Source organism: Hyla sarda, chromosome 3 (genome assembly GCF_029499605.1).
Source record: "Hyla sarda isolate aHylSar1 chromosome 3, aHylSar1.hap1, whole genome shotgun sequence".
Taxonomy (NCBI): Eukaryota; Metazoa; Chordata; class Amphibia; order Anura; family Hylidae; genus Hyla; species Hyla sarda.
The window spans coordinates 147,426,395-148,579,827 of NC_079191.1; the positions used below are offsets into that span (position 1 = coordinate 147,426,395).

General features: G+C 42.5%; 1 protein-coding gene across 1 annotated transcript; it reads left to right on the plus strand.

The window, feature by feature from the left end:
• The first annotated feature begins 26,024 nt into the window (after positions 1-26,024).
• Positions 26,025-827,220, plus strand: NAALADL2 (N-acetylated alpha-linked acidic dipeptidase like 2). Its single transcript, XM_056565215.1, has 14 exons — positions 26,025-26,067; positions 30,053-30,566; positions 181,026-181,287; positions 204,210-204,332; positions 259,687-259,834; positions 358,182-358,322; positions 405,412-405,504; positions 461,371-461,576; positions 470,822-470,953; positions 498,488-498,628; positions 536,414-536,509; positions 677,747-677,840; positions 747,699-747,894; positions 827,022-827,220. The coding sequence occupies exons 1-14, from the start codon at positions 26,025-26,027 to the stop codon at positions 827,218-827,220; spliced, it is 2,388 nt and encodes a 795-aa protein (XP_056421190.1).
• The last annotated feature ends 326,213 nt before the right edge of the window (positions 827,221-1,153,433 follow it).

The window sequence follows — 1,153,433 nt, forward strand, 5'->3', positions numbered from 1 at the left end:
TGGAGGGGCACTGAGACTTGTACGTGCAGAGGTGGCTGAGGACACAGTGGAGGATGAAGAGGCAGAGTTGCACACTGTCACAGGACCAACGGCCTGAAAGCATGGAGGTGGAAGCAGTGTGACTATACCAAGTTGCTGTTGTGGCCATGCAGGAACCACATTCACGTAGTTACAGATCCACACGTCGGCACTACCGTACACTTTGGTGCACTCCAACAGGCTCAAGGACTGGCCCACCTTCTGTTCCACAAAATTGTGCAGGGCTGGTACTGCCTTCTTCGCAAAGAGATGACGGTTTGGGACGCTCCACCTCAGCTTGGCACAAGCCATCAGTTCTCTGAAAGGTGCGGAGTCCACAACTTGAAAAGGGAGGGACTGCAGCACCGGCAACTTGGACAGGAGCTCATTAAGCTTCTGCGCCGTTGGATGAGTGGGTGCATACTGTTGTCTCTTCGACATGGCTTCGCCGATGGATTGCTGGCAGAATGACTGACTCGAAGTAGGAGGAGCAGGAGCATCTGGAGCAACAGAAGATGGTAAATCACACACTGCTTCCTTCAGCTGAAGTGGTGGAGCCTTGGCTGGTTGAAACAGGGAGTGGCGTGCCACTGGGTGATGCAGCAGGTTGGATCACCACATCAGAGCCACGGTTCTCCCAGGCCGCATTATGGTGATACTACATATGTTGACGCAGGATCATGGTGCCAACATTGGGACCCTGTCCACGCTTCACCTTCTGCCAACACATCTTGCATGTGGCCAGGTCAATATCATCCGGATGCTTGATGAAAAACTGCCACACCGCCGAGTAGCTGATTTTCCCCCCAACATTTTGCACTAATTGACTGCTACTGCCACCAACTCCAGGAACCCCTGTTCCACTACCTCCCGGGAAGGTAGGCTGCTGCAAAAAGGTGGTGTACCCCTGGCTCATTTGGCTCCAGACTTTACACTTCTGCCACCATGCTGAATGCCAACCATGCTACCACCTTGCTGGCTCAGCTGCTGCCTCACAGGCAATCTCCAACCCTCTTCTCCTGATGATGATGAAGCCCCTTCTGCACGTGGCTCCCAAGTTTGATTGGGTTCATCGAGTTGTGTCTGCACGTCACCGATGTCCTCCTCAGGTTCCGCAAAAGTGTCTGCTTCAGGAGCCTGAACGCTGGCAACACCATCTCACATGCCACTCTCCTAATCACTACTTACCCGCCTAGCGGAGGAAGTGGCGGATGTCTCCTCTACATCTTGGCTGGGCAGTAGCTGCTGACTGTCCTCTAGTAGATCATCCTCACTAAATAGTGGAGCTGAACCCACAGCATACAATACTTCTATGGGAGAGGCAACAGCATAGTACAGAGGAAATGGGAGGACAGGGACTGCTCCCAGGCCATGCCAACTGAGGGTTGTGTCTGAGGAACCTACTGACTACTGGGGGTGTCAGATGTCACTTGTGGTGAAGTGTTTGACCTTGTTAACCAATTGATAATGGCAGATGGGTTCCTGGTCGAGACACAACCGCTAGCTGATACCTCTCGTTGTGACTCCTGCTGCCACTCACCCCTAGTTTACTGCAACCTCTGCCTGATAAATTTAGGCCTCTGCAACTCATCTGTGCACATCCTGGTACTTCTCTGCCTGACATACTTAGTACGTATATGAGGGGAGTACAATACGCTCCACTACACTTAAAACAGTATTTGTCTACAACACCAGCAGGTGTGTACTTTTGGCTGGCCTTTCACAGTATCTAGGCCCCTAAGACTTTAAAGGAGTAATCTGGTGGAAAACATTTTTTTTTATATCAACTGGTGCCAGAAAGTTAAACAGATTTGCATATGACTTCTATTAAAAAAATCTTTATCCTTCCAGTACTTTTCAGCAGCTGTATGCTACAGAGGAAATTATTTTTGAATTTATTTTTTGTCTTGTCCACAGTGCTCTCTGCTCACACCTGATGCTCATATGAGGAACTGTCCAGAGCAGGAGAAAATTCTCATAGCAAACCTATGCTGCTGTGGACAGTTCCTGACACAGACAGAGGTGTCAGCAAAGAGCACTGGCGACAAGAGAAAAAAGAAATTCAAGAAGCAAAGAATTTCCTCTGTAGCATACTGCTGCTAGTAGGTACTGGAAGGATAAATATTTTTTTAATAGAAGTCATGTACAAATCTGTTACTTTCTGGCACCAGTTTTACACCAGAGTACCCCTTTGACAGGAATAAAATGGTACACCACTTAGATGTACGTATGTGGTATGCACTTATTAGGGAAGGACAATGCGCTTCAGTATGCTTAAAACAGTATTTTTCTACAACACCAGCAGGTGTGTACTTTTGGCTGGCCATTCACAGTATCTAGGCCCTTAAGACTTTAACAGGAACAAAATGGTACACCACTTAGATGTACGCACAGGTTACACTTAATAGAGGACAATACCCTTTTAGTGCTCTGCTCACCCTAACTGGCTAGCTACTATTAGCTTTTCAGTTGTTGTACACACCAGTGGTGCAGCACACAGTCCCTTTGTACTACACCCAAAATTGCAATCTCTCTCTCAATCTCACTCCCTTCCCTATCGGTGCTTCTAGGCTGGATTTAGGCTTGAGGTGAATCCCTGCTGTAAAAAAGGTTTTCTGTGCAACACTCTGCTCTCTGTCCCTTTCTGCAATTGAACATTGATGTGACTGGGAGGTGAATCGCTGATGTAAAAATGCTTTTCTGTGCAACACACACTGCTGTCTCTCCCTCTCTCTCTGTAATAGAATTCTGATTTGACTTGCCGCAAGATGGCTGCCGATTATATAGGGCTGGCTTATATAGGGGTGGCTGGCTGCTGATTGGCTGCATGCTGCATGTGATTCAGGGTCATCTCGGCTACCTGCCTTCCTCACATGGGGATCCGCAATTTTAGATGCCCGGCCCATGGAGCCTAGACTGCACTAAATGGAGTTTAATGAAGCGACTTGCTCTATCAAATCACGCCGATATTCACATTCATTACAAATCAAATTTTTCCTGAAATTTGTAACGAATTTGGATTTGTCAGATTCAATTCGCTCGTCCCCAGTTAGGATAGGAAACTGCACACTGGGTAACAAGAAGCTTGTTCATTTCATACTTCAATATATTTATATTCTTTTCCCATATGTGACTGCTATAACATATTTGCATCTTTAATATACATACAAGTGCAGGCTGGCATGTTGTGATAAGTAATTCAGTTTAACAGCTGTGAATTATTATGTTCCCAGTAATAAATTATTATCACTGAACTTCTGAGTATAAGCTTTTTAATTGCCTTATGTTGTCTTTATCTATTCATTTATCTTAGAAGAAAGTTTATCTTCAATTATTTTCATAACAAAGATAGGGAATAATAGCTGTCCTAATTTATTGTATACTGTACCTTATTGTAAATTACAAGAATATCAAAGTCATTGAAGAGTTTTGTGACCTTATAAAGGCGGGGGGAAAGCAGTCAGTGAACTGAAAAGTGTTAAAAAAAATGTTTAAGTTTTCTTATTCCTTTATAAAACATCACTTTAAGTGTACCAGTTTCTTTAAAAAAAAACTTTTTACATGTCATAGAAGACAAGTCGAAAGTCTTGATCGGTCGGGGTCTGGATGTTCAGACCCACGACCAATTGCTAGGATGAGCAGAAAGAGAAGCACACAGCTGACAAGCTTATAGACTTTGTAAGTTTGTCTTGCCCACCACTCTCTTTTCCCAGCTCATTCTAGTGATCAATTAGGGTCTGAGTATTCAGACTCCAATTGATCAAAACTTTGACTTTTCTTTACATGTCAAAAGTTTTTTTTGTTTTTCTGAATGACCATTTAACTATCCAGCTACAGTTGCTGTTCAAAGCAATACAATGAGTTGTATGCAATCTTATAGACTACAACTATCAATCAGTAGTGTTACAAAATGTCTCAGCATAGCCCTAGTCTTATTGGTATATTATTTCTCATAAAACTTTTCATCTGGGAAGATCTGTACTCCATGCAGTAGACATGCAACCTCTGAGCTACAGAAGCACAATGACCCAGCTACCAGAAAAGGACAGATTTTTATAATGACCTCTAATTGTCTGCCAACTTAAAACAGTAGATATCAGAGATACCTGTTTTAAGAGAAACATGAAATGCTATGAATCTCTATAAAAGCAATCTGCCTAGAATATACAAATAAGATTTACACTATATAAATGGAAACATTTAATTTAGCATGCTAATAAGAATTGTATTAATATTGTACTGCTCAAAAACCTAAAATTATCAAAAGGTCTATTTTACTGGGGGATGTGGGTCTGCACTTTAAATCTGAAGACTCTCATTTGCAGCAAACTACAACTTGCCCATAGGCCACCAGCTACAGCCATAGGGCAGCTGTAGGGAATTCATTTTTCCAGCCATTTCCCTTCTCTAGCTAAAGTTTTTTTACCAATTCTGAGATTGTACGGTTGAATAAGATTAACAATACGTACCTTTCATATCACATGAATTCTGTAAAGCTGTATTTGCTATAAGTTACCTATTTCCAACACGTCAATGCTGTAAAATTAAGTTAATTAGCAAGAATTGATGATTACATATATAGCCAAACTGTAGACCTGATTAGAAATATCCTATGGTTATGCCAACAGTGCTGCCCCTAGTTATAATCAGTCTATTTGAAATCATGTGTAATTATTTGTCAGTAGATGAGCCATGAGCAGAGAGAGGTACCTGTTTCATATCAATGCCATTTTGGCTAGAAACAGGTTTGACAGATAAACTCTATTAAAAACATATTGAAAAGAAAAACTTGAAATAAAGTTCTCAACCTACTATTCATTTCATTGCATCTAATGTTATTTATTGGAGGGGTCAGCTTTGACCTTTAAAAATAACAAAGAGTTTAAGGGGCTAGTCTGACATTAGGAATTATAAAAAAAAAACCTGCAGAATCATGCAGCATTGCTCATTTGTCTGCCCCAGTTCTGAAACCATTCCGCTTAGCACTACAATCTCCAGAATGCCGTGGCATACTGGGGGTATGCTCTAAGTGCCACTGACCTGAGGGGGGCCAAGTCCGGGGCCAGGTTATCATTGGATCTTCAGCTCCAGACCCTGTTTTCCAATTTAAACAGGGACCCTTTGCTGCCTGGAATGGATGGAATTATCACCCGCAGCCTCAGAGAAAGGGTGGCATTCTGGGTCCTGGATCCTCGATTGAGAGCAGTTCCTACCTGTAAATGTCATCTCGATAATTCACACACAGTTAAACTCAAAGACAAAGTCGCAAAGACAAGTCAAAAGTTCAAACAGTAGGGGTCAAGAGAAAGAGAGGGAAGAAGCACACAGCAGTGCACTTTACTTTGTGATTGACAGTGATTGATGTGTATTGGGGCTTCAGGACAGAGATAACTGGGACCTGGGCACTTTCCCTGCTCATTTTCCTGATCTGTGAGGGTATCAGCACTGAGACCAAGACTGATAAAAACTGTTCACATGTCTCACATCAATTTCTTATTTTTTTTTTTTTATAAATGAACGGGTCACTTTAAGCTCAGTTGTATACAGTGTTTATAGGATACCTAATGTAAATAATTTTTTTTTATAACCAACATAAATAAAACTAAAAGGCACCTCAAATAAAGATGTCCTATTTTTAAACATGGACATGCATTAGACAAGGGCTTTACACTGTGTACTAAAGGAAAAAGGTCCTGCTAGTCCAGCATTCAGCCAAATGTTTTGTTATAATTACAGATCATCAAGTTCACTTAATTTTGGGGTAGTGACAGCTATCAGCGATTCATACAGCAAACTGTAGCTTTTAAAAATGATTGCTTAAAAAGAGAATTACATTTCCCAGCATTTCATGGCTGCAAGTAATTTAGGACTCTTTCTCTGCAATCAGAAAACAATATTTTTTTAGATTCATAGCAATATTTTGGTCTTGAAAAAGTCAGCACTGTTAAATTTATATCATTTCAGAGGAAAGGATCAATTTATGGCTTCCAGTGAATACTCATAATTCAAGGGAACCTGTCTCCCAATCTTATACTTTCATTTACTACCCAAGATAATCAAATAAAATGCCAAACTTTAATTTCACATTACTTTTCAACATTAAAGGTAAACAGCTGAGATCAGAAGTTAGAGAGCAAATAACCATGTCCTAAAATAGATAAAATGAAATTGATAATACCAACCTGCCCAAAATGTAAGCTTATTAAAGGAGGATTTACAACCAATATTCAAAATGGTCACATACTGTTAAATCAAAAGTTAGAGAACCAGATAAAGTTGGATAACTAGGTTAAATTAATTCCCAGAGGCATTGACCAATTTGTTTTGTTCTGGCTGGCATTTTGTCAAAAATGAAAACAGCAAATGCAGCCATATTAGTTTTCTTTTCTTTTTTTTTTTTTGTGTATAATTCTTTATTTTAAAGAGCGTTTTAAATATACTTCTATTTAAAGGACAACTGTAGTGGAACACTTTTATATATGCCTGTGCCCGGGCCTCAAAAATAAACAAAATAAACTCATACATACCTTCCTACGAGCCCCCGTTGGTCCGGCACAGGCCTTACGGTCCGGAAGTGCTGACCTCATTCCACTTCCTGGGGACAGGGATGCCACAGAGCCGTTGACGTATCACCAGCCAGGGCCGTTGATAGGCTGAGCCCACTGTCATGTAAGAAGCTGGCCGTGACATGTAAGAGCTCTGCGGCGTCCCCGTCCCCAGGAAGTGGAATGAGGTCAGCACTGCCGGACTGTGAGGCCTGTGCCAGACCAACGGGGGCTCGTAGGAAGGTATGTATGAGTTTATTTTGTTTATTTTTGAGGCCCAGGCACGGGCATATATGAAAGTGTTCCACTACAGTTGTCCTTTAAGTGAAATGTACATCAACAAATCGCATGTAAAAAAATGGTGGCATGAAAACTTAAAATCAGCAACCCTGATCATAAAGATGATATAAGTTCTTAATGTTTCATGACATTGGTCAAGGAGCTTAGAATCAATTTAAATAAAAAAAAATTGACCAAAGTACAGGGTTGCAAAACGACTGCTATTCAGGAATCGCTCATAGTGTCGCTCACGAATATTCGCAATGCGAGTTTTATTCGCGAATATCGCATATTCGCAAATTCGCAAATATTCGTGAATATAGCACTACATATTCGTAATTACGAATATTGTTTTTTTTTTTTGGTTTTGTTTTTTTACAGTACACATCACAGTGATCACCCCTCTCTGCTTCCAGCTTGTGTGGTGTAAAGAAGGCTCTAATACTACTGTGTGAGACTGTCGTGCGAATTTTCGCATATGCAAAAATTTGCATATGCTAATTTTTGCATATGCGAATTTCCGCTTATGTTAATTTGTGTATATGCTAATTTTCGCATATGCTAATTTTCGCATACGCAAATTTTCACATATGCGAAAATAAAACGTGAATATTACGAATATGCGAATTTAGCAAATATATGACAAATATTCGTCCATATATTCGCAAATTCGAATATGGCCTATGCTGCTCAACACTATTCAGGAATCTTGATCATGGACAAATTTGATTTATTATGTGCAGGTGTGTGCCAAACCATAAACTTTGAAGGTGGTCCTGTCTTCTTAGAGATAAACACTGAAAAAGACAAGTCAGGCAGGACAGGATTGCAGAGGTGCTGTGTTTAATACTGGGCACATGGTATGGGGTTCGGTAATCAGAAGCTGCAAAAGAGAGGCCCAAAAGAATCCTAAAGCTAGGTTCACATTCCTGTTGTGCTCCGACCCATTGAGGGTCAGTTCAAATTCTTATTCTTTTGTGCTAAATGGATGCTGAACAGGTCAGAGCACAAGTGACTCCGATCAATGTATCCAATTGACGTGAATAGGGTCCATCGGGGGTGTACAATATTTAACCCCTTAAGGACCGGAGGTTTTTCCGTTTTTGCATTTTCGTTTTTTGCTCCTTGCCTTTAAAAAATCATAACTCTTTCAAATTTACACCTAAAAATCCATATGATGGCTTATTTTTTGCGCCACCAATTCTACTTTGTAATGACGTCAGTCATTTTGCCCAAAAATCTATGGTGAAGCGGGAAAAAAAATCATTGTGTGACAAAATTGAAAAAAAAAACGCTGTTTTGTAACTTTTGGGGGCTTCTGTTTCTACGTAGTACATTTTTCGGTAAAAATGACACCTGATATGTATTCTGTAGGTCCATACGATTAAAATGATACCCTATTTATATAGGTTTGATTTTGTCGGACTTCTGGAAAAAATCATAACTACATGCAGGAAAATTAATACGTTTAAAATTGTCATCTTCTGACCCCTATAACTTTTTTATTTTTCCGTGTATGGGGCGGTATGAGCGCTCATTTTTTGCGCCGTGATCTGAAGTTTTTAACGGTACCATTTTTGCATTGATAGGACTTATTGATCACTTTTTATTCATTTTTAAATGATATAAAAAGTGACCAAAAATGCACTATTTTGGACTTTGGAATTTTTTTGCGTGCACGCCATTGACCGAGCGGTTTAATTAATGATATATTTTTATAATTCGGACATTTCCGCACGCGGTGATACCACATATGTTTATTTTTATTTTTATTTACACTGTGTTTTTTTTTTATTGGAAAAGGGGGGTGATTCAAACTTTTAATAGGGGAGGAGTTAAATGATCTTTATTCACTTTTTTTTTTCACTTTTTTTTTGCAGTGTTATAGGTCCCATAGGGACCTATAACACTGCACACACTGATCTTCTATGTTGATCACTGGTTTCTCATAAGAAACCAGTGATCAACGATTCTGCCGCATGACTGCTCATGCCTGGATCTCAGGCACTGAGCAGTCATTCGGCGATCGGACAGCGAGGAGGCAGGAAGGGGCCCTCCCGCTGTCCTGTCAGCTGTTCGGGATGCCGCGATTAGCCGCGGCTATCCTGAACAGCCCGACTGAGCTAGCCGGGAACTTTCACTTTCACTTTTAGCCGCGCGGCTCAGCTTTGAGCGCGCGGCTAAAGGGTTAATAGCGCACGGCGCCGCGATCGGCACTGCGCGCTATTAGAGGCGAGTCCCGGCTTCACTATGACGCCGGGCCCGCCATGATATGACGCGGGGTTACTGTGTAACCCCGTGTTATATCAGAAGAGCAGGACCAAGGACGTACCGGTACGTCCTTGGTCCTTAAGGGGTTAAAGGGGTACTCCTGAGGAAAAACATTTTTTTAAATCAACTGGTGCCAGAAAGTTAAACAGATTTGTAAATTACTTTAATTATATATCGTAATCCTTCCAGTACTTATCAGCTGCTGTATGCTCCAGAGGAAGTTGAGTTGTTCTTTTCTGTCTGACCACAGCAGAGATGGTCAGCAGAGATGATCAGACATAAAAGAACAACTCAACTTCCTCTGTAGTTTACAGCGGCTGATAAATACTGGAAGAATTAAGATTTTTTTTAAAGCAGTTATTTACAAATCTGATTAACTTTCTGGAGTACCCCTTTAACAGGAGTGAAGTGGAGAAAAATAGGACATAAAGTATTTTATCTTCCCTCGACTCTTGTCCTTTTGCTGGACTGACTGATGGAGCTCCTGATGGAACTCCTTTCAGAGAAGCATGTTTGCAGTGTGAACAAGTCCTTACTACTATCTGCTGCTATATTCTAAAAATTCTTAAAACCATATTCATATTTTTTCACTTCCCTTGATTTTTACAATGAGCTTTGCATATGATTTGAAGGTGCACAGTGAATCTAGACATCAAATCCAAAATTGTGCTGAAAAGTGGTCTTCTATGGGGATGGTCATTTCAAAGAAAATGGCCCCTATGCAAAATGTTACATATTTACATAGTTAGTATGGTTGAAAAAAGACATCAAAATGTTGTGGTGGATTGAAGACGTGTCATATGAAACCTGGTCTGGATAAGGGGTTGATCTTTTAGAGAGGCTTTACTTCATTTAGCATCCAGCAATTAAAATATATTCATTGTGTAATGAAACATTGCACAGCTTTCCAATATAATTTGTTATTGATGCCTCATGGTTTTTAAGATCTTCTTTTGCTGTCTTCTGATGAAACCTTAATTGTTTAACCCCTTAAGGACCAAGGACGTCCTTTCCCTTTCTTTAACGCAGGGCCACGACGTGGCCCCGCGTCATAGCGGGTCGGGCCCGGCCTCTAGTGGCTAATAGCGCGCGGCAGTGATCGCGGTGCCAGGCGCTATTAACCCTTTAGATGCGGCGTTCAAAGTTGAACGCTGCGTCTAAAGTGAAAGTATGCCGGTTAGCTCAGGGAGCTGTTCGGGATCGCGAAATCGCGGCATCCCGAACAGCTGTTAGACACAAGGAAGGTCTCCTACCTAGCCTCCTGGTGTCCGATCGTCGAATGACTGCTCAGTCCCTGAGATCCAGGCGTGAGCAGTCAAGCGGCAGAATCATTGATCACTGGTTTCCTATGAGAAACCAGTGATCAATGTAAAAGATCAGTGTGTGCAGTGTTATAGGTCCCTATGGGAGCTATAACACTGCAAAAGAAAAGTGAAAAAAAAAAGTGAATAAAGATCATTTAACACCTCCCCTATTAAAAGTTTGAATCACCCCCCTTTTCCCATTAAAAAACAAACAAACTGTGTAAATAAAAATAAACATATGTGGTATCACCGCGTGCAGACATGTCCGAATTATAAAAAAAATATTGTTAATTAAACCTCACGGTCAATGGCCTACGCGCAAAAAAATTCCAAAGTCCAAAATAGTGTATTTTTGGTCACTTTTTATATCATGTAAAAATGAATAAAAAGTGATCAACAAGTCCGATCAATACAAAAGGGGTACCGCTAAAAACTCCAGATCACGGCGCAAAAAATGAGCCCTCATACCGACCCATACGCGGTAAAATAAAAAGTTATAGGGGTCAGAAGATGACAATTTTAAACGTATACATTTTCCTGCATGTAATTATGATTTTCTTCAGAAGTACGACAAAACCAAACCGATATAAGTAGGGTATCATTTTAATCGTATGGACCTACAGAATAAAGAGAAAAATAAGCTGTGTAGAAACAGAAGCCCCCAAAAGTTACAAAATGGCGTGTTTTTTTTTTTCAATCTTGTCTCACAATGATTTTTTTTCCATTTTGCCGTAGATTTTTGGGTAAAATGACTAATGTCATTACAAAATAGAATTGGTGGCATAAAAAATTAGCCATAATATGGATTTTTTGGTGCAAAATTGAAAGGGTTATTATTTTTTAAAGGTAAGGAGGAAAAAACGAAAGTGCAAAAGCGGAAAACCCCCTGGTCCTTAAGGGGTTAAAGTGGATGTCAGGTGAAATTTATATATTATTTTTATTAATATGCCCAACCTGCCTAATAAAAAAATTAAACCTTTTACTCTCCTTCCTCGCTCCCTCGCAGTCTCTATTATCAGGGTATCCTCTCTATGGTCAACTATATTGTTTTTCATGGGGCTGCGATGTGATGTCTAGTCTGGAGCTTGGGCCACTCCAGGAAGCAGACTGTCAGCGGAGATTGGCCGGAGATGGGGCATACTGATACTAGAGGTTTTATTGTATTTTTAGGCAGGTTTGTCATATTATTTAAAGAAACAAACAAACAAACAAACACAGTTGTATAGCATATTTCTGTAAGGCTGTGTTCACTTGTTCAGGCTTTTAATTTCAAATATTAAATACAAAGCCAGGAGAGGATTTTAATAGAATATCTTTTCTAGTGTTTCTTTTATGTATGTCCTTGATATATTATCTGTTTCTGTCTTTGTTTTCAAACAGCACAGTAAGCACCATTCTTGGAATGAGTACACTAATGTCATCATCACATGATAGGGGCAGATTTTCATCCTCTTGCGCTAGGTTCACACAACGGAATTTCCGCCTGCAATTCCACTTTGAAATTGCAGGCAGAAATTCCGCTTGCTAAAATGTAAAGTGTAGTGAATGGTTTTCCGTCCACAAATTCACACTTTGGAATTTGTGAAGCGGAATTTGTGAACGGAAAATACGCTTGGAAATTTCCGCCTGAAGAATGGCGTTGCTCATTCTTTAGGCGGAAATACTTGGAGAACACATTGCAGTCTATTGGAGACTGCAGTGTTCGCACGGTCCTAGCTGGCCGCACTCGGAATCTCGGAGATTCTGTAGTGTGAACCTAGCCTTAAAGTAAATTCACAGGTACTTCATAATACAAGGGATGGGTCAAACTCCAACTTCTAGCAGCATGCAGAAAAGCCACAATGTTACATGGAGAAGGTTGCAAAGGTACAAAAGAACCCCACATGCCTTAAACTTATTTTGGGTGCAGTAGTCTACCTCTTTGAAAAGAAAACCTATCCAGAAAAAATGTAGTAAACACTCAAATTTTATGATAATGCCAACTATGTGATTTTTGAATTATGGGCACTAACAGATGGCACATTCCCTAAATATTTCTTTGGTATAAACATTGACAGGACCAAATGACCAAGAGTTGACATTTCTCAAATATGACAGCTCATTTCAACGCAGTCTGGAACAAGGTTAAAGGTTACTAAAGCATATTATAGCTACAGTGCTCTGTTAAGTCTTGGCAGTTATTTTGCCCCAAACTCTCACTGATATATTTCATAGCAAACATGGCCTGGAGGTGGAGGCTCTACTTTTAGCTCCTAGGAATAATGAACCTTTACAAACAATCTTGTACTGTACTGTAGATTGGTTATTTCTTTCCAGAATTCCTATTTTATAACCTAGTTACTATGACAACGCATTTTATTAGCTTTACCATTCTGTTGTTTACGTAAAAATCTGCTGTATGTATACATGACAAACACTGTTTTCACTTGACAGATTTCCTCATAGAAATTTCACCAGAAAAGATCAATATGCTTCATGCAAGTGCACTTAATCTTGGCAAAGGTTTACATTTGAAAGTTTTCAGGTTATTACATAGGTAACACATTACACTAGTTTGTTATTTTTGTGTTGTAGACACATTGTTTCTGTAATTCTTCTGCATCCAGACAACTAAACAAACAAAAATGTGTGTGTATATATATATATATATATATATATATATATATATATATATATATATATATATACATATATATATATATATATATATATATATATATATATATATATATATAATATAGTGTGTGTGTATATATATATATATATAATATTGGAGTAAGAAAAAAATTATAATGCACAATATTTACAAGAATGTAAATATTTGCCCTGAGTCCAACCTTTTTTTCTTGGTTTATGCGCCTAAATTTTACACCGCACAACCTACACTTTTGAAAACACTCGGAGTGTTTTTTTTTATTACAAGAAAATGGGCGTTGTTAACAAAAAATGGGCGTGTTCCCGACAAAAAGTACTTCCAAAATCACTCCTGAAAAAGTGTGAGTTTGGCTCACAGAATAACCAACAGCCATGAGGAAGTGTAAAAACTACCAAAAGCGAGTGATTTTGGCAAAGGCACAGCTTAACGTGGTGGGGAGTGCTTAAACTATTTTCTTTCCTTTTTTTTTTTCATTGTTTTACAGTTCTACACAAGGATTTTTTGAATATGCAATGCATTTAAAACTTTAAAATAAGCATTTCATTGTGTGTAATTGTTTTTTTTTTTTTTTGGACCATCTATATTAGATGGTCTAAGTCCATTACATTTTTTTTAGTTCTATTTTATTGCTTAATTCCCATTCAATCTTGTGTTTTGCTTGTTTGGTTTGGCACATGCTATTTATGATTTGTAGTTTTTTTTTCTTTGAACTCGGAGTATGTGTGACACATTTTCCCGTGCGACACATTAGTAAATCAGCTTCCAGAAAAAGAGGAGTGAAATCTAAAACACTCCAGAAAGAACACTCGGGTTTTAGTAAATTAGGGCCATTGGGTTTAAACATGAAACTGACCCTTCACAATCTAACCTAGCACATGTCACAACAACAAGGGAACAGAAGAGAATATTTAAGCTTCTACCCTCCAAGTAGATTGCAGAAACATTTGCTTGCAGACTGTACCTCTGGTAACTACATGTACCATCATGCCTTGCCCACTACATAAATACATACATTCATGTAACTTCTTCAATATGTAAAGGAAAATAAACAGGAGAGGCTACAGACTGTTCCTTATACAGCAGCATTTCAGACACAGGCAATGGATAAAGTCCAAAGTACTGTACTATATGAAGAAGTAGAATAGATTAGTTGTCAGCTCAGCACCCGAGTCCGCTGCATACTCTGCAGTAGCTATCTGCTATTTGGAGCTGGCACTCAGTCACTGGCATCAGAAATTATTTCAGTGCTGATTGTTTAAATAAAAAGTTTTTTTGTCGACAACTTACCTACAATCCACAGCATAGGGCATAAGTGTCTGATCGCGTGAGAGTTAACTACTGGGTCCCCCCGCGACCTCTTGCCCAGCACCCTGGCTTACTGACAATAGCACCTGCTACAGACGGGTCTCTCAGGTCTCTCTGGTGCTCCCATAGAAATGAATGGATTGTGCCGTCTGAAGCATGCAATCCTCTTAGAGAGCCTGGGTGACAGGTAGGAGATCGCCCTGTGGTTGGAATTAGAGATGAGCGAACTTACAGTAAATTTGATTCGTCACGAACTTCTCGGCTCGGCAGTTGATACCTTAGCCTGCATAAATGAGTTCAGCTTTCAGGTGCTCCCTTGGGCTGGAAAAGGTGGATACAGTCCTAGGAGACTCTTTCCTAGGACTGTATCCACCTTTTCCAGCTCAACGGAGCACCTGAAAGCTGAACTAATTTATGCAGGATAAGTCATCAACTGCCGAGCCGAGAAGTTCTTGACGAATCGAATTTACTGTAAGTTTGCTCATCTCTAGTTGGAACCCACATGATTTGACACTTATTCCCTTTCCTGTGGATAGAGAAGAAGTTGTATTTTGTTAGACTTAAAAAAAAAAAAAAAAAAAAAATTGATGGCGTATTACATTTTAGACCTGATAACTCCTTTAACCCTTAAGGACCAGGCCCATTTTGGCCTTAAAGGGGTACTCCACCCCTAGACATCTTATCCCCAATCCAAAGGATAAGATGTCTGATCGAGGGGTCCCGCCACTGGGGACCCCACGGGATCTTGGCTCAGGCACCCCACTGTCATCACTGCACAGAGCAAATTCGCTCTGTGCATAATGACGGGCGATACAAGGGCTTGAGCATTGTGATGTCACCACACTGCCCCTCGTGACGTCATGTTCCGCCCCCTCAATACAAGTCTATAGGAGGAGGGCGTGGCAACCATCACGCCCTCTCCCACAGACTTGTATTAAGGGGCAGAGCCATGATGTAATGAGGGGGCGGAGCAGTGACGTCACACTGCTCCGGCCCCTGTATCGCCCGTCATTACGCACAGAGCGAGTTTGCTCTGTGCAGTGATGACAGCAGGGGTGCCGCAGCCGAGATCGTGGGGGTCCTTGGATAGGGGATAAAATGTCTAGGGGTAGAGTAGCCCTTAAGGACCAGGACAATTTTAATTTAGCATTTTCGTTTTTTTCCTCCTTACCTTCTAAAAATCATAACTCTTTCAGATTTTCACACACAAACCCATATGAGGGCTTGTTTTTTTGCATCATCAATTTTACTTTGTAAAGACATCAATCATTTTACCATAAAATGTATTGCACAACCCAGAAAACATTATTTATGTCGGGAAATTGAATAGAAAACCGCAATTTATGAAATTTTGGAAGGTTTTGATTTCACGCTGTACACTTTACGGTAAAAATGACATGTTTGCTTTATTCTGTGAGTCAAAATAATTAAAATTATACGCATGTTATATGCTTTTCAATTATTGTACAATTTAAAAAAAAATCCAACTATTTTAAAAAATTTGTATGTTTAAAATTGCCCTATTTTGACCACCTATAATTACTTTCAATTTTTTCTGTATATGGGACGGTATGAGGGCTAATTTTTTTTTGCCGTGATCTGTAGTTTTTATTGGAACCACTTTTGGTTATATTTTAATTTTTAATCACTTTTTATTAATTATTTTTTTATAAAAATTTGACCAAAAAGCAGCAATTTTGGACCTGGACATTTACGCCTAGAGATGAGCAAATTTTAGAAAAATTTGATTGGTCCGATTTGCCAAATTTTCTGAAAAAATGTGGTTCTATCCAAATTTATTTGTGGCAAATCACTATTAAAAATGACTATTTCCGGGCTAAAGAGAGCCTCAATAGGGGTGTAGAACACTTTGCCTTGTCGTAACACTCATAGGGAGTGTGCTGTGTTAGAGAAATAATACTATTATTCAGTATGACATGCAGATCACAGGCATCGCTATTGGAATCAGTGTCGCACAGCGGCATAGTGACAGAGCCTGGTAATTGGAATGAGCAAACTTTAAATCCTTTTTTGAGGACCCATTGGAAGGCAAGTCTGGTGTCAGCAGCTGCGATTATTCCAGCTCCAATAGTGTATAATTGCTGCAGTGTAAACTATGGAAAAGCTCCTAGTCGTATCTTAACCCCTTAAGGACCAGGCCCATTTTGGCCTTAAGGACCAGACCAATTTTATTTTTGCATTTTCGTTTTTTCCTCCTCGCCTTCTAAAAATCATAACTCTCTTATATTTCCATCCACAGACCCAATTGTACTTTGTAATGACATCACTTATTTTACCATAAAATGTACGGCACAACCAAACAAATATTATTTATGTGGGAAAATTGAAAAGAAAACCGCTGTATACTTTCCGGTAAAAATGACATGTTTTCTTTATTCTGTTTATTCAATTTATTCAATACGATTAAAATTATACCCATGATTATATTCTTTTCTATAACTATACCGCTTAAAAAAAAATCTCAAACGATTTTAACAAAATTAGTATGTTTCAAATTGCCCTATTTTGACTACCTAATTTTTCCGTATATGGGGCGATATGAGGGCTCATTTTTTGCGCCATGATCTGTAGTTTTTATCAGTATCACTTTTGCTTAGGTTTTACTTTCTATAAATTTTTTATAAATTTTTTATAATTTTTTTACGTTTACGCCGTTCACCGTACGGGATGATGAACAATATTTTAATAGTTCAGACTTTTACACATGCGGCGATACCAAATATGTGCATTCATTATTTTTTTACGCTTTTTGGGGGGTAAAATGGGAAAAACTGATGTTTTTCTTTTTTATTTGGGGAGGGGATTTTTCACATTTTTTTACTTTTTTATAAAACATTTTTTTATTTTTTTTAAACACTTTTTATGTCCCCATAGGGGACTATTCATAGCATCAGTTGATTGCTAATACTGTGCAGTGCTATGTATAGGACACAGCACTGCTCAGTATTATCGGTGATCTTCTGCTCTGGTCTGCTCGATCTCAGACCAGAGCAGAAGACCCCGGGAGATGGCCAGAGTGAGGGGACCTCCGGCCGCTATGCTGGATGATTGGATCCCCGCGGCACATCAGTGCTGCAGCACACAGTCACTGTGTACTACACCCAAAATTGCACTTTCTCTCTCAATCTCACTCCCTTTCCTATCAGTGCTTTTAGGCAGGATTTGGGCTTGAGGTGAATCACTGCTGTTATGTCTAACACACTGCTCTCTGTTCCTCTCTGTAACTGAACACTGTTGTGACTGGGAGGTGAATCACTGCTGTAAACATGCATTTCTGTGTAACACACAGCACTGTCTGTCCCACTCTATCTCTCTGCAATAAAAGGCTGAAGTGACTGGCCGCAAGATGGCTGTCGATTATATAGGGCTGTGACATCACTGGGGTGGCTGGCTGCTGATAGGCTGCATGCTGCATGTGATTCAGGGTCTTCCCTCCTACCCTTGTTCCCACCTTCCCAGGATTCCTTGCCCCATGTCTTCACATGTGGATCCACCATTTTAGATGCCCTGGAGCCTGGACCGCACTAAATGAATTGAATCGCGGCAATATTTGCATTTGTTGCAAATTGAATTATTCCTGAAATTCATAACAAATTCGGATTAATCAGATTTGATTCGCTTATCCTTATTTAGGCCGTTCCCATACGGTATAATTAACATTATATTTTGATAGTTTGGACATTTACGCACGCCAAAATACGAAATATGTTTATAATTTTTTTTAATGCTTTTTGGGGGTAAAATGGGAAAAAGGGACAATTTACATTATTATTCAGGAGGAGATTTTTCACATTTAAAAAAAAAATGTAACTTATTTTTTAACCCCTTAAGGACTCAGCGTTTTTCAGTTTTTGCATTTTTGTTTTTACTCCTAACCTTTTAAAAATCATAACCCTATCAATTTTCCACCTAAAAATCCATATTATGGCTTAATTTTTGCACCACCAATTCCAATTGCAGTGACATTAGTCATTTTACCCAAAAATCCACGGCAAAATGGAAAAAAAAATCATTATGCGACAACATTGAAGAAAAACGACATTCTGTAACTTTTTTATCAGTATAAATGATACCTTATCTTTATTCTGTAGGCCCATATGGTTAAAATGATACCCTACTTATATAGGTTTGATTTTGTCGTACTTCTGGAAAAAATCATAACTACATGCAGGAAAATGTATACGTTTAAAATTGTCATCTTCTGACCCCTATAACATTTTTATTTTTCTGCGTAGAGGGCGTTTTTTTTGCACCGTGATCCGATGTTTTTATCAGTATCATTTTTGTTTTGATGTGACTTTTTGATTGCTTTTTATTCATTTTTTTATGGAATAAAAAGTGACCAAAAATATGCAATTTTTGAACTTCGGAATTTTTTTACGTGTATGCCATTGACCGTGCCGTTTAACTAACAAAATATTTTTATAGTTTGGACATTTACGCACGTGGTGATACCACATGTGTTTATTTTTATTTACACAGTTTTTTTATGGTAAAAGGGGGGTGATTTAAACTTTTATTAGGGAAGGGGTTAAATCACATTTATGAACACTCTTTTTTGCAGTGTTATAGCACACACTGATCTTTTACACTGATCACTGGCATGTATCAGTGTTATTGGCACTTGACTGCTCCTGCCTGGATCTTAGGCACGGAGCAGTCATTCGCCGATCGGACACCGAGGAGGCAGGTAGGGATCCTCCCAGTGTCCTGTAAGCTGTCCGGGAAGCCACAATATCATTGCGATGTCCTGTATTAGCCGCAATTTCATCGCAATGTCCTGTATTAGCCGCAGGTCCCGGCCGTTGATGGCCGCCAGGACCAACCCGATATGAAGCGTTGTTTGCTAATACTGTTCAGTGCTTTGCATAGGGCATAGCACTGATAAGTATTATTGGCGCTCTTTTGCTCTGATCTGCTAGATCTCAGACCAGAGCAGAAGACCCCAGAAGATGGATGGAGGCAGGTGAGGGGTCCTCCAGCCACCATGCTGGATGATCGGATCCCCGCGGAAGCGCTGCAAGTGATCCGTTCATCCTTTTTAAGTGCTGCATTGCCGCAGATGCTGTGACCTGTATTGATCCTGGCATCTGAGGGGTTAATGGTGGACATCAGCATGATCCATAATGTTTGCCATTATCGGTGGGTCTCAGGCTGCTGATAGCAGCCAGGATCTGCCGTGCATGACGCAAGCACCGCTGCAGTGCTCGCGGTCATTACAGAGCGTAAATGTACGTCATGGTGTGTTAAGTACCACGGCTCCATGACGTACAGTTACGTCCATTGTCGTTAAGGGGTTAAGGCCTTTAGTGCGGTTATGTATGGCCTTGTTTATATCTGCATCAGAGGCTATGTTCGGGCCAGAAAATCAATTACACATCAGACACCGACAGATCCCATTGACTTAAATATTAAATAGTCAATATCTGTTGCCTTTTCAGCTATTACTAAATATATAAATGATTATAGACAGGCTGTATTAAAAGATCACAGAAATGATAGAAAAAAGAATTGCTAAAAGACAACAAAAAGGGTAAAAGAAAAAGTTGAATAAAAATTTTAAGTACCACTTTACCTCCTTAATGACACAGGACATATATTTACATCCTGCACCGGCTTTCCAAACTATAGAAATATATAATTAAACCGCACGGTCAATGATGTACATGTAAAAAAAAAATCCAAAGTCCAAAATAGTGTATTTTTGGTCACTTTTTATACCATAAAAAAATTTGTGAAAAAGCAATCAAAAAGTCCAATCAAAACAAAAAGGGTACTGATAAAAACGTCAGATCACGGTGCAAAAAATTAGCCCTCATACATTCCCATTTGCGGAAAAATAAAAAAGTTATAGGGGTCAGAAAAGGAAATTTTTAAACAAACGTATACATTTTCCTGCATATAGTTATGATTTTTTCTCAGAAGTACGACAAAATAAAACCTATATAAGTAGGGTATCATTTTAACCGTATGGACCTACAGAATAATAAGGTATCATTTTTACTGAAAAAATGCACTGCATAAAACAGAAGACCTTAAAAGTTACAAAATGGTGTATGTTTTTTTTCAATTTTGTCTCACAATGATTTTTTTTTCCTGTTTTGCCATGGATTTTTGGGTAAAATGACTAAAGTCACTCCAAAGCAGAATTGGTGGCACAAAAAATAAGCCATAATATGGATTTTTAGGTGGAAAATATAAAGGGTTATGATTTTTAAAAGGTAAGGAGGAAAAATATGAAAATGCAAAAACTTAAAAACGCTGAGTCCTTAACCCCTTAACGACAATGGATGTAAATGTACGTCATGGTGCTGTGGTACTTAACGCACCATGACGTACATTTACGCTCCGCCATGCGTGGCAGGTCCCGGCTTCTATCAGCAGCCAGGGACCCACCGGTAATGGCGGACATCCGCAATCGCGCGGATGTCCGTCATTAACCCCTCAGTTGCCGTTATCAACACAGATCACTTTCAATTTCAAACATACTAATTTTGTTAAAATGGTTTGAGATTTTTTTTAAGCGGTACAATTATAGAAAAGCCTATAACATGGGTATCATTTTAATCATATTGATCCACAGAATAAAGAAAACATGTAATTTTTACCGTAAAGTGTACAGCGTGAAAACAAAACCTTCCAAAATTTGCTAAATTGCATTTTCCTTTTCAATTTTCCCACATAAATAATATTTGTTTGGTTGTGCCATACATTTTATGGTAAAATAAGTGATGTCATTACAAAGTACAATTGGTGACGTAAAAAGACAAGCCCTCATATGAGTCTGTGGATGGAAATATAAAAGAGTTATGATTTTAAGAAGGCGAGGAGGAAAAAAAGGAAATGCAAAAATAAAATTGGTCTACATCTATTTCTTTTTTCTTTTTTTTTGGTGTGTGTACATGGCTTAAGATGAAAAAGTTTAGTAAATCTGTCACTGGCAAGGCCCCACCCCTTTTAATGTAAAAACAAAGTTTTGTATCAGGTTTTTTCTTTTTCTATTTTACCCATATTATCTGTAGTGTCTCAACAATTCACCATAAACTATGCTGATCTTTAAGGTATGATGCATGAGATCTATGTATTATATAACTATTTAATAATAAACCTATTTTGCATTATGTATTGCTAATATTTGGCATTTTCATGTTCTATGACTTTCAGTTCTACAGCACAATTTGTGCTATTACTGTAGATTTACTTGAAAAGCTCTTTAGTAATAAAATGTTCTAAGAAAAAATGTATACTATTATATGTATACTATTATACTCAGCAGGCCATGGACATTCTATTACAATCCACACAACATAGATCTGTAATACAGTCATGTGTATGAGGTCATAGTTTGTGCGTCAATAGAGATGTGTTCTTTCTTACATTTTGAAATATGCTAAATCATGAGGAAAGGTATCTTCTGATATTCAGCCAGGAGATTTACAGTGTATGCTATATGTAACCATGTGTGGCCACCATATCACCTTTGGTTACTGCTCTGCATCTCTGCAACAATGATGTGTCGGGGTACCCTGCAGCCAATCACTGGTCTTAGTGGTCTCCTACAGACTATCACTGAGGCTGGAGGGTACCTCACATTGGTGTAGAAGTCAAAGTGTGTCATACAGAGAAGTAAAAAAAAGGAGAGAGGGAGAAACAAAGCATCGTCACTGGACTCAGCAAGGATAAGATAAAAGAGCGTAGACATATAGAGATAAGTCCGGCACTGAGTTCAAATAGAGGTATGATATCTATGCCTATGGATCACGGCTGCTTTTGAACGAAAACTGTGCGGTGCTCAGACGAAGAAGGCAATAGGTACAACTTCAAAGACATAGAAAAATGCAGTCGGCACTCAACATGTTCTTCAGTCTTCAGGTCTTTATTAACATATGAGTATATGCTAATAAAGACCTAAAGACTGAAGAACATGGTGAGTGCCGACTGCATTTTTCTACATCTTATAAGATAAAAGAGAACAACAATTTTCTTTTCTTTTCTTTTTTTTTTTTTTTTTTTTATTCTATCACCATAGCAGGCTGTATGTATATTTATTTATTTTAAATAACCCTATAATATAATCTCAAATGCCTTTGTAAATAACCTGGTAAATGGAAATATCATATAAAGCAATATAAGAACATTTCTTTAGAATTGTGATGCATTGTTTGGCTACAGTTGTTTCTATAGACAAGTTCATATGTTCTGGATACAAATCAAAACAAAACCTTGATTATATATAATACGAGAATTGCAGAGAAAATACATCCTTTTTTTTATACCTGTTGAGGATGCAGATAAAAGGGCCTTAAAGACTACTTATCATTATGAAATACATGCTATAGGCAGGTCTACATGTGTTTTCGATATGATTCAATGTAACCTGAAATGTTCTGTTCATAGTTTCGGCCACCCACATGCATTCATAGTTTCTGTAGTTGTACATGTTCTCTCTATTGGGGAAATTTATCAAAACCTGTGCAGAGGAAAAATTGACTAGTTGTCAATAGCAACCAATCAGATGGCCTTTTTAGAAATAAGAGAAGCGATCTGATTGGTTGCTATGGACAACTGGTCAACTTTTCCTCTTCTCAGATTTTGATAAATCTCCCCTTATAACTGTGTGTTGTAAGCAGGTTTTTATTGAGCAATTTCAGAGCTGTGCATTGACTTTGCCACATGAGTGTCACACACTGACTGAGGAAGAGAAACTGTACATGGATAGCCTACCTGCCTTATTTCCTTCTAGAGCTTCAGAACAACATAGCAGAAATCTTGGTAAAAATTCTAAAGCTAATCTGACCTGTGCAGCAACCTTAAAGGGGTGCTCCGGCCGGTGGAGAACAATATATATTTTTTTTAAATCAACTGGTACCAAAAAGTTAAACAGATTTGTAAATTACTTCTATTTAAAAATCTTAATTCTTCCAATACTTATCAGCTGCTTTATACTACAGAGGAAGTTATTTTCTTTTTTAATTTCTTTTCTGTCTGACCTCAGTGCTCACTGCTGACACCTCTGTCCATGTAGGCAACTGTCCAGAGTAGGAGCCAATCCCCATAGCAAACCTCTGCTGCCCTGGACAGTTCCTGACGTGGATAGAGGTGTCAGCAGAGAGCAATGTGGCCAGACAGAAAGAAATTCAAAAAGAAAAGAACTACCTCTCTAGTATACAGCAGCTGATAAGTACTGGAAGAATTAAGATTTTTAATTAGAAGTCATTAAAAAATCTGTTTTGTTCTGGCACCAATTGATTAGAAAAAAATAGTTTTCCACTGGAGTACCCCTTTAACCCCTTAAGGACTGAGCGTTTTTCCGTTTTTGCATTTTCATTTTTTCCTCATCACCTTCTAAAAATCATAACACTTTCAATTTTGCACCTAGAAATCCATATGATGGCTTGTTTAACCCCTTAAGGACCAGGGACATACTGGTACTTCCTTGGTCCTGCTCTCGTGATATAACGCGGGGTTACACGGTAACCCCGCGTCATATCACGGCGGGCCCGGCGTCATAGTGAAGCCGGGACCCGCCGCTAATAGCGCGCAGCGCGCTATTGACCATTGAGCCGCGCGCTCAGAGCTGAGCCGAGCGGCTAAAACCGAAAGTGAAAGCTGCCGGTTAACTCAGTGGGCTGTTCGGGATAGCCGCGGCGAAATCGCGGCATCCCGAACAGCTTACAGGACAGCAGGAGGGACCCTACCTGCCTCCTCGCTGTCCGATCGCCGAATGACTGCTCAGTGCCTGAGATCCAGGCATGAGCAGTCATGCGGCAGAATCGTCGATCACTGGTTTCCTATGAGAAACCAGTGATCAATGATGGAGATCAGTGTGTGCAGTGTTATAGGTCCCTATGGGAGCTATAACACTGCAAAAAAAAAGTGAAAAAAAAGTGAATGAATATCATTTAACCCCTCCCCTATTAAAAGTTTGAATCACCCCCCTTTTCCCATAAAAACACAGTGTAAATAAAAATAAAAATAAACATATATGGTAGCACCGCGTGCGGAAATGTCAGAATTATAAAAATATATCATTAATTAAACCGCTCGGTCAATGGCGTGCGCGCAAAAAAAATAGTGCATTTTTGGTCACTTTTTATATCATTTAAAAATGAATAAAAAGCGATCAATAAGTCCTATCAATTCAAAAATGGTACCGTTAAAAACTTCAGATCATGGCGCAAGAAATGAGCCCCATACCGCCCCATACACGGAAAAATTAAAAAGTTATAGGAGTCAGAAGATGACAATTTTAAACGTATTAATTTTCCTGCATGTAGTTATGATTTTTTCCAGAAGTACGACAAAATCAAACCTATATAAGTAGGGTATCATTTTAATTGTATGAACCTACAGAATAAAGATAAGGTGTCATTTTTACCGAAAAATGTACTACGTAGAAACGGAAGCCCCCAAAAGTTACAAAACTGTCGCACAATGATTTTTTTTTCCGTTTCACCGTAGATTTTTGGGCAAAATGACTGACGTCATTACAAAGTAGAATTGGTGTCGCAAAAAATAAGCCATCATATGGATTTTTAGGTGCAAAATTGAAAGAGTTATGATTTTTTAAAGGCAAGGAGCAAAAAACGAAAATGCACAAACGGAAAAACCCCCGGTCCTTAAGGGGTTAATCAAACATTAAAAAAAATATCTTAAAGCAGGTGGTGGCTAGAGATGGGAAGAATTGGGATCTTTTGCTGCCCTATCTCATGTTCGCAGTGCGAGAAGTACCCCAGGCCTCTACTGGGTTCTCGCCCTTTGAACTACTGTACGGCAGACATCCGCATGGTCTGTTAGACATAGTCAAAGAGGCGTGGGAACAACAGCCCATGCCGCACAAAAGTGTGGTTGAGTATGTCACTCAGTTGCAAGAGCGGATGGAAACAGTGTTGCCCTTAGCTAAGGAACATATGGAGGCAGCCCAGTGAGCCCAGAGTAGAGTCTATAATCGCCAGGCTCAGGTTCGGAATTTTAACCTGGGGGATCGGGTTTTGTTTCTGGTACCATCAGTCGACAGTAAGTTTCTGGCTAGGTGGCAAGGTCCCTACAAAGTGATCGATAAGGTAGCGGAGGTAACGTATAGGGTACACCAGCCCGGGCGGAGGAAGCTAGAGCAGTGTACCATGTAAACTTGTTGAAACCTTGGAAACATAGGGAGACTAGTGTGGATGACAGCCCTTGGCCAGGTTTGTTAGGGGTGGAGTTTCCCGTCCCCCAGTCTCGTGCGAGGGAAGCAGTTGCCGTAGTGAAAATTGCTGACAGCCTTTGCTCTGCACAGACTCCGGAGGCCAGGGAGTTCGTCAGTAGGAACACCGATGTGTTCTCAGACCTTCCTGGACTTACTTCTGTCATCTGCCATGACATTGTCCCTGAACCCCAGGTAAAAATACGGTTGAAGTACAACAGATGTTGTCATTGAGGAGTCGAAGAGTGAGTGGGCCAGTCCAATAGTCTTAATACCCAAGCCAGATGGTACGTTGCGGTTCTGTAACGATTTCCGCAAACCTAATTTTCAAGTTTGATGCATATCCCATGCCCCGAGTTGATGAGCTAATTGAGAAGCTAGCACAGGCTCTGAATTTTTCTCTTTTGGACCTCACAAAAGGGTACTGGCAGGTAGCCTTGATGGAGGCTGCCAAAGAGAAAACAGCTTTTGTCACACTAGAAGGTTTATTCAAGTACAATGTGTTACCCTTTGGTCTACATGGCACTCCTGCTATGTTTCAAAGGATAATGGATATTGTACTCTGGCCACATCATCGGTATGCCTCAGCCTATCTGGACGATATCATCATTCACAGTACAGACTGGGAAAGTCACCTTCTAAAAGTGCAGGCAGTGGTAGACTCCCTTAGGAAGGCCGGGTTAACTGCTAACCCCCAAAAATGTGCCATAGGGTTAGAAGAGACCAAATACCTGGGGTATGTCATTGGAGTTGTCAAACCCCAGGTAAACAAAATAGAGGCCTTCCAGAATTGTCCACGACCTGTCACTACCCGACAGGTGAAGTCGTTTCTGGGAATGGTGGGTTACCATATGAGATTCATCCCCCATTTTGCTACAGTATCTGCACCCTTAACAGACCTCCTGAGGGGACGCAAGTCTGTAATGGTGCGTTGGAACGAACAGGCAGAGCAGGTGTTTTTCACTTCAAAAGGGAACTTGTGGTACAGACCGATGCCTCTGAGGTAGGTCTTGGTGCTGTACTCTCCCAGGAAGTCAACAGGGAAGGGTATCCTGTTGTCTTTCTCAGCCTCAAACTGACCTTGGCCGAGACCAGGTAGAGTATAGTGGAGAGAAATTGCCTGGCCATTAACCCCTTAAGGACTCAGCGTTTTTCCGTTTTTGCATTTTCATTTTTTCCTGATCACCTTCTAAAAATCATAACGCTTTCAATTTTGCACATAAAATTCCATATGCTGGCTTATTTTTTGCGCCACCAATTCTACTTTGCAGTGACATTAGTCTTTTTACCAAAAAATCCACAGCAAAACGGAAAAAAAATGATTGTGCCACAAAATTGAAGAAAAAAATTCATTTTTTAACATTTGAGGGCTTCCGTTTCTAAGTAGTGTATTTTTCGGTAAAAATAACACCTTATCTTTATTCTTTAGGTCCATACAGTTAAAATGATACCCTACTTATATAGGTTTGATTTTTTCATTCTTCTGAAAAAAAATAATAATTGCATACAGGAAAATGTATACGTTTAAAATTGTCATCTTCTGACCCCTATAACTTTTTTATTTTTCCGCGTACGGGCTAATTTTTTTGCTCCATGTTCTAAAGTTTTTATCGGTTCTATTTTTGCATTGATCTGACTTTTTGATCGCTTTTTATTCATTTTTTTATCATACAAAAATGTTATTATATTTTATATATTAACATATCAACATTTTGGACTTAGGAATTTTTTTGCGCGTACGCCAGTGACCAAGCGGTTTAATTAACGATATATTTTTCAGGTGTGAACAAACACCTAAGAAACGCAGGAGGAACTTTTGTTACTTTTTCTTTGACCTGCATTTAAGACTGTTTGCTGTTTGCCAAGTATGAATAAAACACTAAACTTTGATTTGAAAAGTCCTGTTTCCGTGCCTCTATACTGCAACTGCACCTGTCTGAAAGAGCGAGTCATCACAGGTGTCATTACGTAAATCACAGTATGCTAAAACCAGTGGAAATATTCTGATTACATTTTGAAACATCTTGGAAATGGGGAATGTTAATACAGTATTATGCAGGTCAACATAGTCAATCTATGAAACATTTTCTGTCTTAAGGTCTACTTTGCTGTGATTATCTATATAAGGTGTAAAGTATCAACACTATTGATGGTGATTTGTGGCTTTCATAGACCATTGAAGACCTTCTTAGTTGATTCTTAAGCTTTTCCCACAAGCAAAAGAATTACACATTAAATGTGACTGTGATGAGTAAGTAATTGTAATACATAACACTGACTAGGATTGAGCATTATGATAAAAAGAATATCACCCATTTAAAAAAAAAGAAAACTTTCAGACCCTAAATCATAATTTAGTTTAGTTTAGTTTAGTTAGACAGTTTTAGCAATTGTTCACTTTGGCTTTCAAAAATATTTCTTATGTTGAATGTGTTTTAAGATGTATTGTTACATTTTACTTAGTATGGGTTCATTTTTTTTTCCATTTTACTAAGCATATAAGAAAATAATATTACAATATATATCAGATCAAGTGTATAGTAAAGAGAAGGAAAGAACATGAAAATCTTAAACATTCATTTTGAGTGAATTCTTCACAACCGGTTGAATTTTTTTAAAATTATTTCTGATTCCAACATTTGCATAATAGTATTAGACATGGAGATCAGCCATACTGTATATTCTATTAGGAGGATTTTATTATATTTTGGTTGTGATATAACTATGCTTTTTTATTGAATCAGTACATTTTTTAAATGGTCTTTCTAAAAATACACACAAAGATTTATATGTGTGTGTGTGTATATATATATATATATATATATATATATTTCATTTTTTTTTAACAAGAACAAAAAAGGGTGGTGCAGCTGACATTTAAATAAACATGGTTAACTAAAGCAACACCTATACCTACATGTGTGAATTTTGACCAACAAAAAATTCTAAAGGATGCTAGTCCTCAGAATATCACCCAGTCTAAGACCGAGTGCAAAATCAAATTTGGTCACACTCAAGGTATATAATAAAACTATTAAGAAATCAGTGTTAGAAAGGGTAGTCTTTATTTTCTCACAAATACAATAAATTTAAAAAATAATAATAATAATCAGTTCAGCACTGGAACAAACATGTTTAAAACCACGGGGCCCTTGTGGTCCATCACAAAATCACATATAATAAAATATATTAAAGGCTTTAATTATACATAAAATTAGCATTCACTACATTTAACACAATTGTTAGCTCATAGAGGTCTACAATCTAGTTGATGGAAATATCCTAAAAATATGACTTGACAAAAAATCTAGCAGATAAATTATGTCAAAAAATGTCCTTCAACATGTGTCAAAGGAATAATGAAAATGGAATCAAAGCATCTCAGATGAGCGCTTATAATGGGCAGATGTATGCCTGCTATCCCGTAGTTGGTATTAGTGCTATGCACTTACAAACTGTTCCTAGAAAGAAATACTAAAGATAATCCACTGTAGTGTCTCCACCTGTAGATGAAAACTATTTGGTAAACTGTACCGCTCACCACCTGCTGGAATGTGATTTTGCTCTGCTACGTCGCACAGTTGTTATTCCAGGATAAAGGAGCTCCAGCCTCAGGATGGTACTGCTGATGGCATGGGCAGCCATCCAGACTAGCAGGTGCAGGCAAGCTCAGTGTAAATCCCTGGTTTCTGATGTCAGCAGTCAGGTGATGGAAGCGGATTTGTCCAAAAGCTTTGCAGCAATCAGTCCAAGAGTGGTGGATCCCGTAGGCTCAATATGCAGGTACTAGTGGATGGTTTGTTCAGGTCAATAGAATAGAAGCTGCAAGCACTCCAGAGCATTGCAGTTAGTGTCTCAGTCTGAATGAGGCCATATAGCAGTGCAGATATCAAAGCTAAACGCGTTTCAAGGTATAAACCCTAGTAGGACACTCCGTGTTCAGTAGCTATATCTACAATAGTCACAAACTGACAAAATTATACTTAATTCTAAAATCACATGATGTACGACCAAAGGAGAAAACAAAAACATGGGGGAGAAACTTGGACAGGAATCAAGTCAGAAATAGGCATGTGTGATTGCAAATGAGATAACCTTAACCACCTTAGTACTGCTAGGGAATAATTCACATTCAGTAAAAAAAAAAAAAATTATAATAATTAAAATATACAATGACAGTACAAGTAAAATGATGTTTATAATAAATTGAGATATAAAAATAAAACAAAAAGTAAGGGGTGTGGGGCAGGAGAACACACATGATTCCATCAACCCCTTATGATCAGACACTTATCCCTTATCATGTGGATAGGGGATAAGTGCCCCCTTTAGTTTAATAGTCCAAGATATATATATATATATATATATATATATATATATATATATATATACATACATATATATATATATTTCATTTCTTTTTCTGTAAAATCTACTAAAGGTGTTCCATATTTTTTTTTTTTTACAGGAAATAATTTGTCATATCAGAAACTAGGACTTGACACAAGAACTCCAGACCTGCATTATATGGAGAATGATGATATTCCTTCTTCTGCCTTGGAACTAGAATGGGACATGGAGACAGAGCTGGAGGAACTTGGAACAGAGCAATTTCCATCAGATGGCTTCATTCACTGCCATGAGAAAAACAGTGCAGCAATCCAGTCACACACAATTGCCTCTAATCAAGTGTCCATTTCACCCAAGGGTCGTTTCCAAAGATTAGAGGAAGAACCAGAATACTTTTCTCATTACACAGAATCTAAACCAAAGATCTCCCAGCAGTTTTGCACAGTTGTTAAAACCTGTTCTTTATTTATGTTTACATTTCTTATGGGGATTTTAATAGGATATTTTTCAAAAAGGAATCTGTCTTCCAATAGCTGCATCTTACCAAATGAACTTGATTCCTCAAATGAAGTCCACATTATTCATGAAATAGTAAATGACGTCACCAAAGAAAGTATAGAAAGATTTTACAGGTATGTACATCGGCCTTGTTTATTGTGAAAATGTGTTTTTTCTCTGTAAGATTGATCAGTACTTTTTAAATGTTTAATTGTATTTACAAATACTTGGAACAAACTTCCAGCAGATGTACATTGTAGATCCACAGTAAGTGAATTATTTAGAAATAATATGTGGGTAGCCTTGACATACCATAAGGTCTTTTTCTGATGCAAATCTCCTATGTTCCATAAATGATATGTTAGCCATTTCTTCTGAAACACACAGATGTCTTTCCAGCTAAGGTGAAACTTCTTTTAACAATATTACATACATAATTGCATTTGAATTGCATTTCTTACAGTTTTTTAGTACAGAATGGTCTATAACTATTCTCACAAATAGGTTAGTTTCAGTCCAGGCACCTTGTATGCCACTACAATGGACAACACTGACAAAAACTATCTGTTGCTACGTCCATGAAGGGAGGATTTTTGGAACGCTTGAAAAAAAATATTCCTCAATGTGCATTTAAACACCTGCAGGTGAACTAAAAATGATACTTTTAGCACCTTTATTTTAGTATTCAAAAGCATACAAAATCTGTGTGTTTTTAACCCCTTAAGGACATGCAGCATAAATGCATAGCATCACTTCGTGCACAGCGCCATACATTTACGGCGTAGCTGTGACGCGAGTGCAGGAGCTGCACTCGCTTTGTTCCCAGCAGTCGCACTGATGTCTTCCAATAACCCCTCAGATGCCATGATCAAAATAGATCACGGCATCTGCAGCAATGTGGAACTTTGAATGGCTGATGTAACCGCCCGCCGCGGGTATCAGATCAGCCAAGATGGCAGACAGAGGTCCTCTCACCTGCCTCCATCCGTCTCCCAGGGTCTCCTGCACTGATCTGCCTTCCAGAAGAACAGAGCAGAAGATCACAGATAATACTGATCAGTGCTATGCCTTATGCATAGCACTGAATAGTATTAGCAAACAAATGATTGCTATAAATAGTCCTCTATGGGGACTATAAAAGTGTAAAATAAATGTAAAAAAAGTTTAAAAAATATGTGAAAAAGCCCCCCCCCCCCATTAAAGTTTTAAATCACCCCTTTTCCCTATATTAATACACAAAAGCGTAAAAAAGATAAATAATAAACATATTTGGTGTTGTCATGTGCGTAAATGTCTGAACTATAAAAATATAATGTTAATGATCCCCTACGGTGAACGACATAAATGTAAAAAAAATAAAAGTCAAAATGTTCTGCTTTTTTGTCAAACTGCAATTTTTTTAAATAAAAATCGATCAAAAAGTCACATATGGGCAAACGTGGCACTAAAACAAACTACAGATCATGGCACAAAAAATGAGCCCTCATACATCCCTGAATACGGACAAATAAGAAAGTTAAAGGTGGTCAAAATAGGGCAATTTTAAACGTACTGATTTTGTAAAAAAAAAGTTTGAGAATTTTTAAAAGCAGTACAATAAGAGAAATGTATGTAACCATGGGTATCATTTTAATCGATTCGACTGAGAGAATAAAGAAAACATGTAATATTTACCATAAAGTGTACAACGTGAAAACAAAAAAAAAATGTAATTCTTTTTTTTTTTTTGGGGGGGGGGGGGGGTTACCATACATTTTAGGGTAAAATGATTGATGTGTGTTAGACTCACTGCAGACGGAAGGTACCCAGGGAGCCGGGGGTTAGTAGTTCCACGGTAGTCTGGAGGGGGTGATGTAGTAGATCCGCTGGACCTGTGTGGCAGATGACGCGGGCCATGCCAGGGAGCGGAGTCTAAGGTGCCGCTGGTTTTCACCAGAGCCCGCCGCAAGGCGGGTTGGGCTTGCTGCGGCAGTCGCTACCCCTGGCACGACTCGACCACACAGGCGGCTGAGGTGAAGCGTGGTAACCAAGGAAAAGGCAAGACGTGGTCGGACAGGCTAGAGGTCAGGGCAGGCGGCAAAAGAGCGTAGTCAGTAGGATGGCAGAAGGTCAATAGGCTGGTGGCCAGAATCACGGTCGGGTCACGGAATACAGAGGTCTGGTACATGGCAAAGGAATAACTAGAAGTTCTTTTTCTAAGGCACAAGGCAAACAAAGATCCGGCAGGGGTGCTAGGGAGGAGCAAAAACGTATAAAAGGTGTAAAGGTGTGAACACTAATTACTGGGCGGACTGGCCCTTTAAATTTCAAAGCTCCAACGCGTGTGTGCTAGGAGGTGGGGGCACGCGTGCCAGAGCTGAGGGACAGAGGTCGGGGACGGAGGTGAGTGACGGGCAGGGACTCGCATGCGGGCGCGTCCAGCAATGCGATTTCCAGCCCCGCCGGGAGCTGACAGTCAGAGGGAAATTCGCTCACAGCCGGTATGTCCGGCCGGAGTGCTGCTCATAACAATGTGATTACAAAGTACAACTGGTCACGCAAAAAACAAGCCCTCATATGGGTCATATGGAAATATAAGAGAGTTATGAATTTTAGAAGACAAGGAGGAAAAAATGAAAACGCAAAAATAAAACTGTTAGCTACCATAGGTTACTGCATGTTGCCATAACTTTGGCATTAACTTAGCCTTAAAACCACTTTAAAACTATTTGAATGTATTCCTAGGTGACCACAGACGTATTATACAGTGGGACAAAAACAATATTTAGTCAGCCACCAACTGTGCAACTTCTCCTCATTATAAATAAGCCATAAAATCCCATTATCTGATTTTTAAAGAATATATTTGCAAATTATTGTGGAAATAAGTATTTGGTCAATAACTAAAGTTCATCTCAATACTTTGTTATATATACCCTTTGTTGGCAATGACAGAGGTCAAACGTTTTCTATAAGTCTTCACAAGGTTTCTACACACTGTTGCTGGTATTTTGGCCCATTCCTCCATGCAGATCTCCTCTAGAGCAGTGATGTTTTGGGGCAACACAGACTTTCAAATCCCTCCAAAGGTTTTCTATGGGGTTGAGATCTGGAGACTGGGTAGGCCATTTGAGGACCTTGAAATGCTTCTTATGAAGCCACTCCTTCGTTGCCCGGGTGGTGTGTGTGGGGTCATTGTCATGCTGAAAGACCCAGCCATGTTTCATCTTCAATGCTCTTGCTGATGGAAGGATGTTTTCACACAAAATCTCACAATACATGGCCCCATTCATTCTTTCATTTACATGGATCAGTCCTCCTGGTCCCTTAGCAGAAAAACAGCCCCAAAGCATGATGTTTCCACCCACATGCTTCACAGTAGGTAGGGTGTTCTTTGGTTGCAACTCAGCATTCTTTCTCCTCCAAACACGACAAGTTGGATTTTTACCAAAAACTTCTACTTTGCTTTAATCTGACCATATGACATTCTCCCAATCTTCTTCTGGATCATTCAAATGCTCTCTAGCACACTTCAGATGGGCCCGGACATGTACTGGCTTAAGCAGGGGGACACATCTGGCACTGCATGATTTGAGTCCCTGGTGGCGTAGTGTGTTACTGATGGTAGCCTTTTGTTACTTTGGTCCCAGCTCTCTGCAGGTCATTTGCTAGGTACCCCCGTGTGGTTCTGGGATTTTTGCTCACCGTTCTTGTGATCATTTTGACACCACGGGTGAGATCTTGCGTGGAGCCCCAGATCGAGGGAGATTATCAGTTGTCTTGTATGTCTTCCATTTTCTAATAATTGCTTCCACAGTTTATTTCTTCACACCAATCTGCTTGCCTATTGCAGATTCAGTCTTCCCAGCCTGGTGCAGGTCTACAATTTTGTTTTGCCATTAATACAGGTAATGAGTGGAGGGCAGAGGAGACTCTTAAAGAAGAAGTTACAGATCTGTGAGAGCCAGAAATCCTGCTTGTTTGTAGGTGACCAAATTCTTATTTTCCACCATAATTAGCAAATAAATTCTTTAAACATCAGGCAATGTGATTTTATGGATTTTTTTTCCCCATTTTGTCTCTCATAGTTGTTGTATACCTATGATGAAAATTACAGTCCTCTCTCATCTTTTTAAGTGGGAGAACTTGCACAATTGGTGTCTGACTAAATACTTTTTTGCCTCACTGTACATGGTTTAGAGCTATTAGACACATGTTTTGAGACTTATTTTATTACCTGTTTGCAGCAAACCAAACTTTTTTGGACAGTGAGCCCGCAAAACTCAACTTTTGAAATCTCCACTCTACCCACAAAGCATTGCAATACATGGGAGAGCCACACTGTGGCTATATATTTGCTGTAATTTGTTCAATAATCAATCGATTCCCTATATCTTCATAACTAAACAATGGCATGCATATCTATATTGGTATGTCCTCTGCCTTCACCCTTTGTACTGCCCAAAGAAGGCATGGACTCTACATGACATCTCAAATGAGTACTCCAGTAGAAAACATTTTTTTTAAATCAACTGGTGCCCGAAAGTTAAACAGATTTGTAAATTACTTCTATTAAAAATATTAATCCTTTCAGTTCTTATCAGCTGCTGTTTGCTCCACAGGAACTTGTATAATTCTTTTCTGTCTGACCACAGTACTTTCTGCTGACAACTCTGTCCATATCAGAAACTGTCCAGAGAAGGAGCAACCTCTCCTGCTACAGACAGTTCCTTACATGGGCAGAGGTGTCAGCAGAGAGCATTGTGGCCAGACATAAAATAACTATACAATTTCCTGTGGAGCATACAGCAGCTGATAAGTGCTGTAAGGATTAAGATTTTTAAATGGAAGTAATTCACAAATCTGCATAACTTTTTGCCACCAGTTGATTTGAAAAAAAAAAAAAAGAGTACCCCTTTAAGTCCATGAGGTCAGCGCAGGACCAGTGCTCATAGACGTGAGGGATGACTGCTATTGACAGACATAGGAAATCCCACTAATGCCTGCAATTAGCCCTTTAAATGCAGATCACAGCATGTAAAGTAGAAAATAACTATTGCCGTTTAGCTGGGTGGTCTCATAGGACCCCTGCAGTGTAATCATGGGCATTCAATGAGTTGAAATGACTGGCTTAGTCCCCCCTGCACCTCCATGCTGTCCGATCAGTCATCTTCTGATACAGTCTGTGTAGACAGGCTTAACTTAAAGAGGCCAATATCACTATACAGTGCTGTGATATGGCAGAACATTGTATAGTGAAAGCAAATTAATGATTGCATAAAATAGTGTTATATAAATATATAAAAGCCTCTTTGGTAATAAAAGCTTAAATACCCCCCCCCCCCCCCCCTTCCCATTTTACAAAAAAAAAAAAATAATAATAATAATAATAAATAACCATAATAAGTACTGCAGCGTGTGGAACTTTGTTAGTTTTTTTTTCCCCCACAGACCAATATGAGGGCTTGTTGTTTGTATGACCAATTGTACTTTGCAATGATGCCTTTTAATTTTACCATAAATTGTACAGTGAAACCATAAAAGTATTATTTGTGGGGGAAAATTGAAAAGGAAACCGCTTTGCAAATTATAATTTTTTTTTTTTTACACAGTACACCTTATGGTAAAAATTATATGTTCTCTTTATTCTGTAGCTCAATGCAGTTAAAATGATAACCAATTCATATAGTTTTCCTATTATTGTACTACTTTAATAAGAAGTCAAACTTTTTGTTGGTTCATTTAAATAATTTTTCTCTAATATTTAATGTGATTAAAAATCTGTATTTTTGGCCTTTGGTATTTTTTTTACATTTACGCCGTTCACTGTACAGGATCATTAACATAATATTTAACCCTTTAAGGACGCAGGGTTTTTCCGTTTTTGCACTTTCATTTTTTCCTCATCACCTTCTAAAAATCATAATGCTTTAAATTTTATTTATTTATTTATTTTTTTCCTTTCATTTTCCCATAAAAATGTAAGCTGTCATTGCAAAGTACAATTGGTCGCACAAAAGACAAGTCCTTGCATGGCTTTGTATATGGGAAATATAAAAAAGTTATTTCATTTTCAGGATTAGGAGGAAAGAAAAAAAAAAAAAAAAAAAAGGAAACTGGCTTTGTCCTTAAAGCCAAACCAAGCTGTGTCCTTCAGGAGTTTATGAAAGAGTATCTGAAGGAAAGGTAATGTTACTCTTTAAGGAGAGTACCAAAAGGCATGTAGAGTCTTATACTGTAGGCCATTGATTTTACATCAGAAAGAAAACACATACAGTATAGGTCTCTCCCATAAGGGAAAGTGTTTGCTCTCTGGTGCCATCTATTGGCATCTATTTATATAGCATCCCTTCAAATCAATGTTTAAAGGGGTATTCCAGGCAAAACCTTTTTTTATATATATCAACTGGCTCCAGAAAGTTAAACAGGTTTGTAAATTACTTCTATTAAAAAATCTTAATCCTTTCAGTACTTATGAGCTTCTGAAGTTAAGGATGTTCTTTTCTGTCTAAGTCCTCTCTGATGACACCTGGAAATGCCCAGTTTAGAAGCAAATCCCCATAGCAAACCTCTTCTAAACTGGGCGTTTCCCGAGACAGGTGTAATCAGAGAGGACTTAGACAGAAAAGAACAACCTTAACTTCAGAAGCTCATAAGTACTGAAAGAATTAAGATTTTTTATAGAAGTAATTTACAAATCTGTTTAACTTTCTGGAGCCAGTTGATATATATATAAAAAAAAAAGTTTTTGCCTGGAATACCCCTTTAACTCAAATGCAAGCCTTAGAATATGACCAGAGATTAATAGAAAGAGTAAAATTCTCTTTGCTACCCATATATAATGAACAGAAGGAAACCTGAAACAGCTGTCTACAAATGGGTAACTCTTCTTTTAGGAGAAATTCTGGCTTGGTTATTTAGATAAGAAAGTACACATCAGTGTGACCTTTTAGCCAGTTCCTTCCTGACTACTGCATGCTGAAAACACCCCACAAGACCTGTAGTTATAAAGATGCAGTTGTCTAGCCATAACACTTAATGCTAATCGGATAAATACTCTTCCATTTTTCCTGCTTCTAATACATCACCTTTAATAACCTACTATTCGGTTGCCATCCAATATTTGGTATACTTTGATAAAGGCCACTGTCATGAATCAATCAATGTTATTTACTTCACCTGTCTATGGTGTTGATGTTATGGTTGATCAGTGTTTATGCCCTATTGACTTGAACAGTCCACCACTTATCTGTATCCACTAGCTAACAATATTTGATGAACCGGACTAGAATCCAATGTTAACCTCTGCAATTTATAAATCTGTACATAGTATGTCCAATGCTTTGCTCAGTCCTAGAACAAAAAAAATCAATTTGACTTGTTTGACATGATCTTTCTTCAATAAATCTATGCTGCTTGGGATGAAGACAATTGTTTGACTTTAAACATTATGCAATTGTTATTTTACCATCTGCTTCATCACTCTTCCTATATGCCATTGAACTGTTTTCATTGATTTCCAAAGTCAAAATCCAAATAGCATTTAATCATTTAGATGAACTACTTTTTGTATTATGGTAAAATTTTATTTTAATTAAACATTTAAAGTATTGTATCTGAAATATGTCATATATAACATTTTTTAACATAATATGTACAAATAATAATTGCCTAAACTGCATTTTAGAAACAATAATATGAATAATTAAATGGGTATTCTGGAGCTAGAAAATAATTTACAATGCACTTGTGGTGCTTTAAACATAAAAAAGAGACTATAGTCACCTGCTCTGAAAGCTGCCATTTTAATGGCTCCCAATCCCAGTTCTCTGCTTTCCCTGCTTCCTGTGTATATCTTCTCGATTACTTCCCACTGGACCTCACTGGACAGTTTAATCTTCATTATGTTGAGCTCATGTTTCATTGGCCTATGGCTTGAATGCAAGTTCAGCAGTTAGCCAACCTATAGCTTTAGTGACCTGAACTATAAAGTAAATCCCCCCAAAGGACGAGGGGGCACTCCCTCCGTCTGGAGAAGAAAAGGTTTAGTCTAAAGGGGCGACACGCCTTCTTTACCGTGAGGACTGTGAATTTATGGAACAGTCTACCTCAGGAACTGGTCACAGCAGGAACAATTAACAGCTTTAAAACAGGGTTAGATACATTCCTGGAACAAAATAACATTAATGCTTATGCAGAATTATAAAACTACATCCCTTTCCCTTATCCCCTTACACCCTTCACTTCAATTCCCTGTTTGGTCTTGATGGACGTATGTCTTTTTTCAACCATACTAACTATGTAACTATGTAACTATAAAACACCACCCTTCTACTAAATTACAATGTAAAGACTTTAATATGGTTGTAAAATCAATAATAATAGTAACAATAATAATAATAGTAATAATAATACTGCAGAGCCTTTAGGTTATCAATAATAGTGAAAATCCTAACATACAGATAAAAAAATTAGCTGATAAAATTCACACAACCAACAATATAACTTGAAAGTTCATTAATGTATTCTTAAACCACAGCTGTATGATGACTTAAAAATATGACTGATTTCTTTTTGTGAAATGGTTATTTCCTGTTTGAGTTCCCTTCCTCTACAAACCCAGGATTCCTTGTTTGTAAGTGCTAGATCACTTTCCTCCCTCAAATACAGCAGTTACCCCTACCATTAAAGAACACCTGGGAGAATTCCCTCCCACACAGGTGTTTAAAGGGAGCTTGTCAGTACTTTAATGGATGGAACCACTGCTGACTAGTGATGTAATGTCTCCGGCCACACTGCAACCTGGGAAAACCTGAGACAACACTCATTTTGTATGCTGTTAAAAATAAACATCGGGACAAAGATCACAAAAGGATTGCAAAACCAGCCACCAAACACAGGTACAGACACTCTATTATGAACTACACTAACTTAAGAGCCCCTCTAGCAGTCAAAAAAATCCTTGAATTCTTTAAAATTATTGACCAACATCTGAAATGTAACCATAACAGTATTTAATGCATAAGAATGGCTAGTTCATTCATAAAGATCATTTATGATTGTGTTATTGGTATACGTCTGACCATGGTATTAGCTTCAAAATAAATAAAAAAAAACACTGGTTTATGCACTTCTTAAAAAATGTGTATATTAAGTAACCTCATTATCTAGTACTGTTGTTTCTAGTGTTTATATCTTAAACTTGGCAGAGTCTACATCTTTTATTCTTTCCTGTGGCTTCAATTCATTTTATTTCTTGTGTAACAGTCTTTTATCTATTTATCTTTCAGTATATGATACACAGCAAAACATGTTTTCATTATCATTTTATATGCCTTGTCCACTGACGGTTATGAACCAGCCAACTAAAATATCATTAACTCGGTATAGGAAATCATTCACCCTCATTATGATGTCCTTCATTGTAGCAATTTTTCTTTGCAATGGGATTACAGCACCTTAACCATCGCTGCTATAATTTAGTATCTTTTCTTCTATGAGAATATATTTAATACATTCAAGGCATACTTAACAGCAGGTATGCTTAGAATAGAAATTTATGTAAAGTAGTTTCTTAGGTTACCGTGTATGGCAAATCTTCTAAACTCTTGTAAATGATGTTGTGTGCATGCTGAAAACTGAAATGGCGCATTACAGACCATGATTACATAAATGACATTAAATAATGTGCTTGCAATTAAAATTATGCACACTTATTCTTAAGACATCATTTCAAGGAAGCCTTTAGAATTGATATGCAAAACAGGTCTGCAGTGTGCTTTACATATAACATATTATACTTGTGATACACATGTATATTACAATGAGAAATGTTCTTCTTAACATCTGCAAGACCTTTAAGAAAAGACAATATGTTATGATTGTATTCAGTCCCATGATGCACTTTATCTCTTGTTCTTGTACTTGTCAAGTCTGTGCAGTCATAGTAACCTGTATGTGCTGATCAATAATGTTTTACCCATAACTGTAGAACATCTGGTAACTCCAATATTTAGTCAGCTTCCAAAGTTATTTGGAGGTATGTCACTTACCCCTTTAAAGGATAACTCCAGTGGAAAACAAGTGGAAAATATTGATGAGCGGCAGGGACCATATTTGAATTTGCGATATTTTGCGAATATATGGACAAATACTTGTGCTATTTTCGCAAAATTGGTAAGTTGGTTCACTTTTTTTTACATCCAAAAATCATAATGAAATTTGTATAGTGCACATGCACGATTCTATCTTTCACCTAAAAGAAGGGAGAGATCAGTGTCCTCCGGAAGTGCCGTTATTTGCGAATATTTGCATATACAAAATATTTGCTCTCTACATTGACTCACACAGTAAATAATATTGGAGCTTTCTTTGGACCACAAGCTGGAAGCAGGGAGGGATGATCACTTTTTTTTTTTTTTCAGTTTTTTCCAGTCTAACCACAGTGCTCTCTGCTTACACCTCTATCAGGTACGGTCTAGAGCAGGAGAAGTTTGCTATGCGGATTTGCTTCCACTTTGGACATTTCCTGACACGAACAGAGGTGGCAACAGAGAGCACTGTGGTCAGACTGGAAAGATCTACACAACTTTATCTGTAGTATACAGCAGCTTATAAGTACTGGAAGGGTTAAGATTTTTAAATATACATAATTTACAAATCTGTTTAACTTTCTGGCACCAGTTGGTTTGAAATTTTTTTTTTTTCCAAAGGAGTACTCCTTTAACTCCTTTATCTTTATTCTGTAGGTCCATACAGTTAAAATTATACTTATATAGGTTTTATTTTGCCGTACTTCTGGAAAAAAAATCATAACAACATGCAGGAAAATGTATATGTTTAAAATTGTCATTTTCTGACCCCTATAACTTTTTTATTTTACAGCGTATGGGGCGGTATGAGGGCTCATTTTCTGCGCCGTGATCTGAAATTTTTAACGGTACCATTTTTGTATTGATCTGACTTTTTGATCATTTTTTCATGATATAAAAAGTGACCAAAAAAACACTATTTTGGACTTTGGAATTTTTTTGCGCGCATGCCATTGACCATGTGGTTTCATTAACGATATATTTTTATAATTCGGACATTTCCACACACGAAAATACCACATATGTTTATTTTTATTTACACGGTTTTTTTTTAAATGGGAAAAGGAGGGTGATTCAAACTTTTATTAGGGAAGGGGTTAGATGATCTTTATTCACTTTTTTTTTGCAGTGTTATATCCCCCTCTAGTGGCTATAAAACTGCATGCCCTGATCTCTTACATTGTTTCTCATAGGAAATCATTGATCAATGATTCTGCTTGACTGCTAATGCCTGGATCTAAGGCACTGAGCAGTCATTCGGTGATCGGACACCAGGAGGCAAGGTAGGAGACCCTCCTCGTGTCTTACAGCTGTTCGGGATGCTGTGATTTTGCCGCGGCGATCCCAAACAGCCCCCTGAGCTAACCAGCAACATTTTACTTTCACATTAGCTGTGGCCCTGCCTTATAGATGTACATCCTGAGTCAGGTACGCCCTGAGTCCTTAAGGGGTTGAAAAACTGACAGCCTCTTCATCTGCACTAAACCCAATATACCCGGTTATAATGCGGGTGAACAGCTTTAAAAAGAGGGGTTAGTTGCATTACATAGGTGTAATAGTTGCAGATTAATAGTATTATGCTGCTGTGCACAATAGAGGCAGGGAGCCAGCTCGCCAAGCTCTCCTGCCTCCGCCTGTCCCCATGATGAATATGAAATTGTCTTCACTCTCACACCACTAGGACATGGCACTATATTTCTGTGTGAGTGCTCTAAAAGGCCATGTACTACACTAAACCTGCCAGGGCAGAGTACTCACCCCTGGCATGTTTAGTGTAGCACATGGACTTTTAAAGCACTCACACAGAAATACAATAACACAGTTTACAGCAAGTCTTTGCAAAATTTGTTTTACTCAAATGGATCCCCAGTGATCCACAACAGCACCTAGGGAATCACAGCCATGGAGGTGATAAGGAAGGAGAAGGAGGGAGAAACTGGCACTCTGTCCTTCCATCAGGGATACCCATGACAAATGACAAAGGGGACTGGACACATTTCTGGACAGCAATAATATTACAGGTTATGGATACTAGATTTTTAGAGAAAGAATGTTGATCAAAGGATGTATTCTGATTGCCATATTGGAGTCAGGAAGGGATTTTTTTTACTACTGGTATGGGGCAATTGGCATGAGCCTTATTGGGCATAACATTAGGGAAATAAAGGTTGAAATTGGTAGACATTTGCTTTTTTTTTTTTTTAACCTAATGAACAATGTAACCATTTCATAGGTTAAGATGACAGACTTTAAAATCATGTTTACGAGGGGTTTTCATTTGGCAACCCACTTGGCACTGGGTATCCATTTGGCATTTTATGGTTGGCATTTTCGTACTCTCATTTTTAGGCTCAGTGTACATAGCATGTTAAGGCCAAGGTATTTTTTCTATGAAATCTTGGTATTTCTCTCACATATAAGTCTATGGGAATGCAAAAACGCCATTAAAAACACAATAAAGGCTTTTCATTGGCATTTTTTATGAAATAATTTTAAAAAAGATTAAGAGTTAAGAGTTTCAAAAAAGAGGTCGACACAGGAACAGGAAACATTGCCAAAGGAGAAGAAATGCAGATTTCATACAAAGGAAAATATATTAAAAATAAATAAATAAAAATATAAATAAAACACACCAGAAAAAACATAAACAATGCAGGAAAATGCAGTGGCAGTTTTTCTAGTTTTTATTTCTTGTTTTTTTTTCTTTTAGGTGACAAAAAAAGTGGAAACCTAGCCTAAGTCATATCTCTTTTTAAAGGAGATCTCCAGGATACAAAAATATAAATCTTGTAGATAGTTTGGGCTGGCTCCTTACATGAAAGTGCGCTCAGCCTATCACCGGCTGAGGCGGGACATCGCTGCGGCCGGCAATATGCTGATTGCAGTGTGACGTTTCGAGCCTAATAAATAATGGAGGTGAGCAGCACCGGAGGAACGGGACGCCGATACCTGAGCAACGGGGGAATGTAGGAAGGTGAGTTAAAGTTTTTTTTTTTGTTTTTGCAGCCCGGGCACAGGGGGACATAAAAGTTTTCCACTGCACATCTACTTTAATGGTACAAACAAATATGTTATATAAGGGGCAATAGTTTGCATGTGAATTGATACTGCAAAGGCATCACTAGAGGCTATTAAAACACCCCCTTTCTTAGTTGTGTATGAGTAGGATACAATAATGGATAATTCTCGTGGCAAAGAGTGAGCGGTTGAGAGGAGCCAGAGTAAGTCTACTGGCGACAATGATGATAGCAGAGAAACACTTTAACTCTCGCCACAAGAAGTAGGGGACTGTCGAGCCCCTTAACCTTCAGAAACAAGCCTTTCAGTGCCATGGTAACAGTAATAGAAGCAACATGAGATTGGTTACACTATGCACGTTTATGTGTAACCAATGAAACGAACAGCGTGTGAACTCCCCAGAAAAACAGAAAATTAACACTAACAGAAATACCCTAGGTAGGGTGCAATCTACAAAGAACAATGTGGTGATCCACTACAAAAAAAATTGTGGAATACAGGTACAAGTAGTGCTATGGTGCAGAGGAATGAACATCTTCACATAACACTTACTATATTCCATATCAGATCGGCAGGCGATCAGGTGGCAGGTACATAAATCCATTTTGGATTCAAGCTAAGAGGAGATGTTTCTGGTGAGGTTTAAGGATCATTGTAGCCAGTAGTTTAGCCCCAGTCCTTCAGCATAACCATGCAATCAGAGACTGTGAGAATAACATAGGTACGACCTAAATGGTGGATCAGCAATTTGATAGGAAAACCCCACCTGGAGGGCAATGTCTGTGCTTGCAACGTCACTGCTGAGAGATCAGCAAAAAAATATTTATGCCTGTATGGTAGTGTGAGAGGTTTCATCTTTCTTGAAGGCGTGCATTGGGAGGTCTTTGGTACGAAAGACTATATTATTATTATTTTTTTATTCTCTAATGAAAAGCAATACAGACATTATAACAATCATATTGAATATCTAAGCAACTGGTACTGATTTCCCTAATGCTAAAATAGATAATAAATAATTCATAATTATAATAATTAAAAAATAAATAAATAAAAAATAAATAAAATATATAATAAATAAAATAAAATGCTAAAACATAGACTGGAATTCCACATGAATTCAAATAGGCCACCCAACATAGCACAAAAAAAAAAAAAAAAAAAAAAATCTGGGAACTCTGTGAGCCCTGTCAATACAATATTTGTATTCAGCCAGCTTTCGCACCAAGGTGCCCATGAAATTCTGGATATTAGGAATGAGCGAATCGAATCTGACGAATTTCAGGAAAGATTCGCTTTGCAATGAATCCGAATATCACCGGGATTTGATCTCACAAATCACTTCATTAAACTCCATTTAGTGCGGTCCAGGCTACAGGGCATCTAAGATGGCGACTCCCCATATCAGGTCATAGAGTAAGGAAGTCTGGTAAGGCGGCAAGCCGGGTAGGCGGGATGACATTGAATCACATGCAGCATGCAGCCTATCAGCAGCCAGCCACCCCTGCAATGTCGCAGCCCTATGTAATTGGCACCCAGCTTTTGGCCAATCACTTCAGCATTTTATTGCAGAGAGAGAGAGAGAGGGACAGAGAGCAGTGTGGGTTGCACAGAAATTTTTTTTTTACAGCAGCAAATCAACTGAAGCCCAAATCCAGCCTAGAAGCACTGATAGAGAAGGAAGAGAGATTGTGAAAGAGAGAGAGAGTGAAATTTTGGGTGTACTACACAGCGACTATGTGCTGCATCACTGATGTGTACAACAACTGAAAAGCTAATAGTAGCCAGCTAGTTAGGGTGAGCAGAGCACAAAAAACCATAATCACCTGATATTAGTGCCTAATACAGGTTGTAAAGCGGCGCATTTTGTCCTCTATTGTAACCTGTGCATACATAGGTGGTGTACGATTTTTTTCCTGTTAAAGTCTTAAGGGCCTAGTTACTTTGAAAGGCCAGCCAAAAGTACACACCTGCTGGTGTTGTAGACAAATACCGTTTTAAGCATAATTGTACTCCCCTCATAAGTGCATACCACGTACGTACATCCCCGTGGTGCACCATTTTGTTACTGTTATAGTTCTGAGTGCCTAGTTCCTGTGAAAGGCCAGCCAAAAGTACATACGCCGCTTCTGCCTCCACGCTCTCAGGTTGTTGGTCCTGTGAGAGTGTGCGACTCCGCCACCTCATCCTCCATCGTGTCCTCAGCCTCCACTGCACGGACAAGTCTCAGTGCCCCACCAGCATTCCATGTGTGCAGGGCACAGCGGTGTAACACTGTTCTACACATGATTTGCCTTGGAGTCACAGGGGAGGAATTGCTAAAAGTCATTCATCATGAAATCAAAAAATGGCTTACTTCACAAAAACAGGAAATAGGAACTATGGTGACCGACAGCGAGAAGAACATCTTGTCTGCGCTGCGACAAGGAAGCCTGAGACATGAGCCCTGCATGGCACACATGTTCAATATGGTTGCCAGGCGGTTCCTGAAGTGTTCCCCCCATCAGCAAGACATCCTAACAATGGGAAGGAAACTTTTCATGCACTTCAGCCACTCATACAATGCAAAGCACACCCTTCTTGAGCTGCAGCGTTAGAACGGTATCCCCCAACATAGTCTGATTTGCGACGTTTCCACACATTGGAATTCCACCCTCCATATGTCGGACCGGCTTTACGAAGAGAGAAAAGCCATCACCAATTTCTTGATGATCCAAGTGGATAGGGGGACTCTCCTGTGTAACTTCAACGTCAAACATTGGCAGCTCATACGTGACACCTGCCGTTTGCTCAGGCCCTTTGAGGTAGCCATATTATTAGTCAGTCGCCAGGATTACGGGATGAACAACATCATTCCACTGCTTCATTTACTACAACACGTGTTGGAAACATTGGCTGGTCAGGGCACTGGAGACGTGGCGCATACATATCATAGCCACATGATCCCTGTGACGGTTGAACTGGAAGAGGAGGGGGAGGGGGACTGTGGAGCACAGTTTAGGTTTTGCGAATTTGGCTGTTTTTACAGTCATCTGACAGGAGAGGAGGAGCAGGAGCAGCTAGAGGGTTATAAGGAAGAAGACTGAGTACCCAGAAACACCGTGGCCGTATGCAGTGAAGATGGAGTCAGGGAGTTCCTCCGAGTCACTTGCATAAATGGCAAGATGCATGCTCACTTGCTTGCATAGTGACCGCAGAATTGTCACCATTCGGCAGCGGGATGACTTCTTGCTCTCCACCTTATTGGACCCTCATTACCAGCACAAAATGGGGGCCTTTTTTCCCTCACTGAGAGGGAGGACAAACTGACCTACTACAGAGGCATCCTACATAGTCAGTTGGCTGATGCCTATCTGCGCCATCGTCCATCCTCTCACAGGTCAGACTCAGGGGGCCCTCTGCGCTCACCTTCCCCTGCCATGGCTGCTGGGGAGGAGTGGGGTGGCAGGAACAGTGCCAACTCCATCAGCTGCAGCCTGAGTCTACAGTTGCTGATGAGCAGTTTTCTTCCCCCGCATAGTGAAGCAACTCATCAGCAGCAGGTAGACCTGGAGCAGGACCTGAACCAGCAGGGTGTGGCATACCTTGACAAGACCCTGCCAACACACTTTGAAGATCCGCTGGACTTCTGTGCAGCCAAACTTGATTTGTGGCCGCAACTTGCAGAGTTTACCCTGGAAAAGCTGTCCTGCCTGGCCAGTAGTGTGGCATCAGAGCGGGTATTTAGTGCGGCGGGGGCCATAGTAACCCCAAGGAGAATTTGTCTGTCCACGAAAAATGTGGAGATACTGACCTTTGTGAAGATGAATCAGGCATGGATCAGCCAGGATTTCCACTCAAAAATGCCTGATGCATCAGAGTAGATTGACCATGGTGCCATACCAACACTTCATAAATATGGATAGTGCTAAACATATTTAAGGTGCTGCTCCCCAGTTACAGAAATTCCTCCGCATCAGATCACATATAAGTAGTGAGGATATGCATTAGCTAAAACGTAACTTTTCTTAGGATAAAATATATGGACCCTAATCTTTTTTATATCTAAGAAAAAGGAAAGGTGTGCAAAAAACACCATGTGCCACCTACACCATCAAATGTTGATATGATGCAAAGACCTCTAAAAGGTGAAAGGGAGCAACGTATGGTCCATTGTAACCGGTGGGTTAAACACTTCCCCTATAAGGCCCTTCTCTCACATTATTAATTCCCTTCTGGGCAAGTGTTACTCGCCCTAAAAAGGGCGGCCCCACACAGGAACCTCTCCCTATTTCCACCTACAAACACTGCCATTTCCCAGGGTTTTGAGGTGGAAATAGGGAGAGATTCCTGTGTGGGGGCTCTCTGTAGCCCAGAAATAGCCGTTTGTAATAGTGATTCGCCACCAATAAATTCTGACCGAACCAAGTTTTTTCGGAAAATTCAGCAAATCGGCCAAATCGAAATTTTCAAAAATGCGCTCATCGCTACTGGATATAAGAAGCCAAGTGAGGACCAAGGATTTCTTCATAGACAAATGTGAAATTTAAAGGGGTACTCCGGTGAAAAACTTTTTTTTTTAAATCAACTGGTGCCAGAAAGTTAAACACATTTGTTAATTACGTCTATTAAAAAATCTTAATCCTTCCTGTACTTATTAGCTGTTGAATACTACAGTGGAAATTATTTTCCGTTAGAAACACAGAGCTGTCTGCTGACATCATGAGCACAGTGCACTCTGCTGACATCTCTGTCCATTTTAGGAACTGTCCAGGGTAAAAGGAAATCTCCATAGGAAACATATGCTGTTCTGGACAGTTCATAAAATGGACAGAGATGTCAGCAAAGAGCATTGTGCTCGTGATGTCAGCAGACAGAAAAGAAAGAAAATAATTTCCGCTGTAGTATTCAGCAGCTAATAAGTACAGGAAGGATTAAGATTTTTTTAATAGAAGTAATTTACAAATCTGTTTAACTTTTTGGCACCAGTTGATTTAAAAAAAAAAAAGTTTTTCACCGGAGTACCCCTTTAACTTTGTTCCTGCAGTTCCTTTCCTTGGCATTAAAGGGGAATTCCAGAATTATTTTTTTATTTGACTTTGTTACAGGGGCTGTAAAGTCAGTGTTGCACATAATATAGTGTCTGTACCTGAGTGTGACGGTTTTCTCACAATTCTTCTGTGATTTTCACCCCAGTATTTATTTTTAACAGCATACAAAATGACTGTTGTTTCAGATTTTTCCCGGGTTGCAATGCGGCCGAGACCTGACTCACTAGTCAGCTGATGACAGGGAGCCTGTCTGCTTCAATGGGTGTAATGATCGCTTGGTGGGAGAAAGATCAATCTGCAACTAATGCAACATCTGTAGGCACCCTGATTGGAAACCACAGGTCTTTTGAATAGATGCAGCTCATTTATGTTTCAATGGTTGGGGTGGCTGATGTGTGGGAGGGAGGAAAATGGAATTATGGGATTTGTAGTAAAAAAAAAAAAAAAGAAAACTAAAACAGGAAATAGCAATTCACAAAAAGCTAGCAACAGTATTATGGTAATATCACAACATAGCCATTTAGCCCCAAGACAAGCACAGATCCTAAGCATGTCATTTACTGTCTGCCAGGTACCCATGCCCCCTCCATTAATTTCTATGGGAGGGGGCATAACGGCCGCAACGCCCCCTCCCATAGACATGAATGGAGGGGGCGTGACCTCACGTCCCCGTTTTTAAAGCCCGTCGGTTTCCGAAACTGCAGATGCAGCTACGCATAGAATGTGGGCTGCTGCAGGGAGATCGCGGGGGGGGGGGGGGGGGTTTCCAGTGGTGGGCCCCCCACGATCAGACATCTTATCCCCTATCATTTTGATAGGAGATAAGATGTTTTTGCCAGGAATACCCCTTTAAGGGTCAAAACGAGGCAATTTGAAGCATACTTTTTTTTTTTTGTTTTAAGTTATTTTTATTTAACTTTTTAAACCAACAAATCTTTAAAAAAGATATATTGACCTGAAGAATCAATATATCAGGTCAGTTTGACTGCACAATGAATGCCGTTATTATTATTTTTTTTTCCATCTCACAAATATTTTTTTTCCCTTACATTTTGAGATATCTGGTGGGTGTCATTACAAAGCAGAGATTGCAAAATGCAAGCTCTCATATAGGTCTTTAGATAAAAAAAAAATAAAAAATAAAAAGATTTATGACTATTAGAAGGTGAGGAGAAAAAAAAATGATAATGCAAAAATTGAAATGCCCAGGTCCTGAAGGGCTTTATTCCTAAAGTTACTCTAGTAAAATGAAAGCTGCACTCTCATCGGTTGCCGCTGGTAAATCACACAGTTTTTGTCTCAGAAAGGTATATAAATCTGGGCCACTGTGTTCTATGGCTTTCTGAAATATCCCAGAAACATTATCTATGAACCAACCATTGTTTACCAAATAACAACTTTGTAAACTAACATAGAAATGATCTGCTGTGCACAGAAATCAAGATTTTTCTTTCTTGTACGATTATGTATATATAAATAAGTAAATAAATATATAAAAGGTAAAAGCTGGTAATTTACGCCTTGTTAAACATTGAGCTCTGCAGCCTCTTCTATATTATTCTCTAATGAAAAGCAATACAGACATTATAACAATCATATTGAATATCTAAGCACCTGGTACTGATTTTGCTAATGCTAAAATAACATAGACTGGAATTCCACATGAATACAAATAAGCCACCTAACATTGCACAAAAAAAACATCAAACAATACTATGCAACATTACATTTCCCAAGAAGTTTACCTTTGTAGAATAGTAGTGAACCAAATCAAAATTGATTTTAACTTGAAGCCTTGGAGCTATTAATTATTCTCTTGTGCAGTTTCTTTCTCTGCCTATGGCACTATATTAGCTTTCTATGGGAGCTACAAAACACTTCATAAAATAGTTATGTGCAATTTTGAATCACACACATTAGTGAAACAAAGCATATTTTCCCCAGAAGGTATCTTATTGACTTTATTTCTTTTTAATGCTCATTTTGGGAATAAATTTACCAACTTACTACATCTGTAAATGTGGATAGAGAACACGCTTAATATTAGGTATTTCATTCCGTAAAACAAATTATGTGTTTGTAACAATTTTTATGTAGAGACAAGGCGTACTTAACTATTTATATCATCTTAAGGTAAATCACTGCTGTCTTAACATAAGTTGGCATTAAAGGAATCAATAAAGCCTAAACATTGTATCATGCTTAAAATTTTTTCTCTAAACAAGACTCTTATTCTTGTTTCAGCAGTCTCTAAAATATTAATGTGGTACCCAAGTATCAGTGTAAATTGGAAGGGAGATAAAAACATAATGTACAATACAGTGTTAATAGACTGTGTATCATATATCAAGTTTTGTTTAACACATTTGTCTTTGAAAACATAACATTTCTAGTATGTCTAACCCCCTTTCCCCCAAGCCTTTCATGGTAACAGTATTTAGGCTCAACTGTGATGATGACTTGGAACAGGCTAGAATGGAGAAAGACATTTTAGGGATTCCTTTGTCTTGCTTCTTACAGAGGAGGTTGGATTTGGCTGCAAGGGAATCCCAAGGTAGCAATCCCCAGAATACTCATTGGCTGACAACTGAATGACTGGTGGAAAAGACAAGTAGTTTTGTATAGAAATGGTACAGTCACCTGTTGGGACTTGCCAGGAGTCACTGTGATAAGTTGAAGAACATCCTGCACAGAAGCCACACACTGCAGACATGACACATGGTGGTCATCATCTAAATAAATGATTGTTTTGAAATCTACTATATTTATCCCACAAACTAATATGTATATGTAGGGCTCCATTTTCAAACTTTATATCCAAAGTTCATCTATTGTATTGTACTGTGAATTATCTCTCAGAACAGTACAAGCCTGTATTTTCTCCAGCACTATCTCATGACATAGCAAAGAGGAGTAGCTGCTGTCCTGTGGTTGGCCAGACAAGTAAGGTAAAGGAAGTCAAAGTGTGAGTTCTGCTAGCAAACAGCTGATTTCTTGTCTCTGCCCCCTGAAATTTACAGAAAGAGAAACAGTTGTGTACAATGAAGGGGGCTTTTTAAAGCTCAATAGCAACAGCAAAAAGGGTAATATTACAAAAGAGGAGTATTCCGGCCATAGACATATCATCCCCTAAGGATAGGGGATAAGATGTCTGATCTCGGATCTGCTGCTCCAATCCAGAAACCTCTGTGTTTCCGGGACTGGAGATGTGAGGTCAAACCACGCCCCCTTGTGATGTCATGGCACGCCACCTTTATTCATGTTTATGGGAGGGGGCGTGGCTAGATCTCACATCTAAAGTCCCTGAAACACAGAGGTTTCCAAGAATGTAGCAGCAGCCCGGCAGAGAATGCTGGGGGATGCACGAAGATTGAAATGGTCCCAGCGGTGGGCCCCCCACAATCAGACATCTTATCCCTATCTTTTGGATTAGGAAGAAGATGCCTTCCTCACACACTGTGAGTACACAGCATGTGAGCCGCTGGGACGCGTTCCACGGCAGCCTGGTGTGATGACCTCACATAATCGTGCCGGCGCCTGGAGATCCCGTTCCCGTGGCACTTATACTGTAAGTAAGATGAGTATGCTCAGGGGGCACTATATCATACAGGAGGAGGAGGGGGGTTAAAAACTTGGGGGGCAGAGAAAAGGAAATATTTAATGTGAGGGACGAAGCACAGGGGGCATTATATGTGAAAAGCACATGACATGTGCTGTTCTCCACACATATAATGCCCCCTGGGGGGACCGGACAGGGGTCATTATACGTGAGGGGCAGATGGCAGAAGCATTACATGTATATGTGAGGGACACAGCACAGAGGACATAATATGTGAGGGGCACAGCACAGGGGGCATTATATATGAGGGGCGTATGATGGGGCATTATATGTGAGGGGCGCATGATGGGGGCATTATATGTGAGGGGTGCATGATGATGGCATTGTATGTGAGGGGCGCATGATGGGGCATTATATGTGAGGGGCGCATGATGGCGTCATTATATGTGAGGGGTGCATGATGGGGGCATTATATGTGAGGGGTGCATGATGGGGGCATTATATATGAGGGGCGCATGATAGGGGTATTATATGTGAGGGGCGCAATGGCCTCTACCTCCAGTGGCCCCCAGATAATTTGAGTTTGAGACCCCTGCTCTAAATAATATTACTCTCAATACCACAGACTTCAAAATATACAACACAGCAGAAGGCAATATAGTGTGCATGTTTCATAGTATTAGAGAAAGGCCGTGAATGACAGGCATCTAATACTCTATAGATCAAGCTTAAGGTCAGTTAAGATTAATACAAACTCCTAGCGAGCACAATGTAACTAACAGAATCTTATTTTGTTGCATTAATCTATTGTACTTTCTGTGCTCAACCTGAAGTGACATGTATGAAAGCTGTTAAGGAGTTTTGCCATGAATCGATCTAGGGTAATGGAAATTATATTGTCAAAGTATAAATCCATATAAGTAATTGTATGTTATAAAAGTGTCTTCAATAGAAGACTACCTTGCTTTTCTGTTTTTCAGAAGCCTTGAAACCAATTTGTCAATGGACAGAATGTAATTGAGAGGAAAAAATAATAAGAAAATTGCTTTTTAATAAGAAGGCTTCAGTGAAGGAAAATTTAGATATAGACACACATTGGGCCTCTAATAGAAAGACATGAGTTTGAACACAGCAAAGATACTTAGTTACATTTCATGAAGTGTTTTTTTTTTCTCATTTACTTTCTTTACGTTATGTGCTCTGGTCCCACGCGCTGGCCGTGAGCGCATGGTCCCCTTACCTGCTGCTGCCGACAGGGCTGGGACTCGCATCGCGGGACGCGTCCGCATGTGAGCCCCAGTCCGTCACTCTCCGGGTGTTTCTCCTGCCTCCGCCTCTGCCTCTCTGCTCCGGCGTGCGTGTCCCCGTCCCCTAGGGCGCGCGCAACGGAGCTTTAAGATTTAAAGGGCCAGTGCGCACATTAGTGTAATTCATCTGTGGCTCATTTATAAATTCCTCCAACCTCCTCATTCCACTCCTGGATCTTTGTTGCCTTGTGCCTTAGAGAAAGCGTTCCTTAGTCATGTATCCGATCCCTTGCTTTGTGACTTTGACCTTGCTCCTCTGCCGCCTGCCTACTGAACTCCTGCTACATCTTAACTACGCTACTGTGCCGCCTGCCCTGACCTTCTGCTACCCAGACTACGAGCTGCCTTATCCCTCCGGTGCCTCGCATCTCCTCAGCCGTCTGTGTGGTCGAGCCATGCCAGGGGTAGCGACCTGGGTGCCGCCTGCCGCACCAAGTCCATCCCGCTTTGCGGTGGGCTCTGGTGAAAACCAGCGGCACCAAGTCATCTGCCACACAGGTCCAGTGGATCCATTTCCACTGTTGTTCCTGTCTTCTGAAACGTGAGTGTTACAGTAAGATCCGGCCATGGATCCCGCTGAGGTACCCCTGCCTGAAGTCGCAGATCTTCCCTCCATTGTGGTATGTCAGTCGCAGCAGTTGGCCCGACAGGTGCAGCAATTTTCTCAACTTTCAGCCATGATTCAACAGCTTTTGGCCTTGCAACAGCAGCAGTTACCACAATCTGGGCAACTCCCACCTCCAGCTCCTTGCAGTGTCTTCTAGTTCCCAGCGGCACCTGCCTTTGCCTTCCAAGTATGATGGGGGTTCCAAGTCATGCAGAGGCTTTGTTACACAGTGCTCCATGCACTTGGAGCTCATGTCTGAACTGTTTATGACGGAACGTACGAAGGTGGCCTTTGTCATTAGTCTACTGTCCGGTAAAGCCATGGCTTGTCTACACCCCTTTGGGACGGTGGTGATCCAGTATCCTCCAATTTGTCAGCCTTCTTGGCAGAATTTCCCAGTGTCATTGAGGAACCCCCATGTGCCTCTTCAGCTGAGACAGCGTTGCTGAACCTCTGTCAAGGGAATTCTACCATTTGTGACTATGCGGTTCAATTCCGCATTCTAGCCTCTGAACTTGCCTGGAATGATGAGGCCTTGTGTGCCATATTCAAAAAAGGACTGTCAAGCAGGATTAAAGATGCCCTTGCAGCACTTGATCCTCCATCTTCTTGGACAGAACTCATCCACTTGGCCACACACATTGATGTGCGTTTTGCTGAGAGACAACAGGAACTGCGCTTAGAGAGGGAACCTGCCCGCCTGACACCCATGTTTCAACATCAACCTCTTCAGTTTCCTGCGCCTCTTGCCAAAGAGGCTATACACGGAGATCGTTCTCTTCTTACGCAACAGGAGAGATCACGATGACGCAATGAAAATTTTTGCTTGTATTGTGCTAGCCAGGAGCACTTTTCCAAGGACTGTACAGTTCGCTCGCACCTAGGGTACGTGGGAGAAGCGTCCCTGGGTGTGAAAACTACCCCTCCACGCTTAGTAATTCCTGTACAAGTCTTTGCTACAGCATTTTTGGATTCTGGATCAGCAGGTGACTTTATTGATGCGGCTTTAGTCCACAAGTATCATCTTCCCTTTACTCGGCTTGCCAAGCCCTTGTTCATCTCCTCTGTTAATGGACAAAATCTGGACTGAATCTCTCGTCATGCAAGTGGGAGTATCACATAAAGAGAAGATTGAATTCTATGTTCTGCCACACTGTACTTCTGAGATTCTTCTTGGCCTTCTTTGGCTGCAACGCCATTCCCCGCAACTGGATTGGAGAACTGGAGAAATAATTTGCTGGGGACAATCCTGTAAATTTTTTTGCCTTCAACCAGTTCTGCGTAAAGTTGTTTCTCGTCTTCCTCCTTTACCTGGCCCGCCGCCACCTTACCAAGATTTCTCTGACGTTTTCTGCAAGAAACACGCTGAGTCTCTGCCTCCACATGGTCCTTACGACTGCCCTATTTATCTTCTGCTTGGTACCACTCCATTAACAAAATCACGGTCAAGAACCTTTCCCTCTACCTCTTATCTCAGAACTTTTTGACCGTCTACGTGGTGCCAAGGTCTTCTCCAAGTTGGACTTATACGGTGCGTATAGCCTCATTTGTAACCGCAAGGGAGATGAATGGAAAATGGCCTTCAATACTCGTGATGGACATTTTGAGTATCTTGTAATGCCTTTTGTTCTCTGCAATGCTCCAGACGTTTTTCAAGAGTTTGTCAATGATATCTTCCGTGATCTTCACTACACCTGTGTTGTCATATACCTAGATGACATCCTGATCTTCTCTTCCAACTTATAGGAGCATCGTACTCATGTTCGGCTGGTTCTTCAGCGACTACAGAAGAATCATCTCTACGCCAAACTGGAGAAATCTGGACTTCCGTATCTTGGCTACATTGTCTCTCATCAGGGCCTGCAGATGGATCCAGATAAGTTGTCAGCAGTATTGGATTGGCCTCGTCCTTCGGGCCTACGTGCTATTCAACACTTTCTGGGATTAGCTAACTATTATAGTCAGTTTATCTCACATTTTTCATCCTTGGTTGCTCCTATTGTGGCTCTCACTAAGAGGTATCTAATCCTAAGTTGGCCTCAAGAGGCTGAAGAGGCCTTCTCCCATTTAAAGTCTGTGGTTTACCACTGCTCCCGTGCTTACAAGAGCTGATCCAGAGAGGCCCTTTGCTTTGGAGGTTGATGCCTCATCTATTGGAGCGGGTGCTGTTCTCACTCAGAAAAACGCCAAGGGCAAGAGTGTAACTTGTGGGTTCTTCTCCAAGACATTCTCTCCTGCTGAGAGGAATTACTTCATTGGAGATTGTGAACTCCTCGCTATCAAGCTAGCTTTGGAGGAATGGCGACATTTATTGGAAGGGTCTTCTCATCCGGTCAGCATCTACTCTGACCATTAGAATCTTCTATACCTTCAGTCTGCTCAGCATTTGAACCCCCGCCAGGCAAGATGGTCACTGTTCTTTTCTAGGTTCAACTTCTTCATTCACTTCCGTCCAGCAGACAAGAACATCAGGGCTGATGCTCTCTCCAGGTCCTCTGACGTCATTGGTTTGGACTCCATGCCTAGGCATATTATTCCTCCTGACCGTTTGATTACTGATGCTCCTGCCGAGATTCCTCTGGGAAAATCCTTTGTGCCCGCCAGATTGAGACGCAAGGTCCTGAAATGGGGTCATTCTTCCTTGACAGCAGGACATCCTGGAATACGCAAGACTCTACTTCCTATTTCCCGGCACTACTGGTGGCCCCATCTTGAATGTGATGTTTCTGATTTTCTTCAGTCCTGTGAAACATGTGCCTGTGACAAAACTCGACAGAGACCTGCAGGACTCTTACAGCATTTACCCATTTCAGAGACTCCTTGGTCCCATAACGCCATGGATTTCATCACTGATTTGTCACCATCTCATATTAACACTGTCATCTGGGTCGTTGTAGATTTGTTTTCCAAGATGGCTCATTTCATACCTCTACCAGGTCTTTCTTCTGCCCGCAGCTGGCGAAGTACGTCTTGTTACATGTCTTTCCTTTACATGGTCTTCCTCAGTATATCGTTTCGGATCGAGGTGAGCAGTTTGTCTCTAAGTTCTGGCGAGCCCTTTGTAACCGTCTGAACATCAATCTGGACTTCTCCTCGGCCTACCACCCTCAGTCCAACGGTCTTGTGGAGACGGTTAATCAAATCCTTGAGACTTATCTTCGGCATTTTGTTTCAGCTCGCCAAGATGATTGGGTTAACCTTCTCCCCTTGGCTGAATTCTCATATAATCATAAGGATGCCAAGTCCACAAGGTCGTCCCCATTTTTGTTGTCTACGGACTCCATGTCCGTTCTCCTGTTCCTCTCCCAGTCTCCTCCGGTGTACCGGCTGTTGATGAGCTGGTCCGTGACTTCTCCACCATCTGGCAACAGACCTGACAGTCGTTATCCCAGGCCTCTTCACGCATGAAGGCGCAAGCGGATAAAAGTAGAAGACCTCCTCCATCCTTCTCTCCTGGTGACATGGTGTGGCTTTCATCCAAGTACATCCGCTTCAAGATCCCTTGTTACAAGATCGGTCCCCGGCACCTTGCTCCCTTCCAGATTCTAAAAAAAAACAATCCTGTCTCCTGCAAACTCCGTCTACCTGCTAACTTACATATTCCCAATTCCTTTCACGTCTCTGTCCTCAAGCCTCTTGTCATAAACCGGATTTCCCAGAAGAATCTTGTCCCCACACCTGTCTCAGGCTCTTCTGACATGTACAAAGTTAAACAGATTTTTGCGACAAAAACTGTAAGAGGTAAACAATTTTTTTTGGTCGACTGGGAGGGTTACGGTTCTGAGGAGAGATCTTGGGAGCCTGAGGAGAATATCCTGGACTGTGACCTTCTCAGGAGTTTTCTGAATCGTAAAAGGAGGGGGAGACCAAAGGATGGGTACTGTTACTTTATGTGCTCCGGTCGCACACGCTGGCCGTGAGCGCATAGTCCCCTTTCCTACTGCTGCCAACGGGGCTGGGACTTGCATCGTAGGACGCGCCCGCATGCGAGCCCCAGTCCGTCACTCTCCTGGTTTTTGCCACCTTTGGCTTTGATTACTGCTTTGCACACTCTTGGCATTCTCTTTATGAGCTTCAAGAGGTAGTCACTTGAAATGGTCTTCCAACAGTCTTGAAGGAGTTCCCAGAGATGCTTAGCACTTGTTGGCCCTTTTGCCTTCATTGGGTTCAGGTCTGGTGACTGTGGAGGCCAGGTCACCTGGCGCAGCACCCTATCACTCTCCTTCTTGGTCAAATAGCCCTTGCACAGCCTGGAGGTGTGTTTGTGGTCATTGTCCTGTTGAAAAATAAATGATGGTCCAACTAAACGCAAACCAGATGGAATAGCATGCCGCTGCAAGATGCTGTATTAGCCATGTTGGTTCAGTATGCCTTCAATTTTGAATAAATCCCCAACAGTGTCACCAGCAAAGCATCCCCACACCATCATACCTCCTCCTCTATGCTTTACGGCGGGAACCAGGCATGTAGAGTCCATCCGTTCACCTTTTAAGTGTCGCACAAAGACACGGTGGTTGGAACCAAAGATCTCAAATTTGGACTCATCAGACAAAAGCACAGATTTCCACTGGTCTGATGTCCATTCCTTGTGTTCTTTCGCCCATACAAGTCTCTTCTGCTTGTTGCCTGTCCTTAGCAGTGGTTTCCTAGCAGATATTCTACTATGAAGGCCTGATTCACACAGTCTCCTCTTAACAGTTGTTCTAGAGATGTGTCTGCTGCTAGAACTCTGTATGACATGTACCTGGTCTCTAAACTGAGCTGCTGTTAACCTGCGATCTCTGAGGCTGGTGACTAGGATGAATTTATCCTCCGCAGCAGAGGTGACTCTTGCTCTTCTTTTCCTGGGGCGGTCCACATTGGCAGCCAGTTTCTTTGTAGCTCTTGATGGTTTTTGTGACTGCACTTGGGGACACTTTGCATCTAGAATATGACATATTTTCAGTTGTTTCACACTTTTTTGGTTATGTCTATAATTCCACATGTGTTATTTCATAGTTTTGATGCCTTCAGTGTGAATCTACAATTGGTAGGGATGAAGTGTGTACAGGTAGGCCCTTGCATCCTGATATTTAAGGACAAAGGGTGTATCTGTATGCCCTGAGTCTTTAAGCTTCTTTGAAGCGAGCCCAGGAGACACTTACCATGGCCGGACAGTCACTGCTCATGACAGGCAGTGGCGATCCCGCCACTGCCGTTCATTAACCCTTAAAGGGGTACTACCGTGCTGACAACTTATCCCTTATCTAAAGGATAGGGTATAAGTTGCCTGATCGCGCGGGATCCTGCCGCTGGGGACCCCCGCGATCTCGCACGCAGCACCCCGAACTCATCAGGCCCAGGAGCGAACATCCGCTTCGGGTCTGATGACAGGGCCGGTGATCGTGACGTCACAGCTTCGCCTCCGAGTGACCTCACACTCCGCCCCTCAATGCAAGTCTATGGCAGGGGGCGAGACAGCTGTCTCACCCCCTGCCTTAGACTTGCATTGAGGGGCGGAGCGTGATGTCCCATGGGGGCGGAGCCGTGACGTCACGATACTCCGGCCGCGTGATCGGCAGTCATTAGACCTGGATCGATGTTCGCTCCGGGGCCTGATGAGAGCGGGGTGCTGTGTGCGAGATCGCGGGGGTCCTCAGCGGCGGGACCCCGCGCAATCAGGCAACTTATCCCCTATCCTTTAGATAGGAGATAAGTTGTCAACCGGTAGCACCCCTTTAAGAGTCCGTGAGCTAAAAATCTCCAGTTGCTCAGAGGGGCTCGCAGAACCCCAAAAACGTGATCTTGGGGGGTTCATAACTAAAACAGGGAAGAGGGCCTCTTATCTCCCTCCTGCCATCGATCGCTGATTCACTGATGTAGCTTATCCAGGCTATATCAGTGGATCACTGATCACACTGTGTATTAGTCATAGCATTATACAGGAAATGCTATCTAATGATTGCATTCTTAGTCCCCTATGGGGACTTTAAAAGTGTAATAAAAAATTTTAAAAAAAGTTTCCAAAATTTGATAAAACTCCCTCCCCTAAAAAAAAATGGAACTGCCCTTATTTCCCCATTTTATAAAAAAGAAAAAAAGAAAAGTTAAATGGGCACGCTCATTAAAACTAATTTTTGCTATTGCACTCCTTATGGTAACTAAGAAATATTTCTAATATACTTTGTTTAAAAAAAAAAAAGTTTTCTATGTTTTACTTGTGCTTAAAAAAAGCTCAAGAGCACATTTTCCCCATCTTATACACACAAACACAGGAAGTGCAGTCTGGATTGCTGGGGGGGGGGGGGGTGTCCAACCAACAGCCTATGGCAGTTAAGTGTGAGAGGAGCTATGATTGGATGAGGCTGCACCCCCCCCCCCCCCCTCGGCACTTCAGGCTGTACTTTCTGTGTTTTGACTTCGGAATTAAGTCTGTATATAAGATGGAGGGAAATGTGCTCTTGAGCTTTTTTAAGCCCAAATAAAACATAGAAAACTTCTTTAAAAAAAAAGTATAATAGAAATATGTTTTTATTTACCATAAGGAGTGCAATAGCAAAACTTAGTATTAATGAGAGTGACCCTTTAACATATTTTGTTTCGACACATGTGTAAATGTCCAAACTATTAAAATATAATGTTTATGATCCCACACGGTAAATGGCGTAGGCATAAAAAAAATCTAATACCAAAAATACTGATTTACTGAATACTGATCACATCTTTTATCAGAATTGTTTTTATAAAAAGCGATCATAAAGTAACATCAAAGCAGATCACAGCACAAACAATGAGCCCTCATACATCCCCAGAAAAATAAAAAAGTTATAGAGGTCAGAGAAGGACAATTTTATGCATATGTAGTTTGTATTTTTCTTAAAGTAGCAAAATAACAGAAAAACAATATCAATTAGGTGTCCTTTTAATCTACAGAAAAGCCCACAACCCCACAAAAGTTGCAAAATTGTAGTTTTCATATAAATTTCCAACCAAAAATGTATGTATATATATTTTTTATTTATTTATTTATTTATTTTTATTTTTATTTTTTTTGTACATCTTATTGTAAAATGAAAGGGGTCATTACAAAGTACAATTGGTCTCTCAAAAAACAATCTCTCATATGGCTCTGTAGGTGAAAAACTAACAGTTATGGATTTTAAAAGTTGAGGAGGAACAAACAAAAACTTAAAAATGAAAATTGGCCTTGTCCTCAAGGTCAAAATGGGCTTTGCTCCATTTATTTATTTTTTCTAATATTGGACAACCTATTTAGAAAAGTGCCACCCGTTCATTAGTTGCCCTTCCTTGTAGGTTTTACCACTGTATTATAATAACACCCTACAAAACTTGTCATTTCCGAAATTCTGGAGATTTTTATGTTAGTTTTTCATTTTTCTCATCTTAAAGGGGTATTCCAGGAAAAACTTTTTTTCAGATCAACTGGCTCCAGAAAGTTAAACAGATTTGTAAATTACTTCTATTAAAAAAATCTTAATCCTTCCAATAATTATCAGCTGCTGAAGTTGAGTTGTTCTTTTCTGTCTAAGTGCTGACACGTGTCTCGGGAGCTGTCCAGAGTAGAAGCAAATTCCCATAGCAAACCTATTCTGCTCTGTGCAGTTCCTATGGGAACTTGCTTCTACTCTGGACAGCTCCCGAGACGCGTATCATCAGAGAGCACTTAGACAGAAAAGAACAATTCAACTTCAGCAGATCATGAGAACTAAAAAGATTCAGATTTTTTAATAGAAGTAATTTACAAATCTGTTTAACTTTCTGGAGCCAGTTGATATATAAAAAACAAGTTATTTCCTGGATAACCCCTTTAACTCTTTTATTTTTACATTCACAGGGTCATATGAGGACTTCTTTATTGCACGGCCAATTATAATTTGCAATGATGCCTTTTATTTTACCATAAAATATAGGGAACAATTGAAAAAAATCTGTTTAAAAAAAATTTATAAAAAGGAAAACCACAATTCTGCAACTTTCCGGGAGATTTGTTTTTATGCAATGCATTTTACAGTAGAACTGACATGTTCTCTTTATTCTGAGTGTCAATATTAGGGATGAGCACATTTAAAAAAAAAAAACTTCCATCTTCCAGGCTTGCCAAACTTTGAAATGTATGGTTCTGATCTAACTAGTTTGTTGTCAACCAGCAATTAAATAAGCCCCTAAAAACGTGTATATCACTACCTTGGAGCTCAAAAGCTGTCTATAACTCTGCTAGGAATATATTCAAGTAGTTTTAAAGTAATTTCAAGGCTCAGTTGTGGCAACTTGCGCTAACCCATCGTAACTAACAGCTTGTTTATTGCGCTATACTTATCAACACTAAAATAAAGCTCCCTAGAGTATCCCTGGTTGTTGGAAGATACCTGCCAGTGTTTAAAAGCACCTGGAGGTATTTCAGTGGCTTTTTCCAAACATTCTAAAATAGCATCCATTTTTTTGGAGTAGCAACAGGATTGGTGAGGGCGTCTTTAACCCCTTAAGGACGCAGCCCTTTTTCACCTTAAGGACTGAGCCATTTTTCACAATTCTGACCACCGTCACTTTACCTAATTAATAATGCGAAAGCGCTTTTACCGAATATTCTGATTCTGAGAATGTTTTTTCGTGACATATTCTACTTTATTTTGGTGGTAAATTTTCAGCGTTACTTGCATCCTTTTTTGGTGAAAAATCCCCAAATTTCATGAAAGTTTTTCATTTTTCTAACTTTGAAGCTCTCTACTTGTAAGGAAAATGGATATTCACATTACATTTTATTTTTCTTCACAAATACAATATGTCCACTTTATGTTGGCATCATAAAATGGACATATTTTTGCTTTTTGAAAAAATTAGAGGGCTTCAAAGTAGAGCAGCAATTTTCAAAAAAAATCATGAAAATTGCTAAATCTGAAGGGACAGATGTTACAGAACTACAACTCCCAGCATGCCTGGGCAGTCCAGGCATGCTGAGAGTTGTAGTTTGGCAACATCTGGAGGGCTACTGTTTGGGCACTACTGTGACAGTGGTCTCCAAACTGTGACCCTCCAGTTGTTGCAAAACTACAAATCCCAGCATGCCCAGACAGCCTTTGGCTGTATGGGCATGCTGGGAGTTGCAGTTTGGCCTTCCTAGTTGTTGCCACAGTAAAGATCGTTTTACTTTCACTTTCAATCCCCCCCACCGTCGATTCCCTACCTGATCCAGTATCCAGCAGTCTCCAGTGAAGATCCTGGGTCCCAGGCATCTTCTCCTGCAGGTACGGACTCCATCTTCTTCCCACGATCCCCTCAACATTCAGGGGCAGGCAGAATGTGGGGTTGCCATGGCAACCCCCTGACCTGCGCGGCCATTGGTCAGAACTCTGTTCTGACTAATGGCAGGGGATAGAAGGATATTGCAGCACTGCGACCTCACTCCTATCAATTAGGCTGATCGGAGCTATCGCTGACAACTCCGATCAGCCCTATTTTCTGGGTGATCGGGTCACCAGAGACCTGATCAGCCCGGAATTGGAGAAAAAGATTTTCTCCCATTGCCGACATGGGGGGGTCTCAGGACCCCCCTGGGCGATGTGCCGGGGTGCAGCAGGCATCCCGATCCGGTCCCCAACTGGCTAGCAGCGGGGACCGGAATTCCCACGGACGTATCCATACACCCTGCATCCTTAAGGAATCGGGATGCAGGGTGTATGGATACGCCCTGCGTCCTGAAGTGGTTAAATAGTGAAGAAATAGTTTTTGTAAATTTTAGAAAAATGTATAAAAATTCTCCTTTTGGAAGTTGAAACAGGAACCTGTAGACAGTAGAAAGGTGTTTTTTTTTATCAATGTTAAATATATGAAATTCTCCCTTTAGGAGAGATGCAATACAAAATTTAAGACCCTATAGACAGTGAAGATGTAGCTTTTTTTTTTTTTTAAGTAGAATCTTAAAATTTTGAAAACTTACCTAAAATTTCCCCTTTAGGGACAGCAGGGGTGGGATATTGCTGTTTAATCAGTGGCATCTACGATATTTGGATTCTACACTCATCTATGCCTCATTCATTTTAACCCTTTAAAGGGGTACTCCACTGCCCCAGCGTTCGGAACATTTTGTTCTGAATGCTGGGTGCGGGTGGGGGTCGTGATGTCACAGCCATGCCCCTCATGATTTCAAACAACACCCCTCAATGCAAGTCTATGGAAGGGGGCATGGTGGCTGCCACACCCCCCTCCCAGAGACTTGCACTGAGGGGACGTGATCCCTGATCCCTATAACTTTTTTATTTTTCCATATATCGGGCTGTATGGGGGGGGGGGGGTAATTGTTTTGATGGGTCTTTTTAATCATTTTTATATATTATACAATTATATATAGTGACCAAAAATAGGCAATTTTGGACTTTGGAATTTTTTCATGTGTACGCCATTGACCGTGCAGTTGAATTAATATTATATTTTTATAGTTCAGACATTTACTTATGCGGCGGTACCACATATGTTTATTCAAACTTTTATTAGGAAAGGGGATAAATCACATTTATTAACTTTTTTAACGCTTATTACACTATTCTTAGTCCCCTTTGGGGACTATTACATGCAATCCCTAGATTGCATACACTGATCAATGCTATGCCATAGTATAGCATTGATCAGTGTTATCAATGCTCGACCGCTCCAGCCTGACATGGCTGACTGGAGCATCGAGGCACAGATTGGATGGCAAAGAGGCCCACTGAGCTAGCCGGGATGACTCTTCTCCGGTTTTAGAGGCCACTATCAACTGGCTCCAAAAAGGTAAACAGATTTGTAAATTACTTCTATAGAAAAATCTTAATCCTTCCAGTACTTTTCAGCTGCAGTATACTACAGAGGAAGTTGAGTTGTTCTTTTCTGTCTGACCACAGTGCTCTCTGCTGCTACCTCTGTTCATGTCAGGAACTCTCCAGCGTAAGAGCATATTCCAATAGAAAACCTCTCCTTCTCTGGACAGTTCCTGACATGGACAGAGGTGTCAGCGGAGAGCACTGTGACCAGACAAAAAGAAAAGAACTTCCTCTGTAGTATACGGCAGCTGATAAGTACTGGGAGGATTAAGATTTTTAGATAGAAGTTAGAAGATAGAAGAACAAACATACATTTTTCTATATTTCCGGTAGACAGTCTTGTTTGTTTGAGGCTGACAGTGTCGCCTGCTGTTTTAAACATGGTCTCTGATTTTACACTGTAGGGTGGACAAGACAGAACACAATGGCTAACTGGGCAAGCTCTGACAAATGGTCTTATCTGGAGTGGTGAACCAGAAGTCCATGGGGTCTATACTGATGGGGTCTGCTAAAGTAAGGGTACATCTCAGGCATGCATTAACCTGGTTGTTCAGTGGTGAACATACCTTTGGTCAGGTTGGAAAACCGGATATCAAAACTTTGTCATAATGTACTCAAAGGTAATCATGCTGCTATTGATGTTGCCTCATGAAAAGGTATTGCTGACAGAGGCAGTGGAGCACTTACTCATACACATACATTTTGAAAACATGTTTTTGACAATCAATTTTGAAAAAAAAAAACTTTAATTTTTTTCAAAAATATGTCACTTTTTTGGGGTTTTCCCTAAATTGTGTCAAATGATAAATGAGTCCATGTATAATTTTGTTTTGACTGCAGATCTTTTGTCCATATGTCAAGATTCTAAATGTTGGTAAACATTTAAGAAAACATTATTTGTGTCTGTGTGAACTATTATATTTTCTTCCTTATCACTTTTAAATTACAACTCAAGCGTTTGCAGCTAAAGCTTTAAATGATCTGCTAAATGTAATTTTTTTCTGTTATGAGGTTTCTACGGTAATTGGAAGATGTTAGTGATTTATTCATTTGATTAAAATGTCTTCAGATTTTTCTAGTAAACCCCCTGTTTTTATGAAGTGAATATGTCACGATGCTATCAAACAAATATTAGACTCCAGTGTTAACGCATCTTTTATCAAATCAGAAAGATATAGCCAGTTTCCATAACAACAAGATACTGTGTTTTTCTTTTACAAATTTATAGACTCACATTATTTTTAGTAATGTCATCATATTCTATATTCTCATGGAAACGAAAAGTAAAATTCTCACTGTTGAAAGGGTAACTGACAAATATAAACAAAAGATAATTAAAGAGGTCATTTATCATAGATGAGTATGGTGAAACAATACCAGTTGTTAGCCTCTTTTCTAGCTGCGGATAGATTTATATGTTGTATTCAGAGATATGATTCTTCAGGCATAATGAAGACAATTGAAAACAAAGAGCATACTGGTGATGAGTGTCTTTAGCACTCAGGGATAACACAGTGTATTTTAAGGCATTGTGAGTTGTTGTCTACAACATTTTTCTACAGTAAATCCTTGTATAGATACTGAACAAATAAAACCTACACTGATTATAAATGGGAAAGCACAGCTTAAGAGCTCAGTGTGGTTTATAGAAGAGCACAGATAGGTCAGAAAGACAATTCATGGGGTGGTATGGAGAAGTCTTTGGTGAGAGAGGTTAATTACTACATAAACATTGCATCACTTGTGACCTTTCTGATTTTGTTTCTTATTGATATCAACTTTATCAACTTTATCAGGGGGGGGGGGGGGCGTGTTGGACACCACTCCATGCACTAGTCAAGACACTTCGAATGAAGAGAGCGGGGCACAGTATGGGAGATCATGGTGGGGCCCTAGTGGCGGGACCCCCCGCGATCACACACTTATCCTCTATCCTGTTGATAGTATATAAGTTTACTGATACTGTATTGTTCCTGTAACTATTATTATTCTTCTCTGGTGTCTATCTGGTCTATATTACTTCCCAAATATTGTCCCCTGATAATCCCACATAGTTTGTGGTGAAAAAGCATATGGACTTACTAACCTCCTATAAGGCCAGATTCACACGGCCAAAAAAGTGAGGAATGTTTACCTGGAAAACATGGGTGGACATCCCACACGTTTGAATGATCCGGAAGGCGCTAGGACTGCTTGGAAGTGTGCGGCCAATGCATTTATTGAGTGGAATCCACAGAAAGAATGGACACATCTATTGCTTCTGTGGATGCTGGAATCAGAATTTCTTACAGTGTGCACAGTGCAGCAGTATTCTGTTGAACTCATTGCGATATTTCATGGACATTCCACCTAAGGAGGTAGCCTATAACATTGTTCTCCACCATGAGATTTATTTTTTTTTTTTTTTTTTTTTATAAACTATTGAGATTAATTGAGTGTAAATGCGAGACCTCATGTGTTTATCCCCGGTATCTGTTAGGATTTAATGTATATTTATATAAGAATAATTATCTTTCTTTGTTGTTTTTAGACCTTTTAGGTCTCTGATATTGCTGCCTTAAGTGAGTTGCACTCAAGACTATTTTTTTTTAATCAAATACAATAAAAGTTACTGTTTGGACATGATACTGTGTCACACTTTAGTGCTTGTTGTGTCTATATTATATGGCTGATGAATATAACACATTCTATGAGTTTTAAAATTACTGTTTGTTATGGCTAACATTATTCTGTAATGTGCATATGCTTTTACAACAGACACATGTAGGGTCTTTCTGTCTGATTTTATACTCTTTAATCATGCAGAAAAAAAACTATCATGCTCAGGGGTCAAGTCCTGGGAAAAGAAGTATGAAAACTCACCCGAGATTTCCACTCAAGAGCCGGTCATGTAGGACTCCAGCTAATGGGAACAGTGTTCCTGCTGTGGAAAAAGTGCAGGAACCCAGTTCCCATGCATTCCTTCAGGACTGGAGCCCTGATCATACTCCATATTATGCCATGAAAATAGATTAGCTCTGTTTGTTTATAAATCACCTGTTGGAACATTGTAAAAAAAAATAACTTGGAGTCCCTGCTTTGCTGTAATATCAACGTGTGTGTGTGTGTGTGTGTGTGTATATATATATATATATATATATATATATACACATATATATATATATATATATATATATATATATATATGAGGCAGTGATGAATCTCATATTTAATCTCATATGATAGGTATAAGATGAATCCCAATAAAAATTGGCTACTAAACTGTGGATTTTCCTGAAAGCCTAGAGGGGCTATAGTGAAAACATCAGGGTAGTAAGCATACCACATGTCCTATAGATTATTAGGGTTACTGTATCAAAAAAGAAGGGTCATTGTTAAGTGCTAGAATTTAACTTAATATATTCACACATATCATCTACATTACTAAATTTGGTTCTACAAAGTTTTGATTTAAATATAAAGAATAGCAACTTTCCTTCCTCTTAGTAAAAATGTATTTTTTTTATTATTATGGAGATGTATTTCCCACATAATAAACAATGAAGGACATAATGCTGATACTACAGATTTGTAATATGAAATTCACCCAGTGGCAAAATGCAAAGTGAACTTTCACAAATTTGGTCATATCTACTTATATTTATTAATTCTATCCGGTACTATGCATCTATTTTGTAATTTAGCTTTATTATTGCCTCGAAAAAAAGGGCAGCGCAAGGCTTTTCTGTTCACATGATTAATTAGGTCAGTCATCGTTCATCTACCCAACAGAAGAGCTAATTTCTTGATGCAATTGATTGGTTCATGAATCAATGTAATATCTAGGATTTTCTCTTACATTTAACACTTGTCTGACTACTGGTTACATGTTATTTGGTTTATTGATGGAAACATTTTATGTTCATCCAGTTGTGAACTTTGATTAATTGGAGTATGTCCCACCTATAGATTCAACATAATTAGCATAAAGCAATAGATTAGACTAATACAGGTCACTAGAATTACAGGTAGGTGATGACATCTATTATTAGCCATATTAGAAGCGTAGCATTTTATATCAAAGTATAAGAAATGCTGGAGTGGACCGCTGTAAAGCTCTGCCTGTTTGATGGAGAAAGATAATTCATGATCATTTAAAGCAAGATATTGGTATAGCACAGTCTCATAAAGGCTTTACATAACAAAAAAGGATTCACATTTTTTATGAATACATTTTAGTTAAAGGTAAATGGTTTGTGCTCATTAAAAAAATATAATAATAATAAACAAAAACTGAAACATTATTAACCCCTTAAGACCACATTTTTTTCCATTTTTGCACTTTCATTTTTCCTCCTCACCTTTTAAAGATCATAACCCTTAAAATTTTGCACCTAAAATCCATATGATGGCTTATTTTTTGCGCCACCAATTCTACTTTGCAGTGACATCAGTCATTTTATCCAAAATTCTACGTCGAAATGGGAAAAAAAATCATTGTGTGACGAAATTGAAGAAAAAACACAATTTTGTAAATTTTGGGGATCCGTTTCTACGCAGTAAATTTTTCAGTAAAAATGACACCTAATCTTTATTCTGTAGGTCCATACGATTAAAATTATACTCTACTTATATAGGTTTTATTTTGTCGTACTTCTGGAAAAAATCATAACTACATGCAGGAAAATGTATATGTTTAAAATTGTCATCTTCTGACCCCTATACATTTTTTATTTTTCTGTTTATGGGGTGATATGAGGGCTCATTTTCTGTGCCGTGATCTGTAGTTTTTATTGGTAGCATTTTAGTTTTGATCAGACTTTTTGATCACTTTTTATAAATTTTTTTATGGTATAAAAAGTGACCAAAAACACGCTATTGTGAACTTTGGAATTTTTTTTACATGTACTCTACACCATTGACTGGGCAGTTTAATTAACAATACATTTTTATAGTTCATACATTTACGCACACGGCAATACCACATATGTTTATATTTATTTTTATGTACATAGTTTTTTTTTTTTTTATGGGAAAAGGGGTAAATCTGACTTTTATTAGGGAAGGGGTTAAATCACATTTATTAACACTAGGGGACTATAAAATTAAACACACTGATTTCTTACACTGTTCACTGCCATGCAATAGCTTGGCATTGATCAGTGTTATCGCCGCTCGACTGTTCCTTCCTGGATCTCAGGAACGGATCAGTCATTTGGCGATCGGATGCACAGGAAGAAGGTAGTGATCCTCCTCGCATCCTGCAAGCTGTTCGGAACACTGCGATTTCACCGCAGTGGTCCCGAACAGCACCGCTGAGCTGCCAGGAAGGTTTCGGTTTTACTTCAGACGCAGCGATCAATTTTGATCACCGCATCTGAAGGGTTAATACCGGGCATCACCGCGATCAGTGATGTCTGGTATTAGCCACAGGTCCCAGCCATCCCGACACGATATGACGCAGGGTCACCGCGTGATCCCGTGTTATATGGCAGGAGCCGGCACAGGATGTAAATATACATCCTGTGTTAAGGGGTTAAACATTTACGATCTTTGAATCAACATTGGCATTCATATTTTCATATTGCTTATGACCATGTCTTGCCTTTTTGTTATCATTAGTAGTATTGGAAGGGATGGCATAATCTGCTTGATACAGTGGGGCAAAAAAGTATTTAGTCAGCCAAGAATTGTGCAAGTCCTCCCACTTAAAAAGTTTATAGAGGCCTGTAATTTTCATCATTGGTATACCTCAACTATGAGAGACATGAGAAAAAAAATCCATAAAATCGCATTGTCTGACTTTTAACCTCTATAACGAGGGGTCACGTCCCATTGGTCGGTCCCAGCGGCTATTGAAAGCCGGGACCCTGGGCTAATAACGTGCAGTACCGATCATTGTGGCACACGCTATTAACCCTTTAGACGCGGCATTAAAAGTTGATTGCTCAGTCAGGCTGATAGGGACCATCGCGGTGAAATTTAGATGTCCCAATCAGCTAGGATGCAACGAAAGGGAGCCTTACCTGCCTCCTGCATGTCCGATCGGTGATTGACTGCTCCAAGCCTGAAATCCAGGCTTGAGTAATTGACCGCCGATAACACTGATCATTGCTGTGTTAATGCACGACAATGATCTGTGTAGCAGATCAGTGTGTGCAGTGCTATAGCCACTCGAGGGGGCTATAACACTGCAAAAAAAGAGTGAAAAAAAAGTTAATAAAGATCATTTAACCCATTCCGTAATAGAAGTAAGAATCACCGTACATTTAAAGAAAAAACGGTGTAGATAAAAATAACAATAAACGGGGGCGTGGCTTGGCGTGCTGGCGGACGGACGTGTCCTTTGACTGCTCCTGCCCGGGCCGACTGATTAAGGGCTAATTCACCATATTATGGGAGGCAGAAGACGCCAGAAGAAGAACCAGCAGCTCCCTAAAGCCTCAGAGGATCCCCGTTGCACGATTGCAGCATTTTTCCAGCCCACACAGCACAGCTACACCGTGCACCCAGAGGATCTGCCTGCTGGAGCCGCCATGACAGACAGCCCAGTGCATGCGCACGCTCCCCCTGGAGTGCCCACTGTGTTCGCGGCGCAATTGCCGACTCACCTACCCGCATCGGGCCCCGCTCCTACACAGCTCCATCAGTCGACGGGAGGACGGATCCAAGGTGCAGCACCCTCCACCATCGAGGTGCTGCGTGAAGGTACAGTCCCGCCGCTGGCCTGCACAGTCGCTTTTCCGGCCATTACTGGAGGCGGCTCACGTGACTTGGACGGCCAGCCGGGACCTTCCCGGTCCCCTCTGCTGCAAACTCAGAGCACCAGCTCGACGTACCCAGAGCCCCCTGAGTCACACTCTCCCCGGGACCCTCCTCTCCCTCGCCCTCTACGCCACCAGGAGCCGCTTGACCCCCCCTTGTCTCCTCTGGGCCCGCAAATGCAGCCCCCCTCACTGACCCCAGTGCTTTCCTGCACCCCAAAGAAAGACTCACCCTGTACACAAGGGGCCTCTCCCACCTCCACTCCTTTACAGGGAGACACTGAAACCTCACCTGTAACCCCCATGCATTTTCCCCAGCCGCCTAACCAGAGAATTGAACACAATGGGCTTCACACTGACGGAGATGACCTGCCACTCACCTGCAGTGCGCAATCTACCCCTCCACAAGTACCTGGCCCTCCTCCAAGAAATGTACTGGATTGGGCGACTGAGATGGAGGTAGTTGCCGCTACCTCTGATAAAGATCCCAGCGACTCCTCAGACGATACGGACACACCGGAATACTGGGGCGCCAGCCCTCCAGCAAAAAAGAAACTATTTAAGACTCCCTCCAAGCTGTCGGCTACCAGGCCCTATAGTTCCACGTGCTCCTCCTCTGAAGACTCTCAATGTGAAATAAGCCGCTCACTTAAGTCCTCCAGGCCTCGTCACCCACCCTCCGCCAGTGGAGGATCTACCCCATCAAACCTGGACAAAGTGGGTTCTATATTGCCAACACCAGAAGTGGCGGTCAATACTCTCAGAGGACACCCCGAACTCCAAGCACTTTTGGCCCTGCTGCCGACTAAGGCAGACATGTTGTCAATGGCGAAGGACCTAAGGTCCGCATGGCAAAGCGACTTACAGCCGGTCAGGAAAGAGATTTCTCACCTGCAAGCTAAAGTGACTGAACTGGAAGAATTTAAAACATCTATTACATCTCAAGTACGCTCTCTCCAGGAATCTACAACGTCCTTATCCCTGCAACAGGCAGCCACTATTGCACATCTGGACGACATTGATAATAGAAATCGTAGAAACAATATAAGAGTCAAGGGTCTGCCGGAATCAGTGCACCCGCAAGATCTACCAACGACCCTCCAGAGACTGTTCAATGAGGTTCTGCAGAAACCCCCTGACAACCAGATAAAGCTGAATAGAGCCCATCGTGCACTCAAAGCTAAAAACCCGGATCCAAAAAGACCAAGGGATGTTGTGTGCCGAGTTCATCATTTCCTCCAGAAAGATGAAATAATGCGCAAAGCCCGAGACCTTAAGTGCCTCACCTATAACGGTGCCCAGATTCAGCTTTTCCCAGACCTCTCACTCCGAACGCTCCGTTTGAGAGCAACTCTGAAACCACTACTTGAGACTCTCCAAAACGCTAAGATCGTTTATAGATGGGGCTATCCATTCTCCCTGACTGCTAAACATGGCACCACCTCGGCCACCCTGAGATGTCCGGCTGACCTCCACCACTTCATGCAGACTTTCAAACTCCCTCCAATTCCTCTCCCGGAATGGATTGCGATGTTTTCTCTTGGACCCCCTCCCCCTCCAGCACAAAAACCAACTGCCCCGAGACGAGACAAGTCGACGCCCTCTCCTTCCCTGGGATCCCATACATCTCGACTGGTTCCTGAGAACACTTCTTCGGCCCCGCTCCCTCAACGCCCAAAGAGGAAGACCTGATTATGTAGTGTTTTCTGTGCTCCTGAAATTACCTGTACCATGCTTGTCCCAGGAGGCCCTCCCTGTGAGCATCCTGCTGCTGGACCTCCCACGGGACATCTTTTATTTACTGGTTTAGTATACTGTTCTATATAACTAGTCTGCTGGTTTACTTACATTTCTTAGTTTGTTAGACTCATTGTCTTCTACTGCCTCCCATCCATTTGTTGCTCAAGGGCTCCTTAGTTGCCCGTCCTTGAGAGCCCTTCATATCCCGAACACACTCTCTTTCTACCTATGAGAGTAACCATTATGTGGTTTTATGGCCCCGGCCACTTCCCTAGTTAATGACTTCTAGGTTGAGGCTAACGGCCCTATGCTTGTGTGCCTTCCGCATATCCCCCATTAGGTTAGAGATCAGGCTGGTCCTGTCCTCTTATTTGGCCATTATGGCAACCTTTAGTAGTACCCTTGCTTTCGTGTCTATACGTTTGCTACTCTGTTGTGTCTCTGTTCTCACTCCTCCTATTTCTCCCCTTCCCTCTCCTAGGTCTACTCACTCGCTCATAGCTACCTGCCACGCTGCGGACGACGGGGTGCTCACCGGGCACTCGGGTAAGTGTTACCACGTTCCATACACCCACCATGGCAGTTGATGTCAAAATTGCCTCCCTCAACATCAAGGGTTTCAACACCCCTGAGAAGAGGGCACAGACCCTTTACTCCCTCCACAAACAAAGAGTGCATATTATCGCATTGCAAGAGACACACTTTAAATCTAATCACCTTCCGCCCTTTAGCTCCAGATACTACTCACAGTGGTTCCACAGTACGAACCCTGAAGCCAGGACGAAAGGCGTCTCTATTGCCTTTCATAAATCTCTACCCATCCAAGTGTCCTCCTCTCTATTGGACCCTAATGCTAGGTATATCTTCCTTAACTGCTCATTGGCTGGTATGTCCCTCACCATAGCCTCCATATACTCTCCTAATACCTCCCAATTACCTTTCCTCCTCCGCACTCTTGATGCATTGACTGAGTTTGCTACGGGTCCTATTATACTATGTGGAGACCTCAATTTACCCCTCTTCCCAACATATGATACCTCCACTGGGTCCTCCTCCATTTCCCACACTAAACTAAGAGCCCTGAGGCGTAGGTTACATGAATTACAGTTGAATGATGTTTGGCGTACCTTACACCCCCAAGGGAGAGACTATACATTTTATTCCCATCCCAGACATTCATATAGCAGAATAGACTACATATTCTTTCCCCATCACCTTCTCACCACTGTCTCTTCAGCCTCCATAGGCGTAATGACCCTGTCTGACCATGCCCCTGTCTTTTGTACATTTTCCTTGTCCTCCCTTGCCAAGCCCCATGCTTCTTGGAGGCTTAATGAGTCTCTGCTCCTGGACGCTTTATGCCTGCAGGATCTTGGAGACTCTATTCGGCATTTCAACCTCGACCATGCTGTAGAGCCCACATCCCCGGCGATTAAATGGGACGCTCTGAAGTGTGTACTTAGAGGGGTGCTTATGAAGCATGGGGCTCGGTTAAAAAGGGACAAATCTGCCAAATTTCCCTCACTGACACAGAAACTTAAAGCCCTAGAAACTCTACACAAAAGCACCCAACAAGATCAGGTATACAGGGAGCTGACCCGAGTTCGACATGAGCTCTTAGACCTGTTAAATGCCTCACACCGCCATTATAAACAGCTTACTGACAAAACCTTTTATGAATGGAGCAACAAATCTGGTCGCCTATTAGCATCTGCCCTTAGATCCAAACGCTCATCCACATTCCTACCGGCCATCCGGACTGAATCTGGCTCCATCTCACACCTCACACCTGATATACTTAATACCTTTCGTACCTACTACAATGACCTGTACAACCTACCCAAACCCCCCACCCACTCCTCTATAGCATCGACGCCTCCATCCCTGCAGCAGTACATAGCCTCTACCGGTCTACCGTGCCTACCCCAGTCCGTTCTCCAGGCGCTTGAATCCCCCTTCACCCCTGAGGAGTTGGGCTCCGCAATATCTGCACTCCCGACGGGTAAGAGCCCAGGTCCGGATGGTTATACCTCTAAATTTTACAAGACCCTCCAGGCGGATTTGCTGCCCCCACTCCTCCGGGTGTTCAATAATGTCTCTACGGACTCTCCCCTCCCTCCCTCCTTCCTAAAAGCGTACATTACAGTCATACCCAAGGAGGGTAAGGATCCTCTCCTTTGCCCGAGCTACTGGCCAATATCCCTGATTAATGTAGACGCCAAACTGTTCGCGAAATTACTGGCCAACAGATTGGCAGAACATTTGGGCTCCCTTATCCACCCTGATCAAGTGGGCTTTGTACGCGGCCGGGAGGCACGTGACAACACCCTGAGAGTCTTCTCATCGATCCATCACGCACGGCGTAATGGAACCCCTCTCCTCCTCCTATCCATGGACGCGGAGAAGGCCTTTGATCGGGTGGATTGGGACTTTCTGAAAGCAGCGCTCTCTAAACTGGGACTGGGAAAGCTGATGCTAGACAGGATCCTAGCTTTATACTCGAACCCCTCCGCCCAACTTCGTATAAACGGTCAACTTTCTGCCCCTTTCCACATCAGAAATGGAACAAGACAAGGCTGTCCCCTATCCCCTCTCATATTCTCATATATGTTATCTGTATGGAACACCTACTCACAGATATTAGACAGAACCCAGACATACGTGGCTTGTCGCTGGCCTCCTCCCAGTACAAATGCTCAGCGTTTGCTGACGACCTCCTCTTATTTCTGACCTCCCCACTGATTTCCTTACCCTCACTTCTCAATACCATACGCACATTCTCTTGATTCAGCAATTATAAACTCAACCCTACCAAGTGTGAGGCTCTCAATGTATCCCTGTCCGCTCAGACGTGGACGGCCCTGAAATTGTCCTATCCCTTTAAGTGGCAGGAAAGCTCCCTCAAATATCTGGGTATACACATACCTACAGATTTGACGGACTCGTACCGCCTTAACTTCCCTCCTCTTCTCCACACACTTTGCTCTGATTTAACCAGATGGGAGCGCAGAGACTTCTCGTGGTTGGGCAGAGTCAACGTGTTCAAGATGAATGTTCTACCTAGACTATTGTACTTATTCTCCTGTATCCCAGTTCACTTACCTCGCTCTTTCTTCCGGGAGGTCTCTGCGCTACAAACTAAATTTGTCTGGGCTGGACGGCATCCTCGCTTAGCTAGACATGTCCTGATTAGGCGTAAGCAGAAAGGGGGACTAGCACTGCCTGACTTCACTTCTTATTATCTAGCCACCACCCTCACCAGACTACTAGACAGTTTCCATCACAGGGCATCTGAGCAATGGATCTCTTTTGAAAGCGAAGCATCGGGGATTGATGTCAAATCCATATTATGGCAACCGACCCACGTGATTCACAAACAAGGTCCCACAGATATCCCCCCGATTGCAGCCTCCCTACTCGCCGCATATAAGACATACCTGAAGCACACCCCCCTGCTGTCCCCAGCTGGCCCACTTACCCCCTTGTTCGGTAATCCGACTTTTCCACCAGCTCAACACGTCACTTCGTTTTTATCCCTTCGCTGAGCAGATGCACCCACACTCAGAGATCTCATCTCGCCAGGGGGACTACGAACCCTCACAGACCTCCTCCAGAGCTCTCCACCATCTATACGCCATTCTTTCCAGTACTCCCAACTGACTCACTATTACCATTCCCAGAAGGCCTGTCTGACTCTCCACAGAGATCTCACAGCCTTTGAGGAACTGTGTGTATCCCACCCTCCTCCACATAAGTCGGTCAGTACCCTATACACCCTCCTACTGACGACCTCCACTACTGATCCCCTGCCCTTTCGCTCGGCCTGGAAAAGGGAACTAAACTGTCCCCTCTCCACAGACGACTGGACCCAAGCCTTCTCATGGTGCCACCGGTCCTCCACCTCAAGTAAAGCTCATGAAACCAACTACAAAATATTAACGAGGTGGTACCGAGTTCCCTCCCTACTGTCTCGTATCTTTCCAACGGTTTCGGACACGTGTTGGCGGTGTGGTGGTCCGGGGGGCACCATGACTCATATTTGGCTAGACTGTCCGGCCCTCGACTCCTTCTGGTCTCAGGTCATCGAGATAATATCTAAACTGACCTCTATCCAAATACGTAAAGATCCGAAGCTGATATTACTGTCTATGCAGCCACCGTCCTGGCCTAAAATGTCATCGAGACTCCTACACTTTCTCCTATTAGCAGCCAGGACAGTGATCCCTAGGCTATGGAAATCTGATACCCCGCCTACGCTTTCGTCCTGGCTTCGTGAGGTTTCCCACCTCAATCGTATGGAGGAACTCCTTGCGGACTCCCGTAACCACTTAGATAGGTTCTTTAGTATCTGGAGGCCCTGGACAGAGTTTATGTCCTCACCCGACTTTGAAACCCTACACTTACATGCTCATGACACTGCTCCACACCCCCACTGACTTACTCTTACAGAGAACTGCCATCCTGGTGCCCGGTCACCGCCCCCGAACCCGTACGCGCTGACAGGTAACATACTCCTAATTTCTAGACCTTCCCTTCCTCTCTTTGTCTTCCCCTCACTCACCTCTAGCCCCTGAACTTCTCTTATCTCCTCTTTCTCTCTCTCTCTTTCTCCTCCTCTCCGCCTCCCATCTCTGTCCTCATGACTAATATGGCATTCCATACCTGCCCTTTAACTATGCCTGTTCAATACTCTTCTACAGCGAAGCAAGAGAATGATATAAGTGGTTGACCATGTGTTAGATGTAATCACAAGAATGCCATCCACCACTTATCTTATTGCATAGATCCCTAAGGACCCATTGTATTTTTCACATGTTTGGATTGTTCTCCATTTGTATTTTGACCCCCAATGGTCAGAGAATGTATCAGGTTAACGCTGTTATTCACTCTCTTGGGGTGGAAAGGAATTGTTCTGTATTTTCTTGTGAAACTTTAATAAACTTTACTTTGGAAAAAATAACAATAAACATTTGTGGTATCGCCACGTGCGGAAATGTCTGAACTATCAAAATATGTCATTAATGAAACCACACGGTCAATGGCGTACACGCAAAAAAAATTACACTATCCAAAATAGCGTATTTATGGTCACTTTTTTATATCATGAAACAATGAATAAAAATTGATTAAAAAGTCCCATCAATACAGAAATGGTGCTGCTGAAAACTTCAGATCACGAGCCCTCCTACCGCCCCGTACACAGAAAAATAAAAAAGTTATAGGGGTCAAAAGATGACAATTTTAAACATATTCATTTTTGTGCATGTACAGTAGTTATCATTTTTTCCAGAAGTAAGACAAAATCAAACCTATATAAGTAGGGTATCATTTTAATCGTATGGACCTACAGAATAAAGAAAAGTTGTTTTTTTTTTTACTGAAAAATGCACTGCGTAGAAACTGAAGCCCCCAAAAGTTACCAAAATGCCATTTTTTCTTAAATTTTATCGCACAATAAAAAAAATTTCTGTCTCCCGTGAATTTTTTTTTGTAAAATTACTAATGGCACTGCAAAGTAGAATTGGTGGCGCAAATAATAAACCATAATATGGAATTTTAGGTGCAAAATTAAAAGGATTATGATTTTTAAAAAATGAGGAAAAAACTAAAGTGCAAAAACAGAAAAACCCTGCAAATTATGGTGGAAAATAAGTATTTGTTCAATAACAAAAGTTAATCTCAATACTTTGTTATATACCCACTGTTGGCAATGACAGAGGTCTAACGTTTTCTGTAAGTCTTCACAAGGTTTTCATACACTGTTGCTGGTATTTTGGCCCATTCCTCCAGGCAGATCTCCTCTAGAGAAGTGATGTTTTGGGGCTGTCGCTGGGACACACAGACTTTCAACTCCCTCCAAAGGTTTTCTATGGGGTTGAGATCTGAGACCGGCTAAGCCACTCCAGGACCTTGACATCCTTCTTACGAAGCCACTCCTTTGTTGCCCGGGCAATGTGTTTGGGATCATTGTCATGCTGAAAGACCCAGCCACGTTTCATCTTCAATGCCCTTGCTGATGGAAGGAGATTTTCCCTCAAAGTCTCATGACACATGGCCCCATTCATACTTTCCTTTACATGGATCAGTCGCACTGGTCCCTTTGCTGAAAAAAATAGCCCCAAAGCATGATGCTTCCCCCCTCATGCTTCACAGTAGGTATGGTGTTCGTTGGATGCAACCCAGCATTCTTTCTCCTCAAAACATGGCGAGTTGAGTTTTTACCAAAAAGTTCTACTGTGGTTTCATATGACAATATGACATTCTCCCAATACTCTTTTGGATCATCCAAATGCTCTCTAGCAAACTTCAGATGGGCCCGGACATCTATGCAGGGGTACATTTCTGGTACTGCATGATTTGAGTCCCTGGCGGCGTAGTGTGTTACTGATGGTAGCCTTTGTTACTTTGGTCCCATCTCTCTCCAGGTCATTCACTAGGTCCCCCTGTGTGGTTCTGGGATTTTTGCTCACCGTTCTTGAGATCATTTTGACACCATGGGGTGAGATCTTGTGTGGAGCCCCAGATCGAGGAAGATAATCACTGATCTTGTGTAACACTCACGTTTCAGAAGTCAGGAACTCTGGTGGATGTGGATCCGCTGGACCAGTGTGGCAAATTACTCAGACCATACCAAGGAGTGGAGTCTAAGGTGCCGCTGGTTTTCACCAGAGCCTGCCACAAAGTGGGATGGACTTGCTGCGGCAGGAAGCACCCAGGTCGCTACCTCTGGCACGGCTCGACCACACAGGTGGCTGAGGAGATGCGAGGCACAGGAGGGATAAGGCAGCTCATAGTCAGGATAGCAGAAGGTCAAGGCAGGTGGCATAGTAGTGTAGTCAGGACGCTGCAGGAGGTCAATAGGCAGGCAGCAGAGGTGCAAGGTCAAGTCAGAGCAAAGGATCAGATACATGACAAGGCAACTCTCAGGTATGCTTTCTCTCAGGCATAAGGCAACTGCAACAAAGATCCGGCAGGGAAGTGAGGAGGGTGGAGAAATTTATCAATGAGCCATAGGTGAATTACACTAATGAGCGCACTGGCCCTTTAAATCTTAAAGATCTGGCGCGTGCGCCCTATGGGACGGGGACACACGCGCCAGAACAGAGAGGCAGAGGCAGAGCAGGAGAAACACCAGGTGAGTGACAGACTGGGGCTCGCATGCGGGCACGTCCTGCAAGGCGACTCCCAGCCCCTTCAGCAGCAGCAGTAAATAGGACCATGCGCTCACGGCCAGTGTGTGTGGCCGGAGCGCATAACGTAACATCTTGTATGACTTAAATTTTCTAATAATTGCTCCCACAGTTGATTTAGGCTGCTTTCACACTATGAAAAGTACCCGTTATATAACGCCCGTTATAAAATCACGGGCGATCGTGGGGTTAAATGGCCATTAGAAAATCCCTAACGGACGTTAGAAAATCCCATTATAGTCTATGGGATTTTTCTAATAGCCATTTTAACCTGTTATCGCCCGTTATTCATAACGGATGTTATTTTGCGACTGGCGATTGAACAGAAGAAATAGTGCAACAGGTGCCATTAATATAGGTAATGACTGGAGGACAGACAAGACTCTTAAAGAAGTTGTTACAGGTATGTGAGAGCCAGAAAAACTTATTTTCCACCATAATTTGCAAAAAAATAAATTTTTTTTAATCAGACAATGTGATTTTATGGATTTTTTTTCTCATTGTGCCTCTCTTAGGTTTGGTATTCCTATGATGACAATTACAGGCCTCTCTCATCTTTTTAAGTGGGAGAACTAGCACAATTGGTCGCTGACTAAATACTTTTTTGCCCCACTGTATATTTCTTCCCTATCTGGATAGCCACTGCATGCACAAAAATGCCTAGGAGTTGCCTGAAATTACTGGGGGTGTAGGGCATGCAGGAGTCAACGTAATAGTTTTTTTTTCATAAAAGAAAACATCCAGGGTATGAGAAAACCCTTTTTTTACCCTAAGAGACCATAAAAGTTTTTAATTTTTACGTTTTCATTTTCACCTACAGGGCCATATAAGGGCTTGCATTATATGTGGCAAAAAAATTTTTGTGGGCCAAAATTTTTAAAGAAATGCAATTTTGCTAATTTTTGGGATTTACGTTTTTACACTCTGCACTTTATGGTTAAAATGACATGTTTATTCTATAGATCAAAACAATTACAACAAAACCAAATTCATATAGGATTTGTTTTATTTTTACTACTAAGTAAAAAAAGAGTATGCTTAAAATTGTATATAACACTTTTTTTTCCCATGAGGGATAATATGAGGGATCATTTTCTGCCCTTTGACCTGTAGTTTTTGTTGGTAACATTTTTGTTTTGATAAGAATTTTTTGATCGTATATAAACTGAACAAAAATCTGTAATTCTGGATTTATTTACATATACACATATCTGGATTTATTTACATATACACCATTCACAGTGCAGTTTCATTAATGTTACATTTGTATAGTTTCACATACGGCAATACAACATATTTACGTTTATTTTTGCTTACATTATCCTATTTAAAATTGTGAAAAGGGGGAGGGGATTTAACTCCTTAGGGACTCATTTTCACCTTAATTACGAACAAAAAGAAAGGTCGGCACTTATGTCTTGTAGTGGTGCATGCAGAGAACAGTATGCAGGTAAGGAAAGAATCCCAGCACTCAATCAATTCTTTTGCCAAAGTGCTACGTGTTTATTTACTCAATGCTAGTAACAAGATTAACAGTCACGTTTCGGCCAAAGCCTTACTCAGACTAACAACTGTCAGTCTGAGTAAGGCTTTGGCCGAAACACGTCTGTTATTCTTGTTACAAATAAACACGTAGCACTTTGGCAAAAGAATTAAGAGCGTGCCGGGATTCTTTCCATACCATTTTCACCTTAAGGATTCAGCAAATTTTCGTTTTTGCATTTTTGTTTTTTCCTCCTTCCCTTATCAAAATCATAATGCTTTCAATGTTGCACCTACAGACCCATATAAAGGCTTGTTTTTTGCATTACCAATTTTACTTTGTAATGACATCACTTATTTTATAATATAAACTGTGGTGAAACAAAAAAAAATATTTGTGGGGTGAAATTCAACTTTTCAGTAGAAATTACATCTTATTTTTACTCTGTAGGGCCAAACAGTTACAAAGATACACAATTTATGTAGGTTTTATTGTAATACTTAAAAAAATAATTATAAACTACATGCACTAAAATTAGTATTTAGAATTGGCATCTTCCGACCACTATAACGTTTTTATTTTTCTGCATATGGGGCAGTAGAAGGGCTCATTTTTTGCGACATTTTCTGTAGTTTTTATTGGTACCATTTTTTGTTTTGATAGGATTTTTTTATCACTTTTTATTAGTATTTTTATGGTATATGAACTGACCAAAAATGCACAATTTTGGACTTTTTTATTTTTTTTACGTGTACGTAATCGACCGTATGGTTTAGCTAACCTTGTATTTTAATAGTTCGGACATTTATGCACATGGCAATACCACATATGATTATCTTTGCCATGGCATAGCATTGATCAGTGTTCCCTAGCGCTCTGCTACTCCTGTCTGCTGAGCAGCTCTGCTTAGCTGCCAGGATTCTTTTACTTTCACTTTTGAAGCCACAATCAACTTTGATCACTGCGTCTAAAGTGTTAATGCCCGGCAACAGCCCGATCGGTGATGCCCAGCATTAGCTGTGCTGGGACCCACCAGGTTTAACCCGTTCTGCGCTGTCCTTAAGGACCGGGGATGTTGGAGCGTACCTGTATTCCCGAAGTCCAAAAAAGGTTAAGCTTTTATTAGGGAAGGGGCCTATTTACATTTATTTTGCTGGAAAAGCAGATCACAATCAGAATGGCACAGAGGCAGGTTGTGACCCTCTTGCTGTCATGCAGACTGATCAGGACCCCGCAAATGCGCTGTGGAGGTCCGAATCAGCATATCTAAAGGATGACACATTTTAACCTTTATAAATGCTGGAATTTACTTTGATAGTGGCATACAAAAATTTTTAGGCTGGAAAAGCAGATCACCATCGGAATAGCACAGAGGAAGGTAGGGACCCAATGGCTGTCATGCAGGCTGATCGAGACCCCATAAACGCGCTGTGGAGGTCCCTCTCAGCATATCCAAAGGATGACACATTTTAACCCATTTAGATGCTGGAATTAAAGGGGTTATCCACCATAATGTGATTTTAGTACATACCTGGCAGACAGTAATGTTCATGCTTTGGAAGGATCTGCGCCTGTCTTGGGGCTAAATGGCCATGTTGTGAAATTACCATAACACTGTGGCTAGCTTTTTTTGAACTGGTATTTCCTGTTTGATTTTTCTTTTTTTTGACTACAAATCCCATAATTCCATTTTCCTCCCTCCCACACATGTTTCACCCCACCCACTGAAACATAAATGAGCTGAATCCATTCAAAAGACCTGTGGTTTTCAATCAGGGTGCCTAAAGCTCTTACATTACTTGCAGATTGATCTCTCTCCCACCAAGCGATCCCTCCACCCATTGAAGCAGACAGGCTCTCTGTCATCAGCTGGCTAGTGAGTCAGGTCTCGGCCACATTGCAACCTGGGAAAAATCTGAGACAACAGTCATTTTGTATGCTGTTAAAAATAAATATTGGGGTTAAAATCACAGAAGAATTGTGAGAAAACCATCACACACAGGCACAGACACTATATTATGAACTACACTAATTTTACAGCCCCTGTAGCATAGTCAAATAAAAAAAAAAAAAAACTGGAATACCCCTTTAAATTTGATAGTGGCATCCAAAGGGTTAATGATGGACATTGGTGAGTTCACTGATGGCATTGGCATATATGTACACCCGATGTCATCTAAGGGTTAATGAAACCTGCTGTACCCTGCCTGCCAAAAAAATACTGGGTTATCAGCTTGGTGTGCCCTGGCATCATGACAACCTTTTTTATATCTAACTATATCAACATCTGACAGAACAAGTCTATTGTGTAGGTTTTTAACACTTTCCAGGTTAGTCTCATTGAACTACTGATAAATTCAGTGATCATTGCAGAAGTATTATAATTTAATGTCTTACTTTCTAAAATATAGCAATTTGGGGTTATACTAAAAACATTTTATATCCCTTAGTCATAATAAATTGCAGAAGGTTCCTTTATGTTTGCACTAAAGTTTCCAATCTGAGACACCATTTCATTTGTTCTGACACCACTAACCTTTGGGGTTACGTCCATCATATTTAACCTTTACCAGTGAGAGCTTGAATGCTTCAAAAGTAAGTACAAAAAATTAAAAAGTGAGTTTCCAGGGACTTACAAACTATTTTTGAACAAAGTGCTTTAAGTTTCTTGAAGTAGAAGATTTTTGAAGTGGCACATCATCACGGGAATAATATTTCTGGAATGCAACTGGGTTAGAGGTTTTAAGGCTGGCAATGCATACAAAGTTGCTATTGATTTATTTTGATACTTTAACATGTCCACTTTGTCCAGAAAGTGTCAGTAACTGCTTACATTTACGTAAACAAGATTGCAGGTTTGCTTACTTTTGTAATAAAATGTCAGAAACAGATGATTTGTTGAAATAAGTGGAAAAGTGAACTAGGGCACTTCCTACACTTTTCTGGCAGCCAGTGCTAAATTAAACTTTATCAGATGACTTTAAAGCCTTCTCACAAGCCCTGAGCCAAGTATTTGATGATCCTAGCCCCTGGGCAATGATAAACAATTTCCCTACAGGAGGAATGGAACAAAAACTAACATTGGTCTTTGTTTGCCATCCAAATTTCATCCTAAATCCAGCAATGCCATGGGGAAGGGCAAACTAGGCAATTGCCACTTTATACAAGGTCAGAGGCTAGGGAATCCAAAACATTTGCCTCAGATCCCTGTTCAAGCAAATTTCAACTGTTTGTGGTTCATCAGGTCATGCATGCAGTTAACAGCTCTGACAGAGCAAAGAGCCAATGGCTTCCTGCCCCATTTACTGCAGGATGCTTTAGACCTGAGGCTTGCAAGGGACAGGCAGCTTCTCGGGAGATGTGCACAATTACATCACTTTCTGTGTCTCTTACCTCAGAGTTGAGAAAGTAGAAAGAGATGCTATTCCTGTGAAACACCTAAAGGGTTAACACACTTTCTGAATGTCATTTTGAATAGTTTGGGGGTACAGTTTTTATATTGGGGTCATTTATGGGGTATTTCTAATATGAAGTCTCCTCAAATGCACTTCAAAACTGAACTGGTCTCTGAAAAATTCCGATTTAGAAAATTTTGTGAAAAATTGGAAAATTGCTGCTGAAATTTGAAGCCCTCTGATGTCTTCCAAAAGTAAAAACTTGTAAACTTTACAATGCAAATATAAAGTAGACATATTGTATATGTGAATGAATATATAATTTATTTGGAATATCCATTTTCCTAAAAGCAGAGAGTTTCAAAGTTAGAAAAATTCTACATTTTCAAAATTTTCATTACATTTTTGGATTTTTTTACCAAGAAAGGATGCAAGTAACAATGGAAATTTACCACTGTGTTAAAGTAGAATATGTCTCGAAAAACTATCTCTGGATCAGAATGATCTGTAAAACCATCCCAAATTTATTAATGCATAAAGTGACAGTGGTCAGAATTGCAAAACAGGGCTCAGTCCTTAAGGTGAAAAAGGATTCAGTCCTTAAGGGGTTAAGGACCAGGGTTTTTTTCCATTTTTTTGCAGTTTAATTTTTTTCTCCTTGCCTTTAAAAAATCATAACTCTTTCAATTTTGCATCTAAAATCCATATGATGGCTTATTTTTTGTGCCACTTTGCAGTGACATCAGTCATTTTACCTAAAAATCTAGGACGAAACAGAAAAAAAACTGACAAAATTGAAGAAAGAACACCATTTTGTAACTTTTGGGGGCTTCCATTTCTATGCAGTACATTTTTCGGTAAAAATGATACCTTATATTTATTCTGTACGTCCATACAATTAAAATGATACACTGCTTATATAGGTTTGATTTTGTCGTACTTCTGGAAAAAATCATAACTACATGCAGGAAAATGTATTCGCTTAAAAATGTAATCTTCTGACCCCTATAACTTTTTTTTTTTTTTTGCGGGGCAGTATGAGGGCTAATTTTTTGCGCCATGATTTGAAGTTTTTAGTGGTACCATTTTTGTACTGATCAGACTTTTTGATCGCTTTTTATACATTTTTTCATTATATAAAAAGTAACCAAAAATACGCTATTTTGGAAATTTTTTGCGTGTACGCCATTGACTGTACGGTTTAATTAACTATATATTTTTATAATCCAGACATTTTTGCACGCAATGATACCACATATGTTTATTTTTATTTACACTTTTTTTTTTTTTATGGGAGAAGTGTGGGGGGGAGATACAAACTTTTATTAGGGAAGGGGTTAAATGATCTCTATTAACTTTTTTTTTACACTTTCTTTTTGCAATGTTATAACCCCCATAGGGGGCTATAACACTGCACACACTGATCTTTCACATTAATCAATGGTCTCTCGTAAGAAGCCTTTGATCAATGATTCTGCCGTTTGATTGCTCATGCCTGGATCTCAGGCACTCAGCAGTTATTCGATGATCGGACACCAGGAGGCAGGTAATGAGACCCTCCTCGTGTCCTACAGCTGTTCGCAACGCTGTGATTTCACTGTGGCGGTCACGAACAGCCCTCAGAGCTAATCGGCATTAGTTTACTTTCACTTTAGACGTGGCAATCAACTTTGAACGCTGCATCTAAAGGGTTAATAGTGTGAGGCCCTGTGATAAGTGCCGCGTGCTATTAGCCACGGGTCCCGGTTGCTGTTAGAGGCCGGGTCTGACCAGCTATGACGCTGTGGCCCCGTGTTATAGAAAGGGAAACGACCCAGGACGTACAGGTACGCCCCTGGTCCTTTACAGGTTAATCATATTCTTAGGATAAAACATATGTACCCAAACTTTTTTTTAAATCAAACAAAAGGAAAGGTGTGTAAAAAACACCAAGTGCCACCTACACCACTAAGTTTTGATGTGATGCAAAGACCTCTAAAAGGTGGAAAGGAACAATGTGTGGTTTGTTGTAACTGTGGGGGAAAAAAAAAAACTGTAAAGCCCTTCTCTCATATTAATAATTCCCTTCTTGGGAAGTGTAACTCGCCCTTAAAATGGTGGCCCCACACTGGAACCTCTCGCTATTTCCACCTGCAAACACTGCCATTTCCCAGGGTTTTTAGATGGAAATAGGGAGAAGTTCCTGTGTGGGGCTGCCCTTTTTAAGACGAGTAACACTTTCCTCGAAAAGGTGGAAGGGAAGAACATATTGTCCACTGTAGCAGGTGGGGGTAAAAAACTCCCCTGTAAGGCTCTACTCTCGCCCTACTAATTCACTTCTTGGCAAGTGTTACTTGCCCTAAAAAGGTCAGACCCACACAGAAAACTCCCCCTATTTCAACCTAAAAACCCTGTGTAATGGCAATGTTTGTAGGTGTAGAAAGGGAGAGGTTCCTGTGTGGGGCTGTCCTTTTTAGGGCGAGTAACACTTACCAAGAAAGGAATTAATCATGTAAAAAGTAAGGCCTTAAAGGGGAAGTTTTTAGCCCCATAGGTTACATTGGACCATACGTTGTCCCCTTCAACCTTTTAGACGTCTTAGTATTACATCAATACTTGGTGGTGTAGGTGGCACATTGTTTTTTTGCACACCTTTCCTTTCGTTTACCTTTCCTTTTGTTTGATTTCAAAAAAATTTGGAAACATATATTTTATCCTACGAAAAGTTACGTTTTAGCTAATGCATATGCTCAATACTTAATTGTGGTCTCATGCGGAGGAATGTCTGTAACTGGGGAGCAGCATCTCAGATATGTTTTGCACTGTCCATATTTTGAAGTGTTAGGCTGGATTCACATCACAATTTGAGTGTCCGCTGCACAGATCTGGTCCTTTTCTCAGCAGGTCAGATTTTTGACAGGAGAGGTAGCAAAGAGTCAGCACTCGTGCAATAGTGTGGTGCCCGCAGACAGATAATCAGCAGGGTGGGTAAATAAATCCCGGCACTCACAAAAGATGCTTAAATCACCTTGGGTGTTTATTCACACATAGGAAATATGCGACTCGCAGGACGCGTTTCGGCCAGCAGGTGGCCTTTGTCAACAGTCTGCCACGATTTTCAGTCCCTGTAAAAAATCTGACATGATGGAAAAAGGACCAGATCGTAGTCACTAGAAGACTACGATTGGGTCCGCAGCCCCATAGTAGTATCTGTCAGTACCTGTCCCTGCACAGATACAATTTCAGACGATTTGAGCTCCTGAAATGGTATCTGTGCAGCGGTCACTCAAATCGTGATGTGAATCCAGCCTTAGTGTGGCACCATGGTAAATCTACTCTGATGCATCAGGCATTGGTGGGTGGAAATCTTGGCGGATCCATGCCTGATTAATCTTCACGAAGGTCAGTCTCTCCACATTTTTCATGGACAGATGAGTTCTACTTGGGGATACTATGGCCCCCCACCGCACTAAACACCCACTCTGATGCCACACTACTGGCCGAACAGGACAGCTTTTCCATGGCAAACTCTGCTAGTTGCGGCCACAAATTAAGTTTGGCTGTCCAGAAGTCCAGTGGATCTTCAAGGTTTGTTGGCATGGTCAGGTCAGGGTATGCCACCACCTGCTGGTGCAGGTCCTGCTCCAGGTCTACCTGCTGCTGATGAGTTGCTTTCACTATGCGGGTGACGAAAGCTACTCATCAGTGACTGTAAACTCAGTGGTACTGCTCCTCCCCAGCAGCTATGTCAGTGGAAGGTGAGCGCAGAGGGCCTCCCGAGTTAGACCTGCAAGAGGATGGACGATGGCGCAGATGGTGCATTTTGTGCCGGTAGTGAGGGTCCAATAAGGTGGAGATCCAGAAGTCAACCCTCTGCCAAATAGTGACAGTTTGGCGATAACTATTCAAGCAAGCGAGCATGCATTGTGCCATTTGTGCAAGTGACTCGGAGGGACTCCCTGCTTCCCTCACCACTGCATACTGCCACATTGTGTCTGGGTCCTCTGTCTCGCCTTCCTCATAACCTTCTAGCTACTCCAGCTGCTCCTGCTCCTCCTCTCCTGTCAGATGACTAGAAAAACTGCCCATATCGCGAAACCTAAACTGTGCTCCACTGTGCCCTTCCCCCTCCTCCTTCTCCAGTTCAGCCCCCACAGGGCTCATGTGGCCGTGAGATGTAGGCTCCATGACTCCAGTGCCATAACCATCAATTGTTTCCAACACGTGTTGTAGTAAATAAAGCAGTGGAATGATGTTGTTCATCCTGTATTCCTGGCAACTGACTAATAAGGTGGCTTTCTCAACGGGCCTGAGCAGATGGCAGGTGTCATGTCTGAGCTGCCATTGGTTGACATTGAAGTTACACAGGGGAGTTTCCCTATCCGCTTGGATCGTCAAGAAATCGGTGATGGCTTTTCTCTGTTCATATATTCGATCCAACATACGAAGTGTGGAAATGTCATAAAACAGACCATGTTGGGGAATGCCGTTTTGACACTGCAGCTCAAGGAGGGTGTGCTTTGCTGTGTACGAGTGTCTGAAGTGCATGCAAAGTTTCCTTCCCAATGTTATGTCTTGCAGATGGGGGGGGGGACTTCATATACCACTTGACAACCAGATTGAACACGTGTGCCATGCGGGGCGCATGTCTCAGGCTTCCTTGTCGCAGCGCAGACAAGATGTTCTTCCCATTGTCGGTCGCCATGGTCCCATTTCCAATTTTCGTGGAGTAAGCCATGATTCGATTTCTTGATGAATGACTTTCAGCAGTTCCTCCCCTCTGTGACTCGGTTTGCCAAGGCAAGCCATGTGGAGAACAGTGTGACACAGCTGTGCCCTGCACACATGGTATATTGGAGAGGCACTGAGACTTGTCTGTGCAGTGGAGTCTGAGGACCGGGTGGAGGATGAGGAGGCGGAGTCACACACTGTCACAGGACCAATGGCCTGAGACCGTGGAGGCGGAAGTGGCGTGACCAGTCCAAGTTTCTGTTGTGGCTGGGCAGGAACTACACTCACCCAGTGGGCCGTAAAGGACATGTATTGTCCCTGACCGAAGTTACAGCTGCCATGTACTTTGGTATACAATGACAGGCTCAAGGACTGTCCCACCTTCGGTTCCACAAAATTGTGCAGGGCTGGTACTGCCTTTTTCGCAAAGAAATTACTACTTGGGGCTCTCCACCTTGGCGCGGCACAAGCCATCAGTTCTTTGAAAGGTGCAGAGTCCACTACTTGGAAAGGGAGGGATTGAAGCACGAGCAACTTGGACAGGAGTACATTTAGCTTCTGCACCGTTGGATGAGTGGGCGCATACTGTTGTCTTCTGGACATTGCTTCGCCGATGGATTGCTGGCGGAATGACTGACGCAAAGTAGGAGGAGCAGGAGCATCTGGAGCGACAGAAGATGAGTATGAGACACATCTCTCTTTGGCTGAAGTGGTGGAGCCTTGGCTGGCTGAAACAGGGAACGGTGTGCCACTGGGTGATGCAGCGGGCTGGACCACCACATCGGAGCAACAATTCTGCCAGGCCGCTTTATGGTGACGCTGCATATGTTGACACAGGGCCGTGGTGCCAGCATTGGTACCCTGGCCACGCTTCACCTTCTGCAGACATCTCTTGCATGTGGCCAGGTGAACATCCTCCGGGATGAAAATCTGCCACACAGCTGAGTAGTTGATTTTCCCACCAACAGTCCACACTGTGACTGCTACTGCCGCCAACTCCAGGAACCCCTGTTCCACTACCTCCCGTGAAGGTAGGCTGCTGCAAAGCAGGTGGTCTAGCCCAGCATTTTTGGCTCCAGAGTTTCCACTTCTGCCACCATGCTGACTGCCAACCATGCTACCACCTTGCTGGCTCAGCTGCAGCCTCATGGGCAACCTGCAACTCTTTTCTACTGATGATGATGAAGCCCTTTCTGCACCCGGTTCCCAATTGCGATCGGCTTCATCATCAACAAGTGTCTGCACATCACTCATGTCCTCCTCAGGATCCTCAACAGTGTTTGCTTAAGGAGCCTGAACGCAACACCACCTCCCTCTCCACTCTCCCCATCACTACTTTCCTGCCTAGCGGAGGAAGCGGTGGATGTCTCCACTTCTTGGCTGGGCAGTAGCTGCTAACTGTCCTCTAGTAGATCATCCTCACTAAATCGTGGAGCTAAACGCACAGAATAAGTTACTGTGGGGGAGGGAACAGCATAGGACAGAGGCAATAGGAGGACAGGGACTGTTCCCAGGCCATGCCAACTGAGGGTTGTGTTTGAGGAACCCATCGACTGTTGACTGGGGGTGTCAGATGTCACTTGTGATTAAGTGGATGACCGTGTTAATCAATCAATGATGGCAGATGGGTTGATGGTCGAGACATGACCGCTAGCTGATACCGGGAGCTCAGGCCTCTCTCTCCGACTCCTGCTGCCACTCGCCCCTAGTCTGCTTCGACCTCTGCCTGATGAATTTAGGCCTCTGCCACTCCTCTGTGCATGTCCTGGCACTTCTCTACCTGACATATTTAGTGCCTATATGAGGGGAGTACAATACGCTCCACTATGCTAAAAACAATATTTGTCTAGAACAGCAGCAGGTGTGTACTTTTGGCTGGCCTTTCCCAGTATCTAGGCCCTTAAGATTTTAACAGGAACAAAATGATACACCACTTAGATGTACTTATGTGGTATGCACTTATGAGGGGAGAACAATGCGCTCCAATACGCTTAAAACAGTATTTTTCTACAACACCAGCAGGTGTTTACTTTTGTCTGGCCTGTCACAGTATCTAGACCCTTAAGACTTTAACAGGAACAAAATGGTACACCTTTTAGATGTACGCACAGGTTACACTTTATAGAGGACAATTCTCTTTTTGTGCTCTGCTTACCCTAACTGGCTGGCTACTATTAGCTTTTCAATTGTTGTACACAGTGCTGCAGCACACAGTCGCTGTGTACTACACCCAAAATTGCACTTTCTCTCTCAATCTCACTCACATCCCTATAAGTGCTTCAAGGCAGGATTTGGGCTTGAGGTGAATCACTGCTGTAAAAAAGATTTTCTGTGCAACACACTGCTCTCTGTCCCTCTCTCTCTGCAATAGAACACTAATATGACTGGGAGGTGAATCGCTGCTGTAAAAATGCTTTTCTGTGCAACACACAGCGCGCTCTCTCTCTGTAATAGAATGCTGATGTGACTGGCTGCAAGATGGCTGCCAATTATATAGGGCTGTGACATCACAGGAGGGGCTGGCTGCTGATAGGCTGCATGTGATTCAGGGTAATCCTGCCTACCCGCTGTCCCGCCTTGCTTCCCGCCTTCCCAGGATTCCTTGTCCCATGTCCTCACATGTGGATCAGCCATTTTAGATGCCCAGCCACTGGAGCCTGCACTGCACTAAATGGAGTTTTATGAAGCGATTTGCGTGATTAAATCACGGCGATATTTGCATTTGTTACAAATCAAATTTTTCCTGAAATTCGTAACGAATTTGGATTTTTCTGATTCGATTTGCTCATCCCTTGTGTTTACACATAGACAAAAAGCACCATATACATCTAATTACAGAGTGTCATCATATCATGTTGTTGAGAAAAGCTGATAATCTCACTTCATATGTCTCAGAATACATTGAGTTTAGAGATATTTTAACCCCTAAATGACAATTGGCATACAGATACACCCTTATTATTTAAGATCTAACAATTAGGAGTGTACCTCTCTGCTCCAGATCATTAACCCCTTAAGGATGCAGCCCATTTTCAGATCTAGGACGCAGCCCTTTTTTGCACATCTGACCACTGTCACTTTAAACATTAATAACTCTGGAATGCTTTTACTTCTGATTCCGAGATTCTTTTTTTGTGACATATTCTACTTTAACATAGTGGTAAATTTTTGTGGTAACTTGCATCCTTTCTTGGTGAAAAATCTCCAAATTTGATGAAAAAATTTAAAATTTTGCACTTTTCTAACTTTGAAGCTCTCTGCTTGTAAGGAAAATGAATATTCCAATTATTTTTTTTGGGATTCACATATACAATATGTCTTCTTTATGTTTGCATCATAAAATTGACGTGTTTTTACTTTTGGAAGACATCAGAGGGCTTCAAAGTTCAGCAGCAATTTTACAATTTTTCACAAAATTTTCAAACTCGCTATTTTTCATGGACAAGTTCAGGTTTGAAGTGGATTTGAAGGGTATTAGAAATACTCCATAAATGACCCCATTATAAAAACTGCACCCCCAAAAGTATTCAAAATCACATTCAGTAAGTATTTTAACCCTTTAAGTGTTTCACAGGAAAAGCAGCAAAGTGAAGGAGAAAATTCAAAATCTTCATTTTTTACACTTGCATGTTCTTGTAGACCCAATTTTTGAATTTTTACAAGGGGTAAAAGGATAAAATTTATACTTATATTTGTAGCCAAATTTCTCTCGAGTAAGCACATACTTCATATGTCTATGTAAATTGTTCGGCGGGCGCAGTAGAGGGCTCAGAAGCGAAGGAGTGACAAGGGGATTTTGGAGAGTAAGTTTTTCTGAAATGGTTTTTGGGGGGCATGTTGCATTTAGGAAGCCCCTATGGTGCCAAAACAGCAAAAAAAAAAAAAAAAAAAAAAAAAACACATGGCATACCATTTTGGAAACTAGACCCCTTGAGGAACGTAACAAGGAATTAAGTGAGCCTTAATACCCCACAGGTGTTTCACGACTTTTGCATATGTAAAAAAAAAATTTTTTCACTAAAATGTGTGTTTCCCCCCAAATTTCACATTTTTGCAAGGGTTATTAGCAGAAAATACCCCCCAAAATGTGTAACCCCACCTCTGGAGGTACCCCATAAGTTGACCTGAAGTGCACTACGGGCGAACTACAATGCTCAGAAGAGAAGGAGTCATATTTGGCTTTTTGACAGCAAATTTAGCTCGGGGGGGGGGGGGGGGGGGGCATATCGCATTTAGGAAATCCCTATGGTGCCAGGACAGCAAAAAAAAAAAAAAAAAATGGCATACCATTTTGGAAACTAGACCCCTTGAGGAACGTAACAAGGAATAAAGTGAACCTTAATACCCCACAGGTGTTTCACGACTTTTGCATATGTAAAAAAAAAAAAAATTACACTAAAATGCTTGTTTTCCCCCAAATTTTACATTTTTACAAGGGATAATAGCAGAAAATACCCCCAAAAATCTGGAACCCCATCTCTTCTGAGTATGGAAATATCCCATAAGTGGACGTGAAGTTGCACTGGGGGCGAACTACAATGCTCAGAAGAGAAGGAGCATCATTGAGCTTTTGGAGAGAGAATTTGGCCATGTGCATTTACAAAGCCCCCTGTGGTGCCAGAACAGTGGATCCCCCCCCCCCACATGTGACCCCATTTTCAAAACTACACCCCTCATGGGATGTAATAAGGGGTGCAGTGAGAATTTACACCCGACTGGCATTTGACGGATCTTTCGAACATTGGGCTGTGCAAATTAAAAATTTTATTTTTCATTTTCACAGACCCCTGTTTCAAAGATCTGTCAGACACCTGTGGGGTGTAGTTTACAAAATGGGTTCACATGTGGGTATTTATTGTTTTGCGCTTATGTCAGAACCGCTGTAAAATCAGCCACCCCTGTGCAAATCACCAATTTAGACCTCAAATGTACATGGTGCACTCTCCCTTCTGAGCCTTGTTGTGCGCCCGCAGAGCCCTTTGCGCCCACATATGTGCGCCCACCCATCTAAATAAAAATTATACTGATAAAAACTACAGGTTATGACACAAAAAATTATCCGTGCATATGGAAAAATAAAGAGAGGTTGCCTGTACTGCATAATAACAAAACTCCCAAAATTTGCTAAATTGCATATTTGTTTTCAATTTCTTCCCACAAATTATATATTTTGGGGTTTTGCAATATATTTTATGGTAAGTTTAAAGGTATGGTTACAAATTACAATTGATTGTGCAATAAACAAGCCTTATTGTGGATCTGTAGATAAAAATAAGTTATGGCTCCTAGAAAGCGAGGAGGAAAAAAACTAAAATGTAAAAATTAAAATTGGCTGTGTTTTCAAGGCCAGGTGTGTCCTTAAGGGGATAAGAAATTACCCATTTGTACCTACCTACTAGGGGGGTACAGATATGTCTACCTTTACCCTTTCTTTAGTTAAAGGGGTACTACGGTGGAAAACATAAATATTTTTTTTAAATCAACTGGTGCCAAAAAGTTAAACAGATTTGTGAATTACTGCTATTAAAAATTATTAATCCATCCAGTACTTATCAGCTGCTGTATACTACAGAGGAAATTCTTTTCTTTTTGGATTTCTCTTCTGTCTGTCCACAGTGCTCTCTGCTGAAACCTCTGTCAGGAACTGTCCAGAGCAGGATAGGTTTGCTATGGGAATTTTTTCCTGCTCTGGACAGTCCCTGACATGGACAGAGGTGTCATCAGAGAACACTGTAGACAAACAGAAAAGAAATCCAAAAAGAAAATAATTTTCTCTGTAGTGTACAGCAGCTAATAAGTACTGGAAGGATTAAGATTTTTTAATAGAAGTTATTTTCAAATCTGTTTAATTTTCTGGCACCAGTTGATTTGAAAAGAAACGTTTTCTAACAGAGTACCCCTTTGAGTTAAGAGTTATCCAGAAGTAGGAAAGGTATTACTTTCCCGTGCTCCCTAACACTCCACTTCTGCCAAGAATACGAGTGGGTCGGATACTGTATCGTGATCATTGCATGTTGGGTTAACCACATCCACAAGGGGTGACCAATGGCTGCACAATGTTGCCACAACATTATGTGGCCTTTGGTCACCACGTGCAGGTTTTTGTTTTAGGGTACGTTCCCACACAGCGTATTTTGCTGCGTATTTGCTGCGTATTTGGTGCTGCGTATTTTCCTACCCATTGACTTCAACAGAGAAAATAAAATACGCAGCAGCAAATACGCAGCAAATACGTCGTGTGGGAATGTACCCTTAAAGGTCAAGGAAAAAATGCATTTTGTCTTCTCTATGAAAATGCTAAAATTTTACCATAAACGGTGAGTGATCCAGTTGCTAACAACATGGTTCTAATAGGTAAAACATTTAAAAAAGGAGTTTCCCCAGTAGAAACAGTGCTGCCAATAACCTCATTGCAAAAACACTGCGATTTGCTGTAAAAACGCAGGTGATTTCATGGTAATAATTCACTGGTTCAGATTGAATATTCCAAACCTAACACTTTAGTGTCGGCTTTTGCAACACAATTTTGGTGCATATTTTCATTCACCAAAATGTTTGCAAATTTTTGCACTTTACAAAAGGAAACTTGTACAATCCCATTAATTGCATAGTAAGGGTAGGGTTAAATCTGCCATATTTTGCTGAATATTTTCTGCAACTAATTTTGCTACCAATTGACTACAATGGATAGGAAAGTATGCTGCAGCAAACTTTGCAGCAAAATACGGCATGTGTGATGCTATCCTTAAAGAAACACTGTCATCATGAAAAACTTTTTATATTTTGTGATACTACTGATAAGATGACTTTTGTTAAATATACATTCGTTTAAAAAAAATCTATTTTACTAAAAAATTAAAAATAAAAATACTCTGCAAACAGAATATTCTGTATTTTGCAGCATACTGGATACAGATGTAAAGTGTGCTGGTATCCCGTATAGGAGATCACTGCTGCACCACTGCAGCCTTCAGTTTCCTAAACTACAACTTCCATGATGGGAGTTGTGGTTTTACAACAGTTGGGGGTAACATATTTGTAAAACTCTGTTTTAGAGCTGTGTATTCTCTAGCTGTGTGCTTCCAGCTCTTGCACAACTCCAGACAAAGGATGTGTGGGCATGGTGGGAGTTGTAGTTTTGCAACAGGTAAAGGCAACACTGCCTGCTCTAACAGTGCTTTACAAACACTGCAGCTCGTGCTGTTGCAAAACTACAACTCCCTGCATGCTTGAACAACCAAAGCTTTCTCTGACTCCTGAATGACAAAGAAGCTGATCAGAAATTCGGGAGTCTGTGAAAGCTGAATGACATACATAGTGACAGCTACCGTGGGGCAAAAAAAGTATTTAGTCAGCCACCAATTCTGCAAGTTCTCCCACTTAAAGGGATGAGGGAGGCCTGTAATCCTAGGTATACTTCAACTATGAGCGACATAGTGAGAAAAAAAAATCCATAAAATCACATTGTCTGATTTTTAAAGAATTTATTTGCAAATTATGGTGGAAAATAAGTATTTGGTCAATAACAAAAGTTCATACCCTTTGTTATATACCCTTTGTTGGGAATAACCGAGGTCTAACGTTTTCTGTAGGTCTTCACAAGGTTTTCACACACTGTTGCTGGTATTTTGGCCCATTCCTCCATGCAGATCTCCTCTAGAGCAGTGATGTTTTGGGGTTTTCTCTGGGCAACACAGACTTTTAACTGCCTCCAAAGGTTTTCTATGGGGTTGAGATCTGAGACCGGCTAAGCCCCTCCACAACCTCAAAATGCTTCTTACAAAGCCACTCCTTCATTGCCCGGGCAGTGTGTTTGGGTTCATTGTCATGCTGAAAGACCCAGCTACGTTTCATCTTCAATGCCCTTGCTGATGGAAGGAGGTTTTCACTCAAAATCTCACGATACATGGCCCCATTCATTATTTCCTTTAAACAAACGGATCAGTCATCCTGGTCCCTTAGCAAAAAAGCCGCCCCAAAGCATGATGTTTCCACCCCCATGCTTCACAGTAGACATTGAGTTCTTTGGATGCAACTCAGCATTCTTTCTCCTCCAAACACAACAAGTTGAGTTTTTACCAAAAAGTTCTACTTTGGTTTCATCTGACCATATGACATTCTCCCAATACTCTTCTGGATCATCCAAATGCTCTACCAATCTCTAGCAATCTTCAGACGGGCACAGACATGTATTGACTTAAGCAGGGGGACACATCTAACATTGCATGATTTGTGTCCCAGGTGGCGTAGTGTATTACTGATGGTAGCCTTTGTTACTTTGGTCCCAGCTCTCTTCAGGTCATTTACTAGTTCCCCCCGTGTGGTTCTGGGATTTTTGCTCGACATTCTTGTGATCATTTTGACACCACGGCGTGAGAACTTGCGTGGTGCCCCAGATCGAGGAAGATTATCCTGGGCTTTTTCTCAGAACCTTACAGGGAATAGGCCATACTTACTAGTTACGGGTACAATGGCATGCTCAAAACCAATTTTAACCATAATTTAGACACAATGCTATATGGAGAAGGTTGCACAGGTGCAAAACACTAATAACTAGTTACTTACATGCCTACTGTTAAAGGGGTACTCCACTGGAAAACATTTTTTTTTAAACCAACTGGTGCCAGAAAGATTTGTAAATTACTTCTATTAAAAAATCTGAATCCTTCCAGTACTTATCAGCTGCTGTATACTACAGAGGAAGTTATTTTATTTTTGAATTTCCTTTTTTCCTGACCACAGTGCTCTCTGCTGACACCTCTGTCCATTTTAGAAACTGTCCAGAGCAGGATAGGTTTGCTGTTGGGATTTGCTCCTACTCTGGACAGTCCAGAGTTCCTGTGGATCATAACAGCAGCTGATAAGTACTGGAAGGATTAAGATTTTGAAATATAAGGAATTTATAAATCTGTTTAACTTTCTGGCACCAGTTGACTTAATTTTTTTTCCAGTGGAGTACCCCTTTAATAAATAATTTTCATGTTAGTAGCTGTTCATGTGTATTTTGTACCTGTACAAATATAGAGCATTGTGTTTGGTCTGCATAATGTAATAACTAATATGGCCTCTTTTTTTTTTTTAGATTTGTATCCCATTTTCAGTTTTTTTTGAAATTATTTGTAATCTGATGTGTTCAGCATAGGAGGAAGCCATAAAAGGAAGGAAAGTTAAAATGTGGATCATACGCAAACTCAACACACAATGTACTGCTGTACTCAGTTTTGATCAGAATGACCTATTTCTCATTTGCCGTTCGTTCTTCTCTTTGCCATAACGCCTACATTTCTCTTTTTAGATTTATATTACGTAATTTATTATAGTTCTTCTTTTTGTCTATTATCAGGGTCTATCGGCTTTCATCTTTCTCTGTAAACTACTGAACTTATTCCATTTCATTTAGCCAAAGTTCTGCCTGTATTTCCTTTCTTTGTGATGCATTTAAAATGAAACACAAATTATGAGAAAAGTATAGTGAATGTGTCATCAGAACATGACCTATTGTTTTCCTTTCTACTATGTAAATTATAAAATAATCCTGAGATGTTCTGGTCACTGGGCCACTTAAACAATGAGTTAATGACACTTCTGTGAAATCACACTGTCCACTCAGGAAGCAACACTGATTGACAATCAATTTAACATGCTGTTGTGAAAATGGAACAGATAACAGGTGGAAATTATTGGCAATTAGCAAGACACCCCCAATAAATGAGTGGTTCTTCAGGTGGTGACCACAGACCACTTCTCAGTTACTATGCTTCCTGGCTGATGTTTTGATCACTTTTGAATGCTGGCAGTGCTTTCACTCTAGTGGTAGCACCCACACAAGTGGCTCGGGTAGTGCAGCTCCTCCAGGATGGCACATCAATGTGAGCTGTAGCAAGAAGGTTTGCTGTGTCTGTCAGCCTAGTGTTCAGAGCATGGAGGTGCTACCAGGAGACAGGCTAGTACATCAGGAGATGTGGAGGAGGCCGTAGGAGGGCAACAACCCAGCAGCAGGACTGCTACCTCCGCTGGATGCTTTAGTCCAGGTCTGGGAGGAGATCCCTCAGGAAACCATCCGACACCTCATTAGGAGCATGCCCAGGCATTTTAAGGATGTCATACGGGCACGTGGAGGCCACACACACTACTGAGCCTTATTTTGACTTGTTTTAAGGACATTACATCAAAGTTGGATCAGCCTGTAGTGTGGGTTTCCACTTTTATTTTGAGTGTGACTCCATATCCAGACCTCCATGGGTTGATCACTTTGATTTCCATTGATAATTTTTGTGTGATTTTGTTGTCAGCACATTCATCTATGTAAAGACGAAAGTATTTCATATGATTAGTTCATTCATTAACATCTAGGGTGTGTTATCTTAGCGTTCCACTTATTTTTTTAAGCAGTGTAATAAGCTAAAACTTCCTGGTCTGAGATCAGTTTGCAGCAGTGTCCTCCTTAACCCCTTAAGGACCGGGGGTTTTTCCGTTTTTGCATTTTCGTTTTTTGCTCCCTGCCTTTAAAAAATCATAACTCTTTCAATTTTGCACCTAAAAATCCATATGATGGCTTATTTTTTGCGCCACCAATTCTACTTTGTAATGACATCAGACATTTTGCCCAAAAATCTACAGTGAAACAGAAAAAAAAATAATTGTGCGACAAAATTGGAAAAAAAAAACGCCGTTTTGTAAATTTTGGGGGCTTACGTTTCTACGTAGTAAATTTTTCGGTAAAAATTACACCTTATCTTTATTCTGTAGGTCCATACGATTAAAATGATACCCTACTTATATAGGTTTGATTTTTTCGTACTTCTGGAAAAAATCATAACTACATGCAGGAAAATTAATATGTTTAAAATTGTCATCTTCTGACTCCTATAACTTTTTTATTTTTCCGTGTTTGGGGCGGTATGAGGGCTCATTTTTTGCGCCGTGATCTGAAGTTTTTAATGGTACCATTTTTGCATTGATAGGACTTATTGATCGCTTTTTATTCATTTTTAAATGATATAAATGCAAAAAAATGCACTATTTTGGACTTTGGAATTTTTTTGCGCGCACGCCATTAACCGAGTGGTTTAATTAATGATATATTTTTATAATTCGGACATTTCCGCATGCGGTGATACCATATATGTTTATTTTTATTTACACTGTGTTTTTTTTTTTATTGGAAAAGGGGGTGATTCAAACTTTTAATAGGGGAGGAGTGAAATGATCTTTATTCACTTTTTTTTTTCACTTTTTTTTGCAGTGTTATAGGTCCCATAGGGACCTATAACACTGCACACACTGATTTTCAACATTGATCACTGGTTTCTCATAGGAAACCAGTGATTGACGATTCTGCCGCATGACTGCTCATGCCTAGATCTCAGGCACTGAGCAGTCATTCGGCGATCGGACAGCGAGGAGGCAGGTAGGGGCCCTCCCGCTGTCCTGTAAGCTGTTCGGGATGCCGCGGCTATCCCGAACAGCCCGACTGAGCTAGCCGGCAACTTTCGCTTTCGCTTTTAGCCGTGCGGCTCAGCTCTGAGCGCGCGGCTAAAGGGTTAATAGCACGCGGCGCTGCGATCGGCGCTGCACGCTATTAGAGGTGGGTCCCGGCTTCACTATGACGCCGGGCCCGCCGTGATATGACGCGGGGTTACTGTGTAACCCCCGCTTTATATCAGGAGAGCAGGACCAAGGACGTACCGGTACGTCCTTGGTCCTTAAGGGGTTAAAGGGGTACTCCGGTGGTTAATTTTTTTGATAATATGGCATCTTCTTTGTAAGTTTAGTTTTTTTGCAATATACATGTGTTATATGTTTTGGCAGCATGTGTGTGTTTTTCTTACCTGTTTGTTGGGCAGGAAGTTCTGTAGTTCAGAACTGTTGTCCACAGTTGGCCATGTTCTGAGTCTGTTGTGGACAACATGTCACAGCTTTTTATTTATTTTTTCCTCTGTCTGCATGAGATAAATAAGCCACACCCCATCATCTCATCCAGCTAAGTACACAGCTCCTCCCCTCCCCCTGCTCTGTATTCTAAGGACGCAGTTCTGCACAGGAGAAGACAGATAAGATAAGTGTTATCTGAAGGGGAGGATGACAAGGTGCATGGGCTGGGGGATGTATGGACTGCAGGGGAATAAATCTCATAATGGGAATGATCTCTATATGTGAAGGGGGAGGGGGGGACTCCTGAATGACACATGCTGGGAGTTGTAGTCCCTGTTGTGTGTGTATGCCAGTGTTTACAAACCAGTGTGCCTCCTGCTGTTGCCAAAATAAAACTCCCAGCATGCCCTGACAGACTTTGGGCATGCTGGGAGTTGTAGATTTGCAACAGCTGGAGGCACACTGGTTGGGAAACACTGTTATAGCCTATTCAGCATACACATCATGTTACACCAGTGTTTCCCAACCAGTGTGCCTCCAGCTGTTGCAAAACTATAACTCCTAGCATGCCCAAAGGCTGTCAGGGGATGCTGGGAGTTGTAATTTTGCAACACCTGAAGGCACCCTGGTTGGGAAACACTGGTGTTTGCCCTACAGAGGTGTGGTGAACTACAACTCCCAGGAAACTACAGAGGCAGCATGCTGATGTTATACCACAGACTGAAGACTCCTGAATGACACATGCTGGGAGTTGTAGTCCCTTTTGTGTGTGTGAGACAGTGTATCCCAAACAAGGCTGATTTATATTAGTGTGCTGTGTATAAGGGGGCCGACACGGGAAAATAGTAGGGTGGGTAAAGGGCGGAACAAACAAACAAAAAAAGGACCAAACCAGCAAGGCATGTGGCATGCTGGGATTTGTAGTTTTCAGCACAGCAAGAAACAGGAACTAGAAGCAAAGATAGGAAAATAAAGTGGGGGATAAAAAGACAACAAAGAACGGAAATAAAATAGCCTAAAGAACAAGAATAGAAATGAAACAAAACAAATAGGGTAAATCAAAAATGGAAAAACACGTTGACTACCGGAGTACCCCTTTAATATCTCCATGAATAAGTGGCACCAGTATAGATAACAGAGGATCACACTATTTGCCATATGTGATGGTCAAAGCTCATCCTTCCCCTCTTTGAAGAATAACCTTTGCACAGGTCACAGAATATGCCTTAAAAACACTTCCATACAAGTGAATAGGGTTCCCTTTTGTTTATGCATGGACTTGTGGTAAAGCAGATTTCTAAATGCTGTTAAAACCCACTCAGGCCATAAATGTACTAGAGTGGCTAGGATAATTCCCTCTGCCTCTCCGCACTTTGCTTCATATACTGTATGGTGAGACTATCCCAATGTGTGACGCTTCTGGATCTGGATCTATCACTTAATCTACTTCACAGGAGGTAACCTTAAAAAATGACCAGAGCAAGTACTATTGAATGCCTTGATACCAGAGACATTTAGAAGTCTCCCTATTCTTTATGTTTCTGGCTGCCAAGATTGCCATTACCACAAGTTTGTAAACTCAACCAATCCATTTATATATGGTCAAATTCAAGTTAAAGGGAACCAATCATCAGATTTTACCCTATATAACGCTTGGCAAAGTATTATATAGGGTAAAATCTTTATTTTCCCCATTCCCGGGGGATGCTCCTGCCCCCAGGGATGGTGAAGATATGAAGTTATAAACTAGTAAGTAACATAAGTAGTCACCTGGGCGGGGAGCTCTTCTCATCTACTCCCGTTCTTCGGCCGGGAGCGACGCCCCCTCCGCTTGATTGATAAGCCACGTCATCACTATGCTCCGTCTGTTCAGTGAGTGGAACAATGACGCGGCCCATCAATCAAGCGGAGGGGGCGTCGCTGCCGGCAGAAGAACGGGAGTTGATGAGAAGAGCTCCCCGCCCAGGTGACTACTTACGGCGGCGGCGGTGACTAGTTTATAAGTTCATATCTTCACCATCCCTGGGGGCAGGAGCATCCCCCGGGAATGGTGAAAATAAAGATTTTACCCTATATAACGCTTTGCCAAGCATTATATAGGGAAAAATCTGATGATTGGTTCCCTTTAAGTTAAATTAAATAATGGCTAATAATAAATGAATAAATGAACTAGTATCCTCACAGATTCATAAAAATCATTTCATGCTATTTGGCAGCCGTGGATAACAGATTTATAAGATTTGTGCTAATTTCCATGCCTTCTTTACATGTTTCTTCTTACATAGGTAGATTTCCTCTCACCCTGCAACCCCCTTCCCTTAGTATATATTGTTCATTTTTCCTTTTGTTCCTGTCTCTGCCCTTTATCTTTCCTATTATAAGAAAGTAAAAAAAAAGAGGGAATAGACGAAGGCTGGAGCCTAGTACATTAAATGATACCAGGAAAAACTGGATAGGACAGGGTTTTATACTCACCTTGAACATGTATAATATGTGAATATCACCCTAATGATTTAGGGTACAGATAAAAAAAAGGATCCACTATGCTACTGCCGTAGGTTAGTGGTTATGGGTACATCGCCCTTTGTCGGATTGTCAACCTGACAAAGGGTGATATACCCGAAACGCGTTATCGGAACAATAAAACTTTAGAAACAAAAATAAAGTTTTGCTTCCTATATTTCACGTCAGTGCAACGCCCAGAGATTTTCCATTTGGATTTTAGGCACATTCTGCCTAAGGCAATGTTCACACGACAGAATGTCCGTATGAATCTTCCACACAGAAATTGCACAGCATCATTGATTTCAATGGGATTCTGCTGCTCTGTTTCATTTCTGTTTCATTTTTGAGAATTTCTGCCCTGGAAATCCTGTTTCCGGTGTCCTCAAAAACAATAATAATTGGACACAGTGTTTACAATACTTACCCTTTGACCAGTGGACTATAGATAGAGCAATAATTTTTTTGGACATGTTGCTTTTATTTGGAGCAGCCATGTTTTCATATTGTCCATATATATATATATATATATATATATATATATATATATATATATACACAAAATAGCACAAATCTCTTTTTTCTTTTTTTAATGCTTTATCACTTAATTACAAAAAGTAATTCCATTTCATATAGAATACAAAAAAGATAAATATCACACGTGCAGATAGATCCCTTACTGACACTTCATGGACTCGGCGTGTCTCGGAAAGTCCATTGCTCCCACCGGAGCTTACATGTCCTCCTGCCGATTATCCAGCCTTTCCTCCGGACCTCAGAGCAGAGCTCACACATGGGCTCCAAGGGCAACATTTCAGGATTGCTCCCTTTGTCAAGCCTACAATAGTGCACCCTCCAATAAGTTACATAGCCAGCAACTCTTGCAAGATATTATGTCTACAATTAAAAAACAAATACACATTATAAACACTTCTACGAAATAGCAATACATTTCATAGGAAGGCATTAAAATTACAGTTTTCATTGATCCCATTTGGAGCAAGTGCTTTCAATCTAGTTTTCCAGAATACTTCTCGGTGCACTATTTTCTTTTTCACATATTCCTCATTGATTTCCTCTAACACCATCCATTTTAATTCACATATTGGGTGTCTGTTCTCAAAAAAAGTGTCTAGTGACACTTGTTTCACCATACTTGTCACCTCCAGTTTCTTTCTCAGTTTTTTTTAGCAAAATTTCGAATAGCACTTTTATGTTCATTGATCCTAATCTTTACTGGTCTCATTGTTTGGCCAATATAAATCTTGCCGCATGGACATTTTAAAAGATAAATTGCCTGTTTGGAATTACAGGAAAACCAAACATGGATCGGATATGTCTGCCCTGTTCGCAATAATTTGCTACATAGAAAAAGTGGACATGCACCCCAAGTATTCAATGGTATCCCCAAAGGACAGTTAATTAGAGCTAAGTGAATCTGTAACACACAAGTGGATTATGAAATGAATAAAAATAAAATCATAGAAACCTTTATACAAAGAGGATATGAGAGACATACAGTGGAAAAAAAATATGTGAAGTGGTAGATGACATACCAAGGAATGAGATGAGAAAAAAAAAAAGAATAAAAAAAAAAAAAGGAAAGGATTAAATGATGTTACATTTTTTTCTACTTACGATGGACATGCACAAATCATTAGAAATGTGGTGAACAAGTACTGGTGTATATTGCAAGCCGACAAGAAGTATGGGAAGTTGTTCAAACAGAAACCCCATTATGTGTATCGAAAAGGGAAATCTATAGCCAACAATATTTCTAAACAGGTCATTTATCTTTTAAAATGTCCATGTGGCAAGATTTATATTGGCCATACAATGAGATCAGTAAAGATTAGGATCAATGAACATAAAAGTGCTATCCGAAATTTTGCTAAAAAAAATGAAAAAGAAACTGGAGGTGACAAGTATGGTGAAACAAGTGTCAGACTAAAAGACCCTTTTTTGAGAACAGACACCAAGTATGTGAATTAAAATGGATGGTATTAGAGGAGGTCACGGGCCCCACTGAGGAATATGTTAAAAAGAAAATAGTGCACTGAGAAGTATTCTGGATAACTAGATTAAAAGCAATTGCTCCGAAAGGGGTTAATAAAAACTGTAATTTTCATGTCTTCCTGTGAAATGTATTGTTATTTTGTTGAGTGTTTACATTGTGTATTTGTTTTTAATTGTTGATATAATATCTTGCAAGAGTTGCTGGCTATGTAACTTGGTGGAGGGTGCACTATTGTAGGCTTGACAAAGGGAGCAATCCTGAAACGTTACCATTGGAGCACATAGACGTGTGAGCTCCTGAAACGTTACCATTGGAGCACATAGACGTGTGAGCTCCTGAAATGTTGTCATTGGAGCACATAGACGTGTGAGCTCCACTCTGAGATCCGGAGAAAAGGCTGGATAATCGGCAGGAGGACATGTAAGCTCCAGAGGGAGCAATGGACTTTCCGAGACACACCGAGCCCATGAAGTGTCAGTAAATGATTTTTTTTTGCACATGAGTGATATTTATCTTTTTTTGTATTCTATATGAAATGTAATTACTTTTTGTAATGAAATGAATTGAAATGAAGATAAAGAATTAAAAAAAGAGATTTGTGTTTTTTTTATGTACTTTTTCTATATATGGACGTTACTCTGGAGTCAAGTTAAGGAGCCTCCAGCTGTGCACTTATCACACCCATAATAGTGCTTAAACACTCCATGATTTTTCTAGATGTTATTGGTCTGAACGTTTTCATATTGACCTGTTTAGTTTATCACACTTTAGTAAAACTTGGGACTAAGGTTTTATCCATCTATAAATCCTGCTATAAAAATTAAACATTTTCTCTGAATAAAATCTGCAAGAAACTTCCATAGAGGATGGCTGGTGCAAGGATTTTTGCCACCCTAGGCAAAAGCTAATTTTTCCACCCCCTTGTCTTATCCCCTTTGGCCCGCCCTTTGACATGCCCCACCTTACAACTGGGGTGACACACTGTAACAAACCCCCTCCTCATGTAATCTACTTACTACGGGGGTGACAAACTGTAACAAACCCCCTCCTAATGTAATCTCCTTACTACTGGGGTGACACACTGTAACATACATCCTCCTAATGTGATCTCCTTACTACTGGGGGGACACACTGTAAAAAATCTCCTCCTCAGCTATGTCAGCTGCAGGCTGAGTGAGTGGTTCAGATGCTTGTTGTCTAACTTACTTGCAGAAAGCAGAGCGGTGCACCCCATAAAGAGGGCACTCTAGGTGTCTGCCTATTTTGATTATAGGCAAAACCGACCCTGATGGTGAGATATGTGGCCAGGGTGCCTAAAATCAGCTTGTTAGCATAATATCAATTAAGTGAATTTCCAATGATTTCTTGATCTTAAAGGGGTATTCCAGGAATATTTTTTATTTGACCATGCTACAGCCTCTTTAAAGTTAGTGTAGTTCATAATATAGTTTATGTACCAGTGTTTGCTTCAATGGGTGGAGCGACCGGAGAGTGGGAGGGAAATAATTTTGCAACAGCTGTAGGAACCCTGGATAGAAAACAACTCATTTGTGTTTCAATGGGTGAGGTGGCTGATGTGTGGGAGGGAGGAATGTGATCTCAAACCTAAAAGCATGGAACTATGATATGTGTAGTTTGAGAATGAAATCCAACAGGAAATACCCAGTTCACAAAAAGCTAGCCACAGTGTTATGGTAATCTCACAACATAGCCATTTAGCCCCAAGACAAGTGCAGATCCTTCCTAAGCCTGTGCATTACTGTCTGGCAGGTAAGTACTAAAATAACCTTGTGGTGGATAACCCCTCTAAGTATTAAATACATTTTGTTATAAGTCAAACTATCAAATTGATATCAGAGTGATATCACAAAGATTATAGATTCCATGACCCTTTTAATCAGAAATGGGGCTTCAAACTCTTGGACAAAGTAATTAAATAAAAATGTAAAAAAATAAATACGGTAAATACAAAATGAAGCCATGCACCTTTCATAAGAAAACTGGGTAAAACCACAGATATATATATATATATATATATATATATATATATATATATGGATCAAAATAAAAATATGCTCACCTGATATGTAAATATATAGAGGTCTATAATGTTAGGATAGAAACATAGTGAAAATTCAGAAACATTTTGTTTAATCTATAAAACTTGTTTTCTTTAAAACTTCAATTTCACCTGTCTTTATGAAGCTGTTATATAAATACTTAGCACATTCAGAAAAAGGCAATATTCATTTCCTTGCTTGGCTAAGGTTCATTTTTTGTGTCCGAAGTATATTATTAGTGCATCCTGAAATACACGAAATGTGATCAGTGATTGAGTATACTTATTATCTTCTACATAGCTTGCTTTATTTGAATATTAGACTGAAATCTCACATCTTGATGCTGAAGGTTGTAAAGGAATAGATTTTTTTTTATTGAGGAACATAAATGTTATTGTTGATAAAATGTTTTTATTACAGTTTTTAATAATATTGACATCTAAGTATAACCGTGATAGTAAGCGTAATCTTTCTGAAAATCTCATTTTACATGTAACATTTTATTGCATTTTAAGGAAATAATTATTTCACCAACTGCCAATGAAACTCAAATTATACTAAATTTTCACAAGTGATGTTGTACGGGGCATGTGGCAACCATTGAAGTATATCAGGCCATACATTGCCTGTGCATAGCTTGATATAAAATGTACCTGTTATTAGCAAAAACTTTTTATATAATGTAGAAGATAACATTATATGTATATTTTTGTACACTGAGGACAAGCAGGGCTCTGTACACTGAGGACAATCAGGTCTCTGTAAACTGAGGACAAGCAGGGCTTTGTACACTGAGGACAAGCAGGGCTCTGTACACTGAGGACAAGCAGGGCTCTGTACACTGAGGACAAGCAGGGCTCTGTACACTGAGGACAAGCAGGGCTCTGTACACTGAGGACAAGCAGGCCTCTGTACACTGAGGACAAGCAGGGCTCTGTACACTGAGGACAAGCAGGACTTTGTACAATGAGGACAAGCAGGGCTCTGTACACTGAGGACAAGCAGGGCTCTGTACACTGAGGACAAGCAGGGCTATTTACACTGAGGACAAGCAGGGCTCTGTACACTGAGGAGAAGCAGGGCTCTGTACACTGAGGAGAAGCAGGGCTCTGTACACTGAGGAGAAGCAGGGCTCTGTACACTGAGGACAAGCAGGGCTCTGTACAGTGAGGATAAGCTGGGCTCTGTACAGTGAGGACAAGCAGGGCTCTGTGCACTGAGGACAAGCATGGCTCTGTACACTGAGGAGAAGCAGGGCTATGTACACTTCGGACAAGCAGGGCTCTGTATGTACACTGAGGACAAGCAGGGCTCTGTGCACTGAGGACAAGCAGGGCTCTGTGCACTGAGGACAAGCAGGGCTCTGTACACTTAGGACAAGCAGGGCTCTTTATGTACACTGAGGACAAGCAGATCTCTGTGCACTGAGGACAAGCAGGGCTCTGTGCACTGAGGACAAGCGGGGCTCCATGCACTGAGGACAAGCAGGGCTCCGTGCAGTGAAGCTCTCTTACATGCCCCTGGCTCACACATCAGGATGATTGACAAACCAGGAGCCAGTACAGACCCTGCTTGTCCTGCCCTCACTTCCTGTATTTGATCTCCTCACAGAGACACACAGGCATTAGGAGCAGGGGTAGCATTTTTTCACACAAAATATAAACATTTGTTAACCAATGTATATTACAAATATACATATATTGGTACTATCTACATTATATAGAAGGTTTTTGTTAACGACAGGTAGAATTTAAAAACACAAAAGTTTTTTCTTATAATTTAGTGCCTGACATCAACAAATTGTGGCATGTTATATGAGATCCAGTATTGAGATAATACTGCTATAATGTATATGGTTCATAGTATGAAACTATCAAACCCGAGTACTGCTGTAAAGCATTGTTGTGTACATGGGACTCTAAGAGGCACTTGCATATAGGGCATTGTGAATTTTGTTAGTCTCTTTTTTTGGCAACATTTGTTTTAAAATAATTTTAGCTGCTAAAACAACTGTAGGAAGAGTTGAGAAATAAGCAGATACTAAGAAATGGGTATGTAAGATGATTACTTTGTGTACATTCTTACAGCTGTCATAGAGGTTTATTAGGTCTCAGTATACATTTGTTTAATATTTAGGATTTTTTTTTTGATGGGAGCAATATTTCTAGGAGAACATTTTCTGTACATATGGCACATAAACAAGGCAGGAAAGCACAGGCAGTCCAAGCTGTACTGTGTGCATGAACCATGGCATCAATACATATTTGTGTTTTCAATAAACTTTTAATGCTGCTTTGAAAATACATTAGTGGAATGACTTATTACTGCAGAGAGGCAGAAATATTTACTATATCTACAGAAATTAGTACTGTTCTATTTGCACATTAACAGTAATGTGAGTGCATGATGAGTGGTTAGCGCTGTTGCCTTGAAGAAATGGGGTCATTTTTAGGCTACCTTCACACTAGCTTATTTAGCATCTGTACTATATTCCTTATGTCAATTTTATGGACCATAATACTGAACTATTGTTAATCAATTGGCCTATTTACATTAGTATACAAAATACTTATTTTAAAAACAAAGCATGTCCTACTTTTACTCGTATGGAAACCCCTATTGAGAGGGAATAAAATACTAATACATCCATATGTGATCTGTTTTACATCCTTCTTACTATGATTATTTTTATCTAGGTTGCATTCATTTTTCAAAGTGTAATTCAATTTCCTGCCTAGTAGACAGCCCATCAGTATGAATTGTACAGAGATATGTATGTAATACTGAGGAAATACTGAGGACATACCCTTAGTATTTTACTAAAACGCCCAGATTTTGGATCCATTTTATGGACATATGCCAAAATATGCTTGTGTCAAACAGACTTTCCATCTGCATGGATTGTTGTAGACTTTTGCATGTTTATGAGGATTTAATCTTAGTTCTTCAGTTCCTTCTATTCTCCAAAAACATTCTGATAGATTAATTGGCCCTCTATGTAACTGGACCATGTGTGAGTGTCTGATACCACAGCTAGAGTCCATTGGTGACAGAGAAATGATGTGAATAATGATACTACTGTACAGTCTGTGCTTGATAAGCACCGGGAAATAAATAAATGATAGGTACTGTAAAAGTAGTATTGTGCAAAATGGCTGCTGGACTATGTATTTAGGGAAACATACATACTCTGCTTATAGTAAATCAAACCTTTGTATACACCAAGACTGCAGTTTATTATGCATAGTTCCTCCTCTTGATTAATAGTATTGCATTCTATTATATAGTATTGCATTCTATTATATAAATATGACAGCATGATATGATCTAGCTTTTTTCCCTTCCAATAAAAAGGGCCTCTAAGGCTCTTTTTAAACCACATTCTTCGTGAACATTTGCTGTATGTGTCAGCAAATTTCCCAGACACTGCATACAAACAGAGTGTGAAAGAAGCCTTATTTTTATTATTTTTGGATGGTAATATATATATATATATATATTTATATATATATTTATATATATTATGACACTAGAATGACCACAACTGCTCGAAATATCATAATTAATTTACTAATTAGCAGTAGATTAGGTTGATGATACGCCTGGCACAATGCTGTGATACACTGAGCACTATAGTCAGTCTGTACCTCCACAGCACAGTTCAAAACTGCAAGCCAATCCAAACCACTTTAAAGGAGTAGTCGGCAATGTTTTAAAATCAACTGGAAAGTTTTACAGATTTGTTGTATTTCACTTCTATTTAAACATCTTTAGCCTTCTAGTACTTATCAGCTGCTGTATACTAGAGAGAAAATTGTCTAGTTCTTTCCAGTCTGACCACAGTGCTCTCTGCTGACACCTCTGTCCATGAAAGAAACTGTCCAGAGTCAAAGCAAATCCCCATAGCAAACTTCTGCTCTGGATAGTTCCAGACATGGACAAATGTGTCAGCAAAGAGTTCTTTGGTCAGATTGGATGGAAATATACAACTTCCTCCACTGATAAGAAGATTTTTAAATATAAGTGATTTGCAAATCTGTTTAACTTTCTGGCATCAGTTAATTTGAAAAATAAAAATAAAAAATTCCACTGGAGTACCCCTTTAACAGGCCTTCAATGATGTCTGTGGAGGCCCAAAGAAGTAAATGTCAGCACAAAACGATTATAGTCTTCTTCATGCCCTCCACTAATGTGTCTCCCTGTTGTACTGCTTCATGATAATCGTGAAAAAGAGAAAATAAACCGATGCTTAATGAGTAATCTGTTTAATATCATGTATTAATCATTTCACAAACCACAGCAGCCTATAAAGCATATAGACATAATGGACAACATGAAAAACATAGGGATGGTAAAGGGTTACAAATTATTGGTTAAGATATCATGCACACATTATACCCATTGGACTTCCGTATATAGGTTTGCTTTCTATCTCTTTATTGGTAACCATGTTTGACCATGGAGCTATGGTGCCTACATGCTTGGAGATGTTTCTCTTTTTCCCTTTTGTTATCATGCTATCTATCTAAACTTTTGTTTTACACCCACATTTCAATAGTAGTATAGCACATGGTGGAAAATCTAAAAACAACCGCAGTAAGCAAACCCATGTGAAAAGAATTATTGGCAATCATCCAGGTTAAATGGTGGATCATGTTCCTGCAAATATAAGCTGTATGCAGTCAGTCATATTTTGAATAGTTGTGTAAAAATATACTACTTATCAGTAAATCACTGATAAATAATAAATATTTGGTTGGTGAAGACCAAAGTTTAGAGTATTTAGGGATAAATATTACAGAGGATGTGGAAAAGTATAGGTCTTTTAATTCAGACCCGCTAGTATCGAAGCTGGAAAAAAAGATGGTTGTCTGGGGTAGGTTACCTATTTCAATGCCAGACAGGATGGCTTTAATTAAGATGGAGGTACTACCACAAGTCTTATTCTTCCTAAACGCCTCTCCAGTTTGGATACAGAAATCACGGTTTAATACTTTCCATAAACAATTGAATGAATTCATCTGGGGGCGCAAACGTTGTAGGTGAAAGTATGAGAGGTGGTGTACCCCGAATTGAGAGGGAGGTTTTGCTTTACCAAATTTTAAAATGTATTACCTGGCGAGAATCCTCGATAAAATTAAAAAGGGTTGGACGGGAATAAATATTCAACAGGAAGTGGGTCAGGGATATAATCTTATAGAATCACTGGAAGCTAATCTGATGGATACAAAACTCTCATACGGTTGTATGTTAAAGAAGGGGTGGTCTATGTTGAGAAAGAAAGTCCTGAGTAAGGGTAATATATCTGTAGGATTTTAAAGGAATTTCTTACTATCCCAGACACAATATTTTGGGAAAAATTGGGGATTAGTTATATTGCACAAATTTTGGATGGAGAGAGTTTGGTCTCTTTTGATACACTTAAACGAGAATATGGTTTCAGGGACCGTCATTACTTTAGATATATACAGTTAGCACATGCCTTTCACAAAACAAAGAATAGGGTAGTATTTAAGATTGTGAATAGTGTTGGGCGCGAATATTTGCATTTCAAATTTTTATCAGGAATATTGCAAATTTGCTCAATTGCGAATATATTCGCTATATATTCGAAATTATGAATATAATTTTTTTTTCCTTATATGCGCATATTCGCATATGTGAATATTCGCATATTCGCATATGTGAATATTTGCATATTCCTTCTTTTCACCTGTGGGCCAATTAGAATGATGCAAATTGTCAGAGGTTATCAACAACATCCCTAGCAACCAATAGTAAAGTTGCCCACCCCCTCACTGTTTTCTTCCTTGAATATGAGGATGTTCACATATGCGAATATTCGAATATGCGAATATAACGAATACGTGAAATTCTCAAATATAGGACGGATATTAATCTATATAATCACAAAATATTGCAAATTTGAATATGGGCAATGCCGCTCATCACTAATTGTGAAGAATCCGATATTAGCATATCTGATAGATGGGGCTATTATTAAGAAATCAATGGTGTTTATTTATAAATTAATTACACAGGAAATTGCACAAGATGGGAATTGGAGGTAGGGCCGTTCTCCTCACAGCAGTGGAAGGGTATACTGCAGAATGTGAATAAGGTATCGGTCAATAGTAATTTTAGGCTATTGCAAACAAAAATTTTGCTTAAATTGTATTTATCACCAAAATCACAAAAAATTGTTTGGTATAGTAGGAGTGCCATTTGTCCAAGATGTACAGCTGAGGAAGCAGATTTCTTTCATATAATTTGGGAATGTCTGCCTATAGTAGCAAACTGGAGGGGAATTTTTATATATCTTGATAAGTTGCTATAGCAGCAAGTGGAGTTTACCTTTATTCAAGTTATTCTAGGAGGTTTGGTAGAAAAGGACAAACATAAAACACTCCTTTTGAAATTGTTATTTTGTGCAAAGGTACTTATTTTAAGGCTATGGATGTTGGATAAAATCCCTAGGGTGGATGATTGGTTAATGTTAGTAGATGAGATCAGAAAATATGAACTTATTGCAGTAAAGGGATATAAAGAGAGGGAGAAACAGGTTAAAAAAGTATGGAGTCCGTGGATGCTGGGACATTATAGAAAAAATAAGTGGATTATTCAGGTTTTTATTTATTTATTTCTTCCCCCTTCTCTGATCAGGGTGGCCGGGGTGGGAGGGGATATTGTTACTATGGTATGGTTGTAATTATCTGTGCAACCCGTTGTATGTTATGATAATTGGAAAAAAATAAAGAAAGATTTATAAAAAAAAGAATAATATTTAAAGGAATTTAAAATTACAGAAGGGATATTTTGTAAGGATGATTGTTAATCTGAAAAAAAATCTCACATAAAATAAAATCTGAAATTAAGAGCATGTTTTATATTCGCCTAGAAGGTGGAAAGAAGATACAAATTATCATTATTACCATTATTCTGTTCTGTATCCCAAATGGACAACTGTCCACATTCCATATAATGTTATATGAACTACAGAATTCATTGCTTGAAACCCTTCTTGGAAGGTCAGGAGGGAGAATTGCCTTCCCAAGGAGAATATATCCGTTTACTAAACCCATTTTATGTGTCCAGTAAGTAAATGGCCCACTGTTGTGCAGGTAAAATGTTGCATATAAGTCCATTGCCTATAACTTTCGGCAACAAGTTGTTCATTTTAGGGAGCAAACATGTTACTTGGTTGAATAGTTAGTATGGTTGAAAAAAGGCACATGTCCATCAAGTTCAACCAAGGAGGTGAAGGCTAGGGGCATTAGTAGAAGAAGGGGAGGGGGATTAAATATTTCTGCATAAGCAATAATGCATCTAACTCTGTGTTGAAGCCCTCAGCTTTTCCAGCTGTAACCAGTTCCTGAGGCAGACTGTTCCATAAATTCACAGCTCTTATGGGAAAGAAGGATTGTCTCTCATGGAGACTAAAACTTTTTTTTTTTCTCTGGACGGAGGAAGTGCCCGCTTTGTGTAAATGGGGTTACTGCAATACACCCAGACAGTACAAAAATCACATACGTGGGTGCATGGTGCTATGGAAAATACAAAATACACAAAAAGAAGGTTGCAGCAGTTCTCTATATTTGATCACAAAAGGAAAATTGAGTAAGAGTGAGAATGTTATGGTCCCATTCTAAATAGGGTCACCTCCACAAGGTGAATGAGGGACACATTTGTTTAAGAAGTGAACCAAGAGCCTCAATTTTAATTTTGTTCAAAACTAAAGTGCTTCTTCAAACCTTTTTTTGTGTATTGAATTTGGGTACTGTTACGCCGAGCGCTCCGGGTCCCCGCTCCTCCCCGGAGCGCTCGCTACACTCCTCTCACTGCAGCGCTCCGGGCCCGGGGCGCTGCGATACCGCCTCTGGCCGGGATGCGATTCGCGATGCGGGTAGCGCCCGCTCGCGATGCGCACCCCGGCTCCCGTACCTGACTCGCTCTCCGTCAGTTCTGTCCCGGCGCGCGCGGCCCCGCTCCCTAGGGCGCGCGCGCGCCGGGTCTCTGCGATTTAAAGGGCCACTGCGCCGCTGATTGGCGCAGTGGTTCCAATTAGTGTTTACACCTGTGCACTTCCCTATATCACCTCACTTCCCCTTCACTCCCTCGCCGGATCTTGTTGCCTTAGTGCCAGTGAAAGCGTTCCTTGTGTGTTCCTAGCCTGTGTTCCAGACCTCCTGCCGTTGCCCCTGACTACGATCCTTGCTGCCTGCCCCGACCTTCTGCTACGTCCGACCTTGCTTCTGTCTACTCCCTTGTACCGCGCCTATCTTCAGCAGCCAGAGAGGTTGAGCCGTTGCTAGGGGATACGACCTGGTCACTACCGCCGCAGCAAGACCATCCCGCTTTGCGGCGGGCTCTGGTGAAAACCAGTAGTGACTTAGAACCGATCCTCTAGCACGGTCCACGCCAATCCCTCTCTGGCACAGAGGATCCACTACCTGCCAGCCGGCATCGTGACAGTAGATCCGGCCATGGATCCCGCTGAAGTTCCTCTGCCAGTTGTCGCTGACCTCACCACGGTGGTCGCCCAGCAGTCACAACAGATTGCGCAACAAGGCCAACAGCTGTCTCAACTGACTGTTATGCTTCAACAGTTACTACCACAGCTCCAGCAACCATCTCCTCCGCCAGCTCCTGTACCTCCTCCGCAGCGAGTGGCCGCTTCTGGACTACGACTATCCTTGCCGGATAAATTTGATGGGGACTCTAAGCTTTGCCGTGGCTTCCTTTCCCAATGTTCATTACACTTGGAGATGATGTCGGACCAGTTCCCCACTGAAAGGTCTAAGGTGGCTTTCGTAGTCAGCCTGCTGTCTGGAAAAGCCCTGGCTTGGGCCACACCGCTCTGGGACCGCAATGACCCCGTCACTGCCTCTGTACACTCCTTCTTCTCGGAAATTCGAAGTGTCTTTGAGGAACCTGCCCGAGCCTCTTCTGCTGAGACTGCCCTGTTGAACCTGGTCCAGGGTAATTCTTCCGTTGGCGAGTATGCCGTACAATTCCGTACTCTTGCTTCTGAATTATCCTGGAACAATGAGGCCCTCTGCGCGACCTTTAAAAAAGGCCTATCCAGCAACATTAAAGATGTTCTGGCCGCACGAGAAATGCCTGCTAATCTTCATGAACTTATTCACCTAGCCACTCGCATTGACATGCGTTTTTCCGAAAGGCGTCAGGAGCTCCGCCAAGATATGGACTCTGTTCGCACGAGGCGTTTCTTCTCCTCGGCTCCTCTCTCCTCTGGTTCCCTGCAATCTGTTCCTGTGCCTCCCGCCGTGGAGGCTATGCAGGTCGACCGGTCTCGCCTGACATCTCAAGAGAGGACACGACGCCGCATGGAGAACCTCTGCCTGTACTGTGCTAGTACCGAACACTTCCTGAGGGATTGTCCTATCCGCCCTCCCCGCCTGGAAAGACGTACCCTGACTCCGCACAAAGGTGAGACAATCCTTGATGTCCACTCTGCTTCTCCACGTCTTACTGTGCCTGTGCGGATGTCTGCCTCTGCCTTCTCCTTCTCTTCTGTGGCCTTCTTAGACTCTGGATCTGCAGGAAATTTTATTTTGGCCTCTCTCGTCAACAGGTTCAACATCCCAGTGACCAGTCTCACCAGACCCCTTTACATCAATTGTATAAACAATGAAAGATTGGACTGTTCCATACGTTTCCGCACGGAGCCCCTTCTAATGAGCATCGGATCTCATCACGAGAGGATTGAACTTTTGGTCCTCCCCAATTGCACCTCGGAAATTCTCCTTGGACTTCCCTGGCTTCAACTTCATTCCCCAACCCTGGATTGGTCCACTGGGGAGATCAAGAGTTGGGGGCCCTCTTGTTCCAAGGACTGTCTAAAACCGGTTCCCAGTAACCCTTGCCGTAACTCTGTGCTTCCTCCAGTAACCGGTCTCCCTAAGGCCTATATGGACTTCGCGGATGTTTTCTGCAAAAAACAAGCGGAGACTCTACCTCCTCACAGGCCTTATGATTGTCCTATCGACCTCCTCCCGGGCACTACTCCACCCCGGGGCAGAATTTATCCTCTCTCTGCCCCAGAGACTCTTGCCATGTCTGAATACGTCCAGGAGAATCTAAAAAAGGGCTTTATCCGTAAATCCTCCTCTCCTGCCGGAGCCGGATTTTTCTTTGTGTCCAAAAAAGATGGCTCTCTACGTCCTTGCATTGACTACCGCGGACTTAATAAAATCACGGTTAAGAACCGCTACCCCTTACCCCTCATCTCTGAACTCTTTGATCGCCTCCAAGGTGCCCACATCTTTACTAAATTGGACTTAAGAGGCGCCTATAACCTCATCCGCATCAGAGAGGGGGATGAGTGGAAAACAGCATTTAACACCAGAGATGGACACTTTGAGTATCTGGTCATGCCCTTTGGCCTGTGCAACGCCCCTGCTGTCTTCCAAGACTTTGTTAATGAAATTTTTCGTGATCTGTTATACTCCTGTGTTGTTGTATATCTTGATGATATCCTAATTTTTTCGGCCAATCTAGAAGAACACCGCCAGCATGTCCGTATGGTTCTTCAGAGACTTCGTGACAATCAACTCTATGCTAAAATTGAGAAATGTCTGTTTGAATGCCAATCTCTTCCTTTTCTAGGATACTTGGTCTCTGGCCAGGGACTACAAATGGATCCAGATAAACTCTCTGCCGTCTTAGATTGGCCACGCCCCTCCGGACTCCGTGCCATCCAACGTTTTTTGGGGTTCGCCAATTATTACAGGCAATTTATTCCACATTTTTCTACCATTGTGGCTCCTATTGTGGCTTTAACCAAAAAAAATGCCGATCCCAAGTCTTGGCCTCCTCAAGCGGAAGACGCCTTTAAACGACTCAAGTCCGCCTTCTCTTCGGCTACCGTGCTCTCCAGACCTGACCCATCTAAACCCTTCCTATTGGAGGTTGATGCCTCCTCAGTGGGAGCTGGAGCTGTCCTTCTACAAAAAAACTCTTCCGGGCATGCTGTTACTTGTGGGTTTTTTTCTAGGACCTTCTCTCCGGCGGAGAGGAACTACTCCATCGGGGATCGAGAGCTTCTAGCCATTAAATTAGCACTTGAGGAATGGAGGCATCTGCTGGAGGGATCAAGATTTCCAGTTATTATTTACACCGATCACAAGAACCTCTCATACCTCGAGTCTGCCCAACGGCTGAATCCTCGTCAGGCCAGGTGGTCTCTGTTCTTTGCCCGATTTAATTTTGAAATTCACTTTCGGCCTGCTGATAAGAACATTAGGGCCGATGCTCTCTCTCGTTCCTCAGATGCTTCTGAAATTGAACTCTCTCCTCAACACATCATTCCTCCTGACTGCCTGATTTCCACTTCTCCAGCCTCCATCAGGCAAACTCCACCAGGAAAGACCTTTGTTTCTCCACGCCAACGCCTCGGAATCCTCAAATGGGGTCACTCCTCCCATCTCGCAGGTCATGCGGGCATCAAGAAAGCTGTGCAACTCATCTCTCGCTTCTATTGGTGGCCGACTCTAGAGACTGATGTGGTGGACTTTGTGCGAGCCTGCACTATCTGTGCCCGGGATAAGACTCCTCGCCAGAAGCCCGCTGGTTTTCTTCTTCCTCTGCCTGTTCCCGAACAACCTTGGTCTCTGATTGGTATGGATTTTATTACTGACTTACCCCCATCCCATGGCAACACTGTTATTTGGGTGGTCGTTGATCGATTCTCCAAAATGGCACATTTCATCCCTCTTCCTGGTCTTCCTTCTGCGCCTCAGTTGGCTAAACAATTTTTTGTACACATTTTTCGTCTTCACGGGTTGCCTACGCAGATCGTCTCGGATAGAGGCGTCCAATTTGTGTCTAAATTCTGGAGGGCTCTCTGTAAACAACTCAAGATTAAATTAAATTTTTCTTCTGCATACCATCCTCAATCCAATGGACAAGTAGAAAGAATTAACCAGATCTTGGGTGACTATTTACGACATTTTGTTTCCTCCCGCCAGGATGACTGGGCAGATCTTCTACCTTGGGCCGAATTCTCGTATAATTTCAGAATCTCTGAATCTTCCTCCAAATCCCCGTTTTTCGTGGTGTACGGCCGTCACCCTCTTCCCCCCCTCCCTACCCCCTTGCCCTCTGGTCTGCCCGCTGTGGATGAAATTTCTCGTGATCTCTCCATCATATGGAGAGAGACCCAAAATTCTCTCTTACAGGCTTCTTCACGCATGAAGAGATTCGCGGATAAGAAAAGAAGAGCTCCTCCCATTTTTTCCCCTGGAGACAAGGTATGGCTCTCCGCCAAATATGTCCGCTTCCGTGTCCCTAGCTATAAGTTGGGACCACGCTATCTTGGTCCTTTCAAGATTTTGCGCCAGATTAATCCTGTCTCTTACAAACTTCTTCTTCCTCCTTCTCTTCGTATTCCTAATGCCTTTCATGTTTCTCTTCTTAAACCACTTATCATTAACCGTTTCTCTCCCAAATCTGTTTCCCCCACTCCTGTCTCCGGCTCCTCGGACATCTTCTCCGTCAAGGAAATTTTGGCATCTAAAAAGGTCAGAGGGAAAACCTTCTTTTTAGTGGATTGGGAGGGTTGTGGTCCTGAAGAGAGGTCCTGGGAACCTGAGGACAATATCCTGGACAAAAGTCTGGTCCTCAGGTTCTCAGGCTCCAAGAAGAGGGGGAGACCCAAGGGGGGGGGTACTGTTACGCCGAGCGCTCCGGGTCCCCGCTCCTCCCCGGAGCGCTCGCTACACTCCTCTCACTGCAGCGCTCCGGGCCCGGGGCGCTGCGATACCGCCTCTGGCCGGGATGCGATTCGCGATGCGGGTAGCGCCCGCTCGCGATGCGCACCCCGGCTCCCGTACCTGACTCGCTCTCCGTCAGTTCTGTCCCGGCGCGCGCGGCCCCGCTCCCTAGGGCGCGCGCGCGCCGGGTCTCTGCGATTTAAAGGGCCACTGCGCCGCTGATTGGCGCAGTGGTTCCAATTAGTGTTTACACCTGTGCACTTCCCTATATCACCTCACTTCCCCTTCACTCCCTCGCCGGATCTTGTTGCCTTAGTGCCAGTGAAAGCGTTCCTTGTGTGTTCCTAGCCTGTGTTCCAGACCTCCTGCCGTTGCCCCTGACTACGATCCTTGCTGCCTGCCCCGACCTTCTGCTACGTCCGACCTTGCTTCTGTCTACTCCCTTGTACCGCGCCTATCTTCAGCAGCCAGAGAGGTTGAGCCGTTGCTAGGGGATACGACCTGGTCACTACCGCCGCAGCAAGACCATCCCGCTTTGCGGCGGGCTCTGGTGAAAACCAGTAGTGACTTAGAACCGATCCTCTAGCACGGTCCACGCCAATCCCTCTCTGGCACAGAGGATCCACTACCTGCCAGCCGGCATCGTGACAGGTACATTGATGTAAGTGATAACAATTTCTGTACAGTGCAGCAGAATATAATGATGCTAAATCTGGAAAAAGGAAATAAATGCATACTATGAAAATAGTATGGTGCCATATGGTTGGTAGCACTATATAAAAAGGAAAACCGATGCCCCCTTTACTTGATTACCTATACACTGTATTAGCAATTTATTGTATATACAGTCGTGGCCGTTAATGTTGGCACCCCTGAAATTTTTCAAGAAAATTTAGTATTTTCACAGAAAAGGATTGCTGTAACACATGTTTTGCTATACACATATTTATTCCCTTTTGTGTGTATTAGAACTAAACCAAAAAGGAGGGAAAAAAACAAATTGGACATAATGTTACACCAAACTCCAAAAATGGGCTGGACAAAAGTATCGGCACCCTTTCAAAATTGTGGAAAGATAAGATTGTTTCAAGCATGTGATGCTCCTTTAAACTCACCTGGGCAAGTAACAGGTATAGCAATATAAAAATCCCACCTGAAAGCAGATAAAAAGGAGAGACGTTCACTTAGTATTTGCATTGTGTGCCTGTGTGTGCCACACTAAGCATGGACAACAGAAAAGGGAGAAGAGAACTGTCTGAGGACTTGGGAACCAAAATTGTGGAAAAATATCAACAATCTCAAGGTTACAAGTCCATCTCCAGAGAGGTTTGCAACACATGGCACTGTAGCTAATCTGCCTGGGCGTGGACGGAAGAGAAAAAATTATAAAAGGTGTCAACGCAGGATAGTCTGGATGATGGATAAGCATCCCCAAACAAGTTCCAAAGATATTCAAGCTGTCCTGCAGGCTCAGGGAGTATCAGTGTCAGCGCAAACTATTCGTCAACATTAAAATGAAATGAAATGCTATGTCAGGAGACCCAGGAGGACCCCACTGCTGACACAGAGACATAAAAAAGCAAGACTACATTTTGCAAAAGTGAACTTGAGTAAGCCAAAATCCTTCTGGGAAAACGTCTTGTGGACAGATGAGACCAAGAAAGAGCTTTTTGGTAAAGCACATCGTTCTACTGTTTACCAAAAATGGAATGAGTCCTACAAAGAATAGAACACAGTACCTACAGTGAAATATGGTGGAGGTTCAATGATGTTTTGGGATTGTTTTGCTGCCTCTGGCACTGGGTGCCTTGAATGTGTGCAAGGCATCATGAAATCTGAGGATTACCAACAGATTTTGGGTCGCGCTGTACAGCCCAGTGTCAGAAATCTGGGTTTGTGTCTGAGATCTTGGGTCTTCCAGTAGGACAGTGACCCCAAAAAGCACCCAGAAATGGATGGCAACAAAGCACTGGAGAGTTCTGAAGTGGCCAGCAATGAGACCAGATCTAAATCCCATTGAACACCTGTGGAGAGATCTTAAAATTGCTGTTGTGAAAAGTCACTTTTCCAATAAGAGAGACCTGGAGCAGTTTGCAAATGAAGAGTGTTCCAACATTCCGGCTTAGAGGTGTAAGAAGCTTATTGATGGTTATAGGAAGTGACTGATTTCAGTAATTTTTTTCAAAGGGTGTGCAACCAAATATTAAGTTAAAGGGTAACTCTTATTAAAATGAATTTTTGCTATTGCACTCCTTATGGTAAATAAAAAATATTTCTAATACACTTTGTTTTAAAAAAATGAAGTTTTCTATGTTTTATTTGTGTGTAAAAAAAAAACTCAAGAGCACATTTTACCCCATCTTATACATAGACTTAGGAGTCCAAACACAGAAAGTGCAGCCTGGAGTGCTGAGGGGTGTGTGTCCAGCCTCTTCCAATCCTAGATCCTCTCACACTTAACTGCCATATGCTGTTGGTTGGACACCCCCCTCAGCACTCCAGGCTGCACTTCCTGTTTTGGGCTTCAGTCCAAAGTCTGTGTATGAGATGGGGGAAAATGTGCTCTTAAGCTTTTTTAAGCACAAAAAACATAGAAAACTTTTTTTTTAAACAATAAATATTAGAAATATTTTTTATTTACCATGAGGAGTGCAATATCAAAAATTCCTTTTCATGAGAGTGCCCATTTAAGGATGCCAATAATTTTGTCCAGACCATTTTTGGAGTTTGGTGTGAGATTATGTCCTATTTGCTTTTTTTCTCCTTTTTTTGGTTAAGTTCCAATACACACAAATAAGCGTGTGTATAGCAAAACATGTGTTGCTGCAATCCTTTTCTGTGAATAATACTTCATTTTCTTGAAAAATTTCAGGGGTACCAACATTTACAGTTATGACTGTAAATAAATAAATAAATATATATATATATATATATATATATATATATATATATATATATATATAAAAGCTGATCGGGATATGATGAGGGGAATATGCAAAGCAGCTCATTACATCACCTTTTCAGGTAATGTTCCCTGGTATCAGCTTAGCTCCTGTTAAGGAATATAAAAAGCTGATCGGGATTTTATGCCAAGCCAGACTACTCCCCTCATAAAATCCCGATCAGCTTTTTATATTCCTTAACAGGAGCTAAGCTGATACCAGGGAACATTACCTGAAAAGGTGATGTAATGAGCTTCTTTGCATTACCCCTACCCAGAATGCCCGCAGAGTGCTTAATGGCCTTCAGAGTGCTTTATCCCCTTTATATATATATATATATATATATATATATATATATATATAAATATCCCAGGAGAGCAGCACAACCAGATAGTGCTTCAGGTAGCTGGTGCACGCTGTGTAGGAGCCTTGGTTCGGGATCCCAATAGATAAATCCAAAGAGGCAGCAGCACACAAGGTATACGGTGCAAAAAAGTATGTGGTTTTATTGCATCAGTGCATACAGAGCAACGTTTCTGCGACCTCCTCGTCGCCTTTCTCAAGCTCAACTAAGTGACCCCTCAGTGCAGTTTAAATACATTCAGTAATTACAACAATTGTTAACATAAGTGTGAGTATAGGGCATGACATAGTATACAACAAAGCGTCATACATTAGTGATCCAGTGATGGTGACGATAATTCCTCATCAGTGATTCCTCCCAGTGCAGGTGGATGTGGGCGGATACTTGAGATCTACGTTATTTAAATATATACATAATGTACAGAGTTATCATAAGCACTTACCCAACAGAGCATATCGCGGACTATAACACGTTGAATGAGCGGGGCAAAAAAGTGACTGCGCAGGTCAGAGCAGAACTGCCAATCAGAGGCAGACTGCGCTGATCGCGTGCACCCAATCGCATTCTGTGCAGTGTTGACATGCGTACTTGTAAAAAGAAGTCATGTGCGCCATCTTGGTAAAGGGAAAGAGTATCACATACTGCCCATAGTGTCAAGCGCTAGCGCAGCGCCATGTCAGTATGTCACTATTCTCAATATTCCAAAGTCATCAATCCAGTAGTGTATGTAGGACCATTACTGCACTTAGGCAAACACTAATGGGCATTCCCGTGTTCTGTTTGCATGGGGCATAAAGCAGGTAGAGCTGGCATGGCTCATACCTTACGGCCATATATGGGGTTACGGGTGTATACATGCAAATTGACCCATGTTTACACATATGTCATGCAAGTATGCGATGGGGAGCAGACTAACACCGGCTGGACAACCACTGATGCTGCACCTGACGCTACCCGATATTCCCGGCCGTGACATAGTATCCTGCAACCCCCAGAACAATGTGGATACCTCTATATAGTATTTGTTTTCAGTATTGCAGATAAACCGTCCTGCAGAGCTGGATGTATGGATGCTTAAACATGATGAACATTTTTTAGGGTAATAAACATATTATAGAAGGAGCGGAGAGTCTTGAAAAAAAACAACATGTTTTTTTAAAAATCCAAAAAGATAATGCTCTGTTGGTGGCTGTACATATTGTATTTCCATACATCTGAAAATTAAACAGAAAGAGAAAAAAATATTAGAAGGGTCTGTTCACATACAGTACACAGAGAGTAATATATACAAAACTTTAGGGGCTACATTGGAGGGCTATCTTTGACTCATTTTAGAAGTGGTTTTAAATTCTGCATTAAGACCATGTGGTCTCATCGTATTCAACCTGAATATCCATCGAAGTTCACATTTTTTTAGCATAGTTATACGGTCCCCACCCCGTTTCGGGGGTGGAATATGGTCAATGACCATAAATTTTAATTCACGTTCCTGGTGGTTGGCTTCAGCAAAATGTTTAGAGACTGGCAAGTCAAGTCGTTTTTTTCTGATAGTGTAGCGATGTTGGTTCAGACGAGTCCGAAGATCCAGACTCGTCTCACCAACATAGAGTTTCTGACAAGGGCACCACAATAGGTAGATGACAAAGTCAGAATTGCACGTCAAATAAAATTTAATCACGTGTTCTTGTTTCGTCTGTGGGTGCACAAATTTAGTGCCTTTCTGCATGTAGCTGCAGTTAACGCAGCTGCGACATGGAAAGCATCCCTTATTACTAACCGTCAAGTATTTTTGTTGTGTCTTTGGTTTTTCAGATATGTCTGTTCTGACAATTTTGTCCTTTAGGTTAGGAGCCCTGCGGAAGGACATTAAGGGGGGTTCCTGAAACTCTTTCACCTGGGAGTGTCCCTCCCTCACCAGATACCAATATTTACGTACAATTGATGAAATTTGATATGAGCAGTCACTATATGTGGAAATAAATGGAATTCTACTGTCCACATTTCTTGAAATTGTGCTGTCAGTTTGTCCGTTTCGTTTTTGTTGTCTTAGGTTAATAATGCGAGTACGTTGTTCCTGAATCAGTTTTTTAGGATACCGTCTTTCTAGAAAATCGTTAGTCATTTTAGATAGTGCTTTCTCTAGCTTCAAGTCATCGTCCGTAATTCTCTCAGCCCGGAGCATCTGGCTGAAAGGAAGGGACCTTATCATGGCTCTTGGATGCCCGCTATCGAACCTCAGTAATGTGTTACTGTCCGTGGGTTTATAATACATGTCTGTCGTCAGTTTGTCACCATTCTTGCTCACTGTCACGTCCAAGAAATTTACAGAGGTCATTGAATGGGTCAAGGTAAATTTAATGTCAACATGTATATTATTGAGAAAGTTGTAAAATATCAACAAATCCTCTGCAGTACCGGTCCAAAGTAAAAAGATATCATCTATGTAGCGCCACCACTTCAGCACTTGGCTGAAGTGGGGCGATACATAGATGTAATCCTCCTCAAGGTGGGCCACATAGATGTTCGCATATGTGGGCGCCACGTTACTGCCCATTGCTGTCCCCCTCTTTTGCATGTAATAAGTGTCATTAAATATGAAGTAATTACATTCAAGTACTACCTTCAGTAATGAAACAATGAAGTCAATTTTGTGTGGCGGACAATCTGACAAAATAAGTGCATTTTCCACTGCATGAACACCCCCATCATGACTGATGGAGGTGTACAAGCTTGTGACATCTAAGGTGGCCAGGATGGTCTGGTGGTCGACGGTCACATCATTGATTTTATTAAAAAAATCTGAGGTATCCCTAATGTATGATTGGGCATTGGTGGCATAAGTACGTAGTATAAGTACAGGGTACACTCGCATGGGCAGGGGGCTTACAGTGAGTATCAGGCTGCAAGTTTGCGATGCAGCAAATTTTGCGCAGCAGCTCAAACTCGCAGCGGGAAACTCGCTGTAATCCCCCGCCCGTGTGACTGTACCCTAAAAACACTACACTACACATACACAAAATAAAATAAAAAAGTAAAAAACACTACATATACACATACCCCTACACAGCCCCCCTCCCCTCCCAATAAAAATGAAAAACGTCCGGTATGCCACTGTTTCCAAAATGGAGCCTCCAGCTGTTGCAAAACAACAACTCCCAGTATTGCCGGACAGCCGTTGACTGTCCAAGCATGCTGGGAGTTTTGCAACAGCTGGAGGCACCCTGTTTGGGAATCACTGGCGTAGAATACCCCTATGTCCACCCCTATGCAAATCCCTAATTCAGGCCTCAAATGCGCATGGCGCTCTTACTTTGGAGCCCTGTCGTATTTCAAGGCAACAGTTTAGGGTCACATATGGGGTATCGACGTACTCGGGAGAAATTGTGTTACAAATTTTGGGGGGCTTTTTCTCCTTTAACCCCTTATGAAAAGGTGAAGTTGGGGTCTACAACAGCATGTTAGTGTAAAAAAATAAATTTTTTACACTAACACGCTGGTGTTGCCCTATACTGTTCATTTTGACAAGAGGTAAAAGGGAAAAACGCCCCCCAAAATTTGTAATGCAATTTCTTCCGACTATGGAGATACCCCATAAGTGGGCGCAAAGTGCTCTGGGGGCGCACAACAAGGCCCAGAAGGGAGAGTGCACCATGTACATTTGAGGTGATTTGCACAGGGGTGGCTGATTGTTACAGCGGTTTTGACAAACGCAAAAAAAAAAAAAAACCACATGTGACCCCATTTCGGAAACTACACCCCTCACGGAATGTAATGAGGGGTGCAGTGAAAATTTACACCCCACTGGTGTCTGACAGATCTTTGGAACAGTGGGCTGTGCAAAAAAAAATTTTTGTACAGCCCACTGTTCCAAAATTCTGACAGACACCAGTGGGGGGTAAATGCTCAATGTACCCCTTGTTACGTTCCTCAAGGGGTCTAGTTTCCAAAATGGTATGCCATGTTGGGGTTATTTTGCTGTCCTGGCACCATAGGGGCTTCCTAAATGCAACATGCCCCCCGAGCAAAATTTGCTCTCCAAAAGCCAAATATGACTCCTTCTCTTCTGAGCATTGTAGTTCGCCCGTAGTGCACTTCAGGTCCACTTATGGCGTACCTTCATACTCAGAAGAGATGGGGTTACACATTTTGGGGGGTATTTTCTGCTATTAACCCTTGCAAAAATGTGAAATTTGGGGGGAAACACACATTTTAGTGAAAAATAAAAAAACAATTTTTACATATGCAAAAGTCGTGAAACAACTGTGGGGTATTAAGGTTCACTTTACCCCTTGTTACATTCTCCAAGGGGTCTAGTTTCCAAAATGCTATGCCATGTGGGGATTTTTTGCTGTTCTGGTACCATAGGGGCTTCCTAAATACAACATGCCCCCCAAAAACCATTTCAGAAAAACGTACTCTCCAAAATCCCCTTGTCGCTCCTTCGCTTTTGAGCCCTCTACTGCGCCCGCCGAACACTTTTCATGGACATATGAGGTATGTCCTTACTCGAGAGAAATGGGCTACAAATATAAGTATAAATTTTCTCCTTTTACCCCTTGTAAAAATTCAAAAGTTGGGTCTACAAGAACATGCAAGTGTAAAAAATGAAGATGGTGAATTTTCTCCTTCACTTTGCTGCTATTCCTGTGAAACACCTAAAGGGTTAAAACGCTGACTGAATGTCATTTTGAATACTTTGGGGGTGCAGTTTTTATAATTGGGTCATTTGTGGGGTATTTCTAATATGAAGACCCTTCAAATCCACTTCAAACCTGAACTGGTCCCTGAAAAATAGTGAGTTTGAAAATTTTGTGAAAAATTGGAAAATTGCTGCTGAACTTTGAAGCACTCTGATGTCTTCCAAAAGTAAAATCACGTCAATTTTATGATGCAAACATAAAGTAGACATATTGTATTTGTGAATATTTTTTTTTTATTTGGAATATGCATTTTCCTTACAAGCAGAGAGCTTCAAAGTTAGAAAAATGCTAAATTTTAAATTTTTTCAGCATATTTTGGAATTTTTCACTAAGAAACGATGCAAGTATCAACACAATTTTACCAATAACATAAAGTAGAATATGTCACGAAAAAACAATCTCGTAATCAGAATAATAGGTATAAGCATTCCAGAGTTATTAATGTTTAAAGTGACAGTGGTCAGATGTTCAAAAAACGCTCCGGTCCTAAGGTGTAAAATGGCCTGGTCCTTAAGGGGTTAAAGCGGTATTCCAGGAATTTTTTTTATTTGACTATGCTACAGGGGCTCTAAAGTTAGTGTAGTTCATAATATAGTGTCTGTACCTGTGTGTGACGGTTTTCTCACAATTCTTCTGTGATTTTCACTCCAATATTTATTTTTACCAGCATACAAAATGACTGTTGTCTCATATTTTTCCCAGGTTTCAATGCGGCCGAGACCTGACTCACTAGTCAGCTGATGACAGGGACCTTGTCTGCTTCAATGGGTGGAGTGATCACTTGGTGGGAGAGAGATGGGGATAGTCAGCCATCTTAATTTACATTTTGCTTTCTCTAATATAATTACATTTTTGGCCAATACAGTTTACTGATTTGACTTATTTCTGCAGACTTGTTTAGATTAATTTGATCACATTTGATCACATTTAGTATAGTTGTGGATAGTTGTAGATATACTGCCGTTTGTTAGAAAGACTTTTTCAGATTCTAATGGTGTATTCACATGTACAGTATTCTGCGCAGATTTGATGCACAGGATTTTCTGCTGCAAATTAACATGTAAACTAAATGACTGAATACAGCTTCAAATCCTGCACAGAAAATCCTGTGCATCAAATTTGCGTGAGATACTGTACATGTGAATATACGCTAAAACGTCTTTATGTAGCCTTATTTATGATTTTACTCTTGTGGTTTAAAGCTCAATTTGTTGGGTTAATTTTTTTTATTTGACTATGCTACAGGGGCTGTAAAATTAGTGTCATTCATAATATAGTGTCTGTACCTGTGTGTGATGGTTTTCTCACAATTTATCTGTGATTTTCATCACAATATTTATTTTTAACAACATACAAAATTACTGTTGTCTCAGATTTTTCCCAGGTTGCAATGCGTCTGAGATCTGACTCAATAGTCAGCTGATGACAGGGAGCCTGTCTGCTTCAATGGGTGGAGCGATTGCTTAGTGGGAGAGAGATCAATCTGCAACTAATTCAACAGCTGTAGGCACCCTGATTGAAAACAACAGGTCTTTTGAATGGATGCAGCTCATTTATGTTTCAATGGGTGGGGTGGCTGATGTGTGGGAGGGAGGGAAATGGAATTGTGAGATATGTAGTAAAAAAAAAAGAAAATTCAAACAGGAAATACCAGTTCACAAAAAGCTATCCACAGTATTATGGTAATCTCACAACATAGCCATTTCGCCCCAAGACAAGCGCAGATCCTTCCTAAGCATGTCTATTACTGTCTAGCAGGTATGTACTAAAAATACCTTATGTTGGATAACCCCTTTAATGTAATGATATGTCCTTTCTTAACTCATCTCTTAACTCTATAGATTCTGAGATATTTGGTTCAAGATTACCAACCTATTCACAGCAACACAATCTCATATCTCATGACATTCTATCACTAAATGTATACACTTTGTTTATCTATGTGAGGCCAATTGGTGATTTTAAGGAAAATAAAGCCTTTTGATAGTGTTTTGATAGTATGTAATGATATTGTGTCAAATGGGTTTCATGGTAAATAAAAGGAAAGGTATTGACACATCTGTAATTGGTAATCCCTATTCAGAACTCAGATGTTACAGTACTTTCACAGAAGAAAAGGGCTAATAGTGGTATAAAATTTTTAGGAAAGTTACATCATTTTTTACAAGAGAACATTACACATTTTCATATATTTCTGATATGTTGAGTAGGGGGTCACTAAAATATTAGTACTGAGGACATTTTTCATATGTGGTTGTACTAGCAATATTTAAAGAAAATGAAAAATAGAGTTTAAAGGAAATGGATAAAGCCTAATCACCTACCACTGAATATATAGATATATAGTTCAAATATTACATTTTTATTGCCACATATTAAAAAGTACATTCCTGTAATAATTATCATAAATATGATTCATACATTAGCACCAAATAGGATAAAAGATTGTGAGAGTTGAATATTATCTTGAAATGAATATCTACAGATGAATGAAACAAACGCCATGAATGCTATACTGTTCCCATAATGCCCCACAGATTTTCTTTTGACACTTGCTACGTGTATGACAAATTTATAAGTATAGGTGTATATATTATAAAGATTGGTGTATATATTATAGAAAATGTAGGTAAGGTGTTTCTGGTGGTAGAGAAATGTTCTTGCTTATATTAGTCGTACCTTTTTGCACAATGGCTTAATGCAAAAAAAAAATGTGGCTTATTTTCAAATAGTGTAGCTGTAAGTGCTTTTGTAAAATGTGTTGTAGTTAAACGGGTATTTCAGAAATAGTTTTTATTAGACTACAGGGGCTGTAACGTTAGTGTAGTTCATAATGTAGTGTCTGTACCTGTGTATGATGGTAGTCTCGCAATTCTTCTGTGCTTTTCCCCTAATTACTCAGGTCTTGGAATTTCCCAGATTGCAGTGCATCGAGATATTAAGGACTAGGTCAATTTTCGTTTTTTGCAATTTAGTTTTTTCCTCCTTCCCTTCTAAAAGTCATGACACTTTCAAGTTTGCACCTACAGACCCATATAAGGGCTTGTTTTTTGCATCACCAATTGTACTTTGTAATTGTATCACTTATTTTATGCCAAAATCTGAAAAAACTAAACAAAAAAATACAGAAAAAACATTATTTGTGGGGTGAAATAAAAAAAACACAATTTTGTAACTTTTTGGGGGCTTTCGTTTCTACGCAGTGCACTTTTCGATAAAAAGTACACCTTATCTTTGTTCTGTAGGTCCGTACAAGGATGCCTAATTTATGTTGGTTTTATTCTATTTTACTATTTTTAAAAAAATTATAACTACATGCCCTAAAATTAGTATTTTTAAAATTGTCATCTTCTGACCCCTATAACTTTTTTTATTTTTCCACATACAGGGCTATAAGAGGGCTCATTTTTTGCGCTGTGACCTGTAGTTTTTATCTGTATAATTTCTATTTTGATAGAACTTTTTGATTGCTTTTATACATTTGTTATGGTATATGAAGTGACCAAAAATTTGCAATTTTCGACTTTGGTTTATTTTTTGTGTAAGCCATCGACTGGCTGGTTTAACTAAGTATATATTTTAATAGTTTGGACATTTATGCATGCGGGGGTACAACATATGATTATTTTTATTTTTTATTACATTAATTTATTTAAAAATGTCAAAAGGGGGGATTCCAACTTTTATTAGGAAGGGATTAATTCACTTTTATTAACTTTTTTTTTTTTTACACTTTTTTTAGTCACCATAGGGGGCTATAACATGCAATCTTGTGATTGCATACACTGTTAAATGCCATACCATAGCATAGAAGTGATTAGTGTTACCCTGGAGCATCAGAGGACCGATCAGAAAAGGAGGAGGCAGGCAAGGATCCTCCCGTCATCCTCTGATTGGAACATTTCGATTTTACCGCGATGGTCCTGACTCCTGATCAGCTCTGCTGAGCTGCCAGGATCGTTAACCCCACATTTTAGACGACACAATCAACTTTGATGCCCTTTTCCAAGGGTTTCTGAGACTGGAGATGCAGCCCAGCAGAGAATGCCGGGTGCTGCACGGAGATCGCAGGGGTCCCAGCAACGGGCCCCCAGCGATCAGACATCTTATCCCCTATCCTTTGGACAGGGGATAAGATGTTTATGGCTGGAATACCCCTTTAAGCAATAATATTTTCTGCTCATATTGGCTTCATAGGGGTTCATGCATTACAGATTGAAATCATGTGAAACACATTCTATTTTAATTCACTTTGTAAAGTCAATTCATGTGATTGGATGGTACAGATGGAGTATAGTTGAGTTTGTCTTGTGCTACAACACATTATAAAATTATAATCTGGAGTCTTAAATCAGATAAACCTCGGGTCTATCATTTGAAAAAAAAATGGTATTCACACTGACCGTATGTATATACTAATATGTTAAATACATTTATAACTGATTTTGGCATTTTCTTATTGTTTGTTTTATTTTATTTATGTATTTATTTATTTTTATAGCAGCTGAACACACCTGTTTACTACATATCAGTATAACCTAATTGTTGTATGGAGGAGACAATAGTAATATAACAGTTACCTTACTGATGTTCTGATCATATACTGATAATAAAGTCCTATTGTAAATTAAACAAAACTAGAAGGCACTAAGGAGTTTCATGCCCATTTAAAAATCAGACCTGTAGGCTATATGTACTCATACAGGTCACAGGACTCAAAGGAGACTGCAGAAATCCTTTAAAAAGCATGTCGGAATGACATAGCTTATGATTATATAACATAGTGATGGTGAGTGTGCATAATATGGGCAATAAAGAAAAAAAAAGATGTCTGATCGTGGGGGTCCAGCCACTGAGGACCCCCGCAATCTCTTATGCTGTACCCACCTGAGAGATTGTGGGGGTTCCCAGCAGTGGGACCCTTGCGATGAGACATCTTATCCCCTATCCCTATCCTAGGGTCTTAGGGCTGGAGTACCCCTTTAACTTGTAGTGGTGCATACATCGTTTCTCAAATACACACATCAGTTGCTACAGAACAATTAATTTCATTTTTTAATTGGTAAACAGAAGCTTTGTAGCCACCATTGGTTGCTATGAAATACCCTTATTTTTAGAAAAACTGCAAAATATGACGTGTGTATTACATTGTAATGTGGGAGAAGCAGGGACACGAATGTAGCTGCTGGCAAAACTCTTTTTTTTTTATAGAAGGAGAAGGAACTCTGCATGTCTTTCAGTAGATTTTTGACAAAGGAGAAGAATTTTCCTGCAGAATTGAGCTGGATTACAATGCTTCAGCAAGAAGAGATAAGCAGTGTTTATGAAAAACCACTCATCTCTGTATCATTGTCAAGCTATTACATCACATTGTAAAATTTATGCTACTTTATTTTACAACAATTCCATTGACAGGTCTTCCCAGAACTAAGAAAACACTCTCTCTCCCTCTCTTTACATCTCTTTCCCTCTCTCCCCTCTCTCTCTCTCTCTTTTTCTCTCCCTCTCTCTCTCTTTCTCTCCCTCTCTCTCTCTTTCTCTCCCTCTCTCTCTCTTTCTCTCCCTCCCTCTCTGTCCATCTCTCTGTCTCTCTCTCTCACTCACTATCTATCTCTCTTCTTTCTCTCCCCCTTCTCTCCCCCTTCTCTCTCTTGCTATCTCCTCTCTCTTCTCTCTCCTCTCTCTTTTTCTGTCTCTCTTCTGTCTCCTATCTCTCTCTCTATCTCTCTCTCTATCTATCTATCTATTGTGACAGTGTGGCAAGGAAAGGGTGTATTTCCCGAGGTAACCCTGGAGAAACCTCCCCCTGTGGCCTAATTAATGAGGTAGCAGAAAGGGGAAGTGTGTTTAAAAGGAAGTCAAACAGAATAATCTGGGCTTTCCCTAGAAGACAGCAAGGTGGCTGTAGGAAAAAGCAGGGGTCCTGCTGAGAAACACACAGCCCGAGCAGTGAGTGGCCCCAAGTGTGGACGAGACACACAGCAAGAGGTTGCAAACGCTTTGTGTGAACAGTGAGTAGAAGGTTGCAGGAGGCATAAGTTTAACTGGCCGGGAAAAGCCCACCAGTGCATGCTGGATTTTGTAGTTAGTTGGTTTTGTTTATTCCTGTGTTATGTTTTTTTTTCATCCTGCAAACTGTCTAATAAAGCCGGCCAGGGGACGGATTTGCATAAAGTACTGTTGTTTGCCTGCTGATTGAAGTGGAAATGGGTCCTGTGGCGGTGTCCAGGACGATCCCAGAGCTATCCTCAGGGAGAAATCCTTACAATTGGTGGAGGATGCGGGCAGCATGTTGCTAAGAGCAACCAACGGTCGAGTTGCAGTAAAGTTTTTGCCAGGAGAAACCAACCGTGCATGTTGCAAGTGGGACAAGCCCAGCTGTGCAGTACAAGAGCAGGACTAAGCCTGTGGTGAAAGCATTGCTAGGGGCAAAGGATCCCGTCAAGCGAGTGTGCTCTCTCTCAGGTGAGGAGACAGGTGAACAGGCCACCTGTGCAGCGCAACAGCAGTAAGCCATGTTGTTTGTTTTGCAAAGATGGGTTGAAATGCTGTTGCTAGGAGCAACCGACATGGCAGCAACCGGTTGTCGCCAAGATGGATGCTATGGTGAGCACCTTGATGAAATTGGCTGCAGCTCAGCAAGAGGACGTCTTTGCACCTGATTGTCCTCTAGTCAGGAGGCCAGAAAAGATGCATGTGAGGATCCGTGAGTGGTATCCCAGTGTACGTGGAATTGAACTGTCATCAGGCTATATTCAGAGTCATGCCGGACATAATACTGTTTGTGAAGATTCGACCAGAATCTAGTAAGACTGTTCTAATTGATTTTGAAACATGTTATGGGACAGCAAGCCATAAGCTGGAGGTGTGTGCAGAGCTTAATGTGGAGTTTATATTGGGCAGAGACTTCCCATATTTTTGGCAGTTGTGGAATGAGGGGAGTGTGCCAGAAAAACTGCACACAAAGATTCCTGTGGTAATGGTGGGTGGTGTGTCACTACTTGACTGTGCGAACTGTCCTGTACATTTTTAAACTATGCAGTGTGATAATGTTTTTTGTGAAAAACCCATGCCATGTTTGCTGAAGTAATGTGTACTGCTGCCAACTCTGACAGGACAAAAGAAAACCTGTGTGAGCTGGTAGTAGGTGGTAAAAAGATGACTGCTTTGCTAGAGCCTAGAGGTATATTAAGTCTGGTGAAGCCAGACCCTGTCATATTGTCTATACAGGCAGTTATTTGTGGTTGTAAAACTGCTAATGTCTGTTTTTCACAAGTCACAAGGTTGCAATAGAGCCCTCCTTGGAGTATGATGTAGTACTGGGGATGGATTTTCAGCAGTTATAGGAAGACTGTCAGGTAACTAGAGCAGGTACACCTGATAGGCCCACAACACTTGACTTGCACCACACACTAGTTGAGATTTACTCAGCAGAGGCTGAGGATGCAGAGTGTCAGCAGTTACTAGATATATGTCAGATAGGAGACTGCTAGGGGAGCTGAAGAACAGACCTTGAGTCAAGTCCATGAGGATCCAGAGACTAAAGTGAAAAGTGTAACTCTGTCTGAAACAGAATCTTCAGTAAAACCAGAAACGGTTCAGGTACAGGAACATGTGTTTCATCCACCAGCTGAAGATGAGCCCACGGTGGGGCTAGAATTGCGCAGTCATCTGGAAGAGGTGATGTTGAACGGAAAAGAAGCTACAGAGATGTCTGTGGATAATGCAGACGTACTGAAGAGAGTACATGTGGAGCTGGGTGTTAGACAGAGTCCTGAGTGAAGGAGATGTGATGTCTGGACCAGAGATGGCTCATGAACAGGAAGGTCGAACCACTCGACCAGATGTTGTTGTTGCAGACCCAGGAGCTCTTGACATTTCTGCGAGTGAGCAGAGAGACGGTGGTGAAGTGAAAGAGAAGTCTGCCGGAGAGCAGAGAAACAGTCCAGAGAGACTGTCTGGGACCAAGATCCTTGCAAAGGGGACGACAACCTCGAAAGGATGAGAAGAGTTGGAACAAGTTGGCTTGTAAGAGCAGGAAGCAAAGCTTCAGCTGTAGAAAAATGAGTTTCAGGATGAACTGTCCTGCTCCCAGGATCTTTTGACCAGCAAGGAGAGAGAGAATTGGAGAGTCTAGCCAAGCAGGTCTCATTCATGGATTAAGAAGAGAATGTCCTGTGTGAGGCATATCTGGCTCTACAAAGTGATCACAAGGTAAGGTTGGTAGCCATGGAAGAGCTGGAGAAGGAGAAAGTAGTAATGGTTCATAAGGTGCAGAGCCTGGAGGTGCAGAGCAAAACACACCTTAAGTCTCATACAGCTACCTTGGATTCACTGGGAATGCAGCTCTCTGAACAAGAGGCTCAGCTAAAAGTCTATGAGCAGAAAGTGTCCAAGATGGCACAGCTGAATAAAGACAATGAGCAGATGAGGGAACAACTGCTGTCAATGGAGGATACTGTCAAAAACTTGACAGAATTGCTGGAAAGTTAGAAGGTGAACTCTGCTAAGCTCGAGAGTGAGCAGCAGAAACATTTAAAGCTACTGGAGACAGATATGCTTTCTCTAAAAGTGGCGGATTCTGAGCGATTGACTCAAGAAACGGTAGAGTCTGAAGACCATGAGAGGAAGCAATATGAGAAGTCCTCTGAAGCTGAGACTAAGGTGAAACCCTATGAAAGGTCCTCTGAAGCTTCGGAGATATGGACATTGGATGGTGAAGATGCTGAGGTAGAGAAGTACTCTGAGGCAGAAGCTAAACCAAAGATAACTAGAGAAGTCCTGCAAATTAGTGATACATGCTTGGTTGGCCAACAGCAAAGTTTGGGTGATGGCTGTACCGGTGACAGAAGAAGACAAAGGCCTGGAGCATCTGCCTTGTCCGCACCTAGTGTACAGAGTACTGCACAGACCAAAGTGAAGAACTTGGTGTTGGAAAGGTGTGACATGAATAGAGAAATTTATCAAAGGTGACCAAAAGTCTTGTGCTTGGTGGTTGATGAAAGTGCGAATGAAGGAAGGGTGCACCATTGAAGTGGTGTATATAAAATCTACTGAAGCCAAGGGCCTCAAAACCTGTTGGATGAAGTTGTTCAAGGAAAAGGAAAGGCAGTAAGCCAAGGGCCTCAAAACCTGTTGGATGAAGTTGTTCAAGGAAAAGGAAAGGCAGTTGGACTCTGCCTTTTGAATACAAGTGCTCCTTACCGGTGGTCTGAGCAAAGGGGGGGGGGAGATATGTGACAGTGTGGCAAGGAAAGTGTGTATTTCCCTAGCTCACCCTGGAGAAACCTCCACCTTTGGCCTGATTAATGAGGTACTAGAAAGGGGATGTGTGTTAAAAAGGAAGTCAAACAGAATAATCTGGGCTCTCCCTAGAAGTCAGCAAGGTGGCTGTAGGGAGAGGCAGGGGTCCTGTTGATAGACACACAGCCCAAGCTGTGAGTGGCCCCAAATTGTGGTGTGGACGAGTCACACAGCAAGAGGTTGCCAACGCTGTGTGTGAACAGTGAGTAGAGGTTGCAGGAGGCATAAGTTTTTACTGGCCGGGACAAGCCCACCAGTCAGGGCATGCTGCATTGTGTAGTAAGTGACTAGACAGTCTAGGGTTTTGTTTGTTCCTGTGTTATGTTTTTATTTATCATGACACCTGTCTAGTAAAGCTGGCGAGGGGCCAGACTTGTATAAATTACTGTTTGCCTGCTGATTGTGGCGGTGTCAAGGATGATCCCTGAGCTATCCCCAGGGAGAAATCCTTATACTATCTATCTATCTATCTATCTATCTTCTTTCTCTCCCCCTTCTCTTTCTTTCTCTTCTCTCTTGTTATCTCCTCACTCTACTCTCTCTTTTTCTGTCTCTCTTCTGTCTCCTATCTCTCTCTTCCCTCTCTTTTTTCTACCCCCTCTCTCTCTCTCTCTCTCTCTCTCTCTCTCTCTCTCTCTCTCTCTCTCTCTCTCTCTCCCTCTCTCTCTCTCTCTCTTTTTCTTTCTTTTCTCTCTCTCTCTTTCTTTCTTTTCTCTCTCTCTCTCTCTCTCTCTTTCTTCTCTCTTTCTCTTTCTCTCTCCTCTCTTAACTAGCTTTTTGGGGTTTTCACCCTTTTGTCAGTAAAGAGCATAGCACTGGTTGGCTACAGAGACACCTTCCCATCTGTGATATATTTAGTTCTGGAATCATAAAATGTGTTGGACTAATTGATATTGGCATAATCTGATAAGTTGGTTATGAGCCTTCAGAGGTTGTTCATTATCTTTATGTACGGCCGTGTCTGTGGCTGATGCTCACTGTAATACATATAACACTTGTGAAATAGTATTTGGCAGCGTTACATGGTCTGAACTCCATCTGGTGGCAAGATTTTGACTTATGCTCAAAGAGACAAGATGAGAAAGACAATACAGTTAACCAAGTATACTTCAATTTCAATGTGTAATGCAATAAATTGAGTTAAAAAATATAATGTTGTATGCCTGTGCTCTAATAAAATCAAAATTAAGAGCTGCTATATTTTTCAGTAGATTTCTTGTCAAAAGTATGAAGATATTAAGGTATTTAAGATGTTAATAGTGATCATTTAGTCTATCAAGCAAGTAATTTCCGCAGTGGTCTATGGATCTTCAAACAACATCTCCCAGCATACCCTAACATCCTGAAACCCTTATAGAAACACAATAGGAAGATTATCAGGGGCACAATAAGGATGCATAGAAAAGCTTACTAATTGCATAATGAAAAAAAAATACTATATATACAGTTTCTTGCTATATGAATTGCTGGTAAAGGTTTTGCAATCAGTTATTAACCTCTTAAGGACTCAGCCCATTTTGGCCTTAAGGACTCAGACAATTACATTTTTACGTTTTTTCCTCCTCGCCTTCTAAAAATCATAACTCTTTTATATTTTCATTGCCAGACTAGTATGAGGGCTTGTTTTTTGCATGACCAGTGGTCCTTTGTAATGACATCACTCATTATATCATAAAATGTATGGTGCAACCAAAAAACACTATTTTTGTGGGGAAATTAAAAAGAAAAACGCAATTTCGCAAGGTTTCGTTTTCACGCTGTACAATTTACGGTAAAAATGACGTGTGTTCTTTATTCTGAGGGTCAATATGATTTAAATGATACCCATTATTACATACTTTTATATAATTGTTGTGCTTAAAAAAAATCACAAACTTTTTAACCAAATTAGTACGTTTATAATCCCTTTATTTTGATTACCTATAACATTTTTATTTTTCCGTATAAGCGGCGGTATGAGGGCTCATTTTTTGCGCAATGATCTTTACTTTTTTTATACCACATTTGCATATAAAATACTTTTAATACATTTTTTATAATTTTTTTTAATAAAATGTATTTAAAAAGTAGCAATTTTGGACTTTTTTTTTTTTTTATGTTCACACCGTTCACCGTACGGGATCATTAACATTTTATTTTAATAGTTCAGACATTTACCCATGCGGCGATACCAAATATGTCTATAAAATTAATTTTTTACGCTTTTTAGGGGTAAAATAGGAAAAAACGGACGTTTTACTTTTTTATTGGGGGAGGGGATTTTTCCCATAGGGGACTATTCATAGCAATACCATGATTGCTAATACTGATCTGTTCTATGTATAGGACATAGAACAGATCAGTGTTATCGGCGATCTTCTGGTCTGCTCGATCTCAGACCAGAGCAGAAGACGCCGGGAGCCGGAAGGAGGAAGGTGAGGGGACCTCTGTGCGGCATTCTGAATGATGGGATCACTGCAGCAGCGCTGCAGGCGATCCGATCATTCATTGAAATCACGTACTGCCGCAGATGCCGGGATCTGTATTGATCCCGGCATCTGAGGGGTTAATGGCGGACGCCCGCGAGATCGTGGGCGTCGGCCATTGCCAGCGGGTCCCTGGCTGTGATCAGCAGCCGGGATCAGCCGCGCATGACACGGGCATCGCTCCGTCCTGCATCCGTAAATGTACGTCCTGGTGCGTTAAGTACCACCGCACCAGGACGTACATTTACGTCCTGCATCCTTAAGGGGTTAAAGGGAACCCGTCATTAAGTTTTACCATATATGACGAGTGGCAACACATAATAGAGATTAATATCATGTGTCCTACCATGTTTGGATGTCTGCTGGCACGTCTGTAAATGTGGCAAAAATAACTTTAATAACTGTCATAAAATAAATTTAAACATTTTTCTCCTCTGCCTAAAGGCTATCTATCAGTGTCACAATTTGTGAACACGATTTGCACCTGAACTTAATATTGCTTATCCGGCACAGTACCATACAGTTTGTAGTCCTTCTTCACTTTAATGGGATAATCTGCAATACCAGGTACAGCAGATACCAAATGCACAAAGCTATACTTGATAAGCAGTTCTTGCACAACCATTGCAGCCCCTTAACCCCTTAAGGACCATGCCCATTTTGGCCTTAAGGACCAGACCAATTTTTATTTTAGCATTTTCGTTTTTTCCTCCTCACCTTCTAAAAATCATAACTCTCTTATATTTCCATCCACAGACCCATATGAGGGCTTGTTTTTTGCGTCACCAATTGTACTTTGTAATTACATCACTTATTTTACCAGAAAATGTACGGCGCAACCAAACAAATATTATTTATTTATACATTTTTTATTAAAAAAATTTTTTGAATAAAATGTGAAAAAAAATCAACAATTTTGGACTTATTTTTTTACGTTTACTTCGTTCACCGTACGGGATAATTAACAATGTATTTTAATTGTTATGACTTTTACGCATGCGGTGATACCAAATATGTGTATTAATTTTTTGAACACTTTTTGGGGGGGGGGGGGTAAAATGGGAAAAACAAATGTTTTACTTTTTTATTAGGGGAGGGGATTTTTCAAATTTTTAAACTTTTTTATTTTACATTTTTAACTTTTTTTTATGTATAGGACATAGCACTGATTAGTATTATCGATGATCTTCTTCTCTGGTCTGCTCGATCTCAGACCAGAGCAGAAGACCCTGGGAGACAGCCAGAGACAGGTGAGGGGACCGGCAGTGCTGCGGGCTATCCGATCATGCATTCAAAGTACCACACTGCCGCAGATCCCGTTATCTGTATTGATCACGGCATCTGAGGGGTTAATGGCAGACATCCGTGTGATCGCGGATGTCCGCCATTACCGGCGGGTCCCTGGCTGCTGATAGCAGCCGGGACCTGCCACGCATGACATGAGCACCACTCCGGTGCTCGCGATCATGGCGGTGCGTAAATGTACGTCATGGTGTGTTAAGTACCATTTCACCTTGACGTACATTTACGTCCATTGTCGTTGAGGGCTTAAATCAGTCCCTGAAAACCCATTGAATCATGTAAGCTCTGAGTTGGGGTCTTAAAGGGGTACTCCACCCCTAGATATCTTATCCTCTATCCAAAGGATAGGGATAAGATGTCTGATTGAAGGGATCCAGCCTCTGGGACCCCAAGGTCTCTGTGCAGCACCCGGCATTCTGATCATTATGTTCAGGACACGGGGTTTGGTCGGCTATGGTTGAGTTGGTCATCGACAATATTTAGGAAGTTGTGTGTCAAAGTAACATCCACATGACACAACCTCCTTCAGTTTACCCTTCTTCTCATAGTGCATCCTGGTGACTAGAGATGAGCGAACTTACAGTAAATTCGATTCGTCACGAACTTCTCGGCTCGGCAGTTGATGGCTTTTCCTGCATAAATTAGTTCAGCTTTCCGGTGCTCCGGTGGGCTGGAAAAGGTGGATACAGTCCTGGGATACTCTTTCCTAGGAATGTATCCACCTTTTCCAGCCCACCGGAGCACCTGAAGGCTGAACTAATTTATGCAGGAAAAGTCATCAACTGCCGAGCCGAGAAGTTTGTGACAAATCGAATTTACTGTAAGCTCGCTCATCTCTACTGTGACATATTTTCCTACATCAACAATGCAGAAGCACCTAATCATCCATATAATTTAAAAGAAAATGTGATGGATCAGACCAGGGCATCTTCTTGCATTTCTACATGAATTAGTTTGGATGCTTACATGACCATTGTAGGAGCTTTTAGTGGTGGAAAGCTATTCACACCCTGATGCAGTTGCTGTAGCCGTGATGCCCTCTGTGTTTTGACACCTTTGTATCATTGCAAGCAACAACTTTGCTGTGTTGTTGCTTGCAATGATATTCCTTTACCAAAAATGTGATATTCATTTAACAAAAATGAATCCTTACCTTTTTTTTTTTTTTGCTACTATGTATCTCCCTTTTCTGCATTCTGGTGCTCACTGTTGTTAGGAGAATTCAATCTCTAGTAACAGACACAATAAGCCTGTTGTTAAGTAAAACCCTTACCTTGCTGTTTCTTTCATTTTACCTCAGCAAATTACAGACCCAGTGCATTAGTAAACCCTTCTCCCTCCAAATTCCATCTGTATTAGTGTACAGTAAATAATTCACCAGCACAGTGCCAGCCTGTATATACCATTACACTTTAACCAGCAATCTACATTTTGTGCTGTGCTTGGCCAGACAAATAAGGTATAAAGTAGGAGTATCAGTACTACCTGCCAACACCTCAGCTCTGGTCTAGCCTTCTAAAATAAAGATAATGAGAAGTAGCTGTGAACCATGGTGGGGGGGGGGGGGGGGGGGCGACTCTAAAGGGTCTATTTAACAAAACCATGCAACTTTTTTTTTATCCTTTTGACTTTTTTCAGCAATCTGTGCTACAGAGGTTTTCTGTGGGCTTTGATCGGACAGACTAGCCTTCACTCACTCTTAAGGGCATCAATGGGCCTTTGGCATTCATCACTTTTACTGATTTCCTTTTCTTGGATCACTTTTATTAGGTACTTTCTACTGCATGCTAGGGACATCCCACAACATTCTCTGACCTAGTCAACAGTACAATACAGTTATAACATGATTAAGGGTCCTTGAGACTCGAAATATGTTGCATATAAATGTTATTGGGATTTGCATTACTGTTGATGATTCCCTGCTGGTCTCGCTGCTAGCCAGTCTGCACGTGAAGGATGTGAACTAGAGATAGAAGCTGGACTTTGCATTTTCTCTTGCTTGTGGACATAACAATTTGGCCCTCGACTAAGTTGTCCAGATCAAAACAGTTAACATTTTTCCTGGTTTCAGCACATCAACTTTAATAAATGTCTGTTCACTTGCTGTCTCATATATCTTAACATATGAGTCATCGACTCAAGATAATCAGTTTTAGTAGCTTCACCATAGTCAGTGGTTTTAATGCTATGGCTGTCCAATGTACATATGCTCTTATATTTGTTGTCTAAGTTAACTAAATTCCGTTTACAACTCAAGAGCTGCCACTTATAAAGAATAAGTGACTGCAAAGATACATGTGTGTTTGTCTTTAAGAAAAGAAAGCTGAAAATGACTGTTGTGTTTCCTCTGAGGCTTTTCATGAATGACATTGAGTGTGGATTGTTTCCTATTTCAAAGTACACCACTGTAGCAATGCCTCTCAGGATTCATGCTTCATCTAGCAGGAGACAACTTGAACTGTAGCTAGACATGACCAGGGGTAGGAATTTAGGTTGTGTTCCAAACATCTTGTTTGCTTTCTGTCAAATCCCATGCTGTGCTTTTTTTTAAATCATTCAGAGATCCTGATATAACAAATGCAGATTAGTTGCTGTAAACTAGATGTGAATATAAATGAGTTCTTGCTCACAAGCTACATATATGGCCTCATTTAGCCATTTGTTACTATTTTGGATTATAAAAAAAAAAAAAAAATTATATATACCAGACATTTAATTTTGTGCAAGTTTATGATGAATATAATGGACATGTTACAGAGTACTTAAAAAAAAATGTGTATTGTAGTTGCATAAAAGTTTGATATGTTCAAGGGGTACTCCGCCTCAAGACATCTGCTATCCAAAGGACAGGGAATGAGATGTCTGTGTACATATATCCTGTGGATACGCCATATGCATAACCATTGTTAATATAACAAAAATGAGTTGTGCAACATTGATGTAACCAGGCAAGGAGAGCGGACTAACATGCCAGTGCAAGAACAGTGATGAGTACCCTGAACTAATTAGTGGCAGTAAGTAAGCAGAGTAACAAATCTGCATCAAATGTTGCATTACTAAAACGTGGCACAAATGCTTTAAAGATGGTAAACAATGTGTTGAAAGTAATCCACATTCTTTAATGGCTGTAACAAATAGAACAGCAGAGAGTGTTGCGTATCTATAAATTGCAACCCACGAAGATTGCAGTTTGACAGGTAAAAACTAGAATATGATCCGGGAATTCCCAAAATTACGGTGTCTGAGATTTTGACTTGGCATGAGAAGAACTATTTGTAATCACACCGAGACATTATTGACCTATTTACTATGTTTCTTAAATCCTGTATTTTCTTTGATAAATTCCTCTATTCTTCATATTTCATAGTGTGAGACAGTAACATGAATGGTGGTCTGGGATTGCTTTATTTTACAAGGTACCTGTTGTATGTTCAGTATCTACCAGTTCTTAGAAAGTACACACATCTCATCCAGGGAAAGCTGCAGATATGGAAAATCCCGGCTAGTGTGATGTCCCTAGTAGATCATAACTGCCAATAAATTTTTGGTAAAGTCCATTTTAGGGCCTGGAATGACAAGCAGGTTGTCGATTGGGCCTTTCATTTGCTCCTGGCATGCACATCTTTTAGTGTGGCCAAAGTTCAACACAGGTGCCGAAGACAAATTGTAAGTGGGCTTTAAAACAAAGTGTACCTCAGTCTGCAGGATAAGGCTGAGAGGAGCCTGAATCTCTTATGGAAAATGGATTCCAGAGGTCTTTAGCTTCAAATGGCATTGTTTAACTAGCACATTTTGTAGTATTTATTGGAACCAATCTTTTTTTTATGGAATACTGTTTGATTGCTTTTTATTCATACCACCCCGTACACGGAAAAAAAAAAAAGCTATAGGGATCATAAGATGACAATTTTATACATACTAATTTTGGTGCATGTAGTTTATAATTTGTTTAAGTATTAAAATAAAATAAAACCTATATAAATTGGGTATCCTTGTAACGGTATGGATCTACAGAATAAAGATAAGGTGACATTTTTACCAAATATTGCACTGCATAGAAACGGGAGCCCCAAAAAGTTACAAAATGGCATGTTTTTTTTTAATTTCCCCCTCAAATAATTTTTTTTGGGGTTTTGCCGCAGGTTATATTCTAAAATAAGTAATGTAATTGCAAAGTACAATTGGTGATGCAAAAAACAAGTTCTTATATGGGTCTGTAGGTGCAAAATTGAAAGCGTTATGATTTTTAGAAAGGAAGGAGGAAAAAGCGAAAATGCAAAAACAAAAATTTGCTGAGTCCTTAAGGTGAAAATAGGCTGAGTCCCTAAGGGGTTAAAGGAAAACTGTCACCCTGATCACCCACTTTAAACCCAAAATACTGGGTTATAGAGTGGGTGACCAGGAGTCCAGAGAGTGCTCACTTACTGAATTATGTCCACTTGTTTCGTAGATTTGGGCTGCAGGAATTCCGCTGCTCAATTCAGTTAATTGCGCACAGGAGGAAGAGGTTTGCCAACTGGCCACCCCTGCCTCTATCCGTCAGCTTATAATGCCACCCCAGCAATTTTCATATTCATTTTCTTCAACTCCACATCCTAGTGATGTGGAGTCACTGGTCATGTGAGCGATGCGCTCTGTCTGTACAGTCAAATTGCAGGGACGGCATTATAAATTAACAGGTGGAGGCAGGGGTGGCCAGCCTGAGGAGCCCCACATCCTGTGCACAATTTACTGAATTGAGCAGCAGGACTTCTGCAGTCCGTATCTCTGGAACAAGTGGACAGAATTTAGTAAGTGACCCCCTCTATGGACTCCTGTTCACCCACTCTATAACCCAGTGTTTTGGGTTTAGAGTGGATGATCAGGCTGACAGTTTTCCTTTAATGCTGTGCTATTGCACACCATTGATCAGTGTTATCTGTGCTCTGCTTCTCTAGCCTGCCAAAAGCAGGCTGAGGCCTAGAGAGCAGATTGTATGACACAGAGGCAGGTAGGGACCCTCCAGCCGTCATGAATGCTTATCGAGATACCTTGCGGTGGTTCCAATCAGCAACACCAACCAACCTCCCGTAGGGAAAAAAAATATCCAAGAAAAAGGAAAAAAGAAAAAAAAATATCCAGCTCATTGGTTGCTATGGGCTACTGGTCAACTTTTCCTCTGCACAAGTTTTGATAAATCTCTCCATTTGTCTTTGGCTCAAACATCATCAGGAACTGAAATGCCCCCCCCCCCCCCAGAAAAAACTAAACAATACTGTGTGAGAAATCAGCCCTAGGATGCCACAGATTTTTCACAGTGGCTAATGCTGTATAATATATTTTGCCCATATTCATGGACTTATCTAACTTTTTATACTAACAGTTTGTTGACTTGTGTACCATATTGAGAATTGCATTTTGTCATATTTTAAACCATGTTGCTATATTTGACTTAAAGAAAAAGAACGCTAGGCTGTGTTCATACAGTGCATTTCATTTGCGGTACTGATGCAGTGCCATAGTGGTACCACTGAGTTTTATTTCAGATCTTCCAAAAAGATGCACAATTTTACCACATGCATCATACCCCAACACTGTGTGTAAGCACAGCCTTATTTTAATAAGCACTTCATAATTCATTGCTTATTGAATCCAACAAATGAAAGCTTAACAATCAATACTAAGACTAAAACATAGTAAAAAGCAGATGAATGTAATATGATTAACAAGAGATCATGTTTCAACTGTTGTAGAATGCGAGATATAACTTGGGAATTAACAGGATTTTACAGTAATGTATCACCCAATGTGCTACCTATTAAGAATTAAATAAGAGTTCTATAATTGTAGTAATATAAATCATTTGTTTTAACTAAGCCAATGCCGGTAGTGTTTCCTTGATATATTAATGCAGAATAAAATCTAATAAATACTAACTTAGAATACAGAAACATTTAAAAACTCCTTACTGAAATTAAACATAAACCTATAATTTAAATTTGGCTATGTAAAAATGATGACAGTGTGCTTTTCATTATTAAAAACAAAAATAAACAAAAGGTTTTTGATCAGTCACGGTCTAAGTCTTTAGAACTAGTGTCTGTTGATGGGACTGAAGTGGCCCTATAGAATAGCATTATGTGACAAACTTGGTCATGTTGTCAAAAAACTAAAAAAACTTGCATGTCACTTCCTTGATGTAATTTAGCATTAATGTGTAGAGGAGTCTGGATGCTCATTTGCCCCACTGAGGCAAATCCATGTCCAATTTTACATCAGGTGTGTAGCATTGAAAGTGAGATTCTTCAGTAGAAATCTGCCATGTGAATTTATTTGGCTGGATTAATGCATATGTAATATGATTTTTTTTTTTTAAGAAATCTCAATTGGGAATCTAAAAGTATAAAGAAAGATTACATACAGATCTGTTCTTTCTTTATTCATCTCTCAAATAAATTGTGTCAAGAAAAATGTGGCACTCGTCAATGGAGAACTTCAACATACAGCTGGGAGATACCTGGCACTAGCCATTTCATGCATTGTCACACACTTCCTCTGGCCAACCATACATGCCGAGGCATCCAGGAACATATCTAAAAACACAAACCTATTTTGCAATAGTTAAAGTAGCACCAAAAACGGACAAAACACCCCAAAAAATCCATAAAAGTTAGTGTTAATTTAATCCATATTAAAAAGCCAGACCAGCTTGGTAATGATATGTCGCTCTAAAATTGTGAGAAAATGGAGTAGCTGGAACCATTTTCTCTTTTTGTCTGTATTTTACGAGGGAAGCAGTCCGCCTGCATCCGAGCCTCCAGACTCTAATGTGTGGTGCCTGGTCTATAAAGCGGTGAGCTGACCTGTGGTTTTTCTTTCTTTTTTGCACCACTAAAAACTGACCCACTGTACTGTACTGACAAAAAAAAAAAACTATTTATTCAGATACATTAAAAAAATCATACAAATAGATTAAAAGGATGAATATAGCAGCTGAAAGAAGGGCTCACATGGTATTCCAGGGCAGTATTACCTTATACAGATATCAAACAATGTATAACATGGATGATTTGGCAAGCTTTCATACACATCATCTGGTAATTTGGAAGTACAAAAATTGTGACTGCACTAAACTACAAACTCTGGCATTAAGAAAACATAAAATGCATAGTGCAAACAGTAATAAACCATTAAATACAGTGCATACTATCAATGTAATGTGTGCAAAGGAACCACAGGAGCACCAGCCCTTACATATGTTTCTGTATCACAGTGACCTTCTTCCAGGGGTAATTGTGATACCAAAACATATGGAGGGGTTTTTGCTCCTGTGGTTCCCTGGCAAATTTTGTTTTGACAATATGCACTGCAGTTTAATAGTTTTACTGTTTTTTGTTTTTTTTTGTTTGTTTTATTGCTGGTTTATTACTTATTACACTTATATGTTCATCCTTTTAATGCATTTTAATGATTTTATTATGTGTCTGAATTAATAAAAATTTTATTTTTAGTATTGCAGTAGTCATATGTGCATTTATCTTGATAGTTTTTAGTTTTTGGTACACTGAGCAAACTATTACTAGGTTTACTAACAATTATCTAGGAGTTACTTAATGTGTGGGACATATACAAGTTCCCTATATGGTGGTAATTTAGGTATTGCATAATAGGTTGATGGTCTTTAATATGTCCTTTAATATAAACCTACAAATACTGACACATATATAATCGTATATATTCACGGGTATCATTTTAATTCTATTGACTCACAGAATAAAGTAAACTTGTCCTTTTTACCGTAAAGTGTACAGGGTGAAAAGGAAATCCTTCAAAATTAGCAAAATTGTGGTTTTCATTTAAATTTCCTCACACAAATAATACTTTTTTGGATTCACCGTACATTTTATGGTATAATAAGAGGTGTCATTGCAAAGTACAAATGGTAGCGTAAAAAACTAGCCCTCATTTGGGTCTGTGGATGGAAATATAAAAGAGTTATAGATTTTAAAAAGTGAAGAGGAAAAATGAAAACGCTAAATTTAAATTGACCTGGTCCTTAACCCCTTAAGGATGCAGGACGTAAATGTATGTCCTGGTGCGGTGGTACTTAACGCACCAGGACGTAAATTTACGTCCTGTGCATAACCGCGGGCATCGGAGCGATGCCCGTGTCATGCGCGGCTGATCCCAGCTGCTGATCGCAGCCAGGGACCCGCCGGCAATGGCCGAAGCCCGCGACCTCCTTCCGGCTCCCGGCGTCTTCTGCTCTGGTCTGAGATCGAGCAGACCAGAGCAGAAGATCGCCGATAACACTGATCTGTTCTATGTCCTATACATAGAACAGATCAGTATTAGCAATCATGGTATTGCTATGAATAGTCCCCTATGGGGACTATTCAAGTGTAAAAAAAAAGTAAAAAAATGTAAAAGTAAAAAAAAAGTGAAAAATCATCTCCCCAATAAAAAAGTAAAACGTCCGTTTTTTCCTATTTTACCCCCCAAAAAGCGTAAAAAATTTATTTTATAGACATATTTGGTATCGCCGCGTGCGTAAATGTCCGAACTATTAAAATAAAATGTTAATGATCCCGTACGGTGAACGGCGTGAACGAAAAAAAAAAGTCCAAAATTGCTACTTTTTTAATACATTTTATTAAAAAAAATTTGAAAAAAACTATTAAAATTTTTTTATATGCAAATGTGGTATCAAAAAAAAGGAAAGATCATGGCGCAAAAAATCAGCCCTCTTACCGCCGCTTATACGGAAAAATAAAAAAGTTAGAGGTCATCAAAATAAAGGGATTATAAACGTACTAATCTGGTTAAAAAGTTTGTGATTTTTTTTAAGCACAACAATAATAGAAAAGTATGTAATAATGGGTATTATTTTAATTGTATTGACCCTCAGAATAAAGAACACATGTCATTTTTACCATAAATTGTACGGCGTGAAAACGAAACCTTCCAAAATTACGTTTTTCTTTTTAATTTCCCCACAAAAATAGTGTTTTTTGGTTGCGCCATACATTTTATGATATAATGAGTTATGTCATTACAAAGGACAACTGGTCTCGCAAAAAACAAGCCCTCATACTAGTCTGTGGATGAAAATATAAAAGAGTTATGATTTTTAGAAGTCCTTAAGGCCAAAATGGGCTGAGTCCTTAAGGGGTTAAAGGGGTACTCCGGTGGAAATCTTTTTTTTACAGATTTGTAAATTACTTCTATAAAAAAATGTAATCCTTCCAGTACTTAATAGCGGCTGTATACTACAGAGGAAATTATTTTCTTTTTGTATTTCTTTTCTATCACAATCACAGTGCTCTTAGCTGACACCTCTGTCCATGTCAGGAGAAAATCCCCATGGCAAACATATGCTGCTCTGGACGGTTCCTAAAATGGACAGATGTGTTAGCAGAGAGCACTGTGGTCGTGACAGAAATGAAATCCCAAAAGAAAATAATTTCCTCTGTAGTATACAGCCGCTAATAAGTACTGGAGGGATTAATAATTATTAATAGAAGTAATTTACAAATCTGTTTAACTTTCTGGCACCAGTTGATTAAAAAAAAAAGTTTTCCACGGGAGTACTCCTTTAAGACCAAAATGGGCTTGGTCCTTAAAGGGTTAAGAGTTTTGTACAAGTTTTTTTAAGTGTAGTCATGGTAACTAATTGCCAGATTGGTTTTAAATATGTGCCTGCACACCCTGTGTATTGTTGGCCAGAGGAAGTGAAGAATAGGTATTGACCCACAGCTGTCCACAATTATTGCCCCACTATGTCTAAAGCTCCCTCTTCATGTAAAGCTGATGAAAATATGAAATAAAGATTGAAAGACGAGTGTTTTGCTGTATGGTGCGGTGGGTGGCAATATCAGCATTATTGTGGAACACCACCGCTAAAGTAGAGCACAGATCTAGACTGGAGCAATGAGCAAGGTGTAATAGGCAAGGTGTGCAGAGATCCTAGTGCAGTGTTTCCCAACCGAGTCCTCAAGGCACACCAACAGTCCAGGATTTTATTTTTTCCCTGTTCTATTCCAATGGAGCAACTGAAAAAACCCGGAATGCTGGTGTGCCTTGAGGACTGGGTTGGGAAACACTGTCCTAGTGAGTAGAGCCAGACTTTGACTTTCTATTGTGTTGTCCTAACTCAGTTTATTGTGAGCTGTGTGATGTGGTTATAAGCTTTTCACAACAGATGTTATGTTTTCAACACTGTCCTGTGTGTGGACACCCATTGATTGTTAGGAAAATGAAGTATTTTGGATATTCTGATAGCAAGTCATGATGTTGTGTTGAGTGAGTTTCATGAGAAATTAGAAGGGTTAAAGTGTTAGTGTCATTTAAAAAAAAAAAAAAAAAACATTATACATGCCATATAGACACATCAAAAGCTTTGCTTGGCACAGGTCTGAGTGCTTAGACTACAAGGGATCACATGGTCAAGCAGATAGAAGTTCTCAATTAGGTGCCTCTCTCTCTGTTTCTCTTCTCACTGTAGGATACATGTTCCATAGTAAGTTTATGGTGCCTGCAGCGTGGAGACTAGAGATGAACAAATTTTTCAAAAATTTGATTGGGCCGATTTGCCGAATTTTCCCCCAAAATTTGTTTTGGTCCGAATTTATTCAAATTAGCAAATTGCTCTAAAAACGTCTATTTCTGGCCTACAGAGAGCCTCAATAGGGGTGTAGAACACTTTACCGTGCTGTAACATGCATAGGGTGTGTGCTGGCTTAGTGAAATAATACTGTTAATCAGTATGACATGCAGATCAGAGGTGTCGCTATTAGAATCACTGTCCCAGAGTGGCACAATGACAGAGCTTGGAGGTGGAATCAGTATAAGGAGACCATATAGTGGCTGAATGACAAAGCATAGAGGTGGTGGCAGCATGCAAAGACCATATAGTGGCTGAATGACACAGCCTGGAGTTTGCGGCAGCATAAGGAGAACATATGGTGGCTTAAAGACACAGCATGGAGGTGGCGGCAGCATGAGGAGACCATATAGTGGCTGAATGACACAGCCTGGGGTTGGTGGCAGCATATAGTTGCTGAATTACACAGCCTGGAGGTGGCGGAAGCATGAGGAGACCATACAGTGGCTGAATGGCACAGCCTGGAGTTGGCGGCAGCATGAGGAGATCATATAGTGGCTTAGTGACATAGCCTGGAGTTGGGTGCAGCATGAAGAGAACATATAGTGGCTGAATGACACAGCCTGGAGTTGGCAGCAGCATGAGGAGACCATATAGTGTCTTAATGACACAATCTTGAGTTGGCAGCAGCATGAGGATACAATATAGTGGCAGAATGAGACAACCTTGAGGTGGCAGCAGCAGCATCAGGAGTCCTGAAAGTGACCCGGTGACAGAGTGGTGCGGTGGGTGGCAATATCAGTACCCGGTGATGAAGGTGGGTGAAAAAAGGAGAACTTGGCATAAGATGTGTGGCATCAGGCGGCCGGTAGGATCAAAATAATAGCTGAGGTAGGTAGGCAGAAGAAAACAGTCTCTTTTGTAAAAGTGTGAGTGTGCACAAGTAAGTATTTAGGATATGCATTACGTAAAACGTAACTTTTAACCTCTTAAGGACCAAGGGCGTACAGGTACGCCTTTGCTACCCTGGTATTTAAGGACCAAGGGCGTACCTGTACACCCGTGGGAATTTCGGTCCCCGCCGCGTGCCAGGCGGGGACCGGGCCGGGGTGACTGCTGATATCTATCAGCAGGCACCCTGCACAAATACCCAGTTGGATCATTAGACCCCCCCATGTCGGCAATCGGCGCAAATCGCAAGTGAATTCACACTTGCGATTTGCACCGATTCCGGGTCATTACGTGTCTATGGTGACCCGGTGACCCGGAAAAGAAGGGGGATCGCGGGTGTCCTAGACACCCACGATCCCTCTGTAGCGATAGGAGTGAGGTGGCAGAGGTGCCACCCCTCCTATCTCTGCTATTCGTGGTCTAGACGCGACCACCAATAGTAGATCGGGGGCGGAGCGGTTTACTTTCGGTTTCCCCGTTCTGCCCACCCACAATAGGCGGGGCAGGATGGGGAAACCGACAGGGACCGGCGCCGAAGATTCACTTACCCATCGGCGACGGCAGCGGGCGACGATCAGCGGCGTCAGCGGGCGACGATCGGCGGAAGAAGAGGACGGCGACGCAGCTCCCTTGATCCGACGGAAGCCGATGAATTACTTAGCAACATCTGGAGGGCAACAGTCTGAGACCACTATAGTGGTCTCTAAACTGTAACCCTCCAGATGTTGCAAAACTACAAGTCCCAGCATGCCCAGAGAGCTGTTTAGGCTTGCTGGGAGTTGCAGTTTTGCAACAGCTGGAGGTCTACAGTCTGAGACCACTGCAAAGTGATCTCTATACTGTGCACCTCCAGATCTTGCAAAACTACAACTCCCAGCATGCCCACACAGCAGTTTGCTGTCTGGGCATGCTGGGAGTTGTAGTTTTGCAACATCTGAAGGTCCACAGTTTGGAGACCACTGTGCAGTGGTCTCTAAACTATAGCTCTCCAGATGTTGCAAAACTGCAACTCCCAGCATGCCTAAACAGCAAACAGCTGTCTCTGCATGCTGGGAGTTGTAGTTGCGATCCCTCCGGCTGTTGCATAACTACATCTCCCAGCATGCCTTTCGGCGATCAGTACATGCTGGGAGTTGAAGTTTTGCAACAGCTGGAGGCACACTGGTTGGAAAATACTGAGTTGGGTAACAGAACCTAACTGAAGGTTTTCCAACCAGTGTGCCTCCAGCTGTTGCAAAAGTACAACTCCCAGCATGCACGGTCTGTCAGTACATGCTGGGAGTTGTAGTTTTGAAACAGCTGGAGGTTTGCCCCCCCATGTGAACGTACAGGGTACATTCACACTGGCGGGTTTACAGTAAGTTTTCTGCTTCAAGTATGAGCTGCAGCAAATTTTTCGCCGCAGCGCAAACTCCTAGCGGTAAATTCACTGTAAACCTCCGCCAGTGTGAACGTACCCTAAAAACACTACACTACACTACACTTACACATAATAAAGGGTAAAACACTACATTTACACCCCCTTACACTGTCCCCCCAATAAAAATAAAAAACGTCTTGTACGGCAGTGTTTCCAAAACAGAGCATCCAGCTGTTGCAAAACAACAACTCACAGCATTTCCGGACAGCCACTGACTGTCCAGGCATGCTGGGAGTTTAGCAACAGCTGGAGGCACCCTGTTATGGAATCACTGGCGTAGAATACCCCTATGTCCACCCCTATGCATCCCTAATTTAGTCCTCAAATGCGCATGGCGCTCTCTCACTTCAGAGCCCTGTCATCTCCGTACTCAGGAGAAATTGCATTACTAATTTTGGGGGCTTTTTTTCCTTTTACCCCTTATGAAAAAGAAAAGTTGGGGTCTACACCAGCCTGTTAGTGTAAAAAAAATAATTTTTTTACACTAACATGCTGGTGTTGTCCTTTACTTTTTTATTTTCACGGGAGGTAAAAGGAAAAAAAGACCCCCAAAATTTGTAACGCAATTTCTCCTGAGTACGGAAATACCCCATATGTGGGCGTAAAATGCTCTGCGGACGCACAACAAAGCTCAGGAGTGAGAGCGCACCATGTACATTTGAGGCCTAAATTGGTGATTTGCACAGGGGTGGCTGATTTTACAGCGGTTCTGACATAAACCCAAAAAAATAAATACCCACATGTGACCCCATTTTGGAAACGACACCCCTCACGGAATGTAACAAAGGGTATAGTGAGCCGGAACACCCCACAGGTGTTTGACAAATTTTCATTAAAGTTGGATGGGAAAATGAAAAAAAAAAAATGTTTCACTAAAATGCTGGTGTCACCCTAAATATTTCATTTTCACAAGGGAAAATAAAAAAAGCCCCCCAAAATTTGTAACCCAATTTCTTCTGAGTAAGAGCATACCCCATATGTGGATGTAAAGTGCTCTATGGGTGCACTACAATGCTCAGAAGAGAAGGAGCGCCATTGGGATTTTGAAGAGAAAGTGTGTCCGGAATTGAAGGTCACTTGTGTTTACAAAGCCCCCAAGAAAGGATGCAAGTTACCACAAAATTTTACCACTATGTTAAAGTAGAATATGTCACGAAAAAACAATCTTGGAATAAGAATGATAACTAAAATCATTCCAGAGTTAATAATGTTTAAAGTGACAGTGGTCAGATGTGCAAAAAACGCTCTGGTCCTAAAGTGTAAAATGGCCTGGTCCTTAAGGGGTTAATAATATGCTTAGGCTAAAATCTATGGACTCAATTTTTTTTTTTTAAATAAAAAAAAGGAAACATGTGCAATAAACACCATGTGCCACCTACATCACCAAGTATTGATGTGATGCAAAGACCTCTAAAAGGTGGAAGGGAACAATGAATGATCCATTGTAACCGGCCCCTGTAAGGCCCTATTCTCACATTATTAAAGGGGTACTCTGGCCTTAAGACATTTTATCCCCTATCCAAAGGATGTAGTGTCTGAATGACCACTGGGATGGAGTATCGTGATGTCACACCCCTTCCCAAAGACTTGAATTGAGGGGGCGGGGAGTGACCTCACACTGGGGCAAAGTCATGACGTCACAATACTCTGTCCCCATGTTTGGGAAGCATAAGACTTGGAGCCTCCAGAGCTTCCTGCAGTGCTCACAGGTGGGTGCTGCATGCTAGATTGCAGGGGTCTTCTGCATCGGGACCCCCGCGATCAGACATCTTATCCCCTAGCCTTTGGATAGGGAATAAGATGTCTCAGGGCAGGAGTACCCCTTTAAGTCCCTTCTTGGCAAGAGTTACTTGCTCTAAAAAGGGCGGTCCCACACAGGAACCTCTCCCTATTTCCACCTACAAACACTGCCGTTTCCCAGGGTTTTTAGGTGGAAATAGGGATTGGTTCCTGTGTGGGGCCGCACTCTTTAAGACAAGTAACCCTTTCCTCGAAGAGGTGAAAGGGAACATCTTTTGTCCATTTTAGCAAGTGGGGGTAAAAAACTTCCCCTGTAAGGCCCTACTCTCGCCCTATTAATTCCCTTCTTGGCAATTGTTACACACCCTAAAAAGCACGGCCCCACACAGGAAACTCTCTATTTCCACCTAAAAACCCTGGGAAATGGCTGTTTGTAGGGGGAAATAGGGAGAGGTTTCAGTGTGGGGCTGCCCTTTTTAGGGTGAGTAACACTTGCCAAGAAGGGAAATAATAATGCGAGAGTAGGGCCTTACAGGGGCAGTTTTTACCTCCACGGGTTATAATGGACCATACGTTGTTCCCTTCCACCTTTTAGAGGTCTTTGCATCAAATCAATTCTTGGTGGCAAATGGTGTTTTTTGCACACCTTTCCTTTTCTTTGATTTAAAAAAACAAATGGGTCCATATATTTTATCCTAAGCATATTCATATTAATAAAAGTTAAGTTTTGCATAACGCATATCCTCAATACTTACTTGTGGTCAGATGTGGAGAAATGTCTGGAACTGAGGAGCAGTGCCTTAAATATGTTTAGCACTATACATATTTGTGAAGTGTTGGTGTGGCACCATGGTCAATCTACTCTCATTGGTGGGTGGAAAAACTGGCTGATCCATGCCTGATTCATCTTCCCAAATGTCAGTCTCTCCACATGTTTCGTGGACAGGCGAGTTCTTCTTGGGGTGACTATGGCCTTCGCCGCACTAAACACCCACTCTGATGACACACTACTGGCCGGACAGGACAGCTTTTCCTGGGCAAACTCTGCTAGTTGCGGCCACAAATCAAGTTTGGTGGCCCAGAAGTCCAGCGGATGTTCAAAGTGGTTGGCATGGTCATGTCAAGGTATGTCACCACCTGCTGGTTCAGGTCCTGCTCCAGGTCGGCCTGCTACTGATGAGTTGCTTAACAATTCGGGTGAAAAAAGCTACTCATCAGCGACTGTAAACTCAGGCTGATGGAGCTGGTACTTCTCCTGCCACCCCACCCTTCCCCAGCGGCAATGGCAGTGGAAGGTGAGCGCAAAGCCCCCCCCCCCTAATCAGGCCTGCGAGAGGATGGAAGATGACGCAGATAGGCATTGGCCAACTGACTACGTAGGATGTCTCTGTAGTAGGTCAGTTTGTCCTCCCTCTCAGTGGGTGTAAAAAAAGGCTCCCACTTTGTGCTGGTAACGAGGTTCCAATAAGGTGGGGAGCCAGAAGTCATACCGCTGCATCGTGCCATTTGTGCAAGTGACTCGAAGCAACTCCTTGCCCCGATCTCCACTGCAAACGGCCATGGTGTGTCTGGGTTTTCTGTCTCCCCTTCCCCATAACCCCCTAGCTCCTATAGCTGCTCCTGCTCCTCCTCTCCTGTCAGATGACTAGAAAAACTAACCATCTTGTCAAACTTAAACTGTGCTTCACTGTGCCCCTCCCCCCTCCTCCTCCTCCAGGTAAGCCCTCACAGGGCCGTGAGATGTAGGCGCCATGTCTCCAGTGCTCTGACCAGTCATCGTTTCCAACAAGTGTTGTAGTAGATGAAGCAGTGGAATGACGTTGTTCATCCCGTAATCCTAGCGACTAATAATGTGGCTTCCTCAAAGGGCCTAAGCAAACAGCAGGTGTCACTTATGAGCTGCCACTGATTGACATTGAAGTTACACAGGGGAGTCCCCCTATCTGCTTGGATCATGAAGAAATAGGTGATGGCTTTGCTCTGTTCATATAGTCAGTCCAACATATCGAAGATGGAATTCCAACATGATGAAATGGGTGTGTAGAAGTAAGTCCAGCTCTCTACCTCAAGCACCGTGCGCACGGACTGGTGTGGGCAGCGCCAAATGGATACGCAAAAGAAAGTGGAATGTTCAGCGCAGTACGGGTCCAACGATTTATCTTTATTGATTAAAACCCAGGATACATGGATGCAACAGGCACAGATGACGCGTTTCGGCTCAAGAATGAGCCTTAGTCATACAAAGTGTGTACAACAAAACCTGTCTTTTATAGGGCAGACCGTACCAGGTACCTCCCCCAAAAAATGGAGGGGGGAGGAGAACAGGTATCATCAGCCGACTTCATTTGCGCAGGTGGACACGTCAGAATAGTGCCGTGTTCAGACCCAGCAAATAAAGGTAGCATTAATAAAACATACACGTACCAAAAAGATATGGAATACATATGAAAAAATATATGATAAATGATAAAAGATAATGTATGCTACAATGACACATGATATAAACAAGTTGCAATCAGAATAGAGGATAATAAATAAATAATCACATATAATACAAAATCTGCAACAAATATAATCATGTTAAAAAGAATATGTTATGTCCTATTCTGTCTCCACATATGAGAAAGGCTAAAAATATTTTATAAATGTATAACAAATAACTATAAATGTTAGTGCATGATCTGGTCCAGATCTAGACTGCATAAACACATGTGGAGAAGACATAGGAGAAACAGAAAGAGATGATGTACAAGAAGAAAAAAAAATGTTTGTGTATGTTTTTATGTGTGTGGATTGCCAGGTACAATATGTGTACATTAGGTATTTCCTTTGTCCAGATGGTACCAATCTGCTTATTACCTGAATACATAGATTCTGTTAACTACATTACTTGGAGAGTGGTGCCTTTCCCTGCCGTTATTATTTTGACAACATTTTTGCCTCTACCTTTCTGGTATACTATTTTAGTTTTGTCTTTCATGTGTATCCTGACTCCCATTTTTTCTTGTACATCATCTCTTTCTGTTTCTCCTATGTCTTCTCCACATGTGTTTATGCACTAACATTTATAGTTATTTGTTATACATTTATAAAATATTTTTAGCCTTTCTCATATGTGGAGACAGAATAGGACATAGCATAGTCTTTTTAACATGATTATATTTGTTGCAGATTTTGTATTATATGTGATTATTTATTTATTATCCTCTATTCTGATCTCAACTTGTTTATATCATGTGTCATTGTAGCATACATTATCTTTTATCATTTATCATATATTTTTTCATATGTATTCCATATCTTTTTGGTACGTGTATGTTTTATTAATGCTAGCTTTATTTGCTGGGTCTGAACACGGCACTATTCTGACGTGTCCACCTGCGCAAATGAAGTCGGCTGATGATACCTGGTCTCCATCCCCCTCCATTTTTTGGGGGAGGTACCTGGTACGGTCTGCCCTATAAAAGACAGGTTTTGTTGTACACACTTTGTATGACTAAGGCTCATTCTTGAGCCGATATGCGTCACCTGTGCCTGTTGCATCCATGTATCCTGGGTTTTAATCAATAAAGAAATTCGTTGGACCCATACTGCGCTGGACATTCCACTTTCTTTTACATATCACGCCAGTCCGTGCACACGGTGCTTGAGGTAGAGAGCTGGACTTACTTCTACACACCTGTTACTCTCTGGGGCTTGCCCGTGCTCCGCCTCACCTCCCGAGCGTATCGGCTGAGTCTAATATGACGACTCAAGGAAGCTGCTTTGATCCACTGGAGGGACGCCCGTCTCGGTCTCAACGCATGCAAGTCATCTTTAACACTACAGACCCAGGGACATGTGACAATGTGGACCTCAGCATACACATGAAAGCACTAGAAGAGGCTCTAACGGCAGAGGCCAAGAAATACGATGAACAGAACATGGTGCCGAGAGGCTTACGCATTAAGAAATTTCCCACCACGATGTTCTCCGAACAGTTCCGGAAGGAATGGGATCTTCTGCTAGCCGACTCATCGGCCAGGTTCATGCGGCTGATCATTACACACGAGGAGTCGGCACTCAAAGAAGTCAGTGAGAGGATTGCAACATTGCAAAGTAATTTGATACCATATGAACAACACCCGTTGTTCTTGGAAATGGATTCTAAACTCACAGATAATCTTTCCAAGCTGGAAGAAACCATAACGGAGATCAAGTATACTAAGTTCATCAGAGATCCACAGGATTATAAAATCAACAATGTTTTCCAATGGCCGAGTACTCAAACCACATCTACAACCCCGCATTCTATACTGAAAAAGAAAAATAGGAGCCGCAAGCAGTACACAAAGAAAGACCAGAAAGTTAGCTTCAGTGAAACCGACCCGGACTTGGCCATGTCTGCATCTGACACGGAGGACTTACTTCCACAGTCCAGCACTCCACTATCCGATTCGGCTGCGGGACCATCACCCTTGGCAACCAACAACCCTGCCAAAGTCACCCGGTCAAAAAACGCCGGAGGGCCGGTAAGAAACACCGGCGAAGGCGCCCGCCGATCAGGGAGACAAAAGAGGTAATTCCTATCTATAATCTGTCTGCTAAGGTCTTTTCCCCTACACAATTGTCGGTTATGGCTAAGGGATTGTCTTTTTCTCCGTCGACTCACTTCGACTTTTATCGAACATTGCTGGATGTGAATAGATTCATCCGAAACATCACTGTCAAGAAACATTTTGAAGCCTGTGATGCATTAGATCCAGAGACAGTTATGGTTCAGGAGGACTCTATGCAGGACAGTTCAGAGTATAATCATAATGTTGAAGATACTAATGATGATGTGATTCATGTTTCTTCTAATATAAGCATTTCACAAACTCCTGCCTCACATGTTGTACCTGAGCTTGATACATCGTCCTTTTCCTTTCAGGATTCAATCCATGTGTCAGAGTTACAGGATCTCCACATCAATCCTCAAAATGCTTGGCCTCCTCCTTTCCTTACCTCCAATCCTCATTTTTATCCTGTGAGCTCTCGCTTACCGAACTGGATATTTTTCAGGATGCGGTGGAGAGAGATCTCACAGAGATGGCTAGAAATTTGCCTAAAATTAAATATAATTTAACTAACATGGAGAGGAAGGCCCTAAAACCACTATCGGATATGGAGGATGTGGTGATCCACCAGGCAGGTAAAGGGGGCGTTGTCGTCATCTTAGATAAGGGCCTGTATGCTAAATTGAATTTAAATTTATTACAGGATACTAGCACATACAGGCCACTCTTTAAGAGGGACTTGTCACTCTTTGTGGACCGTGGATCAGCGAGTGGAATCTTTTCTGCTAAACAAGCGGAATATATGATCATTGATAAACCTGTTATTCCCATCTTCCACTCGCTGCCCAAGGTCCACAAGGAGTGTTTCCCCCCCCCCCCCCCCCCCCGTCAGGCCCATTGTTGCAGGGATCTTGTCCCTCAATGAACGGGTCTGTTCATGGGTTGATAACACCTTACAGCCACTTATCACACAAATACCTGGTTACATTAAAGACACTGGACATGTCCTTCAGATGTTGGATCACATGAAGTGGGACAGTGATCTGGCTTAGATTACGGCAGATGTTGCCTCACTTTATTCAGTGATCCCCCACGCATTGGCCATTGCTGCATTATCCTGGTTCCTTAAAACTTATTCCTCTTATACATAGGATCTACAAAATTATATTCTTCAGGTTGTGGACTTTTTGTTACACCATAATTTTTTTATGTTTAACAGGAAATTCTATCTCCAGATCACTGGAGCTTCGATGGGGGCGAAGTTCTCCCCCTCTCTCGCCAACATTTACATGTGCTGGTGGGAGAAGGGGACAATCTGCTCCCCATCGAACCCTTTTATGTCCTCTGTCGTCTGGTATGGTCGCTACATTGACGGCCTGCTCCTTATTTGGAGGTCTGGAGTGGCGACCATGCCAGAATTCAAGTCATATCTTAATGACAATGTCCACAACCTGAAATTCACGGTCTCATATCAGGAAGACTCTGTGAATTTTTGGGACCTTTGTTTGAGGGGATGTAGTGAAGATGGCAGCATTACCACCTGCACGTACAGGAAAAACGCGGCAGTAAACTCTATTCTGCATGCAAAATGTGGGGGAGATGGTGAGAGCATGCAGAAACTGCTCTGCGGTTTCCAATTTTGAGCAGGAAGCCTCGCAGATCCAGACACGTCTCTTGAGTCAGGGTTACCGAATTCAAGACATGAATTGGGGCAGAAGAGTCGCCCAACAAAAAGATTGTAGAGCACTTATCCATCCAGTGAATACCCGCGTAGATACATCTACCAAACCAGGTAGGGACTCACCTGTGGTATTTTCCACCAAGTATAGTAATGAATTTTCTCAAATTTGTCACATTATACACAGGCACATGCCCATTATAACCTGCAATCCTGCCTTTCAGGGAGTTCTGTCACAAGGGTACAGGTGTGTATCCAAAAGAGCCCCCACTATATCCCAGAATATTTCCCCCAGCTTATTTGTGGAGAGCACCTCTGCTCACCAATCCACCTGGCTCCGTCATTCTGGCCTCTTTAGAAGTAGACACACAGTGTGCATATGGTGCAAATTTATGAATAATTTGCGCTCTGTGGTGTCCACCTCTACGGGAGAGGTCCACACCATTAGATAGTATATCAACTGTAATACCTCTAATGTTGTGTATGTTTTTACGTGTGTGGATTACCAGGTACAATATGTGGGGTGTACTACGACCCCACTTAAGGTACCGGCACGGAAACATCTGTTGGATATCAAGCATTTTAATACTAGACATATATCAATGGTATCGCGACACTGTGTGGAAGCGCACCATGGTAACACCTCCTCCCTTATATTACAGGGGCTCGAACGGGTTATACCACCCGTGAGAGGGGGTGATGCCAGGCAGTAACTTTTGGATCGTGAAGTGTATTGTATTTTGAGACTCGATAGCCGGGTCCCTAAGGGACTCAATAAGAGATTGGATACCATCTTACATTATTGAACACAACTAGTACATTATGTATTTCCTTTGTCCAGATGGTACCAATTAGTGTTGCTCGCGAATATTCGCAATGCAAATTTTATTCGCGAATATCGCATATTTGTGAATTCGCAAATATTCGCAAATATAGCACTATATATTCATAATTACGAATATTCTTTTTTTTTTTTTTTCTATTTCACAATACACATCACAGTGATCATCCCTCTCTGCTTCCAGCTTGTGTGGTGTAAAGAAGGCTCTAATACTACTGTGTGAGACTGGTGTGCGAATGTTCGCATATGCAAAAATTTGCATATGCTAATTTTCGTATATGCAAATTTTCGCTTATGCTATTGTTTGTATATGCTAATTTCCGCATATGTTAATTTTCGCATATGCAAATTTTCACATATGCAAAAATAAAACGAGAATATTACGAATATGCGAATATTCGCGAATATATGACGAATATTCGTCCATATATTCGCGAATATTCGCAAATTCGAATATGGCCTATGCCGCTCAACACCTAGTACCAATCTTTTTATTACCTGAATACATAGATTCTGTTAACTACATTACTTGGAGAGTGGTGCCTTACCCTGCCATTATTATTTTGACAACATTTTTGCCTCTACCTTTCTGGTATACTTTTTTAGTTTTGTCTTTCATGTGTATCCTGACTCCCATTTTTTCTTGTACATCATCTCTTTCTGTTTCTCCTATGTCTTCTCCACATGTGTTTATGCAGTCTAGATCTGTTCCAGATCATGCACTAACATTTATAGTTATTTGTTATACATTTATAAAATATTTTTAGCCTTTCTCATATGTGGAGACAGAAAAGGACATAACATAGTCTTTTTAACATGATTATATTTGTTGCAGATTTTGTATTATATATGATTATTTATTATCCTCTATTCTGATCGCAACTTGTTTATATCATGTGTCATTGTAGCATACATTATCTTTTATCATATATTTTTTCATACGTATTCCGTATCTTTTTGGTACGTGTATGTTTTATTAATGATACCTTTATTTTCTGGGTCTGAACACGGCACTATTCTGATGTGTCCACCTGCGCAAATGAAGTCGGCTGATGATACCTGTTCTCCTCCACCCCTCCATTTTTTGGGGGAGGTACCTGGTACGGTCTGCCCTATAAAAGACAGGTTTTGTTGTACACACTTTGTATGACTAAGGCTCATTCTTGAGCCAAAACGCGTCACCTGTGACTGTTGCATCCATGTATCCTGGGTTTTAATCAATAAAGAGAATTTGTTGGACCCATACTGCGCTGGACATTCCACTTTCTTCAACATGTGGAAATGTCGCATATCAGACTATGTTGTGGGATACCGTTCTGATGGTGCAGCTCAAGGAAGGTGTGCTTTGTGGTGTACGAGTGGCTGAAGTGCATGCAAAGTTTCCTTTCCATTGTTAGGATGTCTTGCAAATGGGGGGAACACTTCAAGAAATGCTTGACAACCAGATTGAACACGAGTGCCATGCAGAGCGCATGGCTCAGGCTTCATTCTCGCAGCGCAGACAAGATGTTCTTCCCATTGTCGGTCACCATGGTTCCCATTTCCAGTTTTCGTGAGTAAGCCATGATTCAATTTCTGGATAAATGACTTTAAGCAGTTCCTCCCCTGTGTGACTCCGTACGCCAAGTCAAACCATGTGAAGAACAGCATGACACTGCTGTGCCCTTCACACATGGTATGCTGGAGGGGCACTGAGACTTGTCTGTGCAGTGGAGGCTGAGGACACGTGCAGGATGAGGAGGCGGAGTTGCACACTGTCACAGGTCCAACGGCCTGAGAATGTGGAGGTGGAAGTGGCATGACCTGTCCAAGTTGCTGTTGTAGCTGTGCAGTAACCACATTCACCCAGTGGGCTGTAAAGGACATGTTTTGTCCCTGTCCATAGTTACAGGCCCACACAGAGGTGCTGCCGTGCAATTTGGTACACACTGATAGGTTCAAGGAATGGTCCACCTTCCTGCCTTCTTCGCAAAGAAATGACGGCTTGGAACTCTTCACCTCGGCTTGGCCCAAGCCATCAGTTCTCTGAAAGGTGCGGAGTCCACCACTTGAAAATGCAGGGACTGCAGCACCAGCAACTTGCACAGGAGCCCATTCAGCTTGTGAGCTGTTGTCTCTTGGACATGGCTATGCAGATGCATTGCTGGCGGAATGACTGACTCGAAGTAGGAATAGCAGGAGCATCTTAAGCGACAGAAGATGGGTATGAACTGCACCTCCCTTCGGCTGAGGTGGTGGAGCCTTGGCTGGCATAAACAGGGAACGGCGTGCCACTGGGTGATGCAGCAGGCTGGACCACCACATCGGAGCCACGGTTCTCTCAGGCCATTTTATGGTGACGCTGCATATGTTGACGCAGGGCCGTGGTGCCAACATTGTGACCCTGGCCACGCTTCACCTTCTGCCGACACATCTTGCATGTGGCCATGTTAACATCCTCCGGATGCTTGATGAAAAACTGCCACATTGTTGAGTAGCTGATTTTCCCACCAACAGCCCACACTGATTGACTTTGATTTCACTACCTCCTGGGAAGGTAGGCTGCTGAGAAGCAGGTGGTCTACCCTGGGAATGTTTAGCACCAGACTTTCCACTTCTGCCACCATGCTGACTGCCAACCATGCTACCACCTTGCTGGCTCAGTTGCTGCCTCACGGGCAACCTGCAACCTTCTTCTCCTGATGGTGGTGAAGCCATTTCTGCACCCAGCTCCCAAGTGTCATTGGCTTCATCATCATCGAGTTGTGTCTCTACGTCACTGATTTCCTCCTCAGGTTTCTCAACAGTGCCCGCTTCAGGAGCATGAACGCTCGCAACACCACCTCCCAAGCCACCCTCCTCATCACTACTTGTCAGCCTAGAGGAGGATGCTGTGATGTCTCCTCCACTTCTTGGCTGGGTAGTAGCTGCTGACTGTTCTCTAGATCATCCTCACTAAATAGGGGAGCTAAACCCACAGCATAAGATACTTCTGTGGGGGAGGGATCAGCATAGGACAGAAGCAAAGGGAGGACAGGGACTCCTCCGGGCCATGACAACTGAGGGTTGTGTCTGAGGTACAACTGTAACTTCGATCATCTTTAGTTCTAACATGCATAGGGAGTGTGCTATGTTAGTGAAATATTGCTGCTATTCAGTATGACATGCAGATTGCAGGCATTGCTATTAGAATCACTGCTGCAGAGCGTCGATGTGGCAGCAGGGAGACCATATGGTGTCAAAATTAAAGAGGATAAAGAGATTTTTCATGTAATTTTTATTTAATTTAATTCTAATTTATTTAAATTTTTTGAGTACCCATTCTGGTGAGCATCGAGCCTCCGCCAGGCGAGATAACAACTGTTCCAGCCCCTGCCTATCAGCGCCCCTCTGACTATAAAAGTGTGAATGTTTCATTTAATCAGTTATGGTTCATTATTATTGCGCCAAGCTGTTTAATGTGCCCTCAGCACAACGCTACACGGTAAGGTGCAAAAGACACGCTCACACGTCAACCCACCTTATGATTCTCCACTAGGAGCGCATGTCTCTTTTTTTATATGTATCTCCAAGCTGTTTAATGTGATTCTTGTGATAATTCCACAGGTAATATGACATTGACAACCATTTCTCAGTCTTGAAAAGATTACATCCATTTTTTAACATTTTAATTTAATATGTATATTAGATTCCAATGTTTAATTTCCCAGTGTTTACTTTGAACTAATACTGTATGACGACAAAACTCAACAAGTAGTCACATGGTGGCACAATGGCAGAGCCTAAAGGTGGCCGCAGCATGAGGAGATCATAATCTGGCAGAATGACACAGCCTGGAATTGAAATTTAAGGTAATGTCCCAGGCGCAGCAGCATCACTAAACCATATAGTTGCTTAATGACACAGCCTGGAGCAGGTGGCAGCATGAGTAGACACTAGGGCTTCACAATCCCTAAGATTAAAAGATGATTTTGAAATATTTGTAGGTAATGTCCCAGGCCCAGCTGCTTCACTAAACCATATATATGCTGAATAACACAGCCTGGAGGTGGCAAAATCATGAGGAGACCATAAAGTGTCTGAATGGCAGAGCCTGGAGGTGGCTGAAGCATGAAGACACAATATAGTGTCTGAATGGCACAGCTTGGAGGTGGCTGAAGCATGAGGAGAGCCCATATAGTGTATTAATGGCACAGCCTGGAGTTGGCAGAAGCATGAGGGGACCATTGAAATTTGAGATTTTGAAATTGAAATTTAAGATTTTGAAATTGAAATTTTAGATAACACTCCCAAGTTTTAGTGTCCTGGGCCCCGGAATGTGGGTACAAAGGACCAAATCTAACAAGGAGTCACATGGCAGCAAAATGACAGAGCCTGGAGGTGGCATCAGTATGAGGGGACCATATAGTGGCTGAATGACTGCCTGGAGTTTGTGGCAGCATGAAGAGACCATATAGTGGCTGAATGGCACAGCCTGGATTTGGCTGAAGCATGAGGAGAGATCATATCATGGCTGAATGGCACAGCCTGGAGTTGGCTGAAGCATGAGGAGAGATCATATAGTGGCTCGATGGCACAGTCTGGAGGTGTCATCCGTATGGGGGGACCATATAGTGACTGAATGACTGCCTGGAGTTTGTGGCAGCATGAGGAGACCATATAGTGCCTGAATGGCCCAACCTGGAGTTTTTTAAAGCATGAGGAGACCATGTAGTGTCTGAATGGTACAGGCTGGAGTGGGCTGAAACATGAGGAGACCTTAAAGTGGCTGAATGGAACAACCTGGAGGTGGCTGAAGCATGGGGAGACCATATAGTGGCTGAATGGCACAGGCTGGAGTTGGCAGAAGCATGAGGAGACCATTGAAATTAATGAATTTGAAATTGAAATTTTAACTAACACTGAAGTTTTAGTGTCCGGGGGCCCCGGTGTGTGGGTACAAATGACCAAATCTAACAAGGAGTCACATGTCACATAGCGGCACAATGAAAGAGCCTGGAGGTGACATTAGTATGAAGGGACCATATAGTGGCTGAATGGCACAGCCTGGTGTTAGCTGAGGCATGAGGATACCATAAAGTGACTGAATGGCACAGCCTTGAGTTGGCTGAAGCAAGAGAAGAGAGCATATAGTGGCTGAATGGCGCAGCCTGGAGTTGGCTGAAGCATGAGGATACCATATAGTGGCTGATTGCACAGCATGGAGTTGGCTGAAGCATGAGGATACCATATAGCGGCTGAATGGCACAGCCTGGAGGTGGCTGAAGCATGAGGATATCATATAGTGGTTGAATGAGACAGCCTGGAGGTGGCTGAAGCATGAGGAGACCATATAGTTGCTGAATGAGACAGCCTGGAGGTGGCAGCAGCAGCAGCATCAAGAGTCCTGAAAGTTATCCTAATGCAAGGAATTTCTGAAACTGGGGACCAGCACCTTAATTACGTTTTGCAGTATCCATGGCAGCACAATGAGTGAGCCTGGAGGTGGCATCATCAGCATGAGGAGACCATATGGTGGCACAATGACAGAGCCTGGAGGTGGTAACATTAGCATGAGGAGACCATAGAGCAGCACAATGACAGCCTGGAGGTGGCAGCAGCAGCAGCATGAGGGCCATGCCAACTGAGAGTTGAGTCTGAGGAACTTACCGACTGTTGACTGGGGGTGTCGGATGTCACTTGGGATGAAGTGGATGACCGAGTGAACCTATCAATCACAGCTGCTGGGTTGCTGGTGTTGACATGACTGCTAGCTGACACCGGGAACTCAGACCTCTCGCTGCAACTCCGGCTGCCACACACCCTACTCTGCTGTGACCTCTGCCTGTGCCTGATGAATTTAGGCCTCTGCCACTCCTCTGTGCATGTCCTGGCACTTCTCTGCCTGACATACTTAGTGTCCATATGAGGGGCGTACAATACACTTCACCACGCTTAAAACAGTATTTGTCTAGAACCGCAGCAGGTGTGCACTATTGGCTGTCCTTTCACAATATCTAGGCGATTGACAGATTAACAGGTACAAAATAGTACACTTTTTAGATGTAGGTATGTGGTATGTACTTATGAGGGCAGAAAAATGCGCTACAGTATACTTAAAAATAGGTATTTTAGTAAAACACCAGCCGGTGATTACTTTTGTCTAGACTTTGACAGTATCTAGGCCCTTGAAAGATTAACAGGTACAAAATATTACACTACTTAGATGTTGGTATGTGGTCTCTGGTATGCACAAAAAATGCTACAGTACGCTTAAAAATACATATTTTAGTAAAACACCAGCAGTACAGTCGCTGTGTACTAAACCCAAAATTGCATCTCTCACAGACTATTAGGAGTGGACTGCAGGGTATGTATTATACCGTCTACAGACTAGTATAAACAGCAGATGATTTGTTGTGGTTATTACTTTTGGCTGTCCTTTCACAGTATGCAGTATGTAGGCCCTTGACAAATTAACAGGTACCAATTGGTACAATACTTAGATGTAGGTATGTACTTATGATGACAGAAAAATGCGCTACAGTACGCTTACAAATATGTATTTTTTGCACAATACCAGCATTACACAGTCGCTGTGCACTAAACCCAAAATTGCACTCTCTCACAGACTATTAGGAATGGACTGCTGGGTATTATACCGTCTACAGACTAGTATAACCAGCAGATTTCTTTTGGAACAAAGACACAGAATTGCACTGAAAAATTCTTCCTACCTCCTCTGCTAAGGTTTATGAAGTTGAGGCAGCTTGTTGAAATGTATGAGGCAACACACAGCTCTCTGCCCCTCTCTATAATACAATGCTGTAGAAAGTGACTGGGATTAGATATGATTCGATCATATCTAATAGCTACATTTCAAAAGAAAATAACACATGCATACTTTGTCTCATACACTTTTTACATAAAATGATATTTTTTGTCTTCTCACAGTATGTAGAGCAACCATTAACCATCTTTTATTGTCATTCTTTTGGGTGCCAGAAATACATGACAATTGTGTTATTATTTTTTTATACCAGCTTGCCACTGCCCTCCTAATGTGTAATTTTACTGGCTTTTAACATATTGATTAATACTAAAATTCGGGACAAATGTTTTATACACCTGCCCTATTTTTGCATTCTCTTGTGTTAATTTATCAGTGTCTAAAATAAGTCATAACTATTCTGGGAAACTGATTTATTATGCACTGAGTTGGACTATTTCTCCTCCAGTAACTGTTGATGAATCTAGGCCAATATGTTTTACTGCTAACAAGCAATATGGAAAGCTGAAGTTAAAAAATTGTACTGTTCCTCTGTGGCTCTTCATGGTGCTCAAGTGATTCAATAAAATGTTTAAATCATTTACCAATGCTCAATAATTTTAAACACATTGTTAATTTTGCTTCTCTAAAGTTGCATTTCCACCAGCCTAAAGCTTTCTACTGAACACACTGTCTTAAATTATGCCACATCTAATGAACTATGTCAAGCTGATCCAAGCAGATAAGTCATTTAACTTCAATTACCCTTGTAGTTCTCACATTAATTTTCTAATGTGAATTATTGCATGGAGCTTAATACCTGTTTCCAAATGTTGCTACTTTGATAGGAGTTTGCATTCTTACAGAACATAGTGTTACACTATAGGTCACTACATGAAATGTACTTTAAGTTTGGTGATAAAATAATTCACAGTAGGCGTGGTAAGCAGTTATCACCCAATGTGCCCAATGTACAAAGTGAGCAACAAAATTTAATACTATATATATAAAAGAAAACCCCACTACAAAAAAACAAAAACATGAAGATTACAGGATGAATGTGAATGTCAAATAAACTACCATCGGATAGGTAAATGCTCGTGGAGCTAGAAATGACAATACATGCCACAATGCCACGCTGGTGTACAGATGCAGGGAGGTCAGGGGCAAGTCTAGGTACAATGATTCTAGTAGTCCCTATCAGGGGTGTTGTGTAGTGAGACTACCCCTACTCGCTCAGGGACCGTTGGAGCACTCTCCCTAATAAGGGCAACCCCTGTCCAGTTCTACCCCTTGGACACACTCTAGAAGTCCCTCACAAACAAGAAAAATACACTTAGTACAACCCAACGTGTTTCCACCATAAAAGGTGGGTTCTACAGGGGTTATTACACCTCAAAAGATCGTACACTTGTGAGGTAGGGGAGCTACTCAGTATCGCAGCTCCAACCCAAATTGGTATTATAATAAGTTTATCAGATCAAAAACAACCAGTGAGTAGCAGTTCAAGTATACACATTAGATGAATCAATGCCACACTACAAGTAGATTAGCCGACAGCACTATGGTCCAGTCAACGGACTCCTGATGCAATTACAATTGTGTCACAACTAATAAAGTGCTGGTGCAATTCAGTTGTACAAATACACTGAACAATGTTCCTATTCCGGTGTCCTTCTCCAGACTCCGCTCCATGATAACTGTTACGCCGAGCGCTCCGGGTCCCCGCTCCTCCCCGGAGCGCTCGCTACACTCTCTCCGCTGCAGCGCTCCGGTCAGATCCACTGACCCGGGGCGCTGCGATTCTGCTTCCAGCCGGGATGCGATTCGCGATGCGGGTAGCGCCCGCTCGCGATGCGCACCCCGGCTCCCGTACCTGACTCGCTCTCCCTCGGTCCTGTCCCGGCGCGCGCGGCCCCGCTCCCTAGGGCGCGCGCGCGCCGGGTCTTTGCGATTTAAAGGGCCACTGCGCCGCTGATTGGCGCAGTGATTCCAATTAGTGTCTTCACCTGTGCACTTCCCTATATCACCTCACTTCCCCTGCACTTCCCTGCCGGATCTTGTTGCCATTGTGCCAGTGAAAGCGTTCCTTGTATGTTCCTAGCCTGTGTTCCAGACCTCCTGCCGTTGCCCCTGACTACGATCCTTGCTGCCTGCCCCGACCTTCTGCTACGTCCGACCTTGCTTCTGTCTACTCCCTTGTACCGCGCCTATCTTCAGCAGCCAGAGAGGTTGAGCCGTTGCTAGTGGATACGACCTGGTCACTACCGCCGCAGCAAGACCATCCCGCTTTGCGGCGGGCTCTGGTGAAAACCAGTAGTGACTTAGAACCGATCCACTAGCACGGTCCACGCCAATCCCTCTCTGGCACAGAGGATCCACTACCCGCCAGCCGGCATCGTGACAGTAGATCCGGCCATGGATCCCGCTGAAGTTCCTCTGCCAGTTGTCGCTGACCTCACCACGGTGGTCGCCCAGCAGTCACAACAGATAGCGCAACAAGGCCAACAGCTGTCTCAACTGACCGTTATGCTACAACAGTTACTACCACAGCTTCAGCAGTCATCTCCTCCGCCAGCTCCTGCACCTCCTCCGCAGCGAGTGGCCGCTCCTGGGCTACGCCTATCCTTGCCGGATAAATTTGATGGGGACTCTAAGTTTTGCCGTGGCTTTCTTTCCCAATGTTCCCTGCATCTGGAGATGATGTCGGACCTGTTTCCCACTGAAAGGTCTAAGGTGGCTTTCGTAGTCAGCCTTCTGTCCGGAAAAGCCCTGTCATGGGCCACACCGCTCTGGGACCGCAATGACCCCGTCACTGCCTCTGTACACTCCTTCTTCTCGGAAATCCGAAGTGTCTTTGAGGAACCTGCCCGAGCCTCTTCTGCTGAGACTGCCCTGTTGAACCTGGTCCAGGGTAATTCTTCCGTTGGCGAGTATGCCGTACAATTCCGTACTCTTGCTTCAGAATTGTCCTGGAATAATGAGGCCCTCTGCGCGACCTTTAAAAAAGGCCTATCCAGCAACATTAAAGATGTTCTGGCCGCACGAGAAATTCCTGCTAATCTACATGAACTTATTCACCTAGCCACTCGCATTGACATGCGTTTTTCCGAAAGGCGTCAGGAGCTCCGCCAAGATATGGACTCTGTTCGCACGAGGCGTTTCTTCTCCTCGGCTCCTCTCTCCTCTGGTCCCCTGCAATCTGTTCCTGTGCCTCCCGCCGTGGAGGCTATGCAGGTCGACCGGTCTCGCCTGACACCTCAAGAGAGGACACGACGCCGCATGGAGAACCTCTGCCTGTACTGTGCTAGTACCGAACACTTCCTGAGGGATTGTCCTATCCGTCCTCCCCGCCTGGAAAGACGTACGCTGACTCCGCACAAAGGTGAGACAGTCCTTGATGTCTACTCTGCTTCTCCACGTCTTACTGTGCCTGTGCGGATGTCTGCCTCTGCCTTCTCCTTCTCTACCGTGGCCTTCTTGGACTCTGGATCTGCAGGAAATTTTATTTTGGCCTCTCTCGTCAACAGGTTCAACATCCCAGTGACCAGTCTCGCCAGACCCCTTTACATCAATTGTGTAAACAATGAAAGATTGGACTGTACCATACGCTTCCGCACGGAGCCCCTTCTAATGAGCATCGGATCTCATCACGAGAGGATTGAACTTTTGGTCCTCCCCAATTGCACCTCGGAAATTCTCCTTGGACTTCCCTGGCTTCAACTCCATTCCCCAACCCTGGATTGGTCCACTGGGGAGATCAAGAGTTGGGGGCCCTCTTGTTCCAAGGACTGTCTAAGACCGGTTCCCAGTAACCCTTGCCGTGACTCTGTGGTTCCATCAGTAACCGGTCTCCCTAAGGCCTATATGGACTTCGCGGATGTTTTCTGCAAAAAACAAGCTGAGACTCTACCTCCTCACAGGCCTTATGATTGCCCTATCGACCTCCTCCCGGGTACTACTCCACCCCGGGGCAGAATTTATCCTCTCTCTGCCCCAGAGACTCTTGCCATGTCTGAGTATGTCCAGGAAAATTTAAAAAAGGGCTTTATCCGTAAATCCTCCTCTCCTGCCGGAGCTGGATTTTTCTTTGTGTCCAAAAAAGATGGCTCCCTACGTCCTTGCATTGACTACCGCGGTCTTAATAAAATCACGGTTAAGAACCGCTACCCCCTACCCCTCATCTCTGAACTCTTTGATCGCCTCCAAGGTGCCCACATCTTTACTAAATTGGACTTAAGAGGCGCCTATAACCTCATCCGCATCAGAGAGGGGGATGAGTGGAAAACGGCGTTTAACACCAGAGATGGACACTTTGAGTATCTGGTCATGCCCTTTGGCCTGTGCAACGCCCCTGCTGTCTTCCAAGACTTTGTCAATGAAATTTTTCGTGATCTGCTATACTCCTGTGTTGTTGTATATCTGGACGATATCCTAATTTTCTCTGCCAATCTAGAAGAACACCGCCAGCATGTCCGTATGGTTCTTCAGAGACTTCGTGACAATCAACTCTATGCCAAAATTGAGAAATGTCTGTTTGAATGCCAATCTCTTCCTTTTCTAGGATATTTGGTCTCTGGCCAGGGACTACAAATGGATCCAGACAAACTCTCTGCCGTCTTAGATTGGCCACGCCCCTCCGGACTCCGTGCTATCCAACGCTTTTTGGGGTTCGCCAATTATTACAGGCAATTTATTCCACATTTTTCTACCGTTGTGGCTCCTATCGTGGCTTTAACCAAAAAAAATGCCGATCCCAAGTCGTGGCCTCCTCAAGCGGAAGACGCCTTTAAACGACTCAAGTCTGCCTTTTCTTCGGCTCCCGTGCTCTCCAGACCTGACCCTTCCAAACCCTTCCTATTGGAGGTTGATGCCTCCTCAGTGGGAGCTGGAGCTGTTCTTTTACAAAAAAATTCTTCCGGGCATGCTGTCACTTGTGGTTTTTTTTCTAGGACCTTCTCTCCGGCGGAGAGGAACTACTCCATCGGGGATCGAGAGCTTCTAGCCATTAAATTAGCACTTGAGGAATGGAGGCATCTGCTGGAGGGATCAAGATTTCCAGTTATTATTTACACCGACCACAAGAACCTCTCCTACCTCCAGTCTGCCCAACGGCTGAATCCTCGCCAGGCCCGGTGGTCTCTGTTCTTTGCCCGATTTAATTTTGAGATTCACTTTCGTCCTGCCGATAAGAACATTAGGGCCGATGCTCTCTCTCGTTCCTCGGATGCCTCAGAAGTTGAACTCTCTCCGCAACACATCATTCCACCTGACTGCCTGATCTCCACTTCTCCAGCCTCCATCAGGCAAACTCCTCCAGGAAAGACCTTTGTTTCTCCACGCCAACGCCTCGGAATCCTCAAATGGGGTCACTCCTCCCATCTCGCTGGTCATGTGGGCATCAAGAAATCTGTGCAACTCATCTCCCGCTTCTATTGGTGGCCGACTCTGGAGACGGATGTTGTGGACTTTGTGCGAGCCTGCACTATCTGTGCCCGGGATAAGACTCCTCGCCAGAAGCCCGCTGGTTTTCTTCATCCCCTGCCTGTCCCCGAACAGCCTTGGTCTCTGATTGGTATGGATTTTATTACTGATTTACCCCCTTCCCGTGGCAACACTGTTATTTGGGTGGTCGTTGATCGATTCTCCAAAATGGCACATTTCATCCCTCTTCCTGGTCTTCCTTCAGCGCCTCAGTTGGCTAAACAATTTTTTGTACACATTTTTCGTCTTCACGGATTGCCTACGCAGATCGTCTCGGATAGAGGCGTCCAATTCGTGTCTAAATTCTGGAGGGCTCTCTGTAAACAACTCAAGATTAAATTAAATTTTTCTTCTGCATATCATCCCCAGTCCAATGGACAAGTAGAAAGAATTAACCAAGTCTTGGGTGATTATTTGCGACATTTTGTTTCCTCCCGCCAGGATGACTGGGCAGATCTCCTTCCATGGGCCGAATTCTCGTATAACTTCAGAGTCTCTGAATCTTCCTCCAAATCCCCATTTTTCGTGGTGTACGGCCGTCACCCTCTTCCCCCCCTCCCTACCCCCTTGCCCTCTGGTCTGCCCGCTGTGGATGAAATTTCTCGTGACCTTTCCATTATATGGAGAGAGACCCAAAATTCTCTCCTACAGGCTTCATCACGCATGAAGAGGTTCGCGGATAAGAAAAGAAGAGCTCCTCCCGTTTTTTCCCCTGGAGACAAGGTATGGCTCTCCGCTAAATATGTCCGCTTCCGTGTCCCTAGCTACAAGTTGGGCCCACGCTATCTTGGTCCTTTCAAAATTTTGTGTCAAATTAATCCTGTCTCTTACAAACTTCTTCTTCCTCCTTCTCTTCGTATCCCTAATGCCTTTCACGTCTCTCTTCTTAAACCACTCATCCTCAACCGTTTTTCTCCCAAATCTGTTCCTCCCACTCCTGTTTCCGGCTCCTCGGACATCTTCTCTGTCAAAGAGATCTTAGCCTCTAAAAAGGTCAGAGGGAAAACTTTTTTTCTAGTGGACTGGGAGGGTTGTGGTCCTGAAGAGAGATCCTGGGAACCTGAGGACAACATCCTAGATAAAAGTCTGCTCCTCAGGTTCTCAGGCCCTAAAAAGAGGGGGAGACCCAAGGGGGGGGTACTGTTACGCCGAGCGCTCCGGGTCCCCGCTCCTCCCCGGAGCGCTCGCTACACTCTCTCCGCTGCAGCGCTCCGGTCAGATCCACTGACCCGGGGCGCTGCGATTCTGCTTCCAGCCGGGATGCGATTCACGATGCGGGTAGCGCCCGCTCGCGATGCGCACCCCGGCTCCCGTACCTGACTCGCTCTCCCTCGGTCCTGTCCCGGCGCGCGCGGCCCCGCTCCCTAGGGCGCGCGCGCGCCGGGTCTTTGCGATTTAAAGGGCCACTGCGCCGCTGATTGGCGCAGTGATTCCAATTAGTGTCTTCACCTGTGCACTTCCCTATATCACCTCACTTCCCCTGCACTTCCCTGCCGGATCTTGTTGCCATTGTGCCAGTGAAAGCGTTCCTTGTATGTTCCTAGCCTGTGTTCCAGACCTCCTGCCGTTGCCCCTGACTACGATCCTTGCTGCCTGCCCCGACCTTCTGCTACGTCCGACCTTGCTTCTGTCTACTCCCTTGTACCGCGCCTATCTTCAGCAGCCAGAGAGGTTGAGCCGTTGCTAGTGGATACGACCTGGTCACTACCGCCGCAGCAAGACCATCCCGCTTTGCGGCGGGCTCTGGTGAAAACCAGTAGTGACTTAGAACCGATCCACTAGCACGGTCCACGCCAATCCCTCTCTGGCACAGAGGATCCACTACCCGCCAGCCGGCATCGTGACAATAACCAGATTCATTTGGTCCGTGGGTGGTCCTAGATTACGTTATCAGATCCTGATACGGAGACGGGAGAGAGGAGGCGCGGGACTCCCGGACTTCTGTCTTTATTATTAGGCGGCGATTTGCTCTCGCATCCTGGATTTCTGCCATCATGCCTCCTCCAAACAATGGGTAGCTCTGGAAACTGATCTTTCTCCATTACATCCTGCGGCTCTTCCCTGGTTGCCCCCGGGATCTAGAACTTCTAGTGTTGCTCTTCCTTTTCTGACACACCTTCTTTTGCCGGTGTGGGACTCCATTCTACATCCTCAGACATTTCATCCCGCCCTGGACCCCTCACTCCTCTGTTTAGTAACCCGGCTCTTGGTCATGACTCGGCAGTCCTTGCCTTATTGTCCTGCTCTGCTACTTCCCTCCCCAGATTGTGTATGGTGACCACCTCCTCTACCCTGGTCACCCTGGCTTCCCTCAATTCTGACTCTCCTGGTTCATGGTTCAACCATGAGCACCTTTGGTCATACTACCTATCCCTGCATCCGAACTCACAATTACATAGATCCATGACTGGTTTTGAGACTCTGTACACTCTTTCCTCTCCACCTTTACATACCATTTCCTCAGTCTATGCGATGCTGCGAAGTACTGTAGAGGACCTGATCAAACCAGACTTTATTACTCGATGGGAGACGGATCTGGATCGTTTTTTCTCTGACTCTGAGATAGTTAAGATCTTTACTCTGACACACAGGGCTTCTCTTTCCTCTAGGATACAGGAGCATAATTTCAAGGTTCTGTGTCGGTGGTATAGATGCCCTGACCGCTTACATAGGATTTTCCCTACGGTGCCGGTGACATGTTGGCATTGTTGTCAGGGAGTGGGTTCTTACCTTCATACCTGGTGGGATTGCCCTCTAATCCACTCCTTCTGGGAGGAGGTGTTTGATTTGTACAATACGGTTTCCTCGGGTTCGAACTCTCCTAACCCCATCATAGCTCTTCTCTCTCTATTGCCTGGCTCATTGTCCAGGGCAAAGAAGGGTCTCCTGAGGCACTTTCTTGTTGCTGCAAGAGCAGTTATCCCTCGCCACTGGAAGACTATGGTGACGCCCATGAGAGTCGAGCTGGTAGAAACGATAAATAGGATTCGTAGGATGGAGGAGATGGTAGCTACTGACAATGACAAATTGGATGTCTTTATGGCGGTCTGGGCCTCCTGGGACAATTATAGGGAATTGGCAGAATTTCTAACTTGGTTATGCTAGTTCATATGTCCTTTCCATGGTGGCTTCTCTTCCCTCCCTCCCTTCCTTACCCGTTCCTCCGTCTCCTCTCCTCCTGACTTTCTTATTCCCTTTTTTTTTTTTTATTCTTTTCTTACTTTTCCTACATGTTTGTCCTACTGCACTCCTCTCTTAGTGTGTCCTTCGACTTTGCTTCTTTCTTTTGTCTTGTATTCCTTTTGCTGTGCGTCTATTGGTGTTACTGTGACCGGCATGATTGGCTACTAAGGGGATATTTTGAGCTGGTGTTTAAATAAGTGCAGTGGGGGCTATGCCTTCCTTCTCTATTAATGCATCCCTTTGATGGTTGTGGCTGTTGCGAGCAGTGTTATAGTGTTTATGGGGATGTGCTGATAGCGGCTTCCTTATGGAGGTTGCGATTTATTCTTTAGGGATGGCTGGCCACTCCTGCATGGTATTGTGTACCCCAACTCATTCAGGTCTTCTGTCTAAGCAATTGATTGTTTTCAACTGTCTAGTTATATTTTTATCGTTAAACTCCAATAAAAACTTATTTGCCATAAAAAAAATAGAGTAAGCTTTTAAGTGGTTAAAATCTACAATTTTGTATTTTTTATGTTTTCGAAAATCCTAAATGCAACTGCTAAATTTGCACCATTCCTATCTTGTATAATTACACCAAGGCTACATAAACTATCCTCTTGGTCATGAAAGGCTATTTAATGTTATCTGATTGCTGAATGGAATGGCCACAATTACAAATTAAAAAAGATTTTTACTTCCTTACCCTTCTTTGAGGTATTTTTATTATGTCAAACTTTATTAGTCTTTTTTTTATAGACGTTTTGCTGTATCAGTGGTTTTATAACATTAAAGGGGTACTCCGCCCCTAGACATCTTATCCCCTATCCAAAGAATAGGGGATAAGATGTCAGATCGCCGGGGTCCCGCTGCTGGGGACCCCGGGGATCGCTGCTGCAGCACCCCGCTAGATAGCATTGCACGTAATGACGGGCAATACAGGGGCCGGAGCATCGTTATGTCATTGCTCCGCCCCTCGTGACGTCATGGCCCGCCCCGTCAATACAAGTCTATGGGAGTGGGCGTGGCGGTCGTCACGCCCCCTGCCATAGACTTGCATTAAGGGGATGGGCCGTGATGTCACGAGGGGAGGAGCCATGACATCACGCTGCCTCGTCTCCTGTATCGCCCGTCATGACATGCAGAGCGAACTCGCTCTGCGCAGTAATGATAGCGGGGTGCCGCAGCAGCGATCCCGTGGGTCCCCAGCAGCGGGACTGTGGCGATCTAACATCTTTTCCCCTATCCTTTGGATAGGGGAAAAGATGCCAGGGGCGGAGTACCCCTTTAAGTTAATTTTCTATATATCAATGGAGAAAATTGCTGAAATTACACCTCAATGTATGATATATTATGAATACAGTAGATTATAAGTTATTCACTGTGGTCATTTTTCAATGTGTGGGATGCAGCACATCTCATATTTCTACTTGTTATTTAAAAATCTGTCAATGGTTAAAAAACAAATGGGAAGGAAGATTAGAGTCCTTATGAAAGAAAGGTTTCTAATACATTTTTTAATACATTGCAGATCTAATGTAAAATCTCTTTTTACCTTTCAGATATTTCACACAGATTTCTGTCAATAAAACAGACTCAGACCTGGCGAAAAATATTGCACTTCTATGGACTTCAATAGGCTTAAAAGAAGTTCAGTTAGTAAATTATTCAGTCTTACTTGACCTACCAGGCTCTTCTCCAAATACAATCACTCTGAACAATGGCCAGTGCTATTATCCAAACGGACAGCAGTGTGATGAAGAGACCAAAAGTCAGGAATTACTGTACACATACACTGCCTACTCTGCCAATGGAACTCTGGAGGTAATGTGGCTATTTATCACTGTCATTTAAATATAATATATTTATATATTTGTAGACCTCATTGCAATGGCGGTATATTAAAAGCAGAATTTGCGGATGTGCCATTAAAAAACAAAAGCAAAAAAACAAAACAAAAGAAATGAAAATTTCCAATAGCACTTAAATTAATGTGCACTACAGTGTATAAAAGTACTGATTTAATAAATCTATTAATCTTATTAATTTTCTATTCTAAAGGACAATAGATACTGCGTTTCCAATGTAGACCACTCATGGATGTTGCTATGTAGGCATACTTCTCTAGAAGGCTTCAATGTTAAAATCCATTATAGCATGATTTACTTTTTTTATTGGATTTCTTTGTATGGAAAGGTTAAAAGAAGGAAAAGCAGCCAACTTTATACCAAAGTATAATGTCTGATGAAGGATGAAGTGTGAAGTATTTGAACAATCAAGCCGGGAGCAGGCCAGGAAGTGAATACAGATGAGACTGGGGAGCTTGGCCAGCTGACTCCCTGCCTTCAATGTGTGATGGGGTGCATTACGATGTGTTACTATTTACAACCATAAATTTGCACCTAACCAACTGATTACAGTTAGTGACCCCTCATTTTACAGCTGGTCACCCGCATTATATCCCTTTATACTGGGCTTAGTGCGGGTGAACTAGTTGTCAGAGTCTCTTTAGAAATGCTAGAGAGCAAGTCATAAACATTTAACTTAGGTTTATGATTTTCATGGGTTTCATGGGTTTGGAGAACCCCCCCCCCCCCCTCAAACAAGAAAACAGTATACAACTCAGATGTTTCAAATGTTGTTGTTTTGCTCCCTCCATTGCTGTAAAATATAATGCTAACTACTGAACCATTACTGCATAATGTAATTCCTCATAGCTGGACATACGTGTGATAAAGAAAAGTAAAGATATGCAGAAAGTCCTATGTTATAATCAGGATTATTTTCTCTCCATTGTGGCACAAAAATGCCACAGAACTGGTCCTATGGTTTTCTACGGGTCATTCTTGGAATCCAGTGCATTAGTTGTTGCATTGGACTGGACTGATCTAAAAACATTGACTTTAGCATTTTTTTATTTGTCCAAAATATTTAACCTTTAACCTCTGAAGAGGCCGGTTACTTAAAAAAAAATAAAAGGCTAGAAATTTACCCCATTATAACCTAAGGAATTTCTAACATAAAGGCGTTATCTGCCAAATATCTAAGTGTGTCAGCAAATTGATCACCACTCAAAAGAAATGATTTTACTTATGGTTATAATTGAAACATCAAATAAGAAATAATAATAGATAAAAGTTAGTTATTAGGGTATGTTCAGATAGAAAACATGCAAAAAGGTTATTTTACAGGTGAGAAACATAGAATGTGTATGCACATAAGAACTAGAGATGAGCGAACTCTAGAAAAATTTTATTCGGCCGATTTGCCGAATTTTCCGAAAAAAATTGGTTTGGTCCAAATTTATTTGTGGCAAATCTGTATTAACCTGTTAAGGACCATGGGTGTACCTGTACGCCCTGAGTCTGCTCCATTTCTATAAAGCAGGGCCACGGCGTGTCCCCGTGTCATAGCGGGATGGGCCCGGCCTTTAACAACAGTCGCAGTGCCTCACACTATTAACCTTTTAGACATGGCATACAAAGTTGATCGCAGCATCTAAAGTGAAACTAAACTACCCCTGGCTAGCTCAGTGGGCTGTTTGGGACCGCCGTAGTGTCCCAAACAGCTGTAGGACACGAGGAGGGTCCTCTTACCTGCCTCCTGGTGTCCGATCGCTGAATGACTGCTCAGTGCCTGAGATCCAGGCATCAGCAGTCAAGCAGCAGAATCATCGATCAATGGTTTCCTATGAGAAACCATTGATCAATGTAAAAGATTAGTGTGTGGAGTGTTATAGCCCCCTATGGGAGCTATAACATTGCAAAAAAAAGTTAATAAAAATCATTCAACCCCTTCCCTAATAAAAGTTTGAATCATCCCCCTTTTCACATTAAAAAATAAAACTGTGTAAATAAAAATAAAACTAACATATGTGGTATCTCTGCGTGTGGAAATGTCCGAATTGTAAAAATATATTGATAATTAAACCGCACGGTCAATGGCATACGCGCACAAAAACTCCATACGCATCCAAAATAGCGTTCACTTTTTATATCATAAAAAAAATGAATAAAAAGCAATCAAAAAGTCCAATCAAGACAAATATGGTACTGTTAAAAATTTCAGATCATGGTGCAAAAAATGAGCCCATATACCGCCCTGTATGCGGAAAAATAAAAAAGTTATAGGGGTCAGAAGATGACAATTTTAAACGTATACATTTTCCTGCATTTAGTTATGGTTTTTCCAGAAGTATGACAAAATCAAACATATATAAGTAGGGTATCATTTTAATTGCATGGACCTACAGAATAAAGAGAAGGTGTCCTTTTTACCGAAAAATGTACTGCATACAAATGGAAGCCCCCAAAATTTACAAAATTGTGTTTTTTCTTCAATTTTGTCGCATAATGATTTTTGTTTTGTTTCATCGTAGATTTTTGGGTTAAATGACTGATGTCATTACGAAGTAGAATTGGTGGCACAAAAAATAAGCCATCATATGGATTTTTAGGTGCAAAATTGAAAGAGTTATGATTTTTTAAAGCTAAGGAGGAAAAAATTAAAGTGCAAAAACTGAAAAACCCCGGGTCCTTAATGGGTTAAAAACAGCTATTTCTGGCCTACAGAGAGCCTGCTGTGTTACCGAAATAATACTGTTATTCAGTATGACATGCAGATTACAGGCATGGCTATTGGAATCACTGCGGCAGAGTGGCAGAATGTGGCAGCAGGGAGACCATATTGAAGAGAGTAAATAGATTTTTTATGTCATTTTTATTTTATTTTATTTGAATTTATTTAAATTTTTTGAGTATCCATTCAGGTGAGCATCGAGCTGGCGGATCGCTGCGAGGCTAGCTACCACCTGTTCCTGCCCATGCCTCTCACCGCCCCCGACCCTCCCATTGTGTTACTCTTTTGTGGAACTGCAAATGTTTAATTTAATCAGTAATGGTTCATTTTGATCGCTTCAACCTGTTTAATTGGATTCTTGTGGTAAACCCACAGCTACTATATGATGACGAAGACCATAGGGCCTCAGTCTTGAAAAGATTACATAGATTTTTTTAAACTGAAATTTAATATTTTGAAATTTAAATGTACACTCCCATGTTTTAATGCCACAGGCCCCAGTGTGTGCTTACAAAGGACCAAATTTAACAAGGAGTCACATGTTACATGGCGGCACAATGACAGAGTCTGGAGGTGGCATCAGTATGAGGAGACCAGATAGTGACTGAATAACCACTTGGAGTTTGTGGCAGCATGAGGAGACCATATAGTGGCTGAATGGCACAGCCTGGAGTTGGCAGCAGCATGAGTAGAAAATATAGTGGCTGAATGGCACAGCCTGGGGGTTGTGACAGCATGAGGAGACCATATAGTGTCTGAATTGCACAGCCTTTCATGGCTGAAACATGAGGAGACCATATAGTGGCTGAATGGCATAGCCTGGAGTTGGCAGCAGCATGAGGAGACCATATTGTAGCTGAATGGCATAGCCTAGAGGTGACTGAGGCATGAGGAGACATATAGTGGCTAAATGGCACAGCCTGGAGCATGAGGAGACCATATATTGGCTGATTGGCAGAGCCTGGAGCATGAGGAGACCATATATTGGCTGATTGGCACAGCCTGGAGGTGGCTGAAGCATGAGGAGACCATATAGTGGCTGAATGGCACAGCCTGGAGTTGGCTGAAGCATGAAGAGACAATATAATGGCTGAATGGCACAGCCTGGAGTTGGCAGACGAATAAGGAGACTATATAATGGCTGAATGAGACAGACTGAAGGTGGCAGCATCAGGAGTCCTGAAAGTGACCCGTGATAGAGAGGTGCGGTGGTTGGCAATGCCAGGTCTGATGCAGAGGAATGTTTGTAACAGGGGAGCAGCGCCTTAAATCTGTTTGGCACTATCCATTTTTGTGAAGTGTTGGTGTGGCACCATAGTCAATCTATTCTGATGCATAAGGCATTGGTGGGGGGAAATCCTGGCTGATCCATGCCTGATTCATCTTTACAAACATCAGTCTCTCCACATTTTTCATGGACAGACGAGTAGTCGAGTTCTCCTTGGGGTTACTATGGCTCCTGCTGTACTAAACACCCACTCTGATGGCACACTACTGGCTGGGAAGAACAGCTTTTTCAGGGCAAATTCTGCTAATTGCGGCCATAAACCAAGTTTGGCTGCCCAGAAGTCCAGCGGATCTTCAAGTTGTGTTGGAATGGGCATGTCAAGGTATGCCACCACCTGCTGGTTAAGGTCCTGATCCAGGTCTGCTGATGAGTTGCTTCACTATGCGGGTGAAAAAAGGTACTAATCAGCAACTGTAGACTCAGGCTGCTGCTGATGGAGCTTGTACTGCTCCTGCCACCCCATCCCTCCCTAGCAGCCATGGCAGTGGAAGGTGAGAGCAGAGGCCTCCTGATTCAGACCTACGAGAGGATGGATGATGGCACCAATAGGATGCCTCTGTAGTAGGTCAGTTTTTCCTCCCTCCCAGTGGTTGTAAAAAAGGCCCCTATTTTGTGGCAGTAGCGAGGGTCCAATAAGGTGGAGAGCCAGAAGTCATCCCGCTGCCAAATGGTGACAATTCGCCTGTCACTAAGCAAGCAAGTGAGCATGCATTGTGCCTTTGTGCAATTGACTCAGAGGGACTCCCTGCCTCCATCTCCACTGCATACTACCAGGGTGTGTCTGAGTCCTCTGTCTCGCCTCCCTCATAACCCTCTAGCTCCTCTGGCTGCTCCTGCTCACCTGTCAGATTACTAGAAATACCGCCCATTTGGCAAAACCTAAACTGTGCTCCACTGTGCCCCCCTCCTCCTCCAGTTCAGCCCCCACAGGGCTCATGTGGACGTGAGATGTGGGAACCACGTCTCCATTGCCCTGACCAGCCATTGTTTAAAACACATGTTGTAAGAAATGAAGCAGTGGAATGACGTCGTTCATCCAGTAATCCTGGTGAATAATAATGTGGCTTCGTCAAAGGGCCTGAGCAAACGGTAGGTGTCACGTATGAGCTGCTACTGGTTGACATTGAAGTTACACAGGGGAGTACCCCTATCCGCTTGGATCATCATGAAATTGGTGATAGTTTATCTCCGTTCGTATAGTCGGTCCAACATATCAAGGGTGGAATTCCAACATGTGGCAACGTTGTAAATCAGACTATGGTGGGGGATACTGTTCTGATGCTGCAGCTCAAGGAGGGTGTGCTTTGCGGTTTACGAGTGGTTGAAGTGCATGCAAAGTTTCCTTCCCATTGTTAGGATGTCTTGCATATGGGGTGAACAATTCAGGAACTGCTTGACAACCAGATTGAACACGTGTGCCATGCAGGGTGCATGGCTCAGCCTCCCTTGTCGCAGCGCAGACAAGATGTTCTTCCCATTATCAGTCACCATGTATCTCATTTCCCGTTTTTGTGAAGTAAGCCATGCTTTGATTTCTTTCAAATGACTTTTAGCAGTTCGTCCCCTGTGTGACTGTTTGCCAAAGCAAAGCATGTGAAGAAAAGCAAGACACTGCCGTGCCTTGCACACATGGTATGCTGAAGGGGCACTGAGACTTGTCTGGGAAGAGAAGGTTGAGGACACGGTGGAGGATGAGGAAGCAGAGTCGCACACTGTCACAGGACCAACACCTGAGAGCGTGAAGGAGGAAGCTGCGTGACCTGTCCAAGTTGGTATTGTGGCTGTGCAGAAACCACATTCACCCAGTGAGCCGTAAAGGACATGTATTGTCCCTGACCATAGTTACAGCTCCAGACGTAGGCACTGCCGTGCACTTTGGCACACACCGACAGGCTGAAGGACTGGCCCACCTTTTCTTCCACAAAATTCTTCACGCCTGGCACTGGCTTCTTCTCAAAAAATGACAGCTTGGCATTCTCCACGTGGGCTTGGCACAAGCCATCAGTTCTCTGAAAGGCGCAGAGTCCACAACTTGAAAATGGAGGGACTGCAGCACCAGCAACTTAGATCAGGAGCACATTCAGCTTCTGCGCTATTGGATGAGTGGGTGCATACTGTTGTCTCTTGGACATGGCTTTGCCGATGGATTGTTGGCGGAATGACTGACTAAAAGCAGGAGGAGCAGGAAAATCTGGAGCGACAGAAGGAGAGTATGAAACACAGCTCCCTTTTGCTGAGGTGGTGGAGCCTTGGCTGGCTGAAAGAGGGAGCGGCGCGCCACTGGGTGATGCAGCAGGCCGGACCACTACATCGTAGCCATGGTTCTCCCAGGCCGCTTTATGTTGGCGAAGCATATGTTCACGCAGGGCCGCGGTGCCAACATTCGGACCTTGGCCACGCTTCACCTTCTAACGATATATCTTCCATGTGGCTATGTTAATTTCCTCCGGAAGCTTGATGAAAAACTGCCACACCGCTGAGTAGCTAATTTTCCCACCAACAGTCTGCACTAATTGACTGCTACTGCCGCCGTCTCCTGGAACCCCTGTTCTACTACCTCCCGGGAAGGTAGGCTGCCGTGAAGCAGGTGGTTTCCCCCGTGCACGTTTGGCTCCAGAATTTTCACTTCTGCCACCATGCTGACTGCCAACCATGCTACCACCGTGCTGGCTCAACTGTTGCCTCACGGGCAACCTGCAACTCTCTTCTACTGATGATGATGAAGCCCCTTCTGCACCCAGCTCCCAATTGCAATCGGATTCATCATCATCATCATCATCAAGTGTCTGCACGTCACTGATGTCCTCCTCAGGTTCCTCAACAATGTCTGCTTCAGGACCCTGAATGCTGGCAACACCTCTCACGTCACTCTCCTCATCACTACTTGCCTGCGTAGTGAAGGAAGCGGCGGATGTCTCCTCCACCTATTGGCTGGGCAGTAGCTGCTGACTGTTCTCTATTAGATCGTCCTCACTGAATAGTGGAACTGAACCCAAAGCATAAGAAACTTCTTTAGGGGAGGGAACAGAATAGGATAGAGGCAATTGGAGGACAGGGATTGCTCCCGGCCATGCCAATTGAGGGTTGTGTCCGAGAAATCCACTGACTGTTGACTGGGGATATCATATGTCACTTGTGATGAAGTGGATGAACATGTTAACCAATCAATAATGGCAGATGGGTTGATGGTAGAGACACTACTGATAGCTGATACCGAGAGCTCAGGCCTCTCGCTACAACTCCTGCTGCCACTCGCCCCTAGTCTGCTGTGACCTCTGCCTGCGCCTGATGAATTTAGGCCTCTGCCATTCCTCTGTGCATGTCCTGGCACTTCTCTGCCGGACATGCTTAGTGCGTATATGAGGGGAGTACAATACGCTTCACTACGCTTAAAACAGTATTTGTCTTGAATAGCAGCAGTTGTTTACTTTTGGCTGTCCTTATGTAAGCCCCTGAGAGTTTAACAAATACAAAATAGTACACTACTTAGATTTAGGTATGTGGTATGCACTTCTAAGAGCAGAAAAATGTGCTACAGTACATTTATAAAAACATATTTTTGTAAAACACCAGCCAGTGATTGCTTTTCCCTGGCCTTTCACAGTATCTAGGCCCTTGAGACTTTAACAGGTACAAAATAGTATACTACTTAGATGTAAGTATGTGGTATGCACTTATGAGGGCAGAAAAATGCGGTACAGTACACTTAAAAATACATATTTTTCCACAACACCAGCAGTACACAGCAGTGCTGCAGCACATAGTCGCTGTGTACCAAACCCAAAATTGCACTCTCTCACAGACTATTTGGAATGGACTGCTGGATATGTATTATACCATTTACAGACAAGTATAACCAGCAGACCATTTGTTGATCTTATATCATAACTTTTAAGCTAGTCTAAAATGCAGTTAAATATAATGAAATAACAGTGGAGACATTACTTACACAAATCAGCAGTTTTTCCTCACTTGGTGAAAAGTTACTCCCCACCATCTTCGCTTAGCAGCAGAAAATCGCGATGCGAAAAGCAAATGGCAAAGATTCAGGAAATGATCTACATTCTCGCATGATGTCATAGCGCGCATACGAATGGCGCTATGACAATGGCGAAATTTCGCAATGGAAAAAAAAAACTCACAAATATCACGAATATTCAAATTTCAGGAATATGGGACGAATATTCGTCCTCATATTCGCGAAATATCGCAAATTTGAATATGGCATATGCCGCTCATCACTAGTAACTATCAGCCACCCCTGTGCAAATCACCAATTTAGACCTCAAAAGTACATAGTGCGCTCTCACTTCTGAGCCATGTTGTGCGCCCGCATATCACTTTACACCCTCATATGGGGTATTTCCGTACTCAGAAGAAATTACATTACAATTTTTGGGGGTCTTTTTTTCCTTTTACCTCTTGTAAAAAGGAAAAGTATGGGGCAACACCAGCATATTAAATGTAATCGTGTAAATCTTTTTATTTTTTTTACACTAACAGGCTGGTGTAGACCCCAACTTTACCTTTTCATACGGGGTAAAAGGAGGAAAAAAAAAATTTGTTAGGCAATTTCTCCTGAATACGGAAATACCCCAAATGGCCCTAAACTGTTGCCTTGAAATATGACAGGGCTCCGAAGTGAGAGCGCCATGCGCATTTGAGGCCTAAGTTAGGGATTTGCACAGGGACGGACACGGCAGTGTTCCCCAAACAGGGTGCATCCAGCTGTTGCAAAACTCCCAGCATGCCTGAACAGTCAATGGTTGTCTGGCAATACTGGGAGTTATTATTTTGCAACAGCTGGAGGCTCCGTTTTGGAAACACTGCCGTATGAGACGTTTTAAATTTTTATTGGGGGGGGGGGGCAGTGTAGGGGGCTGTATATGTAGGGTTTTACCCTTTATTTTGTGTTAGTGTAGTGGAGTGTTTTTAGGGTGCATTCACACGGGCAGGGGTCCACAGCGAGTTTCCCGCTGGGAGTTTGAGCTGCAGCTGAAAATTTTCTGCAGCTCAAACTTAAAGCAGGAAACTCGCTGTAAACCCCCGCTCATGTGAATGTACACTGTACATTCACATGGGGGGGGGGGGGGGCTAACCTTCATCTGATGCAAAACTACAATTCCCAGCATGCACTGACAGACCGTGCATGCTGGGAATTGTAGTTATGCAACAGCTGGAGGCACACTGGTTGGGAAACACTAAGTTAGGTAGCAGACTACCACAGTGTTTCCACACCAGTGTACCTCCAGCCGTTGCAAAACTACAACTTCCAGCATGCATGGTCTATAAATGTATGCTGGGAGTTGTAGTTTTGCAACAGCTGGAGGCACACAGGTTGGGAAACACTGAGTTAGGAAACAGACAGTCTTTCCAAACCAGTGTGCCTCCAGTTGTTGCAAAACTACAACTCCCAGCATGCCCGTAGAGCCGAAGGGCATGCTGGGAGTTGTAGTTTCGCAACATCTTTCCCTGGACAGTCTAGGCATGCTGGGAGTTGTAGTTTTGCAACATCTGGAAGTGCACAGTTTGGAGACAACTATACAGTGGTCTCCAAACTGTAGCCCTCCAGATTTTGCAAAACTACAACTCCCAGCATGCCCAGACAGCCTTTGGCTATCTGGGCATGCTGGGAGTTGTAGTTGTGAAACTACAATGCAGCAGTGAAGATCTCTTACCAGATTTTACCTGCTGCATTCTGCTGCCACCGGTCCTCCTCGCCGCTGGTCCCCGCTGTCTTCCGCAGGTTCCCCGCTGTCCCCCTGCTCTATGCCACCGGTAACCGCCACCACCATCTTTTCCCCGCTCTGCCTGGACTTCCAGAGCAGGCAGAGCGGGGATCTCAACTTTGCCCCCCACCCCTGCCCTGCGATTCGCTGATCAGACAATCGCAGGGGATAGGAGGAGGTGGCAGTCCTGCCACCTCGCTCATATCCTTTAGGATGATCGGGGCTGTCTCTGACAGCTCCGATCATCGCTATTTTCTGGCCTATCGGGTCACCAGAGACCTGATCAGCCCGGAATAGCCTTGATTCGCTGGTCAGATTTGATGCCTCTGTGCCCAGGACCACCATGGGCAATATGCCGGGATGGCTGCTGATAGATGTCAGCAGTCATACCGTTCCGATCACTGCGTCCGGAGACGCAGTGATCAATGAACGCAGCGCCGTAAATGTACAGCGCTGTGCGCGAAGTGACACTTAGCAGCACCGTACATTTACGGTGCTGGTTGTTAACCTGTTGGGGACAAAGGGCGTATGGTACTTAAGGACGAAGGGAGTATCCATACACCCGTGGGAATTTCGGTCCCCGCCATGCACCGGGCGGGGATCGGACCGGGGTGACTGCTGATATCTATCAGCAGGCACCCCGTGCAAATGCCCAGGGGGGTTATTAGACCCTCCATGTCGGCAATTGGCGCAAATCGCAAGTGAATTCACACTTGCCATTTGCGCCGATTCCGGGTCATTACGGGTCTATAGTGACCCGGAATATAAGGGGGATCGCGGATGTCTAAGACACCCACGATCCCCCTGAAGCGATAGGAGTGAGGTGGCATGGGTGCCACCCCTCCTATCCCTGCTATTGGTTGTTTAGACGCTACCACCAATAGCAGATCGGGGGCAGGGGGGTTTACTTTCGTTTTCCCTGTCCTGCCCACCCACAATAGGCGGGCCAGAACGGGGAAAACGAAGAGGAGCAGCGCCAAAGATCACTTACCCGTCCGGAGGCAGCAGAGCGACGGGGATCGGCGGACGGCGACGGAGATCTGCGGGTGGCGTGCGGCAGAAGAGGACGGCTCCCTGGATGCAACGGAAACCGGTGAGTTGCCTAGCAACATCTAGAGGGCTACAGTCTGAGACCACTATAGTGGTCTCTAGACTGTAGCCCTCCAGATGTTGCAAAACTACAACTCCCAGCATGCCCAGACAGCAAACAGCTGTCTGGGCATGCTGGGATTTGTAGTTTTGCAACAGCTGGAGGTCTACAGTTTAGAAACCACTGCACAATGATCTCTATATTGCCCTCTAGATCTTGCAAAACTACAACTCCTAGCATGCCAACACAGCTGTTTGCTGTATGGGCATGCTGGGAGTTGTAGTTTTGCAACATCTGGAGGTCCACAGTTTGGAGATCACTGTTCAGTGGTCTCTAAATTGTAGCACTTCAGATGTTGCAAAACTGCAAATCGCAGCATGCCCAAACAGCAAACAGCTGTCTGGGCATGCTGGGAGTTGTAGTTGCGTACCTCCAGCTGTTGCATAACTACATCTCCCAGCATGCCCTTCTGTGATCAGTACATGCTGGGAATTGTAGTTTTGCAAAAGCTGGAGGCAAACTGGTTGGAAAATATTGAGTTAGGTAACAGAACCTAACTGAATGTTTTCCAACCAGTGTGCCTCCAGCTGTTGCAAAACTACAACTCCCAGCATGTACTGACAGACCGTGCATGCTGGGAGTTGTAGTTTTGCAACAGCTGGAGGCACACTGGTTGGAAAATACTGAGTTAGGTAACAGAACCTAACTGAAGGTTTTCCAACCAGTGTGCCTCCAGCTGTTGCAAAACTGCAAATCCCAGTATGCACGGTCTGTCAGTACATGCTGGGAGTTGTAGTTTTGAAACAGCTGGAGGGTACATTCACACAGGTGGGTACAGGGTACATTCACACAGGTGGGTTTACAGTAAGTTTTCTGCTTCAAGTATGAGCTGCGGCAAATTTTTCGCCGCAGAGCAAATTCCTAGCGGGAAACTCACCGTAACCCGCCAGTGCGAATGTACCCTAAAAACACTACACTAACACATAATAAAGAGTAAAACACTTCATATACACCCCCTTACACTGTCCCCCCCAATAGAAATGAAAAATGTATTGTACGGCAGTGTTTCCAAAACGGAGCCTCCAGCTGTTGCAATTCAACAACTCCACGCATTTCTGGACAGCCACTGACTGTTCAGGCATGCTGGGGGTTTAGCAACAGCTGGAGGCACCCTGTTTGGGAATCACTGGCGTAGAATACCCCTATGTCCACCCCTATTCAATCCCTAATTTAGTCCTCAAATGCGCATGGTGCTCTCTCACTTTGGAGCCCTGTCGTATTTCAAGGAAACAGTTTAGGGTCACATATGAGGTATTTCCGTATTCAAGAGAAATTGCACTACAAATTTTGAGGGGCTTTTTCTCCTTTTACCCCTTATGAAAAGGAAAAGTTGGGGTCTACACCAGCCTGTTAGTGTAAAAAAAAAATTTTTTACACTAACATGCTGGTGTTGCCCTTTACTTTTTATTTTCACAAGAGGTAAAAGGAAAAAAAAGACCCCCAAAATTTGTACGGAAATACCCCATATGTGGGCGTAAAATGCTCTGCGAGCGCACAACAAGGCTCAGGAGTGAGAGCACACCATGTACATTTGAGGACTAAATTGGTGATTTGCACAGGGGTGGCTGATTTTACAGCGGTTCTGACATAAACCCAAAAAAAAAAAAATACCGACATGGGACCCCATTTTGGAAACTACACCCCTCACGGAATGTAACAAGGGGTACAGTGAGCATTTACGCCCCACAGGTGTCTGACAGATTTTTGGAACAGTGGTCAGTGAAAATGAAAAATAAAATGTTTTTGTTTGCACAGCCCACTGTTCCAAAGATCTGTCAAACGCCAGTATGGTTTAAATGCTCACTGTACCCCTTATTACATTATATGAGGGGTGTAGTTTCCAAAATGGGGTCACATGCGGGGGGGGGTCCACTGTTCTGGCACCACGGGGGGCTTGGTAAATGCACATGGCCCCCGACTTCCATTCCAAACAAATTATCTCTCTAAAAGCTCAATGACGCTCCTTCTCTTCTGAGCATTGTAGTGCGCTCGCAGTGCACTTGACGTCCAAACATGGGGTATTTCCATACTCAGAAGAAATGGGGTTACAAATTTTGGGGGGCATTTTCTCCTATTACGCCTTGTAAAAAAAAAGTGAAATTTGGGGAAAAACCAGCATTTTAGTGAAAAAAAAATATTTTTTTATTTACACATCCGACTTTAAAAGTTGTAAAACACCTGTGGGGTGTTAAGGCTCACCGTAAACCTTGTTATGTTCCTTGAGGGGTGTAGTTTCCATAATAGTGTGCAATGTGGGAGGGTTTTGCTGCCCTGGCACCATAGGGCTTCCTAAATGGGACATGCCCCCAAAACCATTTCAGAAAAACTCACTCTCCAAAATCCCATTGTTGGTCCTTCCCTTCTGAGCCCTCTACTGCGCCCCCCGAACACTTGACATACACATATGAGGTGTTTTATTACTTGAGAGAAATTGGGTTACAAATTTTGAGAGGATTTTTTTTCCTTTTACCCCTTGTAAAAATTCAAAAACTGGGTCTACAAGAACATGCGAGTGTAAAAAATGAAGATTTTGAATTTTCTCCTTCACTTTGCTGCTATTCCTGTGAAACACCTAAAGGGTTAACACACTTACTGAATTTCATTTTGAATACTTTAAGGGGTGCAGTTTTTATAATGGGGTCATTTATGGGGTATTTCTATCAAGAAGACCCTTCAAATCCACTTCAAACCTGAAATAGTCCATGAAAAATTCAGATTTTGAAATTTTTGAGAAAAATTGGAAAATTGCTGCTGAACTTTGAAGCCCTCTGATGTTTTCCAAAAGTAAAAACATGTCAACTTTATGATGGAAACATAAAGTAGACATATTGTATCTGTGAATTAATATATAACTTATTTGGAATGTCTATTTTCCTTACAAGCAGAGAGCTTCAAAGTTAGAAAAATGCAAAATTTTCTAATTTTTTATGAAATTTTTGAATTTTTCACCAAGACATAATGCAAGTATCGACGAAAATTTACCACTAACATAAAGTAGAATATGTCACGAAAAAACAGTCTCGGAATCAAATTTATAAGTAAAAGCATCCCAGAGTTATTAATGCTTAAAGTGACAGTGGTCAGATTTGCAAAAAATGCTCCCGTCCTTAGGGTCATAATGGGCTCCGTCCCCAAGGGGTTAAGGGGTTAAAATATGCAAAATTACAATGCAATCATAAATTATGCTTGTGTTTGCCATAAAATAAATAAAAAAATGAACAAAAATTACATAAAAAACAACTCAGTGATGCTGCTGTTATCTGTACTAGTGCTGATAATGCAACCAGCATTCTTACTGGCAAAGGACATGGCAGGAGTGATCTATCCTTTACCTCACTAATTCTAATTCAGAATTCTGCACAGAAATTCCATGTGAACATAGCCTTACTCTCAATACTAGTAATGGGTATATATGTTAACTCAGCTACAGATCATACCATTTGCTGGATGAGGGGCATTTTCTGTTCTTTTTAGTGCACTATGGGCAATAAATGTGTTTATATTGCTGTGGGTCACAATTCTGGTGAATCTGCAAAAGCCAAAACACATTTTGACCTTCTACCAATATTCTGCACATTCTTATATGCTGAGCATTTTTAGCTTTTTGCATGGATTTACCTAAAATCCAGTGCATATGTTGCAGATCGGTGCATATGTCACATTCTGTTCTAAAGGCCAAAACTATGTTTGTTTAATAATGATTTTTTTCTGTCTTTGTAAAACATAGCTTAATAAAATAAAATGTAATTTATTTAAATTAATATTAAAACGTTTTTCAAGACCAAGTATAGAAAAAAAAAAAAGAAGAATCCTTATGTTGGCTGCAATTCTTTTCAGCATAGATTTCACTAACGCCAAACAATGTTCTACAGCTGGTTCCAACTTTTTCAGAGGAACTTACAGAGAGCGTTGTCCTTTTTTTTATTACTATTTCTAAGTAAAATTTTTTGGATGGGGATTTGGACTGTTTGCTTGTCATTATCATTGACTTCCTCTGCTTTTTTTTTTTTTTTTATGAAAAGCTTTAACACTTTTTGCACTGTGGGAAGATATATTACTATCATAAAAATTGACTTCATCATCACCAAACCTATTTTCCATTGATGGAATGAGAAAAGTGTCCAAGATTTCTAGGTGTATGAATCTTGAGATAATGATTTTTATCTCCTATGGTCCCTTATCTGACACACAACTACATATCATAAATAAGTAGTGAATTGAATTTCCTTTTTCAGGCAGTTATCTTTATGTATTTCATTACAAGGACCCTAGACAAATCCTTGGACAATGCAGATTAGTGATTCATGACTAGATATCACGTTTATCCAGTTATCCATACTCCATGATGTTTCTCTTTTATCTTTCTAAGGCTGCTTTCACACTATGAGCATTCATCCGTTATTAAATGTCTGTTTTCTCTGTAAAAACAGATGTTTAATAACGGATGAAATAAAGGGTGCTAACGGCTGAATAAATATTCATCCATTACCCTTATCCCTCATGTATGGCCGAACACCTCTGCCTACAGACTCCCACAGCTGGGATTACTATTGCTCCCATCTTGGAACAGACTTGTTTCCATTATGGGAGTAGAAATTCCCTGGCTGCGGGAGTCTGCAGACAGCTGGGGAGGCTACATTAGTGCTTGTACTACCACCCCATCATGGAACAGATTCTGTTCCATGAAGGGGGTTGTAGTACAGTCGCTGAGAGATTGATCGCACCGAGTATCACTTCTGAGACCTGATGCAATCAAAAGTTATTAAGCAGGGGAGCGGGCGGCATGCTCCGCAACCCTGCGATGTATCAGTGTGTTTTAACTTTCATTTTTGAATCCCCCATGGGGAGCCCTGAATGGCCGATCAGGGCTCTCAGCGAGAGATTGAAAAATGAACTTTAAGAGTAGCAGGGGGGCCAAAGAGCACTGTGGGGGGTAAGATATATAGCGCTGCAGAGGGGGGGGCAGACATATAGCCTTTATATCTATCCCCCCAGCAGTGCATTAGGTAGGACCCCCGCCTGCGCATTAAATATTTACCCGCTGGTGCATTAAATATATACCCCCCCCGCAGCGCATGTATATGTGCCCTCGCAGCTCTTTTATATACATATGCCTCTACCGCCGTATGAATGAAAAGTATTTCTATTAGCAGTGCATAGTGTCGGCTCCCGACACTATGCGCTGCTAATAGAAATACCTTTCATTCATATGGCAGCAGGGGTATATATGTGTAGAAGCACTGGGGGGGGGCAGATAACCCTAGATGTCTGCCCCCCACAGCTCTTCTATATACATATACCCCTGCCGCCGTATGAATGAAAAGTATCTCTATTAGCAGCGCATAGAGTCGGGAGCAGACACTATGTGCTGCTAATAGAAATACTTTTCATTCATACGGCAGCAGGGGCATGTGTATATAGAAGAGCTGTGGGGGGCAGACATATAGGGTTATCTGCCCCCCCCAGTGCTTCTACATACATATACCCCTGCTGCCATATGAATGAAAGGTATTTCTATTAGCAGCGTATAGTGCTGGGAGCAGACACTATTCACTGCTAATAGAAATACTTTTCATTCATACGACGGTAGTGGCATATGTATATAGAAGAGCTGTGGGGGCAGACATATAGCGTTATCTGCCCCCCAGTGCTTCTACATACATATACCTCTGCTGCCATATGAATGAAAGGTATTTCTATTAGTAGTGCATAGTGTCGGCTCCCGGCACTATACGCTGCTAATAGAAATACTTTTCATTCATACGGCGGCAGGGGAATGTGTATATAGAAGAGCTGTGGGGGGCAGACATATAGTGTTATCTGCCCCCCTAGTGCTTCTACATACATATACCTCTGCTGCCATATGAATGAAAGGTATTTCTATTAGCAGCACATAGTGCTTGGAGCCGGCTCTATGTGCTGCTAATAGAAATACTTTTTATTCATACGGCGGTAGGGGCATATGTATATAGAGGAGCTGCGAGGGCACATATACATGCGCTGCGGGGGTATATATTTAATGCGCCGGCGGGGGGGTATATATTTAATGCTCCGGCGGGGGGTATATATTTAATGCGCCAGCAGGGGGTATATATTTAATGCGCCAGCGGGGGGTATATATTTAATGCTCAAGTGGGGGTCATACCTAATGCGCTGGCTGCGGGGGGCTAGATATATAGGCTATATGTCTGTCCCTCCCCCCCTCTGCAGCGCTATATATCTTGCCCCCCACAGTGCTCTTTGGCCCCTGCTACTCTCAAAGTTCATTTTTCAATCTCTCGCTGAGAGCCCTGATCGGCCATTCAGGGCTCCCCGCGGGGGATTCAAAAATGAAAGTTAAAACACACTGATAAATTGCAGGGTTGCGGAGCATGCCGCCCGCTCCCCTGCTTAATAACTTTTGATCGCATCAGGTCTCAGAAGTGAAACCCGGTGCGATCAATCCCTCAGCCCCTGTACTACAACCCCCATCATGGAACAGAGTCTGTTCCATTATGGGTAGTAGTACAAGCACTAATGTAGCCTCCCCAGCTGTCTGCAGACTCCTGTAGCCAGGGAATTTCTACTCCCATCATGGAAACAAGTCTGTTCCATGATGGGAGTTGTAGTCCACCCTCAGCACTGCAGGAGTCTGCTGATGTCACCTCTTCTGAGCATGCTCAGAAGTAATAACGGATATAATAAACTGTGTGCAAACGGATGACATAAAGGCTCATCCGTCAGCCATAGACTTCAATGTTAAAAATAACGGCCGTTAATTTACCCGTTTCTTGTGACGGAAGAAAAATTAGTGCATGTGCCGTTATTTCTTCCGTCACAACTAACGGCCATTGTTCATGACGGACTATAATGGGTCATAAAGGATAATCAAAAAATCCCATAGACTTTAATGGGATTCTTTAACGGACGTTTACTAGGGCTTTTCTAATGGACGTTTGTAACGGATGAATTTTCATAGTGTGAAAGCAACCTAAATCTGTTTTCATTAACATGTCTTTTAATAAAATACAAAAATCTGTCATTTCAGGCTCACAGGCCTAAAGTAAGTATTGATGTTACAATAGTTACACTGGGCAGATGCTAATACAAAGTTACAGACTAGCGTAGAAATAGCAGTGCCAGGCAGCTTTTAAAATACCCGACACCAATAACAATATGGCAGTAATAATTACAAGGCAGTAATACTCCACACTTCATACTAAAATTTTTTAATTATCACTAGAGATATAAGATGTCATAAAATACAAATGGACAATGTGAGCTTGAGCACCTCAGAGATAGGGCCATACATTTTTGCCAATTTGCTTATTTCTCTAATCTCACAATTTGTTGCAGACAGATGCGGTCTCCTTGGGGTTATTATGGCCCCCGCCGCACTAAACACCCGTTCTGATGGCACACTACTGGCTGGGCAGGACAGCATTTCCAGGGCAAACTCTGCTAGTTGCTGCCAAAAATCAAGTTTGGCTGCCCAGAAGTCAAACAGAACTTCAAGGTGTGTTGGCATGGTCATGTCAAGGTATGCCAACACCTGCTGATTCAGGTCCTGCTCCAGGTTTACTTGCTTCTGATGAGTTGCTTCACTATGCAGGTGAAGAAAGGCACTCATCAGCGACTGTAGACTCAGACTGCTGCTGATGGAGCTGTTACTGCTCCTGCAACCCCACCCTCCCCAACAGCCATGGCAATGGAAGGTGAGTGCAGAGGGCTCCCCGAGTCAGACCTGCGAGAGGATGGATGATGGCCCAGATAGGCATCAGCCAACTGACTTCGTAGGATGTCTCTGTAGTAGGTCAGTTTGTCCTCCCTCTCAGTGGGTGTAAAAAATCCCCCCATTTTGTGATGGTAGCAAGGGTCCAATAAGGTCGAGAGCCAGAAGTAATTCCCCTATCCGATTGGATCATCAAGAAATCGGTGATGGCTTTTCTCTATTCGGTCCAACATATGGAGGGTGGAATTCCGACGTGTGAAAATGTCACAAGTTAGACTATGTTGGGGATACCGTTCTGACGCTGCAGCTCAAGGAGGGTGTGCTTTGTGGTGTACGAGTGGCTGAAGTGCATGCAAATTGGGGAAACAATTCAGGAACTGCTTGACAACCAGATTGAACACGTGTGCCATGCAGTGCGCATGCCTCAGGCTTCCTTGTCACAGGGTAGACAAGATGTTCTTCCCGTTGTCGGTCACCATGTTTCCCATTTCCAGTTTTCATTGAGTAAGCCATGATTCAATTTCTTGATGAATGACTTTTAGCAGTTCCTCCCCTATGTGAGGGGAGGCAGAGGCAAACCATGTGAAGAATAACATGACACTGCCGTGTCCTGCACACATGTATGCTGGAGGGGCACTGAGGCTTGTCCGTGCAGTGGAGGCTGAGGACACGGTGGAGGATGAGGTGGCGGAGTTGCACACTGTCACAGGACCAACGGCCTGATAGCGTGGAGGAGAAAGCAGCATGACCTGTCCAAGTTGCTGTTGTGGCTGTGCAGGAACCATATTCACCCAGTAGGCCGTAAAGGACATGTATTGTCCCTGACGATAGTTACAGTTCCACACGTTGGCGCTGCCGTGCACTTTGGTACACACTGCTCAAGGACTTGCGCACCTTCTGTTCCACAAAATTGTGCAGGGCTAGTATTGCCTTCTTTGCAATGAAATGACTGCTTGGGACTCTTCACCTCGGCTCAAGCCATCAGTTCTCTGAAAGTTGCAGAGTCCACCACTTTAAAAGGGAGGGACTGCAGCACCAGCAACTTGGACAGGAGCCCATTTAGCTTCTGCACCATTGGATGAGTGTGCGCATACTGTTGTCTCTTGGACATGGCTTCGCCGATGGATTGCTGGTGGAATGACTGACTCAAAGTAGGAGAGCAGGAGCATCTGAAGTGACAGAAGATGGGAATGACAAACTGCTCCCTTCGGCTGAGGTGGTGGAGGCTTAGCTGGCTGAAACAGGGAGCGGTGTGCCACTAGGTGATGCAGCAGGCTGGACCACCACATCAGAGCCACAGTTCTCCCAGGCCGCTTTATGGTGATGCTGCATATGTTGATGCAGGGCCACGGTGCCAACATTGGGACCCTGGCCATGCTTCACCTTCTGCCGGCACATCTTGCATGTGGCCAGGTTTACATCCTCCAGATGCTTGATGAAAAACTGCCACATCACCGAGTAGCTGATTTTCCCACCAACAGTCCGCATTGATTGACTGCTACTGCCGCCGACTCCAGGAACCACTGTTCCACTACCTCCCGGGAAGGTAGGCTTCTGCGAAGCAGGTGGTCTACTCTGCGCATGTTTGGCTACAGACTTTCCACTTCTGCCACCATGTTGAATGCCTACCATGCTACCACCTTGCTGGCTCAACTGCTGCCTCATGGCAACCTGCAATCCTCTTATCCTGATGATGATGAAGCCCCTTCTGCACCCAGCTCCAAAGTGCAATTGGCTTCATCATCATCAAGTTGTGTCTGCAAATCACTGATGTCCTCCTCAGGTACTCAACAGTGTCTGCTTCAGGAGCCTGAACGCTCGCAACACCCCCTCACACGCCACTCTCCTCATCACTTATTGCCCGCCTAGCGGAGGAAGCGATGGATGTCTCCTCCACTTCTTGGCTGGGAAGTAGCTGCTGACTGTCCTCTAGTAGATCATCCTCATTTAATAGTGGAGCTGAACCCACAGCATAAGATACTTCTGTGGGGGAGGGAACAGCATAGGACATAGGCATTTGGAGGACAGGGACTGCCCCTAGCCATGTAAAATGAGTGTTGTGTCTGAGGAACCCACCAACTGTTGACTGGGGGTGTCAGATGTCACTTGTGATGAAGTGGATGATCGTGTTAACAAATCGATGACGGCAGATGGGTTGCTGGTCGAGACACGACCGCTAGCTAATACCGAGAGCTCAGACCTACCTCTGCGACTCCTGTTGCCTCTCGCCCCTAGTCTGCCTCTGAATTTAGGCCTCTGCCATTTCTCTGTGCATGTCCTGGCACTTCTTTGCCTGACATACTTAGTGCGTGTATGAGGAGAGTACAATATGCTCCACTACTGTTAAAACAGTATTTGTCTACAACACCAGAAGATGTGTACTTTTGGCTTGCCTTTCACAGTATCTAATTGTAGCAAATGAAATCTCGGCACTCACTTCTTGCTTTATTGCAGTAGTATTTATTCACACAATTAAGCTTACAGCAATTAGACACATTTCAGGGGATTACCTTGTTCACACTAGTCTATACACACTCCGCTGTCTAAGCTGCCATTCATATCTGATTCCATGGGTCAAAAGACCTGGATTCTGGATTTTTGGAATGGCTATACAATAACAAAGCAAACAGTAACTAAATCAACATATATAATAGTATCACGTGTATTTAATGTTATGTGACCTCTTTTCCGAATCTGCAAGCAAACCTATGGTCCCATGATCTGCATTTAGATGGATGATCATACTAATCTTTGTGTTGCAGTATCTAAAAACAATAGAGAAACAAGGAAAGGTTAAAATACTGTAAATAATACATTCAAAATATTAATTACAATAGTTGGAATAATTCATAGTCTCGGTTTAGACCTCTGGGTTACAGAGTAGAGAACCTGAGACTAACATTATTTGCTGACTAGGATACCTACTGCCGAGACTTTGAGCGCATTATTAACAAATGATCCAAGGACATCATTTTACTTACTGTAGATAGAATACAGTGGGCAGTAGAAACGATCCGGAACGAGGTTTAGACCATTGAACAGTAGCTCAGTGATTCGCTGAAAAGTGAGGACTTTGCAGTGCTGAAGCAGACACTTGACGAGCAGCTGAAAATACACCACCAGGAAATAGAGATCCGGAAAAGAAAGAAGTACCTGCACGACACTGAAGACTATCGGAACAATAGGATTTACAGATGGCGAGACTCCTCTTACTCCCGACGCGGTGGAAGAAGATATGCCGGATGAGGCTATTCTCCCTCCAGTTCGGAGAGCGACCAGCCAAGGACCGGGAGAGAACATCGTCCCCCTTTTCAGGAGCGAGGACGCTGCGGAAGAGGAGGAGAGGTGGCCGCCATTATAGGAGACCCTGTAGGGGAACCTCCTTTGTTGTTAATATCTCATCAAGGTATCTAACAGTGGTGGAAATGGGGTTACTCCTGTTTGTGACTTTAATACATTCAAGACTGAAATGGACTTGGAGAGGTTTTATCGGAACATTAAACTTATAACATATTTTTCTGATAATCCTACAACAGAGATTACTGAGGATACAGAGAGACTTTCTTTGGAGACGTTTGGTCTGAGAACCAAAAGTCACTTTAACCCTCCAAAAACATTGCACTCAGTAGAGCCTTATGTACAGTTGGTCAGAAATGAAGTAGATAAGCTCTCTAAAGAGGTATATGAGGTATATCACAACCCAACCACCAGTGAGAAAAAAGCCCTGAGAGATTTAATGAATGACAAAAAAATTACTATAAAACCAGCGGATAAGGGTAGCTTACTGGTGGTTATGGACATATGTATTAAAGGGAGATTGTACGACAATTTTCAGATGTATCCACATACAATAAATTGGACATGAATCCTTTATCTAGAATATGGGGGCAATTTCCTTATTTAGAGAGAGGCATCATAGATAAGAAAATGTACACTTATCTGCTAAAGGAATCACCTGTAAACCTGTGTTATTTCCTTTGAACAAAAAATATTGAAATGTTAAGGTATCTTTACAGATAGAAGATTTCTAGCATACATTTTCAGCCTGAAAATAATTTCCACTGCTCTCAATTGCGTTGTTTTTTTGGGGGGGGGAAAGCACATTATTTAAGCTAATAGGACAGATGCAAAATAAAAAAATTAAAATGTTAGCCAAAAATTTTCCACAAGTTAAAAAATCTGAAATGCCATTACAACAGCACAGTAGTCCTCCTGTTATGTAAAAAAAAACCTAAAGTTGCAGCATTTTCCCAAATCTTGAATGTGTATATATTTTTCTCTTCTTTTTAGGGTGAAATTATAGATGTACAATATGGAACAGTCGAAGATCTACGGAGAGTAACACAGATAAAGCACATCTCCAAAAAATCTATTGCTTTATTAAAACTAGGATTTTTGCCATTATTATACAAGGTTAGTAAGAAGAAAAATATGCAACCATACTAATAACTCTATGTTTATGCTGACAGTAGGGGTCACAACATTTATTTTGCTCTCTGATGACCTTAGTAGTATTTCCCTTGGGGAAAAAAAGAGACCTGATAGACGCATTATAAATCAATGGAGATTAACCATATCAGTCATGACTCCACTGTGAACAGGACATAATGTGCCAAGTGTATATAAAATAAAAAAGAGGTGTAAAGGGGTACTCCCACCCTAGACATCTTATCCCCTATCAAAAGGATAGGGGATAAGATTTCTGATGGCAGGGGTCCCGCCGCTGGGGACCCCCGCAATGTTACATGCGGCACCCACCTGTTTCTTGTCCGGAAGCGCTGGAGGGTCTCGGTCGCGACCACATGAATGGAAGTCCGTGACGTCAGGACTCCGCCCGTGTGACGTCACGCCCCATCCCCTCAATGCAAGTCTATTGGACGGCCGTCACGCCCCCTCCCATAGACTTGCATTGAGGGGACGGGGCGTGACATCACACGGGGCGGAGTCCTAATGTCCCGGACTTCCCTTCACATGGTCGTGACCGAGACCCTCCAGCGCTTACGGACAAGAAACAGGTGGGTGCCGCATGTAACATTGCGGGGGTCCCCAGCGGCGGGACCCCTGCCATCAGAAATCTTATCCCCTATCCTTTTGATAGGGGATAAGATGTCTAGGGTGGGAGTACCCCTTTAAGTAAAAAAATAAATAAATAACTATTTACCTTAATATACAAGGCACAACAATGGCATAAAGTATATACTCAATATTTTATAACAGATTGAGTAATTTTTCTAAGTTACCTACATTTTGAATTAGGTGCCTAAAAGTCTCAACAAAAATGCAGTTTTCACCGATGCTCTCCACAACTCGTAGCTGTGCATTAGGAGATGGCGTTTTCCGCTCCGTCACCATAACACAAAACTTAGTGTGTAGTGTGATTCCATGATACTTGGTCTTGCTCAATTTGACATATGCATACATCCTTGCGCTCTCCTGCATAGCTCAATCTGGAGCCAGGATCCCGCTGCTGAGAACAAGATTGCACTGGTTTCAGCAGCATTAACCCCATAGATGCTGTGATCAGTCCTGAAAAGGGCATCTATGGTACTGACAGAGGGAGGGTGCTTCTCCTATTCACCAATGACAACCCAATGATGCGATTACGGGGTCCCGCTGCTTGCCATGGCAGTAGGAGCCCAGCTGATGCCCTCCTGTCTGCCTAGTATGGCAGCCTGTGAGGTCCAGCCATAGGCTGGATTGCACAGGCTGAGTGCCAGGTTATTCTGACAGTTATCATGTGCTGCCGTATAGATGTTCTGCAGGAAAAAAGTGATAAGTATAAAAACATTGCACACAAATAAAAGGGAAAAAAAGGATTTTGCTGTGAAAAGAAAAAAGAACATAAAAAGCTATATAAATTGGGTACCACCATAATCATACTTACCAATATAATAAAGATAACATAATTGTTTACTGCAAAGCGATTGCAGCCTGAAATTTTCAAATTTTTCACAAAAAATGCTGCATGCATTAACAAAGATTTACCACTTATATAAAGCACAATAGCTCTGATTTACTATTGTAAACCCGGCATGTTTGGTCGAGTTGTGTGCCAGAAAAAAAACAACTAGCTATCCATTTTACTGAGAAAACCCAAAAAAGGGATGTGGCGCCAAAAAGGGGCATGCTCCTGACATTTATTACAAAAACCCTACATATTTACTTAGGTTTCCACAGAAAATGTGGTGGATTTGAGCTGAAGAAAACCAGACAGATCAGAGCATGTGTAAAAAAGCAAAATGTAAGGAAAAGCACAAAGTACTGGGAAACCTTAATAAATACTGTGGAAAAAAAAACTGTAGGTAATGAAAACCTACAAAGAAAATTTCACTCCACTCTTAGTAAATCAGAGCCAATATGTCACGAAAAAAATCTCAGAATTGTGTCGTTCAGTAAAACCATGGTATTACCACTTGAAGAGACACATGACACATTTGAAAAATTGGGCCCGGTCATGAAGGTAAAAAAGGTGGCGGCCTTAAGGGGTTAATTAGAAGTTAAGTGTTATTTCAGGGTAGGGTCACATGTGCCATATTTTCTGCTGTGTATTGTCTTACCCGTTGAAGTCAATGGGAAGCAAAATCAGCTGCAGAAAATATGCAGAAAAATATGGCATGTGTGAACCTACCCTTTTATTGTGAAAAAAAAAAGCTAATTATAGAGGGTTTTGTGTCACATTTGTGCACTTTCTTTCAAATCCTGTTACTACTCCCCAAAATGGAAACAATTTTTCACAGCTTGTAAAAAGCCATTGCTTTTTCATTTTCCAGTCACAAAACCTGTTGTTACTCCGAAAAAGGGATAATTTTTGGACCACTTGGAAAAAGCCATTGCTTCTTTCAATACCTGTTTTGGACATTCATTTTAAAAAGCATAATCAATTTGCTAGTGCAATGTATTTTTATTCAACCTGTTAGGTTACAACTGGGTACCATCCGTATACCCATAACCATACATGTTGACGTAACTTTGACATTAACATTACCTCCATTCCCCAGTGTTCGGAACATTTTAGTTCCGAATGCTGGTGCAGGCTTCGCCACTCCCCCTCGTGATGTCACGTCATGCCCTGCCCCCTCAATGCAAGTCTATGGGAGGGGGTGTGGTGGCTGTCACTCCCCCTCCCATAGACTTACATTGAGGGGGCAGGGTGTGGTGTCACGAGGGTCAGAGCATGACATGACGAGGGGGCATGGTGACCCCCGAAGTCAGCGCCAGGAATCGGAACTAAATTTTCCAAACACTGGGGAATGGAGTACCCCTTTAAAACTAGTTCCACAGTGCATACATACACTCCTAGGTGACATACATGGCTTTTAGGGCTCTTGGACAGTATAGTTTGATGAACCAGCAATATAAATGTCCCCTCACAGCAACTCAGGAAACTATAAGGCAGCTGGTAGAGTCTGCAATAGGCTACCTACCATCATAAATTACAGTTGTTATTATTATTATTATCTTTTTTTTTTAACTGCCTCTGAAGTTTTGAGCCAAGAATTTGGAAATAGAAAGTAAGCACTTTACTTTTCCTTAAAGGGGTATTCCAGGAAAAAAACTTTTTTTATATATATCAACTGGCTCCAGAAAGTTAAACAGATTTGTAAATTACTTCTATTAAAAAATCTTAATCCTTTCAGTACTTATGAACTTCTGAAGTTAAGGTTGTTCTTTTCTGTCTAAATCCTCTCTGATGACACCTGTCTCGGGAAACACCCAGTTTAGAAGCAAATCCCCATAGCAAACCTCTTCTAAACTGGGCGTTTCCCGAAACAGGTGTCATCAGAAAGGATTTAGACAGAAAAGAACAACTTTAACTTCAGAAGCTCATAAGTACTGAAAGGATTAAGATTTTTTAATAGAAGTAATTTACAAATCTGTTTAACTTTCTGGAGCCAGTTGATATATATATATATATATATATATATATATATATATAAAAGTTTTTTCCTGGAATACCCCTTTAAAGAGAAACTGACAGCTATATCACTGGCACTAAACCCAAAATACAGGGTTATAGTGCTGGTGAATAGCTGTAAAAAGAATGGCTACTTACATGTATGGCTGCCGTATTTCTTGTGCCCATTTCTACATCAGCTGGCATTGCATAGCTCTGCACAATGGAGGAGCCAGCTCGCCCAGCTCCTGTGCCTCATCAATATTCCCTTCCCGGCCTGCCCCCTTTCACGACTTTAGAGTCTGCTGGGAGGGGGAAGGCGGGGGGTTGGTTTGAGGTGGTGAGCACTCTACTCCTAGCTACACCCAACTTCTGTTCACCCATCTCCTCTTTTTACAGCTATTCACCCGCACTATAACCCAATATATTGGGTTTAATGCCAATTAAATATCTGTAAGTTTCTCTTGAATGCTGCATCCACTTCTGCCTTTGGCTTTAAAACATATTTTTTTGTATCAATTCCTCATGGTTTTCAGGTTTTCTGCTTGCAATCAGCTAATCAGAACATTCACCACTTACATTTATTGAATGATAATCAGTCCTGGGAGGATGATGATCACATAGGTGTATGGTTCATTACCAGACTGTTCTCATAACTCTTCTGTAACTACTGTATAATCTGCTCTGCACCTCTGTGTCCATCACAGGCCCCTGACATTTATTTGTTTACATGAATTCCATAATGAAGGTTCCTATTGAATGACTCTTAAACTTTATTTATTACAAACATCTATTGAAGAATTGGATAACCTGTAATTATACAATAATAATCTCTATCAATGCTATTTTCCTAAATATATCATCACAATTTGACAATTTTTTTGCAAATTATATAAGTTTAGCTTGTGGAGACCATAGTAGAAGTGCACTTGAGAGATCCTGGACACAAACAAATATTTAATTGATGCTTTCCATGACCAGCCATGTATTTTTTACATTGGTAGAACAGTGAACTTTCAGATTTGTTCCTACTGCATTGTATGCTGGAGGTACATTTATGAAAAATACTTTCCAAGTGTAACTCCAAAGGAACCATGCAACATATGCCACCTATTGGCACAGGGGGGAATTCAGTGTATTTGGAAAGGTTTTATATCTTTTCACTTTTTTCATATGTTAACCTGATGCTAAAATATAAAGAAATATATTTGTTACTTATTTTTCACTTAGTACCCCATAATGAGAATGTAAAAATTTAATTTGTTACATTTTTGCAAATTTATAAAAAAAAAATAATAAAATTTTTTTTTGCATATACATGGACTTTATGGGGGAGATTTATCAAAACCTGGAGAGGCAAAGTTGACCAGTGGCCCATAGTAACCAATCAGATCACTTCTTTCATTTTTAAAAGGACTTTTAACAGGCCTTGTTTAGAATGAAAGAAGCGATCTGATTGGTTGATATGGGCAACTGGGCAACTTTTCCTCTCCACAGCTTTTGATAAGGCTCCCCCTATATTTTCTGAGACAGTCCAACCTTATCTTTTTTGCATATTGGACATAATATACATGAGGAGAACATATAGTGGTTGAATGGGTAAAGATTACAGCATGTGCTGTCTTTTTCTCCTGCTATTAATAACGGTACCCAGCGGCCCCCATAATAGTAAATGGTAGCTGCCGGGACCCGCTGTTTGCCGTTGCTCTTTGTTATGAGAATGGCCGTAAAAGTCAGGAAAAAAAGAGACGGCTGTTCTTGACAGGGACCCACTGCAGTTGAAAAGAAGCCTAAAAAAGGGGTGACCTTGAACCAAGTAATCCTTCTAGCTGAGCTCAAATGATCCTGTATATAGCTGGAAGAAACTTACAGAAGGTCAAGCATCACTGCAACATTTCACATATGCACCTCTGTGCATATCATTGAATACCTCAGCCAGAGCTCAACCAAGGGGATTTTTTTTTTATTTTAGCAACATAATGTGAATCTGAAAACTTTCCTTAAACACCGTTGATCCAACAAGCACACCTCCAAGAGAAAGTTAGGATCAAGCATGGCGCTGGAAATCTTCAAAGACTAAAAGGATTTATTACCCATAATGCAATGCGTTTTGCGGCAACTCTGCTTCATCAGGCATTTGATGCCTGTTTAAGTGGAGTTGCCGCAATACCTGTTGTATTTTGGGTAATAAATCCTTTACTCTTTGAATAGTCCCAGCGCCTTGCTTGATCCTGACGTTCTCTTGGAGATGTTCTTGTTAGATCTGCTGTTTACCATGTCAGGAGCAGATGCAGGGTCTTGTTTGCTCCTTTGATTTGCGCTGTTACCATAGTTGAACGTGGACAGTACAACCACCATTGGTGAGCACCAGTTATCTCTGGTTTTTAATATATGTGGTTCATACATTATCATACTATGGAGCTCTTGTTCCCTCTGTTTTAGTTGCTTAAACACTGTTGTCATCAAAGGACTTTCTTATAAAAAAAAATTATAAGTATGGTATACATTTTTTGGGGAATGTTCTTGTATTAAAAAGCTTAGTGAACTACACTATACAACATGTTATATCACTGAGCACTCATTTGTCATGTCTATAGAACACATGTATGACTAATGCAGAACACTTACTGCAGATGCAATAACAAAAGGTGTATCAATGGGGAATGGTGGTGGGTCACATCTATACTGTTTTTTAGAGATGAACAAATTTTTGAAAAATTTGATTCGGCCAATTCACCGAATTTTCCCCAAAAATGTGTTTCTATCCAAATTTATTTGTGGCAAATCGTTATTAAAAACAGCTATTTGTGGACTACAGAGAGCCTCAATAGGGGTTTAGAGCACTTTGCCTTACTGTAACATGCATAGGGTATGTGCTGGTTTAGTGAAATAACACTATTATTCAGTATGACATTCAGATCAGAGCCATCGCTATTGGAAACACTGTCGCAGAGCTGCACAGTGACAGAGCCTGGAGGTGGCATCAGTATGATGAGACCATATAGCAGCTAAATGACACAGCTTGGAGGTGGCGGCAGCATGAGGAAAACATATAGTGGCTGAATGACACAGCCTGGAGTTGGTGGCAGCATGAGGAGACCACATAGTGGCTGAATGACACAGCCTGGAGTTGGCAGAAGAATATAGTGGCTTAATGACACAGCCTAGAGTTGGCAGCAGCATGAGGAGAACATATAGTGGTTGAATGACACAGTAAGGAGGTTGCAGAAGCATGAGGAGACCATATAGTGGCTGAATGACCCAGGGTGGAGGTGGTGGCAGCATGAGGAGACCAAATAGTGCCTGAATGACACAGGCTGGAGGTGGCATTAGAATGAGGAAAACATATGGTGACAGTATAAGACAGCTTGGAGTTGGCATCAGCATGAGGAGAACATATGGTGGCAGAATGAGACAGCTTGAAGGTGGCAGCAGCAGCATCAGGAGTGCTGAAAGTGATCCAGTTACAGAGTGGTGCCGTGGGTGGCAATACCAGTACCCGATGCTGAAGGTGGGTAAAAAAAGTAAAACCTGGCATCAGATGTGTGGTATCAGGCGAATGGCAGGATCAGAATAGTAGCTGAGGCAGGTAGGCAGAAGAAAACAATCTCTATTGTAAGTGTTTGTGTGCACAGGTAAGTATTGAGGATATGCAGTACGTAAAACTTAACTTTTAATAATATGCTTAGGATAATATATATATATATATATATATATATATATATATTTTTTTTTTTTTTAAACAAACAAAAGTAAAGGTGTGCAAAAAACACCATGTGCCACCTACACCACCAAGTATTGATGTGATGAAAAGACCTTTAAAAGTTGATAGAGAAAAACGTATGGTTCATTGTAACTGGTGGGGGTAAAAACTTCCTCTGTAAGGCCCTACTCCCGCATTATTAATTCCCTTCTTGGCAAGTGTTACTCAACCTAAAAAGGGCGGCCCCACACAGGAACCTCTCCCTATTTCCACCTACGAACATGCTATTTCCCAAGGTTTTTAGATGGAAATAGGGATTGGTTCCTGTATGGGGCCGCCGGTAACCGTCTCTGGTCTCCGCTGTGATCCTCTTTCTGGTTGCCGGTGGTCGGAGAATCATACTGCGCTCAGCCAATCACCAGCCGCAGTGAAGTCCGACTCGGCCGGCGATAGGCTGAGCGCAGTGTGAGAACGCTTCAGGACACAAATTTCTTCACTACATCGGCACCTAATGCCGGGGCCGAAAACGTCATACTGCCGCTCAGCCTATTGCCGGCCGAGTCGGAATGTCACTGCGGCTGGTGATTGGCTGAGCGCAGTAAGACTCTCCAACCACCGGCAAGCAGGAAGAGGATCGTGGCGGAGACCAGAGCCGGTTATCGGAGGCCCCAGGATAGCGGAGGAAGGTATGTACATCTTTATTTTTTTACTGCCGGCAGTATGGGGGACAATTTTTATATTCCGGAGTTCTCCTTTAATTCCCTTCTTAGCAACTGTTACTCACCTTAAAAAGGGTGGCCACACACAGGAAACTCTCTATTTCCACTTAAGAACCCTGGGAAATGGCAGTGTTTGTAAGGGGAAGTAGAAAGAGGTTCTTGTGTGGGGCCGCCCTTTTTTTATTTTTTCCTTGCCAATAAAGGAATTAATAATGCAAGGGTAGGGCCATACAGGGGAAGTTTTCACCCCCACCGGTTACAATGGACCATATGTTGTTCCCTTCCACCTTTTAGATGTCTTTACATGACATCAATACTTGGTGGTGTAGGTGGCACATGGTGTTTTTTGCACATCTTTCCTTTTGTTTGATGTAAAAAAAATTGGGTCCATATATTTTATTCTAAGCATATTATTAAAATTAAAGTTTTACGTAATGCATATCCTCAATACTTACTTGTGGTCTGATGCGGAGGAATGTCTGTAACTGGGGAGCAGTGCCTTAAATAAGTTTAGCACTATCCATATTTGTGAAGTGTTGGTGTGGCACCATGGTCAATCTACTCTGATGCATCAGGCATTGGTGGGTGGAAATCCTAGCTGATCCATGCCTGATTAATCTTCACAAAGGTCAGTTTCTCCACATTTTTCGTGAACAGACAAGTTCTCCTTGGGGTTACTATAGCCCCCACTGCACTAAACACCCGCTCTGATGGCACACTACTGGCCAAGCAGGACAGCTTTTCCAGTGTAAACTCTGCTAGTTGCGGCCACAAATCATGTTTTTCTGCCCAGAAGTCAAGCAAATCTTCAAGGTGTATTGGCTTGGTCATGTCAAGGTATGCCACCACCTGCTGGTTCAGGTCCTGCTCCAGGTCTACCTACTGCTGATGAGTTGCTTCACTATGCAGGCGAAGAAAGGTACTCATCAGTGACTGTAGACTCAGGCTGCTGCTGATGGAGCTGGTACTGCTCCTGCCACCCTACCCCTCCCCAGCAGCCATGGCAATGGAAGGTGAGAACAGAGGGCTCTCCGAGTTAGACCTGTGAGAGGATGGACGATGGCGCAGAGAGGCATCGGCCAACTGACTACGTAGGATGCCTCTGTAGTAGGTCAGTTTGTCCTCCCTCTCAGTGGGTGTAAAAAATCCCCTCCACTTTGTGACGGTATCAAGGGTCCAATAAGGTGGAGAGCCAGAAGTCATCACGCTGCCGAATGGTGACAATTTGGTGGTCACTACGCAAGCAAGTGAGCATGCATCGTGCCATTTGTGCAAGTAACTCGGAAAGACCTCCCTGCCTCCATCTTCACTGCATACTGCCTGTTACGCCGAGCGCTCAGGGTCCCTGCTCCTCCCCGGAGCGCTCGCGGCGTTCTCCTCTCTGCAGCGCCCCGGTCAGACCTGCTGACCGGGAGCGCTGCACTGACATTCACGATGGGGATGCGATTCGCATAGCGGGACGCGCCCGCTCACGAATCGCGTCCCAAGCCACTTACCCAGTCCTCGGCTGTCACGTTCTGGCGCGCGCGGCTCCTCTCTCTAGGGCGCGCACACCAGCTCTCTAAGATTTAAAGGGCCAGTGCACCAATGATTGGTGCCTGGCCCAATCAGTCTAATTAGCCTCCACCTGCTCCCTGTCTATTTAACCTCACTTCCCCTGCACTTCCGTGCCCGATCTTGTTGCCTTGTGCCAGAGAAAGCGTTTAGTGTTGTCCAAAGCCTGTGTTCCAGACCTTCTGCTATTGCTATTGACTACGAACCTTGCCGCCTGCCCCAACCTTCTGCTACGTCTGACCTTGCCTCTGCCTAGTCCTTCTGTCCCACGCCTTCTCAGCAGTCAGCGAGGTTGAGCCGTTGCCGGTGGATACGACCTGGTTGCTACCGCCGCAGCAAGACCATCCCGCTTTGCGGCGGGCTCTGGTGAAAACCAGTAGCAACCTAGAACCGGTCCACCGACACGGTCCACGCCAATCCCTCGCTGACACAGAGGATCCACATCCAGCCTGACGAATCCTAACACTGCCACAGTGTGTCTAGGTCCTCTGTCTCACATTCCTCATAACCCTTTAGCTCCTCTGGCTGCTCCTGCTCCTCCTCTCCTATCAGATGACTAGAAAAACCGCCCATGTCGCGAAACCTAAACTGTGCTCCACTGTGCCCCTCTCCCTCCTCCTCCTCCAGTTCAGCCCCCACAGGGCAAATGTGGCCATGAGATGTAGGCGCCACATCTCTAGTGCCCTAACCAGCCATCGTCTCCAACAAGTTTTCTAGTAGAGGAATGATGTTGTTCATCCCATAATACTGGCGACTGACTAATAATGTGGCTTCCTCAAAGGGCCTGAGGAAAGGGCATGTGTCACGTATGAGCTGCCACTGGTTGACATTGAAGTTACACAGGGGAGCCCCCCCCATCCGTTAAGATCATCAAGAAATAGGTGATGACTTTTCTCTGTTTGTATAGTCGATCCAACATATGGAGGGTGGAATTCCAACGTGTGGAAACGTCGCAAATCAGATTATGTTGTGAGATGCCATTCTGACGCTGCAGCTCAAGGAGGGTGCGCTTTGCGGTACGATTGGCTGAAGTGCATGCAAAGTTTCTTTCCCATTGTTATGATGTCTTGCAGATGGAAGGAACACTTCAGGAACTGCTTGAAAACCTGATTCAACACATGTGCCATGAAGGGCACATGGCTCAGGCTTCCTTGTCGCAGTGACCCGTTGACGGTCACCATGGTTCCCATTTCCACTTTTTTCATGGAGTAAGCCATGATTCAATTTCTTGATGAATGACTTTTAGCAGTTCCTCCCTGTGTGACTCCATTCGCCGAGGCAAATCATGTGAAGAAAGGCGTGACACCGCTGTACCCTGCACACATAGTATGCTGGAAGGACACTGAGACTTGTCTGTGCACTGGAGGTTGAGGAAACATTGGGGGATGAGGAGACAGAGTCACACACTGTCACAGGACCAATGGCATGAGAGTGCTGAGGCAGAACCTGTCCAAGTTGCCGTTGTGGCTGTGCAGGAACCACATTCACCCAGAGGGCCTTAAAGGACATGTATTGTCCCTGACCTTACTTACAGCTCCAGACGGTGATGCTGCCGTGCACTTTGGTACACACCGACAGGCTTAAGGACTTGCCCACCTTCTGTTCCACAAAATTGTGCAGGGCTGGTACTGCCTTCTATGTAAAGAAATGATGACTTGGGACTCTCCACCTCGACTCTGCACAAGCGATTCTCTGAAAAGTGAGAGACTGCAGCACCAGCAACTTGGACCGGAGCACATTCAGCTTCTGTGCCGTTGGATGAGTGGGCGCATACTGTTTTCTCTTGGACATGGCTTTGCCGATGGATTGCTGGTGGAATGACTGAGTAGTAGGAGGAGCAGGAGCATGTGGAGCAGAAGATTGGTATATCACACAGCTCCCTTCGGCTGAGGTGGTGGATTCTTGACTGGCTGAAACAGGGAGTGGCATTGGAACCATTGGGACCCTGGCCACACTTCACCTCCTTGCGACACATCTTGCATGTGGCCATGTTAACCTCCTCCGGATGCTTGACAACAAACTGCCACACCACAGAGTAGCTGATTTTCCCACCAACAGTCCGCACTGATTGACTGCTACTGCCACTACTATTTCACTACCTCCCGGAAAAATAGGCTGCTACAAAGCAGGTGGTCTACCCTGGGCACGTTTGGCTCCAAACTTTCTACTTCTGCCACCATGCTGACTGCCAACAATACTACCACCTTGCTGGCTCAGCTGCATCCTCACAGGCAACCCTCATCTCCTGATGTTGATGATGAAGCCCCTTATGCACTCTGCTCCCAAGTGCGATCGGCTTCATCATCTTCGAGTTGTGTCTGCACATCACTGATGTCCTCCTTAGGTTCCTCAACAGTGTCTGCCTCAGAAGCCTGAATGTTCGCAACACCACCTCAAATGCCACTCTCCTCACCACTACTTGCCCGCCTAGCGGAGGAAGCTTTGGATGTCTCTTCCACTTCTTGGCCGGGCAGTAACTGCTGACTGTCCTCTAGATTGTCCTCAATAAATAGTGGAGCTGAACTCACAGCATAAGATACTACTGTGAGGGAGGGAACAGCATAGGACATAGGCAATGGGAGGACAGGGACTGCTCCCTGGCAATGCCAACTGAGGGTTGTGTCTGAGGAACCCACCAACTGTTGACTGGGGGTGTCAGATGTCACTTGTGATGAAGTGGATGACCGTGTTAACCAATTGATGATGGCAGATGGGTTGCTGATGTAGACCCGACCGCTAGCTGATGCCAGCAGCTCAGTCCTCTCGCTGCGACTCCTGCTGCCACTCGCCCCTAGTCTGCTGCGACCTCTGCCTGAGGAATTTAGATCTCTGCCTCTCCTCTTTGCACGTCCTTGCACTTCTCTGCCTGACATACTTAATGCGTATATGAGGGGAGTACAATACACTCCACTAGGCTTAAACAGTATTTGTGTACAACACCAGCTGGTGTGCACTTTTGGCTGGCCTTTCACAGTATCTAGACCCTTAAGACTTTAACAGGAACAGAATAGTACACCACTTAGATGTAGGTATGTGGCATGCACTTATGAGGGAAGGACAATGTGCTGCAGTACGCTTAAAAAAGTATTTGTGTACAACACCAGCTGGTTTGTACCTTTGGCTGGCCTTTCACAGTATCTAGGCCCTTTAACCCCTTGAGGACTCAGCCCATTTTTACCTTAAGGACCCGAGCATTTTTTGCACCACTGTCACTTTAAGCATTAATAACTCTGGGATGCTTTTACTTTTCATTCTGATTCCAAGATTCTTTTTTCATGACATATTTTATTTTATGTTGGTGGTAAAATTTAATCGATACTTGCATAATTTCTTGGTAAAAAAAATTTAAAAATTTTATGAAAAATTTCAAAAATTTTGCATAAATTTCACTTTGAAATTCACTTCTTATAAGGAAAATGGACATCCCAAATAAATTATATATTGATTCACATGTAAAATATGTATACTTTATGTTTGCATCATAAAGTTGACATGTTTTTACTTTTGTAGGACATCAGAGGGCTTAAAAGTTCAGTAGCAATTTTCCAATTTTTAACAAAATGTAAATTTGTAAGGGACCAGTTCAGTTTTGAAGTGGATTTGAAAGGCCTTCATATTAGAAATACCCCATAAATGACCGCATTATAAAAAAAAATGCGCCCCTTAAATTATTCTAAATGACATTCAGAAAGTGTGTTAACCCTTTAGGTGTTTCACAGGAATAGCCGCAATGTGAAGGAGAAAATTCAAAATCTTCAATTATTTACACTCGCATGTTTTTGTGGACCCAGTTTAGTTTTTTTTTACAAGAGGTAAAAGGAGAGAAATCACCCTAAAATTTGTAACTCAATTTCTCTTGAGTAAGGAAATACCTAATATGTGGATGTTAAGTGCTCTGTGGGGGAACTAGTAGGCTTAGAAGGGAAGGAGAGACAATGGGATTTTGAAGAGTGAGTTTTTTTGAAATAATTTTTGGGGGGCATGTCACATTTAGGAAGCCCCTATGGTGCCAGAACAGCAAAAAATAAAAAACACATGGCATACTTTTTTGGAAACTACACCCCTAAAGGCACGTAACAAGTTTTACAGTGGGCCTTATCACCCCACAGGTGTTTGATGACTTTTTGTTAAAGTTGGATGTGTAAATTAAATTTTATTTCACTAAAATGCAGTCCCCCCCCCCCAAATTACAAAATACATTTTTACTAAGAGTAATAGGAGAAAATGCCCACCCAAATTTGTAACCCCATCTCTTCTGAGTATAGAAATACCCCATGTGTGGACATAAAGTGCACTGCGGGCGCACTATAATGCTCAGAAGAGGAGGAGTCTCATTTGGCTTTTGGAAAGAATATTTTTCTGAAATGGTTTTTGGGGGGCATGTCCCATTTAGAAAGCCCCTATGGTGCCAGAACATCATAAAATGTCCCACATGGCACAATATTTGGGAAACAACACCCCTCAAGGAACGTAACAAGGGGTACAGGGAGCCTATACACACCACAGGTGTTTGACAAATTTCCACTAAAGTTGGACGTGAAAATGAAAAATGTGATTTTTTTTACTAAAATGCTGATGTTACCCCAATTTTATTTATTTTTACAAGGAGTAATAGGAGAAAAAGCTTCACAAAATTTTTAACCCCGTTTGTTCTGAGTATGGAAATACCCCGTATGTGGATGTAAAGTGCTCTGCGGGCAAACAACAATCCGCAAAAGAGAGGGAGCGCCATTGAGCTTTTGGAGAGAGAATTTGGTTGGAATGAAGGCCATGTGCGTTTATAAAGCCCACGTGGTGCCAGAACAGTGGATTCACCCACATGTGACCCAATTTTGGAAACTACACCCCTCACAGAATGTACATTTTTCATTTTCATGGACCACTGTTCCAAAAATCTGTCAGACACCTATGGGGTGTAAATGCTCACTGTACCCCATATTACATTATGTGAGGGGTGTAGTTTACAAAATGGGGTCACATGTGAGGGGGGTTCCACTATTCTGGCACCATGGGGGCTTTTTAAACGCACATAGCCTTCAATTTCGGACACATTCTATTTCAAAAAGCCCAATGGCGCTCCTTCTCTTCTGAGCATTGTAGTTTGCCCACAGAGCGTTTTACATCCAGATATGGGGTATTTAAATACACAGAAGAAATAGTGTTACAAATTTTGGGGGGCTTTTTCGTATTACCCCTTGGGAAAATGAAAAATTTGGGATAACACCAGCATTTTAGTGAAAAAAATAAAAAAAATTAATTTTTCATGTCCAAATTTTACGAAAATTCTTTAAACACCTGTGGGGTGTTAAGGCTCACTATACCCCTTTTTAAGTTCCGTGAAGAGCATAGATTCAAAAATGTAGTCACATGTGGGTGTTTTTTTTTTTGGCATTTATGTCAGAATCGCTGTAAAGATCAGCCACCCCTGTGCAATTATCCTCAAATGTACATGGCGCTCTCATTCCTGAGCCTTGTTGTGTGCCCACAGGACATTTTACATCCACCTATAGGGTATTTTCGTACTCAGAAGAAAATGTGTTACAAATTTTGGGAGTCTTTTTTCCTTTTACTTCTTGTGAAAATGAAAAGTATGGGGCACCAGCATGTGAGTGTAATTTTTATTTTATTTTTTTCACAATAACATGCTGGAGTAGACCCCAACTTTACCTGTTCATAAGAGGTAAAAGGAGAAAAAGACCCCCAAAGTTTGTTCGGCAATTTCTCCCGAGTACGGAAATACACCATATATGGCCCTAAACTGTGACCTTGAAATACGACCGGGCTCCGAAGTGAGAGAGCGACATGCACATTTGAGGCCTAAATTAGGGATTTGCATAGTGACAGACTCGAATGCAAGAATTATACTTGCCTCTGGTACCAAAATTACCCTACGGCATTGTTTCCCAAACAGGGTGCCTCCAGCTGTTGCAAAACTCCCAGCATGCCTGGACAGTCAATGGCTGTCCGGCAAAACTGGGAGTTGTTGTTTTGCAACAGCTGGAGGCTCAGTTTTAGAAACCGTGCCGTACCAGACGTTCTCATTTTTATTGAGGGGGAGGGGGGTAAATGTGTAGGGGTATGTGTATGTGTAGTGTTTTACTTTTTTTGTGTGTAGTGTAGTGTTTTTGTAGGGTACATTCACACCGGCGGGTTCACACCGAGTTTCCCGCTGGGAGTTGGAGCTGCAAACTCACTGTAAACCCCCGCCCGTGTGAATGTACCCTGTACATTCCCATGGGGGGGGGGGGGGGCAAACCTCCAGCTGTTACAAAACTACAACTCCCAGCATGCCCTTTGGCTGTCTGTGCATGGTGGGGGTTGTAGTTATGCAACAGCTGGGGGCACACTGGTTGCAAAACACAGAGTTTGTTACTTAACTCAAAGTTTTGCAACCAGGTGCCTCCAGCTGGTGCAAAAGTACAACTCCCAGCATGTATGAACAGCCAAAGGGCATGCTGGGAGTGGTAGTTTGAAACAACTAGAGGCACACTGGTTGTGAAACACTGAGTTAGGTAACAAACTTTGTGTTTCGCAACCAGTATGCCTTCAGCTGTTGCGAAAACAACTCTCAGCATGCAGTGACAGCTGAAGGGCATGCTAGGACTTGTAGTTATGCAACAGCTGGAGGCACACTGGTTGCAAAACACTGAGCGTTTGTTACCCAACCTGTGTGCCTCCAGCTGTTGCAAAACTACAGCTCCCAGAATGCCCAGACAGCCGAAAAGCATGTTGGGAGTTTAAGTTTGGCAACATCTGAAGGGCTAGATGTTACAGAACTACAACTCCCAGCATGCCTGGGCAGTCTGGGCATGCTTGGAGTTGTAATTTTGCTGTATAGTGGTCTCCAAACTTACCACTGATCTTCACTGCTGCCTCCATCCAGGAGCGGACAGAGTGGGGATTTCAACTTTAACCCTCCTGCCCCGTACTGCCATTGGTCGGTCAGTCCTAACCGACCAATGGCAGGGGATAGGAGGAGGTGGCACCCCTGCCACTTCACTCCTATCCTTCATGGTGATCAGGCTGTCTCTGACAGCCCCAATTACCTTTATTCTCTGAGTGATTGGGTCACCAGATCTGAATTGATCGGCGATTTGCGTCGATCGCCAACATGGGGGATGATTTCAGCAGACACCCCCATCCGGTCCCGCCCAGTGAGCGGTGGGGAACGGAAATACTCAGGGCGTACAGGCATGCCCTGAGTCCTTAAGGACTCGGGAATGGAGGTGTACCCATACCCCCTGCATCCTTAAGTGGTTAAGACTTTAACAGGAACAAAATAGTACACTACTTAGATGAACGTATGTGGTATGCACTTATGAGGGGAGGACAATGCGCTCCAGTACGCTTAAAAATGTATTTGTGTACAACACTAGCTGTACACACCAGTGCTGCAGCACACAGCCGCTGTGTACTACACCCAAAATTGCACTTTCACTCTCAATCTCACTCTCTTCCCTGTCAGTGCTTCTAAGCAGGATTTGTGAATCACTGCTGTTCTGTGCAACACTGCTCTCTGTCCCTCTCTGTAATAGAACGCTGTAGTGATTGGGAGGTGAATCGCTGCTTTTAAAAAAGCTCTTCTATACAGGGCTTTGACATCACAGGGGTGTCTGTCTGCTAATAAGCTGCATGCTGCATGTGATTCAGGGTCATCCCACCTACCCTTGTTCCCGCCTTCCCAGGATTCCTTGCCCCCTGTCCTGACATGTGGATCCGCCATTTTAGATGCCCTGGAGCCTGGACCGCACTAAATGGAGTTTAATGGAGTGATTTGCGCAATTGAATTGCGGCGATATTCGCATTCATTGCAAATCAAATTTTTCCTGAAATTCGTAACAAATTCGGATTTGTCAGATTCTATTCGCTCATCCTTACTGTTTATAGTTTTAATCATGGTGTCTTGAGAAAATGTTTCTAATTATCAAAAATGTTGTGTTTAAATTTGTTTTCTGAATGAATGTTATGAATTTGTTTTACTTTCATGTTTTTGTTTTTCTGTAAATCTCTCTGAACATTGTTCATATTGTTGTTTCAATTTAAAGTGATCTGACTTGATTTTTTCCATTTTCTCTAGAATGATACTATAGTGTTTATACATTTCCCTAGCAGAAAATGTGTCAAAGGTATGGAGTGGCTTATCTTTGCTTTTAAGCACAAGCTTTTCTATATGTGGTGTTTAAAAGGCAAGCTATTATTTTTGAGGAGATTTACAGTACCAGCTCTTGCTGACCACTGCAGTAATAACCTCATTTTGACCTTTAGAAAATTGTGAACTAGCTTTGTTTCTTTAGTTCCAATGGAGTCTTCAGATTCCGCAGAGTGCTGAGATAACAATGTTCCAGTTATAACAATCACTTTCATATGATGGTTGTATGATACAAAACACTTTCCCCTGGGCTCATCCGTCAGATAACATCTATGTTTATCTGGAAAAAAAAAAATCTGCTATAAACTCTGTGTGTTACATCCAACCTGTCTATCTCATGTGAAGCATTCGACCAGACTAAAATAAAGCTATGTTATTATCTGTACATTCAAACAACCCAGGGTACATGGGGTAAAGCCAGCACCCAAAGTAACAAAAGCTTTAACAATTCAGAAGGAAAAAGCCCAAAATAGCAGTATGCAGGTTATATAAGATCTGTTACCGGATATGTTTTCTTGTTTTTATTGTGCTAATGAATAACATAATAAATAAGAAAGAAAGTTAACACAATGTTCCTTCAGTTTTGTGTTTACAGCTCTTAGACCTGTATGTATCTACGGTATCCACACTTCCTTCCAAATTTTCAATTTTTGCTAATAAGCAAAACACCAAAATGTCTAAAATTTTTAAAAAGTCCCACCATCCCCCTCCTAGCTGATATAACACAGGGAAAGAAGGAAGAAGAAAGTATATTTTAAAGGAGTACTCCGTTGCTGGTATTGGTTTTTAGCCCATGTCGCCATGTATTACTGTATGTTGATCTGTGGTATCCTGTTTTTAGGGACAGTATTGCGAAGGGTTTTGTGTCAGGCTTACCTTATGTTACGGCAGGAAGTTGTGTAGAACAGAGAGGCAAAACCATAAAAGAAACGGGTGGTAAAACAAACCAGACGATGCTGCAAGAACTACTTGCACTAATTTGCCGCAGTCCAAACTTGAAGCAGGAAATTTACTGTAAACCTGCCTGTGTGAATGTACCCTGTACGTTCACATGGGGGGGGGGGGGGCAAACCTCCAGCTGTTTCAAAGCTACAACTCCCAGCATGTACTGACAGACCGTGCATGCTGGGAGTTGTACTTTTGCAACAGCTGGAGGCACACTGGTTGGAAAACCTTCAGTTAGGTTCTGTTACCTAACTCAGTATTTTCCAACCAGTGTGCCTCCAGCTGTTGCAAAACTACAACTCCCAGCATGTACTGATCACCGAAGGGCATGCTGGGAGATGTATTTATGGAACAGCTCAAGGTACAAAACTACAACTCCCAGCATGCCGAGACAGCTGTTTGCTGTCTGGGCATGCTGGGATTTGCAGTTTTGCAGAATCTGGAGAGCTACAGTTTCTAGACCAGTGCACAGTGATCTACAAACTGTGGACCTCCAGATGTTGCAAAACTACAAATTCCAGCATGCCCAGACAGCAAACAGCTATGTGGTCATGCTAGGAGTTGTAGTTTTGCAAGATCTGGAGGGATATAGTTTAGAGACCATAATGGTCTCAAACTGTAGCCCTCCAGCTGTTGCAAAACTACATATTCCAGCATGCCCAAACAGCTGTCTGGGCATGTTTGGAGTTGTAGTTTTGCAACATCTGGAGGGCTACAGTGTAGAGACAACTTTATAGTGGTCTCAGACTGTAGCCCTCCAGATCAACTTACCGGCTTCCGTAGGATCCAGGGAGCCATCCTCTTCTGCCGCACGTCATCGCCGCCCGCCGATCTCCGTCGCCCGCAGCCTCCGGACGGGTAAGGGATCTTCGGCATTCGGTACCCGACGGTTTCCCCGTCCTGCCCCACCTATTGTGGGTGGGCAGGATGGGGAAAACGAAAGTAACCCCCCCCCCCGCCCCCGATCTGCTATTAGTGGTCGCGTCTAGACTCCAAGAGCAGGCATAGTAGGGGTGGCACCCCTGCCACCTCACTCATATCCCTTCAGGGGGATCGTATGTGTCTTAGACAACTGCGATCCCCTTTATATTCCGGGTCATCGGGTCACTATAGACCCGTATGACCCGGAATAGGCGCAAATCGCAAGTGTGAATTCACTTGCCATTTACGTGCCGAACGCCGACATGGGGGGTCTGATGACCCCCCTGGGCATTTGCACGGGGTGCCTGCTGACAGATATCATCAGTCACCCCGGTCCAGTTCCCATGGGCGTATGGATACGTCCTGGGTCCTTAAGTACCAGAAAGCCAGGTCCATACGCCCGAGGTCCTTAAGGGGTTAAATGTTTTTAAAAAAATTTAAAGGGAGAATTTATTGGAAAATAATAACTAATTTCTTACGTAGTTTTTTTTTCCACAGGCTTTGTAACATGATCCAGGCATGAGCAATCAAGCGGCAGAATCATTGATCAATGGTTTCCTATGAGAAACCACTGATCAATGTAAAAGACCAGTGTGTGCAGTGTTATAGCCCCCTATTGGAGCTATAACGTTGCAAAAAAAGTGAAAAAAAAAGTGATTAAGCATCATTTAGCCCCTTCCCTAATAAAAGTTTGAATCACTCCCCTTTTCCCATAAAAAAAAAAATTGTAAATAAAAATAAACATATGTGGTATCGCCGCGTGTGGAAATGTCCGAATTATAAAAATATATCGTTATATAAACCGCACGGTCAATGGCGTAAGCGTAACAAAAATTCCAAAGTCTATAATAGTGTATGTTTGGTCACTTTTTATATCATGAAAAAATGAATAAAAAGCGATCAATAAGTCCTATGAATACAAAAATGGTACAGCTATAGGGGTCATAAGATGACAATTTTGAACGTATAAATTTTCCTGCATGTAGTTATGATTTTTTCCAGAAGTACGAAAAAATCATACCTTTATAAGTAGGGTATCATTTTAATTGTATGGACCTAGAGAATAAAGATAAGGTGTTAATTTACTGTGTAGAAACGGAAGCCCCCAAAATGTACAAAATGGAATTTTTTTTTCAATTTTGTCTCACAATGATTTTTTTCGTTTCGCCGTAGATTTTTGGGTAAAATGACTGATGTCATTGGAAAGTAGAAGTGTTGGCGCAAAAAAAAGCCATCATATGGATTTTTAGGTGCAAAATTGAAAGAGTTATGATTTTTTAAAGGTAAGGAGGAAAAAAAGAAAATGCAAAAGCGGAAAACCTCCGGGTCCTTTAGGGGTTAAACATTGTATTACATAGTTTACAAGACTGAAAAAAGAAGAGTCCATAAAGTACAACCTATATCTCTTTCCCCAAAAGGGACGAATGTATCGGTAGGACCACCAGTTGTGCTCCACCGTACCCAGCTCAGTGAAGCAAAGCCAACAGACTGGACAAGCAGATGGAAACATTTTGTAGAGCCAACAGGGTAATCATAGAAGTTGGAGATGATCTTGTAATTTTTCATTTAGCTGAAAAACCATTGGGTGCATGACTTCCACATAGTATGGATTCTTGCACAATGATGAGAGCTCATCCTCACTGATGTCTCCCTCCAATGCATCCACTGTCTCCAAGGGCAGTTGAGGGATGGAATAGGTGGACATGTAGGGAAAATGTATTAAGTCATGCCCAGTACTAAAAAGTCATTTCTTTTTGGCACAGATTTAAAGTTTTGTTTTGTTTTTTTGCATAAAAATATGCAACTTTTGCGCCAATGGAATCAAGAAGGAGGCTCGGCCTATAGCTGGTGCCTATTTCAGTAGTAGGTGCAATGGCAGTCACGGAGCTGCTGGATTTCCTAAGAGGTGTGCATCTCTTTCTTAAATCCAGCAAACTTAAAATGGATAAAGCTTTGTTTTGTGCTGTATACCCAAACACAACATGTAATAAATCCCCCCCCCCAAGTGTATAATCTTCACTAATCTTTTCTCAGATGGGAGCAGGTCAGCATACTTACTAATTTTAACATTCCACACAAAGAAAGAAATTAGCGGAACTCTCACCGTTCCAGATGCAGGCAGACCAGCTTCAAAAGTCAGTAAATCATATCGGTCCAAGCAGGGAGGCGGCAGATAAATCCCGAGGGGGTTTAGACGTCAGGCCACGGACCGTATTACGCCCCTAGGTGCTTTGTCAGACCGCAGTGCCTAGGGGTGTGATACGGTCCGTGGCCTGACGTCTGAACTCCCCCCGGGATCCATCTACCGCCTCCCTGATTGGACCAATGTGATCTATGGACTTTTGAAGCTGGTCTGCCTGCATCTGGAATGGTGAGCGCTCCACTACTTTCTTTCTTTGTGTGGAATGCTGCCTTATATGCTGTGATTTCCCATGCGTGTTGCGATACCACGCCAATGCTAGTTTGTTACACCTGGGTCCCATAACCTAAGCTGTTGTTGGAGGTGTGCATATAAAGCACAGTGGTGCTGGATGCCCTTTCGCCATTGAGATAATATTTACCCATTTTAAGTTTGCTGGATTTATGAAAACATGCACATCTCTTAAGAAAGCCATTGCCTCTGCTACAGAAATAGACAACAGCTATTGGCCGAGCTTCCTTCCTGAGTCCATTGGCGCAAAAGTTGAATATTTGTATGCAAAAAAGTATTAAAGGGGTACTCCACCCCTAGACATTTTATCCCCTATCCAAAGGATAGAGGATAAGATGTCAGATCGCCACGGTGCCACTGCTGGGGATCCCCGGGATCCCCGCTGCGGCACTGCGCTGTCATTAAAGCACAGAGCGAGTTCGCTCTGTGCGTAATGACGGACGATACAGGGGACGGAGCAGCGTGACGTCATGGCTCCGCCCCTCGTGACATCACGGCCCGTCCCCTTAATGCAAGTCTATGGCAGGGGGCGTGACGACCGCCGCGCCCCCTCCCATAGACTTGTATTGAAAGGGGTGGGCCGTGACATCTTGAGGGGCGGAGCCGTGATGTAACGATGCTCCGGCCACTGTATTGCGCGTCATTATGCACAGAGCAAACTCGCTCTATGCTGTAATGATAGTCCAGTGCCACAGCGGGGATCCCGGGGATCCCCAGCAGCGGCACCGCGGTGATCTGACATCTTATCCCCTATGCTTTGGATAGGGGATAAGATGTCTAGGGGCGGAGTGCCACTTTAATTCTGTGCCAAAAAGGAAAAACTTTATAGTACTGGGCATGACTTAATACATTTTCCCTACATGTCCACCTATTCCATCCCTCAACTGCCCTTGGAGACAGTGGATGCATTGGAAAGAGACATCAGTGAGGATGAGCTCTCATCGTTGTACAAGAATCCATACAATGCAAAAGTCATGCACCCAATGGTTTTTCAGGGGATATACAAAAGAGAGGAAAATACATAGGAGATTTATTCTACTGTAGTGATGAGCGGCAGGGACCATATTTAAATTCGATATTTAGCGAATATGTGGACTAATATCCGTCCTATGTTCATGAAATTGATATATTCGTTATGTTCGTTCTCCTTTTTCTTTCCTTGTGAAAAATCGTAATGAAATTTGCATAGTGCGCATGCACAATTATATCTTTCACCTAAAAGAAGGAAGGGATCAGTGTCCTCTGGAAGTGCCAATATTCGCGAATATTCGCATATTTGCAAAAAACAAATAAAAAAAAATTGCCATATATCACTAAATATCTGCAAAATCAGGAAGTGGCAATATTTGCGGGAAAAATTAGCATTTAGAATATTCACACTCGACACTATTCTACTGTACATCCAATGGTTCGAGGAGAAAAAAGTATATTATGTAGATTCGGGGTGAAGGGTGCACCATAGATCTATGAGATGCAACCTAGTAAAAGGTTTTTGGATATTCTGTATTGCCAATTGAGAATGTTATGTATTTAAAGTTGCCACCTAGAATAATGAAGATGAGGTAGCAAAGTCTTCCAATTGGTGCAAAGTCTTACATTGGTCAACACAAACTGGTGGTCCTGCCACAAAAAAAAGGTATCACTTTTTTGAAAAGAACAGGGTTAAAATTGGGCTTATGTAGACCCTTCACAATAAAAAGGTAAAGGACCCATACTGGTTTTAAAGGTAAACATGAGAAAAATGATTTTGAGGCATGCAAGGAAAGAGAGGGAGAGAAGAGGCAGACTATAAACATGCAAAAGTACTTGGCATAAATCCACCCCCCCCCCCCACATACACCTAAAAACTGTGGAGCATCATTAACAGGGTGTGATGGTTTTCTCACAATTCTTCTGTGATTTTCACTCAAATATTTATTTTTAACAGCATACAAAATGACTGTTGTCTCAGATTTTTCCCAGGTTGCAATGCGGCAGAGACCTGACTCACTAGTCAGCTGATGACAGGGAGCCTGTCTGCTTCAATGGGTAGAGCGATCGCTTGGTGAGAGAGATCAATCTGCAACTAATACAACATCTGTAGGCACCCTGATTGAAAACGACAGGTCTTTTGAATGGATTCAGCTCATTTATGTTTCGATGGGTGAGGTGGCTGATATGTGGGAGGGAGAAAAACGGAATTATGGGATTGTAGTCAAAAAAATAAAAGTCAAACAGGAAATACCAGTTCATAAATAGCCAGCCACAATATTATCGTAATCTCACAACATAGCCCCTATTTAGCCCCAAGACAAGCGCAGATCCTTCCTAAGCATGTCCATTACTGCCTGCCAGGTACGTGGTGGATAACCCCTTTAATCAATAAACTATTTCTCAGCCTGCATGTTGCACAAACACATTTGCAGAAGTGCGGTTTATATATGGCACAGCTACTATGAGGTTAAATAATGTAAATTTGATCCCTTTATCTAGTTACAGAGAAATGAGGCGGTTCTTAGAAAGCTATGTTGTTACAAGACTGTGTGTGTGCATTTAAGTGTTCTTTATTACTGCTGAGGAATAAAAAAAATTCCAATTCTGATTTACTAAAATTGAATTCCCAAGAAACAAAAACTGATTAAAATCAATAACCTTTTTTTAATTTATTTCAGAAACAAAATAATTGAATTGTTTACTTAGCAAAAGAAAATGCTTACAATGTATTATTAGAATACAAAGAAGTTAACAGAATATACACGTTTCTCTTTTTACAAAATATTTATGCTGAAATTAAAGAAAAGCCTTTTTGTTTATTAGCAATACAAAAGTGATTTTAATTTTGTTTTTATCTACACTATTTAGTTTAACATTTGTGAAGAATATAAAAAGATATATATATATATATATCTGGGTCTATGTAGATGATGTGCCCAGGCTGCTGTTACACTATAAGTATAGTATGAGTCCCTGTACCTCATATAAGAATGTCACCATAAGTTAAAAAAAATGTTAGTGAGCGCTGAATGGGACTTTAAATCCAAAGAGAAATGTGTAACTGTATAGAGTATGCATTAGGCGACGTGATGAAATGCCACTTATATGCGGGGCTGTAATAGTCAATGCTAAAAACGAATTATGAGTAATCAAATAGGAGTGTCAAACAATAAGTAATACTACTTCTATCTAAAAGGTGCATACCTAAATAAAATGCAACTGGAGAGTGATGAAAACAAGGATATAGCAGGGTGTGCAAGTAACTAAAATCTTCAATACTAAAAGACAAATGAATAAAGTTTGAATAAATATTAAGAAAACAATGTGTAGGTATGTACACAGTCTTATATGTTACTACTATGTACACTCCTAGTCCCCCATTAGAAGATCATTTTTAATGCATACCTTCTAATAAATACGGGCCAGAGGTGTGATCCTAAAAGTGATACATAGTCCTACTTGTGCTGTGCACATTAGTGACAGACCCTCGATGTGTTAAACATGGAAAATGGGAGGATCATTTCTATACAGTCATGGCCGTAAATGTTGGCACCCCTGAATTTTTTCAAGAAAATTAAGAATTGCAGTAACACATTAGTAGGATTGCAGTAACACATGTTTTGCTATACACATGTTTATTCCCCTTGTGTGTATTGGAACTAAACCAAAAATGGGAGGAAAAAAAGCAAATTGGACATAATGTCACACCAAACTTTAAAAATGGGCTGCACAAAATTATTGGCACCCTTAACTTAATATTTGGTCGCACACCCTTTGATAAAAATAACTGAAATCAGTGGCTTCCTATAACCATCAATAAGCTTCTTACACCTCTCAGCCGGAATGTTGGACCACTCTTTTTTTGGAAACTGCCCTAGGTCTCTCTTATTGGAAGGGAGCCTTTTCCCAACAGCAATTTTAATAACTCTCCACAGGGGTTCAATGGGATTTAGATCTGGACTAATTGCTGGCCACTTCACAACTCTAGAGCGCTTTGTTGCCAACCAATTTCTTAGTGCTTTTTGACGTTTGTTTGGGGTCATTGTCCTGCTGGAAGACCCAAGATCTTGGACGCAAACTCAGCTTTCTAACACTGGGCTGTACAGTGTGACCCAAAATCCGTTAGCAATCCTCAGATTTCATGATGCCTTGCACACATTCGAGGCACCCAGGGCTAGAGGCAGCAAAACAACCCCAAAACATCAATGAACCTCCACCATATTTCACTGTAGGTACTGTGTTCTGTTTTTGAAGGACTCATTTCGTTTTTAGTAAATGTAGATGTGCTTTACCAAAAAGCTCTATCTTTGTCTCACCTGTCCCAGAAGGATTTTGGCTTACTCAGTTCATTTTGGCAAAATGCAGTCTTGCTTTTTTATGTCTCTGTGTCAGCAGGCGGTTCCTCTTGGGTCTCCTGCCATAGCATTTCATTTCACTAAAATGATGACGGATAGTTCGCGCTGACACTGATGCTCCCTGAGCCTGCAGGACAGCTTGAATATCTTTGGAACTTGTTTGGGTCTGCTTAACCACCATCCGGACTATCCTGCGTTGACACATTTCATAAAATTTTCTCTTCCGTCCACGTCCTGTCCATATTTATATGTTCTGTCTCTTTTTTGGAGGGTTCCCCCCGCCCCCAACCCACTTACCTCTTTTTCTAGTTTTTTTCCCGTTTTTGAAAAAACTCCTGTCTTACTGTTTTTTTCACTACTCCTTCCGTGATGGAGGAGGGCTGTTTTTGTTTTATATGTTGATCCCTAGTTGCATCTCTGGTATTTCATATTATTTCTGATCTCCTTTCTGTTCCCTTTTTTTTCCTCTGATGTTTGTAATAGGGAAAATCAATTTTCTAAATTCACATTATATTCCATCTGTATAGGGGGATCATCTATTTATTGTCACGATTCGGCTTACAGGTTGTGGATCCACTGTGTCAGCGAGGGATAGGCGTGGACCGTGCTGGTGGACCGGTTCTAAGTGGCTACTGGTGTTCACCAAAGCCCGCCGCAAAGCGGGATGGACTTGCTGCGGCGGTAGCAACCAGGTCGTATCCACTAGCAACGGCTCAACCTCGCTGACTGCTGAGAAGGCGTGGGACAGAAGGACTAGGCAGAGGCAAGGTCAGACGTAGCAGAAGGTCGGGGCAGGCGGCAAGGTTCGTAGTCAATATGGATAGCAGGAGATCAGGTAACACAGGCTTGGACAACACTAAACGCTTTCACTGGCACAAGGCAACAAGATCCGGCAAGGGAGTGCAGGGGAAGTGATGTGATATAGCCAGGGAGCAGGTGGAAGCTAATCAGGCTAATTGGGCCAGGCACCAATCATTGGTGCACTGGCCCTTTAAGACTCAGAGAGCTGGCGCGCGCGCGCCCTAGAGAGCGGAGCCGCGCGCGCCAGCACATGACAGCCGGGGACCGGGACGGGTAAGTGACTTGGGATGCGATTCGCGAGCGGGCGCGTCCCGCTATGCGAATCGCATCCCCGCCGGCAATGTCAGTGCAGCGCTCCCGGTCAGCGGGTCTGACCGGGGCGCTGCAGGGAGAGAGATGCCGTCAGCGCTCCGGGGAGGAGCAGGGACCTGGAGCGCTCGGCGTAACAGTACCCCCCCCCCTTAGGTCTCCCCCTTTTTTTGTCCGACAACTGCTTTACCTGGGACGAGGACACCGGGAGTGAATGTAGGGTTTCCTCAAAGGCAGGCAGTACAGCAGGAGTGGGAATGGGGAGGGAGGGCAGAGGGTGAAGCTTGGCACGGGGCAGGGTGTCACCAGGACGGGGGCCATGAGGGGGCAAGGCACAGTCCAGATAAGCCTTGGGGGGACCAGGTGTAGGAGGAGGCACTGAGGCTTGCCTGACGGGACTGGGAGGGGGGGGGAGGCATTTTTTGTGGCAAGCAGAGTCCCAGTTCTTGATCTCCCCGTTGGTCCAGTCAAGGGTGGGAGAATGAAGCTGGAGCCATGGCAGACCGAGGAGGACCTCAGAGGTGCAATTGGGAAGGACGAAAAATTCAATCATTTCATGATGGGGTCCAATGCACATTAAGAGGGGTTTTGTGCGGTAACGCACGGTGCAATCCAATCTAACTCCGTTGACCGCGGAAATGTAGAGCGGCTTGACGAGACGGGTCACCGGGATGCAGAATTTATTCACCAACGAATCCAGAATATAATTCCCAGAGGCACCAGAGTCCAAGCAGGCCACGGCTGAGAGGGAGGAGTTGGCAGAAGGAGAAATCCGCACGGGCACCGTGAGACGTGGAGAAGCAGACTTCGAACCAAGAGACGCCACACCCACTTGAGCTGGGTGCGTGCGTGAGTTTCCTAGACGTGGAGGACGAATAGGGCAATCCACCAAGAAATGTTCGGTACTGGCACAGTACAGACAAAGATTTTCTTCCCTACGGCGATTCCTCTCTTCCTGGGTCAGGCGAGACCGATCCACTTGCATGGCCTCCTCGGCGGGAGGCCCAGGCGTAGATTGCAAAGGATACTGCGGGAGAGGTGCCCAGAGATCTAAGTCTTTTTCCTGGCGGAGCTCCTGGTGTCTCTCAGAAAAACGCATGTCAATGCGGGTGGCCAAAAGGATAAGTTCTTGCAGGTTGGCAGGAATCTCTCGTGCGGCCAGCACATCCTTGATGTTACTGGATAGGCCTTTTTTAAAGGTCGCGCAGAGAGCCTCGTTATTCCAAGATAATTTGGAAGCGAGAGTACGAAATTGGATGGCGTACTCGCCTACTGAAGAATTACCCTGGACCAGGTTCAGCGGGGCAGTCTCGGCAGAAAAAGCTCGGGCTGCTTCCTCGAAGACACTACGGACTTCAGCGAAGAAAGACTGGACTGTGGCTGTGGCAGGATCATTGCGGTCCCAGAGCGGTGTGGCCCAAGACAAGGCCTTTCCTGAAAGAAGGCTCACTACGAACGCCACCTTAGACCGTTCTGTAGGAAACAAGTCCGACAACATCTCCATATGCAGGGAACATTGAGACAAATTCCACGGCAGAGTCTAGAGTCCCCATCAAATTTGTCCGGCAGGGACAAGCGGAGGCTAGGAGCGGCCACTCGCTGCGGAGGAGGTGCAGGAGCTGGCGGAGGAGATGGTTGCTGCTGTAGCAGAGGCAGAAGTTGCTGTAACGTGGCGGTCAACTGCGACAGCTGCTGTCCTTGTTGGGCAATCTGCTGCGATTGCTGAGCGACCACCGTGGTAAGGTCAGCGAGACTTGGCAGCGGCACCTCAGCGGGATCCATGGCCGGATCTACTGTCACGATTCGGCTTACAGGTTGTGGATCCACTGTGTCAGCGAGGGATTGGCGTGGACCGTGCTGGTGGATCGGTTCTAAGTGGCTACTGGTGTTCACCAGAGCCCGCCGCAAAGCGGGATGGACTTGCTGCGGCGGTAGCAACCAGGTCATATCCACTAGCAACGGCTCAACCTCGCTGACTGCTGAGAAGGCGTGGGACAGAAGGACTAGGCAGAGGCAAGGTCAGACGTAGCAGAAGGTTGGGGCAGGCGGCAAGGTTCGTAGTCAATATGGATAGCAGGAGATCAGGTAACACAGGCTTGGACAACACTAAATGCTTTCACTGGCACAAGGCAACAAGATCCGGCAAGGGAGTGCAGGGGGAGTGATGTGATATAGCCAGGGAGCAGGTGGAAGCTAATCAGGCTAATTGGGCCAGGCACCAATCATTGGTGCACTGGCCCTTTAAGTCTCAGAGAGCTGGCGCGCACGCCCTAGAGAGCGGAGCCGCGCGCGCCAGCACATGACAGCCGGGGACCGGGTCGGGTAAGTGACTTGGGATGCGATTCGCGAGCGGGCGCGTCCCGCTATGCGAATCGCATCCCCGCCGGCAATGTCAGTGCAGCGCTCCCGGTCAGCGGGTCTGACCGGGGCGCTGCAGGGAGAGAGACGCCGTGAGCGCTCCGGGGAGGAGCAGGGACCCGGAGCGCTCGGCGTAACATTTATTCCCTCTCATCCCTTCCTGTGTTAGCACTAGTCCCTCTTTTAGCAACAACAACAATAGGGGATAGAGGTATGGTGGGACTGTTCTCTCGTAGTCGTGTCAGGTGGTCATGGATAGTGAGTATAGATAGACTCAAATTATGTTCAGGGGGCTCAAGTGACGTTTCCTGGCCCTCGGATGTCTCATCAATGGTTTCCAAATCCCTCATATCAGACAGAGGGAAAAAAACAATAGCTGAAGGGTTTATTACCGTAAACCAACACTAAACCTAGAAATGAATAATAAAAGTAGACAGATAGAGATTATTACTCTAATAATTTAAAATTATTAGAGTAATGACCATAGGGGTGATAGACCTTAAGTTCTCTCTTGTGGAATTTGTGTGGTGGGGGGAAGGGGATGGAGATGCGAAACTGGGTAGAGGGATGTGGGTAGGAGAGGGAAGGGGAAAGAAAAGAAAGCGGAATAAGAGATCACTAAGAAGGGTGCAAAGATTATTTATAATAAATTATGGGATGGGTTAGGGGGTAGATGGACCGCAGGGTGCTTGTGGCCAATTTCCCACTATCAAATAGACTTGGAGTATATATATATATATATATATATATATATCTATATATAATGATATTCCACTACAAGTAAAAAGAACACACTATAAAAACTATAAATGTAAAAACATGTCCCCTTTAAAATATAAAAATAAGTGTGGTATAAAAGCGATATCATTTCATAAATGTCCAGACAGTCTTAACCCCTTCCCACAAATGGACGTTCATAAACGTCCTAAGTGCGGTCCCTGTCCATAACTCGGGGTCCCTCCTATTCACAGCCGGGACCCGCGGCTAATAGCGTGCGGCCACCATCGTTCAGCCACACGCCATTAACCCTTCCGATGCGGCGCTCAAAGCTGAGCGCAGGATCAAAAGTGAAACTAAATGCTTCCCGGCTGCTCAGTCGGGCTGATCGGGGTTATCGCAATAAAATCGCGAGTCCCCGATCAGCTACCCGGAGAGAAGAAGGTCTCTTACCTTCTCCGGCGGTGTCCGGGCTCCGATTGATTATTCCCAGCCTTAGTTACAGGCTGGAGCAATCAATCACCAATTTCACTGATTGTTGCCATGCAATGGCAAGGCAGCAGTCTGTGAATGAAATCAGCCATTGCAAGCTTATAGGTCTCTATGGCACCCATCAGCTTGCAAAAAAAAAGTGTAAAAAAAAAAGTTAACCCTTTCAGGTATTCCCTTCTGAATTAATAGTTTAAATCACCCGGCATTTCCTAGTAACAAAATAAAACAGTGTAAATAAAAATACACATATGTGGTATCACCACGTGTGGAAATGTCTGAATTATAAAAAATATACTGCTTTTTAAACCGCACGTTCAATGACGTACGCGCAAAAAAATTCCAAAGTCCAAAATAGTGCATTTTTGATCACTATATTTTGAATAAAAAGTGATCAAAAAGTCTGATCAGAACAAAAATGGTACCGCTAAAACCTTCAGATCATGGTGCAAAAAATGAGCACTCATAGCTCCCTGAATGCAGAAAAATAAAAAAGTTATAGGGCTCAGAAAATGACAATTTTAAACATATACATTTTCCTGCATGTATTTATGATTTTTTTCTGAAGTAATGCACAATCAAACCTATACAAGTAGGGTATCATTTTAACCATATGGATCTACAGAATAAAGAAAAGGTGTCACTTTACCGAAAAATGTACTGCGTAGAAACGGAAGCCCCCAAAATTTACAAAATTGCATTTTTTCTTCAAGTTTGTTGCACAATTATTTTTTTTTCAATTTTCCGTGGATTTTTTGGTAAAATGACTAATGTTACTGTAAAGTAGAATTGGTGGCTCAAAAAATAAGCCATAATACAGATTTTTAGGTGTAAAATTGAAAGGGTTATGCTTTTTTAAAGGCAAGGAGGAAAAAACGAAAATGCAAAAACGTGAAATCGCTCAGTTCTTAAGGGGTTTAAAAGTGCTCAGTGCTTGTGTGGCAACCTGTAAGGAAAATGGGCATTTGGTGCAAAATAAAGAAAGTCTAGGGATGCTACATGTGCAGAAGTTGCACTTATTGTATTCCTGTGGGGAAAACAAAAAAAGGAGTAAATACTGTTCAAATAGTTCAGTAGTAGATATAGGGTGCTACTATGTAGCAATTTATACTTGTGGATGTATTCCTGGGAGAAAAGTACTTTGTACAGTTTCAAAACAGTGCTGTGTTCTCCTATGCAAGAGGCTATAGGAAGCAGTGTGATAATGCTCTGCGATGTAATCCTGGGAGAGGTATAATGATATAGTCATATTGGGACAATGTCCCTGCTCACCCATCCTGTAGTGTGGTCCCATCCTTCCTTCTCTACTTCTCGATCTGCAGCGCTACAAGCTGTGCAAAGTGGCTGCCAGCGGGCGTATGAGGAGAGTGGAGGGCTGTGCTCTGAAGCCTTGTGGAGGAGAGGCACGTGTGTTGTGGTGGGAAGCAAACACCGGCTTGGATAGCGTAGTAGATCCTCGGCTGTCTGAATATGATGCTGGTGATCTGGGGATGTTGGGTTCTCAGGCTAGGGGATCATTCTCTTTTTTCCCCAAAAAAATTCTGATTTGTCAAAATCCAAATTATTTAGTTTTGGACACATTGAAGAAATGGCAATTCCTATCAAAAACATACTGTAATATCTTGACCCAGTTTTGTCTGAAGGGTTAAACCTTTCTGGTTTGTCGCAAAGCTTGTGGTTGCTGTGGCAACGTTCTGGCCTATTCTGCCTGTTTTGTCTGGCCAATGATATATCCTCTTTGAGTCCACACCCTGCAGCTTCGCTATTTTAGATATTTTCTCTGTAGCTAGCATTCTCCTGCATCTGTATCTTATCCTGTGACTTTGGCTCTGTATATGGTTATTCCCTCTGATCCTGTACTTTTGTTGTTTTATTAGGCTGCTTTCACACTATAAAATTCATCCGTTTTAATGATCCGTTTGGTGTTCCGTTATGAAAACCCTGAAAATCGGCCATTAAACGTCCGTTAGAAAATCCCATTATAGTCTATGGGATTTTTACATTATCCGTTTTAGTCCGTTATTAATAACGGACGTTATTTTGTGATGGGAGAATGAACGGAAGAGTATTTCTCCTGTTACTATCTTCCATTGCAAAATAACGTCCGTTATTAATAGCGGACTATAACGGATTAAAACGGATAATGTAAAAATCCCATGGACTATAATGGGATTTTCTCTACGGACGTTTAATGGCCGATTTTCAGGGTTTTCATTCATAACGGAACATCAAACGGATCTTTAAAACGGATGAATTTTATAGTGTGAAAGCAGCCTTAGCTTTTGACACGGCTTTCTGACAAGTTTCTCTGTCTCTTTGATATATTGTATTAGTGTGCATTTACCTTTTGTGTTTTACTGTTCTCCCTCACCTGACTGTATTGTTGTATCTAATCTAATACATGTTAGTGAGATTAATATAAAGTCAGTTTGGGTCACATTTCAGTTTGGTATCATGCAGTAACTCACGTAGGTGTGATTTATAGACCGCCTGGCCAAATAAAGGAATTAGATGATTTACTAGTTGAGGAAATAGATAAAATGACATTGAAAGGGGAGGTTATCATTATGTGAGATTTTAATATTTCTGATGTTAACTGGGAAAACCAAAATAGCTAGTTCTTCCAGGAGTACAGATGTTCTAAATTCCCTACTGGGATTATCTCTAGTTGAGTAGTTGAGGAGCCAACCCAGAAGGAGACCATCTTAGACTTAGTATTACCAAATGGGGATTTGTCATCTGATATAACTGTAGGTGAAAGCTTGGGATCTAGTGATCACCAGTCGTTGTGGTGTGATGTTAGAACAGAGTGACTATTGCGAGTCACATTGCGAGGTGCAATGACGAGTGACGTCTTCAACGCGACATCACTCGTCATTGCGCAGCACAGCGCATAGCAACAACGCAGGAGACGCCACACTGGAGCCAGAAGTAGCACGGACCCGATCCCGGCAACAGGTAATTGTAAAACCGGGGATGGGGGAGGCAATGGGGCAGCGGCGCCGATAGCCAGGGGGAGAGAAGTGGCGGCAGCAGGGCTCTAGACCCCAGGAAAGGCAGGGGGAGAGAAGCAGGCAGCTACGGCCTCTCCCCCCTGCCTTTCCTGGGGGCTTCTGCGGGGTCAGAAAAACCGGGGATGGGGGAGGCAATGGGGCAGCGGTGCCGGCAGTCTCTGGACCCCAGGATAGGCAGGGGCAGAGAATCTGGCAGCGACGGCAGGTCTCTGGACCTGCAAAAGCCGCTGCAGTTCATTGATTAAAAGCGCCCGCTTTAAATCACTGAACTGCAGCGTCTTATTGGCATATAACACGCAGATAGACTTTAGGCTAAAAATTTTAGCCTAAAAAATGCATGTTATACGCCGATAAATACGGTAATTGTGTTAGGCTTGTCAGTAAAAGCAAAAAAGGAAGAGACTACTGTGGTACTCTACAGAAGTGGCCAAAGTCCTTAAAAAAAATCAAGCATTTAGTAATAATAATAATAAAAAAAAAAAAAAACAGAACAATAGAGATAGGGAAATCTGTAAGATTAGACAGAAAGAGGCCAAACAAGTTATAAGAGCTTCTAAAGCACAGGCAGAAGAGAAACTGACTCAGTCAGTGAAAAAAGAAGATAAGACATTTTTTAGATATGTAAAGGAAGAAAGGAAATTTAAACTTGGAATAATTAAATTAAAAACAGAGGAAGAAAGGTATGTAAAAGTGAATAAAGAACTAGCCGTCTGCCTCAATAAATACTTCTGTGCAGTCTTTATAGAAGAAAATGAAGGAAAGGGACCTCAGGGAGGAAGATGAATAAATCTTTCAATTAATTTTTTTTTTTTTTTTTACAATTATATTTTGTTTAATTAAGATGAATACTTTGTTTAATCATACTTCATAAATAGCTACAATATACATGGATTAAGTAAGTACAAAAAAATGAATTAATAAATAATCTTACATAGTACATGTTTCCATATTTCACATGCGCTTAAGTGATGATCTTATTTTGGTCCTGGCTATGATCCATAAAGTGCAATTATAAATAATCATAAATGTAATAATATTACTTTTTATCCTTTCCTGCCATCCAGAAGATCCCTGACCTAATACCCCTTCAATTTTCACCATTTTGACCCTGTGGTTGTAAATTTGGCCAAATGGGGGTGAGCTGAGGCTATAGAACTCTCCATCAAACAATTTAAATGTTTAGTATTTATTAACTGTGACATATTCGGCAAGTTTGTGCTTTTTCAGTGAGCAGCTATATTGATTTTAGCAACAGTCAAAATGTGCACTATTAATGGAAATTAATAAATGGAAACCCTACTAAAAGGTAGGATTGTGGAATATCTGAAATCCCATGGATTGCAAGATGAAAAACAACATGGGCTTATGGGCTTACTTCAGGGAGAACATGTCAAACTAACCTTATGGCTTTTTTTTATTAGTTGACTAAAATAATAGATCAAGGAGGAGCAATAGACATCACTTATACAAATTTAAGTAAGGCTTTTGACACTATCCCACATAGAAGACTTTATCAATAAACTGCAGTCATTGAGCTTGGTCTCCCATATTGTTGAGTGGATTAGGCAGTGGCTGAATGACAGACAACAGAGGGTTGTAGTTAATGGAGAATATTCAGAGCAAGGTCTTGTTACCAGTGGGTTACCTCAGGGATCTGTACTGGGACCCATTTTGTTTAACATCTTCATTAGTGATATTGCAGAAGGTCTTGATGATAAGGTGTGTCTTTTTGCTGATGACACAAGGATATGTAACAGGGTTCATATTCCTAGAGGGATACGCCAAATGGAAAAGGATTTGGGTAAACTTGAGGAATGGTCAGAACTCTGGCAACTAAAATTTAAAGTGGATAAGGCACCTGAGATGTAAAAACCCAAGGACAGAATATAGACTATGTGATACAGTCCTAACCCCAGTAACTGAGGAAAGGGATTAATGGTCATTATCTCAGAAGGCTTAAAGGGGTACTCCACTGCTCAGCGTTTGGAACAAACTGTTCCGAACGCTGGAGCCGGGAGCTTGTGATGTCATAGCCCCGCCCCCTCATTACATCGCACCACGCTCCCTCAATGCATTGAGGGGGCGGGGCGTGCATCATCAGTGGAGTACCCATTTAAAGGTAGGCAGACAATGTCCATCAATTTTTAATAACATCTGATGGACGATCTAAGCAAATCAACCCATAACCTTTGCTCAGGACTAATCAACTAATCGCTACCTAGAACCTGTAGAAATGCACGCTAAGCACAATGTCTCTCGGCTCTGTGCCATGTGATCGAGAAGGTCACATAATGCAAGCCTATGGGACCATTTTGGCTCTAAGTCAAGCTCTACTCTTCCCACTCTTGAACACACTGACCCTGTTCGATCAAAACTTTTTTGTCATGTCTTTTAAAAGCTCCTGCTGCAGATTTCTTTGTAAATGTTTAGCTTTAATTGCAACATGAGGCAACAGATAATGAAAAGATAGTATATTCTCCTATTATCTTACTTTTCGCCTCATGTACTTGCATTTTGATTGTTTTGCTGACTTACTTCATGCCCTGGTTTCTCCTTCAACCTGAGCAATGTTCTGATTTATTAGTATGATTAACAGGGGAATCGTTGACATTTCTAGAGTCAAGAATAATGTTTTTTTTTTTCTTCTATCATGAAGACATGTTTGAAGCAAACAAGCAGATTTATTTTTTCTCTATTGAATTTCTGGAAATTATAATAAGTAAAAGAGCATTTTTCATTGATTTACAAATGGCATTCAACATTAGTTTATAAATTGTTTTTACCAAAGAAACTCCATTCCTTTTTGTGTCCCATTGCACTGTTTCAGAACATCTCAATCAGCTGTGACAAGTGTATAGAGTTTGAACCAACCCATGGGGTAAAGGTTGTAGCTTTGTTTACAGAGAACTTTGAGCAAATGTAATTGTGCATCAATCCAATGAGCTATTTTATGTTCTAGGAGGACTGAATGGGATGGGATCCTGAATAAATATTCATAAGACACAACTCAGCAACTCAGAAAAAACTTACTAGAGTTACAAAGAAACTTAATTTATGTATCCATTACATGGAGATAAATGTTGTAGACTTGAATAGTGAATCCTGTTGGCTGCAATTTCGATTAATTCAGTCTGGACAGAGAATCAGAATTACAAAGCCTCTGGTATTCAACATTAATCTCTCAAAGGAAATATGACCTATTTTTGCATAAGAATTCTCAGGAGATAGCCCATACTGTATAAGAGTTTCCAATAGTATCAAAAAGTACTCATATTGTAGTAACTAGTAAAGTCAGGCTCTCTACGAAATAGTAGAGTAGAAAATGAATACAATGGGCACTGTCAGATACAAAAACTTTTGATATGTTGAACACCTTGGCAAAACATAACTTTTCTAATATACTTCATAAGGACTTTTTTTTTCTTTTTTATAAAAATCATGGCTTATAAAATCATGGCTTTATCCAAGCTGAAGCACAGGCATGGACACAGTCCAGTAAGGGAGGGTGGGCTAGCACTCCTCTGTGCTGTCTGATAGGACTCCTCTGTGCTCTCTTCTGTCCTATCAGACAGGAAATATCAGACAGGAAAGAGCACAGAGGAGTGCTATTAGACAGGAGAGAGCACAGAGGAGTCCAATCAGACAGGAGAGAGCACAGCATAGTCCTATCAGACAGGAGAGAGCACAGAGGAGTACTATCAGACAGGAGAGAGCACAGAGGAGTACTATCAGACAGGAGAAAGAACAGAGGAGTCCTGTCAGACAGGAGAGAGCACAGAGGAGTACTATCAGACAGGAGAGAGCACAGAGGAGTACTATCAGACAGGAGGGAGCACAGAGGAGTGCTATCAGACAGGAAAGAGCACAGAGGAGTGCTATCAGACAGGAGAGAGCACAGAGGAGTGCTATCAGACAGGAGAGAGCACAGAGGAGTACTATCAGACAGGAGAGAGCACAGAGGAGTACTATTTGACAGGAGGGAGCACAGAGGAGTGCTATCAGACAGGAGAGAGCACAGAGGAGTACTATCAGACAGGAGAGAGCACAGAGGAGTACTATCAGACAGGAGAGAGCACAGATGAGTACTTTCAAACAGGAGAGAACACAGAGGAGTGCTATCAGAAAGGAGAGAGCCCAGAGGAGTGCTATCAGACAGGAGAGGGCACAGAGGAGTCCTATCAGACAAGGGAGAGTATGTAGACTACCCTCACTTACTGGACTTTGTCCATGCCTGTGCTTCAGCTTGGACAAAGCCATGATTTTATAAGCCATGATTTCTATAAAAAGGAAATATTTTTGCCAAAATGTACAACATATAAAAAGTTTATTTTTTTAATTTGACACTGCCCATTTAAACTCACTAATTGAAACCAGAAAGCAGTAGCATAAATTAAATCTAGAAAATTGTGAATGACTGTGGACCAGATTGAAAAAGCACATAGCCGAATGACATCTTTATGATTCTGGAAAGATGAAAAATACATATTTTTATTAACCTCTTAAAAGAGTATTCCATGAAAAAACTTTTTTTTTTCATATGAACTGGTTCCAGAAAGTCAAGCAGATTTGTAAATTACTTCTATTAAAAAATCTTAACCCTTCCAGTAGTTATCAGCTTCTGAAGTTGAGTTGTTCTTTTCTGTCTGACAGCAGTGCTCTCTGCTGACACCACTGTCTGTCTCAGGAACTGTGCAGAGTAGCAGCAAATCCCCATAGCAAACCTCTCCTGTACTGGACAGTTCCTGAGACAGACAAATATGTCAGCAGAGAGCACTGTTGCCAGACAGAAAAGAACAACTCAACTTCAGCAGCTGATACATACTGGAATGATTAAGAATTTTTAATAGAAGTAATTTACAAATTTGTTTAACTTTCTGGAGCCAGTTCATATGAAAAAAAAATTTCATGGAATACCCCGGACAAAGCCCATTTTCGCCTAATGGACCAGGTCAACTTTATTTTGTGTTTTAGTTTGTTTCTCCTCGTCTTCTAAGATCCATAACTCTTTTATATTTCCATCCACAGACCCTTATGAGGGCTTGTTTTTTTACGCAACCAATTTTACTTTGTAATGACATCACTCATTTTACCATAAAATGTACAGAGAACCCAATAAATTATTATGTGTGAGGAAAATTTGGAAAATGTTGCCAATTTTGGAGGGTTTCATGCTGTACACTTTACAGTAAACATTACATGTTTTCTTTACTTTGTGGGTCAATACAATAAAAATGATACCCATGATCACATACTTTTCTTCTTTTCTTTTGTTGCACTGCTTTAAAAAAATGTCTAACTTTTTTTTTTTTTACAAAATAAGTATGTTTAACCCCTTAAGGACACATGACGTACTGGAACGTCATGTGTCCACTCCCGATCTATAACGCGGGGCCACGGCGTGGCCCCGCGTCATAGCGGTTCGGGCCTGGCCTCTAACAACGGCCGGGACCCGTGGCTAATAGCGCGCGGCATTGATCGCTGTGCCGCGCGCTATTAACCCTTTAGACGCGGCGTTCAAAGTTGAACGCCGCGTCTAAAGTGAAACCGAAAGCATGCCGGCTAGCTCAGTGGGCTGTTCGGGATAGCCGCGGTGAAATCGCGGCATCCCGAACAGCTGACAGGACAGCGGGAGGGCCCCTACCTGCCTCCTCGCTGTCCGATCGCCGAATGACAGCTCAGTGCCTGAGATCCAGGCATGAGCAGTCATGCGGCAGAATCATCGATCACTGGTTTCTTATGAGAAACCAGTGATCAATGTAAAAGATCAGTGTGTGCAGTGTTATAGGTCCCTATGGGACCTATAACACTGCAAAAAAAAAGTGCAAAAAAAAAGTGAATAAACATCATTTAACCCCTTCCCTATTAAAAGTTTGAATCACCCCCCTTTTCCCATAAAAGAAAAAACACAGTGTAAATAAAAATAAAAATAAACATAAATGGTATCGCCGCGTGCGGAAATGTCCGAATTATAAAAATATATCGTTAATTAAACCGCACGGTCAATGGCGTGCGCGCAAAAAAATTCCAAAGTCCAAAATAGTGCATTTTTGGTCACTTTTTATATCATGAAAAAATGAATAAAAAGCGATCAATAAGTCCTATCAATGCAAAAATGGTACAGTTAAAAACTTCAGATCACGGCGCAAAAAATTAGCCCTCATACCGCCCCATACACGGAAAAATAAAAAAGTTATAGGGGTCAGAAGATGACAATTTTAAACGTATAAATTTTTCTGCATGAAGTTATGATTTTTTCCAGAAGTGCGACAAATTCAAACCTGTATAAGTAGGGTATCATTTTAATCATATGGACCTACAGAATAAAGGTAAGGTGTCATTTTTACCGAAAAATGTACTACGTAGAAACGGAAGCCCCCAAAAGTTACAAAATGGCGTTTTTTTTTTCCAATTTTGTCTCACAATGATTTTTTTTCCCGTTTCACCGTAGATTTTTGGGCACAATGACTGACGTCATTACAAAGTAGAATTGGTGGTGCAAAAAATAAGCCATCATATGGATTTTTAGGTGCAAAATTGAAAGAGTTATGATTTTTTAAAGGCAAGGAGCAAAAAACGAAAATGCAAAAACGGAAAAAACCCCGGTCCTTAAGGGGTTAAAATCGCCCTATTTTGACCACCTACTTCTCATTTTTCTTTATACGGGGATGCCTGAGGGATAACATTTTTTGTGCCATAACATGTAATTTTTTTTAGTACCACTTTTGCACATAAATGGCTTTTTAGTCGCTTTGTATACATTTTTTGGGGAATGTGATGTGACCAAAAAGCAGCAATTTTGAACTTTTTAATGTTTGCATTGTTCACCGTACAGAATCATTTGCATTATATTTTGATAGTTCGGGCACTCACGCATGCGACGCTACCAAATATGTTTATTAATTTAAATTTTTATTGGAGGAGGGGACTTTTTTTTTTTACACTTTTTATGTCCCCATAGGGGATTATTTATAGCAATCATTTGATTGCCAATACTGTTCAATGCTATGCATAGGTATAGCACTGATCAGTATTATCGGTGATTATCTGCTCTGGTCTGCTCGATGTCAGACTAGAGAAGAAGACCCCGGGAGAGCGGCAGAGGCAGGTGAGGGGACCTACGGCTGCCATTTTGGTTGTTCGGATCCCTGCTACAGCATCGTGGGTGATCCGATCATCCATTATAACGCCCGCATTGCCGCAGATGCTGTGATCCGTATTGATCATGGCATCTGAGTGGTTCATGGCAGACAGCAGTGCGATTGCTAGTGTTCACCATAACCATGGGGTCCCTGGCTGCTGGGACCTGCCATGCATGATGCGAGCAGCTGTCAAGGGCTCACATCATGTACAGGACTTAAAGTACATCCTGGTGCATTAAGTACCAATGCATCAAAATGTACATTTATGTCCATTGTCCTTAAGGGGTTAAATCATTCTAAAACATGTGTATAAAACAGGTAAAAACACACACATTTTATGTATCTGACTTTAACAATGTGTGTAGGAATAATGTGATAATATTATGGAAAATGAACAAATCTATCAAGTCTGGTAAGTGTCTGATATGCCCTCCCATTGCCGAGATATGTGGGTTTTTAGTCTGTCTAAGAACTCAGGGAATAATCATATGGGAGAAAATTTTATTTTAATAATGGGAGTGATATCAGGTGATGGTCAGGATTATACAGTTAGGGACCCTTGTATTAGGCATACATGCCCCTAGTTGTACAAAATTCAAACCCACTGAATGTATAATACCCCCATCACCTCATTCTCACTCCCAATATTAAAATTAAGTTCACACCCATCTGACCATTCTCTGAATTGACCGACAAACTACAGATCCTCATAAGCCAGGAACAGGAGTATGTATCAAGACACTGTTAAAAGATGTATAACCAGGATAGCCTAGGTTATTTGATGATAATGAAATATATTTATAGTTAAAAGTCCTCTTTAAATGGGTACTCCGGCGCTAAGACATCTTATTCCCTATCCAAAGGCTTGCATTATGGGGGCGGGGCCATGATGTCACAATGCTCCGGCCCCCGTGATCGCCAGTAATAAGACCCGGAGCAAACATGCTCCGGGGACTGATTATAATGGGGTGCTGCGTGCATGATCACGGGGGTTCCCAGCGGCGGGACCCCCACGATCAGGCATCTTATCCCCTATCCTTTGGATAGTGGATAAGATGTCTTAGCACCAGAGTACCCCTTTAAACACCTAGGACACCTTTGACATCAAAAGAATGTTTTTACATATGATTGTTTTTCCTTCTCAATATAAAAAATGTATTGTGTTTGCTTTCCTCCCTATTTACAGCCTTCATTATCTGCCTTCAGTAAAAACTTGCCCCCTGTCTGCAACATTTGCTGCTATAATGCATATCCCTGGATGTTGTTAATGGATATCCCTGGATGTTGTTCATGTTTAAAAAAAATATTAACAAAATCTATCATCAGAAAATAAAATATGTTGACAAAAAGAGTATGTTATTCTGATACTGAGAAAACATTGCGTGTAATGTCAATGTTTTCACTTGTTCATTTTTGCTTTGATTTTCCCATATGCAAATTTGGAAAATCACAATAAAAAAACTACAAAAATTTATACAAATATGCAGTAAAATACAACATGTGACCATAGTCTTAAAATGTTATGTCTTTATAAAACACCTTAAAGGGGTACTCCAGTGGAAAACTTTTTTTTTTTAATCAACTGGTGCCAGAAAATTAAACAGATTTGTAAATTACTTCTATTAAAAAATCTTAATCTTTCCAGTACTTATTAGGGTCTGTATACTACAGAGGAAATGGTTTTCTTTTTGGAACACAGAGCTCTCTGCTGACATAGTTACCACAGTGCTGTCTGTGACATATCTGTCCATTTTAGGAACTGACCAGAGCAGCATATGTTTGCTATGGGGATTTTCTCCTACTCCGGACAGTTCTTAAAATGAACAGAGATGTCAGCAGAGAGCACTGTGGTCATGATCTCAGCAGAGATCTCTGTGTTCCAAAAAGAAAATAATTTCCTCTGTAGTATTCAGCAGCTGATAAGTACTGGAAAGATTAAGATGTTTTAATAGAAGTAATTTACAAATATGTTTAACTTTCTGGCACCAGTTGGTTTAAAAAAAAGTTTTCTGCTGGAGTACCCCTTCAATTGGGATTATAAGTAAAATCACTTTTGTCTCCTACCAATATTTCTCTAAAATTCACACTTTCAATAAGAAAACACATTAAAACTGCACATAGTATGAACTCAAAGTATGGAACAGTTTAGGTTGCTGGCTACTGAAGTCTAGCCAGATAAAATATAGATCGTAAGGTGACCAAAGTGGCGGAACTGCAGTGATGATACTCTGTTCCCTCTCTCTGTAAAGACAGAGAATTTGTGAAAAATATAGGCAGCATTAAAAAATTATTTCAGTGAGAAAATAGAAATGAATATGGCTGAAAAACCATGAATGCTGAATCAGCTAAAACAGGTAAGCAGAAGGCATACACAAGTACATCTACATTATTCCTTAATGATAGCCTACGATCCAATAAATAAGCAAACAAAAAAGTCCCAGAGTGCTATATTAGCTTTATTCTGCTGGTCCGTACAATGATAATGATACTAAATGTATTTATTTTTTGTTTTGTTCTCTACTTAATCACCATAGTCTGGCCGCTATAATTTTTCTTTTTTTATTTATAAAGGGCTTTTCTATTTAATAGTGAGCTGTTTTTTTTATAGTAAAGTTTTATTAGTATTTTCAATTAAACAAACAATAAACAATAAGCTGTAATGTAAAAGAGCACAAGTGAACTAGTGGTAATAAAAGTCAGCAGGTGAATGCATTGCATAAATAATATCAATAACAAAAAAGGACAAGCCAGGACTTTCCTAAAGTATAACACTGCAATAAAGGCTGGTAAACTAAGCCACACATAAAAAGAAGAACAAACAAAACAAAAAAAACAGGAGCTTGTGAAAAGGATAAACAAGGAAGAGAAAGAAAGAAAGGTTATCAGGAAGGAGGAAGTAAAGAAAGGGAAAAGAGAAGGTAAAGGGAATGAAGACAGCAAAGCAGGCACAGGCGAGTGATGATACGAACCTCCCAGGATGGTGTGCACAGATGAGACCACTGACGGGGGGATAAGCTGGCACAGTATGTAAGGGTACACACCTAAAAAAAAGGCTAGGCTGAGGGAAATGGTTAAGTCGTCAAACGTAGGGACCTATATTTGTCTGAGGACAAGAAATTAATCCCAGTCAGCAATGAGTTCCTTCATTCTGTATAAGTGCAAAAGTCCTTGAAACCAAGAAGATGCAGTTGGAGGGGAAGGAGATTTCCACAATCTGGGAATTACTGTTCTGGCCGCTAGGAGCATAAATCTGAGTAAGCGAGCAGGCCATTTTGGGAAAGTACAAGGAAAGACGGAGAGCAAAATGGGGTCTGGTTCCAAACAAAGCCGGATAAAGGTAAGTCTGCGAAGGACCTGAAAGACCTGGGTCAAAAAGGTTAACCAGATATGTAGCACGTCACCCCCTGTCACTCCACATGTCCAGCATACATTTGGAACCCCTAGGGGAGGGGGGCCGTGGTGAGCTGTTATTTTTATTGGTACCATTTTGGGATAGATAGGACTTTTTGATTTATTTTATTCCATGCTTTGAAGGATATGCGATAATAAAAAATGTAATTCTGTCTGTTAAATAATTTTTATCCTTTATGGAATTTACTGTGTAGAATTAATTGTGTCATATTTAAATAATGTAATCTTTATTTGTAGTTTAAATGTAATAATTTAAAAAGTAAATTGATTTAATTTAATTTATTAGGGTTTTTATATTTTGAAAAACTTTTTTTTTTTGTAATGCAATTTTATTGCTAACCTACAAAAGGAGATTTAACAAGGCAGCCATGGAAGATTTATCAAGACATCCCTTCAGGAGGCCCTTGCTTCCATGACAATCAAATGTCACCCTGTGATTGCTTTGTGTAAATATTGATCAGAGTTCTGACAGGTCTTGTCCTGTAACTCCTTAGACGCAACCAGCATCAGAGTCCTCTCCAATGCTATTTATTGATGGTGGGTTTCAGCTGCAGATAGCAGACAGCACCCGCCATGCAGGGAGCAGGATTAGCTCCACTTACGTACTTCCCCACCTAATATATTAGGTACCTATATGTCATATGATGGAAAAGGGTTAAAGGGGTACTCCACTGGAAAACATTGTTTTTTAAATCAACTTGTGCCAGAAAGATAAACAGATTTGTAAATTACTTATATAGAAAAATCTTAATCCTTCCAGTACTTATCAGCTACTGTATGCTCCACAAAAAATTATTTTCTTTTTGAATTTCCTTTCTGACTGACCACAGTGCTCTCTGCTGACACGTCTGTCCATGTCAGGAACTGATCAGAGAAAGATAGGTTTGCTATGTGGATTTGCCTCTACTCTGGACAGTTCCTAAAATGGACAGAAGTTTCAGCAGAGAGCACTGTGGTCAGACAGAAAGGAAATTCAAAAAGAAAATAACTTCCTTTGGTGCATATAGCAGCTGATAACTATAGGAAGAATTAAGATTTTTTAATAGAAGTAATTTACATATTTAACTGTTTAACTTTCTGGCACCAGTTGATAAAAAAAAAAATGCTTTCCAGCAAACAATGACAAATGTCCCTTTATGTTACCAATTAGAGATGAGTGAATTTATGAAAAATTTGATTCGGCCAATTCACGGAATCTTCCGAAAATTTATTTTATTTTATTTGCAGCGAATCACTCTTAAAAACGGCTATTTCCGGGAAACATAGAGCCTCAATAGTGGTGTAGAACACTTTGCCTTGATGTAACACGCATAGTGTGTGTGTGCAGGGTCAGTGAAATAATACTGTTATTCAGTATGACATGCAGATTACAGGCGTTGCTATTAGAATCACTGACACAGAGCGTCTGGATGTTGCAGCAGGGTCGGGAGACCATATGGCATCACAATTGAAGTGATTAAAGAGATTTCCTAATTACATTTTAACTTAATTACAAAAAAAAAAAAAAACATTCTAGTGAGTATCAAGCTGGCGGTCTGCCACAGGTGAGCTACCACCTGTTCCAGCCCCTGCCTTTCAGCGACCCCCCCCCCAACTATGAAACTGTGAATGTTTCTTTTAATCAATTTTGTTTCATTGTTATCGCTCCAACCTATTTCATTGGATTTTTGTGGTAATTCCAGAGGTAATATATGACAACGACTAATGAGGAGGGAATTATTTAAAAATTTAATTTGTCCTATTTGATTTGCTCGTCTCCATTGAGGACCCATTGGAGGCAAGTCTGGTGCCAGAGGCCTCGGTAATTCCAGCTCCAATAGTGAATAATTGCTGCAGTGTATAAATTGCTACAGTAAAAAAGGTCATACTTGTATCTTAAAATCGAGCTGGCAGTCCTCCGCGAGGTGAGCTACCACCTGTTCCAGCCCCTGCCTCTCAATGTCCCCCCAACTGTGAAACTGAATGACGCAGCCTGGAGGTAGTTATTCAATACTTTATACTTTATTCAATAATTAGATTTTTTGTGAGATACCACAGATTCTTTCCGGAATCCAAAAATAATAATGCATTACTTCCCGTGAAGACCTGAAATATTATTACTCTGCACTGCCAGGTATTTTCTTTTGTGCATTTCTGAAGGTTTTAATTTTCATAAATAATTCACTATGCACAAAAAATAAACCTTTGATCCATCAAGAATAATTTGTCTTGTCTTTGTTCAACATCTGCTCTTGTATCAGGCAAGATGCACAGTATGCTGTCAAAAAAAGTAGTAAAATCTGACCATATTCATGTATCCTAAGATATATAGCCCATACAGTATTTACGGTTTTAAAACCTGCAGCAACTCTTAAGGGTGTGTTTGGGACCTGTTCTAGATTTCCTCAGCGTTTGGGGCACAAATTCCACCTTTTGCATAGCAAATATTAAAATCCTCTCCAAATCTGCACCAAATTACGAAGTGCAATTTTTTAATGGATTTTCTGCAGATTAGTGTGTCTGCCATAAGTCTGAACACAAACCAAAACGAGTAAGGACATTTGACAATCTACATAGAAAGTCTTAATCTGTTCTGTGTGAACATAACCTTACCCCTCCACTATTAAAAAAATAAAAATAAATTCATCTTAGCTTCTAAGATGATTATATGTCCGAGCCGGGGGGGGGGGGGGGTTGATTCCCAACAGCACAAGCTATTGGGGGAAAAAATTGTGGTTTATTCCATGGAAAATGTTAGAATTGCAGTAATCAATGTTTCAACCAGCTCATCCTCGTATTTCTTTTGCTTGAGAGAGACCACTATGAGCTACTTACTATAAGACTCTTTTTATCAATAGTCAATTTTTGTGTGCTGTTGGGAGATCTTTCGTTGCTATTTTCTGCTGACAGTTATTAGCCCTTAGAAGTCTATGACCGCTCTACCCCCGCACCTTACAGACGTTGCTCTGCTTTTTTTTAAACACAACATATTCATTGCCAAAATCTTGACACTTCTTGACACTCAGTTACCTCTCTTTTAGTGTATTATGTAAAGTAATTAATTCTGATTCTTATTTTGCTATTGTCAGCATATGCTACTATGTATTGACCAAATACAATATAATGAAATGTAATAAAAATGTAGATCTATGATAATATTTGACTTCAGAATATGTGTCAAAACCATATTTTTTAAGAATGATGATTTGCTCTATGGTTTTATATGTGTCATGCTATTTAACATATCTAAAGCATAAAACTTTATGGTGTTGTAAAATATTAATCCAATGTCCATTAAATATTAATGCCTGCCGGCCAGCGATTGTTTTTCATGTTAACTCACCCATTATCAAAAGTGCTAATTACCTATACATTCATATTATTCAAAGGTATTGTAGTTCAAATATTTATGCATTAGATATATTATAAATGTACACCACACATTTACTAAAACTGTAATAAACTGTCATAAAACTATACATGGCAACCAAAATTGACCTGCAGTGCAAATTTTATAATGCATGTCACTTTATGCTGTTAATACGCTGTGGATTTATTGAGCAGTATGTTAAAGAGATTTCATAATATCTCATTTATGTGCCTAGGAATGTAATACCATGTGTATTTTATGCACATAATTCTGCTACACAAAATTCAGAGCATGTCCATCCAACCTTGCTGTCGAAGCCAGAGCTGGGGTTCAGGTGGTCGCCGTTGATCTATGTTTACTTGTCATATAGTGATGGCATGCTCTACATACACATTAACACTACAGCCAATCACAGGCCTCAGCAATTGTTGTGCTGTACATGTACATAAATGCAGAGGCCAATGATTGGCTAAACAGTCATGTGTATGTTCAACAACATTTAAACTCCAAATCATAGGGAGGAGCAATTACACATGTAGAGGAAGATGCTGTATATAAAGAAAATCTATAAATATCCCTAAGACACATCATTACACGAGTAATGTAAAGTGTTGCAAAATGTATCAACCCCCTCCCGACCTATCATGTACCAGTATGTCATGGGTTGGGTGAGGGGAATATGATGCAGCTGACATCTGCCGGTAATGACAGACATTGGAGTGGGCTCCGATGTCCCTCATTGAAATGGTTAAATGCCGTGATCAATAGCGATCATGGCATTTAAACATTAAATGCCAGTAATTCCTGGGGTCTAGGGGACCCATCTGCAGCTCCGCAATGTAATAGTGGGCTGCAGATTGGTTTCCAGGGTAGAATGGGGACTTACCCATCCTTCCTGGTCCTCAGTGGATCGACAATTGCTTAAGACTGCCTCTGGCAGCCTTAAGCAATCAAGTGCCAAAAAACATAGATCAATGTAATGCAATAGCATTATATTGATCTATGTCAGCCATCTAATGATGGCTTATGATACGCCCCTAGGGAGCCAAAAAAGGTGTAAAAAAAAAAGAGGAAAAAACAAAGTTTAAAAAAAGTTTTTTTAAATAAAAAAAAAATCCTCCCCATAATAAAAGTTCAAATAAGTCCCCCTTTTTCCCATGGTTCAAATAACACACTGTAAAAAAAAATTTAAATAAACATATCTGGTTTCGCAGTGTGTGTAATTGTCCAATCTAAACTACGATTTTCCTGATGCTGCACAGTAAAAGGCGTAAATGCAAAAACATTCTTAACACCAATGTTGCTGATATTTCATCACATCATGTCCCAGAAAAAAGGTAATAAAAGTGATCAAAAAGTCATATATATATATATATATATATATGCAAAAGTGGTACCATTAAAAACTACAGCTCATGGCACAAAAAATAAACCCTAACGTAGCTCCGTAGGTGGAAAAATAAAAAGGTTATAGTAGTCAGAACATAGCATTAAACAAACTTTTCTCTTTTTCAAGTTATACATTTTTTTTTACCCTAAAACTAAATAAAAATTACCCAAGTTTGGTATCGTTGGAATCTACTGACCAATAGAATGAAGATAGCATGTCCGATTTACCATATTGTGAACCCTGAAAAAATGATTGCCCCTCAAAATTGCACAATTCCATATATATTTCAATTTTGCCTTACATATATTTTTATTTTCTGGCTCCGGAATACATTATATGATAAAATAAAGTATGCCAATTAAAAGTACAACTTGTTCCACAAAGAAGAAGCCCTAATACAACTTTGTCAGTGGAAAAATAAAAAGGTTATGGGTCTTAGAATGGGAGGAGCAAAAAATCTAAAAATCGCTGAGTCATAAAAGGGTTAAGTCACAAGAGAATGCACCTGTGCTTATCATCTATATATATATATATATATATATATATATATATATATATATATATATATATGGACTTTTAACATAAGTTTGAGCCCCTATGTAAAATTGACCTATTTTGATCATAAGCCTTTTATCAGGCTTTGGTGATGATGGGAGCATGAAAAGATGGCACTAGATAACACTCACACAATCTGGTAGAAGCACAGCATAAATGAAATGGCCTATTTTCATTAAAAAAATTTAAAAAACATGAAATTGTGGGCTCTATTAAAAGTAATGAGGGAATAATTATATGGGGAAAAGTGAATGGAACAAACATTTTTCCACTCTATTCACATGTCAGATGAAATGGAGAGGAATAAGGTAAATTCTCCATTACATGTCCTCAGTAGTGATGTCGCAAACATAAAATTTTCAGTTCGCGGACCGCGAACGCGAACTTCCGCAAAAGTTGACTTCAATGGGCAGGTGAATTTTGAAACCCACAGGGACTCTTTCTGACCAAAATAATGATTTAAAAGTTGTTTCAAGGGGACTAACACCTGGACTGTGGCGTGCCGGAATGGGATCCATGGCAAAACTCCCATGGAAAGTTACATAGTTGATGCAGAATCTGGTTTTAATCCATAAAGGGCATAAATCACCTAACATTCCTAAATCTTTTGGAATAACATGATTTGGAATAACATGATGCCTTTAGGCATCACATAGTTAGATCCCCCCTTTAGGCAGCACATAAGATTTCCCCATATTAGGCAGCACATAGTTAGAGTCCCCCTTGAGGCAGCACATAGTGGGATTTGAACCCAAGGCCCCAGCGCTGCAAGGCAGCAGTGCTAACCTCTGAGCTACCATGCTACCCTTAGCATACATCTAATATCCACGGTTGCTAAAATGAACAGAGATGTCAGCAGAGAGTACCAGAAAAATTAGGCATGTACAATTGGATGAAAAATTGGGTATTGTCGCAGCCGCAGCTGTAGCAGCCCCCAGAAAATTTGCAGCACCAGAAAAAGTGCAGCAGCAGAGGCCAGAAAAATTAGGCATGTACACCTGGCTGGAAAATCTGTGACAGTTGTGCAAATTGTTTTAATTTGCACAACTGTCACACCAAATGTGATTTGCACTAGTGTGACAATGAGCAAAAAAGTTTGCCAGTGGAGTTCCCCTTTTAAGCAGTGGTCCCCAACCAGTTTGCCTCCAGCTGTTGCAAAACACACGGACTGATATATTTCAGCCCTTTGAATACTGTAGTAGTGAGTTGCTTTAAAGAAAAAAAGCTTGCCAGCTGAGTTCCCCTTTTAAGCAGTGGTCCCCAACCATGGTGCCTCCAGCTGTTGCAAAATACACGGACTGATATATTTCAGCCCTTTGAATACTGTAGTAGTTAGTTGCTTTAAAGAAAAAAAGCTTGCCAGCTGAGTTCCCCTTTTAAGCAGTGGTCCCCAACCATGGTGCCTCCAGCTGTTGCAAAACACACAGACTGATATCTTTCAGCCCTTTGAATACTGTAGTAGTTAGTTGCTTGAAGGAACTTAAGTTTTATACTGGAGTACCCCTTTTACCCAGCGGTTCCCTCCCAATCAGGGTGCCTCCAGCTGTTGCAAGACACATGGACTGATATTTGAGCCCTAAAAAGGGCTTTTTTGGGTGCTGTCATTAAATCAGATGTTACACTAGTGCTTTAGGAGTAAACTGGACCCTGAATACACCACCTAGCAGCAACCTAGCTATCGCTTTCCCTATACAGCAGGAGCAGCTTCTCTGACCCTCCACTTCCTAAGCCTGCAGCATGCCAAATGAGGGTAAAATGGCGTCCGTGCAAGAGGTAGGAGGGTCTGGAGGGGAGGGACTGCTGCTGATTAGCTGTAATGTGTCTGCTGACTATGACTCACAGGGTCAAAGTTTATCGCAATGTTAAAGTATAGGGGGCGAATCGAACTTCACATATGTTCGCTCGGCGATGTGAACGCGAACATGCTAAATTCGCCGGGAACTGTTCGCCGGCGAACAATTTGCGACATCTCTAGTCCTCAGTCTATCCTAGGAAAAAGTGCAGGTCTGTTTCACTAGATTTACACGTATCCACCCCTCTATTGTAAGGGACACAGGTAATTCTGTTTTTTAAGGATACCTTGGTGACATGCTCTGTTCCCCATAGCAAATAGCAAACGTGGTACCAAGGTTCAAAAAGTGAGCCTATACACCTGTAAGATGAACAACTATTGTGGGTAAAGTAAATGCATTATACCAAATGGGCTTTTGAAGTAACAGTTATATCCTCCAAACTTTTATGAGGAGATATGTTCAAAAATGATTTGTTGGATGTCACATAACTTGATTTTTAAAAGCATTTTATACCGTGCCACATCAAGCGTTGGCATGAAAATTAGAATGCTTGGGTTACAAGAAAATGTCTGTAAGTGGGTAGGTAACTGGCTCAGTAATAGGAAACAGAGGGTGGTTATTAGAGATAAGCAAAGTTACAGTGATTTGATTCGTCAAAAACCTTGCTGCTCGGCGTTCGCTGACTCTAGTCTGAATAAATTTGTTCAGTTTTCAGGTGCTCTGGTGGGCTGGAAATGGTGGATACAGTCCTAGGTGACTCTCTTCTAGGACTGTATCCACCTTTTCCAGCCCATCGGAGCACCTGAAAGCTGAACTAATTTATGCAAGCTAAAGTCAGTAACTGCCGAGCCGAGAAGTTTGTGACAAATCGAATTACTGTAAGTTTGCTCATCTCTAGTGGTTATTAATGATACATACCTGTTACTAGTGGGGTACTAAAGGGGTAAATCTGTTGTCGGCTCAATTTTCTTTAGCCCCTTAAGGACGCAGCCCTTTTTCACCTTAAGGACTGAACCCTTTTTCGCAATTCTGACCACCGTCACTTTACGCATTAATAACTCTAAAACCCTTTTACCGAATATTCTGTTTCTGGGATAGTTTTTTTGTGACATATTCTACTTTATTTTGGTGTTAAATTTTCGTCGTTACTTGCATCCTTTTTTGGTGAAAAATCCCAAAATGTCATGAAAATGTTGAAAATGTTGAATTTTTTCTAACTTTGAAGCTCTCTGCTTGTAAGGAAAAAGGATATTCCAAATACATTTTATTTTTATTGACAAATACAATATGTTCACTTTATGTTGGCATCATAAAATGGACATATTTTTACTTTTTGAAAAAATTAGAGGGCTTCAAAGTAGAGCAGCAATTTTCAAAAATGTCATGAACATTGCTAAATCTGAATGGACAGATGTTACAGAACTTCAAATCCCAGCATGCCTGGGCAGTCTAGCCTTTGGCTGTCTTAGCATGCTGGGAGTTGCAGTTTGGCACCCACTAGGAAGGGCAGCAGTAAATATTGCTTACTTCCCCCTTCCTTCCCCCCCCCCCACCGTTGCTTCCCTACCTGCGCCGTGATGTCCGCTGTCTCCAGCGACAACTGTCTCACGCATCTTCTTCTCCAGGTACCAGCCTCCATCTCTGCCCGACATCCAGGGGTGGGCAGAACGGGGGGTTGCCATGGCAACCCACTGTCCTGCGCTACCATTGGTCAGAATTCAGTTCTGACCAATGGCAGGAGATAGGAGGAGATCGCAGCACTGCGACCTTGCTCCTATCCCTCAGGATGATCGGGGCTGTAACTTACAGCTCCGATCATCCCTATTTTACGGGTGATCGGGTCACCAGAGACCCGATCAGCCCGGAATAGGAGAAAATCGCATGTCTGAATTGACATGCGATTTTCTGCGATCGCCGACATGGGCTCATGGTCTCATGACCCCCCTCAGCGATGTGCCGGGATGCCTGCTGAATCATTCCAGCAGGCATCCCGGTCCAGTCCCCAACCGGCTAGTGGCGGGGACTGGAATTCCCACGGGCGTATGCATACGCCCTACGTCTTTAAGGACTCGGGATGCAGGGCGTATGCATACGCCCCACATCCTGAAGAGGTTAAAATACTTATAAACTTGTAGAGGGATTGCATGGTTAACACTTTGACACATTTGATTAACACAAAAGAGGACAGTACTCTTGCTGCAAGTAGATCTGGATACAATGGAGCTTTGGGCTAAGCAGTGACAGATAAGGTTCAATGAAAAAGCCATGCCAGCAATACTGACTAAATTTGAAAACACTAGGTACACTAAATACACAGAAAAGGACTTTTAGTGGACAGTAACAGTAATTTAATGGTAGCAGGCAGACATACAAAAATCATATAAAAAATGGATACAGTTGTACAAATGCCTGGTCAGATCACACATGGAAAATGATGTACAGTTTTGAACACCATTGTACAGAAATACATAGTAGAGTTTAAGCAAATTCATTGATTGGCAACCAGAGTAATTCATTAAATGTGTGGACAAGAACACCACTGCCTTTCAGAGGCAGTATACACTATGTACAAAATGTGAACTCTTGTTTGCAGGTGCTGCAGGACAGTTGGCTATGGCTGATAAGATATTTTTGACTATTAGACACAGGCAATAGGCCTAGAAAGACTAGTAATTGTGGAAGTGCCTATGTTGTGCCGCTGATTGTGGAGTTTTGACACTAAGCTTTGAGAGATGTCAGTGAAAAGTACTGTTGGCCCGTGAGAAGTAGACAAGAGACTTAAACATTAGGGTTCAAGTTTGTCTTACTGCAAGAGAGTCTAAAGGGTTGGAGGCAGCGGAGGTGGACTAAAAGAGGAGAGATGTGGCACAGGGCTGTAAACTGACTGATGTTATTCCGGGTCTAGGAACGTCTGGCTGTGGAGTAAGGTTTGCTAATGCAGTATATGCCAATATTTTAAGCTTGGGAGCTGATGGCTATGAAGAGTTATTTTTTAGGCTGCAGAAGTGTGTGTGTGTGTGTGTGTGTGTGTGTGAGATGTGAAACTGCTACCATACCATCATGTTGATTATTATAATATTACTTTGTTTCTAGAAACTTTTAAGCAATAGTTCAACCTTGTGTGAATGGAACCAGTAAGCTTTGTGCTTTAATTGAAAATTGTAACCATTAAGATGATCCATCTGTGACTGTATGTGAATAAGCACTAAATTGTTTTTAGTTGTTCTGTCAGAATTTCATTGGACTACAATTTTCTTCTTTTTAAGGGCAACCACACAAGTAAGAAACCTATGTTAGGCTACATTCACACTACAGTACATTTGCAGCCTACGGCTGCCGGATCCGACTGCAAATTTTCAAAACTGGGAATTTTCAATTCCTGTATCCCGGCCAGACCGGCACCGAAACCCAATCACTTTCATGAGCCGACCAGAGTCAGACAGCAACTCTGGTCTGCTCATTTTTGTCCCGTATCCTGTTTTGTGACCATACCTAAAACCATAGTATACAACACTTTTAGATCCATTTACAAAACCGAATACTGGGCAAAAGTGAACCGACCAGAGTCACTATCTGACTCCAGTCGGCTTATTAAAGTGAATGAGAAGCTGCGAAGGTCCGGCTGGGATACTGGTTTTAAAATCTCCATAGCGGACCCGGCAGACGTAGTGTGAGTGCAGCCTTACATATTGGTCCATTTGAGCTGTTTTGAATTTCATTTTTTTTTTTTTTTACCATTAAATTAAATATTTCAGTTTAGGAACTAAAATTTATCATATATGCTTTCTTCCAATCTAGATTTCGTTGTTGGAGGAAACTGGATTTGGAGGAGTGCTTATTTATATTGATCCATGTGATGTTCCCGAGACAAAAAACCATGACGAAACATTTAAAGTGTCTTTAAACAGGGAAGGATTTCCATTTACATCCAAGTCTTCTAATTATGGTAAGTTCTTGTTGACCTTGGAATATTCAAATTATTTTTTAATATCTTGATGCCAAAAATGTAAGAAAGAAAATAAATCTTTTCCTTCAACTCTGTATTCGAAGTCTGTGGACATGAGCCAAAAGTCTCAAAAACATAAATAATATATGTCAATCTATCATAAGAGGGGGAAACATTTTGCAAAATACAACAATATATAAAATGACTTAGTTTTAAAAAGCAGATGAAACAAAAACAATATATAGATAAGAAGAATGACTAGAACTACGGCTAAATTGTTATAGAGCTCAGCTGTGGTATCAGAAAGAAAGATGGTAGGGTGACTAATTTCAGTAAATTACAGCATGCAGACACCATTTTTCATCTCAGTTTATTGTAATGCTTAGAGGAAAATAGAAAATCCAATATTTTCTGGATCCTTTCGATGTTATTAAAAGATGTGGCGACATGTCAAGATTCACATTTGCTCAGAAAATAATCACATTTTGTAAACTGGCGACTATTGCTAAAGATATAGAATAGGCTATTTCTGAAATATTAATAAGGTAATATCTACCATTACATTCGGCCTTAATTTGTTTTAAAAAAAGATTGTAAAGATATGTTGTAAAGCCTGGTGAGACACAAGAATCAGCCATCATGTCTAGAGGAAACTCAAGGATGGAGGAAAACTTGAAGCCATATCCTGGCTGTCAGACAAGGTTGTTAGATATTCACAGCATGAAGTACCTTGACAGCTCAGTGGGAAAATAATTGTACATTTTCTCAATATCTTACTATACCTGACCTGATGTTCTGTAAAGTGCCCTGGGAGCTTCTAAACTAAATCGAGCACTTTAGCTCTGGCCTGTTCATTTTTAGCTTGTGAACCAAATAGATTACCTTTTTACAAGTTCATTCTTAAGATGTTTTGTGGTGGATGTATACAATTTTCTTCATTTATGGAAAACAAGTTGGACTAGAGATTTTTTCCATTTGTTTAGGTCAAGTAGTTATTTGTAAGTGAAGTTGTAAAGTTGTACAATAAAGTAAAAAATATGTTCCACCATTATAGATATTCCCTTTTATTACATATTTTCTACAGTAATTGGTTCTTGATCTTTAAACACAATGTAACATTAGACATATTATACTGACATAAATCAGTAGCAATTTTAGAAGCCATAATCTCTCCAAAACAATTCCATTGATTTAATATTAAACTTCATATCATTGCTGAGTAATTTTGGCTGCTCTTAATGGAAGAACTGCTTAAACTCAAATACACATGGGGGAGATTTCTCAAAACCTGTCCAGAGAAAAAGTTGCTTAGTTGCCCATAGCAACCGATCAGCTTACTTCTTTCATTTTTCAGAGGCCTCTGCGAAATGAAAGAAGCAATCTGATTGGTTGTTATGGGCAACTGGGCAAATTTTCCTCTGCACAGGTTTTGATAAATTTCCCCCATAATTTCTAATGTGGTCAGATCAGGCCTTTGACAAGGTTGACCGTTCAAAAATTTTATGGCTTTTTTCACAGTATTTTAAGTATTGGTAGCCAAAACCAGAAAAAAAAATTAATTTTTGTAAAGCCCTTCATGATTTTGACTACAAATACTGAACAAGGCCTTCATCCTTCAGACACTATTTTCTCATGCTGTTTTTTTTTAAGCTGATATAAAAACAGTGAGCATTCCATGTATTTTTTAAACCTTGTTGATGGCTTTAAACAAGTAAGCAAGTACACTTTTCAAGTCCTGTAGAAAAGCCTATGGGTAAAAACACAGTAAAAAACATACAAGACAGAGCATTTTGTATTTCTTAAAAAATATGCCGCAACCAGCGGGGATAAAAAAAAAAAAAAAAAAAACTGTACCTGAACATTTTTCTAATAATTTGTTATAACTTTATATTAAAGTGTACCTGCCGTTTACAAAAACCTTTTATGTAATGTAGATTATACCATTATATGTATGTTTGTAATATACATTGGTTAAAAAATGTCTATATTTTTTGGTGAAAAAAATGCCGTCTCTGCACCTATTGCATGTGTGTCTCTATGAGGAGTTCAAATACAGGAAGTGAGGGAAGGACAAGCAGGGCTCTGTACACTGAGGACAAGCAGGGCTCTGTGCAGGCTCCTGGCTTGTCAATCATCCTGATGTGTGAGCCCGTAGCATGTCACAGAGCCTCAGTGCACAAAGCCCTGCTTGTCCTCAGTGTACAGAACCCTGCTTGTTCTAAGGGCACAGAGCCCCGCTTATCCACCCTAACTTCCTGTATTTGGACTCCTCATAGAGACACACAAGCAATAGCTGCAGGGACAAAAATATACATATTTTTACCAATGTCTATTACAAATATACATATAATGGTATTATCTATATTGTATAAAAAGTTTTTGTTGATGACAGGTACACTTTAACTCTGAATCACATGTAGCATTCAGCTTATCAGCAGCCAGCGACCCCTGTGATGTCACAGCCCTATATAATCGGTAGCCATCTTGTGGCCACTCACATCAGTGTTCTATAGCAGAGCGAGAGGGACAGAGAGCAAATTGTTGCTCAGAAAAGCTGTTTTACAGCAGCGATTCACCTCAAGCCCAAATCCAACCTAGAAGCATTGATAAGGAGAGAGATTGAGAGAGAGTACAATTGTGGGTGTATTACAGCAGTGATTCACCTCAAGCCCAAATTGAGCCTAGAAGAACAGATGGGGAAGGGAGAGAGATTGAGAGAGAAAGTACAATTGTCGGTGTATTACAGCAGCGATTCACCTCAAGCGGCAAGCCCAAATCCAGCCTAAAAGCACTGATAGGGAAAGGAGTGAGATTGAGAGAGAGTGCAATTTTGGGTGTAGTACACAGCGACTGTGTGCTGCAGCACTGGGGTGTACAATAAAGCTAATAGTAGTCAGATAGTTAGGGTGAGCAGAGCACCAAAAGTGTATTGTCCTCTATGAAGTGTAACGTTTGTATATCTAAGTGGTGTACCATTTTGTTCCTGTTAAAGTCTCAAGGGCCTAGTTACTGTGAAAGGCCAGCCAAAAGTACACACCTGCTGGTGTTGTAGACAAATACTGTTTTAAGCATAGTGGAGCGTATTGTACTCCTCTCATATACACACTAAGTATGTCAGGCAGAGAAGTGCCAGGATGTCCACAGAGGAGTGACAGAGGCCTAAATTCATCAGGCAGAGGTCACAGCAGACTAGGGGCGATTGGCAGCAGGAGTCGAAGCGAGAGGCCTGAGCTCCCGTTGTCAGCTAGCAGTTGTGTCTCGACCAGCAACCCATCTGCTGTCATCGATGGGTTAACACGGTCATCCACTTCATCACAAGTGACATCTTACACCCCCAGTCAACAGTTGGTGGTTTCCTCAGACACAATCCCCAGTTGGCATGGCCAGGGAGCAGTCCCTGTCCTCCCATTGCCTCTGTCCTATGCTGTTCCCTCCCCCATAGAAGTATCTTATGCTGTGGGTAAAGCTCCACTATTTAGTGATGGCTAGAGATGAGCAAATTTTTGAAAAATTCAATCCAAATAAATTCACGGTGAATCGATATAATAAAGTATGTGTGTGTTTTTAAATGTTTTCCCTTTTTTTCTTTATTTTTAGGTAGGACTACTACTCCCAGCAGGGAACACACTGTTCCATGATGGAAATAGTAGTCCCTGTACTAATAGACAGATCGTCCCGGGGCCTATATAATGTGTAGATGTGGGCAGCCGGCCGCTCTTCTGTGCGATCCTGCATAATGTTCTGCGATGAGAAGTTCTTCACATCACAGATTCATATTTCCCACAGAGAGCTGTGATTGGCCAAATGGTTCCAGCCAATCACAACTCTCTGCAGGAAATATGAATAATAGGTATATATATATATATATATATATATATATATATATATATATATATCAGGGGACCAGAGAGTAGTGGCCGTGCCCCATATCTATACATTATACAGGACGATCGCTGTGGGTGTCAGGAGTGACACCCGCTGTGATCTTTCCTTTACTGCAGGTACTACTACTCCCAACATGGAGCACACTCAGCTCCATGCTGGGAGCTGTAGTTCCTGCATTAATAGACAGATTGCAGCGAGTGTCACTTCTGACACCTGTTGTGATCTGTCTATTAATGCAGGTACTACAGCTCCCAGCATGGAGCTGAGTGTGCTCCATGTTGGGAGCAGTAGTACCTGCATTTAAAGTGCAACTGTCATGGATTTTAACCCCCATAAACTAGCCCCATGATAAAAAAAAGCATACCTTTTGCTGCTTCCTAGCAGCTTTGATCGGGCTAAAATATGCTTTTTATGAAAGTCAGCAACAGATATTCCCTGTATGTCAGCACTGTGACCGCTGTGTAATTGACACACAGGTCCCAGTGCATAGTCCCCCATACTGTAAAAGAATAAACAGTTTCCATTCTCCTGTGCACAGTAGTGATGCGATGCTGGCGGCAAGTGCTCACTCCCCATGGGAAGCAAAATGCGGTAGGGGAATGAGCTGGCCGCGCACATCGTATCACCACTCTAGGAAGGCACTCTAGGAAGGCAGGAGAATGGGCGACCGGCTCATTCTGCTGCTGCATTGCGCCACGCATACGGCCTTAGGGACCGAGCGCTTGCTGTGGCCGCCCACATCGCATCACTGCTGGGCACAGGAGAACGGGCACTGTTTATGCGCCAACCGCCTATAAGAAGAATAAGGGGCCTATGCGCTGGGATCTGTGTGTCAATCAAACAGTAGTCCCAGCACTGACCTACAGGGGATATCCGACTGTTGCTGACTTTAATAAAAGCATTTTTTTGTAACCTGATTAAAGCTGCTAGAAAGCAGAAAAAGGTATGCTTGAACTGTAATTTATCCTGGGGCTAGTTTATGGGGGTTAAAATCTGTGATAGTTGTGCTTTAAGGAAAGGTCGCCCGGGTGTCACGTCTGACACCGTTGCGATCCTCCTGTATAATGTATCGATGGTCCCCTGCACTGACGTATTTATAGGAAATAGGGAGAGTTTCCTGTGTGGGGCTGCCCTTTTTAGGGGAAGTTTTTGCCCCCACCCGTTACAATGAACCATACATTGTTGCCTCCCAACTTTTAGAGCTCTTTGCATCACATTAATACTTGGTGGTGTAGGTGGCACATGGTGTTTTTTGCACACCTTTCCTTTTGCTTGATTTAAAAAAAAAAAAAATTGCGTACATATATTTTATCCTAAGAATATTATTAAAAGTTGAGTTTTACGTAATGCATATCCTCAATACTTACTTGTGCACACTAACACTTTTACTAAAGAGACCGTTTTCTTCTGCCTACCTGCCTCAGCTACTATTCTGATCATGCCACATGTCTGATGCTACACATCTGATGCCAAGTTCTCGTTTTTTCACCCACCTTCATCACCGGGTACTGGTATTGCCATCCATTGCCTCACTTTGTCACTGGGTCACTTTCAGGACTCCTGATGGTGCTGATGCCACCTCCAGGCTTTATTCTGCCACCATATGTTCTCCTCAAGCTGATGCTAGCTCCAGGCTGTCTCATAATGACACTATATGTTCTCCTCATTCTGCTTCCACCTCCAGGCTGTCTCATTCTGCAACTATATGGTCTCCTCATGCTTCCTCCACCTCCAGGCTGTGTCATTCAGCCACTATATCGTCTCCTCATGCTGCCGCCCACTCCAGGCTGTGTCATTCATCCATTATGTGGTCTCCTCATGCTACCACCTCCAGGCTGTGTCATTCAGCCACTATATGGTCTCCTCATGCTGCCACCAACTAAAGGATGCGTCATTCAGCCACTATATGGTCTCCTCTTGTTGCCGCCAACTCCAGGCTGTGCCATTCAGCCACTATATGGTCTCCTCATGCTTCCACCACTTCCTGGCTGTTTCTATCAGCCACTATAGGGTCTTCTCATGCAGACGCCACCTCCACACTGTGTCATTCAGCAACTATATGGTCTCCTCATACTGATGCCACCTCCAGGCTCTGTCATTGTGTCACTCTACGACAGTGATTCTAATAGTGACACTTCTGATCTGCATGTCATACTGTATAACAGTGTTATTTCATTAACCCAGCACACACCCTATGCGTGTTACAGCAAGGCAAAGTGTACTACACCCTTATTGAGGCTCTCTGTAAGGCAAAAATAGCCGTTTTTTATACAGATTTGCCACAAATAAACTCAAACCTAACCAAATTTTTCAAGAAAATTCGGCGAATCGACAAAAGCAAATTTTTCAAAAATTCGCTCATCTCTACTAATAACATGTCATCTTATGGACTGATGATAAGATATTTTTTGCAAGAAGTTTCTGGTACACTGCAAAATCTAAGGTTTCTTCAATAGTGCAAGATGTCCATATGCTGAAGCAGCAAAACAACCTAACACCTTCAGGTCACTAGAATCAGGTCACTAGTAAGGTGTGTCTGGAATTCTGCTTTTTCTGCAAATTAGAAATTATAGGACCTTTTCTCCAAATACATATTTTTGATTTTAAACAGATTGAGTATTATTCCGGATCATCTGTTACTGCAAATATCAGATGATCACTGATGGATATGCATGGTTTCTTCCTTGTTTCATCTATTCTGTAGGATTTTTGTCCACTACAAACTGAGCTTTAATTGGTAGCAATTGGCAACAAAGAGAGTCTACAAAAAAGCTTACTAAATCCCCCTTTGACCTTAAAAGCATAACTCCTAAGTTTATCTCCTGCCCAATCTTCAGGCATGGAGAGACACAGGCCACACTGAGCTGTCAGGTTTCCAAGGCAACCATTCAACACCCAGCAAGTACCATGCATGTGTCCAATTAATGAAAAATGGGCCTGTGCACTCTTTTGGGGCTAAACTTGAAATTTTGTCTATTTTATAACTAAAAAATCAATCAATGATGTTGATAGGGATGGCCCTTATGTTTCTAATGACTGATCAATATATTAATACTAATATACCATTGCTGAAATGGAAAACTATATTTGTTACCTACCCCTTAACCCATAAACCAGCTTGCAATCTGCTCGTGACTACAATGGAGGCCTTGCCATGATGTCGGCACGATCGAGATAAGAAGTGAAAGACAAAATATCTGACAGACAGAGAACTCTGGAATTTCCCTGTAGAGGAACTCCTGCCAAGAAATTAATGGACACTAGATATGCTAATATATACAGACACAATATTCAAACAACCAATCAAAATGTAACATGCTGTTTTGACGTCATAGCTAAACCTCCTTCTTTGTCAAATGTAAAAACTAAATGTACTTCCTGAATTTAACAGAACTCCTTTGGGGCAGATGCGAGTATGCTGAGAAAGAGTTTATACCAACATCCTATTTGGTGTATAATTCTTGTGTCCACACTTAGCAGTATATAACAGCACAGTCAATCACATTTGAGAGCCTCTCCTAGAGCCATCATTGACAATGTAACACAGCCAAAGATAATAAAGAAATTTGTACAAATCTTCAGGGAGGTGTGATTATTACCTACAACATGAATACGCCTAAAAATTGTAGATAAAACAGCACTTTGATGTATTTTATTTTATTGCAATGGTATCAAACAAGTAGTAATAACCATGAACATATCTAATTAAAGTATTATTTAACATGTTTAATTCTTTCTAATTCAATAACTGAGAATAATACAGGATGAGAAATTAAGGTTTGGAAAGGGAAGTAAATTATTGTTCCATTGTCTATGTCATTAGGAACCCCCTAGGATTAGATGATTTGCTCTGGAATGTTACCATATTTTACAAAGCTGCAATCTTAATTTAACAGATTTGTTGTTTGTATGTTTCTTTTAATAATATATCAAGAATGATTTTGCAAGAAAATATCTGTTAATCATAATGAATTGAGCAAGTGTTCTGTGTAGCCTCCAACCCATCTGTCCATTCCAAAATGATCAAGTAGATGACACCATGTAGTTTTTATATGCTTTTTTTCTGTGCTCAGACACACATTTGATAAACTTAATTTTTATTGTTGAAGTGGTTATCCAGACTTACAAAATTGATGGCATATCCTTAGGAGAGGCCATCACTATTAGATCTGAGGGGGTCTGACTGACTGTACGAATGGGCAGCAAATACCACACTATGTGTTAATATATTTACTATTTCATCTCTGCTTGTCACTTGGTGAGCAGTAATCATAAGGATAGTTTTCATGGGCTTGTTTCCCTGTAAATGTCCGAGAATGGTTTGGAGATAAAACATTCTTAAATATTAAAGGAAACCTGTTATCACATAATTAAATAAGGTTAAGAAAAGACATTTATCTATCCAGTTCGGTCTATTTCCTTTAGTTTTGATCCAGAGGAATGCAAACAAAAACCACTTCCTCTGGAAGAGAGTTCCATAGTCTCACTGCTTTTACAGTAAAAGACCCTTGTCTGTGCCGGTGTCTGTGCTAGACAGAGGATTCCCCTTTGTTATTGATATGGTCCTGGGTATAAATAGATCATGAGAGAGATCTCTCTACTGCCAGCTGATATACGTATACATAGTTATAAGTTCACCCCTTAGCTGTCTTTTTTCTAAACTAAATAACTCCAATTCTGATAATCTTTCTTAGTAGTGTAGTCCTCCAACTCCCCTTATTACTCTGGTTGCCCGTCTTTGAACCCTTTCCAGCTGCTCTATATTTTTCCTGTACACTGGTGCTTAGTACTGTTTATCTGTGTTGAATACTTACCTGCCTAAGTCTCCAGCCTATCCAAATCCATTTTTAACAGTGCATTGTCCTCTATTGTGTTAATCACTTTATACAGCTTAGTATCATCTGCATAGATTGACACTTTACTATACATTCCCTCTGAAACATCATGAATAAACATATTAAAGAGAAAAGTACCCAGAACTAACCCTTGTGGTACCCCACTAGTAACATTGGCCCAAACAGAGTATATAACATTAATAACCACCCTCTGTTTCCTATCGCTGAAGAAGGTATTTACCCACTAACGCACATTCTCCCCCAGCCCAAACATTGACATTTTATGTACCAACCTTTTGTGAGAGACAGTATCAAATACCTTTAAAAAATCAAGATATATGCCATCCAGCAATTCACCCCAATACAGTTCAGACTAGGTAAGGTAATAAGAACATTAAAACACTGTGGCACATGAGTGATAGGTGAAAACACCAGGTGAGTGATAGGAATTGGTTGGAAAACTTTAAGTGTGTGCGCTGACCCTTTAAGATTCAGTAAGGGAGCACATGTGCACCCAAGAGGCAGACCCAGCAGCAATATATGCATTTGTATAGCAGTGAGAAGGTGGGGGGAGCAGCTGAACAGCGTGAAGAAAATGTAATCTAGAAATTTTCACAGATTTTGAGTTTTTTTTAATTTATTTTGTCTCAGAGTGACCTTTGCCTGTAAGGGCACACTATGTATTTATGTAAATTTCAAGAAACACACCTATCGGCTCACCCACTTGCCTTTTATGCGACTCAGACAGAACTGGACTTGAATTCCATAGGAAAATTGCCACAACAAAAGAAAGATGTCCGGCGCAATCTCGATGCAATGCGTCTTTATTTAATGATCAAAGAGACATGGATGGTGCACTAGACTAAGGCCGCAAACCATGGCCGAAACGTATCACCTGTGCACCGTCCATGTCTGTTTGATTGTTACATAAAGATGCATTGCATTGAGATTGCGCTGGAAACCTTTCTTTTGTTGAGGCAATGTATTTATGTATATGCAGTATGAATGTATTTATTTAGTATTGTATTTATTTATAGTATTTAGTATTTATTTAGTATCGATTAACCAACAATAAACTGAAGTTATGCACACAGAGACATAACTAGAATGTAATTTAAATAACTTAAGCTGTAAGCAAATTAGGGAAAGCAGTTCAACAAATTAGAGTGTTACTGTCACTGTCACATAGTTACATTGGCTGTCTAAATTTAGATGAGTGGGCATTTTAAAGTGTTCCCCAGAAAAGTCAAAGTACTACGAGGTGATCAAGTAACATGATTCATATGTTTTGGCTCCGTCAATAAAATGACAACATTGCATTAGCATGTGCTTGTAGTAATTTCCTATGCGGTGCTTGAAACAAGACTAAAGCAAATTATTATAAATAAATAAACAAATAATGGACTGAAGACAATCACTCATATCATAAGGAAAGGCTTAGATACATATGTACATACTTTATTAATTCATGTTATTAAAATAAGCCAATGTGCATATTGAACAGCAGAGTCCACATAAATACAACCTACTGGCCAGTAAGGTGGTAGTCAAAAATAAATAGGTATACAAAGATTCACAACTAAATCCATCAGTGTGTCTGCATCATAATAGGGGGAATTCCCACATCACTGTTCTGACGTAAATAGGCCCCAATTCCTGAAATGAAAGTACTGATTAGCTCCTTTTTATGAGAAATGGACTGTTCTTGTAATTTCCACATGAAATCCACTTAATTTTTCCTCTTCATTTTTACTGCTGTGTGCCTAGGGTAATGCACACCATTGCACTCCTCAGTAATGGCCATGCTTGCACACTTCTGATCTTTACAGTAATGGATGGGGTCTCGGGAACGTGCATTATAGGACATGCACATTAGTGATGAGCGGCATAGGCCATATTCGAATTTGTCATATTTCGCGAATATATGGACGAATATTCGTCATATCTTCGCAAAATTCGCATATTCGTTATATTCACTAATTTTTTCGCATATGTGAAAATATATGCGCATATTCGTCAATATTGAGCCCTCCCTTCTTTAACCTCTTAAGGACCAAGGACGTTCTGGAATGTCCCCGCACCCTGGGCTTTAAGGACCAAGGACGTCCTGGTGTTTCTCCTGTCTCTGCCACGCGCCGGGCAGAGATCGGAACGGCATTCCTGCTGCAATCCTTCAGCAGGCATGCCGTGAAAATGCCGAGGGGGGTCCCGGGACCCCCCCATGTCGGCGATCGCAGAAAATCGCATATCAATTCAGACATGCGATTTTCTCCTATTCCGAGCTGGTCTCTGGTGACCCGATCACCTGGAAAATTGTGATTATCTGACCTGTCAGTGACAGCCCAGATCATCCTGAAGGGTAGGAGTGAGGTCGCAATGCTGCGATCTCCTACTATCCCGTACAATTGGTCAGAATTGATTCTGACCAATGGCAGAGCAGGACAGTGGGTTGCCATGGCAACCCCCCATTCTGCCCCCCCCTGGATGTCTAGGGGATCGTGGGAAGAAGATGGAGGTCGGTACCTGCAGGAGAAGATGCCTGGAGACCCCGATCGTTGCTGGAGACTGCTGGATCCTGGGTCAGGTAGGGAAACTACTGTGGGGGAGGGGGGAATTGAAAGTGAAAGTTAATTCATCTTTACTGTGGCAACCACTAGGAAGGCCAAACTGCAACTCCCAGCATGCCCAGACAGCCAAAGGCTGTCTGGGCATGCTGGGAGTTGTAGGTTTGCAACATCTGGAGGGTCACAGTTTGGAGACCACTGTTACAGTGGTGCCCAAACGGTAGCCCTCCAGATGTTGCCAAACTACAACTCTCAGCATGCCTAGACTGCCCAGGCATGCTGGGAGTTGTAGTTCTATAACATCTGTCCCTTCAGATTTAGCAATTTTCATGACATTTTTGAAAATTGCTGCTCTACTTTGAAGCCTTCTAATTTTTTCAAAAAGTAAAAATATATCCATTTTATGATGCCAACATTGTATTTGTGAATAAAAATAAAATTTATTGGGAATATCCATTTTCCTTACAAGCAGAGAGCTTCAAAGTTAGAAAAATGCTAAATTTTCTAAATTTTCATGACATTTTGGGATTTTTCACCAAAAAAGGATGTAAGTAACACCAAAAATTTACCACCAAAATAAAGTAGAATTTGTCACGAAAAAACAATCTCAGAATCAGAATGATAACTAAAAGCATTTTAGAGTTATTAATGTTTAAAGTGACAGTGGTCATATGTTCAAAAAAACGCTCTGTTCCTAAGGTGTAAAATGACTAGTGCATTAACTCTGTGATTTTTTGCCCATTGAAACCAATAGGCACATTGTGGTCTATGGGGATCTCATGGCATGTAAGACAGTAAGATGAGCAGGACCGTCTCGGCAGCTCAGTGGAATGGGAGACCACCACTGGTTTGAGTCCCGGGGTGGGACAAAGTGTTACAGTGTTGTGGTTAAACTTTACTTTTCTGGAAAAGCTGCTGAGTTGCCCATAGCAACCAATCAGATTGCTTCTTTCAATTTTCAGAGGCCTTTTCAAAAATGAAAGAAGCGATCTGATTGGTTGCTATGGGCAACTGCACAACTCTCCCTCTACACTGGTTTTGATGAATCTCCCCCATCGCCGTGGCATCCCGAACAGCTGCAGGACACAAGGAGGGTCTCCTACCTTGACTCCTTGTGTCCGATCACCAAATGACTGCTCAGTGCCTGAGATCCAGGCATGAGCAGTCAAGCGGCAGAATCATCGATCAGTGGTTTCTTATGCGAAACCACTGATCAATGTTAAAAATCAGTGTGTGCAGTGTTATATGTCCCTATGGGAGCTATAACACTGCAAAAAGAGTTAAAGAAGATCATTTAACCCCTTCCCTATTAAAAGTTTGAATCACCCCCCTTTTCTCATAAAAAAAACCAGTGTAAATAAAAATAAACATATGTGGTATCACCGCGTGTGGAAATGTATGAATTATAAAAATATATCGTTAAGTAAACCGCACGGTCAATGGCGTGTGCGCAAAAAAATTCCAAAGTCTAAAATAGTGCATTTTTGGTCACTTTTTATATCATGAAAAAATGAATAAAAAGTCCTATCAATGTAAAAATGGGACCGTTAAAAACTTCAGATCACCACGCAAAAAATTAGCCCTCATACCGCCCCATACGCAGAAAAATAAAAAAGTTATAGGGGTCAGAAGATGACAATTTTAAACGTATACATTTTCCTGCATGTAGTTATGATTTTTTCCAGAAGTAAGACAAAATCAAACCTATATAAATAGGGTATCATTTTAATCGTACGGACCTACATAATAAAGATAAGGTGTCATTTTTACCGAAAAATTTACTGTGTAGAAACGGAAGCCCCCAAAAGTTACAAAATGACGTTTTTTTTTTTTTCAATTTTGTCTCACAATTATATTTTTTCTGTTTCGCCATAGATTTTTGGGTAACATGACAGATGTAATTACAAAGTAGAATTGGTGGAGCAAAAAATAAGCCATCATATGGATTTTTAGGTGCAAAATTTAAAGAGTTATGATTTTTTAAAGGTAAGGAGGAAAAAACGAAAATGCAAAAACGGAAAAACCCCGGGTCCTTAAGGGGTTAAATGTTAGTGTGTAAGATAAGGCTTGGTTCACATTGCCTTTTCCATCCGATTTGTTCAGGGTCCCTTCGGCTCTCTTTTTTTCTTGAGCTAAACGGATGAAAACAGCTTCTGCCAGGTCCTGACGGACCCCCTTCACTTGCATGGTGTCAGTCGGTGATCCTGTACTTTTACAGTTTAGTGGAGAAAAAAATACTGCTTACGCAATTTTTTTTTTTAGTTCCAATAAGATACAAGAGCATCGGCACATACACTAATATAAGTATGCAAAGCAGTCCCAGTATGTCGATCCACTTCAAGCAGCTGCCTTGATAGCGGTGGTGCACATAGCCAAAAGATATATAAAATGCGAAAATGTAAGAAAAAACAGTGGCCAGCACTCAACATTCAGGGATGTTTATTTTCTTGTTCGGTGCATAGACAAAGTTGCAGCGGGCGGGGGTCAGAGGCAGGGGTCTCGGGACAGTGCTGTTTTGCGCATGGAAGCCGATACCTTGTGGCTTATGGAAACACCTTCCATGCACGAAACAGTACTGTCCCGAGACCCCTGCCTCTGACCCCTGCCGCTGCAACTTTGTCTATGCACCAAACAAGAAAATAAATATCCCTGAATGGTGAGTGCTGGCTGCAGTTTTTTCTTACATTTTCACTATTTTTTTTTCTATGCTAAACTTGACAAAACTGCCAACAGAGCAATACAACAGTGTGAATGAGCCCTAACTTGCGGGTGAAGCCCATGCATATGTGCTTCCCATAACCGTAATGAATCAGTCCTGCAAGTATAATAAGTATCTATAGCAATACATTAGAAGTATAAACACAAGGGGGATATTTATCAAAGGATTTAGACTGGTTTTTCCTGTCTTAATTTGTCGCACAGAAAGTCACAGTCTAAATAGGTGCGCCTTTTTTGCGACTTTTGCTCTAGAGGATTTTTAGAACATGATGCATTCTAGTCTATGTTAGATGGAAATTCATTGGAAAATTCATTGGTGCTGAATTTATCAAAAGTGACTTTTCAGCAACAAGTCGCAACGGGTGAAAGTACTCCGAAATGTTGGAGCAGGTTTAAATACAGTCTAAAGCATAGATCACAAAGTCTGTGCGCAGAATTTATCAAGAGCCGTGCGACTTTTGATAAATTAGGCGCACAATCTGTGGTTTGGTCAATATTGAAGCGGTACATAGACAGCTTTGATAAATATCCCCCAAGGTATTTAAAAGTTCAACAGTACTACTATGCAACAATAGATATGAAGGATGTATTTTATAGCATTTTATGGTATATTGAAGATGAAAATGTTTTACATTATTTAGATTTAACCTTCAGAGTTTAGTTGTGACTGTCAAGAATGTTAAAACTTTTACAATTGTAGCAAATATTTTCAATTAAATGTTCATAGAGCATAGCCAGATGTCATATAGTTTTAAAATGCCTATATTTTCACAAATATATTTTGGGATCTGTGAACTATTTTTTTGCACTTTTCATATGCACATATGATTTAGTAATGACGCAGTAAATGGCATGAATCAGGATAGCTACTTTTAAACTGTACTTCAACCAATCTTTCAGATCTTTTAGAAAATATTATCTGCTAAACCTGAAAAGATTCTACTTTTCTTTTAATCCCCTGTAGAGCCTCACAGTGTGACTGTATCCAGACATGTAGTGCTCTTCAATTTATTGTTAAACGCAGACTGATAGGTAGCAGAAAAGGGATTTTTTTTTTTTATGTATACTGAAATGTTTTAAGGCTGGGTTCACACCACATTTTTGCAATACAGTTCCGTATCAGGTTTTTGATTTAAAAAAAAACAGATTCCTCAAAACTTGACCAAACTGTATAAAAATGTGTGCAAATTTTAATCCATATATGGTTAAAAACCGTTTACGGTTTGAAAAATAATGTCTGATGTCATCCGTTTTTTAAGAAAAAAATGTATAAGGTTTTAACTTTTCATTCCATTATAAATAAAGTTTCACGTTTGATTGAAATTCCAAGAAAAAAATGTGCAAAGTCAGAAACCGTATGGTGCATACCGCATGAAACCGTAAGCACATATGGTTCTGTACGGTTCCCATTGACTCCCCTGTTAAAAAAAAGTATATATTTCAATACGGTTTTTCACCCGGAGGAAAAACCGTTGTGGGCTACGATTTTGGGTACGGGAAAAAAAAATGACAAAACCATGACAAAACCGTACAGGATGCAAAACATACACAACCAGATGCATCTTTTGGCATACGGTTTTCAATGGAGAGTCAATGCATACGGTTTTCAGTACGGTTCCATATGGTTTACAAATTGAAAATGTATACGGGAACTGTATTGGAAAAACATGGTGTGAACCCTAATACAGTACAATCAGAGTTAAATTATGCCTGATATATTTATAGGGGTTGTTCTGCAAATAAAAATGTACTGTCTTAAATCAGGTAAAACTGAAAACTGGCTGACATAGCCGGCCTAGAAGAGTGATGGATTCCTGAACCTTTTTGCAGCATGCTAAGTTACAGACAATGACATATGAGCTGTCTGCAAGAGATGAGTGAATCCAAAATGTTTTCTGATTTGCTTATAGTAAAAATCTGTTATGAGCAGGGACTCCAGTCAAAGAATTAAGTCCCTGTTCCTGTGCCATGAGCAGCAAATACACTGTGTGGTTAAATGCATTGATTGAAAGTAGCAGATTGACAGTAGCAGAAAATCCTGCATTTAACATGAACCATTTAATCATATGTACAGTACATCACTTACCATGAAGAAAAAAAAAAAAAAAAAAAGCAATGTTTTTTTTATCTTTAAAAAAATAATAGAAAATTATCAAAATGTTAAGTGGTGGAAAAAAGTACCAATAAAAACCTATGCTTTGTGGTGCAAAAATACACCACACACAGCAGCATTGATGGAACAATAAAAAATGTATGACACTTTATTTATGTTTTTATTATGCTAAAGTAGTAAAGCATAATAAATAATCAATTGGAATAAACTTCAAGCAGTGGCACACAAAAATGGATTGTCATCAGTGCTAGACTGGCCATCGGAAACACTGGGCATTTGGCTGGTGGGCCAGGCCATCCGGAGGGTCATCCGGTCAAGGACACATTTAACTGTAAGTGTGTCTTACATATGCACTTATAGTTAAATGTGGCACTCGATTGTGTAACAGGGCAAAAAGCCATTGACTCCTTATGCAGGCAGCAAAAAAAGGCTGAATGTCTCTTCCACTGTGCTCAAGCACAGATGAGTGATGTCATCATCATTTGCCGGAGTGCAGACCAGAGCAGAAGAAAAGAGGCTGTGCTGTGGACAACAGGAGGCAGGTGAGTATTTTTTTCTTTTTTTTTAACATTGCAAGCTGCCACTACAACTATATAAAAGGGGTCTGCAACTACAACTACCTAAAGGAGGCTTCCACTACAACTATATAAAAAGGGCTGTCACTACAACTACCAAAAGGGGGCTGCTACTACAACTACCTAAAAGGCGGCTACTGTCACAACTACCTAAAGGTGGCTGCTTCTACTACCTAAAGGGGGCTGCTTCTGCAACTACCTAAAAGGGGACTGCTGCTGCTACTACTACCTAATGAGGGACTGTAACTATATACAGGGGGCTACTTTATACAGGGGGACCTACCTACAGGGAGTAACTCTACCTATAGGGGGCTGCTTCTGAGGGACATCACCTGCAATCACGTATGTAATCATTGCAGAGCCTGTGTAGAGCTAATATCTACCACTATATGGTCACTGTATTGTGATATTTCCTCTTGGCATATTGATGTTATTGGAATGATTGGTCTCAATATACAAGATTTGGTCAGTAACAGTATTATGGTAGTATGTATGGTGATACTATTCCTCCTTATATACCATTTTTATTTAGTAATGTTGGTCTCAGTTTACAGAGTTTAGTCAGTGACAGTATGATGTAATAGGTAAGGTGATAATACTTCTTAAATACTTTTATTATTGGTCATTTTGGTCTTAGTATAAAAGATTTGGTCAGTAACAGTAGGATTGTTACATGTATGGTGATATTATTACCTCCAACACCATATGACATTGACATTTGATAACTATATGATTGATTTAGAGGTACATGTGTTTATCGCTGGAAATTGTCTAATCTATGTTGATGTTTGTATATATATACATAGGGTGGGCCATTTATATGGATACACCTTAATAACATGGGAATGGTTGGTGATATTAACTTCCTGTTTGTGGCACATTAGTATATGTGAGGGGGGAAACTTTTCAAGATGGGTGGTGACCATGGTGGCCATTTTGAAGTTGGCCATTTTGTTTCCAACTTTTGTTTTTTCAATAGGAAGAGGATCATGTGACACATCAAAGTAATTGGGAATTTCACAAGAAAAACAATGATGTGCTTGATTTTAACGTAACTTTATTATTTCATGAGTTATTTACAAGTTTCTGACCACTTATAAAATGTGTTCAATGTGTATCCCATTGTGTTGGTTTGTCAATGCAACCCTCTTCTCCCACTCTTCACACACTGATAGCAACACCGCAGGAGAAATGCTAGCACAGGCTTCTGGTATCCGTAGTTTCAGGTGCTGCAGAATGGGCAAAACAAAAATTGGAACAGGACCCTCAGTTTACGCAGAAGATTTTGTTCAGTGATGAGCAAACTTTTATGTGAATGGTGAAGTTAACAAACAAAACCACCGCTATTGGTCTGACACTAACACACATTGGATAGATCCCTCCAAGACTGTTGGAACACAAAAATTGATGGTATGGTGTGGTAAATGGGGTACAAAGATAGTGGGGGCATTCTTCATCAATGGAAACCTCAAGGCCACTGGATATGCGAAATTGATACATGAGGATGTATTTCCCACTTTATGCACTGAAGCTGGCACGTTCCCTGAGTGTTTCCAGCAAGATGGTGCACCACCACATTATGAACATGATGAACAGTTTCCTGGAAAGTAGATTGGTAGTTGTGGGCCAGTTAAATGTCCCCCAAGGTCTCCCGATCTGACCCCCTTAGACTTTTATCTTTGGGTTCATCTGAAGGCAATTGTCGATGCTGTGAAGATAAGAGATGTGCAGCACCTGAAACTACGGATACTGGAAGCCTGTGCTAGCATTTCTCCTGCGGTGTTGCTCTCAGTGTGTGAAGAGTGGGAGAAGAGGGTTGCATTGAAAATCCAACACAATGGGCAGCACATTGAACACATTTTATAAGTGGTCAGAAACTTGTAAATAACTCATGAAAGAATAAAGTTACGTTAAAACCAAACACATCATTGTTCTTCTTGAGAAATTCCCAATAAGTTTGATGTGTCACATGACCCTTTTCCTATTGAAAAAACAAAAGTTGGATTCAAAATGGCCGACTTCAAAATGGCTGCCATGGTCACCACCCATCTTGAAAAGTTACCCCCCTCACATATACTAATGTGCCACAAACAGGAAGTTAATATCACCAACCATACCCATTTTATTAATTTGTATGCATATAAATGTCTCTCTCTCTCTCTCTCTCTCTCTCTCTCTCTCTCTCTCTCTCTCTCTCTCTCTCTCTCTCTCTCTCTCTATATATATATATATATATATATATACACATATATATTAAGTATCCTCTTTATACACTATTTCTCATGTATGGAGAGTCAAAGGCCATTAGCACTCCACTGAATATGCAAAGCAGCTCATCACACCCCCTTCACATCACACCCCCTTAAATGCTAAGCCTAAATTGTCTCCATAAGGGAAGAGGACCCATCTGCAGACACTGTTGTTTCAGGGATTTTCCCTCATCAGTACAGATCAGGGTGTTCTGGCTTGGCTGGTGAGAGGTCTGCTGCCTAGGCAAAAGGAATATTCTCTTTGAGGAGGGACACCATATATATAATATTTTTTCTGTTATGTATAATACCCAACTATAAATGACATTTTTCCCCTTCTCTTTGTGGATCTGCCTTTACATAGCCACAGTAATGGGCTGCTAAATCTAAAATGCCTGAGCCTTTTATGGTCTCAGACCGGCCCTGGTTGTCATCAGTCATGATTTGGCCGAGAAGCTGATATCTAGCATGCCAGAAGGAATTGCAGAAAGGTCAACACTATAAACATTGCGGGTTATTTATCAATAATGGTCTTTGCTTATTCATTCTTGTAGTTTGTCTAGATGCATTTTTTTTTGGCAGTGCTGTTCCAAATTTATTGTATTGTCGCAGTGACCATAATAAATTTTGCGCATATCTGCACCCAGATAATTTTCTACCCCGCTTTCAAATCATGTCTATCCTGCTTTTAAAGAGCTTGTTTTTTTGTGTCTTTGACCTTATTTGTTCTAGTTTTAATTAAAAAAACGCCCCCAAAAAAAAAACGCCACAGCATTTTCCTCTGTTTGGCGTTTTTTCTTGCGTTTTTTCTGGCGTTTTTGCCTTTGAGTGGAAATTGCATTTTTGGCCCCTTTGACGTTTTTTCAAAATTTGTTGGATATCAAAAAAAAAAAAAAACTTATGAAATGCTTATAATTATAATTTAGTATACATAAAAACATATGACTAAAGTCTCAAAACAGGGGAGCAGCAAAATTCATAAAGACCAAAGTTTATGTCAGTCTCAAAACTTTAGTCATGACTGTTAAAATGTTTAACATATACAGTATGCCAACAAATATTGTTGCATACCTATGCTGGTTCCATTGAGTTCAAAGGACCAAAGGTAGTCTAACAGCGACTAATATGAATCTATTTCTAAGTGTATATAATATATTTCATATTATTTTTTTTTCAGGACTCAAAAGAGTAGACCGTAGCCTATGAAACAGGTATCCCACAGTAAACTTTAGCATAACATTCTGTGGGTGTATTCACACATACCACAAATTTAATGTTGTTTCAGGTGTGAACATACCCCAAAACAATTATGTTTCAAAAATGCTAATTATCCTGCAAAAATAAGCCCTTATATGGCAGGTGGCAACCCCTTTTTTAAATAGTACAATCTTTTTTATGCCCTCCCCCTTATAATGTTTTATTTGTGGATTTGCAGCAATAACACCACTAGTTCTCAACCAGTCATAATATTTAGCAAGTTTAAAAAGAAAGCATAGTGGTTTTACAATGTTATCAAATATATATTAAATACTGTGCATAATTTTGGCAGACAAATGAGTCTGAAATCAAGCTAAATAAAGTTTTGGGCCAGCTGTAAGAAACTTTTAAAGTTTCACATAAAATGTATCAACTATATTGAAATAAAGCACAGAGTTAGAGATGAGCGAACTTTTGAAAAATTTGATTTGGCCAATTCGGCAATTTTTTCAAAAAAATTCAGTTTGATCTGAATTTATTTGCGGCGAGTCTATAGTATATTAACCCCTTAAGGACCGGGTTTTTTTCCGTTTTTGCATTTTCGTTTTTTGCTCCTTGCCTTTAAAAAATCATAACTCTTTCAATTTTGCACCTAAAAATTCATATGATTGCTTATTTTTTGCGCCATCAAATCTACTTTGTAATGACATCGGTCATTTTGCCCAAAAATCTACGGTGAAACAGAAAAAAAAATCATTGTGAGACAAAATTGAAAAAAAAAAAACGCAGTTTTGTAATTTTTGGGGGCTTCCGTTTCTACGTAGTACATTTTTAGGTAAAAATAACACCTTATATTTATTCTGTAGGTTCATACGATTAAAATGATACCCTACTTATATAGGTTTGATTTTGTCGTACTTCTGGAAAAAATCATAACTTCATGCAAGATTAATTAATACGTTTAAAATTGTAATTTCTGACCCCTATAACTTTTTTATTTTTCCGTGTATGGGGCGGTATGAGGGCTCATTTTTTGCACCGTGATCTGAAGTTTACAGCGGTACCATTTTTGCATTGATAGGTCTTATTTTATTACTTTTTATTCATTTTTTCATGATATAAAAAGTGACCAAAAATTCACTATTTTGGACTTTGGAATTTTTTTGCGCGTACGCCATTGACCGTGCGGTTTAATTAACAATATATTTTTATAATTCGGACATTTCCGCACACGGCGATACCATATATGTTTATTTTTATTTACAGTGTGTTTTTTTTTTTTTTTTTTATGGGAAAAGGGGGGGTGATTCAAACTTTTAATAGGGGAGGGGTTAAATGATCTTTATTCACTTTTTTTTCCACTTTTTTTGCAGTGTTATAGCTCCCATAGGGACCTATAACACTGCACACACTGATCTTTTACATTGATCACTGGTTTCTCATAAGAAACCAGTGATTGATGATTCTGCCGCTTGACTGCTCATGCCTGGATCTCAGGCACTGAGCAGTCATTCGGCGATCAGACAGCGAGGAGGCAGGTAGGGACCCTCCGGCTGTCCTGTAAGCTGTTCGGGATGCTGCAATTTCACTGCAGTTATCCCGAACAGCCCACTGAGCTAACCGGCATACTTTCACTTTCACTTTCAACTTTGAACGCCGCGTCTAAAGGGTTAATAGTGCGCGGCACCGCGATCAATGCCGCGCGCTATTAGCCCCAGCCGTGGCTCCGCATTATAGATCGAGAGCGGACACATGACATTCCAGTACGTCATGTGTCCTTAAGGGGTTAAAAATAGCTATTTCTGGACTACTGAGAGCCACAATAGGGGTGTAGAATACTTTGCTTTGATCTAACACGCAAATGGAGTGTGCTGGGGTAGTGAAATAATACTGCTATTCAGAATGGCAGGCAGATTACAGGGATCGCTTTTAGAATCACTGTCGCAGAGCGGCACAATAACAGAGCCTGGAGGTGGTATCAATATGAGGAGGCCATATAGTGGCTGAATGACACAGCGGGGAGGTGGCATCAGTATGAGGAGAATGACACAGCGTGGAGGTGTTGGCAGCATGAGGAGATCATATAGGTGTTGAATGACACAGTGTGGAGGTGTTGGCAGCATGAGGAGACCATATAGTGGCTAAATGACACAGCATGGAGGTGTTGGCAGCATGAGGAGACCATATAGTGGCTGAATGACACAGCTTGGATGTGGCTGAAGCATGAGGAGACCATAAAGTGTCTGAATGACACAGCGTGGAGGTGTTGGCAGCATGTGGAAACCATATAGTGGCTGAATGACAGAGCCTTGAGTTGGCATCAGTATGAGGAGACTGAATAGTGGCTGAATGACACATCGTGGAGGTGTTGTCAGCATGAGGTGATCATATAGTGGCTAAATGAGACAGCTTGGAGGTGTTGGCAGTGTGAGGAAAACATGTAGTGGCTGAATGAAACAGCGTGGAGGTGTTGGCAGCATGAGGAGACCATATAGTTGCTGAATGTCACAGCCTGGAGATGGCAGGAGTATGAGTAGACACTAGGGCTTCACAATCCCTAAGATTAAAAGATGAATTTTGAAATTTAAATTGAAGATTTATGGTAGCTAGTGCTACCATAAAACATTTTTAGGCCCAGCGGCATCAGTAAACCATATATTTGCTGACTGACACAGCCTGTAGGTGGCTGAAGCATGAGGAGACCATATAGTGTCTGAATGGCACAGCCTGGAGTTGGCAGAAGCACGAGGAGACCATTGAAATTTAAGATTTTTAAATAGAAATTTAAGATTTTTAAATTGAAATTGAGGATTTTTAAACTGAAATTTTTCATCCCAAGTTTTAGTTTCCAGGGCCCCGGCATGTTGATACAAAGGACCAATTTAACAAGGAGTAACATGTCACATGGCAGCACAATGACAGAGCCTGGAGGTGGCATCAGTATGAGGAGACCATATAGTGGCTGAATGACTGCCTGGAGTTTGCTGAAGCATGAAGAGACCATATAGTGTCTGAATGGCACAGCCTGGAGCTGGCAGCAGCATGAGTAGACACTAGGGCTTCACAATCCCTAAGATTATAAGATGAATTGACAAAGCCTGTAGGTGGCTGAATCATGAGACCATATATGATTTCAAGCCTGGAGGTGGCTGAAGCATGAGGAGACCATTGAAATTGAAGATTTTGAAATTGAAGATTTTGAAATTGAAATTTTAACTTTTAAGTTTTAGTGTCCCGGGCCACGGTGTGTGGGTACAAAGGACCAAATTTAACAAGGAGTCATAAGTCACATGGCAGCACAATGACAGAGCCTGGAGGTGGCATCAGTATTAGGAAACCATATAGTGGCTGAATGGCTGCCTGGAGTTTGTGGCAGCATGGAAAGACCATGTAGTGTCTGAATGGCACAGCCTGGAGTTTGTGGCAGCATGAGGAGACCATATAGTGGCTAAATTGCACAGCCTGGAGTTGGCTGAAGCATGAGGAGACCGTATAGTGACTGAATGAGAGCCTGGAGGTGGCAGAAAAATTTGGTACAGTACGCTTAAAAAAATATATATTTTAGTAAAACACCAGACAGTGATTACTTTTGGCTGTGCTTTCAAAGTATCTACGCCCTTGACAGATTAACAGGTACAAAATAGTACACTACTTAGATGTACGTATGTGGTATGCACTTATGAGGGCAGAGAAATGTGGTGCATATTTTTGCACAACACCAGCAGTACACAACAGTGCTGCAGCAAAAAAAAGCTGTGTACTAAACACAAAATTGCACTCTGTCAAAGACTATTAGGAAAGGACTTCTGGGTATTATACCGTCAACAGACTAGTATAACCAGCAGATGATTTGTTGTGGAACAAAGACACAGAATTGTGCTGAAAAATTATTCCTGCCTCCTCTGCTAAGGTTTATGAAGTTGAGGCAGCTTGTTGAAATGTATGAGGCAACACACTGCTATCTGCCCCTCTCTGTAACACAGTGCTGAAGAAAGTGACTGGGAGGTTAATGGCTGCAGTAAAAATTCCTTTCAGTGAAAAAAAAAAAAACACTACTCTTTGTCCACCAGAACGCTTGTGTGACTAGGATGCGAAATGCTGCTAAAATGAGCTTTTCTGTGTAACACACACACATAGTGATGTCCGTCCTATCTCTATGCAGTGTAATGAATGATGTGACGAGCTGCAAAATGGCTGCCGAATATATAGGGCTGTGACATCTCAGGCGTGACTGGCTGCTGATAGGCTGCATCCTGCATGTGATTCAGGGTCATCCCACCTTGCTTTCCCAGCGTTCCTTGTCCCATGTACTGACATGTGGATCCGCCATTTTAGATGCCTTGGAGCCTGGACCGCAGTAAATGGAGTTTAATGAAGCGATTTGTGCAATAGAATCATGGCGATTTTCGCATTCATTGCGAATCGAATATTTCATGAAGTTCGTAACGAATTCGGGCTTGTCAGCTTCCATTCGCCATCTCTACATACAGTGTTATAGGACATATCAACAGTGTTTTCAAGTTATTCACTCTGACATTCAGTGCAGGAAAATGTTCCCTCTCATTTCTAATAAAATGTTGGTCTTTAAAGGGTTACACCGATCCTAGACATCTTATCCCCTTATTGTGAGGGTCTGGCTGGGTTTGGGTAGCCATGGCCGTGACGTAACATCCCGCCCCCTCTATTTATGTCTATAGGAGATGTCACGCCCCTTCCCATAGAAATAAATGGAGTGGGGCATGGTTTGATGTCCCAGGGGGCAAAGCATAATATCACAACCACCTGAACCCAGCATTCTGAACATAATGTTCAGAACTCCAGGTGCTCTCACAAAGTTTGTCGGGGTCCCAGCGGCCAGACCCCACAATCAGACATTTTATCCCCTACCCTTTGGATAGGGGGTAACATATCTAGCAATGGAGTACTGCTTTTAAAGAGACTGGTATATAATACAGTATATGCATAAGAAAGTCTGATGTACTCAGGGCATGCAGTTTGGTTTTCAAGCTCTACAATAAATGCTGCTCTTAAGGTAAGGTATTACACTATCCTTACATAAGCCTTTTTTTTCCTCAGTAGTGAGGCACTAATATTTTATTACATTAATTCATAATCTCTGCATTGTAAAAATAAATAGGAATGGGTTGCTTCTTCCATTTGTCATGTGCCCTATATTTCAATGGCTATCATTTTTCAGGCAACCTAATTTACTGATGTTTTTGCCTTTTACCAGAATTCATCAGAGTGAGTGTATGTATCTTGTTTTGTAGCTGTGCAATATTTCGTACAATTCATTAGCTAAGTGGCTTTCTACATTAGACCATATCTTCACGTAGCAGAAGCGGTAGAACTAGCCTGTGCTTAGTTATGGCTCTGTGAATATGTACCAGCTCTTAGGTCAAGAGCTTGATTGGATTGTTCATTGCGTCTGTTAAATGGACATACATCTGATTTACACCTCATCATGCTGGGTAGGAAAACTCACAAAAATATTCCAGGCAAAGCAATTGTGTGAAAGACCAACAACTTCAACTTCCAGTCATTTGCATGAATTATCATATATTACAAGTGTGGTGGATGTTTTCAAATTGGACAATCATGTATTTTTACACTTGATAATCACAGAATATATGCAGCAGTTCAGGAAGAATTGTCGGCTGCATGCAGAAATGCTTTACAGTCTGTAATTTCTATTTAGGTGAAAGCTTTCACTCATACACATAGAAACTGATTTTATGTAGATGAAAATTCACAATCACTACCCTTGTCATTCATAGTACCTGGAAAAAATATTTACAAAATGTACCTGCAGTAGTGGGAAACAGTCTTGCTTTCTCTTTCAGTACAATTTTGTGTTCCTATTGTATTATGTAGCAATTTTCCCATTTCCTAATATTTTACATTCAGGCTTTGTTGTTAAAGTATCTTACATTGTCAACCCTTCCAAATTATTCATTCAAGGTTCTGTTTGCAAATATTTACTGTATGTAAATATTTCTCTTAAGTTCTGTGGAATTTTATTCACATTTTTTTTTTAAACATGCTAATGCTATTTGGCTTCAGTAAGGATATATTCTCACAGTGGTTGTGCTCCTTTTTAGTTTAGTGTAAAACAGCTTTGACTCATTTATTAAATTGTATGTGTATTCAGGTTTTCTATTTGAATGTTGCACTTTCAAAGCGCCTTTTAAGTTGAGAGATGCAATGCTGTCAGAATTTGTTGCGAACTGCAGTTTTGTTGCTATTCCTTTTGTTGACATTACAACCCCTGTTTGGAAACCACAAAGAGTATTGTTGATATGTGGAACTACTATAGAAAATCACATCCACTCCCTGTGTAAGAGACTGGCATGTCACCTTCATAGATTTGATTTGTCAGCGGCACCTCTGTTGTGTTTGCCATTTGGTAGTGTCATTTTTTGATTGGGGTAATTTTGTATGGTAACGTTAAAAGTTATATTTTATTACTATTTTCCCCAGTTTTTTTTTGTTGGTTAAGTTTTCTATTGGGAATCACTGTGAATGCAGACTCTCTCAATGAAAATATTCTGAATTGGAAAGTTTTTTTTAACCTTTTTCACCAAAGTTTATACAGTCGATATGCCCTATTTGACGGGGTGCCTCCACTGAGAGTGTGCCCATATGAGCTACAGCATATTAAAGGCTTTGTCTGTTAGAAGGCAACAGTTGTGTTGTTTTTATTTTCACTCTACCACATTCCACCAGCTATAACTTTTTTTTTTTTTAAAGTAGCTGTGTAAGACTATTTTTTGTTTATGATTTTTTTTTCATCATTTTGTTTACCAGAGGATTTTTATGAATGGTCTAATAAAGGTTATGTATTAACATATTGGATACGATCAGTCGGTGATTTTATATGTCCTTGTGACCTATTGACTGCATTCTATGAAGGTGGACTCTTCTCATACTTAACGTCCTATGTTGGTGATCCCTTTAAGAATAAGACACAAACAAGTACAAACTGGTAGACAAAGACAGCACACAGATCAATCTGGTGAATAGTAGGGTTCAAAGCCATCAGACCTCAACAGATCACCTAGTTATTCCCTTATTTTATTGAAATGGGCTTATGTTAAATGGTGGAAATACCTCTTTGCCAACACAATTCTAAGGAGCAATAGTACAATTTAAATTAGCTGTTTACCTCTTGCATTTTTACCTGTTTTCTCTACACTGTGGCTCAAGTTGTGTTATAGTCCTATAGCTAAGAGTACAACAAAAATGTTAAGTGGGACCTATCAGAAGGTGTAGGCATATCCTAGCAAATTCCATCATTTTCTGTTAAACCTATTAAAACCGTGTTCACAAAAAATATTTTGGGACTCATTTTTGAGACTTAAATTTATTTTTATTGAGTTTATCAATTTGCAATACCAAATATCTGCCAGTTCCCATGTATTTATTTTACTTTTTACTGTAATTAAAATGTCCATACAATAAATTAAATGGGACTTACTTTAGGCCATTTCTGTGTAAAAATAAATAAATAAATAAATAAATAAATCTATCCACATTTTTTTTTTTGCGAAATTTGGGAATTTATGACACAAGAAATGTCTGGTTTGCAAATTGCACATGGACAACACTTGTGGTAAAAAAAAAAGGCCTAAAAAGGTTACTGTATATGTGCATAGCTTTAACGTTCTGGCTACATATACAGTAATTTAAATCTACCTCATATCTAATATGTCTCAATAAGAATTCACAGAGGGCATCCCTTGTATTCCCCCATATCAAAGAGTTGTTTAATCAATATGGATGTGTTTTTTTCTTTTTTTTCTTTTTTTACTGCTATTAACTTTGAAGGACCAGTGATATGCATACCTTTTGAGCTTAAAGCATAACCAGCTTTGTGAAATGGAGGTGGGAATCGGCAGATCCAGCATCCCTGCCTCCATACTGGGTAATGCTTCCATTGCACAAAGCTAGCGATTAACATATATGCAATGACGGCTAATCCCAGGAACTGAACCATGTATCTGGGTTATACCTCATTTTAATTTGTATTATCTGCACTATAACCCTGTGTATTGGGTTTAGTGCAGGGTTGTCCATTTCTCTTTACATCCAAAGAGTTACACGCTATAGGGGGTGCAGATTAAGTAGGACTAAAGGCATAATTTAGGAACATTCTCCTGCAGATAGGTATTCTTTACTACTCGAGATATCCCTGCCTTAGCATACATTCCCTGTCAATTTCCAAGACTCCTAGTTGAAGTGAAACACTGACTTAAAGGGAAAGCCACTTGGAAAAAGTTGTGTGAGAGCTGATTTGCATATCATTTTGGATTACACTTAAATCTGGTCCCTGGGGTTTCTTAAATCCCCATGACAATATGCAAACTTTTTATCCTTACTGGGACAGAATGGTGAAACAAACAAGCAAAGGTCCATTCACTTTCTTAATTGTGGTGGGTCTCAATTTACTGTTTAATGCAAGTTACACATACCAATGCCACAGTATTTTCTCCAAGTATGCCTTTTAAAATCAACTTTTTTTTTTTGGGGGGGGGGTTGCAAGTGTCCAGGAGGTGTCGACAAGCCTCTTAAGTGCCACAACATCACACATTTCTTGTCCCATTATCTCACCCTCTCCTGTTTGAGTAATCTTCATTGGCGCTGGAAGCCCATCCCTGAATATCACTCACACAGAAAAGGAAGGGGTGGGGAAGAAAGGAGGCGAGTGGTGTTGCAGCGTGGCCCCCTCCATGGACACTGAAGTGGATTTTGAAAGGCACCCATAGAGCTAATATTGCACTTGCATGTCTAATTTAGATTTCCATATATTTACCATATTTCCATAGATGTACCATATATTTAGAATAATATATATAGATTGAGAGAGTAAATAAAAGCTTTTGTTAAAATGAAATGTCTACCACACAATTACCAATAGTTCAATATAATTACATTTCTATACTATTTTGGAAAGATATTTTAAGTCTTAAATTCCATGAATTGCTAGCTTCACATGTAAAGAGTGCATAATAAATATTCAATTTTTCTTGAGGTAATCTAACAACTGTGTAATAACAGCTTTGTATCTTAGAAGAGAGTGTCTTGTCACAATAATGAAGACCTGTCATATCATGTGTGTATGTGGCAGTTATCGGTTAAGAATCTGGAATTAAAGTGAAAAGTTTGCATATATCTAGACTGACACCAGCATATAATGTTTATAGCTGCATGACTTTTTTGCACCTATTAATAAATGCAAGATGATAGCTCTGCTTCTTATACTGTATGCCCCAGGATCTTACACTACAATATACTTTTCAAATATGACAGAAAGACATATTCTTCATTGCGTCGTGTTTAGGGTTTTCTGTCAAAATATTTCTACTTATACAAAGATTTTTACTCGATATTTACTTGGTAAATGTAACTATTATACAGTAAATGATGTGTAGTATTGATGAAAAACAATTGTAACCTGATTATATGTTTATATACTTGTTTATATATCTGTTCTTCTATATTCTGTAATCTTAAAATTTCTATTTAAAGATAGTAATGAGTGCGTGAGATTTTCAAAAGGTTCGGCAAAAAATTCTGGCTTTAACCGAACTAGTTTGAACTGTCTGAACCACAATTTCATCAATAGCCCAAAACAAGATGTATTGTCTAAGAGTCCTAAAAGCCCTGTAAATCACTGTTATATCACCTAGGAGTGTGTCAATTTACTTCTGAGCTTTTTTTAAGACAAAGCTAATTTTAATGTTATGGCAACATGTATGTCTAGGGGTAAACAGATTCATGTCCAAAAATTATCCCTTTTTAAAGACAGATGCCCGCCAGTGTTTATATGCAAACAGAGGTGTCAAAAGCAGCAATAACTTTTTCTAAGTGGTCCAAAAATTATCCCTTTCTGGAATATGAAAATACTATAGCAAACCGGGCCACCATCAGGAATTTAGGGGCCCCATACAGCCATAGCGTCATATTTTGGGCTGTTTAAGGGTAGGGTCACAAAGCACAGATTTGCTGGGTATTTTACTCTGTGGATCTGCTGGTGACCCGACAATTAGTCTGCCTCCAATTTTTTCCCCCTGCTCAGAGTGGCAATCCGCCACTCCAAGCAGTCACACAGGGCCTGCGAGTCACCAGTGTGCAGCGTTTCGCCCTGTGTGACTGCTCAGAGTGGAGGATTGCCACTCTGAGCAGGGGGAAAAACTGGAGGTAGACGAATTGTCGGGTCACCAGCAGATCCACAATGTAAAATACACTGCAGATCTGTGCTCCGTGACCCTACCCTAAAGCAAAAAATATGTGCAGCATCATGGACAGATGTTGACATGTTAATGGACAAAAACTAGGTCTGTATATCAACTTTGTTCAATCTTTGACAGTGGGAGTCTGGCTGCTGAGACCCTACTGATGATTATAACAAAGGAACAAAACAGCCATTGCTATTAAATACTGTAGCAATACTGGAAGTTGTACAGCTCCACTCCTAGCCCACATAGTACACCTGTGCCTCAGCACCGCCCCAGCTTCAAAGCAGAATCCAATACAAAACGAATGTCCAGCACTAGGTGATCAGATGCAAATTCTTGGATCTTTATTGGGATCAACAGGATACAAACAGCATGATAAAAACCTCTGACACGTTTCACGCTATGATGCGCTTAGTCATAGAATGGTTTCTTAATACAATCGACATGTTAAAATACTCTTGACATTCAGTCACATGACCCATTTTAAAATTGACAGCTGGAAAACATGGTCCAGACTCTATACTGGCATTGCAATCGTATACATGTATGCATTTCACATGGTGGGAACAGGAAACATACTGACATGTATACAAAAAAAAAGTACACATAATATCAATATACAGTAATCAAATCCAATCTTTGATTCAATCCCTTTGGATGGATTGTTTTAAGTGAGAACATCCAAAATTTTTCTCTATTTAATAGGTGCCTCCTCATATACCTAGAAGAGGGCCGACCATAGGCTCGGTACTTTCGCCTAATATGTACTAAAGAAAAAGTAGTTCTGCTCAGGAAAATACACAATGGTTTAAGTACATTGGTAATATAGGATGTGGACATATGAGATGTATCACTTGTGGATATATGCAAAAATCCAATCAGTTCACGTCAAATGTTACCAATGTAACGTACCCAATAAAAAGTTACATCAATTGCAACATGGAATATGTGGTCTATTTGGCTTCATGTGTTGCATGTCGAGTGCAGGATGTGGGATCTACTAGCAACCAATTAAAGGTCTGTATCAGAAGACATCTTTCAGATATGAAAGGTGTAAAAGTAGGGGTTTCAGCTTTAACAAGACATTATTGTGAGGTCCACGAAGGCAATACTAATTCAGAGTAAAAGGTATAGAAAAAATCTACAGAAAATCCCGGAGGCACCTATTAAACAGAAAAACATTTTGGATGTTCTCACTTAAAACAATCCATCCACAGGGATTAAATCAAACATTGGATTTGATTACTGTATATTGATATTATGTGTACCTTTTTTGTATACCTGTCCGTATGTTTTGTGTTCCCACGGTGCAAAATGTATACATGTATACGATTGCAATACCGCTATAGAGTCCGGACCATGTTTTCCAGCTGTCAATTTTTAAATGTGTCATGTGGCTGAATGTCAAGAGTATTTTAACATGTCAATTGTATTAAGAAACCATTCTATGACGAAGCACATCATTGCGTGAAAAGCGTCAGAGGTTTTTATTATGTTGTTTGTATCCTGTTAATCCCAATAAAGAGCAAAGAATTGAATCTGATCATCTAGTGCTGGACATTTGTATTACATACTGTGGTATAATATTTGCTCTTTATGTGATGTGCTGAACTTTTCCCTAAGAAATCATATATATATATATATATATATATATATATATATATATATATATATATATGTATATATATAAAAGCACATTTTAAATATAGAATATATACATGCAGTGGAGGATTAACTACTACAGACTGACTGTTCGCAAAACTTGGACCCCCCAACCCCATATCATACCAAGCAAAATCAGTATACTAATAGCAACATCAAGAAAAATACCACTACACAGAAGACAGTACCGACACACAATGACCAAATAACGTCACCATATAAAGAATAATATTTGAATAAATCCCAGCATCAATACTAATTTTACCAGTGATACCTCTATACAGGGGACAAATAATCAGTTACACCCTGATCACATATTATTTGTGCCTGCTTTACCAAGCAGATATTCCATTCAGAAGACTGGGAAAGCTGGGTGACATGCAGTACACATAGAGCTGGGTAAGTACTGTGAGCCCTTCACTGTGTCACCCAGCATTCCCAGTCTCCTGATAAGAGCTCCCATATACCATATAGTGCTCCACACAAAGAATATACTGATACATTCACATTGCACATGCACTTTACATGTATACAATTACAATACTAACATATATACAGACATTTAGGTGGTACATGACATAAGCATGCGCACACACACATACACACACATTTACTATTTTTAGGCAGGTTTAGCACTGTGCAGCCTGCAGCCCTCCCCTCCTTCTAGTCCCCGACTGCCAACCTGTATACAGCAAGAGGCTGGGGACCTTACAGAGGTATGGGGGAGGGGTCCAGGAAAGAGGAGATGGTGCCTGTGTGTGTGGGGAAGGGCCCTGCAGAGACCAGGCAGGGCAAAGGGAGGTTACTGGACCCATAATCAGGTAAGTATAAGAGGAGGGTGACAGCCTGCAGACGCGGCCCCTTGTACATAGTGCACCTGGTCCGGGCCCCTGACGGCAGTACTGCCTGTACTGCCCTGATGGCTGCCCTGATAGCAAAACTTCAGGAGTGGCCACTAGGCCAACCAGAAAAAAGACATGCTTTGCATACCTACTAAGCGGTCTCACAACCATTTTCTGAGGTTAAGTGTGCAGGTACCGTACCTGCTTTGCAATGTACCATTTGTAAACAAAAAAAAATAGTGGGTGTGTGCCACTTTATTTTCTACTCTACGGATTATATTTATCTTGTTTTTTTTTTTTAAGGTTGAGCACCATGATTTAAGTAGAGATTACACTCAGCACTACTACTCCCAGTAGTAAAAGGGCAGTGGCGGCCACATTCACACACACACACGTGTTGAAAATAATATTCTCTAAAATTACAGTATGGGATATATTGGTATAAATAGTTTCAATAAAAATTATTAAAGGGGCACTTTTTGTTCTCCCCACTAATCATTTTCTTAAAGGGGTACACTGAGGAAAATATATTTTTTTAATCAACTGGTGCCAGAAAGTTAAACAGATTTGTAAATTACTTCTATTTAAGAATCTTATTCCTTCCAGTACTTATGAGCTGCTGTATGCTCCACAGGAAGTTAATTCATTTTTTAATTTCCTTTCTGTCTGAACACAGTGCTCTCTGCTGACACCTCTCTGCCTGTGTTAGGAACTGTCCAGAGAAGAAGCAAATCCCCATAGCAAACCTATCCTGCCCTAGACAGTTCCTGATATGGACAGACCTATCAGCAGAGAGCACTGTGGTCAGACAGAAAATAAATTAAAAAAGAAAAGAACTTCATTTGATGAATACTGGAAGGATTAAGATTTTTAAATTGAAGTAAATTACAAATCTTTTTATCTTTCTGTCACCAGTTGTTATAGCTTGTACTGGATGTCACAAGCATTATTTACTATGTTAGTATGACTGGTAAATCTAGTTTTCTCTGTCTTTTATGCATAGTTTATCTAATAAACAATTTTACAGCATTGCATAAATGGCTGTTGTTTAAAATATGTTTCCTCAACTGAGAAATAAAGAGAACTGAAAAATGAAAAAGCTGAATGCTATCAACAAGATTACAATGCTTTTATCACCTATCATTCTGCCGAAAATATGTCATATGTACGAATTTCCACAGGGACCTGCAGTTATTAGTACAGGTAGATTGAAGAAAGCATCACCAAATAGAATTTTATTTTCTCCTCTAAATCCCAGAATGAATGTTGTCATGCTTTGCAGCAGTTTCAGATTCTACCCTCTGATTGCATTTATTTGCTTCACTTAAGAAGTGTGCAGTATTATTGGTACTTATGATTAAAGCCTAGATGAGACAATAGAGCATATATTGCCTTTTTATTACCTACAATGTTTTATTGAAGGCCTGTTAATGGTGGAGGTGCGGAATTGTGACTAGAAGTAAAGTGCCATGTCTAATTGTCCTTTTCAATACCCGGTATGTTTTGCAAACTCTAAGCATATTTCCGGTATGAATGTAAAACACCCATATTAACAGTGCCATCAAGTTGGTTTTCGATTTTTATGTTTGAGGTGACTATGTGAAGCCAAATTGCATTTAAAAATGTCTGACTGAATCACACCACAAGCATTTCCATTTACTTACTGTATATATTTTAGTATTGCACGTTAAATGTAATGGGGAAATACACAGTATGGGTATATATTTACATACAGGGCATTCCAAAAACTATGCAAAAGGTAATGGAAACCAATAAGTACTGTATAAGTATTTATTCACATTAGACATTTTGCAAATTACAATTCCTTACATTTCCCTGCTGTAAAAGTACCAAGTGTGGGCAAATACTGGCCTATTCTATTGGGATCTATTAATGACAGCACATAACCAAACATTTCTCAAACATAGCCAAGTGCAGTACAACTAAATGGAAATTTTAATAAGCCCATTTAATTTAATTGCTGGGGGCCCAAAGAGCCTTTTTTTTTGCCCTATACGACGCACCAGCATATAAGACGCACCCAATTTTAAAGGTGCAAAATCTAGAAAAAAAAAGATTCTGCACCCAACAGTGATCTTCAACCTGCGGACCTACAGATGTTGCAAAACTACAACTCCCAGCATGCCCGGACATCTGTCCGGGCATGCTGGGAGTTGTAGTTTTGCAACATCTGGAGGTCCGCAGGTTGAAGACCACTGGATAGGAGGTAATACTCGCTTGTCCCCGCCGCACCGTACCGTCACTGCTGCCCTGGATGTCGCTCCATCGCTGTCACCGCGTCCCCGGGGTGTCCTCGAATTTCCGGACGTCTTCTTCCCCGGGATCCACGCTCTCCGTCATCACGTCGCCGTCATCACGTCGCTACACACGCCGCTCCTATTGGATGACGGGATTGGATGATGTCGAAGGAGAGCGCTGCCATGCAGGGGATCCCGGCACGGAGCAGACACCGAGGAGGCAGGTAAGGTCCCTCCCGTTGTCCTGTAAGCTGTTCCGGATGCCACGATTTCACCGCGGCGGTCCCGAACAGCCTGATTGAGCAGCCGGGTTACTGTCACTTTCGCTTCAGACGTGGCGGTCAGCTTTGATCGCCGAGTTTGAATGGTGAATACAGGGCATCACCGCGATCGGTAATGTCCTGTATTAGCCGCGGGTCCCGGCCGTTGATGGCCGCCGGGAACGACCAAATAGGTGTGTATTCACCGTATAAGACGCACCAACTTTCCCCCCCCCCAGTTTTGGGGAAGAAAAAGTGCGTCTTATATGGCGAGTAATCAGATTCAACTCCCTATCAGTCCCACTATGTGAAATAAAATTAAGCCCATTGGATTGAGTGTTTTGCCCTTATGGCACCTATTTGTTAGACATTAACACTTGAGACATTAACACTTTTTGTAGATGCTTTCCACTCTGCCTCATTAATGAAGGTCCCAGCTAGGGGCTTCTACTCCTTCCTCTACTCCTTCCTTCTACTCTAGAATTCCAAATTCTAGTATTTAAAAAATGATTTACATATTGGACGAATCCCCTAAGCATGGTTGGGCATGTCTTGGAGAATCATAATCCTTAACCATAAGTTATCATTTTGCTATTTAAACAAGTTTACATGTTCATGTATTTGGAAACAGTTTATTTTATTGTACAATACCATTCATTTCATTCAATTTAAGGGGGTACTCCAGTGGAAAACAAATGTTTTCAAATTAACTGGTGACAAAAGTTAACCCCTTAAGGACTCAGGGTTTTTCAGTTTTTGCACTTTCGTTTTTTCCTCCTTACCTTTTAAAAATCATAACCCTTTCAATTTTCCACCTAAGAATCCATATTACGGCTTATTTTTTGCGTCGCCAATTTTATTTTGCAGTGAAATTAGTCATTTTACCCAAAAATGCACGGCGAAACGGAAAAAAAATCATTGTGCGACAAAATCGAAGAAAAAACGCCATTTTGGAACTTTTGGGGGCTTCCGTTTCTACGCAGTGCATATTTCGGTAAAAATTACACCTTATCATTATTCTGTAGGTCCATATGGTTAAAATGATACCCTACTTATATAGGTTTGATTTTGTCGCACTTCTGGAAAAAATTATAACTACATGCAGGAAAATTTATACATTTAAAAATGTCATCTTCTGACCCCTATAACTTTTTTATTTTTCCATGTACAGGGCGGTATGAGGACTCATTTTTTGCGGCGTGATCTGAAGTTTTTATCGGTATGATTTTTGTTTTGATCGGACTTTTGATCACTTTTTATTCATTTTTTAATGGTATAAAAAGTGACCAAAAATGCGCTTTTTTGGACTTTGGAATTTTTTTGCGCGTACGCCATTGACCGTGCGGTTTAATTAATGATATATTTTTATAGTTCCGACATTTATGCACGCGGCGATACCACATATGTTTATTTTTTTTTACACTGTTATTTTTTTTATGGGAAAAGGGGGGTGATTAAAACTTTTATTAGGGAAGGGGTTAAATCACCTTTATTAACACTTTGTTTTTACTTTTTTTTTGCAGTGTTATAGGTCCCATAGGGACCTATAACACTGCACAAACTGATCTTTTATACAGATCACAGGCGTGTATTAACACGCCTGTGATCAGTGTTATCGGCGCTTGACTGCTCCTGCCTGGATCTCAGGCACGGAGCAGTCATTCGCCGATCGGACAGGTAAGGGCCCTCCCGGTGTCCTGTAAGCTGTTCGGGGTCCCGGTCACTTTCACTTTCACTAAAGGGTTAATACCGCACATCGCCGCGATCAGCGATGTGTGGTATTAGCCGCAGGTCCCGGCCGTTGATGAGCGCCGGGACCGACGCGATATAATGCGGGATCGCGGCGCGATCCCGCTTCATATCGCGGGAGCCGGCGCAGGACGTAAATATATGTCCTGCGTCGTTAAGGGGTTAAACAGATTGGTAAATTACTTCTATTTAAACATCTAAACCAAGTGCTCTCTGCTGACAACTCTGTCTGTGTTAGGAACTGTCCAGAAAAGAAGCAAATCCCCATAGCAAACTTCTCCTGCTCTTGATAGTTCCTGACACGGACAGAGGTTTCAGCAGAGAGCACTGTGGTCAGACTGGAAAGAACTAAACAACTTACTCTTGAGCATACAGCAGATGAAAAGGACTAGAATGCTTAGGATTTTAAAATAGAAGAGATGTACTAATCTGATCAACTTTCTGGCAATAGTAGTTTTGAAAAAAAAATCCTCTGGAGAACCCCTTTAACCTTTTGGGGACGTAGGGTTTTTCCGTTTTTTGCACTTTCGTTTTTCCTCCTTACCTTTTAAAAATCATAACCCTTTCAATTTTGCAACTAAAAATTCATATGATGGCTTATTTTTTGTGCCACCAATTCTAGTTTGTAATGAGATCAGTTATTTTACCCAAAAAAGTACAGCAAAACAAAAAAAAAAAAAAATCCTTGTGTGCCAAAATTGAAGAAAAACACAATTTTGTAAATTTTGGGGGCTTCCGTTTCTATGCAGTACATTTTTTCGGTAAAAATTACACCTTTTTATTCTGTAGGTATATATGATTAAAATGATACCCTACTTACATAGGTTTGATTTTGTCGTACTTCTGGAAAAAATCATAACTACATGCAGGAAAATGTATACGTTTAAAATAATCATTTTCTGACCCCTATAACTTTAACATTTTTCCACGTTTGGGGCAGTATGAAGGATAATTTTTTGCGCCGTGGTCTTAAGTTTTTAGCAGTAACATTTTTGTATTGATCTGACTTTTTGATCGCTTTTTATTCATTTTTTCATGATTTAAAAAGTGACCAAAAATACGCCACTTAGGACTTTTTTTTGCACGTATGCCATTGACTGTGCGGTTTAATTAATTATATATTTTTATAATTTGGACATTTCCGCACGTGGCGATATTACATATGTTTATTTTTATTTACACAGGTTTTTTTTAATGGGAAAAGGGGGGTGATTAAAACTTTTATTAGGAAAGGGATTCAACGATCTTTATTAAAGGGGTATTCCGGGCAAAAACATCTTATCCCCTATCGAAAGGATAGAGGATAAGATGTCTGATTGCGGGGGGCCCGCTGCTGGGCATTCTATGCGTAGCTGCGTCTGAAGTTTCAGAATCCTCCGGGCTTCCGAGACGGGGACATGATGTCACGCCACACCTCCTCCATTTATGTCTATGGGAGAGGGTCGTTGCGGCCGTTATGCCCCCCTCCCATAGAAATGTCAACCATAACCAGCGGGTCCCTGGATACAGATAGCAGCCGGTACCTGCCGTGCATGATGCAAGCACTGGTCCCGTGCTCGCGTCAAGTACAGGATGTAAATGTACGTCCTGGTGCATTAAGTATCACTGCAGTATCACTGCATCACTACATTTCCGTTCTTTGTCCTTAAAAGGGGTTAAGCATTAAACTGAAATCTTATTCCATGCCTAAATTTGAAATAAGCAAAAAAGATCATGTTAAAATGCAATGGCAATTTCTCAAACATTAATGACTGCCAAAATTCCCCACTGGTCCACTCTTTCTCCTCTGATCGTTGAGGCATATGAGATCATAAAATGCATTGATTCTTACAGTTTTTATGCATGTTAAAGGAGTAGTTCCATAAAGAGTAGTATCATAGGGGATAACATGCCGATCATTGGGAGTCCAACCGCTGGGACCCCCACCAATCCAGAGTTCATCAATGTTCAGAAGCCCCATAGAGAATTAATGGAGCACTAGGTATGCACACATGATGTGCTCCAATCTGCATCCTATCCTATTGGCACTTTTGCTGTATTATAGGATCCTTTAGCATTTAATATTAGTATAAAATATTTTGTAAAAATATTTCATAAAATGTACTGAATATTATCTCTGTATTAAGTAAATTATGAAGCACTCCTTCTAGGAAACATTTTGGGGAAAAAATTAACTTATCAAGAAATATGCTTTATGGTGAATAATTTACTTTATTTTTGATGGAAGTAATAATAAAAGGTACTCAATTACATTTAAAGAATGATGTTATTAATTTTGTAAAAACTGTGGGAATTCAGATATCTACCCATAGTTCACCTCCAGGTATTTCAACCGTTTCTTTATTAACAGCATGAGTTGCTCTTCTTCCAGCTTTTACATGCAGCTCCCAGCATTTCTTTGATAAATATTAATGTGAACGCCTTTTCTTTGATCTTTTCACACGCTTTGATAAATCTTTCCCTTACCCTCAAAAGATGTTCACACGAGACCCTTTTACTGTTCTGTAAATCGAATGGTCATTAAGGGATAGTTATACTGTAGGTCTTGCTGAAGCCATAAACTCGCCATTTCTGTGCATGTTCCTTAATCTCTTGTTAATTGGGTAATTAGAATCTTTGATATCTGTAACTTTTTGTCATACTATCAAATTCCAAATGTAACATTTTCCTGTAAAGTAAAATGCAAACAAGAATTTGCATTAAATATACAATTCTGCTGAACATATATATATATATCTATATATATATATATATATATATATATATATATATATAGCAGAAAAAGGAAAGTAGCAGCACAACTGAAATGACCGAACAAATGCTGTGGGTGCACGTGGTCTTAGGGGCCCCGGTCTTGGGTTCAAAGTGTCAAGTCCAATTGTTTTTACGAAACGATGTACGCTTGGAAGCTAAACAACAGACGGACCTGCGAGTCAAGATGGAAGACCTGGACGAAGCACTATCCACTGGGCTAGGTGTTGCTAATTAACCATGCACATCACTTCTATCACGGTTTTATTAGATTTCATGCTGTTCTGGGATCCATTCCATTAAATTATGTTCATCCTATATTATTAAATGGTACTACTCTAACTACCCATTACTACTTATGATTACTGGGTGTCACACTTTGCACATATTTCCGGTGAGCCTTCCTGTGACTAGTGTTGAGCGGCATAGGCCATATTCGAATTCGCGAATATTCGCGAATATATGGACGAATATTCGTCATATATTCGCGAATATTCGCATATTCGTTATATTCCCGTTTTATTTTCGCATATGCGAAAATTAGCATATGTGAATATTAGCATATACAAAATTAGCATACGCGAAAATTCGCATATGCAAAACTTAGCATACGCGAAAATTCGCGTATACGAAAATTAGCATATGCTAATTTTCGCATCTGCGAATTTTCGCACGCCAGTCTCACACAGTAGTATTAGAGCCTTCTTTACACCACACAAGCTGGAAGCAGAGAGGGGTGATCACTGTGATGTGTACTGTGAAAAAAAAAAAAAAAAAAAACGAATATTCGTAATTACGAATATATAGCGCTATATTCGCGAAATTCGCGAATTCGCGAATATGCGATATTCGCGAATAATATTCGAATTGCGAATATTTGTGAGCAACACTACCTGTGACGAGAGAGGGGAGGACTACGGGATCTAGTAAGGAAAAATCCTATTCTTCGCTGCAGAGTTATAGGTATGACTATAAAATACTTTAAAATTGCTTATGTGATATTTTTATTTTGTCTATAATATCCGCAACATCCAAAGACATTATTCTGCAAATTAATATTTCTACATACAGCTGAGTGATCGCTTTAGTAATATTTATATAACTGTGTTATATTTGTTATGTATTGTTCCTTGGCCACGTGGTTTTCTTTGGCCAATCTTTCCTTTGTTGTAAATTTCTCAAAAAAAGAAATCCAATAAAAATTATTTCAACCAAAGTGTAGATACAAATGAGGAAGGTGACAGCAGCACACTGGTGTATTCAAAGCAAAGAAGTGAGGTAGCTTTATTCCAGCAAATACAGATACAGCTTGAAAATGGTGGTGTGAGACCACAGGAACATTGCTGTATCTGTATTTGCTGGAATAACGCCACCTCACTGCTTTGAATACGCTGGTGTGCTGCTGTAATAGTTCAACAATTATAACAATTATATTATATTTTACTGTCCTGTAAGCATACATACCAAAATTTACCCCATAAGAACACAGCCATTTTGGCCTTAAAGGGGTATTCCAGGATTTATTTATTTTTTATTTGACTATGCTAAAGGGGCTGTAGTTCATAATATAGTGTCTGTACCTATGTGTGGCGGTTTTCTCACAATTCTTCTGTGATTTTAACTCCAATATTTATTTTTACCAGCATACAAAATTATTATTGTCCCAGATTTTTCCCAGGTTGCAATGCAGCCGAGATATGACCACACTAGTCAGCTGATGACAGCGAGCCTGTTTGCTTCAATGGGTGGAGTGATCCCTTGGTGGGAGAGAGATCAATCTGCAACTAATGCAACAGCTGTAGGCACCCTGATTGAAAACACAGGTATTTTGAATGGATGCAGCTCATTTATGTTTTAATGGGTGGAGTGGCTGATGTGTGGGAGGGAGGAAAATAGAATTATGGCATTTTTAGGCAAAAAAGAAAAACTCAAACAGGAAATACCAGTTCACAAAAAGCTAGCTACAATGTTATGGTAATCTCTAAAGATGAGCAAATCAAAGCTGATGAATCCCAATTAGTTACGAATTTCATGAAAAATTCAATTCATAACGAATGTGAATATCGCCGTGATTCTATCACGCGAATCCCTTCATTAAACTCCATTTAGTGCGGTCCAGGCTCCAGGGCATCTAAAATGGCAGATCCACATGTGAGGACATGGGGCAAGGAATTCTGAGAAAGCGAGAAGGCGGGTAGGCGGAATGACCCTGAATCACATGCAGGATGCAGCCTATTGTCACGATGCCGGCTGGCAGGTAGTGGACCCTCTGTGCCAGAGAGGGATTGGCGTGGACCGTGCTAGTGGACCGGTTCTAAGCCACTACTGGTTTTCACCAGAGCCCGCCGCAAAGCGGGATGGTCTTGCTGCGGCGGTAGTGACCAGGTCGTATCCACTAGCAACGGCTCACCTCTCTGGCTGCTGAAGATAGGCGAGGTACAAGGGAGTAGGCAGAAGCAAAGTCGGACGTAGCAGAAGGTCGGGGGCAGGCGGCAAGGTTCGTAGTCAGGGGAGATAGCAAAGTTCTGGTACACAGGGTATAAACACACAAAAACGCTTTCACTAGGCTCTAGGGCAACAAGATCCGGCAAGGAAGTGCAAGGGAGTAGACTAGATATAGCCAGGAAACAGATGGGAACCAATTAAGCTAATTGGGCCAGGCACCAATCATTGGTGCACTGGCCCTTTAAGTCTCAGGGAGCTGGCGCGCGCGCGCCCTAGAGAGCGGAGCCGCGCGCGCCAGCACATGACCGCAGGAGACGGGAACGGGTAAGTGACCTGGGATGCGATTCGCGAGCGGGCGCGTCCCGCTGTGCGAATCGCATCCCCAACGGCCATGACAGGGCAGCGCTCCCGGTCAGCGCTGACCGGGGAGCTGCAGGGAGAAAGGCGCCGTGAGCGCTCCGGGGAGGAGCGGGGACCCGGAGCGCTAGGCGTAACAGTACCCCCCCCCTTAGGTCTCCCCTTCTCTTTATCGGGTAACTGCCTCCCCTGGGATGAGGACACCGGGAAAGGATGGAGGGATTCCTCAACGGCAGGCAGAACCGCAGGAGTAGGAATGGGGAGAGAGGGCAGAGGGCGAGACCTGGCACGGGGCAGTGTGACACCAGGACGAGGGCCATGAGGGGACACAGAAGCTTGCCTGGGAGGGGGGGAGGGGCATTTCCTGTGGCAGGCAGAGTCCTTAATGACCTTAGGGGGACCGGATACAGGAGGAACCACAGAGTTACGGCAAGGGATACTGGGAACCGGTTTTAGACAGTTCTTGGCACAAGAGGACCCCCAACTCTTGATCTCCCCAGTGGACCAATCCAGGGTTGGGGAATGAAGTTGAAGCCAGGGAAGTCCAAGGAGAATTTCCGAGGTGCAATTGGGGAGGACCAAAAGTTCAATCCTCTCGTGATGAGATCCGATGCTCATAAGAAGGGGCTCCGTGCGGAAACGTATGGTACAGTCCAACCTGGCTCCGTTGACCGCGGAGATGCGGAGTGGCTTGACAAGACGGGTCACCGGAATATGGAATTTATTCACAAAGGACTCCCGAATAAAATTTCCAGAAGCTCCAGAGTCCAGACAGGCCACGGCAGAGAGGGGAGAGCTGCCTGAAGTGGAAATCCGAACAGGTACCGTGAGACGTGGAGAAGCCGACTTGGCATCAAGAGACGCCACACCCACGAGAGCTGAGTGTGAGCGTGCGTTTCCCAGACGTGGAGGACGGATTGGGCAATCCACCAGAAAATGTTCAGTACTGGCACAGTACAAACAAAGATTCTCTTCCTTACGGCGATTCCTCTCTTCCAGGGTCAGGCGAGACCGATCCACTTGCATGGCCTCCTCGGCGGGAGGCCTAGGCGCAGATTGCAGTGGAGACTGTGGGAGAGGTGGCCAGAGATCTAAGTCTTTTTCCTGGCGGAGCTCTTGATGCCTCTCAGAAAAACGCATGTCAATGCGAGTGGCTAGATGAATGAGTTCATGCAGGCTAGCAGGAGTCTCTCGTGCGGCCAGAACATCTTTAATGTTGCTGGATAGGCCTTTTTTAAAGGTCGCGCAGAGAGCCTCATTATTCCAGGAAAGTTCAGAAGCAAGAGTACGGAATTGTATGGCGTACTCGCCAACGGAGGAATTACCCTGGACCAGGTTCAGCAGGGCAGTCTCAGCAGAAGAGGCTCGGGCAGGTTCCTCAAAGACACTTCGAATTTCCGAGAAGAAGGAGTGTACAGAGGCAGTGACGGGGTCATCACGGTCCCAGAGCGGTGTGGCCCATGACAGGGCTTTTCCAGACAGAAGGCTGACTACGAAAGCCACCTTAGACCTTTCAGTAGGAAACTGATCCGACATCATCTCCAGATGCAGGGAACATTGGGAAAGAAAGCCACGGCAAAACTTAGAGTCCCCATTAAATTTGTCCGGCAAAGACAGGCGGAGGCTAGGAGTGGCCACTCGCTGCGGAAGAGGTGCAGGAGCTGGCGGAGGAGATGGTTGCTGCTGCTGTAGCTGAGACTGAATCTGCTGTAGCTGCGACTGGAGTTGCTGAGTCATGGTGGTCAAGTACGACAGCTGGTGATCTTGTTGGGCAATCTGTCGGGCTTGCTGGGCGACCAGTGTGGGGAGGTCGGCGACAACAGGCAGAGGAACTTCAGCGGGATCCATGGCCGGATCTACTGTCACGATGCCGGCTGGCAGGTAGTGGACCCTCTGTGCCAGAGAGGGATTGGCGTGGACCGTGCTAGTGGACCGGTTCTAAGCCACTACTGGTTTTCACCAGAGCCCGCCGCAAAGCGGGATGGTCTTGCTGCGGCGGTAGTGACCAGGTCGTATCCACTAGCAACGGCTCACCTCTCTGGCTGCTGAAGATAGGCGAGGTACAAGGGAGTAGGCAGAAGCAAAGTCGGACGTAGCAGAAGGTCGGGGGCAGGCGGCAAGGTTCGTAGTCAGGGGAGATAGCAAAGTTCTGGTACACAGGGTATAAACACACAAAAACGCTTTCACTAGGCTCTAGGGCAACAAGATCCGGCAAGGAAGTGCAAGGGAGTAGACTAGATATAGCCAGGAAACAGATGGGAACCAATTAAGCTAATTGGGCCAGGCACCAATCATTGGTGCACTGGCCCTTTAAGTCTCAGGGAGCTGGCGCGCGCGCGCCCTAGAGAGCGGAGCCGCGCGCGCCAGCACATGACCGCAGGAGACGGGAACGGGTAAGTGACCTGGGATGCGATTCGCGAGCGGGCGCGTCCCGCTGTGCGAATCGCATCCCCAACGGCCATGACAGGGCAGCGCTCCCGGTCAGCGCTGACCGGGGAGCTGCAGGGAGAAAGGCGCCGTGAGCGCTCCGGGGAGGAGCGGGGACCCGGAGCGCTAGGCGTAACACCTATTAGCAGTCAGTCACCCTTGTGATGTCACAGCCCTATATAATCAGCAGCCATATTGCGGCCAATCACTTCATTAATTACAAGCAGAGAGATAGGATTGAAAGCCTGTGTGTATGTTACACAGAAAAGTTTTTTCTCCAGCAGCGTTTCACCTCCTAGTCACATAAGTGTTCTGGTGAAGGATTTGCTTAAAAGGATTTTTACTGCAGCCAGTAACCACCCAGTCACTTTCTACAGCATTGTATTACAGAGAAACGTCGAGAGCTGTGTGTCGCTTCATACATTTTAACAAGCTGCCTCAACTTCATAAACCTTAGCAGAGGAGGCAGGAATAATTTTTCAGCGCAATTCTGTGCATTTGTGGTATAATATCCAGCAGTCCATTCCTAATAGTCTTTGACAGAGTGCCATTTTGGGTTTAGTACACAGCTTTTGTGTGCTCCAGCACTGTTGTGTACTGCTGGTGTTGTGCAAAAATATGTTTTTTAAGCATGCTGTAGCGCATACCTGTTAATCTGTCAAGGGCCTAGATACTGTGAAAGTCCAGGCAAAAGTACTCACCGGGTGGTGTTGTACTCAGATACTTTTTTGGGTGTACTGAAGCACATTTTTCTGCCCTTATAAGTGCATACCACATACCTACATCTAAGTAGTGTGCTATTCTGTACCTGTTAATCTGTCAAGGGCCTAGATACTGTGAAAGTCCAGGCAAAAGTACTCACCGGCTGGTGTTTTACTCCAATTTTTTTAAAGACACTGTAGCACATTTTTCTGCCCTCTTTGTTCCACAACAAATGGTCTACTGGTTATACTAGTCTATAGACGGGAAAATACACACCCAGCAGTCCATTCCTAATAGTCTGTGAGAGAGAGCAATTTTGGGTTTAGTACACAGCGACTGTGTGCTGCAGCACTGTTGTGTACTGCTGGTGCTGTGCAAAAATATGTATTTTTAAGCTTACTGTAGCACATTTTTCTGCCCTCATAAGTGCATACCACATATGTACATCTAAGTAGTGTACTATTTTGTACCTGTTAATCTGTCAAGGGCCTAGATACTGTGAAAGGACTGCCAAAAGTACACACCTGCTGCTGTTCTAGACAAATACTGTTTTAAGCGTAGTGAAGCGTATTGTACTTCCCTCATATACGCACTAAGTATGTCAGGCAGAGAAGTGACAGGACGTGTACAGAGGAGTGGCAGAGGCCTAAATTCATCAGGCGCAGGCAGAGGTCGCAGCAGACTAGGGTTGAGTGGCAGCAGGAATCGCAGCAAGAGGCCTGAGCTCCCAGTATCAGCTAGCAGTCATGTCTCGACCAGCAACCCATCTGCCGTCATCGATTGGTTAACACGTTCATCCACTTCATCACAAGTGACATCTGATACCCTCAGTCAACAGTCAGTGAGTTCCTCAAACACAACCCACAGTTGGCATAGCCTGGGTGCCTGTCCTATGCTGTTCCCTCCCTTACAGAAGTACCTTATGATGTGGGTTTAGCTCCACTATTCATTGAGGAAGATCTAATAGAGGACAGTCAGCAGCTACTGCCCATCCAAGAAGTGGAGACATTCACCGCTTCCTCTGCTAGGCAAGCAAGTAGTGATGAGGAGAGTGACGTGGGAGGCAGTGTTGCCAAAGTTCAGGGTCCTGAAGCAGACACTGTTGAAGAACCTGAGGAGGACATAAGTGACGTGCAGACACTTGTTGATGATGATGAAGCCGATCACAATTTGGATCCGGGTGCAGAAGGGGCTTCATCATCATCAGGAGAAGAGGGTTGCCGTTTGCCCGTGAAGCAGCAGCTAAGCCAGCAAGGTGGAAGCATGTTTTGCAGTCAGCATGGTGGCAGAAGGGGAAATTCTGGAGCCAAACATGCCTGTGGGAGACCACCTGCTTTGTGGCAGCCTACTTTCCCAGGAGGTCATGGAACAGGTGTTCCTGGAGACTGTGGCAGTAGCAGTCAATTAGTGTGGACTGTTGGTGGGAAAATGAGCTACTCGGCGGTGTAGCAGTATTTCTTCAAGCATCTGGAGGAGGTTAACATAGCCACATGCAAGATGTGGGCAGAGGGTGAAACGGGGGGCAGGGTCCCAATGTTGGCACCACGGCTCTGCATCAACATATGCTGCTACGCCATGGCTCCGATGTAGTGGTCCAGCCTGCTGCATCACCCAGTGGCACGCCACTGCCTCTTTGAGCCAGCCAAGGCTCCGCCACCTCAGCCGAAGGGAGCTGTGTGTCATACCCTCCTTCTGTCGGTCCAGATGCTCTTTCTCCTCCTACTTTTAGTCTGTCATACTGCCAACAATCCATCGGCAAAGCCATGTCCAAGAGACAACTATACGCGCCCACTCTTCCAACGGCGCAGAAGCTGAATGTGCTCCTGTCGAAGTTGCTGGTGCTGCAGTCCCTCCCTTTTCAAGTGGTGGACTCTGCAACTTTCAGAAAACTGATGGCTTGTGCCAAGCCGAGGTGGAGAATGCCAAGCTGTCATTGCTTTGCTAAGAAGGCTGTACCAGCCCTGCACAATTTAGTGGAAGAGAAGGTGGAGCAGTTCTTGAGCCTTTCGGTGTGTACCAAAATGCATGGCAGTGTCGACATCTGGAGCTGTAACTATGGTCAGGGACAATACATGTCCTTTACGGCTCACTGGGTGAATGTGGTTCCAGTACAGCCAAAACACCAACTTGGACAGGTCACGCCGTTTCCCTCCCCCCCCCCCATCTCAGATCATCAGTCCTGTGACAGTGTGCTACTCCGCCTCCTCATCCTCAACCTTGTCCTCAGCCTCCAGACCAGTCTCAGTGCCCCTTCAGCATACAATGTGGGCAGGGCACGGCGGTGTTACGCTGTTCTTCACATGGTTTGCCTTTTGCAAATGGAGTCACACAGGGGAGGAACTGCTAAAAGTAATTTGTAAAGGAATCGGAGCATGGCTTACTCCACAAAAACTGAATATGGGAACCATGGTGACTGACAACGGGAAGAACATCTTGTCTGCTCTGCGACTGCAGTGTAAGAACGGTATCCCCAACATAGTCTGATTTGCGACATTGCCACACATTGGAATTGCACCCTCCATATGTTGGACGGACTATACGAACAGAGAAATGCCATCACCGATTTCTTGATGATCCAAGCGGATAGGGGGACTCCACTATATAACTTCAATGTCAACCAGTGGCAGCTCATACGTGACACCTGTCGTTTGCTCAGGCCCTTTGAGGAAGCCACATTATTAGTAAGTCGCCAGGATTATGGGATGAACGACATCATTCCACTGCTTCATTTCTTACAACACTTGTTGGAAACGATGGCTGGTCAGGGCAATGGAGACGTGGCACCTACATCTCACGGCCACATGAGCCCTGTAGGGGCTGAACTGGAAGAGGAGGAGGGGAGGGGCACAGTGGAGCACAGTTTAGGGTTCGCCAAATGGGCGTTTTTTCTGGTCACCATACTGGAGAGGAGGAGCAGGAGCAGCCAGAGGAGCTAGAAGGTTATGAGGAAGGTGAGACAGAGGACCCAGACACACCTTGGCAGTATGCAGTGGAGATGAAGGCAGGGAGTCCCTCCGAGTCTCTTGCACAAATGGCACGATGCATGCTCACTTGCTTGCGTAGTGACAGCCGAATTGTCACCTTCTTTTTATACCCTCTGAAAGGGAGAACAAACTGACCTACTACAGAGACATCCTTCGTAGTCAGTTGGCCGATGCCTATCTGCGCATCGTCCATCCTCTCGCAGGTCTGACTCGGGGTGCTCTCTGCGTCCTGTCCCCTTCCACTGTCATGGCTGCTGGGGAGGGGTGGGGTGGCAGGAGCAGTACCAGCTCCATCAGCAGCATCCTGAGTCTACAGTCGCTGATGAATGCCTTTCTTCATCCGCATAGTGAAGCAACTCATCAGCAGCAGGTAGACCTGGAGCAGGACCGGAACCAGCAGGTGGTGGCATACCTTGACATGACCATGCCAACACACCTTGAAGATCTGCTGGACTTCTGGGCAGCCAAACTTGATTTGTGGCCACAGCTAGCAGAGTTTGCCCTGGAAAAGCTGTCCTACCCGGCCAGTAGTGTGCCATCAGAGCGGGTGTTTAGTGCATCGGCGGGGGCCATAGTCACCCCAAGGAGAACTCGTCTGTCCACAAAATATGTGGAGAGACTGACCTTTGTAAAGATGAATCAGGCACTGATCAGACAGTATTTTCACCCACCAATGCCTGATGCATCAGAGTAGATGACCATGGTGCCACACTAACACTTCACAAATATGGATAGTGCCAAACAGATTTAAGGCGCTGCTCCCCAGTTACAAACATACCTCCACATCAGACCTTTTTTCACCCACCTTCGTCACCGGGTACTGGTATTGCCACCCACCGCACCACTCTGTCACCGGGTCACTTTCAGGACTCCTGATGCTGCTGCTGCCACCTCCAGGCTGTCTCATTCAGCCACTACTTTGTCTCCTCATGCTTCAGCCAACTCCAGGCTGTGCCATTCGGCCACTATATGATCTCCTCATGCTTCACCACCTCCAAGCTGTGCCATTCAGCCAATATATGGTCTCCTCATGTTTCAGCCAACTCCAGGCTTTGCTATTCATACACTATATGGTCTCCTCATGTTGCCACAAACTCCAGGCTGTGCCATTCAGCCACTATGTGGTCTCCTCATGCTTTAGCCAACTCCAGGCTGTGGCATTCAGCCACTATATGGTCTCCTCATGCTGCCACAAACTCCAGGTGGTCATTCAGCCACTATATGGTCTCCTTATACTTATGCCACCTACTGGCTCTGTCATTGTGCCGCCATGTAACATGTGACTCCTTGTTAGATTTGATCCCTTGTAACCACACGCCGGGACCCGGGACATTAAAACTTGGGAGTGTAATCTTACATTTCATTTTCAAAATCTTCAATTTCAATTTAAAAATTCATCTTTTAATCTTAGGGATTGTGAAGCCCTATTGTCTTATGCTGCCGCCAGCTCCAGGTGGTGCCATTCAACCACTCTATGGTTTACTGATGCTGCTGGTCCTAGGACATTACCTATACATATTTTATGGTAGCACTAGCCACCAGAAATCTATAATTTCAATTTTAAAATTCATCTTTTAATGTAAGGGATTGTGAAGCCCCATTGTTTACTCATGCTTCCACCTCCTCCAGGCTGTGCCATTCAGCCACTATATGGTTTACTGATGCTGCTGAGCCTGGGACATTACCTAAAAATGTTTTATGGCAGCACTAGCTACCATAAATCTTCAATTAAAATGTTTAAATTCATCTTTTAATCTTAGGGATTTTGAAGCCCTATTGTCTACTCATGCTGCCAGCTACAGGCTGTCATTGTGCCACCATATGGTCTCCTTATGCTGTTTGCACCTTAAATTAAACCTTAAAGTTTTTAATATATTTAAAATTTTCAGTGTAAAATTTCAAAAATATCTTTAATCTTCTCTATTGTGAGGCCCTATGGTCTTGTCAGGCTGTTGCCTCCTCCAGACTGGGTCTTTCTGCCACTGGGTCATTCCTTGTGCAGCCACCAATTCCTGGCTGTGTCATTCTGCCAGATTATGGTCTCCTCATGCTGCTACCACCTCTAGGCTCTGCCATTGTGCGACATGTGACTCCTTGTTAGATTGGTTTTTGTGGTCATGCAGTATTAGTTCAACGTAAACACCGGGATATTAAACTTGGGAATCTAATATAAATCTTAAATGAAAAAAAAAAAAAAAAATCTATGTGATTTTTTCAAGACTGAGGCCCTATGGTCGTCTACGTCATATTACCTGTGGAATTATCACTAGAATCCAATGAAACAGCTTGGAGCAATATCAATGAACCATAACTGATTAAATGAAACATTTGCACTTTCATAGTCAGGGGGGCGCTGAGAGGCAGGGTCTGGAACAGGTGGTATCTCGCCTGGCGGAGGACCACCAGCTTGACGCTCACCAGAATGGATACTTCAAAAATTTTAATAGATTCAAATTTATTTTAATTAAAATTACAGAAAAAATCTTTTGACTCCATATGGTCTCCCTGCTGCCACATCGATGCTCTGCAGTGATTCTAATAGCAATGCCTGTAATCTGCATGTCATACTGAATAACAGTGTTATTTCACTAACACAGCACACTCCCTATGCGTGTTAGGATAAGACAAAGTGCTCTACACCCCTATTGACGCTCTCTGTAGGCCAGAAATAGACGTTTCTAATAGCAAATCGCCGCAAAGAAATTCGGTCTGAAACTAATAATTTTTTTTTTATTCGGCAAATCGGCCAAATTGAATTTTTCAAAAGTTCACTCATCTCACAACATAACCATTTAGCCCCAAGACAAGCACAGATGTTTCCTACGAATGTCCATTACTGTCTGGCAGGTACGTACTAAAATCCCCTTATGGTGGATAACCCCTTTAAAGATGCAGCCAATTTTATTTTTGTATTTTCGTTTTTTCCTCCTCACGTTGAAAAAAATCATAACTTTTTATATTTCAACTGCTGGGGAGCTATAAGTGGCACTATTGTAGTAGGCGACCTAGGAAACTATGCCAAGGGACTGGCTCAGGGATACTGCACAATACAGAACATTACTGCGGGGGATCAGGGTCCTTCTGCCTGTGAGTCCAGGGGTGCTGGGAACCAGAGAACCGAAAGTCATATATCAAATCATAACACAGAGAAAGAGTGGGTACCCGCACTCTCCGCTAGGCTGCTGTAACTCGATTTCTTCGGCTATCTGGAACACTCTGGTATCAGAATGGTAGCAGGGCGCTCAGAGGCGACTGCTGGGGAAGTTTTGAGCTGGTTGCGCTTCTTCCAGCCTCGGAAGAAGTGTTACCAGCGCAAAACTTCACTGGCAGTCACCTCTGAGCGCCCTGCTACCAGTCTGATACCGAAGTGTCCGGGTTATCCGGAGAAGTCCAGTTACAAAATTTTTACAATAAATTTTCAGGTGACAGAAAGAAATTTGAGGTGTTCAGGGAAAGTTGTAAACTGTATTTTTGCTCACGTCCCCAGTCAGCTAGCACTGAAGTCCAGAGAGTAGGAATTGCCATGTCTCTGCTTTAAGCCCTTGGGGACAGAGCCCATTATGACCCTAAGGACGGGAGCAGTTTTTGCAAATCTGACCACTGTCACTTTAAGCATTAATAACTCTGGGATGCTTTTACTTATAAATTTGATTCCGAGATTGTTTTTTCGTGACATAATCTACTTTATGTTAGTGGTAAATTTTCGTCGATACTTGCATCATTTCTTGATGAAAAATTCTAAAATTTGATGAAAAATTTGAAAATTTAGCATTTTTCTAACTTTGAAGCTCTATGCTTGTAAGGAAAATGGATATAACAAATAATTATATATTGATTCACATATACAATATGCCTACCTTATGTTTCCATCATAAAGTTGACATGTTTTTACTTTCGGAAAACATTAGAGGGCTTCAAAGTTCAACAGCAATTTTCCAATTTTTCGCAAAATTTTCAACATCGGAATTTTTCAGGGACCAGTTCAGGTTTGAAGTGGATTTGAAGGGTCTTCTGGTTAGAAATACCCCATAAATAACCCCATGATAAAAACTGCACCCCTCAAAGTATTGAAAATGACATTCAGTAAGTGTGTTAATCCTTTAGGTGTTTCACAGGAATAGCAGCAAAGTGAAGGAGAAAATTCTAAATCTTCATTTTTTACACTCGCATGTTCTTGTAGACCCAGCTTTTGAATTTTTACAAGGGGTGAAAGGAAAAAAATCCTCTCAAAATTTGTTACCCAATTTCTCTCGAGTAAGAAAATACTTCATATGTGTATGTCAAGTGTTCGGCGGGCGCAGTAGAGGGCTCAGAAGGGATGGAGCATCAATGGGATTTTAGAGAGTGAGTTTTTCTGAAATGGTTTTTAGGGGGCATGTCCCATTTAGGAAGCCCCTATGGTGCCAGGGCAGCAACCCCCCCCCCCCCACATCGCACATTATTATGAAAACTACACCCCTCAAGAGCCTTAACACCCCACAGGTGTTTGACAACTTTTTGTTAAAGTCGGATGTGTAAATGAAAAAAATTTTTTTTTCACTAAAATACTGTTTTTTCCCCAAATTGTACTTTTTTACAAGGGGTAATAGGAGAAAATGCCCCCCAAAATTTGTAACCCCATTTCTTCTGAGTATGGAAATACCCCATGTTTGGACGTCAAGTGCACTGCGAGCGAACTACAATGCTCAGAAGAGAAGGAGCGCCATTGGGCTTTTAGAGAAATAATTTGTTTGGAATGGAAGTTGGGGGCCATGTGCATTTACAAAGCCCCCGTGGTGCCAGAACAGTGGACTCACCCACATGTGACCCCATTTTGGAAACTAAACACCTCACGGAATGTAATAAGGGGTACAGTGAGCATTTACACCCTACTGGTGTTTGACAGATCTTTGGAACAGTGGGCTGTGCAAACAAAAAAATTAAATTTTTCATTTTCACGGACCACTGTTCCAAAAATCTGTCAGACACCTGTGGGGCATAAATGCTCACTGTACCCCTTATTACATTCCGTGAGGGGTGTAGTTTCCAAAATGGGGTCACATGTGGGTATTTATTTTTTGGGGTTTATGTCAGAACCGCTGTAAAATCAGCCACCGCTGTGCAAATCACCAATTTAGGCCTCAAATGTACATAGTGCGCTCTCACTCCTGAGCCTTGTTGTGCGTCCGCAGAGAATTTTGCGCCCACATATGGGGTATTTCCGTATTCACGAGAAATTGCGTTACAAATTTTGCGGGTCTTTTTTTCCTTTTACCTCTTGTGAAAATAAAAAGTAAAGGGCAACACCAGCATGTTAGTGTAAAAAAAAAATTAGTTTTTTACACTAACAGGCTGGTGTAGACCCCAACTTTTCCTTTTAATAAGGGGTAATAGGAGAAAAAGCCCCCCAAAATTCGTAGTGCAAGTACTCCCGAGTACGGAAATACCCCATATGTGGCCCTAAACTGTTTTCTTGAAATATGACAGGTCTCTGAAGTGAGAGAGCGCCATGGGCATTTGAGGACTAAATTAGGGATTGCTTAGGTGTGGACATAGGGGTATTCTACGCCAGTGATTCCCAAACAGGGTGCCTCCAGCTGTTGCTTAACTCCTAGCATGCCTGGACAGTCAGTGGCTGTCCAGAAATGGGTGGAGTTGTTGTCTTGCAACAGCTGGAGGCTCCATTTTGGAAACACTGCCGTACAATACGTTTTTCTCTTTTTTTTTGGGGGGGGGGGGCAGTGTAAGGGGGGGGTGTTCATTTAGTGTTTTACTCTTTATTAGATGTTAGTGTAGTGTAGTATATTTAGGGTACATTCACACTGGCAGGTTACGGTGAGTTTTCCGCTAGGAATTTGCGCTGCATCGATACATTTGCCGCAGCTCATACTTGAAGCAGGAAACTTACTGTAAACCCGCCTATGTGATTGTACCCTGTACGTTCACATGGGGGGGGCAAACCTCCAGCTATTTCAAAACTACAACTCCCAGCATGTACTGACAGACTGTGCATGCTGGGAGTTGTAGTTATTGCAACAGCTGGAGGCACACTGGTTGTAAAGCCTTCAGTTAGGTTCTGTTACCTAACTCAGTATTTTCCAACCAGTGTGCCTCCAGCTGTTGCAAAACTACAACTCCCAGCATGTACTGACAGACCGTGCATGTTGGGAGTTGTAGTTTTGCAACAGCTGGAGGCACACTGGTTGGAAAACCTCCAGTTAGGTTCTGTTACCTAACTCAGTATTTTCCGACCAGTGTGCCTCCAGCTGTTACAAAACTAAAATTCCAGCATGTACTGATCACAGAAGGGCATGCTGGGAGATGTAGTTATGGAACAGCTGGAGGTACGCAACTACAACTCCCAGCATGCCGAGACAGCTGTTTGCTGTTTGGGCATGCTGCGATTTGCAGTTTTGCAACATCTGGAGGGATACAATTTAGAGACCAGTGAACTGTCATCTCCAAACTGTGAACCTCCAGATGTTGCAAAACTACAACTCCCAGCATGCCCAGACAGCAAACAGCTGTGTGGGCATGCTAGGAGTTGTAGTTTTGCAAGATCTAGAGGGCAGTATAGAGATCACTGTGCAGTGGTCTCTAAACTGTAGACCTCCAGCTGTTGCAAAACTACAAATTCCAGCATGACCCCACAGCAAACAGCTGTTGGAGCATGCTGGGAGTTGTAGTTTTGCAACAACTGGAGGGCTACAGTCTAGAGACTGGTACGGACGGGTAAGTGGACGTCGGCGCCCGGTCCTCTTTATTTTCCCCGTTCTGCCCCGCCTATTGTGGGTGGGCAGGATGGGGAAAACGAAAGTAAAGCCCCCCCGCCGCCAATCTGCTATTGGTGGTCGTGTCTTGACCACCAATAGCAGGGATAGGAGGAGTGGCACCCCTGCCACCCCACTCCTATCACTTCAGGGGGATCGTGGGTGTCTTAGACAACCGCGATCCCCCTTATATTCCGGGTCACCATAGACCCGTAATGACCCGGAATCGTTGCAAATCACAAGTGTGAATTCACTTGCGATTTGCGCTGATCGCCGACATGGGGGTGTCTAATGACCCCCCTGGGAATTTGCACGGGGTGCCTGCTGACAGATATCAGCAGTCACCCCGGTCCGGTCCCCGCCCGGCGCACGGCGGGGACCTAAATTCCCATGGGCGTATGGATACGCCCTTCGTCCTTAAGTACCAGGACGCAAGGGCGTATGCAGACGCCCTTCGTCCCCAACAGGTTAAAGGGGTATTCCAGGTAAAAACTTTTTTTTATATATCAACTGGCTCCGGAAAGTTAAACAGATTTGTAAATTACTTCTATTAAAACATCTTATTCCTTCCAATAGTTATTAGCTTCTGAAGTTTTCTGTCAAACTGCTCAATGATGATGTCCCTTCCCGGGAGCTGTGCATGATGAGAGAATATCCCCATAGGAACTGCACAGCTCCCGGGACGTGAGTCATCAGAAAGCTGTTAGACAGAAAACAGCAACTCAACTTCAGAAGCTAATAACTATTGGAAGGATTAAGATTTTTTAATAGAAGTAATCTGTTTAACTTTCCGCAGCCAGTTGATATATAAAAAAAAGTTTTGGCCTGGAATACCCCTTTAAGGGGATCCCCAGAAATGGGTATTTTCATTACCTCCCTCTGCTCCTTAACTAAGTTCTGTTGGTGTTCTTTTTTCTTCTATGGGTATTTTTTATGATGAACCTGACCATGTATCTTTTGCTGAATCTTAGCTGGTTAGTCTTAAGCAGGGTCAAAGAACGGCCGAGGAGTTTTGTGCAGATTTTCGTAAATGGTTTACAGTCTCAGGATGGAATGATCCAGCGTTTAGGTGTCAGTTCAGACTGGGATTATCTGATGCTGTTAAGGATGTCCTTATTAGTTATCCCTCACCTGACTCATTAGAACAGGCTATGTAGCAGTACGACTTGACAGATGCTTAAAAAAGAAGATGTGAACGGTCTGTTTCTTCTGTTTCTTACTCTCCACCCACCATGTTGTCTCCTTCTACTATCTCCCCTGTCTCTTCTGAGGAATCCATGCAAATAGGAAGGCTGTCCCCTCAGGAGAGAAAATCTTTCTGGAAGAAGAACAAATCTTGTTTCTTTTGTGGAGAAGCGTTTCATGGGATACAAACTTGTCCAAAACGCCAGCACCTAAATGACAATCGGGAAAATCATTTAGGTGCACAGGTATCTCCGAAATTGTCTTCTAAACTTTTGTTGCCTGTCCAAATATTTTTTCTTTAAAAATATGTATCTGGTAAAGCATTTGTTGATTCAGCTTCTGCTGCCAATTTTGTTGATCTGAATTTTATTAAGTCTTTAAATCTTCCCTTGAAATTGTTGGAAAATCCTATTCCAATTGCTGGAGTGGATTACACACCTTTGTCTGGGGGTTGTGTCTATTCATCCTCTCCAGAAGGTGGGATTACTGGTGGGCTCATTGCATTTTGAAAGAATGACATCTTTGGTTTTGGAAAATTTGTCGGTAAATGTGATCCTAGGTTTACCATGTTTAAGTAAACACAATCCTGTCTTTGATTGGTCCCCTGGGGGAACTTATCAAGTGGGGGTCTGACTGTATTAATAAATGTATTTCCACTTGTGTTGCAACTCTTGGTGTGGCCCAAAGTAATGTACGTGAATTTATTTCTGTTTATTTTATTTTTTTTAACGTTTTTTTCTGAGGAGGCCTCCTCTGCTTTGCCCCCCTACCAAGATTATGACTGCGCTATTGAACATGTACCTGATGCCAAGTATCCTGAAAGGAGAGCTATGAAGGATTATATTCAGTCAAGTTTGCAAAAGAGTCATATTCATCTATCTGTGTCTCCAATAGAATCAGGGTTCTTCTTTGTGGCAAAAAAAATTATGGAGGGTTAAGGCCTTGTATTGCTTATCAGGGTCTGAACAAGATTAATGTTAAAAATCAATACCCATTGGTTCTTATTCCAGTTCTGTTAAATATACAGGGGGCATGTTGGTTTACTAAACTTGATCTTCGAGGAGCTTATAACTTAATCAGAATCAAAGAGAGTGAAGAATGGAAAACTGCTTTTAACACTCCCGAAGGTCATTTTGAATATCTGGTAATGCCCTTTGGTCTCAGTAATTTATTAGAACTTGGTCAATGATATTTTTCATTTGTGTGGGGAAATTGATAAGAAAAAAGCTATTTTGCTAATTTTGGAAGGTTTGGTTTTCATGCTGTAAACGTTATGGTAAAATAGACCTGTTTTCTTTATTCTTTGGGTCAATGCGATTAAAATGATACCCCTGATTACATACTTTTCTATTATTGTACAGCTTAAAAAAATCGCTAACTTTTTAACCAAATGAGTGCGTTTAAAGGGGAGCTCCCACCATCATGTTTTTTTTTCTGTCCCTGCCTATTGCCCTTCAATCCCTTACATCCTTTTACTATTTTAAAAATGGCATTTAGTGTGCCTGGTAGTGTGCTCACTACCAGGCAGACTTTCCCAGCAGGCACCACGTCACTGATGTCTGCTGGGGGCCAACTTCCGCCCTTAGTTCTCCTAACAGGGTGCCTCCAGCTGTTTCCCCACTACAACTCCCAGCATGCCCTGACATCTACTGGCTGTCAGGACATGCTGGGAGTTGTAGTGGGGAAACAACTGGAGGCACATCGTGATGGCCGCACATCCCGCTCCCCGCCGTGCAGCCCGCAACCCCCCCCTGCCCCGTCGCGCAGCTCCACTCCCTAGCTACCCCCCTTAGTTCACCTACTCAGTGTCCCTCCAGCTGTTTCCCCACTACAACTCCCAGCTTGCCCTGACATCAATTGGCTGTCAGGGCATGCTGGGAGTTGTAGTGGGGAAACAACTGGAGGCACACCGTGATGTCCCATCCCGCTCCCGCCACACAGCGCGCAACCCCCCTGGCCCCGCTGCGCTGCACAACCCACTACCCCTCCTCCCCTCCCCCTGCCAAAACATTCAGTAACAGACACAACATAGATAATCTTACCTGTCGCCGGGGCCTGCCAGGGAGCCTGCGCGCGTCCTCTTCATTCAAAGTGCTCGCTCCTGCCTGTTTGATTGACAGGCGGAAGCGAGCACCGCAGTGAATGAATTCCGACTCGTTTCCAGGTTTCAACGAGTCGAAATTCATTAGTGACGTCACTGCTCAATGCATTCGGCCACTAGGAGGGCGACCCCTAGTGGCCGAATTTAAAAGTGATTTTAAACTGTTTTAAAATCACTTTTTTTAATTAAAGTATATTAGAGATATGTTGTAGTACTTAAGTACTACAACATATCAATTTTTTTATTTCATGACAGTGCCCATTTAAAATCCCTCTATTTTGCTGACCTATAACTTTTTCATTTTTGATCAGTGTTATTAGTCATCTTCTGCTCTGGTCTGCTTGATCTCAGACCATGGACCCATGGAAAGCCGCAGAGGCAGGTGAGGGGACTTCCATTTGCTGTTCTGGATGACTGGATTGGCATGGCAATGCTGCAGAATATCCGATCATCCATTTTAGTGACCACAGCGCTGCAGATGCCGTGATCTGTATTGATCACGACATCTGAGGGGTTAAAAGATCCGATCGCGGATGTCCACCATTACTGGTGGGTCCCTGGCTGCTATCAGCAGCCAGGACCTGCCGTGTATGACCCGAGCATCTCTCTGATGCTCGCAGTCATGTATAGGACGTAAATGTACGTCCTGGTGCGTTAAGTACCACCGCACCAGGATGTACATTTATGTCCTGCGTCGTTAAAGGAGTTCTCCGGTGGTTAATTTTTTTTTACTATATGGCATCTTCTTTGTAAGTTTTGTTTTTTTGCAATATACATGTGTTGAATGTTTTGGCAGCATGTGTGTGTTTGCTTACCTGTTTGTTGGGCAGGAAGTTCTGTAGTTCAGAGGGTTTTCTTTTACTGTCGTCCACCATGTTCTGAATCTTCTGAATCTCTTGTGGACAAGACGTCAGAGCTTTTTTTTTCTCTCTGTCTGCATGACAGAAATAAGCCACGCCCCCTCATCTCCCCCCCCCCCCAGCGTTCAGCATGAGAAGCCATAGTACACAGCTCCTTATCTCCCCCCCCCCCCCCCCCTGCTCTGCTCCTGAGGACGCAGGTCTGCACAGGAGAACTGAACACAGAAGATAAATGTGTTATCTGAAGGGAAGGATTACAAGGTGCACAGGCCGGGGATGTATAGACTGCAGGGGAAGAAATCTCATACTGGATCTCTATATGTGAAGGGGGAAGGGAGGGGGACTCCTGAATGACACATGCTGGGAGTTGTAGGTTGTAGTTCCTGTTATGTGTGTGTATGCTAGTGTTTCCAAACCAGTGTGCCTCCAGCTGTTGCAAAACTGCAACTCCCAGCATACCCTGACAGACTTTGGGTATGCTGGTAGTTGTTTGCAACAGCTGGAGGCACACTAGTTGGGAAACATTGTTCTAGCCTAGTCAGCATACACGTCATGTTACACCAGTGTTTCCCAACCAGTGTGCCTCCAGCTGTTGCAAAACTACAACTCCTAGCATGCCCAAAGGCTGTCAGGTCATGCTGGGAGTTGTAGTTTTGCAACACCTGGACGCACCCTAGTTGGGAAACACTGGTGTATGCCCTATAGAGGTGTGGGGAACTACAACCCCAAGGAGACTACAGAGGCAGCATGCTGGTGTTATACAACAGACTGAAGACTCCTGAATGACACATGCTGGGAGTTGTAGTCCCTTTTGTGTGTGTATGACAGTGTATCCCAACCAGGACTGATTATATTAGTGTGCTGTGTATAAGGGGGCTGACCCGGGAAAATAGTAAGATGGTAAAGGGCGGAACAAAAAAAAAAAAGAAGCTGCCCCAAACCAGCAAGGCATGTGGCATGCTGGAATTTGTAGTTTTCAGCACAGCAAGAAACAGGAAATAGAAGCAAATATAGGAAAACAAAGTGGGAGATAAAAAGACAACAAAGAACGGAAATATTGTAGGCTAAACAACAAGAATAGAAACAAAAAAAATAGGGTATGTTAAAAACGGAAAAACACGTTGACCACCGGAGTACCCCTTTAAGGGGTTAAGACATGTCATTAGGCACCATGGGGTACCAGAGAATATTGTTTCTGATCAAGGTGTACAATTTGTTTCTAAGTTTCGGAAAGCATTTTGTAGACAGTTGGGAGTTGAATTGTCCTTTTCTTCTGCTTTTCTTCCACAATCTAATGGTGAGACAGAAAGACTGAATCAGAATGTTGAACAGTACCTTAGATGCTATGTAGCAGATATACAGGATGAATGGGTTTCTTTTTTGTCCCTTGCTGAGTTTGCCTTTAATTATTTGAGAAAATTCCTCTATTGGCATGTCACCATTCTTCTGTGTATATGGGTTCCATCCACAGTTTTCTATCTGTACTAATACCACAAGTGATAACCCTGAGGTCAAAACAACCATGAGTAAACCGTGCACAGTTTGGGCCTAGGTTCAGGAGAACCTGAGGAAAGCCCAAGAGGTTCAAAGTAAGTTTTCCAACAAAAGACTTACTTGTGGCATTAATTTTAAAGTTTGTGATAAGGTGTGGCTCTCTACAAAAAAATTTACGTCTCAAGGTTGTGTCTAAAAAGTTAGCTTCACGTTTTATTGGATCTTTATTGGTCCATAATGTTTTCCATTGCTCTTTATTTAAATTGTATGTGCCTACACAATCTACTGTTTCTGATCCTTCTCCTCCAGTTGAAATCGATGGTGAACTGGAGTACAAAATCTCCAAAATATTGTACAGTTGTCGGGAGCAAAACTCAGTCCAATATTTAGTTAATTGGAAAGGGTACGGTCTGGAAAAGAGGTCGTGGATGTTCCAGCATCATTCATGCTTTCTTCTTGGTTAAAACATTTCCACAACTCTCATCTGGACAAACCCAGACCTACATTTAAGGGTCTTTTGGCCCTCCTAAAACTATGGTACTGTCAGAACCCGTAGGGTTAATGTTTCTTTTGTTTCTTTGTTTTGGTTGCTGGGTTATGGCTAGTTGTCTTATTGGTCAGCTGACCTTGATGAGAGCACCTGTCTGGCTGCCTATATAGCCTGCAGTGTGCTATCATACCTCGCCTGCGAAAGAGGTTTCCTCTTGTAGCTAGTGTATTTACCCTGTATTCCATTTTCCTGGTATTTGTGACTTTCTGACTTGGCTTCCTGACTCTTCTCTTGTATTTGCGACTTGACACCTTTGACAACTCCTGGTATAGACTCAGCTAGTGGACTTTGACTAATTGTTTATGTCTTATTTCTGTTAGTTTGTGTGCTTCCTGACTGTATGCCGACCTGTGCCTGTTTTGTAGTTACATTTTGTAGAAAGTGACTTCCATCACTTATTTAGGAAGGGACTTTCACCATGGTTATCGATCCAATGTTTAGGGCAGAAAGGCAAGTAGGCAGGGTCAGAGGGAGTGGGCAAGATAAGGGCTGCACTCCTTTTCAGATTTTGTCACATTTTCTTTGCTTTTTTTTCTGGGATGTGACAAAAAAGCTGTCATTTTGGCCTTTTTTTTGTATCGATAGGGATGATGAGGAGGAGTTGGATGATGATGATGATGATGTCAATGATGAAAAGTGGAGCAGAGGTAGGGCCAGAACATTTGTCAAGTGTACCAAACATAGTCCTGCTGGTATGATCAACTCAGGAGCATCACAAAGCCTAGCTACAAGTATCACTAGTTCACCACTATCTGCTGTCCACTGGCTAAAATTAGTACTAGTCCAACACCTCTGCTGTCCTCCGGCTACTAAAATTGCCACTTCCTGCGATCCACTGGCTACTACAACTACCAATAGTCCACCACTGCCTGCTGTCCACTGGCCACTACATCTAGCACCAGCCCACCAACCTTGCAGCTGCTACTACCAGCCAGACCTACAGATATACAACCCATGACCCACAAGAAAGGGATAATTTTTGTTAACTTTTGATACAAAAACTATTTCTGTTTCATCAATTTAGGATAAAAATCCTGTTGCATCTCCCAAAAATGAAGAAGGCTTGGAAAAAGCCATTGCGTCTTCGTCAAAAAAAAAGACATGACTCAAAATGTTGCAACTTCCAGTAAAGGGAGAATTTTTGATAATTTTATCAACTTTTTAATGTTTACAAAAGTTATTTCTTCTTGACTATTTTGGGATGCCAAACAATTTTTGTAAAGCTTGGAAAAAGCAATTGTTCTTCCAATACCTCTATGTGTTTTAACATCGGCAGGCATCTGCCTATAAAAAAGGTACACTTTATGCAACTTTTTTTTTATGTTCTAAAGCATATGAAATCCACTAGTGCAGTATGTTTTTAAATACGTTGTTAGTTATCATGGGTTACTGCATCTCCCTGTAACTTTGACATTAAAGGGGGACTCCGGTGGAAAACTTTATTTTTCAACTGATGCCAGAAAGTTAAACAGATTTGTAAATGACTTCTATTTAAAAATCAATCTTTCCAGTACTTATTATACTTGAAGGATTAAGATTAATTTACAAGTCCCAGCATACCTTGTAACTACAAGTAAGGATTTACCATTTCCAAGCCATATGGGAGGAATACAGATCCCAGTTTGCTATTAAAGGGGTACTTCCGTGGAAAACTTTTTTTTTTTTTTTTAATCAACTGGTGCCAGAAAGATAAAAAGATTTGTAAATTACTTCTATAAAAAATTCGTAATCCTTCCAGTATTTTTTAGGGGCTGTATACTACAGAGAAAATGTTTATCTTTTTGGATTTCTCTTATGTCATGACCACAGTGCTCTCTGCTGACCTCTGCTGTCCATTTTAGGAACTGCCCAGAGCAGCATATGTTTGCTATGGGGATTTTCTCCTGCTGTGGACAGTTCCTAAAATGGACAGCAGAGGTCAGCAGAGAGCACCGTGGTCGTGACATAAGAGAAATCCAAAAAGAAAAACATTTTCTCTATACTATACAGCCCCTAAAAAGTACTGGAAGGATTATGATTTGTTAATAAAAGTAATTTACAAATCTTTTTAACTTTCTGGCACCAGTTTATCTAAAAAAAACGTTTTCCACGGGAGTACCCCTTTAAAGACATATTTTTTACAAATAGCAATATTACAGGAAGCAATTAATAGGTCTTTTTTTTAAGTACCCGACGTTGCCCAGGTTTTCCTTTAGTAAGGGTTAAATTTCCTATCCTATGTTTGTTGTTGACATATGAGTAACATGTGTGCCAAGTTTCATGTTAATATCTTTAGCCGTTTGGACATGATGCTGGAACATACACGCACACACACACACACACACACACACACATTGAGTTTTATCACATACTAGCTGAATACCTGGCGTTGCCCGGTTTTTCCTTCCTAATCCTTGGTGGGGAGGAAAATAAACAAAAGAGTAAGCTTTTGACTTCATATCCCGTCCTCACACATTGTTGTCATATCCAAACCCCATATCCAGACCTCCTATCCCAACCTCCTATCCCGACCTCCTATCCCGACCTCCTTTCCAGACCTCCTATCCCGTTCTCCTATCCAGACCTCCTATCCCGTCCTCCTATCCTGTCCTCCTATCCTGTCCTCCTATCCTGGCCTCCTATCCTGACCTCCTATCCCGACCTCCTATCTTGACCTCCTCAACCCTGTCCTCCTATCCCGTCCTATCTCGACCTCCTATCCCATCTTCCTATCCTGTACTCATATCCTGTCCTTCTATCCCGTGCTCCTATCTCGACCTCCTCGCCAGTCCTCCTATCCCGACATCCTATCCCGTCCATCTATCTCGACCTCCTATCTTGACCTCCTATCTCAACCTACTATCTCGACCTCCTATCCTGACCTCCTAACCCATCCTCCTATCCCAACCTCCTATCCCGACCTCCTATCCCGACCTCCTATCCCATCCTCCTATCCCGTCCTCATATCCCGTCCTCATATCTCGACCTCCTATCCCGACCTCCTATCCTGGCTTCCTATCCCGACCTCCTATCCTGACCTCATATCCCGACCTCCCATCCCGTCCTCATATACTGACCTGTAATATGTGTACCAGGTATTGAAATATCTCCAGCCGTACGGAAGTTATGTGGGACCATACATTTTCCATTGATTTGCATGGGACTTTAAACAAAAACCCTGACCCTCACAAATGGGGGTAGTTAAGGGTTAAATTAACTATCCTATATTTTTAGTGGACATGTAAGTAACATATGACCAAGTATTATGGATATATCTTCAGCCGCTTGGAAGTTATGTAGTAACATATATTTCCAATAGACTTGTATGGGACTTTCAACATAAACCCCGCCCCTGGCAAATGGGGGTGAGTAAGGGTTAAATCACCTATCCTATGTTTGTTGCTGACATATAAGTAACATGTGTGCCAAGTTTCATGTTAATATCTTTAGCCGTTTGGAAGTGATGCTGGAACATACACACACACATACATACATACATACACACATGTTAGGTTATATATATATATATATATATATATATATATATATATATATATATATATATATATATATATATATATATATTTAGCTGTATACCTGTATACTTGACCTCGATATCCATATACCCTTGAGCGCTACAAATCTTTAATCACTTATTAGCAGCTGTATATTACAGAGGAAAATTATTTTCTTTTTGGATTTCTTTTCTGTCATGACCACAGTTCTCTCTGACACCTCTGTCTATGTCAGGAACTGTCCAGAGTAGGAGCAAATCCCCATTGCAAACCTCCCCTGCTCTGGACAGTTCCGAAAATGGACAGAGATGTCAGCAGAGAGCACTGTGGTCATGACAGAAAAGAAATTCCAAAGGCAAAGAATTTCCTCTGTAGTATACAGCCACTAATAAGTACTAAAAGGATTAAGAATTTTTAATAGAAGTAATTTACAAATCTGTTTAACGTTCTGGCACCAGTTGATAAAAAAATAAATAAAAATCCCACTGGAAAAAATTCCACTGGAAAAAATTCCACTGGAAAAAATTCCACTAGAAAAACTCTCTCAACACTAACAATGATGTAAGGCAAAAACGAAATTTGTGTGGTCCATGACACCAAAATTGGCACAGTCCCTTATCAGCTCAAGAAAGGTTTTATATTTTTCCTTCATATATGGAATTAATTTCAGAGATCTTAATATCATATCTCTTAAAATGTGTGTTCCCTAAATATTTTATTTGCTCTATAGACGTACACAATATATCCCAATATAATATGTATTAATAGAAATATTAATAAGTGTCATAGAGCAGTTTTTCCTCCCTTTGTAAGAAATACTGCAGCTGAGTTAAGCTCCAAGAATATGAATATACATATCTGGTGATTTCACACTCTCATGAATATCTACCTGGAAGCTTCTATTCTAAAACTCATTTAGTGCCACGGGAGGTTAAAGTACATTGTAAAACTTAATGTTTTATGTTTTTGTAAAAATAAAAAAATCTCGGTTCAAGTCAAAGATTTTATCATTCCACAAGTCAAAGTTGAAAACAGTTCTACTTTTATCAGGTGTATATAAGGTGTCTGGAAGGTTTCAGATCCTGCAATGCCTGCTGAACTGATCACACAGAGGCATATTCATAGTGTAGGGTCCGTCCCAAATGAGGTCACCTTATCGCGGTGGGACGGTCCAAGCTATTTGGCCGCCAAATTGCAAGCTAAGTACCTCACCATTTCATAACTTCATAATTTTATATTTCCATTTATTACACCATAGCTGTATAGCTTTTCATGTTGTATCTATATACTCATGTTTTATCTACATCTTTGTGCTAGCAGTGTGCTGCTGTATTCTTCTGTTGCTATATATATATATATATATATATATATATATATATATATATATACATTTATAACAATTATTTGTAAATAGTGTGTAGGACTGTTCTCTTCCATTATATATATATATATATATATATATATATATATATATATATATAAAAGGTAGAAACGGCACTCCAACTTGTAGGTGAAATAATCACAACATTTATTCACACATCTGTGCAGGCAACGTTTTAGCTCCACAATAGAGCCTTTCTCAAGGCTTGAGAAAGGCTCTATTGTCGAGCCGAAATGTTGCCTGCACAGATGTGTGAATACATTTTGTGATTATTTCACCTACAAGTTGGTGCTCCTCCGCCAGCATTGTTCTATATATATGTTCTATATATATATATATATATATATATATATATATATATATATATATAAACCGTAACAAGGCGCAGCACTCCAACTGACTGTGATTTATTGTCTCATGTGAGCATTACAACATTTCAACTCTTCCTGGAGCCATTTTCAAGCTTGACAATGGCTTGAGGAGGAATTGAAAGTTGTAATGCTTACATGAGACAATGAATCAAAGTCAGTTGGAGTGCTGCGCCTTGTTTCAGTTTTTATCTATGGATGGACTTTTATCAGGTCTTGTATAGCGCTGGCACTTTTTTCAATTTGGAGTGGATAAGTAGTGCTGCATTTATTTTGGATATTATATATAGTGGTCTCTCAAATTACAATTGCCTCAAAATACAATTGTTTCAACATACAATGGTCTTTTTTGGACCATTGTAACTCGAAAGGAGACTCAACATACAATGCTACGGACAGTCCAGATCTGCAAAACATGTCAATGGCTGGAAGATCTGACCAATCAGAATGGACATTCACTGGTAAGCGTATTCACTGTATTCCTAAAGCATATGCACTGTATTCCTGTCTGGTAGCTACAGTACAGGGAGGTATTACATGTTCTGTACTACTCTTAACCTATGCCACAGTTAGCTGCTCCTTTGTACATCAGGTGGGGGCAGCCCCATTTTATTTTTTTTAGGACATTGCGTGTACTGTACAGGACCCTAAAGAAGCTCTTGTCCTCTACATACACAGTGATTTTAAGTTCCCAACAGCTCTTTCTTACTTTTATTTGTAAGGACTTGCTTTATCTATATTAGTTATCTACTTATTTTTGTTTAATTCTCACTTTTCCTATTTTTGGATGACATTTTGGTGGCTTCTGAACCAATTACCAGGTTTCCATAGAGTTATGGTCTCAACGTACAATGGTCGTCCTGGAACCAATTAATATTGTAACTTGAGGGACCACTGTACAGACCACTGTAAATGTTGGCACTCCTGAAACTTTTCAAAAAAATGAAGTATTTCTAACAGAAAAGGATTGCAGCAACACATGTTTTGCTACACACATGTTTATTTCCTTTGTGTGTATTGGAGCTAAACCAAAAAAGGGAGGAAAAAAGCAAATCGGACACAATGTCACACCAAACTCCAAAATTGGGCTGGACAAAATTATTGGCATCCTTAACTTAATATTTTGTTGTACACTTTCTGGAAAAATAACTGAAATCAGTCACTACCTAAAGACATCAATAAGCTTCTTACAACTCTCAGCCGGAATGTTGGACCATTCTTCCTTTGCAAACTGCCCCAGATCTCTCTTATTGGAAGGGCACCTTTTCCCAACAGCAATTTTAATATCTCTCCCCAGGTGTTCAATGGGAATTAGATCTGGACTCATTGCTGGCCACTTCAGAACTCTCCAGCACTTTGCTGCCATCCATTTCTGGGTGCTTTTTGACATATGTTTGGGGTCATTGTCCTGTTGGAAGACCCAAGATCTTGGACACAAACCCAGCTTTCTGACACTGGGCTGTAAAGTGCGACCCAAAATCTGTTGGTAATCCTCAGATTTCATGATGCCTTGCACACATTCAAGGCACCCAGTGCCAAAGGCAGCAAAACAACCTCAAAACATCATTGAACCTCCACCATATTTCACTGTAGGTACTGTGCTCTTTTCTTTGAATACCTCATTCCGTTTTCGGTAAACAGTAGAATGATGTGCTTTACCACCTTTATCTTGGTCTCATCTGTCCACAAGACGTTTTCCCAGAAGGATTTTGGCTTACTTAAGTTAATTTTTGCTTTTTTATGTCTCTGTGCCAGCAGTGGGGTACTCCTGGGTCTCCTGCCATAGCATTTTATTTCATTTTATTTTATTTCATTAAATGTCGACAGATAGTTCGCACTGACACTCCCTGAGCTTGCAGGACAGCTCGAATATCTTTGGAACTTGTTTGGGGCTGCTTATCCACAATCTTGACTATCCTGCGTTGACACCTTTCATCAATTTTTCTCTTCCGTCCATGCCCAGGGAGAGTAGCTACAGTGCTGTGGGTTGCAAACTTCTTGATAATGTTGCGCACTGTGGACATAAGCAAATTTAGATCTCTGGAGATGGACTTGTCACCTTGAGATTGTTGATATTTGTCACGATGCCGGCTGGCAGGTAGTGGATCCTCTGTGCCAGAGAGGGATGGCGAGGACCGCGCTAGTGGACCGGTTCTAAGCCACTACAGGTTTTCACCAGAGCCCGCCGCAAAGCGGGATGGTCTTGCTGCGGCGGTAGTGACCAGGTCGTATCCACTAGCAACGGCTCACCTCTCTGGCTGCTGAAGATACTGAAGAAAGGCGAGGTACAAGGGAGTAGGCAGAAGCAAGGTCCGACGTAGCAGAAGGTCGGGGGCAGGCGGCAAGGATCGTAGTCAGGGGCAACGGCAGGAGGTCAGGAACACGGGCTAGGAACAAACAAGGGAACGCTTTCACTAGGCACAAGTGCAACAAGATCCGGCAAGGAAGTGCATGGGAGGAGGATAGATATAGGGAAGTACACAGGTGATCACACTAATTGGTAATTGGGAAGATTGGGCCAGGCACCAACATTGGTGCACTGGCCCTTTAAATTGCAGAGACCCGGCGCGCGCGCGCCCTAGGGAGCGGGGCCGCGCGCGCCGGGACAGGACCGACGGAGAGCGAGTCAGGTACGGGGACCGGGGTGCGCATCGCGAGCGGGCGCCACCCGCATCGCGAATCGCATCCCGGCTGGAGGCGGGACCGCAGCGCACCCGGTCAGTGGATCTGACCGGGGCGCTGCAGCAACGAGGATGAGGCGAGCGCTCCGGGGAGGAACGGGGACCCGGAGCGCTCGGCGTAACAGTACCCCCCCCCTTGGGTCTCCCCCTCTTCTTGGGGCCAAAGAACCTGAGGAAAAAAAAGTCAATTTTTCCGTGATGAGGTCCGATGCACATTAGGAGGGGTTCTGTGCGGAAACGCATGAGACAGTCCAATCTTTTATTGTTAATACAATAGATGTAGAGGGGTCTGGCGAGACTGGTCACAGGGACGTAGAACCTGTTGATAAGAGAGGCCAAAAAAAATTTTCCTGCAGATCCGGAATCCAAGGAGACCATAGTAGAGAAGGAGAAGGTAGAGGCAGATATCCGCACAGGCACAGTAAGGCGTGGAGAAGCAGAGTTGACATCAAGAACTGTGTCACCTTTGTGCGGAGTCAGCGTACGTCTTTCCAGGCGGGGAGGACGGATAGGACAATCCTTCAGGAAGTGTTCGGTACCGGCATAGTACAGGCAAAGATTCTCCATGCGGCGTCGTGTCCTCTCTAGAGGTGTCAAGCGAGACCGGTCAACTTGCATAGCCTCCGCGGCGGGAAGCACAGGAACGGATTGCAGAGGACCAGAGGAGAGAGGAGCCGGGGAGAAAAAACGCTTCGTGCGAACAAAGTCCATATCCAGGCGGAGCTCCAGACGCCATCCGGAAGAACGCATGTCAATGCGAGTGGCAAGATGAATGAGTTCATGTAGGTCAGCAGGAGTCTCTCGTGCGGCCAGAACATCTTTAATGTTGCTGGATAGGCCTTTTTTAAAGGTCGCGCAGAGAACCTCACTATTCCAGGACAACTCGTAAGCAAGAGCACGGAACTGAATGGCGTACTCGCCAACGGAAGAAACACCCTGTTCCAGGTTCAGCAGGGCAATCTCGGCAGAAGAAGCTCGGGCAGGCTCCTCGAAGACACCACGGACCTCAGCGAAGAAGGACTGGACTGTGGCTGTGGCAGAATCATTGCGGTCCCCATCAAACTTGTCCGGCAGGGACAAGCAGGGGTTAAGAACGGCCGGTTGCTGTGGAGGAGTTGCAGGAGCCGGCGGAGGAGATGGTTGTTGCAGCTGTAGCTGTGACTGAAGTTGCTGTATCTGCGGCAGCAGCTGCTGTGACTGAAGTTGCTGTATCTGCGGCAGCAGCTGCTGTAACTGTGACTGAAGACGCTGTGTCTCGGAGATCAAGTATGCCAGCTGTTGATCTCGTTGGGCGATCTTTACGCTAAATTTGTCCGGCAGGGACAAGCAGGGGTTAGGAAGGACCGGTTGCTGCGGAGGAGTTGCAGGAGCCGGCGGAGGAGATGGTAGTTGCAGCTGTAGCTGTTGCTGTATCTGCGGCTGCAGCTGCTGTATCTGTGACTGAATACGCAGTGCCTCGGAGGTCAAGTATGCCAGCTGTTGATCTCGTTGGGCGATCTTTAGGGCTAGCTGGGCGACCAGTGTAGGATCTTCAGCGGGATCCATGGCCGGATCTACTGTCACGATGCCGGCTGGCAGGTAGTGGATCCTCTGTGCCAGAGAGGGATGGCGAGGACCGCGCTAGTGGACCGGTTCTAAGCCACTACAGGTTTTCACCAGAGCCCGCCGCAAAGCGGGATGGTCTTGCTGCGGCGGTAGTGACCAGGTCGTATCCACTAGCAACGGCTCACCTCTCTGGCTGCTGAAGATACTGAAGAAAGGCGAGGTACAAGGGAGTAGGCAGAAGCAAGGTCCGACGTAGCAGAAGGTCGGGGGCAGGCGGCAAGGATCGTAGTCAGGGGCAACGGCAGGAGGTCAGGAACACGGGCTAGGAACAAACAAGGGAACGCTTTCACTAGGCACAAGTGCAACAAGATCCGGCAAGGAAGTGCATGGGAGGAGGATAGATATAGGGAAGTACACAGGTGATCACACTAATTGGTAATTGGGAAGATTGGGCCAGGCACCAACATTGGTGCACTGGCCCTTTAAATTGCAGAGACCCGGCGCGCGCGCGCCCTAGGGAGCGGGGCCGCGCGCGCCGGGACAGGACCGACGGAGAGCGAGTCAGGTACGGGGACCGGGGTGCGCATCGCGAGCGGGCGCCACCCGCATCGCGAATCGCATCCCGGCTGGAGGCGGGACCGCAGCGCACCCGGTCAGTGGATCTGACCGGGGCGCTGCAGCAACGAGGATGAGGCGAGCGCTCCGGGGAGGAACGGGGACCCGGAGCGCTCGGCGTAACAATATTTTTCCACAATTCTGGTTCTCAATTCCTAAGACAGTTCTCTTCTCCTCCTTCTGTTGTCCATGCTTAGTGTGGCACACACTTCTCTTCTTTTTATCTGTTTTCAGGTGGGATTTTTATATTGCCCACACCTGTTACTTGCACCATGTGAGTTTAAAGGAGCATCACATGCTTGAAACAATCTTATTTATCCACAATTTTGAAAGGGTGCAAATAATTTTGTCCAGCCCATTTTTGGAGTTTGGTGTGACATTATGTCCAATTTGCTTTTTTTCCCTCCCTTTTTTTTGGTTTAGTTTAAATACACACAAAGGGAATAAACATATGTTACTGCAATCCTTTTCTCTGAGAAATACTTAATTTTTTTGAAAAATTTCACGGGTGCCAAAATTTACGGCCATGACTGTATATAAAATTAAACCACCAAAAACAGCCCTAATACATTGAAGTATGGACTCCACAAAATCCCTTAAGGTGTCATATGGGTATCTGCATCTATGCATGGGACTTGTTTATCTTATTCAATCAGAATGCTGAATTCTTTCTCATTCCCAAACCATTGCTGTTACGCCGAGCGCTCCGGGTCCCCGTTCCTCCCCGGAGCGCTCGCCTCATCTTCGTTGTTGCAGCGCCCCGGTCAGATCCACTGACCGGGTGCGCTGCGGTCCCGCCTTCAGCCGGGATGCGATTCGCGATGCGGATAGCGCCCGCTCGCGATGATGATGATGTCGGACCAGTTTCCTACTGAAAGGTCTAAGGTGGCTTTCGTGTTCTGCCTTCTGTCTGGAAAAGCCCTGTCATGGGCCGCACCGCTCTGGGACCGCAATGACCCCGTCACTGCCTCTGTACACTCCTTCTTCTCGGAAATTCGAAGTGTCTTTGAGGAACCTGCCCGAGCTTCTTCAGCCGAGATTGCCCTGCTGAACCTGGCCCAGGGTGTTTCTTCCGTTGCCGAGTACGCCATTCAGTTCCGTGCTCTTGCTTACGAGTTGTCCTGGAATAGTGAGATTCTCTGCGCGACCTTTAAAAAAGGCCTATCCAGCAACATTAAAGGTGTTCTGGCCGCACGAGAGACTCCTGCTGACCTACATGAACTCATTCATCTAGCCACTCGCATTGACATGCGTTCTTCCGGATGGCGTCTGGAGCTCCGCCTGGATATGGACTTTGTTCGCACGAAGCGTTTTTTCTCTCCGGCTCCTCTCTCCTCTGGTCCTCTGCAATCTGTTCCTGTGCTTCCCGCCGCGGAGGCTATGCAAGTTGACCGGTCTTGCTTGACACCTCAAGAGAGGACACGACGCCGCATGGAGAATCTTTGCCTGTACTATGCCGGTACCGAACACTTCCTGAAGGATTGTCCTATCCGTCCTCCCCGCCTGGAAAGACGTACGCTGACTCCGCACAAAGGTGACACAGTTCTTGATGTCAACTCTGCTTCTCCACGCCTTACTGTGCCTGTGCGGATATCTGCCTCTACCTTCTCCTTCTCTACTATGCTCTTCTTGGATTCCGGATCTGCAGGAAAATTTTTTTTGGCCTCTCTCATCAACAGGTTCTACGTTCCTGTGTCCAGTCTCGCCAGACCCCTCTACATCTATTGTTTTTACAATAAAAGATTGGACTGTCTCGTACGTTTCCACACAGAACCCCTCCTAATTTGCATCGGACCTCATCACGGAAAAATTGAGTTTTTTTTCCTCAGGTTCTTTGGCCCCAAGAAGAGGGGGAGACCCAAGGGGGGGGGTACTGTTACGCCGAGCGCTCCGGGTCCCCGTTCCTCCCCGGAGCGCTCGCCTCATCTTCGTTGTTGCAGCGCCCCGGTCAGATCCACTGACCGGGTGCGCTGCGGTCCCGCCTTCAGCCGGGATGCGATTCGCGATGCGGATAGCGCCCGCTCGCGATGCGCACCCCGGCCCCCCGTACCTGACTCGCTCTCCCTCGGTCCTGTCCCGGCGCGCGCGGCCCCGCTCCCTAGGGCGCGCGCGCGCCGGGTCTCTGCGATTTAAAGGGCCAGTGCACCAATGATGGTGCCTGGCCCAATCTTCCCAATTAGCTTAATTGGCCCCCACCTGTGCACTTCCCTATATCACCTCACTTCCCCTGCACTCCCTTGCCGGATCTTGTTGCACTTGTGCCTAGTGAAAGCGTTCCCTTGTCTGTTCCTAGTCCGTTTTCCTGACCTCCTGCCGTTGCCCCTGACTACGATCCTTGCCGCCTGCCCCCGACCTTCTGCTACGTCCGACCTTGCTTCTGCCTACTCCCTTGTACCGCGCCTATCTTCAGCATCTTCAGCAGCCAGAGAGGTGAGCCGTTGCTAGTGGATACGACCTGGTCACTACCGCCGCAGCAAGACCATCCCGCTTTGCGGCGGGCTCTGGTGAAAACCTGTAGTGGCTTAGAACCGGTCCACTAGCGCGGTCCTCGCCATCCCTCTCTGGCACAGAGGATCCACTACCTGCCAGCCGGCAGCGTGACAATTGCTGACTATGTCAGGTTGAATTACCTTGCTAAAAGAGTCCACTGCCACATACGGGTGTGTCAGAAACCACAAATTCTTTAATAAAAATACTGACCAGTATGTGGCTGTGCAGCCCCATACTCAGCAAGCTACAATGTATTGTGTTTTGACACCTTTATATCATAGCCAGCATTTGAAAAGCCGTGAATGTGGCTATGTAAAAATATCCATGGCAGACCTTAAATTATGATTATTTATGCTGGACTAGATCACCTTACATTTGCTTTAAAGCCATAATAAGCTTCATCCTTAAAGTTTAAAGGAGCTGTGAAAAGGTAAAGATTACTAGAGAGAAAGATAATTGGTGCCAAATAATGGACTAATAAAAGGATCATTGAAATGTGTGTCATGCAAAGAGCAAGGACATATAACAATGGACAGTTCTTTACCCAATTAATTATTTAAGTTTACCTTAAGAAATGATGATATCATTATATAAAAATGTTTTCCTATTATTGTCATCAGAAGCCAAGGGGAGCTGCAGAAGAACAACTCTGAATGATCTGTGGATATAATCCTACTAAGAATTGGTTTAGATCCTTCTATTGAATATTAAGAACAATCTATACATTTTGAAACAGTGGAACTCTTAAAGGGTTATTCTGCCCCTAGACATCTTATCCTCTCTCCAAAGGATAGGGGATAAGATATCTGATCACGGGGGTCCCGCTGCTCAGGACCCCGCAATCTCCCTGCTGCACCCGGAATTAGTTTAGAGCATCGGGTGCAGTGCCGGAGGCTCATGACATCACGGCCGTGCCCCGCTCGTGACATCACGGCCATGCCCCCTCAATGCAAGTCTATGGGAGGTGGCATGATGGCCGTGACATCACGAGTGGGGCGTTACTGTGCATTGAGGGGGCATGGCTGTGGTGTCATGAGCGGGGCATTACCGTGACTTAACAAGCCTCCCGCGCTGCACCTGATGCTCTAAACAAATGCCAGATGCAGCAGAGAGATCACAGGGTCCCCAACGGCAGGACCCCCTTGATCAGACATCTTATCCCCTATCCTTTGGTACCCTTTTGAAGGGGTTTTCAAGACAACTTAATTTTTTATGAGCAATGTGCCCAAGGTGTCTAATTTAAATAAAAATAAAAAATCCTTAGTATACTTAGTAGGCACTTCTTTGCAGCCTTCGTTATCACTTGGCCCAGTCTATGTCCCACTCCACTTCCCAGAGCTGAAGACAATACATCACATTGCCATTCAACCTATCACTGGCCACAATGTTTTCCCATCTCAGCCAGTCATAGACTGAGTGGCGAAGGGACGTATTGTCTGCAGCTCCCAGGATGTGGAGGGTGGGGAAGACCGGGTCTTGTTATAACGGAGACTGCAAGGGAGCGAGAGAGGTAAGTAGGGACACTTTTTATTTTATCAAGGCACTTTCTTTTTTCTTTTTTTTTTGTAGAATAACCTTTTTAACTAATTTAATGAATTTTATAAAGAGGTAGTGCAATGTCAAGGCTTTTATTTATTTGACAAAGCATTGGGTCAAAAGAATGTACTCAACCTCTCTGACTGCTGAGATAAACGCGGTACAAGGGAGTAGACAAAAGCAAGGTCGGACGTAGCAGAAGGTCAGGGCAGGCAGCAAGGATCGTAGTCAGGGGCAATGGCAGGAGGTCTGGAACACAGGCTAGGAACACACAAGGAAATGATTTCACTGGCACAATGGCAACAAGATCCGGCAAGGGAGTGCAGGGGAAGTGAGGTATAAATAGGGAAGTGCACAGGTGAAGGTACTGATTAAAACCCATGCGCCAATCAGTGGCGCACTGGCCCTTTAAATCTCAAAGACCCGGAGCACGCGCGCGCCCTAGGGAGCGGGGCCGCGCGCGCCGAGACAGCACAGGCGGGGAACGAGTCTGGTAAGCGGGTCGGGATGCGCATCGCGAGGGGGCGCGTCCCGCATCGCGAATCGCATCCCGGCTGGGAACATTATCGCAGCCCACCCGGTCAGCAGGTCTGACCGGGGCGCTGCGAATGGGAGAACGCTGTGAGCGCTCCGGGGAGGAGCGGGGACCCGGAGCGCTCGGCGTAACAGACATAATGCTTCAGAATATTGTTGGGTGATGTTATAAATTAAGGCAACCATTTAACAGAGAGTAAGTGTAAAGGAATACAAAATGTGATCTAATTGTTAACATAAAAGTTGATGTAGAAATGGTGACTGCAAGTGTCATATAAGTACCCCCCCTTGGGTCTCCCCCTCTTTTTGGTACCTGAAAATTTGAGGATAAGGTTCTTGTCAGTGATGTTGTCCTCGGGTTCCCATGACCTCTCCTCTGGGCCGCAATTCTCCCAATCAACAAGATTTTTTTTTTTACCTCTAACCGTCTTGGATGCCAGAATTCCTTTCACCAAAAAGATGTCAGAGGACCCGGAAACAGGAGTGGGAGCAACAACCTTGGGAGAGAAGCGGTTAAGGATGAGTAGTTTAAGGAGAGAGACATGGAAAGCATTGGGAATACGGAGAGAAGGAGGAAGAAGGAGTTTGTAAGAGACAGGGTTGATTTGGCACTTGATTTTGAAAGGACCAAGATAACGTGGTCCCAGTTTATAACTGGGGACACGAAAGCGGACATACTTGGCGGAGAGCCATACTTTGTCTCCGGGAGAAAAAATGGGGGGAATTCTTCTTTTTCTATCGGCATGTTTCTTCATCCGGGATGAGGCCTGTAGGAGAGAATTTTGAGTCTCTTTCCAGATGGTGGAGAAGTCCCGAGTCACCTCATCAACAGCGGGCAAACCAGAAGGCATGGGAATGGGAAGGGGGGGGAAGAGGATGACGGCCGTACATCACAAAAAATGGGGATTTAGCGGAAGACTCAGAGACTCTGAAATTGTACGAGAATTCAGCCCATGGTAGAAGATCGGCCCAGTCATCCTGGCGGGAGGAAACAAAATGTCGCAAATAGTCACCCAGAACCTGATTAATTCTTTCCACTTGCCCATTGGATTGGGGATGATAAGAAGACGAGAAGTTTAATTTGATTTTAAGTTGATTACAGAGGGCCCTCCAGAATTTCGACACAAATTGAACGCCTCTATTCGAGACGATATGCGTAGGAAGCCCGTGAAGGCGAAAAATGTGTATGAAAAATTGTTTCGCCAACTGAGGAGCAGAAGGAAGGCCTGGAAGAGGGATAAAATGTGCCATCTTGGAGAATCGATCAACGGCCACCCAAATAACTGTGTTGCCATGGGATAAAGGTAAGTCAGTAATAAAGTCCATACCAATCTGAGACCATGGTCGGTCAGGAACAGGCAGAGGATGGAGGAGACCAGCAGGCTTCTGGCGAGGGGTCTTGTCCCGGGCACAGACTGTACAAGCCCGCACAAAATCAACAACATCAGCTTCCAGGGTAGGCCACCAATAAAATCGAGAGATGAGCTGGATGGATTTTTTGATGCCAGCATGGCCTGCGAGGCGTGAGGAGTGTCCCCACTTGAGAATCCTGAGACGCTGGCGTGGAGAGACGAAGGTCTTCCCTGGAGGAGTTTGTCTGATGGAGGCTGGAGAAGTGGAGATCAGACAGTCCGGAGGAATAATGTGTTGTGGGGAAGCTTCCACTTCAGAGGCATCCGATGAACGAGAGAGGGCGTCAGCCCTAATGTTCTTGTCAGCAGGGCGAAAATGAATTTCAAAGTTAAAACGGGCAAAGAACAACGACCACCTAGCCTGGCGAGGGTTCAGCCGTTGGGCAGACTGAAGATAAGAGAGATTCTTGTGATCAGTGTATATAATAACTGGATATTTGGATCCCTCCAGCAGGTGCCTCCATTCTTCAAGCGCCAATTTTATGGCCAGTAGTTCTCGATCACCAATGGAGTCGTTTTTCTCCGCCGGAGAGAAGGTCCTAGAAAAGAAACCACAAGTAACAGCATGTCCGGAATAATTTTTCTGTAGGAGTACTGCTCCAGCTCCCACCAAGTAGGCGTCTACCTCCAGCGAGAAGGGCCTAGATGGATCAGGTCTGGAGAGTACGGGAGCAGAAGAAAAGGCAGTTTTGAGATGATTGAATGCATCTTCTGCTTGAGGAGGCCAGGACTTAGGGTTGGCGTTTTTCTTGGTTAGGGCCACGATAGGGGCCACAATAGTGAAAAAATGCGGAATAAATTGTCTGTAATAATTGGCAAACCCCAAAAAACGTTAGATAGCACGGAGTCCGGAGGGGCGTGGCCAATCCAATACGGCTGATAGTTTGTCTGGGTCCATTTGGAGTCCCTGGCCAGAGACTAAGTATCCTAGGAAGGGAAGAGATTGACTTTCAAAGAGACATTTTTCCATTTTGGCATATAATTGATTGTCCCGAAGTCTCTGAAGAACCATGCGGACATGCCGGCGGTGTTCTTCTAGGTTAGCAGAAAAAATCAAAATATCGTCTAGATAGACCACAACACAGGTATATAGAAGATCACGGAAAATTTCATTTACAAAGTCTTGGAAGACGGCAGGGGCGTTGCAAAGCCCAAAGTACGGAATTGGATGGCGTACTCGCCAACAGAAGAATTACCCTGGGCCAGGTTCAGCAGGGCAGTCTCGGCAGAAGAGGCTCGGGCAGGTTCCTTGAAGACACTTCGAATCTCCGTGAAGAAAGAGTGTACAGAGGCAGTGACAGGATCATTGCGGTCCCAGAGCGGTGTGGCCCATGACAGGGCTTTCCCAGACAGAAGGCTGACTGCGAAAGCCACCTTTGACCTTTCAGTTGGAAATTGGTCCGACATCATCTCCAAATGCAGGGAACATTGTGAAAGAAAACCACGGCAAAATTTAGAGTCCCCATCAAATTTGTCCAGCAATGATAAATGGAGGCTGGATGCAGCCACTCGCTGCGGAGGAGGTGCAGGAGCTGGCGGAGGAGATGGTTGCTGAAGCTGTGGTAGAAGCTGCTGTAGCATCACGGTCAGTTGAGACAGCTGGTGGCCCTGTTGCGACTGCTGTGGTGAGGTCAGCGACAACTGGCAGCGGGACCTCAGCGGGATCCATGGCCGGATCTACTGTCACGATTCGGCTGGCTGGAGGTGGATCCTCTGTGCCAGAGAGGCATTGGCGTGGACCATGTCGGTGGACCGGTTCTAAGTTGCTACTGGTTTTCGCCAGAGCCCACCGCAAAGCGGGATGGTCTTGCAGCGGCGGTAGCAACCAGGTCGTATCCACCGGCAACGGCTCAACCTCTCTGACTGCTGAGATAAGCGCGGTACAAGGGAGTAGACAAAAGCAAGGTCGGACGTAGTAGAAGGTCAGGGCAGGCAGCAAGGATCATAGTCAGGGGCAACGGCAGGAGGTCTGGAACACAGGCTAGGAACACACAAGGAAACGCTATCACTGGCACAAGGGAGTGCAGGGGAAGTGAGGTATAAATAGGGAAGTGCACAGGTGAAGGTACTGATTAAAACCCATGCGCCAATCAGTGGCGCACCGGCCCTTTAAATCTCAAAGACCCGGCACGCGCGCGCCCTAGGGAGCGGGGCCGCGCGCCGGGACAGCACAGACGGGGAACGAGTCTGGTAAGCGGGTCGCGATGCGCAACGCGAGCGGGCGCGTCCCGCATCGTGAATCGCATCCCGGCTGGGAACATTATCGCAGCGCACCCGGTCAGCAGGTCTGACTGGGGCGCTGCGAATGGGAGAACGTTGTGAGCGCTCCGGGGAGGAGCGGGGACCCGGAGCGCTCGGCGTAACAGACATAATGCTTCAGAATATTGTTGGGTGATGTTATAAATTAAGGCAACCATTTAACAGAGAGTAAGTGTAAAGGAATACAAAATGTGATCTAATTGTTAACATAAAAGTTGATGTAGAAATGGTGACTGCAAGTGTCATATAAGTACTCAATTGTGCCCCTAAAAGTTTTGGATGGTAACAACTGGAATTTGCTGCAGAGATCAGCGTCCTTCCTCCCTCTAGAATAACCTCTAAAAAAAGGTCACAAAGTATGCTAAATGTTGCCTGCTATTCATATCATTGGGACAGGTCCTGTACCTGGTCTATGTGTCCTGACATAAAGCATATCACTAAATGCTGTTAAAAAATCAATCAGGATGGCTGCCCCATGATAATGCACTAAAAGGGACATAAAAATTACCATTAGAAACAAATCAGAAAAATAGAAAATGTTTAAGAGTCTGTCTCTAATCAGGAAAAAAATTAACTAGGCGACACATTCTCTTAATGACATTCATTTTTTATCAACACTACACTAGGCAAAAATGTCTATGATAAAATGTTCTGCAAAGGCTACTCAACACTCAGCTTCAATAAAATGACTTGCAGGGGAGACAATGCTGTATGGTGGAGATTGTGCTGGACCAGGTGAATCAAGAAGCAGTGATCTGTTGTAACATTTGAAGTATAAGCGGTATGTGAATGAAATATCAGATGACATAGGCAACATAGAAGCATAGGTACGGTGCACTCACCCGGCGAATCGGTCACTCGTTCAACGGCAGTCTCCGAATGCTGGCATATTCGGAGAAGGAGCGGGGAGGCGACAGGTATGCGGGGGAGTTCAGATGCTGGCCATGGACCATATCACGCCACTTGGCACTTTGTCAGGCGGCTCCTATAGTGAGTGGTCTGATGAAGCACCAAGCAGCATGATACGGTCAGTGGCCAGGGTCTGAACTTCCCTGCATACCTGCCGCCTCCCCGCTCCTACTCCGAATATGCCAGCATTTGGAGACTGCCGTTGAACAAGTGACTGATTCGCCGGGTGAGTGCACGATACCAATGCTTCTATGTTGCCTATGTCCAAGATACTCTGTTTCCATGAGTAGCACCACCTGAGGTCCTTAATATCTTCCTTTCCTGTGCATGCCATATATTGTCCGGAATCCAGATCCAGCATTTAATCAGAGGGATTATCAGTGCCGGTCTTTTCAGTTATTTCTTGTGTGTGTTTATTGAAATTTCAGATGATATATCTATGAATTGTTGAATAGCATAGTAGAAGGCTTTGAGTTAGCAATAGTAGAGAATTTAGAAGTAGCACTAAAACAATGTGGTACAATTAATAGAAAATTTAACATAACTGTAGCAAGATAATGCTTAATTATTCTGAGAGTTATAATAAAGCAGTTCCTACTTCAATTGATCATTAGTGTTGAGCGGCATAGGCCATATTCGAATTCGCGAATATTTGCGAATATATGGACGAATATTTGCTAATATTCGCATATTCGTAATCTCGTATTTTCGCATATGTAAATATTCGCGTGTGCGAAAATTAACATATGCGAAAATTCGCATATACGAAAATTAGCATATGCACATATTCGCATATGCGAAAATTCACACGCCGGTCTCACACAGTAGTATTAGAGCCTTCTTTACACCACACAAGCTGGAAGCAGAGAGGGATGATCACTGTGATGTGTACTGTGAAAAAAATAAATAAAATTAAAATAAAAAAAAAACGAATATTCGTAATTACGAATATATAGCGCTATATTCGCGAATATTCGCGAATTCGCGAATATGCGATATTCGCGAATAAAATTCGAATTGCGAATATTCGCGAGCAACACTATTGATCATGATATCCTCCACTAGGTATTGCATGCTCAAAGGAGGGTGTGAAGAGAGAGGTTGCTTAAGGGGGCTTTCCACCTCTACCAATTATCTTTACAGTACTACAACTCTGTAAAGCTAGATATAATATATAGACACACCTTTATCACAAAAATTACTGGATTATTTATTGAGTAACACACAAAAATTAAAACAACCTAAAGTAGTAACTTCACAGAAAAAAAGAATGCTTATACAATTTACTCACTAGTTCATGCAGATTCTCTACATGTCTTTTCTTATGTGTGCTTTTATATCTGGATCACAGATCCCTTAGTTTTGCTGCTCACTCATTCTGACATCCATTGCTCAGAAAGGGACATGTCTGAGGCAAGTACTGAGCCCACCGTCACTTAAAGGGGTTATCCAGCAGAAGGTGATTTTTGTACGTACCTGGCAGACATTAATGGACATGCTTAGGAAGGATCTGCGCTTGTCTTGAGCTAAATGGCTATGTTGTGAGATTACCATAACACTGTGGCTAGCTTTCTGTGAACTTGTATTTCCTGTTTTCAGTTTTCTTTTTTGCCTACAAATCCCATGATACCATTTTCCTCCTTCCCACACATCAGCCACCCCACCCATTGAAACATAAATGAGCGGCAGACCTGTGGTCTTCAATCAGGATGCCTACAGCTGTTGCATTAGTTGCAGATTGCTCTCTCCACCCATTGAAGCAGACAGGCTCCCTGTCATCAGCTGACTAGTGAGTCAGGTCTCGGCCGCATTGCAAGCTGGGAAAAATCTGAGACAACAGTCATTTTGTATGCTGTTAAAAATAAATAGTGGGGTGAAAATCACAGAAGAATTGTGAGAAAACCGTCACACACAAGTACAATCAGTATATTATGAACTACACTAACTTTACAGCCCCTGTGGCATAGTCAAATAAAAAAAATTCCCGGAATACCCCTTTAATATGCATTCATTTCCTCCCTGAGTCTGATGTTCTTGGCCTCCTTATCAAATCACTGCAGGCCTTCTGTAACCCCCTCCTCTCTCTGTTCAGACATGAGTCTGATAGACAGGACATGAGTGAGCACAGAAGAGTGCTTGTCCTGTCCTTACTTCCTGGCCTTTTTACCCAGCCTGTGTTTCAGCTGGTGCAAAGATGCTGCTGCAACAAAGGTAGGCTATAACAAGAAACTAGAGAAATTCAAGGAATAATGGGTTCAAATGTACTGAGCATATGTTATAATAACCACCACACTGCACAACCCAAGGATTTGGAAAGAGAGGCACACCAATCAGAAACTCTTACTCTAAGCAAAAACTAAGCTAAGTAGTCATGATCAACTGGCCCACACTATCAATTGTGAGACAGTTGTACAAAAACTGCCACAAACAATCTAATAAACACGGGAAATTAAAGTAATAGGATGACCCCAGCTATTTAAGACACCTCTTGATATTTCTAAAATAAATCATTACTTATCAAAAGGGTAACCCATTATTATTTTGTTTACCTTGGGTATATGGTAAGAATAGAATACAGAGAGTCACTGCAATGTAAAGTTACAAAAAATGTGAAAGGTGCACCCACGCTTCAATTTCCATGTCAATAATAGTTGATCGCGATGGGATATAGCTGCAGGTTTCTAATATTGTAAAATAATCATTAAAATATCTCAACATTCTTAGATTTCAAATAAAAGAATATCATCAAGAGTAATGTTACTATAAGGTTTGGTGTTATAAAAAGATAACAGAAAATTCTCTCAGCCTCTCCTCATTTTACTCACTCAATAAACATTTGCAGTAAAAAGAAAATTCTTTGATCGTGGAAAGCTAGTAGTCAAAAAATATATAATATATATTCCTTTCCTTGTGACAGTTTTTATATGGAAAAATATAGTCTATATAATCATACAAACCAAGTATTAAGGATATCATCTATTTAGTTAGAGTAATGTTGATGACCATGAAACATTGATTACCCCTTTTGACATTGTATAACCCCTTAACGGGGTACTCCGGTGGAAAACATTTTTTTTTTTTAAATCAACTGGTGCCAGAAAGTTAAACAGCTGCTGTTATGATCCACATGAAGTTCTTTTCTTCTTAAATTTCCTTTCTGTCTTATCACAGTGCTCTCTGCTGACACCTCTGTCCATTTTAGGAACTGTCCAGAGCAGGATAGAGTTTCTATGGGGATTTGCTCCTACTCTGGACAGTTCCTAAAATGGACAGAGGTGTCAGCAGAGAGGACTGTGGTCAGACAGAAAGGAAATTCAAAAAGAAAAGAGCTTCCTGGTGATCATACAGCAGCTGATAAGTACTGGAAGGATTAAGATTTTTTAATAGAAGCAATTTACAAATGTTTTTAACATTCTGGCAACGAGTTGATTTAAAAAAAAAATGTTTTTGAGTGGAGTACCCCTAAAGACTAGGCCCATTTTGACCATAAGGACCAGGCCAATTTTATTTTTGCATTTTCTTTTTGACTAAAAATGATAACTCTCTAATCCATTCAAAGACCCATATAGGGCTTTTTTGTGTCATCAATTTCACTTTGTAATGACATCACTCATTTTACCATAAAATGTACGGCACAAGCAAAAATACATTATTTATGTGGAGAACTTAAAAATAAGTTTATGACATTTTGGAAGGTTATGTTTTTACGCTGTACACTTCACAGTAAAATGACCTGTTTTCTTTATTCTGTGGGTCAATACGATTAAAATGATACCCATGTAATATGCTTTTCTATTATTGTACCACTTAAAAAAAAAAAATCTCAAACTATTTTAACAAAATTAGTATGTTTAAAATTGCCCTATTTTGACCACTTTCTAATGTTTTCGTATACGGAGTGGTTTGAGGGTGCCGTGATCTTTAATGTTTATTGGTACCACTTTTGCTTATATTTTACTTTTTAATCACTCTTTATAAAAAAGTAAATTGAATAAATGTGATAAAAAAGCAGTAATTTTTGACAATTTTTTCTTGTTTACGCCGTTCACCATACGCTGTAAATAACATTATATTTTGATAGTTTGTACATTTACGCAATGCCACATATTTTTATAAATTTTTTGTACGCTTTTTGGGGGTAAAATGGGAAAAAAGGCCGATTTACATTTTTATTGGGGGAGGGGATTTTTCACATTTTTTTTACTTTTTTTTATTTTTTACTTTTTTTCACACTTTTTATGTCCCCATAGGGGACAATTTAAAGCAACCAGTTTATTGCTAATACTATTCAGTGCTGTGCATAGGGCATAGCACTGATCAGTGTTATCAGTCATCTTTTGCCTTGGTCTGCTCAATCTCAGACCAGAGCAGAAGACCCCAGGAGACGGCCAGAGGCAGGTGAGGGGAACTCCATCTACAAAGCATTTTAAGTTACCCTGCATTTTAAGTCATGCACTGCTGCAGATACCGTGATCTGTATTGATGGTGGATTAATGGTGGATATTAGCATGATCTGTGATGTCTGCCATTACCAGTGGGTCCCCGTGCATGATGCAAGCACTGGTCCGGTGCTCACGGTCATCATGGAGCGTAAATGTATGTCACGGTGCATTAAGTACCACGGCACCATGAAGTGCATTTACGTCAATTTTCATTATGGGGTTATATGGATCTGACATTTAATCTTTCAGGGCAAAGAAAAAAAAGGAAAGAATAGCCTTGGACATCTTTTTTGTTGTTGTTGTTGTTGAAGAAAATCCTGTGTATTATTCATTTCTATGTTATATAATAATGCACAATTCTCTTCTTAACCCCTTCATGACCCAGCTAGTTTTGGCCTTCATGACCCAGTCCGTTTTTTCAAATCTGACATGTGTCTCTTGAAGTGGTAATAACTTTGAACTGCTTTTACCAGGCAAAGTGATTCAGAGATAGTTTTTTCGAGACATATTGTACTTTATATTAGTGGAAAATTTTTGTTGATACATGAAGTGATTTTTGTGAAAAACTCAAAAATATTGTGAAAAATAGAAAAAAAATGCATTTCTCTATGTTTGAAACTCTCTACTTGTAAGAGAAATAGTCATGCCAAAAAAATTTAGTTATGAGTTTTTTAAACATTCTTTTACTTTTTTACAACATTAGAAGGCTTATATTATTATGAGCATTTTTGCAAATTTTCTACAAAAGTTCAAAAAAAAAAAATATATATATATATAGATATATATATATATATTTTTTTTATACTTCTCTGCAACAGCTCCGCATAGTGTCTAGTGCCCAAAACATGCAGTATGCAGTACCAGGTTTTGGACACTAGGGGGAGTTGTTGTACAACTTAAAAAAAATAAGAAAATTAAAGTAAAGCATGTCGTCAGGCACAGTGCCGGCAGCTTCGAAGAGGTAAGGGACACCGGGAGAAGGGGGACAGGGAAGGGGGACACTGGGGTCTCCTAGCAGAGCAGTGTGTATGTGTCCCGATCCCCGTGATCGGGACACACACCGCGCTGCTTAGGATTTTTATGTGCGAAACTCTGCCATCAGTTAGTCAGGTTTGACTAGCTGATAGGAGCGATCGCAGTGAGGGGGGGGGACCCCCCTAGGTCCCGAGGCAAGATGGCTGGCTATCAGTGATAGTCACCCTCTTACCGGGTACAGCAATGCACTTTTAGTGGCGGCCAATATAATACATGACGTACATGTATGTCATATGTCGGGAAAACCTTCCCTTCCATGATGTACATGTATGTCATAGGTCGGGAAGGGGTTAAATTAGAAATGTCTTTCAAGCTAAAGTTTAAATGATGTTTAGGTAAATTTAGGTGTATGTTTAATTTTGTTATTGGTTGGGCTTGCGAGAGTGCTACAGGAGTAGTGAAACATCTGCATGCAAGATCAGGAGACTCATAGGCCAACATTGGTGCTGCATATACGAGGTGGTTGGGTAGGATATTATAATTGGTTGTAATATGAAATAACATATTCATAATAAAATTAGGAATGAATTTTTTTTAACATTTATGACATGACTACTGTACTGTATACAGTTCTTTACTTTGGGATACATATAAGTATTAATTGTTGTAATATGTTCTATTGAAAATATATAAGTATACAGAAGTCCCACATTCCTACTATTGCCATGTATTCACATGGTAGTAAGTGCTTAAGCCATGAAGACAATTAAAAACAAGAAACACATAGAACAATACTGCCTCACCATAGTCCTAGTGCGAAGCCCGGGTGTGATTATGGTGAGGCAATAGAGTTCTTTGGGTTTCATGGTTTGTATTGCTCCAATATGTTGCCCTTAGGAGGCTGTAGTCATTTCACACTGTAAGGAAGTAAAAAAAAAAAAATCTATGTAGTCCACAATAACACAATGGTGTTACTAAATCTCTACGATTACACTATGTGAATTATATGGAACATGGAAAAATATAAATAAATATAAATTAGCAGAAAAATACAATTATGAAATAAAGAAATTATAAAAAAATATAATCATGAAATTAATTTGCTTTGTTATGATATATCACTGACATATCACTTGTAGCATAATATTTGAAAACTAGTAGGTTCAATACATAATTTCATGACTTTTCACTATTTTCACGGTAAATCATCATGGATGAGTAAACGCAAGCAAAGAGGACTGTGGCTATTATAGAAAAGTAAAAGGATTTTAGATGTCATGCTTCACAGCTAAAGCTGACAAAGAGTTTGCTAAAATTGATTTCCAATTCCCAAAATATGTTCACATTTGTCAGTATAATTTAAGAGTTAACAACTTTTAGAGAAAATGTAATGAACCATGTTTAATCTAATGGACATGAAACAGTTTTTGTTGTTTTTTAAACACAAAATAAAATGTATTTGTCATTAAATTGAGTAGGCACATGAACATTACCCTAAGTGTCTGACTTAAAGGGGGTACTCTAGTCCTAAGACATCTTATCCCCCATGCAAAGGATTGGAGATAAGATGTGTGATCGCTGGGGTCCCGCCAATGGGGACCCCTGCAATCTCACATGCAGCACTCACCTGTGGCTGCGGCACACAGCGCTGCAGCCTCCGAGTCTGTCAGGTCACGACTACGGAGCCGGAGTATTGTGATGTCACAACTCTGCCCCGCCACCGCAATGCAAGTCTATGGGAGGGGGCGGGATGGCAACCATGCCCCCTCCCATAGACTTGCATTGTGGGGGAGGGGCGTAATCAGACATCTTATCCCCTATCCTTTGTATAGGGGATAAGATGTCTTAGGGCCAGAGTAACCCTTTAAATAAAAATCATAATTCAAGACAAGCAGATAGTAAATTAAATCTTTGGCTTTTTTTTTTCTACAGCATATTTTCACCTTTCTTGAAAGTGCATATACATGCCAATATTTACATTGTATGTACTGTAACACATTAAATGGAAACTACAGCACCCTATAATGTATATTCCTATAGCCATGGCAGCCATTTTGCCCTACTTACCTGCTTGGTTGACCTTACTGCCTACTGTCATAGAAGACAACTTTTGACATGTTTAGATTCTACGCAGAGAAAAGGTCGGAGCTGCCGGCTGTCCAGAGGGTGAAGCGCTATGTCGCCCACTCCCCCTCTTATACCTCTTGATCACAGTGGGTCTCAGGGGGGAGACTTGGTGCAATCAACTTTTGACATGTCTGAGCAACATGTCAAAAGTTGTTTTTAAAGGGGTACTCCCTTCCCTAGACATCTTATCCCCTATCCAAATGATAGAGGATAAGATGTTTGATGGCAGGTGTCCCGTTGCTGGACATCAATGGAGGGGGCGTGGTGTGACATCATGAGGGGGCGTGGCGTGACATCATGACTCCCTGCCATGGAACTCAGTGTTCTAAACATACTAATTAGAATGTCAGGTGCTGTAGCCCCGAGACCCCCACGGTCAGATATTTTGCGCTCTCTCCTTTGGATAGGGGATAAGATGTCTAGGGGCGGAGTACCCCATTCATGAGATTAACACTTTAACCCCTTAAGGACCGGGGTTTTTTCTGTTTTTGCACTTTTGTTTTTTTGCTCCTTGCCTTTAAAAAATCATAACTCTTTCAATTTTGCACCTAAAAATCCATATGATTGCTTATTATTTGCACCACCAATTCTACTTTGTAATGACATCAGTCATTTTGCCCAAAAATCTACTGTGAAACGGAAAAAAAAAAATCATTGTTCAACAAAATTGAAAGAAAAAAAACGCAGTTTTGTAACTTTTGGGGGCTTCTGTTTCTACATAGTACATTTTTCGGTAAAAATGACACCTTATCTTTATTCTGTAGGTCCATACGATTAAAATGATACCCTACTTATAAAGGTTTGATTTTGTCGTACTTCTGGAAAAAATTATAACTACATGCAGGAAAATTAATACATTTAAAATAGTCATCTTCTGACCCCTATAACTTTTTTAGTATTCCGCGTATGGGGCGGTATGAGGGCTCATTTTTTGGCCGTGATCTGACGTTTTTAACATTGATAGGACTTATTGCATTGATATGACTTATTGATTGCTTTTTATAAATTTTTTCATGATATAAAAAGTGACCAAAAATGCACTATTTTGGACTTTTGAATTTTTTACACTGTGTTTTTTTTTTTTATGGGAAAAGGGGGGTGATTCAAACTTTTAATAGGGTGAGGGGTTAAATGATCTTTATTCACTTTTTTTCCCTTTTTTTTTTGCAGTGTTATAGCTCCCATAGGGACCTATAACACTGCACACACTGATCTTTCACATTGATCACTGTTTTCTCATAGGAAACCAGTGATAGATGATTCTGTCGCTTGACTGCTCATGCCTGGATCTCAGGCACTGAGCAGTCATTCGGCGATCGGACAGCGAGGTGGCAGGTAGGGACCCTTCGGCTGTCCTGCAAGCTGTTCGTGATGCCGCAATTTTGCCGCGGCTATCCCGAACAGCCCACTGAGCTAACCGGCAGTTTGTACTTTCACTTTTAGCCGCGCGGCTCAGCTTTGACCGGCCGGGTACCGGCTTCACTATAACGCCAGGCCCGCTGTGATATGATGCGGGGTCACCGTGGGACCCCGCGTTATATCACGGTAGCGGGACCAAGGACGTACTCATATGTCCTTGGTCCTTAAGGGGTTAAGCAATACCTCTCAGAGTATCCCTCAATTTAGTGCCTGCCAGAAAGAATCCCTATTTTGCAGTTGCCTAGCTAGAGAGCATCCCAACATACTGTACATAGACCATATGCAGTTATAGTTTGTATCATGTGAAACAGCAGCTTACACATTTGCCTTAACAATTGTAAAGGTATGATTTCTGCTGTTTACAGTAATTGTATTATCCATCATCCGGCTTTAGACCTTATAGAACAGAATAAACATTTACATCCAGTCACTCGAAGGCGATATCCTTTTTGATTGAAATTATCCCAGACTGTCACAATAAATATCCTTGCCATACTTACTGGTTGTGTTTTGGCACATAAGTAACAAAGGATACATAGGTGAAGGGGGCACATATGTAGCATGTATTATAATATACTGTGATGGCTGCTGTAAAGGGTCAAAGAGATCCTGAGAGCTAGCAATGTATTGTCATTTGTTACCATTTTATATGGTTATTTTAATACCCTTAAAAATCTCTTATAGACTCCACAATACTTGCTGTAAAATGATTTATTTAATTTAGCCCATCCTTTACAGTACAGTTACTGTCATTTTGTCTAAAGAAAATAAGGTTGAAACTATTTCATCTAATTAAGGACTAAAACGATCTGAAGCTGTGATATTAAGACTCACATAGAAGATAATAAATAAAGTCCTTTTAGTTGGTCACTCTAATTGGCTTCACGGAATGACATATTCTTTTGAAACCATTAAAATAGATATATATTTAAAATACCTAATGAGAGAACTATTTGATTTTCCAAACGATTCATTTTGAAAATGCCACCCACCGCGTCCTGTCTATGAATAAGTGATGTCTTGCCCACTGCATGAGAAGTAACACTTCTCTGCTAAATTTGACAAATTATAAGCTGGTACTAGAATGTGAATGATTTGTGAGCTTGGCATCAAAACATAGAAACATGAAATATTGACGACAGACAAAGACTACCCTGTCCATCTAGTTTGCTCTTACATTTTCCATTTTTATCTGAGAATAGAATCCCAGACATGATTAAATTAAATTACTGTTGATTTTCCAACCACGTCTGCTGGAGGCTGAGTTCAAAATTTTCCTCTTCTTTAGTAAAATAAAAAACCTAATGACAGAACTATTTGATTTTCCAAACGATTCATTTTGAAAATGCCACCCACTGCGTCCTGTCTATGAATAAGTCATGTCTTGCGATCATACATCTTATCCCCTATCCTTTGGATAGGGGATAAAATGCCTAGGGGCAGAGTACCTCTTAACCACTTAAGGACCTTGGGCGTATGGATACGCCTTGACGTCCTGGTACTTAAGGACCCAGGGCGTATCCATACGCCCGTGGGAATTTCGGTCCCCGCCGCGTGCCGGGAGGATACCGGGCCGGGGTGACTGCTGATATCAATCAACCAGGGGGATCATCAGCCCCCCCCCCGTCGGCAATCGGCGCAAATCGCAAGTGAATTCACACTTGCGATTTGCGCCAATTCCGGGTCATACGGGTCTATGGTGATCCGGTGAGCTGGAATATAAGGGGGATCACGGTTGTCTAAGACACCCACGATCCCCCTGTAGGCATAGGAGTGAGGTGGCAGGGGTGCCACCCCTCCTATCCCTGCTATTGGTCTGCTATTGATTGTCAGAGGCGATGACCAATAGCAGACCGGGGGCGGGGGGGGTTAACTTTCCTTTTCCCCGTCCTGCCCACTAACAATAGGCGGGGCAGAATGGGGAACCAAAGGGGACCGGGATCCGGAGGCTGCGGCGACGGTGATCGGCGGGCGGCGTGACGTGCGTCAGAAGAGGACGGCTGCCGGGATCCTACGGAAGCCGGTAAGTTGATCTGGAGGGCTAAAGTCTGAGACTGTGGTCTCTAAACTGTAGCCCTCCAGATGTTGCAAAACTACAACTCCTAGCATGCCCACATAGCTATTTGTTGTCTGGGCATGCTGGGAGTTGTAGTTTTGCAACATCTGGAGGTCCACAGTTCAGAGATCACTTTGCACTGGTCTAAAAACTGTAGCTCTCCAGATGTTGCAAAACTGCAAATCCTAGCATGCCCAGAAAGCAAACAGCTGTCTCTGCATGCTGGGAGTTGTAGTTGGGTACCTCCAGCTGTTGTATAACTACATCTCCCAGCATGCCCTTCGGTGATTAGTACATGCTGGGAGTTGTAGTTTTGCAACAGCTGGAGGCACACTGGTTGGCAAATACTGAGTTAGGTAACAGAACCTAACTGAAGGTTTTCCAACCAGAGTGCCTCCAACTGTTGCAAAAGTACAACTCCCAGCATGCACGGTCTGTCAGTACATGCTGGGAGTTGTAGTTTTGAAACAGCTGGAGATTTGCCCCTCCATGTGAATGTACAGGGTACATTCACACGGACAGGTTTAGAGTAAATTTCCTGCTTCAAGTTTGGGCTGCGGCAAATTTTTCGCTGCAGCGCAAATTCCTAACGGGAAATTCACCGTAACACGCCAGTGCGAATGTACCCTAAAAACACTACACTACAACATAATAAAGGATAAAACACTACATATACACCCCCTTACACTGTCCCCCCCCAATAAAATTAAAAACGTCTTGTACGGCAGGGTTTCCAAAACGGAGCCTCCAGCTGTTGCAAAACAACAACTCCCAGCATTTCTGGACAGCCACTGACTGTCCAGGCATGCTGGGAGTTTAGCAACAGCTGGAGGCACCATGTTTTGGAATCACTGGCGTAGAATACCCCTATGTCCACCCCTATGCAATCCCTAATTTAGTCCTCAAATGCGCATGGCGCTCTCTCACTTCGGAGCCCTGTCGTATTTCAAGGAAACAGTTAAGGGCCATATATGGGGTATCGCCGTACTCGGGAGAAATTGCACTACAAATTTTGGGGATCTTTTTTTCCTTTTACCGCTTGTGAAAAGAAAGAGTTGGGGGCTACACCAGCCTGCTAGTGTAAAAAAATAAAACATTTTACACTAACATGCTGGTGTTGCCCCATACTTTTTATTTCCACAAGCGGTAGAAGGAAAAAATGACCCCCAAAATTTGTAACGCAATTTCTCCTGAGTACGGAAATACCCCAGATGTGGCCGTAAAATGCGCACCATGTACATTTGAGGCCTAAATTGGTGATTTGCACAGGGGTGGCTGATTTTACAGCGGTTCTGACAAATGCAAAAAAAATAAATACCCACATGTGACCCCCTTTTGGAAACTACACCCCTCACGGAACGTGACAAAGGGTATAGTGAGCCTGAACACCCCACAGGTGTTTGACGAATGTTCATTAAAGTTGGATGGGAAAATAAAAAAAATTATATTTTTTCACTAATATGCTGGCGTTACCCTAAATTTTTCATTTTCACAAGGGAAAATAGGAAAAAAGCCCCCCCCCCAAATTTGTAACCCCATCTCTTCTGAGTAAGGACATACCCCATATGCGAATTTAAAGTGCTCTGCGGGCGAACTACAATGCTCAGAAGAGAAGGAGCGCCATTGAGATTTTGTAGAGAAAATTTGTCCGGAATTGAAGGCCACATGTGTTTACAAAGCCCCCATAGTGCCAGAACAATGGACCCCCGACACATATGACCCCATTTTGGAAACTACACCCCTCACGTTATGTAATAAGGGGTACATTGAGAATTTACGCCCCACAGGTGTCTGACAGATTTTTGGAACAGTGGTCCGTAAAAATTAAAAATTAAATTTTCCATTTGCACAGCCCACTGTTCCAAAGATCTGTGGGGTGTAAATACTCACTGCACCCCTTATTAAATTCTGTGAGGGGTGTAGTTTCCAAAATGGGATCACATGTGGGGGGTTCACTGTTCTGGCACCACGAGGGGGCTTTGTAAACGCACATGGCCCCTGACTACCATTCCAAATGAATTCTCTTTCCAAAAGCTCGATGGCGCTCCTCCTCTTCTGAGCATTGTAGTTCATCAGCAGAGCATTTTATGTCCTAACATGGGGTATTTCCATACTCAGAAGAAATGGGGTTACAAATTTTGGGGGTCATTTTCTCCTATTACCCCTTGTAAAAATGTAAAATTTAGGGGAAAAACTGCATTTTAGTAAAAAAAAAAAAAATTTCATTTACACATCCAAATTTAACGAAAAGTCGTCATACATCTATGGGGTGTTAAGGCTCAGCAGACCCCTTGTTACGTTCCTTGAGGGGTGTAGTTTCCAAAATAGTATGCCATGTGGGTATTTTTTGCTGTTCTGGCACCACAGGGGCTTCCTAAATGCGACATGCCCCCAAAAAAACATTTCAGCAAAAGTTGCTTTCAAAAAGCCAAATATGACTCCTTCTCTTCTGAGCATTGTAGTTCGCCCACAAAGCATTTTACGTCCTAACATGGGGTATTTCCATACTCAGAAGAGATAAGGGTTACAAATTTGGGGGGGGGGGGGCATTTTCTCCCATTACCCTTTGTAAAAATGGTAAATTTGGGGGGAAAACTGCACTTTAGTGTGAAATTTGTTTTTACCATTTACACATCCAATTTTAACGAAAAGTTGTCAAACATATGTGGGGTGTTAAGGCTAACTGGACCCCTTGTTACGTGACTTGAGGGGTGTAGTTTCCAAAATGGTATGCCATGTGGTGTTTTCTGCTGTTCTGGCACCATAGGGGCTTTCTAAATGTGACATACCCCCAAAAACCATTTCAGAAAAATTCACTCTCCAAATTTCCATTGTCGCTCCTTCCCTTCTGTGCCCTCTACTGCGCCCGCCGAACACTTGACATAAACATATGAGGTATTTCCTTACTCAAGAGAAATTGGGTTACAAATTTTGGGGGCTTTTTCTCCTATTACCACTTGTAAAAATTAAAAAACTGGGTCTACAAGAACATGCAAGTGTAAAAAATGAAGATTTTGCATTTTTTCCTTCACTTTGCTGCTATTCCTGTGAAACACCTAAAGGGTTAACACACTCACTGAATGTCATTTTGAATACTTTGAGGGGTGCAGTTTTTATAATGGGGTCATTTGTGGGGAATTTCTAATATGAAGGCCCTTCAAATCCACTTCAAAACTGAACTGGTCCCTAAAAAATACAGATTTTGAAAATTTTGTGAAAAATTTGAAAATTGCTGCTGAACTTTGAAGCCCTCTGATGTCTTCCAAAAGTAAAAACATGTAAACTTTATGATGCAAACATAAAGTAGACATATTGTATATGTTAATCAATGTATAATTTATTTGGAATATCCATTTTCCTTATGAGCAGAGAGCTCCAAAGTAAAAAAAAATAAAACATTTTCAATTTTTTCATCAAATTTTTGAATTTTTCACCAAGAAATTATGCAAGTATCGACAACATTTTACCACTAACATAAAGAAGAATATGTCACGAAAAAACTATCTCGGAATCAGAATGAACGGTAAAAGCATCCCAGCGTTATTAATGCTTTAAGTGACAGTGGTCATATATTCAAAAAATGTCCGGGTCCTTAAGGTATATTTGGGCTGGTCTTTAAGGGGTTAAGGACTCAGGGTTTTTCCGTTTTTGCACTTTAGTTTTTTTCATCCTTACCTTTAATTCAATTTTGCACCTATAAATTCATATGATGGGTTATTTTTTGTGCCACCAATTCAACTTTGTAATGACATCAATCATTTTACCCAAAAATCTACGTAAAAAAAAAATCATTGGCCCAGATTTATCAAACTGTGTGAGAGAAAAAGTGGAGTGATTTTATCACAGTAACCGATCACAGCTCAGCTTTCACTTTACCACAGCTCTTTAGCTGAGCTGTGATTGGCTGTTGGGGGAAAATCCCTACACTTTTTCTCTCACACAGTTTGATAAATCTGGGCCATTGTGCGACAAAATTAAAGAAAAAACACCATTTTGTAACATTTGGGGGCTTCCTTTTCTACACAGTAAATTTTTTTGGTACAAATTACACCATATCTTTATTCTGTAGGTCCATACGATTTAAATGATACCCTACTTATATAGGTTTGATTTTGTCGTACTTCTGGAAAAAAAATTTTGGATTGATCTGACTTTTTGATCGCTTTTTATTCATTTTTTATGGTATTAAAAGTGACCAAAATATGCTATTTTGGACTTTAAATTTTTTTTTTGTGTGTACTCCATTGACCATGCGGTTTAATTAACTATACATTTTTATAATTTGGACATTTCCAGACATGGCAATACCATATATGTTTATCTTTATTTACACTGTGTTTTTTTATGGGAAAAGGTCGAGTGATTCAAACTTTTTTTAGGGAAGGGGTTAAATGATCTTTATTAACTTTTTTTTTCACCTTTTTCTTGCAATGTTATAGCCCCCATAGGGGGTTATAACACTGCACACACTGATCTTTTACATTGATCATTGTTAACCCACAGGATAACATCGATCAATTATTCTGCAGCTTGACTGCTCATGCCTTGATCTCAGGCAAGCAGCAGTCATTCGGCAATTGAACATGCATGAGTCAGGTAGGAAGCCTTCTGGTGTCCTCCAGATGTTCGGGACATCGTGATTTTGCCATGGCGGACCCGAACAGCCCACTGTGCTAACCGGCAGTAGTTTACTTTTACTTTAGATGCGGCAAGCAACTTTGAATGCAGCGTCAAAAGGGTTAATAGCATGCGGCACCGCGATCAGTGCCATGCTATTAGCCACGGGTCTCGGTCATTGTTAGCGACACGGGGCCCCGGATTATAGAAAGGGAGTGGAATCAGGGCGTACAGGTATGCCCTTCATCCTAAAGAGGTGAAAGGGCATTGCCAATTTTCATTTTTGCACTTTCATTTTTTCCACCTCGCTCTTTAATAGCCATAACTCTTTTGTTTTTTTATCTACTTACCTTAATGAGGGCTTGATTTTCTGGGAATAATTGTACTGTGTAATTATACTTTTATTTTTTATTTTGCCATTACATATACTCCAAAACAAAAACTAAAATAATAATTTTTGAGATTAAATAAAAAAAAATGCAATTTAGCAATTTCTTTATTATTATCATGTTGTCAAAATAACATACTGGGAGTAATTTACTAATGTGTTTCCAATGTTTTTTGTCTGGCGGACATCTTGTGCACCAAAATTTGTGCCCAAAAAAAACCTTCAAACCTGACAAAATGGGCATTACCTTGACAAAAGGGGCATGTTCCTGAGGAAACATAGGGAAAAGTAAAACAGGGAAAAACTAGTAAATACTGTGGAAAAATACACGTGGAGAAAAAAAAACCCACACAGATAACTCCACTCCACTCTTGGTAAATCAACCCCATTATCTTGAGACTTTAGGTCTGCCTGATTAAAGCAATGCCAAGCTTATATAGTTTTCATAATATTTTACTAATTTACAAAATTCTAAACTTTTTAGAATTTATTTATTAATTTATTTATTTATTTTTGCCATTTTCTAAGCTCTATAACTTTTTACGTTATAACGTTTTTGTTGTAGTTTTGGATGTAAATTTGTCCCTGAACTAATCTGCATCTTAGATTTGTTACTGGTTGAAATGAGCATAAAAAAATATGTTCCACAGTTTCCATTGCAAAGGAATGTGCATATTCCAATTGTACACATTGCACACATTTTTGGTGTGTGTTTTATCATGTAAATTTGGCCTGGCCTAAGTAAAGTTTTATCTATTTTTCTAAATAGTACATAATGGCAGTGAAAGTTGAAATCTAAACTGTGGGATTTATCTACAGCTTTGAATGCAATTGCAGGCCAGGAAACCAATCGACTCTGTAATAGTGACCAGGTGTTTTTAGGACATGGATTTGGAACGTGGCAAGTAATACAATGTATGAGAAAGCTGCATACTATCATTATATAGCATAGTGATTAAACTTCAGTTATGTAAAACTCGAAAACGCTATAAAAATATGTACAGTAGCAAGACAAAGTATATATTTTTCTCAAATATTACAGTAACTGCACACATACACATAGATTTTTATCATTATTTGTCCTAATTTTTCTAATTTATAATAATATTTTAAAAATAATGAGTTTCACTTAAACACCTCCAAAATCCCAGTCTGATCCTAAAAAAAACATAAAATATAAATATGGAGGTAACAAGTGTAAAATTAAGTAATGACAGCAGGGAGTATGCAAGAGTTGGGGGTTACATATTATGTTAATGAACAATTTCCTCATGAAGACAGATGGTTTCTCCTCCTTCTGGGAATTTATCATGATTTAAATGTTTTATGTGTGCATTTCTTCTATTTAGATGGAAACTCCTGGGAAATTAAATCCAACATTACATTGTTGTTGGTGCAGCCTGTAACTATATCACTTCTGAAAAGATTATTTACATGGACAGAGAGCACAATGGCAGATCAGTGTCTACCTTTCAAAGTTCCAGAAACAGGTAATGGCTTTAAGTTTAAATAATATTACAGGGGTATTCCAGGAAAAAACTTTTTTTATATATATCAACTAGCTCCAGAAAATTAAACAGATTTGTAAATTACAATGTGCAAGGAGAAGGTGAAAAAGTCGGCAGACTCACCAAGGCTTCTTTTTTCAGGGTTGCTTCTTTATTAAATACTCACATACAAAACTTTGTGCGAAAGGGGAGAGAGGATCACATGGAGGGGGGTATTCACTGTCTGGCTAGCCAGACAGTGAATACCCCCCTCCATGTGATCCTCTCTCCCCTTTCGCACAAAGTTTTGTATGTGAGTATTTAATAAAGAAGCAACCCTGAAAAAAGAAGCCTTGGTGAGTCTGCCGACTTTTTCACCTTCTCCTTGCACATTGTATTTGACTCGTCTTACAAGTCAGAGCACTACCTCAGCTTCGGGGATTACTCCTATTCATCCTAGATCCAGGTCCTTTTCGGTGGTCAGCAGCAGTGCCGGACATTGATATCTCTGTTTTTTGCCAGATTTGTAAATTACTTCTACTAAAAAACCTTAATCCTTCCAATAGTTATTAGCTTCTGAAGTTTTCTGTCTAACTGCTCAATGATTATGTCACGTCCCGGGAACTGTGCATGATGGGAGAATATCTCCATAGGAACTGCACAGCTCCCGGGACGTGAGTCATCAGAGAGCAGTTAGACAGAAAACAACAACTCAACATCAGAAGCTAATAACTATTGGAAGGATTAAGATTTTTTTAATAGAAGTAATTTACAAATCTGTTTAACCTCCCGGAGCCAGTTGATATATATAAAAAAGTTTTGGCCTGGAATACCCCTTTAATTTAAAATTGTCATGTGCAAATAGAGTATGTGTATATATGCACAGCATAATAACTGTGCAAGCATTTTATTTACACTTGAATTTTAGCCATAATTTTTTCCACCAATTAAAGGGAAAAAATGGCTGAAGATATAAGCATAAATAAAATACATGCACATTTTGTATGCTGTGAGAACCCAGACTTAGTCCTTTTAATTTCAAAGGTTTTACTTGATTGATTTCTCAATTTAAATATAGGAAAGCACAGAAATAAAGTATTACACATACTATTCAAGCAGTAGGATACATGTCATTGGGGATTTTCCCAGTCTTGATGATGGAAAATATAGATTTTATTAAAGACATGAAACAAACATTATTTTATTTTCTTTGTTTACTACTTTGCATAGCAGCAAGAGTTAATGAAACAGATGTACAGAAAAAAACTTGGATATGCAAATTCAGTGTATGAACCTAGCCAATCAGCTTACAACACTAGTCATAAAAGGTGAGAACAGGTGCATAAGGTCCTCTTTCTTTGATGATGAGAGCCGATTGTGAACTGGAAGTTAGCAAAATTGTTGAACTGAAGTGAAGAAAAGATGAAATGTCGAAGATGTGCATCCTTCGTAGAGAATCCTTATACTATAAGAAAAAACATCTAGCTGAAAGAGGGGAGGATACTGGGAGGTGGGGCTTACAGATATATATCAGTAATTGTGAAGTAATTCAGTTTTACTTTCATAGGTTTTTAAGCAACGGACTACACATAAATTATCTTGTTGGGGAAAAGCTGGATAAAAGTACCCCTTTAAACATAAAACTAAGTTTAAAGGAAAATAATCGCAAAGTAAGAGATTCATTATCACCCCAAGTATCAATAAGACGTAGTATGATATTAACATCCCAAGTAGATTGGTATTTGGGTAAAGCAGGTCTTCTGAATTTTATACCTTTCATTAGTTTGCATACTAAAGGGTGTCTACCTAGAGGTATAGTTTGAATAGGTGCATGATGAAAAGATATGGCTGATCAGTATACGTTAATAGTTCAATAAGCCTTCCCTGAATCAAAAGACGCAGAGAAAAAATTCTAAATTTGGGTTAAAGGTGCATGTATGGAATCCAAATTCCGTTGATTGAACCAATTATACCAAATTTTCCAGGCTGATCCTTAAGCAGTTTTGGTGCCTGGAGCCCATGCACCTGAGAGTATCTCTCTAGTTGACTGAGAAATATCTGATTCTGACACTGTTGGCCCTGTATGTACCAGGCCACCAGAGACAGAAGACCTGACTAAACAAATGGGTGAGGGTTGCCTGATGGGTCGCTCAGCATGGACTGAGATACCGGAATTATTCGTGGAAAATCCACTGACATCTCCAGAATCAAAATTCATTTTGACTTTTGGAGTTTGGCATGAAGGAGAACACTTGGAATTAAAGCAAATGGAGGGAAAGCATAAAGTATTTTTGCAGGCCAAATTTTCTGGGTCTGGGTGCCAGCTGAAAAACTGAGGAACCTGGCGATTTAAACGGGATGCAAACAGATCTAGATGAACTAGTCCCCAAAATGTGTTTATTTGTTGGAAAATATTTGGATCTAACCTCCAATCGCTGTAGTCTACTAGATATCTGGAATTCCAATCTGCAATGGAATTGGAAAGGCCTGGAATATATTCCGCTTTTACCACAATTTTTCTATCTAGACAAAAATGCCAAAAGCCCTTTGCAATATGGGCAAGAATCTTCGATTTGGTGCCTCCCAAGAGATTGACATATTGCACTGCAGAAATATTGTCCATACGTAAAAGAACACAACAGTGTAATTTGTCTCTCGCGAAGCTCTTGAGAGCAAAAGAACCTGCTAACAACTCTAGACAATTGATATGTAGGGAAGATTCTTTTGTGGATCATTTCCCGCCTGTTGAGATAGAGCCGCATCTAGCTCCCCAACCCAGGTGACTGGCATCTGACTCTATTATTAGATCTGGCATAGGGTTGAATATGGTTTTCACATTCCAATCCTGAATGTGTTGTAACCACCATAGCAGTTCCTCTTTGGTTTCTGGGGTGAGAGATACCTCGTCTTAATATCCCAGACCATTTATCAAATGTTATGCTTTTAGGTGTTGGAGAGCCCTGTAATGTAGAGGGGCTGGGAAAATTGCTTTGATGGAATACCTACAATGCAAGCTATTGTACGAAGTGATATTAGTTGTATGTTTAGAACTGATCTGATCTCTTTCCGAATAGTTTTTAGTTTTCTTGGAGGAAGACATAAAAGAGTCTCTTGGGTATTGAAAACCAAGGAATTATATCTCTTTGGCAGGTATTAAAACAGACTTTTCTAGATTGATTAAAAATCCTAGATTTGATAGTACTGTTAGGGTCCATTGAATGTGACTATGTATTAGAGTCAATGATTGGGCCATTATTAGGATATTGTGTAGGTAGATTATCAATTGGACACCCTGGGATCTTAAGGCAGCTACTACTTGTTTAAGTAGTTTCGTAAAGCACCATGGGGCTGACGATAGTCCAAATGGCAAGCTGGTGAACTGCCATTTATGATCCTTCCAAATAAATTGGAGGTAAGGTTGAGATTGGTGATGCGTAGGCACCGTGAGGTAGGCGTCTTTTAGGTCGATTTTGGCTAACCAATCGTTCTGTTTCAATAGATCTCTTAGAAAGTGAATACCCTCCATTTTGAAATGTTGATACAGAACAAAATTGTTGAGGATCTTCAGGTTGAGTACAGGTCTGAATCCTCCGTCTCTCCTTTTTTTTTTTTTTACTAGAAATAGATTGCTTAGAAAACCTGGGGATTGGAGAGAGACTGGCATTATTGCACCCTTGGAACATAGTTCCTTGATCTCTATGTCTATGAGATGCATGTCTGATTGAGAAAATTGAATTGGATGAAGATTTTGGAATTGGACTGGAGTTTTCATGAATTCTATTTGGTATCCCAGAACTGTATTCAGAATCAATGCATCTGATGTGATTTTGGTCCAGGTCTGGAAAAAATAAGCTATCCTTCCTCCCAATGGAATGTGAGGAAAAATACGGAAGGATGTGGCTTACCTGCAGAGGACCTGGGACGGGGATATCCTCGATGAGAACCTGGTCTCCATGATCTTCATCTTGTTGGGAAGAAGGGGGTTGTAGGGTAGGTGGCTGATGGGAAGGATGTTGATGGGTAAGTTGGCCTAATTTCAGGTCTGGGAGGGGCTCTAGGAAAGTTTCCTCTATAGTATTGATGGCTGGGAAACCACCCCCTTTGTTTTCCAGCCCTGTCAAAGACCTTCCCTTTAAATACCTTTTTTTAAGTTGGACGGTGCTTTGTCAAGAGAAGAGAACAAAGCCACATAATTATTAATTTCTTTCACAAAAGAGTCTCCAAAAAAGGAGACATTCGATGGGATTTTCAGACTCTGAGTTAGATAGGTGGACCAATTGAGGATCCAGTTTCATCAAAACTTCTCCTTCTTCCTTTCTGAACAAAGTGCAGCCTTCGCACTGTCAAAAAAGCAAATCGCCCATTGGGTCCATCCATGCAACACTGAAATGTCTACCGGTTTATCAGAAACTGCTGCCTTCTCCGACAGATTCATGATTTTCGTTAGTGGACTTAATAAGTCCATGCATCTGTCCTGTAGGGTCCTAAAGGACCGATCCACACCCTTCTTAGGGTTTTTCACTGACTTATTCAGGTACTTGACTAAAATAAGGTCAAGCTTTGGGGTGTGGGATAGTTTATGCGGAAGTGTGGGTCTAGGGATTTCTTCTTTGATCTTACTTCTAGTGGCACTTTCAATAGGTTTTCTTATCCAGGTACCTATATATTTTGATACATGTGGTTGTGGTACCCACTCCCTGGACCTCGGGTGTTTTATGAGGCTGGGGTCAAAAAGGGGGGCCCCAGAGGAGTCCAAAATAACATTATGAGATTTTTCAGATGTCATAAAATCATCCTCTCCTTCTTCAGGTATATCCTAATAGACTGACATTTCATTGGGGTCATAAAAATCATCATCCTCAGCTGAGGATTGACTAGGGGAAGAAATGAAGGAGTTAGGCTTTATCCTATTGGAGGCCTTGATTGTCGATTTTTATTTGTCTCCTCTCAGGCCGAGGGTCCAGGATGTTGTATTGAAACATCATGAGTGTCGCTTTCAGAGAAAGCATGAATAATAACCTGGTCCTCTTTATTTTTTGATGATTTTGTAGGAATGGGCATAGAAGAACGGGTAGACATAAATCCCCTCTTTTGTGAGGATTTCCTAGATTTTTTAAATTCCTGAGGCCATATTAGTAGTGGAACCCTCTGGAGACCAAAAAAGGTCTGAAGGAGTATATGGAGTTTTTTGAGGGGATTTATTAGGGACGGACCGGGATATTGCTAATGACACAGATTTTGTTATATCGTCCTTATAACATAGCAGACTTCACTGCCGTTTGGTCTGATTTAGAGACTGATTGGTCTACCATGGACTGAATTACATCCATGTCAATGACGTCATAATGTGAGGGGTCTGAAACCTCAGGGGAAAAGGGCTTCCTAGGATCTTTATTAACCATCTTAATAAATTAACTGTGAAGACAAATATATATGAATTATAGGGATAAATGGTTAACTAAAATATGAAGGGAAGACAAAGTTTAAATTCCTATAAATACCTCAATATGGCCTAAAGGGGTTAGTATTGGATAAGAAGTATATATAATGAGGCTTATATATATGTATATATCACAGTATGACTGGAGTTCACCGTCCGACGTCTGACAGGAGCTGCGTCTCTGACAGGATTGAGATGTGCTCTTAAGCTGTGAGGGAGAAAAAGCTCATCACCGTTGAGAACCAACTCAACAATCTCGCGAAACTAAGCCTAGACCGCAATGGATGAGTATAACGCCGCTGCTGTAGGAGGAAAGAAACAGGACTGACGAAAACAGGCACAGATGGCAGGTGAATATAGAATAGAGGAGATAAAGCAATATGGCAATGAACAGGGGAAACAGACTATATAAGTAAGATATATACATGTATATATATATATATATATATATATATATATGCAAACTACAAAAAATGTGGTCTCAAATGGCTGGAGGTGCTCAACCCCAAATGTGGTTGTGCATTTATGCTGGGGGAGCAGATCCTGCCCTTGAAGTCCGTTGCTAGTGGCGATCCCCAGCATAAAAATGCATACAATGGAGGATGCCTGCAGCGGACTACAAGTGCCACAATAGAATCCTACACCAGATAGACGGTGTGGATGTGTAACAATTAGAATAATACAATACAGGAATCTGGGTGCACTACTGTGGTAGATGTATACAATGACATTGGCTATCCCTCAACACTGATGTTAAAATTGAGACATTCGCCAGTATATCCTTGTATGAAGGACATACCAGAGCCCGCACACCAACGCCAAGGTTTCTCAAAATGGCGCGGGATCTAACGCTAATCCTACCTGTGCGTGATAAGCAAAACAGGGGCCAGTGAGCAATTACGGCAGCATTCGGTCGACTCACAGCCTCTTCCCAGGTACCCTCCAGCGTGACTGAGCACACATGCAATGGGAGGAGGGAGGTAAGCTGCAAGCCTCACTTGAGTTGGCTAATATAGGTGCATGGCCTCACAGGTGCTACCCTAATGCTGCCTTGAAGATATTGAAGGTGCATTAACTATGGAGTTTACACACCTCCAAGTATAAAATTTAAACAAACAACAAAAAATGTTGTCTCAAATGGCTGGAGGTGCTCAACCCCAAATGCGGTTGTGCATTTATGCTGGGGGAGCAGATCCTGCCCTTGTAGTCCGTTGCTAGGGGCGTTCCCCAGCATAAAAATGCATACAATGGAGGATGCCTACAGCGGACTACAAGTGCCACAATAGAATCCTACACCAGATAGACGGTGTGGATGTGTAACAATTAGAATAATATAATACAGGAATATGGGTGCACTACTGTGGTAGATGTATACAATGACATTGGCTATCCCTCAACACTGATGTTAAAATTGAGACATTCGTCAGTATATCCTTGTATGAAGGACATACCAGAGCCCGCACACCAATGCCAAGGTTTCTCAAAATGGCGCGGGACCTAACACTAATCCTACCTGTGTGTGACAAGCAAAACAGGGGCCAGTGGGCAATTACGTCAGCATTCAGTCGACTCACAGCCTCCTCCCAGGTACCTTCCAGCGTGACTGAGCACACATGCAATGGGAGGAGAGAGGCAAGCTGCAAGCCCCACCTTAGTTGGCTAATATAGGTGCATGGCCTCACAGGTGCTACCCTAATGCTGCCTTGAAGATATTCAAGGCGCATTAACTATGGAGTTTACACACCTCCAAGTATAAAATTTAAACAAACAACAAAAAACATGGTCTCAAATGGCTGGAGGTGCTCAACCCCAAATGCGGTTGTGCATTTATGCTGGGGGAGCAGCAATTAGAATAATACAATACCGGAATATGGGTGCACTACTGTGGTAGATGTATACAATGACATTGACTATCCGGGAGTTACGAGGTTTTGTGATTGCTAGAGATAAAGTAAATAAGCTGTTTATATGTTCAGCCATCAACCTCCAGGCTTCAACATTCTGATTAGATTGCAATTGCAATGTTTTGTGTGTTGTTTCCTTTGTTTTTCCAGCTCTTCATAAGACAACCTATAAGCTAAACTTAGCAAGACAGCGCTAAAAATATTAATGTATGCTGCATATAATGACCATTGGTCTTCTTCTCTTTCTTTTTTTTTACTCTTTGTGCATTTAGAACATGTGTACAGTACTAAAGTTTTAGAATTGGATCACTTTGGAATATTATAAACCTTATCACTGGATTGTGTTTTCTATGAAAAGCTGCCAAACAATCTTTTTTTTTAATATATAGTTAATAATAAAAGATGGTTCCATAGGCAGTGCTAACACAGTAAGAGGGGTATCCCTTCCTTTTTTCAGCATAAAAGAGCAAAGGAAGTTCAAATTTTAGAAATTGCAGACAATGTAGAGTAAGGTGGTATTCACACATACAGTATCCTGTGCATATTTGATGTCTTCATGCTGTAGAGATAAGTATCTAATCAGACCACACCTGTAATCATTATGTATTTACTTTAGACATAACTTCAGGACAAGTTTTGCAGCAATCCTACATTGCTATCTGCGCACATTCTTTTTTTTTAACGTTTAATGAGTGTATTTTTTTGCCTGCCTGGAATCAAGGAAAGTAATATGGAGTTAAGGAAGCTAAAAAAAGAAATTGATCATTTAAAGTATACCTGTAATTTTTGGTAAATTTTCAAGATAAGCTGTGTGTAGCATTATTTCTGGCCATTGTATAGTTGATATATGGAGTTTTTCATCATATTTCTACTCTACGGTAATCATAATGTAAAGGCCACACCCCCTTGTGACATCACACCACGCCCCCTCCATTTGTGTCTATGGGAGGGGTCGTGTTGGCCAACACGTCCTCTACCATAGGCATAGATGGAGGGGGCGTGACATTATAAGGGGGCGTGACGTGAAGTAACGAGGGGCGTGGCTGTGATGTCATAACCACTGCCATTGGATAGGGAGTAAGATGTCTAGCAGTGGAATACCCCTAGCTAATAGGTGGGTCCTAACTTCTATAATGGTTCCTATATAGAACACACACATAAGACTGAATCCTGCTTTTTATTCTCTATAGTACACCAAAAAAAGCAGCAGCATAAAGGACTTTATAGAACAGTACTTAGCAATCTACACTGCAAATTAAATTGGTACTGCGCCCCTAGACATCTTATCCCCTATCCAAGGGTAGGGGATAAGATGTCTGATCGAAGGGGTCCCGCTGCTGGGGACCCCCACAATCTCTCCTGCAGCCTCCCCGAGTCTTCAGCTCTCCGGAGCTAAGTTTGCTCCATGGCTGATGACAGGGGCTGGCGGTTTGTGACATTATGGGTCTGCCCCCTCATGACATCATGCCCCGCACCCTTAATGCAAGTCTATGGGAGGAGGCATGGTAACAGTCATGCCCCCTCCCATAGATTTGCATTAAGGGGGCAGGGTGTGGCTTCATGAGAGGGCAGAGCCATAACACCACAAACCGCCAGTCCCTGTATCGTGAGTCATCAGCCACGGAGCAAACCTAGCTCCATAGAGCTGTTGACTCAGGGGGCTGAAGGAGATATCGTGGGGGTCCCCAGCAGTGGGACCCCTGCGATCAGACATCTTATCCAAGGATAGGGGATAAGATGTCTAGGGGCAGAGTACCCCTTTAAGCTTATAAACTGATCCCTCCGTGAGCTTCTAGTCCATATTGTAAAGACAAGATGGAATTGAGCTGTTTTTCATAATGAATTAATATTTGGGGGAAGGGGTGGAGAAAAATATTTTAAAATATAGTACACAGTTTCTTATGTCACATAAACTATTAATTTATGTACAGTTTGTTAAAATTACAATGCCTGTTTAATGTTTATATTGTGGTAAAAGGTTTGTGGAACGTTTGTTGTGATCTTTTTATTCTTATTTTTTATTTAGATATTGTGGTTATCTAGGCAGAAATTATATATGGGGTAATGTGTGTCCCTAAAGTATAGAATGAAGGGTTTTCATAACATACGGTATAAACACCATCTAATACCTTTTTTAATAGACTGCTGTTAGTCCAAGACTAGGTGTTTTGCCTAATTTTATCATTTTGATTTGATGATCTATTTCTTCATCCTTGATTAAGATTTTCTGTAGTTTTTGTGATATTTTAGGGAGTTGGTGTGTTATACAGGATTCTGAAGAAGTTACAGTGGTTGAAATAGATTTCCTTGCCAAATATGAATTTTATACACCGTATTTAACATTTGTCCTTACTCAGAGACTTCTAGCAAGTAATTTCTCTGTCTTATTTGCAGAACAATAGTACACTGCTCAAAAAAAATAAGTGGAACACAAAGATAATACATCCTGGATCTAAATAAATGAACTAATTGTATGAAATAATTTCATCTTTACATAGTTGAATGTGCTGACAACAAAATCAAACAAAAATAATCAATGGAAATCAAATTCATCAACCCATGGAGGTCTGGATATAGAGTCACACTTAAAATCAAAGTGGAAAACCACACTACAGGCTGATCCAACTTTCATGTAATGTTCTTAAGCTCCTGAGGGATGTCCTCCCAGACCTGGACTTAAGCATCTGCAAACTCCTGGACAGCCTGTGGTTGGTGGATGGAGCTAGACATGATGTCCCAGATGTGCTCAATCGGATTCAGGTCTGGGGAACGGGCGGGCCAGTCCATAGCATCAATGCCTTCCCCTTGCAGGAACTGCTGATACGCTCCAGCCACATGAGGTCTAGCATTGTCTTGCATTAGGAGAAACCCAGGGCCAACCGCACCAGCATATGGGGGACTCACAAGGGGTCTGAGGATCTCATCTTGGTACCTAATGGCAGTCAGGCTACCTCTGGCAAGCACATGGAGGGCTGTGCAGCCCCGCAAAGAAATGCCACCCCATACCATTACTGACCCACCACCAAACTAGACATGTTGGAGGATGTTGCAGGCAGCAGAACGTTCTCCATAGCATCTCCAGACTCTGTCATGTCTGTCACATGTGCTCAGTGTGAACCTGCTTTCATCTGTGAAGAGCACACGGCGCCAGTGACAAATTTGCCAATCTTGGTGTTCTCTGGCAAATGCCAAATGTCCTGCATGGTGCTGGGCTGTAAGCACATCCCCCACCTGTGGAGGTTGGGCCCTCATACCACCCTCATGGAGTCTGTTTCTGACTGTTTGAGTGGACACATGCACATTTGTGGCCTGCTGGAGGTCATTTTGCAGGGCTCTCTCCTCCTGTTCCTCCTTGCACAAAGGCAGAGGTAGCGGTCCTGCTGCTGGGTTGTTGCCCTCCTACAGTCTCCTCAACATCTCCTGATGTACTGGATGTACTGGCCTGTCTCCTGGTAGTGCACCCATGCTCTGGACACTACGCAGACAGACTCAGCAAACCTTCTTGCCACAGCTTACATTGATTAGCCATCCTGGATGAACTGCACTACCACTTGTATGGGTTGTCGACTCAGTCTCATGCTACCACTAGAGTGAAAGCACTGTCAACATTCAAAAATGACCAAAACATCAGTCATTAAGCATAGGAACTGAGAAGTGGTCTGTGGTCACCACCTGCAGAACCACTCCTTTATTGGGGGTGTCTTTCTAACTGCATATGATTTCCAACTGTTGTCTGTTCCATTTGCACAACAGCATGTGAAATTGATTGTCAATCAGTGTTGCTTCCTGAGTGTGACAGTGTGATTTCACAGAAGTGTGATTGACTTGGAGTTACATTGTGTTGTTTGTGTTCCCTTTATTTTTTTGGGCAGTGTATTTAGCTTGAGTCCTAAGAGCATTTTCAGATTTGAGCAAGGATGAAGTTCATCTGCATTTTAAGATCTTGAATACATTTCTAAAATAAAGAGAAGGATTTCATTGATTGGAAAATTCCAATTTAGTTAATTTGTATATTAATTCAGTTTGTGGTGTCATTCTGTCTCTTTTTAATACAGGCAGCAATTAAAATAGATTGCCTTATAGAGTTGCCTTACAGATCATTCATACAGTGGCTGGGAAGAAAGTACTGGAATCATTATTAGTGTTGAGCGGCTTAGGCCATATTCGAATTTGCGATATTTCGCGAATATATGGACGAATATTCATTATATATTCGCTAAATTCGCATATTCGTAATATTCACGTTTTTTTTCGCATATGTGTAAATTCGCATATGCGAAGTTTGCATATGTGAAAATTCACATATGTGAACATTTAGGAACTTTATAGCAAGTATACCAGTGTAACTTGCTAGAAGCAGCAGAAGGGAGGGATCAATGTTCGCGAATATTCGCCTGGCGGTCTCACACAGTAGTATTAGAGCCTTCTTTAGACCACACAAGCTGGAAGCAGAGAGGGATGATCACTGCGATGTGTACTGTGAAAAAAATAAGCGAATATTCATAATTTCGGATATATAGTGCTATATTCACGAATATTCGCGAATTCGCAAATATGCGATATTCGCGAATAAAATTCGAATTGCGAATATTCGCGAGCAACACTAATCATTATGAAAGTGCTTGGTCAGGGATTTAACAATTTGATATTCGGCTTTGGGATAAGTTGCTTACACCTCATTGAGTCTCTTTACATAGGGAGACTTCTTTGAAATTGAAAGTCAAACCTAATTAAAAGTCATTCTATTTTGCTATATGTCTTATGGGAGGAAGAAATATCTATAACCTCTTGTAATAAAATGATGTTTGTACCATATGTTCTCCAAGGGTAGATTTATAAGTAACTCCTGATTTTGAGACTTGAAATGGTTATGGGCTGTGGAAAAGAGCTGTCTTGGTGGGAATTATGCATTATCATCACTTGACCCTATTAAGATAGAAAAGTTGTAGGTTAATTAACCCCTTAATGACGCCAGACGTAAATGTACGTCCGGGTGAGCTGATACTTAATACACCAGGATTTACATTTACGTCCTATGCATAACCGCAAGCATTGGAGCGATGCTCGGGTCATGCGCGGCAGGTCCTGGATGCTGATAGCGTGGATTGCTGATCGCATGGATGTCCGCCATTACCGCCTCAGATGCCGTGATCAATACAGATCACGGCATCTGCAGCATCGCGGTCACTAAAATGGATGATCGGATCGCCCGCAGTGCTGCCGCGGTGATCCGATCATCCAGAACGGCAGACGGAGGTCCCCTCACCTGCCTCCGCTGCCTTCCACGGGTCTTCTGCTCTGGTCTGTGATCAAGCAGACCAGAGCAGAAGATGATTGATAATACTGATCAGTGCTATGTCCTATGCATAGCACTGAACAGTATTAGCAATTGAATGATTGCTATAAATAGTCCCCTATGGGAACTATTAAAGTGTAAAAATGAAAGTAAAAAAAGTAAAAAAAAATGTGAAAAATCCCCTCCGCCATTAAAAACGTAAATTGGCCCATTTTCCCGATTTCACCCCCCAAAAAGTGTAAAAAAATATTTTATATACATATTTGGTATAGCCGTGTATGTAAATATCTGAACTATTAAAATAAAATGTTAATGTTAATGAAGGGTGTGAACATAAAAAAAAAAGTCCAAAATAGCTGCTTTTTTATAACATTTTATTCCAATTTTTTTTTTTTTTTATAAAAATGTATTAAAAGTTTTTTATAAGAAAATATTGTATCAATAATAAGTACAGATCACGGCGCACAAAATGAGCCCTCATACCGCCGCTTATACGGAAAAATGAAGTTATAGGTCTTCAAGATAGGGGGATTTTAAAGGTACTAATTTGGTTAAAAAGTTTGCGTTTTTTTTTTTAAGCGCAACAGTAATAGAAAAGTATGTTATCATGGGTAATATTTTAATTGTATTGACCCAAAGAATAAAGAACACGTCATTTTTACTGTAAATTGTACGGCGTGAAAACGATACCTTCCAAAATTTGCAAAATTGCGGTTTTCTTTTTAATTTCTCCACACAAATAGTATTTTTTTGGTTGTGCCATACATTATTATGGTAAAGTGAGTGATGACATTACAAAGAACAACTGGTCCTTAAGGCCCAAATGGGCTGAGTCCTTAAGGGGTTAAAGGGGAACTCCAGCCTAATTGAATTACTTTTATATAGCTGAACATGCTAAAGTTATACATAGTTAAATAGTTAGAACGGTTGAAAAAAGACATATGTCCATCGAGTTCAACCAAGGAGGTGAAGGGAAGGGATGGGGGTTAATGAAAAGGAATGGATTCTTAAATAAGTTTATAATATCCTCCCCCTTAAACTTCTCTTCTCAAGACTAAACCAATGTAATTACTTTAATCTTTTCTCATAGCTAAGATGTTCCATTCCTCTTATTAGTTTAGTTACGTGTCTCTGTGATCTTTCCAACTCTATAACATCCCAAAACAAACCAGTGCCCAAAACTGAACAGCATGCTGCTTGACAAGTACACCCAGATCTTTCTCTAACAGTAACTCTTATAGTTTCACTCCACCCAAGACATATGTTGCATGCAGGTTATTACATTATTGACCACCACTTTGTAATATACAAGTGCAATCTTTGATAAGCACACACACACACACTGTTTCTCCCAGCTCTTTCTTCAGACAGGGAGTCCAGTAGTTCTTTGCACATTCGATGACTGTCCAACCCCACTTTTTCTTAGAGGAGACAGTACCACAAGTATTAAGGACAAGGATATTAAAAAAGGAGAAGTTGTGTGAGGACAGTGAGCTATGGAAATGTACTGTATTGAGGTGGTGGTGGTGAATGCAGTAGCTAAGATAGCTCTGGTATTGTGACTGCTGGTGGGCATGGTGATAGTATCAGTTATGGAGGACAATATATTGAGGGAAAGCAAGGAGACCTTAAAACATCAGAACAGACTTAGAGTAGTGGTGGGGACTATGATTATGTGGTTTTGGACAGGATTTTGGAACTAGGTGAGGAGTACGTTACTTTGTCAGAAGAGGAGGAGTGTGGTGGCTCTCCCAGTGATAAAGAGCTGAGCTAAGCGGAAGTAGGGCCAGAACATCTGCAAAATATTCCAAACATAGACCTGCTGGTATGGTCAGCTCACGAAAAGGTGACTGCAACACTGCTGCTGTATTTGTAGGTTCCAGAAAAAAATGTTCATGAGGAGAGGCACGGTTGGGTGATTGTGTGCCAAGTGCCAATTCTTCTCTATCACTTCTCTATCACTATCATCTAGTGTTCTTCCTCCTCCATCCCATCAGTTATCCATAATTGAATCTATATCCTGCAAACAATAGTATGCACCCAGTCATCCAGTTCTCATACAGCTGAATTCATACAATGCCTAATTGTTGATGATGAAATCACTGCCTTTCTATTTCAATGAATCCACCGGCTTTAGGCAACTTATTGATTTATCCAGCCCAGGTGGTGCATGCTCAGTCATCATAACTGCTCTAAAAAAGCCTTGGAAAAGCTGGCAAGGATAACGATCTGTATGCTTGCATGCTGATATTTTGAGAGCATAAAGTAAAGAGATGAGTACTGGATAGCCACATTATTAGACCCTCGGTGTAAAACTAAAATGTGGAAATGCTTTCAAGGAGGGAGGCTAAAATGGATTTTTATAGAGACAAACTATGTGGCAAGTGTGCCATAGGTTTCCAATGGCAAATACTCGCTATACCTGGGACCACTCTCTGCTCCCTGCTGAGTCAATGCTTCTCTGCCTTTGCCAGTTTTACTCTTTAAGAGGCTCAAGCAGCATGTTTACGTTGGAGTATGTGACTATATTTTTGCATCCCTGTATGCCAACCTGACATAAATTGTCACCAAATGGAGCAACCAGATTATGTACCTGAGCTGAGCCCTTTCTTTGGTTAATAACAGCATTCCAGACTCCATGGACTTCTGGGTCATCAGATGAGACCATTGACCAGAATCTTCCCAGTTTCCCATTCGTGTTCTGTCTTTTCGACCCTCCAGTGTAGCATCAATGAAAGTATTCAGCGCTGCAGGGGGTGTCATTACCAGTTTACAGACAAGACTGTCTGCCCAATTTTTTTTTTTTAAACTCACTTTTCTTAAAATTAATCAGGAATTGATCAGAAAGAAATATAAAACTTCTGTGTCAGATGCCACTAATTAGATATTACATTGCTGCTGTCAACTAATACTACCACTTTCCCCACTGTCAACAGTCTATTACTACCTCTAGTCCACCAACCATCCGGTAGACTTGTTACTATTACCTCGTGCCCATGACCCCTGCTGTTGACTTGCTACAATTGCAACCAGTTCACCACCCCTGCTGCCACTCATTTCCACCCCTCTCCTGTATTTTGTTTTATACTGCTCTGCTGCTGATGCAGCAAATTTTACCACCAACTCTGCTGCTGATAATACCAGGCCTACACAACCAAATGATCCAAAAAAAGGATCATTTTTTTCAACTTTTCAATTGTAAAAAAGCTATTTCTTCTTTCCTTCCCAGAATGCCAATCCAGTTGCTACTCTCCTAAGTGGGAAAATTTATGGACGTCTTGTAAAAAGCAAGTGCTTCTTACAATACCACCTTGTGCATTTTAACACCAGCAGGAAACTTGCAAAAAAAAAAAAATGAATTTTATTTTTAGTCTTAAAGCCAAATGAAAAGTTAATGGATACATTCCTATGTGATCAAGTGTAATACAGTGCATAAAGGGGTACTCCACTGGAAAACACATTTTTCTAAGCTACTGGTGCCAGAAAATTTAAACAGATTTGTAAATAACTTCTATATAATACTTTTAATCCTTCCAGTACTTATCAGGTGCTGTATGCTGCAAATGAAGTTGTTTAGTTCTTTTCTGTCTTGCCATAGTGCTCTCTGCTAACATCTCTGTCCATGCCAGGAACTGTCCAGAGCAGGAGAGGTTTGCTATGAGGATTTGTTACTGCTCTGGACAGTTCCTGATATGGACAGAGGTGTCAGCAGAGAGCACTATGGTTGGACAGAAAATAACTATACAACTTCCTCTGTAGCATACAGCAGCTGATAAGTACTGGAATACTGGAAGGATTAAGATTTAGAAATAAAAGTAATTTACAAATCTGTGCAACTTTTTGCCACCAGTTGATTTTAAGAACATTGTTTTCACTGGAATACCCTTTTAATTGCTCTTAGGCAGTGTTATACATGAGTTTAAGAGTTTTTGCTGAGTTCCATTTGTGCCTCTAACTAAACTTTAAAAAAAAATCTAATTCAGCAAACCTAATGAGACAAACTTTTGAAAGGTTTACTCATCTCTTACCCTAAATTTAGCATGATCTAATATAGTACAGTTTAACACAAGGATGACTTTAGTCTCTAATTAAGGCATGGTTATATAATAATACTTCCAATGCCCATCTATAAATGGTCAACTTGAAGATTATTTCGGAGATTGTGTCATTTCTGACCCGGTATAGCAGGAGCTGCAGTATGAATGACAATGGACCTGTTCCCATTGCCAATTTACAAGAAAAGAAGGTAGAAGGCGCTCCATGTGTAGAACCTCTCGGTCAGATAAAATAGGGGGAAGGGAACCACCCACAGCCGCTTACCACATTAGGTTGTGTGAGCTCACACACAACAATGGATAGCGTATGGAGGTAGTAGCCAAATCGTCCACAGCATTCCTGGAGGTAAAAAGACTGTGTAGTGACTGAGGTTGCTGGAACAATATCGGCACTGGACGAGTAATTGCAGGAGAGTGGCAGGTAAAACAACCAGGTTGGTTTATTAGGCAAGGATGCAACGCGTTTCACTGCGCATGTACAGCTTCATGAGGCATGGGTGCCATCAGTTAAGTAAATTATTTTTAGTTTAGCTCTAAAAATAATCTCAGTGTTCATAGTAGTGGTCAGGATTTGGTCATGAAATTCAATATATAGGCCCTCATTTACTAAGAGTGGAGTGTCGGTTTGTGCTTGACTTTTGCTTTTCCGTCCTTTTTTTCTCTTGGTATTTACTAATCTGTCGCACTTTTCCCAATCTTTTTAGTCGCGGGGAAAAAATCTTTTGCACTGTAATTTCTGCCGCAGGGTTCATCTGTCGCATGGTAAAAGAGAGATACATTTTTAAAAAAATAGTCTATCTATATATATATTTATACATATATGTATATACACACAAATAAATAGATGCATTAAAATAAAAAGTTAAAAAAAATGTGTTGGAAAGACATGTGAAAATAAAGCTAAAATGTTGTTTAACCCCTTAAGGACGCAGGACGTAAATGTACGTCCTGGTGAGGTGGTACTTAACGCACCAGGACGTACATTTACGTCCTAAGCATAACTGCGGGCATCAGAGCGATGCCCGTGTCATGCGCGGCTGATCCCGGCTGCTGATCGCAGCCAGGGACCCGCCGGCAATGGCCAACGCCCGCGATCTCGCGGGCGTCCGCCATTAACCCCTCAGGTGCCGAGATCAATACAGATCCCGGCATCTGCGGCAGTTCGCGATTAAAATGAACGATCGGATCGCCCGCAGCGCTGCTGCGGGGATCCGATCATTCATAACGCCGCACGGAGGTCCCCTCTCCTTCCTCCGTGCGGCTCCCGGCGTCTCCTGCTCTGGTCTGTGATCGAGCAGACCAGAGCAGGAGATGACCGATAATACTGATCTGTTCTATGTCCTATACATAGAACAGATCAGTATTAGCAATCATGGTATTGCTATGAATAGTCCCCTATGGGGACTATTCAAGTGTAAAAAAAATGTAAAAAAATGTAAAAGTAAAAGTTAAAAAAAAGTGAAAAATCCCCTCCCCCAATAAAAAAGTAAAACGTCCGTTTTTTCCTATTTTACCCCCAAAAAGCGTAAAAAACATTTTTTATAGACATATTTGGTATCGCAGCGTGCATAAATGTCCGAACTATTAAAATAAAATGTTAATGATCCCGTACGGTGAACGGCGTGAACGAAAAAAATTTTAAAAAGTCCAAAATTCCTACTTTTTTAATACATTTTATTAAAAAAAAATATATAAAAAATGTATTAAAAGTTTTTTATATGCAAATGTGGTATCAAAAAAAAGTACAGATCATGGCGCAAAAAATGAGCCCCCATACCGCCGCCTATACGGAAAAATAAAAAAGTTATAGGTCATCAAAATAAAGGGATTATAAACGTACTAATTTGGTTAAAAAGTTTGTGATTTTTTTTAAGCACAACAATAATATAAAAGTATATAATAATGGGTATAATTTTAATCGTATTGACCCTCAGAATAAAGAACACACGTCATTTTTACCATAAATTGTACGGCGTGAAAACAAAACCTTCCAAAATTAGCAAAATTGCGTTTTTCGTTTTAATTTCCCCACAAAAATAGTGTTTTTTGGTTGCGCCATACATTTTATGATATAATGAGTGATGTCATTACAAAGGACAACTGGTCGCGCAAAAAACAAGCCCTCATACTAGTCTGTGGATGGAAATATAAAAGAGTTATGATTTTTAGAAGGCGAGGAGGAAAAAATGAAAACGTAAAAATTAAATTGTCTGAGTCCTTAAGGCCAAAATGGGCTGAGTCCTTAAGGGGTTAAAAAATCAATTGTGCAAAAAAATTAAATAAAAAAGAATCATTTGAAAAAGACGAGGCAGGCAAAGGAGCAAACAGCCAGAGAATTTATTCCACTTTCTGAAACTTTATACATGCCTTCAAGTGTAGGGGTTTCTTCCCAGAAAATTGACATGATTTTCGGAGTGGTTTGCAGAAAAGATGTGTGATTTGGGATAAAATGTAAGGAACACGCCCCTTTTCCCGAAAACAACGCCCATTTTGTAGTTTTCTTTTTTTTTTACTCAGAGTGATTCAGATTCTGTTGGGTTTTTCCTGTCGCACATTCTGTCGCAAGTTCCGTGCGACAGAATTTAGGCACAAAACCCGACAAAAGCAGTTGGAATCCTGTTAGTAAATGAGGGCCATAGTGTACACATAGGACTACATTGTCCACAGCAGATGCAAACTATGAGCTTCAGACATGAGCGGACAGATAACAGTGCACAAACACAAACCTTTTATAAATCTCAGGGCTTTCAGCTTTTTTTTATTTGCTTTATCAGATTGGTTATTTCTTCAGGATACTGGGAAAACTGGGGGAGTACTTTGAGCCATGGACTATGTACTGCCTGCAGCCTTTTGCCTGATAAAACAACCATACTTCCTCAGCTCTCCCAGACTACTGATGTGAATATATGTCTGGTAAGGCAGCCATATTGGAGCTTTTCAGGAGACTGGGAAATGTGGGTGGCATGCATAATTTGTGCTGAACAGCTTTACCAGTCTTCTAAAGCCTCAGTCCTTCCTGCAATCCAGCACTGTCTTGTCCTCTCCCTGCCCCCAAACTAATGCGTTCTCTCCTCCCTCATTCTTCTCTCAGCCTGCAACAAAATTCTTCCCTGCCCATCCACTCTCCCTGCCCCCGCACTAACTATTCTATACACCTGCCTGCCGAACAAGGAAAAAAATACTTTACTATTAAAGGGGTACTCCGGCACTAAAACATCTTAGCCCATATCCAAAGTATAGGGGATAACATGCCTGATGGCGGGGGTCCCGCCGCTGGGCATGTTTGCTCCGGGTCTGATTACTGGTGATCATGGGGCCAGAGCATTGTAACATCATAGCTCCACCCGTGTTATCTCAGGCTCCACCCCCTAAATGAAAGCCTATGGGAGGGGGCGTGACAACTGTCACGCCACCTCCCATAGGCTTGCATTGAGGGGGTGGAGTTTGCCTTCAAACGCGGCGGAGCCATGACGTCACAATGCTCCCGCCCCGTGATCGCCAGTAATCAGACCCGGGGGAAACATGCTCCGGGGAATGATTGTAACGGGGTGCTGCATGCAAGATCACGGGGGTCCCCAGCGGCGGGACCCCCGCAATCAGGCATCTTATCCCCTATCCTTTGGATAGGGGATAAGATGTCTTAGCGCCGGAGTACCCCTTTAAGCTATGTTCACAAGTCGGAATGTCAGCACAGTGCAAAGACCAGACAAGAATGTGCTATCTCATAGACGGCTTGGAATTCCGTGTGAACTCTGCACAAAAAATTTACGTGTTCATTATTTGTGCAAACACAGAAAATGGAATTTCCGTGCCGGAAACATCTGCACAGAGCAGCAGAATCCCATTCAATTCAGTAAAACTCTGCTGTAGCAGAATTTTCGTGTGGACATTCCGAGCAGAATTCCGCATGGAAATATCGACATGTGAACCTAGCCTTACACTGGTCCAGCATCAGAATACTTAAAACTCCTGAGCAATCTCGACATCCTGAGAGTAACATCATCAGATGATGTACCAGAAGTCCCATAGACTAGATTGTCGGTATTGGGACATTTTTCTAAACTGTACTGTACTATATTTTTCTTTGACATATAAGAAACGTGTACTAAGTTTAATAGAAATATCTCCAGCCATTTGGAGGTTATGCTGGAAGGAACATATACACAAATAGTGTGTTATACATAAGTTAAATGGGCACTGTCAGATACAAAAACTTTTGATATGTTGTAAAGCATGCAAAACCAATAGGTTTTGCATTTGCTTTCATTAGAAGATTTTCAGTATTTCACACTGAAAAAGCCAGTAAAAAAACTGCCCCCCCCCCCTGCCTGCTTGGACACATACTAGTCCTGCTGTGTCCATGCATTATCACCTATGTCATGGACACACATCCATGATTGACAGCTGTGAGTGCAGGGCTCCCACTGTCAACTTGTGTTCCACTACTGTCAGTGAGGACAAGCTGGGAGTTGTAGTTTTGCTAATGCTAGGGGAGATGTGAGCAGATAGCATAGTGAGGGAGGGGGCGGAGACCATGCCCCCTCACTTTGAAAGGAATTGAGACTAGTGAGCTAAATTAAAAGTGTAATAAAAAAATAAATAAAGGTGCTAGACACATAAAAATTAGATGTACATGGTCAGGATTAGGTACTGAGTGATATATATATATATATATATATATATATATATATATATATATATATATATAATTTTTAGCGGATCTGACGGGTACGCTTTAAACCTATTTGGATAACACACACATTAAGAAATTAGGCGTTAAAGGGAAAAATAGGTACCCATATTTTGTATTTTTTTTCTCATTATTTTCTTTTAATTATTAGTCATTGAAATCAGATTTTTCAAGGTCTAGGGTTCAGGTAAAAAACATTTTGAAGAAAAAGTGATTTTGAAATCAACACATGCTTGCTTAGTCCTTCAGTGTACCTGTTTGTATTACTATGGGGGAGGTTTATCAAAACCTGTGCAGAGGTAAAGTGGTGCAGTTGCCCATAGCAACCAATCATATTGCTTCTTTCATTTTCAAAAAGGCCTCTGAAAAATGAAAGAAGCAATATGATTGGTTGCTATGGGCAACTGGTCAAGTTTTCCTCTGCACAAGTTTTCATAAATCTCCCCCTATGTGAGTAAAATAATCAATCCACAATTCCCTTTAGTGCCCAGATATAAATTAAAACATTCAAATTAATGCTAAAAATAAAGCCCAATAAAATATCTCCCAGATAAAATGTTTTATGTAGTTATTTAGGTAAATAGTACAGGACCCTTATTGTATTATGGCTAATAAAATCACCAGAAGCATTACACCAATTTTGACTGGTTCCAGCAGGTATAATGAGAGGTTAAGCTGCACTACTGAATAAAAGAAAGCTCAGTTAATTGAAAAATATATTGAAAAATTGATGATAGAAGTACAATAGTAACATACACACATTAGAAATAGTTTGTCATCTCACTTTCCTTAAGGTTTATAGATCAAAATGCTAAATGAGCTAAACATTAGAAATTAGTCACAATTGTCACATGTTTAGTAATTTAGTTTACTTACAAATATACATATACACATTTAAAGAGTACCTATTACCTCCTTTAGTGTTGCTCGCGAATATTCGCAATTCGAATTTATTCGCGAATATCGCATATTCACGAATTCGCGAATATAGCGCTATATATTCGTAATTACGAATATTCATTTTTTTTTTTTTTCACAGTACACATCACAGTGATCATCCCTCTGCTTCCAGCTTATGTGGTGTAAGAAGGCTCTAATACTACTGTGTGAGACTGGTGTGCACAATTTCGCATATGCGAATATTTGCATATGCTAATTTGCGCATATGCGAAGTTTCGCTTATACTAATTTTTTCACACAAATTTTCGCATGTGTTGATTTTAGCACACGCGAATATTCGCATATGCGAAAATAAAATGAGAATATTACGAATATGCGAATATTCGCGAATATGACGAATATTCGTCCATATATTCGCGAATATTCGCGAATTCGAATATGGCCTATGCCGCTCAATACTACTGGGAAGCACTCCTGGGAAGTTCTTACATTTTCTCCCTTTTTTTTTCTATTCTGTATTTCCTTTTCCTGTTGTTTTTAAAACTCTTATAGCATTTTGAATATAAAAGATAAAATATGAACATATTGCTTATATTTTTTTTCTAATTATGTATAAAAGCTCTGTCCCTTTAAGACAGGGAGAATGGAATTGGATGGAGTTAGCAGCTAATTTCACTGCTGGAAGAGTCCACTGTGGGTGGGGGGGGGGACGATATGTCTACTTAATGCCAAACAGAGGAAACATCTGTGCTGCTATCTTACTTTATTATTTAAGTGCATTAGCAGCAATGTAAGTAGGAGTCATGTGCACCATGGAGCAGCAGAAGAAAGTTGGAAGCAATATAAGCAGAGGTCAAAATGTTACTGCAAACCTTTACAAGTGGTTATGTTTTCTTCTAGCAGATTACCTCTTTACAAGCAGCTGTATCCTCTACCATAATCTGGGATGCATAATACAAAATAAAATCTTATTACATGGCTGATAAATATTGTTCTATATGTACAATTTATTTTCTCGCAGAAGATGAGGAAAAAGTTTGTCACGTTTTTATTTACCTGATTCACTACCCATTAGAGTGCATTAGTGAATACATTTACTAGGTTTTCTAATTCCATTTTGGTGAATTTATAGGAAAAATAGGTAAATGGATTCTTCAATTGTATTCCCTGAATCAGGGATGTAATAAAACACAAAACAGGTTTGTCCCAACAGGTCAGAGCACAAGGGTGTACAGAATGAGCATCCTCCCAAAGTTGGCATTTTCTACAGAAGAAAAGAATTTCACCAGATTTTGATCTCTCTGCTGAAATGAAAGTGAAAGTTTCTATGTAAGGCTGTGTTCAGATGTTGAGGTTAATTTAGCTGTAGCGCAAGTAATTACCACATGCATTTTTGCCGAGATTTACTGCAAATGACCACAAACATGGTCAATATGACACACTGTAACACCCCACACTGTAATGTGGGTGTGGACCCACTGTGTCGCAAGTGGCAGCCAGCCAGGCAGGCAGAAAGGGCACACTGATCCTAAAGATAGTGTCAGACACAGAAAAAACTGAACTGGTGTTTATTAGCTAAGCAGATGCTGGGAAAACAGCTGTCCAGGATGGCTACAGGTGTAGGCTGGAACAGGCTGCAAGCAGACAGGAATAGTGGTAGATAGTCCAAGACAAAGTCCAGTAAATGGGCAGGATCAGGAACACAGGTACAGCAAATAGACAGGATGAGGAACTCAGGTTCAGAAGAAAAGATTCAGGAAACATAAGCTTGCTGAAGCATCAGGCAACAAGTGAAACAGATTTATATAAGGAGTGTCAGGCAGGGATTAGCCGAGGATCCATTAGTGAGTGCACACTGTCGCTATAAGATTCAGCCAGTGCTTGTGAGTGGACCCTAGAGGACAGAACATGAGCTGCAGCCAGAGATACTCCAGAGCAGGAAGACCAGGAAGCACACCAGACACATGGCACAGAGGATGCCACATAATGCTAGTAGGGACCAGGACACATGGAATGCTGGTGGTTGCCAACCAGCAGCATTACACACATTTTGCCACAATTTGCATAATCGCAGTACAATATATTATTTCTACCATGCTTTCTGTCATTCACGGCTGTGTTCACACGTTTAGGCTTTTATGTGCAATTATCGAATACAAAGCCAAAATTAAATTGAAAAGAGAGTCTCCTAGTTTTTTGTATGTGTTTGTATTCAATAAGTGCAATTAAAAACCTGAAGGTGTGAATATACACTAATACTGATTGTCACGATGCCGGCTAGCAGGTAGTGGATCCTCTGTGCCAGAGAGGGATTGGCGAGGACCGCGCTAGTGGACCGGTTCTAAGTCACTACTGGTTTTCACCAGAGCCCGCCGCAAAGCGGGATGGTCTTGCTGCGGCGGTAGTGACCAGGTCGTATCCACTAGCAACGGCTCACCTCTCTGGCTGCTGATGATAGGCGAGGTACAAGGGAGTAGACAGAAGCAAGGTCGGACGTAGCAGAAGGTCGGGGGCAGGCGGCAAGGTTCGTAGTCAGGGTGGATAGCAGAAGTTCTGGTACACAGGCTTTAGACACACAAAACGCTTTCACTAGGCACAAGGGCAACAAGATCCGGCAGGGGAGTGCATGGGAGGAGGTTAGATATAGTCAGGGACCAGATGGAAGCCAATTAAGCTAATTGGGCCAGGCACCAATCATTGGTGCACTGGCCCTTTAAGTCTCAGGGAGCTGGCGCGCGCGCGCCCTAGAGAGCGGAGCCGCGCGCGCCAGCACATGACAGCAGGAGACGGGAACGGGTAAGTGACCTGGGATGCGATTCGCGAGCGGGCGCGTCCCGCTGTGCGAATCGCATCCCCAACGGCCATGACAGTGCAGCGCTCCCGGTCAGCGGGACTGACCGGGGAGCTGCAGGGAGAAAGACGCCGTGAGCGCTCCGGGGAGGAGCGGGGACCCGGAGCGCTAGGCGTAACAGTACCCCCCCCCTTAGGTCTCCCCTTTTTTTTGTCCGGTGACTGCCTCCCCTGGGATGAGGACACCGGGAAGGAATGGATGGTTTCCTCAATGGCAGGCAGTACAGCAGGAGTAGGAATGGGGAGGGAGAGCAGAGGGTGAAGCTTGGCACGGGGCAGGGAGACACAAGGACGGGAGCCATGAGGGGACACAGAGGCTTGCCTGAAGGGACTGGGAGGGGGGGAGAGGCATTTTCTGTGGCAGGCAGAGTCCCTAACGACCTTAGGGGGACCGGATACAGGAGGAACCACAGGGTCACGGCAGGGAATACTGGGAACTGGTTTAAGGCAGTCCTTGGAACAAGAGGGACCCCAACTCTTGATCTCCCCAGTGGACCAGTCCAGGGTTGGGGAATGGTGTAGAAGCCAGGGTAGTCCAAGGAGAATTTCGGAAGTGCAATTGGGAAGGACCAAAAATTCAATTTTCTCGTGATGAGGTCCGATGCACATTAGGAGGGGCTCCGTGCGGTAACGCACGGTGCAATCCAACCTGGCTCCGTTGACCGCGGAAATGTGGAGTGGCTTGACAAGACGGGTCACCGGAATGCGGAACTTATTCACCAAGGACTCCCGAATAAAATTCCCAGAAGCACCAGAGTCCAGGCAGGCCACGGCTGAGAGGGAAGAGCTGGCTGAAGTAGAAATCCGTACAGGCACCGTGAGACGTGGAGAAGCCGACTTAGCATCAAGAGACGCCACACCCACAAGAGCTGGGTGCGAGCGTGCGTTTCCCAGACGTGGAGGACGGATAGGGCAATCCACCAAAAAATGTTCGGTACTGGCACAGTACAGACAAAGATTCTCTTCCTTACGGCGATTCCTCTCTTCCAGGGTCAGGCGAGACCGATCCACTTGCATGGCTTCCTCGGCGGGAGGCCTAGGCGCAGATTGCAGTGGAGACTGTGGGAGAGGTGTCCAGAGATCTAAGTCTTTTTCCTGGCGGAGCTCTTGATGTCTCTCAGAAAAACGCATGTCAATGCGAGTGGCTAGATGAATGAGTTCATGCAGGTTAGCAGGAGTTTCTCGTGCGGCCAGAACATCTTTAATGTTGCTGGATAGGCCTTTTTTAAAGGTCGCGCAGAGGGCCTCATTATTCCAGGATAGTTCAGAAGCAAGAGTACGGAATTGTATGGCGTACTCGCCAACGGAAGAATTACCCTGGACCAGGTTCAGCAGGGCAGTTTCAGCAGAAGAGGCTCGGGCAGGTTCCTCAAAGACACTTCGAATTTCCGAGAAGAAGGAGTGTACAGAGGCAGTGACGGGGTCATTGCGGTCCCAGAGCGGTGTGGCCCATGACAGGGCTTTTCCAGACAGAAGGCTGACTACGAAAGCCACCTTAGACCTTTCAGTAGGAAACTGGTCCGACATCATCTCCATGTGCAGGGAACATTGCGAAAGGAAGCCACGGCAAAACTTAGAGTCCCCATTAAATTTGTCCGGCAAGGACAGGCGGAGGCTAGGAGTGGCCACTCGCTGCGGAAGGGGTGCAGGAGCTGGCGGAGGAGATGATTGCTGCTGAAGTTGCGACTGAAGTTGGTGCACAATGGTGGACATTTCCGACAGCTGGTGGGTTAGATGGGCGATCTGTCGGGATTGCTGAGCGACCACCGTGGTGATATCAGAGATATAAGGCAGAGGGACCTCAGCGGGATCCATGGCCGGATCTACTGTCACGATGCCGGCTAGCAGGTAGTGGATCCTCTGTGCCAGAGAGGGATTGGCGAGGACCGCGCTAGTGGACCGGTTCTAAGTCACTACTGGTTTTCACCAGAGCCCGCCGCAAAGCGGGATGGTCTTGCTGCGGCGGTAGTGACCAGGTCATATCCACTAGCAACGGCTCACCTCTCTGGCTGCTGATGATAGGCGAGGTACAAGGGAGTAGACAGAAGCAAGGTCGGACATAGCAGAAGGTCGGGGGCAGGCGGCAAGGTTCGTAGTCAGGGTGGATAGCAGAAGTTCTGGTACACAGGCTTTAGACACACAAAACGCTTTCACTAGGCACAAGGGCAACAAGATCCGGCAGGGGAGTGCATGGGAGGAGGTTAGATATAGTCAGGGACCAGATGGAAGCCAATTAAGCTAATTGGGCCAGGCACCAATCATTGGTGCACTGGCCCTTTAAGTCTCAGGGAGCTGGCGCGCGCGCGCCCTAGAGAGCGGAGCCGCGCGCGCCAGCACATGACAGCAGGAGACGGGAACGGGTAAGTGACCTGGGATGCGATTCGCGAGCGGGCGCGTCCCGCTGTGCGAATCGCATCCCCAACGGCCATGACAGTGCAGCGCTCCCGGTCAGCGGGACTGACCGGGGAGCTGCAGGGAGAAAGACGCCGTGAGCGCTCCGGGGAGGAGCGGGGACCCGGAGCGCTAGGCGTAACACTGATGAAAGTTATCTGATTTGTGGATGATATATATTTGAGAAAGGATGATATAAGGGCATTACTGTTGTACCCAATGGGAAAAAAAAAAAAAATTCTTTACATTTATAGTACAGTAATTGCCATTTGTAGTCATTATACCAGAAAAGTTTTTATTAACATTGCTGGACAACCAAGGCTATGACTGAATCATTTCATCCCGCATTACTAGAATTTAAGCCATGGGCTCTCCGTACTAGTGCCTCCAGCATACATTTATTTCTCTCTCTACAGAGATCTATCTTTATGTACTCTTTAATTTGATATCGGCTTTCTACTAGGAAAACATCTGTAATGTTTCTAGGTCTGAGCCTAAGGGCACTAATTTTCGAGATAAAAAAGGTTTATTTTTGTGGAAAAGACAAATCAACAAAATAATGATGTGAGCAGACAAGAATCAGAGTGAAGTGCTTTGAATTAGGCATGAAGAAGTGGCTGTTAGATTTATATATAAATGTTTGCCCATACATTTAACAATAACCTTAACAGGATGATATGTAATTGTCCATTTAACACTTTATACTTTCTTTAAATTAAACATAGCCTTACGGCATATAAACTAACATGGTTAAATTCTGTATTTGGGTCAAAAAAATTACAATATAAGAATAAAGCAGTTAGATTTTTGTCTTCTCTGCTGGAGCTACAGGGATAGCTACAAAGACTGAAAGGAGATCACAAATCTATCAGCATGGAAGTTGAAGGATAATATATATATATATATATATATATATATATATATATATATATATATATATATGTAGTTATTATAACTCTGTATCAGTTGGTTTTGTTTTGGCTAAGACAGGGGTCTGCAACCTTTAAGACAAAAAGAGCCACTTGGACCGGTTTCCGAAGAAAAAAAAAACTGGGAGCCACAAAACTATTGCGACATTTAAAACAAATATAACACTGCACATATTGTTTCTTACCTTAATGTTATATATACAGGATAATGCAGTCAGCTGTCAATCTGAAGAAAAAAAGGACTTTCACTTAACAATGTAAAAGATATTTTTGCTGGGGTGGACTTTTTTGGGGCCCAGGCCTGGGGTGGGCTTTTTTGGGGCCCAGGCCTGGGGTGGGCATTTTTGGGGCCCAGGTCTAGGGTGGGCTTTTTTTGGGCCCAGGCCTGGGGTGGGCTTTTTTTGGGCCCAGGCCTGGGGTGGGCCTTTTTGGGCCCAGGCCTGGGGTGGGCTTTTTTGGGGCCCAGGCCTGGGGTGGGCTGGGGAGAGGGGGGTTAATGCACTGGGGAGAGGGGGTTATTGCTGCCGCGGGGTGAGGGGTTAACGCTACCGCTGCCATGGGGTGAGGGATAACTTAACCCCTCACCCCATGGCAGCGGCAGCGTTAACCTCTCACCCCGCGGCCGCGATAACGCTGCCGCTGCCATGGGGTGAGGGGTTAAGTTACCCCTCACCCCACGGCAGCGGTAGCGTTAACCCCTCACCCCATGGCAGCGGCAGCGTTAACCTCTCACTCCACGGCAGCGATAACGCTGCTGCTGCCATGGGGTGAGGGGTTAAGTTACCCCTCACCCCATGGCAGCGGTAGCATTAACCCCTCACCCCGCGGCAGCATTAACGCCCGATGTCAAGTGAGTAATGTACTTTACATACTCACCAGCTCCTCGCATGGCATCTTCCTCTCCCGGCGGCGCTCCTCGACTGAGATGTCACTGTAATGTGACATTACATTGTCACATGACAGTGAGGATCCGCGCGGCCCCGGAAGAAGAGACTCCGCTCCGATGGCACCAGGGCAGGTAAGTAAACCGTTGACGCCGTGACGGCAGCTCACGGGCTCAGATCATTCCGGGACACTGCATTGTCCCGGAATGAGGGTGACCGGGACCCGGGACAGACTCGCATGCGGCTCCGGAGCCGTGGGTTGCCGACCCCTGGGCTAAGAAACTATTTAACTCCTTAACAGTATATAATCTGCATGTATGTCACATATAGGGTTACTATCAGGTGTTAACAGTAACTGTCACTTACTGCCAGTGCCATCATCAAACTTCACTCTGATACTGTCCATTTGACCTCTTAAATGCCACAGTCAGTAGCCATTGTGGCAGATAGGAGATTAAATAACAAGTGCCAAACTTGTCAATTCTTTGTAACCTTATGAAGACCTCTTGGGCTGCAATGTAAAATCATCTACTATTACAGCCTGACTTAGGCAGGCAGTAGTAGTAGATCACAAAAACTGCAATACAATATTATTTTTATGGTGTATTACAAGCAATCAAATTGCCACTGCTCCCTGTCATACTGGGCTTCACTGACAGACCTTTGCCCAGTAAAGCAGCACAGCGTTTCCCCATTGACTGCATGTTCAGTTCCTTGCTCATATTTAAAACTATGATTTTCTAAGTGTTTCAGAGTAAATCATAATGCATTGTAGTAAAGGTGCCTGTGCCTGAAATGAGACAGCTGACAGATGCCATTTAAAAACAGCGTTGAAACTACTTTCATTAGTAAAGTGGAGAGGAGCACCAAAGTACTGAAATTTGTCTCTTAATTCAATATTTGTTTTCTCTACGTAATCTGGAAAAACATCTGCCTGTCAGTTTGTTTCATTTGTTGGTGGTATAGCACAAAAACTGCCGGATTTACCCATAACAATCAATTACAGTTCAGGTTTAATTTTACAAGAGCAATTAGAGAAATAAAACTGAGCCATGATTGGTTGCTATGGGCAAATCAGACAGCCAGGACCTCACCGCTAATCGCTAATATCAGTGATCCCACTGATGCCCACCATTAAGCCCTAAAAAGTACCTGTCACCAAATAAACTTAAAGGGGTTCTCCGGTGCAACAGGGCGGGCTGCGTGTGACGTCACGCCTGCGCCGGCTTGTGACGTCACGCTCCGCCCCGCAATGCAAGCCTACGGGAGGGGGCGTGATAGCTATCATGCCCCCTCCCGTAGGCTTGCATTGCGGGGCGGAGCGTGACGTCACGCGCAGGCGTGACGTCACACGCAGCCCGCCCTGTAGTCGCCGGTAATCAGTCCCGGAGCGAACACGCTCCGGGGACTGATTACAAACGGGGTGCCGCGTGCATGATCTCGGGGGTCCCCAGCGGCGGGACTCCTGCGATCAGGCATCTTATCCCCTATCCTTTGATGTTTAAGCACCGGAGAACCCCTTTAACTAAACTAGCTAAGGCTATGTTCCTTAAGCACTTCTAACACCCCTCCCACCCTTAAAAAAAATTTCAGAGCTTTAAAAAGCTCTGTATCTTGCCTTTCTTCTTACTCACATAATGCTATCTTCCAGAAGGAGAAAGTGGGCGTTTCCCAGCATGCATGAAATTACTGAAGCCTGCTGGGGGAGCACTTCAGACCTCACATGGTTGCAGTGCTGTGATGAATAGAAGACTTAAAGCTCTATGCATGTTTCAGTGAGGCTCTATGCATGTTTCAGTGAGGCTCTTTGCATCTTTCAGTAAGGCTCTTTGCAGCTTTCAGTGAGGCTCATTGCAGAGAAGCACTTCCTGAGTTTGGTCTACTGTCAGGCCGGGAGGAGACCAAACTCCATGTATTAATTGTGGCATTGTGGCCATTTTTTCTATTACATTTTAAACAAATTTATGTTGATAATTTTAAAAGCAAGTGAATGGGAAAGTGTCTGCTAATTACACAAGGAACACTATATTAAAAGTTTTATTTGGTGACTGGTACTCTTTTAGATGCCGTGACACTCATCGGATCACCTGCAGCGCGATTGCAGAGGTCCGATAACGGAAGTTGATGGTCAAAGGTCTCTGCTTAATGTCTCTCTATCTTTTTGTATACACAGGCAGGCTGTACAAGTAGATTGCCAATATTATCAATCAGTGCTATACTCTTGCAGAGCACTCAACAGTAATAGCAGACAAAATATTGTTATTAATAGTACCCTATGGGGATTTAAAAAGTATAAAATATATAGTAAAAAATAGGTTTTGATAAAGTAAATAAGACCCTCCTTCAATACAAATTTGAATCATCCCCCTTTTCCCATTTTACAAAAAAAACTATAAAAAAATTAACAAATATTTTCACTTCCATGTGTAGAAATTTCAGATTTAAAAAAATACATTGTTAATAATGACATTCCATTCATTGAATGGTGGAAACTAATAAAGTCCAAAATTGATGATTTTTTTTGCTACATCACATCCCAGAGAAAATGATGATAACATAAAGACAAAAGTGGTAATGATGAAAACTAATGAGCAAGGCACAAAAAAATACAGCCCTGTATACAGTCAATCATTCAGCAGGCACCCTGTGCAAAACCCTAGAGGAGATCTGAGACGCCCCCGTGTCGGCGATCGCAAATCGCCAATATGAATCTGCTGCAATTCCAGGTCATATGGGTCTCCAGGTCTGAACTGTAGCCCTCCAGATGTTGCAAAACTACAACTCCCAACATGCCCAGACAGCTGTTTGGGCATGCTGGGATTTGCAGTTTTGAAACAGCTGGAGGGCTACAGTTTGGAGAACACTGCTCAGTGGTCTCTAAACTGTGGCTCTCTAGATCTTGCAAAGCTACAACTCCCAGCATCCCGAAACAGCAGTTTGCTGTCTGGGCATGCTGGGATTTGTAGTTTTGCAACATCTGGAGGGCCACAGTTTGGAGATCACTGTGTGGTAGTCTCTAAACTGTGGTCCTTCAGATCTTGTAAAACTACAACTCCCAGCATGCACGAACAGCAAAATGCTGTCTCGGCATGCTGGAAGTTGTAGTTGCATACCTCCAGCTGTTGCATAACTACATCTCCCTGCATGCCCTTCGGCGATCAGTACATGCTAGTAGTTGTAGTTTTGCAACAGCTGGAGGCACATTGGTTGGTTGGAAAACCTTCAGTTAGATTCTGTTACCTAACACAGTATTTTCCAGTGTGCCTCCAGCTGTTGTAAAAGTACGTCTCCCAGCATGGTCTGCCAGTGCATGCTGGGTGTTGTAGTTTTGAAACAACTTGAGGTTTGCCCCCCCCCCCCCCCCAATAAAAATGAAAAACGTGTCGTACGGCAGTGTTTCTAAAACGGAGCCTCCAGCTGTTGCAAAACAACAACTCCCAGCATTTCCGAACAGCCACTGACTGTCCAGGAATGCTGGGAGTTTAGCAAAAGCGGGAGGCACCCTGTTTGGGAATCAATGGCGTAGAATACCCCTACGCAATGTCCACCTCTATGCAATCCCTAATTTAGTCCTCAAATGTGCATGGCGCTCTCTCATTTCGGAGCCCTGTCATATTTCAAGGAAACAGTTTAGGGCCACATATGGGGTATTTCCGTACTCTGGAGCAATTGCACTACAAACTTGGGGGGGGGGGCTTTTTCTCCTTTTACCCCCTTATGAAAAGGAAAATTTGGGGTCTACACCAGCCTGTTAGTGTAAAAAAATTAAAATGTTTACACTAACATGCTGATGTTGCCCCATACTTTTTATTTTCACAAGAGGTGAGAGGAAAGAAAGACCCCCAAAATTTGTAATGCAATTTCTCCTGAGTACGGAAATACCTCATATGTGGGCGTAAAATGCTCTGTGGATGCACAACAAGGCTCAGGAGTGAGAGCGCCCAAATTGTTGATTTGCACAGGGGTGGCTGATTTTACAGCGGTTCTGACATAAACGGAAAAAAAATACACACTTGTGACCAAATTTTGGAAACTACACCCCTCACGGAACATAACAAAGGCCATAGTGAGCCTTAACACCCCACAGGTGTTTGACGAATTTTCATTAAAGTTGGAAAGGAAAATGAAAAAAAATATTTAAATAATTTTACTAAAATACTGGTGTTACCCTAAATTTTTCATTTTCACAAGGGAAAATAGGAAAAGCCCTCCAAAATTTGTAACCCCATTTCTTCTGAGTAAGAATATACCCCATATTTGGATATTAAGTGCTCTGCTGGCGAACTACAATGCTCAGAAGAGAAGGAATGCCATTGGGCTTTTGGAGAGAACAAAGCCCCCATAGTTCCAGAACAATGGACCCCCCCATGTAACCTCATATTGGAAACTACACCCCTCACATAATGTAAGAAGGGGTACAGTGAGCATTTACCCCCACAGGTGTTTGACAGATTTTTGGAACAGTGGTCTGTGAAAATGAAAAATTTTATTTTTCATTTGCACAGCCCATTGTTCCAAAGACGCACATGGCTCACGACTTCCATTCCAAACTAATTCTCTCTCCAAAATCTCAATGGCACTCCTCCTCTTCTGAGCATTATACAGGGTGGGCCATTTATATGGATGGACCTTAATAAAATGGGAATGGTTGGTGATATTAACTTCCTTTTTGTGGCACATTAGTATTTGTGAGGGGGGAAACTTTTCAAGATGGGTAGTGACCATGACGGCCATTTTCAAGTTGGCCATTTTGAATCCAACTTTTGTTTTTTCAATAGGAAGAGGGTCATGTGACACATCAAACTTATTGGGAATTTCACAAGAAAAACCATGATGTGCTTGGTTTTAACGTAACTTTATTCTTTCAGGAGTTATTTACAAGTTTCTGACCACTTATAAAATGTGTTCAATATGCTGCCCATTGTGTTGGATTGTCAATGCAACCCTCTTCTCCCACTCTTCACACACTGAGAGCAACACTGCAGGAGAAATGCTAGTACAGGCTTCTAGTATCCATAGTTTCAGGTGCTGCACATCTCATATCTTCACAGCATAGACAATTGCCTTCAGATGACCCCAAAGATAAAAATCTAAGGGGGTGAGATCGGGAGACCTTGGGGGCCATTCATCTGGCCCACGATGACCAATCCACTTTCCAGGAAACTGTTCATCTAGGAATGCTCGGACCTGACACCCATAATGTGGGGGTGCACCATCTTGCTGAAAAAACTCAGGGAACATGCCAGCATCAGTGCATAAAAAGGGAAACACATCATCATGTAGAAATGTTGCATATCCAGTGGCCTTGAGGTTTCCATTGATGAAGAATGGCCCCACTATCTTTGTACCCCATATACCACACCATACCATCAATTTTTGTGTTCCAACAGTCTTGGAGGGATCTATCCAATGTGGGTTATTGTCAGACTAATAGCGGTGGTTTTGTTTGTTAAGTTCACCATTCACATAAAAGTTGCCTCATCACTGAAGAAAATCTTCTGCGTAAACTGAGGGTCCTGTTCCAATTTTTGTTTTGCCCATTCTGCAGCCCTTGAAACTATGGATACTGGAAGCCTGTGCTAGCATTTCTCCTGCGGTGTTGCTATCAGTGTGTGAAGAGTGGGAGTAGAGGGTTGCATTGACAATCCATCATAATGGGCAGTACATTGAACACATTTTATAAGTGGTCAGAAACTTGTAAATAACTCATGGAAGAATAAAGTTACGTTAAAACCAAGCACATCATTGTTTTTCTTGTGAAATTCCCAATAAATTCGATGTATCACATGTCCCTCTTCCTATTGAAAAAACAAAGGTTGGATTCAAAATGGCCGACTTCAAAATGGCTGCCATGGTCACCACCCATCTTGAAAAGTTTCTCCCCTCACATATACTAGGTAGATAGCTAGGTAGGTAGTTAGGTAGATGGATAGTTAGGTAGGTAGATATTCAGGTTGCTAGATAGCCAGGTAGGTAGGCAGGCAGCTAGCTTGCTACGTAGGTAGCCAGGTAGTTAGATAGCCAGGGAAGTAGGTAACCAGGTAGGTAGGTTGTTAGCTAGATTGTTAGGTAGGTATTAACACTTTTTAGGTTAAAATGGTGGGTCTCCCAGTACATTAATATTATAGACACTGATTTGAATAGGAACTTTCCATACAATAAAATATACCTTTTATTACGTTCCAATAAAATATCGACTTATACTACAAAATATACAGGCTGCCACCGGTCACCTATGGATTAGCACACATTTATCTTATTGCACTTGAGTATAAGTAGTCTCTCGGGATAAACTCCACATAAAGTGCAAAAACAGTGTATACAAACACACAAAATATACACACAAAAAATTCCAACAGGAGGTATGGCCCAGGTTTATCTTCTGTTCTGTACATGACAAAAATTCCTTTATCCCCAGAATGAATGTAGTCAGATTTTTACACTTTAATAGTCACATATACTAATGTGCCACAAACAGAAAGTTAATATCACCAACCATTCCCATTTTATTAAGGTGTATCCATATAAATGGCCCACCCTGTAGTTCGCCCGAAGAGCACTTTACATAAGAAGAAATGGGTTTACAAATTTGGGGGGGGGGGGGGGGGGCATTTTTTCCAATCTTACTACATTTGGGGAAGAAAATGCATTTTAGTGATTTTTTTTTTTTCATTTACACATCAGCCTTTAACTAAAAGTTGTCAAACACCTGTGGGGTGTTAAGGCTCACTGTACCCCTTGTTACGTGCTGTACCCCTTGTTGAGGGGTGTAGTTTCCAAAATAGTAGGCCATGTGTTTTTTTTTTTTTTGCTGTTCTGGTACCATAAACATAGGCGTGCGCAGCATATTGCATTAGGGTGTGCACTATAGCACAAACTCACGCCGCACGCGTGCGTGCGTATATATATATATATATATATATATATATATATATATATGTATATATATATATATACAAATACACTCTTGCTTGCATGCACACATACATAAACAGATAAGACAGCACTAGATAAATCCATTGTCGCCGTAGTCATCCACATAGCCAATCCGGATACCAAACATGCAAGAAAGTCCAAGACCACAGCACCAAAATTGGAAAAAAGAGCTATTATTTATTGGTTCTTCAAAAAAAAACTTTTGGGGAACCAATAAACTACAGCTATTTTGCACATATCAGTTTAGAATTTTTGGTGCTGTGGTCTTGGACTTTGTTGCAGGACCTGTATACCATATAAGTAATTGTATCCAGGATCACATAAAGGTAGATTCCAGCTGTACACAGGATCTGTATACCATATAGGTGATTATAGTTACATCTAGGGACTCACCGGTAACATCATTTCTGATTAGCAATGTCCTCTTTCCTTTTCTTGTGCATCTGGATCAGACTGACATGTCAACTTCTTCCAGGTAAAAATCGTCTCTTTAGCATCTGCAGGAAAAACATGCTTGACTCTGCATTTTTCCAGTGCAATGCCCTCTCATAATAAGGAATAGTAGGTCCCCCATTAAGTAGGCCTATCCCCCACCATAGACCCCCTCAGTAGATAAATAATTCTGATAGTAGGTAGGTTGTTAGCTCGCTAGATAGGTAGGTAGGCAGGTAAGTAGGTAGCTAGCTACATGGTTAGGTTGCAACTATGTCAGTAGCTAGGTATGTTCATAGCTAGGTTGGTTGTTAGCTAGATAGCTTGTTAAGTGTCTAGGTAGATTGTTAGCTAGCTAAGTAGATAGCCATACATGTAGGTAGTTAGGTTGCTAGGTAGATAGCTAGGTAGGTAGCAAGGTTGGTTATGAGCAACATAGGTGGGTAGCTAGCAAGGTATCCAGGTAGGTGTTACGCCGAGCGCTCCGGGTCCCCGTTCTTCCCCGGAGCGCTCGCCTCATCTTCGTTGTTGCAGCGCCCCGGTCAGATCCACTGACCGGGTGCGCTGCGGTCCCGCCTTCAGCCGGGATGCGATTCGCGATGCGGATAGCGCCCGCTCGCGATGCGCACCCCGGCCCCCGTACCTGACTCGCTCCCCGTCTGTTCTGTCCCGGCGCGCGCGGCCCCGCTCCCTAGGGCGCGCGCGCGCCGGGTCTCTGCGATTTATAGGGCCACTGCGCCGCTGATTGGCGCAGTGGTTCCAATTAGGGTAATCACCTGTGCACTTCCCTATATTACCTCACTTCCCTTGCACTCCCTTGCCGGATCTTGTTGCACTTGTGCCTAGTGAAAGCGTTCCCTTGTCTGTTCCTAGTCCGTGTTCCTGACCTCCTGCCGTTGCCCCTGACTACGATCCTTGCCGCCTGCCCCCGACCTTCTGCTACGTCCGACCTTGCTTCTGCCTACTCCCTTGTACCGCGCCTATCTTCAGCATCTTCAGCAGCCAGAGAGGTGAGCCGTTGCTAGTGGATACGACCTGGTCACTACCGCCGCAGCAAGACCATCCCGCTTTGCGGCGGGCTCTGGTGAAAACCTGTAGTGGCTTAGAACCGGTCCACTAGCGCGGTCCTCGCCATCCCTCTCTGGCACAGAGGATCCACTACCTACCAGCCGGCATCGTGACAGTAGATCCGGCCATGGATCCCGCTGAAGTTCCTCTGCCAGTTGTCGCTGACCTCACCACGGTGGCCGCCCAGCAAGCCCGACAGATCGCCCTTCTAACCCGTCAGCTGTCGGAAATGTCCACCATTTCGCACCAACTTCAGTCGCAACTTCTCCAGCAATCTTCTCCTCCGCCAGCTCCTGCACCTCCTCCGCAGCGAGTGGCCACTCCTAGCCTCCGCCTGTCCTTGCCGGACAAATTTAATGGGGACTCTAAGTATTGCCGTGGCTTTCTTTCGCAATGTTCCCAGCACTTGGAGATGATGTCGGACCAGTTTCCTACTGAAAGGTCTAAGGTGGCTTTCGTGTTCTGCCTTCTGTCTGGAAAAGCCCTGTCATGGGCCGCACCGCTCTGGGACCGCAATGACCCCGTCACTGCCTCTGTACACTCCTTCTTCTCGGAAATTCGAAGTGTCTTTGAGGAACCTGCCCGTGCTTCTTCAGCCGAGATTGCCCTGCTGAACCTGGCCCAGGGTGTTTCTTCCGTTGGCGAGTACGCCATTCAGTTCCGTGCTCTTGCTTACGAGTTGTCCTGGAATAGTGAGATTCTCTGCGCGACCTTTAAAAAAGGCCTATCCAGCAACATTAAAGATGTTCTGGCCGCACGAGAGACTCCTGCTGACCTACATGAACTCATTCATCTAGCCACTCGCATTGACATGCGTTCTTCCGGATGGCGTCTGGAGCTCCGCCTGGATATGGACTTTGTTCGCACGAAGCGTTTTTTCTCCCCGGCTCCTCTCTCCTCTGGTCCTCTGCAATCTGTTCCTGTGCCTCCCGCCGCGGAGGCTATGCAAGTTGACCGGTCTTGCTTGACACCTCAAGAGAGGACACGACGCCGCATGGAGAATCTTTGCCTGTACTATGCCGGTACCGAACACTTCCTGAAGGATTGTCCTATCCGTCCTCCCCGCCTGGAAAGACGTACGCTGACTCCGCACAAAGGTGACACAGTTCTTGATGTCAACTCTGCTTCTCCACGCCTTACTGTGCCTGTGCGGATGTCTGCCTCTACCTTCTCCTTCTCTACTATGCTCTTCTTGGATTCCGGATCTGCAGGAAAATTTTTTTTGGCCTCTCTCATCAACAGGTTCTACGTTCCTGTGACCAGTCTCGCCAGACCCCTCTACATCTATTGTTTTTACAACAAAAGATTGGACTGTCTCGTACGTTTCCACACAGAACCCCTCCTAATTTGCATCGGACCTCATCACGGAAAAATTGAGTTTTTTTTCCTCAGGTTCTTTGGCCCCAAGAAGAGGGGGAGACCCAAGGGGGGGGGTACTGTTACGCCGAGCGCTCCGGGTCCCCGTTCTTCCCCGGAGCGCTCGCCTCATCTTCGTTGTTGCAGCGCCCCGGTCAGATCCACTGACCGGGTGCGCTGCGGTCCCGCCTTCAGCCGGGATGCGATTCGCGATGCGGATAGCGCCCGCTCGCGATGCGCACCCCGGCCCCCGTACCTGACTCGCTCCCCGTCTGTTCTGTCCCGGCGCGCGCGGCCCCGCTCCCTAGGGCGCGCGCGCGCCGGGTCTCTGCGATTTATAGGGCCACTGCGCCGCTGATTGGCGCAGTGGTTCCAATTAGGGTAATCACCTGTGCACTTCCCTATATTACCTCACTTCCCTTGCACTCCCTTGCCGGATCTTGTTGCACTTGTGCCTAGTGAAAGCGTTCCCTTGTCTGTTCCTAGTCCGTGTTCCTGACCTCCTGCCGTTGCCCCTGACTACGATCCTTGCCGCCTGCCCCCGACCTTCTGCTACGTCCGACCTTGCTTCTGCCTACTCCCTTGTACCGCGCCTATCTTCAGCATCTTCAGCAGCCAGAGAGGTGAGCCGTTGCTAGTGGATACGACCTGGTCACTACCGCCGCAGCAAGACCATCCCGCTTTGCGGCGGGCTCTGGTGAAAACCTGTAGTGGCTTAGAACCGGTCCACTAGCGCGGTCCTCGCCATCCCTCTCTGGCACAGAGGATCCACTACCTACCAGCCGGCATCGTGACAGTAGGCAATTAGCTAGGTAGGTTGTTAGCTAGCTAGGTAGCCATGTAGTTAGGTTGCTAGGTAGATAGATAGTTAGGTAGGTAGTTAGGTAGATGGATAGTTAGGTAGGTAGATATTCAGGTTGCTAGATAGCCAGGTAGGTAGGCAGGCAGCTAGCTTGCTACGTAGGTAGCCAGGTAGTTAGATAGCCAGGGAAGTAGGTAACCAGGTAGGTAGGTTGTTAGCTAGATTTTTAGGTAGGTATTAACACTTTTTAGGTTAAAATGGTGGGTCTCCCAGTACATTAATAATATAGACACTGATTTGAATAGGAACTTTCCATATAATAAAATATACCTTTTATTACGTTCCAATAAAATATCGACTTACACTACAAAATATACAGGCTGCCACCGGTCACCTATGGATTAGCACACATTTATCTTATTGCACTTGTGTATAAGTAGTCTCTCAGGATAAACTCCATATAAAGTGCAAAAAACTGTGTATACAAACACACAAAATATACACACAAAAAATTCCAACAGGAGGTATGGCCCAGGTTTATCTTCTGTTCTGTACATGACAAAAATTCCTTTATCCCCAAAATGAATGTAGTCAGATACAGCAAATAAACAGAGTTTAATGTGAACAGTGGCATAAATGAGAACATTGATGCATAAAGGAATTTATGTCATGTAACAAAAAAAAAACTCAGCTTTGACCGATAGTGAGAACAGAATAGAAGATAAACCTGGACCATACCTCCCGTTGGAATTCTTTGTCTATATATCTTCTGTGTTTTTATACACTGTTTTTGCACTTTATATGGAGTTTATCGTTAGAAACTACGTATAATCAAGTGCAATATGATGAATGCGTGCTAAACCATAGGTGACAGCCTGTTTATTTTGTAGTGTAGGTCAATATTTAACCACTTAAGGACGCAGCCCATTTGGGCCTTAAGGACGCAGACAATTTTATTTTTAAGTTTTAGTTTCCTCGCCTTCAAAAAATCATAACTTTTATATTTTCATCCACAGACTAGTATGAGGGCTTGTTTTTGCATGACCAGTTGTCTGTTGTAATGCCATCATTCACTTTATGGCGCAACCAAAAAAATACTATTTGTGTGGGGAAATTAAAAAGAAAACCGCAATTTTGCTAATTTTGGAAGGTTTCGTTTTTACGCCGTACAATTTATGGTAAAAATGACGTGTTCTTTATTCTTTGGGTCAAAACGATTAAAATGATACCCATGATAACATACTTTTCTATTACTGTTGCGTTTAAAAAAAAAAGCACAAACTTTTTAACCAAATTAATACGTTTAAGATCCCCCTATTTTGAAGACCTATAACTTTTTCATTTTTTTGTATAAGCAGTGGTATGAGGGCTCATTTTTTGCGCCGTGATCTTTGCTGTTTATTGATACCATATTTACTTATATAAAACTTTCAATAAATTTTTTATAAAATTTTTTGGGAATAAACTGTTACAAAAAGGCAGCTATTTTGAACTTTTTGTTTTTTTACGTTCACACCGTTCACCGTATGGTATCATTAACATTTTATTTTAATAGTTCAGATATTTACGCATGCGGCGATACCAAATTTGTATATAAAGTATTTTTTTTTAAACTTTTTTGGGGTGAAATAGGGAAAATCGGACAATTTTCGTTTTTATTGGGGAGGGTTTTTTTAAAAATGTTTTAACTTAATTTTTTTACTTTTTTTACTTTTATTTTTACACTTTAATAGTCCCCATAGGGGACTATTTATAGCAATCATTCGATTGCTAATCCTGTTCAGTGCTATGTATAGGACAAAGCACTGATCAGCATTATCGGTCATCTTCTGGTCTGGTCTGCGGGAAGGCAGATCAGAGCAGAAGACTCCCGGAAGACAGCGGAGCCAGGTGAGGGGACCTCCATCTGCCGTGCTGGATGATCGGATCGCCGCGGCAGCGCTGCGGGCGATCCGATCATCCATTTAAGTGACCGCGATCCTGCAGATGCCGTGATCTGTATTGATCACGGCATCTGAGGGGTTAATGGCAGACATCCGCGGGATCGCGGAAGTCCGCCATTACCGGCGGGTCCCTGGCTGCGATCAACATCCGGGACCTGCCGCGCATGATCCGGGCATCGCTCCGATGCCCGCGGTTATGCTTAGGACGTAAATGTACGTCCTGGTGTGTTAAGTACCACGTCATCAGGACGTACATTTACGTCCTTCGTCGTTAAGTTAAGGGTTAAATGGAACTTAATAAAAGGTAAATTTTATCATATGGAAGGTCCCTATTCAAATCAGTGCCTATAAGGTATGTAGGTTGTTTTTTAGCTAGCTAGGTCAGTTGGTAGCTAGGTGGATTGGTAGTTGATAGCTAGATAGATAGCATGTAGGCAAAGTCAGATCACAATACACAGTGTCACTTCACACTTTGTATGTTTAGTTCACAAATAGAGCAACTGATAGAGTCACTTCATACAATCATAGATGCATAGCCTCTAGTGCTATTCAAAGTGCATATATAATTAGGTGTTACTGTTTCACATTTTGTGTAAACTGCGCATTCATAAACATAAAATGCATAACTTTGCCTTGATGTCAGGACCCTTGTATAATTGCAATAAGTCCTGTGTATTACATCGGGTCCCTATTTAGCACCAGGTAATGTATTCACTGTTCACGTCCCAACACTGCGCTATTGCATTAGTGGCCGTCACTGGTGGCCCGTGAAGAGATATTAGAAGAATACACGCTACAACGTGATCCCTGATTAATTGAAGCGGATGAAACACGTAGGATCGCCTATCGCAATGTGAACAGAGCCCAAATACTTGAAACCAGCTACCACTACCTAGGAAACAGCGAAGTGCAATGACATAGTGTAATACAATCTGCAGCCAATGCATAACAAAGGAAGCTGTGGACATATGTGGATTAGGAAATGGAGTGACGGGCACTAGTGCAATAGCGCAGTGTTGGGACATCTGCAATAAAGTGAACAGTGAATACATTACCTGGTGCTAATATAGGGACCCCATGTAATACACAGGACTTTGTATTATACAAGGGTCCTGACATCAAGGCAAAGTTATGCATCTTATGTTTATGAATGCGCAGTTTACACAAAAAAACAGTAACAGCTAATTATATATGCACTTTGAATAACACTAGAGCAGTGGTCTTCAACCTACGGACCTCCAGATGTTGCAAAACTACAACTCCTAGCATGCCCGGACAGCCAACGGTTGGAGACCACTGCACTAGAGGCTCTGCATCTATGACTGTATGAAGTGCACACCATCAGTTGCTCTATTTGTGAACTAAACATACAAAGGACATTAATTAACATATAATTGGACTGCAAAATAAAGAGCAGTAATAAACATTCACAGAAGTAACTGCATAATAGTGTGTCTATGTGAAAAGGGTCCAGTAGAGCAGTGTCTCCCAACCAGGGTGCCTACAGGTGTTGCAAAACTACAACTCCCAGCATGCCTGGACAGCCTTTGGCTGTCCAGGCATGCTGGGAGTTGTAGTTTTGCAACATCTGGAGGCACCCTGGTTGGGAAAAACTGCAGTAGAGTAAGTGTGAAGTAACACTGTGTATTGTGACTAAAAGCCCCCCCCCGGGTCACCACCCCCAGGGTCACCACCCCACACGATTCCCCATCCCAGAGTACCAAAGAAAATAACAAAAAAAACTCACCTAGTCCCACGCAGCGATCTCCAGAAGAGCCGGGCTGCGTTCTCTCTTCTCCACAGTGCAGGCGCTGATGATTGACGTCATCGGCGCCTGCATTTGGGAAGAGGTCACGGCCTTCTTTGAACTGTGTGCGCACGCAGTCCAGAAGCTCCGGCCGTGAGTGAACAGCTATGAATGCCTCCCTGGGTTAAATAGACCCAGGGAGCATATAATACAGCAAAGTCTGCGGGCAGAACTGGGGAGGATTCCCCCATGATCTGTCCCCCTGCATGATTTTCTGATTTTCGGGATATCCAGGGAGCGTAGGAACCGGGGGGACACATCCCCCCGGTTCCTACGCTCCCTGGATATCCCGAATATGACGGGAGCCTGGGCTTGATTAGGGTGTGCCCAGGCACACCCGGTACACCCCGTGCGCACGCCTATGACCATAGAGGCTTTCTAAATGTGACAGAGCAGAGCATTTTACGTCCCAACATGGGGTATTTTCATACTCAGAAGAGATGGGGTTACAAATTTTGGTGGGCATTTTCTCCCATTACCCCAATTTGGGGAAAAAATATTTTTCATTTACACATTCGACTTCAAACACCTGTGGGATGTTAAGGCTCACTGAACCCCTTGTTATGTGCCTTGAGGGGTGTACTTTACAAAATAATTTACCATGTAGGTTTGTTTTTTGCTTTTTTGGCACCATATGGGCTTCCTAAATGCCACATGCCCCCCAAAAACCATTTCAGCTAAATTTACTGTCCAAAATCCCATTGTCGCTCCTTCCCTTCTGAGCCCTCTACTGCGCCCGCCAAACACTTAACATACATATACGAGGCATTTTTCTTACTCAAGAGAAATGGGGTACAAATTTTGGGGGGCTTTTTCTCCTATTACCCCTTGTGAAAATTCAAAAATTGGGTCTCCAAGAAGATGCAAGTGTAAAAAATGAAGATCTTGAATTTTCTCCTTCACTTTGCTGCTTTTCATGTGAATCACCTTAAGGGTTAACAACATTTCTGAATGTCATTTTGAATACTTTGAGGGGTAAAGTTTCTATAATGGGTCATTTATGGGGGTATTTCTAATATGAATGCCCTTCAAATCCACTTCAAAATTGAACAGGTCCCTGAAAAATTCCGATTTTGAAAATTTTGTGAAAAATTAAAAAAATTGCTGCTTAACTTTGAAGCCCTCTGATGTCTTCCACAAGTAAAAACATGTCAATTTTATGATGCCAACATAAAGTAGACATATTGTATATGTGAATCAATATAACATTTAGTTGGAATGTCTATTTTCCTTACAAGCAGAGAGCTTCAAATTTAGAAAAATGCTAAATTTTCTAATTTTTCATGATATTTTTGAATTTTTCATCAATAAATGATGCAAGTATTGATTAAAATTTATCACAATGTTAAAGTAGAATATGTCCCGAAAAAAAATCTCAGAATGAAATTCATAAGTAAAAGCATCCCAGAGTTATTACTGCTTAAAGTCTGCCAAAACATCTTTTTATGGTGGTCATTAAGGGTGTTTAATTTAGCCTGCCATGTCTGCCTGTTTTCATGGTGGAGCTACAATAAACTTTTGTGAATTTCCTTTCTAGGGATCGAGGGTGCTTGACAGTCAGTATGATAGCAGGGCTCCTGCTATAATTATCAGGAGAGTTGAAATTTCTGCTCTGGGTAGTTTAATCGTTCACATGCCACCGTCAAACCATAACTGTTGCATTTGGAAGAGTATCTGCATCACTGAGCCCTGCGATGTTCATCCCTGGTTTCCATGGCAGCCAGGGGTTCTATAAAGACCACTGGGCTTGCATGGGTGTTTGTGTAGCCAGCACTTCCAGAAGAAGAATCACAGCATTAGAAAGAGCCACTTTCCCTATCCTCCTTGGCGTCTCAGTTGAATTTGGACATGGTTGATAGTTGCCTCAACTAGCAAAATTGCAACTAAACGAAAAATTGTGAACATTTTCAATTCTACTATGAGTTTGCACTGTTTAAGAAATAAAGATTATTAGTAAATCTGCCCTATCATGGCATATTTATGGCAGTGCTTTTTTTTTTTTTTTAGGGATCCTGCTTGTTTATCCTGTGATTGTTGATGGCACATCTTGAAAAATACCATTGCAAACCACATAAACACTATGAATTTCTTAGGCTAAGTTTCCACTTGTTTTTTTTTTATGGCAGTTTTTGGAAAACTGCCACTGCAGCTAAAGTCAGAAGTGGATCCATAAGGGAGGAGAAGTGTAAGTCCTTCCTTTATATGTCCTATTCCTTTTGAATATACTTCTGGCTTTGGCTCAAAAACTGCAGTGGCAGTATTCCAAAAACTGCCAGAAAAAAAACCAAGTGGAAACTTAGCCTTACTCTGTTGCTTGGTTCTCATAATGATCAGATTTTGTTTGTAAATAAAGACCTACTAGAAACACTGATTTAGTTTCTGCTGGTTTTCTTGTGTAAAAAAATATAAAATAAAATAAAACAGGAAAAGAAAAGTTTAAGATTTTTATTTTGCTGTCACCACATCTTTTAGAGTAAAGTAGTTTACCATAACTTATGTAATACATGCATTCAGCTTACTACATAACCGTTTTTTATAAACAACCTAAAAGCATTTTCAGCAATTTACTTGTCATACAGTGTTTGTCTTGTTGGCAAATTATTTATTTCTGTATGTGCTATACTAAAGTTAAAAAAAATAAAAAATAAAAAATGAAGTAACAGAAAAAAAAAATAAAAGAAAGAAAATTTGGCCATACATACATTGTGTGTCCTCTGTTCCATTAGGCACTTTTAGTTTACCATTACAACCAGATTTAAATGATGCTTACTGATTTACTTTCCCCAGTTTTGATAAATTAAGTTTAGAGTTACAAACAAGATTACACTTCAGTAACATGTTAATGCATTGTCAAATCTTGATAGAAGTTACAGTGAAATTCTTTACTGCAACTTTTAATGTTTAAATTTTATATGTTTACAGAAGACACTGAGAGCTAGGTGAGGAAAATTTGTTTCCGGGGGAGGGGGAGGGGGGTGGGACCACCAGATTTGATTCAGATTCAGTTGTATGCACTGAATGCCTGAAAAATCTGTAACATTCAGTAGGCTTGGCCCAAATATAGTAAGAGTAATAGAGGAAGCATCAATGCATACAATGACACTGCTTCCCTCCGGGCTGCTACACACATTTGCTGGACAGCAATACATATTATGTGTGCCTCTTCACTTACTGCCAGGACACAGCCAGAACAGGACCTCAGTCTATTTTTCTTTTTTAAATGAGCAAAAGCAACTCAAAATAAAAGGAATAAAACAAAATAGTGAAAAGTCATCAGCAAATTTTGTCACATAAAATTAGATGGTAAGTTCCAAATTATGTTTTTCTTTTTTCTTTTTACATGTTACTATAATAAAAAAAATGCAACATACTGTATATTTAATTTGGTGATTTCTCTATTTGTTTTTAGCTCAAATAAGAATCACACTAAACATTAACTCTGTCCAGAAATATAAAGAAATATCAAATTCTATTGGATTTCTCAGGGGATCACTACTTCCTGGTAAGTATATACTGAAAACTAAACAAAAAATACATCATAAGCAATGTATTTAAATAATATGTTGTCATATATTAGACCACATTGAAGTCAACACAATATTCCTGTTTAAAATGCCCTTTTTACACCACATTTGTGGTGTCCAAACCCATACAAAAGTGTGGTCTCAGCCTATCCGTCTTTGTCTGCAGGGATGAGAAGTGGTCCTCTGTAGGTCAGCAGCGAAACAGTAGGAAATTGAACTTAACAAATCCCATAAAATCTTCTGTTTATTAGAAAATATTTAAAACCATATCCACATGGAATGTACAGACAGACATCAGCTCTGACACGTTTTCGACTGTAATTACCTTAGTCCTAGACCATGCTCACAGTAACATCTGTCATGTGACTAACACATATCAAATGCCATTGATACAAAAACTCACTACTAATATTTGGAATACCACTAAGGAGGAAAAATATATAAATTATACATACTATATAATAGTATACTATAAAATGTTATATTATTAAAACCATAATAGATATTATAAGTGTAGACAGAATACCACTAATTAATATATATATATATATATATATATATATATATATATATATATATATTATATATATATAGATTCCAGTCAATGAAAGCTTTATTCAGGCAACTTCCAGGATGGGCAAAGACATAAAACAAGAGTGACATAGTGCTGAGAATAAGTTCAGTCTACAGAATATCTGAGCATAATTCTGCTTAAAAATTGTGTTTGGAAATTCTGGTGCAGCAAAGTCCCATTTTTGGACACTATGAAATTCTGCCATATTACTAATTTATTTCGGCGGAATACCATGCAGAATACATTGCGGTCTATGAGGACCAGCAGTGTCCACGCGGTTCTAGTGACAACATATCCAGTAGACGTTGTCAGCCCTCGGAATCTCCAGCTTGGGTATTTGTGGCCACAGATTCCTCGGTCTGAACCTAGCCTTAAAGGGTACCTCTCATCAAATAAACTTTTGATATATTTTAGATTAATGAATGTTGAATAACTTTCCAATAGCATGTTAATGAAAAATATGCTTCTTTCTATTGTATTTTTCCCGATCAGTCCTGTCAGCAAGCATTTCTGACTCATGCTAGAGTCCTAAACACTCAGAGCTGCCAGCCTGCTTTGTTCACAGCCAAACAGGCTGTGAACAAAGCAGGCAGGCAGCTCTGAGTGTTCTCCTTTGTGAACAAAGCAGACTGGCAGCTCGTAGTGATTAGGTCTCCAGCATGAGTCTGAAATGCTTGCTGCCAGGACTGGTAGGGAGACCCCCTAGTGGTCATTTCTTCAAAGTGGAAAATTAAATAGAAAGAAGCATATTTTTTAAAAACATGCAATTGTAAAGTTATTCTGCATACATTAATCTATAATATATCAAAAGTTTTTTTTTGATGAGAGGTACCCTTTAACTGTTTTGGCTTATCAAGGGATTAATAATCTTGGCAACCATGAACATTATCATATATATAAAAAATGTACAAACTGTACAATTTAAATGATTTTCAGTATTGATTAGCCCAGATGCAAGGTATATTTGTGAACACAATAATGATGATGATGATAATAATGATATTAATAATAAAGCAGTTAACATTTAGCTTGCTTGTTGGTGGTTTCCAGTAACAGCTAGAAACAACTAAACAATATGTGTAACATCAACCAAAATGCTAAATATTACATTTACTGATAATATGGCTAATTATTTGTCTTGTTTAGTTGCCCTTAAAAAAAGATAAATCAGGTGTACCTGACATACATTTACAATCAGAGGTGTTGTCCTTAAAAAGTGCCAGGGCTCTAAGATCTGGAGCATCATGGGAAGAGCTATCAGTGCACTCAGAGCTAGCAAAAGAGGCAGATCTAGTTACAGGGATGAAACCTTCATATAGTTGAAGCTAGTCTTGTTCATTTTAAAAGGGCCATATAGTTGAGGCCAGTGTTCAAAGTATCAAAGAAGCAACAGTTGTTTTTAATTTTAACTCATTTATGTTTTTGGAGGACTTACTCTAAACTGTGTATATGCTTTTTATACAAGCCATAAAGTGTCCCTATCACTTACCAAATGTTTTCAAGATGTCAGAGGCATGTGAAAAGTTTTGATTCAGTAAGGTTTTGAGTGTTCAGACCCCCACTGATTATTACAACAAGCTGTGAGAAAGCACTTCATGTCCCATCTCTGCCCCGTTTCATTAGAGGGGCTCCATAAACTTATAATGGAACCTTCTAGTAAAACTAAACAGAGATAACTGCACACATGAGAGATATGTTCTTAACCCCTTAAAGGGGTATTCCAGGCAAAAACTTTTTTTTATATATCAACTGGCTCCGGAAAGTTAAACAGATTTGTAAATTACTTCTATTAAAAAATCTTAATCCTTCCAATAGTTATTAGCTTCTGAAGTTTTCTGTCTACCTGCTCAATGATGATGTCACGTCACAGGAGCTGTGCATGATGGGAGAATATCCCTTGCATGATGGGAGAATATCCCCATAGGAGCTGGACAGCTCCCGGGAATTGAGTCATCAGAAAGCAGTTAGACAGAAAACAGCAACTCAACTTCAGAAGCTAATAACTATTGGAAGGATTAATATTTTTTAATAGAAGTAATTTACAAATCTGTTAACTTTCCGGAGCCAGTTGACATATAAAAAAAAGTTTTTGCCTGGAATACCCCTTTAACGACGCAGGCCGTATATTTACGTCCTGCGCCGGCTCCCGCGATATGAAGCCCGCTGCGACCCCGCATCACATCGCGTCGGTCCCGGCGCTGATCAACGGCCGGGACCCGCGGCTAATACCACACATCGCCGATCGCGGCGATGTGCGGTATTAACCCTTTAGAAGCGGCGGTCAAAGCTGACCGCCGCTTCTAAAGCAAAAGTGAAAGTATCCTGGCTAGTCAGTCGGGCTGTTCGGGACCGCCGCGGTGAAATTGCGGTGTCCCGAACAGCTTACAGGACACCGGGAGGGCCCTTACCTGCCTCCTCGGTGTCCGATCGACGAATGACTGCTCCGTGCCTGAGATCCAGGCAGGAGCAGTCAAGCGCCTATAACGCTGATCACAGGCGTGTTAATACACGCCAGTGATCAGCATAGGAGATCAGTTTGTGCAGTGTTATAGGTTCCTATGGGACCTATAACACTGCAAAAAAAAAGTAAAAAAAAAAGGGTTAATAAAGGTCATTTAACCCCTTCCCTATTAAAAGTTTGAATCACCCCCCTTTTCCCATAAAAAAGATGAAAATAACAATAAACATATGTGGTATCACCGCTTGCATAAATGTCCGAACTATAAAAATATATCATTAATTAAACCGCACGGTCAATGGCGTACGCGCAAAAAAATTCCAAAGTCCAAAAAAGAGTATTTTGGTCACTTTTTATAACATTAAAAAATGAATAAAAAGTGATCAAAAAGTCTGATCAAAACAAAAATCATACCGATAAAAACTTCAGATCACGGCGCAAAAAATGAGCCGCATACCGTCCTGTACGTGGAAAAATAAAAAAGTTATAGGGTTCAGAAGAGGACATTTTTAAACGTATAAATTTTCCTGCATGTAGTTATGATTTTTTCCAGAAGTACGACAAAATCAAACCTATATAAGTAGGGTATCATTTTAACCGTATGGACCTACAGAATAATGATAATGTGTCATTTTTACCGAAATATGCACTGCGTAGAAACGGAAGCCCCAAAAGTTACAAAATGGCGTTTTTTCTTCGATTTTGTCGCACAATGATTTTTTTTCCATTTCGTCATATTTTGGGTAGACTGATGTCACTGCAAAGTAGAATTGGTGACGCAAAAAATAAGCCATAATATGGATTTTTAGGTGGAAAATTGAAAGGGTTATGATTTTTAAAAGGTAAGGAGGAAAAAACGAAAGTGCAAAAACGGAAAAACCCTGAGTCCTTAAGGGGTTAAGGACTTAAGGTGTTTTTCCGTTTTTGCATTTTCATTTTTTCCTCATCACTTTCAAAAAATCATAACACTTTCAATTTTGCACATAAAATTCCATATTATGGCTTATTTTTTGTGTCACCAATTCTACTTTGCAATGACATTATTCCTTTTACCAAAAAATCCACGGAAAAAGAAAATTCATTGTGCGACAAAATTGAAGAAAAAGTTTCATTTTGTAATTTTGGGGGCTACCGTTTCTACGCAGTGCATTTTTCAGTAAAAATGACACCTTACCTTTATTTTGTAGGTCCATACGGTCAAAATGATACATTACTTTTATAGGTTTGATTTTGTCATACTTCTGAAAAAAAATCATAACTACTTGCAGGAAAATGTATGCGTTAAAAATTCTGATCTTCTAACCCCTATAATTTTTTTATTTTTCCATGTACGGGCAGTGTTTTAGCGCCGTGTTCTGAAGTTTTTACCGGTACCATTTTTGTATTGATCGGATTTTTTGATCGCTTTTTATTCATTTTTTCAAGTTAAAAAAAGTGACCAAAAATACCCTATTTTGGATTTTTTTTTCGCGCGCACGCCATTGACTGTGTGGTTTATTTAACAATATATTTTTATAGTTCAGACATTTCCACACGCGGGGATACCACATATGTTTATTTTTATTTACACTGTTTTTTTTAAGGGAAAAGGGGGGTGATTCTATCTTTTATTAGGGAAGGGGTTAAATGACCTTTATTCACTTTTTTCACAATTTTTTCACTTTTTTGCAGTGTTATAGCTCCCATAGGGGGCTATGGCACTGCACACACTGATCTTTTACACTGATCCCTGCAAAGCCATAGTTTGCATGGATCAGTGTTGTAGGGTTTAATTGCTCAAACCTGTAGCTCAGGCTTAGAGCAATCAAACGCTGATTGGACGCGCCAGAGCAAGTTAAGGGGACATCTGCTCACGTCTTAGCTGATCGAGACATCGCAATTTTATCGCAATAGTCCCGATCAGCCCGACTGAGCTGCCGGGAAGCTTTTACATTCATTTTCGACGCGGCAATCAACTTTTATCGCCGCGTCTAAAGGGTTAATAGCGTGCAGCACAACGATCGGTGCTGCGCGCTATAAGCCCAGGGTCCCGGATATCATAAGCCGCCGGGACCGACCCGGTATGATGCGGGGTCACGGTGTGACCCCGTTGTAAATACTGGGACCCTGCGCAGGGAGTACAGGTACGCCCTGCATCCTTAAGAGGCTAAGTGTACACTTCTCCCAGCATACATTTCTCCATGGTGTTATGAACTGTCAGTTCTAATCTGTGATTTAAACAATACCAGCTGATGATTTTTTTTTTTTTTATATATTTCCTAGTCACAATTTTTTTTTTAAATAAATAATTGGATATATGTTTTTATTTAATAAATGCATTGAATGAATAAAAATTTCTAAAATATTGGCTCAAATTTATCTAAATATGTGAGAGAAAAAATAAAGAGATTTTTCCACAGAAACCAATCACAGCTCAGATAACGAGCTCTAATGAAAGCTGAGCTGTGATTGGGTGCTATGGGAAAATTGCTCCACTTTTACGCTCACATAGTTTGATCAATTTGGGCCAGTGTGTTTATATACAGCCCTGAGATGTTTTAGATGTGCAGATGATGACTGCTGAGTGGAAATTTTGGTTCATAAACAATTTAGTTGTCTTCTCTTTGCTATTAAAGGCGTACTCTGATGAAAAACATTTTGTGCCAGAAAGTTAAACAGATTTGTAAATTACTTCTATTTAAAAATCGTAATACTTACAGTACTTTTCAGCTGCTGTAAGTTCCACAGGAAGTTCTTTCTTTATGAACATATTTTCTGTCTGACCACAGTGCTCCTTGCTGACACCTACATCCATGTCAGGAACTGTCCATAGCAGGTTTGCTATGGGGATTTTTTCCAGATTTACAAATCTGTTAAACTTTCTTGCACCAATTGATTTAAAAAAATAAGTTTTTCAGCGGAGTACCCCTTTAACCCCTTAAGGATGCAGGGCGTACAGGTACATCCTGGTACTTACGGACTCAGGGTGTACCTGTACGTCCTGAGTCTAGCTAATGGGGAATAAACCGTTCTCACGAGCGGGCTACGGGCAGCCAGGACCCACGGCTAATGCTGGGCACCACGAATCTGACCGATGCCTGGCATTAACCCTTTAGATGCTGGGATAAAGTTGATTGCGGCGTCTAAAGTGAAAGTAAAACTATCCCAGCAGCTCAGCGGAGCTGATCGGGACTATCGTGACAGAATCGCGATGTCCCGATCAGCTTACTGGACGACAGCTTCCTGGACAGCCACCTGCCTCCTGGTCGTCTGATCAGCGATCTACTGCTCCACGCCTGCTCAGCAGGCTGGAGTAGCAGAGCACCGATAACCCTGATCAATGCTATGCTATGACATAGCAGTGATCAGTGTATGCAATCAGAAGATTGCATGGTATAGCCACTTTTGGGGGCTAAGAAAAAAAAGTTGGGTATCCATGTAACCAAATGGAACTACAGAAAAAAAGATAGTGTCATTTTACCGAAAAGTGCACTGCGTAGAAACAAAAGCCATAAAAATTTGCTAAATGGCGTTTTTTCATTTCACCCCACAAACTATTTTTTTTTGTTTTGCTACAGATTATGTTATAAAATAAGTAATCTAATTACAAAGTACAATTGGTGATGCAAACAACAAGCCCTTATATGGGTCCATATGTGCAAAATTTAATGTGCTATGATTTTTAGAAGGTGAGGAGCAAAAACGAAAGTGCAAAAACAAAGTTTGTTTTGGGTCCTTAATGTGAAAATGGGCTGAGTCCTTAAAGGGGTACTCCAGTGGAAAAAAAATTTCAACTGGTGCCAGGAAGTTAAACAGATTTGTAAATTACTTTTATCAAAAAATCTTAATCCTTCCAGTACTTTGTATGCTCCACAGGAAGTTCTTTTCTTTTGGAATTTCCTTTCTGTCTGACCACAGTGCTGCTCTGTCCATTTTAGGAACTGTCCAGAGCAGGATAGGTTTTCTATGGGTGTCAGCAGAGAGCCCTGTGGTCAGGCAGAAAGGAAATTTAAAAAGAAAAAAACTTCCTGTGGATCATAGAGCAGCTGATAAGTACTGGAAGGATTCATATATTTTAATGGAAGTAATTAACAAATCTGTTTAACTTTCTGGCACCAGTTGATATTTTTTTCTAGTGGAGTACCCCTTTAACCACTTGGGGACCAAGGGCGTACAGGTTTGCCTTCACTCCCACGTACTTAAGGACCAAGGGCATACCTGTACGGGGACCGGACCAGGATAACTGCTGATATCTATCAGCAGGCTTCCCATGCATATGCCCAGGGGGGTCCTGGGACCCCCCCATGTTGGCAACCCCCCCCCCCCCCCCCCCAGTGTCAGTGAATTCACTCCTTCAATTTGCGGTGATTCGGGGTCATATTAGACTCCAAAATCCCATTGTCGCTCCTTCCCTTCTGTGCCCTCTACTGTGCCCGCTGAACACTTCACATACACATATGAGGTATTTCCTTACTCGAGAGAAATTGGGTTACACATTTTTGGGGGCTTTATATCCTATTACCACTTGTAAAAATTCAAAATCTGGGTCTACAAGAATTTTTTTTGTGTATTGTTATATCTAGAGATGAGCGAATCGAAGCAGACAAACCCGAATTTGTTACGAATTTCAGGAAATATTCGATTCGCAACTAATATGAATATTGTTGCGATTCTATTGCACAAATCGCTTCACTAAACTCCATTTACAGCGTTTCAGGCTCCAAGACACCTAAAATGGCGGATCCACATGTCAGTACATGGGGCAGGGGATGCTGGGAAAACAACGTGAGAAGGGAGGTAGGCGGGATGACCCTGAATCACATGCAGGATGCAGCCTATCAGCATTCAGTCACCCCTGTGATGTCACAGCCATATATAATTGGCAGCCATTTTGCGGCTGCTCATTTCATGCCATACATTGTGTTATAAAGACACGCTGAAATGATCATAGCGCAGCGTTCCACTTCCAACTGCTAGTCACATCAGCGTTGTGGACAGAGAGCAGTGCTTGTTCTCACTGAAAAGGATTTTTACGCAAGCCTTTAACCTCCCCGTCACTTTATTCAGCATTTTATCAGAGAGGGGCAGATAGCTTTTCATTGTCTCATACATGTCAACAAGCTGCCTCAACTTCATCAACCTTAGCTGAGTAGGCATGATTTTTCAGCACAATTCAGTGTATTTTTTCCACAAGAAATTATCTGCTGCTTATACTAGTCTGTAGATGGTACAATTACCAGCAGTTCCCTCCATTCTTAACACTCTTTGACAGAGTGCAATTTTGGGTTCAATACACTTTTTTTTTGTGGTGCTGCACTGTTGTGTACTACTGCTGTTGTGCAAAAATAAGTTTTTTCAGCGGACTATAGTGCATTTGTCTGCCCTCATACATGCATACCACATACCTTCATCAAAGCAGTCTACTATTTTGTAGCTGTAAATCTGTAACAAGTCTGTAACAAGTCCAGGCAAAAGTAATCACTGGCTGGTGTTTTACGAAAATACATTTTCCAAGTGAGTGTACTGTAGCACATTTTTTTTGCCCTCATATGTGCATACCACATACCTACATCTAAGTAGTGCACTTTTTGTACCTATTAATCTGTAACAAGCCTGCATACAGTGAAAGGCCAGGGAAAAGTAATCACTGGCTGTTGTTTCATGAAAATATGTTTTCCACGTGTACTGTAGCGCATTTTTTTTGCCCTCATACGTGCATACCACATACCTACATCTAAGTAGTGCACTTTTTTGTACCTGTTAATCTGTCAAGGGCCTACATACTGTGAAAGGACAGACAAAAGTAATCACTGGCTGGTGTTTTAAAAAAATACAGAGTTTTTAGGCTCATTGTAGTGCATTTATCTTCCCTCATCAGTGCATACCGCATATGTACATCCAAGTAGTGTACCATTTTGTAACTGTTAATCTCTCAAGAGCCTACATACTGTGAAAGTCCAAGCAAAAGTAGTCACCAGCTGGTGTTTTACAAAAATGCAAGGTTTTTAGGCGTATTGTAGAGCATTTTTCTGCCCTCATCAGTGCATACCGCAGACGTACATTTAAGCAGTGTACTATTTTATACCTGTTAATCTGTCAAGAGCCTACATACTGTGAAAGAATAGCCAACGTACTCATCGGCTGGTGTTGTATTCAGATACTTTTTCAAGTGTACTGTAGAGCATTTTTCTGCCCTCATCAGTGCATACCACATACCTACATCTAAGTGGTGTACTATTTTGTTCCTTTTAATCTGTCAATGGCCTAGATACTGTGAAAGGACAGCCAAAAGTGCAAACCTGCTGCTGCTCTTGACAAATACTGTTTTAAGCGTAGTGAATCATATTGTACTCCCCTCATATACGCACTAAGTGTGTCAGTCAGAGAAGTGTCAGGACGTGCACAGAGGAGTGACAGAGGCCTAAATCCTTAAGGCAGAGGTCGCAGCAGACTAGGGGTGATTGGCAGCAGGAGTCGCAGCGAGAGGCTTGAGCTCCCGTTATCAGCTAGCGGTCAAGTCTTGACCAGCAACCCATCTGCCATCATCGATTGGTTAACACGGTCATCCAATTCCTCACAAGTAACATCTGACATCCCCAGTCAACAGTCGGTGGGTTCTTCAGACTCAACCCTCAGTTGGCATGGCCTGGGAGCAGTCCCTGTCTTCCCACTGCCTTTGTCCTATGCTGTTCCCTCTCCTACAGAAGTATCTTATGCTGTGGGTTCAGCTGCACTATTCACTGAGGACGATCTAATAGAGGACAGTCAGCAGCTACTGCCCAGCCAAGAAGTGGAGGAGACATCCGCCGCTTCCTCCGCTAGGCGGGCAAGTAGTGATGAGGAGAGTAACGTGGGAGGTGGTGTTGCCAGGGTTCAGGGTCCTAAAGCAGACACTGTTGAGGAACCTGAGGAGGACATAAATGACGTGCAGACACTTGTTGATGATGATGAAGCCGATCGCAATTGTGAGCCGGGGGCAGAAGGGACTTCATCATCATCATCAGGAGAAGAGAGTTGCAGGTTGCCTGTGAGGCAGCAGTTAAGCCAGCAAGGCGGTAGCATGATTGGCAGTCAGCGTGGTGGCAGAAGTGAAAATTCTGGAGCCAAACGTGCCCGGTGGAGACCACCTGCTTTGTGGCAGCCTACCTACCCGGGAGGTAGTGGAACAGGGGTTCCTGGAGACGGCAGCAGAAGCAGTCAACTAGTGCGGACTGTTAGTGGAAAAATCAGCTACTCGGCGGTGTGGCAGTTTTTCATCAAGCATCCGGAAGAGGTTCACATAGCCACACGCAAGATATGTCGGCAGAAGGTGAAGCGTGGCCAGGGTCCCAATGTTGGCACCATGGCCCTGAGTCAACATATGCTTTGCCACCATAAAGTGGCCTGGGAGAACCGTGGCTCCGATGTACTGGTCCAGCCTTCTGCATCACCCAGTGGCACACCGCTCCCTCTTTCAGTCCGCCAAGGCTCTACCACCTAAGCCGAAGGGAGCTATGTGTCATACCCTCCTTCTGTCACTCCAGATGCCCCTGCTTCTCCCCCTTTTAGTCAGCCATTCCGACAACAATCCATCCGCAAAGCCATGTCCAAGAGACAACAGTATGCACCCACTCATCCAACCACACAGAAGCTGAATGTGCTGCGGTCTAAGTTGCTGGTGCTGCAGTAACTACGGTCAAGGATAACACATGTCCTTTACGGCTCACTGGGTTAATATGGCTCCTGCACAGCCAAAACCCCAACTTGGACAGGTCAGGATGCTTCCTCTTCCATGCTTTTAGCCCATTGGTCCAGTGACAGTGTGCAACTCCGCCTCCTCATCCTACACCGTGTCCTCAGCCTCCACTGCCTGGACAAGTCTCAGTGGCCCTTCAGCATACCATGTGTGCAGGGCACGGCGGTGTCACACTGTTCTTCACATTGTTTGCCTTGGCAAAAAGAGTCACACAGGGGAGGAACTGCTAAAAGTAATTTGCAAAGAAATCGGAGTATGACTTACTCCAAGAAAAATGGAAATGGGAACCATGGTGAACAACACCGAGAAGAACGTCTTGGCCATGCTGCGACAAGGAAGGGTGAGCCATACGCCCAGCATGGCAAACGTGTTAAGCAGTTCCTGAAATATTCCCCCCATTTGCAAGACATCCTAAAAATGAGAAGGAAACTTTACATGCACTTCAGCCACTTGTACACCGCAAAGCACACCCTCCTTCAGCTGCAGCGTCAGAATGGTATCACCCAACATAGTCTGATTTGTGACGTTGCCACGCGTTGGAATTCCCCCCTCCATGCGTTGGACTGACTGTACGAACAGAGAAAAGTCATCACCAATTTCTTGATGATACAAACTCCCCTGTGTAACTTCAATATGAACCAGTGGCAGTTCATATGTGACACCTGCCGTTTGCACAGGCCCTTTGAGGAAGCCACATTATACGTAAGTCGCCAGGATTATGGTATGAACTACATCATTCCACTGCTTCATTTCCTACAATATGTGTTAGAAACGATGGCTGGTCAGGGCAATGGAGACGTTGCGCCTACATCTCACGGCCACATGAGCCCTGAGGGGGCTGAACTTGAGGAGGAGGATGAGGGGCAGAGTGGAGCACAGTTTAGGTTTCATGATATGGGCGGTGTTTGCAGTCATCTGACAGGAGGGGAGGAGCATGATCAACTAGAGGAGCTAGAGGGTTTTGAGGAAGGCGAGACACAGGACCCAGACACACCGTGGCAGTATGCAGTGGAGATGGAGGCAGGGAGTTCCTCCGAGTCACTTGCACAAATGGCACAATGCATGCTCAGATGCTTGCGTAGTGACCGCCGAATTGTCAACATTCGGCAGCGGGATGACTTCTGGGTATCCACCTTATTGGAACCTCGCTACCGGCACAAAAAAGGGGCCTTTTTTACACCCACTGAGAGGGAGGACAAACTGACCTACTACAGAGTGATCCTACGTAGTCAGTTGGCTGATGCCTATCGGTGCCATCGTCCATCCACTCGCAGGTCTGACTCAGGGGCCCTCTGCACTCACCTTCCACTGCCATGGCTGCTGGGGAGGGGCGGCAGGAGCAGTACCAGCTCCATCAGCAGCAGCCTGAGTCTACAGTCGCTGATGAGTACCTTTCTTCACCCACATAGTGAAGCAAATCATTATCAGCAGGTAGACATGGAGCAGGACCTGAACCAGCAGGTGGTGACATACCTTGACATGGCCATGCCAACAAACCTTGAAGAACCGCTAGACTTCTGGGCAGCCAAACTTGATTTTTGGCTACAACTAGCAGAGTTTGCCTTGGAAAAGCCGTCCTGCCTGGCCAATAGTGTGCCATCAGAGCAGGTGTTTAGTGCAGCGGGGGCCATAGTCACCCCAAGGAGAACTAGTCTGTCTACGAAAAATGCGGAGACTGACCTTTGTGAAGATGAATCAGGCATGAATCAGCCAGGATTTCCACCCACCAATGCCAGATGCATTAGAGTAGATTGACCATGTTGCCACACCAACACTTCACAAATATGGATAGTGCCAAACAGATTTAAGGCACTGCTCCCCAGTTACAAACATTCCAGCCACCTTCATCATCCGGTACTGGTATTGCCACCCACCACACCACTCTGTCACTCGGTCACTTTCAGGACTCCTGATGCTGCTGCCACCTCCAGGCTGTTTCATCCAGCCACTATATGGTCTCCTCATGCTTAAGCCACCTCCAGGCTGTACCATGGGACTCCTTGTTAGATTAGGTCCTTTGTACCCACACGCCGGGGCCCAGGACACTAAAACTTGGGAGTTAAAAGTTTGATTTCAAAATCCTCAATTTCAATTTCAATATCTTAGATTTCAATTTAAAATTCTTATATTTCAATTGTCTCCTCATGCTGCTGCCAACTCAGACAACTGTGCCATTCAGGCAATATAAGGTTTACTGATGCTGCTGGGACTGGGTCTGGGAATAAAAATGTTGTTATGGTAGCACTAGCTACCCAAAATCTTCGGCTCACATTTCAGAATTCATCTTATAATCTTAGGGATTGTGAAAGCCTAGTGTCTTGTCCATTCATGCTGCTGCCAATTCCTGGCTGTGCCATTCAGACACTATATGGTCTCCTCATGCTGCCAACATCTCCATGCTGTGTCATTCAGCCCCTATATGGTCTCCTCATGCTGCCAACACCTCCACGCTGGGTCATTCAACAACTATATCCTCATGCTTCAGCCTCATCCAAGCTGTGTCATCCAGCCACTATATGGTCTCCTCCTGCTGCTGCCACCTCCATGCTGTGTCATTCAGCTACTATATGGCCTCCTTATGCTGCCGCCACCTCCATGCTGTGTCATTCAGCCACTATATGGTCTCCCCATGCTTCAGCCACCTCCACGCTGTGTCATTCAGCCACTGTATGGTCTCCTCATGCTGCCAACACCTCCACGCTGTATCATTCAGGCACTATATGGATTCTCATGCTGCCAAAACCTCCACTCTGTGTCATTCAGCCGCTATATTGTCTCCTTATGCTGCCAACACCTCCACGCTGTCTCATTCAGCCACTATATGGTCTCCTCATACTGATGCCACCTCCAGGCCCTGTCATTTTGCCACTCTGCGGCAGTGATTCTAAAATCGTTGTCGGTAATCTGCATGTTATTCAGAATAACAGTATTATTTCATTACCCCAGCACACTCTATATGCGTGTAAGAACACAGCAAAGTGTTCTACACCCCTATTGAGGCTCTCTGTAGGCCAGAAATAGCCACTTTTAATATAGATATACCGTGAATAAATTTGGATTAAAACTCATATTTTTTTAAAATATTTTCGCATCAAAAGTTTGCTCATCTCTAGTTATGTCCATGAAGCTTTTGCATTCTTGTACACTAGGTATTACTATCATCTTCAGATTTTCCTGACTTGCAGTGTGGTTTTAGACAATATGTGGCACTTCCGCTCATCACAGGGGTCCTAACTGCTTTTTGGTTCCCTTACAGGCCATCCCCCTTATGACATTTGCAGTCCATCTGTACTTCCTGTCGTGCTGGCGTTGATTGAGTCCCTGCTATCTGCAGACTGTGCTGAAATCATAAAAAAGAGGGGAGCACATTTAACACTAGCATGGCAGGATTTACAGATGAGCTTCATCATGGCTGGCTTGTCAATGAAGCTACAAAGCAGCCAAGCCCCTGTGATCAGCTGACTTGCATAAAAATACAAATGATGGAACGAACCACCTCAGACAGGTAATACAAGTTAATTGACACCAATCACTTACATAACTTGACATCAGGGGCAGTTAGTTAAAATGTGTAAAAATCCTTGAATACCACTTTAACTAGTATGTTGGCAAGTATGTACTGAGCTTCTGCTATTGTTTGTTTCAGTGAGATATGTTGAAATGCATATAATTACTGTCCATTTTTTTTTTACAATTGTACATGTACTTGAATGTTCTGTTTATTGATTTGGTTTGATTCCACACATAACTTTTTTTATTAAATGCAGCAGTAGCACAGTCAGTGTCATGTTTATTGGCAAGTGCACTGAAAGTTGCTCCAACTTCTGTCATCTATGGACTTTTAGTAAAACTTTGAAACAAGTGTATTAGTATTTTTTTTTCTGATTGATAATACTGTCTTTTTATAATTAGTTTATGTCAATGGAAATAAAATTTAATTGTGTGCTTCAGTCATAAATGGGCCCTAATCTGCAGTATAAACAGGAAGAATTACTGATGTGTGATTAATATAAATTATGGGCTGTACAATGTAGAACTGGGCCCAAATCTAGATTCATACAAATTAAAATAATTAATATAAATTGTCTGTTATTCTAAATGCAAAACTGTGCAATTAACAAACAAAATTACTGATGTGTAATTAAAGTAAAACTTTTTTTCTGCTTACAAACCAACATAATTAGCTGAAAACTTGTTGATGTATAAAAATAATATATTTAAACAAAACAAAACTTAATATTTATTTATCAATAAAGAAATCACATACATGTTACATTTTTTGTAACAAAAGTAAATAATATAGAATAAATACTAGGGATGTCCCGATACCCTTTTTTTAAAAACCGAGTATGAGTACCGATACCTTTTTTTAAGTACTCGCCGATGCCAAGTACCCATACCTTTTTTTTTAAATATCATCTGATAGGTTTTTTATTTTTTTAAGCTTTTTTATGGGTAAAGGGGGGTGATTTCAGTTTTTATGTGAGGAAGGTTTAAAAACAAACAAAATATTTTTTTTATTTAAACTTTTGAAATGGGGGTGATTCAAACTTTTATTAGGAAAGGGGTTAATTCACAGTTATTTTATTTTTTTTACACATTTTTTTACACAATGTTTTAGGTAGGGGACTATTACATGCAATAAGTAATATCAGAAAGTATTACTTTACTTAGAAAGTACTCCAAATAGGTAGGGACAGTGGTTGGGGCAAATTCAGATCTGTATTGCTTCCTACCAGACATGAATCACAGTCCATTGCAAAGAATGAACTATCCATTCCCCATTCCATACTTTTACAGTAATGTGTGGTAAAGAGTTAAATAGGACCTCAGTATGGTTTGTCCTCTTCAAACTCTGCTTGGTATGCATTTGCTTGTTAAAAAGTTGTATATCCCCATACTTAAAAAGGTATTTCGGTGGACACACATTTTTTTTAATCAACTGGTGCCATAAAGTTAAACCGATTTGTAAATGACTTCTATTTAAAAATCTTAACCCTTCCAGTACTTATCAGCTGCTGTATGCTCCACAGGAATTTATTTTCTGTCTGACCTCAGTGCTCTCTGCTGACATGTCTGTCCATGTCAGGAACTGTCCAGAGTAGAAACAAATCCCCATATCAAACTTATCCTGCTCTGAACAGTTCCTGGAACAAAAAAAGATGTCAGCAGAGAGCACTGTGGTCATACTGAAAAGAAAGTCAAAAAGAAAAGAGCTTCCTGTGGAGCATACAGCAGCTGATAAGTACTGGAAGGATTAAGATTTTTAAACAGGAGTAATTTATAAATCTGTTTAACTTTCTGGCGCCAGTTGATTTAAAAAAAAAAATCCACTGGAGTACCCTTAAAATTTATAGTGTATAACAATAATCAACCATCAATTGATGGTCTACAAATGAAGGAAATTTCAAAAACTTTAAAATAGTCAAGGCTAGGCAATCCCATCAAGTTAATCACACAGGAAGAATGCAAATGTTTGAATGCCAGCTAAATATTATCATGGAACCTACAAGTAGCCTTTACCCTTATTGACTAAAATGATTGAGTCTACCATCAGAAAAGAAAAAAAATACAAATACATCAGGAAAATAATTTTGTTTCTACATAGACTTTAAGGCTTGTGCTCTAGACAGACAAGACAAAGAAAGAGACAAAATTCAAGTCAGCACTCCCTTAGGAATCTTAACTCCTTAAGGACTTAGGGCGTACCTGCACGCCTTGAGCCCACTCCCGTTCTATAATGCGGGGCCACAGCCCGGCCTCTAACAACGTCCGGGACCCATTGCTAATAGCGCACGGCACTGATCGCGGTGCCGTGCGCTATTAACCCTTTAGATGCAGCTTTCAAAGTTGTTCGCCGCATCTAAAGTGAAAGTAAAACGCTACCGGTTAGCTCAGGGGGTCGTTCGGGACCACCGCAATAAAATCGCAGCGTCCCAAACAGTTGTAGGACAGCAGGAGTGTCCCCTACCTTCTTCCTCGCTGTCCGATCGCCGAATGACTGCTCAGTGCCTGAGCATGAGCAGTCAAGTATAGCATCATTGATCAATGGTTTCCTATGAGAAGTGGAAAAACGCTCTGTCCTTGAGGGGTTAAAAATTTTATATTTTTAGACACAGAAACACATTATAAACAACGTGTAGAAACTGTTGCAAAAGGGGCTCTAGCTTTAATTTACTGCCCATGGTTTTGAAATGGGATGTCATATAAGTTGAAATACTGTAGATGGGATAGACAGCTGTCTATATTTATTCTATCTGTCTATTCATCCGTCTGTCTATCTAGCTATTATCCAGCTTGCGTTCAGTTCACTCAACACTACTTTTATCTTTCTTCAGGGTAAAGATACATATGCTCTTTTGATTATTAGTTTTAGTTCCCCAGCATCGCCATACATCAAATCCTGTAATAACCTATTGGATTTATTAACATTTCAGGTAGGCCTCTAGACACCAATCATATTATTGTAGTGGTAAGGAGTCCTTGTTGTTTAGCCTCTTGGGGACGCAGTGCATACCTGTACATCCTGCGCCCGCACCCTCGATATAAAGGGTCATATCGGGTCGGTCCTGGCGGCTAACAGTAGCCAGGACCTGGGGCTAATAGCGCGAGTCACCGATCGAATTTGATCACCACTTCTAAAATGTAAAAAAAAGCATTCTCAGCAGCCCAGTCGGGCTGATCGGGACCACCGCAGTGAAACCGCAGTTTCCCAATAAGCTAGGACGCAGTAGGAAGGTCCCTTACCTGCTTCCAGCACATCCGATCGGCAATTGTTTGCTCCAAGCCTGAGATCCAGGCTTGAGCAATCGATTGCCGATAACACTGATCAATGCAATGCTATGGCATAGCATTGAATAGTGCTGGCAATCAATGTAAAAAAGTGTAAAAAAAAATTATAAATGTGATTTAACCCCTTTCTCAATAAAAGTTCAAATCACCCTCCTTTTCCCATAAAAAACATGTAAATAGAAATAAATATAAAAATATGTGGTATTGTCACGTGCATAAATGTCTGAACTATACAAATATATCATTAATTAAACCGCACGGTCAATGGCTTACACGTAAAAAAATTCCAAAGTACAAAATAGCATATTTTTGGTCACTTTTTATACCATAAAAAATTGAATAAAAAGTCAGAGCAAAACAAAAATTGTATCGATAAAAACTTCAGATCAATGTACAAAAAGCCCTCATACCACCCCGTATGTAGAAAAATAAAAAGAGTTATAGAGGTCAGAAAATGACAATTTTACACTTATAAATTTTCCTGCATGTAGCTAAGATTTTTTTCAGAAGTAAAACAAAATAAAACCTACTGTATTTATCGGGTTATACCACGCACCGGCCTATAACACGCACCCTCATTTTACCAAGGATATTTGGGTAAAAAAAGTTTTTTACCCAAATATCCTTGGTAAAATGAGGGTGCGTGTGTGCATGCGTATACCCCGATACACCCCCAGGAAAGGCAGGGGGAAAGAGGCCGTCGCTGCCCGCTTCTCTCCCCTTGCCTTTCCTGGGGTCTAGAGCCCTGCTGCCGCCGCTTCTCTCCCACTGGCTATCGGCGCCGCTGACCGATGGCCAGGGGGAGAGAAGGGGCAGCGGCCCTGTTGCCTCCCCCATCCCCAGTTGCATAATTATCTGTTGCCGGGGTCGGGTCCGCGCTGCTTCAGGCCTCCCATGTGTCTTTGCTATGCACTGCACGGCGCGGCGCAATGACGAGTGAAGTCATTGCGCCGCACCATGCAGCGCATAACAACGAAGCAGGGGACGCACACCGGAGGCCTGAAGCAGTGAGGACCTGACCCCAGCAACAGGTAATTATGCAACCGGGGATGGGGGAGGCAACGGGGCAGTCTGTCGGCACGGGGCAGTCTCCCCCTGTCTGTCGGCACCGCTGTCCCATTACCGGCATCGCTTCTCTCCCCCTGGCTATCGGCGCCGGCAATGGGGCGCCGGCACCGATAGTCAGGGGGAGAGAACGGGCAGCGGCACCGATAGCCAGGGAGAGAGAAGGGCTGGCAGCAGGGCTCTAGACCCCAGGACAGGCAGGGGCAGAGAAGCCGGCAGTGCTGGCACTCTCTGCACCTGCAAAGCCGCTGCAGTTCATTGATTTAAAGTGCCCGCTTTAAATTATTGAACTGCAGCGGCTTATTGGCGTATAACACGCAGGTAGACTTTAGGCAAAATATTTTAGTCTAAAAAGTGTGTGTTATACGCCGATAAATACGGTATATAAGTAGGGTATCATTTTAATAATATGGACCTACAGAATAATGATAATGTTGTAATATTTTTACTGAAAAATGTACTGCGTAGAAACAGAAGCCTCCAAAAGTTACAAAATGGCGTTTTTTCTTCAATATCTTTGCATAATGATTTTTTGGGGGGTTTTGCCATAGATTTTTGGATAAAATGACTGAGGTCATTACAAAGTAGAATTAGTGGCACAAACAATAAGCCACATAAAAGTCTGTAGGTGCAAAATTGAAAAGGTTATGATTTTTAAAAGGTGAAGAGGAAAAAACGAAAGTGCAAAAACGGAAAAAATTTGAGTCCCCATGGGGTTAAAGGGGTACTCCAGTGGAAAATGTTTTTTCTAGTTTTTTGGGGGGGTCAACTGGCTACACAAAGTTAAAAAGATTTGTAAATGACTTCTATTAAAAAATGTTAATCCTTCCAGCTCTTATCAGCTGCTGTATACTACAGAGGAAGCTCTTTTTTTGTGGATATTTTTTCATTCTGTCCACAGTGCTCTCTGCTGACACCTCTGTCCATGTCAGGAACTGTCCAGAGAAGGAGAAAATCGCCATAGAAAACCTATGCTGCTCTGGACAGTTCCTGACACGGACAGAGGTGTCAGCAGAGAGCACTGTGGACAGACAGAAAAGAAATTCAAAAAGAATTTCCTCTGTAGTATACAGCTGCTAATAAGTACTGGAAGGATTAAGATATTTTAATAGAAGTAATTTACAAATCTGTTTAACTTTCTGGCACCAGTTCATAAAAAGAAATAATGATTTTTTTCCACTGAAATGCCCTTTTAAGTTCATTTGGATAGCATTATTTTTTGTTGTAAAACCCCACTCATACACACACAAAACTTTTTTTTATTAGAACAAATGCCTTTTTATACTGATTTATATATTGCCACCTACTTTTTTCTAAATACCCAATTAATAGCTGAAAATATTCCCAGTGTAGAGCTTTACTTTCTAGTATTGAATAAAATCCACATTGAGCCACTTCTTTTAATAATTAAACTTTAGATCTTCAATCAGTCTTGACAGTAACCTCTGACTTTTTTTTGCTTAAAATGTTGTATTCATTGGTGTATTTAGTCATAATAACACACTTCACCATATGATTTGTGGCTGAAGAGTGCAAAGAGCTTCCTGTTGAAAGGATAAGCTGGCAACTAGTTTGATTTCACACATATAAATATGTTCTTTTTCAATGATAGATTGCCTGTGATTTGGAAAAATTGGAATGCTCTAATAAAATTGCAATCTATATAATCTTAAATTCATTTAAACAGTTTGTGCTGCACCACTAATCTTTATTTAGAATGAGAGTGCAAATAAGTGACAGGGCTATTTCTGGCCCATTTACTGCTTGAACTTGCCCTTTACACATTCACAGAATGGTGAATCATATGAAATGAATATAGAAATGTTATATTAATAAATGTAGAAGGTAAGATTTTTTCTGTTCTTTACATTTTGAGATTCTGTAGTCATTTTATAGCATAGTGGCTACTGTGGTACGCCCAATTACATGGCAGTGGCAACCCTGTAATATGAAAATCGTCGGAAAACGTTTTGGCCATTCTCTATGTAGCAGCTGCCAACTTCATTGGCTGCACATTATTCTGTTTCTGTGGCGTGCTTTGTAATGGATGTAGGGTCACTGTGATGTCCAGGGTTGTTAGCTGTCTGTATATTTATGGATAATCTGTTGATTAAAAAAAAAGATATTTTTCTGCTGTCTGTAGCTGGCATTCCAAACAGGGCTCAAGCTCTGTAGCCTTCTTGTAGCATTCTCAACTGCATATTCAGCCCACTGTGCAGCCCCCAGGAAGTTTAAATAGATAGGCACTGTTATTTCAATACATTTTGCATAGATCAATAGTACAAGAAAATATTTAAAAAAAAATTGTAATACATTTTTCAGGTTTTTTTCCAGTTCCTTCCCTCCTTCCCCAACTTAACTGTCATTCACTCTGAAAATCATTTGATCTCTGTCCTGTTTTTACAAGATAGACCTGAAATTCATTGTGAGATCAAATTAAAACTGACCATAAAAGTCTATTGAAGGGGAGGAGACAGAAGCTGGAGTGCATAGAAAGAAAGTAAAGGTGCAGAGAGAAAACAAAAATACAACTGTAGGAGCTAACTCAAGTGCTCTGTTTACAGTTTAGACTGCTTGCCACTGTTTTGTCATGTCTTCCATGGCCCTACTGCTTTTTAGGCTGTGTAAAGAGATTCAGGATTTTCTCTTCTACATCTGTGTTTGTTCACTGTATGGCAGTTTATTAGCATTAGTATTATAGTAATACGTCCTATAGGAGAGTACTACAAAATAACAAGGCTCCATAAAGTTAAGTTTGCTAATATATAATAATAGGTATCGATGAATGTAGAAAAATAGGGACGTCACTCACCAGGATACTGTGCCGAATTTTCTTTATTCAAAAAGGTGCAATTACAAACAAGGTGCACAGACGATCTTCCAGGACTAAGGCTAGTCAGTGTAAAACTGGGTTACAGCTGTTGCGCGTGCATCATCACGCTTCATCAGACCCTACCTCTTCCGTGCTGCATCACCTTTTTGAGCCCTCCTTCTGGTGACGCGCACGGAACAGGTGCATGCTTAATTAATCACAATAAAATCATGTTAAAAAACACATGTATAGAAATACGCTACAGGTACAAAAATATATACATTTCATAAAAAAAACACTGTAATCGACTCTTTCATTGAGCCCCAAGTTCCCGGCAGCATTCAATTGGATTGTCGCTTCTGTTTGAAATAATACTTTCCTTTTATCTGTATTCTCTTTGCTGCGGATCACTTCGAGGCCCTCAAAGAGCAGATCACTGCAATTTCCTCCATGGGTTAAATTCATATGCTCGTGAGGCACCTTTTTTTGATCTGACTGAATAGGCATGCTCTCTGAAACATGTATTCAATGTGCGTTTTGTGCTGCCTATATAAAATCGGCCACACGGGCATAACATGGCATATACCACCCATTGTGTTCTGTAGGTAATAAGGTTCTTAATGAAAATTTCTTCACTCCTGTCACTGTTGATTTACCTGTTTTCATATGCGGGCATCAGATACATGTCCCACATTTATGGTTGCCTGTGGGGCCGGTTTTAGACAGCCAATCAATGGTTTTTGGTTTGGATTGAAAGTTACTACTTAGTGAAGAAATTTTCATTAAGAACCTTATAACCTGCAGAACACAATTGGTGGTATATGCCATGTTATGCCCATGCGGCCAATTTTATATAGGCAGCAGAAAACGCACATTGAATACATGTTTCAGAGAGCATGTCTATTCATTCAGATTAAAAAAAGGTGCCCCACGTTTCATAGAGCATATTAATTTAACCCATGGAGGAAATTGCAGTGATCTGATCTTTCAGGGCCTCAAAGTGATCCGCAGCAAAGAGAATACAGATAAAAGGAAAGTATTATTTCAAACAGAAGCGATAATCAAATTGAATGCTGCCGGGAACTCGGGGCTCAATGAAAGAGTCGATTACAGTGTTTTTCTATGAAATGTATATATTTTTGTACCTGTAGAGTCTTTTTCTATACATGCGTTTTTTAACATGATTTTATTGTGATTAATTAAGCACGCACATGTTCCGTGCACGTCACCAGTAGGAGGGCTCAAATAGGTGATGCAGCACGGAACAGGTAGGGTCTGATGAAGCGTGATGACGCACGTGCAACAGCTGTAAACCAGTTTTACACTGACTAGCTGAGTCCTGGAAGATCGTCCGTGCACCTTGTTTGTAATTGCACCTTTTTGAATAGAGAAAATTCGGCACAGTACCCTGGTGAGTGACGTCCCTATTTTTCTACATTCATCGATGTTTGAAGCTGCATGTTTCTAAGGGATTCGGAACCCAAAGGTTCACAGTGCCTGCCAGCACTGAGAAGGGAACTGTTTTACCCAGTTATAGGTAACAAGCTATTGCTTATCGGATGAGTGAGATAAGGGGATTGCAGGGGTAGAAGTGACGGCTGCTCGTTTCTTTGTATTACTTGATAATAATAGGTGTGACTGTTGGAATTCAAGTAGGCAAAACTTTAAACATTTCTTTAGCCATAAAGGTTAACATTGGATTGACCTTTAAACAGATTAAAACCAGCAGCATACAGTATACTAAAATCCACAAAGAATTTGTTAAATCCTTTTTCCAACAGAATAAGGATGTCTTTTCAAAACCTGCTATAATACTGTATTCTCTGCTCAACGTCTCCGCTGTAGGCACAGGTTTTCTCCTCTGGACTTAATCCTGCTGCTTCTACCACAGCTGCAGTTGCTGTTCTGCCCTCTAGAGGCTGTGCATGAGCACTAACTATAAACTTATGGGTCAGTGCGCTTTTCTCCCAAAGTTTCCCTCATTTCTTGTCAGGCACCACATATATAATGTTGCTCTGCCCATCTCATGTTGCCTGAGCAATTGGGTAGTTTACTAATAGGAAGGGTGTCTGAATTATATCCTGCTGATCCTTGTTCCTTAGTTGTACCTGTTTTCCTGTCTTATCCCTCAGTACCTACCTCAGTACATTTTTCAGTGTATAATGTGAACTGTTGCCTCACTTGTGCTCTCATCAAATCTGCACCACCTTGTGGCATCTGAGTTCTCAGCTATGCTGTGCTACAAACTCAGCGCTACTTTAGCTCTACATTTCAGCTCTGCTGATGCCCAACTACCCACTAAAGTGTCAGCTTGCCCCTCTTGCCTGAATCCTTGATGCTTGACACCGGGGCATTCTGGCCTGCCTGGCCAACAGCCATTTAATTGTGACCACCTGGTATCTCTCCTGCAGCAGAAGTCCAGCTTCCCCATCCTGGAGCAGGATAAAAGGTAAAAACTAGGTGAATAATTAGACTTTGCTCCCAAGTTTGGCCCAAAGTCAAGCTGATATGTAACAGAAGGTCCAAATCTGTTGGGGCTAGGGATGAACAAATTTTTTGAAAAATTTGATTTGGCCGATACACCAAATTTTCCCCAAAAAATGAGTTTCAGTCTGAATTTATTTGCGGTGAATCACTATTAAAAACTGCTATTTCTGGCCTACAGAGAGCCTCAATAGAGGAGGAGAACACTTTGCCTTGCTGTAACATGCATAGGGTGTGTGCTGGGTTAGTAAAATAATACTGTTATTCACTATGAACTGCAGATCAGAGGTGTCGCTATTAGAATCACTGTAGCAGAGTGGCACAATAACAGAGTCTGGAGATGGCATCAGTATGAGGAGACCATACAGAGGCTGAATGACACAGCCTGTAGGTGGCGGAAGCATGAAAAGACCATATAGTGGCTGAATGACACAGCGTGGTGGTGGCAGCAGCATGAAGAGACCATATAGTGGCTGAATGACACAACCTGGAGGTGGCGGAAGCATTAGGAGACCATATAGTGGCTGAATGACACAGCCTGGAGTTTGTGATAACATGAGGAGAACATATAGGGGCGGAATGACACAACCTGGAGGTGGCATCAGCACGAGGAGAACACATGGTAGCAGAATGAGAATGATCCGGTGAAAGAGTGGTGCGGTGGGTGACAATAGCAGTACCCGGTGATGAAGGTTTGTGAAAAAAGCAAAATTTGGCATCAGATGTGTGGCATGAGGCAGGTGGCAAGATCAGAATAGTAGCTGAGGCAGGAAGGCAGAAGAAAACGGTCTCTTTTGTTTTCACAAGTAAGTATTGAGGATATGCATTATGTAAAACTTAACTTTTAATAATATGCTTAGGATAAAATATATGGACCCACAAAGATTTTAAAAGGAACAAAATAGTACACCACTTAGATGTTTGTATGTGGTATGCACTTATGAGGGGAGGACAATGCGCTCCAATACACTTAAAGCAGTATTTGTCTACAACACCAGCAGGTGTGTACTTTTGACTGACGTTTCACAGTATCTAGGCCCTTAAGCCTTTAACAGGAACAAAATAATACACCACTTAGATGTACACACAGTTTACAATTAATAGAGGCTAATATGCTTTTAGTGCTCTGCTCACCCTTACTGGCTGGGTACTATTAGCTTTTCAGTTGATGTACACACCAGTGCTACACCACACAGTCACTGTGTACTACACCCAAAATTGCTCAATTTCACTCCCTTCCCTATCAGTTCTACTAGGCTGGATTTGGGCTTGAGTTGAATCACTGCTGTAAAAAAAGCTTTTCTGTGCAACACACACTGCTCTCTGTCCCTCTATCTTTCTCTCTGCAATAAAAGGCTGAAGTTAATGGCCACAAGATTGCTGCTAATTATATAGGGCTGTGACATCACAGGGGTGGCTGGCTGCTGATTCGGATTTGTCAGATTTGATTAGCTCATCCCTAGTTGGGGCGTTACATCTGTCTCTGTTTCACCTGGGAATGGTATATAATTAATTCACAATTTTTATGCAAATTTGAATACCCCCTCTATTTGTAATATTGTTTACATAACGTGTGTAAAAAAAAAAAAAAGTTGCATAAATGACAACAGTAAATATTTTGTCAAATATCAAATAACCCAGATCACATAACATTCAATATTTGTAATTTTGACCTGTAAAGAGCTGTTCCCATTTAAAGTGAAGTAGAAGTTAAATGCCCTGCACTGTGCAGCAAAATTAACACATAACTTTATAACACAAATTTCTAAACATGAAATTTGAAATATAAATACAAAAACACTATAGTGATTAAACACTGCAAGCAGTCTGATTTGGAGAATAGGAAAAAAAGAACACAGTAATATTGTGTATTAACCTTAAGAACACAGCTCATTTTGGCTTTAAGGGCACAGCAAAAATAAATTTTTTAGTTTTTTTTTTCCTCTTTGTCTTTTATTTCTCCATCCAGAGGGCTTGTTTTATTTACGTGATCAATTCTACTTTGTAATGAAATCTTTCATTTTACTAAAAAAAATTATGGCACAACCAAAAAATATGAATTTTGAATAAATTGTGGGTCAATATAAATAAAATGTTACCTATATGTTTCTATTATTGTGCTACATTTTTTTTTTAAAAGTCAAATTTTTTTTTTAACAAAGAAAGTATGTTTTAAAATGACACTGTTATTTTTCCATATAAATGGTTGTATTGAGAGCTTACTTTGTGTACTGTGATCTCTAGGTACTTCTTTTGTGCATATGTGACTTTCTGATAACTTTTTATTCTAGGATGTGATTGGACCAAAAATAAGCACTTTTCGACTTTGCCTTTTTTTCTGTTTATGCCTTTTATTATTCTGAATCATTGACAATATATGTTACTAGTTCGGACATTTGTTTGTTTTATTTGTAAAATTGGAAAATGGGGTTATTTTTAAGGGAATAGGCTCAGTAAGATTTCTTAAAACTTTTTTAATAGACTTTTTAAGTCCCAAGAGGTGACTATTTATAGCAATCTTCTGACTGCTAATACTGTTCAGTGCTATGCTTAGGCATAGCTGTGATCAGTGTTATCTGAGGAGAAGACTGCAGGAGCCGGTCATGGAGCTGGTAAGTAGAGCATAGGTCAACATCTTGACTCATCGTACCCCAGTGATCGCTCCACGGGTGGTCCAATTAGTCTCTGTAAGCACCCTATTACTGTCACGATGCCGGCTGGCAGGTAGTGGATCCTCTGTGCCAGAGAGGGATTGGCGTGGACCGTGCTAGTGGATCGGTTCTAAGTCACTACTGGTTTTCACCAGAGCCCGCCGCAAAGCGGGATGGTCTTGCTGCGGCGGTAGTGACCAGGTCGTATCCACTAGCAACGGCTCAACCTCTCTGACTGCTGAAGATAGGCGCGGTACAAGGGAGTAGACAGAAGCAAGGTCGGACGTAGCAGAAGGTCGGGGCAGGCAGCAAGGATCGTAGTCGGGGGCAACGGCAGGAGGTCTGGAACACAGGCTAGGAACACACAAGGAAACGCTTTCACTGGCACAATGGCAACAAGATCCGGCGAGGGAGTGAAGGGGAAGTGAGGTATAAATAGGGAGTGCACAGGTGAACACACTAATAGGAACCACTGCGCCAATCAGCGGCGCAGTGGCCCTTTAAATCGCAGAGACCCGGCGCGCGCGCGCCCTAGGGAGCGGGGCCGCGCGCGCCGGGACAGGACAGACGGAGAGCGAGTCAGGTACGGGAGCCGGGATGCGCATCGCGAGCGGGCGCTACCCGCATCGCGAATCGCATCCCGGCTGGAGACGGTATCGCAGCGCACCGGGTCAGTGGAGCTGCCCGGAGCGCTGCGGTAGCGAGAGAGAAGCGAGCGCTCCGGGGAGGAGCGGGGACCCGGAGCGCTCGGCGTAACAGTACCCCCCCCCCCCTTGGGTCTCCCCCTCTTCTTAGAGCCTGAGAACCTGAGGAGCAGACTTTTGTCTAGGATGTTGTCCTCAGGTTCCCAGGATCTCTCTTCAGGTCCACAGCCCTCCCAATCCACCAAAAAGAACCTTTTTCCTCTGACCGTCTTGGAGGCCAGTATCTCTTTCACTGAGAAGACGTCAGAAGAACCGGAGACAGGAGTGGGAGAAACTAATTTGGGAGAGAAACGGTTGATGATGAGTGGTTTAAGAAGAGAGACATGAAAGGCATTAGGAATACGGAGAGAAGGAGGAAGAAGAAGTTTGTAAGAGACAGGATTAATTTGGCACAAGACTTTGAAAGGACCAAGATAGCGTGGACCCAGTTTGTAACTGGGGACACGAAAGCGGACATATTTAGCGGAGAGCCATACCTTGTCTCCTGGAGCAAAAATGGGGGGAGCTCTTCTTTTCTTATCGGCAAACTTTTTCATGCGAGATGAAGCCTGTAAAAGAGAATCTTGGGTCTCTTTCCATATGGTGGAAAGATCACGAGTCACTTCATCTACAGCGGGCAAACCAGAGGGCAAGGGAGTAGGGAGGGGGGAAGAGGGTGACGGCCGTACACCACGAAAAATGGGGATTTGGAGGAAGATTCAGAGACTCTAAAGTTATACGAGAATTCGGCCCATGGTAGAAGATCTGCCCAATCATCCTGGCGGGAGGAAACAAAATGTCGTAAATAATCACCCAAGACCTGGTTAATTCTTTCTACTTGTCCATTGGATTGAGGATGATATGCAGAAGAAAAGTTTAATTTAATCTTGAGTTGTTTACAGAGAGCCCTCCAGAATTTTGACACGAATTGGACGCCTCTATCCGAGACTATCTGTGTGGGCAACCCGTGAAGACGAAAAATGTGTACAAAAAATTGTTTAGCCAACTGAGGCGCTGAAGGAAGACCAGGAAGAGGGATGAAATGTGCCATCTTGGAGAATCGATCAACGACCACCCAAACAACAGTGTTGCCACGGGATGGGGGTAGGTCTGTAATAAAATCCATACCAATCAAAGACCAAGGCTGTTCGGGGACAGGCAGAGGATGAAGAAAACCAGCGGGCTTCTGGCGAGGAGTCTTATCCCGGGCACAGACAGTGCAGGCTCGCACAAAGTCCACGACATCCGTCTCCAGAGTCGGCCACCAATAGAAGCGAGAGATGAGTTGCACAGATTTCTTGATGCCTGCATGACCTGCGAGATGGGAGGAGTGACCCCATTTGAGGATTCCGAGGCGTTGGCGTGGAGAGACGAAGGTCTTTCCTGGAGGAGTTTGCCTGATGGAGGCTGGAGAAGTGGAAATCAGGCAGTCAGGAGGAATGATGTGTTGCGGAGAGAGTTCAACTTCCGAGGCATCCGAGGAATGAGAGAGAGCATCGGCCCTAATGTTCTTATCGGCAGGCCGAAAGTGAATTTCAAAATTAAATCGGGCAAAGAACAGAGACCACCTGGCCTGGCGAGGATTCAGCCGTTGGGCAGACTGGAGATAGGAGAGGTTCTTGTGATCGGTGTAAATAATAACTGGAAATCTTGATCCCTCCAGCAGATGCCTCCATTCCTCAAGTGCTAATTTAATGGCTAGAAGCTCTCGATCCCCGATGGAGTAGTTCCTCTCCGCCGGAGAGAAGGTCCTAGAAAAAAAACCACAAGTAACAGCATGCCCGGAAGAATTTTTTTGTAGAAGGACCGCTCCAGCTCCTACAGAGGAGGCATCAACCTCCAATAGGAAGGGTTTAGATGGGTCAGGTCTGGAGAGCACGGGAGCCGAAGAAAAGGCAGACTTGAGCCGTTTAAAGGCGTCTTCCGCTTGAGGAGGCCAAGACTTGGGATTGGCATTTTTTTTGGTTAAAGCCACGATAGGGGCCACAACGGTAGAAAAATGTCCGGAGGGGCGTGGCCAATCTAAGACGGCAGAGAGTTTGTCTGGATCCATTTGTAGTCCCTGGCCAGAGACCAAGTATCCTAGGAAAGGAAGAGATTGGCATTCAAACAGACATTTCTCTATCTTGGCATAAAGTTGATTGTCACGAAGTCTCTGAAGAACCATACGGACATGCTGGCGGTGTTCTTCTAGATTGGCAGAAAAAATCAGGATATCGTCCAGATATACAACAACACAGGAGTATAAGAGATCGCGAAAAATTTCATTAACAAAGTCTTGGAAGACGGCAGGGGCGTTGCACAGGCCAAAGGGCATGACCAGATACTCAAAGTGTCCATCTCTAGTGTTAAATGCCGTTTTCCATTCATCCCCCTCTCTGATGCGGATGAGATTATAAGCACCTCTTAAGTCCAGTTTGGTAAAGATGTGGGCACCTTGGAGGCGATCAAAGAGTTCAGAGATGAGGGGTAGGGGGTAGCGGTTCTTTACCGTGATTTTATTAAGACCGCGGTAGTCAATGCAAGGACGTAGAGAGCCATCTTTTTTGGACACAAAGAAAAATCCGGCTCCGGCAGGAGAGGAGGATTTACGGATAAAGCCTTTTTTTAAATTTTCCTGGATGTACTCCGACATAGCAAGAGTCTCTGGGGCGGACAGAGGATAGATTCTGCCCCGGGGTGGAGTAGTGCCCGGGAGGAGGTCAATAGGACAATCATAAGGCCTGTGAGGAGGTAGAGTCTCAGCTTGTTTTTTGCAAAAAACATCCGCAAAGTCCATATAGGCCTTAGGGAGACCGGTTACAGGGGGAACCACAGAGTCACGGCAAGGGGTACTGGGAACCGGTTTTAGGCAGTCCTTGAAACAAGAGGGCCCCCAACTCTTGATCTCCCCAGTGGACCAATCCAGGGTTGGGGAATGGAGTTGAAGCCAGGGTAGTCCAAGGAGGATTTCGGAAGTGCAATTGGGGAGGACCAAAAATTCAATCTTCTCGTGATGAGGTCCGATGCACATTAGAAGGGGCTCCGTGCGGAAACGTATGGTACAGTCCAATCTTTCATTGTTTACACAATTGATGTAGAGGGGTCTGGCGAGACTGGTCACTGGGATGTTGAACCTGTTGACGAGAGAGGCCAAAATAAAATTTCCTGCAGATCCGGAATCCAAGAAGGCCATAGTAGAGAAGGAGAAGGCAGAGGCAGATATCCGCACAGGCACAGTAACACGTGGAGAAGCAGAGTAGACATCAAGGACTGTCTCACCTTTGTGCGGAGTCAGCGTACGTCTTTCCAGGCGGGGAGGACGGATAGGACAATCCTTCAGGAAGTGTTCGGTACTGGCACAGTACAGGCAGAGATTCTCCATGCGGCGTCGTGTCCTCTCTTGAGGTGTCAGGCGAGACCGGTCGACCTGCATAGCCTCCACGGCGGGAGGCACAGGAACGGATTGCAGGGGACCAGAGGAGAGAGGAGCCGGGGAGAAAAAACGCCTCGTGCGAACAAAGTCCATATCCTGGCGGAGCTCCTGACGCCTTTCGGAAAAACGCATGTCAATGCGAGTGGCAAGATGGATGAGTTCATGTAGGTTAGCAGGGATTTCTCGTGCGGCCAGAACATCTTTAATGTTGCTGGATAGGCCTTTTTTAAAGGTCGCGCAGAGGGCCTCATTATTCCAGGATAATTCTGAAGCAAGAGTACGAAATTGTACGGCGTACTCGCCAACGGAAGAATTACCCTGGACCAGGTTCAACAGGGCAGTCTCAGCAGAAGAGGCTCGGGCAGGTTCCTCAAAGACACTTCGAATTTCCGAGAAGAAGGAGTGTATAGAGGCAGTGACGGGGTCATTGCGGTCCCAGAGCGGTGTGGCCCATGACAGAGCTTTTCCAGACAGAAGGCTGACTACGAAAGCCACCTTAGACCTTTCAGTAGAAAACTGGTCCGACATCATCTCCAAGTGCAGGGAACATTGGGAAAGAAAGCCACGGCAGAATTTAGAGTCCCCATCAAATTTATCCGGCAAGGATAGTCGTAGACCAGAAGCGGCCACTCGCTGCGGAGGAGGTGCAGGAGCTGGCGGAGGAGATGATTGCTGAAGCTGTGGTAGTAGCTGCTGTAGCATCACGGTCAGTTGAGACAGCTGTTGGCCTTGTTGCGCTATCTGTTGTGACTGCTGGGCGACCACCGTGGTGAGGTCGGCGACAACTGGCAGAGGAACTTCAGCGGGATCCATGGCCGGATCTACTATGCCGGCTGGCAGGTAGTGGATCCTCTGTGCCAGAGAGGGATTGACGTGGACCGTGCTAGTGGATCGGTTCTAAGTCACTACTGGTTTTCACCAGAGCCCGCCGCAAAGCGGGATGGTCTTGCTGCGGCGGTAGTGACCAGGTCGTATCCACTAGCAACGGCTCAACCTCTCTGACTGCTGAAGATAGGCGTGGTACAAGGGAGTAGACATAAGCAAGGTCGGACGTAGCAGAAGGTCGGGGCAGGCAGCAAGGATCGTAGTCGGGGGCAACGGCAGGAGGTCTGGAACACAGGCTAGGAACACACAAGGAAACGCTTTCACTGGCACAATGGCAACAAGATCCGGCGAGGGAGTGAAGGGGAAGTGAGGTATAAATAGGGAGTGCACAGGTGAACACACTAATAGGAACCACTGCGCCAATCAGCGGCGCAGTGGCCCTTTAAATCGCAGAGACCCGGCGCGCGCGCGCCCTAGGGAGCGGGGCCGCGCGCGCCGGGACAGGACAGACGGAGAGCGAGTCAGGTACGGGAGCCGGGATGCGCATCGCGAGCGGGCGCTACCCGCATCGCGAATCGCATCCCGGCTGGAGACGGTATCGCAGCGCACCGGGTCAGTGGAGCTGCCCGGAGCGCTGCGGTAGCGAGAGAGAAGCGAGCGCTCCGGGGAGGAGCGGGGACCCGGAGCGCTCGGCGTAACAATTACTTCAGTATTAATGATTGGCAAACTTCAGTGTTATTTCCGATGTCTGTCATAATGGGTGGGTCCCCGACTGCTGATAACAGCCAGGACCCGTAGTCTATGAGGCAAGCGCAGCTCCTGTACTCACCTCCTAGTCCAGATGGGACTCAAGACGTACAAATATGTCCTGGTGTGTAACACTAGATCCACCAACATTCACAGCAGATATCAGCATCCACCTTCCATGTTGAATGACCACTGAAAAGTTTACAGACATTGTTCAGTGATGTCTGCAGTTCATGTGAATTGGCCGCATCCTGTCTATACTCTAATCAGAAAAAAACCCAAATGTATATGATATGTTTCAATTATTAAGGACTTTATTTGACTATGGACGATATATACTGTAGCTAAAACTCCCTCATTTTACACAATAACTACAACAGCACTCTCACGACTAATAATTATTTAAAATGAATTGAAAATCCTTATTTTGATGTTACACATGGAAGTAAGTCACATAAGAATAGAGATTTTTGGGGAGATGTATCAAAATCCGTGTAGAGGAAAAGTTGACCAGTTGCCCATAACAACCAATCAGAACACTTTTTTTTTTTTCATTTTTGAGGAATACTTTCAAAAATAAAATAAATAATCTGATTGTTTGCTATAAGCACTTAAAGGGGTATTCCAGGATTTTTTTTTAATTTGACTTTGCTACAGGGGCTATAAAGTTAGTGTAGTTAATAATATATTTTCTGTACCTGTGTGTGACTGTTTTCTCACAATTCTTATGTGATTTTTACCTCAATATTTATTTTCAACAGCATACAGAATGACTGTTGTCTCAGATTTTTCCCAGGTTGTAATGCGGCCGAGACCTGCCTCACTAGTCACTAGAGAGCTTGTCGGCTTCAGTGGATGGAATGATTGCTCCCTTTCATTAATCACTCTCACATGATGCTGCCTGATAAGATTTTTTACTTGCCTAATAGTATGCATGTCATTGTATAAGAGTCACTTGGTCACATGTGGTATTATGTTTTATGGGTCTCTTCCCTAAAAAAACATTATATATCCAGTCAACCATCCAAGGTGAACAGCAGAAATTGGGCTAGATTAAATTTAGTGTACCTGTCATTTGCAAACACTTTTCATTTAATGTAGATAATAACATTGTATGTATATCTATAATATATATTGGGTAGATAATGTGTATATTTTTGGGTGAAAAAAATGCTGTCTTGTTCCTTCAGCTATTATTTGTGTGTCTATGTGTGGGGCTCTATGCACTGAGGACAAGCAGGGCTCTGTGCACTGAGGACAAGCAGGGCTCTGTATACTGAGGACAAGCAAGGCTCTTTACACTGAGGACAAGCAGGGCTCTGTACACTGAGGACAAGCAGGGCTCTGTACACTGAGGACAAGCAGGGCTCTGTATACTGAGGACAATCAGGGCTCTGTACACTGAGGACAAGCAGGGCTCTGTATACTGAGGACAAGCAGGGCTCTGTGCACTGAGGACAAGCAGGGCTCTGTGCACTGAGGACAAACAGGGCTCTTACACTGAGGACAAGCAGAGCTCTGTGCAATGAGATCAAGCAGGGCTCTGTACACTGAGGACAAGCAGGGCTCTGTACACAAGCAGGGCTCTGTACACTGAGGACAAGCAGGGCTCTGTGCACTGAGGACAAGCAGGGCTCTGTGCACTGAGGACAAGCAGGGCTCTATACACTGAGGACAAGCAGAGCTCTGTGCAGTGAGGACAAGCAGGGCTCTGTGCAGTGAGGACAAGCAGGGCTCTGTGCAGTAAGTGATTATAAAATAGGCGCCCAAAAATAGCTGCTATCTCCAATAGAGGTCCCTGTCTCCTCTATAATAGCGAAGGATCCACAAACCGTCTGATAGAAAAAATATAGGGTAAGCGCTATATGGGACTTATAGTAAAGTAAAATGAAATTCCTTGTGCACACTAGTACACTAGTGATCAACCACAACAGTAGATACTAATTAGTTGCTTACCGCCCGCAAGATGTTCTGCATCGTCCGCAGAGTGGATATCCTGCGACCTTTCACAGCTGCGATGCAAGCGGCGGTGCACGATGTTCATCGGTATCGTGGAAGTATCGGATGATGTTGCAGAAGTATCCTTAGGTATTGGTCTCAGTTGTTACAGTTTGCAAAGATGTAATTGATGTCCTCCGATATATTTGTTCGGAAAGGGTGCGGGGAAAAAACAGCCCCGGCCGTCGGCGTCTCAACCCCGTGCTCTCAACCCCTCCCACAAATGGAAATAGAGTTGGATTTATCCATACTCACCACTCACAGAATGCCTGAGGAAACAACTTCCCATATACCACTATCCCCGGTTATTAACATTGGGAATAGACAACATACAAGCAACGTACAAACTATGGGAGATGGGGAAATTCATAGTGAGTTTATAATACCCACTACAAACAGGTTTTTAACCCTAAGAATGGAAAATTTGGAAAACACACTCCAACCAGGAAAAAACGGACATAGAGATAGATACAAAGGGCCAACTAATAAACACCAAAATAAAATTACAAAATTAACACCAGAACAACCAATGGCCTCAAAAAAAGATGAACCAAAAATAAATAAAAAACAGCTTAGGCAGGATTTTTTTCAACGCAGAGGAAAAAAACAAACAAAAGAGGCAGAAGAGGGGGGAAATTCGCCCCAAAAAAAGGAGAGAATGACAACAATAAATGAAAATGTAAATGTTCTTGATAATGACTAACAAAAAATATATAATCTAAGCAATTATACTGTCACGATGCCGGCTGGCAGGTAGTGGACCCTCTGTGCCAGAGAGGGATTGGCGTGGACCGTGCTAGTGGACCGGTTCTAAGCCACTACTGGTTTTCACCAGAGCCCGCCGCAAAGCGGGATGGTCTTGCTGCGGCGGTAGTGACCAGGTCGTATCCACTAGCAACGGCTCACCTCTCTGGCTGCTGAAGATAGGCGCGGTACAAGGGAGTAGGCAGAAGCAAGGTCGGACGTAGCAGAAGGTCGGGGCAGGCAGCAAGGATCGTAGTCAGGGGCAACGGCAGAAGGTCTGGAAACACTGGCAAGGGACACACAAGGAACGCTTTCACTGGCACTAAGGCAACAAGATCCGGCAAGGGAGTGCAAGGGAAGTGAGGTAATATAGGGAGTGCACAGGTGATAACCCTAATTGGAACCACTGCGCCAATCAGCGGCGCAGTGGCCCTTTAAATCGCAGAGACCCGGCGCGCGCGCGCCCTAGGGAGCGGGGCCGCGCGCGCCGGGACAGAACAGACGGGGAGCGAGTCAGGTAGGGGAGCCGGGGTGCGCATCGCGAGCGGGCGCTACCCGCATCGCGAATCGCATCCCGGCTAGCAGCAGGATCGCAGCGCCCCGGGTCAGAGGACGTGACCGGGGCGCTGCAGCGGAGGAGGTGAAGCGAGCGCTCCGGGGAGGAGCGGGAACCCGGAGCGCTCGGCGTAACAGTACCCCCCCCCTTGGGTCTCCCCCTCTTCTTGGAGCCTGAGAACCTGAGGAGCAGACTTTTGTCAAGGATGTTGTCCTCAGGTTCCCAGGATCTCTCTTCAGGACCACAACCCTCCCAGTCCACCAAAAAAAAATTTTTCCCTCTGACCTTTTTGGCAGCCAAAATCTCCTTGACCGAGAAGACGTCCGAGGAGCCGGAAACAGGAGTGGGAGGAACAGATTTGGGAGAAAAACGGTTGAGGATGAGTGGTTTGAGAAGAGAGACGTGAAAGGCATTAGGGATACGAAGAGAAGGAGGAAGAAGAAGTTTATAAGAGACAGGATTAATTTGACACAAAATTTTGAAAGGACCAAGATAGCGTGGTCCCAACTTGTAGCTAGGGACACGGAAGCGGACATATTTAGCGGAGAGCCATACCTTGTCTCCAGGGGAAAAAACGGGGGGAGCTCTTCTTTTCTTATCCGCGAACCTCTTCATGCGTGAAGAAGCCTGTAAGAGAGAATTTTGGGTCTCTCTCCATATAATGGAAAGGTCACGAGAAATTTCATCCACAGCGGGCAGACCAGAGGGCAAGGGGGTAGGGAGGGGGGGAAGAGGGTGACGGCCGTACACCACGAAAAATGGGGATTTGGAGGAAGATTCAGAGACCCTGAAGTTATACGAGAATTCGGCCCATGGAAGGAGATCTGCCCAGTCATCCTGGCGGGAGGAAACAAAATGTCGCAAATAATCACCCAGGATCTGGTTAATTCTTTCTACTTGTCCATTGGACTGGGGATGATATGCAGAGGAAAAATTTAATTTAATCTTGAGTTGTTTACAGAGAGCTCTCCAGAATTTAGACACGAATTGGACCCCTCTATCCGAGACAATCTGCGTAGGCAACCCGTGAAGACGAAAAATGTGTACAAAAAATTGTTTAGCCAACTGAGGCGCAGAAGGAAGACCAGGAAGAGGAATGAAATGTGCCATTTTGGAGAATCGATCAACGACCACCCAAATAACGGTGTTGCCACGGGAAGGGGGTAAATCAGTAATAAAATCCATACCAATCAGAGACCAAGGCTGTTCGGGGACAGGCAGAGGATGAAGAAAACCAGCGGGCTTCTGGCGAGGAGTCTTATCCCGGGCACAGATAGTGCAGGCTCGCACAAAGTCCCCAACATCCGTCTCCAGAGTCGGCCACCAATAGAAGCGGGAGATGAGTTGCACAGATTTCTTGATGCCCGCATGACCTGCGAGATGGGAGGAGTGACCCCATTTGAGGATTCCGAGGCGTTGGCGTGGAGAAACAAAGGTCTTTCCTGGAGGAGTCTGCCTGATGGAGGCAGGAGAAGTGGAGATCAGGCAGTCAGGTGGAATGATGTGTTGCGGAGGGAGATCAACTTCTGAGGCATCCGAGGAGCGAGAGAGAGCATCGGCTCTAATGTTCTTATCGGCAGGACGAAAGTGAATCTCAAAATTAAATCGGGCAAAGAACAGAGACCACCGGGCCTGGCGAGGATTCAGCCGTTGGGCCGACTGGAGGTAGGAGAGGTTCTTGTGGTCGGTGTAGATAATAACAGGAAATCTTGATCCCTCCAGCAGATGCCTCCATTCCTCAAGTGCTAATTTAATGGCTAGAAGCTCTCGATCCCCGATGGAGTAGTTCCTCTCCGCTGGAGAGAAGGTCCTAGAGAAAAAACCACAAGTGACAGCATGCCCGGAAGGATTTTTTTGTAGAAGAACAGCTCCAGCTCCTACTGAGGAGGCATCAACCTCCAATAGGAAGGGTTTGGAAGGGTCAGGTCTGGAGAGCACGGGAGCCGAAGAAAAGGCAGACTTGAGTTGTTTAAAGGAGTCTTCTGCTTGAGGAGGCCAGGACTTGGGATCAGCATTTTTCTTGGTTAAAGCCACGATAGGAGCCACAATGGTAGAAAAATGTGGAATAAATTGCCTGTAATAATTGGCGAACCCCAAAAAGCGTTGGATAGCACGGAGTCCGGAGGGGCGTGGCCAATTTAAGACGGCAGAGAGTTTGTCTGGATCCATCTGTAGTCCCTGGCCAGAGACCAAATATCCTAGAAAAGGAAGAGATTGGCATTCAAACAGACATTTCTCAATTTTGGCATAGAGTTGGTTGTCACGAAGTCTCTGAAGAACCATACGGACATGCTGGCGGTGTTCTTCTAGATTGGCAGAAAAAATTAGGATATCGTCCAGATATACCACAACACAGGAGTATAATAGATCACGAAAAATTTCATTGACAAAGTCTTGGAAGACGGCAGGGGCATTGCACAGTCCAAAGGGCATGACCAGATACTCAAAGTGTCCATCTCTGGTGTTAAAAGCCGTTTTCCACTCGTCCCCCTCTCTGATGCGGATGAGGTTGTAGGCGCCTCTTAAGTCCAATTTAGTGAAGATGTGGGCACCTTGGAGGCGATCAAAGAGTTCAGAGATGAGGGGTAAGGGGTAGCGGTTCTTAACCGTGATTTTATTAAGACCGCGGTAGTCAATGCAAGGACGTAGGGAGCCATCTTTTTTGGAGACAAAGAAAAATCCGGCTCCGGCAGGAGAGGAGGATTTACGGATAAAGCCCTTTTTTAGATTCTCCTGGACGTATTCGGACATGGCAAGAGTCTCTGGGGCAGAGAGAGGATAAATTCTGCCCCGGGGTGGAGTAGTACCCGGGAGGAGGTCGATAGGGCAATCATAAGGCCTGTGAGGAGGTAGAGTCTCAGCTTGTTTTTTGCAGAAAACATCCGCGAAGTCCATATAGGCCTTAGGGAGACCGGATACTGGAGGAACCACAGAGTTACGGCAAGGGTTACTGGGAACCGGTTTTAGACAGTTCTTGGAACAAGAGGACCCCCAACTCTTGATCTCCCCAGTGGACCAATCCAGGGTTGGGGAATGAAGTTGAAGCCAGGGAAGTCCAAGGAGAATCTCCGAGGTGCAATTGGGGAGGACCAAAAGTTCAATCCTCTCATGATGAGATCCGATGCTCATAAGAAGGGGCTCCGTGCGGAAACGTATGGTACAGTCCAATCTTTCATTATTTACACAATTGATGTAGAGGGGTCTGGCGAGACTGGTCACTGGGATGTTGAACCTGTTGACGAGAGAGGCCAAAATAAAATTTCCTGCAGAACCAGAGTCCAAGAAGGCCACTGTAGAGAAGGAGAAGGCAGAAGCAGACATCCGCACCGGCACAGTAAGACGTGGAGAAGCAGAGTAGACATCAAGGACTGTCTCACCTTTGTGCGGAGTCAGCGTACGTCTTTCCAGGCGGGGAGGACGGATAGGACAATCCCTCAGGAAGTGTTCGGTACTAGCACAGTACAGGCAGAGGTTCTCCATACGGCGTCGTGTCCTCTCTTGAGGTGTCAGGCGAGACCGGTCGACCTGCATAGCCTCCACGGCGGGAGGCACAGGAACAGATTGCAGGGGACCAGAGGAGAGAGGGGCCGAGGAGACGAAACGCCTCGTGCGAACAGAGTCCATATCTTGGCGGAGTTCCTGACGCCTTTCAGAAAAACGCATGTCAATGCGAGTGGCTAGGTGAATAAGTTCATGTAGATTAGCAGGAATTTCTCGTGCGGCCAGAACATCTTTAATGTTGCTGGATAGGCCTTTTTTGAAGGTCGCGCAGAGGGCCTCATTATTCCAGGACAATTCTGAAGCAAGTGTACGGAATTGTACGGCATACTCGCCAACGGAAGAATTACCCTGGACCAGGTTCAACAGGGCAGTCTCAGCAGAAGAGGCTCGGGCAGGTTCCTCAAAGACACTTCGGATTTCCGAGAAGAAGGAGTGTACAGAGGCAGTGACGGGGTCATTGCGGTCCCAGAGCGGTGTGGCCCATGACAGGGCTTTTCCGGACAGAAGACTGACTACGAAAGCCACCTTAGACCTTTCAGTGGGAAACAGGTCCGACATCATCTCCAGATGCAGGGAACATTGGGAAAGGAAGCCACGGCAAAACTTAGAGTCCCCATCAAATTTATCCGGCAAGGATAAGCGTATCCCAGGAGCGGCCACTCGCTGCGGAGGAGGTGCAGGAGCTGGCGGAGGAGATGACTGCTGAAGCTGTGGTAGCAACTGTTGTAGCATAACGGTCAGTTGAGACAGCTGTTGGCCTTGTTGCGCAATCTGTTGTGACTGCTGGGCGACCACCGTGGTGAGGTCAGCGACAACTGGCAGAGGAACTTCAGCGGGATCCATGGCCGGATCTACTGTCACGATGCCGGCTGGCAGGTAGTGGACCCTCTGTGCCAGAGAGGGATTGGCGTGGACCGTGCTAGTGGACCGGTTCTAAGCCACTACTGGTTTTCACCAGAGCCCGCCGCAAAGCGGGATGGTCTTGCTGCGGCGGTAGTGACCAGGTCGTATCCACTAGCAACGGCTCACCTCTCTGGCTGCTGAAGATAGGCGCGGTACAAGGGAGTAGGCAGAAGCAAGGTCGGACGTAGCAGAAGGTCGGGGCAGGCAGCAAGGATCGTAGTCAGGGGCAACGGCAGAAGGTCTGGAAACACTGGCAAGGGACACACAAGGAACGCTTTCACTGGCACTAAGGCAACAAGATCCGGCAAGGGAGTGCAAGGGAAGTGAGGTAATATAGGGAGTGCACAGGTGATAACCCTAATTGGAACCACTGCGCCAATCAGCGGCGCAGTGGCCCTTTAAATCGCAGAGACCCGGCGCGCGCGCGCCCTAGGGAGCGGGGCCGCGCGCGCCGGGACAGAACAGACGGGGAGCGAGTCAGGTAGGGGAGCCGGGGTGCGCATCGCGAGCGGGCGCTACCCGCATCGCGAATCGCATCCCGGCTAGCAGCAGGATCGCAGCGCCCCGGGTCAGAGGACGTGACCGGGGCGCTGCAGCGGAGGAGGTGAAGCGAGCGCTCCGGGGAGGAGCGGGAACCCGGAGCGCTCGGCGTAACATATACCCTTAAAAATAACGAGAAATCCCTCCTGAAAAAAGGCCTAAAATTTGCCCCTACCAACCAGATTAACAAATTTGAGGCATATATAGGCCTTAAGAAATTTATGCGCAATCTAGCTTTGAAAAAATACTTTATAAAAAATCCTCCACTTACAAAAAATATACAGGACACAAATACCTTTTACTCCGACTCCTTTTATGCCTTTCAGAACCTTGTAACACATGACTTACGTAAAACAGTGATAAAAAAGAATAAATTTACACAATCCTACCTCACTGCAAAAGAAAAAACTGCTATAAAAGAACTACAAATTAATAATGGAATAATTATAAGACCGGCCGATAAAGGCGGCAGTATTGTGATCGTGAATTATGAGGACTATCACAATGAGGCACTACCCCTCCTGGGCGATGAAAAAACATATAAAAAATTGCCCAATAATCCCACCATAAAATATGCAAAAGAGTTGGAGAACATAATTATGAAAGGCTTGAATATGGGAATACTTAATAAAAAAGAACAGGAATATATTACCACACTTAACCCTAAGATTCCTGTCTTTTACCACGTACCAAATATTCATAAAACTCTAAAAAATCCCCCGGGGAGACCAATTGTCTCGAGGATAGGATGCCTCACAGCGAACCTTGCATGATACGTGGATCTACAATTGCAGAATTGTGTTTTTTGAAGGATATCACACATATCCTACAGATCCTAAAAGATGTGGAGTGGAAAGAAGGGTACATCATAGGAACGCTTGATGTCACATCTCTTTATACAATAATTGAGCATGAGAAAGGCAGGCAAGCAGCAGAGTTCTTTCTTAATAAAGAGGAAAATATTCCATCCAACCAAGTTACATTTATCGGGGAATGCATTTTATTTATTTTATAAAATAATTATTTTAAATACGAGCAAGATTTTTATGCGCAGAAATGGGGGACGGCGACGGGGGCCAGATTCGCACCCAGTTATTCTAACTTATATGTTGGCCGCTGGGAGGAGGACATCATATACCCCAGCGGCAAATTGGGTGCGGATCTGGTCCTCTGGAAACGATTCATCGACCATATTGTTTTTATTTGGGATGGGGGTGAAGTAGCACTCACAGTTTTTAGAGGATTTAAATAAAAATTATTTTTACTTAGATTTTACGGCCCATTTTAGTTATACACATGTTAACTTCCTGGACTTGAACATACAGATTAAACAAAACGATCACCTCTACATTTATTAAACCTACGGACAGTTACAAATATATACAGAGAGACAGCTGCCATCTCTCTCTCTGGCTGGATAATATTCCAAGAAGCCGGTTCTTGAGATTAAAATGTAACTGTACCAATACAGAGGACTTTAAGAAGGAAGTGTTACGCCGAGCGCTCCGGGTCCCTGCTCCTCCCCGGAGCGCTCACGGCGTTCTCCTCTCTGCAGCGCCCTGGTCAGACCCGCTGACCGGGAGCGCTGCACTGATACTGACGTCGGGGATGCGATTCGCATAGCGGGACGCGCCCGCTCGCGAATCGCATCCCAAGCCACTTACCTGTCCCGGTCCCCCGCTGTCACGTTCTGGCGTGCGCGGCTCCGCTTTCTAGGGGGCGCGCGCGCCAGCTCTCTAAGATTTAAAGGGCCAGTGCACCAATGATTGGTGCCTGGCCCAATCAGTCTAATTAGCTTCCACCTGCTCCCTGCTCATATAACCTCACTTCCCCTTCCCAGCATTGCCGGATCTTGTTGCCTTGTGCCAGAGAAAACGTTATGTGTATGTCCCATGCCTGTGTTCCAGACCTTCTGCTGTTGCCCCTGACTACGACCCTTGCTGCCTGCCCTGACTTTCTGCTACGTCTGACCTCGCCTCTGTCTTGTCCTTCTGTCCCACGCCTTCTCAGCAGTCAGCGAGGTTGAGCCGTTGCCGGTGGATACGACCTGGTTGCTACCTCCGCAGCAAGACCATCCCGCTTTGCGGCGGGCTCTGGTGAATACCAGTAGCAACCTAGAACCGGTCCACCGACATGGTCCACGCCAATCCCTCGCTGACACAGAGGATCCACATCCAGCCTGCCGAATCATAACAGGAAGCAGACGCTCTATGTGAGAAGTTCATTAGTAAAGGATATGATAAAAACATCCTTATTAAAACAAGCAATGAAGTGGAAGCTATAAATAGAGAAACCTTACTAATTAATAAAAAGGATAAAAAAACATATGGGGTAGAGCCCCTCAAAACAGAGATGCAGGAACAATTTTGGATACCACTTATCACCACCTACTCTAAGCATAGTCACATCTGGAGGAAAATTATACAAAGACATTGAGGACTATTGCGAGAAGATAAAATAGTGGGGGAATTCCTCCCCAAAAAAACCTTTCTTGTTTTTAAAAAAGCACGGAATTTGGGCACTTTAGTGGCACCCACAATAAAAACTAAATCTAATAATGGAGATAAAAGTCCCAATGGAAATGAAAATAATTTATTAAAACCCAAAGCCGTTTTTTTTCCCATGCCGAACTTGTAAACCTTGTAAAAGTTCCATAAACAACAAGCCGGTTTTCCACCTACCGGTAACATCGGGAGAAACAAAATACAAGATTAACACCCATATGCACTGTAAATCTAAAGGCATCATTTATGGAATTAAATGTCCGTGCCAAAAAACTATGTCGGCAGGACAAAACGACTCTTAAATAAACGTATAGGTGAACATATATATAATGTGGAGAGGGGTTTTGAAGGGCACCCCCTATCTAAACATTATAAAGACAAGCATGGATCAATGTTTTCAGGATCCATGTTCTTCGCAATAGAAAAAGTTACCCCAAATTGGAGAGGAGGGGCTACATTGCACAGATGTCCCGCACTGAGGGGAAATGGATTTTTGAGTTAAATACTGTTGCCCCCCCATGGCTTGAATATGGATTTTGAGTTATTTGGATTCCTCCGATAAGCTGCATTTAAATAATGAATAAATATGATGTCCGTACCTGGAGTGTATATATAGCGGTGAAGGACTGAATGCTGCATCCCTGAGGAAGGAAGCTGTTAAGCTCCCGAAAAGCTTTGGATTGGACTGCAACTGTCCCTCACTGGCACCAGTAGTGACGTCACGCTGTCAGCAATCAAAAAATCTTTGTACACTCAACCCCGGGATAGCGCGGGGTTGAGACGCCGCTGGCCGGGGCTGTTTTTTCCCTGCATGATTTCCGAACAAATACATTGGAGGACATCAATTACATCTTTGCAAACTGTAACAACTGAGACCGATACCTAAGGATACTTCTGCAACATCATCCGATACTTCCACGATACCGCTGAAAATCATGAACCATCGCTTGCATCGCAGGCTGTGAAAGGTCGCAGGATATCCTGCGGACAGGAAGCAACTAATTAGAATCTACTGTTGTGGTTGATCAGTAGTGTACTAGTGTGCACAAGGAATTTCATCTTACTTTACTATAAGTCCCATATAGCGCTTATCCTATATATTTTCTATCAAAAATAGATTATTACTTTATTTGGAACCGTGCCTCATTTGGATTAAATATTCAGTGATGGTTTCTTTTCATAGGTCTAAGTTTAATATGTCTCATTTTAATTATAGTTGCTTTTTGTTTACTTGTAAGCTGCTAAAAACAAACTAAAGAGTCTAAAATGTGCATGCATTTTTCTTGTTGCAGCTTGTAATTAACTGGTGAAAAAGAAAGAAGAAAAGCTAAATTAAGCAATGAAGGTTAAAAACAAAACTTTTTTTTATTTTATCTTGGTGAACTTCACTTTAAAATAGTTGTAGTAATGGGGTAATTAATTAAGAAGCCAAATGTTAGAGTGGAGAGACATAACAGTAAACACATGTCAGAAGCTTTACTGCAAAGACTTAATATAAAAAAGGCAGAATTCTATCAAGCTTGTTTATTACTATTGAGCTATTGTGAATCTGCAGTGGTGTTATCCTTCGATTAGTATTTACCTGGAGTAAAAACCTTCTGCTATGTGGCTGCTAGTATCTATTTGAATTGATGATATTAACATTATAAAAAAGGTTGAATTTATACATTGAGCTTTATACTTTGAGGTATATGACAGGAAGATTTTGGGATATAAGCACACGGTGGTATGTTGCCAATAGGCAATACACTATACAGTTCAGTATGGTATTTTTTTTTCATCACATCATTCTATACTAATTTATTCTATACAGTCAAAAAAGGAATGCAAGCATACATACTTTATAGCTTTTTAGCATGTAGCATTTAAATAGGACTTAAAGGGTCTATTCGCTGCATGTAAAAAAATTAAGAAAAAAGTCCACACTTACTGGTTAAAGGTTACTGATAAAAGGGAAGATTGGGCTCCTATTCCCATTATGATGTAGATCAGTCACAATGTTATATAGGGAGAGGTTGTACACAGATAAGCATATACATGGTGCCAGTAACATGACAACTTGTAGTCCACCATGATGGCAAGGTCCTTGCTCAAAAAGCTGGATGGGGGAGGGCATGTCTTCATGTAAAGTGGCATGGGCCATTCACCAAATTTAACACATGCTTACTAGCAAGCTTAAAGGAGTACTTCAGTGGCCAATGTGTTTTTTCAGTGTCTACTTACCTTGCAGGCGAGTTTTCTTGTTATCTCTGGTCTTGTGCTTGCTCTTTATTTGTCTTTCTTTTCCTTTCTTTGCAAAAGTGTGTCCATGTAGTGTAACATTTATTTCTGTTTTGCCTTTGTTTTAGAAGCTACAGTTCCCAGCATGCCTCGTTGCTTGTCTCCCCTTTCAGTGCCCTGCCCAACTTGTTTTGCATTTTGGCACAGCCCTGTTTGCAGCCGGCTTTTCTTTTTCTCCCTTTAGCACGCCCTTTCCCCGTCCCCTGCTCATTAGTATACTTTGCCTATTTTTTTTTTCTATCTGGTCTGGATGTGTGCTTAGCATTGGTTGCGAGGTAAGCACATTGTCAGCCCAATCTTCTGGGTCCGTTACACGTGACCAGGATGTTGGCCAGTCAGCGTATGTTACCATGCTTGGCTGTGACCTATCAGATTTGTCCTTGCTGTCTCTCTGTGTTTACACAAGATGACAGCGGGAGGATGGATGTCTCCTCCCACTGTCAGCAAGCCCTGCTCCTGCAGCTCACAGTGCACTGAATACCCTGTATTAGCGCTGCGGCTGACATGTAAACCCCTTCCCTGCCATGAGGATTGTGCGCCCGCAGGGGGGGAATCAGGGAAGTTGGCTATCATGATTCCCCCCACAAGCGCACGGTCCCCATGGTGGGGGAATTAGTGACATGTCAGGCGCAGCACTATCATGATTCCCCCTGCGGGTACACTGTCAGCTTCTCACCCCGCAGTCCCCACATCAGAGAATGAATGAATTATCATCAGCATCAGGGAACTAATCATACGTGAGCCATGGGCGCTGCTTTGCTTCTCCCCCCGCCCCCCAAAACTGATGTCCCCGCATCTGGGAAAAGTTTAACTGTGAGCCGAGCCACAGCACTACACATTTTCCCCATGTCAGGGAATGAATGATTTGTGAGCCAAGGGCGCAGGGCTTCTGTTCCCCGATCACCTCCCCCTGCGAGCACTGAAAGCCAGTGATCCATAGAGAGTTCCAGAGAGCTTCTGCTCTGCAGCGCCCGTGGCTTACACTGGCTTTCTGCTCTGTAGCACCCGCGGCTCACTGTCTTTCAGTGCTTGCAGGGGGAGGTTACAGCTTCTGTTCTCCAATCCCCAAATGGGGATCGGGGAACAGAAGCACCGCGCCCGCGGCTTACAAATCATTCATTCCCAGACATGGGGAGAATGTGCAGTGATGCGGCTCACAGTTAACCCTTTCCTCGATGCGGGGACATCACTTTGGGGGGGGGGGAGAAGCAAAGCAGAGCCCGTGGGTCACATATGATTAGTTCCCTGATGTGGGGACATGACGCTGCGGCTGACCATACAGTCCCTGATGTGGCGACTGTGGGGTAAGAAGCTGACAGTGTTCCCGCGGGGGGAATCATCATAGCGCTGCGGCTGACATTTTATTAATTCCCCAGCCATGGGGACCGTGCGCCCGCAGGGGGAATCATGACAGCTGATTCCCCTGATTCCCCTCATGGATGCACGGTCCCCATGGCGGGGTAACATGTCAGCCGCAGCGCTGATACAGGGTATTCAGTACACTGTGAGCCGCGGGCGCAGGGCTGATTGACAGCGGAAGGAGACATCCATCCTCCCACTGTCATCTTGTACTGTGCAAAAAAGGAAGTGAGAGAAAGGAACTCCCAACCAATCAAGGAACTGCAACAATTCACTTAATGTTCATTATTAGGGGGGGAGTAGAAATGGGGCGAAACCCCTGCAGCACAGACGTCTTATCCACAACTGTGCTCAACTCGCTGCAAACATGCTAGATAACCATAAAGCTGTGGTACCAGAGTACCCCTTTAAACTGATATAATTGGAAGGAAGTCCAAAAAAACTTAGCATGGCAAACTAACAAAAGCATACTACTGAACAAGAAAAGCATGGGCACAAAGGAGGTGCACAACAATTAATGTATAGACAATCATTTTATTATAGAAATCACACAAAAATGTAGCCTCACATAATAAAAACATTTCAAATGAGGGGGCACAACCTCCTAGCCACCCTCAGCCACAGAGGAAAAGTCCAGAGCTCTGGAAGCTCCCAACAAGGGACACCTAATAAATCTCAATAATAAAATATATACCACCTCAGATAGCCAGCAATCCCCACAATATTGCACAATACAATTAAATGGTATCAGTAGCAGCTATATGTTAACGTGCACAAAGCAAGCAATATAACAAATAGCAGCTGGATGGTTGTAAACAATTACACTTAAGTAAGCGGGCAAGAGAGGAAGTAGAGATATATCACCCCCACACAAGGTCCCCACGCGTTCCGTCACTAACTAGGGACTTCCTTTGTGCCCGTGCTTTTCTTGTTCAGTATTTTTTATATAAACTAGCGGAATTGGTAGCCCCCGTATGGTCATATTGGGTGGAGCCCACTGCTCTTTGATTAAACTAACAAAAGCATGACACAAAGAGGAAGAAATATGGATTATCAACCAGATAATCATCACACATATATAGAAAGCACATAATAGATTTGTACCCTTTGCTCAACTATATTTTTTTAGGAAGAGGATGCCAGCCCACCTGTCCCCACACCGCTACTTAAGACAACACCAGCACGAACAACACACACACTACCAGTCCAACCATCAGAATCATACCAGAAATGCCAATTCAGTTATCAATCCAATTTTTAGTCCATACAAAACTTCACAATATGCACCACCCCCAAAACTACGCTGCTCAAATAAATTAAGGGAACACTAAGATAACACATCCTAGATCTGAATGAATGAACTAATCATAGGAAATATTTTGTTTTTACATAGTTGAATGTGCTGACAACAAAAGCACACAAAAATGATCAATAGAATAAAAATGTATCAACCCATGGAGGTCTGGATATGGAGTCACACTCAAAATCAAAGTAGAAAACCACACTACAGGCTGATCCAACTTTGATGTAATGTCCTTAAAGCAAGTCAAAATGAGGCTCAGTAGTGTGTGTAGCCTCCACGTGCCCGTATGACCTCTCTACAACGCCTGGGCATGTTCCTGATGAGGTGGCGGATGGTCTCCTGAGGGATGCCCTCCCAGACCTGGACAAAAGCATCCGCCAACTCCTGGGCAGTCTGTGGTGCAACATGGCATTGGTGGATGGAGCGAGACATTATGTCCCAGATGTGCTCAATCGTATTCAGGTCTGGGGAATGGGCGGTCCAGTCCATAGCATCAATGCCTTCCTCTTGCAGGAACTGCTGACACACTCCAGCCACATGAGGTATATATGTCTTGTATTAGGAGGAACCCAGGGCCAACCGCACCAGCATATGGTATTCACAAGGGGTCTGAGGATCTCATCTCGGTACCTAATGGCAGTCAGGCTACCTCTGGCAAGCACATGGAGGGCTGTGCGGCCCCCCAAAGAAATGCCACCCCACACCATTACTGACCCACCGCCAAACAGGTCATGCTGGAGGATGTTGCAGGCAGCGGAACGTTCTCCACAGCATCTCCAGACTCTGTCACGTCTGTCACATGTGCTCAGTGTGAACCTGCTTTCATCTGTGAAGAGCACAGGGTGCCAGTGGTGAATTTGCCAATCTTGGTGTTCTCTGGCAAATGCCAAACATCCTGCATGTTGTTGGGCTGTAAGCACATCCCCCACTTGTGGTCGTCGGGTCACCCTCATGGAATATGTTTCTGAATGGACACATGCACATTTGTGGCCTGCTGAAGGTAATTTTGCAGGGCTATGGCAGTGCTCCTCCTGCTCCTCCTTGCACAAAGGCAGATGTAGCGGTCCTGCTGCTGGGTTGTTGCCCTCCTACAGCCTCCTCCACGTCTCCTGATGTACTGGCCTGTCTCCTGGTAGTGCCTCCATGCTCTTGACACTACGTTGACAGACACAGCAAATCTTCTTGCCACAGCTTGTATTGATGTGCCATCCTGGATGAGCTGCACTGCCTGAGCCACTTGTGTGGGTTGTAGACTCCGTCTCATGCTACCACTTAAGTGAAAGCACCACAAGCATTCAAAGGTGACCAAAAGATCAGTCAGGAAGCATAGGAACTGAGAAGTTGTCTGTGATCACCACCTGCAAAACCACTCCTTTATTGGGGGTGTCTTGCTAATTGCCTATAATTTCCACCTGTTGTCTGTTCCATTTGCACAACAGCATGTGAAATTGATTGTCAATAAGTGTTGCTTCCTGAGTGGACAGTGTGATTTCACAGAAGTGGGATTGACTTAGAGTTACATTGTGCTGTTTAAGTGTTCCCTTTATTTTTTTGAGCAGTGTATTACTGGCCCCCAAGACTCACTTTCTTAAACAAGAGCAGAGAGAACACTTGATTCCATTGGAAACACAGCATTTACAGTACTTTCATATCCGGAGTCAACCCCCCAAGTCTAACTCAACCCCCCTCAAAAAATAGAAAAAAAATTCCACCAGTAAAGGCATAGACATTTTAGCCTCTATCCCCACTGTGATCTCCGTGCAGCACCCAGCATTCTCTGCCGGGCTGCTGCTCCAGTCTTGGAAACTTCTGTGTTTCCGGGACTGAAGACGTGACTTCATGCCACGCCCCCTCCATTCATTTCTACAGGTTCATTGCAGGTTCACTTTAAATTGTTGCTGGGCAGTATATATACGACAAAAACCTTTTGTTCAGCATCAGCTGTGCTTCAGGCTCTGTAGTCGGGACTCGGCTAAGTCTCTGAGACTTTCCTGTGCATTCCTGTGCGGTCCAAGCGCCGGAAGATTCTGCCAGTGCACGCACTGTACGGAATGTGTGCTTAGAGATTCTACATGTAGACATTCTGTCAGGAAATCACTATTCAGCAGCATTGTGTTGTGGAATTGAAAAGGGGGAGATTCATGACAACATATGTAGAGGAGTGGTGCAATGACCAGAGCAACCAGATTCCTTTTTTAATTTTTCGCAGGGCTCAACAAAATTGTAAAAAATTTAAGAAGGAATCAAAATGGTTGCCATGGGAAACTGCACCATGCTTCCACTAGAAATGTTTTCAGAATTCTCTGGAGACTAAATTTCATCATGTCCATAGATAAATTAACCCCCTAAGGACCAGAGCGTTTTTTGAACATCTGACCACTGTAATAACTCGGGGATGCTTTTACCTTTCAATCTGATTCTGTGATTGTTTTTTCATGACATATTCTACTTTATGTAAGTGGTAAAATTTTGTCGACACTTGCATCATTTCTTGGTGAAAAATTCCAAAATGTTATGAAAAAATTGAAAATTTTGCATTTTTCTAACTTTGGAGCTCTCTGCTTGTAAGGAAAATACACATTTCAAATGAATTATATTTTGATTCACAAATACAATATGTCTACTTTATGTTTGCATCATGAAGTTGCCATATTTTTACTTTCGGAAGACATCAGAGGGCTTCAAAGTTCAGCAGCAATTTTCAAATTTTTCACATAATTTTCAAAATCGGAATTTTTCAGGGACCAGTTCAGGTTTGAAGTGGATTTGAAGGGCCTTCATAATAGAAATACTCCATAAAAGACCCCATTATAAAAACTGTACCCCTCAATGTATACAAAATGACATTTAGTAAGCTTGTTAACCCTTTAGGTGTTTCATAGGAATAGCAGCAAAGTTAAGGCGAAAATTCAAAATCTTCATTTTTTTGCACTCGCATGTTCTTGTAGACCCAGTTTTTATATTTTTACAAGGGGTAAAAGGATAAAAATCCTCTCAAAATTTTTAGCCCAATTTTTCTTGAGTAAGGAAATTCCTCATGTGTATTTCAAGTGTTCAGCGGGCGCAGTAGAGGGCTCAGAAGGGAAGGAGCGACAATGACATTTTGGAGAGTGAGTTTTTCTGAAATGGTTTTTGGGGGGCATGTCACATTTAGGAAGCCCCTATGGTGCCAGAACAGCAGAAAACCCCCACATGGCATTCCATTTTGGAAACTACACCTCTCAAGGCACGAAACAAGGGGTCCAGTGAACCTTAACACCCCACAGGTGTTTGACGACTTTTCATTAAAGTCGGATGTGTAAATGAAAAAAAAAAAATTCAGCTAAAGTGCAGTTTTTTCCCTCAAATTTACCATTTTTACAAAGGGTAATGGGAGAAAATGCCCCTCAAAATTTGTAACCCCATCTCTTCTAAGTATGGAAACACATAAAATGCTAAAATAGGATAGGGGGTAAGATGTCTGATCATGGGGGTCCCGCCGCCGGTGACCCCAGCGATCTTGGCTGCAGAACCCTGCTGCCATCACTGCGCAGAGCAAACTCGCTCTGTGCGTAATGACGGGTGATACAGGGACGGGAGCATCATGATGTCATGGCTCCGCCCCCTTGTAATGTTACAGCCCACCCCTCAATGCAAGTTTATAAGAGGGAGCGTGGCGCCCATCAAGACCCCTCCCATAGACTTTTATTGAGGGGGCGGGCCATGACATCACAAGGTGCGGAGCTGTGATGTCACAATGCTCTGGCCCCTTGTTACGCACAGAGCGAGTTTACTCTGTGCAGTGATGACAGCGGGGTGCCGCAGCCAAAGGATAGGAATAAGATTTTTGATTGCGGGGGCCCCGCCGCTCGGGCCCCCCGCGATCAGACATCTTATCCCTATCCTTTGTATAGGGGATAATATGTCAAGGGGTGGAATACCCCTTTAAAGGGGTACTCCACCCCTAGACATCTTATCCCCTATCCAAAGGATAGGGGATGAGATGTCTGATCACACGGTTCCCGACGTTGGGGACCCCCGCAATTTAGCATGCGGCACCCACCAGTTTCTTGTCCGGAATTGCTGGAGGGTCTGGAATTGCTGGACCACGGGAACGGAAGTCCGTGACGTCACGACTCCGCCCCAGTGTGATGTCATGCCCCGTCCCCTCAATGCAAGTCTATGGGAGGGCCTCCCATAGACTTGCATTAAGGGGACGGGCGTGAAGTCACACGGGGGCATGATGTCACAAACATCTGTTCCCATGGACGGGACCCAAACCCTCCAGCGCTTCAGGACAAGAAACAGGTGGGTGCTGCATGCTATATTGCGGGGGTCCCCAGCGGCGGGACCCCCGCGATCAGACATCATATCCCCTATCATTTGGATAGGGGATAAGATGTCCAGGGGTGGAGTACCCCTTTAAGGACACAGCCAATTTTATTTTTGCATTTTCGTTTTTTCCTCCTCGCCTTCAAAAATCCATAACTCTTTAAATTTCCATTCACAGACCCATATGAGGGCTTGATTTTTGCATAACCAGTTGCACTTTGTAATGACATCCTAAATTGTACCCTAAAATGTATGGTAAACCCAACAAATTATTTTTTGTGTAAGGAAATCATAATTTAGTAAATTTGGGGGGTTCACTTTCATGCTGTACACTTTATGGTAAAATATACATGTTTTCTTTATTCTCTGGGTCAATACGATTAAAATGACACCCATGGTTGCATACATTTCTATTATTGTACTGCTTTTAAAAGATCTCAAAGTTTTTTTTTACAAAATCAGTAGGTTTAAAATTGCCCTATTTTGACCCTGTAACTCTCTTATTTTTCTGTTTTCAGGGATGTGTTAGGACTAATTTTTTGTGCCATGATCTGTAGTTTGTCTTAGTACCACTTTTGCGTATATGTGACTTTTTTATCACTTTTATTATTTTTTTTCGCAGTTTGATGTGACAAATAAGCATAAATTTCAGACTTTTTTGTTTTTTTTGCTTTTGCGTTTAAGCCGTTCGCCATAGGGGATCATCAACATTATATTTTTCTAGTTTGGCCATTTACGGACACGACAATACCAAATATGTTTATTATTTATATTTTTTTTACGCTTTTTTGTATTAATATGGGGAAAAGGGGTGATTTGAAACTTTATTGGGGGAGGGGCTTTTTCATTTTTTTTTTAAACTTTTTTTTTATATCTATTTTACACTTTTTATGTCCCCATAGGGGACTATTTATAGCAATCATCAGATTGCTAATACTGTTCAGTGCTATGCATAGGGCATAGCACTGATCTCTATTATCGGTGATCTTCTGCTATGGTCTGCTGGAAGGCAGATCAGTGCAGAAGACCCCAGAATACAGAAAGAGATGGGTGAAGGGACCTCTGTCTGCCATCTTGGCTGATCTGATCCCGCGGGCGATCAGATCAGCCATTTTAAATGCCGCACTGCCACAGATGCCGTGATCTGTATTGATCACGGCATCTGAGGGGTTAATGGCAGACATAACCACGATTGCTGATGTCTGCTATTACCGGCGGGTCCGCGGCTGCCAACAGCCGCTGGGACTCGCAGCAAATGAAGCGAGCACAGCTGCACCTTAAATATATGGTGATGTGCGCTAAGTAGCGCTATACATTTATGGTGCATGTCCTTAGGGGTTTAATAGTTGATAACATTAGAATTATGCTGTTATTTACATCAATTAGGTAAATGAGAAAAATAACATTTGCATTATAATTTGGAACAAGGTGTAGAGCAAACAAAAAATCATTTTTTCCCCAGAAATACTAAACCATTTTTTTCCAGAAACACCAAACCAGTAGTCACAATGCACAAATATGAAGGAAAGTGTGGTGGATTACTGTCAATAGTTTTATTTTTATTTTTTTTTCTGATTAAAACTAATAGAATAGGAAGAATTCTATTATGACCCACACAAAAATGTGTTCACACATAAAAAAATGAATAAAATAGGAATATTAAAAACAATGAAGGGGAAAATTTGTTTGAGATTGAGGAATGAATTTCAAAATCCTTAACCCCTTAAGGACCGGAGGTTTTTCCGTTTTTGCATTTTCGTTTTTTGCTCCTTGCCTTTAAAAAATCATAACTCTTTCAAATTTACACCTAAAAATCCATATGATGGCTTATTTTTTGCGCCACCAATTCTACTTTGTAATGACTTCAGTCATTTTGCCCAAAAATCTATGGTGAAGCAGGAAAAAAAATCATTGTGCGACAAAATTGAAAAAAGAAACGCTGTTTTGTAAATTTTGGGGGCTTCCGTTTCTACGGAGTACATTTTTCGGTAAAAATGACACCTGATATGTATTCTGTAGGTCCATACAATTAAAATGATACCCTACTTATATAGGTTTGATTTTGTCGGACTTCTGGAAAAAATCATAACTACATGCAGGAAAATTAATACGTTTAAAATTGTCATCTTCTGACCCCTATAACTTTTTATTTTTCCGTGTATGGAGCGGTATGAGGGCTCATTTTTTGCGCCGTGATCTGAAGTTTTTAACGGTACCATTTTTGCATTGATAGGACTTATTGATCACTTTTTATTCATTTTTAAATGATATAAAAAGTGACCAAAAATGCACTATTTTGGACTTTGGAATTTTTTTGCGCGCACGCCATTGACCGAGCGGTTTAATTAATGATATATTTTTATAATTCGGACATTTCCGCACGCGGTGATACCACATATGTTTATTTTTATTTTTATTTACACTGCGCTGCCCTGCCTTTTGGAGCTCCGCACGCAGAGTCCGCAAGTTCATTACTCCCTACGCTGTGTGGGGGTTTCCGTGTTCGAGGCCGCCGCCGCTTGCCAAAGTCTATGGGAAGGGAGCATGACGGTGGTCATGCCCCCTTCCCATAGACTTTCAATGAGGGGGCGGGCGTGACATCACGAGGGGGCCGGGTGTGACGTCACGCCCGGCGGCCTCGAACACGGAAGCCCGCACACAGCGTAGGGAGTAATGAACTTCCGGACGCTGTGTGCGGAGCTCCGAAAGGCAGGGCAGCGCACAACTCCTTTAAGAAATATTCTTGCCGTGTAAAAACTCTCAAACACAGCTAAAATATGATTTATGTCCAAAATGTGCCCTGAACACATGGAAACCAATGGGTAGAGATGTAAGTCAGCCCACTTGCAATGGTGTACTTCATATAAAGAACAGATTCCCGCAACAATTGGCCTTATAGGTGGCAGGAATTGATTCTTGTGTACAACAGGTATATGACAGCGTCTAACAGCTCTGCCGTTATGTGCTATTCTGACATTCAGATAGCTATTACAAGGTTTTATTAGTTCTGCTTTGAGATCAATAATAGATGGACACTTTTGTATACTAGATTTATGGCATACAAAATCCTATAATTTATCAATTACTGGTAGCCTAGAATATACAGGATAAAAATGGGATTTTGTGCATCAAACTGAGGTATATAACTATGGGCATTTCCCAACCTTATTGGTTGAAATACTAAAAATAAAAATAAATTGCTAAGTAGGATTTGTTCCTGTAAAGACAAGATCACTATGATCAGCAATAACATCATTAGAATCATAAAAAGTATTTAAAAATGTCTTTAGACAGTAAGGGAACACAGTAAGTTTTCTTCTACCTGGTTCTGGTTTCATTAGTTTGAGATATTAAAGTTCAAGGGCGCTGGTCAAGGTAAAATACCAGTGCCTGAGAAGGCTCCTGAAGTGGCACCAGTCTTTAGATTCCCCTGCTGAACAATTTAGTTCCTCTTTTGGCATAGTGGCTTTGTCTGGTTTACATGAATAAGTAGAAATACATATATATATTTCAGTTTATTGACTTTTACTATTGTAGTCAATTAATATTTAAGTCAAAGTGTTGTTTAATGGACAAAAGGTCCAGTTTTGGAGTTTCAATATTAATTTACTTGCATTTTTCTCAGACAGGTACATCATACTTGGCAGTACTCATGCTGATGTGTATGGAAGGAATACTTCGGAGTGGATCAGTGGTGCAGCTTCAATGACTTCCATTATCAGCTCTATAATGTTAAAGGTGAAAAATGGATGGCGACCCCCCAGAACAATCATTTTCTGCTCATGGGCAGCAAATCCATTTGGAAGCTTTGGTTCTTATAAATGGGGAAAGGTAAACTAGAAAATAATAAGAAAGTGCAATTACTGTGATCTGGAAAGGAAAAAACATGCTGGCTCCAAGTCAAGGGGTCTAGAATGAAATGACTATATGTTGCTTGACAAACAACAAAGCAAAATAAAAAATTTAAAGAAAAAATATTTCCTTTTGGGAAAAAAAATCTCATTAAAAACTATCTTTCCTTTTGGAAAGTTCTAATATACTAAGATATTCATAAGCAAAATCCTCAATTCAATACGCTGTAACTTTCTTCTTTGATAATATCATCACTAAACTTTATTTCCCATGCTGTCAGTTTGTTAACCAGTGATCAATGTCAACTAATATATTAATATTGTTTTAGACAACACAACAGCAATGAAATCTACAAATTTTAAATCCAATGGGGATACTTGTGAGGCTTGACTCATAGTGACTGGTTGAAGAAAGAGAGAAGAATGTGCGTAATCCAGTTATAATATACATACTAAAACATGCTTGGCTACTAGAAAAAGATGTTAACTCCAAAGGGGCTAAAGCTGATATAAGGAAGCATATCTCCTTCATATGAGATACTGTGGTGTCCCTGTACCGTATTGCATACAGTACCTTGTATGGTGGTCCCCAAAGTCAGAGTTACTATGTTCAGGTAGGGTCCTCCAGGTGGGACAGCCCCTAGACACCTCCTCCTTCTCTAATTTTATAGTGTTTATGGGTCTATATTTAATAATGTATATTAATATAATTACCTTTATAGCATCGCAGGACTTTCGGTCATGTGACTATGTTAATTCCTTTGGGTTATGCTTTAGGACCTTTCAGAGGTCACATGGTGTGGTCACATGTCGGACCATGAGAGGTGAGATCTGCGTAACTTGCAAAGACAACCCTAGGCCTGAAGCCTGCCGGCCTCAGCCTGAATTAAACCGTGAGTCCTAAACTAAATCCCTGCTAAAGCTAGCGTGACTACTGGACTGAAACTAAATCCCCTAAATCCAGTGTAACAACACATATCTGTCACTGGACTCTAAAACGCTCAAGGTCCCAACCACTGTCAATATCTAAGAGACTTTGGTTGTAAAGAGACTGTTCCTGTTATAAAGCCTGCATAAAATCTTCAGTAAAAGTTCCAATAGTTTTCAGCAAACTCTCTGGTTGTGGACATTCACTTATTTAATATCTCCCTATTGCTCTCGGGACAGGTGGCGGTAGGACAAGCATGCAGAGAATAGCCCTCACCCTGGCATCACAAATAGAAAGGGTTAACCAGACACCCTTTAGTTACCGCACAGCTACACCCCATATACCCTACAACCCCAGGCTACCACAATACTATAGTAAGGAAAGGTGTAGTGCATATATGAGTGAGCATACATTTAAAAGATTTTTTTAGACATGTAAGGTTTTGAATTAATAACACAGCACACTACTTTGCCTTAGAAGTTCAATACGCCTCTCCCTGGTCTCAGACAAGTCTGTTGCATGCTAAAGTCAAGGATCTCCAAGCGAAAATAAAGAATGATGTTCTTCATACAGACTCTGGCAACATGGAAGGGGGGCAGAAAAAGTATATGGCCTCCCCTTCTGCTTATCCAAATGTGCCCCCTTGTGGCACATACTTACACTCTTAGGCTGCATTCACAGCTAGGATTTTTGGATCTAGCAGCTAGATATGGTGGAAGAATTTCAAAACCGCCTCATTCCATATTACTACTGGATTCAAAGAGTATCTCATTGAAGGAGAAGGGCCTTGGTGAGATACATGACTAAGAATCAAATGGTCACTCTGGCTTGGCTCCAAAAATTCTGTATGTAGATGAGAGAAACTTCCAGAAGATTAACCATCAATGCAGCACTCCACCAATATGGGCCTTATGGCATTGGGGTGGTGGTGGGGGGTGGGGAGACAGAAGAAGCCATTCCTCAGCAATAGAAACATAAAAGCTCATTTGGAAAAAAAATCTCTGTTCTGATGAAACCAATATTGAACTTTTTCGTCTTTATTTTAAGCATCAAGTCTGAAGGAAACCAGGCTCTGTTCATCACCTGCTCAATACCATCTATACAGTGAAGCATGGTGGGGCAGCATCATGCTGTGGGGTTGTTGCTTTTTTTAGTGGCTAGGACAGGAAGACTGGTCAGGGTAAAGGGAAAGCTAATTTTGGCAAAGTACAGAGATGATCTTAAACCTCATCCTGAGTGCTTTAGATCTCAGACTAGGTCAACGGTCCACCTTTCAACAAGGCAATGGTGAGATTTATAAAAACCTGTGCAGAGGAAAAGCAACCAACCAGAATGCTTCTTTCATTTATCAGAGGCCTTTAAAAAAAACTGATTGGTTGGTGTGGGCAACTGCATTTTTTTCCTCTGTACATGTTTTCAGAAATTTCCCCCAATGACCCTAAGCCATTACAACACACATCTCTCCAATAAAACATCTCTGGAGAGACCGGAAAAGGGCTGTCCATTGATGGTCTCCATCCAATCTGATTGAGCTTGAGAGAGTCTGCTGAAAAATTGTAGGGGCTGTATCAACTGCTTGAATCCCATTCTCCATCTGAAGTACACCTCCGCCTATACGAAAGATGAGGGGCTGTATCAAGTGTCTGAATCCCATTCTCCATCTGAAGTACGCCTCTACACGAAAGATGCCAGAAACCAGGGAGACCCTCCGAGCTTATGCTCTAGCCTTACAAAATGCCCTAGAAACTGTCCAGAGACTAGATGGTATAACTCCCAAGCAGGGCAACAAGGTACTAATGGACAGATTTATTGATGGGGCTCACAACAAATGGGACAAAGCCCAGCTTAGAATGTTAGCAGTGCAGAATCCTAGTTTGTCATTTCCTGCTTTTAAGAGGTTGGCCATCCAAGTTGTTGAGACCGGGGCCAAGGCCAAAGAAGTTAGCGCCTCTCCCTCAGAGACACTAGGAACATCTACTAGATCAGTGCCACTATCACCTGCCTCATCAACCCCTGCGGCCTCGGAATTGCAAAGTGTTAGACAGGATATTGATCAGCTTACTAAGGCCGTCAAAGAACTTGCTAGCTGGACCAGTCCGCCTAGCCAGGAAGAACCTCCACCTAGAAAACCTGTCTCCACTCCCTGTCCTGCTAATTCCCATAATTTCCCCTCCAACAGACCTTCAGGAACTCAGAGGACCTTCTGTAGCCATTGTAATAAGACTGGACATTGGAGAACACAATGTTGGGCTTTAAACGGAAATCCCCTGAGGTCGAGGACCGTCCCTCAGGAGAATCGTCACAAGGTCCAGATTCAGCATGTTCCAAGTCAGGACTCTCCCTTTACATCACCCCGTGCCCCTATGTAAATGGTGTTGTAGAAGGGGTACAGTTAGAGGCCCTAATTGATACAGGATCTCAGGTGTCTACCATACCCAAGGATGTCTTTTATAAGTATTGGAGTGCTGATTTGTTATGTGAACCTGACGATGTTGACTTTAAAGTAATGGCAGGGAATGGGAAATCAGTACCCAGACATGGATACTGGGAGCCAACTATTCAAGTGGGAGAGCATATACTCAGGGGACAGGGAGTGATTGTAACCAATGTATTCTATAAGGGGGCGGCAGAGTTTATATTGGGGATGAACATCATGAGACACTGTTTTACTGAAATAGTAGGTTTTTTACATGCCTCTCTCTCCTACATGTCACCTTCAGGCCGGCGGGCTGCACAACACCACTTAAAGATTCTTCAGGTGGAGCAGAAGTTTGTCAACCATCAGGAAAAAGTTTGCCGAATACGGATTCAGGACATCCAGTCAGTAGTCTTACAGCCTCATACAGAGACCATCCTCTGGTGCCGTGCCTTACCTAGAATTAGGTAAAATGATTACCGAGCATTGCTGGAACTGATACAGCTGGAAGATTATCCTTTAGTCAGGGCGGCAAGAAGTCTAGTCACTGTCTCCGATGGGAAAGTCCCAGTCCGTCTAGTGAACCTATCTGACGCTGCCACCATCCTGCCGAAGTATACTCCAGTCGCCCAGTTGTATCTCATCGGGTCGAAAGACATCCTCACTGGGGCACAGGTGGACCGGCAGTGGACAGCTCAGGCAGCCCCGGGGCCTAGCACAAGTCTTTCTTAACAGTGGTGGACCCAGCTTCAAGTGGGGGACAAAAACACCCCAAGAGAACAGGTCAGTGGAGTTGTTGAAATGCCCACACAGTACCAGGAAGCTTTCAGCAAGCACCCCACTGACTTCGGCCAGACTACTATGATCCAACTCCGGATCCTAACCGGCGACAGTCCGCCAATCAAGGGGAGACACCGCTCTGTAGCACCGGACATGTACCAGACCATCAAGAAAATGTTGGCTGAAATGAAGGATGCTAACATCATCCAAGAGTCCCTGGGCCGCTCCTCTGGTCCTTGTTAAGAAGAAGGATGGGACTATCCATTTGTGTGTGGACTATCGAAAGCTGAGTAACGTCATGCATAAAGATGCCTATCCTTTACCCTGAATTGAAGAGTTCTTAACTGCCTTAGGATCAGCCGCATACTTCTCCACGTTGGATTTAACCAGAGGATATTGGCAGGTGCCTATGGCTGCAGAGGACCGGGAAAAGACAGCTTTCGTGACCCCGATGGGGTTGTTTGAATTCAAAAGCATGCCCTTTGGGCTATGCAACGCCCCTGCTACCTTTCAACGTTTGATGGAGCAGTGCCTGGGATATATCAACTTCCAGAGTGTCCTGCTATATCTCAATGACATCATTGTACACTCCAAAACTTTTCAGGAGCATCTTAACCTGACAGAGGTGTTTCAAGTCTTGATCCGACATGGGCTGAAGAATAAACCCTCTAAATGTCATCTGTTGAAACCTCAGGTACACTACCTAGGTCATGTCATCAGCTTGGAAGGAGTTCAACCTCATCCGGGAAAGGTGGACACTGTCAAGGACTGGCCCACCCCGCGCACAGTGAAGGACATCAAGAGCTTCCTGGGATTTGTCGGCTACTACCGCCGCTTTATTCCCCACTTTGCCCAGATTGCCGAACCCCTTACAGCTCTTCTCAGGGGTACCGCGAAGGAAAACTATAATGGAAGACTAGAAAATAAAAACTGAAAATTTGCCCGGACCTTCCAGGATAGTGTAAATAGTTTTATATATATATATATATTATATATATATATATATATATATATATATATATATATATATATATATATGTGTGTGTATATAATGTATATTGTAGAAACTGTATAATAATATATAAAATAGATTACTGCGTCGTGCTTCAATAATAATTCGATTGTTTTTATTAAAATATCATAATATAAAATGCAATATGTCACTCCTCACAGGGCCCATGTGAGAAGAACACATAAAATGTAAAATGTAGGCAATCTTACAATATAAATATAAATAGATCAATCACTGGTATATATATATATGAATATATATATATATATGAATAGCTTAGTATATGCATACAGTTCCTTTATTCTATGTAGCTGAATTCCACAATAGGGTGCTGTTAAAGATAAAGATTATGTGTCCTTTTGGACAAAGCAGTTTGTATCAAATTGTATACTATTTTACCGGTCCTGTATGTAATAGTTGTAGCAGCTCGGGCTGCTCACGCTGGAGGCAGGTAAAGTTGTTCCCGTCCCTGGGTGGATTATCCAAGGAGGTGGCGGACATCAGGAGGCGCTGGATACACTCGGAGGGTAAAATCAACTTTAATCACCCATCATGCAACGCGTTTCACAGATTATCTGCTTCATCAGGCATACTCAGGTGAGTAGAAGCATACTATATATAGGTAGCCCTCCAGGTGAGCCAAGGAGGAAATTAACCCTCAAGGCTCCACTGGAGGCGAACCACCCATATGAACAATTGTTCATATGTGAAATTTTCCCCCTTTTCTGTTTATTCGTATGTGTATCTTTGTATACTGGGTGGTTCCCCTCCAGTGGAGCCTTGAGGGTTAATTCCCTCCTTGGCTCACCTGGAGGGCTAACCACCCAGTTCCCTATATATAGTATGCTTCTACTCACCTGAGTATGCCTGATGAAGCAGATAATCTGTGAAACGCGTTGCATGATGGGTGATTAAAGTTGATTTTACCCTCCGAGTGTGTCCAGCGCCTCCTGATGTCAGCCACCTCCTTGGAGGCTCCTTGTTTTCCTTGTGCATCTTTCCGAAGGTGGACCGGCTGCCGGCATACTTACGCACAAGTTGTTTTCCATTGTTACACTTGGCGAGTGTAACATTCTGGATGAGCATTGTAATTACCTCTGTTCACCCTGGTTTTTAGTGGTAATGCGCTAGGTAGCGCCCTCTCTATTCCTTTGCTGGGTGGATTATGGCACAAAAGCTCCAGGCGGCGGTCCTAGATGGTACTGATGGTGTAGCCTAGCAAAGTCCTGATGGCAGGCGGTGGTGGTCATCACGGGCTGGAGGCGCTGGCAAGCGCTGATGGTTTCAGAAGACCGATAGACCGTTGGCGCTGGCAGGCGCTTATGATGTTATTTTCCTCACCGCTGGACTTAGGTGCTGGCAAGATATGACCAGAGACCGCAACCTGAGTGCATGGAGCTTGCCTCGTGTTATAATGGAAGACTACCTGTCAAGTGGGCCGAAGAGCAAGAAACAGCGTTCTGAGTTTTTAAGCATTTGCTGACCGTACCGCCTATACTGGTGTATCCAGATTATAGTCAACCCTTCCGGCTATATACCGATGCCAGTTTTGAGGGTCTGGGTGCCGACTTGTCTCAAGTCCAGGAGGGCAAAGAGCGGGTGATAGCCTATGCCAGCCAAAATCTGCGAGGAGCAGAGAAGAATGACTCAAATTACAGTTCTTTCAAGTTGGGGCTGCTCACCTTGGATTATCTGGCTGCCTCGCCTTTTACCATCTACACAGACAGCAATTCGTTGGCCCATCTAAATACTGCCAAATTGTGGGCCATTGAACAGCGTTGGGCCTCCAGATTGGCCAACTACAACTTCAGCATCAAGTATAGAAGTAGCAAGTCAAATGTGAATGCAGATGTATTGAAGACGAGTGGGAAAGACGTAGAGATGCCCCCATTTTATCAGAGGTTCATGAGTCAGAGTGTCCTGACTACGCGAGATGATGGTGAACCCAGGTCCGAAAGGGTTCAGAAAGACCTCTACACGTGGAAGACTCTGTAAGAGGAAAGTCGAATCATGGGGGATCTGTTGGACTACCTGTTGATGAAAAAGGTACCAACTCGTCTATGCTGGGCCCAATATGACTACGAGTTGAAAAGGCTGTTGTACAGGAATTCTTTGGATCCAGTCTCTGGTGAGCGACTTCATCAGATTCTGGTTCCCTGAAGAGATGCTGCAATGGTCCTCAATGCCTACCATGATCAGTCGGGACACTTTGGAGTCCACAAGACAGAGTCCACTGTCAAGCAAAGGTTCTATTGGATTGGGATGCGGAGTGATGTCGAGAAATGGTGCCGCGAGTGTGTCATCTGTAAAGTCACCAAGAACCTACGCAAGGATGCAAGAGCACCCCTCCATGCCATCCAAAGTGAAAGGCCTAACCAGCTGGTCGCGTTAGACCATGTCAAGTTGGTTCCTACCCGCTTTGGGTACACTCACGCTCTCACTATCCAAGTAAGTAGTGGTTATGCCTGTCAAAGACCTCACGGCCAAAACAGCTGCCCAGATGTTCTACTCTCATTGGGTACAGACCCTGGGATGTCCGGAGTCGGTTCTCACGGATCAGGAAACAGTCATTGAGGCCCAACTGTCCAAGAATTGTGTCAGTTTTACGATTGCAAGAAGCTTCGGACTACAGCTTACCACCTCCAGGGGAATGGATTGTGTGAGCGCATTATTCAAGTCTTCATCCACCAAATGCAGGGAGCATCAATGTCTCAGCAAGAACAGTGGCCCCAGCTGTTGCCAGAACTGTTGCACCATCCATTGCTCCACTGGGTACACCCCATTCTTCCTGATAATGGGTCGACATGGGCAACTGCCGAAAGACCAAGCATTCGGGCTGCAAGCGCCCTTTAACAAGTCTCCGCAAGTTTCACAAGACTGGGTCTCCGACCATCAGAGAAGAATCCAAGAGGCGAAGGAGATTGTTGGGGAAAAAATGGGCGAGGCCCCGGAAAGAAAGCAAAGAGACTATAACCATCATGCCTCTGCCAAGCCCCTACAATTGGGAGACAAAGTTTGGCTGCGGAAGTTCCCAAGGATGCATGTTGGACTCCCCATTGTCCCGCCATAACACCCTGATCACTACACTTCTGATTCCTTTTTATATCCCACTTAAATCAGTTTAATCTGCCTATGTCATAGGACCCTACTATAAAATAGGATAAGCCAGGCATAAAACCCTTTAAAGGGGTTGTCCAGGATTAGAAAAATGTTGCTTCTTTCTTTTTTGTAAAAACAGTACCACCCATGTCCACAGGTTGTGTCAGGTATTGCATCTTGGCTCTTTTGAAGTGAAGGGGCCTGAACATATGCCCTGTGGACAGGAGTAGTGCACTTTAAAAAAAAAAAAGTAGGAGGCTTTGTTAAAGCCTTTTAACATCCCTTTTGGAAATATTTCATAAAAAAGTTTAAAAAAAAGAATAAATAAATTAAATAAATAAATGAATGAATAACTCCACTAATTCATAGAGGTAAAGAAAGACAATCTTTACATTTTCATTAAAAAAGACATCACTATTATCTCATTCAAAAATAAATAAATACAAAATATAAATAAATACATAAATAAAAAATATATAAGAATCAAATACATTGCATAATCTTTTCTGAACGTTTACATTGTGTGCCACTGTTTCAATGTGACCCTGATGTACTGCCTCAACTATACTATGATATTTTCATGCAAATGGTCTCATTGTTGTACTAAGAGATTAGCAGGGTGAAATCAAATGATTCATACAACTGATTCCTTAGTTAGGTCTTTTTGAAAATAAGAATTTCTAGATGCTATTACAATGACAATATGAATGTGGATTTCTAGTAAGGAGCAGAATGCATTAGCAATGACTACGCTTGATGTGTTCCTTGTGTCAAGAACATATTTTAAAATCCTTTCAGCTGGCTGAGCATTGTAATAGTTTGGCACTTCATGCCTTTAAGTAAATGCTGAGTGGATGCGTTGATTTTGTTACAGGTAAATGTGAATTATATTCTCTTCAGAACCCTTGAGAGGCAAATGTACGTGTAGATCTTGGTCAAATGGCACTTTTTTTTCTGAAGCAAATAAAATGATGTCATCCTTTATTCTAGGAACTCCAGAAAATCCTTGCCAGCAATGCAGTTGCATACATTGGTTTGCAAAGTCCAGTTGGTGGTAATGCCAGCCTCTATTCAGTCTCATCCCCGTCTCTCCAGCAATTGGCAAGTGATTTAGCAAAAAAGGTATGTTACCTTTCTATAAGATTAAATATGTATTAATATTATAATGTAATGCATTATTTTGTCTATTTATACATAATGATCAACACAGTTGTCTCTAAATTGTGGCCTTCCAGATCCAGCATGCCCAGGGAGGGCTACAATTTGGAATATATGGATATGTCTGATGTGTCACATTAAATTCTCATTGTTTGTCTATATGTTCTCCTTTTAACATTAATTTATGTACTAATAAAGATAAATTGCTATATTTCTATAAGTGATCCAATTTTTATATTTTTTGGTTAGCGTCTTGAGGAGATGACTATTTTTGGGATATACATGTATGCAGCTTTTGTACATTACACATTTTTTTCTACTAGTCATACTGGTTTGGTCTTCCTTTGACATCTGTGTATACTTATGTCCCTTTTTTCTGTTGCTTATCTTTTTGCATGGATTTTCAGACATTGGTAGTAGCTACCCCACTTTTGCATAAATTTGTTTTGTTTGTTTTTTAATGTAGATAGATGGGGCACCACATACATTTTATCCCCTTAACCCCTTAGGGACTATTTTCACCTTAAGGACTCAGCCCTTTTTTGCAATTCTGACCACTGTCACTTTAATAACTTGGGGATGCTTTTACCTTTTATTCTGATTCCAAAATAGTTTTTTCATGACATATTCTATTTTATGTTAGTGGTCAATTTTCATTGTTACTTGCATCCTTTAATTTCATGAAAATTTTGAAAATTTTGAATTTTTCTAACTTTGAAACTCTCTGCCCATAAGGAAAATGGATAATCCGTATAAATTATATATTTATTCACATATACAATGGCCCTCATTTAGTATTCTAAACCCGACTTGTTTTGTTGGTTTTTTTTGGCGCATCTTTGTCTGCGACATGTCGCAGACATCGTGCGCCAGTCTGCGACACGATGCAACATTTTTTCCCGACGGACCCGATGTGGATTCTCCCAAACCCGAAAAAGGGGCGTAACCCGACATTTCTGAGCTTTCCCACGTATTTATAAAGGTTTCCAACCCGAATTTGTTGAATTGTTGTGGATTTTTTCCCGACAACTCAGAGGAGTTTGAAACCAAAACCAACAAAACCCATGTGCGACAAACAGGATGCGACATAATAATAAATACCAGGTGTCCTTGGGTACGTTGAAGATCTTGGTCTTGATCAAAACACTCAAATAGCGGTAAATCGGCTACTTTTCAACGCTAGGTTGTTGATTGCAAAAAATTGGAAAGAGGCTAGGCCGCCGACTCTTGCAGAGTATAAAACTAAAATGGAAAGAGTTATATTATGGGATAAGGCAATATATAATAAGAGAGGAAGTAGTGATCTATTTTCTCAAATCTGGTCAGGATTGCTGGAAGAGTAGTACAGCACGAGGGGAAGGAGGGAGAGGATAAGGTATGATAATTATATAAAAGGAAAAATTTTATTTTATATATAATTTTTTTTTTTTCTGGCTTCGGTGGGTGGGGGGGGGGAGGGGGGTTGGTACAACGGGGATATACAATGACCATAATTGTGATTGTTGCATATTATGTATTTCTGTTGAGTGAAAATAAATAAAAAAAAATCTATAAAAAATAAATAAATACCAGGGGAAAAAAAGCAGTCGGGTAAGAAAGCAAGATAGACTTACAACCCGATTTTCTAAGTAAATGAGGGCCAATATGTCTACTTTATGTTGGCATCTTAAAGTTGACATGTTTCTACTTTTGGAAGACAGCTTCAAAGTTAGAGAGCTTCAAAGTTCAGCAGCGATTTTCCAATTTTTCACAAAATTTTCAAAATCGGAATTTTTCAGGGACCAGTTCAGTTTTGAAGAGGACTTCATTTTGAATGTCATTTTGAATACTTTGGGGGGTGCAGTTTTTATAAGGTTGTAATTTATGGGGTATTTCTAATGTGAAGATTAGAAATACACCATAAATTACAACCTTATAAAACCTGCACCCCCCAAAGTATTCAAAATGACATTCAGAAAGTGTGTTAACCCTTTAGGTGTTTCAGCAGCAAGGTGAAGGAGAAAATTCAAAATCTTCATTTTTTACACTCGCATGTTCTTGTAGACCCAGTTTTTGAAATTTTTACATGGGGTAACAGAAGAAAAAGCCCCCCAAAATTTGTAACCCAATTTATCTTGAGTAAGGAAATACCTCATTTGTGTATGTCAAGTGCTCTGTGGGTGCACTACAAGGCTCAGAAGGGAAGGAGCAACAATGGGGTTTTGGAGAGTGAGTTTTTCTGAAGCCCCTATGGTGCCAGAACAGCAAAAAAACAGTAACAACATGGCATACTATTTTGGAAACTATGTATTAAAAGAAAATGGGGCTCAAAGGTCAAAGATATCTGGTTTAGATTAATTTGTATTTATTAATATAGAATATAAAATGAATTAAATAGGGAATGCACAGGGCCCTTGTACTCCCCTAATTAATTTAATATACAGTAAATATATATATATTAATCCCAATATAAAAATAGCAGCTAAAAACTAAAATTCAATACAGACTAAAAATAAAAATAACTGTAAAAATTATTCTGCGATTTGAGCCTGTGTGATCAATATAGCGATCGGCTAATCCTGTAGAGAAGCACAGTACAAATGTTCATTCCTGTTCACAGATACAATGTAGCAGCTGCAGATAACAATAAGTCAATTAACATTGTATCTGTCCAGCCAGTGGCAACTAGATTCCACCAATATAATGATACAGTGTAGCGCTTTGTGGATAGTCGCTTGAGATCGATCTTTTTAAGTGTCTCTGTATAAACCGCAAATTATCACATCAACCAGTCGGCAATATAATCCAAAAAATGCTCACCGCTCCCGGGATGCCATGGATCTCCCTTCGGTGTAGTCCTGTGGACCGGCTGTATAGCGTATTTCGCCCGGTGACTAGCCTCAGTCAGGGATTGTGCTGCTGGAGTCTCGGTCGACTCCTAAGGACGCAGCACTTGGTGGTGGGCACCGTTTGGGGGGACTGCAGCGCTGTCAAGCGGAGTCCCTTGATCAAACCAACTGGGAAAAAAAGCGGTCAGCAAACATCGAATCCTTGTTGTAGATAGCCCGGTTGGCTTCAAACTTGTAATTAAAGTAACGGCTGGATGCGGTATACAGAGTGGGTGACCCGGCGGCGTTCCTCGTGCACAGGTCACGCGCTCGGGAGATAGCACACTGTAACAAATGTCTTGGATCTGTCAGATGATCGCTAGTGCTGTTAGGCAGATGTTCTATATTAGCAGGCTCAATATCGCATATTTAGAATCGCTGGACGCGTTTCAAAACCATCCTCGTTTTTTTCTTCAGCAGCGGAACGTGTGAACTATAACATAATAGTGGTTTATATACCTTAATACACGCCCCTTCATAATGAACTAAACTGTGACCTCACATCCTGGGCAAAAAATTATTAAATGAATGGCATTCTAGGGAAATGAATGTCATTTTAAGGAAATAAAAAGATGAATAAACTCTATTTATATTTGTCTATGAACATATCAACACTTAAATAAAAATTTAAATAAAAATTTTGCAAAAGTATATAACATTACGAGCTGTATGCAGTTGTAATAATAACTAGAGACATATGGGGATAAATCTAAATCTTGATCACATTCTAGAAATATTAGAAAATAATAATAAATAAAAAATGAATAAAAAATTTAAATAAAAAATATATATATGAATGAGTGTAAAATAAATGAAAATAAATAAATAAAAATAAAAATAAAAATAAAAATCACAATACAAATAAAGATAAAAAATAGCATAGAAATAATAAACAAATAAGAAAAAAAAATAATAGAAAAATTGTAAATAGAATAGAAATAATAAAAAAAAAAAAAATAAATAAATAAAAAAAAAAAAATTTAAAAAAAAAAATTTAAAAAAAATAAATAAATTAAAATAATAAAAAAAGAAATAATAAAAAAAAAAAAAAAAAAAGTAGAAATAGAAATAAAAATAAAAATATAAATAAAAATAAATAAAAATAAAAATAATAAAGACGAATAACAATAAAGTAAAATAAATAGAAATAAATAAAAATAAATAAATACAGAGACTAACTGGGCATCTCATAATAATAGTGGACATATATGACAATATAATGGGACTCAGAAATATATACCATTTTGAACAGTCAGATTCAGGGCTAATAACTTTTATCTATAGAAGAGTTGGGAAGGGCCCGACGAAGGGTCTGTCGGAGTACTGGGAAACAGTCAAACGCCGACAGACCATCCGAAGGGACCAACCCCAACGTTCAATCCAGAAATCCAAAAATTTCTAGATCACTGTTCAAACCTCTAGGCGCCAAAGTGCCGAATTCGAAGATTTTCCTCGACTCGGCTCTCGACATTTTATTAATGAAATTTCCACCCCTCCAATCATGTTGGATTTGTTGTATGGCCATATATTTAAGATTATTTGGGTTACCTTGATGGTATTGTTTGAAATGCGCAGAAAGGGGGTGTTTTTCATTTTGTTTCTTAATATTGTAACGATGTTCCAATTTTAATGCCCGTGACGTGCATCCCACGTATTGTTTCTGGCACGGACATTCAATTATATAGATAACCCCCTTACTGGCGCAATTCAAAAATTCATTAATTTTAAAAACAAAATCATTTGTAAAGGATTTAACTGATAAGGTGCGTTTATCAAATTTCTATTTCTACTTTTTTTTTTTTTTTTTTTTTTTTTTTTTTTTTATTATTTCAATTTTTATTATTTTTATTTTTATTTTTTATTTTTATTTTTTATTTATATTTTTTTTTTTTTTTTTTTTATTATTTCTATTCTATTTACAATTTTTCTATTATTTTTTTTTTTTATTATTTGTTTATTATTTCTATTCTATTTTTTATCTTTATTTGTATTGTGATTTTTATTTTTATTTTTATTTATTTATTTTCATTTATTTTACACTCATTCATATATATATTTTTTATTTTAATTTTTTATTCATTTTTTATTTATTATTATTTTCTAATATTTCTAGAATGTGATCAAGATTTAGATTTATCCCCATATGTCTCTAGTTATTATTACAACTGCATACAGCTCGTAATGTTATATACTTTTGCAAAATTTTTATTTAAATTTTTATTTAAGTGTTGATATGTTCATAGACAAATATAAATAGAGTTTATTCATCTCTTTATTTCCTTAAAATGACATTCATTTCCCTAGAATGCCATTCATTTAATAATTTTTTGCCCAGGATGTGAGGTCACAGTTTAGGTCATTATGAAGGGGCGTGTATTAAGGTATATAAACCACTATTATGTTATAGTTCACACGTTCCGCTGCTGAAGAAAAAAACGAGGATGGTTTTGAAACGCGTCCAGCGATTCTAAATATGCGATATTGAGCCTGCTAATATAGAACATCTGCCTAACAGCACTAGCGATCATCTGACAGATCCAAGACATTTGTTACAGTGTGCTATCTCCCGAGCGCGCGACCTGTGCACGAGGAACGCCGCCGGGTCACCCACTCTGTATACCGCATCCAGCCGTTACTTTAATTACAAGTTTGAAGCCAACCGGGCTATCTACAACAAGGATTCGATGTTTGCTGACCGCTTTTTTTCCCAGTTGGTTTGATCAAGGGACTCCGCTTGACAGCGCTGCAGTCCCCCCAAACGGTGCCCACCACCAAGTGCTGCGTCCTTAGGAGTCGACCGAGACTCCAGCAGCACAATCCCTGACTGAGGCTAGTCACCGGGCGAAATACGCTATACAGCCGGTCCACAGGACTACACCGAAGGGAGATCCATGGTATCCCGGGAGCGGTGAGCATTTTTTGGATTATATTGCCGACTGGTTGATGTGATAATTTGCGGTTTATACAGAGACACTTAAAAAGATCGATCTCAAGCGACTATCCACAAAGCGCTACACTGTATCATTATATTGGTGGAATCTAGTTGCCACTGGCTGGACAGATACAATGTTAATTGACTTATTGTTATCTGCTGCTACATTGTATCTGTGAACAGGAATGAACATTTGTACTGTGCTTCTCTACAGGATTAGCCGATCGCTATATTGATCACACAGGCTCAAATCGCAGAATAATTTTTACAGTTATTTTTATTTTTAGTCTGTATTGAATTTTAGTTTTTAGCTGCTATTTTTATATTGGGATTAATATATATATTTACTGTATATTAAATTAATTAGGGGAGTACAAGGGCCCTGTGCATTCCCTATTTAATTCATTTTATATTCTATATTAATAAATACAAATTAATCTAAACCAGATATCTTTGACCTTTGAGCCCCATTTTCTTTTAATACATTGTTCCTATTTTTTACACCGTGGGTATAGGTGTTTGTTGGGTCGCTCGGGTCTTTAGTGACGGTCAGATAGACAGGAGCCTCTCCATTTTGTTTATATTATTTTGGAAACTACACCCCTCAGGGAACATAACAAGGGTGTTTGACGACTTTTTGTTGAAGTTAGATGTGTACATTTTGAATTTTTTTTTCACTAAAATGATGGTTTTCCCCAAATGTTTCATTTTTACAAGGGGTTTTAGGAGAAAACGCCCCCCCAAATTTGTAACCCCATCTCTTCAGAGTATGGAAATACCCAATGCTCAGAAGAGGAGGAGTCACATTTGGCTTTTGGAACGCAAATTTTGCTGAAATGTCTTTTTTGGGGGGGCATGTCGCATTTAGGTAGCCCTTATGGTGCCAGAACAGCAAAAAAAAAAAAAAAAAAACATGGCATACTATTTTGGAAACTACATCCCTCAAGTAACGTAACAAGGGATACAGTGAGCCTTAACACCCCACAGGCGCTTGACAAATTTCCGCTAAAGTTAGATGTGAAAATGAAAAATTAGATTTTCTTCACTAAAAAGCTGGTGTTACCCCAAATTTTTCATTTTCACAAGGGGTAATTGGAGAAAAAGTCTCCCAAAATGTGTAACCCCATTTCATCTGAGTATGGAAATACCCCATATTTGCATGTAAAGGGCTCTGCGGGCGAACTACAATGCTCAGAAGAGAAGGAGCGCCATTGAGCTTTTGGTGAGAGAATTTGGTTGGAATAGAAGTGGGAGGCTATGTGCATTTACAAACCCCCCCGTGGTGCCAGAACAGTGGACCCCCCACCCACATGTGACCCCATTTTGAAAACTACATCCCTCACAGAATTTAATAAGGGGTGCAGTGAGTATTTACACCCCACTGGCATTTTACAGATCTTTGGAACAGTGGACTGTTAAAATGAAAAATTAAATTTTTCATTTTCACAGACCACTGTTCTAAAAATCTGTCAGACACCTGTGGGGCGTAACTGCTCACTGTACCCCTTATTACATTACGTGAGGGGTGTAGTTTCCAAAATGGGAAAATTTGCTGCTTCTCAAACTTGCAGCAGAAAACTTGCTGTAAACCCGCCCTTGTGAATGTACCCTGTACATTCACATGGGAGGGGCAAACCTCCAGCTGTTGCAAAACTACAACTCCCAGCATGTACTGACAGACCGTGCATGCTGGGAGTTGTAGTTATGCAACAGCTGGAGGCACATTGGTTGTGAAACACAGAGTTTGTTACTTAACTCAATGGTTCGCAACGCACAGCGAAAAAGAAAAAAATATTATTTGTGGTGGAAAATAGTTTTTTATGCAGTTACTTTATCCTGATGGTCAGTACTAGAGAAGAGCGAATAGAATTTGATGAATCCAAATTTGTTACCAATTTCAGGAAAACAAATGCGAATATCACCGCGATTCGATTGCACAAATTGCTTTATTAACCCCTTAACGACAATGGACGTAAATGTACGTCATGGTGCTGTGGTTCTTGACGTACATTTACGCGCCCCCATGTCCGGGTCATGCACGGCAGGTCCCAGCTGCTATCAGCACGGATGTCCGCCATTAACCTCTCAGATGATCAATGATCAGTGATCAATACAGATCATGGCATCTGCGGCAGTGCGGTACTTTGAATGGATGATCGGATCACCCGCACCGCTGCCGCGGGGATCTGATCATTCAGCATGGCAGCCGGAGGTCCCCTCACCTGGCTCTAGCTATCTCCCGGGATCTTCTGCTCTGGTCTGAGATCGAGTAAACCAGAGCAGAAGATCACCGATAGCACTGATCAAGGCTATTATCTATGCATAGCACTAAACAGTATTAGCAATCAAATGATTGCTATAAATAGTCCCCTATAGGGACTATTAAATTGTAAAAAAAAATAAAAAAGTAAAAAAAAATTAAAAAATCCCCTCCCCCAATGAAAAAGTAAAACATCAGTTTTTCCATTTTACCCCCAAAAAAGTATTTAAAAAAATTATTAATACACATATTTGGTATCGCCACATGCGTAAAAGTCTGAACTATTAAAATATATTGTTAATTATTTTGTATGGTGAACGGCGTAAACGTAAAAAAAAATTAAAAAAGTCCAAAATTGCTGCTTTTTTGACACATTTTATTCCCCAAAAAATGTATAAAAAATGTATAAAAAGTAAAAGTTTTCACGCTGTACACTTTCTGGTAAAAAATGACATAATAAAGAAAACATGTCATTTTTTTTTACCATAAAGTGTACAGCTTGAAAACAAAACCTACCAAAATTTGTTAAAATGCAGTTTTCTTTTCAATTTTGCCACATAAATAATATTTGTTTGGTTGCTCCGTACATAAAATAAGTACAATTGGTGATGCAGAAAACAAGCCCTCATGTGGGTCTGTGGATGGAAATATAAAAGAGTTATGATTTTTAGAAGGCGAGGAGGAAAAAACGAAAATGCAAAAACAAAATGGGCCTGGTCCTTAACCCCTTAAGTACCCGGGGTTTTTCCGTTTTTGCACTTTCCTTTTTTCCTCCTCACTTTTAAAATATCATAACTCTTGAAATTTTGCACTTAAAAACTCAATATGAAGGCTTATTTTTTGCACCGCCAATGCTACTTTGTAATGACATCAGTCATTTTACCCAAAAATCTACGGCAAAACAGAAAAAAAATCATTGTGAGACAAAATTGAAAAAAAAAAAACATTTCACAAATTTGGGGGCTTCTGTTTCTACGCCGTACATTTTTCAGTAAAAATGACACATTCTCTTCATTCTGTAGGTCCATACAATTAAAATGATACCCTAGTTATATAGGTTTGATTTTGTCGTACTTCTGAAAAAAATCATAACCGCCGGGGACGTGATGTCACGCCATGCCTTTCATCCTTTTGATAGAGAATAAGATGTTTTTGCCCGGAATAACCGTTTAATCTTTTCAATTGTGAGGCCCTATGGTCTCGTCAGGCTGTTGCCACCTCCAGGATGGGCCATTCAGCCACTATATGGTCTCCTCATGCTGCCGCCACCTCCACGCTGTGTCATTCAGGCACTATATGGTCTCCTCATGCTGCCAACACCTCCACACTTTGTCATTCAGCCACTATATGGTCTCCTCTTGCTGTCACCACCTCCACGCTGTGTCATTCAGCCACTATTTGGTCTCCTCATACTGATGCCACCTCCAGGCTGTGTCATTGTACTACACTGCGACAGTTATTCTAATACCGATGCCTGTAATCTGCATGTCATACTGAATAACAGTATTATTTCACTAACCCAGCAGACACCCTGTGCGTGTTACAGCAAGGCAAAGGGTTCTACACCCTTATTGAGGCTCTCTGTAGGTCACAAATATCTGTTTTTAATAGAGATTTGCTGTGAATAAATTCGGACTGTACCAAATTTTTTCTGAAAATTCGGCAAATCAGCTGAATCAAATTTTTCAAAAATTCGCTCATCTCTAGTCTGTACGATTCCAATGATCCCTAAATCTCTATAACTTTTATATTTTTCAATATACAGAGCTGTATGAGGGCAAATTTTTGGGCGGTGTAATCTGTTGTTTTTATCGCTGACTTTTGTATTTATGTTATTGCTTAGCACATCAGTGACATTGGCTCTCTGCTATTACTGTCTGACCGAATGTAGCACTAAGGTACAGGCAAAGACTACAGACACCATCTTAAAGGGGTACTGCGGTGGAAAACATTTTTTTCTTAAATCAACTGGTGCCAGAAAGTTAACTAGTTAACGACTATGGACGTCTATACTCGTCCAATGGCCGTTAACAGGGTATGAAACAGGCTCCTGACTCGAGCTCGCGTCATACCGGGCGACCCCAGCTGATTCTTGTAGCTGGGGGCTGGCGTTAATAGCCGACATGCGGCGATCGCCGGGGCCAGCTCTTAACCCTTTAGATCTCCGCTGTCAGCTTTGAAGGTCTAAAGGTACCCCTGTATCCCATCCCTGGTGGTCAAGTGGGGTGGATTGCCCCCCCCCCCCCCGCAGCGCGATCGCACGCGCGGGGGGGGGGGGGTGATCCACTGTGGAGGTAGCCTGAGGGCTTACCTCTCCTTCCATGCTGCCTCCGGTGCTCAGAATAATAAAGCCTGGCAGGACCAGGCTTTATCATTTGAACGCAGAGCACACAGATGAATGTGTTTTTATAGAACCACATTCATCTGTATAATGAATCAAATGATTCCTCCTAAAAGTCCCCTAAGGGGACTAAAAGTGTAAAAAAAAAAAGTAACAAAAAATTTACACATTAACCCCTTCCTTATTAAAAGTTTAAATCACCCCCTTTTTCCCAAACTCCATATAAAAAATATATTAACATAATAAAAATAAACATATGTGGTATTGCCGAGTGCGTAAATGTCTGAACTATAAAACTATATTAAATTAAGCCACATGGTCAATGGCGTACATGCAAAAAAATCCAAAATAGCGTCATTTTTGGTCACTTTTTATGCCATAAAAAATTAATAAAAAGCAATAAAAAGGTCAGATCAAAACAAAAATGGTACCAATTAAAATTTCAGATCATGGCGCAAAAAACGAGCCCTCATAACACCCCATACGTGGAAAATTAAAAAAGTTATAGGGGTCAGAAGAGGACAAATTTAAATTTATTAGTTTTCGTGCATGTAGACATGATTTTTTCCAAAAGCACGACAAAATCAAACCTATATAAGTAGGGTATCATTTTAATCATATGCACATACAGATTAAAGATAAAGTGTCATTTTTACAAATGTACTGCGCAGAAACGGAAGCATCCAAAAGTTACAAAATTTAGTTTTTTCTTCAATTTTTGTTGCACAATAATTTTTTTCCCACTTCGCTGTAGATTTTTGAGTAAAATGACTGATTACAAAGTAGAATTGGTGGCACAAAAAATAAGCCCTCATATGGATTTTTAGGTGGAAAATTGAAAGGGTTATGATTTTAAAAGGTATGGAGGAAAAAACAAAAGTGCAAAAACAGAACAATGCTTGGTCCTTAACCCCTTAAGGACCAAGGACGTACCGGTACGTCCTTGGTCCTGCTCTTCTGATATAACGCGGGGTTACACAGTAACCCCGCGTCATATCATGGCGGGCCCGGCGTCATAGTGAAGCCGGGACCCGCCTCTAATAGCGCGCAGCGCCGATCGTGGCGCCGCGCGCTATTAACCCTTTAGCCGCGCGCTCAAAGCTGAGCCGCTCGGCTAAAAGTGAAAGTGAAAGTTCCCGGCTAGCTCAGTCGGGCTGTTCGGGATAGCCGTGGCTAATCGCGGCATCCCGAACAGCTGACAGGACAGCGGGAGGGCCCCTACCTGCCTCCTCGCTGTCCGATCGCCGAATGACTGCTCAGTGCCTGAGATCCAGGCATGAGCAGTCATCCGGCAGAATCGTTGATCACTGGTTTCTTATGAGAAACCAGTGATCAACATAGAAGATCAGTGTGTGCAGTGTTATAGGTCCCTATGGGACCTATAACACTGCAAAAAAAAAGTGGAAAAAAAAAGTGAATAAAGATCATTTAACTCCTCCCCTATTAAAAGTTTGAATCACCCCCCTTTTCCAATAAAAAAAAAAACACAGTGTAAATAAAAATAAAAATAAACATATGTGGTATCACCGCGTGCGGAAATGTCCGAATTATAAAAATATATCATTAATTAAACCGCTCGGTCAATGGCGTGCGCGCAAAAAAATTCCAAAGTCCAAAATAGTGCATTTTTGGTCACTTTTTATATCATTTAAAAATGAATAAAAAGTGATCAATAAGTTCTATCAATGCAAAAATGGTACCATTAAAAACTTCAGATCACGGCGCAAAAAATGAGCGCTCATACCGCCCCATACACGGAAAAATAAAAAAGTTATAGGGGTCAGAAGATGACAATTTTAAACGTATTAATTTTCCTGCATGTAGTTATGATTTTTTCCAGAAGTCCGACAAAATCAAACCTATATAAGTAGGGTATCATTTTAATCGTATGGACCTACAGAATACATATCAGGTGTCATTTTTACCGAAAAATGTACTACGTAGAAACGGAAGCCCCCAAAAGTTACAAAACAGCATTTTTTTTTCAATTTTGTCGCACAATGATTTTTTTTCCCGCTTCACCATAGATTTTTGGGCAAAATGACTGAAGGCATTACAAAGTAGAATTGGTGGCGCAAAAAATAAGCCATCATATGGATTTTTAGGTGTAAATTTGAAAGAGTTATGATTTTTTAAAGGCAAGGAGCAAAAAACGAAAATGCAAAAACGGAAAAACCTCCGGTCCTTAAGGGGTTAAGGGGTTAAACAGATTTGCTAATTACTTCTATTAATAAATCTTAATCCTTCCAGTACTTTTCAGCTGCTGTATAATACAGAGGAAGTTCTTTTTGAATTTATTTTCTGTCTGTCCACGGTGCTCTCTGCTGACACCTCTGTCCATGTCAGGAACTGTTCAGCAGAAATAATTCCTCATAGCAAACCTCTCCTGCTCTGGACAGTTCCTAAAATGCACAAAGAAGTTATTTTTTTACCCCTTTAAATCATCAACCCCCCTTCTTCGCGCTATAGGGAAGGAAGGAATGAGTCCACTAAGCTTACCAGCAACCTGCACTTAATGCTTCCATCCACTATATGATCTCATCTTGCTGCCACCAACTTCAGGCTTTGTCATTAAGCCACTATATGGTCTCCTCATGCTTCCGCCATCTCCAGGCTATGTCACTGTACTGCCATGTGGTCGACTCATGCTGCTGGCACATTAAATAAAAAATTTTAGGTTCATGTATTTGAAATCTTCAATTTAAAGGGGTGCTCCGGTGAAAAACTTTTTTTTAAATAAACTGGTGCCAGAAAGTTAAACAGATTTATAAATTACTTCTATTAAAAAACCTTAATCCTTCCTCTACTTATTAGCTGCTGAATACTACAGTGGAAATTCTTTCCCGTTTGAAACACAGAGCTGTCTGCTTACATCATGAGCACAGTGCTCTCTGCTGACATCTCTGTCCATTTTAGGAACTGCCCAGAGTAAAAGGAAATCCCCATAAAAAACATATGCTGTTCTGGACAGTTCCTAAAATGGACAGAGATGTCAGCAGAGAGTACTGTGCTCATGATGTCAGCAGACAGCTCTGTGTTTCAAAAAGAAAATAATTTCCGCTGAAGTATTCAGCAGCTAATAAGTACAGGAAAGATTAAGATTTTTTAATAGAAGTAATTTACAAATCTGTTTAACTTTCTGGCACCAGTTGATAAAAAAAAAAAAAAATGTTTTTCACCGGAGTACCCCTTTAATCCCTTAACGACGCAGGACGTATATTTACGTCCTGCGCCGGCTCCCGCGATATGAAGCGGGATCGCGCCGCGATCCCGCATCATATTGCGTCGGTCCCGGCGCTAATCAACAGCCGGGACCCGCGGCTAATACCACACATCGCCGATTGCGGCGATGTGCGGTATTAACCCTTTAGAAGCGGCGGTCAAAGCTGACCGCCGCTTCTAAAGTGAAACTGAAAGTGACCCGGCTGCTCAGTCGGGCTGTTCGGGACCGCCGCGGTGAAATCGCAGCGTCCCGAATAGCTGATCGGACACCGGGAGGGCACTTACCTGCCTCCCCGGTGTCCGATCAGCGAATGACTGCTCCGTGCCTGAGATCCAGGCAGGATTAGTCAAGCGCCGATAACACTGATCACAGGCGTGTTAATACACGCCTGTGATCTGTGTAGAAGATCAGTGTGTGCAGTGTTATAGGTCCCTATGGGACCTATAACACTGCAAAAAAAATGTGTTAATAAAGGTCATTTAACCCCTTCCCTAATAAAAGTTTGAATCACCCCCCTTTTCCCATAAAAAAAATTAAACAGTGTAAAAAAAATAAAAAATAAACATATGTGGTATCGCCGCGTGCGTAAATGTCCGAACTATAAAAATATATAATTAATTAAGCCGTACGGTCAATGGCGTACGCGCAAAAAAATTCCAAAGTCCAAAAAAGCGTATTTTGGTCACTTTTTACACCATTAAAAAATGAATAAAAAGTGATCAAAAAGTCCGATCAAAATAAAAATCATACCGATAAAAACTTCAGATCACGGCGCAAAAAATGAGTCCCCATACTGCCCCGTACATGGAAAAATAAAAAAGTTATAGGGGTCAGAAGATGACATTTTTAAACGTATAAATTTTCCTGCATGTAGTTATGATTTTTTCCAGAAGTGCGACAAAATCAAACCTATATAAGTAGGGTATCATTTTAACCATATGGACCTACAGAATAATGATAAGGTGTAATTTTTACCGAAATATGCACTGCGTAGAAACGGAAGCCCCCAAAAGTTTCGATTTTGTCGCACAATGATTTTTTTTTCCGTTTCGCCGTGCATTTTTGGGTAAAATGACTAATGTCACTGCAAAGTAGAATTGGCAACGCAAAAAATAAGCCATAATATGGATTTTTAGGTGGAAAATTGAAAGGGTTATGATTTTTAAAAGGTAAGGAGGAAAAAACGAAAGTGCAAAAACGGAAAAACCCTGAGTCCTTAAGGGGTTAAATGTAAAAAAATATCTTTAAAGGGGTATTCCGGGGGAAAACATCTTATCCCCTATTGAAAGGATAGAGGATAAGATGTCTGATCATGGGGGGCTCGCCGCTGCTACCCTCTGCGATCTCCCTGCAGCAGCCCACATTCTATACGTAGCTGCGTCTGCAGTTTCGGGAACCGCCGGGCTTCCGAGACGGGGATGTGACGCCACGCCACCCCCCTCCATTCATTACTATGGAAGGGGGCATAATGGTTGCAACGCCCCCTCCTATAGACATGAATGGAGGGGGCGTCACGTCACGTCCCCGTCATGGAAGCCCGGCGGTTTCCGAAATTTTGGGATTTTTAGGTGCAAAATTGAAAGGGTTATGATTTTTAAAAGTTAAGGAGAAAAAAAGAAAGTGCAAAAACAGAAAAATGCTTGGTCCTTAAGGGGTTTAACAGATTTGTAAATTACTTCTATTAATAAATCTTAATCCTTCTAGTACTTATCAGCTGCTGTATAATACAGAGGAAGTTCTATTTTAATTTATTTTCTGTCTGGCCACAGTGCTCTCTGCTGACACCTCTGTCCATGTCAGGAACTGTCCAGCAGAAACAACTCCCCATAGCAAACCTATCCCGCTCTGGACAGTTCCTAAAATGTAAAGGTACGTTTTTTTACCCCTTTAAATCATCAACCTCCCCCCTCCCTTCATCGCGCTATAGGGAATGAAGGAATGAGTCCACTAAGCTTACCAGCAACCTGCACTTAATGCTTTAAATGCCGTGGTCGACACTATTTTTTTCAATTAACAAGCCAATGAAACAATGAAAGTCTAAATAAAATACATTCAAATATATACATTTTTATATTTTTAAATATTGCATACAGATTGGCTGACATATACAGTATTTTCAAATTCTTTTTTCGCTCTTCAGATATTTTCCGAAGAAAATGTTTGTTTGCCTTTAATATGTATTGTTTATTTGTGCTCACTGAAAAAAATAATTTAAAGTGACACTGTCACAAATTATTAGTTACATCCCCTGCTGAAATTTGCAGTAAGCAGCATAAGATGCAGTGTCAGACACAGTTGTTGAGTAACTAGATCCAAAGCTTTAGGAGTGCCTTCAGGTATCATATTCTGTAGTTGCCTTGGTAAAAGGGCCTCCATGTTTCACTTTGTTAATACATAATTGTTTGCTAACAGTACAAGTTGTTTTATAGCCATGCAGACTTGTGAATAAAAAAAAAAAGTATACCGGAGAATGGGCAGTGGGTCACAAACGCCTCTCATTATAGTTACTAGTTTACTATATTTACGTCATTTTACAGTATTTTGTAGTTAACAGAATTGGTTGTGTGGAACAAGTTTGCTGAATTCAATAAGATAACCGATAAGAGGCATAGATATTGCAAAGGATATCACTTTGTAAAAATATAATATTATATAAGACGAAAAAATAAACAAGGAAATCTTTAGAGAGGTATTCGGGTGAGAGACAATTATTGTACAACAACATATTGAAGGTCCTCTTAACCCCTTAAAGGGTACTCCGCCCCTGGCATCTTATCCCCTATCCAAAGGATATGGGATAAGATGTTAGATTGCCGCGGTCCCGCTGCTGGGGACCCCGGGGATCGCCGCTGCGGCACCCCGCTATCATTACTGCACAGGGCGAGTTCGCTCTGTGCGTAATGACGGGCGATACAGGGGCCGGAGCAGCGTGACATCATGGCTCCGCCCCTCATGACATCACGGCCCGTCCCCTTAATGCAAGTCTATGGAAGGGGGCGTGATGACCACCACGCCTCCTCCCATAGACTTGTATTGATGGGGGCGGGTCGTGACATCACGAGGGGCGGAGCCGTGACGTAACGCTGCTCCGGCCCCTGTATTGCCCGTCATTACGTGCAGAGCGTATAGCAGCAATTTTCCAATTTTTCACAAAATTTTCAAAATCGGAATTTTTCAGGGACCAGTTCAGATTTGAAGTGGATTTGAGGGGCCTTCATATTAGAAATACCCCACAAATTACCCCATTATAAAAACTGCACCCCTCAAAGTATTCAAAATGACATTCATTAAGTGTGATAATTTAGGTGTTTCACAGGAATAGCAGCAAAGTGAAGGAGAAAATTCAAAATCTTCATTTTTTACACTCGCATGTTCTTGTAGACCGAGTTTTTGAATTTTTACAAGAGGTAAAAAGAGAAAAATCTTCCTAAAATTTGTAACCCAAATTCTCTTGAGTAAGAAAATACCTCATATGTGTATGTCAAGTGTTCGGCGGGCGCAGTAGAGGGCTCAGAAGGGAAGAAGCGACAATGTGATTTTGGAGAGTGAGTTTTTCTGAAATTGTTTTTGGGGGGGCATGTCACATTTAGGAAGCCCCTATGTTGCCAGAACAGCAAGAAAATCCCCACATGGCATACTATTTTGGAAACTACACCTCTCAGGGAACGTAAAAAGGGGTACAGTGAGCCTAAGCACCCCACAGGTGTTTGACGAGTTTTCGTTAAAGTTGGACGTGCAAATTAATTTATTTTTTCACTAAAATACTGGTTTTCCCAAAAATTTTACATTTCTACAAGGGGTAATAGGAGAAAATGCCCCCCACAATTTGTAACCCCATTTCTCCTGAGTATGGAAATACCCCATGTGTGGACATCAAGTGCTCTGCTGATGAACTACAATGCTCAGAAGAGAAGGAGTGCCATTGAGATTATGGAGAGAGAATTTGGTTGGAATAGAAGTCAGGGGCCTTGTGCAATTACAAAGCCCCTTGTGGTGCCAGAACAGTGGACCCCCCACATGTGACCCTATTTTGAAAACTACACCCCTCACGAAATTTAATAAGGGGTGCATGGAGTATTTACACCCCAATGGCATTTGACAGATCGTTGAAACAGTGGGCTGTGCAAATGAAAAATTACATTTTTCATTTTCATAGACCATGGTTCCAAAAATCTGTCAGACACCTGTGGGGGGTAAATGCTCACTGCACCCCTCATTACATTCCGTGAGGGGTGTAGTTTCCAAAATGGGGTCACATGTGGGTATTTATTTTTTTGCGTTTATGTCAGAACCGCTGTAAAATCAGCCACCCCTGTGCAAATCCCCAACTTAGGCCTCAAATGTACATAGTGCGCTCTCAATCCTGAGCCTTGTTGTGCGTCCGCAGGGCATTTTATGCCCACATCTGGGGTATTTCCGTACTCAGGAGAAATTGTGTTACAAATTTTGGGGGTCTTTTTTTTCCTTTTACCTCTTGTGAAATTAAAAAGTATGGGCCAACACCAGCATGTTAGTGTAAAAATGTTTTTTTATTTATTTACACTAAGCAGCTGATGTAGACCCCAACTTTTCCTTTTCATAAGGGGTAAAAGGAGAAAAAGCCCCCAAACTTTGTAGTGTAATTTCTCCCGAGTACGGAGATACCCCATATGTGACCCTAAACTGTTTCCTTGAAATAAGACAGGGCTCCGAAGTGAGAGACCACCATACGCATATGAGGACTAAATTAGGGATTGCATAGGGGGGGACATAGGGGTATTCTACGCCAGTGATTCCCAAACAGGGTGCCTCCAGCTGTTGCTAAACTCCCAGCATGCCTGGACAGTCAGTGGCTGTCCGGAAATGCTGTGAGTTGTTGTTTTTCCAACAGCTGGAGGCCCCGTTTTGGAGACACTGCCGTACAATGATTTTTTATTTTTATTGGGGGGGGGGGGGGGGCAGTGTTAGTTGGTGTATGTGTAGTGTTTTACCCTTTATTTTGTGGCAGTGTAGTGTAGTGTTTTTAGGGTACATTCACACTGGCGCAGAGTTTACCGCTAGGAGTTTGCGCTGCGGCAGAAAATTTGCCGCAGCCCAAACTTGAAGCAGGAAACTTACTTTAAACCTACCATGTGAATGTACCCTGTACAATCACATGGGGGGCAAACCTCCAGCTGTTGCAAAACTACAACTCCCAACTTGTACCTACAGAACGTGCATGCTGGGAGTTGTACTTTTGCAACAGCTGGAGGCACACTGGTTGGAAAACCTTCAGTTAGGTTCTGTTACCTAACTCAGTATTTTCCAACCAGGGTGCCTCCAGCTGTTGCAAAACTACAACTCCCAGCATGTACTGATCACCGAAGTGCATGCTGGGAGATGTAGTTATGCAACAGTTTGAGGTGCGCAACTACAACTCCCAGCATGGCGAGACAGCTGTTTGCTGTTTGGGCATGCTGGTATTTGCACTTTTGCAACATCTGCAGGGCCACATTTCAGAGACCACTGCAACGTGATCTCCAAACTGTGCCCCTCCAGATGTTGCAAAACTACAAATCACAGCATGCCCAGACAGCAAACTGCTGTGTGGGCATGCTGGGAGTTGTAGTTTTGCAAGATCAGGATGACTACAGTTTATAGATCACTGCAAAGTCATCTCCAAACTGCAGCCCTCTAAGTCTTGCAAAACTACAAATCCCAGCATGCCCAAACAGCTGTCTGGGCATGCTGGGAGTTGTAGTTTTGCAACATCTGGGGGGGGGGCTACAGTTTAGAGAGCACTGTATGTGGTCTCCAAAGTTTAGCCACCCCCGCCCAGATGTTGCTAGGCAACTACTCACCGGCTTGCGTAGTCTTCATCATGGAGCCACGAGGGAGCCGCACGTCATCGCCGCCCGCTGCCGCCGATCAAGTAATGGACCTCCACCGTCGCCGCCGCCGGTCATGCTACAGTTCCCCCGTTCTGCCCGGAGTACCGTCGGTGGGCAGGACGGGGGAACCGAACTTTATCCCCCCCGCCCCCGATCTGCTATTGGTCGTCGCATCTTGACTTTCCCGGTCACTGGGTCACCGGTATGACCCGGATCTGCCTCAAAAAAATGTTTTCCAGTAGAGTACCCCTTTAACCCCTTAAGGACGAGGCCCATTTTGGCCTCAAGGGCCAGGACAATTTTATTTTTGCATTTTCATTTTTTTCTCCTCGCCTTCGAAAAATCATGACTCTTTTAGATTTTCATCCACAGACCCATATGAGGGCTTGTTTTTTGCGTCAACAATTTTACTTTTTAATAACCATAAAATGTACGGTGCAACCAAAATTTTTTTATTTATGTGGGAAAATGTAAAAGAAAATCTCAATTTAACAAATTTTGGAAGGTTTTGTTTTCAAGCTGTGTGGTAAAAATGACATGTTCTCTATATTCTGTGGGTCACTACGATTAAAATTATACCCATGATATATGCTTTTCTATAAGTGTACCGATTTAAGAAATATCTCAAACTCTCTTAACAATATTGGTATGTTTGAAATTGCCCTATTTGGACCACCTATAACTTTCTCATTTTTCTGTATACAGGGCATTATGAGGGCTCATTTCTTGCTTCATGATCTGTAGTTTTTATTGGTTCCCCTTTCGCTTAGGTTTTACTTTTTATAATTTTTTTAATACATTTTTTTTGGAATAAAATGTGACAAAAAAGCAGCAATTTTGGACTTTTAATTTTTTTTTTACGTTTACGCCATTCACAGTACGGGATAATCTATTTATATAAAACTCAACGTGTGTGTATGTATGTGTGTTTGTGTGTATGTTCCAGCATCATGTCCAAACGGCTAAAGATATTAACATGAAACTTGGCACACATGTTACTTATATGTCAACAACAAACATAGGATAGGTGATTTAACCCTTACTCACCCCCAATTTGCCGTGGGCGGGGATTATGTTTAAAGTCCCATACAAGTCAATGGGAAATATATGTTACTGCGTAACTTCCAAATGGCTGGAGATATTTCGATAATACTTGGTCACATGTTACTTATATGTCCACTTAAAATATAGGCTAGTTAATTTAACTCTTACCTACCCCCATTTGTAGGGTCGGGATTTTTGTTTAAAGTCCCATGCAAATCAATGGGAAATGTATGTTCCCACATAACTTCCATACGGCTGGAGATATTTCAATACCTGGTACACTTATTATGGGTCAGGATAGGAGGTCGGGATAGGAGGTCGGGATAAGAAGTCGGGATAGGAGGTCGAGATAGGAAGTCGAGATAGGAGGACAGGATATGAGGACGGGATAGGAGGACGGGATATGAGGTCGAGATAGGAGGCTGGGATAGATGGACTGGATAGGAGGATGAGGTAGGAGGTCGGGGTAGGAGGTCAGGGTAGGAGGTCAGGATAGGAAGTCGAGATAGGAGGTCGAGATAGGAGTACAGGATAGGAGGTCAATACAGGAGGACGGGATAGAAGGTTGTGATAGGAGGTTCGAGATAAGAGGTCGAGATAGGAGGTCAAGATAGGAGGACAAGATCGAGATAGGAGGGCGGGATAGGTGGACGGGATAGGAGGTCGAGATAGCAGGTCAAGATAGGAGGACGGGATAGGAGGTAAGGATAGGAGGGGACCGGAATAGGAGGTCGGGATAGGAGGTCGAGATAGGAGGTTGAGATAGGAGGTCGAGATAGGAGGACGGAATAGGAGGATGGGATAGGAGGTTGAGATAGGAGGTTGAGATAGGAGGTTGGGATAGGAGGTCGGGATAGGAGGTCGGGATAGGAGGTCGGGATAGGAGGTCGAGATAGGAGGTTGAGATAGGAGGTCGAGATATGAGGACGGGATAGGAGGTCGAGATAGGAGGCTGGGATAGATGGACTGGATAGGAGGATGAGATAGGAGGTCGGGGTAGGAGGTCGAGATAGGAGGATGGGATAGGGGGTCGAGATAGGAGGACTGGATAGGAGGTCAAGATAGGAGGACGGGATAGGAGTTGAGATAGGAGGACGGGATAAGAGGCTTAGGATAGGAGGTCATGATAGGAGGTCGGGATAGGAGGACGGGATAGGAGGTCGGGATAGAAGGTCGGGATAGTAGGTCGAGATAGGAGGCTGGGATAGATGGACTGGATAGGAGGATGAGATAGGAGGTCGGGGTAGGAGGTCGGGGTAGGAGGTCGAGATAGGAGGATGGGATAGCGGGTCGAGATAGGAGGACTGGATAGGAGGTCGTGATAGGAGGTCAAGATAGGAGGACGAGACCGAGATAGGAGGACGGGATAGGAGTCGAGATAGGAGGACGGGATAGGAGGTCGTGATAGGAGGTCGAGATAGGAGGTCGAGATAGGAGGACGGGATAAGAGGACGGGAGATTGAGCAGATCAGAGCAGAAGATTAACGATAACACTGAGCAGTGTTCCCCATGCATAGCACTGAACAGTATTAGCAATTAAATGATTGCTATAGATAGTTCCCTATGGAGATAGATGGAGGGGACCCCTGGAGATAGATGGAGACAGATGAGGGTACCTCGTTAAGTACCATGGCACCATGACGTACAAAGGTAAAGATGGTCATGTGTGCAAATGGTTTTCTTCATTATAATTTTCTTGGAGACTTCAACCTACGGTGCCGTATTAGGTATTGTTTGATGGGGAACCAATTTGTACTTTACACTAATTTTACCACAATATCTACAGTAAAAGCAACAAAGTAAAAAAATATATATATATTTGTGGGGACAAAATTGAAGAAAAAATTCTGCACAGTTGGGGAGGGGTTGCTTTTATGCAGTGCACTTTACCATTAAAATGACATGTTATCTTTAGTCTGTAGAACAATACTGTAACAATGATATCCAATTTGTATAGATCTTGATTAATTTAGCTACATATGTTTAAAATGGGACCTTTTGATCGCCTTTTATAAAAAATTCTTGCATATGAAGTGATCAAAAATAAGCAATTCTGGAATTTGGTATTTCTTTATGTTTCTGCCATTCCTTGTGATGTTTCATCATTAATATATTTAAATAGTACAGCACAAAGGACTGTCAGGGTTGTCACTACTGACCCTATTTGTTGAACCTCTCTGGGGCAGTCAGCTATCTGTAAAGTCCCAACAGAATGTGAACTCCAATATAATGCGGTGCTCTATTGCCACAGGCAGTGTAGTTACTAGATAAGTCCTTCAGGTTATAGAATGCAATGGCAATCGCGCCATGGATGCACTCATTTTACATTTATTGTACTCACATTAGAGCTGACAAACGAGTGCAGGGGAGGGAGCAGACAGATCGGAACAACGTCCATTTTGCAGCACACCAGACGCTTTTATTGGTGACCAAAAATAAGAAATTCTGGAATTTGGTATTTCTTTATGTTTACGCCATTCATTGTGATGTTTCATCAGTATTATATTTAAATAGTTTGGACATATCCATATGCTGTGATACTAAACATGTTTTTTTTTTTGCATACATTATTTTATTTGAAAAATTGCAAAAGGGGGTGATTTAAGGGGATGGCTTCACATTTATTATTTTTTTTTTTTATTCACAATTTTTTGGTTCCCATAGAGGGCCATTACATGCAATATTTTGATTTCAAACACTGTTAAATGTTGTGCCATAACATAGCATTGATCAGTGTTATCCATGCCCTACTTTTATACGCTTCTGAGGTCGCCTGTAAAGCCATAGTGGTGATCCGAAGGTACAGAGGTAGATAGGGACCCTCAGGCCACCATCTCAGCTGATCAAGACCCTGTAAACCCCACTGAGTTTACCGGCAACCTTTGTTTAAACTTTTTAGATGCTGCAATCAACTTTAATTGCATCCTCTGAAGGGTTTATTCTGGGCATTGGCGATCTTGCTGAACTCTGGCATTTGTGGTAAGTCCTGACAGCTGATTGCAGCTGGTAGTTACTAGTATGAAGCACACTCAGCTTGTGAGTGCCCTTCATACAGCCAAATCCTAATAAGGGTATTCTTGTACACTCTGTCATCTAGGGGTTAAAATCTTAAATGGCCATTCTCATTAAACTAATTTTTGCTTTTGCACTTATGGTCAATAAAAAAATCTTTCTAATATACTTATTTTAAATACATTTGAGTTTTTTATGTTTTATTTGTATTTAAAAAAAAGCTGCCACTAGGTGTCTCCCTACTTGTCCAGAGCACATTTCCCACCTTTCTCATGCACAGACTTTGAACTCCTGCTGACCTTGCAGAAGTCCAAACACAGGAAAAGCAACCTGGAATGCTAGGGAGGGGGGGGCGGGGGGATGTCCAGCCTTACCCATTCATAGCTCCTCTCACACTTTACTGCCATATGATGTTGGTTGCAGAGTATGGGAGGAAGTTCTCCCCTGTATAGCTTCAGATGATGTCACGCCTGCTTGGTAACACCCCTTCCCAGTCTGTGAACCTGAACCTGATGCTGAACAGAAAATACAGAGCAATATAAATGTAGAAAACTAAAAAAAAATAAAGGCAGGGAGTGTTTTTTTGATGATGGGGGCCGTGAACTTGAAGGATTATAACATTTATTAAGTTAATGAGAGGTACTCATTAAATTGTCCTACTTAACAGTTGATGACTATAAAATACACCAAAACTTTTGCTGTCATTTCTGTTAATTTTTAGGATGAAAGCTGTTCATTATAATCATCAGAACAAGCCCTGAAAAAAAAAATATAATAATCCATTGTGGATAAAAAGGTTATTTGTTTTAAATTAAGCTTCAAATGGTTTTGCATTGTAAAAATACTTTGGCACCTTATGATAGTTATTAGAGCTGACCTTTCTAAATAAGTAACCTAAAAGCCCTTGACAATGGCAGAGCTCAATCAGACACTTTTTTAGTATTTTTCGGAGGTAATCTCATCGCTCTGTAATTAGAGTCTTTTATTTTTATTTTTTCTTGGACAACAGAACATGTCGTCCAGTTCATGCTGAGCTGCCTATGCTTAATTTATTACTAAATATATTGAGCATTTGTTCTTTTATAAAAGGAAAAACATAATTGGCCTATGCGAAACTAGGGTTGTAGGGACATGCTGAGATCATGAATTGTTTCAAAGAAATGTCACACAGAACATGGTAAAGGTGACTAATGAAAGACTTGAATGTCTACAATAAGCTCAGGGTTTCATTAAAATGCAGACAGGAAACATGCATTATGCAAAAATAACTATATAAATATTTTTGTCTCACCTTGATCTAAGATGCAAGAGCATCATTAACTAGCATGATAAAACAGAGTACACAGCATGTTAATGGTGAGCCAGTAACAAGTGACACTGACCTCTTACTTGTAATGACCAATATACCAAATTACTTTCATTGTTAATATATACAGTAATGTTACGATCTGTCGCTGCTCAGAAAGATTCAATTGCTTTATTAATAAATACCACAAACAATTATTTATACTAATATTAATGATGCAGGTTTATAAGATACTTAAATACTGCAGTCACTATTCACATAGATCCCTGTCCTCACTAAACATGTGTATTTGAGATATGGTAATTGTGTCAGGGGTGGTAAATGATGACAGTCTTTGTACAGGCAGTATGTACACAAGGGGAAATAATGACATATACAATAAAGTTTTTACATAAATAATGTAACGAACTGTGAACAATGTGTAATAAAGATAATGTGGATTTGTGTATAAACTATAGTGAGTCTTTTTGGGAGTAGCTAACTAATGGAGAATTAATACAAAAAAGAAGAGATGAGTGCAGTTTCCCCTTCCTTTTTATGTATTTATTTTCTTATTTGTCTGCAGGTAAGTGTAATATTAATTTTCTTATTTGTCGGCAGGTAAGTATAAATGCCTGCGGTGTATACCCAGGTTAATGATGGTAGCTGGTAATGATCCAATAGGATAAGATAATTGCCAATGATAATCTGATTATCACTATTGGCAAACTAATGGGGATGTATTGACCTGACATTCTGCATATGATGGAAAAATTGTTTGCTTGCTTTTTTTTTTTTTTTTTTTTTTTTCAAACACTTTATTTAGAATGTACAGCACACTCAGGAACTATGTAGTCACAGCAGTGCAGCAGCCTACAAGGAAAATCTTCCTGCTGACATTGGGAGATAAACCTGCAGGAAGAGAGAGACATACAATAGCATCTGCACATTGATTTCCCTCATTATTTTGCTAACTTATTAACCTCTTAAGGATGCAGGATGTACATGTATATCCTTAGCCTGCTCCCACCGTATGAAGCACACTATTAGCAATCAGCATTCACAGCTAATGTCGAACATCACGAATGTCCAGGATTAACCCTTTAGACACCACAATTAAAGTTGATCATGGTGTATAAATGTGGGTAATTTACTACTTAGCTAGCTTAGCTGGCTGATTGGAACCATCCCTACGAAATTGCAGGGTTCTTATCAGCTGAGAGGATTGCGAGATGGCCCTTAAAAAAACTTTTGTAAGAGAGAGAGGTGAATAAGAACCTCAATGGCCTTTCTGGCTAAGCTCCAAAGATCCTGTGTGCAGATGGCAAAAAACTTCAGCCATCACTGCAGCACTCCACTATCTGGGCTTCATGGCAGAGTTGCCAGAAAGTAGCCTCTCCTCAATAAAAGACACATGAGCGCCAACCTGGAGTTTGCAATAGATCACCTAATTCTCATGACAAAACCAAGATTGAACCCTATGGCCTCAATTCTAGGCATGGAAGGCCAACCTTGCTTGAACACAGCACCAGGCTAGCAAAGTAAATCTTATAGGAAAGCTGGCTACAGGCCTAGGTTAAATATATCTCAAATGTACCCATTGCTACATCAGTATAAGTGTTTATGATGAAACTCAAATAAATAATAATAATAATATTAATAGTCAGACAACAGTTATCTCATGGGGTGGGTAGCATATATATTATAAATCCTGGAAATATAATTATATTTAGATAGTTGTATGTTGGATTACCTTTAAAGGGGTTTTCCAGGATTCAAAAAACAGGCTTAATTTCTTTCAAAGACTACTCCTTGTCTGTTTCTGCTTTGGGTGTGGTATTACAACTTGCAGAACCACACCCAACCTTGAGACAGGGAGTGGTCCTTGACAAAAATTCTCTCAGTTTTTCAATTCCTGAATAACCCCTTTAAGAAAATGTCTATAAAGGAGTAACAGGACAATAAAACACCTGTCAATTCTAATTTGTTTTGCTTAGGTGTATGCCAATGGCCATTGTACCGAAAAATAAGAAATGCAAGTATAATTGATAATCGAGTGAGGTTGGGTTAATCGGTCACTATAAATTATGTATGACATAGTAATTTATAAATATTTCTGATATCTGATGGCGAAATTAAAAATAATTATTATCCCTTGTTTGGATATAACTAAAATGTGGTGTAATCTGTGAAGATCAGACATCAAAAAGCAATCTATTGTTTAACATTTTAAATTTGAAGTTTTCAGATAATATGCAAGATGGTTTTATTTAAGAAGATATTTTTTTTCTTTGACTTTACAATGTTTCTTTCATTAAAATTAACTTATGACATACCACCAGCCATGTGAACAGTCAAAATGCGTTAGGGTCTTAATTCTGGGACTCCCTCTAATGACTAGTTATATCCATTGGAAGCGTGAGGCAGTGCTCTTCACTCCCTGGCTTGGTGCTCAATGCAGAAAATGACTACAATAGAATATAATTGAGCCCGTCTCCTGGGGAGCTTTTGTTTGTATTGCTAATGTTTCCTGTATATGGTTTACTGCAATTCTTTTTTTTACGTAGCATATTGCTTTTTCTCGTTTAAATTGTTATTTCCTGACACACAAGTTTCTGATAGATTACTTTTCATTAACAAGGTTAGTATTTTATATACTGTAACATTTTCCATCTTTCATTTTAGATGCAAATAACCTGTGCTCAGAAAGAAGCTTGCTACAAGGCCAATGTCAGTTCTATACAAGTACAAGGAGATGCTGATTTTTTCATCAACCAACTTGGAATTCCAGCTGCACAATTTGCTTTTGCTGATAACAAAGCCAAGGTATGCTAAAATGTATACAATATGTGTAAAATCTTCAACAATATTGGTTGTAATAAAATCATGTAACTAGGCTGAGGCATTTGTCCCCTATAAGCCATTCCCCTGACAATGTCATGGACCATTCTTATACACAACAAGTATGCAAGAACATCATTTAACCCCTTATGGACACAGCCAATTGTTATTTTAAGTGGTACTCCACTGCACAAAAGTTAAACAGATTTGTAAATTACTTCTACTTAAAAATCTCAATCCTTCCAGTACTTATCAGCTGCTGTATACTACAGAGGAAGTTCTTTTCTTTTTGAATTTCTTTTCTGTCTGACCACAGTGCTCTCTGCTGATACCTTTGTTTGTTTCGGGAACTGTCTAGAGCAGGATAGGTTTGCTATGTGGACTTGCTTCTACTCTGGACAGTTCCTGACATGGACAGAGGTGTCAGCAGAGAGCACTGTGGTCAGGCAAAAGAGAAATTCAAAAAGAAAATAACTTGCTGTGGAGAATACAGGAGCTGATAAGTACTGGAAGAATTACAATTTTTAAATAGAAGTCATTTACAAATCTAAACTTCTCAATCCAAGGATAATGAAGAAAAACCGGCACTCACCCTTCTTCTCTTTAATTTTCTTTCTTTATTGCAAAATACTCACAGATAAAAACGTAGATGGGGCGGAGGGATCAGCGAGGGGGGGATACACAAACAGGCGACAGACTCTGTTTCACTCGACTGGCGAGCTTGTTCATGGCCAGAAGAAGCTCGCCAGTCGAGTGAAACAGAGTCTGTCGCCTGTTTGTGTACCCCCCCTCGCTGATCCCTCTCCCCATCTACGTTTTTACCTGTAAGTATTTTGCAATAAAGAAAGAAAATTAAAGAGAAGAAGGGTGAGTGCCAGTTTTTCTTCATTATCCTTGGATTGAGAAGTTTGGATTATTTGCTGCATACTTTAAACCAGAGCACAACCCTGCACCTGTATTCAGTTCTCACACAAGTTGCCCATTATATCCTGCATCCGGATATAGTAGCCTAGCAGTGCCGGACATTGGCTCCTCTCCTTTTGCACATCATTTACAAATCTGTTTAACTTTCTGGCACCAGTTCATTTAAAAATAAAAAATGTTTTCCAGGGAAGTACCCCTTTAAAGGGGTTGTGCGCTGCCTTTCGGAGCTCCGCACGCAGCGTCCGGAAGTTCATTACTCCGAACGTTGTGTGCGGGCTTCCGTGTTCGCGGCCGCCGGGCGTGATTTCACGCCCGACCCCCTCGTGATGTCACGCCCGCCCCCTCTACCAAATTCTATGGGAAGGGGGCGTGACAGCGGTCGCACCCCCTTCCCATAGACTTTCATTGAGGGGGCGGGCGTGACGTCACGAGGAGGCCGGGCGTGACATCACGCCTGGCAGCAGCGAACACGGAAGCCCGCACACAGCATTCGGAGTAATGAACTTCCGGACGCTGCGTGCGGAGCTCCGAAAGGCAGGACAGCGCACAACCCCTTTAAGGCTTCAGTATGTACATTTCAGCCCCTGTGTGTTAAGTCTCATACAACACGGGTGTACATTTATGCCCTGGATCATCTAGAGGTTAAAAATATTGCAGATACATTGATAACACATGTAGGATTTGTTAAATGGAAATGATTGCAAAGATTAAAAATGTAGGAATAATCCCATAAAAAGCACTATGTAAAAACTCTATAGACAGCTAAATTCTAGGTTAATATGAAATATTTAGACTTTTCTGTTGAATTGATGACATAGACAACATAATCCTGGATTTCCCGATTTAATAAAAGGGATCTCTGCTGTCTGTCATTGCACTTAAAATATTCTTCAACATCACTATGACATCACTATGTTATATATCCTTTTCTAAAGCCCTTGCTGACCACCTGTCGACTATAAAAAATTTTAGAAGTCAGAAATGAACTCTGCAAGGATGTTCCTAAGTCATATATATCATACTAGCAAGAGTGGGGAGCTTTGGTGTCAGTGAAAGCAAGGATCTCCTGAGAGAAGGCAGTGCATAAGGCTTCTTGCTTCCCATACTGACAATGAATCATGTGACTGTTGGGTGCTGGGTACCAGCAGGAACTGCCAGCAAAAATACAAATATATCTTACATCTTCGGAAAATGTTTCCGAAAGGTCTTTTTTTTTAATGGTATGTAGAATATATATATATATATATATATATATATATATATATATATATATTGAAAGAAGTAGCAGCACACCTGTTATATTAATTATAAAAAATAGCAAACAGCGTGCAGAAATTCACGGTAATGCAAATAGAGATTCACTGCAGCACTCCAAACATCAGGATAGGCTATGAATGCTTAAAGGGGTATTCCAGTGGAAAACTTTTTTTTTTTTTTTTTCATTTAAATCAACTGGTGACAGAAAGTTAAACAGATTTGTAAATTACTTCTATTAAAAAATCTTAATCCTTCCAGTACTTTTTAGGGGCTATATACTACAGAGAAAATGCTTTACTTTTTAGATTTCTCTGATGTCATGACCACAGTGCTTTCTGCTGACCTCTGCTGTCCATTTTAGGAACTGTCCAGAACAGGAGAAAATCCCCATGGCAAACATATGCTGCTCTGGACAGTTCCTAAAATGGACAGCAGAGGTCAACAGAGAGCACTGTGGCTATGACATCAGAGAAATCTAAAAAGTAAAGCATTTTCTCTTTAGTATACAGCCCCCAAAAAGTACTGGAAGGATTAAGATTTTTTAATAGAAGCAATTTACAAATCTGATTAACTTTCTGGCACCAGTTTATTTAAAAAAAAAAAATAATAAATAAAAAGTTTTCCATGGGAGTACCCCCTTAAAGGCTAGAAAAGGATGCATTCAGATTGAAAACTGTGGTCTGCCACATATTGTAGTCCAGCAATAAAACTGATATGGTTCAAAAATGAGCCTAACAGAGTCACTATCTGAATTTGTTTGGCTCATTCAAATGAGTAGTGTGCGGGTCTGGTGGGGATACGGCAGCGGTCAGTTTTTAAATCCTCCCACTGGATTCAGCTGCCGTATGGCCCAAATGTGGTGTGAATGCTCCCTAACCTTTGCACCCTAATGCATGCTGAGCCAAGCTATCAATCAAATAATTTTGATGACATTTATCTAAAACATATGACCAGTGCCTTACCCCTCTTGCAGCGGCAGGTAACCCCCAGGTCGTTCCAACCGATAGCGACTCAACCTCACTGACAGCTGAGACAGGCGCGGTACACAAGGACTAGACGGAGGCGAGGTGAGACGTAGCAGAAGGTCAGGGCAGGCAGCGAGGTTTGTAGTCAGGGGCAACAGCAGACGGTCTGGGTACACAGGCTTGTGAACACACTATAACGCTTTTACAGGGCACAAGGCAACAATATCCGGCAAGGACAGGAAGAGGAAGTGGGTTTATATATGTTTGGGAGTGATTACCACTGATTGGGCCAGGCACCAATTAGTGGTGCACTGGCCCTTTAAATTTCAGAGAGCCGGGCCGCGCGCGCCGGGACATGACAGCAGGGGAACGGGACAGGTGAGATGATTGGAATGCGACCCGCGGACGGGCGCGTCCCACTACGCAGATCGCATCCCCGCTGGCGATAACAGTTCAGCGCTCCCGGTCAGCGGGTCTGACCGGGGTGCTGCACATAGAAGAACGCCGCGAGCACTCCGGGGAGGAGCAGGGACCCGTAGCGCTCGGTGTAACATTGCTATTGATGAAAAATCAGAACACTATCCATATACATTTATTGATAAATGAAGCCAACAATAATCTAAATGGTATGGTCAGATTCGTACTAAGAGAAAGGAATAAAGTGATATGTGCTTATGTAGCCAGAAGCAGTCAGCTGTATCTATGTCAGAAGCAGTTGGACAAACAGGTATTTGAAGCAGTTAAACAGAGTTTTCATCTGAAAATAGTTGGAAATGTTTAAACAATTGAGAAAGTTGCTTAATTTTGCATTTAGGAAGCAAAGAAACAAAAAAAAATTGCAGCTCATGATAAGTAGGACATGGTTAAGAAGGGCTCATAAAGTCATTGTCACGATGCCGGCTGGCAGGAGGTGGATCCTCTGTGCCAGAGAGGGATTGGCGTGGACCGTGCTAGTGGACCGGTTCTAAGTCACTACTGGTTTTCACCAGAGCCCGCCGCAAAGCGGGATGGTCTTGCTGCGGCGGTAGTGACCAGGTCGTATCCACTAGCAACGGCTCAACCTCTCTGACTGCTGAAGATAGGCGCGGTACAAGGGAGTAGACAGAAGCAAGGTCGGACGTAGCAGAAGGTCGGGGCAGGCAGCAAGGATCGTAGTCAGGGGCAACGGCAGGAGGTCTGGAACACAGGCTAGGAACAAACAAGGGAACGCTTTCACTAGGCACAAGGGCAACAAGATCCGGCAGGGGAGTGCAGGGGCAGAGGTAAGATATAGTCTGGGAGCAGGTGGAGCCAATCAAGCTAATTGGGCCAGGCACCAATCACTGGTGCACTGGCCCTTTAAGTCGCAGAGACCCGGCGCGCGCGCGCCCTAGGGAGCGGGGCCGCGCGCGCCGGGACAGGACCGACGGAGAGCGAGTCAGGTACGGGAGCCGGGGTGCGCATCGCGAGCGGGCGCCACCCGCATCGCGAATCGCATCCCGGCTGGAGGCAGTATCGCAGCGCACCCGGTCAGTGGATCTGACCGGGGCGCTGCAGTAACGAGGATGAGGCGAGCGCTCCGGGGAGGAACGGGGACCCGGAGCGCTCGGCGTAACAGTCATATGAGTTTATCTTGTATATATGGGCTATATGAATTGCTGACATGCAAAACCTGAAAGGGCTTTTAATGCTGAAGCTTTAGGTACACAGCCTTTATGAATACACAATAATATATTAACATTTAAAGCAGTTTTAAATTAAATGCATAACATTAATTTATAGTTATCCTGTACGGCTGCAATTATTCTCTCTTTTAATTATGTACTGCAATTTTAGTAACTTCTATTAAAAGTAAAAAAAAAATAAAATTATATATACCAACCTAACCTTGCAGATTACAGGTGGAACAACATGTATTATTTGGCATATGTACGGCTAATTTTGCAATAATTGATTCTTACGAATGGACAGTTAAGCAAGTTAAGATTTTGCCAACTTCTCCAACAATTATTTTCTGGAAGATACTGCATTGTTAATTGAAATGTCTATGCTTGCAAGCGTTAAGTTAATGAAGAGGTTTTTAATTTGTATTTACTGCTGCACCTGTTCAAGAAAGAAAAAAAAATATGTACATTAAATTAAATATAATGCAGAGATTTTCTTGGAGGAGAAGAGAAAGCAGATGCTTTCTGATTAGAGTGCAATGTTTAAGACAAGCTTTTGGTTGAATGCACATTTTTCCTGTCACGTAACAGCTGTTCAACAGTTTGTGCTCCAGATATTAAAATTTACCACCTAGTCTATAATTAATAGAAATTAATGGACTTTTTTGTAGGTTAACACATGCATTGGTTCTTTTGTACCTTGTATTTGTCTTTTTAAAAATTATTTGCTTGGATGACTTAAGTAGATGTAGATGAGATAAGGATGAGGGATATGTCAAATAGCTATGCTGAAGAATATATTACTGGTATTGAAAAGAATCAGTTACTGTACTCTATCCACACATTCTATTTTTAAACCTGAAGCAGAATGATACCAATATTGGCACCCTATGTCTAATTATAATTAGGCCCTGCAAAATTTCTAAGGTGTACTCACAGTTTGAAGGTAACAACTTTATTAATTAATAATAATAATATGTCAGCAGTTTTCAAGTCTCTGTTAGCAGGAGCTAAATAAAACCAAGATTTTAACTTCAAGTTGACTGAATAACAAAAATGTCACAGTGATCTATTTCCCGTAGCAGTAAAAAAAAAAAAAAAAAAAACACACACAAATTGTTTCATTGATTATTATGTAAATTAATACTTCTGTTCAATGTGTTTAAATACTTAAAAAATGTCTTCTTAGTTCTCCAAATCAATGCCACAATTTTCCAAAAAAACTCTACTTAGTAATGGCACCACATGCCAGTTAAGATCATGCAGTCAAGGAAGAGACACAGCTTTTTTCACTCCCAGTCAGGCTTGATTGATGTCCCTGAGTATGCACGCCTGTGTTTAGTGCCCCATACACATTCACAGTATGCTGATGAGCCCAATTAAGTACACCTTAAATGGGCACTCTAATTAAAACTAATTTTTGCTATTGCACTAATTATACTTTATTTAATAAAAATGTAGTTTTCTATGTTTTATTTGTGTTTATTGTGTTCATTAACGTCCATCTGTGGCTCCCGAGGTATGACGGGCACTCAGCAGGTGAGCGCTCATCATACCCGGTGGGTCCCAGTTGCTATAGGCAACCAGGACCCCCGGCTAATGCCCGACATCGCCGATCGGGCTGATGTTCGGCATTAACCCTTTAGATGAGGCAATCAAACTTGATCGATGCATCTAAAACTAAAGTAAACATTGCCGGTTAGATCACTGGTGCTGTTCGGGACCGCTGTGGTGAAATCACAGCATTCCGAATAGCTTGCAGGACGCAAGGAGGATCCCTACCTGCCTCCTCGGTGTCCGATCTCCGAATGACTGCTCCGTGCCTGTGATCCAGTGAAAATAAAGTGTTAATAAATGTGATTTAACCCCTTCCCTAATGAAAGTTTAAATCACTCCCCTTTTCCCATTAAAAAAAAAGCTGTGGAAATAAAAATAAACATATGTGGTATCGCCATGTGCATAAATGTTCAAACTCTAAAAATATTTTGTCAATAATATATTGTACAATGGTGTACATGTAAAACAAATCTAAAAGTCAAATAGCGTATTTTTAACTTTTATATACCATAAAAAATGAATAACAAGTGATCAAAAAGTCTGATCAAAACTAATATTGTACCAATAAAAACTTCAGATCAATTTTTTTGTAGTAAAATAAAATCAAACCTATATAAATTGGGTATTCTTGCAACCATATGGACCTACAGAATTAATATAATGTGCAATTTTTACCGAAGACTGGCAACTAGGAAGACAAGGCAGCCGGCACTACCGGAACTAGACCATAGAGAGGAATGGAGAAATACAGCGGGACCGGACCAGATGATATAATCCTGTAGCGGTGGTGCTCAGCCAAATAAACACTAGCGATTCAGCAGGAGGACAAAGGAAAGAGGCGACACTCACCATTCAGGAAAACTTCTTTGTTCACTCGGCGGTGACATCAAGCGGGATACAGGCGGGGGAGCAGGGTGGAGGAGGGGCAACCAGGACAAGTTGTTTTGTGCGCCTTGCGCACTTCCTCTAGCCCTGTGTGAAGTCTGCGGTGCGCCGTCGCCACATTACATAGAGACGGCGCGACGCAGTCGCTAGGCAACCTGGCACAATACAGGGTCATGTGACAAATACGCGAAAGTCATGTGAACACAAAAAAGAAAACACAAAAATCAACAAAGAACATCAGTAAGCATAAGGATTAAAGAAAGGAACTATATTCGTTCCTGTCATTGAGTCCAATATTACCCGTTGCATTAAGGCGCACAATCCAGCGGGCCTCTTTCTGCAAGAGGACCCTATAACGATCACCTCCATCTCGGAGGGATGGGACCTTCTCAAGCCCTAAGAACTTTAGATCAGTAGTATTACCTGCATGTTTTTCTAACATGAGGGCAATCAATCTGAGAGCCCCAGCGCTGGTCTGGATGGAGCGAATGTGCTCTCGGAACCGGACCTGGAGCTGCCTGATTGTCTTGCCCACATAGTATCTTCTACAGGGGCACAAAAGGGCATACACAACAAAAGTAGACCTACAGGTAATGAGTTCAGACACTATGTGGGTAATACCACCTAGGGTGACGCTGTCACTTTTGTGCATAAGATCACAATGTGGGCAAGACCGGCTCGGTCGGTTGCCAGTGAGAGCATGACTAGAAAGCCAGTGTGTTGGAGTTTTAGGTTTTGATTGGATCAACTTTTTAATCTGATCACCAATAGTAACGTTTCTCCGGACCGGCGCTGGGGCTCCCAGATTGATTGCCCACATGCAGGTAATACTACTGTTCACATGACTTTCCCATATTCGTCACATGACCCTGAATTGTGCCAGGTTGCCTAGCGACTGCGTCGCACCATCTCTAAGTAATGTGGTGACGGCGCCCCTCAGACTTCACATCCAGCTAGAGGAAGTACACAAGGCACGTGAAACAACTTGTCCTGGTTGCCTCTCCTCCACCCTTCTCCCCCGCCTGTATCCTGCTTGATGTCACTGCCGCTGAGTAAATAAAGAAGTTTTCCTGAATGGTGAGTGTCTCCTCTTTCCTTTGTCTTCCTGCTGAATCTTTACCGAAAATTGCACTGCATAGAAACGGAAGCCGCTATAAATTACAAAATGGCCTTTTTTTTTTTTTTTTTCAATTTTGCCCCACAAATAATTTTTTTCTAGTTTTGCCTTAGATTTTGTAGTTAAATTATTAATGGTATTGCAAAGTAAAATTGTTATGGATTTTTAGGTGGAAAATTGAAAGTGTTATGATTTTTAAATGGTGAGGAGGAAAAATGCAAAAATGAGAAATCGCCAAAGAGGGAAGGGGTTAGAAAAAGGTGCCACTAGGTGTCTCCCTATTTGTCCAGAGCCCATTTCCCCCCAGCCATTTCCCCCCACCCAGCTAGCCTGGCAGAAATCCAAAATCATGAAATGCAGTCTGGAGTGCTGAGGGGGGGGGGGGGTACAGCCTTTTTCCCATTAATGGTGGCTAGAATGGATACCCTGTGTTAGGGGATTCATTTTTTGACTAGCTTTTAAATTTTTTGAGGTCTCATAGTTAGCTGGCTGTTTGTTTTCTCAAGGGTTTAAAGGGTAGCTCCCACCATCCTATTTTTTTTCTGTCCCTTCCTATTGCCAATCTATCCCTAACCCCCTCCCTGCTTTAAATTTTTCTTTTTACTGTATTAAAAATGCCTTTTGTCTGCCTGGCAGTGTGCTCACTACCAGGCAGACTTCCCCAGCAGGCACCACGTCACTGATGCCTGCTAGGGGGGACTTCTGCCCTTAGTTCATCTACACAGGGTGCCTCCAGCTGTTTCACCACTACAACTTTCAGCTTGACCTGACATCTATTGGCTGTCAGGGCATGCTGGGAGTTGTAGTATTGAAACAGCTGGAGGCACCCTGTGTAGATAAACTATTAGTTGGTTACATGCGGCGCTAGCCCGTCCCCTCCGCCTCCCTCCCCCCACACCATACCCCATTCCCTCCATCACAACCCCCCCCCCCCCCCCGCATACCCTGTTCCCTCCATCACAAACCCCCCTCCCACATACCCCGTTCCCTCATCACACTTACTGCTGAGTCCGGCAGCAGGCGTGCAGGGAGAGCGGCGGCGATGAGGCGGTTGCGATGTGCGGGAGGAGTGGCCTCCCAGCCAGTGGCCAGGGAGCCAATGCGCTCGCTCCCTGCCTGTCTGATTGACAGGCAGGGAGTGAGCGCAGGCTGAATGAAAAAGAACCGATGCCCGGCCGCATCAGTCCTTTTTCAGGTGTGACGTCGCGCCAGGCTGCAGCCTGCCACTAGGAGGGAGACCTCTAGCGGCCGGTTTTCAAATGTAAATGAAAGCATTTTAATTAAAAAAAATAATAATAATAAAAGTATATTACAGATATGTTGTAGTACATAAGTACTACAACATATCAAAAAATAAAGTTGGTGACAGTGCCCATTTAAGAATTCCTTTCACAAATTTCACCAACATATGTACATACGCTCTTTCGTCCTGGAACTCAAGGACCAAGGGGGTACCTGCTGCCCTGAATCCTTAAGCAGCTTTTAAACTTTAGAGCAGTGAGTGTCAGCTACTCTCAGTAGCCTCACACTCACTGCTTATGCCGGGCAGTGGCAATCCCACTGCTGCCCAGCAATTAACTCTCAAGACGCTGTGATCAATGCCGATTGAAAGTGAATGTCGAAGTGAAAGTGGAAGATGCCGGCAGCTAATTGGAGCTCATGGAACCCCCTCAACGTGATTGCGGGGGTTCTGTGAACCAAAATGGTGGAGTAGGGTCACCTTAACTGCCTCCTGTTCACTGATTTAATGATGTAGCCTGGCAATCAGTGGATTGCAGATCTTACTGTGTAATGCTATGCTATTGGCATAGCATTATACAGGAAATGCAATTTAATGATTGCATATAAAGTCCCCTATGGGGACTTAAAAAAGTATAAAATAAAAAAAGTTTCTAAAAGTATATTAAGCCCCCTTCCCTAATAAAAAGAAACCCCCCTTATTTTCCCATTTTAAAAAAATTACATATTTGGTATATCTGTGTGCGTAAATGTCCACACTATTAAAATATAATGTTTATGATCCTGAATGGTAAATGGCGTGAATGTAAAAAAATACCAAACACCAAAAATACTAATTTTGAATTACATCATATATTGGAAAAAAAATTATAAAAAGCAACAAAAAAGCCTCATCAAAGCAAAAATGGTACCAATGGAAACTAATTATCACCGCTCTTACATCCCACATATGGAAGGGGAAAAAAAGTTAGAATTAATAGATAAACTGTATAAATTGGGTATCATTTTAATCACATTAACCTACAGGATAAAGATAATTAATAATTTTTACCATAAAGTGCACTGCAAAAATTGCAGTTTTCCTATATTTAGAAAGGTGTATCAAAGGCTGGATCTGTCTAGCAGTAAAAGGGAAAAGAAAGAAAGTGGAAGAGATAAGAAAAAGAGGAAGAGAAAAAGAAAGAAAGAAAGAAAGAAAGGAGCGAAAGCCACAGCATAGGCGCAGAATAGATCAGGCAAACAACTTACCTTCCCGAGACGATTCCAGCTCTGAGCTCCCCCAAGGTTGCAAGGGTTAAGGAAAGACAGCACAAGGCAGTCTAAGCTAGTGGAGGGCATTTTGGGGGGGGGGTGCAAGGATGAAACAATAAGGCCTAACCATGGGGACCAGACAGCAGTGTATTTGTGAAGCGCATTGTGGGAATCCGCAAGCAGTTCCTCCATTCTATGCATACAGGCCACCTCCTGAAGCCAGGACGAGAGGGTGGGAGGAGTAGTGGATCTCCAGAGACTGGGTATGACTGTCCTCAGTACCTTTAGGTGATGAACTCGTCAATATCGATAAAAGCAGGGTAGCTGGATCACGAGTCAAACGGACCGCAGTCATGAGATAGATTAGGTCCAGGACCTGGGCCCAATAAGAGGAGAGAGAAGGGCAATCCAGCCAAATATGAGTGATCGTCCATCCCGGGGCTCCACACCTCCAGCACACATTAGGTACCAACAGGTAAAAGTGCAAGAGGAGGGCTGGTACTCTATACCATCTGGAAAGGAGCTTATAGTTTGTTTCCTGTGCTTTGCATGAGATAGAATTTTTATGACAATTAATCACCGCTTTCATCCATTTGTCATCCGTTAATGAGCGACCTATGGCCGCTTCCCAGCTGCATGTAAAGGGGAGTTGTGAATCCCTCAGAGAGTCCAGGAAAATATGATATATCGCACTAATCGGGTGATGGACAGCAGAAGGAGAAACACAAAGTTTCTCAAAGGGAGAAAGCGGGCAATGCAGTTGCAGAGACAACCTAGAGGCCCCGTAAAAGTGACCCAGCTGCACGTACTGGAAAGTAGCAGCTGGGTATGTAGCATCGCCCTCCAGGATCATGTCAAGCAATTTTAAGCTAGAGGCCTCTAAGAAATCTCTGAATGTCAGTCCCGATAGCTTCCGTTTACCCAGGAATGTAGGCGCTGAGAGGGCCTGGGGAAGGCTAAGTTACCAAGAGCCGGGGATAATGGGCCGTGCTGGGACACAATGTGGGAGTGCCTGAGATACGTCATATGCAGCATGGCAATAGAAGCCATCACCAGGGGCAAAGAATGCAGGATAGGTTTTGTTAAGGCTACACTGGGAAGCCATAGGAGGGCTCCAGGATCCATCAGCATCTGTGGATTCAAGAGCAATCCATTGCTTCCGGTGTCTATCAGGGAAACTGTCTAGGACCCTCAACAGTACAGTGGACCTATGGTAGGACTGACAGTCTGGTAGAGCCAGACCCCTATCTACTTTTCTATGGGCCAATATAGCCTGCGCAATTCGTGGACGTCTTTTAGCCCAGACAAAGCCAGATAAGAGCCGTGTCACCTTCTGAAAGACGGAACGAGGTAAGTGGGTCGGGATGCAGGAGAATAGGTATAAGAGCCAAGGTAGAACATTCATCTTCAGAATGTTTATCCTCCCCAACCAGGAGAAGTCTTTGCGCTCCCATCTGGCCATGTCCATTCCAAGGGACAGAATGGGGGGGGGGGGGAATTAAGTTTGTAGGAGTCTGAGAGGTTAGATGGAACCTGCCCAAGTGCTTAATAGATCAGGAACGCCAGGCAAAGGGGTAGGATTCCCTTAATTGGTGGACCATTTGAGGGTGGAGCGATATATTAAGGGCCTCACTTTTAGTCGGGTTTATTTTATAATTGCTGTATGCTGAATATCTGTGGAGGGAGGCTATCAAAGAGGAAAGAGAAGTAAGGGGTGAGGAAACAGGAGAAGGTCATCAGTGAAAGCTGAGCATTTTTAATGGCAAGAGGGAGTGACAAGGCCCTTGATGTCTGGATTCTGACGAATATCAGTAAGGAGATGTTCCATACAGAGAACGTAGAGCAACGGGAATAGTGGACAGCCCTGCCTCGTGCCATTACAAATGTCAAACGGATGGGCGAGTAGATCTTTCACCCGCACTTGGGCCCGGGGACGAGTGTATAAAGCCAGAATACGTGTCTTTATCAAGGGACCAATACAGATTTGGGACAGGGTAGCCTCCAGGAAGCCCCAAGCCACCCGATCAAAAGCCTTCTCGGCATCTAAAGAGAGCAGAAAAAGGGGGGTCTGCTTCCTGAGAGCATGGTGTATTAGTGAGAACAGTCTCAGATTATTATTCCTAGCTTCACGATGGCGCACAAAGCCCACCTGATCAGGGTGGATCAAGGCCTCATGGTGGCCATAGATTTTTGCATTCGTGTTAAGCAGGGAGATCGGACGTCCTATCCTTCCTTAGGAATAACCGTGATGAAGGCACGAAGAAAAGACTGGGGAGGTGCTGAAGAGGCAGAGATAGTATTGAGGGCCGTGAGGAGTGGATCAAAGAGCTCCGGGCTTTTCCCAGCTGGTAGTGTTGAGACAACTAAGTCCAACTCTTCTGACGTGAACAGGTCTTCCAGAGCCTGGATGGCCACCGTAGGGAGGGTCAGGAGTTCCGTAGAAGTAATGTATTCGGTAAGGGTGGAAGGTGGGGAGTTAGAAGAAGATGTGGATGTAGATTTAGATGGGGGGCCAGGTCTTGGCAAGTTGTATAAAGAGGAATAGTAGGAGCGAAATGCGTCAGCGATGTCATGTGACAAGTGAGAGAGGGAGCCAGAGGGGGTACAAATAGAGGGGACAAACAAGGGAGAGCGAGAGGTCAAGCTCACCACAGAAGATAATGGGACCCGTAGCAAAGCAAGTCTAGCGCCTTGACAAGAAAGGGCACCTGATCATGATTAGGGGCATACACCATGGCAATGGTAAGCCGCTGGCCAGCCAACTCGCAGTTGGCGAAGACATAACGGGCATTAGGGTCATTTAAGGAAGCAGTGACTACTATCGGGAGGGATTTATGAAAGGCTAGAGAGACACCTTTCGTCCTGGCCTCAGGATTGGTGCTATGTAACCAAGAAGAGTAATATCTAGCGGAGATGGAGGGAAGGCTGTCGGTTTTAAAGTGGGTCTGTGTATATGTGTCCGTTGTTTGTGAAAAGTGTAGAGAAGTTGGGCCCTCTTCTCAGGTGTGTGAAAACCCTTGACGTTGAGGGTTGCTACTTTGATTTCAGCCATACAGAATATGTAGGGGTGTCAAAAACTTACCATGACTCAGGAGAGCTTGGAGCAGAAACCACTCAGGAGGTTCAAAGCAAACGTGCTCATGCGAACTGTGGATAAAAGAGACAAATGTTAGAGCGAAGATCAGAAAAGCAGAGACAGCAAAGAAAAGCAACTGTAGGAGAACAGTTACAGGGGGACTATCAGAGAAGGCCATAAGGGCCACTATCAACACCAGAACCAGTCTGGGCAATACCCTATTGGGGGCAACGTGGAAGGGACACCGGGTGGGCATCTAATCACCAAGGGTATCAATTCACAGTAGAAGGGCCTAGTGACTAACTAACAAACGCCCCGCTGATACAAGAAGCGAGGGCAGCAAGTACAACAGGGCTACACAACAATACAATAACCATGGCACAACAGGGCCAAGGAAAATATATACTGGGGGGGGGGGGGGCAAAGCAAATAATTCTGACATAACAGGCAAAGAGAAGAATCAGTGAAGAACAAAAACATGTTATCACAGTAGTTCGGCAGTCATGGGGTTCCAGATGACAGCATAATCAGGAACAGTGTCCACAGGTGCAGGATGGCACAGTCAAGTCCGGAACATCTCAGGTTTTGCATTTTGGAAGCTGAGGTTAAGGAGGAGAGCCTCTGGGAGTCTGTGAAATTGGTAATAGTGGAAGTTGTGATTTGTCAGGACGAGGCAGTCACGGTGGCAGAGGAGGCATCGGTGGTAGGTAGATTTGCTCCCAATGAGGTAGAGGAACAGGAGTCAGTTTAAAAGTCTCCAGGAAAGCTTGTAGTTCTCCAGGATGGCATAACGTTGCGACAGTCGATCCACAGCGGGCAATGAGGGAGAAAGGGAAGTCCCATCTATAAACAATTTTGTCGTTCTGCAGCAGAAGAAGGAGGGAGCGCAAGGTCGCCCTAAGTCACAGTGTCCTCTGCGAGAGATCAGGGAAGAGGTGGATTTCAGTCTCGTGAGATATTGAAGTGAGCGAGCATTTCTCATGATCTCCTCCTTAATCTGGTAGCGATGTACCCTGCAGATAATGGTTCGTGGCTTGTTAGGATAAGGGTGTTTAGCTTTCAGGGCCCTATGCGCCCTGTCTAATTCCAGAGGGGTATCAGCCGTTTTTTTTTTTTTTAAACTTCATTGAACAGTCTCTGCAGTGTGCCAGGGAGATCTTGAGGAGGCACTGTCTGAGGGAGCCCTTTGACCCTGATGTTGTTTCTCCTATTGCGGTTGCCCAGGTCGTCAATATGCGCCATTGTGGAGGCCTGCCATGAATGGTGGAGGCAGGTGATGTTATGAAGATCTGCGACTTGCGTGGAAATAGAAGATCGAAAGTGCTTGAGTTCTTGAACTCTCTGTTTGAGTTGAGAAACATCAGAGCGGACTGGTTTAAGATCATTCTTCCAGGCCGCTTTGAGATCTGAGGCCAAGGTGAGCAAGTCAATTTTCGTGGGCAGTAGAGCCAGGAGAGCTTGGAGCTCCAGGTGATTTCGTAAGGTATGAGCCGCCATTTCAGGTGACGGCAGCGGAGGAACTGGAGCATTGAGAGAGCCTGAGGTGCCATATCCCTCTGGAGCCACCGGTAAACGGTTAAGGGAGCGTCTGTGAGAGTCTGGACCCAGTGCTCTAGAGTCATCTGAGGAGGAACAGTCTGATCTGCGTCCCTCTTTGGCGGGTTGCTTTAAGGGTGTCTTGAGCATCTTCTTTTTCGCCGACAGACTGGAGCCCCAATATTCCGGTGGACTGTTGTCGTCAGATGAGTTGTCACTATAAGCGAAGGCACCCAAGTCCATATGTATAGTAGGTTCACTAGCCGCCGCAGAAGGAGAGTAGAGCGATGGAGAGGTGAGATGAATCTGTTGGAGATCAGGATCCATGGTCAATGGTGTACCATGTGGGAAAGGCAGAGCAGAGGTATGTGACACATTAGTTACAGCACCCAGAGGCCGAGGAGGTACAGGAGCAGCCTGGTTGGGATGGCTCTCAGAAACAGGAGAGGGCTGAGCAGAGGAGATGTATAGGACACAGGCCCCCTGTGCCCTCTGAGGAATGGTAGCTGTCTGCTCAATCAGGGATGCTGGCAACACATGAGTCACAGGCTGAAGGCAGGAAGTGGCATGCTGTTGAGACCCTACAAGCTGGGGGGGACAGGAGGCAGCCGAGGTGGGAGAAAGGGACCTCCAGGCAGGTGGCTGAGGTAGCGAGTGGGGAGCATTTGTGTCCATACCTCCGGTGTCAGAGGTCACCAGAACTGCAGGTTCGGCTTCTCCTGCACTCTGTGCAGCGATGTGAGTGACGGGCACCACCATGTTGGGCTGCGAGAGATCAAAGAGCTGGGATGGCGGAAGTGATTGGCGAGAGGGGCCGGTATACTTGCGGTCCGATCTATGCGTCCCGTGGTCGGAATAAGGCTGCAATTGTCCTGGACGATTCCTGGCAGTCAGGAGCGGGTCTGTCAGTCTTCCTTTGTTTGTTTTTGCCCTCCATTATGCTTTAGGAAGCCCTTTATGCTATGACCCGGCCGGAGCTCTCAGCGCAAGCAGCCATCCGCCAGCGTGCCAAGCCATACCCATGCGCCTTACATTTTATGGTAAAATGAAACATGTAATTGCAAAGTACAATTGCTCTTAAATGGGTCTGTAGGTGAAAAAAATAAGTATTATGGATTATAAATGGAGAGGAGGAAAAAAGAAAATTGGAAATTGAAAATTAGCCTGGTCCTTAATACCAAAATGGCCTTGGTTGTTAAAGGGGTATTTCAGGATTTTTTTTTTATTTACTATGCTACAGGGGCTGTAAAGTTAGTGTAGTTTATAATATAGTGTCTGTACCTGTGTGTGAAGGTTTTCTCACAATTCTAATGTGATTTTCACCCCAATATTTATTTTTAACAGCATACAAAATGACTATTGTCTCAGATTTTTCCCAGGTTGCAATGCAGCTGAGACCTGACATCACTAGTCAGCTGATGACATGAAGCCGGTCTGCTTTAATGGGTGGAGCAATTGCTTGGTGGGAAAGAGATCAATCTGCAACTAATGCAACAGCTGTAGGCACCCTGATTGAAAACCACAGGTCTTTTGAATGGATGCAGCTCATTTATGTTTTAATGGGTGGTATGGCTGATGTGTGGGAGGGAGGAAAATGGAATTATGGGATTTGTAGGCAGAGAAGAAAACTCAAAAAGGAAATGCCAGTTCACAAAAAGCTAGCCACAGCGTTATGGTAATCTCACAACATAGCCATTTAGCCCCAAGACAAGCGCAGATCCTTCCTAAGCATGTCCATTACTGTCTGGCAGGTACATACTAAAATCACCTTATGGTGGATAACCCCTTTAAGGGGTTGAAGAGCATCTGTCAGGTGAATTGACTGATGGATACTATGCATTTTTTCACTATCTTATATTTCAGTAAGTATTAACTAATCATACAAACTGTTGTTCACTAAAAGGAGTACTCCAGTAGAAAAAAAAAATTCAATCAACTGGTGCCAAAAAGTTAAACAGATTTGTAAATTACTTCTATTAAAATTTTTTAATCCTTCCAGTACTTCTCAGCTGCTGTATGCTCCTCAACAAGTTGTATAGTTATTTTCTGTCTGACCACAGTGCTCTCTGCTGACACCTCTGTCCATGAGCAAAGGAGCAGATCCCCACAGCAAACCTCTCCTGCTCTAGACAGTTCTTGGCACAAACAGAGGTGTCAGCAGAGAGCACTGTGGTCAGACTCAAAATAACTACACAACTTTCTCTGAAGTATACAGCAGCTGATAAGTACTGGAAGATTTACAAATCTGTTAAACTTCCTGGCACCAGTTGATTTGAAAAAAGAAATGTTTTGCTAAACTGACAGCATTGCCCTTAGTAAAAAAAAAAAAGTATTGATAAAATTCTAATGTAAAAAAAAATGTTATAAATGTAAAACCTTGTAAACAGTTTGCTAAATGGGAAAAACAGGTTACTGCCAAGTATATTTTTATTACCTTTTAGTAACAACAAAGGCAGTTTGTCATGCTCTAACAAGGTTTGCAACAAAATTCTATTCTTTGCTCTTTGTACATATTGTCATTTGTCAAAATATTTCATAATATTTTAAACTGACATAAATTTTCCAGTTTTATGTCCGGTCTATAACTAAGTCTAACTTACAGAACATTAGGTTTTACCATCTACACAATAAAATGTTGTTTAGTGTATATTCAAAAGAAAGTTGCCAATAGAAGGGAACTGTAAATTCCTCCTGCCATAATATGGCTTTCCTTGAATAGCATTGCATAATTACATGGCCCATGAAGCTTATCTTTATAGAAGATGAAGTTTACTTTTTAAAGAAAGGTGTATCATAAGTAATATATAAAAGGTAGTTAGGATTTTGACAGTTTGACATTGTATCATCTTTTTTAAAGCACACGCAGAGTGATTTTTATTTCTCTTGAAATCTGCATAACTTTTTGAAGGTTACTTTTAAGTTTCATTGCTGAGCTCAAAAGGTGTTTAGTTTCAAAAATAAATGCGTTAGGCATCTAACGGCGTTAGGCATCTTAAGTCATAAACGAATTGTGAGTTTTTCTTTCATCCTATAGGGAATTTGTCCACCTTTCATTGTTCTCAGCTACACTCTTGGGTTTCATTGTTGTATTATTGAAAAAATCACTTTGTTAACATGAAGCAAAAAAATCTGAAGGAAAATAATGGGAAGTTTCTTTTGTAAATGTGACATAAAAGCAGCAGTTCTCGGCTTAGCTTATTTAAATTTTATGTATGTGAATGCTGTCAAAGCGTCAATGTGACTGTGAAATGAAAGCTGCAGATATATTTTGTTGCCATAATTTATTTATTACACGTACAAATTTTAGAGGTGTTAATCTAAAATGAACAAAAAGAAAAGTGTTAATCCTTATTTACAAAAAAAGAAAAATGTTTTTCTTATTATCTTTTCACATTGGGAAAAAGATTTAAACTGATTTCTGTAGCCAAATTCTTTAACCAAGAAAAAGTAGTTTGTTGGCAACCCCTGCCCACTTTGCACGCTGGGGGAATGTTCTGCCAACTCACCATAGATGTCCCTGCATTATATTAGCTGCTACGTGTGGTAATGTTGTAGAGTGCTCAGATAGTAATTCCCTTCTAAAATCTTGGTGCAATAGTTATCTATTCATGAAAGATCAATCTGACAGTTTGTATGGTCACAGGTAAAAACAAACATCAAATTCACTAAAAGTTATTGATTATGTGAAAAACTAAATTTGTATTGTGACATTATTTGCTTGCTGAATCTCCTCTCAGAATCCTCGCCACCCTGAATTTGCACTTATTTTATGCAAAATTTTAAGCTACAGAAATCAAAGCTCCATTGTCTAATTGAATTGTCATAAGAATGAGCATATTTATTCTTTCTGAGAAATCAAATTTCTTGTTGCAAGTTCCACGGTATATTCGTGCTGTGCATGAGCCCTTAGTGGAACATAAACATTAGACTTGTGCACTAGAAACATTTTTGTTTAATTTCGTTTCGTTTTTTCGTTTTGGAAAAAAATTTCGGTTCGGCAATATTTTCGGTTTAGATTTTTCGGATACATTCGGTATTCGGGTACATTCGGTAAATTTTTTATTTTTTTGGGGACTTTAGCGATCCTAAAAGATTATGGCCATACCTTTTTTATAAAAATTTCGCAGGGTATCATAAAAAAATCATAATAAAAAAGATACAGTGGTGATGGAAAAAATTGTATCTAACGAAATGTATCTTTTTTATTATGAAATGTTTATTCATTTTTAAACAGGGATCAATTTATGTGAGCGGGTAAAGCACAAAAAATGTAGCCGACAATAATAAAAATGTAGTGTGTGCGTGTTTTTCACTTTTTTAAAAAACATTTTTTAGGTTGTACTACTACTCCCAGCATGGAACACACTCTTCCATGATGGGAGTAGTAGTTACCTGTACTAATTGACAGATCGCAGGGGTCCCTTGCGATCCTCTTGTATAATGTATAGATGCGGCGGCTGCTCTTCTATGGTCCCCTGCACTCACGTATATATACACATATTCATATTTCCCGCAGAGCTGTGTTTGGCCAGATGGTTCCAGCCAATCACAGCTCTCTGTGAGAAATAGGAATATGTGTATATATACGGCCGTGCAGGGGTCCATAGGAGAGCGGCCGCCGCATTCATACATTATACTGGAGGATCGCAGCGGGTGTCAGGAGTGATACCCGCAGTGATCTTTCCTTTACTACAAGTACTACCACTCCCAACATGGAGTACACTCTGCTCCATGCTGTAGTACCTGCATTAATAGACAGATCGCAGCGGGTGTCAGAAGTTACACTCGCTGCCATATGTCTATTAATGCAGGTACTACAGCTCCCAGCATGGAGCAGAGTGTGCTCCATGTTGGGAGTATTAGTACATGCAGTAAGGGACAGATCCCAGCGGATGTCACTTCTCCAGACACCCGCTGCGATCCTCCTGTTGTGAATGTCAGGATCAGCTGTTCTCAGGGCTACAGAGCCGGGAGAACAGCTGACGCTGAGCCGTAGGTATACATCGTATATCTACTGCCCAGCAAGAACTTACAGTGAGCCTGCAATGTGTATACAGTATACACATTGCTGGCTCACTTAACCCCTTGCTGAGCTGTGCGCTATGCGCAAGCCCAGCAAGGGAAGAGTTAACTTACACTGCTGGACAGTGTAGGTTAACCCTTTGGGCGGTATACACTTTATACAGCTATCTATAGATAGCTGTATACAGTGTATACAGAAGACGAAGTCCAGCTTACTTCCCTCGAGTCCCGGGCTGGGTTCGTGTAGCTCCGCCCCTAGTGATGATGTCATTAGGGGGCGGAGCTACAGAAGGGAACAAGGCTAGTTAATCTGAAGCTCTGTTCACATTGTACGTTTTGTATAATGTGAACAGACCCTTCTGGCAGTGTCTACCCAGACAGGGAGACTCCAGCTGTTGCTAAACTACAACTCCCAGCATGCCCAGACATGTCTGGGCATGCTGGGAGTTGTAGTTTTGCACCAATTGGTTGCTCCCTGTTTGGGTAGACATTGCATCATGGGTGCTCTCCCCAGCGGACAGCGCCAAAAATGTCATAACCAATTTTTTGTGTTTTTTTTCTTCTCTTTTCAGATCCATGTATGCAGAGGATTACTGCGGATTCGATGGATTACGGCGGATTATTTATTTTTTCCTTTAATAAAATGGTTAACGAGTGCTGTGGGGGAGTGTTTTTTTAAATAAAATTATTTTTCCAATGTGTTGTGTTTTTTTTTATTTTTATTGAATTTTCAGGGTTAGTAGCGGAAGCTGTCTTATTGACGGAATCCATTACTAGGCCAGGGCTTAGTGCTAGCCCCAAAAACAGCTAGCGCTAACCCCCAATTATTACCCCGGTACCCACCGCCACAGGGGTGCCGGGAAGAGCCGGTACCAACAGGCCCGGAGCGTCAAAAATGGCGCTCCTGGACCTAGGCGGTAACAGGCTGGCGTTATTTAGGCTGGGGAGGGCCAGTAACAATGGTCCTCGCCCACCCTGGTAACGTCAGGCTGTTGCTGTTTGGTTGGTATTGTGCTGAGAATGAAAATACGGGGAACCCTATGCGTTGTTTTTTTTTTAAATTTAAATAAAAAAAAATTTAAAAAAACGCATAGGGTTCCCCGTATTTTCATTCTCAGCACAATACCAACCAAACAGCAACAGCCTGACGTTACCAGGGTGGGCGAGGACCATTGTTACTGGCCCTCCCCAGCCTAAATAACGCCAGCCTGGGGGTTAGCGCTAGCTGTTTTTGGGGCTAGCACTAAGCCCTGGCCTAGTAATGGATTCCGTCAACAAGACAACTTCCACTACTAACCCTGAAAATTCAATAAAAATAAAAAAAACACAACACATTGGAAAAATTATTTGATTTAACAAAAACACTCCCCCACAGCCCTCGTTAACCATTTTATTAAAGGAAAAAATAAATAATCCGCCGTAATCCATCGAATCCGCAGTAATCCTCTGCATACACGGATCTGAAACGAGAAGAAAAAAACACAAAAAATTGGTTATGACATTTTTGGCGCAGTCCGCTGGGGAGAGCACCCATGATGCAATGTCTACCCAAACAGGGAGCCACCAATTGGTGCAAAACTACAACTCCCAGCATGCCTAGACAGCCTTTGGCTGTCTGGGCATGCTGGGAGTTGTAGTTTAGCAACAGCTGGAGTCTCCCTGTCTGGGTAGACACTGCCAGAAGGGTCTGTTCACATTATACAAAACGTACAATGTGAACAGAGCTTCAGATTAACTAGCCTTGTTCCCTTCTGTAGCTCCGCCCCCTAATGACGTCATCACTAGGGGGCGGAGCTACACGAACCCGGCCCGGGACTCAGGGAAGTAAGCTGGACTTCGTCTTCTGTATACACTGTATACAGCTATCTATAGATAGCTGTATATAGTGTATACCGCCCAAAGGGTTAACTTACACTGTCCAGCAGTGTAAGTTAACTCTTCCCTTGCTGGGCTTGCGCATAGCGCACAGCTCAGCAAGGGGTTAAGTGAGCCAGCAATGTGTATACTGTATATACACATTGCAGGCTCACTGTAAGTTCTTGCTGGGCAGTAGATATACGATGTATACCTACGGCTCAGCGTCAGCTGTTCTCCCGGCTCTGTAGCCCTGAGAACAGCTGATCCCGACATTCACATCAGGAGGATCGCAGGGGGTGTCAGGAGGAGTGACATCCCTGGGATCTGTCCCTTACTGCAGGTACTAATACTCCCAACATGGAGCACACTCTGCTCCATGCTGGGAGCTGTAGTACCTGCATTAATAGACATATGGCAGCAAGTGTAACTTCTGACACCCGCTGCGATCTGTCTATTAATACAGGTACTACAGTTCCCAGCATGGAGCAGAGTGTACTCCATGTTGGGAGTGGTAGTACTTGTAGTAAAGGGAAGAGAGCTGTGATTGGCTGGAACCATCTGGCCAATCACAGCTCTGCGGGAAATATGAATATGTGTATATATACGTGAGTGCAGGGGACCATAGAAGAGCAGCCGCCGCATCTGTACATTATACAAGAGGATCGCAAGGGACCCCTGCGATCTGTCAATTAGTACAGGTAACTACTACTCCCATCATGTAAGAGTGTGTTCCATGCTGGGAGTAGTAGTACTACCTAAAAAATGTTTTACTAAAAAAAAGTGAAAAACACGCACACACTACATTTTTACTATTGTCGGCTACATTTTTAGTGCTTTACCCGCTCACATAAATTGATCCCTGTTTAAAAATGAATAAACATTTCATAATAAAAATCATACATTTCATTAGATACAATTTTTTCCATCACCACTGTATCTTTTTTATTATGATTTTTTTATGATACCCTACGAAATTTTAATAAAAAAGGTATCTCCATAACTTTTTAGGATCGCTAAAGTCCAAAAAAAGAATAAAAAGATTTACCGAATGTACCCGAATACCGAATGTATCCGAAAAATCAAACTATCTGTATCCTTTTTATTAATTTTGTTATCAGAATTAATTCTTCACGTTCGTTTACGGATAACGAATGCATTCGTTATTTACAGGTCGGGAAATAACGAATGTATTAGTTACTTTGCTATTCGTATTATTGTGGCTATTCGGGAATGTTCAAAATATGTTTTCGTGCATTCGGATGGGTCCGAATGCACGAAAACGGTAAAATTCGTTAATTTAGACATTCGTGCCGAACCGAATTGCACATGTCAATAAACATTCTGGCCCAGATTAATCAGAAAATGCCTACGGTAGAGCTATTTTCCCATGTTTATTTTGGTGTGGGGTTTGACTCGCATGCATCTTATTTATCAAGAAGGTGCAGCAAGATCATGAATTTTGTGCAGCTCTGCTGTCATGGGAAAAGCTCTACCACATACACTTTTTCTAGACACTTGTTAGGGAGGGAAGTAGACACTTTCCCAGGTCCTGAATTTGGCAGGTTAGGTGTTTTTACTTACTTTCACAGAGCTGCCTGGACATTTTTACTTGCATTTTAGACGCTACAATCAATTTTAATTGCAGTGTCTAAGGGGTTAAAGCCAGGCATCACTGTGATCGGTGATGTCTGGCATTAGAGATGGGTCCTGGTGGCAGATAGCCACCAGGGCCACCCAGCTATGACCCACGCTCAGCTCCTGAGCACATGTCAGAGAAGGGGAGTGGGATGTTGTCGTCCAAAAGGGGTTAAAGGTTGTATCGTGAAAGGTAGAAATTATTCTCACGGCTACTGGTAGGGGGTGTAGCTTTGTGCCTAAAGAACTACATTTACGCACAAAATAGCGACTTTTGACAAAAGTCGCAAATGATAAAAACGTGACCACTGCATGGTCAAAAAGAAAAAGTTCTACTGGTAAGCAAAAAGAGTAAAACTGTCAATATCAAAAGGCGAATAAGAGACTCAAATGATGCTGCTTGAGCCTGAACTGCGCTTAACTATAGACAAAAAAAATGTTCTAAAAGCAGTGATAAATCTCCCCCTCTGTGTTGGAAAAAAACAGCCATCCAGCCAGTATCACTGTCCTATTGCTAAATAAAACTATATCACTTTTGAAATATATTGAAAACCACATTTCTAACAGGATCTGTTACCACTGATTCTCTACTACTTGTGATAGCAATCTTTTTTTTTTTTTTTTTTTTTTTAAATGTACCCCTCATTGTAAGGGCTTTTTCACAGATATACAGTGTTTGTCATCTTTTCCCTCCGATACTTGCTAAAAAGTGACAGAAGGAAATTCATGCTAGAGCTGAACCCATTACTTTGAATGGGGCAGTTCACATTTATCCGGTACCTAAAGTTGGACACCGGATGGATAGACATGCCATCTTGCTTCATTCCCCCCTCCGGCATTCAGAAATAATAGATGCCTGATGCTAAACAGCTGATGACAATTTATGCATGTTGTAGCTGCAGTTGTCTTTTAGTTTTAGGCTGAGCTCACACCGGACATATGTGAACCCAGCCTAACACCTAAACACCAGTGATCATTCGTCAGATGTCCCTACATCATGCTTTCTGTATTCAAAACACTTATTCAGAAGAGTATCTAACACTCCTTGCTCTTTATTGCTGCATCTTCACATATACTGATTGAGTGGCTCACATAGCTATATGTGTCTTTTTACATTTTTACAAGAGATGACTAAAATATGGTACAAATTAAGCACTTTTTCCTCTTGGGTTACTTCTATTTTCAATAAGATGTCAGATGTCTCATATAAAAAAGACCTGGAATCCTGTTTGAATTTTTAGTTTGTCTATTATTTTGTAAAGTGATGCAGATTTTTTTTCACCATATAAAGATTATCATCTGAAGTTTTTTTTGTGATACCATTACTTAAGCAGAGTTAAAAGGACAGCAGAGTAAGAGCATATGGCCAGCTTGTATTGAGAAGTTTTACATCAGAAACCCACTAATTTAAAAAAATGGACTTAATGCATAGTCCAGCAGTTTTTGAACTACCGTATATATTTCTTAGAATCAGAACTAGTTTAAGCTTTTAATTTAACCATATCCAGGAAGCCAGCTATCTTTGAAAACCTTTCTTCTCTATTAGGTCTAAGGACATATGATCATTGACGTGATCATGCACTGTTAAAGTAAAAGTTGGGTCACATTAGAATTGAATTATGAAATGAAATGTTTAATTCATATAAAATATATGCTTGGAAACAATATCAATGTTAGACTTAAATGTATTTTTAGAAACACTGCCACCCTAGTCAAACCCTTCCATCAGGAAATTTATATTTTTACTAGTAATGTTTCAAAGCTCTTTATGCTGCTTCTTTTATTTTTCCTCTGTTTTGTCTTGTGATATAGGATGGCGTTGATATATACTCCCTTTTTTCTGACTGAAGTTTACTTTTTTATGAAATTACTTAACATTTTGTTAAAATTAGTTTGTGCTGCTCTTGTTATTTCTTGTTTCATCAGTTTTATTGTTTATTCTTACTGTTTGAATGATCTTTAGTGCTTCTCATATAGTGGCCCAGATTTATGAATTTGCCTAAAACTAAAACTGTCTGGTCTTCTGGTCTTGCCCATAATAACCAATCACAGCTCAGCTTTAATTTTTTCAGAGCTAGTTAAGATATGAAAGCTCAACTGTGATTCATTGTTATGAGCAAAGTCAGACAGTTGGGATTTTAGGCAGACTGATAAGTCTGGGCCAGTGTGCTCCATTTACCCAATGGATGCCAAAAAAGAGGGACCCGATGATCAAAGTTTCCCACTGTTTGCTTTTACAATTGTATATGTTGCAGACTTTTATTGGTGGTATATGTTGGGAGATCCTCCTCATTTGTAGCTCTAATGACTCTATGCTGACGGAAGGGAAAATAAAGGCAACATGTGCATGTACCTCATAGCTTGTTGTTCTATACCACAGTTGCCCTGGCTTCAGCCTCTGCAAATATTGGCATTGACCAGAATGTCTGAATCTCTAACAATCATCACTGTTCCTATCATTGTTTTATAACTTGCCTGAACGGTCCAGCCGTGTTCAGCGTGCCACAATGCTGTTCAGCAAATCGCAAGCTGCAGTGACATCCCTCCTCGGCCGGTGACAGGCTGAGTGGCAGTGTGATGCACTGAGCCTTGGCAACCAATGCCATGGCTCAATGTGATGCCACTCAGCATATCACACTGCCACTCAGCATATCGCTGGCCGAGGAGGGATTTCACCGCGGTTTGTGATTTGCTGACCAGCATTGTGATGCGCTGAAGATGGCTAGATGTTTTTTTCTTCTTTTCATTATTAACCCCTTAAGGACGCAGAGTCTTTCTGTTTTTGCATTTTCATTTTTTGCATTTTTTGCATTTTTCCATATGATGGCTTATTTTTTGCGCCACCAATTCTAATTTGCAGTGACATTAGTAATTTTACCAAAAAATCCATGGTGAAACGGAAAAAAAATTCATTTTGCAACAAAATTGAAGAAGGAATTGTAACTTTTGGGGGCTTTCGTTTCTACGCAGTGAACTTTTCGGTAAAAATGACACCTTATCTTTATTCTGTAGGTCCATATGGTTAAAATGATACCCTACTTATATAGGTTTGATTTTGTCATACTTCTGAAAAAATCATAACTACATGCAGGAAAATTTATGTCTTCTGACCCCTATAAATTTTCTATTTTTCCATTTACGGGCCGGTATGAGGGCTTATTTTTTGCACTGTAATCTGAAGTTTTTATCGGTACCAGACTTTGATTGCTTTTTATAAATTTTTTCATGATGTAAAAAGTGACCAAAAATACGCTATGTTGGACTTTGGAATTTTTTTTTAAATTTACGGTATATTTTTACAACTTGGACATTTCCGCACGCGGTGATACCACATGTGTTTATTTTTTTTACACTGTTTTTTTTTTTTAATGGGAAAAGGGGGTGATTCAAACTTTTATTAGGGAAGCGGTTAAATGACCTTTCTTAACTTTTTTTCCCACTTTTTTTGCAGTGTTATAGCTCCCATAGGGGGCTATAACACTGCACACACTGATCTTTTACACTGATCCCTGCAAAGCCATAGCTTTGCATGGATCAGTGTTATAGGCAGTTGATTGCTCAAGCCGATCGGACGCGACAGATTTTATCGCGATAGTCCCAATCAGCCTGACACAGTTGCCGGGAAGCTTTCACTTTCATTTTAGACGCGACAATCAACTTTGATCGCCGTGTCTAAAGTGTTAATGGCACGTGGCACAACGATCGGTTGCGCTGACTGACCTGGTATGACGCGGGGTCACGGCGTGACCTCGTTTTAAATACCGGACCGGGCATAGGGCGTACAGGTACGCCCTATGTCCTTAATAGGTTAACAGGTCTACACTGAAACTATTTCACAATAAACAATTTCACATTTTACGTGCAATCTCAGAAAACCATGTACAAAGTAGGAAATTTTATAGCTACATAATTAATCCTACTATAAATTATGGGACATCCAAAAATCTAGAAGAAGCAGGAGGGATGCCAAATGTTTGTCACCGAATAGAAAAATATATGTATATATATATTTTTTTTTATATAAAATAACTTTGTTTTGTTTATATGCTAAATAAAAAACAGTGTTTGTAAATGAATACTATTCTAAAATTGTATATGCAACTAAGCTGTGTTGCATAAAACATATAATAAGAATCTTATTTATATGGATAGGCATTTTAAACACTGAAAACTTAAATGAGTAATATAAACAATTTAGAGTAATCTATTTATAGTCAGTCTGTATAAGGTTTATAAAACATTGCTAATTTCCACCACAATAAATATAATATAATTACTGTCTTTATTATTATACAGAATTACTAGGAATAAATATGTACATATCTGATTTAAAATAGATAAAATCAAGTAGATATTGCATTTTTATTTCTTTTAATTTTGTAATGAAGATGAAGATATATACCCTGTAGTGGTGCATTCTGGAACAAAATTAGAACTGCATATATAATTATATCTGTTTAAAATATAGCAAAATTACATTTGCTTATGGAATTCTGGTGTAGCCTGATATAAAGAATATGAAAAATATTGTTATGGATCACTAACTCACATTTATTGGCTGTCAGCTTACAAAATCGAGGCTGCTTATTCTGCACTGCAGTATTAGAATCTCCTTTATTATATTGTTTCAGGCATGCTGGAATATAATGATGTGTTTTGACTTTTTAATGTTGTCTTAAAACTGAATTACAAACCATTGGGTTGAAGGTTTTCCTGAAATAGGAAATATTTGAAATGTAACCTACCTGCACATTTTATTTTATCTTAAGAATTAAGTCTAACTGAAAAAGCACATAATTAAGAGAGGAGAAATTAACCTAAATTTTAATGAATAACTCATAACAATAGTTTTACATGAAGTGATAATAAATTGCATATTGTGGCTTTCCAATTGCTCTTTAGAGAAATAGTTCATCTGAGGAAACATACTGAAAATGTTATCACCCTACTACATACCAATTAATTTTTTTATCACTCTGTATTTCCACTTAAACTAAGATTCAGTATGTATTTCTTCAAGATAAACATAATAATAATAAAAATGGTTACATTGCTTTATATTTACTATATCTAAAAAATTGAAGTTGAGTACATTTACATGTACAGTATTTCAGTATAGGGAACAAATAATACTAGCCAAAATGTGTAAATATTTCAGGTGGCTTCTTTTGTCTTTGCAAAACTCCACCCAGTGGAAAATGATGTGCTTGTTTAATATAGGGGGGTGGTTTTAATGTCTCATTGAATGATATGTTTCTCCTCTACGAACAAAATATTTTGATGGGAGGTTAGGGCATCATTCCATAAAGAAGAGATTTTGCTATTAGGCCCTTTAACATTAAGTATCATACATACCGTGATATTTAACTAAAAGTATTGTAAAAGTATTGTAATGACCAGAACACTTAACTGATGACAGCTTTTGTCCCCGGTAGTACTCATGTATGGCACAGTTGGCAGCTTCGGTCTCCGGTAGTATTTTAGTTATGGCACATGCATACAGAAGATAAAGAACAAAGGTGCACTCCATACCTACAAGAAAAACTAGTTTAATTGATAATCACTACTTGTATTTTATATGGGTTTCATATAGAGCTTGGGTCTCAGGAGCAACCTATTTGCATAAAAAAAAAAGAGCAGCTGCACAGGGACCTAGAAAAAGGGCAACACTGACGTATGGATCTGTGCAAGTGCCCCTCTTTCTAGTTTCTAGCAGCCATTAGTGTATCTTGTCAGCATGGGTAGGCAAAAAGTTATAATTTTGGAATACCATGCACTTTATGTATAGTGGTATCCAATACAGGTAGAGATGAAAGAAGTATTTTGAAAAATGACTTTATTGTAAGGCTGCTTTCACACTATAAAAAGTAATCCGTTACAAACGTCCGTCAGAAAACCCATGTTAAACGGCCGTTAAATAATCCCATTCAAGTCTATGGGATTTTTTTATTAGCCGTTATGAATCGTTATAGCCTGTCATGACTAACAGCCTTTAGTTGTGACGGGACATGCACTAATTTTTCACCCGTCACAAGAAACGGGTAAATTAACACCGTTATTTATAGCTTTGAAGTCAATGGCAAACGGATGAGCCGTTATGTAATCCGTTTGCACCTGGTTTATAATATCCGTTATTACTTCTGAGCATGCTCAAAAGAGGTGTTATCAGCAGACTCCTGCATTGCTGATGAACTACTACTACTACCATCATGGAACAGACTTGTTTCGATGATGGGAGTAGTAATTCCCTGGCTGCGGGAGTCTGCAGACAGCTGGGGAGGCTACATTAGTGTTTGTACTACTACCCCCATCATGTAACAGAGTCTGTTCCATGATGGGGTTGTAGTATAGGAGCTGAGGGATTGATCGCACTGTGTTTCACTTCTGAGACCCAATACGATCAGAAGTTATTAAGCAGGGTATACAGTGGGGATCAAAAGTTTGGGCACCCCAGGTAATAATTTGTATTAATGTGCATAAAGAAGCCAAGGAAAGATGGAAAAATCTCCACAAGGCATCAAATTACAGATTAGACATTTTTATAATATTTCAAGAAAAGTTAGATTTTATTTCCATCATTTACACTTTCAAAATAACAGAAAACAAAAAAAATGACATCTGTAAAAGTTTGGGCACCCTGCAGAGTTAATATCTTGTACTGTCCTCTTTGGCAAGTATCACAGCTTGTAAACGTAGCCAGCAAATAGTCTTTCAATTCTTTTTCAAGGTATCTTTGCCCATTCTTCCTTACAAAAGTCTTCCAGTTCTTTGAGATTTCTGGGCTGTCTGTCACGCACTGCTTTTTTAAGGTCTATCCATAGATTTTCAATAATGTTGAGGTCAGGAGATTGTGAAAGCCATGACAAAACCTTCAGTTTACGCCTCTTGATGTAATCCCCTGTGGATTTCGAGGTGTGTTTAGGATCATTATCCATTTGTAGAAGCCATCCTCTCTTTAACTTCAGCTTTTTCACAGATGGCATCAAGTTAGCATCCAAAATTTGCTGAAATTTTGTTGAATCCATTTTTCCTTCTACTTGTGAGATGTTCCCTGTGCCACTGGCTGCAATACAACCTCAACGCATGATTGATCCACCCCCATGCTTAACAGTTGGACAGAGGTTCTTTTCATTAAATTCTGTTCCCCTTCTTCTCCAAACGTACCTTTGCTCATTCCGGCCAAAAAGTTAAATTTTAACCTCATCGGTCCACAGAACTTGTTTCCAAAATGCATCAGGCTTGTCTATATGTTCATTTGCAAAGTTCAAATGCTGATTTTTGTGGTGAGGACGTAGGACAGGTTTTCTTCTGATGACTCTTCCACGAAGACCATATTTGTACAAGCATCTCTTTATAGTGAAATAGTGTACCACATCTCCAGTGTCTGCCAGATCTTTCTGGAGGGATTGTGCAGTCAAACATGGGGTTTGAATTGTTTTTCTCACAATCCTGCCAGCTGTTCTGTTTGATATTTTTCTTGGTCTTCCAGATCTTGCTTTAAATTCCACTGTTCCTGATGACTGCCATTTCTTAATTACATTCCGAACAGAGGATATTGACATCTGAAAATGTTTTGCTATCTTCTTATAGCCTTCTCCAGCTTCGTGAGCATCAACTATTTTCAGTTTCAGATTTCTAGACAACTGCTTAGAAGAACCCATGGTGCTGATTATTGGTGCAAGGTCAGATGAGTCTGGGCATTTAAAACCTTTGAAATTGACATCACCTGGTCTTCCCAGATGATGATTGAGAACAATCCATGACACTGGCAGGTCTCAGCTTTGCAAAGGGGGCAGTGCATGCTATAAATTCTGCAGGGTGCCCAAACTTTTCCAGACACCATTTTTTTGTTTTCTGTTATTTTGAAAGTGTAAATGATGGAAATAAAATTTTACTTTTGTTGACATATTATAAGAATGTCTAATCTGTAATTTGATGCCTTTTGGAGATTTTTCCATCTTTCCTTGGCTTCTTTATGCACATTAATAAAAATTTTTACCTGGGGTGCCCAAACTTTTGATCCCCACTGTATGTGTTTTAACTTTCATTTTTAAATCCCCTGCGGGGAGCCCTGAATGGCCGGTGCTGAGGAGCCAATCAGGGCTCTCAGTGGGAGATTAAAAAAAATGAACATTGTGAGTAGCAGTGGGCCATATCCATATTAAAAGCACTGTGGGGGCATGATATATAGCTCTGCAGGGGGGGGCAGACATATAGCCTATATATCTAGCCCCCCAGCGCATTTATAATATGCCCACTATTGCGCATTTATATACACACACATATATATATATATATATATATATATATATATACATATATATATATATACATACATACCCCCCTGCCGGCGCATGTATACCTCCCTCCAGCACATTTATAAATGTATACCCCCCACCGGCACATTAATAAATATATACCCCCGTCGGCGCATTAATAAATATATACCCCCGCAGCGCATGTATAATGTGCCCTCGCAGCGCAGTCATCTATATACATATGCCACCACTGTGCAATGAATGAAAAGCATTCTAGCAGCAGCATTGGCCGGCCCGATGCTGCTGATAGAAATACTTTTCATTCATAGCGCAGCGCTGGCATATGTATATAGAAGCGCTGTGGAGTGCAGATAACGCTATATATGTCTGCACCCACCAGCGCTTCTATATATATATACCCCTGCAACACTATGAATGAAAAGTATTGCGCATAGTGCCAGCAGACGTCTGCTGCACTGTGGGGGATATATATAAATGCGCTGCAGGGGGCATATTATAAATGCGCTGGGGGCTAGATATATAGGCTATATGTCTGCCCCACCCCTGCAGCGCTATATATCTTGCCCTGCAGCGCTTTTAACCCCTTAAGGACTCAGCATTTTTCCGTTTTTGCATTTAAATTTTTTCCTCATCACCTTCTAAAAATCATAACGCTTTCAATTTTGCACCTAAAAATCCATATGATGGCTTATTTTTTGCGACACCAATTCTACTTTGCAGTGACATTAGTCATTTTACCAAAAAATCCACGGCGAAATGGAGAAAAGAATCATTGTGCGACAAAATTGAAGAAAATATTTCATTTTGTAACTTTTGGGGGCTTCCGTTTCTACGCAGTGCATTTTTCGGTAAAAATAACATCTTATCTTTATTCTGTAGGTCCATACGGTTAAAATGATACCCTTTTTTTAAAGGTTGGATATTGTCGTACTTCGGGAAAAAATCATAACTACATGCAGGAAAATGTATATGTTAAAAATTATCATCTTCTAACCCCCATAACTTTTTTATTTTTCTGCGTATGGGCCGGTATGAGGACTAATTTTTTGCGCCGTTTTCTGAAGTTTTTATCGGTATCATTTATGTATTGATCGGACTTTTTGATCGCTTTCTATTCATTTTTTCATGATATAAAAAGTGACCAAAAATACACTATTTTGGACTTTGAAATTTTTTTGCGCGCACGCCATTCAATATATTTTTATAGTTCAGACATTTTCGCACGTGGCGATACCCCATATGTTTATTTTTATTTACACAGTTTTTTTATGGGAAAAGGGGGGTGATTCAAACTTTTAATAGTGAAGGGGTTAAATGACCTTTATTAACTTTTATTTTCACTTTTTTTTCGCAGCGTTATAGCTCCCATAGGGACCTATAACACTGCACACACTGATCTTCTATGCTGATCCCTGCAAAGCCATAGCTTTGCACGGATCAGTCAGATAGGGGGTTGATTGCTCAAGCCTGTAGCTCAGGCTTGAAGTAATCAATCGACGATCGGATGCCGCGGAGAGAGGTAAGGAGACCTCTACCTGCGTCCCAGCTGATCGGAACATCACGATTTTATCGAGATGTCCCGATCAGCCTGCCGGGAACCGTTTATTTTCATTTTCAGATGCAGCGGTCAACTTTGATCGCTGCGTCTGAAGGGTTAACAGCACGCGGCACAACGATCGAGGCTGCGCGCTGTTAGCCCAGGGTTCCGGGTATGATTAGCAGCCGGGACCGGCCTGGTGTGATGCGGGGTCACGGCCCTAAGTCCTTAAGAGGTTAATGTACATATGGTGCCCTGCTACTCACAATGTTCATTTTTAAATCTCCCGCTGAGAGCCCTGATTGGCTCCTCAGTAACGCCACATTTTGGAGGGTTTCGTTTTCACATTGTACAATTTACGGTAAAAATGCCATGTGTTCTTTATTCTGTGGGTCAATACGAATAAAATGATACTCATGGCTTGATACTTTTATATTATTGTACCGCTTAAAAAAATCTAAAACTTTTTGTACAAAATCAGTAATCTAAAATCGTCCTATTTTGACCACCTAGAATTTTTTCATTTTTCAGTATATAGGGCGGAATGAGGGCTAATTTTTTGCGCCATCATCTGTACTTTTTATCAATACCACATTTGAATACATAAAAGTTTTGGATAATTTTTTATTAATTTTTTTGGGAATAAAATGTGACAAAAAGCTGCATTTTTGGACTTTTTATTTATTTATTTATTTTTTTCCGTTTACGTCGTTCACTGTACGGGATGATTAACTTTATATTTTGATAGTTTTGGACATTTATGCACGTGGAGATACCAAATATGTTTATAAAAAAGAAATGTACGCATTTTGGGGGTAAAATGGGAGAAACGTACAATTTTCTTGGGGGAGGGGATTTTTCATGTCCCCAAAGGGGACTATCTATAGCAATCATTTGATTGCTAATACTGTTCAGTGCTATGCATAGGACATAGCACTGATCAGTATTATCGGCTATCTTCTGCTTTGGTCTGCTGGATCTCAGACCAGTGCAGGAGACGCCGGGAGATGGACGGAGGCAGGGGAGGTGAGCTCCGTCCGCCATTACAGATGATTGGATCGCTGCTGCAGTGCTGCAGGCGATCTGATCATCTATTTTAACATGCGCATTGCTGCAGATGCCATGATCTGTATCGATCACGGCATCTGAGGGGTTAATGGCCGACATCTACGTGATCGCGGATGTCAGCCATTACCGGCGGGTCCCCGGCTGCTGATAGTAACCAGAACCTGCTGTGTATGACGCAAGCACCGCTCCGGTGCTTGCGGTCATACACAGGATGTAAATGTACGTCCTAGTGTGTGAAGTACCACCAAACCAGGACGTACATTTACGTCCATGGTCGTTAATCTTAGGCACATGATCTTTCAATTATTGTTGGGCATCAACCAGGATGTAACCAGGATGGCACTCTGCAATCTTTCTCTCTAATTGATCCATATGGGTGCTCAGAGCATCTATATTATTTTCAAGATGGGCTCTAAATCCTTTACATAGGAGGAGATTTTGTTTTGAAGCATGGCAAGCGTCTTTTTTTTAAAAAGCGTGGTGCTTCTGGAGGGAAGGTCTTAAAGTTCATGAGACTTGTAATGTTGTGACATGGTAAAATCTGGATCAAGCTAATGTGGCATATTTTTCTTAGTATCAGGGCTCTTGCTATTTGGCTAATAAAATGTAGTTAGTTGTCAAGGTCTTTTACCGCTCTCTTTAAAGGGGTATTCCAGGAAAAAAAATGTTTTTTATATCAACTGGCTCCAGAAAGTTAAACAGATTTGTAAATTACTTCTATTAAAAGAAACTTAATCCTTTCAATAATTATCAGCTGCTGAAGTTGAGTTGTTGTTTTCTGTCTGGCAACAGTGCTCTCTGCTGACATCTCTACTTGTCTCGGGAACTGCACAGAGTAGAAGAGGTTTGCTATGGGGATTTGCTTCTAAACTGGGCGGTTCCTGAGACAGGTGTCATCAGAGAGCACTTAGAGAGAAAATAACAGCTCAACTTCAGCAGCTCTGAAAGGATTAAGATTTTTGAATAGAAGTAACTTACAAATCTGTTTAACTTTCTGGACCAAGTTGATCTACTGGATACTTGTTCCATCAAAGATGTTCTTAAAGAAACAGGTGGGAAATGTAATATGTTGCTTGTGTTTAATAAAAAGAAAATAATACAGCAGTAGTATGCCCAGGTCTCAGTATGGTAAGAGAATAATGCAGCAGATCATACAGGAGGATTCTTTTGCACACACAGTCTGTTAACTACTCCCCCCCTCCCCCCCCCCCAAAAAAAAAAAAAAATAAAATAAAAAATGAGGCAATCTTTTTATGGGTAGCGTATTCCAGTGGTGTAAAGCAATGCAAACAATGAACATCTAATAATGCAAAGAGAAACCCAAGCTATGGGTTTTGTAGAAATAGATATAAGGCTGTGTATGTACCATTTTTGGGGGAGGACTTATTCTTAACCTTAAAAATTTTTCAGGATGGCAAAAACTGAATATTTCATATGGTTATTCTGCTTTATTTTTGCTTTTGACCCTTTTGGAATCTTTTTTTTTTTAATTTCTAGCAGTTATTGGCCAAAAAAATTGCTGTTAGGAATGTTGAGTGTCCCCACATTGCCTGCCAAATTGTGGCATTTTGGGTCTTTTTTTGGGCTGTCAAATAGGTGTTTTGTGGACATTCTATGGCCTGGCAAAACAACTCAAAATAATGTTCCAGAACATAGCCTACATGATTCAAAAGGTACATGAAATGTATTACAATCACATATGCAAAACATAGGATATTGCCATGCTTGGAGGGGCCAAGTACTTTATTACCATTATTGGTTAATTCAGTAAGCAGATGATTAAGAATAGCGCTAAGAAAGGTTATTACCTCTTTAAGATAAAGTAATTAGCAATAAACATGAATAGAATTTTCCTTTCTGTCACAAGCTGCTTCCTCATTAGGATCACAGTTTGATTTTCTCCATCTCTGGGTCTGTCAGCATCAATCATGTAATCTTCTGGCATTTTCCTCTGCGGTAATATGATGGATTGCTATTTCACACTAATTTTATGTGAATGAACAAAACCTTTAATTGATTACGTGTAATCATAGATTCTATAGACTTTAATGATTATGATGTACATTTTAATGACTGAGCCATATGGAAGAAATCAATATGTTTTACCATCAAGAACAAGCACAGCCCTGTACAGTTGTCCCTCAATATACGGTGGTAATTCGTTCCAAACGACCCATCGTTTGTCGAATCCATCGTATGTTGAGGGATCCGTGCAATATAAAGTATAGGAAGCTGTACTCACCTGTCCCCGCCGCTCCAGACCAGGTCCTCACCGCTCCCGATGCTGTCCCAGGGGCTCTCGATGCTGTCCCGCTGCTCCGCTGTCTTCTTCGTGATCCTCCGGCTTCTTCCGCATCTTCTGCAGGGTCCGGGCCTCGCTTTCTGGTCATGTTATTATGCTGCTGCGCCAGCACGGTGTGCGTAGTGACGTAATAACGACGCCGGAAAGCGAGGCCCGGACCCTGGAGAAGATGCAGAAGACGCCAGAGGATCGTGAAGTGGACCCAGAGCAGCGGGAATAGGTAGGCAAACCTGCCCGGGATGCTTAAACTGCTATCCGACAGCTGCTTAAGCATTTTGTGCTGTCGGATAGCAGTTAATGCGATGGCCCCGACATATAAAAGCATCGTATGTCGATGCTGACATCGACATGCGATGGCCTCTGAGAGGCCATCATATGTCGATTTTATCATATGTCGGGGCCATCGCATGTCGGGGGGTTACTGTATATTGTGGAGTGTTACCTGGCTACTTAGCATGCTAAATATACAATTATACAAAAATATACCTACTATTTTTACAAGTTAAATTGTACTATGATATAATAATAATAATAATAATAATAATAATAATAATAATAATAATAATAATAATAATAAAAAAATATATAATAATAATAATAATAATAATAATTTGTTTTAGATTCCACACATTTTCTCAGAAGTTTTGTTCAACGATGAGAAAACATCAATGAATGAGATGAATGGTTTCTTCCATCTTCATGAATATGTTGCCAAGGTAAGAAAAGCTTGTACAGCAGTGTCCTACCAATGTATGACCATGAATTTTCATGTTAATGTTTTGATTATGTCTGTTTTCATAATTAAAAAAAATATGAATGTGCAATCTATTGTAAATTTATTTAGTACTGTCGGTATCTAAGTATTAAGCTAACACCAAGTCCAAAATTTTGCAGTTGGCACTTCATATGTTATTCATTTATTATTATTTTAGCAAAGTACCCTTAGTACCAGGGCGCAGTTTATATGATAAGGGGTAAAAATGCAGATAACACAAATTCAAGTGCAATCAATCCCTTATCCCCTGTACTACTACCCCCAACATGGAACAGACTCTGTTCCATGATGGGGGTAGCAGTACAAACTCTAAAGTAGCCTCCTCAGCCACCTGCAGACTCCTGCAGCTGGGGAACTACTACTCCCATCATGGAAAGAAGTCTGTTCCATGATGGGAGGAGTAGTAGTCCCAGCTGCAAGAGTCTGTCGACGGCTGATACTAACAGATGAAAAACTGATGAAAATGGATGCCACTAAATGGCATCCCTTTGCATAAGTTTGCATCCGTTATTAGAATGGTCCATTTAGGAGGCATTAACGGAGAAAATATGATCCAAAAAAAGTGATGGAGATACCTTTTTAAATACCTTTTTGTAAGGTACCATTAAAAAATATTATAAAAGATGCAGCAGTGATGGAAAAAATAGTATTTAAAAAATGTATCTTTTTTATAAAGAAATTTTAATAAATTTTTAAACAGGGATCAATTTATGTGGGCAAGCAGGCAGGGCACAAAAAAAATGTAGCTGACAATAATTAAAATGTAGTGTGTGTGTGTTTTTCACTTCTTTTTTTAACCATTTTTTAGGTAGTACTACTACTCCCAGCATGGAACACACTGTTCCATGATGGGAGTAGTAGTACATGTACTAATTGACAGATCACCCATGTCACTTCTGACACACATTGCGATCCTCCTGTATAATGTATAGATGCGGCCGGCCGCTCTTCTATGGTCACCTGCACTGCCGTATGTATATATATATATATATATATATATATATATATATATATATATATACATACATACACATATTTCCCACAGAGAGTGGTGATTGGACAGATGTTACCAGCCAATCACAGCTCTCTGTGGGAAATATGAATAGGTGTAGATATACGTCAGTGCAGGGGACCATAGAAGAGTGGCCGGCCGCCCGCATCTATACATTATGCAGGAGGATCACAGCGGGTGTCAGGAGTGACACCTGCTGTGATTTTTCCTTACCTGCGGGTACTAATGCTCCCAACATGGAGCACGCTCTGCTCCATTCTGGGAGCTGTAGTACCTGCATTAATAGACAATTTGCAACAGGTGTCAGAAGTGACACCCACTGCGAGTGTGCTCCATGTTGGCAGCAGTAGTGCCTGCAGTTAAGGACAGATCACAGCAGATTTCACTCCTTACACCCTCTGCGATTATCCTTCATCCCTGAGATGCGGAGCGGCTTTCTCCTGCGCTCGAATCTCTGCTCAGTACTCTGGCCGCCCACTTACCATTCATATTTCCCACTGAGAGCGGGGATTGGCTGCCACCATCCGGCCAATCCCCACTCTGGGCGGAAAATATAAATGAGTGAAGTATAGTGCAGAGATGCGAGCGCGGTATAGAGCCCCTCCTCATCTCTGCTATCTTATGGACGATCGCATCGGGTGTCAGGAGTGACACCTGGGGAAATCTGTCTACTAGTACAGGAACTACTACCCCCATCATGAAACAGTGTATTCCATGGTTGGAGTAGTTGTACTATCTAAAAATATTAAAAAAAAAGAAAAAAAAAGTGAAAAGCACACACACTATGTTTTTATTATTGTCGGCTACATTTGTAGGTCCCTGCCCACCCACATAAATTGATCCCTGTTTAAAAATTTGCATTAACATTTTTATTTATGTTTTTCATTTTTCGGGAGCGGGCAGGGACCAGAAAATTTAGCACTCAATATTAATAATTAATGAGGAGTGCATTTCATATTTTTTTTCTAGTTTTCATTCTAAATTATAACTTTTTTTTATTTTCACTTCACTTTTTTAGCCCCATTTTTAATATTGAGCGCTGAATGTTCTGGTCCCTGCCCGCTCCCAAAATTGAAAGACAAAAAAAAAAAAAATGTTGTAAATTTTTAAACAGGGATCCATTTATGTGGGCGGGCAAGGTCCTAAAAATGTAGCCGACAATAATAAAAATGTATAAAGGGGCCATTTAAATGTAAAAATAATATATATTTTTAATTAATATAAAAAAATTATTAGTAACATATTTTAATTTTGTGTTTAACAAAATAGTTGTGTGTATGTGTGTTTCACTTATTTTTCTCTATTTCTTTTAATTTTTTAGGTAGTACTACTACTCCCAGCATGGAAAAGACTATTCCATGATGGGAGTAGTAGTACCTGTTTTAATAGACAGATCACAGCGAGTATCACTCCTGACCCACGATGCGATTGTCCTATCTATTGCAGAGATGGAGCGACTTTCTCCTGCGCTCACATCTCTGCACTATACTCCGGCCAACCAGTGATGTGAATAATATTCACATCACGTATTCATATTTCCCACAGAGAGCTATGATTGGCCAGATGGTTCCAGCCACTCACAGCTATTTCACAGGAAATATGAATAATAGGTATATATACGGCATATACTCATAGTACAGTGGGACCAGAGAAGAGCGGCCGGCCGTCCGCATCTATACATTATACAGGACGGTCTCATCGGATGTCAGAAGTGACACTCGCTGCGATCTGTCTAATAATGTCTTAAGCTCCCAACATGGAGTAGAGGGTGCCCCATGTTGGGAGCAGTAGTACCTTCAGTTAAGGACAGATCACAGCAGGTATCACTCCTGACACCCGATGCGATCGTCCTATCTAGATGCAAGAAAGCCACCTGCATCTTTACATTATACAGGACGATCACAACGGGTGTCCGGAGTGGCACCCGGGGCGATCTGTCTATTAGTACAGGTACTACTACTCCCATCATGGAACAGTCTGTAGTACTACCTAAAAATGGAAAAAAAAGAGAGTTAAAAAAGTGAAACACACACTTAATTAAACACATTATTAAAATACATTACTAATAAAAATTTGCAGAGAATTTATTTGGATCAAATCGGTTCTTTTTTTATAAATTCAGCGAAACGACCAACTCGAATTTTTCGAATTTGCTCATCTCTACTTGTGCCTTTTAATAAATTTTTGACATCTTTACTCCAGACTTTTTTTTACTAAAAACAAGAGTTTGATATGCCAGTCTTAAAGGAGAACTGCAGCCAAAAACACTTATCCCCTAGCCGACTGCTGGGACCCCGCGATCTCCTAAATGGGGGCCCCAGCATTAGCATTCAGTGTGAGTGCTAATGCGCGTAGTGTCAACCTGAGAGGTTGATGGTTATGCCTCCTCCCTCATACCCATACAGTCCTATGGGAGAGGTGGGGAGGCAAGAATGCTGCCTACCGCCTCTCCCATAGATTTACATGGTGGAGGTGTGCCGAACGCCGCGTCATGCTGCGGCCGGCATGCCTCCTGCATGGGAGAGTCATGGCAGAGCCATGGCCCTGTGCAGGAGATCGGGGGGGGGGGGGGGGTCCCAGCGTTCAAACCCAGCGCAATCAAACACTTATCCAATATGCTGTGGATAGGGGAGAAGTGTTTTGCGCTGCAGATGTCCTCTACTAAATTCCCCCATATTGTTATGGCTTTAACCAGAGAAGTGGATTCTTAACCTAGATCAGTCTTTAAATTATACTGTCCTTAAATGAAGACTACAAGTTTGAACAAGAAGTACCAAGTGACAACAAAAAGGAGCAAAAAGCAGGTAAAATGCAGAGACAAGTTCCGGTTCAAGGTCAGATTTAGAATCAAAACATAGAATAATCCTAGGCTGGGGACAAGAACAACATTTTAATAGACAACTAATGAAGCCAGACTAGACTCCCTTTGAGATACAGTAGTGTCAAGGCTTGGAACAAGCAGTTTATGTTAATAAAACTTTAGTATGGCTGAATTAAAACAATTCTACAAAACTCCCAAATGGCAATTTAAAAGTTTGATCTCATTTGATCTCACTTATGGGTTATTTGCTGCTGCTGCTGCTAAAAGTAACTTACCAAGTATTCAGTAAAGTGGGGAAGTTATTTTATTTCAGACAAAGCCTGATGTGTTAGATACTTTTTAAATCTTGGGTGTTGTAGTTTATTCAAGGGTGCCTGGATCAAAATCTCATACATTTAAAACGGACCTGTCAGCAGTAAATTAGTGATGTAATCATCAGAATTCAAGGCATGCCTTTTTTTTAATCTTTATTGTCTTTTCTAGCGCTGAGATACAAGCTTTTTTTTGTTATTTTGCAAATGAGGGGGTGTTCCCTAGTGTGGCAATAGCCCAGGTAAGCCCAATCCATTCTTTCTTGGTCTAGTGGCTGTCAGCCAAACAGCATAGGTGGATGCCAGCCAGTCCGTGTGCAGTGATAAAGAGGACTGGGGTTGGACTTACTTTTATTGGACATTAGTGTTGAGCGGCAATGGCCATATTCTAATTCGCAAAATTTCATGAATATATAGACGAATATTCGTTCTATATTCGTGAATTTCGCGTATTCGTTATATTCGCATATTCGAGGAAGAAAACAGTGAGGGGGTGGGCAACTTTACTATTGGTTGCTAGGGATGTTGTTGATAACATCTGACAAGTGTATGTGCATCATTCTAATTGGTCCACAAGTGAATATGCGAATATGCACATATGTGGAAAAAAGTGAATATTTATAATTTCGAATAGATAGCGAATATATTCGCAATATTTGTGAATTCGCAAATTTGTGATATTCGCAATAAAAATTCTAAATGCGGATATTTGCGCCCAACACTACTGAACATATCAATTTGCTGAATTTAAATCTTTTACATCTGAATAATGTATTACTTTTATGAGGCTTAGAGCTAAATTCACAGTTTTTCGGTTATTGCGAGTTATTGTCTTTTCCAGTAATAAGAGCTTGTCTTTACTATTAATAAAATAAGTTAACTAATTTTTTGTAGCCCCATAATATAAAGATTATATTATATCCTGTTATATTATATAGTGATAATCAAAGATCCACTAGAAGAAATTCAGGTGCAAGGAAAAAATCATTGTTTCTTTGGAGTAAAAACATAGTAAATCTGTCCCATTCTTAATTTATTTGCAAACAATTTCTGTGCTGAGAGATTTACTATTTGATTTCTGTATTGCTTCCTGCTGGACAGCTGTGATCATAATATCCTGACTTCATAAAGATGAGCAATCTGTTCATTCTAAAGGGAGTACTAATGACAATCTGTTTATAGGTATAATTTCTTAATATGACCTGTATTTAAGAGCTGGAATGTCTTTGTGATTAACTCTTTCAATTTAAAGATTAAGGGTAAATTTACATGTGATCTAAAAATGCAGGACATCATAGATTGTGCAACAGAAAAATACAGAAAATGCTGTTGCAGACTTTAAAGCACAATTAGAGATTTTCCTATCCTCTTTGACGGAAAATATAGATTTTATGAAAGACAGGAGGCGAGCATTATATTGCATAACTTTCTTTACTGCAGATATATAGCAGCCATATTAAACATATTTCAACAAGTAATCAAGAAAAAAAAACTTAAGGTATACAGGTGTAGCATTACAGGTGCATACAACCAAACATGCTGGATATAGTAACAACCAATGAGCACGTAGCCCAGGTGATATAAGGTCTCAACTGACAGAATTAGTCTTCTTTCTTTGACGAATAGTCCATTAAGTAGGTGTCTAAGAAGAAACATAATTAACAAAATCCATAACAGGAATTGAACATATATTGTGGATGAATTCTCCGGCAGGAAGATCTCTAGAAGAGGAAGAAGATTGTTCATCGACGAATTTGAAGAAAAACTTGACAAAGGAACGTGAAGATGATCCAACACGATGAGAAATAGAACAAATAACTCCAAATGTCAGGATGGTTAATAAGCTGAAAATAGAATAGAAAATGATTCGTGGGATGGGTTAAGGGAGGGATAATGCTTGCCTCCTCTCTATCATAAAATCTATATTTTCCGTCACCAAAGATAGGAAAATCTCTAATTTTATATCAGACAGGAGGCCTCACATTATATTGCAATTTTAAAGCTAATAAATGTAATAGAGGAGATAAAATGAAATTAATTATACGATTAAACGACAATATAAATAGGTATATAATATTTATAGGTATATATAATAGGTTCATAGAAATATGAGATTCAGGTCTGAAGTAAAAGGTCTTAAATGTTGAATCTGAAGACCAATCAGCAGCTTTGAGAAGATCTGAAAGGGATCCTCCTGTTTGAATGAGTTTTGTAGAAACTGCACCTCTAGTAGAGTGTGCGCCAAAAACAGATGTGTCAATATTGGCTAGGGACATAACCTGTCCATCTGGCCAGGGTGGCAGAAGAGACAGGTAAGTGAGGCTTACAGTAGGAGATAAGTAACTGAGAAGAAGATGTAGTCTAATTGACTCAGTTTTAGTTTCGTAGGATTTAAGGCAACGTACCACACACAATTTATCATGATGTGGAAAGCCGAGGTAAAAAACTTTGTGTAAGTTAGTTTTTGTGCGTCTATGAAAATAAGACACTATGAGGTGTGATAGTTCTACGGGATATGTCTAAAGATCTGACATCAGAGACTCTCTTAATGGAAATTAAACAAAGGAGAGTAGTGAGTTTAAAAGATAGAAATTTAAGTGATAGTAAATCATTATCATCCCAAGAAATGAATAGATTGAGGATAAGATTGACATCCCAAGTGGAATGATATTTAGGCATAGATGGTCATTTAAAGCAAATTCCAAATTAAGGAGTTTGCTAACCAATGGGTGTTTGCTGATGGGGATAGAATTAATAGGATCATGATAAAAGGAGATAGCCGAACAATATAGGTTTAAGGTACGGTAAGCTTTACCAGAATCAAAAGAGAAAGAAAGTTAGTTCAAGATGTGTGGGATAGATGCAAGAACGGGATCCAGGTTCTGTTGTGTGCACCAATCGGCCCAAAGTTTCCAGGCTGATCGGTAAGCAGTCCTCGTGCCTGGAGCCCAGGCCCCAGAGATGATTGCTCTAGTTGATGAAGAAAATTGTGAGTCAAATGAGATTGACCCGAAACTAGCCATGCGACCAGATGAAGTTGAAGGGAGACAATAAGAGGATGAGGATTGTTCAATGGGTCCAGAAGAAGGTAAGGAGAATGCGGAATGATTCTCGGAAAATCTGTAACCATGCTGAGTATTTGGGGGAACCAAGATTGGGTTGGCCACCAAGGAGTAATGAGAACAATGGTCGATCTCTGCTGGAGAATCTGAAACAGGACCCTGGGAATAAGGATGAAAGGAGGGAACGCATAGAGTGTTTGGGAGGGCCAAGTATGAAGAAGTGCGTCTACTCCCAGAGCTTCTGGGTCTGGGCACCAACTGCAAAATAGAGGAAGCTGACGGTTGAGGCGAGAAGCGAATAAGTCCAGATGAATGGGACCCCAAAGGAGATTGATTTGTTGAAAAATAAGGGGGTCTAACTTCCAGTCCCTGGAATCCAGTCTGCTACAGTGCCAAAGATCTTTCGTAAGATTGGCGAGGACTTCCGATTTGGTTCCACCTAAGTGATTTATATATTGGACAACATGGAGGCAGGTAGGGACCCTACGGCTGTCATGTAAGCTGCGGCGATCCCGAACAGCTCCCTGAGCTAACCGGCATTGTTTTACTTTCACTTTAGACGCGGCATTCAATTTTGAACGCCGCATCTAAAGGGTTAATAGTGCGCGGCACCGCAATCAGTGCTGCGCGCTATTAGCCATGGGTCCTGGCCGTTGTCAGAGGCTGGGCCCGACCCGCTATGCCATGGGTCCTGCGTTATAGAACGGGAGCGGACTCATGATGTATCGGTACATCATGGGTCCTTAAGGGGTTAAGGATGCAGGGTTTTTCAGTTTTTTCATTTTTGTTTTTTCCTCATCACCTTCTAAAAATAATAACACTTTCAATTTTGCACATAAAAATCCATATAATGGCTTATTTTTTGTGCCACCAATTCTATTTTGTAATGACATCAGTCATTTTACCCCAAAATCTATGGCAACACAAAAAAAAAAAAACATAGTGCAACAAAATGGAAGAAAAAATGCCATTTTGCAACTTTTGGGGGCTTCCGTTTCTACGCATTACATTTTTGGGTAAAAATGACACATTATATTTATTCTGTAGGTCCATACGGTTAAAATGATACCCTACTTATATAGGTTTGATTTTGTATTACTTCTGAAAAAATAATCATAACTATATGCAGGAAAATGCATATGTTTTAAATTGTCCTATTCTGACACTTATAACTTTTTTTTCCATGTACGGGGCGGTATGAGGGCTCATGTTTGTGCCGTGATCTGAAGTTTTTATCGGTTCCAATTTTGTTTTGATCAGACTTTTTGATCGCTTTTTACTCATTTTTTTATGGTATAAAAAGTGGCAAGTTGTATTAGCCAACAGACAGCAGGCAGTGGCAGACTGGTGGAAATTGTAGAAGACAGTGGCAGACTGATGGGAGTTGCAGTAGCTATTGTTAACAGTGGTGGTTGTAGTACTCTCTAATCAGGGACATTTTAACAAATGGGAGTTTTAGCACTTTGCTTCAGACAATCATATTTACATTATCTGATGCCACCTGCTGAGCTGAACTCTCTCTCTCTGATGACAAACTGGGCAAGTTCTGGATAATGGCCTAAACTGGTGACCTAGAAGTCCATGGAGTCTGGGCTCATGGTGTGTTTCACAAAAAGGGCAAAATGTCATGGTGGGATGCCAGATGTAAAAACAATGTCATTATGTTTTCCAACATGATAATGCCATTGCTGTTACTGCTCCTGCCTCTTTCAGGAGTAGTGCTGGCAAAGGAAGTGGAGTGTGGGCCCCCAGTTTGCAGGTTTTTACTGCTGAAAAGCTGTGGCAAATCGGCTGCATAGGGTCTCCTATAAAAATCCAATTTATCCTACTTCTCGGAAGGTGACAACATTTCCCCATTCTGACTTCATACCAAGGGTGTAAAAGTGTGGCTATCCAGTACTCCAGCTTTTCAGAGAGCATAGCTTATTTCAGCACTGTGCCTTACTGACAAGGTTGGTCATCATGTTCCTCATCATCATCATCACTATTCCTCATCCCCTATCCCTTCGACAAATTCCATCTCCAAATCCTCCTCCACAGGCCCTACTTCCTCATCCTCCTCATCCAATTCATCCTCAAGAAGATCATCCATACTGTTGTGAGCCAGATGTGAACCTTCCCTCATCCCTCCTTGTTTAATTATCACTGTGAGTGTTTACTCCAGAAAGAATATCAGTGGCATAACACAATCAATTCCACTGTTGTACTTGCTGACAAATCTTTTTGCCTCTTTGAAAAGCCTGAATATGTGACAGGTGTATGGAGGAGCAGCAGCAGGGACAAGGTTTTCCTCTCATTGTGGGGCATCTTGATTGTCCAGTGCAGCCTTGTGATTCAGCACCATGTGTCTACATAGTGTAGTTCCTATCATTGTTTGCAGAGACAGCACAGTGCCTCGTTTTTGCATCTGTTAAGGCAGAAAATAATTTCCAGGCTGCAGAACATGGGACAGGTACACCTTCACCTGACTGTGTCCCTCCCCTGGAAGGTTTTTTTCTCACACCTCCAGATGCAGCAGTGTCACCGTCACCTGAGCTGATTAGACCAGCAGGCCTTCACTGTCAGTATTACTCTCCTGCTCTCAACATTTCTTCTCCTCCTCACCAGTTTTACATGCCCTGTCCAACACTACACCATCACTATCAAACTCCTTATCATTGTCCCCTCCACTTCTCTCAGCATAAACTTCCTATCTTATCATGGGTTCCTTGCTCTCCCTCAGTATATCTATCATGATGCCTTAGAATTTCACCACCACATCCACCACTGCCAGTCCCACTAGTGCTATGTTTAGCCACAAATTCCACCTCCATTACATCTGACTCGCCTAACTCCTCCTCATGGCTAACTGTCTACTTATGCTTACCACTAGGGAAGCAAAGAAAGATGATTGAACAAACTGTCTAGGATGGACACTGCTGCCACGCCATGAAACTCTGGATAATGAGTAATCCACTGACACCTGACTCACCATTATATTGTCAAAATCTTCCTCCGACTGAGATGACCAAGAAAGAGTCAACCTGTCCACAAGGGCCTTATTATCCTTAAAAACCACACCACCCACTGAAAGACAATGAGAACTTTTCCTTGCTAATGCTACTGTTACTACTACCATGAGTCACCAAGCTGCTTCTAATACCTGTAATGGGCCTGGGCAAATAGGTGGTGCCCACAGAGCTGCTCCTGTCACCAACATGCTTACTGGAAGAGGACATGGCAGGTGTGCTCTTTCCTTTATGCCTTCATCTACTAACCATTCTTTTAAGAGTCATTTTTATTGAAAAAGATTTAGAGGTTATTTTTATGTTTTGGGATGATTTGAAACTCACTATGTAGTGGCAAATTAACTGCCAGTCAACTTTCACGCTCAATGCTTTCAATGTGTTTTTATATTAACCTGTATGCCCTCCACCCAATCCCTTTCTATAAACTGGGGCCACGCCGTGGCTCTTTGTGACAACGGCCAGAACCCGTGGCTAACAGCGCGCAGTACTGATTGCGGTGCCTCGTGCTATTAACGCATCTAAAATGAAAGTAAACTGCTCCCGGCTAGCTCAGTGGGAGCTATAACACTGCAAAAAAAAGTGAAAAAAAAGTGAATGAAGATCATTTAACCCATTCCCTAATAAAAGTTTGAATCGCCCCCCTGTTCCCATTTAAAAATAAAAACAGTGTAAATAAAAATAAACATATGTGATATCACCATGTGTGGAAATATCTGAATTATAGAAATATATTGTTAATTAAACTGCACAGTCAATGGCGTACGCGTAAAAAAATTTCAAAGTCCAACATAGAGTATTTTTGGTCACTTTTTATGTAACGAAAAAATGAATAAAAAGCGATCAAAAAGTCCGATCAAAACAAAAAATGTACCACTAAAAACTTCAGATCACGGCGCAAAAAAGCTCTCATACTGCCCTGTACTCAGAAAAATAAAAAAGTTATAGGGGTCAGAAGATGACAATTTTAAATAAGCCATAATATGGATTTTTAGTTATGATTTTTAAAAGGTAATGAGGAAAAAACTAAAATGCAAAAACGGAAAAACCCTCCGTCCCCAAGGGGTTAAACATAGATAGAAATGGGGGAGATTTATCAAAATCTGCCAAGAGGAACAGTTGCAGAGTTGCCCATAGCAAACAATCCAATTGTTTTTTTCCGTTTTAGTTGAAAAATAAAACAAGCGATCTGATTGGTTGCTATGGGCAACTCAGCAACTTTTCCTCTTTACAGGTTTTGATAAATCTCCCCTATATGTCTTACTAACCCTAGAAAATACATGTAATTTGGCCCATAAATGCGATTCCACATTTACTAGAAATGCTTTGGCCCACTGCTCAATTCTTTGCTTAACTTGTTTTCAATTAGATTTGTAAGGTTTTCTGTGATCCGTAGTTTAGCTGTGCTCTTCCTCTCAGCTTTCTCTCCAAAATGTCAGCTGCAATTCAGTGCATAGGGTTTTATAAGCCTCTTAAATCCCCCTTATGCTGTCTCTTGGTTGACCTAAGAGCTGTGGTCACATAATGCAATAATTGGTTAACCTGGGGTCAAGTGGTCTTGCTGCTAGCTGAAGGGTATTCTGGGCTACCCCAGTGTTCCTAGTACTTCCTACATTCATTTAGGTGCCAAAGCACCATGTGTTTTTCATCTCTTCTGCTCATGATAGTGCTGATGACAGGCTGGCAAAGTTCAAAAGTTCTGCAAGACGAATTTACCCTAAAGTTTGAGCAAGATCTGGTCTGCTAGGTTTGGCTCGCTCATCTCTATTTAGTTTAAAAGTGAAAGACTACCTATTGTTGCTGACCTTGTCCATCCCTCAATGGCCCTTTATGACCACAGTGTGCCAATTTTCTGATGGCTACTTCCAGCAGGATGTCCACAGTTTACATTATCTTTGTCACAAAGGTTCCATTATCTCAAACCGGTTTCTAGAACAATGGGGGAGATTAATTAATACCTGTGTAGAGGAAGAGCCGTGTAGTTGCCCATAACAATCAATCGGCTTGTTTCTTTCGTTTTCCACAGGCCTCTTAAAAAATGAGAGCAGAAATCTGATTGGTTGCTGCAGGCAACTGCACTGCTCTTCCTCTGCACAGATTTTGATAAATCTCCCTCAATGAGTTTACTATTATTCAAAGACCTCAACAGTTACCAGAGCTTAATCCAATAGTTCCCCTTAGGGGTTTGGTGAAACAGGAGATTCACATCATGGAAGTTCAGCCAAAAAATCTACATTAACTGTGTGATGTCATCATGTCCATATAAACCAAAATCTCTAAGGAATGTTTTCAGCACCTTGGAAAGGGGGAAGAGTTCTCCTTAAGGAGATCACCGTTACTGGTGTGTAAGTCCATTAGCACTCTAAAGGGCATTCTGGGAAAAGGGAATATGCAAACAGTTTAATTACATCAACTTTTCAAGTAGTTTTTGGTAAACATCTGTTTTAAAAACTAATTTGGATTTAATGCTAAGCCAGAGATTTTTCTACAAAGAAAGTCTGTTTGCAGATGGGTACTCTTTCCTTTAGGAGAGATCTATGACTTTGCATTAACTCCATATTGGTTTCTAACACTCTCTTGCTGAAGTTAACAACTAATGTTTAGGGGACAAAAAAATGAAAAAGTGGTATAATTGAGAAGCAAAGTATAGTTAATGAAGTGGCAGTGTGCGGGTGAGTGTGTGTGTGTGTGTGTGTGTGTGTGTATAAAAATAAAATACAAATATTATAAATTAAGAATTTTCTTTCAGGTACCACTTTGTGTAAATTTTTAATGATTAAAACATGTTGTGCAGATAAAATATTTGCTCAGTGATGCTACAAATTTTGATGCTTTTTGGACCAAAACAGGACACACTTTATTTAGTAAAAAGAGTAGTGCCATTAGGAAACATTTTCTCCTGCTATACTGAACATAGGCACCATAAAAACATCATTTTTGTATGTAGCAATTGTGGTCTATCCCAAACTACCCCAGCAATTTCAGAAGACTTAGAGCGGTTTAAGGATCTAGGACAAAAGTGATCCTCTGATTTCAGGGTGACTTTCTCTTAAAAAGAGTTTGCCCTGTTGCCCTGCCCTAACTGCTTAACCCTATAAGTTATTAGCTATCCACTGCAGAGTAAAGAGTCCTTGGTCTTGAGTCTGATCTGAAAATTCTTGTAGAAGAAATTGCAATATTTGTTTAACTTGAGCATTCTAAATAACATAGTAAATACAGTTTATAGACTTTTTTTTTTGCCGGCAAACATTATATTTGTAGGAAAACTATCAGGTATAAGATATAAAAATGTGCATAAATATATGTGTGTCCCTGATTAGAGGTTTGGAACCACTTACCCAGTTCCTCGATGATAAATTGAAGATGGAGAAAAGCTGTGAATATTTCTATCTTCTTTAATGATGTACAACTCCCTGAGCAGAGACCTCCTCCCAATAACTTATTATTAAAGTAATCTCTCTGTATTTAAGTACAATTTCTAAGGCCAATTGTCACATCAGATTAACATTGCCCTTAAAACGAGCTTTTTCAAGCCACTTATGTAAAAGAAAATGCTTTTTAGATTATACTCTTGACTTTTGGTGACTAGTTTGACTTGAATTATGTACTGCCTCCTGGAAGATTTTATGTAATGGGTATTTTAAAGTTGAGTGAACATATTACTGGTACGCTAAATAGTTATATAAACTTAAAATTAGGAACATGCAGGATCTTTTAGGCTCCGTAAAATCTCTATTTTGGGTACATAGAGAACTTTGTATTGCTCTATTATTATTTGAACAGAGATAATTGAATAGATAAATAGATAGACAGTCTAATGAAAACTTCACTGTACTTTATTTGTGCTATTTCCCTTTCAAAATTAAACAATAAATAAGTGCTTAACCCCTTAAGGACAAAGCCCATTTGGGCCTTAAGGACGCAGAAAACTTTATTTTTATGTTTTCATTTTTTCCTCTTCGCCTTCAAAAAATCATTACTCTTTTATATGTTCATCCACAGACTAGTATGAGGGCTTGTTTTTTGTGCGACCAGTTGTCCGTTGTAATGCCATCACTCACTTTACCATAAAATGTATGGCGCAACAAAAAAAATACTATTTGTGTGGGGAAAATAAAAAGAAATCCGCAATTTTGCTAATTTTGGAAGGTTTCGTTTTCACGCCGTACAATTTACGGTAAAAGTGACATGTGTTCTTTATTCTTTGGGTCAATACGATTAAAATGATACCCATGATAACATACTTTTCTATAAATTTTGCGCTTAAAAAAAATCACAAACTTTTAACCAAATTTGTACGTGTCATGATTCGGCTGGCTGGAGGTGGATCCTCTGTGCCAGAGAGGGATTGGCGTGGACCGTGTCGGTGGACCGGTTCTAAGTTGCTACTGGTATTCACCAGAGCCCGCCACAAAGCGGGATGGTCTTGCAGCGGCGGTAGCAACCAGGTCGTATCCACCGGCAACGGCTCAACCTCTCTGACTGCTGAGATAAGCGCGGTACAAGGGAGTAGACAAGAGCAAGGTCGGACGTAGCAGAAGGTCAGGGCAGGCAGCAAGGATCGTAGTCAGGGGCAATGGCAGGAGGTCTGGAACACAGGCTAGGAACACACAAGGAAACGCTTTCACTGGCACAATGGCAACAATATCCGGCGAGGGAGTGCAGGGGAAGTGAGGTATAAGTAGGGAAGTGCACAGGTGAAAGTACTGATGAAACCTCATGCGCCAATCAGTGGCGCACCGGCCCTTTAAATCGCAAGGACCCGACGTGCGCGCGCCCTAAGGAGAGGGGACGCGCGCGCCGGGTCAGCACAGACGGGGAACGGGTCTGGTAAGCGGGGATGCGCATCGCGAGCGGGCGCGTCCCGCATCGCGAATCGCATCCCGGCTGGGAACATTATCGTAGCGCACCCGGTCGGCAGGTCTGACCGGGGCGCTGCGAATAAGAGAACGCTGTGAGCGCTCCGGGGAGGAGCGGGGACCCGGAGCACTCAGCGTAACAGTACCCCCCCCCCCCCCCCCCCCCCTTGGGTCTCCCCCTCTTTTTGGAACCTGAGAATTTGCGGATAAGATTTTTGTCCAGGATGTTGTCCTCAGGTTCCCATGATCTCTCCTCTGGGCCGCAATTCTCCCAATCCACCCAAAATTTTTTTTTACCTCTGACTGTCTTGGATGCCAGGATTTCTTTCACAGAAAAAACTTCAGAGGACCCGAAAACTGGAGTGGGAGAAACAACTTTGGGAGAGAAACGGTTAAGGATGAGTGGTTTAAGGAGAGAGACATGGAAAGCATTGGGAATATGGAGAGAAGGAGGAAGAAGGAGTTTGTAAGAGACAGGGTTGATCTGGCACTGGATTTTGAAAGGACCAAGATAACGTGGACCCAGTTTATAACTGGGGACACGAAAGTGGACATACTTGGCGGAGAGCCATACTTTGTCTCCGGGAGAAAAAATGGGGGGAATTCTTTTTTTCTTATCGGCATATTTTTTCATCCAGGATGAAGCCTGTAAGAGAGAATTTTGAGTCTCTTTCCATATGGTGGAGAGGTCCCGAGTCACCTCATCAACAGCGGGCAGACCAGAGGGCATGGGAGTGGGAAGGGGGGGAAGAGGGTGACGGCCGTACACCACGAAGAATGTGGATTTAGCAGAAGATTCGGAGACTCTGAAATTGTACGAGAATTCGGCCCATTGTAGAAGATCTGCCCAGTCATCCTGGCGGGAGGAAACAAAATGTCGCAAATAATCACCCAGAACCTGATTAATTCTTTCTACTTGCCCATTGGATTGGGGATGATAAGAAGATGAGAAATTAACTTGATTTTGAGCTGATTACAGAGGGCCCTCCAGAATTTAGACACAAATTGAACGCCTCTATCCGAGACGATATGCGTGGGCAGCCCGTGGAGGCGAAAAATGTGTATAAAAAATTGTTTCGACAACTGAGGCGCAGAAGGAAGGCCTGGAAGAGGGATAAAATGTGCCATCTTGGAGAATCGATCAACGACCACCCAAATAACTGTGTTGCCATGGGAAAAAGGTAAGTCAGTAATAAAGTCCATACCAATCTGAGACCATGGTCGTTCAGGAACAGGCAGAGGATGGAGGAGACCAGCAGGTTTCTGGCAAGGGGTCTTGTCAGGGGCACAGACTGTACAAGCCCGCACAAAATCAACAACATCAGCTTCCAGGGTAGGCCACCAATAAAATCGAGAGATGAGCTGGATGGATTTTTTGATGCCAGCATGGCCTGCGAGGTGTGAGGAGTGTCCCCACTTGAGAATCCTGAGGCGCTGGCGTGGAGAGACGAAGGTCTTCCCTGGAGGAGTTTGTCTGATAGAAGCTGGAGAAGTGGAGATCAGACAGTCCGGAGGAATAATGTTTTGCGGGGAAGCTTCCACTTCAGAGGCATCTGATGAACGAGAGAGGGCATCAGCCCTAATGTTCTTGTCAGCAGGGCGAAAATGAATTTCAAAGTTAAATCGGGCAAAGAACAATGACCACCTAGCCTGGCGAGGGTTCAGCCATTGGGCAGACTGAAGATAAGAGAGATTTTTGTGATCAGTGTATATAATGATTGGATATTTGGATCCTTCCAGTAGGTGCCTCCATTCCTCAAGCGACAATTTAATGGCCAGTAGTTCTCGATCAACAATGGAGTCGTTTTTCTCCGCCGGAGAGAAGGTCCTAGAAAAGTAACAGCATGCCCGGAAGAATTTTTTTGTAGGAGTACTGCTCCAGCTCCCACCGAGGAGGCGTCTACCTCCAGCGAGAAGGGCTTAGATGGATCAGGTCTGGAGAGTACGGGAGCAGAAGAAAAGGCAGTCTTGAGATGATTGAATGCGTCTTCCGCTTGAGGAGGCCAGGACTTAGGGTTGGCGTTTTTCTTGGTTAGGGCCACGATAGGAGCCACAATAGTGGAAAAGTGCGGAATAAATTGTCTGTAATAATTGGCAAACCCCAAAAAACGTTGGATAGCACGGAGTCCGGAGAGGCGTGGCCAATCCAATACGGCTGATAGTTTTTCTTGGTCCATTTGTAGTCCCTGGCCAGAGTCTAAGTATCCTAGGAAGGGAAGAGATTGACATTCAAAGAGACATTTTTCCATTTTGGCATATAATTGATTGTCCCGAAGTCTCTGAAGAACCATGCGGACATGCTGGCGGTGTTCTTCTAGGTTAGCAGAAAAAATCAGAATATTGTCTAGGTAAACCACAACACAGGTATATAGAAGATCACAAAAAATGTCATTTACAAAGTCTTGGAAGACGGCAGGGGCGTTGCAAAGCCCAAAAGGCATAACCAGATATTCAAAGTGTCCATCTCTGGTGTTAAATGCTGTCTTCCCCCTCCCTGATGCGGATGAGATTATATGCACCTCTTAAGTCCAGCTTGGTAAAGATGTGGGCGCCTCGTAGGCGGTCAAAGAGTTCTGAGATAAGAGGTAGGGATAGCGTTTTTTTACAGTGATTTTATTAAGTCCGCGGTAATCAATGCAAGGGCGTAGGGAGCCGTCTTCTTTGGAAACAAAAAAAAATCCAGCTCCAGCAGGGGAGGAAGATTTGCAGATTAACCCCTTTTTTTAAATTCTCTTGGATGTACTCCGACATGGCTTGTGTTTCCGGAGCAGACAGAGGATAGATCCTGTCCCGGGGTGGAGTAGTACCAGGGAGGAGGTCAATAGGACAGTCATAAGGCCTGTGAGGAGGCAAAGTCTCTGCTTGTTTTTTGCAAAAAACATCAGCATAATCCAGATAGGCCTTGGGGAGACCAGATAACGGAGGAACCACAGGGTCTTGACTGACAGTACAGGGAGCAGGTTTAAGACAGTCCTTGTGGCAAGAAGTACCCCAGTTCTTGATTTCCCCGGTGGTCCAATCGAGGGTTGGAGAATGGCGTTGAAGCCACGGTAATCCAAGAAGAATTTCCGAAGTGCAGTTAGAGAGGACCAGAAATTAAATTTTTTCGTGATGGGGTCCGATGCACATTAAGAGGGGTTCCGTGCGGTAACGCACAGTACAGTCCAATCTTTCATTATTAACAGAGGCGATGTAGAGGGGGCTGGCGAGACTGGTCACCGGGATGTTGAACCTGTTGATGAAAGAGGCCAAAATAAAATTTCCTGCAGATCCGGAATCCAAGAAGGCCATAGCTGAGAAGGAGAAGGTAGAAGAAGATATCCGCACAGGCACAGTAAGGCGTGGAGAAGCAGAGTTCACATCAAGAGCTGTCTCACCTTTGTGCGGAGTCAGCGTGCGTCTTTCCTGGCGTGGAGGTCGGATAGGACAATCCTTCAAGAAATGTTCGGTACTGGCACAGTACAGGCAAAGGTTCTCCATGCAGCGTCGTGTCCTCTCTTGAGATGTCAAGCGAGACCGGTCAACTTGCATAGCCTCCACGGCGGAAGGCACAGGAACGGATTGCAGTGGACCAGAGGAGAGAGGAGCCGGGGAGAGAAACCGCCTCGTGCGAACAAAGTCCATATCCTGGCGGAGCTCCTGACACCTTTCGGAAAAACGCATGTCAATGCGGGTGGCAAGATGAATAAGTTCATGCAGGTTAGTAGGGATTTCTCGTGCGGCCAGCACATCTTTGATGTTACTGGATAGGCCTTTTTTAAAGGTCGCGCAGAGGGCCTCGTTATTCCAGGACAATTCGGAGGCGAGAGTACGGAATTGGATGGCGTACTCGCCAACAGAAGAATTACCCTGGACCAGGTTCAGCAGGGCAGTCTCGGCAGAAGAGGCTCGGGCAGGTTCCTCGAAGACACTTTGAATCTCCGTGAAGAAAGAGTGTACAGAGGCAGTGACAGGATCATTGCGGTCCCAGAGCGGTGTGGCCCATGACAGGGCTTTCCCAGACAGAAGGCTGACTACGAAAACCTACCTTTGACCTTTCAGTTGGAAACTGGTCCGACATCATCTCCAAATACAGGGAACATTGTGAAAGAAATCCACGGCAAAATTTTGAGTCCCCATCAAATTTGTCCGGCAAAGACAATCGGAGGCTGGAGGCGGCCACTCGCTGCGGAGGAGGTGCAGGGGCTGGCGGAGGAGATGATTGTTGAAGCTGTGGTAGTAGCTGCTGTAGCATCACGGTCAGTTGAGACAGCTGGTGGCCTTGTTGCGCTATCTGTTGCGACTGCTGGGCGACCACCGTGGTGAGGTCAGCGACAACTGGCAGCGGGACCTCAGCGGGATCCATGGCCAGATCTACTGTCACGATTCGGCTGGCTTGAGGTGGATCAGTACGTTTAAGATCCCCCTATTTTGAAGACCTATAACTTTTTCATTTTTCCGTATAAGCGGCGATATGAGGGCTCATTTTTTGCACCGTGATCTGTACTTTTTATTGATGCCATATTTGCTTATATAAAACTTTTAATACATTTTTAATTTATTTTTTTTGGGAATAAAATGTTATAAAAAAGTAGTTATTTTGAACTTTTTTTTTATTTTTACGTTCACGCCATTCACCGTACGGTATCATTAACATTTTATTTTAATATTTCAGATATTTATGCACGGGGCGATACCAAATATGCATGTAACATATTTTTTAACACTTTTTGGAGGTGAAATTGGGAAAATGAGGCAATTTACATTTTTATTGGGGGAGGGGGTTTTTCAATTTTTTTTTACTTTATTTTTTTACTTTTTTATAGCAATTTATAGCAATCACTCGATTGCTAATCCTGTTCAGTGCTATGTATAGGATATAGCACTGATCAGGGTTATCGGTCATCTTCTGCTCTGGTCTGCGGGAAGGCAGATCAGAGCGGAAGACTCCCGGAAGACAGCGGAGGCAGGTGAGGGGACCTCTGTCTGCCGTTCTGGATGATCAGATCGCCGCGGCAGCGCTGCGGGCGATCCGATCATCCAATTAAATGACCGCGATGCTGCAGATGCCGTGATCTGTATTGATCATGGCATCTGAGGGGTTAATGGCGGACATCCACGATATCGCGGGTGTCCGCCATTACCGGCAGGTCCCTGGCTGCGATCAACAGCTGGGACCTGCCGCGCATGATCCGGGCATCGCTCCGATGCCCGCGGTTATGCTTAGGACGTAAATGTACGTCCTGGTGCGTTAAGTACCGCATCACCAGGACGTACATTTACGTCCTTCGTCCTTAAGGGATTAAAGGGGTTATCCAGGAAAAAAAACTTTTTTTTTTATATATCAACTGGCTCCAGAAAGTTAAACAGATTTTTAAATTACTTCTATTAAAAAATCTTAATCCTTTCAATACTTATGAGCTTCTGAAGTTAAGGTTGTTCTTTTCTGTCTAAGTGCTCTCTGATGACACATGTCTCGGGAACCGCCCAGTTTAGAAGCAAATCCCCATAGCAAACCTCTTCTAAACTGGGCGGTTCCCGAGACACGTGTCATAAAAGAGCACTTAGACAGAAAAGATAAACCTTAACTTCAGAAGCTCATAAGTACTGAAAGGATTAAGATTTTTTAATAGAAGTAATTTACAAATCTGTTTAACTTTCTGGAGCCAGTTGATATATATAAAAAATGTTTTTTTCCTGGATAACCCCTTTAAGCACTTATTTATTGTTTAATTTTGAAAGGGAAATGGCACAAATAAAGTACAGTGAAGTTTCCATTAGACTGTCTATCTATTTATCTATTCAATTATCTCTGTTCAAATAATAATAGAGCAATACAAAGTTCTCTATGTAACCAAAATAGAGCTTTTACGGAGCCAGTTGATATATAAAAAAAAGTTTTTTCCTGGATAACCCCTTTAAAGGGAAAAAGTTATTAAAGTTGAGTATGTATTAAAGGGGTTATCCACCATAAGATGATTTTAGTACTTACCTGCCAGAACTGGGCATTTTCTGTTGCATTTTGTTCTCTAAACTACACATCCCACAGTTCCATGCTTGAAAGTTTGAGATCACTTTACTTCTTCCCACACATCAGAAACCCCACCCATTGAAACAGTGTTTTCTAACCAGGGGGCCTACAACTGTTGCAAAATTGAAGCAGGATAGGCTCCCACTGATCACCTGACTTGTGATGTCAGGTCTCGATGCACTGCAACCAAATATTGGGGTGATAATCACAGAAGAATTGCGAAGCCACCGTCACACACAGGTACAGACAATATATTATGAACTACACTAACTTTACAGCCCCTGTAGCATAGTCAAATAAAAAAAAAGATCCTGAAATACCCCTTTAAGAAAAAAAAATACTCAAAGTTACATTTGCAGACAGACTGATAATGTAAATCCTTTAAAATAAAACTTTGGCATGGGAATAGAATATCAGGAAGCACATAGATTTTAACCCCTTAAAGGAGATATCCAATAGTGAAAAATCTGAAAATAAGTACCTGCCATGGGTTAGACCTTGACTCCATGATGCCACCGCATTTTTCATTATATGTCTGCCCCATCCCGTTTGTATGCTATGCCACTGTTAAAATAGCAGCACTTCCTGGTTATGAAGCCTGAGCTCCCATCATCCTCTTCACTCTGACAAAAATGACTTCCTCTCAAGTCTGTAACATAATGTACACCCCCAAAGCCTGCCCATATCACGCCCTACTGTGCTAAATCTCTGACCTTCTTATTGCTTACAGCTCCTCCCCCCCCCTGCTCTGTTTACACAGGACCTAACTTATCATGGGGAGGTTTCAAGTTTGCACAGGGAAAGCACTGAGCAGGAGATGTGTGAGGAGACATACTGCACTGCACGGGCTGGGGATGATTTCTATATGTGAGGAGACATACTGCACTGCACGGGCTGGGGATGATTTCTATATGTGAGGAGACATACTGCACTGCATGGGCTGGGGATGATTTCTATATGTGAGGAGATATACTGTACTGCAGGGGCTGGGGATGATTTCTACATGTGAGGAGACATATAACACTGCATGGGCTGGGGATGATTTCTACATGTGAGGAGACATATTACACTGCATGGGCTGGGGATGATTTCTATATGTGAGGAGACATACTGCACTGCACGGGCTGGGGATGATTTCTATATGTGAGGAGACATACTGCACTGCATGGGCTGGGGATGATTTCTATATGTGAGGAGACATACTGCACTGCATGGGCTGGGGATGATTTCTATATGTGAGGAGACATATTACCCCATGGGCTGGGGATGATTTCTATATGTGAGGAGACATACTGCACTGCACGGGCTGGGGATGATTTCTATATGTGAGGAGACATACTGCACTGCACGGGCTGGGGATGATTTCTATATGTGAGGAGACATACTGCACTGCACGGGCTGGGGATGATTTCTACATGTGAGGAGACATATTACACTGCAGGGGCTGGGGATGATTTCTATATGTGAGGAGACATACTGCACTGCATGGGCTGGGGATGATTTCTATATGTGAGGAGACATATTACCCCATGGGCTGGGGATGATTTCTATATGTGAGGAGACATACTGCACTGCACGGGCTGGGGATGATTTCTATATGTGAGGAGACATACTGCACTGCACGGGCTGGGGATGATTTCTATATGTGAGGAGACATACTGCACTGCACGGGCTGGGGATGATTTCTATATGTGAGGAGACATATTACACTGCAGGGGCTGGGGATGATTTCTATATGTGAGGAGACATACTGCACTGCACGGGCTGGGGATGATTTCTACATGTGAGGAGACATACTGCACTGCACGGGCTGGGGATGATTTCTATATGTGAGGAGACATACTGCACTGCACGGGCTGGGGATGATTTCTATATGTGAGGAGACATACTGCACTGCACGGGCTGGGGATGATTTCTACATGTGAGGAGACCTATTACACTGCACGGGCTGGGGATGATTTCTACATGTGAGGAGACCTATTACACTGCATGGGCTGGGGATGATTTCTATATGTGAGGAGACATATTACACTGCAGGGGCTGGGGATGATTTCTATATGTGAGGAGACATATTACACTACAGGGGCTGGTGGTGTATAGACTACAGGGAATAAATATTATTCTGGGGATGATTTCTGTGTGTGAGGGGGGGGGACTCCTGAATGACATGCTGGGAGTTGTAGTCCCTGTTATGTGTGTGTATGTCAGTGTTTCCCAACCAGGGAATGCTGGTAGTAGTAGTTTTGCAACATCTGGAGGCACCCTGGTTGGGAAACACTGGGGTAACATGATGTCTATGCTGAATAGGCTAGAACAGTGTTTCCCAACCAGTGTGCATCCAGCTGTTGCAAATCTACAACTCAATTTAGCCAAACAACAACACGGCAAACATTAAGCGCTGTATGTAGGTCCGGGGTGTACCAATATATAGCCAAAAACAAAGAGACCCACAATACTAATATTATTTCAAAAAGTATGACAATCTTTATTAGACGATATAAAACAAACAATTAAAAATAATTAAAAGGCAGAGGATGACCTTAGGCAGGAGACAACAAGTGCCAGTGAACCTGGTAGGGGTAATGTAGGTATTCAGTCGAGAGCATATACAATATAAAACTGGCACGGCTGCAAACTCATAATATAGTACAATATAGATATAACATCTAACATACATCAGTATAACATAGGGAGCAGCAATGCAGTATAACAGACATGAATAGGGACCCAAGATAAGTAATACCTAAAGAGACTACCTGTCATATACCCACAAGCCAGGAACACCAAGTACCAACACCCCAACGCACGTTTCGCGTATGGGCTTCGTCAGGGGGCGTGTTGGTGCTTGGTGTTCCTTGCTTGTGGGTATATGACAGGTAGTCTCTTTAGGTATTCCTTATCTTGGGTCCCTATTCATGTCTGTTATACTGCATTGCTGCTCCCTATGTTATACTGATGTATGTTAGATGTTATATTTATATTGTACTATATTATGAGTTTGCAGCCGTGCCAGTTTTATATTGTATATGCTCTCGACTGAATACCTACATTACCCATACCAGGTTCACTGGCACTTGTTGTCTCCTGTCTAAGGTCCTCCTCTGCCTTTTAATTATTTTTAATTGTTTGTTTTATATTGTCTAATAAAGATTGTCATACTTTTTGAAATAATATTAGTATTGTGGGTCTCTTTGTTTTTGGCTATAAATCTACAACTCCCAGCATGCCCAAAGTCTATCAGGGCATGCTGGGAGTTGTAGTTTTGCAACAGCTGAAGGCACACTAGTTTGGAAACACTATCACACACACATAACAGGGACTATAACTCCCAGCATGTCATTCAGGAGATCCCCCCCACCCCTCACACATATAAATCATCCCCAGTATGATATTTATTCCCCTGCAGTCTATACATCCCCAGCCTGTGTAATATGTCTCCTCACACACGTCCTCCCTCCCCTCCCCCCCATGCAAACTTGAAACCTCCCCATGATAAGTTAGGTACTGTGTAAACAGAGCTGGGGGGGGGGGGGGGGAGGAGCTGTGTACGTCCTCATTCTCCCCCTCACACTTCTCCTGGCTTACAGCACGGCACCCACGCAACCAGGCTCAAGCAGGAGTGCTGTGATTGGTTCAATGTGTGAGTGCTGTGATTGGTGAGCACTCACATATTGAGAACTATGAGGAAAGGAATGACGAGCTGACCACAGGCTGTAGAAGAAGTGTAGGTCGAGATGCTGGATTATGCAGCGCTTCCTGTTTAGAGAGAAATCACTGAAAAAGGTACTTTCCGTTCCAGATGGGTTATGTGAGTATATTACAAAGTTCTATCACTTTTTAAACTGTTGCTAACTGTATAGAATTTTTCACCATTGGACTACTCCTTTAAGGACCAAGTGTTTTTCTGTTTTTGCACTTTTGTTTTTTCCTCCTTACCTTTTAAAAATCCTAACCCTTTCAATTTTGCACTTATGAGGGCTTTTTTTGTGCCACCAATTCTACTTTGTAATGACATCAGTCATTTTACCCAAAAATCTACGGCGAAACGAAAATAAATCATTGCATGACAAAATTTAAGAAAAAAATGCCATTTTGTAAATTTTTGGGGCTTCCGTTTCTACGCACTAAATTTTTTGTAAAAATGACACTTTATCTTTATTCTGTTGGTCTTTACTATTAAATTGATACCCTACTTATATAGGCTTAATGTTATTGTACTTCTGGAAAGAATCCTAACTACATGCCCAAAAATTAATACATTTAAAATTGTCCTCTTCTGACCCCTATAACTTTTTAATTTTCGTGTACGGGGCTCATATTTTGTGTCAGCATCTGAAGTTTTTATCGGTGCAATTTTTATTTTGATATGGCTATTTATTCATTTTTTATGGTATAAAAAGTGACCAAAAATATGCTATTTTGGACTTTGGAGTTTTTTTGCGCGTACACCATTGACCGTGTGGGTTAATCAATGATATATTTTCGGACATTTACACACATTGCAATACCACATGCTTATTTTTATTATGTTTATATTTTTTTATATGGAGTTTGGGAAAAGGGGGGTGATTTAAACTTTTAATAAGGAAGGGGTAAATGTATGTTTTTTAAACTTTTTAAAACTTTTTTTACACTTTTAGTCCCGTTAGGGGACTTTTAGGAGGAATCATTTGATTCCTCATACAGATCAATGTGGTTCCATAAAACCAAATTGATCTGTGTGCTCTGCGCTCAATTGATAAAGCCTGGTCCTGCCAGGCTTTATCCTTCTCAGTGCAGGAGCCAGCAGTGAAGGAGAGGTAAGCCCTCAGGCTACCTCAGAAGTGGATCGCCTCCTTGTGATCGCCCTGCGGGGGGGGGGGATTCACCCCAATTGGCCACCAGGGACGGGATAAAGTCACCTTTAGACGCCACTGTCATCTTTGACAGCGGCAATCTAATGGATTAATAACTGCCCGTGGCGATCTCCACATGTCGGCTATTAACGCCAGCTGCAGGAATTAACTGGGGTCCAGCCGGTATGACACAGGCTCGAGTTGGGAGCCCGCGCCATACCCCATTAATGGCACATGGATGAGTATAGACGTCCATGGTTGTTAACAGGTTAAGGACAAGAGCAGAGTAGCAACAAAAAAGGCACAGTAGGAATAAGAATAACAAACAAAGACACACGATATAGCACTGGTATACAAAGTTACTAACAATTTTATACAGTCAGGGGATTGCTGACAACGGAAATAAAACTGTTAAAATAAATGATACTAATTAAAACAACAACACACATAAACCAAACCTAAAGAGCGTAAAGGGAAAAAGGTTATTGCTGTTTGAAATCATTGGTCATATTGCAGGTTATATCCTGCTACAACAACAAAGAACTGGCACACAGAGTTGAATACTCTTATTCTACCATGCATGTAAAGGAGAACGGAGACAGACCTGGAAATTTTTACTTTACAAAGTTATGTTATAATCCTAAATCGGCAATCTTTTTGATTAACTATCTTTGTCTTTAAGCATTATTATAGGTGCATTGAGAGCTTTATGCCTATTGTTAACAATAAGCTCTGATTTTAACTATATGATTCTAAACAGTGATTTCTAGATACCAATTGTCCCTTTTAATAAGTAAGTTGGTAATTTTTTTTTCTCCAAATTGTGAATCTGTGATTTTATGTACAATATTTTGGAGTTTGCAATCTCCTACTAACATAAAGTCCTGTTATAAAAATTACTCTCTAGACTAGGGACCATCTCAAGAATATAGTAGAAAACATTAATAAGTCACTGACATGATGGGCAAAAGGCACAGTGATTCAAAAAGAACGGTGCAAAAGTAAAGGCTTGTAGTTAATGTAATATCAGTGGTAAATGGCCAGTGACTGAAAATCACCTCCCCATTTCCATGTGGATATTTACCGATACCTGAATTAAACTCTGCTGGAACATTTGACTAACTGTTCTGTAAACAAAGATTCAACAAAATTGCATTGAGCCCACACAATCACAAGATCTAACATGCTGTGACTTCTTTCTGTGGGGCTACATCAAGGACTCAGAGTATCTGCCCTCCCAACCACAGGATCTGAACGATCTGAGACAACACATTAACTGAAATGGTAAAGACCATATCCAAGGGTGTTGGCACATATTTAGACCAAATTGGCCTACCACCTGGACATCTCTCATGCCACCAATGGAAAGAACTTAGAACATTTGTAGTGTAAAGAAAAAGCTTGGATGGATAGCTTGTGTTTTCATTTTCTCTCGGTTATACCAAGGCTTAAATTTTGCATCTTTCTTTTTGAATAACCCAGTATTTGTGTTATCTATGATGTGAAATAACTACCAGAGCAAAATGGTAAACCATCCTGGAACTTAGAGTATTCCATTCTTTTAAATTAAATTGAGAGTCAATAAATATTGTCCTGTTCCCTGGATTTTAATGGTTCTGCGCCACAACAAAAAAATAACATTAGCATTTTAAATTGCACATGGTAGGTTAGGGGTCTGTTACAAATTTAGCATTTAGGCCCATAAACATTAATTTACATTTGATGATTGGTCAAATGCTTGAGGTGGTGGAGAATTGCATCGAGTAGGCTGAAAGAGATAAACAGAACAAGGGAAATAGAAAAAACAACAAAAGACAAATGAGTAACACATAGGTATTAGAGACAAAAAATATGCAGTAAATGAAAAAAAGTGCCAGCAACCATAATTGATCCATTTTATTTCCTGTACCGACCTAATGCAGATAGTGGCAAAGAAAAATTCAAGCTTTCAGTGATAACATATTTTGACTTGTAACTTGTTATCTTTGTTATTAACTACCGTACATCGCCGATAGGCTGATGTCTGGTATTAACCCTTTAGATGCCGCAGTCAAAGTTGATCGCGGTTTCTAAAGCGGGAGAATACACTGCCGGTTAGCTCCGCAGAGCTGTTTGGAACCGCCTGAAATCCAGGCTTGAGCAATAAAGCGGAAAAAAACAGTTACTATGACTATGCATTGAACAGTGCCTGCAATCAGTATAGGCAGTGTTACAACCCCTAAAAGGGGCTATAGCACTGCATAAAAAAAAAAAAAAGTTATTAAATGTGATTTAACCCATTCTCTAATAAAAATCAGAATCACCCCCTTTTCCCATTTAAAAAAGTGTGTAAATAAAAATGTAAACAAACATATGTGGTATCGCCACATGCGTAAATGTCTGAACCATAAAAATGTATAGTTAATTAAACCGCACAGACAATGGAGTATGCGCAAAAAAATTCCAAATTCCAAAATAGCATAACTTTTGGTCCCCTTTTATACCATAAAAAAATTATAAAAAAGCGATCAAAAAGTCAGATCAAAACAAAAAATGGAACCGATAAAAACTTCAGATCATGGCGCAAAAAATGAGCCTTCACACTGCCCCATTCGCGGAAAAATAAAAAAGTTATAGGGGTCAGAAAATGACAATTTTAAACGTATTAATTTTTGTGCATGTAGTTATGATTTTTTCCAGAAGTACGACAAAATCAAACCTGTATACCCTATAATCCTATATACCCTACATACCATTTTAATCGTATGGACCTACAGAATAAAGACAGGGTGTTATTGTTACCAAAAAATGTATTGTGTAGAAACGGAAGCCCCCAAAAGTTACAAAATTAAATTTTTTCTTTCATTTTGTCGCACAATGTTTTTTTTTCCGTTTTGCCGTAGATTTTTGGGTAAAATTACTGATGTCATTACAAAGTAGAATTGGTGGAGCAAAAAAAAAAAGCCTTCATATGGATTTTTAGGTGCAAAATTGAAAGGGTTATGATTTTTAAAATGTAAGAAGGAAAAAACGAAAGTGCAAAAACTGAAAAACGATTGGTCCGTAAAGGGGTATTCCGCCCCTAGACATCTTATCCCCTATCCAAAGGATAGGGGATAAGAGGTCAGATTGCCGCGGTCCCACTGCTGGGGACCCCTGGGATCCCCGCTGCGGCACCGCGCTATCATTACAGCACAGAGCGAGTTCGCTCTGCACGTAATGATGGGCGGTACAGGGGCCGGAGCATCGTTATGTCACGGCTCCGCCCCTCATGATGTCACGGCCCGCCCCTTTCAATACAAGTCTATGGGAGGGGGCGTGGCAGTCGTCACGCCCCCACCCATTGACTTGCATTAAGGGGACGGGCCGTGATGTCACAAGGGGCGGCGCCATGACGTCACACTGCTCCGTCCCCCGTATCGCCCGTCATTACGCACAGAGCGAACTCGCTCTGTGCTGTAATGATAGCGCGGTGCCGCAGCGGGGACCCCGGGGGTCCCCAGCAGCGGGACCACGGCGATCTGACATCTTATCCCCTATCCTTTGGATAGGGGATAAAATGTCTAGGGGCAGAGTACCCCTTTAAGGGATTAAAGTCTCAAGTGCCTAGATACTGTGAAAGGCCAGGCAAAAGTACACACCGGCTGGTGTTGTACACAAATACTTTTTTAGGCATACTGGAGTGCATTGTACTCCCCTCATGAGTGCATATCACATAGGTACATCTAAGTGGTGTACTATTTTGAACCTGTTAAAGTCTCTAGGGCCTAGATACTGTGAAAGGCCAGGCAAAATAACTCACCGGCTGGTGTTGTGCACAAATACTTTTTTTATGCGTTTTGGAGCGTATTATACTCCGCTCATATATGCACTAAGTATCACAGGCAGAGAAGTGCCAGGACATGCACAGAGAAGTGGCAGAGGCCTAAATTCATCAGGCAGAGGTCACAACAGACCAGGGGCGAGTGCCAGCAGGAGTTGTAGCGTGAGGCTTGAGCTCCTTATATGATCGTGTCTCGAATAGCAACCCATCTGCCATCATCAATTGGTTAACATGGTCATCCACTTCATCACAAGTGACATCTGATACCCCCAGTCAATAGTCGGTGGGTTCCTTAGAAACAACCCTCAGTTGGCATGGCCCGCGAGCAGTCCCTGTCCTCCCATTGCCTCTGTCCTATGCTGTTCCCTCCTTAGTGAGGACAATCTAGAGGACAGTCAGCAGCCCATTCTGCCCATTCAAGAATTGGAGGAGACATCCACCGCTTCCTACTCTAGGCAGGCAAGTAGTGATGATGAGAGTGGCGCGGGAGGTGGTGTTGCGAGCATTCAGGCTTCTGAAGCAGACACTGTTGAGGAACCTGAGGAGGAGATCAGTGACGTGCAGACACAACTCAATGATGATCAGGAAGCCAATAGCATTTGAGAGCTGGGTGCAGAAGGGGCTTCATCATCATCAGGGGAAGAGGGTTGAAAATTGCCCGTGAGGCAGCAGCTGAGCCAGCAAGGTGGTAGCATGGTTGACAGTCAGCATGGTGGCACAAGTGGAAAGTCTGGAGCCAAACGTGCCCAGGGTACAACACCTGCTTCGCGGCAGCCGACCTTCCCGGGAGGTAGTGAAACAGGGGCTCCTGGAGTTAGCGGCAGTAGCAGTCAATCAGTGTGGACTGTTGGTGGGAAAATCAGCTACTCGATGGTGTGGCAGTTTTTCAACAAGCATCCGGAGGAGGTTAACCTGGCCGCATCAAGATGTGTCGACAAAGGTGAAACGTGGCCACGGTCCCAATGTTGGCACCACGGTCCTGCTTCAACATATGCAGCATCACCATAAAGCAACCTGGGAGAACTGTGGCTCCGATGTGGTGGTCCAGCCTGCTGCATCACCCAGTGGCACGCCACTCCCTGTTTCAGACAGCCAAGGCTCAACCACTTCAGCCAATGGGAGCTGTCTGTCATACCCATCTTGTGTCGCTTCAGATGCTCCTGCTCCTCCTACTTCGAGTCAGTCATTCTGCCAACAATCCATCGGTGAAGCCATGTCCAAGAGACAACAGTATGTGCCCACTCATCCAACGGCGCAGAGGCTGAATGTGCTCCTGTCCAAGTTGCTGGTGTTGTAGTCCCTCCCTTTTCAAGTGGTGGACTCTGCACCTTTCAGAGAACTGATTTCTTGTGCCGAGCCGAGGGGGAGAGTGCCAAGCCATAATTTCTTTGCGAAGAAGGCAGTACCAGCCCTGCAAAATTTTGTGGAACAGAAGGTGGGCCAGTCCTTGAGCCTGTCGGTGTGTACCAAAGTGCACAGCAGTGCCGACGTGTAAAGCTGTAACTATGGTCAGGGACAATACATGTCCTTTATAGCCCACTGGGTGAATGTGGTTCCGGCACAGCCACACCAGCAACTTGGACAGGTCATGCCGCTTCCACCTCCAAGTTCTCAGGCTGTTGGTCCTGTGACAGTGTGTGACTCTGCCTCCTCATCCTCCACCATGTTCTCAGCCTCCACTGCACGGACAAGTCTCAGTGCCCCTCCAGCATACTATGTGTGCAGAGCACAGCGGTGTCACGCTGTTCTTCACATGGTTTGCCGTGGTGAACGGAGTCACACAGGGGAGGAACTGCTAATTATCAGGAACTGCTAGTCATTCAACAAGAAATCGGATCATGGCTTACTCCACAAAAACTGGAAATGGGAACCATGGTGAGCGACACTGGGAAGAACATCTTGTCTGTGCTGCGACAGGGAAGCCTGAGACATGTGCCCTGCATGGCACACATGTTCAATCTGGTTGTCAAGCGGTTCCTGAAGTGTTCCGCCCATCTGAAAGACATCCTCACAATGGGAAGGAAACTTTGCATGCACTTCAGCTACTCGTACACCGCAAAGCACATCCTCCTTGAGCTGCAGAGTCAGAACGGCATCCCCAAGCATAGTCTGATTTGCAACTTTTCCACATGTTGGAATTCCTCCCTCCATATGCTGAATCGACTAAACGAACAGAGAAAAGCCATCACTGATTTCTTGAAGATCCAAGTGAATAGGGGTACTCCCCTGTGTGACTTCAATGTCAACCAGTGGTCCTTTAAGGAAGCCACATTATTAGTCAGTTGACAGGATTATGGGATGAACAACGTCATACCACTGCTTCATCTACTACAATATGTGTTGGAAACAATAGCTGGTCAGGGCACTGGAGACGATTAGTGTTGCTCGCGAATATTCACAATGCAAATTTTATTCGCGAATATCGCATATTCGCGAATTCGCGAATATAGCACTCTATATATACGTAATTACGAATATTCGTCTTTTTTTTTTTTTTCACAGTACACATCACAGTGATCATCCCTCTCTGCTTCCAGCTTGTGTGGTGAAAAGAAGGCTCTAATACTACTGTGTGCGACTGGCGTGCGAATTTTCGCATATACGAAAATTAGCATATGCAAATTTTAGCTTATGCTAATTTTCGTATATGCTAATTTTCACATATGTTAATTTTCGCATACGCGCATTTTCGCGTATGCGAAAATAAAACGAGAATATATACGAATATGCGAATTTAGCGAATATACGACGAATATTCGTCCATATATTTGCGAATATTCGCGAATTTGAATATGGCCTATGCCGCTCAACACTAGAGACGATGTGCCTAGATCTTATGGCCACATGAGCCCTTTGGGGGCTGAACTGGAGGAGGAGGAGGAGGGGGGAAAGGGCACAGTGGAGCACAGTTTAGGTTTTGCGAGATGGGGTTATCTGACAGGAGAGGAGGAGCAGGAGCAGCTAGAGGAGCTAGATGGTTATGAGGAAGGCAAGACAGAGGACCCAGACACACCGTGGCAGTATGCGGTGGAGATGGAGGCAGGGAGTCCCTCTGAGTCACTTGCACAAATGGCACGATGCATGCTCACTTTCGTGCGTAGTGACCGTCAAATTGTCACCATTTGGCAATGGGATGACTTCTGGTTCTCCACCTTATTGGACCCTCACTACCGGCATAAAATGGGAGCATTTTTTACACCCACTGAGAGGGAGAACAAACTGACCTACTACAGAGACCTCCTACATAGTTAGGCCAATGCTTATCTGCGCCATCGTCCATCCTCTCGCTGGTATGACTCGGGGGACCCTCTGCTCACACCTTCTACTGCCATGACTGTTGGGTAGGGGTAGGGTGGCAGGAGCAGTACCAGCTCAATCAACAGCAGCCTGAGACTACAGTCGCTGATGAGTAGCTTTCTTTACCCGCATAGTGAAGAAACTCATCAGCAGGTAGACCTGGAGCAAGACCTGAACCATCAGGTGATGGCATACCTTGACATGACCATGCCAACACACCTTGAACATCTGCTGGATTTCTGGGCAGCCAAACCTGATTTGTGGCCACAACTAGCAGAGTTTGCCCTGGAAAAGCTGTCCTGCCCGGCCAGTAGTGTGCCATCAGAGTGGGTGTTTAGTGCGGCAGGGGCCATAGTAACCCCAAGGAGAATTCATCCGTCCACAAATAATGTGGAGAGACTGACCTTTGTGAAGATGAATCAGGCATGGATCAGCCAGGATTTCCACCCATCAATGTCTGATACATCAGAGTAGATTGACCATGGTGCCACACCATTACTTATTAAATATGGATAGTGCAAAACATGTTTAAGGTGCTGCTCCCTAGTTACAGACATTCCTCGCCATTAGATCACAAGTAAGTATTGAGGATTTGCAAACGTACGTACTCAAGTTTAAAAAAAAATCAAACAAAAGGAAAGGTGTGCAAAAAACACCATGTGCCACCTACACCACCAATCGTGGCAATGTGCGGTATTAACCCTTTAGAAGCAGCGGTCAAAGCTGACCGCCGCTTCTAAAGTGAAACTATCCCGGCTAGTCTGCTGGGCTGTACAGGACCGCCGCGGTGAAATCGCGGCATCCCGAACAGCTTACAGGACACCGGGAGGGCCCTTACCTGCCTCCTCGGTGTCCGTTCGACGAATGACTGCTCCGTGCCTGAGATCCAGACAGGAGCAGTCAAGCGCCGATAACACTGATCGCCAGTGATCAGCATGAGAGATCAGCGTGTGCAGTGTTATAGGTCCCTATGGGACCTATAACACTGCAAAAAAAAAGTTAAAAAAAAGTGTTAATAAAGGTCATTTAACCCCTTCCCTAATAAAAGTTTGAATCACCCCCCTTTTCCCATAAAAAAATAAACATATGTGGTATCGCCGCGTGCGTAAATGTCCGAACTATAAAAATATATCATTAATTAAAACGCACGGTCAATGGCGTACATGGTCCAATTAAACAAAAACTATACCGATAAAAACTTCAGATCACAGCACAAAAAATGTGTCCTCATACTGCCCTGTAAGTGGAAAAATAAAAGTTATAGGGGTCAGAAGATGACATTTTTCAAGGTATACATTTTCCTGCATGTAGTTATGATTTTTTCCAGAAGTACGACAAAATCAAACCTATATAAGTAGGGTATAATTTTAACCGTATGGACCTACAGAATAATGATAAGGTGTCATTTTTACCAAAATATGCACTGCATAGAAACGGAAGCCCCCAAAAATTACAAAACTTTTTCTTCGATTTTGTCGCACAATGATTTTTTTTTCCGTTTCGCCGTGAATTTTTGGGTAAAATGACTAATGTCACTGCAAAGTAGAATTGGTAACGCAAAAAATAAGCCATAATATGGATTTTTAGATGGAAAATTTAAAGTGTTATGATTTTTAAAAGGTAAGGAGGAAAAAACGAAAGTGCAAAAACTGAAAAACCCTGCGTCCTTAAGGGGTTAAACTTGGGAGTGTAATATTACATTTATATTTCAAAATCTTAAATTTAAATTGCAAAAAATGGATGTAATCTTTTCAAGACTGAGGCCCTATGGTTGTCAATGTCATATATTAGCTGTAGAATTAACACAAGAATCCAATGAAACAAGTTAAAGTGATAACAATGATCATAACTGATTAAATGAAACATTTGCAGTTCCCCAAAGAGTAAGACTGGGGGATGGGGGGGGGGGGCGAGGGTCATGGGCTGGAAAAGGCGGACCGCCAGCTCGATGCTCACCAGAATGGGTACTCAAAAAATGTAAATAAATTCAAATTAAATTAATTAAAAATGACATAAAAAATCTATTCTCTTAAATTTTTACACCATATGGTTTCCCTGCTGCCAGACGCTCTGCGGCAGTGATTCTAATAGTGATGCCTGTAATCTGCATGCCATACTGCATAACAGTATTATTTCTCTAACACAGCACACTCCCTATGCGTGGTAGGACAAGGCAAAGTGTTCTACAATCCTATTGAGGCTTTCTGTAGGCCTGAAACAGCCATTTTTAATATCGATTTGCTGCGAATAAATTCAGAACAAAACAAATTTTGGGGAAAAATTGGGCGAATTGGCCGAATAAAATTTTTCAAAAAGGTGCTCATCTCTATTAATAATAATAAAAAGGAACAAAAGGCAGCCACACTTGCTGCCTCTACTTTTATGTATTCAAGTCCTAGCCTAACAAATAACATCAGAATTTTAATTGTGTGCTGTTTTGGAAATAAACACTTTACGCAAATTATTTCTAGTGCCATGAAATTATCTTTCTTTCCAAATGACTAATCTTTTTTACAAATTAAATGGTGGTGGTAACTTAAATATATAGTTTTGAAAGCCCAGAAAACACGCACAAAAAGTAATTTCTCAAAGTGTAACGCTTGGTTCCATAGAGAATAGTTGTCCACTGTAAAATTGGATTGGACAATGAAGATGTAGAGTTTTATTCCATTGTTTTTATTTGCTTGTCAGCAAAGCTATTACTTTGCATATTTGTTTATGTGGCTAATAAAACAATTGTCAGCTGTATCCAACTTGATAGAAATCCTCATTCACTGATTATATGTGTTCAGGATCAATCACATTTTTATGAGCTGAAGTGAGGTGATATGAGAAGAGATGAATGCTAAATAAAAAGCAGAAATGCTCAAAAACAGATGAGCTCTTTATATTGTGATTTCTGGCTTGATTATATTCAATTATATGAGATGTAATAATTTGTCATCCTTTTATTATTTTCCTTGCCATTCATCTATCATATAAAAAAATAAAATAAAATGCAGTCTCTCTAAAAAGAATGTTAACTTCGTGGTTCACACTATAAGATATAGTGAGTAAACGGATGGATGGAGGCTTAATGGAATGGATAGGAAAACTCAGTTGACTTCATCTTCTGTTATACCATTATCCAAATGGCTGTCAGCCAGTAAATACTCCTGCTAAAGAATATAAAAAAGTGCTTTACATAGTTAAAGGTTGTAGCAGGGAGTGGAAGTTTAATATAAAAGATTTTAGAAGTTCTTAGCAACCATGAATGTATACAGGTTTTATGCTACTTTTTTTTTATTTTTTATAAAGATAAGTTTGGGTTATTTTACATCAACAAGTATCGCCCCACAATATCGCCCCACATTTTAACAATTGTGATTTCACAATATAATATAAACTATATAAAATAAAATACTATTTTTATAAAGTTATTTAGATAGTACTATTGTAGAATATATTACTTATTATGGCCTCTATCTATATATGTGGTTGAGTGTCAAAAGAAAGTTGTAAGCATGAACACTTTGTGCCTGACAGCCAACGAAGTGTGCTTTTGAGCAGAGACCGAGACTCCCATTTGAGACAGTGTTGAGTGTGTGCATTAACTCTTAGAGGACGCATGGCACCTGGGACTTAGTGCAGTAGGATGTACAAGTATGTCCTGTGTCCCGCTGTGGCTGCGTTGCATCATAGACCATCAGCAGCCAGGGACCGGATGGTAATGGTGGACAGCAGCAATTGTGCTTATGTCTGCCATTTACCCCTCAGATGCCGTGATCAATATTGATCACAGCATCTGCGGCTATGCGGTGGTTCCGGTGGCTGATCTGATCTCCTGCAGCATGACCGCAGGATCAGATTTGCTAAGATGGCAACTGGATGTCTCCTGCTGCCATCATGTGGTTTTCTTCTCTGGTCTGCTGTTGAGCAGACCAGAGAAGCAGTTCGCAGATAACACATTGTGATAAATAGTCCCCTGTGGGGACTATAAAATGTATAAAAAATAAATAAATAAATCAACAAACTTGCTATCACTGCGTGCAGAAATATCTGATCTATTAAAATATTATATTAATGATTCTGTATGGTGAACGGTGTAAATGTAAAAAAACAATCTCAAAGTACAAAAAATGTAGATTTTTAATCACATCATATATTTGAAAAAAAAAAAAAAAAAAGTGATAAAAAAAAACCCCATCAAAACAATAATACTACCAATAAAAATTACAAATCACTGCACAAAAAATTTGCCCTTATTTATGCCTTTATACAGAAAAATTAAAAAGTATAGGGGTACGAGGACAATTTTACATATACTGATTTTGTTCAACAAAGTTTGACTTCTTATTAAACTAGTACAATAATAGAAAAACAACATATATTGGGTATCCTTTTAATTGCATTGAGCTACAGAATAAAGATAATGTATCATTTTTACCATAAAATGCACTGCGTAAAAACCAAATCCCCCAAAAGTTGCTAAATTGTGGTTTTCTCTTCAATTTCCCCCCATTGATATATATATATTTTGTTCTGTTGAACATTTTATGATTAAATGAAATAAGACATTACAAAGCACAATTGGTCATGCAAAATAAAATAAAAAAAGCCCTCATAAGGGTCTGTGGATGGAAAAATAAAAGCTCAGTTCATTGAAGTAAATGGAGCCACGGTTTAATACCACACACAACCTCAGGGAATCTGTAGATTAGATATGAGTGAATATTTGAAAAAGTTGATTCGTCCGATTCGCCGAATAAATTTTTTTTTTATTCGATCCGAATAAATTCTCGGCAAATTTTTATTAGTAATGTATATTAATTAGAGATGAGCAAATCGAAACTGACATACCCTAATTCATTACAAATTTCATGAAATATTCGATTAGCAACAAATGCAAATATTGCCGCGATTCTAGAGCGCAAATCGCTTCATTAAACTCCATTTAATGCGGTCCAGGCTCCAGGGCATTTAAAATGTGCAGATCCACATGTCAGTACATGGGGCAAGGAACGCTGGGAAGGCGGTAAGGCAAGGCAGGATTACCCTGAATCACATGCAGGATGCAGTCTTTCAGCAGCCAGTCACCCCTGTGATGTCTTAGCCCTATATATTTAGCAGCCATTTTGCAGCTTGTCAGATCAGATGCATAGAGACAGTGTGCAACTCAGCCTCCTCATCCTCCACCGTGTCCTCAGCCTCCACTGCCCAGACAAGTTTCAGTGGCCCTTCAGCAAACCCTTGGTGAACAGAGTCACACAGTCATTTGTAAAGAAATCGGAGCATGGCTTACTCCACGAAAACTGGAAATGAGAACCATGGTGACCGACAACAGGACAAAGATCTTGCATACGCTGTGACTGGTAAGGCTGAGCCATGTGCCCTGCATGGCACACATGCTCAATCTGGTTGTTAAGCGATTCCTGAGGTGTTCCCCCCCATTTGCAAGACATACTAACAATGGGAAGGAAGCTTTGCATGCACTTCAGCCACTCTTACACCGCAAAGCACACCCTCCTTGAGCTGCAGCGTCAGAACGGTATCCCCCAACATGATTCGTGACGTTGCAACACGTTGGAATTCCACCCTCCATATGTTCGACCGACTAAACAGAGAATAGCCATCACTTTTCTTGATGATCCAAGCGGATAGCGGGACTCCCTTGTGTAATGTCAATGTAAACCAGTGGCAGCTTCTACGTGACACCTGCCGTTTGCTCAGGCCCTTTGAGAAATCCACATTATGGGATGTAAGTAAGTAAGTCACAAGGATTACGGGATGAACAAAGTCATTCCAGTGCTTCATCTACTACAACACGTGTTGGAAATGATAGCTGGTAAGGGCAATGGAGACGTGGCGCCTACATCTCACTGCCAAATGAGCCCTGTGGGGGTTTAACTGGAGGCGGAGGAGGGGGAGGGGCACAGTGGAGCCTAGTTTAGGGTTTGCCAAATGTGCGGTTTTTCTAGTCATCTGACAGGAGAGGAGGAGCAGCCAGATGGTTATGAGGAAGATGAGACAGAGGACCCAGACACACCGTGGCCGTATGCAGTGTAGATGTCACTTGCACAAATTTTACGAAGCATGCTCAGTTGCTTGCATAGTGACAACCAAATTATCACCATTCTGCAGTGAGATGACTTTTTGATCTCCACCTTATTGGACCCTCGCTACCAGCACAAAATGGGGGCCTTTTTCACACCCAATGAGAGGGAGGACAAACTGACCTACTACAGAGATATCCTACGTAGTCAGTTGGCCGATGCCTATCGATGCCATAGCCCATTCTCTCGCAGGTCTGACTGGGGGGGGCCCCCTGCACTCACCTTCCAATGCCATGCCTGCTGGGGAGGGGTGGGTGGCAGGAACAGTGCCAGCTCCATCAGCAGCAGCCTGTGTCTACAGTCGCTGATGAGTAGCTTTCTTCACCTGGAGCAAGACCTGAACCATCAAGTGATGGCATACCTTGACATGACCATGCCAGCACACCTTGAAGATCCACTGGACTTCTGGGTAGCCAAACTTGATTTGTGGCCACAACTAGTAGAATTATCCCTGGAAAAGCTGTCCTGTCCGGCCAGTAGTGTGTCATCATAGTGGGTGTTTAGTGCGGCGGGGGCCATAGTCACCCCAAGGAGACCCCATCTGTCCACGAAAAATGTGGAGAGACTGACCTTTGAGAAGATGAATCAGGCATGGATCCGCCAAGATTTCCACCCACCAATTTCTGATGCATTAGAGTCGGTTGACCATGGTGCCACACCAACACTTCACAAATATGGGTAGTGCAAAACAGATTTAAGGCACTGCTCCACAGTTACAAACATTCCTCTGCATCAGACCTTTTTTCACCAACCTTCATCACAGGTACTGGTATTGCCACCCACGCACCACTCCTTCACTGGGTCATTGTTAGGACTCCTGATGCTGCTTCAGCCAACTACAGGCTGTGCCATTCAGACACTATATGGTCTCCTCATGCTTCAGCCAACTCGAGCCTGTGCCATTCAGACACTCTATGGTCTCCCCATGCTGCCACAAACTCCAGGCAGTCATTCAGCCACTCTATAGTGTCCTCATGATTCAGCCACCTCCAGGGTGTGTCATTCAGGCAATATATGGTTTACAGATGCTTAAGCCACCTCCAGGCTGTGCCATTCATCCAATATATGGTTTACTGATGCCTCAGCCACCTCCAGGCTGTGCCATTCATTCAATATATGGTTTACCTATTATTCATATTTCCCGCAGAGAGCTGTGATTGGTTCCAGCCATCTGGCCAATCACAGCTCTCTGCGGGAAATATGAATAAGTCATGTGAATTCTATTCACATCACATCAGGAGTGATACACATGGCGATCTGTCTATTAGTATGGAAAAGTCTGTTCCATGCTGGGAGTAGTAGTACTACCTAAAAAATTATAAAAATAGAGAAAAAAATGTGAAACACACATAAACACTTTATCAAACACAATATTGAAATACATTACTAATAAAAAAAAATGTAAACAATTAATTATAAAAAAATATATTATTTTTTCTTTTAAATGTTCCCTTTCTACATTTTTACATTATTGTCGGCTACATTTTTAGGTCCCTGCTCGCTGACATAAATTGATCCCTGTTTAAAAATGTATATTAAAATATATATATATTTTTTGTCTTTCAATTTTCAGGAGCGGGCAGGGTCCAGAAAATTCAGCGCTCAATATTAATCCCTTAAGGACACTGGGCGTATCCATACGCCCCTGTTTTAAAGTCCTTAAGAACATCTGTCAATCTGTCAGCAAGCACCCCTGGTTGGTCCTGAGGCCCCCCCATGTAGGCGATCGCCGCAAATCTGAATTGACCTGCGATTTGCGGGTATTCTGGGTCAATCGGGTCTCTCTCAACCAGCAGGAGTGAGGTGGCACGGGTGCCGCCTCACGATCAAGTGATTGATCGGTCGAAATGACCGACCAATCACGACCCTGCTGGGCGGCGATCATGACGGCGATGATGGCGGCAATCGGTCCGGCAGGGGTCTCCTACCTTGCCCTGGTCTTGTGGGGGTCCCCTCAGGATCGGTTGCAGTGACAGGAGCAGCAGGATCGGTGGCAGAAGCGGTGGCGGTCCTGACGCAGGATACAGCAGGAGGTGAGGCCTGTTCACCTCCTGCTGTTGCTTAGCAACAACTCGCAGCATGTACAGCCAAAGGGCATGCTGGGAGTAGTAGTTTTGCAACAGCTGGAGTTCCAGCTACAACTTCCAGCATGCCCTTTGGTAGTCTGTGCACGCTAGGGGTTGTAGTTATGCAACAGCTGGAGGCACATTTCTTCTATGAAAAAGTGTGCATCCAGCTGTTACATAACTTCAACTCCCAACATGCACAGACTACCAAAGGGCATGCTGGGAGTTGTAGCAGTGGGCCTCCAGCTGTTTCAGAACTACAACTCTCACCATGCCCTTGACTGTCAATGCATGCTGATTGTTGCAGTTTTGCAACAGCTGCAGACACATTGGTTGTGAAACCGAGTTTGTTACCTAACTCAGTGTTTTGCAACCAGTGTGTCTCCAGCTGTTGCAAAAATACAACTCCCAGCATGCACTTAGAGACTGTACATGCTGGGAGTTCTAGTTTTACAACAGCTGGAGGCACACTGGTGGAGAAACACTGAGTTAAGTAACAAACTCTGTGTTTCGTAACCAATGTGCCTCAAGCTGTTGCATAACTACAACTCCCAGCATGTATGGTCTGTCAGTACATGCTGGGAGTTGTAGTTTTGCAACAGCTGGAGGTTTGTCCTCCCTATGTGAATGTACAGGGTGCATTCACACGGGCGGGTTAACAGCGAGTTCTGCTGCAAGTTTGAGATGTGGAGAATTTTCTGCTGTAGCTCAAACTCCCAGTGAGAAACTCACTGTAAACCAGCTCGTGTGAATGCACCCTAAAAACACTACACTACACCTGCACAAAATTAAAAGTAAAACACTACATATACACGTACCCCTACACAGTACCCCGCCAATAAAAAAAGAACAACTCACAGTAGTGCCGGACATGCTGGGAGTTTTGCAACAGCTGGAGGCAACCTGTTTGGGAAACAATGCCGTAGGGTATTTTTGTTGCTGATTCAAATCCCCAATTTAGGCCTCAAATGCGCATGCCGCTCTCTCACTTCGGAGCCCTGTGGTATTTCAAGGAAACAGTTTAGGGCCACATATGAGGCATCTCTGTTCTTGGGAGAAATTGTGTTACAAATTTTGGGGGGCCTTTTTCTCCTTTTACCCCTTATGAAAAGGTAAAGTTTGGATCTACACCAGCATGTTAGTGTAAAAAGGAAAAAAAGACCCCCAAATTTTGTAACGCAATTTTTCCTGAGTACAGAACTACCCCATATGTGGGCGTAAAGTGCTCTGCGGGCGCACAACATGGCTCAGAAGTGAGAGTGTGCCATGTACATTTGAGGTCTAAATTGGTGATTTGCACAGGGGTGGCTGAATTTACAGCAGTTTTGACATAAATGCAAAACAATAAATACCCATATGTGACCCTATTTTGGAAACTACACCCCTCACGGAATGTAACAAGGAGTATAGTGAGCCCTAACACCCCACAGGTGTTTGACAAATTTTTGTTAAAGTTGGATGTGAAAATTAAAAAAAAAAATTTTAACTAAAATGTTGGTTTTACCCTACATTTTTCATTTTCACAAGGGAGAATAGGAAAAAAGCCCCCCAGAATTTGTAGTCCCATTTCTAAGATCATACCCCATATGTGGATGTAAAGTGCTCTGCGGGTGTACTACAATGCTCAGAAGAGAAGGAGCGCCATTGGGCTTCTGGAGAGAGAATGTGTCCGAAATTGAAGGCCATGTGCGTTTACAAAGCCCCCATAGTGCCAGAACAGTGGACCCCCCACATGTGACCCCATTTTGGAAACTACACCCCTCACGTATTATAATTAGGGGTACAGTGAGCATTTACACCCCACAGATGTCTGATAGATTTTTGGAACAGTGGTCCGTGAAAATGAAAAATAAAATTTTTCATTTGCACAGCCTACTGTTCCAAAGACCTGTCAAAGGCCTTTATTAAATTCTGTGAGGGGTGTAGTTTCCAAAATGGGGTAAAATGTGGGGGGGTCCACTGTTCTGGCACCACAGGGGGCTTTGTAAATGCACATGGCCTCCCACTTCTATTCCAACCAAATGCTCTCACCAAAAGCTCAATGGCGCTCCTTCTCTTCTGAGCATTGTAGTGCGCCAGCAGAGCACTTTACATCCACATATGAGGTAATTTCCATACTCAGAAGAAATGGGGTAACAAATTTTGGGAGGCTTTTTCTCCAATTACCCTTTGTGAAAATGAAAAATTTGGGGTAAAACCAGCATTTAAGTGGAAAAAAAATAAATTTTTTCATTTGTCAAGCACCTGTGAGGTGTTAAGGCTCACTGTACCCCTTGTTACGTTCTTTGAGGGGTTTAATTTCCAAAATAGTATGCCGTGTGTTTTTTTTTCTTTTTGCTGTTCTGGCACCATAGGGGCTTCCTAAATGCCCCCCAAAAACCGTTTCAGCAAAATTTGCTTTCCAAAAGCCAAATGTGACTTCTCTTCTGAGCATTATAGTGTGCCCGCAGTGCACTTGACGTCCACAAATGGGGTATTTCCATACTCAGAAGAGATTTTGAAGTACCTGTACTAATAGACAGATCTCCCCGGGTGTCACTCCTGATGTGATTGTCCTTTCTATTGCAGAGATGTAGCGGCTTTCTCCTGCGCTGGCATCTCTGCACTATACTCTGGCCGGCCAGTGAAGTGAATAGAATTCACATAACTTATTTATATTTCCCGCAGAGAGCTGTGATTGGCCAGATGGTTCCAGCCTCTCACAGCTCTCTGCCGGAAATATGAATAATAGATATCTATATGGCTTATACTCCTACTACAGTGGGACCAGAGAAGAGTGGCCGGCCGCCGCATCTATACATTATACATGACGATCGCATCGGGTGTCAGAAGTGACACCCGCTGCGATCTGTCTATTAATGCAGGTACTACAGCATGCAGCATGGAGCAAAGTGTGCTCCATGTTGGGAGCAGTAATACCTGCAGTTAAGGACAGATCACAGCAGGTGTCACTCCTGATCACCTGCTGCGATCATCCTATCTATTGTCGAGATGCGAGCGCAGGAGAAAGCCGTTCGCATCTATACATTATACAAGTCGATCACAGGGATGTCGCTAATGAAGAAATTTGTTATTTTGAATTGAGTCAAAGTTCGGATTCTTCATGTCAAAAATCAAATTTTTCATGAAATTTGGAACAAATTCAACTTTGTCCGATTTGATTAGCTCATCTTTACTGTAGATGTTAGTTTTACTGTAAAGTGCATTATGTAAGAGAGAAATTCCCCAAAAGAGAAGTAATATTATACAAAGTAAAAGAATTCAAATCCGATAGAATAATTCACATTGAACAAATCCCACATGTTGAAAGGTCTAACAAAAAATGACCTACAGCTTTTATGTAATGTTTTATTTTTATTTATTTATGTATTTATTTATTTCAAAAGCATCTTTTGAAGCCACACGATGCACGGTGGTAAGATCCTCACCGAACTGTTAGATATAATTGGGAGATGCACATGGTTGTGCCTCTCAGTTCCATGCCACTCAGTCCATCTCATTGAAGGATACAGGCTCTATTATAAACCAATCACTAGTAAAACATCTATAAACTAATACCTTTGCCAATGTTGTGGATCCATATGGGCAGCATTTTGTAAGACATACTCAGGTATTAAAGGGGTATACCAGGTTCATACATATTATCCCCTATTCAAAGGATAGCGGATAAGATGTATGAACGTAGGGGTTCCGCCGCCGGGGACACCCGCGATCTTGGTGCAGCCCCTGGCTTTCTGTGCTGGGTGCTGATTCCAAGAAGGGGACGTGAAGCAACGCCGTCATAGACATGAATGGAGGGGGCATGGCATGACGTCATAAGGGGGCATGACCGTGATGTCGCGTCCCCATCTCGGAAGCAATGCCCAGCATAGATGCCAGGGGCTGCACCGACATCACGAGAGTCCCCAGCAGCGGGACCCCTGCGATCAAACATCTTATCCCCTATACTTTGAATAGGGGATAAGATGTATAAACTCGGAATACCCCTTTAAGGAATCATGGACAATATCTGCTTGCAGTTGTAATTCAGAAGTATGCAGCACATGTCAGACAAGTATTGCACATACTTGAAAACACACATCAGACAAGCACAACACATAAGACACACGCTGAGTAAAGCCAAGCCAACGAGCCAAGCACTGGACATGTAACAGAGTTCATTCAGTATGTATATAGAAATCACATATGCAGTGAACATATGACACTCCAGTTCATATGTCAATCATATACTGGGAAAACATCACCACTGTATAAATATATCAGTAAAACACTTTAATAACACTACTTAGATTAGAAAAAGCTGGCCGGCACTGCCAAGCTTCCCGTGACTCCTATGTGAACCAGGTCAGTCCCAAAACAGTTAGTGGTGCTCAATTCCTTATGAAAATGAAGAGTATCCAGAATCCCATATACAAAGAAAGGAGGAATGGCACTCACCGCTTACTGTAATTTCTTTCTTTTATTCTCCATAAAGTGCAGGTGCTTTAAAAAGGCATTTCACCCAGCCGGGTGTGGACGCCAGTGCGCGTGCTACAGGTAACAATTGTTTCGCTCTGGCTTGAGCTTCAACAGACCTTCCCTTTCCCATGCTCCTTCATTCCTTATAACACGTCATGAAGGATCCACGGGGCGGGGATTACAAGCACAATAGGTTTAAAAAACAGTGTAAAGTGCAAAAAACACATACATTTAAAACCAAAAACTAAGTAACTACAAAAATAATCCTAAATCAATCCTGTCATTTAATCCTCCTAATTCTTGTGCACCAGTTTTCAAAATCCACTTTGCTTCGATCTCGCGGAGGATTTTTTCATTATCTTTACCTTGAGTACAAATTAACCTTTTAATGCCCATAATGCTCATGACGTGTTATAAGGAATGAAGGAGCATGGGAAAGGGAAGGTCTGTTGAAGCTCAAGCCAGAGCGAAACAATTGTTACCTGTAGCACGCGCACTGGCGTCCACACCCGGCTGGGTGAAATGCCTTTTTAAAGCACCTGCACTTTATGGAGAATAAAAGAAAGAAATTACAGTAAGCGGTGAGTGCCATTCCTCCTTTCTTTGTATATGGGACTTTAATAACACTGCTAGAAAAACTTCCCATTTTCCAATCTAATATGATATCTTACATACATTTCCATACACATGTTAAGTTCTGTTTAGCTACACCGCAAACAACTCTGCATCAACAATTCTGTATACTGAATACAGAGCTCCTACAATATTGTATGCTCCTCATGGCCCAGCTACAAGCTATTATTGTAACCATTATGTATTTGAGGAAGATTTCCTCCTCTCTGGGTCCTTGTATATTTTACAAATTTTTTTTTTCCTTAATCATTGTACTTATAAACCTAGTGTGTGTCCTTATCTACACTGCTCAGAAAAATGAATAACAAAAAAAGAAATTATAAAAATTTTCAATTTATCTAGCTATATACTTTCCGAAAATGAAACTAATTTACTTGCGAAAGGGCTGTCTTTTTGTCCTGCTGCACGTCCGAACGATTTTCAGTTATTCTTAGATCTAAACGACTTTATTCGTGGATTAACATTGAGCCGTCACTTTTTTATCCAGAACAGATCGGACCATCAAACTACTAATACCCCCCAAATTTCGAATTTGGGAGTTTGTAATTCTAATATTGATAACACTTCAACTCCTGTTATCACACTAGTTGACATGACCCCAGCTCGTCATGTACCAGTAAAACCCAAATCTTCGTTTTACCCTTTACACAATCGTGGCAGCCATCTTGAGACCTTTTATCATATGGTCATGCAGGATTTTTCAAATTTATGTGATAAATCTGTTATTTTTAAGGAAAATGATAATCTAACTTCTGCTGAGAGAATTGCAATTAAATCCATACAGAACAACAAATCTATTATTGTTTGCCCTGCAGATAAAGGTGGGGGGGTTGCTGTTTTGAATAGGGCTGATTATAAAAATGAAGCCCTTAGAATTTTATCAGACCTTGAATATTACACTCCGCTTTCTTATGACCCTTCCCCTCACATTTTTTCACAGTATTGTTTGCTTATAGGTGGAGCTACAGAAAAACAATTGTTGGATAAAAGGGAGCACACATTTCTCAATATTAAAAATTATAATTTACCTATTTTTTATTATCTACCCAAATTACATAAATGTTTAACCAATCCCCCTGGCAGACCTATTATTTCAGGCATTGGTTCGATTACTGCAAACCTTTCCCACTTCATAGATTTATTTCTTCAACCTTTTGTTTTACAATTACCATCTTATTTGAGAGATTCAGCTCAACTTATTTCTGAACTACATGCTCTATCCCTACCCCCTCATTATAGTTTTCTTACCCTGGATGTGTGCTCCCTCTATTCTAACATCTCCACTGATTTAGGTGTTCCTGCAATTAAACATTTTTTACAAGAGGACCCCTCACTAAACCCCAGTCAGTCAGAATTTTTACTGGAGTCTATTAGATTTATTCTTCTTAATAATGTTTTTGAATTCAATCATACTATCTATCGGCAGAACAGGGGCTGTGCCATGGGGACTCGATTCGCCCCTAGTTACGCTAATTTGTTCATGGGGCGATTCGAGTCCCTTGTCATGGCACAGTCCCTGTATTTTAAGTCTGTCTTTTTCTTTCGTCGATATATAGACAACCTTTTTTTGATCTGGGTAGGTACCAAACATGAAGCTGACCTCTTTGTACATGAGTTGAACACTAATACATGGGGTATAAAATTTACCATGCATTATGCAGAAAATTCCATCCAATTTTTAGACCTTGATATCCATAAAACAGTAGATGGCACTATTTCCACGAAGACTTTTTTCAAATCTGTCGATATTAACAGTTTTTTACAGTTCGATAGTGCACATTATCCAAGCTGGCTAAGAGGGGTGCCATTCGGCCAATATTTACGAATTCGTAGAAATTGCACCTCTGATTCAGATTTTATCTCTCAAGCCGAGGTTTTAAAACAACGCTTTATACAAAAGGGCTATCCTAAATCGCTTCTTACTAAGGCATATATGAAGGTGAAAGATAAAAAACAATCTGATTTGGTTACATCTATTTCTAAAAAATCCAGTTCTAATCAGCTTCATAACCCCTTTAGATATAATTTTGTTACGAATTTCAATATTGAGGCATCTAATATTAGAAAAATATTAACAAAAAATTGGCCCATTATTCAAAATGATAAAATTCTAAACCAATTAATTCCCCCAGTCCCTAATGTCACCTACAGACGTTCCAAAAATCTCAGCAATTTATTAGCCCCCAGCAGATTTTCCGAATATCGTACACCACAGAATTCCTGTTCTATTAAACCATATTGTTTTCCTTGCAAAAAAAGTCGCTGTCTCTGTTGTGAAAGGATCATCCAAACTGATACTTTTTCTTCCTTTTTTACACAACAAACATTTAAAATTAAGGATTCACTAAATTGCGACACCACTTTTGCTATCTATCTATTAACCTGTGGTTGCGACCGCCAATACGTTGGCCGTACTACACAAACGGTGCGCTCCAGGATGAACAAACACAGATGGAACATAAAACATGTTTTTTTGTTGCATAGTTTTTCCCGACACTTCACTCTTCATCATCAAAAAAACACTGAAACTTTAAAATTAATTATTTTAGAAACTATCCCCATTCATTTACCTAATAGAATACAAAGACTGAACAATCGCGAATCCTTTTGGATTCACAAACTACATACTTTGCACCCTCAAGGTTTTAATGAATGTATCGATACAGTTAAATAATTTGATAATTTGGGGTTTAAAAATTTCCCATTTTTTCATATGGATTAATTTCGAAAATATTATACCTTGATTTTTCTTCGTTCCTTCTGTACTGTTCATCCTGGAGCGCCCCACTGTGTATTTATTTATTTCTTATGTTTTATTATCTAAGTTCTGTTTTTCTTTCTTTTCTACATACAAATACTTTTGTATTTTGAATTTATTTATTGTTTGTTAATTTGGATTTTTGTACGAATATTCACAACCTGCGTTTTCGCCGGTTGCTGTATTCAATACCGCACTAGTTAATTGAGTTCATCTTATTTTCTAAGTAGTGTCCATATATTTCCTTTTGGTCAGTTGCGATTTGGTTTATCGCACTGTCATTTATTTTTTATTTTTTAATAAGGCAGCGATATACAATTAAATAATAATTTTTCTATCTCTTGAATCAATAGACATAACTTTTTATATCATATACATTTTTTGAAATAATATCCAACTTGTGTTGTTGAATGCCGCACCGGCGATTAAGCGGTGTGACTTCTTGAGTCGCTTGTAGTGTTACATTCACACTACATGCGATAATTATAATTATATTATATATATTTATATACATATGTTTATAGGATTGCATTGTGCTTTCATATTGCTGTCTTATTACTATTTTTGTGATTTCTGTTTTTATATATTTATTTATATCTATTTATATATATTTTTTTCATACATTGTTATATGGATATGTAATTCTATGTAACAACTCTTTTCAAAAAGCACTCTAATGGTTAATTCCTGGAGGTATATATACCTGTTACCAGCCTCCCCTTGACATGCCTGATGAAGCTGCGCATGCGCAGCGAAACGCGTTGCATCTAATAAATCCATTGATTTTATTTGGCTGTCTGATGGTTCCTCTCTGCGCCAGACAAACTCCTGACTCCTTGGTCATTCGCTTTTGATTCAAAAAAATAAAGGGAACACTAAGATAACATATCCTAGATCTAAATTAATGAACTAATTGTATGAAATACTTTTGTCTTTACATAGTTGAATGTGCTGACAACAAAAATACACAACAATTATCCATGGAATTCAAATTTATCAACCCATAGATGTCTGGATATGGAGTCACATTCAAAATCAAAGTGGAAAAAAAACACACTACAGGCTGATCCAACTTTGATGTACTGTCCTTATAACAAGTCAAAACGACGCTCAGCAGTGTGCGTTTCCTCCACGTGCCCGTATGGCCTCCTTACAATGCCTGGGCATGCTCCTGATGAGGTAGAAGATGCTCTCCAGAGGGATGTCCTCCCAGACCTGGACTAAAGCATCCGCCAACTCCTGGACAGTCTGTGGTGCAACGATGCATTGGTGGATGGAGCGAGACATGACGTCCCAGATGTCCTCAATCGGATTCAGGTCTGGGGAATAGGCGGGACAGTCCATAGCATCAATGTCTTCCTCTTGCAGGAACTGCTGACACTCCAGCCACATGAGGTCTAGCATTGTCTTGCATTAGGAGGAAACCAGGGCAAACCGCACTAGCATATGGTCTCACAAGAGGTCTGAGGATCTCATCTCAGTACCTAATGGCAGTCAGGCTACCTCTGGCAAGCACATGGAGGGCTGTGTGGCCCCCAGAGAAATGCCACCCCACACCATTACTGATCCACTGCCAAACCGGTCATGCTGGAGGATGTTGCAGGCCGCAGAACATTCTCCATGTCATCCCCAGACTCTGTCACTCCCCAGACTCTGTGAATTTGACAATCTTGGTGTTCTCTGACAAATGCCAAACGTCCTGCATGGTGTTTGGCTGTAAGCACAACCCTCACCTGTGGACATCGGGCCCTCGTACCACCCTCGTGGAGTCTGTTTCTGAACGTTTGAGTAGACACATGCACATTTGTGGCCTGCTGGAGGTCATTTTGCTGGGCTATGGAAGTGCTCCTCCTGCTCCTCCTTGCACAAAGGCAGAGGTAGTGGTCCTGCTGCTGGTCCTTCAGCAAACCTTCGTGCCACAGCTCGCATTGATGTGCCATCCTGGATGAGCTGCACTACCTGAGCCACTTGTGTGAGTTGTAGACTCTGTCTCATGCTACCACTAGAGTTAAAGCACTGCCAGCATTCAAAAGTGACCAAAACATCAGCCAGGAAGCATAGGAACTGTGAAGTTGTCTGTGGTCACCACCTGCAGAATCACTCCTTTATTGGGGGTGTCTTGCTAATTGCCTATATTTTCCACCTGTTGTCTGTTTCATTTGCACAACAGCATGTGAAATTGATTGTCAATCAGTGTTGCTTCCTGAGTGGACAGTGTGATTTCACAGAAGTGTGATTGACTTGGAGTTACATTGTGCTGTTTAAGTGTTCCCTTTATTTTCATGAGCAGTGTAGTTTAGTAAGCATTCTCTGTGTGTCCAATAGAGATGAGCGAATCGAAGTTGACAAACCCAAATTCATTACGAATTTCATGAAAAATTTGATTCGCAACAAATGTGAATATTGCCGCGATTCGATCGCGCAAATCGCTTCATTTAACTTCATTTTACAGCGCTCCAGGCTATTGTAGACCTAAAATGGCAGATCCACGTGTGAGTACATGGGGCAGGGGATTATGGGAGGGCAGGAAACAGCGGCGGGAATGAAGGTAGGCGGGATGACCCTGAATCACATGTGAGATGAAGCCTATCAGCATTCATTGACCCCTGTGATGTCACAGCCCTATATAATCGGCAGCCATCATTCCTCTCTTCATTTCGTCTACGCACTCAGAGATGGAGAGGACGGGACTGCGTGTGTGGGAATAGCTTATAGCACAGCGTTACACTGCAACTGATAGTCACATCAGCATTAGGGAAAGACAGGAGTGCAGAGTGCTTTGCTGTTCACACTGAGAAGGATCATTTATAGCTAAACCTCCTATACACGTTATTGAGCATTGCAGCAGAGAGGGGCAGATAGCTGTTAGCTGCCTCATACAGAACAACAAGCTGCCTGAACTTTATCAACCATCTTACCACCTCATTTTTCAGCACAATTCAGTATTTTTTTTTTGCTCCAGAAATAATCTGCTTCTCAGAATTGAGTGCAATTTAGGGTTTAATCCCTGTATTTTTTTATTGTGGTGCTGCACTGTTCGGTCCTGCTGCTGTTCACAAATATGTTCTTTTTCAGCGGACTGTAGTGCATTTGTCTGCCCTCATACGTGCATAACACATGCCTACATCAAAGCAGTCTACTATTCTGTATTTGTAACAAGTCTAGATACAGGGAAAGTCCTGACTCCTGGCAAAAGTAATCACCTGCTGGTGTTTTTTAAATATACTTATTTTTTATGCGTTAAGTTGTGCATATTATTGCCCTCATCAGTGCATTCCGCATAGGTACATCCATGTATTGTACCATTTAGTACCTGTTAATCTGTCAAGGTGCTCCATACTGTCAAAGTCCAAACAATAGTATTCACCGGCTGGTGTTTTACAAAAATACAGAGTTTTTTCTCCCTATAGTTGCGCATATTACTGCCCTCATCAGTGCACACCGCATAGGTACATCCACGTATTGTACCATTTAGTACCTGTTAATCTGTCAAGGTGCTCCATACTGTCAAAGTCCAAACAATAGTATTCACCGGCTGGTGTTTTACAAAAATACAGAGTTTTTTCTGCATATAGTTGCGCATATTACTGCCCTCATTAGTGCATACCGCATAGGTACATCCAAGTATTGTACCATTTAGTACCTGTTAATCTGTCAAGGTGCTCCAGACCGTCAAAGTCCAAACAATAGTATTCACCGGCTGGTGTTTTTAAAAAATACAGAGTTTTTTCTGCGTATAGTTGCGCATATTACTGCCCTCATCAGTGCATAACGCATAGGTACATCCAAGTATTGTACCATTTAGTACCTGTTAAGCTGTCAAGGTGCTCCATACCATCAAAGTCTAAACAATAGTATTCAGCGGCTGGTGTTTTTAAAAAATACAGAGTTTTTTCTGCGTATAGTTGCGCATATAACTGCCCTCATCAGTGCATACCGCATACGTACATCCAAGTAGTGTACCATCTTGTACCTGTTAATCTGTAAAGGGCCTACATACTGTGAAAGGACAGCCAGAAGTGATCACCTGCTGCTGTTCTAGACAAATACTGTTGAGAGTAATGTAGTGTATTGTAATGCCCTCATAAATGCACTAAGTATGTCAGGCAGAGAAGTTCCAGGACGTGCACAGAGGAGTGGCAGAGGCCTAAATACTTCAGGCAGAGTTGGCAGCAGACTTGGGGCGAGTGGCAGCAGGAGTCGCAGCGAGAGGCCTGAGCTCCTGTTATCAGCCAGCGGTCGTGTCTCAACCAGCAACCCATCTGCCGTCGTCGATTGGTTAACACGCTCATCCACACACATCTGACACCCCAAGTCAACAGTCGGTGGGTTCCTCAGACACAACCCTAAGTTGGCATGGCCCGGGAGCAGTCCCTGTCCTCCTATTGCCTTTGTCCTATGCTGTTCCCTCTCCTAAAGAAGTATCTTATGCTGTGGGTTCAGCTCCATTATTTACTGAGGACGATCAAATAGAGGACAATCAGCAGCTCCTGGACAGCCAAGAAGGGGACGAGACATGCGCCGCTTGCTCCGCTAGGCAGCCAAGTAGTGATGCGGAGAGTGACGTGGGAGGCGGTGTTGCAAGGGTTCAGGGTCCTGAAACAGACACTGTTGGGGAACCTGAGGAGGACATCAGTGACGTGAACACACCTGTTGATGATGATGAAGCCGATCGCAATTGGGAGCCGGGTGCAGAAGGGGCTTCATCATCATCAGGAGAAGAGAGTTGCAGGTTGCCCTTGAGGCAGCATGGCGGTAGCATGGTTGGCAGTCAGAGTGGTGGCAGGAGTGGAAATTCAGGAGCCAAATGTGCCCGGGGGAGACCACCTGCTTCGCGGCAGCCTACCTTACCGGGAGGTAGTGGAACAGGGGTTCCTGGAGACGGTGCCAGTAGCAGTCAATTAGTGCGGACTTCAGGTGGGAAAATCAGCTACTCAGCGCTGTGGAAGTTTTTCATAAGGCATCTGGAAGAGGTTCACGTAGCCACATGCAAATCTGTCGGCAGAAGGTGAAGTGTGGCCAGGGTCCCTGCGTCAACACATGCTTCGCCACCATAAAGCGGCCTGGGAGAACCGTGGTTCCGATGTAGTGGTCCAGCCTGCTGCATCACCCAGTGGCCATCTGATCCCTCCTTCATCCAGCCAAGGCTCCACCATCTCAGCCGAAGGTAGCTGTGTGTCAAACCCTCCTTCTGTCGCTCCTGCTTCTCCCTCTTTTAGTCAGCCATTCCACCAACAATCCATCGGCGAAGCGATGTCCAAGGGACAACAGTATGCGCTCACTCATCCAACGGCACAGAAGTTGAATGTGCTCCTGTCCAAGTTGCTGGTGTTGCAGTCCCTCCCTTTTCAAGTGGTGGACTCTGCACCTTTCAGAGAATTGATGGCTTGTGCCGAGCCAAGGTGGAGAGTCCCAAGTCGTCATTTCTTTACGAAGAATGCATTACCAGCCCTTGTACAAGAGAAGGTGGGCCAGTCCTTGAGAAAAATCCTGGGCTTATAGCGTGAAGGCATTGCTAGCATACACATAAAGGAATAGACTCACTGTTCCAGTAGAGTACAAAACGACCAGCCGGTCTTCTTTTATTTTCTCTTTTTTCAAAAGTGTAGTATGCAACATTCACATGTCAGCCAGGTATTCAAAGCTCAGGGCAACAGGATATGACGCGACGTTTCGAGGGACACGCCCCCTAATCATGCGTGTGGCCATTCCTTGAGCCTGTCGGTGTGTTCAAAAGAGCACGGTTGCGCCAATGTGTGGAGCTGTAACTACGGGCAGGGACAATTCTTGTCTTTTACGGCCCACTGGGTAAATGTGGTTCCTGCACAGCCACAATAGCAACTTGTACAGGTCACACCGCTTCCTCCTCCACGCTCTCGCTCTCAGGCAGCTGGTCATGTTACAGTGTGCGACGCTGCCTCCTCATCCTCCACCATGTCCTCGGCCTCCACTGCACGTCCAAATCTCGGTGGCCTTTCATCGTACCATGTGTGTAGGGCACGGCGGTGTCAAGCTGTTCTTCACATGGTTTGCCTTGGCGAACAGAGTCAAACAGGGGAGGAACTGCTAAAATTCATTTGTAAAGAAATCCAAGTATGGCTTACTCCACGAAATCTGGAAATGGGAACCATGGTGACCGACAACGGGAAGAACATCGTGTCTGCGCTGCGACAAGGAAGTGTGAAACATGCGCCCTGCATGGCACACGTGTTGAATCTGGTTGTCAAGCACTTCCTCAAGTCTTCACCCCATTTGCAAAACATCCTGAAAATGGCAAGGAAACTGTGCATGCACTTCAGCTACTCGTACACCGCCAAGCACACCTTCCTTGAGCTGCAGGGTCAGAACGGTATCCCACAACATAGTCTTATTTGTGACGTTGCCACACGTAGGAATTCCACCCTCCATATGTTGGACAGACTATACGAACAAAGAAAAGCCATCACGGATCTCTTGATGATCCAAGCAGATAGGAGTACTCCCCTGTGTAACTTCAATATGAACCAGTGGCAGCTCATACGTGACACCTGCCGTTTGCTGAGGCCCTTTGAGGAAGCCACATTATTTGTAAGTCGCCGGGATTACGCCATGAGCGACGTAATTCCACTCCTACATTTCCTACAACAAATGATTGGCTTGTCACGACAATGGAGACGTTGCGCCTACATCTCATGACCACATGAGCCTTGAGGGGGCTTGTTTGATTTGGTCCTTCGTACCCACACGCTGGGGTCCGGGACACTGAAAGTTTGTTTTAAATTTCAAATAAAAAAATGATGGTGCTGCTGGGCCTGGGAATTTCAAATTTTCTCATAGGTAGCACACGCTATCCAAAATATTTTTCAAAAATGTCTACAATTGTGTTGTTTTTTTTGGGGGGGGGGATTGTGGAGCCCTGCTGTGTACTCGTGCATCAGCCAACTCCAGGCTGTGTCATTCAGGCAATATATGGTTTACTGATGCCGCTGTGGGGCCTGGGTCTGGGAATTTCAAATTTTCTCATAGAAAAAAAGAATACAACCTAACAAGGCTAGTGACGAAATGTGCTTAACCCCTTAAAGGGGTACTCCCATGGAAAACTTTTTTTTTTAATCAACTGGTGCCAGAAAGTTAAACAGATTTGTAAATCACTTCTATTAAAAAATCTTAATCCTTCCAGTACTTTTTAGGGGCTGTATACTAAAGAGAAATCCAAAAGAAATGCATTTCGTCTGATGGTATGACCACAGTGCTCTCTTCTGACCTCTGCTGTCCATTTTCGGAACTGTCCAGAACAGGAGAAGATCCCCATAGCAAACATATGCTGCTCTGGACAGTTCCTTAATTGGACAGCGGAGGTCAGCAGAGAGCACTGTGGTCATGTGGACATCAAAGGAAATGCATTTCTTTTTTGAATTTCTCTTAAGTATACAGCCCCTAAAATGTACTGGAAGGATTAAGATTTTTTAATAGAAGTGATTTGCAAATCTGTTTAAATTTCTGGCACCAGTTGATTTAAAAAAAAAAAAGTTTTCAACAGGAGTACCCCTTTAACCTGTTAAGGACATAGGACGTTCTCTAACGTCCCCACTACCTGGGCTTTAATGCCCAAGGACGTTAGAGAACGTCCTGTTGTATTTCCGGTCTCTGCCGCTCGCCGGGCAGAGATCGGAACTGGATGCCTGCTGAAATCCTTCAGCAGGCATCCAGGGCAAACGCCGAGGGGGGCCATGTAGGCCCCCCATGTCGGCAATCAACGCAAATCGCAAGGGAAATTGCCCTTGCGATCTGCGGCGATACCGGGCTGATCGGGTCTCTGGGACCCGACCGCCCGGTAATTTCGCATGATCCCGGCTGTCACAGACAGCCAGGACCATGCTGGAGTATAGGAGCGAGGTGGCAAGCCTGCCACCTCCTCCGATCCCCTGCGATTCGTCGGTTAACTAACCGACCAATCGCAAGGGGGGGGGCGGTTACTTCCTCCCGCCCTGCCCGGCCCCTTGAAGTCCGGAGAGGACGGGAGGAAGACCGGAGGACGTGGCGGGGGACGGGGGAGTGCTGGGGACCAGCCCCGGTACTTACCTCGTCCCTGAAGATCCGGATCCCGGCGAGGAAGATGGTGGCGGCGGCGACAGGTGAGTAGATCTTCAGCCGCGGTCGGGCCCTTTACAGCAATGCCCTCTACTGCGCCCGCCGAACACTTTTCATGGACATATGAGGTATGTCCTTACTCGAGAGAAATTGGGCTACAAATATAAGTAAAAATTTTCTCTTTTTACCCCTTGTAAAAATTCAAAAATTGGGTCTACAAGAACATGTGAGTTTAAAAAATGAAGATGGTGAATTTTCTCCTTCACTTTGCTGCTATTCCTGTGAATTACCTAAATGGTTAAAACGCTGACTGAATGTCATTTTGAATACTTTGAGGGTGTAGTTTTTATAATGGAATCATTTGTGGGGTATTTCTAATATGAAGAACCTTCAAATCCACTTCAAACCTGAACTGGTCCCTGAAAAATAGTGAGTTTGAAAATTTTGTGAAAAATTGGAAAATTGCTGCTGAACTTTGAAGCCCTCTGGTGTCTTCCAAAAGTAAAATCACGTCAATTTTATGATGCAAACATAAAGTAGACATATTGTATTTGTGAATAATTTTTTTTTTTTTTGAAATATCCATTTTCCTTACAAGCAGAGAGCTTCAAAGTTAGAAAAATGCAAAATTTTGAAATTTTTCACTAAGAAACGATGCAAGTATCGACAAAATTTTACCAATAACATAAAGTAGAATATGTCACGAAAAAACAATCTCGGAATCAGAATGATAGGTAAAAGCATTCCAGAGTTATTAATGTTTAAAGTGACAGTGGTCACCAGTCCTAAGGTGTAAAATGGCCTGGTCCTTAAGGGGTTAAACCCAGCCCATTTTCACCTTACAGGGGTTATCCAGGAAAAAAACTATTTTTATAGATCAACTGGCTTCAGAAAGTTAAACAGATTTGTAAATTACTTCTATTAAAAATCATAATCCTTCCTGTACTATTGAGCTTCTGAAGTTAAAGGGGTATTCCAGGCAAAAAAATGTTTTATATATCAACTGGCTCCGGAAACCTCTTCTAAACTGGGCGGTTCCCGAGACACGTGTCATCAGAGAGCACTGAGACAGAAAAGAACAACCTTAACTTCAGAAGCTCATAAGTACTGAAAGCATTAAGATTTTTTAATAGAAGTAATTTACAAATCTGTTTAATTTTCTGGAACCAGTTGATATATAAAAAAAAGTTTATAAAAAAGTTTTTTCCTGGATAACCCCTTTAACCCCTTAAGGATTTAGCCCTTTTTCACCTTAAGGACTCTTAAAACATCTGACCACTGTCACTTTAAACATTAATAACTCTGGAATGTTTTTAGTTATCATTCTGATTCCGAGATAGTTTTTTCGTGACATATTCTACTTTAACATAGTGGTAAATTTTTGTGGTAACTTGCATCCTTTCTTGGTGAAAAATCCCAAAATTTGATGAAAAAATTGAAAATTTTGCATTTTTCTAACTTTGAAGTTCTTTGCTTGTAAGTAAAATGGATATTCAAAATAATTTTTTTTTGGTTCACATATACAATATGTCCACTTTATGTTTGCATCATAAAATTTATGAGTTTTCACTTTTGGAAGACACCAGAGGGCTTCAAAGTTCAGCAGCAATTTTCACATTTTTCACAAAATTTTCAAACTCACAGTTTTTCAGTGACCAGTTCAGTTTTGAAGGGGATTTGAAGGGTCTTCATATTAGAAATACCCCACAAATGACCCCATTATAAAAACTGCACCCCCCCCCCCCAATGTATTAAACATGACATTCAGTCAGCATTTTAACCCTTTAGGTGTTTCACAGGAATAGCAGCAAAGTGAAGGAGAAATTTCACAATCTTCATTTTTTACACTTGCATGTTCTTGTAGACCCAATTTTTGAATTTTTGCAAGGGGTAAAAAGGAGAAAATTTTCACTTGTATTTGAAACCCAATTTTTCTCGAGTAAGGACATACCTCATATGTCCATGTAAAGTGTTCGGCAGGCGCAGTAGAGGGCTCAAAAGGGAAGGAGGTTTTTGGGGGGCATGTCACATTTAGGAAGCAAAAAAACAGCAAAAAAAACACATGACATGCCATTTTGGAAACTAGACCCCTCGGGGACCATAACAAGGGGTAAAGTGATCCTTAATACCCCACAGGTGATTCACGACTTTTGCATATGTAAAAAAAAAAAAATTACCTAAAATACTTGGTTTCCCAAAAATGTTACATTTTTAAAACGATAATACCAGAAAATACCCCCCAAAATTTGAAGCCCAATTTCTCCCGATTCAGAAAACACCCCATATGGGGGTTAAAAGTGCTCTGCTGGCGCATTACAGGTCTCAGAAGAGAAGGAGTCACATTTGGCTTTTTAAAGCAAATTTTGCTCTGGGGGGCATGCCGCATTTAGGAAGCCCCTATGGTGCCAGAACAGCAAAAAAAAAAAAAAAAAAAACACATGGCATACTATTTTGGAAACTAGACCCCTCGGGGAACGTAACAAGGGGTAAAGTCATCCTTAATATCCCTCAGGTGTTTCATGACTTTTGCATATGTAAAAAAAAAAAAAATGTTTTACTTAAAATTCTTGTTTTCCCAAAAAGTTTACAGTTTTAAAAAGGCTAAAAGCAGAAAATACCCCCCAAAATGTGTAACACAATTTCTTCTGATTACGGCGATACCCCATATGTGACCCTAAACTGTTGCCTTGAAACACGCCAGGGCTCCAAAGTGAGAGCGCCATTCGCATTTGAGGCCTAAATTAGGGACTTGCATAGGGGTGGACATAGGGGTATTCTACGCCAGTGGTTCCCAAACAGGGTGCATCCAGCTGTTGTAAAACTCCCAGCATGCCTGGACAGTCAGTGGCTGTCTGGTAATACTGGGAGTAGTTGTTTTGCAACAGCTGGAGGTTCCGTTTTGGAAACAGTGGCGTACCAGACATTTTTTTTTTCATTGGGGAGGGGAGGGGGGCTGTGTAGGGGTATGTGTATATGTAGTGTTTATTATTTTTTATTTTATTGTGTGTTAGTGTAGTGTAGTGTTTTTAGGGTACAGTCGCATGGGCAGGGGTTCACAGTATTTTCTCGCTGGCAGTTTGAGCTGGGGCAGAAAATTTGCCGCAGCTCAAACTTGCAGCCGGATACTTACTGTAAACCTCCGCCCATGTGAGTGTACCCTGTACATTCACATTTGGGGGGGGGGGGACATCCAGCTGTTGCAAAACTACAACTCCCAGCATGCGTTGACAGACTGTACATGCTGAGAGTTTTAGTTTTGCAACAGCTGTAGGCACACTGGTTATGTTTCACTGAGTTTGTGACCTAACTCAGTGTTTCACAACCAGTGTGCCTCCAGCTGTTGCAAAACTACAGCTTCAAGCATGTCTGGTCTATCAGTGCATGCTGGGAGTTGTAGTTTTGCAACAGCTGGAGGCACACTGGTTGTGAAACATCGAGTTTGGTAACAAACTCAGTGTTTTGCAACCAGTGTGCCTTCAGCTGTTGCAAAAGCTACAAGCCCCAGCATGTACGGACAGCAGAAGGGCATGCTGGGACTTGTAGTTATGCAACAGCTGGAGGCATACTACTTTGGCTGGGGATGCTGGGGATTGTAGTTATGCAACAGCTGGAGTCCCACTGGTTTGCTACTTAACTCAGTGTTTCACAACCAGTGTGCCTCCAGCTCTTGCAAAACTACAACTCCCAGCATGGAGGCACACCGGTTGTGAAACACTGAGTTAGGTAAAAAAAAACTCTGCGTTTCACAACCAGTGTGCCTTCAGCTGTTGCAAAACTACAACTCTCAGCAGTCACCGACAGCCAACGGGCATGCTGGGAGATGTAGTTATGCAACCAGCAGATGCACCACTACAACTCCCAGCATGCACTTTGGCTGTTTGTGCAGCTGGGAGTTGTAGTTATACAACAGCTGAAGGTACACTTTTCCATAAAAAAATGTGCCTCCAGCTGTTGAAAAACTATAAGTCCCACCATGCCTATAAGGGAATGCTGGGAGTTGTGGTGGTCTGCCTCCTGCTGTTGTATAACTAGAGCTCCCAGCATGCCCTTTTTGCATGCTGGGAGCTGTTGCTAAGCAACAGCAGGAGGCTCTCACTCACCTCCTACTGCCGCTGCTTCAGGTCAGTCCCTCGCCGCCACCACTGCGCTCCTGGGGCCCCGATCCCAACAGGGACGCCGGGGATCGGGGTCCCCAGCTGCCGGGGTCCACTTCCCGCTCACGTCTTCTGGAAGAGGGGCGGAGTGACACCCGCAGCAGGTGCCCTGATTGGTTGGCCGGTAAACCGGCCGATGAATCAGGGCGATCGTGAGGTGGCACCACCTCACCCCTGCTAGCTATGGCTGTCCGGGGCCATCAGAGACGGCCCCGAACAGCTTGTAATTCCAGTTCACCGGGTCACTGGAGACCCGATTGACCCGGAATCCGCCGCAGATCGCTGGGATGAATTGTCCCGTGATCTGCGGCCATCGCCGACATGGGGAGACCTCATGAACGATTTCAGTAGGCATCCAACCAGCTAGCGGTGGGGACCGGATTTCCTACGGGCATATCCTTAAAGAGTACCTGTCATCATCTAAACTTTCCCTGATCCCCCTTCCCATCTGTCCCCTTCTCTAACTATGCCTATCCCTGTGTTTATTGAGGTTTAAAATGCTGTGGAAATACCTCTTTTTTATCCCTCTTCATTAGCTCAGGAGCACTGTCTTTCTGAGGGGTGGAAGGAGGCGGGTCCCGGCAGGCATGATGTCACATGAAGCCTGGCCTAGACTCTGCTTCTGCCAGTCTTCCTGTATGCTGCTTTCCCTCTGCAGCAGTGTTTCCCAACCAGGGTACCTCCAGCTGTTGCAACACTACAACTCCCAGCATGCCCAGACCGCCAACAGCTGTCCAGAAATGCTGGAAGTTGTAGTTTTGCAACAGCTGGAGGCACCCTGGTTGGGAAACACTGCTCTGCAGTGTGCATACAGACTAAGTACAGGTGAGGAATGGCATCCTCTGTCTCTCTCTCTCCTGTGTCTCTCTGCACTAAAAAGTCAGTGCTGAGAACCAGGGGCTGAGGGAGCAATTACAGAGGCAGTAATTAAGATGAATGTGGTGGGGGGGGGGGGGCACAGAGCAGGGAGTGCAGTGAGATAATACAATGTATAAGATAACGTGTGGTGAGGGGCAGGGAGAACACAGAGCAGGGGGAGGGGTAGGTGACTGGCTGTTATATGAGAGGCATGTGCAGGCTTGTAGCTCACAGGCTGGGAGCGAGTCCTGAGCTGAGAATACTGAACTTCCGGTGGAAGGACCAGAGCCCTTCAGCATTAGTCCTAAAAGCTGTATACTTACTATGAAAAGCATAGGATGCTGCTTGCAGACCAGGCATAGAAGAGTGACCCCTAGTGGCCAAAAGTATAAAATGAAAAAACTGGTATAAATATTAATATTTTTTAATGAAGATATATTACAATATCTCTTCATTAATGATTATGAACAACATATTAAAAGTTTTTGTTGATGACAGGTACTCTTTAACCCCTTAAGGACGCAGGACGTAAATGTACGTCCTGGTGAGGTGGTACTTAACGCACCAGGACGTACATTTACGTCCTGTGCATAACCGCGGGCATCAGAGCGATGCTCGTGTCATGCGCGGCTGATCCTGGCTGCTGATCACAGCCAAGGACCCGCCGGCAAAGGCCGACGCCCGCGATCTCGTGGGCGTCCGCCATTAACCCCTCAGTTGCCGGGATCAATACAGATCCCGGCATCTGCAGCAGTGCGCGATTTGAATGAATGATCGGATCGCCCGCAGCGCTGCTGCGGGGATCCGATCATTCATAACGCCGCACGGAGGTCCCCTCTCCTTCCTCCGTCCGGCTCCCGGCGTCTCCTGCTCTGGTCTGTGATCGAGCAGACCAGAGCAGAAGATGACCGATAATACTGATCTGTTCTATGTCCTATACATAGAACAGATCAGTATTAGCAATCATGGTATTGCTATGAATAGTCCCCTATGGGGACTATTCAAGTGTAAAAAAAAATGTTAAAAAATGTAAAAGTTAAAGTTAAAAAAAAGTGAAAAATCCCCTCCCCCAATAAAAAAGTAAAACGTCCGTTTTTTCCTATTTTACCCCCAAAAAGCGTAAACATTTTTTTATAGACATATTTGGTATCGCCGCGTGTGTAAATGTCCGAACTATTAAAATAAAATGTTAATGATCCCGTACGGTGAACGGCGTGAACGAAAAAAAAAAAAAGGTCCAAAATTCCTACTTTTTTAATACATTTTATTAAAAAAAAATTATAAAAAATGTATTAAAAGTTTTTTATATGCAAATGTGGTAGCAAAAAAAAGAAAGATCATGGCGCAAAAAATGAGCCCCAAACCGCCGCTTATACAGAAAAATAAAAAGTTAGAGGTCATCAAAATAAAGGGATTATAAACGTACTAATTTGGTTAAAAAGTTTGTGATTTTTTTTAAGCGCAACAATAATATAAAAGTATATAATAATGGGTATCATTTTAATCGTATTGACCCTCAGAATAAAGAACACATGTCATTTTTACCATAAATTGTACGGCGTGAAAACGAAACCTTCCAAAATTAGCAAAATTGCGTTTTTCGTTTTAATTTCCCCACAAAAATAGTGTTTTTTGGTTGCACCATACATTTTATGATATAATGAGTGATGTCATTACAAAGGACAACTGGTCGCGCAAAAAACAAGCCCTCATACTAGTCTGTGGATGAAAATATAAAAGAGTTATGATTTTTAGAAGGCGAGGAGGAAAAAATGAAAACGTAAAAATTAAATTGTCCTTAAAGGGGTAGTCCAGTGGTGAAAAACTTATCCCCTATCCTAAGGATAGGGGATAAGTTTGAGATCGCGGGGGGTCCGACCGCTGGGGCCCCCTGCGATCTCTCTGTACGGGGCCCCGGCTCTCCGCCGAGATAGCGGGTGTCGACCCCCGCACGAGGCGGCGGCCGACACGCCCCCTCAATACATCTCTATGGCAGAGCCGGAGATTGCCGAAGGCAGCGCTTCGGCTCTGCCATAGAGTTGTATTGAGGGGGCGTGTCGGCCGCCGCCTCGTGCGGAGGTCGACACGCCCCCTTCCAGCGGGCTGTCGGGGCTCCGTACAGGAGATCGCGGGGGGCCCCAGGGGTCGGACCCCCCGCGATCTGCAACTTATCTCCTATCCTTAGGATAGGGGATAAGTTGCTCACCACTGAATCACCACTGGACTACTCCTTTAAGGCCAAAATGGGCTGAGTCCTTAATGGGTTAAGGACTCAGGATGCAGGGCGTATCCATACGCCCTGCGTCCTAAAGAGATTAAGGACTCGAGCATTTTCTGCACATCTGACCACTGTCACTTTAACCCCTTAAGGACCGGAGGTTTTTCCGTTTTTGCATTTTCGTTTTTTGCTCCTTGCCTTTAAAAAATCATAACTCTTTCAAATTTACACCTAAAAATCCATATGATGGCTTATTTTTTGCGCCACCAATTCTACTTTGTAATGACGTCAGTCATTTTGCCCAAAAATCTATGGTGAAGCGGGAAAAAAAATCATTGTGCGACAAAATTGAAAAAAAAAACGCTGTTTTGTAACTTTTGGGGGCTTCCGTTTCTACGTAGTACATTTTTCGGTAAAAATGACACCTGATATGTATTCTGTAGGTCCATACGATTAAAATGATACCCTACTTATATAGGTTTGATTTTGTCGGACTTCTGGAAAAAATCATAACTACATGCAGGAAAATTAATACGTTTAAAATTGTCATCTTCTGACCCCTATAACTTTTTTATTTTTCCGTGTATGGGGCGGTATGAGGGCTCATTTTTTGCGCCGTGATCTGAAGTTTTTAACGGTACCATTTTTGCATTGATAGGACTTATTGATCACTTTTTATTCATTTTTAAATAATATAAAAAGTGACCAAAAATGCACTATTTTGGACTTTGGAATTTTTTTGCGCGCACGCCATTGACCGAGCGGTTTAATTAATGATATATTTTTATAATTCGGACATTTCCGCACGCGGTGATACCACATATGTTTATTTTTATTTTTATTTACACTGTGTTTTTTTTTTTATTGGAAAAGGGGGGTGATTCAAACTTTTAATAGGGGAGGAGTTAAATGATCTTTATTCACTTTTTTTTTTCACTTTTTTTTTGCAGTGTTATAGGTCCCATAGGGACCTATAACACTGCACACACTGATCTTCTATGTTGATCACTGGTTTCTCATAAGAAACCAGTGATCAACGATTCTGCCGGATGACTGCTCATGCCTGGATCTCAGGCACTGAGCAGTCATTCGGCGATCGGACAGCGATGAGGCAGGAAGGGGCCCTCCCGCTGTCCTGTCAGCTGTTCGGGATGCCGCGATTTCACCGCGGCTATCCCGAACAGCCCACTGAGCTAGCCGGGATGCTTTCGGTTTCACTTTAGACGCGGCGTTCAACTTTGAACGCCGCGTCTAAAGGGTTAATAGCGCGCGGCACAGCGATCAATGCCGCGCGCTATTAGCCACGGGTCCCGGCCGTTGTTAGAGGCCGGGCCCGACCCGCTATGACGCGGGGCCACGCCGTGGCCCCGCGTTATAGATCGGGAGTGGACACATGACGTTCCAGTACGTCATGTGTCCTTAAGGGGTTAAACATTATTAACTCTGGGATGCTTTTACATTTCATTCTGATTACGAGATTGCTTTTTCATGACATATTCTATTTTGTTAGTGGTAAATTTTCGCCAATAGTTGCATCATTTCTTGATGAAAAATGAAGAAAAAAAAAACAACATTTTAACTTTGAAACTCTCTGCTTATAAGGAAAATGGACATCCCAAATAAATTATGTATTGATTTACATATACAATATGTCTACTTTATGCTTGCAGACATCAGAGGGCTTCAAAGTTCAGCAGCAATTTTTCAATTTTCACAACACTTTCAAAATCTGAATTTTTCATGGACCAGTTCAGTTTTGAAGTGGATTTGAAGGGCCTATGGTGCCAGAACAGAAAAAGTAACCCACAAGGCATACTTTTATGGAAACTACAGCCCTCAAGGAACATAAAAAGGGGTCCGCTGAGCCTTAAAACCTCATAGGTGTTTGACGACTTTTCATTTTTGTTGGATGTATTAATTAATTTTTTTTAACTAAAATGCTGGTTTTCGCCCAAATTTGACAATGGGGTAATAGGAGAAAATACCCCCCAAAATGTGTTACTTCATCTCTTCTCAGTATGGGGATACCCATTGTGTGGACATCAAGTGCACTGTGGGCGCACTACAAAGCTCAGAAGAGAAGGAGTCCCATTTGCACATTTTTCTGAAATGGGGAGTGGCATGTCATATTTAGGAATCCCCTATGGTGACAGAACAGCAAAAAAAAAAAAATACATGGCATACTAATTTGGAAACTACACCCCTCACGGAACGTAACAAATGGTAGGTATAGTGAGCCTTATCACCTCACAGGTGTTTGATAAATGTTCATTAAAGTAGGATGTGAAAAGGAAAAATTAAATTTTTTACACTAAAATGCTAGTGTAAAAATTTTATTTTTTACACTAAAATTAGATGTACATGGTCAGGATTAGGTACTGAGTGATATATTAAACATTTTTTTATTTTGTTGGATTTGATGGGTACGCTTTAAGGTTAAAATGGGCTTTGTCCTTAAGGGATTAAGGGGTTAAAACTTAGCTTTTAATAATTACGCTTAAGAAATACTCAATTAAATAATATATACAAGTGATACTGTTTTTGTGATGTCACCATGATAAAAGGATGAACCACAGATGGTAACCCCAATATTGGAAAGCAAACAACTGCTAAAAAAATATATAGACAAATAACAATCCCCCCGAGCAATATGCAACCCTGTGCCTGCTCCAGGGGGTATCCCCAGAAACAGGGCCAGCGTTAGCATGAGGCAAACCAGGCAATTGCTTAGGGCCCCCAGGGGGCCCCCTGCCGGCTGCTCAGCACAGGCCTAATCAAGCCCACCACCCGCAGGGGGCCCCCGTCACATTCTGGACATCCCTGTGTCCCGAAAAATCTTTTCGGGACACAAGGATGTCCCTGTTACCTTTCTGCGGCGGCCCCCGCGTTAACTTTAAAAGCACAGGGGCCACCATGAGTTAGCGCACACAGGGACATCACTGACATCCTGTGTGTGCGCCCATAGCCCATAGGAGGAGTGGAGCGGAACTGTGAGGAGGACGCGAGCCGGCCAGAATGGTAAGTCACCAGCACCAGCTGGCAGCACTTCCTCTTCGGTGCTCTGACCACCGGTCCTCCATTCCCGGGACCTACTTCTATAATCTATAGGCCATAGCAGTAGATCGTGAGCCCGGACCGGAGGACCGGTGGTCGGAACACTGAAGTGGGGCAGTACACAGACATACAGCCTCCAGCCATACACTGTATATGGCTGAAGGCTGTATGTCTGTGGGGGAACTGTACCGCAACTTATGTGGGGTAACTATACTGCACCTAATGGGGGGTACCTATTCTGCAACTAATGTGAGGGAACTATACTGCACCTAATGTGGGGTAGCTATACTGCACCTAATGTGGGGATGTATGTATTTTTGTTTTAATGGGACTTTTCAAAAGCTCTTTAGAAATTTTTTATGGTATTTGAAGTTATCAAAAATTTGCAAATCTGGTTATTGCACTATTACTACTTTTGGGGCCACACTAAGCCCAAAACCGGCCCTGCCCCAAAACACTAAATGTCCTACACCTCACAATTTGTTTCTCCCACTTGTGAGGGTGGTGTCATAAGGAGAAAATATTAATGTGGGGAACAAGAATTCCTACCCTGGGGAAGCCAACTTTAGATGTAGTATCCACAGTTTGCATGGGCACTCAGTAAATGTATACAAATCCTGCTCCTGGTGCACATAATGAATTTGTCCTTATTTACTGGTCATATGTGTGACCAGATACTATAATGCCAGGAACAAGCTTCCTGCTGGGTCAATGTTGACAACATAACCCCCAGCTGGAGCACGTTTAGATGACCCCGGTAATTTCAAGCCGGCGGCGTGGTTCAATGCTAAACATGCGCACTGATTTCTTAACTGTAATTATTAAAAGCTGTGTTTTAAGCACCATCCGTCACTAACTTAGTTAGCTCATCTTCTGTTTTATTGTCAATATTTACTCACAAAAATAAACCTTGATCTGATCACCTCCAATAATGTGGTGCAGATATTAATATTTTCATTTCTACCTTATCAGTTAGAGGAATGGCCATAATTATGGTATAGTAAATAAGTATATATATATATTTTATCTTTGCATTTTGAGACTGGCTTTTCATGATATTTTTCTGAGGCTCATTACACAGAAGTGAGAAAACCTTCCTTAACATTTTATAGCCTCTCAACTTGTGTGTTCATCATTGGAGAAATGCAACTGACAGGAATGTATATTAATACTGACAAAGCTAGTTGATATATACCATAGTCCATGAGACTAATTTGTTCAGAGATCATGGTCTGCCCTGTAATTTATTTTTCATTTTCTGTGCCATCAGTAGAACATTGTCCATTCATCAACATTCATAGGGAAACCTCAATGGTTTTATGACAAACACATAAACTAAGCTTAGCAGTTAGAAAAGAAAGTGACACAAAATATCAGTGTGTGAGATTATTTTGTACATAACGATGTCCTACAATTAGAAAAGACACACCATATATTAGTATGTAGGATTATTCTGCATAAAATAATGTTCTACTTTGATAATCTTTAAAATACAATTATTATTTTTTTGTAGGGGAGGGGGGTTGTGGCCATATTTGCATTGAAAAGTCATCAAATCAAAACCACTTGTCTAAATTGTGAAGATCCTTATTGGGCTACCAAAATTTCTCCGAGACATGGTAGCATGGATCCCACAAGATCTCAGCACCAAGATCCTTTGCACTCTGTAGGTTGTGATCAGACTTATTCTTCCAAAAAGTCCCACAGATGCTTAACCCCTTAAGGACTCAGCATTTTTCAGTTTTTGCATTTTTGTTTTTTCCTCCTTATCTTTTCAAAATCATAACCCTTTAAATTTTCCACCTAAATATCCATATTATGGCTTATTTTTTGCGCTATCAATTCCACATCAGTCATTTTACCCACAAATCCACGGTGAAACGGGGAAAAAAATCATTGTGCGACAAAATTGAAGAAAAAAACGCCATTTTGTAACTTTTGGGGGGCTTCAGTAAAAATGACACATTACTATTCTGTATGTCGATACAGTTAAAATGATACCCTACTTATATGGGTTTTATTTTGTCATACTTCTGGAAAAACTACATGCAGGAAAATTAATACGTTTAAAAATGTCATCTTCTGACCCCTATAACTTTTTTATTTTTCCACATATGGGGATGTATGAGGGCTCAATTTTTGCACCGTGATCTGAAGTTATTATTTGTACCATTTTTGTTTTGATTGGATTTTTTTATCGCTTTTTATTAATTTTTTAATGGTATAAAAAGTGACCAAAAATACGCTATTTTTGACTTTGGACTTTTTTTTACATGTACTTCATTGACCGTGCGGTTTAATTAATTATATATTTTTATAGTTCAGACATTTACGCATGCGGCGAAACCACATATCTTTATATTTATTTTTATTTACATGTTTTTTTTTTATGGGAAAAGGTGGGTGATTCTGACTTTTATTAGGAAAGGGGTTAAATCACACTTATTAACACCTTTTTTCCACTTTTTTTTTTTGCAATGTTATAGCCCCCATAGGGGACTATAACATTGCACACACTGATCTCTTACACTGTTCACTGCCATGCATTAACATGGCATTGATCAGTGTTATTGCTGCTCGACAGTCATTCGACGATCGGACACAGGAGGCAGGTAGGGATTCTCTTGGTGTCCTGAAAGCTGTTCGGGATGCCGCAATTTCACTTCAGCGGTCCTGAACAGCCCGACTGAGCTGCCGGATGCTTTCGGTTTCACTTCTGACGGGCGGTCAACTTTGATCACCATGTCTGAAGGGTTAATACCCGACATCACCGCGATCGATATATATATAAATATATATATATATATATATATATATATATATATATATATATATATATATAAAATCAACTGGCTCCAGAAAGTTAAACAGATTTGTAAATTACCTCTATTAATAAATCTTAATCCTTTCAGTATTTATGAGCTGCTGAAGTTGAGTTGTTCTTTTCTGTCTTAGTGCTCTCTGATGACACCTGTCTCGGGAACTGTCCAGAGTAGAAACAAATCCCCATAGGAAACCTCTTCTACTCTGCGTAGGTCCTGAGACAAGCAGAGATGTCAGCAGAGAGCACTGTGTTCAGACAGAAAAGAACAACTCAACTTCAGCAGCTGATAATTATTGGAAGGATTAAGGATTTTTTTTAATAGAAGTAATTTACAAATCTGTTTAACTTTCTGGAGCCAGACTGTATATATATATATATATATATATATATATATATATATATATATATATATATTATTTTTTTTTCCCCCTGGAATACCCCTTTAACACCTTAAAGTTTTTGGTTTGTTCCTCAATCTATATCTCAGCAATTTTTGCAGTATGACAGGGTGCATTATCCTGCTGAAAGTGGTTACTGTTGTTAGAAAACACCATTGCTAAGGAGGGCTGTAATTGGTCCACAGTAAAGTTTTGGAAGGTGGTATGTGTCAAGTTACATCCACATGAATGCATGGACTCAGGGTTTCCCAGTGGAATGTTGCCCAGAGCATCATCTTCCTCCTTCTTGGTATCACTTTTTCATCCTGTAATGGACATACACAATTGTCTGCCTCCATAACATTAAGGAAAACCTGATTTGTCTGTCTGAGGCTGGGTTCACACTACGTTTTGTCCCATACGGGAGCGCATACGGCAGGGGGGAGCTAAAAGCTCGCGCTCCTGTATGTCACCGTATGCGCTCCCGTATGTCATTCCTTTCAATGAGCCGACCGGAGTGAAACGTTCGGTCCGGTCGGCTCATTTTTGCGCCGTATGCGCTTTTACAACCGGACCTAAAACTGTGGTCAACCACGGTTTTAGGTCCGGTTGTAAAAGCGCATACGGCGCAAAAATGAGCCGACCGGACCGAACGTTTCACTCCGGTCGGCTCATTAAAATGAATGACATACGGGAGCGCATACGGTGACATACGGGAGCGCGAGCTTTTAGCTCCCCCCTGCCGTATGCGCTCCTGTATGGGACAAAGCGTAGTGTGAACCCAGCCTGAGTCACCTTTCATAGCTTTGTAGTCCAGTTCTGATCCTGACCAAATAGGGACAGAGATCCCATGTGCAACCAACAAACTGTGATCTAACACTTTTCTATCATTACCCCGTCAGTAGTACTGTCCCTGCATAACTGTTACGCCGAGCGCTCCGGGTCCCTGCTCCTCCCCGGAGCGCTCACGGCGTCTCTCTTCCTGCAGCGCCCCGGTCGGTCCCGCTGACCGGGAGCGCTGCACTGACATGGCCGTCGGTCGGGGATGCGATTCGCACAGCGGGACGCGCCCGCTCGCGAATCGCACCCCAAGTCACTTACCCGTCCCGGTCCCCTGCTGTCATGTGCTGGCGCGCGCGGCTCCGCTCTCTAGGGCGCGCGCGCGCCAGCTCTCTGAGACTTAAAGGGCCAGTGCACCAATGATTGGTGCCTGGCCCAATTAGCTTAATTGGCTTCCACCTGCTCCCTGGCTATGTCACATCACTTCCCCTGCACTCCCTTGCCGGATCTTGTTGCCTTGTGCCAGTGAAAGCGTTTAGTGTTGTCCAAAGCCTGTGTTACCTGAACTTCTGCTACGTCTGACCTTGCCTCTGCCTAGTCCTTCTGTCCCACGCCTTCTCAGCAGTCAGCGAGGTTGAGCCGTTGCTAGTGGATACGACCTGGTTGCTACTACCGCAGCAAGACCATCCCGCTTTGCGGCGGGCTCTGGTGAACTCCAGTAGCCTCTTAGAACCGGTCCACCAGCACGGTCCACGCCTATCCCTCGCTGACACAGAGGATCCACTACCTGTAAGCCAAATCGTGACAGTAGATCCGGCCATGGATCCCGCTGAGGTGCCGCTGCCAAGTCTCACTGACCTTCCCACGGTGGTCGCTCAGCAATCGCAGCAGATTGCCCAACAAGGACAGCAGCTGTCGCAGTTGACCGCCATGTTACAGCAACTTCTGCCTCTGCTACAGCAGCAACCATCTCCTCCGCCAGCTCCTGCACCTCCTCCGCAGCGAGTGGCCGCTCCTAGCCTCCGCTTGTCCCTGCCGGACAAATTTGATGGGGACTCTAGACTCTGCCGTGGATTTCTGTCTCAGTGTTCCCTGCATATGGAGATGTTGTCGGACTTGTTTCCTACAGAACGGTCTAAGGTGGCGTTCGTAGTGAGCCTTCTTTCAGGAAAGGCCTTGTCTTGGGCCACACCGCTCTGGGACCGCAATGATCCTGCCACAGCCACAGTCCAGTCCTTCTTCGCTGAGGTCCGTAGTGTCTTCGAGGAGCCAGCCCGAGCTTCTTCTGCCGAGACTGCCCTGCTGAACCTGGTCCAGGGTAATTCTTCAGTGGGCGAGTACGCCATCCAATTTCGTACTCTTGCTTCCGAATTATCATGGAATAACGAGGCTCTCTGCGCGACCTTTAAAAAAGGCCTATCCAGTCGCATCAAGGATGCGCTGGCCGCACGAGAGATTCCTGCCAACCTTCAAGAACTTATCCATTTGGCCACCCGCATTGACATGCGTTTTTCTGAGAGACATCAAGAGCTCCGCCAGGAAAAAGACTTAGATCTCTGGGCACCTCTCCCACAGTATCTGTTGCAATCTACGCCTGGGCCTCCCGCCGAGGAGGCCATGCAAGTGGATCGGTCTCGCCTGACCCAGGAAGAGAGGAATCGCCGTAGGGAAGAAAATCTTTGTCTGTACTGTGCCAGTACCGAGCATTTCTTGGTGGATTGCCCTATTCGTCCTCCACGTCTGGGAAATGCACGCACGCACCCAGCTCACGTGGGTGTGGCGTCTCTTGGTTCAAAGTCTGCTTCTCCTCGTCTCACGGTGCCCGTGCGGATTTCTCCTTCAGCCAACTCCTCCCTCTCAGCCGTGGCCTGCTTGGACTCTGGTGCCTCTGGGAATTTTATTCTGGATTCTTTGGTGAATAAATTCCGCATCCCGGTGACCTGTCTCGTCAAGCCGCTCTACATTTCCGCGGTCAACGGAGTCAGATTGGATTGCACCGTGCGTTACCGCACAGAACCCCTCCTGATGTGTATTGGACCCCATCACGAAGTGATTGAGTTCTTCGTCCTTCCCAACTGTACCTCTGAGGTCCTCCTCGGTCTGCCATGGCTCCGGCTTCATTCTCCCACCCTTGACTGGACCACCGGGGAGATCAAGAACTGGGACTCTGCCTGCCATAGGAAGTGCCTCTCCCCCCCTCCCAGTCCCGTCAGGCAAGCCTCAGTGCCTCCTCATGGCCCCCGTCCTGGTGACACACTGCCCCGTGCCAGGCTTCGCCCTCTGCCCTCCCTCCCCATTCCCACTCCTGCTGTACTGCCTGCCGTTGAGGAAACCCTCCATTCTTTCCCGGTGTCCTCGTCCCAGGTAAAGCAGTTGTCGGACAAAAAAAGGGGGAGACCTAAGGGGGGGGTACTGTTACGCCGAGCGCTCCGGGTCCCTGCTCCTCCCCGAAGCGCTCACGGCGTCTCTCTTCCTGCCGCGCCCCGGTCGGTCCCGCTGACCGGGAGCGCTGCACTGACATGGCCGTCGGGGATGTGATTCGCACAGCGGGACGCGCCCGCTCGCGAATCGCACCCCAAGTCACTTACCCGTCCCGGTCCCCTGCTGTCATGTGCTGGCGCGCGCGGCTCCGCTCTCTAGGGCGCGCGCGCGCCAGCTCTCTGAGACTTAAAGGGCCAGTGCACCAATGATTGGTGCCTGGCCCAATTAGCTTAATTGGCTTCCACCTGCTCCCTGGCTATATCACATCACTTCCCCTGCACTCCCTTGCCGGATCTTGTTGCCTTGTGCCAGTGAAAGCGTTTAGTGTTGTCCAAAGCCTGTGTTACCTGAACTCCTGCTATCCACCTTGACTACGAACCTTGCCGCCTGCCCCGACCTTCTGCTACGTCTGACCTTGCCTCTGCCTAGTCCTTCTGTCCCACGCCTTCTCAGCAGTCAGCGAGGTTGAGCCGTTGCTAGTGGATACGACCTGGTTGCTACTGCCGCAGCAAGACCATCCCGCTTTGCGGCGGGCTCTGGTGAACTCCAGTAGCTTCTTAGAACCGGTTCACCAGCACGGTCCACGCCTATCCCTCGCTGACACAGAGGATCCACTACCTGTAAGCCGAATCGTGACAATAACAATATAGTCATACTCACTAGTACCTAATGAATAATAACAGATCGAACAGCACTATTGTAGGCAGAGTGTGAAAGGTACAGGTGCTGGATGCAGGTCAGTAGGCGAACAATCCCATCAATTGGCTCTATATAGATTGATGGAAAAAGTTGAACAGCATCTAATAGTGTGCAATCTTTATTAGGTTAACAAGTACCTCCATGCATTACTTTGACCCTAAAGGGTAAACTGCTTGACATTCTTGACACAAATCCTATTAGGTTGAAACATTGCATGGATGTACTTGGTCTCCTAATACAAATGTAAATGTTTATACACTCTTGGATGCTGTGGGACTTTCTTCTTGACTTGTTATTACCTAGTTACATCAATAAATAATATTCTGGCACACTTGCTTTATTATCCATCATGCACTACCATACCACCACACTACCATACTAGTATCAGTAGCTTTCTCTTTAGTATTGTTTGTCAAAATACTGCATTTTAACTTTATGACTATGTTTAGATTTAATGGTTTTAATGGTGTTAAATATTTTTCCACAATTGAGCAAATTGCTTTAAAATAGCACCAAAATCATAAGAAAAGCAGAAAAAAATAGACGGTGTGAACATAGCAATATAGAATAATTTTCCAATAATAAGGTGGTTTTACAATTCTTAAACTTTAAAACTGTGACTTGTTTAAGGGTCTGATGGGAATTTAATTTGTAGCATTTTTTCAATTTTTTTTTTTTTTTTTTTTGTTTTGAAGACATGAAGCACAGGGATGCACCTGTCACATTATTTGCCTATAACGGAGCCTGCCAAAAGACTATCAGAGATACATCTGTCATGTGGATCTGAAATATTGCTGTAAAAGATGTTCTAATTAATTAACACTTTCAGAAGCTGCCAAGGGGCTTCCATTTCAAAACCATTGAATGTCTGTTTGCTGCATGTACTGAAAACAAAAACCGATCGTCTGTAAAATGTGTGAATAAAATATGGAATATAGTTAGTGAATGGATTAGAGATGAAGCTATAAATAAACTGTTTGACCACTGTGATATCCATCTAGCCAATGGCTTATATGTGTTGCCAACTGTATTTACTTTTCATTCAACGGTTTCTGTAATTATGCAAAGTACATTCCTCTTGAGACAGAAATGACACTTTCCAATGTCTGGGTTAAAGAACATTTTTATGTCTAAACATCCTCAAGCACATGCCATGCTCTCCTGTGTCTCAGCCGTCCCATCTCTCTTGGCATGTTGGATGACATTACTGCACATTTTTCCAATCTTTCACTAATGCTACGAGACTACTAATACATTATTTGAAAAGTATTTATAATTCCTGGAAATTAATAGTTTAAACAGTAGTACAATAACTGAATAACCATGGAATCAGATGGAAAATGAGTATACTTTTCTCGGATGTTTCATATTTTGCATTTCATATGATATTTTATGTCCTCAGGGTGTATTCATTTGTAATAGTTTTTACTTCAATACAAAAGTGCAGTATACATTTATACAAAACATGCTTGTACAAAAAGAAAATTATGTAACATTAGTTATCCCTACCCTAACTCCCCCCCCCCCCAACCCTCCCACTCACTCCTTTTGGGCATCTCACCCAATTCCTTGACTCCATTATGTTTTTTCCCCTCTATTCAATAGCAATTAATATTGTCTATTTTTCTTAATCAATGCTAACCTTAGGGTGTATTCACATGTAAAGTACCCTGCACATATTTGATGCGCAGGATTTGAAGCTGTAGAATTTATGTTGCAGATTTCAATGTAAACTAAATGACTGAATGCAGCATCAAAACCTATGTATCAAACATGCACAGGATACTGTAGGTGGGAATGGATCTTTACTTGGAAAATTTATTTTACGAATGTTCAATGGCTACATTACATGGGAAGACACATCAGAGCTATACACAGTGGGGAAAAAGTATTTGATCCCTTGATGATTTTGTACATTTTCCAACTGAAGAAGAAATTATCAGTCTATATTTTTGATGGTATGTTTATTTGAACAGTAAGAGATGGAATAAAAAAAAAATCCAGAAAATTGTATTTAAAATAAGTTATAAATTGATTTTCATTTTACTTAGTCAAATAAGTATTTGATTGGTCTGCAAGATTTCTGGCTCTCAGTTGTCTTTTTAAAAAGACAACATGCTGAGATTAACCCCTTAAGGACTCAGCATTTTTCAGTTTCCGCACTTTCGTTTTTTCCTCCTTACCTTTTAAAAATTATAACCCTTTCAATTTTTCACCTAAAAATCCAGATTATGGCTTATTTTCTGTGCCACCAATTCTACTTTGCAGTGACATTAGTCATTTTACCCCAAAATCTATGGCACAACGGGGGGAAAAAATCATTGTGCGACAAAAAAAACTGCCATTTTGTAACTTTTGGGGGCTTCCGTTTCTATGCAGTGCATTTTTTTGTAAAAATGATACCCTACTTATATAGGTTTTATTTTGTCGTACTTCTGAAAAATTCATAACTACATGCAGTAAAATTTATATGTTTGAAAATGTCCTCTTCTGACCCCTATAACTTTTTTATTTTTCCGCGTACATGGCAGTTTGAGGGCTCTTTTTTTGTGTCGTGATCTGAAGTTTTTATCGGTAACATTTTAGTTTTGATTGGACTTTTTGATCGCTTTTTATTCATTTTTTAATGGTATAACAAGCTGAGCGCAATGTTGCCGGATTCCCAGGCTTATAAATGATGATCTCAGTGGGTCAACTTTTTAGATGTCTGATTGACCTGTCAAAAGTTGTTTCTAATCACAGTAATGTGTCAGAGTAAACCAACAATATGTCAAATCTTGCTGGGCTGAGTGCTATGTACCAACACAGCAAATAAAGAGTTGATTAGCACTGCTAAGCAGTGCTATTTAACTCTTTGGTGGAGGGGGTTTGCTGTATAATATATATTGAAGATCACTTACCAACCTCCTTCCTTGTCCGGGGCTCTTCTTCTGTAGACCTGGCTCTAATTATGGCAGAAAGTTCCCTGCATGGGTCCTGTTTATCAGAGAAAAGTTTGTGCATGGAACTCGTTGAGTGTCATACAGTTGCCTTGGCAACTGTAGCATTCAGTATCAGCTACATCTCTCCGAACCAAACTGTGCAGTTTGGACAGGAGAGTAGCTTTGGACACTTTAACAAATGTTTTACTTATACTTATTTTCTATGTGTATTGTATGTTATTTGTACTGCTCCCATGTGGTCCCCTGTTTAATCCTCGGGAGTGTTGGAATTGAGGGTTTACCCCTCCCATCCTGTGCATTATTTTTGCTGAAGGTTGCTGTACCTGGTTTTTACCGTGTGTCTTCAATAATGCTGGATATCATTTTCTACATTGCTTCTTTGTTCTGGACACTGTGCATTCGGCTGAGTGCAGATCCGTATAAGTGCATAAGGTGAGGTGAGCTGGACACAAGGACTTTTGTTGCACTTTACACTGGAGATGTGGCACCTACATCTCATGGCCACATGAGCCCTGTGGGGACTGAACTGGAAGAGGAGGATGAGGGGGAGGGGGACAGTGGAGCACAGGCAACGTGTAGTGAAATGGGTGGTTTTTATGGTCATCTGACAGGAGAGTAGGAGCAGGAACAGCAAGAGGAGCTACAGGGTGATGTGGAAGACGAGGACCAAGACACACCATGGCAGTATGGATGCAGGGAGTCGTTCCGAGTCACTTGCACAAATGGCACAATGCATGCTCACTTGCTTGCGTAATGACTGCTGAATTGTCACCATTCGGCACCAGTGTGACTTCTGGCTCTCCACCTTGTTGGACCCTCTCTACTGGCACAAAATGGTGGCCATTTTTACACCCACGCCATTTTTACACCTACGTAGTCAGTTGGCCAATGCCTATCGCCCATCCTCTCGCAGGTCTGACTGGGGGGGGGGGGGGTCCTCTGTGCTCACGTTCCACTGCCATAGCTGCTGGGGAGGGGTGGGTGGCAGGGGAGTACCAGCTCCATCAGCATCATCAGCCTGAGTCTACAGTTGCTGATGAGTATCCTCCTTCACCCACATAATGAAGCAACTAATCAGCAGCAGATAGACCTAGAGCAGGACCTGAGCCAGCAGGTGTGGCATACTTGAACATGACCCCACCAACCCACATTGAAGATCCGCTGGACTTCTGGGCAGCCAAACTGGATTTGTGGCCGCAAGTAGCAGAGTTTGCCCTGGAAAAGCTGTCCTGCCCGGCCAGTAGTGTCAGAGTGGGTTTTTAGTGCGGCGTGGGCCATAGTAACCCCAAGGAGAACTTGCCTGTCCACTAAAACTGTGGAGAGACTGACCTTTGTCAAGATGAGTCAGGCTTGGATCAACCAGGATTTCCACCCACCATTGCCTGATGCACCAGACTAGATTAACCATGGTGCCATACCAACACTTTACAAATATGGACATAGCTAAAAATGTTTTAAGGTTCTGCTCCTCAGTTTCAGAAATTCCTCCGCATCAGACCACAAGTAAGTATTTAGGATATGCATTAGCTAAAACTTAAATTTTAATAATATTCTTAGGATAAAATCTATGAACCCCATTTTTTTTATTAAATAAAAGGAAAGGTGTGCAAAAAACACCATGTGCCAGCTACACCACTAAGTATTGAAGTGATGCCAAAACCTCTAAAAGGTGAAAGGGAACACCGTATGGTTCATTGTAACAGATGGGGGTAAAAACTTCCCCTGTAAGGCCCTACTCTTGCATTATTAATTCCCTTCTTGGTACTTGTTATTCGCCCCAAGAAAGACGGCCCCACACAGGAACCTCTCTTGTCTTTTCTTGTCGGCTTGCATTTTCATAGAGTAGCGACATGTAGAAGAGAGTGACGAGTCTTCTGCCAGATGAAGACGGCCATGGGAACTCCAGAGGAAGTAGACAAGGGTAGAGGAAGACGAGGATGAAGTCCATAGAACACAAAGAAGGGTGAAGACCCAGTTCATTCGTAATCCTTATGGTTTTAGAAAAACTCGGCCCAGGGTAGTAAATCCGCCCAGTTGTCTTAGCGAGCAGAAACAAAATGGTGGAGGTAGTCTCCCAAGACCTGGTTCACCCTTTCTACCTGTCCATTAGATTGAGGGTGGTAACCTGAAGAAAAATTTAATTTTAACTTGAAGACGTGAACAGAGATCCCTCCAAAACTTAGAGACAAACTGGACTCCAAGGTCGGAGACAATATGAGAGGGCAATCCATGCAGGCAGAAGATATGGCAAAGGAATAACTTGGCAAGCTGTGGTGCAGATGGTAATCCTGGTAAAGGCACAAAATGAGCCATTTAGAGAAACGGTCCACAACAATCCAAATGACCGTATTTCCGCCAGAAGAGGGAAGGTCAGTAATGAAGTGCATTAAAATGTCGGTCCATGGCTGCTCTGGAACTGGCAAAGAATGAAGTAAACCAGCAGTCTTGTCCCGGGCACAAATTAAACAAGAGCATCCTGTTTTAAAGTGTACCACGAATACTGTCGAGCGATGAGGTGTATGGACTTACGAATTCCAGCATGACCAGCCAGAAGAGAGGAATGACCCCATTTCAGGGCTCAGAGTTTTAGTATCCAACAAAATATTTTATTGAGACATAGGAAACAATGTGCAATCCTGTATAGGACACCAACAATGTGCAATCCTGTATAGGACACCAACAAGTATAATATCGGTACAAATAAAAATATGTACAAAACATATAAACAGGGTATGAAAACAAGGAGAGAGGGCATAACATACACAAAAACAAAAGGGTATGAAGGGTAAAATAATTACCATAGAGATCTCGTCACAGGGCAAGCGTCCAAAATTATCACTGTCCACAGTGTCCGTTTGGGTAAGGAGTTCCATGAGAACATAGAAGCGTCCACACACATTATAAACGCAAGTAAAATGACACATCTACAGTATGGGGGGAAATCCAGCCATGGTTGTCAGATTTAGTAGAATAGGTCTAACTTATCTTCCCTCACTGCCTCGCGGCCATTTTTTCTGAGAGCATTGTGGAGTTGATCCTATCCACCACCGCAGAGAAGGAAAGGAGGGGAGATCGCCACCTGGAGGCAATATGAATTCTAATGGCTAACATTATAAACTGAGGCAATTTAAAAGGGCATGTAGGGCATATCTAACATGTGTTGGCCTATCCCCCAAAAAACAAGTTGCGGGGTTCAAAGGCCAACGTATATGCAATATGGAGCATATCACATCAACTACGGACATCCAGAGGGCGATAACCATAGGACATTGCCATCAAATATGACCCATTGTTCACTGGACTAGACAACCCCTAAAGCATTCAGGGGCAACCGATGGATATATCATGTGTAAGCGTGTAGGGACATAATAAGTGTGATGCATAAGTTTAACAGCCGTCTCGACCAGGGACACTTGCATGCTACCCCTTGTAATGTGTTCACAGCAGGAGTGCCATCTGGATAGAGAGAGAGTGAAGTTCAATTCTGATTCCCATTGGGTCATGTAAGGGAGTTTCGTGTCAGGAGGGGGTCTGGTAGAGGAGGAATACATCCTGGACAATGCCCCTGGTAGCAGAGGTGTGTATAGTGCCATGGCTTCATAGCTCATAGTTGTCAAACCTGTCAGTGACCCCACCATAGAGCTCAGGAAAGAAAAGACCTGGTTAACTCTAAGGCTTTCCGTTGGCGGAGGAGCAAACCTATTGTTAAAAGTGGCAATGGACATGAGCTGTCGGCCTACCAAAAAGTTATGTACCCTGAACAGTTTCTGTGAATGCCACCACACAAAGTTCACAGAGTCCAGACCAGGGGGGAAAGAAGGGTTAAGGAAAAGTGGAGTAGCAGGAGAAACAGAAGATTGTGCTCACGAAGTGATTTGAACAGAGGGGGGTAATTCAGATTGTAGAGAGATGAAAGGGAAACAGGGAGAGCTATCCCAAGGTAGGGAATAGATGAGGAAGCAGAAGGCAAGTCAAAGTTGAGAGATATAAGTTTTTGGGTACGAGGTGGGGTTTGGTAGTACAGTACATCCGACTTTGACCGGTTTACTTTCAAACCGGAGACCCCCGCAAAGCGGTCTAGTAGGGAGAAGAGATGAGGAAGGGAAACCAATGGAGAAGTGAGAGTGAGTAGGAGATCATCTGCAAAAAGATTAGTAAGGTAAGAAGAGCTGGAAATCTGAACCCCCTTGATGTCCGGATGATTCCTTATAAGTATTGCAAGTGGCTTCATTGCTAGCGCAAATAGTGCCGGGGAAAGGGGGCACCCCTGGCGTGTTCCTCTCTCAATACTGATGGGGGCGGGAGAAGGCGTAGGTAGTTTAAGGTAGGCTTTAGGGGAGGAGTATAGCGCACTTAGAGCCTGAATAAAAGGGCCAGAGAATCTCATATGCTGGAGGACTCCAAACAGGTAAGACCAGGAAACAGAATCAAAAGCTTTTTCTATGTCAAGTCCCAATAAAGTCAAAGGAGAGGAAGTGGTCTCTGCCCAATGAATGATGTTGAGAACTTTCCTAATGTTGTCAGGTGCTTGTCGACCGGGTATGAAGCCCACCTGGTCGTGATATACTAAACCAGGGAGCAGGGAGTTCAAATGACCAGCTAGGATAGATGTGAAAAGTTTAGAATCTAGATTAATGAGGGAGATAGGTCTGTAGTTGGATGGAAGCAGAGGATCCTTTTTGGGTTTAGAGATGACCACTATAGAAGCCTGAAGAAAATCAGAAGGTATAGGGGCCCCAGAAAGAAGTTTATTGCAGAAAGAGGAAATATGAGGAGTTAAGATATCAGAGAACTTCTTATAGTATAGAGCAGAAAGACCATCGGGTCCCGGAGCTTTACCCAGTTTCAGGGCGGAGATTACCTTTGCTACTTCCTCAGAAGTGATCGGAGAGTTAAGATATTGCTGATCTGGGGTTAACCTTGGCAAGGATAACTATGATAAAAAGGTGTCCACCGCTGCAGGTGAGGGAGGGGACTGTTCACTGTAAAGAGAAGTATAGAATGAGTTAAAAGAATCATAGATACGGGAAGGGTTCGAGGAAAAAACACCCGGCCTGATCTAGACTCTGTGCACCCTATTAATGCGAAGCCCCTCACATTATGCGATAGGACTCTACACATAACAGATTATACAAAACAATTGCCTATGGAACACTAAATACCCTGGATATAGACATAGGGACACTGGAACAATATGCATCTGTAAAGGGCAGGAGATCCATTCGGTAGGGTAAATCTGGAAAAAGGGTACGCCCTCAAAATAAGAAAAAACATACAAAGGGATATCAAACTGGGTAAACAAAAACCAAACAATCAGTACAGTAGTACAGGACAGGGTCACCACATTAAGCCTGGTCGTGACCAACGATCCCATGTGTCTAGGACACAGAGGCAACAAGGTAGTCCGGACCGCCAAGCCTCCTAAAGTGGGAAGGTAGCAGCAGATAGTTTTCAAGAAGACAACGATGAAGAAAAGGGGGAAGGGAGAAAAAAGAAGATAAAGATTGTAGTATCAGAAATAGTTGAGGTGAGGGAAGGGAGGGGGGGGCAGAGGAGAGGGTGAGGATGATGGGGGGGAAGGAAGGAGAGGGGGGAAGGAAGGAGGGGGGGAGTCAGGGGGGTTAGAGGGTAGAAATAAGCGTATGGAGACAAGAAGAGAAACCAAAGAGAGAAAATGGGCAGGAATGCATTCAACAGAAGAACTGGAACAGGTGGCTCGATGCATTCTTAGGTCAGGGAGATCCAACTGTAAAGGAGCAACAGAACGTCCATGGAAACAGGAACCGTCCAGAGACAATCCTCAGGTAATAGGTAACATAATCCAACACACTCAAAGGTAGCTTCAGCCATCAGGGTACGAGGGAAGGGACCTGCGACGTTTCTGGCTGGATCCAGTACGGTGCCAAACGCTCCTGGATTTTTGTGATCTGGGTGGCTGGGGTGGTTGATCGTCATATTTTATCTTTTCGTGTTGCAAGGCATCTTGAGCTTCAGACACTGTACGGACTAGGTAGGCATGAGAATTGACTTGGAACTGCAGGCTAAAAGGAAAGCCCCACTTATATTTAATTTGTTGTTTCTGTAGAGCCAAGGTTATATGTTTCATGGTGCGGCGCCTCTCTGCATATATATGGACAGACACAGGCATGCCCGGCAGTGGAGAAACATTACGTGCAGCTTGGAGAATACGGTCCCTCGTGTCAGCATAATGTGGTTTAAGGATCACATCCCTGGGAATGTCCTGGTTTTTAGGCTGGGAGAGGGCCCTGTGAATCCTGTCCATACGGAATTGACTCACATCCATTTGTGGAAGGAGGGCAGCAAATAAGCCCGTAACTGCTGGAGTCAGGTCAGAGACATTTTCTGGCAGTCCCGTAAATTAGCTCGCCTCGACCTATTCTCTAGGTCTTCCAGTTTAAGCTCAAGGGCTTCCAGCTTGTCTGCATGGTCAGTGAGAGTTAGCCTGTCATGCTCTAGGTCATCTGCAAGTTCGTCATGTTTAAGTTCCAGGTCTGATACCCGTTGCCCCAGCTCACCCACCTGTTTAGTAAAGTCCACCACCGCCTTGGAAAGTTCCTCTCTAAACATCTTTTGGATGTGGGTAAAAAGGGCAGAAGAATCCATGTGGATCGCCACATCGGCTTGAGCTGACAGCACATCAGCTATGTCGTCTTCATCCTCTGTGGTAGTAGCAGCGCGGGACGCCGCCGGCGCCATATTTGTTTGCAGGCCCACCCGGAACATTTCGGGAATTGTCTGCGATAACTGCTGAGGATCTCCGCCAGACTTCTTCTTGTCTTTCACCGACATGTAGGCCGGAGGAAAATCTGCTGCTTAGGAGCCCTGTAGGGCGCTCAGCGAGGCTAAGAGATTGCGGCCGGTATGGAGCTCACATAGAGTGCGTCCTCCTCAGTGAGCTCCGCGCATGCACCTTCAGGACTCAGAGTTTTACACAGGGAGTCTTCCCTTGTGGCAAGTGCTGAAGACTCACTGACGCTGCTGAGATGAGATGACCAGGGGGAATAATATGTTAAGAATGAGATTCCAGGCCTTGAACATCAGAGGATCCGGACAGAGCATCAGCTCGAAGATTCTTCTCTGCAGGACGGAAATGGATTAAGAAGTTAAATCTAGAGAAGAACAGAGACCAATGAGCCTGTTGGGGGTTGAGACGATGGGCAGACTGGAGATAGTGCAAGTTCTTGTGGTCGGAATAGATAGTAAGTGGGTGTACGGAGCCTTCCAAGAGGTGACACCATTCTTCTAAAGCCAACTTAATGGCCAAGAGCTCACAATTTCCGATGGTATAATTTCTCTCCGCAGGGGAGAAGGTTTTAGAGGAAAATCTGCAAGTTCTTCTCCCCTTAGAAGAATTTTGCGTTAAGGCTGCATTTACTCCAACTGAAGAAGCATCCACTTCCAAGATAAATGGTTTGCTAGGGTCGGGTCTAGATAGAACAGGAGCAGTAGCGAAGGTAGACTTTAACTGTTTGAAAGATTCTTCAGCCTCAGAAGTCCAAACTTTTGGATTAGCAGTCTTCTTGGTGAGACGATGGGTGCAACCAGAGTGGAGTAGGGATAAATAAATTACCAATAGTAATTGGCAAAGCCGAGGAAGCGCTGAATCGCTTTCAAGCCAGAAGGTTGTGGCCAGTCCAGTACTGCGGACAACTTGTTGAGATCCATTTGAAGACCTTGACTGGTAAAATTCCCCAAAAATTGAATGCTGTTTTTTTTCAAAAGTACATTTCTCTAGTTTAGCATAGAGATGATTTTCACGGAGATGTTGTAACACTTGACGGAGGTGAGAGCGATGAGACTGGATATTGAGAGAGTAGATGAGTATGTCATCCAAATAGACAACAACACAGGAGTATAGGAGGTCACAAAAAAGTTATAGGCCCCACGAAGATCAAGTTTAGAGAAGATTTTGGTGCCTCGTAGATGATCAAATAACTCAGAGATTAAAGGAAGTGGGTAGTGGTTCTTTACTGTAATTTTATTCAAGCCTTGGTAGTCGATGCAAGGTCGCAATGACCTGACTTCATAATCCTCTCTTGACGGTGGCGCAAAGAGCTTCATTATTCCAAGATAACTCCGTTGCAAGGGTACGGAATCAGATGGCATACTCGTCCACAGAGGAGTTGACCTGAGAAAGACTCAGCAATGCTGTCTCAGCAGAGGAAACTCAAGCAGGTTCTTTGAAGACACCCTGAAATTCCATCAGAAATGCCTGGAGATTGGTTGTGAGAGCATCACTGCGATCCCAAAGCGGAGTTGCCCAGGCCAAAGCCCTCCAGTTGAGAGACTGAGGACGAAGGCCACCTTTGCTCGTTCCTTAGGGAACTGTTCTGCCATGAGTTCAATGTGCATGGAGTCACGAAACCACGACTGGACTTGGGATTCCCCTCATATTTCTCTGGAAGAGACAATCATAGTTTTGATCCGGAGAATGGAGTTTAATAAAGCGATAAAATCAAATCACTGCAATATTCGCATTTGTTGCAAATCAGATTTTTCCTGAAATTCGTAATGAATTTGGATTCGTCAGATTCGATTCCCTGATCCTTAGTCAATACGATTAAAATGATGCACATATTTATATGCTTTTATATTATTGTACTGCTTTAAATTTTTTTTTTTTTTTTTATAAAATATGTGTAAGATTGCCCTCTTTTACCCACCTATAACTTCCTCAGTTTTAAGTATACAGGGCTGTATGAGGGCTCTTTTTTTGTGTACTGTAGGAATCTGTAGTGTTTTAATACCACTTTTTGTATATGTGACCTTTTAATCACTGTTTATGAAAAAAAAATATTAATAATTGAGGGGAATGGGAAGTGACCAAAAAACAGCAATTTTGGATTTTTACATTTACACCATTCACCTTATGGGATCATTACATTTATATTTTGAAATTTCAAATATTTATGCATGTGCTGATACCAAATATATTTATACAGAAAATGGGAAAAAGGGGCTATTAAAATTTTTGAGGGATGGGCTTATTCCCAATTCTATTTACTTTTTTTCACTATTGTTTACATTGTTTATATTCCCATAGGGGAATATTTATAGGAATCATTAAATAAAACTGCTCAGTGCAGTGCAAAAGATAGCACCACAGCTGCTGCTACACTGTTGTATAGTCTGGCCTGGGCCGCATAGTGATTCTAACACTTGTACAGTCCACAAACCGCAGGTCAGAAAAGACATATGACATGTAAAATCATATCTACATGCTGACTGACGTGGTACTGTAAAAGTTTACTGAATTGAATCAGAGAGGTAACTCAGGATCTCAGTCCAGAGCTGCACTCACTATTCTGCTGGTGGAGTCACTGTGAACACACATTATAGTACTTAATTCTGGGTTATATCCTATATTATACTCCAATATAATAAGTTACAGTGACCAACATGCTAAATATAACAAACAATGCAAAATCTGTATCTTATATTTGTCATTAATTGAAATTTGGTTTTAACCCCTTAAGGACCGAGCCCTTTTTCACCTTAAGGACCGGAGCGTTTTTTGCAATTCTGACCACTGTCACTTTAAACATTAATAACTCTGGAATGCTTTTAGTTATCATTCTGATTCCGAGATTGTTTTTTTGTGACATATTCTACTTTAACTTAGTGGTAAAATTTTATGGTAACTTGCATCCTTTCTTGGTGAAAAATCCCCAAATTTGATGAAAAAAAGGAAAATTTTGCATTTTTCTAACTTTGAAGCTCTCTGCTTGTAAGGAAAATGGATATTCAAAATAATTTTTTTTTGGGTTCACATATACAATATGTCTACTTTATGTTTGCATCATAAAATTTATGAGTTTTTACTTTTGGAAGACACCAGAGGGCTTCAAAGTTCAGCAGCAATTTGGAAATTTTTCACAAAATTTTCAAACTCGCTATTTTTCATGGACCAGTTAAGGTTTGAAGTGGATTTGAAGGGTCTTCATATTAGAAATACCCCATAAAAGACCCCATTATAAAAACTACACCTCCTAAAGTATTCAAAATGACATTCAGTAAGTGTATTAACCCTTTAGGTGTTTCACAGGAATAGCAGCAAAGTGAAGGAGAAAATTCAAAATCTTCATTTTTTACACTCGCATGTTCTTGTAGACCCAATTTTTGAATTTTTGCAAGGGGTAAAAAGGAGAAAATTTTTACTTGTATTTGAAACCCAATTTCTCTCGAGTAAGCACATACCTCATATGTCTATGTTAATTGTTCGGGGGCGCAGTAGAAGGCTCAGAAGGGAAGGAGCGACAAATGGTTTTTGGGGGGCATGTCACCTTTAGGAAGCCCCTATGGTGCCAGGACAGCAAAAAAACACACATGGCATACCATTTTGGAAACTGGACCCCTCAGGGAACGTAACAAGGGGTAAAGTGAACCTTAATACCCCACAGGTGTTTCACGACTTTTGCATATGTAAAAAAATTTTTTTTTTTTTAACCTAAAATGCTTGATTTCCCAAAAATTTAACATTTTTAAAAAGTGTAATAGCAGAAAATACCCCCCAAAATTTGAAGCCCAATTTCTCCCGATTCAGAAAACACCCCATATGGGGGTGAAAATTGCTCTGCTGGCGCACTACAGGTCTCAGAAGAGAAGGAGTCACATTTGGCTTTTTGAAAGCAAATTTTGCTCTGGGGGCATGCCGCATTTAGGAAGCCCCTATGGTGCCAGGACAGCAAAAATACACACATGGCATACCATTTTGGAAACTAGACCCCTCAGGGAACGTAACAAGGGGTAAAGTGAACCTTAATACCCCACAGGTGTTTCACGACTTTTGCATATGTAAAAAAAAATATTTTTTTTTTACCTAAAATGCTTGGTTTCTCAAAAATTTTAAATTTTTAAAAAGTGTAATAGCAGAAAATACCCTCCAAAATTTGAAGCCCAATTTCTCCCGATTAAGAAAACACCCCATATGGGGGTGAAAAGTAGTGTTGAGCGGCATAGGCCATATTCGAATTCGCGAATATTCGCAAATATATGGACGAATATTCGTCATATTCGCGAATATTCGCATATTCGTAATGTTCTCGTTTTATTTTCGCATATGCGAATATTCGCATGTGCGAAAATTAACAAATGCGAAAATTTGTATATACAAAAATTAACATGAGCTAAAATTCGCATATGCGAAAAATATCATATGCAAATTTTCGCATATGCGGAAATTCGCACACCAGTCTCACACAGTAGTATTAGAGCCTTCTTACACCACATAAGCTGGAAGCAGAGAGGGATGATCACTGTGATGTGTACTGTGAAAAAATAAAAAATAAAAAATAAAAAAAAAATACGAATATTCGTCATTACGAATATATAGCGCTATATTCGCGAATATTCGCGAATATGCGATATTCGCGAATAAAATTCGAATTGCGAATATTCGCGAGCAACACTAGTGAAAAGTGCTCTGCTGGCGCACTACAGGTCTCAGAAGAGAAGGAGTCACATTTGGCTTTTTGAAAGCAAATTTTGCTATGGGGGCATGCCGCATTTAGGAAGCCCCTATGGTGCCAGGACAGCAAAAAAAAAAAAACACATGGCATACCATTTTGGAAACTAGACCCCTCGGGGAACGTAACAAGGGGTTAAGTGAACCTTTATACCCCACAGGTGTTTCATGACTTTTGTATATGTAAAAAAAAATAAAAAATTTTTACCTAAAATGCCTGTTTTCCCAAAAATGTTACATTTTTAAAAAGGGTAATAGCAGAAAATAGCCCCCAAAATTTGAAGCCCAATTTCTCCCGAGTACGGCAATACCTCATATGTGTCCCTAAACTGTTGCCTTGAAATACGACAGGGCTCCAAAGTGAGAGCGCCATGCGCATTTGAGGCCTAAATTAGGGACTTGCATAGGGGTGGACATAGGGGTATTCTACGCCAGTGATTCCCAAACAGGGTGCCTCCAGCTGTTGTAAAACTCCCAGCATGCCTGGACAGTCAGTGGCTATCTGGCAATACTGGGAGTAGTTGTTTTGCAACAGCTGGAGGCTCCATTTTGGAAACAGTGGCGTATCAGACGTTTTTCATTTTTATTGGGGAGGGGAGGGGGGCTGTGTAGGGGTATGTGTATATGTAGTGTTTTTTTACTTTTTATTTTATTTTGTGGTAGTGTAGTGTAGTGTTTTTAGGGTACAGTCGCACGGGCGGGGGTTCACAGTAGTTTCTCGCTGGCAGTTTGAGCAGCGGCAGAAAATTTGCTGTAGCTCAAACTTGCAGCCGGATACTTACTGTAATCCTCCGCCCATGTGAGTGTACCCTGTACGTTCATATTGGGGGGGGACATCCAGCTGTTGCAAAACTACAACTCCCAGCATGGACGGTCTATCAGTGCATGCTGGGAGTTGTAGTTTTGCAACAGCTGGAGATACACAGGTTGTGAAACACCGAGTTTGGTAACAAACTCAGTGTTTTGCAACCAGTGTGCCTTCAGCTGTTGCAAAAGCTACAACCCCCAGCATGTACGGACAGCGGAAGGGCATGCTGGGTCTTGTAGTTATGCAACAGCCGGAGGCATACTACATTGGCTGGGGATGCTGGGGATTGTAGTTATGCAACAGCTGGAGACACACTGGTTTACTACTTAACTCAGTGTGCCTTCAGCTGTTGCAAAACTACAACTCTCAGCAGTCACCGACAGCCAATGGGCATGCTGGGAGTTGTAGTTATGCAACCACCAGATGCACCACTACAACTCCCAGCATGCACTTGAGCTGTTTGTGCAAGCTGGGAGTTGTAGTTACACAACAGCTGAAGGTACACTTTTCCATAGAAAGAATGTGCCTCCAGCTGTTGCAAAACTACAAGTCCCAGCATGCCCATAAGGCCATGCTGGGAGTTGTGGTGGTCTGCCTCCTGCTGTTGCATAACTACAGCTCCCAGCATGCCCTTGTTGCATGCTGGGAGCTGTTGCTAAGCAACAGCAGGAGGCTGTCACTCACCTCCAACGATCCACACAGGACTGTCCCTCGCCACCGCCGCCGTCGCTCCTGGGGCCCCGATCCCAACAGGGACGCCGGGGATCGGGGTCCCCAGCACCCGGGGTCGTCTTCCCGCACCCGCTCACGTCCTCCGGAAGAGGGGCGGAGCGGGTTGCGGGAGTGACACCCGCAGCAGGCGCCCTGATTGGTCGGCCGGTAATCCGGCCGACAAATCAGGGCGATCGTGAGGTGGCACCAGTGCCACCTCACCCCTGCAGGCTCTGGCTGTTCGGGGCCGTCTCTGACGGCCCCGATCAGCCAGTAATTCCGGGTCATTGGGTCACTGGAGACCCGATTGACCCGGAATCCGCCGCAGATCGCTGGACTGAATTGTCCAGCGATCTGCGGCAATCGCCGACATGGGGGGACATAATGACCCCCCTGGGCGATATGCCGGGATGCCTGCTGAACGATTTCAGCAGGCATCCGGCTCCGGCTCCCCTCCGGCTAGCGGTGGGGGCCGGAAATGCTCAGGGCGTATCCATACGCCCTCGGTCCTTAAGGACTTGGAAACGGGGGCGTATGGATACGCCCTATGTCCTTAAGGGGTTAATAACAAAAAAAAGAGTGTCTGTTTAGTCTAAAATATCTGTGCCTATTTTTGGTCCCAGTCCAACCCTGTTGGATGTACATAGAATATACCCTTCTTTCACAGGGTGTAAACATTGTCCAATGAAGGCTGAAAAATGGAGCTAAGGTATGGACCCTTAAAAAGGTATTCCAATTTTTTTTTATTTGACTATGATACAGGGGTTGTAAAGTTAGCGTAGTTCATAATATAGTGTCTGTTCTTATGTGTGATTGTGGATGCGCAATGCTTCTGTGATTTTCACCACAATATTTGTTTTTAACAGCATACACAATTACTCAGGTCACAGGTTTCAGTGTGGCCATGACATCACTGAAATGTGGCCATGACGTCAGGTGTTCAGAGGGAGCCTGTCCTGCTTCAATGGGTGGAGTGACCGCTGGGTGGAGATAGATCATTCTGCAACTAATTGTATTTTTGGAACAGCTGTAGGCATCCTGATTAGAAAACACTGGTTATTTGAATAGAATATAACTAATTTGTGTTTTAATGGGTGGGGTGGCTGATGTGTGGGAGGGAGGAAAGTGACATGACACTTACAAAAAAGAAACTATGGGATTTGTAATTTAGGAGAACAGACTCCAACAGGAAATACCCAGTTCACAAAAAGATAGCCTCAACATTATGGTAATCTCACAACATAGCCATTAGCCCCAGGACAAGCACAGATCCTTCCTAAGCATGTCCATTACTGTCTGGCAGGTATGTACTAAAATCACCTTAAAGGGGTTCTCCACTGCCTTAACCTACTTTTGGCAGTTAGTTAGTTCTGTGGCTATATGTTATTATGGCTTTTTTCATGTTGCTAACGGTTCTGTATGTGGTGTTTTACTTACCTTTTTTCCAGACCCGGAAGCTGGTTTCTTCATTTGCTTCCTGCCTTGCCTCGACCACTTTGCTTCTTTTCTTCCGCCGCCATCTTGCCATCGGGACGTCACCATGTAGGGTGGTGTGTTGGTGGCCGGCCTGCCCCTCGCTCCGTACGTTCCCTCCTCCCGCGCGACGGTCGTCATCAGAGCGCACCCTCCTTACTTCGGTCGTCATCAGCACGCACCCTCCTCACTTTCAGCTTCTTCTAAGCTGAATGCGGATTGGGCTGCTTTCGGCGAATCGGATGCCGTGATGGGCGCGTGCTCAGTTGGTCCTCGCTCCGGAGGATCATCTGCGCATGTGCCATAGTGATGTCAGCATCGGGCCTGACATGCTGGGGGTTTAACCCTAACATGGCCAGAGCTGAGTTCCGGAGCGCTGGACAGCTCCTGAAGGTTTGCTATGGCAGTGTTTCCCAACCAGGGTGCACTGTTGCAAAACTATAACTCCCAGCATGTCCAGCCACCCGAAGGCTGTCTGGGCTTGCTGGGAGTTGTAGTTTTGTAACAGCTGGAGACACCCTGCTTGGGAAACACTGCCATAGTAAACCTTCAGGAGCTGTCCAGCTCTCCGGGACTCACCTCTGGCCAGGTTAGGGTTAACAATCCTCCAGCGCGTCAGGCCCGATGCTGACATCACTATGGCACATGCGCAGATGATCCTCCGGAGCGAGGACCAACTGTGCATGCGCCCATCACGGCATCCGATTCGCCGAAAGCATCAATTGCAACCTCAGTACTGACCATAGGTCGCTTTGTGCATCGAGAAAGCAAGGGTGCCAGGCAGATCATGGAGAGGGGGAGGGTCCCAGTGGCCGACCCCTCCACAATTAGACACTTATCCCCTATCCTGTGGACAGAGGATAAGATATTCTGCACCAAAGTATCCCTTTAAGCTCTATTATCTGTTGTCATTTGTTATATAGGGTAAAACTTAGTGACAGGTTTCCTATAATATGTGTAGCTAGTTTAAGCCTATATGATTACCTAGACGGCATGGGATAGGTACACTTCTTATTTGATTCACAAATATTCCTTTTAATTGCATAATATTGCATGCCAGTCTTTAGAAGATAATTTAACAAAGCTTTTTGGTTGGTAAATTCCATTTCTAGGATTCAAATTTGAATGTATTACTTTTATTCACATGTATCCAAACATTGAATTCTTTGTGTTCTGAAAAAAAAGGTCATTGCCACATTTTTATTACTGCTTCCGATTTAAAGCCAAGTATATTGTTGTCTGTGTATGCCATGAGGTCTTTGCTGCCAAAGTCAACACACACAAGTCCAAAATAGAAAATGAAGCCATTTCTGTAAAACAAAAAAAAATCCTTTTATGCAGCATGTTTTCAGAGATTGTCTTGGTCAATAGTTTTGTAGTATTTTAAATGTTAACCCTTGTAACATTCATTTTATTTTAATGATAAATTGAATAGTGATTGACTTAACCCCTTAATGATGCAGGCCGTACCAGCCGTGCCAGCCTTAGCAAATGTATACCCTGTGTGAGTGGTGCTGTGCACCGATCTTCATTACAAGCGTTACACTACCAATACGATTCCAAGACATCCCAGCATCTACCACTACTATTAATATTACGTTTCTAAGACACCCCAGCATCTACTATTACTATGACCACTATTGGCACTATACCACCAACGAACTATACCTATGAACTGTATCTAAAAACTACACCATCAATGAATTCAACATAGGAAGTATACAAAAGTATACAATCACATGAACTATATCATTTATGGATTCAATGCAATATACACACTGAATGGATTAAGCGCAATAAGCGAGTGAGATAGAGACCCTTTTCTTTGACTAATTGTGATACTTTTGATATATTGACATTTTTATTAAAATTTTTAATACATTTTAATACTATTCTATATTCTACTGTTATTAACTAGTATTGCCGTTCACCCCACGCAAGGGCCCTGCTAAAGGTGACGACATACATTAATTGTAATAATTAAAAAATTGTACATTTACATTCATCTATACTATCTATACTATTTATTCTCTACTCTATTTCTACCCTACATCTGCAGTACTTTAGAGGACTGGTACCTATAAATATTTCATATTTATATTACATATACTTTTTAAATATATAAAACAGTTAATATATAAAAACTGTTAAAAATATATAACCCCCACTAATAAAAATATATATCACCGCCGTTTCCCATAAAGAAAAAAAAAGTAGACTCAAGTAAAAGAAAATAAAAATAAAAAACTGCATATTTGGTGTCACTGTGTGTGTAGATGTCTAAACTATTAAAATATAATGTTTATTATTCCACAAGGTAAATCGAATAATAAAGGGGATGTCTAGTAATTCAATAAATGACTGCAAAAATAGGAGGAAAGGGGTGTAATTCTGTTAAAATAGGTTGTCCACATAATGCCGAGTTTAATTCCTAAAAAGGTGCTAGAATGTTTTGTACACTGGTTGGAACATAAGCCTTTTTACAGGGGAAGGGGATGTACAGTATGCCTCAGCCTACTGTTGATGACTTGTTTGCAGATATTTTAAAATTGGTGAGTGTTAGAAACAGGTTAATGGTAGTCTATGTTTTGTCTAAAGTAGTTTAAGGATTGAATATCACAATGAGCAGGTCCCTAATTATACATTTAGTTGTTTTAAATTCTATGCCTTCCAAGCTCCATACTGTAACACTCCCGGTAGGAAGACAGGAACACTGAAGGTAGTGGAGCCGCTAGACCTTTGTGGCAGATGATGTACCAGGGAGCGGAGTCTAAGGTGCCGCTGGTTTTCACCAGAGCCCGCCGCAAAGCGGGATCATCTTGCTGTGACAGGCGGCACCCAGGTCGCTACCTCACTCGCTTTTTCAATGGCACAAGGCATTAAAGGGGTATTCCAGGAAAAAACTTTTTTTATATATCAACTGGCTCCAGAAAGGTAAACAGATTTGTAAATTACTTCTATTAAAAAATCTTAATGCTTTCAATAATTATCAGCTGCTGAAGTTGAGTTGTTGATTTCTGTCTGGCAACAGTGCTCTCTGCTGACATCTCTGCTTGTCTCGGGAACTGCCCAGAGTAGAATAGGTTTGCTATGGGGATTTGCTTCTAAACTGGGCGGTTCCCGAGACACATGTCATCAGAGAGCACTTAGGCAGAAAAGAAAAAGTCAACTTTAGAAGCTCATAAGTACTGAAAGGATGAAGATTTTTAATAGAAGTAATTTACAAATCTGTTTAACTTTCTGGAGCCAGTTGATATATAAAAAAAAGTTTTTTCCTAGATAACCCCTTTAAAGATCTGGCAGTAATGTGTAGGAGGAATTTATAAGTGAGGCACTGGTGTTAGGACTTAATTATGGACATAATGGCCCTCAAATCTTACAGTTCTGGGGCGCGCGCCCTAGGAGACGGGGACACGTGCGCCGGAGCTGAGAGGCAAGGGAGGAGACAGCAGAGGACCGAGGTGAGTGCCGGGCTGGGATTTGCATGCGGGCGAGTCCCACAATGCGAATCCCAGCCCCGCCAGCAGGAAGAGAGAAAGGGCAATGCACTAATGGCCAGCGCGTGCGGCCGGAGCGCAAGCCGTAACACACATCAATGAATTATGTCTGGCTGATAGAGTGGTGTTTCCCTTATAAGAGCAAAGAGCATTTGGGGACAAAAGATAAATATATATATATATATATATATATATATATATATATATATATATATTATATTCTGTCCCCAAATGTGCTTTGCTCTTGTGATGGAAACACCACTTTATTAGCTAGACATAATTAATTGATTAAAAGGTATGGAGCTTGGAAGGCATAGAACTTAAAACAACTAACTGTGCAAATAGTGACCTGCTTATTGTGGTAACACAAGTTTAAAGAAGAGCAACTCAAAGCGGCACTCACTATAAATAAATAATATATAAATATATTTATAGTTATATTTATGGTGAGCTCTGCTCTGAGTTTCTCCTCTTTAAACTTGTGGTATTACTAGGGATGATCGTTTTGAATCTGATGAATCCGAAAATCGATTTGCAATGAATGTGAATATCGCCACGATTCGATAACGCAAATCACTTCATTAAACTCCATTTAGTGCAGTCCGGGCTCCAGGGCATCCAAAATGGCGGATCCACATGTGAGGACATGGGGCAATTAATCCTGGGAAGGCGGGAACAAGGATAGGCGGGATGACCCTGTTTCACATGCAGCATGCAGCCTCTCAGCAGCCAATCACCCCTGTGATGTCACAGCCCTATATAATCGGCAGCCATATTGTGGCCAGTCACTTCAGCCTTTCACTGCAGAGAGATAGATAAGGACAGACAACGCTGTGTGTTGCACAGAAAAGCTTTGTTCCAGCAGTGATTCACCTCCTAGTCAAGTCAGCGTTCTGTTGCACAGAGATGGACAGACAGCAGTGTGTGTTGCACAGAAAAGCACTTACTGCAGTGATTCACCTCCCAGTCACTGTCTATAGCATTCTATTACAGAGAGGGACAGAGAGCAATGTGTTGCACAGAACAGCAGCGATTCAGTTCAAGCACAAATCCTGCCTAGAAGCACTGAAAGGGAAGGGAGTGAGATTGAGAGAGAGAGTGCAATTTTGGGTGTAGTAAACAGCAACTGTGTGCTGCAGCACTGGTGTTAACTGCTGCTGTTGTACACAAGTACTTATTTAAGCGTACTGTAGCGCATTGGCCTCCCCTCATAAGTGCATACGTATATCTAAGTGGTGTACTATTTTTTACTTGTTAAAGTCTCAAGGGCCTAGATACTGGGAAAGGCAAGGCAAAAGTACACACCGGCTGGTATTCTACACAAATACTTTTTAAGCGTACTGTGAAAGGCAAAGTAAAAGTACTCACCGGCTGGTGTTTTACACGAGTACTTTTTTGAGCGTACTGTAGCGCATTGTCCTCCCCTCATAAGTGCATACCACATATGTACATCTAAGTGGTGTACTATTTTGTACCTGTTAAAGTCTCGAGGGCCTAGATACTGTGAAAGGTCAGGCAAAAGTACTCACCAGCTGGTGTTGTACACAAATACTTTTTTAAGCGTTAAGGAGGGTATTGTATTCCCCTCATATATACACTAAGTATGTCATGCATAGAAGTGCCAAGACGTGCATAGAGGAGTGGCAGAGGCCTAAATTTATCAGGCAGAGGTCCCAGAAGACTAGGGGCAAGTGGCAGCAGGAGTCGCAATGAGAGGATTGAGCTCCCAGTATCAGCTAGCGGTCGTGTCTCGACCAACAACCCATCTGCTGTCATCGATTGGTTAACATGGTTATCCACTTCATCACAAGTGACATCTGACACCCCCAGTCAACAGTCGGTGGGTTCCTCAGACACAACCCTCAGTTGGCATGACCAGCGAGCAGTCCCTGTCCTCCCATTGCCTCTGTCCTATTTAGTTCCCTCCCCCACAGAAGTATCTTATGCTGTGGGTTCAGCTCCACCATTTAGTAATGTTGAGCGCAAACATTCGTAATGCAAATTTTCATTGCAAATATTGGCACTTCGTGATTTCGCAAATATTTAGAATATAGTGAAATATATTCGTAATGACAAATATTTGTTTTAACATTTTTTTATTTTATGCAAATTGATGCGACTATTTATGCAAATATCGGCACTTCCAGACTGGACACTGATCCCTCTCTTCTTTTAGGTGATATAATTGCGCATGTGCAATATGATTACAAACTTTTGCATGGAAAAAACGGACAAACATAGCAAATATGCGAATTTCGAGAACATAGGATGAATATTCATCCATATATTTGCGAAATATTGCAAATTCGAATATGGTCCTTGCGCTCATCACTACTATTTAGTGAGGACGATCTAGAGGACAGTCAGTAGCTACTGCCTACCCAAGAATTGGAGGAGACATCCACCGCTTCCTACGCTAGGCAGGCATGTGGTGATGAGGAGAGTAGTATGGGAGGTGGTGTTGCGTGCATTCACGCTCCTGAAGCAGACACTGTTGAGGAACCTGAGGAGGACATGAGTGACATGCAGACACAACTCGATGATTATGAAGCCGATCACAATTGGGAGCCACATGCAGAAGGGGCTTCATCATTCATCATCAGGAGAAGAGGGTTGCAGGTTGCCCGTGAAGCAGCAGCTGAGCCAGCAAGGTGATAGCATGGTTGTCAGTCAGCATGGGGGCAGAAGTGGAAAGTCTGGAAGCAAATATGCCCAGGGTAGGCCACCTGCTTTGCGGCAGCCTACCTTCCCGGGATGTAGTGAAACATGGGTTGCCAGATTCTGCAGCAGTAGCAGTCAATCAGTGTGAACTGTTGTAGGAAAAAATCAGCTACTCGGTGGTGTGGCTATTTTTTATCAAGCATCCACAGGATGTTAACCTGGCCACATGCAAGATGTGTCGGCAGAAGGTGAACCGTGGCCAGGGTCCCAATGTTGGCACCATGGCCCTGTGTCAACATATGCAGCATCAGCATAAAGCGGCCTGGGAGAACCGTTGCTCCGATATGGTGCTCAAGCCTGCTGCATCACCCAGTAGTACGCCGCTCCCTGTTTCAGCCAGCCAAGGCTCCACCACCTCAGCCAAAGGGAGCTCTGTGTCACACCGATCTTCTGTCGCTCCAGATGCTCCTGCTCCTCCTACTTTGAGTCAGTCATTCCGCCAGCAATTCATCGGCAAAGCATTGTCCAGGAGACAACAGAATGGGCCCTCTCATCCAACGGCGCAGAAGCTGAATGTGCTCCTGTCCAAGTTGCTGGTGCTGCATTCCCTCCCTTTTCAAGTGGTGGACTCTGCACCACTGAACTGATGGCTTGTGCCGAGCTGAGGTGGAGAGTGCCAAGCTGTCATTTCTTTGCAAAGAAGGCAGTACCAGCCCTGCACAAATTTGTGGAACAAAGTGTGGGCCAGTCCTTGAGCCTGTCGGTGTGTACCAAAGTTCATGGCAGTGCCAACGTGGGGAGCTGTAACTACGGTCAGGGACAATACATGTCCTTTACAGCCCACTGGGTGAATGTGGTTTCTGTACAGCCACAACAACAGCAACTTGGACGGGTCTCGCCGCTTCTGCCTCCACACTCTCAGGCCATTGGTCCTGTGACAGTGTGCAACTCCACCTCCTCATCCTCCACCATGTCCTCAGCCTCCACTGCACGGACAATTCTCAGTGCCCCTCCAGCATACCATGTCTGTAGGGCACAGCGGTGTAACACTGTTGTACACATGGTTTGCCTTGGCGAACGGAGTCACACGGGGAGGAACTGCTAAAAGTCATTCATCAAGAAATCGAATCATGGCTTTCTCCACGAAAAATGGCAATGGGAACCATGGTGACTGACAACAGGAAGAACATCTTGTCTGCGCTGCGACAAGGAAGCCTGCGACATGCGCCCTGCATGGCACACATGTTCAATCTGGTTGCCAAGCAGTTCCTGAAGTGTTCTCCCCATCTGCAAGGTATCCTAACAATGGGAAGGAAACTTTGCATGCACTTCAGCCACTCGTACACCGCAAAGCACACCTTCCTTGAGCTGCAGCATCAGAGCAGCATCCCCCATTATAGTATGATTTGCGACGTTTCCACACATTGGAATTCCACCCTCCATAAGTTGGACAGACTTTACAGAGAAATGCCATCACCAATTTCTTGATGATCCAAGTCGATAGGGAAACTCCCCTATGTAACTTTAATGTCAATCAGTGGAAGCTCATACGTGACACTTGTCGTTTGCTCAGGCCACATTATTAGTCAGTCGCCTGGATTATGGGATGAACATCATTCCACTGCTTCATCTACTACAACACGTGTTGGAAACAATGGCTGGTCGGGGCACTGGAGACATGGCACCTACATCTCACAGCCATATGAGCCTAGTGGGGCTGAACTGGAGGACTAGGGGGAGAGGAGGAGCACAGTGGAGCACAGTTTAGGTTTTGCAATATTGGCAGTTTTTCTAGTGATCTGACAGGAGAGGAGGAGCAGGAGTATATAGAGGAGCTGGAGAGTTATGAGGAAGGTGAGACAGAGGACCCAGACACACCGTGGCAGTATGTAGTGGAGATTGAGGCAGGGAATCCCTCCAAGTCACTTGAACAAATGGCACGATGCATGCTCACTTGCTTGCGTAGTGACCGCCGAGGTGTCACCATTCGGCAGTGGGATGTCTTCTGGCTCTCCACCTTATTGACCCTTGCTACCGGCACAGAATGGGGGCCTTCTTTACACCCACTGAGAGGGAGGACAAACTGACCTACTACAGAGACATCCTACGTAGTCAGTTGGCCGATGCCTATTTGCGTCACTGTCCATCCTCTCGCAGGTCTGAATTAGGGGGCCCTCTGCGCTCACCTTCAAATGCCATGGCTGTTGGGGAAGGGTGGGGTGGCAGGAGCAGTACCATCTCCATCAGCAGCAGCCTGAGTCTACAGTCGCTGATGAGTAGCTTTGTTCACCCACATAGTAAAGAAACTCATCAGCAGCAGGTGGACCTGGAGCAGTACCTGAACCAGCAGGTGATGGCATACATTGACATGCCCATAACAACACACGTTGAAGATCCGCTGGACTTCTGGGCAGACAAACTTGATCTGTGGCTGCAACTAGCAGAGTTTGCCCTAGAAAAGCCCAGCCAAGAGTTTGCCATCAGAGTGTGTTTAATGCGGCGGGGGGCCATAGTAACCCCAAGGAGAACTTGTCTGTCCACAAAAAATGTGCAGAGACTTACTTTTGTGAAGATGAATCAGGCATGGTTCAGCCAGGATTTCCACCCACCAATGCCTGTTGCATCAGAGTAGATTGACCATGGTGCCACACCAACACTTCACAAATATTGCAAAATATTTTTATTTATAGCTTTAAGGCGCTGCTCCCCAGTTACAGACATTCCTCGCCATCAGACCACAAGTAAGTATTGAGAATATGCATTAGCTAAAACGTAACTTTTCTTAGGATAAAATATACGTACTCAAGTTTTTTTTATTTTTTTTTATTTTTTTTAAATCAAACAAAAGGAAAGGTGTGCAAAAAACACCATGTGCCACCTACACCAACAAGTATTGATGTGATGCAAAGACCTCTGAAAAGTGGAAGGGAAAAACATATGGTACATTGTAACCTGTGGGGGTAAAAACTTCCCCTGTAAGGCCCTATTCTCGCATTATTAATTCCCTTGTTTGTAAGTGTAACTTGCCCTAATGCGAGAGTAGGGCCTTGCAGGGGAAGTTTTTACCCCCACCTGCTACAATGGACAATACATTGTTCCCTTCCACCTTTTCGAGGAAAGTGTTACTCGTCTTAAAAAGGGCGGCCCCACACAGGAACCAATCCCTATTTTGGTAGTCTAGGTGGCACATGGTGTTTTTTGCACACCTTTCCTTTGGTTTGATTTAAAAAATATTTTATCCAAAGCATATTATTAAAAGTTAAGTTTTACGTAATGCATTTCCTCAATACTTAGTTGTGCACACTAACACTAACAAACGAGACCATTTTCTTCTGCCTACCTGCCTCAACTACTATTCTGATCCTGCCACCCGCCTGATACTACACATCTAATGCCAAGTTCCCCTTTATTCACCCACCTTCATCATCAGGTACTGGTATTGCCACCTACCGAACCACTCTGTCACCAGGTCACTTTCAGGGCTCCTGATGTTGCTGCTGCTACTTCCAGGTTGTCTCATTCTGCCACCATATGTTCTTCTCATGCTGATGTCAACTCTAAGCTGTCTCATACTGCCACCATATATTCTCTTGATGCTGCCGTCAACTCCAGGCTGTGTCATTCAGCCACTCTATGGTCTCCTCATGCTGCAGCCAATTCCATGCTGTGTCATTCAGCCACTAAATGTTCTCTTCATGCTGTCACCACCTCCATGGGGTTTCATTCAGCCACTAACTGTTCTCCTCATGCTGCCGCCACCTCCACGTTGTGTCATTCTGCCACTTTATGTTCTCCTCATGCTGCCGCCACCTCCACGCTGTGTCATTCAGCCACTTTATGTTCTCCTCATGCTGCCGCCACCTTCACACTTTGTCATTCAGCCACTATGTGGTCTCATTATGCTGCCTGCAACTCCAGGCTGTGTCATTCAGACACTATATGTTCTCCTCATGTTGCTGTTACCTCCATGCTGTCATTCAGCCACTAAATGTTCTCCTCTTGCTGCCACCACCTCCACTCTGTGTCATTAAGCCACTATATGTTCTCCTCATGCTGCCGCCACCTCCACGCTGTGTCATCCAGACACTATATGTTCTCCTCATGCTGCCACCAACTCCAGGCTGTGTCATTCATCTGCTGTGTCATTCAGCCACCATATGTTTTCCTCATGCTGCTGCCACCTCCACACTGTGTCATTCAGCCACAATATGTTCCCCTCATGCTGCAGCCACCTCCACGCTGTGTCATTTAGCCACTATATGTTCTCCTCATGCTGCTGCAAATTCCAGGCTGTGTCATTTAGCCACTATGTGATCTCCTCATGCTGCCGCCAACTCCAGGCTGTGTCATTCAGCCACTATATATTCTCCTCATGCTGCTGCCACCTCCACGCTGTGTCATTCAGCCACTAAATGTTCTCCTCATGCTGCCGCCACCTCCACACTGTGTCGTTCAGCCACTATAGGTTCTCCTTGTGCTTCCGCCAACTCCAGGCTGTGTCATTCAGCCTCTATATATTTTCCTCATGCTGCCACCACCTCCATGCTGTGTCATTCAGCCACTATATTTTCTCCTCATGCTGCCGCCAACTCCAGGCTGTGCCATTCAGCCACTATATGGTCTCTTCTTACTGATGCCACCTCCAGGCTCTGTTATTGTTCTGCCTTGTGACTCCTTGTTAGATTTAGTCTTTTGTACCCACACTATTTATTCAAAGTAAATGCCGGGGCCTGGGACATTAAGCTTGGGAGTTTAATATTAAATTTAAATGTTAAAATCTTAAATTTCGAAAGAATCAATGTTTAATTTTCAAGACTGTGGCCCTTTGGTGTACTATGTCATGTATTAGCTGTGGAATTACCACAAGAATCCAATGAAACAGGTTGGAGCGATAACAATAAACCATAACTGATTAAATGAAACATTTGCAGTTCCACAAAGAGTAAGCCAGTGGGGGGGGGGGGGGGAGGAGGCAGTACTCATCTCATGACACACATGATGTAATACATTTAACCATGAGGAACAGTAAGGAAGTACACACCTATTGATAAGAGCAACTAACCCTTTACACTGTATACAGGAGAGTAGTAGTTTAATAGTTTCCTCTATTCACTCTGATGATTCTTGTTGCTGAGAAAAATTCTGAGCATATATAAAGGAATGTATAACAATTAATAGTGACAGAAAAAAGGTTGATTGGTGAGTCTGAAGAATTTCCCTATAAATAATTACTATCGAACTTTCTTTGCCAGAGTTTCCATTTAGCTTTCAAATTATGTAGACAAAGAGGTTTAACAAGATGTTAATAGTCTTTCCTGGTAGATATTGCTATATTGGCTGACAAATATTAATTTATATTGGCATAAATGGCTTGATATTTTGTAACATTTTCCCTCTATTGTCAAATGTAAAAAGTGATGACATAGTCTTGCAAAACACATTTTTTATGTCATAGTTCTGACCATCTCCCCTGTAAATGTGGGCTAATGCAAATTTTTTAAATTACATATATTATATAGAGTGATAACAGAATCATTTAGGATTCACATTTATACCATGCATTGGCAACACACTTATCTGCTCCATGTTTATTTTCTCCTTTTCTGTTAAGTGCAAACATCAATTACTAATTACTGTTATAAAGTAAACAAAACATAGCAACAAAGATAAACACGCGAGGGTCAGTGTAACGGTTTCCCTCTATTAGGTCTGCACTATGTCACAACCCATAGTATTCACAGCTTTTATATAGGTTAATTCTATCAATATAAGTGAATTGTATCAAAATAACACTCACTTTCCACAATACAATTTGTGCAAGGAAAACTAAATGAAAATGTGAGGCAAAACAATTCTATAAATCTCTGACGCTTTTGTGTACAATGCATTTGGAAACATTTCATGGTGTAGCTTAATGTAAAAAAAATAATAATAATAATAATTATGCTCAATACCCCATAATAAAAGGATTGGATTTATTAAAAAGGAAAATATTTGATTGATAAAATTATTCAGACCCTTTGGCACAACATTTGAAATTTATCTCTGGCTCCCCCCATTTCTCTTGATCGTCTTGATTGGAGTCACCTGTGGTAAATTCAGCTGATTGGACAGGCTTTGGAAAGAAACAACCATGTCTATATATAAGGTCTCACAGCTGAAAATGTATTTCAGAGCAAAAAACAAGCCATGAGAGGGAAACAATGATCTGTGGAGCTCAGAGACAGGTTTGTGTGGAGGCACATGTTTAGAAAAGACTAAAAAAAAAAAAAAAAAAAAAAATCTCCACTTAAAAACCCAAATGGCAAAATGGCCTCCACAATTTTTAAGTGGATGCCCTACCAAACTACATAATGAGGGGATAAGAGCATTGAGGTGACCAGGGACCCTATGGTCACCTTGGCTGAGCTCAAAAGATCCTTGGGGATACTTTTTAAAAAGAGAAAAAGTTGACCAGTTGCCTGTCTCAACCAATCAGATTGCTTATTTTAGTTCTAAAAGGGTCTCTAAAAGTGAAAGAAGTGATCTGTTTAAATGCTATGGGAAAGTTGTCAACTTTTCCTCTGCACGTTTTGATAAATCTCCCCACCTGTGCAGGTAAGGGAAACTTTCATTATGTAAACCATTACCACAGCACTCCACCAATCTGGGCTTAGCAGATGGGCAAGACACATGAAAGTCCACCTGGAATTTTCGACAAAAAAAAAAAAAGTCTCAGAATGTGTGAGAAACAAAATTCTTTGGTCTGATGAAACCAAGATTAATGTTTTTGTCCTCAGTTATATACATCATAGCTACAGGAAAGAATGATGGTGTCAGCATCATACTGTGGGAATGGTTTTCAGTGGCTGGTACATGGAGACTGGTCAGGGTTGTGGAAAAATTGATTGGAGCAAAGTACAGAGATATTGTTTTGTTTTTTTGTTTTTTGTTTTTTAAATGTTTAAATGCTTTATTGGGTTTACAAACCATACAATATTACAGAAAAGGGAGTTAAAAAAGAAGTAAATTGTTCACCCTCATACTTCCACTTAACCAACTACTTTCCTCAGTTAATTTCCAGCCCCGAAAATACCCCGAAGTTCTTGATTATATTCATTGTATCTGTCAGGTCCCTCTCCCTTCTCAAGAATACCAAGATGTCATCGGCATATAATGACAGTTTGTCCTCTCTCCCCCTCTTTCGAACCCCTCTATACCTTCCTCCGATCTAATTTTAATTGCTAACGGTTCTATACTTAGGGCGAAGAGCAAGGGAGAGAGGACACCCCTGCCTTGTCCCCCTCGACAAACAAAATTGTTCAGATAAACTACCCTCCACCGAGATCCTTGCTACCAGCCCCGAGTACAAAAGGCGGATCATCTCCGCCAACTTACCGCCAAACCCAAAATGCCCCAGAATCTGCCATAAAAACTCCCACTCCACCCTGTCAAATGCTTTAGATGTGTCCAAAGACAGGATGGAGTGGGAGCGCTCGCCCACAAGACCCCCCAGCTCTATGTTGGCCATTACTCTAAAGATGTTATGACAAGCCATTCTACCCGGTATGAAGCCACATTGGTCTCTATGTATTAGGTCTCCTGTCACTCTCTGAATTCTAAGCGCCAGGACCTTAGAATAGATCTTAATATTGGTATTAAGTAAAGAGATGGGCCTATAAGAGTCCATCTCTTCCACATCCTTACCTTCCTTGGGGAGAATTATTATAGATTCTCTCATAGAAACAGGTAGCTGCATTTTCTTCAAGCTAGTGGATATAACCCTGGCCAAAGCGGGCAGCAAACATCTTCCGTACCGCCTGTACACCTCAAAGGGGAGGCCATCACTTCCCGAGGTAGTGTTGCCCTTAATTTTATTCAGAGCCAAAGTAATTTCCCCTGTTGTTACTAACCCCTCCATCTCTTACCTGATGGGTCCTTTCACCTGGGGGAACTCGATCCTATCCAGGTAATTCAACAATTCCTCCCTATCTCCCTTCCACTCAGATTCATATAATTTGTTATATAATATTTCTGAAATTCCCTTACTACCTCCTTAGTTCCTTCATGTGCCTTCCCATCCCTCCCTTTTATCCTTGTTATCCCCAGAGATCCTTTCTGGTTTCTAACTAGGAACATCAGAAACCTACTGGGTTGCCCAGTTTCCAGGAGTCTTTGTTGGCCCAAAAATAAGCACCTATTTTTACTTTTCTCCAACAAGTATGCGTCCAGGGGATCCTGGCAATTTGAACATTCTGTCCTATGTTCCTCTGAGGGGTCTACAATTTGCAAATTTTCTGCTCTGGAGCAAGCTCATTTTAATGCTTCTTCCTTACTTCTAAACTCACGTTTCTTCTTTTTAATGGCTCTTATTATTTCACCCCTAAGGAACGCTTTCCCTGCTTCCCATACCGTATGGTCATCTGCCGTGCCCCAATTTACAAAGTATTCCTCGAGATTACTAAGTATTCTTTCATTTTCAATGAGGCACAGTTAATGAGCATTCATTTTAGGCATCCCTGCCCAAATTAATCCTCCAGTGTCTATAGTTACCTCAATCGCTGCGTGATCTGACAGACAGCGCGTGAGATAACGTACACAACTAACCTTGTCCCAACTAAGAGCATTTCCTACACAGGTGTCTATTCTGGACAGAGTTCGGCCAGAGCTGCTGCAGCAGGAATATTTCCTAACCTCCAGATTCCGCATCCTCCATATATCTTTCCAGCCGAACTCCGCACAGATTTTAGCCAGCGGGGAAACCCCACCACCCCTCACATTACCTTGTGTGCGATACCTATCCAGTTCCTCTGAAAACACACCGTTCATGTCCCCCTGTATAAACAATGGACAATTATCCCTATTGGCACAATATTCAAAGAAATGTAAAATATGTGTAGCTCACTTAGGATAAAAGAAATAATGTGCTTGAGGTTAAAGGTGTTGCCTTCACCCAAAAGGCCTAATGTAATATGTAGAAATTATAAATAAAAAATATTTATGTGAACCAGTCCTCAAAAGCACAGGGGAGAGAAAAAGGAAAAGACTAGTGGAGATGGGATCCAAGAAATGGTCTTTATTATATAAAAAGGATATATATGGCCAATCGCCTAGCAGGGCCCTTGCTAAAGGCGAATGGAATATACTGGGTAAAAAATAGATATAATAAAAAAATACAGAATATAGTAGGATTAAAATGAGATAAATATGATGGGTAAGTAGCACCAAAGAAAATTCATTAATTAAATATCTGCTGCATATATCAGGAGAAAAACGTTCTCAGTCCATGTAATTTATAGGGATATTTCAATGAAAAATCCACAAGAAATGTCCAGAATGAAAAGTCCCAATTAGTTTGGGTGTGTCCGGAGTAACGATATATGGTAGTGAGTGTAGCCACAATAGCTACAATAGGAAATTCATGGACAGGTAATGCAGACAATGTGGCAAACACTGTCAGCGATGAAGATGTCAAGTCTCGGTGCACAGCACCACTCACCCTCCTTTGGAGTCCTCAGGTCCGGGCTGGCACGGCTGAGTCCGGCACTCTGGATATCAATGCCCGCCTGGGTGGTATGCTGGGTGAATGGCTGAATCTCCGGGGGTCCGAGTGTCCTTGGCTGGCACGGGAGGCGTCCGGCCTTGGAGAGGATGCAGGTAACAGGTGGTGCGGATTGCATGTATGAATAAGGTGCTAACAGCGCACGTGCAGCAGTGGTCCCGGAATCGTGGGCATCCAGCTGTTGCAATTGGAATATGGCAGATACAGTCTATTTGAAGTGATATACACTTATGGATAAGGTGCAGATAATGGGCTAGACGCGTTTCAAGGCCGCGGGCCTTTTCTTCAGTAGCTATAGGTGACTATATATCCTTTTTATATAATAAAGACCATTTCTTGGATCCCATCTCCACTAGTCTTTTCCTTTTTCTCTCCCCTGTGCTTTTGAGGACTGGTTCACATAAATATTTTTTATTTATAATTTCTACACAATATTCAAAGAGTTTAATCAGGACCTCTGGGGAGAAAGGCAGATCAATCCATCTAATTTTCCATACAGAAAGACAAATCTCCTGTATTGATCTACCTTTTGTCCCAATAGTTCCCACTTTATATTTCTGTGGAATAAAACTGATACCCCCCGTGAGCAAGACGTGAAAAAGGAATGGAAGCTACTTCCCCACCAGCTTCTTTTTAATAACTGAACTGTATGATTTGTTAAATGTGTTTCCAATAAACCGAGAACACATGGAAGGTAATTCTTAACCACCCCCATTACTGCCATCATTTTAGTGTTCTCCCCCAGTCCCCGGACATTCCAGGCTATCAGTTTTATTTTACTCATATTCTATCTCCACCTATCCTTCTGTCTGCCTAAGGGCAAAAAACGGAGAACACCAAGCAGGAGAGAAAGATGGAGAGAGGAAAAAAAAAAAGGAGCACACCTCAAAGACAAATACATACCCAACATAATTGCCCTCCCCCCTCCAATCCCTCCACATTCCCCAAGGCCTCCCTAGTTAACCACCCGCCCCCCTTACATTACCCTTCAACACCCCCAACCCCCCCCCCTTCCCCCAACGATTTGCCCAAAAATTAGGAAAATCTCTTTCCTAGCATGGTCCGTCCCGTCCCCCCCCACCCCCCCGGTAACTCCAAAATGTATTCTACATTCATTTTTCAGGCTCCGAGAGTCCATCCACTCAACGACCTCCCCCAGACTAGCAAAAAACAGTGTCTCGAATTTTATTCCATTCGACCAAAGTCTTTTCTTCACTTCCTTAAATGTAAGTCTCAGTTTCTGAGTGTCCAATGCATAGTCTGGAAAGAACATCATCCTGTTGCCATTATACTGCATTTCCTTTTTTTTCCTGGCTGCAGTAAGTATATTATCCCGCTCTCTGCCGTTTACCAGTTTCAAAATTATCTACTTCCCGCTGGAGGGGGTTTAGCTGGTATTCTATGGGCCCTAACAATACTGAATTGGGGGGATAGGTTTTCTTTTCCACACTGAGAGGACACCACGTGCTGAGGAGCCATTTCTTAGCTAGAGATCTGCCCTGATCAACTCCACCTGTGCTCTTGTTCTGGGAGCGCTTACAGGTAGTGATGCAATGTTCTCTATTCAGGGGGAGACCATGCTACTTCAGATGCACACGGAAGGGGGTAATATGATTAATTATATTCTCCCCCAGCTATCATAACATCAGACCCCCTTAAACAGGGCAAAGCCAAAGTTATTCAGGTACAATATACCAATCCTCTCCCTCACCACTTCACACAACCTCCAGGGCACTCAGATAGTCAACCTAACAGGCAGAGCCACCTTCAGACAAGTACTGTCAATCCTCAGATTTTTAGCGCTAAATAAATTCAGAGTCTTAAGGGGTTTGGCACTTAGCACTCAGTAGTCCAATATGGTGCAAGAGAAATACAAGCTCAACCACCGGGACCCACAACAGCGTCCAGTGTCTGTTTCAAGTTACTCAGAATATAAGGAAGAAAAGGGAACGATCTCACCCAGTCCTTTTGAGCGGCAGCTCTCCACTGCTTTTCCCTCTGTGCGGCTATTAGATGCTCCTGGATAGACAGGCCCCTCCGTTCCTCTGCGTCTAGGTCAGAGACCGACAGCAGCAACAGTAAGATCACATGTCCCGGCGTCTCACAGAATCATGTGACAGGGCGTCGCTACGTCCTCCTCTCTGCACCCGTCTCCCTCTCTCCTCCAACACTCCTGTTCACCCACACTATAACCCAGTATATTGGGTTTAGTGGGGGTGAACAGGCTGACCATTTTCCATGCAGACAGCCAAGACAGCCAAGAGAACTCATTGGTGGCTTAGGGATAACACAATCAATGTCCTTGACTTGAAACCATCCAACCTGTTAGAGCTTGAGATAATGTTCAGGGAATAATGGCAGAAAATCCCCAAATCCCAGTGTGCAAACCTTGTGGCATTACACCCAAGAAGACTGGAGGCTGAAATCACTGCCTATGGTACTTAAAGTACTGAGTAAAGGGTCTGAATACTTATTTCAATATTTTAGTTTTTATTTTTCAAAAAATTTGCAAAGACCTTGAACATCTTTTTCACTAGTGTTTATGGCATACCGAATACACAATAATGGGATGCATTGTACTTACATGAATTTTTTTTTATTTTAGCACAAGGCCAGAACATAAGAAAATGTGAAAAAAGTGTAAGGGTCTACATATTTTCCGAATACGGTATAAAAGAAATTAGAAAATAATAGAACTGTGATTTGTTACAGGCTTTTTTTTTATATATATATAATTGTTGCTGTATTCCTCTGATTTATATTAATGCCATGCAAAGTGAGGTATTTAGAAGAGTCTTTAATGTGACAATCCCTGAGTGTGCTACAAATGAATTATATTGTCCTGCATGAAAGCTGGTCTTTAAATCATATGCCTGCTAATGTTATACTCATTTGTGGTTTCTACCAAGAGTACAATATAAACTAGTAACAGTAACTCTCCTTCACAATGACCGAGGACGAGTCCATCACTTTTTAAAGTTTTCATAATTCAATTTAAAAGCATTAACATTTTCTGGCATTTTATTTTACAGTAAATACTCTAACTTATTTTTCCCACAGCTTTCCTCCTTAACCCCTCCCCCTTCAAAAGCTCAAGGGCAACTTCTATTCTAAATGACCATTGTAACATGCAATTGGACTACCTACAGAGTCCCCCCCCCCCCACACACACACACAGACACACACAAATATGTAGTTCTACTATGCACTCACTTTGCAGAAGAAAACCCAATTCTGCCATTCATTCAGCCATTGGTTTCCATACACAATGGCCCTGATTTACTAAGAGTGTTGTGTAGGTTTCTTTGTGGGTTTTAATTCCCTACAATTTATTTTCCACGGTATTTACTAAGGTTTCCTTACATTTTCCACTTTGCCTACACTTTGCATTTTTTGCACATGCTCTGATCTGTAGGGTTTTCCCCAGCTCAAATCCACCACATTTTCTGTGGAAACCTTAGTAAATTTGTTGGGTTTTTGTGAAAATGTCGGGAACATGCCCCTTTTCTGAGACCACGCCCCCTTTACCCAGCGGTCACACCCCTTTTTTGGGTTTTCTTGGCAAAATGGAGAATTAGTGGGGTTTTTTTCAATTCTGACTCAAATTCTGGCACACAATCTGGCGCAGACAGAATTTCTGGCGCAATGCAACAGAATTTGGTGCAATTCGCCAGAATCTGGCGCACAAACATGTCAGGTTTGCAATAGTAAATGAGGGCCAATGTCTTCAGTTAACTTACTTACACCATTGAAGATGTAGACAAGTGATGTCACTTTACAGGAGTGATTCTTATAAGACATAGATAATACACATAATAATCCCCCATCACAAGGATAATAAATGCAGTGAAGTTCAAACACAGTGAAGTCACAATGCAGAGATATCAACTAGTCATATGTCAGCGCAAGAGAAATAAGACTGTAAAAACAGGGATATTATTCACAGTGATGTCACAAAACAGGGATGATGCACAATGCTGATCATTTATGGACATTTATCAACGGGTTTAGTCAGGTTTTCTTTACTATAATTGTCACAAAATTGTCGCAACTGCGACTATGCGATTTTTCGTGCGACATTTTGACTGGAAAGCGAGAAAAGCAAGTTTTCCAAAAATTAACTAAGTAGTAATAATTTTAAAATGAACTACGGGTAGTCAGGTATTTATTAACTGCGACAGTCGCAACTGCGCAAAAAAAAGTCGCAACAGGGTTAAAAATTTACTAAATTTACTCCAGCTCAAACATGGAGCAGAAAAAGCTACTACCAAAGTAAAAAAGGAAAAATTGCTTACGTGAAAGAAAATTATCAACAGTCTGAAAACAGTTGATAAATAAGTCACACATAAGCAAAAAAAAAGTAAGGAAAAAATTACTAAAAAAAAAGAATACATAAGCAAACATTGATAAATGTCCCTCATTGACACTGCTTATTACATTATTGTTATAGGGGACACAGATAATAAACATAGTGGGGTAATGACTAATGGCTAAAAACCACAATGATGGTGAAAAAGGGAAATAGCAAACATAGTAAAGTCAGAGGAATGGATTATGACAAACATTGATGTCACAGTAGAAAAAGTTCAGTACAACAAAGTATAATATTTGAACGAGCTTGCACTCACCATTCCCGCGGCTCTTCAGTGTTCAGATTCCATATCGCAGGGAGGCTGGTACGGACATGCAGGGGCGCTCAGAGCCATACCAGCCTCCCTGCTATATGGAATCTGAACACTGAAGAGCCACGGGAATGGTGAGTGCCCGCTCGTTCAAATATTATACTTTGCTGTATTGAATATGGTCTTCTCTGTCAAAGCGGAGCACCTCAATATAATTAGCTACAGCGGCTCTGTGAGCTGATTCACATTGATCCAGCACCTGCAATATTAGTACACCCTGTGCTCTCAGTCTGTTCTTATGTATGAGTGACAGTAGAAACAGTGCATACAGTCATATCACAGAATAGGAAAAATGATAAGTTACAAAACGGATAAAAAAATACACCAACAAAATACAATAAGCTAAAAGAAAATGTACAAAAAGCCGCCAGAGGATGTCACAGTACAGAGATGAGAGCAGCCCCAGAGTCTATATGGACCAGGTATGATTGCAACCTTTTTCAGTCTTCCCCCTAGGATGTTTGTTTTAGTACAACATCACAATATTTTTTTTAATATATTTTTTTTATGTTTTCTCTATACCATGCGCATAAATCTGTGGGAGGCTTAAAACAATGCAAATTCTTCCTACTGTAGTTTTACGCCATTTTCTGTTTTTCAACCTTGTTGTAATATTGTTTTGGCCAGCACAAACTTCAACTTTTGTTTAGTGGAGGGTAGTGGGGTATCTTTAGAATGATGTTATATGGGTAAGTAATACTTCAGGGTAATGGTGCATAGGTACGATGCACATGCATATGTGACATGTGGATTTGGTTGTAGATCTAACCCTGTTACACTGACAAGGGTAATATCTGCACTAAACAATTCACAACAGAGATGGACATGAACATCTCATATGGAGGAGATTTGTATTTACTGTACTGAAATGCACAGCAGATTCTCCATCTGCAAATTTACATCAAAATCTGCAGCATTTTTGCATTTGCTATTCCATTCTGGGAGATCTGAAACACTGTGCACTGTGTGCTGCTTATCAGAATATAATAAAACTTACCTAAATACCTCCCTAATTAAAATATTTACACATATACAATTACAAGCCATTTTACAGACCCAACTATGCTTTATGTCCTTTTATGTGATCTTGCATTTCTTTGGGATGCCATCGATATCTTTGTAAAAAAAAAAGCAAAGTCACTATAACTGTGAGGCTTAACCACTGCAAAGAATATCTTTAATAGCTTTAAAAGATGATTTTGAAAACCAGACTATTCATCTCTGTTGATTTTTGAAGAGTGGCCATATCTAGAATTGAGTTTTTATGTTAAAAGAAATAAACATAAAAAAACATTAATTGAGAATACAAGTGTGCTGAATGTGTTTATGTATGTATTATGTAATGGCTTCTCCATTGTTTCAGATTTAAAAAAGTTATGAACAACATAAACAGGCACACACATATGTGTTCAAAACACTGTCAATCTTTTATTATTGTACAGTATTATTTTAACCCCTTAAGGACTCAGTGTTTTTCTGTTTTTGCATTTTTGTTTTTTCCTCCTGTCCTTTTAAAAATCATAACCCTTTCAATTTTGCACCTACAGACCCATGGTCCCGATCAGCCCGACTGAGTTGCCGGGAATGTTTTTTTTTTTTACTTAAGAGGCAGCGATCAACGTTGATCACCGTGTCTGAAAGGTTAGTACCAGGCATCACCGTGTTCGGTGATGTCCGGTATTAGCCACAGGTCACGGTCATCATTAGCGGCCGGTACCGACCCGATATGATGCAAGGTCACCACGTGACCCCGCGTTATATGGCGGGAGCCGGCGCAGGACGTAAATATCAGTGTTGAGCGCGAATATTCGAAATGCAATTTTTTACCGCGAATATCGGCACTTCTCGATTTTACAAATATTTAAAATATAGCGCTATATATTCGTAATGACAGATATTTGTTTTTTCTTCACAGTACACATCACAACAATGATGTCTACTGTGTAAAAAAAAAAGATATAGTTAGTGTTAGATTGGGTAGGTTAGTTAAGCAGAAAGGTTGTAGTGTAGGGTATAGTGTTAGTTAAAAGATATAATCGAGAATGTGCACTTCACAAATTTCATTACGATTTTCGCAAAAAAAAAAAGTGAACAAACATAGGACAAATATTCGTTCATATATTCACGAAATATCGCAAATTTGAATATGGCCCCTGCTGCTCATCACTACTAAATATACATCCTGTGTTGTTAAGGGGTTAAAGTAGGGTGTCATATACTACACTGTAGTACATTGTTCTGTTAAATCATTTCACATAAAATATATTTTCAGTTTGAATAATAAAAAATATGCTCCTTTTGATGTTGCTGTTTTATTTTTGCTATATCATCTTATACTTCTAAAATGTTATATGTTTCTATAGATCTTAAGTAAAAATGTTGCTTAGGTTCTCTTCTGCAGCTTTCTTGGTTTCCCATATAGTGCTGGCTGATCTTTCCTGTTCACATAAATATCGATCAGCAAAGTTGCCTGATGACTCAGTCTCCAGTTCCTCTTTTTTTTTCCTTTTCTGAACCAACTTTTAACCCCTTAGGCTACTTTCACACTGCAGTGTGACAGGCCTCAGGAGAGTGGGGGAGAATGGCGGGGAAAAAATTACTGCAAGATCCATCTTTTTCTCCCGTTATTCCCGTAAAAAAAATAACAGGTCCCGGCTGCCTCCATAATAGTAAATGGGAGCCGCTGGGACCCATTGTTGCCCGTTGCTCCCCATCACTAAAACGGCTGTTAAAGTCACAAAAAAAGTGACATTTTAATGGCCATTCTGGATGGGGAGCAACGGCAGTGTGAAAGGGGCCTAACCCACAGACATATTTTTTACATCTGTAAAAATAAGTGACATCTCACTTATTTATGCTGATAGAAAAGATATGATTTTTTTATACTGACAATTGCTTTTTCACAGACATACACCTTAAATAAGAAAATATGGATGCAAATTTTACATACGATTTTACATACAAATCTTTTGTTCAAACTAATTATGTCTGAAAATACACTGTGTGAACAAAGACTTAAAGGGGTACTCTGCTCTGAACATCTTATAAGATGATAAGATGTTAGATTGCTGGGGTACCGCCTCTGGGAGCTTTTGCATTCGTGATGTCACACCATACCCCCTCCATTCATGTCTATAGAAGGGGGCGTGATGGATAGTACAGCCCAGGAACAGCCTATGGATTGGTGTATTATCCTATAAGAAGATATCTTTAGCTATCACTGCAGACTGCCTGCATACCAACAATAAATAAGTACAGAGGTACAGGTACAGAGGTAAGATATCTGCTTAAATATTATAGAATAATACACCAATCCATAGGCTGTCCCTGGGTATAATAATCAAACACCAAACCTTGTTAGGGGTTTCCCCCAGCACAAATCTTCCCTTGAGACACCCCTAAAACTTAATTACTTACATTTTTTTAACAGCAATAGAAATATTTTAAAACAATGAAAATTCCAGTGTGCTACTATACTACTTATATATAAGTTCATTTGCTGGGGTGCTTTAAAAAAAAGTTAATATTGAGAAGGCGTGGCTCAGACCCTTAACAGAATCATATGTACAGCAGTTTGTCGGAGAGGTTGAATCTTGTTGTTTTGTTGTGTGCACTATAATAGGACTGGGAACCAGAAAGAAGGCCAGGTCTGGGCTCATTACATCACACTGGTGTTAGGCCGAGAAATAAATGTTTTTATTTGAAATCCCCTTTAATATGGTGTTGTTTAACCCCTTAAGGACCGAGGGTTTTTCCGTTTTTGCATTTTCGTTTTTTTCTCCTTGCCTTTAAAAAATCATAACACTTTCAATTTTGCACCTAAAAATCCATATGATGGCTTATTTTTTGCGCCACCAATTCTACTTTGTAATGACATCAGTCATTTTGCCCAAAGATCTACGGTGAAACGAAAAAAATAAATCATTGTGAGACAAAATTGGAAAAAAAACACTGTTTTGTAACTTTTGGGGGCTTCCGTTTCTACGTATCACATTTTTTGGTAAAATTGACACCTTATCTTTATTCTGTAGGTCAATATGATTAAAAGCCCTCTGAGCTAACCAGCATACTTTCACTTTCACTTTAGATGCGGCGTTCAGCTTTGAACGCCGCGTCTAAAGGGTTAATAGCACGTGGCACCGCGATCAATGCCACGCGCTATTAGCCACGGGTCCCGGCCGTTGTTAGAGACCGGGCCCGACCCGCTATGACGTGGGGCCATGCCGTGGCCCCGCGTTATAGATCGGGAGCGGACAAATGACGTTCCAGTATGTCATGTGTCCTTAACCCCTTAAGGTCTCAGGGTTTTTCCGTCTTTGCACTTTTGTTTTTTCCTCCTTACCTTTTAAAAATCATAACCCTTTCCACTTTCCACCTAAAAATCCATATTATAGCTTATTTTTTTGCGTCACCAATTCTACTTTGCAGTGACATCAGTCATTTTACCCAAAAATTCACGACGAAACGGAAAAAAAATCATTGTGCGACAAAATCGAAGAAAAAACACCATTTTGTAACTTTTGGGGGCTTCCGTTTCTACGCAGTGCATATTTCGGTAAAAATGACACCTTATCATTATTCTGTAGGTCCACGGTTAAAATGTTACCCTACTTATATAGGTTTGATTTTGTCGTACTTCTGGAAAAAATCATAACTACATGCAGGAAAATTTATTCGTTTAAAAATGTCCTCTTCTGACCCCTATAACTTTTTTATTTTTCCATGTACAGGGCGGTATGTTGGCTAATTTTTTGCGCCGTGATGTGAAGTTTTTATCGGTATGATTTTTGTTTTGATCGGACTTTTTGACTCACTTTTTATTCATTTTTTAATGGTATAAAAAGTGACCAAAATACCCTTTTTTGGACTTTGGAATTTTTTGCGCGTACACCATTGACTGTGCGGTTTAATTAACAAAATATTTTTATAGTTCGACATTTACACACGCGGAGATACCACATATGTTTATTTTTATTTACACTGTTTTATTTTTTTTATGGGAAAAGGGGGGTGATTCAAACTTTTATTAGGGAAGGGGTAAAATGACCTTTATTAACACTTTTCTTTTACTTTTTTTTTTGCAGTGTTATAGGTCCCATAGGGACCTATAACACTGCACACACTGATCTCCTTTGCTGATCACTGGCGTGTATTAACACGCTTGTGATCAGCGTTATCGGAGCTTGACTGCTCCTGCCTGGATCTCAGGCACGGAGCAGTCATTCGTCGATCGGACATCGAGGAGGCAGGTAAGGGCCCTCCCGGTGTCCTGCAAGCGGCGGTCCCGAAGAGCCTGACTAGCCGGGATACTTTCACTTTCGCTTTAGAAGCGGTGGTCAGCTTTGACCGCCGCTTCTAAAGGGTTAATACCGCACATTGCCGCGATCGGCAATGTGTGGTATTAGCCGCGGGTCCCGGCCATTGATTAGCGTAAATATACGTCCTGCGTCGTTAAGGAGTTAAAGGGGTACTCCGGTGGAATTTTTTATTTTTTTTTAAATCAACTGGTGCCGGAAAGTTAAACAGATTTGTAAATTACTGCTATTAAAAAATCTTAATCCTTCTAGTACTTATTAGCTGAAGCAGAGGAAATTATTTTCTTTTTGGAACACAGGGCTCTCTGCTGACATCACAAGTACAGTGCTCTCTGCTGACATCTCTGTCCATTTTAGGAACTGTCCAGAGCAGCTTATGTTTGCTATGGGGATTTTCTCCTACTCTGGACAGTTCTTAAAATGGACAGAAATGTCAGCAGAGAGCACTGTGTTCCAAAAAGAAAATAATTTCCTCTGTACTATTCAGCAGCTAATAAGTACTGGAAGAATTAAGAGTTTTTTAATAGAATGAATTTACAAATCTTTTTAACTTTCTGGCACCAGTTTATTAAAAAAATTTTTTTTATAAAAAAAAGGTTTCCATCGGAGTGCCCCTTTAACTATTTTATCATTCAGTCTCATTCATGTATTAGTGAGAGAGGAATGCTCCTTCAATTTGTGCGTATACTCGGTGTTACACTTCAGGGAAAAAATATCAAAAACTAAAGTCATAAATAAGAAATCAGTAGACTCTTCTGTCCAACTGGTTTGAAGTATGTTTTTATGGCATTATTAATCACTCCACGTGAATCAATGCAGAATGCTTTATTCTTGATTGATTTCTTTGTATTAACTCTTGATCTACTTGACTCAATGAATACTACCATTATCCTTTTATAGGAGATACGTTGCTATGTTGCAAATTTAATACAGCTAGAGCCAAAATGTCTTGCCCCAATTTCAATCTCTATCTTTATTTAGAGGGAGTTCAATGAGATTGATTTAAAGTTCACTAATCATACTATTCTCATAAAACAAATATATAAATAAATAAAAATGCACCAAGTAGGAGTTGTTTAAACTAAATTAAACGTTATATGTGTTATTGTAATGATGATATACTGTATGTAAGTGAATACAATATTAGAGTACTTATGTTTATTGGGGACAATAAACTTTGTACAATTGAAAGGATCTCTGTTGGCATGTCTCTAGCCTGAATACAAGTTGAGATGCGGTTGTGCATGGAGGTCTCAGTATAAATTATGACATCTGAAGGGTTATTGGTGGGCAGCAATGTTATCGATGATGTCTGCAATTACTGGTGGGTCCCTAAATGCTGATAGCAGCGCGGCCTACTGTGCATGAAGGGAATGCAGCTCCTGTACTTGCTTATTGTACAGGACATAAGTGTGTATAGACGTACATTTACATCCATTGACCTTAAGGGGCTGATTTGTAATAGGGTTGAATTTTTGGGATTCGAACTGTATATTCAGCATAACAATACATACCCATGTTATGTTCATGTTTAGATGTGAGCAAAACAAATCGTACGAATCTGAATTAGTTCAGAATTTCCTGGAAAATTCGATTCCTATTGAATCTGAATATCGCCGCGATTCAATAAAACAAATTGCTTAATCAAACTCGATTTTGTGTGGTCCAGGGGATCTAAAATGGCGGCTACACATGTGAGGACATGGGGCAAGGATTCTGGGAAGGTGGGTAGGAGGGATCACCCTGAATCACATGGTGACATGCAGCCTATCAGCAGCCAGCCAGCCCTGTGATGTCACAGCCTTATGTATTCGTCAACCATTGCTGAAGACAGGCATTTCTGGGACTTTTAGCTCAGAGAGCAGACTGTGTGTTACTGACAATCACAATACAGATCTTATTCTTCACAGCAGAGAATCCATTCACCTCAAGCTTGCATCACTGCAGACAGGCAGGGACAGTTCAGAGTGTGAGAGAGTAACCTTACTGCTGGTGCAACCTTTTTGGGGCATATCATCTGCAAATAATTAAAATATAAACGCACTCATCAGTTCCACGTTTATTCTGGTTAAAGCTCATAGTTTGCAGTTAGTGTAAAAGCACTAAAACACTTACACACTAGATAGTCACACTTATTTCTAGTGCAACCTTTTTGGGGCGTATTATCCACAAATAAGTGAAATATATATGCACTCAGCAGTTCCATGTTTATTCTGGTTAAAGGTCATAGGGGCAGTTAGTGTAAAAGCACTAAAACACTTACACACTAGATAGTTACGCTTATTTCTGGGGCAACCTTTTTGGGGCGTATCATCCGCAAATAAGTGAAATATATGCACACTCAGCAGTTCTATAAGAATGTCAGAAGCCCATGGGGAGTAGCAAAGGCCTAAATTCATCAGGCAGAGGTTGCAGCAGATTAGGGGCACGTGCCAGCATGAGTCGCAGAGAGAGGTCTGAGATCCCAGTTTAAGCTAGCGGTCATGTCTTGACCAGCAACCCATCTGCCATCATTGATTGGTTAAATCGGTCATTCACTTCATCCCAAGTGACTACTAACATGCCCAGTAAACAGTCGGTGGGTTCATCAGACTCAACCATCAGTTGGCATGGCCCGGAAGCAGTCCTGTCCTCCAACTGCCTCTGTCCTATGCTGTTCCCTCCTCCAGAGTAGTAGTGAATGCTCTGGGCCCAGCCAAGATGTGGAGGAGACATCCGCCGCTTCCTCCGCTATGCAGTGGAGAGTGGCGTGGGAGGTGGTTTTGCGAGCGTTCAGGCTCCTGAAACAGAAACCGTTGAGGAACTTGAGGATGACATCAGTGACGTGTAGACACAACTCGATGATGATGATGCCGATCGCACTTGGGAGCCTAGTGCAGAAGGGTCTTCATCATCATCAGCAGAAGAGGGTGGCAGGTTGCCTGTGAGGCAGCAGCTGAGCCAGCAAGGTGGTAGCATGGTTGGGAATCAGCATGGTGGCAGCAAGGTTAGGAATCAGCATGGTGGCAGCAGTTGGAAGTCTGGAGCCAAACGTGCCTGGGGTAGACCACCTATTTTGCTGCAGCCTACTTGCCCGAGAGGTAGTGGAGCAAGGGTTCCTGGAGTCGGCGGCATTAGCAGTCAGTCAATGTGTACTGTTGGGGGGGAAATCAGCGACTCAGCGGTGTGGCAGTTTTTTTTTTATCAAGCCTCCGGAGGATGTTAACATGGCCACATGCAAGATATGTCGGCAGAAGGTGAAGCATGGCCAGGGTCCCAATGTTGGCACCACAGCCCTGTGTCAACATATGCAGTGTCACCATAAAGCGGCCTGGGAGAACCGTGACTCCCATGCGGTGGTCCAGCCTACTGCAGCAACCTCTGCATCACCCAGTGGCACGCCACTCTCTGTTTCAGCCAGCCATGGCACCACCACCTCAGCTGAAGGGAGCTGTCTGTCATTCCCATCTTCTGTTGGTCCAGATGCTCCTGCTCTTCCTACCTCTCGTCAGTCATTCCGGCAGCAATCCATCACAGAAGCAATGTCCAAAAGACGGCAGTATGCGCCCACTCATCCAATAGAGCAGAAGCTGAATGTACTCCTGTCCAAGTTGCTGGTGCTGCAGTCCCTCCCTTTTCAAGTGGTGGACTCTGCACCTTTCAGCGAACTGATGGCTTGTGCCGAGCCGAGGTGGAGAGTCCCAAGCCATAATTTCTTTTAGAAAAAGGCAGTACCAGCCCTGAACAAATATGTAGAAGAGAAGGTTGGCAAGTCCTTGAGCCTGTCGGTGGTTAGCAAAGTGCATGGCAGCACCGACATGTGGAGTTGTAACTACGGTCAGGGACAATACATGTCCTTTACGGCCCACTGGGACAATGTGGTTCCTGCACAGCCACATCAGTAACTTTGCCAGGTCATGCCGCTTCCGCCTCCGCACTCTCCCGCCATTTGTCCTGCGGCAATGTCCAACTCTGCCTCCTCATCCTCCACTATGTCCTCGGACTCCACTGCACGGACAAGTCTCAGTGCCCCTCCAGCAAATCATGTGTGCAGGGAACGGCGGGGTCACTCTGTTCTTCACATGGTATGTCTTGGCGAACAGAGTCACACAGGGGAGGAACTGCTCAAAGTTATTTGAATCAGGGCTTTATCCATGACAACTGGAAATGGGAACCATGGTGACCTACAACGGGAAGAACATCTTGTCTGCGCTGCGTAAAGGACGACTGAGCCATGCGCCCTGCATGGCACACGTGTTAAAGGGGTATTCCAGGAAAAAGCTTTTTTTTTTTTTTAGATCAACTGGCTCCAGAAAGTTAAACAGATTTGTAAATTATTTCTATTAAAAAATCTTAATCCTTTCAATAATTATCTGTTGCTGAAGTTGAGTTGTTCTTTTCTGTTGACACGTGTCTTGGGAGCTGTCCAGCATAGAAGCAAATTCCCATAGCAAACCTATTCTGCTCTGTACAGTTCCTATGGGGATTTACTTCTACTCTGGACAGCTCCCGAGACATGTGTCATCAGAGAGCACTTATACAGAAAAGAACATTTCAACTTCAGCAGCTCATATGTACTGAAAGGATTAAGATTTTTTAATAGAAGTAATTTACAAATCTGTTTAACTTTCTGGAGCCAGTTGATATATATAAAAGTTTTTTCCTGGATAACGCCTTTAACCCCTTCAGGACGGAGCCCATTTTGGCATTAAGGACCGGAGCGTTTTTTGCACATCTGACCACTGTCACTTTAAACATTAATAACTCTGGAATGCTTTTAGTTATCATTCTGATTCCGAGATTGTTTTTTCGTGACATATTCTATTTTAACATAGTGGTAAATTTTTGTCGATACTTGCATCCTTTCTTGGTGAAAAATCCGTAAATTTGATGAAAAATTTGAAAATTTTGCATTTTTCTAACTTTGAAGCTCTCTGCTTGTAAGGAAAATGGATATTACGAATACATTTTTTTTGGTTCACATATACAATATGTCTACTTTATGTTTGCATCATAAAATTTACGTGTTTTTACTTTTGGAAGACACCAGAGGGCTTCAACGGTCAGCAGCAATTTTCCGATTTTTCACAAAATGTTCAAACTCAGTATTTTTCAGGGACCAGTTCAGGTTTGAAGTGGATTTGAAGGGTCTTCATATTAGAAATACCCCATAAATGACCCCATTATAAAAACTACACCCCCCAAAGTATTCAAAATGACATTCAGTAAGCGTTTTAACCCTTTAGGTGTTTCACACGCATAGCAGCAAAGTGAAGGAGAAAATTCACAATCTTCATTTTTTACACTCACATGTTCTTGTAGACCCAATTTTTGAATTTTTACAAGGGGTAAAAGGACAAAATTTTTACTTGTATTTGTAGCCCAATTTCTCTCGAGTAAGGACATACCTCATATGTCTATGTAAAGTGTTCGGCGGGCGCAGTGGAGGGCTCAGAAGGGAAGGAGCGACAAGGGGATTTTGGAGAGTACGTTTTTCTGAAATGGTTTTTGGGGGGCATGTTACCTTTAGGAAGCCCTTATGGTGCCAGAACAGCAAAAAAAAACCACATGGCATACCATTTTGGAAAATAGACCCCTCGGGGAACGTAACAAGGGGTTAAGTGAACCTTTATACCCCACAGGTGTTTCACGACTTTTGCATATGTAAAAAAAAAAAAAAATGTTTTACCTAAAATGCTTGTTTTCCCAAACAATTTTTATTTTTAAAAAGGGTAAAAGCTGAAAATACCCCCCAAAATTTGTAACACAATTTCTCCCGAGTACGGCGATACCCCATATGTGACCCTAAACTGTTGCCTTGAAATACGACAGGGCTCCAAAGTGAGAGCGCCATGCGCATTTGAGGCCTAAATTTGGGATTGCATAGGGGTGGACATAGGGGTATTCTACGCCAGTGATTCCCAAACAGGGTGCCTCCAGCTGTTGCAAAACTCCCAGCATGCCTGGACAGTCAACGGCTGTCCGACAATACTGGGAGTTGTTTTGCAACAGCTGGAGGCTCCGTTCTGGAAACAGTGGCGTACCAGACGTTTTTCATTTTTATTGGGGAGGGGAGGAGGGCTGTGTAGGGGTATGTGTATACGTAGTGTTTTTTACTTTTTATTTTATTTTTTGTGTTAGTGTAGTGTAGTGTTTTTAGGGTACAGTCGCACGGGCGGGGGTTCACAGTAGTTTCTCGCTGGCAATTTGAGCTGCAGCAGAAAGTTTGCGGCAGCTCAAATTTGCAGCCAGATACTTACTGTAATCCTCCGCCCATGTGAGTGTACCCTGTACGTTCACATTGGGGGGGACATCCAGCTGTTGCATAACTACAACTCCCAGCATGCCCGTTGGCTGTCGGTGACTGCTGAGAGTTGCAGTTTTGCAACAACTGTAGGCACACTGGTTATGTATCACTGAGTTTGTGACCTAACTCAGTGTTTCACAACCAGTGTGCCTCCAGCTGTTGCAAAACTACAACTCCCAGCATGTACGGTGCATGGTGAAAGGTGACTGCTGAGAGTTGTAGTTTGCAACAGCTGGAGGCACACCGGTCGTGAAACACTGAGTTAGGTAAAAAAAAACTCTGAGTTTCACAACTAGTGTGCCTTCAGCTGTTGCAAAACTACAACTCTCAGCAGTCACCGACAGCCAACGGGCATGCTGGGAGTTGTAGTTATGCTACCAGCAGATGCACCACTACAACTCCCAGCATGCACTTTAGCTGTTTGTGCAAGCTGGGAGTTGTAGTTATACAACAGCTGAAGGTACACTTTTCCATAGAAAGAATGTGCCTCCAGCTGTTGCAAAACCATAAGTCCCAGCATGCCCATAAGGGAATGCTGGGAGTTGTGGTGGTCTGCCTCCTGCTGTTGCATAACTACAGCTCCCAGCATGCCCTTTTTGCATGCTGGGAGCTGCAGGTCAGTCCCGCCGCCGCAGCTGCTCCTGGGGCCCCGATCCCAACAGGGGCGCCGGGGATCGGGGTCCCCAGCACCCGGGGTGCACGTCCCGCACCCGCTCACGTTCTCCGGAAGAGGGGCGGAGCGGGTGCGGGAGTGACACCCGCAGCAGGCGCCCTGATTGGTCGGCCGGTAATCCGGCCGACGAATCAGGGCGATCGTGAGGTGGCACCAGTGCCACTTCACCCCTGCAGGCTCTGGCTGTTCGGGGCCGTCAGAGACGGCCCCGAACAGCCAGTAATTCCGGGTCATCGGGTCACTGGAGACCCGATTGACCCGGAATCGCCGCAGATCGCTGGACTGAATTGTCCGACATGGGGGGGCATAATGACCCCCCTGGGCGATATGCCGGGATGCCTGCTGAACGATTTCAGCAGGCATCCGGCTCCGGTCCCCAACCGGCTAGCGGTGGGGGCCGGAATTCCCACGGGCGTATGGATACGCCCTCGGTCCTTAAGGACTCGGGATGCAGGGCGTATCCATACGCCCTATGTCCTGAAGAGGTTAAATCTGGTTGTCAAGCATTTCCTAAAGTTTTCCACCCAATTGTAAGACATTCTAACAATGGCAAGGAAACTTTGCATGCACTTCAGCCACTTGTACACCACAAAGCACACCTTCCTTGAGCTGCAGCTTCAGGGCAGCATCCCCCAACATAGTCTAATATGCAATGTTTCCACCTGTTAGAATTCCACCCTCCATATGTATGACAGACTATAAGAACAGAGAAAGGCCATCAATGATTTCTTCATGATCCAAGCGGATAGGGGTACTCCCATGTAACTTCGATGTTAACCAGTGGCAGCTCATATGTGACACCTAACGTTTGCTCAGGCCCTTTGAGGGAGCCAAATTATTAGTCAGTCGACAGGATTACGGGATGAACGACGTCATTCCACTGCTTCATTTCCTTCAACAGATGGTGGAAACAATGGCTGGTCAGGGCACTGGAAACGTGACGCCTACATCTCAAGGCCACTTGAGCCCTCGGGGGGCTGAACAGGAAGAGGATGAGGAGGGGAGCAGAGGCAATGTGTAGCAAAATGGGTGGTTTTTATAGTCCCCTGACAGGAGAGGAGGAGCAGCTAGAGGATCTACAGGATGATGAGGAAGACGAGACAGAGGACCCAGACATGCTTGCACAAATGGCACGATGCATGCTCGCTTGCGTAGTGATCGCTGAATTGTTACCATTCAACAGCGGGATGACTTCTGGCTCTCCACTTTGTTGGACCCTGCACACCCACTGAGAGGGAGGACAAACTGACCTACTACAGAGACATCCTACGTATTCTGTTGGCCAATGGATATCTGCACCCTCGTCCATCCTCTCACAGGTCTGACTCGGAAAGGTCACTGCGTTCACATTCCATTGCCATGGCTGCTGGGAAGGGGTGGCAGGAGCAGTTCCAGCTCCATCAGCAGCAGCCTGAGTCTACAGTTGCTGATGAGTAGCTTTATTCACCCGTATAGTGAAGCAACAAGTAAGCAGTAGGTAGACCTTGAGCAGGACCTGAACCAGCAGGTGCTGGCACACTTGGACATGACTCCGCCAACCCACATTGAAGATCCACTGGACTTCTGGGCAGCCAAACTGGATTTGTGGCCACAACTAGCAGAGTTTGCCCTGGAAAAGATGTCCTGCCCGGCCAGTAGTGTGGCATCAAAGCGGGTGTTGAGTGCGGGCGGGGGCCATAGTAACTTCAAGGAGAACTCACCTGTCCACCAAAAATGTGGAGAGACTGACCTTTGTGAAGATGAATCAGGCTTGGATCAGCCAGGATTTCCACCCACCAATGCCTGATGCATCAGACTATATTAACCATGGTGCCACACCAACACTTTACAAATATGGATACAGCAAAACATTTAAGGTGCTGCTCCCCAGTTATAGAGGTTCATCTGCATCAGACTACAAGTAAGCATTGAGGATTTTCATTAGCTAAAATTTAAAGCGTACCAACAATTATTTTTATATATCACTCAGTACCTCATCCTGACCATGTACCTCTAATTTTTATGTGTCTAGCTCCTTTATTTATTATTTTATTACACTTTTAATTTAGCTCATTAGTTTGAATTCCTCTCAAAGGGAGGGGGCGTGGCCTCACTGTACAGGTATCCACCCCCTCCCTCAGTATGCTGTCTGCTCACATCTCCCCTAGCATTAGCAAAACTACAACTCCCAGCTTGTCCTCACTGACAATAGCGGGACACAAGCTGACAGTGGGAGGATTTTTCCTCCTGCTGTGAGCCCTGCGCTCTCAGCTGTCAGTCAAGGAAGTGTGTCCATGACATAGGTGATGATGTATGGACACAGTAGAACTAGTATGTGTACAAGCAGGAAGGGGGGGCAGTTGTTTGACTGGCTTTTTCAGTATGAAATACTGAAAATTTTCTAATGAAAGCAATTGCAAAACCTATTGGTTTTGCATGCTTTACAACATATCAAAAGTTTTTGTATCTGACAGTGCCCATTTTACTTTTCTTAGGATAAAATATATGGACCCAAATTTTTTTTTAAATAAAACAAAAGGAAAGGTGTGAAAAAAAGACCATGTGCCACCTACACCACCAAGTATTGATGTGATGCAAAAACCTCTAAAAGGGGGAAGGGAACAACATATGGTCCATTGTAACAAGTGAGGGTAAAAACTTCCCCTGTAAGGCCCTAATCTCGTTCTATTAATTCCCTTTTTGGCAAGAGTTACTCGTCCTAAAAAGGGCAGCCCCACACAGGAAGCTCTCCCTATTTTAGGGCGAGTAACACACCATGAAGGGAATTAATAGGGCGAGAGTAGAGCCTTACATGGTCAGTTTTTACCCCCACCTTTTACAATGGAACATACCTTGTTCCCTTCCACATTTTAGAGGTTTTTGCATCACATCAATACTTGGTGTAGGTGGCACATGGTGTTGTTTGCACACATTTCCTTTTTTTATTTAAAACATTTTTGGGATCCATATATTTTATTATAAGAATATTATTAAAAGTTAAGTTTTAGCTAATGTAAATCTTCAATATTTACTTGTGCACACCAACAGTTTGACAAATGAGACCTGTTTCTTCTGCCTACCTGCCTCAGCTACTATTCAGATCCTGCCACCCACCTGATGCCACACATCTGATGCCAAGTGCTCCTTATTTCACCCCCCTTCATCATCGGGTACTGGTATTGCCACCCATCGCCCCACTCTGTCACAGGGTCACTTTCAGGACTCCTGATGCTGCTGCTGCCATCTCCAGGCTGTGTCATTGTGCCACCATATGTCTCCTTATGCTGATGCCACCTCCATGCTCTGTCATTGTGCCGCTCTGTGGACTACATAGGATGTCGCCACCTTCAGGCTGTGTTATTCTGCCGCAATTTGGTCTCCTTATGCTTCCACCACCTCCAGGCTGTGTCATTCTGCCACCATGTGGTCTCCTCATGCTGCCGCCACCTCCAGTCTGTGTCATTCTGCCGCCATTTGGTCTCTTCATGCTGCTGCCACCTGCAGGCTGTGTCATTCTGCCGCCATTTGGTTCCTCATGCTGCCGCAACCTCCAGGCTGTGTCATTCTGCCACGATTTGGTCTCCTAATGCTGCCTCATACTCATGCCACCTCTAGGCTCCTTCATTGTGCCGCTCTGCGGCCTACATAAGCTGCCACCACCACCAGGCTGTGTCGGTCTTTCATCATTTGGTCTCCTCATGCTGCCGCCACCTTCAGGCTGTTTTATTCTGGCACATATGGTCTCTTCGTGCTGATGCCAACTCCAGCCTCTGTCAGTGTGCCGTTCTGCGGCCTAAATAGGCTGCCGCCACCTCAGACTGTATCATTCTGCTGCCATTTGGTCTCCTCATGCTGCTGCCACCTCCAGGTTGTGCCATTCTGCCATCATATTGTCTCCTCATGCTTCCGCCACCTCCAGACTGTTTCAAACTTCCACCAAATGGTCTCCTCATGCTGCCACCACCTGCAGGCTGTGTCATTCTGCCGCCATTTAGTTCCTCATGCTGCCGCAACCTCCAGGATGTGTCATTCTGCCACCATTTGGTCTCCTAATGCTGCCTCATGCTCATGCCACCTCTAGGCTCCTTCATTGTGCCGCTCTGTGGCCTACATAAGCTGCCACCACCACCAGGCTGTGTTGGTCTTCCACAATTTGGTCTCCTCAAGCTGCCACCACCTCCAGGCTGTTTCATTCTGGCACCATATGGTCTCTTCATGCTGATGCCAACTCCAGCCTCTGTCAGTGTGCTGTTCTGAGGCCTAAATAGGCTGCTGCCACCTCAGACTGTATCATTCTGCTGCCATTTGGTCTCCTCATGCTGCTGCCACCTCCAGGTTGTGTCATTCTGCCGCCATTTGGTCTCCTCATGCTGCCGCCACTTCCAAGATGTGCCATTCTGCAGCTATATTGTCTCCTCATTCTTCCGCCACGTCCAGGCTGTTTCAAACTGCCGCCAAATGGTCTCCTCATGATGCCGCCAACTCCAAGCTGTGTCATTCATCCGCTATTTGGTCTCCTCATGCTGCTGCCACCTCTAAGCTGTGTCATTTCACCACTATTTGGTCTCCTCATGCTGCCGCCACCTCCAGGCTTGGTCATTCTGCCGCCATTTGGTCTCCTCATGCTGCCGCCACCTCCAGGCTGTCTCATTCTGTCGACATTTTGTCTCCTCATGCTGCCTCCAGCTCCAGGCTTTATAATTATGCCGCCATTTGGTCTCCTCGGGCTTCCGCCACCTCCAGGCTCTATCATTGTGCCGCCCTATGGTCTTGTCATGCTGCTGCCACCTCCAAGCTCTGTCATTGTGCTGCCATGTGATATCCTTGTTATATTAATTTTGTGGTCATACAGTATTTGTTCAAAGTAAACGCTTCGGGGCCCCCAGGACACTCAGTCATAAGAATTGGGAGGCCCTGAGAGACAGGGACTGAAACAGGTGGTAGCTCACCTAGTGGCGGACCGCCAGCTCGATTTTAAGATACAAGTATGAGCTTTTCCCCTGCAGCAATTATACACTATTGGAGCTTGAATTATACACTATTGGAGCTGCTGGCACCAGACTTGCCCTCCAATGGGTCCTCAAAGAAGGATTTAAAGTTTGCTCATTCCAATTACCAGGCTCTGTCATTTTGCTGCCATGTGATCTCCTCATGCTGCTGGCACATTAAACTTGTTAATCTATTCAAAATATTTGATCTCTTTAATCTTTTCAATTGTGAGGCACTATGGTCTCATCAGGCTGCTGCCAGATCCGGCTCCAAGGAAACGGGTTGGAGTATTAAAAATAAACCATAACATGGCACACATGTTAAATCTGGTTGGCAAGCGAATCCTAATGTCTTCCAGCCATCTGCAAGACATCCTAAAAATGGCCAGGAAACTTTGCATGCACTTCAGCCACTGGTACACCGCAAAGCATACCCTCCTTAAGCTGCTCGTTTTCATATATTAGCTCTGGAATTACCCCAAGAATCCAAGGAAACAGGTTGGAGCGATAAAAATAAAACATCTCACTTTGACTTACTGTCAGTAGGTTTACTAATTTAGTAAAGCTACTGACAGTAAGTCAGAGCGAGATGAACAAGAAAGTCAGGTAAAATGACTTAATTTTAGTGGAATAATAAGACAGACCATGAAAAAGTGAACACAGTTTTAACCCACACTTGCCACTCAGTGGTAATTGAGCACAGCGCACTTGTTTTATCAATAGACATTAAAAGTTAAGTTTTAGTTTATTTAGGGTGGTCCTTAGTTTAGGGTATTATTGGGGTTATCCCCATAGGTGTTGTATTATATTAGAAAGGCCCTAGGACCTTCCTATGGTATTTGTTGGAGGTGTAAGCATATGATACTGACAAGATCTACCCAGTAGCCCTCCCGGGTCAGGCCTGCACCACTGAGAGGGAGGACAAACTGACACACTACTCTGTCATTGTTCCTACTACATAGGCTGCCACCACCTCCAGACTGTGTCATTTTGCCGCCATATGGTCTCCTCATACTGCTGCCACATCCAGCTCTATCATAGTACTGGCCTATGGTCTCTTCATGCTGCTGCCACCTCCAGGCTCTGTCATTATGCTGCCATGTGATTTCCTTGTTATATTGATTCTGTTGTAATCCAGTATTTTTTCCCAAAGTAAATGCTCCTGGCCCCTAGGACACCCAATCAGGAGCACCAGGGGGTGGGGGTTGCTGAGAGGCAGGGGCTGGAACAGGCAGTAGCTCACATTGCGGTGGACCGCCAGCTCGATTTTAAGATACAAGTGCAAGCTTTTTCATAGTTTACACTGAAGCAATTATACACTATTGGAGCTGAAATTATCACGGCTGCTGGCACCAGACTTGCCCTCCAATGGGTCCTCAAAATAGGATTTAGAGTTTGCTCATTCCAATTACCAAGCTCTGTCATTGTGCCGCCATGTGATATCCTTGTTACGTTGGCTATGTAGTAGCACAGTATTTTTTCAAAGTAAACCCTTTGGGCACCCGGGACACTCAATCATGAGCATCGCGGGGTGGGGGGGGGTGCTGAAAGTTAGGGGCTGGGACAGATGGTAGCTCACTTCGCGGCAGACCGCCAGCTCGATCTTAACATACAAGCAAGTACAAGCTTTTCCATAGTTTGTACTGCAGCAATTATACACTATTGAAGGTGGAATTACCACGGCTGCTGGCACTAGACTTGCTCCCGATGGGTCCTCAAAAAAGGATTTAAAAACATTTAAATTAAATTAAAATTAAATAAAAACATGTCTTTAATCTCTTCAATTGTGATGCAATATGGTCTCCCAACCCTGCTGCCACATCCAGACACTCTGTGATTCTAATAGCCATGTCTGTAATCTGCATGTCATACTGAATAACAGTAAAGTGTTCTACACCCCTATTGAGGCTCTCTGTAGCCCGGAAACAGCAGTTTTTAATTGTGATTCGGCCTAATCGAATTTTTCTAAAATGTGCTCATCTCTACTCATATTCATATAAATTATGAATTAATTTGAATTCATGTGAATTATAATTCACATACATTATGTTGCAAACAGCAGTGAACTTTCACATCCATAGTACATAAACCATCCAATGTACACACAGAAAAAAAAAAATCTTCTACAGTTTCTGTAATATAAAAGCAAATCCAGCCGCATGTCAGCTGAGGTTACGTAGCCTGCCTTTGTTGTCTGTCATCAAAATGAAACCATTCAGCCTTTGCTCTTGTGCATTTATATTGTCAGAGGCCTCATTGATATCCTTGTAGTATACTGTATATCAGTGGATGTATAATCCTTAACATTAGTTTGTACATTTTGAGCATGCACATGATTGGCATGTGTAGTGTATATACCTTGCTTTCATAGCTATGTTAGACAAAAGTATATCTCATATTTAGTAAATATATGAAAGCTAAACATTGGCTTGAGATTCCCCCGGTACTCCTCACAATTTTTTCCATTTCCTAAACTTATACTGTGATTTTTAATGACCCAAAGGCATGGTCTTCTGTGCTTTTAGACCTGCACAGAAACATTATACCTTCATGAAATGAATATAATGTAGACCATGTTCTATCCACTAACATCAAGTAGGACTGTTGGGGTGGCATGGTAAAAGGGGGCATGCTGTTAGTAAACAATTAGCCAATCAAAAATCAGATAGGCTGTTATATAATTATACATATTATATTAAGTTTTGCCAATATTGACTGACTTATTGTTTACTAAAAGCTTAAAATCCAGGTTATATAATTGCCCTAAGATCCACTGGATCACAAACCACAGTCTTTAGATCTGCCCATGTCCTCTTTTCTGCTTGTCGGTAGAGAGTGAGTGCAGGGAGCATGGTGCTCTAGGGATACACATCACTGTCATGTTACCATGTTGTGAGGAGGCAGTGAGGGATTATTATAAAAGCAGGGAACTGGATAGACTAAGAGACTGAGCACAGGGATAAGACCAGTGCTTTGATACTCTAGGACATGAGGAAAACTCTGTATTCCCCCTTCCACATTCAATTTCTCATTTCCAACAAATTAGTTTGTGGGTGAAAAAGTGACCCAGGGGCTTCAAAGATAATGGTGTAAATATAGTTTATGATTTCAAACCGTTAAAACTTTACCTTGTATAAATGTTCTGTAATATGGAGCACTCTTGATCATATGGAAATGGAAATACTAACCAATACTAACCAATAAAAAGTCAGTTCGTGAATAAGTGGGATTTGTTAGTAAATGCACTATATCAGTGAATCAGTAAGTGCATTACATAGGTCATTGTTATTTCTGGGGTGCTTCTTGGAACTTTTCATACATTGTGTGTGTTCGTGTTATTCCAGTCATATACTATTTATGGAGTGCTACACATGAAGAGGAAGAATGATCTTGCTAGGGAATGCACTTGAGCTTTATTTACATAAAAATTAAGAATAATAGCTCATTACTGGAAAGGACTGTAGAGATAAAAAAAAAAGATATGCCCCTAATCCTAATGAAAAGCCCCATCTAATCAATGGCTTATGTTCACCCCTGTTAATCTGCTGACAGGTCCCCTGTCAGCTCTATATCATATAGAATCTGTCAGCTCTATATCATGTTTAGAGCTCAAGTGTCAATGAGACAATTCCAGGTGTAGTGATTCTGGGATCGTAATCCTTTTCACAGCTTTATTTATTGTGGTAATCTTTCCAACTTCACCAATAATTGTTTGTGGTTTTGAGGATTACATTAAAATAAATATGACCTCTACTCCCAACTCCCCAACCATGTGCTCCTTTTTGAGAGTCCCAAGATGACCGCCAACCATTTGAAAGCCCAGGCTAAATTAATAGGACCTGAATATGTTTAAAAACCCCAGAAACACTGATTAAGTTTTTTTTTTATACAAGTTTTAAATAATTGTACCAGGTATTTTGATACATATATTATGTATACCTATATATTAAGTGTAGAAATTATACAATCAATATACTTATCCATTCCACACTATATTACAGTAATGAAGGGCAGGGGATGTGTGGTCCTTCCATCTCCCTTCCAGGTAAATCAAGAAAATGTCTGGCTCAGAGCTGCAGAACAAAAACGTATCTGTGCCCCACCCAGTTGCTTAGTCTCTGCCTAATTACCTCAATTTCCCAGGAACCATTCAAACTGTTTTTTGGCCACACCTACTATAGAAGTTACTTCTTTGTTTGAAAGGGTACTCCAGTGGAAAACTATTTTTTTCAAATGAACTGGTGCCAGAAAGTTACTTCTATTAAAAAAATCTTAATCCTTCCAGTACTTATCAGCTTCTGTATGCTACAGAGAAAGTTAAGTTGTTCTTTTCTGTCTGACCACAATGCTCTCTGCTGACACCTCTGTCCATGTCAGGAACTGTCCAAAGCAGGAGAGGTTTGCTATGGGGCATTTCTCCTACTCTGGACAGTTCCTGACACATAAAGAGATATCAGCAGAAAGCACTGTGGTCACACAAAAAAAGAACAACTCAACTTCCTCTGCAGCATACAGCAGCTGATAAGTACTGTAAGGATTAAGATTGTTTAATAGAAGTAATTTACAAACCTGTTTAACTTACTGGAGCCAGTTGATATGAGAAGAAAAAAAAATATATATATATATTTTTTTTTTTTTCTTTACCCCTTTAAAATGAAGCCTTCCACTTCTGGAGACTGCAAGGAGGAAAGGAATGTTTACTGTATGGTTTATATCCCTTTTTGGTTACCAGCACTCTGTTTTGCAGGACAGGGAGGGGGTGTGGGAGGAAGAAGGCATGCATACATACTGTGGCTTGGCATTGACTCCTTGACACTTGAGCTCTTAGCATAATGTAGAACTGACCGATTCCCTTTAAGAGTTTATATGTGTATTTAGATGCAGTATTTATTTAATGGCACACTATGAATTTATGGTGGTATATGTTAGGTCACTTCCTGCTTTTACATAAACTATGGAACAGTGCATGAAGGAGCTATACAATAAAATACACCCTGTTCCAAATTATTATGCAAATTATATTTTCTCATTTACCTAAATAATTGATGTAAATAACAGTCAGCATATTTCTTATGTTATCAACTATTAAGAGTACAATTCAAATTTTATTGAACAAACCTCCTAATGATGACAGTATTTTTTTAAACATAAATTTACAATACACTGTTCCAAATTATTATGCACAGTGGGGGAGATTTATCAAAACCCGTGCAGAGGCAAATTTGTCCAGTTGCCCATAGCAACCAATCAGCTTACTTCTTACATTCTTAACATGGCTTGTGAAAAATGAAAAAAGTGATCTGATTGGTTGCTATGAGCAACTGGACAACTTTTCCTCTGCACAGGTTATGATAAATCTCCCCCAGTAAGTTTCAAAACACTTTATATTTTGTAAAGAACTGAAAATTGTCATTTATTGTGTTTGCAGCATATTTACTGAAATCAAAAGCTATTTCAATCAAACTTTTAATAACATTTTAACTTTTTAAACATTTTAACAGGTCACATTACATTTTAACATAAACTTGTGAGTTTTTGGACAGTTTCTGCTTGAATTTGTTCAAAAATGTCAGAATAGCCTCCCAGAGCTGCTATTTGGATGTAAACTGCCTCCCACCCTCATAGATCTTTTGCTTGAGGATGCTCCAAAGGCTCTCAATAGGAATGAGGTCAGGGGAGGACTTTCTCTCCTTTTAACCCCATAGCAGCCATTGATGCAGAGGTATTCTTTGCAGCATGATATGATGCATTGTCATGTATGAATATGATTTTATTACAGAAAGCATCATTCTTCTTTCTGTACCAGGTAAGAAAGTGGTCATTCAGAAACTCCACATACTTTGCAGAGTTAATCTTTGTTACGCCGAGCGCTCCGGGTCCCCGTTCCTCCCCGGAGCGCTCGCCTCATCCTCGTTGCTGCAGCGCCCCGGTCAGATCTCCTGACCGGGTGCGCTGCGGTACCGCCTCCAGCCGGGATGCGATTCGCGATGCGGGTGGCGCCCGCTCGCGATGCGCACCCCGGCTCCTGTACCTGACTCGCTCTCCGTCGGTCCTGTCCCGGCGTGCGCGGCCCCGCTCCCTAGGGCGCGCGCGCGCCGGGTCTCTGCGATTTAAAGGGCCAGTGCACCAATGATGGTGCCTGGTCCAATCTTCCAATTACCTTGATTAGTTTCCACCTGTGCACTCCCTACTTATACCTCACTTCCCCTGCACTCCCTTGCCGGATCTTGATGCCCTTGTGCCTAGTGAAAGCGTTCCCTTGTTTGTTCCTAGCCCGTGTTCCAGACCTCCTGCCGTTGCCCCTGACTACGATCCTTGCTGCCTGCCCCGACCTTCTGCTACGTCCGACCTTGCTTCTGTCTACTCCCTTGTACCGCGCCTATCTTCAGCAGTCAGAGAGGTTGAGCCGTTGCTAGTGGATACGACCTGGTCACTACCGCCGCAGCAAGACCATCCCGCTTTGCGGCGGGCTCTGGTGAAAACCAGTAGTGACTTAGAACCGGTCCACTAGCACGGTCCACGCCAATCCCTCTCTGGCACAGAGGATCCACCTCCTGCCAGCCGGGATCGTGACAGTAGATCCGGCCATGGATCCCGCTGAAGTTCCTCTGCCAGCTGTCGCCGACCTCCCCACACTGGTCGCCCAGCAAGCCCTAAAGATCGCCCAACGAAATCACCAGCTGGCATACTTGACCTCCGTGACACTGCAACTTCAGTCACAGATACAGCAGCTGCTGCCGCAGTTACAGCAACTTCAGTCACAGACACAGCAGTTGCAACAACCATCTCCTCCGCCGGCTCCTGCAACTCCTCCGCAGCAACCGGCCGCTCCTAACCCCTGCTTGTCCCTGCCGGACAAATTTGATGAGGACTCTAGACTCTGCCGTGGTCTCCTTTCTGGAAAGGCCTTGTCTGGGGCCATACCGCTCTGGGACCGCAATGATCCTGCCACAGCCACAGTCCAGTCCTTCTTCGCTGAGGTCCGTGGTGTCTTCGAGGAGCCTGCCCGAGCTTCTTCTGCCGAGACTGCCCTGCTGAACCTGGCCCAGGGTGTTTCTTCCGTTGGCGAGTACGCCATTCAGTTCCGTGCTCTTGCTTCCGAGTTGTCCTGGAATAGTGAGGCTCTCTGCGCGACCTTTAAAAAAGGCCTATCCAGCAACATTAAAGATGTTCTGGCCGCACGAGAGACTCCTGCTAACCTACATGAACTCATTCATCTTGCCACTCGCATTGACATGCGTTTTTCCGGATGGCGTCTGGAGCTCCGCCTGGATATGGACTTTGTTCGCACGAGGCGTTTTTTCTCCCCGGCTCCTCTCTCCTCTGGTCCTCTGCAATCCGTTCCTGTGCCTCCCGCCGTGGAGGCTATGCAAGTTGACCGGTCTCGCTTGACACCTCAAGAGAGGACACGACGCCGCATGGAGAATCTTTGCCTGTACTATGCCGATACCGAACACTTCCTGAAGGATTGTCCTATCCGTCCTCCCCGCCTGGAAAGACGTACGCTGACTCCGCACAAAGGTGACACAGTTCTTGATGTCAACTCTGCTTCTCCACGCCTTACTGTGCCTGTGCGGATATCTGCCTCTACCTTCTCCTTCTCTACTATGGCCTTCTTGGATTCTGGATCTGCAGGAAAATTTTTTTTGGCCTCTCTTATCAACAGGTTCAACATCCCTGTGACCAGTCTCGCCAGACCCCTCTACATCAATTGTGTTAACAATGAAAGTTTGGACTGTGCCGTGCGTTACCGCACGGAACCCCTCCTAATGTGCATCGGACCTCATCACGAAAGAATTGAGTTTTTGTTCCTCAGGTTCTTTGGACCCAAGAAGAGGGGGAGACCCAAGGGGGGGGGGTACTGTTACGCCGAGCGCTCCGGGTCCCCGTTCCTCCCCGGAGCGCTCACCTCATCCTCGTTGCTGCAGCGCCCCGGTCAGATCTCCTGACCGGGTGCGCTGCGGTACCGCCTCCAGCCGGGATGCGATTCGCGATGCGGGTGGCGCCCGCTCGCGATGCGCACCCCGGCTCCTGTACCTGACTCGCTCTCCGTCGGTCCTGTCCCGGCGTGCGCGGCCCCGCTCCCTAGGGCGCGCGCGCGCCGGGTCTCTGCGATTTAAAGGGCCAGTGCACCAATGATGGTGCCTGGTCCAATCTTCCAATTACCTTGATTAGTTTCCACCTGTGCACTCCCTACTTATACCTCACTTCCCCTGCACTCCCTTGCCGGATCTTGATGCCCTTGTGCCTAGTGAAAGCGTTCCCTTGTTTGTTCCTAGCCCGTGTTCCAGACCTCCTGCCGTTGCCCCTGACTACGATCCTTGCTGCCTGCCCCGACCTTCTGCTACGTCCGACCTTGCTTCTGTCTACTCCCTTGTACCGCGCCTATCTTCAGCAGTCAGAGAGGTTGAGCCGTTGCTAGTGGATACGACCTGGTCACTACCGCCGCAGCAAGACCATCCCGCTTTGCGGCGGGCTCTGGTGAAAACCAGTAGTGACTTAGAACCGGTCCACTAGCACGGTCCACGCCAATCCCTCTCTGGCACAGAGGATCCACCTCCTGCCAGCCGGGATCGTGACAATCTTAACACCTTTGGGGACCCTAAAGGGGCTGTCCAGCACTCTTCCCATGATTCCGGCCCAAAACATGACTCCACCTCAGCCTTGTTGACGTTGCAGCCTTGTTGAAACAGGGTGGCCGTCTACCAACCATCCACTACTCCATCCATCTGGACCATCCAGGGTTGCATGGCACTCATCTTTGAACAGGACTGATTGAAAATTAGTCTTCATGTATTTTTCTGCCCAATGCAGCCATTTCTGCTTGTGAGCATTGGTTAGTGGTGGCAGAATAGAAGGTTTATGCACAGTTGCAAGACTCTGAAGGACTCTACACCTTGATATCCGTGGGACTCCAGAGGCACCAGCAGCTTCAAATATCTGATTGCTGTTATGTAATGGTATTTTAGCAGCTGCTCTCTTGATCCGATGCATGGATCTGGCAGAAATCTTCCTTAATGTGCCTTTATCTGCACAAATCAGCCAGAAATCTCTTAATAGTGCGATGACCACGCTTAAGTTTTCGTGAAATATCTAATTTTTTCATAGCTTGTCCATGGCATTTAACTATTTGACTCTTTTTGGCCTTTTTCTTCCCCATATTGCTTGAAAATGGTGCCCTGCTTAATAATGTGTAACAACCACCTTTAGTAATTTTTCCTTAAATTGGGCTCACCTGGCAATTTAATTATCACAGGTGTCCGAGGTTGTTTTCAGTGATTAAAAGAGCCCTAAGACACAATGCCATACATAGCTGAAAAACTAAAATATTTAATCTTTTTGACACTTAAATAGAATTTGCATAATCATTTGGAACAGGGTGTATAGAATTATTTTTGAGAAAATACAGGACAATGGGATAGACCTTAATAATCTAAAAAATGAAGGCAGAGCTCCTCATAGAGCAAGTATTGTTTTTAAAAACAGAATAAGCAGAAAAAAACAAAAGCACTATATCAATCCGCATAAGAGGGTGTATGGGTAGTGCAGACTTCCCATATCGGATCAGGATATACTCTAGCCAAACAGAATACATAGATGATAAAGGAAAAGAAATGGTTTTCAGGTGCAATCAACCAAGGCAAAGCAGAACAGCATATCAATTTCAAAGTCTTATTGAGCCAGTAATAGCACGTTCTGACTCGGAAGCTTTAGGAGTCTTCATGGCTGCGGTATGCCATTTCATCTGAAGAATGGACTCCTATACCGTGACACATGTTATGACTGGCTCAATAAAACATTGAAATTGATATGCCGTTCTGCTTTGCCTTGGTGGATTACTCCTGAAACCCTTTTTCTTTTCCTTCATCATCCCTGAATGGGATAGACCTGGCATGTAAGAAAAAAATAATTTAAATCATACTTGTCAATAAAAAAGAGCTTTAGACATGTCCTAGGGACATGTCAAAAGTTTTTATATCTCAGGGTCTGAGATTTCAGATTATGACCATTCATGAAAATGAGCAAATAGAGATGTGTGCGTCTGTACATTTCTCTCCTTGCTCTGTGCCAATAAAACAGGATGGTCCCATGGAATACATTACTAGTCCATCCTGGTTACATGACACAGATCTGAGAGTAAATATGTTATTAACACACTTCTTGTGATTCAATGGGATCTGAACATTTAAACCCTAAACAATAAAAAATGTTATGTCTCTAAAATTGTATTGCCCAGATTTATCAAACTGTGTGTGAGAAAAAGTGGAGTGATTTTTCCACACCAACTAATCACAGCTCAGCTTTCACTTTACCACAGCTCGTTAGCTGAGCGGTGATTGGTTTCTGTGGGAGAATCACTCATTTTCTCATATGTCTCTACATCATATCAAAAGTTTTTTTTTTATTTATGGCAGTGCCCATTTAAATGGGCACTGTCAATTGAAATTTTTTTTTTATATAATGTAGATAATAACAATATATGTAATATACATTTGTTTAAAAAAATACTTTTGGGTAAACAAATGCTTGCTTGACCTTGCAGCTACTGCCTGAGTGTCTGTGCACAAAATACATTATGTTGACGGAACAAGCAGGGTTCTGTACACTGAGGGCAAGCAGGGCTCTATACACTGAGGACAAGCAGGGCTTTGTACACTGAGGACAAGCAGGGCTTTGTGCACTAAGAACAAGCAGGGCTCTGTACACTGAGGGCAAGCAGGGCTCTGTTCACTGAGGACAAGCAGGGCTCTGTACACTGAGGACAAGCAGGGCTCTATACACTGAGGACAAGCAGGGCTTTGTACACTGAGGACAAGCAGGGCTCTGTACACTGAGGACAAGCAGTGCTATGTGCAGTGAGGACAAGCAGGGCTCTGTGCAGTGAGGACAAGTGGGGCTCTGTTCACTGAGGACAAGCAGGGCTCTGTACACTGAGGACAAGCAGGGCTCTGTACACTGAGGACAAGCAGTGCTATGTGCACTGAGGACAAGCAGGGCTCTGTACACTGAGGACAATCAGGGCTCTGTACACTGAGGACAAGCAGGGCTCTGTACACTGAGGACAAGCAGGGCTCTGTACACTGAGGACTAACAGGGTTCTGTGCACTGAGGACAAGCAGGGCTCTGTGCACTGAGGACAAGCAGGGCTCTGTACACTGAGGACAAGCAGGGCTCTGTGCAGTGAGGACAAGAAGGGCTCTGTGCACTGAAGCTCTGTGACACGCTCCGGCTCACACAGCAGGATGATTGACAAGCCAGAAGCCTGCACAGAGCCCTGTTTGTCCCACCCAGATGTCCTGTATTTTGTCTCTGCACATAGACACACAAGCAATACCTGCAGGAACATATTTTCTCACCCAAAAATATACAATTTTTTTAACCAATGCACATTTCAAATATACATATGATGTTATTATCTACATTATATAAAAATGACAGGTATGCTTTAAATGTCGTACCCTTTTTAAAATTTAGAACCATTTTTTTTTAGAACAATTTTTTTTTTTTTTGAGAAAATGCTAGATTATAGCCGCTTTATTTATAATTCATGTAACGCAACAATAGTTGGTTTTAAAACTTGCTTTTTTTGTTGTTTTTCAGCTAACCTCAGAAATGGTTCTGCGGATAGCAAGTGATCCAGTTTTGCCCTTTAATGCACTGGATATAGCATTAGAAATTCAGAAGCGGATTGAAGGTAATACACAAGGTGCTCTGTTATGCATTATTGTTTCTTTGCTAAAATAGATTGTTTAATGTGCAAGAAGACAAAACTGCTATACTTTTTGTTATTTAGTTTAAATACGTATTCAACAATTGCATATAAAAGGGTAACTAAAGGTTATACTCTGTTGGAGTCATTATGTCAAAATCTCAAGAGCACGAAATGGACACACTTCTAGAAGACAATTTTATATTCTACCCTATGAAATTCAAACACTAAAAGTATTACTGAAATATTAATAAGGCTACATTTAGTGCTTCAAACTCAGGCAGTTCCAGCGTTATATCTTTATACAATTTTTCACACTGCCTTGTTTTATATATCTGATTTGTCTGTCTGTTTGTCCAAAGGGCATTCTATATACTTTGAATGTTCGTGCATGTGTGGCCCATTTCATATCCCTCATGGAATCTCAAAAGGACTTTGACTTGGCCAGGAAATTTCCATCTCTTTAGTCTTTTCTTGGTGGAGTTACTAGTATATTTAGGGTCATTATTTTGTTGTAAGATCCATTTTTTTGTGCTTAAAAGGGTACTCCAGGGGAAAATTATTTTATTTTTATATTACCTGGTGTCAGAAAGTTAAACAGATTTTTTAATTACTTCTATCCTTCCAGTACTTATCAGCTGCTGCATGCTGCAGAAGAATTTGTGTAGTTCTTTCCAGTCTTATAACAGTGCTCTCTGCTGATACCTCGGTCGATGTCAGGAACTGTCCAGAGCAGAATAGGTTTGCCATGGGGATTTGCTCCGGCTCTGAACAGTTCCTGACATGGACAGAGGTGTCATCAGAGATCACTGTGGTCAGACAGAAAATAAATAAAAAAAAGGACTTCCTGTTGAGCATGCAGTAGCTGGAAGGATTAAGTACTGGAAGGATTAAGATTTTTAAATAGAAGTAATTCAAATATGTTTAGCTCTCTGGCACCAGTTGGTTAAATAAAAAAAATGTTTTCCACCAGAGTACCCCTTTAAATGTTCTTACAAATTATCTTTAAAGCGGTATTCTGGACAAATACATTGTATCCCCTTTCCAAAGGATAGGGGAAAAGATGTCTGATCGCAGGGGCACCGCCACTGGGACCCCCTGAGATCTCCATGCAGCACCTGCATTCTATGTGGGGCCAAGTCTCTAGTCTCAGAAACCTCATTGTTTCCGGGACTGGAGACGTGACGTCATGCCACACACCCTCGTGACATCACGTCACGCCCCCTCCATTCATGTCTATGAAAGGGGGCGTCTATGGGAGATGGCAGGGGTCCCAGCTGTGGGCCCCCATGATCAGACATCTTATCACCTAACCTTTGGCTAGGGGAATGGATGTATTTGGCCAGAATACCCCTTTAATTCCTAACCATATTTATCATGATAAAAAAAAACTTATTGTGGATACTATGATGGTGAGATGCTTTAACCCTGCTCGAAAGTTGCTATCAGCTACTTAAGCCATGTAACTTTTGTTACCTTTTCTACCCAAAGCACATGGTTCAAGGTTCTTCAGATTCCTTAACTGCATATTCTAATTAATTAGCTGCATATTCAAAGTGCTGATATTTAGAGGTGTTGCGAATTGTTCGCCGGCGAACAGTTCCCAGTGAATTTAGCATGTTCGCATCGCCGGGTGAACATATGTGAAGTTCGATCCTCCCCCTATACTTTAACATTGCAGTAAACTTTGACCCTGTGAGTCAGAGTCAGCAGACACATTACAGCCAATCAGCAGCAGTCCTTCCCTTCCAGACCCTCCTAGCTCTTGCACGGATGCCATTTTAGCCTCATTCAGCATGCTGCAGGCTTAGGAAATGGAGGGTCAGAGAAGCTGCTCCTGCTGTATAGGAAAAGCGATAGCTAGGTTGCTGCTAGGTGATGTATTCAGGGTCCAGTTTACTTCTAAAGCACTAGTGTAACATCTGCTTTAAGGACAGCACCCAAAAAAGCCCTTTTTAGGGCTGAAAGATATCAGTCCTGGTTGGGAGGGAACCCTGGTTAAAAGGGGTACTCCAGAATCAAACTTAAGTTCCTTCAAGCAACTAACTACTACAGTATTCAAAGGGCTGAAATATATCAGTCTGTGTGTTTTGCAACAGCTGGAGGCACCCTGGTTGGGGACCACTGCATAAAAGGGGAACTCCGCTGGCAAGCTTTTTTTCTTTAACCTGTTAAGGACATAGGACGTTCTCTAACGTCCCCACTACCTGGGCTTTAATGCCCAAGGACGTTAGAGAACGTCCTGTTGTATTACCGGTCTCTGACGCTCGCCGGGCAGAGATCGGAACTGGATGCCTGCTGAAATCCTTCAGCAGGCATCCAGGGCAAACGCCGAGGGGGGCCATGTAGGCCCCCCATGTCGGCGATCGCCGCAAATCGCAAGGGAAATTGCCCTTGCGATCTGCGGCGATACCGGGCTGATCGGGTCTCTGGGACCCGACCGCCCGGTAATTTCGCATGATCCCGGCTGTCACAGACAGCCAGGACCATGCTGAAGTATCAGAGCGAGGTGGCAAGCCTGCCACCTCCTCCGATCCCCTGCGATCCGTCGGTTTACTAACCGACCAATCGCAGGAGGGGGGGGGGGGGCGGTTACTTCCTCCTGTCCTGCCCGGCCCCTGGAAGTCCGGAGAGGACGGGAGGAAGACTGGAGGACGCGGCGGGGGACGGGGGAGTGCTGGGGACCAGCCCCGGTACTTACCTCATCCCTGAAGACCCGGATCCAGACGGCGGCAGCGGCGACAGGTGAGTTGATCTTCAGCCGCGGTCGGGCCCTTTACAGCAATGCACGTCGCCGTAAAGCGACATGCATTGCTGTAATGGGACCGTGTATGCTACAACTCCCAGCATGCCCAGACAGCCCTTGGCGTCTGGGCATGCTGGGAGTTGCAGTTTTGCAACATCTGGAGGTCCACAGTTTGGAGACCACTGTGCCCTTCCAGATGTTGCAAAACTACACATCCTCAGCATGCCCTTACTGTCCAGGCATGCTGGGAGTTGTAGTTCTGTAACATCTGGCCCTTCAGATGTTGCAGAACTACAATTCCCAGCATGCCTGGACAGTTTTGGCATACTGGGAGTTGTAGTTTTGCAACATCTGGAATGGCACAGATTGGGAACCACTGTATTAGTGGTCTGCAAACTAGTCCACCAGATGTTGCAAAACTACAACTCCCAGCATGCTGGGAGTTGTAGTTCGGCAACATCTGGCTCTAAAGATGTTGCCGAACTACTAATCCCAGCATGCCTGAGAATGCTGGGAGTTGTGGTTTTGCAACAACAGGAGGCACACTGGTTGGGAAACATTGTCTGTTTCCTAACTCAGTGTTTCCCAACCGTGTGCCTCCAGCTGTTGCAAAACTATAACTACCAGCATGCACTGATAAACTGTGCATGCTGGGAATTGTAGTTTTGTAACAGCTGGAGGTCCCCCGCTGTGAATGTACAGGGTACATTCACATGGACAGGGGCTTACAGTGAGTATCAGGCTGCAAGTTTGCGATGCAGCAAATTTTGCGCGGCAGCTCAAACTCGCAGCGGGAACTCGCTGTAATCCCCCGCCCGTGTGACTGTACCCTAAAAACACTACACTACACTAACACAAAATAAAATAAAATGTAAAAAAAACACTACATATACACATACCCCTACACAGCCCCCCTCCCCTCCCCAATAAAAATGAAAAACGTCCGGTATGCCACTGTTTCCAAAATGGAGCCTCCAGCTGTTGCAAAACAACAACTCCCAGTACTCCCAGTTGACTGTCCAAGCATGCTGGGAGTTTTGCAACAGCTGGAGGCACCCTGTTTGGGAATCACTGGCGTAGAATACCCCTATGTCCACCCCTATGCAAATCCCTAATTTAGGCCTCAAATGCGCATGGCGCTCTTACTTTGGAGTCCTGTCGTATTTCAAGGCAACAGTTTAGGGTCACATATGGGGTATCGCCGTACTCGGGAGAAATTGTGTTACAAATTTTGGGGGGCTTTTTCTCCTTTAACCCCTTATGAAAAGGTGAAGTTGGGGTCTACAACAGCATGTTAGTGTAAAAAAATAAATTTTTTACACTAACACGCTGGTGTTGCCCTATACTTTTCATTTTGACAAGAGGTAAAAGGGAAAAACGCCCCCAAAATTTGTAATGCAATTTCTCCCGACTACGGAGATACCCCATAAGTGGGCGCAAAGTGCTCTGGGGGCGCACAACAAGGCCCAGAAGGGAGAGTGCACCATGTACATTTGAGGTGATTTGCACAGGGGTGGCTGATTGTTACAGCGGTTTTGACAAACGCAAAAAAAAAAAAAAAAACACATGTGACCCCATTTCGGAAACTACACCCCTCACGGAATGTAATAAGGGGTGCAGTGAGAATTTACACCCCACTGGTGTCTGACAGATCTTTGGAACAGTGGGCTATGCAAATAAAAAAAAATTGTACAGCCCACTGTTCCAAAGTTCTGACAGACACCAGGGGGGGGTAAATGCTCACTGTACCCCTTTTTACGTTCCTCAAGGGGTCTAGTTTCCAAAATGGTATGCCATGTTGGGGTTATTTTGCTGTCCTGGCACCATAGGGGCTTCCTAAATGTGATATGCCCCCCGAGCAAAATTTGCTCTCCAAAAGCCAAATATGACTCCTTCTCTTCTGAGCATTGTAGTTTGCCCATAGTGCACTTCAGGTCAACTTATGGGGTACCTCCATACTCAGAAGAGATGGGGTTACAAATTTTGGGGGGTATTTTCTGCTATTAACCCTTGCAAAAATGTGAAATTTGGGGGGAAACACACATTTTAGTGAAAAAATATATATATTTTTTTACATATGCAAAAGTCGTGAAACACCTGTGGGGTATTAAGATTCACTTTACCCCTTGTGACATTCCCCAAGGGGGTCTAGTTTCCAAAATGGTATGCCATGTGGGGATTTTTTGCTGTTCTGGTACCATAGGGGCTTCCTAAATGCAACATGCCCCCCAAAAACCATTTCAGAAAAACATACTCTCCAAAATCCCCTTGTCGCTCCTTCGCTTCTGAGCCCTCTACTGCGCCCGCCGAACACTTTTCATGGACATATGAGGTATGTGCTTACTCGAGAGAAATTGGGCTACAAATATAAGTATACATTTTCTCCTTTTACCCCTTGTAAAAATTCAAAAATTGGGTCTACAAGAACATGCGAGTGTAAAAAATGAAGATGGTGAATTTTCTCCTTCACTTTGCTGCTATTCCTGTGAAACACTTAAAGGGTTAAAACGCTGACTGAATGTCATTTTGAATACTTTCGGGGGTGCAGTTTTTATAATGGGGTCATTTGTGGGGTATTTCTAATATGAAGACCCTGCAAATCCACTTCAAACCTGAACTGGTCCCTGAAAAATAGTGAGTTTGAAAATTTTGTGAAAAATTGGAAAATTGCTGCTGAACTTTGAAGCCCTCTGGTGTCTTCCAAAAGTAAAAACACGTCAATTTTATGATGCAAACATAAAGTAGACATATTGTATTTGTGAATCATTTTTTTTTTATTTGGAACATCCCTTTTCCTTTCAAGCAGAGAGCTTCAAAGTTAGAAAAATGCAAAATTTTCAATTTTTTCAGCAAATTTTGGAATTTTTCACTAAGAAACAATGCAAGTATCGACAAAATTTTACCAATAACATAAAGTAGAATATGTCACAAAAAAACAATCTTGGAATCAGAATGATAGGTAAAAGCGTCTTAGAGTTATTAATGCTTAAAGTGACATTGGTCAGATGTTCAAAAAACGCTCCGGTCCTAAGGTGTAAAATGGCCTGGTCCTTAAGGGGTTAAAGCAACTAACTACTACAATATTCAAAGGGCTGAAATATATCAGTCCGTGTGTTTTGCAACAGCTGGAGGCACCCTGGTTGGGGACCACTGCTTAAAAGGGGAACTCCGCTGGCAAGATTTTTTGCTCATTGTCACACTAGTGCAAATCACATTAGGTGTGACAGATGTGCAAATTAAAATATATATATACCTTTTTTGTCTGTTAAATAAAATCAGTCGCCACTGTCAGTTGACGTCACAGTTGCCATTTTTTTTGCCTGCAGGGCAAATTGTGTCACCCTAGTGCAAATCACATTAGGTGTGACAGTTGTGCAAATTAAAAAAAAATATCTTTTTTGGCTGTTAAATAAAATCAGTCGTCACTGTCAGTTCACGTCACAGTTGCCAGTTTTTTTGCCTGCAGCGCAAATTGTGTCACCCTAGTGCAAATCACATTAGGTGTGACAGATGTGCAAATTTAAAAAAATACCTTTTTTGTCTGTTAAATAAAATCAGTCGTCACTTTCAGTTCACGTCAGAGTTGCCAGTTTCTTTGCCTGCAGGGCAAATTGTGTCATCCTAGTGCAAATCACATTAGGTGTGACAGTTGTGCAAATAAATAAAAAAATAAAAATACCGTATTTATCGGGGTATACCACGCACCGGCCTATAACACGCACCCTCATTTTACCACGGATATTTGGGTAAAAAAAGTTTTTTACCCAAATATCCATGAAAAAATGAGGGTGCGTGTATACCCCGATATACTCCCAGGAAAGGCAGGGGGAGAGAGGCCGTCGCTGCCCACTTCTCTCCCCCTGCCTTTCCTGGGGTCTAGAGCGCTGCTGTCGGCCCTTTTCACCCCCTGATTATCGGCGCCGCTGCCCGTTCTGTCCCCCTGACTATCGGTGCCGGCGCCGATAGCCAGGGGGAGAGAAGCGACTCCGACAGCCAGGGGGAGAGAAGGGGCAGCGGCACCCATTGCCGGCGCCGCTGCCCCGTTGCCTCCCCCCATCCCCGGTGGCATAATTACCTGAGTCCGGTCCGCGCTGCTCCAGGCCTCCATAGTGCGTCCCCAGCGTCGTTGCTATGCACGGCGCAGCGCACTGCCGTCATGCGCCGCGCCGTTCAGCGCATAGCAATGACGCCGGGGAAGCACGACGGAGGCCTGGAGCAGCGGAGCAGCGCGGACCGGACTCAGGTAATTATGCCACCGGGGATGGGGGGAGGCAACGGGGCAGCGACGCCGGCAATGGGTGCCGCTGCCCCTTCTCTCCCCCTGGCTGTCGGCGCCGCTTCTCTCTCCCTGGCAATCGGCGCCGGCACCGATAGTCAGGGGGACAGAACGGGCAGCGGCGCCGATAACCAGGGGGTGAGAAGGGCCGACAGCAGCGCTCTTGACCCCAGGAAAGGCAGGGGGAGAGAAGCGGGCAGCGACGGCCTCTCTCCCCCTGCCTTTCCTGGGGGGGTATCGGCGTATAACACGCACACAGACTTTAGGCTAAAAATTTTAGCCTAAAAAGTGCGTGTTATACGCCGATAAATACGGTACCTTTTTTGGCTGTTAAATAAAATCAGTCGTCACTGTCAGTTCACGTCACAGTTGCCAGTTTTTTTGCCTGCAGCGCAAATTGTGTCACCCTAGTGCAAATCACATTAGGTGTGACAGTTGTGCAAATTAAAAAAAATACCTTTTTTGTCTGTTAAATAAAATCAGTCGTCACTGTCAGTTCATGTCAGAGTTGCCAGTTTATTTGCCTGCAGGGCAAATTGTGTCATCCTAGTGCAAATCACATTAGGTGTGACAGTTGTGCAAATAAATAAAAAAATAAAAAAAACTTTTTGGGCTGTTAAATAAAATCAGTCGTCATTGTCAGTTCACGTCACAGTTGCCAGTTTTTTGGCCTGCAGGGCAAATTGTGTCACCCTAGTACAAACCACATTAGGTGTGACAGTTGTGCAAATTAAAAAAAAATACCTTTTTTGGCTGTTAAATAAAATCAGTCGTCACTGTCAGTTCACGTCACAGTTGCCAGTTTTTTTGCCTGCAGCGCAAATTGTGTCACCCTAGTGAAAATCACATTAGGTGTGACAGTTGTGCAAATTTAAAAAAATACCTTTCTTGGCTGTCTAATAAAATCAGTCGTCACTTTCAGTTCACGTCACAGTTGCCAGTTTTTTTGCCTGCAGGGCAAATTGTGTCACCCTAGTGCAAATCACATTAGGTGTGACAGTTGTGCAAATAAAAAAATATATATACCTTTTTTGGCTGGTAAATAAAATCAGTTGCCACTGTCAGTTCACGTCACAGTTGCCAGTTCTTTTGCCTGCAGGGCAAATTGTGTCACCCTAGTGTAAATCACATTAGGTGTGACAGTTGTGCAAATAAAAAAAAAAATATACCTTTTTTGGCTGTTAAATAAAATCAGTTGCCACTGTCAGTTCACGTCACAGTTGCCAGTTCTTTTGCCTGCAGGGCAAATTGTGTCACCCTAGTGCAAATCACATTAGGTGTGATAGTTGTGCAAATTTAAAAAAAATAAAACCTTTTTTGGCTGTTAAATAAAATCAGTCGTCACTGTCAGTTCACGTCACAGATGCCATTTTTTTTTGCCTGCAGGGCAAATTGTGTCACCCTAGTGCAAATCACATTAGGTGTGACAGTTGTGAAAATTTAACCAAAAAAAATGACAGGCAGAGGAAGGCCACCCCGCAGGGGCTGTCGTGGTGTTGGGATTCCCTTTGGCCCAAGAATGGCCAGTGTTCAGAGGCCAGGTACCCTGTACCCCCAAAGTTCTGAGGACTTAGTTGACTGGCTATCACAAGGCACCCAATCTACTACAGCTTACGCTCGGAACCTTGGCGCACCGTCCTTCTCCTCCTCTAACTTAGCTACGGGCACCTCTCATGCTACCACTTGCCCGCCTGCCGCCACCACCAACACTAGCACCGCAGCTGCTTTACTTGATCCATCATAGGAGTTATTTACACATCAGTTTGAAGACATGAGTGATGCGCAAGCATTATTGCCAGAGGATGTAGTTAACAGGGATATGTCTCAGTTAGGCAGCATTACACACATGGACGTACGGTGTGATGATGATGTTGTACTCGCTGCTGCTTCCTTTCTTGAGGTGTCAGATAGCGGTGAAGGTGTTGATGATGACTATGTGTCCGTGGATGCCAAGTAGGTGCCCGCTAGAAGAGAAGAAGAGGGGGAAAGTTCAGATGGGGAGACAGAGAGAAGGAGGAGACGAGTTGGAAGCAGGGGGAGGTCGTCGCAAGGAGCTAGTGGCACAGTCAGACAGCATGCATCGGCACCCGGGGTCAGCCAGACGGGACGCCAATCAATGCATGCTGTTGCCACCACCAGAATGCCATCATCGCAGAGCTCAGCAGTGTGGCATTTTTTTGTGTGTCTGCCTCTGACAACAGCGAGGCCATTTGCAACCTGTGCCAGAAGAAACTGAGTCCTGGGAACTCCAACACCCACCTAGGCACAACTGCTTTGCGAAGGCACACGATGTCACATCACAAACACCTATGGGATCAACATGTGAGTACAAGCAGCACACAAAGTCAAAGCCGCCATCCTCCTCCTGGTCCAGCATCTTCAGCCAGGTCAACCACTGCTGCCCTCCTTGCCCCCTCTTAACCATCTGCCTCTCCGTCTCTCGCCTTGAGCAGTTCCTGCTCATCTGCCCACAGTCAGGTGTCTGTCAAGGAGATGTTTGAGCGCAAGAAGACAATGTCTCAAAGTCACCCCCTAGCCCCGCGTCTGACAGCTGGCTTGTCGGAACTGCTAGCCCGACAGCTTTTACCATACAAGCCGGTGGAGTCTGAGGCCTTTAAAAAATTTGTAGCCATTGGGACACCGCAGTGGAAGGTACCCGACCAAATTTTTTTTGCACAAAAGGCACTCCCCAACCTTTACTCCATTGTGCAAAAGGAAATTATGGCATGCCTGGCACACAATGTAGGGGCAAGAGTCCATCTGACCACTGATGCCTGGTCTGCAAAGCATGGTCAGGGCAGGTATATCACCTCCACTGCGCATTGGGTAAACCTGGTGACGGCTGCCAAGCATGGAATGCGTGGCTCTGCAGAGGAGTTGGTGACACCGCCACAACTTGCAGGCAGGCCTGCTGCCACCTCCTCTACTCCTCCTACTCCATCCTCTTCCATAACATCCTCGGCCGAGTCCTCCTCCACTGCTGCGTCTTGCTCCACATCACCGGCAAACCCCCCCCCCGCTCCCCAGGTGCTATTCCACATCCCAGATACGGCAGTGTCACGCCATCTTGGGCTTGACTTGCCTTAAAGCGGAGAGTCACACCACACCAGCGCTCCTGTCGGCCCTGAACGCACATGTGGACCAGTGGCTGACTCCGCACCAACTGGAAATTGGCAAGGTGGTTTGTGACAATGGAACAAATTTGTTGGCGGCATTGAGGTTGGGCAAGTTGACACATGTGCCGTGCATGGCACATGTGTGTAATCTGATTGTACAACACTTTGTGCTCAAGTACCCAGGCTTACAGGATATCCTGAAGCAGTCCAGGAAGGTGTGTGGCCATTTCAGGCGTTCCTACACGGCCATGGCGCACTTGTCAGATATCCAGCGGTGAATCAACATGCCAGTGAGGCGCTTGATTTGCAACAGCCCGACACGTTGAAATTCAACACTCCTAATGTTCGATCGCCTGCTCCAACAAGAAAAAGCTGTCAACGAATATTTGTATGACCGGGGTGCTAGGACATCATCTGCAGAGCTGGGAATTTTTTTGCCACATTACTGGAGGCTCATGCGCAATGCCTGTAGGCTCATGCGTTCTTTTGAGGAGGTGACAAACCTGGTCAGTCGCACCGAAGGCACCATCAGTGACATCATACCGTTTGTTTTCTTCCTGGAGCGTGCCCTGCGGAGAGTGCTGGATCAGGCAGTAGATGAACATGAAGAGGAAGAGTTGTGGACAACATCCCCACCAGAAACAGTCTTATCAGCATCGCTTGCTGGACCTGCGGCAACCCTGGAAGAGGATTGTGAGGAAGAGGAGTCAGAGGAGGAATGTGGCTTTGAAGAGGAGGAGGAAGACCAACCACAGCAGGCATCCCAGGGTGCTCGTTGTCACCTATCTGGTTCCCGTGGTGTTGTACATGGCTGGGGGGAAGAAGATTATACCTTCCCTGATAGCAACGGGACATGAGTAGCTCGGCATCCGTCCTTGTGCAAATGGGGTCTTTCATGCTGTCGTGCCTGTTGAGGGACCCTCGTATAAAAAGGATGAAGGAGAACGACCTGTACTGGGTGTCCACGCTACTAGACCCCCGGTATAAACATAAAGTGCCTGACATGTTACCGCATTACAGCAAGGTGGAAAGGATTCAGCAGGTCCAAAATAAATTAAGAAGTATGCTGTACACAGCGTATAAGGGTCATATCACAGCACAACAGGGATCTAACAGGGGAAGAGGTGAAAGTAATCCTCCTCCTCCTCCCACGAACACGCCGGCAAGGACAGGATGCTGTACAGACATGCTGTTGATGGAGGACATGTGGAGCTTTTTAAGTCCTACGTATCGCCACAGCCCTTCGGGGTCCACCATCAGAGAACGACTTGACCAACAGGTAGCAGACTACCTGGCCTTAATCGCAGATATCGACACTCTGAGGAGCGATGAACCCCTTGACTACTGGGTGTGCCAGCTTTACCTGTGGCCTGAGCTATCCCAATTTGCGCTCGAACTTCTGGCCTGTCCCGCTTCAAGTGCCCTGTCAGAAAGGACCTTCAGTGCAGCAGGAGGTATTGTCACTGAGAAGAGGAGTCGCCTTGGTCAAAAAAGTCTGGATTACCTCACGTTTCTTAAGATGAATGAGGAATGGATCCCGAAGGGAATGACACTGGGCGATACATTTGACTGAACAAGGCCTGATCAGAGGAGCTGCCTTGGGCTAAAAATGGTCCACGCGCTGCTGTATTTGAACTCTGAATGCTGGATGACTTGCGTGACTTATCCGCCACCAACTAGGGTTCAAGCCGCAATGTTTTAGGTCACTTTCTGCCTGGTGAAACAAACAGAAATCTTTCTGGCCGCTGCTACAGCAGCGGCTGCGACAATGCCAAATTTTCCAGCCAGGTGTACATGCCTAATTTTTCGGGACTCTACTGCTGCACTTGTTATGGTGCTGCAATTTTTCTGGCGCTGCTACAGCTGCGGCAGCGACAATACCCAATTTTTCATCCATGTGTAGATGCTTAATTTTTCTGGCCTCTGCTGCTGCACTTATTATGGTGCTGCAATTTTTATGGCTGCTGCTACAGCTGCGACAATACCAAATTTTCCAGCCAGGTGTACATGCCTAATTTTTCTTGCCTCTGCTGCTGCACTTTTTCTGGCTGCTGCTACAGCTGTGGTTGCGACAATACCCAATTTTTCATCCATGTGTACATGCCTAATTTTTCTGGCCTCTGCTGCTGCACTTGTTATGGTGCTGCAATTTTTCTGGCCGCTGCTACAGAAGCGGCTGCAACAATACCAAATTTTTCCAGGCATGTTTACATGCCTAATTTTTCTGGTACTCTCTGCTGACATCTCTGTCCATTTTAGCAACCATGGATATTAGATGTATGCTAAGGGTAGAAGGGTGGCTCAGAGGTTAGCACTGCTGCATTGCAGCGCTGGGGCCTTGGGTTCAAATCCCACTATGTGCTGCCTCAAGGGGTGCTCTAACTATGTGCTGCCTAATATGGGGGAATCTATGTGCTGTCTAAAGGGGGGAATCTAACTATGTGATGCCTAAAGGGGGGCTCTATGTGCTGCCCAAAGGGGGCTAAAGCACATTATTCCAAACCATTTAGGAATAATAGGTGATTTATGCCCTTCATGGATTAAAACCAGACTCTGCATCAACTATGTAATTTTTCATGGGAGTTTTGCAATGGATCCCACTCTGGCACGCCACAGTCCTGTTGTTAGTCCCCTTGAAACAACTTTTAAATCACTATTGTGGCCAGAAAGAGTCCCTGTGGGTTTTAAAATTTGCCTGTCCATTGAAGTCAATGGCCGAACCGAAAATTTTATGTTCGCGACATCACTACTGATATTCTAAGTGCATTGAAGAGATACTGAAAGAGATAGTCAGGAGGTAGGTTTGAGGTGGATACAATTCGAAAAGGAAAGATTTGTTTATTTTAGATTTTTCTCCTCTTTAAAATGGCAGACTTGGCTCATGCAATTGTTGTGCATTTATTTCATGTTCTAGAACAAAAATAGCCCAGAGTAGGGACACGGATAACCAAGACTAATTAACTAAACCCCAATCACCCTAGGATGATGGGGTAAAAAGCCCCTAAACCAAAATATCCCTCTCTTGTAATAACCTATAGGTATATTAAAACATCACTTTTATTATATGCAGTTAAAAGGTTCAATACAGTGCTTAAAAACAGAAGCACAGTCCCTATAGTACTGTAATTCAATCCTCTGTAGGATATGTATTTGTCACAGGACGCCTGCAGTGCGTCACCACTGAGGGACTAGTAGCTAATTATTAAAAACAATGAACTATGTCTCCCCTACATGTTTCGTAGTACCAACCACGTCCTCAGGGGTTTGAGACATACTGACACGTGCAACCTTCTAGGATTCCTTTTATAACATATCATGGACCTCCCCCAAGTTGTTAGCCAATCCTGTGCATGATAACTGATATGTCTCTGGCGAGGGCCTATTAGAACTTACCTCGTTTACAGATCCCCCGGTCACTGACGTTGTACCGGCGGCGGCTACTGATGAAGTTCCGTCGCGTAATAAACAATCCCTTTCTGTTTACAAAACAGAGCGATCACGTGAGTCCCGATCTCGCGCATGTGCTGGGACTTAGACATCGGTATCAGCGCTCTACATTGAGTCGCGGGAGTTGGTAAACAACCCGCGCCTGCGCCAGAACTTCAATCTCTGAATCCAGGATTCTTCCTAGTGCGCATGTCAAATGACTTAAACACTGAACCGATCATCATTCTCTGTTATTGTTATGGTAGACAATGTATAATATACACTTCATACCAGGGGATGAGAGGATAAAGTGATGAAGATCATATATGTTATAATTAATTAGGTAAGTATTTATTAGATCATGCTAATTAAGGATGAAGCTCAGCCAAAAAACTTTAACTGATCATCACTGCTCGCATAAATTTGGGATCAGACAATGCAAATTAATAAACAATATAATGATATTGAAAACCAAATTTAATATTATTATTAAATGATAATTTGTATGAAAGAAGGGGAGGGGGAAGGGGGGGAACACAAGGTAACAAATGTCAGTTATGAACCTACTTAGATAATACCATAACTCAATATAAGTCTGTGTATAGTACTTGGGCCAAAATAATACAACACATGCGACTATCATACAAATAATGTAAAGTCAAACTAACTAGATAAAAGCTCCAAATGAAAAACCCTCATTCAGTCCATAAGGGCTCCTAGTGCACAATCTATAAATCCATCTGGATTCCTCCTATAATAGTAGTCTATCTAGGTTGCCTCGGCGTTGGCCCACACTCTTCTGACACACACCCCAAAATTGCAAATCAAACATGTTGGCAGGATGTGCTGTCCTCATATGTCTCGCCAAAGGCGTACCGGTGTTCGTATGGACAGTCCTAAGATGTTTAGAAATTCTCCTCTTAAATTCTTGTGTTGTTTTATAATTTATCACGTCCGCATTTAGCAACATAAATGATGTTCTTGCTCGAGCAATTGATACATTGCTGTATCTCATAGTTGTGTCCATCCAGTGGGTTCACAAATGTCTGTAATTTAGGTAAGTATTTGCAAACTTGGCAGTGGCCACAGGGGTATGAGCCCCTCATTCCTGATATTGTGGCGACCTGCTTACTAATGGACGAAGAATAATTACTTCTAACTAGTATTTCTTTCAGGTTGGGTCCCTTCCTGAACGTCACCTGGGGTCTATCCCCTACTACCAGCCTAAGTTCTGGGTCCGATTACAAAATTGGCCAGAACCTACATAGAATGTTGTAGTCCTTCATACTATATCCATCACCTTATTAGAGGGGAAGTTTTCTTTTCCCTTGTGGAACAAAGTAAGGTCCTTCTATCAATCCTTTGTGCTCTGTCATGGGCCTTTCTCCCATGGGCCAAGGGATAGCCTCTATCCATAAATCTCTTTTGGAGTTCTACTGCCTCCTCCCTAAAGGTCTTAGGAGTTGAACAGTTATGTTTCGCCCTCAGGAATTGACCTACCGGGATACTCCTACTGAGGGTGCCAGCTCTGCCAATGTAAAAGACTGTTTGTGGATGTCGGTTTACGAAAAACCTGAGTCTGTATTTTATTGTCATTATCGATAGATATGGTGAGATCTAGAAAGTTGATTGTCTTTCCTCTCGTCTCAAAAGTAAAGTGCATCCCTATCGTATTGTGATTAAGTGCTTCAATGAAAGAAGTGAAAAGAGTATTGTCCCCATCCCACAAAATCAAAATATCCTCAATAAACCTACCCCAAAAAATAATGTGTTCAGTATAAAGCTCAAAAGTGTCAAAAAATATATAATGACTCTCCCACCACCCAAGAAAAAGATTTGCATAATTTGGTGCACATGTGGACCCCATAGCGGTGCCTTGTGTCTGAAAATAAAAAGTGTCATTAAAAAGAAAATAATTGTGAGTTAACACAAAAGTGAGTAATTCAATTACAAATTCGGTATGTGCCTTAAAGTGAATACTACGTGTGTTCAAGAATTTTTGTGCCGCCGTGATCCCTAATTTGTGCTTAATATTTGTGTAAAGACTTTCTACGTCAATGCTAAATAAAGTGGTGGTGTCACTAACTGTAAGATCTTGTAATTTCAAGACTGTATCTTTGGCGTCTCTTAAATAAGACGGAAGGGAGTAACATGAGGTGCTAAGAATTGATCTTCATATATGCTGGCACGATGTGTAAGATTGTCACTGCCGGAAACAATTGGGCGGCCCTTGAGGGGTCTCATCTCTTTATGTGTCTTGGGCAATGTGTAAAAAGAGATGGCTATTTTGGTTTAGGGGTTTTTTATCCCATCACCCTAGGGTGATAGGTGTTAAGTTAATTAGTCTTGGTTATCCCTGTCCCTACTCTGGGCTATTTTTGTTCTAGTGTATTTAGGGGTTATGCCCCTTTTTTTGTCCTTTAACATAATTATAACACCGCAGTATGGCAGGTTTTCTATCTGAAAAATTTCGTTTGGACCAATTCAATACTGAAGCAAGCCTCGTTTTTTCTACACAAAATCTTCCATCAAATCAGATTGATATACGACAGGCATTTCGTAATCTAACTAAAACATACAAAAACTGTGTGAGGTCCTGGTGGGAAGTCACCAGTTTTGAAACCTACTTATAGCAAAAAATTGTATATAGAGGTCTGAGAATTCCAATAACTTCAAAATCGCATAGAGACGATATTACGTTTCTTCAAGGCTGGGAGCAGCTGTTAACTGACAATTCTTTGCGAATGATCAGTTATCTATGCGAATACGAGAAAAAGTATTTACAGACTACTAACATCCAATTGGAGAACGAGATTAAGGAAATCCAGACCTTTATTAACAATCCCAAATTTGCTGCCCTGGAGACACAGCTCCAGAGAGATCTGGAGATATTCAAGAACGAGTTAAAAGAGAAAAAACACAGTAAATATATTAGGGATTACACAGCTTTTGCACAGGGTAAAGCATATACCTATAGAGGGGATAGGAGGGGCAATTTCACCCAGTACAATCCCCAACAATCTAGACAACGACAGGATACAGATACATCAGGGACTGAATAATATTTCTCTGATAGTAATAGTTCAACAGGTAGTACTAAAAGAAAATTCAAGGGAGGCAATAAGAAACCGTATACTCCTCACTACAAGAGGGGTCTACACAATACTGATCACAGAAGTAATCCGACATGACCAGATCCCTCTATAAGATCGGGGGCCCATGGCTCCAATTCATCTGTAACCTCCTCTTGATTTCAACCCTCCCATACTCACAGTGTCCTGACCAACACAGAAACTTTGAATCCCACATCTTCGGGCACAATACAGGGAAATGTGGCATACCCTCCAGTGAAACCTTAGGGCCCACATTCAGGTCCACAGTCTCTTTCACAGACTACTATGATACGTTTTTTAGGCCCTCCGACCCCCCTCCAGTTACCTATGGGAGGGGGTTTTCCAGTGGGGCATCAGTTTCCGAGTCTACCATCTACCACATAGGCAGTGGGCCAACATTAGGTCACTATTCTGATAGTCTGATAGGCTGATAGGCTGTAGTGAACTCCTGGGAGACACCCCTGTACCATCTACGGAGTTAAAGATTATAAATTTATCCTCTCGTAACTTATCCTCTGATGAAATTAATCTATTGAAGAAAGGCTTGTCCTTTACACCTATACCCAAATTCGATATGTTCACATGGGTGAAAGACATAAATCTTTTTGCCCGCAAGTTGTGCCTGCATAAGTGGCACCAACAACATGCCGATACAGAAGCGACAAGCTCTAGAAATGAATTACAGGCATTAGAGGCTTTGGAAGATCTCTTATTGGAAAATGAAGAAGGCATAATGGGATGTGAGGGCCCTCTAACTAATTTAAGACCTAAATCTAAAGTTACACCATCTCTCTCCCAATATCGGAATATTGACACTTTTGTCAATTTAGTTACTAAAGAAATAGAGAAGATCAGGCCAGCATCTAATCTGATGCATGCAAACCTTACCCCTGGTGAACGTCAGGCTTTAGAGGACCTTAAAGGACAACTGCAGCGCAATATATACTTATCCCCTATTTACAAGATAGGGGATAAGTGTTTGATCGCGGGGGGTCCGACCGCTGGGACCCCCCACGATCTCCCTAACGGGGCGCCGCCATTAGCGCTCATAGTGAGCGCTAAGGCACTTAGCGTCGACCTAGAGGTCGACGGTGACGCCCCGTCTCCTCCCCGTCCCAATACAGTTCTATTGGGGGAGGCGGGGAGGCACGAACGCTGCCTCCCCGCCTCTCCCATAGCGATGTATGGAGAAGGCGTTCCGGCTGCAACGTCATGCTGCGGCCGGCACACCCCCCTGCACGGGACAGCCGCGGCCCCGTACAGGAGATCACAGGGGGTCCCAGCGGTCGGACCCCCCGCGATCAAACACTTATCCCCCCTGTGGATAGGGGATAAGTGTTAATCACGCTGCAGATGTCCTTTAAGTCTAGTAACGACATTGTAATCAAGAGCTCCGACAAAGGAGGCAATGTCGTGATTTTGGACGAGCAGGAATATGTACGTATGACTATGAGTCTATTAGAAGACAAGAGTAAGTACAAAATACTTAGGACAGACCCAACAACAACGTTTCTATCCGAATTGGAATCACTCCTAAAAATGGCCAGGGATAATAACCTCATCTCAATGGATGAATATAATTTCATCTGTAACCCGAGTCCAACAGTTGCTACCTTTTACACATTGCCCAAGACACATAAAGAGATGAGACCCCTCAAGGGCCGCCCAATTGTTTCCGGCAGTGACAATCTTACACATCGTGCCAGCATATATGTAGATCAATTCTTAGCACCTCATGTTACTCCCTTCCGTCTTATTTAAGAGACACCAAAGATACCGTCTTGAAATTACAAGATCTTACAGTTGGTGACACCGCCACTTTATTTAGTATTGACGTAGAAAGTCTTTACACAAATATTAAGCACAAATTAGGGATCACGGTGGCACAAAAATTCTTGAACACACGTAGTATTTACTTTAAGGCACATACCGAATTTGTAATTGAATTACTCACTTTTGTGTTAACTCACAATTATTTTCTTTTTAATGACACTTTTTTATTTTCAGACACAAGGCACCACTATGGGGTCCACATGTGCACCAAATTATGCAAATCTTTTTCTTGAGTGGTGGGAGAGTCAATATATTTTTTCTGACACTTTTGAGCTTTATACTTAACACATTATTCTTTATTGATGATATTTTGATTTTGCGGGATGGGGACAATACTCTTTTCACTTCTTTCATTGAAGCACTTAATCACAACACGATAGGGATGCACTTTACTTTTGAGACAGGAGGGAAGACAACCAACTTTCTAGATCTCACCATATCTATCGATAATGACAATAAAATACGGACTCAGGTTTTTTGTAAACCGACATCCACAAACAGTCTTTTACATTGGCAGAGCTGGCACCCTGTTACCCTCAGTAGGAGTATCGCGGTAGGTCAATTCCTGAGGGCGAAACGTAACTGTTCAACTCCTAAGACCTTTAGGGAGGAGGCGGTAGAACTCCAAAAGAGATTTATGGATAGAGGCTATCCCTTGGCCCATGTGAGAAAGGCCAATGACAGAACACAAAGAAGTGATAGAAGGACCTTACTTTGTTCAACCAGGGAAAAGAAAACTTCCCCTCTAATAAGGTGCATTGGCACCTATGATGGATATAGTACGAAGGTCTACAACATTCTACGGAGGTTCTGGCCAATTTTGTACTCGGACCCAGAACTTAGGCTGGTAGTAGGGGATAGACCCCAGGTGACGTTCAGGAAGGGACCCAACCTGAAAGAAATACTAGTTAGAAGTAATTTTTCTTCGTCCATTAGTAAGCAGGTTGCCACAATATCAGGAATGAGGGGCTCATACCCCTGTGGCCACTGCCAAGTTTGCAAATACTTACCTAAATTACAGACATTTGTGAACCCACTGGATGGACACAACTATGAGATACGGCAATTTATCAATTGCTCGACCAAGAACATAATTTATGTTGCTAAATGTGGATGTGATAAATTATATGTTGGCAAAACAACACTAGAATTTAAGAGAAGAATTTCTAAACATCTTAGGACTGTCCATACGAACACCGGTACGCCTTTGGCGAGACAAATGAGGACAGCACATCCTGCCAACATGTTTGATTTGCAATTTTGGGGTGTGTGTCAGAAGAGTGTGGGCCAATGCAGAGGCAACCTAGATAGACTCCTATTATAGGAGGAATCCAGATGGATTTATAGATTGTGCACTAGGAGCCCTCATGGACTGAATGAGGGTTTTTTCGTCTGGAGCTTTTATCTAGTTAGTTTGACTTTACATTATTTGAATGATAGTCGGATGTGTTGTATTATTTTGGTCCAAGTACTATACACAGACTTATATTGAGTTGTGGTATTATCTAAGTAGGTTCATAACTGACATTTGTTACCTTGTGTCCCCCCCCCCTCTTCCCCCTCCCCTTCTTTCCTGCTAATTTTGATTTCATAATAATATTATATTTGGTTTTCAATGTCATTATATTGTTTATTAATTTGTATAGTCTGATCCCAAATTTATGCGAGCAGTGATGATCAGTTAAAGTATTTTGGCTGAGCTTCATCCTTAATTAGCATGATCTAATAAATACTTACCTAATTAATTATAACATATATGATCTTCATCACCTTATCCTCTTATCCCCTGGTTTGAAGTGTATATTATATATTGTCTACCACAACAATAACAGAGAATGATGACCGGTTCAGTGTTTAAGTCATTTGCCTTGCGCACTAGGAAGAATCCTGGAATCAGATATTGAAGTTCTGGCGCAGGCGCGGGTTGTTTACCAACTCCCGCGACTCTATGTAGACCGCTGATACCGATGTCTAAGTCCCAGCACATGCGCGAGATCGGGACTCACGTGATCGCTCTGTTTTGTAAACAGGAAGGGATTGTTTATTACGCGACGGAACTTCATCAGTAGCCGCCTCCTGAACAACGTCAGTGACCGGGGATCTGTAAACAAGGTAAGTTCCAATAGGCCCTCGCCAGAGACATATCAGTTATCATCCACAGGATTGGCTAACAACTTGGGGGAGGTCCATGATATGTTATAAAAGGAATCCTAAAAGGCTGCACGTGTCTCAAACCACTGAGGACGTGGTTGGTACCACGAAACATGTAGGGGAGACATAGTTCATTGTTTTTATAATTAGCTACTAGTCCCTCAGTGGTGACGCACTGCAGGCATCCTGTGACAAATACATATCCTACAGAGGATTGAATTACAGTACTATAGGGACTGTGCTACTGTTTTTAAGCACTGTATTGAACCTTTTAACTGGATATAATAAAAGTGATGTTTTAATATACCTATAGGTTATTACAAGAGAGGGATATTTTGGTTTAGGGGTTTTTTACTCCATCACCCTAGGGTGATTGGGGTTTAGTTTATTTCATGTTCCACTCTTTGGAAGTTTGGATGCTGTCAGATCTGTAGACAGTTCTGCTTACTGCAGTAGGAAATAGCATTTTTGAAATCTGAGATGTTTAAATTATCTGTTAAACAAATGCAAGCTGGGACTGCTGCAATGCCACTGCCACAGAGGACCCCTAAAAATGGCAAATGGGTTACTGTAGGTTCTGGAAGACTTAGAATTGGGGATAGAAGACATGTCCCACAGTCTGTGGTTCTCCATAATTCATTTGCAGCACTTTCAGAATGTAAGGGCAACATGGATATTAGCTCAAGTACAGAGGGTGAGGAATCATCGACTCTTATGTCTAATCTAGCCAAGGACAAAAAAGATAAAGGGAAGTCTGAAAGGAAGCAGCTGTTGCTGGGTGATTCAATCATAAAACGTGTGGAGCTTAAAGAAATGGTTTTGTGAGATGTATCCCTGGTGCTACTGCTAGAAGAGATAGAAGACATTCTTAATATTGTTAAGCAAGCAAAGGAAGAAGGGGACGTGGATGTTCTTGTCCATCTATAGACAAATAATCTGTCTTGCAATGAAGTTTCAGAGGTAAAGGAATCTTTTATCACACTTGGTAATGATGTACAGGATTTTGCAGCCACTGTTTGAGTTTCTGAAGTTCTGCCTGTGCATAACGTTCAGAATGCTAAGCAGAGGTGCATTAAGTAGTTAAACTTATGGCTTAGTAACGGGTGTCAAGAGCAAGGATTTGACTTTGTGTCTCATGATAGCTCTACTTGGAATAGAAAAGGAACTGTACATAAAAGATGGTTTCCATCTTTCTCTCAAGGGAATAAATGTACTCAGTGAACAATTCCAAGCATTTGCTAAGGAGTATTTAAACTAGGAATCCAAGAGTCCAATTGCCCCCCAAAACAATGCCAGAATATGTCAGTAGCACAGAGAAATGACAAGTTCAGAGAAATGACAAGCTCAGAGTCCTGTATACAAAAGCTTGCAGTTTAGGTTATAAAATAAATAAACTTGGGTCAATAATGGCATCTGAGAATGTAGATTTGCGGTTACTATGGCCCCGACCGCAGTAAACACCCGCTCTGATGGCATACTACTGGCCGAGCAGGACTGCTTTTCCAGTGCACACTCTGCTAGTTGCAGCCACAAATCAAGTGTTTGGCTGCCCAGAAGTCCAGCAGATCTTCAAAGTGTGTTGGCATGGGCATGTCAAGGTATGCAACCACCTGCTGGTTCAGGTCCTGCTCCAGGTCTACCTGCTGCTATGCGGGTGAAGAAAACTATTCATCAGCGACTGTAGACTCAGGCTGCTGCTGATGGAGCTGGTACTGCTCCTGCCACCCCACCCCTTCCCAGCAGCCATTACAGTGGAAGGTGAGCGCAGAGAGCCACCCGAATCAGACCTGCGAGAGGATGGAAAATGGTGCAGATAGGCATCTGTTAACTGACTACATAGTATGTCTATGTAGTAGGTCAGTTTGCTCTCTCTCTCAGTGGCTTTAAAAAAGGCCCCATTTTGTGCCGGTAGTGAGGGTCCAACAAGGTTGAAAGCTAAAAGTTATCCTGCTGCCGAATGGTGACAATTTGGAGGTTACTACGCAAGTAAGTGAGCATGCATTGTGCCATTTGTGCAAGTGACTCGGAGGGACTACCTTCCTCCATCTCTACTGCATACTGTGTCTGGGTCCTCTGTCTTGTCTTCCTCATCACCCTGTAGCTCCACAGCTTGCTCCTTCTCCTCCTCTCCTGTCAGATGACTATATAAACCACTAATTTCACCAAATCTTGCCTTTGCTCCACTGTCCCCCTCCTCCTCCAGTTCAGCCCCTACAGGGCTCATGTGGCTGTGAGATGTAGGTGCCACGTCTCCAGTGCTCTAACCAGCCATCATTTCCAACATGTGTTGTAGAAAATGAAGCAGTGGAATGATGTTGTTCATCCCAAAATCCTGGCGACTGACTAATAATGTGACTTCCTCAAAAGGCCTGAGCAAAAGGCAAGTGTCACGTATGAGCTGCCACTGGTTTGTATTGAAGTTACATAGGGGAGTCCCCCTATCCGCTTGAATCATCAAGAAATTGGTGATGGCTTTTCTCTGTTCGTATATTCGATCCAACATATGGAGGGTGGAATTCCAATGGGTGGAAATGTCGCAGATCAGACTATGTTTGGGGATGCCGTTCTGATGCTGCAGCTCAAGGAGGGTGTGCTTTGCTGTGTACGATTGGCTGAAGTGCATGCAAAGTTTCCTTCCCATTCTTAGGATGCTTTGCAGATGGGGGGGAACACTTCAGTAACCACTTGACAACCAGATTGAACATGTGTGCCATGCAGGGAGCATGGCTCAGGGTTCCTTGATGCAGTGCAGACAAGATGTTCTTCCCATTGTCAGTCACCATGGTTCCCTTTTCCAGTTTTCGGGAAGTAAGCCATGATTAGATTTCTTGATGAATGACTTTTAGCAGTTCCTCCCCTGTTTGACTCCGTTTGTCTAGGCAAACCATGTTAAGAACAGCATGACACTGCCGTGCCCTGGACACAAGGTATGCTGAATGGGCATAGACTTGTCATTGCAATGGAGGCCAAGGACATGGTGGAGGATGAGGAGGCGGAGGCGCACACTGTCACAGGACCAACGGCCAGAGAGCGTGAAGGCGGAAGCGGGAGTAACACTCCTGTTTCAATAGACTGGAACACTAGAGGAAGTAGATTCACTGGACCTGTGTGGCAGATGATACGGACCATACCAGGGAGCGGAGTCTAAGGTGCTGCTGGTTTTCACCAGAGCCCGCCGCAAAGCAGGATACCCCTGGCACGGCTCAACCACAGAGGTGACTGAGGAAACTCGAGGCACAGGTGGGATAAGGTAACTCGTAATCAGGAACGTAGCAAGTGGTTAGTAGGCAGGCGGCAAAGGAGATAGGTCAGGACACAAAACAATGGGTACAATACACAGCAAGGCAATACTCAGGAACGCTTTCTCAGGCACTAGGGCAATAAAGATCTGGCAGGGAAGTGACGGAGGTGGAGGAATTTATAAACTTGGCCACAAGTGTTACTTAATTAATAGGCACACTGGTCCTTTAAATCTCAGAGCTCTGGCATGTGTGTGCCCTAGAGGACAGGGACACGTGTGCAGGAGCATAGAGACTGAGGAGGAGGCAGGGGGAACAGTAGATGTGTTACGCCGAGCGCTCCGGGTCCCCGCTCCTCCCCGGAGCGCTCGCTTCACTCCCTCCGCTGCAGCGCTCCGGTCACGTCCTCTGACCCGGGGCGCTGCGATCCTGCTGCCAGCCGGGATGCGATTCGCGATGCGGGTAGCGCCCGCTCGCGATGCGCACCCCGGCTCCCCTACCTGACTCGCTCCCCGTCTGTTCTGTCCCGGCGCGCGCGGCCCCGCTCCCTAGGGCGCGCGCGCGCCGGGTCTCTGCGATTTAAAGGGCCACTGCGCCGCTGATTGGCGCAGTGGTTCCAATTAGGGTTTTCACCTGTGCACTTCCCTATATTACCTCACTTCCCTTGCACTCCCTTGCCGGATCTTGTTGCCTTAGTGCCAGTGAAAGCGTTCCTTGTGTATTCCTTGCCAGTGTTTCCAGACCTTCTGCCGTTGCCCCTGACTACGATCCTTGCTGCCTGCCCCGACCTTCTGCTACGTCCGACCTTGCTTCTGCCTACTCCCTTGTACCGCGCCTATCTTCAGCAGCCAGAGAGGTGAGCCGTTGCTAGTGGATACGACCTGGTCACTACCGCCGCAGCAAGACCATCCCGCTTTGCGGCGGGCTCTGGTGAAAACCAGTAGTGGCTTAGAACCGGTCCACTAGCACGGTCCACGCCAATCCCTCTCTGGCACAGAGGGTCCACTACCTGCCAGCCGGCATCGTGACAGTAGATCCGGCCATGGATCCCGCTGAAGTTCCTCTGCCAGTTGTCGCTGACCTCACCACGGTGGTCGCCCAGCAGTCACAACAGATAGCGCAACAAGGCCAACAGCTGTCTCAACTGACCGTTATGCTACAACAGTTGCTACCACAGCTTCAGCAGTCATCTCCTCCGCCAGCTCCTGCACCTCCTCCGCAGCGAGTGGCCGCTCCTGGGATACGCTTATCCTTGCCGGATAAATTTGATGGGGACTCTAAGTTTTGCCGTGGCTTTCTTTCCCAATGTTCCCTGCATCTGGAGATGATGTCGGACCTGTTTCCCACTGAAAGGTCTAAGGTGGCTTTCGTAGTCAGTCTTCTGTCCGGAAAAGCCCTGTCATGGGCCACACCGCTCTGGGACCGCAATGACCCCGTCACTGCCTCTGTACACTCCTTCTTCTCGGAAATCCGAAGTGTCTTTGAGGAACCTGCCCGAGCCTCTTCTGCTGAGACTGCCCTGTTGAACCTGGTCCAGGGTAATTCTTCCGTTGGCGAGTATGCCGTACAATTCCGTACACTTGCTTCAGAATTGTCCTGGAATAATGAGGCCCTCTGCGCGACCTTCAAAAAAGGCCTATCCAGCAACATTAAAGATGTTCTGGCCGCACGAGAAATTCCTGCTAATCTACATGAACTTATTCACCTAGCCACTCGCATTGACATGCGTTTTTCTGAAAGGCGTCAGGAACTCCGCCAAGATATGGACTCTGTTCGCACGAGGCGTTTCGTCTCCTCGGCTCCTCTCTCCTCTGGTCCCCTGCAATCTGTTCCTGTGCCTCCCGCCGTGGTGGCTATGCAGGTCGACCGGTCTCGCCTGACACCTCAAGAGAGGACACGACGCCGTATGGAGAACCTCTGCCTGTACTGTGCTAGTACCGAACACTTCCTGAGGGATTGTCCTATCCGTCCTCCCCGCCTGGAAAGACGTACGCGGACTCCGCACAAAGGTGAGACAGTCCTTGATGTCTACTCTGCTTCTCCACGTCTTACTGTGCCTGTGCGGATGTCTGCCTCTGCCTTCTCCTTCTCTACAGTGGCCTTCTTGGACTCTGGATCTGCAGGAAATTTTATTTTGGCCTCTCTCGTCAACAGGTTCAACATCCCAGTGACCAGTCTCGCCAGACCCCTCTACATCAATTGTGTAAATAATGAAAGATTGGACTGTACCATACGTTTCCGCACGGAGCCCCTTCTTATGAGCATCGGATCTCATCATGAGAGGATTGAACTTTTGGTCCTTCCCAATTGCACCTCGGAGATTCTCCTTGGACTTCCCTGGCTTCAACTTCATTCCCCAACCCTGGATTGGTCCACTGGGGAGATCAAGAGTTGGGGGTCCTCTTGTTCCAAGAACTGTCTAAAACCGGTTCCCAGTAACCCTTGCCGTAACTCTGTGGTTCCTCCAGTAACCGGTCTCCCTAAGGCCTATATGGACTTCGCGGATGTTTTCTGCAAAAAACAAGCTGAGACTCTACCTCCTCACAGGCCTTATGATTGCCCTATCGACCTCCTCCCGGGTACTACTCCACCCCGGGGCAGAATTTATCCTCTCTCTGCCCCAGAGACTCTTGCCATGTCCGAATACGTCCAGGAGAATCTAAAAAAGGGCTTTATCCGTAAATCCTCCTCTCCTGCCGGAGCCGGATTTTTCTTTGTGTCCAAAAAAGATGGCTCCCTACGTCCTTGCATTGACTACCGCGGTCTTAATAAAATCACGGTTAAGAACCGCTACCCCTTACCCCTCATCTCTGAACTCTTTGATCGCCTCCAAGGTGCCCACATCTTCACTAAATTGGACTTAAGAGGCGCCTATAACCTCATCCGCATCAGAGAGGGGGACGAGTGGAAAACGGCATTTAACACCAGAGATGGACACTTTGAGTATCTGGTCATGCCCTTTGGACTGTGCAATGCCCCTGCCGTCTTCCAAGACTTTGTCAATGAAATTTTTCGTGATCTGTTATACTCCTGTGTTGTGGTATATCTGGACGATATCCTAATTTTTTCTGCCAATCTAGAAGAACACCGCCAACATGTCCGTATGGTTCTTCAGAGACTTCGTGACAACCAACTCTATGCCAAAATTGAGAAATGTCTGTTTGAATGCCAATCTCTTCCTTTTCTAGGATATTTGGTCTCTGGCCAGGGACTACAGATGGATCCAGACAAACTCTCTGCCGTCTTAAATTGGCCACGCCCCTCCGGACTCCGTGCTATCCAACGCTTTTTGGGGTTCGCCAATTATTACAGGCAATTTATTCCACATTTTTCTACCATTGTGGCTCCTATCGTGGCTTTAACCAAAAAAAATGCTGATCCCAAGTCCTGGCCTCCTCAAGCAGAAGACTCCTTTAAACGACTCAAGTCTGCCTTTTCTTCGGCTCCCGTGCTCTCCAGACCTGACCCTTCCAAACCCTTCCTATTGGAGGTTGATGCCTCCTCAGTAGGAGCTGGAGCTGTTCTTCTACAAAAAAATTCTTCCGGGCATGCTGTCACTTGTGGTTTTTTCTCTAGGACCTTCTCTCCAGCGGAGAGGAACTATTCCATCGGGGATCGAGAGCTTCTAGCCATTAAATTAGCACTTGAGGAATGGAGGCATCTGCTGGAGGGATCAAGATTTCCTGTTATTATCTACACCGACCACAAGAACCTCTCCTACCTCCAGTCGGCCCAACGGCTGAATCCTCGCCAGGCCCGGTGGTCTCTGTTCTTTGCCCGATTTAATTTTGAGATTCACTTTCGTCCTGCCGATAAGAACATTAGGGCCGATGCTCTCTCTCGTTCCTCGGATGCCTCAGAAGTTGATCTCCCTCCGCAACACATCATTCCACCTGACTGCCTGATCTCCACTTCTCCTGCCTCCATCAGGCAGACTCCTCCAGGAAAGACCTTTGTTTCTCCACGCCAACGCCTCGGAATCCTCAAATGGGGTCACTCCTCCCATCTCGCAGGTCATGCGGGCATCAAGAAATCTGTGCAACTCATCTCCCGCTTCTATTGGTGGCCGACTCTGGAGACGGATGTTGGGGACTTTGTGCGAGCCTGCACTATCTGTGCCCGGGATAAGACTCCTCGCCAGAAGCCCGCTGGTTTTCTTCATCCTCTGCCTGTCCCCGAACAGCCTTGGTCTCTGATTGGTATGGATTTTATTACTGATTTACCCCCTTCCCGTGGCAACACCGTTATTTGGGTGGTCGTTGATCGATTCTCCAAAATGGCACATTTCATCCCTCTTCCTGGTCTTCCTTCTGCGCCTCAGTTGGCTAAACAATTTTTTGTACACATTTTTCGTCTTCACGGGTTGCCTACGCAGATTGTCTCGGATAGAGGGGTCCAATTCGTGTCTAAATTCTGGAGAGCTCTCTGTAAACAACTCAAGATTAAATTAAATTTTTCCTCTGCATATCATCCCCAGTCCAATGGACAAGTAGAAAGAATTAACCAGATCCTGGGTGATTATTTGCGACATTTTGTTTCCTCCCGCCAGGATGACTGGGCAGATCTCCTTCCATGGGCCGAATTCTCGTATAACTTCAGGGTCTCTGAATCTTCCTCCAAATCCCCATTTTTCGTGGTGTACGGCCGTCACCCTCTTCCCCCCATCCCTACCCCCTTGCCCTCTGGTCTGCCCGCTGTGGATGAAATTTCTCGTGACCTTTCCATTATATGGAGAGAGACCCAAAATTCTCTCTTACAGGCTTCTTCACGCATGAAGAGGTTCGCGGATAAGAAAAGAAGAGCTCCCCCCGTTTTTTCCCCTGGAGACAAGGTATGGCTCTCCGCTAAATATGTCCGCTTCCGTGTCCCTAGCTACAAGTTGGGACCACGCTATCTTGGTCCTTTCAAAATTTTGTGTCAAATTAATCCTGTCTCTTATAAACTTCTTCTTCCTCCTTCTCTTCGTATCCCTAATGCCTTTCACGTCTCTCTTCTCAAACCACTCATCCTCAACCGTTTTTCTCCCAAATCTGTTCCTCCCACTCCTGTTTCCGGCTCCTCGGACGTCTTCTCGGTCAAGGAGATTTTGGCTGCCAAAAAGGTCAGAGGAAAAAATTTTTTTTTAGTAGACTGGGAGGGTTGTGGTCCTGAAGAGAGATCCTGGGAACCTGAGGACAACATCCTTGACAAAAGTCTGCTCCTCAGGTTCTCAGGCTCCAAGAAGAGGGGGAGACCCAAGGGGGGGGGTACTGTTACGCCGAGCGCTCCGGGTCCCCGCTCCTCCCCGGAGCGCTCGCTTCACTCCCTCCGCTGCAGCGCTCCGGTCACGTCCTCTGACCCGGGGCGCTGCGATCCTGCTGCCAGCCGGGATGCGATTCGCGATGCGGGTAGCGCCCGCTCGCGATGCGCACCCCGGCTCCCCTACCTGACTCGCTCCCCGTCTGTTCTGTCCCGGCGCGCGCGGCCCCGCTCCCTAGGGCGCGCGCGCGCCGGGTCTCTGCGATTTAAAGGGCCACTGCGCCGCTGATTGGCGCAGTGGTTCCAATTAGGGTTTTCACCTGTGCACTTCCCTATATTACCTCACTTCCCTTGCACTCCCTTGCCGGATCTTGTTGCCTTAGTGCCAGTGAAAGCGTTCCTTGTGTATTCCTTGCCAGTGTTTCCAGACCTTCTGCCGTTGCCCCTGACTACGATCCTTGCTGCCTGCCCCGACCTTCTGCTACGTCCGACCTTGCTTCTGCCTACTCCCTTGTACCGCGCCTATCTTCAGCAGCCAGAGAGGTGAGCCGTTGCTAGTGGATACGACCTGGTCACTACCGCCGCAGCAAGACCATCCCGCTTTGCGGCGGGCTCTGGTGAAAACCAGTAGTGGCTTAGAACCGGTCCACTAGCACGGTCCACGCCAATCCCTCTCTGGCACAGAGGGTCCACTACCTGCCAGCCGGCATCGTGACAAGATGAGTGACGGGTTGGGATTAGCATGCAGGCGCGTGCCGCGATGAGAAACCCAGCCCCGCCAGCAGCAGAGTAAAACGGGCCATGCGCTCACGGCCAGCGTGTGTGGTCAGAGCACATATCATAACAGTTCCCCCCTTTGGTCTCCCCCTCCTTTTACAGTTCAGAAACTTCCTGTGAATCCCAGAAAGTGTTGTATAGCACGTAGGCCAGAAGGACGAGGCCAATCCAATACCGTAGACACTTTATCTGCCCTCATGTTTTTGTCTGCTGGACTTAAGTGAATGAAAAAGTTGAACATTGAAAAGAACAGAGCAGACTGAAGGTATAGAAGATTCTTATGGTCTGAGTAGATGCTGACTGGATGAGGAGATCCTTCCAATAAATGTCGCTATTCCTCCAAAGCAAGCTTGATAGCGAGAAGTTCACAATCTCCAATAGAGTAATTCCTCTCAGCAGGAGATAAGGTCTTTGAGAAGAACCCACAATTTACAGTCTTACCCTTGGTGTATTTCTGAGTAAGAACGGCATCGGCACCAACTGATGAGGCATCGACTTCCAAAGCAAAGGGCCTCTCCGGAATCAGGTTGTGTAAGCACGGGAGCCGAGGAAAACACAGACTTAAAATGGGAGAAGGTCAATACGGCCTCATGAGGCCAAGACTTAGGGTTAGAAGCCTTTTTCGTAAGAGCCACAATTGGAGCAACCAAGGAAGAAAATTGTGGGATAAACTGACCAGAAAGCATTGTATAGCACGTAGGCCCGAAGGACGAGGTCAATCCAATACCGTAGACACTTTATCTGGATCCATCTGCAGGCCTTGATGAGAGACAATGTAGCCAAGAAACAGAAGACTAGATTTCTCAAATAAGCATTTCTCCAGTTTGGCGTTGAGAGAATTCTTCCATAGATGCTGAAGAATCAGACAAACATGAGTTTGATGCTCCTCTAAGTTGGAAGAGAAGATCAGAATGTCATCTAGGTATACGACAACACAGGTGTAGAGTAGATCGCGGAAGATATCATTGACAAACTGTTGAAAAACGGCTGGAGCCTTGCAGAGGCCGAAAGGCATTATGAGATACTCAAAATGTCCATCTCGAGTATTGAAGGCTGTTTTCTATTCATCTCCCTTGCGAATGCGGATGAGATTGTATGCTCCTCGTAAGTCCAACTTGGAGAAGACCTTGGCACCTCAGTGGCGGTCAAAAAGTTCTGAGATAAGAGGTAGTTGGTAACTATTCTTGACCATGATCTTGTTAAGTCCCCTGTAGTCAATGCATGGATGGAGTGAGCCATCCTTCTTTCCAACAAAGAAACCTACTCTGGCAGGAGAAGTTAAACCCTTTTTGGAGATTCTCCGGGATATAAAAATCTTGGTAAGGTAGCGGAGTGCCAGTTAGAGAAACAACTTTAGGCTGAGCTGGTTGGAGGCAATGATTTTGACAGAATTGCCCCAGCGAATAATTTCTATAGTTCTCCAATCCAGATGCGGAGAATGATGTTGAAGCTAGGGAATGCCAAGAAGAAGCTTATAAGTACAGTGTGGCAGTACATAGAATTCAATATTTTCTTTATGCAACACTCCCACTTGCATGAGGAGGGATTCCGTACGGAAATGCACCATACAGTCCAAATTTTGTCCATTAACTGAGGAAATGAACAAAGGCTTGGCAAGCCAAGTAACAGGATGATGATATTTGTGGACCAAAGAAGCATCAATAAAGTCACCTGCGGATCCATAATCCAGAACTGCTGTAGCACAGAAGGAAGACTTGGCAGAAGCGACGACTTGTACAGAAATGGTTAAGCGAGGAGAGGAAGTATTCACACCTAGAGTCGCCTCTCCCACGTACCCTAGGTGCATCTCACTGCGACGTAGTGATCTCTCTAGTGGTGTCAAGCGAGATCGATCCACTTGCCTAGCATCTTCAGCAGGAGGCACAGGAGATTGTAGAGATGGACGTTGGAACACAGGAGCCAAGTGAAGAAATCACCAGTTACTTCTCCAAGCGTAGCTCTTCCTGCCTTTCGGCAAAACGCACATCAATACAAGTAGCAAAATGGATGAAATCACACAAGGAAAACAGAGCATCACGGGCAGCGAGGACGCCTTTAATTCTGATAGACAATCCTTTTTTGAAAGTGGCACACAAGGCCTCATCTTTCCATGCCAACTCGGAGGCAAGAGTGCGGAATTGAACCGCGTAGTCACCAATGGAGGAGTTCCCCTGGCTTAGATATAGTAGAGCCATCTCAGAAGAAGAAGCATGTGCGGGTTCCTCAAAGTCACTGCAAAATTTGGCCAGAAACGCTGTGAAGTTGGAGGTAACCAGGTCCCCATGGTCCCAAAGAGGAGTAGCCCAGGCCAAGGCTTTTCCAGATAGTAGACTGACCATAAAGGCCATCTTAGCTCATTCCGTAGGAAATTGGTCCGACATGAGCTTCAGATGCATGGAGCATTGTGTAACGAAACCTTTACACAGCTATGGGTCTCCGTCATACTTGGAGGGTAGTGATAAATGTAGCTTGGAGCCAGAAGACGCAGCTGGAGCAGGTGGAGATGCTGGAGCAGGTTGCTGCTGTTGCTGTTGTTGTTGCATAGTTAGAAGCTGCTGCATCATTGCAGACAATTGGGTGAGCTTCTGCACTTGTCAGGCCAATTGCTGCGACTGTCGCACCACAAAGGAGGGGTGATGTTCAACTTCAGACAGGGGTACCTCAGCAGGATCCATGGCCGGATCTTACTACAACACTCATGTTTCAGTAGACTGGAACACTGGAAGAAGTGTATCCGCTGGGCCTGTGTGGCAGATGACACGGACCGTACAAGGGAGCAGAATCTAAGGTGCGGTTGGTTTTCACCAGAGCTTGCCACAAAGCGGGATGAACCTGCTGCGGCAGGCGGCACCCAGGTTGCGCCCCCTGGCACGGCTCGAATACACAGGCAGCTGAGGAAATTCGAGGCACGGGTAAGATAAGGCAACTCAGAGTCAGACTAGCAGGAGGTCAGGGCAGGCGTTACAGTAGTGTAGTAATGAAGAAATAGATGGTCCAGCGCAGGATAACGTGCAATAAAAGCCAAAATTTATTGTAGATTCAAGCCATAGGATAGTAAGACACAGGGTTACGCGTTTCAGCCGGAAAAACCAGCCTTACTCATACTCTGTTTTTTCCGGCTGAAACGCGTAACCCTGTGTCCTGCTATCCTATGGCTTGAATCTACAATAAATTTTGGCTTTTATTGCACGTTATCCTGCGCTGGACCATCTATTTCTTCATTGCTACTTTGGTGTTGGTTCACACAGTGCCGTGCGACAGGCGTCTGGCTGGAAGGGTGAGTTGAGTTATCCTATACTCCTCTAGTAGTGTAGTAAGGAACGTAGCAAGTGGTCAGTAGGCAGGCGGGAAAGGAGCAAGGTCAGCTCACAAAACAAAGGGTGCGATACACAGCAAGGCAATACTCAGGATTGCTTTCTCTCAGGTACTAGGGCAACAAAGATCCGGCAGGGAAGTCAGGGAGGTGGAGGAATTTATTAACTGGGCCACAGTTGTTACTTTATAAACTGGCCCTTTAAAACTCAGAGCTCCGGGAGGAGGCAGGAGGAACAGTAGGTGACTGACGGGCTGGGATTCGCATGCGGGCGTGTCCCGCAATGCAAAACCTAGGCCCGCCAGCAGCAGAGGAAAATGGGACCATTCGCTCACGGCCAGCGTGTGTGGCCGGAGCACATATCATAACAGTACCCCCCCCCCCCCTTTGGTCTCCCCCTCATTTTACAGTTCAGAAACTTCCTGCAAATCCCAGAAAGCGTTGTATAGCGTGTAGGCCAGAAGGACGAGGCCAATCCAATACCGCGGACACAGCGTGTGCAGCCGGAGCGCATGTCATAACAGTGGGGTGACCTGCCCAAGTTGCTGTTGTGGCCAGTGGGCCGTAAAGGAAATGTATTGTCCCTGACCTTAGTCGTCACTGCCGTACACTTTGGTACACACCGACAGGCTCACCTTCTGTTCCACAAAATTTTGCAGATTCAGCTTCTTCGCCGTTGGATGAATGGGCGCATACTGTTGTATCTTAAGCATGGCTTCTCTGATGGATTGCTGGTGGAATGTCTGACTCGAAGTAGGAGAAGCAGAAGCATCTGGAGCGACAGAAGATGGGTATGACAAACATCTCCCTTTGGCTGAGGTGCTGGAGCCTTGGCTGGCTTAAACAGGGAGCGGCGTGCCACTGGGTGATGCAGCAGGCAGAATCACCTCATCGGAGCCACAGTTCTCCCAGGCCGCTTTATGGTTGCAAATGTTGACGCAGGGCCGTGATGCCAGCATTGGGGCCCTGCCCACACTTCTCCTTCTGCCGACATATCTTGCATGTGGCCATGTTAACATCCTCCGGATGCTTGATGAAAAACTGCCACACTGCCGAGTAGCATATTTTCCCACCAACAGTCCCCACTGATTTACTGCTATGCCCGCCAACTCCAGGAACCCCTCTTCTACTACCTCCCGGGAAGGTAGGCTGCCGCAAAGCAGGTTGTTTACCCCTTGCACGTTTTGCTCCAAACTTCCCACTTCTGCCACCATGCTGACTGCCAAGATGCTACCACCATGCTGGCTCCGCTTCTGCCTCATGGGCAACCTGCAACCCTCCTCTCCTGATGATGATGATGATGCCCCTTCTGCACCCGGCTCCCAAGTGCGATCGAGTTGTGTCTGCACGTCACTGATGTCTTACTCAGGTTCCTCAAAAGTGTCTGCTTCGAACGCTCGCAACACCACTTCCCACGCCACTCTCCTCATCACTACTTGCCCGCTTAGCGGAGGAAGCAGCAGATGTCTCCTCCACTTCCTTGGCGGGGCAGTAGCTGCTGACTGTCCTCCAGTAGATCATCCTCACTAAATAGTGAAGCTGAACCCACAACATACGATACTTCTGTGGGGGAGGGAACAGCATAGGACAGAGGCAATGGAAGGACAGGGCTGCACCGGGGCCATGCAAACTGAGGGTTGTGTCTAAGGAACCCACCAACTGTTGACTGGGGGTGTCAGATGTCACTTATGATGAAGTGGATGACCGAGTTAACGAATCAATGACGGCAGATCGGTTGCTGGTCGAGACACGACCACTAGCTGATACTGGGAGCTCAAGCCTCTCTCTGCGACTCCTGCTGCCACTCACCTCTAGTCTGCTACAACCTCTGCCTGATGAATTTAGGCCTCTGCCACTCCTTTGTGCATGTCCTGGCACTTCTCTGCCTGACATACTTATACACTAGCTGAGTGCGTATATGTTACACTTATGAGAGGAGGACAATACGCTCCACTACGCTTAAAACTGTATTTTGCTACAAAAGCAGGTGTGTAGTTTTGGCTGACCTTATGAATTTAACAGGAACAAAATTGTACACGACGTAGGTGTCCGTACAGTATACACTTATGAGAGGAGGAGGACAATACGCTCCACTACCTTTAAAACTTTGTTAGACTACAGAAACAAGTGTGTATCTTTGGATTGACTTTTAAAGTAACTAGGCCCAAATTGTTTTAACAGGAAAATTATAAAGGACACCATGCAGGTGTACGCACAGTTTGCACTTATGAGAGGTGGACAATACGCTCCACTTTAAACAGTATTAGGCTACAAAAAGAAGTGTGTACCTTTGGCTGGCCTTTCACAGTAAGTAGGCCCTAATTAGTTTGACAGGAAAACAAAAAAAGTACACCACCGGTGTACAGGTTACACTTATGAGAGAATATAGAATATTTGAAACAGTCCTGACTTCAGTATCTGAGGAAAGGGATTTAGGAGTAATTATTTCAGAAGACTTAAAGTTAGGAAGACAATGTAATAGAGCAGCAGGAAATGCTAGCAGAATGCTTGGATGTATAGGGAGAGGTATAAGCAGTGGGAAGAGAGAAGTGCTCATGCCACTGTACAGAGCACTAGTGAGACCTCACTTGGAGTTTTGTGCGCAGTACTGGAGGCCATATCTCCAAAAGGATATAGATACTCTAGAGAGAGTTCAGAGAAGAGATACTAAACTAGTACATGGATTGCAGGATAAAACTTACCAGGAAAGGTTAAAGGATCTTAACATGTATCGCTTGGAAGAAAGAAGAGACAGAGGGGATATGATAGAGACTTTTAAATACATAAAGGGAATCAACATGATAAAGGAGGAGAGCATATTTAAAACAAGAAAAACTACCACAGGAGTTTTAAATTAGAGGGGCAAAGGTTTCTGCAGTAATATTAGGAAGTACTACTTTACTGAGAGAGTAGTGGATGCATGGAATAGCCTTCTTGCAGATGTGGTCGCTGCAAATACACTGAAGGAGTTTAAATATGCATGGGATAAGCATAAATCTATCCTTCATATAAGAAAGGGCCAGGGACTATTGATAGGATTCAGATTATTGGGCAGACTAGATGGGCCAAATGGTTCTTATCTGCCGACACATTCTATGTTTATTATACCATCTTGGATTATTTCTGTGCTCAGCATGCTACAGCAACCTGGGAGAATTTTTAGTTGTTTAAAATCTTATTTAGCTGTTTAAATATCCCTCTCTATATTGCACATTGTTGAAATTTATGAATCATATGTATGTTATACTGTATGTTTTTGTATAGGAACTGCATGTACTGTATTACTTAAACATGAGTTTCATTTAAAAAGCCAAAGGTATGCTGTTGTTGACATTTATAGTATATTTCATTGTGAGATACACGGTATTCATTGTGAGTTACTTCAGTATTGTACATTTGCTATTGGCTTAAAAAAAAAAAAAACTGGCTACATTTTGGCTTCCTCAGCTTGCAGGCATATGGACAGCAATACATATGCAGAAACCAAAAGGTAGAGCTGCATAATACAATACTGCCCTCTAATTTAATCAGAAAGCTTTTTTAATGCTTAGTCTGAAGTCCCTCTGTGACCTCTCTTAAAGGTTAATCTAAGATAAAATGTTAAGAAAAAAACAAAAAACAGAAATTAAATAGGAAGAAGTGAAGAGGGACTAAAAAAAACAGTAGTAAAATGTATGTCTAATGAAATGAGGTCAGAGCAGTCAGAGCAACATGTATTGTGGTGCACTGTATATAAATGCAAACTGCAAAAGCCAAAGGGTGTGTTTATATTTTTTTTTATGAATACTAATTAGAAATCTGTTTTCTTTGTAAGACTACATTGCATACAAAAAGAATTGGTATCCACAGCAAAAACATATATCATAATCTACTAAATATATACATTCACATTTAAATAGTGTAAAATGTGTACCGCTTGTTAAAGGGGTATTCAAGGCAAAAACATCTTATCCCCTATCCAAAGGATAGGGGATAAGATGTCTGATCGTGGGGGCCCGCGATCTCCCTGCAGCAGCCCGCATTCTATGCATAGCTGTGTCTGCAGCTTTGGAAACTGCCGAGCTTCTGAGACAGGAATGTGATGTCACGCCACGCCCCCTCCATTCATTTCTATGGGAGGGAGCGTAACGGCCGCAACACCCCCTCCCATAGACATGAATGGAGGGGGTGTGGTGTGACGTCACGTCCCCGTCTCGGAAGCCCGGCGGTTTCTGAAACTACAGGCGCAGCTACACATAGAATGCGGGCTGCTGCAGGGAGATCACAGGGGGTCCCAGCGGCAAGCCCCCCGCGATCAGACATCTTATCCCCTATCCTTTCGATAGGGGATAAGATGTTTTTGCCCGGAATACCCCTTTAACTTTTGGTGAGAAAGTTTTGAAATATACATATATGTGTGTGTGTAGTATACACACACTGGGGATTCATCCTGTTTATTGCTGGTAGTTTAGTACATATGATAAGTGACCATCCCTTTATATATTTTTTACAAAGACTTATTGCCGTGGCAGATCACTCGGTTTTTACAGTTACAGGAAGGACAGATAATTTACTGCTGAGTAATTTGTTGCAGTTGATTTATTGGACCATGTTTGAAAGCTTTGTGTTCTGAAAATGAATGACCTTGGTCTAGGTATTTGGTTAAAAAAGGACAAATTATTTTTGGATGGAAACAAAAGATTATATCTTATACTGTGATGAAAACAAATGGGTAGTCTGGCACTTTGTACTCATTTGTACTAGTCTACTTTAAATCACAGGAAATAGCGCTACAAATCTTGAATGATATAAGAGCAAGAACCTGTCTGGTAGACTAGAAGGCAATACTGTATCTGAAATAGGATGCAATAAATAAAAACTGTCTTCACTCTTGATATTGTAGGACAAACATGAAGGAAAAACAGGAATGAGTATTCTGCCAGCATATATGCACTCAAACTGCAGTCCATTTGTCAACCTTTAAATTGTTCTATTTATTACTCTTGTTCTTACAACTAGTGCATTCAAGTTTTAAATGTGAAGATTTGTTGCTAGTGGACGGGAGTGTACCTGTTAGAGGAATTTTCCCTCATTTGAAAGAAAATGTGATTCCTAACCTGCAGTTTGATTTGTTTGCTGTCATTTTTCCTTATCTGTTCATATTATAATAAAGGTCACTGTTATAGTTTGTGTTTATCACTTGAAATATGTACCTTTTATTATGGTTAAAAAGATATATAAATCAGATAAAACATATGTCTGGATTCAAAGTTAAAAAAAAAAATTAGTAGAAAACAAACAAGACCCTTTTCCCAGTTCTACCAAAAACCCACAGACATGGTTTACATAGGTATTTTTCACAGTTTGAGTTCTATTTTCAGGAGCCATTTTAAAGAATTCTGTGTTAAAATATTTGTTTGGCTTTTCTTCTGCCAAACCTGACATAAGTCATGAAGAGGCATTGGTGCCCACAAGGCATGTCAGGGCTGTCCACATCCAGCAAGTATCATGGAGTTGTCCTATCTATATACTAGCTGAGTAACCGGCATTGCCCGGTTTTTCCTTCCTAATCCTTGTAGTGGAGGAAAATCAACAGAGGAAGCTCTTGACTTCATATCCCGTCTTCATATATTGTTGTCATATCCCAACCCCATATCCCGTCCTCATATCCTGACCTCATATCTTGATCTCCTATCTCAACCTCCTATCTCGACCTCCTATCCCGACCTCCTATCCTGACTTCCTATCTTGTTTTCCTATCTCGTTCTCCTATCTCGTCCTCCTATCTCGACCTCCTATCTCGACCTCCTATCTCGACCTCCTATCCCGACCCGTAATATGTGTACAAGGTATTGAAATATCTCCAGCCGTACGGAAGTTATGTGGGAGCATAAATTTCCCTTGATTGATTTGCATGACGCTCACAAATGGGGGTAGTTAAGGGTTAAATTAACTATCCTATATTTTAAGTGGACATATAAGTAACATGTGACCAAGTATTATCGAAATATCTCCAGCCATTTGGAAGTTATGCAGTAACATATATTTCCCATACACACACACACACACACACACACACACATTGGGGCAGATTTATCAAACTGTGCGAGAGAAAAAGTGGAGAGATTTTTCCACAGCAACCAATCACAGCTCAGTTGAAGTGCTCTGGTAAAGTGAAAGCTGAGCTGTGATTGGCTGCTGTGGGAAAATCACTCCACTTTTTCTCGCACACAGTTTGATAAATCTGTGCCATTGAGTTTTATATAGATATATAAAACTCAATGGCCCAAATTTATCAAACTGTGTGAGAGAGAAACTGTAGTGATTTTTTTCACAGCAGCCAATCACAGCTCAGCTAACGAGCTGTGGTAAAGTGAAACCTGAGCTTTGATTGGTTACTGTGGGAAAATCCCTCCAGTTTTTCTATCACACAGTTTGATAAATATGAGTTGATGTGTGTATGTGTGTGTATATTCCAGCATCACGTCCAAACGGCTGAAGATATTAACGTGAAACTTAATATATATGAGGTTGGGATATGATGACAGGATATGAGGTCGGGATAGGAGGTTGATATATGAGGACAGGATATGGGAAATTGATAAGAAAACCGCAATTTAGCAAATTTTGGAAGGTTTTGTTTTCATGCTGTACACTTTACGGTAAAATAGACATGTTTTCTTTACTTTGTGGATCAATAAGATTAAAATGATGCCCATGATAACATACTTTTCTATTATTATACCGATTTAAAAAATCACAAACTTTTTAACCCAATGAGTGTATTTAAAATCCCTTATTTTGCTGACATATACCTTTTTCATTTTTTCCATGAAAACGGCGGCATGAAGGCTAATTTTTTGCACTGTGATCTGTAATTTTTTTGATACCACATTTGCATATAGAAAACTTTTAATAATTTTTTTTTTATCAATTTTATTTGGAATAAAATGTTATAAAAAAAAAAATCTGCAATTTTGGACTTTTTTTTTACGTTCACGCCGTTCACCGTATGGGATAATTAACATTATATTTTAATAATTTGGATATTTATGCATGCGGCGATACCAAATCTGTTTATTTAAAAAAATGTTACACATTTTGGGGGTAAAATGGCAAAAAACTGACAATTTACATTTTTATTGGGGGAGGGGATTTTTCAATTTTTTTTTTTACTTTTATTTTTTACTTTCTTTACTTTTATTTTTACACTTTAATAGTCCCCATAGGCGAATATTTATAGCAATCATTCGATTGCTAATACTGTTCAGTGCTATGCATAGGGCATAGCACTGATCAGTGTTATCGGTCATCTTCTGCTCTGGTCTGCTAAATCTCAGACCAGAGCAGAAGACCTGTGGATGGCAGTGGAGGCAGGTGAGGGGACCTCCGTCTGCTGTTATGGATAATCGGATCGCAGCGCAGCGGGTGATCCAATCATCCATTTTAGGCATGCACTATTTCTACCGTTACTATCTTCCGTCACAAAATAACATCCGTTATTAATAACGGGCTATAACGGGTTAAAACGGCTATTAGAAAAATTCCATAGACTATAATGGGATTTTCTAACGGCCGTATAGAATTTTGTAACTGCCGTTTAACAGCAGATTTTCAGACAGAACTTCGTACGGATCTTTAAAACTGAGTAATTTTGTAGTGTGAAAGGGGCCTTAGTGAACCCACTGTATTGATCACGGCATCAGAGGGATTAATGGCGGACATCCACGCAATCGCGGATGTCGGCCATTACCGGCGGGTCCCTGGCTGTTATCAGTGCCACGCATGACTCGCACACCACTCCGATGCTCGCGGTTATGTATAGGGCATAAAAGTTTGTCCTGCTGCGTTAATTACCACCTCACCAGGACGTACATTTATGTCCTGCATCATTAAGGAGTTAAAGACGTTTTATAATGGGGAACTATACTGCACCTAATGTGGGGGAACTATACCGCACCTAATGTTGGGAAACTATACTGCACCTAATGTGGGGAAACTATACTGCACCTAATGTGGGGGAACTATACTGCACCTAATGTGGGGGAGCTATACTGCACCTAATGTGGGGGAACTATACTGCCAACCTAATGTGGGGGAACTATACTGCACCTAATGTGGGGAACTATACTGCACCTAATGTGGGGGACAATACTGCCCCTAATGTAGGGGACTATACTGCACCTAATGTGGGGAAACTATACTGCACCTAATGTGGGGAACTATACTGCACCCAATGTGGGGAACTATACTGCACCTAATGTGGGGGACTATACTGCATGTAATGTGGGGGACTATACTGACGCTTATTCTCCTTTCTCCATTAGAAATACCTTCATGCTTGGTTGAGCAGAGTGTATACAGATGTGACCATCCTTACTTTTTTTTAGGTTAGTAAATGCTATGGACACATTTGCAATAATTTTTTTTAAATGCTTCTGTGTTTCCTATATGCAAAATGGAGTAACTTTCATTAAAAAGTCTTTCATTAACCCCTTAAGGAGCCTGCCCAATTTCACCTTAAGGACCCAGCCATTTTTTGCACATCTGACCACTGTCACTTTAGGCATTAACCTCCTGAGCGGTATTCCCGAGCGTGACTCGGGGCAAATTTTCCCTGCCAGAATCGGTAACCCCGAGTCACACTCGGGGTAGAATTGCAGAGTTCCCGGCCGGGCTGCACGATATATCGCAAAAGCAATGCGATATAGCGATGCGGCCCCCGGGAAAACATGCGATTATCTGCTCTGGTCGGCTCCCGTTGCGGGGGTCAGCCAGAGCAGATAAAGAAAAATACTAAAAGTCAATGTTTCCCTACCAGAGGGCCTCCAGCTGTTGCAAAACTACAACTCTCAGCATGCCCGAACAGCCAAAGGCTGTCCGGGCATGCTGGGAGTAGTAGTTTCACAACAGCTGGAGGCACCCTGTTAGAAAAACACTGAGCTAAGTGTAAAAGGAAAAAGTAGTAAAATAAAAAAAACTTTTGCTCACCTAGTCTAGGTCCCTGAAGATGTCGTTCCCCTCCGTGAGCTCTGGTCCCTGCTCTATTCATCTTACAGGACCTTTCACTTTTCAGCCAATCACAGGCCGCAGTGGTGTAAAGCCTGTGATTGGCTGAAGGGGAAAGGGCTTGTTCTGCAGCAAATACACTAGGTTTGAAATCTGCCCGGCAAACCTAGTGTATGCTGCTGCAGGACAAGGTGACAAGGGGGAGGGGGTGGGAAGAATGTGACAAGGGGGAAAGTGACAGAGGGGGGGATGTGACAAGGGGGGGGATGTGACAAGGGGGAGGGGAATGTAACATGAAGGGGGAGAATGTGACGGGGGGGAATGTGACAAGGGGGGGAATGTGACAAGGGGGGGGGGGGGAAATGTGACAGGGGGGGATGTGACAAGAGGAGGGAATGTGACAGGGGGAGGGGGAATGTGACATGAAGGGGGGGATGTGACAAGGGGGGGATGTGACAGGGGGTGGGGAATGTAAAATGAAGGGGGAGAATGTGACAAGGGGGGGAATGTGACAAGGGGGGAATGTGACAAGGGGGGGAATGTGACAAGGGGGGGAAGAATGTGACAAGGAGGGGGGAGAATGTGACGGGGTATGTGACAAGGGAGAGGGGGAATGTGACAAGGGAGGGGGAATGTGATGGGGGAGATGTGAAATGGGCAGGGGGGGGGATGTGAAATTCAGTGCAAAAAATTGTACCGCTTTTGGTACAAATTTCCAGAAAGAATCATACCGCCAGGGAGGTTAATAACTCTGGGATGCGTTTACCTTTCATTCTGATTCCGAGATTTTTTTTTTTTTTTTTAAGATCACCATATAGGATATTTTTTTAGTTTGGCCATTTACAGATGTGGCGATACACTTTTTTAACATATTTTTTAATGTATTCTAAGGTATTTGTTACTTTTTTTTTATTCGAAAGTTTTTATTTTAGTAATAAAGGGGTACAGAAAAGGAAAAATAAAAGGGAAGGGGAAGAATAATAAAGAACAACAAAAAAGAAACATGAAATGCAAACATTCCTACAAGTCATGTACAGGAATAATACTGGTATGAAAGGAATGTACAAGTGAACAATAACCTCTCAAACAACAAGGACATATAATGGGTGGGTATAGAGATATCCATTGTGAGTAGGATGTAAAGGCTTGTTGAATAATCACAAGCCAGGCTGACATGAACGACCTTAACTCAGTTAATGGTTACTGTGGAATCCAATTGGTGTATTAGAAACTAGTATGAGAAAGAAAGTGAGACCCTGAGAACAAAAACCAAGCTAAGATGGGAAGTCATGTGTAGTTATGGTCATGCGTCATCCGAAAGGCATATAGTAAGGTATTCCAGTGTATGTGTGAATGACGCCCATGGGAGCCAGAGTCTAGAATTTGTCTTAGATTTAGGAGTGTTGAAAAAAAAAAAAAAGGGAAAGACTGGCAACCACAAAGAATGCACACCAACACATATACAAATACATATAAATCTTACTTTATTAGAAAAACCACAAAGGGAGAGACCATCTTAAAAACCCCCCTAACCCCCTAACCAACGCTAAATAGCGTGTCGGTAGGAAACTGTCTACAAAATCAATACAAGTAAACCCGGCCAAGTCCACTAAAGATGATACAAACAATATAAATAGCAAGTAAGGTGAAAAAATGTTTTGTATTAATAATGCCCTCTCGCAAAAAAACACCAAGAATGTAGCAGAGAAAAAATGATAATAATAATAATCCTGAACAATGATAAATAAAGTGCCACTATATACTTAACAACATAACACCAAAGTGCTAAAAGCACCAAAAAATGTGTATATATGAATAAACTATACCCCTAACTGAAAAAAAGAGTGTGCAATACTAAACAGAAAAAATGAAAAAATTTACTCAAGGACTTGGACCCATGGAAGGAATATAAAAGGTCCACAGACATAGGACAGTTTCCACTGCGAGATAAGGGGACAGCTTGCTCCACGCATAGTGGCAGAACGCATATGCGAATATTTAAATTTAGCGAATATATGACGAATATTCGTCCATATATTCGCGAAATATCGCGAATTCGAATATGGCCTATGCCGCTCAACACTAATATTAAGGGGCAGGACCACCACCACCAGATGTGGCTCATAGTGCCTATTCCCTGGTTGCATCTCCAACACAGTGCAGACAATTGAGGGTAAAATTTGTATAAAAGAGAGGGCACTCTATACCATCTAGAGTTAGTGGTAAAATGTTATTGATACTTACATAATTTTCTTTCTTTCTGAAAAATTCCAAAATTTGATGAAAAAATTGAAAATTTTGTATTTTTTTTTTACTTTGAAGCTCTCTGCTTTCAAGGAAAATGGATATTCCAAATAAATAATTAATTGATTCACATATACAATATGTCTATTTTATGTTTGCATCATAAAGTTTACATGTTTTTACTTTTGGAAAACATCAGAGGGCTTCTTAAGTTCAGTAGCAATTTTCCAATTTTTCACAACATTTTCAAAATTGATTTCAAGTGGATTTGAAGGGTCTTCTTATTAGAAATACCCCATAAATTACCCCATTATAAAAACTTCACCCCTCAAAGTATTCAAAATGACATTCAAAAAGTTTGTTAACCCTTTAGGTGCTTCACAGTAATAGCAGCAAATTGAATTAGAAAATTCTAAATCTTCAATTTTTACACTTGTAGATCCAGTTTTTGAGTTTTTACAAGGGGTAAAAGGAGAGAAATCTTCCTAAAATTTTTAACCCAATTTCTCTCGAGTAAGGAAATACCTTATATGTGTATGTCAAGTGCTCTGTGGGTGCACTAGAGGGCTCGGAAGGGAAGGAGCGATAGTGGGATTTTGGAAAGTGAGTTTTTCTGAAATGTTTTTTGGGGGGGCATGTCACATTTAAGAAGCCCCTATGGTGCCAGAACAGCAAAAAAAAAAAAAAAAAAACACATGGCATACTATTTTCGAAACTACACCCCTCAATGAAAGTAACCAGGGGTACAGTGAGCCTTAAAGGAGTACTCTGATGCACCACCCAAAACATGACACAATGTAGCCCATGAAATTACCTTTTAAACGACCCCTCATTCATGTAAAATGGCCCAGCCGTTCTTCTGTTAGTGCCGCCCGAAGTTTCCGGTACTTCCGGGTTCTCTTCCTTGCCCGCAATATAAAAAACTACTTCTCCCAGCATGCCCGCTCCTGACTTCCGGACAGCTCCTGCCCTCCCCCTGTAGCTCCCCTGCTCGGCCCCTTCCCGAAATTATAATATTTCCCGCCCCCTCCTCTCCCACTTATTTCCCTATCCCCGCCTCACAAAATGCGTCCTCCTCACATGGTCGCCGAGCTCCAATGAACTTTCGGACGCCGCTGCGTGTTGGTATATGAATAAGAATAGCTAGTACGCAAGCGTGAAACAAAGCTTGCTGATTGGCCCATGTAATTTTCCTATTCTTTTGATATAGTGGGCCTTGCGCATTAGCGCCGGACGTAAGCGCTGATTGGCGGTCAGCGCTGCAATAAGCGTTTGCTGAGCTGAGCCTATGGCAGCTCAGCTCAGCGCATAGATGAATAAATTAGTCATGGGGGCGTCGCAGACTCCGGGCTGGGAGGCCGGCACAACCCGCAGTGACTCATGGGAGCAATGAGTCACCGGGCTAAGATGGCGGCGGATCGGGAGGAAAACGAAGTCGAACGTCATCAAAGGACCCAGCTTCCGGTGGAACAGAAAAAAGAAGATAACTCCCTGAAGAGGCCAATATTGAAAACGAAAGTACATAGGTAAGTAATATAACTTTGCTTAATGCTTCATTTGCCCCCTAAAAGCTGTGCTTCGGAGTACTCCTTTAACACCCCACAGGTGTTTGAAGACTTTTCATTAAAGTTGGATGTGTAAATTATATTTTTTCACTAAAATGCTAGTTTTCCCCCAAATAATTTTTTTTTACAAGTGTTAATAGAAGAAAATGTCCCCCAAAATTTGTAACCCCATCTCTTCTAAATATAAAAATACCCCATGTGTGGATTGAAAGCAAATTTTGCTGGAATGTTTTTGTGGGGCCTATTACATTTAGGAAGCCCCTATGGTGCCAGAAAAGCAAAAAAAAACATTTGGAAACTACACCCCTCTAGGAACGTAACAAGGGGAAGAGTGAGCCTTAAAGGGGTATTCCGGACAAAAACATTTTATCCCCTATCCAAAGGGGGATAGGGGACGTCATAGACATGAATGCGGGTGCTGCAGGGAGATCGCGGGGGTCTCAGCAGCAGGCCCCCCGCGATCAGACATCTTATCCCCTATCCTTTGGAAAGGGGAAAAAATATTTTTGTCCAGAATACCCCTTTAACACCCCACAGGTGTTTGACAAATTTCCGCTAAATTTGGACGTGAAAATGAAAAATTATATTTTTTCACCAAAATGCTTGTGTTACACCAAATTTTTGATTTTCACAAGGGGTAAAAGGAAAAACAGCCTCCCAAAATTTGTAACCCCATTTCTTCGGAGTGTGGAAATACCCCATATGTGGATGTAAAGGGCTCTGCGGGCGAACTGCATTGCTCAGAAGAGAAGGAGCGCCATTGAACTTTTGGAGAGAGAATTTGATTGGAATAGAAGTCGGGGGCCATGTGTGTTTACAAAGCCCCCCGTGGTGGAAGAATAGTGGACCCTCCCCACATGTGACCCCATTTTGGAAACTACACCTTTCACACAATTTAAAAAGGGGTGCAGTGAGCATTAATACCCCACTGGTGTTTGACAGATCTTTGGAACAGTGGGCTGTGCAAATTAAAAATTTTATTTTAAATTTTCACGGACCACTGTTCCAAAAATCTGTCAGACACCTGTGGGGTGTAAAAGCTCACTGTACAACTTATTAAATTCTGTGAGGGGTACAGTTTCCAAAATGGGGTCACATGTGGGGGGGGGTCTACTGTTCTGGCACTATGGGGGCTTTGTAAACACACATGGCCTTCAACTTTCGGACACATTCACATCCCAAAATCCTGATGGCGCACCTTCTCTTCTGAGCATTGTAGTGTGCCCGCAGAGCACTTAACATCCACATATGGGGTATGTTCTTACTCAGAAGAAATGGGTTTACACATTTTGGGGAGTTTTTTCCTATTCTCCCTTGTGAAAATAAAAAATTTAGGGTAACACCAGCATTTTAGTGAATTATTTTTTTTTTCATTTTCACATCCAACTTTTTCAAACACCTACGGGGTATCAAGGCTCACTATACCCCTTGTTACATTCCATGAGGGGTGTAGTTTCCAAAATGGGGTCACTTGTGAGTATTTATTGTTTTGCACTTATTTCAGAACCTCTGTAAAATCAGCCACCCCTGTGCAAATCACCAATTTAGACCTCAAATGTACACAGTTCGCTCTCACTCCTGAGCCTCGTTGTGTGCCCGCAGATCACTTTACACCCACATATGCGTTACAAATTTTGGGGGTCTTTTTTTTTTCCTTTTACCGCTTGTAAAAATTTAAAGTATGGGGCAACACCAGCATGTTAGTGTAGACCCCAACTTTACCTTTTCATAAGGGGTAAAAGGAGAAAAAGCCCCCCCAAAATGTGTAGTGCAATTTATCCCGAGTACGGAAATACCCCATATGTGGCCCTAAACTAATTCCTTGAAATACGACAGGGCTCCAAAGCGAGAAAGTGCCATGTGCATTTGAGGCCTATTTTGGGGATTTGCATCCGCCACCAAAATACCATATGGCAGTGTTTCCCAAACAGGAGAGTGTTGCAAAACTCCCAGCATGCCTTGACAGTCAGTGGCTGTCAGGCAATCCTGGGAGTTGCTGTTTTTCAACAGCTGGAGGGTCCGTTTTAGAAACAGTACCGTACAAGATGTATTTGTTTTCTTTGGCAGAGGGGGGAGGGGACTGTGTAGGGATATATGTATATGTAGTGTTTTACTTTTTATTTTGTGTAGTGTAGTATAGTGTAGTGTTTTTAGGGTACATTCACATGGTCGGATTTATAGTGAGTTTCTCGCTGGGAGTTTGAGCTGCGGCGAAAAATTTGCAGCATCTCAAATTTGCAGCAGAAAACTAACTGTAAACACACCTGTGTGAATGTACCCCCTTTTCCCAAATTCCATATGAAAAAATAAATAAATAAATAACGCATTTTTGGTCACTTTTTCATACAATAAAAAAGGTGTAAAATGCGATCAAAAAGTCTGATCAAAACAAAAATGGTACAGTTTAAAACTTTAGATCGCAGCGCAAAAAACTAGCCCTTATACCACCCTGTACGCGGAAAAATAAAAAAGTTGTAGGGGTCAGAAGAGGACCATTTTAAATGTATGAATTTTCCTGCATGTAGTTATGATTTTTTCAAAGTACGACAAAATCAAACCTATATAAGTAGGGTATCATTTTAATCATATGGACCTACAGAATGAAAATAAAGTGTAATTTTTTACCAAAAAATGTACAGCGTAGAAACAGAAGCCCCCGAAATTTACAAAATGGTGTTTTTTCTTTTATTTTGTCACACAATTATTTTTTTTTCCGTTTCTCTGTAGATTTTTGGGTAAAATGACTGATGTAATTCCAAAGTAGGTGGTGCAAAAAATAAGCCCTCATATGCAATTTTAGGTGCAAAATTGAAAGGGTTATGATTTTTAAAAGTTAAGAAGGAAAAAAACGAATGTGCAAAAACAGAAAAACGCTTGATCCTTAAGGGGATAAAGTATAATATGTCACGAAAAAACTGTCTCGGAATCAGAATAAACGGTAAAAGCATCCCATCCACTTAAAATATAGTATAGTTAATTTAACTCTTAACTACCCCCATTTGTGAGGGTCAGGGTTTTTGTTTCACCTCTTAAGAACGCAGGGCGTACCTGTACGCTCTGCGCCCGGTCTCGGTGTTTAAAACGGGTTCACGTCGTGACCCCGCATCACACCGGGTCGGTCCCGGCTGCTAATGATATCTGGAACCCTGGGCTAATAGCGCACTGCACAGATCGTTGTGCCGCACAAAATTAACCCTTCAGACGCTGCGATCAAAGTTGATCGCCACGTCCAAAACCAAAGTAAAAGCTTCCCGGCAGCTCAGTCTGGCTGATTGGGACTATCGCAATCAAATCGCAATGTCCTGATCAGCTAGGATGCGAGCGGAGGTCCCCTCACCTGTCTCTGTTGCGTCCGATTAGCATTTGATTGCTCCAAGCCTGAGCTACATGCTTGAGCAATCGAGCCCCTAGAACGTTGATCCATGCAAAGCCATGGCTTTACAGGGATCAGGGTAAAAGATCAGTGTGTGCAGTGTTATAGCTCCCTATGGGAGCAATAACTGCAAAAAAAAGTGAAAAAAAAAATTTTATAAGGTCATTTAACCCCTTCCCAAATAAAAGTTTTAATCACCCCCCTTTTCCCATAAAAAAACAGTGTAAATAAAAATAAACATATGTGGTATCGTAGCGTGCGTAAATATCCGAACTAATAAATAATAAAAATATATCGTTAATTAAACTGCACGGTCAATGGTGTAAGCGCAAAAAAATTCCAAAGTCCAAAATTGCGTATTTTTGGTCAATTTTTATACCATGAAAAAATAAATAAAAAGCGATTAAAAAGTCCGATCAATGCAAAAATGTTACCGATAAAAACTTCAGAACATGGTGCAAAAAATGAGCCCTCATACCAGCCCGTACGCGGAAAAATAAAAAAGCTATGGGGGTTAGAAGATGACAATATTAAAAGTATAAATTTTCCTGCATGTAGTTATGATTTTTTGAAGTACAACAAAATCAAACCTATATAAGTAGGGTAAAATTTTAACCATATGGACCTTACAGAATAAAGATAAGGTGTCATTTTTACCGAAAAATGCACTGCGTAGAAACGGAAGCCCCCAAAATTTACAAAATTAAATTTTTCTTCAATTTTGTCACACAATTATTTTTTTCCCTTTCGCTGTGGATTTTTTGGTAAAATGACTAATGTCACCGCAAAGTAGAATTGGTGGGCCAAAAAATAAGCCATCATATGGAATTTTATGTGCAAAATTGAAAGCGTTATAATTTTTAGAAGGTGATGAGGAAAAAATGAAAATGCAAAAACGGAAAAACGCTGAGTCATTAAACGGTTAAAGTCACATGCAAATCTATAGAAAATATTTATTCCCATATAACTTCCGTACGGCTGGAGATCTTTAATACCTGGTATACATATTACTTATATGTCAAATAAAAATATATGATAGTTAAATTAACCCTTACCTACACCTTTATAAAAAAGATGTGTTTTTGTTTCAAGTCCCATGCAAGTATATGGGACTTCCAGTACCACTTCACAAGCTCTGCTCTGCATCTTCTGGTGAATGTGGCAGTCCGGCTGGCAAGCCACACCCCATATTACAGACACGCCCACTGTTTAAGCCCCACCCCTTTTAGTATCTACCCTTTTTGTGCATCAGTCTGGCTTGCAAATCACTCCCAGTCCCACAAAGCCACTTCCCTTTCTATTTTCAGCTTACAATATGTTCATCACAAATCAGTCCCACCTGAGGACAGGATATCAGGATGGGACATAAGGACGGGACATGAGGACGGCATATGAGGACGGCATTTGAGGACAGGATATGAGGACGGGATAGGAGGATGGGATGTGATGTTGAGATATGGGGACGGGATATGGGGTCGGGATATGAGGACAAAATATATGGACGGGATATAAGGTCGAGATATGAGGACGGGATATGGGTGGGGGATATGACAACAATATATGAGGACCAAATATGAGGTCAAAAGATTCCTCCTTAAATTTTCCGCCCCAACGAGGATTAGGAAGGAAAACTGGGCAACGACAGGTACTCAGCTAGTATAGTAATAAAATGCTTGGAGGTTTTTTTTTTGTTTTTTTTTTTACACTTTATTTCACCCAAGGGAAACTTATGCCATATTTTAAATTCTAGTTAGACAACACATTGGGGGTTAGATTCTACTGCATGTCTCCTTCAGGAAGAAAACATACTTTATTAAAGGTTACTCCGGTGCTAAACATCTTATCCCCTATCAAAAGGATAGGGGATAAGATGTCCGATCGCAGGGATACCGCAACTGGGCACCCCTGCAATCTCTCCTGCAGCACCCCCTTTATTCAGCTGCACAGAGCGAGTATTGCTCTGTGGCTGACAACGGGGGGTGCAGGGGATGGAGTATTGTAATGTCACGGCTCTGCCTACTCATGATGTCACGCACTGCCCCTTTAATGTAAGTCTATTGGAGAGGCAGTCACGCCCCCTCCCATAGACTTGCATTGAGGGGGTGGGTTGTGACTTCACGATACACTGGCCCTGTGGTCATAACACTTCACACTCGGAGCCTCCAGAGCTAAGAGAGGTGGGTGCGGGATAAGACGTATTAGGGCCGGAGTACCTATTTAAACATAACATCTTTAAAGTTGTTTAGCCTAAAGAAACATTTATAGTAATTGCAGTTTTGTGGCACCTCTTTCTAACTTGTATGCTAGCCTCTCTTTATCTCACAGATAAGCTATAACTATGAAAAATGCTGTAGCAAGTGGATCAGACCCGGAGCGAACGGGACTCATTACAAACGGGGTGCCGCGTGCATGATCCCGGGGGTCCCCAGCGGCGGGACTCCCGCGATCAGGCATCTTATAAGATGTGTAAGCACCGGAGAACCCCTTTAAGGGTGCATGAACACCACGTTTTTGCTATACAGTTCCCGTATACGGTTCCAAGTTAAAAACTGTATGGAACTGTATGAAAACGGTATGCATTCACTTAACCCATTAAGGACCAAGCCCATTTTAATCTTAAGGACCTGGCCAATTTTATTTTAGCGTTTTCATTTTTTCCTCATCGTATTCTAAAATCCATAACTCTTTTATATTTCCATCTACATACCCATATAAAGGCTTGTTTTTTGTGTGACCAATTGTACTTTGTAATGAAACCTCTCATTTTACCATAAAATGCACTGCAAGGAGGAAATTTAGGGAGGGAATTTAGGAAGGGAATTTAAATGGAAACCACAATTTTGCACATTTTGGAGGGTTTCATTATCACACCATACACTTTACGGTAGAAATGACATGAGTTCTTTATTCTGTGGGTCAGTATAATTAAAATGACACCCATGGCTAGATACTTTTATATTTTTGTTCCACTTAAAAAAAATCTAAAAGTTTTTGTACAAAATCAGTAATCTAAAATTGCCCTATTTTGACAACCTATAACTTTTTCATTTTTCCGTATATAGGGCGGTATGAGGGCTCATTTTTTGTGCCGTAATCTGTACTTTTTATCAATACCACAATTGAATATATAAAACTTTTAGATGATTTTTTTTTAGAATAAAATGTGACAAAAAAGCTGCATTTTTGGACTTTTTTTTATTTTTTACGTTTACGCCATTCACCGTACGGGATCATTAACATTATATTTTCATAGTTAAGACATTTACACACGTGGCGATACCAAAAATGTTTATTAAAAAAAAGTACGCTTTTTGGGGGTAAAATGGGAAAAACTGACAATTTTCATTTTTATTGGGGGAGGGAATTTTCACTTTTTTTTTTACTTTACATTTTTACATTTTTACTTTTTGTTCTACACTTTGTATGTCCCCATAGGGGATTATCAGTAGCAATCAGTTGATTGCTAATATTGTTCAGTGCTATGCACAGAGCATAGCACTAATCAGTATTATCGGCAATCTCCTGCTCTGGTCTGCTCGATCTCAGATCAGAGCAGAAGACCCAAGGAGATGGACAGAGGCAGGTGAGGGGACCTCCGTCCGCCATTACAGATGATCGGATCACCGCGGCAGCGCTGCGTGCAATTCGATCATCTATTTTAACATGTGCATTGCCGCAGATGCCGTGATCTGTACTGATCACGTCATCTGAGGGGTTAATGCCGGATATCCGCGCGATTGCAGATGTCGGCCATTACCGGATCATAGCAGCCGGAATGTGCCATGTATGACGTGAGCACCGCTCCGATACTCGGGTCATACACAGGACGGAAATGTATGTACTGGTGCAAGAAGTACCGCCAAGCCAGGATGTACATTTACATCCGTGGTTGTTAAGGGGTTAACATTGTAAACCGTCAAACGCATCATCCGGTTTAGTCCGTTTTACATCTTATATGGTTTTACCCGTACCAAAAACCGTAGTCTACCATGTTTTTTGGTCTGAGTGAAAAACTGTATTAAACCATATATGTTTTTTTTTTATTTATTTTTTTAACATGGGAGTCAATGGGAACCGTACAGAACAGTATGTGTGTACGGTTCCATACGGTTTTCACCATACGGTTTTTGACTTTGCACAGTTTTTTTTTTCTTGGAATTTCATTCAAACAAGTGAAACTTTATTCAAAATGAAGTGAAAAGTTAAAAACGTATACTTTTTTTCTTAAAAAAAGCATGCAACCGGACATCATTTTCCAAACTATATACGGTTTTGAACCGTATATGGGTTAAAATTTGTACACACGATTTGATACAGTTTAGTCAGGTTTTGAGGAATCCGTTTTACATCACAAACCTGATATGGGAACTGTATTGCAAAAACATGGTGTGCATGCACCCTAATGTAGTTATTTCTTCTATTTTAGCCTCTTATGTAATCATGCTGCAGGTAATTAGGTCAGCAAAATGTGACGGTGTCTCCTGCATATCATTTAATGATTAGTTAATTCTCTGTGTTTGTAGGAAGGCTGAGCCAGGATCTTTTCTGGTGTAACAGCTTAGTGAAAATAGAAGACAGAGCTTACATAAAGTATAACTAACTCTACTGTATGTGGGATGCACTGGATCTGATTTATGTATATTTTTTTTATATTAATTCAGAAACAAGTATGGTAAATAACACTATGGTAAATAACACTTTTGAGAGCAATTTCACCCTAACAAGCTCACAATGTACTATGACTGTCATAGCAGAGCCCTCATTCCCTAGTTGTAGCTCTTTGGATATTCAGGAGCATATGTGGATGACAACAACAAGGATGTCCCACCAAACACTGCAGCACTGTCTCTTCAGGTGTGCTTCCTCATAGAGTGGAAGAATCGCCAATGGCTCATTCAGAGTAAAGGGGGAAATGGTTCTTTACTGGTTTCTGGGAAGTGAATGACTCATAGCAAAATTTATGTTGTGCCTCTGCTTTAAAACCTGTTCATTACGACAAATTTTGCCATAGAGACAGATTACAGTAAAATTTAATGTGGCACAGAATATAATTGGTAGAACTCTTCTAATAAATATCCAAATTTTATTAAATATTTAATCATGTCCGAATGAGGACTCACTGTTTCCAGCACTCCTTATGCTGGGACCTGTAGAGGGTTTATTTTCACTACAGCAGTTTCCTCTGTAGCTCATAAAGTGTCTGCCACACTATCTGCATCCCTTTATGATGCTCCAATATATCTGAGAGCCTCCTCTTTCTGCAGTATTTCTGTCTACCTTGCTTCTTTAATGTTCTGTAAAGTTTTGGTCTGCAGCTTCTTTGTGACATGGCACTCAAAGAGAACTGCTGCCATTAGAATGTTAACCGTTCTCTCTATGCCTTCATGGGAGCTGTGTTGCCCTACTAAAACCTAAGCCACAGCCCTTGCTGCAAAGATCTCAATGGATTCTGCAGTACCCCTAAAGGTGTCTTGTAGTATCTGACACCAAAAATTTAAAAGAGAGTCCTGTTAGTTGCATCTTGGGGTCTCTAGATTTGAATTGTTTTCTCACAAAATTCTTATCAGGATCTTGTTCAGGATCCTCATCTATTTCTGGAGCAGAGAACAGTAAAATGTGCCCAGTCTAACAAGGGGGCATGATTTATCAGGAAATCGGCATGCATGGGTCCAAAGGGGGCATGGCCACAGTTAGAGTTAAACAAACTTACATTAAACCCTTAAAGACTGAGCCCTTTTTCACCTTAACCTCTTTACTCAATAGCCTGTTTTGACCTTAATGACCAATGCAAATTTTCAAAATCTGACATGCGTCCACTTATTGGGTAATATCTTTGGAGCGCTTTTACTTATGAAAGCGATTCTGAGATAGTTTTTTCATGACATATTGTACTTTACTTTAGTGGTAAATTTTGATTGATATATTTAGTGGTTTTTGTAAAAAAAAAAAAAAAAACTATCCAAAATTCTGCAAAAATAAAAATAAAAAATTTGTATTTTCTAGACTTTACATTTTCTGCTCGTATGATAAATAGTCATACTGCACCAAATGAATGATTAATTCACATCTACAATATGTCTACTTTATGTTACCATCATTTGATAAACATTCTTTTACTTTTTTGGAATGTAAAAAAGGTTTATAAGTTTAGCAGAATTTTTCTAGATTTTCAAGAAAATTTCAAAATCTGATTTTTCAGGGACCAGTTCAGTTCTGAAGTGGAATTGAGGGGCCTGTATGTTAGATACCCCCATAAATCACCCCATTTTAAAAACTGCACTCCTTAAAGTAGTCAGAATAACATTAAAGAAGTTTATTTACCCTTTAGGCGTTTTGTAGAAATGAAAGCAAAGTGGAGTCTGAATTTAAAAATTTCACTTTTTTCAGATTTTTCATTTTAATCAATTTTTTTTCTGCCCTCATAAGTTCATACAAAATACCTACATCTAAGTAGTGCACTATTTTGTACCTGCTAATCTGTCAAGGGCCTAGATACTGTGAAAGTTGAGGCAAAAGTAATCATTGGCTGGAGTTTAACTAAAATATGTTTTTTAAGCGTACTGTACCGCATTTTTCTGCCCTCATAAGTGCATACCACATACGTACATCTAAGTAGTGTACTATTTTGTACCTGTTAATCTGTCAAGGGCCTAGATACTGTGAAAGGACAGTCAAAAGTACACACCTGCTTATGTTCTAGACAAATCCTTTGGATAGGGGAAAAGATGTGTAAGCACCGGACAACCCCTTTAATCAGATGTGTGTGAGAATTCACACCTGTGTAATAGATCAGGTAAGAGAGAAGGAACAAAATAAAAAAAATATTCAAAAAAATATATATGAATATACATCACAGCAGTATCAGTATTTTAACTTTTAATTAGAAAATGTCAAAAGGTCAATTTTGTAGTTGAGTCCTCGGGGGAATCTGGTATCCAGATGGAGGATCCAGAACGCCTCCCGTCTGAATACCAGCTTCCCCCAGTCACCACCTCTTTTAGGAGGTTTAACCCTCTCTATCCCTTTTATGCTTAGACTGGATAAATCGCCTCCATGTTCTTCAAAAAAACTGTTTAGTAAGTCACGATATAGAGCATTGTGTCCCGTTCAGATTATGCGGCATATGAAGATCTTCCAAAATTCTTGTTTTGAGTTTGCGAGAAGTGCATCCTATGTATTGTAAATTGCAAGTACGGCAAACAGCAGAATAAATGACAGGTGAAGTATGGCAATTTATGAATCATTTCATCTTGTATGTTGTGCTGTTGGATATGGATTTAAATTCAGAAGAAGTATTCAAATATTTGCATATATTGCAACGAGTATGACTGCATGGGTAATTACCCTTACAGTCCAACCAGTTTTTTGTGGTCTTTTTATTTGAAAGGGAAAAATCACTAGGAGATAGTTGATTGAATAAGGATTTCCCTTTATGCTGGACAATTCTGATACCATCTTTTATTATATTTGAGTTTCTCATCATTAGTGATGAGCAGCATTGCCCATATTCAAATTTGCGATATTTCGCGTATATATAGACGAATATTCGCGTATTCGAGGAAGAAAACAGTGAGGGGGTGGGCAACTTTACTATTGGTTGCTAGGGATGTTGTTGATAACCTCTGACAAGTGTATTTGCATCATTCTAATTGGCCCACAAGTGAAAAGAAGGAATATGCGAATATTCACATATGCCAATATTCACATGTGCGAATATGCGCATATGTGAATATGTGCATATGCGGAAAAAAGTTATTATTAGTAATTTCGAATATATAGCGAATATATTCTCAATATTCGTGAAATTCGTGAATTTGCGATATTCGGGATAAAAATTTGCAATGCAAATATTCTTTCCCAACACTACTCATCATGGTTTAATACAGGTAAATGGTGAAGGATGATTTCTCTTACTTTATTGAAATGTATACTGTAAGGGGTGCTGAAAGTAGGTAAGTCATGTTTTTTTATTTATTTATTTTTTTTTTCCATTTTTCTATTTTCTAGATAATAACCTTCAGGTTTGGCGTTTACAATATTCTTTGCTCTATCAATGTCACCATTTTTATAGCCTCTATTTGTGAGGCACTGTGTGATATTGTTTTGTAGATGAAGCACTCTTGGCTCTTACAAATTTCCCTATAGGGAAATTTTTGATTACGTGGCAAGGGTGGCAACTATCGTCATGTAAAAAGCTGTTGCCTGCATATTCCTTCCGATAGAGTTTAGTGTAAATTTTGTTTGAAGTAGAGTCGCCCATGAGGGTTATGTCCCAAAAATTTGTGACTTAACTTTCCTTATTGATGGTGAATTGTAAATTGTTTGTATTCAGGTAACGGCCAAAGTCTTCCGCCTCTTGTGTGGTACCCAACCACACCAGGAGGAGGTCTTCCAAATATCTCCCATACCAACCGACAAGATGGGAAAATGGGCTGGCATTGGAGAAGAGGATGACCTCCTCCCAATGTGCCATGTACAGGTTTGCCAATGATGGGGAAAATTTTGCCCCCATTGGGCAGCCTGTTATTTGAAAAAAAATATTGTTAATCAAACCGAAAAAAAATGTAAGTAAAAAATTTAAGACATCAAAAATGTATTGTTTCAAATCAAGACTGTAATTACTGTACTTATTCAAGTGGTATGAAACTGCATTTAAAGTTTTATTGTGAGGAATGCAAGTGTAGAGCGCTACCACATCGCAAGATTGCCATGTGGCATTGGTCGGACACTCCATGTATACAGCTTGAAGTAAGGTTTTTGTATTCTGTCTAAATCCTGGGGTCCGGGTGGTGAGGGTCTGGAGAAGACGGTCAAGCCATGCACCCAATAGTTCCTGTAAAGAATCAATTCCTGCCACTATAGGTCTAAGTGGCGGAGGGAATATATTTTTATGGGTTTTGGGGAGTGCATGAAATACCGGACATGTGGGTGTAGTTGGAGATAAATATTCTTTCTGTTTTTCCTGCAATCTGTCCAGTTTTTGTTTGATAATATTGGTTGGTTCCGTTTTCACCGGGCGGTAGGTGGTAGTATCCTGTAACATTTGTAGTAGAAGTTCTTCATAGAGGGAAAGGTCCATAATTACCACCGAACAGCCTTTGTCGGATTGTCGGGCAATAATATCATTATTTTTAAGTTCAATAATTGCTTTTTTCTGTTGCCAGGTGAGATTGAAGGTAATATTCTTCTTCTTAGTGTTTTCCAGTTCCTTTAAATCCCATTCAACCCATATTTGAAACATGTCCATGGCTTTACATTGTGCATTTATAGGGTTAAATGTAGGGTTAGGGGTGGAAAATGTAGAAGTGGTGGTTGCTATTGGAGATGTCGGTGAGGGTGTGTCCTGTAGTTCCGTCAGTGCTAATGTAGCTAGTTGTTCTGCAAAACTGCTTGCTAAAGGCATATGGCTTCTTCCTTTAATATTGAGAAGACATTCATTTATAGTATTCTCACTATTTGCCTGAACATCAGTGTTTTCATCATTTATTTGGAAAACATGTCTTTTTACTGTAAGTATTCTTATAAATTTATTAATGTGCAGCACAGTAGAATATAGATCAAAAAATTTATCAGGTACAAATGTTAGACCTTTCTCCAAGATCTGTAACTGAAAAGTAGATAAAAGACACCGGCCTTAATACAAACAATTACAATTTACAATTCACCATCAATAAGGAAAATTAAGTCACAATTTTTTTGGACATAACCCTCATGGGCAACTCTACTTCAAACAAAATTTACACTAAACTAAACTAATCGTCACCACGTAATCAAAAATCTCCCTATAGGATAATTTGTAAGAGCCAAGACCTTCATCTACACAACAAAATTATACCTCCACATGTGAAGATATCACACAGCACCTCACAAATAGAGGCTATAAAAAAGCTGACATTGCTAGAGCAAAAAATATTGTAAACACCAAACCTGAAGGTTATTATTTAGAAAATAGAAATATGGAAAAAACAACTAAACAAGACTTACATTCTTTCAGCTCCCCTTACAGTATACATTTCAATAAAATAAGAGAAATCCTCATTTACAATTTACCTGTATTACACTATGATGAGGAACTATAATATATAAAATATATATATATAATAAAAAATGGTATCAGAATTGTTTTCACATAAAGGGAAATCCTAATACAATCAACTATCTCCTAGTGATTTTTCCCTTTTAAATAAAAAGACCACAAAAAAATTGGTTGGACTGTAAGGGTAATTACCCATGCAATCATACTCATTGCAATATATGCAAATATGTGAATACTTGTTCTGAATTTAAATCCAAATCCAACAACACAACATACAAGATGAAATCATTCATAAATTGCCATACTTCACATGTTATTTATTCTGCTGTTTGCCATACTTGCAATTTACAATACCTAGGATGCACTTCTCGCAAACTCAAAACAAGAATTTCGAAACATCTTCATATGCTGCATAATCTGAACAGGGCCAGACGCGCCATTTCAGGACTTACTAAACACTTTTTTGATAAACATGGAGGTGATTTGTCCAGTCTAAGTATACAAGGAATAGAGAGGGTTAAACCTCCTAACAGAGGTGGTGACTGGGGGAAGCTGGTATTCAGACGGGAGGCATTCTGGATCCTCTGCCTGAATACCAGATTCCCCCGAGGACTCAACTACAAAAATGACCTTATGTACATTTTCTAATTACAAGTTAAAATACTGTTACTGTTGTGATGCATATTCATATATATTTTTTTGAATATTTTTTCTCTTTTGTTCCTTTTCTCTTACCTGATCTATTACACAGGTGTGAATTCTCACACACATCTGATTAATGCCTGCCCCCACCCTCCAGGTGGATGGACCTTGTATTTTCCTAAACCACACTTACTACAGGTATAAAGAGAGGAACAGGTTCCCACATATGAATATCACTATGACTAAGATTTATTAAGAAACTGAAATGCGTCGGAGTTTCCCTTGGATTCTATGGGGTCAACCTTTATATTTTTTGCATGCTTTTTTAAAGGATTGAAATTAAATTTACTCCTTTTTATGGAAGCTGGAAATTAGTTTTTTTCTCCTAATTGCCCTACCTTATTGGACCCTCGCTACCCCCACAAAATAGGGGTATTTTTTTACACCTACTGAGAGGGAGGACAAAATGACCTACTACAGAGGCATCCTAGTATGACCTACTACAGAGGCATCCTAGTCAGTTGCCTAACGGCGCCATCGTCCATCCTTTCACAGGTCTGAATCAGGGGGCCCCCTGCGCTCCCCTTCCACTGCCATGGCTGTTGGGGAGGGGTGGGTGGCAGGAGCAATACCAGCTCCATCAGATGCAGCCTGAGTCTATAGTTGATGATGAGTAGCTTTCTTCACCCACAAAGTGAAGCAACTCATCAGCAACAGGTACACCTGGAGCAGGACCTGAACCAGCAGGTGGTGGCATACTTTGACATGCCCATGCTGGACTTCTGGGCAACCAAACTTGATGTGTGGCTGCAACTAGCAGAGTTTGCCCTGGAAAAGCTGTCCTGCCTGGCCAGTAGGATGCCATCAGAGCGGATGTTTAGTGTGCGGCAAGGACCATAGTCACCCCAAGGAGAACTCGTCTGTCCATGAAGAATGTGGAGAGACTGACCTTTGTGAAGCTGAATCAGGCATGGATCAGCCAGGATTTCCAACCACCAATGCCTGATGCATGAGAGTAGGTTGACCATAGAGCCACACTAACACTTCAAAAATATGTATAGTGACTGACAGATTTAAGGCGCTGCTCACCAGTTACAAACATTCCTCCGCATCAGATCTTTTTTCACCCACCTTCGTCACCAGGTACTTGTCACGATGCCGGCTGGCAGGTAGTGGATCCTCTGTGCCAGAGAGGGATTGGCGTGGACCGTGCTAGTGGATCGGTTCTAAGTCACTACTGGTTTTCACCAGAGCCCGCCGCAAAGCGGGATGGTCTTGCTGCGGCGGTAGTGACCAGGTCGTATCCACTAGCAACGGCTCAACCTCTCTGACTGCTGAAGATAGGCGCGGTACAAGGGAGTAGACAGAAGCAAGGTCGGACGTAGCAGAAGGTCGGGGCAGGCAGCAAGGATCGTAGTCGGGGGCAACGGCAGGAGGTCTGGAACACAGGCTAGGAACACACAAGGAAACGCTTTCACTGGCACAATGGCAACAAGATCCGGCGAGGGAGTGAAGGGGAAGTGAGGTATAAATAGGGAGTGCACAGGTGAACACACTAATTGGAACCACTGCGCCAATCAGCGGCGCAGTGGCCCTTTAAATCGCAGAGACCCGGCGCGCGCGCGCCCTAGGGAGCGGGGCCGCGCGCGCCGGGACAGGACAGACGGAGAGCGAGTCAGGTACGGGAGCCGGGATGCGCATCGCGAGCGGGCGCTACCCGCATCGCGAATCGCATCCCGGCTGGAGACGGTATCGCAGCGCACCGGGTCAGTGGAGCTGCCCGGAGCGCTGCGGTAGCGAGAGAGAAGCGAGCGCTCCGGGGAGGAGCGGGGACCCGGAGCGCTCGGCGTAACAGTACTGGTATTGCCACCCACCGCACCACTCTGTCACCGGGTCACTTTTAGTATCCCTGATGCTGCTTCTGCCACCTCCAGGCTGTCTCATTCAGCCACTATATGGTCTCCTCATGCTTCAGCCAACTCCAGGTTGTGTCATTCAGCCACTATATGGTCTCCTCATGCTTCAGCAACCTCCAGGCTGTGCCATTTAGCCACTGTATGGTTTCATGCTGCCAACAACTCCAGGATGTGTCATTCATCCAATATATGGTTTACTGATGCTTCAGCCACCTCAAGGCTGTGCCATTCATTCAAAATATGATTTACTGATGCTTCATACACCTTCAGGCTGTGCCATTCATCCAATATATGGTTTACAGATGCTTCAGCCACCTCCAAACTGTGCCATTCATTCAATATATGGTTTACAGATGCTTCAGCCACCTCCAGGCTGTGCCATTCAACCAATATATATTTTACTGATGCTTCAGGAAATGTCAAAATTCATAATTTAATCTTAGGGGTTGTGAAGCCCTCTTGTCTACTCATTCGGCTACCAGCTCTAGTCTGTGTCATTCAGCAACTACATGCTTTAGTGATGATGCTGGACCTGGGAAATTTTATTGTAGCACTAGGTTCCATACATCTTCAATGGAAATTTAAAAATTAATCTTTTATTCTTAGAGATTGTGAGGCCCTATTGTCTCCTCATCTCCCGCCAACTCCAGGCTGTGCCATTCAGACACTATATGGTCTCCTCATTCTTCAGCCACCTCCAGGCTGTGCCGTTCAGCCACTATATGGTCTCTTTATGCTGCCACAAACTCCAGGCTGTGCCATTCAGCCACTATATGGTTCTCCTCATGCTTCACCTACCACCAGGGTGTGGCATTCAGACACTATAGGGTCTCTTCATGCTTCAGTCAACTCCAGGCTGTGTCATTCATCCACTATTTGGTCTCCTCATGCTTCAGCCACCTCCAGGCGGTGTCATTCAGCCAATGTATGGTTTACTGATGTTGCTGGGCCTGGGCATAAAAAAAATTCAATCTTACGGATTGTGAAGCCCTAGTGTCTGCTTATGCTGCTGCCAACTCCAGGCTGTGTCATTCAGCCACTATATGGTCTCCTCATGCTTCAGCCAACTCCAGGCTGTGTAGCCAATATATGGTTTACTGATGCTGCTGGTCCTGGGCCTAAACATTTTTATGGTAGCACTAGCTACCATAAATCTTCAATTTTAATTTCAAAATTCATCTTTTAATCCTAGAGATTGTGAAGCCCTAGAGTCTACTCAGCTCCAGGCTGTGTCATTCAGCAACTATATGGTCTCCTCATGCTACTAATACCTCCACACTGTGTCATTCAGACACTATATGGTCTCCTCATGCTGCCAACACCTCCACGCTGTGTCATTCAGCCACTATATGGTCTCCTCCTGCTTCAGCCACATCCAAGCTGTGCCATTCAGACACTATATGGTCTCCTCATTCTGCCAACACCTCCATGCTGTGTCGTTCAGCCATTATATGGTCTCCTCATGCTGCCAACACCTCCATGGTGTATCATTCAGCCACTATATGGTCGCCTCATGCTTCAGCCACATCCAAGCTTTGTCATTTTGTCATTCAGCCACTATATGGTCTCCTCAGGCTGCCAACACCTCCACGCTGTGTCATTCAGCCACTATATGGTCTCCTCATATTGATGCCACCTCCAGGCTCTGTCATTGTGCAGCTCTGCGGCAAAGCAAAGCAAAGTGTTCTACACCCCTATTGAGGCTCTTTGTAGTCCAGAAATAGCAGTTTTTAATATAGATTTGCTGCGAATAAATTAGAATCGAACCACATTTTTTCAAAAAATTCAGCAAATCGGCCAAATAAAATTTTTCAAAAATTTGCTCATCTCCATAGTTGATGCATTGTTTTTGAACAGTTTAGAAACATTCTAATGTACGCTGGATTTTATACTTCACCATTCAAGGTGCTCTGCTGTCTGAATGGCAACATTTGTATTAATACCAAGCTATACTGAGTCTAGCAGATTTTCTGACAACCTGATGAGAATAAACTGTCACAGTGCCACCTGGCGCTGTGACAGTTGATGGAGCTCGGCTGTGCTCAGCTGAGCCTCCCTGAAGCCGGCCAGGGAACAATCACGTCGGTCCCCGGCCGGCGATTGCTGCTATTGGTCTGTCACTGTGTGAAGCGATCGGTGGTGAGGGGGGCCCCATCGGAGGAGGCCACCCGCAGGCTGCACTCCAATCCTTGATTAACCCTGTAGATGCTGCGGTCACGCAGACTTCAGCATCTATTAGGGTAACAGATCAGCGCTGTAGAAAGTGAAAGCAAAGCGCCAATGGTTGCTATGGCAACCAGAGGCCTTACACTGGCCTCCATTGTCATGGCAACATGAGCGATCAGTCCCTACCTAAGGTAGGGACTGATCTAGCCTATGCCTGTCAGTACTGACATACATCAGCATAATTCAATGGAGTACAGATGTGTACTCCATTGAATTATGTGTATAATAGTAAAAAAAACAGTGTGAAAAAAGTGAAAAAAATTGAAAAAAAATTGAAAAATAAAAGAAAAAAATTATAAAATAAATTATAAATGTGTAAAACACACAACCAAAAATAGTCCCCCCAAATACATCAACATGTCCCGCAAAAAAAGAGTCCTCACACAATTGTTTCAGTGAAAAAATAAAAAAGTTACAGCTCACAGAATGCGGCAACTTACAAATATGATTTAAAAAAAAAATAGTTTTATGCCATCAATGAAATAAAATATAAAAATATATATAAATGTGGTATCGCCATAATCCTATCAACCAAGCAATGTAATGTTAACATGTCATTTATACCCCATGAAGGACAACCTAAAAATTTTTTTTATGTATACCACCTTATAAAAAATTAAAAAATTATCAAAGTGTCACTTAAAAATATTTTTGCACCCCAAGGCCCCTGTAGTTTTATATGATGCCAACAAAATATCCTAAACTAAAAGGATGCCCCAAAATCCACACAGCATGTCTGAGGCCTATGTGAGAGCGCACAAAGGCCACATATGGGATATTTTTAAGTACATCAGAATTTGGGGAATAAATCTTGAGTTTTATTTCTTTGTCAACACCTATTGTGTTACAGAAAAAAAATTGATTCTAATTAAAAATTGACAAAAAAAATGTATGTTATAATTTAAGGGGTGCAGTTTATAAAATGGCGTGATTCATGGGGAGGTATCTAACATATAGGCCCTTCAATTCCACTTCAGAAATGAACTGGTCCCTGAAAAATCAGATTTTGTAATTTTCTTGAAAATCTGGAAAATTGCTACTAAACATATAAACCCTCTAACATTCTAATAAAGTAAAATAATGTTTATCAAATAATGGGAACATAAAATAGATCTATTGTAGATGTAAATTAATCATTAATTTGGTGGGGCATGGCGTACGAGCAGAGAATATCAAAACTAGAAAAATGCTAACATTTTTTTAATACAAAAAACGCTAAATATATCAATCAAAATGTACCACTAATGTAAAGAAAAATATGTCACGAAAAAGCAGTCTCAGAATCAATTTCATAAATTATTACCAAATAAATGGACGCATGTCAGATTTATAAAATTTGCCTTTGTCATTAAGATCAAAACAGGCTAAGTAGTAAAGGGGTTAAAGCGTATACATCTCCCAACTTAATATTGAGAAATCATGTTTTTTGATAAGCTAGTAATCCTATGACATATAGTTTGGACAGTGTTAAGCCATGAGGAAAGATAAAATACACATCTACAGTATAATGTATTAACATCACAAATCTCTTTCCTGTCTGGAGAGTTTGCTACAATATCAAGTATGTAAGCCAGCATCAGCCTAAATCCAAGACGTGTAGTTCACAGATTTCCTAGTCTTCATGAATTGAATATGTGAGTGCTCAGTAAGTAAGCAATGCAGATAACTCTTAATTAGGTAATTTTTTATATCTAAAATAAATAACTGGATATATATCACCAATTTTTTAATTTTGAGGTTTAATTTGTATGAGATTATGAAATGTCTCTTTGTAATCAATTAGGTAAATTATATTTTTTTTCAGTGTCCTTGTGCAAATTGTCAGTAATGTGAGTAAATTATTGAATAGAGGATAGCATAAATTATGTGACATAATACAGCACTCAGCTGTTAAAAGGGTACTCCGCCCCTAGACATCTTATCCACTGGGTCCCACCGCTGGGGACCCCCGGGATCTCGGCTGCAGCACTCCCTTGTCATTACTGCACAAAGCAAACTCGCTCTGTGAGTAATGACGGGCAGTACAGGGGCCGGAGCATCGTGTCGTCACTTCTCCGCCCCTCTTGATGTCACGGCAATTGACCGACTATTTGAGGCGATCAATTGCTGACATGGGGGGGTCTTAGGACCCCCAGGCATTGCCACGGGGTGCCTGCTGATAGATATCAGCAGTCATCCCGGTCCGATCACCGCCCAACGAGCTGTGGTGATTGGAAATACAGAGGGAGTATGGATACGACCTCCGTCCTTAATTGACGGGACGCAAGGAGTTAAGGACCGAGCATTTTTCAGTTTTTGCACTTTAACTTTTTCCCCCCCTACCTTTAAAAAATCATTAAATTTTGCACCTAAAAATCCATATGATGGCTTATTTTTTGCGCCACCAATTCTACTTTGTAATGAAATCAGTCATTTTACCCAAAAATCTATGGAGAAACAGAGAAAAAAATTATTGTGCGACAAAATTAAAGAAAAAACGCCATTTTGTAAATTTTGGGGGCTTCCGTTTCTACGCAGTACATTTTTTGGTAAAAATGACACCTTATCTTCATTCTATAGGTCCATACAATTAAAATGATATCCTACTTATATAGGTTTGATTTTGTCGTACTTCTGGAAAAAATCATAACTACATGCAGGAAAATTAATACGTTTAAAATTGTCATCTTCTGACCCCTATAACTTTTTTATTTTTCTGCCTACGGGGCGGTATGAGGGTTCATTTTTTGCGCCGTGATCTGAAGTTTTTAGCAGTACCATTTTTGGATTGATCGCTTTTTGTAAATTTTTTCATGATATAAAAAGTGACCAAAAATATGCTATTTTGGACTTTTGAATTTTTTTGCGCGTATGCTACTGACCAGGCGGTTTAATTAATGATAAATTTTTTATAATTCGGACATTTCCGCACGCAGTAATTTCAAATATTTTTATTTTTATTTACACAGTTTTTTTTTTAATGGGAAAAGGGGGGTGATTCAAACTTTTATTAGGGAAGGGGTTAAATGATCTTTATTAACTTTTTTTCACTTTTTTTTGCAGTGTTATAGCTCCCTTAGGGGGCTATTATACTGCACACACTGATCTTTTACATTGATCTTTATTATCCCATAGGATAACATAGATCAATGATTCTGTCGCTTGACTGCTCATTCCTGGATCTCAGGCACTGAGCAGTCATTTGGTGATCGAATACCAGGAGGCAGGTAAGGGGACCATCCTCGTGTCCTACAGCTGTTCGGGATGCTGCAATTTCACCGCAGTGATCCCGAACAGTTCCCTGAGCTAATCGGCAGCAGTTTCACTTTAGACACAGTGATCAACTTTGAATGCCGCGTCTAAAGGGTTAATAGCATGTGGCACCACGATCAGTGCCGTGCGCTATTAGCCACGGGTCCCGGCCGTTTCTAGGTGCTGGGCCCGACCCACTATGACGCGGGGCCATGCTGTGGCCCCTTCGTTATCGTAAGGGAGAGGACTCAGGATGTACCGATATGTCCTTGGTCCTTAAGGGGTTAAGGAAATCACTCCTACACAGATCACAATAAATGCATCATATGATTCTATTATGTTTGTTGGAATGAGAGAAAAAGACCAATTTGATCAAATATTACCCCCCTCCCCACCTTTTAATCCCCATATCACAAGACTAAGTTATTTGTATTCTGTTGACATAACTATTTGATTATTTGTTTTTTTGTGTTATGTTTGTCTATTGTACTATTTAATGTACCAAACAATGTATTAAGAAATAAAATAAAAAATATTTGATATCAAGTGTGTTTATTTTTATATACGACATCTTGTAAAAAAATATATTTTTTAAAACATTATTTAACACTGTTATTTTCTGTGAGAAATTAGAATTTTTGCTGGACTGTTTATGGACATCAATGGTGGTTAAGGGTATAATCATTCTATTACTTTATTCTAAATGGAGCTTACAGAAATCCATGTTCTTGTCACATAAATATAGGTGAGTGAAAAAAAACTGAAGTCAGCATGCTATACCATGTTGTGGCACAAAACACAAGCAAGAACACAAGTTCAGGTACAAACATAATAAAGCAGAAGCACTAATACACAAGACTAGGGAAAAAGTAGAAAGCAATGGATCAGGACCTATACCAAGGTAGAGTACAAAACAGGATACAGGTCAGAATACAAATCAGGATATAGGTTCAGGTAACAGATAAACAACTAAACCAACAAAAGTACAGACTGATCACAAGACAGGACAAGACTAGAAACTAGATAAACTGGTCAGATCTGAAACACAACAAGACTAAAACTAAAATAAAACTAAAATCAAGAGCAGGAGCTAGAAGGCTAAGGGGGGGGGGGGGGGGTCAAAAACTCCACCTCAGCTGCTGATTGGCTCAGGCCTGTAACTCTTAACTAGAGAGAGCAACCTGCAAAGCCGGCCAGGTGCAATAGTTACACCACCGTTGAGTTAAAAGGTATTTTTTGCCATTCAATCAGGTTGTCTCTTTGGTGTAACTAAAGGAAAATTTATAGTGGTACTGTACATACATAAACACCAGTGTAACTTTACAGAAAGAATGCAGTTACAAATACTACATCGGTTTAAAATCATTATTTTGTGGCAGAATAACAAATAGTTTATAATATTGAATTAGGACAAAAATGAGAGAACGAAAAATGTGCTAAGAATCTAAGCTAATAGAAACACATTTTGAAAGTGGGAAAAGTTCAAAACACCAACTAAGATCAAAGAACAAAAACAACTGAATAAAAAAATGCACTTAATAATAGTAGACTAAACTAATAAACATTTTTTTCTGCTGTGGACATGTCTAATGTCTGCAACAAATTTGTTTAATGTGAATCGTAAAGCTTAAAGCTCATCAAAAGGATAAAGACAAAGTAGCAACTAACTATGCTAGAAAATATTGAATTATTTGGGTAAACGAAGAAATATGTAAATAAGTATGTATTTGTTAGTTCAGATAAGTAATGCATGTTTATGACTGCTCTTATTTAAAATATACATATTGTTATTCCTTTTATCTTGATTTAAGTTTCCTAAAATCTGCAGTTCCCATCTTAAAAGTTCCAAGGACTGTGCCGTTAAATACTGTATTAGTCTGGAAACACTTGGGAACAAATTTAGTATCGTGTCAAAACAGCTATTAACTGGGCTTTTATTTATTTGAAAAAAATGACTTCATTGTTAAGGGATACAATATATTTATTACCTTTATGCAGATCCTATTTCCTGCCTTATTAAAACTAAAGGCATTTTTTCCCATAAATAAAGTTGTTTAATATGAAACAGCATGTTAACATAATTTATAGGTGTTATCCTTTTACAATGTTTCCATTTTGTTATCGGTGTAAATTCAACTATTTTATCACTGGTTGTGCAGCTTCATGTAATTCAGAACTCATAAAAATGCTCCATTCTCATATTTCCTGAGCAGCAACTATACATTTCTCTTACAAAATATACATAAATCAAATTTCTTCACTGGAAATGAGAATGTTACTCATACATCTGAAAATTCTGACCAAATAAACCTTGAGATAAAATTGTGTTATTAATCAGATAGTATAAAAGAGGATATTTTGTGTCATTTGTACCATTGTGTCGTCTGATTTTAGGGAATGATGTGTCCACTGATTTAATTGAAATTGCAAAGCATTTAAGAGAAACTGCACAGTTGTTCCAGTCCAATGAAATGAGACCAGCAAATGACCCCAAAGAAAGAGACCCCATCAGAGTCAGAATGCTGAATGATATTCTGCAAAATATGGAAAAGAACTTCCTGCTCAGTTCTTCGCCTCCTGGATTTTTCAGGTAAACAAACATATTTGCACAATGTTTGAATAAATAGATCAAATATTTTTTTTTTCCTTCCACAACATACAGTAGTAACAGATGGCAATCCAATTTTTCATTGAGTAGTGTAAGACACCACAGCCAGCTCCTTTGGAAGACCTGGTCTTTAACACTGTTGTGATGTGTTGCCATTGCAAATGCAATAACTGAACTATTTAAAGGGGTACTCTGGTGGAAACATTTGTAAATTTATTCTATTAATAAAAATCTTAATCCTTTCAGTACTTACCAGCTGCTGTAGGCACTACAGTAAGTGTTGAAGTTCTTTTCTGTTTGACCACAGTGCTCTCGGCTGACACCTGTCTGTATCAGGAACTATCCAGATTAGGAACAAATCCCAATAGCAAACCTCTACTGCTCTGGACAGTTCCTGCCATGGACAGAGGTGTCAGCAGAGAGCACTGTGGTCAGACTGAAAAGAACTTCAAAACTTCCTCTGGGACATACAGCAGATAAAAATTACTGGAAGGGTTAAGATTTTTAATATAATTTATAAATCTGTTTACCTTTCTAGCACTAGTTAATTTGAAAAAAAAAAAAAATTCCACGAGAGTACCCCTTTAACCCCTTCCCGACCTATGACATACTTGTACGTCATGAGTGGCAAGGTGTTCTCGACCCATGACATACAGGTACGTCATGTTCATTTTTGCCACTGATATCACTGATAGCCAGCCATCTTACCATGCGACCACGGGGGGTTTCATCCCCCACCGCCCCCAGCGATCGCTGCTATGAGCTAGTCAAATCTGACTAGCTGATAGCAGCGTTTCGCTATCAGAATACTTAGCAGCGCGGTGTGTGAGTCCCGATCACGGGGATCGGGACACATACCGCTCTGCTAAGTGTCCCTTACCGGTCCCCCGGCGTCACTTACCCGGCCATGCGATGTCCCGAGCGGTCCCGGCGCGAGCGGCGTCCTCCAAGCGGTCCCGGAGGTGGTGCGTCCTGGCGGTGAGTTTCCGGCAGCAGGGCGGCATCTTCATTGGCAGCAGTGAGATCGCCGTAAAGCGATTTCACCACTGCCTCTGGGAGTTTCAAAACTGAAACTCCCAGCATGCCCAGACAGCCTTTGGCTTTCTGTGCATGCTGGGAGTTGCAGTTTTGCAACATCTGGAGGTCCACAGTTTGGAGACCACTGTATAATGGTCTCCAATCTGTGCTCTTCCAGATGTTGCAAAACTACAAATCTCAGCATGCTCAGTCTGTCCAGGCATGCTGGGAGTTGTAGTTCTCTAACATCTGGAAGAGCACAGATTGGAGACCATTATACAGCCAAAGGGCATGCTCGGAGTTTGCAACAGCTGGATGTTTGCCCCCTCCCCCCAATGTGAATGTACAGGGTACACTCACATGGGCGGAGGTTTACAGTGAGTGCTGCAAGTTTGAGATGGCGCAAATTTTTGGGAATCATTGGCATAGAATACCCCTATGTCCACCCCTATTCAAATCCCTAATTTAGGCCTCAAATGCGCATGGTGCTCTCAATTTGGAGCCCTGTCGTATTTCCGGGCAACAGTTTTGGGACACATATGGGGTATCGCCGTACTCGGGAGAAATTGCCTTAGAAATTTTTGGGGGCTTTTTCTTCTTTAACCCCTTATTAAAAGGTGAAGTTGGGGTCTACACCAGCATGTTAGTGTTAAAAAATAAATTTTTTACACTGACATGCTGGTGTTGCCCTATACTTTTCATTTTCACAAGAGGTAAAAGGGAAAAAAGACCCTCTAAATTTGTAATGCAATTTCTCCCGAGTACGGAGATACCCCATATGTGGGCGCAAAGTGCTCTGGGGGCGCATAACAAGGCCCAGAAGGGAGAGTGCACCATGTACATTTGAGGTGATTTGCACAGGGGTGGCTGATTGTTACAGCAGTTCTGACAAACGCAATACAATAAATATCCACATGTGACCCCATTTTGGAAACTACACCCCTCACGGAATGCAATAAGGGGTGCAGTGAGAATTTACACCCCACTGGCGTATGACAGATTTTTGGAACAGTGGTCTGTGAAAATGAAAAATACATTTTTTCATTTGCATAGTCCACTGTTTCAAATATCTGTCAAACGCCAGTGGGGTGTAAATGCTCACTGCACCCCTTATTAAATTTCATGAGGGGTGTAGTTTCCAAAATGGGGTCACATGTGGGGGGGGGGTCCACTGTTCTGGCCCCATAGGGGCTTCCTAAATGGGACATGCCCCCCAAAAACCCTTTCAGAAAAACTCACTCTCCAAAATCCCATTGTCGCTCCTTCCCTTCTGAGCCCTCTACTGCGCCCGCTGAACACTTTACATATGCATATGAGGTATTTCCTTACTCAAGAGAAATTGGGTTACAAATTTTAGGGTGATTTCTCTCCTTTTACCCCTTGTAAAAATTCAAAAATTGGGTCTACAAGAACATGCGAGTGTAAAAAATGAAGATTTAGAATTTTCTCCTTCACTTTGCTGCAATTCCTGTGAAACACCTAAAGGGTTAAAACACTTACTGAATGTCATTTTGAATACTTTGGGGGGTGCAGTTTTTATAATGGGGTAATTTATGGGGTATTTCTAATATGAAGACCCTTAAAATCCACTTCCAACCTGAACTGGTCCCTGAAAAAGTACGATTTTGAAAATCTTGAGAAAAATTGGAAAATTGCTGCGGAACTTTGAAGCCCTCTGGTGTCTTCCAAAAGTAAAAACTTGTCAATATTTTTTATGCAAACATAAAGTAGACATATTGTATATGTGAATCAATATGTAATTTATTTGGAATATCCATTTTCCTTTCAAGCAGAGACTTTCAAAGTTAGAAAAATGCAAAATTTTCAAAATTTTCATGAAATTTTTAGATTTTTTACCAAGAAAGGATGCAAATATCACTGAAATTTTACAATAACATAAAGTAGAATATGTCACGAAAAAACTATCTTGGAATCAGAATGATAAGTAAAAGCATTCCAGAGTTATTAATGTTTAAAGTGACAGTGGTCAGATTTTCAAAAAATGCCCAGGTCCTGAAGGTGAAAATGGGCTGGGTCATGAAAGGGTTAAGGAGAGGCCCATTTAGGCTTTGAAAACACTGCCAATTTGTATTTTGGTGTTTTCATTTTCCCCTCCTTCCCCTTTTAAGAGGCATAACTCTTTTATTTTTCCATCTATTGATGCAAAAGAGGGCTTGTTTTCTGTGTGACTAATTGTACTTTGTAAAGTCACCTTTCATTTTGCCATAAAAATGCAAGACAAAACAAAAAAATTATTAGCTGCGGGTGGAATTTTTTTTTGAGGGGGTTGGTTTTGGTTTTTACGCAGTGCACTTTATGGTAAAAATTATACATTATATTTATTCTGTAGGTTAATGAGATTAAAATGATACCCAATTTATATAGTGTCTATTATTGTACTACTTAAGAAAAAAAAGCAAACTTTTTGACAAAATTGGTATGCATAAAATTGTTCTTTTTTTGTGCCATGATCTGTAGTTTTTATTGGTACCATTTTTGTTTTTTATTTATTTATTTCTGATATATGATGAGATCAAAAATCAGTATTGTTGGTGTTTGGTATTTTTTTACATTTACGCCATTTACCTTAGGTGACCACAAACATTGTATTTTAATAGGTTGAATATTTACGCACATGGTGATACCAAAGATTTACATTTTTTATATTTTCTTTATTTTTAGTAAAATAGGAAAATAAGGGTGAATTTGTTTTTAATTAGGGCAGGAAGTTTTATATAATTAAAAAAATAATTTATTTTCTTACACTTTTTAAGTCCCCATAGACAACTTTTACATGTGATCATTAGATTGCATTCATTCTGTAATGCTATGCCCATCTCTGCTATTTTAGCCCCCAGAAACTCCGCAATCACATCGTAGAGATTCAGTGAGCTTTACTGAATGACCGGAAACTTCCACTTTAATTTTAGAATGCCTTGATTGGCATTGATCACAGCGTCTAAGGGGTAGTGATGTCGCGAACATAAAACTTCCACAAAAGTTTGCGAACCGGCGAATCGGGCGAACCGCCATTGACTTCAATGTGCAGACGAATTTTAAAACCCACAGGGACTCTTTCTGACCACAATAGTGATTTAAAAGTTGTTTCAAGGGGACTAACACCTGGACTGTGGCGTGCCAGAGTGGGATCCATGGCAAAACTCCCATGGAAAATGACATAGTTGATGCAGAGTCTGGTTTTAATCCATAAAGGGCATACACCACCTATTATTCCTAAATGGTTTTGAATAATATGCTTTAATAGTAATAACAGCACATAGAGCCCCCCTTTAGGCATCACATAGTTAGATTCCCCCCTTTATTCCCCCATATTAGGCAGCACTTAGTTAGAGCCTCCCTTTAGGCAGCACATAGATTCCCCCATGTTAGGAAGCACATAGTTAGAGCCCCTTTAGGGAGCACATAGAGCCCCCCTTTAGGCAATACATAGATTCCCCCATATTAGGCAGCACATAGTTAGAGCCTCCCTTTAGGCAGCACATAGATTCCCCCATATTAGGCAGCACATAGTTAGAGCCCCCCTTTAGGCAGCACATAGTGGGATTTGAACCCAAGGCCCCAGCGCTGCAAGTCAGCAGTGCTAACCTCTGAGCCACCATGCTACCCTTACCATACATCTAATATGCACGGTTGCTAAAATGGACAGAGGTGTCAGCAGAGAGTACCAGAAAAATTTGGCATGTACACAAGGCACAAAAATTTGGTATTGTTGCAGCCGCAGCTGTAGCAGCGCCCAGAAAAATTGCAGCAGCAGAAAAAGTGCAGCACCAGAGGCCAGAAAAATTAGGCATGTAGACATGGCTGAAAAATAAGAACAAGCGCATATCCAAGAATCCAGAAGACTCTTTAATGCAGGAAGGAGAAACAGACAAAGAAATACTTTTCTAAATAAAATTTTTCATCAAATAAAGAAACAGAGTTTATCCCTCTCTGTATTTTATTTTTGAAAATTTTAGTTTAAAAATCACACGCAACAAGCGTTCCTTGGTGTAATGGTTAGTACTCAATTCAAGTTTAAATTATCAGAAAGTCCAAAGACTCTATGATGCAGGACGGTGAAAATCACAGAGAAATCCATTTCAAAATAACATTTTTCATCAAATCAAGATGAAAGCAGAGGCCAGAAAAATTGCAGCAGCAGAAAAAGTGCAGCACCAGAGGCCAAAAAAATTAGGCATGTACACATGGCTGAAATATAAGAACAAGCGCATATCTGAGAGTCCAGAAGACTCTATAATGCAGGATGGAGAAACAGACAAATAAATTATTTTCTAAATAACATTTTTCATCAAATAAAGAAACAGAGCTCTTCCCTCTCTGTATTTTACTTTTGAAAATGTAAGTAAAAAAATCACACGCAACAAGCATTCCTTTGTGCAATGGTTAGTACTCTTGAAAATTCAAGTTTGAATTATCATAAAGTCCAGAAGACTCTATAATGCAGGATGGTGGTGCAGTGTGACTCTCCGCTTTTAGACAAGTCTACCCCAAGATGGCGTGACACTGCCGTTTCCGAGATGTGGAATAGCACCTGTGGAGCTGGGGGGGGGGGGGGGGTGCCGGTGATGTGGAGCAAGACGCAGCAGTGGAAGAGGACTCGGCCGAGGAGGTTATGGAAGAGGATGGAGTAGGAGGAGTAGAGGAGGTAGCAGCAGGCCTGCCTGCAAGTCGTAGCGGTGTCACCAACTCCTCTGCAGAGCCACGCATTCCTTGCTTGGCAGCCGTCACCAGGTCTACCCAATGCGCAGTGTAGGTGATATACCTGCCCTGACCATGCTTTGCAGACCAGGTATCAGTGGTCAGATGGACCCTTGCCCCCCTGGTGAGATGGACCATGCCAGACATGCAATAATTTCCTTTTGCACAATGGAGTAAAGGTTGGGGAGTGCCTTTTGAGCAAACAAATTTCGGCTGAGTACCTTCCACAGCGGTGTCCCAATGGCAAAAATTTTTTTAAAGGCCTCAGACTCCACCAGCTTGTATGGTAAAAGCTGGCGGGCTAGCAGTTCCGACAAGCCAGCTGTCAGACGCCGGGCTAGGGGGTGACTTTGAGAAATTGTCTTCTTGCGCTCAAACATCTCCTTGACAGACACAAGACTGTGGGCAGATGAGCAGGAACTGCTCAAGGCGAGAGACAGAGAGGCGGATGGTTGAGAGGGGGCAAGGAGGGCAGCAGTGGTTGACCTGGCTGAAGATGCTGGACCAGGAGAAGGATGGCGGCTTTGACTTTGTGTGCTGCTTGTACTGACGTGTTGATCCCATAGGCGTTTGTGATCTGAAATCATGTGCCTTTGCAAAGCAGTTGTGCCTAGGTGGGTGTTGGACTTCCCACGACTCAGTTTCTTCTGGCACAGGTTGCAATTGGCTTCGCTGTTGTCAGAGGCAGACACACAAAAAAAATGCCCCACTGCTGAGCTCTGCAATGATGGCATTCTGGTGGTGGCTACAGCATGAGTTGATTGGCGTCCCGTCTGGCTGACACCGGGTGCTGATGCATGCTGTCTGACTGTGCCACTAGCTCCTTGCGACGACCTCCCCCTGCTTCCAACTCATCTCCTCCTCCTCTCTGTCTCCCCATCTGAACTTTCCCCCTCTTCTTCTCTTCTAGCGGGCACCCACGGACACATCGTCATCATTAACACCTTCATCATTATCTGACACCTCAAGTAAGGAAGCAGCAGCGGGTACAACATCATCATCACACCGTACGTCCATGTGTGTAATGCAGCCTGACTGAGACATATCCCTGTTAACTACATCCTCTGGCAATAATGGTTGCGCATCACTCATGTCTTCAAACTGATGTGTAAATAACTCCTCTGATGGATCAAGTAAAGCTGCTGTGGTGCTAGTGTTGGTGGTGGCGGCAGGTGGGCAAGTGGTAGCATGAGAGGTCCCCGAAGCTAAGCTAGAGGAGGAGAAGGACGGTGCGTCAATGTTCCGAGCGGAAGCTTTAGTAGTAGATTGGGTGTCTTGTGATAGCCAGTCAACTAAGTCCTCAAAACTTTGGTGGTTCAGGGTACGTGGCCTCTGAACACTGGCCATTCTAGGGCCAAAGGGAATCCCAGCACCACGACGGCCCCTGCGGGGTGGCCTTCCTCTGCCTGTCATTTTTTTGGTTAAATTTGCACAAGTATCACATCTAATGTGATTTGCACTAGGGTGACACAGTTTGCCCTGCAGGCAGGAAAAATGGCAACTGTGACGTGAAGTTACAGTGACGGCTGATTTTATTTAACAGCCAAAAAAGTTTTTTTTTTATTTGCACAACTGTCACACCTAATGTGATTTGCACTAGGGTGACACAATTTGCCCTGCAGGCAGGAAAAATGGCAACTGTGACGTGAACTAACAGTGACGACTGATTTTATTTATCAGCCAAAAAAGGTATTTTTTTTTAATTTGCACAACTGTCACACCTAATGTGATTTGCACTAGGGTGACACAATTTGCCCTGCAGGCAGGAAAAATGGCAACTGTGACGTGAACTAACAGTGACAACTGATTTTATTTATCAGCCAAAAAAGGTATTTTTTTTTACATTTGCGCAACTGTCACACCTAATGTGATTTGCATTAGTGTGACAATGAGCAAAAAAACTTGCCAGCGGAGTTCCCCTTTTATGCAGTGGTCACCAACCAGGGTGCCTCCAGCTGTTGCAAGACTAACGGACTGATATCTTTAAGCCCTTTGAATACTGTAGTAGTTTGTTGCTTTAAAGAAAAAAAGCTTGCCAGCGGAGTTCCCCTTTTAAGCAGTGGTCCCCAACAAGGGTGCCTACAGCTGTTGCAAAACACACGGACTGATATCTTTCAGCCCTTTGAATACTGTAGTAGTTAGTTGCTTGAAGGAACTTAAGTTTGATTCTGGAATACCCTTTTTAACCACCGGTTCCCTCCCAACCAGGGTGCCTCCAGCTGTTGCAAGACTGGGACTGATATATTTTAGCCCTTTGAATACTGTAGTAGATAGTTGCTTGAAGGAACTTAAGTTTGATTCTGGAGTACCCCTTTTAACCAGCGGTTCCCTCCCAACGAAGACTGATATCTTTCAGCCCTTAAAAGGGTTTTTTGGCTGCTGTCCTTAAAGCAGATGTTACACTAGTGCTTTAGGAGTAAACTGGACCCTGAATACACCACCAAGCAGCAACCTAGCTATCGCTTTACCTATACTGCAGGAGCAGCTTCTCTAACCCTCCACTTCCTAAGCCTGCAGCATGCTAAATGAGACTAAAATGGCGTCTGTGCAAGAGGTAGTAGGGTCTGGATGGGAGGGACTGATGCTGATTGGCTGTAATGTGTCTGCTGACTCTGACTCACAGGGTCAAAGTTTACTGCAATGTTAAAGTATAGGGGCGGATCGAACTTCACATATGTTCGCCCGGCGATGCGAACGCGAACATGCGGAATTCGCCGGGAACTGTTCTCCGGCGAACAATTCGCAACATCTCTACTAAGGGGCAAAATGCCGGACAACAGTTGGATGGTAATCGACTTATGGTAGCTGACACTCACCACTCTAAAGCTAGCGCAGCTCAAAGCCACCTAACGCATCAAGGCGTACAGGTACGCCCTGGTGCCTTAAGTACCAGGTCACACGGGTGTACCTGTATTCCTTGTGTCCTTAAGTGCTTTAACAAGTCATGATTAGTGTTGAGCGGCATAGGCCATATTCGAATTCGCGAATATTCGCGAATATATGGACGAATATTCGTCATATATTCGCGAATATTCGCATATTTGTTATATTCTCGTCTTATTTTCGCATATGCGAATATTCGCGTATGCGGAAATTAACATAAGTGAATATTGGCATATACAAAATTAACACACGCGTAAATTCGCATATGCAAAAATGCGCATATGCTAATTTTCGCGTATGCGAATTTCCGTATATGCGAATTTTCGCACGCCAGTCTCACACAGTAGTATTACAGCCTTCTTTACACCACACAAGCTGGAAGCAGAGAGGGATGATCACTGTGATGTGTACTGTGAAGAAAAAAAAAAAAAAAAAAAAACGAATATTCGTAATTACGAATATATAGCGCTATATTCGCGAAATTCGCGAATTCGCGAACGTGCGATATTCGCGAATAATATTCGAATTGCGAATATTCGCGAGCAACACTAGTTATGATTTTCCACACATATTCATGTGCCACTACTAAACATTTCCATGCTTGTATGTGTGATTATACAATGTGTTTGCAAAAGTCCCACATCATCCTTTTTACAAGAAATGTTCCCACCTATTTGTGTGCTACTACGAAAGACTGGCATGCTTAGATATGCAATTAAACAATCAGGGAGATGTTCAAAAACTACTGTAATTTCTGTTCCAGTGATATTAATCACACTTTTTTTTGTCTTCACATTTTCAAAGGATCTCTTGTGCTGCTTTGAAAATTTAAAAATATGTGAGAGTTTGTTTTCATGCCACTTTAGTTTTTTTGCACCAATATAGCAATATTTTTCTACAATTTTTTTTATTTGCCTCCATATTTAATTTTATTGCACCGATTTTGCTGAGTTTCGAGCCAGAATCAACAAATTGTAAATTCCAGAAAATTCTGGTGGAAGCATTTCACGTAATATTCCATGATTACTAGTGCTAATACAAGCGATAATTGTATGAATAAAACATGTCCAGTGTTAAATGCGAGTGCAGGTGCAGTGACCACTAGGAAAAAAAAATTATTAACCATTAATTAAAAGAGATATGTTATACAAAAAAAATGTGTCCCCTATCGTATAAGATCACAGAGGGTCTGAGTACTGAGTCCCCCTGCGATCTCCTGTATGGAGCCCCGGCTCTCCCCGATAGCAATGCGTCACGACTCCAGTGCGGGGGCCGACACCCCCGCTCCATGTATCTATATAGGAGAGCCGTTCTGCTATCTTCAGCTCTCCCATAGAGCTATATGAGGGGGCCGTCTCCATTCAAGATTTTATTAAAAAAAAATTGACGTTTGGTATTTTTTTTATGTTTACACCCATCACCGTGTAGTTTCATTAACATTATACTTTTAGATTTTGGACATATATATGGTGAAACCAAATATGGTGATATCAGAAATGTTTTTTTTTTTTTTTTGTTTACATTTTTTTTTTTTAAATTGGAAAAAGGAGTGTGACTTTTAAAGTCCCCATAGGGGACTGTTATCAGCAATCTTCCAAATATTCTGAATGTTAAAGTAATAAACAGATTTGTATTAATACATTAACATCTCTAGGCATTGTGCATGATCCTATTTGAACCTAAAGTGTGTTGCATTTAGGGGTTTAAAGATATTTTTATCTAAAAAATGTCTGCTACAATGCAACTTCAGCAAACATAATTTGCAACAATAGGTAAACAATTTATTCATGTATTTATTCATGTATACATACAAAAAATTATGTTTCATAAAAAAGAATCATAACGGTTTATTCACACGGTGTAATTTCCGCTTGCGGAATTCCGCCTCAAATAGAAGCCCAATAGACTTCTATAGGATTCCCACCAATTCCACAAAAAAATCTGCACAAGCCAAAAACCAACCAAGGAAGCGGAAGTGGAATTGGTGCGGAAATTCCGCCCGTGTGAATAGACCCTAAGTGTTGCTTTCTGATTCGACAATGGGCAGTGCAATGGCTATTAGTACAATTGCTGCCTTTATAAGTGTTTGGTTTGACAGTACGGGGTGGGCCATTTATATTTATATTTACCTTAATAAAATGGGAATGGTAGGTGATATTAACTTCCTGTTTGTGGCACATTAGTATATGTGAAGGGGGAAACTTTTCAAGATGGGTGGTGACCATGGCAGCCATTTTGAAGTCGGACATTTTGAATCCAACTATTGGTTTTTCAATAGGAAGAGGGTCATGTGACATCAAACTTATTGGGAATTTCACAAGAAAAAACAATGATGTGTTTGGTTTTAACGTAACTTTATTCTTTCACAAGTTATTTACAAGTTTCTGACCACTTATAAAATGTGTTCAATGTGTTGCCCATTGTGTTGGATTGTCAATGCAACCCTCTTCTCCCACTCTTCACACACTGATAGCAACACCGCAGGAGAAATGCTAGCACAGGCTTCCAGTATCCATAGTTTCAGTGGCTGCACAACTTGTATCTTCACAGCATAGACAATTGCCTTCAGATGACCCCAAAGATAAAAGTCTAAGGGGATCAGATCCGGAGACCTTGGGGGGCCATTCTACTGGCCCACGACGACCAATCCACTTTCCAGGACACTGTTCATCTAGGAATGCTCGGACCTGACACCCATGATGATGTGGTGCACCATCTTGCTGGAAAAACTCAGGGAACGTGTCAGCTTCAGTGCATAAAGAGGGAAACAGGAAGTTAATTTCACCAAACATTCCCATTTTTATTAAGGTGTATCCATATAAATGGCACACCCTGTACAATGACTATGGTTGGCTTTGTCATGTAGATTACAAAAATGAAGGTGTGTGTGTGTGTGTGTGTGTGTGTGTGTGTATTATAAATGGTTTTGTAGGAAATCTTGCAATTAAAAACTAAACTTAGAAAACTAAAAATGATTTTGCCTTTTTGCTGAAATAGTTGCTATATTGATTTATGAAGTGTTTCCAGACTTTGAACAATGATTACTGTTGCAATTATGTTCACAATGTACTATATGTTACCACAGATAATGATAATCGTATCATACAAAACAAGTGAGTTCAAATATATCAATTCTAGTTGTTTCCATCTGAAAATGATAGCTTTTGATTTTTTAGCCGTTAAAAATAGCACTACTCTTTATAAGATGCTTCAAGACATCAAGGATTTACTAAACTAAACAATTCTAAAAAGTTTATATGTGCTTACATGTGTTTATCCTTTTTTTTCCTACCTGGCTTTCTTTGTATTTGTAGACTTTTTCTGAAAGTAGGATTTAAGGATTCAGCATGTTAAGTTTCAATGTGCCTAATCCTTTGTTTCCACAGAAAAGACACTTCTGTCAGTAGTATCTGGCAATGGTTTATTCCTCTATATCTATTAAAACAGGCACTTTCAGCAAAATCCTGCCTTCATGTGTACAAGTAAGAGGAGAAAAACAAATTATGGACAAAATAGCATTTGTCTGAAGGATATCGAAGTTGTGTGGGCACCTAAAGGAAACATTTTACTTTACTTTTGAAAACCTTTCCCCTACAGATGAGAAATCAATGCTCTAATTAGTATCTGAAATACCCCAATGACCTGCTGTCCCACTGGTTCCCCTGATTTTCACATTTTATCCACTCTATAATGCGGAAGTTTGTCTTAGCATCGGGGGAGACACCAGGTTGCCTATACAAGAGTGGTCCCAGTAAAGTGACAGCTGGCCTAGCAGGCCAAAATGAGATAAATAGAACTGAAAAATAGGACAATCCGGATGGCGCCTTCCTTTCTATAAATAGAACGTATACATTGCTGATCTGGTATAAAAGGCAATATTTATTGGGTTTGATATAAAATAAAATAATAAAAGAGGGTGCAACTTAAAAGTTTCGAATCCGAACCGGATTCTTCATCAGGCAAGGTATGTTACAGCAAGGAAAGTGCGCCAACTTTTAATGTGAACAACTGGAGTACCGCCGGGTCACAGGTCAGGCAGGTGTGTCAATATATAGTGTTCAATATAATGGACAGTATTAAAATACTACTAACATTAATAAATAGATAAATATACATATACACATAACTACCCTAAATAATAATGGATGTAAAAATGTTTAGGAGGTACGGGGGTATGTTTTGCAGCGCTGGAGACCATTATTTTGCTGCCCACTGTGATCAGTGTTGAGATTTGTTTGAGTTCTCCGGATCTATGGTCCATACCAGTCTTAAAATTTCACCAGATGGTCTTTTGTTCTCTTTTATTTCATTTGGTCGGGGCTTTAATAAGTTGTAAAATGAAGCATGTATACACACTTCTTCTGGTCTGTTATCGGCAGTCTTACGCAAGATATAATAAACTCCCGTACATATGGGGGAGTGTTACGGGAATCATGTGCCGAAGGCTTCTTATATCCATATCCACCTAACGGAAGGTATGTGTTATCATTTATTCGGGTATGTTTCCCATATATTCGGGTCTATTTCGCAATTATTCAGTATGTCCTTCTAATGAATTATATTTTTATTTTTAGTATCCAGCACACCATTCTCATACGTGCAGGATGATTGAGAGAAGGTTATATCATAGGTAGGTTATTTATTGTTTATCTGATTTTTGTTACCAACCGAAATTATTTGTTACTTTGGAGTTTTAATAATTTATACATTATTTCCTCTTTGGAGTAATAACTACTGCGATGCCCGACATTCGTGGGCTGCTTTTTTAGATAAATTATATAGCTGAAATAGAATAAACCATTCGATTACTATGGATGCTGTTGTATAATTATAAGTTATCAGTAATTCTATATGTAGAATTTTTCATGATATAAATCCAATGGGACCAGATTGTAACGGGTGATACGGTAATAATTCGAATTTTATTCATGTGGAAACGAAAAAGAAAGAAGAGCAAATGGGTAATAATTATAATTTAGTATAAATATGATATTTGGGACAAGAAAAAAGAGGAGCGGAACACTGTAAAATATATAAAAATGTGTTTTTGAGGGAAGGGAAAACAAGGGGAAAAAGTGAAGGGGAAAACGGGGGGGAAAAAAAAGAGACAAGGCAGAATGAGATGCTGAAGTGATTTAAATGATTGTTTCCACAATTTCATTAAGCCCCCGGGGCGATACTGTACTCAAATTAAACATCCAGTACACCTCCCGCTTTTTCAGGAGTTCAAAGCGATTGGAGGTTCCTTCACTAATATGATGGGGGTGACTCTAATAGGACTATTGTCATTAGGATGTTGAAAAGGACAATGCCTTGACAGCCCATGTAGCAAAAATTGTTTATTAATTCTGCAATGTAATGGTTGAATTGTTCACCCTATGTATTGTTATCCGCACATACAATCAATTAGATATATGACATATGCGAACTGGCAAGTGAGATGATGTTTTGGACTTGCCAGTCCGCATATGTCATATATCTCATTGATTGTATGTGCGGATTACAATACATAGGGCGAACAATTCAACCATTACATTGCAGAATTAATAAACAATGTCAGAACATCAAGAAAAAAAATTTGCTACATGGGCTGTCAAGGCATTGTCATTTTCAACATCCTAATGACAATAGTCCTATTAGAGTCACCCCCATTGATCATATTAGGGAAGGAACCTCCAATCGCTTTGAACTCCTGAAAAAGCGGGAGGTGTACTGGATGTTTAAATTGAGTACAGTATCGCCCCGGGGGCTTAATGAAATTGTGGAAACAATCATTTAAATCACTTCAGCATCTCATTCTGCCTTGTCTCTTTTTTTCCCCCCCGTTTTCCCTTTCAATTTTTCACCTTGTTTTCCCTTCCCTCACAAACACATTTTTATATATTTTACAGTGCTCCACTCCTCTTTTTTCTCGTCCCAAATATCATATTTATACTAAATTATAATTATTACCCATTTCCTCTTCTCCTTTCTTTTTCGTTTCCACACGAATAAAATTCGAATTATTACCGCATCACCAGTTACAATCGGGTCCCATTGGATTTATATCATGAATAATTCTACATATAGAATTACTTATAACTTATAATTATACAACAGCATCCATAGTAATCGAAGGATTTATTCTATTTCAGCTATATAATTTATCTAAAAAAGCAGCCCACGAATGTTGGGCACAGTGGTAGTTATTACTCCAAAGAGGAAATAATGTATAAATTATTAAAGTTCCAAAGTAACAAATAATTTTGGTTGGTAACAAAAATCAGATAAACAATAAATAACCTACCTATGATATAACCTTCTCTCAATCATCCTGCACGTATGAGAATGGTGTGCTGGATACTAAAAATAAAAATATAATTAATTAGAAGGACATACTGGATAATTGCGAAACAGACCCGAATAATTAGGAAACATACCGGAATAAATGATAACACATACCTTCCGTTAAGTGGATATGGATATAAGAAGCCTTCGGCATATGATTGCCGGAACACTCCCCCATATGTACGGGAGTTTATTATCTTGCGCAAGACTGCCGATAACAAACCAGAAGAAGTGTGTATACATGCTTCATTTTACAACTTATTAAGGTAAAAGAGGTGAAATAAAAGAGAACAAAAGACCATCTGGTGAAATTTTAAGACTGGTATGGACCATAGATCCGGAGAACTCCAACAAATCTCAACACTGATCACAGTGGGCAGCAAAATAATGGTCTCCAGTGCTGCAAAACATACCCCCGTACCTCCTAAACATTTTTACATCCATTATTATTTAGGGTAGTTATGTGTATATGTATATTTATCTATTTATTAATGTTAGTAGTATTTTAATACTTTCCATTATATTGAACACTGTATATTGACACACCTGCCTGGCCTGTGACCCGGCGGTACTTCAGTTGTTCACATTTAAAGTTGGCGCACTTTCCTTGCTGTAACATAACTTGCCTGATGAAGAATCCGGTTCGGATTCAAAATTTTTAAGTTGCACCCTCTTTTATTATTTTATTTTATATCAAACCCAATAAATATTGCCTTTTATACCAGATCAGCAATGTATACGTTCTTTTTATAGAAAGGAAGGCGCCATCCGGATTGTCCTATTTTTCAGTTCTATTTATCTAATTTCCAACCGTAACCTGTGGTCACGGGCAAGGACGCCGAGGCAGCCACCTCTTCACATCGCTACATGACCGAGTCTACATGCCATTTACGGTGTTGTACTCTAAATACAACACCACACGGTAAGGTGCAATTAAGAGCACACCTGTACTTTTGACTCACAGTTTTTCACTAGGAGCGCACCTTTCTTCCTTACCTACTTAAGCAGGCCAAAATAACCTATACAGGCAGGTGGGGTAGACTAACACTTTAGATGGATTAAATGCATCCACAGCGCCAGATGTAGAAGAGGTGGCTACATTTTTAAAAGGTTCCCTATTTAGGGAAGGGAATGCCTTCAAATGTAACAGCACCTTGCTAAATGCAAGGGGTCTCCATTAGGTCAAGGCTACAAAGGTGATTGCTTCCAGTTATGTTTCTTTTCTGTACAGTTTGATGCCTAAATATCTTTCATGCTTCCCTTTTGGAGCAAACTCCGACCCTCTATATTAAAGACAATCTGCCATGTCATATTTCTGATAGATGACAGGACAATGATATGAAACCAATCTTTGTTATTGTAAATGAGTTTGCCACAACTTGATGATTTTCTCCCCCTATCTCCAGTCAAGGAGGTTGGGCCAAACGGCATAAAGGGATACTCCGGGATAGAACTTTTTATTTAATCCTGCCCAGCTGAATCCTGCCCTTGTGCCTATGGTATCCTGCTCCTATCCTCCTGTGCATTTTTCTTCCTGACTCTTGTGGTCAACTCAAAAGACTACAGCTTAGCTCATTGCCGGCTGCATAGCAAAAAATAAGCACTAAAACAACTTTGTCAGTGGAAAAATAAAAAGGTTTGCGGGGTCATGAAGGGGTTAACCATCTTTCATTTTTATACATTTTTCTTTAAACCATTTGTCTGTCATTTTAATCTATGACTTTTTCAAATAAAGTTATTTTAAGCGTGGAAATATGCTAAATATGGTGCATTTCTCAAATCCCCATTGACTTGTTAAGTATTATACATTAAAGGGGTACTTCGGTGAAAACCTTTTTTCTTTTAAATCAACTGGTGGCAGAAAGTTAAACATATTTGTAAATTACTTCTATTAAAAAATCTTAATCCTTCCTGTACTTATTAGCTGCTGAATACTACAGAGGAAATTATTTTCTTTTTGGAATGCTCTCTGATGACATCACAAGCACAATTCTCTCTGCTGACATTATTATAATAATAACGCTTTATTTATTTATTGCCCTTAGTGGGATTTGAACCCAAGTCCCCAGCACTGCAAGGCAGCAGTGCTAACCACTGAGCCACCATGCTGCCCTTAGCATACATCTGCTATGCACGGTTGCTAAAATTGACAGAGATATCAGCAGAGAGCACTGTGCTCGTGATGTCATCAGTGTTACAAAAAGAAAGGAATTAACTCTGTAGCATGCAGCAGCTAATAAGTACTGGAAGGATTAAGATTTTTTAATTGAAGTAATTTACAAATATGTTTAACTTTCTGCCACCAGTTGATTTAAAATAAAAAAGGTTTTCACCGGAGTACCACTTTAACCCCTTAAGGACTCAGACCATTTTGGCCTTAAGGACTCAGACAATTTAATTTTTACGTTTTCATTTTTTCCTCCTCGCCTTCTAAAAATCATAACTCTTTTATATTTTCATCCACAGACTAGTAAGAGGGCTTGTTTTTTGCACGACCAGTTGTCCTTTGTAATGACATCACTCATTATATCATAAAATGTATGGCGCAACCAAAAAACACTATTTTTGTGGGGAAATTAAAACGAAAAACGCAATATTGCTAATTTTGAATGGTTTCTTTTTCACGCCGTACAATTTATGGTAAAAATGACGTGTGTTCTTTATTCTGAGAGTCAATACAATTAAAATGATACCCATTATTATGTACTTTCTATTATTGTTGCGCTTAAAAAAAATCACAAACTTTTCACAAATTAGTACATTTATAATCCCTTTATTTTGATGACCTCTAACTTTTTTTATCTTTCCGTATAAGCGGCGGTATGGGGGCTCATTTTTTGCGCCATGATCTGTACTTTTTTTTGATACCACATTTGCATATGAAAAACTTTTAATTAATTTTTTATGATTTTTTTTTTTAATAAAATGCATTACAAAAGTAGGAATTTTGGACTTTTTTTTTTTTCGTTCACGCCGTTCACCGTACGGGATCATTAACATTTTATTTTAATAGTTCGGACATTTACGCACGCGGTGATACCAAATATGTCTATAAAAAAAATTACGCTTTTTGGGGGTAAAATAGGAAAAAACGGACGTTTTACTTTTTTATTGGGGGAGGGGATTTTTCACTTTTTTTTTTACTTTTACTTTTACATTTTTTTTTTACACTTGAATAGTCCCCATAGGGGACTATTCATAGCAATACCATGATTGCTAATACTGATCTGTTCTATGTATAGGACATAGAACAGATCAGTATTATCGGTAATCTTCTGCTCTGGTCTGCTCGATCACAGACCAGAGCAGGAGATGCCGGGAGCCGCACGGAGGAAGGAGAGGGGACCTCCATGTGGCGTTATGAATGATCGGATCCCCGCAGCAGCGCTGCGGGCGATCCGATCATTCATTCAAATCGCAAACTGCCGCAGATGCCGGGATCTGTATTGATCCCGGCACCTGAGGGGTTAATGGCGGACGCCCGCGAGATCGCGGGCGTCGGCCATTGCCGGCGGGTCCCTGGCTGCGATCAGCAGCCGGGATCAGCCGCGCATGACACGGGCATCGCTCCGATGCCCGCGGTTATGCATAGGACGTAAATGTACGTCCTGGTGCGTTAAGTACCACCTCACCAGGACGTACATTTACGTCCTGCGTCCTTAAGGGGTTAACCACTATTTATTTATTCATAGTAACATAGTTCATAAGGTTGAAAAATGACCAGAGTCCATCAAGTTCAACCTATAACCCTAATAAGTCCCTACTGAGTTGAGTTGATTCACTAAGATGCCATAAAAGATGTGTCTATCTTTTTCACTTATTTCTTGATTTCTGAAAATTGCTATAATTGCATTTAAACGAGATTGTCACTATCTCCCAACTCCAGGTAACTATTAGATTCTATGTACATTGCAATACCATTGATGTCTTTAGAAGTACTGTCAACTTGAATACATTAGTCTATAAGATAAAAGCTGTAAGGGCACAAAGTTTGACAGAGCATCATGGACTTCATCCTTCTAGTAATGGCTGTGAGCCCCCGTCCTTGATCCCCCACAGATGCTATTTTCTGACATGTTAAAGAGAGCAGTTGAACTTTTAATGAGCAAAGTAAAATGCATACTGCTTTTTCACGTCATTGTACAGGATTCTTCTGCTCACCATATGTTTAGTTATTAAAGGTGTAAAACTGAAATATCATTTTTCTTGTATTTAATATTTTGAAACATCAGTGGCAGCAGTATCTTGTTTACTACTATGTCACAATATATACAGTATGTACCCTTATAATCTGGTATCATGGCTTTTACTTTCGTCTTATTTGAGGTATGTATAGATCATAATATTAGTTACAATGTGAAACTATAAACTAGATAAATTATCGACAGGGAGCAAATTATAAATCTTCTCAAAGTACCATTTCCAATTCAAACAACTTACAGGTAATTTTTCAAAAGTTTGGTTCTGCCAGTTTGCCGAACTCTGGCAAAAAGTTTTGATTTAGATTTTTGATTTGATTTTGACCAAACTAGTTCTATCAGAATCTGTACTTTACCAATAGCCAAAAATGTGAGTTTGAACCTGTTTAATAGCCCTCAAAACCCTGTATAACATTGTTAGGTCACCTAGGAGTGCATCTATGTACTTCAGAGCTGTTGTTACGCCGAGCGCTCCGGGTCCCCGCCCCTCCCCGGAGCGCTCGCTACACTCTCCCCACTGCAGCGCTCCGGTCAGATCCACTGACCCGGGGCGCTGCGATTCCGCTTCCAGCCGGGATGCGATTCGCGATGCGGGTAGCGCCCGCTCGCGATGCGCACCCCGGCTCCCGTACCTGACTCGCTCTCCCTCGCTCCTGTCCCGGCGCGCGCGGCCCCGCTCCCTAGGGCGCGCGCGCGCCGGGTCTTTGCGATTTAAAGGGCCACTGCGCCGCTGATTGGCGCAGTGATTCCAATTAGTGTGTTCACCTGTGCACTTCCCTATATCACCTCACTTCCCCTGCACTCCCTTGCCGGATCTTGTTGCCATCGTGCCAGTGAAAGCGTTTCCTTGTGTGTTCCTAGCCTGTGTTCCAGACCTCCTGCCGTTGCCCCTGACTACGATCCTTGCTGCCTGCTCCGACCTTCTGCTACGTCCGACCTTGCTTCTGTCTACTCCCTTGTACCGCGCCTATCTTCAGCAGTCAGAGAGGTTGAGCCGTTGCTAGTGGATACGACCTGGTCACTACCGCCGCAGCAAGTCCATCCCGCTTTGCGGCGGGCTCTGGTGAAAACCAGTAGTGACTTAGAACCGATCCACTAGCACGGTCCACGCCAATCCCTCTCTGGCACAGAGGATCCACTACCTGCCAGCCGGCATCGTGACAGTAGATCCGGCCATGGATCCCGCTGAAGTTCCTCTGCCAGTTGTCGCTGACCTCACCACGGTGGTCGCCCAGCAGTCACAACAGATAGCGCAACAAGGCCAACAGCTGTCTCAACTGACCGTTATGCTACAGCAGTTACTACCACAGCTTCAGCAATCATCTCCTCCGCCAGCTCCTGCACCTCCTCCGCAGCGAGTGGCCGCCTCTGGTCTACGCCTATCCTTGCCGGATAAATTTGATGGGGACTCTAAGTTTTGCCGTGGCTTTCTTTCCCAATGTTCCCTGCACCTGGAGATGATGTCGGACCAGTTTCCCACTGAAAGGTCTAAGGTGGCTTTCGTAGTCAGCCTTCTGTCTGGAAAAGCCCTGTCTTGGGCCACACCGCTCTGGGACCGCAATGACCCCGTCACTGCCTCTGTACACTCCTTCTTCTCGGAAATCCGGAGTGTCTTTGAGGAACCTGCCCGAGCCTCTTCTGCTGAGACTGCCCTGTTGAACCTGGTCCAGGGTAATTCTTCCGTTGGCGAGTATGCCGTACAATTCCGTACTCTTGCTTCAGAATTATCCTGGAATAATGAGGCCCTCTGCGCGACCTTTAAAAAAGGCCTATCCAGCAACATTAAAGATGTTCTGGCCGCACGAGAAATCCCTGCTAATCTACATGAACTCATTCACCTAGCCACTCGCATTGACATGCGTTTTTCCGAAAGGCGTCAGGAGCTCCGCCAAGATATGGACTCTGTTCGCACGAGGCGTTTCTTCTCCTCGGCTCCTCTCTCCTCTGGTCCCCTGCAATCCGTTCCTGTGCCTCCCGCCGTGGAGGCTATGCAGGTCGACCGGTCTCGCCTGACACCTCAAGAGAGGACACGACGCCGCATGGAGAATCTCTGCCTGTACTGTGCTAGTACCGAACACTTCCTGAGGGATTGTCCTATCCGTCCTCCCCGCCTGGAAAAACGTACGCTGACTCCGCACAAAGGTGAGACAGTCCTTGATGTCTACTCTGCTTCTCCACGTCTTACTGTGCCTGTGCGGATGTCTGCCTCTGCCTTCTCCTTCTCTACTATGGCCTTCTTGGACTCTGGATCTGCAGGAAATTTTATTTTGGCCTCTCTCGTCAACAGGTTCAACATCCCAGTGACCAGTCTCGCCAGACCCCTTTACATCAATTGTGTAAACAATGAAAGATTGGACTGTACCATACGTTTCCGCACGGAGCCCCTTCTAATGTGCATCGGATCTCATCACGAGAGGATTGAACTTTTGGTCCTCCCCAATTGCACTTCTGAAATTCTCCTTGGACTTCCCTGGCTTCAACTTCATTCCCCAACCCTGGATTGGTCCACTGGGGAGATCAAGAGTTGGGGGCCCTCTTGTTCCAAGGACTGTCTAAAACCGGTTCCCAGTAACCCTTGCCGTGACTCTGTGGTTCCTCCAGTAACCGGTCTCCCTAAGGCCTATATGGACTTTGCGGATGTTTTCTGCAAAAAACAAGCTGAGACTCTACCTCCTCACAGGCCTTATGATTGTCCTATCGACCTCCTCCCGGGCACTACTCCACCCCGGGGCAGAATTTATCCTCTGTCCGCCCCAGAGACTCTTGCCATGTCTGAATACGTCCAGGAAAATTTAAAAAAGGGCTTTATCCGTAAATCCTCCTCTCCTGCCGGAGCCGGATTTTTCTTTGTGTCCAAAAAAGATGGCTCCCTACGTCCTTGCATTGACTACCGCGGTCTTAATAAAATCACGGTTAAGAACCGCTACCCCCTACCCCTCATCTCTGAACTCTTTGATCGCCTCCAAGGTGCCCACATCTTTACTAAACTGGACTTAAGAGGTGCTTATAATCTCATCCGCATCAGAGAGGGGGATGAGTGGAAAACGGCATTTAACACCAGAGATGGACACTTTGAGTATCTGGTCATGCCCTTTGGCCTGTGCAACGCCCCTGCCGTCTTCCAAGACTTTGTTAATGAAATTTTTCGTGATCTTTTATACTCCTGTGTTGTTGTATATCTGGACGATATCCTAATTTTTTCTGCCAATCTAGAAGAACACCGCCAGCATGTCCGTATGGTTCTTCAGAGACTTCGTGACAATCAACTCTATGCCAAAATTGAGAAATGTCTGTTTGAATGCCAATCTCTTCCTTTTCTAGGATACTTGGTCTCTGGCCAGGGACTACAAATGGATCCAGACAAACTCTCTGCCGTCTTAGATTGGCCACGCCCCTCCGGACTCCGTGCTATCCAACGCTTTTTGGGGTTCGCCAATTATTACAGGCAATTTATTCCACATTTTTCTACCGTTGTGGCTCCTATCGTGGCTTTAACCAAAAAAAATGCCGATCCCAAGTCTTGGCCTCCTCAAGCGGAAGACGCCTTTAAACGACTCAAGTCTGCCTTTTCTTCGGCTCCCGTGCTCTCCAGACCTGACCCTTCCAAACCCTTCCTATTGGAGGTTGATGCCTCCTCAGTGGGAGCTGGAGCTGTTCTTCTACAAAAAAATTCTTCCGGGCATGCTGTTACTTGTGGTTTTTTTTCTAGGACCTTCTCTCCGGCGGAGAGGAACTACTCCATCGGGGTTCGAGAGCTTCTAGCCATCAAATTAGCACTTGAGGAATGGAGGCATCTGCTGGAGGGATCAAGATTTCCAGTTATTATTTACACCGATCACAAGAACCTCTCCTACCTCCAGTCTGCCCAACGGCTGAATCCTCGCCAGGCCCGGTGGTCTCTGTTCTTTGCCCGATTTAATTTTGAAATTCACTTTCGGCCTGCCGATAAGAACATTAGGGCCGATGCTCTCTCTCGTTCCTCGGATGCCTCGGAAGTTGAACTCTCTCCGCAACACATCATTCCTCCTGACTGCCTGATTTCCACTTCTCCAGCCTCCATCAGGCAAACTCCTCCAGGAAAGACCTTTGTTTCTCCACGCCAACGCCTCGGAATCCTCAAATGGGGTCACTCCTCCCATCTCGCAGGTCATGTGGGCATCAAGAAATCTGTGCAACTCATCTCCCGCTTCTATTGGTGGCCGACTCTGGAGACGGATGTTGTGGACTTTGTGCGAGCCTGCACTATCTGTGCCCGGGATAAGACTCCTCGCCAGAAGCCCGCTGGTTTTCTTCATCCCCTGCCTGTCCCCGAACAGCCTTGGTCTCTGATTGGTATGGATTTTATTACTGATTTACCCCCTTTCCGTGGCAACACTGTTATTTGGGTGGTCGTTGATCGATTCTCCAAAATGGCACATTTCATCCCTCTTCCTGGTCTTCCTTCAGCGCCTCAGTTGGCTAAACAATTTTTTGTACACATTTTTCGTCTTCACGGGTTGCCTACGCAGATCGTCTCGGATAGAGGCGTCCAATTCGTGTCTAAATTCTGGAGGGCTCTCTGTAAACAACTCAAGATTAAATTAAATTTTTCTTCTGCATATCATCCCCAATCCAATGGACAAGTAGAAAGAATTAACCAGGTCTTGGGTGATTATTTACGACATTTTGTTTCCTCCCGCCAGGATGACTGGGCAGATCTCCTTCCATGGGCCGAATTCTCGTATAACTTCAGAGTCTCTGAATCTTCCTCCAAATCCCCATTTTTCGTGGTGTACGGCCGTCACCCTCTTCCCCCCCTCCCTACCCCCTTGCCCTCTGGTCTGCCCGCTGTGGATGAAATTTCTCGTGACCTTTCCATCATATGGAGAGAGACCCAAAATTCTCTCTTACAGGCTTCATCACGTATGAAGAAATTCGCGGATAAGAAAAGAAGAGCTCCTCCCATTTTTTCCCCTGGAGACAAGGTATGGCTCTCCGCTAAATATGTCCGCTTCCGTGTCCCTAGCTACAAGTTGGGACCACGCTATCTTGGTCCTTTCAAAATTTTGTGTCAGATTAATCCTGTCTCTTACAAACTTCTTCTTCCTCCTTCTCTTCGTATCTCCAATGCCTTTCACGTTTCTCTTCTTAAACCACTCATCATCAACCGTTTCTCTCCCAAATCTGTTCCTCCCACTCCTGTTTCCGGCTCCTCGGACATCTTCTCCGTCAAAGAGATTCTAGCATCTAAAAAGGTCAGAGGGAAAACCTTTTTTTTTAGTGGATTGGGAGGGTTGTGGTCCAGAAGAGAGATCCTGGGAACCTGAGGACAACATCCTAGACAAAAGTCTGCTCCTCAGGTTCTCAGGCTCTAAGAAGAGGGGGAGACCCAAGGGGGGGGGGTACTGTTACGCCGAGCGCTCCGGGTCCCCGCCCCTCCCCGGAGCGCTCGCTACACTCTCCCCACTGCAGCGCTCCGGTCAGATCCACTGACCCGGGGCGCTGCGATTCCGCTTCCAGCCGGGATGCGATTCGCGATGCGGGTAGCGCCCGCTCGCGATGCGCACCCCGGCTCCCGTACCTGACTCGCTCTCCCTCGCTCCTGTCCCGGCGCGCGCGGCCCCGCTCCCTAGGGCGCGCGCGCGCCGGGTCTTTGCGATTTAAAGGGCCACTGCGCCGCTGATTGGCGCAGTGATTCCAATTAGTGTGTTCACCTGTGCACTTCCCTATATCACCTCACTTCCCCTGCACTCCCTTGCCGGATCTTGTTGCCATCGTGCCAGTGAAAGCGTTTCCTTGTGTGTTCCTAGCCTGTGTTCCAGACCTCCTGCCGTTGCCCCTGACTACGATCCTTGCTGCCTGCCCCGACCTTCTGCTACGTCCGACCTTGCTTCTGTCTACTCCCTTGTACCGCGCCTATCTTCAGCAGTCAGAGAGGTTGAGCCGTTGCTAGTGGATACGACCTGGTCACTACCGCCGCAGCAAGTCCATCCCGCTTTGCGGCGGGCTCTGGTGAAAACCAGTAGTGACTTAGAACCGATCCACTAGCACGGTCCACGCCAATCCCTCTCTGGCACAGAGGATCCACTACCTGCCAGCCGGCATCGTGACAGCTGTTTTAAAGGGGCACTCCAGTGTAAAACATTTTTTTTTAAATCGACTGGTGCCAGAAAGTTACAGATTTGTAAATGACATCAATTTGAAATCATTTCAGTACTTTTCAGTCTTAATCCTTTCAGTACTTATCAGTTGCTGTATGCTCCACAGGAAGTTGGAATGAATACATGACCACAACAATTATTCTAAAACAATAATTCAACGCAATATAAAGTTGTGAGTGGTCTGTTTTTTGGCCACTCACAGAGTGTAAGTTCCTGTTTTGTTTTTTGTTTTTTCTTTCTGTTCCTCTAGTGAGAACTGTATGGTAATAGAATTGAAACTGCAGCCGCTCCCAGATTTTTTCTTTTTATTGCTTCAAAAGGAAGTTGTATTTCTTTCTGAAGTTCTTTTCAATCTGACTGCAGTGCTCTCTGCTGACACCTCTGTCCGTATAAGGAACTATCCAGAGTAGGAGAAAATCCCTATAGGAAACCTCTCCTGCTCTTATCAGTTCCTTATATGTACAGAGGTATCAGCAGTGAGCACTGTGGTCAGACAGAAAAGAAATTCAAAAAGAAAAAAAATTCCTCTGTAGTATACAACAGCTGATAAGTACTGGAAGGATTAATAATTTTAAATAGAAGTAACTTACAAATCTGTTTAACTTTCAAACACCAGTCAATTTAAAAAAAATTGTTTTCCACTGGAGTACCCCTTTAAGGCAAAGTTCATTTCAAAGGTATGACAATATGTATGGCTATGGGTAAAGGGATGATACCTGGTGGTAACTAACAGGTTAAATAAAAACATGCAGGACTAGTAGATTTTATAAGATTTTTAAAATCAAAGTTCAAAAAACATTTTTTGTGTTTATGTGCACACAGAGGTATCGAAACAAGCAATTACTTACTCCAAGTGGTCCAAAAATTAACCCTTTTTTGTGAGTAGCAGCTGGGTTTGTGCCTAGAAAGTAAGGGAGCTATGATTTTTTAACAAGCTATTAAAAAATTATTTCCATTCTGGTGCGTAGCAACAGGAGTAGCATCCTAGCACAAAAGTGACACAAAACCCTCTATGCACAGCATTTCACATATAGTGTAAAACAAAAAAAAAATAAACTGTCACAAAGAACTTCCGATCAAAATAGATTTTGCATTGACATAACAGAAGAACATTATCTGAAGTGCTGCCTTACTGCATTTTTTTCTGTATATGTGTGGTCCTAATTTTCTCTATGTTGTTTACTGATTAGTGTCCCTCACAGAGACCTTCCCCTAACACCTGCTATCTCTACAATGGCTGTTGAAGCTATGTGCATAGGCTTTTTTAGTGGCTATACCACTATACTGCCTCCTGATTGGCTGGGAGAGCTTTTTGTAAGGCATTATGGGATTCCAGGAGTTCCTGTGATTCGTCCTACTTCTCCGTTCTGCAAGTTTGAGTTCTAACCAAACTAAACTTTAAAGGGGTACTCCAGTGTAAAACATTTTTTTTTAAATCAACTTGTGCCAGAAAGTTAAACAGATTTGTAAATTACTTCCCTTTTAGTACTTATCATCTGCTTTATGCTCCACAGAAACTTATTTTCTTTTTAACTTTCTTTTCAGTCTGACCACCGTGCTATCTGCTGACACCTTTGTCTGTCTCAGAAACTGTCAAGAGCAGGACAGGCTTGCTATGGAGATTTGCTCCTGCTCTTGACAGTGCCTGAGACAGACAGAGGTGTCAGCAGAGAGCACTGTGGTCAGACAGAAAATACATTTAAAAAGAAAAGAACTTCCTGTGAAGCATACAGCAGCTGATCAGTACTGGAAGGGTAAAGATTTTTAAATATAAGTAATTTACAAATCTGTTTAACAAACTGGCACCAATTGATTTAAAAAAAAAAAAATAGTTTTTCACCGGAGTACCCCTTTAACCTCTTAACCCCTTTAGGACTCATGATGTACCAGTGCGTCATGAGTCCGCTCCAGATCTATAACGTGGGGCCACGGCGTGGCCCTGCTTCATAGCGGATCGGGCCCGGCCCGTGGCTAATAGCGAGCGGCATTGATCGCGCTGCCGCGCGCTATTAACCCTTTAGACGTGGCGTTCAAATTTGAACGCCACGTCTAAAGTGAAAGTGAAAGCATGCCAGTTAGCTCAGGGAACTGTTCGGGATAGCCGCGGTGAAATCACGGCATCCCGAACAGCTTACAGGACAGCCGGAGGGTCCCTACCTGCCTCCTCTCTGTCTGATCGCCGAATGACTGCTCAGTGCCTGAGATCCAGGCATGAGCAGTCAAGTGGCAGAATCATCGATCACTGGTTTCCTATGAGAAACCAGTGATCAATGTGAAAGATCAGTGTGTGCAGTGTTATAGGTCCCTATGGGACCTATAACACTGCAAAAAAAGGGTGACAAAAAGTGAATAAAGATCATTAAACACCTCCCCTATTAAAAGTTTGAATCACCCCCCTTTTCCCATAAAAAAACAAAAACAGTGTAAATAAAAATAAACATATGTGGTATCGCTGCGTGCGGAAATGTCCAAATTATAAAAATATATTGTTAATTAAACCGCACGGTCAATGGCATGCGCGCAAAAAAATTCCAAAGTCACTGGTCACTTTTTATATCAAGTAAAAATGAATAAAAAGTGATCAATAAGTCCTATCAATGCAAAAATGGTACCGCTAAAAACTTCAGATCACGGCGATAAAAATGAGCCCTCATACCGCCCCATACGCAGAAGAATAAAAAAAGTTATAGGGGTCCGAAGAGGACGATTTTAAACGTATACATTTTCCTGCATGTAGTTATGATTTTTTCCAGAAGTATGACAAAATCAAACCTATATAAGTAGGGTATCATTTTAATCGTATGGACTTACAGAATAAAGATAAGGTGTAATTTTTTCCGAAAAATGTACTGTGTAGAAACGGAAGTCCCCAAAAGTGACAAAATTGTGTTTTTTTTTTTCCATATTGTCTCACAATGATTTTTTTTTCCCTTTCGCCATAGATTTTTGGGTAAAATGACTGATGTAATTACAAAGTAGAATTGGTGGTACAAAAAATAAGCCAGCATATGGATTTTTAGGTGCAAAATTGAAAGAGTTATGATTTTTTTCAAGGTAAGGAGGAAAAAACGAAAATGCAAAGACGGAAAAACGTTGAGTCCTTAAGGGGTTAAGGATGTAGGGTGTACCTGTACGCCCTATGCCCGGTCCTGATATTTAAAACGGGGTCACGCCGTGACCCTGCATCATACCGGGTCGGTCCCGGCAGCTAATGATAGCCGGGACCCTGGGTTAATAGCGTGCAGCACTGATTGATGTGCTGCGCGCTATTAACCCTTTAGACATGGCGATCAAAGTTTATCGTCGCATCTAAAATGAAAGTAAAAGCTTCCCGGCAGCTCAGTCAGGCTGATTGGGACTATTGTGATAAAATCGCGATGTCCCGATCAGCTAGCACGCAAACGGAGGTCCCCTTAACTTTCTCCGTCGCGCCCGATTGGTGATTGATTGCTCCAAGCCTGGGATACAGGCTTGAGCAATCGACCACCTATAACACTGATCCATGCAAAGCTATGGCTTTGCAGGGATCAGTGTAAAAGGTCAGTGTGTGCAGTGTTATAGCCCCCTATGGGAGCTATAACACTGCAAAAAAAAGTGGAAAAAAAAGTTAATAAAGGTCATTTAACCCCTTCCCTAATAAAAGTTTGAATCACCCCCCTTTTTGCCATAAAAAAAACCCAGTGTAAATAAATAAAAAAATAAACATATGTGGTATCACCACATCCGGAAATCTCCGATTTATAAAAGTATATAATTAATTAAACCACAGAGTAAATGGCGCACGCACAAAAAAATTCCAAAGTCCAAAATAGCGTATTTTTGGTCACTTTTTATATCATGAAAAAAATGAATAAAAAGTGATCAAAAAGTCCAATCAATACAAAAATGGTACCACCAGTAAAAACTTCAGATTGCTGCGCAAAAATACTGGCTCATACGCAGAAAAATAAAAAGTTATAGGGGTCAGAAGATGAGAAATTTTAACGTATAAATTTTCCTGCATGTAGTTATGATTTTTTCAGAAGAATGAAAAAATCAAATCTATATAAGTAGGGTATCATTTTAACCGTATGTACCTACAGAATAAAGATAAGGTGTAATTTTTACAGAAAAATGTACTGCGTAGAAACTATTTATTTCACCGTGGATTTTTTGGTAAAATGACTAATGTCACTGCAAAGTAGAATTGTTGGCGCAAGAAATAAGCCATAATATGGAACTTTATGTGCAAAATTTTAAGTGTTATGATTTTTAGAAGGTGATGAGGAAACAATTAAAATGTAAAAACGGAAAAACCCTGCGTCCTTAAGGGGTTAAGGAAACGTTCTGACCATACTTGGATTTAATGGGTTCAGTTTGCTTATCTCTACTATCTCTACTATTAGCATGGCTTAGAAGAAAAATGACTATACTTTAAAGAGAATTCAATAGGTGAAACAGGCAAAACACTCAATGCTTCAAGTCCCCTGTGCCTTCTTTCCTCTTTGTCAGTCCTATTAGTTTGGACCAGAACTCTTCTTACTAGTTCTGGTGATATGCCATGCAGGCTGGTTCTGCCTGATCGCCACTCACTGTGCTGAGGGGGCAGTTCCTGTCTTGATGCCACGTCATTGGAATTAGTAAGAATAGGACTGCAGTCACGATCTGCAGTGTAGAAAATTGTCAGTGGTAGGGAAAAAGGCAGGGTAATTAAACCTTTTTTGTTATTTTAACTGCAGTTCATGCCCCAGATTAAAAACCTTTTTCAACCATGAAAACCCCTTTAATTAGTAAATTGTCAACTCGGTGGACTCCAGCACCCAGTGTGGAAGAGGAGTCAACCAGAGCTGTATTATCACTTTCTAGTCAGCACAAACAATGTCAGAAGAGCTCTGAAACGCTGATCTCAGGAGCTGCTACAGCACTGTCCAAGTTGAATGGACATTGACGTATTAGCTGTCACAAAATGAGCTCATGAAATTTATGCCATCTCATAAACATATGGTGCCTTTTGACCAATGAATCTTCTCTGGCACTGTTAACACTGTTTGATGTACAAATAGGGATTTTCACACAGAACAAAATATAATAATAAAAAAATAAATAATAATAATAATAATTATATATATATATATATATATATATATATATTATAACTTATTTAATTACTTATATAATCAAGGGGCATGGACAACAGATAGATTGTTTAGCATCAGTTTACCTTTTATAGTAAGTCATCTTTTTTCTGCTTAAGGATTGATGCTTGTGCAGTCAATCACACAGATTTGCACAAAAAAATAAAAAAATGGTTAGAGCGTTCCTGTCATTAATAAGAAAAAAATTATATATATAAATATATATATATATATATATGTATATATATATATATATATATATATATATATATATATATATATATATTCAAGTCAGTGTAGCCATGTGCCTTAAGACCTGTGCATGTATTCATGTGTAAAATACCTTTCTATCTATGTATCGTATTTTTCGCCGTATAAGACGCACTTTTTCTTCCCCAAAACTGGGGGGGAAAAGTCGGTGCGTCTTATACGGCGAATACACCCCTATCGCGGCGGTCCCTGCGGCCATCAACGGCCGGGACCCGCGGCTAATACAGGACATCACCAATCGCGGTGATGCCCTGTATTAACCCTTCAGACGCGGCGATCAAAGCTGACCCCCGCGTCTGAAGGGAAAGTGACACTAACCCGGCTGTTCAGTCGGGCTGTTCGGGACCGCCGCGATTTCACAGCGGCGGTCCCGAACAGCCTGACTGAATAGCCGGGTTAATGCTTACAGGACACCGGGGGGGGACCTTACCTGCCTCCTCGGTGTCTTCTCCATTCAGGGATCCCCTGTATGCCGGCACTCTCCTTCCTCGTCATCACGTCGTCGCGTACGTGCGTCGGCGTGCGTAACGACGTGATGACGGTGACGGAGAGTGAGGATACCCGGCCGGCAGCAGAGACGTTCCGGAGCGACGGGGACACGGCGACAGCGATGGAGCGACATCCAGGGCAGCGGTGACGGGTCCGGAGCGGCGGGGACACGTGAGTATTACCTCCTATGCAGTGGTCTTCAATCTGCGGACCTCCCGATGTTGCAAAACTACAACTCCCAGCATGCCCGGACAGCCAACGGCTGTCCGGGCATGCTGGGAGTTGTAGTTTTGCAACATCTGGAGGTCCGCAGGTTGAAGACCACTATTGGGTTCAAAATCTTTATTTTTTTAGATTTTACCCCTAAAAACTGGGTGCGTCTTATACGCCGGTGCATCCTATAGGACTAAAAATACGGTAATACCTTGCTTACTCTGCTTGCACTTCTCTTGAAGGCTGGGGACATTTCTTCAGTAACATGATGAACTCCTTTCCTTCTCCTTCCCCTTATCATGAGGTCTGCAAAAAACATTATTACATTTGCAAAGCTTTGTGCCTAAAGTGCATGCTCTATACGACTCTAATGCAGCCATGTGAAACCTATATGGTGCAAACACACAAGAAATAAGTTCATAAGACCAAGGAGAAATATTTTTGCATAAAAATAACAATCTAACACCTTCTATTGCTTGTCATCTTGCATGAAAATGTTCCTCTTCTGAAAAAACTGCAAGCGGTCTGGATCTTGTCTGGATCTCAAGGTGGTTCAGCTTAAACTGGTGAAAGCTGGCTGATACAATTCCCTGAGGCACAGCAGGAAAAAAAAAACACACCCTCAGATCCAAAATATCTTATTGTTAGGACCAAAAAGACTTATGTACCAGGGTTTGCAAAATTAAAGAGCCAGAGACCCCTAGTGCCCATTTTTTTTTTACTAACAATTAAAGTAAAAAAAATGTATGAACTAAATTAGGAAAATGTAAAATGTTTAAGGAAGTGCTAAATAAAAAAAAAAATGTAGCATGATGTAGGTTGTACCTTCCACTATTCTAATTCCTTTCCTATGATGCTGGCTGGTGCTGGAAATGATCCTATTCCTGCATTTTAAAATCCAGTAATCCAGCATAATGCTGACAGCAACACTCTGTAATGTCCCTCATTCATCTTTCTTCAGTCTGGTGAAGAAAGACTGTACATGTTTTTTGGCTGTTTCATAAACTATACCCGTTAAGAAAAGATATTTTACAATTGTGATGTATTAAGTCCACATATGGCCTAAATTACTTCATAACCTTTGTTCAAAAATATTCAAAACATGACCTCAGATTTTAGGTTGGCACATGCATGGCTAAAAAAAAAGTTTCTCGCCGCATTAAAACTTTGCTCCATTTACTATAATGGAACTGGGCTGCAATACTACATGCACCCAATTTAAGCAAATTTGGTGCTGTTATTGGAAGAAATTAGCTCTATTTTACTATTCCCGGATAACCCTTTTAAAGGGGTACTCCGGTGGGAAAACTTTTTTTTTTTTTTTTTAAAGTTAAACAGATTTGTAAATTACTTTTGTTAAAAAATCTTAATCCTTCTATCCTTCGTAATTATTACCTGCTGAATACTACAGAGGAAATTATTTTCTTTTTGGAACACAGAGGAAGTCTGGGAAGGCGGGTAGGCAGAATCACCCTGAATTACATGGCGGCATGCAGCCTATCAGCAGACAGACAGACAGCCCTGTGATGTCACAGCACTATTTATTTGGCAGCCATTTCCTTCCCGGACATTTTGCTAATAGAGCAGAGACTGTGTGTGCGCACTTCCATTCACCTCAAGCCCGCATTTATTCTGGCTAGAGAGAGAGAGTAGACACTGTGTGGTCACTAATCAGCGTTACTGAAAATACAGATCAGCGCAGGGGAAATCCATTGACCTCAAGCCTGCATTACTGTTGTTTCATAGTCTGGCAATTGAGATCATCACAGGAAGCACTCCCCATTCAAAGACTGCAAGCAACCAAAGTGCATCAAGACTCTGTCATTGTTCCGCTCTGTTTCAGTGATTATAATAACAATGCCTGTAATCTTCATGTCATACTGAATAACAGTATTATTTCACTCCCCCAGCAGACTCCCTACATGTGTTACGGCAAGTCAAAGTGTTCTACACCCTTATTGAGGCTCTCTGTAGCCTGGAAATAGCCGTTTTTTAAGAGCGAATATATTCAGCCAAATCAACTTTTTGAAAAATTCGCCCATCTCTAATAGAGATCTTTGAATGAGTCACAACGTAGCTGTTTAACTCTAGTCTTATTGCAGTTAACCAGGCAGAGCGGCAATACCTTGTACAGCTTGTGCACAAGTTAAGTGTGTCACAGTTTGTAGAAGACAGTAGCTATTCTTTTCATAGCAAAGCAGCCGCTTAGATTTTAGCATGTATTTTAACCCTTTCTCACCTCATGCAATAATAGCACTTGACATGACATACTTATATACATTATGATGCTGAGATACTGCTAGCACTTAAACTCTGCACTTTCCATCTCTAACAGATGCTGACTGTAATACTTTCAGCCCATTGGCACCTCTGTGATATAATCATGTGAAGGAGATGGGTTGTCATGGCAACACCATAATGTCTTTAAAAATGTTAAATCAGAAATCACTTAGAGATTACCAAAGTAAAATAAATAAATAAGATTAAAAAAAAACTAAACAAAACATGGCCATTTCCTGTGGGTTTATTTTTATTCAGATTTTTTGAAAGATAACAGAATTACAATTTAACTTTTAAATCTATTACATTTAGGTATATATATGAAAAATGCTATTTCATGGTGTTTTGTTTGCTTGTACATACAAATCATTTACGCCTGGAATGTCATACTTTGTGCATAAACCATAAGAAAACAAGACATAAAAAAGAAAGACTGATGTGTTGTGTCTTGTTTGCTTGGGGCTTTTCTTAAAGCAGTATATTGTTACACTGAGCAATAATAGCCCAGCTGATTGAACAGAATATGTTTGGTTCTATGGAAACTTTGGATATCTATGTAAATAAATAAATATTTATTCAAAATTCTGTGTAATTCAAAGAAGAACATTTTATAAAAACAAAGGCTCATAAACACTGCTATACATGTGATATGACTCTTGTAGGAGATTAGCTCTGTGAAGCCAAGCAAATCATAGTATGAGTGCTTTCCCACCATGTTTTCAGCCTACAGCTGCCGGATCCGGCTGGGCGAGGGGAAAACCATGCGCACCTGTACCCCAGCCAGACCGGTGCTGAAATCCATTGACTTTAATGAGCCGACTGGAGTCACCTTTTGACTCCGGTTGGCTCATTTCTGCCCCGTATCCGGTTTTGTGACCAGAACTACGGTTTCATGTCCGGTCAGAAAACCAGATACAGGTCGAAAATGTGCCAACTGGAGTTAAACGGTGACTCCAGTCGGCTCATTAAAGTCAATGGATTTGAGCGCAAGTCCGGCTGAGGTACGGGAGGGCACGGTTTACTAACCCCCCCGGCAGACGTAGGCTGTAAACATGGTGTGAAAGCACCCTAAATGTCAGTCAGAAAGGGACACAGAAATGAAATTTAGGGCTTTTGCTAGTTTTATTTTCCTGCAAACAAAAAATACAGCCCATACACTAAGGCATGAAAACACTAAATAAAAACAGCTTGTTGCGAAAGAGAAGACAGAATAGAAGACTACTCAGCAAAGTCCATCGCTGCTTTATTTCCATTGGGACATAGGGAAGGGCATACACAAACAGCTGCATTCCAATAAACATTTCACAATCTCCTATTCTTCCGGCTCGCTGGTTGTGATATGGTTCCGGCACAGCTGAAATGTGTCAGCAGCACACAGAGCCATGAAACCAGTATACAAAATCACTGATGCATGCACAATACAGTGCTGCTGCTGAACAGGTCAAAAGTGAAAAAAAACACATTAAAGGGGTTATCCACCATAAGGTTATTTTAGTACGTACCTGGCAGACAGTAATGGACATGCTTAGGAAGGATCTGCACTTGTCTTGGGGCTAAATGGCTATTTTGTGAGATTACTATAACACTGTGGCTAGCTATTTGTGAACTGATATTTGCTGTTGGACTTTTCTTTTTTTTTTACTATAAATCCCATAATTCCATTTTCCTCACCTCACCCATTGAAATATAAATGAGCTGCATTCATTCAAAAGACCTGTGGTTTTCAATCAGGGTGCCTACAGCTGTTACATTAGTTGCAGATTGATCTCTCTCCCACCAAGCGATCGCTCCACCCATTGAAGCAGACAGGCTCCCTGTCATCAGCTGACTAGTGAGTCAGGCCTCGCATTGCAACCTGGGAAAAATCTGAGACAACAGTCATTTTGTATGCTGGTAAAAATAAATATTGGAGTGAAAATCACAGAAGAATTGTGTGAAAACCGTCACACAGGTACAGCCACTATATTATGAACTACACTAACTTTACAGACCCTGTAGCATAATCAAATAAAAAGAAATCCTGGAATACCCCTTTAAGATACCTGTAATATGCAGACAGAAAGACTCAATAATTGTGCAAAAATATAACGATACCAAAATAACTTAAAACAGATCATAGGAAAACACTCATGTCATTCTTGTCATTAACCAGTTAACCACCATGGACGTCTATACTCGTCCATGTGCCATTAACCGGGTATGGCGCGGGCTTCTGACGCTGATTCCTGTAGCTGGGGGCCGGCGTTAATAACCGACATGTGGCGATTGCCGTGGCCGGCCATTAACTCTTTAGCTCAGCTTTGACAGTGGCGTTTAAAGGTGCCTTTATCCCGTCACTAGTGGTCCAGTGGGGTGGATTGCCCCTCGCAGAGTTTTTTCTTCAATTTTGTCGTACAATGATTTTTTTTTTTTCGTTTCACCATAGATTTGGGGGTAAAATGACTGATGTCATTACAAAGTAGCCATCATATGGATTTTTAGGTGCAAAATTGAAAGAATTATGAATTTTTAAAGGTAAGGAAGAAAAAATGAAAGTGCAAAAATGGAAAAACCCTGAGTCCTTAAGGGGTTAAGACACGGTGGTCCAGGTGAATTTGTTCACAGGATCCAAGGTGCTTTCTTTTGTAATAATAATTTATGGCGGTCTCAGCCATCTCTATGTATATGGACCACCTCTTACCCTAAAAACAAAAGCACCTCAGGATCACCCATATGTACAGACCTGACATGTTCAATTTGTCGGGGGCACCCGTGCCCCGTTCTGATGGAGCGCATATGTTCCTGGACCCTCACATATAGGCAGCGAATAGTCTTGCCAATATAAAAGTCCACAGGGACACAAAATGACAAACACAATATACTTTGTTTCACAGGTAAGTAGGTGGGATACCTTCCACTCTATTCCTCCCAGCTTTCAAAATGTAACATTCCTATTGAACCTACATACATGTGTGGTGTCCAGGTACCGCATCCTATCCGGTACCTTTGTATATAAGTCCCCATAGCCAGAGTCCCTAGGACTCTTAACTAGCCTGCCCCTAGTCACCTCTCATTTAGGTATTTATTATCTAATAATTCTTCAGGATTTGTATATACATAGGATTCTACATAGAATTCCACTATACAAAGGTAATTAACCATTTATATACATAAATCGTTAATTACCTTTGTATAGCGGAACAGGACCTGCTGGTCAAGTGACCGGTTGAACTCTATGGTTTTGTGCTTAAGGACCTTTGGAGGCCCCTGTGACGTTTATCTCCTATCACTCCTTGTAAAGGTGAGTGACAGTTGATTGGACCAGTAAAAGCGGCCCTGCCCCTGCCCATATAAGGGAGTGGCGGCCATTGCTCACTCTCTTTCCTCGTGGGCTGTTGGTGGAGAAGGATCTGCGCTGCTGTCATCAGTGAGTTTAGGCCTGAGCCTTGCGGCGACGGCTGATATCTGCTAAATTGTGAGTGTGTCAATCCCTAAACACTCTGCAAGATCACCGGACCTTATCTATCCCCTAAATCCGGACAGATCTTCGCAATATTCCCTAATTCAGAGACTTTATGAGAAGTCAAGGTCCGCAACAACTGTCAGTCATTGCAATAGATAGAGACTGTATTCCAGAGACTGTTACTGTTCATTTGGATGTACCGCAAGCATTTAAGTAAAGTTATCCAAGTTCAAGTACCTATGGCATGCACCTATCGTTACTGGGAAGGGCGGCAATAGGCCGGAGAATTACCTCAGCATACTAGCCCTCAGCCTGGCGTCACGAACTATAGGGTTAACCTTAACCCCTCATCTACCTAAACATCTCCCCAACTACCATACACCCCCCAAGGGCAACCACACATGGCACTGCCTACATTAAAAGTTGCCTTTAGGGGGCACCTTATCTAACCATGTTTTAGTTTCCATGACTAATCTCATGCAACTAAGTTGATTCCCTAGTGTGCATGTCCATCTATAGGAAAACAAGGGATGTATAAGTGCTACCTCTCTAAGGTCGGAATCATTATCGATCATATGTCAATGTTGACGAATGGCAGACTGAATGATGGTGTTTATAGATGAGTGTTGAAAAGAAAAAACAAAACTTTTTGGCTTACAGAAATGTTCTAATGTCTATAAAGTTTTTAGCCTTTCTCAATGCTATGTCAATTTCTGAAGAGGAATATCCAGGTGAGAGAGTAGCCCATCTATAGGATGATAAACATGTCACTCATATGGAGAGGCATTCTATTGGTGGGGAACCCATATATGTCATGATTCGGCTAGCTGGATGTGGATCCTCTGTGTCAGCGAGGGATTGGCGTGGACCGTGTCGGTGGACCGGTTCTAAGATGCTACTGGTATTCACCAGAGCCCGCCGCAAAGCGGGATGGTCTTGCTGCGGTGGTAGCAACCAGGTCGTATCCACCGGCAACTGCACAACCTCGCTGACTGCTGAGAAGGCGTGGGACAGAAGGACTAGGCAGAGGCAAGGTCAGACGTAGCAGAAGGTCGGGGCAGGCGGCAAGGTTCGTAGTCAATATGGATAGCAGAAGATCTGGAAACACAGGCTTTGGACAACACTAAACGCTTTCACTGGCACAAGGCAACAAGATCCGGCAAGGAAGTGCAGGGTAAGTGAGGTAATATAGCCAGGGAGCAGGTGGAAGCTAATTAGGCTAATTGGGCCAGGCACCAATCATTGGTGCACTGGCCCTTTAAATCTTAGAGAGCTGGCGCGCGCGTGCCCTAAGGAGCGGAGCCACGCGCGCCAGGACATGACAGCCGGGGGCCGGGACAGGTGAGTGACTTGGGATGCGATTCGCGAGCGGGCGCGTCCTGCTATGCGAATTGCATCCCCGCCGGCAATGTCAGTGCAGCGCTCCCGGTCAGCGGGTCTGACCGGGGCGCTGGAGAGAGAGGAACGCCGCGAGCGCTCCGGGGGAGGAGCAGGGACCCGGAGCGCTCGGCGTAACAGTACCCCCCCTTAGGTCTCCCCCTTTTTTTGTCCGGCAATTGCTTCACATGGGACGAGGACACTGGGAGCGATTGTAGGGTTTCCTCAAAGGCAGGCAGTACAGCAGGAGTGGGAATGGGGAGGGAGGGCAGAGGGTAAAGCTTGGCACGGGGCAGGAAGTCACCAGGACGAGGGCTATGAGGAGGCACGGCACAGTCCTGATAGGCCTTGGGGAGACCAGGCACAGGAGGAGACACTGAGGCCCGACAGACGGGACTGGGAGCAGAGGTTAGGCATTTCTTACGGCAAGCAGAACCCCAATTCTTGATCTCCCCGGTGGTCCAGTCAAGGGTGGGAGAATGATGCTGGAGCCATGGCAGACCGAGGAGGACTTAAGAGGTACAGTTGGGAAGGACGAACAATTCGATCTTTTCGTGATGGGGTCCAATGCACATTAAGAGGGGTTCTGTGCGGTAACGCACAGTACAGTCCAACTTCACTCCGTTGACCGAAGAAATGTAGAGCGGCTTGGCGAGACGGGTCATCGGGATGCAGAACTTATTCGCCAAAGAGTCCAGAATAAAATTTCCAGAAGCACCAGAGTCCAAGCAGGCCACGGCTGAGAGGGAGGTGTTGGCAGAAAGAGAAATCCGCACGGGCACAGTGAGACGTGGAGAAGCAGACTTCGTACCAAGGGACGCCACACCCACGTGAGCTGGGTGCGTGCGTTTCCTAGGCGTGGAGGACAAATAGGGCAATCCACCAAGAAATGTTCAGTACGCATGGCAGGATCTGGAACATCCAAGACACCTTATATACACACCTGATAGAGGTGGGTGGGGTGCAAGGCCAACATGAAAGTAGCCACTCCCCCGTAAGTGCAATACAGACAAAGAATAAGTCAGCCAGCACTTAGTTGATACCAAACTATTATATGGACCTGGCCTACAGGTGCACGCTACTAGGCTAAATATACAGCAACAGAAGAATGCAGCAGCACACTGCCAGCACAAGGATATAGCTGAAACATGAAAATGCAGTTAAAACATGGAGAGCTATACAGCTATGGTGTAATAGATGCAAATGTGAAACTATGAAATAGTGAGGCACTTAGCTCGCAAATTTGTCTCCGCCGGCGGTCAAATAGCTTGGACCGTCCCACCGCGATAAGGTAGCCTCCTTGGGACGGACCCTACACTGTGAATATGCCTCTGTGTGAACAGTTCAGTAAGCATGGCAGGATCTGGAACATCCAAGACTCCTTATATACACACCTGATAGAGGTGGGTGGGGTGCAAGGCCAAATGGATAAGTTCTTGCAGGTTGACAGGAATCTCTCGTGCGGCCAGCACATCCTTGATGTTACTGGATAGGCCTTTTTTAAAGGTCGCGCAGAGAGCCTCGTTATTCCAAGATAATTCGGAAGCGAGAGTACGAAATTGGATGGCGTACTCGCCTACTGAAGAATTACCCTGGACCAGGTTCAGCAGGACAGTCTCGCTAGAAGAAGCTCGGGCTGGTTCCTCGAAGACACTACGGACTTCAGCGAAGAAGGACTGGACTGTAGCTGTGGCAGGGTCATTGCGGTCCCAGAGCGGTGTTGCCCAAGACAAAGCCTTTCCAGATAGAAGACTCACTACGAACGCCACCTTAGACTGTTCTGTAGGAAATTGGTCCGACAACATCTCCATATGTAGGGAACATTGCAACAGAAAGCCATGGCAGAGTCTAGAGTCCCCATCAAATTTGTCCGGCAGGGACAAGCGGAGGCTGGGAGTGGCCACTCGCTGCGGAGGAGGTGCAGAAGTTGCTGTAACGTGGCGGTCAACTGTGACAGCTGCTGTCCTTGTTGGGCAATTTGCTGCGATTGCTGAGCGACCACCGTGGTGAGGTCAGCGAGACTCGGCAGCGGCACCTCAGCGGGATCCTCTGTGTCAGCGAGGGATTGGCGTGGACCGTGTCGGTGGACCGGTTCTAAGATGCTACTGGTATTCACCAGAGCCCGCCGCAAAGCGGGATGGTCTTGCTGCGGCGGTAGCAACCAGGTCGTATCCACCGGCAACGGCTCAACCTCGCTGACTGCTGAGAAGGCGTGGGACAGAAGGACTAGGCAGAGGCAAGGTCAGACGTAGCAGAAGGTCGGGGCAGGCGGCAAGGTTCGTAGTCAATATGGATAGCAGAAGATCTGGAAACACAGGCTTTGGACAACACTAAACGCTTTCACTGGCACAAGGCAACAAGATCCGGCAAGAAAGTGCAGGGGAAGTGAGGTAATATAGCCAGGGAGCAGGTGGAAGCTAATTAGGCTAATTGGGCCAGGCACCAATCATTGGTGCACTGGCCCTTTAAATCTTAGAGAGCTGGCGCGCGCGCGCCCTAAGGAGCAGAGCCGCGCGAGCCAGGACATGACAGCCGGGGCCGGGACAGGTAAGTGACTTGGGATGCGATTCGCGAGCGGACGCGTCCCGCTATGCGAATCGCATCCCCGCCGGCAATGTCAGTGCAGCGCTCCCGGTCAGCGGGTCTGACCGGGGCGCTGCAGAGAGAGGAACGCCGCGAGCGCTCCGGGGAGGAGCAGGGACCCGGAGCGCTCGGCGTAACAATATATGTAAGGGACCGCGATACTTGGTTAGCCACGCCCCCTGAGGAAGCAGAGTAATTCCGTGAAACGGTCGTTGGAGTCAGGTATAGGTAGGATTTGGCACATACATTTTACTTTCTGTTCTTTGCTTATTTCTACTTTTGTGTTAGATCCATGTGCTATTTGCATTGTGCTCTTTATGTATGTCTCTGGTATCCTATCCAGTATTATTGCTGCTAATTGTGACCTGTACAGTGCTGTGTCATCTTTCTACTGCTTACTACTTTGCTCTGTGTGTGCCCCCCTACCCATACCTTGTATGTACTGGTGCTGTTTTTGACTTATATGTATTTTTAACTAATTTTATTATCTAAATGTGAAATAAAGATTTTTGTATTGTGCTGATATATTCAGTGTGTGGTGCATTAATTTATATATAGGAGTTGGTGTTTCTACATGCACCCAATTCTACCTAGTTGTAGAATTATTCTATCGGTGATAATATCCAGCCTCATGTCAAGAAACTCCAAAGACTGCACCCCAAACACTGAAGTGAACTGCATGTTCATTTTGAAATTCTTATTCAAAAATTTTACAAACTCTGTGAACTGCAATGGGGAACCTGACCAAACTATAAAAATATTGTCAATGTAATGAAGGAATGTAACAATCTGACTAGCAAAAGGGTTTAAAGCTGAAAAAAATATACTTTTTTTCAAACGCTGCAAGAAACAAATTTGTAGAAGAACACGCTACCGAGGTCACTATTGTCGATTCGGAGTCTTGGCAGTGCCAACTATCCTGAAATTCGAAAGCATTGTGGGTGAGGATAAATTGTAAAGCCTCACACATGAAATCAACAAACCCCCTAGGTTTACCTACATCTTGAAGAAAATCTCTAACCACCCGGACCCCCTCATCTTGGGGGATCCGGGTGTAGAGATTCTCAACATCAACTTATGCTAAGTGGTACCCTTCCTTCCACGAGATGTCATAAAGGGCTTTAAGAAATTCACTTTTGTCCTGCTTGTTCAGCCCTGACTATACATTAAACTCCCCTGTTTTCCCTGAGATATTTTCTGGATTTCCGAAATCTTATCCAGCTTTCCCTTGTTGAGATATATGCTTTTTAAAACCTTATATTAATATATGTCAGGTATCTTAAATAATTTAAGCGATCCTTGTTCACTGCCCTCATAATGATAAATCACCCCCTGCCTTTATTTTTATTGTATTTTAGTTTTTTACCTTGATATTGCTCTATATTTTCTGCTTAGTCTCAGGCAGGTTCACAGACTGAGAATGGGCGTTCCCCAGCAGGCATGACATCATCTGAAGCCATACAGGGGAGAACTTCCTCTTTCACTCTGCTACACACAGCCCAGAGCAGTTCAGTATGTGCAGATGTGTCAATGTGTGCTCTCCAGACATCCAGACAAAGGAGGGAAGTAGGTGTTCCTTCAGCCCTTCCCTGTGAGTCTGGCAACCTCCTGGGAAGGGCCTTCTTGCATGGAGCCCCGGGAGTCCCAGGCCTCCACCTCCCGTTCTTCCAGGCTGATGGGGGGTGGAGAGCAAACAGCAAAAGCCATTGTTCCACCTGGAGGGAGAAGATCAAGCAGAGTCTGAAACAATGCTTCCCAGGCGACAAGTGCCAGCCAGAGATCTGGTGGAAAGAAGCCGAGGAGGAAAAGTGTGGAGATGTGAGCTGAAAGAGGGCCCAAGGAGTCCAGAGCCACCTACTGCTCCCGCATGACCGCATGGTTTGCCAAGTATGATCACTGCAGTAAGGAGCTAAGGTAGGGGCTGTGTGGGGCTCAGAGTTTGGCAAACTCTGGGTCCAAGAGAAACAGCCCAAAACTGAAAAAGAGAATTATGGCCCTGAAGGTATCAAAGCTGGAGGAGCGGAGAGCCGAGATTCTGGAGGGGAGCGGTCTCTTCAGGGAGAAGCTGGAGAATGAGGATCGGTTTGCCGCCATGAAATCCCCAGGTAAGGTGAAGGTGGAGGTAAATGATGGGGAGTGTAATGGCGGTGAAGAAAGTGAGGATGGCGGTGATGGTGTAAAGGAAGAGGAGGAGGGAAAGGAAAGTTCACAAGTTGTGGAGAAAAATGCTGTGTCTATTCCCACTTCATGGGAATACCCAGACCACCAAGACGACCCAGGACAGCTACATTGAGCCAGCACAGCTGGCACTATGATCAAGTGAGAGTGAGGAGGATGACGTGAAGAGTGAGGCTGGGGGATTATTGAGGGCAATTGTCATGCAAGAGTCCCCAGCCCACCTCCAGCATTTTACATTCGGTGATGACCAGTGTGAGGATGTGGAGTAAGGCATAAAGCAAAGAAACAGAAGACCCTGGAGACAGTTCAGTACGTGTTTCTTCCTTTCCAGCAGTTCGGGCCAGCTGCAAAGCTGGTTCAGGCTGCTGGGCCCCCCCAGACTGCCAGACCCCGTTTCTGTGGTAAAACAAAGTCAGCATGGGGGGTACAGCATGGCGTCAGAGATGCTTGCAGACGCAATAGATGGACTTCCCCAGGGTGGCGAGTGGTGTTTCCAAGCTCCAGAGGCAAGTTATGCTGCCGTGTACTCAGGGGGGGCGGTTCCCCAAGTGCTGTGGGCATTACCGGCGCTGCGGGGCACTCCCTTGTGAGGGGGGGGGTGTCCCTTGTGAGGGGGGGGGGTGTCCAGATGCCAGCGGAGAGTGGAGTGTCCGGGCACCAGGATCAGCCACAGAGCCCGTACGGTCAGGTAAAGCAAGTGCTGGCGCAGCTGGGATTCCCTGCATGTCAGAGAGTGTGGGAGGAGCTGGGGTGCACTCGGAGGGGCAGTCCCAGACTCCAGAAGTTACATCAGCCATGGAGGAGGAGCCATCAGCATTGACCTCAGCAGCTAAGGCGGCACAGAAGTTTTTTCTAAAACCAGTGATACTACAAGTCCCAGCCAGCCCAGAATATGTTAGGCAGGATACTAAGAGTGCAAGATGTGAGTATGATGGGTATTGTAGTGTTGTGGATGAAAGGAGTGTATGTGGGAGTGTCAGGGGAGTGAATGTTGGTGGTAGGAGGGGTATGAATAGGAAGACTGGTATGGATGGGAAGAAAGATGATGGGTGTAGTAGTGTTGTGGATAAAAGGAGTGTATGTGGGAGTGTCAGTAGAGTGAATAATGGTGGGAGTAGTAGTGGTATGAATGGCTGTATTGGTGGCTCTGGGTCTGGTCTGGTGCCCCCCCAGTAGTGACTGCTCCTAGGAGCTATGCTAATGTCGCTGCTGGGGGTTTGGGGGGGTCCCCATCACCGTTCGGCTCTGGAGGCAATTTGCAGCAGCACCACCAGGAGGCTCTCCGTAGGGGCGACAGGTCGATCAATGTAGAGGGGAGGGGTGAGGTTGACCTGTCTTTCTGGATAGAGTGGCATGGTTTGGGGGCTTTCTGAGAGCAGAATGGGGAGGAGGTCTGGTCCCTCCTAACACCTGGGCAGGACAATAACCATAGGAATGTGGTCCATCTGATTTGGAGGGGCGAGGATGCATGCCCACCTCGTGCTAAAGTGGTTGAGCTCCTTCTCCAGATGGAATTCAGGGCAAGTGACATCTTTGACCTGAGTCATCCCAACAGTTTGACGTCAGTTTCGTTCGGCCAGAGGGTCTTGAACTCTTGTGGTCGAACTATGAAGTTGCGAAGAGCTAGCCCGGCTGGCAAGATTTCACCGCAGGTGATTTCCCGTCAGATCCCGTAACAAGTCGCTTTCTTGTTATGACATCATGACTTGGCTTGGACTGTATGGGGATGTGACGGACATGCACAAGAAAAACTTGGATGAACACGGGATCTGGTCAGGGGCCTGGACGTTTTCTGTCAAACACAAGAGTTTAGGGAGTACGGTTGCCCAAATTCCTTCAGCTGCCTTCCTTGAATGTGATAGGATCCAGATCTTCTACCAGGGGCAGCCTAAGATCTGACACAGGTGTGGCAGCCCCACCCATTTTAGTGTAGCCTGTACTATGCAGGTCTGCGCTTTGTGTGGTGGGGTGGGTCATCTGGACGCATCCGGTGCCACCTGTGTGGTGTCCTCGGACACCCTTTCAGCCGCTGTCCTAGCACCTTTGCCGGTGCAGCGGCCGCTCTGGCTGAGGAGAGCTGTGAAGTTCCCATTGCTGGGGAGGGTACGGGCAGGGATGGGGGCGCAATGGGCTAGTGAGGAGGAAAAAGTGCCCGCCAATCTAAGGTGGGAGAAAAATCATAGGAGGTGTAGGCAGCTGGAGAGTGCCCAGGTGATGGGGGTAGCTCCGGCCTCTGCTCCTGAAGCTGGCCCTGTAACCGCTGAAGCCCTTGAGGAGAACGTGCTGAAAGAGGAGATCAGGAGGATTTGCAGATAGGAAGGAAATATGGCTGACCCTTCCAGTTCCCCCCACTATGAAAGTGTGGAGTAGGAGTGTGGGGATGGGGAGAGGCCCAAAGGGCAAAAGGGCCAAAGGGCAAAAGGAAAGGGAGAAAGAAGAGGTCTGAGCCCCCTGTTACTTGTACTGAGGGCCAGGTCCAAAACAGAAGCCTGACTGACGCCAAACCCCCCCCCCCCGTCCTCGATACCATCGGGGTGCCTTGGAGAAAGAGCCTGTGGAGAGGGGTGCCTAGGGAGAAAGAGACCCTGGGGGGAAATGGGTCCTGTCCTGTTGAGGTACCTTCCTCGGAGGGCAGGGCTAGACCGGGGCCGAATGGAGATGGGGATCATATGGACCATCTTCTTCAGGGGATGAGGGGGCAAAAAAAGAAAGGAAAACAAAAGCAAAGGGTGTGGCTGTCTAATTTAATCACCCTGTATTACGGCACTCACCCCATTGACACTGGCATGTATTAACTGTGCCAGTATAAAGTCAGATACGGCTAGAATTGCAGCCTTTGATTTTCTTGGCCGTGTTGAAGCCGACATTTTCTTTTTACAGGAGACCATGTTGTCAGATCTAGCCTCTCTGGTTAAAGCCAGAAGAGAGTGGAGGCACGGTCCCTCCCACTGTTCTCTTGCGGCTGAGCTGTATAGTGGGGTGGCAGTCCTTTTTATCGCTCATGTCGAATGCCGAAAGGTTATTGAATTAGAAATGGGGGGGTGCCTGATCTTAGATGTCTTCATGAAGGGACAAGAGCTCCGGCTCATTAACATCTATGCCCACAAACCAGGTGGAGCCGTAAAGATCTCTTTATGAAGATTAACTCCTTTCTTTTTTCGAGTCAGCAAGTGATTTTTGGAGGGGACGTCAATAATGTCACAAGGTCCCAAGATAGGAGAGGTTCCAATAATCAGCTGGCCCTCATTAAAATAGTTAGGGAAGCTTGCCTAGAGGATGCCCACATCCAGAACCCCTCAGGCCACGTCGGTTTCACCTTTCATCAAGGTAGCTGCAGGTCTAGGTTAGAAAGATTTTATTTGAAGGAGGAAGCAGTCTCTTCCACAGTGTTCGTGGTTGAGGGGGAGTTCTCCGACCACTGTATGATTTTATTTTCCCTGAATGTTTCAGAAACCCCCTGGATGGGTAAAGGTTATTGGAAGCTGAGTTCGTTCCTCCTGGAGGAAGCAGAGGTAAGACCAGGGGCGGATCCAGAGTCTAGTCTCGGGAGGAGCACTATTAGAGAATTTTGCGTTGGAGGACAGAAAATAAGGAGTTGCTTAAAGAACTTACAATATTATTAAATGTATTGAGTATAATAATCAAATATACCAATTGTCACAGAATGGGAAAGCGCTAAATAAGTTTTTACCATTTAAAACTACACTCCCAGTATGCCCTAAGCAGTGGAGAGGAGATGCTGGGAGTTGTTGTTTCACCCATCATTACTGCAAAACTTACAAGTGACTACAGCTCTGATGGGACAGTCAGGACAATATACACAATGATATCAGTGACTACAGGTGACGTCTTTACTATAGTCTTTCCTTATCTAATTCAGATGGTACATACCACCGGGTCTAACTAAATATTCTTGATAATATGCATAACTTGACGCCCAGACGGCTCTTCACTGTGTCAGCGGATTCTCATCCTCTATATGAAAACAAGTATTATCATAACACTACCAAACACCATATCATTTTTAATATAATTCTGACACACTGTACCCTCCGAATATACTACAACTCACTTTACCCTTTGAATACAATACTGCCACACACTGTACCCTCTGAATATAATACTGCCCACACACTGTACCCTCTGAATATAATACTGCCACACACTGTACCCTCTGAATATAATACTGCCACACACTGTACCCAATGAATATAATACTGCCACACACTGTACCCACCGAATATAATACTGCCCCACACTGTACCCACTGAATATAATACTGCCCACACACTGTAACCTCAGAATATAATATTGCCCCACACTGTACCCTCAGAATATAATAATGCTACACACTGTACCCTCAGAATATAATACTGCCACACACTGTACCCCTGAATATAATACTGCCACACACTGTACCCTCAGAATATAATAATGCTACACACTGTACCCTCAGAATATAATACTGCCACACACTGTACCCCTGAATATAATACTGCCACACACTGTACCCTCAGAATATAATATTGCCACACACTGTACCGCTGAATATAATACTGCCACGCACTGTACCCCCCTGAATATAATACTGCCACACACTGTACCCTCAGAATATAATACTGCCACACACTGTACCCCTGAATATAATACTGCCACACACTGTACCCCCTGAATATAATACTGTCCACACACTGTACCCTCAGAATATAATACTGCCACACACTGTACCCTCAGAATATAATAATGCCACACACTGTACCCCTGAATATAATACTGTCCACACACTGTACTTTCAGAATATAATACTGCCACACACTGTACCCTCTGAATATAATACTACCACACACTGTACGCTATAAATATCCCTCTGAATACAATACCGTGATGTATTGTGGCTAATGAAAACCGTACTACCCCAGAAATTCCTTATACTCTGTGCCCCTCATATATAGTAGTAATGCCCCATCCTTTGCCCCCACATATAACTATGACCTGTCCTGTTCCCCCTCATAATAATAATAATGCCCTCTGTCCTGTGCCCCTACCATATAATGCCCCCTGTGCTGTGCCCCTCACATAAAATGCCCCTGCAATGTTCCCCTCACATATAATGCCACCCAATCCTGCTCCCTCAGAGGGCATTATAAGTGAGGGGAACATAACAGGGGGCATTATAAGACAGGGCACATTATATGTTAGGGTCACATGACAGGGGGCATTATATGTGAGGGGCACATGACAGGGGGTTCCTCACTTATAATGCCCCCCTGTCATGTGCCCCTCACATATAATGCCCCTGTAATGTTCCCCTCACATATAATGCCCCCGGTCCTGCCCTTTCAGGGTGCATTATAAGCAAGGGGCACATAACAGGGGGCATTATAAGTTGAAGTACATTATATGTTAGCGGCCCAAGACAGGGGGGCATTATAAGTGAGGGCCTGTTATGTGCCCCTCACTTATAATGCCCCCTGTAATGTGCCCCTCACATTTAATGCCCCCTGTCATGTGCCCCTAACTTATAATGCCCCCTTCATGTGCCCCTCACATTTAATGCCCCCTGTAATGTGCCCCTCACATTTAATGCCCCCTTGTTATGTTCCCCTCACATATAATGCCCCCTGTCCTGCACCCTCAGGGGTAATTTTAAGTAAGGGGCACATGACAGGGGGCATTAAATGTGAGGGGCACATGACAGGGGGCATTAAATGTGAGGGGCACATGAAGGGGGCATTATACATGAGGAGCCCCCCTGTCATGTGCCCCTCACTTATAATGCCCCCTGTCATGTGCCCCTCACTTATAATGCCCCCTGTCATGTGCCCCTCACTTATAATGCCCCCCTGTCATGTGCCCCTCACTTATAATGCCCCCCTGTCATGTGCCCCTCACTTATAATGCCCCCCTGTCTTGGGCTGCAAATATATAATGTGCTTCAACTTATAATGCCCCGTTATGTTCCTCTCACATATAATGCCCCCTGTCCTGCACCCTCAGGGGGTATTTTAAGTAAGGGGCACATAAAAGGAGGGCATTATAAATCAGAGCACATTATTTGTTAGCGGCACATGACACGGGGCATTATAAGTTAGGGGCACATGACAGGGGGCATTATAAGTGAGGGGCACATGACAGGGGGGCATTATAAGTCAGGGGCACATGAAAGGGGGCAATATAAGTGAGGGGCACAAGACAGGGGGGCATTATAAGTGAGGGGCACATAACGGGGCCTTGTCAGTCTGCCGTAAGTGGCCATTCCAATGTCCCCCGCAGGAAGCTCCGTGCAGGGTTCAGCACCCCCTTCCAGCAGACTGCAGGGGCCCTGTTCGGGTTTTTTTTTTCCGGTTTCCCCATTCTGCCCACCCACAATAAGTGGGGCAGGACGGGGAAACTGACAGAGGACTGGCGGCGGAAGATCCACTTACCCATCCAGAGGCTGCAGGCGACTGGCTCCTGGATCCTACGGAAGCCGGTGAGTTGCCAAGCAACATCTGGAGGTCTACAGTTTGAGACCACTATACAGTGGTCTCAAAACTGTAGCCCTCCAGAAGTTGCAAAACTACAACTCCCAGCATGCTCAGACAGCTGTTTGCAACAGCTGGAGGGCTGCAGTTTGGAGATCACTTTGCAGTGATCTCTAAACTGTGGCCCTCTAGATCTTGCAAAATGTCAACTCCCAGTATGCCTACACAGCAGTTTGCTGTCTGCGCATGCTGGGATTTGTAGTTTTGCCACATCAGGAGGGCCACAGTTTGGAGATCACTGTACATTGGTCTCTAAACTGTAGCCCTCCAGATGTTGCAAAACTACAAATCACAGCATGTCCAAACAGCAAACAGCTGTCTTGGCATGCTGGGAGTTGAAGTTGCGTACCTCCAGCTATTGCATAACTGCATCTCCCAGCATGCACTTCGGCAATCAGTACATGCTGGGATTTGTAGTTTTGCAACAGCTGGAGGCACACTGGTTGGAAAATACTGAGTTAGGTAATAGAACTAATGGAAGGTCTGCCTTCAGCTGTTGCAAAAGTACAACTCCCAGCATGCACGGTCTGTCAGTTCACATGGGCAGGTTTACAGTGAGTTTTCTGCTTCAAGTTTGGGCTGCGGCAAACTCCTAGCGAGAAACTCACCGAAACCTGCCAGTGCGAATTTACCCTAAAAACACTACACTACGCTAACATAAAATAAAGGATAAAACACTACATATACACCCCTTAAATAGCCCCCCCCCCCCCCCCCCAATAAAAATGAAAAACGTATTGTATGGCAGTGTTTCCAAAACGGAGCCTCCAGCTTTTGCAAAACAACAACTCCCGGCATTTCCGGACAGCCACTGACTGTCCAGGCATGCTGGGAGTTTAGCAACAGCTGGAGGCACCATGTTTGAGAATCACTGGCGTAGAATACCCCTATGTCCACTCCTATGCAATCCCTAATGTAGGCCTCAAATGCGCATGGCATTCTCGCTTCGGAGCCCTGTCATATTTCAAGGAAACAGTTTAGGGCCACATATGGGGTATTTCCATACTCAGGAGAAATTGCACTACCAATTTTGGGGGGGATTTTTCTCCTTTTACCCCTTATGAAAGGGAAAAGTTGGGGGCTACACCAGCTTGTTAGTGTTAAAAAAGAAAAAAACTTACACTAACATGCTGGTGTTGCCCCTTACTTTTATTTTCACAAGAGGTTAAAGCAAAAAAAGACCCCCAAAACTGGTAACGCAATTTCTCCTGAGTATGGAAATACCACATATGTGGGGGCAAAAAAATAAATACCCACATGTGACACCATTTTGGAAACTTCACCCCTCACGGAACGTAGCAAGGGGTATAGTGAGCCTTAACAACCCACAGGTGTTTGACGAATTTTCATTAAAGTTGGATGGGAACATTTTTCACAAAAATGCTGGTGTTACCCTAAATTTTTCATTTTCATAAGGGGATATAGGAAAAAAGCCCCCCAAAATATGTGGATGTAAAGTGCTCTGCGGGTGCACTACAATGCTCAGAAGAGAAGGTGCGCCATTGGGATTTTGAAGAGAGAATTTGTCCGAAATTGAAGGCCACGTGTGTTTACAAAGCCCCCATAGTGCCAGAACAATGGACCCCCACATGTGACCCCATTTTGGAAACTACACCCCTCATGTAATGTAATAAGGGGAGCACTGAGAATTTACCCCCCACAGGTGTCTGACAGATTTTTGGAACAGTGGTCCATAATTTGCACAGCCCACTGTTCCAAAGATCTGTCAAATGCCAGTGGGGTGTTAATACTCACTGCACCCCTTATTAAATTCTTTGCATTTTCCAAAATGGGGTCACATGTGGGAGGGTCCACTGTTCTGGCACCACGGGGGATTTGTAAACGCACATGGCCCCTGACTTTCATTCCAGCAATAGGAAATGTACATTTTCTTTTACAGTCAGCCATTCTCACAATGCACCCTATATATTAAAGAACTTAATAATAGTAATAATAATAGTCATTATTGTCACATATATAGTCACATAGAGTTCAGGCTATCACATTTTGGGATGTGATTGTCTTTGGTATACTGTAGCTGTATGCAGAGTCTGAACAGCAGTACACTTTAGTTCTGAATAGGCTTTCTAGTCCCTACAGAGCATTCTTCTATAATACAATGGAATGTATGCTTCAATGGGTGGAGGGATCAATCTGCAACTAATGCAACAGCTGGAGGCACCCTGATTGAAAACCACACTGATTTGAATGGATGCAGCTCATTTATATTTCAATGGGTGGGGTGGCTGATGTGTAGGAGGGAGGAAAAGGGAATTGTGGGATTTGTAATCAAAAAAAGAAAAGTCAAACAGGAAATACCAGTTAGCCACAGTGTTATGGTAATCTCACAACATAGCCATTTAGCCCCAGGAAAAGTGCAGATCCTTCCTAAGCATGTCCATTTCTGTCTGCCAGGTATGTTCTAAAATCACCTTATATTATAGTATCGTGTCCAAAAAGAGGATTCATTTCTTTAGTTGGATTACCTTTAGTTAGGGCAGTTAGCCATATTTTTCGTTAGTTATTTAAAAGGGGAAAAAAATATTTTCTAAGTTGGACTATGTTTAGTTACGTCAGTTTGCGATATTTTTCTTTCGTTTAAAAAAAAATTGGTTTGTTGCAAGGTAAGGAGGTAAGAAATAAGGGTAAATAAAAAAAAATAAATCCTTTTTCCAAGTTGGATTATTTTTAGTTACGGCAGTTAGCCATATTTTTCTTTTGTTATGTATATGGTGAGGAAAGCTTTATTTATGTTCATAAGGATTGTGTTTGTGTATTAGACATTATAGGTAGGTTATTATTTGTTAGTTTACCTGGGCTGGCCGGTTAGGAAACTTTGAGTTGTTATTTTGAAATGGAAAGTTTGTATTTATGTTCAGTTTTGCTCATTTTTGTTACAGTCAATTGGACTTGTTTGTGTGTTCTGTAAGGTTTTCTAATTTTATAAAAAGAGTTTCAGTTTGAGATGAGCTACGATTCGCTAAGGCTGCACACATACCCCTTAGCACTCCAGACTGCATTTCCTAATATTGGACTTCTGCCATGCCAGCAGGAGTCCAAAGTCCGTGCAACAGATGGCCGGGGGGGCTTTGGGTTGTATATGTGCTCTGGACAAGTAGGGAGACATCTAGTGGCAGCTTTTTTAAAACACAAATAACACACTTCATTTTTTTTTTAACAAAGCACATTAGAAAGATTTTTTATTTACCATGAGGAGTGCAATAGAAAAATATAAGCGAATATAGCAATTTCTAATTACCATTACTATCATTGTCTCTCACTTGAACATGAGCTGTTTTAAATTGTAGCCTGACAACTATTACAGATGGCACAATTGGGATTCTGTTCAAGCCTGTTGTGACTTGTTTCAGATTTGTTTTGTACCTGATTTTGTCCACTGCGATGGCTGGAGGTAAGTGATGCTGTATGTACAACAGCTTTCCTTACTAAATTTGTTGGGCCGGTAACTCTAGTAACTCTGCACTAGTCAAAGCCACTCAGTGTACTCTACAGGAGCAGGGACTCCTGCCATTAACAAGAGTCCCTGCTCCTGTACATACAAGTGTGTGGTCAGTTGTAGGGCATTTGGTACTCTTCCCAATCTGAATCCAAAACCTATGGACGATTCCATAAATTAAATGCCACAAAAAAGACTGGAGTACTCACCATAGGACTCCTAACTGTACAGTCAAGAGTTCTACGGTGAATGCTCTTATCTTTTCATCTGTGGCATACTACTATATTCAGCTATAGCTTTTGTTGTGTAGCACCACCACGATATACTCCCTATTCTTCACCTAGCTGATTAATTATCAGTATATCCCATTGTGGACATGGGCAGTGCCAGGTATTATCTATCTAGCTGGATTACATAAATCAAACCTTGAACAAATTTTACCTCTACCATAGGACTGTATTGGACCATACAGTAACACTGTAGGCCTCCTATTTTCTTAAATGATATTAAGGGATTTTAACTGTCAGATTAACCTGTTAAGGACCTGAGTACCTGTACGTCCTGAGTCCGCTTCCATTCTATAACGCGGGGCCACGGAGTGGCCCAGCATCATAGCGGGTCAGGCCCGGCCTCTTACAATGGCTGAGACCCGTGGCTAATAGTGTGCGGCATTGATCGCGGTGCCGCGTGCTATTAACCCATTAGACGCGGCGTTCAAACTTGAATGCCGCATCTAAAGTGAAAGTGAAACCATGCCGGTTAGCTCACGGAGCTATTCGGGATCGCTGCAGTGAAATCGCGGCATCCCGAACAGCTTACAAGACAGCCGGAGGATCCCTACCTGCCTCCTCGCTGTCTGATTGCCGAATGACTGCTCAGTGCCTGAGATCAAGGCATGTGCAGTCAAGCGGCAGAATCATCGATCAGTGGTTTCTTATGAGAAGCCACTGTTCAATGTAAAAGATCAGTTTGTGCAGTGTTATAGGTCCCTATAGGAGCTATAACACTGCAAAAAAAATTGAAAAAAAAAAAGTGAATAAAGATCATTTAACCGCTCCTCTAATAAAAGTTTGAGTCCCCAGAAGTATGACAAAATCTAACCTACATAAGTAAGGTATCATTTTAATCGTATGGACCTACAGAATAAAGAGAACGTGTCATTTTTACCAAAAAATTTAGTGTGTAGAACAGAAACCCCCAAAATTTACAAAATGGCATTTTTTTTTTCAATTTTGTCTCACAATAAAAAATGTTTCCGTTTCGCCATAGATTTTTGGGTAAAATGACTGACGTCATTACAAAGTAGAAGTGGTATAAAAAATAAGCCATCATATGGATTTTTAGATATGATTTTTTTAAAGGTAAGGAGGAAAAAACAAACATGCAAAAACGGAAAAACCCTGGGTCCTTAACCCCTTCCCGACCTATGACATACCTGTACATCATGGGTGGCAAGGTGTTCCCGACCCATGACATACAGGTACGTCATGAACATTTTTGCCGCTACTTGCGGCATCCCGCAGCGCTCGGTAAGATGGTGGCTATCACTGATAGCCAGCCATCTTACCATGCGAATACGGGGGGTTTCATCCCCCCCCCCCCCCCCAGCGATCGCTGCTATCAGCTAGTCAAATCTGACTAGCTGATAGCAGCGTTTCGCTATGAGAATACTTAGCAGCGCGGTGTGTGTGTCCCGATCATGGAGATCGGGACACACACCGCTCTGCTAAGTGTCCCTGACCCGTCCCCCGGCGTCACTTACTCGTCCGAGCGGTGTCCCGAGCGGTCCCGGCGCGAGCGACGTCCTCCATGTGGTCCCCGCGGCGCTGCGTCCCGGCGGTGAGTTTCCGGCAGCAGTGCGGCATCTTCATTGGCAGCAGTGAGATCACCGTAAAGCGACCTCACTGCTGCCTCTGGGAGTTTCAAAACTGCAACTCCCAGCATGCCCAGACAGCCTTTGGCTTTCTGGGCATGCTGGGAGTTGTAGTTTTGCAACATCTGGAGGTCCTCAGTTTGGAGACCACTGTATAATGGTCTCCAATCTGTGCTCTTCCAGATGTTGCAAAACTACAAATCTCAGCATGCTCAGTCTGTTCAGGCATGCTGGGAGTTGTAGTTCTCTAACATCTGGAAGAGCACAGATTGGAGACCATTATACATTGGTCTCCAAACTGTGGACCTCCAGATGTTGCAAAACTACAACTCCCAGCATGCCCAAACTGCCCAAGCATGCTGGAAGTTGTAGTTCGGCAACATCTGATCCTTCAGATATTGCCGAACTACAACTTCCAGCATGCCTGGGCAGTCTGGGCATGCTGGGAGTTGTAGTTTTGCAATAACTGGAGGCACACTAGTTGGGAAACATTGTTCGTTTCCTACCTCAGTGCCTCCAGCTGTTGCAATTGTTGCAAAACTATAACTCCCAGCATGCACTGACAGACCATGCATGCTGGGAGTTGTAGTTTTGCAACAGCTGGAGGCACACTGGTTTGGAAACACTAAGTTTGGTTGCAAAACACTTGAAAGTTTATTACTTAACTTAGTGTTTCCAAACCAGTGTTCCTCCAGCTGTTGCAAAACTACAACTCCCAGCATGCACGGACAGCCAAAGGGCATGCTCGGAGTTTGCAACAGCTGGATGTTTGCCCCCCCCCCCCCAATGTGAATGTACAGGGTACACTCACATGGGCGGAGGTTTACAGTGAGTGCTGCAAGTTTGAGATGGCGCAAATTTTGCGCTGCAGCTGAAACTTCCAGCGGCAAACTTGCTGTGAACCTCTGCCCATGTGACTGTACCCTAAAAACACTACACTACACTGACACTAACCTAAAATAAAAAGTAAAAAACACTACATATACACATACCCCTACACAGCCCCCCTCCCCTCCCCAATAAAAATTAAAAACGTCTGGTACGCTACTGTTTCCAAAACAGAGCCTCCAGCTGTTGCAAAATAATAACTCCCAGTATTGCCGGACAGCCATTGACTGTCCAGGCATGCTGGGAGTTTTGCAACAGCTGGAGGCACCCTGTTTGGGAATCATTGGCATAGAATACCCCTATGTCCACCCCTATGCAAATCCCTAATTCAGGCCTCAAATGCGCATGGCGCTCTCTCACTTTGGAGCCCTGTCGTATTTCAGGGCAACAGTTTTGGGACACATATGGGGTATCGCCGTACTCGGGAGAAATTGCCTTACAAATTTTGGGGGGCTTTTTCTTCTTTAACCCCTTATGAAAAGGTGAAGTTGGGGTCTACACCAGCATGTTAGTGTAAAAAAATAAATTTTTTACACTGACATGCTGGTGTTGCCCTATACTTTTCATTTTCACAAGAGGTAAAAGGGAAAAAAGACCCTCTAAATTTGTAATGCAATTTCTCCCGAGTATGGAGATACCCCATATGTGGGCGCAAAGTGCTCTGGGGGCGCACAACAAGGCCCAGAAGGGAGAGTGCACCATGTACATTTGAGGTGATTTGCACAGGGGTGGCTGATTGTTACAGCAGTTCTGACAAACGTAAAACAATAAATATCCATATGTGACCCCATTTTGGAAACTACACCCCTCACGGAATGTCATAAGGGGTGCAGTGAGCATTTACACCCCACTGGTGTATGACAGATTTTTGGAACAGTGGTCTGTGAAAATGAAAAATAAAATTTTTGATTTGCACAGTCCACTGTTTCAAATATCTGTCAAACGCCAGTGGGGTGTAAATGCTCACTGCACCCCTTATTAAATTCCATGAGGGGTATAGTTTCCAAAATGGGGTCACATGTGGGGGGGTCCACTGTTCTGGCACCATAGGGGCTTCCTAAATGGGACATGCCCCCCAAAAACCCCTTCAGAAAAACTTACTCTCCAAAATCCCATTGTCGCTCCTTCCCTTCTGAGCCCTCTACTGCGCCCGCCGAACACTTTACATACGCATATGAGGTATTTCCTTACTCGAGAGAAATTGGGTTACAAATTTTAGGGTGATTTCTCTCCTTTTACCCCTTGTAAAAATTCAAAAATTGGGTCTACAAGAAAATGCGAGTGTAAAAAATGAAGATTTAGAATTTTCTCCTTCACTGTGCTGCAATTCCTGTGAAACACCTAAAGGGTTAAAACACTTACTGAATGTCATTTTGAATACTTTTGGGGGGTGCAGTTTTTATAATGGGGTCATTTATGGGGTATTTCTAATATGAAGACCCTTAAAATCCACTTCCAACCTGAACTGGGCCCTGAAAAATTACGATTTTGAAAATCTTGAGAAAAATTGGAAAATTGCTGCGGAACTTTGAAGCCCTCTGGTGTCTTCCAAAAGTAAAAACTTGTAAATTTTTTTATGCAAACACAAAGTAGACATATTGTATATGTGAATCAATATGTAATTTATTTGGAATATCCATTTTCCTTTCAAGCAGAGACTTTCAAAGTTAGAAAAATGCAAAATTTTCTAAATTTTCATGACATTTTTAGATTTTTTTACCAAGAAAGGATGCAAATATCAGTGAAATTTTACCAATAACATAAAGTAGAATATGTCACGAAAAAAACCATCTCGGAATCAGAATGATAAGTAAAAGCATTTCAGAGTTATTAATGTTTAAAGTGACAGTGGTCAGATTTTCAAAAAATGCCCAGGTCCTGAAGGTGAAAATGGGCTGGTTCATGAAGGGGTTAAGGGGTTAAGGGGTTAAAAAAAAATTCTGTCAGGAAAAAAATGGTGGCATGTTCCATTAGATATTAGATTATAGAAGAATGCTCTGTTGGGACTAGAAAGCCCATTCTGAACTAAAGTGTACTGCTGTACAGACTCTGCATGCAGCTACAGTATACCAAAGACAATCACATCCGAAATTTGATAGCCTGAACTATAAGTGACTATAATGACTATATGGTCATTACCAGATACTCTCAAGATTCTTTATTAAGTTCTTTAATATATAGGGTGCATTGTGAGAATGGCTGACTGTAAAAGAAGATGTACATTCCCTATTAAATGTTTTAATAGTACAAATCTATTCATCAAATTGCATAATTCGAAATAAACCAGTTTTTCAAGGAGGTTCTAAACAAGTCTGTCTTAGCATTAGCAGAGCTTAAAGGGGTTATACAGAATAAAAAAAACTGAGCTGGGTTCTTCTAAAAGCAGCACCACAGCTATATCAGGCTGCATGTGATATTGCAGCTCAGTTCCATTAAAGTGAATGGAGCCAAGTTGCAGTACCATAGACAGCCTGAGGAGAGGCGTGGTGTTGTTTTTTTTTTTTTTTCTTTTTAAATCAGCTGTTTTTTTATTCCTTGACCACCCTCTTTAAAATCAAGGTGGTAATTGTTTGCTAAATCCTTTTCATTTTCTCACAATCACTGAAAATAATTTGTCACTTTTCAGGGTACATTCAGTGAATTTCAGTCATATATAACTTTGTATAAAACTTTGCGCTATTCCAGTGACATTATTCATTGTGATGCACACAGTACATATTTCTAACTTTTTTATACAATAGATAAGAAGTATGAACTTTATGCAGGTGGAGGTATGATTGTGTTAACAGTACAATTCATGACATTTTGCTTTGTGTCCTTTACATACCTTCATTTTGATGTTATCGTTTCAGAACACACACACATTCTCTACTATTGAATTGTGATTGTGTGGAAGAAAATGAACAGAGTTGAATAAAGTAACAATTTATAGAGCAAGGCTGTATTCAGATATAGAAGGAGCCTTAAAATGAAAGAATGCCATCCCAGATTCCTTTATATAACCCTTTCTATTGTTCATTAGTCAGCATATTATTCTATCCATACCCCCTAACATTATAAAACCGCCCTAGTGCTGAGAGAGTACAGAATTGCAGTAGTGCATAGAGTCTTACATTTTGGACTATTGAATTTTACAAAAGTGCAAGGATTTTAGGCTACATTCACATCACAATTTTGCCATACTGTTTTTCATCAGTGTTTTTTTTTTTTTTTGCATAATGTATGCCTTACAAACTGACAAAACTGTAAAAAAAAATGTGTGCTCTAAATTTTAACTGCATATAGTTTTAGGGTCACACGTAATGGATCCGCAGTATATTTTAAGCTGCAGATCTGCTGGTGACCCAACCCAAATTGTGCCTCCAGCTGTTGTCAACCCCCTTCCCCTGCCTCGCTCGGTCCTTGGCCTGCTCGCAGCTGCAATCTGCCACTACGAGCAGCCACACAGGGGATCTGCGAGTTGCAGAGTCCATTAAGGCATCGTGGAGCAGCCGCAATGTCTGAGTTCACTGCACATGCGCAGTACACCCAGACATCGAGGCTGCTCCGCAATATCAGAGTGCATTCGCTGACTAACAGGCCCCCTGTGATTGCCGCTGTGAGTAGGCTAGGGGTGACAACAGCTGGAGGCACAAAATGGGTCGGTCACCGGTGGATCCGCATCATAAAATACGCTGCGGATCCGTTACGTTTGACCCTACCCTTAAAGGGGTATTCCAGGCCAAAACTTTTTTTTATATATATCAACTGGCTCCGGAAAGTTAAACAGATTTGTAAATTACTTCTATTAAAAAATCTTAATCCTTCCAATAGTTATTAGCTTCTTAAGTTGAGTTGCTGTTTTCTGTCTAACTGCTTTCTGATGACTCACGTCCAGGGAGCTGTCCAGCTCCTATGGGGATATTCTACCATCATGCACAGCTCCCGGGACGTGACACCATCATTGAGCAGTTAGACAGAAAACTTCAGAAGCTAATAACTATTAAGATTTTTTAATAGAAGTAATTTACAAATCTGTTTAACTTTCCGGAGCCAGTTGATATATAAAAAAAAGTTTTGGCCTGGAATACCCCTTTAAACCTTATGCTTTTTAAATTTAGATGTCCAGTTGCATCAGTTTTTGCAAAAAAAATCTTATACTTTTTTTTATTGACACTTTTTTGCTCAAATTTTAAGTTCAAGTTGTCTTATTGAAAGTCCAAGGAAAGTAGGTTTGGTTGGTCATGTACAAGAATAAAACGTATCTCAAAAACCGTATGTCACAATAGACCCATTTGTTTTTCATTGACTTCAATGTCACGTTAGGCAGGGATAGAGTGAAGTCCTAATCTTGCCCACATCCTCTGTCCCTGCCTACTTGCATACCCATTCTAAACAACGGGTCCACAACCACGAGGATGGTCCCTTCCTATTTTATGTGCAGGGACAGACAGAGTCAAAACAAAAAAATACAATACAGATGGAGTCAGAGAACAGCTGGAGGTACACAAAACTAACAAAAGTAAAACTAAACATACACAGTCAAATCAGAGTCAAACTAGCCGAGTCAGCAACTGGAGATAGCGAGGTGCCGATACACAAAAGTAGAAGAAAAGTCAAAGCTGAGCCAAGATCAATATCAAGATTACAGAGACAAACAATGCTAGTTACTCAAAGACAAGTTCTTTCACTGGCAACTAAAAACAGAGTGAACTGGACTTAAATGCTCATTACACAGGTGCAGGCTCAGCTTGCTTAGCTGCTCACAGCACTGATTGGCTTATGCGTAGCCAAGCAACCAGGCCAAGCCAAACCTCAGGGAAGAATAACCCTTCATTTTCTTACAGTGCCCCCCTTTTAAGAGGGGCCACTGGACCCTTAGCAACCCGAGAGAACATAGGAACTGGTTTGAATACAGATGGACCATCAATCTCCTCATCTGTATCCTCATCCTCAATGTCCCACCCCTCATTGGTGTCCTAACAATCCTCCTCAGTAATATCCACATTTTCATCAACTGGCTTATTAGCACCCCCAGATGGCAAATCAGAACAGATTATGGATACATTAATACCACCCAAAGGGGTGCTTCCAGGCTTAGATGCTTGTGAGCCGAGACATACCTGTGCTCCCAAGTGTCTTCCACGATTACCACTTGGACAGGAATGCTTGACACAAGATCTTATGAAGTGTTTGTCCTCTCCCCAGTAGAAACATAGCCCGTAGATCTGGCAAAATCACCTGTGTTCCTCTGGGGTGTGGATAGATCCTATCTGCATGGGTTTTTCCGCAGGCACTGGTTGGTGATGAGAAACAGGAGAAGAATCAAGCAGAAAAGCAGAGGTAGAGGAAAAAGAACACTCACGCAGACATCTATCCAGTCACACAGCTAACGTCAATGCTAGGTCAAGCGTGTCAGGAGAGGGTTTAAGTAACCAGAATATCAGATAATCCCAGTCTAAACTGGCAAATCAAAGCTTGTGTGTTCCATTTGGAGGCCACACACCACTTTCTAAAGTCTGCACAGTACTCCTCAACTGGTCTGTGTCCCTGTTTTGACATATACAAAGGAGATTCAGCATACAAACCTCTGTCAGATTTTGCATACAAAAGACCCAATCCCGCAAACAGTGAATCCATGGAGGACAACTCAGGGGTATCAGGATGAAGGGAAAGTACCCACTCTTGAGGACCCCCTTGCAAAAGGGACATTCAAATCCCAACCCTTTAGGCCTCAGTTCCAGACAAGTAGGTTCTTAACCGAAAGTACAATTTACAAGTGTAACAGAGCATTTTAAAGGCTTTCTGATTTCCAGAAAAACAATCCAGAGGATTAACCTGAGGTTCCAAAGGAGGTGAAACAAGAACAGATTACACCAGAGTACAAGCAGACTCCAGCACCTGGATTCTGGTTAGCAACCCCTGAATTAGCTGCTCCTGGTTTTTCAGCCTCTGAGTCAAGGTCTGGATTAAGTTTGTCTGTGACTGAGAAGACTCATGCTGCTGAACTCTCTCAGCTAAATCCTGGACCAACTGAATGAGACCCTGCATTTGCTCCACCATAGCAGACATGGCTTCCATAATGCAGGAACAAGGCAAATGCAGGTATGTGGGCCAGTAAAAATTTTACATTGGGCAGGTATAGAGTGAATCCCTAATCTTGCCCTCATCCTCTGTCCCTGCCTACTTGCGTACTCGTCCTAAACAACGGGTCCTCAACCATGAGGATGGTGCCTTCCTATTATACATGCAGGGACAGACAGAGTCAAAACAATAAAATACAGACAGAGTCGGGTAACAGCTGGAGGCACACAAAACTAACAACAGTAAAGCTAAACACACAGTCAAAGCAGAGTCAAATTAGCTGAGTCAGCAACTAGAGATAGCGAGGTACCGATACACAAATGCAGAAGAAAGGTCAAAGCCAAGCCAAAATCAATATAAAGATTACAGAGACAAACAATGTTGGACTTAAATGCTCACTCCACAAGTGCAGGCTTAGCCAATCTAGGCTGTGAGCAGCTAACCAGGCTAAGGCATAGACAAGCAACCAGGCCAAGCCAAACCTCAGGGAGGGATAACCCTTCGAGTTCTTACATGTCAATGTTAAAAAAAAACGTAAATGGTACATACACATTTTTTAAACAGGACATAAAACCGTAGTAGACTGTGGTTTAATGTGCTGTAAAAAAAATGCATTACATATGCAACCGGATGCTTCTTGTTGCATGCGTTTTTGTATTGGAGGTCTGTGTATGGTTTTCTACAGTATATGGTTTTATAAGGTTTTCCTATACAAAAACCTATGCAAGAACTGTATAGCAAAATCCTGATGTGAATGCACCCTAACAGAGAACTGCATTTATCGGCCCACTATAATCTTACTAGTGCCAAATGACCAAGTATGAGAAACCTCATTATCCTGTGACCATTAAACTACCTGAATGTATACCAGTCTTAGGTTAGATCCACTTGAGCATTATGTGGACACATTTTTGCACACATATTATGGCCTCAATTCCTGGTCTCACTGCACTTTTAAAGGGAGCTAATCATGAGATCTTATCATATATAATGTGTGGAAATGCTTTATATGGTAAAATCTTCCTCACCATCACCAGGAGACGTTCCTGCCTGCAGGGATGTGAGGATATGAAGTTAGAAATTCTCCCTAACTCGCCCCGTAAGTAGTCCCCTGGGCATAGACCTAAGCATGATTGACAGCCCCCTTGTCACTGCTCTGTTCCCTAAGCAGATGGAGAAAAGCAGTGACGTGGCCGTGCCCCGGCTGTAATTAAAGGTGTACTCCAGCACTAACACATCTTATCCTCTATCCAAAGGAAGTCTTTCCCTCTCCTATAGACTTGCATTGAGGGGGCAGGGCTTGACATCACATGGGGTGGGAGTCATGACATCACAATACTCTGGCCCCGTGGTCAAGAGGTGTCAGACTCGAAGCCTCCAGCGCTGTTTGCAGCTCACACAGGTGGGTGCTGCATGAGAGATTGGATAGGGGATAAGAAGTCTTAGGGCCGGAGTACCCCTTTAACGCAGAGAAGGAGGGATTACAGCCTGAGCCAACGGGACTAGGTAAGTATAGCTTCCCGCCCAGAGGAATTCTTAGAGGGCCGGCAGGGGAGATTTCCTAACATATCCTCACCATCCCTTTGGGCAGCAATGTTCCCTAGGGACAGTGAGGGGGAAGATTTTACCATATATAACACAGGATCAATGCTGCGCTATGACACAGGATTGAACAGTGTATGCAGTCTAAAGATTGCATGTTGCATGTAATAGTCCCCTATGAGGACTGAATTTTTTTTTTAAAAAGTAAAAAAATATAAAATAAAATACTAATAAATGTGAATCAACTGTTTCCTCTATAAAAGTTTAAATCCCCCCCCCATTTTCCCATTTTTCTGGTACTTTTCCGTTTTTTGCTCTTACAACCCCCCCCCCCCCCCGTATCAGCTAAGTTGTGCTTACATTTGTGGAAAGAACCTGACAAAAGTAATGACCTGACAAATAAAATAAAAAAATATTTTTATCAATTTAAATGCTAACAAATATATTACAGTTATGTATGGTAAACATAGTGAATTTATCTATAAAGGGTGAATCTTATTAACAATTAGACATGTGCAATTCGGTTCGGCACGAATGTCTAAATTAACGAATTTTACCGTTTTCGTGCATTCGGACCGAACCGAATGCACGAAAACATATTTTGAACATTCCCGAATAGCCACGATAATACGAAGAGCAAAGTAACGAATACATTCGTTATTTCCCAACCATAATGCTGTAAATAACGAATGCATTCGTTATCTGTAAACGAACGTGAAGAATTCATTCTGATAACAAATATAATAAAAAGGATATAGATAGTTTGATTTTTCGAATACATTCGGTATTCGGGTACATTCGGTAAATCTTTTTATTCTTTTCTTGGACTTTAGCGATCCTAAAAAATTATGGAGATACCTTTTTTATAAAAATTTCGTAGGGTATCATAAAAAAATCATAATAAAAAAGATACAGTGGTGATGGAAAAAATTGTATCTAATGAAATGTATCATTTTTATTATGAAATGTTTATTCATTTTTAAACAGGGATCAATTTATGTGAGCGGGTAAAGCACTAAAAATGTAGCCGACAATAATGAACATGTAGTGTGTGCGTGTTTTTCACTTTTTTGTAAAACATTTTTTAGGTAGTACTACTACTCCCAGCATGTAACACACTCTTCCATGATGGGAGTAGTAGTTACCTGTACTAATTGACAGATTGCAGGGGTCCCTTGCGATCATCTTGTATAATGTATAGATGCGGCGGCTGCTCTTCTATGGTCCCCTGCACTCACGTATATATACACATATTCATATTTCCCGCAGAGCTGTGATTGGCCAGATGGTTCCAGCCAATCACAGCTCTCTGTGAGAAATAGGAATATGTGTATATATACGGCCGTGCAGGGGACCATAGAAGAGCGGCCGCCGCTTTCATACATTATACTGGAGGATCGCAGCGGGTGTCAGGAGTGATACCTGCAGTGATCTTTCCTTTACTACAAGTACTAATACTCCCAACATGGAGCACACTCTGCTCCATGCTGGGAACTGTAGTACCTGTATTAATAGACAGATCGCAGCGGTTACACTCGCTGCCATATGTCTATTAATGCAGGTACTACAGCTCCCAGCATGGAGCAGAGTGTACTCCATGTTGGAAGTATTAGTACCTGCAGTAAGGGACAGATCCCAGGGATGTCACTCCTCCTGACACCCGCTGCGATCCTCCTTATGTGAATGTCGGGATCAGCTGTTCTCAGGGCTACAGAGCCGGGAGAACAGCTGACGCTGAGCCGTAGGTATACATCGTATATCTACTGCCCAGAAAGAACTTACAGTGAGCCTGCAATGTGTATATACAGTATACACATTGCTGGCTCACTTAACCCCTTGCTGAGCTGTGCGCTATGCGCAAGCCCAGCAAGGGAAGAGTTAACTTACACTGCTGGACAGTGTAGGTTAACCCTTTGGGCGGTACACACTATATACAGCTATCTATAGATAGCTGTATACAGTGTATACAGAAGACAAAGTCCAGCTTACTTCCCTCGAGTCCCGGGCGGGGTTCGTGTAGCTCCGCCCCCTAGTGATGACGTCATTAGGGGGCGGAGCTACAGAAGGGAACAAGGCTAATTAATCTGAAGCTCTGTTCACATTGTACGTTTTGTATAATGTGAACAGACCCTTCTGGCAGTGTCTACCCAGACAGGGAGACTCCAGCTGTTGCTAAACTACAACTCCCAGCATGCCCAGACAGCCAAAGGCTGTCTGGGCATGCTGGGAGTTATAGTTTTGCACCAATTGGTGGCTCCCTGTTTGGGTAGACATTGCATCATGGGTGCTCTCCCCAGCGGACAGCGCCAAAAATGTCATAACCAATTTTTTGTGTTTTTTTCTTCTCGTTTCAGATCCGTGTATGCAGAGGATTACTGCGGATTCGATGGATTACGGCGGATTATTTATTTTTTCCTTTAATAAAATGGTTAACGAGGGCTGTGGGGGAGTGTTTTTTTAAATAAAATAATTTTTCCAATGTGTTGTGTTTTTTTTTTTTATTGAATTTTCAAGGTTAGTAGTGGACGCTGTCTTATTGACGGAATCCATTACTAGGCCAGGGCTTAGTGCTAGCCCCAAAAACAGCTAGCGCTAACCCCCAATTATTACCCCGGTACCCACCGCCACAGGGGTGCCGGGAAGAGCCGGTACCAACAGGCCCGGAGCGTCAAAATGGCGCTCCTGGGCCTAGGCGGTAACAGGCTGGCGTTATTTAGGCTGGGGAGGGCCAGTAACAATGGTCCTCGCCCACCCTGGTAACGTCAGGCTGTTGCTGTTTGGTTGGTATCTGGCTGAGAATGGAAATACGGGGAACCCTATGCGTTTTTTTTATTTATTTATTTATTTAAATTAAAAAAAAAAACGCATAGGGTTCGCCGTATTTTCATTCTCAGCCAGATACCAACCAAACAGCAACAGCCTGACGTTACCAGGGTGGGCGAGGACCATTGTTACTGGCCCTCCCCAGCCTAAATAACGCCAGCCTGTTACCGCCTAGGCCCAGGAGTGCCATTTTTGACACTCCGGGCCTGTTGGTACCGGCTCTTCCCGGCACCCCTGTGGCGGTGGGTACCGGGGTAATAATTGGGGGTTAGCGCTAGCTGTTTTTGGGGCTAGCACTAAGCCCTGGCCTAGTAATGAATTCCGTCAATAAGACAGCTTCCGCTACTAACCCTGAAAATTCAATAAAAATTAAAAAAAAACACAACACATTGGAAAAATTATTTTATTTAAAAAAACACTCCCCCACAGCCCTCGTTAACCATTTTATTAAAGGGAAAAAAAATAATCCGCCGTAATCCATCGAATCCGCAGTAATCCTCTGCATACACGGATCTGAAACGAGAAGAAAAAAAAACACAAAAAATTGGTTATGACATTTTTGGCGCTGTCCGCTGGGGAGAGCACCCATGATGCAATGTCTACCCAAAAAGGGAGCCACCAATTGGTGCAAAACTACAACTCCCAGCATGCCCAGACAGCCTTTGGCTGTCTGGGCATGCTGGGAGTTGTAGTTTAGCAACAGCTGGAGTCTCCCTGTCTGGGTAGACACTGCCAGAAGGGTCTGTTCACATTATACAAAACGTACAATGTGAACAGAGCTTCAGATAAACTAGCCTTGTTCCCTTCTGTAGCTCCGCCCCTAATGACGTCATCACTAGGGGGCGGAGCTACACGAACCCGGCCCGGGACTCGAGGGAAGTAAGCTGGACTTCGTCTTCTGTATACACTGTATACAGCTATCTATAGATAGCTGTATAAAGTGTATACCGCACAAAGGGTTAACCTACACTGTCCAGCAGTGTAAGTTAACTCTTCCCTTGCTGGGCTTGCGCATAGCGCACAGCTCAGCAAGGGGTTAAGTGAGCCAGCAATGTGTATACTGTATACACATTGCAAGCTCACTGTAAGTTCTTGCTGGGCAGTAGATATACGATATATACCTACGGCTCAGCGTCAGCTGTTCTCCTGGCTCTGTAGCCCTGAGAACAGCTGATCCCGACATTCACATAAGGAGGATCGCAGCGGGTGTCAGGAGGAGTGACATCCGCTGGGATCTGTCCCTTACTGCAGGTACTAATACTCCCAACATGGAGCACACTCTGCTCCATGCTGGGAGCTGTAGTACCTGCATTAATAGACATATCGCAGCGAGTGTAACTTCTGACACCCGCTGCGATCTGTCTATTAATACAGGTACTACAGCTCCCAGCATGGAGCAGAGTGTACTCCATGTTGGGAGTGGTAGTACTTGTAGTAAAGCGAAGATCACTACAGGTATTACTCCTGACAGCCGCTGCGATCCTCCAGTATAATGTATGAATGCGGCGGCCACTCTCCTATGGTCCCCTGCACGGCCGTATATATACACATATTCCTATTTCTCAAAGAGAGCTGTGATTGGCTGGAACCATCTGGCCAATCACAGCTCTGCGGGAAATATGAATATGTGTACATATACGTGAGTGCAGGGGACCATAGAAGAGCAGCCGGCGCATCTATACATTATACAAGAGGATCGCAAGGGACCCCTGCGATCTGTCAATTAGTACAGGTAACTACTACTCCCATCATGGAAGAGTGTGTTCCATGCTGGGAGTAGTAGTACTACCTAAAAAATGTTTTAAAAAAAAGTGAAAAACACGCACACACTACATTTTCTTTATTGTCGGCTACATTTTTAATGCTTTACCCGCTCACATAAATTGATCCCTGTTTAAAAATGAATAAACATTTCATAATAAAAAAGATACATTTCGTTAGATACAATTTTTTTCATCACCACTGTATCTTTTTTATTATGATTTTTTTATGATACCCTGCGAAATTTTAATAAAAAAGGTATCTCCATTATTTATTAGGATCGCTAAAGTCCAAAAAAAGACTAAAGATTTACCGAATGTACCCGAATACCGAATGTATCCGAAAAAACAACACGAATACCCGAATACCGAATGTATCCGAAAAATCTAAACCGAAAATATTGCCGAACCGAAATTTTTTTCCAAAACGAAAAAACGAAACGAAATTAAACGAAAATTTTTCTAGTGCACAAGTCTATTAACAATAGTTTAATAGCAAAGCTCGAGTGATTATTTTAATGTAATTAACAGGTGAACAGGTGTTCATCATAAACAGATATTAAAAACATGAATGTGGGGTTATCGCTTCGAAATATATACAGCACTCTCAAAACTTAAGGGCTTTTTACTGTATACAAAGTATCCCTTGCTGGAAATGAAAATCCTCCTTCTGTCAAACTATGCATGCTTATTAGTGTTGAGCGGCATAGGCCATATTCGAATTCGCGAATATTCGCGAATATGTGGACGAATATTCGTCATATATTCGCAAATATTCGCATATTCGTAATATTCGTTTTATTTTCGCATACGCAAAAATTCGCGCATGCGAAAATGAGCATATACAAAAATTAACATAGCTGAAAATTTGCATATGCGAAAATTAGCATATGCAAATATTCGCACGCCGGTCTCACACAGTAGTATTGGAGCCTTCTTTACACCACACAAGCTGGAAGCAGAAAGGGATGATCACTGTGATGTGCACTGTGAAAAAAATAAAAATAAACATGAATATTCGTAATTACGAATATATAGTGCTATATTCGCGAATATTCGCAAATTCGCGAATATGCGATATTCGCGAATAAAATTCTTATTGCGAATATTCGCGAGCAACACTAATGCTTATGAATCTCTTTTTTGGGATTCTGCCGTGGTGTGTTAAATATGTTTAACTAGTTAAGTCCCAGATGATGCAATAGATGCAATAGTGTTTTATTCATAGTTCTATTTTAGATAAAACCATGCACACTAGTACAATCGGATTTTACTACATTTACAAGTGAGCACAAATGATTTTCAAACCAGTCAACACTAGGAAAGCAATGTCATTGTTAAAGAGAACACTTTTTTGTGAAAAGTTTTAGTTGATAAAAAACTACAAATTACATTGATTTTTATAAAGTTTTTCAGTAAGGTACCTCTGTGAGACACTCTTTTTCATATTAACCTGTTAAGGACCCAGGACGTACCTGTACATCCTGAGTCCGCTCCCGTTCTATAACGGGGGGCCACGGCGTGGCCCCGCGTCATAGCGTGTCGGGCCCAGCCTCTAACAATGGCCGGGAGCCGTGGCTAATAGCGCGCGGCATTGATCGCGGTGCCGCGTGCTATTAACCCTTTAGAGGCGGCGTTCAAAGTTGAACGCCGCATCTAAAATGAAAGTGAAACCATGCCGGTTAGCTCAGGGAGCTGTTTGGGATCGCCGCGGCTAAGTCGCGGCATCCCGAACAGCTTACATGACAGCCAGAGGACTGACCAGTTGCCGAATGACTGCTCAGTGCCTGAGATCCAGGCATGAGCAGTCAAGCGGCAGAATCATCGATCAGTGGTTTCTTATAAGAAACCATTGATCAATGTAAAAGATCAGTGTGTGCAGTGTTATAGGTCCCTATGAGAGCTATAACACTGCAAAAAAAAGTGAATAAAGATCCTTTAACCCCGCCTCTAATAAAAGTTTGAATCACCACAATTTTCCCATAAAAAAAAAACAGTGTCAATAAAAATAAAAATAAACATATGTGGTATCGCCGCATGCGGAAATGTCCGAATTATAAAAATATATCGTTGATGACAATTTTAAACGTATAAATTTTCCTGCATGTAGTTTTGATTTTTTCCAGAAGTAGGACAAAATCAAACCTACATAAGTAGGGTATCATTTTAACCGTAACCGCGTTTTGTTTTTTCAATTTTGTCTCACAATGATTTTTTTCCCGTTTCGCCGTAGATTTTTGGGTAAAATGATTGACGTCAATACAAAGTAGAATTGGTGGTGCAAAAAATAAGCCATCATATGGATTTTTAGGTGAAAAATTTAAAGAGTTATGATTTTTTAAAGCTAAGGAGGAAAAAACAAAAATGCAAAAACGGAAAAACCCCGGGTCCTTAAGGGGTTAAAAACTATGCCTACAAAATGACAGGTTAAAACACAATGATTTTCACTCCCACGGCACATACCAATGCAGCAGGTCCTTACACACCATTCTCCTCCCAGAAGCTGTTTATTCTGCCACTGGCCACAAGGACATTTACTAAGATGAATGTGATTTAGTTCATTTTTTAGTTCTTTTTTGCATGACTCTTCCAAATTTATTACATGGTCGCAGAGCATGTGATACATTTTGTGGAGGATACACATTTTCTAGAATTTCACTCTTCACATACACCAAAAAGCTACGCTAGGTCTGAGCTGGTGTAGAATTGCACCTAAAGGTGTGCGAACCACATCCAAAACACTGTGAAACCCCAAATAAAATAATGACAATATAAATGAAGTAATCAGCTAAGATATAGAGGTTACAAATATCATTATTTTTTACAATGTTTAAAAATGCATACAGATTCAATTCATTGTTCATATAAGTTAAAAGAGTAAAAAACAAGATGGTCCTGTGTACCTGGCCGAGAATGTATATATAATATGTTGATACAAAAATGGTGGATAGAAAGCCTGAAGCTGCTGATAAAGTGCTAGTGCCAAACAAGAGCTGGTAAGGTGCAGCTAGAGAACGTTGTGTAAAATAGGGGGAAGGGGTGAAAAAAACATAATTGTGTGTAGGGATATGGGGGTGCTATGTAGGTGAATAACACATCACAAAATGTGAAAAAATAAAGCAAGGTGTGTTAGCAACAATAACTAAAAAAGTATGGTGTAAATAATAATAAATATGTGCAGAAAAACCAGGGGAAGGTAGCACAAAGGGCAAATGGTATAGCAGCAAAGATGAAAGTAAAGGTGACCAATGCCTATAAGCAGCAATGAGGTATTAAAGTAGCAGCATACAAATGTAAACAAATATATGGAGATAAACAGGCTTAAACATAGACATAGGAAACAAGACTCACCACAGCCCACCTCCACAACTAAGACGCGTTTCGCCTGGAGCTGCATTTTCTTGGTGTAGAATTGCGCCTTATTGAGGGTTTTTTGCTACTTTTTTTCGAAAGTCGCAGTTGATAAATTTGTTACCACTGCACAAGACCAACCCTTAACATCTGGCCTGTACGCTCTTTTTAAGAAAATGCGTAATTCAAAAAGGCTGCACCTAAATAGAAACAAATCTACACACAAAAACAGCTCTAAAGACAATGATAAATGCCCCCCAATAGTCTCATCCATTCTCTTTAATTTAAAGGGCCAATATGTAACATTAAATTCTTTCCATACCTACCCCTGCTCACCTAAGCCTATATAAAGCAGCCCTGCCTACTCTTTTTTGCCTGAGCATTGTTTTGGTTCCTTATGTCCATTAAAAAAGGTGTTCTAATCCTGATCTCATGTGTATTGACCCATGCCCACTTCCTGGTTACTGCCTCATTTGTCCTGTACCACATCATCTCTCCTGGATTGTTTGACCCTAAAGTTGTATCTCCTGTCTTGACCTTCTTGCCTGATACTAACTGCCCCTCTTCCTGTTCCTAGTGCTTACTGTACTGATTATTTTATGTTTGACCTGGAATGCTGACTGCATGTACTTGCCTGACTACCAAGTGCCACAGTCTCCTGGATTAGCCACTATCGGCAATGGGTCCACATTCGTGGAGCAATCCGGTACCCACTAGCATACTTCTGTATCCTGGAGCTGGATAAATGCTGGAGACCTAGTGGCTACTAAAACTCAATTCCTAGGTGTTGGTCAATGCTAAACCAGTTCAGTAGCCCAGTGGGCCCACACCTGTTCCTTTTTACACATATTAAAAGATACACAAGATATTTTTTGTCACAAATTCTGAACAAATCCATAAAAAAACCTTTGTATATACAAGTAAAATCTAATAGTACATGGCAAAAACAGCACCCATGGAAAACTACTGGGACCTTATTTAATTATTTATTTATTACATTTTTAGGGTAGTCTATCACTCTATTCAGGTATTATAAATTTTTTTGTTTCACCATACATTTTATGGTAAGATGAAAGGTATCATAACAAAGCACAATTAGTCACACAAAAAACAGGCCCTCTTTTGGCTCTGTGGGTGGAAAGAATATGACACGGGCCCACGTGTCGGGTCTGCGCTATATCCGGCAGATCCTCACTGCTATCAGCAGTAGTGTTGCTCGCGAATATTCGCAATGCGAATATTCGCGAATATAGCACTATATATTCGTAATTACGCATATTCGTTTTTTTTTTTATTTTATTTTTTTTTCACAGTACACATCACAGTGATCATCCCTCTCTGCTTCCAGCTTGTGTGGTGTAAAGAAGGCTCTAATACTACTGTGTGAGACTGGTGTGCGAATTTTCGCATATGCACAAATTTTCATATGCAAATTTTCGCATATGCAAATTTTCGCTTATGCTAATTTTGTATATGCAAATTTTCTCATATGTTAATTTTGGGATACGCAAATTTTCGCATATGTGAAAATAAAACGAGAATATTAAGAATATGCGAATATTCGCAAATATATGACGAATATTCGTCCATATATTCGTGAATATTCGCGAATTCGAATATGGCCTATGCCGCTCAACACTAATCAGCAGCTGACATTTGCCAGTAATGACAGACATCAGAGCTGGCTACGATGTCTGTTAATTAACCCCTTCATGACCCAGGCCATTTTCACCTTCAGGACCTTGGCATTTTTTGAACATCTGACCACTGTTACTTTAAACATTAATAACTCTGGGATGCTTTTACTTATCATTCTGATTCCGAGATTGTTTTTTCGTGACATATTCTACTTTATGATGCAAGTGCTGATGCTAGGCAGGAAAGGTACCAGGTTCTGTAGCGCAATCCACCACTCAGGCAACTGAGGGAGAGATGTGAATGGACAGGTCAGATAATGTGGAGTCCACATTATCTGACCTGTCCATTCACATCTCTCCCTCAGTTGCCTGAGTGGTGGATTGCGCTACAGAACCTGGTACCTTTCCTGCCTATCACCAGCACTTGCATCAAATACCTCGGACAGGTTAACCTGCTGCCGATTCCAGGAAGCTGCTCCACCATCACTTTAAACCATGCGCTTATTGCTGTTGTGTCTATATACAAAACAGTACAAGGTGAGCGAGACTACTTACTTGTTTTATAGCCTCACCATATACATATTTACATTGTTCCAAACGTATTGCCCTATGAGGAGCTCTGCTCTATCTTTTTCTCCATAGAATATATTCTACTTTATGTTATTGGTAAAATTTCACTGATATTTGCATCCTTTCTTGGTGAAAAAAAATCTAAAAATTTCATGAAAATTTAGCATTTTTCTAACTTTGAAACTCTCTGCTTGTAAGGAAAATGGATATTCCAAATAAAATACATGTTGATTCACATATATAATATGTCTACTTTATGTTTGCATCAAAAAATTGACGTGTTTTTACTTTTGGAAGACACCAGAGAGCTTCAAATTTCCGCAGCAATTTTCCAATTTTTCTCAAGATTTTCAAAATCGTACTTTTTCAGGGACCAGTTCAGGTTGGAAGTGGATTTTAAGGGTCTTCATGTGACATGTGACCCCATTTTGGAAACTACACTCCTCATGGAATTTAATAAGGGGTGCAGTGAGCATTTACACCCCACTGGAGTTTGACAGATATTTGAAACAGTGGACTGTGCAAATGAAAAAACATTTTTTTTCATTTTCACAGACCACTGTTCCAAAAATCTGTCATACACCAGTGGGATGTAAATGCTCACTACACCCCTTATTACATTCTATGAGGGGTGAAGTTTCCAAAATGGGGTCACATATGGATATTTATTGTTTTGCGTTTATGTCAGAACTGCTGTGTTACGCCGAGCGCTCCGGGTCCCCGATCCTCCCCGGAGCGCTCACAGCGTTCTCCTGTTCGCAGCGCCCCGGTCAGACCCGCTGACCGGGAGCGCTGCGATAATGTCCCTAGTCGGGATGCGATTCGCGATGCGGGACGCTCCCGCTCGCGGTGCGCATCCCGACCCGCTTACCAGACTCGTTCCCTGTCTGTGCTGTCCCGGCGCACGCGGCCCCGCTCCCTAGGGTGCGCGTGCGCCGACTCTCTGCGATTTAAAGGGCCAGTGGGCCACTGATTGGCGCATGGCTTTTATTAGTGTGTTCACCTGTGCACTTCCCTATATTACCTCACTTCCCCTTCACTTCCTTGCCGGATCTTGTTGCCATTGTGCCAGTGAAAGCGTTCCTTGTGTATCCCAAGCCAGTGTTCCAGACCTCTTGCCGTTGCCCCTGACTACAATCCTTGCTGCCTGCCCTGACCTTCTGCTACGTCCGACCTTGCTCTTGCCTAATCCCTTGTACCGCGCTTATCTCAGCAGTCAGAGAGGTTGAGCCGTTGCCGGTGGATACGACCTGGTTTCTACCGCCGCTGCAAGATCCTCCCGCTTTGCGGTGGGCTCTGGTGAAAACCAGTAGCAACTTAGAACTGGTCCGCCGGCACGGTCCACGCCAATCCCTCTCTGACACAGAGGATCCACCTCCAGCCTGCTGAATCCTGACATGCTGTAACAATCAGCCACCCCTGTTCAAATCACCTCAAATGTACATGGTGCACTCTCCCTTCTGAGCTTTGTTGTGCGCCACCAGAGCACTTTGCGTCCACATATGGGTTATCTCCGTACTCGGGAGAAATTGCATAACAAATTTTGAGGGTCTTTTTCCCTTTTACCTCTTGTGAAAATGAAAAGTATGCCGCACCACCAGCATGTCAGTGTAAATTTTTTTATTTTTATACACTAACATGCTGGTGTAGACCCCAACTTCACCTTTTCATAGGGGTTAAAGAAGTATTGGGTATCCCTGTAACTGTATGGACCTACAGAATAAAGATAAGGTGTCATTTTTACCTAAAAGTGCACTGCGTAGGAACGGAAGCCCCCAAAAGTTGTAAAACTGAGTTTTTTATTTTATTTCACCCCATAAATAAGTTGTTGTTTTGTTTTGCCACAATTTATGCAATAAGTGATGTCATTACAAAGTACAATTGGTGACTAGTGTTGAGCGGCATAGGCCATATTCGAATTCGCGAATATTCGCGAATATATGGACGAATATTCGTCATATTTTCGCGAATATTCGCATATTCGTTATGTGCTCGTTTTATTTTTGCATATGCGCAAATTTGTGTATGCGAAAATTAACATATGCGAAAATTTGCATATACAAAATTAACATACGCGAAAATTCGCATAAGCGAACATTAGCATATGCTAATTTTCGTATATGCAAATTTTTGCACGCCAGTCTCACACAGTAGTATTACAGCCTTCTTTACACCACACAAGCTGGAAGCAGAGAGGGGTGATCACTGTGATGTGTACTGTGAAGAAAAAAAAAAAAAAAAAAAAAAACGAATATTCGTAATTACGAATATATAGCGCTATATTCGCGAAATTCGCGAATTCGCGAATATGCGATATTCGCGAATAATATTCGAATTGCGAATATTCGCGAGCAACACTATTGGTGACCTAAAAAACAAGCCCTTACATGAGTCTGTAGGTGCAAAATTGTTTACAACACTTCACCTTAACAAATGTCTGTTCACTTGCTGTGCAATAGATTCTAGCCCTTGAAATGTATCATTGCAACAAGATGATCAATTTTATTTACTTCATCAGTCATTTTTATGTTATGGCTGATCAGTGCATATTGTTCATGCTTTGAATCTCCCTCTTGTTAGCTCTAAACTTTTACAAGTCATTGGGAGCTCTGTATTACAAAACTGAACCCAGATCAATATTAAGATGCTTTAGAAACAGAGTTTTGACCCTATTTAAGTTATAATGAAAAATATTCTTAAAAGGCAGGCATCCACTTTAAATTAGGGTTTTCCAAATTATACTAATTTAGAAAGTATAGGGTATGTGTATATGTCTAAAATAAAAAGACACCTATTCTGCTCATTCTGAATTATTCTTTAATCCCTTAAGGACCAAGGACATACCAATATGCCCTGAGTCCTCTCCTTTATTAGAATGCAGGGCCACGACATGGCCCCGCGTCATAGCGGGTCGGGCCCGGCACCTAACAACTGCTGAGACCCATGGCTAATAGCGCACGGCACTGATTGTGGTGGTGCGCGCTATTAAACCTTTAGACTCAGTGTTCAAAGTTGATCACCGCATCTAAAGTGAAACTAATCTGCTGCCTTTTAGCTCAGGGGGCTGTTCGGGATCGCTGCGGCCAAATTGCGGCATCCCGAACAGCTGTAGGACACGAGGAGGATCCCCTTACCTGCCTCCTGGTGTCCGATCGCCGAATGACTGCTCAGTGCCTGAGATCAAGGCATGAGCATTCAAGCGGCAGAATCATTGATCTATGTTATCCTATGGGATAATAAAGATCAATGTAAAAGATCAGTGTGTGCAGGGTTATAGCCACCTATGGGAGCTCTAACACTAATAAAAGTTTAAATCATCCCCCTTTTCCCATTTAAAAAAGAAAAACAGTGTAAATAAAAATAAACATATGTGGTATTGCCGCATGTGGAAATGTCTGAATAATAAAAATATATCGTTAATTAAACTGCATGGTCAATGGCGTACGCGCAAAAAAAATCCAAATTCCAAAACAGCGCATTTTTGGTCACTTTTTATATCATGAAAAAATTTATAAAAAGTGATCAAAAAGTCTGATCAATACAATGGTACCGATAAAAACTTAGAACAGGGCGCAAATAATGAGCCCTCATACCGCCCCGTATGCGGAAAAATAAAAAAGTTATTGGGGTCAAAAGATGACAATTTTAAACGTAGAAATTTTCCTGCATGTAGTTATTATCTTTTCCAGAAGTACGACAAAATCAAACTTATATAAGTAGGGTATCATTTTAAAGGGGTATTCCAGGCCAAAACTTTTTTTTATATATATATATATATATATATATATATATCAACTGGCCCCGGAAAGTTAAACAGATTTGTAAATTACTTCTATTAAAAAATCTTAATCCTTCCAATAGTTATTAGCTTCTGAAGTTTTCTAACTGCTCAATGATGATGTTACGTCCCGGGAGCTGTGCAAGATGTCATTTTTACCGAACAATTTACTGCGCAGAAACGGAAACCCCCAAAAGTTACAAAATGTTTTTTTTTCTTCAATTTTGTTGCACAATTATTATTTTTTTCAGTTTCGGCATAGATTTTTGGGTTAAGTGACTGATGTCATTACAAAGTAGAATTGGTGGCGCAAAAAAAAGGTAGGGAGGAAAAAACGAAAGTGGAAAAACACTTGGTCCTTAAGGGGTTACATACACTTCTTATGTACAAACAGACTTACAGTCTGCACAAAATACTTCATAATTATACCAAAAGAAAGAATTTCAGATATACCTGAGATGTGGCCCTAATTTACCGTACGGGATCATTAACATAATATTATAATACATCTGACATTTCTACCTGCAACAATAATAAATATGTTAATTTATTTTTATTTTAATAATTATTATTATTTTTATTATTTCTTAAATGGCAAAATATGGGAATAAAATTTTTTATTAGGGGAGGGGCTTATTCACTTTTATTAAACTTTTTTTTTTTTCCATTTTTCAAAGAGGTTATTGAGGAAAAAAAACATAGCTACTTTCTTTTGTAACCAGCTCCCCATCTGTTTCTAGGTTGGGTGTGGTTCTGGAGCTCAGTTTCACTGGAGTGAATGAAGCCAAGTTATCAAATCACATCCAACCTGGAGACAGACATAAAACTGTTTATAAGAAATTAGCTTTTGTTTTTCTATTCCTGGATAACCCCTTCAAGTCCCTACAGAAGACTACTTTTTTTTTTTTTTTGCAATCTTTATACTGCAGGTAGTGATCTGTGCTATGCATAGGCATAGCACTAATCAGTGTTATCTGAAATCTACTTCTCTGGTCTGCTCGAAGTCAGACCATAAAAGAATACCTCATAATGACAGCAGTAGGCAGGTAAGGAAAACTCATGCTGCCATCTTGGTTGATCTGATCCCCAAGACTGTGCCACAGGCGATCAGATCAGCCAACGGAACTACCACAGATGCCGTGATCAGTAATGATCATGGCCTCTGAGGGGCTAATGGCAGACATCAGCACAATCGCTGATGTCCGCCCTTACCAGCGGTACAGATACATCCTGGTTCCCAAAGTACCATGTGCCCAGGGCGTTCCTGTATGCCCTGCATCCTCTATGGGTTAAATCAGAAATCTGTAATGTTGTCACATAAAGAGCTCTCATATTATGGAATTTATTAAGCCTGTGGGAACACTGCACATGAACATGTGTGAAGAGGAAGCATTCAGAAAGTCTTCTGCTAGGCCTATGGCCATGAAAACATGTAGAATCCGCTTATTGATATTTATAAACAGGTGTACATTCTTGTCCCATTTACATCAACATGTTTACTGTCTGTGAATCTTTGACATTTATAAATGTGATACAATACAGTATTTTGCTATAAATGTATAGAATACATCATGTTATTAACATTTTCATATTTTTTTTCCCCATCTTTTAGAAACATGTTGTACAGATTGGATGAAACAGCCACTCGGTTTTCAATACTTCTAGAAGCACAAGAGCATAGCAAGATTACAAAGTCAAATGAAACCCTTATGACAGCTTTGCAAGAGGTGTCGAACTGTATTAACTCTGCTCAGTTATATTTTAAAGAAGGCCTACACCTGTTTGAGTTTGATGAGAAAGAAAGAGACTAACAGGTTATTTTAGTCTATAACCACATAAATATTGCCCAAAATACATTCGGTAAAGGTCATCTTTAATGAACTGGTTAAGCTTTACGCAATTTTATATGAGGCCACAAACAGTAAACCCACGCAGAGCTTCTATCCTAATATAAATTTCTGCACACAGGTGACTGTTATTTCATACAATGTGATGAAACAGAGTCAGAATTTCATTAAAAATTGGACAAGTTTGCTTTTCTTCCCTGATGGCTTGTGAAGCAATTGTGTAGGTGTTATAATCTAAAATCCAGTTCTACAGATTGAGATTTGCTTTGTATTGGTTTCTATTGTAGGTTATTCTTCAGATAACATATTTGATAAGTATAGTGAAGCAAATGATTGAAAAGCAACTGAGATTTTTTGAAAACCTCCACATTATTAATATTTCAGATGTTTTCTTGTGGCGACTATCTGCATATGCCATACATAAGACCTTTTAAAGAAAGGGGATATTTTCACATTGTTTCTTGCACTTCTTTTTTAATGTGTAATTGTTTCTATTAATTCTAACAGTCACTGGCATTTTTTGTGGTTTTCAGGATTACATGCAAGTCCAAAATTCTATCACAAAAAATAATTGAGAGCTTAGTTAGGTCAATTGTTAACTTTTTAATCTAAAAAGATTGCAGAAATCCGTGCATAGTATTTTACATTTTATTTGTATAAAGCTTCATCATTTCAAATAGAAATAGTTCACACTCTATTAAATCAACAGTAAATTGTATAAATGAATTCATTCAGAATAGGATAGCCTATTAATGTTAAAGTGAATGTTTATCCTTTAACATCATGACATTTCTAGGCCTAGCAGTCTGATTAATTTTTGTAATAATTATAAAGACTTATCAACTGTAACATTAAATCCACCTGCCTAATAGTATGTTGGTCCCTCCTTATGATGCCAAAAAAAAGATTTGCTTCTCTATAGAAGATAAGCAGGCACTTAAAATTCAAACACTCAATAAGTGGAGTGCATTGCTTTAAAGGGGTACTCCATTTTCTAAATCAACTGGTGCCAGAAAGTTAAACAGATTTGTAAATGACTTCTATTTCAAAATCTTAATCCTTTCAGTACTTATCAGCTGCTGTATGCTCCACAGGAAGTTCATTTCTTTTTAAATTTCCTTTCTGTCTGACCACAGTACTGCTTACACCTCTGTCCATTTTAGGAACTGTCCAGAGTAGGAGCAAATCCCCATAGCTAACCTTTCCTGCTCCGGACAGTTCCTGACATGGACAGAGGTGACAGCAGAGAGCACTGTGGTCAGACAGAAAACAAATTCAAAAAGAAAAGAACTTCCTCTGGAGCATACAGCAGCTGATAAGTACTCGAGGGATTTCGATTTTTAAATAGAAGTAATGTACACATCTGTTTAACTTTCTGGGATCAGTTGATTTAAAAAAAAAATGTTTCCCAGTGGAGTACCCCTTTAAGCCTATTCAAATATACACAACAATAAAAAAGAAGAAAGCTAGGGTAAACAAACAATAGCATTGTACTTCCATGATATAAAAAAAAAATCATAAGGCTCAAGACCATTAAATGGTATCTAGGTGCAACAGTAGGTCTGTTAAAAAATGCATAAAATAAAAAGGCATTTAAAAAATTTGCTATGAGCCAAACATTGCCTGCTGCAAGAATGATCACGATCTGACCTCTTGAGATCGGACACTAATCCCCTATTCTGTGGATAGGGAAAAACTTTTTAGTACCCTTTTAACAGACCTGCACACTACATTTGACCACACACACACACACACATCACCAATCTAAATGTTGGCTAAAACATGCACTCCATAAGTTTTCTCAGTGTATTCTTTGGTACATTGGCACAAAGAAATTAGCAGCAAGTCCTTTAATCTTTGAGGTGGGAGTTCAATGGATCTTTTCCTACCAATCCCACACAAATGCTTCTTAGGGGAATTTGGAGTTAAAGTTAATACCTTTACTTCTGTCATGTTCCTTGAACCATTCCTGAACACTTTTTTTTCAATGTGGCATGCTGCATTGTACTTCTTAAAGATCCCACCACTGTCTGGAAATAGTATGGCTATAAAGTGCAGAACGGCTACAATATTTAGGTAGGTGTTACATGACAGAATAGTAACATTCAAATGTATTCCCAGGACCAGTTTTATAGCAAAAAAGGGCATTGTGAGAATGTATGTTCTCTGCATGGTAACAGCAGTGTCAAAGTTCAAAGAAGAAACCAGGAAGTGATCAGACCCATAGGAGAGAAGAACTATATATAGTGATATATGCATTTTTACAAAAGAAAAAAAACAGCACATTTGTACTTTTTTTGCACATATGGGGGGAGATTTATCAAAACCTGTGCAGAGGAAGAGTGGTGCAGTTGCCCATAGCAACCAATCAGATTGCTTCTTTCATTTTCCACAGGCCTCTTTAGAGGCCTGTGGAAAATGAAAGAAGCAATCTGATTGGTTGCTATGGGCAACTGCACCACTCTTCCTCTGCACATGTTTTGATAAATCTCCCCCATGGGGTGCACATGTGATTTTACCAACTTTATTTAAAAAACATCTTTAAAGTGTACATGTTGTTTGCAAAAAATGTTTTATATAATTTAGATAACAACAGTCATCAAGAGTGGTGTAGGTGAACATCTTTTTACCCCATTAATTCATGTGGTGGGAACCGTGTACCGGCACCAGATTTGATACATGGTGCAGAATAAGTGATAAATCTGGTGCTGATCACATTTCTTACTTCAGTACTCCACTTTGCATGGCGATTCCTCAGAGACTCTTTATGCGACGTTTTATCTTGTGCGAAAAAATATGCAACTTTTTAATAATGCTGTCAACAATCAGTTTTGTAAGCCAAATAAAGGCTGGTGTAGAATTGCGCCAAATTGAGCCAGATGTGACAAAAGATGTGACAAACTGAAAAGTCGCATTTCGTGAATTCCTGACCACTGCATGATATCAATTGAAATCATGACTTGGTATGTTCTTTTAGAAAAACCTTCTAAAGCAAAAGTCGCAATGAAAAGTCTCAAAACAGCATCTGAGACAAATTGTGAGGCAAATGTACACCACAAAACCAGGGCAAAACTAATAATAAATTCCCCCCATATGTTTATTTGTAATATTTATTGGGTAAAAAATATATATTTTTGTGTGAACAAACGTTGGCCCTGCAGCCTGCTGTGTTAGCCGGGGGCATGTCAGAGTCTCAGTGCACAGAACCCTGCTTGTCCTCAATGCACAGAGCCCTGCTTGTCCTCAAGGCACAGAAATTTATGCCTAATCAACAAAACAGTTTAGAGCGGGAATACATTAAACTTTATTTGACTAATAAGAATCAAACAGTGCACAGAACCCTGCTTGTCCTCAGTGTACAGAGCCCTGCTTGTCCTCAGTGTACAGAGCCCTGCTTGTCCTCAGTCTACAGAGCCCTGCTTGTCCTCAGTGTACAGAGCCCTGCTTGTCCTCAGTGTACAGAGCCCTGCTTGTCCTCAGTCTACAGAGCCCTGCTTGTCCTCAGTGCACATAGCTCTGATTGTCCTCAGTGCACAGAGCCCTGCTTGTCCTCAGTGTACAGAGCCCTGCTTGTCCTCAGTGCACAGAGCTCTGATTGTCCTCAGTGCACAGAGCCCTGCTTGTTCTCAATGCACATAGTCGTGCTTGCCCTCAGTGCACAGAGCCCTGCTTGTCCTCACTGCTTAGAGCCCTGCTTGTCCTCAGTAAACAGAGCCCTGCTTGTCCTCAGTGCACACAGTCCTGCTTATCCTCAGTGTACACAGTTCTGCTTGTCCTCAGTGCACACAGTCCTGCGTGTCCTCAGTGCACAGAGCCCTGGTTTTCCTCAGTGCACAGAGCCCTGGTTGTCCTCACTGCACGGAGCTCTGCTTGTCCTCACTGCACAGAGCCCTGCTTGTCCTCAGTGCACAGAGCCCTGCTTGTCCTCAGTGTACAGAGCCCTGCTTGTTCTCAGTGTACAGAGCCCTGCTTGTCCTCATTGTTCAGAGCCCTTCTTGTCCTCAGTGTACAGAGCCCTGCTTGTCCTCAGTGTACAGAGCCCTGCTTGTCCTCAGTGTACAGAGCCTTGCTTGCTCTGCTTGTCGGCCCTCACTTCCTTCACCCAAAAATATACAGATTTTTTAACCAGTGTATATTGTATATTACAAATCGACATATAGGCCCAGATTTATCAAACTGTGTGAGAGAAAAACTGGAGTGATTTTCCCACAGCAACCAATCACAGCTCAGCTTTCCTATTTTAACGAGCTCTGGTAAAGTGGGAGCTGAACTGTAATTGGTTCCGGTGGGAAAATCACTCCAGTTTATAATGTTATTATCTACATAATATAAAAGTTTTTTTTTTTTGCAAATAACAGGTACACTTTACGTTTTTCATCAACCTTTGTGACAACAGCTCTTCTGTAGGGTTGAACCAGATTGTCTAGTTTTCATGGCTCAATAAGCCTTAAGTGCCCATTAACCTGCCACCAATTCACCAGTTTTGGCAGTTACTAAGTACCACACACTGGGAGCATCTCACAAGACCTGCTGTTTTAGAGATGCCCTGACACAGTCACCTAGCCATTTAAAAGTTGCTTAGTTCCTTACACTTTCCTTTTTTCTCCTGTTTACAACACTTCACCTTAACAAATGTCTGTTCACTTGCTGTGCAATAGATTCTAGCCCTTGAAATGTACCATTGCAACAAGATGATCAATGTTATTCACTTCATCAGTCATTTTTATGTTATGGCTGATCAGTGCATATTGTTCATGCTTTAAAGCTCTCTCTTGTTAGCTCTAAGCTTTTACAAGTCATTGGGAGCTCTGCATTACAAAACCGAACCCTGATCAATATAAAGATGCTTTAAAACAATCAGAATTTTTACCCTACTTATTTTATAATGAAAAATCTTGTTAAAAGGCAGGCATCCACTTTAAATTAGGTTTTTCCAAATTATACTAATTTATAAAGAATAGAGTATGTACAGTATATATGTCTAAAATAAAAATACACCAAATGCACATTCTGAATCATTCTTTACATACACTTCTTATGTACATACAGACTTACAGTCTACACAAAATACCTTATAATTATACCAAAGAAAGAATTTCAGATATACCTCAATATTTTGTTAAAAATTTATAAATTCTTAAAGCAGTACTCCAGCGGATAGGGGATAAGGAAAGGTTGGGGATAAATTATAGATCGTGGGGGTTCCGAACGCTGGGGCCCTCCGGGCACTCTCCTGGACAGGGCCGCGGCAGTCTGCAGAAAGTGCAGTTTTGTCCCCAGCAGAAAGCCACGGCAGACACACCCCTCCATGTATCTCTATGGGGTACATGGAGGGGGCGTATCGGCCGCCGCATCATGCAGGGACGGAACGCCCTCTTTCCAGCATACTGCCGCGGCCCCATCCAGGAGAACCCGGGGGGGCCCCTTGCACTCGGACCCCCCGCAATCTATAACTTATCCCCTATCCTTCGGATAGGGGATAAGTTGTATTGCACTACAGATGTCCTTTATTACTTACCAATTAAAAATGCTGCATAAAGCATAGCAAAATATATGGGTTTAGCTCAAAGTCCCCCGTTTTCAAACAAGCTGGGCTGTGCACATTTTAACATGATGCCCAGTGGTTCTTTACAATGTTTTTACTTCACTTTCACTAATAAACTACAGACTCTTGTTTAGGATGCAGCTTAATCATGACATCCCATATGTGGGCTATTAGATCTGCTTTACTGTTATAATTAGATATCACATCACATGAAAGATAGTATAAATAAGTTGATAAAATCTAATATATTTTAATGATTTGTTGATTGTTGTGATTTTTTTTTTTTTTTTATTGGCTCGTCCCAACTCTTTCGTACTCTTTTGTACCCACTCCTATGTTTGGACTAAAAACTAAAAAAATCTTGAAGAATTGTAAACTTTCTAATAATGTATTGCCAGTCTACTAAGAGTGTGCTGTTGTCTGCTAATAAGGCATATGCATTGCTGGGACTTTATTTCTCATGGCAAATTACTGTGATGAGAAAAACATTTTGCAGGACTCCTCCCCTGTGTGATGTCACACCCCGCCCCCTCAATACAAGTTTATTGGAGGGGCTTGGATAGGGGATAAGATGTATTAGGGTCAGAGTACCCCTTAAAAGGCTTAATTCTGTGCAGTTCCCTTATTGGATAAGTCGTCCTGTGCTTATGTTGGAAAAATATCTGCCTCTTTTGTTTCTTTATTGCTGTTTAGTATACAGACTTCATGTAACTCCCGTACAGACAAACCAATGCGTTTACAACACTGAAGGGTTTGTCTGTATGAGGTTTCATAAAGTCTGTACAGTATCCAGCAATAAAGAAACAACAAAGTGTCAGCACTGGATGACACCACCATTTGGATGACACCACCATTTGGATCACAGGAGCAGTGAATCAGGAGTGTGTTGATGTTGTGCAGACAGTCTAATGTTTATTTTTTGTTTATATACATACAGTACTATAGCTTTGCAGCAATTTTAACACTGTTACATTTGTTCTGTGTTTGTAAAAATACTAAGGGTGCATTAGTAAAATCTCACCCTTAGTAAAATTTCATGTCATTTTTTTAAATTTAGACTAGGGCTAAATGGTGACTTTGGCCACAGCACAGGTCGTGCACCCAAAAATGACTGTGTCGCACTTCATGGTGTGAGTCACATAGCAACCTATAATTGGCCATAACCATACCCTGACATATATAAGAAATCCATCCCAGTTCTATTTTTTTGTGACAGGCAGTGCATGGCCACTTATGGTTCTAAATGTGCCCCATGTACAGGTGTAATGCAGCATGTTGCGTGAAATGCAAAACTTTGAACTTTGACCACGCCACCCGTGTTAAAGGGGTTCTCCGGTTGAAAACTTTATTTTTTTTTATTATCAACTGGTGCCAGAAAGTTAAACAGACTTGTAAATTACTTATATTAAAAAATCTTAATCTTTTCAATACTTATTAGCTGCTGAATACTACATAAGAAATTATTTTCTTTTTGGAACTCTACTGCTCTCTACTGACATCATGACCCCATGTTTGCTATGGGGATTTTCTCCTACTCTGGACAGTTCTTTAAATGGACAGAAATGTCAGCAGAGAGCACTGTGGTCATGATTTCAGCAGAGAGCACTGTGTTCCAAAAAGAAAATAATTTCCTATGTAGTATTCAGCAGCTAATAAGTACTGGAAGGATTAAGATTTTTTTTATAGAAGTTATTTACAAATCTGTTTAACTTTCTAGCACAAGTTGATAAAAAATAAAAAAGTTTTCCAACGGAGTACCCCTTTAAGGCCAAAGTTGCCATGTAAATAAATAATAAATTAAATAAAGCATGAAATCCGACAAATATCAACTGCAAAAGATAAAAATCCAAGTTTACAACCTTAAGATTTAATTTTGTTTTACTTTTTTTTATTTTTTAAAGAAAATCAGTCATTATGGTGAAAGTAAGTTTATTGGTTTTAACTGGTAATTGGTTTCAATGGTGGTTGAAATGCACACTTATGTATTTGAATTTTCTTCTCTACTTATAAATAACATTTTTGTGATGGACCTACTGCTTCCATTAAGTAATTTAATGATGTGAATTATTTCTGTACTGTGTATTTTGTTAATAAAATTATTTTATTTACAGATTTTTTTATTTCATTAACTTGTTCATCACTGTCATCGTAACATTGTGTGTATGGTTAAAAAACAGAGGGTCATTAAGTACAACCTAAAACCCTACTGTGTTAATCCAGAGGAAGATGAACCCCCCACAATGTCAATTGCCCCATAACAGAGGAAAAACTCCTTTCCGACAAATGATTAATACAGAGGAAAAACTATGGGGGAGTGGGGGAGATTTATTTAACTGTGTGAGAGAAAAAGTTGGAGATATTTTCTGTCAGCAACCAGTCACAGCTCAGCTCTCACTTTACCACAGCTTGTTAGCTGAGCTGTGATTGGTTGCTGTGGGAAAATCTCTCCACTTTTTCTCTCACACAATTTGATAAATCTGGGCCAATATCCCTGTCACAAGCCTCTATGCCTCCCATGACTTTATAAGCCTTGGCAGCCGCTGCCTGGCACTGAGGACTAAAGTTGAGTTTACTGTCCACCAGTACTCCCAAGTCCTTTTCAGTAAAGTTGTCCCTAATATTTGATTATTTAGCACATAATTGTACATTTTGTACCAGGGTTTTTTTTTTTTTTTTTCTTTTTTCACTTTCATTTTTTTCTCCTTACCTTTAAAAGATCATAACTCTTTAAATTTTGCACCTAAAAATCCATATGATGGCTTATTTTTTGCACCGCCAATTCTACTTTGTAATGACATCACTCATTTTACCCAAAAATCTACAAAATGGAAAAAAAAATCATTGTGCGACAAAATTTAAGAAAATACACAATTTGTTAACTTTTTGGGGCTTCCATTTATGCGCAGTACATTTTTCAGTAAAAATGACACATTTTCTTTATTCTGAAATGTCCATATGATTAACATGACTTATATAGGTTTAATTTTGACGTACTTCTGGAAAAAATCATAACTTCATGCAGGAAAATGTATGCGTTTAAAATTGTCATCTTCTGACCCCTATAACTTTTTAATTTTTTCACGTATGGGGCAGTATGATGGCTAATTTTTTGCTCAGTGATCTGAAGTTTTAAGCGGTACCATTTTTATATTGATCGGACTTTTTAATTGATTTTTATTTATTTTTTCATAATATAAAAAGTGACCAAAAATACACTGGAATTTTTTTGCGCATAAGCCATTTACCGTGCGGTTTAATTAATTACTATTTTTATAATTCGGACATTTCTGCACACGGCGATACCCCATATGTTTATTTTTATTTACACTGTTTTGTTTTAATGTGAAAAGGGGGGTGATTCAAACTTGTATTATGAAGGGGTTAAATTATCTTTATTAACTTTTTTTTTCCACTTTTTGTTGCAATTTTATAGCCCCCATAGTGGGCTATAGCACTGCACACACTGATCTTTTACATTGATCAATGGTTTCTCATAGGAAACGATTGATTGATCATTCTGCCACCTGGATCTCAGGCACTGAGCAGTCATTCGGCGATCAGACACCAGGAGGCAGGTAAGGGGATCCTCCTCGTGTCCCGACAGCTGTTCTGGATGCTGCGGCGGTCCGGAAAAGCCCCCTGAGTTAGCAGGGGGTAGTTTAGTTTCACTTTAGATGCAGCGATCAACTTTGAATGCCAAATGTTAAAGGGTTAATAGTGAATGCTAAAGGGTTAATAGTGCGCGGCACCTTGATCAGTGCCGCGCGCTATTAGCCACGGGTCCCGCATTATAGAAAGGGAAAGGACCCAGGACGTACAGGTACGCCCTTGGTCCTTAACAGGTTAAGGCCCCAGAGTATAACCTTACATTATCCTCCTCTGTGGTGATCACCTTACCCAGTTTAACCTCTTAAGGACCCAGGGCGTATGGATACGCCCTCACACCCTGGGCCTTAAGGACCCAGGGCGTACTAGTACGCCCTGGCGTTTTCTGGTCTCTGCCGCGCGCCGGGCAGAGATCGGAACTGGATGCCTGCTGAAATCCTTCAGCAGGCATCCAGGGCAAACGCCGAGGGGGGCCATGTAGGCCCCCCATGTCGGCGATCGCCGCAAATCGCAAGGGAAATCGCCCTTGCGATCTGCGGCGATACCGGGCTGATCGGGTCTCTGGGACCCGACCGCCCGGTAATTTCGCATGATCCCGGCTGTCACAGACAGCCAGGACCATGCTAAAGACTAGGAGCGAGGTGGCAAGCCTGCCACCTCCTCCGATCCCCTGCGATCTGTCGGTTAACTAACCGACCAATCGCAGGGGGGGGCGGTTACTTCCTCCCGTCCTGCCCGGCCCCTGAAAGTCCGGAGAGGACGGGAGGAAGACCGGAGGACGCGGCGGGGGACGGGGGAGTGCTGGGGACCGGCCCCGGTACTTACCTCGTACCTGAAGACCCGGATCCCGGCGAGGAAGATGGCGGCGGCTGCGACAGGTGAGTAGATCTTCAGCCGCGGCCGGGCCCTTTACAGCAATGCACGTCGCCGTAAAGCGACATGCATTGCTGTATTGGGACCCTGTAAACTACAACTCCCAGCATGCCCAGACAGCCCTTGGCGTCTGGGCATGCTGGGAGTTGCAGTTTTGCAACATCTGGAGGTCCACAGTTTGGAGACCACTGTGCCTTCCAGATGTTGCAAAACTACACATCCTCAGCATGCCCTTACTGTCCAGGCATGCTGGGAGTTGTAGTTCTGTAACATCTGGCCCTTCAGATGTTGCAGAACTACAACTCCCAGCATGCCTGGACAGTTTTGGCATACTGGGAGTTGTAGTTTTGCAACATCTGGAAGGGCACAGATTGAGAACCACTGTATTAGTGGTCTGCAAACTGTAGTCCTCCAGATGTTGCAAAACTACAACTCCAAGCATGCTGGGAGTTGTAGTTCGGCAACATCTGGCTCTTAAGATGTTGCCAACTACTACTCCCAGCATGCTTGAAAATGCTGAGAGTTGTGGTTTTGCAACAACTGGTGGCACACTGGTTGGGAAACATTGTCTGTTTCCTAACTCAGTGTTTCCCAACCCGTGTGCCTCCAGCTGTTGCAAAACTATAACTACCAGCATGCACTGATAGACTGTGCATGCTGGGAGTTGTAGTTTTGCAACAGCTGGAGGCCCCCCCTGTGAATGTACAGGGTACATTCACATGGGCAGAGGGCTTACAGTGAGTATCAGGCTGCAAGTTTGCGATGCAGCAAATTTTGCGCGGCAGCTCAAACTCGCAGCGGGAACTCACTGTAACCCCCCGCCCATGTGACTGTACCCTAAAAACACTACACTACACTAACACAAAATAAAATAAAAATTAAAAAACACTACATATACACATACCCCTACACAGCCCCCCTCCCCAATAAAAATGAAAAACGTCTGGTACGCCACTGTTTCCAAAATGGAGCCTCCAGCTGTTGCAAAACAACAACTCCCAGTATTGCTGGACAGCCGTTGACTGTCCAAGCATGCTGGGAGTTTTGAAACAGCTGGAGGCACCCTGTTTGGGAATCACTGGCGTAGAATACCCCTATGTCCACCCCTATGCAAGTCCCTAATTTAGGCCTCAAATGCGCATGGCGCTCTCACTTTGGAGCCCTGTCGTATTTCAGGGCAACAGTTTAGGGTCACATATGGGGTATCGCCGTACTCTGAAGAAATTGCCTAACAAATTTTGGGGGGCTTTTTCTCCTTTCACCCCTTATGAAAATGTGAAGTTGGGATCTACACCCGCATGTTAGTGTAAAAAAATAAATTTTTTACACTAACATGCTGGTGTTGCCCTATACTTTTCATTTTGACAAGAGGTAAAAGGGAAAAAAGTCCCCAAAATTTGTAATGCAATTTCTCCCGACTACGGAGATACCCCATATGTGGGCGTAAAGTGCTCTGGGGGCGCACAACAAGGCCCAGAAGGGAGAGTGCGCCATGTACATTTGAGGTGATTTGCACAGGGGTGGCTGATTGTTACAGCGGTTTTGACAAACGCAAAAAAAACTAAACCCCACATGTGACCCCATTTTGGAAACTACACCCCTCATGGAATGTAATGAGGGGTGCAGTGAGAATTTACCCCCCACTGGTGTCTGACGGATCTTTGGAACAGTGGGCTGTGCAAATTAAAAATGTTGTACAGCCCACTGTTCCAAAGATCTGACAGACACCAGTGGGGGTAAATGCTCACTGTACCCCTTGTTAGGTTCCTCAAGGGGTCTAGTTTCCAAAAAGGTATGCCATGTGGGTTTTATTTTGCTGTCCTGGCACCATATGGGCTTCCTAAATGCGAAGTGCCCCCCGAGCAAAATTTGCTCTCAAAAAGCCAAATATGACTCCTTCTCTTCTGAGCATTGTAGTTCGCTCGTAGTGCACTTCAGGTCAACTTATGGGGTACCTCCATACTCAGAAGAGATGGGGTTTCAAATTTTGGGGGGTATTTTTGCTATTAACCCTTGCAAAAATGTGAAATTTGGGGGGAAACACCCATTTTAATGAATTTTTTTTTTTTGTTACGTATGCAAAAGTCGTGAAACCCGTGTGGGGTATTAAGGCTCACTTTATTCCTTGTTACGTTCCTCAAGGGGTCTAGTTTCCAAAATGGTATTCCATGTGCGTATTTTTTGCTGTCCTGGCACTATAGGGGCTTCCTATATGGGACATGCCCCCGAGCAAAATTTGCTCTCAAAAAGCCAAATATGACTCCTTCTCTTCTGAGCATTGTAGTTCGCTCGTAGTGCACTTCAGGTCAACTTATGGGGTACCTCCATACTCAGAAGAGATGGGGTTACAAATTTTGGGGGGTATTTTCTGCTATTAACCCTTGCAAAAATGTGAAATTTGGGGGGAATCACACATTTTAGTGAAATTTTATTTTATTTTTTTACATATGCAAAAGTCGTGAAACACATGTGGGGTATTAAGGCTCACTTTATTCCTTGTTACGTTCCTCAAGGGGTCTTGTTTCCAAAATGGTATGGCATGTGGGTATTTTTTGCTGTCCTGGCACCATAGGGGCTTCCTAAATGCAATATGCCCCCCCAAAAACCATTTCAGAAAAACGTACTCTCCAAAATCCCCTTGTCACTCCTTCGGTTCTGAGCCCTCTACTGCGCCCACCGAACACTTTACATAGACATATGAGGTATGTGCTTACTCGAGAGAAATTGGGCTACAAATATAAGTATACATTTTCTCCTTTTACCCCTCGTAAAAATTCAAAAATTGGGTCTACAAGAACATGCGAGTGTAAAAAATGAAGATTGTGAATTTTCTCCTTCACTTTCCTGCTATTCCTGTGAAACACCTAAAGGGTTAAAAGGCTGACCGAATATCATTTTGTATACTTTGGGGGGTGCAGTTTTTATAATGGGGTCATTTGTGGGGTATTTCTAAGATGAAGACCCTTCAAATCCACTTCAAACCTGAACTGGTCCCTGAAAAATAGTGAGTTTGGAAATTTTGTGAAAAATTGGAAAATTGCTGCTGAACTTTGAAGCCTCTGGTGTCTTCCAAAAGTAAAAACTTGTCAATTTTATGATGCAAACATAAAGTAGACATATTGTTTATGTGAAAAAAAATTTAAAATATTTTGAATATCCATTTTCCTTACAAGCAGAGAGCTTCAAAGTTAGAAAAATGCAAAATTTTCAAATTTTTCATAAAATTGTCAAATTTTTCACCAAGAAAGGATGCAAGTTACAAAAATGTTTTACCACTATGTTAAAGTAGAATATGTCACAAAAAAACAATCTCGGGATCAGATTGATAACTAAAAGCATTCCAGAGTTATTAATGTTTAAAGTGACATTGGTCAGATGTTCAAAAAATGGCCGGGTCCTAAGGTGTAAAATGGCTGGGTCCTTAAGAGGTTAATGTAATCTGCAAATATTGAAATTGTGCATTGAAATCCCTCTACAAGGTCATCAATAAAAATACTGAAAAGAAGTAGACCCAGTACTGACTCCTGTGGTACCCCACTTGAAACAGTCACCCAATCAGAGTAAGTTACATTGATACTCACTCTCTGCTGTCTATCACTGAGCCAGTTGCTAACCCCTTGTCCCAGCACCCCATCTTATATTCTGTCTTAAATCATAACTTAGAGATTGTATAACCATGAAAAAAATATCTATTGTTTAACCCCTTCATGACCCAGCAATTTTTTTTATTTTTGGCTCACTTTTTCTTGCTCCTCACATTCTAACACACATCATTTTTTTATTTTTCCACTGACAAAGCAGTATTAGGGCTTATTTTTTGTGGGACAAGTTATAATTTTTATTGGCATACTTTATTTTATCATATAATGTATAATGAAGCCAGAAAAAATATATGTAAGGCAAAATTTTTAAATATGAATTTGACGGGCAATAATTTTTTCAGGGTTCACAATATGGTAAATCTGATATGTTATCTTTAATCTATTGTTCAGTTCAATTCCAATGATACTAAACTTGAAAACTTGAAAAAGAAAAAAAAAATGTTTGTTCAATGCCATGTACTGACCCCCATAACTTTTTATTTTTCCACCTATGGAGCTTTCTTAGGGTTTATTTTTTGTGCTATGAGCTGTAACTTTTAAGAGTACCATTTTGTGGATATATATATATATATATATATATATTATCAGGAACATCATGTTTTAATATTTTGAACACTTACCGTATTTATCGGGGTATACCACGCACCGGCCTATAACACGCACCCTCATTTTACCAAGGATATTTGGGTAAAAAAAGTTTTTTACCCAAATATCCATGATAAAATGAGGGTGCGTGTGTGCGCGTGTATACCCCGATATACCCCCAGGAAAGGCAGGGGGAGAGAGGCCGTCGCTGCCCGCTTCTCTCGCCCTGCCTTTCCTGGGGTCTAGAGTGCTGCTGTCGGCCCTTTTCACCCCCTGGTTATCGGTGCCGCTGCCCGTTCTGTCCCCCTGACTATCGGTGCCGGCGCCGATAGCCAGGGGGAGAGAAGCGGCGCCGACAGCCAGGGGGAGAGAAGGAGCCGCTGCCACGTTGCCTCCCCCCATCCCTGGTGGCATAATTACCTGAGTCGGGTCCGCGCTGCTCCAGGCCTCCGTCGTGCGTCCCCAGCGTCGTTGCTATGCACGGCGTGGCGCTCTGACGTCATGCGCCGTTCAGCGCATAGCAATGACGCCGGGGACGCACGACGGAGGCCTGGAGCAGCGCGGACCCGACTCAGGTAATTATGCCACCGGGGATGGGGGGAGGCAACGGGGCAGCGGCGCTGCCCCTTCTCTCCCCCTGGCTGTCGGCGCCGCTTCTCTCTCCCTGGCTATCGGCGCCGGCACCGATAGTCAGGGGGACAGAACGGGCAGCGGCGCTGATAACCAGGGGGTGAAAGGGCCGACAGCAGCGCTCTAGACCCCAGGAAAGGCAGGGGGAGAGAAGCGGGCAGCGACGGCCTCTCTCCCCCTGCCTTTCCTGGGGGTGTATCGGCGTATAACACGCACACAGACTTTAGGCTAAAAATTTTAGCCTAAAAAGTGCGTGTTATACACCGATAAATACGGTACGCACTCGGCGATACCAAATATGTTTATTTTTTTATTATTACAGTAATTTATTTGAACAATGGGAAAAGGGGAGTCATTTGCACTTTTATTAGGAGGAGGATTTTTTAATATTTAAAAAAAAAACTATTTTTAATTTTCTTTTTTTACACCTTATATTCCAACCATCCACCCTCCTTTAGATTAAATTCTTCTTTAAACTCTGTCCAATTCTTGAATTCTTGAATTCTCTCCCAAATGTCTTTTATCCTAACACACCATTTATTTCTAAATAGACTCATCTTTCCCATCTCTCTCATTTCAGGTATATTTACGTTATCCAGCAGTGGTGCCTCATCCATTATTCCTTTTATATCTATCTCTCTACTTAATACCCTTCAAGTTTTAACCAAACTTTTAACCATCAACACATTCCTCCATTCACCTTCCTCTAACTTTCCTGATTCCAACAACTGGAATATATTTAAATTTCGCACCACTACCGGACAACAAAAAGTCAAAAAAGGCAAATTCTTTCCAATTAGTCAAAAAATAAAATTGTCCTGCCAAAAAACACTTGTATATATCTGGGAAATCTATCCCGGCATTTTCCTTCATTTGGCAAAAATATTCTTGTTTGATTCTCATTCTCTTTCTACCCCATATTAATTAATTGAAAATTGAAATAATTTTTTTTTAAACCACTTAATCTCGACCCAAATACGTACAGAATCTTTCACATCAAAACAGTTTGAATTAATGTTATTTTTTCTCATTTTGATAGATTTAAATCATCCCATATGTACACCTTTATTTCTATATCTTCTATTAATTTTACAGTGCTTAACTGATGATAACTTCCTACCTCCCTAGATATATATCTCCCTAAATATTTAAATTTCTCTCCATTGTCTATCACCCTTAATCCAAACGTCTGCCCTATATTTCCATCTCCAATTGGTGTAAGAAGAGATTTTGACCAATTTATTGCTAGTCTAGAAAATCTACCATAGATATTTATTATCTATATCAATCTTGACAGAGATTTTTTTGGGTCCTCAAGAAACAGCAGAAGGTCATCCGCATACATTGTAATTTTGTCCCCTCTTCCCCCTTCTCCAAATCCTACTATTAATTCATCTTTTCTTATACTACTCGCCAATGGTTCTATAACCATCGCAAATAGCAGGGGGAGAGGGGACAACCCTGCCTAGTGCCCCTTCGAGCTCATGCCATCTATATTTATCTTCCCCGTAGCATTTGAATACATCAACTTGATTATTTTAATCAAATCTCCTCCCATACCATATTTTCCCAGTATCCCCAAAAGGAAGTCCCACTCCACCCTGTCAAACGCTTTAACTGCACGCAATGACAGGATGGAGTGGAAGCCCCTACCCTCACCTAGCTGTATACACATGAGTAATATTCTGATTTGTCATTCTTCCAGGTATAAACCCACACTGATCCTTATTTATTATTTCGGGTATAATTATCTTTATTCTAATGGCTAGAGCTTTTGCTACAATTTTTATATCTGTATTTAACAGTGATATTGGTCTACAGAACTATTTCTTCCTTTTTTTTCCCTCTGGTTTTAACAGTAATTTTATATTGGCCTCACTCATTGATTTTGACAGCACCCCATTTTCAAGAGCACTATTTATAACTCTAACCAAGGCTGGAATAAGAATCTCTCGATATCTTCTGTAAATTTCAAAGGGGAACCCTCTCCTCCTGGAGACGTTTCCCCCCCCAATAGTTCCTAATGCTTTGTATAATTTGTTAACCGTTAATGGCCCATTGAGTTCCTCCAATTCTTCTCTTGAAATTCTCGGTAACTCAATTCTGTCCAAATAATCTTTTAATTCCTTCTGACTAAGTTTTGACTCTGTTTTATATAATGCCTCAAAATATGTATCAAATTCTTGAATTATCTTGTCAGGTTTATTCTGTATCACTCCTTCCCTATTTTTAATGACATGAATACTTCTATTTCCTTGTTGATCGTTAATTAGGGCCATTAATTTTTTATTAGGTTTCACCATTTCCATAAATCTCTGTTGACCTTTGAAACTAGCTTTTCTCCTACTTTTCCCAATTAAATAACTTTCTAGATTTTCCTGTTTATCTTCTCAGTCCTTTTTATTGTCCTCTAATTAAATTATAGACCCTCAACTGACCCCCAGATTGATAAATAAGGAAACAAGGGGGCCAAATAGTCATATGCCTTGAATGGTGAACTTGTGTCCTGAACTGTGACTGTACTTTGCTTTAATGTAGTAATCAATTCATTAATGCTTCATTAGCAGATATGCAGATTTTGCCACAAATATTTGTTTGAATCCCGCCGTGGTGAGAGCATGGTGGGAAGAAACACCAGCTAATACAGTTTAACCCTTGTACTGTCTGGATAATAACGGCACTAACTATAAATATTAAGTGAAGTGGAAATGAAGTACTATATGTGAACTAATTCATTAATGTACTAACTAGAGATGAGCAAACTTACAGTAAATTCGATTCGTCACAAACTTCTCGGCTTGGCAGTTGATGACTTAACCTGCATAAATTTGTTCAGCTTTCAAGTGCTCCCGTGGGCTGGAAAAGGTGGATACAGTCCTAGGAGACTCTTTCCTAGGACTGTATTCACCTTTTCCAGCCCACCGGAGCACCTGAAAGCTGAACTAATTTATGCAGGATAAGGCGTCAACTGCCGAGCCGAGAAGTTCGTGACGAATCGAATTTACTGTAAGTTCGCTCATCTCTAGTACTAACACATGTAATTAACACCTGTATGTGATTTAAACCGAGATAATAATACTAGGAGAATGTGGCGTTTGGCGTGAACCCTGGAAGCTTGTTGGTAACATTGGGGACTGTTGCAAAAACAAAATATTGTTATAGTGGTTTGTGATAACGGTGTCAAGTGTGTGTAAAGCTATCTGAAAATGCCCCCAAAAAGGAAGTCCACAAGCCCTGTAAAAGAAAAAAAAATACTGGTATATTGGACGAATATATGGCATCACCAACAGTGACATGGAAAATAGACAGGGAAAACAAAATACGTGAGAAAACTTGACAGAGGAGGAAGAGGGGGATTCAGAAGTAAGGATGAAAGTGATATTGGAGGCAATAGGGAAATGTAATATGCCTATTGAGGGATTGGCTGACCAGAGAGGTACTACAGGGTCAGATGTGACATTAATAAGGGATGATATGAGGAAATTAAGGGAAAGAAGTAAAGAGGGGTATCACGGCGCTTAGACATTTTATCCCCTATCCAAAAGATCTTGCATGCCGCACCCCGTTAGAATCAGTCCCTGGAGCGTGTTCGCTCCGGGTCTGATTACTGTCGATCACTGGGACGGAGCATTGTGACATCACGGCTCTGCCCCCGTGTGACATCATGCTCCGCCCCCTCAATGCAAGCCTATGGGAGGGGGCGTGACAGCCCCCGCGATCAGGCATCCTACCCCCTATCCTTTGGATAGGGGATAAGATGTCTTAGCGCCGGAGTACCCCTTGAAAGAAAAAGGTAGAAACAATTCAGAAAGAAAAGGAATATTCAACACAAAAAATAATAGAAATGGAAGACAGATCTAGAAGAGGAAATTTGAGATTGCTGGGTTTTCTGGAGGGAGCGGAAAGGAAGGTCCCTGTGTTTTGTTTTGTTTTTTTTGCAAAATTGGATAGCTGAGAAATGTGGAGAGGGGAAAATGCCCCCCACATTCGGTATTGAGAGAGCACACAGGGTCCCGATGAAACTGCTTCCACCGGGCAGTAAAGTACTAGAAAAATTAGTTTTCTTCCTCTTTTTCTCTCTCTCTTCTCTGTCTCTTGTCCTCCTCTGTCCCATTTAGAAGAATTAATGATTCAAAGGGAAGATAGGATGTGTACGAGCATATTGGTATGGAACGTAAGAGGTTTGGGAATATACACAAAAGAATAGCAATTCAAAAAAAGCACTTACTGGGTATAATTTGTTTACTGGAAACACATTTAATTAAAGAAACTTCAGAGCAAATTAAAAAATATATTTTTTTCACATTATTATCACTCTTTTTTCACCCCATGTTCTAGAGGGGTTACAGTTATGATACACAATAAAGTTAAATGGGAGTTATATGATAAATGAATTGACACAGAAGGAAGATTTATAATATTATATGGGAAATTGGAGAAATTAATATGCACTTTGGCATTTGTATATATACTTCCGCCGTACACATCCAATGTTCTTAAAATTGTAATTAGGTTTTTGCAAGGGAAGAGTGAATGTCCATTATTCATTCAAGGTGATATAAATTGTGTGATGAATGAAGAGGTAGATGGGTTAAGATTGGGAAAGGTAAGAAAGAACTATGGACAAACCCCTCTGAAGAATCTTTGCGATGATGTAGGATTAATATATATATAGATTAATAGATATATGGAGAGCCCGCAACCCAGAGAAAAATATATATATTCATGTTGGAATAAAAACAGTCCCACATAGATTTCTGTCTGAGTGATAAGTTCAGGTACGATTAGAAAGATTAATTATTGTTGTATTTCGGATCACTCTCCGTTAAGTATTAAAATTGATACAGGAGTGGGAAGTTTAGCGAGGACAAGTAGAATTAACACGTATTGGTTTGAATTTTTGGATAATGAGGTAATAAAACAGCAGATAATAAAAAATTTTGAGACGAATTGGGGTACAGCCTTAGACCAATTTGTGTGGGAAACAGGAAAAGCATTTTTACGGGGGGAACTAATACATGCAGTTGGAAAAAAGAAAAAAGTTTAATAAGAGGGGAAAAAAATTATTGGATATAGTAAAAGAAGCAGAGGAAAAATTCATAATAGATGGATCAGAGGACAATAAAAAGGTCCGATGCTTGTCATTACCAGCAGATGTGAGCTGCCGATAGCAGTGGGAAGATGCACACTCAACCCACGGGCTCGCATCATATTACCCTCACCCGACCCATGACATACTGGTACATCATAGGTCGGTAAGGGGTTAAACCAAGATTTCCGTTTTTTATTATTTTTTTTTTATTATTTTTGGTCATAAGGTGTCTACCTTATTCCATAAATCATCCCAGGGTCATTTTAAGAATTAAGGGGTTACATATTTCAATAACAAAAATATATGAATAAAATAAGAAGCAACACAGCCTCCGTAGAAGGGTGTCAACACATATTTGTTTAAAGTTACTGTCTGATTATGAAGGATATTTCTAGATGGAACCCATAGAAATAAAACAAGCATAACTGATATGATATACCCTTCTTCAGAACAACAACCTGTTATTGTGTTACAGTTACATTCAACTAGATTCACTCAAAATGGACACCCTTATGTTATACTTACAAATATTCAATGCCAAGCCTTTATATTTATGATTTAATGACAGGAACATTTAAAAGTAACAATAGAATAATAACACTATCATGCTCTTCTTAAACTCCATTAAATGTGAGAATAACATGTCTTATGATATTCATGGCTGGTAGTATGCATAGCTAATTATATGCAGAATGAGAAAATAAAATATAGGTCTATGTGTTATACCTCTAACAATTCACATGTGTTTGTATGGTTTATTTTATATTCAATTAAATAATGTTTATTATTTCAGAATTTAGAGTTGATCTTTGCATGCACCTGCTTAAAGATGGCTGCCAGAGTCAAAATGGAGGCTCTGCTTCATTTTGGCCTTGACAAAACTCCCAACATTGTCTAAAATTTGCCAAAAAAAATACTTGATAGTCCATAATTCTTTTGAGATTACTGTACTGTATGTTCTTTGGACTGAAAATATAAGATAGGAAGTGGAAGTTTTACTACGTATCGGAGTATCACTTTAAAAAAGGATCTACCATGTCAGCCATTAGGGGCCTCTGTCGAGAATACAGAGGGCCCAACTCCACATTCCTCTCTATTCTGTTTAATGACTCCATTATGTAACTGTATGTCATTGGGTGTTAAGGGGTTAATAGGAATGGGAACTGCTCCCCAGTAATTGGTCTCTGCCACTACACAATGAATGAGAGACATCTGGTTCAATATGTGGTTGGACTAGTGATTTGCACGAAGTCAAAAAATGTTATTGTCATGAGCATCTATGCCCCTTTTGTCACAACCTATGATTTTATTTGGTTTGGCATCAGCTGCCTGACACTATTCACTAAAGTTAGGTTTATAGTTCAGTAATTTCCACAAGTAATTTTTTTATGTGGCAGTTTTACCTACTGTTTTAATATTTAGGGAAACAGTTTTCATTTTCTTTTCTCGGCCCAAGTGCATAACCATACATTTATCCACCGTAAACTTGTTTTCCATTTCTCTGCCCAAATCCCTCTTTAGTATAATACCATCCTTCTCTGTGCCGACTTTCTTATACAGAGCTTAGTATCATCTGCAAATATTGCATTTCTACTCCGGAATCCATCTACAAGGTCATTAATATAAATATTGAAAAGAAGACTGGCCAATGCTGACCAATGTGGTACCTTCTTTTACCTGTGACACAGAGTATTCATCATTAATAACCGTGCTCTGTTCTGTGAACCAGTTGCTCACCCATTTACAATATTAAAATGTACAATATCAATTGTCCAGATACACAAAATTTCCATCCATATTCAGGTCTAATTGGGAACCAACCTCCTTATAAAAGATGATTAGATTAGCCTGACAGGACCAATTCCTCATAAGGTTATCTTCATTGAGATACCTGCATTCTTTTTCATTTAAAATTTCTACCTGAATTATTAGTTTTATGGAATCATGTAAGTTTATTTTTTAAAAAGGTTTTACTTACCGTAATTTAAACTCCATTATAAAGCTTGTGCATTGTCTGTTGTATTGGGAAAAGTAGTCTCCTAAATTATTACAAATATATATAACAAATATGAACTAAAAGTAAACAAATGTGGGTAAGAGAATAATGGTTCAATAATTTATCTATATAAAACAACCTACAAAACCAAGATTTCATTAACTTCTTAAGAACCGGGCCATTTTTCATTCTTGCACTTTTGTTATTTCCTCCTCACCTTCTAAAAATCATAACACTTTCAATTTTGCACCTACAGACCCATATGAGGTTTTTTTTTAGTTTTTTTTGCACCACCAATTTCACTTTGTAATGACATCAATCATTTCATCACAAAATCTACAGCAAAACCAGGAAATAGTTTTGGGGGATTTTGATTCTACGTAGTGCATTTTTCGGTAGAAATTACAACGTATCTTTGTTCTGTAGGTCCATACGGTTACAAGGATATCAAATTTATATAGCTTTTATATTACTTTACTACCTTACAAAAATTATAGCTATATGCACCAAAATTAATGTGTTGAAAATTGTCATCTTCTGACCCATATAACTTTTTTATTTTTCCATATACTGAGATGTGTGAGGGCTCATTTTTTGTGCTGTCAGCTGAAGTTTTTATGAATACCATTTTTGTTTTGATGGGACTTTTTGATCCCTTTTATAATTTTTTTTTAGGGTATACAAAGTGACCAAAAATATGCAATTCAGGACTAAATTTTTTTAGGTAAACGTCATTGACCTTGCAGTTTAATTAACATTATATTTTTATAGTTTGGACATTTGTACACTTGGTGAAACCACTTATGTTTATTTTCATTATGTTTACATATTTTTTATAAATGGAATTTGGGAAAAGGGGGCAACATCTATGCCGCAACATCTATTCCGCAGCACGCTGTTCTTGTTTACATGCCGTGGAGTGCACAGCAAACGAGAAAAGCGTGCGCATAAAGCCTCTCTTCTAATTCCAACCGGACAGAAAATAAAACTTTATTTCTATTTACTGTATTTAATAGATTTCTACTGCAAATTATATTTCCTTTTATTTACATATAGCAAGTTCAGTATATACTGATTTGTGAAACAGTTTTTATCTGCTAATTTATTCCTATCTACTTGTGTCCGTTACTTTGACCCCTGACCCCACCACCATCTTGTTTTTATTAGTGTGTATATATATATATATATATATATATATATATATAAATAAAGTATAAGTTTATAATACTGCATTAATCTGTCAATCTGAAGAAGGGGTTTGTACACCCCGAAATGCGTTGTTGCTGCTATGTACCAATAAATATGATGTTTAACTCACTTCCATGACTTGATTGTGATATTCCTTGGATGCCTGAGCACCTGAATGCAGGTCACCTTTTCCTTGCCCTAACCAATACTTATCCTTATGAAGGAGAAATCGCTGACGGCTCTGGGTCCTACTCTAAATTCCATACTTGTTGGCATTTGTGGTCTTCTTCCAAATATGTTACACATGTCTATTGATTTGCTAGCTTTGTGTTTAGCTTTATGCTGTGGACTGTCTACAACTCTTTCTTAGAATATGGCACACAAATTGCCATTACCTGCCTTTGGACAACGCAGATTAGCAGTTTATCATTTCTCTGGACTACTGTACCATATGGATACATTTTCCTTTTGGATATTGATAATATTTTGCTCCACCACTGTTCTACTTCCTCTGGTTTTTTGTTATTTTTCTTTCTTTTGTAGTTTTGTAATACTATGTTTTTTCCCTTGCTAGGGACCTTTGTATTCATTTTTACATAACAAACCTGTTAATAAAAACATATTGAAATAGATTAGAAAAAAAACAATGGTTAATGTTATGTAAATGTAAAACTTTATTCTATTTTGATGATATTATTTTAATAAACATATTAATGTCATTCAACCACACTATTTTAGATCGAACTACAGCATAATGGCAATGTCCTTGTTGAACTTTTCCTTTGCACTCGGTGTGACATTCTACATAATAGAAGTCATAGCTGAAGCCGTGATATGATAGTTCAATTAAATGACAACGCCACTAAACCAATTAAATGTCTGAAATAGAAAAAGACTGAAGACAAGGTGCATAGAATTTCTCCAGCTGATGAAAAAGCTTAAAAATTGATCATAAATCCATGGTAAGTGTATGTGAATGTTGGCAATGCAGAAGAAATATGAATCTACATAGATCTAGTACTGCAGTATAAGGTACTATTTACATTCTTTCATGTTGTTGGCTGGGGGGGGGGAGATTTTGATGTGCCTATTACTGTACATCTATGCATTTTTTTCTAGGCCATTATTTTCTTAATCTTATATCTTGTTAACATTCCGTTTACATGATTGTATTTGTATTGATTTATTTTAGTTTTAATGTAGTGTGCTCTCAATAAATAAGCAAGTTCATATTTCATATTTGTGTTCTTTTCATTCAGGATGTCATACACTTCAGGTGTGAGCGGGCTACCTGTTTTTTTTTTTTTTTAAACAGAGATCTATCAAAGTTTTATCTTCACAACACGTGCTAGTGGGAGTGTATTATGGCTCGAACACAAGTGATATCATGAAAGAAGAGTTCATTCTTATCAGGCTTTAAAAGGTTACAAAACCATCTCCAAGGCTATGTATTGCATGATCAAAAATCTCACTAGTCAAATGTATCTAGAAATATAGAAAACTCTAAGGGTTGTAGGGAACAGCTCACATGGTAGGGTCGGCAATGTCAGAATTCACACAGGCAGTAGGTTTCAAACGTCCAAGAGGATGTTTATTTAAATGAAGTTTAGGCAGAAAGCATAGTGCAAACAAAACAGCAAAACCTAAGCCTGTCGAGATCTAACTAAACATCAGGGTACCTCTCTATCCTACTGTGGGCCTAATATCTGGCCCCAAGCAAACTCACACACATGTCCATAGAGGAAGGTTCAGACCTGGTAAGTTTAAGTGGCTGCTCTGGCTGTGTCTGTTTCTCCTCTGTCTCTCCAACAATCAGCAGCCACCCAACTTCACCTGAGGACACCTTGGGAAACCCATAGTGGTCTAGGGGTGTGGACTGGAGCACTCCCACATCCAACCTGTCTAAGGCTGGGTTCACACTACGATTTGTAACTACGGTTCCTGCGTACGGCTGGGAGGAGGGGGGGGCTTAATCGCGGCGCCCACACTCAGCCGTATTCGGGAACCGTATTTAATGCATGTCTATGAGCCGACTGGAGTGAACCGCAGCCTCCAGTTGGCTGCTTTTTCGGCCGTATGCGGTTTCCCGACCGCAGGCAAAAACGTGGTCGACCGCGTTTTTGCCTACGGTCGGGAGACCGCATACGGCCGAAAAATCAGCCGACCGGAGGCTGCGGTTCACTCCAGTTGGCTCATAGACATGCATTAAATACGGTTCCCCTATACGGCTGAGTGCGGGCGCCACGATTAAGCCCCGCCCCCATCCTCCCAGCCGTATACGGGAACCGTAGTTACAAATCGTAGTGTGAACCCAGCCTAACACAGCCTGTACCTTACAGAGGTGACTTTTCCAGTCAGATTTAAAAAAAAATTACCACATTGTCCAGGTAAGCAGCTGCATAATCACGATGTGGTCTCAAGATTAGATCCATCAGCCTCTGAAATGTATCAGGGGCCCCATGTAACCCAAATGGCATCACAACATACTGGAACAGGCCTTCTGGAGTAGGAAATGCAGTCTTCTCTTTAGTCTCCTCAGGCAATGGAATCTGCCAATAACCCTTTGTAAGGTCAAGTGTTTTGATGTACCTTGCCCTCTAAAAGCCTCTCAATAAGTTCATTTGCCCAGGGCATGGGGTATGCATCAAATTTTGAGACCTAATTTAATTTTCTTAAGTCATTACAGAATCTCCATGCCTCATTGGGCTTTGGGATTAGCACAATGGGACTTGACCATTCACTAGTAGACTGCTCAATGACACCTAATTCAAGCATGCGCTTATCCTCAGAGGACACTGCCTCCCTGCTTGCTTCTGGAATCCTGAATGGCTTTACATTTATTTTACTGTGAGGCTCAGTTTTAATATGGTGTTTTATTAGGTGAGTGCGGCCCGGTAGGTCAGAAAACTGAGTTTATTTCCCTGCAGGAATTCCTCACCTCCTGCTTCTTGTGCACTGACAATATCTCACCTATTGTTATTGGGGGAACTGGGGGAACTGGTTGCACTACATCTTTACCTTATCCTGGGAGGTCATCAAAGCCTCTTTGGCTCTCTGCAAATGCTCTTTGACTATAGGCATCTCTGTTGCTATGCGGTCCTGCAAATGAAAAAGGTCACCACTACACATTTCAGGTGGACCAACATTTCCATTTTGCTCCTCATTGTGAGCATTGTTTTCAATAGTTGTCTCACATGACCCATCACTAACTGGGAGAGATACATATTCTGCAGGAGTTTCTTCCCCAGCTGTAGAAGTACCCCTTTTCCCCAACTCCCAGAACAATAGGAAATGATGACCTAATATAACTGCATACATAAGTCCTTTTTACCAGGCTACCTGAGTCCAAAAGGGCCTTCACGGAGCAGTCATTTATCTTTACCATACATATATGTGGCTCAGTCTCTGACCCTGGAATGGCTGCAAGGTTCTGCAAATAGCGACTGTCAACGGCTAGCATCACACTCCATGGGCTCTAAGGTAAGAGGGCAATAGGCGGCTATGTCCCCCCCACTCATGACACCTCTGGCACTGGGGGGTCCCTGACCTCTTTAGCATGGAGTCTTTTCTAGGTCTGGGAAGCCCCTGGGTTTCATGATCAGTCGTTTGCCCTCCCCCATACTCTAGAACCCTGCTGCCTTTCACACACCTTCAGCTGGAACTCTCTTACCCACAGATGCCATGGATTTCACGGATCTGGGAAGTGTTGGTGCTGCAGGGACATCAGAGGTAGTCGTCAGTCGCTATGAACCTTTCCACCATGTTGACAAGTTGATCAGCAGTCTGGGGCTCTCCTTGAGCAACCCACCATTGTAGCTCTGCCGGTAGGGTCCTGAAGTAATGGTCCACTACAATCTTTTCCACGATCTGGGCGGGTGTAGAAAATTCTGGTTCCAACCACTAGATGAATAAGATCATACATCTGTGACAGGGCGGGTTTTTCCTTGGAGTAGCTCCAACTGTGGACTCTCCTGGCACGAATAGCTTGCATAACACCAAGGCGAGTAAGGATCTCCATTTTTAGTTTAGCATACTCCTGGACATCCTGCTCCCTGAGGTCATAGTAGGCCTTTTGCGGTGGAAAAAAAGGGCGCAATCACTTCTGCCCACTCTGCAACTGGCAGTTTCTCTCTCTGCCACTCTTTCAAATACAATGAGGTAGGCCTCGACGTCATCATCAGGTGTCATTTTTTGTAAGACCCGCTGAACGGCCTGTCACGAACCGCGATGTGAGGGTGGTAGGATTATCTATAGAATCACTATTTGTCTAAACTAGACCGAAAATAATGATAAAAAAATCCCTCTTACGCCACCCCATTAACTCGCTGCCACCACCTGCCTATTTCAAGCCGACAGGAAGCTATCAATCCAATCTGGATATGCTACAATTCCCAAATATAATCTACTATCCCCAGTAGTATATAAAACACAGGAAAAAGATTAATCCAAATATATGCTGTAGCCGAACAGGTACGTAAATTTAAGACTATACTTCAATCTCCTCAAGGACAACGTAAGTCCGTTTTACCAGACATAAGACGGTACTTAATAAATGAATGATTATGAAAGAAAAATATTCACAGTACATGTAAAAATAGATGTTAACAAGACAAAGTTTCACCACACAGAAAATAAAATAGAAGGGAAAAAACATAGAGTCCTTACTTACAAAAGTTAGAGAGTTCTATTCCATGAGGTCTGGTAGGAAATGGCGTCTGGCATCCAAAATTAGATCTTGTCCCCCATGCAAGCGCACCCTAGTCCCCCCAGTTCTGCAGTTTTATACCCTGCTATGGACAGGTGACACCTCTATGTTCAGCCCCTGGGCAGGACAAGGAGGAGAGGTAGATGTTGCCACTCCCTTATGATACCTTTATGCCCAAAGAATAGAAAATGTATTCTATCTTCTATCATGGGCCAGGCACCCATATCATTTTGTTATATTTGGGTTCTCCATCAAATCCTCTTTCTAGGGGTACCTGACATGACCCCCTTATTGTGTATGATTTACCCAGTGCATACAGTTCGGGCAGGGATCAATACACAAGGGTCATGTGAGGACTCATTTTAAAGGTAGTATGATGGAGAATCAAACCGTACAAGATAGGGGCTGCGAGCATACTTCCCTGACCCCCCATATTTCATATTTGGAAGATATGGCATCTTCATCAATTGATCTATTGACACCAGGCCTTGGAGTCTGCTTGGCTGTGAAGGTGTTACCTTTCCTGTCATAGAGCAGCTGTGTTAATGAACCCCCTGCTAGGATTAGTCACACCTATACCCAGGCTGGATAAACATGTAGGCTCCATGGTGCCCTGATCAAAAGATAATTAATTGTCCCCACTGGCCACTGGATGCTATTGCTCAGATTGTCGTCTCCGGACAGTTAGACCAAACAGAAGAGATTCTTTGAAATGTTCAGCGATGCAGATAGGTGTGTAATGGAATTAACAGTGTGCATACCGATGAAATTTGGCAGACCATGTACCTCTAGTAATGAATGACAAGAAATCACAATGCAACATGAATACATATTTTGCTATGGTATATGAAATGGCCCTCCTCACATTCACAGTCTCAGGGGGGTTTCTCTCCACTTGTGAGGTCTTAGCCACAACAGTCTCTCTGAGTGCAGCAATCTGCTCCATTAACAGACGATTTGTTTCCTGTTGTTGTGCCATGGTCTGCTCATGTCTCAGATTAGCCAGTCAGCTGCTTTATCACCTCCTCCATTGTTCTGGATGGACCTTGCAATGCAGTAGCAGCAGCTTTCACCCAGGACATAAGCCTTGCCCTTTAAATGTCCACAAAATTCAAATGCAGCATTTTGTCATTCCGTTGCCCCTAGCAACAGGGTTTGGCCGTATCCTCCACCAATTGTAGGGAACAGCTCGTATGGTGGGGTCGGCAATGACAGTATTCACACAGGCAGTAGGTTTCAAACGTCCAAGAGGATGTTTATTTAAAAGAATTTTAGGCACAAAGCATAGTGCAAACAAAACAACAAAAACCTAAGCCTGTCTGGCTCTAACTAAACATCAGGATACCTCTCTATCCTACTGTGGGTCTAATGTCTGGCCCCAAGCAAACTCACACAAATATCCATAGAGGAAGGTTCAGACCTGGTAGGTTTTCAGCTGCAGCTCTGGCTGTGGCTGTTTCTCCTCTGTCCCTTCAGCAATCAGCAGCCACCCAACCTCACCTGAGGACACCTTGAAATAGGGAAACCCATAGTGGACTTGGGGTGTGGACTGGAGCACTCCCACATCCAACCTGTCCTCCAGTCCAGGAAATCCAGCCCATGAAACTTAACAAGAGAGCCGTAGCAGACTATGCTCTGCTAAAGCAGCATTTCCTTCTGGATTTCCTTTATCGTTCCTGGCTGAGGAAACCAGGCGAAATATACACCCCATTCACCATTTTCCCATACACTTTACCACAGGGTTCCCATACTTTTAAGCACCACTGTAATTGCTGACATGTATTATGTTAAGTTTTTGTTACATGAATATTAAACATCAAGAAAATAATATTTACATTTAGTAGATAATAGAATATGCTTTAAACTGTAAATTTGTATAGTTTTTACAGTTTACTAAGAGACATACAGCACATCACATATTATTTTACTGAGCTTTAATTACCTAAAATTATAGTACTACTGCATATTATGTATTCCAGAAATGGCAGGCTCTCATCATTCACACAGCTGATTCACTGTTACCACAAAACCTATGCTAGTGATTTGTATAACAGAAATTACAGTTTTCTTTATCTCTGATCTCTCATTCAGTATGTTAGTATCAAATTTCTGTCATTTAGATTAAAAATATAGTTTACTCATCTTAATGATAGTCCAAAGGATAGTGGATGAGTCTATGATCACTGGGGGACCCCTGAAATTATCTACACCCCAGCTCTCCCTATGCACTGAGCGGACACTGCAATATGAAAAAAGGGCAGTGTTGACCGCTTCATGGAACAGTGGCCAACATGCCCCCTCCATGCATCTCTATGGAAAAGCCAGTGAGATAGAGCTCATCTCCGTCTTCCCCATAGAGATACATGGAGGGGGCATGCTGACCATCACTTTGTGCAGCAGTTAACACACCTCTGCATATGGAGCGGTGACCCTTCAGTGTAGGGGGAGATTCGGCTTGCCTGGCAGAAGATCACAGCTGCTGTGCAAGATCATAAACAGATGGGGGATATTTAACAAAACCTATGCAGAGGAAAAGTCTATCTATTGCCCACAACAACTAATCAGATTTATTCTGTCATTTTTCAGAGGCCTCTTTATAAATGAAACAAGCAATCTGATTGGTTGTTATGGGCAACTGGGCAACTTTTCCTCTTCATAGGTTTTGCTAAATCTTAACATATATTTTAACAGAAATTGTGTTACAAATTTTGGGGGGTATTTTCTGCTATTACCCTTTTTAAAAATGTAACATTTTTGGGAAACCAAGCATTTTAAGTAATATATATATATATTTTTTTTTTTACATATGCAAAAGTCGTGAAACACCTGTGGGGTATTAAGGTTCGCATTACCCCTTGTTACGTTCCCCGAGGGGTCTAGTTTCCAAAATGGTATGCCATGTGTTTTTTTTTGCTGTTCTGGCACCATAGGGGCTTCCTAAATGCGGCATGTGCCCAGAGCAAAATTTGCTTCCAAAACGCCAAATGTTACTCCTTCTCTTCTGAGACCTGTAGTGCTCCAGCAGAGCACTTTTCACCCCCATATGGGGTGCTTTCTGAATCGGGAGAAATTGGGCTTCAAATGTTGGGGGGTATTTTCTGCTATTACCCTTTTTAAAAATGTAAAATTTTTGGGAAAACAAGCATTTTAGGGAAAAATTTTTTTTTTTACATATGCAAAAGTCGTGAAAAACCTGTGGGGTATTAAGGTTCACTTTATGCCATGTTTGTTTTTTGTTTTTTTGCTGTTCTGGCACCATAGGGGCTTCTTAAATGCGGCATGCCCCCAGAGCAAAATTTGCTTTCAAAAAGCCAAATGTGACCCCTTCTCTTCTGAGACCTGTAGTGCGCCAGCAGAGCACTTTTCACCCCCATATGGGGTGTTTTCTGAATCGGGAGAAATTGGCTTCAAATTTTTGGAGTTATTTTCTGCTATTACCCTTTTTAAAAATGTAAAATTTTAGGGAAACCGAGCATTTTAGGTACATTTTTTTTTTATATATGCAAAAGTCGTGAATCCCCTGTGGGGTATTAAGGTTCACATTACCCATTGTTACGTTCCCACGATGGGTCTAGTTTCCAAAATGGCATGCCATGTGTTTTTTTTTTTTGCTGTTCTGGCACCATAGGGGCTTCCTAAAGGTGACATGCCCGCCAAAAACCATTTGTCGCTCCTTCCCTTCTGAGCCCTCTACTGCGCCCGCCGAACAATTAACATAGACATATGAGGTATGTCCTTACTCGAGAGAAATTGGGCTACAAATACAAGTAATGATTTTCTCCTTTTTACCCCTTGCATAAATTCTAAAATTGGGTCTACAAGAACATGCGACTGTAAAAAATGAAGATTTTGAATTTTCTCCTTCACTTTGCTGCTATTCCTGTGAAACACCTAAAGGGTTAAAACACTTACTGAATGTCATTTTTAATACTGTGCAGTTTTTATAATGGGGTCATTTGTGGGGTATTTCTAATATGAAGACCCTTCAAATCCACTACAAAACTGAACTGGTCCCTGAAAAATAGGGAGTTTGAAAATTTTGTTAAAAATTTGAAAAATGCTGCTGAACTTTGAAGCCCTCTGGTGTCTTCCAAAAGTAAAAACTCATAAATTTTATGATGCAAACATAAAGTAGACATATTGTATATGTAAACCCCCCAAAAAATGTATTTTGAATATCCATTTTCCTTACAAGCAGAGAGCTTCAAAGTTAGAAAAATGCAAAATTTTCATTTTTTTCATCAAATTTGGGGATTTTTCACCAAGAAAGGATGCAATTTCCCACAAAAATGTACCACTATGTTAAAGTAGAATATGTCCCGAAAAAACAATCTCGGAATCAGAATGATAAGTAAAAGCATTCCAGAGTTATGAATGTTTAAAGCGACAGTGGTCAGAATTGCAAAAAACGGCCGAGTCCTTAAGGTGAAAAAGGGCTAAGTCCTTAAGGGGTTAAACTCCATTTAGTGTGATCCAGGCTCCAGGGCATCTAAAATGGTGGGACCACATGTGAGGACATGGGGCAAGGAATCCTGGGAACGCGGGAACAAGGGTAGGCGGGATGACCCTGAATCACATGCAGCATGCAGCCTATCAGCAGCTGGACATACCTGTGATATCACAGCCCTATATAATGGGCAGCCATATTGCGGCCAGTCACTTCAGCCTTTCACTGTTGAGAGATAAATAGTGACAGATAGCGCTGTATGTTGCACATAAAACTTTTTTTCCAGCAGCCATTCACCTCCTAGTCAAGTCAGCGTTCTGTTGCACAGAGAGAGGGACAGAGAGCAGTGTGTGTTTCAAAGAAAAGCATTTTTACTGCAGCGATTCACCTCCCAATCACAGTCTACAGCATTCTATTACATAGAGGGACAGAGAGCAGTGTGTTGCTCAGAACAGCAGTGATTCCCCTCAAGCACAAATCCTGCCTAGAAGCACTGATAGGGAAAGGAGGGAGATTGAGAGAGAGAGAGAAAGTGCAATTTTGGGTGTTGTACACAGCGACTGTGTGCTGCAACACTGGTGTGTACATCACAAAATCTTTTTTAATTTTCATGTAGTGCATTTTTCTCCCCTAATAAGTGCATACCACATATGTACATCTAAGTAGTGTATCATTCTATTCCTATTAAAGTCTCAAAGGTCTAGATACTGTGAAAGGCCAGGCAAAAGTACTCACCGACTGGTGTTGTACACAAATACTTTTTTTTAAGCGTACAGTAGCGTATTGTACTCCTCTCATATATGCACTAAGTATGTCAGGCAGAGAAGTGCCAGGATGTGCACAGAGGAGTGGCAGAGGCCTAAATTCATCAGGCAGAGGTTGCAGCAGACTAGGGGCAAGTGGCAGCAGGAGTCGCAGCAAGAGGCCTGAGCTCCCGGTATTAGCTAGCAGTCGTGTCTCGACCAGCAACCCATCTGCCATCATCGATTGGTTAACACGGTCATCCACTACATCACAAGTGACATCTGACACCCCCAGTCAACAGTCGGTGGGTTCCTCAGACACAACCCTCAGTTGGCATGACCCGTGAGCAGTCCCTGTCCTCCAATTGCCTCTGTCCTTTGGTGTTCCCTCCCCCACAGAAGTAAATTCTGATGTGGGTTCAGCTCCACTATTTAGTGAGGACAATCTAGAGGACAGTCAGCAGTTCAGCCCAGCCAAGAAGTGGAGGAGACATCCACCGCTTCCTGTGCTAGGCGGGCAAGTAGTGATGAGGAGAGTGGCGTGGGAGGTGGTGTTGCGAGCATTCAGGCTCCTAAAGCAGACAATGTTGAAGAACCTGAAGAGGACATCAGTGACGTGCAGACACAACTCGATGATGATGATGAAGCCGATCTCATTTGGGGGCTGGGAGCAGAAGGGACTTCATCATCATCAAGAGAAGAGGGTTGCAGAATGCCCGTGAGGCAGCAGCTGAGCCAGCAAGATGGTAGCATGGTTGGCAGTCAGCATGGTGGCAGAAGTGGAAAGTCTGGAGCCAAACCTGCCCAGGGTAGATCACCTGCTTCACGGCAGCCTACCTTCCTGGAGTCGACAGCAGTAGCAGTCAATCTGTGCGGACTGTTGGTGGGAAAATCAGTTACTCCGCAGTGTGGCAGTTTTTCATAAAGCATCCGGAGGAGGTTAACTTGGTGACCTGCAAGATGTGTCAGCAGAAGGTGAAGCGTGGCCAGGGTCTCAATGTTGGCACCACGGCCCTGCGTCAACATATGCTGCGCCACCATAAAGTGGACTGGGAGAACCGTGGCTCCGATGAGGTGGTCCAGTCTGCTGCATCACCCAGTGGCATGCCACTCCCTGTTTCAGCCAGCCAAGGCTCCACCACCTCAGCCGAAGGGAGCTGTGTGTCATACCCATCTCCTTTCGCTCCATATGCTCCTGATCCTCCTACTTAGAGTCAGTCATTTCGTCAGCAATCCATTGGCAAAGCCATGTCCAAGAGACAACAGTATGTGCCCACTCTTACAACGGCGCAGAAGCTGAATGTGCTCCTGTCCAGGTTGCTCGTGCTGCAGTCTCTCCCTTTTCAAGTGGTGTACTCTGCACCTTTCAGAGAACTGATGGCTTGTGCCGAGCCGAGGTGGAGAGTGCCAAGCCATAAATTCTTTGCGAAGAATGCAGTACCAGCCCTGCACAATTTTGTGGAATAGAAGGTGGACAGTCCTTGAGCCTGTTGGTGTGTACCAAAGTGCACAGCAGTGCCGACGTGTGGAGCTATAACCACGGTCAGGGTAAATACACGTCCTTTACCGCCCACTGGGTGAATGTGGTTCCTGCACAGCCACAACAACAGTAACTTGGACATGTCACAATGCTTCAGGCCGTTGGTCCTGTGACAGTGTGTGACTCCCTCTCCTCATCCTCCACCATGTTCTCAACCCACAATGCACGGACAAGTCTCAGTGCCCCTCCAGCATATTATGTGTGCAGAGCACGGTGGTGTCAAGCTGTTGTCTACATGGTTTGACTTGGCGAACTGAGTCACACAGGGGAAGAACTGCTAAAAGTCATTCACCAAGAAATCAAATCATGGCTTACTCCACGAAAACTGGAAATGGGAAGCATGGTGACCGACAACGGGAAGAACATCTTGTTTGCGCTGTGACAAGGAAGCCTGAGACATGCGACCTGCTTGGCACATGTGTTTAATCTGGTTGTCAAGCGGTTCCTGAAGTGTTTCCCCCATCTGCAAGACATCCTACCAATGTTAAGGAAACTTTGCATGCACTTTAGCCACTCATACACCACAAAGCACACCCTCCTTGAGCTGCAGCATCAGAACGGCATCCCCCAACATAGGTTGATTTGCAACGTTTCCACTCATTGGAATTGCACCCTCCATACGTTTGACCGACTATTCGAACAGAGAATAGCCATCACTGATTTCATAATGATCCAAGCGGATAGGGGGACTCCCCTGTGTAACTTCAATGTCAACCAGTGGCAGCTCATACGTGACACTTGCCGTTTGCTCAGGCCCTTTGAGGAAGCCACATTGATATTCAGTTGCCAGGATTACGGGATGAACAATGTCATTCCACTGCTCCATCTACTACAACACATGTTGAAAACAATGGCTGGTCATGGCAATGGAGACTTGGTGCCTACATCTCACGGCTACATGAGCCCTGTGGGGGCTGAACTGGAGGGGGAGGGGCTTAGTGGAGCACAGTTTAAGTTTTGCAAGATGGGCGATTTTTCCAGTCATCTGACAGGAGAGGAGGAGCAGGAGCAGCTAGAGTAGTTAGAGGGTTATGACGAAGGCGAGACACAGGACCAAGACACACTGAGGCAGTATGCAGTGCCCCAGTATGCAGTGCAATGGAGATGGAGGCAGGGAGTCCTTCAGAGTCACTTGCACAAATGACACGATGCATGCTTACTTGCTTGCGAAGTGACTGCCAAATTGTCACTAGAGATGTCGCGAATTGTTCACCGGCGAACAGTTCCCGGCGGACTTAGCATGTTCGCGTTCGCATCGCCGGGCGAACATATGTGAAGCTTGATTTGCCCCCTATACTTTAACATTGCGGTAAACTTTGACCCTGTGAGTCACAGTCAGCAGACACATTACAGCCAATCAGCAGCAGTCCCTCCCTTCCAGACCCTCCTACCTCTTGCACGGACGCCATTTTCCCTTCATTCGGCATGCTGCAGGCTTAGAAAGTGGAGGGACAGAGAAGCTACTCCTGCTGTAATAGGGAAAGCGATAGCTAGGTTGCTGCTAGGTGATGTATTCAGGGTCCACTTTACTCCTAAAGCACTAGTCTAACATCTGCTTTAAGGACAGCACCCAAAAAAGCCCTTTTTAGGGCTCAAATATCAGTCCGTGTGTCTTGCAACAGCTTAAGGCGCCCTGGTTGGGAGGGAACCACTGGTTAAAAGGGGTACTCCAGTGTAAAACTTAAGTTCCTTCAAACAACTAACTACAGCATTAAAAGGGCTATAAATTCAGTCCGTTTGTCTTGCAACTGCTGGAGGCACCCTGGTTGGGGACCTCTGCTTAAAAGGGGAACTCCGCTGGCAACATTTTTTGCTCATTGTCACACTAGTGCAAATCGCATTTGGTGTGACAGTTGTTCAAATAAAAAATAAAAAAAAAACCTTTTTCGGCTGTGAAATAAAACCAGTGCTGCCTAAAGGGGGCTCTAACTATGTGCTGCCTAATATGGGGGAATCTATGTGCTGCCTAAAGGGGGGATCTAAATATGTGCTTCCTAAAGGAGGCTCTATGTGCTGCCTAAAGGGAGGCTCTAACTATGTGCTGCCTAATATGGGGGAATCTATATGCTGCCTAAAGGGGGCTCTATGTGCTGCCTAAAGGGGGGCTCTAACTATGTGCTGCCTAATATGGGGGAATCTATGTGCTGCCTAAAGGGGGCTCTATGTGCTGCCTAAAGGGGGGCTCTAACTATGTGCTGCCTAACATGGGGGAATCTGTGTGCTGCCTAAAGGGGGGATCTAACTATGTGCTGCCTAAAGGGGTCTCTATGTGCTGCCTAAAGGGAGGCTCTACCTATGTGCTTCCTAAAGGGGGGCTCTAACTATGTGCTATCTAATATGGGGAAATCTATGTGCTGCCTAAAGGGGATCTAACTATGTGATGCCTAAACCCCCTGAAGCTCTATGTGCTGCCTAAAGGGGGCTAAAGCACGTTATTCCAAAGAATTTAGGAATAATAAGTGATTTATGCCCTTTATGGATTAAAACCAGACTCTGCATCAACTATGTAATTTTCCGTGGGAGTTTTGCCATGGATCCCACTCCGGCACACCACAGTCCAGATGTTAGTCCCCTTGAAACAACTTTTAAATCACTATTGTGGCCAGAAAGAGTCCCTGTGGGTTTTAAAATTTGCCTGCCCATTGAAGTCAATGGCGGTTCACGAACATTTGCGGAAGTTCACGGTCGCCGTTCGCGAACCGAAAATTTTATGTTCGCAACATCACTAATTGTCACCATTCGGCAGCAGGATGACTTCTGGCTCTCCACCTTATTGGACCCTCGCTACTGGCACAAAGTTGGGGCCTTTTTCACACCCACTGATAGGGAGGACAACTCATCAGCAGCAGGTAGACTTGGAGCAGGACCTGAACCAGAAGGTGATGGCATACAGTCGGGTCCATAAATATTGGGATATCAACAAAATTCTAAAATTTTTGGCTCTATACACCACCACAATGGATTTAAAATGAAACAAGCAAGATGTGCTTTAACTGCAGATTGTCAGCTTTAATTTGAGGGTATTTACATCTAAATCAAGTGAACGGTGTAGGAATTACAACAGTTTGCATTTGTGCATCCCACGTGTTAAGGGACCAAAGGTAATGTTACAGAATAATATTCATAAATCAAACTTTTAATTTTTAATACTTGGTTTCAAATCCTTTGCAGTCAATTACAGCCTGAAGTCTGGAATACATAGACATCACCTGACTCTGGGTTTCAACCCTGATGATGGTCTTCCAGGCCTCTACTGCAACTGTCTTCAGTTCCTAATTGTTCTTGGGGCATTTTCCCTTCAGTTTTGTCTTCAGCAAATGAAATGCATACTCAATCGGATTCAGGTCAGGTGATTTACTTGGCCATTGCATAACAAAACATTCCACTTATTTCCCTTAAAAAACTCTATGGTTGCTTTTGCAGTATGCTTTGAGTCATTGTCCATCTGCACTGTGAAGCTCCGTACAATGAGTCCTGAAGCATTTAGCTGAATATGAGTAGATAATATTGCCCAAAACACTTCATCTCGACTTCTCTCTGGTATTAGCTACTTGGTACTTTGACTTCTCCTGGCTTTGACATGGTTAGTTGACTCTGGACTATTGTGTGAGTGTGTAGTCGTATTTTGTTGGTCTGTATGTTATCCCACTGTTCCCAGACCTAGACAGTGTCATTGTAGTTTATTTTTTTAACTATTACGCCCCTCACATATTCAGGAAGGGACTGTCTTCGTAGTTACTGTCCTGTCGTTTAGGGCAGGTATGTAAGTAAGCAGGGATAGGGGAACTATGTCTGCTCTGGTGGAGCAAATGCAGAGTCTTACTCAGCTGGTCCAGGACTTAGCTGAGAGACTTCAGCAGCACAAGTCATCTCAGTCTCAATCAAGTTTAATCCAGACCTTGACTCAGAGGCTGCAAGACCAGGAACAGCTAATGCAGGGCTTGCAGAATCCTGGAGCTTGAGTCTGCCTGTCCCCAGGTTTTGTCTGTTCATGTTTCAGGTCCTGTGGAGCCACAAGTTAACCTCCCAGGTTGTTTTTCCGGTAACCGGAAGGCGTTCAAGACTTTTTGTGAAAGTTGTAAACTGTACTTTCGCTTAAGACCCTACTCCTCTGGTTCTGAGGCCCAAAGAGTGGGGATTATAATGTCCCTTTTGCAAGGAGGCCCTCAAGAGTGGGTTTTTCCCTAAGTCCTAATGCCCCTGAGTTGTCCTCAGTGGATTCTTTATTTGCTGGTTTAGGACTTTTGTATTCAGAACCTGACAGATCTGCATATTCTGAGTCCCAGTTGCACATGTAAGACAGGGACGCAGACCTGTGGAAGAATAGTGTAAAGACTTTAGAAAATGGTATAGCCTCTAAGTGGAACACCCCAGCGTTAATTTGTCAGTTCAGACTGGGATTATCTGATTATCCCATTACTTTTGGTCCCTTAGCAAGTGGGAGGCACATATTCAAACTGTTGTAATTCCTACACTGTTCACCTGATTTGGATTTAAATACCCTCAAATTAAAGCTGACAGTCTAAAGTTAAAGCACGTCTTGTTTGTTTCATTTCAAATACATTGTGGTGGTGTATGGAGCAAAAAAATTTAGAATTGTGTCAATGTCCCAATATTTATGCACCTGACTGTACCTTGACATGACCATGCCAACACACCTTGAAGATCAGCTGGACTTCTGGGAAGCGAAATGCGTGGCCGCAACTAGCAGAGTTTGCCCTGGAAAAGCTGTCCTGTTCGGTTAGTAATGTGCCATCAGAGCGGATGTTAAGTGCTGCGGGAACATAGTAACCCCAAGGAGAACTTGTCTGTCCATGAAAAATGTAGAGAGATTGACCTTTGTGAAGATGAATCAGGCATGGGTCAGCCAGGATTTCATACCAGGTCGGCCCCGGCGGCTAATGACAGCCGGGACCCTGGGCTAATAGCGTGCGGCACCAATCGTTGTGCCACGCGCTATTAACCCTTTAAACACGGTGTTCAAAGTTGATTGTCGCATCAGCCGGGCTGATCGGGACCATCGCGCTGAAATCCCGATCAGCTAGAATGCGAGCGAAGGTCCCCCTCACCTGCCTCCGTCACGTCCGATCGGCGATTGATTGCTCCAAGCCTGAAATCCAGGCTTGAGCAATCGACCGCCGATTACACTGATCTTTGCCGTGTCAATGCACGGCAGTGATCTGTGCATGAGATCGGTATGTGCAGTGAAATAGTCACCACGGGGGGCTATAACACTGAAAAAAATGTGTAAAAATAAAGATCATTTAACAGCTTCCCTAATAAAAGTAAGAATCACCCCCCTTTTCCCATAAAAAAAAAAAACTGTAAATAAAAATAAACATATTGTCACGGTTCGGCAGGCAGGAGGTGGATCCTCTGTGTCAGAGAGGGTTTGGCGTGGACCGTGTCGGTGGACCGGTTCTAAGTAGCTACTGGTTTTCACCAGAGCCCGCCGCAAAGCGGGATGGTCTTGCAGCGGCGATAGCAACCAGGTCGTATCCACCGGCAACGGCTCAACCTCTCTGACTGCTGAGATAGGCATGGTACAAGGGATAAGGCAAGAGCAAGGTCGGACGTAGCAGAAGGTCAGGGCAGGCAGCAAGGATCGTAGTCAGGGGCAACGGCAGGAGGTCTGGAACACAGGCTAGGAACACTCAAGGAAAGGCTTTCTCTGGCACAAGGGCAACAAGATCCGGCAAGGGAGTGCAGGGGCAGTGAGCAGATATAGTCTGGGAGCAGGTGGAAACTAATTAAGCTAATTGGGCCAGGCACCAATCATTGGTGCACTGGCCCTTTAAGTCTCAGAGAGCTGGCGCGCGCGCGCCCTAGAGAGCGGAGCCGCGAGCGCCAGCACATGACAGCAGGGGACCAGGACGGGTAAGTGACTTGGGATGCGATTCGCGAGCGGGCGCGTCCCGCTGTGCGAATCGCATCCCCGACGGCCATGTCAGTGCAGCGCTCCCGGTCAGCGGGACTGACCGGGGCGCTACAGGGAGAGAGACGCCGTCAACGCTCCGGGGAGGAGCGGGGACCCGGAGCGCTCGGCGTAACAGTACCCCCCCCCCCCCTTGGGTCTCCCCCTCTTTTTGGGACCTGAAAATTCTTTAATCCGGAAGACGTCTGAGGACCCGGAGACCGGAGTAGCTTCCTCTAGGCATTTCATTTCAAAGGGTCCAAGGTAACGTGGTCCCAGATAAAAACTGGGGACACGGAAGCGGATATACTTGGCGGAGAGCCACACAAAAACAGGAGGAGCTCTTCTCTTTTTTCCGGCAAGCTTCTTCACCCGGGATGAGGCTAGTATGAGGAATTTTAGAGTCTTTTTCCAGACGGTGGCGAAGCCCCGGGAAACCTCATCAACAGCGGGCACACAAGAAGGCGTGGGAGTGGGGAGGGAGGGAAGAGGGTAAAGCTTGGCATGGGGCAGAGTGTTAACAGGACGGGGGCTGTGAGGAGGAGACACAGCATAGTCCAGATAGGCCTTGGGGAGACCAGGTAAGGGAGGAGACACAGAGGTTTGACTGACGGGACTGGGAGCAGACGTGAGACATTTTCTGTGGCAAGAAGCACCCCAGCTCTTGATCTCCCCGGTGGTCCAGACAAGGGTAGAGGAGTGGCGTTGGAGCCATGGCAGACCGAGGAGGACTTCAGAGGAGCATTTGGGCAAAACAAAAAGTTCAATTTTTTCGAGATGAAGTTCCATGCTCAAGAGCAGGGGTTCTGTGCGGTAACGCACAGTGCAGTATAGAAGTAAATCTTCTTTCTTTCTGCGGCGAGTCCTCTCTTCAGGGGTCAGGCGAGACCGATCCACTTGCATAGCCTCCTCGGCGGGAGGCACAGGGGTGGATTGCAAAGGATATTGTGAGAGAGGTGCTCCGAGCGGTGTGGCACATGGCAGGGCCTTCCCAGGCAGGAGACCACGGCAGAGTCTAGAGTCCCCATGAAATTTGTCCGGCAGGGACAAGCAGGGGTTGGGAGCGGCCGGTCGCTGCGGAGGAGTTGCAGGAGCCGGCGGAGGAGATGGTTGTTGCTGTTGCAGCTGCTGTGTCTGTGACTGAAGTAGCTGTATCTGCGGCAGCAGCTGCTGTATCTGTGACTGAAGTTGCTGTGTCACGGTGGTCAAGTATGACAGCTGGTGATTTCGTTGGGTGATCATTAGGGATTGCTGGGCGATCACCGTGGAAATGTCGGCAAGACTTGACAGCGGCACCTCAGCGGAATCCATGGCCGGATCTACTGTCACGGTTCGGCAGGCAGGAGGTGGATCCTCTGTGTCAGAGAGGGTTTGGCGTGGACCGTATCGGTGGACCGGTTCTAAGTAGCTACTGGTTTTCACCAGAGCCCGCCGCAAAGCGGGATGGTCTTGCAGCGGCGGTAGCAACCAGGTCGTATCCACCGGCAACGGCTCAACCTCTCTGACTGCTGAGATAGGCATGGTACAAGGGATAAGGCAAGAGCAAGGTCGGACGTAGCAGAAGGTCAGGGCAGGCAGCAAGGATCGTAGTCAGGGGCAACGGCAAGAGGTCTGGAACACAGGCTAGGAACACTCAAGGAAAGGCTTTCTCTGGCACAAGGGCAACAAGATCCGGCAAGGGAGTGCAGGGGCAGTGAGCAGATATAGTCTGGGAGCAGGTGGAAACTAATTAAGCTAATTGGGCCAGGCACCAATCATTGGTGCACTGGCCCTTTAAGTCTCAGAGAGCTGGCGCGCGCGCGCCCTGGAGAGCGGAGCCGCGCGCGCCAGCACATGACAGCAGGGGACCGGGACGGGTAAGTGACTTGGGATGCGATTCGCGAGCGGGCGCGTCCCGCTGTGCGAATCGCATCCTCGACGGCCATGTCAGTGCAGCGCTCCCGGTCAGCGGTACTGACCGGGGCGCTGCAGGGAGAGAGACGCCGTGAACGCTCCGGGGAGGAGCGGGGACCCGGAGCGCTCGGCGTAACACATATGTTGTATCGCCGCGTGCGGAAATGTCCGAACTATAAAAATATATTGTTAATTAAACCGCACGGTCAATGGCGTACGCGCAAAAAAATTCCAAACTCCAAAATAGCATATGTTTACTTTTTATAGCATGAAAAAATCTGATCAATATAAAAATGGTACTGATCAATATAAAAATTTGATCAATGTAAAAATGGTACCGATAAAAACTTTAGATCATGGCACAAAAAAATCAGCCCTCATACCGGCCTGTACTCGGAAAAATAAAAAAGTTATAGGCGTCAGAAGATGACAATTTTAAACGTATGCATTTTCCTGCATGTAGTTATGATTTTTTTTTTAAGTAATATAAAATCAAACCAAAGATAAAATGTCATTTTTACTGAAAAATGCACTGCGTAGAAACGGAAGCCCCCAAAAGTAAAACAATTGCATTTTTTCTTCAATTTTGTTGCACAATTAATCCCAGCCCGTCACTCACCTCGCTCCGCTGCCTCTGTGTCCAGCTAAAGCGCGCACGTCCCCATCTCCTAGGGCGTAAGCGCCGGAGCTCTGAAATTTAAAGGGCCAGTGCGCCCATAATTAGTGTTTGCACGTGACACCACATTATAAGTCCATGCACCTCCCACATCTCCAGTGCCCCTAGCCTAAGATTAAGTGACCCTTATAGCCTGTTAGCCTTACCCGTGTTTCCAGACCTTACGCTACGTTATTAAACTCTGCACCTTTGCCGCCTGCCTTGACCATCTGCTACATTTGACTACGCTACTGCCTTAGCCTTCTGTACCTCACCTTGCCCAGCTACCTGTGTGGGCTAGCCGTGTCGGCGGGCTCTGGGAGCTATAACATTGCAAAAATAAAGTGAAAATAAAGTTAATAAAGATCATTTAACCCCTCCCTTAATAAAAGTTTGAATCACCCCCCTTTTCCCATAAAAAAAACCAAAAAAAAACGGTGTAAATTAAAATAAACATATGCGGTATTGCCGCGTTCGGAAATGTCAAAAAAATTATAAAAATATATCATTAATTAAACGGCACGGTCAATGGCGTATGCGCAAAAAAAATTCCAAAGTCCAAAATAGTGCATTTTTTGTCATTTTTTATATCATGAAAAAATGAATAAAAATCAATAATTCAATAAGTCCTATCAATGCAAAAATGGTACCACTAAAAACTTCAGATCACGGCGCAAAAAAATTTGCCCTCATACTGCCCCATACGCGGAAAAATAAAAAAGTTATAGGGGTCAGAAGAATTTCCCTGCATGTAGTTATAATTTTTTCTAGAAGTACGAAAAAATCAAACCTACAAAAGTAGGGTATCATTTTAATCATATGGACCTACAGAATAAAGAGAAGCTGTCATTTTTACAGAAAAATTTACTGTGTAGAAACGGAAGCCCCCAAAATTACAAAATGAGATTTTTTTTTTCAATTTTGTCTCACAATGATTTTTTATTCTGTTTTGCCGTAGATTTTTGGGTAAAATGACTGATGTCATTACAAAGTAGAATTGGTGGCGCCAAAAATAAGCCATCATATGGATTTTTAGGTGACAAATTTAAAGAGTTATGATTTTTTAAAGGTAAGGAGGAAAAAACGAAAATGCAAAAATGGAAAAACCCCGGGTCCTTAAGGGGTTAAATTTTGATTGGGGAGGGGGATTTTTTTTTCTTTTGACAATTTTTTTCCCCCTATCATAAGCCTATATTGCATTACATTGTTCTATGTTATCTGTGCTTGAATGTTAAGAGCTGTCAATGCAGCTGCAACCACAGAGCCAGGGAAGATGCCGAGAAGCAGAGTTAAGTCCCTGGGCTTCCCCAGCAACCCATCCTATCCCAGTGTTTACATTGCAGGGTCGGCAGGGTATTGCTTGAGTGCTATAGTGAGGCTAAGTTTCCACTTGTTTTTTTGTTTTTGTTTTTCTGACAGTTTTTGGAAATCTACCACTGCAGGTTTTCAGCCAAAGTGGATCCATAAGGGAAGAGAAGTGTAAGTCCTTCCTTTATATGTCCTATTCCTTTTGAATACACTTCTGCCTTTGGTTTCAAAAACTGCAGTGGCAGTTTTCCAAAAACTGCCAGAAAAAAACAACAAGTAGCAACTTTGCCTAATACGTTACCTTCTGCTGTTGTCCCTCACAGGTTCTGCACACAGGATCTTTGGAGCGCAATAGAGTTACCACTGGGATCTTGGGGATCTTTTAAGGCTCTTCTCTACAGATTATTTAATAGAAACATCTCCAACATAAGCTAAATTTCAAGCATCATTGCAAAGGGTCTAAATACTTATGTCCATGCAAAAATGTCCATTTTTATATTCTGTTTTCAAATTCTCACTATGGGGTATTGAGGGCAGAATCATGGGGGAAGCCTGACCTTTTTTATTTCAGCATTAAGACTACATAATAACAAAATGTGATACAGAGTGAATAGGGTCTGAAGACTTTCCGAATGCATTTTACATAACATAAATGTTATTTTTTGGATGCAACCTATTTCTGTTTCTGGCTTTTAATGAAAAGAAAAATAATAATAATGCATACTGTGCTGAGGAATTCTATTAGACTTTCCAGATATATAGCATCTTGTTAAAATTTAATGTGGGCCAGAATACGAGAAGGTCAGAAAATGTCTTTGAAAAGCTGCCAGGTCTTATCTGATAGCTTAATCTGGTTTTAAAAGGGAAATTCCTCATTAAATGAAACCTAATGCTTATTAATGTATACTCCAGAGACAGATCTTGAATATTAAGTGCGGAGTATCTCATAATGAATTTATTGCATTTCAAATACTATGGGGCGGATCTATTAAGCCTGGCTTTTTTATACGCCAGTCTAAATAAAAAAAAGTAATTGTAGTGAATTGCACCATATTTATTAAAATGTGAATGCCTGCTTGCTGTGATGAAGGGTACCACTCTGTAGTAGGACTGTTCCGGAGCTGGATGTGGATCCTCTAACCTGTGTGGCTTATGACTCGGACCATATTGGGGAGCGGAGTCTAAGGTGCCGCTGGTCTTCACCTGAGCCAGCCGCAAGGCAGAACGGGCATGCTGCAGCAGGCGACTCCCAGGTCGTTACCCCCGACGCGGCTCGACCACATAGGTAGCTGAACCAGGTGAGGTACCGAAGGATAAGGCAGTAGCTTAGTCAAACTTAGGAGAAGGTCAAGGCAGGCAAAGTTGCGGAGTCAAATAACGTAGTGGGAAGGTCTGGATACACGGGTAAGGCAATCAGGCAATATGGAATGCTTAATCTCAGGCTAGGGGCACTGAAGATTCGGCAGGGAAGTGTGGGAGGTGTCGGGACTTATAGAGTAGTGTAAGGTGTGAAACATAATTATGGGTGTACTGGCTCTTTACATTTCAAAGCTCTGGTGCGCACACCCTAGGGGACAGGGATGTGCGCGCCGGATCTGAGAAGCAACAGAGGAGGCAGCAGCGGTACGTGGTAAGTACATTGCAGGCTCACTGTAAGTTCTTGCTGTGCAGAAGATATACGATGTATACTTACGGCTCAGCGTCAGCTGTTCTCCCGGCTCTGTAGCCCTGAGAACAGCTGATCCCGACATTCACATAAGGACGATCGCAGCGGGTGTCAGGAGGAGTGATATCCGCTGTGATCTGTCCCTTACTGCAGGTACTAATACTTCCAACATGGAGCACACTCTGCTTCATGCTGGGAGCTGTAGTACCTGCATTAATAGACATATCGCAGCGAGTGTAACTTCTGACACCCGCTGCGATCTGTCTATTAATGCAGGTACTACAGCTCCCAGCATGGAGCAGAGTGTACTCCATGTTGGGAGTAGTAGTACTTGTAGTAAAGGAAAGATCACTGCGGGTATCACTCCTGACACCCGCTGTGATGCTCCTGTATAATGTATGGGTGCGGAGGCCGCTCTCCTATGGTCCCCTTCACAGCCGTATATATACACATATTCCTATTTCTCACAGAGAGCTTTGATTGGCTGGAACCATCTGGCCAATCACAGCTCTGCGGGAAATATGAATAGTTGTATATATACGTGAGTGCAGGGGACCATAGAAGAGCAGCCGCCGCATCTATACATTATACAAGAGGATCGCAAGGGACCCCAGCGATCTGTCAATTAGTACAGGTAACTACTACTCCCATCATGGAACAGTGTGTTCCATGCTGGGAGAAGTAGTACTACCTAAAAAAAAAAAAATTAAAATTAAAAACATGCACACAATACATTTTTATTATTGTCGGCTACATTCTTAGTGTTTTACCCGCTCAATTGATCCCTGTTTAAAAATTAATAAACATTTCATAATAAAAAAGATACATTGTGTTAGATACAATTTTTTCCATCACTACTGTATCTTTTTTATTATAATTTTTTTATGGTACCCTACAAAATTTTCATAAAAAAGGTATCTCCATAATTTTTTAGGATCGCTAAAGTCCAAAAACGAATAAAAAGATTTACCGAATGTACCCGAATGCGAATGTATCCGAAAAATCAAACCGAACACCCGAATACCGAATGTATCTGAAAAATCAAAACCGAAAATATTACCGAACCGAAAAAAAATTCCAAAACGAAAAAACTAAACGAAACAAAACAAAAAATTTTCTAGTGCACAAGTCTAATGGTCTCCTCATGCTGCCAACACCTCCACGCTGTGTCATTCAGCCACTATGTGGTCTCCTCATACTGATGCCACCTGCAAGCTCTCTCATTGTGCCGCTCTGCGGCAGTGATTCTAAAAGTTATGCCTGTAATCTGCATGTCATTCTGAATAACAATATTAGTTCACTACCCCAGCACACTCTATATGCATGTTAGAACACAGCAAAGTGTTCTACACCCCTATTGAGGCTCTCTGTAGGCCAGAAATAGCCATTTATAACATAGATTCAGCGCAGATAAATTTGGATCGAACCAAATTTTCTGGAACAATTCGGCAAAATGGCCGAATCCAATTTTTCTAAAGTTCGCTCATCTCTATTGGCCACCAATACTGTCGGGAAATGAGTTGAAAGGACTTCCAAATACCGGCATGACCAGCCAACAAAGGGGAATGCCCCATTTCTAGACTCGGAGTCTTAGACGGGAGTTATTTAAGTCTTCCCAAGAGGCAGGTGCTGAAGACTTGCTGGTGCTGCGGAAATGAGACGATTAGGAGGAACAATATGTTGAGGGTGAGATTCTTGGTCTTGCACTTCAGAGGATCTAGATAGAGTGTCAGCCCGAAGATTCTTCTCTGCTGGACGGAAGTGAATAAAAAAGTCAAATCTGGAGAAGAACAGAGATTAGCAAGCCTGTCGAGGGTTGAGAAGATGAACAGTCTGTAGATAAAGTTCTTGTGGTCAGTCTAAATAGTAAGCGGATGTACAGATCCCTCCAAGAGATGTCGCCATTCTTCCAAGGCCAACTTGATAGCCAAGAGCTCGCAATCTCTAATGATATAATTTCTCTCCGCAGGAGAGAAGGTGTTAGAGAAAAAAATGGAAGTTACAGTTTTTCCTTTGGAGGATTTCTGTGTCAAAGCTGCACATTCACCAACTGAAGAAGCATCCACTTCCAAAATAAATGGCTTGCCTGGATGGAGTCTTGACAACACAGGAGCAGAAGCGAAGGTGGACTTTAACTGTTTGAATGCTTCTTTGGCCTTAGTAGTCCAGACCTTCGGATTAGCAGTTTTCTTGGTAAGAGAAACAATGGGAGCAACTAAGGTGGAGTAGTGAGAAATAAATTGCCAATAATTATTTGGCAAAGCTGAGGAAGCGCTGAATCACTTTCAAGCCAGAAGGTTGAGGCCAATCCAGTACAGTGTACAACTTGTTAGGATACATTTGAAGACCTTGACTGGTAACAATATACCCCAGAAACAGAAGGCTGGTCTTTTCAAAAGTACACTTTTCAAGTTTTGCATAGAGATGGTTGTCTCTGCGACGCTGTAACAATTGGCGGAGGTGGGAACAATGAGTGTGGAGATTGGGCGAGTAGATGAGAATGTTATCCAAATAGACAACGACACAGGAGTATTAGGAAGTCACAAAAAATGTCATTGACAAACTCCTGGAGGACTGCTGGAGCACTACAGAGTCAGGAGGGCATCACAAGATACTCAAAATGCCCTTCATGATTATTAATTGCAGTCTTCCACTCATCCCCTTCTCGTATACGAATCAAATTATAGGCCCCACGAAGGTCTAGTTTAGAGAAATTACTGGCACCCCACAGAGGATCAAATAATTCCGAGATTAAAGGAAGAGGGTAGGGGTTCTTTCCTGTAATTTTATTCAAGCCTCAGTAGTTGAAGCAAGGTCGCAAGCACCCGTCTTTCTTTTCCACGAAGAAGAACCCGGCTCAGGCAGGGGAAGAAGACTTCCTGATAAATCCCTTCTGAAGATTCTCCTGGATGTAATTAGACATAACCTGAGTTTCAGGGCAGATTCTGCCCCGAGGAGGTGTGGAGCCAGGCAGTAAATCAATAGGACAATCATAGGGATGACGTGTTGGTGAGACATCAGCTTGTTTTTCACTGAAGACATAAGCAAAATCCTGAAGGAACGAAGGCAAACTGGGCAGAGGACAAGAAGATGGTTCCAACTTAGACAAACGTATTTCAATACAGTGGTTGTTGCAATGCGGTCCCCAATGAAGAACTTCTCCAGTCTTCCAGTCCAGCTGTAGGGCATGAAGTTTCAACCACGGTAGACCAAGCAGGAGAGGAGAAGTACAATGAGGGAGTACATAGAAATACAAGTTCTCTTGATGCAAGGCTCTGACCTGCATAGACAACAGTTCAGTGTGGTAAAGCACAGTACAGTTTTTCTCCATTAACCATAGAGATGTACAAGGGCTTTAACATTCGAGATACAGGAAGATGATACCTATGTACTAGGGAGGCATCAATAAAATTTCCCACAGAACAAGTCCAAGAAGGCAAGAACAGAGACAATCTTTTTGGAGGGTAGAAAAAGCTGGACCGTCAAATTTAAAGTCACTGTCAAAACAAATTTTTGCTATTGCACTCCCTATGTTAAATAAAAAATACTTATAATATACCTTGTTTTTAAAAAAATGAAGTTTTTATATGTTTTACTTGTGCTTAAAAAAGCTCAAGAGCACATTCCCCCATCTTATACACAGACTTTGGACTGAAGCCCAAACACAGAAAGTGCAGCCTGGAGTGCTTAGGGGGGGGGGGGGGGGGGGGTTCCAGCCTCATCCAATCATAGCTCCTCTCATACTTAACTGACATATGCTGTTGGCTGGACACCCCCCCCCCCCCCCCCCCTCAGCACTCAAGGCTGCAAAGTCATAAAACTTAGGCACATATCAGTCTTCTCCAATCACATATAGTCTAAGACTGCTAATCAGTACAATAATTGGTCCTAGCATTTAGGCCGTAGCCGTACTAATATGCCAAAAGGAGAGAAAGACATGAAACATAACAAGTATAAGTGGACAGCATATAATGTACTCAATGTACATCTTAACCGGATATACATGGCAGTCTAGATCAGCAATCGTTGAATTACATCAATGACATCTGTCAGTTGCATATTCTACAAAATGTGTGAGATATTTCAGCATTACGTTCTGCAGTGGCACGTTCTTCAGTGTCAGACCAGTAAAGCCTCATAGGTTCTAAAATCTATAACCCCCCTTCAACAGTGTAATCAACCGGCTGTTCCATAAGGGCAATGTGGACTGGACAACCAGGTTCCCCATTTTGCAATATATTTTAAGTATTGACCATTAGCCAAGGCAAAAACTCTTTCGTACACACATGAAGTATTAACTAAAGTTATCACATCCATCAAGCTTGGTGGGTCTACTGTCTTCCATTTCCTTGTAATCTGTAGTTTAGTGGACATAACAATGAAAGCAATAGGAGAGCGAACTTCCCGAGGGATAGTATCTAAGTCCATGAATAACAGAGCTAGACTAGGTGTTAAGTCAATGTCATGGCCCAACAGATTACCCACAATCATAGCAACTCCCAACCATAATGGAAGCAGTTTAGGAAAACTCCAGAGGACATGCTGTAGGGTACCCACTTGTCCACAACCTCGCCAGCACAAGTTAGTACAACAGTCTGCCTTCAATAGGTGTAATCTAGAGGGTGTGAAATACCATCTGTAAATAGTTTTGGCAATAGCTTCTTGGAAATTTGTACATCTAAACAGTTTTCTGGAGTTGGATAAAGCCCGAAACCACTGTTCATCTGAGAACTTATTTCCTATATCCCTTTCCCATTTGTCCATAAATGGCAGTCTCAAAGGAACCTATTTGTCGTCCAGTAAATTCTAGAAAAAAGCAATACCCTTTTTCTTTACGGCACGTTTCTGGAAGAAGGAATATACAACTGCAGGTAGTTGGATAGTTCGTCTGAAATCATATGTGAGTAAACTCCTAAGTTGCAAGCATTTGAAAAATTCCTTGTGCTGGAGTTGGTATTTGTCCCTCAACATTTGAAAATGTACGTCTCCCTGTGGGCTCAATAGATCCTGCACTGTATTCAGGCCTCTCTCCTTCCATAACCCGAGGTCTAGGTCAGAAATGTGATAAGTTACAAAATCCAACTGTACATTATCTAAGGGGCCCCTAGTTTGTGTAAGTGGTTGTTTAAGTAATGCTTTCCACATGGAATCTGAGACTGTGATTGCGGAGAGGTACGAGATAGGGGGATTAATATTCCTAGCCAACAAGAGCAGACGGGACCGGAGTGATACCGGAGCGGAACAGCCCGTTTCCAGGGAAACCCATAGCTTTTCAGTATTATTTGACCACCAGTGTTGCAATTGGTCTAAGATACTTGCTCTATAGTAATCCTCCACGTGGGGAAGACACAAACCCCCTACATCTCTGTGTTTAATCATTATTTTCCTAGATATTCTCGGCTTAACCTTATTCCAGACAAAGGTGGACATAGATTTATGTATAGAGTTAAAAAATGTTTTGGAAATTTTAATCGGTATTGTTCCAAACAAGTAGAGTAGTTTAGGCAGGATCAGCATTTTATATGCCGCTATTCGACCGAACCAAGAGAGAATCATCCTCGAATAAGATGCCAAGGATTGTGAAATAGAAGTAGCTAGAGGTAGAAAGTTGGCTTGGAAGAGTTGCGTAGAAGGGAATGTCAATTGAATGCCAAGATAAGAAACTGCTGTGTCCTGCCAATCTAGTTTAAACAATGTTTTCAAGTAATTCATCTGGGTAGCAGGGATGTGTAACGGGAGAATCTGGGACTTGGTTGCATTGAGTTTGTAAAATGAGATATTGCTGAATTCATCTATGATTCTAAAAAGAGCAGAAAGTGAATTTTCCACATCAGTCAGGGTGAGTATGACGTCATCCGCAAACAATGCCATTTTATGTTCCACACCATTCACCTGGATACCTTTTATGTTAGAATTGTTGCGGATTGCATGGGCTAAAGGCTCTATTGAAAGAATGAACAACAGGGGGGAGAACGGGCAGCCCTGTCTGGTGCCGTTCGACAGGGTGAACTGGTCAGACAACACTCCATTATTGAACACCATCGCTGCAGGGTCCGAATATAATGCTCGGATTGCTGACAGGATAGGGCCCGATATACCATGAGCTTCTAACACAGCGAAGGCATACTGCCAGTTAACCCTGTCGAAAGCTTTTTCCGCGTCTAAAGTTAAAAAGGCTGACGGAAGTTTAAAGTGTTCAGAATGTTGAAGTAGGGATATGACACGCCTCGTGTTGTCTGGGGCTTGCCTACCTAGAGTGAAACCCACCTGATCCTTCCCCAATATATTAGGGAGTAAAGGGGCCAACCGGGTCACTAAAATCTTGGCATATATCTTTACATCACTATTTAAAAGCGAGATGGGTCTGTAATTGGTGGTCAAGTTAGCTGGTTTACCTGTTTTGGGTATAGTAGTAATAATAGCCGTCAGCATTTATTTCGGCAGTGTCCCTGACTTCATGGCTGCAGTAAAAACATTGTGGAGGTGGGGTATAAGAATGGAACTATATTTTTTTATAATATTCGTTGGGCAACCCGTCTGGCCCAGGAGTTTTGTGAGCAGGCAAAGATCTTATGGCTTTTAGTATTTCTTGGCTAGTAATAGGTTCATTAAGAGGTGAGATAGAAGAGGCAGGCAAAGATGGCAGATTCAGAGAGGACAGGAAAGAGTCAATAGCTTCTCTACTTGGCTGGGTCGTCTGTGCGTCATCTTTGAGATTATACAAACTAGCATTATAGTCACAAAAGGTGTTATCTATCCCCCTAGGGGATAGAGTCTTAGCTTTAGTGGTGGGGTGTATGATTTCTTGTATGCGACTCTTTGCAGCTCTAGGTTTCAATTTGGCCGCCAGATAAGAACCAGGCTTATTATCTTGCGTGTTAAATTTAAAATTGGACTCATGAAGGCCTTTTTCATATCGGTGCAGTAGTAGCTGTCTTAAGTGCATCCTCTTCTGTACCAATTGTGTGAGAGTTTCAGAGTTGGGAGACATTTTATGTAACTTTTCTAGTGTAGCAATTTTACCTAATGATTCTGTCACTTGTCTAGAATGCTGTTTCTTGAGTGTGGAACCCAGTTGTATAAAAGAGCCTCTAACAACCACCTTATGTGCCAGCCACAAGGTAGTGTCGGTGATGTCTGGAGAAGTATTATAATCAAAGTATTCTATAATGGACTTTTCAATCTTTTCGCTATGTTCAGAATGTTCAATGATGTGTGTATTTGCTCTCCAATCAAAGTCACTATGTCCTGGCTGTCTAGTCGATAGTTCCAATAAGACTGGGGCATGATCAGTCAACGTTAGTTCTCGAATTGATGCTTGGGAGACCACATCCAACAGTCCCCGTGATATAAGTATCATATCTATCCTCGAATATGTACCAAATCTAGGAGAGAAGTAGGTATAATCACGTTCGGATGCGTGATGCAGGCGCCAAGCGTCAAATAGGCCATAGGAGTCGATTAGATCCCTGTTGTAAAAGGATCTGCGCTTTGTAGGATCCGAGAGGTCCATGTCAGGGTCTGCTACAGAATTGAAGTCCCCGCACAAAATGACCTTGCCACACTTCACTGTGGAGATTAACTTAAGGACTTTTTTCCGAAACCTCCCCTAATGTCGATTTTGCGCATACATGTTAGCTATCGTATATGTGCGCCCTTCTATGGTACACACTATGATTATAAATCTACTCAGTGGGTCAATTATTTGTTTAGTGATGGTAACAGCAAGGTCATCTTTAAACGCAATCATTACCCCCCTCTTCTTTTTTTTTAAAGTGGAACACAGTATGACAGGAAACCTTCTATGTCTAATAGTGGGAGGATTTAGAGAGGCTATGTGAGTTTCCTGTATGCAAACTACAGATGATTTGTGCCGTACTATTTCCCACCACATGAAATTACGTTTTTGTGGGCTATTAAGTCCATTGACATTAAGTGAGAGGATACTAAGACTCATAGTGAATATCTAAACACAATCAGGTGAAGTGTTGGTGGGGAATATAGGATTTAAAAACTCGACTGGACCTAACAGGACTCAGACAAGGATGTCACAACTTAACAATACAAAGATTAAAAACCCGACTGAGGTCCAAGACCACTAGACGGGGATGTCACAAATATGCCACTTACCCTATTTCTGTAGGCCTCCGGTCTGACACTGAACGCTATATAGATTGCAGAAACTCGCAAATATGACTGGCCACAATTCTAAAACAGCAATGAACACAGTAAATAAACTTTAGAAATAAATCAACCTTACACTGAAAAGGAAAAAGGTCGTCCTATAGAAGGCGACAGTAGTGCAGTATCAGTTATAGTCTCACAAGCAAACCGCCGATCAGGCGAATAAAAGCAAATGAAACGTCATTCTGAAAGAAAAGTCACTGTAGGATTAAAAAACAAATGAAGAAAAAGTATCGGTAACTAATCCTGTATCAGGTAGACCGATATATCGGGTGCGGGTAGAGTAAAAAAGAACAAAAATCATAACTACTCAGTGCAACACCGAATGATATGCAAAGGCAACATTATGAGTATAATATCAGTCCGGAGCGCAGTCTGTTGAAGAAGCCGTCTTGGGGGGCATCTCCTTCATCAGGAATCATACCCCAGTCACGCAGTTGCTGCAGTCCCTCCTCAGGTGACAGGAAAGCGTGGACCTTCCCTTGGTGGTAAATAAGCACTTTTGCAGGGAACCCCCACCTGTAGGGAACCCCTAGATCTCTCAACACTCCAGTCAGCTGGGCAAACCTCTCCTAGCCTGAAGGGTGGCGGCAGACAGGGCTATATACATATGAACCTCTTCATACGGTGTAGGTAGTGTTGGATGTCTACGGGAGTACTGCAGTAGTAGGTCCTTAGTGCAAAAAAAGGTAAATCGCGCTAGTACATCTGGGGGTACATCCTCAGGCAAGTTGTGGGGTTTGGGTACTCTATGAGCCCTGTCCACACTATATTCATAGGGTTCCATATCAGGTAAGAGGTGTATTGCCATTTGGTGAACATATTTAGCCAGCTGGTTGTTCGCCACTGTCTCAGGGATGCCCCTAAACTTGATGTTATTACGACGATTTCTGTCCTCATAGTCCACCATTTTGGCATGTAAAGCATCGACCTTATCGTCTAATGCATTATGCGCTCCCTGCAAGTCATTATGGGCTTTTGCAAATGTCACTAGTTTAGTCTCAGCATGAGTGACTTTACGCTCTAAAATGGTAGTGGTGACTTGTATGAGTTGAATTAATTTGGAGAAGTCCACTTGTAATGAGTTGCGCATGGCCAGCAGCATCTCTTTAAGGACCGTGTCTGACACCATTTTGTCTGAGGTGTGATAGGAGGCAAATACATCCGTCTCTGAGTGTTCCTCAGAGATAGAGAGGGAGCCAGTATCCTCGCCTGGGGCAGCCAGACGAGGCCTTTGCTTCAATGGACTGACCTACGGTGAGCTCCGGTTCCCAGAAACAGCCTCCCCGGGTTCTGCGAGTTCCAGCTGCATGGAGGACCCTGCCCCGCCATCTTCACCCCCTGCTGCAAGGGAGGTCTTCTCCGGGCCATCAACTGCTCCTGGGGAGCTCCAGTGAAGAGGTACCTCAAACGTTAGGGGTTGGTGCACTCTCGTAGAGGGCAGGTTATGAAAAGGACTCAATCTCAGAGGTGCTTGGTCGCCCGTCTTTGCGCGTCGCCCTGCAGGTTCTGAGGAGTGTGAGGATCGCGCTGTGGCGCCATCTTGGAAGGATCTGTGGCCTGCTTCTCTGGACCGGAAAAACTTTGTTAGCTGCTTAGAACCTCCACCTTTTGTATTCCTTCTCCTGCCGTCAGTCGCCATGATAGTTTAGAGAGCCCAACGGGCAGGTGAAATGTCACTGGCAGGGTTTTTAACTGCTATTAGGGGTGTTGTGGCAGGAGCTCTGTCTCTAAGCGGCCATCTAGCACGGCGGCCAAACCACGCCCATAAAACTTAACTTTTTTAAACAAAGTATATTAGAAATATTTTTTTATTTACCATAAGGAGTGCAATAGCAAAAAAAATTTTTACGGGAGTGACCATATTAAGCATGGAGAGGTGGTATTCGCACCTAGGGAGGCCTCTCCCACAAACCCTAGGTGCGACAACTTCCCTTTGACTGTGGATGTAGAGGATAATCTTTTAGGAAGTGATCCGCACTGACTCACTATAGGCATAGATTCTTATTTTGTCGGCGAGTCCTTTCCTGCAGGGTCAGGCGAGACCGCTCCACCTGCATAGCCTCCATTCAGGGAGGCAATGTAGAGGGTTGCGGTGGTTGCTGGAAGACAGGTGTCAGGCGAGGAAAGCGCCGAGGTCGTACAGATTCCCTTTCTTGGCGAAGTTCCTCACGTCGCTCAGAGAAACGGATATCAATCCAGGATGCCAACTGTGTAAGTTCATTAAAGTTAGATGGCAATTCCCGGGCAGCAAGGGCATCCTTGATATGACTAGATAGTCCTCTCCTGAAGGTGGCGCAAAGAGCTTCATTGTTCCATGATAACTCAGAAGCCAGGGTACGAAACCGAATGCCATACTCTCCCACAGAGGAGTTGTCCTTCGAAAGACTCAACAATGCCATCTCAGCGGAGGAGGCTCGGGCTGTTTCTTCAAAAACACCCCAAAATTCCATCAGGAAAGCCTAGAGGTTGATTGTGGGAGCATCACTGCGATCATAAAGCGGAGTTACCCAGGCCAAAGCCCTTCCAGTTAAGAGACTGATGACGAAGGCCACCTTTGCTCATTCCATAGGGAACTGTTCTGCCATGAGTTCAATGTGCATGGAGCACTGAGTCACGAAACCATGTCAGGACTTGGGATCCCCCTCATATTTCTCTGGAAGAGACAAGTGGAGTTTCGTTCCGGAGGAGACTGCAGCAGCAGGAGGCTGCACTGGAGCAGGAGGAAGCTGTGTGGCAGTTGTTGAGCAGTTAGCAACTGCTGCATCATGGCAGATAACTGGCTCAACTGCTGTGCCTGCTGGGCCAATTGCTGTGACTGGAGCGCCACAATAGAAGAGAGATCCGGATTATCTGGTAGAGCAACCCCAGCGGGATCTATGGCTGGATCTTGCTGTTACGGAGCTGGATGTGGATCCTCTAACCTGTAAGGCTGATGACTCGGACCGTATCGGGGAGCGGAGTCTAAGGTGCCACTGGTCTTCACCAGAGCCCGCTGCAAGGCAGGATGGGCTTGCTGCAGCAGGTGACACCCAGGTCGTTACCTCCGACATAGTTCAACCACACAGCTGGGCAAGGCGAGGTACCAAAGGATAAGGTAGTAGCATAGTCAAACTTAGCAGAAGGTCAAGGCAGGCAGCAAGGGTGTGGAGTCAAATAATGTAGCAGGAAGGTCTGGATACACAGCTAAGGCACAGGCAATATACAATAAGAAACAGGCAATATGGAATGCTTAATCTCAGGTTAGGGGCACTGAAGATCCAGCAGGGAAGTGTGGGAGGTGTAGTGTCAGGTGTGAAACATAATTATGGGTGAACTGGCCCTTTAAATTTCAAAGCTCCAGCGCGCGTGCCCTAGGGGACTGGGGAAGCGTGCACGGAGCTGAGAAGCAGCAGAGGAGGCAGCAGGGGAACGTGTCCAACGATGCGAATCCCAGTCCCACCGGCGGCAGGGGAGAAGGCAACAATGCGCTCGCGGTCGGTGCATGCGGCCGGAGTGCACAGTGTGGGCCAGAGCGCAAAGTGTTCCAAGGGCCAGTATGTACATCTGGGATTTGGGTCTCCTGGTGTAATATTTATGACCTCTCCTGTTGTACTCTTTACAATCACAGATGTTTTATCATGGGTTATCTGGCACAGTGAGTCCCAACTAAATTATTGCTAGCTATTCAATATCATAGGGCTGAAGAGAGATGAGCGAATCAAACCCGTAGAATCCAGTTTGGCTCACAACTTTGTCTAACCCCTAGAGGACACATAAATATATGTCCTGCGCCTGGTCTATGAAATCCACTCAGAAGCTAAGTGTGCTTCAATTGCTATTGGTGCCGGACATAACCAATCAGAGTGATATCCTACATTAGACCTGTAGACTTCGGATCAAAATTAATTTTGGCATCTAAAAATGCCCAGAATCACTTGCTGATAGCTCAGGGAAGCTGATTGTGACTACCACAAAAAAATAAAAAAATAAAACAACAACATGGGATCCTGATCAACTGAGATGACTGTAATAATGGAGTGCCAATAACACTGATGAATGCTTAACCTCTTAAGGACCAAGGACGTATGAGTACGTCCTTGGTCCCGCTCCCGTGATATAACGCGGGGTCCCTCGGTGACCCCGCATCATATCACTGCGGGCCTGGCGTCATAGTGAAGCCGGGACCCGCTGCTAATAGCGCGCAGCACTGATCGTGGTGCCGCGCTCTATTAACCCTTAAAGTGAAAGTAAAAAGTGCCGGTTAGCTCAGTGGGCTGTTCGGGATAGTCGCGGCGAAATCGCGGCATCCCGAACAGCTTACAGGACCGCCGGAGGGTCCCTACCTGCCTCCTTGCTATCCGATCGCCGAATGACTGCTCAGTGCCTGAGATCCAGGCATGAGCAGTCAAGCGGCAGAATCATCGATCACTGGTATCCTATGAGAAACCAGTGATCAATGTAAAAGATCAGTGTGTGCAGTGTTATAGGTCCCTATAGGAGCTATAACACTGCAAAAAAAAAAGTGAAAAATAAAAAGTGAATAAAGATCATTTAACCCCTCCCCTATTAAAAGTTTGAATCACCCCCCTTTTCCCATAAAAAAAACCACAGTGTAAATAAAAATAAAAATAAACATATATGGTATCGCCGCGTGTGGAAATGTCCAAATTATAAAAATATATTGTTAATTAAACTGCACGGTCAATGGCGTACGCGCAAAAAAATTCCGAAGTCCAAAATAGTGCATTTTTGGTCACTTTTTGTATCATGAAAAAATGAATAAAAAGCGATCAATAAGTCCTATCAATGCAAAAATAGTACTGTTAAAAACTTCAGATCACGGCGCAAAAAATGAGCCCTCATACCACTCCATACGCAGAAAAATAAAAAAGTTATAGGGGTCAGAAGATGACAATTTTAAACGTATTAATTTTCCTGCATGAAGTTATGATTTTTTCCAGAAGTACGACAAAATCAAACGTATATAAGTAGGGTATCATTTTAATCGTATGAACCTACAGAATAAAGATAAGGTGTAATTTTTACCGAAAAATGTACTACGTAGAAACGGAAGCCCCCAAAAGTTACAAAACTGCGTTGTTTTTTTTTCAATTTTGTCTCACAATGATTTTTTTTTCCGTTTCACTGTAGATTTTTGGGCAAAATGACTGACGTCATTACAAAGTAGAATTGGTGACGCAAGAAATAGGCAATCATATGGATTTTTAGGCGCAACATTGAAAGAGTTATGATTTTTTAAAGGCAAGGAGCAAAAAACTAAAGTGCAAAAACGGAAAAAACAGTGGTCCTTAAGGGGTTAATCATGATTTATGGTTTAAGTAAAAAAAAAAAATACCAAAGTCCAGAATTGCTCATTTTTGGTCATTTCGTATACCAGAAAAAAATTAAAAAAGCAATAAAAAAGTCCCTTGAAAACAATAATGGGACCAATAAAAACTACAGATCAAGGCACAAAAATAGAAGCCCTCATACAGCCTCCTATACAGAAAAATAGAAGTGTTATAGAGGTCAAAAGAGGACAATTTAAAGCATACAAATTTTTTCCATTCCATGGTCTTTTTTTCTTTTGCCCTCTCCACACATATTTGTTCTCATTAGCCATTGAGTTACATGCCATTACATTTACCCCTCCATTGTACAGAGAGATGAGTGCTTAAAGGAGTTATCCAGGCAAAAAAATAAAAAATATAGATCTTACAACTGGCTCCAGAAAGTGCTCTCTGATGATACCTGTCTCGGGAACTGTCCAGAGTAGAAGCAAATCCCCATAGCAAACCTCTTCTACTCTGTGCAGTTCCCGAGACAAGCAGAAATGTCAGCAAAGAGCACTGTTGCCAGACAGAAAAGAACAACTCAACTTCAGTAGCTGATAATTATCGGAAGGATTAAGATTTTTTTAATAGAAGTAATTTACAAATCTGTTTAACTTTCTGGAGCCAGTTGATATAAAAAAAAACAAAAAACTGATTACTTATACCTCTCTCTAGTTACTGCATTATGATAACCTCCCGACTGTTGGATTGGAGGGTTTTCCTATTTTCTTCTGATGTGTTCTGACGTGTATTTGTACTATTGTATTTATGAAAACAAAACAAAAATACTTAATTTGGGGGGAAAAAAACTTTATAAAAAAAATTGCATTGTTGTAGTCATATTGACCTACAGAAAAAAATTCATGCATTTTTTTTCCAAAAAGTGCATTGCATAGAAACAGAAGCCCCCAAAATTTGCAAGCGGCTTTTTCTTCTCTATTTTTTTTTTATTCCTGTAGATATTGTAATAAAATGAGTAATGTCATTACAAAGTACAATTGGCCTTCATGTGAATGTATGGAAAATTTTAAGCATTATGGCTATTAGAAGACAAGTAAAAATTAACAATTAGAACCTGGCAACAACCCTATCATAGGAGAAGGCATGAGGAACACAAGAGGGAAGAATTATCAAAATTCTTACAAAAGAAAAGTTGCAGAGTTGCCCATAGCAACCAATCAAATTGCTTCTTTTATTTTTCAGTGGCCTTTTCAAAAATGAAAGAAGTGATCTGATTGGTTGCTATGGGCAACTCAGCAACTTTTCCTCTGGACAGGTTTTGATAAATCTTCCCCATGGTGTTTTGGTGCCATTTTAGCATAGGATAAGGAAGAAAGAACACTGAGTAGATATTAGAGTAGTCCATGACCAAATGTTATACATAGATTGCTTGCATATAGCTCCCAGGCCAAACATAAGAAAGCATAGGGGTGGGTCTAAAAGAGCATACGGGTGGGTCTTAAAGGACTAATAAAACCTTATGCACAACTCACTGAACACAGCTACAGAAAGTTTTTATACTACAGCACAAAGCAAAGCATTGTAGCACTTCAATTGTGCAACAGGCTGACATGCAGTTCAGTGATTGGGCACTACAGATCCCAGCCACGGAAACACAAAAAGCACTACAGATCCCAGCCACGGAAACACAAAGCAAAACATTGTTTAATAATGTTTAAAACTCAGCAAAAGGGAAAAGAGGGAAATTAAGTGCGTTAAATTAACTTTTATTACTCCAATAAAATTCTGTTTACATCTATCAGAAGCAGGCAACACTATTCGTTTCTTCAAAACTATGGGCATTATCCTGGAACCCCACCAGACACCCATTGTATGACAGATATGGCATAGTTTGACATCATCAAATACAAATGAAACCTACAACCCAGATGTGAACAGGACCATACAGTTAGAATGTTTATCAGAACTGTGAATAAATTAGCATCTGTCTGATCCTTACAGAGAGATCTTATAACCAGGACCGATTTTCATCTACTAGAACTAGACATGGAAGATTCCAAATGAAAGACTTGGAAATTTCAAGGAACTGAAAATGAAAGTTTATTCGACAGTTTTGTAACTTTTCAGTGTACCAAAAGTTACATTTTGTTTTCTGAAGCTTTTATTTTTCTTTTACTATATTTGATAATTGAAGCTAAATAATAACTGTGAAAACTCTGCAAACATAGTAGACAACAAACATGTAAATCAAGGACACTTAAAGGGGTAGTCCGCCGCTAGACATCTTATCCCCAATCCAGAGGGACCCCAAGATCTCTGTGCAGCACCCAGGGTTTTGACGTCACAGCCACACCATGCCCCCTCCCATAGACTTGCATTGAGGGGGCATGGTGTGACATCACGGCCTCCGCTGCCAGCTCCAAGTTCTCGGAGCAGGATTTTCCGAACGCTGGGGCACCCCTTTAACTTTTATGGAGTACCCCCTCAACTGTTATGGATTCATAGGACTCATATGTTTTTCTTTTAGTTTTACAAATATAAAATGAAATTAGACCAAGCTAACCTTATAACTTCATATTATGCTAAAAGAGCTGCATGACCCAAGAGGGCAAACAAGTGTTTTCCATTAGCAAACATGCACTGAATACTTTCTAATATAGAATGGAAAGGTTATATTCCACACTAGCAAAAATATACACAATCCATCAATTATTTAATATGTTTCTTTCCCAGTCTTAAATGTCTCGACCGAGTATACTTAGTGCATTTTTTATTTATGATATATACACTTATGGAGTCCATTTTCAGGCCTTTTTCTTTTGTATATGTTCAGAAAAGAAGAAAGATAAGAACAATATGTCAAAATGTTTAATAGCAATTGTTTTTCCCCTGAGAATAAACCATGTACAATATTTCATTGGTTTCCTTTGAAAAATTCTACAGCCATGAACAGTGAAATAAGGATACATATTAGATAAAGAAACCTAGCTTTTCTGGAGTTTGTGTTAAGTTAGATAAATACATGACATTAAATGCTTGTTTACTTTTTACAGAATTCAATGCATGATGATGATAATAAGACCCTCAAAGGCAATAATTGCTTCTCTGCAGGGAACTTCTGCATCTCAAATTGCTCAGCATCTGGGCTTTAAATCATTTGTGCTCCTGTTGTGTAATACAGCCAGCAAAATAGGCAGACAAGCAAGGAGCATTTTCAAACTCACACAGCATGATCATGTTGAGAATGCAGTTAGAACTCAACTTATTATCATCAGGCGCTGTTACCCAAACCAAGGGTAAAAAAAATCATGAACCAGAAACTATATAATGCTCCCTTAATAGAGTTCAGCTGTCTCCTATGTTTTTAATGCACCTAATTACAAATGAGGTTGCTAGTTTCCGTTTTCTCTTCCTTCATTCTGCTGAGTGCAAATGAAAGTTGAGCGAGTTAAAGACTATTGCTGCTTGATCTGTCAACATTTCATTTCTGAATTGGCAATGATACAAAATGTTACATCATAAATATGAGTAGGTTGTGTGCCGTCTCTTTATTGTAAATTCTTGTTTACTTTCCTTGATTTTACTTATATCAGAGAATTCCAAGTTTTTCATGTTGGTGACACCTTTTTTAAACACGTATAGTTTGGTGAAACACCCCTCACCGTACCGCCATGCACAAATCACATTGCGCATCCTATAATGCATGGCATGATACCAGTATCCAGTATCAGCATTAAAAATGTGGCTGATACCCCTATCACTTCATTGTCTCTCTGTGCCATTTCTTTACCCCACCTTGATCCCCCTTTTTGCCACTTCATTCCCTTCTTTCCCTGTGCCACTTCATACCTCCTTGATCACCCCCTGTGCCATTTCCTCCCCCACTTGTTTCCCCACTGTGCCACATCTTTCCCCACTTGATTCCCCCATGTGCTACATCATTCCTCCTTTTATCCCCCTGTACCATTTCAATCCCTCCACTTATCAGCTCCTGTTCCACAGCATTCCCCATTTTATTTCCCCTGTGCCATTTTAATTCAAGATCAGCAGCTCAGGCCACAACAGTGAGAATAAATATTTCCCAGTGCTTTAACCCATTAATTTCACAGGGTGTACAGGTACGCCCTGACGCACTGGTAGTTAAGGACACAGGGCGTACCTGTATGCCGGTGGAAATTTCGGTCCCCGCCACGTGCTGGGCGGGGATCGGACCAGGATACCTGCTGGAATCATTCAGCAGGCACCCCGTGCAAACCCCTGGGGGGTCCTAAGACCCCCCCATGTCGGTGATCGCCGCAAATTGCCGGTCAATTCAGACTGGTGATTTGCGGCAATTCCACGTCAATCAGATCTCTGGTGACCCAGAAAAAATGGTCTTGGACAGCCCCATTCACCCTTACCTAGCAGGAGTGAGGTGGCACAGGTGCCACCTCACAATCATGTGATTGATCGGTCAGAATGACTGACCAATCACTACCATGCTGGGCGGTGATCGGGCGGCGAGGGTTTCCTACCTTTCCTTGGCCCGGTGGGGCTCAGGAGTGGCAGTGGTGGACAGGAGCGGTGGCAGCAGCGGCGGCAGTCCCAGCGGTGCACGCGGCAGGATACAGCAGGAGGTGAGGCCTGTTCACCTCCTGCTCTTGCATAGCAACAACTCTCAGCATGCAGAGAAAAGAGAATGCTGGGAGTTGTAGTTTTGCAACAGCTGGAATTCCAACTACAACTCCCAGCATGCTCTTTGGTAGTCTGTGCATGCTGGGTCTTGTAGTTATGCAACAGCTGTAGGCATATTTTTTCTGTGAAAAAGTGTGCGTCCAGCTGTTGCATAGCTACAATTCCAAGCATTCCCGGACAGCCGGAGTGCTTTCTGGGACTTGTAGCAGTGTGCCTCCAGCTGTTTCAAAACTTCAACTCTCAGCATGCCCTTTGACTGTGAATGCATGCTGCGTGTTGCAGTTTTGCAACAGATGGAGACACATTGGTTGTGAAACAGAGTTTGTGTCCTAACTCAGTGTTTCAAAACCATTGAGCCTCCAGCTGTTGCAAAAATTCAACTCCCAGCATGCACTGAGAGACTGTACATGCTGGGATTTCTAGTTTTGCAACAGCTGGAGGCACATTGTTTAAGTAACACACTCTCAGTGTTTCGCAACCAATATGCCTCCAGCTGTTGCATAGCTACAACTCCCAGCATGTATGGCCTGTCAGTGCATGCTGGGAGTTGCAGTTTTGCAACAGCTGGAGGTTTGCCTTCAGGGTACAGGGTACATTCACAAAGGCGGAGGTTTACAGCGAGTTTTCTGCTGCAAGTTTGAGATGCTGCAAATTTTCAGCCACAGCTCAAACTCCCAGTGAGAAAATCACTGTAAACCCCCGCTCGTGTGAATGTACCCTAAAAACACTACCCTACACTGACACAAAATAAAAAGTGAAACACTACATATACATACACCCCTACACAGTCCCCCCCCCCCCCAATAAAAATAAAAAAAAGTCTTGTACGGCAGTGTTTCCAAAACGGACCCTCCAGCTGTTGAAAAACAACAACTTCCAGTATTGCCGGACAGCCACTGACTGTCAAGGCATGCTGGGAGTTTTGCAACAGCTGAGACACCCTGTTTGGGAAACACTGCTGCAGGGTATTTTGGTGGCGGATTCAAATATTTCCGTACTCGGGAGAAATTGCGGGTCTTTTTCTCCTTTTACCCCTTATGAAAAGGTAAAGTTGGGTTCTACACCAGAATGTTAGTGTAAAAAAAATATATTTTTTTTACACTGACATGCTGGTGTTGCCCTATACGGTACTTTTCATTTTCACAAACGGTAAAAGGAAAAAAAGACACCAAAAAAATTGTAACACAATTTCTCCTGGGTACGGAGCTACCCCAGTTTTGCAACAGATGTGGACGTAAAGTGATATGCGGGTGCACAACATGGCTCAGAAGTGAGAGCGCACCATGTACATTTGAGGTCTAAATTGGTGATTTGCACAGGGGTAGCTGATTTTACAGTGGTTCTGACATAAACGCAAAACAATAAATACCCACATGTGAGAACATTTTGGAAACTATACCCCTCACGGAATGTAAAAAGGGTTATAGTGAGCCTTAACACCCCACAGGTGTTTGATTAATTTTTGTTAAAGTTGGATGTGAAAATGAAAAAAATAAATTTTGTCACTAAATTTTGTCACTTGTGTTACCATACATTTTTCTTTTTCACGAAGGAAAATAGTAAAAAAAAGCCCCCCAAAATCTGTAGCCCCATCTCTTCTGAGTCAGACGAACTACAATGCTCAGAAGAGAAGCAGCGCCATTGGGCTTTTGGAGAGAGAATGTGTCCAAAATTGAAGGCCATGTGTGTTTACAAAGCCCCCATAGTGCAAGAACAGTAGACCCCTCCCTCATGTGACCCCATGTTCCCCACCGTTCCAAAGATCTGTCAAATGCCAGTGGGGTGTAAATGCTCACTGCACCCCTTATTAAATTCTGTGAGAGGTGTAGTTTCCAAAATGGGTCACATGTGGGGGGGGGGGGGGGGGTGTCACTGTTCTGGCACCATGGGGGCTGTGTAAAAGCACATGGCCCCTGACTTCTATTCCAACCAAATTATCTTTCCAAAAGCTCAATGGCGCTCCCTCTCTTCTGAGCATTGTAGTTTGCCCACAGAGCACTTTACATCCACACACGGGGTATATCCATACGTTCCTTGAGGAGTGTAGTTTCCAAAATAGTATGCCATGTGTTTTTGTTTTTTTTTTTGTTTTTTTTTTGCTGTTCTGGCACCATAGGGGCTTCCTAAATGCAAAATGCCCCCAAAATCTGCTTTCCAAATGTAACTTCTTCTTTTCTGAGCATTGTGGTGCGCCCGAAGTACACATCCACACATGGGGTATTTCCATACTCAGAAGAGATGGGGTTACAAATTTGGGGGGTATTTTTTCCTATTACCCCTTGTAAAAATGAAAAAAGCTGCATTTAAGTGAAATAAAGAAATTAATTTACACATCCAACTTTAATGAAAAGTCATCAAACACCTGTGGGGTGTTAAGGCTCACTGGACCCCTTGTTACGTTTCTTGAGGGGTGTAGTTTCCAAAATAGTATGCCATGTTTGGGTTTTTTGCTGTTCTGGCACCATAGAGGCTTTCTAAATGTGACATGCTCCCTAAAAACCATTTCAGAAAAACTCACTCTCCAAAATCCCATTTTCACTCCTTCCCTTCTGAGCCCTCAACTGCGCCCGCCGAACACTTTACATACACATATGAGGTATTTCCTTACTTGAGAGAAATTGGGTTACACATTTTGGGGGGCTTTTTTTTCCTTTTACCCATTGTAAAATTTAAAAAACTGGGTCTACAAGAACATGCGAGTGTAAAAAATGAAGATTTTGAATTTTCTCTTTCACTTTGCTGCTATTCCTGTGAAACACTGAAAAGGTTAACACACTTTCTGAATGTCATTTTGAATACTTTGTGGGGTGCAGATTTTATAAAGGGATCATTTATGGGGTATTTCTAAAATGAAGGCCCTGCAAATACACTTCAAATCTGAACTGGTCCCTGAAAAATTCCGATTTAGAAAATGTTGTGAAAAATTAGAAAATAGCTGCTGAACTTTGAAGCCTTCTGATGTCTTCCAATAGTAAAAACATGTCAACTTTATGAATAAAATATAAAGTAGACATATTGTATATGTGAATCAATATATTATTTATTTGGTATGTCTATTTTCCTTATACGCAGAGAGTTTCAAAGTAAAAAAATATATATATATATATATTCAAGTCCTGTTCTTGGTTTTGTGGCCACCTCCGTCACAAAAGGGCTCAGCTAATGGCCGGCCACAGCAATGTCCTACCTTGGCCAGTCGTTGGTCATTTGATGCAATGGGCCTGGGCACTGGGAAGAAGGGGGTCCGGGCTCAATACATCACACTGCTGCTCAGCCTATCAACGGCCAATGCAGGACACTGCTAATACCAGCAATTAGAGGAGTGCAGTGTGACGTGTTGGGTCCAAAAACCAGTAAAAACTCTGGGGCCAGGTAACTGATTCTGGCAGCATCGGGGAGTTCGGTAGAAGGTTAGTGAAAGGTCATTATTTTAATGGCCGTAGCCTGGGCATATAGGATAAATAAAATGTTTTGCATTGTTGCCTACAATGCAAATCTATTTACAGTTAAGGACACACCTCATTTTGACCTTTTCATTTTTTTTGTTTTTCCTTCTTCTTTTAAGAGACATAACTCTCTTTACCCATCTACTGAGCCATGTAAGGGCTTCTTTTTTGAAGGACCAACTGTACACAAATGGACACAAAGCAAAAAAGATATATATATGGGGGTTATACGGGGGGTTTCAACACACCATAAAAAGATATGTGTTCTGGGCCCCTAACCTATCTTGTGATACTTAACAAAATGTATTTTAATTTTTAGCACAGGTCCTCAAACTTCATCTATTTGTGCTGAGGGTTTCTCCTTTATCCCAATTAACCAACTAACAGGAAGCTATTGTTACAAATTCATTGGCTGCACCCCAGGCACTGGTCACCTTTTCAATTGTCAGAGGACTTTAATAGTTAGCAAAAACATTTTGGTACAAGTTAATATCACTAAGTAAAGGTATCATGTAAATAAATGTTAAATATGAATACAAATTTTTAATGTGTAACTCTAAATATTTTAGTTGTAGAAATATATAAATATTTTTTTCCCCTTTTGTTTTGTTTGCATACACTAAAATTGTGAATGGGTATTACCTAGTATAGGTATTGCTCTTACCGCAACAAAATACTTCATGACAAAAACTAGCTCATTCCATTGGTGTTACCTCTTCAAGCTCAATATTCTGCAGCAATCAGATAATAATATAAAATTCTAGTGGCATATCTCTCAGTAGATTTGTTCCTATGATAGTACTGTAATTCAAAGCAATTTTCATGACTTCAGAGTTTTCTGTATGAGCATAAAGTACTCAGCAGGTCACACATTTCATGTCAAAACATTGATTATATTTTGTTACGTATCTTTTACCAATTATCTGTTTGTGTTTGGAAGTGTGTCATTACAAAATCTCACTTATTTTTATTTTCAGAAATCGCTTTCATTCATCTGTTTACTTTTCTACTTCTTTTCTGATGTAACCAATGTCATCTATTAACAAACTCAGCATTAGAGATTAGTAAAACTTTGAAATTTATTTTTGAAAATACAGGTGAAACTCGAAAAGTTAGAATATCGTGCAAAGTTCATTTATTTCAGTAATGCAACCTAAAAGATAAAACTCATTACATGCAAAGCAAAACAGTTCAGTCTGTGATTTGTTATAATTGTGAGGATTACGGCTTATAGATCATGAAAACCCCAAAGCCCCCCCCCCCCGCAGTGACTATGATTTGGGGAGCCATGTCTTCTGCTGGTGTTGGTCCACTATGCTTCATTAGCTCCAGGGTCAATGCATTTTTTTCAACGATTCTCAAATTTTTTGCGTTTCACCTGTATGTCCCTCTGGTGAAACTTGTAGTGAAAGACATTTATTTGCCTTATTACTTTATCTACAGCTGTGCCAACAGCTGTTGCATTAGTTGCAGCTTGATCTCTCTCCCACCAAGCAATCCCTCCACCCACTGAAGCAGACAGGCTCCCTGTCATCAGCTGACTAGTGAGTCAGGTCTCGGCCGCATTGCAACCTGGGAAAAATCTGAGACAACAGTCATTTTGTATGCTGTTAGAAGTAAATATTGGGGTGAAAATCACAGAAAAAATGTGAGAAAACATCACACACAGGTAAAGACACTATATTATGAACTACACTATTTTTACAGCCCCTGTAGCATAGTCATATAAAAAAATTCCTGGAATACCCCTTTAAAATGATGAAAATTGTCATCTTTTGACCCTTATAACTAGAGATGAGCAAACTTTTAAAAATTTTGATTCGGCTAATTCACCGCATTTTTTGAAAATATGTGGTTCAATACAAATTTATTTGCAGTAAATCTATATTAAAACTGGCTATTTCTGGACTACAGACAGACTCAATAGGGGTGTAAAACCCTTTGCTTTGTTGTAACATGTATATGGAGTGTGCTGGGGTAGTGAAATAATACAGTACTGTTATTCAGTAAGACATGCAGATTACAGGCATTGCTTTTAGAATAACTGCTGTAGAGCGGCACAATGACAGAGCCTGGAGGTGGCATCAGTATGAGGAGACCATATAGTGGCTGAATGACACAGCATGGAGGTGTTGGCAGTATGAGGAGACCATATAGTGTCTGAATGACACAGCCTGGAGCTGGCGGCAGCATGAGTAGACACTATGGCTTCACAATCACAATCACAAGATTATAAGATGAATTTTGACATTTAAATTGAAGATTTGTGGTAGCTAGTACTACCATAAAATTTTTTAGCAAGCCCAGGCCCAGCAGCATCGGTAAACCATATATTGGCTGAATGACACACCCTGGAGGTGGCTGAACCATGAGGAAATCATATAGTGGTTGAATGACACAGCCTGGAGTTGACTGAAGCATGAGAAGAGACCATATAATGGCTGAATGAGACAGCCTGGAGGTGGCTGAAGCATCAGTAAAACATAAATTAGATGAATGGCACAGCCTGGAGGTGGCTGAAGCATCTGTTAACCATATATTGAAGGAATAGCACCTCCTGGAGGTGGCTGAAGCATCAGTAAACCATATATTGGATGAATGGCACAGCCTGGAGGTGGCTGAAGCATCAGTAAACCATATAGTGGTTGAATGACACAGCGTGGAGGTGTTGGCAGCATGAGGAGATCATATAGTGGCTAAATGACACAGCGTGGAGGTGTTGGCAGCATGAGGAGACCATATAGTTGCTGAATGACACAGCCTGGAGCTGGCAGCAGCATGAGTAGACACTAGGGCTTAACAATCCCTAAGATTAAAAGGTGAATTTTGACAGTTAAATTGAAGATTTATGATAGCTAGTGTTGCCATAATTTTTTTTAGGCCCAGGCCCAGCAGCATCAATAAACCATATATTGGATAAATGACACAGTCTGGAGATGGCTGAAGCATGAGGAGACTATAAAGTGGCTGAATGACACAGCCTGGAGTTGGCTGAAGCATGAGAAGAGACCATATAGTGGCTGAATGAGACAGCCTGGAGGTGGCAGCCGCAGCATCAGGAGTCCTGAAAGTGACCCAGTGACAGTGAGTGGTGTGGTGGATGGCAATACCAGTACCCGGTGACGAAGGTGGGTGAAAATAGGTCTCATTCGACAGATCTTGCATGTGGCTATGTGAACCACCTCCGGATGCTTGATGAAAAACTGCCACACTCCCGAGCTTATTTTTCAACAAACAGACCACACTAATTGACTGCTACTGCCGCCGTCTCCAGGAACCCCTGTTACACTACCTCCCGGGAAGGTAGGCTGTTGCTAAGCAGGTGGTCTCCACCGGGCACGTTTGGCTCCAGAATTTCCACTTCTGCCACCATGCTGACTGCCAACCATGCTACCACCTTGCTGGCTCAGCTGCTGCCTCACGGGAAACCTGTAACTTACTTCACCGGATGATGATGAAGCCGCTTCTGACACCCGACTCCCAATTGCAATCGGTTCACCATCATCAACAAGTGTCTGCACGTCACTGATGTCCTCCTCAGGTTCCTCAATCGTGTCTGCTTCAGGACCCTGAACGCTGGCAACACCGCCTCCCATGTTACTCCCCTCATCACTACTTGCCTGCCTAGCGGGGCAAGCGGCAGATATCTCCTCCACTTCTTGGCTGGGCAGTAGCAGCTGACTGTCCTCTAGTAGATCGTCTTCACTGAATAGTTGAGCTGAACACACAGCATAAGATACTTCTTTATGGGAGGGGACAGCATAGGACAGATGCAATGGGGGGACAAGTATTGCTCCCGGGCCATGCCAACGTATTGCTCCTGGGCTATATGTCTGTGGAACGCACCGACTGTTGACTGGGGGTATCAGATGTCACTTGTGATTATGTGGATGACTGTGTTAACCAATCGATAACGGCAGATGGGTTGCTGGTTGAGACAAGAATGCTAGCAGATACTGGGCGCATAGGCCTCTTTCTGCGACTCCTGCTGCCACTCGTCCCTAGTCTGCTGCGACCACTGCCTGATGAATTTAGTCCTCTACCACTCCTCTGTGCACATTCTGGGACTTCTCTGCCTTACATACTTAGTGCAAATATGAGGGGAGAACAATACGCTTCACTGCACTTAAAACAGTATTTGTCTAGAACAGCAGGTGTTTACTTTTGACTGTCCTTTCACAGTATCTAGACCCTTGACAGATTAACAGGTACAAAATAGTACACTACTTAGATTTACATATGTGGTATGCACTTAAGAAGGCAGAAAAATGAACTACAGTACACTTAAAAAAGTATCTGAGTACTTTTGCCTGGACTTTCACAGTATCTAGGCCCTTGACAGATTAAAGGAGTATTCCAGCGCAAAATAACTTATCCCCTATACAAAGGATTTGGAATAAGTTATAGATTGCGGGGAGTCCTAGCGCTGGGGCCCCCCGAGATCTCCTGGACAGGACCGTGGCAGTCTGCAGGAAGTGAAGTTTCGTCCCCAGCAGAAAGCTGCGGCAGACACGCCCCCTCCATGTATCTCTATGGTGTACATGGAGGGGGCGTGTTGGCCGCCGAATCATGCAGGGACGGAACGCCCCCGTCCAGGAGATCCTGGGGGGCCACAGCGCTCGGACCCCCACGATCTATAATTTATAAGATAAGTTATATTGCACTACAGATGTTCTTTAACAGGTTTAAAATAGTACACTACTTAGATGTAGGTATGTGGTATGTACTTATGCTTACAAAAACTTATTTTAGTAAAACACAAGCCAGTTATTACTTTTGCCTGGACTTTCACAGTACCTAGGCCCTTGACAGATTAACAGGTCCAAAATAGTACACTAATTAGATGTAGGTATGTGGTATGGACTTATGAGGGCAAAAAAAAAATGCACTACAGTACGCTTAATAAACCAGCTGGTGAGTACTTTTGCCTGGTCTTTCACAGTATCTAGGCCCTTGACAGATTAACAGGTTTAAAATAGTGCACTACTTAGATGTAGGTATGTAGTATGCACTTATGAAAGCAGAAACATGCGCTACAGTACGCTTAATAAACGTAATGGAGTAAAATTCCAGCCGTTTTTTACATTTGGATGTCCTTTCACAGTATGTAGGCCCTTGACAGATTACCGTACAAAAATGTACTCTACTTAAATGTACGTATGTGGTATGCACTTATGAGGTAGAAAAATGCGCTACAGTACACTTAAAAAAGTATCGGAGTAAAATCACAAGCCGGTGAGTAGTTTTGCCTGGACTTTCACTGTATCTAAGCCCTTGACAGAATAACAGGTTTAAATTAATACTCTACTTAGATGTAGGTATGTGGTATGCACTTATGAGGGCAGAAAAATGCACTACAGTACACTTAATAAACGTATTGGAGTAAAAATCCTGCCGGTGATTACTTTGTCCTTTCACAGTATCTAGGCCCTTGTCAGATTAACAGGTACAAAATAGTACACCACTTAAATGTAGGCATGTGGTATGCACTTATGAGGGCAGAAAAATGCAGTACAGTACGCTTAAAAAAGGCCACAATGCTTAATAACAAGTAAAATAACCAAAAATTACGGGGGGGGAATTGTGTTAAAAATTAACACTACCCTTACGTCCTAACCAGCAGCACAAGTGGGGACTTAGCAAGTAACAACACAAATAGGGAGGGACTACAGCAGAGTGGCACTTAGGATTGATTGCCCAAAGGCCAACTCTTCTGAATGTTTGGCATTAACCCTGTCATGACTGATAAAGGTATTATGCTTGCCCCAGGAGGCAGCAGCACAGATTTGTTCTAAAGGAACAGCTTTTCTTTCAGCAAAAGAAGTAGAGACTGCCCTATTGGAATGGGCAGTGACAAAGGCAGGAGGAGTTAACTCCTGGGCTACAAAAACCTCCCGTGTTGCCTCTTTAATCCATCTACTCAGAGAGGGTTTAGAGGCGTTAAGACCTTTGTTCTTCCCTGAAAAGGAAACAAGAAGCTGTTCCGATCTTCTGAATTCTCCAGTTCTTGAGATGTAGATTCTGAGGAGTCTTGAAATGTCCAGAGTATGATCAGCAGATTCCTCGGGAGAGGATGGATTAGGACACAGAACTGGAAGGGATATGACTTAATTGGTGTTGGAGAAAGTCGGACCTTAGGAACAAAGGTAGGTAAATATCTCAACAGGACTCTGTCCTGGAGAAAAAGGGTATAAGGCTCAAAAGCCGAAAGGGCCTGAAGCTCGCCAATCCTTTTGGCTGAGGTTATGGCCAATAAGAAGGTGACTTTAAGGGACAAATACCTAAAGTCGACTTCTTGCAGAGGTTCAAAGGGGGACAAGCAAAACCCCTTAAGAACGGTAGACAAATCCCATTTGGGAATGGGTCTGAGAAATGTAGGTTTAAGTTTTTCAGCTCCCCTAAGGATTCTTCTGATTAGGGATTCTTGTGATAAAGATCTGCCTAAAAAGGCAGAGAGTGCTGAAACTTGAACCCTTAAAGTGGATGGGCTAAGACCCTTGTCAAGGCCATCCTGAAGAAAGCGTGAAATTGCAGAAAGAGGAGGATCTGAGGTTACTACCTCTTTCGTAGCACACCATCAAAGGAAAATCTTCTTTATCCTAGAATAGACCTTGTTTGTAGACTCTGCTCTAGAGTGTGCAATAGTTCTCAAGACCTCCGCAGGAAGCCCACTACTTAGAAGGGTCCTGTCAATCTCCAGGCTGTCAGATGGAGTCTCCTCAGATCTAGGCAGGAGCCTGTGTTGTGAGACACAAGGTTCTGCATGGGGGGAAGCCTCCAATAACACCCCTGACTCATTCTCATGAGTTGGGTGAACCAGGACTTCTCGGGCCAGAATGGTATGATGGCAATCACTGAGGTCTGGTCTTGCCTGAATTTCATCAATACCTTCGGTATCATGGAAAGTGGAGGGAATATATAGGCCAGCCTGAACCTCCATGGAATGGACAAAGCATCTATCGCCACTGGATTATCCTCTTTGTAAAGAAAGCAAAACTTGTTCACCTTGGCATTCAGATGAGTTGCCATGAGATCTATCTCTAGCATACCCCACCTTAGGGTTATCTTCCTGAAGATATCTTCATTCAGAGACCATTCTCCTTGGACTGGAAGGCCGCGACTTAGACAATCTGCCACTATGTTGAGATCCCCCTTGATGTGGACTGCAGAAAGGTGGGTTAGATTGAGCTATGCCCAAGAGAGAATTAGTCCGGTCTCCTTGAGGAACACTTGGGACTTCGTGCCACCCTGTCTGTTGATGTAAGCCACCACAGTGGTGTTGTCTGACCAAACTCTTATCGCTTTCCCTGGAATAAGGGGTGCGAAGTGGAGGAGAGCTAGACGAACTGCTCCCAGATCTCTCATGTTGGAGGAGAGAAGTCTCTCCTGAGAGGTCCAAGTACCTTGTAGAGGATTCTCGTCCAGATGGGCTCCCCAACCTAGAAGGGAGGTTGAATCAAGGACTTCCCATCTGTCAGATCTCTCCACCATCTGAGGGATGCCTGGACTAGGGGAGACAGGGTGCACAGTCTGTCCAACCCCCTGGGGTTGCAGTTCCAGACAGTCAAGACTTGATCTTGAAGTGGTCGGAGATGCCATAGGGCCCAGGGAACTGCCTCAGCAGATGCTGACATGTGACCCAGTATCTTCATCAGAGTTCTGATGGACATCTTGTGAGGGGACCATCAGAAACTCGGTGGCTCTTATGGCCTGTTCTTTTCTTTCTGTAGTAAGGGACAAAGTCATCTGAGAACAGTTCAGAACGAAGCCCAGAAACTTCCTGGAGGTGGAAGGGATAATTTTGGATTTTTCCTAATTTATTATCCAGCCCAAGCTCTGAAGAAAATCTAGAGACAGATGAAGATGAGATTGTAGCAGGTCTAGAGTAGCAGCTTTTAGAAGCCAGTCGTCTAGGTAAGGTATGATCTCTAGACCTCTTAGTCTGAGGGCGGAGACTACCGGAGCCACCACCTTCGTGAAGGTGTGGGGAGCGGAAGTGATACCGAAGGGCAGAACAGCAAACTGGAGATGCCTTACCATACCTTTTATGAAGGCCATAAAGGTATGGCCTCCATAAAACATATCGTGGACCGTGGGCTCAGCAGGGTTAGTGGGTGGACGACAACCAGGACATCTATTATATTCATAGGCATCCGGTAGCGAGGTACCGCAATCAGCACAGGTCAAATGTCGCTTCTTAGAGGCATACTTGCGACCTCCAGAAAAATGGTCACTCGAAGGAGGAGTAGACATAGCTCTGGAATTGAAAAATAGTAGGTTAGAAAAGAACCTAAAGCGGATAGTTGCAGCGCACCCTACGCAGCCAATACCTATTGGAAATAGAAATGCTCTCAGCAACCAAAACACAGCAGGTAAAGAATACCCTGGCTAGGCAGGCAGCAAGAGGCCGAATGAAGGCCACTGCTGCATTATATAGGAGAGAGGGCGCCAATTTGAATAGGCCCCGCCCCCAAAGGAAGTTACCTAGCCACTGTAGTTAAGGTCTTTATAATCTGACAAAAAAAATATGAAATGTAACTTGTGCCCCTTCGTTATACTGAAAGGGGCAGACATCTCAAGTTTCATACAGAAACTCCTCGAAATCAGCGCAATCTGCGCTGGAAGAGGCTGACGCCGGACCAGAAGTCATCAGATGACGTACTTCTGGTACGCGGCCCCACACAAATGAAGGACCAGAGGATACAGGCAGCGCTGCTGCCACGCAGAAAGGTAATTAAAATAGCATGGAGAGGGGGGCACGCTGGACTCCCAATCCTAACAGCAGACAGCCTAGACACAAAATAGCCCCCGGCAGCACTAATAAAAGGCAGCCAGAGATAGAGTCCCCAGCCCACGGCAACACCGAAACGCCGCCAAGGCTAGAGACACAGCAGAAGCAGCAAAATGCTGCAGCATACTTTCTATAAGAAAAAAAAAAGTAAAAAGGGGGAAACAAAAAAACTCCATGCAGGCTCTGAGTATAAAAAATACAGAGCCTGCACCGTCCTGCTGTCCGCACAGGACAGAAAAAAAGCAATATGGCCTAGGGGAGGAGGCCTTATATGGGGGACTAATCAGGGGCATACCTAGAGCATTTGACCCTTTGTTTGGCACCCCCCACCCGCACCCCCCCCCCCTTTAATTACACCCCCATCCCCCCTTAATTATACCCCCACCCTTCCCCCCTTTAATTACACCCCCTCCTCCCCCCCTTAATTATGCCCCCACCCTCCCCTCCCCCTCATGGGCAGACTGACAACACTCAGGGCCCTCGGACCAAAAAAAAGCAAAGGCCCTTGCTAGGCTCTGCAGCTCGTCAATCTTCTGCGGCGCCTCTATTCCACCCAAATCCCACACACACAATAAACTAAAATTTATATATGTTAGAAACACTTTAACGTAGGTAAATTTCCATGACCAATAATACTGGTATACAAGGAGTAAATATATACCACCACTCAATAACTGGATAATACCACCATACTGTACTGAATAAAACCACTATACACAGACCAGTATACTATACAGGATCTGTATACAATATAAGTGGTTATACACAGGACCATATGGCGGTATATATCAGCTATACACAGGATGTGTATACCATATAAGCGATTACAGTTACATTTTGGGACTCACAATTACGTCTTTTCTGATCAGCGGCATCCTCTTTACTTTTCTTCTCCGTCCGGATAAGACCGCCATGTGGATCTCTTAACATCTGCAGGAAAAACATGTCAGACTCTGCATTTTTCCAGTGCTCTCCCCTCCTCTACAATCTTTCCATCTATATATCCACAAACTGTAATAATGTCCTCCTTGGTGTCCTGCACAGTAAAAGGGCATGTAGGTAGGTAGTCAGGTAAAAAGGTAACTAGGTAGGTAGATCAGGAAGCCAGATATGTAGGTAGGTGACATGTTAGGTAGGTAGGGGGCTAGCTAGGTAGTTAGGCAGCCATGTATGAAGGCCAGATATGTACATAGTTAGGTAGCTGGGCATGTAGGTAGTTAGGCATCCATGTATAAAGTTAGGTAGCCCCCCCTTCCCTGTAGGTATAGGCAGCATAGTTAACCACTCCTCTTCCCTGTAGGTATAGGCAGCAGAGTTAACCCCCTTTCCCCAAAGGTATAGGCAGCAGAGTTAGCCCCCCACGCTTCCCCATAGGTATAGGCAGAGTTAAACCCCCTTCCCAATAGGAACAGAGTTAACCCCCCTTTCCCTTTAGGTATAGGAAGCAGAGTCCCCCCACCCCCAGCCCCTTTCCCCATATGTATAGGCAAAATTACACCCCCCCTCCTCTTTTCCCCATAGGTATAGTCAGAGTCCCCCCCCTCTTCCCCATTGGTATAGGCAGAGTTACCACCCCCCATCTTCCCCATTGGTATAGGCAGAGTTACCCCACCCCCCTTTCCTCCCCTTTCCCCATAGATATAGGCAGAGTTACCGCCCCCTCTTTCCCATAGGTATAAGCAGGTACACCAGCCCCTCTTTCCCATAGGTTTTTGCAGTGTTACCCCCCTTTCCCATAGGTATATGCAGTTACACCCCCATCTTTCCCATAGGTATATGCACCCCCCCTCTTTCCCATAGGTATATGCAATTACATCCCCCCTCTTTCCTATAGGTATATGCAGAGTTACACCCCCCCTCTTCCCCATAGGTATATGCAGAGTTACACCCCCCTCTTCCCCATAGGTATATGCTGAGTAGCCCCCCTTCCCCTCTTTCCCATAGGTATATGTAGTTACACCCCCCTCTTTCCATAGGTATATGCAGTTACCCCCCCCTCTTTCCCATAGGTATTATATCCCCCCTTTCCCATAGGTATATGCAAAGTTACCCCCCTCTTCCCCATAGGTATATGCAGAGTAACCCCCCCTTCCCCAAAGGTATATGCAGAGAAACCCCCCACCCCCTCTTCCCCATAGGTATATGCAGAGTTTTATGAAACTACACCCCCTAACGTATTCATCTAGCCCAAAAGAGAGTAATTTATGTCCTTTTTGTGTTGCTGGAATGGTTACAAAGTCAGTGGAAAAAAACAAACATTTTCACAAATGAATCATTTGTGGGACATACTTTTTGTATATTGCATCTGAAAAGTAGAAAATGCACCCCATATTTTATTAGAAACATAGAATGTGTCGGCAGATAAGAACCATTTGGCCCATCTAGTCTGCCCAATAATCTGAATACTAGGAATAGTCCTTGGCCCTATCTTATATGAAGGATAGCCTTTTGCTTATCCCATACATGTTTAAACTCCTTCACTATATTTGCAGCGACCACTTCTTCAGGAAGGCTATTCCATGCATCCACTACTCTCTCAGTAAAATAATACTTCCTGATATTACTTTTAAACCTTTGCCCCTCTAATTTAAAACTAAGTCCTCTTGTGGTAGTTTTTCTTCTTTTAAATATGCTCTCCTCCTTTACCGTGTTGATTCCCTTTATGTATTTAAAAGTCTCTATCATATCCCCTCTGTCTCTTCTTTCTTCCAAGCTATACATGTTGGGGTCCTTTAACCTTTCCTGGTAAGTTTTATACTGCAATCCATGTACTAGTTTAGTAGCTCTTCTCTGAACTCTCTCTAGAGTATCTATATCCTTCTGGAGATACGGCCTCCAGTACTGCGCACAATACTCCAAGTGAGGTCTCACCAGTGTTCTGTACAGCGGCATGAGCACTTCTCTCTTTCTACTGCTTATACCTCTCCCTATATATCCAAGCATTATGCTAGCATTTCCTGCTACTCTATTACATTGTCTTCCTACTTTTAAAGGGTACCTCTCATCAAATGAACTTTTGATATATTTTAGATTAATGAATGTTGAATAACTTTCCAATAGCATGTTAATGAAAAATATGCTTCTTTCTATTGTATTTTTCCCGATCAGTCCTGTCAGCAAGCATTTCTGACTCATGCTGGAGTCCTAAACACTCAGAGCTGCCAGCCTGCTTTGTTCACAGCCAAACAGGCTGTGAACAAAGCAGGCTGGCAGCTCTGAGTGTTCTCCTTTGTGAACAAAGCAGACTGGCAGCTCGTAGTGTTTAGGACTCCAGCATGAGTCTGAAATGCTTGCTGCCAGGACTGGTAGGGAGACCCCTAGTGGTCATTTCTTCAAAGTGGAAAATTAAATAGAAAGAAGCATATTTTTTAATAACATGCAATTGTAAAGTTATTCTGCATACATTAATCTATAATATATCAAAATTTTTTTTGATGAGAGGTACCCTTTAAGTCTTCTGAAATAATTACTCCTAAATCCCTCTCCTCAGATACTGAGGTCAGGGCTGTGTCAAATAATCTATATTCTGCCCTTGGGTTTTTACGCCCCAGGTGCATGATTTTGCACTTATCCACATTAAATTTCAGTCTAGACAACCCCTACAAACTATGTCTGCTGCATTAAATACATTTTGGAAAATTCTTCATACTAAGAAAATCAGAAAGCTATGAAACTTCAGACCACTGATTGGAAGCTAAAAGATAAGTAGATGAGTAAAAGATAAAACACTTTTCTTTAGGTTTATATTCTGCTTCTGATATTTTTTTTAGAACAAAAGAGCGACTTTTAAAAACGTGTTAAAGTCTACATATACAATATTTTGACATAGAGGCCATAGAAGCTACATGGGACGAGTAAAACAAGTCTTACAGATTGTAAAATAAAATTGTCTTGAAAAGAATAAAAATAGGTCAGTTAAAGAAACTTTTTTTAACTTGGTAAAATAATTTCTGATGATGGAATAAAGCCTGATCTAGCTAAGGTTTTAGCAATTAGAACGATGGGCTGCCCCCATGACAAAAAGAAACGGCAGAGATTAATGAACTGTGTCAAAATTCTTTAGCAAGTACGTTATAAATTTAAGAATCAAGATTGTGCATATGAGTTACCTGTTACTAAAATTACTGATAAAGAAGCAGAAAAATAAGTTCAACTTGCTGAACTTAATATCGCGCCATATAATGGCCTTCAAAACTATCAACACTTGAATCCAAATATAGCATATATGCATTTCTACTGAAACAATATAGAAGAAAATGGAAGCCATTTACAAATTTTTTTAACTTTCTGGCACCAGTTGATTTAAGGAACTTGTTTACCACTGGAGTACCCCATTAAAGCTTAATGTTAGAGATGGGCAAATTTTTCAAAAATTTGATTAGGCCTATAAATAACGGCTAATTCCAGGCTACAGAGAGCCTCAGTAGGGGTGTAGAACACTTTGCCTTGCCGTAACACGCATACGGAGTGTGCTGGAGTAGTGAAATAATACTGTTATTCAGTGGGACATGCAGATTACAGGCATCGCTATTAGAATCACTGCCGCAGAGCGGCACAATGACAGAGTCTAGATGTGGCAGCAGGGTCAGGAGACCATATGGCATCAAAATTAAAGAGATTTTTGAGATGTCCCTGCCTGCACTATGGCTGCTTGCAGTCTTTGAATGGGGAGTGCTCCCTGTGATGATCTCAATTGGCAGACTAGAAAACGACTTCTAAACTCTCCCTGCCTGCCTGCAGTGATGTGGGTTGAGGTCAATGGATTTCCCCTGTACTGATCTGTATGGTCAGTAACGCTGATTAGTGACCACACAGTGTCTGCTCTCTCTCTACCCAGAATGAATGCGGACTTGAGGTGAATTGATTAGCCGCTGTAAATATATCTATTGTCAGTAATGGTGATTAGTGCGCATACACAGTCTCTGCTCTCTCAGGAAATGTCCGTCTTTGGCAATGGCTGCCACATATATAGGGCTGTGACATCACAGGGCTGTCTGGCTGCTGATAGGCTGCATGCCGCCAAGTGATTCAAGGTGATCACGGCTTCCCAGACTTCCATTGCCCCCTGTCCTCATACGTGTAGCCGCCATTTTAGCCCCCCGGCCCACATAAAATGTAGTGAATTCGGATTAGTTCACAATCAAAATTTTCATGAAATTCGTCTTTGTCAGCTTCGATTCGCCCATCTCTACTTACTATGTATAACTATATAATAAAAATATAGCAAACAAAATGTAGAGCAGCGCCCAAGTAGATAGTAGATGGTGCAAGCAGCAATGAAAGATCCTAGGTCAAGGTAGGTAACACATCCAAGAAGAAGCTGCAGCACTCAAAATTATGAGTGTAGAAAAGGTGTTTATTCCATATCAATACAAAAAGCGCAACGTTTCTGCTGCCTGTGCAGCCTTTTTCAAGCTTGAAAAAGGCTGCACTGGCAGCAGAAACGTTGCGCTTTTTGTATTGATATGGAATAAACACCTATTCTACACTCATAATTTTGAGTGCTGCAGCTTCTTCTTGGATATAATAAAAATATATAAATGCTTACTAAAAATATATAAACTTACTAAAAATATATAAACACCTGTACACATATCTGTGCACATGTATAGCTTACCAAACAAGTCAATAATATACACACACATATATATATATATATATATATATATATATATATGTGTGTGTGTGTGTGTGTGTGTGTGTGTGTAATGCCCTACAGGTTTGGATCCACTGTGCCACAAGTGGCAGCTGATCAAAGGTATGGGGAGTTATACACCCCTCACTGGTGTGGATTTCAGTTCGGCGCTACAAGGTAGCTGCCTGTCACAAATGCACGAAGGGCAGCGGAGGTAAAAACAACAGGTTTATTGAGAAAAAAATCATGCAGAGACAACGCGTTTCACAAGGATCCCCTTGCTTCATCTGGTCTGAGGTTTTACTGCATAGGGGTGGTTAAAATATAAAAAAAAGCATGGGAGTGCTGAAAACGGGGGGTGACGTCAAAAGCAAACAGGGAGACATGTGCATTAACAAATAAATATATTAAACAAGTAGTAATTAAAACTGTGCATTTTCATTACAAATGGCAGCTGGCCAGGCAGGCAAAAGGGGCAAACTGACACTAAATATAGCATCAGACGCAGCAGAGCTGTAGGTATTGTTACAACAGCTAGCCTACAAACAGGTGCAGGCTGGCCGGAACAATCTGAAAGCAGACAGCAATCAAAGTAGACAGTTTAGGTTCATTATCAGGAGAGACAGGTTAGGTTCCAGGGGATAAGATTCAGTAGACAGGAAGGATCAGGAACACAGGATCAGCAGACTGAGACCTTGGCAGTACTGAATACACAACCTTTCTGAGGCCTGGAACAGCAGGTGTGACTTACCGTATATATGCAGTGCCTGGCTGCAATTAGAGGAGGAATTATTAGGGAGTGCATGCTTACTCGATATAACTCAGCCAGTGCTCACGAGTGGTCCCTAGTGGAGAGAAATCTGCAGCAAGAGACATTTCAGAGCAGGAAGACCGTGAAATACAGCAAACACAATAACATTGCTTGGGGAGAAGATGGCTAGAAGGGTGGAGGAGTGTTTAAACTAGGGACTTGGGGGGAGGGAACCTACAGCAAAGAGGGGGAAGATAGTGTAGATAGAGAGGTGGGAATTATAAATGTACCTGGGGGTGGAGCGGAGGGAGGGGTTAGAATAGTTAATAGGAATAGGCTTCATAGGAAAATAAAACTTACACCCTTGAATCCCATTAACCCCAATAACATAAAGGATGGAAATGTAAAGTGTATGTTCACAAATGCCAGAAGCCTAGCAAATAAAATGGGGGAGCTTGAGGCCTTGATACTGGAGGAACATATTGATATAGTTGGGGTCACTGAGACATGGCTGGACTCCTCGCATGACTGGGCTGTCAATCTGCAGGGATTTACATTGTTTCGCAAGGATAGAATGAACAGAAAAGGTGGTGGAGTCTGTCTGTATGTAAGAAGTGGTATGAAAGTCAGTGTGAACGATGCCATAGTGTGTGATGATTTTGAGGAGGTGGAATCACTGTGGGTAGAATTACAAAAGGAGGGAAATACTGAAAAAATAATATTTGGGGTAATCTACAGACCCCCTAATATCACTGAAGAGATAGAAGTTCGGCTTCATAAACAAATAGAGAGGGCCGCCCGGGCAGGTACAGTGGTAATAATGGGAGATTTTAACTATCCAGATATAGATTGGGGTCCGGGGTTGGCTAAAACTACAAAGGGGCGACAATTCCTAAATTTATTGCAGGATAATTTTATGGGCCAGTTTGTGGAGGACCCAACAAGAAGTGATGCCTTGTTGGATCTGATCATTTCCAACAACGCAGAGCTGGTTGGTAATGTAACTGTGCGGGAAAACCTTGGTAATAGTGACCACAATATAGTTACTTTTGACTTAAAATGTAGAAAACAAAGACAGGCGGGGAAGGCAAAAACATATAACTTTAAAAAGGCAAATTTCTCTGGTCTGAGAGCTGCACTACAGGACATAGACTGGGGGGAGGTGTTCTCAAATACTGATACAGAAGGTAAATGGGACATCTTTAAATCAACTCTAAATAACTACACATCTAAATATATACCAAAGGGGAACAAATATAAACGATTAAAACTAAATCCTACATGTTTGACACATGATGTTAAAAGAGCAATAAACAACAAAAAAATAGCCTTCAAAAAATACAAATCTGATGGGTCAGCTATAACATTTAAACAGTACAAGGAGCTTAATAAAATCTGTAAAAATGTAATAAAAACAGCAAAAATTCAAAATGAGAGACAGGTGGCCAAAGAAAGCAAAACTAATCCTAAATATTTTTTTAGATATATAAATGCAAAAAACACAAGGACAGAGCATGTAGGACCCCTTAATAATGATAATGGGGAGGTTGTCACAGGCGATCAAGAGAAAGCGGAGCTACTGAATGGGTTCTTTAGTTCTGTATACACTATGGAAAAAGGAGCTGACATTGGCCAGGTCAGTGCTGGTAACATATCATGTAATGTACTGAACTGGCTTAATGTAGAGATGGTAAGTTAAGTGATATAAATGTAAGCAAATCCCCAGGGCCGGATGGACTACACCCAAGAGTTCTTAGAGAGGTAAGTTCAGTAATATCTGTACCCCTGTTCATGATATTTAGAGATTCTCTGGTGTCTGGTATTGTGCCAAGGGACTGGCGCAAGGCGAATGTGGTGCCAATCTTCAAAAAGGGCTCTAGGTCTTCCCCAGAAAACTATAGACCGCTAAGTTTAACGTGCATTGTGGGTAAATTGTTTGAAGGACTTATAAGGGATTACATACAGGAATACATAGGGGATAATAGTATTATAAGTGATAACCAGCATGGGTTTACTAAGGATAGAAGTTGTCAAACCAATCTAATTTGCTTTTATGAAGAGGTGAGTAGAAGCCTTGACAGAGGAATGGCTGTGGATATAGTGTTTCTGGATTTTGCTAAAGCGTTTGATACTGTCCCTCATAGATGCCTGACAGGTAAGTTAAGGTCTTTGGGTTTGGAAATTTTAGTTTGTAACTGGATTGAACACTGGCTCATGGATCGTACCCAGAGAGTGGTGGTCAATGATTCATACTCTGATTGGTCCCCAGTTATTAGTGGTGTACCCCAGGGTTCAGTACTGGGCCCGCTGTTGTTTAATTTATTTATCACTGATATAGAGGATGGTATTAACAGCTCTGTTTCTATCTTTGCAGATGACACCAAGCTTTGTAGCACGGTACAGTCTATAGAGGATGTGCATAAGTTACAGGATGACTTGGATAGACTAAGTGTCTGGGCCTCCACTTGGCAAATGAGGTTCAATGTGGATAAATGTAAAGTTATGCATCTGGGTACTAATAACCTGCATGCATCGTATGTCTTAGGGGGGATTAAACTGTCAGAGTCACTGGTAGAGAAGGATCTGGGTGTACTTGTAGATCACAGACTACAGAATAGCATGCAATGTCAGGCTGCTGCTTCCAAAGCCGGCAGGATATTGTCATGTATCAAAAGAGGCATGGACTCAAGGGACATAATACTCCCCCTTTATAAAGCATTGGTACGGCCTCACCTGGAATATGCTGTTCAGTTTTGGGCACCTGTCCATAAAAGGGACACTGCGGAGTTGGAAAGGGTGCAGAGACGCGCGATTAAACTAATATGGGGCATGGAACATCTTAGCTATGAGGAGCGATTAAAGGAGTTACAATTGTTTAGTCTTGAGAAGAGACGTTTAAGGGGGGAGATGATAAACGTATATAAGTATATTAATGGCCCATACAAAAAATATGGAGAAAAATTGTTCCAGGTTAAACCCCCCCAAAGGACGAGGGGGCACTCCCTCCATCTGGAGAAGAAAAAGTTTAGTCTCAAGGGGCGACACGCCTTCTTTACCGTGAGGACTGTGAATTTATGTAACGGTCTACCTCAGGAACTGGTCACAGCAGGAACAATTAACAGCTTTAAAACAGGATTAGATACATTCATCGAACAAAATAACATTAATGCTTATGAAGAAATATAAAATCCCATCCCTTCCCCAATATCGCGCCACACCCCTACCCCTTAATTCCCTGGTTGAACTTGATGGACATATGTCTTTTTTCGACAGTACTAACTATGTAACTATATATATATAACCTAGCATAATAATATCTATTAGAGATACTTCTCTGTGTAACCTTTGCTCAATAGATACAATGATGGAGTGTCATAATTCAATGTCAGTCAATCATATTATTGCACATGTTAACCACTTATGGTGTTTGTAGTTATCATACACAGTAAGTGGACAACATGTGCAATAATATGGTTGACTGATATTGAATTCTGATACTCCAGGTTGTTTTTATGTTATTCTTTAATTTATTTAAAAAAAAAAAAAATTATCCAGCAAAGGTTACACAGAGAAGTATCTCTAATAGATTTTATGAATATATATATATATATATATATATATATATATATATATATATATATATATATATATATATTAATGATTTGCAATGATTGTAGCTTTACATTTATATCTATGTTAAATGCATGTGTATGTATTATTGAGGGATTCAGTAGGATATACATGTGCACAGATGGATGCACATGTGTATATATATATATATATATATATATATATATATATATATATATATATACAGTGACCCCTCGACTTATGATGGCCTCGACATATGATCATTTCAACATATGATGGCCTCTCAGAGCCCATCGTATGTTGAAGGCAGCATCGACATATGATGCTGCTGTGTGTCGGGGCCATCATACAAACAGCTATCTGACAGCGCTGACAACTTCAGCAACTGACAGATAGTTGTATAATGTGCCCCGTGTGCCCCGTTCGGCCTCCTGTTACTCACATGCTGTCCTGTTAACTCACACAGGCTTCCACTGTGAGCTCTGTGTAAGCCCCCCCCCCCCCTCCCCCAGTGCAGCCATAGCCAATAGCCTGCAGCATCTTGCTACAGGCATCCAATGAGCTGCTCCCCTTCCTTTCCTATAGAGCTGTAGTCGGCAGGATCGTAATGGAGGACATTCTGTCTCCCCTGAAGGTATTTAAAGAACTGTACAGTACTGTATGCAATGTCACACATCACATACAATACATATACACACTATGCACCCCATACATCAATGTTTCCCTATCAGTGTGCCTCCAGCTGTTGCAAAACTATAACTCTCAGCATGCCCAGACAGTCAATGGCTGTACATGCATGCTGGGAGTTGTAGTTGTGCAACAGCTGGAGGCACCCTGGTTTGTTAAACACTCCACATACAATGGTCATCCCAGAACCAATTAGCAGTTTCCCATAGAGATATGTATTCAACATACAATGGTTCCGAGGCCCCAGAACCAATTACCATTTTTACATAGACATATGTACTCGACATATGATGGTTTCAACATATGATGGTTCTCCTGGAACCAATTAATATCATATATATATATAGTAAAAAGAAAAAGTTGCAGCACAGCTCTAGTTAACAAGGTACGGGTGCCAGCGTCTAAACCTGATCAGGGTTCTTCATATACAGAGCTGGTAGGATACATCTCCTTAATATGTTATATACACCTGTGAGTTATTTATAATTTGGAAGTAATTAATGTTATGTTTTGTATATTGCCTATAGATTAATGTTTTTTCAAGCTTATTCAATTTTAATGCTCTGGCACTGTAATATGCACTTTCTTATTTGTCACATATTAATGTATTGTTGTATAATACTCGTAAATCTTTACACATTTATATATAATTATGTATTGATTGAAATGTTTTTCACCTGTAGAATTTTATAGCACTTTGCACTTTGTTTAGGTATAAATACCTTGTTGGCTGTATGTATCACTAGGCTTGAAAATGGCTCCATAGGAGCAGAAACGTTGCTGTATTGAGACATGTGTGAATAAATGCACCTTTTTTTTTGGAGTGCTGCGTCATTGTAATATATATATATATATATATATATATATATATATATATATATATATATATGTTTTTATTATCACTTCACAGTTCATGTTTACAAGTGTATGTATATAGATGTTTAGATAGCTATGTACTGTTCAGTACTGTGTTATTACATATTATTGATCAGTACTATCGTCAATCTTTTTGTACAGCCTGGCTCTCCAGGCTACATAGAAGGATCGGTCATTCTGTACAGCGGAAGAAGGTAAGAGATCATGTGCAGTTATAAGACCCCTGTTATTGCACAATAGGGGTCCGATAAGACCACCTGAACTTCCAGTTTTGCTATAGATGCTGTGAATGGAATTGATGACGGTATTAATGGGGTTAAAAATGGATATCAGCCTGATAGTGATGAGACCCCAGCTGCTGCTGGCAGCCAGGGCTCTCATGCTATGTAGCAAGCACAGCTCCAGCGCTGACTTGATAGCCACGCCGTAAATGTAAGATGCTGTATGCGAAGTTACTCGCTGAAGCGTCCTACATTTAGGAATTAATTCCTTTTTAGTATACAATTGCCAATATATAGTCTTACTCAAATTTTGAGTCCAAGCACAACACAGTCCAAGCAGAGAAACTCCACTCCTGGCTGTCATGTTTCAGATAACCAATCGTTGCCAAAGGCTAAGAATGAGAATTGATTGACTGAAACAAGACAGACAGGATTATGGTTTCTGCCTGGTCCATTTTGTTAATCTGATGTGGATCAGAACTTCCTGACCAATCCTTGCACATGGAATTGACAGAAGGGAGAGATAGATAATAAATAGATAGATAAGTAGATAGATATTATATTAAACATAATACACACTGGAATATGTTTGCAAAACTTCACAACAATTTTAATTGAGTAAACATAAAACAGCCCACAAACTCAAAAGAAAACTGGGCCAATAATAAGTCAATTACCTTGTGTAAATATGTTGTGTGAAATGCACCATTTCTTGCCAAAATAAAGCAATGGAGCTTTTAGGTATTTAACAAGCAACATCCAGGTGGTTAAATTAATTTCTCTGTGCCATAAACATGCAGGTGGCTTCTAATTTAGGAAACCAAATCACCAATATCATTTGGCAGTTATAGGCTGTCAGGTCAGATCCGTTGTGAAATGATACTGTTACATTGTTTGGGCTGGGCAATACGGAGAAGCAAATGGCATGTAGTCAAAACATCACAAAATCTGAGAATGTGCTGATGCATCCACTTGTAAAAAGATAACACTAAGTATGTGCAGGCTTCAAATAAATAGAGGAAGAATTAAAAAGCTAAAATGAACAATATTGAGGAAAAAATGTTTATTTGTATATAAGTGGTTTACTTACTATCTTATTATTTTTAACTAGTTGTCAAAGTAATTAATACATTCTAGGAAAATGTCGCCTTAGAGGTAATATAGGATACGGTCAAAAGATATAACAAAATAACTAAAGATGTATTTATTTTTCCTAAATGTGGCTAAAAAATACATTATTTAAATGATGACCATGAGCAATAATGTATGCTTCATAATATTTTGAGAAAAAATTATAGATTACATTACATTTTAAGGTACTGTATTTAATAAGATATTGGGGGAAGATTTATCAAAACCTGCGCAGAGGAAAACTGGCCCAGTTGCCCATAGCAACCAATCAGATTGCTTTTTTTTCATTTTTTACAGGCCTTCCTAAAAATGAAAAAATCTATCTGATTGGTTGCTATGGGCAACTGGGTAAGTTTTTCTTTGCACAGGTTTTGAAAAATCTTCCCCATCTTACCTAATTAAAAGGCTGCCATTAAATGGAATCTGAGCGCAAAACAAAAAAATAAAATTCCATGATGTGCTGCTACAGCAATGGTTCTAGTTATAGCTACAATGCTTTTTTTTCTTTGTGACATTTTTCTCATTTGGGGTGTGGGCAGGGCTTATGTAGGGGAGAAAGCCTGATCTGTGTATATGCAAGTTAAGCCTGTCTGCCTCCTCCATAAGTCCCCACTATGCCTGACAGATAATTAAAGACATCCCTCTTTACTATTAATGCTCTGGGCAGCTGTCTCTTACAAGCCTTCTATAGTTCTACTTTTTACTATTTGCCCAGTGCAACCTACTCAATGTAAACCCTTTCCCTTTCCTTTCAGTCATCATTATTAATAGTACAAAAAAGAAAGTTGCAACAGCACTCTAGGTTAAAAAAAAATGGAGGCTCTTAGCGCACTTTTTGATCAAAATGTGTCCCCCCATCCACCACACGGAGATGGCCTCATATCGGATGGGACCCTAACATGATAACTCACCTCTGCTGAGCATATAGCCTCTGACTGTGTGACATGTTGGATCAGCCATTGGCTAAACGACCTCCAGTCTGAGAGAGGTGGGTGCATGGCTAAAGAGGGTGCCACAACCCCAACTTACAAAGTAAACGCAAAAGGAAAAATAGCCAGCACAACAACCTAATACACAGGTGCCCGCTGCAGTTTTTACATTGTAAGTTGGGGGGTGTGGCACCCTCTTTAGCTGTGCACCCCACCCCTCTCAGACTGGAGGTGGTTTAGTCAATGGCTCATCCAACATGTCACACAGTCAGAGGCTATATGAACAGCAGAGGTGAATTATCATGTTAGGGTCCCATCCGATATGAGGCCACCTCCGCGTGGTGGATGGGGGGACACATTTTGATCAAAAAGTGTGCTAAGAGCCTCAATTTTTTTAGCTAGAGTACTGTTGCAACTTTCCTTTTTGTACAATTTGTATTTGCCACAGCAGCGGGCACCTGTGTATTAGGTTGTTGTGCTGGCTATTTTTCCTTTTGTTTTTACTTTGTAAGTTGGGTTGTCCAGGGAGAGAAACAACATGTGCATGGTTTCAAAAAGTATAATAAGGCAATTTCCAAATATAATGTTATTAGCAATGCTGCACAGATCTGTCATATCAGTTTGCTTACTCCCATGTATCTGGAATATTACATAGCACTCTGTGAAAGCAGAGCTCCTCTCTCTCCTCCAATCTATCCTCTTGCCTGCTTAGGACAAGACCATTGATGTGAACAGGGGAGATTGTATTACTTCTCATTAGATTTTAAAGCAGCAGAAAGCCTTTCTCAGATAAGACAGCAGTCAACATGTTCTGTAAACTACTGTTGGTTGAGAAAGGCGTCCTGCTGCCTTAATATGTAATGAGCAGTAATATGAGCTCCCCTTCTTACATTACTGTTCTGATCCTGAGCAGACAGAATTGGGAGAGGACCAGAGCTCTGCTTTCAGAGAGTGGGACGTGATGTCACAACAACAAGCCAGACAGCTCAGGTGATAGTGAAGGATCTATATATATATATTATATTAAGAAGACACAGTACATCAATAACCCTCTCCACATGCTACCTATAGCACTGTACTGTAATTTATTTCCCAGCATAATGCTAATCTATTCAGTCCAGTGGTCTTTCTCCAGCACTATTTCATGACATAGTAAAGAGGAGATGCTTGTGAGTAGATGCTATCCTTTCATTAGCCCTAGAAATAAGGGAAAGGAAGTCCAGGTGGAAGTACTGTTGGCAGCTCTTGTACTACTCCCTGAAATGTAGAGAATGAGAAATAGCTGTGCATCATAGATGTGGTTCAATAACAGTAAGAGTCCAAAAATCCCCTTGTTAGCACTAGCGATGGGTAAGATAAGAGTTGTTAGGAAAATAAATATATGATTTAATACTACAGTAAAGTTTCACACTAAGATATGTACATATATTTTTTTTTTAGAAATTTAAATGTATGAGGTTATCCTTCATGTCATTTTATTTTCCAACATAGGCATCACAAATATTACACCTGTCACCAATCTTTATTTTCCTGAAGATGCCGTACATCCATGCTACTGCTGCAAACCTCAGCAGTCATATGCTTTACATGGTAGCATCAATTCTATGAACTGTGATAGGTTGTAACAGCCCCCTTTTTTTTTCTTTCAAGCTTGTATTTCCCCTTGCTTTGCTGACTATGCCTTATAGAAGAAGATCAATACTACTATATTACTATTATTACCTCTACATGGTCCTTCAACCTGACAGATCAATGAAGAAGATGTTGCTGTTATAAGCAACAGTGATAGATAAATAAATGAATAGACAAATATAACATCTTCTTCAAGGTACATATGGTATGCAAAACATAGTATAGCTTTGGAATACTATATAGCACTATTATGTATGCAGTATTAATAGGACCAAATAAAGTATTCAATGTGTTGATATTATAGCAGCATTATAGAAGCATTACTCACTATTTCACCCCAAAATTAAAGTGGCTTACATGTTTTCCCTATTGGTCTTTATAGGTGTACTGTAGTGTTGCTTATTTATGACACATTTTTTTCTTTTTTGATATGATGTATTTTTTTTCCAGACTGTTTTTTTTTTACTACTATAAAATAAAACGATGGCCATATACAGTATAATATTTTGTGTTACAAAATGCAATCTTTTGAAGGCAAAACACAGTAATACCGGGGAATGGTTAAAATGTAAGCACTTAATGTTAACAAAACAAAACAAGTCCACAGTAAGCTAAAATTGCACTTCTCATTCTTCCATTGGGACTGCCTCAAGAGTTGCTGTTCTCATTACTGTGTCCTTAGGAATGCTTTCTTGACAAGCTTGTATTTCCCCTTGATTTGCTATGATTGATAGTAAACCAAGGCATACTCTGATCTATTCTGCCAATTACATTCACTTCTTACCTATATATGGCCCTTCAAACTGTCAGTCACATTCTTTGTCTTCCATTTGTTTTGTGAAAGACATTTGTTATCGAGCACAGATGATTTACTGAGTTAAGTAATATAGAATAAGAGGCCAATTAACATAATATATTGGTAGTATAATATATAACTAATATCCATCAGCTAACTCCCCCAGGTCTCTTAGTTTGTGCAGCTAAAACACATTTTATAATTTATATTGTAACACTCATGTTTCAGAAGACAGGAACCCTGGTGGATGTGGATGCGCTGGACCTGTGTGGCAGAAGACTCAGACCGTACCAGGGAGCATAGTCTAAGGTGCCGCTGGTTTTCACCAGAGCCTGCCACAAAGCGGGATGGACTTTCTGCGGCAGGTGGCACCCAGGTCGCTATCCCTGGCACAGCTCGACCACAGAGGCAGCTGAGGAGATGCGAGGCACAGGTGGGATAAGACAGCTCGTTGTCAGGATAGCAGAAGGTCATGCAGGCGGCACTGTAGCATAGTCAGGAATGTAGCAAATGGACAGTAGGCAGGCGGCAAAGAGCAAGGTCAGGTTCACGGAGCAAAGGATCAGATACACATCAAGGCAATAACAGGAATGCTTTCTCTCAGGCTCAAGGCAGCAAAGTTCTCTCAGGGAAGTGAGGAGGGTGGAGGAATCTATCAATGAGCCACAGGTGAATTACATTAATGAGCATACTGGCCTTTAAATCTTAAAGCTCTGGCATGCACGCCCTAGGGGATGGGGACAAAGAGGCAGAGGCGGGGGCAGGAGAAGCACCAGGTGAGTGACGGACTGGGGCTAGCCTGCGGGTGCATCCCACAATGCGAGTCCCAGCCCCACCGTCAGCAGCAGGTAACAGGACCATGTGCTCACGGCCAGCATGTGTGCGGCCAGAGCGCATAACGTAACAGTACCCCCCCTTTGGCCTCCCCCTCCTTTTACAAGTCAGAAAACTCTTGAGAAGGTCACAGTCCAGGATATTCTCCTCAGGATCCCAAGATCTCTCCTCAGGACTCAGAATTTTTACGTCTCACAGTTTTTGTAGCAAGAATCTCTTTAACCTTGAAGATGTCAGAAGAGCTGGAGACAGGTGTGGGGACAAGATTCTTCTGAGAAAACCGGCTTGTGGAGAGAGACATGGAAGGAATTGGGAATGCGTAACGTAGCAGGTAGACGGAGTTTGTAGGAGACAGGGTTGATTTTTTGTAGAATCTGGAAGGGACCAAGGTAGCGAGGACCGAGCTTGTAACAGGGGATCTTGAAGCGGATATACTTGGATGAAAGCCACACCATGTCACCAGGAGAGAAAGACAGAGGAGGTCTTCTACTTTTATCTGCTTGCGCCTACATGCGTGAAGAAGCCTGGAATAACGACTGTCGGGTCTGTTGCCAGATGGCAGAGAAGTCACGGACCAGCTCATCAACAGCAGGCACACTGGAGGAAACTGGGAGAGGAAGAGGAGGACGGAAATGGAGTCTGTAGACAACAAAAAAGGGGGACAACCTCGTGGACTCAGAATCCTTATGATTATATGAGAATTCAGCCCAGGGGAGAAGATCGACACAATCGTCTTGGTGAGCCGAAACAAAATGCTTAAGATAAGTCTCTAGGATTTGAATAACCCTCTCCACCTGACCTTTGGTAGGCCGAGGAGAAGTCCAGATTGATGTCCAGATGGCTTCAAAGGGCTCGCCAGAATTTAGAGACAAACTGCACACCTCTATTGGAAGCGATATGCTGAGGAAGACCATGTAAACAAAATACATGCAACAAAAAGTACTTCGCCAGCTGCGGGGCAGAAGGAAGACCTGGTAGAGGAATTAAATAAGCCATCTTGGAAAACTGATCTACAGTACAATGACCCAGATTACAGTGTTATTATGAGATGTGTCACGTACCGGCAGGACAGGTAGTGGATCCTCTAGACCAGAGAGGCGATGGCGTGGGTCTTACTGAGGGATCGGTTCTAAGCAGTTACTGGTCTTCACCAGAGCCCGCTGCAAAGTGGGATGGATTTGCTGTGGCGGTAACTACCAGGTTGTGTCCCCCAGTAACGACTCGACCTCTCTGGCAGCCGATATGGCGTGGTACAAAGGGAGCAGGCAAGAGCGTAGTCGGACGTAGCAGAGGTCAGGGCAGGCGGCAAGGGTTCAAAAGCGAGTAGACGGTAGCAACGGGTTTGGCAACAGGCAAGGCAATACAAGGCTACAGGGAACGCTTTCTCAGAGGCACAAGGGCACAAAGATCCGGCAAGGGCAGGAATGGGCAGGTTACATTAATAGGAAAGGAACAGAGGTCAGTAGCCAGCGCACCAATCAATGGTGCGCTGGCCCTTTAAATTTGCAGAAGCTGGCGCGCGCACGCGCCCTAGAGAGCAGGGCCGTGCGCGCCGGGAGGCTGCCGTGTCCCTGACACAAGAGGACCCGTGCTCCCGGTCAGCGCATCTGACCGGGAGGCGCCGAGATCCTGAGGAGGGGGGCCGAGGAAGCGGACGCTCCGGTCCGGAGGAGGGGACCAGAGCGCTCGCTGTGACAGTACACCCCCCTTAGGTCTCCCCCTCTTTTTGGTACCCAGAAAACTGAGGATGAGGCTGCGGTCAAAGATGTTCTCCTCAGGCTCCCAATGCCTCTCCTCAGGACCGCAGCCCTCCCAATCGACGGTTAAAGACAGCAGGTTTAAGAAGGGAGACATGGAAAGGGTTATGGATTCGGAGGGAGGGAGGAAGATGGAGCTGATAAGAGACTTGATTGATGCAACTCTAGATTTTATAGGGCCCCAAGTAACAAGGGCCCAACTTGTAACTTGGGACCCTAAATTGGATGTACTTAGAGGAGAGCCACACCTTGTCACCCGGGTGGAATTCCGGAGGAGCTCTGCGTCTCTTGTCAGCTTGAACCTTCATACGGGCGGAAGCCTTGAGGAGAGCGGCGTGAGTCTCTCGCCAGATGGAGGAAAAGTCCTGTGCAAGACTGTAAACGGCAGGTACAGAAGAAGGAGAGGGATACTGCGGCAGAGGTGGAAGAGGATGACGGCCAAAAAAACTACAAAGAAAGGGACTTGTTGGAGGCAGAAAATTGTTTGTAGTTGTAGGAGAACTCTGCCCAGGGAAGTAGATCTGCCCAATTGTCATGGCGAGAGGATACAAAGTGGTGCAGATAGTCACCCAATATTTGGTTCACCCGTTCTACTTGGCCGTTAGACTGAGGATGGTATGAAGAAGAAAAGTCCAGAATTTGGAGACAAATTGTCCCCCCCGATCCAAGACAATATGTTTGGGAAGGCCATGAAGGCGGACGATGTGTTGGAAGAATTATTTGGCCAGCATGGGTGCAGAGGGAAGACCGGGCAGGGGCACAAAGTGAGCCACCTTGGAGAAGCGATCCACCACAACCCAAATAACAGACTTGCCATGGGAGGAGGGAAGATCAGTAACAAAGTCCATAGCGATGTGAGACCAGGGAACTTCCGGAACCGGTAGGGGTAAGAGGAGACACACTGGTCTCTGGCAAGGTGATTTATCTCGGGCGCAAATCATACAGGCTTGGACGAGACATCTTTCTCCAGAGAAGGCCACCAGTACCTCTGGGAGATTAGTTGGAGAGATTTTTGCACCCCAGGATGACCGGCAAAAGTAGACGCATCACCCCACTTGAGAATTTGCAACCGCTGACGTGGAGGTACATAGGTTTTGCCAGGAGGAAGAAGGCGCAGGTCCAGAGGAGCGACGGCAATAAGGCGTTCTGGTGGGATAATATATTGAGGAGTTAACTCGTCGCCCACCACATCAGAAGAGCGAGACAGAGCATCTGCCCTAATGTTCTTACAAGTCAGACGGAAATGGATCTCAAAATTAAAGCGGGCGAAGAACAGAGACCAACGAGCCTGACGGGGATTTAGTCTCTGAGCAGACTGGAGATAAGCCAGGTTCTTGTGGTCTGTGAAGATTTTCATGGGATGAGTGGCCCCCTCGAGTAGATATTCCATTCCTCCAGTGCTAATTTAATAGCCAGCAGTTCTCTGTCCCCAATGGAATAATTTCTCTCTGCGGGAATGAATGTCTTCGAAAAGAAGCCACAAGTTAAAGTCTTGCCCCTGGAAGAGTTCTGGGTGAGCACAGCTCCGGCTCCAACCGAGGAGGCATCCACTTCAAGAGAGAAGGGCTTGATGGAATCTGGTCTAAAGAGAACAGGTGCTGAGGCAAAGGCGGCTTTCAGCAACTGGAAGGCCTCTTCAGCTTGGGAGGGCCAGGATTTAGGGTTAGCGCCCTTTCTAGTTAAGGCCACAATAGGGGCCACCAGAGTGGAATAGTGTGGGATGAATTGCCTGTAGTAATTAGCAAAGCCCAGAAATCTTTGTATGGCTCGGAGTCCTGAGGGGCGTGGCCAATCCAGAACTGCCGAGAGATTAGCTGGGTCCATTTGAGGTCCTTGGGCTGAGATAATGTACCCCAAGAAAGGCAGGGAGGACCGTTCAAAAAGACATTTTTCAATCTTGGCATATAGGCGCTTTCTCCTAAGACGAGTGAGAACTTGTCGCACCTGGACCCGGTGTTGGTCCAAATTGGAGGAAAAGACAAGGATGTCATCCAAGTGTACGACCACGCAGGTGTAAAGTAAGTCCCTGAAAATATCGTTGACGAATTCCTGGAAGACGGCAGGCGTGTTACAGAGGCCGGAGAGCATCACCAGGTACTCGAAATGGCCGTCCCTTGTGTTAAAGGCGGTCTTCCACTCGTCTCCCTCACGGATACGGATCAAATTATAGGCCCCACGAAGGTCCAATTTGGTGAAGCCTTTGCCCCTCGGAGACGATCGAAAAGTTCAGGGATTAGGGGCAGAGGGTAACGGTTCTTGATGGTAATTTTAGTAAGTCCTCTGTAGTCGATGCAGGGGCGTAGGGACCCGTCCTTTTAAGTCACAAAGAAGAAACCTGCCCCAGCAGGAGAAGAAGACTTTCTTATGAATCCTCTCTGTAGGTTCTCTCATATATAGTAGGACATGGCAAGAGTCTCAGGAAGTGAGAGAGGATAAATTCTGCTCCGGGGTGGAGTAGAACCGGGAATGAGGTCGATCGGACAATCATAGGGTCTGTGAGGAGGAAGGACCTCGGCTTGTTTCTTGCAGAAGACATCCGCAAAGGAGTGGTATGGCTCGGGCAGACCAGGAGGCAGAGAAACCTGCAGGTCCCGTTTGACAAGAACAGACTTGAGACACCGATCAGAACAGGCGGAGCCCCAAAGCAAGATCTCCCTGGTGGACCAATTCTGGACAGGAGAATGATGTTGAAGCTATGGCAGGCCCAGGAGGAGTTCGGAAGAGCAGAAGGGAAGGACAAAGAACTCCAAAGTCTCTGTATGAAATATCCAAATGCCCATTTGCAGAGGCTGGGTGCGGTACTGCACCGTGGCAGAGAGTCTCTCACCGTTAACAGTAGAGATGAAGAGCGGCTTGGGTAGACGGACTATTGGAATATGGTACTTGTCTACCAAGGAGGCGTGGATGAAGTTGCCAGCTGAACCGGAATCCAAGAAGGCGGCAGCGGAGAATGAGGACTTGGAAGAGAGGGACAACTGCACGGGTATGATGAGGCGTGGAGACGAAGAGTCTACACCTAGCAACGCCTCTCCCACGTTTACTAGGTGCGAGCATTTCCTGAACGCGGTGGACGTAGAGGACAATCTCTAAGGAAGTGCTCGGTACTTACACAGTAAAGACACAGGTTCTCGTCTCTGGGACGGCTTCGTTTTTGCAGAGTCAGGCGTGACTGATCCATCTGCATGGCTGCAGGTTGAGGGGGACGCAGAAAAAACAGGAGCTAGACAAGAGTAGCGTCTAGGACGAGCTTTATCCTTTTACAGGAGGAGTTCCTCATGTCTCTCGGTGAAACGCTTGTCTATCCTAGTGGCCAGCAAGATGAGGTCACTAAGGGTGGAAGGTAGCTCACGTGCAGCCAGAACGTCCTTTATCTCGCTGTTAAGTCCCTTCTTGAAGGTGGCACAAAGGGCTTCAATGTTCCAGTTCAGTTCAGAAGCTAGGGTGCGGAACTGAATGGCATAGTCACCCACAGTAGAACCTCCTTGGGTCAAGTTTAATAAGGCAGTCTCTGCAGAGGTAACCCGGGCAGGTTCCTCGAAAACATTCCTGAACTCCTGGCAGAAGCTCTGGACGGAAGATGTGGCTGGATCAGCGCGGTCCCATAGTGGTGTAGCCCAGGCCAGAGCCTTTCCGGACAGCAAGCTGAGGATAAAGGCTACCTTGGCTCGCTCAGAAGGGAATTGGTCGGACAGTAGCTCGAGGTGTAGAGAGCACTGCGACAGGAACCCACGGCACTTCTTCGGATCTCCGTCATACTTGTCAGGCAGGGACAAACGGATTCTGGAACCGGTGGTTACTGCAGGCGGAGGTGATGTAGCAGGTGCAGATGGAGGGGCTGGCTGTTGCTGAGAAGGCAGAAGCTGCTGCATCATAGCGGTCAGCTGAGCCAACTATTGACCCTGTTGGCCCACAATGGAGGTGAGGTCCGCTAGGCTTGGCAGGGGAACATCAGCGAGATCCATGGCCGGATCTTACTGTCACGTACCGGCAGGACAGGTAGTGGATCCTCTAGACCAGAGAGGCGATGGCGCGGTTCATACTGAGGGATCGGTTCTAAGCAGTTACTGGTCTTCACCAGAGCCCGCAGCAAAGCTGGATGGATTTGCTGCGGCGGTAACTACCAGGTCGTGTCCCCCAGTAACGACTCGACCTCTCTGGCAGCTGATATGGCGTGGTACACAGGGAGCAGGCAAGAGCGTAGTCGGACATAGCAGAGGTCAGGGCAGGCGGCAAAGGTTCAAAGGCGAGTAGACGGTAGCAACGGGTTTGGCAACAGGCAAGGCAATACAAGGCTACAGGGAATGCTTTCTCAGAGGCACAAGGGCACAAAGATCCGGCAAGGGCAGGAAGGGGCAGGCTACATTAATAGGGAAGGAACAGAGGTCAGTAACCAGCGCACCAATCAATGGTGCGCTGGCCCTTTAAATTTACAGAAGTCAGCGCATGCGCACCCTAGAGAGCGGGGCCGCGCGAGCTGGGAGGCAGAGACTGTCGGCGCAGGGAGTGAGGAGCAAGGTAAGACAGACCGTGTTGCGGCGCGTGAGCAGGGACCAGCCGCCACAGCAGCCGCGTCCCCGACACAAGAGGACCTGTGCTCCCGGTCAGCGCATCTGACCGGGAGGCGCCGAGATCCAAGGAGGGGGGCCGAGGAAGCGGACGCTCCGGTCTGGTGGAGGGGACCGGAGCGCTCGCTGTGACAAGATGGAGGCAAATCGGTGATGAAATCCACGGTGATATGGGACCAGGGAGTCTCTGGAATGCGTAAAGGCTGTAAGGGTCCTGCAGGTCTCTGTAGAGAAGTTTTGTCATGGGCACAAGTATCACAGGAACGAACAAAATCAGAAACATCACGTTCAAGATGGGTCCACCAGTAGTGCCCGGAGATAAGAAGTAGAGTCTTGCATATTCCAGGATGTCCTGCTGTCAAGGAAGAATTACCCCATTTCAGGACCTTGCGTCTCAATCTGGTTGGCACAAAGGATTTTCCCAGAGGAACTTGCTGAATCTCAGCAGGAGTGGCAGGAGGAATAATATGCCTAGGCGTGGAGTCCAAACCAATGGCATCAGAGGACCTGGAGAGAGCATCAGCCCTGATGTTCTTGTCTGCTGGATGGAAGTGAATGAAGAAGTTGAACCCAGAAAAGAACAGTGACCACCTTGCCTGTCGGGGGTTCAAACGCTGAGCAGACTGAAGGTATTGAAGATTCTTATGGTCGGAGTAGATGCTGACCGGATGAGAAGAACCTTCCAATAAATGTCGCCATTTCTCCAAAGCTAGCTTGATAGCGAGGAGTTCACAATCTCGAATGGAGTAATTCCTTTCAGCAGGAGAGAAGGTCTTGGAGAAGAACCTACAAGTAACAGCCTTGCCCTTGGCATTTTTCTGAGTAAGAACGGCACCAGCTCCAATAGATGAGACATCAACCTCCAAGGCAAAGGGCCTCTCTGGATCAGGTCTTGTAAGTACAGGAGCAGAGGCAAACGCAGACTTTAAACGGGAGAAGGCCTCATCAGCCTCTTGAGGCCAAGACTTAGGATTAGATGCCTTCTTAGTGAGGGCCGCAATTGAAGCAAACAAGGATGAAAAATTTAGGATAAATTGACGATAATAGTTTGCGAATCCCAGAAAGCGTTGAATAGCATGTAGACCCGAAGGATGAAGCCAATCCAAGACTGCAGACAATTTTTCTGGATCCATCTGCAGGCCCTGATGAGAGACAATGTAGCCAAGAAACGGAAGACTAGATTTCTCGAACAGGCATTTCTCCAGTTTGGCGTAGAGATGTTTCTTCTGAAGAATCAGACAAACATGAGTAAGATGCTCCTCCTCTAAGTTGGAAGAGAAGATCAGGATGTCATCTAGGTATATGACAACACAGGTGTAGAGAAGATCACAGAAGATATCATTGACAAACTCTTGAAAAATGGCTGGAGCATTGCAGAGACCAAAAGGCATTAGGAGATGCTCAAAATGTCCGTCACAAGTATTGAAGGCCGTTTTCCTCTAATCTCCCTTACGGATATGAATGAGGTTATACTCTCCACGTAAGTCCAACTTAGAGAAGACCTTGGCACCACATAGACGGTAAAAAAGTTCTGAGATAAGAGGTAGAGGGTAATGGTTCCTGACCGTGATTTTGTTAAGTGCCCTGTAGTCAATGCATGGACGGAGTGAGCCATCCTTCTTTCCAACAAAGAAGAAACCAGCTCCAGCAAGAGAAGAGGACTTATGGATAAAACCCTTTTGGAGATTCTCCTGAATATACTCAGCCATGGCTTTGGTCAGGAACCGATAAAGGGTATATCCTTCCACGAGGAGGAGTGGTATCAGGGAGAAGATAAATAGGGCAGTCGTAAGGATGATGTGGAGGCAGAGAATCAGCCTATTTCTTGAAGAAAACGTCAGAGAAATCTTGGTAAGGTGGTGGCAGGCTAGGTAAAGGAAGAAAAACTATTTTAGACTGAACTGATTGAAGGCAAAGATTTTGACAGGATTGTCCCCAACAAATAATCTTTCCAGTTCTCGAATCCAGTTGCGTAGAATGGCATTGCAGCCATGGAAGGCCAAGAAGAATGTCTGAAGTACAGTATGGCAGAATGTAGAATTCAATCTTTTCTTTGTGCAATACCCCTACTTGCATGGCGAGAGATTCAGTACAGAAGTGAACCATACAGCCCAGATTTTGTCCATTAACAGAGGAGATGAACAAGGGCTTGGCAAGCCGAGTAAGAGAAAGATGATACATGTGGACCAAAGAAGTATCAATAAAGTCACTTGCTGATCCAGAATCCAAAAATGCTGTAGTACTGAAGGAAAACTTGGCTGAAGCGAAGACTTGTACAGAAATAGTTAACCCCTTAAGGACCAGGAGTTTTTCCGTTTTTGCACTTTCATTTTTTCCTCCTTACCTTTAAAAAATCATAACTCTTTAAATTTTGCACCTAAAAATCCATATGATGGCTTATTGTTTGCGCCACCAATTCTATATTGTAATGACATCAGTCATTTTAACCAAAAATCTATGACGAAATGGAAAAAAAATTATTGGGTGACAAAATTGAAGAAAAAACACAATGTTGTACATTTTGGGGGCTTCTGTTTCTACACAGTACATTTTTCATAAAAAATTACACCTTCTCTTTATTCTGTAGGTCCATACGATTAAAATTATATCCTACTTATATAGGTTTGATTTTGTCGTACTTCTGGAAAAAATCATAACTACATGCAGGAAAATGTATACGTTTAAAATTGTCATCTTCTGACCCCTATAACTTTTTTATTTTTCCGCATATGGGGCGGTATGAGGGCTAATTCTTTGTGCCGTGATTTGAAGTTTTTATTGGTACCATTTTTGTATTGATCGTACTTTTTGATTGCTTTTTATTCATTTTTTCATAATATAAAAAGTGACCAAAAATATACAATTTTGGACTTTAGAATTTTTTTGCGAGTACGCCATTGACCGTGCGGCTTAATTAATGATATATTTTTATAATTCGGACATTTCCACATGCGGCAATACCACATATGTTTATTTTTATTTTCATTTTTACTGGGTTTTTTTTATGGGAAAAGGGGGGTGATTCAAACTTTTATTAGGGAAGGGGTTAAATGATCTTTATTAACTTTTTTTTTGCAATGTTATAGCTCCCATATGGACCTATAACACTGCACACACTGATCTTTTACATTGATCACTGGTTTCTCATAGGAAACCATTGATCGATGATTCTGCCGCTTGACTGCTCATGCCTGGATCTCAGGCACTAAGCAGTCATTCGGCGATCGGACACCAGGAGGCAGGTAAGGGGACCCTCCTGCCTTCCTACAGCTGTTCGGGATGCTGAAATTTCACTGTGGCGATCCCAAACAGCCCACTTAGCTAGCCGGGGGTAGTTTACTTTCACTTTAGATGCGGCAATCCACTTGCATAGCCTTTTCGGCAAGAGGCGCAGGAAGCAGAAGAGGTGGATGTTAAAACACGGGTGCTAGACAAGGATGTCTCTTTGTTCGGGCAGGTTCCCTCTCTAAGCGCAGTTCCTCCTGTCTCTCAGCAAAACGCACATCAATGCGAGTGGCAAAGTGGATACGTTCATGTAACGCTCCAGGTCCCGCTCCTCCCCCGGAGTGCTCGCGGCATCCTGATCTTGCTTGCAGTGCCCCTGGTCAGACTCGCTGACCGGGAGCGCTGCTCTGTGTCCCCCGGCGGGGATGCGATCAGCACGGCGGGACGTGCCAGCCCACGGGTCGCATCCCGTTCCTCTCACCTGCCCTATCCTCCTGCTCAGTCCCGGTGCGCGCGGCCCGCTCTCTTGGGCGCGCGTGCGCCGGGTCTCTCAGGTTTAAAGGGCCAGTGTACCATTAATTTGTGCCTGGCCCAATCAGTTCCAATCACTCCCCACGCTATATAATTCAACTTCCTCTTCCTGTCCTTGCCGGATCTTGTTGCCTTGTGCCCTGAGAAAGCGTTTCTGTGTGTTCCCTAGCCTGTGCATCCAGACCCCTTGCCGTTGCCCCTTACTACGAACCTTGCCTCCTGCCTTGACCTTGTGCTGCGTCTGACCTCGCCTTGCCTTGTCCTTGTGTACCGCGCCTGTCTCATCTGTCAGTGAGGTTGAGTCGCTATCGGGTGGAACGACCTGGGGGTTACCTGCCGCAGCAAGTCCATCCCGCTTTGCGGCGGGCTCTGGTGAAAACCAGCAACCTCTTAGATTCCGTTCCCCGGTACGTGGTATGGCCCACGCCATCGCCTCACTGACAAAGAGGATCCACTCAAGTGCCCTTCCTGCATACCAGCCCGGATCCTGACAGTTCAATCAAAGAGGATGGAGGATCATGTGCTGCAAGGGCATCTTTAATCCAGCTTGACAGTTCTTTTTTAAAAGCAAGTTCAGAGGCAAGAGTGCGGAATTGAACCGTGTAGTCACCAATGGAAGAATTCCCTTGACAGAGGTTCAGCAAAGCCATCTCAGCAGAAGAGGCACGTGAGGGTTCATCAAAGACACTCCAAAATTCTGCCAAGAAGGCCAACAAATTGGAGAATACCGAATCACCACGGTCCCAAAGGGGTGTAGCCCAGGCCACGGCTTTCCGGACAGTAGACTAATGACAAAGGCCACCTTAGCACGTTTCGTTGGAAACTGTTCAGACATGAGCTCCAAGTGCATGGAGCACTGTGTAATGAAGAATCTGCATGACTTGGAATCCCTGGAGCGCATAACCAGAGTGCATAACGTAACATATATACTTACTCTGTGCTGTATGATTGAATAACAGTCATTCATGTTTGAGCCCTTTTTGTCCACCTTTCTTTTTGTCCACCTTTAAACACAATTTTATATCAAAATTGGCTCAAAATTTGTGAACATGCATTAATAGATTTAAAGGGGTACTCCCCTGGAAAACATTTTTTTTTAATCAACTGGTGCCAGAAAGTAAAACAGATTTGTAAATGACTTCTATTTAAACGTTTTTATCAGCTGCTATATGCTCCACAGGAAGTTCTTTTCTTTTTTAATTTCCTTTCTGTCTGACCACAGTGCTCTCTGCTGACACCTCTGTCCATTTAAGGAACTGTACAGAGTAGGAGCAAATCCCTATAGCAAACGTATCCTGCTCCAGACAATTTCTAAAATGGACAGCGGTGTAAGCAGAGAGCACTGTGGTCGGACAGAAAGGGAACTCAAAAAGAATATAACTTCCTGTGGAGGATACAGCAGCTGATAAGTACTGGAAGGATTAAGATTTTTTAAATAGAATTCATTTACAAATCTGTTTAACTTTCTGGCACCAGTTGATTTAAAGAAAATTTTTTTTTCCAGGGGAGTACCACTCTAACTCTTTTGCAACCCATGGCAGTTCTAATCTGTCATGGTACTGCTAGGGGTGTATGGAATGGGCTCCTGACTCCTGTTTCATACTCGGCAACCCCCAACTGATTTAAGTAGCTAAAGGCCTTCCCTCATGGCTGTCATAACGCAGCCGGATATTAATACTTTAAATACCGCTGTTAAAGTTGACAGAAGCATTTTGTTGTTTAAAGTAATCGTTGCTGGTGCAGTGGGTTGGATCTCCTGGCCACAGCACTATTGCAGAAAAGAGATACGTTGTCTCAGCAGCCAGAGCCTGACCTTCTGTGCTTGCCAATCTGCTCCTATTAGCCTGTCTCTACCAATAGAGTGCATATTTTATGGATCAGTGCAATGCATAGGTACTGCATTTATGTGTATGAGCCATCTAATAATGGCGCATACAAGACCACTATGGTGCTATGGTTTGAGGATCTGCTAAAGCACTTGTCTGGTGTCATTCCTGTGGTCCTTGTGAAGTTCTGAAGGAACAATTAAAGGAGCATTCCAGGAAAATACTTTTTTTTATATTAACTGGCTCCAGAAAGTTAAACAGATTTGTAAATTACTTCTATTAAAAAAGCTTAATCCTTCCAATACTTATCAAATGCTGAAGTTGAGTTGTTGTTTTCTGTCTAGTAACAGTGCTCTCTTCTGACATCTCTGCTTGTCTCGGGAACTGCACAGAGTAGGAGAGGTTTGCTATGGGAATTTGCTTCTACTCTGGACAGTTCCAGAGACTGGTGTTAATCAGAGAGCACTTAGACAGAAAAGAACAAGTCAACTTCAACAGCTCATAAGTACTGAAAGTGTTAAGATTTTTTAATAGAAGTAATTTACAAATCTGTTTAACTTTCTGGAGCCAGTTGATTTGTATTCATCATGATTTCGGATAAAATAACAGGCAGCTACTTGCTATTTTATCCAACATAAAGTGCAGAGTTTATTTATCCTATGATGAGAAGGTTGTCCTAGTAGTCCAAAGCATTTGATTGTTACAGAGGCGAAGCTATAGTTGGTGTCCTGGTTATCAACCTACATTTAACACAGTAAGACAGATTTGATATTGAAAATGCACCAGAATGCTGGCAATAGTTGCAAACATTATTTTGTGATTTAGACACTTTTTTAAAAATGTTTTTACACCTCCCTCAACAAAGTGCTGTTATTTAACAGCAATGAAGTTTGCATCATCTGCACAAAAAAATGTTCCAAAATGTTGACCTAGGTGTGCCGAACAGCATGAGCCAATGTAATAAATCTGGTGACTTTTATGACTGTAAGTTTACAATGTGAAAGTTTATAATGTCTATGTATCAGACAGTATTAAAACCTGTCTCAGTGATAACATTGTGCAGTCTATGTTTACACATGGGATTTGGAGCTATCGTAAAGACATTGGTCTTAAGACATGAAAAAAAATATTATTACAGAATATTCCTTTGAGAATGATCTGCTATCCTATGCTTTGCTTCACTAACGAAAAAACATGATTGAGGGAAGATAAGAATTCAAAGGGATATACAGTCATGGCCGTAAATGTAGGCACCCCTGTAATTTTTCAAGAAAATGAAGTATTTCTCACAGAAAAGGATTGCAGTAACAGATGTTTTTCTATACACATGTTTATTCCCTTTCTGTGTATTGGAACTAAACCAAAAAAGGGAGGAAAAAAAGCAAATTGGACATAACGTCACACCAAACTCCAAAAATGGGCTGGAAAAAATTATTGGCACCCTTAACTTAATATTTGGTTGCACACTCTTTGGAAAAAATTACTGAAATCAGTTGCTTCCTATAACCATCATAAGCTTCTTATACCTCTCAGCCGGAAAGTTGGACCACTCTTCCTTTGCAAACTGCTCCATGTCTCTCTTATTGGAAGGGCACCTTTTCCCAACAGTAATTTTAAGATCTCTCCACAGGTATTCAATGGGATTTAGATCTGGACTCATTGCTGGCCACTTCAGAACTCTCCAGCTTTTTGTTGCCATCCATTTCTGGGTGCTTTTTGACATTTGTTTGGGGTAATTGTCCTGCTGGAAGACCCAAGATCTCAGAAGCAAACACAGCTTTCTGACACTGGGTGATCCAAAATCCATTGATAATCCTCAGATTTCATAATGCCTTGCATACATTCAAGGCACTCAGTGGAATTGAATGTGAGTAACTTCCCCTATATGATTATATAATAAAAAAAAAAGTTTTCTTTTTCCTCCCCGAAATTGTTGATCCTGGGGGGTCCGTAATAAACACATCAGCAGTGGATCACAAGTAGTCAGGGAGGAGTGTGGCGTGAAGGCGCAGTGCTCTTTGCTCGCAAGGGAAGGAAATTTTGGAAATATTAAACTAGTAAGGAATGAGGAAAAAGTGGGAAAAAAATAATAATTATTATTATTTTAGGGGATTGAAGGATGATATGTATGGTAGAGATTGCGAGATTGAGGAAGGAGGTAAGAGGGAGAAAATGAGTGGCTGGGATCTGTGTGAGAGGTGGATTCTGAGAGGGGGAGGTGCCAAATGTTTTTGGCTTTAGGGATAGGAAAGTTTATTAAGGGAGGGGAGGAGGGTGGGAGGAGGAGAAGAGGTGGTATTAGATAAGGTAAATGGAATAATTAGATGGCGGTGGTCTGACAGGGCACTGAGACCGGATGGGAGAAATGTATAGGGGAGGGGGGGAGGGTAAAAGGGGAAAATTTTTGCTGAAATATTGATAATAAACAAAGTGAAATGGAAATGTGATTTTAAATTAAATGTAAAATTGTTGTTTAAAATAAAAGGATTATAATAATAATTAAAAAAAATAAAAATAAGCAGTGGGGTCCTCCTGGGTCTCCTGCCATAGCGTTTAATTTCATTTAAAGGTCGATGGATAGTTCGCGCTGACACTGACGCTCCCTGAGCTTGCAGGACAGCTTGAATATCTTTGGAAATTGTTTGGGGCTGCTTATTCACGATCCGGACTATCCTGTGTTGACACCTTTCATCAATTTTTCTTTTTCATTCACGCCCAGGGAGATTAGCTACAGTGCCATGGGTTGCAAACTTCTTGATAATGTTGCGCACCCTGGACAAAGGCAAATCTAGATCTCTGGAGATTGTTGATATTTTTCCACAATTTTAGTTCTCAAGTCCTCAGACAGTTCTCATCTCCTATTTCTGTTCTCCATGCTTAGTGTGCCACACACAGACACACAATGCAAAGACTAAGTGAACTTCTCTCCTTTTAATCTGCTATCACGTGTGATTTTTATATTGCCCACACCTGTTACTTGCCTCAGGGGAGTTTAACCCCTTAAGGACGTAGGGTTTTTCCATTTTAATTTTTTCCTCATTACCTTCTAAAAATCATAACGCTTTCAATTTTGCACATAAAATTCCATATGATGGCTTATTTTTTGCGCCACCGATTCTAATTTGCAGTGAAATTAGTCATTTTACCCAAAAATCCACGGCGAAAAGGAAAAAAAATTAATTGAGCGACAAAATTTAAGAAAAAATGTCATTTTGTAACTTTTGGGGGCTTCCGTTTCTACACAGTGCATTTTTCTGTAAAAATAACACCTTATCTTTATTCTGTAGGTCCATACGGTTAAAATTATACCCTACTTATATAGGTTGGATATTGTCGTACTTCGGAAAAAAATCATAACTACATGCAGGAAAATTTATAACCCCTATAACTTTTTTTTTCCCGCTTACGGGCCAGTATGAAGACTCATTTTTTGCGCTGTGTTCTGAAGTTTTTCACGGCACCATTTTTGTATTGATCTGACTTTTTGATCGCTTTTTATTCATTTTTTTTATGATATAAAAAGTGACCAAAAATACACTATTTTGGACTTTGGAATTTTTTTGCGCGCACGCCATTGACCGTGCGATTTAATTAACAATAGTTCAGACATTTTCGCATGCGGCAATACCACATATGTTTATTCTTACTTTTATTTACACAGTTTTTTTTATGGGAAAAGGGGGGCGATTCAAACTTTTATTAGGGAAGGGGTTAAATGACCTTTGTTAACTATTTCACTTTTCTTTTGCTGCGCTATAGCTCCCATAGGGCACTGCACACACTGATCTCCTATGCTGATCCCTGCAAAGCCATAGCTTTGCACGGATCAGTCAGATAGGGGCTTGATTGCTCAAGCCTGTAGCTCAGGCTTGGAGCAATCAATCGACGATTGGACGCCGCGGAGACAGGTAAGGAGACCTCCACCTGCGCCCCAGCTGATCGGAACATCATGATTTTATCGCGATGTCCCGATCAGCCCAACTGAGCTGTCGGGAAGCGTTTACTTTCGTTTTCACACACAGTGGTCAACTTTGATTGCCGCGTCTGAAGGGTTAACAGCTCGCGGCACAACGATCGATGCCGCACGCTGTTAGACCAGGTTCCTGGCTATGATTAGCAGCCGGGACCGACCCGGTGTGATGCGGGGTCACGGTGTCACCCCATTTTAAACACCGGGACAGGGCGTAGGGCGTAAAGGTATGCCCTACATCCTTAAGGAGTTAAAGGAGCGTCACATGCTTGAAACAATCTAATTTTTCCACAATTTTGAAAGGGTGCCAATAATTTTGTCCAGCCCACTATTGGAGTTTGGCATGACATTATGTCCAATTTGCTTTTTTTCCTCCCTTTTTGGTTTAGTTCCAATACACACAAAGGGAATGCACATGTGTATAGCAAAACATGTGTTACTGCAATCCTTTTCTGTGAGAAATACTTCATTTTCTTGAAAAATATCAGGGGTGCCAACATTTACGGCCATGACTGTATGCCATATATGCTACTGAGATGCCTACAAGGCACTTTAAAACCCAAGATGCAATTTGAATTTACTGAGAATGGCTCACTAGGTTCACGTTTGTACTCTAGTACACAGTCATGTGCATGCAGTGGTATACAGGGCAGTCTTTTGAAGACTAGTAATTATAAATGTAGCTACACTGTTTTGCTCATGGTTTAATCAAAGTATAATACATGTTTTAGAGTAACATGAAAGTAGAATGATATCATTTATTTCCTTGGTCCATTTCTGCTGAGATGTTCTTCCTTTACTTACAAGGCAGAATGACCATTCTATGGGTTATTAAGTAAATCTACCATTGAATCAGAAAGCTTGTAATATGACAATTTTTTCTTAAAATGATCATTGATTAGAACAAGTTTTATGAAAAAAACAATAGTAAAGGAAAGGCTGTTGGGAATGCTTTGAATAATAGGTTACGTATCCTCTGTGATATTGACCTGAAACCATTAATGATTTGCAAAGTTAATGACTCATTCAGTAACTATTTTCTACCTATTCATGCATCAAGTGTTTAATAGGATTGCTTTCTTCGTAACAAAGAATTGAGCTGACCATAGCAAGTAATAAAATAATCTACATTGACTCTGTCATATACATCTAAATTCTACACTTTCATTTATCATCAGGATTGCAGCAATATATATATATATATACATATATATATATATATATATATATATAGAGAGAGAGAGAGAGAGAGAGAGAGAGACAGAGAGAGAGAGAGAGAGAGAGAGAGAAATAATAATAATAATAATAATAATAATAATAATTGTGTATATATATATATATATATATGTAACCAAGAATAAAGCGTCCCACATTTTATATATATATATATATATATATATATATATATATATATATATATATACATATATATATATACACGATGCCCAGCACTAAAGTGGGAACTCCACCCCTAGACATCTTATCCCCTATCCAAAAGATAGGGGATAAGATGTCAGATCACCGCTGTCCCTCTGCTGGGGACCCTCTGGATTGCCGCTGCATCCCCCCGCTGTCATTACTGCACAGAGCGAGTTCACTCTGTGTGTAATGACTGGCGATACAGGGGACGGAGCAATGTGACATCAAGGCTCCACCCCTCGTGACATCACGGCCCGCCCCCTTATTACAAGTCTGTTGCAGGGGCGTGACGACCGCCATGCCCCCTCCTATAGACTCGTATTGAGGGGGGCGGGCCGTGACTTCACGAGGGGCGGGGCGGTGACGTAAGGATGCTTATTTTTTCGGTTTCGCCACAGGTTATATTATAAAATAAGTGATTTCATTGCAAAGTACAATTTGTATTGCAAAAAACAAGCCCTTATATGGGTCTGTAGGTGCAAAATAGAAAGCGTTATGATTTTTAGAAGGGAAGGAGGAAAAAGTGAAAAAGCAAACACGAAAATTTGCTGAGTCCTCAAGGTGAAAATAGGCTGAGTCCCTAAGGGGTTAAAGCCTAAAGACTTTTTTTGTGTTATTATCTCTCTTATCAGTTAGGCAGCACACTTGCTCCCTTTTTGTCACATGCAGGGTGCTTTTATCTAGACATTTACTGAAAGAAATAGAGCTAGGATATTTATCGACTCCATAGATCACCTTAGATGACAAAGTTATTTAAAGTGAGGGAGCACAGGGTGGATGTACTACTACACTGGCACTCCAAAATATTCAAATAAGAGGAAAGCATTGTTTTCTGCTTAGTTAGATACATAGAATGGAATAAGCCTTTATATCATGTTAAATAGGCATTCTTAGAGTCATTCAATAATTACTGACCCAGTTGCCTGGAAGACAATGTGTAGTTTAAGTTGGCCTAGCAACAAATCATCTCATTTGCATGGTTCTCTTTTCCCTCCCTTATGTATCTTGGTGTGATTTTGTGAGCCCTTCTTTACTTTGTTGAACTTGCACTTGAGGAGTGTTTTTTTTGTTAATTCAAGGCCAAATTAAGAAATATTTTGGAAGCCAGTACCTGACATGAATGAATTGGTAATCTTAGCCTGTTCGTTAGAAAATAGCCAAATGGAAGATGGCTCTGCGGACCATTAATGTGTATCCTGTTCCATTCACTCTTCTTTTTCCCCACCAGTGCTGCCTTCTTACATAAGGCATGTGGCATGCATAGTACTAGAAAAGAGAATAGTTTTGATCCAGCTTTCACCATATATGAGATACCTAACGACTGCTGGAGAAATCTGCATACTGCTGTTATTTTAATTTTCATGTCCTTATTTTTAAAGCAAAACTCTTGAAAACACATCATAATGTTGGAAGAAAAAAAAAGCTATTAAATGCCCCATGTGTGTGGACCCACTGTGCCACAAGTGGCAGCTGGCCAGGCAGGCTGAATGGACTAAACTAACACTAAAGATAGCACCAGACACCACAATGAAGATGAAGGTGTTTATTTGCTAAGTACATATGTGGTATCCCGGTACCGCATCCTATCCGGTACCTGTGTGTATAGGTCCCCATAGCCAGAGTCCCTAGGACGTGGGGGTCCTTATTGTCTAGTCCACCCCTAGTCACCTCTCATCTAGGTATTAGTTATCTAGTAATTATTTAGAATTTATATTAATATAGGATTGTACAAATGTATATAATTGGTTAATTACCTCTGCATAGTGTAGCAGGACCTGCGGGTCACGTGATCAGGTGAACTCTATGGTTTATTGCTTAAGGACCTTTGGAGGCCCCTATGACGTATTTCTCCCATCGCTCCCTGTAGCGGTGAGTGACAGTTGCTTGGACCAGTAAAAGGCGGCCCTGCCCATATAAGGGAGCGGTGGCCATTATTCTCTCTCTTGTTCCCGGGCTGTCAAACGAGCAGGATCTGCGCAGCTGTCTTCCGCAGTGAGTTAGGCCCGAGCCTTGCGGCAACGGCTGATCTATTCAGAATTGTGAGTGTATCAATCCCTAAGCACTCTGCAAGATCACAGGACCTTATCTATCCCCTAAATCCGGACAGATCTTCGCAAATTACCCCAAATTCTCAGACTATATCAGAAGTCAAGGTCCGCAACAACTGTCAGTCATTGAACCATTTAGAGACTGTATTCCTGAGACTGTTACTGTTCATTGGATGTACCGCAAGCATTTAAGTAAAGTTATCCAAGTTCTAGTTCAACTACCTTGTGGACCTTCAGTCATTTTATGCATGCACCTATCATTACTGGGAAGGGTGGCGATAGGCTGGAGAATTACCTCAGCATACTAGCCCTCAGCCTGGCGTCACGAACTATAGGGTTAACCTTAACCCCTCATCTACCGAAACAACACCCCAACTACCATACACCCCCCAAGGGCTACCACACATACAGAGTCAAAAGGAATAAAGCAACAGCAAATCCAATAAACAGGGAGAGATCAGGAACCAGGGACAGCAGACAGATCAAGCAGAGACCTAGCAATGCAGATAAAACAAAGCATAATACACAATATTGCTGAGGACAGGAACAGCAGGTGTGGCAGACTTAAATAGGGAGGTACATCCAATAGGGAGTGGCCCTATAAATTCCAGGCAGTGATCGCATGCAGGCTCTAGTGCACAAGGCAGAAACAGCAGGAGACTCACCAAACCTGGAAATGCAGCAGAGACAAAGTACAAAGAATGTTGCACAATGCTGGTAAGAACCAGGACACATGGTACACTGGCGGTTGAAAATAGTAAAATTAGACATTAAATGGGCACTATTAGATCAAAAAACTTTTTAAATGTTGTTACTGATTAAAATAATTGAGTAATATGGTTGTTTAAATGTTTTTGAATATTTAAAAACGAAAACTGGCTCTGAAAATCCCACCACTAGGGGTCCCCATACTTACTGTGACACTAACCAGTCCTGCAGCAGCATCAGCTTGTCCATGAGTCATGAACAAGAGATGACTCATGGACAAAACTGCACGAGTAGACACATCAATCACCTCCCCACCACCACAAGAGAGGTATTTTTATAATTAATATCAGTAATAGAGTCATTAAATTAGATTTACATTTACATGGTCGGGATTAGGTACTGAGTAACATATATACATATATATATATATCTTTATTTTTTTTATTTTTTTTTGGGGGGTGGGGGGATCTGACAGGTATGCTATAAGACAATATACTTGCTTGAAGGCTTATGAAGTACAGTACCATAATTTCATTGACACTAGAGATGAGCGAACTTACAGTAAATTCGATTCGTCACGAACTTCTCGGCTCGGCAGTTGATGTCTTTTCCTGCATAAATTAGTTCAGCTTTCAGGTGCTCCAGTGGGCTGGAAAAGGTGGATACAGTCCTAGGAGACTCTTTCCTAGGAATGTATCCACCTTTTCCAGCACACCGGAGCACCTGAAAGCTGAACTAATTTACGCAGGATAAGTCATCAACTGCCGAGCCGAGAAGTTCGTGACGAATTGAATTTACTGTAAGTTCGCTCATCTCTAATTGACACAAGTGTAGAATTGGCAAATTTTCGCACTTATATTAAGAACATAAATTCCAGCCTGACCACAGGTCTGATAAACAGTTCTGATAATAATAAAAAAATCTTTGAATTCAAGAGATGTTTGAATCCTATTTAACCCATTTTATTTAACTTTTCTTTATTATTTTTGAACCTTTGTCTTTTTGAACATTTGAGATTATTTGCAGAGAATGTGTAGAGTTTCTCTCCAAGCTCTACTACAAAATATATAAAAAGTATAGGATAGACTTAGACTTTTCCTCTGGTACGATTATTAACCACATTAACAAGTTATAAAAATAGAAGCTGGTGGATTCTTTATTATTTGACAGGCTTTAAGTAATAATACTGATGACCTACTTTTCCGTAAGGTCAGGGAAAAAAATATCGTTTTATCCAGCAATTTCATTACGACAGCTAATGATACACCTAAAACAGCATTCGTGGTCTGAATCTATTTCTGAAAGAATAAGGAAATAGGAATGAAACATTCAATTTAGAAAATGTGTGCTAGTCATTAAGAGAGACTGGAAATGTACAAAATTTAAACTTATATTACTTAGGTGTACCACAAATGAAATGCTCCTTTGCTATTAAATCCATTTTATATGGAGCAGAAAATACTCTGCATATAATAATATTGTCCTTTGAAAAAGCATAATAATGTAAAATGTTGTTAACCTAATAAGAGTGGAAATGAAAAGTCACTTCTTCATACAGTGATGGCTGGCCTGTGTGTTATTCCACCGGTGAGCGAGAAAGGATTTCTGCTACTTAGTAAAAAGTGTAGCCATAATATTGAGGCATGTTTATTGGCTTTCTGCTTTATGTGATTTATCCACATACATTTAACCTCTATCTATCTATCTACCTACCTAGATGCTTGAAAATGGTCGCATGTGGCGACCGAAACGTCGCATTTTGGATGGAATAAAACCACTCTAAATTTTTTTCACCTGAATCTCGAGTGCTGCAATCTCCTTTGTATACATCTGTAACTGTAGCAGTGACCCGGCTTTTCTGGATTGCGCGCACCTGCATCTATCCATATTGGTAGTGCTGCTCTAGAACCTCTTTGCTATCTACCTACCTATCTATCTACCTATCTATCTATCTAGTGCAAGTATATCTGTGCAAAGGTGATTTAAGAAAAAAACACAACTTTTCAGTAGCCTCTCGTCACTACTTGAAAATGGTAGCCAGAGGCTATTGAAACATTGTATTTTTTCTTCTATAGACTATGAATAACACCGAAAGAACCCCTATGCAATAATGCGGTCCTACGCTGAATAATAGCTAATTCAAAAGGAAGAGCGTATGTAGACCAAAGTATCAAAAACTCATCAAGCTTTATTAGTACAAAATTCACAAAGAAATGACAAACACTTAAAAACACATAAAATTAGAGATACTTGTCACGATTCGGCTGGCTGGAGGTGGATCCTCTGTGCCAGAGAGAGATTGGCGTGGACCGTGTCGGTGGACCGGTTCTAAGTTGCTACTGGTATTCACCAGAGCCCTCCGCAAAGCGGGATGGTCGTGCAGCGGCGGTAGCAACCAGGTCGTATCCACCGGCAACGGCTCAACCTCTCTGACTGCTGAGATAAGCGTGGTACAAGCGAGTAGACAAGAGCAAGGTCGGACGTAGCAGAAGGTCAGGGCAGGCAGCAAGGATCGTAGTCAGGGGCAACGGCAGGAGGTCTGGAACACAGGCTAGGAACACACAAGGAAACGCTTTCACTGGCACAATGGCAACAAGATCCGGCAAGGGAGTGCAGGGGAAGTGAGGTATAAGTAGGGAAGTGCACAGGTGAAGGTACTGATTAAAACCTCATGCGCCAATCAGTGGCGCACCGGCCCTTTAAATCGCAAAGACCCGGCGCGCGCGCGCCCTAAGGAGCGGGGCCGCGCGCTCCGGGACAGCACAGACGGGGAACGGGTCTGGTAAGCGAGTCGGGATGCGCATCGCGAGCAGGCGCGTCCCGCATCGCGAATCGCATCCCGGCTGGGAACATTATCGCAGCGCACTGGTCGGCAGGTCCAGGGTACATCAGAATCATGTATACAATGCCGCAGGTACAAAGATAGATGGGTAATGGGAAAATACAGCAAAATGCCCAAAGTAAATAGATCAATAAGCTGGGAAGGGGTTAAATCCCGGTTAATAGCCCCATAACAAGGTGCATAGAAAATTCACCATATAGAAAGTGGATTTCACCCATAAGAAATATATATGCAGGCTGGAACTGAGAACCCAACAGGACGTAAATAAAGAATTAACAGTAAATTATCTAGTGGAGAGGGTGAGAGAGTATAAGACCAGACTGCCGTGGCCCAACGTTTCACCAAGATAGGCTTCTTCCAGGGCGTGTCCGCAGGTTGGAAACTGACTATGTTTATATACCAGTGTACCCAATCAGATACCCGAATTAAAACCATGTGACCGGACTTGCGAGGACGTCATGCTATGATGTCCATAACAGCCCACACCTCGCGAGACTACGCTAGATATCGCGGCCATGTTCACAGCCCGGCCGGGAGATCCCAGTATAGCGCAATGGGTATAACGGGGTGTGCTCACCTCAGCTCCAACAGTGTCGCGGCGCATGCGCAGGTTCACGGAATTATGGAGCCTGGACCCAACAGTGGGTAATCAAGTGCGCATGCGTCTCACACCATGGACAGGGAGAGTTGGCGACTCTATTAGGGATGAGCAACAACATAGACCGTATTAATAATGTCTTAGAGGGAGACTAAGAAACCTGACGAATATAGTTAATATCTGTAAAAAAGGGGGGAGGGGGGGACAATATCCCACAAAACTATCAAAGGACCAAAGGTAAACAATGAAATTACATTGCCTTAGAACTATAATGAAAAGAAAACATTTGAATAAAGTGACAATATTAAAGTGCATATGCCTAAATAGTGTATATATAGCAAATTAAGCCAGGGCATAATAACCTGGCTAAACAACATAATAGCCCCATAATTACATAATAGCAATAAAAAAAAAATAGAAATTAGAAAATGGCGGGTACCCTGTGTGATAGAATAAAAATGTAAAAAATATAAAAATATAAAATTGCGAGTGAAATAAGACAGGGAGATAACATGATATAAGGATGCACCCTGTCCCACTGCACGATTAGGCAGTGGGGCAGGGGGAATCAAAGAATCAACAATTGAGCCGCCTGAGACATGGGCCTGATGTCCAGGTGGGACAAAGAGTGCCAAACCATAAAAACACACTCAAAAGTGACAAGCCAAAAGTGAGTGGGAAGGGGGGAAGGGAGAGAAGAGGGAGAGGAAATGCTAGGAGAGGCGAAGAAGGTAGGGAAGGAAAGGGAGGGGCGAGGGGATGGGGGGAAGGGGGGAAAAGGGGGAACAAGGGAAGGAAAGGAGGAGAGGGTCAGGAAAAAATAGTGTAACCCAGTGGTGAAAGGGGTGGTGCCCATGAACGCGTTATACGAGAAAATAAATGTGAAAGGTGCTCGAAGTGAGTGCCCAGAGGGTACCAAATGACAAAACACAGGTGACAAAATGCTAAATTGAAAAATTTACTAGTTTCGACATGCCAGGGGTTAATAAGGAAATGACATATCGCAAAGGATCAGAAGTCAAAATTAGTAAACATATGGATTAAAAGCACTTAAAACCAAGAAATAAAACCAGGAACACCCACATTCTGGGCTCAAGCGTATGTAAAAGGCTGCTCCAGCGTGATAGACTGACAAAGAAGAGATGGAAGAAAGAAAAGGAAGAAAGAGAGGAAGAGAAAGAGAGGAAGAAAAAGAAGAAAAGAAGAGAGAAGAAAAGGTAAGGGAAAAGGGGGGGGGGGAGGGAAGGAGGGGGGAGGGGAAAAGAGGGGGAAAGACAAAGAAAAGAAACAGGAGAAAGGAACACAAGATAGAGAAAAGGAGAAAGAGATGAAGCAAAGAAAAGAAAGAGGAAAAGAGACAGAAAAAGAAACAAGTAAAGAAAGAAGAAGAAAAGACACAAAGGAGAAGGGTGGAAAACCCACGGCAGGAAACACCCTTCTGAGATGGCAGAGTTTCCACACACTACCTCTACGCAAAGGCATCCCTAAAGGGCAATTCCTTAGAGTACGCAGAAATTGCTCGTCGGAAGCAACCTTCCGAGACGAAGCATCCAAACTCTACGCTAGATTCCAGAAACTAAGCTACCCGAGTAAACACCTGGACACTGCCCTCGAGTCGACCAAACTGACCCTAAGATATGATTTACTCAAGGCCAGAACAACAACAAGAAATGAGGATGGAGGATTTACACGCATAATAGCAACCTTCGATACAGCATCCCAGGAAATACTCAATATCATCCAAAAACACTGGGATATCCTGACAATGGATAAGGATCTGAAGGACGCGGTAAGCCCCTACCCACTCATTTCGTTTAGAAGGGGCCGCAATGTGGTGGACAGACTAGTGTCTAGTCATTTCGTACCACAGACATCACATACCAACTGTCTCGCCTATCGGAGACCGGGTACCTTTAGATGCGGGAGGTGCAGACCGTGTCAATTCATAAAGGTAGACAACCAATACTTCGACACGAAACTCAACCGGTCCTTCCTAAGCAGAACCTTTGCGAACTGCAAAACAACGGGGGTGGTATATATTGCCACCTGTATATGTGGACTTAGATACGTGGGCAAAACCACCCGGGAATTTAAATGCAGAATCTTGGAACATATCGGTGACGTGAACAACAACCGGGACAAGCCAATTGCAAAACATGTTAACATCAAACATAATGGCAACCCAACAGTCCTTCAATTCCAAGCCTTGGAAACTATATCACCGTCCCAAAGAAGAGGAAACCTGGACAAAATACTAACACAAAAAGAAACCCGCTGGATCTTCCTTCTCGACACACTTCAACCGAATGGTTTAAACGAAAACTTGAACTTCACGAGCTTTATATAAGTCTCAAAACTTTGTCTCTATACCAGCCATTTCAACAAGCGACTAACATATCTAAACCCCCCTTTTTTCTTGTTATCATAACCACGGGTATACCCTAACCCCCATTCTGTTTAGGGCCCCTCACCCCGTAAGGACACACCCTACCTCCCGTACATTAGATGGACAGCGCTCTTATATAATCTCCCATACGTATAATCAATGTAACCTGAGAGACCTTCCTCCCCCCCCTTTTTTCCACCCAAAAATAACCCCCCTCCCCCCCCTTTCCTCCCCCCTCCCTTTCCCCCCCCCCCTCTTCTTTACCCCCCCCCACCTCTCCCTTATATCCCATCCAACCCCTGTCCCAGGCAGATTCACCGTCCTTGCCTATCCAAGTGTCGAGCCATTTTATCAATATTGGCCACCCCCCCACCTATATTCACCCCCCCTTATAGATAATTATGTGGTCATCTAAACATAATTACACATATCTTTATTCTGTTAAATCACACAGATCATGGCACACCCAACCACACACACGGAGATCATACTAATAGGGCCCCACATATATGCCCATCTATACATCCCCAATTATCCTCATTCCACCATTCATACCATGGTTTAACCAATGTATTATCATTCTCTAATTTCACATTCCTAGACCCCACCCCCTTTAGACAAACTTAGACATGCTCAACAAATATAATTATTATGTTTATACACATCCCTATAGCCTCCTCTCCTGGCAGCCCCTACACGCAGCCGCTCGGATTACGTGACGTCATCCAACAGTCACGTTTCGGGCGCTCAGTTATCCGTGCTTTCCACTCTGGAGTGCACGACTTCTGGAGTGCGCGATTATAGGTCACTTCCGGTCCCGCGGCGTCTTAATGGGCGCAGCCCGTGCATACCTCATTGACGCACGGACAGCCGCTTCACCCGGAAGCCAAGGGACCAGGTAAGTCTCCCCCAGGCCCTCCTTCACTCACCAGTGGCCTATTACATACCTAGTTACATCATCCCCATATACCAACGAGCATGCAACCGGCGTACAGCCTCATAACCCCACAGGTCCCTTCCATATGTGTACTGCCCCATACTATCCCACATCCATACCATGCAACATGTTTAATATCACCCATATGTATGCCACCACTTTATCCTTTATAATTATCCCTTCCACATCTATACTGCCCCATTCTTACTCTCCATTCACACCATATAACATGTAAATCATCATCCAACATGCATGTCACCCCATTTGTTGATATATATCCCTTCCACATCGGTTACTGCCTCATTAGTAATACCTAGTAAATTATACCTTTACACAATTGGTTCCTCTCGGCTTTACCAATGCTGGCCCTAACCCAAGGAAATATTCCCCATTTCCCCTATCCAGTATCACATCCCGCAGACAGCCCCACTAATTACTAACTGCATAACTATATGCAACAATATAATTACCTACATTGGTATGTCATGTATAGCGGGGTATACACACCACCCTTTCCCCTCCTCCCGCACCATAGGGGTCATTATACCCCACCCCCTTACCCAGCCACCCTTACCTTCCCTCCTCTCCCCCTCCCCCCCTCCGCATCAGAAGGCTTAATCAGGGATATGCTTCACACCAATTTATGTGTCTGCTATGGTTACCGTTCAGAACCATTGATCTCACCCTCTTTTATTGTTCTCTCGCCATTAGGACATACTCACCCATCCCGATTCCTTTATCCGACCCTTCCATTTCCCCGGGAATACATAATCTGGACATCATCCTCCTTCCTAAACTCCCCTCTGGGGGCCCACAGACCGGACTATATCACGCACCTGTGGGATCCCGTCATCAGGTATGACCTATACCTACCTCCACGTACCCCATCACTCAACCATCTCCACCCACACCCCCCCTATACTCTCTCCTCCTTTTCTGTTCCCCCACCACCCCGTTTTCTCTCCCCTCCTCCCTCATCTCCTCCCCCCCTCTCCTGCCCCCTATCCCCTCCTCATCGCATATTATTTATACCTAGACCCTGTCGCTCCCGTATGGCGATCATCCTCGACATCTAACCCTGTCAAACGGGCATACCCATGCAAAAGGTAACATATGCTTACTACTATCTATTCCCTCTTCCCTCCCCCCCTCCTCCTCCTCCTCCTCTCTCCCCTCTCTATCTCTCCTACCCTCCCCCCCCCCAACCCCCCACCTCTCAACCAAAACCTACTAAATAAACTATTTAATCTAGATACCCGGTTATTGTTTTAGATTCTATCTACTTATTCTACGTCGGAGTGGAGACTCCTCTCATCACATAAACAGGTGTCATCAAGCACCCGGACTTAAGGTAACCTCTACCTCTCAGCATTTCCCCCCCCCCCTTATACCTACAAATTGTAGTAAGTAGACATATATAACACCTTCCTATGTATCTTCTATTCTAGATTGCCACCTGTACGCAGCTGCCCAGAGCAGTGTGTCACTCTCAATATATCATCATATACGTATATCCACTGTACATTGCTTCATTTACATGTGATTATGCACTTTTATCCCTTGTGTGGTCCCTCATGACCCTTTATGTTTACAGTATTCGCTAACTATAATCCCTGATGAGCTATCTGTAGCCACACGGATTAGCGAAACGCGTTGGATTAATGCTATCTCTAATGTCAAATGCATATTTGTACCTGCAGTTATACAACACATATAACTGTTGGTCTGTAAAGTGAATACTTCTATATACCCCTGGATACAACCCTCGGGTCTAGATACTGTACTGTATTTTACCACATGTATGTCTAATTCTGTATGGATCTTATGGGATATGGGCAAAGCTCAACTGTTCCTTAGCGATACAGTACTAGGACTGATAGTCCCCTTTGTAACCTAGGGTCACTAGGAGGTTCCAGTGTAGGCCCAGGTCACAAGGACAGGGGACCTGCAGTACCGCTAGGCAGGGCCACTATATAGGGAAAGACTAGTCTTCCCCTGGCCATCCGTGATCCCATCTACACTATCTTTCTATGTATATGTAAATACCACTGGCCCCCCAACAGTTGTTATATGAAACTTATGTTTGACTTGAATAAATATATTTGCATATGAAATATGTTGTCCTTGATTAATGTGATTTTGTCCTAACATATTTCCTTTACCCCAGACAAGTAACGTCTACACAAGTTACGTCTATGCGCTTCTGGAAATATTAAAGGAAAGGTACATAGCTATTCACCTCATTAAGGCCTGAAGGAAATAATGAATCCAATTTGAAAATCCAGCGCGTCTCGCGTTGAGCTTCTCCAATTGCCACCCCTTATCCCCACAGGGACATGATCAATGCCTGTAAACATGAGGAGAGAGGCGTCACTGTTATGCTTCAGCTTGAAATTACGTGGGATTGTTTTCAGATGATAAACATCTTCTTCATTAGCTGCGGACTGAATATCCAGAACATGTTCGCGTATACGGCGGTGAAACTCCCTTATCGTCATACCCACATATATCAAATTGCAAGGGCATTGTGCAATGTACACTACTCCTTTAGTCAGACAATTAATTTTGTGTCTGATGTCATAGGTGTGTGTCCTCAAGGAGTAGATGTTCTTATCACATTCCTACATGCAATACAGCCCCCACAAGGGGAGCACCCTGGTTTAGGACCTTTAGAGTGAAACAAGTACGTGTCTCCACTATCGTAGTGGCTGTGTACCAGCAGGTCTTTAACCCCTTAAGGACTCAGCCCATTTTGGCCTTAAGGACTCAGACAATTTAATTTTTACGTTTTCATTTTTTCCTCCTCGCCTTCTAAAAATCATAACTCTTTTATATTTTCATTCACAGACTAGTATGAGGGCTTGTTTTTTGCGCGACCAGTTGTCCTTTGTAATGACATAACTCATTATATCATAAAATGTATGGCGCAACCAAGAAACACTATTTTTGTGGGGAAATTTAAACGAAAAACGCAATTTTGCTAATTTTGGAAGGTTTCGTTTTCAAACCGTACAATTTATGGTAAAAATGACGTGTGTTCTTTATTCTGAGGGTCAATAGGAATAAAATTATACCCATTATTAAATACTTTTATATTATTGTTGCGCTTAAAAAAAATCAAACTTTTTAACCAAATTAGTACGTTTATAATCCCTTTATTTTGATGACCTATAACTTTTTTATTTTTCTGTATAAGCGGTGGAATGGGGGCTCATTTTTTGCGCCATGATCTGAATTTTTTTTTGATACCACATTTGCATATAAAAAACTTTTAATACATTTTTTATAATTTTTTTTTTTAATAAAATGTATTAAAAAAGTAGGAATTTTGGACTTTTTTTTTCCGTTCACGCCGTTAACCGTACGGGATCATTAACATTTTATTTTAATAGTTCGGACATTTACGCACGCGGCGATACCAAATATGTTTATAAAAAAAAAAATTACGCTTTTTGGGGGTAAAATAGGAAAAAACGGACGTTTTACTTTTTTATTGGGGGAGGGGATTTTTCACTTTTTTTTTTACTTTTACATTTTTTTTAATTTTTTTTTACACTTGAATAGTCCCCATAGGGGACTATTCATAGCAATACCATGATTGCTAATACTGATCTGTTCTATGTATAGGACATAGAACAGATCAGTGTTTTCGGTCATCTTCTGCTCTGGTCTGCTCGATCACAGACCAGAGCAGGAGACGCCGGGAGCCGCACGGAGGAAGGAGAGGGGACCTCCGTGCGGCGTTATGAATGATCGGATCCCCGCAGCAGCGCTGCGGGCGATCCAATCATTCATTCAAATCGCGCACTGCCGCAGATGCCGGGATCTGTATTGATCCCGGCACCTGAGGGGTTAATGGCGGACGCCCGCGAGATCGCGGGTGTCAGCCATTGCCGGCGGGTCCCTGGCTGCGATCAGCAGCCGGGATCAGCCGTGCATGACACGGGCATCGCTCCGATGCCCGCGGTTATGCTTAGGACGTAAATGTACGTCCTGGTGCGTTAAGTACCACCGCACCAGGACGTACATTTACGTCCTGCGTCCTTAAGGGGTTAAAGAGTACCCGTCATCAACAAAAACTTTTAATATGTTCACCGCTAGGGGGTGGAGGAGTAAATTGGGCACAGGTGTATAAATCTTAGCTTGAGACTCTTACTGAGAACTTGCTCTTCTGAGTGTTGCTGTGTAAGAGGGAGCATGAAAGAGGAGTTTCAAAAACTGTGAATATCGGTTGTGCGGAGTGAATCTGTGGAGTGGGTGCGACTGCCTATAGTCCACATTCATATTTTGGGTAAGTCTTTCTCTCTTGCACATAGTGGGATAACTGTTAGAGTTTAAACACCCTTCTGCTTTTTTTTTCTTTTTCTCTGTTCCACCTCTAGGGGGAGGAGGAGTAGATTGGGCACAGGTGTATAAATCTTAGCTTGGGAATCTTACTGAGAGCTTGCTCTTGTGAGTGTTGCTGTGTAAGAGGGGGCGTGAAAGAGGAGTTTCAAAAACTGTGAATATCGGTTGTGCGGAGTGAATCTGTGGAGTGGCTGCGACTGCCTATAGTCCACATTCATATTTTAGGCAAGTCTCTCTCTTGCACATAGTGGAATAACTGTTAGAGTTTAAACACCCTTCTGCTTTTTTTTTTTTCCCTTTTACTTTGTTCCACCTCTAGGGGGAGGAGGAGTAGATTGGGCACAGGTGTTTAAATCTTAGCTTGGGACTCTTAGGCTGGGTCCACACTACGTTTTGTCCCATACGGGAGCGCATACGGCAGGGGAGAGCTAAAAGCTCGCGCTCCCGTATGTGACCGTATGCACTCCCGTATGCCATTCACTTCAATGAGCCGACCGGAGTGAAACGTTCGGTCCGGTCGGCTCATTTTTGCGCCATATGCGCTTTTACAACCGGACCTAAAACTGTGGTCAACCACGGTTTGAGGTCCGGTAGTAAAAGCGCATACGGCGCAATAATGAGCCGACCGGACCGAACGTTTCACTCCGGTCGGCTCATTGAAATGAATGACATACGGGAGCGCATACGGTCACATACGGGAGCGCGAGGTTTTAGCTCCCCCCTGCCGTATGCGCTCCCGTATGGGACAAAACGTAGTGTGGACCCAGCCTTACTGAGAGATGGCTCTTCTGAGTGTTGCTGCATAAGAGGGGGCGTGAAAGAGGAGTTTCAAAAACAGGAGTTTGAAAGTAGGAGGTTGAGATCGCTGTGAGTGTTCATTTCTGAACCCACAAGGTCTACAAAAAATTTGAAGTGTAATTTTGACTGTCTGTTTTTGCCTATACATTTGTGAAATCCCCATAACTAGATGGCCTCCATGTTGGAAAATGCAGTCCAATGTACATCCTGTTCAATGTATGCAATCCATGAACAACAGTTTGAGAGTGCATATTGTTGTGCGAGATGTGTGCTAGTTGTTCGTTTGGAAGCCCAAATCCTGCATCTAGAGGAGCGACTGGCAACAATGAGAAGCATTAACAACATGGAGAGGTGTCTCCTGCTCACTGAGCAGGCACTCTGGGGAGTAGAAGTGGGGGAGGACAGTGGGACGGAGTTGCAGGACAGTCAGGCAGTTAGCTGGGTTACAGTTAGAAAGCGGGGTAGGGGAAAAAGTGTCAGGGAGGCTAGTCATGAACTGGCACACCCCAACAAGTTTGCCCGCTTGGCAGATGAGGGGGATGCCATTACAGAGCTAGCAGAACTGCAGCAGGACTCTGCCTCTGACCGCCAGGGGGGTGTCTGCTCCAGTAAGGAGGGAGGGAGGAGTGCAGGGCAGGCCAGACAGGTACTAGTGGTGGGGGACTCAATTATTAGGGGGACAGACAGGGCGATCTGTCACAAAGACCGTGATCTCCGAACAGTGTGTTGTCTGCCTTGAGCACGAGTTCGGCACATCGCGGATCGGGTTGACAGGTTGCTGGGCGGGGCTGGAGAGGACCCAGCAGTCATGGTACATATTGACACCAATGACAAAGTAAGAGGTAGGTGGAGTGTACTTAAAAATGATTTCAGGGACTTAGGCCGCAAGCTTAAGGCAAGGACCTCCAAGGTAGTATTCTCTGAAATACTGCCAGTACCACGAGCCGCACCAGAGAGGAAGCGGGAGATCAGGGAGGTAAACAAGTGGCTCAGAAGCTGGTGTAGGAAGGAGGGGTTTGGGTTCATGAAGAACTGGGCTGACTTCACTGTCGGTTACAGGCTCTTCCGTAGGGACGGGTTGCACCTCAATGGGGAGGGTGTAGCTGCGCTTGGGGAGAAGATGGCTAGAAGGATGGAAATGTAAAGTGTATGTTCACAAACAGAAAAGCTGGTGGAGTCTGTCTGTCTGTATGTAAGAAGTGGTATAAAAGTCAGTGTGAACGATGCCATAGTGTGGGATGATTCTGAGGATGTGGAATCACTGTGGGTAGAATTACAAAAGGAGGGAAATACTGAAAAAATAATACTTGGTATAATCTACAGACCCCCTAATATCACTGAAGAGATAGAAGGTCGGCTGCATAAACAAATAGAGAGGGCCGCCCGGGCAGGTACAGTGGTAATAATGGGAGACTTTAACTATCCAGATATAGATTGGGGTCGGGGGCTGGCTAAAACTACAAAGGGGCGACAATTCCTAAATTTATTGCAGGATAATTTTATGGGCCAGTTTGTGGAGGACCCAACAAGAAGTGATGCCTTGTTGGATCTGATCATTTCCAATAACGCAGAGCTGGTTGGTAATGTAACTGTGCGGGAAAACCTTGGTAATAGCGACCACAATATAGTTACTTTTGACTTAAAATGTAGAAAACAAAGACAGGCGGGGAAGGCAAAAACATATAAAAAGGCAAACTTCCCTGTGCTGAGAGCTGCACTACAAGACATAGACTGGGGGGAGGTGTTGTCAAATACTGATACAGAAGGTAAATGGGACATCTTTAAATCAACTCTAAATAACTATACAGCTGAATATATACCAAAGGGGAACAAATATAAACGATTAAAACTAAATCCTACATGGCTGACAATTGATGTTAAAAGAGCAATAAACAAAAAAAATAGCCTTCAAAAAATTCAAATCTGAAGGGGTAGGCTAAAACATTTAAACAGTACAAAGAGCTTAATAAAATCCGTAAAAATGTAATAAAAACGGCAAAAATTCTAAACGAGAGACAGGTGGCCAAAGAAAGCAAAACTAATCCTAAATATTTTTATAGATATCTAAATACAAAAAAAAAAACAAGGACAGAGCATGTAGGAACCCTTAATAATGATAATGGGGAGGTTGTCACAGGCGATAAAGAGAAGGCGGAGCTACTGAATGGGTTCTTTAGTTCTGTATACACTATGGAAAAAGGAGCTGACATTGGCCAGGTCAGTGCTGGTAACACATCATGTAATGTACTGAACTGGCTTAATGTAGAGATGGTACAAGGTAAGTTAAGTTATTTAACTGTAAGCAAATCTCCAGGGCCAGATGGATTGCACCCAAGAGTTCTTAGAGAGGTAAGTTCAGTAATATCTGTACCCTTGTTCATGATATTTAGAGATTCACTGGTGTCTGGTATTGTGCCAAGGGACTGGCGCAAGGTGAATGTGGTGCCAATCTTCAAGAAGGGCTCTAGGTCTTACATACAGGGGATAATAAGGCTGTGGATATAGCGTTTCTGGATTTTGCTAAAGCATTTGAAACTGTCCCTCATAGACGTCTGACAGGTAAGTTAAGGTCTTTGGGTTTGGAAACTTTAGTTTGTAACTGGATTGAACACTGGCTCATGGATCGTACCCAGATAGCGATGGTCAATGATTCGTACTCTGATTGGTCCCCGGTTATTAGTGGTGTACCCTAAAGTTCTGTACTGGGCCCACTGTTGTTTAATTTATTTATCAATGATATAGAGGATGGCATTAACAGCTCTGTTTCTATCTTTGCTGATGACACCAAGCTTTGTAGCATGGTACAGTCTATAGAGGATGTGTATAGGTTACAAGATGACTTGGATAGACTAAGTGTCTGGGCATCCACTTGGCAAATGAGGTTCAATGTGGATAAATGTAAAGTTCTGCATCTGGGTACTAATAACATGCATGCGTTGCATGTCTTAGGGGGTGTTAAACTTGCAGAGTCACTGGTAGAGAAGGATCTGTGTGTACTTGTAGATCACAGACTTCAGAATAGCATGCAATGTCAGGCTGCTGCTTCCAAGGCCGGCAGGATATTGTCATGTATAAAAAGAGGCACGGACTCGAGGGAGAGGGACATAATACTCCCCCTTTATAAAGCATTGGTACGGCCTCACCTGGAATATGCTGTTCAGTTTTGGGCACCAGTCCATAAAAGGGACACTGCGGAGCTGGAAAGGGTGCAGAGACGTGCGACTAAACTAATATGGGGCATGGAACATCTTAGCTATGAGGAGCGATTAAAGGAGTTACAATTGTTTAGTCTTGAGAAGAGACGTTTAAGGGGGGATATGATAAACGTATATAAGTATATAAATGGCCCATACAAAATATATGGAGAAAAACGGTTCCAGGTTAACCCCCTCCCCCCCCCCCCCCCCAAAGGACAAGTTGGCTCTCTCTCCGTCTGGAGAAGAAAAAGATTAGTCTCAAGGGGCGACATGCCTTCTTTACCATGAGAACTGTGAACTTATGGAACAGTCTACCTCAGGAACATAGCAGGTCACAGCAGGAATAGCAGGAAAAATTAACAGCTTTAAAACAGGATTAGATACATTCCTGGAACAAAGTAACATTAATGCTTATGAAGAAATATAAAATCCCATCCCTTCCCCATTATCGCGCCACATTCCCTGGTTGAACTTGATGGACTTATGTTTTTTTTCAACCGTACTAACTATGTTACTATGTAACTATGTAACTATAATCATTAATGAAGACATATTGTAATATATCTTCATTAAAAAATATTAATATTTATACCAGTTTTTTCATTTTATACTTTTTTGCCACTAGGGGTCTCTCTTCTATGCCTGGTCTGCAGGCAGCTTCCTATGCTTTTCATAGTAAGTGTACAGCTTTTAGGACTAATGATGAAAGGGCTCTGGTCCTTCCACAGGAAGCTCAGTACTCTCAGCTCAGGACTCGCTCACAGTCTGTGAGCTACAAGCCTGCACATGCCTCTCATATAACAGAGGCCAGTCACCTCCCCCTCCCACCTGCTCTGTGTTCTCCCTGCCCCTCACCACACATTATCTTATACATTGTATTATCTCACTGCACTCCCTGCTCTGTGCCCCCCCTCCAGACATTCATCTTAATTACTGCCTCTGTAATTGCTCCCACCGCCCCTGGTTCTCAGCATTTACTTTTTAGTGCAGAGAGACACAGGAGAGAGAGAGAGATACAGGCTGCCGTCCCTCCCCTGTACTTAGTCTGTATGCACACTGCAGAGCAGTGTTTTCCAACCAGGGTGCCTCCAGCTGTTGCAAAACTACAACTCCCAGCATGCCCGGACAGCTGTTGGCTGTCTGGGCATGCTGGGAGTTGTAGTTTTGCAACAGCTGGAGGTACCCTGGTTGGGAAACACTGCTGCAGAGGGAGAGCAGCATACGGGAAGACTGGCAGAGGCAGAATCCCGGCCAGGCTTCATGTGACCTCATGCCTGCCGGGACCCGCCTCCTTCCACCCCTCAGAAAGACAGTGCTCCTGAGCTAATGAAGAGGGATAAAAAAAAAGGTATTTCCTCAGCGTTTTAAACCTCAATAAACACAGGGATAGGCATAGGGACAGATGGGGAGGGGGATCAGGGAAAGTTTAGTTGATGACAGGTACTCTTTAAGGTTGCTGCTTCGACGATGGGAAATGGCTGGGTATTGTGGCAGTGACTTACTCAAGACACTGTCCAACTGCAAAATTGACCAGTGACGCCCAATAATTTCTTTCACCTTGTGGCTACGTGAGTTGTAGTCTAAGACACATCTCACCTGATCGTTTGTTTCCTTGGGTGTAGGTGCTCTATGCAGTAGGGATGTCCGAGATGTCCGTTTCGCTCTCCAGTATGCTCTGTTAATACTTCTCCTGCTGTAACCCCGTTCCCGGAATCTCTGTTCCAAATCGTCAGCCTGATGTTCGAAATCCTGTTCCGTGGAACACAATCGTCTGGCTCTCAAAAATTGGCCAACAGGTATGTTCTGGATTAGATGAGAGGGATGGGCAGAGGTGGCATGTAGAAGGGTGTTAGCTGATGTACTCTTACGGTAAAGGTTAGTCTGCACATATCCCCGGTCATCTGTGGAGATCTGGCTATCCAGAAAGTCGAGGTTAATTCTGCTTGTCTTATATGTTAAATGGATATTCAGATTGTTGTTGTTTAGATACATCATAAAGTCATCTAATTCACTAGTAGTCCCCTGCCAAATAAAGAGCATGTTGTCGATGTAACGACCCCATGAGACAACCGTATCAATGTAAGGACAGGTGTCTGAGGTGAAGATGATGCTCTCCCACAGCCCCAAGAAGAGGTTCGCAAATGAGGGTGCACAGGCCGCCCCCATTGTGGTCCCTTGGAGCTGCAGGTAGAGGACCCCTTCGAACATAAAGAAGTTCTTGCTAAGAACAAAGGAAAACAGTTCTAAAATTAGTGCACAGAGCGCTGGGTCCAGGTCACTAGATTCAATGAAAAACTTAGTAGCTGCAATAGCATCGGCATGTCTAATCGAGGTATAAAGCGATTCGACATCGCAGGTCACCAATATAGAATTATCGTCCAATTGTACTCCCTCCAGTTTCCTTAATACCTCATTAGAATCCTTGATATAGGAAGGGAGTACCTCTACTAATGGCTTTAATTAGTGATCGATGTACTTACATTTAGGTTCCGTTAGTGAATTTGAGCCAGATACAATGGGTCGTCCGGGTGGAGTTTTAGAGTTCTTATGTATCTTAGGCAACAAGTAAATCGTTGAGATGGTGGGATGTTGTACCAAAAGGCCTTCTCTTTGTTTCGAGGATAAAATACAATCTTGTCACTTTTGAGTGTGTTTTTATGGTTTTGCACTCTTTGTCCCACCTGGACATCTGGCCCATGTCTCAGGCGGTTCAATTGTTGATTCACTGATTCCCCCTGCCTCACTGCCTAATCGTGCAGTGGGACAGGGTGCATCCTTATATCAGGTTATCTACAATGTCTTATTTCACTCGCAATTTTATATTTTTATTTTTTTATTTTTTTTATTTTTATTCTATCACACAGGGTACCCGCCATTTTCTATTTTTATATTGCTATTATGTAATTATGGGGCTATTATGTTGTTTCGCTATGCCCTGGCTTAATTTGCTATATATACACTATTTAGGCATATGCACTTTAATATTGTCACTTTATTCAAATGTTTTCTTTTCATTATTGTCCTAAAGCAATGTAATTTCATTGTTTACCTTTGGTCCTTTGATTGTTTTGTGGGATATTGTCCCCCACCTCCCCCCTTTTTTTGCAGATATTAACTTTATTTGTCAGGTTTCTTAGTCTCCCTCTAAGACATTATTAATACGGTCTGCGTTGTTGCTCATCCCTAATAGAGTCGCCAACTCTCCCTGTCCACGGTGCGAGACGCATGCACACTTGATTACCCACTGTTGGGTCCATGCTCCGTAATTCAGTGAACCTGAGCATGCGCCACGACACTGTTAGAGCTGAGGTGAACACACCCCGTTATACCCACTGCACTATACTGCGCAGACGCGGGATCTCCCGGCCGGGCTGTGAACACGGCCGCGATATCTAGCGTAGTCTCGCGAGGTGTGGGCTGTTATGGACGTTATAGCATGACGCGCTCGCAAGTCTGGTCACATGGTTTTAATTCGGGTATCTGATTGGGTACACTGGTATATAAACATAGTCAGTTTCTAACCTGAGGACACGCCCTGGAAGAAGCCTATCTTGGTGAAACGTTGGGCCACGGCAGTCTGGTCTTATACTCTCTCACCCTCTCCACAAGGTAATTCACTGTTAATACTTTATTTATGTCCTGTTGGGTTCTCAGTTCCAGCCTGCATGTATAGTTCTTACGGGTGAAATCCACTTAGCCCCATAACAAGGTGCATAGAAACTATTAACCGGGATTTAACCCCTTCCCGGCTTATTGATCTATTTACTTTGGGCATTTTGCTGTATTTCGCCATTACCCATCTATCTTTGTACCTGCGGCAATGTATACATGATTCTGATGTACCCTGATCAGTCCCCCCCCCCCTCCTGTCCTTGTGGATCTGGAGTAGTATCTCTAATTTTATGTGTTTTTAAGTGTTTGTCATTTCTTTGTGCATTTTGTACTAATAAAGCTTGATGAGTTTTTGATACTTTGGTCTACATACGCTCTTCTATACACTATGGAATAAATCACGGCTGCACGGATATACTTATTTGGTGTGCTGCATTTATCCAAGAAATATTGCTATGGATTGATTTACCACGATCCTATACCTGCATGCACCCGCTACTGATTGACTACTCTGGAAGTGCTGCTTCTATCTTAGTTATCTATCTATGTATCTGTATTTATCTATCTATCTAATAAAGCGTCCCAGAGCACTCCAAGGTAGTATGATCAAATGGTGAAGTTTATTTCCTCATACAACGGTGCAACATTTCTGCAAGCTCTCCTGGTCTTTATCAAGCTATCAAGCATACAAAAGTGACTGAAGTACTCGTATTCATATGTAACACATACACAACCCAATTGCAAACCAATTAAAAACAATAAAAAATCTAAAGTGATATAACACGTGATCCAGTGTATACAAACAATATTGAAATATGCATATCAATATAAATAGTGAAATATAATATGCTGAAGGCCATTACATACTCATGGCGCATCAGTGATCATTATAAATAATTATAATAGTGGATAAAGTACCTACATAGAGTTAAAAACAATTTAAAGGAGGAGGGGTTTGATCAAACACTAACCACGTGTCTGCTATAATTGCAGAGCGTCTAACTCAATGTGGACACCCGCCCTCATGCTGGTTCAATCAGGAAGGGATTGTTTGGGCCAATCATAATTAAGCATCATGGTAACTAAGTAACTATAATGTCAGTCTGAGGTCTGTGCACACTCCCTGTGCCTTCGGATCCTCCAGCCGACATTGAGGTTGTGGGCAGGTGACATCAGATTGTCACTGCATGCGCAATACTATGCACACGTGGGTCCTCTGTGTATCCCACTGTTTGACGCGTGCGTCCTGATGCATAAAATCAGATGGGCATCGTGCTTTCGCGCATGCGTAGAAGTCTGTAGTGTAACCATGACACAGGGTGTGTATTGCTCTACCAGGGCATGCACACTCGGTAAAAATAGGGGAATTGCAGAAATGCGCATCACATCATCAGTGCATGCGCACTGAACAAAGTTCAGAAATTAAGCTGGGTGTACATTGCACTGTCAGCGCGTGCGCACTCGGGGAAAAGAAATGAGCATGCTCACGCTGTCACCTTTTGTATAGCCTTTATGGTTTTTACATATCTCCATCTCATTCTTCACTATCTTTGTCAATTTATTGACAACACTTTTACTTTACAGACAACAATATTAGTTTATACACTATGCATTCACATATCACCATAATTTACTATATACTTATTTATGATCATATTGCTCACACTACATACACTAATTTATATACACATCAGCACTCATTTCTTAAAGGGCTGTATACGGTCACTTTTTCTATTCTACACACTATTTTCACATAGTCATCTTTTCACTATCCTTATCTTATATTCAAGTGCTTTATCCTTTATCACACTATTCCTTCTATGCATGGTGCTTCCGCACATCACTTTCCACTTATTCAATTTCTCTCACATACAACATCCATGATTATGTATATGCTGACAGCGTGAGCATGCTCAGTTCTTTTCCCCGAGTGCGCACACACTGACAGCACATTGCACACCCAGCTTTATTTCTGAACATGGTTCAGTGCGCATGCGCTGATGACGCGATGCGCAATTCTGCAATTCCCCTATTTTTACTAAGTGTGCGTGCGCTGGTAGAGCGATACACACTCGGTGTCATGGTTACACTACGGACTTATGCACACAAGCGAAAGCGCAATGCATATCTGATTTTATGCATCAGGATGCACGCGTCAAACAGTGGGATACACAGAGGACCCACGTTGCATAGCATTGCACATGCAGTGACAATCTGATGTCACCTGCCCACAACTTCAATGTCGGCTGGAGGATCTGAAGGCACAGGGAGTGTGTGCAGACCTCAGCCTGACATTATAGTTACTTAGTTACCATGATGCTTAATTATGATTGGCCCAAACAATCCCTTCCTGATTGAACCAGCATGAGGGTGGGCGTCCACATTGAGTTACAGACGTGGACGCCCAGCGACGTTGCTTTTGTGATCAGGTCCCGCCGGAGTTAGGTGCTTACTGCGCTTGTGCGGAAATGACACAATGATTTTACCTCACTACCATAGCATTGATACTCCCGTAAATCTGGTCTGTGACCACGCATCATGGCGCACATGCACATAAAATTACCCACACTACTGATTCTTAGAATGGCGGTGAGTGATAACTCTCTTGGCAACTGTGAGAGTTTGTTTTTATATTGTGCACAGCAATCCTAAGAAGTAATTAGGAACATATTAACCCTGTACTGCTGGATTTTTTTTTTGTATCTGGCCATAACAAATGCATTTTACAACTAGTGATGAGCGGGCATAGGCCAAAATCGAATTCACGATATTTTGCGAATATATGGACGAATATTCATCATATATTCGCGAAATTCGCATATTCATTATATTTTTGCGCATATGCGAAAATATATGCGCATATTCGCGAATATTGAGACCTCCCTTCTTTAATGGTATAGGGAACTGTGACTAGTGCATTAACTCTGTGATTTTTTGCCCATTGAAACCAGTAGGTACATTGTGGTCTATGGGGATCTCACGACATATAAAACAGTAAGATAAGCAGGGCCGTCTCGCCAGCATAGTGTAATGGGAGACCACCACTGGTTCGAGTACCGGGGTAGGACAGAGTGCTACAGTGTTGTGGTTTAACTTTACTTTACTGGAAAAACTGCTGAGTTGCCCATAGCAACAAACAGATTGCTTCTTTCATTTTTCAGAAATGAAAGAAGCAATCTGATTGGTTGCTATGGGCAACTGCACAACTCTTCCTCTATGCTGGTTTTGATGAATCTCCCCCATAGAGGGAGATTTATCAAAACCTGTCCAGAGGAAAAGTTTCTGAGTTGCCCATAGCAACCAATCAGATTGCTTCTTTCATTTTGCAGAGGCCTTGTGAAAAGTTAAAGAAGCAATCTGATTGGTTGCTATTGGCAACTCAGCAGCTTTTCCAGGAAGGTAGAATTAAACCACAACACTGTAACACTCTGTCCCACCCCAGGACTCAAACCAGTGGTGGTCTTTCATTACACTGTGCTGCCGAGATGGTCCTGTTTATTTTACTGCTTTACATGCTGTTAGATCCCCATAGACCACAATGGGCCTATTGGGTTCAATGGGCAAAAAATCACAGAGTTAATGCACTAGTCATAGGTCCCTATACCATTAAAGAAGGGAGGGCTCAATATTCGCGAATATGTGCATATGCGCAAAAATTTGTGCATATGCGAGAAAAAAAAAAGAACATTCGTAATTACGAATATATAGTGCTATATTCGCAATATTCGAGAATTCGCAAATATGCGATATTCGTCATTAAAATTCGAATTGCGAATATTCGCGAGCAACACTATTTACAACATGCACGAGTATGGCACCTGTATATGGTTTTGCACATTTATATTGCTTGGACTGTAACTGTGATATTTTGAGATTGAATACACTGTGTGTAATAATTGGATTGTTAATGGATATCCTTATTTAGGATGTGTGATACACTGTTTGTACTGAGCTTGAGAAAGACCAGGAGAGCTGGTTGAAACATCGCTGTGACATTCACTTTTTTTGCTGGAATACAATTTTCCCTTTTTCACGGATTGGAGTGCTGCAGATTTATCCATTGTGCTGTTTACATATGGAAATTTATACCTCAAGCCGTGATGCTGTATTATAGGCAGATAAGCATACCATTACCACAATACCTACAGGTTAATATCTGCAAAAGGGCATAATCAGATATTGTGGCTCTGACTGAGTCTAGCTGAAGCTGGGTCTGTATTCTAAAGTGTGGTATTATTAAGTGTTACATTTGAGAAGTTTTATAAGCAGAAGTTCATGTGCTAAGTATACTGTGGATCATTGTTTTCCAAACAGGGTGTCTCCAGCGGTTGCATAGCCCTTGCATTTTTTTTTTTTCCCTCCTGTCTGTAGCACACCTGGGGGAGGGGTTAATTGATTAACTGCTCTCAGGTGTATAAAACTAACTGGGAAACTCTGTGAGCCCTGCTCTGACTGAGTCTAGCTGAAGCTGGGTCTGTATTCTAAAGTGTGGTATTATTAAGTGTTACATTTGAGAAGTTTTATAAGCAGAAGTTCATGTGCTAAGTATACTGTGGATCATTGTTTTCCAAACAGGGTGTCTCCAGCGGTTGCATAGCCCTTGCATTTTTTTTTTTTTTCCCTCCTGTCTGTAGCACACCTGGGGGAGGGGTTAATTGATTAACTGCTCTCAGGTGTATAAAACTAACTGGGAAACTCTGTGAGCCCTGCTCTGACTGAGTCTAGCTGAAGCTGGGTCTGTATTCTAAAGTGTGGTATTATTAAGTGTTACATTTGAGAAGTTTTATAAGCAGAAGTTCATGTGCTAAGTATACTGTGGATCATTGTTTTCCAAACAGGGTGTCTCCAGCGATTGCATAGCCCTTGCATTTTTTTTTTTTTCCCTCCTGTCTGTAGCACACCTGGGGGAGGGGTTAATTGATTAACTGCTCTCAGGTGTATAAAACTAACTGGGAAACTCTGTGAACCCTGCTCTGACTGAGTCTAGCTGAAGCTGGGTCTGTATTCTAAAGTGTGGTATTATTAAGTGTTACATTTGAGAAGTTTTATAAGCAGAAGTTCATGTGCTAAGTATACTGTGGATCATTGTTTTCCAAACAGGGTGTCTCCAGCGGTTGCATAGCCCTTGCATTTTTTTTTTTTCCCTCCTGTCTGTAGCACACCTGGGGGAGGGGTTAATTGATTAACTGCTCTCAGGTGTATAAAACTAACTGGGAAACTCTGTGAGCCCTGCTCTGACTGAGTCTAGCTGAAGCTGGGTCTGTATTCTAAAGTGTGGTATTATTAAGTGTTACATTTGAGAAGTTTTATAAGCAGAAGTTTAGAAAGCAGGAGTTGTATGCAGGACCCACTGTAACTGTAAGTATTACACTCCCTTGATAAAAGTAGTTTTTCTTAATAGTTAATAACAGCTGTTTGTCACCAAGGATATGGACAGCAGGATTGGAGGTTTTCTTCAGTGCACATTGTGCCACATGTATACATCTCTGGAGCAGCAGCTTCAGGGTGAATACCGCTGTGACAAATGTGAGCATGTTGCCCACCTGGAAGCTCGTATTAGAGATCTAGAGGAGCAAAATGCAACATTGAGGGCGATTGACAATCTTACAGAGCAAGCAGTTAGTGGGGTAGAAATGGAGGTTGGAGAAACTAGCCAGGAGGCCCAAGTAGGGAGCTGGGTTAATGTAGTTAGAGGGACTGGAAAGGGGGCAAGGAAAAGGAAGGTCACTTCTGCTTCTGATCTCCCAAGTAAAATTGCCAAGTTGGGCAATGATGCGAGGGCCTCAGTATCAGAGATGGCAACCCTAGTGGATACTGGTCTCCCTAACAGCCGGGGGAACAGCTCAACTAGTAGTGTGGGGGATGGTAACGCAGGTAGGCCAAGACAGTTAGTTGTGGTAGGGGACTCTATAATCAGGAAGACGGATAGAATAATTTGTCGCCAAGACCACCTCAACCGAATGGTTTGCTGTCTCCCTGGTGCCAGGGTTCGGCATGTGGTGGAAAGGGTGGACAAATTACTAGGGGGGGCTGGGGATGACCCAGCTGTCGTGGTCCATGTGGGAACCAACGACAGAATACATGGTAGGTGGAGGTCCTTGAAGAATAATTACAAGGAACTAGGTGCCAAGCTGAAGGGAAGGACCTCTAAGGTTGTGTTCTCTGGAATACTTCCTGTGCCATGCGCATCGCAGGAAAGACAGCGGGAGCTTAGGGAGTTAAATGCATGGCTTAAGTCGTGGTGTGAGGGGGAAGGGTTTGGGTTTTTAGAGCACTGGGCTGACTTTTCATTGGGGTACAAACTCTATTCTACGGATAATTTGCACCTGAATGGAAGGGGGTCTTCTGTGCTGGGGGAGAGAATCCTGGAAGGGGTGGCTGAGTATTTAAACTAGGTGAGTGGGGGGAGGATAATAAAGCAAAGAAAGCAGACAGTGGGATGGATAGGTTAGAGAGGGGTCAGGACATAATGGCGGGTGGAGAGGAGTCCTGTGGGGGGAGGTTAAGAACAGTGGATAAGGAGATTCATGCGTTACAAACCAGCTGTAAAAATAAATGTAGCCCGAAAAATTGTAATCCCAATAATTCAAAAAATTCCATTAGCCCCAATAACTCAATAACTACAATAAGCCCCATTAACTCAAAAAATACCGTTAGCCCCAATAACTTAAATAACAACGTTAGACGCAATAACGCAAAAAATCCCATTAGCCCCAATAACTTAAATAATAACGTTAGACCCAATAACTCAAAAAATCCCATTAGCCCCAATAACTTAAATAGTACAATTAGCCCTTATAACTCAAAAAATGACATTAACCCCAATAACTCTGAAAATCCCATTAGTGAGACTATATGTGTAAAACTTAATGGAAATGTAAAGTGTATGTTCACAAATGCCAGAAGCCTAGCAAATAAAATGGGGGAGATTGAGGCCTTGATACTGGAGGAACATATTGATATAGTTGGGGTCACTGAGACATGGCTGGACTCCTCGCATGACTGGGCTGTCAATCTGCAGGGGTTTACATTGTTTCGCAAGGATAGAATGAACAGAAAAGGTGGTGGAGTCTGTCTGTATGTAAGAAGTGGTATGAAAGTCAATGTGAACGATGCCATAGTGTGTGATGATTCTGAGGAGGTGGAATCACTGTGGGTAGAATTACAAAAGGAGGGAAATACTGAAAAAATAATATTTGGTGTAATCTACAGACCCCCTAATATCACTGAAGAGATAGAAGGTCGGCTGTATAAACAAATAGAGAGGGCCGCCCGGGCAGGTACAGTGGTAATAATGGGAGATTTTAACTATCCAGATATAGATTGGGGCCGGGGGTTGGCTAAAACTACAAAGGGGAGAAAATTCCTAAATTTATTGCAGGATAATTTTATGGGCCAGTTTGTGGAGGAACCAACAAGAAGTGATGCCTTGTTGGATCTGATCATTTCCAACAACGCAGAGCTGGTTGGTAATGTAACTGTGAGGGAAAACCTTGGTAATAGCGACCACAATATAGTTACTTTTGACTTAAAATGTAGAAAACAAAGACAGATGGGAAAAGCAAAAACATATAACTTTAAAAAGGCAAACTTCCCTGGGTTGAGGGCTGCACTACAGGACATAGACTGGGGGGAGGTGTTCTCAAATGTTGATGCAGAAGGTAAATGGGACATCTTTAAATCGACTCTAAATAACTATACAGCTAAATATATACCAAAGGGGAACAAATATAAACGATTAAAACTAAATCCTACATGGCTGACAAATGAGGTTAAAAGAGCAATAAACAACAAAAAAATAGCCTTCAAAAAATACAAATCTGATGGGTCAGCTATAACATTTAAACAGTACAAGGAGCTTAATAAAATCTGTAAAAATGTAATAAAAACAGCAAAAATTCAAAATGAGAGACAGGTGGCCGAAGAAAGCAAAACTAATCCTAAATATTTTTTTAGATATATAAATACAAAAAAACCAAGGGCAGAGCATGTAGGACCCCTTAATAATGATAATGGGGAGGTTGTCACGTGCGATCAAGAGAAGGCGGAGCTACTGAATGGGTTCTTTAGTTCTGTATATACTAGGGAAGAAGGAGCTGACATTGGACAGGTCAGTGCTGGTAACACATCATATAATGTATTGAACTGGCTTAATGTAGAGATGGTACAAGGTAAGTTAAGTAAAGTAAATGTAAGCAAATCTCCAGGGCCGGATGGACTACACCCAAGAGTTCTTAGAGAGGTAAGTTCAGTAATATCTGTACCCTTGTTCATGATATTTAGAGATTCTCTGGTGTCTGGTATTGTGCCAAGGGACTGGCGCAAGGCTAATGTGGTACCAATCTTCAAGAAGGGCTCTAGGTCTTCGCCAGGCAATTATAGACCGGTAAGTCTAACGTGCATTGTGGGTAAATTGTTTGAAGGACTTATAAGGGATTACATACAGGAATACATAGGGGATAATAGTATTATAAGTGATAGCCAGCATGGGTTTACTAAGGATAGAAGTTGTCAAACCAATCTAATTTGCTTTTATGAAGAGGTGAGTAGAAGCCTTGACAGAGGAATGGCTGTGGATATAGTGTTTCTGGATTTTGCCAAAGCGTTTGATACTGTCCCTCACAGACATCTGACAGGTAAGTTAAGGTCCTTGGGCTTGGAAACTTTAGTTTGTAACTGGATTGAACACTGGCTCATGGATCGTACCCAGAGAGTGGTGGTAAATTATTCGTACTCTGATTGGTCCCCGGTTATTAGTGGTGTACCCCAAGGTTCAGTACTGGGCCCGCTGCTGTTTAATTTATTTATCAATGATATAGAGAATGGTATTAACAGCTCTGTTTCTATCTTTGCAGATGACACCAAGCTTTGTAGCACGGTACAGTCTATAGAGGATGTGCATAAGTTACAAGATGACTTGGATAGACTAAGTGTCTGGGCATCCACTTGGCAAATGAGGTTCAATGTGGATAAATGTAAAGTTATGCATCTGGGTACTAATAACCTGCATGCGTCGTATGTCTTAGGGGGGATTAAACTGGCAGAGTCACTGGTAGAGAAGGATCTGGGTGTACTTGTAGATCACAGACTACAAAATAGCATGCAATGTCAGGCTGCTGCTTCCAAAGCCGGCAGGATATTGTCATGTATAAAAAGAGGCATGGACTCGAGGGGCAGGGACATAATACTCCCCCTTTATAAAGCATTGGTACGGCCTCACCTGGAATATGCTGTTCAGTTTTGGTCGCCTGTTCATAAAAGGGACACTGCGGAGTTGGAAAGGGTGCAGAGACGCGCGACTAAACTAATATGGGGCATGGAACATCTTAGCTATGAGGAGCGATTAAAGGAGTTACAATTGTTTAGTCTTGAGAAGAGACGTTTAAGGGGGGATATGATAAACGTATATAAGTATATAAATGGCCCATACAAAAAATATGGAGAAAAACTGTTCCAGGTTAAACCCCCCCAAAGGACGAGGGGGCACTCCCTCCGTCTGGAGAAGAAAAGGTTTAGTCTAAAGGGGCGGCACGCCTTCTTTACCGTGAGGACTGTAAATTTATGGAACGGTCTACCTCAGGAACTGGTCACAGCAGGAACAATTAACAGCTTTAAAGCAGGGTTAGATACATTCCTAGAACAAAATAACATTAATGCTTATGCAGAATTATAGAACTACATCCCTTTCCCTTATCCCCTTACATCCTTCCCTTCAATCCCCTGGTTGGACTTGATGGACGTATGTCTTTTTTCAACCATACTAACTATGTAACTATGTAACTATGTAAGTAAATAATATAGATGTAAGATTTAGAGATAGAGGTAGTGGATGATTGACAAAAGGTTATAGAGAAGCATAATAAAGGAATAGGCATTCTCTCTCATTTTCGCTACCAACAAGAAGGAATGACAATAATAATAACATTTTCTGTTTTTACAACATCATATAGTAACCAATTTTCAGTCATTGGACATATTTTTAATAATTATCTTCCTATTCTACATCAGGATGATAAATGAAGCATTGTCCTTAGCAATGCTTGTGATGTGGTAACAATAAGTGGCTCTTCTATTGACACTAGACCACATTAGTTTGTCTGACAGTAACAAAGAAATTAACACCTAATACAATATGGAAATAACACTAAGCACAGATTGCACTAGAAACAAATCTTCAGCACATGAAAGAAAAAACAATGTGAAAAAGCTGGAAGTAGTAATGAGGGTGAACAGCTAAATTACTCGTAAAGTGGCAGCAATAATATATGAAAAGCAAAAACGTATAGTGCCACTCACCTGTTTAAAATCATCATACTGAAAAAGAGCAGCTATGGCTGTTCTAGTCTTCTGCTTCCGCTGGCCTTCTCCACATCACCCAGAATTGCCGCTACAACCCCGCACCAAGGTGACATCAGCAGCTTCATACATTTATTTGAGTTTACAAGCTAAAGGAAAAACTTAGATATACAGAAGTTCTTAACTGTTTAATTTGTGTTAATGGTGTACCTTGGTCTGTATAGATTTTTCTACTGCACAGGTGAAACAAGTCACAAGCAATGCACTTAGTAGACACTTTTCTCAAAGGATCTGGTAGCAGAATCAATAGTTACCAAAAGATATGGATGTCCCTTTGTTAGTCCTGACTAACGGTCCCACTATATCCATGGCAATCTTGTCAAATGGTACCTCAAGGTAGGGGTCCAAAGTACTCCTGAAATGAGACCCTGAAGCATTTAACAGGCAGCTAGGACAATACTTACAGTAGTTTTCAATATCTTCATAGCAACCTGGCCCATAGAACCTATAAAAGGTTGTAAGGTTTTATTTATAGCTAGATGTTTCCCCAACACATGAGTATCAGCCATACATCATTTTCCTAAAGGGTCCTGGGACCCTATTACTTTATTGTTAGTTTTTTAACCTGATATGACAAAGTGTTATGTACTTTAAAAAAAAGATACCTGTTATCAGCTCCGGGCTCTTGGAGAACAGATACATTTTCCCAGGCACTTTTTAGTGTGAGGTCTTGTAACTGGGCAGTACCAAAATTAGCCTGAAGACATCTCCGGGTCAGGCAAGATGGGTCAAAATTCTGTGGTTTCAGCCTCATCTCCTGCCAGAATGACTTGGAAAAAAATATGAGGCTCATCAGTTATTTCCCCTACCATTTCAGTGGGTAGACCATTATTCACATACATCAGACCAATCTTTGACTGTCATAACTGGTAGATGGGGCTTTATCCCAAAGCTCCCAGAACAAAGGAAAATCACATTCTATTATTATTGCATGCATTAAGCCATTAAGAAAGAAGAATGTGTCTGCACTCACCATATTTTTCTAATTCAGTTCATGCTTTATTTCGGCAAGTTACCAGCGAACAGAGTAAAAATACATATTCGTATTCACCCGGGGTGCAGGGAGGGAAAACGGCTACCTGCTGGCAGCAGGAGCGTGTAGCTGGAACGTTCTTGCTACACGCTCCTGCAGCTGGCTGGTAGCTGTTTTCCCTCCCTGCACCCCGGGTGAATACAAATATGTGTTTTTACTCTGTTCGCTGGTAACTAGCCAAAATAAAGCATGAACTGAATTAGAAAAATATGGTGAGTGCAGACACATTCTTCTTTCTTCATGTGTTCTAGTGTTACCAGGTTTCCTGAACAAGGAGCAGTGTTGAGCCATCTTAGGCTTTATAAGCTTTGCCCTCATAACCACATGCTGCTATGTGCCCAGAATTATGACACCATCAGCAATTTGTTTGGCTAAATTGAGATTTGGACTGGTTTCCAAACCCTATATTCCCCTTTGATTTACTCTTACTGGGTTCAGTACGGGCCTTAGGACCCCCAAACAAAGGATTTTTTGAGATCAGCTCCAGAGAGGGGGTTATCAGCAGTTTTATAACTTTTTATCATCTTTACTCAACCCAGCACTGCTTGGGTAATGGCAGGGCATAGCTACAGTGATCTATTACCACTCTCTCTATCATCTGCTTTTGGATTAAGGACTGTGGTTGCAACCACTTCTGCATCAAGTAGAACAGATCACAGATTTGTGACCTTGGTGGTTTATCCTTGCAGAAAGTCCATTGTTGTGCCCACTGGTCCTGGACTGCTTAACTGACCCAAGGAGAGCAGAAATCTCAATGTTTAACTTGCTGTAGCCAAGTTAAAGGTCCTGTAAAGTGAGATCATAATATACTTTTTCAGCTCACAAGTCAAATTTTGAGCCAGCAATTTAGCCTATTGGTCTAAAAACTAATTTTCTCTGCTATTCATCCAAAGACAGTTGAATAGACTTTATCCTCATTAGTCATTTTCTATGCAGTTTGTACTTTTTTCCACAAATCAGCATCAGAGTTTAGTCGAGCAACAACACGCTGCACTGTCAGTGCATTTCTAGGTACAGCCATTGCATGGCCTGAGACTTCTATTACATTACCTGGGACAATGCCTGGGATTGATGCTGCATAGCTTCTGCGTGAGCCTGGCATGGTTGTTGCAAGTCCTGGGCCTGCTGTATGCTTGAGACAGTTGCTGCTACAGGGGCTGTAAAGTTAGTGTAATTCATAATATAGTGTCTGTACCTGTGTGTGACGGTTTTCTCACAATTCTTCTGTGATTATCGCCCCAATATTTATTTTTAACAGCATACAAAATTACTGTTGTCTCTGGATTTCCCAGGTTGCAATGCGTCAAGACCTGACATCACTAGTCAGCTGATCAGAGGGAGCAAATCCTGCTTCAATTTTACAACATATGTAGGCTCCCTGGTTAGAAAACACTGTATTTAAATGGGTAGGGTTGCTGATGTGTGGGAGGAAGAAAAGTAATCTTAAACTCTTAAGCATGGAACTGTGGGATGTGTAGTTTAGAACAAAATCCAACAGGAAATAACCAGTTCTGGCAGGTAAGTACTAAAATCACCTTATGGTGGATAACCCCTTTAACTCCTCCATTACAATAGTGTCCACTTTCAGTTCTAAAGCTGGAGGACCTTCACCACTGGACAATGTTTTATTGCCAGCAATGGATTGCCTGCATACTCCACCATATTTAGAAAAAGACCCTTCAAACAGCTTTGCCATCAAGCAAACAGACCCAAATAGGCAGGTGTCACAGTTCAGTAGTGCTGGGTTTATTGCAATAATTCGCATGCAGCAAGTTTCGCTTGCAGTATGCATTAGAATAAAAACTTAAAGGGGTACTCCGGTGGAAAACAATTTTTTTCATATCAACTGGTTCCAAAAATTTTTACAGATTAGTACATTACTTATATTAAAGAATCTTAATTCTTCCAGTATTTATGAGCTGCTGTATGCTTCAGAGGAAATTTAGTTGTTCTTTCCAGTCTGACTACAGTGCTCTCTGCTGACACCTCTGTCCATGTCAGTAACTGTCCAGAGTAGGAGCAGATCCCCATAGCAAACCTATCCTGCTCTGGACAGTTACAGACATGGACAGAGGTGTCAGCAAAGACCACTGTGGCCACATTGAAAAGCACAACTCAACTTCCTCTGAAGCATTCAGCAGCTAATAAGTACTGGAAGGAGAATGATTTTTTTTATAGAAATAATTGACAAATCTGTTTATTTGAAAGAAAAAAAAATCTGCTGGAGCACCCCTTTAAATATCTCTGTAGAAACTTTTATAAATTTATGAGCTTCTCAACTAAACTTGACAAGCACAGTCACAAAGTCATGGGCCCAAATTTATCAAAATGTGTGAGAGAAAAATGTTGTGATTTTCCCACACCAACCAATCACAGCTCAGCTTTAACTTTACCAGAGATGAGCTGTGATCGGCTGCTGGAGGAAAATCAGTCTATTTTTTCTCTTACACATTTGATAAATGTGCCCCATTATTTTTGGTGCAGTGTAACAGTTCCCAATGTATTCCAGGCAAACTGATCTTTGTTTCAGACTAATTCCTTCCTGCTGCCCTCTAGCAGTGCTCACACACCTTTAAGATTAAATGTAGGACTTCAACACACTACAGAACTGGAGTATGGGAGTGACTTTGCGGCCAGAACCTTAAGTCACTCCTAGTATGGTCTGATGAAGGAAGATAGTGAGGCGCTTATGTGTATTCTAATATAATGAACAATATTTATTTTAATATACAATAGTTTATAAGGACAAATGTGATTATCACGTTCACAATAAATATTGTCAGTAGCATTGCATATGTATCAGTATACAGGGTGGGCCTTTGATATGGATACACCTTAATAAGATGGGAATGGTTGGTGATATTAACTTCCTGTTTTGGCACATTAGTATATGTGAGGGGGGAAACTTTTCAAGATGGGTGGTGACCATGGCGGCCATTTTGAAGTCGGCCATTTTGAATCCAACTTTTGTTGTTTCAATAGGAAGAGGGTCATGTGACACATCAAACTTATTGGGAATTTCACAAGAAAAATAATGATGTGCTTAACTTTATTCTTTCATGAGTTATTTACATGTTTCTGACCACTTATAAAATGTGTTCAATGTGCTGCCCATTGTGTTGGATTGTCAATGTAACCCTCTTCTCCCACTCTTCACACACTGAAAGCAACACCGCAGGAGAAATGCTAGCACAGGCTTCCAATATCCATAGTTCCAGATGCTGCAGAATGGGCAAAAAAAAATTTGGAACAGAACCCTCAGTTTACGCAGAAGATTTTGTTCAGTGATGAGGCAAACTTTTATGTGAATGGTGAAGTTAACAAACAAAACCACTGCTATTGGTCTGACACTAACCCACATTGGATAGATCCCTCCAAGACTGTTGGAACACAAACATTTATGGTATGGTGTGGTATATGGGGTATAAAGATAGTGGGGCCATTCTTCATCAATGGAAACCTCAAGGCCACTGGATATGCAAAATTGCTACATGATGATGTGTTTCCCTCTTTATGCACTGAAGCTGGCACGTTCCCTGAGTTTTTCCAGCAAGATGGTGCACCACCACATTATGAGTGTCAGGTCCGAGCATTCCTAGATGAACAGTTTCCTGGAAAGTGGATTGGTCGTCGTGGGCCAGTTGAATGGCCGCCAAGGTCTCCCGATCTCACCCCCTTAGACTTTTATCTTTGGGGTCATCTGAAGGCAATTGTCTATGCTGTGAAGATACAAGATGTGCAGTACCTGAAACTACGGATACTGGAAGCCTGAGCTAGCATTTCTCCTGCGGTGTTGCTACCAGTGTGTGAAGAGTGGGAGAAGAGGGTTGCATTGACAATCCAACACAATGGGCAGCACATTGAACACATTTTATAACTGGTCAGAAACTTGTAAATAACTCATGAAAGAATAAAGTTACATTAAAACCAAGCACATCATTGTTTTTCGTGTGAAATTCCCAATAAGTTTGATGTGTCACATGAACCTCTTCCTATTGAAAAAAAACAAAAGTTGGATTCAAAATGGCCGACTTCGAAATGGCCGCCATGGTCACCACCCATCTTGAAAAGTTTCCCCCCTCACATATACTAATGTGCCACAAACAGGAAGTTAATATCACCAACCATTCCCATTTAATTAAAGTGTATCCATATAAATGGCCCACCCTGTATATTCATAAATGCAAATAGCTATACATTATGTATAGTAACATTGTTTTCTTCTCAATAAATGTGTTATACAGTCCTTGCATCTGTAAGGCAAGAAGGAAATAGTAAAATGCCAAGTCTTAACTTTGACATGAAGTTTCTGGCCATGCAAAAATGTATGTGAGAAGATATGAACATTAACTGATGTTGGTACACTGCTCAGAAAAAAAAAAAATTGAACACTTAAACAACACAATGTAACTCCAAGTCAATCACACGTCTGTGAAATCACACTGTCCACTCAGGAAGCAACACTGATTGACAATCAATTTCACATGCTGTTGTGCAAATGGAACAGACAACAGGTGGAAATTATAGGCAATTGGCCAGACACCCCCAATAAAGGAGGGGTTCTGCAGGTAGTGACCAAAGACCACTTCTCAGTTCCTATGCTTCCTGGCTGATATTTTGGTTACTTTTGAATGCAGACGATGCTTTCACTCTAGTGGTAACATGAGACGGAGTCTACAACCCACACAAGTTGCTCAGGTAGTGCAGCTCATCCAGGATGTCACATCAATGCGAGCTGTGGCAAGAAGGTTTGCTGTGTCTGTCAGAGCATGGAGGTGCTATCAGGAGACAGGCCAGTACATCAGGAGACATGGAGGAGGCCGTAGGAGGGCAACAACCCAGCAGCAGGACCACTACCTACGCCTTTGTGCAAGGAGGAGCAGGAGGAGCACTGCCAGAGGCCTGCAAAATGACCTCCAGCAGGCCACAAACGAGCATGTGTACACTCAAGCGGTCAGAAACAGACTCCATGAGGCTGGTATGAGGGCTCAACGACCACGGGTGGGGGATATGCTTACAGCCCAACACCGGGCAGGACATTTGGCATTTGCCAGAGAACATAAAGATTGGCAAATTCGCCACTGGCGCCCTGTGCTCCTCCCAGATGAAAGCAGGGTCACACTGAACACATGTGACAGAGTCTGGAGATGCCGTGGAGAACGTTCTGCTGCCTGCAACATTCTCCAGCATTCTCCATGTGCTTGCCAGAGGTAGCCTGACTGCCATTAGGTTCCCAGATGAGATCCTCAGACCCCTTGTGAGACCATATTCTGGTGTGGTTGGCCCTGGGTTCCTCCTAATGCAAGACAATGCTAGACCTATTGTGGCTGGAGTGTGTCAACAGTTCCTGCAAGAGGAAGGCATTGATGCTATGGACTGGCCCATCTGTTCCCCAGACCTGAATCCAATTGAGCACATCTGGGACATCATGTCTCGCTTGATCCACCAATGACACATTGCACCACAGACTTCCCAGGAATTGGCAGATGCTTTAGTCCAGGTCTGGAAGGACATCCCTCAGGAGACCATCTGCCACCTCATCAGGAGCATGCCCAGACATTGTAGGGAGGTCATACGGGCACGTGGAGGCCACACACACTACTGAGCCTCATTTTGACTTGTTTTAACTATATTACATCAAAGTTGGATCAGCCTGTAGTGTGGTTTTCCACTTTGATTATGAGTGTGAATCTATATCCAGACCTCTATGGGTTGATTAATTTGATTTCCATTGATAATTTTGTGATTTTGTGATTTTGTTGTCAGCAAATTCAGCTATGTAAATACAAAAGTATTTCATAGGACTAGTTTATTCATTCAGATCTAGGATTTGTTATCTTTGTGCTCCGTTTATTTATTTTTTTTGAACAGTGTATAAACCATGAGACCAAATTTGATGGATAGATGACATCAGGTTAGTCACTCTTTAAACATTAACCCTTGATAAACTTTATTGGTAATGAGTATATTTCCCTAGTAAATAGTGCCACCTAGTGAATCAATACATGGTATTAAGCCGAACAGAAGTTAATATGGTCAATAACATAACTAGAACCCTTATTTGCATCACTTTACACCTATTATGTCTATTAGAGGATTTTAATTTATGGGTTGTGAATTAACTGGTAAAAACCATGTGTAGATACACAAAAGGGGATATTCTAATCACTCTACATAACTACTGCAGAAGGCAAAGAGATTATTAATGACTATATTGAGATGTATATCATTGTGTTAATATACTTATTTATGTTTATTACTATAACTAATAGATCTGAATATATATATATTTTTTAATGCATGTGTATTTGTTATATTATGCTATATATTACTTTTTGAACCCATTTTGCTTTTTGAACCCACAGGACATAGAAAAAATATTTGCTGAGTTAATTCGTGTCTCAAGTGAACTCATATTTAAACACAAAGTCAGTATGACACAATCATCAAGTGTGTTGTTTACTTTTAGCAATGAAATTGTACAAATTGTACATTTCTAAATTGTTATCATTATTTTCCCATTTTCAAGTAAATGACTAAGCTATTAGCCTAAGTATATTATTAGTTCTCATCTCTTGACATGGAAATATTTCGGGGGAACATGTTATGTTGATGCATCTAAATAGCTTGTTAGCAGTATAATATTCAAGACAAATCAGGAAGCAAGATACAATTAACAATGATACTATTAACAATAAAAAAAACTTTTAAAAAAACACTCATTGTTGTAGATCAGAGTGCTCAGTTCTTCTATGCGTTAATTAAATAGGACCTGTGGCCAATCCCAGAAAATCTAGATGTAACTGTCATAAAAGGGGTACTCTGTCCCTAAACATCTTATCTCCTATCCATAGGATAGGAGATAAAATATCTGATTGCGGGGGTTTGGCCATTGGGACCCCCCACGATCTCCGTACAAGCACCCAGTGTTTGGAACATTATGTTCAGAATGCTGGGTTCAGGCAGCCATGGCTGTGACGTCACACCACGTCCCCTTATGACATCACTACCATTGCCGCCCGATCCCAGCGTTCTGAACATAATGTTCATAATGGCAGCAGCCGGACCCCACATTCAGACATCTTATCTATCATCCTTTGAATAGGGGATAAGATGTCTAGGAGCAGAGTACCCCTTTAAGTAGCTTGAGGTGCCCTGATCACACATATTTTTACAGTTTCTTTAAACACCCTCCCGTTCCCAAGTAATAAAGGTTTATACTTTGTCTGACAATTCAGGAATCAGATGGGCATGAACCTAATTTAAAGGGGTACTCCGGTGAAAACCTTTTTTCTTTTAAATCAACTGGTGCCAGAAAGTTAAAGGGTAGCTCCCACCATCATGTTTTTTTTTGTTCCTGCCTATTGCCCTTCTATCCCTAACACCCTACCTGCCTTTATTTATTTATTTTTACTATTTTTAAAATGGCATTTATTCTGCCTGGCAGTTTGCTCACTACCAGGCAGACTTCCCCAGCAGGCACCACGTCACTGATGCCTGCTGGGGCCGACACTTCCACCCTTAGTTCTCCTAACAGGGTGCCTCCAGCTGTTTCACCACTACAACTCCCAGCATGCCCTGACATCTATTGGCTGTCAGGGCATGCTGGGAGTTGTAGTGGTAAAACAACTGGAGGCACCCAGGACAGGAGCTTCATGGGGGAAGGAGTGAGCCAGGAGCCGATGCGGGAGGGAAGGGAGCGGCGGAGCCTCTTCCTGCCACTCGGTGAGTAACACCCAAACACCCCTCCGTGCCCCCCCGTACCTTGCAGCAGTGCCCCCCATCCCCCCCGTACCTTGCAGCAGCGCCCCCCGTACCTTGCAGCAGCGCCCCCCATCCCCCCCGCACATTGCAGCAGCGCCCCCCCATACCTTGCAGCAACACCCCCCCCCCGCGCGCCCCCCGTACCTTGCAGGAGCAGCCAACCCCCCCCCCCCCCCCCGCACCCCAAACCTTGCAGGAGCAGCACTCCCGCGCCACCGCACCTTGCAGCAGGGCCGTCGGCGAGTGCGGGAAGCCGATGCGCAGCCCTGGCTGTTACTGCGCCTGCGCAAAATTTCGACTGATGCCCTGCCGGAATCAGTCGGAATTTTGTAGTGACGTCACTCCGCACCGCATTCGTATGATGGTGGGAGCTACCCTTTAACTTTCTGCCACCAGTTGATTTAATTAAAAGAAAAAAGGTTTTCACCGGAGTACCCCTTTAAAAATGGAGTGATGGCTGATGGGCAGGATTTAAAGTCATGAGGTGTGAACATTTCACATTGAGGGGCTTCCTAATACAGACCTCCTCACTGTATGTCGCCAGGGGCAGACAAATCACATGTGCAGCATGTTCAGCTGCACAGGGTCCCGCCGCTACACATGGGCCCTCAGGCACTGGCCAAGGGCCCCCTTGAGAAAGAGGTGCAGCTGGTGAGGATCCAGGCCAGTTGTCCCCATCCTCACTCAGACAAGTGCTATTTTTTTTTTTACAATCCCTTTGCTGCTCCTGCTCCAGTATCATTAGGGAGACAGGGCGCAGGGATGAAGCCACCTGATTCATGGCTCCGCCCCCAGCACAGGAAGAGGACGGAGGCCGAGAGCTGACAGGCCTCCCAGGAGCACAGCGGCTGTGAGGGTAAGTTATGTCCCCTGTCCTGCCTCTCTTCTCACTAGCAGTATAACCTGGGGCTGGGGGGTAGCAGCCCAGTGGGGTCACTTTCCCTGCGGGTCCACAGTGGGGTCCACAGGTCACCTACAGGTCACATTACAAGAACAATTTTTGGGAAAAATTGCGGCAAAAATGGCGCAGTTTTACCGCAATTATTCGAAATCGTGGTAAAACTGCGTCATTTTTGCCGCGATTTTTCAAAAAAATTTTCTTTTAATGTGACCTGTGTACCCCGGAGGAGGGAAAATAACCCCACTGGGGCCACAACATGTGGACACACTGCTTGTTTATTTATCATTAATCCATTAAGGCAGTGTTTACCAACCAGGGAGCCTCCAGCTGTTGCAAAACTACAACTTCCGGACAGCTATAGACTGTCCGGGCATGCTGGGAGTTGTAGTTTTGCAACAGCTGGAGGCACACTGGTTGGTAAACACTGAGATAAATAGATTGACTGGGCATAGTTCAGTGTTTTTCTACCATGGTGCCTCCAGCTGTTGCAAAACTACAGTCCAGGCATGCTGGGAGTTGTAGTTTTGCAACAGCTGGAGACACCCTGGTTGGAAAACACTATCTACCTATCGATCTATCCATCCCACAGGGGGCCTCCAGCTGTTGCAAAACTACAACTCCAAGCATAACTCAACAGCCAAAGGCCCAGGAGTTGTAGTTTTTTTAGTTTTGCAACATCTGGAGGCACCCTGGTTGGTAAAAAGATATATATGTCCTATCTATCATCTATCTATCTATCTATCTATTTATCTATCTAACCAAAGAATAAATTGGCCAGCACTATTGATCCAAACTATTGTAAAAACCTGGCTTGCAGGTGCAGGCTGCTGGGCTAAATATACAGCAACAGGAGAATACAGCAGCACACTTCTAGCACAAAGATATAGATGAAACATGAGTATATAGATAAAACATGAGTATATAGATAGAACATGAAAAGCTATACAGCTGTAATGCAATAAATGAAGATATGAAACTATGAAATTATGAGGTACTTAGCTTGCAAATTTGGCGTCAAATAGTGTGGACCGTCCCACCACGGTAAGGTGACCTCATTCTGGGACGGACCCTACACTGTGAATATGCCTCTGTGTGAACAGTACAGCAGGCATGCAAGGTCTGAAACATCCAAGGCACCTTATATACACCTAATAGAGGTGGGTGGGGTGCAGGAGCCAACACGGAGGTAGCCACTCACCCATATGTGTAATACAACCAAAGAATAAATTGGCCAGCACTATTGATCCAAACTATTGTAAAAACCTGGCTTGCAGGTGCAGGCTGCTGGGCTAAATATACAGCAACAGGAGAATACAGCAGCACACTGCTAGCACAAAGATATAGATGAAACATGAGTATATAGATAAAACATGAGTATATTTATCTATCTATCTATCCATCACCTATCTATCCATCTAATATCTTTCTATCTATCTATCTATCTATCTATCTATCTATCTATCTCATATCTATCTATTTCACATCTATCTATCTATCTATCTATCTATCAATCCATCCATCTCATATATATCTATCTATCTCATATCCATCTCATATCTATCTATCTATCTCATATCTATCTATCTATCTTTCTATCTATATCCATCTCATATCTATCTATCTCTCTATCTATCTATCTCATATCCATCTCATATCTATCTATGTATGTATCTAAATAAGCAAATACGATGCAGCACTCCACAAGTAGCAAAGAAGGTGGTTTTATTCCATCATGTGCATAGACAACGTTTCACCAGTCTCACACTGGCTTTTTCAAGTGTGAGACTGGTGAAACGTTGTCTATGCACATGATGGAATAAAACCACCTTCTTTGCTACTTGTGGAGTGCTGCATCGTATTTGCTTATTTGGATTAAGGAACCGGAAGGACACAGGTTCCAGACATGCGGGCACCCAGAATCTCTTTTTTACCCTGGATTTTGGTTGTGCCGTTTTTATTTGCATTATGTATGTATCTATCTATCTATCTATCTATTTATCTATCTAATATCTATCTATTTCACATATTTCTATCTCATATCTATCTATCTCATATCTATCTATCTATCTATCTCATATCTGTCTATCTTATATCTATCTCATATCTATCTCAAATCTATCTATCTATCTCATATCTATCTCATATCTATTTATTGCATATCTATCTATCTATCTATCTATCTATCTATCTATCTATCTATCTCATATCTATCTATCTCATATCTAGCTATCTAGCTATCTCATATCTAACCAAAGAATAAGTTGGCCAGCACTATTGATTTCAAACTATTATATAGACCTGGCTTACAGGTGCAGGCTGCTGGGCTAAATATACAGCAACAAGAGAATACAACAGCACACTGCTAGCAAAAAGATATAGATAAAACATGAGTATATAGATGAAACATGAGTATATAGAAAGAACATGAAAAGCTATACAGCTGTAGTGCAATAAATGAAAAAATTATGAAATTATGAGGTACTTAGCTTGCAAATTTGGCAGCCAAATAGCTTGGACCGTCCCACCACGGTAAGGTGACCTCATTTTGGGACGGACCCTACACTATGCCTGCTGAACTGTTCACACAGAGGCATATTCATAGTGTAGGGTCGGTCCCAAAATGAGGTCACCTTACCGTGGTGGGAGTGGTGTGCTACTGTATTCTCTTGTTGCAGTATATTTAACCCAGCAGCCTGCACCTGTAAGCCAGGTCTATATAATAGTTTGGAATCAATAGTGCTGGCCAACTTATTCTTTGGTTGTATTACACATACGGGGGAGTGGCTACCTCCATGTTGGCTCTTGCACCCCACCCACCTCTATTAGGTGTATATAAGGTGCCTTGGATGTTTCAGATCTTGCAATGCCTGCTGAACTGTTCACACAGAGGCATATTCATAGTGTAGGGTCCGTCCCAAAATGAGGTCACCTTACCGTGGTGGGACGGTCCAAGCTTATTGGCCGCCAAATTTGCAAGCTAAGTACCTCATAATTTCATAATTTCATATTTTCATTTATTGCACTACAGCTGTATAGCTTTTCATGTTCTATCTATATACTCATGTTTCATCTATATACTAATGTTTTATCTATATCTTTGTGCTGGCAGTGTGCTGCTGTATTCTCTTGTTGCTGTATCTCATATCTATCTGTCTCTTATCTATCTATCTCATATCTATCTATAGCTATCTCATATTTATCTCCTACCTGAACAATTGATGTATGGGGGGGGGGGGGGGGTGGCAGGCAAGTTCTTTGCACAGGGGCCCAATGCTGTCTGTGTCCGTCCCTGTATGTCGCCCATCACCTGATCATTTTTTTTTAAACTAACTTCACACCCAATTTACTTATTCCCTGAAATGTCAGACAAACAATAAACCCACAAATCACAAGAATGGGATAGTGTATCAAGAAACTGTAAAAAGCAGAGTGATCAGGGCTAGGGATGAGCAAATTGAATCTGACAAATCCGAATTTCAGGAAACCGATGTGGTGGTCCAGCTTGCTGCATCACTGTTTCAGCCAGCCAGGGCTCCTCCACCTCTGCCGAAGGGAGCTGTGTGTCATACCCATATTATGTCGCTCCAGATGTTCCTGTTCCTCCTACTTCGAGTCAATAACTCCACCAGCAATCCATTGGCTCATCCAATGGCGCAGAAGCTGAATGTGCTCCTGTCCAAGTTGCTGGTGCTGCAGTCCCTCCCTTTTCAAGTGGTGGACTCTGCACCTTTCAGGAAACTGATGGCTGAGCCAAGGTGGAGAGTGCAAAGCTGTCATTTCTTTGTGAAGAAGGCAGTACCAGCCCTGCACAATTTGGTGGAACAGAAGGTGGGCCAGTCCTTGAGCCTTTTGGTGTGTACCAAAGTGCACGGCAGCGCCAACCTGTGGAGCTCTAACTACAGTCAGGGACAATACATGTCCTTTACAGCCCACTGGGTGAATGTGGTTTCTGCACAGCCACAACAACAGCAACTTGGACAGGTCAAGTCGCTTACTCCTCCACGCTCTCAGGCCATTGGTCCTGTGACACTGTGCGACTCAGCCACCTCATCCTCCACTGTGTCCTCAGCCTCCACTGCACGAACAAGTCTCAGTGCCCCTCCAGCATACCATGTGTGCAGGGCACAGTGGTGTCACACTGTTCTTCACATGGTTTGCCCTGGCGAACAGAGTCACACAGGGGAGGAACTGCTAAAAGTCATTTGTAAAGAAATCGGAGCATGGCTTACTCCATGAAAACTGTAAATGGGAACCATGGTGACCGACAACGGAAAGAAAATCTTTTCTGCGCTGCTACAAGGAAGCCTGAGACATGCCCCCTGCATGGCTCACGTGTTCAATCTGGTTGTCAAGCGGTACTTGAAGTGTTTCCCCCATCTGCACAACATCCAAACAATGGGAAGGAAACTTTGCATACACTTCAGCCGCTCGTACACTGCAAAGCACACCCTTCTTGAGCTGTAGTGTCAGAACGCCATCCCCCAACATAGTCTGATTTGCGACTTTTCCATACGTTGTAATTCCACCCTCCATACGTTGGACTGACTAAATGAACAGAGAAAAGCCATCACCGATTTCTTGATGATCCAAGCGGATAGGGGTACTCCCCTGTGTAACTTCAATGTCAAACAATGGCAGCTTATACGTGGCACCTGCCGTTTGCTCAGGCCCTTTGAGGAAGCCACATTATTCGCCAGGATTACGGAATGAATAACATCATGAAAACATAGAACCAATTATTTGCATGTAAGATTAACCAGTAATAAAGACATACCACAAATTAGTGGTGAAAAAGGCTACAATGTTTATATAAAGTAAAATCAATTAACGGTGAGAGATCGCTGAAACGTTGTCAATTTTCCATGGAATAAAGCACTTGATTTTTTTTCACCTATTTTGGTGTGCTGCCTATATCCATTTATATTCAAAGAGGACCGGAGCACCGAGGTTCACGGGCTTGCACCCAACCATCTGGATACTAGGAGGTGCCTGTCCAGAACCTACTATATAAGGAGAAAAACTGCCAGTGCTGCGGCCAATCCTAGAAGGGAGTAAGTAACTGCCTTCCAGCCACCCGAGGTATCTACAGTTAAGGACTAAAAAAGTTCCAGAGGACAAATGCTAAATAATTAAAGGGGCAGCAACATCCAACCATATATCATGGTTCATGTTTTCATGCTGCCCGCCTTTTGCATTTGTCCTGGAGGTCCTTACATTCCACTGCTTCATTTACTACAACACGTGTTGGAAACAATGGCTGGTCAGGGCACTGGAGACGTGGCCCTGTGAGGGCTGAACTGAAGGAGGAGGGTGAGGGGCAGAGTGGAGCACAGTTTAGGTTTCGAGAGATGGGCGGTTTTTCTAGTCATTTGACAGGAGAGGAGGAGTAGGAGCAGCTAGAGGAGCTAGAGGGGTACGAGAAAAGTGAGACAGAGAACCCAGACAAACCATGGCAGTATGCAGTGGAGATGGAAGCAGGGAGTCCCTCCGAGTCACTTGCACCAATGGCACAATGCATGTTTACTTACTTGCATAGTGACCGCAGCATTGTTACCATTCGGCAGCGGGATGACATCTGGCACTCCAGCTTATTGTACCCTCGCTAGCGCCACAAAATGGGGGCCTTTTTTACACCCACTGAGAGAGAGGACAAACTGACCTACTACAGAGACATACTATGTAGTCAATTGGCGGATGCCTATCTGCACCATCATCCATCCTCTTGCAGGTCTGACTCAGCGGGCCCTCTACGCTCACCTACCACTGCCATGGCTGCTGGGGAGGGGTGGAGTGAAAGGAGCAGTTCCAGCTCCATCAGCAGAAGCCTGAGTCTACAGTCGCTGATGAGTAGATTTCTTCACCCGCATAGTGAAGCAACTAATCAGCAGAAGGAAGACCTGGAGCAGGACCTGAACCAGCAGGTGATGGCATACCTTGACATGACCATGCCAACACACCTTGAAGATCCGCTCAACTTTAGGAAAGCCAAACTTGATTTGTGGCTGCAACTAGCAGAGTTTGCCCTGGAAAAGATGTTCTGCCTGGCCAGTAGTATGCCATCAGAGCAGGTGTTTAGTGCAGCGAGGGCCATAGTAACCCCAAGGATAATTTGTTTGTCCACAAAAAATGTGGAGAGACTGACCTTTGTGAAGATGAATCAGGCATGGATCAGCCAGGATTTCTACCCAAAAATTCCTGATGCATCAGAGTAGATTGACCATGGTGCCACACCAACACTTCAAAAATATGGAGTGCAAAACATGCAAAACATGTTTAACCCCTTAAGGACTCAGCCCATTTTGGCCTTAAGGACAATTCAATTTTTACATTTTCATTTTTTCCTCCTCGCCTTCTAAAAATCATAACTCTTTTATATTTTCATCCACAGACTAGTATGAGGGCTTGTTTTTTGCGCGACCAGTTGTCCTTTGTAATGACATAACTCATTATATCATAAAATGTATGGTGCAACCAAAAAAAACACTATTTTTGTGGGGAAATTAAAAAGAAAAACGCAATTTTGCTAATTTGGGAAGGTTTCGTTTTCACGCTGTACAATTTACAGTAAAAATGACGTGTGTTCTTTATTCTGAGGGTCAATACGATTAAAATGATACCCATTATTACGTACTTTTATATTATTGTTGTGCTTAAAAAAAATCACAAACTTTTTAACCAAATTAGTACGTTTATAATCCCTTTATTTTGATGACCTCTAACTTTTTTATTTTTCCGTATAAGTGGCGGTATGAGGGCTAATTTTTTGCGCCATGATCTGTACTTTTTTTGATACCCCTTTTGCATATAAAAAACTTTTTATTCATTTTTTATATTTTTTTAAATAAAATGTATAAAAAAAGTAGCAATTTTGGACTTTTTTTTTTACGTTCACGCCGTTCACCGTACGGGATCATTAACATTTTATTTTAATAGTTCGGACACTTACGGCGATACCAAATATGTGTATAAAATTTATTTTTTACGCTTTTTGGGGGTAAAATAGGAAAAAACGGACGTTTTACTTTTTTATTGGGGGAGGGGATTTTTTTTTACACTTGATTAGTCCCCATCGGGGACTATTCATGGCAATACCATGATTGCTAATATTGATCTGTTCTATGTATAGGACATAGAACAGATCAGTGTTTTCGGTCATCTTCTGCTCTGGTCTGCTCGATCACAGACCAGAGCAGGAGACGCCGGGAGCCGCACGGAGGAAGGAGAGGGGACCTCCGTGCGGCGTTATGAATGATCGGATCCCCGCAGCAGCGCTGCGGGCGATCCGATCATTCATTCAAATTGCGCACTGCCGCAGATGCCGGGATCTGTATTGATCCCGGCACCTGAGGGGTTAATGGCGGACGCCCGCGAGATCGCGGGCGTCGGCCATTGCCGGCGGGTCCCTGGCTGCGATCAGCCGCCGGGATCAGCCACGCATGACACGGGCATCACTCCGATGCTTGCGGTTATGCACAGGATGTAAATGTACGTCCTGGTGTGTTAAGTACCACCACACCAGGACGTACATTTATGTCCTGCGTCCTTAAGGGGTCAAGGTGCTGCTCCCCAGTATTGAGAATAAAGCATTAGCTAAAACATAACTGTTCTTAGGATAAAATATGCATATTCATTTTTTTTTATTCAAACAAAAGGAAAGGTGTGCAAAAAACACCATGTGCCACCTACACCACCAAGTATTGATGTGATGCAAAGATCTCTAAAAGGTGGAAGGGAACAACCTTTTCCATTGTAACCAGTGGGGGTAAAAACTTCCCCTGTAACACCCTAATCTCACATAAATTAGTCGTCTTAAAAAGGGCCCCCACCACTTTTACAAAAGAGACCTACCTGCCCCAGCTACTATTAGACCTACTAGACCTGCTACCTGCCCCAGCTACTATTCTGATCCTGCCAACTGCCTGATGGCACACATCTGAGGCCAAGTTCTACTTTTTTCACCCACCTTTGTCACCGGGTACTGGTTTTGCCACCCACCGCACCACTTTGTCACCGGGACACTTTAAGGACTGCTGATGCTGCTGCTGCCACCTCCAGGCTGTCTCATTCTGCCACCATATGTTCTCCTCATGCTGATGCCGGCTCCAAGTTGTCTCATACTACAACAATATGTTCTCCTCATGTTGCCACCACCTCCAGGCTGTGTCATTCAGCACTATATGTCCTCCTCATGCTGCTGCCACCTCCAGGCTGTGTCATTCAGACACTATGTCCTTCTCATGCTGCCGCCACCTCCACGCTATGTCCTTCAGCCACTATATGGTCTCCTCATGCTGTCGCCACCTCCAGGCTGTGTCATTCAGCCACTATATGTTCTCCTCATCCTGCATCCACTTCCATGCTGTGTTATTCAGACACTATATGTTCTCTTAATGCTTTTTCCAACTAAAGGATGTGTCATTCAGCCACTATATGTTCTCCTCATGCTGCCGCAAACTCCAGGCTGTGCCATTCAGCCGCTATGTGGTGTCCTCATGCTGCCGCCAACTCCAGGCTATATCACTCAGCCACTATATGTTCTCCTCATGCTGCCGCCACCTCCACGCTGTGTGATTCAGCCACTATATGTTCTCCTCATGCTGCCGCAAACTCCAGGCTGTGCCATTCAGCCGCTATGTGGTGTCCTCATGCTGCCGCCAACTCCAGGCTATATCACTCAGCCACTATATGCTCTCCTCATGCTGCCTCCACCTCCAAGCTGTGTGATTTAGCCACTATATGTTCTCCTCATGCTGCGTCCACCTCCAAGCTGTGTCATTCAACCACTATATGGTCTCCTCATGCTGCCGCCAATACCAGGCTGTGTCATTCAGCCACTATATGGTCTCCTCATGCTGCCGCCACCTCCACGCTGTGTCATTCAGCCACTATTTGTTCTCCTCATGCTGTCGCAAACTCCAGGCATTGTCAATCAGCCACGATATCTTCTCCTCGTGCTACTGCCACCTGTAGGCTGTGTTAGTCAGCCACTATATGTTCTCCTCATGCTGCTGCAATCTCCACACTGCATCATTCAGCCACTATACGGTCTCCTCATGTTGCCACCAACTCCAGGCTGTGTCATTCAGCCTCTATGTGGTCTCCTCATACTCCCGCCAACTACATGCTCTGTCATTCAGCCACTATATGTTCTCCTCATGCTGCCGCCACCTCCACTCTGTGTCATTCAGCCACTTTATGTTCTTCTCATGCTGCTGCCACCTCCAGGCTGTGTCAGTCAGTCACTATATGTTCTCCTCATGCTGCCACAAACTCCAAGCTGTGTCATTCAGCCACTATGTGGTCTCCTCATGCTGCCACCACCTCCACATTTTGTCATTCAGCCACTATCTGTTCTTCACATGCTCCCGTCACCTCCATGCTGTGTCATTCAGCCACTGTATGTTCTCCTCCTGCTGCCAACACCTCAACACTGTGTCATTCAGCCACTATATGTTCTTTTCATGCTGCTACCACCTCCATGCTGTGTCATTTAGCCACTATATGTTCCCCACATGCTGCCGTCACCTCCATGCTGTGTCATTCAGCCACTATAGGGTCTCCTCATGCTGGCTCCACCTCTACGCTGTGTCATTCAGTCACTATGTTCTCCCCATGCTACCGCCTCCTCCACGCTGTGTCATTCAGCCGCTATATGTTCTATTCATGCTGCCGCCACCTCCACACTGTGTCATTCAGCCACTATATATTCTCCTCATGCTACTGCAAATTCCAGGCTGTGTCATTCAGCCTCTATGTGGTCTCCCCATACTCCCGCCAACTACATGCTCTGTCATATAGCCACTATATGTTCTCCTCATGCTGCCGCCACCTCCATGCTGTGTCATTCAGCCACTATTTGTTCTCCTCATGCTGCCTCCACCTCCAAGCTGTGTCATTCAGCCACTATATGTTCTCCTCATGCTGCCACCAATTCCAGGCTGTGTCATTCAGCCACTATATGGTCTCCTCATGCTGCTGCCACCTCCACGCTGTGTCATTCAGCCACTTTATGGTTTCCTAATACTGATGCCACCTCCTGCAGCCATGTGACTCCTTGTTAGAATTGGTCTTTTGTAACCACACTATTTATTCAAAGAAAATACTGGTGCCTGGGACATTAAACTTGGTAATGTTACATTTAAATTTCAAAATCTTAAATTTAAAATTCAAAACATCGATGTAATCTTTTCAAGACTGAGGCTCTATGGTTGTCGACGTCATATATTGGTTGTGGAATTACCACAAGAATCCAATGAAACAGGTTGTAGCGATAACAATGAACCATAACTGATTAAATTAGACTTTTGAAGTTCCACAAAAAGTAATTATTCACTAACACAGCACACTCCCTATGCGTGTTAGGACAAGGCAAAGTGTTCTACACCCTTTTTAAGTCTCACCGTAAGCCAGAAATAGCAGTTTTTAATAGCGATTATGCGCAAATAAATTTGAAACAAAACTAATTTTTGGGGGGAAAATTCGGCAAATCGGCCGAATCAAATTTCTTAAAATTTGCTCATCTCTAATCAGGGCATCCTAAGTTATTTAACCCCTTAAGGACTTCGTTTTTTCCTCCTTACCTTTAAAAAATCATAACCCTTTCAATTTTCCACCTAAAAATCCATATTATGGCTTATTTTTTGCGTCGCCAATTCTACTTTGCAGTGACATTAGTCATTTTACCCAAAAATGCACGGCAAAATGGAAAAAATAATCATTGTGCGACAAAATCGAAAAAAAACGCCATTTTGTAACTTTTGGGGGCTTCCGTTTCTACGCAGTGCATATTTCGGTAAAAATTACACCTTATCATTATTCTGTAGGTCCATACGGTTAAAATGATACCCTACTTATATAGGTTTGATTTTGTCGCACTTCTGGAAAAAATCATAACTACATGCAGCAAAATTTATACGTTTAAAAATGTCATCTTCTGACCCCTATAACTTTTTTATTTTTCCACGTACGGGGCGGTATGAGGACTCATTTTTTGCGCCGTGATCTGAAGTTTTTATTGGTATGATTTTTGTTTTGATCTGACTTTTTAATCACTTTTTATTCATTTTTTAATGTTATAAAAAGTTACCAAAATACGCTTTTTTGGACTTTGGAATTTTTTTGCGCGTACGCCATTGATCGTACGGCTTAATTAATGATATATTTTAATAGTTCGGACATTTACGCACACGGCGATACCACATATGTTTATTTTTATTTTTTTTTACACTGTTTTATTTTTCTTATGGGAAAAGGGGGATGATTCAAACTTTTATTAGGGAAGGGGTTAAATGACCTTTATTAACACTTTTTTTTTTACTTTTTTTTTGCAGTGTTATAGGTCCCATAGGGACCTATAACACTGCACACACTGATCTCTCATCCTGATCACAGGCATGTATTAACACGCCTGTGATCAGCATTATCGACGCTTGACTGCTCCTGCCTGGATCTCAGGCACGGAGAAGTCATTCGTCGATCGGACACCGATGAGGCAGGTAAGAGCCCTCCCGGTGTCCGATCAGCTGTTCGGGATGCCGCGATTTCACCGCGGCGGTCCCGAACAGCCCGACTGAGCAGCCGGGATACTTTCAGTTTCACTTTAGAAGCGGCGGTCAGCTTTGACCGCCGCTTCTAAAGGGTTAATACCGCACATCGCCGCGATCGGCGATGTGTGGTATTAGCCGCGGGTCCCGGCCGTTGATTAGCGCCGGGACCCACGCGATATGATGCGGGATCGCGGCGCGATCCCGCTTCATATCGCGGGAGCCGGCGCAGGACGTAAATATACGTCCTGCGTCATTAAGGGGTTAATGATAATGCAGTTTCATTTTGTGGGGTTGGCCACAGGTCCCTTTTTAATGAGAAAAAAATCTGGATTGTAGGGAGTCCCTTCACCACTTAGAGTATTTAACCTCCGACACATAAAAGTCTCAAACATTTTGTCTGACCAACAAGTGTTTTTCTTATAAATAAAGATAATAAAAAAGTTCCTGAAAATCATTAAGCACCTTTTACTGATAGATATTTCTAATAAAAAGCTGAATAACAAAGCAGTCACATGACAAAGCCTTGATATTAAGCAAATATTTCCCTTTTTGGTGGTCTTTTGCAAACTCCAGACAGCTTTTATGTGTCACTTTCTGGCCACTCTGCCAATAATGACCAGATTGAGAAGATTGAAAATAATTCCCCTTTAAGAAGTTTCGCCAATCTGCACACATGATCTTTTAAATTCAACCAGAGAAACCAATGGGTTCTTGGTCACCTTTTTTTGGGATGACCCTTCTTCCATTACTTAGTTTGGTGAGGAGGGCAGCTCTTGGTTTTTCCAAACTTCTTTCATTTATGAAATATGTAGGCCACTGTGCTCTTGGGAACTTGCAGTGCAGCAGATATTTTTGTGTACCCCTCTCCAGATCTATACAAGGTTGTAGCAGCACTCTTGGTAAAAAAAAATAAAAAAATAAATAGAGGCTCTTTGTATACCTTTTGATCAAAACCTATCCCCAATCCACTATGCAAAGGTGGCCTCACTACGGATGGGACCCTAACACGCTTATTCTACTTACCTCTGCTGGGCAAATAGACTTAGACTGGGTGACATGCAGGATCCAATATCAATTTAAGAGCCTCCTGTGAACAGAGAGGGGTGCATGGCTAAAGATGGTGCCGCTCCCCCTTACTTGCATTGCAAAAAATAAACACAGAAAAATAGCCAGTCCAGATCTGTGCCTTCACACAATCCTGACTCTGAGATTTACAGGCAGTTCTTTCCCGTTCATGGCTTGATTCTTTCTCTGATACACATTGTCAGCTTGAGACCTTAATTAGACAGGGCTGTGTCTTTCCAAATCCTGCCCAATCAACTGAATTTACCACAGATGACTCCAATCAAAGTGTAAAAACATCTCAGACATGATCAAGAGAAATGGGAGGAGCCACCTTTACCTTTTAAATACATTTAAAAAAATCTCTAATCTATTCACTTTGTCATTATCTGGTGCAGACTGATGGGAAAAAGTAACAAAAGGCCCTTGTATAACAAAATGTGAAAAGGTAAAAGGGTCTGAAAATTGACACATTTCCAAATACATTGAAAGAGAAAAAAGGAAATGTTATTATTTTATTTTAATCACCATTTTTTAAGTATTATGGGATAATTATTACATAATGACACAATACCATAATCTCAGTTTCTTTGATTCTATTGAATGCTTCACTTCCTCATTGCATGGGTCGTGGGTCAGTATAATTTGCATTGATGCTTTTGTATGCTAGGATAACGGCAATGCTAATGTAAAAGCCTTTGGCTTGAAGGATGCCCTTTTGCATTTCACAATTCAAGTGTAAAAAAAAATAACATGTGTCCTCATCTACCACCCAATATCTGTTCGTTTTCCGTACATGAATTTCAGATGTATGTATTAGTTGAGCTTAAGATTAGACAATCAACTAGCATTCACACAATGTTAAGCACATACTTAAACTCTTCAATCTGATGCCTTATGGAAAATATAAATAGTTGACTGCTTACATTTTATTCAAAGAGAACTTGCTGGGGTCTGCTTGCTGTGAATGACAAAAATGCATGATAGCACATTCCGAAACAACGTATAGTACATCGCCAGTCTTTGAAATGTCAGTGCATGGACAACCTGCTGGGCTCAGCTTAGAGAACTGTAGTGCCAAGGCTGCAAATAATAAAGGATAAAGGTTAATGAAGGCATTGGGCTATTTATTATCTGGAATAAAATAGTCTAGTAGTATGCAGACAACTCCATCAAAGAATGAGATTTTTAGCTTTTAATTTTAACCTTTTGCCATCCATTATAACTATAATTTTTATCTGATTTGGACCGAATGTGACAGTGGGCTCAATTTAGTGAATTAGGCTGTTAATTCTACAGTTTTAATGTACATGTCCAAAGTAAAATATATATTCTGCTTCTGAGAAACCTTTAGAAATCTCTTTGTCTTCTACAGTGATTATTTCATATCTAACAAAGGTTTTCTGCCTGTCATCTCTACTATTAATAGTGAATTATAAGCCGCCTATTGGAAAGCTCTGGAAGTCATCACTGGATAATTGTAAATGATCATATGAGTAATAACACTTGTTTTAGCAAAAATTAATAAATGTACTTTCCTTAAATTGAACTAAAGCAAGTCCATAGCAAAGCATTATATCCTTAGTGTGGCTTTGTGCAGGAACCTGTCCAGCAGAACATGCAGTTTGGGGGCTACAGTTTAGAGACCACTGATATAGAGAATTATAGGACTCTGTGGAACATTGCATAGTGCTTTTTGAAAAGCTGTATATTGGATATATTTTCCTCTAAAAGCAATTGTTCAACTAACAAGTACTTGATGATGCATTGCATGTGTAAGTCCAACAGAGGATAACCTTTGTAATGTTGTATGGATGTACAGTAAGGTCCTATAGACGCCTAGAGGAGCCCTCTTATGGCACAACACAATTCAAAGGTCGAATAGACTTGTCAATGGAATAAATAGAAGAAAAGTACACCAATAGCAAATATCAAAATGGTGCTGTGTTTCTACCAGGTCCCTTCTGTGGTCATTGAGATGAATTATTTCCTCAACATAGTAAATATTTCCATTCAAAGCTTTTTTGGTTTCCCTCAGCAGCATGGATTCTTGATCAAAGCAATGATTCATCCAAGAGGAGACCAAAACATAGAATCCACCATATCCATAAAAATATTCTTCTTTATTTAATACACATTTAAATCAACCAACCTCCTCCCCTAGTTTACACCAATGCATTTCAGACACAAATGTCTTCAAATAGGTTTTACCATCTACAAAATAAAAAGTGTTTTCCCGTCAATCTCCAAACTGTTTGCAGGCTCCAAAGATGGCCATTTCAAACTCTTACACGAATTATGTAAGCATGTGTGCAAATGATGCAGTAACGTGGTCTGTGCTAGTTATTGATGTAACATAGTAACATAGTTCATAAAGTTGAAAAAAGAGCAGAGTCCATCAAGTTCAACCTATAACCCTAACCCGAGGTGAAAATTCCTTCCCAAATCCAAATATGGCATCAGAATAGATCCCTGGATCAACCTTCTCTCCATAAAGATCTAGAATCCATAACCTGTAATGTTATTATGCTCCAAAAATGCATCCAGACCCCTTTTAAATTCTTTTACAGAGTTCCCCATGACCACCTCCTCTGGCAGAGAATTCCACAATCTCACTGCTCTTACAGTAAAGAACCCTCGTCTGTTCTGGTGTAGAAACATTCTTTCCTCAAGACAGAGAGGATGCCCCCTTGTAATAGATACAGTCCTGGTTATAAATAGATTATGGGAGAGATCTCTGTAAGGTCCCCAAATATATTGTACATAGTTATTTGGTCTCCCCTAAGCCTTCTTTTTTCTAAACCCTAATTCTGATAATCTTTCTGGGTACTGTAGTCCTCCCATTCCATGTATTACTCTGGTTGTCCGTCTTTGAACCCTCCCAAGCTCCACTATATCTTTCTTGTACACTGGTGCCCAGTACTGTGCACAGTATTCTATGTGTGGTCTGACTAGTGATTTGTACAGTGGTAGAATTATTTCCTTGCTGTGGGCATCTATGCCCTTATTGATGCACCCCATGATTTTATTTGCCTTGGCAGCAGCTGCTCGACACTGGTCCCTACAGCTAAATTTAACTAAGGCTCCTAAATTGTCAGTTGTCCCGAGTGTTCTCCCATTTAATAAATAATCCCATCCTGGATTTTTCTTCCCCATGTGTATAACCTTACATTTATCAGTGTTGAACCTCATCTACCACTTCCCAGCCCAAACCTCCAACCTATCCAGATCCATTTGTAATAGTACACTGTCCTCTATTGTGTTAACCACTTTACAGAGTTTAGTATCATCTGCAAAGATTGCTACTTTACTATTCAACCCCACTACAAGGTCATTAATAAATATATTAAATAAAAAAGGACCCAAGACTGACCCCTGTGGTACCCCACTAGTAACGGTCACATAATCAGAATAAGTTCCATTAAAGGGGTTATCCACCATAAGGTGATTTAGTACCTGGCAGACAGTAATGGACATGCTTAGGAAGGGTCTGTGCTTGTCTTGGGGCTAAATGGCTATGTTGTGAGATTACCATAACACTGTGGCTAGCTTTTTGTCAACTGGTATTTCCTGTTTGATTTTTCTTTTTTTTGACTACAAATTCCACAATTCCATATCCTTCCCTCCCACACATCAGCCACCCCACCCATTAAAAACATAAATGAGCTGAATCCATTCAAAAGACCTGTGGTTTTCAATCAGGGTGCTTACAGCTGTTGCATTAGTTGCAGATTGATCTCTCTCCCACCAAGCGATCCCTCCACCCATTGAAGCAGAAAGGCTCCCTGTCATCAGCTGACTAGTGAGTCAGGTCTCAGCCGCATTGCAACCAGGGAAAAATCTGAGACAACAGTCACTTTGTATGCTGTTAAAAATAAATTCTGGGTTGAAAATCACATAAGAATTGTGAGAAAACCATCACACACAGGTACAGACACTATATTATGAACTACACTAACTTTACAGACCCTGTAGCATAGTCAAATAAAAAACAATTACTGGAATACCCCTTTAAAAACCACCCTCTGTTTCCTATCACTGAGCCAGTTATCCACTTGCACCAACTTTTATGTGGCACCGTATCAAATGCTTTGGAAAAATCCAGATATACGACATCCTGCGATTGCCCCTGGTCCAGTCTGGAGCTCACCTCCTCATAAAAGCTGATCAGGTTAGTTTGACAGGATCGATCCCTCATAAAGCCATGCTGATATGGAGTCATACATTTATTTTTATCAAGATACTCCAAAATAGCATCCCTTAGAAAACCCTCAAACAATTTACATACAACAGACCTATAATTCCCGGGGTCATCTTTTGATCTGTTTTTAAATATTTTCACCACATTTGCCATGCGCCAATCCTGGGGAACAGTCCCTGTTACTAGAGTCCCTGAATATGAAAAATAGGAGTCTGTCCATTACATTACTTAATTCCTTTAGAACATGGGGGTGAATGCCATCTGGACCTGGCAATTTGTCCATTTAGATTTTTTGTAGGCGGCATTGTACTTCTTCCTAGGTTAGACAGGTGTGCTGTACTGGGGAGTTTACCTTATCTCGCTGTATTTCACCTGGCATTTAATTTTCCTCGGTGAATGCAGTGGATAAAAATTTGTTTAATATATTTGCTTTTTCCTGATGCCCGTTTATGATTTTCTCCTCATCATTTTTTAAAGGGCCAAGACTTTCATTTTTAACCTTTTTGCTATTTATATAGTTAAAAAACATTTTGGGGGTAGTTTTACTCTCTTTGGCAATGAGTCTTTCTGTCTCTATTTTTGCGGCTTTTATCTGTTTTTTACATATTCTACATTTTTCTCTATAGATTTTTAATGCTTCTTCACTGCCATCCTGTTTTAGTAGTATAAATGCTTTATTTTTGTCATTCATTTCCCACTTAACATTTTCATTCATCCATATTGGTTTTCTTTTATTTCTGACCTTTTTATTCCCATAAGGTATATACATCTTACAGTGAGAATTGAAAATATTTTTTTAAGTCTCCCATTTAGTGTCAGTATTCTTGTTTTTGAGGATATTATCACAATTTACATTGTTAAGGGCTTCTCTGAGTTGATCAAACTATGCCTTCCTAAAGTTCATTGTTTTTGTGGCCCCTCGAAAGATTCCCTTATTGAAGAACAAGCTATAATGTTTTATTTTATGATCACTATTTCCTAGGTGTCCTTCTACTTGCACATTAGTTACTCTGTCAGGTCTGTTGGTTAATATTAAGTCTAGTAGTGCGCCCCTTCTGATTGGTCCCTGCACCATTTGGGACAAATAATTGTATTTAGCTATAGTCAGAAACCTGTTTCCTTTATGAGATTCACAGGACTCAGTCTCGAAGTTTATATCATAATAGTTAAAGTCCCCCATTATTATCACCTCATTCTGATTTGCTGCCTTGTTTATTTGCCTCAGTAATTGATCTTCTGGCTCTTCCATTATGTTCAGTGGCTTATAGCAAACCCCTATCAGAATTTTTTATTTTCATCTCCATATATTTCTATCCATAATACCTCCACATTATCATTTCCCTCCCATATATCCTCCCGCAGTGCAGCCTTCAGACTCTATTTCACATAAAGACAAACTCATCCCCCTTTCCATTTTGTTCGATCCTTCCTGAATAGACTATATAGACTATAACCCTGTATGTTGACCGCCCAGTCACAGCTATCGTCCAACCAAGCCTCTGTTCTATCCACTATGTCATAATTTTCCTCAGACATCAACCACTCCAGCTTCTCTGTTTTATTGGACAGACTTCTGGCATTAGTCAACATGCAATTCAAAGGTGTATGTTTTTTCTTCCTATGAAGCTTATCCTTATTAACTATTCTAAGCCCTCCCTCTGCTCCACCCCAGGAATATTAATATAGTTAAAGTCCCCCCTCTCTATCTACACTATCTCCCCCTTCTATGTTGTAGGTTCCCTCCCCCGCAGTCCCTAATTTAAACACTCCTCCACCCTTCTAGCCATCTTCTCCCCAAGCACAGCTGCACCCTTCCCATTGAGGTGCTGCCCGTCCCTACGGTAAAGCCGGTATCCAACAGCAAAGTTGGCCCAGTTCTCCATGAACCCAAACCCCTCTTTCCTACACCAGCTTCGGAGCCACTTGTTTACCTCCCTAATCTCCCGCTGCCTCTCTGGTGTGGCTCATGGTACAGGTAATATTTCAGAAAATATTACCTTGGAGGTCCTTGCCTTAAGCTTGCGGCCTAAGTCCCTGAAATCATTTTTAAGGATACTCTACCTACCTCTTACTTTATCATTGGTGCCAATATGTACCATGACTGCTGGGTCCTATCCAGCCTCACCCAGCAACCTGTCAACCCAATCCGCGATGTGCCGAACTTGAGCGCCGGTCTTTGTGACAGATCACCCTGTCTGTCCCCTTCATAATTGAGTCCCCCACTACAAGTACATGTCTGGCCTGCCCTGCACTCCTCCCTCTCTCCTTACTGGAGCAGACACCCCCCTGTCAGAGGCAGAGTCCTGCTGCAGTACTGCTAGCTTTGAATTGGCATCGCCCTCATCTGCCAACCGGACAAACTTGTTGGGGTGTGCCAGTTCAGGACTAGCCTCCCTTACACTTTTCCCTCTACCCAGCTTTCTAACTGTAACCCAACTAGCTGCTTGACTGTCCTGCACCTCTGTCCCACTATCCTCCCCACCTCTACCCCAGAGAGTACTTGCTCAGTGAGCAGGAGACTCCTCTCCAAGTTGTCAATGCATCTCAATGTTGCCAGTTGCTCCTCTAGATCCATGATCTGGGCTTCCAAATGAACAACTCACACACATCTTGCACAACAATATGTTCAAGGATTGCATACATTGTGCAAGATGCACACTAGGCTGCCTTTTCCAACATGGAGGCCGTACTAGATTTGGGGATTGCAAAAATTAACAGTAAAAAAATATGAATTTAAAGTCCCTTAACTTTACGTCCCCCTCACTTTTATACTTACACTCACTTGTATACTTCACACTCTTGTATACAGACACACAATCACTAGCTCAAATAATCGCTTAGTGTACTTGCTTTTATAGTTACCACCTCTCTCTTACACTATCTGGAAGCAAATGCAAAGGAGCTACCCTATATACATAACTTTCAGCTTTCTGACCATCTTCAGTGGTTGCAAAAAGGCTGGGGGCTGCCAGAAAGCTATTCTTTTCATAATTAGGAAAACTTCTTTAATCATGGCAATTCCCCACTCCCTTGTTGCTTTCCATTTCCAGATATGATTTTATTCACATAAAACTCTACAAACATTCTTGGATGTAATTGTTTAATGTAGAAAATGACACGGTACAAATAACAAAAAACATCCAAGTGTTTACTGAGTACAAAGTATCTCCAGGTAATACGTGCATAATATCGCTTCTAAAGACTCACTGCTTGCACAAGCTTTCTCCCATCTTATAATCGAAGCTTCTAATTCACTATTATACAGCCTCTAGTGACATTCCCATAAGAAGAGGATACATCAAATCAGTTCATCTTGGCGTAAATCATTTCTTACAAGAATTTAGGTGCACTGCTGTGGTAGATGTAAACAATGACATTGGCTAACCCTCAACACTGATGTTAAAATTGAGATATTAGCCAGTATATCCTTGTATGATGGACATACCTGAGCCCGCAAACCTTGGCATTGGTGTGTGGGCTCAGGTATATCCTTCATAAAAGGATATAATGGCCAATGTCTCAATTTTAACATCAGTGTTGAGGGTTAGCCAATGTCATTGTTCACATCTACCACAGCAGTGCACCTAAATTCTTGTATTATTCTACTTGTTACACATCCACACCGTCTATCTGGTGTAGGATCTTATTGTGGCACTTGTAGTCTGCTGCAGGCATCCTCCATTGTATGCATTTTTGCATAAATGCACAACTGAATTTGGGGTTGAGCACCTCCAGCCATTTGAGACCACGTCTTCGTTGTTGTTCAAACTTTATACTTGGAGGTGTGTAAACTCCATATATAATGCGCCTTGAACATCTTCCAGGCAACATTAAGGTTCACCTGTGAGGCCGGCAACTATATCAGCCAACTTAGGTGGGGCTTGCAGCTTGCCTCTCTCCTCTCATTGTATGCATGCTCAGCCACATTGGAGGGTAACTGGGAGGAGGCTGTGAGTCGGCCTAATGCTGCCGTAATTGCCCACTGGCCCCTGATTTTGCTTAACACGCACAGGTAGGTTTAGTGTTAGGTCCCGTGCCACTTTGAAAACCTTGGTGTTGATGTGTGGGCTCAGGTATGTCCTTCATACAAGGATATACTGGCTAATGTCTCAATTTTAACATCAGTGTTGAGGGTTAACCAATGTCATTCTTTACATCTACCACAGTAGTGCACCTAAATTCTTGTATTATTCTAATTGTTAGACATCAACACCGTCTATCTGGTGTAGGATCTTATTGTGGCACTTGTAGTCTGCTGCAGGCATCCTCCATTGTATGCATTTTTATACTGGGGATCGCCCCTAGCAACAGACCACAAGGGCAGGATCTGCTCCCGCAGCATAAATGCGCAATTGTATTTGGGGTTGAGCACCTCCAGCCATTTGAGACCACATCTTTGTTGTTGTGTAAATACTTTCTTCCATAGACGTCAGGTCTGGGAAAGAAGGTGTGACCTTCAAAAGAAGGTTTATCCTTCAACAGAGGATAGATCAAATTAGCCCACCTTGGAGTAATGTTTTGGAGGCCTTCTTCTACACACATTAGGTCTGAGGAAGAAGACATGTCCTTCAAACACCAAGATGGACGGATCTGAAATATCCTCTGCTGAAGGACAAGCATTTTGTTGAAGGACACACGTTCTTCCTCAGACCTGATATCAATGGAAGAAAGTGTGTACATCAAGATGAACCGAGTTGATCTATCCTCTCCTGATGGTCATGGCCATATAACGGTTGAACTGGAAACTTCAATTATAAAACTGGAGAAAGCTTGTGCAAGTAGTGAGACTTCAGATGTAATATTATGCACCTATTACCTGGAGAGACTTTGTGGATGTTTTTGTTCCGTGTGATTTTCAACATAAAACTATTGCATCAAAGAAGCTTTGTAGCCTTATATTTGAATACAGGACTATTGATGTAGTGGCTCTTAGACTGTGTTGGTTTGTGCAAGTTTTCAGGGTATAATATTATTGACAGGTAGCATAGCTATTGCACTTGGGTATAGAAGCACTTGAGTGAAAACTCCTTACTATGAAATCTATTGAGCTATCTTAAAGTAGATCTTGTAAGCAGTCATAAATATTTGACAATATGTTTATAGATAGGATGGTCTGCCCTCAAACAGCTGGGGAACCTACAGCAATCCTTTCAGCTAGCATTTCTTATTTAAAACATAAGACTTATAACTACAACATAAAAATAGCAGTCCAACATTCTATACTTTAAAATTCAGTACATACTGTAGAATAATCAGTTTTATGTTATATGTATACACTTTAGTTTAATAACACATTTATAACTTCTATAAAGCATTTTTGTTCTGCGTCATTTCCCTTTATGTCCCTCCATCACAAACATCAGCTAATATACTCTTAGCTTGCTTCTACTTAAGCAACATGGTATCCGCAGTAAATCAGGTCATTGAGATCATAGCCTGTGTACATTCAGTGACAGTTGCACGCACCATTATGTCATTCAGCGTGGTCTCTGTGGACCTCCCGGCAACCTTTACAGTGCATCGTATTTAAGATGTTGTGAATATGTGTGTGCAGTACGTGCCATCATTGACATTTATATTCAGAAAGAAACACTATTCAGGAGGATTAAATCAATGATCCAAAGTTTGTCTTATCTAGTATGCGTCTTTATAGCTAGTCAGGTAAAGGGAAAAGAGGTTTGACACCATCCATTAAAAATATGAAAGCTTTCTTCAAAAATCCATTAGAGCATGACTTGTTTAGCAAAGGTTTTTTAAATATATTCATATGAATAGCAAGAACATTGAAAAAAATGCACTACAAATGCATTTCAGAATATAACAAGATCTTTTATCATATAACGCAATGATTGAATAAAACTTTCATATTTTTAATGGATGGTGCAACCCTTTTTTTTTGTTTCAGCAAACTGTTTTACAGGAGGCATAACTGTTTATTTCTGCGAGTGTTTTCTATACATATTGTTTGGATTTCAATGAATGTAAACTTGGAAACTCACAAGAAAGTACAGCAATTGGCCATCTTTGGCATCTCGCATAGGGGCCGATTTATCAAAACCTGTCCAGAAAAAAAAGTTGCTGCATTGCCCATAGCAACCAATCAGATAGCTTCTTTCGTTTTTGAAAAGGCCTCTGAAAAATGAAAGAAGTGATCTGATTGGTTGCTATGAGCAACTCAGCAACTTTTCCTCTGGACCGGTTTTAATAAATCTCTCCCATAGAGAATGAATGGAGCGGTGGTCTACTTGAACGATGTCCACTCCATTCTCACGGGGGACCTCTTTGTTCTCAAGGGACATCATATCTTTTTTTCTCAGGGGAGACTTTGTTTGCTCTTTTGAAGATCTGGAGATGGAAGGTCTAGCAGGAATACCGCCAGTGATCAGCTAGTTATTCCTTATCATGAGAATAGGGAATAACTTGTATTCATGGGCAAAATGAGAAGACAACAAATAATAAAGAGCAAGGATTGACTAGGCGCATAAATATACCTTCATAGAGATATATCTGTATATTAAAAGGTGAACTACTTTGCGATCATTTAAATTACATTTTTGAACTGATCTTGAATACAGGGGTATTCAAAATTCTGCTTGTTGCAAGGTCTAGATAAAATATTTGTGGAGGAATCTGGGTAAACATGTTTAATGGAATCTCTAGTAGTTTTCTATGGAATAAAATAGAACATGATAAAGTTCTCATTTCTTCCCAAATAATTGTCCTATAAATAAATAATGCACTACTGTGTCCAAATAAAATGATCTGAAGGTCACAATTATTATTAGTATATAGATGGTTAAACCATGGTGATTCCAAGAGGTAAAATCGAAAGCTTCTTAGACCAAAGAGGATTTTTTCACCCCTATCTATAACCAGGTACTATAGTACTGCTGTGCTTCTGTGTAGGGCCCACAAGCACCAGTGCCCAGGGCAACTGTAACCTCTGCATGTTCTTAAGTTAGACCGCAGGCCAATCCAGTTTAAATAAATAATATTCCAGTTTTAATTGATTAAATAGTCAATCATTATTCATTAAATGAATCACTATAATAAGGAAACATAATGCTTACAGTATTATATACTAATGAAAATAAATGTTCTGCAAGATTCTTATATATACTCATAGACTAAAAAATGCACTAAGAAGGAGCTGTTAGAAACATTATATGCTTGAATGTAATGATACTGTATGTGTAACTGATTATATACACTGCTTAAAAATATAAAGGGAACACTAAGATAACTGTTACGCCGAGCGCTCCGGGTCCCCGCTCCTCCCCGGAGCGCTCGCTTCTCTCTCGCTACCGCAGCGCTCCGGGCAGCTCCACTGACCCGGTGCGCTGCGATACCGTCTCCAGCCGGGATGCGATTCGCGATGCGGGTAGCGCCCGCTCGCGATGCGCATCCCGGCTCCCGTACCTGACTCGCTCTCCGTCTGTCCTGTCCCAGCGCGCGCGGCCCCGCTCCCTAGGGCGCGCGCGCGCCGGGTCTCTGCGATTTAAAGGGCCACTGCGCCGCTGATTGGCGCAGTGGTTCCAATTAGTGTGTTCACCTGTGCACTCCCTATTTATACCTCACTTCCCCTTCACTCCCTCGCCGGATCTTGTTGCCATTGTGCCAGTGAAAGCGTTTCCTTGTGTGTTCCTAGCCTGTGTTCCAGACCTCCTGCCGTTGCCCCCGACTACGATCCTTGCTGCCTGCCCCGACCTTCTGCTACGTCCGACCTTGCTTCCGTCTACTCCCTTGTACCGCGCCTATCTTCAGCAGTCAGAGAGGTTGAGCCGTTGCTAGTGGATACGACCTGGTCACTACCGCCGCAGCAAGACCATCCCGCTTTGCGGCGGGCTCTGGTGAAAACCAGTAGTGACTTAGAACCGATCCACTAGCACGGTCCACGCCAATCCCTCTCTGGCACAGAGGATCCACTACCTGCCAGCCGGCATCGTGACAGTAGATCCGGCCATGGATCCCGCTGAAGTTCCTCTGCCAGTTGTCGCCGACCTCACCACGGTGGTCGCCCAGCAGTCACAACAGATAGCGCAACAAGGCCAACAGCTGTCTCAACTGACCGTGATGCTACAGCAGCTACTACCACAGCTTCAGCAATCATCTCCTCCGCCAGCTCCTGCACCTCCTCCGCAGCGAGTGGCCGCTTCTGGTCTACGACTATCCTTGCCGGATAAATTTGATGGGGACTCTAAGTTTTGCCGTGGCTTTCTTTCCCAATGTTCCCTGCACTTGGAGATGATGTCGGACCAGTTTCCTACTGAAAGGTCTAAGGTGGCTTTCGTAGTCAGCCTTCTGTCTGGAAAAGCTCTGTCATGGGCCACACCGCTCTGGGACCGCAATGACCCCGTCACTACCTCTATACACTCCTTCTTCTCGGAAATTCGAAGTGTCTTTGAGGAACCTGCCCGAGCCTCTTCTGCTGAGACTGCCCTGTTGAACCTGGTCCAGGGTAATTCTTCCGTTGGCGAGTACGCCGTACAATTCCGTACTCTTGCTTCAGAATTATCCTGGAATAATGAGGCCCTCTGCGCGACCTTTAAAAAAGGCCTATCCAGCAACATTAAAGATGTTCTGGCCGCACGAGAAATCCCTGCTAACCTACATGAACTCATCCATCTTGCCACTCGCATTGACATGCGTTTTTCCGAAAGGCGTCAGGAGCTCCGCCAGGATATGGACTTTGTTCGCACAAGGCGTTTTTTCTCCCCGGCTCCTCTCTCCTCTGGTCCCCTGCAATCCGTTCCTGTGCCTCCCGCCGTGGAGGCTATGCAGGTCGACCGGTCTCGCCTGACACCTCAAGAGAGGACACGACGCCGCATGGAGAATCTCTGCCTGTACTGTGCCAGTACCGAACACTTCCTGAAGGATTGTCCTATCCGTCCTCCCCGCCTGGAAAGACATACGCTGACTCCGCACAAAGGTGAGACAGTCCTTGATGTCTACTCTGCTTCTCCACGTCTTACTGTGCCTGTGCGGATATCTGCCTCTGCCTTCTCCTTCTCTACTATGGCCTTCTTGGATTCCGGATCTGCAGGAAATTTTATTTTGGCCTCTCTCGTCAACAGGTTCAACATCCCAGTGACCAGTCTCGCCAGACCCCTCTACATCAATTGTGTAAACAATGAAAGATTGGACTGTACCATACGTTTCCGCACGGAGCCCCTTCTAATGTGCATCGGACCTCATCACGAAAAGATTGAATTTTTGGTCCTCCCCAATTGCACTTCCGAAATCCTCCTTGGACTACCCTGGCTTCAACTCCATTCCCCAACCCTGGATTGGTCCACTGGGGAGATCAAGAGTTGGGGGCCCTCTTGTTTCAAGGACTGCCTAAAACCGGTTCCCAGTACCCCTTGCCGTGACTCTGTGGTTCCCCCTGTAACCGGTCTCCCTAAGGCCTATATGGACTTTGCGGATGTTTTTTGCAAAAAACAAGCTGAGACTCTACCTCCTCACAGGCCTTATGATTGTCCTATTGACCTCCTCCCGGGCACTACTCCACCCCGGGGCAGAATCTATCCTCTGTCCGCCCCAGAGACTCTTGCTATGTCGGAGTACATCCAGGAAAATTTAAAAAAAGGCTTTATCCGTAAATCCTCCTCTCCTGCCGGAGCCGGATTTTTCTTTGTGTCCAAAAAAGATGGCTCTCTACGTCCTTGCATTGACTACCGCGGTCTTAATAAAATCACGGTAAAGAACCGCTACCCCCTACCCCTCATCTCTGAACTCTTTGATCGCCTCCAAGGTGCCCACATCTTTACCAAACTGGACTTAAGAGGTGCTTATAATCTCATCCGCATCAGAGAGGGGGATGATTGGAAAACGGCATTTAACACTAGAGATGGACACTTTGAGTATCTGGTCATGCCCTTTGGCCTGTGCAACGCCCCTGCCGTCTTCCAAGACTTTGTTAATGAAATTTTTCGTGATCTCTTATACTCCTGTGTTGTTGTATATCTGGACGATATCCTGATTTTTTCTGCCAATCTAGAAGAACACCGCCAGCATGTCCGTATGGTTCTTCAGAGACTTCGTGACAATCAACTTTATGCCAAGATAGAGAAATGTCTGTTTGAATGCCAATATCTTCCTTTCCTAGGATACTTGGTCTCTGGCCAGGGACTACAAATGGATCCAGACAAACTCTCTGCCGTCTTAGATTGGCCACGCCCCTCCGGACTCCGTGCTATCCAACGTTTTTTGGGGTTCGCCAATTATTACAGGCAATTTATTCCACATTTTTCTACCGTTGTGGCCCCTATCGTGGCTTTAACCAAAAAAAATTCCAATCCCAAGTCTTGGCCTCCTCAAGCGGAAGACGCCTTTAAACGGCTCAAGTCTGCCTTTTCTTCGGCTCCCGTGCTCTCCAGACCTGACCCATCTAAACCCTTCCTATTGGAGGTTGATGCCTCCTCTGTAGGAGCTGGAGCGGTCCTTCTACAAAAAAATTCTTCCGGGCATGCTGTTACTTGTGGTTTTTTTTCTAGGACCTTCTCTCCGGCGGAGAGGAACTACTCCATTGGGGATCGAGAGCTTCTAGCCATTAAATTAGCACTTGAGGAATGGAGGCATCTGCTGGAGGGATCAAGATTTCCAGTTATTATTTACACCGATCACAAGAACCTCTCCTATCTCCAGTCTGCCCAACGGCTGAATCCTCGCCAGGCCAGGTGGTCTCTGTTCTTTGCCCGATTTAATTTTGAAATTCACTTTCGGCCTGCCGATAAGAACATTAGGGCCGATGCTCTCTCTCGTTCCTCGGATGCCTCGGAAGTTGAACTCTCTCCGCAACACATCATTCCTCCTGACTGCCTGATTTCCACTTCTCCAGCCTCCATCAGGCAAACTCCTCCAGGAAAGACCTTCGTCTCTCCACGCCAACGCCTCGGAATCCTCAAATGGGGTCACTCCTCCCATCTCACAGGTCATGCAGGCATCAAGAAATCTGTGCAACTCATCTCTCGCTTCTATTGGTGGCCGACTCTGGAGACGGATGTCGTGGACTTTGTGCGAGCCTGCACTGTCTGTGCCCGGGATAAGACTCCTCGCCAGAAGCCCGCTGGTTTTCTTCATCCTCTGCCTGTCCCCGAACAGCCTTGGTCTCTGATTGGTATGGATTTTATTACAGACCTACCCCCATCCCGTGGCAACACTGTTGTTTGGGTGGTCGTTGATCGATTCTCCAAGATGGCACATTTCATCCCTCTTCCTGGTCTTCCTTCAGCGCCTCAGTTGGCTAAACAATTTTTTGTACACATTTTTCGTCTTCACGGGTTGCCCACACAGATAGTCTCGGATAGAGGCGTCCAATTCGTGTCAAAATTCTGGAGGGCTCTCTGTAAACAACTCAAGATTAAATTAAACTTTTCTTCTGCATATCATCCTCAATCCAATGGACAAGTAGAAAGAATTAACCAGGTCTTGGGTGATTATTTACGACATTTTGTTTCCTCCCGCCAGGATGATTGGGCAGATCTTCTACCATGGGCCGAATTCTCGTATAACTTTAGAGTCTCTGAATCTTCCTCCAAATCCCCATTTTTCGTGGTGTACGGCCGTCACCCTCTTCCCCCCCCTCCCTACTCCCTTGCCCTCTGGTTTGCCCGCTGTAGATGAAGTGACTCGTGATCTTTCCACCATATGGAAAGAGACCCAAGATTCTCTTTTACAGGCTTCATCTCGCATGAAAAAGTTTGCCGATAAGAAAAGAAGAGCTCCCCCCATTTTTGCTCCCGGAGACAAGGTATGGCTCTCCGCTAAATATGTCCGCTTTCGTGTCCCCAGTTACAAACTGGGTCCACGCTATCTTGGTCCTTTCAAAGTCTTGTGCCAAATTAATCCTGTCTCTTACAAACTTCTTCTTCCTCCTTCTCTCCGTATTCCTAATGCCTTTCATGTCTCTCTTCTTAAACCACTCATCATCAACCGTTTCTCTCCCAAATTAGTTTCTCCCACTCCTGTCTCCGGTTCTTCTGACGTCTTCTCAGTGAAAGAGATACTGGCCTCCAAGACGGTCAGAGGAAAAAGGTTCTTTTTGGTGGATTGGGAGGGCTGTGGACCTGAAGAGAGATCCTGGGAACCTGAGGACAACATCCTAGACAAAAGTCTGCTCCTCAGGTTCTCAGGCTCTAAGAAGAGGGGGAGACCCAAGGGGGGGGGTACTGTTACGCCGAGCGCTCCGGGTCCCCGCTCCTCCCCAGAGCGCTCGCTTCTCTCTCGCTACCGCAGCGCTCCGGGCAGCTCCACTGACCCGGTGCGCTGCGATACCGTCTCCAGCCGGGATGCGATTCGCGATGCGGGTAGCGCCCGCTCGCGATGCGCATCCCGGCTCCCGTACCTGACTCGCTCTCCGTCTGTCCTGTCCCGGCGCGCGCGGCCCCGCTCCCTAGGGCGCGCGCGCGCCGGGTCTCTGCGATTTAAAGGGCCACTGCGCCGCTGATTGGCGCAGTGGTTCCAATTAGTGTGTTCACCTGTGCACTCCCTATTTATACCTCACTTCCCCTTCACTCCCTCGCCGGATCTTGTTGCCATTGTGCCAGTGAAAGCGTTTCCTTGTGTGTTCCTAGCCTGTGTTCCAGACCTCCTGCCGTTGCCCCCGACTACGATCCTTGCTGCCTGCCCCGACCTTCTGCTACGTCCGACCTTGCTTCCGTCTACTCCCTTGTACCGCGCCTATCTTCAGCAGTCAGAGAGGTTGAGCCGTTGCTAGTGGATACGACCTGGTCACTACCGCCGCAGCAAGACCATCCCGCTTTGCGGCGGGCTCTGGTGAAAACCAGTAGTGACTTAGAACCGATCCACTAGCACGGTCCACGCCAATCCCTCTCTGGCACAGAGGATCCACTACCTGCCAGCCGGCATCGTGACAATAACACATCTTACATCTGAATGAATGAACTAATCGTATGAAATACTTTCTTCTTCAAATAGTTGAATGGGCTGACAACAAAATCACACAAAAATGATCAATGGAAATCAAATGTATTAACCCATGGAGGTCTGGATATAGAGTCACACTCAAAATCTAAGTGGAAAACCACACTACAGGCTAATCCAACTTTGAAACTTTGACCAACAAGTCAAAATGAGGCTCAGTAGTGTGTGGCCTCCACGTGCCCTTATGACCTCCCTACAATGCCTGGGCATTCTCCTGATGAGGTGGTGGATGGTCTCCTGAGGGATGTCCTCCCAGACCTGGACTAAAGCATCCACCAACTCCTGGACAGTCTGTGGTTCATTGGTGGATGGAGCGAGACATTATGTCCCAGATGTGCTTAATCGGATTCAGGTCTAGGGAACGGGCGGGCGAGTCCATACCATCAATGCCTTCCTCCTGCAGGCAACCTCTGGCAAGCACATGGAGGGCTGTGAGGCCCCCCAAAGAAATGCCACTCCACACCATTACTGACCCACCGCCAAACCAGTCATGCTGGAGGATGTTCTCTACGGCATCTACAAACTCTGCCACGTCTGTCACATGTGCTCAGTGTGAAACTGCTTTCATCTGTGAAGAGCACAGGGCACCAGCAGTGAATTTGCCAATCTTGGTGTTCTCTGGCATATGCCAAACGTCCTGCACAGTGTTGGGCTGTAAGCGCAACCCCCACTTGAGGACTTCAGGCCCTCATACCACCCTCATGGAGTCTGTTTCTGACCGTTTGAGTGGACACATGCACATTTGAGGGCTGCTGGAGGTCATTTTGCAGGGCTCTGGCAGTGCTCCTCCTGCTCCTACTTGCACAAAGGCTTAGGTAGCGGTCCTGCTGCTGGGTTGCTGCCCTCCTACGGCCTCCTCCACGTCTCCTGATGTACTGGCCTGTCTCCTGGTAGAGCCTCCATGCTCTGGACACTGCTCTGACAGAGACAGCAAACCTTCTTGCCACAGCTCACATTGATGTACCATCCTGGAAGAGCTGCACAACCTGAGCCACTTGTGTAGGTTGTACCACCAGCATTCAAAAATTACCAAAACATCAGCCAGGAAGCATAAGAACTGAGAAGTGGTCTGTGGTCACCACCTGCAGAACCAATCCTTCATTCGGGATGTCTTGCTAATTACCTCAAATTTCCACCTGTTGTCTGTTCCATTAGCGCAACAGCATGTGAAATTGATTGTCAATCAGTGTTGCTTCCTGAGTGAACAGTGGGATTTCACAGAAGTGTGATTGACTCGGAGTTACATTGTGTTGTTTAAGTGTTCCCTTTATTTTTTTGGAGCAGTGTATTAGAGTAAAAAAATATGTTTATTGGAGAAAACTATACTCATGAAAGGAAGCTTAAATGGGCACTGTCATGAAAAATAATTTTTGATATGTTGTAGTACTCAAGTACTACAACATATCTCTAATATACTTTTATTTAAAAAAATGCTTTTAAAACATTTTAAAAGCAATTTGCAATTCGGCCACTAGGGGGCGCCCTCCTAGTGGCCGAATGCAGTGCGGAGTGACGTCACTGCAAAATTCCGACTGATTCCGGCAGGGCATCAGTCGAAATTTTGCGCAGGTGCAGTAACAGCCAGGGCTCCGCATCGGCTTCCCGCACTCGCCGACAGCCCTGCTGCAAGGTGCGGGCGGCGCGGGTGGTTGGCTGCTACAGCAAGGTGCGGGGAGTGCTGCTCTAAGGTACGGGGGGGATGGGGGGAGCTGCTGCAAGGTGCGGGGGGATGGGGGGCGCTGCTGCAAGGTACGAGTGGGATGGGGGGGCGCTGCTGCAAGGTACGGGGGAGGATGGGGGGCGCTGCTGCAAGGTACGGGGGGGGGGGGGGATGGGGGTTGTTTGGGTTTACTTACCAAGCGGCAGGAAGAGTCTCTCCCGCACCCGTCCCTCCCGCATCGGCTCCTGGCTCACTCCTTCCCCCATGAAACTCCTGTCCTAGGTGCCTCCAGTTGTTTTACCACTACAACTCCCAGCATGCCCTGACAGCCAATAGATGTCAGGGCATGCTGGGAGTTGTAGTGGTGAAACAGCTGGAGGCACCCTGTTGGGAGAACTAAGGGCGGAAGTCCCCCCCAGCAGGCATCAGTGACGTGGTGCCTGCTGGGGAAGTCTGCCTGGTAGTGAGCACACTACCAGGCAGACTAAATGCCATTTTAAAAATAGTAAAAAAAAAAAAAAATAAAGGCAGGGAGGGTGTTAGGGATAGAAGTGCAATAGGCAGGGACAGAAAAAAAAAATCATGATGGTGGGAGCTACCCTTTAAGTACCCTCTTGGGCGGCCTGTAACCTGCATAGACAATGAGATATAGTTGGACATGAAGGAATATAGGTTTCATATGGCATCCTTTGGCACATTTGGCAATAGATGTTGCAGCTGGGCTTGTAGATCCTGCACACTTGTAGGTAACCAAAAATGGTTTCCTGGGAAACCCTTGCTGCGTGGTGTGGGTGAGCCAGTTTGAAGTCCTACCATAGGAGGTAATGTGTTTGCCAGATGTCCTGCACATATCTCTGAGCTGTTAGTTTCCCTTGTATCACTACTAGGGGTGACCAATTGTCTCATGCAATGGCTTCACAGACCATTACACCATCAGTGCATTGCTCTACAGCAAAGACAGGATTGAAGCACTTTCCAGAAGGATTTTATATTCAAATCCAACCATTACTGGATTTCAAACAGAACTGCAGACAAAGGTAAAGGTGGCTGTCTGGCAAAGACAGGGAACATAATGGGTGTTAAGACACCAAATTTTCTTCTGAAAAATGGCTGTATATGGTGCAGGCAGAGACAAGAGTGTGTAATAAAGGTAAGACCTGTATTTGGAAGGGCAGGGGTATTCTGGTGAAAAAACATTTTCTTTTAAAACAACTGGCTCCAGAAAGTTAAACAGATTTGTAAATTACTTCTATCAAAAAAATCTTAATCCTACCAGTACTTATCAGCTGCTGAAGTTAAGTTTCTGTCTGACCACAGTGTTCTCTGCTGACATCTCTGTCTGTCTCAGGAACTGTCCAGAGCAGGAGAGGTTTGCTATGAAGATTTGCTCTTATTCTGAGCAGTTCCTGAGACAGACAGAGGTGTCAGCAAAGAGCACTGTTGTCAGACAGAAAAGAACAACTCAACTTCAGCAGCTGATAAGTACTGGTAGGATTAAGATTTTAATTTTTTTTTTAATATAAGTAATTTACAAATCTGTAAATAGTTGTGTAACACTAGCACAAAAAGAGACAGTGGTGTGCCCAACCTGCAGTTATTTTTGTGTTTATGAGTCTCTGTATCTCATATAAATATTGGCAGGATTAAGATTTTTTACTAGAAGTCATTTACAAATCTGTTTAACTTTCTGGAGCCAGTTGAAAAAAGTTTTTCCTGGAATACCCCTTTAACCGCCTTCCCTAATTAAAGTGTTAATTAACAACCCCCCCCCCCCTCCTTTTCCCCATTTTCAAATAAAATGTGTAAATGCCCAAACTACTTAAATATGATACTAAGTAAATTGCACGGTCAATGAATGACATATATGTAAAAATTAATCCAGAATTGCATATTTTTGGTCACTTCATTTACCATAAAAACTTTAATGAAAAGCGATCAAAAAGTCTAATCAAAACAAATATGGAACCCATTAAAACTACAGATCAAATAAAAAAGCAAAAAATAAAAATTCCTGAATCCAGACCTCACTATTAATCCTTTAAATATCTTCTTGAGACATAACTGTATGCCATATTTTGCAGCAATCCGACATTTCTATCTGACAGCATTGTTGTAGTTTTTTTTGTTAATGAGTGTAAGTTTAAAGGGGTTATCCAGGAAAAAACTTTTTTATATATATATACTGGCTCCAGAAAGTTAAACAGATTTATAAATTACTTCTATTAAAAACTTAATCCTTTCAGTACTTATGAGCTGATGAAGTTGAATTGTTCTTTTCTGTCTGCTCTCTGATGACACGTGTCTCAGGAACCACCCAAGCAAATCCCCATAGCAAACCTCTTCTACTCTATGCAGTTCCTGAGACAAGCAGAGATGTCAGCAGAGAGCACTGTTGCCAGACAGAAAACTCAACTTCAGCAGCTGATAATTATTGAAAGGATTAAGATTTTTTAATAGAAGTAATTTACTAATCTGTTTAAAGGGGTATTCCAGGAAAAAACTTTATTTATATATATATATATATATATATATATATATATATATATATATATATATATATATATATATCAACTGGCTCCAGAAAGTTGAACAGATTTGTAAATGACTTCTATTAAAAAATCTTAATCCTTTCATTACTCATGAGCTTCTGAAGTTAAGGTTGTTCTTTTCTGTCTAAGTCCTCTCTGATGACACCTGTCTCGGGAAACGCCCAGTTTAGAAGAGGTTTTCTATGGGGATTTGCTTCTAAACTGGGTGTTTCCCGAGACAGGTGTCATCAGAGAGGACTTAGACAGAAAAGAACAACCTTAACTTCAGAAGCTCATAAGTACTAAAAGGATTAAGATTTTTTAATAGAAGTAATTTACAAATCTGTTTAACTTTCTGGAGCCAGTTGATATATAAAAAAAAGTTTTTTCCTGGAATACCCCTTTAATTTAAAGGGGTTTTCAGGGCATTTTACATTGATGGTGGATCCTAAGGATAGGAAGAGTGACAGCTCCATCATATACACAATGCTTGGGGCTGGAAGAAAATGTCACCAGGTTACTGCAGTACATTTAGTTGAATAGTAGTAGTGCTGCAGTAACTCAGCACCACCACTAGTCATCTGCTTCTGACCCCGTTCATTGAGGGAGATTTATCAATATCTTTGTCTTCTAGATTGATAGCAATCAATCAGAGCTCAGCCTGAATTTTACTAAAACAATATAAAAAATAAAAGATGTGCTCTGATTGTTTGCTATGGGCAACAAAGAGAATTTTACTATAAGACTGTGCAATACATTTCTCCCATTGTATGTGTGCTAGAGCAGCAGCACTTCCAAACAACTGATTGACAGAGGTCCCAGGGGTAAGTACCCTGTCGATCAATGTAAAATGCCCATAAACTCCTTTCAAATCTTGAAAAAGTCATATTCTGTATCCTCCGGCCTGGCACCCTGTCATCCCCGTGCAAGATGACCACATTCATCACGCCCCCCCCCCCCCCCCCCTTTATGGACATTAATGAAGGAGGTATGATAATCCCGACTGCCTGCAGCCTAGAACAGACAACGTTCTGAACATAAATGTTCAGAATGCTGGGGTGCCGGGCATTGAGATCACAGGGGGTCCCAGAGGCCAGACGCCACACGATCAGACATCTTATGCTCTATCCTTTAAATTGGGGATAAAATTGGGGATAAAACCTATCTACTCAAGTGACCCAGGTTTTTTTTTTTTTTTGACCCCTGGAACACATGAATTGACATGTGCCTGGAAAGTTCTAGAAGACTTGGGCCTGTCCTCACATTACTCTCCATAGAAAGTACTATGGCACTAGATGGCATTGTGCAATGTGTTGTGTGAGATTCAGCAGCACAGTTTATATAATAAATATATATATATATATATATATATATATATATATATATATATATATATATATATACATATATACATTGTTCTCTCTGGTATCATCTTCTGTATCTACTGTGTCAATAAGTCAGAAATTGTTAAAAGTATAGCACCAGATGTTAATATTAGTATATTACTTTATTATGTTAGTCTTAACATAATAAAATAATATGATAAAATACTCTATCCAGCCCAATCACTAAATAAACTTTATTTATTTTAGTGATATAAAATTATTGTGTAAAATATAAGCTGTATATGTGTACATAAAAGGAGTATGAGTAGTCAGATACAGGGCCCTTGCCACTGATCCCATACACTAGGTTTGTATTATTGCTGATATACAGTTATGTATCCAATTTATGGATCGCATCATTTTACATTATATATCTGTGCTGTTAAGGTGAAATCAACATTCAGACCTCTCGGTCGGAGGGTCTGTAATGTATGAATCCACTTCAACTTTCTATGTTTTAAATGGCTATTTCGATCTCCCCCTCTTTTAGGAGGGGATTCATGATCAAGCAACATACATTTTTATATGTGTCCTTTTTCCACAAAGTGCTTTGAAACTGGGAGGTCTAACCTCTCCCTCTGAATACTATAACGATGTTGCTTGAATCTCGTCTTGAAGTCCTATGTGGTCTCCCCTACATAGAGGAGAACACATAGGCACTTCAAGATGTAGATCACATGGTCAGATGTACAGGGTGGGCCATTTATATGGATACACCTTAATAAAATGGGAATGGTTGGTGATATTAACTTCCTGTTTGTGGCACATTAGTATATGTGAGGGGGGGGGAACTTTTCAAGATGGGTGGTGACCATGGCGGCCATTTTGAAGTCAGCCATTTTGAATCCAACTTTTGTTTTTTCAATAGGAAGAGGGTCATGTGACACATCAAACTTAGAGGGATCTATCCAATCTGGGTTAGTGTCAGACCAATAGCGGTGGTTTTCTTTGTTAACTTCACCATTCACATAAAAGTTTGCCTCATCACTGAACAAAATCTTCTGCGTAAACTGAGGGTCCTGTTCCAATTTTTGTTTTGCCCATTCTGCAGCACCTGAAACTACGGATACTGGAATAATGTGCTAACATTTCTCCTGCGGTGTTGCTATCAGTGTGTGAAGAGTGGGAGAAGAGGGTTGCATTGACAATCCAACACAATGGGCAGTATGAACACATTTTATAAGTGGTCAGAAACTTGTAAATAACTCAAGAAGAATAAAGTTACGTTAAAACCAAGCACATCATTGTTTTTCTTGTGAAATTCCCAGTAAGTTTTATGTGTAACATGACCCTCTTCCTATTGAAAAAACAAAAGTTGGATTCAAAATGGCCGACTTCAAAATGGCCACCATGGTCAACTTCAAAATGGTTCACCCTGTACACGTAAGATAGTGTCTGAGTTTATAGGTCTGTCCCTTCCCAGGGTGTGTAAAATATGTGTGTATATGTTATATTTCTCTTACAAGTAGAGAGTTTCAAACATAGAGAGATGAAAATGTTTCACATTTTTCACAATATTTTAGAGTTTTTCACAAAAATCGCTTCATGTATCAACAAAAATTTACCGCTAATATAAAGTACAATATGTCTCGAAAAAACATTCTCCGAATCACATTGCCAGGTAAAAGCAGTTCAAAGTTATTACCACTTAAAGAAACACATGCCAGATTTGAAAAAACAGACTGGGTCATGAAGGCCAAAACTAGCTGGGTCATGAAGGGGTTAATGGTTTCAGAAATAGCACAGCATGTTTGAAAAACTTTTGAAGAAAATAATAAACTTCCAAATTATGATGTTACTATGAAATGAAGAACACCCATGGAGATAAAAGGAAAGATATGGTTTCAAATAGGACACCCGCTCCACGAGGCGCAGCAAAAAATGCATGAGACAAGGTAAAAGGATGGAGGTGTATTTCCAAGATGCAACGCGTTTCACTGCAACCACGCAGCTTCATCAGGCATAACATAGACAGGTAAGGTGCTAATTTATAAGGGCAACAATTAACCCTCACACTGCTGTCGCAGTGGAGGCAACAAAACAAATAAGAAATATACATATGCAGATGAGAAATAGCTGGACATTCAACAAATGGAAAATAACTGGACATTCAACAAATATGCACATTAAATTTTATTATCAAGAAGCGCGAAACCACATGTGAATGACATAAAAGTATAGAGCATATCTAAAAAGGAGGAAACTAAAGAAAATAATTATATATATATATATATATAGATATATATATAGAGAGAGAGATAGAGAGAGAGAGAGAGAGAGAGAGAGTGATGACTCGCCCATGCAGATAGGTGTGGTTGCAGTGTAGATGCAAGGAGACAGTGCTTTTCAAATCAAAGTCCACCTGTAGTTCCTAGGTGTTTGTTCACACCTGAGTCCCTGCCATGCGGCATCAAGCAAGACATTTCTAGGCCTCAAGCTAGGCTGTTCAGCATCTTCCACTCTTGGAGCAAGCACAGGAAAGAACTCCACACACAGCTTTCTCTGGCACTGTGAGCTGCATCTAGCAAATCTCCCTCAGCTGATAAGGCAGACTAGCTTTAAGGCCAACAAAAGCCGGCCTGGATTGTGGGGAATGACCCCCACCCTACACTTGATCATTCCCAGTAAGAGCCATCCCGGATTGGCCTTCCAGCCATACTACAGCCAAAGTGTCAGTCTGCATCGCAGCATAGACACTGAATAATACCGGCTCTTACTTCACCAAAGCCAGGAGCCTTGGTGACACATATCGCCCATCAACCACCATACCTTTTACCTTCTCACATATCCCCCCCTTTGTTAAAGCCTGAGGGGGTGAACACTTGTACAACAGTGGACCCGTGACGGGGCATTGGCATTGCCTAGCAAACGACCTGCTCTGTGTTCAACCCTAAACTTGAAATTCTGTAATGACAGAAACCACCTGGTGACCCTGGCATTTTTGTCCTTAGCTTGGCACATCCACTTAAGGGAGCGAGACGGAACTTCCTGCCCAACAGATAATAGCGCAGAGACTCAAGTGCCCACTCAATGGCCAGGCAATCTCTCTCAACTATACTAAACCTGGTCTCAGCCAGGGTCAGCTTACGGCTGGGAAAGACAACGGGATGCTCTTCCCCGTTGACTTCCTGGGAAAGTACAGCATCGAGACCTACCTCAGAGGCATCAATCTGTACCACAAATTCTCTTTTGAAGTCGGGTGTCACCAACATCGGAGACCCACATAGCAGTTCAAAGGGCGAGAACCCAGTAGAAGCCTGGGGCACTTCTTGCACTGCGAACATGAGAGGGGCAATAAAAGATCCCAATTTTTCCCATCTCTAGCCACATATTTCAACATATTTTTTTAATGTTTGCTTAAACTTTTCTACCAGGCCGTCCGTTTGTGGGCGATACACGGAGGTCCATAGCTGTTTTACCTGCAGTAACTTACTGAGCTCTTTCATTACTTTTACATAAATGGGGTGCCCTGGTCAGTCAATACCTCTTTGGGTAAGCCCACTTGGGAAAAAATCTCCATTAGCTTCTTAGCTATGAGTTTGGCCAAGGTATGTCGCAGAGGCAGCTCCTCGGGATACCTAGTCACATAGTCCAAGACTACCAGGGTGTGTTGGTGCCCCCTAACAGATTTTGGCAACGGGCCTACCAGATCCATAGCGATCTGTTCAAATGGGACCTCGATAATCGGGACGGGAACCAGGGGACAACAGTAATGTGGTTGGGTGCTAGTTATTTGGTATGTTGGGCAAGATTCACCATACCTCTCGACCTCTTTATACACACTGGGCCAGTAAAAATGCTGCAAAATTCGGTTCTGCGTCTTCTGCTGTCCCAGGTGTCCCCCTAGATGTTGATGGGCTAACTCTAACACCAGTCTCCGAGATGCTTTAGGCACCAACTGTTCCACATTCTCACCCCGCACCTGACTTACTCAGTACAGCATCACCTGATGGACGAAAAAGCAGGGGTACACAGTCTCGCCCCCGGTTGTTGTGGCGCACCTACTACAATTAAGACATTTTCCCAGGCCCGAGATAATGTCGGGTCTTGGTGCTTGGATGTACCGCAATTTTGTCCAGAGACATTGAGGTCTGCCAACTCGGGAGCTGACGGCAGCTCCTCCACATCTCTCACCATTACTTGCAGTGGAGACGATTCCATCTCTTCCACTGTAGGAGTGGTCACACCAACCGTGGTTACTTCTGACTCAGTTTCCCAGGGTTTTAGTGTCACCCCTGAATAGGGCCAGTCTATTAGGGACACCCCTGCCTCACAGGTCTGGGAAGTTCTTATCTGGGGCCACAACGACACAAACCCCAGAAAGTCTCTCCCAGTAATTAGTTCATCGGTTAGCTTTGTAGCAACAGCAACCTCATTAGTCTAACGGCCATTTGGGGCTGAAGCGGTCACCAGGGCGGTGGGATAGTTTTTCAGGTCCCCGTGAATACATAATACCCCAGCCTGTTGTCCCGTATAGTCCGTGGGCGGCACTAGGTTTGACATCACTAGGGTCACCATACTCCCAGAGTCCAATAATGCTTCGACCACACAACCTCCCACCTTCAGCTGGCGGAGGCGTCCCTAGTCTCCTGCCCTGGGGATACCGGTGGCACACAGTCTCTGGGCATTCAGGGACGGCCTGAGCACATAGTTTGTGTCCATCGGTTCCGACCACTGGGGACAATTAGCCCTAACATGTTCTGGTTCATTATAGTCCCAACAAAGCAATGGAGCAGGAATTTTTGGGCTTTCCAGCCACCTGGGCAAGGGTGGGGACCTCCAGGATTTTACCGCCCCCTCCCGCAGTTTGATGGTGGCAGAGCCCTCCAGAACATATCGGCCAGGAGTCGTTCCAGTATGGCAGTGGGACTCAGGACCTCCGGCTGTAGCCACTTCTGCAGCTGCTGCAATAAGTCCTAATATTGCAGCCGGGCAGGCTCAGCCGGCTTATACTCCCACTGCCTTACTCACTGGGCCAGGACCCACACATTTACCCACAGTCTTGCCAAAATCTCACCCTTGGCAATGTCGTAATCAGCCGCCTGGTCAACGGGTAAGTCAAAATACGCCTGCTGGGATCCAGATGTCAGGAACGGTGCGATGAACTCGGACCCCTGTCCAGGGGTAACCTTTCTATCATGGACACTTTTTCAAGACCGCCTGGTAGGTCTTAACATCATCTGCGGGGGTCATCTTTTTAATTGCTATGCGAACAGCCTTCTGGGAGTCAGGGGTGGTCCAGGTCATCGTTGCAGCTTGAAGCACCCTCACCTGCTGTAGCAGTAGCTGGTTAGTCCCCTGCTGGTACTTGTTAGCCTCCTGCTGTTGCCGGTTGAATTCCTGCTGTTGCTTGGTGGACTACTGCTGGAGCCTGTTGGTCTCCCGATGTTGCAAGTTGGCCTCCATGAGTGCCTTTTTAACTGCCTCCATTTTGGCGACACTGTTTTGCCTTGTCCCTCTTGAGAAAACACCGCTGCTGTACTGTCAGACACTTGTCGGCTGGTCCGTTGCCCCTAGCAACCACTCCAACAGATGATCCCAGAATGCTGCAATTCAAACGCTGACCTCACTGCATTGCCCACATCCTCCACCAAATGTGATGACTTACTCTTGCAGATAGGTGCGGTTGCAGTGTAGAGGCAAGCTGCAATTAGCAAATCCCCCTCAGCTGGTGAGGCAGACTAGCTGTAAGGCCAACAACAGCCGGCCACCCTACACTTGATCTTTCCCAGTAAGAGCCATCCTGGATTGGCCTTCCAGCCATACTATGGCCATAGTGTGAATCTGCATCGCAGCCCAGACACTGAATAATACCGGCTCTTACTTCATCAAAGCCAGGGGCCTTGGTGACACATATCACCCATCAACCACCATACCTTTCAAACTGAGGCATCCGATGCAATTATCGCATCCAAAGTCCCAGACCTCAGCGAGGTAAAATTGAAATAATTTAATCTATTGGGTGCTAAAATATTTAGAAGATTTTTGGATCTCCTAAAAGTAACTCCCGGAGTACATGGTACTATATCTTTTAATATTGTATCACTGCGAATAATGTGCCAACTGTGGTTTAAAATCATTTTTATTTCTTTTGCCCCACAGTTATAATTTGCAATAAAATTATACTTGTACCTGTTTTTATTTATATTTTTATTCTTATTTCCATTATCTTTTAACCCCTTAACCTGTTGGGGACGAAGGGCGTATGCATACGCCCTTGCGTCCTGGTACTTAAGTACGCCCGTGGGAATTTCGGTCCCTGCCGTGTGCCGGGCGGGGACTGGACCGGGGTGACTGCTGATGTCGATCAGTAGGCACCCCGTGCAAATGCCCAGGGGGGCCCCCCCCCCATGTCGGCGATCGGCGCAAATCGCAAGTGAATTCACACTTGTGATTTGCGCCGATTCTGGGTCATTTCGGGTCTATGGTGACCCGGAATATAAGGGGGATCGCGGTTGTCTAAGACACCCATGATCCCCCTGAAGGGATAGGAGTGAGGTGGCAGGGGTGCCACCCCTCCTATCCCTGCTATTGGTGGTCAAGACGCGACCACCAATAGCAGATCGGGGGCGGGGGGCTTTACTTTCGTATTCCCTGTCCTGCCCACCCACAATAGGCTGGCCAGAACGGGGAAAACGAAGAGGACCGGGTGCCGACGTCCACTTACCCGTCCGGAGGCAGCGGAGCGACGGTAATCGGCAGGGATCGACGGTGATCGGTGGGCGGCGGGCAACAGAAGAGGACGGCTCCCTGGATCCGACGGAAGCCAGTAAGTTGCCTAGCAACATCTAGAGGGCTACAGGCTGAGACCACTATAGTGGTCTCTAGACTGTAGCCCTCCAGATATTGTAAAACTACAACTCCCAGCATGCCCAGACAGCTGTTTGGGCATGCTGGGATTTGTAGTTTTGCAACAGCTGGAGCCCTACAGTTTAGAGACCACTGCACAGAGATCTCTATACTGCCCTCTAGATCTTGCAAAACTACAACTCCTAGCATGCCCACAAAGCTGTTTGCTGTCTGCAGGGGCGTGCACAGACATTTAGGAGGGCAGGGGCTCAAGTAAAAAAAAAAAAAAAAAAGGGCACTTCTCAAAATGTATAAAACATCTGCCAGACTTAATGGGAATGCTCTGCAGAAAGCAAGCTGTGCTGTCAGTCTTATTTACAGAAAACATGTGACAGCTGCTCTATAATATACTGTATTATAGAGGAGATTTATCAAATGTGTGCAGAGAAAGAGCGGTGCAGTCGCCCATAGCAACCAATCAGATTGCTGCTTTCATTTTGCAGAAGGCTTTTCCTCTGCAAATGTTTTAATAAATCTCCCCCTATATGCCCAGGTCTGACCTCTATATGACAGAACCCATCACCCAGCACCCACCTTATGCAGGAATCTCCACACAGCCCTGGTTCTTACACTAAAGAGAGGAAGACCACACAAATATATGCTAACATTCTACAATATACAAGAATTGGCAAAAAAAAAACAAGATGTGAGAACGAAGAATTATAATTATGAAAAGACGGCCGGGCATAGCACAGCATACAGGATGGAGGCAGGGAAGCTCCGCCTCCATTGCGCACAAGACTGAATTTGCATACTAGCAATGTGGGGCAATACCTAGAAAATGGGTAGCCCGATTTTAGTAAGTATAACATTATCTTTCCCTTGTTCACCTGCACTGTAACCTAGTGTATTGTGTTTAGTGCGAATAAACAGCCTGTCAGTTTCCCCTTTAATTATATACCGTACCCCCCTTAATGAACTATATACTGTGCCACCATACATCTATTAATTCCCTATATACTGTGCCACCATTAATGAACTATATACTGTGCCACTATTATTTAACTATACTGTGCCACCATTATTGATCTATACACAGTGCCAGCATACATAAAAAAATAATGTTCCAATATCAATGAAATGTATACTGTGCTTCCATAAATTCCCTATATATTATGCTTCCATTCCTCTATCAATTCTCTATATACTGTGCTTCCATTCCTCTATTAATTCTCTATATACTGTGCTTCCATTCCTCTATCAATTCTCTATATACTGTGCTTCCATTCTTCTATTAATTCTCTATATACTGTGCTTCTATTCTTCTATTAATTCCCTATATACTGTGCTTCCATAAATTCCCTATATACTATACTTTCATTCCTCTATTAATTCCCTATGTGCTGTTCTTTCATTCCTCTATTAATTCCCTATATACTATGCTTTCATTCCTCTATTAATTTCCTATATACTGTGCTTCCATAAATTCCCTATATACTATGCTTTCATTCCTCTATTAATTTCCTATATACTGTGCTTCCATAAATTCCCTATATACTATGCTTTCATTCCTCTATTAATTCCCTATATACTGTGCTTTCATTCCTCTATTAATTCCCTATATACTATGCTTTCATTTCTCTATTAATTCCCTACATACTGTGTTTTCATTCCTCTATTAATTCCCTATATACTATGCTTTCATTCCTCTATTAATTTCCTATATACTGTGTTTCCATAAATTCCCTATATACTATGCTTTCATTCCTTTATTAATTTCCTATATACTGTGCTTTCATTCCTCTATTAATTCCCTATATACTATGCTTTCATTCCTCTATTAATTTCCTATATACTGTGCTTCCATAAATTCCCTATATACTATGCTTTCATTCCTTTATTAATTTCCTATATACTGTGCTTTCATTCCTCTATTAATTCCCTATATACTATGCTTTCATTTCTCTATTAATTCCCTACATACTGTGTTTTCATTCCTCTATTAATTCCCTATATACTATGCTTTCATTCCTCTATTAATTTCCTATATACTGTGCTTCCATTAATTCCCTATATACTATGCTTTCATTCCTTTATTAATTTCCTATATACTGTGCTTTCATTCCTCTATTAATTCCCTATATACTATGCTTTAATTTCTCTATTAATTCCCTATATACTGTGTTTTCATTCCTCTATTAATTCCCTATATACTATGCTTTCATTCCTCTATTAATTCCCTATATACTATGCTTTCATTCCTCTATTAATTCCCTATATATTGTGCTTCCATTCCTCTATTAATTCCCTATATAATGTGCTTCCATTCCTCTATTAATTCCCTATATAATGTGCTTCCATTCTTCCATTAATTCGCTATATAATTGTGCTTACATTCCTCCAATAATTCCCTAATAATGTGCTTCATACATTACATACAAGCACATAACATAAAATCACCTACAGTACATAGGTAATATACACACATACAAAGAGATACTTTGACACATACATACAGGCCCAAATATACATTAAGAAACATAAATACACAGACACACAAAATATGGAATATATACAAACAGATATAGCCAACAGGCACATCATACATACAGGGACACGCATACATTCACTAACAGATATATACACACATACATAGATTGACTTGCTCATATATATATATATATATATATATATATATATATATATATATATACACACATACATACATAGATTCCCTTGCTCACATATATACACATACATAGATTCCCTTGCTCACATATATACACATACATAGATTCCCTTGCTCACATATACACACATACATAGATTCCCTTGCTCACATATACACATACATAGATTCCCTTGCTCACATATATACACATACATAGATTTCCTTGCTCACATATACACACATACATAGATTTCCTTGCTCACATATATACACATACATAGATTCCCTTTCTCACATATATACACATACATAGATTCCCTTGCTCACATATATACACATACATATATTCACTTGCTCACATATACACATACATAGATTCCCTTGCTCACATATATACACATACATAAATTCCCTTGCTCACATATATACACATACATAGATTCACTTGCTCACATATACACACATACATAGATTCCCTTGCTCACATATATACACATACATAGATTTCCTTGCTCACATATACACATACATAGATTTCCTTGCTCACATATATACACACACATAGATTCCCTTGCTCACATATGCACACATACATAGATTCCCTTGCTCACATATATACACATACACATAGATTCCCTTGCTCACATATACACACATACATAGATTCCCTTACTCACATATATACACATACATAGATTCCCTTGCTCACATATATACACATACATAGATTTCCTTGCTCACATATACACACATACATAGATTCCCTTGCTCACATATATACACATACATAGATTCCCTTGCTCACATATATACACATACATAGATTTCCTTGCTCACATATACACACATACATAGATTCCCTTGCTCACATATATACACATACATAGATTCCCTTGCTCACATATATACACATACATAGATTCCCTTGCTCACACATATACACATACATAAATTCCCTTGCTCACATATATACACATACATAGATTCCCTTGCTCACACACAGACACACACACTGACATACATTTGCTCACATATATACACAGAATTGCTTACATGCTAACAGTAAGGCCCCATCCCCCTCTGCACAGGCACATACATAGAGGTGTGCACACACACACATAGACACATCATACAGACAGACACATATACAAACACAAACACCCATATAGACACATCATACAAACACACAAACTGACATACAATCACTCCTCTCACTCCTCTCTGCACAGGCTAGATATTCTTGGCCGGACAGACAGTGGGCGGGACTTCTCTCTGCCTCCTCTGCCCTTGTCTCCTCCGTGTAGAGAGGAGAAGAGGAATGGCAGATTATGACAGGGAAAGTGGCGCCCCCTTCCTCCAGGAAGGGCACAGCACCCGGAATCAAACCACATACAACTCCCCAACAAAAGATCATTTTACTGCTCCTGTCACCCTGAGTCTGCAGCTCCTTTTGTGAGGGCACTAGAGGGGCAGGTGAGGAAAAGGGCAGGGGCTCCAGACCCCTTTCACTCCTATGTGTGCACGTCCCTGGCTGTCTGGGCATGCTGGGATTTGTAGTTTTTAAACATCTGGAGGTCCAAGGTTTGGAGATCACTATTCAGTGGTCTCTAAATTGTAGCACTCCAGATGTTGCAAAACTGCAAATCCCAGCATGCCCAAACAGCAAACAGCTGTCTCGGCATGCTGGGAGTTTTAGTCGCGTACCTTCAGCTGTTGCATAACTACATCTCCCAGCATGCCCTTCTGTGATCAGTACATGCTGGGAATTGTAGTTTTGCAACAGCTGGAGGCACACTGGTTGGAAAATACTGAGTTAGGTAACAGAACCTAACTGAGGTTTTCCAACCAGTGTGCTTCCAGCTGTTGCAAAACTACAACTCCCAGCATGCACGGTCTGTCAGTACATGCTGGGAGTTGTAGTTTTGAAACAGCTGGAGGTTTGCCCCCCATGTGAACGTACAGGGTACATTCACACAGGCAGGTTTACAGTAAGTTTCCTTCTTCAAGCATGAGCTGCGGCAAATTTTGCGCCGGAGCGCAAATTCCTAGCGGGAAACTCACCGTAACCCGCCAGTGCGAATGTACCCTAAAAACCCTACAGTACACTACAATAACACCTAATAAAGAGTAAAACACTACATATACACTGTCCCCCCCCCCCCCCCAATAAAAATGAAAAACGTATTGTATGGCAGTGTTTCCAAAATGGAGCCTCCAGCTGTTGCAAAACAACAACTCCACGCATTTCTGGACAGCCACTGACTGTCCAGGCATGCTGGGAGTTCAGCAACAGCTGGAGGTACCCTGTTTGGGAATCACTGGCGTAGAATACCCCTATGTCCACCCCTATGCAATCCCTAATTTAGTCCTCAAATGCGCATAGCGCTGTCTCACTTCGGAGCCCTGTCGTATTTCAAGGAAACAGTTTAGGGCCACATATGAGGTATTTCCGTACTCGGGAGAAATTGCACTACAAATTTTGGGGGGCTTTTTCTCCTTGTACCCCTTATGAAAAGGAAAAGTTGGGGTCTACACCAGCCTGTTAGTGTAAAAAAAAATTTACACTAACATGCTGGTGTTGCCCTTTACTTTTTATTTTCACAAGAGGTAAAAGGAAAAAAAGACCCCCAAAATTTGTAACGCAATTTCTCCTGAGTACGGAAATACCCCATATGTGGACGTAAAATGCTCTGCGGACGTACAACAAGGCGCAGGAGTGAGAGCGCACTATGTAAATTTGAGGCCTAAATTGGTGATTTGCACAGTGGTAGCTGATTTTACAGCGGTCCTGACATAAACGCAAAAACATAAATACCCACATGTGACCCCATTTTGGAAACTACACCCCTACGGAATGTAACAAGGGGTACAGTGAGCATTTAAGCCCCACAGGTGTCTGACAGATTTTTGGAATAGTGGTCAGTGAAAATGAAAAATGTAATTTTTTTGTTTGCTCAGCCCACTGTTCCAAAGATCTGTCAAACGCCAGTAGGGTGTAAAGGCTCACTATACCCCTTATTACATTTCGTGAGGTGTGTAGTATCCAAAATGGAGTCACATGTGGGAGGGTCCACTGTTCTGGCACCACAGGGGGGCTTTGTAAATGCACATGGCCCCCGACTTCCATTCCAAACAAATTATCTCTCTAAAAGCTCAATGGCGCTCCTTCTCTTCTGGGCATTGTAGTGCGCTCGCAGTGCACTTGACATCCAAACATGGGGTATTTCCATACTCAGAAGAAATGGGGTTACAAATTTTTGGGGAGGCATTTTCTCCTGTTACCCCTTGTAAAAAAGTTAAATTTGGAGAAAAACCAGCATTTTAGTGAAATTTTTTTTTTTAATTTACACATCCAACTTTAACAAAAAATTGTCAAACACCTGTGGGGTGTTAAGGCTCACCGTACCCTTGTTACGTTCCTTGAGGGGTGTAGTTTCCATAATAGTGTGCCATGTGGGGGGGGGGTTGCTGTCCTGGCACCATAGGGGCTTCCTAAATGTGACATGCCCCCAAAAACCATTTCAGAAAAACTCACTCTCTAAAATCACATTGTTGCTCCTTCCCTTCTGAGCCCTCTACTGTGCCCGCCGAACACTTTACATACACATATGAGGTATTTTCTTACTTGAGAGAAATTGGGTTACAAATTTTGAGAGGATTTTTCTCCTTTTGCCCCTTGTAAAAATTCAAAAACTAGGTCTACAAGAACATGCGAGTGTAAAAAATGAAGATTTTGAATTTTCTCCTTCACTTTGCTGCTATTCCTGTGAAACACCTAAAGGGTTAACACACTTACTGGATGTCATTTTGAATACTTTGAGAGGTGCAATTTTTATAATGGGGTCATTTATGGGGTATTTATAATATGAAGACCCTTCAAATCCATTTAAAACCTGAACTGGTCCCTGAAAAATACCGATTTAGTAAATTTAGCGAAAAATTAGAAAATTGCTGCTGAAATTTGAAGCCCTCTGATGTCTTCCAAAAGTAAAAACATGTTACTTTATGATGCAGATATAAAGTAGACATATTTTATATGTGAATCAATATATAATTTATTTGGAATGTCTATTTTCCTTACAAGCAGAGAGCTTCAAAGTTAGAAAAATGCAACATTTTCTAATTTTTCATCACATTTTTGAATTTTTCACCAAGAAATGATGCAAGTATCGACAAAAATTTACCACTAACATATAGTAGAATATGTCACGAAAAAACAGTCTCGGAATCAAATTTATAAGTAAAAGCATCCCAGAGTTATTAATGCTTAAAGGGACAGTGGTCAGATTTGCAAAAAATGCTCCTGTCCTTAGGGTCATAATGGGCTCCATCCCCAAGGGGTTAAGGACCCTGGGTTTTTCCGTTTTTGCATTTTCGTTTTTTCCTCCTTACCTTTAAAAAATCATAATTCTTTCAATTTTGCACCTAAAAATCCATATGATGGCTTATTTTTTCTACCAATTCTACTTTATAATGACGTCAGTTATTTTGCCCAAAAATCTATGGCGAAATGGAAAAAAAAATCATTGTGAGACAAAATTGAAAAAAAAAACAAAAAACATTTTGTAACTTTTGGGGCTTCCGTTTCTACACAGTAAATTTTTTGGTAAAAATGACACCTTCTCTTTATTCTGTAGGTCCATACGATTAAAATGATACCCTACTTATATAGGTTTTATTTTGTTGTGCTTCTAGAAAAAATCATAACTACATGAAGGAAAATTTATTTGTAAAATTCTCATCTTCTGATCCCTATAACTTTTTTATTTTTCTGTAAATGGGGCGGTATGAGGGCTCATTTTTTGCGCCGTGATCCGACATTTTTTGGGGTACCATTTTTGCATTGATAGGACTTATTGATTATTTCTTTACGCGTACGCCATTGACTGTGCGGTTTAATTAACAATATGTTTTTATAAATCGGACATCTCCGCACGCGGCGATACCACATATGTTTATTTTTATTTTTATTTACACTGTTTTTTTATGGGAAAAGGGGGGTGATTCAAACTTTTATTAGGGAAGGTGTTAAATGATCTTTCAATTTGCAAGTAGAAAAAAAAGTAGATTGCACTCACCCACTAGTGAAGTTAAAACGTCTTCTTTATTGGAACATCGTTAAAACAAGCTGAAGGGAGGGGTAGAAAGATGCGGTCAGCGTGAGCTGACTGACCGGCCAAGGCCTTGCAAATCTTCTTTAAAATCACATTGGGTAAAAAATTCCTCCGCATTCTCTCTACCCGTATTCAGAGCGTTAGTGTTTGCACCTCTGCTATTGCTTGCTTCCATATCTTCCTCCATTATCACAGTTAATGACCCCTGACTAGCAGTGTGCACTGAACCATAGAAAAAGGTTATGGCAATACTACTTAGGCGGAGAAAGACAAGGCAGGCACCAAAGCTGGGATGTCAGGGGTTAAGGACACAGTGTGGAGCGTGGAAAAGGTGGATGCGTTACTTCAGGGGGTGCTAATCAGAAGTTCAGACCTTGTAAATGTAATATGCAAGTAGAAAAAAAGTAGATTGCACTCACCCACTAGTGAAGTTAAAACGTCTTCTTTATTGGAACATCGTTAAAACAAGCTGAAGGAAGGGGTAGAGAGATGCGGTCAGCGTGAGCTGACTCACTGGCCGAGGCAATGCAAATCTTCTTTAAAATCGCATTGGGTAAAAAATTCCACCGCATTCTCTCTACCCGTATTCAGAGCATTAGCGTTTGCACCTCTGCTATTGCTTGCTTCCATATCTTCCTCCATTATCACAGTTAATGACCCCTGACTAGCAGTGTGCACTGAACCATAGAAAAAGGTTATGGTAATACTACTTAGGCTGAGAAAGAAAAGGCAGGCACTAAAGCTGGGATGTCAGGGGTTAAGGACACAATGTGGAGCGTGGAACAGCGCAGAGGTGATGGATGCGTTACTTCAGGGGGTGCTAATCAGAAGTTCAGACCTTGTAAATGCAATATGCAAGTAGAAAAAAAGTAGATTGCACTCACCCACTAGTGAAGTTAAAACGTCTTCTTTACCCAATGCAATTTTAAAGAAGATTTGCAAGGCTCCGGCCGGTCAGTCAGCTCACGATGACCGCATCTCTCTACCCCTCCCTTCAGCATGTTTTAACGATGTTCCAATAAAGAAGACGTTTTAACTTCACTAGTGGGTGAGTGCAATCTACTTTTTTTCTACTTGCATATTGCATTTACAAGGTCTGAACTTCTGATTAGCACCCCCTGAAGTAACGCATCCATTACCTCTGCGCTGTTCCACGCTCCACACTGTGTCCTTAACCCCTGACATCCCAGCTTTGGTGCCTGCTTTGTCTTTCTCAGCCTAAGTTAAATTATCTTTATTCACTTTTTTTTAAACTTTTTTTTTGCAATGTTATAACATCCATAGGGGGCTATAACACTGCACACACTGATCTTTTACATTGATCACTAGTTTCTCATAAGAAACCACTGATCGATGATTCTGCTCATGCCTGGATCTCAGGCACTGAGCAGTGATTTGGCGATCGGACACCAGGAGGCAAGGTAGGAGACCCTCCTCGTGTCTTACAGCTGTTCAACTTTGAATGCTGCGTCTAAAGGGTTAATAGTGCGTGGCACCGCGTTCAGTGCTGCGCGCTATTAGCCACGGGTCCCGGCCTCTAACAACCCCGCGTTATAGAACGGCAGCGGACTCATGATGTACCGGTACGTCATGGGTCCTTAAGAGGTTAATTCTTTATTAATTTCTTCATTTTTTAGTGCATTAACTAAATTCTTCTGTTTCATATCTTTTACCTTTTGATAAAATTTTGTTAAAATACCTGCTGGGTAGCCCTTGGCCGAGAACTGTTCTTTCAAAAGGGCTGCTTGGGTGGAAAAATCTGAATGTAAATTGCAATTTTTACGTATTCTAAGGTATTGCCCATAAGGAACATCCCTGAGCCAGTTGGGGTAATGGGCACTATTGAAGTCCAAGATACTATTAACGTCCACTCCATCACCACTGTAATTTTCTGGAGAACTTTTATACCGTCATAATGGCAGAATTTAACAAGAGTGAAAGATCCATTATATTTAATGGGGTACTCTGGCGCTAAGACATCTTATCCCCTATCATCTTATCCCCTATCCTTATCCCCTATCCTTTCACGCAGCACCCCGTTACCATCAGCCCCCGGAGCATGTTCATCCCGGGTCTGATGACTGCCGATTACTGGGCCGGAGTATTGTGATGTCACGGCTTCGCCCAGTGTGAAATCACGCTCCGCCCCCTCAATGCAAGGCTATGGGAGACCATAGAGAACATTTGCTGATGTCTGAGACATTGGATGCAATAATTGCATTCTTGCCGCATCGGATGCATCGGTTCATTCACTATGGGGGACATTTATCAATGTTTGCTTATGTATTCCTTTTTTCAGTTATTTTTTTCTTACAATTTTTTTGCTTATGTGTGACTTATTTATCAACTGCTTTCAGCCTGTTGATAAATTTCTTTCACTTAAGCACTTTTTCTTTTTTTTGCTTTGGTAGTTGCTTTTTCTGCTCCATGTCTGAGCTGGAGTAAATTTAGTAGGTTTTTTCATGCGATGCGACTTTTTTGCGACTTTCGCACTTGATAAATCTCTGAATACTGCAAGTCAAAAATCACTTTTTGCTTTGGTAAGCAAGATTTTTATTTTTTGCTTAGGGCACTGAACATGCAAAAAGTCGCAGAAAAAAGAGCGTAGTCGCACGTGCGACTTTTTTGCGACAATTTTAAGCAAAAAAAATACTAAATGCTTTGATAAATGTCCCCCTATATGAGTAAATATATATATATATATATATATATATACAAAAAAAAAAGAATTTGTGCAGCACTACTTATCTTGTAGCTTTAAGAAAAACTGTTGGGTGCCAGCTCCCAGAGAACCTGATCAGGGTCCCATAGTTAATCCATCCAAACAAAGGGTGCAGCACTCCACAGAAAAATCCAAGATGCAAAAAGGTTTATTCACTTCATATAAGCAGCTTGAATAAACCTTTTTGCACCTTGCTGCACCATTTGTTTGGATGGATTAAGTATATATATATATATATATATATATATGAATAACATATAATTATTTTCCTCCTTTTAATATATGCTCTATATTTTTATGTCATTCACATGTGGTTTTGCGCTACTTGATAATAGAATTTAATGTGCATATTTGTTGAATGTCCAGTTATTTTCCATTCGTTGAATGTCCAGCTATTTCTCCTCTGCATATGTATATTTCTTATTTGTTTCATTCCCTCCACTGAGACAGCAGTGTGATAGTTAATTGTTGCCCTTATAAATTAGCACCTTACCTGTCTGTTATGCCTGATGAAGCTGCGTGATTACAGTGAAACATGTTGCATCTTGGGAATAAACCACCTTCCTTTTACCTGGTCTCATGCTGAGTTTATCCTGCAGAGCAGCGGATTACTCTATTACTTGACGTGCAAACCATTGATGTGTATGTTGCTACACAACACTTTGGGGTGAGCGGCTTTTATGCCCTCCTTTTTTATTGATATATATCTTTTTTTAATGCACCATGGAGCGCTCTCATATTTTCTTTTAGATCATGGAGATATAAAGCAGATTCATGAAAACTTTATCTTTTCCTGAGATAAATCAGGAGTAGAATTTGGCAAAAGCATTATCAGAAAAATGTGAACCTACAACATTTTAGGATAATATCAATATATATGAAATATAATGCTTTAATGTTTTTTATGCATAGATAGGCCAAGAGTACATATTCATTTGGCAGAAATAGAAATGGTGAATTCAAATATAACTGTAATGTGTGAATACTTTTTTTTTTTTTTTTTTTTTAAAGGGGAGGTAAATTCTTAAAATAGTGCTTTCTTAATAAATATTTAATAGATGTAGAATTTACATTTATTTTCTGTGTTTTTTATTCCCCTTGGATACCCAACTGTCTTGACATTAGTGAAAAACTTGAAATTTTCAGCTATTATGCTATTTATGTTATGCTTCATATTCTCTAATTAGGTCTAATTAATATCCCAGATGAAGATGAGACCTGACTATATCACTGAAGAATGCTTGAGAGGTTTAGAAAGGCACTCAAATTACATTATAGTGAGTAAGGAGAAAATGGGCATAATTATGTTTTTAGAAAACACAATTTAGGACTCATGAGCGGAGATATAGGGATGTTGACAAAGCTTTGACTCATCATGGAAGCGATAGTGAAGAAGTCAATCAAACCAAAACCAAAAATATACTCATACTCTAACATTTGGTAAAAATTTATGTTGTGTCTTTTCTAAGCATGTTGGGGCAGATTTATTATGTTCTTCTTTCTTATGCACTTTGGGGGTAATTTATCATGGAAGAATCCCCCGCCAATGCACAGGTTCATACCTTGGCCAATTCTTAGTTAGAGTACATTTTAGCTTAAGTTTACTCTTGCTAACAAGTGTAAACTGTCATAATTTTAGCGACCATGTCCGCTTCGACTAAAGCCACACTCATAAGACTTGCAAATAAAGACATGGGGGGAGATTTATCAAAACCCGTCCAGAGGAAAAGTTGCCTAGTTGCCCATAGCAACCAATCAGATCGCTTCTTTCATTTTTAACAAGGTCTCTGCAAAATGAAAGAAGCGATCCGATTGATTGCTATGGGCAACTGGGCAACTTTTCCTCTGGACAGGTTTTGATAAATCTCCCCCATAGTGCTTGTTTGTGAAAGTGGGTGTGCTGTGGTCTAGGCCAAGTCTGGGCCTTGATTTGGTATACCTTATGCCATTTTATGGCACAGAATTCTGTCACACCCTTAATCAGCTCAGATGGTAAGGTGGTATAAACCTATCTGCAAATGTTAGCTTTTGCTTGCATAGTGGCTCACATAGGCACAAAAAAGCACATACACAAAAAAAAATTAGGCTATGTTAACACGATGGAATGAATGCACGGAAATTTTCCATGAGGACATTCCACTGTGTGAACATAGCCACAGACAGCAGAGGGCCGACATGTTCGAGGACCGATCGGAAATGCGCCGTCTCATAGATGGCAATGCATTTCCGAGAGGAATCAGCTAAAACAGTGAACAGGGTTAAAGGGGTATACTGGTGGAATACTTTTTTTTTTTTTTTATCAACTGATGACAGAAAGTTAAACAGATTTGTAAATTACTTCTATAAAAAAAATCTTAATCCTTCCAGTACTTATTAGAGTGTGTATACTACAGAGTAAATTATTTTATTTTTGGATTTCTTTTCTGTCATGAACACAGTGCTCTCTGCTGACACCTCTGTCCATATGAGGAACTGTCCAGAGCAGGAGAAAATCCCCAGAGCAAACATATGCTGCTCTGGACAGTTTTATACTGGAGTACCCCTTTCTACGGCAAATGGTGCTGCCACAGTACTTTTTCCATGTAAACAGAGCAGTAGAATTCTATTAAAATCAATGGGACTCTGCTAGTGCAGAATGTCCGCGCTGAAGATTCATGCGGAATTCCGCATGGACATTCTGCCATATGAACATAGCCTAATAATCAGGTGCACAATTACACATGAAAACTTGCCACAAAGAAAACAGGCAGAAAAAAAACACTATTGGCACATGTGCCTAATTTTGCCAGCTTAATCCAGGTTCAGACTGGGTAGATTAAGCCTACCAGGTGCATATTGCTTCATAGTTCCCACCCTTTACTGGGTCTAATTTTTCCCAAATCCCTTCCCCTTTTGTGTGCTGCTAATTATCAGTAAATCCCTAGCCTATAGCTTAGGATAAATGCATAATGACAATAGTGTTTTTGGGGATCAATTGCACACCAACAGTATTTCAGAAGTGTGCTACTTGAATTTATATTACTCAAGCCATGAGTGTGCTAATTTAATCTTTTTGTTTAAACATTTTGGGCTATCACAGATGCCTTCCTTTAAGTATTAACATGAGCTGGTGGTGTCAAAATAGCTCTGGCCTGTTGAGGCATGGTTTCCACAAGGTCTCTAAAGAAGTTATAGGCAGATCCTGGGTTATCCACCAAAACATGATTTTACTACGTACCTGCCAGAGAGTAACAGACATGCATAAGGTAAGATCTGTGCTTGTCATGAGGCTAAATGTGAGATTACCATAAAACTGAGGCTATCTTTTTTTTTTGAACTGGCTATTTTCTGTTGGAGTTTGTTCCCTTAAAGTAGAAATCCTATCCTTTCTTGTTTGTAAGTGTGAGGTTACTTTTCTCCCCTCCAAATATCAGCCACCCCACCCATTGAAACACACCTATAGTAACATAGTTCATAAGGTTGAAAAAAGACCAGAGTCCAACAGGTTCAACCTATATCCCTAATGAGTCCCTACTGAGTTGATCCAGAGGAAGGCAAAAAAACTAATCTTAGAGGAAAAAATTCCTTCCCGACTCCAAATATGGCAGTCAGAATAAATCCCTGGATCAACGTTCTGTCCCTATAAATCTAGAATCCATAATCAGCAATGTAATTACTCTCCAAAAATCCATCCAGTTCCTTAAATGGACAGAGATGTCAGCATAGAGCACTGTGGTCATGATGACAGCAGAGAGCACTGAGTTCCAAAAAGAAAATAATTTCCTATGTAGTATTCAGCTGCTAATAAGTACTGGAAGGATTAAGATTTTTTAATAGAAGTAATTTACAAATCTGTTTAACTTTCTGGCACCAGTTGATTAAAAAAAAAAAAAGTTTCCCACCAGATTACCCCTTTAAATTCTTTTACAGAGTTCCCCATGACAACCTCCTCTGGCAGAGAGTTCCATAGTCTCACTGCTCTTACAGTAAAGAACCCCCGTTTGTGCTGGTGTAGAAACCTTCTTTCCTCCAGATGTAAAGGATGCCCCCTTGTTATAGATACAGTCCTGGGTATAAATAGATCATAGGAGCGATTTCTGTACGGTCCCCTGATATATTTATACATAGTTATTAGGTCTCCCCTAAGCCTTCTTTTTTCTAAACTAATTAACCCTAATTCTCATATTCTTTCTGGGTACTGTAGTCCGCCCATTCCCCATATTACCCTGGTTGCCTATCTTTGAACCCTCTCCAGCTCCCCTATATCTTTCTTGTACACTGGTGCCCAGTACTGTACACAGTACTGTGTGTGGTCTGACTAGTGATTTGTACAGCAGTAGAATTATTTCCTTGTCATGGGCATCTATGCCTCTATTGATGGACTCCATGATTTTATTTGCCTTGGCAGCAGCTGCCCGACACTGGTCACGACAGCTAAATTTACAGTTAACTAAGTCCTTTTCCACGTGTGTTGTCCCAAGTGTGCTCCCATTTAATATAATCCCAGCCCGGATTTTTCTTCCCCATGTGCTTAACCTTACATTTATCAGTGTTGAGCCTTATCTGCCACTTCCCAGCCCAAACCTCCAACCTATCCAGATCAATTTGTAACAGTGCACAGTCCTCTATAGTGTTCACTGCTTTACAGAGTTTAGTATCATTGCTACTTTACTCTTCAACCCCTCTACAAGGTCATTAATAAATATATTAAATAGAACAGGACCCAAGACTGACCCCTGTGGTACCCCACTAGTAACAGTGACCCAATCAGAATAAGTACCATTGATAACAACACTATGTTTCCTATGACTGAGCCAGTTAATTACCCACAATTTCCCCCCCAGCCCCATCCTTCTCATGTTATGCGCAAATCTTTTATGTGGTACCGTATCAAATGCTTTGGAAAAATCCAGATATACTACATCCAGCGATTCCCCCTGGTCCAGTCTGGAGCTCACCTCCTCATAAAAGCTGATCAGGTTAGTTTGACAGGACCTATGATCTCTTCAATGCAATAGACCAGAGTGCCTCCAGCTGTTGCAAAACAGAGTGGTCTTCCTGCCACCCAGTGGTCGTTCCACCCATTGAAGCAAAGACAGGCTCCCTGTGATCACCTGAATAGTAATGAAATGTCTCAAGCTGCACTGCAACCTTTGAAAACCTGAGAAAACACTCATTTTGTATGCTGTTAAAAATAAACATTGGGGCAAAAATCACTGAAGAATTTCCAGACCATCATGAAACATAGGTACAGACACTAGATTATGAACTACACTAACTTAACAGCCTATGTAGCATTGTCAAATAAAAAAAATAAAATCCTGGATTACCCCTTTAAGTCTTATAGGTTGTGAGGTAGAGTTTCAATGGCTTGGACACACATTCTACAGATACACAAGGAGTGTGATGTGGGGATTTTAGAGCATAAATCAATTCCTAAAACATTTTGTAATTTTCTTTAATGCATTTTTAAACATTATTTTGTACTATGACAGGGTACATTATCATTCTGAAAGAGGCTACTGATGATAAGGGATTCCACTGTCTTGGGAGAGTGTAAATGGTCATTAAAGATGTTTAGATAGTTGGTACATCTCAAAGTAACATGAATGCCGGGACTTAAAGAGGCACTGTCATTGTTAAAAACTTTTTATATATTGCAGGACTCATTATAATATGACATTTCACAATATACGCCTGTTAAAAAAAAATAAAAAATTTCACCTGAAATTCAAGCTCAAAATAGCCACCACTAGGGGTCGCCTGTCTTTTAGCCAGACAGACTAGTCTAGATTTTACAGCATACTGGATACCAGCTGTAAAGCATACCGGTATCCAGTATAGGAGATTTCTATTATGTATGTAAAACTACAGATAAAGGATTTGTGGACATGCTGGGAGCTGTAATTTTAAAACAGCTGGAGGCAACACTGCTCTAACACAGTTATTTACAAACATTGCAGCTTCAGTTGTTACTAAACTACAACTCCCAGCATGCTGAAATAGTCAAAGCTTTCTCGGACTCCTGAATGACAAAGAAGTTGATCAGACATTCAGGAGTCTGTGAAAGATGAATGACACATAGAGACAGCTATGCTGATTAGCATCCAGCTTTACTAGGAGAAGATAAAACAGATAGAACATGTATTCATAAAAATGCTGTACTTTTATCTAAAAAATCCTTGCACTAATTTTATAAAGATCTATTCTTATATTTATACATTTTATCCTGTTATGAATTCACCATAATGTCTTCTGATTACTGCAGGCAAGCTCCAAGTATCTTCCTCTGACACATGACACAGCATAAAACCAGAGAGGAAAGGGTTACAGAGTAGAGAGTACTGATTGGCTGACTGCACCTTGCTCCTTGAGGGAGAAAGCCTGACACCCCCCCTCCAGCCTGCACAATGAAAAAGTAACTCACCAGCAGATAAATGCTTATATCTCTTGATATATAGGTCCGAGACACATAAAAATTATATGCACATGATCAGGATTGGGTCACTTTTTTTTTTTTGCACTATGACAGGTACGCTTTAAGTGTTCCTAGATCATTGCACTTCATTGTCTTCTCCTTCTTCCCATAGAGCAGATAAGGCCATCTACTTCCATTATTTCTTTGTCCAGTTCAATGCATAAGTTGAAGATGTTGGGCCACCTGACTCAAGCAGGTAGCTTTACAAGGTCATACTCTTGTTGAGTTAGACAGACAAAAACAATCTATTTATAATATTTACCATTATCCATAAATCCTGTTTCTGAAGGGAAACATCTTGCTAAAAAGGACATGAATCCTCTTCTTGTACAGATCTGTCCTTTCTGAAAGACTCTGTCCCCTCCTAATCCTCCCTAATCTTAAATCATCAATAAGTAGTTAAAATAGCTTTGTTATCTTTCTACCCACTTGCATCCCCTCTCTGCAAGCCTCTAAACTTGGCATACAGAGAACGTTTTTATTCAAAAATATAATGGAGAGGACTACTCAGACTCCTAAAGTTGCAGACTTACAGAAAGGGAATGCAGAGAAATAGAAAGATAAAAATGCCAAGTTTGAACCTACTTACTGATTACTTTAGTTTGGGGTGGACATGGCAGGGTTTCTTTAATTTATATAAACTTTAAATATCCTGAGATGTATTATGTGATACTACCAGTTTTCTATTACAACAAGCTTTTGTGACACTCAGTAATGGTGTATGATATGTATGCCTATGTGTGGAACCAAGTGATTTTGTATGCAAATGAAGCCCTTTGAATGTTCTGATAGCATGTTGCGATATTATTTTTAATGGGTTTTATGAAAAATGTAAATCCTTAACCAAATTAAAGATAAGTGTGCAAACATCTGTATAACAACCACTTATACATAAAATAAAACAAAAACTGGAAATAATAACGTGTGACAACTGTGCAATCTTTCTTTACACATACAAACAAAAACATAATAAAGGTAAGCTTAGATAAGTGTTGTAATTTTTTCCTGGGTATTTAAACCCTTTGGTTGAAGGCTATCTAACCTAAATATTCAAAGCATTTTCTTTAATTTATTTTTTAACAAAGTGTCATGTTTGGGTTAGGAAGAAGTGCAGCCCTAATGGTAGTGGTTCACTGTCCCTTACTAAATGGCAACCTCCAACTGGTCCATGGTCCCTACACTGGACAAAGGTGCAGTGGCTTCAAGAAAAGTCAGTCAGTCCTAGTTAGCAACAGGGAAGATCTTAAATATCCTGTCTCTTGGTGGCATGACCACCAGTGGCACAAATGAGTGGCCCTCCTTATTGGCATGGCCATCCATGTCACATGAAAAGTGCCTATGAGACACAGGACCTGTGAAATTATACAGAGCAACGCCGAGGTCGGAGCAAACGGGAGACAGATCTGGCTCTGAAACCGGAAACAGGTATGTATGTTACACACAGCTAATCTATCCGTTCTATATGTAAGAGGGACACAAGGTCAATTATTCGGAATTACAGTTAACTTACAGACAGAGCATATTCGTAACAGAAAGGTCTAACATGTTTCTGAATCAGGTTTCTATGCTTGATGAATGGTGTTCTCATTTTTATGGCATGTCAACATGTAAAGAACATAGCCAGATAACTATGTGAAATAGCATACTATTTCCTTCATATAGGTATGTGTGTAGTATTGTTCCTTCATTTTGTTGCCTTAATTGGAGCAAGGTAGACATGTTATGTGTTTCATATTATTTTATATATCTATTTATATGGGTATAAGATAAGAAAGGTACAAATCATTTAAAACTCAAATTTCGGTAACAAATTGAAAATGATGCCACCCAAAGTTCAGTATTTTGCTGAAGAATCTTTGCTCTTTTAAGAGGCAAACAGTAAATTGTACTTTAAAGTCTAGTGCTATAGCTTATCAGTCAGACATTCATTACATTCTACAGCACAATAAACATGTTTTCTTCTATTTACAAACTAGCATTAACTAATGCCTGGCAGGCAATAACAGCACAATATGTAATCTATGGTCAGCTTGCCCTCTGCTCTCTCCTTTCTTTAATGAATTGGCTCGTCCTTTCCAGACACCGCACTAATAATAATGCTGTTTTGTGCCAAAATCTCAGTTGGATAAAAATGTAGTGAAAGGTAGTACCACTATTTTACCTGCACCACAGGGGGATGGATTTAATTCCAATGAAATGAATGTGAATTGAGTTTGCTGTTTGAATTTAAAGACAGTTTAATAGAAATGAATAGACTTAATCCAAAAAATAAAAATAAAAAAAACTAAGAAGGCAGAATCTATTTGGTCCAAAACACTTGAGACTTGGAAACTATATATATATATATATATATATATATATATATATATATATATATATATGGGGGGAAAATACATTCACTACATGCTTAGCTTCTTAACTTAAGGTGCATATTTCAGAATAGTTTTCATATCTCATATACTATTGACATACCAGAAGTCTAAAATATATATTTTTTTCTCATTCACTATTATCATTCTATTTGATAAATCTGTAATTTAATCTCTATCAGATATACTCTAAACATAAAATTCTGCAATATGTAACATAATGATACCCATCTTTCTTAGACTAGTCATGTGATTACCAAATGTAATTTTGTTGCAGTGTTTATTAAGAGGTATCACCATAATAACTATGAATAACACCATTAACTGGATATAAATAATCACATAATATACTTTAGAAATAAACACCCAGTAATAATGACTTGAAAACAAGAATTTAACCCCTTAAGGACGCAGGGTTTTTCAGTTTTTGCATTATTGTTTTTTCCTCCTTACCTTTTAAAAAGCATAACCCTTTAAATTTTCCACCTAAAAATCCATATTATGGCTTATTTTTTGTATCACCAATTCTACTTTGCAGTGACATTAGTCACTTTACCCAAAAATCCACAGCAAAACGGAAAAAAAAATCATTGTGTGACAAAAAACGCCATTTTGTAACTCTTGGGGGCTTTCGCTTCTACGCAGTGCATATTTCATTGAAAATGACACCTGATCTTTATTCTGTAGGTCCATACGATTAAAATGATACCCTACTTATACAGGTTTAATTTTGTTGTACTTCTGGAAAAAATCATAACTACGTGCAGGAAAATGTATACTGTTACGCCGAGCGCTCCGGGTCCCTGCTCCTCCCCGGAGCGCTCGCGGCGTTTCTCTCTCTGCAGCGCCCTGGTCAGACCCGCTGACCGGGAGCGCTGCACTGACACTGCCAGCGAGGATGCGATTCGCATAGCGGGACGCGCCCGCTCGCGAATCGCATCCCAAGTCACTCACCTGTCCCAGCCCCCGGCTGTCATGTCCTGGCGCGCGCGGCTTCGCTCCTTAGGGCGCGCGCGCGCCAGCTCTCTAACATTTAAAGGGCCAGTGCACCAATGATTGGTGCCTGGCCCAATCAGCCTAATTAGCTTCCACCTGCTCCCTGGCTATATTACCTCACTTCCCCTGCACTTCCTTGCCGGATCTTGTTGCCTTGTGCCAGTGAAAGCGTTTAGTGTTGTCCAAAGCCTGTGTTCCAGACCTTCTGCTATTCCATTTGACTACGAACCTTGCCGCCTGCCCCGACCTTCTGCTACGTCTGACCTTGCCTCTGCCTAGTCCTTCTGTCCTACGCCTTCTCAGCAGTCAGCGAGGTTGAGCCGTTGCCGGTGGATACCACCTGGTTGTTACCGCCGCAGCAAGACCATCCCGCTTTGCGGCGGGCTCTAGTGAATACCAGTAGCATCTTAGAACCGGTCCACCGACACGGTCCACGCCAATCCCACGCTGACACAGAGGATCCACCTCCAGTTAGCCGAATTGAGACAGTAGATCCGGCCATTCAGAGATTTATAGCAATTCAGAGGATAATTTTGAACTTTATGGGGAGCAAGCCTGGACAAGTGTTCTAATATTTCTTTTGTTCTGGAAGTCAGTCCTTGCTACTCTCTATGGATGTGATCTTTGTGCCTAGAAACGACTCAAGCTGGTTCTGGTGCTCTTTAGCAGAATACTGCCGCATTAAATACCTTCCTTTCTCCAGAGCTACAGTTCTATTACAGTTGACTTCAACCTAAATCAGCACAGTGATTCAAGTTAAACTATAAGTTAACTTTTGTCTTATTCTCTTCTTCTGTCTATCGGCAGAGATATAAAAAAAAAAAGGGCATATATGGATTGAAAACGGGAGCTGGTAAAAATTGTACCATCCATACCTAGCTCTGGTTTTGTTTGATTTTTCAGAAGCATAATAAAGGGAGGCGTGATGCTAATAAAGAGTTCAGTCTCCTCGCAAGCAGATACTGTTCAAAAATATGTCTCCTAAACAAAATCAACGAAGGTCAGGGAGAGGGAGCCCGCTTAAGTCACATAACACCTCTATCAAAATGTATAAGTTTCTTAAAGCATCGCCAGCCGTTGTTAAAGGCCGTAATACTAGAACATCTCCTATGGTGAGTGAGGAGTAGGAAAATCTCCAGGAGGAATCAGAGGTGCCCCAGGTTTGGCAATCCATTCTTAATGAAGTAAGAGCAAGTAATTGAGCTTTAAAAGACCTGACATCCCAAATGGGCTATTTGGCATCTGAGGTCACACTTATAAAATATGATGTGCACAAGATTCGACAGAGATTGTCAGAAATGGAGCATCTTGTTCCTGCCCATCAAGAAGAAATTGCCACCGTGAAGCGTACCTCTAACGATATAAAAGAAAAACAATGTAAAATGCAAGAAACGCTGGTTGATAAGGAGGACAGAGCAAGGCGGAACAATGTCAGAATAATAGGCTTCCCTGATGGGCAAGAAAAATACTTAATACTTCTTTATACTCAGTGGTTGACAGAAAGTTTTGGTCCTCAAACTTTTTCAGCAAATTTTTCCATAGAGCGCGCCCACAGGGTTTCTGTGAAACCCTCTTCCATGCCCCCAAGGACTGTTCTGGTTAAAATTTTATGCTCACAGGACCGAGATCTACTGTTGAGGAAATCAAGGGAACAAGGAGAAATATTTTTGAATATCAATAAAGTTGCTACATTTACCCTGATTTCTCTAAAGAGACACAGAGGTCTAGGGCCCAGTGGCGTTGCAACACGGGTGCGGGGGGTGACACCAAGACGCACCGCAGCACCCCCCTCCCCAGCTACACTGACACCCCCTTCAGTACCCGACCGGCACCCCCCCGGCATTCACCAGCGCTGTGCCCCCGTCCAACAGCACCCCCCGCCGGCATTCACCAGCGCTGTGCGCCGGTCCAACAGCACCCCCCCCCCCGGCATTCACCTGCGCTGTGCGCCCGTCAGCACCCCCCCGCCCTTCATCGCTGCTGTGCGCCCATCCGTCAGCTGCCCCCCCCGGCCTTCAACGCCGCTGTGCGCCAGTCCTTCAGCACCACCGCATGGGACGTCAGTGACGTCACTCGCAGGGTGCCCGGAGAGAAGGAGCACTGTGCTGGATGGGTGAGTGTGTGTGTCTGTCTCTCTGTCTGTCGCTATCTCTGTATGTGTGTGAATGTCTGTGTGTGACTCTGTGTATGTGTGTGTGTGTGTGTGTGTGTATGTATGTGACTGTGTGTGACTCTGTGTGTGTATGTATGTGACTGTGTGTGACTCTGTGTGTGTATGTGACTCTGTGTGTGTGTGTAAGTATGTGACTGTGTGTATGTGACTGTGTGTGTGTGTGTGTTGCAGGGGGACCAAGGAGCGCTATTGGGCCTCTTTTAAAGAATGCAAATGTCGGATGGGCACAGCTGGGATTTGCTTCTCCCTGCTTTTTCCATCGAAGCTAAGGGTTGTATATAAGGATAAAGTGTCTTTTTTAATACGGCGCAGGAAGCCGTTGCGTGGCTGGACAGTGAGGGCTTTTAATATTATCGGATAATACTGTTGATAGAGGGTGGTGGATGGGAGGGTTGATGGATGGGGTAAGTAGAGGTTATTGGAATGTACTTCTGCTATCCAGCCGGGAGGGGGGGGGGGGGGGGGGGTTAGAGGGGTCAGACTGGGTTTAAATTTTTTTTTCAGTGTCTTTTGAATTCCCTACTCTGGGGCAGAAAACACACTTAAATGAAGGGGTATGGACACTGCCAGTTTTTGTTTTTTTAAGTATTTTCTGAAATTAAAATTGCAAAACATTATGAGATGGAGGGAGAATGTTGTTTTGTTATATATTTTTTCCTTTTCTATGGGACATTATAAGGATATTTTTGAGATTTTGGAAGCTGGGACACTTTGCACACCAATGTTTGGTGGTAACACATATATGCATCTATACAATAAAGTATGCGCGGAACTTAAAATTTTTTGTAAAATCTGATTTGATTTCACTCCACTTTGGTTGAATAGAACCCTAAAATAATTTTTCTAAATTAAACATTCACAATTTTAGGTTAAAAGGGGGCTTATATATGTAAAGCAATTATATTTTAATGGTAAATTAATATTGTTTTAGGAGATCGCTCCCAGGTTTGGAGTGGTGGACACTCAGAAACTGTGTTTCCTACAAATAATTAATGCAGGTCACAAGTCGGTAAAGGGGAATTTTAGGAGGGTACACTGTCACCCCAATGTGGATTTAATGAAAGGGTATGTGTTTGTCAAACCTATGTCAAAAATTTACAAAATACTTGGTCGGGAAATATCGAGAAACTCTCAAAAATGTATCAAGGGAAGAAGGGAAAGGGAGCAAACTAAGAATTTGTACAGGTTGTATTACACCTCTCTTGGAATGAATCGTATGTGTCTTAGACAGGATGCAGGATGCCCAAAATGCCAAATGAATGAAGTAAATTTTTTGCACCTTATTTGGAACTGTCCCCACATACAGAGGTTCTGGAACAAAATTATTGAAGTCATTGAAAAAAGGTTTACTGTAAGATTAATATTGAAGGGGACCCTAAGAGGCTAATCCTTGGGGATGTTGGAGATACCATCTACAAGAAAAGTTTTATCAGGTTATTCGCTCATGCGAAGTTGCTGATAGTTAGGAAATGGTTTGATAAGAATACCCCGCAATTACAACATTGGTTGGCTTTGATAGATAAGATGAGATTATGAGAAGATATTAGCAAAAGAATCTAAGAGGAAGGCTATTGAGTTTCATAGAATTTGGGCTAAGTGGGAATATATTGATTTTTATTGTTTTTTTTCTTCTCCCCTCTTTTTTTTTGTCTGACTCCCTCGGGGGGCAGTTGGAGGGGGGGGGGGGTTGGGGGATAGCTGCTAAGCCTAGGGGTCACAGGAATGGGGCACCCCAACTTGTTATGGAACATTGTAGAAAAAAATTACCCGTGAATCCAGGCAGCCAGGATATAATAGCGCCTTACTTCTAAGGGTCACTTTTCTTTTTTCTCTGCAGTGTTCTTCAATATGTGGCAACCATAAATCCATAAGATTAATTATAGAGAATACTTACATAAGCACAGAAAGAACATTTAAATTTTATGTAAATGCTATTTCTTCTTGAAACTAGGCCAAACTTACAGTGATACAGTAACTGTTGTGGAGGCTCTATTTCTCTACAGAATGTTTTCATATACTGGAAAAGATCACAACACTACAGAAATAGAGCACTAAACCCTAATCACATATATCAGAAAAAAAGATCAATTCAATATATGATTGGTATTTTTAAGTCTGTTCACTTATACACACTCATCACCTAATCGGCAAGTACTGTAAAAATTCACTGTGCTATCATTTTAAGAAAATTTATCAGGGCATACACTTTTATTGCGAGGTTTTGTGTATGTCTATATAATTTGAACATCACTACGCTACAATATTTCATGACAGATTAAATGTGCTACAATTCATAATTCTCTATTAGGCTTCTGATTATCATCTTTATATTTTATTTCAGCACATAAAATTAATTAGTAAATTTGTCTGGGTATTATTTAATTAAGACAATATGTATATAGATTCTTTCAGCCAATCTATTTAATAATGTGTTATGTACAACTAAATATATGCAATTCAAAGATTGCAAAGGATAAAAGAATAGAAATTATGCTTGTAATAATTTCTCTACCGGTAAATAAAATCTGTGGCAATATTTCAAGCATGAATATCACATCAGATGGTTATGTAACAGTAATTTGCTTTCTGACAATTAGGGTTATAAACAAGGAAGTTTATTTCAGTTTATATCATTAGCATTTTAGATTATGCTACATGTTATAGCAATTCTGTGTAATATAGCAAAGAGAGAGAGTGTGTACAAAGACAAAACAAACAAAGGGTGCATGCACACTACGTTTCTTAAGATACGGGACCGTGTAAGGCTGGGGAGAGGGGGGCGGAGAGTCGGGGGCGGGGCAACCGCACTCTGCCATATGCGGTCCCGTATCTAATGTATTTCAATGAGTGACCGGAGTGAAACGATGCCTCCGGTCGGCGCCGTTTTGGCCCGTATACGGTTTCCCGACCGGACCTTCAAATGTAGTCAACAGTGTTTTTAGGTCCGGTCAGGAAACCGAGGCAGTGTTTCACTCCAGTCGCTCATTGAAATACATTAGATACGGGACCGTATTGCACCTCACTTTCGTTGAAGTGACTAGAGTCAAGTTATAATATCACACACAACCTGCGGACAGATGTGGTGTTTTTTTTTTAAGAATTTAGCTCTGATATTCTATTTCTGGATAACTCTTTTAATGCTATTAATTTAAAAAAAATATCAATGTGACATACTTTGGTAGGATTTGTTCTTTTGATAGGCTAGTATTTAATATCATGAGTGGGCAGGATAACTCCGTAATACAGCATTTCACTTAAAAGAAAAAATCATTTCTATAACTTGATACTGACAACTCATCTGAAAAGAGAGGATCAATCATGTCAAGACATTAATCCTATGAAACAGATTGTTTTCATGACAGTATTTTAGCGTGGAGCGTCAAGGAAGGTGGCAGTAAAGCGATATTTACTGCTGCATTCCTAGTGGTTGCCAAACTGCAACTCCCAGCATGTGGTGCCCAAACTGTAGCCCTCCAGATGTTGCAAAACTACCACTCTCAGCATGCCTAGACTGCCCAGGCATGCTGGGAGTTGTAGTTCTGTAATATCTGTCCCTTCAGATTTTGAAATTTTCATGTAAATTTTGAAAATTGCTGCTATACTTTGAAGCCCTCTAATTTTTTCAAAAAGTAAAAATATGTCCATTTTATGATGCCAACATAAAGTAGACATATTGTATTTGTGAATCAAAATAAAATTTATTTGGAATATCCATTTTCCATACAAGCAGAGATTTTCAAAGTTATAAAAATGCTACATTTTTAAAATTTTCATGAAATTTGGGTATTTTTTACCAAGAAAGGATGCATGTAACGGCAAAAATGTACCACTAAAATACTGTAGAATGTGTCACGAAAAAAGATTTTCAGAATCCGAAAAATCGGTAAAAGCATCTTAGAGTTATTAATGCTTAAAGGGGTACTCTGCCCCTAGACATCTTATCCCCTATCCAAAGGATAGGGGATAAGATGTCAGATCGCCGTGGTTCCGCTGCTGGGGAGCACCAGGATCGCCGCTGCGGCACCGCGCTATCATTGCTGCACAGAGCGAGTTCGCTCTGTGCATAATGACGGGTGATACAGGGGATGAAGCAGTGTGACGTCATGGCTCCACCCCTGGTGACATCACGGCCCGTCCCCTTAATGCAAGTCTATGGAAGGGGGCGGGCCAGGCCCCCTCCCTTAGACTTGTATTGAGGAGGGCGGGCTGTGACGTCACGAGGGGCGGAGGCGTGACATAATGATGCTCCGGCCCCTGTATTGCCCATCATTACGTGCAGCGGGACCGCAGCAATCTGACATCTTATCCCCTATCCTTTGGATAAGATGTCTAGGGGCGGAGTTCCCCTTTAAAGTGACAGTGGTCAGAATTGCAAAAAATGTCTCCGTCCTTAAGGTTAAAATTAGCTATGTCCTTAAAGGGTTAAAGAAACAGACTTACACTAAGGAAGGTTAGTACAGATTTCAAACCAAGCTCAACAAAAACAGGCAAACTATACACTAGGTGTTAGAGTTTATTCTACACAACACTGGTAGCATATGGAATTTTTAGATTATTGACATTCAACCTATCAGAATATATACAAAATGTGGCATTAAGCTCTCCTATCCAGTCAGGAGACAGTATAGGGATGTTGTCAGAACCACTATGAAAGCCAATGCACATAGTTTCAGCAGCCATTTCAGAGATATCAGGTGTTAGTAAGATCTCTGTGAGGGACACTAACGAGTGAAAAACACAGAAGGAGTAAGACCACACATATATAAAAATTGTATTAATGCTGTTCTGTAGAGAGCCTTCTGCATCTGTTCGATCAGTGCAAATTAAAGGGGTACTCCAGGATATAATATATATATTTTTTTATTTGCTCAGAACGACAGCTTAAGGATAGGGGATAAGATGTCAGATCACCGCGGTCCCGCTGCTGGGGATCCCCGGGATCCCCGCTGCGGCACTGCATTATCATTACAGCACAGAGCGAGTTCGCTCTGTGCGTAATGACGGGCAATACAGGGGACGGAGCAGCGTGACGTCATGGCTCCGCCCCTCGTGACATCACGGCCCGTCCCCTTAACCTCTTCAGGACCCATGACGTATGCATACGTCATCACACCCTGGGTCTTAAGGACCCATGACGTATGCATACCTCATGTCTTTTCCTGGTCTCCGCCGCTCACCCGGCGGAGATCGGAAGCGGATTCCTGCTGAAATCCTTCAGCAGGGATCCAGGGCAAACGCCGAGGGGGGCCATGTAGGCCATGTAATCGCCCTTGCGATCTGCGGCGATACCGGGCTGATCGGGTCTCTGGGACCCGACCGCCCGGTAATTTCGCATGATCCCGGCTGTCACAGACAGCCAGGACCATGCTGAAGACTAGGAGCGAGGTGGCAAGCCTGCCACCTCCTCCGATCCCCTGCGATCTGTCGGTTAGTTAACCAACCAATCGCAGGGGGGAGGGGCGGTTACTTCCTCCCGCCCTGCCCGGCCCCTTGAAGTCCGGAGAGGACGGGAGGAAGACCGGAGGACGCGGCGAGGGACGGGGGAGTGCTGGGGACCGGCCCCGATACTTACCTCGTCCCTGAAGACCCGGATCCCGGCGAGGAAGATGGCGGCGGCGGCGACAGGTGAGTAGATCTTCAGCCGCGGTCGGGACCTTTACAGCAATGCACGTCGCCGTAAAGCGACATGTATTGCTGTATTGGGACCCTATATACTACAACTCCCAGCATGCCCAGACAGCCCTTGGCATCTGGGCATGCTGGGAGTTGCAGTTTTGCAACATCTGGAGGTCCACAGTTTGGAGACCACTGTGCCCTTCCAGATGTTGCAAAACTGCACATTCTCAGCATGCCCTTACTGTCCAGGCATGCTGGGAGTTGTAGTTCTGTAACATCTGGCCCTTCAGATGTTGCAGAACTACAACTCCCAGCATGCCTGGACAGTTTTGGCATACTGGGAGTTGTAGTTTTGCAACATCTGGAAGGGCACAGATTGGGAACCACTGTATTAGTGGTCTGCAAACTGTAGTCCTCCAGATGTTGCAAACTACAACTCCAAGCATGCTGGGAGTTGTAGTTCAGCAACATCTGGCTCTAAAGATGTTGCCGAACTACTACTCCCAGAATGCCTGAGAATGTTTGGGAGTTGTGGTTTTGCAACAACAGGAGGCACACTGGTTGGGAAACATTGTCTGTTTCCTAACTCAGTGTTTCCCAACCCGTGTACCTTCAGCTGTTGCAAAACTATAACTACCAGCATGCACTGATAGATAGATTGTGCATGCTGGGAGTTGTAGTTTTGCAACAGCTGGAGGTCCCCCCCTTGTGAATGTACAGGGTACATTCACATGGGCAGGGGGCTTACAGTGAGTATCAGGCTGCAAGTTTGCGATGCAGCAAATTTTGCGCGGCAGCTCAAACTCGCAGCGGGAAAATCGCTGTAAACCCCCGCCCGTGTGACTGTACCCTAAAAACACTACACTAACACAAAATAAAATAAAAAGTAAAAAACACTACATATACACATACCCCTACACAGCCCCCCTCCCCTCCCCAATAAAAATGAAAAACGTCTGGTACGCCACTGTTTTCAAAATTGAGCCTCCAGCTGTTGCAAAACAACAACTCCCAGTATTGCCGGACAGCCGTTGACTGTCCAAGCATGCTGGGAGTTTTGCAACAGCTGGAGGCACCCTGTTTGGGAATCACTGGCGTAGAATACCCCTATGTCCACCCCAATGCAAATCCCTAATTCAGGCCTCAAATGCGCATGGCGCTCTCACTTTGGAGCCCTGTCGTATTTCAAGGCAACAGTTTAGGGTCACATATGGGGTATCGCCGTACTCGGGAGAAATTGCCTTACAAATTTTGGGGGGCTTTTTCTCCTTTCACCACTTATGAAAAGGTGAAATTGGGGTCTACACCAGCATGTTAGTGTAAAAAAATAAATTGTTTACACTAACATGCTGGTGTTGCCCTATACTTTTCATTTTGACAAGAGGTAAAAGGGAAAAAAGCCCCCCAAAATTTGTAATGCAACTTCTCCCGACTACGGAGATACCCCATATGTGGGCGCAAAGTGCTCTGGGGGCGCACAACAAGGCTCAGAAGGGAGAGTGCACCATGTACATTTGAGGTGATTTGCACAGGGGTGGCTGATTGTTACAGCGGTTTTGACAAACGCAAAAAAAAAAACACATGTGACCCCATTTCGGAAACTACACCCCTCACGGAATGTAATGAGGGGTGCAGTGAGAATTTACACCCCACTGGTGTCTGACAGATCTTTGGAACAGTGGGCTGCGCAAATTAAAAATTTTGTACAGCCCACTGTTCCAAAGATCTGACAGACACCAGTGGGGGGTAAATGCTCACTGTACCCCTTGTTACGTTCCTCAAGGGGTCTAGTTTCCAAAATGGTATGCTATGTGGGGGTTATTTTGCTGTTCTGGCACCATTGGGGCTTCCTAAATGCGACAAGCCCCCCGAGCAAAATTTGCTCTCGAAAAGCCAAATATGACTCCTCTTCTGAGCATTGTAGTTCGCCCGTAGTGCGCTTCAGATCAACTTATGGGGTACCTCCATACTCGGAAGAGATGGGGTTACAAATTTTGGGGGGTATTTTCTGCTATTGACCCTTGCAAAAATGTGAAATTTGGGGGGGAAACACACATTTTAGTGAAATTTTTTTTTTTTTTACGTATGCAAAAGTCGTGAAACCCTTGTGGGGTATTAAGGCTCACTTTATTCCTTGTTACGTTCCTCAAGGGGTCTAGTTTCCAAAATGGTATGGCATGTGGGTATTTTTTGCTGTCCTGGCACCATAGGGGCTTCCTAAATGCGACATGCCCCCGAGCAAAATTTGCTCTCAAAAAGCCAAATATGACTCCTTCTCTTCTGAGCATTGTAGTTCGCCCATAGTGCACTTCATGTCAACTTATGGGGTACCTCCATACTCAGAAGAGATGGGGTTACAAATTGTGGGGGCTATTTTCTGCTATTAACCCTTGCAAAAATGTGAAATTTGGGGGGAAACACACATTTTATTGAAATTTTTTTTTAAATTTTTTACATATGCAAAAGTCGTGAAACACCTGTGGGGTAGTAAGGCTCACTTTATTCCTTGTTACGTTCCTCAAGGGGTCTAGTTTCCAAAATGGTATGCCATGTGTTTTTTCTTTCCTGTTCTGGCACCATAGGGGCTTCCTAAATGCAACATGCCCCCCAAAAACCATTTCAGAAAAACGTACGCTCCAAAATCCCCTTGTAGCTCCTTCCCTTCTGAGCCCTCTACCGCACCCGCTGAACACTTTACATAGACATATGAGGTATGTGCTTACTCGAGAGAAATTGGGCTACAAATATCAGTATACATTTTCTCCTTTTACCCCTTGTAAAAATTCAAAAATTGGGTCTACAAGAACATGCGAGTGTAAAAAATGGAAATTGTGAATTTTCTCCTTCACTTTGCTGCTATTCCTGTGAAACACCTAAAGGGTTAAAATGCTGACTGGATGTCATTTTGAATATTTTGGGGGGTGCAGTTTATTTAATGGGGTCATTTGTGGGGTATTTCTAAGATGAAGACCCTTCAAATCCACTTCAAACCTGAACTGGTCCCTGAAAAATTGTGATTTTGGAAATTTTGTGAAAAATTGGAAAATTGCTGCTGAACTTTGAAGCCCTCTGGTGTCTTCCAAAAGTAAAAACTCGTCAATTTTATGATGCAAATATAAAGTAGACATATTGTATATGTGAATAAAATAAAATAATATTTGAAATATCCATTTTCATTACAAGCAGAGAGCTTCAAAGTTAGAAAAATGCAAAATTTTCAAATTTTTCATCAAATTTTAGGATTTTTCACCAAGAAAGGATACAAGTTACCAAAAAATGTTACCACTAAGTTAAAGTAGAATATGTCACGAAAAAACAATCTCGGAATCAGAATGATAACTAAAAGCATTCCAGAGTTATTAATGTTTAAAGTGACAGTGGTCAGATGTGCAAAAAATGGCCGGGTCCTAAGGTGTAAAATGGCTGGGTCCTTAAGGGGTTAATGCAAGTCTATGGCAGGGGGCGTAACGACCGCCATGTCACCTCCCATAAACTTGTATTGAAAAGGGGCGGGCCATGACGTCACGAGGGGCGGAGCCGTGACGTAACGATGCTCCGGCCCCTCTACTGCCTATCATTATGTGCAGAGCGAACTCGCTCTGTGCTGCAATGATAGCGCAGTGCCGCAGCGGGGATCCCGGGGATCCCCAGCAGCGGGACCGCGGTGATCTGACATCTTATCCCCTATCCTTTGGATAGGGGATAAGATGTCTAGGGGCGGAGTACCCCTTTAAGGACCAGGCCAATTTTATTTTTGCATTTTAGTTTTTTCCTCCTCGCCTTCTAAAATCCATAACTCTTTTATATTTCCACCAACAGACCCATAAAAGGGCTTGTTTTTTGCGTGACCAATTTTACTTTGTAATGAAACCTCTCATTTCACCATAAAATGTATGGCGAACCCCAAAAAATATTTTTTGGGGGAGGAAATTTCAATGAAAACCCCAATTTTGCACATTTTGGAGGGTTTCGCTTTCACACTGTACAATTTATGATAAAAATGACATGTGTTGTTTATTCTGTGGGTCAATATGATTAAAATTATACCCATGGCTAGATACTTTTATATTTTTGTACTGCTTAAAAAAAAAACTAAAACTTTTTGTACAAAATCAGTAATCTAAAATCGCCCTATTTTGACCACCTACAACTTTTTCATTTTTCCATATATAGGTGGTTATGAGGGCTCAATTTTTGCGCCGTCATCTGTACTTTTTATCGATACCACATTTGCATATATAAAACTTTAATATCATTTTTTATAAAAAAAAAATGTTGAATAAGATGTAAAATGCCGTTCAATAACATTATATTTTGATAGTTCGGACATTTACGCATGCGGCGATACCAAATATGTTTATTTAAAAAAAATACGCTTTTTGGGGGTAAAATGGAAAAAACTGTCAATTTTCATTTATATTGGGGGAGGGGATTTTTCCCTTTTTTTTTTTTACTTTTTTTTTTTTACATTTTTCTACTTTTTTTTTTTTTTACACTTTTTCTGTCCCCATAGGGGACTATCTATAGCAATCATTTGATTGCTAATACTGTTCAGTGCTATGCAAAGGACAGAGCACTGATCAGTATTATCGGCTATCTCCTGCTCTTGTCTGCTTGATCTCAGAACAGAGCAGGAGACGCCGGGAGACGGATGGAGGCAGGTGAGGGGACCTCCATCGGCCATTATAGATGATCGGATCGCCGCGGCAGCACTGCGGGCAATCCGATCATCTATTTTATCATGCGTATTGCTACATCCTGTGTATGACCGCTCGCATCGGAGCGGTGCTCGCATCATACACGGCAGGTTCAGGTTTCTATCAGCAGCCGGGAACCCACCGGTAATGGCCGACATCCGTGATCGCGCGGATGTCCGCCATTAACCCCTTAGATGCCGTGATCTGTACAGACAAACTCCCTGGCAGGGAGCAGTGCTGAGCTTGTCTGTATCCCGGCTGCAGTCTGAGATTTAGGACTCCAGCATAAGTCTGAAATCTATAAAAAAAAACGGACTGGTAGGGAGACCCCTAGTGGTCATTTTTTTACGCTATTTGAAAGTTATTCTGCATACATAATCTATAATATATCAAAAGTTTTTTTTTTTGATCAAAGGTACCCTTTAAGCGTAGTGGAGCGTGTTATCCTCCTCTCACAAGTGTAACATATACGCACTCAGCTGGTTCTACGCGATTTGGAAAAATTCATGGTTCATTGAAGCGCTGCAGTCCCCATCATTGAAGCCCACTATCACCGCCATCCATATGAGGCGGCCAAGTCTCTAATGGCTATCTATCCTTCAGCTCTTCAGTACTGCAAATATACTTAGCATTGCCACTGTTTGCTCATAAACACTGCTAGTATACCAGACATTGCTACATTGTTACCATGCAATAATTGTTACATTGTTGCCAACGAATACCACTCATTCTACAAACAGCGCATTGAACAGTACAATTTTGCACTTTACATAGTCTTTTCTATTCAAAAGACACGTGCACCACTATTTTATTCTTACAGGATGGAATATCCAAAGATGTGTGGCTTTTATATTGATTGTATTTTATTACATATTTTTATATTATAATGTATTCTATGCTATATATGTAATTTTATAATTTATTAAATTGTATTTTGTGTCCCCGCTGACCCACAAGGGCCCTGTGAGTTACGGAGCACATTACATATTTGAAACAATTAATTAATAAATGTCTATCCAGTATTCAAGATCCTGAGCCTCAATTTTCCTTTTAATTGGTTTATAAATATGTCACGCAGAGAAGTGCCAGGACATGCAGGCACCTCCAGACTCTCTCATTGTGCCACCATATGGTCTCCTCAAGCTAATGCTGCCACCTTCACGCTCTTTCATTGTGCCGCCATATGGTCTCCTCATGCTGATGCTGCCACCTCCAGGCTCTGTCATTGTGCCACTATACAGTCTGGTAATGCTGATGCTGCCACCTCCAGGCTCTCTCATTGTGCTGCCATGTGGTCTCCTCATGCTGATGCTGCCATCTCTAGGCTCTGTTATTGTGCTGCCATGGATACTGGAAAACATAATTAAGGTGCTTCTCCCCAGTTACAGAAATTCCTCCGAATCAGACCACAAGTAAGTATTGAGGATAAGCATTATCTTAAACTTAAGTTTTCTTAGGATAAATTACATGGACCCAATTTTTTAATATTTAACAAAGGGAAAGGTGTGCAAAAACACTATGTGCCATGTACACCACCAAGTATTGATGCAGGTGGCACATGGTGGTTTTTACACACCTTTCCTTTTGTTAGATTTTAAAAAACATTTTGGGTCCATATATTTTATCCTAAGAAAACTTAAGTTTTAGGTGTAAGGGAACAATGTACGGTCCATTGTAAGAGGTGGGGGTAAAAACTTGCCCCATACGGCGCTACCCTCGCACTATTAATTCCCTCTTTGTAAGTGTTACTCGCCCCCCACACAGTAACCTCTCCCTATTTCCACCAAAAAACACTGCCATTTCCCAGGGTTTTTAGTTGGAAATAAGGAGAGGTTCCTCAGTGGGGCCACCATTTTTAGGGTGAGTAACATTTGCCAAAAAGGGAATTAATAGGGAGAGAGTAGGGCCTTACAAGGGAAATTTTTACCCCCACCATCTATAATGGACAATACATTGTTCCCTTTCACCTTTTAGAGGTCTTTGCATCACATCAATACTTGGTGTAGGTGGCACATGGTGTTTTTTGCATGCCTTTCCTTTTGTTAGATTAAAAAAAAAATTGGGTTCATATATATTCTATCCTAAGAATATTAAACGTTAAGTTTTAGGTAATGCATATCCTCAACACTTGTGCACAGCAACACTTTGACAAAAGAGACCGTTTTCTTCTACCTACCTGCCTCAGCTACTATTCGGATCCTGCCACCCGCCTGATGCCACACATCTGATGGGAAGTGCTACTTCTTTCACCCAACTTCGTCACTGGGTGCTTTCAGGACTCCTGATGCTGCTGATGCCACCTCCAGGCTGTGTCAATAAGCCACCATATGTTCTCCTTATGCTGATGCCGCCTCAAGGCTATGTCATTGTGCCACCATATGTTCTCCTCATGCTGCTGCCACCTCTAGGCTCTGTCATTGTGCCACCATGTGATATCCTTGTTATATTGATCTTGTAGCGTGACAGTATTTTTTCAAAGTAAACACTTTGGGCACCTGGGACACTCAGTCATAAGCATGGGAGGGGGGTTTAAGGCAGGGGCTAGGACAGGCGGTAGCTGGCCTCGTGGTAGACCGTCAGCTCGGTTTTAAGATGCAAGTGCAAGTTTTTTCATGGCTGCAACTTATTGCAGTATGCGCCCACTTATCCAACAGCACAGGAGCTGAATGTTCTCCTGTCCAAGTTGCCGGTGCTGCAGTCCCTCCCTTTTCAAGTGGTGAATTCTGCACCTTTCAGAGAACTGAAGGATTAGTCAGTCGCCATGAACAACATCATTCTACTGCTTAATTTCCTACAAAACGTGTTGGAAATGATGGCTGGTCAGAGCACTGGAGACGTGGCACCTACATCTCAAGGCCACATGAGCCCCGTGGGGGCTGAACTGGAAGAGGAGGAGGAGGAGGGGGAGGGGGACAGTGAAGCACAAGCAAGGTTTTGGGAAATGGGTGTTTTTTATAGTCATCTGACAGGAGAGGAGAAGCAGGCTGTGGAGCTACATGGTGATAAGGAAGACGAGACAGAGAACCCAGACACAGTGTGGCCATGTGGTCTCCTCAGGCTGCTGTAACATTAAATAAAACTTTTTATCTTCATCTTTTTGAAATCTTTCATTAAAAAAATACCTTTAATCTTTTCAATTGTGAGGCCCTATGGTCTCGTGGGGCTGCTGTCATTCTGCCATTATATGGTCTCATCATGCTTCTGCCACCTCCAGGCTGTGTCATTCTGCCACCATATGGTCTCCTCATGCTGTTGGCACATTAATGTAAGCTTTTAAAATTTTAATCTACTTAAAATCTTCAATTACATTTTTTTAAAATATCTTTAATCTTTTCAATTGTGAGGCCTTATGGTCTCGTCGGGCTGCTGCCACCTCTAGGCTCTGTCACAGTGCCACCAATTGACTCCTTATTATATTGGGTTCAAAGTAAACGCTTCACTTCTGGCACCCGGGACATTAAACTTGTGAATTTAATCAAAATCTTCAATTAAAAATTAAAAAAATCTCTTCAATCTTTTCAGTTGTGAGTCCCTATGGTCGTCGTCATATATTACCTGTGGAATTTCCACAAGAATCCAATGAAACAGATTAGAACAATAACAATGAATCATAACTGATTACATTTAATTAAATACAGTCGGGGGGTGCGCTGAAAGGCAGGGGACGGAAGAGGTGTAGCTTGCGGAGGACCGCAAGCGCAATTTTAAGATGTAAGTACGAGCTTTTTCACTGCAGCAACTTCTAACAGTATGTGCCCACTTATCCAGCGGCGCAGAAGCTGAATGAGCTCCTGTCCATGTTGCTGGTACTGCAGTCCCTCCCTTTTCAAGTGGACACTCAGAGCATGGGGGTGCGCTGAGAGGCAGGGGCTGGGACAGGTGGTAGCTGGCCTCGCAGCCGACCGCCAGATCGATTTTAACCTGTTGGGGACGAAGGGCGTATGCATACGCCCTTGCGTCCTGGTACTTAAGGACGAAGGGCGTATCCATACGCCCGTGGGAATTTTGGCCCCCGCCGCACGCCGGGCGGGGACCAGGCCGGGGTGACTGCTGATATCTATCAGCAGGCACCCCGTGCAAATGCCCAGGGGGGTCATTAGACCCCCCCCATGTCGGAGATCGGCGCAAATCAAAAGGGAATTCACACTTGCGATTTGCGCCAATTTCGGGTCATTACGGGTCTATGGTGACCCGGTGACCCGGAATAGAAGGGGGATCGCGGGTGTCTAAGACACCCACGATCCCCCTAAAGCGATAGGAGTGAGGTGGCAGAGTTGCCACCCCTCCTATCTCTGCTATTGGTGGTCTAGACGCGACCACCAATAGCAGATCTGGGGCGGGGGGGGGTTATTTTCGTTTTCCCCCGTCCTGCCCTCCCACAATAGGCGGGGCAGAACGGGGAAAATGAAGAGGAGTGGCGCCGGAGTCCACTTACCCCTCCAGAGGAAGCGGAGCGACGGGGATCGGCGGGCGGCGACGGAGATCTGCGGCGGCGTGCGGCAGAAGAGGACGGCTCCCGCATGCGACGGAAGCCGGTGAGTAGTTGCCTAGCAACATCTAGAGGGCTACAGTCTGAGACCACTATAGTGGTCTCTAGACTGTAGCCCTCCAGATGTTGCAAAACTACAACTCCCAGCATGCCCCGACAGCTGTTTGCTGTGTGGGCATGCTGGAATTTGTAGTTTTGCAACAGCTGGAGGTCTGCAGTTTAGAGACCACTGCACAGTGATCTCTATACTGCCCTCTAGATCTTGCAAAACTACAACTCCTAGCATGCTCACACAGCTGTTTGCTGTCTAAGCATGCTGGGAGTTGTAGTTTTGCAACATCTGGAGGTCCACAGTTTGGAGATCACTGTTCAGTGGTCTCTAAATTGTAGCACTCCAGATGTTGCAAAACTACAAATTCCAGCATTCCCACACAGAAAACAGCTGTCTCGGCATGCTGGGAGTTGTAGTTGCGTACCTCCAGCTGTTGCATAACTACATCTCCCAGCATGCCCTTCTGTGATCAGTACATGCTGGGAATTGTAGTTTTGCAACAGCTGGAGGCACACTGGTTGGAAAATACTGAGTTAGGTAACAGAACCTAACTCAGTATTTTCCAACCAGTGTGCCTCCAGCTGTTTCAAAACTACAACTCCCAGCATGTACTGACAGACCGTGCATGCTGGGAGTTGTAGTTTTGCAACAGCTGGAGGCTCACTGGTTGGAAAATACTGAGTTAGGTAACAGAACCTAACTGATGGTTTTCCAACCAGTGTGCCTCCATCTGTTGCAAAACTACAACTCCCAGCATGTACTGACAGACCGTGCATGCTGGGAGTTGTAGTTTTGAAACAGCTGGAGGTTTGCCCCCCCCCCATGTGAACGTACAGGGTACATTCACACGGGCGGGTTTACAGCAAGTTTCCTGCTTCAAGTATGAGCTGCGGCAATATTTTTCACCACAGCGCAAATTCCTAGCGGGAAACTCACCGTAACCCGCCAGTGTGAATGTACCCTAAAAACACAACACTACACTAACACCTAATAAAGAGTAAAACACTACATAAACACTACCTTACACTGTCCCCCCCCCCCCCAATAAAAATGAAAAACGTATTGTACAGCAGTGTTTCCAAAACGGAGCCTCCAGCTGTTGCAAAACAACAACTCCCAGCATTTCCGGACAGCCACTGACTGTCCAGGCATGCTGGGAGTTTAGCAACAGCTGGAGGCACCCTGTTTGGGAATCACTGGCGTAGAATACCCCTATGTCCACCCCTATGCAATCCCTAATTTAGTCCTCAAATGCGCATGGTGCTCTCTCACTTCGGAGCCCTGTCGTATTTCAAGGAAACAGTTTAGGGACACATATGGGGTATCGCCGTACTCGGGAGAAATTGCACTACAAATTTTGGGGCGCTTTTTCTCCTTTTACCCCTTATGAAAAGGAAAAGTTAGGGTCTACACCAGCCTGTTAGTGTAAAAAAAAAAAAAAAATTACACTAACATGCTGGTGTTGCCCTTTACTTTTTATTTTCACAAGAGGTAAAAGGAAAAAAAGACCCCCAAAATCTGTAACGCAATTTCTCCTGAGTACAGAAATACCCCATATGTGGGTGTAAAATGCTCTGCAGGCGCACAACAAGGCTCAGGAGTGAGAGCGCACCATGTACATTTGAGGCCTAAATTGGTGATTTGCACAGGGGTGGCTGATTTTACAGCGATTCTGACATAAACCCAAAAAAATAAATACCCACATGTGACCCCATTTTGGAAACTACACCCCTCACGGAATGTAATAAGGGGTACAGTGAGCATTTACGCCCCACAGGGGTCTGACAGATTTTTGGAACAGTGGTACGTGAAAATGAAAAATGTAATTTTATCACAAGACAGGAGACTCACATTTTGCATAATCTTTCTTTTACTGCTCATAATGTAAACAAATAGCAGCAGAATATTATCAATAAAGATGTTGAGAAAAAAATTGTACATATGCAAATGAAGGTAACAGGTAACCAATCAAACTCAGGTACAGGTGATTTAAGGTAGCTTCACCTAAAACACACCCTCTTTCTTGCTGCTCATCCTTTGAGATAAGTACTATTGGTTATATGTCATAATTTTCTGCAATATAGATATATATACATATATATTCTTCTCTTATATATAACTCCTTCCAACGGATAGGCTGTTAGGTCTTGTGGGTTTTTTCCCACAGTTTCCATTAGGAGGAAGGATAGCCCATTTTATCCATGTTTGGAATATGATAACAACAGATGCATGGGTTCTGAATACAGTCTCGGGTTACGAGATAGTTTGTAGTATCTCCCATTCAAACTCATCCTCCTCATCCTATCAAGTTTTCAATGACAGATCAGAATCTTGTCAAATTAGAAATTCAGGAACTATGTTCCAAAGGCGCAATATTCCAGGTACCTCTTTACACACCAGGTTTCGTGAGCAATCTGTTCCTGGTAAAAAAGAAGGATGGAGGTTTCAGACCTGTAATAAATCTAAGAGTCCTCAACAATTTTGTGCGTTATCAGCACTTCAAAATGGAGGGCATACATTTATTGAGAGATCTATTAATACAAGGAGATTGGTTAACCAAAATAGATCTGAAAGGCGCCTACCTATCGGTGCCGATGCATCAGCAATCTCAACATTACCTCCAATTCATCTGGGAGGTCAGAAATGGCAGTTCTCCAGTCTGCCCTTCGGTCTTTCTTCAGCACCCTGGTGTTTCACAAAACTCATGAAGCCAGTGGTAGCTGTTCTAAGAGCTCGAGGTGTTCGTCTAATCATATACCTAGACGACATCTTGATTATGGCTCAGACAATCTCACAAATACATCTTCATACTCATTGGACAATGTCTCTGCTCTCCAATCTAGGTTTCCTTTTAAACATGGAGAAATCCATTTTTACCCCTTCTCAGGAAGTGGAGTTTCTGGGTTTTCTAGTCAACACTGTATCCGCGACCTTGAGTCTCCCATCCAGGAAATTGCGGACTATCAGGAAAGAGATACGTTCTGTTTTGAACAAAAACATAGTGTCTCTACGTACTATTGCCCGGATAGTGGGTCTTCTTTCAGCTTCTATCCAAGCTGTTTTTCCAGCTCCTCTGCACTACAGAGCGCTACAACGCCTCAAAGCCCAACATCTCAGAGAAGGTCTGGGGTATTCGAACGAGATCTCTTTGACGGTAGAGACCAGAGAAGAACTTCTCTGGTGGTTACACCATATTCAATCCTGGAACGGGAAGACTATCTTCAACGTGTCTCCAGACATCATCATAGAATCCGACGCCAGTCGATCAGGCTGGGGCGCTCGTTGTGGTCCCATCTCCACTGGAGGCAAATGGTCCGAAGAGGAATCTCGGTTACACATAAATTGCCTGGAACTCTTGGCGGGATTCTTTGCCCTCAGGAGTTTCACAAAAGACAGATCGCACTGTTGCATCCTTCTCAGGATGGACAACATCTCGGAAGTGCAATATGTAAATCGTCTAGGGGGTACCAAATCGGAGATGCTTGCCAATATAGCAAAAGAGTTTTGGCATTTTTGTCTCAACAAGAACATCACCCTGAGAGCAGAATACCTACCAGGGTTATCCAACTCTATCGCAGATTGGTATTCTCGTTTTTTGGTGGATCACAGCGACTGGAGACTAGATCCCAATACATTTCAGTGCATCAATTCTCTCTGGGGTTCTTTTTGTCTGGATCTCTTTGCTTCCCGCTTGAATCGCCAATTGAACCGTTTATTCAGTTGGCGTCCGGATCCGGAAGCAGAAGGCATAGATGCCCTAGTCCAATTTTGGCCTCCAGAAAACCTTTATGCTTTTCCTCCCTTTTCTCTTATCCCGAGAGTGTTACAACTCATCAAGAACCAGAGATCGCAAGTAACCTTGATAGCCCCTTGGTGGACGACCCAATCCTGGTTCCCTCATGTTCTCGAGATGAGTATAGACTTACCTCGCATTCTCCCATCTCTTCCTTCCATCTTAATGAATCCAGCAGGTTTTCCTCATCCTCTAATCACATCCAATCAACTTACTCTGGTGGCATGGCGTGTATCGGGTATCCCGACTCAGATCAAGGACTTTCACAAGCAACTAGAGAGATCCTCTCTGATGCTTGGGCCCCAGGTACCAGATCGGCTTACCGATCAGCCTGGAAACTTTGGTCTGATTGGTGCGATCAATGGTCTCTGGATCCCGTTCATGCACCATATCCTAAATTTTTTGTCCAGTTCTTTTGCTTCTGGTAAGGCTTACAGAACGATTAATGTCTATCGTTCTGACATTTCCTTTTACCATTTTCCTATACTTTCTATACCAGTAGGTAAGCACCCTTTAATTTGCAAATTGATGAAAGGTATAAGGTTTAGGCGTCCTCCAGTCCCCAGATATAGTTCTACTTGGGATGTCAATAAAGTTATTGACCTTTTAACATCCTGGGAAGACAATGATGATCTACTTTTGAAACTCCTATCTTTTAAGTTAACGATTCTCCTATGTCTTATATCTTTTAAGCGGGTAGCTGACGTGAAAGCATTGGACTCTTCCAGAAGACAATATCTTCCCAATGGTGTTCAATTTTCTATCTGTAGACGCACAAAAACCAATATTTCTACAGTATTTTACCCAGCTTTTCCTCAACAACAAAAATTGTGTGTTGTTCGTTGTTTAAAAACTTATGAACAACGTACAAAGGATATTAGGAGTTCCTCTTTACATCAATTGTTAATATACTTTCGCAAACCGTTCCTCCCAGTTTCTTCCCCCACTCTAGCCAGGTGGGTCAGACAAACCATGTCTTTGGCAGGTATAGATATCTCTCTGTTTGGGGCTGACTCAACAAGAGGCGCTATGTCTACAAAAGTTTGTCAAGCAGGTGGCTCTTTATCTGACATCATGAAAGCGGCAAATTGGTCGTCAGAGTCTACTTTCAAGAATTATTATTTTAGACCCGAACCTCATGTTTCTATGACAATTTTATAAGTACATTTGTCAGTAGTATTATGATGTTAGCTTTGAACTTGCAAAATGTGAGTCTCCTGTCTTGTGATAAAATTTTAGATTTTCCTAGTTTTTATGACGGAAAATAGGGATTTTATTAAAGACAGGAGGCGAGCATTTTCCCTCCCTATCCCACTCATACTATTATTTTTTTCTTCTATTTCAGTCTAATACATCAAAGAGACTCTTCACCTTCATCTTCTACACCTCGTGGTCAAGATGGTTCCCAGATCCTACTTCAAGATTTTTGTTCAACTTACCTACAGAAGGAAAACTTCCATAATTATCTTTTTCTTTATATAGACTTCTTAGGTCATCATATTTCTGGTTATTACTATGTTAGTTGTTTTTCACACCAAGAAAGAGGGTGTGTTTTAGGTGAAGCTATCTTATATCACCTGTACTTGAGTTTGATTGGTTACCTGTTACCTTCATTTGCATATGTACAATTTTTTTCTCAACATCTTTATTGATAATATTCTGCTGCTATTTGTTTACATTATGAGCAGTAAAAGAAAGATTATGCAAAATGCTCGCCTCCTGTCTTGTAATAAAATCCCTATGTTCCGTCATAAAAACTAGGAAAATCTAATATTTTTTTGTTTGCACAGCCCACTGTTCGAAAGATCTGTCAAACGCCAGTGGGGTGTAAATGCTCACTGTACCCCTTATTACATTCCATGAGGGGTGTAGTTTCCAAAATGGGGTCACATGTGGGGGGGTCCACTGTTCTGGCACCAAGGGGGGCTTTGTAAATGCACATGGCCCCCGACTTCCATTCCAAACAAATTATCTCTCTAAAAGCTCAATGGCGCTCCTTCTCATCTGAGCGTTGTAGTTTGCTCGCAGTGCACTTGATGTCCAAACATGGGGTATTTCCATACTCAGAAGAAATGGGGTTACAAATTTTGGGGGGCATTTTCTCCTATAACCCTTTGTAAAAAAGTAAAATTTGGGGAAAAAACTGCATTTTAGTGGAAAAATATTTTTTTTCATTTACACATCCGACTTTAACAAAAAGTTGTCAAACACCTGTGGGGTGTTAAGGCTCACCGTACCCCTTGTTACGTTCCTTGAGGGGTGTAGTTTCCATAATAGTGTGCGATATGTTTGTTTTTGCTGTCCTGGCACCATAGGGGCTTCCTAAATGGGACATGCCCCCCAAAAACCATTTCAGAAAAACTCACTCTCCTAAATCCCATTGTTGCTCCTTCGCTTCTGAGCCCTCTAGTGCACCCGCCGAACACTTGACATAAACATCTGAGGTATTTTCTTACTCGAGAGAAATCGGGTTACAAATTTTGAGAGGATTTTTTTCCTTTTACCCCTTGTAAAAATTCAAAAACTGTGTCTACAAGAACATGCCAGTGTAAAAAATGGAAGATTTTGAATTTTCTCCTTCACTTTGCTGCTATTCCTGTGAAACACCTAAAGGGTTAACACACTTACTGAATGTCATTTTGAATACTTTGAGGGGTGCAGTTTTTATAATGGGGTCATTTATCGGGTATTTCTAACCAGAAGACCCTTCAAATCCACTTCAAACCTGAACTGGTCCCTGAAAAATTCTGATTTTGAAAATTTTGCGAAAAATTGGAAAATTGTTGCTGAACTTTGAAGCCCCCTGATGTTTTCCAAAAGTAAAAACTCATCAATTTTATAATGCAAACATAAAGTAGACATATTGTATGTGTGAATAAATATATAATTCATTTGGAATATCCATATTCCTTATAAGCAGAGAGCTTCAAAGTTAGAAAAATGCAAAATGTTCAAATTTTTCATGAAATTTTTGAATTTTTCACCAAGAAAGGATGCAAGTATCGCCGAAAATTTACCACTAACATAAAGTAGAATATGTCACGAAAAAACACTCTCGGAATCAAATTTATAAGTAAAAGCATCCCAGAGTTATTAATGCTTAAAGTGACAGTGGTCAGATTTGCAAAAAATGCTCCCGTCCTTAGGGTCATAATGGGCTCCGTCCCCAAGGGGTTAAAGGGGTTATCCAGGAAAAACCTTTTTTTTATATATCAACTGGCTTCAGAAAGTTAAACAGATTTGTAAATTACTTTTATTAAAAAAATCTTAATCCTTTCAGTACTTATGGGCTTCTGAAGTTAAAGTTGTTCTTTTTTGTCTAAGTGATCTCTGATGACACGTGTCTCGGGAAACGCCCAGTTTAGAAGCAAATCCTCATAGCAAATATTTTCTAAACTCGGCATTTCCAGATACACATGTCATCACAGATCACTTAGATAGAAAAGAACAACCTTAACTTCAGAAGCTCATAAGTACTGAAAGGATTAAGATTTTTTAATAGAAGTAATTTACAAATCTGTTTAACTTTCTAGAGCCAGTTGATATATAAAAAAAAGTTTTTTCCTGGAATACCCCTTTAAGATACAACTAGGAGCTTTGCCATAGTTTACACTGCAGCAATTATACAGTATTGGTGCTGGAATTACCGCAGCTGCTGGAACCAGTCTTGCCTTCCAATGGGTCCTCAAAACAGAATTTAAAGTTTGCGCATTCCAATTACCAGGCTCTGTTATTGTCCTGCCATGTGATCTCCTCATGCTGCTGGCACATTAAACTTGTGAATCTATTCAAAATCTTCAATTTAACCCCTTAAGGACTCAGGTTTTTTCCGTTTTTGCACTTTCGTTTTTTCCTCCTTACCTTTTAAAAATCATAACCCTTTCAATTTTCCACCTAAAAATCCATATTATGGCTTATTTTTTGCATCGCCAATTCTACTTTGCAGTGACATTAGTCATTTTACCCAAAAATGCACGGCGAAACGGAAAAGAAAATCATTGTGCGACAAAATCAAAGAAAAAACGCCATTTTGTAACTTTTGGGGGCTTCTGTTTCTACGCAGTGCATATTTCGGTAAAAATTACACCTTATCATTATTCTGTAGGTCCATACGGTTAAAATTATACCCTACTTATATAGGTTTGATTTTGTCGCACTTCTGGAAAAAATCATAACTACATGCAGGAAAATTTATACGTTTAAAAATGTCATCTTCTGACCCCTATAACTTTTTTATTTTTCCACGTACAGGGCGGTATGAGGACTCATTTTTTGTGCCGTGATCTGAAGTTTTTATCGGTATGATTTTTGTTTTGATCGAACTTTTTGATCATTTTTTAATGGTATAAAAAGTGACCAAAATACGCTTTTTTGGACTTACGCCATTGACCGGGCGGTTAAATTAATGATATATTTTTATAGTTTGGACTTTTACGCACGCGGAGATACCACATATGTTTGTTTTTATTTATTTTTACACTGTTTTATTTTTTTTATGGGAAAAGGGGGGTGATTCAAACTTTTATTAGGGAAGGGGTTAAATGACCTTTATTAACACTTTAAAAAAAAAATTTTTGCAGTGTTATAGGTCCCATAGGGACCTATAACACTGCACACACTGATCTTCTACACAGATCACAGGCGTGTATTAACACGCCTGTGATCAGTGTTATCGGCGCTTGACTGCTCCTGCCTGGATCTCAGGCACGGAGCAGTCATTCGCCAATCGGACACCGAGGAGGCAGGTAAGGGCCCTCCCGGTGTCCGGTCAGCTGTTCGGGTCGCCGCGATTTCACCGCGGCGGTCCCGAACAGCCCGACTGAGCAGCCGGGTCACTTTCACTTTCGCTTTAGAAGCGGCGGTCAGCTTTGACCGTCGCTTTTAAAGGGTTAATACCGCACATCGCCCTGATCGGCGATGTGTGGTATTAGCCGCGGGTCCCGGCCGTTGATGAGCGCCGGGACCGGCGTTAAGGGTTTGAATAAAAAAAATCTATCTAATCTTTTCAAGACTGACACCCTATGGTCGTCGTCATATATTACTTCTGGAACTACCACAAGAATCCAATGAAACAGGTTGGAGCGATAAAAGTGAACCATAACTGATTAAATAAAATATTGGCAGTTCCACACAGAGTAAGACAGTAGGGGGGGGGGGGGGTAGGGAGGGGGGTCTCTGAAAGGCAGGAGCTGGAACAGGTGGTAGCTCGGTTTGCGGCGGACTGCCAGCTTGATGCTCACCAGAATGGGTCCTCAAAAAAGGATTTAAAAAAAATTAAAATAAAATGACATTAAATAAAAATGTAATTAAAAAATCTCTTTACTATCTTCAAAAGTGATTTTTTACACCATATAGTCTCCTGACCCAGCTGCCACATTCATACACTCTGTGCAGTTATCCTAATAGCGATGCCTGTAATCTGCATGTCATACTGAATAACAGTATTATTTCACTAACACAGCACACTCCCTATGTGTGTTACGATTAGGTAAAGTGTTCTACACAGTTCACAAAAGAGAGTAACACGGCACTGCATGAAGCGATGGAAGTAAAGAATTATGCTGGATCTAGATGTAGTTGGATACGCTGATAGTGGTGCTTCCGGCCAGAGGAAGCACGCCAGTCGTGCGAAACGGAGCTCGGTCACTCATCACTGTCCCCCCACTACCCTCTTCCTTCTTACATGTGTATGTGAGTATACTTCAATAAAGCAGAATGCACTCAGCTTAACTGGTGAGTCAACCGATGTTTTCCTTTTCTCTCTGAATATTTATGAAAGTGTTCTACACCCCTATTGAGGCTCTCTGTAGCCCAGAAACAGCCATTTTTAATAGTGATTTGCCGCAAATAAATTCGGACAGAACCAAATAGACCGAATTGAATTTCCCAAAAATTTGCTCATCTCTATTGACCACAATAAGAAGGAAGACTGCAGTGGAGGCTGGGAGCAGGATATCGGAATCAAGTTTCTTTTAAGCTTTTTTTAATGCAGGCATTCTGGGCTAGTTATAAAAAAAAATCTATTCCAGACTACCCCTTTAAGTGTGGCTGTTTTTTGTGGTACACAAATTGCTGTAAAAAATCAACACATAGAGGGTTTTGTGTCACTTTTGAGCACTTTCTAGGATGCTAATTCTGCTGCTACTCCCCAAAATAGAATATTATCATTTGAATGCTTAAAAAAGCCATTGCATCATCCAATATTTTCATATGCGTATAAACACTGGCAGGTATGTTCCACCAATAGGAAAACATTTTGAACCACTGGGTACTTTTACCACTTGGTACCACCTGTTAACTTATATCTTTAAAACGGCTAAAAAGTGTTTTCTTTCATATAATCCTAGGTAAACTAATAGTGTCAAACATACCTTTAACCCCTTAACGACGAAGGACGTATAATTACGTCCTCTGCCGGCTCCCGCGATATGCCGTGGGGTCACACGGTGACCCCGCGTCATATCGGGTCGGTCCCGGCGGCGATCAACGGCCGGGACCCGCGGTTAATACAGGATATCACCGATCGGGGTGATGCCCTGTATTAACTCTTCAGACGCTGCGATCAAAGCTGACCATCGCGTCTGAAGCGAAAGTGAAAGTATTCTGGCTGCTCAGTCGGGCTGTTCGGGACCACCGCGGTGAAATTGCGGCGTCCCAAATAGCTTACAGGACACCGGGAGGGCCCTTACCTGCATCCTCCATGTCCAATCGGCGAATGACTGCTCCGTGCCTGAGATCCAGGCAGGAGCAGTCAAGTGCCGATAACACTAATCACAGGCGTGTTAATACACACCAGTGATCTGTATAAACGATCAGTGTGTGAAGTGTTATAGGTCCCTATCGGAGCTATAACACTGCAAAAAAAAAAGTATAAAAAAAAAAGTGTTAACAAAGATCATTTAACCCCTTCCCTAATAAAAGTTTGAATCACCCCCCTTTTCCCATTCAAAAAATAAAACAGTGTAAATAAAAATAAACATATGTGGTATTGCCGCGTGTGTAAATGTCTGAACTATAAAAATATATTGTTAATTAAACCACACGGTCAATGGCGTACACGTAAAAAAATTCCAAAGTCCAAAAAAGCATATTTTGGTCACTTTTTATACCATTAAAAAATGAATAAAAAGTGATTAAAAAGTCCCATCAAAACAAAAATGATACTGATAAAAACTTCAGATCAAGACGCAAAAAAATAAGCCCTCATACCGCCCTGTACGTGGAAAAATAGAAAAAGTTATAGGGGTCAGAAGAGGATATTTTAAAACGTATAAATTTTCCTGCATGTAGTTATGATTTTTTCCAGAAGTGCAACAAAATTAAACCTATATAAGTAGGGTATCATTTTAACTGTATGGACCTACAGAATAATGATAAGGTGTCATTATTATCGAAATATGCACTGCGCAGAAACGGAAGCCCCCAAAATTTACAAAATGGCGTTTTTCTTCGATTTTGTCGCACAATGATTGTTTTTTCCGTTTCGTCGTGGATTTTTGGGTAAAATGACTAATGTCACTGCAAAGTAGAATTGGTGACGCAAAAAGTAAGCCATAATATGGATTTATAGGTGGAACATTTAAAGGGTTATGATTTTTAAAAGGTAAGGAGGAAAAAACGAAAATGCAAAAACTGAAAAACCCTGCATCCTTAAGGGATTAAGGGCTCTAAATGTTGCATATGCGTTTTGCTGATAGTGGTGAAGCTCAGGTTCAGACCGAACTAGTTTAGTCCGAACACCATTTTTTTGAAATGTTGATAGGTATGACGGCACCCATATATTGAGTGAGGTGGGGGAGGACAGTCAAAGTAGGGTAATATATCCAGATGAGGTGGAAATATGTCACAGTATATAATATTTGGATGAAGTCCATCTGTTACGTCACATCTGTGTTACTTTAGTGTAGCAATTTACTTCATTAAGGGCAATCACACGTTCATATTGACATGCCATATTAATCACTTTAATTACGTCCTCAACTGATGGGATGATTACTGACTTTCAATGTCGAGTTACAACTAATTTTGACATATCTATAATTTTGCAGAGCAATGCCCTAAAATCCATGGGGAATTCTTGAACACCTGTTAGCAGTAGGGCTAACCTGGGTGTTAAGCTAGGCATAGGAGAATAAATGGATCGCAGTAGATATTCAATGTCTGACCAGAAAGTTAATCATTTAGCGCAGAACCATAACACATGAGATAATGATCCTCTATGTGAACACTCCCTCCAACACAAGGGGGACAGTGATGGAAACATTTTATGTAACCTTGTGGGCGGGTAGTACCAGCAGAGCCTGGCCAAACCAAATTTTAAAAAAGTTTACTTGCCTCTAACTGCAAGTGCCAAGCGTACAAAAAACCATCTGTCCAACTTGAGCTTCACAACAAAATGCTTTGTCAGGGTGGTTGGATGGAGAAAAATAGGAGTATAAATATAAAATACAAGCAATGTGGAAGGAGGTCGAGGCTAATCACATGAAAACGGTCAGTAATCATCATGTGGTTATACTAAATTGTATTGCCTACATGGGCATAGATTCAATAACATAGCTTTTGCACACTAGTTATAACTGCAATTCATTTTTCTAAATACAGTCCCTCAAACAGTTTTAATATTAATCTATTGGCTGATTAATCAGTTTTAATATTAATCTATTGACATAACATTCCTAATGTAATGCAAAATGTATACCTAAATTAGTAAACCGTAAATTTTAATTAGGTTTCCATGGCCAGGGCTATATTTGAAAATACTTACTTTATACAGCCCTCAACATATTTCTCTAGTATTTTGACAGCATCTTAAATTGGTTTCCTATATTTAAAAATCCAACTTAGTAGTAAAGCTGGCACTACAGCATTTTAAAGCTTTTCTAAAGCCAAGGGAGTGCTCTAAATAGAGTAACAGTCCAGGTGCGTGCAGACACAGCATTCAACATTTGTGTTTCTCAATTAAACAGACAGGTAATTGATAGGATCAATGGTAGAAGAAACAGTTCATGACACTCACCAGCTGTGTCTTGATAAAACAAGTAGCTTTATATAACTTGCTTTTAAAAATCCATTCTTGAGTGTAACACTCACGCTTTAGAAGACAGGAACACCAGGAGATGTGGATCTGCTGGGCCTGTGTGGCAGAAGACGCGGATCATATCAGGGAGTGGAGTCTAAGGTTCCGCTGGTTTTCACCAGAGCCCGGGTGGGTTTTCTGAGGCAGGCGGCATCCAGGTCGCTGTCTCTTGCACGGCTCGATCACACAGGCAGCTGAGGAGATGCGAGGCACAGAAGGGATAAGACAGCTCGTAGTCAGGATAGCAGAAGGTCAGGGCAGGGGGCACAGTAGCGTAGTCAGGACGTAGCAGGAGGTCAGTAGGCAGGCTGCAGAGGAGCAGGGTCAGGTCAAAGAGCAAAGGATCAGATGCACGGCAAGTCAACTCTCAGGAATGCTTTCTCTCAGGCACAAGGCAAAAAAAATCCGGCAGGGAAGTGTGGGAGGAGGCAGAATTTATCAATGAGCCACAGGTGTACTACACCAATGGGCGCACTGGCCCTTTAAATTTTAAAGCCCCGGCGTGCGCACACCCTAGGGGATTAGGACACATGCGCCGTAGCAGAAAAGCAGAGGCGGGGGCAGGAGAATTACCTGGTGAGTGACAGACTGGGATTCGCACGCGGGCGCGTCCCGCAATGCGAATTCCAACCCCGCCGGCAGCATTCGCTCACAGCCAGCGTGTGCGGCCTACAATTAATGAGCTGATTTAATCGGTATGTAACACAATTCAAATATATCTCTTTACCTGTATGACAGTATTCCCACCAATTACATGTGCCACATTTGTGATTGTCTTTTAAAGAAAAATTTGGAAAGTTTGTTCCTAACTAATTGGTCTTTCAAGTTTTAACTACGACAGAAAGTAATGTAGAGACTGTTGTAGGGACAAAATAGAGATCTTTCTCTGTTAGATACCATTATTTGAAAAAAGTAGATTTAATTAAATCTGCTAATGGAGAAAACTTAAGAGAAAAGGAAAAACGTTTGGTAGTCTTTTTTTTTCCAGTTTTTTCGTCTTAAGTAAAGATGATCGCTCTTTTGAAAATGCCTTTATAAGTGCTTCATGTAATATTTTTTTCTTGGTAACCTCTAGATATTAATCTTTGTTTCGGTTCTTCTGCTTGCTGCAAAACTGCACTATTTATTCTTCGCAATCTCAAAAACTGGCCATAAGGTATGACTTATTTTTGTTGTACTGCTTCATTATGAAAGTCATCATACCATACAAACAAAAAAAGACGTACCTTAACACATTTTTGAGATTGCAAAGAATAAGTATTACTGACATAACATTTTTGCAGCAAGCAAAATAACTAAAACAAAGATTAATATCTAGAGGTTACCCAGAAAAAAAAATTAGATGAAGCACTTATAAAGGCGTTTTCAAAAGAGCAATCATCTTTACTTAATAAAAAGAAAAAACGGGGAAAAAAACACCATCCAAATGTTTTTCTTTGTCTTAACTTTTCTCCATTAGAAGATGTAATTAAATCTACTGTTTTCAAATACTGTTATCTAATAGAGAAAGATCTCTATTTTACAACAGTCTCTAAACCCTACATTACTTTCCGTCGTAGTAAAAATATGGTAATTTGTAGGCTTGGAAAAGGTTAGAGTAGTTGCAGGCTCTAACAGACAGAGAGCGCTGTTGCGCTGTGAGTCTCGATGGATTCTGAGAACTAACGCACAGGACCATATAGGTCTGAATGAGAGGATAGATTTAGGCATCGTCGCCTGAAAGAAAGTGAAATTCTGGCTATTTACTATTCTTGCATCTCTTTGTTTATGCTTATTAGATGTTTTTATCGTGTGTTTGCCATTTTTTATATGGTTGATTGTAAATCTTTCATGATGGACGTCATTGGGAGGGGGTATTTAACCTGTATCTGTACGTGCATCAACAGGTGGAGTCTGATTAAGCGCATTCGCATGAAACAATCGTCACTCCGTATGTTTCCTTGAAAGTCTGAACTGTACCATCCATGTTTGCCTGTGCACTTTTACCCGTTAAGGACCAAGGGCATTCAGGTATGCCCTGACGTCCTGGGACTTAAGGACCCAGGGCGCACCTGTACGCCCGTGGGAATTTCGGTCCCCGCCGAGTGCCAGGCAAGGACTGGGATGCCTGCTGAAATCATTCAGCAGGCATCCCTTGACAATGCCTAGGGGGGTCTTGACACCCCCCATGTCGGCATTCACATCGGCGATCTACGGTGATTCCGGTCATACGTGATGATCGTTCAACCAATAGCAGCCGGCAGAGAAGGGGTTAATGTCCAGTTCTCTCAGCTCTGCTAGCCCAAAGTCAGTCAGCAAGCAGAGCTGAGAGAAGGAGCCAGGGACCCTCTCTCTGACCAGATATGTGCTCCTCAGGGCTGAAGAAGTGGCCTCCTGCCACCTGTAGTCAGGGTGAATTTACTATAAAGGGACAGATAAGAGTTTGAAAAAAAATAAAAATAAAGTAAAAGTAAAAATAAAAATCCCCTGACCCCCTAATAGGACCTCAAGGGTCCAACGCGCACTTTGCTTCATGACTCGGGCCCTATTAGAGATTCAGGGTGTTGCCTTTGGCCACATTTTTTGGGGGCTGCAGCATTTTCTTATTTTGTTATAATGGTGTGTGATATTTTATCACACACCTTTATATAAAGTTTGCACCAAACACATCCATACATACACACAATCCAGTCCTCAAGCCATACATGGCCATGCGGAAAACACGGGCATGGTACAAAAAGTTGCGGTCTACTTTGTACAGGTTGCCATGTACAACTCTTTTTTACTGTCCCAGAATGCTGGCAACACAGGGACATACATCCAGTTCCAAGAAGAAGTCCTAAGGGCCCTGATCTTTGGTTACTGGGAAAGAGCAGGCCAGAGTTCCCAAGGAACTGGAGTTATAGGTGCCAGGATCGTCCCAGGCCAGCACACTTGAAAGAAGGGACAATGCCAGAAAAAATGCAGAGTGTGTCACAAGAGGGGCATACTGAAGGACACCACCACTCAATGTGACCTTTCCCCCGATCGTCCGGGCCTCCATTAAAAATAAGTAACACACTTTCATGGAGGTCTAAATTTTCCCTATTTTATTTTAATTTCCCATCATTTTCCCCAATGTATCAAGGCCACAGAATATTCCAAATTTTAACCTGTTCAGGACCAAGGGCGTAAACTTACGCCCCTAGTCCCGCTCTCGTGATATAACGCGGGGTTACACGGTAAACCCGCATCATATCATGGCGGGCCCGGCGTCATAGTGAACCCAGGACCCGCCGCTAATAGCGCACGGCACTGATCGCGGTGCAGCGCCCTATTAACCCTTTAGCCGCACGCTCAAAGCTGAAACGCGGGGCTAAAAGTGAAAGTAAAATGTGCGGGTTAGCTCAGGGAGCTGTTCGGGATTGCCGCGGCATCCCAAACAGCTGTAGCACAGGAGGAAGGTCTCTTACCTTCCTTCCTGCAGTCCGATCGCCGAATGAATGCTTCAAGCCTGAGATCCAGGCTTGAGCATTCAATCGCCGAAAACACTGATTGATGCATTCCTATGGAAATGCATCAATCAGTGGTAAAGATCAGTACATGCAATGTTATAGCCCCCCCCCCCCCCCCCCTGGGGGCTATAATATGGTATAAGAAAAGTGTAAAAAAAAATCATTAAGCCTTTCAATGATCCCTTCCCCTAATAAAAGTTTGAATCACCTGGCATTTCCAAGAATAAAAAAAAAAAAAAAACCAGTGTAAATAAAAATAAAAATATGTGGAATCGCCGTGTACGGAAATGTCCGAATTATAAAAATATAACGCTTTTTAAACCGCACGTTCAAAAAAATTCCAAAGTCCAAAATAGCGTATTTTTGGTCACTTTTTATATCATGAAAAGATGAAAAAAAAGCGATCAAAAAGTCCGATCAATGCAAAAATGGTACCAACAAAAACTTCAAATCACGGCGCAAAAAATTAGCCCTGATAGCCCCCCTGAACATGGAAAAATAAAAAAGTTATAGGGCTCAGAAAATGACAATTTTAAACGTATAAATTTTCCTGCATGTATTTATGATTTTTTTTCAGTAGTAATACAAAATCAAACCTATACATGTAGGGTATCATTTTAACCGTATGGACCTAGAGAATAAAGAAAACTTTTTAACGAAAAATGTACTACGAAGAAACGGAAGCACCCAAAAGTTTCAAAATGGCATTTTTTTTTCAATTTTGTCGCACAATGATTTTTTTTTCCGTTTCGCCCTAGATTTTTGGGTACAATGACTGATGTAACTACAAAGTAGAAATGGCGGCTCAAAAAATATGCCATAATACAGATTTTTAGGTGCAAAATTGAAAGAGTTATGATTTTTTAAAGGTAAGGGGGAGAAAACAAAAGTGCAAAAAACGAAAAACGCCTGGTCCTTAACCAGGGGTTAACTCCATAAACCACTAAATTGCCAAAAAAAACTCATAAAAAAAAACATAAAAAAAAACCTGATAAGACCTCTGGAGGTATTTTTTCCAAAAATGGGTCATGGGTCACTGAGTCACAAGCATCGGGGACTTTTCTATGCACAGCGCTCTTTCTCCACCTGAGCAGTGTGCACATTTGAGGCAAATTTGAGGGGCATTTTCTCCTATTACCCCTTATGCAAATGAAAAAAATTGGGGTAACACCGGCATTTAAAAAAAAAAAAAAAACTATTTTGATATTTTGCGGCCCAATGTTCCAAACACCTGGGAGGTGTAAATACTCACTGTACCCCTTGTTACGTTCCTTGAGGGGTGTCGTTTCCAAAATGGTGGAACTTGAGGGGGGGTGGTCCTGTTGTTCTAGCTCCATGGTAGCTCTGTAAGCGCTCAAGGCCCCTGACAAAATTCTCCAAAAGCTGAAAGGCACTCCTGCTCTTCTGAGACCTGGTGTGCACCCGCAGAGCAGTATAACTCAAATATGAGATATGTCTTTACAAACTTACGGTGACATTTTCTTGAAAAATTTGGGGTAACCCAAGCACATTCCACTTTAATGAACATTTATCAAACACCTGTGGGGTGTTAAGGTTCACTGTACCCATTGCTACTTTCCTTGAGGGGTGTAGTTTCCAAAATAGTATGCCATGTGTTTTTTTTGTTGTTTTTTTTTTGTTGCTGTTCTGGCACCATAGGGGCTTTCTAAATGTGACATGCCCTCCAAAAACCATTTCAGCAAAATGTGCTTTCCAAAAGCCAAATGTGACTCCTTCTCTTCTGAGCATTGTAGGGTGCCTGCAGTGCACCTGATATCCACACATGGGGTATTTTTTATACTCAGAAGAGATGGGGTTACAAATTTTGGGAGGTATTTTCTCCTATTATCCCTTGTGAATATGTAAAATTTGGGGAAAAAACTGCATTTTTGTGAAAAAAACTAAACATTTACACATCCAACTTTAACCCCTTAAGGACTCAGGGTTTTTCCGTTTTTGCACTTTCGTTTTTTCCTCCTTACCTATTAAAAATCATAACCCTTTCAATTTTCCACCTAAAAATCCATATTATGGCTTATTTTTTGCGTCGCCAATTCAACTTTGCAGTGAAATTAGTCATTTTACCCAAAAATGCACGGCGAAATGGAAAAAAAAATCATTGTGCGTCAAAATCGAAAAAAAAACGCCATTTTGTAACTTTTTGGGGGCTTCCGTTTCTACGCAGTGCATATTTCGGTAAAAATTACACCTTATCATTATTCTATAGGTCCATACGGTTAAAATGATACCCTACTTATATAGGTTTGATTTTGTCGCACTTCTGGAAAAAATCATAACTACATGCAGGAAAATTTATACGTTTAAAAATGTCATCTTCTGACCCCTATAACTTTTTTTATTTTTCCATGTACAGGGCGGTATGAGGACTCATTTTTTGCGCCGTGATCTGAAGTTTTTATCGGTATGATTTTTGTTTTGATCGGACTTTTTGATCACTTTTTATTCATTTTTTAATGGTATAAAAAGTGACCAAAATACGCTTTTTGGGACTTTGGAATTTTTTTGCGCGTACGCCATTGACTGTGCGGTTTAATTAATGATATATTTTTATAGTTCGGACATTTCCGCACGCGGCGATACCACATATGTTTATTTATTTATTTTTTTACACTGTTTTATTTTTTTTATGGGAAAAGGGGGGTGATTCAAACTTTTATTAGGGAAGGGGTTAAATGACCTTTATTAACACTTTTTTTTACATTTATTTTGCAGTGTTATAGGTCCTATAGGGACCTATAACACTGCACACACTGATCTCCTATGCTGATCACTGGCGTGTATTAACACGCCTGTGATCAGCATTATCGGCGCTTGACTGCTCCTGCCTGGATCTCAGGCACGGAGCAGTCATTCGTTGATCGGACACCGAGGAGGTAGTTAAGGGCCCTCCCGGTGTCCGCTCAGCTGTTCAGGATGCCGCGATTTCCCCGCAGCGGTCCCGAACAGCCCGACTGAGCAGCCGGGTCACTTTCAGTTTTACTTTAGAAGCGGCGGTCAGCTTTGACCGCCGCTTCTAAAGGGTTAATACCGCACATCGCCGCGATCGGCGATGTGTGGTATTAGCTGCGGGTCCCGGCCGTTGATGAGTGCCGGGACCGACGCGATATGATGCAGGATCGCGGCGCGATCCCGCTTCATATCGCGGGAGCCGGCGCAGGACGTAAATATACGTCCTGCGTCGTTAAGGAGTTAATGAAAAGTTGTCAAGCACCTGTGGGGTGTTAAGGCTCACTAGACCCCTTGTTACATTCCTTGAAGGGTGTAGTTTCCAAAATAGTATTCCATGTGTTTTTTTTTTTGTTTTTTTTGCTGTTATGGCACCATAGGGGCTTCCTAAATGTGACATGCCCCCAAAAACCATTTCAGAAAAACTAATTTGCCAAAATCCCATTGTCGATCCTTCCCTTCTGAGCCTTGTAGTTCGCATGCGGAGCATTTGACATCCACATATGAGGTATTTCCTTACTTGAGAGAAATTGGGTTACAAATTTTACCCCTTGGAAAAATTTAAAAAACTGGGTCTACAAGAACGTAAAAAAACGAAGATTTCGAATTTTCTCCTCCACTTTGCTTCAATTCCTGTGAAACACCTAAAGGGTTAACACACTTTCTGAATATCATTTTGAATGCTTTGATTTGCACAGTTTTTATAATTGGGTTATTTATGGGATATTTCTAATATTAAGGCCCTTCAAATCCACTTCAAAACTGAACTAGTCCCTGAAAAATTCTGATTTAGAAAATGTTGTGAAAAATTGGAAAATTGCTGCTGAACTTTAAAGCCCTCTGATGTCTTCCAAAAGTAAAAACATGTCAACTTTATGATGCAAACATAAAATAGACATATTTTTAATGTGAATCAATATATAATTTATTTGGAATGTCTATTTTCCTTACAAAATATTTTTTAATAGAAGTAATTTGCAAATCTGTTTAATTTAGGCTAAGTTTCCACTTGGTTTTTTGTCCTGCATTTTTAGGGATTAAAAAAAACGCCAGGAAAAATGCCAGTGCATGCCTTTTTTCTGGCGTGTTTTCATGCGTTTTTTTCCAGCTTTTTTTTTCCCATTTGTATGGAAATTGCACCTTGGCGTTTATTTTTGTTACCCAAAATTTGTTGGGTACAAGAAAAAAAAAAAAGGATGCAGCAGAGATGGAAAATGTTTTATTACACGCAATGTATATATTTATAACCCAATTTTTATAATTTTTTAATAAAGTGTGTGTGTTTCACTTTTTTCAAAATTTTTAAAATTTTTTATGTAGTACTACTACTCCCAGCATGGAACAGACTGTTCCATGCTGGGAGTGGTAGTACCTGTACTATAGACATATCGTCCCGGGTCTCAGTCCTGACACCCGATGCGATCGTCCACAATATAGCAAAGAAGCGAGCGGGTCTATACATCGCTCGCCTCTCCGCACTATACCCCGGCACATGATGTCAATAGAAATTCATATCACTCATTCATATTTTCCGCCCAGGGCTGTGATTGGCCAGATGGTTGCAGCCAATCACAGCTCTGAGGAAAAGATGAATGAGTCAGTGGCCGGCCCGGAGCATAGTGCAGAGCAGGGATGGGAGCGATGTATACAGCCGCTCTATCGCTGCTATAGACAGGACGATCACATCGGGTGTCAGTACTGATACCCGCTGTCATCTGTTCTTATCTGCAAGTACTACTACTCCCAAAATGGAGCACACTCTGCTCCATGCTGGGAGCTATAGTATCTGCATTAATAGACAGATCCCAGCGAGTGTAACTTCTGACACCCGCTGCGATCTGTCTATTAATGCAGATACTACAGCTCCCAGCATAAGGCAGAGTGTACTCCATGTTGGGAGTAGTAGTAGCTAAAGTTATGGAAAGATCACGGCAGATGTCACTCCTTCTGACACCCGCTGTGTTTCTCCTGTATAATGTATGTATGCATGCGGCCGGCGCTCTTCTATGGTCCCCTGCACGGCCGTATATATACACATGTTCCTATTTCTCACAGAGAGCTGTGATTGGCTGGAACCATCTGGCCAATCACAGCTCTGTGGGAAATATGAATGAGTGTAAATATACGTCAGGGCAGGGACAATAGAAGAGCGGCCGGCCACATCTATATATTATACAGGAAAATCGCAATGGGCGATCTGTCTATTAGTACAGGTACTATTACTCCCATCATGGAACAGTGTGTTCCATGCTGGGAGTAGTAGTACTAACTGAAATAAATGTAAAAAATAAAGTAAAAAAGTGAAAAACACACACAATACATTTTTATAATTGTCGGCTACATTTTTATTTCCCCGCACACATAAATTGATCCCTGTTTAAGAAGTAATAACATTTTTTTTAAATAATATAAATTTCATTAGATATGATTTTTTCCATCACTACTGTATATTTTTATAATGGTACCCTATGAAATTTTATCTCAATCACTTTTTTGGATCGCTAAAGTCCAAAAAAGATTAAAAAACACCAAAAAACGCCAAAGTTAAACCCCACATATTGGTTTTCTCACTCCCATAGACTTCTATTGGAGCAAAACGAAAAAACACCGGTTTGAGCACCAAGGAGCTGAAAAAAACGCAAAAAAAGTGAAAAAATGTCAAAAGGATTAAAAAAAACACCAAAGTGAAAAAACGCCAAGTGGAATTTGAAATTTGCGATTTCTCGTTGATTTACAGCTAACATCTGACCGGAGCGTTTTTTGTACAAAAAAAATGCTATGCGTCAGAATCTGCGTTTTTCTTGGCGTTTAAAAAAAAAAAAAAAAAAACAAGTGGAGACTTAGCCTTACTGACACCAGTTCATAAAAAAAAAAAAAAAAAAAAGTTTTCCACTGTAGTACCACTATATAGTGACCGTGTCAGATGTGCAAAAAAAATGCTTGGGCCCTTAAGGCGAAAATGGGCTGGGTCCTTAAGGGGTTAATGGATTTTTAAAAGCAAGTTGAATAAAGCTACTTGTTTTATCAAGACACAGCTGGTGAGTGCCATGAACTATTTCTTCTACCATTGATCCTACATTTAAATGAATATTTTTAAATATCATCCCAGTGTATTGTATTTTTAGATATCATACCAGTGTTTCCTCAAACCAATGTGCCATCAGCTGTAGCAAAACTAGACCTCCCAAGGACTGTCCAGGCATCCTGCAAGTTGTAGTTTTGCACCAGTTGGTGGCACACTGATTAAGAATAAAACCTACACAGTTTAATAAATATAAGTGTAGTTTATTTAGCTGCTGTTTTTGATCTGGACAGTAAAGAAAAAAAAAATTATAGCATGAAACTTTTTAGTACAATCAACTTCATTATGGATTCCCTAGAAGCCATTGCATCTTAAAGGTTTATTGTGACTTTGGGCAATACATATATTTTAGAAACGTGCTTACAGTTTGAGTAATGATTCATAATTCTGAATTTCTTACTCTCTTGAGACTAAACTGTTTGAAAGAAAACTGTAAAAAAAATTAGCACAAATATTTGTAAATGTACTTATACATCAAGGATAAGCTATACTGTACAATGCCACAGTTCTTAAATGTTACTATTGAAAGTAGCAAAATGTGGCAATTGCAAATGGCAATACAGTACTTGTGGGGATATTATATATGTTTAAACCAGTGAAACAATAGATTGGAAGGGCAGAAGCTTATGTCGTGCTGCCAGGTAATAGTAATATCATAAACTTAAAGGGGTACTCCGGTGCTTGCACATCTTATCCCCTATCCACCCCCGTGTGATGTCACGCTCCGCCCCTCAATGCAAGCCTACGGGAGGGGGCGTGACAGCTATCACGCCCCCTCCCGTAGGCTTGCATTGAGGGGAGGAGCGTGACATCACACGGGGGTGCAGGCGTGACGTCACACGCCACCCGCCCTGTGGTCGACTGTAATCAGACACGGAGCGAACACGCTCCGGCGACTGATTACAAACGGGGTGCCGTGTGCAAGATCCTGGGGGTCCCGAGCGGCGGGACTCCCGCGATCAGGCATCTTATCCCCTATCCTTTGGATAGGGGATAAGATGTGTAAGCACTGGAGTACCCCTTTAAATTCAGAGCAAAAGCTTTACTTTTATTAACAATACACACATAGTGCATTTTATTAATGAAAGTATAGCTTTTGCGCTGAATTTAAGTTTATGATATTACTGACCTGGCAGCGCAACACAAGCTTCCGCCATTCCTATCTATTGTACTCTGGTTACCTGCACGCCTAATTGTCAGCGTGGGTATCCCACAGCAGCTAGACACTACCTTTTGGATGTGTTTTCTGAGAGTGTTGTGCCTTTCATTTACACAACCCATTCAGGTGAGCGTGTTTTTTGCTATCTTTAATGCTATCACCTCTACGGAAGGTTCTACACAAAGGAACACTCCCGGGGTCTTTTTCATATAGGTTTAAAGGGAATCTGTCAGCTGCAATTGATGTTCAAAACTGCTGACACTGTTAGATAGCTATTAGGACAAGGAGGCACATTGTGCCTTTCATTTATCCGTCTATGCTTTCATAACAGAGAAAATACTGTGATGTAAAAAGTCAAATAGATGTAAGGCTGGGTTTACATATGTCCGGCATCTGGAATAGGTGAACTCAGCCTAGATCTTGACGCAACTGATGCCATAACTGATGACAATGTGCATCAGTTGTTATCAATTGTAGGGCATCTGGTGTCAATTGTTTCTGGATGTATGTCCAACCTCTGGCGGCCAAATTGAGATGCTGGATAATTGGGAACTATCCCGTTGAAATGAAAGTGATCAGTTCTAGCATCAGTTTACCTCTGATGCACGCCTTATGACCATCTTGAGGACAGGTAATTTCTACATTGTTCAGGGTAATATGAAGCAGCAGCAGCAGTACAAATCTGTACTAGAGCAATGTCTGGTCCCTCAGTTACCCGGCACAGAAGAAGGAATTTAAAGGGACAGGAGACTTTATCTTCATGAACATTGGTGCCCCCTGTTACAAGAGACATGAAGTGACAAGTAGTCTTGAGGACCAAGTCATTGTAGTGTTACCCTGGTCAGGCACCAGCTTGCATATGAATAAAATTGAAAAATTTTGGGAAGTTCTAAAATGAAAAAAATAAATAAATATCCATAACAAACAAACAGCAACTGGTTGAAAAATGTATTTCAGCTTGGGCACACACTGAATGTATTATTTAACCATGCAGAGAACTTGTCGGCTCTATGTCTGAACAAGTAAAAACCTTGAAATTGGCCCAAAGGTAATTTATTAAATATTAATTTCACCTTTCAAGTTTTTGTATTTAGGATACTGGACAAGAAAAAACAAGAAAATATGCTTCTTTTTAAACATTTCTAATATATTTTTAGGTAAAATTTTATAGGTTGGACTGTGTGCATAAAGATTAACGAACGCATTTCTACATGAGAGCTTGCTAGAGTATCCAAGAACAGAAAGACAGTATGGGGGAGATTTATCAAAGCCCGTCGAGAGAAAAATTTGACCAGTTGCTTATAGCAACTGTCAGGATCTGGACTGGTATGCAGCGAGGACACTGGTGGTGGATCCTCTGTGTCAGTGGGGTGATGGCGTGGGCCGTACCAGGGGAACGGAGTCTAACGGGTTACTGGTTTTCACCAGAGCCAGCCGCATAGCGGGATGGACTTGCAGCGGCAGGTAACCCCCAGGTCGTTCCACCCGATAGCGACTCAACCCCAACTGACAGCTGAGACAGGCGCGGTACACAGGGAGCAAGAGTCGTAGTCAGGGGCAACAAGAGAAGGTCTGGGTACACAGGCTTGGGAACACACTAAACGCTTTCACAGGGCACTAAGGCAACAAGATCCGGCAAGGACAGTAAGGGGAAGTGGGTTTTTATAAGCAAGGAGCAGGTAGGAGCTAATTAACACTGATTGGGTCAGACACCAATTAGTGGTGCACTGGCCCTTTAAATCTCAGTGAGCCGGCGCGCGCGCACCCTAGAGAGTGGGGCCGCGCGCGCCGGGACAGAACAGCAGGAGGACGGGGCAGGTGAGAGGGACGGGGTGCGATCCGCGAGCGGGCACGTCCCGCTAGGCGGATCGCATCCCCGCAGGGCACAGCTGAGCAGCGTCTCCGGTCAGCACTGCCGACCGGAGCGCTGCAGGGCAGGAAACGCCGCGAGCGCTCCGGAGGAGGAGGGGGAGCCGGAGCGCTCGGCATAACAGTACCCCCCCCCTTTGGTCTCCCCCTCTTTTTGGAGCCCAGGAACCTATGGATGAGCTTCTTGTCGAGGATATTGTCCTCGGGCTCCCAAGTCCTCTCTTCGGGGCCACAATTCTCCCAGTCAACAAGAATTTTTTTTTACCTCTGACCTTTTCTTTTACCGTGAAGACATCAGAGGAGCCAGAGACAGGAGCAGGAGCAGTGACCTTGGGGGAAAAGCGGTTAAGAACAAGAGGTTTGAGAAGGGAAACATGAAAGGAGTTAGGAATACGAAGAGAAGGAGGAAGATGAAGTTTGTAGGAGACAGAATTGATTTGACTCTTGACTTTAAATGGTCCAAGGTAACGTGGACCCAGCTTGTAGCTAGGAACACGAAACCGGATATATTTGGCAGAGAGCCACACTTTGTCCCCAGGAGCGAAGACAGGAGGAGTTCTTCTCTTCTTATCTGCATGTCTCTTCATACGAGACGAGGCCAGTAGGAGCGACTTTTGAGTCTCCTTCCAGATAACAGAGAAATCCCGGGTTACTTCATCTACAGCATGAACTCCAGAAGAAGTGGGAATGGGGAGGGGGGGGGGGGGCAGAGGGTGACGGACGTAAACCACAAAGAATGGGGATTTGGCAGAGGATTCCGAACTTTTTAAATTGTACGAGAATTCAGCCCAGGGCAGAAGGTCGACCCGATCGTCTTGGCGGGAAGAGACAAAATGTCGCAAGTAGTCACCAAGAATCTGGTTTACTCTCTCTACTTGTCCATTGGATTGGGGGTGATAGGAGGACGAGAAATTTAATTTGATTTTTAATTGGTTACAGGGAGCTCTCCAAAATTTCGACACAAATTGAACGCCTCTATCCGAGACGATATGTGTGGGAAGCCCGTGAAGCCGAAAAATATGCAGAAAAAATTGCTTCGCCAACTGTGGCGCAGAAGGAAGACCTGGAAGCGGAATGAAGTGAGCCATTTTGGAAAAACGATCAACGACCACTCAGATGACGGTGTTGCCATGGGATACGGGAAGATCAGTAATGAAATCCATGGCAATTTGGGACCATGGTTGCTCAGGGACGGGCAAAGAAAGGAGGAGTCCAGCAGGCTTCTGGCGAGGGGTTTTATCCCGGGCACAAATAGTACAGGCCCGAACGAAATCAGTAACGTCACTCTCTAGTGTAGGCCACCAATACAGATGGGAAATGAGCTGGATGAACTTTTTAATGCCAGCATGGCCAGCAAGGTGAGAGGAATGCCCCCATTTGAGGATTTTGAGGCGAAGGCGTGGAGGAACAAAAGTCTTTCCATGGGGGGTTTGTCCCAGTGAGGCTGGAGCAGAGGAGACCAGGCACTCAGGCGGTACGATATGCTGCAGAGGGGTTTCAGATTCGGAGGCATCAGAGGAACGAGAAAGGGCGTCAGCTCTGACATTTTTGTCAGCGGGACGGAAGTGTATCTTGAAGTTAAAGCGGGCAAAAAACAACGACCATCTAGCCTGGCGAGGATTCAGACGCTGAGCAGACTGGAGGTACGAGAGATTCTTGTGGTCAGTGTAAATGACAATGGGGTGTTTGGAACCCTCCAATAGATGCCTCCACTCCTCGAGTGCTAACTTGATGGCCAAAAGTTCACGATCTCCAATGGAGTAATTCTTTTCTGCCCGAGAGAAAGTTTTAGAGAAAAAAACACAAGTAATGTTACGTCCGGTAGCGTTTTTTTGAAGAAGTATGGCTCCGGCTCCGACTGAGGAAGCGTCAACTTCCAGGAAGAATGGCTTCAATGGATCAGGTCTGGACACCACTGGTGCAGAAGCGAAGGCAGTTTTGAGACAATTGAAGGCCTCATCTGCTTGAGGAGGCCATGACTTAGGATTAGCATTCTTCCTGGTCAGGGCCACAATAGGGGCCACAATGGTGGAGAAGGGGGGAATAAACTGTCGGTAATAGTTGGCAAATCCCAGGAAGCGTTGGATAGCGCGGAGTCCAGAAGGGTGTGGCCAATGCAAAACCGCTGACAGTTTATCTGGATCCATTTGAAGCCCTTGGCCAGAGAATAGGTAACCTAGGAAAGGAAGACTGTTGCATTCAAAGAGACATTTTTCAAATTTACAGGTGGTTTTCACAAAGCCTTTGGAGCACTAGACGGACATGATGATGGTGTTCCTCAAAATCAAGATGTCGTCCAAGTAAACCACAACACAGGTATACAATAAGTCCCGAAATATCTCATTAACGTCAATACATGGTCGTAAGCATCCATCCTTTTTAGAAACAAAGAAGAACCCCGCTCCAGCAGGGGATGAGGACTTCTGAATAAAACCTCTCTTTAGGTTCTCTTGGATATACTCAGACATGGGTTGAGTCTCTGGGGCAGACAGAGGGTAGATCCTGCCCCGGGGCGGAGTGGTACCAGGAAGGAGATCAATGGGACAATCATAAGGCCTATGAGGTGGTAAGATCTCTGCTTGCTTTTTGCAGAAAACATCTGAAAAGTCCTGGTAGGCCTTGGGAAGGCCCGGTATAAGTGGAGCCTCAGGGGTTTGACAAGTGGGAGCAGATGTGAGGCATTGTTTGTGACAGGAAGGACCCCAACTCTTGATCTCCCCGGTGGTCCAGTCGAGGTAGGAGCATGACGTTGGAGCCATGGCAGACCGAGAAGAACTTCAGAGGTGCAGTTGGGCATAACAAAAAATTACATTTTTTCATGATGCAGTCCAATGCTCATAGGCAGGGGTTCTGTGCGGTAGCGCACAGTGCAGTCCAACTTTTCTCCATTAACAGAAGAGATATAGAGCGGTTTGACGAGACAGGTTACTGGGATGCTGAACCTATTAACGAAAGAGGCCAAAATAAAGTTTCCTGCAGAACAAGAGTCCAAGAAGGCCACAGCTGAGAAGGAGGAATTGGCGGAAGGAGAAATCCGCACAGGCACAGTCAGACGTGGAGAGGCAGAATTCACACCAAGAGTTGTTTCACCCTTGTGAAGTAGGTGCGTGCGTTTCTCCTGACGTGGAGGGCAGATAGGACAGCCTTTTAGGAAATGTTCCGTACTAGCACAGTACAGGCACAGATTCTCGTCACGGCGGCGAGTCATCTCTTGTAGGGTCAGGCGGGACCGATCCACTTGCATAGCCTCCTCGGCGGAAGGTACAGGAAAAGGTTGCAAAGGACTTTGGAAGAGAGGAGCCTGGGAGAGAAATTGCCTGGTGCGAACAAGATCCTTTTCCTGTCGGAGCTCCTGGTGTCTTTCAGAGAAACGCATGTCAAAAATCTTGGAATCCCTGTGGAGTCTAAATGCTCACTGTACCCCTTCTTATGTTCCTTGAGGGGTGTCATTTCCAAAATGAGGTCACTTGTGGGGGTTTCCACTGACCTAGCACAATGGGGGCCTTGCAAACACAATATGTCTCCATTCTAGCTAAATCCACTTTCCACAAAGCCCAATGGTGCTCCTTTCCTTCTGAGACCTGTAGTGCATCAGCAGAGCACTTTACATTCACATATGGGGTTTTTCCATATTTGGGAGAACTTGTGTTTCAAATTTTGGGGGCTTATATTCTTTTTTAACCCTATGTGAAAATGAAAAATTTGGAGCTACAGCAACAGGATAGCGTAAAAAGTATTTTTTTTTCACCGCCCCCTGTTCCAAAAATCTATCAGACACCCGTAGTGTCAAAATGCTCACTGCACCCCTTGTTACATTCCTTGAGGGGTGTCGTTTCCAAAATGGGGGGTTTATGTCAGAAACGCTACAACTATTAGCCAACCCTATGCAAATCACCAATTTATTCCTAAAATGTACATGGTGCGCTCTCACTCATGAGCCATGTTGTGCACCCGTAGAGCACTTTACGCACACATATGGCGTATTTCTGTACTCAGGAGAAAATGTGTTATAAGTCTTGGGGGTCTTTTTCTTCTTTTACCTCTTGTGAAAGTTAAAAGTTTGGGGCTACACCAGCATGTTAGTGTAGAAAATGTAATATTTTTACACTAACATGCTGGTATATCCCCAAACATTTCTTTTTCACAAAAGGTAAAAGTAGAAAAAGCCCCCCAAAATTGTGAATCAATTTCTCCCGAGAACAGCAATACCCCATATGTGGCCCTAAACTGTTGCCAGGCAAATGCAACAGGGCCCAGACGTGAGAGAGCTCCATGCGCATTTGAGGCATAAATTAGTCATTTGCATAGGGGCGGCTGATAGTTGCAGAGATTTACTTACATGCGGTGTACCAAAACACCACAGGTAGTAAATATCTGCCTATTGCAGTGTTTCCCAACATGGGTGCCTCCAGCTGCTGCAAAACTCTGACTCTCAGCATGTTGGGAGTTGTAGTTTTGTAATAGCTGGGGGCAACCTGGTTGGGAAACACTGCCCTGCTGTGTTGATCCAGAGGAAGGCAAAAAAAAACCTTATGAGGCGGATGCCAATTTGCCCCATACCAGGGGGGGGAAATTTCTTCCTGACTCCAAATGTGGCAATCAGAATAAATCCCCCGATCAACGGTCTTGGGACATTTTTGGGGATTATAACCACCAGGGACTGGAATTTCCCTGTGTTGCCAATGCATCGTAAAAACGCTGTACATAGCCGTGGTCCCAAGCTCATGTACAACCTCACCAATGCATTGGAAAAGAACAAAAAAAGTGGTGTACAATGCCGTATTCAGGCTCGTGTACAACACACTTAAATTTGGGGAAGAATATAAATGGGGTAAATCATAAATACTACACAGACGTTTGGTACGCCTTGAAGCATTCTTTGATGCAGAGGCCTGGTTTTTCAGGACAGTTGTCACACTGGAAAATTGTGACCTTCCTTTTCACTTTTTTAGCACAAACTCTGCACCTTTTCTGGGACTTTTTTTTCCAGTGTGGGGGACCTCCCCTGGAAAATGTTGCCCTGGTACGATACGCGGGCCTACAGTTCCAGAGTTACCCGGGCCATCTCCTTCACGGTTTTCAAAGATCAGGGCCTTGATCACTACCTTCTGGAACTGCAGGAATGTCCCTGCGTTGCCAGCACTCCGGAATAGCACAAAACCATTGTACAATGCCTTCTGGACCATGGACAATGCTACTTTTTTGTACCATCTCCTGGTTTTGCGCATGGCTCCATATGGTTTGAGGACTTGATCCAAGAGATCAACTCCTCCCATATACTGATTGTAATCCAGGATACAATCAGGTTTGAGGACTGTTGTTGCTGTACCTCGTACAGTGACAGGGGTGCTGCCGTTACCGTGAATGGTGGTCAGCAGTAAGGGCTCTGCTCTCATCCCTAGGGATTGGTGGGGGATATGTGGGGATGCCTCTCTGATTTTTCCGCACAGTGCCATAAGCGGCAGTGGGTCTGGCGGAAAGGGACTTGAAGAGAGGGATGCTTGTATAAAAGTTATCCACATACAAGTGGTAACCTTTATCCAGCAGTGGGTACATCAATTCCCACACAATTTTCCCGCTAACTCCCAGGATGGGGGGGGGCATTCTGGGGATTCAATGCGGGAATACTTCCATTCGTACACCCTAAATCTGTAAGTGCACCCTCAGGTACTCTCACAGAGCTTGTATACTTTCACGCCATACCTTGCCCTTTTACTGGGAATGTACTGGTGGAAATTTAGTCTCCCTTTGAAACTAATAAGGGATTCATCAATAGCGATCTCCTCATGGGGGATATACGCCTCTGCAAATTTATTACTAAAATGATCTATGACCGGCCGGACTTTGAATAGGCGGTCATATGTGGGATCATTTTGGGATGGGAACGTTGCATTATCAACATAATGCAAACATTTGAGGACAGCCTCAAAGCATGTTCATGGCATGGCCATACTGTAGTGGGGGGTGTCATACCGAACATCCCCACTCCAGTATTGCCTAATGCTCGGCTTTTTTACTAAGCCCATATGCAGCATGAGGCCCCAAAATGTCCTCATCTCAGCTGCATTGACGGGGGTCCATCTGTCGGGCCTAGCCAAAATAGCATCGGGATGCTGGGCCACAAACTGCGTGGCATACAAATTTGTTTGAGCCACCATCAAATTGACAAAGTCCTCACTGAAAAAAACTGGAAAAAAGTCAATTTCAGTGAGTCCTCTGGTGTCAATTTGGATTCCTGGGCGGCGGGCAAACCCAGGAATCACTGGCGCATAATTGTCCGGAACTGGGGTCCAGACAGGGTCATCTGTAAGGGGGATAGTGCCGCTAGTATGGTGGACAGGGATAATAGTTCGAGGGACAGGGCTACTAGTTTGGGGACAGGGCTACTAGTTTGGGAGACAGGGCTACTAGTTTGGGGGGCCTCTCCTGGCATTGCCCGGCGCAAGCGCCGCCGCCTTCTATGGGGTTCATCTTCACTGGAGGATGAGGAAGAAAAGAGGAAGGTCGAGTCTTCCTCTTCCACATTACTGGTGGATTCGCTGTCGGAGGCAAGCATGGAATATGCCTCCTCCACCGAAAACATGGACCCTCTATGGGACATTAGAATTTTTTGGGGGGGGCGTATGTGTGTGTGTGTGTGTGTGTAAATGTAGTGTTTTCACTCACTTTATTAGTGAATAGTGTAAAGTGATAAATGTGATGTGCTTTTGCAACAGTACAAAGGGTACGGTCTGGCCACACAGTGCAGAACAGCGACTGGTGGCACGGACCGCAAACCGCAAAAAAAAATGCCAAAAAATAAAATCTGCAAGGGAAAAATTGCAAGAAAAAAATTGCACAAAAAAAAAGTGCAAAAGAGACAAATTAAATAGCAAAAAAGCCTGCACCCCCAAAAAATATTGGGGGCAGGCTGAAGCAGCAAATGCTCTGATCGGTCACACAGACCCACAGAGCAGTGCTGGTGCAGAACAGCCCTGCCTGCTAACTGTCCCTGCCTTCTCTACTGCTCACCCTCACTCACTAACAGCGCACAGAGAACACTAGCTCCGCTGATAACCGCCGGTCTCCCACAGATCTCCCACCGATCTCCCATTGACACCTGCCGGTAACGAGCCTCAACCGCCGCAGAACACCTTCCCCTCTGCCCGGACTTGAGTGAGCAGGCAGAGCGGGGGAGGAGGTATTCAAACTATGCAGAGCACTGCGATTGGCTGGACTGACCGGACCTGCCATTCGCAGCGATCGGAGGGGGGTGGCAACCCTGACACCTCCCTCTTTTAGTGAATGGTGATTGGAGCTGTCTCGGACAGCTGCAATCATAATTTTTTCTCCTTCCACCGGGTCACAGGGGGCCACATTGCTCCGCGATCGCCGTGATAGGACTTATGACTTTACTGTCCAATCACGGCGATCGCCATTACAGGAGGGGGTTAAGTCCCCTCTAGACATTGTGTGAAAATGGCTTCTATTAGAAAACAGCAGTCATCTTCACCAAATCACCCTGTCGGATGACGCTGTGGTATAAAACAGCTTGGCCGTAAGTGTACCTCCTGGTGCATTAAGTACCACCTCGCCAGGACGTACATTTACGTCCTGCGTTGTTAAGGGGTTAATAAAGATTTGCTGCAAATAATTTCGGATCAAACCAAATTTTTTCGAAAAATTCAGCAAATTGGGTGAAACTAATTTTTCAAAAGTTCGCCCATCTCTACAGATAACAATGAAGCTTCTTTAACCCCTTAAGGACGCAGGACTTAAATGTGCATCCTTGTGAGCTGGTACTTAACGCACCAGGACGTACATTTACGTTCTAAGCATAATCGCGAGCATCGGAGCGATGCCCCGATCCCATGGATGTCCACCATTAACCCCTCAGGTGCCATGATCAATACAGATCACGACATCTGCAGCATCGCGGTCACTAAAATGGATGATCGGAAAGCCTGCAGCGCTGCCGCGGCGATCCGATAATCCATCATGGCAAATGGAGGTCCCCTCACCTGCCTCCTCTGCCTTCCAGTCGTCTACTGCTCTGATCTGCGTTCCCGCAGACCGGAGCAGAAGATGACCGATAATACTGATCAGTGTTATGTCCTATACATAGCACTGAACAGTATTAGCAATCGAAGGATTACTATAAATAGTCCCCTATGGGGACTTTTAAAGTGTAAAAATAAAAGTAAAACAAGTAAAAACATAAAGTAAAAAACATATGTGAAAAACCCCCTCCCCCAATAAAAACGTAAATTGTCCCATTTTCCCTATTTCACCCCCAAAAAATGTTAAAAAATATATTTTATACATGTTTGGTATCACTGCATGCGCAAATATCTGAACTATTAAAATAAAATGTTAATGATACCGTACAGTGAACGGCGTGAACGTTAAAAAAAAAGTCCAAAATAGCTGCTTTTTTATAACATTTTATTCCCAAAAAATTAATAAAAAATGGATTAAAAGTTTTATATAAACAAATATGGTTTCAATAAAAAGTACAGATTACAGCGCAAAAAATGAGCCCTCATACTGCCGCTTATACGAAAAAATGAAAAAGTTATAGGTCTTCAAAATAGGGGGATTTTAAACGTACTAATTTGGTTAAAAAGTTTGTGAATTTTTTTAAGCACAACTGTAATACAAAAGTTTGTTATCATGGGTATCATTTTAATCATATTGACCCAAAGAATAAAGAAGACATGTCATTTTTACCGTAAATTGTACGGCGTGAAAACGAAACCTTCCAAAATTGGCAAAATTGCGGTTTTCTTTTTAATTTCCCCACACAAATAAAACGTTTTTGGTAGCGCTATACATTTTATGGTAAAGTGAGTGATGGCATTACATCGGACAACTGGTCACACAAAAAACAAGCCCTCATACTAGTCTGTGAATGAAAATATGAAAGAGTTATGATGTTTTGAAGGCGAGGAGGAAAAAACAAAAAAAACTTAAAAATAAAATTGTCTGAGTCCTTAAGGCCCAAATGGGCTGAGTCCTTAACCCCTTAAGGACCCAGCCATTTTACACCTTAGGACCCGGCCATTTTTTGAACATCTGACCACTGTCACTTTAAACATTAATCACTCTGGGATGCTTTTACTTATCAATCTGATTCCGAGATTGTTTTTTCGTCATATTCTACTTTAACATAGTGGTAAAATTTTGTGGTAACTTGCATCCTTTCTTGGTGAAAAATCCCAAAATTTGATGAAAAATTTGAAAATTTAGCATTTTTCTAACTTTGAAGCTCTCTGCTTGTAAGGAAAATGGATATTACAAATATTTATTTTATTCACATATACAATATGTCTACTTTATGTTTGCATCATAAAATTGATGTGTTTTTACTTTTGGAAGACACCAGAGGGCTTCAAAGTTCAGCAGCAATTTTCCAATTTTTCACAAAATTTTCAAACTCACTATTTTTCAGGGACCAGTTCAGGTTTGAAGTGGATTTGAAGGGTCTTCATATTAGAAATACCCCACAAATGACCCCATTATAAAAACCGCACCCCCCAAAGTATTCAAAATGACATTCAGTCAGCGTTTTAACCCTTTAGGTGTTTCACAGGAATAGCAGCAAAGTGAAGGAGAAAATTCACAATCTTCATTTTTTACACTTGCATTTTCTTGTAGACCCAATTTTTGAATTTTTACAAGTGGTAAAAGGAGAAAATTTATAGTTGTATTTGTAGCCCAATTTCTCTTGAGTAAGGACATACCTCATATGTCTATGTAAAGTGTTCGGCGGGCACAGTAGAGGGCTCAGAAGGGAAAGAGCGATAAGGGGATTTTGGAGAATACGTTTTTCAGAAATGTTTTTTGGGGGGCATGTTGCATTTAGGAAGCCCCTATGGTGCCAGAACAGCAAAAAAAAAAAAAACACATGCCATACCATTTTGGAAACTAGACCCCATGAGAAACGGAATTAAGTGAGCCTTAATACCCCACAGGTGTTTCACGACTTTTGCATATGTAAAAAAAAAAAATATGTTTCCCCCCAAATTTAACATTTTTGCAAGGGTTAATAGCAGAAAATACCCCCCAAAATTTGTAACCCCATCTCTTCTGAGTATGGAGGTACCCCATAAGTTGGCATGAAGTGCATTACGGGCGAACTACAATGCTCAGAAGAGAAGGAGTCATATTTGGCTTTTTGAGAGCAAATTTTGCTCGGGGGCATGTCGCATTTAGGAAGCCCCTATGGTGCCAGGACAGCAAAATAACCCCCCCATGGCATACCATTTTGGAAACTAGACCCCTTGAGGAACTTAACAAGGGGTACAGCGAGCATTTACCCCCACTGGTGTCTGTCAGATCTTTGGAACAGTGGGCTGTACAAAATTTTTTATTTGCACAGCCCATTGTTCCAAAGATCCGTCAGACACCTGTGGGGTGTAAATTCTCACTGCACCCCTCATTACATTCTGTGAGGGGTGTAGTTTCCGAAATGGGGTCACATGTGTTTTTTTTTTCTTTTTTGCGTTTGTCAAAACCGCTGTAACAATCAGCCACCCCTGTGCAAATCACCTCAAATGTACATGGTGCACTCTCCCTTCTGGGCCTTGTTGTGCGCCCCCAGAACACTTTACGCCCACATATGTGGTATCTCCGTAGTCAGGAGAAACTGCATTACAAATTTTGGGGGGCTTTTTTCCCTTTTACCTCTTGTCAAAATGAAAAGTATAGGGCAACACCAGCATGTTAGTGTAAAAATTTTATTTTTTACACCAACATGCTGGTGTAGACCCAAACTTCCCCTTTTCATAAGGGGTGAAAGGAGAAAAAGCCCCCCAAAATTTGTTAGGCAATTTCTGCCGAGTACGGCGATACCCCATATGTGACCCTAAACTGTTTCCTTGAAATACGACAGGGCTCCGAAGTGAGAGCGCCATGTGCATTTGAGGCCTGAATTAGGGATTTGCATAGGGGTGGACATAGGGGTATTCTACGCCAGCGATTCCCAAACAGGGTGCCTCCAGCTGTTGCAAAACTCCCAGCATGCTTGGACAGTCAACGGCTGTCCGGCAATACTGGGAGTTGTTACATAGTTAGTACGGTCGAAAAAAGACATATGTCCATCAAGTTCAACCAGGGAATTAAGGGGTAGGGGTGTGGCGCAATATTGGTGAAGGGATGAGATTTTATATTTCTTCATAAGCATTAATCTTATTTTGTTCCAGGAATGTATCTAATCCTGTTTTAAAGCTGTTAATTGTTCCTGCTGTGACCAGTTCCTGAGGTAGACTGTTCCATAAGTTCACAGTTCTCATGGTAAAGAAGGCGTGTCGCCCATTGAGACTAAACTTTTTCTTCTCCAGACGGAGGGAGTGCCCCCTCGTCCTTTGGGGGGGTTTAACCTGGAACAGTTTTTCTCCATATTTTTTGTATGGGCCATTAATATACTTATATACGTTTATCATATCCCCCCTTTAACGTCTCTTCTCAAGACTAAACAATTGTAACTCCTTTAATCGCTCCTCATAGCTAAGATGTTCCATTCCCCATATTAGTTTAGTCGCGCGTCTCTGCACCCTTTCCAACTCCGCAGTGTCCCTTTTATGGACAGGTGCCCAAAACTGAACAGCATATTCCAGGTAAGGCCGTACCAATGATTTATAAAGGGGGAGTATTATGTCCCTGTCCCTTGAGTCCATGCCTCTTGATACATGACAATATCCTGCCGGCTTTGGAAGCAGCAGCCTGACATTGCATGCTCTTCTGTAGTCTGTGATCTACAAGTACACCCAGATCCTTCTCTACCAGTGACTCTGCCAGTTTAATCCCCCCTAAGACATACGATGCATGCAGGTTATTAGTACCCAGATGCATAACTTTACATTTATCCACATTGAACCTCATTTGCCAAGTGGATGCCCAGACACTTAGTCTATCCAAGTCATCTTGTAACTTATGCACATCCTCTATAGACTGTACCGTGCTACAAAGCTTGGTGTCATCTGCAAAGATAGAAACAGAGCTGTTAATACCATCCTCTATATCATTAATAAATAAATTAAACAACAGCGGGCCCAGTACTGAACCTTGGGGTACACCACTAATAACCGGGGACCAATCAGAGTACGAATCATTGACCACCACTCTCTGGGTACGATCCATGAGCCAGTGTTCAATCCAGTTACAAACTAAAATTTCCAAACCCAAAGACCTTAACTTACCTGTCAGACGTCTATGAGGGACAGTATCAAATGCTTTAGCAAAATCCAGAAACACTATATCCACAGCCATTCCTCTGTCAAGGCTTCTACTCACCTCTTCATAAAAGCAAATTTGATTGGTTTGACAACTTCTATCCTTAGTAAACCCATGCTGGCTATCACTTATAATACAATTATCCCCTATGTATTCCTGTATGTAATCCCTTATAAGTCCTTCAAACAATTTACCCACAATGCACGTTAAACTTACCGGTCTATAGTTTCCTGGGGAAGACCTAGAGCCCTTTTTGAAGATTGGCACCACATTCGCCTTGCGCCAGTCCCTTGGCACAATACCAGACACCAGAGAATCTCTAAATATCATGAACAGGGGTACAGAAATTACTGAACTTACCTCTCTAAGAACTCTTGGGTGTAGTCCATCCGGTCCTGGGGATTTGCTTACATTTATATCACTTAACTTACCTTGTACCATCTCTACATTAATCCAGTTCAGTACATTACATGATGTGTTACCAGCACCGACCTGGCCAATGTCAGCTCCTTCTTCCATAGTGTATACAGAACTAAAGAACCCATTCAGTAGCTCCGCCTTCTCTTGATCGCCTGTGACAACCTCCCCATTATCATTATTAAGGGGTCCTACATGCTCTGTCCTTGGTTTTTTTTGCATTTATATGTCTAAAAAAATATTTAGGATTAGTTTTGCTTTCTTTGGCCACCTGTCTCTCATTTAGAATTTTTGCTGTTTTTATTACATTTTTACAGATTTTATTAAGCTCCTTGTACTGTTTAAATGTTATAGCTGACCCATCAGATTTGTATTTTTTGAAGGCTATTTTTTTGTTGTTTATTGCTCTTTTAACATCATGTGTCAGCCATGTAGGATTTAGTTTTAATCGTTTATATTTGTTCCCCTTTGGTATATATTTAGCTGTATAGTTATTTAGAGTTGATTTAAAGATGTCCCATTTACCTTCTGTATCAGTATTTGAGAACACCTCCCCCCAGTCTATGTCCTGTAGTGCAGATCTCAGCCCAGGGAAATTTGCCTTTTTAAAGTTATATGTTTTTGCCTTCCCCGCCTGTCTTTGTTTTCTACATTTTAAGTCAAAAGTAACTATATTGTGGTCGCTATTCCCAAGGTTTTCCCGCACAGTTACATTCCCAACCAGCTCTGCGTTGTTGGAAATGATCAGATCCAACAAGGCATCACTTCTTGTTGGGTCCTCCACAAACTGGCCCATAAAATTATCCTGCAATAAATTTAGGAATTGTCGCCCCTTTGTAGTTTTAGCCAACCCCGGACCCCAATCTATATCTGGATAGTTAAAATCTCCCATTATTACCACTGTACCTGCCCGGGCGGCCCTCTCTATTTGTTTATGAAGCTGAACTTCTATCTCTTCAGTGATATTAGGGGGTCTGTAGATTACACCAAATACTATTTTTTCAGTATTTCTCTCCTTTTGTAATTCTACCCACAATGATTCCACATCCTCAGAATCATCACACACTATGGCATCGTTCACACTGACTTTCATACCACTTCTTACATACAGACAGACTCCACCACCTTTTCTGTTCATTCTATCCTTGCGAAACAATGTAAACCCCTGCAGATTGACAGCCCAGTCATGTGAGGAGTCCAGCCATGTCTCAGTGACCCCAACTATATCAATATGTTCCTCCAGTATCAAGGCCTCAAGCTCCCCCATTTTATTTGCTAGGCTTCTGGCATTTGTGAACATACACTTTACATTTCCATCCTTTATGTTATTGGGGTTAATGGGATTCAAGGGTGTAAGTTTTATTTTCCTATGAAGCTTATTCCTATTAACTATTCTAACCCCTCCCTCCGCTCCACCCCCAGGTACATTTATAATTCCCACCTCTCTATCTACACTATCTTCCCCCTCTTTGCTGTAGGTTCCCTCCCCCCAAGTCCCTAGTTTAAACACTCCTCCACCCTTCTAGCCATCTTCTCCCCAAGCAAAGCTGCACCCTTCCCATTGAGGTGCAGCCCGTCCCTACGGTAGAGCCGGTAACCAACAGCGAAGTCAGCCCAGTTCTCCATGAACCCAAACCCTTCCTTCCTACACCAGCTTCTGAGCCACTTGTTTACCTCCCTGATCTCCCGCTGCCTCTCTGGTGCGGCTCGTGGTACTGATAGTATTTCAGAAAAGACTACCTTGGAGGTCCTTGCCTTAAGCTTGCGGCCTAAGTCCCTGAAATCATTTTTAAGGACACTCCACCTACCTCTTACTTTGTCATTGGTGCCAATATGTACCATGACTGCTGGGTCCTCTCCAGCCCCGCCCAACAACCTGTCAACCCGATCCGCGATGTGCCGAACTCATGCGCCAGGCAGACAACACACTGTTCGGCGATCCCGGTCTTTGTGACAGATTGCCCTGTCTGTCTCCCTAATAATTGAGTCCCCCACCACTAGTACCTGTCTGGCCTGCCCTGTACTCCTCCCTCTTTACTGGAGCAGACACCCCCCTGGCGGTCAGAGGTGGTATCCTGCTGCAGTTCTCCTAGCTCTGTAATGGCATCCCCCTCATCTGCCAAGCGGGCAAACTTGTTGGGGTGTGCCAGTTCAGGACTAGCCTCCCTGACACTTTTTCCCCTACCCCTCTTTCTAACTGTAACCCAGCTAACTGCCTGACTGTCCTGCAACTCCGTCCCACTGTCCTCCCCCACCTCTACTCCCGAGAGTGCCTGCTCAGTGAGCAGGAGACTCCTCTCCATGTTGTTAATGCTTCTCATTGTTGCCAGTCGCCCCTCTAGATGCAGGATCTGGGCTTCCAAACGGACAACTAGCACACATCTCGCACAACAATATGCACCCTCAAACTGTTGTTCAAGGATTGCATACATTGAACAGGATGTACATTGGACTGCATTTTCCAACATGGAGGCCATCTAGTAATGGGGATTTCACAAATGTATAGGAAAAAACAGACAGTCAAAATTACACTTAAAAATTTTTTGTAGACCTTGTGCGTTCAGAAATTAACACTCACAGCGATCTCAACCTCCTGCTTTCAAACTCCAGTTTTTGAAACTCCTCTTTCACGCCCCCTCTTACACAGCAACACTCAGAAAGAGCAAGCTCTCAATAAGATTCCCAAGCTAAGATTTATACACCTGTGCCCAATCTACTCCTCCTCCCCCTAGAGGTGGAACAGAGAAAAACTTACCCAAAATATGAATGTGGGCTATAGGCAGTCGCACCCACTCCACAGATTCACTCCGCACAACAGATAATCACAGTTTTTGAAACTCCTCTTTCACGCCCCCTCTTACACAGCAACACTCAGAAAGAGCAAAGCTGGAGGCTCCATTTTGGAAACAGTAGCGTACCAGACATTTTAATTTTTATTGGGGAGGGGGGCTGTGTAGGGGTATGTGTATATGTAGTGTTTTTTACTTTTTTTTTTTTTTGTGTTAGTGTAGTGTAGAGTTTTTAGGGTACAGTCACACGGGTGGGGATTACAGCGAATTTCCCGCTACGAGTTTGAGCTGCCGCGCAATATTTGCTGCATCGCAAACTTGCAGCCTGATACTCACTGTTAGCCCCCTGTCCATGTGAATGTACCCTGTACATTCACAGGGGGGGGGGGGGGGGATCTCCAGCTGGTGCAAAACTACAACTCCCAGCATTCACAGTCTATCAGTGCATGCTGGCAGTTATAGTTTTGCAACAGCTGGAGGCACACGGGTTGGGAAACACTGAGTTAGGAAACAGACAATGTTTCCCAACCAGTGTGCCTCCAGTTGTTGCAAAACCACAACTCCCAGCATGCCCAGGCAGCCGAAGGGCATATTGGGAGTAGTGGCTACGTAACAGCTGGAGGAGAACAGTTTGGGGACCACTGTGTAGTGGTGTCCAAGCTGCAGCCCTCCAGATGTTGCAAAACTACAACTCCCAGTATGCCAAAACTGTCCAGGCATGCTGGGAGTTGTAGTTCTGCAACATCTGAAGGGCCAGATGTTACAGAACTACAACTTCCAGCATGCCTGGACAGTAAGGGCATGCTGAGGATGTGTAGTTTTGCAACATCTGGAAGGGCACAGTGGTCTCCAAACTGTGGACCTCCAGATGTTGCAAAACTGCAACTCCCAGCATGTCCAGACGCCAAGGGCTGTCTGGGCATGCTGGGAGTTGTAGTTTACAGGGTCCCATTACAGCAATGCATGTTGCTTTACTGCGACGTGCATTGCTGTAAAGGGCCCGACCGCGGCTGAAGATCAACTCACCTGTCGCCGCCGCCGCCATCTTCCTCGCCGGGATCCGGGTCTTCAGGGACGAGGTAAGTACCGGGGCCGGTCCCCAGCACTCCCCCGTCCCCCGCCGCATCCTCCGGTCTTCCTCCCGTCCTCTCCGGACTTCAAGGGGCCGGGCAGGACGGGAGGAAGTAACCGCCCCCCCCCCTGCGATTGGTCGGTTAACTAACCGACAGATCGCAGGGAATAGGAGGAGGTGGCAGGTTTGCCACCTTACTCCTATACATTAGCATGGTCCTGCCTGTCTGTGACAGCCGGGATCATGCGCAATTACCGGGTGGTCGGGTCAGCCCTGTATCGCCGCAGATCGCAAGGGCGATTTCCCTTGCGATTTGCGGCGATCGCCGACATGGGGGGCCTACATGGCCCCCCTCGGCGTTTGCCCTGGATGCCTGCTGAAGCATTTCAGCAGGCATCCGCTTCCGATCTCTGCCCGGGGCGCGGCAGAGACCGGAGAAACACCAGGACGTACTAGTACGTCCTGGGTCCTTAAAGCCCAGGGTGCCAGGACGTTCTAGTACGTCCTGGGTCCTTAAGGGGTTAAGGGGTTAAAAGATGTCAAAGTAGCCCCATATTAGAAGGTTATCTAGCCTACGTTCCGTTAAAGGGGTTGTGCGCTGCCCTGCCTTTCGGAGCTCCGCACGCAGCGTCCGGACGCTGCGTGCGGAGCTCTGAAAGGCAGGGCACAACCCCTTTAAGTGTAAAATTATGCTCAATTACTATTACAATACATTGTGAGTTTTAAGAATAAACATTGAACAAAGTAAAGCAAAAAAAATAAAAATTAAGACTAAAGAAACTTAACCAATTTAGCATTGTGACTAATCCATCTTTTCAGAAACTTGTTCTACCTGAAAGCAAATGATGCACATAGCAGCAAAACCATCTGTGACTGATTTCCATAACCACATTTGACAAAGGCGCCTGTTGGTCAGATCTTGTCACTTTAATATATCAGGAGGTGTCTGATTCAGTAACACCAAGTAATTTCATAGATAGCTGTGATTATATATATATATATATATATATATATATATATATATATATATATATATGTATAACTCAACGTGTGTGTATATGTGTGTGTTTGTGTATGTGTGTATGTGTGTGTGTAAGTTCCAGCATCATGTCCAAACGGCTAAAGATATTAACATGAAACTAGGCACACGTTACTTATATGTCAACAACAAATAAAGAATAGGTAAATTAACCCTTATTCACCCCCATTACCCAGGGTCGGGGTTTTTGCTTAACCCCTTAAGGACTCAGCGTTTTTCCGTTTTTGCATTTTCATTTTTTCCTCATCACCTTCTAAAAATCACAACGCTTTCAATTTTGCACATAAAATTCCATATGATAGCTTATTTTTTGCGCCACCAATTCTACTTTGCAGTGACATTTTACCAAAAAATACAAGGCAAAACAGAAAAAAAAATAATTGTGTGACAAAATTGAAGAAAAAATGTCATTTAGTAAATTTTGTGGGCTTCCGTTTCTACGCAGTGCATTTATTGGTAAAAATAACACCTTATCTTTATTCTGTAGGTCCATATGGTTAAAATGATACCCTACTTATATAGGTTTGTTTTTGTTCTGTTCTTTTTACTTCTGAAAAAAATCATAACTACATGCAGGAAAATGTATACGTTTAAAATTGTCATTTTCTGAACCTTATAACATTTTTTGCGCCGTGTTCTGAAGTTTTTATCGGTACCATTCTTGCATTGATCGGACTTTTTGATCGCTTTTTATTCATTTTTTATGATATAAAAAGTGACCAAAAATACGCTATTTTTGATTTTGGAATGATTTTGCACGTACGCTATTGATCGTGCGGTTAAATTAACAAAATATTTTTATAGTTCGGACATTTACACACGCGGAGATACCACATATGTTTATTTTTATTTACACAGTTCTTTTTTTTATGGGAAAAGGGGGGTGATTCAAACTTTTAGTAGGAAAGGGGTTAAATGACTTTTATTAAGTTTTTTTTTTTTTTTGCAGTGTTATAGCTCCCATAGGGGGCTAGAACACTGCACACATTGATCTTTTATCCTGATCCCTGCAAAACTATGGTTTTGCATGGATCAGCGTAATAGGGGGTTAATTGCTCAAGCCTGTAGCGGACGCGACGGAGCAAGGTAAGGGGGCCTCCGCTCGCTTCCTAGCTGATCAGCCTGACTGAGCTGCCGGGAAGCTTTTACTTTCAACTTTGATCGCCGCGTCTGAAGGGCTAATAGCGCGCTGAACAACGATCTGCTTCCTTAAGAGGTTAAAGTCCCATACAAGTCTATGGGAAATATGTTACTGCATAGCTTCTAAATGGCTGGAGATATTTCAATTAGTGTTGCTCGCGAATATTCGCAATTCGAATTTTATTCGCGAATATCGCATATTCGCGAATTCGCGAATATTCGCGACTATAGCGCTATATATTCGAAATGACGAATATTCTTATTTTATTTATTTTTTTTTTTTTCACAGTACACATCACAGTGATCATCCCTCTCTGCTTCCAGCTTATGTGGTGTAAGAAGGCTCTAATACTACTGTGTGAGACCGGTGTGCGAATTTTTGCATATGCGAAAATTTGCAAACGATAATTTTCGCATATGCGAATTTTAGCACATGCTAATTTTTGTATATGCAAATTTTCGCATATGTTAATTTTCGCACATGCGAATATTCGCATGTGCGAAAATAAAACGAGAACATTACGAATATGCGAATATTCGCGAATATGACGAATATTCGTCCATATATTCGCGAATATTCGCGAATTCGAATATGGCCTATGCCGCTCAACACTAATTTCAATAATACTTGGTCACATGTTGTTTATATGTCCACTAAAAATATAAGATAATTAATTTAACCCTTAACTACCCCCATTTGTGAGGGTCAGGTTTTTTTTTTTTAAAGGCCCATGCAAATCTACGGGAAATGTATGTTCCCACATAACTTCCGTATGGCTGGAAATACTTCAGTAATACCTGCTACACATATTACTTATATGTCAAAGAAAAATATATGATAGTAAAATTAACTCTTACCTACACCCTTACATAAAAAAATGGGTTTTTGTTTCAAGTCCCATGCAAGTATATGGGACTTCCAGTACCTCACTCCACAAGCTCCGCTCTGCATCTCCTGGTGAATATTCGGCTTGCAAGCCACACCCCATCTCACAAAGACACATCCACTGCTTATGTTCCACCCCTTTTAATTATCTACCATTTTTGTGCATCTGTCTGGCTTGCAAATCATGCCAAGTCCCACAAAGCCACGTCCCTTTCTATTTTCAGCTTACAATATCTTCATCACAAATCAGTCCCACCTGAGGACAGGATAGGAGGATGGGATATGAGGTCAGGATTTGAGGTCAGGATTTGAGGTCAGGATATGAGGTTGGGATATGAGGACGGGATATGAGGATGGGATATAAGGTCGGGATAGGAGGTTGAGATATGAGGATGGGGTATGTGGATGGGATATGGGGAAGGTATATGGGGTTTGGATAGGACAACAATATATGAGGATGGGATATGAAGTCAAAAGCTTCCTCCTTTGTTGATTTTCCTCCTCAACAAGGATTAGGAAGGAAAACCCAGGCAATGCCGGGTACTCAGCTAATGTAAATATATATGAAATTAGATAAGCCTGAATAAAAGTTTATTATCTCTCCTTCCCTATTGCATGGTGGGTTACATACAGTCATGCACTATTACCTATAAAAGCTAAGAATCACTACTCTAAGCTGTATGCTTTAAAATAGCAATTTCAACGACATTGTTCTGCCTACAGTGAAAAACTAGCTAGTATAAAATAGTGCAGTTAGCAACAATCAATAATTATTTTGGCAAGAGAAATTTCTTTGCAATTGCTCTGTATCAGCATCATTATTTTAAAAAGTACAAGAGAGATCATTGAAAAGGTCAAATTGCACGACAATAGCTCAATTTCAAGTACATATTGCCAAGAGTAGTACTTGATCTCTCTTTAAATAGACAAATGCCTTCTATTAAAAAGTTAAATGCATATTTCCATGCTTCCGCCCAATTAAACACACACACACAGACAAATCAGAATATATATATATATATATATATATATATATATATATATATATACAATGGATATTGCAGATTACAGCACCAGACCACCAGGTACTCAGGATCTTGATGGAATGTGACTTTATTGGCTCCCCATAGTGCAATGTTTCGGCATACAACTGCCTTTCTCAAGCTTTAGAAAGGCAGTTGTATGCTGAAATGTTGCACTATGGGGAGCCAATAAAGTCATTTCTCATCAAGATCTTGAGTCCCCCAGTCTCTGATGCTGTAATCTGCAATTTCCATTGTATGTATTTCTGGAGTGGCATTTTTGGATGATTACAGGCATGGTGGGGAATTCCAGTGCTGTCGCTGTCTCTGTCTCTGTCTCTCTCTCTCTCTCTCTCTCTCTCTCTGTCTCTCTCTCTCTCTCTCTCTCTCTCTCTCTATCTCTCTCTCTCTATCTCTCTCTCTCTCTCTCTCTATATATATATATATATATATATATATATATCTTTATATATATATATATATATATATATATATAAGAGAGAGAGAGAGAGAGAGAGAGAGAGAGAGAGAGAGAGAGAGAGAGAGAGAGAGAGAGAGAGAGAGAGAGAGAGAGAGAGAGAGATAGTCAAATAGTCAAATAGTCAAATCAATGATTGGATAACTATGTGATATTGCTGCTAGCTTAAAGGTATGCTGGGCTACCCTGACATCATCTTAGTGTTACTAGTATTTCCTCTATTCATTCATATGTCAAAAGGCTGTGTTTCCATGCGCTGGCAGAGCCTGACAAGGTTTGAAAATTTTTGCAAGCTGAATTCCCCCTAAAGTTATGAGCAAGACTGACGCTGCCAGGCTCAGCTCACTCATTTCTAGTAAATGTGAATAGCATTCCTAAACTTTTAGCTATAATATTCTTCAACCACATGACATTACATGTATTTGCGTAAAACTGCCATAAACAAATATCTCTGTAAATACCTAGAAAGTCACCCAATGTAATGGTACGCAAAAAAAAATAAGGCAACATGTCATAAATAAGTTCACAGAGAAGGTTATGTTGTACAGTAGTAACATTTTTTTATTCAGTAAAGCCTCTGGGAAACTGATGATGAGATTACATAAATCTAAATTTGTTTTGTTCTGAATTTATTTGCGGTGAATTGCTAGTAAAAAAAAACTGGCCTACAGAGAGCCACAATAGGGGTGAAGAACACTTTGCCTTGTTCTAACATGCACAGGGAGTGTGCTGGGGTAGTGAAATAATACTGTTATTCAGTATGACATGCAGATTACAGACATCGCTATTAGAATCACTGCCGCAGAGCATCTGGATCTTACAGCAGGGAGACCATATGGCTTCAAAATTGAAGAGAATAAAAAGATTTTTTTATGTAATTTTTATTTAATTGAACCCCTTCCTGAAGAATGATTTATATAAACATCAGGTTATGCTGGTAGTTTGCGCATCCTGACATTTATATGTCATTCAGTTAACCCGGGGATGCGCGACAACTTCTGCAAGCACCTCCAGGACCATCTGTGAAAGGTCCTGGTCAGCGATCACTGTGATTGGTCCCTGTGGACCAATCACAGTGTCTTAACTGACTGAGGGAGTGGTGAAAGTTCAGATCCCCTGCTCTACCCGCCCCTAGAAGTCGGGGCAGAGCAGGGGAAGATGCCCCCGAGAGCTGCAGGGGGACATACCACAAGATCGGCGCAGGCAGCAGGGAACAGGGACCGATGGCAGGCAAGTGGAGAAGGCATTGGCGGCAGGCAAGAGGAGAAGGCAGCGGCGGAGGCATCAGAGGCAGCAGTGAAGATCGCTGTATAGTGATCTTCACTGCTGTTTCTAGTGCAGTGGTCTCCAAGCGGTGCTCTTTCAGATTTTGCAAAACTACAACTCTAAGCATGCCCAGACAGTCCAGGCATGCTGGGAGTTGTAGTTCTGTAACATCTGGTTCTTCAGATGTTGCCAAACTACAACTCCCAGCATGCCTTGGCAATGCTTGGAGTTGCAGTTTTGCAACATCTGGAGGGCTACAGTTTGGACACCACTAAACAGTGGTCTCCAAACTATTCTCCTCCAGTTGTTGCAAAACTACAACTCCCAGCATGCTCATCGGCTGTCTGGGCATGCTGGGAGTTGTAGTTTTGCAACAACCGGAGGCACACTCTCACTCATTGTCTGTTTCCTAACTTAGTGTTTCCCAACCCGTGTGCCTCCAACTGTTGCAACACTATAACTCCCAGCATGCACTAACAGACTCTGCATGCTTGGAGCTGTAATTTTGCAACAGCTGGAGGCGCACAGGTTGGGAAACACTAAGTAACAAACTTTCAGTGTTTTGCAACCAGTGTGCCTCCAGTTGTCGAATAACCACAACCCCCAGCATGCACAGACAGCCTAAGGGCATGCTGTAAATTGAAGTAGTATGCCTCCAGCACAGGGTACATTCACACGGGCAGCAGTTTACAGTGAGTTTCTCACTGCAAGTTTGAGATGCAGCAAACTTTCCACTATTATTCAAACTCCCAGTGGGAAACTCGCTGTGTACCCCCGTCCATGAGAATGTACCATAAAAAGACTACATTACACTACACTACACTAACACAAAATAAAGGGTAAAACACTACATATACACATAACCCTACACAGTTAGCCTCCCCCCCCCCCCCCCCCATCCCAATGAAAATGAAAAGCATCTGGTACGGCACTGTTTCCAAAAGGAGCCTCCAGCTGTTATCAAACAACAACTCACAGTATTGCCGGACAGACACTGACTGTCCATGCATGCTGGGAGTTTTGCAACAGCTGGAGGAATCCTGTTTGGGAATCGCTGGCGTAGAATACCCCTATGCAAATCCCTAATTTAGGCCTTAAATACGCATGGCGCTCTCTCACTTCGGAGCCCTGTTGTGTTTCAAAGCAACAGTTTAAGGCCACATATGGGGTATTTCCATAATTGGGAGAAATTGCCTAATACATTTTGGTGGGCTTTTTCTCTTTTTACCCCTTATGAAAAGGTAAAGTTGGGGGCATGTTATTGTGAAAAAATGTTAGAGTTAAAATTTGTAACACAAAATTTGTAACACAATTTCTCTTGAGTGTGGAAATACCCCATATGTGGACGTAAAATGCTCTGCAGGTGCACAACAAGGCTCAGGAGTGAGAGTGCCATGTACATTTGAGGTGATTTGCACAGGGGTGGCTGATCGTTACAGCGGTTCTGACATAAACACAAAAAAAAAACACATGTGACCCCATTTTGAAAACAACACCCCTTAACGACCACAGGTTTTTCCGTTTTTGCACTTTCGTTTTTTCCTCCTCACCTTTTAAAAAGCATAACTCTTTCAATTTTGCACATACAAATCCATATGATGGCTCATTTTTTGCGCCACTAATTCAACTTTGCAGTGACATCAGTCATTTCACCCAAAAATCTAGGGCGAAATGAAAAAAAAAATCATTACGCAACGAAATTGAAGAAAAAACGCCATTTTGTAACTTTTGGGGGCTTCCGTTTACACGTAGTACATTTTTCAGTAAAAATTACACCTTATCTTGATTCTGTAGGTCCATACGGTTAAAATAATACCCTACTTATATAGGTTTGATTTTGTCGTACTTCTGTAAAAAATCATAACTACATGCAGAAAAATGTATACGTTTAAAATTGTCATCTTCTGATCCCTATAACTTTTTTATTTTTCCACATATGGGGCGGTATGATCTGAAGTTTTTAGCGGTACCATTTTTGTATTGATCAGACTTTTAGATCGCTTTTTATTCATTTTTTCATCATATAAAAAGCGACCAAAAATACGTTATTTTGGACTTTTGAATTTTTTTGCGCGTACGCCATTGACCGTGTGGTTAAATTAATTATATATTTTTATAGTTCAGACAATTATGCACGCGGTGATACCACATATGTTTATATTTATTTTTATTTACATGTTTTTTTATGGGAAAAGGGGGTGATTTTAACTTTTATTAAGGAAAGGGTTAAATCACATGTATTAACTTTTTTTTTACACTTTTTTTTTGCAGTGTAAGGTCCCATAGGGACCTATAACACTGCACACACTGGGGGACATGTATCATTTCCAGTGTATAATAGAAGTTTTTTACCCCTCTGCCTGTTGTGTAAATTTGGTGCAGCTGCGTTAAATTTATCATTCTTGTGCAGCTACTTTCTTGAATTGCGTTTAAATTTAGAATTCTCCTCAGAGCATAAATTTACACAGCAGCTCTATTTAGTAGGAGCTTTGTCTGCAGCGTATCTGCACCTAAACAGTAAGATTTGTCCTCGTTATTAGTTTTAGAATTTTTTTCTTCATTATGTAGAGTTTTAATCTCACAATAATACCACTTTTTGCACCCAATTATAACACATCAATTATACCAATGTCCTTATTCTTCATTTAACATCTGTGACACCCCTGTGCAAATCACCTCAAATGTACATGGTGCACTCTACCTTATGGGCCTTGTTGTGCGCCCGCAGAGCACTTTGCGCCCACATATGTGGTATCTCCGTACTCTGGCTAAATTGTGTCCCAAAAAATGAGGGTCTTTTTTCTCATTTACCTCTTGTGAAAATGTAAAGTATGCGGCAACACCAGCATGTCAGTGTAAATAATTTTATTTTTATACACTAACATACTGGTGTAGACTCCAACTGTTCCTTTTCATAATGGGTAAAAGGAGAAAAAGCCCCCCAAAATCTGTAAGGCAATTTCTCCCGAGTACGGCGATACCCCATATGTGACCCTAAACTGTTGCCTTGAAATACGACAGGGCTCCAAAGTGAGAGCGCCATGTGCATTTGATGCCTAAATTAGGGTTTTGCATAGGGGTGGACATAGGGGTATTCTATGCCAGTGTTTCCCAAACAGGGTGCCTCCAGCTGTTGCAAAACTCCCAACATGCCTGGACAGTCAATGGCTGTCCGGCAATACTGGGAGTTGTTGTTTTGCAACAGCTGGAGGCTCCATTTTGGAAACAGTAGGCACAAGGGTTGGGAAAAAGAGTTAGGAAACGAACAATGTTTCCCAACTAGTGTGCCTCCAGCTGTTGCAAAACTATAATTCCCAGCATGGCCAGACATGCTGGAAGTTGTATTTCGGCAATATCTGAAGGGTCAGATGTTGACGAACTACAACTCCCAGCATGCTTGGGCAGTCTGGGCATGCTGGGAGTTGTAGTTTTGCAACAGCTGGAGGTCCACAGTTTGTAGACCACTGTATAATGGTCTCCAATCTGTGGTCTTCCAGATGTTACAGAACTACAACTCCCAGCATGCCTCGACAGAGTAGGCATGCTGAGATTTGTAATTTTGGAACATCTGGAAGAGCACAGATTGGAGACCATTATACAGTGGTCAACAAACTGTGGACCTCCAGCTGTTGCAAAACTACAACTCCCAGCATACCCAGAAAGCCAAAGGCTGCCTGGGCATGCTGGAAGTTGCAGTTTTGAAACTCCCAGAGGAAGTAGTGAGATCGCTTTACGCCGATCTCACTGCTGCCAATGAAGATGCCGCCCTGCTGCAAACTCACCGCGGGGAAGCACCACCCCCGGGACCGCCTGGAGGACGCCGCTCGTGCCGGGACCGCTCGGGACACCGCATGGCCGGGTAAGTGACGCTGGGGGACGGGTAAGGAACACTTAGCAGAGCGGTGTGTGTCCCGATCCCTGTGATCCGGACTCACACACCGCGCTGCTAAGTATTCTCATAGCGAAACGCTGCTATCAGCTAGTCAGATTTGACTAGCTGATAGCAGCGATCGCTGGGGGGGAGGAAACCCCCTGTGGTCACATGGTTAGATGGCTGGCTATCAGTGATAGCCACCATCTTACCGGGCGGTGGGGAAAAGTATAACGGAAAGCAGTAAATTGTAAAAATAAAAGGAGAATGATCTACAGTGTTAAGTGGATTACAAAGCTATTTTAATGTGACGGAGCTTGTTCAATGATAAGTAAGATATCAAACATTTCCTATGTAACTGTATTAAATTGTTGGATCATAAAATAACAAAACCAATATACAAGTGATATAATGAATAACTGAACTGGAAACAAATATTCTATATGCAAATTATTTTAAAAGTGCTTTGGAATAACCAAGGAGTAAAAATATAAAGCAAACCAAAGGAGGAATTGAGATAGGAAAGTAAAAACATTGTGGTGGTTCCTTAGTAGAACTTTCCTTCAGAAATAGAAAGGATTGCTACGTGCAGTTAAAGTTGGCTTATATTTACAGCGAAAAAGACGCACTTGCGTCAAAATTTTTGGTGCAAAGGAAAAGAACGCAGGTAATAAATCCATGTGTACTATAGATGTCACTCCAAGGTACCCTGATTCAGCCACATCTGGAGGACATGCTCTACCAAAACGTGCGCAAAAAAATGTGCAAAAAAAGGGCTTGCGCAAAATTTTGCGCAAAAAAATACACACAAAACAGGGGTAAAATCTTTGATACATGTCCCCCACTGATCTTATACTCTGTTCACTGCAAAGCCATAGCTTTGCAGTGATCAGGGTTATCGGCGGTCGATTGCTCAAGCCTGAATCTCAGGCTTGGAGCAATCAATCGCCAAGGGGATACGCCGGAGGAAGGTAAGAGGACCTCCGCTCGTGTCCCAGCTGATTGGGATACCGCATTTTCACTGCAGTGGTCCCGATCAGCCCCGCTGAGCAGCCGGGAAGGTTTTACTTTCGGTTTAGACGCGACGTTCAACTTTGAACGCCGTGTCTAAAGGGTTAATAGCGCGCGCCACCGTTGAAAATGAAAAAATAAATGTTTTCACTAAAATGCTGGTGTTATCCCAAATTTTTTATTTCCACAAGTGGTAATAGGAAAAAAGCCCCCCAAAATTTGTAACACCATTTCTTCTGAGTATATAAATACCCCATACCGTATATACTCGAGTATAAGCCGACCCGAGTATAAGCCGAGGCCCCTAATTTCACCCCAAAATCCCAGGAAAAGTTATTGACTCAAGTAAAAGCCTAGGGTGGGAAATACATCATCCCCCCTGTCATCATCCAGACCCCAGTCATTAACATCCTCATCATTATCACCCTGTCATCATCCAGACCCTCATCATCATCACCTGTCATCATCCCCTTGTGATCATCCCCACCCCCCTTCATCATCCCCTTGTCATCATCCCACACCCCCCCTCCATCATCCTCTTGTCATCATCCTCTTGTGAACTGTCCGCCCTCAGTGGTCTTCAACCTGCGGACCTCCAGAGGTTTCAAAACTACAACTCCCAGCAAGCCCGGGCAGCCATCGGCTGTCCGGGCTTGCTGGGAGTTGTAGTTTTGAAACCTCAGGTGGTCCGCAGGTTAGAGACCATCATCCAGCCCCCTCTCACCCCCTTTAGTTCTGTACAGTACTCGCCTCCGCTCGGCGCTGGTTCGGTGCTGCAGGACTGTCCGGTGGGGAGGTCGTCCGGTGTGATAGTGGTTCCGGGCTGCTATCTTCACCGGGGGCGCCTCTTCTCCGCGCTTCGGGCCCAGAATAGAGGCGTTGCCTTGACGATGACGCAGAAGGACGTTGGTAATGAACGTACCTCTGAGTCGTCGCCAAGGCAACATGACTATTCTGGGGCCGGGCCCGAAGCGCTTAGAAGAGGCGCCCCCGGTGAAGATAGCAGCCCGTAACCACTATCCCACCGGACGACCTCCTCACCGGACAGTCCTGCAGCACCGGACCAGCGCCGAGCGGAGGCGAGTACTGTACAGAACTAAAGGAGATGAGAGGGGGCTGGATGATGTCGAAGGCCACAGTGGTCTTCAACCTGCGGACCTCCAGAGGTTTCAAAACTACAACTCCCAGCAAGCCCGGACAGCCGATGGCTGCCCGGGCTTGCTGGGAGTTGTAGTTTTGAAACCTCTGGAGGTCCGCAGGTTGAAGACCACCGCGGGTGGAGAGTTCACTCGAGTATAAGCCGAGGGGGGTGTTTTCAGCACGAAAAATCGTGCTGAAAAACTCGGCTTATACTCGAGTATATATGATATATGGACGTCAAGTGCTTTGCTGGCAAACTACAGCTCAGAAGAGAAGGAGTGCCACTAGGCTTTTGGAGAGAGAATTTGGCTGGAATTGAGTAGCTTTTTTCACCTGCATAGTGAAGCAACTCATCAGCAGCAGGTAGACATGGAGCAGAACCTGAAACAGTAGGTGGTGGCATACCTTGATATTGCCATGCCAACAAACATCGAAGATCCGCTGGACTTCTGGGCAGCCAAACGTGATTTATGGCCACAACTAGCAGAGTTTGCCCTGAAAAAGCTGTCCTGCCGGCCAGTAGTGTGCCATCAGAGCGGGTGTTTATTGCGGCCGGGGCCATAGTCACCCCAAGGCGAACTCGTCTGTCCACAAAAAACTGTGGAGAGACTGACCTTTGTGAAGATGAATCAGGGGTGGATCAGCTAGGATTTCCAGCCACCAATGCCAGATGCCTCAGAGTAGATTGACCATGCTGCTACACCAACACTTCACAATTATGGTTGTGAAACCCTCTTGGGTTATCAATTAGGGTTATGAAACCTTCTTGGGTACTGTGAATACCCGCTCCTGACTCATCCTGTGTCTTTCAGGAACTACTTGCCTCAATGATGCTTCTGGCCTTGTGCCTTTAATTTTTGGAATTTTAGCAGTAGCTAAATACATGCTTAATGCAAATTTCAACACTGATCTTTAAATGTAAGGGGTTATGAAACCATCTTGGGTACTGCAAATGCCTGATCCTTACTCATCCTGTGTCTCTTCCAGGAACTACTTGCCTCACTAATGCTTCGGGCCTTGGGCCTTTAATTTTTGGATGTTTAGCAGTAGAAAAATACATGCTTAATGCAAATTTCAACATTAATCTTGCAATGTAAAGGGGTTATGAAACCCTCGGGTGTACTGTGGATGCCTGCGCCTTTGTCTTTCAGCAATTACTTGGCTTACTGATGCTTCTGGGCTTGGGCCTTACATTTTTGGATGGTAGCACTACCTAACATGCATCTTCAATAGAGATTTCAAAGTTAATTTTTTAACTTTTAGGGGTTGTGAACCCCTCTTGTGTACTCATGCTGCTTCCTGCTCCACTCTGTCAGCCCGTTGGTCCTCTGACAGTGTGCGACTCCGCCTCCAGATGCTCCACTGTGTCCTCAGCCTCCACTGCCTGGACAAGTCTCAGTGGCCCTTCAGCATACCATGTGTGCAGGGCACGGCGGTGTCACGCTGTTCTTCACATGGTTTGCCTTGGCAAAAAGTCTTGGAAACAATGGCTGGTTAGGGCAATGGAGACTTTGCGTCTACATCTCACGGCCACATGAGCCCTGTGGGAGCTTGTTGGATTTGGTCCTTTGTACCCACACGCTGGGGTCCGGGACACTCAAACTTTGATTTAAATTTCTAATTAAAAAATCAGACATTTCAATGGTCTCCTCATGCTTCAGCCAACTCCAGACTGTGTCATTCAGGCAATATATGATTTACTGATGCCGCTGCTGGGCCTGGGAAATTCAAATTTTATCATAGGTAGCACCGCTATCCAAAAGTCTTCTTCAAAAACGTCAAAAACATTTGTGCTTTATTTTAGGGATTGTGAAGACCTGGTGTGTACTCATGCATCAGCCAACTCCAGGCTGTGTCATTCAGGCAATATATGGTTTACTGATGCCGCTGCTGGGCCTCGGTCTGGGAAATTCAAATTTTATCATAGGTAGCACCCACTATCCAAAATCTTCTTAAAAAATGTCAAACATTTTTGTGTTCATTCTTAGGAGTTGTGAAGCCCTGGTGTGTACTCATGCATCAGCCAACTCCAGGCTGTGTCAATCAGGCAACATATGGTTTACTGATGCCGCTGCTGGGCCTGGGTCTGGGAAATTCAAATTTTATCATAGGTAGCACCCGCTATCCAAAATCTTCGGTTTAAATTTCTAAATTCATCTTTTAATATTAAGAATTGTGAAGGCCTAGTGCCTACTCATGCTGCCAACACCTCCACGCTGTGTCATTCAGCCTCTATATGGTCTCATTCTGCCAACACCTCCACGCTGTGCCATTCAGCCACTATATGGTATTCTCATGCTGCCAACACCTCCACGCTTTGTCATTCAGCCACTATATGGTGTCCTCATGCTTCAGCCTCATCAAAGCTGTGTCATTCAGCCACTATATGGTCTCCTCATGCTGCCAACACCTCCACGCTGTGTCATTCAGCCTCTATATGGTCTCATTCTGCCAACACCTCCACGCTGTGCCATTCAGCCACTATATGGTATTCTCATGCTGCCAACACCTCCACGCTTTGTCATTCAGCCACTATATGGTGTCCTCATGCTTCAGCCTCATCAAAGCTGTGTCATTCAGCCACTATATGGTCTCCTCATGCTGCCAACACCTCCACACTGTGCCATTCAGCCACTATATGGTCTTCTCATGCTGCCAACACCTCCATGCTGTGTCATTCAGCCACTATATGGTCTCCTCATACTGATGCCACCACCAGGCTCAGTCATTGTGCCGCTCTGCGGCAGTGATTCTAAAAGCTATGCCGGTAATCTGCATGTTATTCTGAATAACAGTATTATTTCACTACCCCAGCACACTCCATATGCGTTTTAGAACACATCAAGGTGTTCTATACCCCTATTGAGGCTGTCTGTAGGCTAGAAATACAACTTAGTACATGGCTTAGTACCCCTTAGTACAACTCCTAACATGCCCAGACTGTCCAAGCATGCTGGGAGTTGTAGTTCTGCAACATCTGAAGGGCCAGATATTGCAGACCTACATGCCCAGCATCCCTGACTGTCTGGCCATGCTGGGAATTGTAGTTCTGCAACAGCTGGAGGCACACTGATTGGGAAACACTGAGCTAGAGTCTGTTTCCTAACTCAGTGATTCCAACCCATATGCCACCGGCTGTTGCAAAACTACAACTCTCAGAATGCACTGACAGACGGTACATGCTGGGAGTTGTAGTTTTGCAACAGCTGGAGGCACATTGGTTGGAATCACTGAGCTAGAGTCTGTTTTCTAACTCAGTGGTTCCCCACCAGTGTGCCTACAGCTGTTGTAAAACTACAACTCCCAGCATGTACTGTCTGTCAGTGCATTCTGGGAGTTGTCATTTTGCCACAGCTGAAGGTTTGGGGCACCCCCCCCCCCATGTGAATGTACAGGGTACATTCACATGGGTGGGTTTACAGTGGGTTTCCTTCTACAAGATTGAGCTGCGGCAAATTTTCCACCGCAGCTCAAACTCCCAGCGGAAAACTTACTGTGAACCCCCGCCTATGTGAATGTACCCTAAAAACACTACACTACACTAACAAATAATAAAAAGTAAAACAATACATATACACCCCCTTACACGTCCCCCCTCCCCCAATAAAAATTAAAAACATCTCATACGGTAGTGTTTCACAAACGGAGCCTCCAGCTGTTGCACAACTCCCAGTATTGCCGGACAGCCATAGACTGTCCTGGCAGGCTGGGAGTCTTGCAACAGCTGGAGGCACCCTGTTTGGGAAACACTGCTATAGGATTTTACTGTAGGTAACCAGTTCTGCCCCTATTGCAAATTCCTTATTTAGGCCTCAAATGCGCATGGCGCTCTCTCAGTTCAGAGCCCTGTCGTATTTCAAGGCAACAGTTTAGGGCCACATATGGGGTATTTCTGTACTCGGGAGAAATTGCACTACAAATTTTGGGGGGATTTTCTCCTTTTACCCCTTATGAAAAGGTAAAGTTGGGGGCTACACCAGCATGTTAGTGTAAAAAAAAAAAACATTTTTACACTAACATGCTGGTGTAGCCCAATACTTTTCATTTTCACAAGAGGTAAAAGGAAAAAATCACCCCAAAAATTTGTAACACAATTTCTTCTGAGTACGTAAAATGCTCTGCGGACTAACTACATGGCTCAGGAGTGAGAGAGCGCCATGTACATTTGAGGACTAAATTGGTGATTTACACAGGGGTGGCTGATTGTTACAGCGGTTCTGACATGAATGGAAAAAAAAAACACCCACATGTGACCCCATTTTGGAAACTACACACCTCACGGAACGTAACAAGAGGTATAGTGAGCCTTAACACCCTTCAGGTCTTTGACAAATTTTTGTTAAAGTTGGGCCTGGAAATTAAAAATGTGGGGTTTTTTTTCCCCTAAATGCTGGCTTTACCCCAAATTTTTCATTTTCACAAGGGGTAATAGGAAAAAAGCCCCCCCAAATTTTTAAGCCCTTTTCTTCTGAGTATATAAATACCCCATATGTGGAAATAAAGTGCTCTGTGGGCGAACTACAATGCTCAGAAGAGAAGGAGCGCCATTGGGCTTTTTGAGAGAGAATTAGGCGGGAATTGAAGGCTATGTGTGTTTACAAAGCTCCCATGCTGCCAGAACAGTGGACCCCCTCCACATGTGACCCCATTTTGGAAACTACACCCCTCACGGAATAACAAGGGGTACAGTGAGCATTTACACCCCATAGGTGTCTGACAGATTTTTTGAACAGTCGTCCGTAAAAAGGAAAAATGTCATTTTTCATTTGCACAACCCACTGTTCAAAGATCTGTCAAATGCCAGTGGGGTGTAAATGCTCACGGCACCCCTTATTAAAGGGGTACTCCGGTGAAAACCTTTCTTCTTTTAAACAAACTGGCTCCGGAAAGTTAAACAGATTTGTAAATGACTTCTATTAAAAAAATCTTAATCCTTCCAGTACTTACTAGCTGCTGAATACTACAGAGGAAATTCTTTTATATTTGGAATGCTCTCTGATGACATCACGAACACAGTGCCCTTTGCTGATGTTATAGTAATAATAAGTCTTTATTTATTGTTGTCCTTAGTGGAATTTGAACCCAAGGCCCCAGCACTGCAAGGCAGCAGTGCTAACCACTAAGCCACCATGCTTCCCTTTGCATACATCTGCTATGCACGGTTGCTAAAATGGACCTGATGTCATCAGTGTTCCAAAAAGAAAGGAATTTCCTCTGTCAGCAGCTAATAAGTACTGGAAGGATTAAGATTTTTTAATATAAGTAATTTACAAATATGTTTAACTTTCTGGCACCAGTTGATTTAAAAGAAAAAAGGTTTCCACCGGAGTACCCCTTTAAGTTCTGCGAGGGGTGTAGTTTCCAAAATAGTATGCCATGTGTTTTTTTTTTTTTACTGTTCTGGCATCATGGGGGCTTCCTAAATGCGACATGCCCCCAAAAACCATTTCAGCAAAATTCGCTCTCCAAAAGCCCAATGTTGCTCCTTCCCTTCTGAGAACTCTAGTGCACCCACAGAGCACTTTACATACACATGAGGTATTTCCTTGCTCGAGAGGAATGGGGTTACAAATTTTGTGGGGCATTTTCTCCTATTACTCCTTGGGAAAATGAAAAGTTTGGGGTAACAACAGCATTTCAGTTTTAAAAATCAAATTTTTCATTTTCACGTCCTACTTTAACGAAAGTTCGTCAATCACCTGTGGTGTGTAAAGGCTCACTGGACCCTTGTTACGTTCCTTGAGGGTTGTAGTTTCCAAAATATTATGCCATGTTGTTTTTTTGTGCTGTTCTGGCACCATAGGGGCTTCCTAAATGTGACATGCCCCCCAAAAACCATTTCAGCAAAATTTGCTTTCCTAAAGCCAAATGTGACTCCTTCTCTTCTCAGCATTGTAGTTCGCCCGCAGAGCATTTTACACCCTAACATGGGATATTTCCATACTCAGAAGAGATGGGGTTACAAATTTAGGCGGGCAATTTCTCCCATTACCCTTTGTGAAAATTGTAAATTTGGGGGGAAAAACTGCACTTTTTTTTCATTTACACATTCGACTTTAACGAAAAGTAGTCAAACACCTGTGAGCTGTTAAGGCTCACTGGACCCCTTGTTATATGCCTTGAGGGGTGTAATTTTCCAGTATGCCAGTTGTTTTTTTTTTTTTTTTTTTTTTTTCTGTTCTGGCACCATAGGGGCTAAATGTGACATGCTCCTCAAAAACCATTTCAGAAAAATTCACTCTCTAAAATCCCATTGTTGCTCCTTCCCTTCTGTGCCCTCTAGTGCACCCGCCGAACACTTGACATACACATATGAGGTATTTCCTTACTCGAGAGAAGTTGGGTTGCACATTTTGGGGGGCTTTTTCTCCTATTACCCCTTGTAAAAATTTAAAAACTGGGTCTACACGAACATACGAGTGTAAAAAATGAAGATTTTGAATTTTCTCCTTCACTTTGCTGCTATTCCTGTGAAACACCTAAAGGGTTAACAAACTTTCTGAATGTCATTTTGAATACTTTGAGGGGTGCAGTTGTTATAATGAGATCATTTATGGGGTATTTCTAATATGAAGGCCCTTCAAGTCATTTTCAAAACTGAACTGGTCCCTGAAAATTTTGTGGAAAATTGCTGCTGAACTTTGAAGCCCTCTGATGTTTTTCAAAAAGTAAAAACATGTCAACTTTATGATGAAAATATAAAGTAGACATAATGTATTTGTGAATCAATATATCATTTATTTGGAATGTCTGTTTTCCTTACAAGCAGGGAGCTTCAAAGCTAGAAAAATGCTAAATTTTCATTTTTTTTACAAGTTTTTGGAATTTTTCAGCAAGAAATGCTGCAAATAACAACAAAAATTTACCACTAACATAAAGTAGAATATGTCACGAAAAAACTGTCTCGGAATCAGAATGAAAAGTAAAAGCATCCCAGAGTTATTTATGCTTAAAGTGACAGTGGTCAGATGTGCAAAAAATGCTCCCGTCCTTAGGGTTATAATGGGCTCCCTCCCCAAGGAGTTAAATACAGAGCAGAGCTTCTCATAGGACAGTATGTTGTGATAAATCAAAGTACAGTATAGATGCTCTTATTCTCTACTGTTCACTATTAGGTGTTGTGTACTAAACACAGCTCACATAGGCATGAATATAGTGGTGCAGCCTCCTAGGAATCAGATTACAGGTAGCTCCTAACTGAATGTAGCATAAAGTGATAAATGGAAACACCCTGGGTCTCTCGGCCTTACACCACTTGTGCAAGACCAGCAGTATACAGTTGTATATATCTTTGTCAGATGCAAATGTGATTGCCAATTCACATTTGCATCTATCTCTAAATGTGTAATGTACTTGATATACAGTATATGGAATAAAGATAACATTTTTGATAATACTACATCTGGTTTTATATAAACGATTCATGCCAAGAAATCCAGGCATTTTTTTCATTCATCATTTCAAGAAATACATGGTGGGTATTTTAACACATTTTTGTGCAAAATTTGGGCCTTATGGGAGTTTTTTGCTGTTCATTGCCAACATTAAAAAAAAAGTCACAGGCACATATGGCACTGAGGCAGTGGCAGATACATCTGGATTTATCAATAGTCATGCATCTGATCAGAGTTATTTTAAGCCCCCCCCCCCCATATTCTTTTACCTTGGCATAGTTTTATGGTGTTATCACAATTCTGTGCAATATCATTTTTTTTTTTATGTGAATCGGAGTTCTGTTTTCTTACAATATCTTTCCATTTTATATTCCTATTCCTACTATTCCATAAGTGTTGTGACATCGCAATACTGTGTCTTTTGTCGTTTACAAAGTTCTACTGTGATGTTACAATACCATGTCTTTTTTCTCGTCATAGTTCTTATGGTATCACAGTACTGTATTTTTTTTTTTTTTTTTTTACAGAATTCAATATTGTCCCAATACAGTGTATTTGTTTCCTTTGAAGAGTTTTATTTTGATATTAATATTAAGTATTTTTAGTTTATTTTTCCCTTGGCAGTTTTATTGTTATATCAAATTACAGTTTTTTTTCCTTTGGCAGAGATCACAATATTAAGTTGTTTTGTCTTCTTGGCAACAAAATATTAGAAGCGGATCATCTCCTAGATATGGCATCAATTGTCTGAATTTATTTTTACAGTACATCCCAGACTGGGATCTGAGGGTAAAAACAGGAAATCAGGTTGCATTGCAGTTGGGTTGCAGTTTTTAACTGTATCCCATTAGTTTTCAATAATAAAAAATTAAAGACTTTAATATCAGCAATGCAACTGCAACACAGCGTGATTCTGTGATTTTTAATTTCTTTTCAGTCTGATACCAGCTGATTTAAAAAAAAAATGTTTTGCACTGGAGTACCCCTTCAACTTTAAACCTCAGTCTTTTAGAAATCTGAAACTAAAACATTAGAAATAGAGGTACTGGCATGTCTAAGCATATTAATGGGGGAGATTTATTGTCAGGAATGGACAGGGAAGGAGTGCACACTATTCTCGCCCACTCACCCTGTCCCTGCCTACTTGCATACCTGTCCTAAATAACAGGTCCACAACCACAGAGACAGTCCCTACCTAAATAAGTGAGGGACAGTAAAAGTAAAAACAATAAACTACAATAATACAGGCTCAGGTCAGGGTACAGTAGGAAAACAGACAGACTAAAAAAGCTAAACTAACACTCACACAAGTCAAAGTCCACTATTCGCATCAAGCCAGGAGTTGTCAGAGTATCAAATCACTAATACCAGAGAGAATAGTTAGAGAATGAAGCCAAAGGTTAAAAATGCCAAAAATAACAGATTAAGTAGAAGGTTAGCTAGAGTACAAAACTGAGCTCTTTAGCAGGCACTGACTGGACGTAGACTGTCAACTTATATAGAGCCAGAACAAGACTTCAATCAAGGTCAGCTGACCAGTCCAGACAGGCGTAACCCAAGCAACAAGACCAAACAAAAAGCTCTCAGTGCAAGTTAACCCTTTGTTTACTTAAATTTTTCAAAATCTGTCCAGAGGAAAAGTTGCGAAGTTGCCCATAGCAACCAATCAGATTGCTTCTTTCATTTTTCAGAGGCCTTTTAAAAAATGAAAGAATCTATCTGATTGGTTGCTATGGGCAACTTGGCAACTTTTCCTCTGGACAGGTTTTGATAAATCTCCCCATTGACTTTATCTTATTCTGCTGATACAGGCAACTGCCATCAGAGAGTTTAGACAAAAACTTTAGAGGATTTTTAGAACATGATGCATTCTAGTCTATTTTAGACAGAAAAATGCATTGGTGCTGGATTTATCAAAAGCGGCTTTTCTGTGACAAGTCGCATCAGCTGAAAGTACGACGAAATGTCAGACCATGCTGGAGCAGGTTTAAATACAATCTAAAGCATAGATCCCGACGTCTGTGCACAAAATTTATCAAGAGCCATGCACCTTTTGATAAATTTGGCGCACAATAGACCGGCCTAACCATCTGTAGTATGGTCTATATTGATGTGGGACATAGACAGCTTTGATAAATCTCCCCCATTATGCTTGTTTATACACATATCAGTCATCTATTTTTATAAGAGCAGCAGATATCTGTTTCTTAAAGCAACTATGGGGACACTAAGGGGTATAATTACTTAAATTAGGCACTAAGAAGCATGGACACTGAGCACGGAGATACCCTTACTGAGTAGGCTGCACTTAGTGGCACAATTACTGAATGGAGACTCTTAAAAGAGCATAGACAGTGAAAAGAAGCACTGATAGGGAACCAAATGCAAAACTCACTTTGCAAAAAGAACTTATGCCTGGCAGTTACAGGAACAGAAACACAAGGGGGGGAACATTTATCTAGGTTTGTAGAACTTTTTTTTTTTTTGCTTACTCTGGGCACACAAAAAATTGCAAATGCGCCTAAGCACTTTTTTGTGCGACTTTTGTGGGTAAGCAAAAAGTTACAAACAGTCTAGAATTTCAGTATTCACTATAACAGTGGTCATGAATTTATGATGTGTGAAAGTTACACATAGGAGAAAAGAAAACCCTTACAAAAAGTCGCAAGTCTGCCCCAAGTCTGACCTGGAGTAAAAAATTCCTGTACGTGAGAAAATGAAGAAAAATCGCAAAAAAAAGTCTCACAAAAGTCTCAGCTGCGACTTTTTTGTTTTGCTTATGAACTCCAAATTTATCAACCCCTTTGATAGTATGATATATATGTAACACAAATCTAAAACAAAAAAAAATGCCTTTAAAACTTGACTACCAAAGCAAACAATAATAAATGTCCCCCAAGGTATTTTATTAGACAGTAAGCTGACAGTTCCATTGTGGTATAGACTAACCTCAAAAGGATAGATTTATTAGAGGGGTACTCTGCCCCTAGGCATGTAATGATAAGATGTCTGATTGTGGGGGTCCAGCAGCTTGGATTCCCTGCAATCTCTGGTGCGGCCCAGTCATCCGGTGCAGGGAGCTAACTTAGCTTCACGCCTGATGACTATCGATGCGACGACAGAGGCCCGTGATTTTACGTCCATGCTTCCTCGTGACGTCTCGCCCTCTCTTTGAATGCAAATCCATGAGAGGGCGCGTGAAGGCCGCCACGTCCCCTTCCATAGATTTGCATTGAGGGGGCGTGGTCGTGACGTCACGAGAGATGCAGGGAGATTGTAGGGGGTCCCAGCGGAGGGACCCCTGCGATCAGACATCTTATCCCCTATCCTTTGGATAGGGATAAGATGTCTAGGGGCGGAGTACCCCTTTAATGCTTGATTGGAAAAAAAAAGTTGCAAAAACCTGGTTTGCAAAACGTTTTACACAAATCTGGTTTGCCTATAATAAGTATGACTTTCTCTGTGTTTAGTACAAAAATTAAGAGTATTTCCCCCAAATGTGCTACTTTTTACACCAGCAAATATGATATAAATATTGATAAGTCCCCCATGTGGGGGAAAATTCTTGACACCTGAAAACTAGTGTAAAAAATAAAAAAAAATTACCAACACTGAAAATTGTTTCTTCTTTACATTTGTTTTCTGCTGTCAAGCATTGATAAATCAGAAATTAAGTCTGAATGATTGCTTGGAGTTTTTAAGAGTAGTATTGTATAAATCCTTGAAGCGATATGACCTGTATGTGTTTGGCAGCATATATATAGTGCTTTATATAACTTTAGGCTGTTTTTGTTCTCGATCACGTTTTTTTTCACCCCATGATTCATATACCTGAGGCATAAATAAGAACTACTTCCTTTTAATGTCCATGAATGCCGTGATCTATACGCTACTTTTAAAGTTTCATATAAAGCAAACAACTGTATATTTTTGTTCTTCTTTTTGTTAGTTTTTATTTATAATTCTAACAAAATGAAATGTTACATATACCAGTGTACTTGTCCTTTGGCAGTTTTCCTGCTGATGCCTAGCAGGTTTTATTACCATGAAAGCTAATAAAACTGGACACTCATTATCAGATTTTTTAAGACTGAAACTGTTACTTTCTGGAGAGTAACCTTGCTTTCTCAAGATGTTCAAAGTCGCTTAGGTTAATTTATCACAGTTCCTTCTGTCAAACCTTTACCATTTCACACAAATAACTGGACAAATAAATGCCAGCTCCCTCAGGTTGTATTGATTTCACAGTTTTATGGGACTAGAAAAGCAAATTATAGTTTTATATTCACTTGCACAATTTTTGATAAACATATAAAACAAATGAGTGATTCCATTCTTTACATTGTTAAAAGGCAAAACTATTTTGATTATTATTTATCAGGTTATAAAATACTATTTATTACCATAATTTGTATGGATTTTTTGTTAGAGAATATAACACTGAGTTGCAAAGAAAATGATTAACTTTTACTATATAATTTGAATGCATCTGAATATTGCAATAGTTAATTTAGACATATGTTTACATCTTACAATGTTATCCTAAGAACCCAGATAGAAATTGTTGTTATGTAATCTAAAGAGACACTCCAGGCAAAACGAACATACAATATTGTCTAGTGCAAAGCCTTGAGGGGGCAGTTCATGGACACAGGTATTGAAAGAAAATGCTTTTTATACCATGTTAGCAAGCTGGAATTTTTTTTTTTATTGCTCTGAATAAAATAACATACACAGTTAAACAGTTACAACTTTAACTTTAAAATGGATAAACAGCAAGCTTGCCTTTGTCTCTTTATTAGGCATGGTGGTCTCTACCACAATGATGAATCTTCACCCAAAATTTCTCTGGGCAAACATTTAGTAGTAAAATAAAATAATATATAAGTGGTGGAGCTCAAGATCAATGGGTAAAATAATTGTATATCTTATAAATTTATAAAAAAAAAAAAATGCATATAAACCAGTCAGCATATCATACTGGGCTAACACCTACAGGGCCCTAGTGGGTGTAGCTCACAACAATGCCAAAAAAGGTATGTACACTTATATCTGAAAAGCTTAATACTATAAAATCCAACTAGAAACTTGCTGCCTTTATGTAAACAATTTATTTTCCATATAGTCTGGGAATAGTTATTGGAGTTATACTAGAGATGAGCGAATCAAAGCTGACGAACCCAAATTCATTACAAATTTCAGGAAAAATTTGATTTGCAACGAATGCGAATATCGCCGTGATTCTATGGCGCAAATCGCTTCATTAAACTGCATTTACTGCGGTGCAGGCTCCAGGGCATTTAAAATGGCGGATCCACATGTCAGTACATGGGGCAAGGAATGCTGGGAAGGCGGGAAGGCAAGGCAGGAAGGGAAGTAGGGGGGATGATCCTGAATCACATGCAGGTTGCAGCCTATCACCAGCCAGTCACACCTGTGATGTCACAGTCCTATATAATCTGTGTTTTTTTCACTGAAAAGGATTTTTATTGCAGCTGCAGGCATTAACCTCCCAGTTACTTTCTTTGGCATAGTATTACAGTGAGGGGCACATAGCTGTGTTGCCTCATACATTTCAACAAGCTGCTTCAACTTCATAAATCTTAGCAGAGGAGGCAGGAATAATTTTTCAGGGCAATTCAGTGTCTTTTTTCCAACAAAAATAATTTGCTGGTTATACTAGTCTGTAGACGGTATAATACCCAGCAGTCCATTCCTAATAGTCTTTGACAAAGTGCAATTTTGTGTTTAGTGCACAGCTTTTTTTGGCTACAGCACTGTTGTGTACTGCTGGCGTTTTACAAAAATACGGTTCTTTTAAGGGTACTGTAGCGCATTTTTTCTGCCCTCATAAGTGCATACCGCATACGTACATCTAAGCAGTGCACTATTTTGTACCTGTTAATCTGTCAAGGGCATACATACTGTGAGAGGACAGACAAAAGTAATCACTGGCTGGCGTTTTAAAAAAAACTGAGTTTCTAGACGTACTGTAGCGCATTTTTCTGCCCTTGTAAGTGCATACCGCATATGTACATCTAAGTAGTGTACTATTTTATACCTGTTAATCTGTCAAGGGCCTACATGTGTGAATGACCAGCCAAAAGTGCACACCTGCTGCTGTTCTAGACACATACTGTTCTAAACATAGTGAAGCGTATTGTACTCCCTTCATATACCAAGTTATCGATTGGTTAATACGGTCATCCACTTCATCACAAGTGACATCTGATACCCCCAGTCAACAGTCGGTGGGTTCCTCAGACACAACCTTCAGTTGGCAAGGCCCAAGAGCAGTCTCTATCCTCCCATTGCCTCTGTCCTATGCTGTTCCCTCCCCTAAAGAAGTATCTTATGCCGTGGGTTCAGCTCCACTATTCAGTGAGGACGATTTAATAGAGGATAGTCAGAAGCTACTGCCCAGCCAAGAAGTGGAGGTGACAACTGCCGCTTCCCCCGCTAGACCGGCAAATAGTGATGAGGAGAATGACATGGGAGCCAGTTTTGCCAGCATTCCGGGTCCTGAATCAGACACTGTTGAGGAACCTGAGGAGGACATCAGTCACGTGCAGACACTTGTTGATGATGATGATGAAGCAGATCACAATTGGGAGCCGGGTGCAGAAGGGGCTTCATCATCATCAGGAGAAGAGAGTTGCAGGTTGCCCGTGAGGCAGCAGCTGAGCCAGCAAGGTGTTGGCATTGTTGGCCGTCAGCATGGTGGCAGATGTATAAATTCTGGAGCCAAACGTGCCCGGGGGAGACCACCTGCTTCGCGGCAGCCTATCATCCCAGGAGGTAGTGGAACAGGGGTTCCTGGACACGGCGGCAGTAGCAGTCAATTAGTGCGGACTGTTGGGTGGAAAATCAGCTACTCGGCGGTGTGGCAGTTTTTTATCAAGCATCCGGAGGAGGTTCACATAGCCACATGCAAGATATGTCAGCAGAAGGTGAAACGTGGCCAGGGTCCCAATGTTGCCACCATAGCCCTGCGTCAACATATGCAACATAAAGCGGCCTGGGAGAACCGTGGCTCTGATGTAGTGATCCAGCCTGCTGAATCACCCAGTGGCACGCCGCTCCCTCTTTCAGCCAGCCAAGGCTCCACCTCCTCAGCAGAAGGGAGCTGTGTTTCATACCCTCCTACTGTTGTTCCAGATGCCCCTGCTTCTCCTACCTTTAGTCAGCCATTCTGCCAATAATCCATAATCCAAATTTGGTATATATTAAACACTGTATCCTCACACTCTAACTTGGAGCTGAGGAAGGAGGGAGTCCTTATGTATTACCACTTTTTATGATACAAATAAAGTTTGATAAAAGCTACTCCTGACTCCTGTGTCATCGCACCGCCGGTGTAGCGCTCACAGTGCCGAAGTCGGTTTTCACTGGAAGAACAAGGGAAACCCTGCCAGGATTCCCGTCCTCCACTGTATTCCTGCTGTTCCTGCTGCTGCTTATTCCTAGCATGCACTGACAGACCATGCATGCTGGGAGTTGTAGTTTTGCAACAGCTGGAGGCCCATGGGTTGGGAAACACTGAGTTAGGAAAAAGACAGTGGTTCGGAAACACTCCGGTAGTCTGTTACCTAACTCAGTGTTTCCCAACTACCAGCATGAACAGTCTGTCAGTGTATGCTGGGAGTTGTAGTTTTTCCCACAGTACAGGGTGCATTCACATGGGCGGGGGGGGTTTCCCGCTTCAAGTTTGAGATGCAGCAAATTTTTCGCTGCAGCGGAAAACTCACTGTAAACCCCTGCCCGTGTGAATGTACCCTTAAAACACTACACTACACTAACTCTAAATAAAGAGTAAAACACTAAATATACACTACACCCTTACACTGTTGCCCTCCCTTCCCCCAATAAAAATTAAAAACGTCTTGTACGTCAGTTTTTCAAAAACAGAGCCTCCAGCTGTTACAAAATAACAATTCCCAGTATTGCCGGACAGCCATTGACTGTTGAGGCATGTTGGGAGTTTTGCAACAGCTGGAGGCACCCTGTTTGGGGAAAACTGATGTACAGTATTTTTGGTGGAGGAGGCAAGTGTAATGCTTGCATCCGGGTACACCCCTATGAAAATCCCTAATTTAGGCCTCAAATGCGCATGGAACTCTCTCACTTCAGAGCCCTGTCGTATTTCAAGGCAACAGTTTAGGGTATTTCCATACTCGGGAGAAATTATGTTACAAATTGTTGGTGGCTTTTTCTCCTTTTAGTGTAAATTTCTTTTTTTTACACTAACATGCTGGTGTTGCCCCATACTTTTCATTTCATAAGAGGTAAAAGGAAAAAAAAGACCCCCAAAATTTGTAACACAATTTCTCCCAAGTAAATATCCCCGTAAGTGGACATAAAATGCTTAGTGAGGCACACAACATGGCTCAGAAGTGAGAGCGCACTATGTACATTTGAGGCCTAAACTGGTGATTTGAACAGGGGTGGCTGCTGGTTACAGCGGTTCTGACATAAACACAAAAAAATAAATACCCACATGTGACCCCATTTTGGAAACTATACCCCTAACGGAATGTAATAAGGGGTATAGTGAGCCTTAACACCCCACAGGTGACTGACAGATTTTTGGAACAGTGGTCCGTGAAAATGAAAAATGTAATTTTTCATTTGCACAGCCCACTGTTACAAAGATCTGTCAAATTCCAGTGGGGTGTAAATGCTCACTGCACCCCTTGTTACATTCCTTGAGGGGTTTAGTTTCCCAAACAGTGTGCCATGTGAGGTGTTTTTCTCTGTTCTGGCACCATGGGGGTCCCCCAAAAACCATTTCAGTTAAATTCGCTTTCCAAAAGCCCAATGTAGCTCCTTCCCTTCTGAGCCCTCTAGTGCACCCACAGATCACTTTGCATCCACATATGAGGTATTTCCTTACTCGAGAGAAATGGGGTTTCAAATCTGGGGGGACATTTTCAACTATTACCCCCTGTGAAAATGAAAAATTTGGGGTAACATAAGCATTTTAGTGAAAAAAATAACATTTTTCATTTTCACGTACAACTTTATTGAAAATTTGTCAAACACTTGTGGGGTATTAAGGCTCACTTTACCAATTGTTACATTCCTTAAGGGGTGTAGTTTCCCAAAAAGTATACCTTGTGGGGTGTTTTTTTTTGTTCTGGCACCATAGGGGCTTCCCAAATGTGACATGCTACGCAAAAAACATTTCAGCAAAGTTCGCTCTCCAAAATCCCATTGTCGCTCCTTCTCTTCTGAGCCCTCTAGTGCGCCCACAGAGCCCTTTACATCCACACTTGAGGTATTTCCTTACTCAAGAGAAATTGGGTTACAAATTCTGGGGGGCTTTTTAGCCTTTTACCCCTTGTAAAAATAAAAATATGGGTCTAAAAGAACAAGTTAGTGTAAAAAAATGAAGATTTCGAATTTTCGCCTCCACTTTGCTGCTATTCCTGTAAAACACTTAAACACCTCAAATTCACTTCAAAACTAAACTGGCCCCTAAAAAATTCAGATTTTGAAATTTACTTGAAAAATTTGAAAATTGCTGATGAACTTTGAAGCCCTCTGATGTCTTCAAAAAGTAAAAACATGTCATGATGTCAACATAAAGTAGACAAATTGTACATGTGAATCAATATATAATTTATTTGCTATGTATATTTTACTTACAAGCAGAGAGCTTCAAAGTTATAAAAATGCAAAATTAAAAAAATTTTCATGAAGTTTTGGAATTTTTCACCAAGAAATGATGCAAGTATCAACGGAAATTAACACTAACATAAAGTAGAATATGTCACGATAAAACAATCTCAGAATCAAATTCATAAGTACAAGCATCCCACAATTATTAATGCTTAAAGTGACAGTGGTCAGATGTGCAAAAATTGCTCTGGTCCTTATGGTCAAAATGGGCTCGGTCCCCAAGGGGTTAAGCTTCTGCTCCCCAGTTACAAACATTCCTCCGCATCAGACCTTCTTTCACCCACATTCGTAAACGGGTACTTGTATTGCCACCCACCACACCACTCTGTCACTTTCAGGATTCCTGATGCTGCTGATGCCACCTCCAGGCTGTCTCATTCAGCCACTATATGGTCTCTTCTCATGCTTCAGCCAACTCCAGGCTGTGCCATTCAGCCACTATATGGTCTCCTCATGCTTCAGCCAACTCCAGGCTGTGACATTCAGCCACTATATGGTCTCCTCATGCATTAGCTATGCATTTTTTATATAGATTTGCTGCGAATAAATTATGATCAAACCACATTTTTTTCGAAAAATTCAGCGACTCGGCCAAATCGAATTTTTAAAAAGTTCGCTCATCTCTAGTGCCAATTTGTCATACAATTATGCAGATCCATCCTCTTCTTCAATTCAGAATCCAGTGCCAAATCCATACAGGCTGACCATGGATTTCTTGGCAATAATAAAGAAAACACAATAAAAGATGAAACAAGATGAAAAGATGAAACAAGACAATGATCTCTGGATTCAATATCTGAATTTTTAATTGCAAAAAAATTGCAGTTGACTACTTGCAGTAGTACTATTTATGCCAATGACATTTGTAGTTTTTGCCACATTTCTTAACTGTGCTAACTTTTTTGCATGTTTTTGCATTATATTATCTAAAGTTAAGATGTATTGCCAGTATTTCATTTTTAGAAGCAAAATACTTATTTTGATATATTTTTCCATTTTTTTATACAAGAGTTTTCCTCAGGGCACTAGCTTAAAGTGAAAAACTGAAAACTGAATTGACACTTTTCAGCTCTTAAGTGAAAAAGTGAAGTCAGCACCCTCATCATCTGTTCAGCAGTGATTAAAAAGTGAAATAGTTAGTTTAAGAAAACATGCCCTTTGAAACAGTTTGGGGGGTTTTGTGTTCCCCAACAAAGGGGGGGGGGGAGATGTATTTTTGAACAACACCAGCAGTACCCAACAGTGCTGCAGCACACAGTCGCTGTGTAATAAACCCAAAATTGTATGCTCTCACAGAATAGTAGAAATGGACTGCTGGGTATCTATTATACTGTCTACAGACTAGTATAACCAGCAGACCTTTTGTTGTGGAACAAAGAGGGCAGAAAAATGTGCTACAGTACACTTAAAAAATGTATTGGAGTAAAACACCAGCCAGTGATTACTCATGCCAGGACTTTCACAGTATCTAGGCCCTTGACAGATTAACAGGTACAAAATAGTACATTACTTAGATGTAGGTATGTGGTTTGCACTTATGAGGGCAGAAAAATTAGTTACAGTATGCTTACAAAAAACATATTTTAGTAAAACACTAGCCAGTGATTACTTTTGCCTGGGCTTTCACATTATCTAGGCCCTTGACAGATGAACAGGTACAAAATAGTACACTACTTAGATGTACGTATGTGGTATGCACTTAGGAGGGAAGAAAAATGCGCTACATTACGCTTAAAAAAACATATGTTAGTAAAACATCAGCCAGTGATTACTTTTGCCTGGACTTTCACAATATCTAGGCCCTTGACAAAATAAAAGGTACAGAATAGTACACTCCTTAGATGTAGGTATGTGGTATGCACTTACCTTAATGCTCTGCAGTACACTTAAAAAAGTATCTGAGTACAACACCAGCCGTGAGTATTTTTGCCCAGACTTTTACAATATCTAGGCCCTTGACAGGTTAACAGGTAAAAAATAGTACACTGCTTAGATGTAGGTATGTGGTGTGCACTTATGAGGGCAGAAAAATGCACTACAGTACACTTAAAAAACATATTTTTGCACATCAGCAGTACTCAACAGTGCTGCAGCACACAGTCGCTGTGTACTAAACATAAAATTGCACTCTTTCACAGACTATTAGGAATGGACTGCTTGGTATTTATTATATCGTTTACAGACTAGTATAACCAGCAGACCATTTATGGTGGAACAAAGAGGGCAGAAAAATGCGCTACAGTATGCTTAAAAAAACCTATTGGAGTAAAACATTAGCCGGTGATTACTTTTGGCTGTCCTTTCACAGTATATAGGCCCTTGACAGATTAACAGGCACAAAATAGTACACCACTTAGATGTAGGTATGCACTTATGAGGGCAGAAAAATCCACTACAGTACGCTTTATAAACGTATGGGAATAAAACACCAGCCGGTGATTACTTTTGGCTGTCCTTTCACAGTATGTAGGACCTTGACAAATTAGCAGGTACAAAATAGTACACTACTTAGATGTAGGTATGTAGTATTCACTTATGAGGGCAGAAAAATGCACTACAGTACGCTTCATAAACGTATGGGAGTAAAATACCAGTCGGTGATTACTTTTGGCTGTCCTTTCACAGTATGTAGGCCCTTGACAAATTAACATGTACAAAATAGTACACCATTTAGATGTAGGTATGTGATATGCACTTACGAGGGCAGAAAAATGTGCTACAGTATGCAAAAAAAAAAAAAGTGTCCACAGCACCAGCAGTACACAACAATGCTGGAGCACTGTGTACTAAACCCAAAATTGCAAAAAGACTCTCCGTCAAATACTATTAGGAATGGACTGCTGGGTATGGATTATACCGTCTACAGACTAGTATAACCAGCAGACCAGTTGTTCTGGAACAAAGACACTGATTTGCCCTAAAAAGTTATTTCTCCCTCCTGGGAAAATGTTTCTGCAGCTGAGGCAACACACAGCTCTCTGCCATTCTCTGTAATACAATGCTGTTCACAGTGACTGAGGGGTTAATCGCTGCAGTAAGAATGAATTTCTGTGCAAAAACATTGTGCTCTGTCTCCTACAGAAGGCTGAGGTGACTAAGAGGTGAAACGCTGTTGCAACAAGCTTTTCTGTGTAACACACACACAGAGATGTCTGTCCTATCTCTCTGCAGTGTAATGAATTATATGACGAGCCACAAAATGTCTGCCGAATATATAGGGCTGTGAGATGTAATTCAGGGTCATCTCGCCTACTTCTCTACCCACCTTGCCTTCCCAGCGCTCCTTGCCCCATGTACTGACATGTGGATCCGCCATTTTAGAGGCCCTGGAGCCTGGACCGCAGTAAATGGAGTTTAATTTAGCGATTGGTGCGATAAAAATGCGGCGATATTCGCATTGTTTGCAAATCAAATATTCCATGAAATTCATAACGAATTTGGAATCGTCAGCTTCAATTTGCTCATCTCTACTATCAGCTATCAGCAACCAGAACCCACGACTAATACCGGACATGATTGATCGAGCCAATGCCCGACATAAACCCTTTAGACGCTGCAATCAAGTGGATTGCGGTGTCTAAAGTAGAAAAATTCTGAGATCAGTGGGAGGGCCCTTACCTGTCTTGTGTCCTCACCTTCCGATCTGCTCTCCAATGTTCCATGAAGCCATGGCAGTAATGGAACGCTGATAACACTGATCGATGCTGCTCTATGGCACAGCATTGTTCAGTGTTTGCAATATAAAAATTGCAATTAATAGTCTCCTCTGAAGACTAAAAATAGTGAATAAAATGTAAAAAAAAAATGTAAAGAGTTATGGGGTCAGACAAGTACAATTTTAAGCATACTAATTATTGTGCAGAAAGCTACAATTTTTTTTAATACTAGCAAAATAAAACAAAACCTATATATGTTGTATGTCTAAACCTACAGAATAATGATAACATAACACATTGGGGGAGATTTATCACTGCTTTTAGAGCATTTGTTTTGTCTATGTTTAGGCGCAGTTCGGGCGCAAGCAGCATATTTTGAGACTTTTATGCGCCTTTTGATATTGACAGTTTTACTCTTTTTGCCTACCCATAGAACTTTTTCTTTTTGACCATGCAGTGGTCATGTATTTATCATTTGCGACTTTTGTCAAAAGTCGCTATTTTGTGCGCAAAGGTACTTTTTTTAAGCGCAAAGCTACACCACCTACCAGTAGACGTGAGAATAATTTCCACCTTCCACAATTCAACCTTTAACCTCTTGTGGACGACAGCGTCCCACTCCCCTTCTATGACACGCGCTCAGGAGCTGAGCGCGGGTCATGGCTGGGTGGTCCTGGTGGATATCTGCTACTAGGACCCATCTCTGATGCCAGACATCACCGATCACGGTGAAGCCCGACTTTAGCCACTTAGACTCCACAATCAAATTTGATTGTAGCGTCTAAGATGCAAGTAAAAATGTCCCGGCAGCTCTGTGAAAGTAAGTAAAAACACCTAACCTGCCAAATTCAGGACCTGGGAAAGTGTCTACTTCCCTCCTTTACAAGAGTTTAGAAAAAGCGTATGTGGTAGAGCTTTTCCCACCACAACAGAGCTGCACAAAATTCATCATCCTGCACCTTTTTGATAAATAAGTTGCACGCTAGTCAAACCCACCACCCAAATAAACGTGGGAAAATAGCTCTACCGTAGACATTCTTTGATAAATCTGGGCCATTGTTTTTACCAAAAGGTCATTGCATGGAAACAGAAGCACCCAAAAGTTACAAAATTACTTGTTTTTTCTTTTCTTTTCAATATCGCCCCACAAAAACAAGGCCTCATATTAGTCTGTTGGTGGAAAATTAAAGGGGTACTCCAGCGCTAAGACATCTTATCCCCTATCCAAAGGATAGGGGATAAGATGTTTTAGAGCCAGAGTACCCCTTTAAAATCATTATGATTATTAGGAGGAGGAAAACACACATGCACTTTATGCAGTTATAATTCTGTATTATTGTATTGTGGAGGGGATACGTGTGTTTGTTTTCAGTGCTATTTATGCATGTATTTTTCTGCATGGGGAGGGTATTAGTGGTCTATTGCCCTCCACCCAGTTGTTTGTGTTTTTCAATATGTTATTCAATATATTTTGGTGTGCTGAAGTATATACTTGTCTGTCTTTTCTTTGGTTTTTACAAAACCTGTACTATCTTTGCTTATACAATTTCTGATAGGCTGAGACTCTAAGGTTGCACACAGTTTGTTAATGATTTTGTTAAGGCAGTAAAAGGATACCTTGAGGCTAGGTTCCCACTTCTGCCGCATGGTGTTTTGTTTTGTTAAAAAACGCTGCGGCCAGATGTTAGCTGCAAGTCAATAGTAAACTGCAAAATGCCAAATACACTTGCCGTTTTTCAGTTTGGCATTTTTTTAATCCTTTTGGCGTTTTTGGGCTCCTTGGCAGTTTTTAAAAAACGACCTCTTGTCGAGACTTTATCAGGAAAATATTGCCGCTTTTCTCCCATAGAAGTCTATGGGAGTGTAAAAACGCCAAGAAAAATGCCATGTGGGTTTTAACTTTGGCATTTTTTCAGGCGGTTTTTATTCTCTTTTGGACTGTAGCGATCCAAAAAAGTGATGGGGATACCTTTTTTTTATTAAATTTAGTAGGGTACCATTAAAAAATAATAATAAAAAAGATACAGTAGTGATGGAAAAAATTGTATTTAATGACGTTTTTCCTTTTTATAACAACATTTTTATAAATTTTTAAACAGGGCTCAATTTATGTGGGCGGGTAGGGCACTAAAAATATAGCCGCCAATCATAAAAATGTAGTATGTGCGTGTTTTTTACTTTTTATTTACTGCTTATTTACTGTTCCATGATAAGAGTAGCAGTTACCTGTACTGATTGAAAGATCGCTGGGGTCCGTGGCGATCCTCCTGTATAATGTATAGATGCGGCTGCTCTTCTATGGTCCCCTGCACTGCCGTATATATACACATATTCATATTTCCCGCAGATAGCTGTAATTGGTCAGATGGTTCCAGACAATCACAACTCTGTGGGAAATAAGAATATGTGTATATATACGTCAGTGCAGGGGACCATAGAAAAGCAGCCGCCCGTATCTATACATTATACAGGAGGATCACAGCGGGTGTCAGAAGATACACTCGCTGCAATCTGTCTATTAATGCAGGTACTACAGCTCCCAGCATGGAGCAGAGCGTGCTCCATGTTGGGAATAGTAGTACCTGCAGTAAGGGACAGATCACAGCGGGTTTGGGCTCCTTGGCAGTTTTTAAAAAACAACCTCTTGTCGAGACTTTATCAGGAAAATATTGCCGATTTTCTCCCATAGAAGTCTATGGGAATGTAAAAACGCCAAGAAAAACGTCATGTGGGTTTTAACTTTGGCATTTTTTCATGCGGTTTTTATTCTCTTTTGGACTGTAGCAATCCAAAAAAGTGATGGGGATACCTTTTTTTAATTAAATTTAGTAGGATACCATTGAAAAATAATAATAAAAAAGATACAGTAGTGATGGAAAAAATTGTATTTAACAACATTTTTCCTTTTTATAACAACATTTTTATACATTTTTAAACAGGGATCAATTTATGTGGGCGGGTAGGGCACTAAAAATATAGCCGCCAATCATAAAAATGTAGTATGTGCGTGTTTTTTACTTTTTATTTACTGCTTATTTACTGTTCCATGATAAGAGTAGTAGTTAACTGTACTAATTGAAAGATCGCTGGGGTATTTCCCGCAGATAGCTGTGATTGTTCAGATGGTTCCAGCCAATCACAACTCTGTGGGAAATAAGAATATGTGTATATATACGTCAGTGCAGGGGACCATAGAAAAGCAGCCACCCGTATCTATACATTATACAGGAGGATCCCAGCGGGTGTCAGGAGTTACACTCGCTGCGATCTGTCTATTAATGCAGGTACTACAGCTCCCAGCATGGAGCAGAGTGTGATCCATGTTGGGAGTAGTAGTACCTGCAGTAAGGGACAGATCACAGCGGGTGTCACTCCTCCTGACACCCGCTCCGATCCTCCTGAAGTGACTGTCGGGATCAGCTGTTCTCAAGGCTACAGAGCCGGGTGAACAGCTGATGCCCAGCAAGAACTTACAGTGAGCCTGCAATGTATATACAGTATTCACATTGCTGGCTCACTTAACCCCTTGCTGAGCTGTGCGCTAAGCCAGCCCGGCAAGGAAAGAGTTAACTTACACTGCTGGACAGTGTAGGTTAACCCTTTGGGCGGTATACACTATATACAGCTATCTATAGATAACTGTATATAATGTATACAGAAGATGGAGAAGTCCCCTTACCTCCATCCAGTTCCCGCGGGTCCGTGTAGCTCTGCCCCCTAGTGATGATGCCATTAGGGGGCAGAGCTACAGACAAGATCCAGGCTAGTAAGTCTGAAGCTCTGTTAACATTGTCCGTTTTGGATAATGTGAACAGACCCTTCTGCCAGTGTCTACCCAGACAGGGAGACTCCAGTTGTTGCTAAACTACAATTCCCAGCATGCCCAGACAGCCAAAGGCTGTCTGGGTGTGCTGGGAGTTGTAGTTTTGCACCAATTGAAGGCTCCCTGTTTGGGAAGACTTTGCATTATGGACGCTCTCCCCTGCGGAGAGCGCAAAAATGTCCTAACTCGTTTAATGTCCCTGATACCATGCCCGATACCTGGTGCTGCTCTGCTGCCCCGTTCTCCGGTCCTCCCGTCCACTTCATAGTGTTCCATGTAGGAGCTTGTGACACACACGTCACTCCTCCTCCCCTGCGCCCAGCGTAACGCTACGGAGGAAGCAGAGTGACGTATATGTCACATGCTCCTCCATTGGATGCCATGATGCCGACTGGGAGGACGGAAGAATGGGGCAGTGGAGCGGTAGCACCCGACGGAGGACAGCCGCAGGTGATCTGGGTGCTGCTACTAATGTCTACAGGGGGGCTTGCTGTCTAAAGGGGGGCCCTGCTACTGCTGTCTAAAGGGGGGCCCTGTTGCTGCTGTCTAAAGGGGGGCCCTGCTGCTGTCTAAAGGGGGGCCCTGCTGCTGCTATCTAAAGGGGGCCTGATGCTGCTGTCTAAAGGGAGGCCCTTCTGCTGCTGCTGTCTAAAGGGGGGCCCTGCTGCTGCTGTCTAAAGGGGGGCCCTGCTGCTTCTGTCTAAAGGGGGGCCCTGCTGCTGCTGTCTAAAGGGGAGCCCTGCTGCTGCTGTCTAAAGGGGGGCACTGCTGCTGCTGTCTAAAGGGGGGCCCTGCTGCTGCTGTCTAAAGGGGAGCCCTGCTGCTGCCTAAAGGCGGGCCCTGCTGCTGTCTAAAGGGGGCCCGGCTGCTGTCTTAATGGGGGGCCCTGCTGCAGTCTAAACGGGGGGCCCTTCTGCTGTCTAAACAGGGGGCCCTGCTGCTGTCTAAATGGGGGCCCACTGTCTAAAGGGAGGCCTGCAGTCTACAGGGGGGGCTGCGGTTTACAGGGGGGCTTCTGTCTACAAGGGGGGCCTGCAGTCTATAGGGGGGGGCTGCTGTCTACAAGGGGGGCTGCTGTCTACAAGGGGGGCTGCTACTAATGACTGCTGGGGGGCTGCTGCTAATGTCTGCAAGGGGATACTACCTACTATTAAAGGCAATCTAACAGCAGAGTCACCTGCTATAACTTGAATTTATATGTAGATAGTGCAGGTGACCCGGTTCTATCGCTGCTCACCATGTGGTCATCGGTCTCACCGACAATGCAAATTCCCTGTTCTGTCCAATGGAGAAGAGAGAAATCTTGGCTCATACTACAGCAGCTGCCTCCATTGCACACAGAAAGAACCCACATATAAGGTAAGCAGTGGCAGAAACCGGGTCACCCTGGTGTCAGATTCCCTTTAAAATAAAAGTAGTCGTACTTGGTATCGGCGAGTACTAGAATTAAAATATCGGTACTCATACTCGGTCAAAATGGTATCGGGACATCCCTAGCGAGGACCATTGTTACTGGCCTTTCCCAGCATAAATAACGCCAGCCTGTTACCGCCTAGGCCCAGGAGCACCATTTTTGATGCTCCGGGCCTGTTGGTACTGGCTCTTCCTGGCACTCCTGTGGCGATGGGTACCGGGGTAATAATTGGGGGTTAGCGCTAGCTGTTTTTGGGGCTAACGCTAAGCCCCGGCTAAGTAATGGCTTCCATCTATTAGACAGCCTCCATTACTAAGCCTGAAAATTCTATAAAAAAAAAAAAAACACAGTACATTGGAAAAATTATTTTATTTTAAACAACAGCCCTCGTTAACCATTTTATTAAAATAAAAAAATCCAGTTCATCCGTCATAATCCATCAAATCCGCCTTAATCCTCTGCATACACGGATCTGAAACGAGAAGAAAAAAAACACAAAAAAATGGGTTAGGACATTTTTTGCGCTCTCTGCATGGGAGAGCACCCATAATTCAATGTTTACCTAAACAGGAAGCCTCCAATTGGTGCAAAACTACAATTCCCAGCATGCCCAGAAAGCCTTTGGCTGTCTGGGCATGCTGGGAGTTGTAGTTTAGCAACAGCTGGAGTCTCCCTGTCTGGGTAGACACTGGTAGAAGGGTCTGTTCACATTATACAAAAAGGACAATGTTAACAGAGTTAACCTAATGACGTCATCACTAGGGGGCGCAGCAACACGGACCGACAGGGACAAAAAACAGGGAGGTAAGTAGACCTTGTCTTCTGTATACACTATATACAGCTATATATAGATAGTTGTATATTCTGTATACCACCCAAAGGGGCTGTAGGGGCAGGGATTCCTGTCAGTCTGGTGACAGGATTCCCGGCTCCTGTATAGTATAGACGGGTACACTATGCACCCCTGTATACTATACGACCGGGGGAGGTGAGTAGTGATGCTGTCCATCACTCCTCATCTCCTTACATTCTGTGGACCGGGCGGTCAGCATCCGACCCATAGAGTGGTACCTGAAGGCAGTGAGAAAACTGCCACAGGGGACAAAACTGGCTATTTCCACACACCAGGAAAAATGCCAGAAAAACTGCCAAAACTCAGGAAAAACCTGTGGCAGCTTTTCTAGCGTTTTTTCTGGCGTTTTTTTAGGTGTACAAAAAAAACCAAGTGGAAACCTAGCCTTAATGGAATTTCCCAGGATTAGGAAAAAAGAGTCTGCATTTTTCTTATATTTCTTACTATAATACCAAGTTCCCCAATGGGAGCCGTGGTTGGCCAGTCTGTGCCAACCAATCACAGCTCCTGGTAGGGAATATGAAATCACGGCACTCTCCATTCTAATACTGCAGAGCGAGTGTTATAGATGCTGCTGTCAATCTCTCTGCAGCATCTATAGAGTGACAAAGGGAGGGGGTTTTCCTCTGTTCTTCATTGGTGCCCTGCAAGGCGATCACAGAGCGCTGATGGTAGCCATGGCAACCGGAGGTCTAACAATTTGTCATGGCTGCAGAAGTCGATCAGACTTTGCTTGAACTCTACTATGCCTGTCAGTGTAAATTTAACAGGCATAGGCATAATACAGTGCAGAAAAATAAAGACCAGCATGGTTTAGGGCCATTTTTAAGCTGCACTTTGCAGTTTATATATCACTTTAATTAAAAGTATTTTTTTGTAAAATGCATTGCTTTGGCTTTTTGGCATAAATGATGAGTTACAGCATGTATTAAAGAGAACCTGTCACCAGGTTTATAAAACCATATCTTAGGGCAACATAAAGCAGTGAAAGAAACCCTGGTTCCCCGAACTTATAATTATTTATTTTTTCTGCAGTAGTTTTCCAAAAAATCACTAATAGCTACAGGCTACAGTCTGCATACACTCTGTAGTCAGCGACTTTAGGAAAAATATAGAAAAATAGTAAAATGGTGTTCACTGGCAAATATGCTTTAAAGGGGTACTCTAGTGGAAAACTTTTCTTAACCCCTTAAGGACGCAGCCCTTTTTCACCTTAAGGACTGAGCCCTTTTTCGCAATTCTGACCACCGTCACTTTACAAATTAATAACTCGAAAACTCTTTTACTGAATACTCTGATTCTGAGATAGTTTTTTCGTGACATATTCTACTTTATTTTGGTGGTAAATTTTCGGCCTTACTTGCATCCTTTTTTGGTGAAAAATCCCCAAATTTCATGAAAATTTTGAAAATTTTGCATTTTTTTAACTTTGAAGATCTCTGCTTGTAAGGAAAATTTATATTCCAAATAAATTAAATTTTTCTTCACAAATACAATATGTCCATTTTATGTTGGCATCATAAAATGGACATATTTCTGCTTTTTGAAAAAAATTTGAGGGCTTCAAAATAGAGCAGCAATTTTCAAAAATTTCATGAAAATTGTCAAAGCTGAAGGGATAGATGTTACAAAACTACAACTCCCAGCATGCCTGGGCAGTCTAGACATGCTGAGAGTTGTAGTTTGGTAAAACCTGGAGGGCTAGCGTATGAGAACCACTGTAACAGTGGTCTCCAAACTGTGACCCTCCAGATGCTGCAAAACTACATCTACCAGCATGCCTGCGGCTGTCTGGGCATGCTGGAAGTTGCAGTTTGGCACCCACTAGGAAGGGCAGCAGTAAATATCGCTTACTGTCACCTTCCTTCCCCACCCCACCGTCATTTCCCTACCTGCGCCTGTCTCCAGCGACGATCTGCGGTCCCCACGCATCTTCTCCTCCAGGTACCGGCCTCCATCTTCTCCACGCGATTCCCATGGCAACCCACTGTCCTGTGCTGCCATTGGTCACAATCAGTTCTGACCAATGGCAGGGGAGAGGAGGAGATTGCAGCACTACGACCTCACTCCTATGCCTCAGGATGATAGGGGCTGTCACTGACAGCTCCGATCATCCCTATTTTCCGGGTAAACGGGTCACCAGAGACCCGATCAGCCCGGAATAGCAGAAAATTGCATGTCTGAATTGACATGCGATTTTCTGCAATTGCCGACATGGGGGGGTCTCAGGACCCCCCTCGGCAATGTGCCAGGATGCCTACTGAATTATTTCAGCAGGCATCCTGGTCCGGTCCCCAACCGGCTAGCGGCGGGGACCGTAATTTCCACGGGCGTATGCATACGCCCCACATCCTTAAGGTCTCGGGATGCAGGGCGTATGCATACGCCCAACATCCTTAAGGACTCGGGATGCAGGGCGTATGCATACGCCCAGCGTCCTGAAGAGGTTAAAATCAACTGGTGCCAGAAAGTTAAATAGATTTGTAAATTACTTGTATAAATTTTTTTTTAATCCTTCCAGTACTTATTAACTGCTGAATACTACAGAGGAAATGGTTTTCTTTTTGAAACACAGAATTCTCTGCTGACATCATGACCACAGTGCTCTCTGTTGACATCTCTGTCCATTTAAAAGGGTACCTCTCATCAAAAAAACTTTTGATATAGTAGATTAATGTATGCAGAATAACTTTACAATTGCATGTTATTAAAAAATATGCTTCTTTCTATTTAATTTTCCACTTTGAAGAAATGACCACTAGGGGTCTCCCTACCAGTCCTGGCAGCAAGCATTTCAGACTCATGCTGGAGACCTAAACACTACGAGCTGCCAATCTGCTTTGTTCACAAAGGAGAGCACTCAGAGCTGCCAGCCTGCTTTGTTCACAGCCTGTTTGGCTGTGAACAAAGCAGGCTGGCAGCTCTGAGTGTTTAGGACTCCAGCATGAGTCAGAAATGCTTGCTGCCAGGACTGATCGGGAAAAATACAATAGAAAGAAGCATATTTTCCATTAACATGCTATTGGAAAGTTATTCAACATTCATTAATCTAAAATATATCAAAAGTTTATTTGATGAGAGGTACCCTTTAAGAACTGTCCAGAGTAGGAGAAAATCCACCTAACAAACATATGCTGCTCTGGACAGTTCCTAAAATGGACATAGATTTCAGCAGAGAGCACTGTGCTCGTGATTCAGCAGAGAGCTCTGTGTTCCAAAAAGAAAACCATTTCCTCTGTAGTACACATACCCTAAAAAGTACTGTAAAGATTAAGATTTTTTAATAGAAGTAATATACAAATCTGATTAACTTTCTGGCACCAGTTGATTAAAAAAAAAAGGTTTCCATGGGAGTACCCCTTTAAAGAATTAGGTATAGTATCCAGGTTATTGTAGAACTAGTATTCTGCATCAACTGTATAATGGCAGAATGAATTCATATATTGCAGCATTGAAGATCATATCGCTCGGCTTTTCATTTCTGAACATATTCTAGAGGGATCTCTACAAGGAGCTCTGATCCGAAGCGGCGTGTGCTCTGTAATGTGACACTGGGAGTTGGCACCGTATCATCTTTTCCAAGTTAATCGATATTCTAGTGGACAAGTTACCTGTTAAAATTCCAAGCAAGGTAATAAGACCTGGTTTATTTCATCTATATGAAATCATATTTCTGTTCTGTGCATTGCATGTTATCACTTACTCCTATTCCTCATCAGCTTTGGGTGATTTAGATGTATTTATTTACCAGCGAGGAAAGTGGTTGTTATGGTAACTATTGACAGATTCGTCTAATACATCTGGGTAATACAAGAGAATAAAAGCAGATTATCTACCTACGCTGTGGGGTTTAAGAGGCAGGGAGGGAGATATGATGCAAGACTACTTTAAGCTTGTCAGTGGCAGCGCTGATGATTCTAGAGCAAGAAGATCTAAATGAATATTCTGATTCTTACACAATACCTCTATGATTTAGGTCACTAGTAGCCAAAAACTTTCATTTATTCTTGGCATAACAAATATTGATGGAAAGCTTGCCGGATTAATCTCCTTTTCCACGAATACCTTTCTTAGAAATTTAAATCAACCCTAACTAAATAGCAGCTAAAATCATTTATTATTTATGACGCCTCATGCAGGAAGCCTATGCTACAAAAAAGTGCCAGTGTTGTCCGTAGTAACCAGATACGAAATTTTATTTCTCTCTGAGCAGGTAAACAGATAAAAGAAGTGATTTTACTACCGTATTTTTCGCCGTATAAGATGCACTTTTTCTTGGGGGGTGCGTCTTATACGGCGAATGCACATTAAAACCCTGTCCTATCACGGCAGTCCCTGCGGCCAGGACCCGCGGCTAATACAGGACATCACTGATCGCGGTGATGCCCTGTATTAACCCTTCAGATGCGGCGATCAAAGCTGACCGCTGCATCTGGAGCGAAAGTGACACTAACCCGGCTGCACCAGGAGGGACCCTACCTGCCTCCTCGGTGTCTGCTCCGTACCGGGATCCCCTGCATGGCCGGCGCTCTCCTTCGTAGTCATCACGTCGTCGTGCACGCCGTCCCGTCATTCAATAGGAGCGGTGTGCATAGCGGCGTGCGTAGCAATGTGATGGTGGCGACAGAGAGCGAGGATACCGTGCAGCAGAGACTTCCGGAGCAACGGGGACACCCTGGGGACGCAGCAACAGCGATGGAGGGCGACATCCAGGGTAGCAGTGACGAGCGGTGACAGGTCTGGAGCGGCGGGGACATGTGAGTATTATCTCCTATACCAGTGGTCTTCAACCTGCGGACCTCCAGATGTTGCAAAACTACAATCCCTGGCACGCCCGGACAGCCAACGGCTGTCCAGGCATGCTGGAAGTTGTAGTTTTGCAACATCTGGAGGTCCACTGGTTGAAGATCACTGTCCTATACTTTACATTGTATTCTAGATTTTCCTCCTTTAAAATTGGGTGCGTCTTATATGCCGAAGCATCCTATACGGCGAAAAATACGGTAGTTTCTAAGGACAAAACTGACATTTTTGTTGAACAGTTTTTTGCATCAAGGACATCGAGTCCTTTACAGGTTTGAACCTAATGAACTGTAATGCTGTCACTTGAAAAAACATGTCAGATTTTTTATTTGTTTTATAGTGCAGTATAGGCTATTTTTAGAGAATAATTATTGGTTCTTGTGTATACCTTGTGCTCACTGGTTTTAGCTGATGTAGCAAGCATGAAGTTGACTCCGAGATGGTTTGCAATTCCATACTAAAGTTATTTTGTAATGCAGCCTACATTTTACATGAATCCACTTGCTAAAAGGGTGGAGTTTGATTATTGCTCCTGGTCATTTAATTGAGCTGCTAGTGCTGTAGGTTACCCAGGAGCCCGTTCACATTATGTGCAGTTATGATGTGTTTTCTTATTCAAAGTGCATTTCTTAGAGAAATATTGCTATGAAGCGAACAAAATTTGACCTATAATCACAATTGAGGCGTTTTATGAAGATTTGAAATCTATAGGCCGTGTTTAAATGTTGAATTCTTATTGCATTTTTCACAAATTTTTACTGCATTTTAACTGTTTAACTGTTAAAATTACATGTTTTTAGTGTTATTTGCAGTAGTTTGCCATGATGTTGGGAAAAACCATGGCAAAAATAGGAAAAAAAAAAACACAGCAAATAATATAGTGTGTGAACACAGTCTATGTAGAGACATAAAACTGCTATATATCCTGATCCCATAAAAAAGCAGCATACAGATCTAGCAGGAGGGGATCTAGCAGGTTATGATGTCCTCCTATAGTTCGCAAGAAGTCAAGTGACACAGGGCTGACATCATCTAAAACACATTAAGCCAAGTAACTTTGTCAGGTACGTGGCCACATGACCAATATAAACTTTCATGCTTGGTTCACACTAGTGTAATACAGACTTATTTATGTGTCTGTATTATAGTTACAAGTCACATGTCAATTCTGGGTTTGATGATGCAGTCAAACTGGGAATTGTAGACTTGCAGTCAGATTAGTCATGATACAGGTGTAAGAAAGCTTCTGTACTATGCTAGTTTTAATCAAGACAGGTTCTTCCAGAGGATAAGAATTTCTGCTAATCATGTGATGGACACTAGAGATGAGAGCAAATTTTTTGAAAAATTTGATTCGGACGATTTGCCGAATTTTCTGGAAAAAATTTATTCACAGCGAATCACTGATAAAAAACTTAATTTCTGGCCTACAGAGAGCCTCAATAGGGATGTAGAACACTTTGCCTTGCCTTAACACGCATAGGGAGTGTGCTGTGTTTGTGAAATAGTACTGTTATTCAGTATGACATTGCTATTAGAATCACTGTCACAGAGTGGCACAATGACAGAGCCTGGAGGTGGCCTCAGTATGAGGAGACTATATAGTGACATAATGACACAGCGTGGAGGTGGCGGCAGCATGAGGAGACCATATCGTAGCAGAATGACCCAGCCTGGAGGTGGCAACAGCCTGACGAGACCAAAGGGCCTCACAATAGAAAAAATTAAAGATATTTTTTAAGATTTTCATTGGAGATTTCAAATAGATGAACCTAAAAAGTTTTATTTAATGTGCCAGCAGCATGAGGAAACTACATGGCGGCACAATGACACAGCCTGGAGGTGGCCGCAGCATGAGAAGACCATAATCTGGCTGAATGACACAGACTGGAGTTGGCGGCAGAGGGAGGAGGTGGTATAGTGGCTGAATGACACAGCCTGGAGTTGGAAGCAGCATGAGGAGACCATATAGTGGCTGAATGACACAGCCCGGAGGTGGCGGAAGCACGAGGAGACTATATAGTGGCTGAATGACCCAGCCTGGAGGTGGCAACCGCCTGGCAAGACCATAGGGCCTCACAATTGAAAAGATTAAAGATATTTTTTTAAATATAAATTGAAGATTTCAAAATATAAATTGAAGATTTCAAATAAATGAACCTAAGAAGTTTTATTTTAATGTGCCAGCAGAATGAGGAGACCACATGGCGTCACAGTGACGCAGCGTGGAGGTGGCAGAAGCATGAGGAGACCTTTATCTGGCAGAATGACACAACCTGGAGTTGGCAGCTGCAAGAGGAGACAATATAGTGGCTGAATGACACAGCCTGGAGTTGGCAGCAGCAGGAGGAGACCATATAGTGGCTGAATGACACAGCCCGGAGGTGGCGGAAGCACGAGGAGACCATATAGTGGCTGAATGACCCAGCCTGGACGTGGCAACAGCCTGGCGAGACCATAGGGCCTCACAATTGAAAAGATTAAAGATATTTTTTAAAATATAAATTGAAGATTTCAAAATATAAATTGAAGATTTCAAATAGATGAACCTAAGAAGTTTTATTTTAATGTGCCAGCAGAATGAGGAGACCACATGGCGGCACAGTGACGCAGCGTGGAGGTGGCGGAAGCATGAGGAGACCTTGATCTGGCAGAATTACACAACCTGGAGTTGGCAGCAGCAAGAGGAGACAATATAGTGGCTGAATGACATAGCCTGGAGTTGGCAGCAGCAGGAGGAGACCATATAGGGGCTGAATGACACAGCTTGGAGGTGGCAGAAGCATGAGGAGACCATATAGTGGCTGAATGAAACAGCCTGGAGTTAGCGACAGCAAGAGAAGACCATATAGTGGCTGAATGACACTGCCTGGAGGTGGCGGAAGCATGAGTAAACCATATGGTGGCAGAATGAGACAGCCTGGAGGTGGCATCAGCATGAGGAGGACATATGGGGGCAGTATGAGACAGCCTGGAGCTGGCATCAGCATGAGGAGAACATATGGTGGCATAATGAGACAGCCTAGAGGTGGCATATGCATGAGGAGAACATATGGTGGCAGTATGAGACAGCCTTTTATTTTACAAAATACTTGGTGGTGTAGGTGGCACATTTTTTTTTTGCACACCTTTCCTTTTCTTAGATATAAAAAAATGTGGGGTCCATATATTTTATCCTAAGAAAAGTTAAGTTAAGCTAATGCATATCCTCAATTCTTATTTGTGGTCTGATGTGGAGGAATTTCTGTAACTGGGGAGCAGCACCTTAAATATGTTTTGCACCATCCATATTTGGGAAGTGTTGGTGTGGTAGAATGGTCAATCTACTCTGATGCATCAGGCATTAATGGGTGAAAATCCTGGCTGATCCATGTCTGATTTATCTTCCCAAATGTCAATCTCTCCACATTTTTTGTGGACAGACGAGCTCTCCTAAGGGTTACTATGCCCCCGGCCGCACTAAACACGATGGTGCAGATAGGCATCGGCCAACTGACTATGTAGGCTGTTCCTGTAGAAGTTCAGTTTGTTGTCCCTCTCAGTGGGTGTAAAAAAGGCCCCCATTTTGTGACGGTAGCAAGGGTCCAATAAGGTGGAAAGCCAGAAGTCATCCCGCTGCCAAATGGTTACAGTTCGGCGGTCACTACGCAAGCAACTGAGCATGCATAGTGCCATTTGTGCAAGTGACTCATAGGGATTCCCTGCCTCCCTCTCCACTATATACTACCACGGTGTGTCTGGGTCCCCTGTCTTGTCTTGCTCATAAACCTCCAGCTCTTCAGAGTGCTCCTGCTCATCCTCTCCTGTCAGATGACTATAAAAAACGCATATTTCGCAAAACCTAATCTGTGCTCAGCTTTGGCCGTGAAATGTAGGTGCCACGTCTCCAGTGCCCTGGCCAGCCATTGTTTTCAACACGTGCTGTAGGAAATGAAGCAGTGGAATGACGTTGTTTATCCCGTAATCCTGGCAACTGACTAATAATGTGGCTTCCTCAAAGGGCCTGAGCAAATGGCAGATGTCACGTATGAGCTGCCACTGATTGATATTAAAGTTACACAAGGGAGTCCCCTTATCCGCTTGGATCATCAAGAAATCGGTGATGGCTATTCTCTGTTTGTATAGTCGGTCTAACATGTGTAGGGTGAAATTCCAAAGTGTGGCAACTTCACAAATCAGATTATGTTGAGGGATGCCGTTCCGCCTGTGCAGCTCAAGGAGGGTGTGCTTTGCGGTGTCCAAGTGGCTAAAGTGCATGCAAAGTTTCCTTCCCATTGTTAGGATGTCTTGCAGATGGGGGAACACTTCAAGAAATGCTTGACGACCATATTGAACACGTGTGCCATGCAGAGCGCATGGCACAGGCTTCCTTGTCGCAGCGCAGAGATGTTCTTCCTGCTGTCTGTCACCATGGTTCCCATTTCCAGTTGTCTCGGAGTAAGCCATTCTCAATGAATGACTTTTAGCAGTTCCTTCCCTGTGTGACTCTGTTTGCCAAGGCAAACCATGTGAAGAACAGTGTGACACCGCCATGCCCTGCACACATGGTATGCTGGAGGGGCACTGAGACTTGTCCGTGCAGTGGAGGTTGAGGACACGGTTGAGGATGAGGAGGCGGAGTCACACACTGTCACAGGACCAACAGCCTGAGAGCGTGGAGGCAGAAGCGGCGTGACCTGTCCAAGTTGCTGTTATGGCGGTGCAGGAACCACATTCACCCAGTGGGTCGTAAAGGACATGTATTGCCCTGACCATAGTTACAGCTCCACACGTTGGCGCTGCCGTGCATTTTGATGCACACTGAAAGACTCAAGGACTGACCCGCCTTCTCTTCCACAAAATTGTGCAGGGCTGGTACTGCCTTTTTTGCAAAGAAATGATGGCTTGGGACTCTCCACCTCGGCTCGGCACAAACCATCAGTTCTCTAAAAGGTGCAGAGTCCACCACTTGAAAAGGGAGGATATGCAGCACCAGCAACTTAGACAGGAGCACATTCAGCTTCTGTGCCATTAGATGAGTGGGCTCATACTGTTGTCTCTTGGACATGGCTTTGCCGATGGATTGCTGGCGTAATGACTTACTCGAAGTAGGAGGAGCAGGAGCATCTGGAGCGACAGAAGAGGGGTAATAAAGACAGCTCCCTTCGGTTGAGGTGGTGGAGCCTTGGCTGGCTGAAACAGGGAGTGGCGTGCCACTGGGTGATGCAGCAGGCTGGACCACTACATCAGAGCCACGGTTCACCCAGGCTGCTTTATGGTGACGCTGCATATGTTGACACAGGCCCATGCTGCCAACATTGGGACCCTGCCCACGCTTCATCTTCTGCCGACACATCTTGCATGTGCCCATGTTAACCTCCTCCGAATGTTTGATGAAAAACTGCCACACCGCCAAGTAGCTTATTTTCCCACCTACAGTCTGCACTGATTGACTGCTACTGCCGCCGACTCCAGGAACCCCTGTTCTACTACCTTCTGGGAAGATAGGCTACCGCGAAGCAGGTGTTGTACCCCGGACACGTTTGACTCCAGACTTTGCACTTCTGCCACCATGCTGACTGCCAACCATGCTACCACCTTGCTGGCTCAGCTGCTGCCTCAAGGGCAACCTGCAACCCTCTTCTCCTGATGATGATGAAGCCCCTTCTGCACCTGGCTCCCAAGTGCGATCAGCTACATCATCATCCAGTTGTGTCTGCACATCACTGATGTCCTCCTCAGGTTCTTCAACAGTGTCTGCTTAAGGAGCCTGAATGCTTGCAACACCACCTCCCATGCCACTCTCCTCATCACTATTTGCCTGCCTAGCCGAGGAAGCGGTGGAGGTCTCCTCCACTTCTTGGCTGGGCAGTAGCTGCTGACAGTCCTCTAGTAGATTGCCCACACTAAATAGTGGAGCTGAACCCACAGCATAAGTTACTTCTGTAGGGGAGGGAACAGCATAGGACAGAGGCAATGGGAGGACAGGGACTGCACCCAGGCCATGCCAATGAAGGGTTGTGCCTGAGGAACCCACGGACTGTTGACTGGGGGTGTTAGATGTCTCTTGTGATGAAGTGGATGACCATGTAAACCAATCGATGACGGCAGATGGGTTGGCGTTCGAGACACGACCGCTAGCTGATACCGGAAGCTTGGGCCTCTCACTGCGACTCCTGCTGACACTCACCTCTAATCTGCTGCGACCTCTGCCTGTGCCTGATTAAATTAGGCCTCTGCTACTCCTCTGTGCACATCCTGGCACTTCTCTGTTTGACATACTTATTGCGTATATGAAGGGAGTACAATACGCTCCACTATGCTTAAAACAGTATTTGTCTACAACACCACCAGCACTATCAGTGCTTCTAGGCTGGATTTGATCTTAAGGTGAATTGCTACTTTAATACACCCACAATTGCATTTTCTCTCTCAATCTCTCTCCCTTCCCTATCAGTGCTTCTAGGCTGGATTTGGGCTTTAAAAATGCTTTTTCTGTCCAACACACACTGCTCTCTGTCCCTCTCTATTTGCAACAGAACGCTGATGTGACCAGGAGGTAAATCACTACTGGAAAAATAAATACGTGATGTACTGCACAGGAACATGAGCGTGGTATTCATACAGGACATTACGCTTATACAGTTTATTACACTTGTGTTTATACAGTATATCACGCTTATGTTTCATTCAGTATATTACGCTCATGTTTCATACAATCACGCTTATGTTTTTTCGGTAGATCACGCTCATGTCTAATACAGTACATCACGCTTATTTTTCATGCAGTGTTATGCGTTTATGTTATATGGTATAACATGCATTTTCCATACAGGATACACGCTGGTTTTCTATACGGTATTCACCCCTGTTTGTCCATACAGTATACGCGCTTATATTGTCCATACAGTATACACGCTTGTATTGTCCATATAGTATATATGCTGGATTTTTCCTTACAGTATGCACGCTTATATTGTCCATACAGTATACACGCTTAGATTGTCCATACAGCATACGCGCTTATATTGTCCATACAGTATACATGCTTTTATTGTCCATATAGTATACACGCTGGTATTGTCCATACAGTACTCTCGCTTATATTGTCCATATAGATACACTTTTGCATTGTCCACAGGGCTGCCATCAGAAATTTCGGGGAACCTTACACAGCTCAAGGCCTGCCCTTCCACCATGTGGCCCGTCCCCCGAAACCACCCCCAGGGCCTGTCCCTAATCTTATTTTATTTTCTAATTATAGATTTCTAATCAGATTAAAGCAGAGTGCAGTGTAGTAAGACATTGTGCTGCACAGTATTTTACTGCACTGCACCCTGCTATATTCTAATACACCCTAATCTAGTTACTGTTAAAGTTCCCTAAAAATTCAACAATATTGCCACATACCGATCATACAGATGTAGACACTAGCAAGGGCTCTGCAGCCATTATAAGGAATTACAGTTACATTTACTGACTCACAAGCTACGTCTACTTTGATCAGAGGCCATCATGAAGACTCGCCTCCAAAGAACGTGCCAGACAAACATTTTAGGCGCCTTTCTTCCGCACAATGCCCACTTCTTTACAGACTCCTCATGTGTATGGTTGCACACATTAATAGGGCCCACTTTATGCCTTTCTGTGCCCCTGTATATATATGTACACCCCTCTGTGCCCCCCTATATATTTATTGACCCCCCCTCTTGGTGCCCCCATAATATATTTAATGACCAACCCCTCTTCTCTGTGCCCCCATATACTGCTGTAGGCCCTCCATAGACATACTGTCTCCAGCCATATATAGTATGCGGCTGTAGGCAGTATGTCTGTGTACCGGCCAGTTTCCATGGTATAATTACTCCTTCTCTAGTCTGGGGTCAGGATCCACTGCTATGGCCTATGGGTCATAGCCAGGGGCGGACTGACAACACTCGGGCCCCCGGACCAAAAAAAAGGCAAGGGTCCCCTGCGAGGCTCCGCATCTCGTCAATCTTCTGCCACGTCCCTATTCCACCCAAATCCCACACACAATATACTAAAATTTATATATATGTAAGAAACACTTTAATGTAGGTAAATTTCCATGACCAATAATATTGGTATACAAGGAGTAAATATATACCACCACATAATAACTGGATAATACCGCCATATTGTACTGAATAAAACCACCATACACGCACCAATATACTATAAAGGATCTGTATACAATATAAGTGATTATATACAAGACCATATGGCGATAGATATCAGCTGTACACAGGATGCGTATACCATATAAGTAATTACAGTTACATTTTGGGACTCACAATTACGTCTTTTCTGATCAGCGGCGTCCTCTTTCCTTTTTCTTTCATTTTTCCAGTGCTCTCCCCTCCTCTACACAATCTTTCCATCTATAGGCCCACAAACTGTAATTATGCCCTCCTTGGTGTCCTGCACAGTAAAAGGGGAGGTAGGTAGGTAGCCAGGTAAATAGGTAACTAGGTAGGTAGATCAGGAAGCCGGATATGTAGGTAGGTGACAAGCCAGGTAGGTAGGTATAGGCAGTTACCCCCCGTCTCTTCCCCATAGGTATAGGCAGTTACCCCCCCCCCTCTTCCCCCTAGGTATAGGCAGTTACCCCCCCTCTTCCCCATAGGTGTAGGCAGTTACCCCGCCCCCCTCTTCCCCATAGGTATAGGCAGTTCCCCCCCCCTTCTCTTCCCCATAGGCATTGGCAGTTACCCCCCCCCTTTTCTTCCCCATAGGTATAGGCAGTTACCCCCCCTCTCTTCCCCATAGGTATAGGCAGTTACCCCCCCCCTCTCTTCCCTATAGGTATAGGCAGTTACCCCCCCTCTCTTACCCATAGGTATAGGCAGTTACCTCCCTTCTCTTTCCCATAGTTATAGGCAGTTACCCCCCTCTCTTCCCCATAGGTATAGGCAGTTACCCCCCCCTCTTCCCCATAGGTATAGGCAGTTACCCCCCCCTCTTCCCCATAGGTATAGGCAGTCCCCCCCCCTCTTCCCCATAGGTATAGGCAGTTACCCCCTCTTCCCCCTAGGTATAGGCAGTTACCCCCCCCC

What these genes read in the sequence shown, in the direction of transcription:
- NAALADL2 (XM_056565215.1), top strand. Translation starts at nt 26,025, where the DNA reads ATGGAGGCTGCCAAAGAGAAAACAGCTTTTGTCACACTAGAAG. An exon ending in AGTATAGAAAGATTTTACAG is followed by an intron (nt 30,567 to 181,025) that starts GTATGTACATCG and finishes TTTACCTTTCAG; the next exon opens with ATATTTCACACAGATTTCTG. An exon ending in TCGCCTCCTGGATTTTTCAG is followed by an intron (nt 747,895 to 827,021) that starts GTAAACAAACAT and finishes CCCATCTTTTAG; the next exon opens with AAACATGTTGTACAGATTGG.